General features: G+C 39.9%; 4 protein-coding genes, 1 long non-coding RNA gene and 1 other non-coding gene across 26 annotated transcripts; 2 read left to right on the plus strand and 4 right to left on the minus strand.

Moving 5' to 3' along the window:
* Positions 1-6,612: 6,612 nt before the first annotated feature.
* Positions 6,613-279,082, minus strand: PKP4 (plakophilin 4). Of its 18 annotated transcripts, none has more exons than XM_066278742.1 (22): positions 278,960-279,082; positions 191,060-191,196; positions 134,582-134,694; positions 92,905-92,939; positions 73,338-73,463; positions 73,031-73,221; positions 69,094-69,646; positions 61,509-61,697; positions 59,234-59,454; positions 50,388-50,516; positions 49,057-49,270; positions 32,423-32,606; positions 29,479-29,596; positions 27,844-28,032; positions 27,462-27,635; positions 21,560-21,710; positions 18,033-18,228; positions 14,021-14,105; positions 13,789-13,906; positions 11,229-11,357; positions 9,373-9,446; positions 6,613-7,611 (listed from the first exon to the last, which is right to left on the minus strand). In XM_066278742.1, the coding sequence occupies exons 2-22, from the start codon at positions 191,189-191,191 to the stop codon at positions 7,363-7,365; spliced, it is 3,570 nt and encodes a 1,189-aa protein (XP_066134839.1). In that variant the 5' UTR covers positions 191,192-191,196; positions 278,960-279,082; the 3' UTR covers positions 6,613-7,362. The 18 variants fall into 18 exon arrangements, with proteins under 18 accessions (XP_066134839.1, XP_066134837.1, XP_066134838.1 ...); XM_066278740.1 differs by having other exon boundaries at positions 50,388-50,520; positions 59,238-59,457; XM_066278741.1 differs by having other exon boundaries at positions 59,234-59,457.
* Positions 279,083-279,484: 402 nt separating this feature from the next.
* CCDC148 (coiled-coil domain containing 148) lies at positions 279,485-607,648 on the plus strand. The gene is made up of 12 exons (XM_066280374.1): positions 279,485-279,686; positions 390,529-390,611; positions 390,811-390,962; positions 393,525-393,620; positions 393,703-393,884; positions 428,627-428,765; positions 432,110-432,316; positions 515,706-515,846; positions 545,302-545,420; positions 599,724-599,841; positions 603,481-603,621; positions 607,213-607,648. Exons 3-12 carry the CDS (start codon positions 390,837-390,839, stop codon positions 607,357-607,359), a joined length of 1,416 nt encoding a protein of 471 aa, XP_066136471.1. The 5' UTR covers positions 279,485-279,686; positions 390,529-390,611; positions 390,811-390,836; the 3' UTR covers positions 607,360-607,648.
* TRNAT-AGU (transfer RNA threonine (anticodon AGU)) lies at positions 380,786-380,861 on the minus strand. The gene has a single exon. It is a non-coding gene; the product is annotated as a tRNA-Thr (tRNA).
* A 34,195-nt stretch (positions 607,649-641,843) lies between the features above and the next one.
* Positions 641,844-675,038, minus strand: UPP2 (uridine phosphorylase 2). Of its 3 annotated transcripts, XM_066232490.1 has the most exons (8): positions 674,887-675,038; positions 674,637-674,724; positions 671,083-671,200; positions 662,732-662,887; positions 659,665-659,779; positions 656,966-657,175; positions 654,459-654,605; positions 641,844-643,075 (listed from the first exon to the last, which is right to left on the minus strand). In XM_066232490.1, exons 2-8 carry the CDS (start codon positions 674,696-674,698, stop codon positions 642,924-642,926), a joined length of 960 nt encoding a protein of 319 aa, XP_066088587.1. In that variant the 5' UTR covers positions 674,699-674,724; positions 674,887-675,038; the 3' UTR covers positions 641,844-642,923. The 3 variants fall into 3 exon arrangements, with proteins under 3 accessions (XP_066088587.1, XP_066088586.1, XP_066088588.1); XM_066232489.1 differs by having other exon boundaries at positions 674,637-675,012; XM_066232491.1 differs by lacking the exon at positions 662,732-662,887 and having other exon boundaries at positions 674,637-675,026.
* LOC136338128 (uncharacterized) lies at positions 669,462-670,650 on the minus strand. Its single transcript, XR_010731918.1, has 2 exons — positions 670,241-670,650; positions 669,462-669,984 (listed from the first exon to the last, which is right to left on the minus strand). It is a non-coding gene; the product is annotated as an uncharacterized lncRNA (long non-coding RNA).
* A 198,558-nt stretch (positions 675,039-873,596) lies between the features above and the next one.
* ACVR1 (activin A receptor type 1) lies at positions 873,597-1,001,292 on the plus strand. 2 transcript variants are annotated; one of them, XM_066279490.1, is made up of 12 exons: positions 873,597-873,732; positions 921,480-921,618; positions 923,393-923,695; positions 944,623-944,696; positions 964,502-964,765; positions 966,957-967,168; positions 970,156-970,255; positions 973,765-973,911; positions 982,844-983,119; positions 986,252-986,449; positions 1,000,079-1,000,209; positions 1,001,004-1,001,292. In XM_066279490.1, exons 4-12 carry the CDS (start codon positions 944,630-944,632, stop codon positions 1,001,136-1,001,138), a joined length of 1,530 nt encoding a protein of 509 aa, XP_066135587.1. In that variant the 5' UTR covers positions 873,597-873,732; positions 921,480-921,618; positions 923,393-923,695; positions 944,623-944,629; the 3' UTR covers positions 1,001,139-1,001,292. The 2 variants fall into 2 exon arrangements, with proteins under 2 accessions (XP_066135587.1, XP_066135586.1); XM_066279489.1 differs by having other exon boundaries at positions 923,393-923,577.
* The last annotated feature ends 68,471 nt before the right edge of the window (positions 1,001,293-1,069,763 follow it).

Below are 1,069,763 nucleotides of genomic sequence, written 5' to 3' on the forward strand. Positions count from 1 at the left end.
GCCCTCACTGAATAGCTTGGCTGGTTAGAGCATTGTTCTGAAGCACAGAGGTTACCAGTTTGAATCCTGGTCAGGGTATGTGGGGGAAACAGCTGTGTTAGGCTAGCTCACTGCTGTACCGGCTGTACGCACTTTGCTTGATTAGTGCGTAAAGCACGTGGCAGAGGCACGTATGGATAGTCTATGTAAAGCTATGGGTGCTGCGCCTAGAGGAGATTGTGTGGACTGTGGATGGCAGATTGCGGATCCCTGACCACCGGTGTGAGGGGCCATTTTTGCTGTTTGTTTGCCTGAGAAGTTGTTTTCCCCTGCTGGTTTGTTTGTCTGCCGTTGGGAGATTCTATTAAACAGGAATGGCCCAATGCTTTTTGGCTCTGCAGTTTCTGCACTGTCTGCCAGAATCCAGGGTGGACCTGCCTGGTCTCGGCCACTGGCATTACAGGGCACATACAGAAACATATCGATGTCCCTGTCTCTCTCTCTTCCTTCTTCTTTCGCTAAAATCAATAAATAAAAAATTTAAAAAGTGATTAAACAATAGGATACATGCAATAAAAAATGAAAAAGAGACACCTAATTATTTGCAAATTGAATAAACACACCATTATCTTTCGACCACAATTTAGAGACAAGAAGGAAAGTTCTGGACACTGAGACCACTGATGATTGTAGTGGTGTTGGTGGACATATAAATATTTAAATTATATAGCCATAGAAAGTACTTCCTGGTTTGTCTTTATAAAAGATTTTAGTGAAGGCTGAAATGCATTTTTCATAGCACAACCATTTCTATAAATGCCAGTTCCCACTCCTATGATGGTAATTTCCAACCTGGAGACCATCTGGATTGAATCTTCTCTTCCAGTCCCCAGGAAGCTGGGCACACCTCACTGTACTCATTCTCACACCAGGGAAGGACAGAGAGCTCCCTAGGATTGTGCTGGGGTGGCCACTGACATGAAAGGACCCTGAAGAGAGACCCAGGAGGGGTAGCATCCTCCCTGAAGTCACTTTATTAGATTAGTACTCAGTGGGTGGCAGCTCATCAGGGCACTGACACTAAATATGTTCTATTTCATCCCCAGCAAGTAAAGGCACATTTTAGGGGCATTGTCTTTGGGGAGTAAATGAACAGTTACAAAGGATTTCTGATGGAGGGATAGATAGACATTTTCCCACTTGATCTCAGAAGTACACCTTTGACCCAGCAAAATTAAGTTATATCATTTTATATTACAAGACAATGCATTCATTGGTCAGCTCTGTAATCAGGGATGTGAACGGAGGGTGAAATAGCCCATCTTGTCAGGAAGTCTTTATCAAAATTCTCCCAACCATTGGATGGGGCCTTAATAATGAAAGTGCTAGTTACAGCCCGTGCAAATTATTATAACAGCACAAAATGCTTTTTAGTGATTTCAAGTTAGAATTAGGCAACAGCAATAGGCACAAACAGCCACTTAGGGGACATGCCAGCTGCTTCCAGTGAAGCTGCTGACATAAAAACAGGGAGAGGCACTAAAACTGATAAAATTCAAGTTATAATTTGCTTGCTAATAATTTCCTTCTTGTGTCTGCAGCCTTGAAGGATTGTTCTAAATAAGTGTGTTTTTATTCATAAAGACAGCGAGTCAAGTCATCATGTGAGTGAATAAAGCAGGCTGCTATCACAGGGGTGAGTAAGCCTGCAGATAAAAGTCAAGATCTTCTAAAGGGAGGCAGAACTGACAAGTACCAGCTGAGAAGCATTCCTCTCTATGGGTGGCAGCTGAGGCCTGCACATGGTCTCAGGCCCAGGCCAGCAAAGGGCACCTGTCCGTCATGGTGGAAGCTGCCCTGTGAAATTCCAATATGGTTTGCATCTTTTGCTGTCTCGCCCAACTCCCTCCCCAGTTGGACACTCATTAACAGTAAGACTGTTTGCTTCCTCTCCTGCAAGCATGTCCTTGACCTACAACAAAGATTTTCTCTGAATTCAAAGTCTGCCCTGCATTTGTTGAGTTAAAATATCCCATCAGCTGCCTGATTTCACTGTTTTCCGCTTACCCTCTCTGGCTGAAAGGGCTCTTCATCCACACTCCCCCTGCACTGAGGTGGGTGAGGTGTTTATTTACACAGCTCTTTGGGTCATTAGGTAATAGGAGGGACACACTGCTCCCACTTGGCAATGTTTAAACATGAGCCTAAGATTTTCCGTCTGAGTTTACTTTTTTGTCCACACACATGTAAATCTGCACAATCACAGCTCAGGGACACTCCCATTACAGCTGCTTTTCAGATATGTATTTTCTAGGATTCTGTTTAAATTTAACTTTGGTAAGCTGTCAGCTTTTAAATAGACGTGTGTATATAACTATGAAGAATTTTGTGCTAAACTCTGAGAAACCACTCTAAGTGAATGTTTTGTAAGGTGTGAAATATATAAATTGGATTTGTTTTCAACTCAGGGGAGAGTAGTAATCATAGCTTCGATTTCTAGGTCATAAAATTAGGTCTCAGATATTGGAGTAAATTTTACATTGTATGATGATATCCAATTTTGGTAAGTTTTGATAATTGTATACATCTGTGTAAGAGTCACCCCAACCAAGATATATCATTGCCAAAAGATCTCTAGTGCATACCCACCCCCATAGGCGACAATGGTCCTCATTTCTGTCACCATCCTAAGTTTTGCCTGTTCTTGAATCATCCAGTATATACTCTTTGCATTTATTTTCTTTCAAGCAATACGATTTTAATCTGTTATTTGATAACAAGTTTTTATCCATGTTATTGTATCAGTGGCTCAGGTTTTTTTTATTACTGACTAGAATTATATTACATGAATATACCACAATTTGTTGATCTGTTCTTCAGTTGGAAATTTGGGTTGTTTCCAGTTTTTGGCTATGTGAGTAATGCTGTTATAAACTATTAAAAAATCTAGTAAGTGAAAAGCAATGGCCAAATTTACAAACCTTTCCCTATAATCTAGTTGATTGTGGAAATGAAGCCACCATCCAGGGGATTTGGACCGGGCCTCCAAGGCTGCTGCTGAGGCGGTAGCGGATTTGTTTGAATGGGCCTAGTTCTAGACATGGCTTACAGTGTTAAGGAGAGTTCTCAGCCTAACTTAATCATCGTACACCTGTTTGTTTTTTTAATTTTTATTTAATTTTTATTTATTGATTTTAGAGAGGAAGGAAGAGCCAGAAACATCAATCTGTTCCTGTGTGCGTCCTGACCGGGGATCGAACCCACAACCTTTGCGTATCAGGAAAATCCTCTAACCCAGTGGTCCCCAACCTTTTTTGGGCCATGGACTAGTTTAATGTCAGAAAATATTTTCATGGACCGGCCTTTAGGGTGGGACGGATAAATGTATCATGTGACTGAGACAAGCGTCAAGAGTGAGTCTTAGATGGATGTAACAGAGGGAATCTGGTCATTTTTAAAAAACAAAACATTGTTCAGACTTAAATATAAATAAAACAAAAATAATGTAAGTTATTTATTCTTTCTCTGCGGACCAGTACCAAATGGCCCGTGGACCGATACTGGTCCGCGGCCCGGGGGTTGGGGACCACTGCTAACCAACCAAGCCACCCGGCCAGAGCTTACCATACATATCAAAATGGTCTGGATCCATTTCCTAAAATGAGGCTTATGTGCCACCAGTGGTGGTAGACAAGATGATTTTGGTGTTACATGGACATTAATGTTCATTTTTATTGTTACCTTGCATTTATGACAAATAATGATGGTTTTCTCATCAGAGTAGTGATGGAGCTTCACTTAGCAAATTCAAGGCCCTGGCCGGTTGGCTCAGTGGATAGAGCGCTGGCCCAGCGTGTGGATATCCTGGTTCAATCTGCAGTCAGGACGCATGAGAAGCAAGCATCTGCTTCTCCCCCACTTCCTCCTCCTCTCTCTTTTTCTCTCTTGCAGCCAGTGGCTTGGTTGGTCTGAGCATCGGCCCCAGATCTGGGTTGCTAGATGGATTGCGGTTGGGGTGCATGCGGGAGTCTATCTCCTCTCCCCTCACTTAAAAAAAAAATTAAGACAATGATGAAAAATTTTCAGGAAGTATTTCAATTGGAACTCAAATGACCGCATTTTAAAAACACTGGCATTGCAGGTAAGACAATAGTTCTAACTCACCCTGCCTCAGTCATTTGCTCTCTCTGTCCTCTTTAGCAAGTTACTCTCCAGGTTTGCTTCAGGATCTGTATAGAATGGGATGTTAGTACTGTACAGACTTCATACCCTGCCATGAGGAGTAAGTTATAATGTGATACTCGTAGCACAGTGAGTGCTTGATAAACTACTGGTATTTCATTGCAGGAGTCAGCAATCATGCGGACAAACATCGACCAGGGTTTGAAGACTGGAACAGTAAGAGTCATCATTTCTGACACAAGCTTCAAAGGACATAACTTTTATTTTTTTAAATGTATTGATATGAGAGAAACATTGATTTGTTGTTTCACTTAGTTGTGCATTCAATGGTTGCTTCTTGAATGTCCCTGACCTGGGATCAAACCCACAACCTTGGCATATTGGGACAATGCTCTAACCAGCTGAGCTATCCGGCCAGGGCCTCAAAGGCCATAACTTTAAAAAGGTATGCATGGGCAAAAGATACATACTCTGGCAAGAAACAGACACACACACACACACACTTCACCTCTGATATTTCAAGATAAAGATCTCAATAATAATACTCCAAGCCTCTATCCCTCTCTTCCAGGCAAACCCACACCCCAAACCCCAACCGCTAAGTTTTCAGGTCACAGGGCCGGAAGGTCGCGAGGGAATGGTGTGCAGGCCCAGTGGTGCTACTTAGAGCGCTGTAGTCACTGAGGGAGCTCTTGCAGAGTACAGATGCCTAACTTACCTCCTGTCGTTCTGACTGGTCAGGGTGGGACCTCCCTGGCTGTGAAAACTGTCCAGGTGATTCTAATGTGTGGTCAGGGTGAAGACACTGGTTTAGCTCACCAACATTGGCTCCGTTCAACCTCGACCACCAGGATAGAGTGTAAGTGTGTCAACCCCTGGCTGAGAACCACAGCCCACCTCCCTATGGCTGAATTCTGCAGGCTACTTGGTGAGGTTAGAGTAGCAATAAAAAGACAACTTTGTTTTAGCCGAGCTTGTTTACTTCTACACTTTGGAGGGAAGAGTGGGTTCAGTTTTTTAATCAATGGTAGTTTTGTATCTTTCAGGTTCCTCCTGCGGTTTCTCTCTGGTCATAAGGGAGGAGCCCTCAAGGGCATTCGATTTACTCATTCCTCACCCATAGACCTCTTTCATGACCCCATTAGGTCTGGCTGGAGGCCCAAGTGATTTGCAACCTGAATTTGGATCAGTTTTTGAAATACTACCTGTAAGAGTGGGGGGGCCTGGGCCCACTAAGCTACCCACAGACTAATGAGGTTACTAAAAGCAAGTCAGTTGTTGTCTGTTATGCGAGGCGGCTGCAGCTTCCCCTGTATTCCTGACTCGAGGGAGGGCCTTTATCCCAAACACAAAATCCCAGATTCAGGGAAGTCAGCAATTCAAAGCTCAAAAGGATACCAGACACCTGAGTCCTGATGCCAGTTCCTCAGGGAAATCCAGCAGCTCCTGACGTCTAGAGGGCTGCTTTGTGAGCTCTGCTAGGGCATTGAGACCAGACAGCGGCCATCTGAAGGCGGGAAATGGCTTGTGTGTCATTTCAGAAAGCCTGCACATCAGGAAGGCCAACTGGCAGACGGTAGAAAACTTGCTTATACTGTTTCCATTTCATTGTGGTTCCTGATCTTGGGCTGCAGTCCATTCGGTAAGAAAGCACATTTCATTGGCTCTCTCTCCATATACTCACAGATAAGCATGCATATTTTAATCTAGGATTTTTATCACGTTTGCAGGACGTACTGAGATAAGTCAACACCTCTGGATTTGACTTGCCATATGGTTTGTTTTCCAAGTAAGACCCGGGGTGGAAACTGCATGCCGTGGGAAGGCCTCAGTCTGGGCCTCCTGGGGCTGGTGCCCTCCACATCTCCACAGATGGAGAGAAGCTCACAAGTGTTAGTGTGAGGCTGCTGGGGTCTTTTGGAGCCTCCTGCTGATCAGGCATGTGGGGTTTCCTCCACCTGGGCTCTAACCTAGGAATGATAGTGTCTCATGGAATTACTCAGAAAAATAATTGTTTAGAATCTGTGTAGGTTTACTACATTGGTGCCAACCAATAAGTGCCAGACCATTGTTCTTATGTAGTTATTGGTTCTTAAAAATAATGGCAAAGAGAGTTTATCAATTTAGTTAGGGCCTGGCTGCAGATATAAGTGAGAAGTTGTGTTAACTAAACACAGCAGCCTGAAAACAAAACCATAATAAAATGGCAAGACACATTAGATTAAAAATAGATCCAAGAAATAACACTACTAAGACAGATGCAGGAGGAAAGCCTACAGCCTCATTCTTAGATATGGTCCACCTCACTAAGTCTGTTAACTGTATAAAACTAACAAAAGTACGGAATAGTTGGATATATCTAAGCTGTTTCCAACATGTAATTAGATTTGCATGTATTAAATCTGCTTTTCTGTATTACACACAGAAAATAAAAAAAGAACAGGTAACAAATTTCCAAGGATGAAATCTCCACATTTATTTTCTCTCATGTGCATAGAAAACGGCAGTGACGTGTCCTGTGAAAGAGGCGGATGGCCATGGCGCTGCTCTACCAGACTGGCTTTGTGCTTCAAGGTACACTATTCATTTTGAAAACAAAAGATGTTGCAGTTTGTTTTTAATTGCTAACAATTTCTTGGGTTTCCCATTTGTTTTTTAAGCTGTCAGTTTCTTTAAGTCTCTTTTCAAATGACACACTGCATTACAAATGATGGCACTTAACCAATGTGGCATGTCCATATTTACACCAACAAAAGAAATTTACAAGACATAATAGCATACAATCTTGACGTTTAGTAATAGCAATAAAACATGAAGGGCATCCATTTTAATTTTTTTTCTGTACAAACTATCAGAACATAACTTTATTCACATTAAAAAAATCATCTTTAATTTGATTTGACCTACACATCCCCAATCTCATTTCACCCATTTCTCAAATCTCTCTTCACATCGCCCACACCCTTCACCAGACTACGGAGTTTACAGGTAATTAGACCTAACATCTAAATAGAACTTAGAAAGTTTTCTCTCTCAAAGGTTTCCTCACTTCCCTGATAATTCCTCAAAAAAGAAAAACAAAATGCTCTTCACTCGTTCCTTCCATTTCACTTTCACATTTCATCAGCAAATCGGCACGACGGACTTTTCATTTCAATCCAAACAAATTTAGAAAGAGTTCCTCTACTGAGCATCGTGATGCTACACCCACGAGTCCGGGGACCCTGGGTACTGTTCTGCTCTATAAGAAGGTCGTTTAGTGGAATAAAAGTCTACATAATTTGTGGTTGATTTCAGTCCATACTGTGTTGAATAATCAGTAGAAGCTGGAAAGTGAACTCGGTCATCAAAGTAAGGATCTTCATAGCTATGAGGAGACTGCAAATACAATCTGTATGCATCAAAGTTCTTTCTGTTGGAGTCATCTTGACTATAATACAGCTGTTGATGCTGTTGGCAAAATGAAAAAGCAAATAAATCAAAGCAATTTTGGGAAATACATGTTTAAGGAAAATTAATGTGGGCTTCCTTCATATTCTGAAAATAATATTCAATATTTGTGAACTATGGTTCAGAGTTGTTTCTGGTACACACTATGTTTGCTAATGGACTTGAAGGATTTTAAACTATGTTTACCACTGGGCTCGCAGTTTGCCCAAGTCAGGTCCCAAGGCCTCTAGAAGCTGACACCTCAGGAGAGCTTGAGAAAGCCCAGGCACCCCGTTCTTCCGGGCCCAGCGAGTGCTCTGCTGTGGGGGGGCCTGTCACCTGCGCACACCCAGTGAAAGGATGGCCCTGGTTGTTGACATGGGGGGACTAATGACCACATGATAAATTTAGCTGGAAGTGGGATTTTGGGGCCTCAGATAGTTGTAAAATTGCAGAACCATTTTTTAATTTTTATTTTTTGTACAACCACGCACCTCAGAGGTGAAGATTGAGTCCATCCCTCAATTTTAGAGAAATATGTAGTCTGGTGAACAACAGTTACACTTTGGAAACCCTGCTGTAATATTATAAGAATAAGCAATCTCCAGGCAGGAGAGCAGTGAAAGTGTAAGAGATGCAAACAAATCCAATTCCAAAGGAAAAGGCTTCCCCAAGCCTAGGCTGATACATTTGTCCACAAGGAAGCAGGGTGAAACACGTGGGCATCCACAAGGGCCTCCTTTGTGTTCTTACTTCTGATCTCACGTTAATTTCTTCAACTGTGTTTGGAGAAAACTGTCAAGTCTTTCATATATCTATCTTTCCTCTTGATCATGTCTGAACCCCCCCCCACTTAGATGTAACCAATTTACCACACACATTATCAACATTTCTTTCTGAAACTAAATGCCTTCTAACATTATATGGATTTCAGAGCTAAATTATCTTTTTAATTTAAGTTACAGTTATGATTCTGAGACTATTTCTCCTGACTAAAAACTATAGCATAAATTATGAGTAACTTCGGAAGCTCCTTTTCTTCTATCCACATAGAAAAGATGATGATACAGAGGGAGCGTTAGAGACTCCTTATCTGGAAGACAGAATACAGGCTTGGGAAACCCCAGCTGCTCATGTGTTAGTGAAGGTAAGAGGATAGACCAGATGACCCAGGTGGACACAGCATCAGGAAGGACCAAAACAAATTTTAGGCCCCTTGTGAAGGCCGAGAGTGAACGTTACAGTTAGGAGTCCCCAGCTGGATGGAGCGGGTGCCCTGAACTAGGGTTGTGTCACTTTCATCTCTGAGACTAACAGAGAACTGGATACAGACCCAATGTTGTCACACCATGGAAGTCTGAGTGGGGAGAGGGTCATGATGATGAAGAATGATGAGATGCACAAACAAAGAGAACAATGAGATGAGAAAGAAGTGTGCTTACCAACCTTTCCCCACCCAGAGGACAGAAGAGATTGTAGAGATTAACAGGGAAAATAAAAGTGGAAAAAGAAAATTGCTGGGCAAAGAATGAGTCAGACTTCACAGCAGGTTCCCATCAGTGGCATGGTGGTCTCAGCAGCACCGATCAGGATATTCAAGGACATGAGGCTACTGTGTAAGAGATCTGCTTAAACCACGATGAGCTTCCAAGGAGTGGATGTCCCCAAGAAGCCCCTCGGTCCCTGCCGTGCTGGCCCAGCTCTGGTAGTCAATGGTGCAGACCCCTTACTGTGTTGATGCCTGCTAATCAGCCTTCTGTAAAAATGATATTGCAAATTCACCTGTAGCCGTCTATTTTGTTCTCTTGCTGGTGAGGAATAGGAACTGATGTAAATTGGTGAAGGTTTGCTGGAGCCTGTAAGAAAATATTTTATGAAATTAAAACTAGTGCTCATTACCCTGATCCATTAGGCTGCATGGGCTCCCTGCACTAGGGCGAGTGCATCACTGACAGGGCCTGCCTTCCCCAGTGCCAGCACAGACTGGGGCAGCCTGGGCTCCCTGCACTAGGGCGAGTGCATCACTGACAGGGCCTGCCTTCCCCAGTGCCAGCACAGACTGGGGCAGCCTGGGCTCCCTGCACTAGGGCGAGTGCATCACTGACAGGGCCTGCCTTCCCCAGTGCCAGCACAGACTGGGGCAGCCGGGGCTCCCTGGACCTGGCCTGGCTGCTGGTCACCCCAGGGCTGCTAGGAGCTAATGAACAGAATGTATGTGCTGCACCAAAAAGCAGTGTCAATGCACAGCTTATCCAAAACGGGTTCCTTCTCAACCCCCAGTCACTCTGGGGCACTCTTCGCACCTGTGATGATTTTCCTGCCTATCTCTGAACAGCAGCCTTGTTCCGTAAGGTGAGGAACACCATTTTCCCAGAGCTCTGAGCTAGAGCACTGGGTCCACTGGGGGAAGGGAAACATTAGAACAAGCTCCATGCTTGCAGAACAGCTTTGATTAAAAATCCTAGAAAGAGCAGGAACGGGTGGGGTCTATGCAATCTGGCTGCATGAAGGCTTATTTTGTGTTTGCCATATTTAAGTATTTTAAAACAAAAAGAACCTGGTAATCAGACAGTTGTCTTCAAGAGTCCACAGTAGACTCCCAATGAAGCTGATGATGTCATAAGTTACCCTTCTATTATGTTAAGGCTAGCAGAGATTTTTATTTTTATTTTTTAATGAGGAAAATGAAACATACTTGAGGCAAATTAGTTTATTCAAGCAAGCAAAGAAGATACAGAAGGGTGTGCATGCAAAGGAAGCAATCTCTGAAATAAGCAGGCTGCTGCAAATCTGAAGTAACAATGCACTTCTGTGTGTGCACTTCCTTTGCAAGGAGCTTGATGTTGGGAACGTAGCCTCTGCAATTTTCTGAGCTATTAATTGTCATAGTAACAATCGTCAATTAGTAAACAGTCCTGTGAAATCATAATTTCAAAGACAACAGCAAAACTGAGACTGCTCCCCCAGCAGTTAAGTTGCCATCAGCTTTTATTTCTTTCTTTATAATAAACAGATCTTTTGAAAAAAAGAGTACTCTTTTTTTTGACAGCTTATACTGCCTTATTTGAAATCTTTAAAGCAGGACAGTTGAGAATGGGGACAATATGGAATCTTGGTAACCCTTCAGGGTGGCATCCTTTCAACAAAGTATATACACAGCTTTTAGAATAGCACATAAAATATTAATACTAATAACATTATTTTTGTTATTCTTAAAAAATAATCAGTGAGAAGAATGACATTATGTATTTTGTTCTTCACTTAGACTCTTCTCCATGAAAACGTAATGAGATGGCTTGCCCTCTCAAGCCAGTCGGGCGTGGCCCAGCTCAGGGTTCTGGTGCTGGGCAGGGAGGGAGCAGAACAAAGGGGCTGTGCTTGCGGGGGCAGAAACCACTTCTCCCTGGGACGCAGTGCTCTTTGATTTGCCATCACCAGGTCACTACTTCAGCTTATTTAACTTAAAATGAGCAGAGAAGGCAACATCCCTGAAACAGTGAACGGAGAGACTGGAACACGGTTTGCTGCTGGGGGACCGTCTCAATGCAGGCATGGGTGACTTCCCAGGCCACTGGCCAAGGGCCTGAGAACACACAGCTTTTCGAGGTACTCCATCACACACCCAACTGGCATCTTACCAGGGTACAGGCCTTTGTGTGTGGCATCCCCTTGGCTATTGTAATACTGCATAGGTGGCTGGGTCCTATCGTATTCAGAGCGAGGGTCTCTGATTCCTAACAGTGCTGGTGAGGAAGAGGTGCTGCCGACTGAAGGGAGAGGCGAGAGGAGGAGGGAGAGGAGGAGGAAAGAGAGAAATCAGACTGTCAGTGTCACTGGAAAAACAAAGGTCAGTAATTAGAAGTGCTGTGCAGCTGGTGCTAAAAATCAGCTCTTGGTGCTGTGAGTGGCGCAGCGGTCAGCCCTGAGTGACTGGAAGGCGACCCACTGGCCCGCCACAGCGAAGCGCCGTCAGAACCGGGGCTCGGAGAGGAGCCTGCGTGCAGACTGCCAGGTGGGAGGCGCAGCGCAGATCATGCAGGGTTCCCCAGCACTGGCCTCCATGACGGGACTGGCCTTGGCAACCGAGTGAGAATGCCTGACTAGCCGTGCAGGGGTTACAGAGGCTGCTTTCTGAGCTCAGTTCAGCCGCCTGTAAAACACCGTCTATTAGCCTTTATGTAGACTCTTCAGTAAATAAAGACATGCTTTATGGAATATTTCGATTTCTAATTCTTTTTAAAATATCTGCATCTCTAAATGTGTTTGAAGAAGATTGCCCAGCTGATGAAATTTATAATTATTTTTATGGTAACTGGCTGCCAGGAAATCATGTAAACTCAGTAAGCCCAGCCCACTAAGAAGCCCAGGTTGCTCAGAAGACCGGCTCACAAAGGCCCAGATTTTTATCCCAGTTTGAGCCAAACATTTAGTAACATATCTATCCATGGGTCTCCTTTTGGACATTTCTGCACAAAAGGAAAAAACGGCATATCTTTTTTTCTCATTAAAAATGATCTTGCTTGCACTGAAGTTAATTATAAATGAAGGCTCTCGTTCACCTGCTCGACCTGACAGCAGCACCCACCCGGGCTGCCGCCGTGGTCCGCTCGCGCGGGTGCTTTGGGCAGACGGGCACTAAGATTTCTTCCTTACAGCCACTTTCCTGACGCAGGGCTGCTCCGTGTGAAACAAGGGTGCGCACTCACGGGCAATGTCCATGTGCTACTCACTATGCTTACTTTCCAGAAGGTGCTAGAACAGACAGCATTCCAACCTGCCTCCCACAGTTACACTGGCATCAGATGTGGCCATAGCAGACACCACACTAGCACTGAGGGACAGAGGATCAGGCCTCAGAGTAACTGGGAAACAAGTGTGAATTATGTCCTACCTCTGAATAGAACGAAAAGAGCAGGAACTGGGACGGGGGCTTGCCAACACAGCCTAGTGTATGTATATTTAACAGATCCTCAAAACAAATTCATTTTTTAGTAATTACACCTTTATCTGTCTGAAGTTATTCTTTTGCTTGTACATATGCCTTTGTTAAACAGCCAGACCTCATACTTCCCCTCTACCCCCTATTATGGAGTCCCTAAATAATTCTCGGCATTTTTATGGAAGACAGCCTCAGGCTATACCTGGAGCTCAGCAAGGATGTCAAACACCAAGCACAGGTCTCTTTGAAGACGACAACTCATGATTTAAAAACTAAGATATAAATGTACACCATACACAGTAGGCATAGTTAATTTTTTAAAATTCCCAGTACAAATGGAGATATCCATTTGTGTGACAAGAACCACTTGTCATACTTGAGTCCTCTTGGACACTCATGTCCACGTGAGAAATAACACTGCCAGCAGCATAGTACAGTTGAATACAACTGATAATATTTTATATCAGAATGGGAGATTTACAGTTAAATAAAAGGAAAAAAAGATATTACTTTTCCTGTTTCATTTAGTTAAGAATTAAATTTAGAGGACTGACTGATGTGGTAGTAATATTCTGTCCTTACATGTGAAAAAGCATTAGTCTTAATCTCAAAGCATTCTTCTTACCAAATTACCAGTAAACACAACCAATAAGCAGGTAGCAAGTCAAAGGGAGTCCCTGTAAACCCGCCTGCAGGGCCTGTTCCCATTGGTCCTGGAACGTAGCTGGTGAGGAAGGGATAGGGGGAGATCATAGCTCTCCGGGCTGTGGGTGCCAAGATCTTGTCTAAAGGACCCTGTTTCAAAGAGTTTTCTTTCAGAAAACTCAAAATCACTTTGAAAGAGACTCCAAACTTACAGCCAGCAAGCAAGTAAAGCAACCATTTTCAGGCACATGCTTGGGGTTCTCAAACTGTGCTCCTCCCCTCTCTCGTACCTGCACCCCCAGGTCAGCTGGTCAAATGAACACTGCTGAGCCCACTCACGAATCTACTGACGCAGAATCTTGGGGGAGGGGAAGAAACCGGAGGGCCCCAGGATACTTTTACGCTTTGTAGTTGGTGTAAACTTGCATCAACTTGTAAAATGAAAGGATTCAGAAAGAGGGTTTGCTGCTTACAGTCGTGTAATTCCCAAAGAAGGCGGGAAGAGCAGTGTCTGAATATGACGGGCTTAACCAGCTCGTGTTCAGTCTCCTCCGGTTGGACACAATGCTCTGTCACAGAAATGCTCTTGCCAAGGAGTCGAGTTCACCACTGACCTGACTGAATGATGGGTGACATCTGTTGGTTGGTGGTAGACAAGGAAGGATGTGATTTGAACCGGTCTCGCTCTAACGTTGACACAGGTGTAATAAAATGGTTCTGATTCCACCCATCCTGTGGAGTTAAAGGAAAAAAAAAACCTCTCAAAAATGAATAATATTTCATTATAATAAATGATTATAATTGTGTGCTCTGATGAATTATGCCAGAGCTATTCTTGTAAGTTACCTTTTTATAAATGCTCCGGAGGTCCCGATATTGCCATAATGTATTCAAGACCTGGGCTGCTGCCTTCACCACTTTCAGAGATGATCTAGGGAGAAAGCGTGGAAGTTAATGAACGTGGGTGGCAGAGCCCCAGGCTCTACTTGAAGAGATTCAGGCTGCAAACCAGTGTAGCGGCTAGGAGGGCGCGGAAACTGCTACTAGAAAACACAGCCAGAGAATCAGGTGCACCTGGGAGTCGGTTCAGTTCAGGGCTGGCGAGGGTGGCAAGGACCCAAGCGAGCCCTCAGGCAGTCAGCTGTGCAGTGAGCAGGAATGGTTGGGATGAACCTGTGATCTCTCTAAGTAGAAGGCCTCTTTCAGCCTCCTCGAGGGGAACCCCCAGCCTTTTTCCATATCTCCTGAACCTGCTGGGGCTTTGGGATTAATATGACCATAATCACACACCCTGTGAGTCTGAGGACTTCTCAAGTTAATTTAATGTCTCCCCCCATTATTAGGCTTTAATAAAACACATTCATTGCCTCTTATCATTTATACCTCTATGTAAACAAATGTACACGTGTTCGTTCTGTTTGATTTAGAAACGTGGTCAGTTTTTACTTCCCTTCTCTGAAGACACCTTGCTGAACCGAGGCACCCTGTGAGAGAACTGCTACCTGAATCACTGCACTTCATCTCCAGGGCTGTTTCTGTGAATCGGTGCTGCACTAGTAAGTGACAAGGACAGTGTAACTTCCTGCCTCAGCAAAGGCCTTCAGGTCTCCACGTTAGGGGTGAGTAGTGCTCAGGGAGTCCGGCATAAGGATGATTGACTACCTGTCTTCAGAATTCATTTTAATTAAAAACTGATTTTAAATACATACCATGGATCTACTGATTTACTCTTTTACTCCTATCTTCCCAATTAAACTCTCAGGAAGTGGGGGAAGAAGAGAGGTGAGCCAGCCATAAGCACTGTCTCCATTCCTAAGAACAGAATATATGGGTTGCTAATGGCTCCGAAGTGTCCAGTAAGGACAGAGTATATAGGCCAGTTCAGGGGCTTTACCCTCTCTGTTCCTGGAGGCAGGACATTTCTGGATTTCTTCACCCTTCCGCCCCTCAAGACTCACTTTTCTTAGTGTTCCTGACAAGTCAAGAGCAGAAGCAGGTTAAACTAATGCACTCTAACCATTCTAAAATTTATGTTTTCAAAATGGACCTCAGAGCAAGGAGATACTTCGAATAAATAAACAGATGAAATTTCAGGCACCCTTGATGGCCACCCCATTCTCAGTGGGTCCTGACATTCCTGCTATTGTTCATCTCCCTGTCTACAAGAGCTAGGAGCAGGGCCAGAGGCCGAGAGGCAGACCTTGTGCCTGGCTCCAAGGACTACCTTCAGCACTCACAAAGCAGGAACATGCCAGGTTACAAACAAAATGCAAATGGACACCTCAAATCTAACATGTCCAAATAAACTCTTGGTCTTCCCTACAACCTGCTTCTCCTGCAGGCTGCCCCATGTCGGCAAGTGACAATTCCATCCTATGGTATCTTTTGCCAAAGACCTTGCTTGCAATTAATCCTTGATATTCACCCCTCTCATACTGCTCATGCAAACCCTCAGTAAATCCCGCTGACTCTACCTTTCAACCATGAAAGAACCGATCACTACTTTACCACGCCAACTGCTGCCACCCTGAGTCTTTACTTGGGGGGGTTTGTCATTATGATCCCTTGAAGGGATGTCAGATCACAACCTTCCACTGCTGAACACTCTCCAATGGCTTCTGGTTTTACTCAGAGAAGTTAAAGTCCTTATCCTGACCCACAGGGTCCTGTACTTCCAGGTACTTTCCTTCCTCCTCCTTTCCCCTGGACTCGCTCTGTTCCAGTCCCACGGGCTTACTGCGGTTCCTCACACGCAGGCAATCTTCCATCCTGGGCCCTTCCACTAGCTGTTCCCTCTGCCTTAGACGATGCTCTTCCCTCAGAGAGGCACACTGCTTCCTCCCTCCCCTCTTCTAGGTCTGTGCTCAAAAGGCTCTACTGCCCTGACCACCATGTCTAACATTGTTATCCCTGCCCCTTCCCGGATTTTATTCTTTACCGCACCACTTGGAACCATCCGATAGGCTAAGTGTGTTTCTCACTCAATAGATAGCTGTCTGCCTTGCTCACAGAGGCAAGCTACCCAAGGTTAGAGCTGCTGTGTGGTCTGCTCACTGCTGTAGTGCAGAGCAGGTGGCAGGACTCTTGGTGAATGGATAATAAGGAAAAGTATATGTTCAGAAGAGAACTTATTTGATCTAGGACTTTCCGAATCTCTTATTCTGGTGAAAAATAGATTGGACTGGGTTATACCTTTTTTTTTAACACACAAAGTTTTGGCACTGGTTCAGGGTCTCTCCAGCTTCTTCCCAGGCCTTTCACAAATGCAGGCAATCTGGAATTTATTTTTATTATTATTATTTTTTTGTATTTCTCCGAAGCTAGAAACGGGGAGAGACAGTCGGACAGACTCCCGCATGCGCCCGACCGGGATCTACCTGGTACGCCCACCAGGGGGCGACGCTCTGCCCCTCCGGGGAGTCGCCTGCTGTGACCAGAGCCACTCCAACGCCTAGGGCAGAGGCCAAGGAGCCATCCCCAGCGCCCGGGGCCATCCCCGCTCCAATGGAGCCTCAGCTGCCGGAGGGGAAGAGAGACAGAGAGGAAGGAGAGGGGAAAGGGTGGAGAAGCAGATGGGCGCCTCTCCCGTGTGCCCCAGCCGGGAACCGAACCCGGGACCTCCGCACGCCAGGCCGACGCTCCACTACTGAGCCAACTAGCCAGGGCCAATCTGGAAAATTTTATGAGTCCCAAAAGTGATTACGGTGCCTCTGAGAGAAGGGGCTACCTGGAGGGGCGGTTAATGTAATGGATCTTAGCTGTATCTGTTATGTTTCATTGTTTAAAATAAAAATGAGTGTATGCTTTTATTACTAATGAAAAAAGAATCATCATAAAAGGATGGAAAGGAAGTATAGTTAATGTTGATAGTGCAATTTCTGGGGCATGACAATATACTTTCTAATGTAACTTTTATATTTTAGAAATTCCTTCAACAGTATAAACTGAAAGACTAGATACGACATAATGAGCTCTAACGATGTCATTCAGCCAATTAATAAGTATTTACTGAGCACCTGTTATGGGCCAGGCTCTGTTCTAGACTCAGTAAATACAGTAGTGAACAAAAAGACAAAGGTCCCTACTACTGCGGGAGTCAGATAGCAGAGAAAGCCATATGTCAGGGGGCCATGAGTGCTGTGAAGAACAGAGCAGGGGAGGGGCGTGGGGAGTGGGGAGAGGGGCCCTTTTACTAGGGTCCGCTAGCTGTCAGGTAGCTGCTCTCTGGTTGGGTTGTGAGGGCAGTCCTACTTTCCACTTCCTTGAAGGTCTCTGATTCGATTCTAAGTCAAATTCAGTCCCGCTCAAGCTCCAAGACAAAAACCCTCTATTTTTGCCAATGCTTTTGTTGCTTTTGTTGCTTCATCAATTAGGCATCTAGAAGCAAAGGGAAATGCAGTATGCAAGCCTAGGGCACATCCTGAGGCTACACAGAGGGTCCGCTGCACAGTGGTGATTTGAATACTTGCTGGGCTCCTGCAGGGGAAGCAACCCTTCAGCAGAGGATTTAAAAAGATGTTCTTATAGAACAGGCCCAGAGCAGAGCCAAAGGTGCAGAGAAACCGTGCCCCAGAGTTTCCTACTCAGGGCACTTACGATTCTTCCAGGGTCAGCACCCCCAAGTGAGACCTTAGAGACAGAAATAAATATAGCAGTGTTATAATAAAATAAAAACCAGAAAAAGGGCCACATGCCTGCAAATGTCCATCTCAGCAAAACTGCTGGAAACTGCTTAGCTTATTGGCATGTAAAAAAACAGAAATACATCCCTTCCAATAGAAAACATCCTAACACAAGGCCCTTAGCACCAGGGCCTCAAGAATCAGGCTATGGTCTTCTCTCCTTGCAGCAGACTTGCCTGTCTCCTCTGCCCTTGGTAATGTTCACCAACTTTTCTATCCCGCCAGAATCGGCCAGGGCTTTGGCATTCTCCATGTTTTTGCTGGTGACCTCATGCAGAGCACAGCAGATGGCCGCCATGGTCTCATCAGACAGCACGCTGGGGCCCGTGCCTCCGGGGAGCCGGTTGACCAGGTCTCGCATGGCATATTTACCTGCCAAACACAGAAGGTTTCATTCTACTTTCACAAGGTGCTAGGTTATTGTTATTGTTCTATGTCATCTGTTAAAAACAAAACCTTAAAAGAGAGATAACAGGGAAAAAACCATAGCAAAGAATAAAATGAGAAATATAACTTTAAGGGGAAAGTTAACATTTACGGCAATGTCACTTGAAAAAACGACTGGGTTATAAAACACTACTGCAGATCACTGAAAGAAAATGTAAATCAGTGGATAAGATTGGGTGCACCAACCAAGTTGCTTTAGTTTATTTTCATTAACAGTAAGAAATAAAGAGATTATGATAGTAAATTTTATTTTGATTAAATTCTTATGCATCAAAAATACCTCAGCGTCCTCTTAGTAAGTTTTTTGTTAAAGCTGGACAAAGTAAGACTGCCAAACAATACTTTTCATTCAATCTTCCTGGATCCTACCATTTGAACTACATACAGCTACATGGTTTTTTATCAAGTTGACAGGATACATCAGCAGTAATAACAAATTAGTTTCTTTTGAAGAAGACACAATTTTTGTATTATAATTTTGGGTATATTACCTCCCAGGAGTAATTCAATAATCAAGTTCTTTTTTTTTTTTTAATTTATTCATTTTAGAGAGGAGAGGGAGAGAGAGAGAGAGAGAGAGAGAGAGGAGAGAGAGAGAGAAGGGGGGGGGTAGGAGCTGGAAGCATCAACTCCATATGTGCCTTGATCAGGCAAGCCCAGGGTTTCGAACCGGCGACCTCAGCATTTCCAGGTTGACGCTTTATCCACTGCGCCACCACGGGTCAGGCAATAATCAAGTTCTTGATAGGACAGGTCAGGGAGTCCGCTAGCTACTTAAGTACGTATTTCTTTAAGATAGTCAATTTCTCTAACTCCTCTTGAAAATGAGAATATCTCTTGTTTTTTCAATTTCAATTACCAAGTGACAAACTGAAATAATTGTACTACAAACAAAAGAAATTAAAGCCCAAGTAAATATTTTCTTAGTTTTATTCCCTCAGCTATTGAGTGGATATTAAATGGGTTTTTGCTGAAGGCCTATTGATACACACGGGCAAGCAGCAGAAGACGGGCGCTGGCTGGCTGCATAATTCACAGCGTGGCAACGGAGGCCGCGCCCGCACCACGTGCGGCACGGGGAAACACTGCCGCGACAATGGAGGCAGAAGATGGATGCGGTTTTTAAGAACAGATGATAAGTTAGCACTGGTGATTATTAATACTTATGAATGACCAAAAGGCCCATGACGTGTGATTTGTCATTATGCTAAGGGACAGCTTTACACTATACTCCTGACTTTTGGAATCCGGCAGCTTACTCCCCTGATGAGAGAGCCCAGCGGTCCCCTCCGAGCCCGCAGCTCCGGACAGCTCGCCCAGGTGAGTATGGAGTAACTATTACGAAGTGACAAAATCTGTTTACTTGTGAAAAATAGCTGTGAAGATCAAGTCCATTTCTAGTGCTGGTGATGGACGTGAGGAGAGAGTGAAGGGGTCAGAGAAGGGGATTTCTTCAGAATAGAAGTGCTGGGTAACTCGGAGTCAAATACTGAATCCAGGAGGGGCTCAGACCTCAGAGGAAGGAAAAAAGTCTTTATAGGAAAACAAGAAAAAATGAGTTCACAAAACAGTTCAAGACTGCTCCAGGTGGGTAAAAACTGCTCATCAGCAGGGAGAGAAAATGCTTGGGCAGGTTTACTGCGGAGCCAGGACACTCATGGACAACACAGGGATGTGTGAGAAGGCGAGGACTGGACACACGCCCTTCTGAGCGGCCTCCAGGCGGGGTGGCCCTGGCCCGCACCTGCTGTCCCTCCCAGGTGTGGAACGATAGGCCACAGATTTATGCATCAACCTGTTATTTTGTTAGCATTAAGAACTCCCAAACTACATGTGTATTTTATTAGAAAGTTAAATACAGATGTAACAAAAATAACTTAAAAAATGTCTCGTTAGGTATCTAAAGGATCTCTCTCAAGGAAGTGTGGAAACTAAATGCTATGACACATCGGTTGGAATCAGATATCTGCTCAACTGTACAAACAGGGCAGGAATAAACTTTTCTTCTCTGTGGGGGATGATTTGGTTCAAAGATATGGTGTGTGAACAGTGGGTTAATTTAAGTGATCATTGAAAACAGCACTTGTGACAGGAGCTGTATAAGGGGCTCTTCTGTAAGTTGCCAGTGAATCCTCAGCAACTCTTTAAGGTAAACATTATTGTGGTTGTTCCTTCTCTCTCTTCCTATCTTCATCTTTGTCTCCCTCCTTCTCCAACAGCAGGTGTATTTGAATGAGTTCAATATATGTTCACGAATCCACATAAAGTGTGAAATCTCCTGACCCCCTTCTCCCCTGACCTGTCAGACCAGCTCTGGGACTGGCATGGGGCTTAGCAGTTCATCAGTAGCTGCCTCACCTCTCGTTTCATTTACACAGCGAATCCTGGTGTGGGCAGCAGGCACCCTCGGCTCCCTTTCAGAGAGTGGCTGAGGAGTTTTCAACCTAGATGAAGGAACTGAGCCCAAGTGGGCTCAATGCAGGCTCCTCCCTCGCCTCACAGGTTCCACAGCCACTGCGCAGCAGATCTAAGATTTTACCTGAGGTTTTCTGGGGGTCTTTGGTCTTTTCTTTATGCCATACTCTCTGCTTGGGATGTGGCAATGCCCTGGAGGCGAGCAAGCCAAGCCACCCAGGGAGCAACACTTGAAGAGGCATTCATTTTCAGGTTCATTCAAGTGCCAACCATACATTTGGATGGACCCGAGGATAAATGCCTCCTAAGATTCTGTATTCTGAGTGCCTCACTTGCCCTACTCTAGTCCTGATCCTGCCTGAGGATGGAAATGACCCAGGGACAGGGACTCCATTCTGCCTACTGTGCATTTACAAAGGTCTGAGAGGGAAAAGCTACAAATATGTCATGCGGTTTCTTTTTCTTTAAATTTAAAACATTGTAGTGTTGGTAATATCAGTTTCAAAAGTCAAAAGGGAGAATTAAAACGTTTTTTGTTGCTCAATAAAGGAAACTCTCAGGAAATAGACATCAAATCTATTAAGTAGTGTTGTAATGTATAACTGAAATTGCTAGCTCTTCTGAAAACGTACCTACCCTGATCAAGGTTTAATTAATAAGTCTGCCTCTTGATGAAAAGGAATGGTCTCAAAGGAAAAATAGCAGGGGTTTCTGAATAAGTCAAGAAAACAGGACCAGGATTAGCTGCTCATTTTAAACATCTGTATGAATCCAAAGAAGAGTTTTATAAATGCTGCAGTTGCTCTTTACCTTGATAGCTCAGATGGTCACCAGAACGTACCTATGAGCTCCTTGTTGCGAACATCTAGTGCCATATTCCTCAGGGCAGTGGCCACGGAAGAAACCACTCGATCGTTATCCATCCTCAGCAGTTCTACGAGGATGGGGAGCCCTTTTTCTTTGCGGACAGCCGCCCGGATGTACGCTGCAAACTAGTGAGCAACACGAGGCAATAAGTAATACAGAACAGAGTTTGACTCCCAGATGTTCTCTTGCCTAAAAACGCCATTTCCAAAAGATGAACTAATACATTAAATGTTTTCTTTCCAGTACAACCATTATGGTTTTCCAGTACAAAGTATGGTGGTTCCTCAAAAAACTGAAAATAGATCTACCTTATGACCCAACAATCCCTCTACTGGGTATATACCCCCAAAACTCAGAAACTTTGATGTGTAAAGACACATGCAGCCCCATGTTTATTGCAGCATTGTTCACAGTGGCCAAGACATGGAAACAACCAAAAAATCCTTCAATAGATGACTGAATAAAGAAGATGTGGCACATATACACTATGGAATACTACTCAGCCATAAGAAATGATGACATTGGATCATTTATAACAAAATGGTTGAATCTTGATAACATTATATGGAGTGAAATAAGTAAATCAGAAAAAACTAAGAACTGCATGATTCCATACATAGGTGGGATATAAAAACGAGACTAAGAGACATGGACAAGAGTGTGGTGGTTGGGGGGGGGGGAGTGAGAGGGAGGAGGGAGGGGAAGGGGGAGGGGGAGGGGCACAAAAAAAACTAGATAGAAGGTGACGGAGGACAATCTGACTTTGGGTGATGGGTATGCAACATAATTGAATGACAAGATAACCTGGACATGTTTTTGTTGAACATATGTATCCTGATTTATTGATGTCACCCCATTAAAATTAATAAAAAAAAAATGTTCTTTCCAAATGGAGATTAAGTCTGTGGTGTCAGTAAAGAGAAAACTCAGTTTAGGATAAAGATAGCTCAGGAAGACTGATTTAAAAAGAAATTTGAAAGCCTGGAAATCTCAACCACCATCTGCCAGACACTTTTGTGCAGAAATGAGAAGGCAGTGATTGCTTTCTATCGCAGATACATAAAGGTGATTAAGGAAGAACTGTGTGTCGTCTTTGCAGCTGAACCCATGCCAGGTCGAGCGGTTATAAACAGGGCAGCGGAGCTGGTAACCCATAGGCTCATGTTAAAGGAGAACCTGTCTCCATCCAACCATTTCTTCCTCTATCTTGTCTGCAACAGTATTTAGAGTTCAAAACCTTTCAAACAGATTCCTTGGAAAAATCCCTTGCCTGAGAAGAAAATGAATTCCCCAGAAATACAAGCAACATAATTAATGCACACTGGTGAAAAAGCAAGTATATTTTTGCGTAAACGGCTTTCTCATTTAAGATTAGTTAGCTGCTGCTGCTTCTTTTTAATCTGTAGTCAAGGAAGTCCTTTGTGATTATGAGGCAAGTCTGTACAATGAGTCAGTCTGTGCACCTTTGAATTGGAAATGAATGCTAAGTCATCAGGGAAACACCAAAAAATTAGAAACACCAGAAAAAAAGGAAACATTTGAAAATGGGTCTTTAATTTTGTTTTGAGCTTTCACTGACATTTTTTACCAAAGTAAATTGTCTTTCAAAATTTAGGATAATTGAAAAATGTTGCTCATTAAACTAAACATCTAATACTTTACTACTGTGGTCAAGGCAAGAGGACAAATATCTGCTGGCCCTTTGTATTATTTCAATTGAACATTAAATGCCAATGTAGTAAGATAATTTTAATAATATAAATGAGAGGAAAAGATGTATTTCAAAGATTCTATTAACATTCTTTATATGAAACAAATATTCCTATTTTCCAAATCAAATGGAGGCTACAGAGAGGAAAAGAACACGTGACTGGCCCAGGGCCGGCAGCTTTCTCAGCTGCTCTCCCGCTGGAACCTGCAGCCACAGAGCCCGCGCCTGTCTCACTGGCAGACCAAAGCCCTGCGCACCTCTCTTCCGGAGCACTACAGTCATCGCCGCTCCGGAAACAACATCTGTGGCCATGATGATCTTGTTTTCTTAAGAAGGGTCCAATGTTTTCATTTAATATTTTAGGTACTATTCATATTTTAAATCAGCATGGCACCTAACTTTCATTCATTAAAGAATCCCAGAAATGAAATCCTACACAACTCAAATCACATATCTTTTAATTATTGGTTGTTGTTGTTTTTAATTATAGTCAAATGATCCTCAAGTCACAAGCTGGAGGTGAAAGCTTGAGTCATCAACAAAAATATTGTGAATACTTATATGGTGGGCACTGTCCTAGGCCCTCTACAGTTACTGTCTCCTTTAATCCTCACAACCACCTCATCAGGTAGGTATTATCTCCATTTTCCAGATGCAGAAACTAAGGACAGAGATGTCCGAGGCCCCACTTAGTAAGTGAAGAAGTTAGTAAGATTCAAACCCAAAGGTTCTGACTCTAGAGCCAACACTTGGATGCTAAACTATTAGCACTTTAAAAACAACAGTAACAAATGGTACTCGATGGTTGGCTCAGCAGTAGAGTGTCAACCCGGCATGCGGAAGTCCCGGGTTTGATTCCCAGTCAGGGCACACAGGAGAAGCAACCATCTGCTTCTCCACCCGTCCCCTTCCCCTTCTCTCTCATTCTCTCTCTCTCTTTTTTTTTTTGTATCTTTCTGAAGCTGGAAATGGGGAGGCAATCAGACAGACTCCCGCATGCGCCCGACCGGGATCCACCCAGCACGCCCACCAGGGGATGATGCTCTGCCCATCCAGGGCATCGCTCTGTTGCGACCAGAGCCACTCTAGCGCCTGAGGCAAAGGCCATGGAGCCATCCCCAGCGCCCGGGCCATCTTTGCTCCAATGGAGCCTTGGCTGCAGGAGGGGAAGAGAGAGACAGAGGAAGGAGAGGGGGAGGGGTGGAGAAGCAGATGGCACTTTTCCTGTGTGCCCTGGCCGGGAATCGAACCCAGGACTTCTGCACGCCAGGCCGACGCTCTACCACTGAGCCAACTGGCCAGGGCTAATCTCTCATTCTCTTTTTTTCCCTCCCACAGCCATGGTTCAAAGGGTTCGAACAAACTGGCCCTGGGTGCTGAGGATGGCTCCATGGACTCGTCTCTGGTGCTAAAATAACTGGGTTGTCTGAACAATGGAGCAGAGACCCCAGATGGGCAGAGCATTGCCCCATAGGGGGCCGACCGGGAGGGATAGGGCCGCATGCGGGAGTCTATCTGTCTGCCTCCCTGCCTCTCACTTGTTAAAAAAAACAAAACCAAAAACCAGTAACAAAATAACCATTCTGGCTTAGCATAAGGCCATAATTATCTGGATCTATTCATAACAGCAGCAGGCTGCATGAAATAAACCATACCCAGGTCTAGCAATGCTTTTTACTCTCATGGATAGTACAGTGGCCTACAGATTCTCATTTTGGGAAGTAGTGGTGGAGGAGGTAGCCAAAAACAAGCATTATAGTAACTACACTAAAATACACTTGTCAGGAAATTGCTAGAGCTTGAAAATGTTTCAGACAAGAATTGTCTGGGAAGTTGCTAGATGACATTTAAAAGTTTTGAGACCAATCTTAAAATGGTCACAGTAAAAAACCACCTTCAGTTTTCATAAAGAAGTCACACACCTACAAGGGCAGTTGGAAAGTTCACCATAGGGACGTCCCGTGAGCACCTGAGAGAGGGACGGCGGCCCCTCTCCTTCCCTGCTCCTCACGCCCAACCTCGGCTCTAACTCAGGCCCTGGCCTCTCTCACCTGTCTCCCCCGTGAAATCCCAGTCTCCCCTTTCCTCCTCTTCCAGCTCAGCTTATGCACTGCCATATGCAACTGTCCACATTGGTCTGTGTCGCTTGTCTGCTTAACCCCTGTCAGTGTGTCCCTTTCTAGTCTGTGGGTCAGGTGCCAGCTCTTGAAGCTTGGCCATCAGACCAGTGGTGGGATTCAGCTGGTTTGCACCAGTTTGGCAGAACCAATACCTAACTTTTTGTTGAGTTCGGCAAACTGGTTCTTGAAATGGCACTTGTAATCAGGGTTCTCTCTTAAGGGGGTGCCTGGGCAGCCACCCAATATGGAAATCACAAATTTACATTCCTTATTTTTTTTTTTACATTCATCTGTGCAGCAGCGTATTCCAAACGCCTGAAGTAATATATTCATTCTGTCCACAGGTGAAAAAAATTTGATGAAACTATGCTTATAGTATTTATTTATTCATTTCATAAAACTCATTATAACTTTAAGTACATTTTAATTTCCTCGCATTTGTTACTTCAGTAAACAAACGTAATGTAAAGAGAAAAAGTGCCAAACAACCAGGGGGTGACAAGATATCACTGGAAATATCTTTTTTTTTTTTTTCTTTTCTTTTCTTTTTTTTTTTTTGCATTTTTCTGAAGCTGGAAACAGGGAGAGACAGTCAGACAGACTCCCGCATGCGCCCGACCGGGATCCACCCGGCACACCCACCAGGGGCGACGCTCTGCCCACCAGGGGGCGATGCTCTGCCCATCCTGGGCGTCGCCATGTTGCGACCCTCCTGGGTGTCGCCATGTTGCGACCAGAGCCACTCTAGCGCCTGGGGCAGAGGCCACAGAGCCATCCCCAGCGCCCGGGCCATCTTTGCTCCAATGGAGCCTTGGCTGCGGGAGGGGAAGAGAGAGACAGAGAGGAAGGCGCGGCGGAGGGGTGGAGAAGCAAATGGGCGCTTCTCCTATGTGCCCTGGCCGGGAATCGAACCCGGGTGGAAATATCTTAAATAACAGTTTTATTGTTTTCTGTCAGGTATCACTTAATATTTTTTCATTAATATTTCAAAACTCATAACAATCTAGTTTTGTGTACCTCTTTTTTGTTCTTATTTAAGTATAAAATGCATGAAATAATAAACTACCTTTTGGTATATCTTTTTTTTTTTTTTTTTTGCATTTTTCTGAAGCTGGAAACAGGGAGAGACAGTCAGACAGACTCCCGCATGCGCCCGACTGGGATCCACCCGGCACGCCCACCAGGGGGCGATGCTCTGCCCATCCTGGGCGTCGCCATGTTGCGACCCTCCTGGGTGTCGCCATGTTGCGACCAGAGCCACTCTAGCGCCTGGGGCAGAGGCCACAGAGCCATCCCCAGTGCCCGGGCCATCTTTGCTCCAATGGAGCCTTGGCTGCGGGAGGGGAAGAGAGAGACAGAGAGGAAGGCGCGGCGGAGGGGTGGAGAAGCAAATGTGCGCTTCTCCTGTGTGCCCTGGCCGGGAATCGAACCCGGGTCCTCCGCACGCTAGGCCGACGCTCTACCGCTGAGCCAACCGGCCAGGGCCTGGTATATCTTTTTTTTATACTTAAAATGGTCATTAGGGCCGAGAACTGCTTGTTAATTCGAATCCCAGGGCTGTATCAGACCTGCTCACAATGCCCTGCCTGCACACGCTCCGGCAACCAGCCTGTGGTCTCCACTCACGCTGTCCTCACTGTAAGGCCTTCCTTCTCTTGTCCCTTTATCTGGCTCTCACTCTCTACAGTCCCAACCTCAGACTCTGCGGGCTTAATTCTGCTCTCTTAGAGTCCATTTGGTCAGCATCACCCCTTCAGGACACCTAGCCTACCTCCTGGCTCTCCCACATCTGCAGCTGGAATAGATGTCTTCTAACAAGACCCCACATCCACATCCTGCAGGGTCTACACTGAACTGACCTGATCCGTCCATTGTTCTCACAAGCCTTCAGTTTCTCAGATCAAAGGCCATGCCACGTTCATCTTTGGATCCCCAGAGCTAACCGCTACCTCCCCCTTCCCAAACTCGAAACAACCATGTCCCTTTCCCCACCACTGCTGTGACTGCACTGATGGGAAGGGGCGACGATGAACGGAGACACCTACCTTCCAGTTTCCAGCGGAGAGGTTCTGGAGAGAGCCGGCAGAGCCTTCCAAGGTGGCAGGGTTGGAACTCTCTGCTAGGAGAGTCAGGTAGGGTTTCACCACTGACGGATGCCACAGCATCTCAACCCCCTTGGGGGACTTGGACAGGCCAGGGATAGGACCAACTCCATCCCACTGAAAGACAAGGAGCACACATTAAACAGAAGCAAATGAATGCAATCTCCGATGTTTGAACATACCCCTCTCTGGTGGCCTCAACTGCTATAGTATAGCTATTATGTAGAAAATCTGTATCATGAGAAAAATATTTTTCTTGCCAAGTACATGATTTCTTACTCCCAGAAGAAGGAAGCTTTAGTTTTATGTCAAATAAAATACTAACTTGATCCTCTTGTGGTGTTCTCTTTTTCTTTTTCTTCTTCTTCCCCCAGCAGCTTGGCTCCGAGTCTTTGCTGGGCGACTCTTTTCCTAAGTCATCCAGCTCATTCAGCCCCAGCAGCCGGGCCTGAGGGACCTCCAGTTCCAGCCGATAGGACAGGTTCCTCAGGGTGCACACGCAGTTCTCCACTGTCTGAAACCCAACGCAGCGTGTAATTAAAACCACTGTAGCGCATTAGTGCAAAATGCTTCTGTGTAGAACGCCAGTGAAACTAAACAAAAATGGAATATGAAAGAACTGCTTCCTCTTATGGGAACCTGAAACAATCTAAAGAGAGTTATGATACTAGAACTTCTAAGGAATACCCACTTGTCAGTGCAGAGCCCTCCTCAGAGCATCTGAAGGTCTGATTTCACACTGACTAAACTGTGCGAGGCCCTGGAAGAGAAGGCGCCCGGTGTTCCCGCTCCAGGGCAGCTGGAGCTGTAGAAATGCAGTCCAGCAGCCAGAGCCCCTCCCTCCCACCAGAAACCCTCACCATAACAACAGGTGCGAGCAGCCCCCTCTCTGGAAACTGCCCCTCCCCCAAGTCCCTGCTTATCTCCTTCCATCTTCCAGCTCTCCCCTCCCTTTGTGGCAAGTTCCATGATCTGTTTTCTCTGCTGACATCTTGCCTTCTGTGCATGGTCTTGCGCTCCTTATAGTCTATATCACACCTCTAATTGGAAGGCCAACTGTCACTTCACTGAGTGTCTAACATCAAGTTCAGCTTTTGCTCAGCAAGCTCCCCTTTCAACTTGCTTACTCCTCCCAATTTCACTTCCAGATGTGGTGATTCAGTAAGGCCCAAATAAAAACTTGGCCATCACTGAGCTCCTCCTCATCTTCCCTCCGAGCCTACAACTCATCATTCTTCTCTCTGTCAGACCCACACTTACAACCCAAGGACTTCGTAAGCACTCTACTGGTCCAGCCCACGGTGAATACCAAGTGCCCAGCCTGCCTTGAACTCCAGACACTTTCAGTTCCAACTCCCTCAGGCCCTGTTGCTGGGATAAATCCTGGATGGCAGTCACAGCTGAAAAATGATGGGGAAACTGCCCTGTGCTAGGACAGGGACGGAGAAAACAAGAGGGAGGCTGAGGAGCTCACGCTGGGAACAAACAGCATGACTGAGGGGGAGGGGAAGGGCCAGGACGGGGTATACAGGCAGCCTGCACAGCTGGTGCTGGGTCAGGGCTGTGGACGCACGAAGGCTACTGTGCCTCGAGCAGGAACGCTTCCAGTAGATACTCAGGTACAGACGGATCTGATTCCGGCAGGAGGGATACAGAATTGGAGAGAACAGCCACAGGGGCAATCACCTCAACAAGGGGTCCAGGAGAACCGCAGGGAAAGTCGGGCCCTGCCACCCGCCCATCCTTTAGCACAGAGAATCCTGAGTGTTCATGGTTCTTTTCTCAAGTCACCATGTTCCTGCTAGCTTGTAATTTTTACAGAGACCCTCCCTTTAATCTGGAGTGTAGCCTAATGAGGAGGACAGGCTCAAGAACTGCAGAGTCCCTGGCATGCAGACAGCAGTGATGGGCAGCGGCTGCCATCTGTCGCGGTGCCCCTCACAGCCAGGCAGGCACTGACCTTGCTATCGTAATCGGATGTGTTCACACACGTGTGGATCACGTACAGCAGCGAGTCCACCAGCCCATCACAGGACCGCATTTGCTTCCGGGCCTCCTCCCCCGCGGAGCTGAGGTTCCTAAATGGGCAGAGACATGTGGGAGCTGCTGAGATCAACAGCTCTCTTGTTAGTCACGGAGCCCTACCTTACTGATCTGAGTGGGTCTGTTTGAGCAGGCTTTCGGGGGCCTTACATTTTAGCAACCTGACAGCTCGCAATAGCGAGCTCACCATGACCCACACACACAGAAGGGAGCAGGAGTATTTCTCTTGTGACATGCCACTTTCTAACCTCCTAAAAGAATGATTTTTGGGGCTTGTCTCATATGAGGGGAGAATAATAATCACCACTTCATCAGGATGTTGTGAGGAAGCGAGAGCTGCTACATATAAAGCAATTAGAAAAGTGCGTGTTTGTTAGCCATGCTTCTTATTTTTCCATGCATTACCCCCTCGTTAGGCCGGAAGGTCCTTCCAGTCCCTGTGACTATTATAACTTTTACATGCAGTGGGTAGTCATACACGTTTCTCAAACAAACACAGGAAGCCTATCATTTCTGGTATAAACATTCAAGTTAAATACAGACATTTGCTTATGCTGCAATTTTTGTCATCTTTTCAATTATTAAAAAAACCCTGAAAATTGTTTTAGGTCTCATCCATATTGAAACTTTGATATCACTTTTCCTTCATGAATTGATATCAAATTATAAGGATCTATTTTATGTTCCAATAATGAGATTCTTGGAACGCTGAGATTTTGCAAATTTTAAGATTTTTCTTTTTCTCTTTATTTTTTGGGGGCCATTACCTCTCCTCTGCTCTTCCCTTGGGGTACCGCTTAGCCCTTGAGAGCTGCGCTCCTCCATTCCTCTGGGAGCTCCTGGCCCCTTGCTCCTCTGGTTCCTTCCATCCTGCTGCCTTTCCCTCTCAGGGCTTCCACCTGCAGGTCCCTCTGGAGTGCCGAGGGCTACTCTGGCCCCTTCCCGTCTTCATCTCTGCACTCTCCTAGGTGGCCTTGGCTTTAACACCACATACGGACCCTTAACTCTCAAACGTGTATATTTAACCTCATCTCTCTAGAGAACTCCAGACTCATTCATCCAACTGTTTCCATGACGTAACCACATGAATAGCTAATTAAACATTTGAAAATGGACATGGCCAACACTCTCAGCTGCTCACCCCGCCACCCTTTCTTGTCCCTGACAGGTGCTCCAGCTAAAGATCTAGGTGTTATTCTTCTTTCCTCCCTTTCCGTCACAACTGATATTCAGTCTATTAGCAAACCCTGTCAGCTCCTCCACAAACTACGCCCTGCCCACCTGCTGACACTCTCCGGGCCTAGTCTAGGCCACTGCCATCAGTCTGGCTCACTCGCTGCAGCAGCCTCGTCTTCTGTCTCCATTGCTGCCCATTCTGTTTCCCACATTGCAGCCAGAAACCAGCCCCAGCACTCCCATGATTAAACAATCCAATGGTTTCCCATGGCACTTAGAATAATGTGTAAACTCCTTCTTTGATTTAAACAATCCTACATAATCCGATTCCACTCTGCGCCTTGACCATTAAATTCTAGCTGCAAGCTCATTCCTGCCCCAGAGTCTTCCCACTGCCCATCACTGCTCAGAACCCCTCCTCCCGATGCCCCACCCTCAAGTGAGGGGCTCCTATGGTATTTCAGATCTATGGTTTAAATTTCACCTCCTGAGACACCATCTGAGCATCACAGTAATCACCTAATACCTATGACATCACCCTATTTTAAAATCTTGTTCATCATTGATTTTACCAGGAAGGCATTCACCAAATGTTTAAATTCATGCACCCCTGGGGAGCCTGAGCATGTATCCTGCCCTCTGGGCTTTCCCGGAAGCCTGGCAGGCTGGCTGCAGAGTGATCCCAGCCTCCCTGGATGACCGTGTGGAAAGAGAGGAGATGCTGCTTCCACAAATGATTAGCAGGTGATGTGAGCGGGCCTGTATTCGAGGGTCCTGACTCATGCCATCCGCCCTTAGCAATGGGTGCTGACAGTCACCTGTCACAGAGTGGAAGACTTCAGAGCAGCAGCCCAGGCCCCTCCCACCCCCTCTTCCAAGATCTCTGTTGTAGAGATGTTTAGACCTCAAACTGCCATCACGGAGTGTCAGATACAACACTAAGAACTTTATACCAGCTGATTATTCACAATTCTGAGGTGGTACTATTATCACTAAAGATGGAAAACTGAGGCTCAGAGCGGGATGGGAAGCTAGGCTGAGGCCAGAGCCCACTCTCATTGTCACTATGCTACTCTGTCCCAAGACTTCTGTTTCCAGTTCCTGAGGCATTCATTGTCAGCCTGGGAGGCTGGGTAAAAATAGAGCTGATGAGTGTTAATGGCAAATAATGAGTAATATTGTGCACACTTAGGGGGGGCTTTATGTATTCTACATGCTAAAGATAATGACTGAAAATACTCTTTACGCTCATTTTCATTTATTTATAAAACTCAAACCCAGTAATTATTTAAACCACACACCTCTTTTGCACTCCTCTAATAGGCAAAAATGTTTTGACCATCACATTTTGAACTTAAAACACTAGGCTATAAGCACATTAACAATCAGAATGTGGTAACCAGAAAAGTGCTGTTAAATGGGAAGATATAGGAGTTTTGACAGAATTTCAGACTGAAAGGCCTTTTGATTAAATCAAAAGAAGAGTCATGTATAAGATAATGTCTTTCAGGCACTTGTTTGAGTCATGATGTTTTCTTCCTAGAATAACAATGTCCAGTGGCCTAAATTTTGAAACAGACTTGGAAATTTAATTAGGTGTTAATAAAATGAAGTAAATCCTCCTAAAATGAACTTACCTATGGCATATTATTTAATCACATAATTAGAAAGAATAAAGAATTCACCTCAGGCAACCTGTCGTATTACGCAGAACGAGTGAAGTCTGAAATTTAATTTTATGATCATCATCAAAAGAAGAGTTATTCCATCCGGAATGTGGAACAATCACAGTGTTTGTTAAGGTCGAGAGAGCATCTCGTATGATTGTCATCTTGACAGCATCACATGAGGATAAATTCCAAAGAACTCCTGAAAATGAGATTTTAAAAACCAAATCATCCAAGATCCTGCAGTTTCAGTAATGAAATCAACACAGTGGTCCTAATTGATGTCTACTCTGTTCCAAACCTATTCTATTGCAAGCAGGCTGGGACGGACCTCTGGTAAATGCTGAGTGAACATAGGTGAGCTTCCGGCAGTATGACAAAGTCCCAATAGCCCCGCTCTTAAGTTTCAGAGCCTCGGTATCTATCAGGCAAGGCAATGGTGCCTTTTACAATGCAGGGAGCGTGAGGGTGCAATCCAACCACAGGCCATCAATATAATGCATCTATGATTATTGTGAGATTGTCACTCATTGTGTTATACTTTACATTCAGTGTTCTATGAGACAATTTTTAGAACTTAGAACTTGGAAAAAATTTCTCTTTCTCAAAAAACTGACATGCCTTTGTGCATCATGCTTTCTCTTGGGAAGCTCAGGCTGAGTGCTCGCAGTAACTTGACGGGCACAGAGGGGGTTACATTAGCTTCACCTTTATCTAGATAAGGTTTAGCTATTTCTATTTCCACTTTGTTACCATGTGTTTTAGAAGTGCATGTTATTGCCACTCCTTCTGGATATAAGCAACACTCACACTAAGTTAAGTCACGCGTACTGTAACTGGTAACAAGATCGCTTGGACAGAAGACCTGAAATGCAACTTAGTCAAGTGCTATTAAAATTCTCAGCATATTAGATTGTCTCCATTTCTGTGTCAGCTATGAGGTGGGTTATATTATCGTCATAGCACACATATTTTCTAATAATTACTGTTTTAGAAATAAGGGCAAATTCAACATTATACCTACTCTAATGTCATTTTCACATCAATGCACTTTCCGAAGTAAGAGGGAAGGAGGTGGAAGAGAGATGTTGCAGTTTCTCTGCGGCTGAGGTCTCAGAGCGCTGCGCGCCTACCGCATCCTTGGCAGGCTGCTCAAGTCTGTAGAGTGCTCTGGGAACCACCAACACACAGAACGGTTTTGGCGCTGGAGGGGAAGAAGTCGGAACATGGGCCCGTGTCGCGGGAGCAGGCAGGCTGGTGAACAGGACTGAGCGAGAGTGCTGGGCCAGAGTCAAGGCGGGTCTGGCGACCCAGGAGCCGGCCTGCAAACTGCTCAGCCTTCGCCGAGCCTGGAGAAAGTCCCGGGCCTTGTCTGAGTGAGTGGTTAGGAGAGCTGACAGGAGCTTTCACTCTTTGAAGAAAGGAAGAGGTAAAAGCTGAGGCCTAGAACAGAGGCAGTGAAGCAACACGGACGGCACACTGAGAGGGCCATCCCTTGCCCGAAGCCCTGCCCGACCCGTCCATGTGTGGGAGGGGAGAATGGTTGCTACTGGAGGCTGATGCGTGGCCTCTATCCTGGGAAAGTTCTGGGTCCTGCGTTCTGCTCCATGCTCGGCTGTCCCTCTCCCCCTTCATGTGGCTTTGACTGGGGCACGCTGATGACTGGGATTCCCTTGCTCCCCAGGACTTTCACCTCGCTCCGCTCCTACCCTCTGGGGGCAGACAGCCCACCACAACCACAGCCTTTCAGGTCTGCTGCCTCAGCAGCAGCCCGTTTAGTCAGGCCTAACAGGGAGGGAGATATAGACAGTTCAAAATCAGGGAAAGGAAAGCCCTTGCTTTGTCTCTGAAAGCTTATTCTTTCTACCACAACAGGTTGTTGTCTATATAATTAACTGTGGCACACAACAGGTAGTCCTACAGGTGTTTATGAAACAAACCAATTCCACAGGCAGATCTACTCCATGAATTCTGAGAAAACTGGCTATATGATAAAAACGGTTTTACTCTGTGCTCCTGGGTTCTGGGGTTTTTGCCTGACTCTTAGGGGTGGCCATGTGAGGAATGGGGAAGAACTGGCAGCAGGCTCCCACCCAGTCCACCCAGAGTGGCTCCATACTTATCTATCCTCAACAAGGGGCTTCATCATGTGTTTCTGTTTAAAAAACGGTTTCATGTCCCAAAGACTTTTGAGAAAGCACTTAGTAGAAAAGTATTAGTGGACCAATGACCACAGAAGGGACTTGGGAGCTAAGGCTGAGTCTCTGCAGGTCTATCCCGAGCCAAACACCAGGAGATGGGAGATAAGACAGAAGGGAGACTGGGATGAGGCCCAGACGGGTGCCACGGACGGGGCTTGGACCTGTTCTACGAGGCCAACCATACTCATCCCGGGTGCTGCTGGGCCTGCTGTGGCGTGAGCCGGCCACAGGGCAGCACAGGCCCTGCGCCCACTGTGGGGGAGGCTCACCTCATCACACTCCCTGCTGACAATTTACAACGTGTGGGCCCTAATGCCACTGGAACAAGTTATCTCTCTGTCAAAGCTTTTCAAATTCTTCACTCCTCAAAAGCTCGTAAGGAAGGGGAGAGATGCGTTTTCTAGTATTTCACAGAATAAATTCATTCCAGCAAAGTTACCAGTAAGACAAGGTTTATGGAAAGTAAAGCCTATCATAATATAGGCCATGGGTAAAAAATTAAATACCTCTCTACAGAAAATTTAACGGTGTGAGTCACAAACTTCAGGAATGACCTGTGGAAATGCAAGGGTGGGCAAAAGCAGGTTTACCATTCTGAGTATGTGAAACAGAATTTATTTTTGTTTTATTATTTATTCATTGTAATAGTTATAACCTGCATTTGTTTTTTCCATAAGAACAACTATAAAAGTACTTTTACGCACTCCTGTATATATCATCTACTGTTTGCTATTAGCCTTTACCTCTACGTGGGACTGAACAGCATAAATGTCCATAAATCAATATAAACAGTGAAATGGTCATTTACCGTGGTTTTACTCTGTTCCAGGAATTGTGTGTTTTACGAATAATGCCTTAAAGAACCAAGTTGCACAAACTGACTTCCCACTTATTTTGTAAGCTTAAAATTTTATATGATTTTTTTAATGGCTGAAGAACATTTGTCTTTCTAAATTTAATTTTAATTTACATTTTATTAGGCAAATATATTGAGGAACAAAATTATATCATCTTTTTATATGTCCTGTTATACATATGCAGGGAACATGATAGGTACTCAAAAATATTTATTGATTGATCTACCTTAATAGCTTTTATTTGCTTTGGATTTCCTTTTTATTTCCTTGACTGTCAGACTTAGTTTGTAGGTATTGTCTCCCTTTCATGCCTTTTCTGAAAACTCAGTATTCAGGAGTGTCTTTAAGGTCTATAACTATAGGGTGAGGGTCAAAGCAATGTTCTGGATCTTTAAGGGAATTTGCCAGCATAGTTTTGCCTGCCTTGCACATGAAGGTCAAACAGGCGGTTGCTGGAACTACCAGCCCTAGCTACGGGGATAGAAGAATCCCATTGCTGCTCTGTCTCCTAGAATGAACATGCCAGAATCCCCATTTCACCAACCGCAAACAGAAAGAACCAGTGTTGTCCAATTACAAATGTTAAATTGTTAAAAATATGTGACCCTTCAGTAGATAAGCTGACTATGCTACCTTTCCATACACTGAGCTGACTCACTGGTCATAAAACTAGTCTTATAGAAATTCAGACTTTGATTTCTGCAACTTCAAAAAATGTTCAAAATTATTCTTGACCAGAAAAAGGAGGGGGGATTCTATTCTTACTAAGTTGGTGGCATTTAAGGGATCCCCACACAGGCAGCTTTATCATCTGCACTGTAAATTATATCATCTCACTAATCCTGCACTTAACGGTGTGACGCAAAGAGCTACAACATTTGGTGTGGATTTAACTGGCAATTTCAAACATCAAAGCAAGTCTCAAGGTATTGGCTTTTCTTTCCCACTTTTTATTTAAAAAATAAGGTTATGGAAAACCAAAACAACCTGTTCTGATCAACCAATATTGAATGAAGAAGGTTCAATTAAATTTAAAAGGCTTAGCTATAGAATGATTAATTTGGCTTTTCTACGCAAAGTAAAAAGCACTACTCTTAAGGCCAGCTAATAATACCTGTGTGCACTCCACCTCACCAAGGTAATAATAAAACAATGTTATCTTCACTCAGTCTGTCCAGGGCTTCATTTAATGGGTCAGGGAGACCACTGCTAGAGCAGCAGGTAATGAATAGAAAATACACTCACTCCCAGGCACAGCAAGACTGATGAGGAAATGCAGAGCTCTGGGAGCAGCAGTTTCCATCAACATGATAAACTTCCAGGTCCAACATCCCAATGCACAATTTGCTTAAAAAATATTAAGCAGCATACTGCACTATTTCCTGGTTCTCAAAGAGAAACTTAAAAATAAACTATAATTTGGTTTAGAAAGCCCGAGGTTTTTATTTAATTTAAAGCAATCAGCTATTTGTTGTGAGGACTAAAAATATATACATATAAACTTATTTAGAAAATATTAGGGAATTTCTTAATGTTGCTTATTCTCTACAGCAGGAAAAAGTACACACAATTTTAAGCAATAGTCACAATGAACTACTGCCGTGAGAGATGAAAGTTCCCTTTCCCCACAAAGGATGAATAAAGTAATATACCATTTCCCATAAATCCCATGCGGCAGAATTTTCAAAGAGCTCACATTTATTTATTTTTTATTTTTTTTAATAATAAATTTTTATTAATGGTAATGGGATGACATTAATAAATCAGGGTACATATATTCAAAGAAAACATGTCTAGGTTATTTTGTCATTAAATTATGTTGCAAACCCCTCGCCCAAAGTCAGATTGTCCTCCGCCACCCTCTATCTAGTTCTCTGTGCCCCTCCCCCTCCCCCTAACTCTCTCCCTCCCTCCCTCCCATGGCCTCCCTCCCCCCACCCTTGGTAACCACCACACTCTTGTCCATGTCTCTTAGTCTCATTTTTATGTTCCACCAATGTATGGAATCATGTAGTTCTTGTTTTTTTCTGATTTACTTATTTCACTCCTTATAATGTTATCAAGATCCCACCATTTTGCTGTAAATGATCTGATGTCATCATTTCTTATGGCTGAGTAGTATTCCATAGTGTATATGTGCCACATCTTCTTTATCCAGTCTTCTATTGAAGGGCTTTTTGGTGGTTTCCATGTCTTGGCCACTGTGAACAGTGCTGCAATGAACATGGGGCTACATGTGTCTTCACGTATCAATGTTTCTGAGGTTTTGGGGTATATACCCAGTAGAGGGATTGCTGGGTCATAAGGTAGTTCTATTTGCAGTTTTTTGAGGAACCACCATACTTTCCTCCATAATGGTTGTACTACTTTACAGTCCCACCAACAGTGAATGAGGGTTCCTTTTTCTCCACAGCCTCTCCAACATTTGCTATTACCCGTCTTGTTGATAATAGCTAATCTAACAGGAGTGAGGTGGTATCTCATTGTAGTTTTGATTTGCATTTCTCTAATAACTAATGAAGCTGAGCATCTTTTCATATATCTGTTGGCCATTTGTATCTCTTCCTGGGAGAAGTGTCTGTTCATGTCCTCTTCCCATTTTTTAATTGGATTGTTTGTTTGTTTGTTGTTGAGTTTTATGAATTCTTTGTAAATTTTGGATATTAGGCCCTTATCAGAGCTGTTGTTTGAAAATATCATTTCCCATTTAGTTGGCTGTCTGTTTATTTTTATATCAGTTTCTCTTGCTGAGCAAAAACTTTTTATTCTGATGTAGTCCCATTCATTTATCTTTGCCTTCACTTCTCTTGCCATTGGAGTCAAGTTCATAAAATGTCAAAGAGCTCACATTTAAAACTAGCTTTCTAGCTTATTCTAATGGCCAACTGATAATTTTATAGTCAAATTAGAGACTGATTTTACTGATTAATTAAAATAAGAGCACTATTTTAAAAAATGACTTTTTAAAGAACTTTAAAAACCAAACAAAGAACATTTGGAAAAATGGAATTTCTCTGGTAGGACACTTATATACACTCGAAACAATTGCTTCTCTTTTTAATATAAAAGAAATAAAAAACCGTTATTTTTTACATAGCATTACATTTATTCTGTTCCCTAATTTCTGCAAAAAAACCCACAAAAAGCCCATAAGTGTTTATGAACATTAAAAGAGAAAAAACAAAAAACCAAAAGTCCCAGTGAACTTCAAATATCATCTGTGGACATGCTCCTGTGTTTTTTCACGTTGCTCTCATTCTGTCTGTTCTTGACATTACTGTTTTTTTTATTTTTTCTTAAGTGAGAAGCAGGGAGGCAAACTGACAGCCTGCCTGCATGCACCCTGACCGGTTTCCACCAGCGAACCAAATCAACCCCCCCCCCCCCGAAGATGCTCTGCCCATCAGTGGCCATTGCTCTGTTGCTTGGCAACCGAGCTATTTTTAGTGTCTGAGGCAAGGCCATGGAGCCATCGTCAGCACCTGGGGCCAACTTGCTTCAACCGAGTCATAGCTGTGGAAGGAAGAGAGAGATATAGATAGAGAGAAGGGGGAGGGGGGAGAAAGTAGATGGTCGCTTCTCTTGTGTGCCCTGAATGGGAATCAAATTCAGGATGTCCATACGCCGAGTCGATGCTCTACCACTGAGCCAACCAGCCAGGGTCTGACATTCCTGTTTTAGCCATGCTCATTCACATGATGTCTATGAGGTAAGTTAAACTACCCATGCCTTTGGGGTGTGGAGAGCATTTAGTCAAAGAATAGACAGATAGGCCTTGCCCCCATTGTTCCTGCCACAGAGTGAGTGTCATAACAAATCACTATCATAACTCTACTTCAGCTCTCTCGGGTCAGGAACACTTCCTGGTCAATGCTTTCACCCCTCCTGGCATTGTGCATTTATGGACTCTATGGAACAGAATGGTGTTGTGCATACCCACCAAGCATTCTTGACTTAAGTAGGTAGAAATAATAGACTACTATTTAAAATATAAAACATCAAGCCTGCAGATTGCACCCAAGGGTCAGAGTATGTGCCTCATAAACTCAGCCAAGCAAGACTGTAAGCCTCTGAATCTAGGGCCCTGCCTGATCCTAGCACCTGCCTCCAATGTATTCCCTACAAGTCTCTGGCTGAAACACTCTGGATCTAGCAAAAACACTTCTCCATTTCTTCTCAGAAGCTCTCGTCTAATTCCAATATGATTTTTATTAACTTCTGTGATGATTTTGTTGGAAAAAGTAAAAATGTCAAGATGCTGTGGTTACTACATCCTGTCACAATATGGTCATCTGCATCCCCGTCCATTAAAGCCATGCACCTCATGCCTTATTAACGTTACTTCTGCCCCAGCATAGTGCGGGTGTGTCTTGTGCTGTAGAGTAGCTGCCAGCCACATGTAGCTACTGAAACTTGAACTGTGGCTAGTCCAAACTAAGATGTGCTGTAAGTATAAAATGCACACTAAATTATGAAGACCTGGTACAAAAAAATGACTGTAGAACATCTCATTAATAATTGTTATACTGCTTATAAAGTAGTAATGTAGAACTGTTGGGTTAAAAAGAAACTAAATTATTAAAAAAAAATACCACCTGTTTCTTTTTCCTTTTCAATGTGGCTACTAGGAAGTCAGCAGTATGTCTCCTGCATTATGTATCATAATTCTACTAGAAGGTGCTGGTAAAGACGCTGTCCATTCCCTGCTGGACTGACCTAAGGCAGAGATGCTGTGGGCCCTGGGGAGGCCCTGCCCCGGCTGCAACACGGGCAGCGGGAACAAAGCACCGAGCACAGCAAGGGCAACTGCACAACTCTCATCGTTATGCCAGGCACTCCGCACCTGTCCTGAGAAATGCCAACAGCGGGGGCTGTTCCTCACCAGGGAAGCTGGTACCGGACGGGGTGATTTGCCTGGGGCCACACAGCTAGAAGGCACGTGCATCTGACTTGAGCCTACTCTTATTTACCCCCGCCCCCAGTACCATGCTGCCTCTCCCAGGATGTTTCCCTTAGTGAAGGAACTGGCTACGCTGGACAGCAGGGGACGCAGCAAGCAGACCTGTCCTGGCACAAGCAGAAGGAAGCCATGAGCCTTGCCTGTAAGCCAGGACCAGGCCTGCACGTTTCATGGCCGAGGGCCACGGCATTAGTTGTAGGACTACAGGCCACATCTGGGCTGGAGTGTGAGGGCAGAGGCCAGGGAGCAGCAGGGAGAACCTTCCAGGTGGGTCAGCCCTAGGGGAGGGGCAGGAATGGGGGAACCTCAAGGCTGGGCTGGCCTAGAAGGTGAGGACAGAGGATGCAGTTTGAATGGCAGGTGGGGAAAGGTGGAGTGCAGGGACAGGTGTCATCTCAAGGACAGTGAGGCTGTGTCCCCGCAGCAGCTTGGGGGCGCGTGATCAAGACCTGAAGGAGGGACGGGGGATGGGATGGCAAAGAAAGAAGGTGGAGTACTTGTGACGAGAACTGGGGCCTGATGCAACTGAGGTGGTGGCTCAGACGAGCCAGTCTGGCGTGTGTGCGAATCTGCTGTTGCAAGAGAAGCAGGCAATGGGGGGGGGGCAGGGGTGATGAGAGGAGTGCACTAGAATGCTGCCATTGTGGCTTCAGGCAAACCACCCAAGCTTTCCACCAGTACTGGGTGCTGTGAACAAATGGAACCGAAATGGAACTGAAATAATGGAAAAGCAACTACTATGAGAGTGGGACAAAAGCACTGTGGTCAGGGACAGAAAGGCCTAGCTTTGGATAAATTCTGAGGAAAATAAGTCATGGAGGTATATAACCACTCCCAGGATTCCCAAGAGGCTACCACCTCAGCAAAGCTCCAGAGACTCACACAGTGACCCTCAGAACCGTGGAGCGTGCAGGCCTGGTTCCAGGGTACAGCTCCCTTCTTCCCGCCCCTGCTGCTGTGTCTTCTGCTGCCTGGTGTAGCCAGCTTCCTAGGAGGCAGATAGTCGGGCCCAGTGAGCCTTGCCTTGTTCATTTTGTTGCTCCCAAAGGCTTCCTGCACACAGCTAACCTGTACCCACATCAGGCATGGGAAAGCTAAGTCACCCCCACTATGCTAGCTCCGATTTCAGAAGAGGTAGGGAGTGAGTCCTCAGGTGATGAGAGGGAAGCAAGCTTCCGGAGCTGGCTGCGTGGAACTGAAGACCCGTGCTGGCCACGACGTGGCACATGGTGTGGCCCCGGCCTATGCACTCCATTTGAAGGGGATTATTCCTGCTGTTTAAATTTTTCCCTAGCTAAAGCACATAAGTAATAGATCTTTTGAGTCTTTAAAGAACAGAAGGGTTAGCCTGTGTTTCTGTGATTTTTCAGGTACAGAGATGGATCACAGCATCTTTGAAAAGATCTGTCCATTTCTAGAGATCCCTTTAGACTCACATTTGCATTCCAACACATTCTGTTTTATTCTAGGTAACAACTTCATGGGTAGGTGGAGAGCATTGACGATGTAATAGCCCTGCATACCCTAGAAGGGCATTTCCACTGAAAACAAATCAGCTTACAATCCAGAAATGCTGACTGAACCTGCCCGTAAGAGATGTGAAGGTGGCAGAGGTGGCAGAGGGCCGCGACCAGCGCAGTTGTTCTTCAGGTTACACAGAGTCGATCCTTTTCACTGTCCCGGGGATTTACCGCGACGAAGCCACTGAAGTTGTACGTGCCATGGCTCACTTTCACCTGTTCCAGGAATGCGCTTATTTATTTGTAATTGCACTAAACTTCCAACCTAGTTATTTGGTACCTGCAGAATCTTAAAGACAAAAGTGCCTCCAGTAGCAAGCCTTGGGAAATTAGACTAAGAGGCTGCAAAGAACTTGAGGGACCTGAATTAGAATCTCCTGGACATCTTTATTTCTTCTTCAGATTTTTGTCAGGTATCCCCATCTTTCTCGCATTTACCGGCTTTCTCGTTTACTGAGAAAGTGCATCATTAGGGACTATTCTTGTGCTGGGAAACCCTACTCTGACTGATGGCTGACCACTGAGTTCTGTAGGGGACCTGGAGTCTCCCCACTTAACTGCCTCAATTTGCTCAGCACTCAGAAGCCTACACACAAACAGAGGGTCATACTCCACTTAAAAGTTTGGATCTTTCCATAATCAGACTATAAATCTTGAAATAGTCACGACTATAAAATCACATTCCATATGTTTTCTAAGCAATCTGAAGCTTTGTGATTGTACCTGATCACTAGTTTGACATGATTGTGCTCGTCGCCAAGCTAAACAATACTTCTCTATAGACTGGGTAAAATTTAGAGTAAAGGTGATATTGTGGGGTATTTTTCCTTTTACCTTTTTGGTGGGAATTTAAGACAGGGGAAACAGCACTTAACAGTGGGCAGCTGCACCTCAGACTTCCTTCCTGGGGCCCGGGGCGGGGCTGGGGTGGTGGCACCGCAGGGAAGCGTGCCAGCTGCAGCCAGGAACCAGCCTCGGGACTCCGTCTCTTCGGACCCCAATTTCGCAGCTCAGGATTTATTCAGGGTCCTTTCCAATTCAGAGTTCTGTGACTCTGAATTGAGTTATCCCACTTATAATAAGCCATTTTTCTTATTACCAATTAAGTTTTGTCATTCTATATATTACCAATTTTATGGTTTGAAATGTTCAGTAAATAAGAGAGTATGTGTTTCTTTTGCTGTTGTATAAAGTGGACTTGGGCTGGAACTGGGAGTGGACATTGCTAACTTTGTGAAAGCTACCCATACAGCCCCACAGCTCTACCAGCCCACAGAAAGCAGGGCAGAAACTAAGAGGCCAGCTCCTTCCTGAATCAGGGAATAAATGACTGTTTTAGAGGCACATTCATTAGCTAAAGGGATATGTTCAGTAAATTATTTCCTCCTGTAAAGGCATGTAACAGTTCAAAAGGCTAAATGCACATCCACTAAGCTCTTGCTTGTTACAGAATGTCCTGCTGTCTGCTGAACTTTAGCCTGGCCCACTACCCTTCCTTAGAGCATGACTAGCATCTTCTAATTAAATTGTCTAATTAGAAATATGGAGCTAATGATTAGAAAGAAAGGGAGTATGCCTCATTTCATGGTCTGCATAGTATCTGGAATCCATTGCTGGCATCCAAAATTTCAAAATGAACACGTAGAAACATTTTACTTAGCCATATGGATGAATAATCACTTGCTAAAGTGGAAGCAATGTGAATATAGCTATCACTTAAAGTCTATTATTATTCAAGAACAAAGGCTACTTTTGGTATTTGACACTAGTGGTTAATGGAGGTAATAGATATGTGATAGTTTGGGGACATCTGGTGCATTAAAAGGTAGGCTTCCAGATTCTGTGCAATATCTTCAATTTCAATAGTTTTAAAAAATGATACTTTTAGGATGTTCAAAAACTAGAAACTCACATTTCCTAGCTTAGGAACACTAATTATCTTGAACAAATGAATTCAACAAGGACAAATGAGTTCTTTTGTTCAATCAAGAACAAATGAGTTCTTTTCTAAGTAACAAGATGTTCCTACTCTCCATCCATAGCTGTGGCCTGGCAGACATTCATCTTATAACCCGACGGGGAAAACCATACTTCATCCAGCTTTCAACTACATACAGTTTCTTAAAAAAAAAAAAAAAAAAAAAAAAAAAAAAAAAAAGCAACCCACACATATCAGCAATTACTTTAAAAAAGTTCATTGGGTTTCAATCTGGAAAATGCTCAACACAATGAAGAAAACACAGGAATCATGTTACATATTAGAGAACTATTTTAATTAACAATTAACAGCCCCAATGTCTTCCAAAAACACACTGATGAAAAATATTTTTCCTTTTATTTCTCTACATAAAAATGTGGCCAAAAATGCAGGCCCTGGGTAGTTATTAAATTTAAAGCAAAGGTAAGGTATCTTTTAAAATAATAGCTAAAATTTCTTCTAAGTACATTAAAAATGCCAAATTGAAACATAAAGGACTAAGAAAAAAGGCTTTGAATTAATAACTAGGTAGAATTAGTTGATAATAAGGATAACAGAATTCCTAGCTTCAATGGAATAGTGATTTCTTCAAACAATACAGTATTTTAAACACATCAGTTCATTGTGCTTATCCCTTCATGATCCCAAGCTGACTGTAATTTCCACTGAAGGAAGCTCAGGCCACACCTACAAAGTCTGAGCATCATGCAAGGCTGGCCAGGGCCACAGTAACAGGCAGAACGTTGAAATTTGGAAGGATGATGTTTTTTCAAAGAGGATTTTATAAGATGGGCCTCTTACAGGGAGAACTGGGTGATGTGGTCACACAGCATCCTGCGACCCATTTTGAAACAGACATACTTTAATAAGGATGGTTCAGATGGGGACATACTTTGCTATCTGGGAGAGAGATTGGAGGCTAGATTTGGGGCTAATAGGTCTTCTCTTGTGGGGCTAATTGCTTAGCAAACTTAGCTCCTGAGGGCTCATCCTTCTTGCCTTCTCAAGTCATACTGTCTTTTGTTGCTTTTGAATAACCCTGCTGCTCAGCCTTAATTCCATGAAGCAATGAGCTTCCTGTTCCTTTGGGGTCAAGCACATGATGGGCAGTGATTCTGTGAAAGCTGTATGGGGAGCTCTATGGCTAACTGGCGCAATGAATTAGGAGGTCCCCACCAACCCTGTGGTTCTGTACTTTAAAGACAGTTTATGAGTATTTGGCTTGAGGAAGAGTTAATGGAAGAGCTCAAGAATCTTTTCATGTCATGCTTTAAAACAGATCGGGATAGGTCACTCTTAAAATAGTAATGAATATTAAGGTTAGTAACACTAAATTTTGGAGCTGAGAAATGTGAATAATTTTCCTTGTCTCCATTAATCTTGGCAAATATATGTGTACATAGAACACATATTAACACAACTATGCTGAATTTATATTGTGACTTGGTAACTGTTTCATATTAGCAAGATAATGTTTACATACAAATTAAATCTGGCTGATATTTAGTCTTTCGGAACTGGAACTTCCTTTTGAAGTCCTCTGGTCCAGCTCCTTAACATATGGCAATTGAGTGTTCACACACTGACCACACCCATTCCAAAATAAAGACTACTTTTGAACAGGACATTTCATAGTAATCAGTCCACATATCAGAATTAATCATTAGGGGTAAAAGTATATAGTTATAAAGCAATTTATAATTCCCCCTACCCTACAAGTATGGCAAACAACAACAACCACAAAAACCAGAAAGACTTCTCAAAGCCTAAAAGCTACTGGCAGCTGTTTCCAAAGAAGAAATACGAAGTTGTTGCTAGTTTACACTGGAAGCGATACAATCTATGGGGGGGGGGGGGGGGGGGGAATGGCTCTTCTGGAATTAGGAAATACTAATAGTCTCCTTTCAAGGCCAGAGTCCATGTCTTAAAACATCTTGTGTTCTCAGCAGCTAGTACACAGAAATGATAAAACACAAAGAAAAGAATCTAAATTAGCACTCACATCCAGTCTCAATCAGGTGAATTAGTACATGAAAGCCCTTAGCGGTGAAGTCTGGCTCTACTTCAAATATATTTGATTTATTTTCAAATGCAAAAGACATCACCAAATCTTCATGTACTTTTCTTCCTGTTTATCACTACATCTTACAAATTCCTAGAGCTTGGCTCAAAACAGTCACTGCAACAGTTCCTCCCAAAGAAGAAAACCTCAGACACAAAACTCCACCGCACTTATTCCTCCTATGAGAAACAATGACAGAAAAAGAGAAAAGCTGCACATTAAGAATATAAGAACCAAGTCATGACTAATCTGTCCAGTTAATCAAAACAGAATCAATCTGAGTAAAGCTAGGCCTCTAACACCATGTGGTTGCTGGATCACTGCTATGCCCTGGGGAGCTCACGGGCCTCACTCTGTGCAGACTTGTGAGCTGCACAGGTAGTTACAGTGAGAAGATATCTGGACATTACACAGTAACTTCAAAGTAATGGGCATGAAACATCCAACAATGAAAGAAGGAACTCACTGCCGGCAACAGCACTGCCTTCTCTATGGCCCCCTGACAGGGAGTGCAGGGCAACTTTCTGGGTGTTATCATAAGTGATTGTGCAGACTTCAAGGATGGATATCCTTAATTCTATTTAGCTTCTTCTCATTTTCATTTTATATACATATACATACATCTGTATGCACATGTAGTAATTTAATTTTGGTATGAGAGCATGAGATGCCACAAAGTATTTTAGAAATAGGGAGTAAATACTAATAAATCAATATGTAACTTAAATGTGTTAAAACATTAATATTCAAACTATATTCTACATATATATAGAATATACATATGTCTATATTCTATATAATATACACAATGTATATATTTTGAACAGGAATGTTTTATGGGAAAGTTGATTACCTTTAACTACTAGACTCATGATGCTTTGCTACATTGCCAAGTGTCACTGAATTGTATCTGACAGAGCCTGCAGCTCTGACTTCAGAGTGGAAGCCAGGGGGAAATGGAATTACTTTTGAAAAAATAAAAGTTATTAAAATATTTATTTAAATTAAATATTTTAAGCATAAAAAACAGCACAGCAGTTATAAACTAACAACCAGGTATCACCATCCACCTTTGTTAAATATTCACACTGTCTTGTTTCAAATTACTTTCCTTTTAAAGAAACAGAGTTAGATTATAACCCTAAATCCCAGTTTTTTCACTTCCTTACCCAGGCAACCACAATCAGGAATCTATTATCATTCCAATGAAAAATTTTAACTTTATTGCATGTGCATATATAAAAAAATAATTGAAAGCCTCAATGTGCATACTTAAAAACTTCATAAAAATAGTATCATAATGCAATCGGCAAATGTTTCTGAAGATTTATTTACCTGTGTTGCTATATAGATAGCTCTAATGTACTTATTTTAACTCTTGAATATGCTTTCACTGTGTAAACATACTGCCATTTGTCTAATCCTTTCCCTACCAGTGAATACTCAGTATTTCCCCTAATGCTCTATTATAAATACTGTTGTTCATTTGCCCTCTGGTGAATCGTTCTTTCACCTTGATTGCCCTCAAGCACTCTTGAATTTACCAACAGTGTTGTGATGTCCAGTCTCTTAAGACAGATCACCTCGTTACTCCTGGTCCCTCGTGCTTCACACTAGGCCATCATGCCCTGACCATGAAATACTTCTTTAATTCTTCCCTGTTCTTCACTGTCCTCTTCTTTCTATTATTGATAGAGCTTGAGCTACTATCTTTAGACTACTGAGGTCCTCACAGGCCTCTAAGGTGCCAGGCTTACCCTTGCAATCAGTCCCCCACCTGCTGCCTGCTGGAAGAATGCACTGAAAAGCCCGAACTAGCCGCGCCCCGCCCTGTCATCACTCCCACTGCATGCGAGACAGAAGTGGACATAAGTCCTCATATAAGTTCCCACGCCAGCCTGCATTTCTCTCTGGCCTGGTCTTCCTTCAGTATCTTCTTCTGGCTGGTACTCTGATTCTATATCCATTCCATGCTGGCCCTGACCCTCTTGCGTGTGACTAGAAATATATTACATTTACCCAGCCAAAGCCTCCCCATCTTTTAGGACTTCAGTTTCACTAGGGACCTTCCCTCTTGTTCATTCTCTGTGCTCCCAAAGCAACCCTTTTCTTTTTCTCTTTTTAATTTAGAAATTAAATTTAATGGGGTGACAGAGATCAATAGGAGTACACAGGTTTCAGGTGAACGTCTCTACAGCATTTGAACTGTTGATTGTGTTGTGCGCCCATCACCCAAAGTCAAATCATTTGCTGTCACTATATATCTGGTGCTCTCCAATGCAACCTTTAATGAGTCCTGGCACTTGCCATTTTTCACTGACATTTGCAGAACCTCTCCCAAGCCTGAGTGCTACTTGAGGGCAGGGACTGAACTTTATTCACCTTTACATCCTCAGGTCCTAGGAAAGCAACTGAGATACTAATGGGCATCCAGACATGGGCTGAGCTGAAATAGAAGGCAGCCAATCTATTAAGTATATTTTCTTTTCTTTCTTTTTTTTTTTTACTGAAGAGGAGAGAGAGTGAGAGAGAGAGACAGGGACAGACAGACAGGAAGGGAGACAGATGAGAAGCATCAATTTGTAGCTGTGTCACTTTAGTTGTTCATGGATTACTTTCTCATATGTGTCTTGACCAGGGGCTCCAGTTGAGCCAGTGCTCAAGCCAGCAATCTTGGGTTCAAGCCAGATGAGCCCGCGCTCAATTTGGCAACCTTGGGGTTTTGAATCTGGGTCCTCAACATCCCAGGTCAACCCTCTACCCACTGTGCTACCGCCTGGTCAGGCAAGTATATTTTAATTTCGTAATAAAAGATAGCCAGCCTATTTAAAACAAGTAGGTTTACTATGGAATACATAATAAAAATTCAGCCCTCTATGAACAGGACATAACTGATACTAGTAGCACTGTAAGCACCTTCTGAATCATTAAATTGTACTCAGCCTTCATCACAGTTGTGAGCACCATACCATCTCCTACCTAGAACCTCCAACTCCTTCACGATGCACCATACAAAGGTATAGACTAGACATTCTCAACATTTCCTCCACGACAAGATCACATTCTTTACCCACCTGTGACAAGCTCCCTTACTTCTGCATCAATAGATTTTCTCAACAGTCTCAACAAGGCAGGTATCCCACCAACATTCTTCATTGCTATTTTATTTTCATCTGTAGACTTGCCAAAAACAAGATTTCGAAGGGCACCACAAGCATTCTTCTGAACTTCCAAAACTCTGTGGTCCAAAAGGTCAACCAGATGCTTGATTCCCCCTAACCTACATACCTAGAATGAAAAATACCAGGTACCAGGCCTAAGTGACATGTGATTCAGCAGTGATCAAACAAAAGTCTGTTATAATAAGATCACAGGAAACGGAAAACTCCAGATCATTTCAAAAGGTTACTTTTCATTCTACATAACACATCTGTTATAAATGTGAAGAACACTCTCCAAGATGAAGCTCTTTTCCTGGTTTTACGGCTTACAGAGGGAAGGGAGACCAAGGTGGATTAATGGCATGTGTAGGTAGCACAGCCCCACTCCAACCCTCTGAACACACACAGGAACGGGCCTCCACTCCAGGTGCAGTGAACAACTAATGAACAAAGCTGTGTGTGGGGTTGGAGATCACACAGGGAAGGCGTTTTGACTTTAGTCATTTGGTTTTTAGAATTATTTCTCTAAATTACTCTAAATTTTCTTCCATGTGTCAATTGATTAATATATTGTGTGACTATTCCTAGGTTTTTATTTACTGCATCCACCATTAGGTCTGTAACTGGCATGTTGTTTTCCATATTAAAATGATGAGAAACTCTTAAGTTCTATATAAAATTTCAGGGAAAAATGGCCTAAAATGTTAAAGGAAAGAATCTGTCTGTTATAGGACACCTGCCAATAACCAATGACTCACTGTGTTTCTGTAAATGCCAAAAAATTTAAAAATGTAAAATAAAATATTCCTGTATGTTCAGTATTAGTAACGGTTATAAATCCTTTGTAATTTTACTTAACTGTATGTTGGCACCAATCTTGACAAGAATCTCATAAAATATATGAGCTCACTCATTTCAAACATACTATAACTTTTATGTAATAAATTTTTGTAAAATACTTTAAAAATGTAGGTTAAATTGATTTTTGCTTCATATTTTACATTTTTATAAATAACCTAATAAGTAGACAATTAATTTGAAAATGCTAAAAGCACTCCAAGAAATACACTCATCCAGTTTTTCCTGAGAAATACTAAAATGCATGGTTAAGAAGTGAAAGAATATCTGGTATCAAAATATTCCTCTAAAAGGGCATCTGGTAACTTCCTCAGCGCACAAGCACATGCTTGCTAAAGGGAAGGCACTGCCTCTCCCGGGGCGTCCCAGGCAGCGGGCTCCTGTACCTCCATCTTCACTTTGTTGTCGCCAAAGCACAGGTGCTGCAGGTAGGCCGCGGCGTTGGCCTGAACGGAGGGGAACTGGTGCTGCAGCATGTGAATGACCTCAGGCAACTCGGGATCACGCCAGGCAAACTCCCTGTGTGAGAAAAAAGACTGCTTCAAAAAGAAAGGCCTATGTTTTAGCAATACATTGAACAAAACATTTGGCATGAGAAAAAAGCTCAGCGGCGATCCAAATTGGAAGTTACAAAAATCCTAAAATACATATGTATATAAATTATTTTTCCCCCATGAACATATGCAGAGGCCCAGATGCTTGTGGTCTTTTTTTTTCCTGAAGTGAGAAGGGGGGGGAGGCAGACAGACTCCTTGTATGCACCTGACCGGGTCCACCCACATGTCCACCAGGGAGCGATTCTCTGCCTATCTGGGTCCGCTGCTCCACTGCAATCGGAGCCATTCTAGCACATGAGGCGGAGGCCATGGAGCCATCCTCAGCACCTGGGCCAACTTTGCTCCAATGGAGCCCTAGCTGCAGGGGGTGGGGGGTGGGGAAGAAAGAGACAGAGAGAAAGGAGGAGAAAGGAGGGGGGAAATATGGAGAAGCAGACGGGCACTTCTCCTGTGTGCTCTGGCCAGGAATTGAAACTGGGACTTCCACACGCCGGACTGATGCTCTACCGCTGAGCCAACCGGCTAGGGCCCAGATGCTTATGGTCTTAAAGAAGCCACGATGCAGAGATGTACAGAAAGATACTCAAGGAAACAGAGAAGTTCTTAACGTGAGTAGCTTTCATTTTCCTCATCTTGATTCTAATTCTATGCCTTTCTACCTATGTAAGAAATTCACGGTGCAAGGCTAAGGTAAACATGTGTACTTTAGCAGGGTGAGATGTCATGCTTCAAGGACAGAGGAAGGTGGGCTGGTGGGAACATACAGATCTGGTGTTAGCCCAGAAAGTGCAAGTGTTGGGGGTCTAATGATTTTCAAGAAGCTCTGTGTTTATGGTTGTTCTTGATTCTAAACAAGAAATAGAAAATTATTAAAAAAAATTTTTAATCAGTAATCCTATGTGCAGAAAATAAAAACACTGCTGAAATTTCCTGCTGGTCCTTTATCAACTTATGTGTGTGAACAGATTTTTTTTTAAAGAATGGGATTATTAACGCTTGCCTGGTGGCTCAGATGGCTGGAAGATTGAGCAGACATGCCCGGGTTGCCGATTTGATCCCTGGTCGGAGCACATACAAGAAGCAACAATGAATGCACAAATAAGTGGAAAACAAATTTATGTTTCTTTCTGTCTTCCCTTCTTTTTCTCTTTCTCTTAAAAAAAATCAGTAATTAAAAAAAAAAGAATTGGATTATTATTAAATAGTATTTAATATTTCATGAGTACCTATTTTATGCCAGGCACTGTTCTAAGCATTTTATCCATATTAATTTACTTAGAGCAAACTTATAGATTTGGAGATTGAGAGAGGAAGGTGAACAACTTGTCTAAAGTCACCTAGCCCTTGCCTTTTGTCTTTCCCTTACCTTTCTTATTCAGTTCATCAGCCAGCTCTGATGGCTGTCTTCAAAATATCTCAAAATGAATATGAAGCAATAAAATATCCCCTAATTTTTGTGAGCAGTGTATTTAATATAAGCCAAACCCACCCATTCTCTCCTGTTGGGACCACTCCAATAGCCTCCTACATGTTCCCTCTGCTTCTAATAACAGCCCTTTCCCTGATTCATCCTTCACACAGTGCCCAGACGATCTTCTGAAAAGTGAGGTCAGTGGAGATTTCTGATTTGGGGGACAGACCGGAGGATCATGTCATTAATAAACATTAAGAATATCACAGATGCCGAGAGGTAGAAAACAGAAGAAAAAACACATAATGTAGAGTTAGATTGTCTATGTTGAAGTCCCCAGTCCTTTATATAATATATGATGATTTTAAAAACCAGTGAGTTGGCCCTGGCCGGTTGGCTCAGTGGTAGAGCGTTGGCCTGGTGTGCGGGGGACCCGGGTTCGATTCCCGGCCAGGGCACATAGGAGAAGCATCCATTTGCTTCTCCACCCCCCCCCCCTTTCCTCTCTGTCTCTCTCTTCCCCTCCCGCAGCCAAGGCTCCATTGGAGCAAAGATGGCCCAGGTGCTGGGGATGGCTTCTTGGCCTCTGCCCCAGGCGCTAGAGTGGCTCTAGTCGCGGCAGAGCATCGCCCCCTGGTGAGCAGAGCATCGCCCCTGGTGGGCGTGCCGGGTGGATCCCGTTTGGACGCATGCGGGAGTCTGTCTGTCTCTCCCCGTTTCCAGCTTCAGAAAAATACAAAAAAAACAAAAAACAAAAAACAAAAAAACCCCAGTGAGTTGTTTGGAGCTTCTATCGCCCCTTCTATAAAACAGGAACAACAACTAAAAACCCTTCATTTTTACCTTCTTCTTAAGTTGACTGTGATGATTAAATTGTGATGATATATATTAAAATATTTTATACACTTCAAATTATAACATAGATGTTTTCTTAATGTTCGTCATCCATGAAAAAATAAACTATTATAAATAGGGGTATTCTCTGAAATAATAGATGCTCTTTTATTTTCTGAAACTATGTTAGTTATTTCTGATGAAAATTTAAGCACATTATGTAAATCTACATGGTAATTTTTTTTGAGAGAGAGAGAGAGAAGCATCAACTCATAGCTGCCTTCAAGAAGGGGCTCTAGCCGAGCTAGTGACCCTTTGGCTTAAGCCAGTAACCTTGGGCTTAAGCCAGAGACCATGTGGTCATGTCTATGATATCATGCTCAAGCCAGTGACCCTGTGCTCAAGCTGGTGAGCCTGCACTCAAGTCAGAGGAGCCTGCGCTCAAACTGGAAACCTCAGGGTTTTAAACCTGGGACCTTAGTATCTAAGGTCAATGCTCTATCCACTGTACCACTACCAGTCAGATATGCTGCAATTTCTTTTAATGTTTTATTTTATGGATTTTAGAGAAGGAGGGAGAAAGAAAGAGAGACAGAGATAGGAACACCGAACAGCAACCTCTGTGTTTTGGGACAATGCTCTAACCACCTCATCTATCCGGTCAGGGCTTATGCTGTAATTAACAAAGTGCAAAGAGTGTGATTTTTTTTTTTTTTTTGCACTTTTCTGAAGCTGGAAACAGGGAGAGACAGTCAGACAGACTCCCGTATGCGCCCGACCGGGATCCACCTGGCACGCCCACCATGGGGCGACGCTCTGCCTACCAGGGGGCAATGCTCTGCCCCTCCTGGGCGTCGCCATGTTGCGACCAGAGCCACTCTAGCGCCTGAGGCAGAGGCCACAGAGCCATCCCCAGCGCCCGGGCCATCTCTGCTCCAATGGAGCCCTGGCTGCGGGAGGGGAAGAGAGAGACAGAGAGGAAGGTGCGGCGGAGGGGTGGAGAAGCAAATGGGCGCTTCTCCTGTGTGCCCTGGCTGGGAATCGAACCCGGGTCCTCCGCACGCTAGGATGACGCTCTACCGCTGAGCCAACCGGCCAGGGCAAAAGTGTGATTTTATCTTTCCTTGATGACTCACAATTATAACAAATATACATTTTGTCCCCTTTAAATGGCATGGGGTGGACAAGATTTTCTGGTATTCTTGGGTGCCACAGGACTGGACAACACAAATAATATGCTCCAACTAGAGATGGGCAGTCAGACTTGGATGGCATCAACTCCAACCTTGACTTCCAGCAGAAAATTTTCCAGGAATGACTGCTCTCAGTTCATGGGCTGGCTGGGTGGTATAAATGCTGCCAGAATTTGTTTCATTAAAAACTAAGCCCAGCCTGACCAGGTGGTGGCGCAGTGGATAGAGCGTCGGACTGGGATGCGGAAGGACCCAGGTTCGAGACCTTGAGGTCGCCAGCTTGAGCGCAGGCTCATCTGGCTTGAGCAAAGAGCTCACCAGCTTGGACCCAAGGTCGCTGGCTCCAGCAGGGGGTTACTCGGTCTGCTGAAGGCCCACGGTCAAGGCACATGTGAGAAAGCAATCAATGAACAACTAAGAAGTCGCAACGCGCAACGAGAAACTGATGATTGATGCTTCTCATCTCTCTCCGTTCCTGTCTGTCTGTCCCTGTCTATCTCTGCCTCTGTAAAAACAAAACAAAACAAAAACAAAAAAACTAAGCCCAGACTTCTGTTTTCAGCCATGATGGAGTAACTGTGCTGAATTTTACCCTTCTATTGCACACAAGTCTAAAACCAAACTAAATATATGAGGATTCTGTGGAACAATGGGTAGTGCCACAGAATAATAGAAGAATATTAAACTTCTAAATGTATGAGAAAACTGAGGCCCTGACCAACAGATAACACGAGAACGTAATCTTTGAAATAATTACCATAGGAGCCTCCTATTTTTGACAGTGGGCACTGTTGGGATCATAGCACAAGAAGCTGATACCATAAAATACAGCAACGATGAGCTTAGTGAGCTGAGGAGAGACTGGAATGTGGAGGTGCCCAAGTGGGAACAAATTGTGGGGCAGGGTACTAGAGAGAATGGAGCTATTCAGGAGATTCTCAAGTGTGTGGAGGGTTGTTTACAAGTTCTTACCTGAGTGCTGGGATGTGCAGGGACAGGGCACACGGACAGGTCTCAGAGAGTGGCTGCTCAAGGTAAGCATGCCTGTGGCAGCACTTACACTAAAGCTGAGAGCTGGGCTTATGCCAGGTGATGGTGGCCTTCCATCTCAGTCAGAGTGCAGACCTTACTGCACACCTCAGCATTTAACCAACAAAGGCCATGTAAGAACCACACCATAGAGTAATTAAGGGCCATGTGCTAGGAATAAAACAAATCTGAACAGATCCATCCTAACAAAGAACAAAACCAATCTCAACAGAATCAAGAGTATCTGTCAGTAATTTAGTCATCTGCCACAAACAAAACCAAAAACCCCTTCAGAATCCTAACAGGAGACAACATAATCCAGAGCCCCTACAATGTATCTTCCATAATAGTTCACACACAATTTAACTATTAAGCATAAGAAGAAAATAAAAAATGTGACTGACAGGTGTTAAAAAACCCAAACTATAGAAACAGACCAAGAGAAAATACAGATGTTGGAATTATCAGAGGGAAACTTTTAAATGGTTATATAAATGCACTAAAAAACTTAAAAGGAAAAGATGTATGTAAGAATTGAATGGATAGGGAATATCAACAGGGACATGGAAACTATAAGAAAAAGAAAGAACCAGATGCAAGTATCTGAAGTAGGAAAAATTCACTGGATGAGTTTAACAGATTGGAGACTAGAAGAAGAAACAGTAAATTTCAAGACAAATCAATATAAAAAAAAATCTAACCTGAAAAATATAGAGAAAAACAGATTTTAAAAATATGAAGAGAGCTTCAGTACCAGATGAGAAAACATCAAGATTTCCCAGAAGGAGAGAAGAGTGAGTTTGAGACAGAAAAAATTATTTAAAGAAATAATGGTGGAAAATGTCCCAATTTTGGTAAAAGTTATCAACCAACATTTCAAGACTCTTTTAGTGCCTCCCAATCAAGTTAAATATAAAGACAACTATACCTAGGCCTCTGAGAGTAAAACTGCTTAAAATCAAAGATAAAAGAAAAATCTGAAAGGCAGCCAGGGCGAAAATAAGGAGAAGAATGATACAAATTATGTCTGATTTCTCATCAGAAACAATGAAGATCTAATGATAATAAATGACATCTTTTAAAACTACCCAAAAAATTATACCTGTCAATCCTGGAATTTATACATAGAAAAACTATCCTTTTAAAATGAGTGAAATAAAAAATTTTCAGATTTAAAGCTGAGAGAAATCTTTGCCAGCAGATATGCAACATAAGAAAGGCTAACGGACATTTTTATGTTGAAGGGAAATGAGCTGAGATGGAAAATGGAATTTATAGGAAGATCGGAAGAGAGCCATAAATACTAAATATGTGTATGTAAATGAATATAAAAACCATCTTTTTCACTTCTATTACTTTCTTCAAAAGACAATTGACTTTTAAGTAAAAATAGTATATTTTATATTAAAGTAAAAATATTTACAGTAGAAACAGTAACATTATAATATGGATTTTTACAATGTATGTAGAAGTAACATTTGATAATTTATAAAGGTCAAAGGGATGGTAAATAAAATTATTCTACAGAATATCACAAATTAAGCCCCGCTCAAAAGATGACCATGAATGTTGTCATTTTTTAAGTCACTGTCACTTTCCACAGGAAGTACTTTTGTTACTCCTTTTAGATGCTTTGTTTGTACTATTAATATATTTTGCTTCCAAATTAGACAACTATTTAAAAAAACCTCAGTGCCCTGGCCAAAGGTCCAGTGGACAGAGTATCTCCCCAGAGCACCCCGCATTGCTAGTTTCACTCCAGGGTCACCAACTGGATCCTGAGGTCACGGGTTTGAGTCCCAGTCAGGGCACTTATAAGAAGCAATCAATGGGTGTGCAACTAAATGGAACAATGAGTTGATGCTTCTCTTTCTCTCTCCCTCTCAAACAAACAAAACACACAAAAACCCAAACAACAACAAAACCCTCCTTAGATTTCCTTTTATATAGAAAACATGAATAACTTCTTCAGTCTTATAGGAATTTTTCAGGCTAATTATAGTGTTAATGTTTCAAGCTAATTGTAATGTTAATGATAAAGTAAGCAGGTTTGAAGTGAATAAAAATATTACTTCAAGTGGCTATTTTTAAAACTAAATATTAAATAATAGTTATGAGCTTTTTTATTTGCTTTGATTATTCAAACTTCAAATTCACCTGAGTTCCAGTTTCAGCTAGACTAAATACAACTATTAATGCATTGTTAGTAAATCTTCACATAATCAATGTTAGCTATAAGTTTTATTTATTAGACTATAAATAGCTAAAAATATATTATCATACACAAAACCTTGTTTATAGTGAATCAACTCATATCAGAGGTCAAAACTGAATTTTTCATGCATACATATTAAACTCTGAGCTCTAAGCACAATTCACTGTCTTTCTGGGTAGCTCTTCTTTTCACTGCAGGTTCAGCTGAGGTATGGTCTAAATTACCTATAATTCAAAGCTCTTTTAGGGATTTCTGCATGTATTAGGGAGCCCTAGTTTTTTCATTTTGAGGTTTTTAAAAACAAAATCAATGTAAAAGCATTTCTGAATTGTATCAGAGGTACCATTAAAAAGATTATTTTACAAACTCATTAAAATGACACAAAAGTGGCAAGCAGAATAGCAAAACCAAATGTATATATAAATCATGAAGAATTTTAGACAAAAGAGTAAGCAAGCAGAGTGGTGTTAGTGAAGCAGTGGGCTTCTCATTCAACTCAAAAGTACCTTTAGTTATGTATTTTGCTTTAATGACTAAAACCTTACTCACACTTTTAATTCACATTAATTAGAATAAGTTGGTAGGCTGCTAAATATGAATTAATAATCACAACAATTTTCCAGTGAAACAACTATTTGAGGGCAAAGAGTGAATGAGATCTTTCTAATATATGCCTTAAAATAGCTTTCAAGCTACTTAGGAATAATTTCACCCTTACGGAATTTTTTTTTTTTTTTTTTTTTTAGAGGCAGAGATAGGGACAGACAGACAGGAATGGAGAGAGATGAGAAGCATCAATCATTAGTTTCTCATGCGTTGCGACTTCTTAGTTGTTCATTGATTGCTTTCTCACATGTGCCTTGACCGTGGGCCTTCAGCAGACTGAGTAACCCCTTGCTGGAGCCAGTGACCTTGGGTCCAAGCTGGTGAGCTTTTTTGCTCAAACCAGATGAGCCCACGCTCAGGCTGGCGACCTTGGGATCTCAAACCTGGATCCTTCCGCATCCCAGTAGGATGCTCTATCTACTGCGCCACCACCTGGTCAGGCACCCTTACGGAAATTAAAGTTCTCTTTTAGTTTCTAAATATTTTTATTTCCTGAATATTTTAAATGACTTTCATTACAGATGAGGCCAGTTTTTCAAAACCAAGCAAGTATTAAAGGACTCATCTTAATAAAACATGCTTTCTATATGGCCAAATAAAATTCATAAAAGCAAATATCTATTATTTGCCAAATATTTTTTGCCTATGAGATATGAAAATTTTTTAATAAATGATTTTCTCTTAAATGGCAGGAAGCTTTTTGAAGGACCAAGTTAATAAAAGCACAAAATAGTATCAACCAATATGATTCAAAATGTACAATAACACTGGACTTTCCCATTAAAAAACAACCTTACGCATTTTCTAAAGTCCTAGTCTAAGAAGTTAGTAAGGAAAAAGTAAAAGTGGTAAAATGATCCTTTAAAATCTTTCTTTGTGATTTAGACTAACAGGATTACCCAGGTAGTAGCTGCCTGGATGAAGTATTTCAATGATGAATGCTGCAGACATTCACACAGACCTGTGCATTCTCTAACCTATTATTAAAGCATTGAAAGAAGGAAACCATCTTCTTTCTTTAAATGAATTCTTTAAAATAAAATTACCCTCAATGACCAGTTGTTTTCAACCATTTTACACTTGGGGACCGGTGTAAACAGAATTATTTGGGGGATCGCTAAGGCAGAAGTTACCCTGAACATAAGCGGATTCGACTAAGATCATTAGGTCTCTCATCTTCATACAGCATCAGGGAGGTCAACTCTTTGTGGACCAGCACGAGGTTTCTGGCAGACCAGTCCACGGACCAGCGGTTGAAAAACCCTGACCAATAGTGCTAGAATAAAACTGGAAATACTAGAGATAAGGAGGTACTGATATTATAATAGTTTTGGCAACTTGAAAAAAAGTGAGAATGAAGGAACTAGTTGACGTCTCTAACCAGTACTTGCCTGGGGTCTTTCTGAATGCTGTCTATTGAGGGGGATCTCGTGGTGCCATCGTCAGCCGGCGCCGTGTGCTGGAGCCTGTTATAATTGCACTCTTGCACTCGGTACTGGATTGGCCTGTATGGCTCCGCATAGGTAGCTGTTGTGTTCAGAGCATAATTATTTCTTTGGTATGTAAGGGTGCTTCGTTGGCTGGACGTCCTTTGCAGATTTCCAACACCTACTAGAAAGTCAACATTTAAAAACCATAAGTAAGCTCTTTACGAGGTGATACTTATCAAAATAAAAATGTTTTTATTTTAAGAAGGATTATATATAGTTTCTAGCAATTGTATAAGTTGCTTACTTTTAGATTTTACCAATCTAGCTCATTATTTCTAAAAAAGCATTTAAATTTCTAATATACAGTAACAATATACACTAATAATGTTAATTAACAGAAAATGGCAAAAATAAAACTATAAATCTTTTTCATAGTAGGTCTTAATATGTTTATTAAGATGCAGTAAACAATCTGCAAGAGAAACACAGGAAAAAAACTAACCTTAGAAATAAATAACAAAATGCCAATTTCATTTTAGCAATAAAAAACAAGATATGTCAAATTTGTAGAAAATTAAAACTATCAAACATTTAACATTTGGTGTATACGGGTTACTCATTTTGATGTACATTTCATTTATAGAACTGTGGATGTATTTTTAAATTAAGTGGGAGGCCGCGAGGCAGAGAGACAGAACCCCCACATGCACCCCAACCAGGATACACTTTGCAAGCCCTATATGGGGCAATTCTCTGCCTATCTGGGACATTGTTTCTTTGCCTGGCCAACTGAGCTGTTTTAGTGCCTGAGTGAGACCGTGGAGCTATCCTCTGCACCCAGGGCCAACTTACTAGAACCACTTGAGCCATGGCTGCGGGAGATGAACAAATGGGAAGAGAGAGAGAGAGACAGACAGACAGACAGACAGAAGGGGGAGGGAGAGGTGGAGAAGCAGATGGTCACTGCTTCTGTGTGCCCTGACTGGAAATTGAACCCTGGACTTCCACATACTGGGCTGACACTCTACTGCTGAGCCAACTGGCCAATGTGGATTTGGATAACTTGAAAACATCATTTCACAAGAACAAAGACTGGTATGTCAAATTCTTACATAGCTACTCCTTTAAATTATTGCATGTTATGTATCAAGGTATTGTACACTGTATATAACATTTATTTCTTAATTATTGCAGTAGGCATTTCACCAGTGATTTTATACATACTACACTGCTCACAAAAATTAGGGGATATTCCAAAATTAAAATGAAGTGATAGAATATCCCCTAATTTTTGTGAGCAGTTTATTTCTGCAATTAAAAGGTTTTAATAACATTATTTCTTAATCTTATTAAAGAAAATACAGAATATACCAGTAAGTGAAATATTTTTACACTAACATCACTAAAAATTGGTACATTCTACTAGAAGAAAAATCCTGCAGTGAACCAAACTGTCAGTTTTGACAAAGACCCATTTCAAATAGTCTTTATGCTCCCTGTGTTCTGGGTGGTATTTCTCCTAGGATGTGCTTTAAGGGCATATCAGTGCTACTTGGAGTTCACTTGTGGGCATGTTAATAAACCTGTATTATTATTTTGTTTTGTTTTGAAAGAACGGACCACCGGAGATTCCATGAGTGAGACTGGTGCACAATCTGACAGCTTATGTGGCCATGGGCTATAGCTTCAGTCCATCAGCCACTACGATGAGGGTAAATGTGAGGGCGGTGGCAAAAGGTGTGATGTACCAGCTCCCTATGTTTATAAATGGCTTTCTTGCATTCTGTCCCAGATTGAGTCCACTGTAAAGAATATTCCATATTCCATACTTAAGCATTCAGAGGAAATCCATTATCTAAAAAAGAGTAACATCAAATATACTTGGACTACACACATGCTAAGTCAAAGATAGCCAAGTAAGTCACATAGGGATTTTTTCCAAATACACATTCCAGGCAACAAAAATGACAAAGAAATATTCCAACAAAGGCTTTCCTTTCTATATCTGACATGGTTCTAACCCAGGGGCAGTCAGATTTATAGCTCCATAAACTTATGTGTGAATTCACATTATAATCACTATATTACTTGATTAGATTGAACTAAGGTAAAAATATATCACCTAAAATAGGTACGAAATGAACTTCTGTTTTAGTGTGTATTGACCTGCTGTCACAGCAGAGCCGCTTTTCTGACAACCGAATGGGCACTGTGATCCCAGCTGATGCCCACCTGAGCCCGTGCGATACAGCGCTGTCTGTGACCCTTGGAGCTCCACAGTTCCATGGTTTGGGCTGCGGTACACTGGGCTGTAGTAGGTCCTCCCCTCATATATAGGAGTGATGTGCAGGTCGGGAGACACAGCTGAACGGAGGTCTTGTCCCAGCTGGCTGTGCTGACTAGCATAGGAACTCCGTAGGCCTAGAGGCAGAAAAATTATATCAGTAAGAAAATGAGAAAATTGTGGTGAGATTAAAAGCCCTAATGAAAATCCTAACCAATAGGATCAAATGTTAAGTCAAAACAACAAATCTAGTAAATTTTATAAGGGAAGGATGCCAGATATGAAGAGAACATATACATTTTTAGGATAAAATTTTCTCTTGGCAGCAGGAAAAAATAAATTATTAAATGTTTTTTGATATTCTGAAATGTATTCCCCCCAAACATAAGCTATTTTATTGTGTGACCAAAAAGAGAATGTCCTCTTCTACCTTTATATGATTTTCAGTGTTAAAAACATATATATACAATGACTCATGCCAGTCTCTTTTTTTGCCCTGCAGAATTGCCTTGTTTTACAAGTAGACACTCAGCTCATAGGGGGCAGGGCCCACCAGGTCCCACACCTCTTTAAATCCCACCGCCTGAGACAGCACCTACATAACAGTGCTTAGTAAAAGCTGACGGTCAAGCACTGTTTTGGAATTTGTCTCAATGAATTCACTCGTGATTTTTACAGAAAAACATAAAATTTTGTTAAAAAAATTGGAATATTATCAGTGAATTAATGACACTTATTAAGTATTATCTGACTATTTATTATCACTCCAATTTTCATTTTTTCTTAAAAAACAAAACAGTTCCTTCTATAGGAACCCACATACCAGATTCTCATTTACCTGCTTTCCAATGTAAAAGAAAAGTACAAAGTTAATACACGAATATTAAATCATTTGAAACATTTTGTTATTCAAATTGCTAGTAACTAATGTTGACACATGGGACTCATGATAAAAAGGTAGATTTTAAACCCATGTATTTTATTTTCTTAACAAAAGTAAATTAGTATATTCTACATTATGATGCTCAGAAGTTTGTAATTCGCCATGATTAGTAAGTAAAATCTGTCACTTGGTGAGAACAACAGCTACAGTTAGTTACATTCCAAATATGAACAAGAGAAAGCACAAACATATCTACAGTCAGTCAGCATATATTTGCTTTTAAAATGATTGCAAATAATTAACACAGTAACTAATTATAAAAAGACAGCATCATTCATATCCTATAATCTCACTTAATCATATCACAACTAAAAGCAAATGGTCCAGAATGTGAGTGACAATTATATGTTGCTTACTGAGGGGTACCAAGAAAGTTAATACATAAAGCTTCTAAAATAAATGATATTACCCACCCTAGACAGCAATGTGACATGGAGACAAACTAAATGCATCAATGTGGGCTTTAGCTATTGGCCTCCCACTTGCTAAAATTAAGATCACGAGATTGAATCAATTTATAATCGGGAGATTATCCAGCCAAACCTCATTTCAAAACCAAGGAAAATGAGAGCCCCAAAAGAAACGTGATTTATCTCCATCAAAGGTACTTGCTGGTAGGGCTGAAAGCCCCAGGTCAGGGTTCCAGCACTGCACACTCAGCACAGGACATGGTTAGCCCTCAGGGGTCAAGGAGAAGTGCTGTGAGAAACCTTAAACTCAACAGAGCCCTCTGCAAACATAAAATTAAAGAGCAAGGTTAGCCCACCAGGGGTCCATGGAAGCCAATGTAATTCTAAAGATGATATTATGATTGCTATCTGAAAGTTCTCACTTGAGGATTTCAGCTTTTTATTCACTGGCAGATTTCTCCTTCTTAGCAGAGTATAAGTTCCATTTTTTTTAAAGAGCCCATGGGGGTCCTGGCCGGTTGGCTCAGTGGTAGAGCGTCGGCCTGGCGTGCAGAAGTCCTGGGTTCGATTCCCGGCCAGGGCACACAGGAGAGGCGCCTGTCTGTTTCTCCACCCCTCCCCCTCTCTCCTTCCTCTCTGTCTCTCTCTTCCCCTCCCGCAGCTAAGGCTCCATTGGAGCAAAGATGGCCCGGGCGCTGGGGATGGCTCCTTGGCCTCTGCCCCAGGCGCTAGAGTGGCTCTGGTCGCAACAGAGTAACGCCCCCAAGGGGCGGAGCATCGCCCCCTCGTGGGCGTGCCGGGTGGATCCCGGTCGGGTGCATGCGGGAGTCTGGCTGACTGTCTCTCCCCATTTCCAGCTTCAGAAAAATACAAAAAAATAAAATAAAATAAAGAGCCCATGGGTATCTTGAACAGAAGGGCAGGCACTGTTTATTATTAATGGTGACATAAAGTAGGCAGATAAATAGTCCTCGGTAATCTTATCAATACAAGGTGCTATGTTAACACTCAGTGAAGCCACAAAACACTCTTGATTCACTGACATTCTGAACATCACTCACACTTGGGCAAAGGCAAGCCAAGCACTGGTGGTGGCCTCACCACCCCATGGTTTTGTGAGATAAGAACAAAGTATTCTGTGCCATTATCAGAATGTTATATTTTTAGGGTGCAAGGATCTGGCTGGACCCTTCACTGGAATCCATACAGCATGAAAACTATTGTAAGCATCTACTACAATTTCATGGGAAAGGTTAACTAAATGATCTTAATAAGAACTATTAAAAGTATCCAGTAAAGAAGGGTCACTTCATTGAGAACAGAAAGAAAAAAAAAACAACTGAGTCCCCAAGGCATGAAATATATGAAGCAGGACCCTTTATTGCTCTTAATAGTGGCTTCAAAAACACGTAACATTTAAGAATTGAGGACTGAATGAAGTATCTGAAAATTAAAAAAAAAAAAAAGTATTCAGTAAATATTCACTTGTCATAGGACTATTAGTGAGATGAAATTACCATATGTGACAGATTTTTATTTTTATGGGAAATAAAAGACAGAGTTATAGTGAGATGTAGTACTTTCTTTATATTATAAATCTTTGTGAATAACATAACAGTGACTGTTACTATTTTTATCTGCTCATGTATGAAGACATAGAGATTAACATTTAAAAAATACAAAATTATATAGCCTCTACAGATTAAGTTAAATGATTATGTGCAGAAAGCACACTCTAACTTACTATTGTTTGAACTGGAAGACAAGTAATTATGTTCTACAGTGTTTTCGTAAAGTCATGGTGCACTTTTGACCGGTCACAGGAAAGCAACAAAAGACGATAGAAATGTGAAATCTGCACCAAATAAAAGGAAAACTCTCCCAGTTTCATACCTATTCAGTGCAGTTTGATGTGGGCTCCATTTGTTGCCCTACACACATCCAAACGATAGTGAAGTTCTTGCCACACATGGGTAAGGACGTCTGATGTAACAGAGTGAATAACATCTGTGATTCTGTTTTAAGTGATTAATGTCATGGCACTTCGTTATATATGCCTGATATTCACACTGCACTTTGGTCACGGATTCGAATTTAGCGAGCCACAGAACACACTGAACTTTCCTTTGTACCGTCCACACCTTGACTGGCATGGCCATGGGCTGCTCCGCTGTATACACGGTGTTACGTCATCATCTGCGCATGCACACATGCTGCCACATCATCCTACAGAAACTGGACGGGTATTCCTTTTATTTGGTGCAGATTTCACATTTCTATCATCTTTTGTTGCTTTCGTGTGACCGGTCAAAAGTGCATCATGACTTTACGGACACACTGTATAATTGTTACTAGAAGTAATTTTCCCACAAGTATTTCTACAAATTATTTCCCCCTCCAAACAATAAAAAAACCCACTGGTCTTCCACAACAATATTTATCTACCCAATAGTTTCTATTTGCAATTTCACAAATACAAATTAATTTATATATTACAATGATATATTCCCTGTGATTTAAAACTTTAATATTTAAGATATTAGAAATAAACAAATTTATCTTCCAAATATGAATTCTTTGTATTCTTCAAACTTTTCTTGACATGCTATGATTATACTGACATGAATATTTTTGGACATTTTTTTTTGTAAGAATTAAGTTATACACATATTATATTATCATTTAAGTTATGAGCAGCAAATACCCAAGTGTCTCAAACTTTTATAAAATACTGCTTTAGGATTATCAATAGGCTGGTTATTAATCCTTTGAAATCAAGAACAATAGCAAATATATCACTTTCTGAAATAAGAATAAAAAAGGAAATTCATAAAATAGAATCCACATTCAGAATAAGTGAGCAGATAGATGATGGAAAACGTTTTTAAGGAAACCTTTTGCTTCTTCTCAAGACTGTAGCATTATAGGAAAAACATCTGTGATAGGCTAGGTATAATATTTCCCCATTCAAACATGAAGTCCAATTGCACCTGCATTGTCAGAGAAGCCGACTTTTTAAACCAGAGGGTCAGCATGGAGACAGTGCTATGTGCTTGCTTTCCACTGCACTCTTCACAAACACAGATTACTGCACAGCTGTTCTACACGTACTCAGGGAGGAATATAGAAATCCTCAGAATTATTTATCTTTTAAGGTTTCCTTGGGAGACAATTTCAAAACAAGCTGCATACTTTTCAGAGGCATGCCAGAAAACAGCTAAGCCAAGTACATGTCTCTGATGGCTGAATGAAAAGAGGTGGTTTCTCCACTAGGAATTGCTTTGAGCTCAAAATCAAGTATAATATTAATTCTTCATGCAAAACTATTCAATTAATAAGTCTCAAAAAGGCTTTACCTTTCCCAGAGGCCATAAGGAAAGGATATTCATTTTACTACACAAAAATATTAAAAACTATGAATAAGAAATACAAAAAACAAAGTCAAAAGACAAATTACAAAATGGGAGAAATCCTTGGGAAGTATATTACAAGGGACTAATTTATTTAAAGTATAAAAAGCTTGACAACTTATAAAAATAGACAAAAGATCTGACCTTGTGGTTTGCAGAAAATAAATGTCTGATAAACATGAAATCTTCAACCTTTGGTATAACTCAGTAAAGGCCATTTACAACAGTAAGGTACAGTTTTGCCTACCAATTGGCAAAATGAAACATTTTGACAATATGTAGTGCTAGTGAAGGTATAAGGAAACAGGCTCACTTAAACTAGTGGTGGAAAGATAAATGTGTGTCATATTCCTAGACGACAATTTGATATTTCTTTAAGAACAACAGATTTTGGTCAAGCAATTCTACTTCAAGTAATGGATCCCATGGTTATCTTAGTATTTATGTGTGATATGCAGGAATAACAATAAATGTATATTGCATCATTGTCTCTAATAGCCAAATAAGAAAAACAACGTGAATGTCTATTATGAGGGAAGTGATTAAATTATATCTATAAAAATGGGTCCTAGGAATCTATTTAGTGAAGTAAAGCTCTGAGACCTATGAAAAAAGATACATATTACAGAATCCCATCAATATAAAAATACAATGTGAACATATTTGTATGTAATGTATACACTTACATATTTAAGCAAACATTCTGGAAGACATATAAACTAGCAAGTGGGACTGGGTAAGGATAGAGAGAAACTTGAGACTTTCCCTTCTCATTTTGTATTTTCTTGTATGGCTTCAATTTTTTTTTACACCATTGTGTATATATTGTGCAAAGTAATGTGTTTTACTTAAAAATATATAATTTAAAACAGTAGTTGAAGGTAAATTTCATTTTAATGAAGACCATGTCTACATATTATGTGGCAAACCCTCCATGAAAATAACCTGAAGGAAATGGCTGCAGTATCAGGAACCTGGCTGGTGTCTTTCTGATTTAATCTAAGTGGCATTTGAAAGTGATTCCTAAGAGCTTTGTGGTGGGAAGCTAAAATCAAAGCAGCAGGTGAGCAAATCTATATTCTACACACACACACACACACACACACACACACACACACACTTTTTTAATTAAAAGTATTTGTACAATGGGTTTTTATTGGGGTGGGGCAGGCATATAGTTTGCTTTACTTTATTTTTTTAAAAGATTTTATTTATTCATTTTAGAGAAGGGGGAGAGAGGGAGGGGAGGAGCAGGAAGCATCAACTCCCATATGTGCCTTGACTGGGCAAGCCCAGGGTTTCGAACCGGCGACCTCAGGGTTCCAGGTCGACGCTTTATCCACTGCGCCACCACAGGTCAGGCTAGTTTGCTTTACTTTAGCTGTTCATTGCTTGCTTATTGCTTGTCATATGTGTTGGGCAAACCCAAGATTTTGGACCAGCGACCTCCGTGTTCCAGGTCAATGTTCTAGCCACTGTATCACCACAAAGCAGTCAATTTTCTAGTCTATATTTTTAAAAAATTGATATTTAAACAGATTTTTTTTGAGGCAGAGAGAGAGAGAGAGAGTCAGAGAGAGGGATAGACAGGGATAGAGAGATGAGAAGCATTAATCATTAGTTTTTCGTTGCGCGTTGCAACACCTTAGTTGTTCATTGATTGCTTTCTCATATGTGCCTTGACCGCAGGTCTTCAGCAGACCAAATAACCCGTTGCTCGAGCCAGTGGCCTTGGGCTCAAGCTGGTGAGCTTTCTGCTCAAACCAGATGAGCCCGTGTTCAAGCTGGCAACCTTGAGGTCTTGAACCTGGGTCTTCCACATCCCAGTCTGACGCTCTATCCACTGCACCACTGCCTGGTCAGGCTAAACAGATATTTTGATACCACCTTTTAATATAACTTACGGATTTGGGTATAGGTAGGCCTAACTGATGAAAAATCTTTCATTAAGAAAACAAGATTCTGGCCAGCTGGCTCAGTGGATAGAGCTTGGCGTATGAATGTCCCAGGTTTGATTCCTAGTCAGGGCACACAGGAGAAGCGGCAACCTGCTTCTCCCCAGCCCCTTTCTTGCCCTCTTGCAGCCAGTGGTTCGACTGGTTTGGCATTAGCCCCTGGTGCTGAGGATAGTTTGGTTGGTCTGAGTATCAGCCTCAGACATGAAAAACAGCTCAGCTGATTTGAGCCTCAGCCCCAGACTGGGATTGCTGGGTGGATCCCAGTTGGGGTGCATGTGGGTGTCTGTCTCACTGTCTCCCCTCCTCTCACTTTAAAAAAATCAAACCAAACCAAACCAAATCAAATCCTGGCCCTGGCTAGGTAACTTGGTTAGAACATTGTCCTAATATGCCAAGGTTACAGGTTTGAACCCTGGTCTGGGCTCAGACAGGAATCAACCAATAAATGCAAATATAAGTGGAACAACAAATCAATGTTCCCTTTTCTTCTTCCCTCTCTCTAAAAAAACACACAAGACAAAAAACAAAACAAAACAAAAACAACACTTAAACAGCTTAGAATTCCTCCAACCATACTTCTATAATGCAAAAAAGAACCTTTATATCCTAATATTGTGAAAGGGAAAAATGTACTGATTGCAGAAGAGTTCTGGTGATATGAATTATAGAGCCTGAAAGACAAGTAAGCCCGAAATCTGCAGTAGAAATTTTGAGATGAACACGTGAGCTTTTCCACGTTATCATGCTCTGTTTCAGTGAAGGTTCGGAGATTTCCTCACTGGACTTTATAGAGTGCTGTCACTTGTACTCACCCGTCAGGCTGTCTGGCCGAGGTGGAACCATCCTCTCATAAATGTCATATTGCTGCTGTCCATACTGTTCCATGTCGTGAACAGTCCTTTGCAGTGAAGGTCCCAGATGCTGGGGTACAGCGGTCATCCCTGAGCGTTTGGGGGATGACGACCCCACCTGGCCTTGGGACGGGGAAGCTACTCGAGTCTGTGCATCTGTCAGGGTTAGTGGGGACCCCACTCTGACGGTGGTTTGGTACTGATGGGTTGGTCCGTTGGGATTGGAGGTCTGCCGGGAGGTGCTGGCCCCAATCCTGCGTACAGCTGCTGGGGAGGCGGGTCTCTGTGCAGAGAACGGAGATGCTGCCCGCTGAGCAGGTAACGTGGTGGAGGAATATGCACTGGGGTTCAGTGATCGGGAGTCGGTCACTGATGGAGAGCCAAATCCACTACCCAGAGAAGTTCTCAGTGACCCCCTTGAAGGAGACACGCCTGTGCTGATAACATAAGAAGGAGACTGTGCTCTAGATGGAACTGAACTAACTCTTCTCATGGCCCGATTGGCTACTGATGGCTGATGAAAGGGGGAAAAAAGAGAATGGGTTTATCCAGGGTTTTGTGTTCATTGTCATCACAGAAAAAAATGCACATAGCTCACTACAACGACACTGGTTTAAGCATCTACATTTCATTTCCCTCTTATGCTTTAGAGCAGGGGTCCCCAAACTTTTTACACAGAGGGCCAGTTCACTGTCCCTCAGACCGTTGGAGGGCCGGACTATAAAAAAAACTATGAACAAATCCCTATGCACACTGCACATATCTTATTTTAAAGTAAAAAAAAAAACAAAACGGGAACAAATACAATATTTAAAATAAAGAACAAGTAAATTTAAATCAACAAACTGACCGGTATTTCAATGGGAACTATGCTCCTCTCACTGACCACCAATGAAAGAGGTGCCTTTTCCGGAAGTGCGGCGGGGGTTGGATAAATGGCCTCAGAGGGCCGCAGTTTGGGGACCCCTGCTTTAGAGCTAGATCTTAGTATTTCCTTACTGTATTTTGCTTAGACTCACCTTTTTTTGGGTGGCATAATTTCTACCTCCCCACTTCAGAATAATAAAATTGACCAGTAAAGAGAGATTGAAAGATATCTGATATTCCTTGTTCTTTTGTCTTTACATGTGTTACCCTCTTGCCTATGCACTTTTCACAACACACAAGTGCTGTATTGCAAGTAAGAGGCAGCACTGGAGCAATGCACTTGCTTTGTTCCCTGTGAGTCAAAGTTTGGACAAGGTAATAATGCATTTCTATAAAACAAAAACATTTAAAAAAATACATCAATCTAATGTAGCTAGAGGAGCATCTATAATTGGCCCCATTAACAAACTGAATGTGTTCTCTCAATGCAGAATAAATGAACGTTTGGACAGGGCCTGGGGTCCAAACCTCTCTGTGAATTTACTCTCAAGGGACAGCTTGTTTGCACAGGTGCTGTAGCCAAACTGTCTTTTCTTTTAGCTCTAGTGTGGCTTCTAGTGATCTCAGCCATTTCTTCCTACCTCCTTTAATCTATGAGCTCATATTTTTAGTTGTGGATTTAAAGAGATACAAATACCCCAAAATCTGTTCCCACAGAATGCCAAAGTCTCTCAGCCTAGCCAGCTGGAAAAGACCAGAATGAGAAACGAGAAACATTTCTGCCAAGGTTGGTCCTTCTATGAATCCGTAGACTCTTGCAAACATTGAGTGTTGGCTCCCTTTCTCAATGCAGTATAACAACGAAGAATACTGGCTGGGCTGGGAACAGGCATGGGAGACAGACACCAGGCTCTGGGTCACAAGGCAAGAACCAGGCTGTTCTGCACTGCCTTAATGATTGTTAGAATACAGTTGTCATCAACCGCCTGTCACTTTTAGTTGGGGCAATAACGGAAGAAAACAAGGATAAGGAGTCTGTACACTACTAGATGTCATAAGAGAAAGCATGCTTAGTCTCCAGGTGTCACAAGCTACTGGGCTGGCTGAGCACCTGCTGTGAGACCTGCTGTGTTCAGACTCAATTCTGGAAAAGCACAGTTGTGAAGAGTAGAGGATCTGAGGAGGGAAGAGAATTGCAGATAAGCAACAAGGCAAGAAAGCGGGGGTTTAAAAATTAGTAGACAGTAAATTAAAATCTGTGCTTGGTGTTTATTAATAGTGCTAAAAGTAAGAAAATTACACATATGAACTCTTTATATCAAAATGGGATGACAGTTGGCCCTGAGAGCTAGAAAATGTATTGTCCAGACTATACAAAATTAAGTTTTAGAGAATCGTCCCCACCCTTTGCAACTTCATTCTTTGGCTATAGGAACAAAATCATCTTACTGCAATTAAAGAAAAAAAAATGGTAGCATGTCCACTTTTAGAGGAAAAAGGAGACCATTTCTGTAGTTAAGATAATTATTCAAAAGTATGACTTCGTATCTGCTGACAGAAATTTACGTAAGAGATGAACTCCTGTAAGTATTTAGTGTAAAGCAGGGGTAGTTAACGTTTTTATACCTACCGCCCACTTTTGTATCTCTGCTAGTAGTAAGATTTTCTAACCACCCACCGGTTCCACAGTAATGGTGATTTATAAAGTATCTAAGTAACTTTACTTTATAAAATTTATAAAGCAGAGTTTACAGCAAGTTAAAGGATATAATAATAATTACTTACCAAGTACTTTCTGTCGAATTTTTGCTAAGTTTGGCAGAATAAATCTTTATAAAACAACGTACTATAGTTAAATCTATCTTTTTATTTATACTTTGGTTGCTCCGCTACCGCTCACCATGAAAGCTGGAACGCCCACTAGTGGGCGGTAGGGACCAGGTTGACTACCACTGGTCTAAAGTGTCTCAAATTTTTCCATCAAAGCATTCCTACCAGCAAAGGAGTAAATGTAAAATCTGAGGACTGGGGGTGTAGTTTGAAGTAGATTGCTATAAGGCACAAGATTTGTTTTAGCTTAAAAACTGATGCACTACATTTGTGTTTGTCTTAAAATAGAAATGTTTCTCACTATTTGATATTGTTCCCTAAACTGTTGAGCTGAAGTCATTTTGTTTCTCCACTGGCACTGGGAAACTGGCCGACTGCTGTGCTACCTTCAGGGCTTCCTATATTACATTATGGGAAGATTAATGTTCACCTAACTCTCTTATCATCTTGCCATTTTTCAGCTCCAGAGAAATCACTAAGGTACTGGGACGGATAGTGATCCTCACTGATTACTGACACTCAGGACTCCTGCTGTTTCTACTAATTCTGGAATATGCTGGTAGACTGATCAGAATAAAATGGCAATAATTCAGGAGCTAAGACTTTTTATAAATGCATATGTAATATTACTTTTTTTTTATTATCAAGTTAAAAAACTAACTTAATAGAATGGTTAAGTTATGGCATCTATAGGCAGGAATATCTATATATATGCTAGCATAGGAAAGAAATGTGTTTTCAGGGAACAATTCCATTGGTGAAGGTAAAAACTTTGCTTAGACTAGGCCCACGCCATCTTACGCAGGTATGGAGACGGTGCTCTGGCCTCTCAGGCTCTATAGCGTATTTTAACTCTAGCTGTGTTAGGAACTTGTAACTCCTCAGGGACTACAACACGCTACCTAGTTCTCTCTCGCTCCCACTGGAGTCCTCCCCTCATGTAGAACTTAACTGCTTTCAAAAGAATTACTCTTCTGTGTGTGGCATTTATCAGAATTCATTAATAGGAGCTAATTAAAATAAATTAATATATTTTTAAGTTTCATACTTAAAAATTCCGTAACACCATAGATTTGCAGTGTTAAATGAGTCCGCTATCCATTCTATAAATTGTACATATATATTTGCTTAAAAGAAAAAAAACTTATACAGTGTATCAGGAGGGTATTTCTTTATAAGAATCTTGATGTATTTGTTTTACCTGAACCAGTGTTTGTCCTTCAGCTCTTGAAGTCCTCACCAAATGGTTGTTAGTTGATCCTATAAATGAATGCTGTGGTCTATTATCTGCCTTACTCAAGTTTTGGCTGTTGTGGAAACTTCCTGTTTCCTGGTATCCACTGTCGGAATAAGAATTCATTTGTGTTGAACTTCTCGAGTTACCCAATGATCCTATAGGAATGAAACCAACAGCAAATATCTTTATTTTGCACTTCCAATGATCATTTTCTAAAATAAAATAGTAAAATAAAATCTAATATTTAAAAGATAATACAACAGACCCTCACTTTCATGGAGAGATGTCTGTTCTGGTGAATAGAGGGTTCCTTGTTCTGGCTCCGTCCTGATGAGATAGTTGTTGGGATGGACAGCGTCAGAAATTCTAGGTTTGTTCACACCAGGATTTGGCACATCTGTAAGAAGATACATTTAATTAGATAAATCTCAGAATAATAATATATAAAAACTTGCTAAAAAGGTTCAGTTATTTAGCAGTAACATATTATAACCTTTATGTTAATATCAGACTATTTTCACCTTAAACTGTACAATTATTTTGACGTTTCTATACAAAGGCGTGCCATATATTGTGTTTATTAGTACAGTTTCCTAAATTTCATGAATGTTGGTCATTCTGAGTCAGCCTCAAATTAATTTATACACTGTATTAAATTAAAATCTGAAAACTGATCCTGTTCTTCCTTAGAAAACTTGCCTCTCAGGAGACTTCCTCCAAGAGAATTCCTTACCACTCCGAGTGAGGACGCTAGTTAAGTACTGTATTTAAAAAGACCCTCCACACCTCAGACTCGTGAGTGAAAACCTGTACAGTGTCCACATCCCTGCCTGGCGATGAAAGCTCGGGAGACGGGGCTAACTTTTTATGTCATGTTCCATATCATCTAAAACCAATGGGATTGCATAGTTTTCAGTTACAAAAATGGGAACTTTTATTTCAGACTTGTAAAAATGATGGAACTGTAATATCTTATTTCAGAGTTGCTAACAAAAGAAACCTTAATTTCTTATCCATTTGTTTTATTATTTTAGTCTTTTTCTACATGAATTTAGACAAATCTAACCTAATTATTCTCCTCTAGCCAAATCAGTTTCTCCCATTATCTTATTTTGTTGTCAACTGTACCACTCTGGCATCTTAAATTTAAAAAACAAGATCTCCTTTTCCCCTATTTTAACTTGTTTTTTATGCTGTAAATTTAGGTGTAAATTGCCATTTCCCAATTTCATTCAAATATGCCCTTTTTTCTCTAGTATCTTCAAAATATATTTGTCCATGTTTGGATTATCTTAAGTCCTTTCTGAAATTTAATCCTCATGTTGATAAACTTTTTTTTATTTCAGAAATTCTGCTTCACTCTCACTTCAAAGATTTAAATTAAGTCTGTGTCACATTCTGAGTTTAACACACAGTCCTAAGGATTTCAATGTCGTCATTCTCGTTCCTTTCTTTCTTCAACTATTTATTAAGGCCCAAATATATGCCAGGCCCTGGGAATGCAGTTATGAGAAAACAGGGTGTGTATGTGTGATTAAGGCGAAAGGAGAGGGAGAGGAAATGAATGAATGACAGTATCTGAGGGAAAGGAGCTTAGGAAAAAATTCCTAAAGGAAGTCAAGTCTAAGCAGTATCCACTTATCACAAGAGGTCTGCTTGCCCCTTCTTTATAGCGCTTATAACTATCCCTTTCCACCAGAATATAAGCTCAATGTGGGCAGGAACTTCGTTTTATATACTGTTGCTTAGGATAGGTGCCTAACACTGAGCAGATGCCCCGTAAATATTCATTGAACAAAGTCCAGTAAGAATAGAAGCTTCTCTGGTGCTGATTTCTGCCTGGCAGTGTGCTGCGGCTTTACTTTACTGTATTCAATAAAGTCTGTCAATGTGAAGGACAGTAAAACTTTTAGGCGGTGTTGATCCAACTGGTGCAGAAAGTTAACACAAAGTTTATGGGAAAACTGGGAAATCCCACTACATTATAACCCTTCAACTTGATGTCAAATTCAATTCAAGGTTTTGATTCCTAGCCTCCAGAAAAATTCACTGACATTCTTTATTTTTTTTGTATTTTTCTGAAGCTGGAAACGGGGAGAGACAGACAGACTCCCGCATGCGCCCGAGTGGGATCCACCCAGCACGCCCACCAGGGGGTGACGCTCTGCCCACCAGGGGGCGATGCTCTGTTGCGACCAGAGCCACTCTAGCGCCTGCCTGGGGCAGAGGCCAAGGAGCCATCCCCAGCGCCCGGGCCATCTTTGCTCCAATGGAGCCTTGGCTGTGGCAGGGGAAGAGAGAGACAGAGAGGAAGAGGGGGAGGGGTGGAGAAGCAGATGGGCGCTTCTCCTATGTGCCCTGGCCGGGAATTGAACCCGGGACTTCTGCACGCCAGGCCGAGGCTCTACCACTGAGCCAACCGGCCAGGGCCCTGACATTCTTAATATAAGGTTCTAACAAGCAATCTCCTGATTTATCACTCGACAGTATACTTTTTGGTGGTATATTCGTGTCAGTTTTGAATTTTTAAGTTTGGAATTTCAATAAAAATTAGATTGTATATTGGTTTCCTGGTACATGTTGAAACATGATCTAAGCATCTATCAGGCTGATAGAGTGACCTGCTTCATTTGTAAGTCTTCTATTATGAGATTCCGAGTTTTAAACATTCTTGTAGCACCTCTTGAAGGAGTTTTATTAGGATTATGTAAAATATATAGTTTGCACGGCTAGAAGGCTTTTACAGGGAATTGGAGTGCCTGGTCTGAAATCAGAGTGTGCAGCAGTTCACCTTTGTTTCTTCCAGGAGAGTGGCGCTGGAAAATCAAATGTGAAACAGCAACAAACTAGAGATAGGAAATACCACTGTGGTAGCTGTAAGAATTCTCATACATGGAAAAATGTACTGTATTTTTAAAAGAAAACTATGTTTAGTTAGCTTTTAGCTTCAGTTTTAGTACAAAATAAAACCTAGGACACCAATACATCAAAGCCTTTGGCTTGCAAACGCTAGTTAGCATGCAGTGTCAGGACCTGAAAATTATCACCATGGAAACCAGAAACCATTAGAGTCTGTGTATGCCTCAATCTTTTATTTTTAAATGATTGAGAGCTATTATTTAAATACTGGAAAAAAAAAAAAGGCACCCTAGAAATATGTACCTTAGCAATTGTGTCTCTTCATTCAATGGAACACTTTCTCAAAAACCATGTGACAAGAAACTGTGCTCATTTAAACTTTTCCTTACAAGAAGCTATTTAAAATAACCATAAATAGAGCAAGCACAAATTGTGACCTACATGATTTTATGCTGGTCACCCCAATAAAACTTAACAGAATTGGAACTGCAAAAAATACAAAAACAAAATTATCCCAAAGTAATATAACTAAGTACTCTCTAAATATTAGTACCTGTTTCTTATATATATATATTTAAACAAATTGTGCAGACTGATTCTTTTTTTTTTAATATTTTTATTTTATTTATTCATTTTTTTTTAGAGAGGAGAGAGAGAGAGAGGAGAGAGAGACAGAGAGAGAGAAGGGGGAGGGGCTGGAAGCATCAACTCCCATATGTGCCTTGACTAGGCAAGCCCAGGGTTTCGAACCAGCGACCTCAGCATTTCGATGCTTTATCCACTGCGCTACCACAGGTCAGGCCTCTTATATTTTTAAATGCAAGGTCTCAGAAAACAAAACACAGAAGAGGACATCGAGGTGGTTAATGAGGACCGTAAATTACTAAATCCCCATGTCTCCCAAACCCAACATGAAGATTTAAATAGCTGGGCTCACAGGACAGGCAGTAGGGTTTCTGCTCTATCTCTGAGTAAATCTAAAAGTTAAAAGCTTTAAAAAGTTGACACAAGAGATTTATTTAATATGAACTATAAGACAATCAAATTCTACACTACGAATTCTGTCTGTAGTCATTTTTCTACATCTCTAGTGGAACCCAATGATCACATGCACCCACAAAGACAAAAAGATACTAAATCTCTTCAGCATCATTAAAACTACGTTAAAATGTTCTCAAAATAGTTTTACTATTACGTACATTTTTTTGAAGACTTTTATACATATACACAAATGTATGTACCCACAGATACCGTACCTCAGATAAACAGAAAACCCATTTCTGAATTACTGAAGAAAGTGCTCCTGGTTGTATTGTAGTATGGTAAGTTTCACAACTGTTAATGACGCATTATTTATGAAATTTTATTTTAAAGTGAATGTTTTTTAAAAGCATTTGCAGTATGGAATGGAAGAAAACCCTTAGTCAAATTTACCAGAGACCACAGATAGGATGCAGTTAATATCTTCATGATCAATGCTGTAAACTACAATTAACTAGTGGGCATGTTGTAATATAGCACAATCAGAACATGAAATTGAGAGATATTTTTATTAAAAATGACAAACAGAATATGAATGCTACTTCTTTAATCTGTGTACCAAAGAACATGTGTTCCTTTTTTAAGAAAATCACAAACATGTTTTCTGGGACACCATAAATATACTATGGGGCATTTTCAAACATCAAATTAGCATTTTCCAAGAAAATGTATGTCTAAAAATATAGAACTTGAACAAGCTTCAAGGTAGAATAAAATAATCTCCATCTGTGTTTAAGACTGAAAGATTATTGGAAACACAGTCCTTCTTGCCTGTGACATTTCATCTGAGTGTCTTAATATTACCAAAAAAATTAAAAGGCAGGAAAAATAGAAGGTTACAGCTAAAGAAAAATGTTAGTGGGCAAGGAACAATAGTGCTGTAGGGCTATGAAAATTTGGTATATCTGTCTCATTAAGCTCATAATAAAAGATTAAATACAAAGTGAACTATTTTGTCTTTTCTGTGATGTAACTCCCAAATATATAGCAAGTTTGAATAAAAATATGCTCTGTAAAAAGTCTAAGGCCTCTCTAAAGAATTATTATATATTCAAATGATTAAAATTTCTCTGTTAATATCTTTCTGTTCATGCCATATAAAATGATGGAGGTCTGTACTGTGTGTAAAATCACCATGGAAACAGGAACCCAGAGAAAAGCAGATTTTTAGAATATACATCCCTGTAACTAGTCTTTTAGTCCAGACACTGTGACCTTATGTAAGATTCTCATTGTGCCTCTCCTGAGTTGCTATAGTATCAGAGATCTACCCTTACATAAAAGATAGTGGCAGGACTCTTGGGATGGTAATAGCATGCAATATTAAAACAAACAATACTCTCCTTGGCAGTTAAGGAAACTGAATATGTTACATTTCTTCCAATTCTGGCCTATGAGTTGAGTTTAGGCTATCATACGCAGAGGCGTAGCACTTTGTAAAAAATACGAGCAAAAAATTTTGTTGTATAGGAACTCAACTTCCCGTTTGACCGTGGTTCTCTTGCTTCCTGTAGAACCATAGGCTCAGGAAAGAGTCTGCTTTCCACAGAGCTGCAGAAATATGACAGTGCCTTCTATGGCTAGGAGGTATAAAGCTCTCTGCCAAATTATGAAAGGAGACCTGGAGGATGGCTCAGAAAAAACTCCTCCCTCAGTAAGATTTCAGATATAGAAAACTTAGGTAACCTATAGTACGTGACCTTATTATAGAAGAGAATGAGATCATTGGAAAAAGACCCTTTCAGAGTGAAAATGTAAATAGAGTGACAGAACAATACGTATAAGAACATCCTTTGGTTTTCAGAAGATAAAGATGGACAGTGACTGATACTTTAAGAATATTTCAGATACTTGCAGTTTGTTGGCTCAAATATAGACTACTATAAGCATCTAATATCCTTGAAAAGTTGGGTTTTAACAGAACTAAAGACTTGGGAGAACAGGCAGAAGACCATGTTTCCAGAAACTATTTCTAGTCTGGTTCTCTTGAGTACATCTAGGTTCTTGGGTTTTACATATGTTTACACTAGTTTTTAAATATTAAGGAAATGGCTCTAGAAATTTTACCCATGGAGAAAATGTTGTGTGAGCAACCTAGGTCAGCAAACTCATTAGTCAACAGAGCCAAATATCAACAGTACAGTACAACGATTGAAATTTCTTTCGAGACCCCAATTTTCTAAACTTAAACTATACAGGTAGGTACATTGTTATTAACTCAATTAGGGTACTCCTAAGCTGGCCTTTGCTCCCGCACTCAAGGGGCCAAAGAGCCGCATGTGGCTCACAAGCTGCCGGTTGCCGACCACTGACCTAGGAAAATAGAAACCATTAATGAAGTAAATTCTACTTCACTTTAAACTTTGCTTTAAACATCAATTAGTCTGCTTTGAAATCCTCTGTAAAAGCTCATCTATCTGGAGTCAATTTTGTAGTTTTAGCAAACTTTTTAAAAACTGGTATAGTTGTTTTTTTGATTTCTAACAATGACATATCTGAGAAGCATTTTAGTTTCATATGCTACCACAAAGATTTCCTGGTTATAAATATTTTAAAATTCCTGAATTCTGTTCAGCGATACAAAATTATTAAAAATAATTTTTTTAAAAATAGTAATTTACACCAACAGTCATATTAATATAATATTTTATTAAGTATTTTTAGTCTGGGGACCAACTGAAATACAGACATCACATAAACCATAAAAATTTTATATTTTATACCTTTAAGAGGAGAACTTAAAAACAAGTTTAAAACTATAAAGATGAAAAGAAATGCATTACACATGCAAAGTGTCCAACACTGAATGGAATACGCAGTGGTTCAGAGGCCACGGGCTCTTGCTCCCCATAGAGACAGCTGAAAAACGACAAGGGATTCACTGTGATATAAAAGTTAAAAAATAAGTACTCAAAAATCATTCTAAAATAATTTTTTCAGACACATTTTGCTCCTTTTAGGAAAAATGTTACTAAATATAGAAATGAGAATATTTGATAGTAGGAGATATTAGACAGATTCCACTGTTAAATAAAGACCTTAAAAAAAACCCATACATGTTTACCATCAAAAGAAATGAATGGTCTTCTGAAACTAGGATTTTCCTGTACTTTTCTACTGAATTATCTTTTCTGGTAAGAACATTGAGATAAAGCTAAATGCAGACTAATTCTGGCATAAGAATAAAATGTGGAGGTATAGATGGCAGCCTTTCCGACGTTTTCCAAAGCAACCATTTTATTATTATTATTATTTTTTACAGGGACAGAGAGAGAGTCAGAGAGAGAGAGAGAGATAGAGACAGACAGACAGGAACGGAGAGAGATGAGAAGCATCAATTATCAGTTTCTCGTTGCGACTCCTTAGTGTTGATTGCTTTCTCATATGTGCCTTGACCGTAGGCCTTCAGCAGACCGAGTGAGCCCTTGCTCAACACCTTAGTTCCGAGCTGGTGAGCTTTTTTTTTTTTTTGCTCAACTGAGATGAGTTCGTGCTCAAGCTGGCGACCTCGGGGTCTTGAACCTGGGTCTTCTGCATCCCAGTCTGACGCTCTATCCACTGCGCCACCGCCTGGTCAGGCCAAAGCAACAATTTTAAACTAAGGAAGTGTGGCTCAGTGTGCTGAGAAGGTGGTAATGAAAAAGGGGAGCTTTCTGATTGGACAATTTTTATTTTATTTTTAGATAGTTAATAGAATATTTCTTCACATATACTAAAAGCATGAGAAATTTTAAATATTTGACATGTTTGTATTAAACATAAAATGTGAAAGGCTACAACTGGATTATTTGACTTTTATAAAGCACTACCTCATTATTTAAGCTTTCTGGGGGTATGCTGGGCTATCCTACATAGATGGTTTAGAATCATTCATACATGTTTGCTAAAGCAAAATGCTAGTAGTATTCTTACCTGGTGGCTACCACCCATGTACACACGCACTGATAGCTGTAGAGATCTAAACGACCAGCACAGGGCAGGTCATGTTGCTCTCCAGCATTCATTTAACAAAATCCCAACAATGTAAAAACACAAATAACATCCACCTGCTGGGAAATCCACGTCTTCTATCGCAGAGCTAGTCCCATTTTTGTCAGAGTATAGCTTGCTGGCTTTAACACATGTCACTCTGATGTACTATTTTAACTCCAATATTTTGAACCCTTTGTTTAAAAAATTTGTACTTAAAATTTTTTTGTTTGTTTTCAAACATATAAATGAAGAGAAGTAAAATTAACCCCTCTCCAGATTTAATGATTATATTATGCCACACATTTTATGCTCCATGTGGCTTTTCTCTTCAGTTACAGAATTTTAAAACAGATCCCTGAGATCAGGTCATTTAAACTACAATTATTCCATAATGCTATATAATGAGTTCATATAGCATTACAAAACATCAAATTTTCTTGGTATTTCATGAAATGTCTTTCTTTGGTTGGCTTACACTAGTCAGGCTGAAATGAGGTTAAATGATGGTGTCTGAATGTGGTGGTTACCTAGTCCCTTAACTGTAAAAAATTCCCTCATTTTCATTTTCTTGATTCACTGAAGGGATCACAATAAACAATTCACACAGGATGCTCCACATTTGGAATTTGCGTGATGGGCTTCTAATGGGGCATTCACACCTCCTATAACTTTAATATTTCTTGGAAGCAGAAAGTTAGAGCAGAAAGCTTTCAGGTCAAACTTTTGGGGTTAGAATACCCTTATGAATGATGCTGTGTACTTCACATCATGTCCTATCATAACTTTTACAGTTGCTAAGATTACATAGCCAATTCAATTCGTTGGTGGCAGCCTAATCTTTCTATTTTTAAGTTCACCATTACCTTCTCCCTAGAGCAACGGCTCTCAACCTCTGTTGCACATGGCAATCACCTTGAGTCAGGGTCTAGAAACTACTGTTGACTGGGGCCCATGCTAGATATTCCAATTGAATCAACCGAAGTTGTAGTCTGAAGATTAGAATTTTTAAAGCTCCCAAGATGATTCTAATGTGCAGCCAGCAGTGAGAATATAGAGGTTTTTGCATAAATGAACACTCTTTGCTTAAATCAATTATTTCATTAGGGGATACAAATTGGTAATTGGGGGGGGCTAATAGTACTTTCTTTCTACACTTATCAGCAGGGATTCTTTAGGCATTATTTTAGAAATCTTTACATAGCTAGTAGTGTCTAGGGTAATTTGGTTATCCTGAAATACAATCTGTATAGGATAAACAGGACAAACTGTTATTTCTTCTCTTTATTTAACAGGAATTAAATTAATTTAATTATGAGTAAGGCAGTGGTGCTCAAATTGCAGAGTGAATCTCCTGAGGATCTTTAAAAACTACTCACGCATGGTGTGGCTCCCAGCTTTAGGACTGTGCAGAGGACGCCTGGGCATCAAAATTCTAACAGTTCTGCAGGCAATTCCAATGTGCACCAAAGTTTGGGCACTTCTGAAGTGAGATATTTGTACCCAAATTACCTCCACTGGTGATAAAAACTTGGTTTTCTGCTAGGTTTGGCAGTGTTCGTTGTGTTTTTGTTGACAGAAAAATATATCTGATCATTTCCAGCCAGATATAATATGAAAATAAAAAGCAAAACTGATAAGAAACAAAAGTTTATTAAATTCCAAGGTCAGGTTGATTTCCAATCTTCATAAGAACTAATCAAATAATTAAATTATCACTGGTAATATTGAATTCTCCATGGAATGTCCTGATTTAATAAATATTTAATAATTATTTTTTAAAAATAATTTTACTGTGTTTAACCTGTCCATAAAATTTCTAAAGAAATTTGAAACAAATGTTTTTTTAAGCCTAACACCTTATTAAAATTTATATTATTTATGAAAATTTACACTCATACCCTCATAACCTAGTAAGCATAGATAGGTACATGTAAGGGTATAAATTTGTGGGTACCTATTTGGACCCCAGATAGTTGGCATGAAGATTATTTTAAACTAAATACATCTGAGATTCAACAGATGTCTTCCTTGATCTTCCCTATTTCTTTTTTAATTTTGGTTTTCAACCAGTTTACATTCAATACCATTCCCCACCAATGGCTAAAGTTAGGGACTAATGTAATAAGGGAGAGGGAGAGAAAGACAAGGTTTCTATGGGAAGCACAAAATGGTTTCCAGGAAACAAACAGGAGATAAATAAGTTTGTAATAGTGTCTGTTTATGCAGGTGGCCTTCTCTGTTTTTTCTTTTTCTTTCTTTCTTCATGTCATAAAACTCCCCCAGAATGATCAGTGGCAGCCCACTCCCAGTGTGTGGGGCGCTGGCCCTGGTAGGGCAGATGTAGGAATGAAGGAAATTTTTACCTTTTACGCCAGATTCTTCTAGACTTAATTATTATTGTCATTTAAATGAGAAGCATGCCTTACTTTTGTAACAAAACATCAAAAAGCTGAGACCCTTTAGAGTGGTAATCTGGAAGTTATAGCATGCTAAGCTGTGGTGAGAAGACTATCTCAGTTGTGGTGAGAAGACTATCACAACTTTGTGGCTAAAAAACCCTAAATGTAAGTGAAGAAAACTTGGAGTCTAAGAATGATTTTAACAGATATTTGTATTCCTGCTGGTAGTTAGAAGAGAAACAATAAGGAATATATGATAAGATTTAGTCATCTGTACAATTTATAGCCATAAAAAAACATCCAAAGTCCTTAATAAAATAAGTCCTTTATACATGATTGCTAATCTAATAGTTTATTTATAAATATGTATAATATAACTTCCTACTGTAGCTAGTTTATAAATTCAGTACATTTCTACTGAAGCATAAAGTGTTTCCATTTAAGTTGGAGTCTTATGATGAGCTAATGCTTTTAGGTTGTAAATTACTTGTTCCAGATGGAAGAAAAAAGAAAAATAAATTGACTTACGGCTAGTCTCTCATTTATCATTTATATTCACTATTATTATTTTTTTAAACTCAGCCCAGTGGAAGAATCTTGTGTCCACACATTTTAGAAACAAAATTTAAATACACAAACTATATACAAAACCTAACTCCTTTTATATTACTAGTATATATAAACTGTCAGTATGTCCCACAAAATCATGATTTAAACGGACAATATGCTAAAATTACGGTAACTTCAATATATATTCTACAATAAACAAATGTGGCACTGAGAAATGAAATAATCTTATCAGTTTAAAATGGCTATTTTAGAATCTTTTTTCTTCTTGTTCATATCTATTGTCAAACATCAAATATCCTAACTGCATGGAATTGTTAATATTTTCTCTCCTATCTATTACATATTGTAAAAGACCCAAATAGGTCTACTGATTCTTGAACGCCTTCTGGGTCAACCAGAAATTTCCCCATTTTTATGCACCTGTGTTCTTTGATGACTTGTTGCTTTATTACAATAGATACTCCCATCTTTCAATTTCTTTGATTTCCTAGCTATGAGTAGTAATTCCCAATCACTTACTAAAGTTACATTACTTTCTGCTCCTGCAACTACTCCCTGACACTGTCCGAGTGCGAGCCTGACCTTGGCTGGGGGAACAGACAGTAGGCTGCTCAGCTCTGTGGGCTCCTCCTACTGCTGACCTACAGGAAAGGGCGGTGGGCAGGGGAGTCACCAGCTGATGCCGCTCCCCATCTCTCATTTTACACGTAAGCACTAAGGCTGGCAACCACCTAGGCTCTTAATAATTACTGTCCCCCGGAAAAGAAAACCTGTTAAGTTGTGATTTGTGGCAAAATTCACCTTACAGGATGCGGCTGGAAGATTTAAGCAACAACTACTGGTAACTCTGAAAAAAGGATTCAATTTATGACTTCAACAGCTTCTTCCTGGTGGGTAGTATACAGTGTATGGTTTATTTTTATGGACCCCTTGCTCAAGCCAGGAACCTTGGGCTTCAAGCTAGTGACTTTTGGGGTCAAGCTAGCAACCATGGGGTCATGTCTATGATCCCATGCCCAAGCCAGAGACTCTGTGCTCAAGCTGGTGAGCACACATTCAAGCCGGTGACCCTGCGCTCAAGCCGGAGACCTTGGGGTTTCGAATCTGAGTCCTCTGCATCCCAGTCCAACGCTTTATCCACTGCGCAACTGCCTAGTCAGGTGATGTGCTCTTTCTTAAAGAGACGTTAAGTCCAAGGTATTTTCTTTAAGAGATATTCTGCAAAATGTTTTCCATCATGAAGAAGTATCATTACATGTACACATATTTGCATTGTCATTTTCCTCAAGACTTATTATTCTAATTTGTATTTTCTGTGATTCTGGTGTTTATTTTTTATTACATGAATTCTGAAAAGCTACCTCAAACTTTGGTAGAACACAAGAGGCCTATAGTACAAATACATAAATTGTTAAGAGATAGGAAAACAAAGGCAAGGTAACAATAGAGCATAAATGGCTTAAAACAACTCTACTACTTCTAGGGGAGCTTCTCAAGTCTGCTTCCCAACCAGCCTGAGAAAGAGAAATGTTTTGCAAAATGCAGTTTCCCCCCACGATTTGGAAAGTATCTCTTTGAACATTCAAACTTAAAAAGCTTTAGCTTTTTTATTGTTTTAAAATTATTTGATTTTTAGAGAGGGAGACAGACAGACAAAAACATTGATCTGTTTATGTATGTGCCCTGGCCGGGCACATTGAACCATCGACCTTTGCATATTGGGACGAATCTCTAACCAACCGAGGTGTCCAGCCAGGGACTATCCTATCCCTAGTACATGTGAAAAACCAACCAGCTGATCAACCAACCAACCAACCAGAAAAAATAAGCTATCTAGTTCTGTTGAACTGAATGAGAAAGAAATGAAAATCTTTTCTGCATAGGGCATCCCGAGCTCTTAGAAAATGACTCTGCAGGAAGATAGCAATTTAAAAACCAAATTCAGCACCTGGCTTCAGCTTCTGGCATTTCAACAAAATGCAATACCCTGAAAGCACCTGAGCAGGCAGTGCACCCTCCCAGGGAGCAAGTGATCAAACCCTGTCCTGCCAACAATTCACCGATTGCTGAAAAGCTTTTAAAATACTAAGCGTTTCAAGTAAAATTTGTAATAAAAAAGAAAAATTGTTTGCAAATAAATGTGCAAAAAATTAAGGAAAAATGAGGAATAGTAACAGACCTTCAATCTTATTTCCTTTTGTGTAATCTTTTCTAATTTTGGAAAGAAAACAATAAAAATGTTACTTTTTTAAAATTTAAATTTTTATTTTATTTTTATTTAGTGAGAGGAGGAGAGGCAAAAAGACAGATTCCTACTTGTGGCCCAACCAGGATCCACCCAGCAAGCCCACTAAGGGGCAATGCTCTGCCCATCTGGGGCATTGCTCTGTTGCTCAGCAATCAGGCCCCTCTTAGTGCCTGAAGTGGAAGGCCAGGTAGCCATCCTCAAGTGCCTAGGGTCAACTCACTCCAATTGAGCCATGGCAGATGGAGGAAGAGTGAAAGAAAGAGAGAGAAGTGAGAGTGAGAGGGGGAGGGGTTGAGAAGCAGATGGGCACTTCTCCTATGTGCCTTGATCAGAAATTGAACCCGGGACATCTGCACACAGGGCTGATGCTCTACTATTGAGCCATCTTGTCAAAGATGATTCTTTGACAAGAACTAGTCAAAAGCAAAGTAGACTGAAGACCTTTGAAATATACTGTTTCCATTGAAGCCCCCTGCTTACAATGAGGTCCCTCAGTTTCAAACTGAGAAAATTTTTCATTACACTTAGTATCTGTGTGGGAAGTGGTAATGAGAAGAAGCAGTTAAACTTCACAATAAAAGTAGTGGCAAAATTGTCATTTTATCTTATTATTTACTTACTGTCAAACTTCTAAAGGGCATCTATAACCACTTACAGAAAGAAACATGAAACAAATATTTTTATTCATACAATCAAATTTCAATTTTCTACTGTTATCATTATAGCTTAATGCCATGACTAAGAAGTAGGCAAATCTAAAAAAACAAAAACACTCACAAATAGTAACAAATAATAACAATAACAAGTAACAATAGTTAAAAATAATAAAAATGTGGAATATAGACAGTTGTGATTTCTGTATTTAAAGGTTTAATACAGAGGTCCCCGAACTACGGCCCACGGGCCCATGTGGCCCCCTGAGGCCATTTATCTGGCCCCAGCTACACTTCCAGAAGGGGCACCTCTTTCATTGGTGGTCAGTGAGAGGAGCATAGTTCCCATTGAAATACTGGTTAGTTTGTTGATTTAAATTTACTTGTTCTTTGTCGGGAGCCGATCAACAACTACTGGCTGACAAGGTCACAGCAGAAGAAGATGCACAACTGCTGGCTGACAAGGTCACAGCAGAAGAAAATCAAAAACTGCTGATTGACAAAGTCACAGCAGAGAAGACCAATGGCTGCTGGTTGACAAAGTCACCGCAGTGAAGACCAATAGCTGCGGGTTGACAAAGTCACCGCAGAGTAAAGGCACAACGATACTTCCCCCTTTGACCTTTTGAATTAATCTGGCCTTATATCCCCCCTTTCTGAGTGTGTGCTATCATTTATGGCACAGGGGTAATAGTACCGTGCTTTCCCTGTAGATTCATAGTAATTTCTTTGGAAATGAGACAGAGGGTGTGAGTTCCACAGAATATCCTGTAAGCCCCTTGAACCAGGCTCATAGACATAAGAGGCTGGCTATGATATCCCTCGTAAAGGGTTAAGTTTGTAGGAGAATTTCTTCTTATTAATCATGTTAGAAAAAATAGATTGTGACTTATGAATAGGTAGGAAACAGTAACTATACACAGAACACCTTTCAGCCTTCACTTAATTCATTACTTTACCTCCCTAGCCTTTTCATGTGGTAAAGAAATTTTCCTTTCTTCTTGCATACCTGACCTGCAGGTGGTGGAACACTCTGAGAAGAATAAAGTTAGAACTTAACTAGTGTATGAATATAGTAGATAAATAAAATTTGACTAGACAATAGGATCTTATGTAAGGTAGAGTTATTAATCAGTACTGACCTTTTAGAAGTTTGTACCAATATTGTTATTGCTATTCAAGTTATTGTATAACTGTACTTTGAATGACTTACCACCTGATTTATAGCTTATAGAAATGAATTAACTGTTACCTAGAAATATGTAACCATAGTGAAACAAAAACAATGATTAATCAATGTATTCTGAATACCATGTGATTGTAACTTAGTGTGTGTGTATAAAAATAAAGTTAGACCAGCCATTGGCAGAGATGCCTGGCAGTAAATGCTAACGAGAGAATAAAGAGAAAGAAAAGAATTCGGCTCTCTCACTCGATTCGTGCCGATGCCGTCTCTTCCTGTGGGACCCCTGGATTCCCCCCGGGGCTGGACCCGGCATTTCTTTATTTTAAATATTGTATTTGTTCTCGTTTTGTTCTTTTACTTTAAAATAAGGTATGTGCAGTGTGCACAGGGATTTGTTCATAGTTTTTTTTATAGTCCAGCCCTCCAATGGTCTGAGGGACAGTGAACTGGCCCCCTGTGTAAAAAGTTTGGGGACCCCTGGTTTAATACATCCCCCCCCAATTAAAACAAAAAAAAACATAAGTAAATATAATACCTCCCAGGTTTGTATATGAATTTGGGCAAGAACATACTCTGACAAAAGGCATGAAACCCAGTTATTAGGTGTGAATTACGAATGTAGCTGTGGTGAGGACAGAAGAATTAACTAGAGCTCTGTGAGGAAAACAACTGCTTTGGCTTGCTCACTTGCACTTTGCATGATTAGTGTGAGAATATGTGGTAGTGCCATGTCTGTACAGTCTGTGTAAGGCCACGGGTGCCTGCCTGCCACCGTGAGAAACCGTTTTGCTGTTCATTTGCCTGCTGCCGTGAGAAGAGGCTTTCCCGTCTGTTTGCTCTTCCACCTTCGCGAGACTAACAAACAGGAATGGCCCAACGCTTTCTGGCTTCGCATTGTCTCTACCATCTGCCCAAATCCAGTGTGGACCTGCCTCGCCCCGACCGTGGGCATCACAGCTGTATTTCCCTCACACTGAAGTACCTGGGGAGCTGTTTATATATATGAACACACACACGCACACACATATAATATTTACATATACAGGCAGTCCCTGGGTCACAAACAAGATAGGTTTTGTGGGTTTGTTTTTAGGTTGAATTTGTATGTAAGTTGAAACAGGTACATTTACCTATCAAATGCAACTTAGACAGATGCTGTCTTAACAGAGTATTTATTTTTACCTTTCTGTACATATAAATACTTAAATATTTTCAAAGCCACAGAACATATCTTGCTTGTAACCCTTGGACTGCCTCTATCCAGTTTTATCTATCATATTTAATGCATTAGTAAATTGTGAAGATGGTGGTCAAATGACTGAAGCTCAGTAAATATATTAGAAGTGAGAGAAGGTAGAAAAAATGTCAAATGCCCAGATATTTCATTGCCTATCATGTGTCTTCATAATCGAAGCTCATTGCCTCTATATATAAACCAACACGATTATGCACTGTGCCTCCTTGGCTTTTTGGTAGTTAAAAAGCTACAACTGTCCACCTCAGCCCAGTGCAGCCATGACTGGTGTGGGATAGGAAGGAGACCACACAGAAAGTTAGGCTGTTTCTGAGGCTCTACTTTAGGTGGCACTTCTGGCAAGTATAGCTCCTCCGTGGCTCCAGCTAATGCTGGAGAACAACCCCAACCACCTCCAAAACCACCTAGCCTTATGCCCCTTTTATCTTAGAAACGGCAGTAGCTTCCTGGTATGCTTAATCTCTTGAGTGCTTCACCTTGCATTCTCCCAAACCTCCCAACCTGCACTTTCTTAACTTCCTGTATCAAATCCCACATATTCAGCCACCTGACATGGGCTCTGTTTTCCCGACACGCCTTGAATGATATACCTACTTTCCCTGGGCTACAAAGAACTCTTATCTATCAAACACTAACCCACCAATAGAAAGGGGTAATACAGAGGTACTTTAATATTTTGTAGATAGTTAGAAATATAAATGATGATAATAATGAGGGAATATGAGAGAACCAACCTCATATCTATTCAGGCAGGGAGAATTAGTACAATCTTTTCAAGAAAGCAACTTGGTTACATATATTAAGAGCCTTAAAAATGTTCTATATACATTAAATAATTTTCTTCTTAAAAATCTAGTGTAAGGTAAAATCAAAGGTGCCGATATAATTTTATATACAGGGATGTTTACCACAATGTTATGAGAATAAAGAGTTAGAAACAAATACAAAAATATACTATATACTTAGAGATTTTCCTTATAGCAGCCCCCAACCCCAAGTTTTAAGTGTATATAGTTACACACCTCCACTAGACCTGAAGCACTGAAGAGAGCAAGGATACTTGCTTTAAACATTGACAACTATGTGCTAGACAACTATTAAAGGCTCTCAAGAAATAGTTCTGGAATAAATTAATGATGCAGTATTAAAGATAAGCTTACAGAAGAATTTTTATATTAAATGATAATTTTGCCAAAGCCAAATAACAAATGCACTATATTGCGCTTTGCATTTTTCTTTAAACTAACTTTTTCAGATCACTTTTAAACAGTTCATATCTCTGCTATTTCTCCTGAGGCATGTTTAACAGGTGACTTTTTTCTCAAAGGAATTTCAGAGCTCAAAACCTGCAGGAGGAGAGTTCAGAGTCCCCGATATTTGTACATCTCTGTAATTTGACCCAGGTGACTGTCGAGACCTTGCACATCTCATCATCTCCCAAACCAGTTTTAAAATGTTCCACGTAGCACTTCTGTTGTCTCTTTTGCTACTACTGACCATGCCCTCTCCAACACACAAGCCCTAGGTTCCAGGCCCATCTTTTCACAAAGCTTTCTCAGAAGCAGGTTTTACATTTATAGCAATGCTTCCCACATAATACTTATTTGGCAATTAACCATAGTATTTTATGGCATGCCCTGTATTAGACTGCTCTCTGTAAGTTTCAGTAAGTAGCTTTTCACATAATTGATGGTTTGAGTAAACACTACAGTTCTTGGGAATAGCTTTTTTGTAACGAGCACAGTGCCTTGTATGCACTATAATTATTACAAGTCTACTGGTACCAGGTTCAGGCAAACTCAGATAACCAGGCATTTGGTGATCTGAGTTCTACTCAATTCAAGCCTTCTTTAAAAACTGCCAAAGTATTTAGATATCAAAGCTTATTCTAGCATTTATATGTTGTTGGCAGCATCCTTTACATTATAAGCTCCATGGAAAGTGAGGGGGTGTGCGTGTTGAACATCCCTGTTTGACCAGCAATGTGTATAGCACTGGGTCCGTGATGTGGCTGCTCAATAAATATTTTATGACTGAAGACTGAGAAAGACATCAAATATTTGTGGAAGTGGCAGATATTCTTCTTAATTCATCCTTTAGATGAGGTGAATTTAGAGTAAAGAGAAAAAATCAAAAGAAGCTTCCAGACTATATTGAAGCTACTAGATATTCTACATTAAAAAAAGAAAGAAAGAAAGAAAGAAAGAAAGAAAGAAAGAAAGAAAGAAAGAAGAAAGAAAGAAAGAAAGAAAGAAAGAAAGAAAGAAAGAAAGAAAGAAAGAAAGAAAGAAAGAAAGAAAGAGGCCCTGGCTGGTTGGCTCAGTGCTAGAGCATTGACTCCGTGTGTGGAGGTCTCGGATTCGATTCCTGGCCAGGGCACACAGGAGAAGCGTCCATCTGCTTCTCCACCCCTCCCCCTCTCCTTCCTCTCTGTGTCTCTCTTCCCCTCCCGCAGCCAAGGCTCCATTGGAGCAAAGTTGGCCCGGTGCTGAGGACAACTCCATGGACTCCGCCTCAGGCGCTAGAATGGCTCCAGCCACAAGGGAGCAATGCCCAGATGGGCAGAGCATTGTCCCCTGGTGGGCATGCTGGGTGGATTCCAGTCAGACACATGCAGGAGTCTGACTGTCTCCTTGCTTCTAACTTCAGAAAAATACAAAAAACCAAACCAAAACAAAACAAAACAAAAACAAAAAATCTTGACTTATGTAAATAATTAGCAACTTTCCCATATTATACAGTGTGCCCGTAAAGTCATGGTGCACTTTTGACCGGTCACAGGAAAGCAACAAGATGATAGAAATGTGAAATCTGCATCAAATAAGAGGAAAACTCTCCCAGTTTCATACCTATTCAGTGCAGTTTGATGGAGCTCATGTACAGATTTTTTATAAATCCTTAGGTAGCTATCCCGTAGAGCCTCTACAGACTCGTCACTGACTGATGGCCTACTAGAACTGGGTTTCTCCACCAATCTGCTGGTTTCCTTCAACTGCTTATCCCACCGAGTAATGTTATTCCTATGTGGTGGCGCTTCATTATAAACGCACCGATATTCACGTTGCACTTTGGTCATGGATTCAAATTTAGCGAGCCACAGAACACACTGAACTTTCCTCTGTACCATCCACATCTCGATTGGCATGACCGTGGGCTGCTCTGCTGTATACACGGTGTTACGTCATCATCTGTGCATGCGCACATGCTGCCACAGCATCCTACAGAAACTGGAAGGGTTTTCCTTTTATTTGGTACAGATTTCACATTTCTATTGTCTTTTGTTGCTTTCGTGAAACCGGTCAAAAGTGCACCATGACTTGACGGACACACTATACATTAACCTTTGTGAGAAAAATCTGTTTCCTTATAAGGTAAAAATTTCAAACATTGGGTTAATATTAACAGTGTTGATGTCCAATGCTTTAACTTTCTTTACAACTGACATATACAAATCTATTCCATTATTATTTTTTTTATATTTAAGAGTATTAAAAAGTACTACTTGAAAGCGAAATAGCAATATTGTCACTAATAAAGGTTTTGCTGGCTTGGCTTATTTTATCAAGAGGTAGTAAGTTCAGAAAGCAGGCTATATATAAAACTACTTTCTTTTTTCTGTATAAAACATAATATTTCATATGATAAAAACTCATACCTGTTGATCTCCAAGGAAATGACTTTTCAGTTGAGCTAAAGAAAAAGGAAAACAAAAACAAGAACATTTATTTCCTTTTTCATAAAATTTAACTGTGTATGTTTTACATATAAATATTTAATGTTCACATTCATTTACATGAAGTATAAATACCTCAAACAAAATTTAAAACTACTCTTCTAAGTTAATTATTTAAACTTCCCCACTAATGAGATAAAACTGTATATCTACTTAGAATTAAGGCAAATTATAAAGTGACATAAGATTCTGCTTGGGGCCTGACCTGTGGTGGCGCAGTGGGATAAAGCGTCGACCTGGAAATGCTGAGGTCACTGGTTCAAAACCCTGGGCTTGCCTGGTCAAGGCACATATGGGAGTTGATGCTTCCAGCTCCTCCCCCCTTCTCTCTCTCTGTCTCTCCTCTCTCTCTCTCTGTCTCTCCCTCTCCTCTCTAAAAAAATGAATGAATAAAAAATCAAATAAATAAACCTTAAGATTAAAAAAAAAAAAAAAGATTCTGCTTGGATAAGACAAATAAAACAGCACAACTACTTATGATAATCATGGTACTCATATGATGTACTATGCTGCTTTTGTGGTAATATGCAAATTACATATACATTAAAATATATACTTAAAAAGAACCAAAAAAATCTGTTAAGAAATTCATTCATTTTACTTATTTTCCAAAGAAGTCCTAGATACAATAAATACAAATGTTAATAGGGTCAGTTTGAATAGAATGTTAACTTACATTGGGGTAGTGAACACAATATAATATTATATAGATGATATAGAATTATACACCTGAAACCTGTAAATTTTATTAACCAATGTCATATCAATAAATTCAATTAAAAAGAAAAAAACTTTATATCAAAATATAAGTTTTGGCCCTGGCTGGGTTTTTCAGTAGTGGAGTGTTAGCCCAGCGTATGAATGTTCCAGGTTCGATTTCCTGTCAAGGCAGGAGTCTAAGGTCATACCACCCTGAACGTGCCCGATCTTGTCCAGTCAAGGCAGGAGAAGTGCCTATATGTTTCTCTACCCATCTCTCTCTCTCCCTCTCCCTCTCCCTCTCTCTCTCTCTCTCCTCTTCCTCCTCCTCCTTTCATGCAGCCATGGCTTGACTGGAGTGAGTTGGCCCCAGGCACTGAGGATGGCTCATTGGCCTCCGCCTCAGGCGCTAAAAAGAAACTGGCTCCGGTTGCAAAGGAGCAAGGACCCCTGATGGGCAGAGCATCGCCCCCTTGTGGGCTTGCTGGTTGGATTCCGGTAGGGGCGCATGTGGGAGTCTGACTCTCTGCCTCTGTTCTCACTTAAAAAAACACCACACACACACACACACACACACACACACACACACACACACGGTTTTACAAAGCAGAAGAAATGTATAGCTATATATTTCTCTTGGTTTATAGAGTAAAAATTTAAAAACATATCTGTGACTCTCCCTGCTTCCACCAATCAACACAGGAAAGCATGGTGCAAAGGGGACAGTATGTTAGGAACATATGAAAGAGAGGCTGGATTATTAAGCAGTTACTAAACGCCTGACTGCAAGTACTGAACATATATTTACCTCCATTATATTATTCAGAATAACCTTATGAATAGGTACACTATTTTTATTTTACAGATAAACTAACTGGCCAAAGACTTATGTTATAACTGGAAGAGTTGGGATTCAAACCCAGGATGGTCTGACTCCAAAGTCAGGGCTTTTCATCACTGTGCTATATGGTACAACAACTTGTGACCACATTTTTGTATTAACACATACACACATACAATATACCTAGAAAGAAGTATAGAAAAATAAAAACCAAAGTAGTAAGCAGTTATCTCTGTGGCGTACAAGTAAAGGGATTTTTCTTTCTAAACATTTGTATTTTATTTTTGAAATCATAGTAAAACACACGTTGAAGTATCTGGAGTGTTTATAAACTTAAGGGAAAGGTATGTGACTTTGGGCTTTACACAGTAAAATTAAGGACCTGGAACAGAAAAGGAACAATCTTTTCTGTGCAATAGCTCTAAGATCTTAAGATTTTGTTACCTCTTGAAATCTCCCCAAGTCATTAGTGGCTAATGAAACTCTTGCTGCTTAAAACTCTGGACTGAATGCGAACTCCCTGAACCTCCATTTTGTGTGTGATTAGCCTCTTCTTCATCAGCGGCACGGCCGCTGACATTCCCGGACCTTGAAATTAGCTGCCAGTAGGGAACATGCTCCCAAAGAATGGAGTCAATCAGTTCGTGCTAATCTTAGCATCCAGTGATGTTCCTTATCTGAAGCACTCCAAACTGATTTCGAAAGGGACTGATTAGATGGAGAAAAGGTGAAAATTTGTTCAAATACCAATAAGAGCACATTTGTCTTGCTTCGAGAGTACTATATCATATTCTTCTTATGACTCTAAAAGTGGCTCCCACACTGAATTTAACTTCTCTTGAATGTGCTTTTGTCATTTAGTTCTATTATCTAAATTAGTTTTCTAAGCACCGAGGTTGATATTATTTACTCAACTGTGCTCCTATCAAAGTGTTCCTATTTCTTTTCTTTTCTTTTTTTTCATTTTTCTGAAGCTGGAAACAGGGAGAGACAGTCAGACAGACTCCCGCATTCGCCCGACCGGGATCCACCCGGCACGCCCACCAGGGGTGACGCTCTGCCCACCAGGGGGCGATGCTCTGCCCATCCTGGGCATCGCCATGTTGCGACCAGAGCCACTCTAGCGCCTGGGGCAGAGGCCACAGAGCCATCCCCAGCGCCCGGGCCATCTTTGCTCCAATGGAGCCTTGGCTGCGGGAGGGAAGAGAGAGACAGAGAGGGAAAGTGCGGCGGAGGGGTGGAGAAGCAAATGGGCGCTTCTCCTGTGTGCCCTGGCCGGGAATCGAACCCGGGTCCTCTGCACGCTAGGCCGACAAAGTGTTCCTATTTCTTGTACATACTAAAATACATGATAAATCAAACTGCCATCCAGAAATGTTTAATACACCAAGTTTCTTGGGAATATCATAAAATACCTTTACAATATGTTTTATTTTTGAAATTATAGATTATAGAATATAAATTGTGTTAATTGCTCAAATTGGGCAAGAGCTGCATCTGTTTTGCTCATCTTTTTGTGTCAAATAACTTGCATATTGCCTGACACACAGCAGATGCTCAAACTTAGACTGTGAAAAATACCAAGTTCTTCATTATTCTGAAAGATCAGGTATATAAATTATCAGTTACTGCTCTGTTCAACCAAGTCAACTTATTCTCCTCTACCATAGGTAGGAAATTCTGGTAGCTGCCTTGTTTTACAATTATGCAAACAGCATTTCTCTGCTGAAAAGGCCTCTTTGGTCATCAATACAGTAAGACCTTTCTAAGTGAAGGCAATGGAAAAAATCTCAGTTCATATTAATTTACCCTATTCTATATTAGGTAAAAGATAGAAATCAATAGGAAAATAAGCTAATATTATGACTCATAAAAAAATTAAAAATAAAGCTGCCTTATGACCAGGTGGTTCCACTTCTGGGAATATATCTGAAGAATTTTGCATCACTAATTTGAAAGAATATATGCACCCAATGTTCATTACAGCTATTTATAATAGCCAAGATTTGGAAGCAGCTCAAGTGTCCATCAGTTGATGAATGGTTAAAAAGGCTGTACTACATTTACACAATGGAATACTAATCGGCCATAAAAAAGAAGGAAATCTTACCCTTTGTGACAGCAAAGATGGACCTGGAGATCATTATGCTAAATGAAATAAGCCAGTCAGAGAAGGACAGATAAGCCAATCAGATTTCACTCCTTTGTGGAATCTAATGAACAAATTTACCAAACAAAAAAATAGAGATAGGCTCATAGATAGAGCTCAGGCTGACAGTTGTCAAGGGAGGAGAATGCGGGGGGGGGGGGGGGGGGGAGGGACTGAGTAAAAAAGGACAAAAATAAAAGACAAAAAACTCACGGAAGTGGACAAAAGCGTGGGGCTGGGGATTGGGGGGTTGAGGAGGGTATGGGGGATAAATGGTGATGTATGGCAACTTCACTTGGGGTGGTGAACACACAGTACAGTGTACAGTGGTGTGCTGTGCACTTGTATACCTGAAACCTGTAACATTTTGTTAACCAATGTCATCCCCCCCAAAAAAACCCCACAAGCAGCAAAAGTTCCATGTTATATTTTGATGACTATAAAGGGGTGGGCAGAAGTAGGTTTACAGTTTTTCAAATGAAAAATAGTACAATTAATAAATAATAGGCCCTAGTCCAGTAGCTCAGTAGGTTAGAGCATTGTCCTGTTATGCCAAGGTTGCAGGTTTGATCCCTGGTAAGGGCACACACAAGAATCAACCAATGAATGCTTAAATAAGTAAAACAAGAAATCAATGCTTCTCTCAAATCAATTAATAAATATAAATAATACAAGAATAAACTGTTTTGCATACTTACAATTATAAACCTACTTTTGCCAACCACTGTATATTCAGCCCAATTATCTTCATACTAACACTACAATTCTGCTATAACTAGTCATTATATGTTATCTTGAACAGTCTATTTCCTTTTGAACAACTCACTTTAAATAATTAGCCCTGCCCAGTTGACTCAGTGGTAGAGTGTAGGCCTAGCGTGCAAGAGTCCTGGGTTCAATTCCGGGTCAGGGCACACAGGAGAAGCGCCCATCTGCTTCTCTACCCCTTCCTCTCTCCTTCCTCTCTGACTCTCTTCTCCTCCCACAGCCAAGGCTCCATTGGAGCAAAGCTGGCCCGGGCACTGAGGATGGCTCTGTGGCCTCTGCCTCAGGCACTAAGAACGGCTTTGGTGCAACAGAGCGACGCCCCAGAAGGGCAGAACATCGCCCCCTGATGGGCATGCTGGGTGGATCCCAGTTGGGCACATGCGGGAGTCTGTCTGACTGCCTCCCTGTTTCCAACTTCAGAAAAATACAAAAAAAAAACAACTCAATTATTTACTACTCTGAAATTCAGGGATCAGACAATAAATCTGTGCCATTTTGAAACGATAAGTCACTGACTATAACTTGTTTTTATTAGAACAATTAGAGGCAGCTCCCTGTTAGAAAGAATGGCTTATCCCTTCCTTCTCTCTCTCTCTAACCAACTATTCCTAGAAACACTTCCCCAACTTTTATTGAATGTCTACAATGTGTCTATTATAGGCACTGTGCCCACAATGATTCCACCCTATTCTCTTCTCTTCTCATATGAAGATACCAAATAGCTTGTGTTCAGGAGGTTCCTGTGGAACATGGAGCACATTTTACAAAAACTGAATTGGACGTAATAACTTAGTTTCAGTGGGAGGATGCATTCACATTTTCCAAAAATTTAATTATCAACAACCTTCTAGAACAGGGGTAGTCAACCTTTTTATACCTACCACCCACTTTTGTATCTCTGCTAGTAGTAAGATTTTCTAACCGCCCACCAGTTCCACAGTAATGGTGATTTATAAAGTAGGGAAGTAACTTTACTTTATAAAATTTATAAAGCAGAGTTACAGCAAGTTAAAGCATATAATAATAATTGCTTACCAAGTACTTTATGTCAGATTTTCGCTAAGTTTGGCAGAATAAATCTTTATAAAACAACTTACTATAGTTAAATCTATCTTTTTATTTATATTTTGGTTGCTCCGCTACCGCCCACCATGAAAGCTGGAAGGCCTACTAGTGGACGGTAGGGACCAGGTTGACTACCCCTGTTCTAGAATGAAATTCGTTCTTAAGTTTGGTATTGTCTGGAACAATTAAAAGCAAGTTCATTAGCAAATTAATAAATCAAGACAATTCATTTTAATTTGAACAATGTTAGTTTTGTTTAAAGGATAATGCCTTGCCTTTATTACAATATTACATGGAAATATATAGTAAAGCCCTGTGAGACTGTATACTTATGAAATTAAATAGTTTTTAAAAACTTTTTATTCAGAGACATAAGTTGGAGGCAAAAAATATTTTAGTTGAATATATTTATATTTTTTTGTATTTTTCTGAAGTTAGAAGCAGGGAGGCAGTTGGACAGACTCCCGCATGTGCCTGACTGGGATCCAGCTGGCATGCCCACCAGGGGGCGATGCTCTGCCCATCTGGGGTGCTGCTCCCTTGTAGTCTGAGCCATTCTAGTGCCTGAGGCGGAAGTCATAGGGCCGTCCTCAGCACCTGGGCCAACTTTGCTCCAATGGCAGGGGAAGAGAGAGATAGAGAGAAAGGAGAGGGGGAATGGTGGAGAAGCAGATGGGCACTTCTCCTGTGTGCCCTGACCCAGAACTGCCACATGCCAGGCCGACGTGCTACCACTCAGTCAACCAGCCAGGCTTTGTTGGATATTTATAGCTGTGCAATGTCTTTGAAACTTTCTTTATTTGGCGTTTCCTCATAAGTTAGAAAGCTAACCTGCTCAGACTCCTCTGCAGCCAAGGGTAGGCCAGCCACCAAAGGTCTACCAACACCCACATGAGGGGGTGGCAGTGGCCTGGGAAGCAGCTGTGGTGAGGTCAGCAGTGGCCATGGCTATTCCTCCTGGACACCCTGACCCAGAATGTGGCTCTCCTAGATCTTTTATGTTGAAGCTTTTGATAAGTTCCTTTTCTGCTTATCCAAGCCAGAGAGGATTTTATTCAACCAAAAGTCCTGATCAATGTCATAAAACTAGTATTCTGACTAAAAACAAATATAAACAGGCTGTCTGAAAAGAGCCAGAATTTCACTCCTTTAACTCTAGATCTGTATTTTCAAGTGCATGTTAGATATACTGCATTTCATATTCAGCACATTGAAACTCTTTACCCCAAACTAACTCCCATTTAATCATTACTGCCTAGTCCAACTGAACAACATGGAGTCATTTTATCACCTCTGTCCCCATCCCCACTAGTGTGTGAACTGCACGCAGACAGTGAAGTCTGCCTTGTTCACAGATGCACCTCCAGAACCTACAACAGGATCCGGCACATGGGCATCACTCAAGCCACACACCTTGTCTCACCCTCGCCACCAGACAGCTCAGGCCCTCAGTGGGGTCCTCTTGGTCTGCCTAGCTGGTCTACCTACCTTCACCTTTTCACCCTTCCAGGCTCCTTACCACACCGCTAACAGTGATTGTCCCAATGCCTCAACCTGACATCATTCTCCTGATGCTAGCACACAACAGATCCATAGAGGATCAATTTCAAACATCTTAGGATGGTACAGTTTCAGACCTCCTAGGGCAATGGACGGCAAACTCATCAGTCAACAGAGCCAAATATCAACAGTACAACTGAAATTTCTTTTGAGAGCCAAATTTTTTAAACTTAAGCTATATCGGTAGGTACTTTGTTATTAACTTAATTAGGGTACGCTTACGCTGGCCTTTGCGCCTGCACTCAAGGGGCCAAAGAGCCGCATGTGGCTCACAAGCCATGGTTTGCCGACCACTGTCCTAGGGAAACAGAAGGCCCTCCACCAGTTTGCTCTTTCCCACAAAAACTTACATTCTAGGCCCTTCTAATTACTTGCAGTTCTTTCACATACCATGCTGCTTCATGCTTCCCATGCTATTTTGGGACAGAACATGCAGAAAGAGTCTGGAAGCTCTTTCAAAATGACACAAATTCCAGAATGGCATATGCAGGTACCATCTAACAATATATATGTTAGATACCCATGAAACTGAACACTCACTCTAATGAAGTTTACCTTCATTTTGTATCACTTAATAACAGGAATGTTTTTTAAAAATGGCCTACCTAATTCTGTACCCAGTTTCACCCTGATTCTAGTGTCTGATGTGAGCCAGCCTGCTTCAGGGGACACCAGCAGGTAAACAGCAGGACAGGGGCCGGTGGAGAATTTGATGCCACCACATGCTGACTTCACTATGTCATTTCCCTTGTCTTGTGCCAGGTCTATATGGGGCTCTTTCAGTCACTAGTAAGTGCAGGCTATTGTCATTCTCTCCAACAGGACACACTAAATTGAGAGAGAATCAAGAGTTATTCCCTTGTTGAAAAGAGAACTGGTCTTAGCATGAGATTAGAAAATAGTCAAACTATAAAATTTATTGCTTTATTTTAAAAAATCATTGTTTTAAGAAATTTAATAAACACATGTATATATGTGCATACATAGAACCCTCATTAATAGGTCAATAAATTAAGCATAGCCAATAAAAAATTAAACTTCACTTAGTATTAACAGAGAGGAATTACTAAAACAAACTATTCTAGAAATTTTTATTTATATATAGAGGTTGGGTGTGTCCCACCATCTATACTACATATTCTTTACAGCAGTGGTCCCCAACCTATTTTGGGCCACAGACCAGTTCAATGTCAGAAAACACTTTCACGGACTGGCCTTTAGGGTGGGACGGATAAATGTATCACATGACCGAGACAAGTGTCAAGAGTGAGTCTTAGACGAATGTAACAGAGAAAATCTGGTCTTTTTTTAAAAAAACAACAACAAAAAACATTGTTCAGACTTAAATATAAATAAAACAAATAATGTAAGTTATTTATTCTTTCTCTGCAGACCGGTACCAAATGGCCCGTGGACCGGTACCGTTCCGAGGACCAGGGGTTGGGGACCACTGCTTTACAGCATTCTCCTTGGTGGACAATCATCTTTCAAGATTTAGCTCAGTGAAAATTGATCACTTCTTCCTTTATTCCATAAATGTGCCCACTAACCCACTTCAGTATTTGGACTTTCCATATGACTGAATCACAGTATTTGTTTACCTATGTTTCCACTGCCAAACTCTGGCCTTTTGGAGGGTAAAGACTGTGTCTTAATTCTACCTGCATCCAACCATCATTGGGGAGGATGATAAATAAATGACAACTAATCTTAACTCTTTGGATTGTTCTTTTTAAGGCTTATTTTATTTGCTTTTAGAAACTGTTCTATTCATTGTACAAAGGAGTCATATTTCTGACTTTGTTTTTGGCCCTTTCTGTAATTCATAGAAAAAATGTTTATTGTTCCTATTATATGTATTAATTCAACAAATATTTGTTGATCATATACTGAGTGTCAGACATTGTTGGAAGCTGAGTTCTAATAGTGACAAGAGGCAAAATCCTTGCCTTCCAGGTGCTTACAATTAATTGTCTTGTAATTACCTATTAAAGTACCTGTGTGACTCGCCCCATTGGATCACAGCTCCTGAAAAGCAAGCTGTCAAGAGACTTGAAAGGTTGATATTAAAGCCAGAATCTTCTAAGAGAGGACTGATGAATACAGCAGTGTGCTGAGTCAAGAAGCATTCACATAACAACCAAAAGTATGAAACATTTATCTTTTCAAACGTAAGAGCTAGCTTCTCATTTTACTCACCTATTAAATGAAGGTAAATGACATTGCTACCACCCAGGTGGGAATTAGAACATGAGGGCTCTGGCAGAAAAGATATGTAGCTCAATTCCCACAGCTCAAAAATTGTAAAGGGCTGGCAAATCAGCCAATTTGGGAGACCACCAATATAATACTCTACATGTCCAAGTAAACCTGACATTTCCCCATTTGTATTATGACAGTCTCTTCAAATGGCTGTTTAAATCACATCAGTTCAATAGCCTTATAAAATCTACTTTTTTCACTATTATAGCATATTCTTTCATGGTGTTTTTAAAATGATCCTTATATTTTATTCCTTTACTAGGCACAGGTAATTAATAAATGAATACTAATGGATTATATGATCACTAATTTTACTATAGAAAAATTTAAGGTACATTTGTACACTGCTGGCCTTACTCTTTCTTCTTGAGTTCTCTATTAATTTTACTATTCTGAGCTCTTACCATGAATTCCCATAAATTCTGAGTTTCACACAAAAGTTCTATATTTCTACTGCATGGTTAACTCTTGCTTAAATTCAGCAACTATCAGAAGTTTACAGATGAAATCTCAGTAGCTCAAATAAATTTCAAACTGCATTTTTTCCCCTTCTCTTTAAATTTGTTAGTCTTATTTTCAATTTTTGGTTTTCTCATTTAAAAAATCACCTTTCAACTTTTTCATTTGTTATTGTTGGGTTTTACTTTTCTAATTGAAATTACTCCATTAGCAAATGTGTAAGTTTTCTGGATTCTAAATCCACTGTGAAAACTTCTGGCAACTCTCTCTTGGTTTATTATAATTACATTTGGAACTTATTAATTTAATATTTGTCACTCTACCTTTTAATCGATTCCAAGGCCTATTTCTCAGTCAAAAAATAAAAAAAGGAAGTAGATTTTCTTTTTTCTTTTTTGGTGATGGATTCACATTGTAACTATCTAAGACCTTGTTATCCTCTACACATTACAAAATGCTTTTTAATGAACTGCTTCAGGAATCAACAGACAGACTCCATCGTGCCCAGGTCACTCCATGTGTATCCTATTATGCACCTAGGATTATTCTCTCTCAGAATCTGGCAAAATTACCAATGACTCTTAAGTTTTAGTCTCTACCTAGAGTGTTACAGGATAAATTTAAAACAAACTTCCTCATCTGAGTAATTCATTCTATCGAACACTTAAATTTCTATAGCATAATTATAATGGAATTTTCAATTATCATGTGGAAGTAACATAGTAACATTTTAAGTCATATCTACCTAGTATTACTTTCCCTTTCCTTTTAATAGTACATTTAAAACTTTGCTGTTTCCTTAATGCACTTGTAAAATACTCCACTAGTTTCTCACAAGTCCTTAGCTAGATAAAGCTCATTCTTTGTTCTAGCTTTCATGAGGGCTCTTGAATTTATGCTTGAGAATGACTGAGGAAGTTCCAGGTCTTAAAAGCACTCACCCTCAACAAGAGTGTCCTTTTGGTTATCTTATAATTAGCATGGTGAGAGGTTGGGTATAGAAGACTGAGATGGAACTGACGGCTCTCTAAAGCTATAACCATCTTCAGCTGTTCCAAGAACTCATCTCACCTACCAATAGGTAACTGTTAGGTTAAAACTAGTTCTGTGTTTCCTGTGTTTGGGAAACAAGAGATCTCACCTCTCGCTTTTACTTAGATAAGGATTGACTAGGGAATAAACCCTTTCCATTAAACAGGGATAATCTCTGTCTCAGCATCAGAACAGAGCAGTTCAACAAAATTAAACAGTGCACCATGATTATTCTTCCCATGACAGGGGTGGATAGGCCTTCAGTTTTCCACTGGGCTTACAGGTAAGTCAAAGATAATAGGTTTGAACTGTTTTGCCCACTGAAGCAGAGGAAGAGAGTAAGAAGGCAAATAAATGTTTGCACTAAAGATCTCTGACAACCTGATCAAGTTTATAAAAGTAACTAGCCTATGACAATAAAGGTATCTTAGCAACACTCAGAAAGCAATCTGTCTTGGTATTTATATTTTTGAGAGCTTCTTCAAAAATTTAATTGTTGTCTATTCACAATCAATCTCAACAAAAACAAAAGCCTTTCCTCCAAATTCACAATCTTTCCAGGCCTAATGCTCCTTTCTGTGTTCTCTGTATCATGAAATCAGACCCTGGACAATTCTACTGGATGAAAACTGGTTTTCTTCTTCCTAAGAAATGACAACTTGATCTCAGCAGTCATGAAAAGTGAAACCATGACAAGACAATATGCTCATAATCAAGGTTTATTATTATTTTTATGTGTTATGGCTTTAAATTGCCCTAGAAATGGTATGTGGCTATAATTTGAACTAAGCACCTGACCAGGTGGCGCAGTGGATAGAGCGTCAGATTGGGATGCAGAAGACCCAGGTTTGAAACCCTGAGGTCGCCAGCTTGAGTGTGGGCTCATCTGGCTTAAGTGCAGGCTCACCAGCTTGAGTGCAGGATCATAGACATGACCCCATAGTTGCTGGCTTGAGCCCAAAGATTGCTGGGCTTGAGCAAGGGGTCACTCGCTCTGCTGTAGCCCCATAGTCAAGGCATGTATGAGAACGCAATCAATGAACAACTACAAAGCTGCCATGAAGAATTGATGCCTCTCATCTCTCTCCCTTCCTGTCTGTCGTCCTTATCTGTCTGTCTCTCTGACTCTCCCTCTGTCTCTGTTGATAAAAAAAAATTCTTTTTAACTAAGCAAAGCATCTCAAATGGGACAGGGCAAAGGGTTTCTTTTCATAATTATTTATGAATCTGAGGGATGATAGTGAAGTTAGAGGGGGAAAAAAGGGCACTTGATAAAAATGATGCCCTTGATGCAGGATGCAGCTGCTCCCGGCCCATCAGCAACAGAACATGAGCCTAAGGTTCCCTTCCAACAGTGGTGATGGGCTGTGCCGATCCAGCTGTGCTCTGCCTCCCATCTCGTGTGACCAGCAGGAGCCCACCAGACAGCTGCAGGAAGGCCAGCCTGATACGGCGTCGAACACAGGAAAGGTCGAAGGCTTCCAGTTTGACTGATGTATTTCTCTCAACTACCCTCTACCTGAAAAACCTGGCCATGGTCTCAAAATGTGCATTCACTATTTTAGTCTTTAAAAAACCATAAGCAACAGGGAGAGTAAAGTGTGGTGCAACAGGGCACTGTGTGTTTCCATGGGCTGCGGCAAGGGTAGAGGACAATGCGTGACCAGGCACTGGGTGCACTTGGAGCTCTCACTGCTGGCTCTGCTTCGCTCTCGCCCTGCTTTCCCAAGCCTTCACTCCGCTTTCCCTCATGCTACTCCACCATACTTTGGGCCCTTAGAATAGCTGTCTAAAATGAATTCCAGAAAAAGGTTAAGATATAAATAATACTACAAGCAGTCTCCTAAAGAGAAAATTATGTATTTGATACACAGCAAAAACATTAAAAAGGAACAAGAAATACTAGATAATAGCCTTTTCAACAATTTAAGTAGTTTCATAAGGATTGGAGGTGAACACATTTTAGAAGATGTTAAATATTCTTTTTTTTTTTTTTAATTAAGTGAGAGGTGGGGAGGCTGAGAAAGACTCCTGCATGTGCCCCAACCAAGATCCAACTGGCCCTGCCTGGTTGGGCTGTAGGTCTGTTTTTCAGAAACCAAGCTATTTTAGGGCCTGAGGCTGAGGCCATGGAGTCCTTCTCAGTGCCAGGGGCCAACCTTGCTTGAACCATTCAAGCTATGGCTGCAGGAAAGGAAGACAGAGAGATATAGAGAGAGATGGGGGAAGGGAGGTGGGGAGAAGCAGATGTTTGCTTCTCCTATGTGCCCTGACTGGAATCAAACCTGGGACGTTCCACATTCCAGGCCGACACTCTATAGCTGAGCCAATCGGCCAAGGCCAAAGATGTGAAATATTCTTTGACAGAAGCATTTTGTGTTAGTGCTTTGAATCTATGAATAAAAGGTCCAGAAGATCATATGGGAAGGGGAAGATCAAAAAGGATGTAGTACTAGGCTCCATTGGAGCAAAGATGGCCCGGGTGCTGGGGATGGCTCCTTGGCCTTTGCCCCAGGCGCTAGAGTGGCTCTGGGCCCAACAGAGCGATGCCCCGGAGGGGCAGAGCATCGCCCCCGGTGGGCAGAGCGTCGCCCACTGGTGGGCGTGCCGGGTGGATCCCGGTCGGGCACATGAGGGAGTCTAACTGTCTCTCCCCGTTTCCAGCTTCAGAAAAATACAGAAAAAAAAAAAAAAAAAAGGATGTAGTACTAGACAAAAATGAGACAGTTCCCTCTGGTATTCCCATAAATTATAAAGGAAGGATGACTTCTGTTGAAGCCCACCCAAAACAGGTTTTCCAACTATTAAAAGTAAAATTTAGGATAGAAGAGTTTTCTACCATTTCAGCTGACATCTGAGATGAAAATACTTAGATGGCTAAACAAAACAGCAGACTATCTTTCCTAAGTATTCTGCCATAACTCAGGCCTCAATTTAGGCAAAGGGTCACCTTAAAATAATTGGACTACTGCAAATTATGTGTCCATGGTTCATAAAATGTTATTGTTCTTTCATTTCTATCCTTCTAAAACCCTCCAAATGTGAAGAAACAGAAAGGTAATAAATATTTTTAATTTAAAATAAAAAGCCTGGCCTGAGGTGACACAGTGGATAGAGTGTCGAACTGGAATGCTGAGGTCGCCAGATCAAAACCCTGGGCTAGCTCGGTAAAGGCACACATGAGAAGTAAACAATGAACAGCTAAAGTGAAGCAACTATGAGTTATTTCTCACTCCCCTCTTCTCTCTCCTCTCTGTAAAATTAATAAATAAAATCTTAAAAATAAATAAAACAAATTAAAAAAAGAAATACAGACATGCTTTAAAAATATGTAAAATAATTGATATTTTATACTTTTATTATTTTTTTAAATTGCAAATTTAGTGTTTTTTGTTTTGTTTTTTTTTTTATAATTTTATTTTTTTAATGGGGTGACATCAATAAATCAGGATACATATATTCAAAGATAACAAGTCCAGGTTATCTTGTCGTTCAATTATGTTGCATACCCACCACCCAAAGTCAGATTGTCTTCTGTCACCTTCTATCTTGTTTTCTTTGTGCCCCTCCCCACCCCCTATCCCTCTCCCATTCCCCCCTCCCCCCCCCCGTAACCACCACACTCTTATCAATGTCTCTTAGTTTCACTATTATGTCCCACCTACGTATGGAATAATACAGTTTTTTCTAACTTTTGTTTTTATTTGGTTGTATTCCATACATCTTTCCTCTGTTGCTATCTTTTTTATCTCATGTGCTTCTGTGGTGGTTTTTTCAATGGTGGTTACCTTTGAGTAATGAAAAGGGTCCCTACCCTGTTCATTGTAGTGCACTATCTTGTGAGTACTTTTGCACTCCATCGACCTTTGCTACTGTTAATCTCCATCTTCTCCCCCTCTTTCTTTTTGTTGTTGTCACAGTTTAAATTTGGTTTTATTGTGTTCTTCTTGGAGCTTTTACTTGTGGCTGTTTTTTTTTGTTCTTTGTATCTGATTGGAGAACCCCCTTTAGTAATTCCTGGAGTGGGGGTTTTCTGATGATAAATTCCCTCATCTTTTCTGTATCTGTGAATGTTTTTATTTCTCCTTCGTATTTGAAGGATAGCTTTGATGGGTATAGTATTCGTGGCTGAAAGTTCCTCTCTTTCAGGACTTTAAATATTGGGGTCCACTCTCTTCTAGCTTGTAGAGTTTCTGCTGAGAAATCTGATGATAATCTAATGGGCCTTCCTTTATATGTTGTATTCTTCTTTTCCCTGGCTGCCTTGAGAATTTTTTCTTTGTTGTCGGTTTGTGTCAATTTCATTATGATATGCCTTGGAGTAGGTTTGTTGGGGTTAAGAAAACTTGAAGTTCTGTTTGCTTCTTGAACTTGAGGCTTTGGTTCTTTCCACAGGCTTGGGAAGTTCTCATCTATTATTTGTTTGAGTATGTTCTCCATTCCATGTTCTCTCTCTTCTCCCTCTGATATACCTATTATTCTTATGTTATTCTTTTTGATGGAGTCAGATAATTCTTGTAGGGCTATCTCATTTTTTTAAATTTTTGGGTCTCTTTCTTCTTCTCTCTGTTGTGCCTCAAGTTGCTTGTCTTCTATTTCACTAATCCTCTCTTCTATCTGACCTGTTCTATTAACTAAGCTTGTTACTTCGTTTTTCAGCTCGTGAATTGAGTTTTTCATCTCTGTTTGATTTGTTTTTATAGTTTCAATTTCCTTGGACATATATTCTTTGTGTTCATTGAGTTGTTTTCTGAGCTCCCTAAATTGCCTTTCTGTGTTTTCTTGTATATCACGGAGGATTTTTAGGATTTCTATCTTGAATTCTCTGTCATTTAGCTCCAAGGTTTCCAATATATTAAATTTTTTCTCCATAGATTTTTCCTCATCTAGCTGTGTTACCTCTCTTTCTTTTGTATCCATGATATTCGATTTTCTCTTCCTTAATGGCATCTGAGGGTGGTTTTGTGATAGTATTAATGAGATTTAATAAAGAATAAAAAATTTAAAAAAATAAAAAAAATAAAAAATCGAAGAGTTGTTTTTTTTAAAAAAAATTAATAATGAAATAAAGAAAAATAAAATAAAATAAAAATTAAAAAAAAAAGGAAATTATTCCCCCCCTTTTTTTTTCCTCTCCTCTCCTCTCCCCTCTTTCTTGAGAAAATCTTGTGGTGGACTGTGAATTATAACAAACAATGCCTGTGATGGAGGGCCTGAATTGGGGAAAAGTAATAAAGGGGCAAAAAAAAAAAGGAAAAAAAAAAAGGAAAAAAAAAAAGAAAAAAGAAAAAAAAAGAGCGTATGGACCCACAAAAAGCAAATAAGGAAAAAATTTGGGTCAAGAATAAAATGATTTGCTTTTAGGTGTTGGTTGTCTAAGAGTTATGATGAGAGGAATAAGAGGAAAACGGAAAAATGGGGGGACAAATTAAAAAATTACTATTGTATTTAGTGGAACAAGAACTAGATAATATGGAGAGCCAGGGATGGGAGCACTGCTAGTGAGTTAAAAAGGTGAAGTAAAAACCCCCCAAAATGCCACAAACATAGGTTTGAGTCCCAGATAAGATAATTTGTTTGTTATTGAGGTTTGAATGAGAGGAGATGTAAAGGAGAAAGGAAGAAACTAATATAGAGGGAGAAAAGAAAGAGAGAGAGAGAAAAAAAGAGGGAACCACTAAAAGAAGAAAAAAGAAAGGAGGGAGAGAGAGAGAGAGAGAGAGAGTTAAGGGTTTTGGAGTGCAACCCTCATAGAGAGAAAGGAAGAGGAGGGAAAAGATAATGGGAGATGTAACACTTATGGGTAGTGTAGTTCAAGGAGAGGAGAGAGTAAGACCGGTAGAGAGTTAATCGGCCAAATTGGAGGAGGAAAAAAAAGTATCAAGGATGAAGATAAGAGAAACAAACGAACAAATATAATAAAATGGGATAGGTTATAAAGTCTGCAGATTATTCTTGATTTTGAGAGGTTATCTTCTTGCTTTTTCTTTTCTCTCCCTCTTCCTGGTCGGTGACTCTGTACCCCGGGTTCTGCCCCTTTGGCACGCTCAGGTAGAGGTTTGCAGTTGATAAGTCTCTATGGCAATGTCATGTATTGTGCTTTAGTCTCGTTGGCAGTCGAAGCTCATTAGCATTTATAGGCTCCGACAGTGAGAGAGTCCGTGTTCCTGGAGCCTTTCTCCTAGTCTTTCCTTCCTCAATTAGTAGCCTGATAATCCAGCTATGGGGTTGCTGCTGCCTCTGCCTGGATAGTAAGAGGCTCAAAGAGCTGGCAACTCCCCACTCTATTTCCACTCAGCACAGGGCTCTGGGTAAGGCTCAGTCAGTCAGAGCTGCTAGCATAATCAGGCGGGCTTTCCGCCCACTCAAAGACCTCTGGCTCTGCCACTCTGTCCGGTAACACAGGCGGGCGCCCACTTCCGGGGCGCTTGGAGGAAACTCTCACTCACTGTCTGCGACCAGGATATCCGGCCAGCAGTCTCACGCTCTGAGTGAAACCCCCAACCGCAGGGAAAAGTTGCAGCGTTGGAATTGAGTCTTGCTCCATCCCCGTGCGCGGCTTTTGCAAGGCGCTGGGGCGGCTCGAGATTCTGCTTTGGCCCACACAAAGGCCCCTGACTCTGCCCCTCTCTGCGATAACACGGGCGCGCACTGCCGAGGCACTCGGAGGAATTGCTCACTCCTTATCTGTGCGCGCAAACCAGGATATGAGGCCAGCCGCGTTTCCCTCTGAGTGAAACACCCTCCAGTACGGAAAATCTCCACCGTTGGAATTAGTTCTCACTCCCTCCTGTGCGTGGCTTTCCCAGGGCGCTGGGGCTGCCCAGAGACTCTGCCCTCGGCCCACAGAAAGGCCTCTGACCCTGCCTCTCCGTGGGGCAACACGGGCACCCACTCTCGGGGCCTAGGAAGAAATTCTCGCCCACTAACTGTGCACCGACCAGGAGACCGGGTAAAATGGCCGCTCTGCTTGTCTTTCTTTGTTTGGGTTTGGCGCGAGTGTTAGCTTGTATTGCCCGGGTTGCCACAGGATCCGATTTTCCTCGGCTTGGATCTCCGTGCCACAGCCTGGTTTGGCCGTTTGTGCCCCGACGGCCTGGATCTATTCACCCCCTTTGCCCGCCTCAGTTTCTATATTCACAGTTACCAGAGAAAGCCGCCCTGTTTAGGTTAGTGAGGAAGGCGGAGCATTTCTTACTCCCTATTTCCTTCGGGGTTTGGTTATGTATTTAGCCAATTTTTCACTCAATCATACCTTTGGGTGTATTGTGAAGCATCTGGAAGCTCCAAGTATAGGTTTTTCTGTTTCTGGTTGAAGATCTTGTTGAGTTTTGGGGGAGATTTATCGGTATCACTTCCTACCCCGCCATTACTCTGACGTCATCCTCCGATATTTTATACTTTTAAATAGAGCTAGACACAGGTAAGGAGGAGGACAGGGGCCCTGTTTTTCTACACGCTTTACATGAGATGAAGCACAGGACAAAGCTGTAGAGATCTATACTAAGAGATACACTGGCTAGCATCCAAATCCCTTAAAAATTCATCATAATAAATAGCTTTGGCCCTGGCCGGTTGGCTCAGCGGTAGAGCGTCGGCCTGGCGTGCGGGGGACCCAGGTTCGATTCCTGGCCAGGGAACACAGGAAAAGCGCCCATTTGCTTCTCCACCCCCGCCCCTCCTTCCTCTCTGTCTCTCTCTTCCCCTCCCGCAGCCTAGGCTCCATTGGAGCAGAGATGGCCCAGAGGCTGGGGATGGCTCCTTGGCCTCTGCCCCAGGTGCTAGAGTGGCTCTGGTCTCGGCAGAGCGACGCCCCGGAGGGGCAGAGCATCCCCCCTGGTGGGCATGCCGGGTGGATCCCGGTTGGGCGCATGCGGGAGTCTGTCTGACTGCCTCCCTGTTTCCAACTTTGGAAAAATAAAAAAAAAAAATAAATAAATTTAAAAAAAGTGTTCTTAAAAAAGAACAAACGAGAAAGAATGATGATAATGATAACAAAGGAACAAGGTCAAGTCTTTGAAAACCACATTTTTGAGGTACAATGGGTAATTCATAAACACTGCTCATTGGCTGACCAGGCGCCCTCCATGACAACTGGACAGGGAGGTGGATGAACAAAACTGCTTTAAAATCCTAGATTTAAGGTCCAGCATTCTTTGAAGAAATATGAAAAGAGGAACAATGGTGTGCAGTATGACAGAAGTGGCTGATCAGCTTCCCCTGCTTTCTCCCTTGGCACCCTGTCCTCCCAGTCATCACCATCGTGAGCTAACCTAATGAAAAGGCATTACTGGGGTGTATGGAGCATGTTGTGCAGACTCATAATCTATTCAATTTAAATAATTTTTACTTAAACTATCGAAAAGAACATCCACCACTCAGATTTTAAGAAATATAACTGTCCTCATTTTATAAAAAAAACAAATTTTAAACATAATTTTAGTTAGAAAATTAACATTTAAACACATTTTTGTTACACTACATTTATGTGTGCACACATGTATATATAAAATAAAATAGTATAATGACCCCTATGTATTCATTACCTAGCTTCAACAAAAATAGTGAAAATGTGGTCACACATATTTCATTCATACCTATTTACTCGGTATTACTAGATTATTTTGAAGTAAATAACAGCTATCATATCTTAACATCTTATCACAACATAACATTATCACACCTCAAAATAACAGTAAAATTTTTAATATCAGCAAATATCTAGTCAATATTCAAATTCCTTGTTTCAATTTTTAAACACAGTTGGTTTGTTTCAATCAGGACCAAACAAAGGCCCACACATTTGTTTGTTGCTATGTCTTTAAAATCTGTTCTAATGTATAGTTTTATCCTCCATTTTTCTATCTTTATTTCTTATTTGGAATTATTCACAGACTGGAATAATTCCTGACAGACTGGGTCTAACTAGTGTTTCAGAAGAGTGACATTTAACATGTTCCTCTGTCTGTGTATTTCCTAGGAATTAATACTTATGTATAGATGGTTGAGCAAGTTTGGGACAAGAATGCGTCATGGGTTACGTGATGTACACTCTATGGCATCACATCAGGAGACCATCATTTCTGGCTGTCTCCTGTGTTGACACTAACAAAGGTAGGTCAGTGGGTGCAGGTGCTATTATTAGCCTGATCTATTCACTGTAAAGTTTCCCATCATCTTCAGGTAATGGTTTTAGCAGCTGTTGGTGATCACTGATCTAGATATATTATTTCACTAGTACTTGCAAAATTCACCCAACATTTCAACTATTAGACTTATTCTTAATATACTACTCTAGTCAATAATATTATTTCTACCTTGGTATTTATGTTCATATAACACAATAAAAAAACTGTTGCACTTACTATTTACAAATAAGTTTTTACTGAAAAGTATTTTACTAATACAGAAAATAGATATAGATTTGTATTTTGTACTTCCGAATCACTATTTCTTATTTTATGGTTATTAAGACTGTACTTTAATTGTCTTTGTGGCTCAAATAGCACCATTATTGATAACATAACTAAGGGGGGGGTGATAGATCAAGCTTTAATTGGCTTGTTCTGAAGCAGAGACTATACATCATTGTCTCCTAGACTAATTGGCTGTGTTTTATTCCTTTCCAATAAAAAACAAGTCTGGAAGAAATAAGTACACATATTCTCTAAAGACATTCTTTCTTGGATTATAAGCAGTCCACTAATACAAACCAAATGTTGTATCTAAACTATATGACAATGGTTAAAATGTACAATTTTTTAATATAAGATTTTTTTTTCTTTGCTGTGAAAATCTGTAGCTTATGGCTTTTTTCCCTTTCAGTTTTAGAGTGCTTTCCTGCCTATTTGATTGTGGAGTCACAAAACAGCAGAGTAGAAAAATCTATGCAAGAAACAGATTAGATTGATTTGTTATTAAATAGATTGTGAAGCCTGAGGGAGGACAGCTAAAATAACAATTTAGTCACTACAAAGTCTGGCAAACTCGTCAGTTGTCGCACCCCCCTACCCCTTGGCCATGTTCATTTTTACAGCAAGCTGATTAAATGCTGAAATGCACTAACGGATGGCTCTCACTTTTAGGTAGACAATCACATTTCATATTTCCCTTTCCATACATCACTGGCTTAGAGCTGCACAGGTGGTTCTCTGAAGGGTTTTAAGGAAACATTTCATCACACACATCAGTCTTTCTGCTCGTTCTTAACTTGTCAAATGGTAAGGAGAATGTAAACCTAACATTAACCTTACTTTATTTATCATGAATATTATGGTGATTAGATGAAAGAATGGTCAACTTTCCCCCTGAAAATAACAAACTGGAGAATGCTTTTCAATATTTTTTTCCAGAATCTCTGAGTTAATATCTACACGACTTCTTATAACATGTTTGTAATAAATCAGGAACAGAAATAGTAGCACTCCACTTTCCATTAAGGAGAGAAAAGAGGTAGTGGACATGGGGCTGGGCCTAGAGGTTTTACAATTATCTTTGTCTATTGAGCATGGTTCCATATACACTGTGTCTATTTGAGGTAGTGGAGTGGAGTTAAATGAGGTAACATTTTCTCAAACCACTTACTGACACTCCAGTGGAAAATTAAAAAGCAACACTATGAAAATATCATCCTCGTGTCAAAATCAGATACACGATAATTAAAACCAAAGAAAAATAAAACAAAATACCCACCAAAACAGGAGCCCTATTAAACAGAAGATAATAGGTAGAAAACATCGAGCACTGCAGTCTATCATGCAGTAGGTGCTCAATAGCTATTGTTTCCTTCCCTAAAATATATATAATTACAAAGAAGTATTTCACCTAAGAATATGAGAAAGAAAAACACCAAGGTAAGGCCTCCCTGGGATACTGTCAGAGCAAACAATGTAATCTGAAAAACACAGTGTGCTCCTTACAAAATTAAAAATAATAAAATGCGAATATATACATATTTATGCTGCTACTAAGGTGCTATGTTATTTTGCTAGTCATGCATAATTATCCCTCTGCTGGAAATTTCTAGGCTTTTGTATTCCTGTGTCTCTACAATAAGCCAAAGGCATTAATATTTATTGAGTAAATTTAGAGAAGACATCATACACATCTGGAGAAAGAAAAAACAGAGTAACTAAAGGAAATGTGGAAATAGAGAGTAATGTTAGTACAATCTGTTTGGGCTTTCACTTACCCTAACATGGAGTTCTGGATAATTTAGTATTTATTGTATATCATGTATAGAAGGTTGCTTCTTCTACATACTTGTCATAACACTAAAATATTTGTATGCTAAAAATAGATTAATATGGTGTGCTTTGGGCTGTGATGTACTAAGATGTGATATACTATCGTATTTTAAGATATATATCTCAGAATTATTTCAGCTAAAAAAACTAATGTTAGAAATAAAAATAAATAAAATTACTCATTTATAAAATGGACAAAGAATGTGAATAGAAGATAAACTCAAATGGATTATAAAAATATGAAAAGAGACTCAACTAGTCATCAAAAAGAATACAAAGTAAAATGAGAACATTAGATTGGTAAAATTTAAAGAACCAGCCTAATATTAAATGTTGGCCAAAAGAAAACAAAAAACAAAGAGATCCTAGAATGTTTTTATACACTACCTAATAGGATACAATTGTTGAGTTACTTTAGAAAGCAATTCAACAAAATATAAAAAAAAGGAAAATATGCTTTCATTTTAACACAAATAATACCTTTTTTTTTTTTTTTTTTAGGTGAGAGGAGAGGAGATAGTGAGATAGACTCCCGTAAGCATCCCAACCAGAATCTACCTGACAACCCCATCTGGGGTGAATGCTCGACTACTGAGCTATTTTCAGTGCCTGTGGCTGTTAGAGCTATCCTCAGAGCCCAGACCCAGTACTCGAACCAATCGAGCCACTGGCTGCAGAAGTGGAAGAGGGAGAGAAGCAAGAGAGGGAGGGAGAGAGAAGCAGATGGCTGCTTTTCCTGTGTGCCCTGACTGGAAATCAAACCTGGGATCTCCATATGCTGGGCCAATGCTCTATCCACTGAGCCACCGGCCAGGGCTAATATTCAACTTCTAATGACATATTTTTTAAAATCTTACATATATAATCAGAAGATTTGTCAAAAAGTATGCACTGCTGCATTACTTACAATTTTAAAAAGTGGAAGTTAAATGTTCTTTAATAGGGGGATGGCCAAAGTTTAATATTGTATGATATATAACAGTAGTTAAAAAAATAACCTAGAGGCAGTAACAAGAGACAAGGAACATTACGTAACACTAAATGGATAAATACAAAAAGAGGATATAACCCTTGCAAACATATATGCACTCGATATAGGTACACCTAAACTATATAAAGTAAATTTTGGTGGGGAAAAAAAAAAGATTGATAGTAATATCATCATAGAAAGGGATTTTAACACTCCATTGACATCAATGGATAAAAATTCCAGACAAAAACAACCAATAAGGCAACAGTGAACATAAATACACACTGGACCAGATGGATTTAATTGATATTTATAGAACATTTCATCCCAAAGAAGCAGCATATACAATCTTTTCAAGTGCATATGAAACAATCTTTAGGATAGACCACATGTTAGGATACAAAACCAATCTTAAATTCAAGAAAATTGAAACCAGATCAAGCATCTTCTCTGACTCCACTGGTATGAAACTAGAAATCAATTACAATTAAAAAAACTAAAAAACACTAATACATGGAGTCTAAATAACATATTATTGAACAATGAATGGATTAATAATGAGATCAAGAAAGAAATCATCTCTCCTCTTTAAAATGAATAAATAAAACCTTAAAAAATATATATGTGTATATATAAGAGAAAGAAATCAAAAGTTACCTTGAGATAAATGAAAATGAACACACAACCACCCCAAATCCATGGGGAAAAGCAAAAACAGGCCTAAGAGGAAAATTCATAGCATTATATACCTACCTCAAGAAACAAGAAAAACTTCAAATAAACAATTTAGCCCTATAGCTAGACGAACTAGAAAAAGAGCAACAAAGACCAAAGTAGCAGATAAAAAGAAATAAAGATTAGAGTGAAAAAAATGAGAGACTAAACAAACAAACAAACAAACAAAAAATCAATAAAACCAAGAGCTGCTCCTTTGAAATGATAAACAACATTGATAAATCTTTAACCAGACTCATCAAAAAAAGAGATAATCCAAATAAAATCAGAAATGAAAGAGAAGTAACAAACCACAGAAATACAAAGGATTGTTAAGAAAATATTACAAACAAACATGTGCCAACAAGTTGCAAGAGCTAGGCAAACTGGATAAATTCCTAGAAACATACCATCTTCTAAAACTGGGTTAGGAAGAATCAGAGAATCCGAATAGATAGACTACAACTAGTGAAACTGAAGCAGTAATTCAAACAAAACAAACCAACTCCCAATAAACAAAAGTCCTGGACTGGATGGCTTTACAGGGGGATTTTATCAAACATTCCAAGAACTAACACCTATCTCTTTCAAATTATTACAAAATTTTCTTTTTCTTTCTTTCTCTTTCTTTTTTTTTTTTTTTAACAGAGACAGAGAGTAAGAGAGGGGATAGACAGGGACAGACAGACAGGAACGAAGAGATGAGAAGCATCAATCATTAGCTTTTTGTTGAGAGTACAAAATTTTCAAGAGGAAGACTCCCAAGTTCATTTTACGAGGCCAGCATTAACCTAATTCCAAAACCAGATAAAGACACTAAATAGAAAAAAAAATTATAGGCCAACAGCCCTGATGAACATAAATCCTAAAATCTTCAAAAATATTAGCAACCTAGATCCAGCAATATATTAAAAAGATCATATACCATGATGAAGTGGGATTTACTCTGAGAATGCAAGGTTAGTATAATATCTGCAAATCAATAAACATGATACAGGACATAAACAAAATGAAGGATAAAAACCCATCATCATACCAACAGATACAGAGAAAGCATTTCATAAATTCCAGTACCCGTTTATGATAAAAGCTCTCAATAAAGTAGAAATAGAGGGAACATACCTCAACATAGTAAATTCTACATATGACAAACCCACAGCTGATATCATAATAGATGGGCAAAAACTAAAAGGGTTTCCCTTAATATCAAGAATAAGACAGGCATGTCCCCTTTCACTACTTTTATTCTCACTGTACTGGAAGACCTAGCCACAGCAATCAGACAAGAAGAACTAGAGGCATCTAAAGTGGAAAAGAAGCGAAACTGTCATTATTTGCTGATGACATGTAAATACCCTAGACTCCCCTAAAACCTACTAGAACTGATAAATTCAGTAAATTAGCAGGATACAAAATTAATATTCAGAAATTGGAGGGATTTTTATACACTAATAATGAACTATCAGAAAGAGAAACTAAGAAAACAATTCTATTTATAATTACATAAAAAATTGTACTTGAAAACATTATAATAAATAAGTAAATCAGAAAAAGCTAAAAACTATGAGTTCACACACAGGTGAGATATAAAACTGAGACTCAAAAACATAGGTAAAAGTGAAATGGTTGCCAGGGGGGCAGAGGGTGCAGGGGAGGGCAGTAAAGAGGGACAAATATAAGGTAATGGATAATGATTTGATTTTGCATGATGAGCACACTACACAATCAACACTTTATAGAAATGTTTACCTGAAACCTATGTATCTTATTGATCAATGTCATCCAATTACATTTAATTTCTAAATAAAAAAAATTAAAGTACCTAGGAATAAATTTAACTAAGGAGGTAAAAGACCTGCATTTATTAAATTATAGGATATTGAAGAAAGAAATTTAAAAGGTACATATAAGTGAAAGTATATACTATATTCACTGACAATAAGAATTAACATCATTAAAATGTCCATATTACCCAAAGCAAATAGATTCAATACGATTCCCATAAAGATACCAATGGCATATTTCACAGAACTAGAACAAATATTCCAAAAACTTGTAAGAAACAACAAAAGACACCAAATACCCACAGCAATCTTGAGAAAGAAGAACAGAGTTGTAGGAATCATGCTACCTGATTGGAATCAAAACAGCACAATCCTGCATGTAAACAAGCATTAATGGAACAGAACAAAAAGCCCCAAAACAAACACACATCTATGGGTAATTAATATTTAACAAAAGAGGCAAGACCTCACAATGGGGTAAAGAAATCTGTTCAATAAATGGTGTTAAAAAAATTGAACATGCCCTGGCCGGTTGGCTCTGTGGTAGAGCGTCGGCCTGGCGTGCAGAAGTCCCGGGTTCGATTCCCGGCCAGGGCACATAGGAGAAGCGCCCATCTGCTTCTCCACCCCTCCTCCTCTCCGTCTCTCTCTTCCCCTCCTGCAGCCGAGGCTCCATTGGAGCAAAGATGGCCTGGGCTCTGGGGATGGCTCCTTGGCCTCTGCCCCAGGCGCTAGAGTGGCTCTGGTCACAACAGAGCCATGCCCCGGAGGGGCAGAGCATCGCCCCCTGGTGGGCGTGCGGGTGAATCCTGGTCAGGCGCATGCGGGAGTCTGTGTGACTGTCTCTACCTGTTTCCAGCTTCAGAAAAAATACAAAAAAAAAAAAAAATTGAACAGATACACGCAAAAAGAAATAAAATAGACAGCCTCCTTATACCATATACGAGAATAAATTCAAAATCGATTAAATACTTAAATGTTAGACTCGAACTCATTAAAACCCTAGAAGAAAACAGGAAGTAAAGTTTTAGATATTATTGTGTTGATATCCTATTTTTTCTGATATGTCTCCTCAGGCAAGGGAAACAAAAAGAAAAAAATTAACAAATGGGACTACATCAAACTAAAAAGCTTTTGGCCTGACCAGGCAGTGGCACAGTGGATAGAGCATCAACCTGGGACACAGAAGACCCAGACTCCAAACCCTGAGGTTGCGGTTTGAGCACAGGCTCACCAGCTTCAGTATGGCATCAGAGATGTGATCCTATGGTCGATGTCTTGAGCCCAAGGTTGCTGGCTTGAGCAAGGGGTTGCAGGCTCAGCTGGAGCCCCAGAGTCAAGGCATGTATGAGAAAGCAATCAATGAACAATCAAGGTGCTGCAACTACAAGTTAATGCTTCTTATCACTCTCCTTTCCTGTCTGTCTGCCTCTATAAAAAATAAATAAAAGCTTTTGCACAGCAAAGGCAACCATCAACCAGATGAAAAGATAGCCCATAAAATGGGAGAACACAGTCATCAATGATACACCTAATAAGAGGTTAATTTCCAAAATTTGCAAAGAACTTATATGACTCAACACCAAAAACACACAAATAATACAGTTAAAACTGGGCAAAGGACCTAAACAGATACTTTCCCAAAGAGGACATAGAGATGGCCAATAGGCATTTGAAAAAATGGTCAACATCAGAGACATGCAAATTAAAACCACAATGAACTTTCACCTCACATCTGTCAGAACAGCTTTCATCAATAAATCAACAAGCAAGTATTGGCAAGGGAACTCTCATGCACTGTTGGTGGGAATGTAGACTGGTGCAACCACTGTGGAAAGCAATATAAAATTTATTTAAAAATTAAAAATGAAACTGCCTTATAATACAGCGATTCAACTTCCATTAATGTATCTAAAGTAACCCAAAACACTAATTTAAAATAATAGACACATCTTATGTTCACTGTGGGGTTATTTTATAATAGCCAAAATTTGGAAGCAGCCCATGTGCCCATAAGTAGATGAGTGAATAAAAAAAGCTGTGGACATTTATACAACAGAATATTACTCTGCCATAAAAAAAGAAGGAAAGCTTCCCTTTTGTGACACCATGTACGAACCTGGAGAATATCATGCTCAGTGAAATAAGCCAGTCAGAGAAAGAGAAATACCGTATGATTTCACTTATAGGTGAACAAAATGATCTAACAAACAATAGAAGCAGACTCACCAATAGAGAGCAGACTGACACCTGTCAGAGGGGTGGGGGTGGGGGTTGAGGGCTGGGTGAAAAGGTAAAGGGATCAAGCAAAAACAAAAAACAAACTAACAAAACACTGTAGAACCCAAACTCATATATACAGACAACAGCACGGTGATTGCCAGAGGGAAAAGGAGTTTGGGGGGTGGTAGAAGAGAGTAAAGGGGAGGGGGAAAAGGTGGCACAAAGAGACTTGACTTTGGGTGGTGAGTGCCCGATTCAGTGTGCAGATGATGTGTTACAGAGTTGTACACTTGAAACCTGTATGGTTTTATTAACTAATGTCTCCTCAATAAATTCAATTAAAAAAATTTAAGTCCCACAAAATTCATACAGAAAATAAAATATATACATGGTACACTAGTTGTTTCAGTGGTGGAAAGTACTTGTCCCTAATCAAAACTGATTATTGAATTACTGTACATCATGATATACCATTAAGGAAGAGAGAAGTGGGGAGGTGTTAATAAATAATTAAATATCCATTTACCATCACACACACACACACAACCTAGATCTACACATATTAACAGAGACAGATCTCAAATACAGAGTAGAAAAATCAAGGTACACAATGGTACATAGACTAGAACATTTGTGTAGGTTAAAAGAGCAACATAAAACACTTGCGAGGGATGTACAAATATTGATCGACTTACGACCTATGCACCTTACAACCATTCGACTTTATGACCACAATAGCTAGCCACGACTGCTCCGCGTCTGGCAGCGCAAGCGTTGCCCAGCTGGGTGTACGACAGTGCGGACCAGCTTCCGACAGCACTACCACCTCTGCGGGCACCATTTCAACTGTTATCCCAGACTCGGTACAGCAATTTGTGTTTTTTGTCTTGGATATTTTTCATCAAACCCCTCCCAAGATGTCTACCAAGAGGAAATTGTCTTTGCAAATATTAAACCAGTTGTACTGGTAATGCAGTGGTTTACTTAAACCTGACGAATGTAAAAATAAGAAACAAAATGGTGTAGAGATGATACAAATGTCATAAAATGAACAAAGAAAATTATGATATATAACAATGAAAGAAAATTATAAAATATGACAAAGATTTTTATAACATCATTTCACAGTACTGTACATATAGCCTACTCAACTTACGACCAAATCGTGTTACGACCGGTCTGTTGGAACCAATCATGGTCATAAATCGAGCATTAGCTGTATATGATGGATGTCTGTGATATAAAAGTATGCAAAGCAAACTTGAAGACTGTATACTAGTGGTTAGCTATTGGGAAGGGATAATGGGGGAAGGGGGGCTCAAATGATATGTTTAATATATTTTTAGCCTGACCTGTGGTGGCGCAGTGGATAAAGCATCAGCCTGAAATGCTGAGGTCACCGGTTCGAAACCCTGGGCTTGCCTGGCCAAGGCACATATGGGAGTTGATGCTTCCTGCTCCTCCCCACCTTATCTCTCTTTCTTGCTCTCTCCCTCTCTCTCTCTGTCCCTCTTTATCTTCTCTCTAAAAATGAATAAAGTATTTTTTAAATAAAAAAAATCAATGAGGAATTATCAATTTTCAATTCTGTGATGATAGTAATTAAATTTTTGTTATACTGTTCTCTACTTCTTAGTATTTTTTAACATTTTTCAAGATACAGGCAAAAAAATATAAATAAAAAAATCAAAATATAGTAACAAAATATATGATTAAAGTAATTATTAATCCCCATAAAGTAGTAAAGGTAAACTTTTCAGAAAGCAATTTGAAATATATGAACTATTTAAATTACTTTATAATTTATCAATATATACAAATGATTAAAAAAAACACCTAAGGGTGACTTAGGAATAGCTTGTGACTAAGGGTGGAAGCTATTCTTGTATGGATTCAATAATTCATCACTGTTATTTTAAGAATAGTAATTATAAAATGTGACCTATGAAAAATTACAGAAAATGAAATGGCTCTTTAATAGATAATAATGGCATGGTACATATATTTTAGATACCATGGGCTTCTAAATTTTAACAAGTGTTTTCCTTTACATTAATCAGAAAAATTAATACAGCTGGGCTGCCTCCATATTAAAACAAATGTATAAAATTCTTTTTAAATAATCTGAAACTTTGATGCTAATTATATAAACTTGATCTATTCTTGTGGTTCCTTTTAACCATATCATCCACTTAACATTTTTAAATGCTCAGTCTAGGAAATAGGCAATTCATTTTGAAATATTTATTCATTATGATCAAAACATTCTGTTGTATAATGTTCTAGGTCCTTAAAAGATTTTATTACTTATGAAAATTACTTGGGGCTTAAAATTCAAATTTACAAGGTTATATTCTTAGGTTAAAATAGGTTAGCTTACTGGAATACTGCTTCAATTACCTTGGGCCCCCAAGCCCTAGAGAAGATTTAGTTTATATGTTTAATTCAAATGGGCAGACAGTTGCCATTTGGACTTGTATGTCCCAGATGAAACTGGCTCGTGACAAGAATGGCAATGAGTAGTAGTAATTAAAATGCCTCTGGAAGAACTGTGTTTGAGCCAACTGCTCCAGATAAATGACTTCTGTAGAGCTGCAGGTCAGCCATAGACACATTTACAGCTTTCAGATGTAGTACTTTTTACTCTGTTTACAACAGGAGTTGCATCATAAAAATTCAGTGTTACAAAATTTGCTCATAAGAACATCTATTTAATAAATATTCACTGCAGAGATATCCAAGAGGGTTTCTGATAATTATACATTCAAATATGAAATAGTTTATTCTTCACTTAGTCTGAATTAAAAAATGAAGCCAGAGAGCTTTTATTTGTTTGACCATTAAGAGAGTTATGTTACCAAATACGCCAACAAAGAAAATTGGGATAACTATATTCTGATGAGTATCACAGGACTCCCAAACAGGCATACCTACTATGCATTTACAAGTAACTCAACAGGGATAACTAACTCAGCAATATACAGGGATTTACCTTAACAGAAAGCGAAGGAGAAAGGAAAGAAGGCAAGCCCTTGTGAGGGAGCAGAGTGTGGGTAGAGAAGCTAAGGGGAATCTCTTCATTGCTGTTTCTCTCCCTGACCCTAAACTAAGAATACTCAGAGCAAAACCTTTGGGATTTTCCTCTTGTAAAACCTAAGACATAGGAGCATTATTCACAATAGCCAAAAGGTGGAAATAAACCGAGTGTCCACTAGCTGATGAATGAATATACAAAATGTGGTATATGCATACAATGGAATATTATTTAAAAATAAAAAAGGGATGAAGTACTGATACATGCTAAATATAGATGAGCCTTGAAAACATCATGTAGGCTGAGGGAAAGAAGCGCATCACCAAAGGCCATACATCGTATTATATTAAGGAAATGTCCAGAATAGGCAAATCCATAGACTCAGAACGTAGACTAGTGGTTCCCAGCGGCTGTGTAGGGAAGGATGAGGAAGGAGTGCTAATAAGCAGAGGGTTTCTTCTGGGGTTGATGAAAACATTTTAAAATTTAAAGGTGGTGTTGGGTACACAACTCTTTGAATACAATAAAATACAATGAATTTTATCCTTTGAAAGTATGGTGAAATACACTGCTCACAAAAATTAGGGGATCATGGAACATGCAGATACTCCAGTACTTTCAGCCTTTTGTAGAATTCATTTTCACCAGTGAAATCAAGTTGGTTTTGCATCTCATTTGCATAATCAAACAACTTTCTTTGACTTGTCAGTTGCTTTTCTGATGTTCTTGTTTAACAAAAAGAAAAATCAAATGCTTCTTTTTTTATTGCTTCATATTCAATTTTGAAATGTCCCCTACTTTTTGTGAGCAGTATGTATCTCAGTAAAATGATTATTTAAAGAACTCAGGTTTTGGTTGGTGAGACCATCAAAGGTCAAAGGGATAAACTTTATCAAGCATCTTCCTGAAGTGATGCATTAAACAAATAATAAACGGTCTAAGCACAAACATTTGATCTCTACCAAGACTCTTCATTTTTAAAGAATGCATCAGTGAGGTTTATTTCATAATGACTAAAAAATATATGCTGAAGACTTGAACCATAAAAAAGCCTCTCTGCTACTATCAGCACTTAAATGTTTTTAGAATTTTTATTAGTATCCATGGAAGCCTGATGGGCACCAGGAGATGGTCCTATACACTGCAAAGATTACCTGCATAGCAGTGGGGAATCAAATCCTTTTATTAAAAAATAACACAGTTCTTTTCTTAAGCGGCAATAAAAAGACTGTTTTTCAAGATTGTATGATCTTTTTGAAACCATAAAGAATTCTATTTTAGCAGGGCTTTACACTAACTGAGAAGGGAGAGATAATATTAGAAAGACTGTGAAGTTATTTAATTTCAATATTGCCGACCATTTCCCCTCTCATTCAGCATTTCTTTCAGGGTCTGGAGTAACTTTCTAATATCAGCAGAGGCCAGTTCAAGGATGGACAATGTGAAGGGACCAACTGCATCCGAATGGGGCAATCAAATTCTAACTAATGTACAAAAATAAAATTTAAAACTGTGTTTAATTCTAACAGTTGCCCTTAACACTTAATAATTTCTATAATTATTAAAAGGTCTTCTTTTTAAGTGTCTCTTTTTTAACTTCAACATAAATGGAAAGTTAGTGCTCTATCTTAATGAGAGGACAAGCTATGATTTATAAGATAAAATATGTGGAACCAATTTATGTACCCCAAAGAAATAAACTTTCTCTTTCCCCATCTACAACTTACCTAGAAGCAGCTGAGAAGCAAAGCCTCTCAGCTCCTGGGCAATGGTAAGATTCCAAGTCATCATCATGAATAGTTTTGAAATTCCATACAACACAATCTCAGAGATAGTTTCTTGAACTCTAAGATGATCATATTTTCATTTACTGACTCTACAATTCAAACTATATATTCTTTTTTTACAGTTTTGGTACCCAACAAGATGACCCACTAATGTGATTTCTCTGCTTGCGTGAAACATGCAACACAGGCCACACCTTGAATACTTGATGGGTACATTCGCCTGCAGTATTTCCCCTGTCCAGGTCTTCTACCCACAGAGTACAGCTTGCCATTGGAAGGCTGTACTGATTGCCAACCATTACTAAATTAGCATCCCTAGGCTGGTGGTCAACCTCAAACTACCTGTCCCGAAGCCATGAAAAGTTAGGCCTGGTATCAAAGTTGGACTTCAGAAAAAAGATAAAATATTAGCTAGACTAATTACCTCAAACTTGTATTAAAAAAAGAATTGAACATAAAGGTGTGTAGCAAACTTTTAAAAGTGGTGGCTTCTTTTTGTAGGAGTAATGGAAATATTGTTATATTGATTATGGTGGTTACACAATTACTTGCCAAAACTCACAAAACTGGATGCTAGAGGGTGAATTTTGCTGTAACTTACACTTTAAGTTAAAAATAAAGCAACATAAGCCTGACTTGTGGTGACACAGTGGATAGAGCATCAACCTGGGACAACCAGGTTTGAAACCCCAAGGTCTCCTGCTAGAGTGCAGGACCATTAAATCACTGGTCTGAAGTCAAAGCAGAGGCCTCTTGCTTGAGCCCAAGGTCGCTGGCTTGAGCACAAGGTTGCTGATCTGAGCAAGGGGTCACTGGCTCAGCTTGGGTCCCACCACCACCAACACCATCACCATCAAGGTACGTATGAGAAGCAATAAAAAAAAAACTAAAGTGAAACAACTACAAGTTGATGCTTCTCATCTCTGCTCCTCTACACCTAGCTCCTCGATCTTCCTTCTTGTCTCTCTCCCTCTAAAAAGTAAAATTAAGTAAAAAAAATTAAATAAAGCAACTTAAAAACAAAGCGATTACCTCCTTGAGCCAAACTGGAGTGTCAGAATTGGCCTCCTGGAGAATTACTTTCAGCTAAGGCAGTGGTAGGATTCAGCCAGTTCGCACCAGTTTGGCTGCCCAATGTGGAAACCACAAATTTACATTCCTTACTCTTTTGTAATGTTCATCTGCGCAACAGTGTATTCTAAGCATCCGTACTAGTAACCTTCATTCCATCCAAAGATGAAAAAAAGTGCAAGTGAGGATGACAATCAAGAATATGGAAATATCTTAAATAACAGCTTTATTGTTTTTTGTCAAGTATTATTTAATATTTTTCCATTAATATTTTAAAACTTTTATAATCTAGTTTTGTGTACCTATTTAAGTATTAAGTGCATGAAATAATAAACTACCTTTTAGTATACTGTTTTTTTATACTTAAAACAGTCATTAGAGCAGAGAATGGACTGTTAAATTATTTGAATCCCACTACTGCACTAAGGTGCTTTTCTAGCCATTTATATTCTTCTATCCAGCAATAGAAGAAAAAGCCCGATGAGCCTGACTTTGTAATTTAGAGACAAGACTATGGATGTAGTTTCCCTCATCATGAAGTGGTCTTGCAGAGGTCACTCATAAGAGAAACCACTCATTCTCAGACTCAGCAATGGTGGATTCTCTTGAGACACCTGATTCTTATCTTCTGGACACTTTAAGTCATGTAATTCATTAGTGTTTCTTTCTTTAGCATGGCTGCCAGGACAGTTAGAGCTCCCTTTGCATTTAGTTTTAGCAAATACACGCGATGTTAACAACATACATTTTATGTACAATTTTAACCTTGACTCGATCATATTTTTCCAACCTGTATCTTCCCTTTGCCCTAAATTTTTGTGTTTTTTAAAGATGCTTTAAATACTTTTGGAATGAGGTAAAATATTAAATACATAAATAACTAGAGTATACTCAGTACAGATATAGAAAGGTTGTAACTTTTCAATTAACTGATTCTACAGCCTACCTTTGATGAAGTGAAATATCAAATATGTAACTACAGTATACTTATAACAAATGCAGAATACTATCTTCTCTATTAACTGATCCCAGAGCCTATTTTAAATGAGGTGAAATATCAAATACATAAAGAACTATACTATATTCAGTACAAATGCAGAAAAGCTAGCCCTGGCCAGTTGGGTCAGTGGTAGAGCGTCAGCCTGGCGTGCAGGAGTCCCGGGTTCGATTCCCAGCCAGGGCACACAGGAGAAGCGCCCATCCGCTTCTCCACCCTTCCCCCTCTCCTTCCTCTCTGTCTCTCTCTTCCCCTCCCGCAGCCGAGGCTCCATTGGAACAAGGTTGGCCCAGGTGCTGAGGATGGCTCTATGGCCTCTGCCTCAGGCGCTAGAATGGCTCTGATTGCAACAGAGCAATGCCCTAGATGGGCAGAACATTGCCCCCTGGTGGGCATGCCGGGTGGACCCCAGTTGGGCACATGCGGGAGTCTGTCTGACTGCCTCCCTGTTTCCAACTTCAGAAAAAAAAAATACAAAAAAAAATGCAGAAAAGCTATAACTTCTTTATTAACTATTTCCACGGTCTACCCTCAATGAGGGGAAATATTAAATACATAGATAGTTATTAATGCACAAGTAACTATAGTGTACTTGGTATAAAAGCATAAAGTCTGTAACTCCTGTATTGGCTAATCCCGTAGCTCACCTTCAGGGGTTTTCAGAGTTGGAGTGATAATTTTTGGTCTGATATATCATCTTTGAATATAGGCTCCATGAATTCCAGATTAAGCATCATTACATATTGATATTGCTTGTGGTATCAATGTTTTGCAGTAAATAAAACAAATGCAAAATCATATCAGAAAATTGAGTTTTTAGTACCTTATTTAGAAATCAGTACTTCTAAGAAGTTATTAATAGAAAATCAAGCAATCATTTTAATCATTAGTATTTTTTAAAGTTCTCAACAAGGCATATTGAAAGTGAACTGCCAACGGTAATTGTGTGATTCTTATGTTAGGACACTCTCTAAAATAATAACAGGGAGAACAATATTCTAGTTTCTCTATCTAGAAAATGGGAACATCTCATGACATGTTAAAAGTCATCTTTGGCACCGCAAATGTGAGCAAACAGAAGTGCTCAGTTTCAGAGCCACTGACTTGGCAGAGGGCTCCACAGTCTACTATTGAGCACAATAGAAGAGCTATGTGTTCAGTCGTACCTCACGGCACTGCCTCCTTTTTAATAGGGCGAGGCCAATAATGGCACGGTTTGGACAACTCTGGATAACTCTAAAGTAAATGAAAATATCACTTTATTTCCCTTTGTGTTATTAATGTCAGTCTTTAGTCTAGAAAAAGAAAGGAAATCTTACAGATCACCTTACAAACTCTGACATAGAATCTAAATTAAAAATAAAAGGGGACCATTTTGCTAACCTAACTTCACTTAAGAATGATAGAAGCTACATGACCATAAGCTTCAGTCCTACTTTTCATTTTCTTTGAATAAATCAGAAATGGCTAACAGGAAAGGGGGCTCAATCAGAGAGCTGATTTCTGTTTTTCTGTATCTTTAGATTCTGGTTCCAAGACTGACAACTGGAGGGAACTGGAAGAAGGGAGATGTCTCAAATGACAATAAAAACCCATGCTGCTCCTGAGTTGGGAACCGAAATATAAACGGTGCACTTTTGCAATCTGGATATCTTGGGGACAGAGGTGCTGGGCCTAACTCCCCACCTCACCTGTCTAGTTAACAGAGCTACACCTGATTCTCACTTGTCCCACCCATGTTCTCCGGAAGAGACTAGAAGCTAGTTTCTTATGGTGTAAAGTTAGATTTGAATGGTATGGTGGGGGTTGTCTTTGAGTTGTCTTGGAAACAACTGAATTGCTAATGGACCACGTTTTATCCCTGAATAAAGGCTGATGCGCTATTGGGAGCAGCCATGTTATAGCTCAGGAACAGTAGAGACTGTTCTCTGTGCCATCCTCCTGAACCCATTTTTATGTATATATCTTTAAGTCTCTGTCTATCATTTATTCAATTCCATACCTTTTCCTGTTTGAAGACCCCGTAATAGACTTGTGGTGGCTGGACCATGACACTCCTGCCCTGGATGGATAGCTCCATGGGTTACAGCATCAGCCCAACACACAGAGGTTGCCGGTTTGATTCCTGGTCAGGGCACATACAGGAACGAATCGATGTTCCTGTCTTGCTCTCTCTCCCTTCCTCTCTGGCTAAAATCAATAAAGACAACAACAACAACAAAAAACAAACAAAAAAACCTATGCTCCCTTCACTAATACGGCTTCATACCGGGTTCCTTGCAAGTGTGTTAACCTGGTGGCCTCATAGCAGAGTAACTGTGTCAACAGTGTCCTTAAGGTCCACTGAAATGCTCACTGATAGGTGAGAAAAGGGTACATGTGAGAAAGGGTAGACAGAGACCTGAAGATGACAGGTAGATAACCTAATGGTAAATCATCCTTACTTGAGCTCAAAACACACTGGGCTTCATTAAGGTTCACTGTTCATTCAACGAACATTTGGCTGGATGCCTGCCTGCTGAGCACCAGGCCCTGTGCCAAGGCTGTGAGGTCGGCCTAACCACTCACAGGAGAGCTGATACAGGCACAGAGGAATAGTTAAGAGTTCAGATAAAGAAAGATGACTTTCCTGAAAAAACTTGGGGAAGGCTGTAAGGAAGCTTTAGCATTTAATGGGGAGCATTGAGAATACATAAGAATCCAACCTAGGATGGAAGGAGGGCAATCAGAGTAGACCAATTATCATTTCAACCAGAGTTCACTGAAAGAAGAAACCACCTTCCTTATAACCCTTAAGATTCTATAATAGGGCCTGACCAGTGGTGGCACAGTGGATAGAGCACTGGCCTGGGACACTGAAGTCCCATGTGTGAAACCCTGGGATTGCTGACTTGAAGTGCACGCCTGCCAGCTTGAGCACAAGGTCACTGGCTCGATCTGAGCCCCCAGGTCAAGGCGTGTATGAGAAACAATAAATAAACAACTAAAGTAATGCAACTAGGAGTTGATGCTTTTCATTTCTCTGCCTTCCTATCCCTCTCTGGGGGGGGGGGGGGGGGAGATCCATAATAGCTTCCTCTCCTGCTGCCTGGCTTGTCTTCACTCTGACCTATACACCACACTATCGGGATAACTGCTGCCAATGACAACTACAACCACAACAATAGCAACAGCGACTCACAATAGGTCTCCCCTTTACAAACCTAAGTAAGGTGAAGCCTATCATCACCCTGGTTTCCAGTTCTGCACCAATCAAATGTCAGCTTAACCTTTTCAACTTCATAAATCACTAGGTCCTTTTAGAACACATCCTAGACACTGCTGAGCCACTTAAGCTTCAATAGAACAGCAGATCATTTACACCTTGTGCATGCTTTCCACTTTCCTCTGGTCAGCCCAGCTCCCGTTTCTGCAGGGCCCATCCATTCAGCCAGCACTCACTGACTGAGCCGCAGCGACATGCCAGGTACCGTCCAGACACGAACCCCAACTCACTGAGAATATTACCCACATTACTGACAAATTTTTAACAAACCTATGGATTTAGCTAATTCAACTATGTAACCTTAAAATCATTTAATATTTTAAAACTTAAGAAAAGTGTGGAAAAGAATCTAATAGCCATGTGCATATCAAACATCCTCTCATTTAACAGATGGTAATATTTTGTCACGTTTGCTTCAAACGGCAATTTTAATAGCACTTAATTCCTGATAGCCTCCTCCTCCCTTACTTCTTGAATGTACCACTATCCTAAACTGATGTCACTCAAAAATATTATTTTACTACACATGCATACATTTATAAACAATAGAAAATATTGTGCAGTATGGTAATATGTATTTTAAAAATGTTCACAGTAATATTCTTCTATTCCTATTCTTTTGCAACTTGTGGTTTTCACTTAGAAGTCTGTTTTGCAAAGATGTCCACGTTGATATAGACCTAATTATCTCATTTTAACTGCTCCTGAGTTTACTTATCCAGTTTATATCACATTTCCATTCTGATGGATAATTATGTTCTCTTTAATATACTACTCACAAAAATTAGGGGATATTTCATAATGAATATGAAGCAATAAAATATCCTCTAATTTTTGTGAGCAGTGTATTTTACTTTTCAAATGTTGTAATAAACATCCTCATGCCTGTCTTCCTGTGTACACCTGTCAGACTTTCTCCATTGATACCAAATTCTTGAAGTTTCATTTTATTTATTGATTGATAGATTGATTGATTGTAGAGAGAAAGATAGAGAGAAAGGAGGTGGGGAAGCAGGAAGTATTAACTTATAGTAGTTGCTTCTGGTACATGCCTTGACTGGCCAAGCCCAGGGTTTTTAACTGGCAACCTCAGCATTCCAGGTCAACACTTTATCCACTGCACCACTACAGGTCTGGCAATTCTTGAAGTTTCAAATCTTCTTCTTTTGCCTGATTCTCACTCACTGTTGAGATTTTGTGGCCCTGGCTGGTTTGCTCAGTGGGTACAGCGTTGGCCTGGCATGGGGATGTCTCAGGCACACATGAGAAGTGACCATTTGCTTCTGTCCCTCCCACTTTCTCTCTCTCTTCCCCTCCCACAGCTAGTGGCTTGGTTGGTCCGAGTGTTAGCCTCAGGTACTGAGGATAGCTCGGCTGATTCGAGCATCGGCCCAAGATGGGGGTTGCCAGGTGAATCCCGGTTGGTGTGCATGCAGGAGTCTATCTCCCCTTCTCTCACTTAAGAAAAAAGGGGGGGCGGCCCTGGCCGGTTGGCTCAGCGGTAGAGCGTCGGCCTAGCGTGCGGAGGACCCGGGTTCGATTCCCGGCCAGGGCACACAGGAGAAGCGTCCATTTGCTTCTCCACCCCTCCGCCGCGCTTTCCTCTCTGTCTCTCTCTTCCCCTCCCGCAGCCAAGGCTCCATTGGAGCAAAGATGGCCCGGGCACTGGGGATGGCTCTGTGGCCTCTGCCTCAGGCGCTAGAGTGGCTCTGGTTGCAAGATGGCGACGCCCAGGATGGGCAGAGCAATGCCCCCCTGGTGGGCAGAGCATCGCCCCTGGTGGGCGTGCCGGGTGGATCCCGGTCGGGCGCATGCGGGAGTCTGTCTGACTGTCTCTCCCTGTTTCCAGCTTCAGAAAAATGGAAAAGAAAAAAAAAAAAAAAGAAAAAAGGGGGGGTAATTGATTTTGTAATTTGAGTTTTATAATATCTGATTGTGAACTCATTTTTAGTGATGTTAGTTTCTCACCTGGGGATTCCTGAACAATGTGGAGTTACATTTGAATTCCAAATCCGTATGTGTATAAGTTTAGGGTTAACCCTTTGAGCATCACGCAGCAACCTTAAGTGCTTACGTACCTACCACCTTGAGCACACACAAGGCCAAATTCTTGGTCCCTGCATAGGGATAAACCCAAGACTCTAATGTTGTGAGGATTTGACTGTCCCAGGCCTCCTACAGAGGCAACTCAAATACTCCTGGTGCTGGCTTTCAGCTCCCTTTCTAGGTCTTATGCCTGGGGGTTTTCCTTTCTCTTTTGCTATTTCCCCCCGGTACTGACTTGTATTCCTGTAAGTTTCTCAACAGAATTTCTACATTAGTTTAGTTAGTTAATTTGCAGAATTAAAGTCCTAACTAAGTTCTGTAAATGTTCAATTAGTTTTTCTATTAATATAAAATTATATATTTTAAAAATGTTGGTCCATACTTTTTGGAAAAATACAATACCATATTATTGAATTTATGAATTGCTCTTTTTGGTGCTAATAATACAGCTAACTTAAAAATACTGAATAGAATTAAAATTAATTTTTGACAATTTTAACTTCTTTGACAAATAATTTCATTGAGTATTACAGAGTTCAAAATTTCTGATTTATAATTTTACAACTAGCTTGTAATTTTTCTTCCTATAAACTATGGCTCGCTATTTAAACATAATTTGATATTTGTGTTTTAAAAGTTTTATTGATCTTATTTGTATACTTTAAGCCTTACTAAGAATATTAAATGTACAATTGGTAAGGGTCAGAGATGAAAAATTTCATGAGAACACAACTTACCAACCTATTATTTTCAAGTTTATAGCAGGAATTAGGTAGAAAAGATAAACTGCATTCTCTTCACTAAGAATTTTTTTTGGCTTTGAGTAACAGAAGATATTGAGAAATCGAACAATTATGACGTTAGAAATAACTGAGAGCCAAGTTACTGTGGACACATACCTAGTTAGGAGTAAACGAACCACGCTTAAAAATGTAAGTGATGGAGTACTTTAAGGCAGCCTTTAATGGGATATGTAATTACTAAGAAAGAAATTCACAGAAAGGATGAACAGGGATATCACCATTTGGTGCTTATGACAGTAAGTTTTATAGTAATGATGTTTTCAAATAACACAAAAGACTATTTAAATATATAATTAAATTTATTCAAAGTTAGTAATATACTAGTTTGAATTTACTATATTTCAATACACTAAGTTATTTCATATAGTAATTATTTCAATAGAGAATGATTTTACAAGAGGTTTAAAAACATTCAAGGTATTTTCAAAAGCTAACTAAATGTTATCATTTAAAAACATTTCCTAATTAAAAAAAATCAATACCAGGTTTTCAAAGCTAGTTACCTTTACCAAATAATTAGCAATTAATTGTGAAAACTATCCATTAACTGTATCTGCATGTGAGAAATCAAATTTCTAAAATGTAGCACAGTAGCTTTTGCTATGGAAGCTTACCAATGCCATATAAAATATAACAAGCACAGGACTGAAGCATAATCAATACTGCAAGAGGCTCCTCAAAATTAGAATTGACATTTTTTGTGTCAAATTCAGAAAGGCAAATTAATAGTGACAATGCAAATAGATCATTTGCCGCATCTAGACCAACTTAATAAAGCCTGTAACTTGAAGGTGTGTAAAAAGCTAGGGCCGCTGGCCCTGTACCTGGTGCTGGCGATGCTTGGGGATTCTGCTCCAAGCCTACATCTTTCTAGCTGACTGGCAACAATCTGCCTTTCCACTTCCAGTTCTCGGGTAAGTCGCTGAAACTGAAGCTCCTGTGATTCAAGGAAATAAAAGGAACATAAGGCATCACGGTTTGCTGCTCAAGCGGATATATGAATGTACGTCACAGGAAACATAGGAACAAACCATAACATAACACTATAGTATGACTGTGAAATTAGCATTTTTGATGTAATTGCAAGCCTAATAACCTACTGATTTGTAGCTTTTTCAAACTTAAAGGCACTAGAAGATTAGCCATTGTTTGGGACTGAAAAAATGTGGATATATTTCATTTTACTTTTTTTGGTGCTAAGTGAGGTCTTTACACAGCACTTCTGGTACAGTGCTGTATTAAACACAAGGGCTGTCGAGTCTTTACTTGATATGTCTACAATGGTAGCACAGCAGCCAGTACAAGCTCTTCATCCTCAATAGCTAACTTTTATATCCCTCATACTGTATGTCAGCACAGCCTTAAAAAACATAAATTCCCATGAAAATCAAAAGCCTCTTTGTTAAGGGGGAAACATTCTCACAGAAAAATGTCTTGCTATATTAATCTACAACATCAGCAACAAATTTTCTATTGCCACAAATGTCTTCATGTGTTGTTGTATGAAGGGGAGGAAAGAAAAGTCTGAATAATAATATAAAATTTTAAATTATATTAGAAAGCTAGAAACATTGTGAAGAAATTATATTTTTTATTCTATGCTGCATTATGAGGGCAAGGAGTTCTACTATAGGAGAAAAATGTTTTAACTTTTTTCGTACTTATCTCATTGTTACCTTGACAGTATTTTAGTAACTAGAAAGTGTGTCATCAAGCAAGTACACTACACCAAGGCTTTAAAGCCACAAATAACATCTCCAGCTCCCCTGTGCCATATTATTTCCTTACAAGTCTACTCAAAGCCAAAGCTGAACTTCTAAGTTGTTTCATTGAATAGTGACTACTAATTCAAAACACCAGGCACATAAACTATAAAAATACCTGAAATAAAAATATCTGAAATATTATTTATGACCATATGTAGGTATTTATTTGCATGCAAAGACAAAAATCAATTGGAAAAGTATTAACTCCCTCTAGAATCAAGCAAACATGCAATTGTCTGACAGACCTGGCTATGCAAATTCTACAAACTAGTCTTATAATCATTTTTCAGAAACAGTTCCTGAACTCCTTACTGCTGTCTGATAACGAGAATCCTTTTCTAATGAGCCTGACTAGTGTTGGCGTCCAGGGTGGGCCTGAATGTATAATAGTTGTCTCCATAATGCTGTACAACACAAGCATAGCAGGTAAGTAGGACATTGCCCACCTTCCCTAACAATTCCTGGACCACTGATACTTAATAAATGTTCAGACACAAAAGACCAGATAGATAATAATCTTATAACATTCAGTATCAGGCTAAGATAATTCCATTTAAGGACAAATTGTATTGCTTACTCCACACTTAGTCCTTCTTTACCCTTAAATAGTATCATATTTTTCTGTGGTATGCTGCTATTCTTTCAACTGTTTTACTCAACTGTTTATTATACACCTCTTTTCCCAGAAGAATGGCTGATTGTGTCAAGCTAGGCCAGGAAAGGACCATCTGTGAATCCCCAAATATTCCTCGAGACGTCACAGTACCTCAGTGTTCTGAGTTCAGTGACTACTAGAGGTTGAGGGTTGAAATGTTTTGTATATTTTAGGATGGCCAAAAGTCACCAGGGTAGAATTAAGGTATGTTTTATAAAATTAGTAAATAAAAAATTCTATTTTAGTAGGTGTTTATCATGTTTGTGGCTGCCTAAGACTTTTTGAACATCCTATCACATTTTCTTGATAGAATAAAAGAAGTTTCCTCCTTGATAAAAATAAGTTGAAAACCATTGTTCACATAATTCCTTCCTTCAGAAGCAAAGACCAGAGATTTTGGCTTTGTCAAGATGCTAGACTGTGACTCAGGTGCTAAAACCAAGACTATGATAACCTCTGTCCTACCGGTATGCGCTTTTTTTTACTTTTTTATTTTTTATTTTATTCATGTTAGAAAGGAGAGAGAGAGAGAGAGAGAAGGGGGGAGGAGCAGGAAGCATCAACTCCCATATGTGCCTTGACCAGGCAAGCCCAGGGTTTCGAACCGGCGACCTCAGCATTTCCAGGTCGACGCTTTATCCACTGCACCACCACAGGTCAGGCCCAGTATGCTCTTAAATGAAGAGGTTCCAGGTTAACTAGGTTTGGGAAATTCCAAATCTTAAACTTTTACTTGGACATTAAATGTTCTGATGTCTACCAATAGGAAATTAACTTAAAATAGTTTAATCTAGAAATTCTTTTACTGATTTAAACTAAGCACACTTTCTCTTTCTCAAGGAACTAAAAACATCAAGAAACAATATTTTTATGCAGAACACAACTTAGGCAATACTGGAAAATCAAGCTCATTTACTAAAATTATGCTGAACTAAGGGGTACCATAATGTAGTCTACATGTAAAATATTTTTAATACATTGAAAAACATTCAAGCACTTTGACCACACTTAATATTTGCAAAGGGAAGAGCACCACAAAGGGTTAAACTTCAAATGGAAGTGTAACTGCTGACATCACACACTCCCAGAACATCAAGGGTGCACATTATTAGACACCTCTGCTTATAACATTTAGATTTTATCAAAGATAAAAAAAATACAAGCAAGATCCAACTATCAATCTGATTTTTTTTGTTATACTAGCTAACATTCTAATAGGAGATAAACAATTTTAAGATCTTTATTGTTTTATCCTATTGCCAAACCACACGGGATTATACTAGATTCTAGCTTTATCTATCCTTCAATTTTAATGAAGCAGAGAAAAAAAGAGCAAAGCTTACCAGATGCTCTAAATTTGTATTCTAAAGCTCAGGTTCATATCTGTAACTTTGTCACCAAAGCTCCTTTATTAGGAAATTAAAACAAAGGAAGAGAGGTTCACATTAAAACACACAAGGAAAGCTTTTTGCTTACAGCCACATGCAGAACATCAAGCTAAGCAGGTAAAAGCCTCAGCTTCTCCTACAGCACTATAGATGGCTTTTTAAAATATTGTCCTCTCAATAGTAACTCAATGCCATTAGCTCTTCAGTGTCTCATCAGTCAGCCTCTGACCATCACCTGGGTTCATGTACATTAGTGAGTCCAAATTCACTATCTCTAATCAGATCAAAACCCTGTGTTTTCAACCATTGTCTGCTAAGTAACTCTGAGCCACACCCTCCTATGCTTTCTATGTCTCCACTGCAGTGGTTCTCAAAGTGTGGCAAAACAACAGCACTAGCATAAGCTGGGGTCTAGCCACCTGCACTTGCACAAGTCCTCCAGGAGGTTCTCATCCACACAACAGTTCTAGAATCACTGTCCTAATGGAACTATCACGTCTCTTAGACTCAGGCTCAAACTGTAAGCGTTTTCATCCTTTATCATTTCCTTCTTTTCTCTTATTTCCCATTTCCCACATATTAAATGGTTTCCCAAATTCTGTTACTCCACCTTGCTAACACTGTTGATCAATCCATACCCTTTCTTGCCATTACTACTCTAATTCAGACTCGCATGAACTTCAGACTACTGTAATAACCTCTCACTAAATCTCACCATGGTGAGAGGGGCATTGCTTCTGTTTTTCACACTTCTTTCAGATAAATCTGTTCAAGGCACAATACTACTCACCAATAGTCTCTATCCTTTACTGAGGTTTATTTGGCTTTAGGGTCTCTGCGGAGTACTTTATATGCATTATTTTATTAACTCTTCAGTCAGCCTGCAAAGTGATAAGGATTACTCATCCCAAAGGGTTGACTTTCCTAAAGTCATTCAAAGCTGGTATTTGAAATCGTATCAGTTTGACTCCTAACCCCCTGGTGCTAAGCTGTGTACAGGCTCTTCTCACCCCATACAGAACTTAAAAAAGCCAACTCAGTCATATTTTAAAGTCCATGGCAGTTTGGTCCCCCAAATATCTTTCTTTGCTCTCCCGTCACTCCTCTTCGCATACCTAGACTGAACTATCCATGGTTTTGTTGGCAGCAGTGAGAACAAAAATGGCACTGAGTGTTAGACGGTGGGGTCAGACCAGATCTTGGTTCAGCAACCTCGGTACTTGAGTCCTGGCTAGGAAAGAATTCACAGCCAAGACTCAAAATATAAAAGAAAGTTTACTTAGAAAGTCACAAAGATAGAAGAAATGGGCTTTAGGAAACAAGTTACAGGGGCAAAAAAAGGGGAGCTTAGAAGAGAGAAATGTATCGGGGGAGGGGCAAAAGGGTGGTAGGATGGTTGGGAGGGAGAAAGCCACAGGTGTGCTCCTGCAGGGAGAATGCACTGGGTCTTCCGACCTAAGGTCTTTTAAGGGAGGACCTAGGGGATCTCAATAGAATAGTCATCAGTTCCCCAGGTGTGTCCTTTCAGGGTTGAGGCCTCTACTGAGTGGTTGGTGCCAGGGCAAGGTCACTAGTCAATGCAGCTGGTCCTAAGGTCAGCCATGGCATCACTAGTCTGGTTTGCTGCTTTTCTGGCCTGAAACTGAAACACAACTGGCCTTTCGTCCTTGCTCTGCTCCTATCTGTCTGACTGCCTATTATAGTTTCCTATACACAGAAAAGCTTTTCCTCATGTTGTTCCATCAGCCTGAACTATCTCCCTCCCATGAGTGCCTCATCTTTTATCCAGCCCTTGGCAAAAGTGCTCAGTCTTTATTAAAGTTGGATTCTTCTTAAAGAAGATTAAAATCTGTATCTCATTTATCTCGGTATCCTTCTAATGCTCTGCAAAACCAAAACAAGAAGACTCTGCTAATTCATTCAGGGTGAATTTATACAGTATATTTTATTTAGTATATTTAGTATAGCACTGATTTTTAAATTTACTGATTCCTGAGCATTTTTATACAAAAACAAGCATATATATATGATATTATGATTCGTCCTTTATGAGACTCTTAAAACCATTCAAATATAGTAACAATAATTATATCCTTACAGTGTAAGCAAGGAAAATTAGAAAAATCAATGGTACAAAAAATACACATTCTATTTGTATTTAAAGTCACAGAGAGATGTGGAGGCAAGAGCTAGGACTAGACCATGATTTTCCCAAATTCTGTTGACTGCTCTTTTAACAACTCTATCAGGAATTTCATATTATTCATGATGACATGAGCAAATAAGATTTTTTAAAATAATAAATAATGTGTGAATAATTTCAGTGGTATGTGGCTTATTGCTGTTACTATGACTTACCCCATGACCCCACTCAACGCCCTCAGTTGCTTGTACCTGTTCCCACCTGCTGATTTCCCTCATCTCTCAAGCATCATACCTTGCCTATCAGAAACTCAGGAGTTTCCCAGCTTGGCATGCCATTCTGAAAACTTGTCTATCAGTCCAATGACATTTTAAATTGGTGAACTAACAATGCCTACTCTTATTTACATTTTCTCTATTAAAAAGTAGAACACCAGGCAGTGGTGCAGTGGATAGAGCATCAGACTGGGATGTGGAGGATCTGGGTTTGAGACCCTGAGGTTACCAGCTTGAGCGTGGGCTCATCTGACTTGAGCAAAGCTCACCAGCTTGGACCCAAGGTCGCTGGCTAGAGCAAGGGGTCACTCGGTCTGCGGTAGGATCAAGGCACATATGAGAAAGCAATCAATGGACAACTAAGGAACCGCAATGAAGAATTGATGTTTCTCATCTCTCCCTTCCTGTTTGTCCCTAACTGTCCCTGTATCTGACTCTGTCTTTGCCACAAATAAAGGTAAAAAAAAAAAAAGTAGAACATGTACATATATATTCACACAAATATACTGTATATATGGATGAATATATATATATGGAAACAAATAATTCTGCTTAAGTTCTCTTAGTTGACATTTTAGCGAGAAAGGTAGAGGAAAACATGGAGTTGCTGTTCCACTTATACATGCATTCCTTGGGTGATTCTTGTATGTGCCCTGACTGTTGGGATCAAACCCACAACCTTAGCGTATTGAGATGACATTCTACCAACTGAGCTTCCTGGCCAGGGTTAATTTGTGTTTGTTTAAAGAAGTCCTAGAAGTCAACTAAATATTGAGAAAAAGAACATGAAAAACAGAGGCTTGAAGACCATCTCAGTTGCAGCAGTCAATGACAACTACTGCTGTCATTTTCTAACACAGTAGTTACTTGGTAGAATTAATGTCAAAACACAAGAAGATTTTCTTTAAATTGTAATAATATCTTGAATATCTGTTTAGCTATTATTTTAAAATTCATTAAGAAATTATAAAAAATGATGCCTTAATATTACAATTTATGTGGTTTTCTAGTACATAAATATTTGAAAATTATAAGACCAATGATGCATATTACCTAAAGTTAGATGCTTATTTGGGAGTTAATTGACTGCACAGATAATAATAATGCATATAAATCATTATCTCCTGAAATGGAAAACTAAGAAGGATAAATGACCTATCTCCCCCTTCCTCTGTGTGGCCTAGTTCTTGCAAATACAGCAAAAAATATAAAAATGGTAAGAGAAACAAAAACAAGGCTATGGTTAATCTTTTTCTTCTGTAGATCTATTAAACAGTACTAGGGAATAAGAGGCTAATTTAAAAAATGATGAAGGTTTGGTTAGTAACTCAATGAAATGTAATGGGGAAAGAAAACAAATACCATTTAAATAAATACCATCTTTTCTATGATTATACCTTTTAAATTGCTATGCTTAGTTCTACTGCTTTTACTGCTTTGCAGACATTTCTTGGCTAAAGTGCATAGGGGTGGAGAGAGTGTTATTACTGAATTAGAATGCACATCTGTAAGTTGTGCCTTAACCACTTAAATGGTTCCTCGTGAAGGCTCCTTACCTGGCTAAAGAGGTACAAGAGGTTTTCAATTTTGTCTTCTCAATTTTTTAATTTTACATTTTACCTGTATGGCTTCGCTAACATTATCATTTCTTTCTAAATAATTCTCCAGAAATTGTCCTGGGATTCTTGAGAAAAAAAGGGTAAGAAAAACCAATGTATTATTGATAAATACAGGAGATATCTAACCTACAAAAGACATGAAAAGCCTTAGGACAGAACTGGGACAAGCCTAGCTACAGGCTGAGTCCAACCACAATGTGTCTATATCCAGATTCACGCCCAGCCAGGCTGCAGGTCTGCCAGGGTTTCTATATTTAATGTCCCTCTGTTTTTCTCTGACTCCGCTTTCTCCCCAACATCCAGATGCTTCCACTGATCAGCTATATAAAAAACCAGTTTTAATTTACTTTTTGTTACCCTTATTATTATTATTTTTTGTATTTTTCTGAAGTTGGAAACGGGGAGGCAGTCAGACAGACTCCCACATGCGCCCGACCAGGATCTACCAGGCATGCCCACCAGGGGGCGATGCTCTGCCCATCTGGGGCGTCGCTCTGTTGCAATCAGAGCCATTCTAGCGCCTGAGGCAGAGGCCATGGAGCCATCCTCAGCGCCTGGGTCAACTTTTGCTCCAATGGAGCCTTGGCTGCAGGAGGGGAAGAGAGAGACAGAGAGGAAGGAGAGGGAGAGGGGTGGAGAAGCAGATGGGCGCTTCTCCTGTGTGTCCTGGCCAGGAATCGAACCCAGGACTCCTGCAAACCAGGCCAATGCCCTACCACTGAGCCAACCAGCCAGGGCCTACCCTTATTTAATAGCTGTATTTTCCCTACTTGCCCAAGAAAAAGCAGACCAGTTAAATAATGTTGCTTTTTACTTGCATTAGGCCTATTTAACTCAGTAGAATAGTAAAAAAAAAAAGAGTTCTTAGACAAGAGTAGCTACAGATTTGAACAAGTTATTATTTTTTATTGTTCAGACTAATTTACTTATCCAAAACATTCTTTAAATCACCACATTTGGAATTCTTTTTGTCCTGCATACAATATATATTCATGAAGAAACATACAGTATTTGTTTATGTTTAGAACAGTTATAACTTGATATCAAATGTCTTACTTTCTTATTTTGTGTTAAGTTATAATATTAACAATAATAGTCAGTACCACTGAATGAATGCAGGCACTCTACACATTTTTTCTCAAATTCTACCAAAGTACAGGCCACTGCTAAGTTGAGCTATCACAGGGAAGGAAGGGCAAAATAAATGACTTGCTCAAGGTCACACAATTAGCAAATGAGCAGAAAATGAAATTCTAAATTGTTGTTCTTTCCATTAAAGAAAGCTAAAGAAAAATTCAGGTTGTTTCATTTTCTATTCCTCAAGGTCACATATATATATATATATATTTGTATTTTTCTGAAGCTGGAAACGGGGAGAGACAGTCAGACAGACTCCCACCTGCGCCCGACGAGATCCACCCGGTTCTGCCCACCAGGGGGCGATGCTCTGCCCCTCCGGGGCATTGCTCTGTTGCGACCAGAGCCACTCCAGTGCCTGGGGCAGAGGCCAAGGAGCCATCCCCAGCGTCCGGGCCATCTTTGCTCCAATGGAGCCTTGGCTGCGGGAGGGGAAGAGAGAGACAGAGAGGAAGGAGAGGGGGAGGGGTGGAGAAGCAGATGGGCGCTTCTCCTGTGTGCCCTGGCTGGGAATCGAACCTGGGACTTCTGCACGCCAGGCCGACACTCTACCACTGAGCCAACCAGCCAGGGCCCCTCAAGGTTATATTTAAAACTGTAATGACATTACTGCTTTAAAACTCTTCCCAAATCAAACAAAGCCCTGAATGGTAATAAGAATTAAAGAATCATCTGCTAGTATTTGTGGGAACTTCCTAATTATGACAAAGACAGAATCTCATTCAATGGAAAAAGAACTGCTGGCATAATTAAACAAAGCTAGATTACTACCTCAAACCATGCATGTGAGGGAACACACACACGTTCTATAATAAATGTAGAGAAAAACTCCAAATATATAAAATCATCTAGGACAGTGGTCGGCAAACTCATTAGTCAACAGAGTCAAATATCCACAGTACAACGATTGAATTTTTTTTGAGAGCCGAACTTTTTAAATGTAAACTATACAGGTAGGTATATTCCTTATCAAAGTAGCGCCCGCACATGGTATTTTGTGGAAAAGCCACACTCAAGGGACCAAAGAGTCGCCTGTGGCTGCGAGCCGTGTTTTGCCGACCACTGAAATAGTTTGATAATTTTAGGATGACAGAGAACTCCTTAAAGAATAAAAGAACCTTTAACCTTAAAATCATAAGCAGGCATCCCCAAACTATGGCCCGCGGGCCGCATGCAGCCCCCTGAGGCCATTTATATGGCCCCCCACCGCACTTCCGGAAGGGCCACCTCTTTCATTGGTGGTCAGTGAGAGGGGCACTGTATGTGGCGGCCCTCCAACGGTCTGAGGGACAGTGAACTGGCCCTCTGTGTAAAAAGTCTGGGGATCCCTGAAATAAAGGATAGGCATATCTAAATAAAAATAAAACTTTATATGCCAAAGTTCATGCAAACAAAAGTTAAATAATAAAAAAAGTAAATATCTGTAACACACATTTAAATGTAAGACATTTAAAATCTTATATAAACAAATTTTATAAAAACAGTAAAATAGAGAGTATAAATAAGCAAAGCCATCTAAGATGAAATTTTAAACGCCAATCAAAATATCAGAATAAAACTGCTCAATTTCACTCATAAAGAGAAAATCAAATAACAATGAGATGCTATATTTCATCACAATGGCAAATATTTTAAAAAGTGGTTACATGAAGGCAGGAAAGGCACGAAAAACGACACACACTGTTCATGTGAGCATGACTTGACCCTTTGGGAAAATGATCTGTTAGCATGTACTAAAATTAAAAATACATATTACCCATTGCATTCTTCTTTTGGATATTTACACAAGTAAAAACAACTGTAGATATAAAATATTAATTGCAGCATTATCGTAAACAATTTGAATGTTTATCTAACATGGCAATATTTCAACAAACTATGGAATCTCCATATTATATGTACAGTTTATTAAATGTAGTTATTAAAATAAAAAATTGAACTGGACCTTGATCTGTTGCCTCAAAAAGACCATTATATATAACTAAGTGAAAAAGTCAGTTGAAGAGATAAATAAAACACAACAAAAAAATAAAAAAAAAAAGTAAGTATCTATACAGGTTTGTTTGAGCATGGCAAAAACTGATAGGAACATAGCAAATCATTGGTTATTACAGGAGGGTGGGGTCAAGAAAGAAATCAAGATATTATTCACATTTTTATATTATATCTTTATATTTTCCTATTACAAGCATATGACTTCTTAAGAAGAAATAAAAAAATAAAAGAAAAATAAAGTACAGTGGTATCTTGACACACGAGCAATTTAAATCATGAGCAATTTGAGATGAGCAGTCACTCGCGGGATTTTTTGCTCTAAGTCATGAGCATCCGATCTTTGAATCATGAGTGTTGGGCAAATGAGTTTGTAAAATTTGTGTTTTTTGAATTAGCTCACTTTTATTGTTAAAAAATGGAGCTGGGCAGCCATGTGTGTGCTGGCCCTCAGAGCAGGTCACTTTATTGCAAATTGTGGATTACTTTCCTGCTTGGAAAGAGCCATTGCTAATGTTGGCTGGAGGAGAGGTTTTGGTGCCAGAAAAGTTTTAAAAAGAAGATAAGGAGGAGGAGGAAGAGAAGAAGCCATGATGGCAGGGTGAGAGCAGAGAGGATGCCGAGTGCTGAAGGAGGAGCCAAGATGGCAGGGAAAGGGAGAAAAGCCAAGATGGCCCAGTGCTGAAGGGGGAGCCAGTTTGTGCAGAGAGGAGAAGGGAGAAGGTGTGCAGATGGGGAACCAGAGGTGACTGAGACTGATGGGGGCCTTTGATTCTAGGAAAAACCAGAGATTCTCCTGGTTCTGGAACCGGAGAATGCGTAAGTGGCTTTGGGAGCTTTGTGGGTTTGCTCGTCAGCCAGTATGAATCTTGAATAAAGGAACGATCATTTTTTGGCTCCGCTGTTTCTTTACCATCTCCCCGAGTCTAATGGGAACCTGCATGTGTGTGGCCACTAGCTCGTCGGCCAGTATGAGTCTTGAATAAAGGAATGGCCACCATCTTTTGGCTTCACTGTTTCTTTACCATCTCCCCAAGTCTAATGGAAACCTGCATGTGTGCGGCCACGACAGCTGTGACTACTGGCCATACATTTGGCATAGTTCACAGCAGAATTCAGATCACATTGGTACAGAGCTGCCACCACCCTTGAGGGGTGGGGTAGAGGACTGGTTGTTGTCATGGTTCCCTATGGCTGTCCTTTTGGGGACTATGGGCTGGCTGATTTTTACAACCCTGCGAGAGGAAACCAAGAGCTCTGTGTACGAGGCTGCCAGAGGCCTGCAAACCAAGCAGAGGAAGGACTTGGAATGGCTATGGGAGAAAGAGACTCAGAACTGGAATAAGCGCTGGGGAAGGAGGCTGATCTAGTTCACGAGTTGCACCTGGAAGTCTCTGGAGAAGAAATCACAGGTTCGTGAGTTGCAGTTTGCCCTGGAAGTTGTGGAAAGCCGGCAGCCAAAGGAACCTAAGCTGGAACCGTGCCAGTAGAGTGGCTCTGAGTCAGCGGGAACAGGTAGGTATTTCCAGCTCCTCTTCTGAGGATGAGGAGACTGGGGCTGAAAAAGCCATCCAAAGACTCCAGAAGGTAAAAGCCCAGCAGCAAAGAGTACCTACTGAGCCCCTGGTAGGTTTGTTAAGATTATGGGACATAGAGGTGGATGGCAGCATGCTCTCTGGAGCAGAGGTGGAAATGTTGGCCACCATTGCCACGTGCTCCCTTTTGGAGCAGCGTCTTAAGAGCTGCCAGGACGGCAGGGATGAGGGGGAGGCTTAAGGCCCCATGTGTGTGGACTGACTTTTGGGCTATGACCAGATAGGGCACCAGCTCCCTTGTTGGATGGACATGAGGCTTTAGGACAATATGAGAGACCCTGATGGAGGAGGGAGCAAGTCTGGTTGAAACTGTATGACTTAATGCTGTTGCTGTAACTTGTTTGTGTGATGTGCCTAATTCCTTGCACAGGAAAGCCTGTGCTGTAAATTGCAAAGTGAGCAAAAGGGGTGGAATGTTGAGCAAATGAGTTTGTAAAAGTTGTGTTTTTTGAGTCTGCTCACTTTTATTGTTAAAAATGGTGCTAGGCAGCTGTCTGGGAAATTGCTAATTACCTGCTTGGGAAGGGCCATTGTTATGTTAATGACTCCCCACCAGCATCTTTGCCTGACCTTGAAGGTAAATACACTTCATAAACCAGTTTATTTCTTTACATTCTCTCTTATTATGTGTGTGTGTGTATTTGTTATTTATAAAGTACATTTTCTTATTTAAAAGCATATAAAGCAAAAAATTTGTGTGGTTTTTGGGGGCTGGAATGGATTAATTGCATTCCCATTAATTTAAATGGGGAAATTTGATTTGACACATGAACAAATTGAGTCACGAGCTCAGCTATGAAACGAGTAAAACTTGTGTGTCAAAGTACCACTGTATTGTTTAAATGGTACTCGGGCAGATCATGCTAAGGAAACACTCCCATTCCCGGAAAACTATATTCTGACTGAGAGAAGTGATAGTTCAGTTTTGTTTTTGTTTTTCTTTTTTTTACAGAGACAGAGTGAGTCAGAGAGAGGGATAGACAGGGACAGACAGACAGGATTGGAGAGAGATGTGAAGCATCAATCATTAGTTTTTCATTGCGCATTGCAACACCTTAGTTGTTCACTGATTGCTTTCTCATATGTGCCTTGACCACGGGCCTTCAGCAGACCGAGTAGCCCCTTGCTGGAGCCAGCAACCTTGGTTTCAAGCTGGTGGGCTTTTGCTCAAACCAGAGGAGCCCGCGCTCAAGCTAGCGAGCTCGGGGTCTCGAACCTGGGTCCTCTGCATCCCAGTCTGATACTCTATCCACTGCGCCACTGCCTGGTCAGGCGATAGTTCAGTTTTTTAAAGGAATTCAAGTACCCTAGGGAGTGCCCTTCTAGTTGCTAGAGGGGGTGCTGCCTAATTGATAAAGCCAATTAGAGCTTCCAAAAAGTAAATAAATAAATAAGCACTCTAAAGGGATTCAATAGCATTCTAATGACGCATAAAAGCCTATTCTAATAATAAGTAACAATACTTAGCAGATTTAAAAGTATACAGCATTCATAAGGGTCTGGGAAATGGTGCTCTGGACTATAAACTGATATAAACTCTTGGGAGAGGAACCATTTCTAAAAAAAATTAAATATGTGCCTATCCATAAGCTGAATATTTCTAATGCTGAGACTTTGGATATACTTGGAAAAGTACAAAAAAAACAACCAGTCATGCTCAATTAAAAACAAATTGACATACATCAATGAGAAAGTAAACATTATCTATGATTATATAATAGGACTCAACGCAGTTGCTAGAAAGGATCAAAGTAGGTACTGGTAAGTCCGCAGACACTGATGTGGAATAACCCCCAAGAAGGCTTACTCAGGAAAATAAAGGCAGTTATTTTTAAAAAGACATATGCTGGAGCCCTGGCTGGTTGGCTCAGCAGTAGAGTAACAGCCTGGTGTGTGGAAGTCTCGGCTTCGATTCCCTGTCAGGGCACACAGGAGAAATGCCCATTTGCTTCTCCAACCCCCCCCCCCCCTTCCTCTCTGTCTTTCTCTTCCCCTCCTGCAGCCAAGGCTCCATTGGAGCGAATTGGCCCGGGCACTGGGGATGGTTCTATGGCCTCTGCCTCAGGCTCTAGAATGGCTCTGGTTGCAACAGAGTGACACCCCAGATGGGCAGAGCATCGCCCCCTGGTGGGCATGCTAGGTGAATCCTGATTGCACACGCGGGAGTCTGTCTGACTGCCTCCCTGCTTCTAACTTCAGAAAAATACAAAAATACAAAAGAAAAAAAGACATATGCTGGAGCATTCAGTACCTGTTTCCTTGACGTATACTCCAGCAACTTGATTTCAGAGCCAAGTTTTAACAGTTGGGAAGAGGCATTAGATAGACATTTGTAGAGTGGCTTACTTTTAATTTTTAAGTTTGAGGTGAATATTTCATTTCTTTTATCTTGAGTATTCACTTGTTAATTAATCTTTGTAAATAAAATAGTTGTTTATTTATATAAAACCACACTAAGACCTTATTCTTGTTAGTTAAATGCTCCAATTCTGACCTATTAAGGAAGAGGTTTTAAGAGTTAGTTTTCATGAAAGGCATGAGATATCTCAACACAGTAATAAATATCATATTTGAAAATATAGGCTGTATAATGAACTGCTTGATTTAATGACTACACTGTATATATTGGTTGAAACTTTACAAGACTCTCTAATTTTCCTCCTCAAACTGCTACCAAGGGGAAAGCAGCACGTTATGCTCAGTGTAACAGAAAATCAAATCTATGTAATTTTTATTACAAATTCTATAAACCAACATACTTTTTGGAAATAAAACATGGAAGATTTTTATGTTTTATTTGGAAATGATACATAAAGCCCTACCCTTAACTTTAAATTTTAAATCATGCCAGGGCAAAATCACTTAGATATTTGTGTTAAATAACTTTTTCATTTCATTAACTAATATTAGTAGTGTAAAGGGTAGTCATTTATTATATTATATAATTTTGATTAGGTATTCAAAGTAGGAATGAATTTTTAAAGTAAAGGCTGATTATTTATATGCATATTCATATATGTATTTTTGGCAAAATATACATAAAATTTATCATTTTAACAATTTTTAAGTATACAGTTCAGTAACATCAAGTACACCCACACTGTTAAGTAACCGTCACCACTATCCATCTCTGGAACGTTTTCATCTTTCACAATTGAAACGCATACACATTAAATAGCACCCAGTTCTCCCTCCACCCAGCCCAGACAATGGCCATTTTCTGTCTGTATGAATTAGACTCCTGTAGGAGGTACCTCACATGAGTGCAATCACACAGTATTAGTCTTTTCCTGACTTTTCTCACTTGGCACATGTCTTCAATGTCTGTCTACACTGTGGCACGTGTCAGCATTTCCTTCCTGTTTAAGGCTGAATAATATTCCACCACATGTATATGCCACATTCATTTATACATTCATCCACTGATGGGTACTTGGATTCCTTCGAGTAATTTAAAAAAAAAACCACAAAAATTCTGCATCAAATTTAAGGCAAATTCTCCAACAAAACACATCCTAAAATATACATTTCTATTTTCTTCTCTAATAGCTTCTTCTCCTGTTAAAATACTATTAATTTTCACAAAAATTCAGTAATCTTATCAAGGTCTTATCTACAAGGATGAAACTAGAATTGTGTCTTTCCCTCCCGTCAGCCATTTAAAGAACTACCTAATTATACATTTATTCATTTGTTTAAACTTTGAGTGCCTACTATGTGCCAGGCATTGTGGTGGGCAGAAGATAGGGAGGGAGGGAGGGAGGGAGGGAGAGAGAGAGAGAGAGAGGGAGAAGGGGAGAAGGGGAGAGGGAGAGAGGGGGAGAAGGGGAGAAGGGGAGAAGGGGAGAAGGGGAGAAGGGGAGAAGGGGAGAAGGGGAGAAGGGAAGAAGGGGAGAAGGGGAGAGGGAGAGAGGGAGAGAGGGGGAGAGGGAGGAAGGGAGGGAGAGAGGGAGGGAGAGAGAGGGAGAAGGGGAAAAGGGGAGAGGGAGAGAGGGGGAGAAAGGGAGGAGGGGGAGATGGGGAGAAGGGGAGAGGGAGAGGAAGAGGGGGAGAAAGAGAGTAGGAGCCCCTGAGCTCCACAGGGAGTTGGGGGGAGGGGTTGTCACAGGTACAGAGTGGTCTAAATCTTACATAAAGTTTTTCCTCAAGACAGTGGAGAATTGAATTAAAACATTCTAGCTTAAATGAAAAAAAAATCGCCATTTTAAGATGCCAAATAAAATTAAGTGCCTAGAAAATCTGGGAACAAGGGAAGCTGAGTGGTGCTGATGAGACCGTGTGGCTTGCTGCCCAGCTCCTGTTTGCCGGGACGATGAGGCAAGCACCACCTGGCACATCAGCTGCTGGGTCTCTGGGCTGTGTGAGCTTTAATGAACTTTCAAGTCCCATAAGAACTTGTAATCACACATCTTTGTTCTAATATCCTAGGGTGGGTGTTGGCAAACTGTTCCTCTGAAGGGCTGGGGAGTTAACATTTTAGGCTTTGTGGATGATGAGATAGGTCTCTATCATAACTTCCTACCTGTACAGGCCTTGGTTGTGTGAAAGCAGTCACACACAGTAACATAAATGAATGTGTGTGGCTGTGTTCTAATCAGATTTTATCTATTAACATTGAAATTTGAATTTCATCTAATTTTCAGATGTTATGAGATGGTTGTCTTCTGATTATTTTTAACCCATTTAAAAATGTAAAGAATATTCTTATCTTGTAGGCCAGCGGTTCTCAACCTGTGTGTCGTGACCCCAGCGGGGTCGCCTAAAGCCATCGGAAAATACATAATGCATATCAGGTATTTACATTCCGAATCATAACTGTAGCAAAATTACAGTTATGAAGTAGCCACCAAAATTATTTTTTGGTTTGGGGTCACCGCAACATGAGGAACTGTACTGCGGGGTCATGGCATTAGAAAGGTTGAGAACCACTGTTGTAGGCAGTAAAAAAAAAAAGAAAAGGTGGAGGGCCCGAGCTAGTCTGTGGGCCAGTTTGCAGACCTAGGTCCTAAGTTTAAAAACTTTTAAGCCTCTTTAAAGGCATATGATTTGAAGAACAACAGAACGAAGATAAAAGGGTTATAGGATTTGAGGTTAAACCTGGATTTGAATATAGGCTTTTTTATTTACTACCTGCATAATACTGGACACGTCACTTTAAAGTCTATAAACCCCAGTCTAATCTGTAAAGTGGGGATGAAATCCACAGCATAGAGGAGTTGGTGCGAGTATATTAAAAAGATAATAAATGTTGTGTAGACTGTCAAGCTGTTTTTAAATACTTAAGCATTAATTATTTAGTAAAACATATATACACATTAAAAATGAACTTTTCCCCTATTGAGATTCCCTTGTCAAAAATTTGGGAATAAAAGACACATGCAGCCCCATGTTTATTGCAGCATTGTTCACAGTGGCCAGGACATGGAAACAACCAAAAAGCCCATCAATAGATGACTGGATAAAGAAGATGTGGCACATATACACTATGGAATACTACTCAGCCATAAGAAATGATGACATCGGAACATTTACAGCAAAATGGTGGGATCTTGATAACATGATACGAAGCGAAATAAGTAAATCAGAAAAAAACAGGAACTGTATTATTCCATACGTAGGTGGGACATAATAGTGAAACTAAGAGACATTGATAAGAGTGTGGTGGTTACGGGGGGGAGGAGGGAATGGGAGAGGGATAGGGGGTGGGAGGGGCACAAAGAAAACAAGATAGAAGGTGACAGAGGACAATCTGACTTTGGGTGGTGGGTATGCAACATAATTGAAAGACAAGATAACCTGGACTTGTTATCTTTGAATATATGTATCCTGATTTATTGATGTCAACCCATTTAAAAAATAAAATTATAAAATAAAAAAAAAAAAAAAAAAAATTTGGGAATATATTTTCAATTCCTAAGTAGAGGGGGAAAAAATAAAACAATTTGCACCATAGACAGATGTCCTGGATTCCACTTTTTACTAAGATCTTAGCATTGTACAATGCATTATACCACTGAGTTAAAAATTTACTTCTTTCACCTTCTGATTATATTGTTTTCAGTAGGCCTCCGTTGCTACTTTTGTTCTCTCCTTTTAATCTTCATATAAAGAGTAACCATTTTTACATATAAAATCACAAGGAGAAAGTAGCAGCTGAAGTACCACTAATGACAAATGAGAAAAGAGTATTTGCTTCTTGCTACTATCATATGTCTATTTTCTATTTATCAAATTTCAAGCCAAGTAATCCCAGCGAATTTAGAAACCCTACAAAATTAAAATGCATAATTTCTTTATATAGTCATCTTGATGATATCAAAATATCAATGCCAATGAATAGTACAGGGATGGTAGGCAAATAAGTTATTCTTTAATATTTATTACTGGGTTAAGACAACCGAAAATCTTTATCCAATATTTCTCATCCTCTTACTCTACTAAGAAATTCCTTAACTAGACCTATTGTGGTGACTATTTTACAATATATACTTATATTAAATTATTGGGTTGTACATATGAAGCTATAATGCTGTATGTCGAGTATATCCAATATATATATTTAAAAATAAATTTCTTTCTGAATCTGTTTTACATAAATACTGAAAAAACAAACAGCTGACAGACATGAAAAGATATAGCTGAATTCTGGACCTATCTTCCTTCCTTCCAAAAGCCAGAAGTTGACGAGAGTATGTCACCTCTGGGCTGTATGCTTGGGGCAAATGGTCAGCAGGCTATCTGGTTCGATCAGTACTCCTATGCGGCCTGAGGCTCAAATAGGCAGAGTGTAGTACACTGGCCTGTACCTGTGTCAGAGGTACCCCCAGCCTTAGTGCCACACCGTGTCTACATGCCTGTGTGAGCAAGGACAAGAAGGCGGACTCCTTCCACGGGAGACATTCTGAAGCTGTCAGCAGAGTGCACAAATGGCAGTCTATGGCCATCTGCTACTGTCCTTGAATCTAAAACTAAACTATCACTTGAAATACATATTTGTGACATATTTTAAAACAATGTATCTATAATGAAAACAGCATTTTCATATTATTGTGTAATGACGGACAAGAATATCAAACAGTAGGTAAAAACACATGATTGGGTAAATCTTGGCATTTTCTCAGCAGCACATACTAGGTTGGTCTGAACCATACACTGTTTCAGAATGGCACATACTTAGCTGGATTTAATTGAAGAATATTTTCATTGCAAAGGCTGCTGAACCTATGACTCTAGTCCCAGCAGCCTGGTACTTTGGGACAGCACATAGGATGGGTTAGATGTTTTCTGGCTCACTGCCCCATCTCATTCATATAACTAAATCTGATTACATCAAAATGTAAACATGCCTTTATATTTTTCTCCTATGGTTTTACTAAGACTTATTCAGCACAGATTCATTTAAGGAAATTAAGTTCTACAACCACCCTAGGAGGTGGATATATTATTCTTCTCATTTCTGAGATATTTACCATGAGTTCCAAGGTTGCCACACACCTAGAAGCTGGCGAGCATGAATATGAAGTTAAGAGGTGTGACCCCAGAGTGGTGCTCTTCACCACTGTCTTTCAGCATCACCACCATGACCTACAGATTTCAAGGTGTCAAAAGGAAGACAATACTCTCTTAAAAAAAAAAAAGCCTAAACAATCCATCAAAAGTCAAACTTACTGGCTTGTTATTTTTCTCTGATGTGAAGCATCTCCTTCAATTTAATAACTGTGACCCTCAAGTCTTTCTTTGGCATTACCTAAATAAGATGGCACTAATAAATAGTACCCTGATGCTCTCAAACAACTAGCACAATTAGTTTCTAAAGTTCCAGGGAAGCAGCTGTGGATGGAGAGAATTCAGTTTGCAGTTTTGGGAGATGATCTTCTCCGTAGTTTCCCATCAAATACACAGTGCCTTCTATGACATTCAGTTCATTTTACAGTAAGGCAGAAATGACTTCAGTAGCTCTAAGACTGTTAAGATCACAAGAAAAGAACCCATAGTGCAAGTAGAAAAAGAAGGAAGAGCCACAGTAACTCATTTATCTATCAGGATTTCCTCATTCTGAATTTTCTATGAAGATTTCTGTTTTTAAATTCATCGTCAATATATCTGATTGAGAAAGAACCTAAACAAGTCCTAGGTGAGACTACACCATAGCAACAGCCTTGCCATGAATTCTTTGGGGAGCTGAATTTCACAGAAGTATTTGATTGCCTATTCACAATCTTGATTACAACATACCGAGCTCTTAAACGAAATTGTATGCCGTTAGTGTATTGAAGGAACTTTAAAAAATAAACTACCCTGTATGAAGATATTTTTCACACATATATCCCTACTGAGATATATTTAATTGTATGCAGCCCATTTCTCTTTTATTTAGAAAACAATAGATACATTTTTATTTCAGAACTTGCCAATGTCAGTGTAGTAATGTAATAAATACGGCATTTATATTAGATCCTTATTCTGGTTCATAAATATTTGCTCATTCCTCCATTGTGATTATGACAATATAAATGTACAGTCCTAAGAATTTGTTCAGGAGCACTGAAGTATCTTAATTAGATAAAAAATGGCCAAAATAACTATAGAAACACCATCTGAGGTTAAAACAATCTTAGTCTCAGTCTCACAGTAGATTATACTTGGACTTGGCCTATTGCTCAGTTGGGAAAATATACTGTTAACAAAAATAGGCCACAGAGAGAATAAGTAGTTTATGTCTGTGGATTATCACAAAAAGTCCGCTATCCTACAAATTATGTCATGATCAAATGTAAGAGTAGGTGAGGATACAGATGTCAGCAGCAAAATCTATCACAACCATCAGAAATCAGCTCAAAGCAAATCCAGAAGAGTATGAATTATTACTATCCATTTTCATGTCCTAACACAATACATTTAACCAAATTTTCCCATATTTGGCTGTGAACAATGTTGGAAACAGAGTAGAACATTTCACAAATATTCAAATAAAACAACAGAAGAACATTCATGAGGAGTTAATTTTTATACAACCAATTCTGTTATTTATGCTATTAGAAACACCCAATGGTGTGGATCTAATCCAAATTATTTACATTTGGTTTATAATGCATGATATGATGTGTCTGGAGCAGATTTGCCTAATTAGGTTCTGCTCTATTATTAAAATCAGTTTATATGTCCTTAATATTTGTGGCTATATGGAAAAGCAGTGTCCCAGAAGCCTGCTAGGCAGAAGGACAACTAGCTCACAATTACAAATTCACCAGAGAGACTCCAGAAAAGAAAAAGGTGACTGAACAATCTAAAACCTGAATTACTTTATAAGCACTTAAAGTTTATATAAGATTGGCAAAAGTCACTCTTTCTTTTCTCTCATTTTTGCTTATACTGTATTTGGCCTTAAAAAACCGAGAAGCTCCTTAAACTACCTACAGCAAAATTAGAAATTATCATTTCACTCAAGAAGCGTGCACTTATATTTAATTGATTAGACATGGTTTTTAAGAGATAATGCCCCTAGAATCTATTCATACAATCAGAATATTTAGGACTGTTTATTTCAAGCAAACAAACAAAATAACAATTCAAGGAAACGTGCAATGTTACAAGTATTATGTAGTGGACACTTGTTATTTTGCCTACTAGTATGTTTTTACCTTTCTTCTAGATACGGCATCAGTGTTTCTTATGGGAAGACCTACTTTCACTATTCTTGAACAATGTGAGTTTGGTACATCAAAAGTAGGGCTGGCCAAAGTATAGAGCTGGGTGGATACTGAGCTCATCTAGAGACTGATGGCGGAGGTGATTTGGAGAAGTGGCAATGAACTGGGTATTGAGACTTCGGTGAATAATAAGTAAGCAAATGGCTGATAAATAACAGCAACGAGGAAAAGGAGAGGGTAGTACAGCCAGGCATGAAGCTGCCAAGGAGCAAGGACTTGTGTAGGGTGCACATATGTAAACAACAGAGGAGGAAGAATGATAATGACTCTATTTCCTGAGTTCTGAAAGCTCAAAGGTTAAGAGAGTAACCAGACACCCCTACAGGGAGTTTCAGGGGATGTGGAGTCCCCTCGGGACAGCCAGATTTCTCTGAGGCAAGTAGAGAAGGAAAATGCGAGGTGGTTGAAGAGGTGAGGCTAGTGGCTGACCACAGAGCAGGAATTCCTGAGGACACAGGAAAGAGTTTGGGAGGGAACATGGAGAGGATGGGAGTCAGACTGGACAAGAGGATATAAACAAAAGGATGGGGGTGGGAGACTGGCAGCTAACAGGTTATAACCAGGCAGCCATGGACTTCCGGTGATGAATTAAATAGAGACAAAGTGAGGTGTGAGAGGTGGGGTCTCTGTAGAAGTATGGCAGAAACCTGTGGATTGTCAGAGGGAGGGGGATGTGGACAGCCCATATAGCTGTTCTGTTAGTTTCGGGTTCAAATATGGTGGGTACTCAAGGTTTTAGAGGGTCTTGGGCCTCAGGGGGTGTAATGGCAGTCACCTGTCCTTCCATGTGACAGATCTTATACCCAATTGCAGGCAATCACAGCCTGGCACAGTCAGGGGAGCTCTGATCCACAGTGTGGTAAGGCAAGCAGATTATAGGACTTGGAAGTCAAAAGAAAACCCTATCCTTAATATTCCTATATGGCTGCCCCAGCCAGAATCTCCCATCTCCAGAGATTTTACTTACTGTGCCCAGACAATATCCTGCAGAGACTACCAACGAACGGCAGTACACTCGAAGGAGGTGAGAAACCAGTGCAGGTAGAATTGAGGAAGAGCATTCCAGACAGAGGGAAGGGCAAGTGCAAAGGCCATAAAATGTGCCTGGTGGGTTCACTTAGGAGACCCATGTGGCAGAAGCAGTGAGGAAGAGAGGAGAAATAACAGGGCAGAGAGAAACCATGCGTCTCATTATGGAGGTCTTTAGAGGCCCTTATAAAAACACTACTGTGAAAGCAAGAAATCATGGGAAGATTTGAGTAGAAAAGTGCCCAAACTTGATTTCCTTTTTAACAGGGAAATCTTGAGACTAGATTGCAAATGGGAAAGGGTCGAAGCAGAAAAAACAGTTAGGAGGCTTCTTTGAACAAAGGTGGATCGGGGTGGGGTATATGGACACGGAGTGGTTGGGCAATGAAGGTGGAGAGCAGTTGGATTCTGGGCACGTTTTAATGATAGATACTCTGGGTCTTCTTTAGTTCAAAAAACTTTCCTACCTCAGCAGAAAGGGAGGAGTAGAAAAAGAATATTTTTTCTTCATGTTTTAGTTTCAATGCCATCTTTTTGAAAAAGGCCTTACCACCCTGGCCGGGTAGCTCAGCTGGTTAGAGCACTGTCCTGATATGGCAAGAGTGCTGTTTGATCCCTGGTGAGGGCACATACCAGAATCAACCAATGAATGCATGAATAAGTGGAACAAATTGATGTTTCTTTCTCCCCCTCCCCTCCTCTATCTCTAAAAAAAATAATAAATTAAATTAAAAGGGGGGGGCTATGGATCCATATTCCATTAGTTTGAGACATATCCTAGGGGGGAAAGGCCTTACCCAAACATCCATTTTTAAAGTAGGCCTCCTTACTATTCTCTTATAAAAGCCATTCTTTTCTTTTCATGCACTTCTCCAAATCAATGTGTGTGTATATATATATATATGTGTATATATATATATATACACATATATATATATAAAAATTTACTTAATGTGTGCCTTCCTCCATTAGATTATTAGTTCAACATGGTCAAAAACTATGAAGAGACAGAGGAAGGAAACTATCATTAAATTAGTTAACAAGCTAAATATTAATAATTACAATTGCTAAACCTGAGCTACATTTTATAAGCTCCATGAGGGTAAGGCCCATGCATTTTTAATCTTACTTCATCACTGTGGTCTTTCCAGTATCTATTCCACTAAGCATATGCTGAAAAATGACGGTAATTTCTTACTGATATGTTTTGACTTGAAACCATTGCCTAATACTGCCAATTAACCACAACTATTTTAAAACATTTTTTCTTTATAAATAACAATTTTTTATTCATCAAATTTCTCACAATATTTTGAACAACTTCAGGGAAACAAACCCTGGAATCAGAGAGCTTGCGTTATAGTACAGCCTCAACATCGGCTTGCTATCAACCTCTAGAAAGTTACTTAGGTTCTCAGCCCCCCAATTCATCAAATATAAAACAGGGCTGCCTGACCTGTGGTGGCGCAGTGGATAAAGCATCGACATGGAAATGCTGAGGTCGCTGGTTCGAAACCCTGGGCTTGCCTGGTCAAGGCACATATGGGAGTTGATGCTTCCAGCTCCTCCCCCCCTTCTCTCTGTCTCTCCTCTCTCTCTGTCTCTCTCCCTCTCCTCTCTAAAATGAATAAATAAAAAATTTTTTTAAATAAAATAAAAAAATTAAAAAAAAAAAAACCAGGGCTAATAACACCTTCAATGTGATGTCATTGTCTATACTTTTATCCTTATAATCATCATTACAATTATTGTCAAGTTTTATACTCTTTAAATATTAGACTTTAAAATAGGGAAAGAATATTAAATATGAAGCAAGAGATTGTGAAATGTCATTTAGTCTACAAAATGTTGGTGGAACTGCTTGAACCCAACAGAGGTAAACACTCACTGGTTCAGCTCTGCATGTTTTGGTTTTCTTTCTTTTTTAAAAAATTTTTTTTTTTTTAGAATATATAGTTTTTTTAGATTTTATTTATTCATTTTGGAGAGAGAAGAGAAAGAGACAGAGAGAGAGAGAAAGGGGGAAGAGCAGGAAGCATCAACTCCCATATGTGCCTTGACCAGGCAAGCCCAGGGTTTCGAACTGGTGACCTCAGCATTTCCAGGTTGACGCTTTATCCACTGCGCCACCACAGGTCAGGCTTTGCATGTTTTGGGCTGCTAGATTGGGGTGGCGTTTATAGAGATGATGGTTTTAGAAAATAGACTGGGAAATCTACCGCATCAAAATTTCCTAAACTGCTGCTTTACAAAAACAGAATCACATACACTTGCGCGTAAGACATAAACAAGGTCACACAGCGATGGCAGAGCCAGGACTGAAGTTCAGGTCTGCCAATTTCAGGTAAAGGTTTCTCAGGTGATCTTTATACTCAATTCACAGAGTCATTCTACATCTTAATAAATGAACTCTACATTGGAATGAAGCAGCTACAATAATTCCGTCTTTTCAAGTCCTTTTGTCACATATATCTAAGGTCCTTAGAGCAGCGGTTCTCAACCTGTGGGGTCGCGACCCCGGCGGGGGTCGAACGACCAAAACACAGCGGTCGCCTAAAGCCATAGGAAATACATATTTTATTTAAAAATGTATTGTATAATAAGTATGTATTTTCCGATGGCTTTAGGCGACCGCTGTGTTTTGGTCGTTCGACCCCCGTCGGGGTCGTGACCCACAGACCCACAGGTTGAGAACCGCTGCATTAGAGGGTAAATAGAACAGGCAGTGAATTCCTTGAAAAATGAATTAACGATTATCAAGGCAATATATACATCAAAACCAGGCATATATTTTTAACTCAATAAAGCAGAGAAATTACTAAACTTTTTGACAAAACAAATATCTAAAAGGAGAATCAAGTATTTCTTCAAAATCTTTGATAATTCCTAGTAGTAACCTGGGATAAATCAAACAAATGGAAAATAAAGCAACCAATTAATAATGGCTAAATGTGAAAGGGTCACTGTATTAGTTACTGTAACAAATTAGCTGCTATAACAAATCGCCATAAACTTGATGGCTTAAAACAACAAAACCATTACCTCACAGTTCAACAGAGAATTTCAAAATAAATTTCACTGGGCCAATATCAAGGTGTCCATGGGCCACACTTCCTTTGGAACCTCCAGAGAGAAACCATTCCTTGCCTCTTACAGCTTCTGGTTGATGCCAGCATTCTTTGGTTGGTAGCTTCATCACTCCAATCTCTGTCTCCATCTCCATATTGCCTTCTCTCAGTGCATGTTGAATCTTACTCTGCCTTTCTCTTATAAGGACACTTGTGTTGACATTTAGCCTTCACTTGGACAATACAGGATAATTTATCCATCTCAACATTCTTAATTACATTTGTAAAGACCCTTTATCCGAAGGTAACATCTACAGGTCCCAGGAATAAGGACCTGATGCCTGGTGGCAGATGGAGCAGCTGGGGTATACACTGTAATTATTCCTACCACAGTCCACCCTTTGGCCTCCAAAGACTCACATCTGTCCCGTGTGCACTCCATCCTAACATCCCCAGAAGTTTCAACCCATTATAGCATCAACTAGAACTAACTTTTCTTTAAATTCCATCAGTTTAGAAGTCCCAAATCTCATCATCTAACTATCTAAATCAGGTTTGGGTGAGACTCAGGTGTGATCCATCCTGAGGCAAAATTACTCTTCATTTGTTGATTTGTGAAACTAGAAGTCAAGTTACTGCATCTGCTTCCAAGAAAAGATAGTAAGGCAGGCATAGAATAGCACTTAAGACATTCCCATCCCAAAAGGGAAAAAATGGAAGGCAAAGATGTCACCTAGCCCGAGCATTTTCAGAATTAAGTAGGGCAAGGTTTCAAGGCCTGGGAATAATACTCTGGCTTGACTCTTTAGTCTGAGTCATTTTTCCTTGTTCTCAAAGGGTAGCACATATTTGCATCTGAATAGTTTTATAAGGTTATTTTCTCCCTAGAATTTTGTAATTTCAATTGCCTTCTTACATTTCATTCTGTCTCTGTCCCTTTCAGTCAAGCTGGCAATGTTTCTGCTGATATACTATTTTCAAAAACCCTGTGGGTCTCCTGTGAATTCATGCCACTAAACAAGAGAGTCCTTCACAGATCTTTCCTGGATAATCCCATCTCCATTCCTGTTTCTACTGAGATGGATGGGGGGGTCCATGAGTCACATATCTAATCTAATCTCTCCAGCACTAAAGATTGTCCAGTTACATGTCTGGGCTTCTCTCCTCCAGAGCACACTTTCCTAAGAATGAAATTCCTAATTTTAATGTCTGTGGCAATCTGGGTAGGCTGAGAATTTTCTGTATTATCTAGTTGTAGTTCACTTTGGCTTGAAAAGTTCTATCCTAAATTTATGTGTTTCCTCTCACATTTTATTAAGCAGCCAGAAGAAAGCAAGCCACTCTTTCAGCACTTTGCATGGAAATCTCTTCACCGAAATACCCAAGTTCATTGCTTACACGCTTCCCACACAACTGTGGGAGACAATCTGACTGCATTTTCTCCAATACATAACAAGGATCACTTTTCCTCTCATTTCCACTGCACAGTCCTCATTTCCTTTTGAGCTCTTATTGGAAGAAGCTTTAACGTCCCTATTTCTAATAACTTTGTTTAAGGCAGGGGTCAGGAACCTATGGCTCGCAAGCCAGATGCGGCTCTTTTGATGGCTGCATCTGGCTCACAGACAAATCTTTAATAATAATAATAATAATAATAATAAAAACCGTTAAAAATATAAAGCATTCTCATGTATTAGAATCCATTAATTTCCTACAGCTCATGTTCATGGTTGCAGGTGGCTGGAACTAATCACAGCTGTCCTCTGGGACAACACCAAATTTTTATTGGATAATGTATAATGTACACAGGTCGTTGTATGGCTCTCACGGAATTGCATTTTAAAATATGTGGCGTTCATGGCTCTTTCAGCCAAAAAGGTTCCCGACCCCTGGTTTAAGGCAATCTCAGTTTTTCTATCATATGCCTCAAAACTCTTCTACTCATTATCCAATTCCAGAGACACTTGCACCGTTTTGGTTATTTGTTATATCAACATCCTACCTCCTGGTATCAAAATCTGTATTAGTGTCCTATGCCTGCTATGACAAATTACAACAAACCTGGTGGATTAGAACAAAAGAAATGTATAGTACCATAGTTTTGGGGGGAAGACATTTTATATTAGTTTCACTTGGCTGAAATTTAAATTGTAATATGAGATATATTCATTCTAGAGGCTGAAGGGAAGACTTTGTTTCTTTGCCTTTTACTGTCTCTGGTGGTTGCTGGTATACCTTGGCTTGTGGCCATGTCACTGCAATTTCTGTTGCCATCTCTTCTATATATGTGTCAAATTCCCCTCCGCCTCTCTCTTATATGGACATTTGTGAAGGCATTTAGAGCTGACTTGAATAATCCAGGATAATCTCTCTCTTTCAAAAACCATAACTTAATCACATCCTTAAAGATCTCTTTTCCAAATAAAGTAACATTTGAAGATGCCAGGTAGTAGGACCTCAGATCTTTGAAGAGGAGAGCATTACTTTGCCCACCACAATGACAGTATACAAGTGGAGCATATTAATTTAATACAACTCTATCACGTTTATAAAAAAGTATTTAAAAAAAAATTGGTTCTTTCAAAGTGACCATTTGTTACCCAATATTGCAAGAAAAAGCTGCAAAATTATTTTTCTAGGGCTATTATTTTTAATGTAAAGTTGCTTGTTCTGGTTTCTCCATTTACAGATGAGTATAATCAGTTTTGTTATCATAATTTAAAAATAAGATTGATAATACAGTAAGCACTGGTAAATTAGCAAATACTGTATAAACAGTTATAAAGATTTTAAAATAAAAATTCTGCAGAAAGTCAAAAAGATTTTAGAAACATAGATGTCTTTATTTTAGAAAATCTTTCTTTAGGAAAACATTTTTCCCCCTTAGGAGCTAGTGTGAATAAGTGGCCAGCACCTCTATTTTAAAAGCTACTTATATTCAGTAGATACTTTCACTCTCTGGAATAAGGGCCACAGTGATCAAACAGCAGACGGGAGAATACTGGCTGGGATGCTTTCAGTGGGGTGACGGGCAGCCAGAGCCCTGCTAGTCTGCTCAGTTCCCCTGGGGAACTGCCTCCCCACTTGCATGTGCTGCTACAGGAAGGGAAGGAACACTTAGAGAAGCTCTGGTCATGCTGAACAAATTAACGCCTTTTCTCTAACCTGGAAATAGTTTGGGGATCTCTGTCTAAGCTGAAAGGGCTAAATAAAAACTGTGTCCTTGCCTGACCAGGCGGTGGCGCAGTGGATAGAGCGTCGGACTAGGATGCAGAGGACCCGGGTTCAAGACCCCAAGGTCGCCAGCTTGAGTGCAGGCTCATCTGGTTTGAGCAAAAAAAGCTCACCAGCTTGAACCCAAGGTCGCTGGCTCCAGCAAGGGGTTACTCGGTCTGCTGAAGGCCCGCGGTCAAGGCACATATGAGAAGGCAATCAATGAACAACTAAGGTGTTGCAACGCACAATGAAAAACTAATGATTGATGCTTCTCATCTCTCTCCGTTCCTGTCTGTCTGTCCTTGTCTATCCCTCTCTCTGACTCACTCTCTGTCTCTGTAAAAAAAATAAAAATAAAAAAATAAAAAATAAAAAACAACAACTGTGTCCTTGTTAATAGTTTTAATTGCTTTGGTAAAGTTAACCCAAAGACCACAGGCCTGGTGGGAATTTTAACTCTAGGAAAAGAAATTGTTCTTTTCCATTAATGCCTAGCAGGCAAACCACAGTTTAAACATAGAGAATGGTCATTAATACTTAATAGTGAAAATATGATGACAACTTAGTAAATGTATTTGTAAAATGTTACTCTAAAAAACAATGATTCATGCAGGTAACTTTGAATATATAGCTATATTTTTTAATATAAATAAGCAGCAAAGCAACCTACTCTGTTTTTTGTTATCCACAACTTTAAAAGGACATGTTACCTAAACTGGGAATTCCCCAGTAGGGTGCCACATTTGTTTTCTAGAAGTTTAAAGGCTTTTCCTTAAATTACTCATTTTGTAAACATAAAGTAACAAAGTAGCAAGAAATGTTGACTATATAAAACATAAGTGCCCAATGCTGCACAAACTTTAAAATCTACAGCTAGACAACTTTAGTGCAAAGAGCAGTCTTGAACGCTTTTTTCCCATGGAACACAGAGTGCCAGAGATTCTCCATGGGGTGAGAAGCAGACAGAGTCCCAGAGTCTGTCAAACTGAAAAGATCCCAAGCTGCCACCCCTGTGGACATTGCAGCCAAACAGGAGGACTGGAAGTCAGCCCATCAGGGAGTCACAAAATAGTGGCCAAGTACTTGTGTCATACAACCACCTTTTGAAAAATCTCTTACAGAACATTTCCTGGGGTGATGAAAATGTTCTGTATCTGGAGCACAGTTACATGGCTGTATTCATTTGTCAAAACTCATAGAAGTACTTACTCAAAGGGTACATTTTATTGTATTTAAATTACACGTTAAGTAAACTTGCCTTAATGTTAACACACATCTTCATATTTTCTTTTTAAGTTGTGACATTTTAACCTACAGGTGCCTTTTTAGAATTCTGGCCTGACCTGTGGTGGCGCAGTGGATAAAGCATCGACCTGGAAATGCTGAGGTCGCCGGTTCGAAACCCTGGGCTTGCCTGGTCAAGGCACATATGGGAGTTTATGCTTCCAGCTCCTCCCCCCTTCTCTCTCTCTCTGTCTCTCTCTCCTTTCTCTCTAAAATGAATAAAAATAATAATAATAAAATAAAATAAAAAAAGGATGTCTGCCAAAAACACTAAAAAAAAAAAATTAAAAAAAAAAAAGAATTCTGGCAATAATGCTACAGATTCACTTACTAACCCATCTTGATGCACATTATAACAGACTTCTTTATTTCAGGCAACATTTAATAGACTGTCCAACTTAACTTGTCCTTGACAGTACTATCTTTTTTCCCCTGCAAGGCCCACAGAAGGGGCCTCAGGAGAGTGAGGGTTTGATCTTCCATGTGTGCCAAACCCTTGGGTGTTCTAAGATGTTGGGACAATACTATAACCATTAGATACATTGCTCTAAGGGGAAAATGCTCTTTACATTAGGTTAAATCACTTTAGAACCCTTTAAAAAACAACAATCATATATATTAGGCATGATTTTAAATATTTTTCATAACTTAGATGTTTTGTTTCTATGACTTCATATAATTTTTTAAAGCAATAAATTTGAAAGATGTTAAGTTTTATCAGAGTAAGCTACTACAGCTAAAATAAACGCATTGTAATTAAATCAAAAAGCTTTTTAATTTAAAATATTAATAAATACAAAATACAGGCATCGAATATTAATGACCTTTTTCAAATTGGTCAACACAAAAGATTAATTACTGGGCTATGCAGTTAAATCAATCTCTACCTTCTTCCTATGCTTATTAATATATTACAAATGAGAAAAAAGTCTGTTTTCATTTCAGATTTGTCTATTTAAAATAAATTTTATGAGGCCTGACCTGTGGTGGTGCAGTGGATAAAAGCGTCGACCTGAATACCGAGGTCACCAGTTCAAACCCTGGGCTTGCCTGGTCAAGGCACAAATGGGAGTTGATGCTTTCTGCTCCCAGCCCCACCCACCTTCTCTCTTTCTCTCTCTCTCTCTCTCCCACCCTCCTCTCTAAAATGAATAAATAAGGCCCTAGCTGGTTGGCTCAGTTAAAAATTTAAAAAAATAAAAAATAAAATGAATTTTATGAGGATAAAATGTTTACTACTCATAAAAAGCTAAAAGGTCTTTGAGCTAGTGATTCTGTCAACATCGTACAAGCAGGGCCATTCATGGAGGGGAGACAACTGGCCCTCACTCTTCTGGGACCAGGGAGCTAACAATGCCTGTAGAACCTCACATGGAAACGAGACCACTGAAAGCACTGACATTTGCAGAACAAATTCATCAAAGAAGTGGATCAAGTTGGTAATGACCATAACCTATAAGACAGGAAGTCTTGCAGCAATATATGAATTGCCAAATCAGCCCTAACAAATCCTACATAGCTCTGTATGGACACCTTAGAAGTGTGCGAGCTCCTTCCAGAAGTCTTATCTGGAACCAAGAGTCAGTCATACTGTTCGAAACTTTAAAACAGATATTTGTCTAACAGCTAGACAAATGACTCAGCTAGATATGATCAGAGGCATCTGTATGTTGTCAAGATACAGAAATATACCAGTTTAGAGTATTGACATATTATGGTACATAGCATAGTCTGAAAGGCAACCAAGGTTTTTGCTGTCTTGGAAATCATGGTACAGAGATACTAGTTAGAAAACTGTATGCACAGAATAGGCAAAAGGGAAGGAAGGTATACTTAAATTCTAGCTTATTCAAATTCATCTTTGTGAAGCTGAAGGGGGAGAAGAAAGTAGAAGACACATGATAATGATTTGTTCTCTTTGCTCTTGCTTTAGGTTGTCTGTGCCAGGTTTCTCCAGTATAAAGTTACTTTCTTCCCTTTTATAATTAATATCTTGTGAGGAGATACTTTGAGACTACGTAAATATCCTGTTTCTCATCATACTTACCAACTTATTTTAATAGCCATTGGTGATTATTGCTTGAAATAATTATTAAATGGTGATATCCAAATGTGGGTTCTCCTCCAACTTAATTCTGTCATTTTGGGTAACATAATTTCCACAAGCTGACAAACTAGATGATTCTTAGGAAGGCAGTCTATCAATCACAACCCAGGAATACTGATCTGGTTTTTACTACCTGAGAGAAGGTTTCCAGAGGAAGGCAGGACCAATCCCATTAAAAAAGAAGTCCTATCTGCCAAAATACCATGTCTGATGTGTATAAATTAAGCACCAACTAATTGCCAACATTCCACAGGAAAATTGTAAATAAATGGAGTGGAGTGGAGTGGAGGTTAATTTTCTTCTCCCTTCACAGAAACATGTCCAGTTATAAGGCGTATTATAAAAACAAATGATGAATCACCTGGACTACCCACACCTGTCGATTCTAAAAAGCCCACATAATTAAATGTATAAACTCTTTATAATACAGCAAATATGAGCCAATGAGTTATTAGGGTTCAAAAAAAAAAGGATGAACTATGGGTGACTTTCAGAGGGGTGAATAAACCTGTAGGTTCAGCAGCCCCCAGAGGGCTGAATTGCAATGGGTGGGGGAAGAGTCTAAATGCAGATTGGGGGGTGGAATGGGCATTAACTACAGCACTCACTCCTTACAGGGAGGTGGATGCAGGCCACTGAGAATTTTCCCCCAAACTCTGAAAAACAGGGCAATAAAAATTTAAAGAATTAAAAGCAGAATACACTGAGTCTAGATTATTTTTTAGACAAGAAATAAAACATGATCCTCCCCTGTAAAAGTATGCTTCTGGTATTACTGGAAACTTAACATTTATGGAGTTGTATAAGCTAAAGCAATTCCTTCAGCATTAACAATGAGAAGCCAAAAACAAACAGTAAGTTTTCCCACCACAGGGTTAAACTTGTACTTATCCATCAATTCTGTTTCTTCATAAGTAAATATGAATATAACTGTTTCAATCTTAAAATATTCCTGGAAGCATAAGATTTTATTTTCATAACCTGCTCCTCAAATAGATGAGTAAGGCTTGATTTTATTAAAACTATTAACAGTGGCTTCCTTAGATTATTTCAATAAAATCGTTTCCTATATAAGGTAATCATCTGGACCTGTCTGGCATCCAAAAGACTTTATCTGTAACTCCAGTTGAGGCGCACTGCATTGCACACATTCCTCTCCAATAATCAAGAAAAAGTTAAAATGAAAAAAATCTAAAACAAAAGTTTTATATCCAACTGCTTCACTTTAGCCTCACAGCTAGACTTGAACTCCAGCCCTTGAGTCTCACTGGCTGAACTTCCAGAAGCTTCCTTCTTCTTCCAACCTACTGTGTTGTCTTCTTTCTATTGTTCACTCAGACATTTGCTCAAAACTATTTCTTGGGTGCCTAGTACCAAGCTGCATGCTGGAAGTAAAATATAAATGTCTATCTAGCAAAGAATCTGTGCTCTGCCTAAGCTCACAGTCTAGGTTAAGCTAAGTCATCCTGGGATTTTAAAAAACATATTAACACTTTTTACTTAAAGTTAACTTGGTTGAGATATAACTTCCATTAAATAAAACACACATTTTAAAAGTACTAGTTTGATGGGTTTTACTAAATGTATACAACAATGAACCACAACTCCAAAAATTATCTTAACTCCTTTGCAGTACTGCCCTCCCTTACTCTTTGGCACCTATTGATTCATTCTGTTGCTATAGATGAATTTTTAATGTTCTAAAATTTTACATAAATGGAATAATGCAGTATGTACTTATATGTCTCATTTATTTAATTCAGCAAGTTTCTGCGATTCATCCAAGCCATACCAGTGATTTCTTTTTCCCTGTTGAGCAGTATGAACATAATTTTTTTATTCATTCACCTCATGATAGATGATTAAGTTATTTTTAATATGGGATATTGTAATTATGAACATTCGTAGGCAAGTTTTTGTGTGGACACGTGTATTTTCTTCATTCTTGGGTTATACCCAGAACTGCTGGGTCATACAATAAGCATATGGTTAATTTTATAAGAAATTGCCAAGCTGTTTTGCAGTATGATGTATCTGTCCAATACTTGCCCAAGCAAAAAAAAAAAAAAAAAAAAAAAAAGAGAGAGAGAGATGTAAAACCCACCTTCCTTGGCACAGATCATACTAAAACAGGCGATGAACCAAATTGGTCTGTATTTTGCCAATTCCTGCTCTAGAGTTTCCTATATATACAATCATGTCTTCTGTGAAAAGACATTTTAATTTTCCTTTCCAATTTTTGTGCCTTTATTTTTTTTCCTTGCCTTACTGCACTGGTGAAATCTTAAGAGGGAAAGTATGTAGATGTTCATCATTATATTATACTTAATTAGTTTTAAGTTTTCCATAGACACCCTTTATCATATATAGTTTATTGAGACTTCAAAAATGGAAAACGAGCATTGAATTTTATCAAATGCTTTCTTTATCTCTTGGAATGCTAACATGGGTTTTCTCCTCTTAATGTAGTGTGGTAAAGTACATTGCTTAATTTTCAACTCTTAAGCCAACCTTGCATTATTTTTAGATAAATAACATGTAGTCATGAGGAATTAACATTTTACATGTTGTTGGATTAGACTTGGTAATATTCTGTAAAACATTTCTGCATTTATATTTATGAGACATATTAATTTGTAGTTTTCTTGTAACACCTCTGCTGGTTTTGGTATAAGAGTAATGTTACGTGTACTATTTAAAGTAAAAGAATAGTCCCTCTGTGAAATATGCAAAGAAATACAAATTTGCATTTCACAAGTAGTTCTCGATAAAATTCTAAAAACATTCTCACTATATATAAGATATTACCCTCATTTAATACTTACCATTTAAACGTGAGTTCAAAGTTCAAGACATATTGGTAGACGTTAAAGGCCATTTTCTGAATGGCATGCCACACTTGTCTCTGGCTCCCTTGTGTGTAGGGGAGTTGAAATGCTAAATCACTAAGTGCCTTTTCTAAAAATCACTGTGTCCAGTGACAGAATTAAGAAGAGGATTGACTTACTCTAGCCTTGTGCTTTGTGATTCCAACTCACGTCTTACATTTTACTCTTGAACTTTTTATTTCAGCCATGTCTGTATATGCTCGGGACCTATTTTGTTCTGTCTCTTTCTCCTCAATGCTCACCATGTTGTTCCTCCTCTATGCCTATCTCCCATCCACTGAGCTGTGCTGCCTGAGAGGTAGGGAGAACCAGATTTAGATTTCTAACTTGAAAATATTTGAGGCTTAAATTACTCTAATCCAGGCGTCCCCAAACTACGGCCCACAGGCCGCAATTTGGCCCCCTAAGGCCATTTATCCAGCTCCTGCCGCACTTCCAGAAGGGGCAACTCTCTCACTGGTGGTCAGTGAGAGGAGCACTGTATGTGGGAGCCCTCCAATGGTCTGAGGGACAGTGAACTGGCCCCCTGTGTAAAAAGTTTGGGGACCTCTGCTACCTCTTAGCATACAATTCTACATAATATATACTTCCTATATAGAAATTTTATTTTTATTTTGCTGACTATATCAAAAAATGCCTTGCAATAAATTTTATAATTTAGAGTATTTCTAAGTACTTTTATTCTTAGAGTCTCACAATACCTGTGTGCAATAGGCAGTTAATCAATTACTCTTATCCCCACCATCCAACAGATATACTGAAGCCTGGAAATACTACAAGGCTGGCCTAGAGTCACACAGCTAGGAAGTGGTTTTGCCTCAACTATGTATGGCCCTCCTGGACCCTGGCAAGAGCACAAGCTCTGCACCAGGTAGAATGGGGGCCACGAACAGCTACTTTATACCTCAGTAACCTTGTATTTAAAATGTGATCATCTCCATAAACCCTGGAATTCAGTGATGGGGAATTAAATGAGCTGCACACACTGCCATCACTTGCACAGTGCCTGGCCCATACATAGTAAGAGCTCAGTATACACTGTTACTCTAACAACATTCTACCTTGCCTGTCTGGTAAGGATAATTAGATGGGTAGAACTTGTCCAGTCCCTCAGTGATGCTCTCCCTAGCTATCTATGGCCTTCTAATGCATTCCTTTTTAAAACTGGCTACACAGATCCTTTGTACTATTTAATAATAGGTCATTCTCTATCATCTTGAAGTGAAGACTGTTCCACAGGATTAACATTTCTCGATTATCAAAGTTTATCCTTCAAGTGTCAATTTATTTTCCTAATTTCAAATACTCCTATGGCATTATACTTTTTCCTGACTTGTTAAATAGAATACACACACACACACACACACACACACACACACACTTTTCCTGGTAACTGAAAGCATCACTATGAACATTCACAGCCAATGAAGACATCATTAAGCCCTGGGCCTACCTTTCAGTCGTTCTGTCTCTCTCCTTGATGTGGGAACATCAGCTGGTGCTATCACTGTTCCTCTTCTAACTCTAATCTCCATCCTTTCTATTTCCTGCCCTGTACACTCTCTGTTCACCCTGCCCATTCCCACATGTTAGCCAAATTTATACATCTCTACAAAACATATTCTACAAAAATGCAAAGTTAACAAAATTACGTATTTTAAACTAGAGTGAATAAGGTTAAATGTCCAAAGAACAAAATGAGGATCTTTCTAGATATTCAGAGGCATTTTCACTATAATTTTTAGTATACTTCAAAGGGCTAAAGGTGCTGGCAGCCTGACCTCCAAACAAATGACACTTTTGCATGTTAGTGCAGGCACCTGTGTGTGCATACTGTGTGTGTGTGTGCGTGTGTGTGAGAGAGACAGAAAAAGAATGTATTGGGTAACATCGATAGTCAAAGCATTTTAAGTATTTTACAGTTTTGAAAATGTTAAAAATGGAAATTTTAATTTAAGAAGTTAAATATGATTTAATTATTAAATATTTGAGTACACTATTCTAGGCATTGGTAATGAAAAGCTCAGTGAGATAGATCACTGTGCTACTCTTGTGGATCGAAATGTCTCAATTATAAAACTTCTGTTTTCCTAAATGAGAAATGTTTCAATAAAGATTTCATTTGAAATTTATTTTCAATTGTAAATTGTAAAGTAAAAGTTTTCAGATGGTGGCTGGGGGTTTCTGTTCAACATGCTCACAAATGCAACTTGAGATTCTGTGTCTTCTGGAGAGACCTGATGACATATGCAAAATACACCGAAATTTAAGACCTGGGCTAGAACAATTTTTTCACATGCATGAACTAAGAAGTAAAGAAATAGAAACAAAACCTTCAGGATCTCAGCAACATGAATTACTAATACTGGGCATATTCGATCATTTCCTTTCCTCTTTTTCAACATGGCAATAGCATGAAAAGTTCAATATGAGGATTTAAAACCAAATTGATTTCCATTATACTAATTTCCCAGATGGCAACAGCATGAAAAGTTGAACGAAAATTTTAAAAAATCCATGTTTGTAGAATTTCAAAAATTGGCATATGAAGGCTTAAAGGGGAGCCAAGCTTACAGCAGCGGTCCCCACCCCCGGGCCGCGACCGGTACCGGTCCACGGGCCATTTGGTACCGGTCCGCAGAGAAAGAATAAATAACTTACATTATTTCCGTTTTATTTATATTGAAGTCTGAACGATGTTTTGTTTTTTAAAAATGACCAGACTCCCTCTGTTACATCCGTCTAAGACTCACTCTTGACGCTTGTCTCGTAAATTCGACAACTATATTTAAAAATACCAGTTTTTATGCTGGTTGCATAATTTTATTTTGTGCACATATCCGTCCCACCCTAAAGGCCAGTCCGTGAAAATATTTCTGACATTAAACCGGTCCGTGGCCCAAAAATGGTTGGGGACCACTGGCTTAAAGCATTACAAAACAGGAATGTATTGATAATTCAAGGAAATAAAATTTTATCCTACTCTCCATAATACTCCTTATTACAAATGTTAAAAGAGAGAAACAAAACTATCTCAAATAAAATATAAAAATCAGAATAATGACTGATCCTGGTCCTTCTGGGCCACCAAGGAACACCAAAAGCACAGCTCAGCTCAGCCTAACACCAACCAAACGTAGGGTACAGTGGGGCAGATACAGAGGAGAGCGCAGGCGCAACAAGGTCTGGGCCCAGGGCACTCCCGCTCGACCCAACCAGACTACAGCAGACTGCTGGATGTGAATAATTGCTTTAGCTGCTCTCAGTGAAAAGCGTATTATTACCAGCAGCTTGCTGCAGCCCAGTTGAGCAAATTCTATGTCTAAGGAGGAATTCTAGACTTCTCAATTTCCTGGTTATTTATTTACTCCAACCTGTTGGCCCAGACCTAGTGGAACTACCACAGCCTCAGACCCAGAGATGGTGACCACGTGGCAAAGCTGCCATGGCTGGCTGGACCACTATGCTCTGGAATGTAATGGGCAAGTGAAATAGATTTCCTTTTTCATTTAAGCCATGATATTTTGATGTTTCATTTCTACAGCAACTAAACCTGAAGCCCAGTTAACACTTATTTATGATAGAACTGTTTTAGAACGTAGCTGCCTCAGCTCCTACTCTGAAGCTTTGCAAATATCTTCTGAATGTCTTTCCTGGGTTGAAAGCATCTTTAGCCTGACCTGTGTGGTGCAATGGAGAAATGGTGGTCGCCCTGGAATGCTGAGGTCATTGGTTTGAAACCCTGGGCTTGTCTGATCAAGCACATATGGGAGTTGATGCTTCCTGCTTCCCCTACCTTCTCTCTCTCCCTTCACTCTCTAAAATGAATAAAATGTTTAAAAAAAATAAAAGAAAGCATTTTCATCAGAATATGAGGGTTGATATTATTTCCCTGAAACTGTCTAATACAGAGCTGATTGAAAGGAGAAGGATACCTGACCAGGCGGTGGCACAGTGGATAGGGTGTTGGCCTGGGATGCTGAGGACCTAGGTTGGAAACCCTGAGGTTGCTGGCTTGAAACCCAAGGTCACTGGTTTGGCTGGAAACCCCCAGCCACCTCCGCCCCGCCCCCCCAGGCAAGGCACGTATGAGAAAGCAATCGATGACCAACTAAAGTGCCACAATGAAGAGTTGATGCATTTCATCTCTCTCCCTTCCTGTCTGTCTCTCTTTCGCGCGCGCGCGCGCAGACACACACACACACACACACACACACACACACACACACACACGGGAGAAGGAAAAAGAAGTAAGTTCAAGTTGTAGGCTATAGAATCAGACAGCCCCTTACAATTCAATCCTTTGTCAATCCCTGGATTCTAACCAGATGTGTGACCTTGAGCAAGTTCAGTCTTCCAACAAATATCAATTGAGTGCTTATTAAGGCCCCATTCTAGGCATGTATGAATGATAGTATTTATATTCTGGTAGATAAAAGTTTCAGAAACTCTCTATGGCTCAGCTTCTTCATCTCTATAATGGGGGTTAAAATAATGACAGACTTATAGGACTGTTGTAAGAATTATACGAGGTGATATGTACAAAGTGCTTAGTGTCATGTACATTGGATTCAATAATTATTAACAATAATAAAGAAATGTCAGTAATTTATACTTAGTGTACAGACACTCACTAAATGCCACACTATCACAGCACGATTCCTCAACACCTAGTAAGAAAAGTCAGGAATTGCTATTCCAATAAGTTGTTATTCATTTTATTTGTAATGTTTTATCTTTTCTATCACTCCATTTGTCTGATAGGAATTCTAGACGTGTAAGGGCTTATTAAACAACATTACAGAGCACTTGGGTCTTAATATTAAAATATGTAAAAGTTTCAAGACATAATTCACCTTTGTCAACTTATTTAAGAAAGTGAATGGATTCTTTCTCATATAATTTGGGAATCTTCTTTAAGATTCAAAACAGAACATTACCCTCCTCTCTCCAATGGTATCAATACCTAGAGCAAATCATCAGCATATCATCGTGCACTGTGAAACACCATTGCCACCCAGCATTGCTTACATTCACAAAAGAATTGTTGGCTTCTCAGATCCAGCAGAAAACTCTACCAGAATAATCATGCTACATTATTTTGGACTGTTGAATATTCAAATATATTTCAGGAAAAAAAGGAGTCCTAAGGCAGGTTCTAACAGGAAAAAAGGGGGAATTTTTCTCAACTCACAAAACAAAATTGAAAGACTAAAGATTTCCGGTAGAGGAAGATGAAAAATAAACTTAATGCTCTGCAGAAAATAATGAGCAGCAGAGTAAACAATACTCCACACTGGGGGTGTGTCTTCAGCTTGCTATAGCAATTTCAGGGGCAATTAGATTTGAATGCAAGCTTTATCACTAAAAAACCCAAAGAAAACTTCAATATTCATGAAACAACTGAGAAAGCTCTGCTTCTAAACAGGAACTTGTCATTTATTAAGTATCAAGCAATTAATTACCATTTGAAATATGACTTACAACCTATACACCGAGAGTTATCATTGTAATTTTACAGAGGAGGAAAAAGGCTATGAGAAGTTAAGGGGCTTGCCCAATATCATAAAGTTATTTATGGGAGTCTGGACATGAACCCAAACTGGCTTGAATCAATGCCTGTATTCTTTCTACCATACCAAGATGATACTGCATTCTTTAGAAGAGTACAGTGAAACTCTGTAAGGGCTCACAGATAAATCTGGATTATCAGATTATTACTATGAATGATGACAAGGGTAACATTTACAAGTACTCACTTAGACACAGTGATGTCCTCAGCACAAAATGAAGCCCCCAGGCTCTGCGTGCCTCTTCTAGAGGGACCCAGATGCTAGCTGACTGTGAGGACGCTCTCAGGTGGCATTTGACATTTTTCTGAGCAGTCAAGGTACCTGCCCTTTCAACTTGCCAGTGCTAATCTGCTATGAAAATTAACCCTTTGGGTAGTGAGTTTTTTTCATGCTTGCTGACCCCTAAGAGTGAGATTTTTTTCAAAAAATGAAATTAGTTCCAGTTTTATTAATCATGTTTGTTTGATAACCAGTTTATGGAAACAAGAACATACATTATTAGCCTTTTTTAAATGTTGCCTTACACATTTTAAAAATAAATCAGTTGTACCCTAGATGGTCAGGAGGTACGAGGATGTATATGAACGTTCATACTACTCAAAGGGTTAAAACTTGTATTGGTTAACATGTTTTTTCTCAAGATGTTTAAAAGCCTATTTAGAGAAGTGAAAATTCTAGCTAAATGGCCACAGAATAGCAAACTGGATCCTTTGCTTTGCAATATTTTGTGGCCAATTTATTCTATTTAATTGTCCATTTCTAGTCTGCCTGGGATAAAGGACCTGGTAACTGGGACATGATTTTTCAGATACAAGAACTGTATTGGAAATGGCTCTGTATTTTTTGCATAGCTCTAGTCATAAAATATGACAGTCCTAATTACTACATTTACCTTCTTCTGGGTAGGAATACATCATAAGGGAACATTTATAGAGGATACTGATGTGAGCTCTGCCAGTTCAAATAAATCATCACAATTGGCTTTGGATTGCATCCAGGTTATGGAAGGCAAGAACAGATTATGGGTATGTACCAATGAAGCAGTGACACACTTTCAACTTCTTTATATTTCTTCAGGCTTAGACATGACTAAGTCTACATTTTTAAGAAAATGTTGCTGGAAGCATTTAAAAGCTAGAAAATATAATCATGTCAGTACAGATCCCTCCCAATAAAGAGATGTGTGTTATCATTTCAAAATGTAGTCAGTCGGCTGTCACTAGGCTGTTTGATTTGAGGGCTGATGTCTACACTAGCAGAAGTCAAAGTCCGCTGGTGTTGGTCAAGATGCCAAGACCACTATTTTACTTTAGAAGCAAACATCTATTTTTGAACAAATCTGTTTTGATTAACAACTTTGTCCCAAATTGATTTTTAATAGCAAGGAAAACATGGTCAGGTATAAGCTATACTATATATGTCATGAAGAAACTTATTTCCCCTATGATAGCCCCTTGTACTTTCTTTTGGGGATAGGTGGCTCTTTACTTCTTCCCTCACCTCTCCTAGGTAATTACTGACATTTTGATGGACTCTAGTATACTTGTGTTTTGTTTCCTACTAACCTTCCATAAACATGCACACCTTTTCAACAGATATGTATTCAATGAGTACTGAGAGCCAATTAGCACCAGATACTACTCTAAGCTCTGGAATACAGTGGAAAGCATCCTTGGAGTTTATGGTCCAGAGTGGGGCAGTCAACATAGTGGGTATTTTATACATTTCTTTGCATCTTCTTTCCCTTACCTTACCAGAATTCCTGGTAAAGATTTATCTGAAGAATCTCTTATGAGATTTCTGAATATATTATGTAAAGATATCTGCAAAAAGTTGGGATTTTCAGAATTACTTTAAAATAAGAGACCCCTATCTACATATATGGCTCCAAATAGACATTGACCCTCTCATAAGCTTCATCAGCATGACTTCTCAAAGGCCCTTAGGCATGTAACCTCAGCCTGGTACCCCTTCTCCTGCCATTATATATTTCTCAATTTTGATTCAGGTTCCTCCCAAGTGACCCTGAGCTAGAACATGCTGCTTCCATAACCTTTCTAGATACAAACTCAAAGACAACTGTGGCAAAGTTACTATTTTAGTAACATTGGAACCATCATCCTCATTTTACAAAGGACATAGGAGCCTCTCCTAGAAGTAACCTGAAAGCCACACAGAATAGACAGCAGTAGACGTGGGAGCTTCTGTCCTTACCTCTGTGCCAGGACACCCTTCTGGATCTGAAAACTTTTTCTTTTTTTTGAGAGACAAACAGACATATAGACAGAAAGGAAAAAAGAGGGATGAGAAGAATCAACTCGTAGTTGCGGCGTTTTAGTTGTTCGTTGATTACTTTATCATACGTGCCTTGACAGGGGTGGCTGGGGGCCCCAGATGAGCCAATGACCCCTTGTTTAAGCCAACAACCTTGAGGTCAAGCCAGCAACCATGGGTCACATCAACGAAACCACACTCAAGCCAGTGCTTTGAAAGGGGCGGGTAGGGCACCCAGCTGAACCAGTGACCCATTGTTTAAGCAAACAACCTTGAGGTCAAGCCAGCAACCGTGGGTCACGTCAACGATCTCATGCTCAAGCAGGATGAGCCCCCACTCAAGCTGGCGACCTCAAGATTTCAAACCTGGGTCCTCAACAACCCAGATAAATGCTAGCCACTGTGCAACCACCTGGTCAGGCTGGATCTCAAGATTTCTATCACAGTCATAGTAAATTTTCCATTTCAACGATGATTCATTTAACAAGTTTTCCACATTCTGTAATCTATGTGAGCTTTTTTCTCCTCTGTCAAATTTAGTCTATAACAACTTACTATTTTTGTAAAGTACCCCCCGTCATTTTATTTTGTGGCATTAAAATTTTTATTAACTGTTGGTATTTTTTGTAAGAGATTTATAAAAATATACAATGATACCCACTCAACATTTAGGAACGTGTTTCATTAGTGAGTTCACATTTATGAGTGCATATATATATAAATATGTATTTCTATAACAAAATTTTATACATATGGATTAGATGCCGTTACTTTTTGTTGTTGTTGTTCATTTTTAGAGAGGAGAGGGAGAGACAGAGAGAGAAGGGGGGAGGAGCTGGAAGCATCAACTCCCATATGTGCCTTGACCAGGCAAGCCCAGGGTTTTGAACCGGCGACCTCAGCATTTCCAGGTCGATGCTTTATCCACTGCGCCACCACAGGTCAGGCAGATGCCGTTACTTTTTATTTGTATTATGAATTTTCCCCCACGCCATTAAATTTTTTTAAAAATAACTTTTAATGGCTACGTAAAACCCATCATCTACATGTAACTATTTTGTAATCATTCTACTAATTTTGGACAATCACATTGTTGTTAATTTTTAGATATTAAAAACATCACTATGAAAAAAAAACATCACTATGACTGATATCTTTGTGTTAACATTTGATGTTTCTTTAGACTGGATTCTTACATTAGAATTACTAAGCCAAAGATATACCATTTTTAAGGCCTTTCTATATAGATCAAAGTGCTTTCTAAAACGATTGTGCCAATTTACTCTCATCAACACTAAATGATGTTACCAACATCACTGCACTTACACTGTTTTATCTTTAACTGTTTCCAATTTGATAAGTAGATATATCTTCATTTTAACTTGTATTGCTGTGATTATTAGTGAGGTAAGAACATACAGGTCATTTATATTCCTTCTTTTGCCAGCTGTCTATTAATGGCAAATACCCCATTTAACTAGGTAGTTCCTGTTTTTCCCTACTCAGTTCCAATTACTCTGTATAGATTACATTCATTTTATTCACTAATTAGATAGGTACCTACTAAAGTTTTGTTGCTTACCTTGTTCTCTGTTAAAGCCACAATTCTTATGTTTTGTAATCCAGAACACCTTTGGGAATTTCCTTACAAGATCTTTTCTAAATGAATATAAATTTTAAAAAACTAAGATCATATTACCAACACTGATGATATTTTAAACACAATTAAAACAATATTCATAGGTCCAAGAAAGATGATAACATGTATAAGAATTTGTTTCCAGCTCAAACTGTACAGTTCTTGTTTCCGTAGATTCAAAATGCCCATAAACCATGGCTAGTCATCATAAAAGTTTATAGGCTGCAAAATATCTTAAGTGCCAGAACAATGAAAAGTGCCACAAATTACTAAATGTAACTCTGTACTGACTGGGCATTCTCCCTGTAGAGTGCCTAAAAGACATAAGGAGTTTAGCTCCTACTATCAAGAGTAAAGAAGAATAGTACCAATGGCCAATAGTGAAAGTCATCAAAGAGAGAAACATAAATACACATCTGAATTAGCTGAAGTATTAGGCAGCTTGCAGACCAAATGAAGCAGGAGAGCACAGGAAAAAAACTGCAAAATCTAACTGATAACACATAATAACCTTGGTTTCCTGCTTTGGAAAATTAATCAAGTGAGAAAAGACGCACTAGTCATTTCATTACATGAATTTCTCATTCTTGAGTCTTAAATTGAAGGTGATTACCTTCTGAAGGGAATACATCTTCAATTATCAAAAAGAGTATCTGGCTGCATCATGGGACATACTTTATGAGCCTATGAAGATCAAAGAATATCTTTTTAATCTACACACATTAGTTAAAAACAATTTAGCCAGGTATAAAAATCTTGGATTATAAGCATTTTTTCAACAGTCTAAACACATTGCTTTATGATCTTATGATACCTACTGTTTCACCAAAGCTAGATGTCAGTCTGATTTTATCTTTTGCAACAAACTATTTCTTTTATCTGAATTCCTATCAAGTTCTTCTCTTCTTAGTCTTGGTAAATTTAAAATTTTGTCAAGGTTATTCATAGACAAACTTTTTTGAAATGTGATGACCCCCTTCAAATCTGTATACTGAAGTCTTTATTTTCTGCTTAAAAATGTTTCTAGCCTGACCAGGCAGTGGCGCAGTGGATAGAGCGTCGGACTGGGATGTGGAGGACCCAGGCTCAAGACCCCGAGGTCACCAGCTTCAGCGCAGGCTCATCTGGTTTGAGCAAGGCTCACCAGCTTGAGCCCAAGGTTGCTGGCTTGAGCAAGGGGTCATTGGTCTGCTGTAGCCCCCCAATCAAGGCACATATGAGAAATCAATCAATGAACAACTAAGGAACTGCAACAAAGAATTAATGTTTCTTATCTCTCTCCCTTCCTGTCTGTCTGTCCCTATCTGTCCCTCTCTCTGACTCTCACTGTCTCTGCCACAAAAATGAATGAATGAATAAAAAATGTTTCTAACATTATCGCTTGACTGGTGGTGGCGCACAGACTAGATTATCAACCAGGGACACTGAGGTCCCAGGTTCAAAACCCCGAGGTAGCCAGCCTGAGTGCTCATCCAGCTTGAGTGCAGGCTTGCCAGCTTGAACGTGGGTCACTGGCTAGAGCAATGGGTCACTGGTCCCAGTCATCATGCATATGAGAAGCAACCAATGAATAACCATAGTGCTGCAACTATGAGCTGATGCTTCTCATTTCTCTCCCTTTCTCACAAAAAATATTTTTTAAACATATTTAAATATTGCTTCAGTTCTAGTTACTCTAAAATCTTTCTTGATAACATCCATAATTTTTTTTATTTTTAATTTTTTTGATGTGAGAAGCAGGGAGGCAGAGAGACAGATCATGCATGTGTCCCAATTGGGATCCACCCAGCAAGCCCCCTATGGGGTGGTGCTCTGCCCATTTGGGGACATTGTTTCATTGCTTGGCAACTGAGCTGTTTCAGGACCTGAGATGAGGCAATGAAGCCATCCTCAGAGCCCAGGGCCAACATGCTCCAACCAAGCCATGGCTACAGTAGGGAAAGAGACAGAGAAGGAAGATGGGGAGCGGTGGAGAAACAGACGGTTGCTTCTCCTGTGTGTCCTGCCTGGGAATCAAACCCAGGACATTCACATGCAGGGCCAAAGCTCTACCACTGAGACAACCAGCCAGGGCCCATAATTTTTATTTAGATTTATTTTCTATAACCTGTATGTCTAATAATATTTACCATACTCTTTTTTTTCTTTTCCTCCATATTCCAAGATAATAGAACTTCTCGAATAATCTTGTCAGCACAAATGATTCAATTTTCCTCCATAACTATTCTTTCTTTATTAACTCCACTACAGATATTGTTTAGTAAGCATCTCTTTAAAAAACTGCCTGGATATGAATTCCAAATTTCCTACTTATTAACTGTGCAAGTTTAGACAAGTTATTTATTCAACTTTCCTGAGTTTCAGTTTCCCAATCTGTAAACAGAGGTAATAATAAAAACTATCAGCATAATTCAGGGATCTTAGCATCAGAAAATACACTGGTTGATTTGAGATTAAAACAATTTACTTGTATAACTCATAAATATATACATTTTCCCACTAAATCTATCAGGTGGGAAAATGCATAGAACAAAGAAATTCCAATTAGATGTTCAGTGGCCAAATAAACGGACAGATTTTAACAGCATTAACTCATAAAGTTGTGCTAAGAAATATAAGATATCCTCCATGTAAAGGATGTAGCATAATGCCTGACAAACAGTATGTAATAATGTTAGCTAATAGTTTCCTAATGGATTAATATTCCACAGAGTTTATAGATTCTTATTTTCTATATTTTCCCTTTGTGGTGGTGGTGGTAATGGTACTAGAATATAGCAGGGAAAGAAGAGACAGCATAATTTGGTTGTATCAAAAAGCAGTCGGCATAGTAAAGTTCCATAATATACGGCCTTTGTCCTCACAATGGCAGACCTGGCACTGATGACCCAATGACCATTCTTCCCAATCCTTTTCTACTGGCCATAGAGGAGGGGAAGTCTTCTCCAACTCTGAAATAGGGTGAGTCTCTTTATGGTTTTTAATGAGAAATCAAAAGTTTAATCAAAGGCTAAGAAATTTTAAAAATTAACCAAATAAAATAGTTTCACATCAACAAAACACATTTTCCTTATTCTGTAGTATGGATCCAATAAGTTATGTACAATAGCATTCTGTTCAGTATCCACAACTATAAAAACATAAGATATGTTCTTACTTATAGACCATCAAATTTTCTAATCAATCACTCTAGAATAATGCCAATAACAGCTATTGCTAAGAAATATTTTCCCACAAAATAACTTAAAATTCTTCATTATACTATGCAAACTAAAATAAAAACATCAAGATCCTGCTGTTAACAGCTTACATTAAACCAAAAACAATATTCATTTTATTCAGAAAAAATGAGAAAACAGTGCAATGGGAAAACCCTGGCAACACTCCCCTATAGGAAGCACGAGGTAGCTAAGCCATGAATAAAAAACAGAGGTTCTGATTTAGTTCAGACTTCGGCCAGCGTACTCTTTTTTTTTTTTTAAACAAAACGATTAATAAAATAGATTTTGCAAAGGCAAGAAATAATACTTAACATCAAATTTCTGAAGGAATAACAAAATACAGAAAGGCTTAATATTGAGGAAACAGTAAGAATTACTTCTCTCATATTTCCCTCATATGCAGTGGCTAATGACCTTTATCTAGATTTAGACATTAGCAATGATTTTAGAAAAACAAATCTGACTGATGCCTATTAGGGTAGGTGGTACTACACGATGAATACGTTTTTGATATCATGCTATTTTATAGAAATTTTCATATGAAAAGTCTACAAATTAAATAGTCTATAAATTGAAATGCTTTAAATCCCAATTTTTAAAAGAAAATTAAACTTTCTTTCAAGAGCCAAGAAATCTCAATTAAGAGAACTATCTTCCAATTTATGATAACCATTTTCACCTATAAAATATGATTTATGTAGAATTTAATTATATAACATGCATGTCTTCAAGTTTCCATCATGTGCTCTTTCAATGTGCTGGCAGACTGTATGTATTTTCTGCAACCCCTGTATTATTAAGATTTTAGTGCATAAAAACTCAAGATTTCATAGGCTAAGACATAGACCTATCTTTGAACTACTTGAAAAAAACTATACATTTTAAATGACTTGTCTTAGGAATGCCTAAAATAAAAAATAACCTAAATTACTCTGCAGACTTGATCACTTTGGAAACATATTCATAAAATATAAACATATGCAGTAAGAACATATGGATCCATTTCTGTAAAAGTAACAAAAACAGCATTTTAAAAACTGAAAGCAATTAAACATGGACAGTTTTGCTACAGTTTTGGAGTCACTTCAGGGTTATACCTGAGGGGAAAATAGGTTCCTGAAATGTTTTTCTCTCCAGAAGCGATTCCAAAAAGAAAATGATCATGCAGCGCAGAGAATTCAGTGTTGAATGATCCTGTCATCCATTTAATCTCAGCTACTCAGCAGTCACTCATTTCAAATTTAATAGCATAAAGTTTGCATGTACAAGGGGAAAATTATTCCACATATTCATAATTTAGCTCTGAATAGGAATTGTGAACTAAAAAGGAAATAATCATTTTAAACATTTAAGGTTGGATTGGCTCTAAGTGTTAATAAAAAGTATTCTACTACTTTCAAATGTAAAAGTAAGGTAATGCTAATTCAGTGCTAAAAATCAAAGTTAAGAGCGCCTAAGTTAACAAATTCTCATAAAACTGAAGTAATACTATATATATAGCTTGTTTGATTAAAAACAAGGGTAAAAGTATACATTATTGGATTTTGTGGTTCCAATTAATGAATACTCATCATCTGCCAATTACTGCACATAAGGAGTATATGATACAGTTTGTGCCTCTGCGTTCTTCTGAGGGTAGAAACCACATGAAACACATCATCTTTGTATGTGTCCTTCCTACACCCCTCAGTTTCCTGGACAGAGAGCTTTGCTCACAGTAGGCTTTCAATCAATATATTCTATTTAGTTAAAAACAAGCATAAGCTAACTACAGGGTGACAGTGAGCAGTTTTACATTCTTTGTTCATTAACCCATAAATATTTTTGGGTGCCTACCATGTATCCCATGTCTTGCATATGTGAGCTAGCTATGTGTGAAGAGCAAGATGTCAAATTTCTGGAATTTGTCAATCACGTAAAAAAATGTCTCCATTTGAATCAAATAGAACACTCAGTTATTCAGAATGCATTCCTGAGAGATATAGGATTGGTGAACTTTGCTAAAAGGTCCAGCTAATCATCCATCAGTCTCTCAGAAAAGATGGAGATATCAAAATATATGTTAGTTATAAATGTTGTTAGTTAACTATTTTGTAATCTATTTTTTTATGTTACTGCGGAAATTTTTTTTTGAACATTCATATAGTGAATAAACCTTCTTGCTACTTTCTATTGTATTCTTGAATCACAAAGATATCTGAAGTGGGGAATAGCTTCATTATTGATACATGGAAGAGAAATGTTACATTGTGATGCCAGCACATGCAATTTAAGAGGACTGATTTACTGAGAACCAAGTATCAGGGTTCCGAAGTCTTGAATCCAGGCCAAACAGTGTCAAAAGAGCTCTACCATTTGACCTCATTTTGAACCCAATTTCCATAATATTAAGGAGATAAAGCTGTAAAGTTTGAAGATCCTACAGAAATCACTAAGAAAATATACATAGAATCTTACCTTGTATTTGAGGATGCAGTTCAGGCACAGAAGACTTTGTTATACATTACACAATAACTACAATTACTAGGATAATTCAGTTTCCAATAAAAAACTACTAAATTACTAATAGGAAAATGTGAAGTTTTAAGCATTGTACTTTTAGTACATTGCTTTAGCTAAGCTACAAACTACACTTGTTTACGCTGAAATAAAAATTCTGTCTTCTGCATGTGGTTGAGGTGTGTCAGAAAGAACTATTTCAGTGTAAATAAACTTCGGGGCCAAATAAAAGGAAGTTGCAAAGGCAGGTGCACAACAGTTGAGTTGTTTCAGTTTCAGAGGAATAAAGTAAATAATTGTACTGGAATTTGTTCAGTTCTGGGCATTCTGCCATACAGGAAGGGTGTGTAATTACTGAGGCTAACATATCCATGTAAAAATGAAGTAATATCAATAGGGCACCGTTGGGCTCCAAATTTCCTTATTTTATCTTCAAAAATTAAGGATCTCTAACGACTCTCATTTCACTCTTTGAAATTTAAATATCACTTATGTTAATCCTGAAGGTAGGATTGTAATTTTCACACGAGTTGGGAAATATTATCTTGAAAGGTCGAGTTCTCTTTAAGAGCCTCACAAGTAAAGAACATTGCAATTTCTACTAATCAAAGATAACAAAAGAGGTACACATGGTATCTAATTTAGGATCTCACTAGAGTAAGAGAAGTACAGATAAAATTATACATTTCACCAAATCTATTCTTTGCTTACCATTTCATGCTATCTAGAATGGACTCAACCTTAAATCTAGATTCCAAACTTTTTAAATTATAAACTAAAATAAGGAGTGTAGTGTGTGGTAAAACAAGAGAATGGAAGTTAGAGTGCCTGAGTCTGACCATGCTCAGAAGGAGATCTCAATTACTCAAGCAACTTCATGACAGAAGACAAAAGAATGTAATAAATAGTACATCTGTGATTTTACAGAACACAAATCAACTTATATACTATATAGAACAATGAAATACACTTGGTTAGCCCTATCCATGATTGGCCATATGTTCTTTTAAAGAGTGTCTTTATAATCCAGGATCCTAGCCTATCAATTATAAAACTACAGTTTGCTCTCCCAATTGACAATGAGAGCCTTCACATGGCCCTTGGCTCACTGCTTCCTTTGTTCCCATGAAGTTAGCACACTAGCACAGCTTACTAGACAGAAAAGTTCTAAACGAGCAGCCAGTGTCTTATCAAATTCCAATTCTTCTGCATCCAAAGGTGTGCTGTACATTGCAAGAACTAGATTCTAGAATTTTAGTCTAGGTTTTCCTAAGAGAAAGGGAATGTTGAAAGCATCACATTTGGCCACATTTCTTTATCTTACTGTGTATGAGATAGTAGCCTAGGCACAAGACCATTTTAAAGTTCCCATATACTTGAAAACTACCAGGAAACAAAAAAGCTCTTGTTTCCAACATCTGTATTCATCTTGGACTCCTCTGGACTCTTACTAAGAGTTGAATGAACAGTAGAACCTGCCAAATGATGACACTGATTACAGCCAACTGGTACCTTAAAGTTTAATCAACATTTCCTGTAATTTCAGACTCAAGTCCAAAGATCACATTACTTCGTTATTCCCACGGGCTGACTTTTTATTTCTCTCAAACCATGATCTTGAACCGAGAGATTTTTCTTTAGCAGTTATCTATATATTACCTGGAAGAGATGATGCTGGTAGCTACTCTTTGACTTCACCAAGATAACCACATCCTTTTATTCCCTCCACTTAATTTTCAGCTAAGTTACACAGATGGGAGATGAAATTTCTAACCATATGTCATTATTTCACCATTAATATGAAATACAATTTTGGTTTACTTCATGCAGAGACTGAATTTAATTCAGTATGGATATATGCAATTCAAACTGTCTTAGACACAAGAAATACAGCTAGGTAATTAGTTTTCTAGGTGCTGAGATTCTCTTGCTAAGTAATGTACCTATGAATGTGGCTATAGGTCCCACTATATTTACAAGACAGCCAGCTAGAGACAAAGTAATCTCATAGCCAGTATTACTCATCCAGTCCCTTCTTGAGCAATCATTTATTGTAGGCCTAATATATAAATGGGGCTGAGGGAGGAGAAAGTAGTAATACATGTGTGAAACAAGGTATGAAACATGGCTCTGTCCTTAGGTAGCTGACTCTATAATCCAAACAAGCATGGAATAAGAGTCACAGCAGTGGCTTCATTGCTAAAGGTCGGGAGGGAGATTTGACTTCAGGCTCGGTGAACATGGATTCAGGAAATAGGTAGCACTTGAACAGAAGTAGGATCCTTCTTTTTATCTGCAGAAGAGCAAGAACTTAAGAAAAAAATAATTGCACAGGTACATACCTATGTGACTATCATAAATAGAAAGGTAATCACGTTACAAAAGAGAGGGAATGTGAATATTAGCATTTTGTCAAGGAATAAGGAACAGCTTCTGGCATCTAGATCCCAAATAAAGTGTGGTCTTGAAGAAGAAAATTAATTGCTTTTATGACAATCTAAAACCAATTTTAGATAGTAACAGACTAATGATTTGTTAACAAGACTGCTCTGGGCCCTGGCTGGCTTGCTCAGTGAATAGAGCATTGGATGTCCTGGGTTGGATCCCTGGTCAGGGCACACATGAGAAGTGACCATCTGCTCCTCTTCCCCTCCCTCCCTCCCTTCTCTCTCTTGTTCTCTCAGCTGGTCCAAGGATTGGCCCCGGGCACTGAGGATAACTTGGCTGTCCTGAGCATTGGCCCTAGATGGCGGGGGTGGGGGCTTGCCAGGTGGATTCAGTTGGAGAGCATGCAGGAGGAGTCTATCTACTCTCCTCTCACTAAAAAAACAAAAAGCAATCAACTAAAGAAAAAACCCCCACAAGATTACTCTGGTTGCTTGCCATTTCCTTCCCAAATACTTTCCATAAATTGCCCTGGGGTTGGGGGTAATCAATGATCTATTTTAGTGGCTTGAGTATGCTTTATTTAAGAAGAACACACACACCTTTCCTCTCAAAGTTCAAGTGTGTGTTAAAATATATCACTTTCCAATTTTGTAACCAAGTGCCTTGATGTTATGTTTGGGGTTGCACAAAATAGCATGTTAAAATTTTTTCACATGTTCTACTTCTTATAATATATATCTAAAACTGTTCTGTGAGGACAATGTGGTGAAGTTTTGAAAGTTTAATTTCATGCAGCAGTGAAATATTGTCACAGCATAAATGTGGCTGAGTATTCATGTTTTCTTATCTTCAGATCAATGTCCAAAAGAAGGCTCATATACTTAAAAATAGAACCACTAGTTATTCCTAAGAGTTTTTTCTTCTTTTGTAGAAGTGACAATATTAGCTCTTACTATGAGTCCTAAGTGCCAGACACAGTTTTAAGTATTTTCCATAGGTTAATTTAAAGTCCTCAATAATTATTATTATCCTCATTTACAGAAGAGAAACTGAGACAGAGAGAGGTGAGAAATCTTCCTAAGATCACACAGTCAGTAGTAGAGCCTGAATGGGAATTCAGACCATCTACCCGGTTGCACTGAAGGGGGCCAGGTCTCTTCCTTCTGTGCCCTAATGAATTTCAGCTGTCCCTTCCTGAAATACAGTTGCCGCCAAACAAGGTCTGTTCTTTGAGATCAATGGAGCTGAATCCATGAATCCATGGCTATGAGCACTGCATAGTATTGTGGCATATTTTTTATTTTTACTTATTTATTTTATTTTTTAGTGAAAGGAGGGGAGGCAGAGACAGACTCTCACATGAGCCCAGACCGGGATCTATCCGGCAAGCCCACCCACTACCTTGCTCCACTGCAACCAGAGCCATTTTTAGCGCCTAAGGTGGAGGCCATGGAGCCATCCTCAGCACCCGGGGCCAACTTGCTCTAATTGAGCCATGGCTGCAGGAGAGGAGAGAGAGAGAGAGAGAGAGAGAGAGAGAGAGAGAGAGAATGAAAGGGGGAGGGGTGGAGAAGCAGATGGGCACTTCTCCTGTGTGCCCTGAATGAATCAAACCCTGGGCAACTACATGCCAGGCTGATGCTCTACCAATGAGCCAACCGGCCAGCGCCTATGGAATTTTTTTAAGTAATTCTGCATCCCACCCAAGAACATGGCTCTATTGATACAAAACATGATCAAGGACATAATCTAATATTAACTATTGCATTTGAGTCTAATATGACTAAGACTGTCACATTCCTACTAATATTTTTAAATCAAATATATAAGATGAATACTAATTAGCTTTCTTATTACTATCTAACTTTTCTGTGCTCTGTCTCATTAGGCTGATGATTGGGAGAGACGTATTTTAAGAAAGTCCTAAGAAAATTTTACACAAACTATAGAAAAATTAGTGTCTTGACTGGTGCCACAAAAATCATATACAAGCTAGTGTTAACTATATAAAGTCAAGTAAGTACTACGAAACAAGATGGAGACAACAATGTCTTGGATTGAATGATTAAAATACTGAGCAGTGACAAGACACTTTAAAAGAAATTTAAGAATGAAACTATAATTGTGTATTAGTGAATTCAAATACTTAGAACAGGAATAGAAGCAGAGTAGAATATATCCTCCTACTAACAATATAATATGGTAGATATAAGGTAATTATTCTAAAAATAAATATCTCTGTGTGTGCATGTATATACATATATACATATATACAGGCTACCTTGAGAAACTAAAACCTTTTTGACATACATCTCCAAGACAGTATTTATTGAGAACACAATTTATTGCCAAAAGATAAAATTTTAAAGTCATCTGAAGCCATCCAGTGCCAAAATCATGACAGGTTTCAAATTTTCTTCAGCATTCTGGGTATTTGGTTTCAAGAGACAAACACTAAGTTCCTGTTGCTATGTTAACTGAAAACAGTTTCTAGTTTTAAGTCAGTTCTGGGCCTTTTGATAAATTTACCATCGTGTTTCACAAAAACGCAGCACACTTTAAGAGCTTCAAATAAATCAGAGCCTTTTCATTTTATAGCTCCTTGGGTCAAGTCTTGGCAACCATGAAGTACTATAAAAAGACTACTTTTTTTCTCCCTCAAGGTGAGAGAAGTTTAGCTAATCTAATGTTTGGTGGAAAATAAAAACAGTACTGGGTACAATTATCTTGTTGTCTTCTTAAATTCTTACATTGTGGGATGTTTAAAAACTAATTTCAGGGAGGAATGAAAAATATTTTGACACCTTGATATTAAATAAGTTGTGAAATCATTTTCTGGAAAACACAGTTTTAATATTAGACCTATGTTATAATTCTTGAGTATTTTTTCCTACCTAGTGATAACAGCCAACAGTAAAATAATGAGGTGTTAAATAGTCATTTATTATTTGTCATCATTAGTCAATTGAACTTCTGATTTTGATGTTTAAAAAAATGGTCCAGCAAATATACACCTATTTTTAGAATCCTTGAGAAAAAATAACCCAGGAGTTTTTTCTTAAGATTTAAAAATTTTAAATTAGATTATAGCCTACACAGTAACCCTCACAAAGGACATAATTTTTGTTTTGTTTCATTTTGGAGGGAGGTATAGAAAAAAAATCTATCTCTGTAGCTACAAATTTACATTCATCTTATTAAACTTTTAAAGCTTAAGAAATTTAGAAATTGCAATTCTCTAAGCAAAACAGATAAAATCTAATTTAGAAGGTACTTGAGCTTAATGGATAAATAGTATTAAGGGCCTTACGAAATTCAACATAACATGACACTGAAGCAAACCGGCACAGCTGGACAAGTATTAGAACACTAGCTCACAAAATGAATATACTTTGATTCACACAAACACAATGAATATAGCCTTTATCCCAAATCACAGAGACAATCCTATATAATACCTATGTTAAAATGTTCAACACATCGAAGGATAGTACAGGCCTCAAGATGCCAGAGTCCTGACAGAAAAGTCAGCAATGTGAACTACGCTTGACGAAGCTTGGCGTGCATGCACACACTCTGCAACGGGGAGACACAGACACCAATCACCATCAATATTGTCCTTACTTGCAGACGCACAAGTATCCTGCATGTCCGATTCTGACTGGCACCTGGAGCGGCTCTACATGCCAGTCATCCCAATGTACTCAGGGATGTAAACACCTTATAATTAGAAAACGTGAAGGCGTAAAGGACATTAGACAAATTAAAAACATCCAGATTAATTTTTAAAGGCACTGAAGAAATAATTAATTTAAAATTCCAATTAGAGAATGTACCTGCTCCTTCACAGAAGCTAGAATAGTGGTGGCTGTGGTCTCGGGTTCCATGCCTGGGCCAGTGGAGGCAGCTTCCTGGCGGATCTGTGGTTGCCCCTCTTCCACCAATGAGGCCTGCTCAGGAGCTGGCATTCCTCCTGCAAGCAAGCAGGCAAAGGGTTACCACTTTCTCAAGGGCTCCTCTGCAGCAACAGGCAGGGCTGAGGATTTGCACATGGATCCCAGGAAGAACTACAGACTTCTACACACAATGATCACATCTCCTTGCAGCTATCTGATTTTTAGAAGGCAACGTCTAGGGCAGTGTTTTTCAACCGCTGGTCCATGGACCAGTGCTGTTCCATGAAAGATAATCTTCACACAACAACAGGTGGTTAACTCTTTCGCAGACCTGGCACAAAATTTCTGGAAGGCCAGTAGGGGTTGAAAAACACTCATCTAGGCCCAAAAGTATAGCTAATATTACCAAATACTAAAATATAGATTTAAAAGTAATAATAATAATAAATACTAACAATATTTAAACATCATAATCAAAAAATGACATGAAAGGGTTGGGGGAGGGCTCTTAAAATATACTAAGGACAATAAATTTGTTAGAAGCTTGTTAAATTAATGAGTCTTATAATCAGAAAACCAACATGTAAATATGATTATCTTATGAAACAAATAATAATAAACACTATATTGCTATAAAGGGTCAGTTTTCAAAAAAGTACACACATAAGAAAACATCTACAAATGTGCTTTAAACGATGATAGAAGAGGCTTATGCAATAGAAAAAAAAGGTTGTTAAACTTAAGGAAAGCTTGAAAATATACAAAAGTCTGTTATATTTAAAAGAAATGAAAGGCACTGATAACTAGTAACAAGGATATCTTTGGTAGCATATTAAGAGTTAGTTTGGTGAATCTGATTATTCAAAGATGACAATGGCTATGGAGATGGTGTTGCATCGAGAATCCATTTTTCAGCCCACAGCTCCTGACAGAAGAATGGATTCTAGAGAGAAGATGGAGTTCCTCTCATAGGATAACACATACAGATAGTGATGTGCTTGCCAGGACTTACTGACATGATTTGGACTTTTTACAAGTTTAAAAAAGATTAGGAAAAGATACCCACCTAAAATGTAAATATTTTAATAATTTGTCTATATGTTAATCTTTCTGACCACCAACTTGAAAGCACACTCTATCATACCACAAAGGTAGCCTGGCATTATATATAATAGGTGCTCAATTAATGTTCGCTGGATAAATGCATCTTTTCCATGTCTTATTCCAGGCATAAGGTGATCTAAGTGCTATGATGCTCATGAGGCCATATATCGTTCAATGTGTTAATCTGTATACTCATATATAGATAGATATCTGAGACCATAAATACTGTTCTGGACATTCTTCATAACTTTCTACTAAAAATTACTCTACTGGTGTATTTCAATTTTGTATTAACCTCTATAAATGTTCAATTCTGTAGGACAATCTGTGCTTTTCCTCCATTCCACCAAATTTCAATATGAGCCTGTTGTTTACTTCCAAAATCATAATCTGTGAGAAATGGGAAGATTAGCAGGCAGCCTGAGTCTCCAGCTTATCCTCACTCCCTTGACTTCCGGATCAGTAGAGACAGTTCTAGGCTCCAGGTTTCTGTGAGTGGCTGCTTTTTTCCTGCCATATTAACAGGCAGAGAAAGGCAATGGGTCTAAGAATTTCTGCAGTTCTCCTTTCATGAAGACTCCTCAAGCCTGCTCTAGCAAGTGATCTCTCCAACTCCCATTTCGATGGTGCCCAAGGCTCAGGTAAATGCAAAACTGCAAGGACGAGCTTCCTCAACTACAAGGAGGAGAAGCTTCAGGTTTGAAGTAAATGGGACTAAGATTAAAACGTAAGTGAGCCTGACCAGGCAGTGGCACAGTGGATAGAGCATCAAACTGGGATGCAGAGGACCCAGGTTTGAAACCCCAACGTCACCGGCTTGAGCGCAGGGTTGCTGGCTAGAAGTCCAAGGTCGCTGGCTTGAGCAAGAGGTCACTCACTCTGCTGGAGCCCCCTGGTCAAGGCACATATGAGAAAGCAATCCATGAACAACTAAGATGCTGCAATGAAGAACTGATGCTTCCCATCTCTTTCTCTTCCTGTCTGTCATCCTTATCTATCCCTTGCTCTGTCCCTCTTTCTGTCTCTGTCACAAAAAAATAAATAAAAAACCCTAAGCAAACTTTGACAAGTTACCACCACACTGAGCCCTACTTTCTTCACTAAAAAAATAAAAAGGGTTACTAATACTTTATGTAATACAATGTAATGATTTTATGGCAACCTATGTTTTAGTATGTAAAATACTTAAAATACCATCAACTGTATAATGTAACTCAGCTCAGCATTTAATAAGTACTCATTAAAGACAAGATATGGGGTCTAAAAAGAAAAAAGCGCCATACATAAAGACCCTAGATTAGCATTTAAGACATTTAAAGATATGAAAGTATTCTACACCATTGAAAAATTACACACCTTAAAATAAGCAGATGGTTGCAAAGAACAAAAATGTTACTAAGCAACAGTAAAACAAATAATGCCAAAATCAGAAATTTTAAATGTCAAGAGTAAAATACCATGAAATCACCAATATGTTAGAAAAAGAAGCAAAAATTCAGTGAACAAAGAGAATTTGGAAAAGGAGATATAGTAACGTCACTGGGAAAGTATTTATCAATCAATTCTTTACCATAAATAGGAGGAGTCTTCCCACTTAAAGACACAGAATTATATTATTGTAATTATATTCTATCACTGAGTGTACCAAACTTAATTTCACAATATTTATCATGATAAATTTGTCCAAAATCAATGAAATTAGATGAGCATTTTTTGAGTGCCGCTCTGTCCATGTGGTTGGCAGGGTGATAAGCAGATACAAAACATAAGGCACACTGACCACTAGTGACTCAGCATCTAGCTGAAGCAGAATATGAATATGATCAAGTGAAAGTACAGCAAGATGCAAAGTGATGGAATAACGATTAGGAGTGATAGAATAACAACTAAAGTTGATGGAAAGAGGTTGTGAAGAGTATGTACATTTGTAAAAGAAAATCCTACTCAGCAGCAGAGGAAATTTTCACAGGCAGGGATGTTCTCATTCTCTGATTCCTCAAAGACTAGGAGATATTACAGGTTATTGCTAACACCTATACAACAAAGAATGATGACCACAGTTCCAAAATACCACAAGTAATACTGAGCAGAGAAGGGATACCACAATAATGACAAGTTAAAACCCTATTAAGGCTGACCATTTTCTTGTAGCAGTTCTCGTAATAATTTAAAGAGTTGCAAGACTCAAGCAAAAACTAGTCACAGGATGATGTTATAACTTTCCACTAGCAAGGAAAAAAAGCAGTGAGTACTTACGTAGCAAACAGACTGAAAAATTAGGTCTTGTGCATCCCTCAGTGACCTCAACTTGACTGACTTGAATGATTACATTCTAGGGACCTAAGAAAACTTGCAAATACGTAGTTTGCTGGACGATTTGGGGGCTCTCTGGAAAATCAGAGTGGAAGAGGTGCCAGAAAATGGGAAGCAGGAAAATGCCATTTCTGTTTTTGGAAAGCAAAAAGTAGACTCTGTCATGTTACAAACTAGAGAGCTAGACATAGATCTTAGGTGAGATTCTTAGAAGGATTTTATCCAAGAGATGATTTGTGAGAACCAAACGGGGCACACCAAAGGAAAGTCATGTTACACTGGTTTAATTTCTGTCTTTGGCAGTGTATTTACAAGATGAAGTGCGTATAGACAATGTGATGTTAGAAGGCCCCTCTGACAGTATAAGCAACATAAAAATAGGGCTGGCACAAAGGCAACAGCTGTGTCTCAAGATCTGTACATAGCTGAATGAAACATATTGCCCTACAGAGATTTATAATGTAATTCAGGGAGGTCTAACAAATATTGACCCAAACCTAACCTAAAACTATATTTATAATGTAAATAATAAAAAATAAACATGCTCAAAATCTTTGATGATTAAGAACACTGAATATACCAAATGATAAAAATTAAAATATAAATAACATTGAACTGCAATAATAAGCTGCTTCTTTGAGATAAAACAATAGGAATAAATAAATGTCAGGTCCTGTATTTAGATAAGCTCAGCAGGACCTTGGGGAAAAGATTTAGATACTTTAAGTTCAAGAGAGAGTAAGTGAACCATGATTGAGACAAGGCCCGAAAGCCAATGTGATCTTATGCTGTATTGATGATAGATCTACTTAATTTAACAGAAAGACAGAAAGAGGGGGACAAATGAGTAGACACTGCTCCTTCATGTTCCTTGGGGCATATCCACTTTCAGTTATGGGTGGCACATTAACAGGAATGGACACAGGTATATATATCCACTCAAGAGAAGATGAGTAACATAGGGAAGGGATTCAGTCATTATTTCCAAACACAGTAATTGAGCTGAAATGAATGACAGCTCCAGTTCGTTATGAATTCAAGCCTTGGCAGGGTACTTAATAGACCAAAAAGAAATTTTAACCTGCAAAGAAAGGACTATGCAGACAATCTACAAACCTCTGAAGGACTGCCACAAACAAGGTTAGACTTTTTAGGCTATGATAGTCAGAGCTAGACCAAAAACTAATGGTTTTGTAACTAACTTGTATTAGCCTACATTATTACTATCTTTATACACTGAATCAAATTTGGCTAATGACGAATTGTGATGTTGACCATCTTTTTATATGTCTATTGACCATTTGTATGTCTTTATAGAGAATTTTTTTTTCAGTTTCTCTGCCCATTTACTAACCATACATTTTATGATCAGTTGTTTATGAGTTATTTATATACCTTGGATATAACCCTTTATCGGATATACCATTTGCAAATATCATTTGCATTCAGTAGATTACCTTTTCATTTGGTTGATGATTGTCTTTGCTGTGTAAAAGCTTTTTAATTTAATGTACTCCCATGTGTTTATTTTTTGTTGTTGTTGCCTTTCCCCGAAGAGACAATACCAAAGAAAATATTGCTAAGAGCAATATCAAAGAGTTCACTGCCTATGTTTTCTTGTAGAAATTTTATGTTTTTGGGTCTTTAATCCACTTGAGTTTACTTTGCATACAGTATAAGAAAGTGATCCATTTCTTTTTTTTTTTTTTCATGTAATTCTCCAATATGCCCAGCACTGTTTATTGAAGAGACTGTTTTGACCCCCTTGTTGTATATTCTTGTCTTCTTTGTCGGAGTTTGACTACATAAACTTGGATGTATTTCTGGGTTACTTATTCTGTTCCACTAATCTATGTGTCTGTTTTTACGTCAGTACCAGTAGCTTTGTACTATAGTTTGAAATCAGAGAGTGTGATACCTCCAGCTTTGTTCTTTTTTCTCATAATTGCTTTGGCTATTTGGGGTCTAATGTAGTTCCATACAGATTTTAGGGTTATTTGTTCTAGTTCTGTGAAACATGCCATTGGTATTTTGAGAGGGATTGCATTTAATCTGTAGATTGCTTTGAGTAATATGAACTTTTGACACTTAACAATGTTAAGTATTCCCATCCATGAGCAAGGTATATCCTTGCATTTATTTGCATTGTCTTCAATTTCATATCAATGTCTTATAGTTTTCCGATTATAGGTCTTTCACCTCCTCAGTTAAATTTATTCCTAGGTATTTGTTATTTTAGATACAATTGTAAATGGCATAGTTCTTTAAATTTCTCTTTGTGATTGTTTCTTAATTGCTATATAGAAACATAGCAAAATTTATTCCTAGGTATTTGTTCCTAGGTATTTGTTATTTTAGATACAATTGTAAATGGCATAGTTCTCTAAATTTCTCTTTGTGATTGCTTCTTAATTGCTACATAGAAACATAGCAAACTTATGTATATTGGTATTGTACAGCTTTACTTAATTTATTTATTAGTCCTAATGGTTTTTTGCTTTTTGTGTGTGTGGAATGTTTAAGGTTTACTATGTATAGTGTCATGTCATCTGCAAATAGTGACAGTTTTTCCTTTTTTTCCTAATTAAATACCTTTTATTTCTTAGTTATTTATGTCTGACTGATGTGTCTAGGACTTCCAATACTAGGTTGAACAAAAAGGATGAGAATGGACATAGTTGTCTTGTTCCTGATCATCTCAAAGGGAAGTTTTTAGTTTTCCACTGTGGAGTGTTTGCTCTGGGTTTGCCATATGTGGCCTTTGGTCGTTGTGGTACGTTTCCTCTATCCCCACTTTGTTGTTTTTTTAATGGGTATTGAATTTTGTCAAATGGTTTTTCTGTATCTGTTGAAATAATATGATCTTTCCCTTCGCTCTGTTAATGAGGTATATCTATCACATTAATTGATTTGCCGATAATAAAGTGAAGTATTCTTGCAAACCTGGTATAAATCCTACTTCATCGTGGTGTATGATCCTTGTAATGTATTGTTGAACAAGGTCTGATAATACTTTGTTGAGAATTTTTGCATCTATGTTTAGCAGGATATTGACCTGTAACATTTTTTTTGGTAGTGTGTTTTTTGTTGTTGTTTAGTTTTTGTTTTGATACTCAGATAATGCTGGCCTCAGAATCTGTTTAGAAACATTGCTTCTTCCTGGGGTGTTTTTTTTGGGGGGGGTGGAGGGTTTATGACTAATTCACTTTTGTTATTAGTAATCAGTTCGTTAAAAGTTTCTGTTTCTTCCTGATTTAGTACTGGGAAAATTGTATGTTTCTAGGAATTTGTCCATTTATTCTAGGTTGTCTCATTTGTTTGTGTATGATTATTTATAGTATCCTCTCCTAAATTTTTGTATTTTGTACTGTAGGTTGTAATTTCTTTTCTTTCATTTCTGATTTTCTTTATTTGAGCCTTCTCTTTTTTTTTCTCAATGAGTCAGTCTAAGGTTTATTAATTTTATTTATTTAAGCAAGGGAGAGAGAAACAGACAGGAAGGGAGAAATGATGAGAAGCATAAACTCATAGTGTGGTGCCTTATTTGTTCATTGATTGCTTTCTCATATGTGCCTTAACCAGGGGCTCCAACAAAGCAAGCAACCCCTTGCACAAGCCGGTAAGCCCAGATGAACCCATGATCAAATCAGATGAGTCTGTGCTTAAGCCAGCGACCTTGGAGTTTTGAACCTGAGTCCTCAGCATGCCAGGTTGATGCTTTATCCACTGCGCCACAACCTGGTCAGGCTAATTTTATATTTTCAAAGAACCAGCCTAGTTTCATTGATCTTTTCTATTATTTTGTTTTTAGTCTATTTCCACTTTTATCTTTATTTTTCCTTTACTTCTATTTTGGGCTTTGTTTCTGCTTCATTTTCTCATTCCTTTAGGTGTAAGGTTAGATCGCTTATTTGAGATTTCCCTTGACCCTTGAAGTGGACCTGTATCATATTAACTTTTTCTAGAACAGCTTTTGCTGTGTCCCTTATATTTTGGAATATTTGTACTTTGATTTTCATTTATCCCAAGGTATTTTTTAATTTCCTCTTTGATTCTTTTGTTGCCCTATTGTTTGTCTTGTAATATGTTTTTAGCCTCCATGTATCCGGGGTTTTTTTCCAGTTTTTGTTTTGTTTTGTGATTGATTTCTAGTTTCATACTGTTGTGGTTGGGAAAAGTGCATGATAAAATGTCAGTCTTCTATTTTAAGTCTTCTGTTTTAAGTCATAATTATCAGTTTTGAAATAATCATTAACCATCATAACATTTTCCAAGTGTTCAAAATGAAATGATAAAATGTGTGCTATACTCCAGATTACTAATGCAGAAGAAGAGAGGAGAAATACATGGAATCTCATTTATTTTGCTGAGTAAGATGAAACAAATTATACTTTGTAGACTTTGACCAAAAATTATCATTAAGGAGAGTAGAGATGAGTAAATAAAGGAAAAGCCAGTATTTAGTTGATCTTCTATTCCAAAGAGATTTAGCCCAGAGATGATTTTGTGGATTAGTAGCATCTTTGATAAAAAGGGTTATAGGTATGAGTCATAGGTTGTACTCATATACTGTAGTACATCAATAGACATATATTATATCAATAGCCTCGAGATTCAGTAATCACTAGAATGAATGTATGTGGTCTGCAGTGTTGAGCAGAAAAATTTTGTTAATCAATTACAGTTTATGGTAAGATTGTGAAGCACACATGCAATTATACTAACAGTTTCACATAAAAGCCTCTTTGTCTTCAATAAAGATTATAGTGAAAACAGCATTTCAACAAGTGTTTTATAAGGCTCAAAAGAATACAATTCAACTGAATGATAAAATTAGACTGGGGCAGTGAGGAAATTTAATAAGTAATGACTGGAATAAAATGAGAACACTCGGAGTTGATCAAACTCATCTCTGAGCTGCCTTTTTACAGCCAAACACAGACATAACCCTAAGATTTCCAGTATTCATCATGCCGTCTGGAAAAGCAGTTTCCTGACCTTCAGCTGCCACCTCACAGAGGTGTGATATGACAGACAGCTATTCTGAAAACTCCTAGTAACATCTCATCCACTCAGAATATAGAAGTTGTCTTATCTTAGTGTTAGCCTCAAGATTCAGAGAATTCTGAGTTTCCTGTTCCTTTCTACCCAGTGCAGGATCCGTTCTATACCATTCCTCCTACTAGATCATCTGAGCTGTGATTAAAGGCCTCTTGTGAGAGGGAATATACCACAATTTTTGAAATTTTGTATATTTGAGTGTTTACCCCAAAAGGAATGACCTTTTTGAGCTTGCTCTCATGACTCCAGACTTTAATTTTGATTAAAAGTAATGCAAATGATACTTGCAAATAGTATATCCGATAAGGGGTTATATCCAAGGTATATAAATAACTCATAAACAACTGATCATAAAATGTATGCTTAGTAAATGGGCAGAGAAACTGAAAAATACATTTCTCTATAAAGGACATACAAATGGTCAATAGACATATAAAAAGATGATCAACATCACAAACCATCAGGGAAATGCAAATCAAAACCACAATGAGATATTACCTCATGCCTGTGGTTGGAATTGTAAATTGGCACAGCCACCTTGGAAAAGAGTATGGAGGTTACTTAAAATTTTTAAATAGAACTATCATATGCCCAGCCCAGAAATCCCACACTTCTAGATATGTATCCCCCCCAAAATAAAAACATTAATTAGAAAAGACACATGGACCCCTATGTTCATTACAGCATTATTTACAATAGCCAAGATATGGAAGTAACTTAAGTGTCTACTGATCAATAAATACATAACTAAATGGCATGTGTGTGTGCGCGCGCGCGTGCGTAATGGAATATTACTCAGCCATAAAAAGAATAAAATCACCTAACCAAGTGGTGGCGCAGTGCATAGAGCATCAGACTGGGAAGCAGATGACCCAGGTTTGAAACCCTAAGGTTGCCTGCATGAGCGCGGGTTCATCTGGCTTGAGCTTGAGCGTGGGATCACATGAATAACCCCATGGTTACTGGCTTGAAGCCCAAGGTCGCTGGCTTGAGCAAGGGGTCACTTGCTCTGCTGGAGCCCCCTGGTCAAGGCACATATGAGAAAGCAATCAATGACCAAATAACGTGCCACTGTGAAGAATTGATGCTTCTTATCTCTCTCCCTTCCTGTCTGTCATTATCTGTCCCTCTCTCTTTCTGTCATAAAAAAAGAACAAAACCTTTCTATTTGTGACAACATGAATGAACCTAGAGAGTATTTGCTTAGTGATACATATCAGACAAAGAAAGACAATAGCTTCATTTCACTTACATGTAGAATCTAGAAAACAAAACAAACAGAAAAAAACTCACAGACACAGAGATCAAACTGATGGGGAGTAAGAGGGTGGGTCAAAAGATGAAAGGAATTAAGAAGTACAAACGTCTGGTTATAAAATAAGTCTCAGGGCCTGACCTGTGGTGGCACAATGGATCAAGCGTCAACCTGGAACGCTGAGAAGGCCAGTTCAAAACCCTGGGCTTGGCCTGACCTGTGGTGGCGCAGTGCATAAAGCGTCGACCTGGAAATGCTGAGGTCGCCGGTTCGAAACCTTGGGCTTGCCTGGTCAAGGCACATATGGGAGTTGATGCTTCCAGCTCCTCCCCCCCTTCTCTCTCTCTGTCTCTCCTCTCTCTCTCTCTCCTCTCTCTCTCTCTCTCTAAAACGAATAAATAAATAATTATTAAAAAAACAAACAAACAAAAAACCCTGGGCTTGTCTGGTCAAGGAACATATGGGAGTTGATGCTTCCTGCTCTTCCCCCCCTTCACTCTATCTCTTTCTATCTCTCTCTCTCTCCTCTAAAATGAATAAATAAATAAAAATAATTAAAAAAAATAAGTCACAGGAATGTAAAATACAGCATAGAGAATATATAGTCAATAATATCATGATAAGTTTCAATGACGATAGGTGGTTACTCAAGTTATTGTACTGATCACTTGGTAAGGTATGTAAGTGTCGAGTCATGTTGTTGTACACCTGAAACTATATATCACCAATACTTTAAAAATGTTAAGTAAGCATTAGACAAAATATTACAACAGTAAGAGCAAAAAAAATTTCTGAGTATCTCTGTAGGAAAGATAAATTTTTGACTTAAAATGAAACTGGAACAAATGTTATAGAAAAAGGAATAAAGTACTGGCAAATAAGAAATATGCTTCAAAAGTTAAACATTTTAAATAAAGGACCATATGGAACCTATTCTAGAATTCTAAAAGAAGTACTAGATAAATTTCTCATGGTTATAGATTTAAAATATATATCTGGGAAATAAATAGCATTATCAAAATCTGCAACTGTTGAGGAATCTCAGAGTCAGTTACTCTATTTCCCTATGTATAAGATGCACATTTTCCTGAAAAATTTGGGTCTAGAATCTGGGTGCATCTTTATTGGCTGTATTTTTTTTTACTTGCATTTCCCACTTTTTCACTCTTGTTTTTGTGCTCATTGTTGAAGACAGTGATTTGTCGTCAGACACAGATGGGGACAAGCTAATGGATGGGAGTTTTGACAGTGATGAGGAGTTGTATGAATGTTATGATGAATAAAATTTGAGTTCAATAACTTTATGTAATACATTTTTTTTTCAAATTTCAGGCCCAAAATTAAGGTGCGTCTTAAACATGAGGAAATACAGTAGTTACATACTAATCTTCTAATCAGGTAGTTTAACCAAAATATTAAAATTTTTTGGCAAGAATTTGTTTAGAAGAGAGCTCTTTTGTTCTGACAAACAGTAGTATAGTGATTCTACAGAATAAACTATGTGTGGCAGGTTAAGTATTTTGGCTTATAGATTTATTTTTACAATCAAATTATTAAGGCAAGATACTCTGATATAAAAATAAAAGATTTGACTAAACCTTTTGGAAAAGAAGAAATCTACCTGACCAATAAATTATATGATCAACCTCATTAGTAATTAGAAAATTGCAAATTCAAACTACTTAGAGTTACCAATCTACAACCACTAGAATGGCAAAACCCTTATAAATTAAATTACTTATTTATAAAACTACACAAAATATAATTTTATGACTCATGTTTTAACAATTCATTTAAATAATAAGGGGCTCACATTACAAAATAGAATACCCTCAATCCCACATACCATTCAATATAACTTTCTGAAAATAAATTCATGGTTAATATATAACATCACGGTCAGCACTGCTCACACCTGGAGGCAGCAGTTCCCACTGTATTTATGTGAATAGTGCTCCCTGGAATTATGCAAAGTGTTGACATAGCCTCTATCAGAATACTAAAAAATGTTAATAAAAAGTACAAAGTTTATGTTGGATAAATACAGAGTTCACTTTATATATTCAACCTTTCCAAAAAAATCTTATTTCTTATGGAAATCAAAGAAGGAAAAATAGACCCTGGCCGGTTTTTCTCAGTGGTAGAGCATCGGCCTGGCATGCAGGAGTCCTGGGTTCCATTCCCGGCCAGGACACACAGGAGAAGCGCCCATCTGCTTCTCCAACCCTCCCCCTCCTTCTCCTTCCTCTCTGTCTCTCTCTTCCCCTCCCGCAGCCAAGGCTCCACTGGAGCAAAGGTGGCCCGGGCGCTGAGGATGGCTCTATGGCCTCTGCCTCAGGCGCTAGAGTGGCTCTGGTCGCAACAGAGCGACACCACAGATGGGCAGAGCATCGCCCCCTGGTGGGCAGAGCGTTGCCCCTGGTGGGCGTGCCAGGTGGATCCCGGTCGGGCGCATGCGGGAGTCTGTCTGACTGCCTCCCTGTTTCCAACTTCAGAAAAATTAAAAATAAAAATAAATAAATAAATAAGTCGGAAAAATAGAAGTCTCTTTTTGGAAAATACTATAGGTTCACGTTTTTCCTTAGAATTTGAGATCCTTTATAGCTTATAAATGAGGGATGGGGAGGAGGAGCCTGGAATGTTGAAGGATGTCAAAAGATAGGATGTCTCGAGATAATCAAAAGTTTAAGAATGGAGTTAACATTAACAAAATGGATAAAAGACTTAATTGTAAGTCGTGAAACCATAAACATCTTGGAAGAAAACATAGACAGTAAGCTCTCCGACATCTCTTGGAGCAATATATGTGCCAATTTATCTCCATGGGCAAGTGAAATAAAGGACAGGATGAACAAATGGGACTATATCAAACTAAAAAGCTTTTGCATAACAAAAGACACCATGAACAAAATAAAAAGACAACCTACACAATGGGAGAACATATTTGCCAATATGTCTGATAAGGAGTTAATAACCAAAATTTATAAAGAAATTCTAAAACTCAACACCAGAAAGGTAAACAATCCAATAAAAAAATCAGCAAAAGAACCAAATAGACACTTCTCCAAAGAGGACATACAAATAACCAACAGGCATATGAAAAAATGTTCAACGTCACTAATAAACAGAGAAATGCAAATTAAAATCAAAATGAGATACCACCTCACACCTGTCAGAATGGCACTCATTAACAAAACAACATACAATTAGTGCTGGCGAGGATGTGGAGAAAAGGGAACCCTCCTGCACTGCTGGTGGGAATGCAGACTTTTGCAGCCACTGTGGAGAACTGTACGGAGATTCCTCAAAAAATTAAAAATGGAACTGCCTTTTGACACAGCTATCCCACTTTTAGGAATATATCCTAAGAATACCAAATCACTGATTCAAACAAAGATATGCACCCCCATGTTTACTGCAGCATTGTTTACAATAGCCAAGATCTGGAAACAGCCCAAGTGTCAGTCAGTGGACGAGTGCATTAAAAAGCTTTGGTACATATCCATAATGGAATACTACACAGCCATGAAAAAGAAGAAACTCTTACCTTTTGTGTCAACATGGATAGACATGGAGAATATTATGCTAAGTGAAATAAGCCAGGCAGAGAAAGAAAAATATCATATGATCTCACTTATATGTGGGATCTAATGAACAAAGTGAACTTAGAAATGGAAAGAGGCAGAGATGGGGTCACAGGGACCAGAGGGACAGCAGTCAGAGGGAAGGGGGATGAGGGGATGGGATTAGAGAAGGTAAAGGGATTAGTGAAACTTTATACATAACACAGAGATATTGATAACAGGACAGCAAATCCTAGAGGGAAAGGGGAGGGATTAAGGAGGGGGAATAAAGGGACACGGGTGGGGGGTGAGGGAGTTATATTCAGTGGAACACTTGAATCCATGTAAACAAAATAAATTAAAATTAATAAAAATTAAAAAGAACAAATAAATCCAGTTATAAAATAAAAAGAGTTTAAAACTCTGAGGGGAGTCTAACTGGACCAAGAGACAAGATGAACACACATGTCCACTCTTTTCCAATTTATAATGCCATGAAATAACAGAAAGGCACTTTCTCTTTTTCAGGGTAAGAATATTGGTCTGCAAATTTTAAAAATGCCATCAGTGTACCAAAAAGTTAGAAAAATAATGGCTATAAACCTACAACAAATAACCAGAGGAAACCACAATATAAAAGAGGAAAGGTCCTGCTTTAGAGGTTATAGCAGTAGGTAGGGGATCTGCTCAGTCAGTGAATACGAGAATTAAGGCTCTTCTGTCTAAATGAAGATCGGATGATCAAGAGTAGAGAGATAGTGCTGCTCTGTGGTCAGATCCTGTCCTGGGCATGCTAAAACAGTTATCACAGGCAAAGGATGGATAGAACAGGGTCTCAGCCAGCTACTGATGTCTATCTAAGAGACCAAATTCCCTAAACAGAACAAGTAAAGTGAACAGGTAGAACTAATATCCTTCATGTTTAAATTAAAAGCTATATGCACAAAAGAGAAATAGCCAGGGACTTTGAAAAAACAAGTTATAGGATAAAAACAAAAATCTCAATCAATGGAATAAATGATATTTTTAAAGAGTATTTTATTAGAGTGATTTAAATGATTCTCCTAGAGATGGAAGGAAGGAAGGGAGGATAAAACATTTAGAGCCTGACCAGGCTGTGGCACAGTGGATAGAGCGTCGGACTGGGATGCGGAGGACCCAGGTTTGAGATCCCAAGGTTGCCAGCTTGAGCGCGGGCTCATCTGGCTTGAGCAAAATGCTCACCAGCTTGGACCCAAGGTCGCTGGCTCAAGCAAGGAGTTACTCAGTCTACTGAAGGCCCCTCGGTCAGGGCACATATGAGAAAGCAATCAGTGAACAACTAAGGTGTCGCAACAAAAACTGATGATTGATGCTTCTCATCTCTCTCTGTTCCTGTCTGTCTGTCCCTATCTATCCCTCTCTGACTCTCTCTCTGTCCCTGTAAAAAATAAAATAAATTAAAAAATAAAACATTTAGACTATATATAGCCTAGATCCATGAGTTATGTTTACTTAATAAGAGTACTAAGAAGAGAGAAAAAAGAATAAATACTAAAAGAAATAAGAAATGAAAATTTCTGAGAGCTGTAAACTAGTTAATCATTTAAAATGGGCCAGTAGGTGAAAAAAAATGAATAACAGATAAACTACAATGTAGACTAAATCCATGGAAATTTCTCAGTTTCGTGGATAAAGATTGTAATTGTTACCATGGAGAAAAAACAAACTGCTTTCAAAAAATGAGAATCAGTTTGGCATCAGACCTCTTACCAACTACAGTGGATAGAGCAATAGCTTCCAATGCTGACTCAAAATTACGATTCAAATATGAAGTCAAAATAAAGGCATTTTAGGACATAATAGGAATCAAAATGTGTGGTTTCAACAATATTTTAAAGGAAGTTCTGTAATCAAACAGTAAATATGATAGAGGGAGGATTAGAGTACAAGAAACAGTGCTAAGCAGTTTAATCAGGATATTGAAAATTAAGTCTAAACTCCACATGGTATCAACATGAGAAGAGTGAGGAGCTAAATAAAATAAGATTGTACTACTGTTCTTATTCAATTTAGTGGGAAGACACAGGTAACTCCAGGTCACTGTGCTTTTTCTGTTCTCTCAGGAAGAAGCAGAGCCCACTGCCCACCCCTTGAATGTGAGGCTGGCCTCTTGAGACTCACAGAATGAGGCAGATGTGATCTTGTGCAACATCTGAGACTGTATCTTAAAAGGTCTTGCAGCTTTGTCATCTGGAATCTTGAGATCACTATGCTATAAAAGAGCTTAGGTTTAAAAAATGCCATAGAAACAGAGGCCCAGAGATCCCAGCTACTCCAGCCAAGACCTTAGAACATGAAGACAGGCCATCCTACAAAGTCCTGACCTCACCAATTATTGACTACAGCCACCTAAGCAGACCCAGGCAAGACCAGAAGAAATTCCTTGCCATCATAGAATTATGAGAAACTTAAAAATCACTGGGCCACTGAGATTTAGGATGACTTATTTTTACCAGTGATACTAATACAACCATCAAAACAGAAAATGAGGATGAAGAAAAAAATTATTTTTAAGCATCATAAGATAAAAAATTAAATTTTATTTACATGCTGAATTACCTTATAAAATAATTTATTAAATGCATTAATCTTCAACTTACATATGTACTAAATTGTATAGTTGGTATTACTGAAAATATAAAGATGAGTAAGACCCTGACCTCTAATCCAATTCACAGTATAAAAAGGAAGACAAGACAAATGAACAAACAACTACAATAAAATGCAGCTTGACATGCACAAGACACTAAGAGCTCAAGTATAGAAGCAGGTGCTCAAAGAAGGGTTTCAAAAGAGATGTAGAAAGGGGGACACAATTCCAGGTGCCCCAGAAGGACCCAGGTGGGGAAAAGCCACCTATAACGCATTAATTTATCTTAAGCTCTTATACTTAAAAATCTGCTTTAATAGGTTTCTCCAAAAACTCCCTAGCTATTGTTTTATAACATTTGCAATTAAAGATTTCTTTAAAGCATTAGTTTTTTTTATATCAAATGTTAGTATTAACAAAAGATTAAAGACTAATAAAATGACTAGCACAGACCATATGGGGATTTAGAGATATGGTAATTTCTAAGTGAATTAGTAGAGGCAATAAAAATAAAGTAAAAAATTTTAATTAAGGACTTTTACATTTGAAAATATTAATAAGAGTGTACTAAAAATAAAAGGTATACAATCCATTAACAACCTATCTTATGCAGTAGTTCTCTTTTTCATTCATGATATTGATTTTTCTTTTTTACATGAATTAGATAAATGATTTTTTGGTGTTTTGGGACATATACTAGGCTATCTAGCTGAAAATAACCTAGAAGTTCTATATTAAACTGTTTAGAATTTCTGCACTAGACATCTATTTAAAATATAAATTCATTTGTGATTTGAAAAGTGCAACTAAAGTTCTCAAAGTTAGCCTGACCATGTGGTGGCACAGTGGAGAGAGTGTCGATGCAGAGGACCCAGGTTTGAAACCTCAAGGTTGCTGGCTTAAGCAAGGGGTAACTCACTCTGCTGTAGCAACACCCTCCCCCCCCCCAGGTCAAGGCACAAATGAGAAAGCAATCAATGAACAACTAAGGTGCTACAACAAAGAATTGATGCTTCTCATCTCTCTCCCTTCCTGTCTGTCTGTCCCTATGTGTCCCTCTCTGTCTCAAAACAAACAAACAAAAAATACAACAACCCAAAAACAAAAACAAGGTTCCTGTCTGACCTGTGGTGGCGCAGGGGACAAAGCATTAATGTGGAATGCTGAGGATGCAGATCTGAAACCCTGTGCTTGTCCGGTCAAGGCATATACGGGGAGTTGGTGATTCCTGATCCCCTACCCCCTTCTCTCTTTCTCTCTCCTTTCTAAAATAAATAAAAAGAAAACCAAACAAACAAAAAACAAAATAACAAGGTTCCTATGGTAATACTAGGAAATACAGCAGAGCATGCTTCCTCTTAAAGATTCTTAAAGGCCTGGCCTGACCTGTGGGGGCACAGTGGGTAAAGAGCTGACCTAAAACGCTGAGGTTGCTGGTTCAGAACCCTGGGCTTGCCTGGTCATCAACTCCATATGGGAGTTGATGCTTTCTGCTCCTCCCCCCTTCTCTCTCTCTGTCTCTCTCTGTCTCCTTTCTCTAAAAAATGAATAAATAAAATTAAAAAAAAAAGGCCTTGTTAAAGTGTGATCTTTATACTGGCAGCACTTTAGAGCTTATAAGAAATGCAGGATTCCAGGCCCCACCTCAACCTACTGAATCAGAATCTTCCTGTGAATTAAGATCCCACAGTGTCTTGTATAAACCTTTAAGTTTAGAAGCAGTTCTATTTTCAGTTTTTTGAAGAACTACATGATTCCATACATTGGTGGGACATAAAAACGAGACTAAGAGACATGGACAGGAGTGTGGTGGTTGGAGGGGGAGGGGCACAAAGAAAACTAGATAGAAGGTGACAGAGGACAATCTTACTTGGGTGATGGGTATGCAACATAATTGAATGACAAGATAACCTGGACATGTTTTCTTTGAATATATGTACCCTGACTTATTGATGTCACCCCATTAAAATTAATAAAAATTTATTTATAAAAAATAAAAAGGAAAGAAGCAGTGATGTAGAGCAGTGTTTTTCAACTGATCATCATCCACAGACCGGTCTGCCAAAAGTTTGGTGCTGTACTGCGCAAGTTACCTACCCTCAAGCTGTATGAAGATTAGAGACCCAATGATTCTAGTCAAATTTGCTTATGCCCGGAGTGATTTCTGTCTTAGCGTTCCCCAAAATAATTCTATTTTCACTGATCCCCAAGCGTTAAAAAGGTAAAAGCCACTGGATTATAGAGCATTTTAAAGGCTTTAAGAAATCTTAAAGTGAACTTGTTTGATTTCATCTAACACAGTAATTCACTTATTTGACCATCAACTCACTTTAAGGGCCACTTATTAATATTCTGAGGAACATACTTTAAGAAATCTCACAATATAATTATTATTATTTTTATAATTGATTTTAATTTATTGTGTTTATATAGATTCAAAATACATCCCCTCCACCTCCCCCCCACGTTCCCCTTTAGATCCTCCTTGCCCCTCTCATCCCAACGCCTTCTCCCCTTCCCTTCAGGATTTGCTTTTTTGCTCTCTATAACTCTGTGTTACGTATATTTAATTTCACCAATCTTTTTCCCTTCTCTGATCCCATCCTCTCATCCTCTTTCCCTCTGGTCCCTTTGATCCCACTGCTGCCTCTACTCCGTTCCTCAGTTCACATTGTTAATTGGATTCCTCATATGAGTGAGGTCATACGATATTTTTCTTTCTCTGCCTGGCTTATTTCACTTAACATAATAGTTTCCAATGGGAGAATATATTCGACAGTACGTCTGATAAGGGGTTAATAACCAAAATTTATAAAGAACTTGTAAAACTTGACACCAGGAAGATAATCCAATTCAAAAATAGGCAAAGAAATGAATAAACACTTCTTCAAAGAGAACATACAGATGGCCAATAGGCAGATGAAAAAATGTTCAACATCACTAATCATTAGAGAAATGCAAATTAAAACCACAATGAAATATCACCTCACACCTATCAGAATGGTACTCATTAACAAAAACAACACAGAATAAGTGCTGGCGAGGATGTGGAGAAAAGGGAACCCTCCTGCACTGCTGGTGGGAACGCAGAGTCGTGCACCCACTGTGGAAAACAGTACAGTTTGGAGATTCCTTAAAAAATTAATAATGGAGCCTGACCAGGCAGTGGCGCAGTGCAGGGTTGGACTGGGATGCAGAGGAACCCAGGTTTGAGACCCCAAGGTCACCAGCTTGAGCACGGGCTCATCTGGCTTGAGCAAAAAGCTCACCAGCTTGGACCCAAGGTCACCATTGGCTTGAGCAAGGGGTTACTCATTCTGCTGAAGGCCCATAGTCAAGGCACATTGATTGTACAAAGCAATCAATGAACAACTAAGGTGCCGCAATAAAAAACTGATGATTGATGCTTCTCATCTCTCTCTGTTACTATCTGCCTGTCCCTATCTATCCCTCTCTCTGACTCTCTCTGTCCCTGTAAAAAAAAAAAAAAAAAAAAAAAGAATTAAAAATGTAACTGCCTTTAGACCCAGCCATTCCACTTTTAGGAATATATCCTAAGAACACCAAATCACTGATTCAAAAGAAGAAATGCACCCCCATGTTTATTGCAGCATTGTTTACAATAGCCATGATCTGGAAACAGCCCAAGTGTCCATCAGTGGATGATTGGATTAAAAAGCAGTGGTACATATACACAATGGAATACTATGGGACCATGAAAAAGAAGGAAATCTTACCTTTTGTGACAATAATCAGTATTATTAATGAGAAAATATAGTTAGGCAGAGGAATTATTCTATCCTTCATAATTAAAATTTGGCTGTCCCCAGATTTCCAATGTTAGCTTATTAAAAGAAAAAATATTAAGGACTTTAAAAAATACATAAGCTTTTTTTCAAAAAAGATCCCTGCCAACAAAATTGTGCTTTGACAGTAAGTTGAGCACCAATTTCATAGAAAACTTAGTTTCTAAACAAAGGACTAAATGAATTTCCAGAAAAAGAATTACAGCCTGTTTCAGGCCAGATGCAGGTTTTAATTATATTTTTATGCTTGTCTCATGAACGTTCATTGGAAATAGATTAGGTACATGGTACATACTGGTACTTTGGCTGGGGAGATCAATTCCCCATTTGTGACTTATATAAGAATTTGCCTAAAAACATGTGCAGTTTTGGAAAGATGTTAATTTACAAGTGGTACTTTATTGAAAGCACAGGTAAAGGAGAAAAGTTGACAGTTTTGAATTAGAGTATCAACAGTCATTGATTGTATACCTGTCAAAGCAGGGGTCCCCCAAACTTTTTACACAGGGGGCCAGTTCACTGTCCCTCAGACCGTTGGAGGACCGGACTATAAAACAACTATGAACAAATCCCTATGCACACTGCACATATCTTATTTTAAAGTAAAAAAACAAAAGAGGAACAAATACAATATTTAAAATAAAGAACAAGTAAATTTAAATCAACTGACCAGTACTTCAATGGGAACTATGGGCCTGCTTTTGGCTAATGAGATGGTCAATGTCCAGTTCCATATTTGTCACTGCTAACCGTAACAAGTGATATGACGCACTTCTGGAGCTGTGACGCATGCGTCCCGCGTCACCGGAAGTAGTACTGTATGTGAGTGATGCCGCCACATACAGTACTCCAGGAGCACAGGATGCAGATGCTGTGCTCCTCTCACTGACCACCAATGAAAGAGGTGCCCCTTCCGGAAGTGTGGCGGGGGCCGGATAAATGGCCTCAGGGGGCCGCATGTGGCCAGTGGGCCGTAGTTTGGGGACTCCTGTGTCAAAACTGCTTTTAATAATGCTGACTTAACCAATGATGAAGCTAATGATGTTCAATTTCTTAAGTAGCTCATTAGAGTAAACACTGTAAAACAATCTTTTTTTTTCTGTCCATGTCTTCAGCAAGCTAAAGTTAGAAAAATGATGGTTATCATTCAGTCTCCTTTACTGAGTTTATATTCTATAAGCTAATACCATATTTTGTTTACAAAAAGACAAACACATTTTCACACTTAACATTTCCAAACAGCTTTTTGAAGAAAGCACAAGAAAAAATATTGACCTTATAAGCCTCTGGAATGTTGATCACTGAATGAGCTAGCAGTAAATAGACTAACTGTAGTTTCCTATTCTGTGTACACTGATTATTCCCTCTGCTGTTCTGTCCCTCCAACCGCACACTCTAGGTCAGGGAGAGCAGGGACAATTTTCATCTGGGTCACCACCGCATTTTCAGCTCCAATAAGAGTACCTGAAACACAGTAGCTGTTCATTCGAGTTTGTTCACTGAAAGAATGTAACAAACTGAGGGAAGAATGACAACAAGTTTGTTCTGTCACTGAAATAACATGTATATCCCTGGTATTGTATGGTTTCAAAACCTCATACTATAGCAAGAAAGGAATAAAAACAGAGTGACAAGTGCACCAGTGAAGATGCATAAAACATTACACAGAAGGAAAGTCATCACAGAAGATAAGAGTCATGAGCAAAACAAAGAATGCCAGTGGTAAACTTGGGGTGGGAAGGAGGAGAAAAGAGGGAGAAAACTTTGGAGATGAGAAGATGAAGGAACCAGAGGACAGGGAAAGAGAGATCGCCTAATATGATGGTGAAAGTTGAGGCAAAGAATTCAACTGATAAGGATGAGTACAAGAAAGTAAAAACCAGTTGTCAGCTTAGAGTAGTGGTAATGCATATGAAAAGTCTATGTGGAAAAGAGCAACTTCATTTAAGAAGACTTCAAAAAGCACCTACCATGCAAACCTGTGAGAGAAAACAATTTTTCTCCTATCCTTTACATGCCAAGTCCCTGGGGATATGGTGACTATAATTCTAGGAAACCTTGTCCTTCATTTGCAGATGCTCTGTTAAAGGAGACTACAAAGAAGCCCTCCAGTATCAGGACCCGCCTGCTTCGATATCCTCCCAGGGTACACCAGAGGCAGAGGGGAGCTGCTCTTCAAAACCGGAGAGACAGAAAACCAGACTGCTCCAAGAAGAAATTTAGAAAGAAATCAATAAAATAAGGATACTAGTGGATGTAAGTGGAAATAAACCAAGTCAGTAAATGAGTTTGCTGAAAGAACTTTACAAAATAACCAAGGAAAAGATTCTAACATTCAGAGCAGAATCAGAATGTGATTATGATCCATCGTAATTACCATCAGAATCAGAGAAAGAAACAGTCAGCATGAAGAACGGGAAAAGAAAACCTAGATTCTGGCCCTGTTATGAGGAAATTAAAGAAGATCTCTTGTTATGAGACAGAGATGGTCTTGAAATGAACTCACTCGTGAAACCATCTCTACATTTGACAGGACTCTAGGCTCAAGTTACCCTGATACCAGAAGGGAAAAGCCTGTTTTGCAAAAATGAGCATTTTGTTGATTATGAATAAATTAGCACTCTGGTTTGTCCTACTTCTTAGAACTGCAAAGCTGAGGACAAGGTCAAAGCTGCAGTGACTTTGAAGCTCTAGGTTGCGATTTTGGGGGGCCTGGCCTCCAACAGTAGTTGTTCTCCCCAGACTCAATCTAGCTCAATGGTCACTCATTCCAATTCAGAATTTTAAGAACAAGTTAATATAAAACTCACACAAATGAAAAAGTTATCACCATGAGTGACATATGCCTATTAGTCACCCTAGAACAACAGCTCCATACTGAGGAGACCTGCCTGTGAAGGTTTTATATGCCAATCGTTCCACAATGTTCCACCACTGCTGTGCTCGTTCATTGAGACAATGCCACATGAATGTTAACTAAACTCAATTCTTTAACAGTCACTAGTCTAGCCTGACCAGATGGTGGTGCAGTGGATAGAACATTGGCCTGGGACACTGAGGACTCGGATTCGAAACCCCAAGGTCACTAGCTTGAGCACGAGCTCAGCAGCTTGAGCGCAGGGTCACCAGCTTGAGTATGGGGTCATAGATAGGACTTCCATGGTTGCTAGCATGAGCATAAAGGTCACTGGCTTGAAGCCCAAATTTGCTAGCTTGAACCCAAGATTGCTGGCTTGAGCATGAGGTCACTGGCTTGGCTGGCGCCGCCCAGTGTAGGCACATATGAGAAAGCAATCAATAAGCACCCAAAGGCCACAAGAAGTTGATGCTTCTCATCTTTTGCCATTCCTGTCTGTCTCTCCTTCTCTAAAAATAAAAATAATAATAATAATAATAATAATGAAAAAATAGTCACTAGTCTGAATCAACTTCTGCACAAACATGCATTAATTCTGGGGTACCGTTTATGTCTAATAATCTGTTTAAAATTTTTGCTTTCAAGGAACTGTGTTTAATTATCTAAAGTATAAACAATTTCAAGCCTTTCGGGATAATATGGTTCATATTCACACATGATATACAGAAAGCACTTAGACAATCATTTCTATTTTGCACATTTTTGAAAAAAGTTTATCCTTATTAAAATTCACAATGCTTTTTGTGTTTCTAGTCTGGTCACCCCAAGGTACAGATGCATACAAATCCATATACAGGAGAGGGCAAAAGAGGATGTACAGGTGTTCATATGGAAAAAGACATGCAGGTTATAATTATAACAGTAACTTTATTGCCCAAAAGAATATCATAATGCAACTGTAAACCTACTTTTGCTCACCTATGTATAATAATATGGAATTGTCTTCAAATTTGTAATAAAAAAACTAGAAAAACTTCTCTCCAAAGAGCTGATTCATAGCATTTTTTTTTTAAGTGAAAGGAGGGGAGATAGTAAGACAGACTCCTGTATAGGCTGACCAGGAACCACCCAGCAACCCCACTGGGCAGACACTTGAATTAACTGAGCTATTTTTAGCACCTGAAGCTGACACACTCAGACCAACCAAGTTATCCTCAACTCCCAGGGCCAACACTTGAACCAATTGAGCCACTGGCTGCGGGAGAGGAAGAGAGAACAGGGGGTGGGGAAGCAGATGGTCATTTCTCCTGTGTGCCCTGACCAGGAATAAAACCCAGAACATATGTATGCCAGGCCGAAGTTCTATTCACTAAGAAACTGGTCAGAGCCTGATCAATAGCATTTTTTAAAATTAAGATATAATTCACACCACGTAATTTTTATTGGTTTTAATACCCATTTTTATGATTAAATATGCTTTCCTCAGGATTTTTTTTAACACCCAAAAGGACTGAGTCAGAATGGATATCTATTTTGACTAGCTTACATTTACATTTGTTCCTATCCCACTTATAAAATTTAAGTGCCATGTCATAGATGAAAGGTAAATAAATGTTTTCTGTATGAAAGCTTGAACAAAAATAAAATTGCAAAACAGAAATGTTTCACTTTGAAAATGTCTTCCTAACTGGTCTCAGGGTATCTGTTTGTCTCTCTCACAAATACAATCAGTCACTGCTTAGCTGAGCTAATGCTATTCATCAGATAAACAGTATAATAAAAATTTTCAAAGTTACCGCAAGTTCTCCAGACTTAGTCATTTCTTCCAAAGTGTAGAACATCTGTTTGTTTTAGAGCCTGGTATGGTTTAACATTCAAAAAAATTTATGTATCTCGAATTATTATGATGGCCATAATACAGTATGTATGAAAAACAAAAACCAACTTAAATGCTCTGCAGTGACTGGTTATGTAGTGGAGGACTCTAACATGGGTTTATAGACCTCTGGATGTTCCCTCCTCTCCATTTCTTTCAGGGCTCCTCCCTCAACCCACTCTAGCTCACAGTGGTCTTCCCTGACCACTCTGTGGTCCTTTCAACAACAGGAATTGAACTTTGAAGGATGAAGAATAAGAGAACAATGAACAGAGATAGAGTAATATAAATAGCTAAAGAAACCAGAGGCAAAAGTTGGGTGGAAATTTGTAAGGTGCCCTCTGAATGTGCTTGTCCCCAAACTGTGGCCACACTAGCTGGTAGTAATTCCCTTTCCATGCAGCCCCCAATTTCATGCCTTCAATTAGCTGTTTGAAACTGGGGAAGTGGACTAGACCGCTCCAGGCACTCCTCCCAGTGAGCCACCCGGCATGTCCTGCTGCTTCCTGAGCACAGCCCCTCCACCTCCAGCATGCCCAGCTCACTGCCTCGGGCTTCACCACACACACATACTCTAAGTATCTCATCCTTAAGAAGGCAATCCTCAATGTGTTCTGAATTGTCCTTTTGTGGGGGGAGGAGGGCATGATTCCCTCCTCTAGTTCCAACTAATCTAGTTAAAGTCTTAACAAAGCATAACATTCATTTTTACCAACTTTTCTCTGCTTCTTAAAGTATCTAGTTCCTCATCTAGTTAGACTTAAGGTACTTGGAACCAGAATCCCAGTCTTCTCTGTGTTTTCTTTGGTGTTTAACACACGTGCTAGGGCATTTCATATGATGCCTGCTGACAGAACTGGTTCTACCATGTGAGGAGCTGAAAACAGAAACTGGCGCTCCACTGCTGTGCTTGCTGAAAAAATGCTTAATATTTTAGATGGCTCCTATTCAAAGAACCACTGAGCGAACTGCTTCCCTAAAGAAGTCTTTTGTTCAGTAGTTGGCATTAAAACTGTCAGAAAGAATCAGACTTCATTTTCAATCTTCCTAGTTAGGAAACTTGTTTCTTTTCAGGTGAGGATTTTGACTTTCTTAAAAGGAAGAATTTAGGAAAATTATCACAAGTCAAGGAAACTACATCCCATTAGCAGAAGATAACATGATTTATACCATGATGTAGCCACACTGGTATTTCTAAATTATCAGCTGCATATTTAGTATTAACTAAAGTGTATTTTTTTAAAAGACTTTAAATATTCAACTTTTTTTTTTGGGGGGGGGGGGAGCAGAGGGAAGAGCAGGAAGCATCAACTCCCATGTGCCTTGACCAGGCAGGCCCAGGGTTTCAAACCGGCGACCTCAGTGTTCCAGGTCAATGCTTTATCCCGCTGCGCCACCACAGGTCAAGCTAAAGTGTATTTTTAATGAGACCCCATAAATCAGAACTATGATTACCTTAATAATCTAGAAAGCTGTTATCAAAGTCTTGATTTTGTCTCAATATATTGAAACATCACCTGTTTAGATTAAATGGGCAGGAAAATGAAAAGACTGGATCATTCTACATTTTAATAACATGTTTTTTATTATTGCTAATAAAAATATAGCTAGCTGTGCTTTGATTTAATACCTAAGTCAAAAACAGCATTTAGTGATTCTAAAACAGTGTGGTAAAATAGATTAACTATGTTTACATCTCTTAAAATTTTGTTACTTTTTTATTTTTGCTTAATACTTCATTTATTCAGAGCACAAAGATAACTTGAATCTATCAAACTGATTACAAATTCATAATCTATCAGAATCTAAATTAACGTGGCACAATGAAATCACAAAATAAGTAGATATTTTGAGTTTAAAATGTGCCCCGGATGTATTTTCGTGTCATTTTAATTGGGGGGACAGGGAGAGACCTGCCTTTATTAACTTGAAGATCATAAACTGTGATTTGAAGTTCACTAATAGGGTGACAGGGATATGCTCATATTTCTCTTAGACACTGCCGAGAACTACCCAAGGCCCTTTGAAAGGTGGAACATTCATCATAAAGTATGGCATTACAGAGTATAAATAAGTAATGATTGATAAATATTTAGAACCCTGGCAACGCAAAGAAAGAGAACACATGTTGGACGACTTTCCACAACCACCTAAGAATCTCTATAATTAAGGTAATAGTGAGAATATAAAATTTTGATGCCCAACCAGCCTACTGTAATTATAAAGGCTGTGTCAAAAGTACCATCTGCCCACATGGAAGTGTGTACTCTCACAAATCCTAAGAATTACACTGACATATATAATTTGAACATCAGAGGCACAATGATAAATAAGACATTTAATTTAACATTTGGTGAAGATGGTAGAAAAAGACAATAAAAAGGCAATTTGCTCATTTTGTAGCCCAACAATTTTCTGCTATTTCTGAGACTACTTCTATTATGGGAGCAGCTAGATCTCTTGGTAACTACCTCATATCAATTATAAACTATCACAAAACAAATGCAAGAACTATCAGTCAGAATTAGCAACTGCCCAGGACATACAGTGGTTTCTAACTTTCCTTAACTGGAATCTTCGTTTTTATGTTCAATGTCTCATATGGAATGTCTAAAGGATAAAATGCTCTTTGGGTGGGGACAATTGGATGTGCCTTTTAAAGGAGAAAGGCAGCACCCACCCTGTGGTAGAGTACAATAAGGAGAGACAGAGAAAGTCTATTACTGGGGATGGATCCAGGAAGTTTTCACAGAGGACGGAGTGCATGCAGCAGGGAGAGCTCTGGGCTCATATTACACTGCAGCCTTCAACTGACAACACAGGCTTAGAGAGCTTGTCCTAGTAATAATCCACATTCAAGAAAGTCTCTGGACTCCAAGGCCTTAACCATCACTTTCTTATTGATTGCTTAAGACAATATATTTCTTCTGCTCTTCTGATATCTATATCTGTGTGAGAAATCAAAGAAGTCTGAGAAAGACATCAATCAATGTTAACTTCAATAATCTGATGGTCACAAAAGAACTGAAAAAAATTGCTAACTACCTGAGAAGCCAAAAGCCTGTTCATCTGTCAAGACTAGCAATTCATAACCTGCCCCCCCTAGTAAAATGAGAATTTTTTCAAATGAAGCAATTTAAATAAGGGATCAAGCTGAGAGAGTGTCGGGTGAAACACACCTGAGTTAGCTGAGATAGTCTCACGTTGCCATACAGAGTCCCAGTTTCACAGCACTCTGTTGACCTTCACCACTGCGATATCTAAACCAGCTGGTTTTCAATTTACTTTCGACTAACAGCTGCCATGAGCAGCTACTGAAATTACATTACAACAAAGCCACTCCCATTTACAGCAGAAACTCATCTTCACAGTTACATAGAAAGAAATATTGAGAAACACACAGACTTGAACTCATGTATTCTGATTCAGTATGCGGTACCACCAATCATTTGTGGTATTTATGATGCTCATTAATCTATATGCAGCAATGCAAAATATATGGATCATAATAAATGTATAGAATATGAAAACATTCAAGTGCTGGACATATAACCTTGGCCTTCAAAGGGAAAAAAACAAAGATAAACAGACTATGGCCAGATGAAACAGGCTTTGTGTTGACCAGGGAGATCAGTCAGCCTTTTCTTGCCCAATAGTCTATGGTTCCACACCGCTGTTTATGAGACAAAGCAGTGCCAGCACCTCCTGCACCAGACTGTGCCCTCCAGTGAGTACAACCGGGAAGAATGACCATCAACTAAATATGCTACTTCCAGCACACATCTAGCCATTATTTTATTAAAACACTTTTATCTTCCTTAGTCAAAATAAAATATTTTAACCAGGAGTTGGCTGGCCCACCCATCCTAAAAGTTTACAAGGTGAAATTACATCTACAGAAACTTCTTGGCCACATTTCATATAAGTACATCATTGGTCAGAGGAAATAGGGAAAAGTTCCATTCTAATGTTTCTTTTCCATTCTTTTCAGAGTTTTAGAATATTCTAATTCATAAAGTTTTACTAAAAGGTTAAAGATAAATAGACAAAAATAAATAAATAAATAGACAAGTAAAAATTTTGAAGAGATAACATCAATTCTTAAGCAGATTTCAAAAATAATCACAAAACAAACAGTATTAAGCATAGAAGCTATTGCTAAGGAAGTCGTACCCAATATGTACAAGATTAGTCAAAAAAGCACTTCTGTAAGAAATGCGTGAGGTCACCAATACACATCTAAACAATTTTGTGGTTAAATTATGTGGTAGCAACATATACTTAGGACTAATAAAATCAATAGCATCACAGAATTCTAGAAATGGGAAGGATCTTGAAGCTCATCTAGTCAAGTGCTTTTTCCACTTAACCTTTTTTCTTCCTTAATCTTTTTTGAACCTTTTCTTAACTTTTTTTTTCTAAACAGAGTAACACAATACATTAAAAAAAAATAGAAGAAAGAGTACTCCTCCTGGGCATTCTTCACTACACAAGCACGGCTAGACTGAATGCTCCTGAGGGTGATTACTGAATGTCAGAGTGCACAACAGAGGCTCTGAGCCAGGACACAACTTCCCCAGTCTTGCTGATGGGTATGCTGGTTCCCGAGACAGGGTTCTCTCCATTGCGGCATGCACCCAAATAGAATCCTAAAAGAAACTTCAGTTTGTTACCATCAAATTCAAGAGTGCTTTCTCATACTATGCAACCTTTCAAAAACTCAAATTTCACAGAATAGCTGAGAAAAAAGCTCAGATTTACTATTTTCCAAATGTTTTAATGTTTCAGAATGAGGACTCTTCCAACTCACAATTGAAGGATGTGCTTCCTAAGTATTTCAAAGGTCTTCCCCACAAGAATTAAGCCGGCAGAGAGATGGGCCACAGCCGCACTTCATGTCCCCTCGTCACACACCTGTGCTTCAGGGACAGCAGCACTCTATCCCTCCAACTGCCCTTGCACTTGCTGTCCCAGGCCCTGGCACGCTCCCTTTTAGTCTCTAACCTCATACTGCTACATTATTTCATCTGAGGGAACTCCTTGACCTTGATCAACCCTCTCCTGGTCATCCCATGACCGTCATTACTTTCCCTCTCACCCACCCTGCTTTCTTTTTCATGTTACACTTATGACCACGTGATCTGTTTGTCCCATCCCACCTCATCTCAGATATAAGCTATGTAAGTACTAGAGTAGAGACTTTGACCACTAGTTCCATGTTACACTTAAAACCATGTGATCAGTTTGTCCCATCCCACCTCATCTCAGATATAAGCTATGTAAGTACTAGAGTAGAGACTTTGACCACTAGTTCATCAAAAACAACAGCTGTCAGCAGAGTGTGGAAGAAAGAATCTGGGCTTGGGTGAAGCTCTTGTTATACAACTAGGGTTCTATTTTCTGATTCCTGATACCTCCTAAGTTCCAGGTGTTTCTAAAGGTTTGTCTTTGGTTTTCCAGATAGATATACTTTTGGGGAGTGGGAGGTGGAATCCTAAAGCTGTGATGATCAATTCTAGGCCAACCACTAGAAATATGATTCTGGAGCCCTGAGCTTAAGTTCCAATTTTCATGTTTCCTGGCCATCAACATGGTGTCTGTCCAGACACTCAAATTTAGCATTCCCACGGCTCATTCCTAAATGTGTGGTTTACAAAGTACCTTTCTTTTCAGTATCTTAAACCATTAGAGTTACCAAATTCACTCGTACAAAAACTTTCAAGAAGTAAGCAGGAACAGCATAGAAATGTTGTAAGGTAGAATCTGTGAAGTCAGGGCATTACTGCAGGACAGAGATGAAACTTTTTCTCTCTTAATTACCACTTGAAAACACTCTTACACTCTTCTGCCCATTTCCTTATGTGCAAGAAGCAACTTTGGTAACACTGATATGAAAGGTTGTTTGGCCATCTACAGTGACTTTTAATCTGTTATAATAAACAGCACAGCCATCAAAAATGAAGCTTAGCATTACTGAACTTGCACTGAGATAAATGGAAAATGTAAATTACATAAATTCAGTATATTCATTATTTTGGAGACTAGCAGAATAAGTTTGGTTAGAATGCCATAATAAAGAATTGTAAATTTCTGTGAATTTGTAAGAAGAATTTTTATAATAATATCTAACTTGCTACATGCATATATTCCAGATTGGCTTATAAAGTTTTTAAAAAACATATATTTAGAAGATCATAAAACCAGCTTAAACTATGAACCCAAATCATCCCCAAAGAAACTTTCTTTTAAAGTTAATACTACCTATTCCAGTAAATAATTAAGTACTACTAACAAGCGAGAGAAAAGTGAAGGCTTAATTTTATGTTTAACTTGTCTCCTACTCTTTCTAGTAAAAGGGCTGAATCATCAGAGGGATAACCATCCGCAGGACGATGAGCACGAGAAGCAAAGAAATGGTAAAACTGATGAACCAGATAACTCTCAGACAGTCAGATCAGCCAAGTTTTCAAGGAGTAACTCCATCATATTAGGAGGAAATGGGCTACTTGTACATATAGATCAAAGTTAATAGTATAATAGTCATTGCAATGCTCCCCTCACCATCTCTGGAATTTTTAAAGAAAACTGGTAAATAAATATACATGTGGTCATATATCAATACCAGTCATACTGTCAGCACTATATACATTGGAATCAAAATAAGTAAAATGTAATATGCTGAGAATAGCAAGAAAGGGAATATGGCTAAAAGGCACTTGAATACAACTTTGAAAACTATGAAAGCTACGGTAAAACTTTCTTCTTCTATGTTCTCTTGTATCTAGAACTCACTGTATTTGAAAATCAGAGACCCACTGTTTACTAGAATCGGAACCAGTGGTCCTGAAAGTGTAGTCCGGCAGAATCAGCAACCCCTCAGACATGCTGAATCCGCATGCTAGGAGCGGGCACTGCAACTGTGCTCAACAACCCCCCCAGGGATTCCCATAGACACTGAAGAGTGAGAATCACTGTCCCAAAGTCACAGATCAGAATATAATAAAAAGTGCTTCATAATTCTATACATAAAGATAAAAATGCACTTTGGTTTTTTATATGTAGAAAATTTTGTAATAAAAGTGTTAAAGATTATAATTTATTCTTAACTATAGGAATAATGCTTTCACACTGTCAATAATTAAAATATGTCATTTACTGCAGTGGTCCACAACCCCTGGGCCGTGGACCGGTACCGGTCCTTGGGCCATTTGGTACCGGTCCGCAGAGAAAGAATAAATAACTTACATTATTTCCGCTTTATTTATATTGAAGTCTGAATGATGTTTTATTTTTAAAAAATGACCAGATTCCCTCTGTTACATCCGTCTAAGACTCACTCTTGATGCTCGTCTCGGTCACGTGATACATCTATCCATCCCACCCTAAAGGCCGGTCCTTAAAATATTTTCTGACATTAAACCAGTCCGTGGCCCAAAAAAGTTTGGGGACCACCGATTTACTGGGCTTGGGATTAAAACAGTTCAAAGTAAATGAACAGCATAAGCTTTGCCCAGCTGCAAAAATTTCCGTTTAAAAAATAGGAGCCTGACCAGGTGGGAGCGCAGTGGATAGAGCATCGGACTGAGACGCGGAGGATCCAGGTTTGAAACCCCGAAGTCGTGGGCTTGAGTGCGGGCTCATCCGGCTTGAGCACAGGCTCACCAGCTTGAATGAGGGGCTGCTGATTTGAGCCCGAAGGTCACTGGCTTGAGCAAGGGGTCACTGGCTCTGTTGGAGCCCCTTCATCAAGGCACATATGAAAAAGCAATCAATAAACAACTAAGGTACTGCAACAAAGAACTGATGGTTCTCATCTCCCTCCCTTCCTGTCTATCTATCCAGATCTGTCCCTCTCTATGTCTCTGTCAAAAAAAAAAAAATTAAAAAAAAAAAGAGGTAATAAAATACTTGGAATAGCCAAAATTTTAACAAAAAATTTTGGTGAGAAATGTAAAATCTGAATTTTCAAAAGCACATGTTAAAAAATTACAAGTGTATCCCCAACAAGTAAACATAATTTGATAAAAATATTACTTTACCTGAGAATATCATGTCATTCTACAAAAAACTTACTTTATAAAATTACTTGCAGAATTTACTTTTAGTAGCAAGTTCTTTGGCCATTAAAATATTTGTTATAAGTTACCATAATATTTTGAACCCTATGAGGATGAAATCAGAGGTAAACGGAGAATCAAAGGACTCCACAGCTTAAGAGTCAGCTACCAATCAATTTAAGTGTGAAACAAAATAAAGGTAAAGCACTGATATATTCCTTTTGCCATATCTCCCACGAGAGTTGACATGCATCTATGAAATATCAGAAGCACAGCAAGTACAGTTAACAACTTGGATATTGCTGATATAATCTGACAAATGTTGCTTCCAGGAACTTTTCCAATTCCTTCACATGTGTCATGGCTCAAAGTTTTAATTAGGCTGAAAAATTCCTATGAGGGGAGGTCGAACTGGATTTATGCAAAACAGATGTGAACAGCAAAGCTAAGAGAGGTACAAGATGGGCCTCTCAAGTCTTTAACACTTACCAAGAATTCCCACGGCATTCTTAAACACATAAATAGAAGACCACAAAGCAGAAAGTCTCAAGGATTTGTACCAAAAGTTTATGTTAAAACAGGGAGAGCTTAATATTCTATGCTTTTATTAATGTCTACTTTAATTCTCCCCCAAACCAGCTCTAACACATTGCAGAGGCTGTACCATACACAGACAAACCTCCTGTATCACCATCAGCACCTATTAGCATGTGAAGTAAATACACCTTTGTGGACCACCTCTGCCTCCAATCGCAACAAGTGCACTTGGGTATTTCTCTAAAGCAGGGGTCCCCAAACTTTTTACACGGGGCCAGTTCACTGTCCCTCAGACCGTTGGAGGGCCGGACTATAAAACAACTATGAACACATCCCTATGCACACTGCACATATCTTATTTTAAAGTAAAAAAACAAAACAGGAACAAATACAATATTTAAAATAAAGAACAAGTAAATTTAAATCAACAAACTGACCAGTATTTCAATGGGAACTATGGGCCTGCTTTTGGCTAATTAGATGGTCAATGTCCAGTTCCATATTTGTCACTGCTAGCCGTAACAAGTAATATGACCCGCTTACGGAGCCGTGACACGTGCCTCCCGTGTCACTGGAAGTAGTACTGTATGAGTGACGCCACGCTTTGCTGCGCTGCCATATACAGTACACTGATCATCAATGAAAGCCCTTCTGGAAGTGCGGCGGGAGCCGGATAAATGGCCTCAGGGGGCCGCATACGGCCCGTGGGCCATAGTTTGGGGACCCCTGCTCTAAAGGGTAGCAGTTTTATGTTTGACATGAGACTAGCTGGACTAAGGAACTTGAGAGAAGTCTGGTGGTGGCAGACGTTCAGCTAGAAGTGACTGCAGTGTTCCTCCCAGAACGTGAGAGGTGATAAAAAAATCACTTCAACTGCACACCAGATGGGACTTGGGGACAGGTAGATGTCAGGGAAAGAACAGAGGCAGAAACTGAAGGTGAGGTATTGTCACAGAATGTCAGAGCTCAAAAGGACTTGAGAAACACCTGAAACTAGGGCTTTCAGCAGAGAGCACTAGCTTGGGAATGGCAGCTCCAGCATCTCTGAAAGCTCTTTGGGAAGCCCCCACACTAGGATTGGGAAGATACAACAATCTCAGAAGAGACTAGAACAAGAGACCTCATGAACCGTAAGCTATAAAAGCAGCACAAGCCGGATTTTAACAAACCTGGAGGTCACAAATGTGTCCAGTCCAGTACCTTACTTCCAGAGACCATCATCACTGTGTCTGGCATGCTTACATCATCAATCTGAATTATCCCAGTTCCTAAAATATGACTGCTCTTATGTATTCCCCATGATCTGGAGATCTCCCCACTGTAGTCTTTTAAATCCACATGGATGGTCAACTCTTCACCAAGAATGCAATTAAGCAAAGTAAAATAAACAACTTCCATTTTACTATATTTTGCTTCACTAATTGCTCTCAGCCTGCAGAAAAACCTCAGTGAGACTATAAGCATGACCAAATGTGCTTTACAAATCTTGTCCAGAACTTGCCCAATGCCAACAACTATTCTCCTGAAGTACATACTTGGAAAAGCCCGAGAGATCATAAAAATGATCCTGCAGTCTTAAAGATAGTAAGAACTGGCCTGACCAGGCAGTGGCGAGTGGACAGAGTGTCAGGCTGGGACACAGAGAACACAGGTTCGAAGCCCTGGGGTCGCAGGCTTGAGTGCCGGTTCATCTGGATTGAGTGTGGGCTGACCAGCTTGAGCATGGGGTTGCTGGCTTGCGTGTGGGATCATAGATGACCCCATGGTCACTGGCTTGAGCCCAAAGGTTGCTGGCTTGAAGCTCAAGGTCTCTGGCTTGAGCAAGGGGTCACTCGCTCTGCTAGTCGCCCCCCCCCACGCCCCCACCCCCGGTCAAGGCACATATGAGAAAGCAATCAATGAACAACTAAGGAGCCACAACAAGAAATTGATGCTTCTCATTTCCCTCCCCCTTACTGTCTCTCTGTCCCTATCTGTCCCTCTCTCTGAATGTCATGTTTGAAAAAAGAAAGAAAAGATATTAAGGACTGAAAAGTAAGTGAAAAGATCAAGGTCATAACCTGCGTTAGGCAAGAAAACCTGACCTATACTATACAGTCCATGTGCTGAAGATTGTATGAAAACGAATCAAAACCATCACAATTTGAAGAGACTAAAATAATAATCATGTACCTTTTCACAAAGCTAATAAAACTTGGTTCTTTCTTCATGGAAGTTTTTAAATCTGTCTCTTCAATAAAGCACTTAACATCAGATGGCAAGAAAGGAGTAGCAAAGTCCTGGAGCCTAGTTAGTTCACTGGCACTGAAAGCACATTCACTCGAATTTAGCTCAGTGGGCTGGACATGTGCTGGGGAAGGATGTGTCAGCAGGCTATGCAGGCAGCTGCTCCATGAGAACCTCAAGCAGGGAGGCTCTGCAGGGCAGGGGAGAAATCTGTGGAGATGCACTCCAGCATTGCTTGAGTAATGCAGCACCTGTGGGATGCTGAGAAACAGAAGCACATACACCAGGGGTCCCCAAACTACAGCCCGCGGGCCACATGCGGCCCCCTGAGGCCATTTATCCGGCCCCCACTGCACCTCCGATAGGGGCACCTCTTTCATTGGTGGTCAGTGAGAGGAGCACAGGATCCATCCTCATCCTGTGCTCCGGGAGTACTGTATGTGGCGGCGCCACAAAGCGCAGCATGGCTCACGTACAGTACTACTTCCGGTGACGTGGGATGCATGCATCACGGCTCCGGAAGCGCGTCATATCACCTGTTTCGGCTAGCAGTGACAAATATGGAACTGGACATTGACCATCTCATTAGCCAAAAGCAGGCCCATAGTTCCCATTGAAATACTGGTCAGTTTGTTGATTTAAATTTACTTGTTCTTTATTTTAAATATTGTATTTGTTCCCCCTTTTTTTTTTTTTTTACTTTAAAATAAGATATGTGCAGTGTGCGTAGGGATTTGTTCATAGTTTTTTTTATAGTCCAGCCCTCCAACGGTCTGAGGGACAGTGAACTGGCCCCGTGTAAAAAGTTTGGGGACCCCTGACATACACCAACCTGGCATGTAGCAATTAGAAATAAAACAGTTCATTTTAAATGACATAGTGAATACCCAGAAAGGCCAAAAAGGCAATAATAAAGGTTGGGATTTTTGTTGTTGTTTTGTTGTATTATTAAATGAAAGGTTGTCGTTGCTAATGTTAGCCTTTTTGGTTACACATCCCAGCAGTCAAATAGCCCACTTGAGGCCAGCGCTCAGGAGGCGCCGCAGTCAGGACCCCGCCCCAGGGAGTACCGTGTTCACAGAGTGCTGCTGAGTCAGGACCTTTGTTGGGGAGTTTTGATGATGCTTGTTGTCCCTGCCAACTTCAATCTAAAACCCATCTCTGCCCAGTCTAGTAGCTATGATAAATTTTCCTCGTTTCTGACGTCTCAGAAAAGCAACAGCTTTACAAAATGGCTCCTAGCTGGAGACAGCCTGAAGCAACAGAATAAAGCAAGGAGGCTGGGCATTTGTATCTGGGGTCTGTCCTAACCCCCCTGGTGTCCATTCTGTCCAAAACTGAGCTGCTGATAAGAATGACTAGATAGCTCTAAAGGCACAACTGTCATCGCTGCTCAGAATATAAATACCTTTTCATTAGTCTGTGCGCTCTCCGAGATAACCATAGGTCTCGGAATTTCTTTTCTCCTAATATTGAAGTCTCTTGGAGGAAATTATTCTCTCGGAGGAAACCTTTACTAATTAACAGAAGAATGGCAATCATTTCTCACAGTAGTCAACCCTTACAACTTCTTCGCCAATACACAAACTTTCACGGCCTATTAAAAATATAAAAAATGTATTTAACACATGAGATTGATTTATAGATTTATACAACAACGTATGAAAAGATAGGAATATTTCCATTTTACTTATATTATAAAAAGTATCTTCCCCCCTGATAAATAGAAATTAATAACTGTTGCCACAAAATCCTCGTAAAATTGGTTAGATCACAAAAGAACATGTTATTTTTTATTATACCTGGTCAAGGATTTTTATCATTATTTCCTACAAATATCTAAGGCATTTTGTAGAGGGGGGAAAACACAGATAAATAAGATATTAAAAATTAAGATTTCTAGATTCACTTATTGGTTTATGTGTAAGGCACCATGCCTAGTACCATGTAGAACAGAACAGGGAACCTGAAGCTTAATGCTGACTTCAAAGAAAGTAAGTTGAGAAGTAAGACATATGACCATAAACACCTGTTAAAAGGGAATTAAAGGAGGTACAAGTACAGTGGGAAATAGTAGGTACACACACATGCTCCAGAGGAGGAGGGTGCCAGAGATCAGGAGTATCCCTGTGAAGGAACCACGGAAGCAGGGCCTCAGAGGACATACAGCTCTTAGACAGAGAATAAAGAAACGGGAAAAAGAGTTGAGGCAGAGTGAAGGGCAGTCGGGAAGAATGGACACAACATACTGTAGGATGTGCACAGAGGTGGTGACCATTCCAGCCTGGCTGAAGATGCCTGAAGAGGGATAATGGGTAAATCTTGGGAAATGCAAAGATAGCTGGACTTGCAGATGAGGCCAAAAAGTCTGACCCTGTCTGATGGGCATCAGGTCTAACAGAAAGATCTGAACCGGAGGTGATGTCATCACCTTTCTGTTTCAGGCAGACAACTTAGCTGTACTATGTTAGGCTGCCTGGAAAAAAGTGGGGACGAGAGGCCTTGTTTGGACCTTGTTCCAAAAGTTCAGGTAGTGGAAACTGAACTGAGACTCTCAGTTTCATAAATATCACAGAACTAAGTCAAACAAATAAGTCAGTAAGACTTGATAACTGACTGGACATGGGGCCAGGGCAAGGAGACCAATCAAAGATTAGTTATGGTTTTATGTCTGAAATAAAAATGAAACTAGGAAAAACAAGAGGAAAAGCAATGGTAGGAGCTCAGTTTGGACACACCGGCCTCACAGGCCTGGGAGTCACTCTGATGGAGAAAACCGGCAGAAAAACAAGGACCTAATCTGGGATCACAGCTGCATCAGCTGAGAGCTGCTCTCGTCTGGCTTTGGCTCCGGCCCCAAAGAGGCAAGGACACTCCGCTGCCCAGGAGTGTCCTGGGACAACACAGGAGAGCTGTCTCCATCTCACACATGCTGTCACTGACTCCATGGCTGAAGTAAGCATAGACTTTGACCTGGAGGTACTTCTATGAAAAAAAAGAAAGAAAAAAATATGGAGGCTGTTGCCATCTGCAGGGTTATATTTTTCCATGGCATTGCTGCTAAGTAAGAACTGCATTTCCTGTTGCTCAGGGAAACAAAATACCTATAAATAGAGAAGATTTTTGTGCCTTTTCTTTATGGAACTCAGGTTTAATGAGGATGTGCTACATTTATTTATTTATTTATTTATTTATGTTTGCTATTATGCATATTTCCCAAAGAAAAACATGTTTGTAAGGCAAAAATGAACATTTCTGCATGATTAATAATAGACTTTGGTACAATCAACAAGACTGTCATTGCTGGCAGTTAAGATGATTGCTTGCCCTGAGCACCTGAGATGATGGGGCCTTCACATTTGACACTGTGCTATGGGTGTGCGCACGACACTGCAGTGAGGGGGTGCTAGCTGCTTGCAGCAGAAAGAAATGATAGCAGTACTAAAAATAGAGTAATTAGGAAACAAATATGCAAGATCAGTCTGCCCTGATTATTCATGAATGTGAAGTATACTAAATTACCTTACATTCTCTCTATAAAAATGCCAACAACTTACTACTGAGGATGACTTTCATGACTTTCTTTAGCATTAGTACAATAATTAGAACTTTCTAACATTTCTGTGAGTTTACCACCCCATTTTCTGATAACTGTGATATTACTACTGATAATAATTGAATCAGAAATTGCAAATTCAACTCTGGAGAGGTGATCCTTTGTTCAATTCATGCATCCTACTTTCTAATTCCCAATATCTATTGTCTTTGTGCTCCACTAGCCTTAATTTTATTCAAGAAGTTTGAGAAAAACTTATGGGTAAGGGCAGTTTTTTATTTGGCCCAAGTATTACCATCAACTCCTCCTAAAAAATAACTGACCTCGTTTCTAACCAAGTGGATGAAGAATAAGTACTACGACAGAGGCATGATTTATAACACATTGTCAGGAAGTCAGGACATTGAGCTTTCAAACTGAAGTTGGGGACAGGGGTGCTCTGCTCTGCCACCCACACAAACACATTTTCCTCCAGGCCAGTGGACACAATGCCCAATTACTGTTTAGAAGTATCAGAACACTGACCTATGCTATTCTAAATTAAAAGCAGACATGTGTTAAGTGTTAACAGGCCAAAACTCAGTGGTGTTACAGTTTCTCTAAAGTTAGAGATACAACTGGGTCACAAGGAACTAACTTCTAGCTAGGAAATTTAGCAAGGTGGGTCAATGGAATGCCTCACTGACAGAAAAAGTACAGAACGAACGGGGCAAGTTGCTGTAGGGCCAACTCCAGATATAATATGGGGGCCCCATTGGATCACTGCCAACTAGGGTTGGTGGTTGTGCACCCTCATGCAATATACACATCTACAGCACTGAGGAAAAGGGGTCCATTTTTTTAATTAAAAAAAAAAGTTGATGGATTATTTAGGCATGCATTTAAAATCAAGCTTTATAAGCCTTCTCCATTAACCCACATAATAAAATGCAAAGAAGTAATGGCTATTTTGGATCTCTACCACAGGTGGAGAATTTTATTGTTCTTATATGTTTCCACACTTACTCTGGATTCAGGAGCACAGAACTGATATAACTAGCACCATGGCCTCAATCCCTGCCTGATAAGTGGAGCTCCATTCCTTTTTGTGGCCATAGGCTATGTGATGTCACCTCTGGCAGCTGCGCTGCAGAAAGCGATGCCTGGTCAGGAGAGGCAGAGCAACTGGCTCCCCCCAAATTTCCCACCTCTGGTGAAATAAACAACTCACAACCCTCCCACAGGGGCTACATTATCTGAACAAGAGGAGTGGAAGTGTACATATGAGCAAAGCAGAGCACAGTAAGTCTAGAACAGCTTAAGACTGTCCTCCCAACTTATTTCCATGGTTTATCACTTCAGGATCCCTCTACATGAGCAGCAGCATCCTGGAGAAGATGACTATATGGCTAACATCAGCATAATACACTGGATCCCCAATAATCATAACCACTAGAGCAGCAATTTTCAACCCTTGCGCCACAACAATTTTTAAAACATGCAATACCTGACTATTTAGTCAGGGCCACTGACCTCTTTTCCTTTAGATTGTCAAATAAAAAACAAAACAATAGCCGTCTGGTATGAGTGAATCAAAATTATATCTACTTTTATTTGGTCAAATAGGCAAAAAATTTGTTTTTTGGTGTGCTGCAGAAACTTAGTAATGAATGTGTGCTATGAGATGGAAATGGTTGAAAATCACTTCACTAGAGGAATGCTGTAAAAGAAAGATGAAGCCCCAAAATTACTTTTTATAAGTTAACATTTTTGGAATACATACTATGTAAAACTAATAACGTGATAAAATGTGAATAACTTTAAATTATTTCACAACAAAAATTTTGGAACGAAGTATCAAACTAAAGAATCTATCAAAAGAATGAAGTGAAGACTATAAAAAATGCCTTTTATATTTGGACAGATTTTTACCCATTTCAAACCACTTGCAACTTCCACCTTTACATTCACACATGCATTTAAAATCCCTGCATCCTGCCCATCCTCACACTGCCTCAACAACACCCAGGCTTTTCCCCTCCCCTATTACCCTTCCCTCACTCTCTCTGCCACATTCCGCACAGAAGTTTCTAATATTCAACACACATTAGATGAATCTTTGAGCTCTATCCCACATTTACATTTGATTTGTTTTGGGGAGTTTTAAATATACACTGAGAAAGCAACATTTACTGAGATTTTAAAAATGAAACCATATTTGAAATATGATGTGTGGCCTGCATCTCACCTTTGAAAAGTTAATGCTATATAATAGCAACATCAGCAACCATCTAGCAAATTGTTCCTATGAGTCAGATAGTGCTGAGCACTTCACAAATATTGTACCATTTAATCTTCAAGGCAAAACTCAGTTACATTATCCCCATTTCTTTGTTGAGAACACACAGCAACGAAGTGAAATAACCTGCCAAAAGGTCACACATCTGGCAAGTGACACGGTCTGTATTTAAGCCTGGGTCTACCTGACCCCTAAGCTCTTAATCGCCACACTGTAAGTTTCAAGAAAAACTAGGAGACCATTTTCTAAAGCCACACATTTTAAAGAACTGAAAGAATTTTTATAAAAGAGATAAGTTTTCCTTAAGAAGTATTTATTTTCTCCATGTGGTTTATATCTAGCACCGGGTAAACAAAACCAAGGAACTTAGGATGGGTAAAGCGGGCAGCAGGGCAGGGAACATGGAACTATAAACCAGGCAAAGAGCCTAGGCCAGGCGTGGCCAACAGGTTTTGACCCTGGGCCAGATTAGAAAGAACACTTTTTTCACCGGCCTGATGAAATATTAAAATTAAAATGTTAAATACAAAAACAATTCGTTTAAGTAAACAAAATTTTATTATGTAATTTGTTTATGAATAAATGTGAGTGAAAAAATTTTAATATACAGTATTATATTTATAAAAATATAATTACATACTGTATAAATATCCAAACTGTGTCACAATCAATTGAAACAATATTTAATTAATAGAATGAGCTTGAAGGGGTTATATCGCAAATAAAACAATTATTTTGTTTTACAAACAGCCTGGACACGTTTTCAGTTATCAACTGCAGCTATTGTCTATGCTACAATGCCACTTGATTCAGCACACCTGACCACAAAAATAACGAATTGTTTGACCTTGGGTGTGCACTGGCAAACTCTGCCTAGAAGAATGTGGGTTTCACATCGCTGCTCAACGTCAAACAGTTCATATCGAGTACAGACGAGTACAAAAGTTGAAATCTTTATAATGGAATTTTTAAAAAAATAAGTATCGTGAATCCATTTGACCAATTATTGGAAGTTAACCCTAGATTAGTCACACGCGGAATTCTTTTCTGCATATCAGTATCTTCTTAAATTTCTCGATTTCCAATAATCAAAGACGCTTCCGCTTCTGAGTAGCTGAGATTTTAAAGTAGCGGAGAATATTAAACATTTAATCCCAGGCCACATAAACTCATTAGACGGGCCAGATCTGGCCCGCGGGTCGTATGTTAGCCATGCCTGGCCCAGGGAGAAACAAGGACAGTAAAAATGTAGCCTAACTCAGAGTAGCAAAAGTTAGCTTATCATTGTAGTCGTTTAAAAATATGCTTAAAGCGTTATCAATGTGCTATTAATGAAAGGTTAAACATTCATAATAAACCTCTCCTTTTTATTTAACATTCGACTATCAGTAATGGCTACATAGAAGTCTGTTGTATGATGTATTATCATAATATCTAGATTTATAGATTTTAACATGCTAAAAAACAGCTAAAAACAATCTCTGTCCAATGGGTGGTTACTGCCTCACAGCACATTAGACCTCATGGGACAAATGTAAATGTACTTTTTGGATTTTTTTAAGGCTGTTGATGCCTCTACTGCCAACTTCCTCAACAGCATGTGAGCTCTGTCTGACCCTCTTCCGACAGGGCGAGCGGGTTCTTTCATGTTTTTCCAACCTTTCTCAGTCTGAAAATAATGATACAATATTGTTTTAGCCATTTCCTTTTCCTTTCTTTTTTATTTATTGATTTTAGAGAGAGAGGAAGGAAGAGAGAGAAACAGGAACATTGATTTGTCTCTGTAAGTGCTGACTGGGGATCGAACCGGCAACCCTTTTTTTTTTTAATTTTTAATTTTTTTAATTTGAAGTGAGAGGAAGGGAGACAGAGACAGATTCCCGCTTGTGCCCCTATGGGGATCCACCCAGCAAGCCCACTAGGGGCTGATGCTCTGCCCACCTGAGGTCCTTGCTCCGCTGCAACCGGAGCCATCTGTTTTAGCAATTGAGGTGGAGATCATGGAGCCATCCTCAGCGCCCAGGCCAACTCACTCTAATCAAGCCATGGCTGCAGAAGAGGGAGAGAGAGAGAGGAAGAAGAGAGAGAGAAAAAAAGAGAGAGAGAGAGAAAGGAGAGGGGGAGGCTGGAGAAGCAGATGGGCACTTCTCCTGCGTGCCCTGACTGGGAATCAAACCTGGGACGTCCACACACTGCGCAGCTGCTCTAACACTGAACTAACTGGCCAGGGCCAGTCGTTCTCTTCTATTACCAAAAACACAGAAGTTAAAAAAAATAGAACAATGATCATTCATTTAATCTCACTAAGCTTAAAAAAGATTCCCACAAAATCCTAGAAGTAGGAATTATCCTCACATAATTGGTAAAAAAACAGATTCAAAACAGTTAAAATACAGTGTCCGTCAAGTCATGGTGCACTTTTAGCCGGTCACAGGAAAGCAACAAAAGACGATAGAAATGTGAAATCTGCACCAAATAAAAGGAAAACTCTCCCAGTTTCATACCTATTCAGTGCAGTTCAATGTGGGCTAATGCACAGATTTTTTAGGGCTCCTTAGGTGGCTATCCCATAGCCTCTATAGACTCGTCACTGACTGATGGCCTACCAGAACGGGGTTTCTCCACCAAACTGCCAGTTTCCTTCAACTGCTTATCCCACCGAGTAATGTTATTCCTATGTGGTGGCGCTTCGTTATAAACGCGCCGATATTCATGTTGCACTTTGGTTACGGATTCGAATTTAGCGAGCCACAGAACACACTGAACTTTCCTCTGTACCGTCCACATCTCGACTGGCTTGGCCGTGGGCTGCTCTGCTGTATACACAGTGTTACATCATCATCTGCTCATTCGCACATGCTGCCACACTATCCTACAGAAACTGGGAGGGTTTTCCCTTTATTTGGTGCAGATTTCACATTTCTATCGTCTTTTGTTGCTTTCCTGTGACCGGTCAAAAGTGCACCATGACTTTACAGACACACTGTATTTCCAAATTTATAGGAGATGCAAACAGCAAAACTATAATTTCTATTTGGTTTTATCAGTAACAAGTATATTTAGCACCTCAAATAAGTCTTTGTGGTTGGTTTAGAAAATTTCATATTAAAATTTCTAAATAAAAATATAATTGAATAGTGAAAGTAATTTACTATCATATTTTAAATTATTTTTACTATCCGTAATTACCCAGTTCAAATATTTTATTTCAAAACAAATAATCCTTAATGTTATTAATCATCCCTTAAGACATATCATGTTTATAACTTGCTTACCTACTTTCAAATAAGGTATGTTTTGCCCTGGCCGATTAGCTCAGCGGTAGAGCGTCGGCCTAGCGTGCGGAGGACCCGGGTTCGATTCCCGGCCAGGGCACACAGGAGAAGCGCCCATTTGCTTCTCCACCCCTCCGCCGCGCTTTCCTCTCTGTCTCTCTCTTCCCCTCCCGCAGCTAAGGCTCCATTGGAGCAAAGATGGCCCGGGCGCTGGGGATGGCTCTGTGGCCTCTGCCTCAGGCGCTAGAGTGGCTCTGGTCGCAACATGGTGACGCCCAGGATGGGCAGAGCATTGCCCCATGGTGGGCGTGCCGGGTGGATCCCAGTCGGGCGCATGCGGGAGTCTGTCTGACTGTCTCTCCCTGTTTCCAGCTTCAGAAAAATGAAAAAAAAAAAAAACAACAACAAAAAATCAAATAAGGTATGTTTTTAAATTACTTACCCATACCATTGCAAATAACTTTCTAGTTCAAAGCATATTTTTGGCACAGTTGACATTTCCACTGAATTTCAGGTAAGACTATATAAAAGGTCCCTTTTTATTTTGTACTAAGAAGTCTTCTTTGTTTAAATCAAACTCACTTCCCCTTCCACAGTACAGTTATAATAGTGAGGTGAAATGACTTTAAGAATTGAAAATATATAACCTTTTGTCCTCAAGTGCTAAAAAGAGCAAAAAGCCTAAAGTAGCGTAACAGATGAGTATCTTGAGTTGAAGTATAATGAGAAATATGCTAAGTGCAAACAGTTTTTCCCTCTTTATCAGAGAAGCATTTTAAATTCCTATATTTTAAGAAAAAAAATTATCCAAGTTTTATAATGGAGTCTGCCTACCTCCTGAAGTCTGAAAATGTCAGCCTCATTTTAAATGAATTTTGCACCCCTGGGTTCCATCCCCTTCTTCCCAAAAGACCAAAAGATGTTAGCATGCAATCAATAATCACAAAAAGAATGAAAGGAGACTGAGAGAAGGGATCTACGGGAGGTCGGGAGTGTGAAGGAGGGAAGAGAGGAAACCAATGGCAGACAGACTAGCATTCCCGACCCATGGAAGAAAGTATGCTGACAGGTGAGCAGGCAGACAGACACCAATCAGAAGGCGGAAGGACTGTGCTCACTTCTGGCACCAAGTGTTCCACACCTTCTGAGACCTTCTCAGACCCCAAATGTGCTATCACTGTATCACTGAATCTATCTCCTGACACGCAGGGTGTTGGGAATCCCTGCACCCCCTTCCCTTGATGAGGGTTACTCAGGTGCACGACACTGTGAAGTCAGCTCAGTGTGGAGCAGGAAAACAGAGGGCTGGCCCCAGGGGGCAGGGCAAAAGGAGATAATGGAACTCACTTATTATCTGCCAGACTGACCACCACACGGCAAATGGTCAGGAGAGGCTGAAGGAGGGTATGGGAAGAGTTAGCCATAAATCAAAACAAATTAAGGGCATGAAAAAATGAGGCAAATATTTCTATTGGAGGGAAAATAAACAAAGAAACTTGTATGAAAAGTCAAGAGCCTGACGTGTGGTGGTGCAGTAGATAAAGCATCAACCTGCAATGCTGGGGTCACTGGTTTGAGGCCCGAGGCTTGTCTGGTCAAGGTACGTATGGGAGAGCTGATACTTCCTGCTCCTCCCCCACCTCTCTCTCAAAATAAAAAAAAAAGTCAAGAGACTACTTGTCTCATTTCTAATATTGATGATTCAAAACATAGTATAACCGCCTGACCTGTGGTGGCGCAGTGGATAAAGCGTCAACCTGGAAATGCTGAGGTCGCCAGTTCGAAACCCTGGGTTTGCCTGGTCAAGGCACATATGGGAGTTGATGCTTTCAGCTCCTCCCCCTTCTCTCTCTCTCTCTCTCTCCTCTCTCTCTCTCTCTCTCTCTCTCTGTCTCTCCCTCTCCTCTCTAAAATGAATAAATAAAAAAATAAAATTAAAAAAAAAATTAAATTTAAAAAAAAACAAAAAACATAGTATAACCAACCATGTTACTTAGAAATAAAGAGATAAACATCAGAAAAAATAAAACATCTAAAACAGCAGAAAAGTATATGCCTCTGGGAAAGAAAATGAGGCAAGGAGAGGGCAAAGGACTTTTTACTATATGTCTTTCAGTATTCTTTGACATTAACTACTTAAACATTAATTTAAAATAATTTTTAAGGGTTGAAACAGTAACGGCATTAAGAATTGTTTGGTAAATATGTATCAGGCAGGAATAAACTGAAGAGCTGTGTGCACAGACTGCACATGAACATGACCCAGGTTAATACAGAATCTATGCCAAAATGCTGTGTTTGAGTAGTGAAAGTTTGGATAGTCCACTCTTTTTATTATCCCACGTTCTGTACTGTGAACATATATAGAACATTTTTATAAGATGAGAAAAGGCAACTTAAAAAAGGAAGCAGGAGGAAAGTGGTCAGCTAGAAATGGAACTTATGAATCAGTAGTAAGATAAAAGGAGACACACAAAATTATATCCTAATAGCAAGGAAGAAAATAAATTGCACTGAGGTGTGGGTAGCCAATGGGGCCAAGTGCTGCTAGGAAAGACGGTGTGTGACAAAGTCCATAGGAAATCACGAGTTCCTTCCCGAGCAAAGCCTCAGCAGAGCAGTGGGAGGAGAAAGCCCATCTGTGGAGGGCTAGGCAAAGCACAGGGACGAGGGAAAGGAGATGATGTCAGATACTTGACTGTGAAATACTGTCCTCACTGTGCAAGGGAACAGAGTGCCCAAGCCAGTTCTCAGGAGGTAAAGGTAGGTTTCTGGCTGTTAAAATCTGGGGGCAAATGTTTCAGAAGAAGCCAGGGGAAGATGTGACTGAGGGAAACAGAAGAGATAATTTCTGAGTTTAAAAAAAAAAAAAAAAAGAAGACAGCCTGACCAGGCAGGCGGTGGCGCAGTGGATAGAGTGTCAGACTGGGATGCAGAGGACCCAGGTTCGAGACCCTGAGGTCGCCAGCTTGAGCGCGGGCTCATCTGGTTTGAGCAAAAGCTCACCAGCTTGGACCCAAGGTCACTGGCTCGAGCAAGGGGTTACTTGGTCTGCTGAAGGCCTGTGGTCAAGACACATATGAGAAAGTAATCAATGAACTACTAAGGTGTTGCAACGCGCAACAAAAAACTGATTGATGCTTCTCATCTCTCCATTCCTGTCTGTCTGTCCCTGTCTATCCCTCTCTGACTCTCTCTCTGTCTCGGAAAAAAAAAAAAAAAAAAAAAAAAAAAGACAACTTAACTCTGAGTAAACTGATTTTTGTTGGGGGGGGGGGGACTTCTAATTTGTACAAACCTTAGTTCCCACTAAATACCTGACTATATTCTGTCATTTGACACAAAGAAAACAAAGAACTCACAAGGACAACCCACTGACCATTTGTTATGGATTTTGACAATGAGTCCTAATGCAAAAAGGTAAGAATTTTTACTACTATTACTATGTAAGCCAAAAGTTACCATCACTCACAAGAATACTTAATCACCTTAAAATAATTACTCAATAATGCTAATCAAGTTGATGAACAGGGCTGGCATTCTTAATAACATTTTCAAAAGATACTGAATTTTTCATTCGAGTTAAATTTTAAAACAAAGGTAGGATAGCAAGTACTTAGGGGTTTGAGCAAAAGCTCACCAGCTTGGACCCAAGGTCACTGGCTCAAGCAAGGGGTTACTTGGGTCTGCTGAAGGCCCGTGGTCAAGGTACATATGAGAAAACAATCAATGAACAACTAAGGCAAAAGCAAGATGCTGAAGAATGTGTTCAGTATGACCCATTTTCTATTTCTTAAAGTGTTGTAGGAGCTAGTATTTTCACCACTGGCTGCATATTATAATTACCCAAGGAGCAAGTAAGAATACCAATGCCAGGGCCCCACCTCCAGGGACTCTGGGTTCCTGGGTCTGGGAAACGGCCCGGGCACTGAGATTTTGACCCCCCTCCCTGGCCTCCTGCCCAAATGATTCTATGTATACTAAAGAAAAAAGAAACGTGTGAAAAGGTTGGGGCTCAAAATTTTTCATTTCCTATTTGTATATTTCTATATTGTCTGACTTCCGAAACAATGATAATGTACTACCTCTATAATTTAAACAGAAGTATTTCTATTTAAAAATTAACAAAAGGACTATTTCTTTCTACACTTTATAATGATTTCAAAAGGGAAAATACCTTTTAAATTGTTACAGTGCGTGCTCACTTTTCTGTTAAGAGAGTAATTTTAGAAAACATCAAATTCTGTGTACTAGGAGTATAAAGGTTAATAAGAGGCAGTGTGGGCACATTAGAATGGGGGGAAAGATGTGAGAGAGATCTTGAAGAGGCTTCACATGCCCTATGACTGTTCTGGCTTCACTCTGTACGCAACTGAGGCGACTTGAACATTGTAAAATAACGTGGATCTTAGATGGAGAAAATCTAAATTATGAAAGACAAAACTATAATGTTAAAAGAAGAAAATGTGGGAGAACATCTTTGAAGCACAGGAGTAGGGAAGGACTTAAAACCTATAAGCCATAAGGCAAAAAATGATTTTGATAGCACACATAAGGGTTTCTCTTCAGTGGATAAAGTTTACAGGCAGATGAGAGACTAGAAGGATTTTGCAAGTTCTGATAAGGGAGTAACATTCAGAATATGAGAATGTCCCTCAAATCAATACAAGAAGAGAACCAAAAGCATAAAATGGTCAAAGTCTATAAGAAATTTATAAAAGAAGACACCTCCAAAAAGATAACAAGCAGATGAAGAGATGATCAAGTTCACAAGTAGTCAGAGAATTGTATATTAAAAATTAGATATTTTATACCTGATAGACTGGTGAAAATCAGAAAGCTGGAGACCATGCCAAGTGCTGCTGAGCTGTGGGGGTGCAGCCATTCTAGAGAACATTAGGCATAGCTTCCGAAAACTAAGTGTGCTCAGAGTACATGACCCAGTAATTCTAGTCCTAAGCATAGTCCCCAAAGAAACTGTCACACAGGTTCCAAGGGGCAGGCAGTCCACTTTGTGATGGTGGGGAGGTGGATAAATTCTAGATCCCCATCCCAGAAGGAGTGGGGAAGGAAAAAAGGATGAATGTATATCACAGAAGACTCAAGAACAGTCAGAATCAAGATAATATTCACACAGGACCAGAGACAAATCTTTGTAATAAAATAAATGGCTGAGTGAAAATATTCACTGAGAACAAAACCATCTATGTAAGAATATAAATATACATTACACAAGAGTACATATGAACAAAAAAGCAACACACTAAATGCATTAGAATATATGCCTATTGGTAATGGAGGGGATGTAATCTGTAGGTAATGATGATAAGAGGAGTTAATAAATAAAACACTGGTTTTGATCAGACAAATGATGACAAAAATGCCACCAACTGAGATGTGTGAACAACTCCATCCAAAGTCCAAGTAAAACACTTCTCCAAAATAAAGATTAGCAATATGAATGAAGTGGGGAGAACAGAAGTGAGGAGAAAACAGGAGGCATTTTCATCCATCTTCTAAGATGGTTCACTACGGAAACCTAGAGACTGGCGCCCTCCTCAATACAGATTACAGTAGATAGATATTGAAACCCTTCCCTGCATGGAAGCCTAAGGGAACGCCACTATTTGCACTTCTTTCTCAAAAAAAAAAAAAAAAAATACCTGCCTATTCTGTCTCGATATTTCCCATTTCCAGACTTCAACCACCTATGACAAATCAGCTACCCTCACCATTTACAGCCCAACAGTATTTTTATAACCAGCCATTAAAAGTGAAATGTGTTATAGGTTTTTTTGAAAGTCTATAAAAAATACATGTAATTTACTCATGTAGGTATGAACCCCCTCAAAAAATTCCAGTAAATATGTTTCTCCTTGTAGATACCAGTTTTGCTCTCCCTCTGAAGAGCTTTGTAAACTTGATTTGCTACTCATGTCTGTTATCACATGGCTCCAGAAGCCTAGCAGGAGAACACGCCACACGACTCATGCTCTAAATCCCCTCGCATCAACATGCTTTCCGGGGACCAACCTATTTGTTGGCACAGTAACTGTTCAAAAGCAAAATTCACACATTTTGGCTACAAGTATTCTAATTTTACCCTTCAAAAATCCTACCTAGATGCCATCTGGTATTAATGATTTGCATACCCTGAAGTTGACTAAAAATAGTTCAAGTGAATTCAACTGTTTGATCTACCTTAATGTCTTCCTACTATACCTTGTTAAAGTTTTGCCAGATAAGATTATGTCTTTAGCATATATACTTTTAATTCATAAACATAACTTTAAAAATTACCTCTACTAATTCTAAATGGCAAGAAAATTCTGTAAGCCGCATAAAGGCTTAAATGCAGTGAGTAGAATAGTTAGATACTCTGATACTTAAAAAAAAAAAAGAGAGAGATTAATAAACTTTGAGCCTTAGAGAGAAGGGACTCTTGGCAAAAGAACCATCTGCCTGCATTCAGCTAAGGGAGGAGGCCAAGGGTCAGGGGAAGGAGCATTTTGAGCCCCAGATAACAGAAACATTTTAGAGTGTAGAAGATGGATCCAGGCACACCAGAGCAGCTGCTCCGAGGAACAAAATACAGGCCCTGTGGAGAAAGCGACACGTATCATTTTCCCCTAACAAGGAAGTCTTAGCTTCAGAAACCTGTTTGACTTGTCAGAGACACAAACTCAAAAAGAGTCTAAACACATTAAAACTGGCTTTATGACTATAAGAAGTATAACTCTAGAAAGTTATTGTAAATAGTAACTCAAAAAAGACAAGCCCAGATATGAGAATATCCAGTGACATAATGTTGAAAGATTTAAGATGGTATATAAATTTCATACCTACAATGCATTTCTGAAGGAAAAAAACAACTTCACGCTACCTAGATGGGATGTTTTTTGTTTTAAATGAAAATCAAAAAGTAAAATTCCTGGATGCAGAGGAAGTAAACAGAAGGGAATTATCAAAATCCTCAACTCTACTCACTGTAGAGATGTGGAAAAAATGGATCAGATATATGTTATGCGTTCTCCAAGACCACTAAGGTAGTCAACAGGGATAAAGACGAGCCTTCTTTTGAAGGCACAGTGCCTCACTCCTCTGTTCCCGTTTCTAGATACCCTTTGGACCGCTTTTTTTTTTTTTTTTTTTGTATTTTTCTGAAGCTGGAAACGGGGAAGCAGTCAGACAGACTCCCGCATGCGCCCGACCGGGATCCACCCGGCATATCCACCAGGGGGTGATGCTCTGCCCATCTGGGGCGTTGCTCTCTTGCAACCAGAGCCATTCATTCTAGTGCCTGAGGCATAGGCCACAGAACCATCCCCAGTGCCCGGGCCATCTTTGCTCCAATGGAGCCTTGGTTGCAGGAGGGGAAGAGAGAGACAGAGAGGAAGGAGAGGGGGAGGGGTGGAGAAGCAGATGGGCGCTTCTCCTGTGTGCCCTGGCTGGAGATGGAACCCAGGACTCCCGCACGCCAGGCCGACGCTCTACCACTGAACCAACTGGCCAGGGCCTGGACAGCTCTTATATAACAGTCACAGGCCTTGCCTTTTCCCTGGCTCAGGAGCAGATTCTACATTCCTTTCACCACAAAGCTATCATGAATCACAATATTGACTACAGTGTTATTCTTGGAAGTGACATTACATAATCATAAGAAATAGTCTATTCATTAGAAATTAATATATTTAGGCCACACTCAAGGGGAAGGAATTACACAAGGGCATGAATTCCGATAGGTGGGAATCACAGGGGGCTATCTTAGAAGCTGTCCGCCATATGCTGCCAGACTCGGGAGACACTGAATGTCACATGACTAAGACAGAATTGGGGAAGATCCCTTCTTCTTTGTGAATGCTTCCTCATATTCTTTAGATGTAGAACAATATAAGTTTATGGATTGAAAAATAAGAGCACATGGTATATACAAGAATACAGTCAGAGAAAGACCAAGTGAAGAGTCACTTTTAAAGGAAACAAAGTGCTGAGGAGGAGAAAGTGAAGGAAATCTAGAAGGATAATACGTGTTAGTGAGTGCTAGAAAAAAAGAAACACTCACATACCAGGCTCAACGAATTCTTGTTAAATTAAGCTTTCATACATTTTCAAAGTTTATGCCCTACCTGCATCTTACAGATCTCCCTCAAAAATATTTTTATAATTTGATTTCATGAAAATGTAAAATTTGATTTGTAATGCATGTGCATAGAAATTTACTGTGGGATCATACAATGGCAGTGATAAAATTTGTGAGAATAGAGGGCAGAAATTAGAAAACAAACAAAGGGTGTACCTCCCTAGACTTTTGATTCTATGGAATGAATTCAGAAGTGAATGATCCCATAACTGAAGAAACAAATCAACATTTCATTTATGACTTAGGCTCATCAAAAATGATATAAAGAAAAAATGTGTAATAGTATTTGCAGAAACTACTCTAACATTCAAATTCTTTCAGCACAACTCTATCTAAATTTAACTTGAACAATTATGTAAACATGATACCCAAACAAGCCAAAATTCTAAATTTATGGGTGTTTTATATATAAACGACAGCTCCCACATTAACTGAGAGCAACAACATGGTCTAACAAAACCCTTTCCTTTATATTTCAGAAACCTAAGGTTTGGATTCTGATTCTCTTATACACTGTCAGATCTTAGGCAAGTAGATTTCTCTTAGTCTGTTTCCTGGTGTGTAAACTATATATTGATAATATTACATACCTCCAAAGATTATGGTGAAGACAACTAGTAAATGAGAAAACAGAGAACCACTGTATAGTTTATATAAATACACTTGTAACAAGGCTTTGTACCAGTTAAAAACATTCACTCACGGCCTTAAGGTTTCAGTATATCATCTGGAATTCTTTCTATCACACCAAGCTGACATGCTAGTGTTAAAATCACTACTACAGGTTGAATTATTGTGTGATAAACTCCATGCTCTGGCCACTTGCTTCTCTGTGTTCGCTTTCCCTCATGCCTCCCTTATGGATGGCAATATAACCATTTCATAAGAAATATCACAGGGCTAGAAACAGGTACATGACTATGAAGTTAACAGAAGTCACAAAAAAGATACTTCTGACCATAACCATTCTCTGCATGCAGAGCTATGACTAAAATAACCATTGCCCAAATAGTCTTATTCAGCCTACAAAGACTGTCATTGGACTCCTGTTTTATTGTCTATGATACAGCCTCAAATTGTTCATGCTCAAGAGGAACCATCAGTCACCATTATTGTATATTTCAAGACAATGGCCTGTTGTTGGTGATACATAAGAATATGTCTTTCAAGTATCTTTCTAGACAACTTCTCAAATCAGTTTGCCATGTAGCAAGGACTTATCGTTTTTTTAATCAATTCTCTGCCTTATAGAGACAAGCTTGAGAAGAACTGAATTTTTAACATGGGCCACTATGCTCTAAATCCCACAATTTCCTTATCTTTCACAACTTAGTTAAGCTTAAACAGCACTTTAAAAGCTGGACAATATCTTCAGATCTTATGGATTGCATAGTCATTCAAAACTTTGTCCCTTAGTCTTCAGTTTCACCTAAAACTCAGTTTTACTGCCACTAGACCAGGGGTTCCCAAACTTTTTACACAGGGGGCCAGTTCACTGTCGCTCAGACCATTGGAGGGCTAGACAATAAAAAAAAACTATGAACAAATCCCTATGCACACTGCACATATCTTATTTTAAAGTAAAAAAACAAAAACAAAATGGGAACAAATACAATATTTAAAATAAAGAACAAGTAAATTTAAATCAACAAACTGACCAGTATTTCAATGGGAACTATGCTCCTCTCACTGACCACCAATGAAAGAGGTGCCCCTTCAGGAAGTGCAGCGGGGGCCGGATAAACGGCCTCAGGGGGCCGCATGGAGCCCTGGGCCGTAGTTTGGGGACCCCTGCACTAGATTATAAGCTTTCCAAAAACCTCATTAGATTTGATACAACTGAAAATGTCCAGTTGTATTACTTAAATTTGTCGACTTTACCATGATTCATTACTTTAATAATAACCTCAAAGGAAAAAAATTCTACCTTTCGGGACACAATATTGTCTCCATACCTCATACAACTTAACATAATACAATTTTCTCCTTATATCTGCATATATTCAAATAGAATGAAACTAGTTTAATTATAGACCTTCACAAAAGAATTTACAAATTCAACTGCCAAGTAGCTCCAAAATAATTTTACTATAATTACAAATTAAATGTTATAAAATCCAATTTTCCTTATCAAATTCAATTTTTGTAATTCTTTCATCTTGAACTCCACTATTAATGATTACAGACTTAATTAGAAATAAAAAATTCAATGTTGCCAAAATTAGAATGTGCATTTTCTTTCTGTAACAAAATATGAAGTTTAAAAGTTTTAAATAAATTACTATAAACCTTAATTAGATTACATATGCCAATGTATTTTAATTACTGACATTATAAATGGGTATAACTAAACATAAACTAATTAATACCTATTCTTATTCTTGTAATCAAAACAAAAGTACAAAACCAAATCTTTGGCCATTACAAAGTTACACAAGGTTTGTATTAGAATTCACCATGCTTTATAGAAATTTCTATTATCAGTCCTTCATTTTACAAATGATATTAAAGGAGTAAATACTTTCGTTTATAAAAGGGCCTGGTTTCATGTTCAAGCACAGTGATAGGTCATATCAAAGGACTTTCATATTCACTTAACAAATATACACTAACTCCTTAACAGGGGTCCCCAAACTGTGGCCCCCTGAGGCCATTTATCCATCCCTGCCGCACTTCTGGAAGGGGCACCTCTTTCATTGGTGGTCAGTGAGAGGAGCATAGTTCCCATTGAAATACTGGTCAATTTGTTGATTTAAATTTACTTGTTCTTTATTTTAAATATTGTATTTGTTCCCGTTTTGTTTTTTGTTGTTGTTTTTTTTTTTTCTTCTGAAGCTGGAAACGGGGAGAGACAGTCAGACAGACTCCCGCATGCACCTGACCGGGATCCACCCGGCACACCCACCAGGGGCGACGCTCTCTGGGGACCAGACCCACTCCAGCGCCTGGGGCAGAGGCCAAGGAGCCATCCCCAGCGCCAGGGCCATCTTTTGCTCCAATGGAGCCTCGGCTGCAGGAGGGAAAGAGAGAGACAGAGAGGAAGGAGGGGAGGGGGGTGGAGAAGCAAATGGGCGCTTCTCCTATGTGCCCTGGCCGGGAATCGAACCCGGGTCCCCCGCACACCAGGCCGGCGCTCTACCGCTGAGCCAACCGGCCAGGGCCCCATTTTGTTTTTTTTTACTTTAAAATAAGATATGTGTAGTGTGCATAGGGATTTGTTCATAGTTTTTTTATAGTCCAGCCCTCCAACGGTCTGAGGGACAGTGAACTGGCCCCCTGTGTAAAAAGTTTGGGGACCCCTGCCCTAGTACATATTGGATAGTTGCAATGAACTCTAAAAAACACAATGATAAAAGGAGAAAAGACATAGTTCCTCTTTCATGGAGCTTAGTCTTGTGGGGGAGAAGTTGAGGATATCAATCAAATAATCCTATAAATAAATGTGAAATTATAAACAGTGGTATTACTGGTTATACTGACAGCCTATCTCAGGAGCAGAGTGAGTGTTGAAATCATAGGGTCTAAGATTAAGTGGCCCAAACTGAAATTTCAGCACTGCGACTTCCTCACTGTGTCTCTCTAGATGACATACTTCACTGTTATGTCTTTCTATACATTCTCTTCTGTAAACAGGGCCAATAATACCTAGGTTGTGGGTGTGTGAAGATTAAATCAATCAATTCAGATAAATGCTTGACTAGTTCCTGGCCACACATAAGCACTCAATAAACAAGGACTATTATTTAAAGCAGGGGTCTCAAACTCGCGGCCCGCCGAACAATTTTGTGCGGCCCGCAGACTAATCCACGAAGTTCAAAATATTTTGGATAAAATTAAGTAAGCCTAGGGGCCTACTTGTATTTTTCATTTCTCTAGCATCCTAGCTAGATATTAGCTTAGTTAACAGCAGTTGTGATGCGAACTACAGTTTCTGGTCGTTTTGTGACACTGAGTAAACTGCATGTACGATTGTGCTTGTTGTACTGATTTTTTTTTGTTTTCAACTGCAGTGAGAAAAGTGTTGCGTAACAGTTGCCTTTTGTAGACCTAGTGCGGCCCGCCGACCGGCTGTGATCTTGCTCTGCGACCCACATGCTGAGTTGAGTTTGAGACCCCTGATTTAAAGAGAAGCTAAATGTGTGGACAGGCCAGGCTGCCAGTTTGGCGGTTTCCTTCAACTGCTTATCCCACCAAGTAATGTTATTCCTATGTGGTGGCGCTTCGTTATAAACGCGCCGATATTCACACTGCACTTTGGTCATGGATTCAAATTTAGCGAGCCACAGAACACACTGAACTTTCCTCTGTACCGTCCACATCTTGACTGGCATGGCCGTGGGCTGCTCCACTGTGTGTTGTGTCATCATCTGCGCATGCGCACATGCTGCCACACCATCCTACAGGAACTGGGTGGGTTTTCCTTTTATTTGGTGCAGATTTCACATTTCTATAGTCTTTTGTTACTTTCCTGTGACCAGTCAAAAGTGCACCATGACTTTACGGACACACTGTATTAGAAAATAAAACTCAAATCAGCTAATAATACACTTTACTGAGATTTTTAAATGCTTTGCAGAACTCTGATGAAAACACTTTTCAGATTATCTGTTAATTTCTCTATCTCCTAATTTTACATATATAAATTCTTAGAGTAGAACATAATCCCGCAAATCTACCTTGTGGTAACAAATGCCAATGAATTCAAGAGTTAAAAAAAAATCATTAACTTTACTCACAGTATATTTTTAAATAGGGTTGTTTTTGGGTTTTTTAGTGAGAAGAGGAACATATAGGGACAGACAGACAGACAGGAAGGAGAGAGATGAGAAGCATCAATTCCTCATTGCAGCACCTTAGTTGTTCACTGATTGCTTTCTCATATGTGCCTTGACTGGGGCCTCCAGCCAAGCCAGTGACCTTGGGGCTTCAAACGTGTGTTCTCTGCTTCCCAGGCCGATGCTCTAACCACTTCACCACCACTTGGTCAGACTAAATAGGAGACTTTTAAGTTTTAAAATACAACCAACAAAAAACACTCTTCCAGATAGCAGGTTCCTTAAATACAACCTCAATGTCCAAAAAATGTTATTACTTTCCAACCTGCTACAATTACAGTCTCTATAACATTATGATGCAGGGAGGGACAAAAGTAGATTACAGTTGTTCATATGAAAAATACATTAATAAATAATACAATAACTCGTATACTCACAACTGTAAACTTACTTTTGTGCCACCCTGTACATTTGACACAAATACCTACCTTGGCCTAATTAATGTCCAAGTGACTTTACTGCTTCATAACATTTACTATGAATCATTAGGGATTATGTACTGTAAACTGAGGACACAAACATCAATAATTAAGAACAGAATGAGAGGACAAATGATAAAAAAAACAAAAACAAAAATATATGACCTCAAGAGCAATCTGTTGCACAGAAAGGAAAAAGTGGTTAAGTCTTAGAATGGCACCAGACATTAGAAGCCTTTGAGAAAGATATATTAACAAATAACAGAAGAAAATAAAAACAAGAAACTAACTCCACCGTGAGAACTGGACAAACAAAAAAAGTAAGTAAATAAAAAGAAAGAAAACAAATTTTAGGTCCTTAATCCTTATCTTAACTTTTCAAAAGATACCAACTTTCCCAACTCAAAATACTGATTTTGCTATGGACACACTAATGAACAGACAGCTGTTTACTGGTGATTTTGAGATGGGTCAAATGACTACATTGGATGTCTAAATTTTAGGTCCTACCTGTAAATATTTACTATTTTCACATTGGATGGGGAAAAGCTACTTTAAAAACTAATTGGTCTGTGTACAGGCTAAGGAACCACCACCAGACCACAGATCTTAAGAATTCAATTCTTTCCCTTCACTCTGTTACCTGCAAGTAGAATTTCAAAAAGTTTCAAAAGGGTCATAGTGTATTATAAGAAAATCAATCTGACTCCTTTGGGGAAGACAGTAAGAACAAAAACGTTACACTGCAAATGGATTTAGAAGGTGAAGTGTTACAAATATCAAATACACATGAAGGACAAAGTTAACAGGAATAAAAGGAACAGATGTACTACCATCTAATACTCTAAAGTGCTACTTCAAATTATAAGGCTCTAAGTAAATTCAGATTTAAAAAATAATTAAGAAACTTCAATAAAATAAATCTGGACTAGAACTACCCAACTTTCTGTGATGATGGAACTGACTCTTTGTGTTTTCCTGGATGGTAGTTAGCACTAGCCATGTGTGGCCACTGAGCACTTGAAATGTGGCTACTATGATGACTGAGAAACTGAGAGGTTTTTCTAAATTATTTTAATTGACTTAAATTTAAAATTACACAGCCAAATATGGCTAGTGGATATGTATTAACACAGATAAATAATTAAGGCATAATAGACCACAATTAACAAATTTATAAACTTTACTGATATTACTCTATGTAGAATAAAATATCTGACATTAACAAAAATGTTTTGCCTGACCGACCTCCAGTGGCACAGTGGATAGAGCGTCTACCTGGAATGCTGAGGATGTCAGTTCAAAACCCCGGGCTTGCCCAGTCAAGGCACATAGAGGCAACTACTACAAGTGGATGCTTCCCACTCCTCCCTCCTTTCTCTCTCTCTCTCTCTTCTAAACAAATAAATAAAATCTAGGGGCAAAATATGTTTTAATATCTGACCTGAAGGCTTTAAACAAATTTGAAACCATTTCAATAAAACAAATGGGTAGAAAATGTTCAGTTGTTTGGTTTTTTGTTTGCTTTTTGATTTTTAGGTGGGAGAAGGGGAGACAGTGAGGCAGAATCTGCATGCTACCCAACCAGAATCCAACCAGCAACCCCTGTCTGGGGCCAATGCTCAAATCAACCAAACTATTTTTAGCACCTGTGGCTGTCGTGCTTGGACCAATCAAGCCACTGGTTGCTAGAGGGGAAAAGAGAAAGAAACAAGAGAGGGAGGGGAAGAGAAGCAGATAGTAGCTTCTCCTGTGTGCTTTGACCAGGAACTGAACCTAGGACATCAATACACCTGGCCTCCGCTCTATCTACTGAGCCACAGGCCAGAGCCAGTTTTGTTATTTAAAAAAAACAAAAACTACTTTTTCCCTGGCCTGATGGCTTGGTTGGTTAGAGCCTCATCCAGAAACAACAGAGAAGTTGCCAGTTTGATCTTCAGTCAGGACACATACAGGAATGGATGGATGTTCCTGTCTCTCTCCCCCTAAAATCAATAAAATAAAACACTAGAAAAAGATTTTCACAACAAATTTATTAGAAGAGTGGTTTTGAAAAATTAGCATCCAGTGAGAACTATAATACATAACATTACTGCTGGGAATGCTTTTCCAAAATGTCATGGCCAAATAATACAATGGATCCATTAAATTTTATACATGCATGAAAGAAATAGCACTTTTGACATATAATGCAAAAAAAGTGTTTTATGTGCAGGAATTTTACTCATACATTATCATTCATTCCTAGAAAATTGTCTTTCTGCAAAAGTAATCATATTATTTATAATAAAAATACTTGAAATAAAAAAATTAAAAATAGGCAAAAAATTTAGATATTTTTCCCCCAAAAAAAGGTATACAAATGACCAATAAACATGAAAGTATGCTCAAATAACTAAATTAGGAAAATGTAAATCAAACTATAATGAATTGTCACTTTACATCCATTAGGAAAGCTGTAATTAAAGACAGACAATCCCAAGTGTGGGTAAGAATATAGAGAATTGGAACCCTCAAAAGCTGTTGGTGGGAAAGTAAAACAGGGAAGCTACTTTGGAAACAGTTGGGACAGTTTTTCAAAAAAGTTAAATATGAAGTTATCACATGACCCAGCAATTCCACTCCAGGGTGTGTACCTAGAACTGAAAACATATGTCTTCAGAAAAACACACATGAAAGGTCACAGCAGCATTTTCTTAATAGTCAAAACATGAAAACAATCCAAATGTCAATCAGTTGATAAACAGATAAGCAACATGTGATATATCTAAAACACAAAGGAATCTTGAAAACATGATGTTAAGCGAAAGAGGCCTGACACAAAAGCACACACACTATATGATTCTATTTATATGAAGTGCCCAGAAGCAGCACATCCATAGAGAAAGTAAATGAGTGGTTCCCAGAGCCTGGAGAACAAAGAAATGGGAGTGACTGCTAAAGAGGTACAGGGTTTCCTTTGGGGGTGATAAAAATGTTTTGGATATAGTGATGACTGCTCAATTTTTTAAATGTTCTAAAAACTACTGAATTATATACTTTAAAGCAGGGGTCTCAAACTCGCGGTCCGCAGACTAATCCACGAAGTTCAAAATATTTTGGATAAAATTAAGTAAGCCCGAACAATTTTGTGCAGCCCGCAGACTAATCCATGGGCTTACTTAATTTTATCCAAAATATTTTGAACTTCGTGGATTAGTCTGCGGGCCGCACAAAATTGTTCGGCGGGCCGCGAGTTTGAGACCCCTGCTTTAAAGGAATGAATTTTATGGTATGTGAATTTGTGGGGCAGCTGTGTTAGGCCTGCTTGCTGGTGATTGGCTGCAAGCGCTTTGTTTGATTAGTGTGTGAGCACCTGGCAGAGGCCCGTGGGCATAGCCTAGGTAAGGCTAGGGGTGTTTGTGCTGGGCGGGGGGGAGGGATGGTGATGGCAGATGGCAGATTGCCTGCCCACCACTGAGAAGCCATTTTGCCGTTCCTTTGCCTGGGAGGCGGTTTCCCCTGCCTGTGTGCTCGTCTGCCTTAGCGGGACTTTATTAAATGGAACGGCCCAACACTTTCTGGCTCCAGTTTCTTTACCATCTGCCTGAATCCAATGTGGACCTGCCTGGCCTTGGCCACAGGAATTACAGAATTATATCCTAATTTTAAAAACACTTCAATTTTTATGCCCTGGCCGGTTGGCTCAGTGGTAGAGCGTCGGCCTGGCGTGCAGAAGTCCTGGGTTTGATTCCTGACCAGGGCACACAGGAGAAGCGCCCATCTGCTTCTCCACCCCCCACCCCTTCCTCTCTGTCTCTCTCTTCCCCTCCCACAGCCGAGGCTCCATTGGAGCAAAAAGATGGCCTGGGCGCTGGGGATGGCTCCTTGGCCTCTGCCCCAGGCGCTAGAGTGGCTTTGGTCACGACAGAGCGACGCCCCGGATGGGCAGAGCGTCGCCCCCTGGTGGGCGTGCCAGGTGGATCCCAGTCAGGCACATGTGGGAGTCTGTCTGACTGCCTCCCCGTTTCCAGCTTCAGAAAAATACAAAAATTAAAAAAAAAAAAAGTAAAAAACACTTCAATTTTTACTTTTAAAATTTTGTTAATTTTCTATTTACATTTTTCTTTATATTTGGGGAGGACTTTTTTCCCTCTAAAGGAATACTGCCTGCCCATTTTAATAAATGGTTTGTGTAAAAAGATTATTTGTAAACAAAGATTCTATATAGCAGTGAATTTCAACCTTTTTCATCTCATGGCACACATAAACTACAGTAATTACACTGAAATTCTGCAGCACACCAAAAACTTCATTATATTTTTTGCTGATATGACAAAAATTTTAGGCATAATTTTAATTCCATCACATCAAATGGCTAATTTTGTGTTGGCTGCTGTTGTTTTTAAATTAGATAATCTAAAGGAAAAGAGGTCAATGTCCCTAAGTAGTCAGGAGTGATGCCGGTGGCCGAGGCCAGGCAGGTTCACACTGTATTCGGGCAGACGGTAGAAAAACTGCAGAGCCGAAAAGGGTTGGGCCATTCTGTTTAATGAAGTCTCACAATGGTGGACAAGCGCACGGGCAGGGGAAAACCTCTTCTCCGGCACACAAACAGCAAGAATGGCCCCTCACAGTGGCGGGCAGGCAATCCGCCATCCACAGTCCCACAAACGCAAAACACCCACAGCCTTACATAGGCTGTGCACACATGCCTCTGCCACGTGCTTACGCACTAACCAAAGTGCTTGCAGCTGGTACACCAGCAAGCAAGGCTAACACCACTGCTCCACATCAGGTATTGCATGTTTTAAAAATTCTTGTGGCACAAGGGTTGAAAACAGCTGCTATACAGGATGCAAATTTTAAAGGTTGCTAGTTACTTTAAATTAAGAAGGAAACATTCAACAGAAATCAAAGTTCTGAGCTGGCACAGACTTCTGAGCAGAACAGGTCAGGCATAGCTTCCTGACCTAGAGATTCAGGATAAATCTGTAATTTGGCTCTTGCTGTGAAGCAGTAGCAGTTCTGAGCTCAAGTTTGAAAAGAAAAATTGAGTCCCTTTCTTTCTGACCTCCTCCTAGCTGACAAAGGAAGAATCCGAGAAAGGAATATTTAAGCCTCACGACAGCTCTGGTTTTCCCTAAGCTGATACAAAATTGTGAAGCCACGATATGGGCAAGCCCTGGGTGTCAATATTAAGTCAAATAAACGAGAAATGGCCTGAAATTGCTCTCCTTAAAGATACAAAGAAAAAGTGGGGTAGAGAATATGGCAAGTAAGAACAGGGAAGTACTAAATGTGGAAAAACTCAGAACAGGAATCATACATTCTCTTTAGAAATACATTTATATTTCATGGGGGGGGGCATTTGTTTGGGTCACACAGTAAGTCAAAGACTAAGTAATAAATCAAAGAGTAATTAACACTCATAAGCTCTCATTCAGCTACTATCAATGAGATAAAAATTACCACGTGTTATAGGTTAATACAGTTTTTATTACCTTAAAATGGTTGCTCTTAATTGAATTTCTTTTCCAAACTGATAAATATCTCATCTCATTTTAAGTACAAAAATGTCAATCTACCTATGGAAGATTAAACAGGAATGTATCAATGAAAAATTTAAAAATTACACTGCATTTAAAAGTTTGGTAATGAACACCTAAATTGATGGAAAGTGTGAAGGGTTGAAAAAAATAATGATGCTTAAGTAACTCTTACTAAAGGAAAAGAACACTAACAGAAACCTCCTGGAGAATGCTGGCTTGGGAGCCCAGCCTAGAAAAGGAATGGGAACACGTCGTGGAATTTACTAACCTAACGGGGGGGGGGGGGGTGCAAGACACAGGAAATCAAGCATAATAAAATTTTCAGCATTTTAAAGCTCATATTTATAAATATATAAATGTAATAAAAATAAGACAATGGAAAGGATAAACATCAACCTCAGAAACCTTAAGCAAATTTGGTGAAACAAGAGTTCTTAAACTTGAAGGTTAATTTCATGGGTGTTCATTATGTTATTCTCTGTACTTATGCATTATTTGAAATATCACTGCCTGACCAGGTGGTGGTGCAATGGATAGATCATCGGCCAGGTATGCTGAGGATCCAAGTTCGAAACCCTGAGGTCACTGGCTCGAGTGCAGGGCTCACCAGCTTGAGCATGACCCCATAGTCATTGGCTTGAAGCCCAATGTCACTGGCTTGGCTGGAGATCCCCCCTCCCCAGGCACATATGAGAAAGCTATCAATGAACAACTAATGTGTTGCAATGAAGAACTGATGCTGCTTATCTCTCTCCCTTCCTGTCTGTCTCTCACTCTTTCCCTTTCTCTCAGTCTCTCACTAAAAAAAAAAAAATTAAAATAAATTAATTAAAAGAAAATAAATATTACCTAAAACCCTAAACAAAAAGTTTTATGATCATTAGTGATCACCAGTTTCATTTAGCCCAAATGTTCAAATTATGACTTGAACAACTACCAAAATACAAGGTTGATAATACATGTTTTGTTTGTGCTTCACTATGCTGATTGTGGTTTAAGCTACTGCTAATAATCTAGATGATTCAATCAAAATATTTACAAAGCTATTTAATAGAAAAAAATAAAATACTGCCAAAGTAGAGCAGTGGACAGTAGGCAGATGACGACTGCATTCATCTTGATGAATGCAGCACCTCTAAACGTGAATACCTCTTAGTACAAGGATTTAATGACCACATACATTGCCAGCATAGCCCCAAGTGTTTACTGAACTGAAAGTCAAAATCATACTATGTCATCGGCCTTGAGCATCTCATCTCACAATATTTGAACTCACTGAGTGCGAGAAACAAAACATACAACATAATATGATTACATTTAAGATACAAAAAGTAATTCTTTTGAATTCTTCCTTAATTAAAAACAAACTCAAAATAACCTAATGATTATGTCTTTATAATCTGGGTAAAACTAAATGTCTTTTTTTTCCAACAGCTTCACATCTTGTAGCCAAGATGAGGTTCAACTTCAAACCACACCCTTTCAAAAACAAAACTGCAAATTTAAGATCTCAAAACGTCGCCAGTCTATTTTAGAACACTGAACAAGAAATTTCTCTTTAGATCATAAGAGATGAGAGAATAAACTTTGTCCCTGGCTTATTGGTAACTAATATATATGGAGCATTATTACGGTTCCCAATGCATTTATCTGCATCCTTCAGAAGTCAGTCCCTAAACTGGCATGGAGCTTTATCCATTTTTTAAATCAGGAAATTATTACCAGATTAATCCCAGTTGATTAATATGACAGCAGATTTTCAGGGAACCTGTACATAAGTCTGGTATGTCACTCTATTTTATTTTATTTTTGACAGGATCTGTCCTTTTCAGCTTGGCTTCCAGAGAAATCAGGCCATAATTAATATTTCAAAGACATGGGAGCTGATACTTCTGCTGCAGTAAGTAGTTCATTTACGCTGGCATGGTTTCCTTCCAATTCCTTATTTGTAAAAAGCATATCTAGGCTGAGTTGGCCTAGATCATTTTCTGTTTTAAAATTTTTTGGAGGGGAGGGAGAGAATTAAAGTCCTGAATTCTCACCTAAATTAACTAATGCAAAGCATGGTACTTTGCCCAGCATGCTGCTATGTAATCATATTGGACCTGCAGTTTTGAGACAGTTTCCTGTGGTCTTTCAACAGCTGAACCCACGACTAACTGCTGTCAATAAGTTACCCCTCCTTGGTGCACATAATGGGGCAGATTGTATATGAAAAATATGAAATGCATCTAGCTCCCATGTGTGTCTTCTCTGTCAGGCACAGCACTATGCATGCAGACATCTAAGCGTCTGAAAGAGGTTGAAGCTGAACCAAGAAGTCAGGTTCAGACTCTAGACCTAAGAGTTGGACCATTGACAATGCTCCCAAATCAGAGATACCCAACAAGCACTCAAAGATTTCTACAATTATTGATGATAATTTGACTTCTCTCCTTTGATGTAATATCCTGCATTTGCTTCTGATCACCAACAAATGCAGGATAGGAACAAGTCTTGTACCTTATGAAGGCAAGGCTTTATGTAATGAAAAAAACTACTGCAAAATATTGAGAAAAAGTGCTTCACAACTGCACAAATTTGGATAATGTGAATTCATAAATAAAGCATTTACATATAACCAAACAGGCACCCAAACTCCTGTGATTTGTGGCTGGCCAGTTTTGCAGGCAGACTTGCTTTAACGACCTCATTAACCTTGTAACGATTCAACTTCACATTTCACAGGGCTGATTATTTTTTTGGACCCAACTAATACTATCATGTCAGTGTTTCACTGTGCCACCTAAGAGATTATTTTTAAATTGGCTAGCTAGGTAGCACAATTATGACCACCCTTTAGTTTAATTCATAGATTTAAATAAAATGACCATAAGACATGATATATGAAAGAACAAACTAATTGAATTACATAAATGGAGACAAACCGTAATGCAAATTTCTTTAGCATACCACTTACTGCCATCTCACTGATTTCTCTTATGCAACTTAAGATTTTATTCAATACTTCTTTAACTTCTTATACAGTGTGTCCATAAAGTCATGGTGCACTTCTGACTGGTCACAGGAAAGCAACAAAAGACTACAGAAATGTGAAATCTGCACCAAATAAAAGAAAAACTCTCCCAGTTTCTGTAGGATTATGTGGCAGCATGTGCGCATGCGCAGATGATGACGTAACACCATGTATACAGTAGAGCAGCCCATGGCCAAGCCAGTTGAGATGTGGACGGTACAGAGCAAAGTTCAATGTGTTCTGTGGCTCACTAAATTCTAATCCATGACCAAAGTGCAACGTGAATATCGGCGCGTTTATAACGAAGCTCCACCACATAGGAATAACATTACTCGGTGGGATAAGCAGTTGAAGGAAACCGGCAGTTTGGTGGAGAAACCCTGTTCTGGTAGGCCGTCAGTCAGTGATGAGTCTGTAGAGGCTATACGGGATAGCTACCTAAGGAGCCCTAAAAAATCTGTGTGTGAGCCCACATCGAACTGCACTGAATAGGTATGAAACTGGGAGAGTTTTCCTTTTATTTGGTGCAGATTTCACATTTCTGTCGTCTTTTGTTGCTTTCCTGTGACCAGTCAAAAGTGCACCATGACTTTACGGACACACTGTATTTACATGTCAGCATCACAATGCAGCACCAGGCCACAGCTTCAAGTACTAAGGCCAGCTACTTCACATGATACACAAAATTTTTCCTGGGTTAGCCTTTGAATGAAGGCTATAACGAAAGCAAAGAATAGATAGAGAAGGCCATTTGAATAGTTTGGTGACACAATGAGAATAAATGATTTAAAGATCAACTAGTCGATTCATCTTACATTGAACATTTGAATTATTAAGAAAAGAATGTGCCTGACCAGGCAGTGGTGCTGTGGATAGAACGTCGGAGTGGGATGCTGAGGACCCAGGTTCGAAACCCAGAGGTCGCCAGCTTGAGCGCAGGCTCATCCAGCTTGAGCACGGGATTGCTGGGTTGAGCGTGGGATGACAGACATGACCCCACGGTTGCTGGCTTGAGCCCAAAGGTCACTGGCTTGAAGCCCAAGGTCACTGGCTTGAGCAAGGGCTCACTCTCTTTACTAGAGCCTCCAGGTCAAGGCACATATGAGAAACCAGTTGATGAACAAGCAATCAATGAACTAAAATGCCACAACGAAGAATTGTTGCTTCTCATCTCTCTCCCTTCCTGTCTGTCCTTGTCTATCCCTCTTTTTGACTCTCTCTCTGTCAAAAAAAAAAGTTTTAGAGGAAGAGTCTCAGTTCAAAGGTGCAGAGAAGGAATGGCAAAACATGACATGCCAGCACAGTATTGCCGTACATGTGGATGACGATAACCAGTAACATACATGTAATCCTGAAATCATACCTTTAAATTTCAGTTTCTGAGATATGATCACATATACCTACAACACCCCAACCATTTCCTGATCTCACCTGAAATGATTCAGTTTATCAGTCTTCTAAAAGGAAAAGAATTACTTTAACATCTTAAGTTAAAAAGAAAAATGGGCCTGACCTGTGGTGGCACAGTGTATAAAGCACCGATCTGAAACGCTGAGGTCGACCTGGTCAACCTGGAACACTGAGGCCAACCTGGAATGTTGAAGTCACCAGTTCAGAACCCTGGGCTTGCCTAGTCAAGGCACATATAGAACTTGATGCTTTCTGCTCCTAATCCCCCCCCCCCAAATGAATAAATATAAAACAAAGAAAAAATGGACATTCCCTATCTTTATTGCAATTTATCCTAACTCTGGGGGGAAGGGAATATCAAAGAACCATTTGAATATCTGGTGAAAGCTGTAACTCCTCTCAATAAAATAAAACAAAAACTAAAAAACACTGCAGAGGCCCTGGCCGGTTGGCTCAGTAGTAGAGCGTCGGCCTGGCATGCAGAAGTCCCGGGTTCGATTCCCGGCCAGGGCACACAGGAGAAGCACCCATCTGCTTCTCCACCCCGCCCCCTCCTTCCTCTCTGTCTCTCTCTTCCCCTCCCACAGCCAAGGCTCCATTGGAGCGAAGATGGCCCGGGCGCTAGGGATGGCTCCTTGGCCTCTGCCCCAGGCACTAGAGTGGCTCTGGTCGCAACAGAGCGACAACCCGGATGGGCAGAGCGTCGTCCCCTGGTGGGCGTGCCGGGTGGATGCCTGTCGGGCACATGCGAGAGTCTGTCTGACTGTCTCCCCATTTCCAGCTTCAGAAAAAGACAAAAAAAAAACAACCCAAAAAAACAACAACAAAACACTGCAGACACTCAAGTCTCCTTGATTTTGTAAACTATTTCTAATCTATAGAACTATTTCAAGTGTCTGAATATTTCTGTGAATTATAACTGTCTAGGAGTTAGAATTCCCCAGAATCAGAACCCTTGATAGGGAACTGAGTGTAAATAATTGACTTGGGAGGTGGACAAGTGAGACAGGCGAGGGAAAGAAGGCCATACAGGGCACATTAATGAGTAGCTGCTGCTGTGAGCAATGGGTGTCACACCCACTGAGGACTTCTGGGATCCTGCAGGCCTCAGAGAGATCTCAACTATCGGGTAAAGAAGTTGGGCTACTGGTCCAATTCCCTCTAGTTAATAGCTATGGGCTGCTTCTAGGGGTAGTAATTTCTTGACATTTCTGACCTGACCCAATACTCGCGGCATAGAAAGCCTTCATGCTCTAAGTCCCAGGGGCTTGCATTTAGGAAGCTGTTGGGTCAAAAGACAATCAGTGGGTGGCAAGTGCCATGGGAGAAGGGCAGGACACAGAATGTGCCACCACCATTAACTACAACAAGAAAAATGCCCTTACTAAGATCAGAATGCAAACTACAAGCACTTACTGAGCGCCCATTCCTGCCACGAACTCTGTTGGGCACAGATGATTTTAAAAAGGAATAAAGTCAGGCCCTGGCCGGTTGGCTCAGCGGTAGAGTGTCGGCCTGGCGTGCGGGGGACCCGGGTTCGATTCTCGGCCAGGGCACACAGGAGAAGCTCCCATTTGCTTCTCCACCCCCCCTCCTTCCTCTCTGTCTCTCTCTTCCCCTCCCACAGCCAAGGCTCCATTGGAGCAAAGAAGGCCCGGGCGCTGGGGATGGCTCCTTGGCCTCTGCCCCAGGCGCTAGAGTGGCTCTGGTCGCGGCAGAGCGACACCCCAGAGGGGCAGAGCATCGCCCCTGGTGGGCGTGCCGGGTGGATCCAGTTGGGTGCATGCAGGAGTCTGTCTGACTGTCTCTCCCCGTTTCCAGCTTCATAAAAATACAAAAAAAAAAAAAAAGGAATAAAGTCAGTTTCCTGACTTCTAGTCCACAATTTAGTGTGGAGATAACACATAGACAGGTTATTGCAAAATAAAAAAGTTCTAATAGAAGGATTTAAAAGTAGGGATGGAGTTCTGGCATTTCACGTAGAAAGATTATCCCCTGCAAAATAGTTTTAATAGTAAATAACACTTCTTCTAGGAGTAACGAAGAAAGAGCAGAGAGCTCACCCGAAGAACAGCAACAAAAACACAAATCAGCCAATCCAAATTTTTTCAACCCATCAGAGAGCTGAAAACTCATTATAACCAAGTAACCTAATGAAATAAAGAAGAGGCACTTTCAAGGATGAACTTGCTTACCTGGGGCAGATGTTGCTAAATGTTAAAAAAAGAGCTAGACTTTTTACCATATTGGTAAATGCTACAGTAGGCAAGCATGAGATCATAGAACACCTCATGGCCACCACAGACAAGTGGCAAATTTACACTCAGGTTCCGCCCCCCACCCCTTAATCCCCGTGGACCTCCCAGCTGCTAACATAAAGAACTTGCCAGGCTCTGGCCGGTTGGCTCAGCGTTAGAGCGTCGGCCTGGTGTGCGGGGGACCTGGGTTCGATTCCCGGCCAGGGCACATAGGAGAAGCGCCCATTTTGCTTCTCCACCCCCCCCCCTTTCCTCTCTGTCTCTCTCTTCCCCTCCCGCAGCCAAGGCTCCACTGGAGCGAGGATGGCCCGGGCGCTGGGGATGGCTCCTTGGCCTCTGCCTCTGGTCTCGGCAGAGCGACGCCCCGGAAGGGCAGAGCATTACCCCCTGGTGGGCAGAGCATTGCCCCTGGTGGGCGTGCCGGGCGCATGCGGGAGTCTGTCTGACTGTCTCTCCCCGTTTCCAACTTCAGAAAAATACAAAAAAAAAACAAAAAACAAAGAACTTGCCAGAGCCCTAGGCAATCTCCCTCCAAAGCAGGCCCGACCAAGACCAGCCATTGTGAGAAAGACAGACTCCCACCTGGATCCCTTTCATCTCGACTATGGAACAAAAGCCTTAAAACTGCTGAGGGAAGGAAGCAAACAGAACCCTGTCTTCCTTAGGACACTGAAGGCCCACTGCAGCTGGGAATTTCCAAAAGTAGCTATGTCACACCATTTTATGAACAGTCTAACTTAAAAACAGACACACTTCAAGACCTGGGTCTCAATCCTAACCTTCAGCCAAGCCACAAAATTAAGCCCCACCTCCACAAACAGCACGAGCCACTGAGGATAGATGAATCTTTTAGAGACTTAGAGATGAAGAAGAGAAATCCACAGCCAACGAGGGGGCTTTAGTAGAAGAAAAGTTTGAAGATGATGGTTTGAATATGGTTATGGATGCAGCAAGAAAGTCAAAGAATAGGGTTGATAATAATCAGGGAGTTAGGACTGGTTATAAATCACTTAGCATCACTTCTCTTTTGAATGTTGCATCAGTGTAGTTGCTTAGACATGCAAGTTTAATTTTTGTTTAAAACAGGGGTAAAATCCTACATGAATAGATTCCTGGACTAAATTTAGTATCAGATTTAATCTTTACAGTCAAGAACAATTAAATTGTCTGCTCGTATTTTCTGGATCATGAGAGCTATTCACACTGAAAGTCTAACATTTTGCTTGTAGTAAAAAAAAACCCTTCAAGTGCTGACATGAAGAATCATGCTTTATTTTAAATTGTGCACATCACTGCAGTTACAGAAGCTCATCACACATATGAGAGAAGACACACTGGGAGTAGGATTCATCTCTTCCTTAGTTGATTTGACAGAAGTAGTAGCATCCAACCTAAACATCAATGAACACCTGTTTTAATATTTCTCCCATCTTATTATTCATTGTTATGAAATCAGGATAATTTCCTTCTTCTATTAACTGCCCTTTATTGAACTAAGCATTATTTCAAAGAAAAGAAGCAGTAGTCATTAAAAGTAATTCTATTTTAGATACCACATTAAACTTAACAAAGGCATTTAAACACTTCTGATTACTGAAAAATTAAACATGCTTAAATTATTCAGTCTCATTCTAGAGATGGCCAAATGATTTCTAAAAGATATAGAGTAGTCTGACCAGGCAGTGGCACAGTGGATAGAGCGTCGGACTGGGATGCGGAAGATCCAGGTTCGAGACCCCGAGGTCGCCAGCTTGAGCGCAGGCTCATCTGGTTTGAGCAAAAATTCACCAGCTTTTCTAGCAAGGGGTTACTCGGTTTGCTGAAGGCCCGCGGTCAAGGCACATATGAGAAAGCAATCAATGAACAACTAAGGTGTCACAATGCGCAACGAAAAACTAATGATTGATACTTCTCATCTCTCTGTTCCTGTGTGTCTCTGTCTAATCCTCTCTCTGACTGTCTCTGTAAAAAAAATAAAATAAAAATAAAAAATAAAGTCAGCAAAAAAAAGATATAGAGTAAAAATATATTCTTCAATTCTTTCTCTACTCCAAAAAGCTTTTATAGAGCTCAGTATAAAACTAAAAAGTTAAAATGAACCCTAAAAAGGTGAATGTAAAGCTAGCTTCAAACTGACTATATGTTCTAATGTCTATGCAATCAGATTGAGTCCAACCAGACCTGCTCACTAGATACAGCCTATACTTGCCTTCTGAGGAGGGATAAACACCTAGTTTCTTAAAAGCAATGAAAAGTAAGACTATAAGGTACAGCACAGATTTGTTATACATTAAGTGATAAAAACATGAAATATCAAGATATATCCATTTAAAGCAACTCAGATTGTACCTCAGCATAATTTTTTGCCGTGAAGATAGTTTATGAAAATTTTTAAATCAGATAAAATTTGTGTCCTATAAATCAGCATTAAAAGAAAAAAAATAAGGAAAAGGGAGAAACGCTGCTTTGATTATCCTGTACTTGGTAAACCAGGCAATACTCTACATACTCTATGAATTGTATTTTGCAGGTATACCCAAATTTCTATGTATTCCAGGCAGTTTTTCATTTTAACTTCTAAAGCAAAATTGCAAATCAAAGATGTTCAGCACAGCCTGGCTGGAAGTGGTGCAGTGAACAGAGCATTGACCTGGGACACTGAAGTCACAGGTTCGAAACCGAGAGGTTGCTGGCTTCGGTGTGGGCTTGTGGGCTTGAGCGCAGGCTCACCAGCTTGAGCGTGGAATCATCATGAGCCCATGGTCACTGGCTTAAAGCCCAAAGTGACTGGATCACCTGCGGCCTCCTGGTCACGGCATGTATGAGAAGCAATCAAGGAACAGCTAAAGGGCTGCAACTACAAGTTGATACGGCATCACCTTCTCATCTCTCTCACACACACACACAAAAAGATGTTTAGCACAATTTTTTCCCTCTTTACCCTCAGATTCATGGAAAAGTTTTAATACAAGCTTCTTGAGAATAACCCTTCATAGGTTGCTGCCACTATGGGTCTCAGCATGCAGACTGGAGGAGAATATATGGCTTCTGGCAAACAAAGTTACTACAAAGATGAAGACAAACCTTTCTGTAGTCAGCAATGACATTTCTGGAATCTCTGAGGCACAGTAGCTACTATAATATCATTTCTAAAAGCTAACATCTTTCGTATAGAAATGTAAACAAAGGGACTAGGCCACATTCATTTCCATTAACCTCCAACACCCAGTACTGGGCCTCAGAATTAAATTATTTTTGACAAGAATTCACTGAATTCTATTAAAAATTTCAAAACATAAGCCCAATACAAAGGTTTTTTAAAACCTTTTTTTTTTTTTTACAGAGACAGAGACAGAGAGAGAGTCAGAGAGAGGGACAGATAGGGACAGATAGACAGGAACGGAAAGAGATGAGAAGCATCAATCATCAATTTTTCGTTGCGGCACCTTAGTTGTTCATTGATTGCTTTCTCATATGTGCCTTGACCGTGGGGCTACAGCAGATCAAGTAACCCCTTGCTCTAGCCAGCGACCTTGGGTCCAAGCTGGTGAGCCTTGCTCAAACCCAATGAGTCCGCACTCAAGCTGGCGACCTCGGGGTCTCGAACCTGGGTCCTCCGCATCCCAGTCCAACGCTCTGTCCACTGAGCCACCGCCTGGTCAGGCTAAACCTGATGAGATTTTAAACAAAGGCAAAAATAATATCACACATTCTTGTATATCAAATGCGTTCCATAATTCATTAATCAAATATTTGCTAATAAAGAACTATTTTGTTTCAGTATGTAGAATTAAACCAGAAACTCAACTTACAGTATATTTTAATAATGTTTAAGAGTTACGGACTCTTTTTACTCCTCACTGTGACTCTCTTCTTACAATTTTTGTTCGTGAAATATACCATCTACTTTATAGAATTATTAGAGGGACTAAGTGAATATTAATATAATACTTTGGAAACTGGAAAGCTATGTTATTTTGCTTTGTTACTCTAAAAGCATCTACCATCTTATTTTATTTATAACTGGTCTCAGCTATTCTCTATACCAGTTTTAACAGAATTTTCTGTAACAGAAATACTCTGTACCTGCCTATTATTACTAGAGCCACTTGCTTTATGTGGTTATTCAGCACTTAATATGTGGCTAGTGTAGATAAGAAACTAAATTTTTCATTTAAAATTTTAAATAGCTTATGTGGTCAGTGGCTACTATATGGATATCACAACTCTATATGTTTAGAAGCATATAATTTTTTTATTGTTAAAAACTTCAAGAGATAAAACTTCATTTTCTCAACCAGTTTCCACTCTTTTCAATGTGGGACAATACTATACCAAAATAAAAGACAACTTAGATAAGCAAAACCCCACTTAATACTGCATGTTTGGCAAATGAGGTCTTTAAAAACAAACCATCAAAACTCCATTTCAATGTAGCTTATTTGGCAAATGAGGTCTCCAAAAAAATCTAAATGACATGTAACAAAGACAAGCACATACTAGGTGCTTAGAAAATAACTACTAATGAAAAAAGGACAAATGAGACTTTTATGTGTGTATATCTCACTGTGCCGGAATGAGAGGTTGACCTTGTCCTCCAACATCCCCAAAAACCACAACCTCTACTTCCTCAGTGACTTCTACTTGAAACATTTTAGTGTAAGCAGTTATTTTGAATAGCAAATGTACAAGACAAGAGCCCTTTCCTCAAGAAACTAAAATCTAGTTGAAGAGACAAAAGTTAACCAGTAGAAAGTAACAGCCTGACACAACAGCAGAAAAATTAACCGCTATGAAGGGTTTATCATTATAAGCCAGAAAACAAGTAAAGACTTTTGGAAAAGAAGACAGGACCATCAGTCAGCCAGAATGGTTTGAGGTCACACACACTAAGAAGAATTTGAACTAGGTCTGGAAGGACTGCAAAGATTTAAACGAAGAGTGCAGGAAGGCAGGGAACAGTGAGTAGAAACTACTTTCACTGATATGGAATGTTCCGGAAAAAGAGTAATTATAATTAGGGTTTGAGTGTGAAGAGTCTTTTTTTTTTTTTTTTTCTTTTTTCATTTTTCTGAAGCTGGAAACAGGGAGAGACAGTCAGACAGACTCCCGCATGCGCCCGACCGGGATCCACCCGGCACACCCACCAGGGGCGGTGCTCTGCCCCCCAGGGGGCGATGCTCTGCCCATCCTGGGCGTCGCCATATTGCGACCAGAGCCACTCTAGCGCCTGAGGCAGAGGCCACAGAGCCATGCCCAGCGCCCGGGCCATCTCTGCTCCAATGGAGCCCTGGCTGCGGGAGGGGAAGAGAGAGACAGAGAGGAAAGCGCGGCGGAGGGGTGGAGAAGCAAATGGGCGCTTCTCCTGTGTGCCCTGGCCGGGAATCGAACCCGGGTCCTCCGCACGCTAGGCCGACGCTCTACCGCTGAGCCAACCGGCCAGGGCGTGAAGAGTCTTAAATGGTAGGCAGCTAAGCAATCCTGCAGGGTAAACAATGGGGAATCACTAAAAGTTAAGAGGGTAGAGGGAGAAACTAAGGTTATAAACAAAGTATTTAATTATTCATTCACCCAAAGCAGGCATCTGGTGCTTAATATATGTCAGTTATTGCTAGGTGAGAGAATTGCAATGATGGCTGTGGCATACGTTAGTTCTCACCTGGGCAGGGCCCAAAACATAGCCAGGTACAGAGAAACAACTACAATATGATGTGACCTGTTCATAGCTGAGTTATGTGCAAAGTACTAAGAAGCACAAATGGGAAGCTTTCAATGTGAGAGGAGGGCCAAGGAAGGCTTCACTAAAAAGGGATCATTTAGACCAGCGGTTCTCAACCTGTGGGTCGCGACCCAGTCGGGGGTTGCGACCCACAGGTTGAGAACTGCTGATTTGGACCTTCAGAAGAAAACCATAGACTCTCCAGGTAGAGAAGCATACTATTTACATTCAAAAGAGCCTTCAAGAAATATAAAACTTGTTGGAAAGATCATACTCCTGCAAATTAAAGGGCTCTAAGGTTATATCATTCAAATATATAGAGAGAAAGAACCAAAATATTGAAAGCAGTATTAAGAAGAATGCTATTGTAGAGCTGTTTTAGTATTGATCATGGCCGTCAACTGTTCTCTTAGCTATGATTTCAGAAGACTACAAATGCTAAATCATTGATAAGAATATTAGAATAGAATACAGAACAAGATGGAAAGTAAAACTAATTAAATGAGCTGGTGGTATATTAAACTATAAAGAGAAATATATTTGACATTCAAGGTAGAAAATGAAATCAGATTATCAGTTATGTTAGGCCAGACATCATTTCAACGTTTTCCTCCAGCAGAAAATGTATACTATAATCATGCAAAAAGCAGCAAGAAAATTAGGGAGGAAATGAGAGAATAGTGCTTTGTTGAAAATGCCTTCAATTCTAGGAAAGAAAAAGGAACCCTTGTCTTTAAAAGTATCAGATGTGCTTGTTGGCTTCCACCTGACAACTGGATCGATTCCAATTACATATAAGAATACTGTCTTCATGTTACATCCCCGCTGTGCCTTTTACCATAGCACACAATAAACTTCTTTTTGTCAAAAATATTACCTACAATTGTTTACCTCATATATCAGTAAGATTCTGAAAGAGCCAACATTAACAATTACATTTTAAAATACAGAATTGTTATTGGAAATTAAAGACATCTTATGTCTAAAACAAAACAAATAACAGGGCCCTGGCTAGGTATCTCACTGGGTTAGAGCATCATCCCAACACACCAAGGTGGCAGGTTTGATCCTCAATCAGGGCACATACGAGAATCAACCAATGAATGTATAAGTGGAACAACAAATTAATGTTTCTTTCTTTCTCCTTTCCTCTCTCTCTCCAAAACCAAGTTAAAAATATATACTACTTTAAAATAAAAAATAAAATGGTGGAGTTTTGCTTAAAAAAAAAGGTAAACTTAGGAGGTAATATTTGCAAAACACTCCATAACAGAAGATCAAAGACTTAATAAACAAACAAATTTTGTAACTTACTGAAACGATAAACCTAACTTTTAAATTACTAAGGTGTTATTTAATTGTGTATAATTATAGAAATAAAACTTTAAAAAATTATAATTTAAGCCAGCAATTGCATTGAGAAATATAAACTTATGATAACGCAAAAACTTGTACACAGATATTTATAGCAGCTCTATTTGTAAGTTGAAAATGATTATAATTTATTTATTTTATTTTTTTTACTTTTTTACAGGAACAGAGAGAGAGTCAGAGAGGGATAGATAGGGACAGACAGGAACAGAGAGAGATGAGAAGCATCAATCATCAGTTTTTCGTTGCGACACTTTAGTTGTTCATTGACTGCTTTCTCATATGTGCCTTGACCAGGGGCCTTCAGCAGACCGAGTAACCCCTTGCTTAAGCCAGCAACCTTGGGTCCCAGCTGGTGAGCTTTGCTCAAACCAGATGAGCCCACGCTCAAGCTGGTGACCTCGGGGTCTTGAACCTGGGTCCTCCACATCCCAGTCCGACACTCTATCCACCCTACCACCGCCTGGTCAGGCAAAAATTATTATAAATTGAAAATAAACTATGCAGATGTCCTTCAACAAGCAGAATAGTTAAACTGTGGGACATCCTATTATGGAATACTACTCAGCAATAAAACAGAAGAGAATATTGGTACATGTAACAACCTTGATAAATTGGTAGGACTTAATGCTGAATGAACAAGAAAAACCTTTGAAATTACATTTTGCATGATTCCATTTATATAACAATCTGAATATAACAAAAGTTTGGAAACAAAGGACAATTAGTGGTTGCTAGGGATTGAAGATAGAAGAAGAGTGAGGGAGTGGCTACAAAAGGGCAACACGAGCCTGTACCCCTGTAGTGAAAGAAACCTTCTGTATCTCGACAGTATCAGTGTCAATACCCTGGTTGTGATACTGTCCGACAGTTCTGCAAGATGTCACCATTGAGGGAAACTGGGTAAGGGCTACACAGGATCTCTGTATTATTTCTTAAAACTGCATGTGAATTCATCATCACTTCATAATTAAAAGTTTAGTTTTTCAAAATTACAATTTATGCAATTTTTATCATAGAATTTTTATGATTTTATCAAATCATAATTTATGAAATTTTATCATAGGGACTAAAATTTTAAAGAGTATTTCTAACCACACAGTTAATATCAAAGAAAGATTTGCTACACTCACTAGGTCAAACAAGCTATGAAATTTCCTATTTTATTACTTTTAATGTTTATGTAACTTTATAGTACTAATTACTTTACTCATGTCTTTTTAGTAACATTTTTCCTTTGAAAAACTTCCTGTGCGTAAAATTACATCTACCTTTCACCTCAACTCATCAGCTAAGTACACAAAAATTATTACTAGTTCACAAAAAGCAAAGAAGGACACTGAAAGTTTGCTTCCTGTCACACCACCAAAGTCTGACCAAGCAAGGTGGTCTTGGTGCTTGATAGCAGCATATGAATAGTTTGAGAAAGAGAACTATGTCAACTTTTCTAACCATAATTACAATCCAAGCAATTATGGTTAAAATGAATATGAATCAATCCATTTAAAATCTGATAATTAACCTTTTAGTAAGGAATTTGATATAATAAATTATTTATCTAACAAATTGTATTACAAAGGTAAAGGTAATTGTTTTTGACATGTTTTCCATTAAAACATGCATGATAAATAGTTTTGAGGATCTAGGAACAAATGGTTTACAAAAGGAAAGAGGGCCAGTGTTAGGCAGAGAGAAATTTATCCAAGAGAAGTAAAGGTATGCTAAGATTACTGTTCAAAACTCCACTCATTCATTTATGGTATCTATATAGAAAGACGATAGGTTGAGATATCATGCTCAAAGACAAAGTCCCTGTTATCATGTTGGCTCAGGGAAGCAGGCCGTGGGAACATGGGACCAATAACCTCCAATTACATTTTAGGAGGGTGAATTTATACATTATGTTGCTTCTATGGAGATTGTATTTAGAGTTCCAGACAAATGACTCACACAAAAATATTTCAGAAGGTTGACACCTGTCAATATAATGTCCACAATTTCAGACTGACATATTTTTCAGCCGCTGACAGTCTGAAGTACACTTTTAACAGCTGCGGTGTTTATCATGTCTCAAAATAATAGCAATTCTTGAGAAAGTCCAATTGGGTTTTGTGATTCTTTTTTCAGTGCTTTTTAAAAAAATGACATTGTTGCTTATTTAGTCATTGACAAATTGACAATAAGTGGAAAATTCCCACCAGTGCATCAATCCGAGATTCAAGGTAACATTCAATGAGATCATTCATTCTAGCAGATGTCACAAGAGATTTTCAAAACATTCTTCCATTTATTCGTAACAACAGAATATTTGCAATGATAGATAATGAGTGTGGATTTACAAAAGCACAAAAATTGCATAAAGAATAAAGAAAAGCAAAAAACATGATAAACCAAAATACTGCTATATGAAAATGAAAAAAAAATGACTTCCTTAAATGCCATGTCTTGAGGTATAAATTATGATTATTCATAAATAATGCATTTTCTTCATAATCAATTATTTTACATAACCTATGTGGTAAAGTGTTTTTTAAAAAAGCTAAAATAATCACGTACATGATTAAAACCTTTTCTGAAACCACAATCTTATCGCTGGCAAGGAGCATTTTTTCAAATGCAGGCTTTTTTTTAAAGAAAGCCACTGAGAGTTAATGCAGCTGTCTATCTAGATTTTGGTAATGTACCAAGTAACATGCACCTAAACTGTATGTTTAGCTAAAACCTAGCTAATACAAAATCATTTACAGCTCATCCCTAACACCTATAGAACTTTACACACACACACACACACACACACACACACACACACAAAGATTTCTAGGACAATTATTTTCCAGTTCACATGTCCTAACTTTCTTAACTAGATTGAAAAATTAATCAGATTCCTAAAAGGAAGAAACTGTCAATACTGAATCCAACACAGACTGCAGAAAATTTTTGTCCATGAGGTCTTGCACAATCTGACACAGAACAAGGGACTAATTAATGAATGTTGGCTGAAGTCAAATGAATGACACATCTTTCAAATTAAGAGGTATCCAAAACAGAACACAATGACTCCAGATAATAGGTGAAGCATTACTTGTATTCAGTCCTCTAGCTTGGACCCCTGGTGATACTCAGGAAGATTACTTCTAACAAGATCAGTCTTTGTTTCCCATTCAACCCTGAGTACAGGTGTCAGAAAACATGATGCACTTCACTGCAAAGTGGTTATTACGGGTTTCCATTTTATAGGAGTGTTTACAATTCTCACGAAGGTGTGAAAACCGAACGGCCTATTCAAGTGTTTACTTTGATCATGACACTAAGAATTAATTTAATATTGCATACATCAGTAGTATAATTGATGCTCCTTTTTGAAAATAATATATTTATTGCATTAGAAAAGGGAAACAGCAATCTCAACATTTTAAAACTACTCTTAATGCATACATATGTAAATTCTACAGGGAATATCCCTCCCTCCCTTTTGTAGGGGAAAGTAAAATCTAGGAGAAATTCTCTTCATGGGATTTTTAAATTGCTTTTTATTTTTTAAATATAAAAGAACCACAAATCCAAGAGCACTAATCCAAGTAAAGTATTATCCTGTTGAAATCCTCCACAATTTCTGAACACTGGTAGGATGTTTATACACAGAAAATTAGAGTTAAATGAAAAGTTATCTATATTCTATAATGAGATATGGATCAGATAATTTTTGTGAACATAAAGCTGATGGAAAAGTAATGTTTTCAGAGAAGCAACTGTCTTAGTTACTTAATTTCTTTGAGGACAATCAAAACAAAGCAAATGTTAAGTAGGTCTTTCTCATTTTAACAAGACTAGTCCCCTCAAACACCACCTAAATTTCCCTTCTATTTCTATCCAACTTTTGGAAAATGTAGTCAAAATCAAGGGCTAAGCCTCAAATATACAAAGCAGAATGGCTGTTAACAAACGAATCTAGGAGAGTAGCCACTGACTCAGCCAGTATGAAGTCAGTCTGTCTGATTGCAACACATATTTTTAGGAGCTTAGCATTTCAGGTATACACAATTTTAATTTCCCCCCTTATCCTGGAGGGTAAATTGTAATCAATTCTTGAGAAGACAGTACATTCTTGCTCAGGAAAAAAAAAAAGTAACCAAATGAGAATGCTTGATGTTCTAAGTGTGGTGAAATAATAAGTACCCAAAAGACTTGAAGGAGAATCTAGTCTAACTCCTTCATTTTATAGATGAGAGAACTAGAGCTCAGGAGTTAAATTACTTGCTCAAGAGATATACAGCAAGCCTCATAATATCTATTCAACCACTGTCTGTGGGTTTATTTCAAATACCTCCCAAATTTTTCTTCTAGTTTTTCTTGCTTTGGTAGTTTCCTGCCAATTTCAGGTGTCCTTAATTTTGGATAGAAAAGGCAGCTGAAAGAGTTAATTTACAGCCTGACTAGGTGGTGAGCAGTGGAAAGAGCATTGGCCTGAGATGCTGAGGACCCAGGTTCAAAACTCCGAGGCTGCTGGCTTCAGTGCATGATCACCAGCTTGAGTTCAGAATCAGAGAGGGATCATGGACAAGACCCCCTAGCTTAGCTGGAGCCATAGCCACACCCCCATACTCGTCAAGACACATATGAGAAAGCAATAAACAACTAAGGTGTCCCAACTATGAGTTGATGTTTCTCATCTCTCTCCCTTCCAGTCTGCCTGTCCTTGTCTCTTTCTCTCTCTCTCTCAAAAAAAGTTAATTTATAAGTTGCAATTTAGTCCATAAATGAATTTCAGACACCACTTACCCATTGTCTTAAAAGTCTATTGGTGCCTGACCATCAGTGGCACAATGGATAGAGCGTCGGACTGGGACCCAGGTTTGAAACCCCAAGGTTGCTGGCTTAAGGGTGGGATCATAAACATGACACCATGATCTCTGGCTTGAGCAAGGGGTCACTCGCTCTGCTGTAGCACCCTCCCTCCCCAGCAAAGCACATATGAGAAAGCAATCACTGAACAACTAAGGAGCCGCAACAAAGAACTGATGCTTCTCATCTCTCCCTTCCTGTCTGTCCCTCTCTCTGTCAAAAAAGAAAAAAAAAAGTCCATTGGTAACTAGATTGTGGGTATCTATGAAAAATTGTATTCCAAGTTCTAGGCTAGGCCCCCAAAGTCTGCATATTACCCTGATAGCCCTCTTTCAACTACACATTTAACTTACCTTTCATGTATCCATATCCACTCTAAATGCAACCTGGAATATTAGATAACAACTACTGTATTTTATGTAAATGCACCTGATAACAGGCTTTCTCTCTCCCTCTAAGCAGACAGATGCCTTCGTGGTGGTGGCTGTGTGTGCACATGTGAGGAGGTGGGGAGTGTCAGGCAAGAAGGAGATCCAGATTAGAGAAAAGCCCTGGCTGGTTGGCTCAGTGGTAGAGCGCTGGCCTGGCGTGTGGAAGTTCAGGGTTCGATTCTCGGCCAGGGCACACAGGAGAAGGGCCCATCTGCTTCTCCACCCTTCCCCCTCCCCTTGCTTTCTCTCTTCCCCTCCTGCAGCCAAGGCTCCATTGGAGCAAAGTTGGCCAGGGCACTGAGGATGGCTCCATGGCCTCTGCCTCAGGCATTAGAATGGCTCTGGTTGCAATGGAGCAATGGCCCAGATGGGCAGAGCATCGCCCCCTAGTGAGCACGTGGGTGGATCCCAGTTGGTCCCATGCAGGAGTCTGTCTCTCTGCCTCCCCATTTCTCACTTCAGGGGAAAAAAAAAAACAAAAAACCCAGATTAGGGAAAATCAGATTAAACACCCTTATAATTTGCAAACCACTAAACTTATATTTAATACAGATGATAAATATAGAAGTCAAACATGCCTTGGCTATTAAAAAATGAGCATTACTGGGTCCCCTAGTCCCCTATCCTCCCTACCCCTAATTTGTAAATAATGGACTTTTTAAAGGCTATATAATATCTGCCTAAAGAAACTGGCATCTACCCAATCTGCAGGCATTACTCAGATCAGGAAAAATGCCTCACAATGACATGACTTAAAATAATTCAGATACTTCCATACTTTAATTTAGTATATATTTTATAGTGTTAAAAATTTATAATCCAAATTCTAATGACATTTTATCATTTTCTTTAAATCATTATGAGCCATAATAAACTATAAAATAAGACTATGAGCAATAAAATGATCATCAATGTGGCTGACATTTATTGCTGTATCAAATAAAAATAAATCTAAATAATAAAAATAAAAAACTTAAACCAATGATAAATGACGTGTCTGCAGTTTTCCAAGCTTAATTGAAGCGTACCATCACGTAATATCCCCAATTTGGTAATGGTAACATAACACCCAAAAGATTAACATAATTCCACTTAATTATTAAAGTAGCAATGTGAGCAACCTTTGAATGCCATACATCTCAACTGAACCCAGCAAGCATATGAATTATGGCTTAATCAATTAAGTCCTTGTGACTGAGAGCATGATGCCTGTTATTTTTTACTGTTGGGCATCAAACTGACCTTCCTGACTGCTATCATCACTTACTTGTAGTATATGAAGTCTTACATTTCAGGTATGCTTAATGTCTCTCTCTTTCTCTCCAAGTATTTGCAGTCAGTTTGGATGACAAAATAGTTACTTAATTTTCCAAACATATCCAATCCACTGGTGTTATGTTTCAGATTCTTCTTCCCCATTTAGTGCAGAAAAGGCACTACACAAAAGCATTTAACACACTGAAGTAATTATCTCCTACACTGAAGGTGTGAAAGCAACTCCCAAAGTGACAGACCATTCCACGGATGTTAGTGGTCGGCAAACTCATTAGTCAACAGAGCCAAATATCAACAGTACAACGATTGAAATTTCTTTTGAGAGCCAAACTTTTTAAACTTAAACTATATAGGTAGGTACATTCCTTATCCAGGTAGCGCCCACACGTGGTACTTTGTGGAAGAGCCACACTCAAGGGTCCAAAGAGCCGCATGTGGCTCATGAGCCGCAGTTTGCCAACCAGGGCCCTAGAATAACTTCTACTGTATCTTCCAGTGAAGTATGAAGGTATAATGTCCATTTTAGACTTAAGCAACTTAGAGATTTACCTCTTGATTGAAAAAAAACCCACATTAAATTATAGGGCATTCTCAAAATATCTTAATATTTCAAAGCAATGTGAGGGATTAGACTTACGAAGTGACTGGCATCATCCAGGGTATGAAAATTCTCTATTTAAATCAATCCCTGGTAAACAGCAAGGAAATCATTCAGTTTTCAAATTGGCAATAACTGGATTTTAAAAAATGATGTGGATTTAGTTTTTAATTAAATTTTCTTTTCTAATCTGTAGAGCTCAAAAAATAAAGAAAATTGCGTTTGTGACTTAATATAGGCCTCATGCAAATATTCAATGTCTTACAATTGCTAAAGTTTTTATTAAACTGATTGTGGTAGTAAATTCTTTAAATTCAAATTATGACGTTAGAACTAGTCACAGAATTAGAATTGATTTATGCAGCTTGTAAATGCAGCAATAAAGCTGTTGTTTGCTTTTTTTTCCTGGATGAATGCTAGCTGCTCCCACTTTTTTAAAAAAAATATTTTTTTTTTTAGATTTTATTTATTCAATTTTCAGAGAGGAGAGAGAGAGAGAGAGAGAGAGAGAGAGAGAGAGAGAGAAGGAGCAGGAAGCATCAACTCCCAAATGTGCCTTGACCAGGCAAGCCCAGGGTATCGAACAGGTGACCTCAGCATTCCAGGTCGATGCTTTATCCCACTGCGCCACCACAGGTCAGGCTGCTCCCACTTTTTACTTACCTTCTCTTTTGCTTTCCATCACTACCTTGCTGCCCCATCTCCCTCCAAAAATAGTATAGATAAGAATTAAGATAACTGGATCCATTTAAAATCTTCAATATAACATATAAAACATGAAATGCCACACCCTTCCCCTACATAATAGTGGAATAGAGTGGGGAAGTAATGTACTCAAATACAATTTATGTTGTTTTCAACTGTGAACAATCACCTGTTTTAAAACTTCCTCTCTTCAAATATTTGTAACAAAGAGAATATATTCCTAACTGAAAGCCTCCTTTACTTGAATAGGTAAAACCACTTTGCAGTCAATCCTGTATATACAGTATCTATATATACTCAAAGAAGTTATTTCAATCTCCAACATAGGAAACTAAATGTGCTTTTACTTTCTTACCTTCATTATCAAATCCAATAAGCGCATGTTAAACTCTGCTATAATATATTGTTACACGTAATAAGTTTCCTTTTGGCTTCTACAAACATCTCCCAATATCCTGCATACTGTTGCTAATTATAATTAGAGTTAAACCTTTAAATTAGAAGGTTCACTTATTATGGATATACCTAAAACAAAATGTAGCAGCCAAAAAAGATACAACATTTCCCATTGTAAAGTTTTGTGTGTGTGTGTGTGTTTTCCCCTTGTATTTCTCCTTTCCATTGGGTCCTTAACTAAAAAGTACTCATACTTTTCAATGTCCTTGATCCAAGCAAAGCAGGTGCTGGAAGGCAGCTGGGCGATCAACTTATATTCCTGAACAGGACACAAAATAACCAACTGTGGAGAGGCTTATAGCAAACTCAACCTCCAAATCAAACTGTCACACAAATAGTATGCTTTTCAACATCCAAAACCACTTAGTTTGAACACCAGTTGTTCTCATTTTTATGTTGCCATTTTCCATAACTGCTTCACTAGCACCAAAAATGAAGATACTTCTACAGCAACACACTGCATTTAAAAAGAGAAGCAGTCTGCTACTTTCCCTTTAAAAGAATATAAGCCCTTTTCTAGAAAAGCATCCTGTTGAAAATGTGCTCTTCTGCATTAAGGAAAAAGATTTTTTAGCCAAAAGGAATATATTGATTATTAATTTTACACATAAATAATTACCATTCTTTAAAAGTTGGAGGGGTGCATTTATTAATTTTCAAGTTCAGTAACAACAAAAAGGAGAGAAAGAACTGAGACCTCAACTAATAAATTACATCTTTAAATATACATGATTATGTTATCCCCATGTTACTTTCAATGGTAACTGACACGCCCCGAATTTAACTGTACCAGACAGTTCTATCTGTCCCATCGCTTACCAAACACTGCTTCTCTGTTTCTATTCATTATGTACTATAAGAGGTCTAAACACAGCCCACTAATGACAAGAAAAAAATTACAATTCTTGATAGCAAAAGTGATGCATTCAACATTTCTTTTGCAATACATCCCTGGCCATGAGCATTAATAGACATTTTTTGTTAGAGCTGCAAGCTCATTACTCTAAGAACCTTCGGCACCCTCTCCTGCAGGTTTTCAGAAAAACCCTGGGAAAAAAAAACAGGCACAATTCAAACCTTGCAAACCAAACTTGCCAAGAACCTTGTGCAATGATCAATAACCTTGGTTACACTGCGATCGCTCCCAAATTCAGGTCTTGGAGACCAATGCAGCAAAAACCCAGCTGAAAGGCTAGCTGAAGCCCAACAAACTGCCGCGCTTCCCCTCCGCCGCCCTCTCTGCCGCAAGGAGAAGCGAGGGGAGGAGAGGAGTCGAGCGAGCCTCACCAGCTCCGAAGATGCTCCGGTGACCTCTGGCGAGGCGGCGGGGTGCTGGGCCGGGAAGGCGCTAGTGCAGCCGCGGCGGGCCCTGTGGACTATGCCCCTGGTGCATTCCTCGCATTCCTGCACAATCTGTCGCCAGCCTCCGAGCCCACGGCGCGCGTCCTCCCCCTCCCGGACAGACACCTGCCTTTGCTGCGCCCCGAGCGGCTACGGCCGCCGCGGCGCATCCACTACCCGCGCTCGCTTTCTGTCGCACTCAGTCAACAAGCAGCCAAATCCCGACCCCGCCGCTCGCCCCTAGCTGCCCGGGTAGGGAACAGGGTGGGAGAGGGCCGGCCGGGCAGACCCAGAGCCGGGGAGGGACCACCGAGCCGCCGGGGGGGGGGGCGGGGGGGTGCCGCAGCTCCGCTTCAACTCCTGGCGCGGAGAGGAGGGAGCGGCGGCGCAGGAGGACAGCCGGGGAAGCTCGCGGCTGGGAACGCGGGAGGGTGGAGCGTGAGCAGACGCCGCCGGCAGAGAGGGGCGCACCGGACAGAGCGCGGCGGGCAGGACCGCGGGGCGCCGGGGGCAGACGCGAGACCGCTCGGCGGCACCGACGTGGGAGAGACGGGAGGGGGGCCCGGAGGCAGGACCTGGGGCGGGAGGGACAGACAGACAGACGGCCCCGAGAGCCGGGGAGGGACAGACAGCGGCCCCGAGAGCCGGGGAGGGACAGACAGCGGCCCCGAGAGCCGGGGAAGGCGGGCGCCCCGGGGCGTGGAGGGCGCGGGCGGCGTGTCCGCGGCAGGAGCCCGGAAGCCCTCGGGCAGACGTGCAGGAGGGCTCGGCGGGCGCTCAAGTTTGGGGCTGGGGGCTCCGGACCCGAAAAGACCAACTCGGGCAGGGGTCGCGCGCGGCGTGCAGGCGCGACCCGGGGACGGGAACCGCCGAGAAAAGCAAATGGAGGGAGAAACTTGTGCGCCTGCCGGCGGGAGGGCGAGTGCGGGCAGGAGCACGAGGCGGGGCAGGAGCGCCGCGGCGGCCGCGAGGCGGCGGGGCTGGAGTAACGGGAGGGAGGCGCCCGCACCCCTCGCAGGCGGCCCCGGCTGGGGGGCGAGGGCCACGGTTCCCGCTGGCAGGAGGCTCCGCGCCCTCCCGCGAGCCCGCACACTTACTTTCTAGGTTAAGCCGTGGTCGTCGTCGCTCCGGGGATGAGGGACATCGGCGCCGAGGGGTCGCCGCTGCGGCACCCGGAAAATTAAAAAAGTGCCGCGGCCAAGCGGCTGCCCGCCCCTCCCTCCCCCACCCACCCCCTCCCCCGAAACGGCTCTCCCACCACCCCCGGCGGCGGTGGCCAACTTGCCCCTCTACCCCGTGCCCATGGTGCCGCCTCTGCGGCCGGCAACCACACGGACTCAGCCCCGGAGCCCCCTCTACTGCCCGGAGGTCGCCGCCGCCGCCGCCGCCGCCGCCGCCGCCGCCGCCCGCCCAGCCACCAGCCCGCCTGCTCAGCCAGCCCGGACTCCCGGGAACGTCAGCACGCCGCCGTCTCCGACCTGCTCTCCGCCATCCCTATTGGTCGGGTGAAAAAGGCTGACCCTCCCTATTGGCCCAGTCCTCATATTGAACTGGCCAATGGGAACTGCTGTTTCAGGTTGCCATAGAGACCGATGCCATTAAGAGCAAGAGACCCTGGAGAAGGTGGGGAGTGAGGGTGAAGGTGTCTCTAGATTTGGGCGCGGGGGGCAGTAGGGGAAAGAAGTTCTCGGGATTCCCGGAAGATGGCTCTGAAACCTGGTCAAGCCTTTGCTTGACCGTCTGTCCGCTTCAGCTGTAACAGATAGGGTTTGTCCCCTGGCGTCAAAGGGAGGAACAGCTGAGCCTCTAAGCGAATCCTTAAAGGTAGGAGTGGGCGTTTTTCACCTTTCGTGTCTGCGGAGCCACTGAGGCTATGCCTTTGACCTTTGACTTACGTGCAGATTTTGCTTCTTCAGGTGAATTTGCAGCCCATCCCTTAAATCACTGCTCCCTGATGTCACTGCAGCTCCTGAATTCTACTTATTCTTCCCAATCACTCGCCCTTCCCTGAGGCGGATTTTGGCTCAAATTTGGGGGGTCTTCAAACTTGGAGACCTACTAAAGGATACTAAAAAAGGATTTCCTTTGGATAATATTTTGGTAAGGAAACAGGCTGACATATTGTGTAATGGATGTCATCAGCTCAACACTTAAAATAATGTATTTATTCCCTGCTCCCCAAAGCAAACCTCTAATCTCTCTGTTGAAAGATATTTATTAAACACCCATCTGTGTGTGTTCATTCTGTACTATGAGTTTGACAGGTGTTTGCTCTTTCCTTTAAGAGGCTGTAAAGTGGGGAAAGACACGGATTAAAGTCAATCCATGCTACTTAATGATTTCACAAGAGAGCAAAGGAAATAGATTATAGTTGATGGGGTTTTTTCCCCATTATATCTCTAAATTTGATAAATAACACTAAGACATGGAATCAGTATACACAAAATTCAGGTGCTTTAATAAACTTTTATTTGAAGTTACTTTGTGTTAGTTTGTCAATACCAATTGTTTTTTTGTAGATAACTTTCATATTTTGATACTATTAAAGTGGGACTTCATGAATATATTAGGGTTTCAAGCATTATTGCTTTATTATATAGCAACTGATATTCTTAGATTTCTTCTTATAGTGAATCTGCCATTTTTGTCCTAATTAAGGAGGCTAAGTTTGTGCTACTGCTCCTCAAGTTGGAGGGACCATATTGTGAGAAAAAGCTAATTAAACCTTGGAAATTATAAATGTTTTGTTGATTAATGAGTGTGCAAGCTACATATGTCTAACTACTGCCTTGATTGAATCTTAAGATAGATAATGTGCGCCTGACCAGGCGGTGGTGCAGTGGATAGAGCGTTGTACTGGGATGCGGAAGACCCAGGTTCGAGACCCCTAGGTCACCAGCTTGAGCGTGGGCTCATCTGGTTTGAGCAAAAAGCCCACCAGCATGAACTCAAGGTCGCTGGCTCCAGCAAGGGGTTACTCAGTCTACTGAAGGCCCGCGGTCAAGGCACACATGAGAAAGCAATCAATGAACAACTAAGGTGTTGCAACATGCAATGAAAAACTAATGATTGATGCTTCTCATCTCTCTCCGTTCCTGTCTGTCTGTCCCTGTCTATCCTTCTCTGACTCACTCTCTGTCTCTGTAAAAAAATAAAAAATAAAAATAAAAAAAGAGAAATTAAAAAAAAAGATAGATAATATGCTTTTTTATCTTACTGTATTTGAAGATAATATACATAAATAAGAATTTTTAATGTGGTACATTAAGTGGAAAGATATTTATTACAATTTGTTGTAAAATTTGAAGTTGGTTGACAGTCCTATGCAGGGTTGGACTCCAAAACCAAACAACTCAACATATGACTGGTCCCCCTAAATATTTCCAGAATTGGGAAGGAATCACCAAGGGCCATGGTGTGCTGTCTCATGCTTTGCCATCATGGAAATTAGAACATCTTTATTTTGATTTCTGGATTCTTTAGTATTTGTTTATATAAAATAGAAAAAGTAAAATGCAAATTTTTATAAAGAAGACTCACTTTGGCCCTGGCGGGTTGGCTCAGCGGTAGAGCATCGGCCTGGCATGTGGGGGACCCGGGTACGATTCCCGGCCAGGGCACATAGGAGAAGCGCCCATTTGCTTCTCCACCCCCCCTCCTTCCTCTCTGTCTCTCTCTTCCCCTCCCGCAGCTAAGGCTCCATTGGAGCAAAGATGGCCCAGGCGCTGAGGATGGCTCCTTGGCCTCTGCCCCAGGCGCTAGAGTGGCTCTGGTCCCGGCAGAGCATCGCCCCCTGGTGGGCAGAGCTCCACCCCTGGTGGGCGTGCCTGGGATCCCGGTCTGAGCATGTGGGAGTGGGAGTGTCTGACTGTCTCTCCCCGTTTCCAGCTTCAGGGAAAAAAAAAAAAAAAAAAGCTCACTCCTTGGGGGAGGTGGGCTAGTAAAGAAATCTCACTTTTAATGTACTAACAAGATACCAATGTTTGGTTTTTTAAAAAATTTAATAATACTGGATGAAAGAAAGATGTGTCTAATGGAAAGAAAAAAGTGGTATTTCTTTTTTTCTTGCCTTAGGCTAGCATGGAAAGAAGAAAACTAGAACCAATTGATTTTTTTTTAATCCAATAATCATTTCTTTTCATGTTTTTCTCTGGTCGTATGTTTGAAGACTGTTTTGATATTATGAATTTCATATTTCTAATTTAAAATGTCACTAAAATCCGCTTTGAGTAATGTCCTCTAAAATGTTTTCATCAACACTATTTTTTTGTTTCATAATTGTTATATTCATTTAAAAGGTTTCTTTTGATTTTGCTCCTAGACTTCTGAGCATTGCTGGATAAGGTTAAGAAATTTTGTTCCACTCAAAGTTTATACTCCCTAGCCTTGGCTGGGTCTTCAGTAATTCACTAAATTCTTTTTCTCTTCAGTAGGGTGATTACCCAGGCTGCTTATCCAGGGCACTGCTCCCAAATCTGACCTATTTCTGCTGTGCTTGAGTTGCCACTGTGCTTTGCCTTCTCTCAGTTCTACAAATGATTTTGCTTCATCCTTGGTTGAAGCTCCACCATGACCCTCCTCAATTTAACTCTTCTAAACCTTAGTCTCAAGTTTTACACTTCATCTCTTCCTTCAGACCTGGCTGAAAAAGGGTGTCCACCCAACCCCTTTTCTACCTCATACTCCAACTGTGCTTCTAAAAATGGCCATCCTTACCCCTCCACAATTTTACTCCGCTGATTATAACTTTGAAGTCACGTGTTACATCCTTTCCCCTAATATTTTTCCCTTACGCCTTAAATATTTGACCTTTTGTAAAAACACCTCCCTTCTGTCTTACCTCCATCTATTGGAATTTTCTTCCACCTAAAAACAGTCTGAAGGAAATTTCTCAAGGCTTCTATTTTTTCACCCCAATGTCTGGTGTTAGAATACAAACCAAAATGACTGTGAAGATGGTGCACTTTCTCCTCAAAATCCTAACTCATTTTGCCAATAAAGCTCTCTCCACAAAAGTGCCTTTCTCTTACAAATTTTAATGCCTAAATTCCAGATTTCCCTTGAAAGGTGGAAACCATTGTCTCCCACCCTTAGGGTCCATAGAAATGCAAATCACCTCCTCAGGAAGGGTACGCTTTTACCTGCTGGCTGCAACACCTGGGTAGGGCTAACTACTGGGAAGCAGGAGTCGGTATAAGGGCCTAGGGCGAGTTAGAAAGGTTAAAAGAGATAAGGGTCTTTGCTCTGGCTGACTGGGGCCTAGAGCAAGTTAGAAATGTTAGAAAAAAAGGAAGAAGTTTGGTGAGCTCTACCTGCAAGAACAAATGTAAACAGCAGAAATCTGAGGGACCTTTTCTATTACCATCCCAGAAAGAAGTCAACCTGAAACTTTCATGATTATGAAAACGTTGTAGCTTTCCAATGCTGATTTTCATATTAAGCAGAGGCATCAAGGAAAAGAGAGCAGCACAAGCCTCATCTCTTCTCACTCTAGGGCAGTATTTCCCAACCTTTTTTGTGCCATGCCCCACCTTAACCTTTCTAAAATTTTTATGTCCCCCCCTATGTAACATACATAATTTTTAACATTAAAAAATTGATTTGGCCTGACCTGTGGTGGCGCAGTGGATAAAGCGTCAACCTGGAAATGCTGAGGTCGCCGGTTCGAAACCCTGGGCTTGCCTGGTCAAGGCACATATGGCATTTGATGCTTCCAGCTCCTCCCCCTTCTCTCTCTCTATCTCTCTCCTCTCTCTCTCTCTCTGTCTCTCCCTCTCCTCTCTAAAATGAATAAATAAAAAATTTAAAAAATTGATTTGTTCACTTAATAAACATAAATGATAGGTTCTAGGAAGAAATCACTATGAAATTGTTACAAAACACAGTAAAATTTCAAAACATATAATGAAAAACAGAAATTTAAATTCCAAATAATTTTAATACAGATTTTTCTATATTAATTTATTATTTTAATTTAGTGTGATCCTTGTGCTTGATGCTTGCTGCACAGAGATTTTATATTAGGTTCCAATTTAGTTAGCTTTAGTCTCAAGTCTCCACGTTGTGTTATATCCAGCCAATTTCTTTTTTTTACCAGTAAATCATTTACAGCACTAAATCCACATTCAGCTAAAAATGAAGATGGAAACGGTAGCAATAGTTTTCTTGCACATTTGGTTGAATTTGGGTATTTGATTTCTGTTTCCTCACAAAGCCATGCCATCGCTCCTTTGATATTAAATAAAGCTTTAACTGACTCATCATTTTGCAATTCTGCGAGTTCTTCTTGATACTGCATATTTGATATATCAGACAAATCCACTAACATTGGCTGCATCATCCATGTTGGGAAATCAATTTGTTTTAAATCAGAAAATCTTTCTTTTAAATCAGCCGATAGAATATTCAAATGATTGACAATAACAAGTAAAGCGGTATCAGTTACTTCACATTTTTTGAGCCAATGAAACTGTTTAAAGTTTTTGTTGTTAATATGTTTCTGACATAACTCAATATTGGTAATGAAACCAAATATCTTTGCTTTTGCATCAACAAGAGTTTTATTTGTTCCTTGAAGTTGCTTATTTAATATATTTAGTTTTTCAAAGATATCGGCTAAATAACTCACAAATGCTTTACCATCTATTGTTAACAGATACTTCATTTCAGGTTTGTCGCTTAAAAAATCACTAAGAGTATCAAACAGTTCCATAAATCTTTTCAAACAGTTTCCTTTAGATAGCCATCTTACTTCAGTATGAAGTAAAAGTCTCACATGGTCTTCATTTTGTTCTTCACAAAATAGCTTGAAAAGACGCTCACATTTGGCACTAGCTTTAATAGCATTAACACACTTTATTACTGTATGTAATACTTCATTCAGAACAGGCGAGATGTTTTTAGCTACCAAGTTTTCCCTATGAATAACACAATGCACAAGAATCATTTCTGGATTCGCATCTTTCGTCAATTTTAAGCAGCCATTTTTCTTGCCGATCATATTGGGAGCACCATCTGCAGCACAAGATGTTATATTTTTCATTGGTATATCATTGACATCTAAGTAGTTTTTTAGCTTATTATATATATCTTTGGAGGTAGTGGTGCTTTCTAATCTTTTACAGAACAACATTTCTTCAGCAAAATGTCCTTTATCAATATATCTTATGTAAGTTATAAATACTGCCTCACTCTCTCTCAAAGTTGATTCATCCATTTGCAAGGAGAATTTTCTTGTTTTCAGCTTTTCAATAAGTTGTTTTTCAATATCCTCACTCATTTCGTCTATTCTTCTGCTAACAGAATTGTCACTGAGTGGCAATCTTTGTCATCTTTTTCAAGAACCGTTTTAAGAAATGCTGATATTGACAGTTTTATTAAATTCTCTCCTATAGTGTGATTTTCTCCAGTTTTAGTGATGAATAAAGAAATTTGATAACTAGCCTCAAGAACACGATTATTAGTTGAAGTATGAGCAGTAAATAGAGACTTTAATGTTCTTTTTTCAAAATTTTTCTTTAAAGTTTTAAAGTAACTCAAATCTGAATTAATATGAGCACTATGTTTCGCCTTCAAATGCGCCTCAAGACGACCTCGTTTCATCGATTTGTTGGTCAAGCATTGCTGGCATAAAAGACAAAAAGGAATCCGCTCATCGTGAACAGCGGGTATGAACCCAAATTTTAAATATTCCTCCGAATATTGACGAGTTTTTTTCTTGCTTGCACCACTCATTTTACTATGGGCTATAATGAAAATAAGATCAATTAAAAACTAATATTAAAATATGTGTTAAAATATATTCAATGTGACATAGAGTAAACGTATACTAAAAATTTATATTTATTTAAATGTATATAACATATTTACTACACTACCACCATAAATCAAAAGGTATCTATATTTTTTCCACTTGACAAAATTTTCTGGAAAGTTATGCTTCTAAAATTAAAATTGTCATGCATGAACTATTATAGCCCCAATAATATTTATAAAATATTAGTGCTTTCTAGCCCCGATGCAAGAAGTACTTAATACAGAGTTTAATATTGATAAAAATAAAATCAAATACTTACCAATTATATCTATACAATATATATGTATATTTATTAAATCAACGAGCTTTTACAACAGTTCTGACTGACACTTATTTTAAATTAACACCAACTGAATGATGTGAAACACTACAGAAGTTGCGATGGGCCAATTAGGTGAGAATAACTGCGTTGCTTAGCGAGTTTTGAAAACATCCGGGGTTCCCCATGGCAGACGGCACGCTCCATGGTGAACCCAGGACGAAGTTTACTTGACGCCAATCACCCAGTTGATATTTTGGTCTCGTCAAACGAAATTATACTTAATAATTATTTACCGCAATTATTTAAGAATTGCATTTTTTGTTAAATTTGGCACAGATATCTAGCATTGCATTTAAATGGCCCGGGGCGAAAGAGTTAAAGTCGTGTTGAGTCCATTTTCAAATTGCCCCCCTTAACTATCGAATTGCCCCCCTGTGGGGCGTGGGCCCCACGTTGGGAAACACCGCTCTAGGGTGTCTCCAGAGAAGCTGGTGGCAGCGAAGATAACTTCAAAAAGTACACTAAGAACTAATAGTGGGTTTTTGTTTTGTTTTGTTTTGTTTTTACTAAGGAATGTTAAAATAGGCAGGTTGCAAATGAAGGAAAGAAAACAGTGACTAAACTGGTTCTGATAAGGGAAGCTTAATAATAGTTATGCCCAGGATTTCAGAATTGACTGTGCCCACCTCTGGCTTGTTCTTTCATTATGTAAATCCTCCCATGTACTTAGAGGCCCAGCCCAAAAGTAAAGACTTTTCTGAAAATTTCCTGACTTTACCCCACTCTAGAGGGGATGATTTCTGCCTTACTAGACTATTGTGGAATACTTGTTTGTTTGTGAGCCTTCTCCCTAGAGGATAGGATACGTACCGTGGTCGTGTATACCCTTCACCATGCCTTAAAGTACTGAAGTGTGTCCCACACTAAGAAAAGCTAACATTCATTAATCCTCTCTTTAGTCCTTGGAAGAATTTGACTTCCAACAATAAAAAATTGGAATCAGTAATATTGGGAGGTAATTAGAAAAAGATGGGACTAGAGGATCAATGTGGAAAAGTGAGGTAATGTGTGGCCTAGCAGAGTAGAGGTTTTTGCCATATAGCTTCCTTAGAGAGAAGGGGCTGCAGATCTTATCTGGGGGGGGGCACTATTCTGGACCCTTGCATGAGGGAAGGGACCTGTATGATAAGGACTGGTTGCATATATTTTGGCATGAAGTTATATTCAGAGCTAAGGCTATAAAATTCTGTGAATGGGGGAAAGCAGTTGAAACAGCTTTTTCAAGCAGGTTATATAAGGGTTACCTACATTTTTTCCATTTGAAACATTCAGGTTACTCTGTGTTTTGGAACACAGTAGAATCGTGAAAATTTAACAACTTCATAAAATCAGAAAGGATTCAAATGTCTGGTAAATGTAACAGACATGTTTCCAAGTACCTCTATCTACAGCCCATGAAGTAGGCAGCCCTGCATGTCTCATAATCCTGCATCTGGCCATGGTATCAGCCCCAGTGGAGACTTGATTCAAATGTAGCCAATTCATTGGCTGACCACTGGCCCATAACCTGTAACAGTGCCAATCAGATTTTTTTTCCCCTGGGAATTTGGAATTGAGAGAACAAGTGAGCCAAAGAGAGCAACTGCCTTGGTCCTGAAGTTTTCTGGGTTATTATCCTCTCCATGAAGCCAGAATACACTTCATTTTTTATTATTCCATAAGATTTCTGTTTCTTATACTCACCCATAAGCCACTCTTTTCCTGGTTTGCGTTTAGTGAGTATCTTTTCCTTATAATCAAAAGCCTTCACTAAAATATTATGTAAATGTTTTACAAGAAAACAAAACATAGCCCTGGCCGGTTGGCTCAGTGGTAGAGCGTTGGCCTGGCGTGCAGAAGTCCCGGGTTCAATTCCCGGCCAGGGCACACAGGAGAAGCGCCCATCTGCTTCTCCACCCCTCCCCTTCTCCTTCCTCTCTGTCTCTCTCTTCCCCTCCCGCAGCCGAGGCTCCATTGGAGCAAAAATGGCCTGGGCTCTGGGGATGGCTCTGTGGCCTCTGCCTCAGGCGCTGAAATGGCTCTGGTTGCAACAGAGCAATGCCCCAGAGGGGCAGAACATCGCCCCCTGGTGGGCATGCCCAGTGGATCCCGGTCGGGCGCATGCGGGAGTCTCTCTGACTGCCTCCCCATTTCCAGCTTTGGAAAAATGAAAAGAAAAAAAAAAAAAAGAAAAAAAAACATAAATTATGACTATCATATTGGACTATGAAGAGCTCCAGTCTAAAAATTTTTAACAAGCAAAGAATAAAAAGTAAATTATCTGTCTAGTTCCAAATATTGCAAACCTACATCGGGTAAAAGAGCTTTATTTAGCTCCACTCCACACCTCAAAACCTTACATTCTTCAACTCTCAGTGCTCCTGTGAAGTTGGGAGCAAGGAAGAGCTGTGAGAAGATGAAGCGGTATGATTGCTTTGCCAGGGTAGAATTGTTTTGTGACACCATTGGTATGAGGAGAATACATTAGAATTTGCATTTATTTTACACATTTATACTAATTTTTTAGGAACTAGAATAAAAAGTAAAATAGGAAAGTTTATTAGAGACATCAGTGATCAGTGGCCCCACAACTTGAGGGAAACAGGTTATGAAGCTTAAGTTCTAGCAATTTAAAAAAAAAAAAAGCCTCACAGTAGGAAAACCAGACTTTGTCCAAAATTGCTGTAATATTTTACTTAAAACATTCAGTTTTTTTAACTTTATTTAGGTGGGGTTTTTTTTTTAGAGAGAGAGAGAAGGGGGAGGAGCAGAAAGCATCAACTCCCATATGTGCCTTGACCAGGCAAGCCCAGGGTTTTTTGAACCAGCGACCTCAGCATTCCCAGGTCGAAAAACATTCAGTTTTTAAGAAAAAATTATGAGATGTGCAAAATAAATTTTAAAAAACCCCAGGAAAGTATAACTCAAATTTAGGAAAATGTGTAGCTGATAGACATGCTAAGTGGATTTAGTTGGATTTAGATGACAGTTAATTCAGAAAGCTACTGCCCTGGCCGGTTGGCTCAGCGGTAGAGCGTCGGCCTGGTGTGTGGGGGACCCCGGTTCGATTCCCGGCCAGGGCACATAGGAGAAGCGCCCATTTGCTTCTCCACCCCCCTCCCCTCCTTCCTCTCTGTCTCTCTCCTCCCCTCCCGCAGCCAAGGCTCCATTGGAGCAAAGATGGCCTGGGCGCTGGGGGTGGCTCCTCGGCCTCTGCCCCAGGCGCTAGAGTGGCTCTGGTCTAGGCAGAGCAATGCCCCAGAGAGGCAGAGCATCGCCCCCTGGTGGGCACAGCATTGCCCCTGGTGGGCGTGCCGGGTGGATCCCGGTCGGGCGCATGTGGGAGTCTGTCTGACTGTCTCTCCCCGTTTCCAGCTTCAGAAAAATACCAAAAAAAAAAAAAAAAAAGAAAAAAAAAAAAATTCAGAAAGCTACTGTGTGCTCTGGCCAGAATACTAATTGGTTAGAGCATTGTCCGAAAGTGCAGAGGTTGCCAGTTTGATCCCGGGTCAAGGAGCATACAGGAATGGATTAATGTTCCTGTCTCTCTCTCTCTCCCACTCCCTTCTTCTCTGGTTAAAATCAATAAATAAAACATTAAACTAAAAAAGCTACTGTAAATATGTTGAAAAACTTGAAGGAAAAATGACACAACAAGTTGAAACTTTCAATAGAGAAACAGAAACTATGAAAAAGCACCAAAGGGAAATTCTAGACCAACAAAACCTATCCAATCTGAAAAACTGAAAGGAAAAAAAACATTGAAGAAAAATGAAGAGCCTCTGAAACTTGAGGGATAGCTCTGAGAACAAAAAGGACAGGAGGGTTGAAAGGGTATATAAAAATATTTGAAGAAGCCGTGGCCCAAAGGCATACACATTTTATAAAAATTTTTATCTACAGGTCCAGGAAATGCAGTAATTCTAAGAAGAATAAACATAATTAGGTACATCATAGACTGCTGAATGACTAAAGATGAAAAAATTTGAAGCAACAAGAGAATAACAACTCATCATTTACAAGGGAACAGTTGACTTATCAGAAACAAAAGAAATTAGAAGGCAGCAAAGGGCATATACAAAGTGCTAAAAAAAAACCCTCTGAGTCAAGAGTTTTGGTTTTTTTTTTTCAGATTTTTATTTATTGATTTTAGAGGAGAGAAAGAAAGGAGTGGGAAAAGGGAAGTATCAGCTCACAGCAGTTGCTTCTTATATGTGCCTTGACTGGGCAAGTCCAGGGCCTGAACCAGTGACCTCAGCATTCCAGGTTGAAGCTTTATATCTAGCAAAACTGTCAAAAATGAAGGTAACAGCCTGATTGGTGGTGGCTCAATGGATAGAACCTCCACTCAGAATGGTGAGGTCACTGGTTCCAACCATGGGCTATCTGTCTTGAGTGAGGGAACATCAACATAATCGCAGTGGTCGCCTGCTTGAGCCCAAGGTCGCCGGCTTGAGCAAGAGATCTCTGGCTCGACTTGAGCCTAAGGTCTCCAATCCGATCCCGACAAGGCACATACAAGACTCAGTCGGCTCACAACTAAAGTGAACCAACTACAAGCTAATGTTTCTCACTCTCTCTCAAAAAAAAAAAAAATAATTAAAATAATAATGCAGGTGGCAGTTCTTATAAATGGGTCTATGTTGAAAGTTTGCTAATTACTGTACAGGACCCATACAGCTGTCAGCTTTGAGTGAAGCCCAAAGCAGAAGAAAGCTGCCAGATACATGCAGAGCAGCTAGCAAGGCAAAAGTCTCCATTTGTGAAGCAACTCTGGTCCCTATGCCAACCCTGGAACATCTAATGTGGTGTGTAGATGGTGTTATGTTGAGTTGTGCACTTGAAACCTATATAGTTTGAAAACCATATAATTAGAAAATAATTTTTAAAAATATATTAGATTGAAGTTCTTCTCCCAAAATCAATTCTTGGAAAATATTCCCTCATTATTTTCTTAACTCCAAAGCTCTCTGTCTGCTTCATAAAGGTGGCAATAAGCTGAATAGAGCTGTAGTAGAAAGAAAATAAATCACATGCAGGTGCCCTCCCCTCATCCTGTCTTCCAACCATGCTACCTGAACCTTCCCATCCCTGGGGCCTATTTTCCTTCTACACAAGGTCAGTTGTCACCCTGAAGCTTCCACACAGCTAGTTTCAGCTTCTGTGCATCTCTGGGGTTGGACTGGGGAATAAGTCAGCAGCATGGCTAGTATATCACTTGGTCAGGAACCAGAAGTCAAGAACTGCTATATTTTTCTGTAGCTTAATAGAATTTTTTAAAATTCATTTTTAGAGAGGAGAGAGAGAGAGGAGAGACAAAGAGAGGGAGAGAGAAGAGGGGAGGAGCAGGAAACATCAACTCCCATATGTGCCTTGACCAGGCAAGCCCAGGGTTTTGAACCGACGACCTCAGCATTTCCAGGTCAACCCTTTATCCACTGTGCCACCACAGGTCAGGCGCTTAATAGATTTTTTAAATAAAAGAAAAAAATGTTGAAAATAGATGCAAAAAGCAATGAATATGATTCAACATATATCTATATATTCATGATAAAAATGCTCAAAAAATTAGCAACAGAAGAAAATTTCTTCAATGTGACAAAGTACATCTATAAAAAAATCTACATCTAGCATCACATCTGTGGTAAAAGGCTGAATGCTTTCTAAGACTGAAAATAAAATGATGTCCGTCCTCATCTCTTTTAACATTGTACTGGAGGTTTTAGCCATGTAATAAGGAAAAAAATAAAAGTATATAGATTGGGAAAAAAGTTAAAGCTACCTTTATTCACAGATGACATGATCCTATACATAGAAAATCCCAAAAGAATTAAAAAAGAAAAAGAAAAAGAACCAGCCTGACCTGTGGTGGTGCAGTGGATAAAACATCCTTCTGGAATGCTGAGGTCACTGGTTCAAAACCCTGGCCTTCCTGGTCTAGGCACATTCGAGAAACAACTATTAGTTGCTGCTTCCCATTCCCCCTCCCCTAAAATCAATAAGTAAAATCTTTTTTAAAAACCCAAAAAACAGTAATATACTACAAGTAAAAAATTATTTTAGCAAAGTCACAAGATACAAAATTAATACACAAAATCACTTTTATTTTTATACATGAGGAACTAGCAATTTGAAAACAAATTTTAGGAAAAAATTTGATTCATAAAAACATGAAAGAATATGCCACTTACAAATAAATGTTAGAAAAGAAGTATAAGACCTCTAATCTATAGATTCATGTGATTCTTATCAAAATCCCAGCAAACACATTTTGTAGAAATTGACCAGCCAGCCTTAAAATGTACATACATAATAAGATACAGAATATACAAAAAAAAATTTTTAAAAACCCAAAGTAAGAGTAATTACAATATTCAATTTCAAAACTTACTATAAGGTTAAAATAATATAGTATTGGCATAATTATAGCCATTTAGATCAATGAAATAAAATAGAAGGTATAAAAATAAGTTTTTACATTTATCTCAATTGATTATCAACAAAGATGCCAAGGTAATTCAGTGGGGGAAGGAGTGTCTTTTTAAGAAACGATGCTGAGATAATTAGACAACCATATGCAAAATAATAAACTTATACTTTTGCACCACACAGAAAAATTAACTCAATATATATTGTAGACATGAGAACTAGTTATAAGACTTCTGGAAGAAAACAGTACAAATCTCTATGACTTTGCTTTAAGCAAAGATTTTTTAGATATTATACCACATTGTAAAATTGATAAGTGAGACAAAAAATAAAAGTTTTGTTTTCTTTTTTTTTTTAATAATTTTTTTTCTTTTTTTATTTATTCATTTTTAGAGAGGAGAGAGAGAGAAGAGAGAGAGAGAGAGAGAAAGAGAGAGAGAGAGAAGGGGGGAGGAGCTGGAAGCATCAACTCCCATATGTGCCTTGACCAGGCAAGCCCAGGGTTTCGAACCGGCGACCTCAGTATTTCCAGGTCGACGCTTTATCCACTGCGCTACCACAGGTTAGGCAAGTTTTGTTTTCCAAAGACAGAAAATGAGAAGATAAGCTATAAACTAGAAAAGAGTATTTGCTAATTATAATTGGTAAAGGACTTACCTGGAATATGTAAAGAACTTCTAAACATCAAAGTAAGAAGGAAAGCAACTCAAAAATGTGTAAAATATTTGAATAGACATTTTACCAAAAAGTTATACAAATTATTAATAAACCCATGAAAAGATGCTTAACTGATTAATCCTTATGGAGATTCATGTTAAAACCACAATACAATACAACTACGCAACAACTAGAAGGTGTAAGCAAATGATTGGTAATAGCAAGTAATGACGAGAATGTGGGATAACTAGAAGTCTAATAAATTGCTGATTGGTCTATCCACTTTGAAAAACTGACTCTTTCTAAATATATAAATATAAACTTACCATATGACCCAGTGATTCTACTTTTAGAAATTTACTAACAAATAAAAGTCTATGTCCACACAAAGACTTTTATATAAATAATAGCAGTGTTATTTTATAATAGAATAAAAAGCTAGAAATAATTCAAATGTTCAACTAATGGTTAAAGTGTGGCACAGTGTAATAATATTCAACAATAAAAATAATGAACTACCCATACATGCTACAACATGCTAAGAGGAAAAAAGCCAGCCACAAAAGGCCATACTTTGCATAATACCATTTAAATGACACTTCCAATGAGAGACAAAATATAGATACAGAAGGCAGATCAGTGATTACCTTGGGCTGGGATGGGAATGTAGAATGCAATGGTTATGACAGACATTTGGTGTGTGATGGTTGCACCATTCATTTTTATAAATTTTTAAAAACATTTTTTTAATTTATTTTTTTTTAAGAGAGGAGAGGGAGAGAAAGAGAAGAGAGACAGAGAGAGAGAAAGGGGGAGGAGCTGGAAGCATCAACTCCCATATGTGCCTTGACCAGGCAAGCCCAGGGTTTTGAACCAGCAACCTCAGCATTTCCAGGTCGATGCTTTATCCACTGCGCCACCACAGGTCAGGCCATTTTTATAAATTTTATAAATTTACTTATTTATTAAAATAATTGCATTGTACTCTTAACAAAGGATGTATTTTTATACAGTGTAAATTTAGCCTGACCTGTGGTGGCCCAGTGGTTAAAGTGTGGCCCTGGAATGCTGAGGTCACCAGTTTGAAGCCCCATACCTGCCCAGTCAAAGCACATACAAGAAGCAACTACTATGAATTGATGCTTCCTGCTCCTCCCCCCTTCTCTCTCTCTCTATCCTCTCTTTAAAATCAATAAATAAAATCTTTAAAAAAAGAATGCAAGTTAAATCTTCATAAAGCTATTACTTAAAAAATTATAAAATAAGTACACCTAAAAACCCCATATATGAACACTCAGTAAATTTGTGTGGTTTTTTAAAATTTGGAGACAACTTTCTAACATGATTAAAAATCTTCTAAATGGCATTTCAGTGGATTTAGACCCCATTTGTTAAACATTAAAGAACAAAAACTTTGTAAGGAAAACTTAGCAAGGAAGTTAGAAATTTACTAGAGAAAATGACTAAACTACATCCTTGGAGTAATTAGTGAATGGAATGAATTTGAGTATTCTAATTGAGTGCACAAAGCCAATTTTGTACTACTTCCATGTCTTTTTTGCAATATCTATATTAGCTAATATAGCCCTTCTAATCAATTATGGGAATATTCTGATTCAGGATTTGATTTCTTCTATGAGCAGTTATTAAAACCAAGTGTTCAAGGTAATCAACATTTTTTATCACTTAACTCTCACTAAAATTTATTTAAATCAGGGGTCTCAAACTCAACTCAGCATGTGGGCCGCAGAGCAAGATCACAGCCGTTAGGCAGGCCGCACTAGGTCTACAAAAGGCAACTGTTACGCAACACTTTTCTCACTGCAGTTGAAAACAGTCTGCGGGCCGCACAAAATTGTTCAGCGGGCCACATGCGGCCCGCGGGCCGCGAGTTTGAGACCCCTGATTTAAATAATCAATTCTTTATATGTCAATAATATATATCTTTTTTGTAGTTATGGGTTTTTGTGTATTTATGTTTTATAATTTATATAATGTTAATACAGTATAACACTTAAAGAATTTATAATAAATGATTTTAGAAGTATGTACTCAAAGATGTTTAGTAGTAGACATATGTGGTTGAGAATATTTGGAGACCTCAGTTTTACTATATTATTTAATTAAATATACATCCTTTTTTGTTTGTTTGTTTGTTTCTTTAAAGTTTTCTCTTTTGTCTAACCCAGGTGGTAAGATGAAGTCTTAGGAAGGCTACATTCTAATCTTTTTTTTTTTTTCTCTCTCTTTTCTTTGTCTGGAAGATCACTTAGATCATTTACCTCCAATAAGTCATATTTGAACCTCTAACATCATCACAGATGCTAATCATTATCATGATCCACTCTGAGAGAACTCAGTGAAATATTGAGTGGTTCTGAGAAGAGATTCTTTGCACATTCAAATGATGTGACAGTGAAACCTAAATAATAAATATACAATACAAAGAAGGCCAAGGAAATTGCTTTAAAAGTGAAGAATTTGAGCCTGACCTGTGGTGGCACAGTGGATAAAGCGTCGACCTGGAAATGCTGAGGTCACCGGTTCGAAACCCTGAGCTTGCCTGGTCAAGGCACATATGGGAGTTGATGCTTCCAGCTCCTCCTCCCTTCTCTCTCTCTGTCTCTCCTCTCTCTCTCTCTCTCTCTGTCTCTCCCTCTCATCTCTAAAAATGAATAAATAAAAAATTAAAAAAAAATAAAAATAAAAGTGAAGAATTTGAGAAAAGAAAAAAATTCTACCCCCACAGAATTAATGTGTATTTTATGGTAAGTCGAAGGTCTCATTTTAATCCTAAACTTTCTATGGTTTTTACTGTTTGGCCTTGGAGAAGTCACGTATTTTTCTACTTCCTCTCATCTATGAAAATGAGGCTTTATATACTCCTTCATTTTTACAAACATTAATTATTAACTTTTAAACTAAAAATAATATAAAATGTCTAAACTTCTGAACTCGTAGTATAAGTATGCTACTGTATCTACATATATCTGACCATGAACAAAGGGTTCTTTTGGATCTAAGAATTTATCTCAGGAAAAGACTCATCATTTCTACTTTATATATCAACTTTTTCTCTGATTACTTCCTTCTATTAACATTTCTTTATTAACTAACAGTTTGAACTGCCATAGATAACATAAGCATCAGCATTTTATTAACTTTGTAAATCTCCCTTTTATTGAAACTACTATTAACAGTTTTCTCATAGGGTTATGTTAGATGGTGTGTCATAATCTCATTTGTCAAATATACTTAAATTTAGTATTTTAATCCAATGTTTATTTCAATTACCAACTTCTTAAAATCGTAGCATTTTAGAGCTGGGAAAGTCCTTGGGGATTATAAACCGGCATTAAAACTGTGTAACTAGCCTGACCAGGTGGTGGCGCAGTGGATAGAGCGTCGGACTGGGATGCAGAAGGACCCAGGTTCGAGACCCCGAGGTCGCCAGCTTGAGCGCGGGCTCATCTGGCTTGAGCAAAAAGCTCACCAGCTTGGACCCAAGGTCGCTGGTTCCAGCAGGGGGTTACTCGGTCTGCTGAAGGCCCATGGTCAAGGCACATGTGAGAAAGCAATCAATGAACAACTAAGAAGTCGCAACGCGCAACGAGAAACTGATGATTGATGCTTCTCATCTCTCTCCGTTCCTGTCTGTCTGTCCCTGTCTATATCTGCCTCTATAAAAAAAATAAAATTAAATTAAAAAAACAAAAAAAATAAAACAAAAAAAAACCTGTGTAACTACTAGCCTAAGACTCAATCCACTCAACCATACCAATCTTTTATAAAGAAAAAATTAATATCATTTAGACATTTCACTGTACGTAACTAAATTTTCCAAAACTAAAATAATGTCAATTTAAAAGATATTATAAGGATAATGCAATAGAGGGAAAAAATACACAGTTATGCCAAGAATTCTCTTCATTGCAAGTATAAATTACTATTTTATCTACAGTGCTCTTCTACAATGTTATTTGACTATTGAGAAGATAATACCTTCAGGTATTTTGTATTTAATCTTCAATTTAGTAATCACTGTAGTTATTTTTTATGTTCTTGGAATTAAGTCAAAACCTATTGACTGACCAGGTGCAGTGGATAGAGCATCAGATAGGAATGCGGAGGACCCAGGTTCGAGACCCTGATGTCACCAGCTTGAGCGTGGGCTCATCTGGTTTGAACAAAACTCATCAGCTTGGACCCAAGGTCACTGGCTTGAGCAAGGGGTTACTCTGTCTGCTGTAGCCCCACAGTCGAGGCACATATGAGAAAACAATTAATGAACAACTAAAGTGTTGCAACAAAAAACTGATGATTGATGCTTCTCATCTCTCTCCGTTCCTGTTTGTCCCTATCTATCCCTCTCTCTGACTCTCTCAAACAAATAAACAAACAAACAAACAACCTATTGATTACTACTTCTGTGTTTTAAATCTGATGTTGTTGGAAGAGCACTGAGCTCAATGTCAGGAGATCTGGTTGGATTTTAGCCTTACCCATGCTACCTGCTTCTTCAAGTCTTGGACAAAGCATTTAATCTCTCTAACCCTGTGTTTACTGATCTGTAAAATGTATCAGGTCAGACTAAAATCTTTTCTGGGCTCAGATTAATGTATTTATAAAGTGAAATACTGCATGATCTCATTCTAAATCTTGGCTTTGTTTTCTTTTGAAAGAAATTCACTGAAAATGTTTATCACTTAGCTATAGCCCTTAAGTCTATTTCCATCACCTTTTTTGTTTTTGTTTTTTTTTTAATCATAGGAAAAAACCGTAGAGATTACAAAACTTTCCTTGAAAAGACTTTCCCCCTTTGTTCAACAACTACCTCTCCCCTTAATTCCAATTTATATCTTGCTTTTTTTTTCCCTCCCTCTAGGACATTATCTTTATCTTAACAAGGAAGCAGCTGTTTACTAAAAAAGATAATAATAATGACAGAGGTTCATCCACTGCTATGCATGGTTGAGTAGCACCACCTGTGAGTTGTCACCCTTCAGTGAGAGGGAGAAGGATATAGATAATTAGGTACATAGACTGCACAGCCAGAGTGCTTGGGTACACATCTGGCTTCTGCCACATAGTAGCTGTATGATCTTGACCTCAGTTTCCTAATCAGCAAAATAGGAATAGCAGTATTACCTAAACATTATTGTGAGAATTAAATGAGTCAAAATAGATAAAGCTCTTAGGATTGTGCCTGGCTCATCGTAATTGCTCAATAAATGTTGACAAATATTCTAGCCCTCTATATAGACCCTCAGAAAATGTTGATCTCTTCAGCACAGGGTGGAAGAGGAAAGAGTAAAACTGAGGACAACTCTGGATGAGTGGGAAATTGTGTCTTATAGTTCGAGGGCCTTCTGCAACAACACTCTTCTTCCTACTTCCTGCTATTTCCCTTCCATCCTTCTGAGATGTAAATGTTGGGCAAAGTCATGATGAAGAGGAAGACTGGCATGATTTGTGGGTGATGTGCTTTTCATTTAATTTGCAAGAGTGACTATATATGGCAACTTTATCTCCAAATAATTTATCTGTTTGAAATGTAATTTTTTTGTTGTTGTGTGTCATAATTCTGAACTGGATTGCTATAATTATTATAGTTTAAGACATTAAAGGAAAAAAAAATCTCAGAAACTCTCCTTTGGGCAGGCCTATTTATATATACTACATTTGAGAAATAGCACTGGAAAGACTGTTCTTAGCAAAGAATGATAATTGATGAAAACGTTTCTTTGCTAGCAATCTATGGGAAGCAATTTGTTTTTAGCACTTTCAAACTATAAAAAAAAATAAGCCACTCATGAACAAAATCCAATTAAATATTTTCAACATTATCTTTAACAATTTTTTAAACAGTTTTTGAAAAGATTTTATTTATTGATTTTTGAGAGAGAGAGAGAGAGAGAGAGAGAGAGAGAATTGAGGTGGGGAGATGAGTGGGATGCACTAACTTGTAGTAGTTGCTTCTCATATATGCTTTGACTAGGCAATCCTGGAATTACAAACCAGCCACCTCAGCATTCCAGGTCAGTGCTTTAGTCGCTGCACCACTACAGGCCAGGAAGCTCTTTGAATAAGAAAAGGCTACCAAATCTAATAAGATTCAAATTTGGCTGCAAAGCATACTTTCTACCTCAGTATTTAACTATATATATATAGTTGTTGTTGTTTTTTAAGAGGGGATTCTTATCCATTTTGATTAAGGAGTCACATTAACCTAATGTTCTGTAGAAGTGAGTATAACAAATATGTCACATAAAAAATGAAAGCACAGGCCTGACCAGGCAGTAGTGCAGTGGATAGAGAGTCAACTTGGGATGCTGAAGACCCAGATTTGAAACCTCGAGGTCACCAGCTTGAGCATGGGCTCACCAACTTGAGCGCGGGTCTCTGGCTTGACATGACCCTATGCTAGCTGGCTTGAGCCCCAAGGTTGCTGACTTGAAGCCCAAGGTCGCTGGCTTGAGCCCAAAGTCATTGGCTTGAGAAGGTCACTGGCTCAGCTGGAACCCCCTGGTCAAAGCGTGTATGAAAAAGCAGTCGCTGAACAACTGAAGTGTCACAGTTATGAGTTGATGCTTCTCATCTCTCTCCCTTCATGTCTGTCTCTGGCTCTGTCTGTCTCTCTTGTTCTCTCTCTCTCTTGCTAAAATAAAATAAAATAAAATAAAATAAAATAAAATAAAATAAAAGCACAGGTAAATATTTTGACTCATGAAAAACCAAAATTCCTAACATTTAAAGAATAATAATATTGCACATGCCTGATAAACATGAAAGATATTTAAACTGAATAAATTAATGAGTATTTCATATTCCTTACAATCTTGTAGGATAGAAAGAAAATATAATGAACAATATTAACTAATTTAATTAGTTACATGAACTTTTTCCAGATCATAAATATTGTGTTTGAATTTGAAAAATAAATATATCAACAAAAGTAGGAGTTAAAATTCCCAAGCCATAAGATGTCACATAGCAAATAATTTATCTTTTAATAAAACACCTTCAGTGTGTCTGACTGGTAATGATACAGAGAATAGAGCATCGCCCTGTGGCACTAAGGAAACTGGTTTGAAATACCAAAGTTACTGGCTTGAGTGCTGGCATACCAACCTGGGCACGGGATCAGAAGCTTGAGCAAGGGGTCACTGGCTCAGCCTGAGACCCCCTCCCCCATCAAGGCTTATATGAGAAGTAATCAATGAACAACTAAAGTGATGCAACTATGAGTTGATGCTTCTCACTCTCTCTCCTCTCTATCTCCCTTCCTGTTTCTCTCTCTCAAAAAAAAAAAAAAATAAATAGCCCTGGCCGGTTGGCTCAGCGGTAGAGCGTCGGCCTAGCGTGCGGAGGACCCGGGTTCGATTCCCGGCCAGGGCACACAGGAGAAGCGCCCATTTGCTTCTCCACCCCTCCGCCGCGCTTTCCTCTCTGCCTCTCTCTTCCCCTCCCGCAGCTAAGGCTCCATTGGAGCAAAGATGACCCCGGGTGCTGGGGATGGCTCTGTGGCCTCTGCCCCAGGCGCTAGAGTGGCTCTGGTCGCAACATGGCGACGCCCAGGATGGGCAGAGCATCGCCCCCTGGTGGGCAGAGCGTCGCCCCATGGTGGGCGTGCCGGGTGGATCCCGGTCGGGCGCATGCGGGAGTCTGTCTGACTGTCTCTCCCTGTTTCCAGCTTCAGAAAAATGAAAAAAAAAAAAAAAAAAAAAAAAAAAAAAAAAAAGACACCTTCAGCACATTTTATTTCAAATACTAACATAAGAGAAAAAGCCACATATCACATGATCATATAAGAAATCAATATTCAACTTAATAACACAAAATTAATAAAAAGGCAATTTTCTAAAGAAAACATAAATGTGCTGAACATCACTAATCATCAGGGAAATGTCTATCCTTACACTAGTACCAAAATGTCTAGATGTTTGTGTCTTTTATAGTAACTCGAGATAGTATATTTTTCAATTTTGTTCTCTTCCATTTAAAAACTATTTTAACTATAATAAGTGTTTTTATATTTTTCAATTTTGTTCTCTTCCATTTAAAAACTGTTTTGGCTATAATAAGTGTTTTTGCCTTTCTGGATAAAATTTTAAAATCAGTTTGTCAATTTCTATTAAGAAAAAAATGACGAACTTTTTTTAGGGTTGGCAATGACTCATATTATTATGGGGAAAACTGACAACATCAGGTTTTTGATCCATGAACATAGTATATTGCTCCTTTTATTTAGATCTTTATTAAAGTCTCTCGGAAATATTTTGTAGTATTTAACTTAGAGGTCTTGAATCTATATTGTTATAAATCCCTATGTATTTCAGAGTTTTAATGCTATTATAAACGTTATTTTTTATTTCATTTTTCAATTGTTCATTACCAGCAGGTAAAAATAACATAGAATGTTGTTTATTGTTTTTATATCCTGTGACCTTGCTAAACTCACATATTATCAGTAGTTTTGTTTTTTTGTATTTTTTTGGTGTATGACTTCCTTACTATTTTCCGTGAGCTGACTCTAAATAAAGACAGTGTTCTTTCCAAAGTCTCTGCATTTTATTTCATGTTTCTTTCCTTAGGATACTAGTACAATGTTGATTAGGAGTTGTCAAAGTGAATATCATTGCCTTATTCCTGATTGTAAATGGAAAGCATTCTTTTACCATTCAGTATGATGTTAATTGTAAATTTCTTACAAACACTCTTTATTTGATTTAAGAAGTTCCTTTGCATCAGTTTGTTGCAAGTTTCAATCATAAGTTAGTGTTAAATTTAGAAATAATGTTTCTACATCTGAAGATGATCAAATGGCTTTTCTGTTTCATTTTGTTAATATCCTTAATTAATTGATAATTCAAATGTAAACTAACTCTACATTTCTAGAATAAGCATCACTGGGTCAAGTATATTATTCTTTATATAATATTTTAAAATTCAATATGTTATTAATTAAGGAATATTCTATTTTTGTTCCTGAGAGCTATTTGTTTCTCGTTTTCTTTTCCTATAATTTCTTTTTTGGTTCTGGTATCAGGGTAATGTCAACCTTGTAAATGTCTAAAAGTGTTTCTTTAGAATTGACATCATTTATCATTAAAAGATTGATAGAATTTACCTTGGAATGGTCTAGGCCTGGAATATTGTCTTTGAGAAAGTTTTTAACAATTAATATAATTAATTTAATAGATATAAGGCTATTCAGATTTCTTTACTTTAGTAATTTTTGATAATTTATTGTATTCAGGAATTTGTACATTCAGTCTGTTTAATTTCTTGGTATAAAGTTGTTTATAATATATTCCCTTATTGGCCCTGGCTGGTGGCTCAGTGGCCAGAGCATCAGCCTAGCATATGGATGTCCCAGGTTTGATTCCCAGTCAGGGCACACCAGAGAAGCGACCATCTTCCCCCCATCTCTCCCTTTTCCTCTCCTTCAGCCAGTGGCTCAAATGGTTTGAGCATGTCCCCCGGCACTGAGGATAGCTTGATCTGAGTGTGACAGCCTCAGGGCCTAAAAGTAGCTGAGTACTGGAGCATCAGCCCCAGATTGGGTTGCCAGGTGGATTCCAGTTGGTGTACATGTAGGAGTCTGCTTTATTCTCTCCTCTCCTCTACCTATAAACAAACAAACAAATAAATAAATAAAATTTAAAGTATGTATATATATATTCCCTTATCATCCCTTCAGTATGTATATGGTCTGTAGTGATAGTCCTTCCATTTTTGATATTGATAATTGTGCATTTATTGGTTGCTGTAGCCTTTTAAAAATGAGAATAATAGCAATAAAGGTAACAGCACAGAAGAATTTACTTTCAAGTAAACTTCGATTATGAGGGCAAATTTTCCTTTTAAAAAATATACAGTTAAGCCTGACCTGTGGTGGCGCAGTGGATAAAGCATCAACCTGGAAATGCTGAGGTCGCCGGTTCAAAACCCTGGGCTTGCCTGGTCAAGGCACATATGGGAGTTGATGCTTCCAGCTCCTCCCCCCGTCTCTCTCCTCTCTCTCTGTCTCTCTTTCTCCCTTTCTCTCCTCTCTAAAATGAATAAATAAAATTTAAAAATTAAAAAAATATATACAGTTAAAAGATTCATCTCCTTCCCTGGTTGGTTAGCTCAGTGGTAGAGTGTTGGCCAGGAGTTTGGATGTCCCAGGTTCGATTCCCAGTCAGGGCACACAGGAGAAGGAACCATCTGCTTCTCCACTTCTCCCCCCCACTTCTCCCCCCCACTTCTCCCCCCCCATCTCTCTCTCTCTTCCCTTCCTGCAGCCATGGCTTGATTGGAGCAAGTTGATCCTGGGTGCTGAGTATGGCTCCATGGCCTACACCTCAGGTGCTAAGAAGAGCTCAGTTGCTGAGCAATGAAGCAATACCCCAAATGGGCAGAGCATTGTCCCCTAGTGGGCTTGCCCGGTAGATCTGGGTCATGTGGAAGTCTGTCATGTGGAAGTCTGTCATGTGGAAGTCTGTCTCTGCCTCATCTCCTCTCATTGAATAAAAAAATAAATTAAAAAAGAAGATTCATCTCTTAGTTGCTATTTGACACTTGGCTTTCTATGGGGGGAAAAGGCCTACTTTCAAAATATTTGTCAGTTTTTGGTTGTTGTTTTTTTTTGTACAGATTATGTATTTTCACAAAGGTGGCAATAGTCCAGTTTCTGGTGAGAAAAATGGGCTTATGGAAGTAGTTCTGACATCTCTCCCCTCTCACACACATGTTCCTGAGCATTACAGACGTTACGTTGTCAATGCGTTTTCATTGTCTAGCTTAGTTGCCATTATTATCCCCTATTTGCGTAGAGACCCACATTCAGCGCTTTAGAGTATCATGATACTCTAAAAGTAGTATTGCTCATGATGCAAAACATGCATTACTAATCCTATTTTTAAATCGCAAATGGCAACCTAGAAAAATTAAGTGAGTTGCTCAAAGCCGTACTTAGTGCCAAAGACAGAATTTATAAAACTCCAAAACTTTTACCCTTTCTGCTGCTTTTGTGAGGCCAAACCTCTCTAATATGGAGAATTGAGAGTTGTCTTTAAATTGTCTGTTACTTGGACTTTTTGACATCAAATTCAATGAAAGTAATTTGCAAAAAGAATTGCTTTTTTTTAAACTTCTATGACTCATTCTTTTATAATCTTTCTACAGTAATTAAATTTTCATAGAGTTATTTTATGATTTTATTATTAGGCGTTGTGATTTTCAATTCTTTGGAAGTCTATATAATTATTTTGGTACTTGTTTGTTTCCAAATATTAAAAGCTAAGCAATTTAAGCCTTTTTGCTCAATTAGTTAGAACATAAGCTTGATATTGATTAGCATACAATTCTATTGACCTCCCGTAGGAAAATCCAGCCAAGAGCTAAAACTAATGCTACTTCTGGCTCCCATTTGAATTATTATCTTCTCTAATTATAAAAAAACAGCACACAAAGCCAAGTTTATATTCTGGTTTTATATGACCCTGAATGCAAATTTTATAACTCCTTTCACTCTTCTAAATATTAAAATGTATGTTTTCTTTAGCATTCATATGTTTATTTTCTCACTCATTTGTTCTTGTAAGAAACATTTTTTAGTGTTTCCTACATTCCAGGCATCATTCTAGGAATAAAATGATCAAGAAGACAGACAAAATGTTTGCACCATAGGGAGGGAATGCTGAAGTCTCCAGTTCAAAACCCGGGGTTTGCCTGGTCAAGGCACATGGAAGAAGCTCCTCTCTCCCCTTCCCTTCTCTCTCCTTTCTCTAAAATCAATAAATAATTTTAAAAAAGAAGAAGAAGAAGAAGAAGAAGAAGAAGGAGGAGGAGGAGGAGGAGGAGGAGGAGGAGGAGGGGAAGGAGGAGGAGAAGGAGAAGGAGAAGGAGGAGGAGGAGGAGGAGGAGGAGGAGGAGGAGGAGGAGGAGGAGGAGGAGGAGGAGGTTGGGGAACAGGCATGGTTATTTTGGACAGGATGGTCATATACGGTCTTTTGGTGGAGGTGACATTTGAACCAAGACCAGTGGGAGCAAGCCATTTGAAAAACTGCCAGACCTGCTTTCCAAACAGATGCAACAGCCCCGGAGGCAGGAATGACCTTTGGAGGAACAAGGAACAGAATACAGGTGCTGCTAACACAGGTTGTTAGGCTGGGAAAGGAGTCAGGGGCCAGACATTGAGGATTTCAAATAAAATTAAGTTACGATCTGTTTCTTCTGAAGTAACATTATTATATTATATTTGTCTTAGAGTTAACTTTAACTCCCTGGCACTATTAATTAGCCCCTGAGAAAAACATATTTATCATAAAATTTTAAGAATTGACATGTTCCTTAGAAATTACCTAGTTCAACTCCTTCATTTTAAAGACAAGGCACTTTTAACCCAGAACGGTTGAGTGACTTGTAGGAGATAACTCAGCAAGCCCAGACAAGCCAGTTTTTAGCCCAGGCTTCAATATGACAGGGTCCAGTGTTCTTTCCAGAAAACCAGTTTTTAAGAAAATACTCAAAAATTTTTTACTTGTGGTGTTTCTGTGGTTCTCCTGTTTTCTATTAAATTTTTAAAATCATACGTTTTCCTAATTTAGCCAGTATTTAAGTATAGTTAATTGTTTTACATTTGGATTATATATGGTTTTTATTTTAAATCATTGGCTAAAGTCTTGTAACTATAAGAATAGAATAATGCACATACTGACTTAGTCTTTCTCATTTGACTTTTATTGGGCTGTCCGCAGAGGTTCTTAGCCCCGTGTTCTTACATTCCAAGGGATCTACAAATTGGCTTTAACGTTCTACTAACTCTGAAAAGGAACACATTTTACATGCTTGTGACTATCATTTCAGGTCCCCAAGAAACAGACATCAAGACAGGAGTAGACAAACTCAGTTTATGGGGGATAAAGGAGACAGGCCAGAAGTAGGTAGAAATGAGATGCAGGTCTGACACCTATGAAGGGAGAAAGGGAAAGAAGGATTGGGTAGAAAGTCTCAAACTACAGTATAGTTGCGAGAGTGTCAGCCAAGCTGATTGGGATGGGAGGAGTTCCAAGCAAAAGTTGCTCATTGGAGGCATCCTATGTTGGGCAGAAGAGAATTGGCCCCAGTACCCTGCCCTGCTCTGTTATAGGCTCTGAGCAGCCCCAGGAAAAGTGTGGTTTTGCTGTGAACACTGTCATGGACCCAGGGGCAGGGCAGCTGGGGCTGTCCATCGATGCTACTCCTGGCAACAGTTGTCTGGAAGGAGATGAGTCCTGTGCTTCCAGGGCCATCACACTGTGCTTATATGCATTCCTCTGGGGAAAGTGTTTATGACTTTCGTCATATTCTCAATGTGTTTGTATCCTCCAAAACCCATAAAGGGTTCTGATGCCTAAATTGTAAAATTCGGCCTTCAGAAACCAAAATATGGACTCAAATTTATTACCAAAAGTCAATAAACAGGAGTTACTCACCAAATCATTGGAAATTGTGACATTTTTTTTTCTATTATTTCTTCATGAGTGGCAGAGACATGCATACTTTTCTTATTTTTATTTCTCACAATGAAAGTACCATAAGTAGTGTCAGAAGACTGGTTTGCAGGATGGGATATGAATATACTTATTTTTCCTCAGGAAAAGTACTAAAGATTTAGAGCATGAATGATGGAGACAGAATTCCTGGGTTCACTTGGTGATTCTGCCCACTAATAACTGCTTGATGGTAGGTCAATTACTTTGCCTTTTGTGCCTCAGATTCCTCATTTCTAACACAGACATAATGACAGTGCCTGCCTCTTCAAATTGTGAAGTCAGGAGTCAGTGAAGTGATCTCCAAAAAGCTTCTCATGCATGCCTGGCACATACTGTTCCTGTGGTAATAGATTCTTGGGCACTGACCGCTACAGTGTGCCCCACGTGACCAGATTCAGTACTGTGACCTGTGAACTAGGCGTGAATGAATGCATGAAGTTCAGATCCTTTAAGCAGCAGAAGGATCCTTTAAAGAGTGAGCTCTTTTAACACATTTAAAAATTATTCAGTGAAAAAGTGTCTCTGAGTTGGTAGTATTTGAGGAGATATTAATTATTTTCTTTTGTGCTTATTTGTATTTTAATGTAAAAAATGATTATGTGTTACATTTTTATTCTATTTTCAATTCTTTAATACTTCTATTATAGTTTTAAAAGCATTAAAGCTACAAAGGTGATTTTGCATAGAAGTGTATTATTTTATGTATAGTAATATTACTACTATTATTACACAAATATTTTTAAAGTTTTCAATTTTGTTCTATAGAGCTTGACCTTTCTTTCTTGATGGATTCCTTTCTGTTTGGGTGATACTGCCTTCCCTTATTTAACAATTTCTTGATTCCTCACAGCTTATTTTGTCTATAATCCTTTAACTCTCTATCTTCTTGGAATATCCTCTTCTCACTATTCCTGGTCTAAACATTTTTAGTAAGGCAAATATAATAAAAGGTTAAATTAGCATTGGAAAGTTAAATTTACAAATTATTTAGTCCAGTGGCTGACAAACTACAGCCCAAGGGCTAAATCTGGCCAGCAACTTATTTGTGTCAGTTAAGTTTTATTGGGATTATGTATTGTCTATGTAACATAACAGAATTGAAGAATTACAAAAAAGACTATATGGTCCACAATGCCTAAAATGTTTACCATCTGACTTCTTACAGAATAAATTTGCCAACCCCTAATTTAGTTTACCCCAAATTTTAAAAAGCATGGGGGAAAAATTTAAAATATCTACAATAGGATAGCTTCTTTCCCCTACCCCCTAAGAGTTAAGTACCTTTATTTTAATTATACAGACAAATAAACCAAGTTTGAGAGACATTAAGTACCTTGCTCAAGGACACATTGGAAGTATATGGTAAAGCCGAGATTCAAACTCATGTCGGTCTGGCACTGTCACCCAACCTCTTAGCCAGAATGGCTTCTTGAGGGTACAGATTGTGCTTTATCTTTAGTAGCTAGCCTAGAGTCAGGCTTGCAGTAGATACTAAACAAATATTTATTGAATTGATTGCATTAATTTTTAAAAAATTAAATACTTCAAATTAGAAAAAAAAATTCTCCCAGTATGTTTTTATTAAAGTTGACACTGTAGTAAACTAGCTGGGCTAGCCCATTAGAGTGGCCATTATAAATAATCTCCCTGGGGTGGTTTTAATACATTTGAAAAGCAGTATTTTTGTGAAGAAAACCATTAGTTTAATGGAATAATAAGTTTGAGAGAGAATACTTGACCCCCTGCTGCTGCTTTTAATGTTTTGTTTTTTATGCTAAAATTCCTTTAATAATTCCTTAATACTTTAGGCATGATAATTCATCAAATTCCTACACTTACATGCTTCATGCTCTCCAAATAGTTTCAGTAAGTGTATTCTAGTACCTGGTTTGAAAAAATTAGGTAGGAAAACCTTTGTATCTGGTTGTGTATGAATTATGAAATTAACTAATTCTTGTTATATTGCTACAGAGGTCAAAATGTTTTAAACTATTGTTATTTATTAATTGTATTCAAAATTTTACAAAGAAAGGAATCTAACTTTAAATAAGTGATACTTTTTAAAAATTAGGCTATGGGTTTCTGGTTTTCCCTCTGTTAGTTCATTTGTTTTGTGTTATAAACAAGGACATCAATTAATAACAACTTTGGACAATTCCCATAAAATGCTTCCTAATGATAAGAATCATCTGAGACATTTCTTTAAAAACATTCTAGAGTGAAAAGATTAATAGGTGGAGCATAGTAGATTTAGGAGTCAATGAATCTACTCTGTTCAACATTATAATAGTAGATACCTGTCATTATACATTTATCCAAATCCATAAAGTATACAACAGAGTAAACTGTAATGTAAACTATAGACTTTGAAAGATAATGATTTATCAATATAGGTTGTTCAATGGTAAAGAATGTACCACTCAGTTGGGGAATGTTGATAATGGGAGGAAGCTTATTTGTTTGCATGTGTGAGGGCATGGGTATATATAGGAAATTTCTCTGCCTTCCTCTTAATGTTCTGAACATAAAACTGCTTCAAAAAAGTAAAATCTTTTTAAAAAGCAATGAAAAATTCCTTGGCCTCTCCCCTCTAAATTTTGATTGATGTTTGTGGGTTAGGGCCAAGGACTTATTATTTTTATAAGTGTAAAGCACTGTAAATAATTCACACCATCAGAGAAGTTTAGGAAATACTACTTTAGCCTGACCCGTGGTGGCGCAGTGGATAAAACATCGACCTGGAATGCTGAGGTCCCTAGTTCAAAACCCTGGCTTTGCCTGGTCAAGGCACATATGGGAGTTGATGCTTCCTGCTCCTCCCCCCTTCTCTCTCTCTCTCTCTCTCTCTCTCTCTCTCTCTTTCTTCTCTAAAATGAATAAATAAAATCTTTAAAAAAAAGAAATACTACTTTAAAGCATACCTTCACATTTTTTAAATCAAGTATGATGAAGTGCTTTAAATAGGGGTTGAAAAACTGGACCTATTATATATACCCCCATCAATGATGAGACCATTTTAATATTTACACATAGAATTTAATATTTGTACCTAAAATAGGCTAATATTAGCCTGACCTGTGGTAGTGCAGTGGGTAGAATGTCAGCCTAGAACATGAGGTTGCTGGTTTGAAACCCTGGGCTTGCCCGATCAAGGCACATACGACTATCAAATCAATGAACAACTAAAGTGAAGCAACTATGATCTTGTTCTCTTTCTCTTTCTCCCTCTCTCTCTAAAGTCAATAAATAAAATCTTTTTAAAAATAGGTTAAATATTAGATAATTTTATTAACTACTTAGAATGAGATTTGTTTTGATATTTCCATCACTGACAAGTCTTCAATATTTTAAGCTTATTTGGGTCGCAGATTCCCTCTGAGAAGTTGATGAAATATGTATAATCTCTTGCCAGAAAAATTAACACACAAAAATTTTGCATATAATTACATGGTTTTTACCAACCATGGGCCAGTTTAAGATCTATTCTTCAGTTGGGGCCTACTTTGTTTTTAATTTTGGTCTGTATCTAAATGTCTTTACCCTTAATTTTTTTTCTCTCAGATGCCCTATGGCCAAAAATTTAATAACTCTATCATTTTCCTGACTGTATATATCTCTTTCGAGTTAAATAGGACATATATTATTATCATACTTCTTTTGCTTAATATGTCCTTTTATTTAAAATATCTCATGTACAACTGTGGGTCTGGGGGATGTTACTTATGGAAGGAACAAGGAGTTGACAGTTTGTTGGTGGAATAAATAGAGGGACGGATACCTTGAGACAAGGTGACTCCTGAGAGAGGCGTGATAGAAGGAGGGAGATACCGAGGGGAAGGAGCGGAGGTGACCAGCAGCCAGTGATGACAAGCCCAGGGCAACTGGATCAAAAGGGCAGAATCAGAGGAAGCTGGTAGCACAGGCCCCTTATTCCTCCCTAGTTTTAGAAATGGGAATTCAGTGAGGGATGCAAACAGCTTGGGTGGCAGATGGCTTCAGAAAGAACTGTTTTAACCCAAATTTGAGCATTGTACCAAAAACTCAGGCAGAAAGAATTTTGTTTTCTTCAAGGTCTTAGGGATGAGGTCAGGGGGAGAGTGAGAAGGAAATATTGAGTGGGGAAAACGAGGGGGTTGGAAGGGAGAGAGAGAGAGAGAAGTGAGACAAAAACAGAGAGAAATTCAGGAAAAGCCATACTTGTATTAGTCTATACAAAACAGGCCTCATTGATTATACTGAAAATGTAAATGTACCTACCAGGCTGTAATGTCAAGAGTGGTACTTTAAAATGACTTCCTGAAAGTGTATATTTTAGTGTTTTATGTCTCATTGTGAGGGGTAGAGTGTCAGAGAACAGAAAATGGCTGGTGTCTCACTTCTATGTCAAATTATGACCCAGGGCTCACACTAGCCCACAGGACACTTTTGTAGGAATGAGAAACAGGCAGCTGCAGCCCTATACCAGGGCAGATAGCTTAGAGACCAGAGCACAGTTGCAATTTCAGCCTCTATTTCTCTCTATTGCCAGACCAGCTTGTGACATGAACTCCCTGCCCAATCCTGTGTGTCAACCCTGTTACAAAAAAATTGAATTTCTGCTTAGGTGTCAGGCAGGAGAAATAATATGGAGAGCCTTCGATCTCTCTAAAGACTTTTCAGGTCTCTTAGAAACCAGAGCTTCTACAATATTTTGATTTGTTTCTGGATTCAAACTATGCAAGTAGATGTGAATTGGAGTAGCGTGATCACAGAGCAGGCTGGTGTGAGGGAGGTGCATGTGGAGAGCTCTGGGAGGAAGGAGGTGCTGGTGCAGCGAGTCACAGCACGCAGAACCACTCTGGCAGTCAATAAAGGCACAGATGTTTTAGCCAGATTGCTTTCACATATATAAACTAGTTACCATTTTCATATTTTTACCAATAAGCATAGAAATAGTTTCAGAAGTAACCATATTTCTTTATGTATATTCACACACACTCACAGATTCATATACATTTCAAATGTACCTGTATTCATCAATCCTAGCCATTCTTCTATATGACTTACTTTATATTTTTATTTTTTGTGACTGAGACAGAGAGAGAGAGAGAGGGACAGACAGACAGGAAGGGAGAGAGATGAGAAGCATCAATTCTTTGTTGCGGCTCCTTAGTTGCTCATTGACTGCTTTCTCATATGTGCCTTGGCCGGGGGTGGGGGGTGGGGGTGGAGGTGGTGGTGGTCTCCAGCAGAGCAAGTGACATCTTGCTTAAGCCAGTGACCTTGGTCTCAAGCCAGAGACCATGGGTCATGTCTGTGATCCCACACTCAAGCCAGTGACCCTGTGCTTAAGCCGAGAACCTTGGGGTTTCGAACCTGGGTCCTTTGCGTCCCAATCTGACTCTCTAGCCACTGTGCTACACACCAGGGCAGGCCTATATGACTTAGTGTATTATAATATCCAACAAACTATTTGATAATTGTAATTATTGTAAATTATTTCTATTGTATATGCTCTAACAAACTATGAAATATGTAAATATAAGCCATTCACTTGTCTGGGGGATTTGATAAGTATGATTTAATCTTACTGAACTATTTTTTAATGTTTATTAATAACTAAATAAACATCTAACACATTTTGTTCATGTAAATAATTAAGTTGAAAATATTTCACACATTTTCTATATTTTCTTTAACTTTGTTCTGTTTCTAACTCCTTTTGCAAATTCTGTAAAACTCTGGGTAATAAGATCTTGCTAATCAAATATGAGTAGTGTGTGTGCCTTTATTTGTAACAGTTTGCATTGTCCTTAATTAAGGTTTTCTCTATTTAGATTTGTGAAACATTATCAGCCATGACTAATAAAGTGTATAGGTTTTCTTCTAAGAAATTGCTTAATTTCTACAATTAAATTTATTGCACTGATATATAATAAAATTGTATTAGTTTCAGGTATACAATTCTATAATCTGTCACCTGTATATGGTATTGTATGTTCACCACCCCAGATCAAGTCCCCTCCATCACCATCTACCCCCCTTTTACCCTCTCCTCCCTTTGCCCATTCTCTTTCCCCTCTGGTAATATCAAGCTGTTGTCTGTGTCTGTGAGTTTTTTGTTTGTTTGTTTTTTGCTCTATCCCTTCACCTTTTCACCCAGCCCCCTAATTCCACCCCCTCTGAGAGCTGACTGTCTATTCTCTGTATCTTTAAGTCTATCTCTATTTTGCTTGTTTATTTTGTTCATTAGATTCCGCAAAAAAGTGAAATCATATAGTGCTTGTCTTTCTCTGACTGGCATATTTCACTTAGCATAATGCTCTCCAGACCAACCCATGCTGTCATAAAAAGGGTAAGATTTCCTTCTTTTTTATGGCCAAGTAGTATTCCAATATGTAAATGTACCACAGCTTTTTTATCCACTCATCTACTGTTGAGCACTTCGGCTGTTTTCACATCTTGGCTATAGTAAATAACACTACAATGAACGTAGGGGAACATATATTCTTCAAATTAGTGTTTCGGGTTTCTTCAGTTATATTCCCAGAAGTGGAACTGCTGGGTCATAAGGCAGTCCTGCTTTTTATTTTTTGAGGTAGCTCCTTACTGCTTTTCACACTGGCTGCACCAATCTGTATTCCCACCAACAGTACACAAGGGTTCCCTTTTCCCCACACCTCACCAACACTTGTTGTTTGTTGATTTATTGATGATAGCCATTCTGACAGGTGTGAGATGATATGTCATTGTGGTTACAATTTGCATTTCTCTGATGATTAGTGATGTTAAGCATCTTTTCATATGTCTATTGGCCATCTGTGTGCCCTCTTTTGAAAATTATCTATTCAGTTCCTTTGCCCATTTTTTAAATTGGATTGTTTGTTTTCTCAGTGTTCAGTTGTATAAATTCTCTATTTTGGATATTAACCCCTTAGCAGATGTGTCATTATTGAATATGTTCTCCTATTCAGTGGGTTGTCTTTCATTTTGTTGATGGTTTCCTTTGCTGTGCAAAAACTTGTTAGTTTGATGTAGTTCCATTTGTTTATTTTTCTTTTGTTTTGTTTTTTGCCTAAGACATTATATCAGCAAAAATATTGCTATGAGAGCCTGACCTGTGGTGGTACAGTGGGTAAAGCATTGACCTGGAACGCTGAGGTTGCTGGTTCAAAACCCCGGGCTTGCCTGGTCAAGGCACATATGGGAGTTGATGCTTCCTGCTCCTCCCCCTGTTCTCTCTCTCTCTTTCCTCTCTCTCTCTCATAAAAATGAGTAAATAAAAAAATTAAAAATAAAATAAAAAATCAATAAATATTAAAAAAAGAAAAAATATTGCTACGAGAAATAGCTGAGATTTACTACTTATGTTTTCTTCTAGAATTTTTATGATTTTGAGTCTAACATTTAAGTCTTTAATTTATTTTGAGTTTATTCTTGTGTATAGTATAAGAAGGTAGTTTCTTTTTTTTTTTTTGCATTTATTTATCCAATTTTCCCAACACCATTTATTGACTAGACTGCCTTTACCCCATTGTATGCTCTTGCTTCCTTTGTCAAATATGAATTGACTGTAAAGGTGTGAGTTTATTTCTGGGCTCTTTATTTTGTTCCATTGATCTATATGTCTGTTTTTATGCCAGTACCATGCTGCTTTGCTTACTATGGCCTTGTAATATGGTTTGATATCAGGTAAAGTGATCCTTCCAACTTTGTTCTTCTTTCTCAAGATTGCTGTGGCTATTCAAGGCCTTCTGTGGTTCCATATAAAATTTTGGAATATTTGTTCTAGGTTCTGTGAAATACACTATTGGTATCTGAATAGGAATTGTGTTGAATCTATAGATTGCATTTTTTTAATGATATTAATTCTTTCTATCCATAAGCATAATCTGTGCTTCCACTTATTTGTATCTTCTTCAATTATTTTCTTCAGGGTGTCATAATTTTCCAAGTACAGGTGCTTTATATATCTTTGGTTCAATTTTTTCCTAGGTTTTTCTTTTATTTTTTTTTATTTTTTTGATGCAATTGTAAATGGAATTATTTTCTTAGTTTCCCTTTATTGGCATATAACAATGTAATTTGATTTCTGGATAATTATTTTATATCCTGCTACATTACTGAATTCATATAGCAATTCTGATAATTTTTTGGTGGAATCTTTAGGGTTGTCAATATACAATATCATGTTATCTGCAAATAATGACAGTTTTATTTCTTTATTCAAATTTGGATGCCTTTTATTTTTTCTTGTGTGATTGCTGAGCTAGTACTCAGCATAGTATTCCAGTACTACATGGAATAAAAGTCGTAAAAGCAGACATCTCTGTCTTGTTTCTGATTGTAAGGCAAACGCTATAGTTTTTGCTCCTGAGGTATGTGTTCTCTATTCCCACTTTGCTGAGAGTTTTTATCATAAATGAGTGCTGAATGTTATTAAATGCTTTTTCTGCATCTATTGATATGATTATATAGTTTTTATGCTTCATTTTGTTTATATGGTGTATCATGTTTATAGATTTGTTCATATTGTACCAAGCTTGCATCTCCAGGATAAATCCCACTTGAACATGGTGTTTTAATGTATTGCTGAATTTAGTTTGCTATAAACTTGTTGAAGATTTATGTTCATCAGGAATATTGACCTATAATTTTTTTTTCTTTATAGTGTCATTATCTGATTTTAGGTTAGGATAATGGTACTTCATAAAATGAGGTGGGTCTCCCCTCCTGTTCAATTGTTTTAGAATAGTTTAAGAAGGATAAGTGTTATTTCTTAGACTAGTAAAATTCACTTGTGAACCCATCCAATCCAGGACTTGTTTCCTGGGAGTTTTTGTTCTTTTTTTTAAATTTTGTATTCTTTTAATTTCACTAGTTGTAGTCTATCTTTTCAGAGTCTCTGATTCTTCCTGATTCAATTTTGGAAGATTATGTATTTCTAAAAATTTATCCATTTTATTCAGATTGTCCAATTTGTTGTATATAGTTGTTCATAGTATTTCTGTGGTGTCAGTTTTTGCTTCTCTTTCATTTCTGACTTTATTTATTAAGGTCCTCTCTCTTTCCCTTGATGAGTGTGGTTCAAGGTTTGTCAATCTTGTTTGTCTTTTCAAAGAACTAGATCTTGGTTTCATTAATAGTTGTATTGTTTATTTAGACTCTATTTTGTTTATTTTATTTGTTTGTTTACTACTTATTTATTTATTTATTTACTAAAACCAGACCAGTAGGAAAATATATTACAGTCCTGAAACAGCAAACAGCCCGGCTATGTTGTCATTTCTAGTAATAAGTGGGTAGAAAGACAAGGTCCTGATCAGAACGGTAAGGAGCCAGAGCTAGGCAGGAACACTGCCTGCAGCAAAGGCCCCGCAGAAGGGGCCATTGGTAATGCTGGCTGCCTCTAGTTTGCTGTAGAGGAGCCACAGCTCATTCGAGTTGCTTAGTTTTTGTCCCTTGACCTTCTTGTTGCCAAAGGATTGTCTCAGTAGTGCTTTGTTATTTTAGGGGGTTAACTAAGCAACACTAGGTTTAAGTTTCATCCTGAAAAACAGGTTTTTTCCAAATCTAGTACTTCATAAGTCTCTTAATTAAGCAGCCAGTAGTTCTTCTTTCACTGTTCATCCCTGGATATTAGTATATACACGATCAAGACCCCATTTTCCTTCAAGGGAGAGTACCCCTGTAAGACTGTCCTATCACTCTGCTGCAGACCGGCTCAAGTCCCATCACGGCAGCCGGTGAGGTGGAAGGTCTGCTTCCCACACCCAGTGTGACACTGCCTCATATTTTTTGGAGGGTCTCCAAGCTGAAAAATGTAATGTGTAAGAATATAAGAAGTGCACATCCACATGTTGATGGACAGAAACAGATATCTAAAGAAACTTTTTTTTTTTTTTAGCGAGAGAGAATGAAGAAGCATCAATGAGAAGCGTCAATTCTTCGTTGCGGCACCTTAGTTGTTCATTGACTGCTTTCTCTTATATTCCCTGACTGGGGGCTACAGCAGAGCGAGTGACCCCTTGCTTAAGCCAGCAACCTGGGGCTCAAGCCAGCAACCATGGGATCATATCTATGAACCCACTCTCAAGTCAAAGACCCTGCACTCAAGCTGATGAGACCATGCTCAAGCCAGCGACCTCGGGGCTTCAAACCTGAGACTTGTGTCTTAATCAAATGCTCTATCCACTGTGCTATCGCCTGGTCAGGCAAAAAAAAAAACTTTTCCATGTTATTCAAATTACCTCTCCCAACTCCACATTTTAAATCAACTTCATGCCCTTCTATATAAAACCAAGCAAAACAAATACTCAGAAACTATTTTTTCTGTTCTATATTAGCTTATAGAAAATGGTGTAGTGATGCTTTTGGTAAATAGGAGGTTGGCAACAAACAGATACAGCTCTCCTCACATTTTACCAGTTCAGTGGCAGTTCAGAGGAACCTGTCAGCCTGCTGCTACCTCAGAGGGCTCTGGCTGGGTTTGAGGGCAATGCCTGCTGCCCGGATAAGCATTTGCCACATAAAATTTAAGATCTCAAAATCTCTTGGACCCAAATTTTAGCACCAGTATTTTCCATTTTACCTTCTAGTACTGAAACATAGAATAACCAATATCCAAAGGCAAGTGACACATGCCTTAAATTTGCTGCCATCCTTAAATTTCTTCATTCATGAACGTTGCTGGAAAGATCAAACTTCTCATTCTTCATTTTAAAAATAATCCTGCACTCAGTCTCAGCGGCCAATGGCAAAGACTTCTATTTCTGAATCGATGAGAGAGACTCCTTCAGTCTTCTTGGTCATGGCTGGAGTGAGGTTCATGTGGTCATCCACATACTTGGTCACACAACTTTCCAGTTGCCGCCTGACCTGAAGCTCTTTATTCCCTGTATCTATTGAATCTTTGGCTTTGTCATTGCAATGGTGCACCAGTCCGGGCGGTAATGGAACATCTCCAACTCGCTGGTAGCCAGGACCCGGGCTTGGGCCAGAGTTGCGTGGCAGTGCTCAGTGCACTGGTGCCTGTGCTGCATTTTTTTGTTTATTTCTGCTCTGATCTTTCTTTCTTTCTTTCTTTTTTTCTCACCCTGGTTTTTTTTTTGTTTGTTTTTGTTTGTTTTTTTTAGTATCTCTACATGTAGAAATAGATTTTTTATTTGGTATTTTTCTTTTTTCTTTTTAAATCTTATTTAGAAAATTAACTTTAACAGGGTGACATTGATCAATAAGAGTACATAGGTTTTAGGTGAACATTTCTATAGCATTTGAACTTTTTATTATGTTGTATAACCATCACCCAAAGTCAAATCATTTTCCGTCACCTTATATTTCTCCCTCTTTACATCCTCTCCTCCCATTCACTTGTCCCCTTCCCCTCCCCCACATTCCCTTACCCCTGGTAACCACTTCATTTTTATCTATATCCAAAAGTCTCAGTTTTATTATATTTTTCTTGTTTCTTGAGATAGGCCTGTAATGCTATGAAGTACCCTCTTAGGATTTGCTGTGTCTCATAGATTTTGGGTTGTTTTGCTATCATTTATTTCAAGGTCTTTTTTTTTTTTTTTTGTATTTTTCTGAAGTTGGAAACAGGGACGAAGTCAGACAGACTCCCGCATGTGCCCGACTGGGATCCACCTGGCATGCCCACCAGGGGGCGATGCTCTGCCCATCTGGGGCGTCGCTCTGTTGCAACCAGAGCCATTCTAGCGCCTGAGGCAGAGGCCACGGAGCCATCCTCAGCGCCCGGGCCATCTTTGCTTCAATGGAGCCTTTGCTGCGGGAGGGGAAGAGAGAGACAGAGAGGAAGGAGAGGGGGAGGGGTGGAGAAGCAGATGGGCGCTTCTCCTGTGTGCCCTGGCCGGGAATCGAACCTGGGACTCCTGTACACCAGGCTGACGTTCTACCACTGAGCCAACCGGCCAGGGCTATTTCAAGGTCTTTTGCTTTATTCGTTGATCTCATTGTTAACCAGTTATTGTTTAATAATATTTTGTTTAGCATCCATGTCTTTGTGTGTTTTCAGTTTTTTTCTTGTGATTTATTTCTAGTTTCATATCATTATGGTCAGAGAATATGTTTGATATAATCTCAGTCTTCTTAAATTTACTGATACTTGTTTTGTGTGCTAATATGTTGTCTGTCATAGGAAATGTTGCATGCACACCTGAAAAGAATATACAGTGTGTCCGTAAAGTCATGGGCACTTTTGACCAGTCATAGGAAAGCAACAAAAGACTATAGCAGGGGTCCCCAAACTATGGCCCACAGGCTGCATGCGGCCCCCTGAGGCCATTTATCCAGCCCCCACCACACTTCCAGAAGGGGCACCTCTTTCATTGGTGGTCAGTGAGAGGAGCATAGTCCCCATTGAAATACTGGTCAGTTTGTTGATTTAAATTTACTTGTTCTTTATTTTAAATATTTTATTTGTTCCCGTTTTGTTTTTTTACTTTAAAATAAGATATGTGCAGTGTGCATAGGGATTTGTTCATAGTTTTTTTTATAGTCCGGCCCTCCAACAGTCTGAGTGACAGTGAACTGGCCCCCTGTGTAAAAAGTTTGGGGACCCCTGGACTACAGAAATGTGAAATCTGCACCAAATAAAAGGAAAACCCTCCCAGTTTCTGTAGGATGATGTGGCAGCATGTGCACATGTGCAGATGATGACATAACACCGTGTATACAGCGGAGCAGCCCACGGTCATGCCAGTCGAGATGTGGACGGTACAGAGGAAAGTTCAATGTGTTCTGTGGCTCGCTAAATTCAAATCCGTGACCAAAGTGCAACGTGAATATCGGTGCGTTTATAACAAAGTGCCACCACATAGGAATAACATTACTCGGTGGGATAAACAGTTGAAGGAAACCGGCAGTTTGGTGGAGAAACCCCGTTCTGGTAGGGCATCAGTCAGTGTCGAGTCTGTAGAGGCTATACAGGATAGCTACCTAAGGAGCCCTAAAAAATCTGTGTGTGAGCCCACATCGAACTGCACTGAATAGGTATGAAACTGGGAGAGTTTTTCTTTTATTTGGTGCAGATTTCACATTTCTGTCATCTTTTGTTGCTTTCCTGTGACCGGTCAAAAGTGCACCATGACTTTACAGACACACTGTTATATTCTACTGCTTTGGGGTGAAATGCTGTGAAGGTATCATTAAACTTACCTGATCTAGTGTATCATTTAAGGCTTCCACTTCCTTGTTGATTTTCAGTCTGGAAGATATATTCATTGAGGTTTATGGGGTGTTAAAATCTCCTACTATGTCTTTATTACTGTCACTCTCTCCCTTTATGTCCATCAAGATTTGCTTTACATATTTAGGTGCTCCTATGTTGGGTGCATAAATGTTTATAAGCTTATATCCTTTTTTTTTGAGAGAGAGAGAGAGACAGACAGACAGACAGACAAACTGGAAAGGAAAGAAATGAAAAGCATCAACTCGAAGTTGCGGCACTTTAGTTGTTGATTGATTTGTTTTCTCAGATGTGTCTTGACCTGGGGGGCTCCAGCCAAGCCAGTGACGCCTTGCTCAAGCCAGCGACCATGGGATCATGTCTATGGTCCCACACTCAAGCCGGCAACCCCTTGCTTAAACTGGTGAGCCCACGCTCAAACCTGCGATCTCGGTGTTTTGAACCTGGGTCGTCAGTCTCCCAGACGGACACTCTATCTACTCCACAGGTTTATAAGGGTTATATCCTCTTGTTGGATTGCTCCCTTTATCATTATGTAGTGTCCTTCTCTAGCAATTACTATAGCCTTTGTTTTGAAGTTTATTTTGTCAGATATAAGTATTGGTACCCAGCATTTTTTGCATTTCTATTTGCATAGAATATCTTTTTTCATCCCTTTACTTTCAGTTTGTGTGTATATTTCATTACAAGTGGGTCTCTGCAGACAGTATGTATATGGTATTTACTTTCTTTTTATTTTAATTTTATTTATTTAATTTTTTTTTACAGAGACAGAGAGAGAGTCAGAGAGAGGGATAGAGAGAGACAGACAGACAGGAACGGAGAGAGATGAGAAGCATCAATCATCAGTTTTTCGTTGCGCATTGCGACACCTTAGTTGTTCATTGATTGCTTTCTCATATGTACCTTGACCGCGGGCCTTCAGCAGACCAAGTAACCCCTTGCTTGAGCCAGCGACCTTGGGTCCAAGCTGGTGAGCTTTTGCTCAAACTAGATGAGCCCGCACTCAAGCTGGCGACCTCGGGGTTTTGAACCTGGGTCCTTCCGCATCCCAGTCTAACGCTCTATCCACTGTGCCACTGCCTGGTCAGGCAGTACTTACTTTCTTATCCATTCAGCTACCCCTGTGTCTTTTGATTATATTTAGGCCTTTTATATGTAAAGTGATGATTGGTAGATATGTATTTATTTTTATTTTATTTATTTATTGTTTTAGTGAGAGGAGGGGAAGCAGAGGCAGACTCCTGCATGCGCCCTGACTGGGATCCATCCAGCAAGCCCACTGGGGGTGATGCTCTGTTCATCTGGGGCCCTTGCTCCATTGCAACTGGAACCATTTTTTTAGCACCAGAGGCGGAGGCTATGGAGCCATTCTCATGTCTGGGGCCAACTTGCTCTAATCGAGCCTTGGCTGCAGGAGGAGAGGAGAAGAGAGAGAGAGAGAGAGAAGCAAGATGGGGAGGGGTAGAGAAGCAGATGACAGCTTCTCCTGTGTGCCCTGACCAGGAAATCAAACCTGGGACTTCCACACGCCGGGCCGACACTCTACCACTGAGCCAACTGGCCGGGGCGGTTTTTAAAAATACATTCTTCTTCTTTTTTTTTTCCTTCTTCTCCTTTTTTTTCTTTTTCTTCAGCCCTTTAACAGTTCTGTAATACTGGACCAACTGATTACAAAAAGTGAAAGTTTCTAATTAACTCGAGCCATTCCTTCTTTTGCTAATAATTTTAGTCATGGGTGACTACACATCCTTATTTACATGTTCTGTATTACTAAAATCTTGCTCCTGGGCCCCAGTGTTCCATCCTACCAGACTGCTATACAGACAATGATTAGGGTGATCTTCCATCCCTGCTGCCATATTGTTAATAGAGCTTTCTTTTATTGAGATGGGGGGAGAGAAATGAGAAGTAACTAGTAGTTGCATCACTTTTGTCTTTCATTGATTGCTTCTTGTATGTGCTTTGATCAGGGTGGGGGACGGGTGCTCAATCCAAGCCAGTGACCCCTTGCTCAAGCCAGCAACCTTGGGCTCAAGCCAGTGACCTTGGCCTTCAAGCCGGCGACCTCAGAGTTTTGAACCTGGGATGTCAGCATCCCAGGTCAATGCCCTATCCACTGTGCCACCACTGGTCAGACAATAGAACTTCCTTTTAATCTCAAAAGTGTCCTGGATTGGATGAGAAATTATGTGGTCACTTTTAACTGTGAGATTTCTTTTTTTTTTTTTAAAGATTTAAAAAAATTTTTTATTTATTCATTTTAGAGAGGAGAGAGAAAGGGAGAGAGAGAGAGAGGAGAGAGAGAGACAGAGAGAGAAGGGGGGGAGGAGCTGGAAGCATCAACTACCACATGTGCCTTGACCAGGCAAGCCCAGGGTTTCGAACCGGCGACCTCAGCATTTCCAGGTCGACGCTTTATCCACTGTGCCACCACTGGTCAGGCTACTGTGAGATTTCTGAACAGTAATAATGGCTAAACTTCACTGGGCATTTGCTCTATATTAGGCACTGTGCTAAACTACAATATACTTGGATATATAGTTTCACCTCTATTTGCCTATAGCATAACTTCCATTAGGCAACTGCTGTTATGATACTTATGTCTCAAAAGACAATGGAAGTTAAAAGGTTAAGTAATTTACCAAAAGTCATACAGCTAATCACTGAGGAACTAGAACTTGAATTCACCTCTGCTGGATCCACACAATAGCTGGTATTAAGACTGTGTTGTTAGAACCAGTCTGTGGCCACCAGTGCCTGTTAACTTGGCAGCAGCTTGAGGATCTGAGGATCACTGAGTGTCTTCTTATTACCTTAAATTTATCCAGCCCATTCATCCGCTAAGTAAATAAATTAGTTCTTTTTCTTTTTTAAATATATGCCTCAGCTAATGAATTTTTTTTTTTTTGACACAGGACCTACTCAGTAATTTTGGCAGTGTTATATCACAATGGCCTTTTAAATTTTGTACTAGATGCCATTTTAATTATTTAGTTTGATGACTGCATTAGGGACAGTGGTTCACTTCCCACTTTGGAAAAACTGCTCTCTGTCAGGTTTGTGAACAGCTTTATTGGTTTAGTTTACATTAAAGGTCAGAAGTTCTAAAAACATACACTTTAATGGATGATGTAATACGTATTTTATATGTGTCACCGGTTCTTTCCTTCAGTTGTTGAAATGGGTACGTTGTGCCTTCTGCAGGGAAGGTGTATGTCTGTGTGTCTGTGACAATGTCCGTGTGTGTCTGTGTGTACAACTTGTTTGAAAGCCAAGTCTTACAAAGTTAAACACTAGATCCTTTAATCTTTCTTATGAAATATCAACATTCCCAGTAAATCAACTATATGTCATTAGATTTGATAGCCATTTTGTCTGTGTGACTTTAAAATGCAGACTTTGAGTGAGGAAAAAAAGGAGATTTGTGGCCCTGGCTGGTTGGCTCAGTGGTAGAGCATCGGCCTGGCGTGCAGAAGTCCCGGGGTCCATTCCCGGCCAGGGCACACAGGAGAAGCGCCCATCTGCTTCTCCACCCCTCCCCCTCTCCTTCCTCTCTGTCTCTCTCTTCCCCTCCCGCAGCCGAGGCTCCATTGGAGCAAAGATGGCCCGCGCGCTGGGGATGGCTCCTTGGCCTCTGCCACTCAACCAGGAGTGGCTCTGGTTGCCACAGAGCGAAGCCCCGGAGGGGCAGAGCATTGCCCCCTGGTGGGCAGAGCGTCGCCCCTGGTGGGCAGAGCATCGCCCCTGGTGGGCGTGCCGGGTGGATCCCGGTCGGGCGCATGCGGGAGTCTGTCTGACTGTCTCCCCCGTTTCCAGCTTCAGAAAAATACAAAAAAAAAAAAAAAAAAAAAAAGATTTGTGGTAGGTTTTGTTTGATTTAAAAAAAAAATGAAATCAGTTGATTCAGTTTAGCTTGGCAGCCTTACAAGTAACTTCAGACCTATCTCAGCTTTTTCCTGGCCTGAGAGACTATTTTTTATCTCTTGTTTTTTTTCATAGTTTAATGAGGTGTTAAGATTTGTTCATTTTAAAACAGACCATTTAAAAATGAAGAAGCCACATTGTTTAGTTCACTGGACTGGGAGCCTAAGAGACATGTTCTGTTCTTAGCTCTGGAAAACTCATTTAAAGCAAAATCATATGACCTATTCAAAAAAGATATTACTTTAGTTTGAGGAAGTACAGTTTACTTTCTAATTAGTGTAGGGAGCATGTATTAACTGGAAAGTTCTTGGCAAAATTATACTATTGTAATGCTTGTGGCTGAGGCCAGGCAAGTCTACATTGGATTCGGGCAGCCAGTAGAGAAACTACAGAGCCAGAAAGCGATGGGCCATATGCGTTTAATAGTCTCCCACTGGCAGGGGGAGGGGAGCAAACAGGCAGGGGAAAACTTTCTCACTGCAACAGGTAGACAAGCAGCAAAATGCCCCTCAGTGTGGCGGACAGGCAATCTGCACCAAAGTAAAGCTGTAGCCTTATATCGGCAATGCACGCATGGCTCTGATACGTGCTCACACATGAATCATGCAAAGTGCAAGAGAGCAAGCCTAATACAGCTGTTTTCCCTACAACTATCTAAACAGGCAAGTTCTAAATCCTGAAAGAGAATTTCCTTTGAGTTATATTTTTGTAGAACTTTCCATTCTCTTGACTGTAACCCTTCATTTATACTAGAATAATACAAGATTCATCTATCTGTTAGGGGATGAAGATATTTTGGATAAAGTTACTATGCATCTCTTATCAAAATGTTGCCACATATAATCCCCAAATCTAGTGGTCTGGAGGCTGGGGTTGTAGTCAGGAAAGTGGGTCACTCTAATCTGTAGCTGAACTATTGGCAACTCAATGTCTGGCACCACAGAAAAGTGAATTTCTTTAGTTATGAAGATCCGGACTGTGACATATCATTTTTTCTTTTTAACTTTTTGCTTCTGTATTCAACCAAGGTATATCTGCATTTAAAAACAAAACAAAACAAAAAAACTTCCTTAAGCAAATAAGGACACCATGAAGGAAAAGCAAACCGGAAAGCCACACGGTGAACAAAATGCAGTTTCTGAAGATGGTGTAGTGAGTAGTGCATAGTAACTGATTTCAGAAGAATCACGTTCTAGCATTCTTTACCGTTTACTGGTTTTGTGCCTTTAAGCAACTGATTTAATCTCTTCCTCTGATTTCCATCTCTGTAAAATAGGAGAATACCACCTCATAGAGCTAGTCTGGATTTCAAGTGATAAATGTGAAAGTACTTTTTAAAAGATGAATGTTAGTGGTTGTGTTCATGATGGAAGACCTGCCTTGGGCTGTTAGATACATTCAGTGCACAGTCCAGTTGTTTTTCTCCACTTTGTGGAAACCTGATGTAGAAGTAACTTGAGACTGTGCTGTTACGCTTGGTGAAGTTTTCCCCGTGCTTTCTCTTCTAGTCTTATCTTTGGTTCCCTATCTGAGGTTGAAGCTTGTCCGCTGTGGCCACAGTTTGCTCTCCATTTCCTCTTTGCAGTCACTCAACCAACATTCTCGCACTCATTCCCAGAGAGCAAGTCTTGTTTTCCCTGGATGAGCACCAAACTTTAGATACCTGTCTTGCCCCTCTCCAGTTGTCTAGCTTGAACTCTTTAAAAGTTAGTTCTATCTTCTTCCCACTCTGGTTCTTTCTGCTGGGTTGGCTATCCAAAGCGTACTGTACTTCTCACTGGAATTTTAGACATGTTATGGCCTTCTTCACCTGGGCTTGACTGTGAGGCTGAATTGCTAGTGGTCCTGCTGCCTGAGATTGCAAGCTCTCATTTTGCTCATGCGCAATGGTGGATAGAAACTGGTCTGTCCTACACTAGAAAGGCTCCAGGTTACCTAGGGCTTTCTAAATTAGTTTAATTTCCAACTTGAGAAAGCTGAAATAAGAAGAAAGAAAGCTCATAAGTGTTTTTATCTTTCTCTGTTGACAGTAGATATTGTGGTGATGCTACTACCACTAGTGATTGTGATAGTAGCAACAGCAGCGGTCATCATCAGCATCACTGTTGTCACTGTCAACTTTGTCATTGTAGTGGTTACCACTTACTGCCCTTTTCTATAGCCAGGTATGATAAATTCTTTATATGCTTTGCATTATTTAAGCCTCATAACAACCCTGTAGGGTGAGTCACTTATTATCTCTCTTGTAGTGTTAGAGAGACTGAGAGGTGAAGTAACTTGCCTGGGGTTGCAAAACTAGTCATCTGGAGAATCAGTATTCTAACCTAGATTATCTGATTTCAGAAGCTGAATAAGGTGCTATGCAGTATTGTGGAATATATTCATGAGCTCTGTGGCAGAGGTCACTAACTCAAATGCCCGTAAAAGCCAGACCTGAATGAAAATGAGAGAGAACCCATAGTTAGCAAGGCAACAGTGCAAGGTGGGTGATTGTCATGGACACAGTGAGGACTTGGAGACCACATGGAGTGCACCGAGGAACCTAGGGGAGAGCGCCCCACAATCCCCTATACAGGTGTCATGAGAACAGCCCCAAGCCCCAGTCCTTAAGGGTATTTATTGATACACACAATGAGAAGCAGAGCGAGAATGAGGAAGTCAGAAAGCAGAGAGGGGAAGGAAGAAGTTAGGAAGGGGAACTTCTTTGGAGCAGGCAAAAGGGCAAGGGAAGTAGCTCAAATATCCCCACCTGTTGATTAATCAGAATTGCTGATTCTATCTCTACTGTGCTGTGTTCAGCACTTTCTGTCAGTGAGGTCACTATGATTTTTGCCTCAGGGCATTGAACTCTGTCCCTATTCTATATTCCTCTTCAGGGCCTCTACAGGTGACACATGGCAACTGGTGTTTTTCCTTGCATGACGGGAGTGTGGCTTACTGAAAGACAGACCCTAGCTAAAAAAGCTGGCTGCTATTTACTCCATCAGTTGTTCTTATAAGGGAGTAAGGTTTTTAAACATGAATTTTTAAAAAGATGATGGAAATAAGGATTTTATGCCATATTTCCTGGTTATTAAATGCTGACAGTGAACTCAACAAAACCAAACACTATGGAGGTTAAAGTAATTATGTTTGGGGACCAAATTTGGCTCCGTTTGTAACCTCTTTCAGAGTAAAAATTTGCAACATATAATCATTTCAGTGAGTGACGACAGTCTACAATGAGATGTATTGTTCCCATTGGCCAGTAGTTAGTCTAATCATCCTTTGCCACTCCATCTGCTATTGTGTAACCAGCTTATTAAATGTTGTACAAAGACTGAAACAAATAACTTAAAAAAACCCAAGAATTCCTCTTCTTGAGTACCTAGTGTGTGCCAAGCACTTTAAATATGTTATTTTATTCATTTTAATCCCATAGCATCTGCTTAACAGGTGAGGAAAGAGGTTTTAGAAGTTTAATAACAACAGCAACAACATCTTGCCAAAGGCATTCCTCTAATAAGGGGGAAGATGGGTTTGAATCTGCGAATGCATTATTCCAAAGCCCTTGGGCTTGTCTTGACAGTCAACTAGTGCCTGGAGATTAGCATTATACTAGAACTCAGGTAAACTGAGACAGACTTCCCATGTTGTGACTTGGGGCTTCTGTGGGGGATAAGTTCTTCCAATCAAAATTATCTCTGAACATTACTGGAAATTCTTTCATTTCACTTTAGCACCCAGCCTGAAATTCTAGCCTTCAGAGATACTTTTGCATTAACAGGTATACTCTTGGGAAGGTCCCTGCTTAAGCAGCCATTCTTTATTCACATGTTAACATGAAGTTAATCAGACTGCGTCCTTCAAACTACTACCTGACATCATGGGAATTTTCCTGGGAAGAGAAACAGGCCATTCTGAAGTACGGGTCACAGTTCAGTTGGAGTGACTGGACAGTGGACCTTGGCATGGGCCCTTTGTGTCATGGGCAGGCTTCTGGCTGCCACAGAAGCGGGAGAGTTGGCACACGAGTTTGTTAGCTACTTTATTTTTGTCATAGAGCTGTCCCCTCAAAGTAGATGAGGCCATGTTATTGCATGGTGCTTTTTGTCCTGTTATCTATTTACACTAAAAGAATGCAGCATTTTACTTTTAAAAGATTTTGAACACATTTTATAATTCTAAAATAAAAATATAATCTTTAAAAAGTAATATTTTTTATTGCACAGATTAAGGAAAAGACTCAATGAATAATAAAAAAGAAAACGAAGCTGAAAATGGCTCTCAAGGGTAGGATTCTGATGGACTTTCTAAGTATATATTAAAAATTTTTTTTTCTGATAACTCATTTTAAAGGAGAACAAGAGTTTTACTATTGAAACAGAGTGAGTGAGAAGATTCTTAGTTGTCAAGGTGTGAGATGAGAAAATGGGGAAGTTTTACTATTTACATGGTAAAATCTGGACTTGCCTCAAGGACGGGGTCCCACTGAGGGTCCCTGGCACAAGAAAGGGAGCAGAGGACGCTGGCTCTCCAAGTCCTACCTGGTCTTTCTCTTCTTCTCGCCATCCCTGGAGCTCCAGGAGTGTGTTCTTGCCCCAGATTATTTCCCCTTCTTCAGGAGACAATGAGAAAACGTGGAAGAATTCAGGGAGATTCTGTGCTGAGTTTCCTGACATCTACTAAGCCTTCTCACTGCCTGTTTATGAGACAGCTTTGCCCAAAACAGCCCCTTAATGTTTAAGGTGTCAACCCTTATGGAATTTGCTCAGGTTTCCTTGAACACGATTTCTCTCTCTCTTCTAGCAATTTGGCAGTTCCAGAATAGTTCTAATTTCCTCCCTTTTTCTTTCATGTTGAACACCAGTTATGAAAAAAATTTTATTCTTTCATTGTGGTTCAGATGCAGCTTGAAATCCTCAACTCAATTTCCTAATTATCTGTCAATGGTAATTGTTGTTCTACCTTAAATATAATATATTGTCTTTCTGCAAAAGTTTGAATTTTCCAGGAGTGGAAGAGGAGTATTTTTCAGCTTTACTGAGGCATAACAGACATGTAAAATTGTAAGATATATTAGGTGTACAATGTGGTGATTTGATATAATAAGAGTCATATGAATGTATACATATATTAATGTAGAATAGCTAAACTTTACTTTTCGTGAATAAGCTCAACACTAGAGGACAGTGATTGTAAGTGGAATATGGTTCAGTGATACAGACTCAGCTCTGTGTACCTGCACACCTCTCACTGATCAGTCTCCAGAGCTTCTTAGTGATAGGAATGAGTCAGAAGGTCACAGAAAGGAATGTCAGGGGCTAGGAGTTCAGAAAGCTCTTTGGCCCTTTAAGACAAAATTGTCATCATATTCTTTAAAATTAATTTTGTTATGTAATTATTTCATTTGTCTAACCCAGGAGTAGTCAACCTTTTTATACCTACCGCCCACTTTTGTATCTCTGTTAGTAGTAAAATCTTCTAACCGCCCACCAGTTCCACAGTAATGGTGATTTATAAAGTAGGGAAGCAATTTTACTTTATAAAATTTATAAAGCAGAGTTACAGCAAGTTAAAGCATATAATAATAATTACTTACCAAGTACTTTATGTCGGATTTTTGCTAAGTTTGGCAGAATAAATCTTTATAAAACAACTTACTATAGTTAAATCTATCTTTTTTTTTATACTTTGCATACATAGAAATTACATTAGTTGCCTGACCAGGCAATGGCGCAGTGGATAGAGCATTGGACTGGGATGCAGAGGACTCAGGAGGCAAAAGAGCGAGATGTGTTCAGATGAGTACAAGCAAGCAATTCTGGATGGCTACAGGTTAGGGTGCCAAGTGGGCAGCTGTAGCTGTAGATAGAGAAATAATGGATGAAAGGGGGATTGACAGAAATCTGCCGGCTCCAAGAACAATGACGGCTTCAATTTAGAAAAGGGCAGCCAAAATTAAATAGATGAGCTGACAAGAGAACAGATCACAGAGGTGAATAGATTTTTAAAAGAGAAATCATTGAGGAACGTGTCATATTAAAAGATACTGCTGTGAAGCAGATTTTTTGGGAGCTAAATAAGTGGTTTTTATTTCCAAGAATATCACAGAGAATAGAGCAGTTATACATAAAAGCCTTTCTTACTACCAGATGTTTATGAGTTAGACCAGAGGTAGTCAACCTGGTCTCTACTGCCCACTAGTGGGCGTTCCAGCTTTCATGGTGGGCAGTAGCGGAGCAACCAAACAGGTCTGCACCCGCAGTCCTACCCAGCGGGCAGTTTATGACTGCTATTGTTGCCCCAAAACTAGTAGTTTGTCGTTTTATTACCCTGTAGACCATGAGTCGGGAACCTATGGCTCGCGAGCCAGATGTGGCTCTTTTGATGGCTGTATCTGGCTTGCAGACAAATCTTTAATAAAAAAAATAATGTTAAAAATATAAAACATTCTCATGTATTACAATCCTTTCATTTCCTACCGCTCATGTTCATGGTTGCGGGTGGCTTGAGCCAATCACAGCTGTCCTCTGGGACACCACCAAATTTTTATTGGATAATGCATAACGCACACAGGTCGTTGTATGGCTCTCACGGAATTACATTTTAATATATGTGGCATTCATGGCTCTCTCAGCCAAAAAGGTTCTCAACCCCTGACGTAGACAAAGAACTCCATGATTCGACGCTTCTTTCTATGACAGAAACTGCCGGACAATGGAGACACCAATTAACTCATATTTTCGTCTGGGTTCCCGGACTTTAGGGTAATAGGGTGACATTCTAGGAACCCCCCCTGGGACTGCCAAAACTAGCCAATGTCTTGCTACTTTGCCCTGATCGCAAAGAAGTGATGCCATTGGCCAACACCCACTACATAAAATTTTATAAAATGCACAACCACGGATACTCACTAACATAGTCTCATCTCAACAAATTCTCGCTCAACCACAACACTTGTAATGTCGCGACCACGCAACAGACTTCAAGCGCATAAGTTTTATTCACGTTACGTAAGTGAAGCTAAATCCTTACGTAATTGAAACTAAAGTCAGTACATAGTTAGATTTCTGAGAGCAAGCACGTGATTACAACCTTAAACAAAATATTGTGAAATATTGTGAGCCCATGTCTCAAAAATAAAATATGCACGCAGCTATTCGCCAAAGTATCTGAAGATGGGTTTCATAGAATCTGTTGCAAATAAACAACATCCAATGTGTTTATTGTGCCATAAAACATTATCCAATGAGGCAATGAAGCCAAGTCGACTGCGAGAACATCTTTCTACAAAGCATCCAAATGACAAGGACAAGCCCATGGAATATTTTCAGTACCTGGTGCAACCTCAAACTGGAGGTGGGGCACCAAGATAAAATCAGGTGACTCAGATGCAGGAAATGGATTAATGTCTGAGTACACATAGAGAAACGATGACTCTGCAACATAAACATTTCTGGTGAGGTCATCACTTCCTGTCTCCCGGGGAAAGAGACTGCCAGTTAAATGGAAGAATTTGGGATCATTTTCCTTGTGATTTCACCCTAAAACTGTACCTCATTTCTCAGATTCTTGTCCAGGTCTTGTCCTCTCACACCTTTTACTTGTGCCTCAGTTTCTGTGGGAACTTTGGGAAATTTGCAATGCTCGCCTAAATTCCTGACTGGTTTTATTTATCTCTACTGTGATCAAAGTCCCAAAGGTATTTTCTGAGAAATGATTAAAACTTTGCTTACATAACCTGCAAGCCCAGGTCTCATCCTTCCATATGATGGCAAAAGTCTTTCAAATTCATGTCATGATACTACACTAGAAATCTCTCCTTAGGACTGAATTGTTTTGCTAGTTAAAGATCATGTTTGGAAGTTCTGGGTTTCTAATAGATAGATTCTTTAATCATTTCTATTCATAAATAATAATATTAACTGCAAGAAAAGCAATATGAACTAACAACTTGTGTTTTTAAAAGTAAAGAAACGTACTATTCTCCCAAAGTTTTAAAGGAGAAAAATAGTTTCAGTAACAAATAGTATAACATTAAACCTTATTAGTTTGCTATCATGTTTAATTGATCTATGTCATCTTAATTAAATGCTCTCTAAGATTTTATAATAGTCCTAAGCTAACCTAGTTTATCCTAGGACTAATAATGTAGGCATTTCACAAATAATATTGATCTTTAATTTAATGTTCATGGTAAATATAAAATATTTTTTGAGCACTAATATTTTTTATTGCATTATTATGAAAGAATGTCAACCATCAATAACAAGGAGAGCCTGCTTTCTATAACTCACTGCCAGTGAGTACACCAAGCTGTTGGACAGTAAGCACCGTGAAGGCGAGGATCATGTCTCCTTCATCCACTGTTGCAATTCCCATGTCTTCCTCAGTGCTTAGCACATAATAGGAATCAGTAAATATATGTTAAATGAATAAATGAAATATGTGTAAGTTCATCCCTGACACTAGTCACACATGATAGCTCTGTCTGCAGATAAAGGCAAGTCTAAGATAACAACTATCACTCGAGCAAGCAGTGGCTTTCCATTTTTTTTTTTTTAAAGTTTCTTTTAGGTAGATTTTTTATTCAGTTTTAGAGAGGAGAGAGACAGAGAGAGAGGGGAGGGAGGAGCAGGAAGCATCAACTCCCATATGTGCCTTGACCAGGCAAGCCCAGGGTTTCGAACTGGCAACCTCAGCATTTCCAGGTCGACGCCTTATCCACTGCGCCACCACAGGTCAGGCCCATTTCTGATCTAGGGAAGCTTGGTGCTCTATGGGGATGCTGAGGGTTCTGCAAGCAATGAATTACTTTCTGCCCAGTGTTTACATTGCCTGAGGATACTCTTCAGCATTCTTACTTACAATGCAGTGTAGTTTAAGAAAAAAAAATTTTTTTTTTGGCTCAGAAATACCAACAAAGATGGAACGAATAAAGCTGAAGAAAGGGCAGGATCCAATGTAGGCCTCAGAAAACCTCACCATCTCCCTCGCTCAGCATGGCGGCTTCATCCGTCTCACTGAAGGCCTGCTTTCTTTTAGTGGGAAACATGGTTTATGACAGCCGTTAAACTTTATTTCTTAGAACGTTAGTCACCGGATGAAGACTGACTTCAAGCTTTCTTTGGCCTTAAGTTTAAAATCTTAGAGAAGGAATTTTGTTTACAAAAGAGTTTGGCTATTGAAAATGGTTTGAAACAGTTTTGCTCTAAGCAGTTTATTTGGGCTCCCACCCTCTTTTCCCCATCTGCTTTTCCTCAGTGGGACTTCCCTCATTCTGCTCTTGGCTCTCTGGCCCTTGTCTACACCCCTTCTTTATCACCTGGCACGTTTGGCCCTTAGATTCTCTGTTCCTTGTGCTTGATGTGCCTTTTATTTCTTCTGTCCTCTTGTCTTGAGTGAAGACTCTCTGCCCAGGAAGTCCCCTTCCAGCTTTCTGTCTGGGAGGAATTGAGCCATATAATATGCAAGTTTCAAGATTATGTAAACCATAGCTGTATTAAATTTTTCTGGTGCTTTTAAAAGGTTTTCATTTAAGGACAAAGGCAGTTATTTTATATCTACTGTAGTCCCAAGCAGAATGTAAATAGGGTAGAACTTCTTAAAATAACTTTTGTAAAGTAGGACACCTTCAATCCTCAGACAACTAGAATTTTCTCTGAAACAAGTGCTAAAGAATGACCTTGATCCATAAAAAAGTATATACATATTGAAGCATGGGAATGATCAATACAGTCTTTTCTTTATTTTTCTCAACAGTCAATTAAGGCTCCTTCTTCGCTGGCCATAGCAGAGCCTAACCTGAGTCAGAGTTGACAATGACATATTTGACTATGAGCAAAAGATGCCAGCCCATTTTTAGAGCAGATTGTTTTATCTTCACTAGTCTACTTAAATTTTAGTGCTGAATTCACAAAATGTGAAAAATTTGTCTTGGAAATATTTTTTAAATATTGAGAAAATAATTACTAATAAGTCAGACAGAAGGGTGGATCTAAATAGATAAGGTAGTAATCCTACAGATTATTCTTCACTTAACTTTATGGTGAAAATATTTTAAAATGAGGAAAAATGAAGTTGTACTTTAATTAATTTATAAAATTTTGGATAATTGTTTTTGAAAGAGTGATGATCTAGCCCGTAAGAGAATGTGGGTTGACCATGCAAAAGAATGAAACTCAACTACAGTTTGTCCCCATGCACAAAAATTAATTCAAAATGGATCGAAGACCTAAATATAAGATCTGAAACAATAAATTAATAGAAGAAAACATAGGTGCTAAATGTATAGATCTGGGCCATAGAGAACATTTTATGAATTTGACCCCAAAGACAAGGTAGATAAAGGCAACAATAAATGAATGGGACTATATCAAACTAAAAAAGCTCTGTACAGCAGAAGAAAACAACAACACAACACAAAGGCAGCCAACCAAATGGGAGCTGATATTCACAAACAACAGCTCTGATGAGAGGTTAATATTCAAAATATATAAAGGACTCACAAAGCTCAACAACAAGCAAGCCAACAATACACTTAAAAAATGAGAAGAGGATCTGAACAGACTTCTCCCAAGAAGATATACCAATGGCCGTGAAAAGATGCTCATCTTCACTCTTTAAGGAAGTATATGACCCTGGCCGGTTGGCTCAGTGGTAGAGCGTTGGCCTGGCGTGCAGGAGTCCCGGGTTCGATTCCTGGCCAGGGCACACAAGAGAAGCGCCCATTTGCTTCTCCACCCCTCCCCCTCTCCTTCCTCTCTGTCTCTCTCTTCCCCTCCCGCAGCCAAGGCTCCATTGGAGCAAAGATGGCCCGGGCGCTGGGGATGGCTCCTTGGCCTCTGCCCCAGGCGCTAGAGTGGCTCTGGTCGCACAGAGCGACGCCCCGGATGGGCAGAGCATCGCCCCCTGGTGGGCGTGCCGGGTGGATCCCGGTCGGGTGCATGCGGGAGTCTGTCTGACTGCCTCCCGTTTCCAGCTTCAGAAAAATACAAAAAAAAAAAAAAAAAAAGGAAGTATATGAATATGTAGTCTTAAATCCATTCATATAATTTTGGTATCCATTTTTGTGCATGTGGGTTTATGATGACATTAGTGCCAAGTGATTAAGTTACAGAGTCTACATTTTAATATGTTGCCTCCCAAATCAGTTTAAGAATCACACAGTTTATGGACACATTCTCAGGCATCTGTGAATCTCTTGTAATAATATTAATAACTAATTTTTTAAATAATATTTTTGATGCCAGATGATCTTCAAAGACTTTCTGTATATTATCTACCAGAATTCTCATGATTCTGTGAAGTACCACTATTATCCTCATTTTACAGTTGGAAAAACTGAGGCACAAAATGATGAGGAACTTACCAAAGACCTCAGAGCTAGGTTTGGACTTAACATTCTAGTTCTAACAATCTATATTTAAATAATATAGATTTCAGTTTCTTAGAATAAAAAGATTTGCCTCACATCCTTTTATAATATCTCTGTCCTTCACAGCCCTCCAAATAACCAATGATTTACTTTCCTTTAATATAGAAACCTTTGTATTTTCTAGAATGTATATGGTTAGAATCATTAAAGGTTTATTCTATTTGTTCTGGTTTCCTTTATGTGGCATAATTACTTTGAGATTTATCAATGATACAAATAGCTCGTTTCTTTTTTTACTATCTTTGAATATGTCACTATTAATTTATCCATTCTTCTGTTTATGTACATTTGGGTTAGTTCCAGTTTTAACTATTGTAAATAAGGCTGTACAAACATAAAGGTTGACTGGTCTCTATTTTAAGAGTATGACTACTAATAGAAAAATTAATTTATATGTCAAATATTTTTAGAGTTGTCAATAGAAAACTGTTAAATAATAATGGCAACAAAGTAGAGAATTTCTTTTGAGATATATTAGCTATTTAAGAAAATAATGTTCTTCTACCCAATATCCTCTTCTTTCTCTTGCTTTCCTGAGCAATCAGTCCTGAAGCCGTAAAATGAGGCAGAACAAGGCTGCTGCTGGGAGGAGGTGGAAACCATTGACCCAGGTTTTGGAGCACAGAAAGGGGACTCATTTGAGAGGGCTGACCTACTCTGGTGTCAGAGACCAACCAGCATAAAGATGGTATCCATATGGAGGGGCAACCTGATGTGGATGTCAGAACTCAAGAGAAGTGGGGCGGGGAGCACTATGAATGGAAATGACCCAGTGCAGTGTATCAGAATCCAAGCAGGATGAAAAGAACTTGAATATTTCTGGAGGGGAAGCCTGACATAAGGTTTTGAAACTCAACTGGAGTGGAAGGCATATCCATGCAGTAGGGTGGAGGTTCAGAATCAGGAGTCAGAGTGAGGAAGGAATCTGTTGGGAAGGGTATGGTCTGTCATGCTATATTGAAGCTTATATGGTGGTGGTGGTAGGGCACCTGCTGTGGATTATTGGAACCCAAGTGGAGTGAAGAAGGCATTTGCGTGGAGGAGGGGTGACATTAGAAATGGGAAATTCGTTATATATGGGTAGTTGAGCAAATAAAAGATATCAAGGGTAATGGGGGCTATGTTTCTTACTGTTGAAATAAGAAGTTATAAATATATACAAGGAGAAAACAAGAACGAGATTTATAGTGTTGTATTGCAGTTGCAATGGAAATATTAGTATGCATGATGCTTTCTATCCTTAAAAGAGGAATGAAGAGAGAAATAAATATAAAGGTGGGTGTGTCTGTGTAGGGTCATCTCAATAGCCATGTGTACATCCAGTGTATAGATATTGACTTCTAAGGTCTATCCTTTAAGGAACTGGAGCTTCTTGGAAAAGTAGCTGATTTCAGGACTATGACAAGCAAAGCACAGGGTGAGACTTGAAAAATTTGTTATTTTAGAAGTCAAGGAAGTGCTCAAAGAGTAATTTCAAAAAAACACAGTGCTCCTCAACCATATATGTGTTTTTATATTTTTTTTTGTTCCCTCCAAGAAAAGTAGTTATATATCTTGGATATAACATTGTATTTGAATTGATTACCAGAAATAGATTGGCAAAAACTAGAACAGGAGTGGGGCAAATTGTTAGTTAGAGATGGATGCAAATTAAAGGTGAATGAAGGTTAAAGCAGATTGAATATCTGATAAACCAAGGGAAAGTAGACTGTGTGGGAAGGAGTCTGGGAAGCGTGGGGCAAGTGGAGAGAGTCCCTGAAGAAGAAATGAACAGTTGGTGACAGAGACCTAGGCATTGACTTTTATCAATTGTGTCAGAGAATAGCAAGAGATAGAGCATGCTAGCCTGGATTTTGGATCTATGGAAAGATGCTAGTTCCAAAGATTGTGGAGTTTGAAGTATTGTTACTTTGTTTGAGAGAGCAGTGGGAAAATAGTTTTAACCTGAACTTGTGGTTTTATCTGGATCCCCCAGTTAAACATGCATCTGTTAATTTGAAAGTTAAAGTTTTGAGACCTGCCCTGTGGTGGCGCAGTGGATAAATTATCAACCTGGAACACTAAGGTCACTGGCTCAAAACCTGGGCTTCCCTGGTCAAGGCATATATGGGAGTTGATGCTTCCTGCTCCTCCCCTTTCTCTCTCTCTCTCTCTCTCTCTTTCTCTCTCTCTCTCTCTCTCCCTCTCTCCCTCTCTCTAAAATGAATAAATAAAATCTTAAAAAGAGAGAGTCAGTCATTTCTTAAAAAAGAAAAGAAAGTTGAAGTTTTGAAGTCTGGTGATGGAAAAAAACTTAGAAGAAAAAATTGACCTGCATTGTAATCACATTGCATATGGCTAATTTGCCTTCATGTATATGGAAGCAGTGATGTGTGCTGAAATAGGTCTTAAATAAAGCTAATCATTAACATTTCTTAGGGAACTTAAAAATATATAAGATAGATAGATGGTCTCAGTAATCACTAGGAATCACTGGTATGGTGAAAAGGGTGAAACCAATTGCTTCACAAACTATTTTTACAATTTCCCAAGTGTACATCCTTGATAAAGTTATTTAACCCCTCTTAGTTTTTGCAGCTATAAAATGAGACTAATTGTAGCTAATTTATAGTGTTATAAAATACAGTGTAGGTGTGCTCTCGATAATAGTTAACTTCTATTATCTTCTCCACCCCTAATTAATACATATTTTTTACTCTAGGATGACTCTCATTACAGTTAATATCAAACAAATAAACTGTATAATCTTAGCTGAGAGAATAATTTAGCCAGTTTGGTATAAAAGAGGGCTTTATGTTAGAAATAAGAGGCCAGACTACACTTTTTGCACCTGAAGGCCTTGGGTAAGTAAGCAGCAGTGCAGAAATCCAGAGTGGGTGAGGTAAGCCTCTCTTTTCAGGATGCCCTGAAGGTTTTGCAAATGGGCACAACCAGACAGGTGATGTCAGGGAATGTTCTTTCTCTTTTCAGTGACCTTGTCTTGTCCAAAAGGTCATCTCACACTCAGACGTTGCCAGAAACCTTGTTTGAACTTCAGCAATGTGAGGAGGCCAAGCCTATCTTGCTCGGCCATAGAAACTTAACTATAACATGAATGAAGAAAGATAAGAAAAATCAAGAATCCACTTGGTGTTTGTACTAAAATTAGATAAGACTACATAGACAAATTTGTAATGTATAATTCCTCACTTGTAACGTGTTTCCCCTTCTCATTAAATATTTTTCATACCATGTATGAAATATATCTTTTTTTTAAGGCTACACAGTATTCCATTAAATAGCTATGTCGTATTATTTAACTAAACCCCTAAAGGGAGATTTTTTTAAGTATTTATTATTATGAACATACTATAATTAATATCTTCTTTCATATATTCTTATGTATGCCTCTGATTTTGTCTTTATAATGGATTACCAGAAGTAGAAATATTAGGCTTTCTTTTTTTTTTTCATTTTTGCGAGAGAGAGAGAGAGAGAGAGAGAGAGAGAGAGGGAGAGAGAGGGAGAGGTAGGGAGAGAGATGAGAAATATTAACTCGTACTTGCAGCACCTTAGTTGTTCACTGATTGCTTTTTCATATGTGCCTTGACCAGGGGGCACCAGCCGAGCCAGTGACCCCTTGCTCAAGCCAGTGGTTTGAGCCTTGGGCTTAAGCTGACAACCTTTGGGCTCAAGGCAGCAACATTTGAGCTCAAGTCAATGACTATGGGGTCATGTCTATGATCCCATGCTTAAGCCAGCAACCCCACACTCAAGCTGGTGAGCCCACAGTCAAGCCAGATGAGCCCACACTCAAGCTGGCAACCTTGGGGTTTCAAACCTGGGTCCTCTGTGTCCCAGGTTGATACTTTATCCACTGTGCCACCGCCTGGTCAGGTGAAATACTAGACTTTTAATATGCATTGCCAAATTGTTCACTGGAAGCTTCTAACAATTTATATTTCTTTGATGGCTTGTTGAAATGTCATTTTACTACACTCTTGTTATTACTATGTCATTACTAATTTTTAAATTTTTGTAAGTTTGTCATTGTAAAGCCAGTATCCACGGCCACCGTCACAGCTGCCTGGCCTATGCAGGTTCGCATAAGATTTGGACAGGCGGTAATGAAACAACGGAGCCACGAATTGGTGGGCCATTATCTTTAATCCTAGCTTGCACCCAGCGGGCAAGTAAAAACACACACTGGGCTCCAAAACCCACTCATTCAGTGCTGTCAAAGCTGCTGACTTATCCGAGTTTCCTAGAATCAAAGGTTTCTAACCTTACCAGTCTCATTCACCTCTGCTCCTCTTCTTCTCTCTGCACAAACTGGCTTCTTCTTCAACACTCTGCCATCTTGGCTGCCCCTCCTCTCCTCCATGTGGCCTTACTTTGCTCTCCTCTCTAATGCTAATCTCAGGAACCAAGAGCGAGCAAGATCCCGTTCTGCCCCACTTATGGTATAGAAACCAAAACCTTTAGTCCAATATACAAACAAGGAAGTCTCTGATACAAAGTCACTTATCTGAGGCATAATGGGATTCCTCATGAAAGTGCACCACCCCACATCAAAAAGGGGGAAGACTTAGTCCCAAAACCAAGCCCCAGATACAAGGATCCTGCCTGCCCACAGCCCGCTTCCAACACACATTAATACAATCACGCCATCCCAAGCAATCACCTGAGAGACGGGCTTCCACGTGGGCAGCACCATCTTTAACAAAGTGAGCATAATGTATTTTATCTGCCCGACATTCCCCATCTCCTTCTCTCTGAACAAACTGCACTAACTGGCTTCTCTTTCAGCACTCCGCCATCTTGGCTGCCTTTCCTGGCCTCCTCCATGTGGCCTTCTGTTGGGCAGATAAAATATATTATGCTCACTTTGTTAAAGATGGCACTGCCAACACAGAAACCATCACCCAGGTGATATTAATGTGTGTTGGGGACAGGTTGTGGGCAGGCAGGATCCTTTTAGCCTGGGGCTTGGTTTTGGGATTAAACCTTTCCCACCTGTTTTGATGTGGGATGGTACAATCCCATCATGCCTCAGATAAGTGACTTTGTATTAGAGACTTCCCTATTTTATATATTGGATTAAAGGTTTTGATTTCTACACTAAAAAATGGGGGTAGAACGGGAGCTTGCTCTCTTGGTTCCTGAGATTAATATTAGAGGAGAGAGCAGAGGAGAGCAGAGAAAGGCCACGCGGAGGAGGCCAGGAGAAGCAGCCAAGATGGCGGAGTGTTGAGTGAGAGGCCAGTTTGTGCAGAGTTTGTGCAGGGAGAAGGAAAGAGATGGGGAACAGAGGTGAATAAGGCTGGTGAGCTAGAAACCTTTGATTCTAGGAAACATGGATAAGTCAGTAGCTTTGTGAGCACTGAATGTGAGTGGGTTTTGGAGCCCAGTGTGTGTTTTTATTGCCCACCGGGTGCAAGCTAGGATTAAAGATGATGGCCCACCAGTTTTTGGCTCCGTTGTTTCTTTACCATTTGTCTGAATCCAATGCAAACCTGCATGGACCAGGCGGCTGTGATGGTAGCCCTGGCCACTGGCTTTACATTCGATGAGGGGGATGGCTGACGCCCCATGTGCGTGGACTGATTTCCTGGACTACGACCGGAGTGGGCACTGACTCCTTTGTTGAATGGACTTACGGATTTTGGAAAATGTGAAATACCCTGATGGGGGTGGGGGTGGCTTTGCTGGAAGCACTCCCCTGCCCTGGGAAGCTTTTCCCGTGGCTAGAAAGAAGGCCAAAGACATTTTGCGCTTTGGGCAAAGTGCTCAGAAACTGATAAAGTGTACCTTTGTGATTGTTGAAACTGTATGATTTGCCATTGTAAAGCCAGCAGGCAAGGCCAAGGCCACCATCAGAGCAGCCAGGCCTATGCAGGTTCGCATTGGATTCGGACAGTCGGTAAAGAAACCATGGAGCCAAAAACTGATGGGCCATAGCCTTTAATCCTACCTTGCACCCGGCGGGCAAGTAAAAATACACACTGGGCTCCAAAACCCAGTCACACTCAGTGCTCACAAAGCCACTGACTTATCCGAGTTTCCTAGAATCAAAGGTTTCTAGCTCACCAGACTTATTCTCCTCGGTTCCCCATCTCCTTCGTTATCCCAAATACAAACTCTACACAAACTGGCATCTCACTCAGCACTCCACCATCTTGGCTGCTTCTCCTGGCCTCCTCCACGTGGCCTTTCTCTGCTCTCCTCTGCTCTCTCTTCTAATGATAATCTCAGGAACCAAGCGCCAAGTCCCGTTCTGCCTCCATTTTATAGTGTAGAAGTCCAAACCCTTAATCCAATATACATAATAGGGAAGTCTCTAATACAAAGTCACTTCTCTGAGGCATGATAGGATTGTACCACCTCACACCAAAAAGGGTGGGACAGGCTTAATCCCAAAACCAAGCCTCAGGCTACAACAATTCTCAACACACATTAATATCACCTGGGCAATGGCCTCTTTAACAAAGTGAGCATAATACATTTTATCTGCCCAACAGCCATGTTGTTGTATTTTGTGTAATGTGCCTAATTTCTTTGCACAGGGATGCCAGTGGTGTAGATTCTGGGTAGTAAAGTGAGCATAGGGGTGAATTGTTGGGCAGATAAAATATATTATGCTCACTTTGTTAAAGATGGTGCTGCCCACACAGAAGCTGTCACCCAGGTGATAAATGTGTGTTGGGGGCAAGCTGTGGGCAAGCAGGATCCTTGTAGCCTGGGGCTTGGTTTTAGGATTAAGCCTTTCCCACCCATTTTGATGTGGAGTGGTACAATCCCATCATGCCTCGGATAAGTGACTTTGTATTAGAGACTTCCCTATTTTGTATATTGGATTAAGGGTTTTGACTTCTACACTATAAAATGGGGGCAAAATGAGAGCTTGCTCTCTTAGTTCCTGAGATTAGCATTAGACAGGAGAGAGCAGAGAGAAGAGCAGAGAAAGGCCATGTGGAGGAGGTCAGGAGAAGCAGCCAAGATGGCGGAGTGTTGAGTGAGAAGTGAGTTTGTGCAGAGTTTGTGCAGGGAGAAGGGAGGAGATGGGGAACAGAGGTGAATAAAGTCTGGTGAGCTAGAAACCTTTGATTCTAGGAAACTCGGATAAGTCAATAGCTTTGTGAGCACTGAATGTGTGTGTTTTTACTTGCCTGCCAGGTGCAAGCTAGGATTAAAGATGAAGGCCCATCAGTTTTTGGCTCCGTTGTTTCTTTACTGACTGTCTGAATCCAATGTGAACCTGCATGGGCCAGGCGGCTGTGATGGTGGCCCTGGCTACTGGCTTTACACTTTCTCTGCTCTCTGCTCTCTAATACTAATCTCAGGAACCAAGAGAGAGCAAGCTCCCGCTCTGCTCTGCACTACAAGTGAAAAAACTAGTGTAGATTCAAAACCTTTAATCCAATATACAAACAAGGAAGTCTCTGATACAAAGTCACTTATCTGAGGCATGATGGGATTGCACCACCCCACATCAAAAAAGGTGGGAAAGGTTTAGTCCTAAAACCAAGCCCCAGGCTACAAGGATCCTGCCTGCCCATAGCCTGCCCCAACACACATTAATATAATCACATCCATTACAAGCAAGAAGGGCAACTAATATCACCTGGGTGACAGGCTTCCACGTGGGCAGCACCATCTTTAACAAAGTGAGCATAATATATTTTATCTGCCCAACAGTCATATAACCAGTAATAATATAGCTAATGTGTGTATTGTGATTATAATGTACCAGGCACTGTTCCTGCACTTTCCGTATGTAGTAGGCAGAATTCTAAGATGACCCCTTTACAGCCAGTAGTTGTGGCCATTCACATGCAGGTTCTCATTGAATTTGGACAGATGGTAAAGAAACAGTGGAGCCAAAAAATGGTGGGCCATTCCTTTATTCAAGTCTCACACCGGCTGATGAGCAACACACAGGGTAAACACTTCCCTCTTCATTCAGAGCTCCCAAAGTCCTGATGCATTATCCAGTTCCAGAACCAGGAGAATCTTCTCCAGTTTCTCCTAGAATTAAAGGCCCCACCAGTCTCAGTGGAGCTTGCAAAGCCCCTCAGCTCTGGTTCCCCATCTGCACACCTTCTCTTTCCCTGCCAACATGGCTTCTTCATCAGCACTCTGCATTCTCTCTGCTCTCACTCTTCAAACATGGCTTCTCTCCCTCTTCTCCTTCTTCACTCTTTTCAAAACTTTCTGGCTAGAAAACCTCTCCTCCAGCAAACATTAGGAAGACAATGGCCCTTTGCCTGACCAGGCAGTGGCGCAGTGGATAGAGCATCAGACTGGGATGCCGAGGACCCAGGTTCAAGACCCCGAGGTCACCACTTGAGTGCAGGCTCATCTGGTTTGACCAAAGCTCACCAGCTTGGACCCAAGGTCACTGGCTTGAGCAAGGGGTTACTCGGTCTGCTGAAGCCCATGGTCAAGGCACATATGAGAAAGCAATCAATGAACAACTAAGGTGTCGCAACGAAAAACTGATGATTGATGCTTCTCATCTCTCTCTGTTCCTGTCTGTCTGTCCCTATCTGTCTCTCTCTCTCTTTCTCTGTCTCTGTAAAAACAAAAAAACAAAAACAAAAGAACACTACAAGTGAAAAAACAAACAAACAAACACACAAACAAAAAACGATGCCCCTTCCCAAGCAGGAAGGTAATTTGCAATTTCACAGACCACATATACCTGGTGCTGCCCAGCCCCCAATGCAAACTATAAGCGAGCAAACATAAAAATCATATTTTACAAACTTATTTGACCAGCAGCCCCCAAGACTCACTCCCTGCCCTCTAGTGTACATGCCATGCATAATCTCCAAGAGTCTGAATATGAGGAGACATTACTCTTGTAATTATGTTATTTTTATTTATTTATTTATTTTTTATTTTTTTTATTTATTCATTTTAGAGAGGAGAGGGAGAGACAGAGAGAGAAAGAGAGAGAGGAGAGACAGAGAGAGAGAAAGGGGGAGGAGCTGGAAGCATCAACTCCCATATGTGCCTTGACCAGGCAAGCCCAGGGTTTTGAACCGGCGACCTCAGCATTTCCAGGTCGACGCTTTATCCACTGTGCCACCACAGGTCAGGCACTATTTTTTGTTTTTATGATGAAGTAATTAAGGTGCTAGTTAGCCTTATAATAAGGAGATTATCTAATGGACATTATTTTATCAATCCACCCTTTAAATTTGGGTTTAGAGGTCAGAGACAGGAAGTCAAAGAGATTCAAAGCCTGAGAGAGATTTAACATGAGAATGATTATACCTTGAAAATGGAGGTAGCCACCTGGCAAGGAGTGCAAGTGACCTTTAGTTGCTCAGAGTGGCCTGTGGCTGACAAGCAAGGAAATGGGTACCACATTCCTAGAACTGCGAGTAACTTGATTCAGCCAACAATAAGAATGCATTTGCAAATGAATTTTCCTCAGAGACTCTGTAGAAAAATTTAGCTTACTTGATTTCAGCCTTGTCATGATTGTTACTGGTGATGTTGATCCTCACTTTCCGAGTTCATCAAAGAAAGAATTAAGAGCCAAGAACTCTAGCACGAGAGGAAGTTTATTTAGCGTGCAAAACAAAGGTATACTCTAAGAGAAGATTTGAGCAAGATGCCCAGGGAGCTTGCTTTGGTCTTTTAGAAAGAAAGTCACATAGGCTGAAGAAGTGAACCAGCTGGTCTGTGTGGACTCAGGACACAAGTTATAGAGGCAAAAGAAGGGCCCTCGGGCCCAGGTTCAGGGGGTTAGCCCAGACAAGCTGCTGCTGCCTGCTGCCCCCCTGGTTGCAACTCTTGTGGGGACCCTTAGAGCTTAGGAGAAAAAAAGCAAAGATACACACCTGAAGAAGGAAGACACAGTTGTGCTCTAGAGAGAGAATACACACTGGGTTCTTTGTCTTAAGGATTTTTAATCTATTTTGTAAAGGCAGGAATTTTAGGTAAGGTCTTGGGAGGATCTCAATAGAATATTCATCAGCTTTCCATGTGTGCCTGAAAATGCTTAACATGCTGATTAATTAAAATGAGTGTTTGGATCAGGGTCATGGTCTCTACTGATTGGTGGCGCTAGGATGGGCGGTCATTGGTCCTTGCATCTGGTCCTGATGCCAGCTATGGCATTGCTTCATCTGGTTTTGCTGCTTTTCTGGGCCTGGAACTGAAACACAACTAAGTGCTCGGTGTTATCTCTAGTTTGATGAGAACCTGTTTCTGTGGTCATCAGACCTGACGATTTGTTTCTAAGATTATTTAATGCTGGTCAGAACATCATTGTCCTGTGGGTTTAATGCTTAAGGGTGTGGTTGTGCAAGGGACAAGGAAGCAGGTGAGTCAGGGACTGTTTCAGTGTCGCCATTCCACTTGCCAAGGAATTTTCTTAACTTCTTACTATCCTTCCTCAATAACCTGAGCAGAGACGGATTTAACAGCAGGTGCACCAGGCACGCGCCCTGGGCCCCAACTTCTGAAGGGCCCGCAAAACCCCAACTTTACACCTTTTTCTAATGTAAAAGGCCCAATATTTTCTTCTGCGCCTGGGGCCTCAACAGACCTTAATCCGCCTCTGAACCTGAGCAAAAAAATCCAGCCATATTTTACTGAACTTCTAACCTACAGAACTGTGAGCTAATGAATGGGTCTTGTTTTTTTTCTTTTTTTTCTTTTTTTAAAAGTAAGGCTCAGAAGACAGCTTGAGGAGGTGTACACTGGCCAAATTGGGCATAGTTTGAGCATCAAAATAAATAATTATATTAACAGAGTTTAACCCATTGAATAAAATGAATCTATACAGATATACACAAACACATAAAATAAATGTTTAATAAGAACCCTGGCTGGATAGCTCGGTTGGTTAGAGCATCATCCCGAAGCACAGAGGTTGCTGGTTCAATCCGCAGGCAGGGTACATACAGAAACAGATCAATGTTCCTATCTCTCTCTCCCTTCCTCTCTCTCTAAAAATCAATGAAATAAACATTAAAAAAAAAAAGAAATTTATCTTTAAAAAAAAGTTTAATAAGAAATGGGATATATACAGCATTTCAAAGTAACCATCCACAAAATACTTATTAAAACTGGAAATTTGTTTAAAGTGAATATTATCAGTAATGGATAAATATAAATCAGGTTAGGATACAACGAGAACAGAAATCACTTCTGGGATATCCCTGCCAAAGAGCATAACCTGAATCTAATGATGAAGAAACATCAGATAAACCCAAATTGAAGGGCATTCTACAAAATAACTGACTTATAATTTTAAAAAGTATCAAAATCATGAAAGTCAAAGACTGAACAGAATTTTAGACTGAAGGATACTAAAGAGACATGACGACTAAATGTAATGCTTGATTCTGAACCAGAGCGTTTGGCTGTAAAAGAAATCATTGAAACAGTTGACAAAACTCAAGTGGGCTGAGGATTAGTTGTTAGTAATGTCAGTGTTAATCTCTTGCTGTTGTTAGTGACCTTGTATGCAGGAGAATGTCCTTGTTTGTGGAAAAGACAAGGTATTCAGCAATGGTAGGGAATTAGGGTAGCAACTTCCTCTGAAATAGAAACTTCTTTCAGAAAAATACATTTCTGCTGTACTTGCAACTCTGCTTTTCAAAATTTTCAAAAATATATTTAAAAAATTAAAAACAAAACAAAACATGTTTTCTTCAAATCTCTGTAAATGTATAAAATTTGCAGCAAAAAGAATGAAAAATTTTCTATTCACTTTACTACTGTTGCATTGTGCTTTATAGCTTTATAGTTATTGATTAAATATTCATATATACACTTTTATATGCACACTTAAAAAATTAAAAATTAGTTTTTTTTGTATCTTTTTGGTTTTTATATTTATATATAATCTACATATCACTAACAGTATACTACAATATTAATTTTTATGGTAAGTTTTTTGTAAGTAAAATACATTGTGTTATTATTTGAAGTGTTCTGATTTGGTTTTAAAATTAGATGAGTGCTTCTTTCATTAAGTTTGTCAACTTTGTCATCATGTCAAATTAACCTCAGCTCGTAATTAAAGTCTTGGAACAATTGAGTTAATTCATACTTCAGAGAAGAATAATGCCTAATGTTTATACACCCTCTCTTATAAACACTTCCCCTTGGACAGAACCAACAGCGTCATTTTCTTGACCTAAGAAGGCACTAGTGTTGATGAATATTTCACTCCCTTCTCCACCTCACACAGCTTCATCCCCAACAACAAAAGTCAGGGAGTGAATCTGTGAATATACTACCACTAGTAGAAATTTGGGTTTCTAATTTAAGGCTACTACAAATAGTGCTGCTATGGGTATGCTTATACATATATATCTTCTGGTTAACATATGTACACTTTTCTGTTGGGTGTACATAGGAGTAGATTGGCTGTGTCAGAGTAGTGGAACTGCCAATGAGTTTTTTTGTTGTTGTTGTTTTGTTTTGTTTTTCCGCCAATGAGTTTTTTAAAGAAATGTAATCATTTTCTACTTGACCTACAGTGTATGAATATTCTGGTTGGTCCACCTTCTTATCAACATTTAGTATTTTCTTTTTCATATTAGCCACCCTAGTGTGTTCATAGGAGGTATTGCACTTTGGTTTTAAAATGGGTTTTCCTGATGAATAAACCCTTTTAATATGTTTATTGGCTATTTGGGTATCTATTTGTATGGAGGAGTATCTATTCTGGTCTTCTGCCTCATTTTCTAGTGGGTTGTCTGCAACTTTGTTATCAAATTGTAAGCATTTTAAAATATCTATATGGTGGATACAAGCCTTTTGTTGAATATATATCAAATATATAGTGAATGTATTTTCCCACTCCTTGAGTTGCCTTTTCACTCCCTTAATGTTATATTTGGATGAACAGAAGTTCTTAATTTTAATGTTTTCAAACTTAGTACATTTTTCATTTATGATTAACATATTTTTTTTGTGTGTGTGTGAAATGTGTAAGAAATTTTTGTCAACTCCAAGGTCATGAATATGTTCTCTTATATGCTTTCTTCTAAAAGCCTTGTTTTTTTATCTTCTACATTTGGCTCTTTAATACATCTGGATTTGATATTTTTGAATGTTGGAAGGTAGGGGGTCAAGATTCGTTTTTTCCATATGTACATCCAACTGACTCAGGATCATTTATTGAAGACTGTTCTTTGTACACTGCCCAGCAGTATGCCTGAGCTCTGTCATAAATCAGGTGACCATATGTGTATGTATGACTTTCTATACTCTTCATTGGCCTATTTGTCCATCTTTGCACAATAACACACTGTCTTAATTACTACACCTTAATAATGGATTTTGATATATGGTGCTATAAATCTTCCAGCTCTGTTCTCTTCTAAGATTCCTTTGGCTATTTTTTTGTCCCTTGCATTTTCAAACATATTTTTAAATTTGCTCGCCAATTTTCACATGCAAAAAATCTAGGAGTTCAATTGAGGTTGTATAAATCAATTTGGAAGAATTGATGTTGTTACATTTTTTTTGCCTCATCCACCATATAAGTATTTGCTGAGAGACCTTGTTTTTGAGTAATGGAGTTGGCGTTCAGTTTTTGGTAGCCTTTTTCCAAAGCCTAGGACTACCCTACAGTTTAGGCATACCTTAGCTTTGAGGATATGCTGTTTTGATTAATGCATTTTAAACAAACCTATTTTGTTGGTCTAATATAATGTTTTCTGCAGGAATAGCTTTTTCCAACCCCCCATTGCATAGATATCTCATATGTCTCATTCTCTCCCTCCCTCTAAACTTAACTCCTTTAACCTTTCCCTTTGTTTCTTCATTTCTCAGCCACGCAAGCTTGTCCTTAACTGGCAATTACACACAAACAAATTAATATTTCCTACCTATTATAATTTTTTTATTTAATCAAAATGTACTAGTGCTTCCATGTTCCAAGCACTGCTATTTAACAGGGTCATTGTCTTTGTTGGTAAAGAGTGGTGGGTTGCTATATTTTTTACTACAAATTAAAAAATACTTTTATGTAACATTTTAAAAGAAAATTCCTTCTCTCATAATTGATACTTTGTGGAAAAACTCTTTATTCTAGAGTATTGAAAACCTACAAATACATTCTTATGTTACCTTTTGATAATGAAATTAAGTTTCTAAGGATTTTTTGTTTTTCCCTTCCAGAACCACCTACACATCTTTTTACTTACTTTCTTTCAAGGATGTTGAAACTGCAAATGAAACTCTATTGGAGTTTTAAAATAAGGAGTTTGGCTAGGTGTAATTCTCTCATGCTACTATTGAAGACCAATGACAGTAATATTTTCTAGTATTTTATCCCGAGCCTGTATTGATGGGTACTTATATAGTAGAATTTTTATACTGCTCTATTTGGAGAGGCATCAAGAACTCCTGGGTGGTTCACATAATTTCAGTCTGTATCAGCTGGGAATTTTGTTTGGCTGAAAGATACAGAACCTGATTGCAGTAGCTCGGGGATTTATTTTTCTCATAACAACAAGTCCAGAGAGAAGAAGCCCACAGCTGGTATGGCAGATTCTTGACACCATCAGTGCCCCAGGCTTCCTGTGGCTTTCTCCTCTGAAATATTTAGTGTGTATCTTTCTTCCTAATACTCACTACATAGTCAGAGATAGCATACCTGTGTCTAGTTTCAGATCCACATCCAACGCAAGAAAGAAGGAAAGACAGAGAACAAGGGGCAGTGCCTATAGGAAGAAAGCAAATCTTGTCCCCAAATTCCCAGCAGACCTCTACTTATATCTCATTGGTGTGAACTGTGTAACATGTCACCTAAAACATCAGAGGTGTCCAGGAAGGCCAATATTTTAACCCTAAGCAAAATTAGATTCTGTTAGGAAGAAAATAAGAGAGAATGGATATTAGCAGCTAGCTGTGTCCATTATAGTTTTAAACTGCAGATGATACTATTTCCTCAGCAATAATAGTGAAAAAGCATATCAAAATTCCATTTAATTGTCTAACTCTCTAACTTTACTTGTGACCTTAATGTTAACAGTTTTCTTTTAATGAACAAGTTTGTAATGAAAAGAAAAAGCAATGTATTTGTAACCATTAGCCAGAAGAAAAAGTTCTCTGTTTTAAATCATATTGTTAAAGATGTCAGGAGATGCCTGACTAGGTGGTGGTGCAGTGAATAGAGCGTCGGACTGGGATGTGGAGGACCCAGGTTCGAGACCCTGAGGTCGTCAGCTTGAGCGTGGGCTCATCTGGTTTGAGCAGAGCTCACCAGCTTGGACCCAAGGTCGCTGGCTCGAGCAAGGGGTTACTTGGTCTGCTGTAGCCCCACGGTCAAGGCACATATGAGAAAGCAATCAATGAACAACTAAAGTGTTGCAACAAAAAACTAATGATTGATGCTTCTCATCTCTCTGTTCCTGCCTGTCTGTCCCTATTATCCCTATCTCTGACTCTCTCTCTCTGTCTCTGTTAAAAAAAAAAAAAAAAAAGATGTCAGGAGAAATTTCTTACACAAAGCACAACAAAATTGTATTAAAGTTATTTAATGGTATTTAAAATTAAAAATAAAGCTACCTGGATATTTTCGGCAGGGCATCACAGGGTTGTTGCAACTTGGTAGCGTCAGAAGTAAGCCAAACTTGGCCGATGCAGAAATGGGTGTGACAGGTGATCAGGCTATGGAACTCTCACTAGTGGAACCGACTGCATAATCATTTATAATCTTGAATGTAATGGCATTAATCTTACAATAGATATAATTATTTAGAAACAAGACCTTTTGGATTGAAGTTTATTGCTCTTAACCATATATATATATATATATATATATATATATATATATATGACCACACACACACACAGCTATTCTCTTTATAAAAATGTGCAAAGATTTCATTACAGATAAAACTAAAATCCCCTTTGAAACTACCCTTTAGTTAAAGGATTCTCTCCAGTTTAGTCTATTTCTATATCTTTCGGATTTTTCTCTTTGTAGAAAGTGGGTGTGTGTTGTAATATGCATATATTGTTTTGTGTCGATGCATGTTTATGTAACAGTATCATATGTTTGTGTCATGGAGCAACTTGCTTTTTTCACTCAGTACATCCTGGAGGAAAGACCAGATAATACGTCTGTTATGCAAAGAATGTTCTTTTTACCCTTAAGCCCTTGGAGAGGGGAGATGGCATAGATATCCTTAGATTCCTAATAAGTACTGACATAGCCCAGGTTTCTGCATGTGAGGGTATGTGTGCTGTGGCTGGCAGCTTAATGGCTAGCTGGCCAGGGGGCATCTTCAACTGCAGTTAACATGAACTCACAGTCAGTACTGAAACTTGCCAAGATAAAGTGGGATTGTTTCTCCTTCCTCAGTTCTCGACATGCACATCAATCCACTGCCCATTTTGGTTTAGAGTTTGTTCTTGATAGTCATTTTCATCTCATACGGGCAAGCCTAGAATTTAAAAATTGGAGAAAAGGAGGTGAGAACTATGTGTTTGCCTTTCATACTACCAAGCCTTAGGAACAGGACTGTGATCTGTAATATAATAACTTCATGCTTTTCAGCAAATGTGTCCTGTGTAGTGTACCAGGCACGATCGTAGGCACTCTGGAGAAATAGAGATGATCACTTAAGGTCTTGCTTTCATGGAACTTACATCCTAGTTGTAGAAGGGAACAATAAGCAAATAAACTAATCAGTGCATAGTATCATATCACTTAAAGTGTTATGAAGAAAAATAATTAGATTGAAGAAATAAAGAGTAATTGAAGGTGGAGGGGACTACTTTAGATGAGATGGCGTCTCTGCAGAGCCTGAAAAAACTTCTATTCTTTTGTTTAGTATATGATAGATGTTCGATAACCTTTGGAGTAAATGGATAACTGCATTTGTAGGGGTATACACAAAGTACAATATTAGTACAAGAGAAGAGAAAAGTTATTTCTACCCAGATTAAAAGAGTCTCCGGTAGGATGCATTAGATGGGAATGAAAAATAAGTAGGCATTAGAATAGGAAAGAGATTGCAGGCATAGGTAACAGCAAGTGCAAAAGCAGAGACGTGTGAAACAGCATCAGTAGTTTCCTATTGCTCAGTAACAAATGACCTCAAACCTAGTGGTTTAAACAGCATGCATTTAATTATCTTATAATTCTGGAGATCAGACATCGAAAATAGGTCTCATTGGGTTAAAACTGAGGTTTCAGTAGGGCTGCATTTTTCTGGAGGCTCTAAGGGAAATTTTATTTCCTTGCCTTTTCCAGCTGTTAAAGGTTGCCTGAATTTCTTGGGTCATGGTTTGATTATTCCAACTTCAAAACCAGTAGAGTAGCATCTTCCAATCTTTCTTTTCCCTGAGCTCTGCTTCTGTTATCTCCTCTCCTCTATGACCCTCCTGCCTTCCTCTTATAACGCCCCTGGTGATGACATTGGGCCCATCTGGGTAATCCCGGGTAATCTCCATAGATAAAGTCAACCGATTAACTGCAGCCTTAATTTTCCTTTGCAATGTAATATAACATAGTTACTGGTTCTGAGGACTAGGATGTAGACATCTTTAGAGAACCATTATCCTGCCTACCATAGGCATTGTGTATTCAGGGGTCTGCAAATGGTTTTAAATGCTGGAGTGTAACATACATATAAACTAATGGGTAAGAAGGGGACCAAATAGGCAAAAGCTAGATTTAAAAGATCCTTGTCGCCTGACCTGTGGTGGCGCAGTGGATAAAGCTTCGACCTGGAAATGCTGAGGTTGCCGGTTCAAAACCCTAGGCTTGCCTGGTCAAGGCATATATGGGAGTTGATGCTTCCAGCTCCTCCCCCCTTCTCTCTCTCTCTCTCTCTCTCTCTCTGTGTCTCTCTCTCTCCTCTCTAAAATGAATAAATAAATAAAAAAAAAAAAGAAATTATTTAAAAAAAAAAAAAAAAAAAAAAAAAGATCCTTGTCATCTATGCTGAGTTTGAACCTTGTCCTAGAAAGTAGTGGGAGACCATTTGGTAGATAAGAAATATTTGAGTTTTTGAGGCACTTGAGAGTAATATTGATTACTCTTAATTTTATAAATATACAGATATACATTCTTTGTGTAAAAATGCAATGATTTCATTACACATAAAGCTAAAGACCCCTTTGAACCTAGTCACCAGTTGCAGTATCCTCTCCGATTTGGTCTATTTGTATGTCCTTTAGATTTTTTTACTTCATAGAGTATGTGTGAATGTGTATCTTTCTTACTTGGCTTGCCATTTGGGGCATGTTTAAACTAAAGACTTTGTCAGCCTTCTTCAGACACAATTTGGGAATCTACTTTCTCATCCTACATACCTGGACTTGAAGGAAGAAGCTTATCTGCTTCCTGTGGCCCCTTTTACTCCTAACCTCTTCATCAGTTAAAGAGTATCATATAATCATACCTTCCAAATCGTATGTATAGATTCTCAAACCATTTGTAGACTACACAATGCTCATGGTAGGCAGAATAATGGCTTCCTAAAGATGTTCATATCGTAATCCTCAGAATCTGTGAATATGTCACGTTGCAAAATTAAACCAGGTACTTGTGTAATGGTACCTGGGGACAAAAACAAAAACAAAAACCCAGATAAAAAGTTATTGCAAAACCTGCCCCCTCAATATCTGGACATCCCCCTCCCCTTTTTCATATTACGTACTTTTTTTTTTTCATTTTATAGAGGAGAGGGGGGAACAGAGAGAGAGAGAGAGAGAGAGGAGAGACAGAGAGAGAGAGAAGTGGGGGAGAAGCTGGAAGCATCAACTCCCATATGTGCCTTGACCAGGCAAGCCCAGGGTTTCAAACCGGCGACCTCAGCATTTCCAGGTCGACGCTTTATCCACTGTGCCACCACAGGTCAGGCCATATTATGTACTTTTTAAAGCTAGGTATAGCTGCATTTTTGGGGGGGCTTTTGAAATGATTAAAATAGCTTTGAGAACATGGTGGGCATAAAAGCATGAGAGGCTTCACTCTGTGGAACTCTGAAGCCCCTCAGAAACTTCTAAGTTCCTCACCTGGATAGATAGTCAAGTCATTAAATGAAAAGCAACTTTTAGAACGGTATGTATATCATGATAGCATTTTGTATAAAAATGGATGTACACAGGTCTGACTTGTGGTGGCGCAGTGGGTAAAAGCTCTACTTGGAATGCTGAGGTCGCTGGTTTGAAACCCCAGGCTTGCCCAGTCAAGGCTCATATGGGAGTTGATGCTTCCTGTTCCTCTCCCCTTCTCTCTCTCTCTCTCTCTCCTCTCTAAAATGAATAAATAAAGTCTAAAAAAAGAGAGAAAGGAAAATAATTGTTGTAAAAAAGTGAATGTACACATATATTTGTATGTGCACTGAGAATCTTTTAAAGAATATAAAAACACATTAAAAGTTACTACCAGGGTTAAATACTGTTACCAGACTAAAGGGGTCAGTTTTTCAGTGCATATCAAAGTCCAATCAAATGTAGACAGGAGCCTGATTGGGCGGTGGTGCAGTGGATAGAGTGGCAGACTGGGATGCGGAAGACCCAGGTTCGAGACCCCGAGGTCGCCAGCTTGAGCGAGGTCTCATCTGGTTTGAGCAAAAACTCACCAGCTTGAGCCCAAGGTTGCTGGCTAAAGCAAGGGGTTACTGGGTCTGCTGAAGGCCCTTGGTCAAGGCACGTATGAGAAGGCAATCAATGAACATTTAAGGTGTTGCAATGCGCAACGAAAAGCTAATGATTGATGCTTCTCATCTCTCCGTTTCTGTCTGTCTGTCCCTGTCTATCCCTCTCTCTGACTCTCTCTCTCTGTCTCTGTAGTAAAAAAAAAAAAAAAAAAAAAAAAATGTAGACAGGAGTCTATAGTCAAGAAAGTAGGAGTTTATACGTTGAGGAAAGCTCAAGACCAGACTCCAGGATGGCCTCCAGGGGATGAGATACATAGGGAAAAATCATTAATCATGGTGGCTGAAAGAGTTGGGAGTGTGGCTCTACTGATTGGTTGGGGCCAGGGTAGGGAGTTGTTGGGCAGATAAAATGTATTATGCTCACTTTGTTAAAAATGGCGCTGCCCACGTGAGGCCGTGGCCCAGGTGATATTAATGTGTGTTGAGAATCCTTGTAGCCTGGGGCTTGGTTTTGGGATTAAGCCTTTCCCACCCTTTTTGATGTGGGGTGGTACAATCCAGTTATGCCTCAGAGAAGTGACTTTGTATTAGAGACTTCCCTATTTTGTATATTGGATTAGGGGTTTTTGGTTTTCTACACTATAACGTGGGGCAGACCAGGAGCTGGCTCACACAGTTCCTGCTATCACAATTGCAGGGGCTTCCCTGATCCCTTGCCCTTCATGGGAAAAGCTGGTTTTCTGCTTTTCCCTTGTCTTCTTTTGTGGTTTGCCTGTCTTGGTGAGACACCAATAAATAGGATGGCCCACAATCCTCCGACTCTGCCATTTCTTTATCGTCTGCCCGAATCCAATGGGAACCTGCATGTGAATGGCCATGATGGCGGTTCCTGGCCTTACATATGGCCCACCAGTTTGTGGCTCCGTTGTTTCTTTACCGACTGTCCGAATCCAATGCGAACCTGCATGGGCCAGGCGGCTGCTGTGATAGTGGCCCTGGCTTCTGGCTTTACAGGAGTAGTTGATCATTTTATCAGGTCCTGATGTCAGGCCTGGCATTGTTCTGTCTGGTTTTATGAGGGCGTGTTTGGTAGGTTCTTATAGTTTTATGGTCCTGGGGCTGAAATACAACTGAAGTCAAGATGTTATCTTTAGCTTGAAGAAATTGTGTTTCTGTGGTCAGTAGACCTGAGGCTTTGTTCTTTAGACAGTTTCATGCTAACTAGAATTGATGTCCTAAGGGTGTAATGATTAAGGAAGGAAGTAGACAAACAGAAAAAGAAAGGATCATGTTACTGCACAGTTACAATACAACTAGGGTATGAGGACTAAATAGGGCTGGAAATGTTAATTTTTACCTTACAGTTTTCTATACAGTTTAGTTTCATTAATTTTTTCAGAACAATCATTTTACCTTGTTCTAACTATAATGCATAATGTCTCATACTAGAAATAATGTGTGCCATTCTGCTTCAAATCTAGAAGAAATTCTATATGTTGGAAAAGTACTGCTTAAGTTAGATTTTGGCTATAATATTGAACTAACACTTAAAATGTCTTGAGCCTGACCTGTGTTGGTGCAGTGGGTAAAGTGTTGACCAAAAATGCTGAAGTTGCCTGTTTGAAACTCTGGGCTTGCCTGGTCAAGACACATATGAGTGATAGATACGTGAATTCCAAACTGTCCTTTTGCTGTTCCGCTTGGCTGCCTGACCCCACCCTTAATTACCAGACAATTGCCCATGGGACAAAGGAATTCCAGGAAGCTGGTCAATCACCCCAAGGAAGAGTATTCTAGAAAGCAGAACATACCAGCACACCCTTGCTCAAGGCTATCCCCAACCTTATAAAGTTTTGTTTTGTTTTTTTCTGAAGTTGGAAACGGGGAGGCAGTCAGACAGACTTCCGCATGCGCCTGACAGGGATCCACCCGGCATGCCCTGCCTCAACCAGAGCCATTCTAGGCCTGAGGCAGAGGCCACAGAGCCATCCTCAGTGCCCGGGCCAACTTTGCTCCAATGGAGCCTTGGCTGCTGGAGGGGAAGAGAGAGACAGAGAAGAAGGAGAGGGGAGGGGTGCAGAAGCAGATGGGTGCTTCTCCTGTGTGCCCTGGCCGGAAATCGAACCCGGGATTATATGCCAGGCCGACGCTCTACCACTGAGCCAACCGGCCAGGGCCCAACCCTATAAAGTTTTACCTCTGTTTTCGGAGCTCTTCTCCCCGGAGAAGTGCCCGGCAGGGTTCCTTTCTTCCTTTCAATAAAGCCTGTTACTCTGGTCATTCAGAATCCCATGGATTCCAACAATGAGAAGTAACTACGAGTTGATGCTTCCCACTCCTACCCTGCTGCCTTTCTCTCTTTCTCTCCTCTCTCTAAAAGCAATAAATAAAATCTTAAAAAAAAATGTCTTGAGATCTTTCATATGAAAAAAATTATAATTTGATGCTACATCCAAACTATTTCTTCAGACTATATTGTTCTTACAGTGTTTGGCCTGGCAGAATCCTCACCAGCTTTGAAAACATCCTCAGAGGCTGACTGGCTAATCTATATATATGTATATATAGTTAAGCAGTTTAGAGGCAACAATCTATCCACATGTTATACAATTTTAAGTCTAAATACAACTGACATTTTCTTCCTCAGTGTATTAAAAGAAATTTTCTTAGGAAAAGAGAAGAATATAGATTTATTTATTTATTTATTTATTTATTTATTTATTTATTTATTGGTACTTTTTCTGAAGCTGGAAACGGGGAGAGACAGTCAGACAGACTCCTGCATGCGCCTGACCGGGATCCACCCGGCACGCCCGCCAGGGGCGACGCTCTGCCCACCAGGGGGCGATGCTCTGCCACGACCAGAGCCACTCTAGCGCCTGGGGCAGAGGCCAAGGAGCCATCCCCAGCGCCTGGGCTATCTTTGCTCCAATGGAGCCTTGGCTGCGGGAGGGGAAGAGAGAGACAGAGAGGAAGGAGGGGTTGGGGGTGGAGAAGCAAATGGGTGCTTCTCCTATGTGCCCTGGCCGAGAATCGAACCTGGGTCCCCCGCACGCCAGGCCGACGCTCTACTGCTGAGCCAAACGGCCAGGGCCAAGAATATAGATTTTAATACTATAAAAAGATTACTTCATTATATAAATGATCTCTTTGTCATTTTTTTCTCATCTCTAATGAAGTCCTAATTGTAAACCCAAAGAGACTAGTTGAGTTCATGCATTTTTTTAAAGTTTAGATTCTCTAGTAAATTTATAAAAATTAACTTTATATGAAAATGCTTATTTTCAACCCTCTAGCTACTGCAAAGCTATCAATAAATGTAAAATGTTCTTCCTATATTATAAGACACTTCCTCATAGAAATATATTATTTTAAACATTTTCAGTAATTAAATAGACATAAAAGCTTAACATTTTGATAACCCTCATAAGCATTTCTAAAATGTCACAAAACGTGAACATGAAATAATTTCTGAAACTAAGTGCTCTCAAATTACTTGACATGAAAAATTCTGTTCAAGTAGCCATTACTCAGCCAAAAGCATTTTAACTACAGTCTGAAGTTGCCACTTTGAATTTCTCACTAGTAAGCATAAAGCTGAATGGCCTAGGTAACATATACTTGTTAGGAATCAGGGAATCTCTTAATATAGTTTCAAATTCCTTATCTATATAGCCTGTGGGCTAGATGTATTTTGAATGTTTCAAATGTTAGAAATGTGATGTAGAGCTTATTACATAAATATCTGTCTCTGTGCCTTGTCAGCACCCCATAACTAAACACATTAACGCTTTTACACAAATGTATGATGTGTCTATAAATATGAGATGTTGGGCTTGAAGTTCTCTGTGATCTTGGTCATTTTTTCTTGGCAATTATCTTAAATCAGGGGTCTCAAACTCGCTGCCCACGGGCCGCATGCGGCCCGCCGAACAATTTTGTGCGGCCCGCAGACTAATCCACGAAGTTCAAAATATTTTGGATAAAATTAAGTAAGCCTAGGGGCCTACTTGTATTTTTCATTTCTCTAGCATCCTAGCTAGATATTAGCTTAGTTAACAGCAGTTGTGATGCGAACTACAGTTTCTGGTCGTTTTGTGACACTGAGTAAACTGCATGTACGATTGTGCTTGTTGTACTGATTTTTTTTTGTTTTCAACTGCAGTAAGAAAAGTGTTGCGTAACAGTTGTCTTTTGTAGACCTAGTGCGGCCCACTGAATGGCTGTGATCTTGCTCTGCGGCCCACATGCTGAGTTGAGTTTGAGACCCCTGTCTTAAATGCTAAAATGAGAAAGACTACATAAATTATTTCATTTTTTTGTGGTGAGAACATTTTAAAATTATTTTCAATTACAGTTGACACACAATTTTACATTAGTTTTAGGTGATTAGCTATTAAATACCTTACAAAGTGGTTACCTGGATAAGTCTAGTACTCATCTGGCAGCATATACAATTATTGCAATACTTTGTTACTATATTCCCTATACTACTACACTTTACACCTGTGAATATTTTTTAACTGGCCATTTGTTAAACTAAGTAGATGGTATATAAACTTTTCAGATTCTAAATCTGAATGTTTATTTAGTTCTCTGATAAAGATACTCTACAATTGAATCAGTTATATCTCTTTTAATAATTAGGCCTGACCAGGCGGTGGTGCAGTGGATAGAGCGTCGGACTGGGATGCAGAGGACCCAGGTTCAAGACCCCGAGGTCGCCAGCTTGAGCACGAGCTCATCTGGTTTGAGCAAAAGCCCACCAGCTTGAACCCAAGGTCGCTGGCTCCAGCAAGGGGTTACTCGGTCTGCTGAAGGCCCGTGGTCAAGGCACATATGACAAAGCAATCAATGAACAACTAAGGTGTTGCAACGCGCAATGAAAAACTAATGATTGATACTTCTCATCTCTCTCTGTTCCTGTCTGTCCCTGTCTATCCCTCTCTCTGACTCACTCTCTGTCTCTGTAAAAAATAAATTAAAAAGAAAATAATTAGTTCAGTGACTCTCGACATTCTTGAAAGGTGAGTAGTTATTTATGATTTATATATACATAAATATCAAGAAATGCAGGTCAAGAAATATTCCCACTTGGTCTTTTAAATAGTTGAAAACAAACTAGTTTTCAAGTTCATGAAGACAGATTAGTTTTTATTTGCAATTTTGATTTCCAAAATGTGTTCCAGTAAAAGTGGCGAGGCTTTCTGGGGGTCTGAGGACCCCAAGGGTCCACGACTCACTGTAGGTCTTGGCTTCACACAGAGAAGAATCCAAATTCAAACCAGCAGAGTTTAAAGTGAAAATGAGTTCATTAGTGAAGCAGTGAGGTGGAGAATGGGCTACTCCACAGACAGAGCAGCCCCCCTTGAGCAGAAGTTGCTTCCTTTCCTGAATTTCATTTAATGGGGTGGGGGAGGTGTCAGGTATTCTCAGGGTAGTTAACCTTTTTCTACCTACCGCCCACTTTTGTATCTGTTAGTAGTAAAATTTTCTAACCACCCACCGGTTCCACAGTAATGGTGATTTAGAAAGTAGGGAAGTAACTTTATAAAATTTATAAAGTAGAGTTACAGCAAGTTAAAGCATATAATAATAATTACTTACCAAGTACTTTATGTCGGATTCTCGCTAAGTTTGGCAGAATATAAAACAACTTACCATAGTTAAATTATCTTTTTATGTATACTTTGGTTGCTCTGCTACCGCCCACCATGAAAGCTGGAACGCCCACTAGTGGGCAGTAGGGACCAGGTTGACTACTACTGCCATAGAGGGAGGAACACTCAGGATCTTCCTGCGGTGAAAAGGTGGGAATTTCTCAGAGGAACTTGGCAGCCATGTCATGTACTTACACTGTCTTTTTGTTTCTGGTCGTAGTGGTACAGGGTGTATCGTTTAGCATACTAGAGTATTACAACTGTATAATGAACTGGGTTACTGTTAAGTGAAATTAGTTGCCATATTGGATTGAGCTGTCCTCTGTAAATTTTAAGCCATAAATCTGATGGGGGTGGGGGGCAGTCTTAATTCTTGACAGTTCTTGTAGTTTTTACTGATTGCAGGTGTTTTGCTGTATAACCTATCTCATAAAGTTCTATGCTTATAATTAAAATTTGAACTATGTTGAAATGGTGAGAAACATTGTGTGGGCCTCATCATTTTCCTATGAAAACCAGGAGGAAGAAATTGAACGGGGTTAGACCTAGGATAACCAAAAGGGAATCTGCAAAACCCCATTTTGTTTCAGAGCCTCAATCTTGCAATCTGAATCCCAAGAAAAATAAGTCCTAAATCTCAAGGGGTAAGGTTCCCAATTGAGAAAAGACTGAAACTAATGAACTAGACAGCTGGTGATGTCTCCCTTGGGTGGAGGTGATAAACTTGGATAGCTGAGTTATGGGCAGAGGATGAAATGAAAACGAGAGGTGAGATGTAGCAGGCCAGACCACAGAGCATAGCGTAAATTTGTTTTAGAAACGCTTCATTTGTCCAGTATCTGTGTTAAAAAATAAGAAGAAGAAAAGAAAAAAATGTATTCGATTACCTTTAGGTATAAATCCTCTTTCATTTTCCATGTTTTCTGCCACTCCCTGTGGTTATGTGCCTTGTCACTCATATAACTTACCTGATGGCCCCGAAGGCATTTAAATTTGCTAGTGCTGCCTGTAGGATATGCTATTAAAACAGATTTTTTAAAATTGAAAGGTTGTTGGTGGTAGAGGGAAGCTAGTGTAAACTTAGGAATTATTATTGCAGTTCTGAGAGACTAGAAGACATTCAGCTACCACCAGATACCTTTTCCTCAAATAATATTTATTGAGCATTTACTGTTGTATGCTAGGCACTGGGGATATAATTGGAAATAAGATAAACATGGGCCTCATGTTTATGGAGGGAGATAGACATCAAATCAGTAAACCCGCAAATTGGAAGACTAATACAAATTATTGTGGAAAGGAAAGAATGGGATGAGAGAGAAATGGGAGTTCTCCCTTATTTAAATGGAGAGGTCTCTTTAGGTCTCTCTGAGGCAGTGACATGTTGGTCACACTGAAGGCTGAACCAACCAGGAAAAAAAAGGAAAAAAATGTCTTTAAAGAGTATATTTGAGAAATAGACCAATGTGGCTGGAATGTATGAATGAGATAAGAATGGAGAGATGACTAAGGGCAAGGTCATGAAGGGCTTATTGGCCATTTAAAGAAATTTGGATACTATTCTAAAGGGTAATGGGAAACCATTGAAGGAATTAAAACAAGGCTAGATTAGAATTTTAGGAAGTTACTTGGGCTGTTTTGTGAAGAATGGACTGTAATGTATAAGGAGAAACTGCTGCTATCATCTCAGCTGGAAGTGATGAGGCTTGAGGCTGTGCAGGTGGATAGATTGAATGTGCAACAGCTTTCAAAAGAAAACCTCTTAATGGATAGAATGGGGGTGTGAGCAGAAGAAAGACTATAGGGAGAATTGTCAATGTTATTCAAGGTCTGAAAAAAGAATCCCTTGACCAGAGACTATAGAAATGACACACTGGAATTTATCCCTACATTTAAAAGTTGGTGGGCAATCACCATGATTCTTTGTAATTTGGCAGTTTCCCAAACTCATGGACTTGTGCTACTTCTCCTTCCATTGAAAAAGATTTAGGTTACTTCAAAGGCCAGTAGACGTGGGTATTTCTACCTAGTGGCTGTGAAACAGAAATTTGTGAACAAATGGGTACTGTTACTTAAGGAAGCACTTGACTAGTCTGGTGGCCTGGATGGAGGTATTCAGTTCAATTTAGTGAGTTCTCAGGAAGGAGATGCTGAGACAGAATTTGGGATGCTTGATATTTATCCAGGGATCCACACCTATGAAAGGAAGAAGGAGAAAGTGGGATCGAACAGATAAAAATGTCAATTTCAATGTGGGTTTAACAAAGTCCAAGTCGACCCTGTAGGAACTTTGGAACACATATTGCCCATCAGAGCAGCCCGTGTTCGGTCAAACTGCTGGGTCTTTACCTTCCTGCCTTCCTCAGTTGTTAGATGTAGGCTGCCCCAGCGATGGTGTGCTTTTGGACTCTGTGCAGCCCAGTCAAACCCCGAAGGAGGTGACAGCTGGGTGTCAAGTGCTTTCTACAAGTGGATGAAGTATCCCCATGTCCACCACAAGTGTAATATTGCTTAACAGAAGTAGTGAGTAATTTGTTTTGTGTGTGTGTGTGTGTGTGTGTGTGTGTGTGTGTGTGTGTGTGACAGAGAGGGACAGACAGACAGGGAGGGAGAGAGATGAGAAACATAATTCTTAGTTGTTCATTGATTGCTTTCTCATATATGCCTTGACCAGGGGACTACAGCAGACCGAGTGACCCCTTGCATAAGCCAGTGACCTTGGGCTCAAGCTGGTGAGCCTTGCTCAAACCAGATGAGCTGCAAGGCTGGGGAACTCAGGGCCTCGAACCTGGGTCCTCCGCATCCCAGTCATATGCTCTATCCACTGCGCCACCACCTGATCAGGCTAGTAGTGAGTAATATGGCTAGCTGCTTTATTCTTTTAATTTATGTAGTTCCTCTCCTCCCAGGAACTCAAAGGAAAATATGCATTTTTTTAAAATCACAGGATATTTATCAATCATTGGCACAATCCAAGAGAGTGGAATTAAGAGGTTAGAGATTGGAAGGAGAGACCAAAAACAGGAAAGGCACAGAGAGGAAAAAGAACTGATAGAAGGAAGCTTTTAGGAGCAAAGACAAGCAAATTTTAGTAAAATTCAAAGAGTATGGCACCCAGTCCTGGGCCGTATTTTAAAAAACTCTACAATTAACACATCTTTAAAAATATTTTTAAAATCACATTGTAAAACTTAGCCATCTCTTGTTTCTTTGGCAGATATAGAAAACATGCATAAAAGAGACCGACTGTTTATGACAATTCAGAAAAATGATAGCTCAGGTATTTTTTTCTACTTTCCAAGTCTGATTTTATTGATTTATGGTAAATTATGCATAATACACAATTGGAATGTTGATTTCAAAATTTTAATCATGGATAGCTCATTTTCTGGGTCACATTGAAGGTTTCTTCAATTCCCTCCCAATGGATGTTTAATCATCTTCAACAGTGCTTGGACAACCACACTTTCCTTCCCTGTGCTTGTCCTTAGGTGGTTAGAGCCTTATAGCCATATGATCCATGATATACTTAATAAATGTTAATTACCTTACATGGCACATTATTTATATAATTGAGGCAAAGGTACAGTTATTTTCCTTGAATGAATCAGGCCATTATTATTCATGCTGGTTGGCCTTAAAGCACCTTCTACTTACCTTTCACTTGATCAAAATAGTCAATATGCAAAACTAAGGATATTATGGAGAATGCTTGACCAAACATTTTATATTATTTTAATCTTATTTGGCTTATTAAATTTATTAGTTTTCAATTTCAACCTTTTTCATATTTCATTGAAATTTTTAATTTTTCTAAGAAATACAGCTATGACTTAAAATAATTATATACTTAATTTGATTCAAAATAATGTGATAGATAAATGCTTATAGTTTCTGCCTAATATTTTTTAAATTAAAAAAGTCACATTTTGTATTTTGGCATTATACTTTTAAAATATTCTCAACATACTAACTTAAATGGAAATATTTCTTTTATGCAAGAATACAGTGGTGATATTTTTAAAGTTTCTATAGATATACTATGAATGTTGTAATATATTATTTCTTATATTTACACAAAATTGAGACTCATGGACATAGATAAAGAGTGCAGTGGTTACCAGGGGGAGGGGAAGAGAAAAGAGGAGGGGAGGCATAAAGAGAAATAAATATAAGGTGATGGAGGATGATTTGACTTTGGGTGATGGGTATACAACATAATCGACTGTCCAAATGATGTGGAGTTATTTTCTCTAAATATATGTACTCTAGTTGACAAATGTCACTCTGTTAAATTTAATTGAATAAAAATTAAAAAAAAAAGACCTGTAGTCAGCATGTTGCTATAATTGTATTTAGACTTCCAATAACATGATATTATTTCTTTATCATTTTCTGTTTTTGATGAAAAACAGATAATGTGGTACTCCCTATGCAAAATGGAATGAAAAACATTAAGTATAAACCAGTAGACTATCAACAATTACACGCGTTAACTGAAGCAAAAAAATTAGCTGCTGCCTCTACAGAGCTAAAGGTTAGTAGTTGTGTATGTGTGTGTGTTCTAGTTTTATAAAATTAAATTGTTAGGAAGTAAAATATTTAAATGTAAATATGAAAATAAATAACTTTTTTTTTTTTTTTTTTTTTACATAGACAGAGAGGGAGTCAGAGAGAAGGATAGACAGGGACAGACAGACAGGAACGGAGAGATGAGAAGCATCAATCATTAGTTTTTCTTTGCGCATTGCAACACCTCAATTGTTCATTGATTGCGTTCTCATATGTGCCTTGACCGCGGGCCTTCAGCAGACCGAGTAACCCCTTGCTCGAGCCAGCGACCTTGGGCTCAAGCTGGTGAGCTTTTTGCTCAAACCAGATGAGGACTCGCTCAGGCTGGAGACCTTGGGGTCTCGAACCTGGGTCTTCCGCATCCCAGTCCGACGCTCTATCCACTGCGCCACCGCCCGGTCAGGCAATAAATAACATTTTAAATAGAATCTTCTAACTTAATAATAGTGAATCGTAGCTAACATTTATTAAATGCTTTCAGACATGGTGCTATCTATGTAGTTTACATCCATTACTCATTAATGTTCATAACAACCCATGAGGTCTGAATTCAAGTTAATTTTAGAAAGATTGGTATTTCATTAGCTTTCAACAATTTCTAACTTAATTTGAAAAATAAAATCTCAAGTAAATGCCAGCCATAGATTATCATCTGATTTAAGACTTATTCCGAAATACCATTCAAATATGCCCTCAGGGGCCTCTGTTGCAGAATTCCCCCCCCCCTTTTTTTTTTTTTTTTGCCTTCACTTAAGGAAAGGTCAATCTGGACCAGATTCGAAAGGATTTTATATGAAAGTGATTGTGCGCAGTATTTTAGGGCTGTGTATGGTTTAGGATTACAATGCAATGTTTCCGTCTTATATGAAATAGTAGAGTACATTATAAATAGCATCACATTATAAAAGCTTGGATGCATTAAAAATCTGGTTTGACAAAGCAACATATTAAGTAATTTATAAGTTTTAATATATAGATAATATTTTTGTTTTACATTTGTTTTTATTTTTAAGATCTTATTTATTTATTTTTATATTTTTAGCAAGAGAGAGAGATAGACAAGGACAAACAGACAGGAAGAGAGGTGAGAAGCATCCCCTCATGGTTGTGGCACCTTAGTTGTTCATTGATTGCTTTCTCAAATGTGCCTTGATCCAGGGGCTCCAGCCGAGCTAGTGATCCCTTGCTCAAGCCAGCGACCTTGGGCTCAAGCCAGTGACCTTGGGGTTTAAGCCAGCAACCTTGGGCTTCAAGCCAGTGACCTTAGGGCCCAAGCCAGCGACCATGGGGTAATGTCTATGATCCGATGCTCAAGCTGGTAACCCCGTGCTTAAGATGATAAACCTGTACTCAAGTCAGTGATCTCGGGCTTTCAAACCTGGCTCCTCCACATCCCAGGCCGATGCTCTATCCACTGTGCCACTGCCTGGTCAGGATTAAGGTCTTTTTTTTTTTTTTTTAAGGCAACTGTTAGGAATCCAAAGCACACTTGATACCCTTTTCTAGAGAAATTACATTATCCATAAATTATATCTCCTTTAACCAAGAAGACCACTTATAAAAGTATGACATTAGTTGTTTGGTTCAGATATAACTTTAAGATAACTTAATGTTACCAGGACATTCAAAGAAATTTTATAGGAAAATCATTTATTTAACTATCATCCTAATAAAACTATTTTATATTTCTGATTTCTTTCCTGGCTGCTCACAAAAATTAGGGAATATTTCAAAATAAATATGAAGCGATAAAATATCCCCTAAATTTTGTGAACAGTGTACATATATACATATATAAACATACACACATATATTTGATTTTTTCCATTATAAACATAGACATGAAATTATGTATAGGTTTCTTCCTAACATTTTTTATATGACAGAGACAGAGAGAGAGTCAGAGGGAGGGACAGATAGGGACAGACAGGAAGACAGAAAGATGAAAAGCATAAATTCTTTGTTGCAGCACCTTAGTTGTTCATTGATTGCTTTCTCATCTGTGCCTCGACTGGGGGATTACAGCAGAAAGAGGGACCCCTTGCTCAAGCCAGCGACCTTGGGGTCATGTCTGTGATCCCATGCTCAAACCAGAGACCCCGTGCTCAAGCTAATGAGTCTGCTCTCAAGATGGATGAGCCAGTGCTCAAGCCAGTGACCTGAGGATTTCAAACCTGGGTCCTCTGCATCCCAGTCCAAAGCTTTATTCACTGTGCCACCACTTGGTCAGGCTCAATATATTTATTATGTCCATCTCTTAATCCATCCATCTATGCATCCATCTATGCATCCATCTATGCATCCATCTATGCATCCATCCATCCATCCATCCATCCATCCATCCATCCATCCATCTATCCATCCTGCACCAAAAAATACCATTTTGGTTGAATGTGGAATGGTTGAATGTTAACATCAGTATTTGAAAAAGTGAATTTCCTTAAAATTGGATTACAATCAAAGAATAAAAATATTTAATATTTTTAATAGTTAATGAAGTTTTTAAAGTTTGACATTAAGTGCAGGGACAGCCTGAAAAGGCAGTGGCACAGTGGATAGAGTGTTGGACTGGGACGTGGAGGACCCAGGTTTGAAACCTGAGGTCACCAGCTTGAGTGCAGGCTCATCTGGTTTGAGCAAGGTCAGCTTGAGCCCAAGGTTGCTGGCTTGAGCAAGGGGTCACTCGGTCTGCTGGAACTTCCCAGTCAAGGCACATATGAGAAAGCAATCAATGAACAACTAATGTGCCGCAATAAAGAATTGATGCTTCTCATCTCTCTCCCTTCCTGTCTGTCTGTCCCTATCTGTCCCTCTCTCTGTCTCTCTACGTCTCTTTCACACACACACACACACACACACGCACACGCACACGCACACGCACACACACACACACACAAGTTCAGGGACAATCATTTCTCAGCATTGCCAGCTGGTAGATTACTTCTCTTATCATTTTCGAACACTTTCTTCTTTTCTTTTTACAGTTTTATTTTCTATTATATCTAGATTAAGGAAGGTATATTGGGAATGTTGTTCTATATGCTTTGTGGAGTCTTCCCTTTTCACTTAATTTAGAGATAACAAGTTGACATTTTGCTTCTAATTTACTCTTGTAAGATGTGAACAATTCCCAACTATGCTTTATTCTTAAAAGACTCAGGGTTTAAATGGAACTAGAGAACTGGAAATTAAATATAACTTTAAAATTTATTTTGTTTAATGTTATAAATGTTAATATACTAGTCTACAACAACTAGAATTATGAATATACTATCTCTGTTACTCTCTTATAGTATTAATTGAATTTTCATAAAATTTATGGGCTTAAGAAGAATATTTTATTCTTCCAAAAGTTAACATTCTCCTTTAATATTTGCATTAACTATCAGTTTATTTGCCTGTTTTACTAATTACATATGCTCATTTATCTGCACAGATTATGAACAGATTTAATGAACAGATTTAACATTGATAATTATTATAGCACTTTAGTATGTCAATATTAAATGTAAACATACTTAAAACTGAATGATAAAATGTTAATAATAAAGCACCTAAATAGATTTTTGCTACAAATTACATCTAGAATACTTAACTACATTAAAAAAAATTTTTTTTTTTTCTGAAATGAGAAGCAGGGAGGCAGAGACAGACTCCCACATGCACCTGACTGGGTTCCATCCGGCATGCCCACTAGGGAGCCATGCTCTGCCCACCTGGAGTGTTGCTCAGTGCCTGGGCCAACTTTGCTCCAGTGGAGCCTTGGCTGTGGAAAGGGAAGAAAGAGATAGAGAGAAAGGAGATAGGGAAGGGTAGAGAAGCAGATGGGCTCTTCTTCTGTGTACCCTGTCCAGGAATCGAACTCAGGACTTCCACACGCCAGGTTGATGCTCTACTGCTGAGCCAACCAGCCAGAGCCCTTAACTACATTTTTTCAAAATTAGTAAGAATTATTGTTAATTAACAAATTCAAAAGACTTGCCTAATTTTATTACTGGTGTTGTTATGCTGATTAAATGTGATGGTCAGTGATTATGCACAAATAATAGGATTCCTTATAAGACACTGATGTGGACATTGAGTGAGCTAATCTTTCAAAAGCTAAGATTGAACCTGAAGCCAAATAGTAGATTCAGGCTGAAAATCAAGACCAATTTTTGATAGTTTATATGTTAAATGTTCATTTCCATTTTAAGCATAAAAGAGATCTTTATGATTATTTTTATTTTATTTTTGTCTAACAAGAATGAATATTTATTTATTCTTGTTCAATTCAAGTATCCATCTATTATTTCTTTTTAAACGTTATATTATAGAAAATTGTAAACATATGTAAAATTCGAGTAAATGGTATCATTAATCTCCATGTAACATTATCCAGCTTGAAATATGACCAACTCTTGGCCATTGTTTCTTCTCTACTCCAACCCACAATTTCCCCTTGTGACAGATTATTTTGAGGCAAATTTCAGATATCACAATATTTAACCATAAATCTTTTAGCATGTATTTCTAAAAATTTAAGGAAAAAATTCTAAACCCTAAAATAGCATTATCATTAAAAATGTTAAAAAATTTTATTAATAATTTCAAATATCCAGTCAATGTTAAATTTCCTTGACTTTCTCCAATTTTTTCTTAAAGTTTATTTAAATCACTATCTAAATAATATCCATATAGCCATGGACAGATAGCTCAGTTGGTAAGAGCATCAGCCGGAAACACAGAGATTGCTGATTCAATACCTGGTCTGGGCATATACAGGAATAATAGATCAATGTTCCTGTCTCTCTCTCTCTCTCTCTCTCTCTCTCTCTCTTCCTCTCTGGATAAAATTTAAAACAATTTTTAAATAAGATCCATATATTGCAATTCATTTTTACTTTTTCTCCTCTCTCTTCTTATGTTTTTATAATTTATTACTTGAAGAAATTTTATTGTTTGTCTTTTATAGTTTCTTATAGTTGGGATTTTGCTGATTACATCCTGGTGGTGTCATTTAACATGTTTTTCTGTCTCTTGTATTTCCAGTAAATTGATAGTTATATCAACAGACTTGATAGGATTCAGGTTCAATTTATTTTGGCAAGAATACTTATTGAAGGAATTTTTGTATGCCAGTGTTTTTCTATTACAAATAGTACTGCAGTGAACAGCTTAGTTCATTTATCTTTTATGCTTTTGCTAATGTAGTTTTCAGATAGATTTCTCTAAATAAAGGTAAACCCATACAAAATTTTGATATACATCTCCAAATTCCCTTCTGGGATGGGGGTGGAGGGTTGCATCACTTTGTATTTCCATTAGCAGCTTGAGAGAGAGTGTGTTTTCCCATAGCCTCAGAGAGTGTTTGCTTAAACATTGGCATTTTTGCCAACATGATAGATGAGAAATTGCAACTTAGTATATAGTGTTGAATTTTTCTTGAGGTATAACTCGTATAAAGTATACAAATTTTAAATATACATCTAAATGAATTTTGACAAATATGTACACACATGTAACTAACACTTAAATAGTCCACTAGCTATTTTTGTTTATATCTAGAGATGGAACATCTGGCCCAAAGCACTTTTATGCCATTTCAATGTGCCTCTTTAAGTTTTATTATCTTGGATCATCATCGTAAAGCGCATAAAACCCCTAGTTTCTGATTCTTTTATACATTTATTACTTTTGTTGTTTTAAATTTATTGGCATTCTGCATAAATCATCATTCACCTTAAGTGTTGATTTCATATGGTTCATTACCCAGTAAAATGAATTGGAATCACCTAGAAATCTCTGTATTGATAAAAATACAACTTTAAAACTTTTTGGTTTTTTAAGACTTTATTTTTCTTCATTTTTGGCCTGAGGATAGAATTGAAGTCAATGAGTGAATTTATAAAAAAATTAGGATGTTTTACAAAATATTGAAAAGGTCTAGTAAAAAATAGTAACTTTACTCTGACTTTTATAGTCTACTTGATTGGTCTTTCCTTAGGCCCAAAGGCAGCAGCATTGACTTTTATTAAGCTATAAAAATGTGTCTACATCTTTCACCAACGTGTTTTAATTTTTTTGTACAACATGGACCAAATATGTCAAAGAAATCTAATTCTCAAAGCTGTGTCTGCTGCAACAAATTTTAGAAACTACAGATGATAAATAGTTGAAATGAGTTTTAGGTGTTCTTAAAGCAAGCAGTAGCATGTCAGATTTTAGAAACACTATGTACTTTTATTTTTTAGACAAAATAGAGATCCTGAATATATTCTGGCAGTGTACTGTTTTTATTTGAATGTACTTTTCTTCTAATTTCATAACTGTAGCACTCTTAAGACCTTCTGAAGAAAAGACTTGACTATGACTTTTTCTATGGTAACATCTGGGTTATTTTTTTTTTCTTATAGGCCTAATTTCTTGAATCAGTAAGCAGAATAGCAGAAAGATAAACTCAAGGTTAAATTAATCAGTGAATGACAGCTAGAAATAGCATGCATTATAAAGAGTCTTTTTAGGATTTGTCTTCTAAAGTTTTTATATATATCTTCAGTATTGATCTGTTAAATCTTTCAGACTACTAAGCATTCTAGTAGTAGAAAAAATATAAAATGCACATTTCATCAAGTTTTGGATTTGAGTAACACTTTTATAGATGTTTAAAAGTATTAATATGGAATACATGAGTTCAGCATGCACATGAGTATGTCAGAGTCTAACAAGGGAACAGACACAAGTTGAGGAGGTCTTCAGTGAGTAGAGGGATCTTTAATTCAGGAAATGGTTACACAGCTGATAGAGCTGAGAGCCAAACAGGTCTGAGAAACACGGTAAGGATGAGCACAGCAGGAAATCGTGCTGTGCCTAAGTCAAAGGGACGTTTAAGAAAAGCCGGCTGTACCATGTCTCATGAGCCAAGGTTACAGACATGGTTGGAGCTGTAGTAGTACTGTCAGGGAAAGCTGGAGCAATGGAGAAGATGCAGGTGCTCCCAGAGGCTTCTCTGAGAGCAGAGACGGCAGGAGGAGTACTCCTTTGGTTTCCCTTTCTTCCTTCCTTTCAATCTTCCATTGCCATTTGCTCCCTTGGCTGTACCCAGCTGGAAGCCAGCTGATAGGAGTGTTTGAGAAACAGGCTGCTTTGTGATACAGAGAAAGTCAGGGAGATGGCCAAGAATGGATCTCAAGGCAGACAATCCCAGGCCTGGCAGAACTTGTCAACAGAGACCCCAACACACTAATAATATGCTACTTTTTAAAAAGTCGTCAAATTTGGAAAAAATATCAACTTTTAAAAATTTGAGTTTTAATGTACATGATTTTTAAATGATTTCTTTAAGTATTTTAAAGTAAATATGTGCCCAAATAAAAAACAAAAACAAAAACAACCTACAAAGTTATGGAGTTGCAAGATTAAAAGTGCATGTTTAATCTGACCTGTGGTAGCGCAGTGGATTAAAGCATTGACCTGGAATGTTGAAGTCGCTTGTTCAAAACCCTGGACTTGCCCAGTCAAGGCACATATGGGAGGCAACTACTACGAGTTGATGTTTCCTGTTCCTTCCCCACTTTTCTCTATCTATCCTCTTTCTAAAGTCAATAAATGGAATCTTAAAAAAAAAAAGGTATATGTTAAAGGTCACACCACCAGGCCTCCTAACAACTTATCCAATAACTTTTTCCATCCTATGCTGAAGGATCAGACAAAAAACCAATTCATACACCAATATTCTATGTAATTCTGATGTTTATGAGCTTTATGATCTTGACCAAATCTTTTAACTTCTCTAAACATCAGTGTCTTTATCTGTAAAATGGGAATAATGATGCTCATGATCCCTGGCAGGGAAGATATGTCAAAAAGTGAGGAAAGATAAAGTGGTACACACCTCCCAGGTTCGATTCCCGGCCAGGGCACACAGGAGAAGCGCCCATCTGCTTCTCCCCCCCTCCCCCTCCTTCCTCTCTGTCTCTCTCTTCCCCTCCCGCAGCCGAGGCTCCATTGGAGCAAAGTTGGCCTGGGCGCTGGGGATGGCTCCGTGGCCTCCACTTCAGGTGCTAGAATGGCTGGGCAGAGCATTGCCCCCTGGTGGGCATGCTGGGTGGATCCTGGTCGGGTACATGTGGAAGTCTGTCTGACTGCCTCCTGCCTCTAACTTCGGAATAATACCCCCTCCCCCCCAAAAAGTGAGGAAAGATATGGAAAAACCTTTTGGGACTGTGTTTAGTAAGCTGTAATTTATTGTATGTATGGAAAATAGAATCACTTCACCTTTATTTTCATAAATACTTTAAAAACAGTTCCTAAATTTGTCAATATTCCAAACCATTTTCTCCTTCATCTCCCTGCTTTTTGTTTAATATAGTGCTTATTTTAAGGTGAATTTTCTGTTAGAAGATGCACTAATAGGATTGAAGAAGAGTAAGTACCAGTATTTAATTTAGAAAATATAGATGAACCGTTTCCATTGTGGAAAACACATTTTAAGAAGCACTGAAATGGCTCATCTTTTGTTCCTCTAAGTCTAGATCAGAAAAGCAGTGCAGACTTCAAAGCTGTCTAAGGAGCAAACACTACTTAATCAGCACAGGCAAGTGTGGTGGCAGGAGCACCGACGGCTAGCTGCAGTCAGGTAAGGGCGGAGGCAAGTCAGCCCACAGAGGAATGGCTAAGACTTGCACTTACTCGGCCAGATGTTCTATAAAGTTTCATGTTAATTAAACTATTCTAAGCAAAATTGAAAGTTGCGGTTTAAATATGAGTCAAATTAAAATCATTTCATTTCCTCAGTTTAATTTGGAATTCAGTGAATATAGTAATGATGCCTTTTGCTTTCCTTAGGGGGGAAAAGTTTTCTTCTTTATCTGCTACTCCATTACCCTTTTACATCCCCACTCATACTTACTTCCATCATACTTGGCACATTGGAGAATAATATTTTGTTTACCTATTTGTCTCCCCTATAAAATGGTAAACAGGACAAGCATCCTATCATACTTACCTTTTTCATTGTAGGACACGTAGCAGGAGATATAGAAATACTTTCAATAAATAAATGAACAAGTGAACAAGGGGGCTCGAGTTGCTCAGTGATTTTGGGATATAGCTGAATCACGACTGACTTAATCAATTTGGATTTTTGACTTTTGTTATTATTTCTAGCATTCACTTCAAGATGAATTAAAACAAAATAATGATTCTGTACTTGATCTTAACTATAATCTTTGAAAAATAAATTTCTTCTCAACGGTTAAGGCACAAAGAGAAAGCAGATGTGTTGTCCCTTCACTGGAAGCATATATACTAGTTTTAATGGGTGGTATTTGTAAATTGTGCTTTTTAAAATGTACATTTTGAAGTATATATTTTATATCAAAATAGATACATTTTGTGGTTTTATTCTAAGTCATATTTTCAAATACCATTCAATTTACTTTTGATACTTTGCATAGTAATAGGAGTTTCTTATTTTGGCAAGAGATTCTTACATGTGAAGTAAATGATATGATTAAAAGTGGTTTTACATCTTTGTATAATTTAAAACACTGAAAAATAAAATTATATAGACTTTGTCACAATATGGCTACTATATTATAATACTTATCCCTCAAAAAGTCACCCGTTGTGGAGAGAATGTTTGGCTTATTAAACTTTTTTTTTTGAAAATTTTCATAGCTTGAAATGTGATAAAAAGGAAAGCCATTAGAAGGCTTTAATTATAGTGCTCACTGATGCATGCTCAAATGTGAAGGAAGACTCTGGTGGAAGTGTTTTTATCTCGGCTGTTTCATATTCTTCTTAAAGTGTTGTTCTTGAGCTGAATATAGACTTGTAGAATAAACATTCAGAATACGCATATACAGATCATTGTGGAAAATAAGGCTTCTTGTTGACCTGGAATAGCACAAAGGTGATAAAGGTGAGGAACATTCAAGTCATAGAATAATAACCCTAATGTCTTTTCCAATTTTCTTAAGTGTTGAAAATTGGAAAAAAAGAATTCTAAGAAAAATGTCTGTGCTATTCTAAAAAGTAGGCTAATTTCAATATGTGTTCAGTAAAATTAAAAAATAATAATGGAGGCCCTGGCCAGGTGGCTCAGCAGTAGAACGTCGGCCTGGCGTGCAGAAGTCCCGGGTTCAATTCCTGGCCAGGGCACATAGGAGAAGCGCCCATTTGCTTCTCCACCCCCTCCTTCCTCTCTGTCTCTCTCTTCCCTTCCCGCAGCCAAGGCTCCATTGGAGCAAAGGTGGCCCAGGCGCTGGGGATGGCTCCTTGGCCTCTGCCCCAGGCGCTAGAGTGGCTCTGGTCGCAGCAGAGCGACGCCCCGGAGGGGCAGAGCATCGCCCCCTGGTGGGCAGAGCGTCACCCTTGGTGGGCGTGCCGGGTGGATCCCGGTCGGGCGCATGCGGGAGTCTGTCTGACTGTCTCTTCCCGTTTCCAGCTTCAGAAAAATACAAAAAAAAAAAAAAAAAAAGAAAAAAAAAAAAAAGAAAAAGAAAAAGAAAAAGAAAAAAAATAATAATGGAAGGAGGTCAGTTAGAGTGTGATTAGACTTGTGGGGAATTTAGGGACAACAGAAAAGCAGGAATTTAAGTTTTATCAGTGTTTCTCAATTTTTTAAATCTATGTTTCCTTTTTTTTTTTTTAATAATAAATAAATTTTTATTTTAATGGGGTGACATAAATAAATCAGGGTACATACATTCAAAGAAAACATTTCCAGGTTATCTTGTCATTTAGTTATGTTGCATACCCATCACCCAAAGAGAGATCGTCCTCTGCCACCCTCCATCCAGTTCTCTCTGTACCCCTTCCCCTCCCCTCCCCCTCTCCCTCCTTCCCTCCCCCACCCCCCATAGCCACCACACTCCTGTTCATGCCTCTTAGTCTCGCCTTTATGTCCCACCAATGTATGGAATCCTGCAGTTCCTGTTTTTTTCTGATTCGCTTATTTCACCCCGCACAATGCTACCAAGACTCCACCATTCCGCTATAAGTGATCCAATGTCACCATTTCTCCTAGCTGAATAATATACCATGGTGTATATGTGCCCCATCTTCTTCATCCAGTCCTCTATTTTTTTTTACAGTGATTAAGAGCCTTTAAGCAAACTCTTGGCGAATACAGCAAGAATCCATAAATGAGTAGTGTCCTTAACATGTTCCCCAAGTCCAAGTTGACCACATAACCATGCCAAATCCCTGAAAAATGCAACCCAACCACAGTTCAGTCTGTTAGGAGCTGTCACAGGGAGCAGGAGTCCAGGAAAGTTCCCCACAGGAAAAGTCCGCATGGCACTGGAATTGTTGTCACCATTCTATACTTTGCAGCTCATGTCCAAGTCCCACTGACCGCTGCTTCTAGCTGGTAATGATTCAGGTAGACTGGAAAAAGCCATTTGCAGCATGCGTGGATATGGAGCTCCTGTTCTCCTCTGCCTGGAGAGTTGAGACCAGGTTGCTTTTCCCTGGAGCTCTGTGACTGTGGCCTGGTAAAGAGAACCTTGGGATACACTAAGCTGGGTGGCAAAGGTAAATTCATAATACAAGTTGGCAAAAGGAGGAAAGAGAGCTCTAAATTAAGAGTAGGTCCCAGCCTGAAATGTGAGTGGGGCATTGAGGTAGGAGGGATAAAGAAACACTATATATTAAGCAAAGCAGCAGAAAATAGGACTATCAACACCCACAACAGAGATCTTTGAGGGAAGAATAAAAAACCTGACTATTCAGGCAAGACATAGTTAAGTGGCCCTTGTGCAAATGAGATCAGTTTACCTGCTTCTTGGAAGAAATACCCTAGGCTCGTCCACAGTGTCATAGATGGGGTCGACGGCCCTGGGCACATTCAGCCTTCAGTGGCAAACCCCAGCTTTTTGGGCAAGGTTAGGTCATAGGTGGCTGGAGCAGGGCTGGAAGAGACTGAACCCTCCCTTAGAGGAGCGAGGGGGAAGCCCACCTTCCAGTGTCCCTGTTTCCTCACAGCAGAGGCGTGTAAGCCTGACAGGCTTTAGCTCAATGACCTTCCTTTCCACTATTGAAGCAGGACCCAGATGGCATCCTATGAGACCCCTTTGGGGTGTTGGAGCCTTTAAGGGTGTATCCTAAAAGCTGGTAGTTCCCCCTGATCTCTATTGGGCTTTTTCTGCCTCTAGGTATCTTAAGAGCCATTCTCAGAAGATCTCGCTGAGGGGTTTGAGGATCCCCATCCGCCTATATAAATCTTTTCCATATATCTGGAGCTATTTGGAAAAAAGACAGAACAGTGTTATTAGCTAGATCTAATAAAGAAGGTAGTAGTTTGCAGGCGAAAAAGATTTGGTGTCTCCTGTTCATCAGCATTCAAAAGAAATGTAAATTTTTTTTTTAATTAAAAAGCATGATATGGTAGACCCGTAGGAGTCATTGGCCTGGTGTGCAGGATTCCTGGGTTCGATTCCCGGCCAGAGCACACAGGAGAAGCGCCCATCTACCTCTCCACTCCCTCCCCTCTCCTTCCTCCCGGCCCCCCTCCTCCCGCCCGCAGCCAAGGCTTCATCGGAGCAAATCCACCCTGGGCACTAAGGATGGCCCCATGGCCCCCGCCCCAGTCGCTAGAATGGCTCCGGTTGTAACAGAGCAACATCCCAGATGGGCAGAGCATTCCTCCCGGTAGGCATGCCAGGTGGATCCCAGTCAGGCACATGCAGGAGTCTGTCTGACTGCCTCCCCATCCCCATCCTCAGAAATATACAAAAAATAAATAAATAAAAGAAAAAATACTAAAAAAAAAACCCACAAAAAAGGGGGGGGCATTCCCTTGTGCTAAAGCTCCAGGGAGCATGGAGTGAGCTTGAGTATGTCCTATGAAACATGGAGCTCTATGTTTACTTATAAGTCTTTGAAGAAGGAGGAACTGCTGAAATAGTTTATCAGCATTTGTCCCTAAGACAGCAGTCTTTATAGTGGAAACACCATACGTAAATATTTGCTGTCTGTAGATTAAGGGGGGAATATGGCAAATGCTGAAAAGCCATGATCTTTGTGCCCCTCCCCTCCCCCAACACCCTCCCTCTCCTCCCCCCACCCTGTAACCCCAACACTGTTGTTCATGTCTCTGAGTCTCATCTTTATGTCCCACCTATGTATGGAATCATATAGTTCTTAGTTTTTTTCTGATTTACTTCTTTCACTCAGTATAATGTTATCAAGGCCCATCCATGTTGTTGTAAAAGATCCTATGTCATCATTTCTTATGGCTGAGTAGTATTCCATAGTATATATATACCAAAGCTTTTTAAGCCATTCGTCCTCTGATGGACACTTGGGCTGTTTCCAAATCTTTGCTATTGTGAACAATGCTGCCATAAACATAGGGGTGCATTTCTTCTTTTCAAACAGTGCTATGGTGTTCTTGGGGTATATTCCTAACAGTGGTATAGCTGGGTCAAAAGGCAGTTCGATTTTTAATTTCTTGAGGACTCTCTATACTGTTTTCCACAGTGGCTGCACCAGTCTGCATTCCCACCAGCAGTGCAGGAGGGTTCCCTTTTCTCCACATCCTCGCCAGCACTTATTCTGTGTTGTTTTATTGATGAGCGCCATTCTGACTGGTGTGAGGTGATATCTCATTGTGGTTTTAATTTGCATTTCTCTAATCATTAGTGATGTTGAACATTTTTTCATATGCCTATTGGCCATCTGTGTGTCCTCTTTGGAGAAGTGTCTATTCATTTCTTTTGCCCATTTTTGGATTGGATTGTTTGTCTTCCTGGTATTAAGTTTTACAAGTTCTTTATAAATTTTAGTTATTAGCCCCTTATCAGACGCTATGGCAAATATATTCTCCCATTGTGTAGTTTGTCTTTTTATTCTGTTCTTATTGTCTTTAGCTGTGCAGAAGCTTTTTAGTTTGATAAAGTCCCATTTGTTTATCCTGTCTTTTATTTCACTTGCCTGTGGAGACAAATCAGCAAATATGTTGCTGCGAGAGATGTCAGAGAGCTTACTGCCTATGTTTTCTTCTAAGATGCTTATGGTTTCACGGCTTACATTCAAGTCTTTTATCCATTTTGAGTTTATTTTTGTGAGTGGTGTAAGTTGGTGGTCTAGTTTCATTTTTTTGCAGGTAGCTGTCCAGTTTTCCCAACACCATTTGTTGAAGAGGCTGTCTTTACTCCATTGTATTGTCTTACCTCCTTTGTCAAATATCAGTTGTCCATAGAGCTGTGGGTTTATTTCTGAGTTCTCTGTTCTGTTCCATTGATCTATGTGCCTGTTCTTATGCCAGTACCATGCTGTTTTGAGTACAATGGCCTTATCATATAACTTGATATCTGGAAGTGTGATACCTCCCGCTTTTTTCTTCCTTTTCAGGATTGCTGAGGCTATTCGTGTTCTTTTTTGGTTCCATATAAATTTTTGGAATATGTGTTCTATATCTTTGAAGTAAGTCATTGGTATTTTCATTGGTATTGCATTGAATTTATAAATTGCTTTGGGTAATATAGACATTTTAATGATGTTTATTCTTCCTAACCATGAGCACGGTATATACCTCCACTTATTCGTATCTTCCCTGATTTCTTTTATCAATGCTTTATAATTTTCCGAGTACAAGTCTTTAATCTCCTTGGTTAGATTTATTCCTAGATACTTTATTTTTTTGGTTGCAATGGTAAAGGGGATAGATTCCCTGATTTCTCTTTCTGACAGTTCATTATTAGTGTATAAAAATGCCTCTGATTTCTGAGTATTGATTTTATATCCTGCCACCTTGCCAAATTCTTTTATCAAGTCTAGTAGTTTTTTGACTGAGACTTTAGGGTTTTCTATATACAATATCATGTCATCTGCAAATAATGATAGTTTTACTTCTTCTTTTCCAATTTGGATGCCTTTTATTTCTTTTTCTTGTCTGATTGCTGTGGCGAGGACTTCCAGAACTATGTTGAATAAGAGTGGTGAAAGGGGGCACCCCTGCCTTGTTCCTGATCTTAAGGGGATTGCTTTTAATTTTTGCCCATTGAGTATGATGTTGGCTGTGGGTTTTTCATAGATGGCCTTTATCATGTTGAGGTATGTTCCCTGTATTCCCACTTTGCTGAGAGTTTTGATCATGAATGGGTGCTGGACTTTATCAAATGCTTTTTCTGCATCTATTGAAATTATCATGTGGTTTTTCTCCTTTCTTTTGTTTATGTGATGAATCACATTGATTGATTTGCGAATATTGTACCAGCCTTGCCTCCCAAGAATAAATCCTACTTGATCATGGTGTATGATTTTTTCCATATATTGCTGGATCTGGTTTGCTAATATTTTATTGAGGATTTTTGCATCTAAGTTCATCAGGGATATTGGTCTATAATTTTCTTTTTTTGTGTTGTCTTTGCCTGGTTTTGGAATCAGAATTATGCTTGCCTCATAAAAGGAGTTTGGAAGTCTTCCTTCCTCTTGAATTTTTTGAAATAGCTTGAGAAGGATAGGAGTTAGTTCTTCTTTGAATATTTGGTAGAATTCACTTGTGAAGCCATCAGGCCCAGGACTTTTCTTTTTTGGGAGTTGTTTTTTTTTTTTTTTTTTTCATTTTTCTGAAGCTGGAAACAGGGAGAAACAGTCAGACAGACTCCCGCATGCGCCCGACCGGGATCCACCCGGCACGCCCACCAGGGGCGATGCTCTGCCCACCAGGGGGCGATGCTCTGCCCCTCCGGGGCGTCGCCATGTTGCGACCAGAGCCACTCTAGCACCTGGGGCATAGGCCACAGAGCCATCCCCAGCGCCCGGGCCATCTTTGCTCCAATGGAGCCTTGGCTGCGGGAGGGGAAGAGAGAGACAGAGAGGAAAGCGCGGCGGAGGGGTGGAGAAGCAAATGGGCGCCTCTCCTGTGTGCCCTGGCCGGGAATCGAACCCGGGTCCTCCGCACACTAGGCCGACGCTCTACCGCTGAGCCAACCGGCCAGGGCCTTTTGGGAGTTTTTTGATAGCTGTTTCAATCTCATTTGTTGTAATTGGTCTGTTTAGGTTTTCTGATTCCTCCAGATTGATTTTTGGAAGATTATATGATTCAAGGAATTTGTCCATTTCATCTAGGTTGTCTAGTTTTTTGGCGTACAGTTCTTCATAGTATTTTCTTACAATATTTTGTATTTCTGTTGTGTCAGTTGTTATTTCTCCACTCTCGTTTCTAATTTTATTTATTTGAGTCCTCTCTCTTTTTTTCTTGGTGAGTCTTGTTAAAGGTTCATTGATCTTGTTTACCTTTTCAAAGAACCAGCTCCTGGTTTCATTGATCCTCTGTATTGTTTCTTTAGCCTCTATGTCATTTATTTCTGCTCTGATCTTTATTATTTCCTTCCTTCTACTAGCTCTGGGCTTTACTTGCTGTTCTTTTTCTAGTTCTTTTAGATGCAGGGTTAAGTTGTTTATTTGAGCTTTTTCTAGCTTCTTGAGGTATGCCTGTAATGCTATAAACTTCCCTTTCAGGACTGCTTTTGCTGTGTCCCATAAATTTTGAGTTGATGTATGCTCATTATCGTTTATTTCTAAAAATTTTTTAATTTCTTCTTTGATCTCAATGTTAACCCATTCATTGTTTAATAACATGCTCTTTAGTTTCCAAGTGTTTGAATGTTTTTCAATTTTTCTATTGTGGTTGATTTCTAGTTTAATGGCATTGTGATCAGAGAAAGTGCTCGATATGATTTCAATCTTCTTAAATTTGTTGAGCCCGCTTTTGTGCCCTAACATGTGGTCTATTCTAGAGAATGTACCATGAGCGCTTGAAAAGAATGTATATTCTGCTGTTTTAGGGTGAAAGGTTCTGAAGATATCTATTAAATCAAGTTCATCTAATATGTCCTTTAAGTCTGCTGTTTCTTTGTTAATTTTCTTTCTTGAGGATCTATCTAATGATGTTAATGGGGTATTGAAATCTCCTACTATTATAGTATTGCTGTTGATCTCGCCCTTTAAGTCTATCAAAGTCTGCTTTATATATTTAGGTGCTCCTATATTAGGTGCGTAGATATTTATAATGGTTATATCTTCCTTTTGGATTGCTCCCTTTATCATTATGTAGTGACCTTCTTTATCTCTAACTATGGTCTTTGTTCTAAAGTCCATTTTGTCTGATATAAGTATTGCTACCCCAGCTTTTTTTTCATTTCCATTTGCGTGAAATATTTTTTTCCATCCTTTTATCTTCAGTCTGTGTGCATCTTTTGATTTAAGGTGTGTCTCTTGTAGACAGCATATGTATGGGTCCTGTTTTCTTATCCATGCAGCTACCCTATGTCTCTTGATCGGATCATTTAATCCATTAACATTTAAGGTTATTACTGATATGTAATTGTTTATTGCCATTTTTTTTCTTTAAAACTGTTTTTCTCTTTTGCTATATTCTTTTTTTCCTTTGATCTGTTTACCACAGGTCCCTTAGCATTTCTTGCAGCCTTGGTATGGTTGCATTGAAATCCTTGAGTTTTTTTTTTGTCTGTAAAGCTTTTTATTTCTCCTTCAATTTTAAATGATAGCCTTGCTGGATAAAGTAGTCTTGGTTGTAGGTTCTTCTTCTGCATTACTTTGAATATTTCTTGCCATTCCCTTCTGGCCTCAAGTGTTTCTGTTGAGAAGTCAGAAGTCATCCTTATGGGGGCTCTTTTGTAGGTGATAGTCTTTTTTTCTCTAGCAGCTTTTAATATTTTCTCTTTATCATTTAGCTTTGGTAATTTAATTATGATGTGTCTTGGTGTTGGTTTCTTTGGGTTTCTCCTTAATGGAGTTCTCTGTGCTTCCTGAACATGTGAAATGTTTTCCTGCCTTAATTGGGGGAAGTTTTCTGTTATAATATGTTTGAACAAAGTCTCTATCCCTTGTTCTTTCTCTTCTTCTTCAGGAACCCCTATGATGCAGATGTTATTTCTCTTCATGTTGTCACAGAGCTCTCTTAGAGTTTCCTCAGACTTTTTGAGTCTCTTTTCTTTTTTCTGCTCTGCTTCCGTGCCTTTATTTATTGTGTCCTCTAACTCACTGATTCGATTCTCTGCTTCATCCATCCTGCTTTTAATTCCTTCCATTGTATTCTTTATTTCAGATATTGTATTTGTCATTTCTGTCTGATTCTTTTTTATTATTTCAATGTCCTTTTTTATATTTGTTATCTCTTTATTTAGGTTTTCGTAATGGCCATCTATGGTGGTTCTAATATCTTTGAGCATCCTAACAATCGTTATTTTAAACTCTGCATCTGGTAATTTGGTTATATCTGATTCACTTAGGTCCTTTTCTGGGGATTTCTCTTGGTTTATTTGTGTTGTATTTCTCTGCCTCCACATTTTCTCTTCACGAGAGTGGCTGTGATCACGAGCTTGGGTGCACAAGGGTTGGTGGCTTTGGCCTTTGCCCCGCCCCCGTGTGTGACGTTATGCTCGGTCCTGAGGGCACTGGCGAGCACCTTTGCTCAGCTGCGGGTCTCCGCCTGTTTCCGAGCTTTTGCCCTGCTTTTGCAGGATGATCCCACTCAAGGAACAGCTGCTAGCCTTAGCTCTACCGCCAGACAGGGCTGCGTGCCCAAGCTCAGCTTTGTAGCGCAACTCCGCCTCTTCTGGGCTTTTGGCTCCACCCTCGCGGGAGGAGCCGGCTACCAAGTCAGACCGCAAGCCTGGGTTGCACGGGTGGGGCAGGGATGTGCTCCTCTGCCCTTGCCCCGGGGCTGGTTTCTACCCTTTCTGGGTTTCCCGCCCTTCTCCCGGAGGCTGGATTACAGGCTGCCGGCAGCTGAGCTTGACCGCTTTTGCACGCCCCCTTCTCCCTAGCGGGGCAAGATTGAGCTCACACCTGAGCCCACTGGTGGCCAGCCGGCTTCCGCCCCTGCCAGCAGAACCGCGCTTTTGTCTCCCGCTGCCACCCGCTCTCCTCTCCGGTGCGCCCTCAGCCGCGTGGGTGGGGGCGTTGCAGCTCGGACCCTAAGACTCACTACTGTAGACCCGAAAGCTCCCTCCTTCTATGCGACTCTGCTCTGAATGCTTCCGGGGGAGCTTGTTTGGCTGCTCTCCTGCTTCCCTTTGCTGGTATTGCTGTTTCCGGGGGAAATATTCACTTCAGCTTTGGGGAGTGCCTCGTCTCAGGGGTTAGGGTGGCTATCTCTCAAAATGTTTCTCCCTATGCCTCCTAGATTGCACTCTCTTCCTGTTACTGTGGTTTTCTCCTCTCTCCTCCCGTCCCCAGGAGCCCCAGGTGAGTGTTTGTGAGAGAGATGTTCTGCGTGGTCCCTTTAAGAAGGATCCTGGGTCTGAGAAATCAGACTCTCTCACAAACAGTATCCTGACTTGTTTCCAGCTAAATACTGTCCTTACGCTTCTTCTGGGCTCTGGGGCTGCAGGCTGGGGCTTTGTTCCTGGGGCTCAGGACCCTTTCCCCTCTGCTAAACTCACTTCCCGCCACGCGAGTCTCTCCCTGCTGCCCTTCGCTCCGAGAAGCTGGGCAGCCCTCTCCGCGTTTCCGCTTTTCCTACCAGTCTCTGGGTGGCTTCTTCTGCGTTCCTGGGTTGAAGAGTCCTTTTAGTTTAGTCCAAAGTTGGTTTTTCCAGCTGATAGTTCATAAAATTAGTTTGTAATCCACATTGGTTCTGGGAGGTAGATGCTGGTGCATCTGCCTACTCCAGCGCCATCTTGTCGAATCTTTATGTTTCCTTTTAATAAAAAAAAAAATGATAAGAGATTTGTCAAATATCAGGAGAAATAATGCCAGATTAGGTTTACCTTTGTCATTGAATATTTTTAAACTTGGGATCTTGTCAGTGCTTATATTATGAATAAATATTGTCATTTGAAACATTGCAACCAAAAAGGAAAATGATGTGGAATAAATAATGTAAAAAGGCATATTCAGCCAACTGTTTTATGGCATTAGTTCATTTTTAGTTCATGTGTCTAGTATTAAGCAACAGTAGATATGAGAAAATTAAGGAAAAGGTAGATAGTATCTCGTTTGTTAGGTTTTGTTGGTAAATAATGGAAGGATACTTATTAGTAAAAAACAAATAAATAGAATAATTAATTCTCAATTTTTAATAAATGTATTTATTAGGGTGGAGAGAAGGAGAGAGAAAGAGAGAGAGAAAGAGAGAAAGAGAGAGAGAGAAGGAGGTAGGAACAGGAAGCACCAACTCCCATATGTGCCTTAACCAGGCAAGCCCAGGTTTTCGAACCAGTGACCTCAGCGTTCCAGGTTGACACTTTATCCACTGCACCATCACAGGTCAGGCTCTCAATTTAATTCATGGGTAATCAGGGCCAAGTTTAGGTTATATATCATTGGCTGGTGAAGTTGAAGACACTGTCTGAATTGGCATGGTTCACAAGGCCATCCAATTCTTTTTTTTTTTTTTTTTTTTTGCATTTTTATTAAGCTGGAAACGGGGAGAGACAGTCAGACAGACTCCCGCATGCTCCGACCAGGATCCCCCCCGGCACGCCCACCAGGGGCAATGCTCTGCCCCTCCGGGGCGTCGCTCCGCAGCGACCAGAGCCACTCCAGCACCTGGGGCAGAGGCCAAGGAGCCATCCCCAGCACCCGGGCCATCCCCGCTCCAACGGAGCCCTGGCTGCAGGAGGGGAAGAGAGAGACAGAGAGGAAGGAGGGGAGGGGAGGGTGGAGAAGCAAATGGGCACCTCTCATATGTGCCCTGGTCGGGAATCGAACCCGGGTCCCCTGCACATCAGGGCAACGCTCTACCGCTGAGCCAACCAGCCAGGGCCAAGGCCATCTAATTCTTAACTCTTTAGAAACCAAAATGTTATTTTCAGAATGGCTTCCTCATAAAAGGAGTTAAAAGCTTTCCTTTTAATTATCAGGAAAATATATGGCAAATCTTTTATTTTCTTCTTAAATTTTAGAAGAATTTATCACTGAGACACCTGATACAGGGTTTTATTTGGCAAAAATTTTAATACTCAGTTTTTCAAATTAAAGATTTTAATATTTCAATTTCTTCAGGAGATATTGGACTAGACAGATTTTCTATTTCTTCTAGTTAGCTCTACTAAGGTATAGATTGTCATCCACATGTTTAAATTTACAAATTAAAAATTTGCCAGCATTTTCTAGTATCTTCTGCCATTGTGCTGGCTGGTCACCCTTCTGTCTAATCACATTATCTCCACATGGCTTTCCGAAGTGTTTCACTTTGAGTCATCTCTGTACTAATATTAGCTGCTTTGGGAAACTTTTTTTTTTTTTGCCAATTGTTTGTCATTTTACTTTTGAACATTATGCAAAATAGGACATTTCTGCCTTCTACCATTCTGTTCATAATAGAAGTCTTCCCTGTCTATTTTGAGAATAAAATCAGAAAAAAAATTAAAAGTAAAATATTCTTATGCATCATCATGAGATACTTTATTTGAGCATTTTAGATCTTCAGACTTACCTCTGAGCCTACAATGACATCTAACTTTTGGGGGGTAATGTAGAATGTGCTGGGTAATATGTTAAGTACTTTACATGCTTTATTACTCATTACAGTGACTCTACAGAGTAGTTCTCAATGCCACCCTCATTCTACAGATGAGAATCTTGAGGTTCAGAGGACTAAAGTTATATGCAGAAGGGAAATCAGCTTATTTATTTGAAGGTGGTGTTGGAGCATTTGCCTTTAGCTCCTGTGCTTCACGTACTGAAAATTGAGCAGCTTTTTCTTTTTCCAGAGCCTTCCACTCCCACTGTATCTAATTGGTCTAGCCTTGCTGGGGGAAAAAAAAAGATTTTTCCAACTTTATTCTTTGAAATCTGTACCAAAGAAACTAGACACATAAAATTTCTAAATGTAAAATTGTATTTACATTTTAAAAATTACACTTAATAATTAATGTTTTCTCAAACTATACCTCTGGAAGACCTTGATTAACTTTCCTAAGAATTCCTTCTTTCAGGATGACTGAGTTAGGGGTTTAGGAGGAAGTTATTTAAATTGGCCCTGTGAAAAAGAATTATGATTTTTATTTTAATAAATATTTTTGAATAGTAAAGTGGTTTATTTGTTCACTTTACTACTTTTACTATCATTCCTACAAGAGGTGTTTTTATAACCAAATATCTGTTAGAAATGTATGTTGTCTCTCGGTCACAGTTTTAAAGCATTATTTTAAAAGTATCACCGTTATACAGAGGATATCATGTGGTTTTACCAAGTAAATGATGTCTGGAAATGCATCTTTAAAGATGACACTGAGGCCAATCTCTGTTCGTACTGTGTGACTCAGGGCACCAGAGAGCTCTCTCTGAGCCCAGTTCCTGAGCTCGTTCCTTAGTCAACAGTTGTAAGACTTCCTTGTGTGGCCACTGTGCACGCTCACTTGGGACACTTTCAAGAGTGACAAGCGGATCAGGTAGCTGAGTCTGAGGTACCAGGCTGTCTGCACTGTTGAGCTCCTTCCTTGTTGCAGGACCAAAGCTTTGGCCTGCAGCCTGCACTGCTGCCCTCATTTTCTGCAGACCTCCAGGCTGTTCGTTTCATTTCTAGAACATTTGTGTCCTCTCCGGCTCTGCCTTTCATGACCTGTGGCTCTTTGCTTATTGTTTGCTAAAGTGGCTTCTGACTCTGCCACTCTCTTGCTCTGCCAAAATTGGTAACTAAGTGGTTACCCTAGGAACCTCAGGAAGCTCTAAATAATGTTTGATGTTCTGAGGAGACTAATTCAACACCTAGAGCTCTGGCACGCTCTGGAAGGGGGCGGGCCTTTGCTGAGAGTGGGCTCTGAGAGCTCATAGACACTCTTCTCTGGCTGGCTCATCTTGCAGGTGGCGGCATTGCAATGGGCATAGCTAGGAAGTAGATTAATATATCATCTAGGGAAAGGTCACACAGAGACTCCAGAGGTTATTTGTAGTACAGTCATAGCCAATGTGCCAGAAGAAAGGTCAAATAGCATTAGGAGGCACTTAAATTGGCAGATTTGGACCTGAAAAGCAGCCTAACATTTACTTGTTGCCCCTTCAGATGTGGAGGAGGTTTGCATGTACTGCAGAGCTGCAAGTGGGTGAACTCAGGGCCCAGCCTGGCGCGTCAGTGATGCACTGGGCAAGGGCCTCTTCTTCAGACTCACCGTTTTTATCTATATTTCCTAGATCATATTCTACAACACAGAAATATTCTTCATGATATTCTGTAATAATGAATTTCATGGTCCTATATATTAGGGAAACATGTTATATTTCATCCCCTTTTTGGAGATGCACTTTAGCACAATCAGATTTCTGGGAAATCCTGCACTATAGAAACTTGTCTGATTTTGTTTAGTTCACAATTTTCCATTACTGTTTTTATAGCCACAATTTGGGAAATGTTAGTCTGAATTTATAAGCTAGTACCAGATTCTTGTAGTTCTTGCAGGCATTTAAAAAAAATGCTTCTGGCTTTTGTTGGGCATTCAGGACAAGTAGAGATATAGGCTGGTCTTCTCTGAAGGATCAGGGCTATTAATCTATGACACCAGAATGAAGCTTACTAGAATTATACATACAAAATAGCACGTTGATCTATACGAACAAAGCCCCTTCTGTTGATTTGGATGTTCTAACTATAGGTTTCTGGGTGCTGAAAATATAAGGGAACTAAGCTAGATGGTTTATAAATGCCACATTTTTGTTTAAATAAATCTATTATGGAATAACTTCTGGTTTTACTCCACTATTATGTACCCATTATTCATTTAACAGTTTAAATATAATCTTAAAGATAATTCTGGCAAAAACTATAAGCTGAAAAAATACACAGTGAATTGTTCGCTACTTTAGCACCCTGCTTTTCTTTTATACATACCAACAAAACCCCTGTCTGCTGTAAGTGAATAGGCTGAGACAGTGATGGCACATATATAAACTAGAATACTATGCAGCCATTAAAATAAATGAGAACTATGAAAATTGCTTTAAAATGCTTAAAATATTATTCAAAAACCTCAATATAAGAGTTAATATGCCATTATTACAGCTATTTAATCTATGCATGTAGGCCACAGCTAGAAACAAATGCAAAAATAAAAGTAATCATTGTATTAAAGTATTGTAATCATTCTTATTTTTAATTTTATGCCATTTTAATATTGTATTTTTACAGTCATAATAAATTAAAACTCTTCTGTGACTTCACTAAATCAGCCATAGACAAGGGATAGACTATAATATTTCCGAATGTCCATTTAGAGCTGGTTATGTTTTTACTCCAAAAATGACACCATCAACAGTTCAAATGCTATGCAAATGTTTACCTGAAACCTATGTGCTCCTATTGATCAATGTTACCACATTAAATTTGATTCCTAAATTAAAAAATGATGATATTAAAATAATATAGTAAAAGATCATTAAGATTTATTACTTAAGTTAATATATAAAAACAAAATATACTTTTACTCTCATCTCCCTAGCTCAGGGTCTCTTATCTTAACTTTTGATCCAAAGATTTACCTGATTCCCTCCTGCTCGTTTTCCATTTTTACCCATCACCCTGCTCTTTCTAGCCTGCTCTCCGTCTTGCTGCTCTGGGGATCTTTCTGAAACACAGATCTGCAGAGCAGGCGGAGTCAGCTCAGCCTCCCTCAGGGCTTCCCATTGCCCTGAGCGCTCTCTGTAGAGGCAAAGCTGGGACATGTTGCACGCTTGCCTTTGTTCTAGCTGTTACTACGCCCAATGTTTCGCTTATGCTTCTTTTCCTTGAGGAACATTTGGTCCTGTCAAAAATATGCTAAGTTAGTATAAATTTTGTTTTTCTTCAAGATTCCAACCTGGAACCATCCATGTACCTAATCCCATTTGCTGTTACCAGGTAGGTAGGCTACCAATGCAAGAAGGTTATTATTGGCAATGTAGCCACAACACAATTATTGGACCAATAAAACATGATAGTACTTTTTAACATATTAATCCTATAATAAAAAAGTGAAAACAAACATTCTGGGCGCTCTGAACCCAGAGACATTTCCTAAGCATGGAAATTTTTGACAGAACCAAGGGCCATTTGGCATGGAGTAAATATACTCATGGGCATTCTGGGCAGGACCAAGTTTCAAGGACTTTTTGCCATGGACCAGATGTCTCCATGGATATTTTGGGCAGGATGACATATCAAGAACCTTTTGGTATGGACCAAATATCTCAGTGGGCATTTTAGACAGGACCAAATATCCACTAATCATGTCTGGCAAGTACCAAATCCATGTTAGAAATTTAGAATATAGTTTGAATAAATAAACTGGTGAATAAAACAACATTAGATTAAATTTCTACTACTAGTTAATTTTTTTTTTAAAATATTTATTTTATTTATTCATTTCTAGAGAGGAGAGAGAGAGGGAGGGAGAGAGAGAGATAGAGAGAGAGAGGAGAGAGAGAGGGAGGGAGAGAGACAGAGAGAGAGAGGAGAGAGAGACGGGGGGGGGGGGGGGGGAGGAGCTGGAAGCATCAACTCCTATGTGTGCCTTGACCAGGCAAGCCCAGGGTTTCGAACCGGCGACCTCAGCATTTCCAGGTCAACGCTTTATCCACTGCGCCACCACAGGTCAGGCCTACTAGTTAATTTTTAAGCCTATATATGTTTATGGTGATAAAGGATTGAGATAATGTCTATTTCAGGTGTAAACTGGAATCTGAAATAAAATCTTTACTCAATGAAGAGAACATTGGAAATGAATGTCTTTCTGATCTTACGAATTTTGGTAAGATTTTCTAATTGATCCTATATTTAAAGGGGTATTTTAAAGATGAAAGTCGGCCACTCACTTCGTGTTCTCTCAATATAAACTGCTGTTTGTTTTTTCCTAAAGGGATTCAAAAATAAATCTGTAGTCTAAGAACTTATTCATGAAAAAAACTTTAAATAATGTGTTACCTTGATTTAATTTTGTTTCATTATAGAACAAGAGTTATCAGAACAATGGTACATGTATCTGAAAAATGTGATAAATCCTATTCAGCAATTGAGAACATATTTAAAATACAGACAGCACCACATTGCACAGCATTCACATTCACATGCTGAACTTGACACCGTGAAAATACCGGCAGAGGTCAGTATAGTACCTTTACTTTTTTGTTGTTGTTGTTGTGACAGAGACAGAAACAGGGAGAGGGACTGATAGGGACAGACAGACAGGAAGGGAGAGAGATGAGAAGCATCAATTCTTCGTTGCAGCTCCTTATTTGTTCATTGATTGCTTTCTCATATGTGCCTTGATGGGGGGGGGGGGGGTTGCAGTAGACCCCTTGCTCAAGCCAGCGACCTTGGGCTCAAGCCAGTGACCATGGGGTCACATCTATGATCCCACACTCAAGCCAGCTACCCCTTGCTCAAGCTGGTGAGCCCGCACTCAAGCTGGATGAGCCCTCAAGCCTACGACCTCCAGGCTTCCAACATGGGTCCTCCACATCCCAGTCTGACGCTCTATATCCACTACGCCACTGCCTGGTCAGGCATGCCTTTACTTTTAATAAACAATATTTCATTTTTCTTTCAACTAGAACGTTTTGGAATAAGAAACCAACACGGGTGTCTTGTGTACTTTAATAGAAGGTATAGCAAATTCTTTCTGAATAGAATAAACATCCTAGAATCTGTCCAAGACTGCTCATTTTGTGCCTGCAGTGTTACAGTGGCATCAGAACTAGGCTCCCTGCTTTCATTCTTGCCCTTCTTCCCATTGCATTCTGCAATCTCCCATCAGCACATGGGGATCAAATCATCTCCCCGGTAAATCCTCTCAGGGTTCCTTCCAACATCATGCCCATCTCTGCCTCTTTAGTCTCGTCTTCTACCTGACGCCCTATTTCTTCCTTGACCTTGTTGTGGACTGGTCTTCTTCCCCTCGTTCCTCACGCACACCAGGCTCCTTCCTGTCTCAGGCCTCTGCACTGGCTGTTTCCTCTGTACCACTGAGGGCACTTTTTGTCTTTTTTTTTTTTTTTTTGTATTTTTCTGAAGTTGGAAACGGGGAAGCAGTCAGAAAGACTCTCGCATGCGCCCGACCAGGGTGGATCACCGCCCATCTGGGTCGTTGCTCTGTTGCAACCAGAGCCATTCTAGTGCCTGAGGCAGAGGCCATAGAGCCATCCTCAGTGCCCGGGCCAACTTTGCTCCAATGGAACCTCAGCTGCGGGAGGGGAAGAGAGAGACAGAGAGGAAGGAGAGGGGGAGGGGTGGAGAAGCAGATGGGTGCTTCTCCTGTGTGCTCTGGCCAGGAATTGAACCCGGGACTCCTGCATAGGCTTTTAGATTATTTTTCTTACTCTATTTTTCAGTTACCGGTAATGTTGTTATATTGCTTTCATAAATAATAATTTTTAAAAAACATTAAAAATCCCATGCCAGCCTGACCTGTGGTGGCACAGTGGATAAAGTGTCGACCTGGAATACTGAGGTCGCCAGCTCAAAACCCTGGGCTTGCCTGGTGTAAAGTCATAAGCCACGGCCAGGGCCACTATCACAGCAGCCCGGCTCACGCAGGTTCCCATTGGATTTGGACAGTCGGTAAAGAAACAACGGAGCCAAAAACTGATGGGCTGTCATTTTTAATTCTAGCTTGCACCTGGCGGGCAAGTAAAAACACACACTGGGCTCCAAAACCCACTCACATTCAGTGCTCACAAAGCTACTGATTTATCCGAGTTTCCTAGAATCAAAGGTTTCTAGCTCACCAGACTTATTCACCTTTGTTCCCCATCTCTTTTCTTCTCCAGCGTCAAACTGCACAAACTGACCTCTCACTCAATACTCCACCATCTTGGCTGCTTCTCCTGGCCTCCTCCACATGGCCTTTCTCTGCTCTCCTCTCTGCTCTCTCCTTTAATGATAATCTCAGGAACCAAGAGAGCAAGCTCCTGTTCTGCCCCCATTTTATAGTGTAGAAGTCAAAACCCTTAATCCAATATACAAAATAGGGAAGTCTCTAATACAAAGTCACTTCTCTGAGTCATGATTGGATTGTACCATCCCACATCAAAAAGGGTGGGAAAGGCTTAATCCCAAAACCAAGCCCCAGGCTACAAGCATTCTGCCTGCCACAGCCCACCCCCAACACACATTAATATCACCTGGGCAATGGCCTCCATATGGGCAGTGCCATCTTTAACAAAGTGAGCATAATATATTTTATCTGCCCAACACCTGGTCAAGGCGCATATGGGAGTTGATGCTTCTTGCTCCTCCCTTCTTCTCTCTCTCCTTTCTCTAAAGTGAATAAATAAAATGTAAAAAAAAAAAAAATCTTTAAAAAATAAACCCCATGCCCAGCTGGGGATTAGAGGCAAGCATGCACGGGAAGGCAAGGGTGATTGAAACAGACAATCTGTTAAACTCTCTGACATACCACAGACAAAATCAAAACATGGTTGTAGAGTGGCTAGGGCCCCACTGTACCTCCCAGCCCAGTTTTGTTTGTCTGGAAGCCCCTTCTGAGAAGCACTGCCTGGCTATGGCATCTCTTGAACCCTCTTCCACTGGTCCTTAAAGGGACTTTTTATTATGTAATTTTTCATCACTTACAGACTATTGAGATTAATTTCTGTAAGTTTAAATATACATAGTGAATGAGCTGCAACAATTTGCAATCTACTTGTTTTAAATGTTTCTATAGGTTGACCTTGTGAAGAGACAATTAAAATTTGTCTTTGAAAGACTTAGCCTGGAGCAACAGAAATTAGAAAAGCCTCTTTCAGACTGGAGTATTAAAGTAAGTGTGACACAGCTAGTAATTTGTTGATCAATTTGTTATTTGTGTTAAATAAAACAATCAAGTTTGTGTTTTTTTCCAGATACTAGATCATTGTTTAGAAGAAAGGAGTAACCAGCTTAGTGAACTGCCCACGGAATTAGAAACTGTAGATTGCCCATACCCTGATTTGAAATCTTCAATTTTTAATGAGTTCTGTAACTTTACAGAAAAATATCAGGAGAAACTTCAAGATTTAGATCTGCAGTTAGAAGGCATATACAGGTAATCAGATAAAACTATTGTTAAATTATGGAGCTTTTTGCCACTAAATTTTATTTTTGTTGGAGGTTACTATACTTCTGATTTACTATTTCCATAATTACTATGTGGTTGGAATATAGTCAGTCAATAAATGTTTACATTGGCTGTTGAATGGAAAGGTTTTTTTTTTCCTCCAAAATAATTTCCCTGAAATAATGGTTTTTAATGCGGTTGAAACATGATGAAAATAGCCCTCTCATTGAGTTCTTTACTACACAGGTAAGAGTTTTTTTCAAACATTAAATTTCAGTAACTATGAATATTTGTTTCAAGATATGAAGAAACTCTGCTTAAGTGTAAATTTATAGGTTAGTTGTAATAATTGGTTATAATGGATAATGTAGCCATGAAATTGGGTTATTTGCAATCCACAGTGATTTTGTCTTATGGTAAATATAAAGTATATATTCTAAATTTTTAAAAACATGATTATATAAATATTATTTTTTTAGTGCACTTGGAGGGGCGGGACAGACAGGACCAAACAGGCAGGAAGGGAGAGAGATAAGAAGCATCAACTCATAGTTGTGGCACTTTAGTTGTTCATTGATTGCTTTCTCATATGTGCCTTTGCTCAAGGCAGCAACCTTGGGCTCAAGCCAGTGACTGTAGGCTCAAGCCAGTGACCATGGGTCATGTCTATGACCCCACATTCAAGCCAGCGACCCTGTACTCAAGCTGGTGAGCCCACATTCAAGCTGGTAACCTTGGGGTTTTGAACCTGGGACCTTAGCATCCCAGGCCAATGCTCTAGCCACTGCGACATGGCCTAGTTAGGAAAAACATGGTAATATTTTTAAGAAAATGTACATTTGGTTGTATCCTGGGAATGATAATCGTCTTCTGAGTGACAAATGTACTATTAAGTAATTTGAAATTCAGTTTTGGTAGAGTTTTCTCTAGTATAAATTCTATATTAAAATTTATTTAAAGAACAAACTCAGAAATGTCATTCTGGGTCCGATCAATAGTTTGCCTCATGTAATGTTTGGCATATGAAGTTTCTGGGGAATGTTTTGTAAGGAAATATGCTTTTAATTCTATTATATTGACCTCAAAGGTTTCTCCAAGGACTGTGTATTTAAAAAGGAAAAAAAAAACTATTGGAAAGACTCATTTATAGTGTCCTTTTGCTAGGGGCTGTTACTTTAAAATAGAATAAAATAAATATTACAAATATTCATATTTCTTACATTCCTTATTGAATTGCCCGTAAATGAAACACTTCTATGAGTCTCTAATTGTAAAATAAACATTCTCTCTCCTCTCCCTATCCCAACTTTGTTAAAGAGATTTTGGAACTCACCAAGCAAGAGGGAGAGGGTTTTTTGGTGGTTGTTGTTTGTTTGTTTGTTTTGGTGGGAGACTCATTATTCTTGGGCTAATTCTGTCTATGAGAAATTAAATCTGACTCTGTCCTTTTAAAGCAAGTTGGCTGCCCCATGACCTTTCCTTCCACATGGCATTTTGTCCCCTTAGCAAAGACGGCTGAGGCTGTGGTGTTTCTAGGTCAGCAGCTTCAAACTATTGAGAAACTTGCCTTAGCAGCCTGGAATGCCTCCCTTCCACCAAGATCTATCTATCCTTCAGAGCCCCTTACCTGCCTGTTAATCTGAACTCAATTTCACTCTTCCTTTGTACAACCTTGCAGCACTCAGAAAAAGTTGAGAGTCACAGCTCCGCTGATGTTACTGAAGATTAGGTAGAAAATAAGATAAATATACATCACATGCTAAGGGAAGAAACAAGGCCTAGAATAAGATAGAAAGGGGGTAGGGAGGACATTCTAACGTGGATATTAAATGACAAGATTCTAGACCTTTTGAAGACGAAATCATTTATTAACATTTGCATCCTTAGCATTAAGCATATCTGGGCACACAGCAGCTTTTAAATAAATGATTGTTCAATTGAGTCAAAAATTGAAACAATGAAGGTGAGAGTGGCAAGACATGTTATGAGGGCAGGAGGAGTCTACATTGGGGTAATATAGGTTTTTGAATATTCATTTAGTAGGGTTCCTGTCATGTATAATTATACAGAATAAATTTTATTCACTTGGTGACTCAAATCAGGACAAAGCTCAGAACTTTTGTTAATACTTCTGAGGAATCATGCCTCTTCTTGTGGATGAACTAGGAAAGTACATAGTTGAGCTTGTGCTTGGCAGGTGCTGTGTGAATGAAGGAAAGAACAGAGGCCAAACAGTCATAGGGAAGCTGAGCTGGTGCCCTGTTTGAACTGCATGGGAAGCCAAGCTCACTTCTGGAGTTTTGAGGGAATTAGTCCACATTAATGTCTTAAGCTAGTGTGAGTAGGGATGTAACTGACCAAAATTCTATATAATCGTAGTGAATACATGTCATTATTATACATTTATCAAAACTCATGGCATATACAACACCTAATAAAAGTGATGGACCTTGGATGATAATGATGTGTCAGTGTTGGTTCATTGATTGTAATACATGCACCAGTCTAGTGCAGCATGTTGATAGTGGGGGAGTTGTACATGTGTGGGGACAGAATATAAATGGGAATGTCTTTGTATTTTCACTAAATTTGTTGTGTACCTAGAACTACTAGTAACAATAAAGTTTATTAACTTAAAATAGAAATTTTAAAAAGTAACTTAATTGCTATTTAACTGTTCTAGAGCGTAAGAGAAGGAGGTGAACTTTTGAGTTATGTTTATGAAGCAGTTATTTTAAACATTAATAGAAAAACTTGAAAAATATTGTAAAAAGATGATAGCACAGTCTCATTTATATCCACTGATAGAAAAATCCTAAATATTTGCAGTGTGGATCCAGTAGTACGTTAAAATAATGAATCTAGGAGACCCTCTGTGGCTTATCTTCATGGACACTACAATGCCATTAAAATCTTTAGTACTATTCTTAAAAAGATAAAGCCTGGCCTGTGGTGGCACAGTGGATAGAATGTCGACCTGGAATGCTGAGGTCACTGGTTCAAAACCATAGGCTTACCCAGTCAAGGTATATATGAGAAGCAAGCAATGAGTAACTAAATTGTAGCAACTATGAGTTGATACTTCTTGCTGCACCCCTCCCCCTGCTCTTTGTAAAATCAATAAATAAGATTGTTATAACATATATATAAGTTATTACACAAATACTTTTTACTATTATAAAATATATAAACATTTCAAAACTAAAAGAGAAAACAATAGAAGCAATATATAAGTGATAAGCATCTGCAGTCACCACTATTATTTGTTATTCTGTAAATACTAGGTAACAAAAAGATAAGAAAAAGATATTTGAGTTGGAAAACATTGAAAGAAATAGCTAAAATTCTCTTATTTGCAGATAGTTTTATTTGAAAAATTCAAGGCATTCATCAGAAAAATCTACAAGTAATAAGATAATTTAGTAAGATGGTTGGGTATAAAATTAATATAAATAGAGTTAAACCTGTTTTTATATAAAAACAATGGCCAGCTAAAAGATATGAATGAAAAAACATAGTTTGCAGTACTAATGATAAATATAGACTCTAGAAACTCATTCAATAAGAAATGTCAAAGTTCTATACTGTAGGAAGGAAACTTTAATATGTTACTTAAGAACATAAGACTTGAACAGCCATACCTTAGTTTTAGAACAAAGATTCAGTAATCATATATATTTTCTACCGTAGTCTGTAAATTTAATATAATTTCAATAATTTTATTTATGGAATTTAAAAAATTAATCTGAAAAATTAATCTGAATATTAGTTTTACATAAAATATAAGCAATAATAGCTAGGAAAATTCTGGCTTTGGGGGAAGTAATAATGAGGAGGACTTACTGCTAATCATAGATTGGACATTATATAAATGATACGTTGTCTTGAATAAATAGGTCAATGAATGTGACTTAGGTTCTGACCATCAGAAACACTTGTATAGGATTTGAATTCAGAATTAAGTTAGAAGAAAGAGGCTGGGAGTGAGACATTCATTTTGCTCCTGCTCTTTGTTCATGCTCTGCAGTTGTAGCTTTCTGAAGTGGTAGGTGGGGGCCTTTCCTAATCACAGCAGAGGCACCGGCACTTTCTGGGATCTGGAAATTGCTTCTCTGGCCCTTCCAATCATATCATAAGCCATATAATACCTAGTCATGCATCCCTTTATACTGAAAGAGTTTGAGTGGTGTCTGTCATTTGCAACTAAACCTAACAAATGTGTAAGGGTGTGGAAAAACAGGTATTCCATTTTCTGCTGAAGGGATTCTAAATTGATGTGCCTTTTCTATGGAGAGCATTTGGTAGGACTTACCAAATCACAAAGTACATATCCTTTATCCTAATAGTTTCCACATTTCAATCTATAGACTTTAATATGTATTAGTGACTTATTATAGTTACTAAAAATTAAGGAAACAATCTTTTCTTTTTAGAGAGAGAGAGAAAGTGGGGGACGGGAAGCATCAACTTGGATTAGTTGCTTCCTATATGTGCCTAGGTAAGCCTAGGGTTTTGAACTGGTGAACTCAGCATTCCAGGTCAACACTTTATCCACTGTGCCACCACAGGTCAGGCGAGGAAAGAATTTTAATATCAATAGGGATTAGTTTTATATTAGATTACTGTATAACCACAATGTAGTATTCTCCAGATTTAAAAAAGAAAAAAGGAATGTAAAGACTTACATTTACTGCCATGGAATGACTTCCAAGGGTTCGAGTTAGGGGGTGTTATAAGATTAAGCAAGCAAAGCAGTGCAAGTACATATTGTGTAAAATAGTAAAGATCAAACATGTACTCACATGTCAACACATACACACATACATATATTATATATTTGCTCTCATATGTCTGAAAAAATATACAAAAATCATTAACATTCATTGACTTTGTGGAGTGGTGCTAAATGCCTGGTGGGTTAGGGTGAGGGATAATTTTAATTGCATATCCCCTTTTTATTATTCCTATTATTCCTTTTTATTATTTCTTTTAACTAGAGGCAAAAAGGCCTGTATTCATGAAGCAAGTTGGTAACACACAAAAGATCATAAACACAATACTTAAGTAAATTATACACTATAGTATATTGAAAGGTGATAAGTGCTATGAAAAATAGATTATAATAAAAGAAAAGTTTCTCAGTTTACAGGGGTGGGGGACAGAATTCAACTTTGAATAGAAATTTGAGGATTGGCCTGGCTGAGAAAGAGGTTTTGAAGTAAAGTCACAGAGGGAGTGAGAGAGCTAACCATGGAAATCTGGGATGTAAGTGTTCTAACCACTGTGTACTAAGGTGGACATGTGCTTGGCAAGAGGCTCGTGGGGGAGGAATGCAATGACAGATGGGTGAGTAGCAGATGATATCGTCAAAAAAGTAAATGTGAGTGTTGGGATATTTAGAACCTTATAGCCATTGCAAAAACTTTTAGATATGGGAAGCTATTGGGAGCAGAAGTGAGAGAGAAGTGTGCAAAATAACAAGACCAAACATGTTTTAGCAGGATTACCCTGGCAGTTGTGGTTAAGATGGCAGCAGGGAGGGCCAAAGAAAGATGGAACACTTAGACAGTTACTCAAGTAATCCAGATAAGAGATAATGATGATCTGGATCAGGAAGTAGAAGCGAAGTTAAACAGTAAGCTTTTGGACGCATTAGAAAGGTAAAGCCAACAGCATCTACTGACAGATTTCATAAGGTATGCAAAAAAAAAAAAGAGCAGCAAAACCACAGTCCAAAGTTTTGGATGAAGCAATTTGAAGGACAGAATTATCATCAGCTAAGATGAGGAAGACTAAGTAAAGCAGGGCTCTTGGCTGTGGGGAACATGTGGCGTTTGAGTTTGGACATGTTGAGCTCGAGATGCTATCAGATACCCAAGTACAGATTCGGTAAAGACAGTCCGTTATATGAGTTTCAAAGTCAGGAGAGATTTTTTTTTTAAAGATTTTTTTATTTTATTTATTTATTTATTTATTTATTTATTTATTTATTTATTTTTAGAGAGGAGAGGGAGAGACAGAGAGAGAGAAGGGGGGAGGAGCTGGAAGCATCAATTCCCATATGTGCCTTGATCAGGCAAGCCCAGGGTTTCGAACCGGTGACCTCAGCACTTCCAGGTCGACGCTTTATCTCACTGCACCACCACAGGTCAGGCAGGAGAGATATTTGAGCTAGAGATACATGTTTGTGAGTCATCAGCATGAAATTGGATGTGATCAGCCATGGCTTGATTGATTTAAGCATCAGCCCCAGGTGCTGAGGATGGCTCCATGGAGCCTCCATTCAGGTGCTGAAAATGGCTCAGTTGAGAACATGGCCCTGGATGGTCAGAGCTTCGACCCCAAGTAGGGGTTGCTGGATGGTTTTCAATTGGAGCGCATGTGGGAGTTTGTCTGTCTATCTCTCCTCCTCTCACTTGGGAAAGAAAGAGAAGAAAAAAGAAAGAAATTGGATATGATCACTAAAATAGTGAGTGAAGAGACAAAGGAGATCAAAGACTGATACCTTGGGTGTGCCAGCCTTACAGTGTCAGCAAGAAGAGGGTAGCCAATAGAGGCACTGAGGAAATGTGTGTGAGACATGAGGAAAACCAAGAGAGTGTGCTGTCTGGAATGCAGGTGAAGAGAACATGGGCAGCAGTGTGAACTGAGGAGGAGTCAGCCACTGCATAAGTACAGCTAAGTCTAATAAAACAGGATGGATAATTGACTGTGGCTCTAAGTGAAGGTCATTGGTGGCCACTTTCTTTGAAGAAGTGGGAACAAATGCCTGATTGAGTAGAATTTGAGTGAATGAGAGGAAAACAATGAGAACAGACATCCCTTTTGAGAAGTTCTTTTGCAAAGGAGAGTAAGAATGGAGGGCCAGACTTTGTTGTTATTTTGCTTAAAATGTGAGAAATATCAGTATGTTTGATGTTGATGAGAATAATCCAGTAATGGGATTTAGTACACAAGTGAAGCAATAAGTGCAGATGGTTCATCTTCTACAGTAGCAGTTGGAGCTGCAGGTGGCAGGTGAATAGATGTCCTGGTGGCAGTCTGTGGAGCTGGGGGTAGTGGTTCTAAATACTAATAACAAAGAAATTTATGAAAACTTCTCTCCTCATCAAAGTAATGAAAATTTAAAAATACTCAGATTGTTACCTATAAAATGATAAAATATAAAAGACATTTATCTATCTGACCAGGTGGTTGTGCAGTACATAGAACATCAACCTGGGTCACTGAAGACCCAGGATCAAAACCTGAGGTCGCTGGTTTGAGTGTGGGCTCATCTGGCTTGAGTGCAACTTCACCAGCTTGAGCATGGGTTTGCTGGCTTGAAGCCCAAGATCGCTGGCTTGAGCAAGGGGTCACTGTCTTGGCTGAAGCCCCCTTGCCAAGGCACATATAAGAAAGCAATCAATGAACAACTAAGGTGCTGCAACTATAAGTTGATGCTTCTCATCTCTCTCCCTTCCTGTCTGTCTGTCTCTCTCTCTCACTAAAAAAAAGACATTTATCCAAAGTTAAAAATGTGGGAGAAATGAGCATTTATTCTTGTATAAACTCCTTTGGAAGGCAATCTGGCAATATGTCATCAAAAATCTTTATACATGTGAATAATCTTTGTGTTTTTAGAAATAGCCTTAATTATAGAAGTGACTTGAAGGGTGTTCAATGTTGTTTTTTTCCTTCTTTAGTGAAAACAACCTCTTCAAAATGGCTAAATAGCCAAAAAATAAGGGACCAGATTTATCAGTTATAATATATCCGTACAATGGAGTATCACAGTGTCATTCATAACATAAAATAATTATTTATTTATTTATTTATTTATTTTTCATTTTTCTGAAGCTGGAAACAGGGAGAGACAGTCAGACAGACTCCCGCATGCGCCCGACCGGGATCCACCCTGCACGCCCACCAGGGGCGATGCTCTGCCCACCAGGGGGCGATGCTCTGCCCATCCTGGGCGTCGCCATATTGCGACCAGAGTCACTCTAGCGCCTGAGGCAGAGGCCACAGAGCCATCCCCAGCGCCCGGGCCATCTTTTGCTCCAATGGAGCCTCGGCTGTGGGAGGGTAAGAGAGAGACAGAGAGGAAAGCGCGGCGGAGGGGTGGAGAAGCACATGGGCGCTTCTCCTATGTGCCCTGGCCGGGAATCGAACCCGGGTCCTCCACACGCTAGGCCGACGCTCTACCGCTGAGCCAACCAGCCAGGGCTAAAATAATTATTTTAAAGAATTTTTAATAACAGATAGTTGCAATAATTTGCTATGCAATTAAAAATCAGGCCACAGAATAGTTTGTATATCACGGATTCTGTTTTTTATCTCCCTCTGAAAATGTTACATCTACATCAGTATGGCCACAAAAAAACAACAACTGGAAGCTTATCCTCCCAAATAAACAATAACAATAGTTATCACTGGGTGGTAAAACTACAAATAATTTTGGCATACCTGTTCTATTTTGTAAAGCAAAAATACAGATCTTTAAATATCTAAGTTAAAGAGTAAAGAGGAAACCATTGATATTTAATGAGTTCCTATTACATAACATGCCAAGTACATGTCATTTTGATCTTCAATAAACTCCATTTAAAAAGCTTTATTTTGCATATAAAGAAACTGCAGCTGAGAAGGTGAGAAATTTCCCCAAAGTTTCTGAGTAGAAAGCTGAACAGCATTGAGTTTCTTCTGCTCATCTAAATATAAAGCTTTTTCCTCACATCAAACCACTTTAAGCATTTACATATGCCAGGATGTTGACTACTAGCTCAGTGTTGTTTAATACATAGGAGTGTGAGGTGACAGCCACTGATGGAAGCCACATATACCATTATATTTTAAGTAGTCATATTTGAATATTTGTAAAGATAAAATTTATTTTAATATTTTTTATTTAACTCAGTAGTTCCAAAATACTATAATTTCAACATGTAATCAATAATTTAAAGTTCCTTATGAGATATATTACTGTTTTTCATACAAAGTCTTTAAAAGTTGGTCTGTATTTTATACCTACAGCACATTTGAAGTGCTAACTATGTGGCTAGTGGTTACTATGTTTTAACAGCATAGGATGTTGTCGTTTACTAAAATGTGTTAAAATTTTGGGGGGGCTACAATTGAGCCTAATTTTTTATTTAGTATGTTTGTGAAACTTTAGATTCTCTCAGTGTGGATTTCATTAGTAACATGGAGACAGGCTTAATTGTTTTAGACTCAGATGAGATTACAACTTTAATTTTCTAACATTTGGACATTTTAATCACATAGATGAGCAGATAACATGACACTTTTATCTAGGGAACCCTAAAGATTTAGCCAAAAACAAAAACCTACTAAAACTGATAAATGAATTTAGTAGAGTAGTAGGATATAAAATACATATCCAGAAATCAGTTGCATTTTTATACAACAATAATGAACTATCAGAAAGAGAAACTAAGAAAACAATCCCCTGTACAATTGCATCAAAATAAAATAAATACAGGTACTTGGAAAATTCTAAGACACTAAAGAGAGAAACTGAAGAAGATATAAATAAGTGGAAGTGTATACTGTGCTCATAGATAGGAAGAATTAACTTCATTAAACTATCCATATGACCCAAAGCAATCAAGAGATTCAACACAATTTTTTTTTTTTTTATTAAGTGGAAGATGGGGAGGCAGACAGACTCATGCTACCATCCCAATCAGAATCCACTCAGCAAGCCCTCTATGGGGCATGCTCTGCCCATCTGCGGCTTGTTCCATTGCTCAGCAACTGAGCTATTTTAGTGCCTGAGGAGAGGCCATGGAGCCACCCTCAGCGCCCGGGGCCAACTCACTCAAACAATTCGAGCAATGGCTGTGGGAGGAGAAGAGAGAGAGAGAGACAGACAGACAGCAGAGAGAAAGAGAAGGGAGGAAGGGAGAGGTGGAGAAATAGATGGTTGCTTCTTCTGTGTGTCCTGACTGGGAATTGAACCTAGGACTTCCACATGCCAGGCCGACTCTACCGCTGAGCCAACTGGCCACAGCTCAATGCAATTTCTATTCAGACACCAATGGCATATTTCCCAGAACTAGAACAAATATTCAAAAAATTTATATCAAATAACAAAAAGCCTTAAATAACCACAGACCACAGCAATCTTGAGAAAAAAGGATGAAATTTGAGGAATCACTTTACATGATATCAGACCATACTACAAGGACTAGTAATTAAAGCAACATGATACTGGCATAAAAACAGACGTATAGATTAATGGAACAGAATAGAAAGCCCAGAAATAAAACTATACCTTTATGGTCAATTAATATTTGACAAAGGAGGCAAGAATATATAATGAGGTAAAGCAAGGTTATTCAATAAATGATGTTGGCAAAATTGAAAGATATATGCAAAAAAATAAAACTAGACCACTGTTGTAAACCATATACAAGAATAAACTCAAAATAGATTAAAGATTTAATGTAAGACTCAACATTATAAAAACCCTAGAAGAAAATATAGGTAATAAATCTCAGATATTTTTCTTAGCAATGTATTTTTGATCTCCTCTTGCAAGGGAAACAAAAGAAAAAAAAATAGGATCACATCAAACACAAAAGTTTTTGTACAAGGAAAACCATCAACAAAATAAAGACAACCCACTGAATATAAGAATATATGCCCCAATGGTACGTCTGATAAGAAATTAATATCCAAAAATTTTAAAGAACTTCTAAAACTCAGACAAAAAAAAAATTCATTTAACAAATGGACAAAGTAACTGTCCAAAAGAGGATATACAGATGGCCAGTAGACATATGAAAAGATGCTCAATGTCACTAATCATCAGAGAAATGCAAATTAAAACCACGAGATACCACCTCAAACTTGTTAGAATAGCTATCATCAATAGATTAACAGCTTTACCAGGTGGTGGCGCAATGGATAGAGTGTCGAACTGGTACGCGAAGACCCAGGTTCAAAACCCTCAGGTCACCGGCGTGAGCACGGGCTCATTGGGCTTGAACATGGGCTCACCAGCTAGAGCGTGGGGTCACTGGCTTGAGCATGGGATCATAGACATGACCATATGGTCACTGGCTTGAGAACAAAAGGTCGCTGGCTTGGAGCCCATGGTTGCTGGCTCAAGCCCAAGGTTGCTGGCTTGAGCAAGGGGTCACTTGCTCTGCTGGAGCCCCGCTGGTCAAGGCACTTATGAGAATGAAATCAATGAACAACTAAGGAGCTGCAATGAAGAATTGATGCTTGTTATCTCTCTCCCTGTCTGTCTGTCCCTCTCTCCGACTCTCTCTGTCACTGTCAGAAAATAAATAAATAAATTAATTAATTAACAAACAAATGTTGGTGAGGGTATGGAGAAAAGGGTGTGGCTAGGGTTGGTGGGAATGCAAATTGGTGCAGCCACTGTGGAAAGCAGTATGGATTTACCTCAAAAATTTAAAAATGGGCCTGACTGGTGGTGATGCAGTGGATAGAGCATCAACCTGGACACTGAGGTCCCAGGTTCTAAACCCCGAGATCAAGGACTTAGTGTGGCTCATCTGGCTTGAACGCAGGCTCACCAGCTTGAGGTCAGGGTCCCATGCTCACTGGCTTGATCCCCAAAGTTGCTGGCTTAAGCAAGAGGTCACTGGCTCTGCTGGAGCAACACCCTCTCCCCTGCATCAAGGCATGTATGAGAAGTAATCAGTGAACAGCTAAAGTGCTACAACTGTCAGTTGTTGCTTCTCATCTCTCTCCCTTCCTGTCTCTGTCGTTCTCTCTCTCTAGAAAAAAAAAATTAAAAATAAAACTGCCTTATGACCCAGTGATTCTACTTCTAGGAATATATCTAAAGAAAACTGAAACACTAATTCAAAATAATATATGTGCCCTTATATTCATTGCAGCATTATTTACAATAGCCAAGATTTGGAAGCAGCCCAAATGTCTATCAGTAAATGAATGGATAAGAAAGCTGTGTTAGATTTGCACAATACAATACTACTAAGCTGTGAAAAAAGAAGAAAATTTTACCTTTCACAATAACATGGATGGACTTGGAGAGTATTATGCTAAGTGAAATAAGCCAGTCAGGGAAAGACAAGTACTGTATACCATGATTTCACTTATAGGTGGAATCTAATGAACAAAACAAACTAATAAACAAAATAGAAACAGACTCCTAGATACAGAGAACAGATGGAAAGCTGTCAGTGAGAAGGTGTCTGGGGAGCTGGATGAAAAGTGAAGGGATTAAGCAAAGTAAAAAAAACTCCTCATAGACACAGACAACAACATGGTGATTACCAGAGGGAAAGGAGCTTGCAGAGAGGTAGGAGAGTGAAGGGGAATGAATGGTGATGGAAGGAGACTTGATGTGGGGTGGCGAACACAGTACAATATACAGATGATGTGTTACAGAACTGTACAGCTCAATACTATATAATTTTATTAACCAATGTCATCTTAATAAATTCATAAAAATGTTTTTAAAAGAAAAACAAAAGATTATTACAAATAGAAAAAATATCATATAGATGAGACATAATTGTCTAATGCTACATTTAGCTATCTCTGATCTCAATCAAGCAAAGTGTGGCAAAAGCTATAGAGAGATAACAGTAATTTTTTTCTTTTAAATTGAATTTATTGTTTGGTAGGCATATTGAATTTTATCATGTTAATTCATAATTGTTATCATATTTTATGAGATCTGAATATGAATGCTATTTAAAGTCCACAATGATTTTAATACTTTTGTCTCTCTGTATATACATTGCCAAAGCCCATAATTATATATTTTTTCAACTAAGTTATTTTCAATTTATATTACTTTTTAGTAATTTTCAGGTAACTATTACGGAGCCTATGGACTTTCCCATATATATGTTTATTTCTCTTAATACAGAAATCATTATGTTTATTAGAGAAAAAATTTTTTTAATTGAGGCAAACAAAGAGTAGGAAGTAAAGTTAATATAAAAGCCAAGCACTCAGAGACCTCCTCTAGCAACATTTGGTATAATTCAGACATATTATGGATGTTTTTTATAAAAATGAAGAAGTACTCTACACATATCTATTGTTTTTCCTGTTGATGAATCAAATCCAATATTATTCATTTTTTTCAATAAATGTTTACTAACATTCTGTGTTTTAGGTCATTATATTAAATATTCTTTTACAACATATTTTTATTACATTAATGGTTATGGTTCTACCACAAAAATTCCACCCATTTCCTGGTTTTGCACATATTTGTTTCAAAACCTTGGAATAAATAATTTCATCACTATATTTTGGCTAATCCCATGATTACTGTTTTAAGGTGAATTCCTAGAAGCAGAATTGAGTTCAAGGGCATGAAAAATTCTAAGACTTGAGAATGTTAAAAAATCATGAAATAATTATTTTCAATGATGTATTATTGTAAAACAATGTTTTAAAAGTAGATTAAGCCTACAAAAGTAGTTTTAACCATATTGCTTTCTAGAAAAGTAGAAACAATTTATATTTTCACCAACAGACTTTCTTTCAGTTCATCTTTTAGGCACCTTGACCAGGGCATTGGGTAGTGCTATTATGTGTGAATAGCACCAGTGTCTTGTTCACATTCTCTTTCTCTTTCTCAATATTTATCTACATAACATAGTTGTGTAGTATCACTGGCCTTATGTAAAATTTTTGCCAACCGAATTGGCAGAAAGGTGAAAAAGATAAGATGAAATAGATAAAAGCCAGCATCAGAAGGCAGTACTCAAGTGACAAATAGTGGCCTTACATAATTTTATTAAAAATATTTGATTAAACAAATACTTATATGCTCAACTGTTTCTTGATTAATAGAAGAAAGAGAGAAAAGAGCATAATATATAACTGACATTTGCTTACTCGATGAACTCACTGTTTAAAACATTGGAGCCTTAATTACCAGGTAGCATTATTTTCTCTGAGAATGCAGCCTCAGACTTTTAGGAAGTTTCAGTTTCTGGGCATGAATGGTCTCAGGTTCTATATTTCTGGTCTGGGCTGGTTGTATATCAAGACTGTTTAATAAGGGAAGAACCGCTGAAACATAGGAGCATAATTATTTGAATACTGATGTGTTTATTGGTCACAATGGGTAAATGACCCACTCAAGCTATATATATTTAGGGTCACTGCAACTCCCATTTTCCCTTGACATATTCCAACAGGGATTGTCCAACCTGATCTTGGAATTTATATTTGTTGGGAGGGAGGTAATAGTTACAGACTAGGATCTTATTTTTTGTCATGTGTATTTAGTAGCTTTCTCTTAAGATGAATACATCATTGAAAACAATTAATTACTTTATAACTTTTGAACCAAAATTCACATTTTGTAATTGTTTAATGGATATCTGGTTTGTTGTGGGAATAAAATGTTTTTTAAATTCTCATGTCTATGAAGGAATGCATTTATCACAGGAGAAGAATAGGTCCAATTTCTATAGGGTATTCTCAAAATTGGTCTTAGAGTTTGCCTTTGCTTCATTAATAACTCTGTCTGCATACTACCTGTATGTTATGTTTATTTAAACATATTTGTGAAAATTATATCTAAGAATAGTAGCTGTAAATTTCCAGATCGATAAGCTTTTTTTATGAGTATCACTACAGCTCACACCTGCATTCTTGATATAATTGTTTCACCTAGGAACTACACAGGGTAATGATGTAGGAGGCTACATTTTATACTATGGGAGACAGAAAAATCTGGGTTTTATGGGATGAAGGTTTAAGAGTTATTTATTGGAGGTTTCTGTCCTTCACTAGGTATGAAATCAGGTTGGAGAAAATGGAAACATAGTAGCTTGATAAGTTTGTGTTCAAGACAATTGACATACATTATTTTTTTGACTTGAATAATACAAATGCATTTGTTATTAAAATAATAAAATATGTATAGATATAAACAAAGACAAGATTTAAATTTCTATAGACAGGATTGCCAAAGTGTGGTATGAGAGAAATTATAACACCTATTTAATACTTTAAATCAATATCAATTGTTCATAATAAGTTTTTCCTACTGCTTATACCATAAAGTCCAACTATGGGTAAATATAATCCTTTGAGGAAACCCTATCATTAAAACTCAGACTATGGAGAACCAGTAATGTAAGATTTTATAATTACCATGCTCACAGGTTTATGTTTATTTGCCATATTAGTGCCTATAAAGGAACATGAAGTGGAACATTGTTCATGTCTAAAAAAATAACAAAGTGAGAAAAAGTACCATCATTCTTCTAATTAATACTTAAAATTTCTTAATGACTACTGGTAGGTTTGAGGTTATAGAATTTTTACGTGCTAATTAAAATTTTAAAAGGCCTCATGATGGTTAATTGTTTCCTCATACTATTCCAAAGAAGTAGATTATTTTTATCATTCTTGCTTTTGAATCTGGAAAACTGAGTCATAATGTCCATATAAAATAATTTTGTTCAGTTAAGCTTTATTGCAATTTAAAATGTTCCTATTATCCAAAAATGAAAAAAAGAATGAGGTAACATGGAAGTAGATTTTGGCTCTATAGAAAGATTTAAAAGTAATTAGAGCAAATGTGTTTGTAGATTATCTTGTTTTTACTGATTCTGTTCATTTGAGTTTGAGTTGTTTAGTTTAGGTTTTGTTGTTGTTGCTCCAAAAATGCCCTTGGTGTTGAACCTGCCTGTTCCCAGTGAGCTGGGGAGAGTTACTGTAGATGCTGGTCTCCGGCTACATTGGATTTACATCTCTTTAATTTCTGCATCCTTCATTATACTTTCCTTGCAAAGCAATCTTTGGATGCTACATTTTTAAAAAGTAAAGAGGGACAAATATATATTCCACATAAGTGGGATGTAAAACTGAGACTCATGAACATAGATAAAAGTGAAGTGATTACAAAGGGGAGGGAGTTGGGGAGGAGATGAAGAGGGACAATATACGGTGATGGAAAATGATTTTACTTTGGGTGATGGGCACACAATGTAATCAGCAGTTCAAATGACATGAATATATTCATCTGAAACCTATGTACACTTAATGATCAATGTCACCCCGTTAAATTTAATTTCTAAATAAAAAAAAGTACATTTTCAGGCATATATGAACAAACAAGAGAGAGCCCAAGTGAACCACTTAACTTCCCACCTTAAGGAACTAGAAAAAGAAGAACAAAGACAACCCAAAACCAGCCGAAGAAAGGAAATAATAAAAATCAGAGCAGAAATAAATGAATTAGAGAACAGAAAAACTATAGAAAAAATTAATAGAACAAGGAGCTGGTTCTTTGAAAAGATCAACAAAATTGACAAACCCTTGGCAAGACTTACCAAGGAAAAAAGAGAAAGAACTCATATAAACAAAATCCAAAATGAAAGAGGAGAAATCACCACGGACACTGTAGATATACAAAGAATTATTGTAGAATACTATGAAAAACTTTATGCCACTAAATTCAACAACCTAGAAGAAATGGATAAATTCCTAGAAAAATACAACCTTCCTAGACTGAGTCAAGAAGAAGCAGAAAGCCTAAACAGACCTATCAGTAGAGAAGAAATAGAAAAAAACCATTAAAAACCTCCCCAAAAATAAAAGTCCAGGCCCTGACGGCTATACCAGCGAATTTTATCAAACATTCAAAGAAGACTTGGTTCCTATTCTACTCAAAGTCTTCCAAAAAATTGAAGAAGAAGCAATACTTCCAAACACATTTTATGAGGCCAACATAACCCTCATACCAAAACCAGGCAAGGATGGCACAAAAAAAGAAAACTACAGACCAATATCTCTAATGAATACAGATGCTAAAATACTAAACAAAATACTAGCAAATCGAATACAACAACATATTAAAAAAATAATACATCATGATCAAGTGGGATTCATCCCAGAATCTCAAGGATGGTTCAACATACGTAAAACGGTTAATGTAATACACCATATCAACAAAACAAAGAACAAAAACCACATGATCTTATCAATAGATGCAGAAAAGGCTTTCGATAAAATACAACACAATTTTATGTTTAAGACTCTCAACAAAATGGGTATAGAAGGAAAATATCTCAACATGATAAAGGCCATATATGATAAACCATCAGCTAACATCATATTAAATGGCACTAAACTGAAGGCTTTCCCCCTTAAATCAGGAACAAGACAGGGTTGTCCACTCTCTCCACTCTTATTTAATGTGGTACTAGAGGTTCTCGCCACAGCAATCAGACAAGACAAAGAAATAAAAGGCATCCATATCGGAAAAGAAGAAGTAAAGGTATCACTTTTTGCAGATGATATGATCCTATACATCGAAAACCCCAAAGAATCCACAAAAAGACTACTAGAAACAATAAGCCAATACAGTAAGGTCGCAGGATACAAAATTAACATACAGAAGTCAATAGCCTTTCTATATGCCAACAATGAAACAACTGAGAAGGAACTCAAAAGAATAATCCCCTTCACGATTGCAACAAAAAAAATAAAATACTTAGGAATAAACATAACAAAGAATGTAAAGGACTTATATAATGAAAACTATAAACCATTGTTAAGGGAAATCGAAAAAGATATAATGAGATGGAAGAATATACCTTGTTCTTGGCTAGGAAGAATAAATATAATCAAGATGGCTATATTACCCAAAGCAATATACAAATTTAATGCAATTCCCATCAAACTTCCAATGACGTTTTTTAAAGAAATAGAGCAAAAAATCATCAGATTTATATGGAACTATAAAAAACCCCGAATAGCCAAAGCAATCCTAAAGAAAAAGAATGATGCTGGGGGCATAACAATACCTGACTTCAAACTCTATTATAGGGCCACGACAATCAAAACAGCATGGTATTGGCAGAAAAATAGACACTCAGACCAATGGAACAGAATAGAAAGTCCAGAAATAAAACCACATATATATAGTCAAATAATTTTTGATAAAGGGGCCAACAACACACAATGGAGAAAAGAAAGCCTCTTCAATAAATGGTGCTGGGAAAACTGGAAAGCCACATGCAAAAGAATGAACTGGACTACAGTCTCTCCCCCTGTACAAAAATTAACTCAAAATGGATCAAAGATCTAAACATAAGACCTGAAACAATTAAGTACATAGAAGAAGACATAGGTACTCAACTCATGGACCTGGGTTTTAAAGAGCATTTTATGAATTTGACTCCAATGGCAAGAGAAGTGAAGGCAAAAATTAATGAATGGGACTACATCAGACTAAGAAGTTTTTGCTCAGCAAGAGAAACTGATAACAAAATAAACAGAAAGCCAACTAAATGGGAAATGATATTTTCAAACAACAGCTCAGATAAGGGCCTAATATCCAAAATATACAAAGAACTCATAAAACTCAACAACAAACAAACAAACAATCCAATAAAAAAATGGGAAGAGGATATGAATAGACACTTCTCCCAGGAAGAAATACAAATGGCCAACAGATATATGAAAAGATGCTCATCTTCTTTAGCTATTAGAGAAATGCAAATCAAAACGGCAATGAGATACCACCTCACACCTGTTCGATTAGCTGTTATTAGCAAGTCAGGTAATAGCAAATGTTGGAGAGGCTGTGGAGAAAAAGGAACCCTCATACACTGTTGGTGGGAATGTAAAGTAGTACAACCATTATGGAAGAAAGTATGGTGGTTCCTCAAAAAACTGAAAATAGAACTACCTTATGACCCAGCAATCCCTCTACTGGGTATATATCCCCAAAACTCAGAAACATTGATACGTAAAGACACATGCAGCCCCATGTTTATTGCAGCATTGTTCACAGTGGCCAGGACATGGAAACAACCAAAAAGCCCATCAATAGATGACTGGATAAAGAAGATGTGGCACATATACACTATGGAATACTACTCAGCCATAAGAAATGATGACATCGGAACATTTACAGCAAAATGGTGGGATCTTGATAACATGATACGAAGCGAAATAAGTAAATCAGAAAAAACCAGGAACTGTATTATTCCATACGTAGGTGGGACATAATACTGAAACTAAGAGACATTGACAAGAGTGTGGTGGTTACGGGGGGGAGGGGGGAATGGGAGAGGGATAGGGGTGGGGAGGGGCACAAAGAAAACAAGATAGAAGGTGACAGAGGACAATCTGACTTTGGGTGGTGGGTATGCAACATAATTGAACGACAAGATAACCTGGACTTGTTATCTTTGAATATATGTATCCTGATTTATTGATGTCACCCCATTAAAAAAATAAAATTATAATAAAAAAAAAAAAATAAATAAAAAAATAAAAAAAAAGTACAAAACTAAAGGCAATTTATGAGACTTGACAGCCACTCTGTCAAAGTAATTAGATCTGTGCTGAATGAGGTAAAAAGAAGATTCCCCATTCCTGCAGGTAAAGATGAGCTACAACCACATTCTAGACTGTCCCCTCAATCTCTTCATGTTTTTTCTAGTAGCCAGAAGACATGCTGCAGTTTAAATTTAGGATGTTGGCCAACCTCTAACCCCTGTTTCCTCATGCTAGCCATCTGCCAGTGGGGATGAGTAGTATGCTGTTCCTCCATTGTGCTCATTTGGCTGGGAGAGTAATGTATAAGGGTTAATTATTCAGCAAAAATTTGTTAAGATCCCAAAGTATAAGAATTCTGAGAAAATTTGTGATGTACATATAAGTATATATAAATTTAGAGTATAATCTTTTTTTTTTTTGCAAGAGAGACAGACAAGAAGGGAGAGAGATGAGAAGCATCAGTTCTTCACTGTAGCACCTTAGTTGTTCATTAATTGCTTTCTCATATGTGCCTTGAGTGGAGGGCTTCAGTTGAGCCAGTGACCCCTTGATTAAGCCAACGACCTTGGGCTCAAGCCTGTGACCTTGTGCTTCAAGCCAGAGACCTTTTGGCTCAAGCCATTGACTGTAGGGTCATGTCTATGATCCCACACTCAAGTCAGCAACTCCACGCTCAAGCCGAATGAGTCCACGCTCAAGCTGGATCCTCAGAGTTTCAAACCTGGGTCCTCAGCATCCCAGGTCGATGCTCTATCCACTGTGCCACTGCTTGGTCAGTAGAGTATGATCTTTCTCATCAGTAGTCCCGTTGAATATAATGGTCATATTCCTAGTTTTTTTTTCTTTAAAAATGTAGTATAGTAAAATATTTTTATGGATAAATAAGTGACTTTATGCCAACATATTATGCAATGAGTTAGAAAATATTCTGATTGTATTACTTTCATTTTGATATCAAAGGGGTTTTGTTTCCCTTAGAAAAAGCCAGTATTTTATTTTATAAATAACGACAAGATTGGAACAAAAATTAATAGTATTATAGTAAAATAGTATTCAAGTAGTACAAAATGAAGAGATTTTGCAGTTATGAGGTTGGATTTTATTGTCAGTTAAACTAGAATTTCAGGCTAAAAATCTTTCACTTCAAAACAAAGTTTAACTGAGTTCAAGTTGATGTTTGCAAATAAGCTTTTTTCATTTAAGAAATTGTTGAATGTGATTAAAGAAATCAAGGAAGATACAAACAAGTGGAAGCATATACTGTGCTCATGGTTAGGAAGAATAAACATCATTAAAATGTCTATATTACCCAAAGCAATTTATAAATTCAGTGCAATACCAATTAAAATACCAATGACATACTTCAAAGATATAGAAAACATATTCCAAAAATTTATATGGAACCAAAATAGAACACGAATAGCCTCAGCAACCTTGAAAGGGAAGAATAAAGCAGGAGGTATCACACTTCTGGATATCAAGTTATATTATAAGGCCATTGTACTCAAGACAGTCTGGTACTGGCATAAGATCAGGCATATAGATCAATGGAACAGAACAGAGAACCCAGAAATAAACTCACAGCGTAATGGACAACTGATATTTGACAAAGGAGGTATGAACATACAATGGAGTAAAGACAGCCTCTTTAATAAATGGTGTTGGGAAAATTGGACATCTACCTGCAAAAAAAATAAAACCAGACCACCAACTTACACCAATCACAAAAATAAACTCAAAATGGATAAAAGACTTAAATGTAAGCCATGAAATCATAAGCATCTTAGAAGAAAACATAGGCAGTAAGCTCTCTGACATCTCTCGCAGCAATATATTTGCTGATTTATCTCCACGGGGAAGTGAAATAAAAGACAGGATAAACAAATGGGACTATATCAAACTAAAAAGCTTTTGCACAGCTAAAGACAATAAGAACAGAATAAAAAGACAAACTACACTATGGGAGAACATATTCAACAATACGTCTGGTAAGGGGTTATTAACCAAAATTTATAAAGAACTTGTAAAACTCAATACCAGGAAGACAAACAATCCACTCAAAAAATGGGCAAAAGAAATGAATAGATACTTCTCCAAAGAGGACATACAGATGGCCAATAGGCATATGAAAAAATGCTCTACATCACTAATCATTAGAGAGATGCAAATTAAAACCACAATGAGATATCACCTCATACCAGTCAGAATGGCGCTCATCAACAAAACAACACAGACTAAGTGCTGGCGAGGATGTGGAGAAAAGGGAACCCTCCTGCACTGCTGGTGGGAATGCAGACTGGTGCAGCCACTGTGGAAAAGAGTATGGAGATTCCTCAAAAAATTTAAAAATCGAACTGCCTTTTGACCTAGCTATCCCATTTTTAGGAATATACCCTAAGAACACCATAGCAGTGTTCCAAAAGGAGAAATGCACCCCCATGTTTATAGCAGCATTGTTCACAATAGCAAAGATCTGGAAACAGCCCAAGTGTCCGTCAGTGGACGAGTGGATTAAAAGTCTTTGGTACATATATACTATGGAATACTACTCAGCCATAAGAAATGATGTCATCAGATCATTTACAATAGCATGGATGGACCTTGATAACATTATATGGAGTGAAATCAGTAAATCAGAAAAAACTAAGAACTATATGATTCCATACATAGGTGGGACATAAAAATGAGACTCAGCGACATGGACAAGAGAGTGGTGGTTACGAGGTGGGGGGGAGGAGAGGGAGGGGATTGGGGGAGGGGAGGGGCACAAAGAAAACCAGTTAGAAGGTGACCGAAGACAATTTGACTTTGGGTGATGGGAATGCAGCATAATCAAATGTCAAAATAACCTAGAGATGTTCTCTCTGAACATATGTACCCTGATTCATCAATGTCACTCAATTAAAATTAATTTAAAAAAAAAGAAATTATTGAACAGAATTGACACTTTTGTACGTCTTCAGCTCCAAAATGCAAATAAATGGCCCCCTAGGTATTCCTTGTATGTTGTTACCAGAAAGAAAAATCATTTTCTTTCCTTCACTTGGCTATCAAATATATCTTTGACTGCAAGAGAATACCCAACTCAAGTGAAAGCAACTTAAACAATAGGTGATTTCTTGTTTTACATGAACTGCCGAGGTAGAGAAGTCCAAGTACAGTGAGGTCTGGTTTTCTGCATTCTCTTGCCCTGTCATTCTGCAGGTCAGATGACGTCCTATCAGACAACTGTTGTTCCACACCACAACACTCGGAAGCAGAAAGAGACCTTTTCTTGCTTGTAACTTGTCTTAAGAACTAGGAAACCGTTTCCCCATATGACTTTTCACATTTCATTGGCCAGAACTGGGTCTTTTGTTCATGTGTGTTCCAAACACTGGCCAGAGGAACAGGATGCTTGTGGATGAATATTGGTGAATGGCATAAAATGTAATCAAGATTCAATTCTAGGGTTGGAGACAGAGCTCACCTCCCTGAAGTGTGGGGCCTATTGAAGAAGGAGGATCTTGAATAAAATGAGGATTCTAGTGGACAAAAGAAGGAGAAACGGCAATATCTTTTACAATAACTTTTCCTTACACTTTTTATGTGACTATAATTATTTAAAACCTAGTGTAAAGCCAGTAGGCACAGCCACTATCACAGCTGCCTGGCCTGTGCAGGTTCTAATTGGATTCAGACAGACAGTAATGAAATAATGGAGCCATGAACTGCTGGGCCATTAGCTTTAATCCTAGCTTGCACTCAGTAGGCAAGCAATACACACAGTGGGAAAACACTTCCCTTTCTGACCTCACCAGTCTCATTCACCTCTGTTCCCCATCTCCTCCTCTCTGCACAAACTGGCCTTACAATGGCCCAATAAACTTTGAAACTAAAATCTTAGTGTGCTTGTAAAGCTTTGTAAAGCCAGGAGCCACCATCGTGGCCATTCACATGCAGGTTCGCATTGGATGTGGACAGATGGTAATGAAACAACGGAGCCAGAAACTGGTGGGCCATTACCTTTAATCTTAGCTTGCACCCGACGGGCAAGTAAAAAACACACACTGGGCTCCAAAACCCACTCATTCAGTGCTCACAAAGCTACTGACTTATCTGAGTTTCCTAGAATCAAAGCTTTCTAGCTCACTAGCCTTATTCACCTCTGTTCCCCATCTCCTTCCTTCTCTCTGCACACACTGGCTTCTCCTTTAGCATTCTGCCATCTTGGCTGCCTCTCCTCTCCTCCACATGGCCTTTCTCTGCTCTCCTTTCTCTGCTCTCTCCTAAGGCTAATCTCAGGAACCAAGAAAGAGCAAGCTCCCGGTCTGCCCCACTTATAGTGTAGAAACTAAAACCTTTAATCCAGTATACAAACAAGGAAGTCTCTGATACAGTCACTTAGCTGAGGCATAATGGGATTCCTCATGAGAGTGCACCACCCCACATCAAAAAACTGACCTGTGGTGGCGCAGTGGATAAAGCGTCGACCTGGAAATGCTGAGGTCGCCGGTTCGAAACCCTGGGCTTGCCTGGTCAAGGCACATATGGGAGTTGATGCTTCCAGCTCCTCCCCCCTTCTCTCTCTCTCTCTCTCTCCTCTCTCTCTCTCTCTCTCTCTCTCTCTCTCTCTCTCTCTCTCTCCTCTCCCTCTCCTCTCTAAAAATGAAAAAAAAAAAAGGGTGGGAAAGGCTTAGTCCCAAAACCAAGCCCCAGGCTACAAGGATCTTGCCTGCCCACAGCCCGCCCCCAACACACATTAATATAATCACACCCATGGCAAGCAAGAAGGGCAACCAATACCATCACCTGGGCAACAGGCTTCCATGTGGGCAGCGCCATCTTTAACAAAGTGAGCATAATATATTTTATCTGCCCAACACCTAGCATGTGGGTTAGTTGAGTCATTAGTTTTTACTTTTAACAGGCAGTTTTATTTTGATCATATTATCTCAAAACTTCCACTAGAAATTACATTGCCTCTTAAAATTAGTGGTGGATGTATGTAGGGACAAAGAATGGTTTAGGAAGCTTGCCATCATCCCCCAAGAACACATTCTACCTCCAAAAAAATACACATTCTGAACAAAAGTTGAGCTTTCTACACAAACTACTCTTTTAAAAATGTATAAGTTAAAACTGCATGCTTGCTATGAAAATAAAATTTGTGTCTTTCAAATAAGTCACTTAGCCTTCTCTTCTGGACAGATCTCCATGGCTAAACGCTCCTTTAGGAAATTCTGAAGCTATCCCTTTTAGAACCCTGTCATATTTTCACTTACCTGTCACCCCTCAGGAAAATGCGGCTTTGGACGCTGGTGCAAGATCTGGTTTCACCCTATGGGCCACTTTATAGTTGTTAATTCTTCAATTCAGTGAATTTTGACCATACTCTTAGAGCCTACTGTATTCTGGCTGTCAATGTTCACCTGCTTAGTCAGACTGGGCAGAGCCTCGGGACCTGAACGTGAGAACCGCTAAGTGGGAATTGATCCTGTGGGAACACCAAAACAAAACCTAAGGTGCAGGTTCTGTTGGTCAGAAATGAATCTGAAATAAGGGAGCTCCCTGTAAACCAGGCTGAAAATCAAAGATTGGTTTGTATTTGGACAATGGGCGTGGTGGGGGTGGGAGTGGGTGGGAAGAGTTTCAGGAACCAGGCTGATTAGATTTGGTGTTTGGATGGGTCTATATTTTCTAGATTTTCAATCTTTTTTATCTTATGGTACATACCAACTAATTACTGAAATTCTTTGTCACACTAAGAAGTAGCTATAATTTTGATTCATTCACACTGAATGGCTGTTGTGCTGGCTGTCGTCATTTTTTAATTTGACAATCTAAGGGAAAAGAGGACAGTGCCTCTGACTAAATAGTCAGGTATTGCATGTTTTAAAGTTTTTTTGTGGCACACTGGTTGAAAATCATTGTTCTGGATCTAGAGAATCAGATGCAATGTGTCAGAGCTATCTTTTATCCACATTAACCCACCAGGGGCTTGCTGAGACCATGCTCTTTAGTGGAGGAACACTAGGTGTCCCCTGACAATGTTACACTTGTAGAGATAAGAGTTTCTCTTTAGGCCAGATTCACTGTGGCCATTTTCCAATCTCAAGGCAGTAGTCAGATGCTGATAAGCGCACCAGCTAGCTTCAGGAAGCCCTAATTACCTTTTGGCTGGAAAGTTCCCTTCACTCTGAGAAAATGTAAAACAACTTTCAGCCAGTTTGTAAACACAATGGTTAGTTTCATAGACTTGTTTTTGTTGATGAAGTACCTCTCAACCTTATGTATTTTATTTGCCAGCCTTTGCTGCCTCTCCTCCACTCAAATGCATCTTTTTTTTTTTATTTTTTCTGAAGCTGGAAACGGGGAGAGACAGTTAGACAGACTTCCGCATGCACCCGACCGGGATCCACCCGGCACGCCCACCAGGGGCTCCGCTCTGCCCACCAGGGGGCGATGCTCTGCCCCTCCGGGGCATCGCTCTGTTGTGACCAGAGCCACTCTAGCGCCTGGGGCAGAGGCCAAGGAGCCATCCCCAGTGCCGGGCCATCTTTGCTCCAATGGAGCCTCGGCTGTGGGAGGGGAAGAGAAAGACACAGAGGAAGGAGAGGGGGGAGGGGTGGAGAAGCAGATGGGCGCCTCTCCTGTGTGCCCTGGCCGGGAATCGAACCCGGGACTTCTGCACGCCAGGCTGACGCTCTACCACTGAGCCAACCGGCCAGGGTTCAAATGCATCTTGATGTTATATAACCAGATCCTGGGCAAATAGTTTAAACATGGCTACTGAGAAACCTGGTGGCTAAATTAATTGTAAGTCAATTTTGGACTTTTGGAATGATTCAAATAGGTAGAAATAGGGAGACAATCAGCCTCGGTCTGGTTGAATTCTCACGCCTGCTTGTCCTCCTTTTCAGAATTACGTATTTTATCTCACATCCTGAGAAATCATGATAAAATGGTATCAGTGCACTTTAATATTTGGGGGCAGGAGATGGTGGGTGGAGACTGAGTGGTAAATAGATCATATTTCTGCAGGCAAAAAATTTCTGAAGTGTTAGAAGTGCATGTTGGGTAAACAAATATGTTTAGGGTTGCTCACTTGTATTTTGCATTGGTGCAGGGCAGTGCCATGTGTGTGTGGCCTGTGAAAGGCTTCAGGTGCTTGCCCTCAGGGCTGCAGATTGCAGACTGCCATCCTGCTTGGGAGGGGTGATTGTTTGCTACTGTTTGCTGGAGAAGGGGTGTATCCACCTGGCCTATCTGGCTGGCGAGTGCTGAGGCTGGTGGGGATTGTGAATCCGGGGAATCCAGAGAATGAGTCCAGTGAGTCCAGAGTCCTGAGAGGTTTAGGGGCCCTGAGTGAGAAGGAAGCGGTCTTTCTTGCCTGTTTGTTCGTCTATCATTACGAGAATTTAATAAATGGCCCACCAATTTCTGGCTCCACAGTTCCTTTACTGTCTGCCCTAATCCAATGTGAACCTGAATCTGCATGGCCACAGTCACTGGCCTTACAATGGCTCAATAAACTTGGAAACTAAAATCTTAGTGTGCTTGTAAAGCTTTGTAAAGCCAGGAGCCGCCATCGTGGCCATTCACATGCAGGTTCGCATTGGATTTGGACAGATGGTAATGAAACAACGGAGCCAGGAACTGGTGGGCCATTAACTTAATCTTAGCTTGCACCTGATGGGCAAGTAAAAAACATACACTGGGCTCCAAAACCCACTCATTCAGTGCTCACAAAGCTACTGACTTATCCGAGTTTCCTAGAATCAAAGGTTTCTAGCTCACCAGACTTATTCATCTCTGTTCCTATCTCCTTCTTCTCTCTGCACAAACTGGCTTCTCCTTTAGCATTCTGCCATCTTGGCTGCCTCTCCTTTTCTCCACGTGGCCTTTCTCTGCTCTCCTTTCTCTGCTCTCTCCTCTAAAACTAATCTCAGGAACCAAGAGAGAGCAAGCTCCTGGTCTGCCCCACTTTATAGTGTGGAAACCAAAACCTTTAATCCAGTATACAAACAAGGAAGTCTCTGATACAAAGTCACTTACCTGAAGCATAATGAGATTCCTCATGAGAGTGCACCACCCCACATCAAAAAGGGTGGGAAAGGCTTAATCCCAAAACCAAGCCCCAGGCTACAAGGATCCTGCCTGCCCACAGCCCGCTCCCAACACACATTAACATAATCACGCCCATCACATGCAAGAAGGGCAACCAATACCATTACCTGGGCAACAGGCTTCCATGTGGGCAGTGCCATCTTTAACAAAGTGAGCATAATATATTTTATCTGCCCAACAAGCTTGTAAGCTTGTAAGCCAGCTCCTGCTGCCAGGCTCGAGCCCTTGGCTGCCACTGCTCCGCGGGCCTTGCAGCCACATCTCCGGCCTCAGCCCCGGCCTCCTGCCACTGCTGGCTCTCTACAACATCCAGGGCAAGCTGCAACTCACGAACCTGTGATTCTTTCTACAGCGACTGCTCCATTTTCAAATGAATCTCACAAACCTGGTCAGCCTCCTCCAGTGCTTGCTCCAGCTCCAGGGTTGGCATCTCTTTCCCATGTTTGCTCCAGCTCTTTCCACTGCTCAGTCTGCAGGTCTTGGCAGCCTCATCCACAGAGCTCTTGATTTCCTCACACATGTCTATAAAAGTCAGCCAGCCTATGGCCCCCAAAAAGACAGCCATGGGGAACCATAACAGCAACCAGTCCTCTACTCCACTGCTCAAAGGTGGTGGTGACTCCATATCGATCTGTATCCAATCCTGCCACAGACTATGCCAAATGTAAAGCCAGTAGCCACAGCCACCATCACAGCCACCTGGCCCATGCAGGTTCGCATTTGATTTGGACAGATGGTAATGAAACAACGGAGCCAAGAACTGGTGGGCCATTAGCTTTAATTCTAGCTTGCACCCGGTGGGCAAGAAATACTGTGGGAAAACACTTCCTTTTCCATTCAGAGCTCCCAAAGCCACTGATCAAAGGTTTGTACCTCACCAGCCTTATTCATCTCTGTTCCCCATCTCCTCTCTGCACAAACTCTGCACAAACTGGCTTCTCCTTCAGCACTCTGCCATCTTGGCTGCTTCTCCTCTCCTCCACATGGACTCTCTGCTCTCCTCCAGCATGGGCTCCTCTGCCCCACTTTATAGTGTAGAAATCCAAACCTTTAATCCAATATACAAACAAGGAAGTCTCTGATACAAAGTCACTTATCTGAGGCATAAATGGGATTCCTCATAAGAGTTCACCACCCTACATCATGCAACAGTCAAGGATGTGGGGAAAAGCTTAGTTTTGAAAAGATCTTAGTATTAAAAGGGTAGGAAAGGCTTAGTCTTAATACTAAGCCTTAGGCTATAAGGACCCTGCCTGCTTACAGCCTGTCCCCCACACCCAATGCAAACTGTAAGTGAGCAAACATATATATCATATTTACAAACTTATTTGACTAACAGTGCTCTTTTAAAGAGAAGAACTATGAAACAATTTAAATTAGAAAATTTGGATGGACAAGAAGAACAGAAATTGTGGAGACCTGCTAAAGATCTTCTGTCTTAAGATATTGTAAAATTTGCAAAAGTTTAAGATAATTTTAAACTCTTCTTTAACTTTTTTAAAAAAATTATAGTCTTTTTTTCTAAATTTAGAAAGGAGATAAGTGGTCAAAATATTTTTCAATATCTGTGAAATTTAGCTCATTCTGTCATCATAATCACCAGCAAAGCAGTTAAATTAAACCAGAACTTTGAAAGGTAAAAGCTAACCCCTTGTTATTTTATATATCTAAACTATTTTGTATAGATTTTTCTGTATAATTGGAAGATAAAAGTTTGATTAGGAAAGATAAGTGTCCAGATTTTAATTTAGATATGTTGATATGTTAAATTTGATTTTATTTTAGAGGCTAAGTTAGCAATGACTCCTTTGATATTATGAAGAGGCCATTATGTTTGAATACTCCTCTTAGAATTTTACCATTCAGAAGACTCAGAATATATATAGTAGTGGGAGTTTTCTTCCTCACAAACAGCATCCTAATGGAGATGTATGACTGTGCCATTAGTATTGCTGATGTGAATATTTACCTCAAGATTTAAGCCTGCGGCTGTGGAAACTGCTATAAACACTCTAAAAATAATAATATTGTGAGTGTTTCTATATGATTTCTTTTGAGATGTTTTTATTTCACATATACTAGAAAAATGACCTGTAATTTGTGTAATTGTGGTAATTGGAAAAAGCTGTTGAGATGTGAGGTTTCTAAAATCAATAAGAAGAGCAAAATAGATGTGATCATTGGTTACGACATATTTGGTTTTAATGTTTTATTATCATTTCATACATTTAAGTGGTTTTAGTATTTTCACTAAAATGGCATGTAATTAATACATTCATGCAATGTATAAAAATGCACTAAGTGCCATAAATCTCCACTACTGTATTTATTTATAGCAACGTACACTGCTTAATGCATCCTTTTCTTTGAAAAGCATTTTTATAAATGTTTGCTATTTGCACTTTCTCTTTGGGAAAAATCTTGCACCACCATTCAAGATGAGAGACCATAAAAACAATGAGCTTAGAAGTACTTCATTTACCAAAGGATTTAAACTATTTTTGAAAATTATGGGTAAGATTGCTTGTAGATTATTTTAGGTTGGGTTCAGTAGAAGCAATGCTGAGACAGAGGTGGTAACAAGTGATTTGTTGGGCAGTGCTCTCTGGAGAAGAGTGGTGAGGGAAGCAAGATGGAGGAGGAGAAATATTTATGCAAGGAGGAGATCTCAGTGGGAATGAGCTGTACTTTGCTCCCACAGTAAAACTGGACACAAACAGTATCTTGAGGCTAGTGGGCTGTACTTTGGTCCCCTCCCTGCCCTCCATCAACTAATCTATCATTTGTTGTGGTTAGCTCTTGAAAACGTGTAGGAGAGGAGCCTCCTGCTTGAGGCAGTTCCCAAATGGCTCAGCAATTCTCCACAGAAACAACATGCATCTGTGAATTATCAGCGGTCTTGGTAATGGGAATTCTAGCTAATAAAGGTTATCTGTTTTGATTTCAACAGCATCCATTATGCAGATGAATGACAATTTAAGAAAACAAAAAGATTACTGAACTGAGATTCTGTCACTCCCTTCCCCTAGCACACATTCTCACACCCACCCATCCACATTTTTAATCAAATAAAAGTGGAAATTCAAACCTTGTTCCAGTCCCTTTGCTTACAGAAACAGTTTAAAAACAATAATGAGGACATGGTCTTTAGGTTTATTCATTGTTGTGCCTGTGGTGTCGTTTATGTGGCAAACTCTGCTACTAAAATGTATTTAAGTTATAATGAATGAAAATGAGTTTCTTGAGAGAGGACCAGAGATATTGCTCTTGAAGACTGGAGGGTGTTGCCAATGCCAAGTACATTCAGGCAAACCTTTCTCCAGGCTTACTACCCCTATTTGAAATGCTTTATTTGCAGAAGCCTTTGACTGTCTATACATGCCTAACTGATTCAGACAGAGAAGTACACTCAAGGTGTTCAATAAATGAACTCATCTTGTGGTAAGGTGCCAAAGAACTGTAAAACTTAGTATTGGCAATGTCATTTTAAAGAAAAGTCAGGCTTCTTGCCCCCTTCTTTCTTTAAAGAATGGAGGGAGAAGGATGTGGAAGCTTCCTGGCTTACAAGGACAACTGGGTTATTTAGTTTAACTATAGTTCTCTGAAAGAATAAAGCAATGATAGTCAACCTGGTCCCTACCACCCACTAGTGGGTGTTCCAGCTTTCATGGTGGGAGGTAGCAAAGCAACCAAAGTATAAATAAAAAGATAGATTTAACTATAGTAAGTTGTTTTATAAAGATTTATTCTGCCAAACTTAGCGAAATCTGACATAAAGTACTTGGTAAGTAATTATTATTATTATATGCTTTCACTTGCTGTAACTCTGCTTTATAAATTTTATAAAGTAAAGTCACTTCCCTACTTTATAAATCGCCATTACTGTGGAACCGGTGGGCGGTTAGAAAATTTTACTACTAACAGAGATACTAAAAGTGGGCAGTAGGTATAAAAAGGTTGACTACCTCTGTTCTAGACACTCCAAAATACATACCAAAAACACATTTTATAGAGAATAAATGTAGTGTTTAATACTAAAAATAATAAGAAATTAATATAAAATGAATATAAAAGACTAATGTAAAGAATAAGTCAACATTTAACATGGCATTTTCTTTCCTGAAGACTCTTCTTGGCGTATGGAAGGCGGCAAGGAGGGGAGAGAGAGGTGCAAATGTTATTGTTTGGAAGGGGAATCCCCTCATAAGGTATAAAAAGGTTGACTACCCCTGGACTAAAGGTTATCAGAAGAACTTCCTTTCCCTTTCAATAAGAGACAATATTTACATATCCTACACTGATTTTAACTCTTCCTCTCTTCCTGGAGTACTGAGAGTAACATATACCTGATGAAGGAATGGGAGGTAGACACTAAAAGATTTGTGAATGTCTTTGATATGTTAAATGACATCACTATTGTGTTACCTGGTTAGTTTTAATATGTAGGAATGTTTTTTATATATCCTATAGACAAATGTTATAAGCTTGTTAATAATTAATTATTATATCATACTCCCCCTCCTTTTCCCTCAACCTATATGTGATCAAGTCTATATAACTAGCTACAAGACTATTTTTGGGACACACGATTTGGGTTTGCTATACCCCATGTAAGTCATATGCAGCCAGCTTATTAATAAATCTCCTTCTAAAAATTCTCCTGTATTCTGCCTTGGTGTCTCTACGTAAACCTGAAGAATTAAGGTACGCTACTTTACAACAATCTCAAATTGTTTCTCAGCAACATATATTTTTTCACACTGAAGAACTATAGAGTATCCTTCTTCCTGGTAGAGTACCTCTTATCTGCTTTATCTTCCCATTATAGAGAAGAAAAAAAGAATTTTTTTTCTCTCTTACTACTTACCAGGATAAAGAAATGCTTTACAGAAGCTAGATAAACTTGTGTGAAGACAGTGGAATTCCCATTAGTATTACTGACTTAAAGAGTTTATTATTATTATTATCATTATTTTTAAGCAAGAGAGAGAAAGATAGGAAAGGAGAGAGATGAGAAGCATCAACTCATAGGTGCATCACAGTCGTTGTTCATTGATTGCTTTGTCATCTGTGCCTTGACTGGGGGACTCCAGCTGAGCCAGTGACACCTTGCTTAAGCCAGCGACCTTGGGCTCAGGCCAACAACCATAGGATCATGTCTATGATCCTTGGTCAAACTTACAACTCCATGGCTCAAGCTGGTGAACCTGCGCTCAAGCAAGATGAGCCCATACTCAAGCCAGTGACCTCAGGGTTTTAAACCTGAGTCCTCAATGTCCCAGTCTGACACTCTATTCACTCTACCACTGCCTGGTCAAGCTGAAAAAAAAATTTTTTTTTTTTTGGTATTTTTCTGAAGCTGGAAATGGGGATAGACAGTCAGACAGACTCTCGCATGCACCCGACCGGGATCCACCTGGCTCACCCACCAGGGGGCGATGCTCTGCCCCTCCGGGGCGTTGCTCTGTTGCGACCAGAGCCACTCTAGCGCCTGGGGCAGAGGCCAAGGAGCCATCCCCAGCGCCTGGGCCATCTTTGCTCCAATGGAGCTTTGCTGCGGGAGGGGAGGAGAGAGACAGAGAGGAAGGAGAGGGGGAGAGGTGGAGAAGCAGATGGGCGCTTCTCCTGTGTGCCCTGGCCGGGAATCGAACCCGGGACTTCTGCACGCCAGGCCGACACTCTACCACTGAGCCAACCGGCCAGGGCCTGAAAAATTTTTTTAATTGTATTGTACAGTTAACTTTAAAGTAAAAGACCATTGATACAGAAGGAATAAGTCTTCATCTGGAACAAAAGAAATATTTGTTGCTAATAACATTTCCTCTGATTGCATTTGTGTTTGATTATTCCAATTTATTAAAGAGAAATAATATGCAAATAATCTCAGAATAATAAAGAGAAATTAATTCAGTTTAGACTTCAAGCTGATATTGCAATCTTTTCACTCTGCATAGGGCTTTGTTTATACCAGTTGACCCTTGAAACAACAGGGGTTTGAACTTTGTTGGTCCACTTATATGAGGATTTTTTTTTTTCAGTAAATACAACTGGGCCTTACAATCTGCAGTTTTGTATTTGTGAATTCAACCAACAATATTTTTACATTCCCAACTGTGGTTTCTCAGCTGCATATTTCCAGCAATCAGATTAAAAATAGTGTTTTGGAGGTCCAATTGGTTGAATCTGCCACTGCATAAAAACTGACTGTGGAGTCAAAGGCTATAACTGGAGTTTTGACTGGGCCAGGTGTTGTTTAAGGGTCAACTGTACTTTACACAGGAAGACAAACCAGGTCAGTGTCTGCGAGTGTTCTGAAGTGAAGGAGGCATTTTGGAACATGGCGGGTATATTACTGCTAATGTGACTTGAAAGGATGCTTTTTACAAATGATTCTTTAGTGACCTGAAATTTAATGCAATTGGTTATCTTTTTATTGCCAATGTCTACTGTTACCCCCAGAAAGCTGGATGTGGAGAAGATAAAGTGAAAAATAATTTTAGACTTGCTTTTACAGTCCAAGCTTAAATGAAGTGCATTCCTTTGGCCTTAGTTTCCTCTGTGTAATTGTTCATTTAACTGTGTACATTTGTATTTTCCTCCAATCTAGAAATAGGAATTTCAATGAATAAGCAAAATTTCTTTTTAATCTATATGTTTAATCATTTCTTTCTCAGTATTTAAAATTTTTTATTTATTGGTAATTATTTTAAATATATAAACAAGATAGAATAAATATATTTTTTTTTTTTTAACAGAGACAGAGAGTCAGAGAGAAGGATAGACAGAGACAGACAGACAGGAATGGAGAGATGAGAAGCATCAATCATTAGTTTTTCGTTGCGCATTGCGACACATAGTTGTTCATTGATTGCTTTCTCATATGTGCCTTGACTGTGGGCCTTCAGCAGGCCAAGTAACCCCTTGCTCGAGCCAGCAACCTTGGGTCCAAGTTGGTGAGCTTTTGCTCAAACCAGATGAGCCCATGTTCAAGCTGGCACCTCAGGGTCTCGAACCTGGGTCCTCAGCATCCCAGTTCGACGCTCTATCCACCACGCCACCGCCTGGTCAGGCGATAGAATAAATATTTTTAAAATGCTATGTCTTATTGTCAAACTTCTTCGAAGTATTCCTGGAACTTGTAGAAAGACCAAATAAAGGATTGAAAGAACCAATTAACTGTATTAGAATTTAGAACCTTTTTAATAGCAGACATTTAATTTGGCTAATGTGTTAGATGAAAAAAGGACTTCATTTTATGTAATCCTTATCATTTGCTTGAACAATTTGAGGTCCCTCAAACTCCATGATTGCTTAACAATTTGTAGCGATAATTTTGTTGCTTCCAGAAACTTCCAGTTAAGTGGGGAAGACCACTGGATTTACCAGGCTGTTTTGGATCAGTATCCTGGAGATCTGTGTGGCAGGAGGACTCTGTATCTGGACATGTTGCAAAGATATTTTCCTCACAAATCTAGGCATACTTTGGTGAGTACTGGCCAGTTAAATTGTTTCCATGGTCCATAATTTTTGAGTAAAATATATATATATTTTAAACGGTGCTCTAAAATGTAGTTTTTCCTAATTCTAGAAAATAATAGGGTTATAGGTTGAAAATCTGTCATTTTTCAAGTTTGCACAGTCCATCAGAAGGTGGGTGACCCCACCGGCCACATTTACTCTTCCGTGCCTACTTGTCCCAGAGACCTTCACGGTGGCTGCCTGGATTGCTCTGCTCCGACTCGACCTTCCGGTGTCTATACGTTGACCTGCCAACCATCCAAGGTATTTTCTTCTCTGGGTTTCACCTGAAAGTGGAACGCCTGCTTCTTCATCCAAAGAGCTGCCACGCCTCAGTCCTTCTAGTCATGGGGAAGCCAACGCTTGCCTTGGGGCTGGGTCTTACCTACATCGTCCCCACCATCACAAATCCACTTGATCCCTCTAAATGGCTCTAAAACACAAATGCCTCAAATTCAGTTATGACTCAAGTTTCCCTGAGAAGGGCCTGGAAACTTATTGTTTCATTTTTTTATTGACAAAATAAGAAAACAAAAGTTACCATGTCACCAATTAATTTCAAAATAACTAACCTTAAAATATATATGTAAGCAAACATGCATAGTCTCAACTTTTAAATGGGCCATGCTATAAAATACTATGATATAATCTGCGTTTTTGTCACTAAGCAAGTGACAATAACTGTAACACGTGTATAGAGTTTACCTTATGTCAGTCATGTGTAAACAAACTCCTGTAACAGGCGTAACAGTAGATGAGGGAAGTACCTTTGTTATCCTTATTTTCCAGATGAAGAAATTGAAGCAAAGGCCGCACAGCTGGTATGAGCATCATCTATCCTCTCCCCTACCTTCCCACCCAATAATTATTTCCTTTAATTCTGACCTATAAATAGCAGATAATTGTTACATAAAAATAACCCCGTGCTGTTATAATAAATAATTCACTCCAGAATTTTTAAAAAATCTTAATTTATTAAATTAGATCTTTCTTTTCATTCCCTGTTGAATATAGTTGCTTCTGTGACCAGCTGTCATTTTTTATCTTTGTAGACTTTTATATTTGCCTACTATTTATGTAATAAAGATTTTTACATTTACTTCTTACATTGGGTTGATTAGTATGCATTTCTGCATGGTGTATGCTTCCTTTCCTAAAGTTTGGCAGGTTTTAAGTATATTTTTGGCTTTTGGGAACAAAGCTAAAAAGTTTACAGAACAGATTTTAGAAACTGATGTTTGGTTTAAGTGAAGCCATAGCCTGTTTCATCATGGACGTAATTAACCATACCTAAATTATTATTTTAGGTAGGACCAACCTTATCTTGCTCGCTACCTTCTTTTTTCATAACGTTTAGAGGTTACATAATGTATCAAATTGAGAAACATGGTCTATACTGGCAAAATAAAGAATTATTTAGGTCAGAGACTCTCAATATCAGGAGACACACTTTTATATAATGAACCTTTCTGAATCACCAACAGATTTTTCCAGCTACTCAGGCTGTCTCCAGTCTTCCTCCTCCCCTTGAGCCTGAGATCTTCCCTGGCTGGGACTCACAGCCAATAGAAACTTCTGGTACTGATGTGGTAGTGCCGTACCCCTCAGGAGTGTGGGACGGGAAGGCTAATGTCACTGCTATAGTTACTTCAAGTTAAAATATCTTAACTTCTTATATTTCAGTAATCAAAAGCAAACTGAATTTTCATGATTATTGTAACAACTTTTTTATGTTTATTAGCACATGTCAAATGGAATAACTTAAACTAATTGTTAAGAATACTTAAAGTATATGAGAAAGCAATCAATGAACAACTAAGGTGTCACAATGAAAAACTAATGATTGATGCTTCTTATCTCTCTCTGTTCCTGCCTGTCCTTATCTATCTGTCTCTGTAAAAATAAAACAACTAAAACTGATTTAAACATAGAGTTTTTTGTTTTGTTTTGAAATTATATGTAGGGGAAATAATGCTTTCTGCTCATAGATTCATTGCCACATAGAAGTGGAAGTAACCTGATCTGACTCTAACCCAGGGGTCCCCAAACTACGGCCCGCGGGCCAAACGCGGCCCCCTGAGGCCATTTATCTGGCCCTCGCCACACTTCCGGAAGGGGCACCTCTTTCATTGGTGGTCAGTGAGAGGAGCACATTGACCATCTCATTAGCCAAAAGCAGGCCCATAGTTCCCATTGAAATACTAGTCAGTTTGTTGATTGAAATTTACTTGTTCTTTATTTTAAATATATTTGTTCCCATTTTGTTTTTTTACTTTAAAATAAGATATGTGCAGTGTGCACAAGGATTTGTTCATAGTTTTTTTTATAGTCCAGCCCTCCAACAGTCTGAGGAACAGTGAACTGGCCTCCTGTGTAAAAAGTTTGGGGACCCCTGCTCTAACCTATACAAGGAAACTATGGACTTTAAAACAGTAAATGATTCGTCCTCAGTCACCGCTTAGTCACAGCCTGAGAACTCTGGGACTGGAACCTGGTCTGGTTGTTGTATTAACTATTAAGATATTTGTTGCCTGACCAGGCAGTGGTGCAGTGGATAGAGCGTCGGACTGGGATGCGGAGGACCCAGGTTCTAGACCCCGAGGTCACCAGCTTGAGCGTGGGCTCATCTGGTTTGAGCAAAGCTCACCAGCTTGGACCCAAGGTTGCTGGCTCGAGCAAGGGGTTACTCGGTCTGCTGAAGGCCCGTGGTCAAGGCACACGAGAAAGCAATCAATGAACAACTAAGGTGCTGCAACGAAAAACTGATGATTGATGCTTCTCATCTCTCTCTGTTCCTGTCTGTCTGTCCCTATCTAGCCCTCTCTCTGACTCTCTCTGTAAGAAAAAAAAAAAAAAGAAAAGATATTTGTTCCCAGTTTTTATTTTTTATTCTTTTTTAGCGAGAAAGAGAGAGAGAGAGAGAGAGAGAGAGAGAGAAAGAAAGATGAGAAGCATCACTCATAGTTGTGGCACCTTAGTTGTTCATTGATTGCTTTCTCATATATGCCTTGATGGGGGCTCCAGCCAAGCCAGTGATCCCTTGCTCAAGTCAGCGACAAAGGGGTCATATCTACGATCCCATGCCCAAGCCAGATGAGTCTGTGCTCAAGCCAACAACCTCAGGGTTTTGAGTCTGGGTCTTCTGCATCCCAGGCCGATGCAGTATCCACTGCAACACTCCCTGGTCAGGCTGTTCCCAGTTTTTAAAAATCAGTTGTTATAATTCCTTTTATTCATTTTTGTAACAATGACATAAGGCATAAGCCCGCTTTCATTATAAGTGTAATTACAACCATCTGTTATCTTTTCAGGTTGTACATGAGAAACATTGTGACCAATATCGCTTTGCTAGGGAGCAGCGAAAGATCATAATATCAAATTGGCATAAGAATAGGAGAGGCTTCATCCAGAAGGCTGTGCTGACACTTGCTGAGGCCTATGCAACTCATGAAACAGAGAAGAAGTTGGCTAAGGACAGGAAAAAGCAACAGAAATTTTGTGCTGATCTGAAAGCCAAGGTGAGATGCTTTGCAGAAGGCATTTCAGTATTTGCCTGGATGTTCATTTAATTAATTAATTAATTTATTTTTTACAGAGACAGTGAGTGAATCAGAGAGAGGGATAGACAGGGACAGACGGACAGGAACGGAGAGAAATGAGAAGCATCAATCATTAGTTTTTCATTGCGCGTTGCAACACCTTAGTTGTTCATTGATTGCTTTCTCATATGTGCCTTGACCGCGGGCCTTCAGCAGACCGAGTAACCCCTTGCTTGAGCCAGAGACCTTGGGTCCAAGCTGGTGAGCTTTGCTCAAACCAGATGAGTCTGCACTCAAGCTGGCGACCTCGGGGTCTCGAACCTGGGTCCTTCCACATCCCAGTCCGACGCTCCATCCACTGCGCCACCTCCTGGTCAGGCATGGATGTTCATTTAAGAATCCACTTTTCCCTTTTCTTTTTTCTTTTTTTTTCTTTTTTTTTTTCATTTTTCTGAAGCTGGAAACAGGGAGAGACAGTCAGACAGACTCCCGCATGCTCCCGACCGCGGGATCCACCCGGCACGCCCACCAGGGGCGATGCTCTGCCCATCCTGGGCGTCGCCATGTTGTGACCAGAGCCACTCTAGCGCCTGAGGCAGAGGCCACAGAGCCATCCCCAGCGCCCGGGCCATCTTTGCTCCAATGGAGCCCTGGCTGCGGGAGGGGAAGAGAGAGACAGAGAAGAAAGCGCGGCAGAGGGGTGGAGAAGCAAATGGGCGCTTCTCCTGTGTGCCCTGGCCGGGAATTGAACCCAGGTCCTCTGCACGCTAGGCCGACGCTCTACCGCTGAGCCAACCGGCCAGGGCTCCACTTTTCCCTTTTCTTAAAATCCAACCTAAAGTTCAGTTTTTCTAAAAAGCCTATTTTGAATGAAATTGTTAGTTCCAACCATATATAATTGCATTTTTTTAGGTCAAAATAGTCAGCAGTCAACAATTTTATATGTTTCCACCTGAAGTTACTGTAACAACAAGAGGTAATATTAAAGTCCTGATCAGGGGTAGCCAACCCCAAGCCACAGATGCTGCACCAGATTGAGGTGCTAGATAAAAATGCAGAGTGTAATTGTAATGTAAATATCTGTGCTGGTTCAAAGACTCATGAATCTCTCATTCACATTGAAGATGTAAGAACAGGTCAAGCTATGGAGAGGAAAGAGGATCTGTGAAGAGAGATGTTGGGAGACCTTGATGGGCTGTGTGCGAGTCCTCAACGTGAAAGAGTGAGGAGATGTGTGGGGGTTCTTCCTCCTCAGACACAGGGAGGGGCTTCCAGGATGGCTTGGAGAGTTTAGTGGGTAAACCCTGGAGTTGGAAGCTTGAAGACTGCGGTCTGATGCTCACAGGGAAATACAGAGGTGCTGCCTCAGTGGCAGAGCTGCAAACAAAAGAGGCTTCTGTGTTGGGAGCATCTGCGTTCCCCAGACTGGTCACGGGTGCATGAGTTCTGGAGGCCCCACGGGGAGCGGCCTCTCTGGGCATGTTGGCAGGGCCGTTAAAAACAAATTGTATTGAGGTATAGCATGCACACAGTAAAGTGCACAAATCTTGATCTATTGATAGAAGACATGGTGGGAGGATGATGGTGCAACAAGAAGTTTTATTCTCTTGATAGAAAAAAAATAATCCATAGACGTTATGCTACAACAATTAATAGCATATAAAAACAAATGTCCCTATTTTAAAACACTAGAGGAAAAATGCCTGCTCTGCATTTCTCTTTTTTTTTTTTTTAAGCAAAAAGATATTTCTTTTTTCATTGCATAAGCTTGGGACCTAAAAAGAATAGGAGTTGCAAACAAGTCTGATTTACCATGAGCTACCGAACGAATGGGTGTTTCCTTCTCCATTTGTGGCTGATAAGAAACACACAGGGGTCAGGGCCAACACATGTCCTTATTTACTCCTAGTCAGTTTGTATTCATTTTGCACACATTATCTTTAGCCCTTGAGCCATGCTGTATGTAATATTTTCTTTTTATTGTATTGCACTGAAACAAACATACATGCAGTAATGTGCACAGAATATAAGTGTGCTATTGAATGTTTTACAAGTATGTATTACCCCATAGAAATACTACCGAGATCAAGATATAGAACATTTCCTACAGCTCAGAAGGCTCCCTCATGCCTCTTTTTAGTGTATACTACTCCTACTCATATCCACTATTCTGAATTTATCACCATAAATAAGTTTTGCTTACTCATGAATTTCATAGACATCAAATTATCCAGCGTATACTCTTTCTTGTTATTATTTTGCTCATCACATCTTTAAGTTTCAACTTTAATGTATGTTGCAATTATTGGTTCTTCTATATTGCTGGGTAGTATTTCATTGTATACATATGCCACAATTGATATGTTCTCTTGTTAAAGAAAATTTGCATTATTTCTGGTGTTTTGCTATAATGGAAAAAAATGACACTTCTAAAGAGAACATCATAAGGTCATTTCTCTGACCACTAGTGATATTTAGCATTTTTTCATGTCTACTGGCCACCTCTATGTTCTCTTTAGAAGTGTCTGTTCAGCTCCCCAGCCCATTTTAATTTTATTTTTTATTTATTTTCTTTTTTTTATTTTTCTGAATAAATGGTATTGTGTACATTCTGGAACATGTCTTTTGGTGAACATATATATTCATTTCTTTAAAAAATTTTTTATAACGGTTTGCATTCAATACTAATTTCTATTAGTTTCAGGTGTACAACATCGTTGTTAAATAATTATATACTTTACAAAGTTTTCTACCTAATATTTTTAGTACCCACCTGGCACCATACATGTAGTTAATACAATATTATTGACTATATTTCCTATATTGTACTTTATATCCTTGTGACTGTTTTGTAACTATCAATTTATACTTCTTAATTCTATCACCTCTTTTACCTGATCTCCTACACTCCCTCCTCTCTGGCAACTAGCATTCTGTTTTCTGTGTCTGAGTCTGTTTCAATTTTGTTTTATCATTTATTTTGCTCTTTAGATTCCACATAAAAGTGAAAGCAAATGGTTTTTGTCTTTCTCTGACTGACTTATTTTACTTAGCATAATATTCTCTAGGTCCATCTATGCTGTCTCAAAAGGTAAGATTTCCTTCTTTTTTATGGCCAAGTAATATTCCATTGTGTAAATGTACCACAGCTTTCATATCCTCTTATCTATTGAAGGGCACTTGGGCTGCTTCCATAGCTTGGTTATTGTAAAATAAGGCTGCAATGAACATAGAGCTGTATATATTCTTTCAAATTAGTATTTTAGGTTTCTTTGAACTTACACCCAAAAGTAGAATCACTGGATCATAAGGCAGTTTTGTTTTTAATTTTTTGAGAACCCTTTAACCCTTTATACTGTATTCCATAATGGCTACACAAATCTGCATTCCCACCAACATTGCATGAAGGTTCCCTTTTCTATACAACCTCACCAGCATTTCTTGTTTGTTTACTTATTGATGATAACCATGCTGACATGTGTGAGGTTATAGCTCATTGCAGTTTTGATTTTCATTTCTCTGACCACTAGTGATATTTAGCATTTTTTCATGTCTACTGGCCACCTCTATGTTCTCTTTAGAAGTGTCTGTTCAGCTCCTTAGCCCATTTTAATTTTATTTTTTATTTATTTTCTTTTTTGTATTTTTCTGAAGTGAGAAGCAGGGAGGCAGAGACAGATTCTCACATACACCCAACTGGGATCCACCCAGCAAGTCCACTAGGGGGCGATACTCTGCCCATCTGGGGGCGTTGCTCCATTGCAACCAGAGCCATTCTAGTGCCTGAGGCAGAGGCCATGGAGCCATTCTCGGCATCTAGGCCACCTTTGCTCCAATGGAGCCTTGGCTGCAGGAGGGGAAGAGAGAGACAGAGTGAAAGGAAAGGGGGAAGAGTGGAGAAGCAGATGGGAACTTTTCCTGTGTGCGCTGGCCCGGAATCAAACCTGGGACTTCCACACACCAGCTCAGCCCATTTTTAGATTGGATTGTTTGTTCTTGTAGTGTTGAGTCTTTAATAAATTTTAAATATCAACTTCTTATCAGATGTGTCATTGGTAAATATGTCTCCCCCTTGGTGGGTTGTCTTTTCATTTTGTTGATGGTTTTGTTTGCTGTGCAAAAACTTATTAGTTTGATGTAGTCCCATTTATTTATTTTTTCCTTTTGTTTCCCTTGCCTGAGTCAATATTGCAGCAAAAATATCACTATGAGAAATGTCTGAGATTTTAATGCCTATGTTTTCTTCTAGGATTTTTATGGTTTGGAGTCTAACATTTAAGTTTTTAATTTATTTTGAGTTTATTCTTTTTTAATTTTAAATTTTATTTATGCATTTTAGAGAGGAGAGAGAGAGAGAGAGAGAAACAGGGAAGGAGCAGGAAGCTTCAACTCCCATATGTGCCTTGACCAGACAAGTGCAGGGTTTTGAACCAGTGACCTCAGTGTTCCAGGTCAATGCCTTTATCCACTGCACCACCACAAGTCAGACTTGAGTTTATTCTTGTGTATGGTATAAGAAGTTAGTCTCATTTTTCTTTTGCACATATCTGTCCAATTTTTTGAACACTATTTATTGAATAGACAGTCATTTTTATTTTATTTTTTTGTGACAGAGACAGAGAGAGGGACAGAAAGGGACAGATAGATAGGAAGGAAAAGAGATGAGAAGCATCAATTTTTCATTGTGGCTCCTTAGCTGTTCATTGATTGCTTGCTCATATTTATGCTCATATTTAAGCCCCCCTTGACTGGGGGGCTACAGCAGAGTGAGTGACCTGACCCCTTGCTCAAGCCAGTGACCTTGGGCTCAAGCCAGTGACCTTGGGCTCAAGCCAGCAACCATGGGGTCATGTCTATGATCCCACACTCAAGCCAGCAACCTGCACTCAGGTTGTGAGCTCATGCTCAAGCTAGATGAGCCCATGCTCAATCCGGCAACCTTGGGGTTTTGAACCTGGGTCCTCTGCATCCCAGTCCTATGCTCTATCCATTGCACCACCACCTGGTCAGGCTAGAAAGTCTTTTTTTTTTTTTTAATTCATTTTAATTTATATTTTTAGCAAGAGAGAGGGACAGACAGACAGGAAGGGAGAGAGATAAGAAGCATCAACTCATAGTTGCAGCACTTAGTTGTTCATTGGTTGCTTTCTCATATGGGCCTTGACTGGGAGTGGGGATGGAGGGGAGCTCTAGCTGAGCCAGTGACCCCTTGCTCAAGCCAGGGACCTTGGGCTTAAGACAGCAACCATTAGATCATATCTATGATCCCATGTTCAAGCCAGTGACTGCTCTCAAGCCAGCTACCCCACACTGAAACTGGTGATCCCATGCTCAAGCCAAATGAGCCCATGCTCAAGCTAGTGACTTCAGGTTTCAAAACTGGTTCTTAGCATTGCAGGTCAATGCTCTATCCACTGCACTAGTGCCTGGTCAGGCTGAATAGGCAGTCTTTACCCCATTGTATGTTCTTGCCTCCTTGTCAAATATTAATTGACCATATAGATGTGAGTTTTTTTCTGTGCTCTCTATACTGTTCTGATGATCTATACATCTGTTTTTATATTAGTCCCATGCTGTTTTGATTACTATAGCCTTGTAGTATAGTTTGATATTAGGTAGTGTGGTACCTCCAACTTTGTTTTTTCTCAAGATTGCTGAAGCTATTTGGGGGTCTTCTGTGGTTTCATAAAAATTTTTGAATCATGGCCCTGGCTGGTTGGCTCAGCGGTAGAGCATCGGCCTGGCGTGCGGGGGACCTGGGTTCGATTCCCGGCCAGGGCACATAGGAGAAGTGCCCATTTGCTTCTCCACCCCCCCCCCCTCCTTCCTCTCTGTCTCTCTCTTCCCCTCCTGCAGCCGAGGCTCCATTGGAGCAAAGATGGCCCGGGCGCTGGGGATGGCTCCTTGGCCTCTGCCCCAGGCGCTAGAGTGGCTCTGGTCGTGGCAGAGCGACGCCCTGGAGGGGCAGAGCATTGCCCCCTGGTGGGCATGCCGGGTGGATCCCGGTCGGGCGCATGCAGGAGTCTGTCTGACTGTCTCTCCCCGTTTCCAGCTTCAAAAAAAAAAAAAAAAAGAAAAAGAGAGAAAAAAAAATTTTTTTTTGAATCATTTGTTCTAGTTCTGTGAAATATGCCATTGGTAGTTTGATAAGAATTGCATTGCAGGCCCTGGCCAGTTGGCTCAGCGGTAGAGCGTCGGCCTGGCGTGCGGGGGACCCGGGTTCAATTCCCGGCCAGGGCACATAGGAGAAGCGCCCATTTGCTTCTCCACCCCCTTCCCCTCCTTCCTCTCTGTCTCTCTCTTCCCCTCCTGCAGCCGAGGCTCCATTGGAGCAAAGATGGCCCGGGCGCTGGGGATGGCTCCTTGGCCTCTGCCCCAGGCGCTAGAGTGGCTCTGGTCGCGGCAGAGCAATGCCCCGGAGGGGCAGAGCATCGCCCCCTGGTGGGCAGAGCATCGCCCCTGGTGGGCGTGCCCGGTGGATCCCGGTCGGGCGCATGCGGGAGTCTGTCTCTCCCCGTTTCTAGCTTCAGAAAAATACACACACACACACACACAAAAAAAAAAGTTAAAAAGAATTACATTGCATCTATAGATTGTTTTGGGTAATTTAGTCATTTAAAATAATAATGTTAATTCTTCCTGTCTGTATGATATATGCTTCCATTTTTTATATTTTCTTTAGTTTCTAACAATTTCTGAATATTTATTTTGTATCATGTTACTTTATTGAGTTCATTTATCAGTTCTAGTAGTTTTTTTGGGGAATCTTTAGGGTTCTCTAGACACAGTGTCATGTCATCTGCAAATAATGACAGTTTTACTTCTTCCTCTCCAATTTAGATACCTTTCATTTCTTCTCTGTTTGCTGGGGCTAGAACTGAATAAGAGTGGTGAAAGTGAATATTCCTGTCTTGTCCCTTATTTTAAGGGAAACACATATTTTCCCCATTGAGTTTGATGCTGGCTATGGGTTTGTTATATATGACCTTTAAATTGTCGAGATGGGTTCCCTCTGTTCCAACTTTGTTGAGAGTTTTTATCATAAATGGGTGCTGAATTTTGTCAAAAGCTTTTTCTGCATCTATTGATATGATCATATAATTTTTATCCTTCATTGTGCTTATGTGCTGTATTATGTTATTGATTTGCGGCTATTGTTCCAACCTTTATCCTACTTAATCAGGGCATATGAACTTTTTTACTGTATTACTGAATTTGATTTGCTATTATTTTGTTGAAGATTTTTGCATCTATGTTTATTAGGGATATTGGCTTATAATTTTCTTTCTTTGTAGTGTACCTGGTTTTGAAGTTAGGATAGGATAATCATGCCTTTGTAAAATAAGCTTGGGAGTCTTCTTTCTTCTTGAATTTTTTTTGGAATAATTTGAAAAGTGTTAGTTCTTCTTTGACTATTTGGTAAAATTTACCTGTGAAGACATGCAGTTCAGAACTTTTGTTTGTTGGGAGTTTTTTAATTACTGCTTCAATTTCATTAGTTGTAATCTGTCAATTCAGATTCTCTGATTCCTCCTGATCCATTTTTGGAAGATTGTATGTTTCTAGGAATTTATCCATTTTGTCCAGATTGTCCAATTTTTTGGCTATCATTTTACATAATATTTTAAAAATAATCTTTTGCATTTCTTTGGTGTCAGTTGTTACTTCTTTTTCATTTCTGATTTTATTTATTTATGTCCCCTTGTACTCATTTTATTTCATTTATTTATTTAGTATTAATATGACACTGGTTTGCAAAACCATACAGGTTTCAAGTATACAACTCTGTAAAACACCTTCTACACCCACACCTACATCATGCCATCTCAGCCCCAAGCAAAGTCTCTTTTCATCCCTATTCCCCCCATTGTGGCTGCCTCTACCTGGCCTCCATCCCCTTTCGCTCTGTGTATCACCAGATTGTTGTCTGTGTTTGTGTTTTATATACAGGGGTGGGATTCAGCCAGTTTGCACTGGTTCGGTAGAACCAACACCTAATTATTTGTTGAGTTGGGTGAACCAGTTGTTAAAATGGCACTCGTAATCAGGCTTCTAAGGTGGGCACTTGAGCAGCTGCCCAATGTGGAAATCACAAATTTACATTCCTTACTTTCTTTTAACGTTCATGTGCACAACAGCGTATTCTAAGCACCCGTAGTAATGTTCACTCTGTCCATAGGTAAAAAAAAAAAATGCAAGTGAGGACACCAATCAAAAAGCAATATGGAAATACCTTAAATAACAGTTTTATTGTTTTTTTGTCAGGTACTATTTAATATCTTTTATTAATATTTTGAAACTTTATAACATAACCTAGTTTTGGGTACTTTTATTTTTCCTATTTAAGTATTAAATGCATGAAATAATAAACTATCTTTTGTTATATATATTTTTTTATGCTTAAAACAGTCATTAGGGCAGAGAACTGCTTGTTAAATTCTTTGAATCCCACCGCTAGTTATGTATGTATGTGTTTTAGCTAATCCCTTCAGCTTCTTTCATCCACTCTCTTTCTCCCCTCCCCTCTGAAAGCTGTCAGTCTATCCATACCTATTTTTCTGTTTTGTTCATCAGTTTAATTTGTTCATTAGATTCCACATATGAGAACATATGGTATTTGTCTTTCTCTGATTTATTTCACTCTTGCACTCATTTCTATTGAATAAATACTTGGGAGTATAATTGCTGAATTATAAGAATCAGGTGTGGTTAGCTTTAGTAACTACTGACAAATAGTTTTTCAGAGTGATTATAGAAATTTGCAACCAGTTTCAGTTGCTCCACATCCTCACCAACAGTGGTACTGCCAGTCTTTCATTTCAACGGGTCTGGTGGATGTGTAGCAGTACCTCATTACGGTTTTTATTTGCATTTCGAATAAAAATACTGAGCAGTTTTTCATATGTACATTGGCCATTTGGATATCCTCTTTTGTGAAATGTCCACTCTAGTCTTCTGCCCATTTTTTTCTATTTGATTTTCTGTTTTTTTTTCCTATTTATTTGTGTGTTCTGTATGTATTCTGCATGCAAATTCTATTTTTAAAACATTTTCTCTCAGTATGTGACTTGTTTTTATCACTCTCTTAGTGGTGTCTCTTAATGAACAAAATTTCCTTATTTTAATGAAGTTCTGTTTTCCAAAATGTTTAAAATGTTGGGCAAACAAGTTTGTAACAAGGGTTTTTTAGGTTCGCTCAGTTGTATTGGGGCAGCACCCTGTGTGCATTGTCTATGGAAGGCTATGGGTGCCTGCCCTCAGGGCGGCAGATTGCAAATTGCCGATTTCCTGCCTCCATGGGGAGGGGTGATTGTTTGGTATTCTTTGCCCAGGAAGGGGTATTTCTGTCCAGCCAGTTTTGCTGGTAAGTGCTGAGGCTGGTAGGGGCTGTGAGCCTGGGGAGTCTGGAGAATGAGTCCAGTGAGTCTGGAGTACAGAGGGGCTTGGGAGCCCTGATTGAGAGGGAAGCGGTCTTCTCTGCCTGTTTATTCGTCTGCCATTACAAGACTTTAATAAACAGAATGGCCCACCATTTTCTGGCTCCACAGTTTCTTTCCTATCTGCCTGACAACAATGTGAACCTGCATGGCCATGGCGATGGCTACAGGCCTTACAAGTGTCTTTAAGATATGTTATATACAGTAAAGTCACCCTTATAAGTGTACAATTCTATGAATTTTGACAAATGCATGATGTCAGCACCATCACAATGAACATATAGCCTGTTCCATCATCCTTCAAAAATCCTGCAATGTCCCTTTGTAGTCAGACTCTCATCTACCTCTAGCCTCTGTCAATAGTTTTGCCTATTCTAGAATGTCAAGTGAGTGTAACCGTACAGTATGTGTCCTTCTGAGTCAGGTTCTTTCACTTAGCATAATGCATTTGAGAGCTAACTATGTTATGTGTATTAATAGTTTGTTCCTTTTAAATTCTGAGTATTGGTCCTCGATATGGCTTATCACTGTTTATCCATTCATCAGTTGTTTCCAGTTTTGGCAGCTAATGTTACTTTGCTTCTGGCAGGGCTGGGCCTTAGCTTTCCTGTGAGTCTGTGCCGCAGGGCGAGATGTGCCACTCTCATTCCTCCCGGCAGTATATTCTCCCTAGACCAGTGGTTCTCAAACTTTTTGAAGTCGGGGAGCATTTAAAATCTTACAAATAATTGTAGGCACACTATATACAAATATCTGAGAAATAGAATAATTAAGTCAAATATTAAAGAAAAAAATAAAGTCCAAGCGTGCTTTTATGGTAATTAGATGAAATAAATACGACAAAATTAAATTTATTCTGATATTAAAAAACATTTTTATGTTACATTTTTTGAGTTATGCTTTTTAGAATTCATAAAAAAGAGGGGTTAAAAAATAAAAAAAGTGACAAAAGAGTTATCTTTTTATATATATAGATACATCCTTAGTAAGATTTAGTAAATTCGGCAGGTCCTGGCACGAATGTGTTAAGTTTTTTCATTCTTGTGTTTATGAGAAACATGAGCCTGATGTGTCCTAGTGATTTCTTCAATGTTTGGGCATATATTTGAGAGGCAAACTCTCATTTCCTTGTCAATATATTGAAGAATTCCTCTCTTTTTACTCTTAATTGTGTTGAGGGTAGGAAATCCTAATTCACATAAATAGAATGTTGAAAATTGTAGTAAAATGTTCAAAGTTTTTTTAGATATTGCCACATATTCTTCTTTTATAGAAATCCAAAAGGCTTCAAGAGACAATTCCCTATGTTGAATCATCAATCCAAAACCCCCACCGTACATATTATCTTAACTTTACACCAAAGGATAGAAGAAACTTGCCTCAGTCTTTCCAGGGAACATGAAGGGTATTGTAAATAATCCAGCACCACAGTTTAACAACCTTTTGCAACCTAATGAGGCAAGTGAGGTGGGGGGTTGGGCAGACTGTCAGCTTACAGCCAATTCTCTACTGTTGGTCAAATAAGTTTGTAAATATGATGTATATGTTTACTCGCTTATAGTTTGCATTTGGTGTGAGAGACAGGCTGTAAACTGGCAGGGTCCTTATAGCCTAAGACTTAGTTTTAGGACCAAACCTTTCCCACCCTTTTAATACTAAGATCTTCTGAACACTAAGCTTTCCCCACACCCTTGACTGTTGCATGATGTAGGGTGGTGTACTCCTATAAGGAATCCCATTTATGCCTCAGATAAGTGACTTTGTATCAGAGATTTCCTTGTTTGTATATTGAATTAAAGGTTTGGATTTCTACACTATAAAATGGGGCAGAGGAGCCCATGCTGGAGGAGAGTAGAGAAAGGCCACATGGAGGAGAGGAGAAGCAGCCAAGATGGCAGAATTCTGAAGGAAAAGCCAGTTTGTGCAGAGAAGAGATGGGGAAAAGAGGTGAATAAGACTGGTGAGGTAGAAACTTTGATTCTAGGAAACTTGGATAAGTCAGTAGCTTTCGGAGCCCTGAATGGAAAGGGAAGTGTTTTCCCTCTGTGTGGATTTCTTGCCCACCGGGTACAAGCTAGGATTAAAAGTAATGGCTCACCAGTTTTTGGCTCTGTTGTTTTATTACCGTCTGTCCGAATCAAATGAGAACCTGCATGGGCCAGGCAGCTGTGATGGTGGCCGTGGCTACTGGCCTTACACCCACACCTCTGTCCCCCAAAATCCTAAATTTCAAAAACCCTGTTAGTTTTTTGATCCCCAACAGGCACATATTTCTCTGGAATACCATTGGGCGCACCTGGAAATCTTCTAGGGTGCACCAGTGTGCCCTGGCACACACTTTGAGAACCACTGTCCTATACATTTGTCAGTCTGGTGGGGGTAGAGTCATTCTGCTTTCCTGTTCAACCTCAGTGTCAGTCACGCAAGTCCTCTGTCCCTGGGCCTTGGGGCTAGAACCTGCTCTGTGATCCTGCCCTCCTCCTCATGGCAGACAAACTCTGCCTTGTGGCCTGGAGGTACCTGTGTAGGAGAGAGCTTCCTGCCCCTCCTTTAGGGGAGGAGTGTTTCTTTGTTTCTTTCCCCAGCTGTAATGGGTCTACACTTGTGCCTTGGGGGATTTGCTCTTCATCTCTCCCCACTCAGAGGCTTTGTTCCTCACTCACAGACCTGCACAGACCTGCACTACCTTAGGAAGCTTCCTCTACTCCCATATGCTGACTCTGATTTTCTTACAAGTGAAACTGGAGAAGTGACCTGCTGGTCTGCCTGTCTGACACCACAAAAAGCCAGATTCATGGGACAAGTGCTAGTGAGAAGGAAAGAAGTTTATTCAAGAGTCTGTCACCTGAAAAGATGGGGAGACTCCTGACCACAAAAACTCACCTTGCCTGACCAGGCAGTGGCACAGTGAATAGAGCATCAGCCTGGGACACAGAGGACCCAGGTTCAAGGCCCTGACGTCACCAGCTTGAGTGTGGGCTCATCTGGCACGAAAGCAGGGTCGCCAGCTTGAGTGTGGGATCATAGATATAACCCCATGGTTGCTGGCTTGAGCCCAAAGGTCTCCGGCTTGAACTCAAGGTCATTGGCTTGATCAAGGGGTCACTGGCTCAGCTGGAGTCCCCCACTCAAGGCAAATATCAGAAAGCAATCAATAAACAACTAAGGTGTTGGAATGAAGAATTGATGCTTCTCATCTCTCTCCCTTCCTGTCTGTCTATCTCTCTCTCTAAAAAAACAAAAACAAAACAAAAAACATTTTAACAGCTCAGATGCCTTGGCCAGACTATATATTGGGATCCTGGGAATTCGAAAGGGGAAGAACTCCTAGTGAGAGGGTGGGTATGCAGTTTCTCTTGAGAAAGTGGAATTCTTATCTATGGTTGGCTGGTCTCCTGTGGTTGTTTTGGCCTTGTAACAGGAACTGAAGCTAGCAAGAAACTAGAGTTGGCCCTGGCCGGTTGGCTCAGCGGTAGAGCATCGGCCTGGCGTGCGGGGGACCTGGGTTCGATTCCCGGCCAGGGCACATAGGAGAAGCGCCCATTTGCTTCTCCACACGCCCCCCCTCCTTCCTCTCTGTCTCTCTCTTCCCCTCCCGCAGCGAAGCTCCATTGGAGCAAAGATGGCCCGGGCGCTGGGGATGACTCCTTGTCCTCTGCCCCAGGCGCTAGAGTGGCTCTGGTTGCGGCAGAGCAACGCCCCGGAGGGGCAGAGCATCGCCCCCTGGTGGGCAGAGCGTCGCCCCTGGTGGGCCTGCCGGATGGATCCCGGTCGGGCGCATGCTGGAGTCTGTCTGACTGTCTCTCCCCGTTTCCAGCTTCAGAAAAAAAAAAAAAAAAGAAACTAGAGTTATTGTTCTCTGAAACTGGTGCCTACACATTTCTGCAGTCAGGTTGTCCTTTTGTCCTTGTCTGAGAATCAGAACTGCAAGCCTCAGTGTGGTGGGAGTGAGGGAAAATTGGTGGGGGCTGAGGCAGTCATGTAGTTCCTACATATATTCATTCTTCCTGCTCTGATGTTATTTCTTGATGTGTGTTAGCTGGAGGGGAACAGGCTGTTTAATTGTTATGAGAGCTTGGCCAGAGGTGAAAGCATGGGATTGATTATATACTTTTAATTTGTGACAGAATATATAACTGGATGACTAAATTGGTAAAATTCAATCATGGTTATGAGTAACAAATTGGATTTTACATTTTACAGAAATTCTTGTATAAGCTCGCTTTGTTAGTATGTTCTTATTTAGCACTATTCTATGGCTAGGCAGAATAATATAAAAGTAATATAGCATATTCATTCCCTGTTACATGAGCATTCTGTAAGGTTTGTGGAGAAAATCTTTGAGTTTCCCTTGTGTCTGTAGCTTCCATGGGCTCTATATTCCCATGTTCTGCTGCAGCAGCAAATCGTTAAATTTGAACTATAGATTTATTACAGAGCTTCTATGATTGCTTTGTCTTTCTTAGGTGTTCTGGCTCAGGTAAACTAGTTCTCATATTGCTTTTCTTCTTGGAGCCATCTGTTTTTCTTTAAATCTCATGCTATTTTATTACTCTGGAACCTCTGCTTTCTGGTAAGTTCAAGAAAATTTTTGATATTTTAGGTTATTTCGCTTTTCCTTGTGGTTAATGCGCGAGGAACATTTTTCAGCTTTCTACATCCTAATGAAATATTATTGATTAATTTTTTATGTACCCTATTTAAAAAATGGCTGGCTAGTGGCATGGGGTCATTTTCAACGGCATCCTGCCTGTGACTTTTCTGTTGTCTGAGAATCATCCTGCCTCTGATCAAACCCAGAGCTAAGGGGACCCAAAACAGTAGTGTGGAACTACAATAAATGGAAACCAGACATATGGAAAAGAAGGAGGTAGCCAGAGGAAAACGTGTAAGACCCCCATCAGGGAATTTTTCTGTGAACAGTTCAGCTCACGATCATCGCAACAAAACCAGCAAGAGAGTAAGAGTCAGCATTAACCACCTGCCAGGTTTTCTTGGGACAGTGTCAGTCACCAATTCGATGAGAATTCTGCTGTTCTTCCTTAACCTCTCTTTCCCGTTTTCCCTTTCACCTGTGGACTGATGGTCCAAGCATCTAGGGAATGAAGGAGATCTCATCTTCTGAATAAAGAAAGAAGAGTTTATTTATCTTCGAACTGAATGATTTGAATGAAGATTGTATTTTGTGCTTGACTAGTTGGTAGGGCAATGGATAGAGCATTGACCTGAGGACCCAGGTTCAAAACCCCAAGGTTGTCAGCTTGAGAGCAAGCCCATCTGGCTTGACCGTGGGCTCACCAGCTTGAGCACAGGGTCACCAGCTTGAACCTAGAATCATAGACTTGACCCCATGGTCGCTGGCTTGAGCCAAATGGCCACTGGCTTGAAGCCCAAAGGTCACGGGCTTGAAGTCCAAGGTTGCTGTCTTAGGTTCAAGGTCACTGGCTCATCTGGAGTCATCCTGTTCAAGGCACGTATGAGAAAACAATCAATAAACAACTAAAGTGCTGCAACTATGAGTTGATGTTTCTCATGTCTCTCCCTTTCTGTCTGCCTGTCTCTCTCTATCACTTAAAAAAAAAACAACAAAAAGACAAAATCTGTATTTTGTGACTTCAAGTGAGTTTGGGATTCTCTGTAACTAGTTTTCATCTCGTGACAGGAGAAACATCTGAATAAAGGAGAGAAATAATGTATATTTTGGTTATTACCCATGCATCATACTGTTCATTGTATCAAGTATATGCTACAGAGTGACCCCTAAATCTCAGGCCTTCTAACAGATGCTTAATAGTTATTTTTTGATATCACCACCAATGACAAATCTGCGGTAGGATGTGTACCTGCTCACTGAAATCGGGCTTGGATCCCGGAGGCAACACAATATGGCGTCTCCTCGAGACCCGTGGTCACAAGATAATGAACAAGTATCTCTGAACTTGTGGATATGAAACTTCCAAAGATTAAATGTGGGCAGAGAATGGTAAAATTGGAACATAAATTAAACTGTGGTAAAATAAATTAAGTTCCCATAGAGATGGTGTTATCAATGGGGTTTGTGTTCCTGATCAAGGACTAAGGTGCAAAAACTTATACAGTCTTTTGGACCAAAAATATAAAAGAAAAAGGATAACCCTATCAATTCTAATAGTAATATAAAATATTAAATTATGCTTATGGTTTTTTTAACCTAGAAGAAAACCTGGAGATTTATTCCTCTCTTTCGTTTACAAGTCGGAAAGCTGAGTCCTGAAAGATAAAGTGACTTGCCTAAGGTTCACGCCAGCTCATTTGACTTGAAATTCAATATTATCTCAGCCCTACACAGCCTTGCATACAAGAATCTTACAGAATAATAGAAGATATTTATTATACTGTGGGCTCCAATGTGCTATAAAATAGAATGTGAAAAATATCACTTCACTGTATCATAAATTTGACCTTTCTAAAACTAACATTCTAGCTGTAATAAACATTAATTAAACATTTAACCATAATTTTGTTCTCAGTCTTAGAATTTAAAAGGGTTTCTGGGGCTGATTTAGATGATTTGTGTTTTTTAAGAATAGTGGTAAAAGAATTTTGAAATAATGAGTTTTCTCTGTGTTTTATTCTGGTGCTCTGTTACAGTTACTGTAGCACATAGAAGCTTGTAGGCTGCTCCCCAGAGGCATAAGGGGCTAGTGGGGTGTAGAACCCTCATTCTTCTCCCACAAAACCTGCTCACTGATCCCTTAAGCTTTCCCAGGCGACCAGCCCCTCCCCAGCATCCAGCCTGGACCGCTGCATTGGTTGTGTGCTTGCTTCCTTAGCAGCCGTGGCCGTGGCATGGCTGGGGAGCCTCATTCCTGGATCCGGTGACACTCTCTGCCTCCACGCTGGGTAGCCAGGTGCCATGGAGGAATATCCAGCTTCATCCAGACTCCCGATGCTACATGAGCGGCCTTACTACTGGCTTCAGTTTGCCACTTCTCCCCATTCCTCTATGACTGTCTCAAAGGGTCACCAGTCCTTACAAGACCCTTACCTGACACCATACATTCTCTACACTCTCCACACCAAACTCCCAGAATACAACCCACCTTCTACTTTATCAGTAAAAAGAAGTCATAGGGAGATGAAATTGATTCCTAATTCCTGCCTCCCCACCCCGTGTCTTTCTGGCTCCTGAGAGTTTCCCGCCTTCCTCCTGATGAAGGATGTGATGCCTTCTACTCCTTCATGTCCAGTTCTTCCCTCTAATGTTTGGATTTTTTACCCATCTAAACACTTTAGAAACTTGGTTCTAATGATTATTCCCTTATCTTTTTTTCTTTTACTCTGTAGGGTATTTGTCTCAGCCTATAAATATAGGTGTCTTTCTTATCCAAATCAAATATTCTCTTGACTCCAAGTCACCCTCTAGCTCCTGGACCATCCTTGATCTCTACCCTTTTGCTTGAAATCAACCTTTAGAAAGAATAGTCTGTTTCGTTTTCTTCATTCTCCCCTCTTCCAAGGTCACTAGTGACCTTCATACTAAGTAACTAAATCTTTCATCCTGATCCCAGTGGGCCTATCTGCTTCATTTTTTACTTCTGACCACTCACTCTTTGGCATTATTCACTCCATTAGCTTCTAAAGAATTATTCACTTACCATATCTTAAAATGATCCTTAGTTTGCCTTTGTATTTGTCACTACTCCTAAAACCCTGGTGTGTACTCTAGGTTTTTGTCCTTGTTCTTCTCTCTCTTCTTCTTTTTAATTATTGATTTTAGAGAAAGAGGAAAGGAGAGAGAGAGAGAGACAGAAACATCAATCTGTTGTTCTTCTGTATGTGCCCTGACTGGGAATCAAACTGGTAATATTTGTGTATTGGGGTGATACTCTAACCAATGAAGCTATCTGGCCAGGGCTTCTTTTTCTACTTTATATGTGCCCAAACCCCCTTATGATTTTATCTACCTTATATGCTAATTACTTCCAACTCTTTTTTTTTTTTTTTTACCATTTCTGAACTGCTCTCTCTCTTGAACTTCATTTATCTGGCTACTTACTGGTTATATGAACTTAGAAGTCTACAGATACCTCAAACCCAGTGTCCAAAATAGAAATCTTTGTTTTCTCCTAGTAGATTTGCACTTCTATTTTGAAACTTATCTTAGCTTTCTTTTTCTCTCTCTCATAGCCATTTACCAACTTTAGAACATTTAATCTCTTAACTATCTGCCCCTTCCTTTCTATCATTGGACCCTAGATCATTGTTCCTGAACTATTGTGGCAGTTCTCTAATAGCCATACTTCACATCCTGCCTTTCTAAAATCATTCCCCTAAACTGAAGCAGAACGCTTTACCTGAATTGTAATTTGGGTTATCTCATCCCTTGATGACAACACCTCAGTGACACTCCTTTGCTAATAATAATGGCTAAACTTCCTGGCCTGGCGTTCCCGCTCCTCCATAGCATGGACCCCAATTTTCTCTCCAGCCTTTTTTCTTGAACCATTCCACCTCAGACTTTACAATATATAAATACCAACTCCTTATAATCTACTCTCCCTTTGTACAATATTTTGTTTCCCGACTGTGTGCCTCCGGCTATTGTTGGCTTTGTCTAGAAGGCCTCTCCTACCTTCTTTTGTCTGGGTAAGTCTCATTCATCTTCAAAACTGAACTCAAATGTCTGTATAAGAAGACTTTTTCAAGCTCTTGGCTAGATTCGATTCACTCATGGTGATCCCTAACCCCTTATACATAACTCCGCCTTGCCAGTGATTATGGCATACTGAAAAATCTATGTTACTTACACAACTGCAAAGAGGAATCCCGGCCCTAGCCGGCTGGCTCAGCAGTAGAGCGTTGGCCTAGCGTGCGGAGGACCCGGGTTCGATTCCCAGCCAGGGCACACAGGAGAAGCGCCCATTTGCTTCTCCACCCCTCCACCGCACTTTCCTCTCTGTCTCTCTCTTCCCCTCCCGCAGCCGAGGCTCCATTGGAGCAAGGATGGCCCGGGCGCTGGGCATGGCTCTGTGGCCTCTGCCTCAGGCGCTAGAGTGGCTCTGGTAGCAACATGGCGACGCCCAGGATGGGCAGAGCATCGCCCCCTGGTGGGCAGAGCGTTGCCCCTGGTGGGCGTGCAGTGTGGATCCCGGTCAGGCGCATGCGGGAGTCTGTCTGACTGTCTCTCCCTGTTTCCAGCTTCAGAAAAATGAAAAAAAAAAAAAAAAAAAAAAAAAAGAGGAATCCCATCTTATACATCTTGGTATTACAGACATCTCCTCCAACTCCCCTATGCCTTCATCACCCTCTCCCAATGGAACATATTTTTCAGTGCTTGGAACACAGTAGGTGCTTGGTAACTTTTGATGAAGTAAAGCATATAAGAAGTCTTAGGCATTTTCCCCCCTTTTTTACACCACCTCCTGATATAGAACTATTTTTACTACCTTTTTTTTTACCTTATTTATGAGGAGGCTTGCTGTTGAAACAAGTATGTGGATGTGCAAAGTCATTAAGAAATGAATTACAAAAAAAAAAAAGTGAAATAGAGTCTTAATTGTCAACACTGAATATACTGAGATATCAAATGTGGTTTTAAAAATAAAACCTGGTAACCTATAAGGCTGAGGCTTATTTCAGGCATGAATGGAGTTACCAGGCGCTTAGTTTTCTTTGCCAGTTTATCTGCTTTTGTACTCCTTATCCCCAACTCTAGCTAACTGTGTGACTTAATCAAGAAGACATAGTAGTTAGGGAAGGTAGAACATACTTTTTTGGGGAAAAAATAATTCGAATACACTTTTCAAATTTTGATAGTTTCTCATAGCATCAACTCCTATAATCTTCCTTCTCCACAGAGTTCAGTCTTTTTGGGTGTTGGAGAATAGACTCAGACTTAGGTTTTACAAATCAGATGGTTAATTGTACTTTAATTCAAAATAGAGGGGTTTTTTTTGGTTCCAATGCAAGTGATAATGAATAAGTGATGTCATGGTAAACAACTATAATAACTGAACAAAATATTTTTTTTAAAAACCATGTGCATGCATTGGACAAACAGTGATGGATAATATCCTTGAAATAAGAAAAGCTTCGAAGGTGAGCTCTAATTCACTGTGTATTTCTTCCTGGTGTCATTTTTCAGTATAAGGTGGAAAGAAATATAACCCAGGCAGAAAATTATAGTCTTGCTAGGTGAAGGAAGCAGAGACTGGAGTTTGGAATGTAACGGCAGCTGAGATTTTTGGGTCAGGGTACCAGAGATAAAGAAACAGCAGATAACCTGACCTGTGCTGGTGAGTGGATAAAGTGTAGATCTGGAATGCTGAGGTCACTGGTTCAAAACTCTGGGCTTGCCCAGTGAAGGCACATATGAGAAGCAACTATGAGTTGATGCTTTAAAACTCGTCCACCAGCCCCCATCTCTCTCTAAAAATCAAGAAATAAAATCTTTAAAAAAATAAGAAGAAAATAAACAACAGATAAAGAGCCTCTAAAATGCATATAAAAATACCTCATGAGTCCTTTGCAACTTGTAAGCTCTGAATGCCCAGAGTAAAATACCATAAAGATCAATAGAGAACAACTACTAGAAGGCCGAGGTTTCAGTGGTCACACATTTTTTAGAGGTAGGTCCTGGAGTTCCAGCCTGGCCAAACTGCAGAAATCTTGGAGAGTATTATAAACACTCAGCTGAAAATCCAGAATGGTCTTGTCTTAGGGGTATGGGCTGCACTCAAAGATTATGAAAAAAACTGAAAATGGATGTAGCCTAAAAAACAAAAATAAAGCATCAACAAGATCCAGGAGATTTTCTGGCAATTTAATTGTTTACTAAACTAAAGACTCAATAGTCTTCAGAGAAAAATAATATTATCTAGAGCCTCTATTGTAGATCCTTCACAATGCCCAACACAATAAAAATTACCAACCATTTAGAGAAACAGGCGAAAGGGACTGATAGATAAATAAAATAGACTCAAATTATCTAGACTAGGAGTCCCCAAACTACGGCCCGCGGGCCACATGCAGCCCCCTGAGGCCATTTATCCGCCCCCGCCGCACTTCTGGAAGGGTACCTCTTTCATTGGTGGTCAGTGAGAGGAGCATAGTTCCCATTGAAATATTGGTCAGTTTGTTGATTTAAATTTACTTGTTCTTTATTTTAAACATTGTATTTGTTCCCGTTTTGTTTTTTTACTTTAAAATAAGATATGTGCAGTGTGCATAGGAATTTGTTCATAGTTTTTTTTTTGTTTTTTTTTTTTAATTTTATTTTTTTAATGGGGTGACATCAATAAATCAGGATACATATATTCAAAGATAACAAGTCCAGGTTATCTTGTCGTTCAATTATGTTGCATACCCACCACCCAAAGTCAGATTGTCCTCTGTCACCTTCTATCTTGTTTTCTTTGTGCCCCTCCCCACCCCTATCCCTCTCCCATTCCCCCCTCCCCCCCGTAACCACCACACTCTTGTCAATGTCTCTTAGTTTCAGTATTATGTCCCACCTACGTATGGAATAATACAGTTCCTGGTTTTTTCTGATTTACTTATTTCGCTTCGTATCATGTTATCAAGATCCCACCATTTTGCTGTAAATGTTCCGATGTCATCATTTCTTATGGCTGAGTAGTATTCCATAGTGTATATGTGCCACATCTTCTTTATCCAGTCATCTATTGATGGTCTTTTTGGTTGTTTCCATGTCCTGGCCACTGTGAACAATGCTGCAATAAACATGGGGCTGCATGTGTCTTTACGTATCAATGTTTCTGAGTTTTGGGGATATATACCCAGTAGAGGGATTGCTGGGTCATAAGGTAGTTCTATTTGCAGTTTTTTGAGGAACCACCATACTTTCTTCCATAATGGTTGTACTACTTTACATTCCCACCAATAGTGTATGAGGGTTCCTTTTTCTCCACAGCCTCTCCAACATTTGCTATTACCTGACTTGCTGATAACAGCTAATCGAACAGGTGTGAGGTGGTATCTCATTGCCGTTTTGATTTGCATTTCTCTAATAGCTAAAGAAGATGAGCATCTTTTCATATATCTGTTGGCCATTTGTATTTCTTCCTGGGAGAAGTGTCTACTCATATCCTCTTCCCATTTTTTTATTGGATTGTTTGTTTGTTTGTTGTTGAGTTTTATGAGTTCTTTGTATATTTTGGATATTAGGCCCTTATCTGAGCTGTTGTTTGAAAATATCATTTCCCATTTAGTTGGCTTTCTGTTTATTTTGTTATCAGTTTCTCTTGCTGAGCAAAAACTTCTTAGTCTGATGTAGTCCCATTCATTAATTTTTGCCTTCACTTCTCTTGCCATTGGAGTCAAATTCATAAAATGCTCTTTAAAACCCAGGTCCATGAGTTGAGTACCTATGTCTTCTTCTATGTACTTAATTGTTTCAGGTCTTATGTTTAGATCTTTGATCCATTTTGAGTTAATTTTTGTACAGGGAGAGAGACTGTAGTCCAGTTTCATTCTTTTGCATGTGGCTTTCCAGTTTTCCCAGCACCATTTATTGAAGAGGCTTTCTTTTCTCCATTGTGTGTTGTTGGCCCCTTTATCAAAAATTATTTGACTATATATATGTGGTTTTATTTCTGGACTTTCTATTCTGTTCCATTGGTCTGAGTGTCTATTTTTCTGCCAATACCATGCTGTTTTGATTGTCGTGGCCCTATAATAGAGTTTGAAGTCAGGTATTGTTATGCCCCCAGCATCATTCTTTTTCTTTAGGATTGCTTTGGCTATTCGGGGTTTTTTATAGTTCCATATAAATCTGATGATTTTTTGCTCTATTTCTTTAAAAAACGTCATTGGAAGTTTGATGGGAATTGCATTAAATTTGTATATTGCTTTGGGTAATATAGCCATCTTGATTATATTTATTCTTCCTAGCCAAGAACAAGGTATATTCTTCCATCTCATTATATCTTTTTCGATTTCCCTTAACAATGGTTTATAGTTTTCATTATATAAGTCCTTTACATTCTTTGTTATGTTTATTCCTAAGTATTTTATTTTTTTTGTTGCAATCGTGAAGGGGATTATTCTTTTGAGTTCCTTCTCAGTTGTTTCATTGTTGGCATATAGAAAGGCTATTGACTTCTGTATGTTAATTTTGTATCCTGCGACCTTACTGTATTGGCTTATTGTTTCTAGTAGTCTTTTTGTGGATTCTTTGGGGTTTTCGATGTATAGGATCATATCATCTGCAAAAAGTGATACCTTTACTTCTTCTTTTCCGATATGGATGCCTTTTATTTCTTTGTCTTGTCTGATTGCTGTGGCGAGAACCTCTAGTACCACATTAAATAAGAGTGGAGAGAGTGGACAACCCTGTCTTGTTCCTGATTTAAGGGGGAAAGCCTTCAGTTTAGTGCCATTTAATATGATGTTAGCTGATGGTTTATCATATATGGCCTTTATCATGTTGAGATATTTTCCTTCTATACCCATTTTGTTGAGAGTCTTAAACATAAAATTGTGTTGTATTTTATCGAAAGCCTTTTCTGCATCTATTGATAAGATCATGTGTTTTTTTTTGTTTGTTTGTTTGTTTTTATAATTTTATTTTTTTAATGGGGTGACATCAATAAATCAGGATACATATATTCAAAGATAACAAGTCCAGGTTATCTTGTCATTCAATTATGTTGCATACCCACCACCCAAAGTCAGATTGTCCTCTGTCACCTTCTATCTTGTTTTCTTAGTGCCCCATCATGTGGTTTTTGTTCTTTGTTTTGTTGATATGGTGTATTACATTAACCGTTTTACGTATGTTGAACCATCCTTGAGATTCTGGGATGAATCCCACTTGATCATGATGTATTATTTTTTTAATATGTTGTTGTATTCGATTTGCTAGTATTTTGTTTAGTATTTTAGCATCTGTATTCATTAGAGATATTGGTCTGTAGTTTTCTTTTTTTGTGCCATCCTTGCCTGGTTTTGGGATGAGGGTTATGTTGGCCTCATAAAATGTGTTTGGAAGTATTGCTTCTTCTTCAATTTTTTGGAAGACTTTGAGTAGAATAGGAACCAAGTCTTCTTTGAATGTTTGATAAAATTCGCTGGTATAGCTGTCAGGGCCTGGACTTTTATTTTTGGGGAGGTTTTTAATGGTTTTTTCTATTTCTTCTCTACTGATAGGTCTGTTTAGGCTTTCTGCTTCTTCTTGACTCAGTCTAGGAAGGTTGTATTGTTCTAGGAATTTATCCATTTCTTCTAGGTTGTTGAATTTAGTGGCATAAAGTTTTTCATAGTATTCTACAATAATTCTTTGTATATCTACAGTGTCCGTGGTGATTTCTCCTCTTTCATTTTGGATTTTGTTTATATGAGTTCTTTCTCTTTTTTCCTTGGTAAGTCTTGCCAAGGGTTTGTCAATTTTGTTGATCTTTTCAAAGAACCAGCTCCTTGTTCTATTAATTTTTTCTATAGTTTTTCTGTTCTCTAATTCATTTATTTCTGCTCTGATTTTTATTATTTCCTTTCTTCAGCTGGTTTTGGGTTGTCTTTGTTCTTCTTTTTCTAGTTCCTTAAGGTGGGAAGTTAAGTGGTTCACTTGGGCTCTCTCTTGTTTGTTCATATATGCCTGAAGCGATATGAACTTCCCTCTTATCACTGCTTTTGCTGCATCCCATAGATTCTGATATGTCGTATTGTCATTTTCATTAGTCTGTATATATCTTTTGATCTCTGCACTTATTTCTTCTTTGACCCATTCATTTTTTAAAAGTATGTTGTTTAGTTTCCACATTTTTGTGGGATTTTTTTCCTCTTTTTTGCAGTTGAATTCTAGTTTCAAGGCTTTATGATCAGAAAATATGCTTGGTACAACTTCAATTTTTCTGAATTTGCTGATGTTGTTTTTGTGGCCCAACATATGGTCAATTCTTGAGAATGATCCATGTACACTGGAGAAAAATGTATACTCAGTCACTTTGGGATGAAATGTCCTGTAGATGTCTATCATATCCAGGTGCTCTAGTGTTTTGTTTAAGGCCACTATGTCTTTGTTGATTCTCTGTTTGGATGACCGATCTAGAGCCGTCAGCGGTGTATTGAGGTCTCCAAGTATGATTGTATTTTTGTCAGTTTTTGTTTTAAGATCAATAAGTAGCTGTCTTATATATTTTGGTGCTCCTTGGTTTGGTGCATATATATTAAGAATTGTTATGTCTTCTTGATTCAGTGTCCCCTTAGCCATTATGAAATGGCCATTTTTGTCTCTGAATACTTTTCCTGTCTTGTAGTCAGCATTATCCGATATGAGTATTGCTACACCTGCTTTTTTTTGGATGTTATTTGCTTGGAGTATTGTTTTCCAGCCTTTCACTTTGAATTTGTTTTTATCCTTGTTACTTAGATGAGTTTCCTGTAGGCAGCATACAGTTGGATTTTCTTTTTTAATCCATTCTGCTACTCTGTGCCTTTTTATTGGTGAGTTTAATCCGTTTACATTTAGTGTAATTATTGATACTTGTGAGTTCCCTATTGCCATTTTATATCTTGCTTTCTGTTAGTTTTGTGTCTTGTTTGATCCTTCTCTTTTGTTTTTCTATCTTTTGTTTTTATTTGGTTGTATTCCATACATCTTTCCTCTGTTGCTATCTTTTTTATCTCATGTGCTTCTGTGGTGGTTTTTTCAATGGTGGTTACCTTTGAGTAATGAAAAGGGTCCCTACCCTGTTCATTGTAGCGAACTATTTTGTGAGTACTTTTGCACTCCATCGTCCTTTGCTACTGTTAATCTCCATCTTCTCCCCCTCTTTCTTTTTGTTGTTGTCACAGTTTAAATTTGGTTTTATTGTGTTCTTCTTGGAGCTTTTACTTGTGGCTCTGTTTTTTTTTGTTCTTTGTATCTGATTGGAGAACCCCCTTTAGTAATTCCTGGAGTGGGGGTTTTCTGATGATAAATTCCCTCATCTTTTCTGTATCTGTGAATGTTTTTATTTCTCCTTCGTATTTGAAGGATAGCTTTGATGGGTATAGTATTCGTGGCTGAAAGTTCCTCTCTTTCAGGACTTTAAATATTGGGGTCCACTCTCTTCTAGCTTGTAGAGTTTCTGCTGAGAAATCTGATGATAATCTAATGGGCCTTCCTTTATATGTTGTATTCTTCTTTTCCCTGGCTGCCTTGAGAATTTTTTCTTTGCAGTTGGTTTGTGTCAATTTCATTATGATATGCCTTGGAGTAGGTTTGTTGGGGTTAAGAAAACTTGGAGTTCTGTTTGCTTCTTGAACTTGAGGCTTTAGTTCTTTCCACAGGCTTGGGAAGTTCTCATCTATTATTTGTTTGAGTATGTTCTCCATTCCATTTTCTCTCTCTTCTCCCTCTGATATACCTATTATTCTTATGTTATTCTTTTTGATGGAGTCAGATAATTCTTGTAGGGCTATCTCATTTTTTTTAATTTTTGAGTCTCTTTCTTCTTCTCTCTGTTGTGCCTCAAGTTGCTTGTCTTCTATTTCACTAATCCTCTCTTCTATCTGACCTGTTCTATTAGCTAAGCTTGTTACTTCGTTTTTCAGCTCGTGAATTGAGTTTTTCATCTCTGTTTGATTTGTTTTTATAGTTTCAATTTCCTTGGACATATATTCTTTGTGTTCATTGAGTTGTTTTCTGAGCTCCCTATATTGCCTTTCTGTGTTTTCTTGTATATCTCGGAGGATTTTTAGTATTTCTATCTTGAATTCTCTGTCATTTAGCTCCAAGGTTTCCAATATATTAAATTTTTTCTCCATAGATTTTTCCTCATCTAGCTGTGTTACCTCTCTTTCTTTTGTATCCATGATATTCGATTTTCTCTTCCTTAATGGCATCTGAGGGTGGTTTTGTTGATAGTATTAATGAGATTTAATAAAGAATAAAAAGTTTAAAAAATAAAAAAAAAATAAAAAATCAAAAAGAGTTGTTTTTTTTTAAAAAAATTAATAATAAAATAAAGAAAAATAAAATAAAATAAAAATTTTTTAAAAAAGGAAATTATTCCCCCCCTCCTTTTTTCCTCTCCTCTCCTCTCCCCTCTTTCTTGAGAAAATCTTGTGGTGGATTGTGAGTTATAACAAAGAATGCCTGTGATGGAGGGCCTGAATTGGGGAAAAGTAATAAAGGGGCAAAAAAGAAAAAAAGAAAAAAAAAAAAAGAAAAAAAAAAAAGAAAAAAGAAAAAAAAAAGAGCGTATGGACCCACAAAAAGCAAATAAGGAAAAAATTTGGGTCAAGAATAAAATGATTTGCTTTTAGGTGTTGGTTGTCTAAAAGTTATGATGAGAGGAATAAGAGGAAAATGGAAAAATGGGGGGACAAATTAAAAACTTACTATTGTATTTAGTGGAACAAGAACTAGATAATATGGAGAGCCAGGGATGGGAGCACTGCTAGTGAGTTAAAAAGGTGAAGTAAAAACCCCCCAAAATGCCACAAACATAGGTTTGAGTCCCAGATAAGATAATTTGTTTGTTATTGAGGTTTGAATGAGAGGAGATGTAAAGGAGAAAGGAAGAAACTAATATAGAGGGAGAAAAGAAAGAGAGAGAGAGAAAAAAAAGAGGGAACCACTAAAAGAAGAAAAAAGAAAGGAGAGAGAGAGAGAGTTAAGGGTTTTGGAGTGCAACCCTCATAGAGAGAAAGGAAGAGAAGAGAAAAGATAATGGGAGATGTAACACTTATGGGTAGTATAGTTCAAGGAGAGGAGAGAGTAAGACCAGTAGAGAGTTAATCGGCCAAATTGGAGGAAGAAAAAAAAGTATCAAGAATGAAGATAAGAGAAACAAATGAACAAATATAATAAAATGTGATAGGTTATAAAGTCTGCAGATTATTCTTGATTTTGAGAGGTTATCTTCTTGCTTTTTCTTTTCTCTCCCTCTTCCTGGTCGGTGACTCTGTACTCCGGGTTCTGCTCCTTTGGCACGCTCAGGTAGAGGCTTGCAGTTGATAAGTCTCTATGGCAATGTCATGTATTGTGCTTTAGTCTCGTGGGAGTCGAGGCTCATTAGCATTTATAGGCTCCGACAGTGAGAGAGTCCGTGTTCCTGGAGCCTTTCTCCTAGTCTTTCCTTCCTCAATTAGTAGCCTGATAATCCAGCTATGGGGTTGCTGCTGCCTCTGCCTGGATAGTAAGAGGCTCAAAGAGCTGGCAACTCCCCACTCTATTTCCACTCAGCACAGGGCTCTGGGTAAGGCTCAGTCAGTCAGAGCTGCTAGCATAATCAGGCGGGCTTTCCGCCCACTCAAAGACCACTGGCTCTGCCACTCTGTCCGGTAACACAAGCGGGCGCCCACTTCTGGGGGGCGCTTGGAGGAAACTCTCACTCACTGTCTGCGACCAGGATATCCAGCCAGCAGTCTCACGCTCTGAGTGAAACCCCCAACTGCAGGGAAAAGTTGCAGCGTTGGAATTGAGTCTCGCTCCGTCCCCGTGCGCGGCTTTTGCACGGCGCTGGGGCGGCTCGAGATTCCGCTTTGGCCCACACAAAGGCCCCTGACTCTGCCCCTCTCTGCAATAACACGGGCGCGCACTGCGGAGGCACTCGGAGGAATCGCTCACTCCTTATCTGCGCATGCACACCAGGATATGAGGCCGGCCGCTGTTCCCTCTGAGTGAAACCCTCACCAGCACGGAAAATCTCCACCGTTGGAAGTAGTTCTCACTCCCTCCCGTGCGTGGCTTTCCCAGGGCGCTGGGGCTGCCCAGAGACTCTGTCCTCGGCCAACAGAAAGGCCTCTGACCCTGCCTCTCCGTGGGGCAACACGGGCACCCACTCTCGGGGCCTAGGAAGAAATTCTCGCCCACTAACTGCGCACCGACCAGGAGACCGGGTAAAATGGCCGCTCCGCTTGTCTTTCTTTGTTTGGGTTTGGCACGAGTGTTAGCTTGTATTGCCCGGGTTGCCACAGGATCAGATTTTCCTCGGCTTGGATCTGTGTGCCACAGCCTGGTTCGGCCGTTTGTGCCGCGGCGGCCTGGATCTATTCACCCCCTTTGCCCGCCTCAGTTTCTATATTCACAGTTACCAGAGAAAGCCGCCCTGTTTAGGTTAGTGAGGAAGGCGGAGCATTTCTTACTCCCTTTTTCCTTCGGGGTTTGGTTATATATTTAGCCAATTTTTCACTCAATCATACCTTTGGGTGTATTGCGAAGCATCTGGAAGCTCCAAGTATAGGTTTTTCTGTTTCTGGTTGAAGATCTTGTTGAGTTTTGGGGGAGATTTATCGGTATCGCTTCCTACCCCGCCATTACTCTGACGTCATCCCCATAGTTTTTTTTTATAGTCCGGCCCTCCAACGGTCTGAGGGACAGTGAACTGGCCCCCTGTGTAAAAAGTTTGGGGACCTCTGATCTAGACATTGTAGTTGAAAGAGAAGGACTTCAAAATAATTATGGTTCGTGTAAGGACAGTGGCTGTCGCCATGGCCGTACAGGTTCTCACTGGATTTGGGCAGATGGTAAAGGAACTGTGGAGCCAGAAAATGGGGGCCATTCCCTTTATTAGAGTTGTAACAGCAGACTAGCAAACAGGCAGGGAAGTCTGCTTCCCTTTTTCCATCTCAGGACCCCATCAATCTTAGCAAACAAGCAGGGAAGCAATCAGGCAGGGAAGACCGCTTCTTTCTCGCTCAGGGCTCCCAAAGCTCTGACTCATTCTCCAGACTCTCCCTAACTCACAGGCCTCGGGAGCCTCAGCAAACAGGCAGGGAAGACTGCTTCTTTCTCACTCAGGGCTCCCAAGCGCCTCAGCACTCCCTCTCTCTCTCTCTCTGTATTCTCTCTATCTCTAAACTCTAGCCAAAACTGGCTGGGAGAAAATACCCCTTCTCCAGCAAACAATAGCAAACAATCGCCCCTCCACATGGAGGAAGGCAATCTGCAATTTGCAATTTGCTGCCCTGTGGGCAAGCACCCACAGCCTTCCACAGACTACACACACATGACGCTGCCCCAATACAAGCGACTAAACATGGCAAAAGACATAATTACTGAACTTGAAGACAGGTTATAGAAAATATTCAAACTGAAGCACATGAAGAGGCACTTAAAAACAAATGAAAAGAAGAATAGAGTCAAAATAATAAGAGAGATATGGAATATAGTAAAAAGATTGAATATATATGTAATTCAAGTCCCAGAAGGAAGTAAGAGGGGATGAGATAGAGGGAATATTGAAGAAATAACATCTTAGAACTTATCAAATTTGATGAACAACATCAATCTACATTTTCAAGAAGCTCAGCAAACCTTAAAATGTATAAATACATAGAAAATGATACCTAAGCAAATGATTATCAAGCTACTGAAACAAAGGTAGAGAGAAATGGAGTTATGTAAAGAAATAGTATGGCAGGGAGACTCATTTTGCTGGTGTGGTCACGAGCAAAGGCAGCTTGCTCTGGGATCACTAGTGATTGCAGCAATTCCTAATTGTGCCAGGGGCAGTGTGACTTTTACCAGACTAGCTGTGTGATATGTGGTTCTGAATGTTATTCCTGAAAGCTTAGTGTAGAGCAGGGGTCCCCAAACTTTTTACACAGGGGGCCAGTTCACTGTCCCTTAGACCGTTGGAGGGCCAGACTATAAAAAAAACCTTGAACAAATCCCTATGCACACTGCACATACCTTATTTTAAAGTAAAAAAACAAAACGGGAACAAATACAATATTTAAAATAAAGAACAAGTAAATTTAAATCAACAAACTGAGAACTATATGATTCCATACATAGGTGGGACATAAAGATGAGACTCAGAGACATGGGCAACAGTGTTGGGGTTACAGGGTGGGGGGAGGGGAGGGGCACAAAGATCATGGCTTTTCAGCATTGGCCATATTCCCCCTTTAATCTATAGACAGACAGCAAATATTTACTTATGGTGTTTCCACTATAAAGACTGCTGTCTTAGGGACAAATGCTGATGAACTATTTCAGCAGTTCCTCCTTCTTCAAAGACTTATATGTCAACATAGAGCTCCATGTTTCATAGGACATACTCAAGCTCACTCCATGCTCCCTGGAGCTTTAGCACAAGGGAATGCCCTTTTTTTTTTTCTTTTTTCCTTTTTCTCTCTTTTTTTTTTTGTTGTTGTATTTTTTCTTTTATTTATTTATTTATTTATTTTTTGTATTTTTCTGAAGATGGAAATGGGGAGGCAGTCAGACAGACTCCCGCATGTGCCTGACCAGGATCTGCCTGGCATGCCTACGGGGGGGGGGGGGATGCTCTGCCCATCTGGGGTGTTGCTCTGTTGCAACCAGAGCCATTCTAGCATCTGAGGCAGAGGCCGTGGGGCCATCCTTAGTGCCCGGGGTGGCTTTGCTCTGGTGGAGCCTTGGCTGTGGGAGGGGAAGAGAGAGACAGAGAGGAAGGAGAGGGGGAGGGGTGGAGAAGTAGATGAGCACTTCTTCTGTGTGCTCTGACTGGGAATCGAACCCGGGAATCCTGCACGCCAGGCCGACACTCTACCGCTGAGCCAACCGGACAGGGCCTAGAGATTGCCCTTGTTGATCAAGCTACCCCAAAGAAAATTATATGGAGCAATCATGACAGACCAAGCAAGTCAGTTTCATACTATTCATCACCAGAACGCTGCAGCCCGGTATAAACAGTTTCAACTTTCCCGGGAAGCAGCACGGCAGATTGGGAAATCCTGTCCAAGGGGTCCTATACTGCCCCTTTATTTGGAGTTAACCCTCAAGGACCCCTACCAGGACAACTTTGGCAAATGGATGTTACTCATATACCTTCATTTGGCAAACAGTCATATGTCCACATTACAGTAGATACATATTCCGGATCTATAGTAACCTCTGTCAGAACGGGAGAGGCTGCTAAGCATGTTATAGCTCATTGTCTGTATGCATTGTTCTATTATTGAATTTCCTAAACTGGCTAAACTGAAAATGCTCCTGCATATGGAGCAAAAGCATTTACTGTATTTTGTCATGCTTACAATCTTTAAAGTTAAGGTATTATTAAAATGTACTCAGCAAACATTTTAAGGTCAATTAAAAAAAAATTAAAAGGGAGTAGTCATATCCTGGAACTCCTACAGGTCTACCATATCATGCTTTTTACTTAAAAAAAAAAAATTACATTTCTTTTGAATGCTGATGAACAGGAGACACCAAATCTTTTTGCCTGCAAACTACTACCTTCTTTATTAGATCCAGCTAATAACACTGTTTTGTCCTTTTCCAAATAACTCCAGATATATAGAAAAGATTTATATAGGCGGATGGGGATCGTCAAACCCCTCAGCGAGATCTTCTGAGCATGGCTTTTAAGATACCTAGAGGCAGAAAAAGCCCAATAGAGATCAGGGGAACTACTAGCTTTTAGGATACACCCTTAAAGGCTCCAACGCCCCAAAGGGGTCTCATAGGATGCCATCTGGGTCCTGCTTCAATAGTGGAAAGGAAGGTCATTGAGCTAAAGCCTGCCAGGCTTACATGCCTCTGCTGTGAGGAAACAGGGACACTGGAAGGTGGGCTTCCCCCTCGCTCCTCTAAGGGAGGGTTCAGTCTCTTCCAGCCCTGCTCCAGCAACCTATGACCTAAGCTTGCCCAGAATGCTGGGGTTTGCCACTGAAGGCTGAAGGTGCCCAGGGCCATTGGCCCCATCTATGACACTGTGGATGAGCCTAGGGTATTTCTTCCAAGAAGCAGGTAAACTGATCTCATTTGCACAAGGGCCACTTAACTATGTTTTGCCTGAGTAGTCAGGTTTTTTATTCTTCCCTCAAAGATCTCTGTTTTGGGTGTTGATAGTCCTATTTTCTGCTGCTTTGCTTAATATATAGTACTTCCTTTATCCCTCCTAGCTCAATGCCCCACTCATATTTCAGGCTGGGACCTACACTTAATTTAGAGCTCTCTTCCCCCCCCCTTTTTTTTTTTTGTATTTTTCTGAAGCTGGAAACAGGGAGAGACAGTCAGACAGACTCCCGCATGCGCCTGACCGGGATCCACCTGGCACGCCCACCAGGGGCGATGCTCTGCCCACCAGGGGGCGATGCTCTGCCCATCCTGGGCGTCGCCATGTTGTGACCAGAGCCACTCTAGCACCTGGGGCAGAGGCCACAGAGCCATCCCCAGCGCCCGGGCCATCTTTGCTCCAATGGAGCCTTGGCTGCCGGAGGGGAAGAGAGAGACAGAGAGGAAGGCGCGGCGGAGGGGTGGAGAAGCAAATGGGCGCTTCTCCTATGTGCCCTGGCCGGGAATCGAACCTGGGTCCTCCGCACGCTAGGCCGACGCTCTACCGCTGAGCCAACCGGCCAGGGCTCTTTCCCCCTTTTGCCAACTTCTATTATGAATCTACTTTTGCCACCCAGCTTAGTGTATCCCAAGGTTCTCTTTACCATGCCACAGTCGCAGAGCTCCAGGGAGGAGCAACCTGGTCTCATCTCTCCAGGCAGAGGAGAACAGAAGCTCCATATCCACACATGCTGCAAATGGCTTTTCCAGTCTACCTGAATCATTACCAGCTAGAAGCAGCGGTCATTGTGACTTGGACATGAGCTGCAAAGTATAGAATGGTGACAACAATTCCAGTGCCATGAGGACTTTTCCTGGATGTGGACATTTCTGGACTCCTGCTCCCGGTGACAGCTCCTAACAGACTGAACTGTGGTTGGGTTGCATTTTTCAGGGATTTGGCATGGTGATGAGGCCAACTTGGACTTGGTGAATATGTTAAGGACACTACTCTTTTATGGATTCTTGCTGTATTGGCCAAGAGTTTGCTTAAAGGCTTTTAATCACTGTTAAAAAAAAATAGAAGACTGGATAAAGAAGATGGGGCACATATACACCATGGTATACTACTCAGCTAGAAGAAATGATGACATCGGATCACTTACAGCAGAATGGTGGAATCTTGATAACAGTATGTGGAGTGAAATAAGTGAATCAGAAAAAAACAAGAACTGCAGGATTCCATACATTGGTGGGACATAAAAACAAGACTTAGAGAAATGGACAGGAGTGGGGTGGTTACAGGGGGTGGGGGGAGGGAAGGAGGGAGAGGGAGAGGGGGAGGGGGAGGGGTACAAAGAATACTGGATAGAGGGTGATGGAGGACGATCTCTCTTTGGGTGATGGGTATGCAACAGAACTAAATGACAAGATAACCTGGAAATGTTTTCTTTGAATATATGTACCCTGATTTATTGATGTCACCCCATTATAATAAAAATTTATTTATAAAAAAAAATACTGACCAGTATTTTAATGGGAACTATGGGCCTGCTTTTGGCTAATGAGATGGTCAATGTCCGGTTCCATATTTGTCACTGCTAGCCGTAACAAGTGATATGACCTGCTTCCGGAGCTGTGACCCATGCGTCCGGCGTCACCGGAAGTAGTACTGTTCGTGAGCCACACCGCGGTTTGGGGCACCGCCACATACAGTACTCCAGGAGCACGGAATGCGGATGCATTCTGTGCTCCTCTCACTGACCACCAATGAAAGAGGTGCCCCTTCCATAAGTGCAGTAGGGGCCGGATAAATGGCCTCAGGGGGCTGCATGGGGCCCACGGGCTGTAGTTTGGGGACCGCTGGTCTAGAGCTTACTTCTTTGACTCTCCCAAAGACTTTGTGAACTTTCTAAAACCCTGTAGTTACTACTTTTCTTCTTAAACTAAGTAGGATGGATTCTGTTGTGTGTAACTAATAACTCTGACATGCATGTCTGGATCCTGCTGTGCTATTCTAACATGACTGCTTGCTAATTGCAAGTTGGATGAGTAGGGGTCAGAACCAGGAATGACTCATCATTTAGCTGGGTTAAGCTGGGAATCAATCCTTTCAGCACAGAGGAACCTGTAAGATCACCTTAGAGGGGGAAGTGACCACAAAAAGCTTACCCATCTGTCACATGGCCTAAGTGACTAGATGTAGGGGATAGAATGCTTAAAAAGTATTTTTTATTGATTGATTGATTTTAGAGAGAGAGGGAGGGAGAGAGAAAGAAAAAGAGACAGAAACATCACTTCATTCCTGTGTGTGCCCTGACTGGGGATCAAACTGGCAATCTCTCCTAGAGCTCTTCCTAGAGCTTCAGGAAGATGCTCTAACCAACCAAGCCATCCACTGGCAACGGGAAAGGATGCTTTTACCACATGATAACAATTTTTTAACATCCATAGTTGTCATTTACTTCTATTTCTATTTCTGGCATTATCTCAAGGGTTCTTTTCTTGGTAATGGGAGATATAGCAAGTTTATTCTTGGACATTAATAATACATTATATGCCTCCTTGATCAGAAAAGAAGAAAACAACATAATTTGAAAAACTTGAATGTCTAATTTACCATAGAAATTGGCAAGGATTCAGTAGTTGCTGCCAATTTAGGACATTTGTTTATGAATGTCTTGCTGTCATCAACTGTGTCAGGTACCATCAGCATAATCAGTGTTATTGATGAATCCCTTCAATTAGTGGCTTCCCTAAAGCCTCTGCAGTTGGGGACATCACAGAGAAGTTCTCTGTGGTTAACCATGGTTGTAATATTGGCAGAATCAAGAGAGCTCTGAGGAACCACAGGCATTGATACTAGAGTGATTTTTGGTCACAGAAGCAGATGGTATTTCCTCTATACGGCTGTATTATGCTATCCATGGCTCTTGGCAGATAGTGAATTGAAATTCCACAGGGCTTGTGGACTTGATGAATCTATGTATTAGTTCCAAGTAAAATACTGAAAATAGCCCTATTCTTGAAATGTCTGTTTTAAAAACCCGATTTATCTGCATTGAGGTCTATTTTATAAAGTCTAAAAAGAAGATGTACTTTTTTAATGTTCTTTTTAATGAGAGTCTTATATTTCAGTTGCAAGTCATAACATCATCGCTTAAGATGTTTTGCCAATGATGATATGTGATGTGGCATACACTGTAGTGTATGTTTGTGCTTTACAGTGACTTTATGTGGTGGTATAACTTCAGGCAACCATATCTCAAGGACTGGGTAATTTAAGAGCAGAAACCACAACTTGGAGTTGAAAAGCCTGTATTTTTTAAACATTCCTATTAAAAATAAAGATAGGCTTACTAAAAAATTTTTTAAGTATGTCTCATTTAAAAGAATAGAGAATCCAGAAATAGACCCAAACATCTATGGTCAGTTGATTTTCAGCAAAAATATAATGTCAGTTCAAAGGAGAAAGGGTAGTTTTATAAACAAATGTTGTGGGAACCATTGCTTATCTATTAATAGATGCAAAAACAAATGAACCTCGGATACATACCTGTGCCCTATACAAAAATTAACTCAAAATGGACCATTGACCTGAATGTAAAACTGAAAACTACAAGACAAAGGGAAAGACAACACAGGAGAAAAATCTTTATAACTTTGGATTGGACAAAGAATTTAAAATATAACATCAAATGCACTATCCCTAAAGAAAAAATATGATAAATTGGACTTTCTCAAAATTAAGAACTACTGCTCATTGAAAGACATTGTGAGGACAATGAAAAGACAGGCCTTTGCAATATTTGCAAATCACATGTCTAATGAAGTATCTATATCAGAATTTATAAAGAATTCTTAAACCGTAATAATAAGTAAACAAACAACCCAATTAAAAAAAAAGAACAAAATATTTGAACACTCACTTCACAAATGAAAGTATATGGAAAATAAGACATGAGAAGTTACTAAATATCATTAGTCATTATAAAAATGCAAATTAAAACCACAATGGTGTCTCAGTATATACCTATTGGAAAGTCTAAAATAGAAAATCTGGCCATACCAAATACTAACAAAAATGTAGAACAACTGGAATTGTCATATGTTGCTGGTGGGAATGCATCATGATATAGTCACTTTGTGAAACACGCTATTAAACATACACTTGCTAAATGGCCCAGCCATTTTACTCCTAGATGTTTACTCATTTAAAATGAAAACCTGCCTGGCTTGTGGTGGCATAGTAGATAGAACTCTGACCTGAAATGCTGAGGTTGCCCAGTCAAGGCACATACCACAAACATCGAATGAACAGCTAGAGTTAAGCAACTACTCCTCCCCCATAAAATTAATAAATAAAAAGAATATATAAAATGAAAAACTGCCTGACCTGTGGTGGTGCAGTGGGATAAAGCGTCGACCTGGAATGCTGAGGTTGCTGGTTCGAAACCTTGGGCTTGCCCGGTCAGGGCACATATGGGAGTTGATGCTTCCTGCTCCTCCCCTTTCTCTCTCTCTCTCTCTCTCTCTCTCTCTCTCTCTCTCTCTCCCCCCTCTAAAAATCAATCAATAAAAAAAATAAATAAGAAAAAAATAAAATGAAAAACTATGTTTACTTAAAAACCTGTAAGTGAACATGTATGGCAGCTTTATTTGTAATTGCTAAAACTGGAAGCAACCCACATGCCCTCAGCGGGAGAAGAGATAAACAAACCATGGTACTTTCATATAGTGAAATATTACTTAGCAATAAAAGTAATGAACTACTGACATATGCAATACATGGACAGAACTCATAGGTATTATGCTAAATGAAAAATGCCAGACACAAAAATGTACATACTATATGATTTTATTTATATGATCTTCTTGCAAAGACAGAACTATAGGGACAGGGAAGGAGGGAAGCCCAGTCACCATGAAGAAGTGGGAGAGAAAAATCTTTACTCCCCTTCAAGTTTATTTTCCGGAAATTGCACAAGCTGGTCCCCTGGAACCTCCCATGAACCTGCACTTATTCATACTTTTCAGACCTGGCTGCAGCTGAATAGTGTGGTCTATTTTAGGTAGTTATTGTCCAGCCAAAACTAAGAGGTCATTACAGAGAATAAATAGATAAGAGGGGCAACGAGAAGACTCTGAGGGCTGTGAGTTGCCAGCATTGTGAAATGCTCAGGCATTTTCACAAAGGTCTTTATGGCCTGTTTTCTCTAAGGCAAACATAGGACCCTTTGAGTTCTCTTGGGAGGCTGAGTCTATGGTATTTTTAAGGAAAAACTTAAGAAGAAAACAAAAACTTTGTTAAGAGGTAACTATATTCCCTGGCTTCTCTTAGTCCTCATGATGCCATCTACTTCTCCTCTCCATTCCTCTTCTGCCTGCACTTACTTTGCGATGACCAAGAATTGGTCAAATGAATAAATCTTTGTTTTGAAACTCATAGGCTAAAACAAGTCAAATTGCTGTTTGTGTAGGTCAGAAATGGCTGAATAACAGCAGTTTCATGTGGCTCAACCTAGTATGTAGATAAGTAGATATGTGGGCTCCTTTCACATTATATTAACCCTTTGAGTAGTATGAACATTCATGTATGTCCTCGTGCCTCCTGACCATCCAGAGTACGATTGATTTATTTTAAAAATGTGCAAGGCAACATTAAAAAAAGGCAAATGTATGTTCTTGTTTCCATGAATTGGTTATCAAACAAACATGATTTTAAGTTAATAAAACTGTAACTAATTTCATTTTTTGAAAAAATAACTTAGTCTGGGGATCAGCGAGCATGAAAAAACTCACTACTCAAAGGTTTAATAATGATGTATTATATTTTCCTAGAGATCTGATTTTACATGTTATGTATAAATATTAGGTAAATGTGCTCTTTCCCCAACCCCTGTTGTTCTTCCTATGCTCACCTCTCATCTTATATTTACTATATCTGATGTAAATGTTTGTATGTCTATTGCGGACTTTAAGCATGTGAAGAGAAGGATATGTGTTTTATTTATTTATTTATTTCTGAAGTGAGAAGTGGGGAGAGAGACAAATTCCTGCATGCACCCTACTGGGATCTACCCAGCATGCACACCAGGGATCTGCACTCTGCCCATCTGGGCTGTTGCTCTGTTGCAACCAGAGCCATTCTAGCACCTAAGGCAGAGGCCATGGAGCCATCCTCAGCACCCGGGCCAACTTTGCTCCAATGGAACCTTGGCTGCAGGAGGAAAAGAAAGAAGCAGAGAGAAAAAAGAAGGGGAAGGGTGGAGAAGCAGATGAGCCCTTCTCCTGTGTGCCCTGGCCAGGAATCGAACTCGAAACTTCCACACGCCGGGCCAACTCTCTACCACTGAGCCAACTGGCCAGGGCCTGAAGTATACGTGTTTTATTCATCTTTGTATCATTATTGCCTAGCATCAATTATAATCCATAATAGGTACTCAATAAGCACTAACATTAACCTCATATACCCTAAAATAAGTCATATTTGTATAAAATTGACTTTAATTTTTTTAAAATAATGCTTTAACAAGAATACTTTATACCCATTAATGTTCTCTGACAATCTATTTGTGTTTCAAATTGTTCACATATGGCTTTGATGTTTTTCATAGTTTTAAAAAAAGTGTGTTTTAAATCAGTTCATGGTACAAACTCATCTAATTCTGTTCAAGGCAATCCCCATAGTTTTTCTAACACCAGAGCTCATTCTGGTTTCTATATATACTTTTCTCCAACTAGAAACTCAGAGGGCAGATCTATTTGTGTCTTTTAGTTTGCCCTTTACCCTGGCATTGTTTGACTGGGGAAACTTTAGGCAGGGAATGAGAGAATAATTGGGTAGAGACACACTAGTCCTGATTCCTTGTTCTTAGTTCAGATGGCACAGAAAATGTTTTGTCAAAAGAATTTCAAGTTTAGGATTGACAGGTTACAAGTGGACAGATGAGGTCATCTTTTTAATGTATCCTGTATTTTTGTAGAATGCTCTGGATGATAACGAAGAAATTAAATATATTAGTTACTGAAGGAAATCTCTGTTTTGATATCTATGGTATTTAAGTACATTTCTACCTAGTGAAACATTTAGTGTTGTGAACATAATGACTATTCGGCACTAGGATGATTCTAACCCAGTGAATTTCCATTGGCGTATTTTCACTGCAGACTAGTTGAGAAAATCCCCATTTTGTAAATGTCTAAAATAATGTATATCAAGTTTCTCCTATTCTGTATTCTTATAACAAATGTTACATTTGGTTATGGCCTGCTGGAAGTTCTTTTTTTGTGGGTGAGAGAGGCAGACTAGTGATGGGATAAAGTTGAACAAAAGAAAAAAAAATAGAAAGAAAAATAATGTGTTGGTGCCTGAGGCATTTATAATAAAGAGAATTACATTTCCGGGCATGAAAGAACCACATGAGACATGTTAAAAGTGATTCTTCTGGGCGCTGTGCCTATTTCTTTACTTTCACAAAAGATGGAATTTCTAAAAGGCATATGTTGAACGGCTTAGTATTTAAAAGTGGCACAAGTTGCTTTTTACTATTTACTTAGTGATTATAACAAAAATTATTGTTCTTTGTATATAGCATAACTCATTTACTTACTCAGTCACCACATCATTTTGAGCACCTGCCTTGTGCCAGGCACTCTGAGAGGCACTGGGCATTCGGAGATGGATCCGATGCCATCAGGGGTCCAGATTCTAGAAGGAGACACAGACATGTAAACATACAGTTATTATGGAGGGTGGTAAGGGCCACAGGAGAGAGATGTATGAAAATTATCAGAACACAAAGGAGGCGTTATAGCTTATAGGAGGAGGTAGCAGTGATATGCACTGGGAGAGGCAACCATTTGACCTAAATCCTAAAGGATGATATTTATTTGTTCGCTTGGTAAAATGAGAAGTGGGAGGACATTCCAGACATGAGGACTGATGATCAACATGTCATGATTCAAAAGCAATTTGTTGTTTCCTCTTCATAAATCGTGGGCCAGAGAGTTATGGAAAGAGGGCTAGGTGTGTATTGGATTTTAAAGGCCTCTTGTGTAATTTCAAGGAGCTCGAGATTTAGTCAACATGTGTAACAAGGAGCAATTATAAGGTTTAGTAGGAAACTGACAAATTATAAGATCAGTCTGATAGTTTGGGGACAGGATCAATCTTATGGGGACAGTGCTAGCGAAGGGGAGGGAAATCAGGCATGTATTGCCATAGTCTGGGAGAAAGATGATAGTGGTCTGAACTACAGTGATGATAATAAAGATAGAGAGGAAGAGTTAGAGGGATATTTAGAGAGTTAAATAGACAGAATGGTGTGAGGGAGAAGAAAGAGCCAATGATGGCCAGGTTTATAGCTCTCATTATTGAATGGATGAATTTATTCATTGGTTCTTTTGTTCATTCATTTATACAATCATTCATTCATTCAACAAATATTTAGTGAGTGCTGAGTATATGCTGACATTCTTCTAAAGATTAGTGAGTCAAACATGGAAAAAAAACAACAACCCCTAAATCTCAACTCTCATGGTGCTTACATTCTAATGGAAGTTTGGATGACTAACAAAATAAGTAAAATCGATAGTACAAGAGAGTAGTAAGTACTAGTGAGAACAACATTAAGCAAAGAAAAAGATACAAAGTGTAGGAGGTGTTATTGAAAATTTTGATAGACTAACTATGGAAGGCCTTTAAGGAGATGACAACTGAGTGAAAACCTGAAAGATGACAGAGCAGGCTGTGGACCTAGAGGAAGTGTAACAGGCAAACCTAGGAAAAGGCAACAGCAGGGGAAAAGGCCCTGCGGGTTGTGCTTCAGGAACAGAAATTAGAGCAGTGCAGCTGGAGTGAGCAAAGCATGACATGACCTGACTTACACAGTTTAACAGGATCCCCTGGCTTTTTAGAATAGACCTAGTGGGAAGCTTTTCCAGTAAGCCAATGAGAGACGGTTGTATGAAGCACCCGTATAGAATGACAACCTGTGCTGCCTGCCAGAGCATGCCCCGCGCCCAGCTAACCAGCTGCTAGCCTCCTTTCTTCCCCAGCTTGTTCCAGGGCCCCCAACTCATCTCCGCCTCAGTGTGCTGCCTTGCCTCTGCTCCCTCCCCTCTGTGACTCACCTCGACCTCCACATCTGCATTCTAGGTCTCTTCCCCACCGTGTAATCCTTCTTTGCCCCTTCTCCCCTGAACTTCTCCATCAGCCCAGCCCCCAGCCCTGTGCTTCCCTCAGCTGCATTCTGTCAGCCTATATCCACTGCTTACCCCTCTCTCTCAGCCCCTTGCTAGAGCCATCGTACCCTCAACCATTTGCCCTTGGAATAGTATAACCACATTATTGCAAGAATCATTTCTGGGGTTCTTTCACTGGATATGCAACCCTGAACAATACAAGTTGCTTTTGCCTGTTTTTTAAACTTTTGTGAGTAGAATCAATTAGTATGGTATTGTAGTGTGTGTGACATCTTTTCTTGAATATTTTGTTGCGTATGTCTGTATTATAACACAACTATTGATCTATTTTGCTATTGATGAACATTTTGGTTATTTGCACGACAGAGTTTTTAGGAATATGTTCCTATGAACATTCCTACACATGTTCCCAGGGGCCATATTTCCGTGGAGTCTGTACCAGCTAAGCATGCAACTTCCCATTGTTCTATATTCTTGCTAATGCTTGTATTCCCAAATGTTTTTATTTTAACTAGATATGTGGATATGAACTGATATTTTGTTGTGGTTTACATTTGAAGTTCTTTGATTTCTAACAACATTGAGGGCCTTTATAGCAAATTTACTATTTGTTCAAATCTTTTGTCTATTTGTTCAAATCTTTTGTCTATTTTTTCTATTGGATTTTCTGTCTTTTTTTACTGATTTATATTTTTCATTAAATATTTTAGGTATATTAAGTGTTTCAGATATGTTTTTTACTCTGCATTTTTCATTTTCACTTTTAGTGGTAACTTTTCATTAAGAAATTTTTTAATTTTTAAGTCATGAATTTATACATTTTTAAAATTTTATAGTTATTGCTTTTGTATTTGTGTAAGAAATCTTTCCCTACTCTCAAAGTCATAAATGTTTCCTTTTTAACCTTCTAAAACTCTTTACTATTTTACCTCTGATATTTAAGTTTGTGATCTACCTGGATGTTTTTTTTTTTAATGCTATGAAGTAAAGGTCCAATTTTATTTTTATCATAAGAATATTTAGTTCTTCTGGCACCTTTTATTGTAAGGTCTGTCCTTTCCCACTGCTCTAAAGTTCCACCTGTGCCATAAGCCAGTGTCTAAAAGTGTGATTCTGTATCTAGACCCTCTAATTTGTTTCATTTGTCTGTATGTAATGCATGGGCTAGTACTATCCTGCCTTAGTTCCTACTGCTTTATAATTAAGTGTTGATTTATGATAGAATAACTCCCCCTACCTTGTTCTTCTTCTTCATATATATTTTAGCAATTCTTGGACTTTTGCATTGCCATATACATTTAAGAACAGCTTGCTAAGGCCTAAAAAAATCCTGTTGGGTGTTGTTTAAGATTGTTAAGAATACATAAATAAATTTGTCAGGAATGGAAAGTGCTAAAAATTAAGAAAAACACAGTATATGTTTTAATTTACTTAATTCTTTTTTAACTTTAATTTTGCTCATAAAGTTTTCTAGTTTCTTTTCAGAAATCCTATAGATGTAGTTCTAGATATTGGTATTTTTGATACTGCTGAATATTGTATCTAATATCTAATATCTAATAAAAATTATATCTAATATCTATGCATTAACATAAAACATACTTTATATTGATTATACACAACTATGATATACTAATATTAATATATGAAGTATTATTAAATCTAATAATTTATCTTTATATTGTGGTCAGTTGTCTATGTATTGACTATCACTTTCTGTGAATGGCAGTATTCTTTCTTTTCAATCTGTATTCCCTTTATTTCTTTTTCTTGCCTTACTTCATTAGGTAGGACCTCCAATACACTGTTGAAAGGAGTGTTGATAAAGGCCATCTTTATCATGTTTCCTATATCAAAGAGAAGGTTTTCAGATTAAAGAAGTTCTCTATTCCTAGTTTGCTAGAAGTGTATGTATATATGTATATGAATATATGTACATATATATGGTCTACCAGAAAGTTCTGTCCTTTTTGGGAATAAAACAAAATATAAAATTTTCTTACCATCAATAAACTTTATTAAATAATATAATTGCTATTATTATTAATGATTTCTTGCCAGCGTGAGGGCAATTTGTATATCCCATTTTTGAAAAATTTATCTTTTGATGCAAAAAATTGAACCAGTACTTGTTTGATATCTTCTTCATTTGTGAAATTTTTTGCCCTTCAAAAAATTTTGTAAGGACAAAAACAAGTGATAGTTGGAGGGTGCTAAGTCCGGGGAATATGGTGGATGCAACAGAATTTCCCAGCCTAGTTCTGCAGTTTTTTGACGAGTCCCCAAAGCAGCATGTGGCCTGGCGTTATCATGATGCAGTATGATCTTCCTATTGAACATCGCCGGCCTCTTTTCTTAGACTGCTGTCTTTAAATTATCCAGTTGCTGACAATACTCCGAATTGAGCTTTTCGTTTGGTTTTAAAAGCTCATAATGTATTGGTCTTCGAATGTCCCGCCATATACACAACATTCTCTTATTCAGAGTCAAATTTGGTTTAGAGGTGGAAGGGCTAGGTTTTCCGGGTTCACAATATGCCCTTTTCCTTACGATGTTTTCATAGGTAACCCACTTTTCATCCCCAGTTATCATCCGGTTCAAGAAGGGCTCGATTTTGTTCCAAGCAAGCAGAGATGTGCATATGACAACTCAATCATCCAAATTCTTCTGACTTAATTCATGTGGCACCCATCTTGAATATTTCCACACCAATCCTATCTTCCGAATATGGTCCGAAATGGTTTGCTGAGCTGAATTAAGCCTTTCTGCGATCTCCGATGTTGTCAGAAAAGGTCTTAACAACATCATCATTGATCAAAGATGGTCGCCCAGAACGTGGCTTATCAGAAAGGTCGAAATCACCTGTTTTGAATTTTTTGAATCATCTTCTGCATGTCCTATCAGAAACTGTACCTTCACCAAACACTTTCAATAAATTTCTACATGCTTCTGTAGCATTTCTTCCTTGTTGAAATTTGTAAAAATTACAGTGGTGTAAATGAACTTTATCAGTAGCCATGGGTACACTATCACTTCACACATAAGACTAACGTGAATCAACTTTGTTTTAGTTAATTTGCTATGTCAGTATGTATACATTAAATGATAAAAATAGAGAGGCACACATGCACCAAATAAACATGTGCTTACGTGTTGAAACTTGTTGTGATAGAAACGGACAGAACTTTCTGGTAGACCTGATATAAACATATTATTATTATTATATGCTTTTTTTATTTCTATGCTTACCTTTTTCTATATATCCCCTCTATTTTATATTCTGATTTTTTTAATAGATAGATTTTTCTGACCCATCTTCTGGCTTATTAATTCTCTCTCCATTTATTTCTAATCTGCCATTAAACACACAACTGAATTCTTATTTTTAGTTGTTGTAGTTTTCAGTTCTAGAATCTCTGTTTGCTTCTTTTTCAAAATTTGAAATGTCAATATTCATAGTTTTAAATTCCTCGCTTCCAATTTTAAGCTTTATCTTTGAATGTAGTAAGGATAGAGTTTTACATCTGATTCTGATGACTATTACAAAATTCTGTGCTTTTTAATTTTTTTGGTTCTAGCTCAAGCAGACTCCCATAGGTGCAGCCCCTCAAAATCATGTTTCGGGGGGGGGAGAGGGGGAGGGGCACAAAGAAAACTAGATAGAAGGTGATGGAGGACAATCTGACTTTGGGTGATGGGTATGCAACATAATTGATTGACAAGATAACCTGGACATATTTTCTTTGAACATATATACCCTGATTTATTGATGTCACCCTAGTAAAATTAATAAAAAAATAATAATAATAAATAAAAATAAAAAAAATCATGTTTCCTCCATGATCATTCTAAAGCCCTGCTCTTTTCCCCCAGTTAGTGAATTCCCCAGTGCTCACCTCTCAGTTTTTCAAAAAGGGATTGGTGATTTTGAATAGCTATCCAAATTCCCAAAGGGAAATTCTCTTTTGATCCTTTAATTTTTTTCTTTCTAAGAAGTTATCATTTCTATTTTAAAATTTGGCTATTTAATTGTTCAGCTAAAAGTTTGGTCTAAAATAACTAATCAGTCAAAATTGGTTTTATTTTCAAATAAATTTAATTATGTTTATTTTTAAAAATGAGTCAATTTAAAGAAAAATATTAATGTGCACAGATTTGGATCTGGCGTATAAGGAGACACTCTAGTGACTAAAGTTTGCCAAACACTGGTGTAATGAATAGGACCAGAGGTGCTGGTCTGATCAACTTGGTTCGTGCCTTAACCAGGTCATTTATGAGCTTGTTAACTTTGAACAAGTTACTTAACCCCCCGAAGCCTTTGTTTCCTCAATTATAAAATAGAGAAAATAAAGACCTAACTCACTGTATTGTTGTCTGTATTAAATGAACCCATGTGTATAAATCACATGGCATAGCACCTAGAATTTAGTAAACATTTCATAAATGTTAGTTATTGCTTTTCTTATTTATGAGTCAGAGAGGAAAATGATAATGGCATTTTTAGGTAAAAAATTAATTTTAATTATGACAAAACAGCCTAATTTGGAACATTTCTTAGTAGATGTGGACTATTATTATTAAGAATGGTCATCATTACTCCTAAGAAGTATAAGGTGCTTCAGGTTAGTTCCTAAGTCCTCCAAAGGACTTTCTACCTGACATGGTCAATCCTGCTGTGAATCACCTTTCAGGTTGTGTACTGCCCAACTTTAATCTTTTTTTTTTTTTTTTTTTTTTTACAGAGACAGAGAGAGAGTCAGAGAGAGCGACAGATAGGGACAGACAGATAGGATTGGAGAGAGATGAGAAGCATCAATCATTAGTTTTTCATTGCGACACCTTAGTTGTTCATTGATTGCTTTCTCATATGTACCTTGACCATGGGCCTTCAGCAGACCGAGTAACCCTTTGCTCAAGTCAGCGACCTTGGGTCCAAGCTGGTGAGCTTTGCTCAAACAAGATGAGCCCGTGCTCAAGCTGGCGACATTGGGGTCTCGGACCTGGGTCCTCCGCATCCTAGTCAGACACTCTATCTACTGCACCACTACCTGGTCAGGCTGCCCAACTTTAATCTTTGCACATGGTACCACCCATTTGAGTTGTGCTCTGCATTCATTCCTCACAACTGCTTGCAGAAGTAGCCCTGGGTATATTCTTCAATCTTACCATATTTGCAATATTAATTTGAAAATCATAACTGGGCCCTGGCCGGTTGGCTCAGCGGTAGAGCGTCGGCCTGGCGTGCAGGGGACCCGGGTTTGATTCCCGGCCAGGGCACATAGGAGAAGCGCCCATTTGCTTCTCCACCCCCCCCTTTCCTCTCTGTCTCTCTCTTCCCCTCCCGCAGCCAAGGCTCCATTGGAGCAAAGATGGCCCGGGCGCTGGGGATGGCTCCTTGGCCTCTGCCCCAGGCGCTAGAGTGGCTCTGGTCGTGGCAAAGCGACACCCCGAGGGGCAGAGCATCGCCCCCTGGTGGGCAGAGCGTCGCCCCTGGTGGGCGTGCCGGGTGGATCCTGGTCAGGCGCATGTGGGAGTCTGTCTGTCACTCCCCGTTTCCAGCTTCAGAAAAATACAAAAAAAAAAAAAAAATCATAACTGGACTGTTGTAATTAGTCCTAACAATTTTGCTTCTTAAGAGAATTTCTTGTCCCCCTGTACTAAAATTAACTCAAAATGGATCAAAGATCTAAACATAAGACCGGAAACAATAAAGTACATAGAAGAAGACATAGGTACTAAACTCATGGACCTGGGTTTTAAAGAGCATTTTATGAATTTGACTCCAAAGGCAAGAGAAGTAAAGGCAAAAATTAATGAATGGGACTACATCAGACTAAGAAGTTTTTGCTCAGCAAGAGAAACTGATAACAAAATAAACAGAAAGCCAACTAAATGGGAAATGATATTTTCAAACAACAGTTCAGATAAGGGCCTAATATCCAAAATATACAAAGAACTCATAAAACTCAACAACAAACAAACAAACAATCCAATAAAAAAATGGGAAGAGGACATGAACAAACACTTCTCCCAGGAAGAAATACAAATGGCCAACAGATATATGAAAAGATACTCATCTTCTTTAGTTATTAGAGAAATGCAAATCAAAACTGCAATGAGATATCACCTCATACCTGTTAGATTAGCTATTATTAACAAGACAGGTAATAACAAATGTTGGAGAGGCTGTGGAAAAAAAGGGAACCCTCATTCACTGTTGGTGGGAATGTAAAGTAGTACAACCATTATGGAAGAAAGTATGGTGGTTCCTAAAAAAGCTGAAAATAGAACTACCTTATGACCCAGCAATCCCTCTACTGGGTATATACCCCCAAAACTCAGAAACATTGATACGTAAAGACATATGCAGCCCCATGTTCATTGCAGCATTGTTCACAGTGGCCAGGACATGGAAACAACCAAAAAGCCCATCAATAGATGACTAGATAAAGAAGATGTGGCACATATACACTATGGAATACTACTCAGCCATAAGAAATTATGACATCAGATCATTTACAGCAAAACGATGGGATCTTGATAACATTATACAAAGTGAAATAAGTAAATCAGAAAAAACCAGGAACTGCATTATTCCATACGTAGGTGGGACATAAAAGTGAGACTAAGAAACATTGATAAGAGTGTGGTGGTTACGAGGGGAAGGGGGAGAGGGAGAGGGGAAGGGGAGGGGGATAGGCACAAAGAAAACTAGATAGAAGGCGACAGAGGACAATCTGACTTTGAGTGATGGGTATGCAACATAATTGAATGACAAGATAACCTGGACATGTTTTATTTGAATATATATATCCTAATTTATTGATGTCACCCCATTCAAAAAATAAAATTAAAAAAAAAAGAGAGAATTTCTTGAATTCTAGTTCATTCCCTGGCATCTTCTGTATGGACCTGGATAAATCACTTACTATTCCCAGGCCTCGGTTTCTTTGTCTGTAAAAGAGGAGAGTTGGGTGAAATTACCTCCACCTCCAATATTTTATAATTCATATGTAAAATGTAATTTTAGTATCTCTGTAGTGGATTTGCATTTTTTGAGTAAATTTCTAGTATTGACTGCCAGTTTGGAACTTGTGTATAGGTTAGTAATTAGATGAGGCATCATACTTTTTTCCATTTTTCATTTTAACAAAGTATACATATTCTAGCACAAATGTGTTACATTTAAAATAAAGAGTCTTAGTTTAACTTAAGAGACCTTTTTAAAGTCTGTTCCAGTACTATTATTATCTGTGTATAAATGACCATATTGAATGCCTAGTTTGTTCACAATATTTTCTATGGCTGAAAAAAGTCTTCATCAGTGATAATGGAAATGCCATTATGTGTGTCTGAATAGAGTTTCTGCTCACCTAAGACCGTATTTCATACTTGCTTGACCAGGTGGTGGCCCAGTGGATAGAGTGCCAGCCTGGGACTCTAAGGACCCAGGTTCCAAACCCCGAGGTTGCTGGCTTGAGCGCAGGATCATAGACATGACCCCATGTCGCTGGCTTGAGCCCAACCAAAGGTTGCTGGCTAGAAGCACAAGGTCGCCGACTTGATCAATGAGTCACTGGCTCAGCTGGAGCCCCCTCCCTGGTCAAGGCACAAATGAACAACCAAGGTGCTGCAACTACAAGTTGATGCTTCTCATCTCTCTCCCTTCCTGTCAGTCTGTCTGTCTCTTTCTCTTTTGCTAAAAATAACAAAAACCAAAACAAAAACTTCATATTTAATCTTAAAGTTGACTCAATGGTACAATTAGACAGTTTTGAATTGAAACCAAATAAACTTCTATTGCCTCATTCTGGCCTGATAAGACTCTTGAAAAACTTAAAGTTGTATAAATAATTTACAACTAAATATCACTATTTTGCACATTAATCTTTTTATTTAACTAAAATCTATTTGCTTTGGAAATTTTAGGCTTTTTTTTTTTTTTTAGAAAACAGAAAGCTAATCAGGAATCTAGAAGTATAATGGTTATTCTTAACTTAAAAGTAAATAGGTACTCCAGCCCTGAACTGCTTTGGTACTGACAGGTACCACGACTGCTGAAGTTCGGGGTGGTTCTGTCTGGGGCTTCCCCCGGGGGAAATGCTCACTATAATATAGACCTTTTCAGTCATCATGACTACTGACACTGTTCTAAAGTAATCATTTCTCCAGAGATTTTTTTAAATTTAAAATTTTCCATCAAGACTCTTTTACAAAAGACTTTGAATAAATATAACCAACTGCATCTCTGACTTCCAGCTGTCACCAAAGGTCTCTAAAGAATATACTTTGATTACAAAACTAGATTGATAGAGATTTGAGGTATAAAAGAGACTCCAAAAAGCCACAAAACTGTTAGGCCCCTTTATTCACATACATTTCCTAGTATGAAGCCACAGAGAAGTGTTAATATCAAAAAGTTCTTTCTTCTTTTTTTATTTTTTTATTTTTGAGAAAGGAGAAACCTCATCACTACCTAGAAGCGATCGGCATGGCTCCCACTTGGGCATGCACATGCTCTGAATGAAAACCTGTTAAGCTGTCGACATCTAAACAATGTCACAATTACAATTTCGTTATCTTTTCGAATTTTTCAAAATACTTTATTTAACATATATTTTTCTGTCATCAAAGCTATCTTATGAGAAAGGACAAATTATTATCCCTAAGCTTCAGATAAGGACATTGAGTCACAGAAATTGGCCTGCCAGAAAAGATGTACATGGCATTTGATTTGGGGCTAGAAAGCATTCTGCAGATTCTTAGCCATGCCATTTTCTAAAGATCACAGGATCACTTGCAGGTACTTAGTAATAAAAAGAAAATGCTGCTCAGAGGAAAGCAAGGAAGCATTCTTCCTTCGTTCTTTTCCACATATCTTTCCCTCTGCTCTCATTTCAAAGCGAGTTGGCCTTGTTGTTCCCAGCTGCGCACGTGTTTTGTGGCTACCTAGCTGCTAATTTTACAATTCATATAAATTTATTTGACTCTGTTGACTGGCCCCTTTCTTGTTGAAATCCATTCATTTTTGCTTCTGAGATTTCTCTCTGTTTAGTTTTTCTTCTAGTCTGTGGCCACTTGGACTATCTTGGGCTGCAGAAATAGTCTCCACATTGATTCCTCTAAACCAGGGGTCCCCAAACTTTTTACACAGGGGGCCAGTTCACTGTCCCTCAGACTGTTGGAGGGCCGTACTATAAAAAAAAACTATGAACAAATCCCTATGCACACTGCACATATCTTATTTTAAAGTAAAAAAACAAAACGGGAACAAATACAATATTTAAAATAAAGAACAAGTAAATTTAAATCAACAAACTGACCAGTATTTCAGTGGGAACTATGCTCCTCTCACTGACCACCAATGAAAGAGGTGCCCCTTCCAGAAGTGCAGCGGGGGCCGGATAAATGGCCTCAGGGGGCCGCATGTGGCCCGCGGGCCGTAGTTTGGGGACCCCTGCTCTAAACACCCTGGCATGTTATTTCCCTGTTTATACTTGTGAATGGCTTCCCATGGACCTTGGCAGTGGTTGTCAATGCCCTCAGGCCCAAGGCCCCTTATCTGCAGCAAATATTCTGTTACATCTCACTTACTCTCCCCAAATGAAATCCATGGAAAATACTACCAACATAAACACATAACTTGAAAATAAAATCACTAGTATTTCCTAACAATAATGTAAAAGGGAAATAAAATAAAATAATTTTGTATAAAATAATATATATTCCAATATTTCAATGTTTGGGTGGGTGTGACACCACCAGAAGCCGTAGTGGTCAGATGCTAGCACCTATACAGTGATCTCTCATCTGTCACAGGGGTCGGGTTCCAGAACCCCCCCCGTGATAAGTGAAAATCCGCAAAGTAGCCACCTTATATTTATTTTATTATTTATATATATATATTTAAGGCTTTATTTTGATTTAATATTTTAATATGTTTTAATTAATATTTTTGTACTGTTTTTAATTTTTTAGGCTTATTTTACCACAAAATAATTAAAATAATAAATATATAAAAATACCTATGTACTGCAAAATACTGCGATAAAATGGAAAGTCCATGATACAAAATTAGATATATACAATTTAAAAATCCACAATACAGTGAGACCTCAAGAACTGAACAGCGATATGGCGAGGGACAACTGTATGTCGCGACACAGGGGCTATGGTGGCCACAGAGGCAGATGGGTGCAGGTGTGTGTATTCACAACTCAAATCTATGAGCAGAGTTGTCATTAGTGATGTAATTTTCTAAAATAAAACTCAGAGATATCATTTATAACACTATCTTCTTATGATTTAATGTAAACATGAATCACTTGACTATTTCCTTAAACTGCACCTTCTGGGGTGGAGTTTGAGATTCTGTTTTTCTAACGAGCTCCTGCATGATGCCTATGCTGCTGGGCCAATGACCACGTGCTGAATAGCCAGAGCCTAGACGAGGTGCATTTTATTGGTAACCAGAGGCTAAGAACATTTATGGATAGTTCAGTCAAATCTTGAAGTTCCACCAAGGCTTCATGAATTTTAGCATGGAGTTATCTATGTATTGCACTAATATACAAATGTTGTCTTATGTAATATTTTGCTATCTTGGAACATAACCATAGAGCAAGGGCCAGATAGCTGCAGGAAAAACACTCTTCCCTTCTTTGAGACAGTTACTAAGGTTGGAATCCTCTCCAAGAAACTTGTAATATTTAACAATAGGTACACTGGAGAAAGATAGATCTTGCCAAACCTGTATTGATTCTATAATCCCATGCTGTGTATTCAGGTATGTATTCAGGTGCCTGAGGAAAATACATGAGAGATGACAGAGGGGGGTGGTATGGCATCCGTATCCTTTGAAACAGAGAGTCATGAGCATTGTCATTTCTGGAAGGGACCCAGAATCACTGTGGCACAGGGAGAATAGAGGGATTGCAGGGCTAGTTAGCATCTCTAGAGTTTGCAGGTAACGGCTTTCAAAGAGAGTCCCTGTGAAAGCTCCAGACTTAGTGCATGTAAAACTGAGGTGTCAGATCCTCCCCCAGGGTCTGAGAAAGAGCAAATGTCCATCAGACATAAACTTATTAGTATAACTTCTGTTAATCCCTAGAAACACATTGGGGACACTTGACTGTGGGCTCTATTCCCATGGGAGGAGGTGATCATGAAGAAGCAATAAAATTTGTACACATATGCTAATGTGACTCCAATTGCAATTGATATTGAGATATTAATAGCAAATCACATAAATATTTGTTATTTACAATTGATAATCATCCAACAGCTCCTTCACTATTATTCTCTATATATCATGTCTGTTATCACCATAATCTATACTTTTTACTGAACTTCAATCTCTCTTTAGTTTGACATAGTCTATATCAGGTTTGTATGATTCCCACAAATTTTTTTTTCCTGATTTCATAAGATGCTCATGTACAAGTATGCCAGTCTAGAGAATCATACTTTGTGGTGTGGACAACAAACCCTTTCTTAACTACTCAGAGCCAGTATTTACTCTCACAATTTTCCAGCCTCTTCCAAACTCATGATCTCCAATTCAAAGAAAAAATTCACCTACCTCTTTTGTCTCCAAGGCTTCAACTTCTGAGACAGTTTTTAAGGTCCAAGAGATATATTCTGGATTTTATTGTTTCTTTCTTTCCCAGTGAATGAGCAGAAATGTGGGGCTTGGTGTGCTTGATTCTAGGCAAGCTCTCCTTGACTCTTGACTGGAAGGTTGACTTCCCACATCAGCCTTGCGCTTAGCTGCCCCATCTTCTGTGGTAAGCACCAGGCATCCATCCCAAGAACTACGTGTTGTACTCCCTGGGGCGGGGCTTCTGAAGCTTCATCAGAAGATGAGTCCACCCTGCCTGAGCAAAGAGTTTCATACCTGACATGTGGTTAAGGCTTTATGAAGTTTTCTCTTTTTCTTATCTATGTCAAAGATAAGAATTGCCAAGGAATTGGCAGTAGGTTTGCTCTTTTTCTACTTGACTTTTAGTTCAAGGACTGAATTTACTTCATTCATCCTTGACCTACATTTCACCTTCCATTAATGAGAAGTGTAGAAAGGAAGCCTCCTTCATCAAGGAAACCAACTTGCATTTAATAGCCATATATTTTTCTCTACCACTAGCACATGCTCTGCTTGTCCCTGAGATAGTTCTAAGGTCATTTGTAAGTCTGGAGTTCAGCTACAGCTCTTTGCTTTTTCCAGAAATTCCCACTATAAAATATCTATGGAATTATAAGCTCAGATCTCACTTATAATTGGTCCTGATATTAATCAGCTGAGTATCAGCCTAGACTTTTTGACTTGAATAGAAGGAGAGGGAATGGAAAAAAAAGAATCAAAACAAAGATGAATTACTATAACTCAATTTATTGTAGAGAAGCAAAGAGGATATAAGATGCCCAAAATTTCCAAACTAAAATGTTTAGGGGGTATAAAGAAGAGAGAATAGCAATTTATTTTTTGACAAAATCACTAAGTTAAATTTTAAGGCATGTGGTTTATATGATCGTTATACCTATAAATAAAAATAGTAAGCAGTCAACATTTTGTCTGATCTCAGTATAATAATACATATATCACAAGCTACTCATATACTGGTGAATTTTTATCTGAGAGATTTAGAAGAGTATATATAAAACCCCCAAATAGCTTATTAACTTTAAAAATCTGCATCATTAATTCCATTAGTTGGTGAAAGTGAGGTGGAAGATTATTCTGAAACAAGATAGATCAATTTTATGAATTCAAGATGATGTTAATATTTACAAAGCTTGATTATTATAAGTACTAGGCAATTATTTGTATGATTTTCTCTTACATATTTTTGTCTGGAATCACATCCAATTTAAATTGCTCATTTTTCCCAGGAGCTTTTTCTCCTTCCAGCATTCATTTGTGAAGCATATATAAACTGTGAATGAAATTCAAGAGCTATCCTCTAACAGTACACATTTGTGGCTTTTTGTCTACCAATATGTCAGTTTTTACCTTTTATGAAAATATTAAGAATTCTATCTATAATAGGAAAAGAAGCCCCACAAAAAGGTGCCTGTAGATATAATCAACATACATATGGAATATATATGTACCAGAAGTATCTGTACCATAAAGGTTGAGTAATACTCGTATTATTATTAAGAAAATTGAGAAATCTGTCCTGAATAGACTTTCTCCTGCTTGCTAACAGAAGCTACTTTTGTATGTACAGTCAGAAAATTGCTATCTGTTGTCAAAAGTGATAGTAATAATACAAGCCTTAACAAGATTTCAAATTTACCTACAAATTGTTCTCTGTATGGAGATTTCTTAGAGGTAAGCTTTATCTGAGCCATTTGAGTATAGCTTTAGTGTCTAGCGTTATCAGGATCATGGCTTTACTCCTCATATAAAATCAAGTAATCCTTTCCTTTGCTATTTGCTTCTGTCCTAAATAACACAAGGATTGCCTGTCACACATCTCCTTTTTCTAGACCTGCTGTGAGCCCTCACACAGGGTGTAGCATGCCCCCCCCCCTGCATAGGATACCACACCTAGGCAAGCCACCAGCCATTTTCATATTATTCCCATAAGACTGTCACAAAATGTGCAAGGAAAATAAAACGATGCAAATTTACAAATTACTTTAGTGAAGACTAAAAATTAAACATTACTATTCAGCAAGTCGACGTTAATATTTTGTTTTCAGTAAATCTAAAATACTATCTTCACATATCTCCTTAAAATTCTAATTGAAGAGACATATTTAAGTATTAAAACAGTTTAGTTATATAACGTTGTAATGTTAATCTCATGCTTGAAGACATGCCTAAAAATCATATTCACCAGGAGAAAAGAACTGTGTTCTTGTGTCTCTCACAGAGAGGACTGGCATAGGTTCTGCTTTGTTTTGTTATTTACTTTGCCTTTAAGCCGAAGTACTGTCCAAAGGTGGCTTAGCCTGGATTTCACTGAAAGCAGAGCCCAAGCTTGTGTGCAGGTAATTTTTTTGGAAAGTGACCTCAAAGAGGAAAAGTAGGAGCTTTGAAAGAGTCAAAAAGTAAGGAAGGGAAACTGTTGCCAGCTTATCTTATTTTGCTGATCTCCACTGTGGGCAACACAATGTGCAGACTTCATTTTTGCTGGGGACCCTGTGAGGAGCCATACAGAAATGCCATACAGAAATGTCTTATAAATATTCTTCCAAGTGATGGAACTGCGCTTCCAAGGGGAGAAGTATGTATTCACCAGATTTCATTCATCATTAGTCAAGAGTTATCCATTAGGATATAAATTTTCTGTATTTCTAGATTTACACAGGCATCAGAATGAGAAGGTTTTTGCGAATGTCTCGTGTGCGGTGGGGAAACAGATGCTGTGTGGCAGAAAATGAGAGGCATGGGGTGCGAGTGAGGTTCTTGAGTGGCTTCAGGCTCTGCCTGCGAGCTGCTATTGTGGCAACAGCTGCAGTCAAAAGGTTGGCCAAGTGGGTGTGAGGTGGGGCATAGAGATGTCTGACACTTCAGCTACTAAAGAGGAGTGAAGAAAAAATGATTTCTGGGAGGTGAGACAAATGAAAGCTACAACTAGATACCACTATATTGCTGTTAGATTGGCTTCAGTCACTCCTTCCCACCAAAAACAAACAAACAAATAAAAAAAACCCTAACTGTTCAAAAATCTGACCATATCAAGTCCTGGTGAGGATGCAAAGTAACTGGAACTGTCATATATTGCTGTTGGAAATGCGAAGTCGTATAGCCATTTTAGAGAAATAGTTTGGCAATTTCTTGTAAATTTAAACACACACTTACCATATGACTCACCAATCCTACTGGGTATTTACCCAAGTAAAATAAAACCTTAAGTTTACACATACAAAAAAACTGCCACAAATGTTTATAGCAGCTCAGTTGTAATGGCCCCAAACTGGAAACAACCCAGGTGTCCTGCAGCTATCGAGTGGATAAGCAATGTGGTGTGGTGCACACACACTGAAGTACATCTCTGCCATACAAAGGAATCGACTCCTGATACATGCAACGCGTATGTGAATCTCAACTGCATTATGCTAAGCGAAAGAAGCCAAACTCAAAAGACTATAAAATCTTTTTACATAAAATTCTGCAAAAGGCAAAACTATCAGGTCAGAAAACAGGGCCAAAGCCACTGCATCATGAGGGAAGGACTGGCGGCCAGGAGGAGAGACTAAGTACTGGCATTTTCCAGTTAAAGCTGACATTGTTATATTTATATGGAAGCAAAGTCAAATTCTTTCAGATGTCGATGGAGATCTCTAATCTATTGTTTCCTATTGTACTACTTTGTTATAAACTGGGGAGAATTGCACAGTCACTTATCTCTTACTTAGCTCTAATATTATTGTGTCTACTAATAGGCTATGGGCTAAGAATAGATGTAAAAAACCAAATAACTTCTTACCTTAAAAGAGCTCTCACAGGGGAGGCAACTTTAAAATAAATAATTTGTATTTACTCCAATTAATTCTGCAATGAGTATATGTACAAGTTATGGTGGTAGCACCAAGGACTAAATAATGGTCTTGTGGTTGGATCCAGGAAGGCTTTACAGAGGCGAAGACGCTTGAGTTGAGTCTGGAAAAGTGAATAACAGTTTGATATTAAAACAAGAGATGGGTAGTGGTAGCAGGCAATTGCAGAAGTAGGAAAGACTGTTCAAAACCAGGGGGGCTAAAACATCATGACACGCTTGAAGAATTCAATGTATTTTGTTACAGGTGGAGCATGGTTTGATTTGCAAGTAGGGTGAAGGAAGGGATATTCTTTTTCAGATAACGGGTGACATGGGATATGATGCTAAGCATTGGAATTTTATCTATAGATGAGGGACTGAAAACTAATGGTCTAACTATTCAATTAAGGCTTCATATGTTTGTCTTTTAGAATGTGAGTGCTTTCAACAATAAAATTTTGGAAAATGTGAATACTAATCCAGGCTTCCTGCTTCTTTTAAAAAACTGGAACATCTGGTGATCTGGGACGACACTGCTACATGGCAACAACTGGCTGGAGTCAAAAGCAAGCACCTCCATTAGGTGTCTTAGGTGGAGCATGTGCCTGTCCACCTGGGTACAGTTGCAACTACCACCTGTTGCCTTACACTCAACCCCCTGCACTCAGTTTTGATTCTTGCCTGGCCCCAACAGATATTTGAATCTGTGCCTCTGTGGGAGACTTCAGGGAGCCATTGAAAGGCTTAAAGCAGTGGAGTAATGTGATCAGATTTTTCATTATTCAGGCATGATGTGGAGGATGGACTGACATGGGATTCATCTGAAAGTGGGGAGCCCAGTTAGAAAGAAATCCTCACAGTCTAGGAAAGAGATGATGAAAGTTTAACTGAACTTTGTAGCTTTGGGGCTGTAGGTGAGATAGAGTCTAGATATATTAAGGAGGACTTAGTGGCAGAATGTGAAGTCTAATAGAGAGCAGGAGTCTAGAGTGGTGCTGGGCTTGGGGACTGGGTGATCTATGAGGCCATCAGTCTAGATAGTGAATACAGGTTTTAAGGGAAAGAGTGATTCTGAGTGGGCTTTTTCCTCTATCTTATTATATATACATATACATATATATATATACATATATATATGTATATGTATATATATATTTTTTTACAGAGACAGAGAGAGAGTCAGAGAGAGGGATAGATAGGGACAGACAGACAGGGACGAAGAGAGATGAGAAGCATCAATCATCAGTTTTTATTGTGACACCTTAGGTTGTTCATTGATTGCTTTCTCATATGTACCTTGACCGTGGGCCTTCAGCAGACCGAGTAAACCCTTGCTTGAGCCAGCAACCCTGGGTCCAAGCTGGTGAGCTTTTGCTCAAACCAGATGAGCCCACGCTCAAGCTGGCGACTTTGGGGTCTCTAACCTGGGTCTTCCGTATCCCAGTCCGATGCTCTATTCACTGCGCCAGCGCCTGGTTAGGTCCATATATTTTTATACTTCAGGTATCTCAATTTGATTCTTCTCTTTAATTTTTTTCAATTACAGTTTACATTCAATATTTGTATTAGTTTCAGATGTGTATACAGCACAGTGGTTAGTTTTTAATGTGCTACTTTTAAAGGTTTGAGGGTTACCCAACAGCCATGGGTTTGGGGGCTATGAGCTCATTCATAGTACTGGAGGCCCTACAAGTTGAGTGGAAAGAAAAGAACCAGAAAGGAGACCGTGGGGACCCCAGAGGGTTTATACAGGAGGTGGACCCAGCTCGTCAATGAAGATGTGCAATCAGTGTTATTATATCTGACATCTTACTGAGTCTTTAAAATATGCTTTTATTTAATTATAAATTAGAGACATTTTCTTATTAATTTCACAGAATATATCAATTTAAATGCTAATGACAATATTATGCAAGGATCAGAGCCTCTCTCTATGTGATCCACGGATTGTGCGTGACAGAGGAATCCCACATGGAGAAACCTGGAATGCTACAACTGAGCTGACACCTATGAAAAGACAGAGTAATTTTAAATGTAAAAAATCCACAAGACATTTGCATATAATGATATATAGAATTATTGGTCAGTTACATTATATCTGTTATGGCAGTTATAATCTTTTTTTTCTAGCTGTGAGTAATTATCTGTAAGCAGAAAACTTGCAATAGAACATAGACTTGAAATACCTATTTCGAATTTCTAAATCTCCTAGCATAAGTGACAATTAGATTCACACCGTCTTGCTTTATATGTTCTACTTAATATGTTTTTATGGATTAGGACAGAGTTGTCTCCTTGGCTGAGTAGTATAGAATTGTATGGAAGGGGTCATAGCTATTCCTTTGAGAAACATACAGAATAAGTAATTAGAAGATAGTAGTCGGAGGAATGTATAAATGAGCTTCAGTGAAGTTGTCATTTAGAAGAAAAGCTGGTTAAATCTTGAACATAAAACAAATGACTTCAAAATAGTGCACATTGTTTTAGTGTTTATCTGCTCAGAACATGCATTTCAGAGGTTTACTAAGACTTGATGGAAAAGAATAAGATTTCCCATTTCCATGAACATATTGTAATACCAGTATAGCATCCTGCCTCTTAGTATCTATTTGGAAAAAGTTTAAGATGATGAGACTTATCATCTTGTGAATGCTTAGCAAATTGATCTGTGTAATTTCCATTAGCATTTTTTAGTATAATCTGGGTGAGGACTCTGTGCATGGATATAATGATCCCTTGATTTTATATTTTACATTTGGTCTTCCCTCACCTCTTTTTTCCTATTGCTTCTTCTTTCATCTATATTCTGACTGTTCTTTCTGAAGGAAAGCATTCAGGCAATACGCACATATCAACATACACTAAATCGCGTTTGAAATATTTTTTGCTGAATAACATCCCAGGTGAATGTGATTCAGTTGATGATAAAGGAAGTCACTTTTTAAAATGATTTTTCCCAATTAATCTTCTTGTGATCTCTGCTTGACTCCTCTTTTTGGCACACTATATAGGTAAGATGTAATGAGTTTGTGTAAAGAGGTTAAAAATTCTGCCAAGTTCTTTAAATGATTTGTTGTTGATTCTGTGTTATATCTACAAAGAACTGGGTTGATTGGGGCAAACGTATTCTCATTGAAGGCTTCCTCTTTGGGTCCTCTGAATTAGGAAATCCATAAACTATAATCACTTTTTATCACATTCTATAATTACTTTCCTTAATTTTTGTTCTCAGCAGTGGTCTCCATTTCATAGATCCAAAAATGTTTTATTCTCATTAAAAAAAAACTGTTTCAGTGGTTACTGATCTACAAGCATTTCTCTTGAGGCTTTGTTCATTAAAGTAATAACTCTAAGGGAAATAGCAGAGCTTTGAGGTGTATGGTTTTGCTACTGTAAACTTGTGAATTTAAGAATAGATTACTAATGCTTATTTAATACACATCTCCCCCTTTGTTGCACTATACATCATACCACCCTAATTACAGGAAAGGATTCTAGATAACTCTTCTCTGTAATCCATTTCACTTGCATTAATTAGGCAAATGCCTTGTTAGGCAAATATGCTCGATATTTTATCTGTATTTTATTTTTAACCATAGCCTAACATAAGGAGACCTTGAATTGCAAAATAAAAAATGGAGTTGTTTCTGCGGTTAGTGACTTTATGGAAAACTCCTGGCAGTGAAATTAAACGTAGGGCTCCATAACAATTTGTCTTAAGTTTCTTACAGGACATTTGTAAGATCACAGCTATATATATATATATATTTTTGTATTTTTCTGAAGCTGGAAATGGGGGGAGACAGTCAGACAGACTCCCGCATGTGCCCGGCCGGGATCCACCCTGCACGCCCACCAGGGGGCGAAGCTCTGCCCACCAGGGGGCGATGCTCTGCCCCTCCGGGGCATCGCTCTGTCGCGACCAGAGCCACTCTAGCGCCTGGGGCAGAGGCCAAGGAGCCATCCCCAGCACCTGGGCCATCTTTGCTCCAATGGAGCCTCGGCTGCGGGAGGGGAAGAGAGAGACAGAGAGGAAGGAGAGGGGGAGGGGTGGAGAAGCAGATGGGCGTTTCTCCTGTGTGCCCTGGCCGGGAATCAAACCCGGGACTTCTGCACGCCAGGCCGACGCTCTACCACTGAGCCAACCAGCCAGGGCCTCAATGAGTTTTTTAGACTCAACATACAAGTGAAATCATATAGTATTGGTATTTGTCTTTCTCTGATTTATTTCACTTAATATAATGCCTTAAATTTCTAACCATTGTTGTTATAAATGAGAGGATGATTTCCTTTCTTTTTATGGCTGAATAATATTTCATTGTATATACATAACACATCTTTATCCATTTATTAATTGGTGGGCACTTAGATTATTTCCATATCTTGGCTATTGTAAATAATGTTACATTGAGCATGGGTGTACAGATATCTTTGAAAAAAGTGATTTTGTTTTCTTTGGATATGTACCCTGAAGTGGTTGCTGGATCATATGGTAATTCAGTTTTTAATTTTTAGAGGTAACTCCATACTGTTCTCCATAGTAGCTGCAGCAATTTACTCCCCCCAACAATGTACAAGGGTTTCCTGTTGTCTACATCCTCCCCAACACTTGTATTTCTTATCTTTTTATTGGTAGCCATTCTAACAGGTGTAAGGTGATATATCTTGTATATCTTGCTGTGGTTTTCATTTGCATTTCCCTGATGTTTAGTGATGTTCATCACCTTTTCATGTATCTGTTAGACATTTGTATGTCTTCTTTGGAAAATGTCTTTTAAAATTCTCTGCCGTTTCTAAAAAAAATTTATTTTTATAAAAGATTTTACTTATTGATTTTAGAGAGAGAGGAGAAAGAGACAAAAAGAAAGGGAGTGGGGAGGATAGGGAAGCATCAACTCATAGTTGTTGCTTTTTGTATTGTGGACAAGCCTGAGGTTTCAAACTGGGGACCTCAGTGTTCCAGGTCAGGTTAACGCTTTATCCACTGTGCTACTACAGGTTAGGCATCCCTACCCATTTTTTAAATTGGATGATTTGCTTTTTCTATTTGAGTTTTATGAACTCTTTATACATTTTTAACTCTTTTTCAGATATGTAATTTGCAAATATTTATTTCCATTTGGTAGGTTGCCTTTTCATTTTGTTGATGGTTTCCTTTGCTGTGCAGAAGCTTTTTAGTTTGATGTTGTGCAACTTATTTATTTTTGCTTTTGTTGCCTGTGCTTTTGTATCAAATCCAAAATATCACCAAGACTGATGTCGAGGAACTCACCCTTTATGTTTTCCTCTAGGAGTTTTATGATTTTATAAATAAAAGTTTTTTATACAAGATAACAAAATACTAAATGTTTTAACACACATTTAATAAACATTTACTGTGTGCCAGGCACTGAGATACTTTTTATGGGAGATAAAAAAGAGAATAAGTCAATACCCTCTAATTGCTGGGGGTAGATGGATGTGCACATTATAAGCCTAACTTTTCTCAACAACTTCATTCATAAAGTATATACCCTAAAGCAGTCTTAAATGTATTTTTAATTATTCTGTTGTCTTGCAGTCTAAAGCCTCATTTTTTCTTATGAATATTTCAAAGCTGATTTTAGGTCCTACCAGTTATGTAAAACCATGCTGAGTTTAGCCTATCATGTTGATAAAAGGTCAAAGAGGAGGAGAGAAGAGATAGACAGAAGGAAGAAGTATAGTGTGTGAAGAATTGTTCTGTCTACAATTTCCTATTGAAATTATGGAATCCTAGAAGTGACATGCTAGGTAGCAGTCATCTGGACCAAGGTTTAGAGACTAAACAAGTATATAATTGCTATTTATTTTTTTTAATAAATAAATTTTTATTAATTTTAATGGGGTGACATCAATAAATCAGGGTACATATATTCAAAGAAAACATGTCCAGGTTATCTTGTCATTCAATTATGTTGCATACCCATCACCCAAAGTCAGATTGTCTTCCATCATCTTCTATCTAGTTTTCTTTGTGCTCCTCCCCTTCCCCCTCCCCTCTCCCTCCTTCCCTCCCTCTGCCCCCCATAACCACCACACTCTTGTCCACGTCTCTTAGTCTCGTTTCTATGTCTCACCAATGTGTGGAATCCTGCAGTTCTTGTCTTTTTCTGATTTACTTATTTCACTCCGTATAATGTTATCAAGATCCCACCATTTTGTTGTAAGTGATCCGATGTCATCATTTCTTATGGCTGAATAGTATACCATGGTGTATATGTGCCATATCTTCTTTATCCAGTCTTCTATTTTTTTTTATAGTGATTAAAGCCTTTAAGCATACTCTTGTCCAATACAGCAAGAATCCATAAAAGAGTAGTGTCCTTAACAATTTCACCAAGTCCAAGTTGGCCCCAACACCATGCCAAGTCCCTGATAAATGCAACCCAACCCCAGTTCAGTCTGTTAGGTGCTGTCCCAAGGAGCAGGAGTCCAGGAAAAGTCCACATCCAGTAAAAGTCCGCATGGCACTGGAATTGTTGTCACAATTCTATACTTTTCTGCTCACATCCAAGTCCCAATGACCACTGCTTCTAGCTGGTAATGATTCAGGTAGACTGGAAAAGCCATCTGCAGCATGTGTGGAGATGGAGCTTCTGTTCTTCTCTGCCTGGAGAGATGAGCCCAGGTTGCTTTTCCCTGGAGCTCTGTGACTGTGGCTTGGTAAAGAGAACCTTGGGATACACTAAGCTGGGTGGCAAAGGTAGATTCATAATAGAAGTTGGCAAAAGGGGGAAAGAGAGCTCTAAATTGGGAGTAGGTCCCAGCCTGAAATATGAGTGGGGTATTGAGGTAGGAGGAATAAAGAAAACACTATATATTAGACAAAGCAGCAGAAAATAGGACTATCAATACCCAGAACAGAGATCTTTGAGGGAAGAATAAAAAACCTAACTATTCAGGCAAGACATAGTTAAGTGGCCCTTGTGCAAATGAGATCAGTTTACCTGCTTCTTGGAAGAAATACCCTAGGCTCGTCCACAGTGTTGTAGACGGCCCTGGGCACCTTCAGCCTTCAGTGTCAAACCCCAGCATTCTCTGCAAGCTTAGGTCATAGGTGGCTGAAGCAGGGCTGGAAGAGACTGAACCCTCCCTTAGAGGAGCGAAGGGGAAGCCTACCTTACAGTGTTCCTGTTTCCTCACAGCAGAGGCATGTAAGTCTGGCAGGCTTTAACTCAATGACCTTCCTTTCCACTATTGAAGCAGGACCCAGATGGCATCCTATGCGACCCCTTTGGGGCATTGGAGCCTTTAAGGGCGTATCCTAAAAGCTGGTAGTTCCCCTGATCTCTATTGGGCTTTTTCTGCCTCTTGGTATCTTAAAAGCCATGCTCAGAAGATCTCACTGAGGGGTTTGAGTATCCTCATCTGCCTATATAAATCTTTTCCATATATCTGGGGCTATTTGGAAAAAGACAAAACGGTGTTATTAGCTGCATCAAATAAAGAAGGTAGTAGTTTGCAGGAGCTAATCTGAGTTTTAACACTTCTTTATCTTCCTAAGAAATATTCATTGAGCACTTGGATGGGTACTGTTTCTGAAATGGGATTAGAACAGTGAATAAGGCTGTGTCCCTGCTCTCATGGGACCTATGGTTTAGTGAGAAACACAGGCAAAAAAATAAATCAATTGATTTTTAATTAAACTTCTTTCTAGTTTTATTGAGAAATAGATATACAACATTCTATGTTTAAGGTGTACAGCATGGTGGTTGATTTACATATATTGTGAAATGTAAACAAGAGGTTTAGTTAACATCCATCATCTTGTATAGATACAAATATTGATCAACTTACAACCTATACAACTTATGATCATTCGACTTTACGACCACAATCGCTAGCCATGACTGCTCTGCGTCTGGCAGTGCAAGCGTTGCCCAGGTGGGCGTATGACAGTGTGGACCAGCTTCTGGCAGCACTACCATCTCTGCGTGCACCATTTCAACTGTTATCCAAGACTTGGTACAGCAATTTGTGTTTTGTGTCTTGTATATTTTTCATCAAACCCCTCCCAAGATGTCTACCAAGAGGAAATTGTCTTTGTCTTACACCTCAGCCTGCCAAGAAGGAAAGAAAGGCCATCGATCTCGACATGAAAATGAGCGCGGGCTCATCCAACTTGAGCATGAGTTCACCAGCTTGAGTGCAGGGGCGCTGGCTTGAGCATGGGATCATAGACATGACCCCATGGTCGCTGATTTGAGCCCAAGGTCACTGGCTTGAGCAAGGGGCCACTCGCTCTGCTGTAACCCCCTGGTCAAGGCACATATGGGAAAGCAATCAATGAACAAGTACGAAGGAGGAAAAAAAGTGAACGTGATTGCACATGTTTATGAAAAAACCAACTCCGGTAACCCCAACTGCTGCCTCAGATGATGACATCAACGATCTACAGCCGAGCACCAGTGGCCAATAAAATGTTTCGTACATGTTTATATATTTTGATGTTTTGCAATTGGGAAAATGTTTCCTGTGGTATTTTTTACACCTGTATTTTTGTATGGACCTGTATTTTGTAATTTTGTATGTTTTGCAAATATTAAACCAGTTGTACTGGTAATGCAGTGTTTTAGTTAAACCTGACGAATGTAAAAATAAGAAAATGGTGTAGAGATGATATAAATGGCATAAAATGAAAAAGAAAATTATGATATATAACAATAATGAAAGAAAATTATGATAAAATATGACTTAAAGATTTTTATAACATCATTTCACAGTACTGTACATATAGCCTACTCAACTTACGACCAAATCATGTTACGACCAGTCTGTCAGAACTAATTGTGGTTGTAAGTCGAGCACTAGCTGTATAATAAAAAGAAAAGAAAAATTCTCCTTGTCATAAGAACTCTTAGGATAATAATATAATTTTATATAGTGAAATGAAATGAAATGAAAATAAGGAAAATAAGTTAAAGAGTAGGTGGGGTTGTATCTATTTTAGGTACTATTCATGGATACAGGGCAGAGATGGGATAGACAAATCTTGGGTGAAATCCTTAGGCAGGGGCCCTGAATGCACTTGAAAGACGGATGAGCAGGAGAGAAGACTTTACAGGCAAAGGCCTGGGAGAGAGAAATATGAGTGTGTAGGAGTGGGGAGGAGAGAAAGGGGTCATATGTATAGGTTTAAGTCCAGAGATGTCTTAAAAGACTGAGTCCTCCTTCTGACGGAAGTGTTGTTCAAATAAATAACCATAAAAGCCATTTGAAATGGTGGCCACTGCCAAGTTATGACTGACAGAATCTTGAGTAGGCTTGCAAAAATATTTAAATTTATAGACAAATGTGTACAGAATGGATTGAATCAAAGAGACACTAAAGTCAGGAAAGTCAGCTGAAAAGCAATTGCAATAATCCAGGAATATGTTTAACATTTGTGTAGCACTTATGCTTTCTTATATCATTTATTTATCCATTCAAAGATACTTCTGGAGCATTTGTTAGCTGTCCAGTGGTGTGTAAGGCATTGACAACACAATGGTGAGCAAATCAAATATAGTGCCTGTCCTCACAGGAATCATAGACTAGTGCGGAAACAGACACTGGCCATGAGATCATTAGAATGAATGTCTAATTTCAAACTATGATAATTACCTTGAAGGAAAAGTTAACAATGTTATGGGAGACAACTGGGGGACTTTACCTCATGTAGGGGCGGGTTGGGTAAGACTTCTCTGACAGATATTGTAGCTAAAATTTAGAACTGAGTAAGTATTAACTAGGAAAAGGTGTGGGGAGGTAAGGAGGAATGGAAGAGCATTCCAAGCAAAGAAAATGGCATGTACAGCATACAGCTAGGTCCTGTTCAGAGACCTGTGATAAGATAGCCAGTGATCTTGGAGCGCAGAGGTGAGTCTATGATTGGGATGGGGTCCTGATTTAAGGCTGCAAATATAGGCAGAGTCAACTGTGGAGGTCCATAGTTAGGAGTTTAGACTTCATCCCAGGAGCAGTGGAAGCCATTGAAAATGTAAGCAGTAAGATGATATGGGCAGGGAATGAAACAAAAATGGTTGTGGGATGCATCCTTGTAGCACTAAGATGCAGGCTATGAAGATGGAGAGAGGTGAGTGGATTCAAGAGATAGTCAGAGGCACAATTAACAGGACTTGGTAATGGGTTGTGTGCGTGTGGAGTGTCAGGATGGTTCCTGAGTTTCTGGCTTGTGCAAATTAACAGTGTTTGAACAGCGACCCTGTCTAGTTCTTGTCATTGTTATCCCACTTTACAGTGGTCTGAAGTTCTACGTGGTTAAACAATGTACCTCAAGGAGTGCCATTAGTTAGTCTCAGAGATAGTACTCAAGTTCTGTTTTATGATTTCAAATCCTGAGTTCTTTCTTCTATACCATGTTTCTGGGTTGACTGCAGAAGGAATGCCTATGTTTAAAACCCTCTCAGTAGTGAGTTTTTTTCATGCTCGCTGACCTCCAGGAGTGAGTTTTTTTTTCAAAAAATGAAATAGTTCCAGTTCCAGTTTTATTAACTTAAAATTATATTTGTTTGATAACCAATTTATGGAAACAAGAAGAACATACATTTGCCTCTTTTTTAATGTTGTCTTACACATTTTTAAAATAAAAATTTTTGTTATGATTTGTACTCTGGATGGTCAGGAGGCACGAAGATGTACATGAATGTTTGTACTACTCAAAGGGTTAATGATGGAAAGACAATAGCTTTGGTCTTTATATCATGGCTTCATAGAATCTTATCATTGGAAAGGATTATAGAGAACTTCCTGCTGTGTTTTTCAAGTTTCTTTGATTGTGACCTACAGTGAGAAATTTATTTTGTATCACAAACAAATATGTGCACATGCACACACACACACATACACACAATTTTTTGAAAAAATTCCTTGAAACAACATAACTATATCGCCTGACCAGACAGTGGCGCAGTGGATAGAGCATCGGACTGGGATGTGGAGGACCCAGGTTTGAGACCCCGAGGTAACCAGCTTGAGCATGGGCTCATTTGGTTTGAGCAAAGCTCACTAGCTTGGACCCAAGGTCTCTGGCTTGAGCGAGGGGTTACTCGGTCTGCTGTTGCCCCATGGTCAAGGCATATAGGAGAAAGCAATCAATGAACAACTAAAGCACCACAATGAAAAATTGATGATTGATGCTTCTCATCTCTCTCCCTGTCTGTCTGTCCCTATCTATCCCTCTCTCTGACTCTCTCTGTCTCTGCCACAAAAACAAACAAACAAAAAGACATTACTATAACGACATTATACTCTGATATATACTCTGATATTTTCTCTCCTCTTCTGTAAAAAATCTAGTTCTTGTTCACAAAATTGGTTTCATTATCTATTAATGAATTATGACCCTCTGTTTGAAAAACAGATCTAGTCCTATACATTTTCAGACACAATTTGAGGCCCAAAAGTGTGATTTCTCTAGATCTCATAGTCATCAAGCAAATGATTTCCTAACCGTTAGCCCTATTTTCTGACTCTATTATACGATTTAGTTTTCTCAGCTTTGTAAAGAAAATTGATAGGTTTGTAAATGTGTCCCTTAGGAAAAAAATTTCTGTTGATAGTTTTCTGCTTCTTGACATTTAATTTATTTTTTCCTCTACAAGTCTTCTTTTACACTAAGGTTAAAACTCTCTAGGACCCAATTAAATGAAACTTTGCAAGATTTTATTTGAAAAAAAAGGGCATGAAACAGTCTGGATAATAGTGCATAATCTTTAAGATTCTAAGAAAGACTAATAAAAAGCTACAGAAAATGGAAAGCAGTTATCAAAGAGAGGTGATAAAAATGCATTTATGAAGTCACCCAAGAAACCAGAGGACAGCTGTGAAACCAAGAGGAAAACCCAAATCCTTCTGCTAAGCAAAAATGCCAAGGAGAGAACAGAAAGCTTTAATAACGTATGCAACATCACAGGTACTGCATTTCAAGAGTGAAGTTTAAACATAAATGGAACACATAAGCTAAAAAAAAAAAAGCTTACTTAGGTAATATTGAAGAATGGTGGGACATTGGGAAAGAATTTAATGGACCTATCGGACTGTTAAAAATTTAATAAAATGAAAATTTAAAGTTTACTCAGCTGAACTGAATTTAGAAGCTTATAGGAATGTGCAGGGAGAAGGCAGAAAGGGATTTGCTTGCCACATTTTTGCACGTGTCCTCTAATACTGCTAGAAAAATGAACTAATGGGAAATCCTGACATGGTTTTCTGGATATTTTCCCTGTTAGACAAGCAGAGGTGGAGCATAGGAAGCACAGAAACAGCTAGAACTGGGGGAAGCAAGGACCGAGGGTCCCACAATGGCAGTCAGAAAATGGTGGCATTTGGTTCGGTGAGGGAACCTTTTCTTTCTAAAGACCAATACAGCAGGGAGAAGGGGAAAGAGTGTCACTCTAACTTCTTAGCGTGGCCCCAAAGCCTTATTTGTTCATCCACCAATAAGTATTTCTTGAACCCTTACTAAGTGCCAGATGCCATGCTAAGCTCTGGAGAGAGACTATGAGTAAGATAAAATTTGGTTCTTGCCCTGAAGAAGTTTGTAGCCAAGTGGGAGGTATAAGCAAATCCCAATGGTTTGGTGCAGGCTGTAATAGAAGAGAGGGCCCAGGTGCAGGGGAAGGAATGAAGAGACACGTGTCCTGGTCATGGTGAATGAGGGAAGGCTTCCTGGAGCCAGTGACATGTAAGCTTAGACTTGAGTAGGATAAGTAGAAATTGGCCAGATGAAGTGCGAAGATAGCTTGCTTGTTTCAAGGATTACATCACACCATATGTTTAATGCCTTTATATAAACCATAGGCCCGTCACACAATAAACCCTCCTCATAAGTGGTGTTTTTTAAAATATTTTATTATTGTCAGTTATAGGCATTGGTCAGAAGGTACTTTTCTTGTATGAAACAGCACACATGACACAATGTTTGCATAAATGTGGCTGATAGAATTGAATATAAATACTTAATTGCCTATTATTATTGAACTGGCCTATAAAATACTGATGTGCCTCATTGCAATTCATTTTGCTTACAGAAGAAAACCTCAGAGCATGCTATACATGATGATTTCTCCATATAAGGAAGATATAAAATAGAATCAGAAAAACAGAACTTAAAGAACTATAGATAAAGAGATCAACAGGAATATAGTCAATATAGTGATAAGCACAGTGAAGAATGATTACTAGACATAGTGTGGTGATCACATTTTAAGATATACAAACGTCAAATTACTATATTGTACACCTGAAACTAATATAATATTGTACACAAACTATACTTGAATTAAAACAAAATTGGGCCTGGCTGGGTGGCTTAGTGGATAAAGCGTCATACCTGCACGCTGAGGTCATGGGTTCAAACTCCAGTCAGGGCACATATATTAAGCAATCAATAAATACACAACTAAAGGGAATGAATAAGTGGAACAATGAGTTGGTTCTCTCTTCTCTTTCTCTCTCTCTCTCTCTCCCCCCTTCCTTTCCTCTATCTCTTTCTCTCAACAGAAAATAAAAAAACCCTCTTTTTGAAGTTACCTGATTTAGTCATCTCAATGAATACATGAGAAAACTTTACAAAGTAACAATGTTGTTGGTTAGTGGCAGAGATAGGACAAAAAATCAGGTGTACTGACTAATAGTTCAACACAGTAGTCCCCCTTATCCTCAGTTTTGCTTTCCACAGTTTCAGTTACCCACAACCAAGTGTGATCCAAAAATACTACGTGGAAAATTCCAGAAACAAACGATTTATAAGTTTTAAATTGTGCGCCATTCTTAGCATGATGAAATCTCGTTCTGTCTTGCTTTGTCCTACCTGGGATGTGACTCTTTGTCCAGCATATCTGTGCTGTATGCACAGTACAGTAAGATAGTTTGATAAAGACCACATTCACATAACTTCTATTCCAATATATTGTTATAATTGTTCTGTTATATTATTAGCTGTTGTTAATCTCTTACTGTGCCTAATCTATAAATTAAACATTATCACAGGTGTGTATGTGTAAGAAAAAACATAATATATATAGGGTTTGGTACTGTTGGCGGTTTCAGGCAGCCACTGGGGGTCTTAGAATGTACCCCCTCACAGTTAAGGGGGGACCACTGTACTCATTGTGCAACACTGCCACTTAGAATTTTTTTCAAAGCTCTCAACTTTGATGTAAAATTGTGTTAATATTGTTACCTTGATGCAATTTTCACTATTACCTTTGAAGTTCTTATGGGTTTCATTTTTTGTCTTTTTAGTATTTTATTCACTCTGAAAATATGTGTGTTTCTAATTTTTACTTGAACCATTTTACTTTTACATTAAGATCGAGGAATATATGTAATGCTACTAACCATTTTCATTTTAAACCCTTAATTTATTATTTGCAATACACAAACATTTTAAAAACTTTCCTTGTTCTTTGTTAGGTTAAGGTTTCATTCAAACACTGTACCTCTGGCAGGAATATTAAAATATTAACTAAAGGCCTGGGAAAATGTCTTGTAGTTAATAATCTAATAATGCTTTCCTTATGACACACTCCTGACTGCCACTGTGGTAATGTTCTTTCGTGGTTATTATTGTTATACAGTAGTGTTCACATGCTCGTTTAAAGCTATATAATTAGCAAACGTTTTAAGATAAAACCACAAAATCGTTCTTCTAAGCTATTCTTCCTTTTCACTCACTGTTCGCTCAGAAGTCTTCTGTGCTTTAGCCTATTGTGCTAATATTGATTTTTCTCTCCCACCTGCCAGCTTTCTTATTCTTAGACATCTCAAAAATCCCATAATGGGTTGTTATTCTCTCCACATGGGAGTCATCCAAATCCTTTGGCTGCCTCTGTGGGCATCCATTGGTAAGGATTTTTCAACGGTACCCTTTTCTCACGAGATTCTTGGCCCTAGCCATTGTTGCATTCTGAAAAGCCCCATTTACCTTGCTGCCTGGGCACCGATTGCTGCAGAGCCTGTTTCTCATCAGAATCTCACAACTCTAGCTACTTGGGATATAATGCTAACAACCTTTTCTCCTATACTCTTCATGTTTTTTGTAGGGTATGGTTATAATTACAAATGATATTGTGAGTTATTGATTTCAGTCAAACCTCTAAGGGTCCCTGCCCATTTTCTTGATTCTGATATTAAGTGGAAGCAATTTAGTTTCTAAAGGCTGATACTGACTTGCCTGAGAGTTTTTCCCCCCTAGCATTTCATATATTGCTTGACAGCTACAACCTACTGGCTTTTGGTTGCTGAACTTGCACTTGTTTCATTTAATGGTGTATGTACTTTAAAAAAAACACATAATCTTATCTTTTTTAGAGAACAGGAAAAACATCATTTAGACTTGCAAACGGAAGGGTAAATTGGGTAAATTGTTGATAAACTAAGTTATCCCAGTTTTATTGGTTTGCTTATTTTCTTGCTATACTTGGGAACAGAAATCTTTTCCAGTTATAAATATTTACTTATTATTTGGCTTCTTTAAATTATAGGACATCACTTATACAAACATCATTTAATTTTAATTCCCATAGTTAGTCTTACATAAAAAAGTGAGAATCATAATTGCAAAGCCCTTTTTCTAATTGAAATTTATAGAAATAGCCTCCGTGCTCAGAAAGGCTGAATGTATGCTATTTTTTCTTTTTGTTCACTGCAGCTCCAGTCTTCCTACTGACTGTCTGAGAACCTTGACATTACAGTATTTGATTATACAAATCTCTTTGGACATACCTGTATTTTATGATTTTTTAGAATTAAATTTTTAGTGTGGAAACATTTAAATATATATAAAAGTCAGTCATGATTCAGCTTCAACAACTATCATCAGTTCATTAGTCAAATTTGCTTTATCTGTAGTTTCACCTACTCTCTCATGCCCATAGGATAACTTTTTTTTGCAATAAAGTATCTATTCACTCTTTTTTTTTTACATTTTATTAACTTTAATGGGGTAACATTTATAAATCAGGGTACATATGTTCAGAGAAAACATCTTTAGGTTATTTTGACATTTGATTCTGCTGCATTCCCATCACACAAAGTCCAATTGTCTTCTGTCACCTTCTAACTGGTTTTCTTTGTGCCCCTCCCCACCCCCAACCCCCTTCTTCTCCTCCCCTCCACCCCGTAACCCCACACTCTTGTCCATGTCTATGAGTCTCATTTTTATGTCCCACCTATGTATGGAATCATATAGTTCTTAGTTTTTTCTGATTTACTTATTTTGCTCAGTATAATGTTATCAAGGTCCATCCATGTTGTTGTAAATGATCTGATGTCATCATTTCTTATGGCTGAGTAGTATTCCATAGTATATATGTATCAAAGCTTTTTAATCCACTCGTCCTCTGATGGACACTTGGGCTGTTTCCAGATCTTTGCTATTGTGAACAATGCTACCACAAACATGGGGGTGCATTTCTCCTTTTGGAGTAGGTCTATGGTGTTCTTGGGGTATATTCCTAAAAGTGGGATAGCTAGGTCAAAAGGCAGTTCGATTTTCAATTTTTTGAGGAATCTCCATACTGTTTTCCATAGAGGCTGCACCAGTCTGCATTCCCACCAGCAGTGCAGGAGGGTTCCCTTTTCTCCACATCCTTGCCAGCACTTATTCTGCGTTGTTTTGTTGATGACCGCCATTCTGACTGGTGTGAGGTGATATTTCATTGTGGTTTTAATTTGCATTTCTCTAATGATTAATGATGTTGAGCATTTTTTCATATGCCTATTGGCCAACTGTATGTCCTCTTTGGAGAAGTGTCTATTCATTTCTTTCGCCCATTTTTTGATTGGATTGTTTGTCTTCCTGGTGTTGAGATTTACAAGTTCTTTATAAATTTTGGTTATTAACCCCTTATCAGACATATTGTCAAATATGTTCTCCCATAGTGTAGTTTGTCTTTTTATTCTGTTCTTATTGCCTTTAGCTGTGCAAAAGCTTTTTAGTTTGATATAGTCCCATTTGTTTATCCTGTCTTTTATTTCACTTGCCTGTAGAGATAAATTGGCAAATATATTGCTGCGAGAGATGTCAGAGAGCTTACTGCCTATGTTTTCTTCTAAGATGCTTATGGTTTCATGGCTTACATTTAAGTCTTTTATCCATTTTGAGTTTATTTTTGTGAATGGTGTAAGTTGGTGGTCTAGTTTCATTTTTTTGCAGGTAGCTGTCCAATTTTCTCAACACCATTTGTTGAAGAGGCTGTCTTTACTCCAATGTATGTTTTTACTTCCTTTGTCAAATATCAATTGCCCATAAAGGTGTGGGTTTATTTCTGGGTTCTCAGTTCTGTTCCATTGATCTACAGTGTGTCCATAAAAGTCATGGTGCACTTTTGACTGGTCACAGGAAAGCAACAAAAGATGATAGAAATGTGAAATCTGCATCAAATAAAAAGAAAACTCTCCCAGTTTCATATCTATTCAGTGCAGTTCGATGTGGGCTCACACACAGATTTTTTAGGGCTCCTTAGGTAGCTATCCTGTAGAGCCTCTACAGACTTGTCACTGACTGATGGCCTACCAGAACGGGGTTTCTCCAGCAAACTGCCGGTTTCCTTCAACTGCTTATCCCACCAAGTAATGTTATTCCTACGTGGTGGTGCTTTGTTATAAACACGCCGATATTCACGTTGCACTTTGGTCACGGATTCGAATTTAGCGAGCTGCAGAACACACTGAACTTTCCTCTGTACCGTCCACATCTCGACTGGCATGACCGTGGGCTGCTCTGCTGTATACATGGTATTATGTCATCATCTGCGCATGCGCACATGCTGCCACATCATCCTACAGACACTGGTGGGTTTTCCTTTTATTTGGTGCAGATTTCACATTTCTATCGTCTTTTGTTGCTTTCCTGTGACCGGTCAAAGTGCACCATGACTTTACAGACACATTGTATATGCCTGTTCTTATGCCAGTACCAGGCTGTCTTGAGTACAATGTCCTTGTAGTATAACTTGATATCCGGAAGTGTGATACCTCCCACTTTATTCTTCCTTTTCAAGATTGCTGAGGGTATTCGTGTTCTCTTTTGGTTCCATATAAATTTTTGGAATATGTGTTCTATATCTTTGAAGTAAGTCATTGGTATTTTAATCAGTATTGCATTGAATTTATAAATTGCTTTGGGTAATATAGACATTTTAATGATGTTTATTCTTCTTAACCATGAGCACGGTATATGCTTCCACTTGTTTGTATCTTCCCTGATTTCTTTTATCAATGTTTTATAATTTTCTGAGTACAAGTCTTTAATCTCCCTGGTTAAATTTATTCCTAGGTACTTAATTTTTTTGGTTGCAATGGTGAAGGGGATTGCTTCCTTAATTTCTCTTTCTGACAGTTCATTGTTAGTATATAAAAATGCCTCTGATTTCTGAGTATTAATTTTATATCCTGCCACCTTGCTGAATTCACTTATCAGGTCCAGTAGTTTTTTGACTGTGACTTTAGGGTTTTCTATATACAATATCATATCATCTGCAAATAATGATAGTTTTTCTTCTTATTTTCCAATTTGGATGCCTTTTATTTCTTTTTCTTGTCTGATTGCTATGGCTAGGACTTCCAGAACTATGTTGAATAAGAGTAGTGAAAGGGGGCACCCCTGCCTTGTTCCTGATCTTAAGGGGATTGCTTTTAATTTTTGCCCATTGAGTATGATGTTAGCTGTAGGTTTGTCATAGATGGCCTTTATCATGTTGAGATATGTTTCCTATATTCCCACTTTGCTAAGAGTTTTGATCATGAGTAGGTACTGGATTTTATCAAATGCTTTTTCTGCATCTATTGAAATTATCATGTGGTTTTTCTCCTTTCTTTTGTTTATGTGATGAATCACATTGATTGATTTGTGAGTATTGTACCAGCCTTGCCTCCCAAGAATAAATCCCACTTGATCATGGTGTATGATTTTTTTCATATATTGCTGGATCCAGTTTGCTAATATTTTGTTGAGGATTTTAGCATCTAAATTCATCAGGGATATTGGCCTATAATTTTCTTTCTTTCTTTGTGTTGTCTTTGCCAAGTTTTGGAATCAGAATTATACTCGCCTCATAAAAGGAGCTTGGAAGTCTTCCTTCCTCTTGAATTTTTTAAAATAGCTTGAGAAGGATAGGAGTTAGTTCTTCTTTGAATATTTGGTAGAATTCACTTGTGAAGCCATGAGGCCCAGGACTTTTCTTTTTTGGGAGTTTTTTGACAACTGTTTCAATCTCATTTGTTGTAATCGGTCTGTTTAGGTTTTCTGATTCTTCCAGATTAATTTTTGGAAGATTATATGTTTCAAGGAACTTGTCCATTTCATCTAGGTTGTCTAGTTTTTTGGCGTATAGTTCTTCATAATATTTTCTTACAATATTTTGTATTTCTGTTGTGTCAGTTGTTATTTCTCCACTCTCATTTCTAATTTTATTTATTTGAGTCCTCTCTCTTTTTTTCTTGGTGAGTCTGGTTAAAGGTTCATTGATCTTGTTTACCTTTTCAAAGAACCAGCTCCTGGTTTCATTGATCCTCTGTATTGTTTCTTTAGCCTCTATGATATTTATTTCTGCTCTGATCTTTATTATTTCCTTCCTTCTACTAGCTCTGGGCTTTACTTGCTGTTCTTTTTCTAGTTCTTTTAGATGTAGGGTCAAGTTGTTTATTTGAGCTTTTTCTAGCTTCTTGAGGTATACCTGTAATGCTATGAACTTCCCTCTCAGGACTGCTTTTGCTGTGTCCCGTAAACTTTGAGTTGATGTATGCTCATTATCATTCATTTCTAGGAATTTTTTAATTTCTTATTTGATCTCATTGTTAACCCATTTGTTATTTAATAACATTCTATTTAGTTTCTAAGTGTTTGAGTATTTTTCAGTTTTTCTGATGTGGTTGATTTTTAGTTTTATGCCATTGTGATCAGAGAAAGTGCTAGAAAGTGCTCGATATGATTTCAATCTTCTTAAATTTGTTGAGACCGCTTTTGTGCCCTAACATGTGGTCCATCCTAGAAAATGTACCATGAGCACTTGAAAAGAATGTGTATTCTGCTGTTTTAGGGTGAAAGGTTCTGAAGATATCTATTAAATCAAGTTGATCTAGTATGTCCTTTAAGTCTGCTGTTTCTTCATTAATTTTCTTTCTTGAGGATCTATCTAGTGATGTTAGTGGGGTATTGAAATCTTCTACTATTATAGTATTGCTGTTGATCTTGCCCTTTGAATCCATAAAGTCTGCTTTATATATTTAGGTGCTCCTATATTAGGTGAGCAGATATTTATAATGGTTATATCTTCCTGTTGGATTGCTCCCTTTATCATTATGTAGTGACCTTCTTTATCTCTTACTATATTCTTTGTTTTAAAGTCCATTTTGTCTGATATAAGTATTGCTACCCCAGCTTTTTTTTTCATTTCCATTTGCGTGAAATATTTTTTTCCATCCTTTTATCTTCAGTCTATGTGCATCTTTTGTTTTAAGGTGTGTCTCTTGTAGACAGCATATGTATGGGTCCTGTTTTCTTATCCACGCAGCTACCCTATGTCTTTAGATCGGATCATTTAATCCATTTACATTTAAGGTTATTATTGATATGTAGTTGTTTATTGCCATTTTATTCTTTAAAACTGTATTCCTCTTTTGCTATATTCTTCTTCTCCTTTGATCTCTTTACAACAGGCCCTTTAGCATTTCATGCAGCCTTGGTTTGATTGTAGTGAATTCCTTGAGGAATTTTTTTTGTCTGGAAAGCTTATTATTTCTCCTTCAATTTTAAATGATAGCCTTGCTGGATAAAGTAGTCTTGGTTGTAGGCTCTTGTTCTGTATTACTTTGAATATTTCTTGCCATTTCCTTCTGTCCTCAAGTGTTTCTGTTGAGAAGTCGAAGGCATCCTTATGGGGGCTTCTTATAGGTGATAGCCTTTTTTTCTCTAGCAGCTTTTAATATTTTCTCTTTATCACTTAGCTTTGGTATTTTAATTATGATGCGTCTTGGTGAAGATTTCTTTGGATTTCTCTCTAATGGAGTTCTCTGTGCTTCTTGAACATGTGAGATGTTTTCCTGCCTTAATTGAGGGAAGTTTTCAGCTATGATATGCTTGAACAAAGTCTCTATCCCTCGTTCTTTCTCTTCTTCTTCAGGAACCCCTATGATGTAGATGTTTTTTCTTTTTATGTTGTCACAGAGCTCTCTTAGAGTTTCCTCAGACTGTTTGAGTCTCTTTTCTTTTTTCTGCTCTGATTCCATGCCTTTATTTATCTTGTCCTCTAACTCGCTGATTCGATTCTCAGCTTCATCCATCCTGCTTTTAATTCCTTCCATTGTGTTCTTCATTTCTGATATTGTATTTGTCATTTCTGACTGATTGTTTTTTATTATTTCAATGTCCTTTTTTATATTTGCTATCTTTTTATTTAGGTGTTCATAATGACCATCTATTGTTGTTCTAATATCTTTGAGTATCCTAACAATTGTTATTTTAAACTCTGCATCTGGTAATTTGGTTATATCTGACTCATTCAGGTCCTTTTCTGGGGATTTCTCTTGATTCATTTGTGTTACATTTCTCTGCCTTCTCATTTTGTCTGTGTAAAAGAAGGTTTTAGTCACTGGAGTCCACTAGGTGTGGCCTCTGTGTTCCCTAAGTGTGGTCTGTCTGCAGGCCTACCACCCCCTCTGCTGTTTCTGCCTAGGGCATTCGGGTATGGGCGTTGCCAGTGCCTGCCCACTGGGGCTGTTGCTGTGGTTTCTGCCTCTCCTTCATGGGAGTGGCTCGGGTGTACAAGCCTCCGTGGCCTTGGCCTTCACCTCGCCCCCGTGGGTGGCATTATGCCCGTCCCTGAGGGCAGGGGTGAGCACCTTTGCTTAGCTGCAGGTCTTTGCCTGATTCCGGGCTTTCGCCCCACCCCTGCAGGAGGAGCCTGCTCATGGGATGGCTGCAAGCCTTGGCTCCACAGGCCAGGTGGGACTGCATGCCCACACTCAGTAGCGGGACTCCACCTGTTCTGGGTTTTTGGCTTCACCCCTGTGGGAGGAGCCAGCTCCCAAGTCAGGCCACAGGCCTCAGTTCCTGTGCTCCTGCGCCCTTGCTCAAGGGCAGGTTTCCACCTCTTCCAGGGCTCCTGCCCTTCCCCTGCAGGCTGGAGTGCAGGTGGTCCGCAGCTTGGCTTGAACACTTTTGCATGTCCCTTCTTCCCCAGCCCAGGCAAGACTGAGCTCACACCTGGGCCTCAGTGGTGGCCAGACGGCTTCTGCCCTTACCGACAGAACTGTGCTTCTGCGTCCCACTGCCACCCGCCCTCTGGCGAGCCCTCAGCTGTGTGGGTGGGGGCGCTGCAGCTCAGACCCTAACACTCACTACTGTAGTCCGAAAAGCTTCCTCCTTCTAAGCAACTCTGCTTTGAGTGCCATGGGAGAGCTTGTTTGGTTGGTATCCTGCTTCCCTTTGCTGGTATTGCTGTTTCCAGGGGAAATATTCACTTCAGATTTGGGGAGGGACTCGTCCCAGAGGTTAGGGTGGCTGTCTCTCAAAGTGTTTCTCCCTGTGCCTCCTAGATTACACTCTCTTCTTGCTACTTTGGTCCTCTCCTTTCTCCCTGTCCCCCAGAGCCCCGGGTGAGTGGTTGTGAGAGAGGTTTTCTGTGCGGTCCCTTTCAGAAGAATCCTGTGTCTGAGAAATAAGTTTCTTTCTCACAAACAGTGTCCTGTGTTGTTTCCAGCTAAATACTGTCCATATGCCTCTTCTAGGCTCTGGGGCTGCAGACTGGGGCTTTGTTTCTTGGACTCAGGACCCTCCTCTCTCTGCTAAACTCACTTCCCACCACGCGAGTCTCTCCCGGCTGCCGTTTGCTCCGGGGAGCTGGGCAGCCCTCTCTGTTTTTCCGCTTTTCCTACCAGTCTCAGTGTGGCTTCTTCAGTGTTCCTTGGTTGAAGAGTCCTCTTAGTTTGGACAAAGTTGGTTTTTCCAGATGATGGTTCTTAAAATTAGTTTGTAATCCACTTTGGTTCTGGGAGGTGGAAGTTGGTACGTCTGCCTACTCCATCGCCATATTGTCTCTACCCCATAGGATAATTAATAATAAGCAAACCCCAGACATATCATTTTATCTGTTAGGATTTTCGTATATATCTCTAAAATAAAGAGAAATCTTTTAAAAAGCATAGCCATACTATAATCGAACCTAAAAACTATAATAGTATTTCCTTAATAGCATCAATTAATCAATATATAAAATTTCAATTGTTCTTAATTTCTTTTTACATTTAGCTTATTTAAATCAGAATTCATATATTATCCATATACTGGTTTTGGTTGATATCTTTCTTAAATCTCTTTTAATCCATAGTTCTTATTTATTTTATTGGGTTTTTTTTGTAATTTGTTAAAGTCCTTTAAAGTTTTCAAATTTTGATTTTGCTGTTTGAGTACCCAACTGTTTATTTAGTATGTTTTTTCTATTGGCTGAATTTCCTGTATCCTGATAGATAGGTTTAGAGATTTGATCATATTCCTTTTTATTTTTTTGGCAAGAACAGTTCAGGGATTGTTGTAGACTTCTATCAAGAGGTGAAATATGAAGTGTCTGCATATTTTTCTATGATATTGAATTATTCAGTGCGCTCAATTGTCAACAGTCTGGCCCATCCATTATGAAGTTTCCCATCAGCTGTTAGCATAAAGTTTTTAGTAGCCATTGATGATCATGAATGACAATTCATTATTTGAGTAGGTGTTTCAAAATGATATATTCTAATAGTATTATGTCTTCTTCATTTATTAGATTTCACTTAAAAATATTGACTTTGTTAAACAAATAGGTAATTATTGAGCACCTATAATGTACTAGCACTCTGCTAGACTGTACAAGGAGACAAAATACATATATATCATGTACCCTTTCTATATAGAAGTCGGAACACTATGCTAGAAATAAGTAGAGAGCAATTACTGTGCAATTAAGAAAAGAGAGAGAAGCATGAGTTGGAAAATGTTTCATGGAAGACATGGAATATGTGCTGGGCCATGAAGTATTTATAAAATGGGGAAACTGAGGGCATTGCAGGAGGGGGACTATTTGGACCATGCTATGAGGCTAAGAGCAGTATGGGAAAGTGCAAGAGAAAACCTACCTAGAGATTACAATAAGCTGGGTTGAAGTGGGACAATTGTTGGGAGTGAGAAAGCTGAATTATTCAGGCTGTGGTTGGGAAAATTGACATCACCTCATGAACTTTTTGGTATTATTCTAAATGCATTTGGCAGACAGTGAATTAGGGAATTACAGTGACGTGGACTATGGAAATTCAATAGTTTAGAAAGTGACTTGTTATAAATAAAAGCTCATCTGAGCTTAAGAAATATAAGATTAACTAAGTCAGATGTAAAATATGAAGAATTAGTCATGTTGATGGGTGTATGTAATAATAGAAATAATTACAAACTACAGACATACTTGTGGTTCCACAGAGCAAACCAAGATGTTTGAAAGAAGAGGCAGGTGGACAGGACTGGTGTGAAACTACAGCAAAGTTTAAATGTTGAGTTTTAATTTTAGAACTGTTGTATTTTGGGTGCATATACCAATAGCAAAGGTTTTATGCATTTATTAGGATGAGATTGCAGACAAAAAGACAGAACTAACATTGTACATTTTAGAGTCAAATACACAGAAGTAATAGGTTAACTCATAGGGGAGAATGTGCCCATCAGATAATGAACAGATGGAGGTTGAGGTCAAAGAGAAAAAATAGCAGTAGAGCTGCGGGTGTAGGACGGGCACAGGAAGCATGAAGAAGAGAACGGTGGTACCCTTTAGTGGAGAAGCAGGGGAGAATAGTGTATGGAAGGAAAGAGTTTTAGACATAATGAGATGGTTAACAGGGTTAAATGTGACCATGAGGTTCAGGAAAGAACTGAGGACTATGCTTTGGATGTTCACTAGCAATTTGATAGGACATTTGATTATGGAAAAGCATGTTACAGAAGGAATATGGGTTATAGGAAAGAATGGTTTGGAATCAAGAGGTCAGAACAGAAGGCATAGGTGATCTTATTCTAAGCATGGATTTCCAGATGAAAGGTAAATATGGCCAGGATCGCAGCCAATAGGAAAACCTAAGTGTGTTTAAAACCAAAGTCTGTATTTTCTTGGTTATTTTGACATATAAAGCAAATATATTTTTAGAAAACAAACTTTGAGTAGTTAAAGTGCAAAAAGTTAACTATTTAGTCACTTTAATTCATTTTAGGATATTTTATTTATTCCATTTTTATTTTATGTGTTACCATAATGAATCACTGTTATATCAACTATATAATATAAAGTATTAAATTGGGAATGCTAGTTGCTTTCTTTACTGAAGAGAATTCTGCCCATCTCTCCATCTCCCTCCTCTCTGCTTCCTTAGCTACATGTGTACACGCAACATGTCAAAGTATGTTTTTATTTTGTTAGTTTCATTAGTTTCTGGCTTCCAAAGATAATACATGTTTATTGTAAAAATGTCACTCAGCACAGAAAGGTTTAGAGAATAAATTTTTTTAATTACATGAAATGATGCTATTCAGAGATAGCCAATATATTATATTGATAATCATCCTTCCAAATCTCTTTCTATGTGTAGATACATAGATGATATTTATTTCAATGAGATCATACTGTAATTGTGTTTTTGCATCTAACATTGTGTTGTGGACATTTTCTATGGCAGTGAATATAGATAAAAAGTATCTGTTTTCAGTTATAGTCATTGTATGAAGGAACCATAATTAATTTAAACTGTCTCCTATTGCCTGATGCTTAGACTCTTCAATTTTTGTGTTTAAGCAATGCTGCAGTAAACATTCCTGGGTGTACATTTTTGTGCACTTGTCTGATTATCTTCTTTGCATAAGTTTCTAAAAGTGGGGTGTGGACCAAAGGCTACACATATTTTATATTGTGATACATAATTACGTATGGCGCAATAAGTGCTGTGCCAGTTATACTTTGACCAATAACACCTATCAGTACCCTAAAGTTCTTTTTAATATCTTGAAAAAATTTTTCATCTTCATTTGAGCTCATTCTCCTTACTTATAAAATAAGGAGGATGACATAATCAGTACTTCTTAAAACTTTTTAGGATCCAGGGACCATTTGAATATTTTTAAAAAGTGTTGAAGAGAAACTGGAACTGTTGTTTCAGAAAAACATACCTGTGCAAGAACAGAAATTTTCGTATACTACTTATGAGAATTCACTGATCTTTTGATGTCAATTTACAGACTCTTCAGAATTTCAGTCCATGAATCCAGGTGAAGAATCTCTGAATGAGGTGACTTTAAAGTTGCTTTCTGCTTTAAGACTAAAGCACACACACATGTCTTACACATACATCACACATATATCACACTCGTGTGTGCACAGAATTTTAATGTGTGTTTGGAAAAACTTTGACATCTGCTTCTTATAGAACCTAGTCTCATTGTGATTCATAAAATCACTTGAGTGTGTATAGTTACTGAAATGAATTTCTATTTATTTCAGATTCTTCGATGGCAAGCCCATCTGGAAGAGGTAGTGAGGTTGGAAATGGAAATTTCTGCCAGAAGAAGAGAAAAGGAAAAGGAGGAAGAGAAACTATGGAAGAAGAAGGAATTGTTACAAAGGGAAGAGAAGAAAAAAAAGGTATGAAATTCGCTGTTGCTGTGAGTGTGTGAATGAATGTTTAATTGCCTGATTGAGTTGTGGTTAATCTTGGTGTTTGGCATGGGATTTTATTAGGCAGTTCTCAGGAAGATTTATGGACATAGATGAGAACCCGCTCCCTTAACCTACACAAGCACAGGTACTTGTGATTAGAAGAGATGTTGTGGGTAAAGACAGGTTTTAGAACTGTTAAGTCTTGTACTAAATAAGGACGTGACAAAGACCGAGGGTACTAGGATAGCATTTTGGTTTATTGCAATGCAGTAAGTAACTGTCAAAAAATATCTGTGTGAGAAAAGCGTTCTGAAAGATTGGAGAAAGAGCTTTATCAGTCTGTAGATGAGCTGTGGACATTTGGCCTGACACCAAAAACAATAACAAACTAAACAAACAGTAATAAAAAGAATAATTAAGCTCTAAGCCATATACATGGGCAACATCTTTCAATTATATAGAACCAAGGCATCTGTTTTATTTTATTTATGTTCTTTTTAAAAATACTTCTTTACAGTTGGTATTTTTTTAAGTACAGAGAATGATGTAATAAATGCATCACTACTTATCACGTAGCATCGAAACTTAATATTTTCATTCTGTTTCAGACTTATTTTATTCTACAGATTAATTGAAGTCCTCTTTTGAGGATGTACTCAGTACCATTTCCCTTCTTACCTCCTCAAAGGGAATCTCAATCACGAGTGCTATTTCTATCCTTTCAAACCATCTATCGCTTTTAATGTAGTTTATTATGTACTTTGTGACTTTTACATTTTTCATGAATACTATCATACTGTATTATTTTGCAGCATGTGCTTCTTCATTCAACCTTACATTTCTGAGATATGCCCATGTTAATAGATGGAAACCTGTTTTTCTCCTTTTAACTTCTGTATAGTATTCTATTGTAGAACTAGGCTATCACTTATCCCTTCTTTTACTCGTTGACATTTAAGTTTCTAAAGTTTTGTTCTTGCAACCATGCTGGGGCAGATGTTATACTAGTCCCCTGGGGCATGTGTGCATGGCTTTCTCTAGGGTACACCTCAGAAGGGAATTAGTATGTTCTCAGATCTGCATGCTTTCGATTTCATAAGGTTTTAAATTTTATTTTATGAGCTACTGAAACTTCTTTTTGACTTTTGCCAATCTAATAAATGTGAACAGTGTTTTATTGTTTTAAGTTGAATACGCCTGATCACTGGTGAGATAGAAAACCTCCTCATATTTATTGGGCAGTTTCTTCATCTGTGAATTGCTTATTTGCACCTTTTGTCCATTTGTCTATTTCTTTTCCTTTATTAATCTGTAGTTCTTTATAAATTCTAGCTACTGTATCTTATTCATTATGTGGGTTTTAAGTATTTTCTTCCATTGGTCATTTGCCTTTTAATTTTGTCTGTAGTGTCTGAGTTTCATGAAAATTTAAAATGATCAAGTAATCAAAACTATTAAACTTTCCTCTGTGAGTTGTACTTTCCTTTATGAACTGTGACCTGGTAGTGAGAGCATCTCTACAGCTTCTCCTAAGGGCCCTGTGAATTTCACTGGCCCGGGACCAGGTGGTATACTCACTTTGTGGCTTGGGACCTGTGCTGGGAGCTACAGTGGGTGCTGCTTAGTGCTGATGCACAGCACCAGCCGGGGTTCTAGATGACCTCTTTACTCCTCTGGTCCCAGGCAGAAAGTTAGTCCCTTTGTCACTTTCCTGGGGGGTGGTCATAGTATATCTAGTTTCCATTTTGTGTGTGAACAGCTCCTACATATTTCTTACTCTTTCTAAGCTCGGTCCTAGCTCCTGTGTGCACCGGTCCTACAATTGATATTAAAGACCCTGCCACCACCTTCTCAGACCTATCTCAGGTCCAGGTTCCCCCAGAGTCCCTTGGTTTTGGCTCCCTCTTATGCTCTGACTTTGAGTTCCATTTATTTTCGATACTTGGACACTGCTCTGTGTGTGTGTGTAGCTGTTGTGTTATATTTTGTCCAAAATATTTATATGTTTAAAGTGGAAAAGGTGATTTCTATGTTAACTCAGACATATTGACCAGAGTTCTGTCTATCTTTATATATACTAACCAAAAAATCTAGATTCTTTTATTTTAGCTTTTTTATATGTTGGTGACAAATTTTAGCACTTCAATATTTAACACTAGCTTGGCAGTAAACCCCATCAAGGCAATTCCCCTGACTTGAGTGGTTGCTTTGTTAGCTGGTGCTCTGTTTTTCTGTCTTCTGTTTTACCTGCCTGCCTTTCTCTTCTCATAAGAGCAGCAATAGACGTAGAGAAACTATGGGTAAAACCTCACCGTAGGATGTCAGAACAAGAGCTATATTTCTCCTAATTCTTCTTCCTAGTGATTTGTTTTTATGGAATAATACTCTCTGTTGTAATAACATCTTGATTTGTATTCAGTGCCAGAGTTTACCATAGCAGGTCCCAGCTCCTTTCAGATCTACCTTTGAGTTATTAGATCACTTTTTTTTTCTGTGCTTTAAAACTCTAGTTGACCGTAATATTCACAGTTTTCATAGTTTTATTCAAAACTGAAGGAAAGTCTTGATTCATAAGCTTATGGTGATCATGGTAGTATTTCAGAAGCATCTCTCCACTTTTGAAATTATTATGATAAAGTGATAAAGTAAAAAAATGATGCCTTTCTATAAACTATCCCTAAGAGCTATTATATGAAGCAAAATGACAGTGCTAGATGAACCTTAAAATGTAATGTAAATGTAAATGTAACCTATATAATATTGGTCCCAGCACCAACTTTTTACTAGAGGTGGCTCTTTAGGAGGCTTGAGTAACATAAAAATTGCTCTGCATCACAGTGTTTTAGGAGGTGTGGTTGCTGCATGATGCCTGGAGTTTCATGGGATCCAAGACACCGGAAGTTCAGCTTTGCTGCCAAAATGGAGATTTCAACCAAGGTTCACATAAAAAAACAAAAAGAGTCTCATCCCTTCCTTGATCTAGCATATCACAATTCTCTTCCAATTTAGCCAACTCCTAATTCAGCATTGAAACCATCCTCATTGTATGACTGAGGGATGGAGAACAGGACCAGGAAAGTCATGTAACCTTCAGCCTTGTCTCAGAGATGTTTCTGGGGAGGAATCTATCATCTTGTGTTCTCTTAGCTTCAAGTGACATCACACCAGTAAATGCCAAGAGACCCAGGCTCCAGCAGAACTTTGGCACTTGGATGTTCCCCTTTGTCTTCAGGTGACCTGGAAAATACTCAGAATTGTTTTTGTTCTGCAGGTGAGCAGGGGAGAGTGAAACAGTCTAAAACAAAAGAGGGTAGGCTATCATAAACAGAATGCAGACAGAGGGCTGGAACACTGTTGCTTCTCAGAAGATTCAAGAAGTTCTGTGCTTGAAAGAGTACCTTCCCAATTCAAGTCAAAGCTATTCTCTCAGAGTGGGAATCTGTAGGTTCTTGTGAGAACAATTCATTATGAAATCATAAAATCTCTTCTCAAGTGTTTCATAACCTAATAGCAAAGAATGGGGAAAACAAGGTTAACTTAGAGAATGATAATAAAAAAAACCAAATTTGCAGACTTTAAACTCTGCTTCTTCAGGATTGTTGGGCCAATGAATAGCACCTATGATAGGCAGGCTTCTAAGACAGGCCCCAGGATTTCCAGCCACATGAGATACAAGTCCTGTATAATCGCCAGGACGGTAGATACCATGGGTTAGATTGTATTTATAGAGCACAGACAGCCTTGAGAAAGGGAGAGTGCCTGGGTGGGTTGGACCTAATCATGAGCCCTTTATAAACAAAGAGTTCTCTGGCTGCTCACAGGAGGGGTAGTCAGAGATCTGAAACATGAAAAGAACATGACCCAATATTCTTGGCTTAAAAATTTAGGAGGTCACATGGCAAGGAGTGTGGGTGGTTTCTAGGATTCAACAGCCAGAAAGGAAATGAGAACCTTAACCTACAGTTCTATAACTAAAGTAACTGAATTCTGCCAAAAATAAGAATGAGCTTGGAAGCAGATTTTTCTCTAAAGCATCCAGATGAGAACTCCGTTTTGTCAACACCTTGATTTAAGCCTCATGATATCATGAGCAGAGCACCCAGCCACACCATGGTGGATCTCTGACTTAGAGGATTCTGAGCTAATAAGTGAGCTTAGTAAGACATATTGACACTAAGACTGTGTATAATGTCAAAGGGGTCACTAATGGTCCAAATAGGGTAATCATTTATTAATTTATTTGCTTATTCAACAAGTATTCACCAGTTGCCTTCATACCATTGTTGAAAGGTCATTCCACTCAAACAGAAATTGCCTCTTTTTTGGTATCTTTAAAGGGATGGGTTTGCCTGCTCTGCCACAATGATAATATACAATTCTTGGTTAGGTCAGTAGATGCTCTTACATATTAATACAGAGAATTTCTGTTCGCTTCCAATTTACAATAAAACAAAAGGGCTAGTAGAGAAAAACAAAAAAATATAAAATAAATTAAACTATATGAAGTTTGCAATTAAGTTAAGCATAACTACATACAGTAAATAAAATATATCTGCACATATACATAATGAATACAAATGTGTATATTTGTGTGCATACACTTACACACATAATTACTGTGTGACTCTCCTACCCCCTCAGTGAGGACTAATGAAGGTCTTAGTTTGGGGTGATTAGCATAGTACCTTTGCCTTCAGTCATTCATGCCTCTTCTCTTATTTCCTGGTTCTACGTCATCAAAACATACTTTGGGCCCATGTGGTTTGATTATTTCTTTAGCATGAATGCTCTTATACCAGTAATGGTTATTAGTTTTGCCACATTTGATCAAAGTTTAAGCCTTAGAGTCTAAACTTTCTTCATTGACTCCAATAAGATTCATCATCAACTCTCTTTTTACTAATTTTTTTCTTTTTGCTATTGTGTGCATTTTTGCACTACAGAAACTTCAGGATATGAAACTGTCCACTGTAATTTCCCTCAAATGCCTGCAACTAATTGCCTTTCATTTCCAGTGAATGCCCTGCTGGTGCAGAGGGAGGGTGGCAGAGATCTTAGGAATTTAGGTGGTGGGTAAAGAACCTTCAAAATCAGAGCACTGCCTCAAAAACCGCCCCTGGCAGAAAGGCCCTTCAGAAATGGCACCGTCTGGCCCAGAGCCTGGTCTGTCTCTTCCAACTCCTTTTCTCCCATGCTACTCCTTCTCAAACTCAAAGTGAAGGTGTGTGTGTGTGTGTGTGTGTGTGTGTGTGTGTGTGAGAGAGAGAGAGAGAGAGAGAGAGAGAGAGAGAGAGAAAGAGAGCCAGGGAGATATCTAACTGGATCCCATTTAGACTAAAGTGACTCAAGATTTAAATACTGTCCATTTATGTAATATATCACTGGGGCCCAACTAAATTGTGAACGCAAAAGAAACATTGTGGGTAGTACTCAGTAAATGCAGTGACATTCAGATGTTGGTTTACAGCACTTTTTTATATTTTTATAAATATGGAATATGAGAACTCAGAATGACTCCATGGATCCTATAAACATGTCTTTGAACTACTCTGAACAGCTTGACCTTTGCTCCAATATTCATCCACCCAAATCTCTTTCTGTAAACGTTCTCTTTGTAAAGGAACCACCTGCCACTAGAGTGAAGTATTCCCATCTGGCTGAGGACCACTCTGTTAAATTACTTCCTACCCTCAGTTTTGAGGTATCTCAAGTACTAACTTCTAGAAATGTGATCTTGCAGTCAAAGTTTGATGGGGTGGCTTTCTTTTCTTTTTTCTTTCTTTTTTTTTTGTTGTTGTTGGCACCATTTAAATAGACATTAGGGTAAAAATAAAATATAAACAAAAAAATAAATATTATTATTACATTTATTTATTGGTCTTTTTACTTGGGAATCTGATGAAGTATCCCATACATGAGAGCTATAAAACCTAATGGGTAAATTAACTATTAAAATTTTATAGCCTGACCAGGCAGTGGTGCAGTGGATAGAGCATCGAACTGGGATGTGGAAGGCCCCAGGTCCGAGACCCCGAGGTCGCCAGCTTGAGCATGGGCTCATCTGGTTTGAGCAAAGCTCACCAGCTTTGACCCAAGGTTGCTGGCTTGAGCAAGGGGTGGCTTACTCGATCTGCTGAAGGCCCACAGTCAAGGCAAACATGAGAAAGCAATCAATGAACAACTAAAGTGTCGCAATGAAAAACTGATGATTGATGCTTCTCATCTCTCTCCATTCCTATCTGTCTGTTCCTATCTATCCCTCTCTCTAACTCTCTCTCTGTCTCTGCAAAAAAAAAAAAAAAGAAGAATTTTATAGGCCCTGGCCAGTTGGCTCAGAGGTAGAGCATTGGCCTAGTGTGTGTATGCCCTGGGTTTGATTCCTGGTCAGGATACACAGAAGAAGTTCTCATCTGCTTCTCTACTCCTCCCCTTCTTGCTTTTCTCTCTGTCTTGTCCCCTCCTGCAGCCATGGCTCAATTGGAGTGAGTGGCCCCAGGTGCTAAAGATGGCTCCATGGCTTCTGCCTCAGGTGCTAAGAAGAGCTTGGTTGCTGAGCAATGGAGCTGTGCCCCAGATGGACAGAATATCACCCCCTAGTGTGCTTGATGAGTGGATCCTGGTTGGGGTGCATGTGGGAGTCTGCCTCTGCCTTCCCTCCTGTCACTGAATTAATAACTAACTAACTAAATAAATAAATAAATAAATAAATAAATAAATAAATTTTATAATGGTCCAAAGCAGAGGATAATATATAGTAGAAACTATTCCAAAAACAAACTCAAGATTTAGACTTTAGTTTCTGAAGATTTAATATCAGTCCTCTAAATAATATTGTTTACATAAAAAATTAGTATAGTATGAGTTTCAATTATCCAAAAGATCATATAATTTTAAAATATTCACAATGGTTTTTGTTTTTCTATTAAAATTTGGAAATGAACATTAACATAAGGTTATTAATTGACTCTAACCTTCTACTATGAGACTGAATGTAAAGTCAGTTCTCAGTATATGAGTCATAGGTGGCAGAAAGGCAGACAGTAATCCAAGAAGATCACTTTTCTGGTTTTAACTATCTTTTAAAAGTGAAATTTACATTTTGTTGCAAGTAATCCGATATCATCATTTTCTATGGCTGAATAGTATACCATGGTGTACATGTGCCATATATTCCTTATCTAGTCCTCTATTCTTTTTTTTCTTTTTTTTTTTTTTTACAGTGATTAAAGCCTTTAAGCATCTTGGCCAATACAGCAAGAATCTGTAAAAGAGTAGTGTCCTTAACATGTTCACCAAGTCCAAGTTGGCACCAACACCATGCCAAATCCCTGATAAATGCAACCCAACCCCAGTTCAGTCTGTTAGGAGCTGTCACAAGGAGCAGGAGTCCAGGAAAAGTCCACATCCAGGAAAGGTCTGCATGGCACTGGAATTGTTGTCACAATTCTATACTTTGCAGCTCACGTCCAAGTCCCAATGACCACTACTTCTAGCTGGTAATGATTCAGGTAGACTGAAAAAGCCATCTGCAGCAAGCTTCTGTTCTCCTCTGCCTGAAGAGATGAGACCAGGTTGCTTTTCCCTGGAGCTCTGCGACTGTGGCTTGGTAAAGAGAACCTTGGGATACACTAAGCTGGGTGGCAAAGGTAGATTCATAATAGAAGTTGGCAAAAGGGGGAAAGAGAGCTCTAAATTAAGAGTAGGTCCCAGCCTGAAATATGAGTGGAGCATTGAGGTAGGAGGAATAAAGAAGACACTATATATTAAACAAAGCAGCAGAAAATAGGACTATCAACACCCACAACAGAGATCTTCGAGGGAAGAATAAAAAACCTGACTATTCAGGCAAGACATAGTTAAGTGGCCCTTGTGCTAATGAGATCAGTTTACCTGCTTCTTGGAAGAAATACCCTAGGCTCGTCCACAGTGTCGTAGATGGGGCCGATGGCCCTGGGCACCTTCAGCCTTCAGTGGCAAACCTCAGCATTCTGGGCAAGGTTAGGTCATAGGTGGCTGGAGCAGGGCTGGAAGAGACTGAACCCTCCCTTAGAGGAGCGAGGGGGAAGCCTACCTTCCAGTGTCCCTGTTTCCTCACAGCAGAGGCATGTAAGTCTGGCAAGCTTTAGCTCAATGATCTTCCTTTCCACTATTGAAGCAGGACCCAGATGGCATCCTATGTGACCCCTTTGGGGCGTTGGAGCCTTTAAGGGTGTATCCTAAAAGCTGGTAGTTCCCCTGATCTCTATTGGGCTTTTTCTGCCTCTTGGTATCTTAAAAGCCATGCTCAGAAGATCTTGCTGAGGGGTTTGAGGACCCCACCTGCCTATTTAAATCTTTTCTATATATCTGGAGCTATTTGGAAAAAGACAAAACGGTGTTATTAGCTGGATCAAATAAAGAAGGTAGTAGTTTGCAGGAGAAAAAGATTTGGTGTCTCCTGTTCATCAGCATTCAAAAGAAAATTTAAAAAATTTTAAGTAAAAAGCATGATATGGTAGACCCGTAGGAGTTCCAGGATATGACTACCCCCTTTTAAATTTTTTTAAATTGACCTTAAAATATTTGCTGGGTACACTTTAATAATACCTTAACTTTAAAGATTGTAAGAATGACAAAGTACAGTAAATGCTTTTGCTCCATATGTAGGAGCATTTTCAGTTTAGCCAGTTTAGGAAATCCAATAATAGAACAGTGCATACAGACAATGAGCTATAACATGCTTAGCAGCCTTTCCTGTTCTGACAGAGGTTACTATAAATCCAGAATATGTATACACTGTAACGTGGACATATGACTGTTTGCCAAATGAAGGTATATGAGTAACATCCATTTGCCAAAGTTGTCCTGGTAGGGGTCCTTGAGGGTTAACTCCAAATGAAGGGATAGATTGTAGTATAGGACCCCTTGGACAGGATTTCCCAATCTGCCGTGCTCCTTCCTGAGAAAGTTGAAATTGTTTACACAGGGCTGCAGCGTTCTGGTAATGAATAGTATGAGACTGAATTGCTCGGTCTGTCATGGTTGCTCCAAATAATTTTCTTTTGGGTAGCTTGATCAATAAGGGCATTCCTAGGCCTTGGCCGGTTGGCTCAATGGTAGAGTGTCGGCCTGGCGTGCAGGATTCCCGGGTTCGATTCCCAGCCAGAGCACACAGAAGAAGTGCCCATCTGCCTCTCCACCCCTCCTCCTCCCCTTCCTTTCCATCTCTCTCTTCCCCTCCCGCAGCCAAGGCTCCACTGGAGCAAAGCCGGCCCGGGCACTAAGGATGGCCCTGTGGCCTCTGCCTCCAGTGCTAGAATGGCTCTGGTTGCAACAGAGCAACACCCCAGATGGGCAGAGCATCCCCCCCTGGTAGGTGTGTCGGTGGATCCCGGTCGGGCTCATCGGATCACTTGCAACAAAATGGTTGGATCTTGATAACGTTATATGGAGTGAAATGGGTAAATCAGAGAAAGACAAGAGCTGCGGGATTCCATGCATTGGTAGGACATAAAAACGAGACTAAGAGACATGGACAAGAGTGTGGTGGTTGTGGGGGGCGGGGGGAGGGAAGGAGAGAAAGGGGGAGGGGGATGGGGAGGGGCATGAAGAAGACTAAATGGAAGGTGATGGAGGACAATCTGATTTTGGGTGATGGGTATGCAATAGAATTGAATGACAGGATAACCTGGACATGTTTTCTTTGAATATATGTACACTGATTTATTGATGTCACCCTATTAAAATAAAAATTTATTTATATATATAAAGAAAAGCGAAACTTACATTAAAACTTCTTTTTAGAAAGTAGAAAAACTGATGATGGAATATTCCTACTCTTTGTCAGGACATAGTTTTTTATTTTTGTTTTTATTTTTTTCAGTTTTTATAAAAATGTCAGATGGAAAAAACAAACAAACCCTGGATGATCAAAAGCCAGATATATTTGTTTTTTTTGTAAAATATTTCCCAGTAGACAGTTTTAGAAGAAAAGTCTTAAAAATGAACTCCAGGTATCAATTTTGGGTTATATTTTCTGGCTAGGTCTTGATTATTTTTAGTGATTTAACTTAGTAGAAGCTTGCTCTGTGCAAGTCACTATTCTATCTGCACTGTATCTTCTTCACTACCTTAAAGTGTGTGTACTATAAAAGCATACATAATTTTCCTAAAGTCATATATCCATTATGAGGTATAGTCAGGATTTGAACCCAGGCAGTCTAACTCCATATTTCATGATTTTAAACACTGCTATGCTGTCCATCATTACAATTGCTGTTAATTTGATGATCAATCAATTTTGAGAAATCTTGGTGTCAAATTATTTGCTTCAGGGTCATTTTCATGGATCTAGTTCTATCCTAATTTACCCAGGACTGTTAAATAGTTAGGTAATTGATAATTTTAACTCTTTAGTAGTCTGCCTACTAAGAACATTTCTTTTATGTTCTATAGTGCCCACAGTTTTACTGTGTTTGTCTCCTTACTCTTTTTTTTCCTCAGTAAATATTTTTTTTAAATTAATTTTAATGGGATGACATTGATAAATCAGGGTACATATGGTCAGAGAAAACATCTCCAGGTTATTTTGACATTTGATTATGCTGCATTCCCATCATCCAAAGTCCAATTGTCTTCCATCACCTTCTAACTGGTTCCTTACTCTTAATATTCTCTCAGGACTTCTTTCCTTGGGTTAATGAACCATTATAAGTAAACACTACAAGAAACTGGTCATTATATATAGTTTGATCACAATTAAACTGTCAATTATAAGATGTGTGTTATACATGAATTTAAAAAACCCATTGCCTCCTTGGTGCTGTTCTTTTGTTAAGTAGACTAGTGTTTTTCATCCTTTTTATATTTGGGGACCAGTGAAAATAGGAGAATTATTTCTGGGACCGCTAAGGCAGAAATCACCCTGAGCATAAGAAAATTTGCCTAAAATCATTGGGCCTATAATTTTGATATAATATCTGAATGGTTAAACTTTTTTACATGCCTGCACAAAATTTCTGGTAGACTGCTCCATGGACTGGCAGTTGAAAAACAATAAAGTTGTCTGAAGAAAATATTAATGATTTTGATGTGGTTTATTTTTTCTTACCTGTCAATATGTTACTTCACAAGAGGAGAATTTCCATAGATTTTCATGATCATATCTACCAACCTCTCAGAATCCTTACCCATTGCCCACCCTCCCTCCTTTTACAATGCATGAAATAAGTATCTGAGTTCCTGTCAAAGACCAGTCCCTTCATCTCTCCCCTCTCTCCTACTCAAGTTCATCCCAATCTGTCTCCCTCTACCATTTTCCCATTTTTTTTAGATCTTTCTAAAACTCTTTCCTACTAACTTACAAATACACCATTATGACTTCTAGAGTCAGAGAATCTCCCTTGACACCCCTCCCCCATCCTCTCCCTTAGGAAAACTACACCATTCTATAGCCTACGTACACTGTCTCCATCTTTTTTCTGGCCTTTCTCTCTTGAACCATTTGTCTCTCCACTCAGCAAAGATGTGTTTACCTAGGTCATCATTGACCTCTGTGTTGCTAATTCCAGGGATCAGTTCTCAATCTTTACCCTACTTGAACTTTAAGATGAAGTGATTGCTACCTCCTCCTTGGAAAACTTGATATTTGACCTCTAGGAAGGCAATTCTTTCTGTTCTTTTGTCTCATTGATTTCTCTTTTTCAATAAACTTAGATGAATCCTTCTCATCATTCTCACTTCAAAGTCTGGGAGCATCTTGGGTGTTCAGTCCTCTAAGTATGTATACTTTCTAGGTGATCTCAATCAATTCTATATAATTTATATACCATTCACATGCTGACTAATACCAATTAATATCTCTGGTTAAAACCTCTCTTGAACTCCAAACTCACACATCCCACTGCTTTCAGTATATTTTTGTTTTCCCTCCAAATCTGTTCCTTCTTCAGTATAATTTTTTTCTCAACAAATGGAAACCTATTCTCCCAGTGCTCAGGCCAAAAGGTTAGCTATTATCTTTGGTTCTTATTCCCACCCTGGTCCTGCAGACCCCATACCCATGACTTTACATATGATCATGAATATAAGATTCTACCTTTTAAATCAGAACTATTTTCATAACCACTTAATCTTCTAATTAATTTCTCTGCCTCCTCCTTTTCCATTCCCACCCTCCCCCTTTAGTGAATTTCTCACCCACTAGTCACAGTGATGTTTTTATCTCTTGGATCCTAACACTCTTCCCCTTATTCACCCTGCCTCAGCCATACCAGCCTGCTTACTCCTCCTTGAACTCCCTAACACATACCTTCTTAGCCTTTGGCCCTGGCTGTTCCCTGTGCCTGGAATTCTCTCTCAGGTCAGCATAACTCTTACTCTTACCTCAGTCAGGATCCCACCCAGGTGTCATCAGAGAGAATGTTCATCTTTGATTCACATACTTAAAATAGCACCCCCTTGACACTCTGTCCATCCACCCAACTTAATTTTTTCTTAGCATTTATCATCCCCAACATGTATTTAACTGTTGACTGCCTTCTCTTTCTCTTCTAGAATATAAGCACCAGAAAAAAGGGGGGATATGTCTGTTTTCTTTGTTGTTTTATCTCCAGGACCTGGCACAAGGCTGTCAATAAATATTGGTCGAATGAATTAATTTAATAAACAAACAGTATACAACTATTCTTTGTTGTTGAAGTATGGAGGAAAATGTGCCAGTATAGGCGACCCTAACGTGGTGGGTGACCTTGGGCAAGGTATGTAGGCTCTGTGAGGTTTTGCTTCCTCAATTTTAAAATAAGGTATTTGAACTGAATTGCTAAAATCACCACAGCTCTAAGGAGTCATGATTGAATGACTCTGAGGTTTGATTACTTTTCACTTTTCACTCTCCCTGACATTTCAGGCTGTCAGCTACTACATCCTTAGTATATATATTCCCTTTCTAATGAGTAGTGAAAAGAGAGAAATTAAATAAGATTATACACAAATTCATTTTAACAATATTAACATATGACATGATCATTATGTAATATTTCAATGTCCCTGCTGAAAATAGACCTTACTTCAGAAGAAAACATTAAAGTTATTTTTTAATCCACCTGGCATTTCAATTAAGAGGAACATAACTAATATGTTTATCCAATTTTTTTGGCTCATCATGTTCTAAGGACCTAAGACTACATCACAGCAGAAACAAGCTATTACCCATTTGAGTAGGCAGCTCTGTTATGGAAAAATGTTCATATAATTGACCAAGTTAAATATCATCTAAAAGAGATTCATGTTATTTACTTATGCATATAGACATCTCCTACCTCTGAATAATTTACAATAAAAGACATTAACACTATCATGCTGGATATCCTCCCCTTCGATCATTCTGCTCTGTGACCATGGTCCCCTTACCCTCTGGCTCCTGGTTGGGTTTAGTCAAAGTGGAACATTGGAGATGAGGATGAAGGAGGACAGTAAGGCTGGACATGCTGTTCCCCACTCCTTTCCCTGCAGACTTGTGCTGACTAGCTGTGTCCTCCTCCGAATGTCTCAGCTCCTGTTGGGTGGTCCTCCCCACAGCAGATTCTCTGACTCTACTTCTATGGTTCTAAAGCAGCCAGGCTACTGAATGACCCCTTATGATTCCAACCTCTCCTTGTCAATTATTTTCTTACTATCACATTCTTCTGGATTGATCCCAACTTTTAGTGTGCCATCTGTTTCCTATTAGGAATAATTAATACAGAAAGTAAGAGAATGAAAGACAAAAAAATTAAGAGGATGAGAAATATAGTTATGTCAGCAAGCCATGCTATAATTGAACATGGTTAAAGTTAAAAGGAAGCATTTAGCTCTTATTTGCTAATAACAGACCACAACCTAACACACTGGGACCTGGCAGCATATATTGGGGGGAGGGAGGCAAACTACCCAGTGAATAATATTTTCAGTAGAGATTTTATAGAGGAGTCTAAATCAGTCTTCATATAATATTGCATCAACTTTTATAAGGCTTTTGGCATAAAGTTAAATCATAGTTCTGTGAAGCTTTCCTATAGAAGTGAAAGTGATGGCACATGCAAGGTGGAAGTGTTATATAAAGGGATATACAGTATTCTTGTCATCTGACTAGATACAGGAATAGAGTTTGGAAACCTAAGGAATGAATAGTAGTCATGTCCCTTAGATGTTCCTTCTAAGCATTAATTTTTCTTGGCCAGACTTTTAAAAAACATACTTTTGTAAATATGAAATATTTTATGTTCATTGTGGATAGTTTGGAAAATAAAAGCAAGCACAGAAAATACAATAAAAATCACCCAAAATCCTAAACCACTACCAAAACAAAATTATTAGCAATGTCCTTATATTCTTTTTCTGTATACAGAAACTTGAACTTAAATAGAATCATACTGCATACATTATTTTTAACCTAACTTTTCCATTTATCAATTTATCATATATATTTTCTACCATATAATTTTTAGTGTTTGCATAGTGTTTTACTATGTGAAATATTACATTTAACCAATTTCTTATTTTGGGGTGTTACATTATTTCCTTTTTTTTTTTTTAACCTTTTAGGCTGTAATGAACATACTGGTATATAAATCTTTGCATATGTCTTGCTTATTAATTATCAAATTTTATTTCTTAATTCTTAGGACTCTTGCTAGTTCTTTTTTTTTTTGTAAATTTAAAAACATTTTTCAGTTACAGTAGACGTACAATATTGTATTAGTTTCAGGTATACAACCCAATGATTAGACATTTATATAACATACAAAGTGATCACCCTGATAAATCTGGTACTCATCTGACATCATACATATTTATTACAATATTATTGACTATATTTCCTATGCTGTACTTAACATACCCATGACTATTTTGTAGCTACCAATTTGTATTTCTTAATACCTTCACCTTTTTCACCCATCCCTCTAAACCCCCTCCCATCTGGCAACATCAAAATGTTCTCTGTATTTATGAGTCTGTTTCTATTCTGCTTTTTAAAATTTATTTTGTGTTTCACATTCCACATATAAGTAAAATCATATGGCATTTGTCTTTTTCTGTCTGCCTTATTTCACTCAGCACAATACCCTCTAGGCTAATCTATATCATTGAAGATGGCAAGATTTCATTCCTTTTTATAACTGAGTCATATTCCATTGTATATATGCACCACTTTTTTAATCCATTCATCTATTGATGGACACTTTAGTTGCAACATCATATGTTGGCTATTATAAATAACACTGCAATGAATATATGGATGCATATATATATATTAATTTAAAGTTTTATTGTTTTTGGATAAATACTCAGAATTGCAATTGCTGGGTGCTTCTTTGTCTCCTGTTATAGCCTATGTTTTAAAGCAGGGGTAGTTAACCGCCCACTTTTGTATCTCTGTTAGTAGTAAAACTTTCTAACTGTCCACTGGTTCCACAGTAATGGTGATTTATAAAGTAGGGAAGTAACTTTACTTTATAAAATTTATAAAGCAGAGTTATAGCAAGTTAAAGCATATAATAATAATTACTTAACAAGTACTTTATGTCAGATTTTTGCTAAGTTTGGCAGAACAAATCTTTATAAAACAACTTACTATAGTTAAATCTATCTTTTTATTTATATTTTGGTTGCTCCACTACTGCCCATCATGAAAGCTGGAATGCCCACTAGTGGGTGGTAGGGACCAGGTTGACTACCACTGTTTTAAAGTCTACTTTGTCTGGTATAAGTATTGTTATTCCAGCTTTTATGCTCCCCTTGGGACATCCTGCATGTGAAGCTAATTAGATTCTGCTCTGATGTTTTCTGAAGCTGGCCTCTGAGGGCAATGATTCTGGCCTCTTGAGTGGGAACTTGGTGCAGGCTAATATCAGAGACTCTCTGTACTGGCCCTCCATAACATTTTTGAGGCTACAAGTGATCCAAAGTGTTAAGAGAGAATCTTAAAAGCAGCAAGAGAAAAGCAGTTTTCTACAAGTGAGCTCCCATAAGGCTATCAGTTGATTTCTCAACAGAACCATTTCAGCCCAGAAGGGATTGGCAAGAAATATTCAAAGTGATGAAAAGGAAGGATCTATAACCAAAATGACTCTACTCAGCAAAGTTATTTAAAATTGAAGGACAAATAACTTTCCACACATGAAAAAGCTTTATAATTTCATCATCACAAAACTAGTACCTCAAAAATGTTAAAGGGTCTTCTATAAGAAGGAGGAAAAAAAGATTTAAAAATAATATTAAAATGGCAATAAATACATATGTATCAACAATTACTTCAAATACAAGTGGATTGAATGCTCCAATTAAAAGATATAGGGTGTCTGAAAGACTAGGAAAACAAGATCTGTCTACAAGAAACTCATTTCAGATCTAAAGACACATACAGACTAAACGTAAATGAATGGGGAAAATATTTCATGCAAATGGAAATGAAAAAACAGCTGAGGTAACAATACTTATATCAACAAAATAGCCTTTAAAACAAAGGCTATAGTAAGAGACAAATAAGGGCACTATATAATGATAAAGGGAGCAATCCAAGAAGAGGATATAACCCTTGTAAAATTTACGCACCCAATGTAGGAGCATCTAAATATGTAAAACAAATCTTAATGAACATAATGGGAGAGATCAGCAGTAATACAGTCATACTAGGGGATTTTAATGCCCCATTGACATCAATGGCTAGATCTTCCAGACAGAAAATCAACAAGGAATAGCAACCTTATATAACACATTCGATCAGCTAGATTTAATTGATATCTTCAGATCATTTCATCCTAAAGCAGCAGACTATACATTCTTTTCAAGTGCACACGAAACATTTTCTAAGATAGTACACATGTTAGGACACAAAACAAACCTCAATAAATTTAGAAGATTGATATCACGCCAAGCATCTTCTCTGACCATAATGATAGGAAACTAGAAATCAATCACAAGAAAAACAAAAACAAACAAACAAATTAATAACACAGCGTTATAGAGAACAGGAAAGCAAATCCTGGAGGAAAGGGGGGAAGTCTTTAGGGGGGAGGGGGCAAGGGGGATGTTGAGGGGAACACGGGTATGTGTGTATGGGGAGATATATATATCTATGTGAACACAATAAATTAAAATCAATAAAAAATGAAAAACAAAACATGAAGGGTAAATAACATGTTACTAAACAATGAATGGGTTAATAATGATATCAACAAAAAAAATCAAGAGATGACTTGAAACAAATGGCAGTTAGAACACAGCAGCCAAAAATCTTTGAGGTACAGTGAAGACAGTCTCAGAGGGAATTCACTGCATTTCAGGCCTACCTTAAGAAAAAAGAAAAATTTCAAATGAACAATCAAACTTACACTTAAAGGAACTTTAAAAAGAAAAACAAGCCCAAAGTGAGTTGAAAGAAAGAAACAAGAAATATAAAAGCACAAATAAGTGAAATGGAGTCTTAAAAAGCAGTACAAAAGATCAATGAAACCAAGAGTGGGTCCTTGAAAAGATAAACAAACCTTTAACCAGACTCATCAAGAAAAAAAGAGGACTCAAATAAATAAAATCATAGATGAAAGAGGAGAATTAACAACAAACACCAAAGAAACAGAAAAGATTGTAAGAAAATATTACAAACAACTATATGCCAACAAATTGAACAATTTTCCAAAACTGAATCAGGAAGAATCAAAGAATTTAAATTGACAGATTACAGCTACTGAAATTGAAGCAGTAATAAAAAAATAAAAACTCCCATCATACAAAAATCTCAGACGGGATGGCTTCACAAGTGAATTTTACCAAACATTCAAAGAAACTCTCATTAAAATGGAAATAGAAGGAACATACCTCAACATAATATGGGCCATATATGACAAACCCACAGCCAACATTCTAATCAATGGACAAAACCTGCCAGCGTTTTATTTAAGAACAAGAAAGATGTATCTTGGTAGGGGCTGCTTTGGGAGTATTTTGTTTGTGACTCTTTGCATTTCCTGGACTTATGTGTCTTTCTCCTTCATCAGGTGAAGGAAGTTTTCAGTCATTATTTCTTCTAATAAATTCTTGATCCCTTGCTTGCTTTCTTCTCTTTCTGTTGCCCCTATGATGCAGATGTTGTTATGCTTGATGTCATCTCAGAGGTACTTTAATGCTAGTTATTTTCCTATTTATTCTTCTAAAAGAATATGACAATTTACCCTTTTGCCAGTGGTAGATGTACTTTTTAAAAAATCAGGTTGGAGATTGGCGGCACAGATGTTTAAGTTCAGGACACTGATAAGCAGCTGGAATCCAAATAGTCTAAATTGTGGACTGAAAGGAGATCCATTAAATTCAAATAACCAGGCTGGATGGTGGCAAAATTGACTTTCTATTTTGAAAACAAGACCTAGTTTTGATTTATTTACTTTATTTTTAAGTGAGAGGAGAGGAGATAGTGACACAGATTCCTGCATATGCCCTGACCAGGATGCACCCAGCAACCCCCATCTTGGGCTGATGCTTGAATCAACCAAGCTATTTTCAGTGCCTGAGGCTGATGCTTGGACCAACAGAGCTATCCTCAATGCTTGGGACCACACTTGAATCAGTTGAGCCACTGGCTGTGAGAAGGGAAGAGGGAGAGAAAAGGGAAAGAAGGGGGATAAAGGCAGATGGTTGCTTCTCCTGTGTGCTTTGACAGGAAACCAAACCTGGGATGTCCACATACCAGGCCGATGCTCTATCCACCGAGCAAAGTGGCCAGGGCTTGCTTTGATTTCTTATCAAGGCAGAGAGTTTTCCCATCTTTGCCCTTAAAGAATGCCCTGCTAGGTTATTTTTTGGGATCCTAATTTTTATTCAGAAGCTTCAGAATGTCCTGAGTTGAAACCCATACAGATATGTAAACCATAAATTATAGAAGAGATAATATTGGGCAAAAGACTTTGAAGATGAAAGTGACTATGTTCATTTTTTAGCAAAATATAGCTTCCATGGCCAATTTGTCTTAGAGAAGTACCAAGTCCCAGTGTTCTATTGGGATTAAATGTCCCTTCATGCCCACATGACTAAGTGAATTGGCCTGGTGATGGTCTGTGGTCGATGGTTATTATCTTTCTGGATGCTTTATTAATAGTTTTGAATTTGTATGAGTTGATATAAGAAAAGTATTGTGTGAAGTGTTGTTTTCCATATTGTTTTTTACTAGATTAGTTTGGCAAATGTATATCTTGCACCTTTCATTTGCAAGGTGTGATACTAATAGATAAAAAGAAATACTACTGTATAAGGCATGTTCTTACCTTCCAGAAGTTCACACAAATGTGTGAAAAAATAGTATGGAGAAATATAGATGTGTTCAAATGGTTATAAAAAGAAAAGTCATTCTTTAATTGGTGGTGAATTTATGTGATCTAAATGAAACAAATGGAAAAATTTAGAGTTAAAAAGATACTATTCTATTAAGAAGTGCTGTTATGTTTCTATAGGTAACAACATCCCCTTTTTTATATAGGGGCATATGTTCCAGGCCAAACTAGCTAAAGAATTCTTTAAGACAAAAAAAAAAAAAATTAGCCAAGGTAATTAGAATTTAGAAAAAAATTGCTTTATCTCAATGGTTTATGAGGAAAGAAACTGGGTATTTTGAATTCTGTATTTAACATATTTTGTGTATCTGATGAAGAAGTATGATCTCCTCCTGAATAAGACACTAAAGCAGGGGTCCCCAAACTTTTTACACAGGGGGCCAGTTCACTGTCCCCCAGACCGTTGGAGGGCCGGACTATAAAAAAAACTATGAACAAATCCCTATGCACACTGCACATATCTTATTTTAAAGTAAAAAAACAAAACGGGAACAAATACAATATTTAAAATAAAAAACAAGTAAATTTAAATCAAGAAACTGACCAGTATTTCAATGGGAACTATGGGCCTGCTTTTGGCTAATGAGATGGTCAATGTGCTCCTTTCATTGACCACCAATGAAAGAGGTGCCCCTTCCGGAAGTGCAGTGGGGGCCGGATAAATGGCCTCAGGGGGCCGCATGTGGCCCGCAGGCCATAATTTGGGGACCCCTGCACTAAAGCTTTTGAAATAATGATCTGAGAGCAAGGTAGAGAAGTCTATTTGTTGAAAGTTTTAATATTATACAATTGCTTGAAATCAGAGACCAAACTGTCTTACTAATAATGGTTTAGTACTTTGTGCTTTCTATGTATAAACAAGAAATTCTTATTTCATCTGATTATAACAGTTCTTGGACTGAAGTAAAAGAATAGAATTTAAAGGTTGTATAATATTAGTCCAAGTTTTTAAAAATTGACCTCTGATGTACTTTGATAGCATAAACACTATTTTTTAAATGAGAAACAATTGCTTGGAAGATTAAAAAGTAAGATGAGATATAATAGTGATCTTAAACCCCTGAAAAGAGCATAACGTTATTTGAGTTCATAAGTCTATATAGGGAATAGTATCTTTAGTACATTTACTCTTTTACTGGCTTAGCTTTAGCAAATGAACAAAATGTGGAACTATGAAAGAGGAACATTCAATACAAATCGGAAATAATAGGAAGAAATGTGGGAAAATGAGGGCCTGTATCAGTTTTCAGAAAAGCAAGCTTTCTTTAGAAACCTCAGCTGGAAATCAAGAGAGAAGCTTTAAATTCAACTCTTTCAGTTGCTCTAAATTTCTGGTCCCCCTACCAAGGATTAACTCAAGAATTCTAAAAAGCAATGTGTTTAAAATGTCTCAACTAATGTCCCAAAGGGCTAGTTAAGTACACTTAGCCTTAACTCTAGTTTGAGTCTTGCACAGCCAATAATTCTTGACACACACTCTCTGTTCCTATTAATTGATGAAAAGTGAATGGAACTGTCCTTAGGGAAGTGCTTAGTTCAGCCTTTATCATCCTGCAAATAAAATTGCTGGCCTGCTTCCCATCCACAACTTTGTTATTCTAAGACCAGGGACCAAACTAGCTTCCACTCAGTTAATGATGATCAATTAAGCCCTATTATATGTCAGGCACGATACAAGGTACTGCTAGGGATACAAAGATGAGTAATGCAAATCAATATGCAAAGTGCTATGCTAAGGATACATAAATGCTACCTTAGAAGGTACACCTAGCTGTGTCTGGTGGAGAAGGTGAGGAAGAAAGGTTGAGGAAGTAATGTTAAAAATGAGTCTTAACGTCGACCTGGAAATGCTGAGGTCACTGGTTCGAAACCCTGGGCTTGCCTGGTAAAGGCACATATGGGAGTTGATGCTTCCAGCTCCTCCCTTCTCTCTCTCTGTCTCTCCTCTCTGTCTCTCCCTCTCCTCTCTAAAATGAATAAATAAAAAATTTTAAAAAGGCCCTGGCCGGTTGGCTCAGTGGTAGAGCGTCGGCCTGGCGTGCAAAAGTCCCGGGTTCGATTCCCAGCCAGGGCACACAGGAGAAGCACCCATCTGCTTCTCCACCCCTCCCCCTCTCCTTCCTCTCTGTCTCTCTCTTCCCCTCCCGCAGCAAGGCTCCATTGGAGCAAGGATGGCCTGGGCGCTGGGGATGGCTCCTTGGCTTCTGCCCCAGGTGCTAGAGTGGCTCTGGTCGCGGCAGAGTGACGCCCCCGGAGGGGCAGAGCATCGCCCCCCTGGTGGGCGTGCTGGGTCGATCCCGGTCGGGCGCATGCGAGAGTCTGTCTGACTATCTCTCCCCGTTTCCAGCTTCAGAAAAATACAAAAAAAAAAAAAAAAAAAGAATTCATCAAGCTTTCTTAAAAAAAAAAAAAAAAAATTAAAAAAAAAAACTTTTAAGGGCCCTGGCCGGTTGGCTCAGTGGTAGAGCGTCAGCCTGGCGTGCAAGGGGTCCTGGGTTCGATTCCCGGCTAGGGCACACAGGAGAAGCGCCCATCTGCTCTGCTTCTCCACCCCTCCCCCTCTCCTTCCTCTCTGTCTCTCTCTTCCCCTCCCGCAGGCAAGGCTCCATTGGAGCAAAGATGGCCCGGGCGCTGGGGATGGCTCCTTGGCCTCTGCCCCAGGCGCTAGAGTGGCTCTGGTCGCAATAGAGCGACGCCCGGGAGGGGCAGAGCATCGCCCCCTGGTGGGCAGAGCGTCGCCCCCTGGTGGGCGTGCCGGGTGGATCCCGGTTGAGGGCAGGCGGGAGTCTGTCTGACTGTCTCTCCCCGTTTCCAGCTTTGGAAAAATACAAAAAAAAAAAAAAAAACTTTAAAAAAAATGAGTCTTAAAAGATGGACAGGAATGTTTTATAGTAAATGCCCATATATATCAGTAACAATCCAGTGGCAAAGCCTCATGGAAAAGAATCAAGGAATACAAGATAGGACAAAGAAAGCAATAAATGTTAATCACAGGTCATTGGTGTGCCAGGATGGAGCTAATATTTTTTTGGAAGGTTCAAAGGAAGATTCAAAGAGGAGATGGCCTTTGATCTGGTTTTCCAGGTAGACTAAAATTGGCAAGTGGAGGAAGAAAATAAAAATAAAGTTATTCTAGTTCAGAAAAACATGCAAAAGGAAAATAAGTATGTAAGTGCATGGCCACCTTCTCTGTTTTACTTACATTCTCACCCTAGAGACCTCATTCAGTCCTGTAGCATCAAATACCATTTTAAGTGGATTATCTCCTTTGTTTAGACCTCCAGCACTGAATCCTCCCTTGAATCACCCATCTATACCTCCAGATGTTCATATGGAATGTCCACTTAAAGGTCTTACAGTTATGTCAACTATCTAATGTTCAATACTGATCTCCTGGTTGTCTTTCTTTTCCAAACCTGTTATTCTTCTAATTTTCCATCTCAATTATTAGTACCATTATCCAATCAGTTGCTCCAGCAAAAACCTAGGCATCCTTGATTCCTTTTTCCACCAGCCTTCATATCCAATCCCTCAATAAGCATGTGACTCCACTCAGAAGCACATTTAAACACTTCATTTCCTACACTTGATCTTAGCCAAGAGGCCAAGAAGCAATCTCACTTCATTTCCTGACTCCAAGTGATCATTTTTGCCTTATTTTTCTATCTGGTCTCCTTTGCTCCTCTATTATATGTTCATCATTTGTTTGTCCTTTGCTCCTCTATTATATGTTCATCATTTAATATCCAGAGCTATCTTTTTAAAATGTCTGCCAGATCATTTCACTTCTTGCTTCAAACACTGCATTACCTTTTTTTTGCTTCTAGAACTAAATCCTCACCTAATACCTACTCCCTATATATCTTGCCCATCTCAACTTTTTTTTTTTCTTTTTTGAGACAGAGAGAGACAGGGAGAGGTACAGACAGACAAGAATGGAGAGAGATGAGAAGCATCAAGCCTTTGCTCTTGTACTTTAGTTGTTCATTGATTGTTTTCTCATTATGTGCCTTGACCGGGGGCTCCAGCAGAGTAAGTGACCCCTTGCTCAAGCCAGTGATCTTAAACTCAAGCCAGAAACCTTAGGCTTCAAGCCAGTGACCTTTGGCTTAAGCCAGCAACCCCACACTCAAGCTGGTGAGCCTGCGCTCAAGCCGGATGAGCCTTCACTCAAGTTCGAATCCTGGGTCATTTGCGTCCCAGTCTGACACTATTCACTGTGCCCCACCTAGTCAGGCCTCAACCTCCGTCTTAACTCATACCACCTGCTCCAGCTGCACTGGCTTCTTCCCAGTCCAGACATCTGCAAGGTCTTTCCCACTTAGTGTTATTGCACCTAAAATTCCCACCTCCTGCAGTGCGAAGATCTTCCTTTATCTCTTCCCATTGTTGTCTCACTCATCATTCAAGTTTTGATCCAAATGCCATTAAAAATATGCTAATAGTTCTACCTACATTTTTCTAATCATCACCATATGTATTTTCTTTTTAGAACTTAATATATAATATGCTATTCACTCATTTATCTCTTTCTAGAAAGTGTCAGTTCAATGAGACAGAGGATTTACTTCTCTTTAAGCACCATATTCCAAGTACATAATACAGTATCTGGCTTAAAGGATGTGCTCAATAAATGTTTGTTCAACAAACGAATACCAAGTCAGTAATGTCTTAAGATTCCAGATAAGGGTTGATAGAATTAAATATATAAATACATCATATAAAATAAGGATTGAAAAGGATAATTTGGTTTGATTCTTTGGAAATCACTGGAGAGAGTAGTGAATTTGGAGTGAAAGGCTAAAGTAGGAATGCCATGAGTGAGAAGTACAATAGGAAAAGTCTATTTGGAGAACAGTAAATATTATAAGATGCTTGACAGAAAAGGGAACAATGAAGGGTATGTTGCTACAATCTTGGTGGTTTAAAGAAAGTTCTTTTAGATTTTTGTTGATGGGTGAGATTTGTGTATATTGTCATGTGAGTAAAAGGAAGCAACAAAGATCAAAAGCTGAACATAGAGAGGGGAGAGGAGTAGATGATGGAATAAGGTTATGGAGAAGATAGAATTGGGGAATAGGATCTGGAGCCCAGGTGAGTCTTGGATAGAAGAAAGGACACTTCTTCCTTTGAGGGGCAGGACATCAAGGAAGGTATCTTTTAGAATTTCCTTTTCCTCTAATAAAAGTGAAAAGTGGAGGTTGGTATAGAATTTAACATAGTAAACAGGTTTTGGAATATCGCCATGAGGAATTGAGAGGCACTGACCAGGAATTCATAAAAAGAACGCTGATTGTCAATGAAGATTCAGTTGAAACAATAACAATGGTACCAGTTGCTACGGTTGTGTAATTCATGTATCAATCAAATGTTTATTTGTTATATACTATGCTCTATATATTTTAGTTGCTGTTAGAAGTGCCAACGTAAACAAATCATAGTTCTTGCTGTCTAGTGGGGGAAGGAACAAGTATACTAACTAACCAAGGCAGTAAACTCTCCAACAGATGAGGTCTGTATTAGAAGCTCAATAGCTATAATTAAAAAGATTAAAAACTGGAATTGTTCTTGATGCTAAGAGGATCCTAGAAGAGGAGGTCGCTCAGTGGAATGGAGGAAGATGTGGAGCTGTAGGATTTGCAGTTGGGAAAGGCACTGAAACAGGTGTTGAAGTTGCCTAGGAAGGTGGAAAGAGTTGTTTTGGACAATAACTCCTATGTGGCTGTGGCTCACATATCTGAATTCTTTTTAAAATTAATTTTAATTTATTCTGTTTACATGTATTCAAGTGTCCCACCAAATATAACTCCCTCACCCCAAACCCCCTGTCCCCCTTTATACCCCCTTGGCCCTCTCCCCCAAACATTCTGCCCCCTTCCCTCTAGGATTTGACATCCTGCTATCTATATCTCTGTGTTATGTATATATAATTTCACTAATCCCTTTACCTTCTCTGATACCATCCCCTCATCCCCCTTCCCTCTGACTGCTGTCTCTCTAATCACTGTGACCCCATCTCTGCCTCTATTCCGTGAGATCATATGATATTTTTCTTTCTCTGCCTGGCTCGTTTCACTTAGCATGATAATCTCCAGGTCCACCTATGCTGTTGCAAAAGGTAATATTTCCTTCTTTTTCATGGCTCCATAGTATTCCATTGTATATATGTGCCATAGCTTTTTAATCCACTCATCCACTGACGGACACTTGGGCTGTTTCCAGATCTTTGCTATTGTGAACAATGCTGCCATAAACATGGGGGTGCATTTCTTCTTTTGAATCAGTGATATAGTGTTCTAAGGATATATTCCTAAAAGTGGGATGGCTGGGTCAAAAGGCAGTTCCATTTTTAATTTTTTGAGAAATGTCCATACTGTTTTCCACAGTGGCTGCACCAGTCTGCATTCCTATCAGCAGTGCAGGAGGGTTCCTTTTTCTTCACATCCTTGCCAGCACTTATTCTGTGTTGTTTTGTTAATGAGCGCCATTCTGACAGGTGTGAGGTGGTATGTCATTGTGGTTTTAATTTGCATTTCTCTAATGATAGTGATGTTGAACATTTTTTCATTTGTCTATTGGCCATCTGTTATGTCCTCTTTAGAGAAGTGTCTGTTCGTTTCTTTAGCCCATTTTTTGATTGGATTATTTATCTTCCTGGTGTTGAGTTTTACAAGTTCTTCATAAATTTTGGTTATTAACCCCTTATCAGACGTATTGGTGAATATGTTCTGCCATTGTGTGGGTTGTCTTTTTATCTTGTTCATGGTGTCTTTTGCTGTGCAAAAGCTTTTTAGTTTGATGTCCCATTTGTTCATACTGTCCTTTATTTCACTTGCCCATGGAGATAAATCAGCAAAAATATTGCTATGAGAGATGTCGGAGAGCTTTCTGCCTATGTTTTCTTCCAAGATGTTTATGGTTTCACGACTTACATTCAAATCTTTTATCCATTTTGAATTTATTTTTGTAAATGGTATAAGTTGGTGGTCTAGTTTCATTTTTTTTGCATGTACCTGTCAAATTTTCCCAACACCATTTGTTAAACAACTGTCTTTACTCCATTGTATACTCTTACCTCCTTTGACAAATATCAATTGACCATAAAGACATGGGTTTATTTCTGGGTTCTCTGTTCTGTTCCATTGATCTGTATGCCTGTTCTTATGACAGTACCAAGCTGTTTTGAGTACAATGGCCTTGTAGTATAACTTGATATCAGGAAGTGTGATACCTCCCACTTTATTCTTTCTTTTCAAGATTGCTGAGGCTACTTGTGTTCTTTTTTGGTTCCATATAAGTTTTTGGAATATTTATTCTATATCTTTGAAGTATGCCATTAGTATTTTAATAGGAATTGCATTGAAGTTATAGATTGCTTTGGGTAATATAGACATTTTAATAATGTTTATTCTTCCTATTCATGAACACGGTATATGCTTCCACTTGTTTGTATCTTCCTTGACTTCTTTTATCAGTGTTTTATAATTTTCCAAGTACAAGTCTTTTACTTCTTCAGTTATATTTACTCCTAGGTACTTTGTTGTTGTTTCAGTAATGAAGTGGATTGTTTCCTTAATTTCTATTTCCGACAGTTTATTGTTGGTGTATAAAAATGCCATTGATTTTTTAATATTAATTTTATATCCTGCCACCTTGCCAAATTCATTTATGAGGTTTAGTAGTTTTTTGACTGATATTTTAGGGTTTTCTATGTACAGTATCATGTCATTGCAAGTAATGATAGTTTTACTTCTTTTTTTTCCAATTTGGATACCTTTTATTTCTTCTTGTCTGATTGCTGTGGCTAGGACTTCTAGAAGTACTGATATGTTGAATTAGAGTGATGAAAGGGGACACCCTGCCTTGTTCCTGATCTTAAGGGGATTGCTTTTAATTTTTGCCCATTGATTATAATGTTGGCTTTGGGTTTGTCATAGATGGCCTTTCTCATGTTGAGGTATGTTCCCTATATTCCCACTTTGCTGAGAGTTTTGATCATAAATGGGTATTGAATTTTATCAAATGCTTTTTCTGCATCTATTGACATTATCATCATATATTTTAATTCTTGCTGAATACCTGAGAGCAACATAGAAACCCACATGTGCCAGTGACAAGGGCAAGTGGAGGGTGATATAGCCAGGTGGTATAAACATCAAAGGAATAAGGGTTGTACATGACAGGAGCATCGAATTAGGAGAAAAATGACCAAACCATTTTCCAGTCTCTTGGCACATGGGGTATTAGAAGATACTCCTCCTTCCTTTGCTCAAGAGAATTTCAGTCAAAACCATGGAGTAGTGTTTGGATGTTAAAGAAATGAAGGATTTAGTGGTATGATGACACAGAGGTTTCAGAGGGCCTGGTTGAAAGACCTGGGAAGGAGTTATCCATACAGAAAGAGAGAGAGAGAGAGAGAGAGAGAGAGAGAAGTTGTCCAACTGACTCATGGTGCCACAATAGCTGAGGATACCAGAAAGTCAATATGAAAAGAATTGGTCTTGAGATGTCAAAAAATCTCAGGTGTGACATACTGCTAGGGCCTACACAGGACAGTGCACCAAATGGTGTCACAGTCTCAGGATACCAGCAACCTGGGGTGGGTCAACTTGTAGTTAAGGGATTGTTGGCAAAAATACCACTGACGTCCCTCCAAGGCCAATGCTGGGAGTAAGCAAACATCACTGGTCAGTTGAAAACCAGAGAAAAATAATCCAATATCTGTTCTAATTCAAATTTTAACTTTGAAGTACTTTTTTTTTCCTCTGACTATGGAAGAAATAAATACATACTCATTGCAAACAATAAAGTAACACAGAAAAGTATAAAGAATGCAGTAAAGATCATTTATGAAGTCCAGAGGGAGACTGTAGGATCACTGTGAACAGTTCTGTCTCTGGCACTGGTAGAACACCCTGGCTCTGGTGAGCTGGGACTCTGAAATGCGCCTTCCAAGTCCGTTTTCTTTCTCTCCTTCCCCGGTCCTCTCATTCACTCCCCATCTTTGGTGATGCTGTGTCTGTGCTTCATCCAAATTATTCTCTCCAAATCCAGATCTCAATTATTTCTGAAGTGGAATCACTTTACCTTGAGCTATTCTCCTCATTCATTAAGTGTTGAACGGATGTGGCTACAGCGGCTGCCGGGATTGCGGGCTCTGCTGCAGCATCGCTGTGGCTGTGGCCACGATGCTCCGCATGTTCCTTTTGGTCCTCCCAGGGCTCAGAAACCATGTTGCTAGGGCAAGTCAAAAAGCCACTTAGTTTTTATATTCTGTCAGTTACGCTGTTTTTTACTAGCAAGATCCAGTCTCAACCCAGACACAGTTTGGCATGCCGGAGAGGTGAATGAGCCTCTGTCCAATACACATGAGCTTCAATAGCCCCATCGACGGGAGCATCCTGAAAAATGGTTTCAGCACCCTGAAAATAGCACATGTGTAATCTGGTTTTCTCATTCTGTCTCCAGGACAGTGAAGCAGGCCTGGCGAGAGCAGTGCTTTCACCTTTTTGAGCTTGATAAATTTGTCCTTCATTTTACCGTATAAGTCATAACTGCTATATATCACAACACTGCTAATTTTTTCTTTTCTTCCTTCCTCCCACCTATCTCCTGCCACTTCCCCAGAAGCAGAAAGCTTTCAACATCCTGCTGTCCATTAGCATAAATAAACTCATGCTTTTAAAGTAAAAATAGATATAATGCTATATTTGTTAAAGACTGCATTACCTAAAGAGGATAAAAATATTTCTAACAGGTAGATCATATACTTCAGAGACGATAATATGCTCTTACTGTGGTTCCCTGAAAGTCAATTATTTTAGCCATAGATTAAAACCTTAGGTCCTTGCACAAGTTACATTTCCACGTCAAAAATTGTTAAACTGTTCAGTTTCTCAGAATGTGACTCTTCATGTTTTAATTTATTTTTCCTGTTGCCAATATGTTGTACACATATCTAAAAAATGAACAGGATGAAGTGCCATTTAAATTTCATCTTTGTTATATGAACCAATGGTTAATGAATGTTATTGTAACTTTTCTCCTCGTTCTTATATATCTGTTGTTAATTTAAGTTTTATGAAACATTTATACACTAGATAAGAAAATATTGGGCTAAAAAAGAACAGAATTGGCAAGAAATGGAAATGAGAGATCTTCAGCGTCTAGAAGAACTGAAGAAATTAATGGCAGAACAGTCGGTAAAAGACAGAGAAAGGTACAAGAAAAATTTTAAATTGTGTAGTGATGGAGGTGGCGAATGGAATCTTCTGTTATGTGTTAGGACAAACTATCAGTGGAAAAATTTTTTATACTTACTGTATACTCCTAGTATTTATATGGATAAACTGGTACTTATGATGCATTTTAAACTCTCATATTCATTCATACATGAATCTCTAGTATTTGAATTTTGTTCCTTAGATAGCCTCCTCATTAAAACCTCACAGAAGATTTTATAGTATCTCTGATTGCCCCTGTGTGCATGAAATGATACTGGCTGCTCCTGTGACTTAATATTTTAACCCAAAAAGAGGAAAGCTTTATTCAGATGAGAATAATGCTGTGACTGAGGCTGGGGAAGACAGTACACGATTATACTGTGTTGTATTCTATATATTTAATTTTTCTATACCCGTATAGTAAAAGCCCAGAATTTCCTAGAATATATTTTTTAGAACTGGAAAGATCAACATACCCTGTCTTCTCATTTTATGAATGACTACACTGAGAAATTAAAATTATTTTTCCAACATTTCTGTATTAATCAGGATCAGTGGAAGAGACAGGGACAACATAGCAATTTGAATAGAAAAAAACTTGAAAGAATTTTTCATTCTGGCAGAAAATCTGTTACATACAGGGATAAAGCAAACTTTAAAGAACACCCCAAGGACAAAGGAGGGCTCCCATGGGAGAAACAAATTTAGAAGTTTGTTCCCATCCTTCTCCATGGTGGGATTCAGACCTTATTATAGAAGGTGTGGTTGTGGCTCACTGCATGGTGATGAGTTCTTAGATGGTCTCAAATTGATATTGTTCACAGTTGGCAGACAAGCAGGAAATACTCTACTTGGGTGCAGGAGGCCAAAGCTGGATATCAACCATTGACATGCTTGTAAGACTTGTTGGGAATCTGGCCATGGGAGTGCCTCTGAAATTTGATGGGAAAGTGATTAACAGGTGCCATTGGAACTTCATAGGCACAAGCACAACTGGGTGTCTCTCACACATGCTGTAGGCAGCCATGTCATCGGAGCAAAAGTAAACACTGGAACGAGGGGCAGAAGCTGCTTTCTTCTTTAGTGTCTTTTCTGATGTAATATTATGTCAGCTTTATGGGATAAACAATTATAAAATGAAGCTCTGTTTTCATAGAGTAAACAATGAAGGGTAGATTTGGAGCTAAGAGACAAAAAATTAGTAACTGGCATAGTTATGTAGCTTTGCTAGCTCCTGAACGGACTTTTGCAAAAGATAATTTAAGGATAGGTCTTTCATTTCATAACATAAATCACAATACAATTTCTTTCCTTTTTTTCTTATTACATGGGAAGCGAGGAAGCAAAGACAAACTCCTGCTAGCTCCTCAACCATCTCCAGCACCCGGGGCCAACTTGCTTGAGCCATTCAAGCCATGGCTGTGGGAGAAGAAGAGATAAAGAGAGATAAAGAGAGAAAGAGAGAGAGAGAAGGGGGAGTGGTAAAGGTGGAGAAGCAGATGGTTGCTTCTTCTGTGTGCCCTGACTGGGAATTGAACCCAGGACTTCCACATGCAGGGCTGATGCTCTACCACTGAGCCAAATGGCCAGGGCAATAAATTTTCTTTATAGCTGGTCAATGTAAAAAATTTGTCCAGAATTCTGTACTTCCTGTTTAATCTTGCTGTTGACATAAAGCAATTAAAAAATTTGCTCTTTATAAATATCTTTGGAAGACAAGGCTATTTTATACAGTGAGGCTCACTTGTATCTAGGAAGCTTCCTTTGTGACCTATAAGGCAGGTATCTTAAAACTCCAGTCACGAGATTGCAGAGTAAATCTGGAGTTCCAAGAGTTACCAGGAAATTTGTAAGGATGCTCTTTATTTTCCAGGTATCTCAGAATTTTAGAGTTGAGTTTTATCTGTTATAAAGAAAACCAAGCATGTAGCAAAACCCAGGTTCAAGGCTGAGAGGTGAGACAGCTAGTTAAAAACCAATTAAACAATCACAAACCAAGGTCTAAGTGGAAATCAGAAGACAGGCCATGCCATGGGTCAGAGACAAAAACTCACAAGACACTGAGTATTAAAGGACAAGGCAAAGGTGATGGTCAAAAGCTGGCTAGATAGTTTGAAACTATGCTGGGGAAACAAATGTGAGCCACAGGAATGAAAGGGAATGGACAAAACAGAACAGATGTGAGGTCCCAGCAGCTAGCGGACATGCTTCTAATATAATCTCTCCCCATAGCCACAGAGTTTCTTTTTGATTACAGAGCCATTTTAGTCTTTTGCTTCCTGTTTCAATAATTATCAAGATTAGCTGACTCAGAACTCCAGTTGAAAAGAAGAAAAAGAAAATCTGATTAATCTGCATTACACAACAGGATAAAAATAAGCAGTTATAACATAGTGAAAAGGTTACGAAGGACTAGGAACCAGAAGATGGAGGTTTTAGTGTTAAATGTTCCTTGCATAGTGTAATGCCTAGGGTAAGTCATTCTCTTAACTTCTACAAGGCTTTATTTTGTCCTTTGTAAATTGAACTGGAATACTTCTTCTGGCTAAATGAGCTATCGACTCTGAAGGGTCTATGGTCTGTATGTTCAACTCATGTGAAATGTACAATAAGATTTTTATGAATCCAGTGTTTGCATGCCAGTGGAAAATCAGTGAGAAAGGCCATTAAAATATCAGAATAATATTTCAGGAAATTCCACAGAAAATTCTGAATTATGTTGTAGATAAAAGCATGATTCTCATTCTGTGACCTAGGGAAATGAAGTTCAGCATGTAAAAATTGCTGGTAGCTTTTGCTTCTCTGAACTAGAAGTTGTATTTTTTTCATAACTATCCTGAAACTAAGAAATTGGTTGATTCATTTAAATGTTTTTCTCTATTACTAAAATACAACTTACAAATCTCATATCTGATATTATAATTGTAGGCACATTTTTCTCATGTTAAAATAAGGTCTGTGAAAAACACAACCACACAGCCTTGATGGTTTGGAAACCTCTGTTCTTTATTTTCTTTTCCTATTTTTTAAATTCTAAGACAAAGTTTCTTGAAAACAATATTCATAAATTAGCACATATATTAGGTTGAACCATAAGCAATTTGCATTTTTGTGTGTCAAAAGTGGCTAAATAGCCATAATTTCATGTGGTTCAACATTATTATAAAAATAACAATTCATTTTATTTATTAATTATATTTCCCTTCTCAATCGATTACATCTTTTGGGCTCATTATGTTATTGAAATTACTGCCAAAGTTTCTATTACCCTTTTAATCTCCTGATGCCATATTTTCACTTCCTAATGTCATAAAGGTTAAGAGGGAAAGCTTGAGTCTCGAATCAGGTTCTCAGCTTTAGAATACTGGCTCTACCCTTTAGAGCTGTGTGAACTTGGCTAAGTCATTTAACTTCTCTGAACTTCAGTTCTTCATCTGTACAATGAAGATATAACTGTTATCTACTTCATAGGATTATTACATGAATAAATAAGATATTGAATTAACATATTTAAAGTCCATTTTGTCTGATATAAGTATTGCTACCCCAGCTTTTTTTTCATTTCCATTTGTGTGAAATATTTTTTCCATCCTTTTATCTTCAGTCTGTGTGCATCTTTTGTTTTAAGGTGTGTCTTTGTAGACAGCACATGTATGGGTCCAGTTTTCTTTATTTTTTTTATTTTTTGGGGAGTCCAGTTTTCTTATCCATGCAGCTACCCTATGTCTTTTGATCGGATCATTTAATCCATTTACATTTAAGGTTATTATTTATATGTAGTTGTTTATTGCCATTTTATTCTTTAAAACTGTATTCTTCTTTTGCTATATTCTTTTTCTCCTTTGATCTGTTTACAACAGGCCCCTTAGCATTTCTTGCAGCCTTGGTTTGGTTGTAGTAAATTCCTTTAGTTTTTTTTTTTGTCTGTAAAGCTTTTTATTTCTCCTTCAATTTTAAATGATAGCCTTGCTGGATAAAGTAGTCTTGGTTGTAGGCTCTTGTTCTGCATTACTTTGAATATATCTTGCCATTCCCTTCTGGCCTCAAGTGTTTCTGTTGAGAAGTTGGAAGTCATCCTTATGGGGGCTCCTTTGTAGGTGATAGTCTTTTTTTCTCTAGCAGCTTTTAATATTTTCTCTTTATCACTTAGCTTTGGTATTTTAATTATGATGTGTCTTGGTGTTGATTTCTTTAGGTTTCTCTTTAATGGAGTGCTCTGTGATTCTTGAACATGTGAGATGTTTTCCTGCCTTAATTGAGGGAAGTTTTCAGCTATGATATGCTTGAACAAAGTCTCTATCCCTTGTTCTTTCTCTTCTTCTTCAGGAACCCCTATGATGCAGATGTTATTTCTCTTCATGTTGTCATAGAGCTCTCTTAGAGTATCCTCAGACTTTTTGAGTCTCTTTTCTTTTTTCTGCTCTGCTTCCATGCCTTTATTTATCTTGTCCTCTAACTCGCTGATTCGATTCTCAGCTTCATCCATCCTGCTTTTAATTCCTTCTATTGTGTTCTTCATTTCTGATATTGTATTTGTCATTTCTGACTGATTGTTTTTTATTATTTCAATGTCCTTTTTTATATTTGCTATCTCTTTATTTAGGTGTTCATAATGACCATCTATTATTGTTCTAATATTTTTGAGTATCCTAACAATTGTTATTTTAAACTATGCATCTGGTAATTTGATTATATCTGACTCATTCAGGTCCTTTTCTGGGGATTTCTCTTGATTCATTTGTGTTTCATTTCTCTGCCTTCTCATTTTCACTGTGTAAAGGAAGGTTTTGGCCACTGGAGTCCACTGGGTGTGGCCTCTGTTCCCTAGGTGTGGTCTGTCTGCAGGCCCGCCACCCCCTTTGCTGTTGCTGCCTAGGGCATTTGGGTATGGGCATTGCCGGTGCCTGCCCACTGGGGCTGTTGCTGTGGTTTCTGCCTCTCCTTCACGGGAGTGGCTGTGATCAAGTGCTCGGGTGTACAAGCATTGGGGGCCTTGTCCTTTGCCCCACCCCCATGGGTGGCATTATGCTCGGCCCTGAGGGCAGTGGCGAGCACCTTTGCTCAGCTGCAGATCTCTGCCTGTTTCTAGGCTTTTGCCCCGCCTTTGCAGGAGGAGCCCGCTCGTGGGATGGCTGCAAGCCTTGGCTCCACAGGCCAGGAGGGACTGCGTGCCCATGCTCAGTAGTGGACTCTGCCTGTTCTGGGTTTTTGACTCCATCCCCGCGGGAGGAGCTGGCTCGCAAGTCAAGCCATAAGCCTCGGTTCCATGGGCGGGGCAAGGCTATGCTCCTGTGCCCTTGCTCAAGGGCTGGTCTCCACACCTTCTGGGGTTCCTGCCCTTCACCCCCACAGGCTGGATTACAGGCGGCCCACAGCTGGACTTAACCACTTTTCCATGCCCCCTCCTCCCCAGCGGGACAAGACTGAGCTCACACCTGGGCCTCAGTGGTGACCAGCTGGCTTCTGCCTTTGCCAACAGAACCACACTTCCGTGTCCCACTGTTGCCTGCCCTCGGGCGAGCCCTCAGCCATGTAGGTGGGGGCGCTGCAGCTCAGACCCTAAGACTCACTACTGTAGTCCTGAAAGCTCCCTCCTTCTAAGCAACTCTGCTCTGAGTGCTGCGGGAGAGCTTGTTTGGCTGGTGTCCTGCTTCCCTTTGCTGATATTGCTGTTTCCAGGGGAAATGTTCACTTCAGATTTGAGGAGTGATTCGTCCCAGGGGTTAGGGTGGCTCACTCTCAAAGTGTTTCTCCCTGTGCCTCCTAGATTACACTCTCTTCCTGCTACTCTGGTCCTCTCCTCTCTTCCCTTTCCCCAGAGCCCTGGGTGAGTGGTTGTGAGAGAGGTTTTCTGCGTGGTCCCTTTCAGAAGAATCCTGGGTCTGAGAAATCAGTCTCTTTCTCACAAACAATATCCTGTCTTGTTTCCAGCTAAATACTGTCCATACACCTCTTTTAGGCTCTGGGGCTGCAGGCTGGGGCTTTGTTCCTGGGGACCCTCCCCTCTCTGCTAAACACACTTCCCACCACGCAAGTCTCTCCCGGCTGCTGTTTGCTGTTCTGGGGAGCTGGGCAGCCCTCTCCGCTTTTCCTACCAGTCTCGGTGTGGCTTCTTCAGTGTTCCTTGGTTGAAGAGTTCTCTTAGTTTAGTCCAAAGTTGGTTTTTCCAGATGATAGTTTTTAAAATTAGTTTGTAATCCACTTTGGTTCTGGGAGGTAGATGTTGGTACATCCACCTTCTCCAGTGCCATCTTGTCTTCTCCTGAATTAACATATTAACATATTCACAATCTAAAACATAGAAAATATTCATTAAATATAAGTGATTGCTATCAATTAACTCTTTAAAACATGAGATACCTTCTAACAAATTTTTCTCAGAATATTAAGCATTTTAAATATTTTAGATACAACATGTAATGAGGACATTCTTATAATAAGTAAAACATTAAGGTTAAATCAAAAGTCACCCTGATCACCATCTTCATACAATCTCTTCTGTAGAAATCATTTCCCTTATCAGTCATTTAATACACATACATATATATGGCACTCATATGTACCTACATAAAAATGAATTTAAGAACAACAAGAAGCCAATAAATTTTATAAAAACATATCACTGTATTAACTCTTCCTGCCATAAGTAGTGACTTAAACAACTGAAATTATTTTCTCACAGTTCTGGAGGCTAGAAGTTCAACAACAAGTAGCCTCATGGTTGGTTTTTGGTGAGAACTCTATTCCTGGCATATGGACAAGCTGGCTTCCTGCTTTGTGCTCATAAGGCGGGGAGAGGGGGGCAGCTAGATCTTTAAACCTCTTCTAATAAGGGCACTAATCCCATTAAAAGGGCATATTCTCATAATTTTACCTAAACCTAATTATTTCCCCAAGGTCTCACTTCCAAATACCATCACACTGGGCATTAGGACTTCAGTATAGGAATTTTGAAGGGACTCATTTTGTTTATAGCAATGATTTGTGTAAAAAAAATAGTTAAAAATGTACAAATTACCTATTTACTATTAACTACTAGTTATTGGTTGTTGCTGGTATATAAGTTTATTGTATCAATTAAAAAAGAGGCTTCCTTCTGGTGGCAAAGTACATAATTCGCTTATTAGAAGTAGACAAATTAGAAAAATAAAATATGCCCATCTGAAACCATGGCACAAAGCTTGACAAGTCCAGGCAGAGCTGGACATCATCCCCCTTTATGCTCCTGACTGTACATCACTTTACAATGTACATACTTCAGAATGATACATGATATCCTGGTAAATGGATCTACGAACTAATTACTTCAAAATACTACATATTATCCACGTTTCTTCTAAAATTTAGCCATCTGGAATTTATTTTCATGAATGATAAGAGGTAAGTGTCTGACTTTCATTTTTTAGTCTAAAGTGACAGTCACTTGTCTCAATGCCAATTACTTGATGATTCATTCTTACCCACTGATTTGATATGCCATCTTTAGTATATATTATACTTCTAATTATGCTTTTATATCCATATGGACTCTTGATTAGATAAAATAAAAAATGATCTATGTTTATATTTTTATATGGACACCGTGCTGTTTTAATTATTCTGTTTGCCATCTGATAGAACAAGTGTTTACTCATTGTTGTTTTTTTCCAAAAATATCTTAGTTATTACATAAAATTTTACTTTAAAAATCCTGTTGATATTTGCACTGAAATTTTGTAAAAGAGAGCTGATATATATACTAACTTTAATCTCTAATCTAGGATCATGCTTCCATAATAGCTGTAAGCTATTCAGTTCAAGCCTTATTTTAGGTTCTTCAGAAAATTTTACAGGTTTTTTTTTTTCCTGGTGAAGGCTTTGATATCATTTTGGAATAAGTAGAAACTGGTGACCCAAGAAGCCAATAATAAATTTTCTTTTGTAGTAAGGTCAGAAAAAGTGCCTCAAGTAGAAGTGGCAGTGGGGATGCGGATGTGACAGGTGTTGATGAAGTGTTTAGATTAGGTAACATGGTGACTCATTTTATTAGGGATGGAGTTGGAGGGAAGACAGAGAAAAAAGCACAATCCTGAACATTACTGAGCTGCTTCTGTCCTTTTGGGTTGAAAGCTTTAGTTATTTTGTTTTCAGTCTTTTTTTGTTTTCTAATAAATTTATTTGACTATAGGCTTTTTTTCTCTTTGGCCACATTATACAAGATTTGAAATATGTTTTAATTATCCACTTACTAAATGTTTAAATTTAATTTTTGATGTACTAACAATAAATTGGTGGATACTGTGGTACTTGCCAAAGGCAAAGTTGCTAATATTTTTCATTTTCTATATCTCTATTTCCCAGGTCATTGCATAAAAACGTGCAAAAATTCAGCTTGCTTATGGGAGTCTGCTAACACTGCTACATTTAACAGTGAAAGCTTCCTTATTGAAAAATAACTCATACATTTCCATTTTAGTTGTATAATTAGATGATTTTTAGTGAATTTTTATAGTGAAGGAGCTATCACTATTGTCCGATTTTAGGTCATTTACCTCACCCCCCTTACCCATTTGCATTAACACCCAATCCCACTCCCAGCTGCAGGGACCGCTGACCCGTTTCTGTCTCACTAGATTTGCCTTTTCTGGACATCTGGTATGAATGCGATGCATCTGAGTTATTTCCCTGAGCGCTGCGTTTTGAGGCCCATTCATGTTATAGCATGTGTGATTACTTTTTTTCTTTTTATTGCAAAATAGTATTCTACTTCAGCATTACTTTAAAAATCTGTTTTACAAAGCAACGTAGTTTTTTACCCGTTGGGAGAGATGAATATTAACATATGCAAGATGATAAAAACCAGGTTCCAAATTTACATAAAGTATGATATCAATTCTATAAAAGACTTTCATTTGTACCAAGGTCAAATATTCACTCACACCAATCCCAAATGTGTAAAGAATAGTAACTGACCCCAACTTCTTTATTTTTTTAAAATTATTTTTATTTCTTCATTTTAGAGAAGAGAGACAGAGAGAGAGAGAAAGAGAGAAAGGAGAGGAGCAGGAAGCATCAACTCCCATATGTGCCTTACCAGGCAAGCCCAGGGTTTTGAACCGGCGACCTCAGCATTTCCAGGTTGATGCTTGACCCACTGCGCCACCACAGGTCAGGCCTCAACTTCTTTATAAGCCCCTTTTCTTCAAGGTAGTGAAGAAAGATGGAATAGTTTTATTTCTGAGATTTTTTATTCGGAAATTAAATTTAATGGTATGACATTGATCTGTAAGAGTACATAGGTTTCAGGTGAACATTTCTACAGCATTTGAACTGTTGATTGTGTTGTGTACCCATCACCCAAAGTCAAATCATTTCTCATCACCATATATTTGTCCCTCTATCTTCTGCTTCTTCTCCTTTATACTTCTTCCTGGTAACCACTACACTTTTATCTATGTTCATGAGTCTCAGTTTTACATCCTACCTGTGGGTGAAATTATGTAGTTCTTAGCTTTTTCTAATTTACTTAGTTCACTTAGTATAATGTTCTCAAAGTCCATCTGTGTTGTCGTAAATGGCAATATGTCATCATTTCTTATGACTGAGTAGTATTTCATTATTTGTATGTATCACATCTTCTTTATCCAATTTTCTATTGAAGGACAAAAAAATTTTAATTAAAACATTTTAAGCTCTTTCATTTTGGATTATCTCTATTTCTTTGTGTGTGTGTGTGTGGGGGGGGGTAAATATAATCTCTCTCCTGGAGCTCAGACCACCTCCTCCAATGGAAGGGTGGGTAGCTGGTCAGCCTGCTGGTTCTGATGCCCCACAGGGTCCTCACCACCCTCACAATTCACCTCATCCCTTCAGCTCCCCAGGGTACAAGGCAGTACTATCCAATAGAAATATTATGTAAATCACATATATAATTTAAAATTTTCCTGTAACCACATATAAAATGTAAAAAAAGATAAAATTTCTTTAATAATACATTTTATTTAACCTGATATATCCAGAAACATTATCATTTCAGTATACTAGCAATATAAAATTATTGAGATATTTTACACTGCTTATTTCATATGAAGTCTTGGAAGTCTTCTGTATGTTTTGCACTTTCAGCACATTTAAATTTGGAGTAGTGACAATATGTCACATGGTTAAGGGGCATCATACTGACCAGTGGAAGTGCCCGGAAAGCTTGGCAGCCACCTGGCGGTGGAGGGTGAAGTGGCTGGTCTAACTGCAGATTCTGGCTCCCTTATGGAATTGATAACACGTTTTATATAAATTTCAAACTCTGCTATTTTTCTAATCTTGCATCTTTCAGGGTCTTCACTAGTTTGCCAGAATGTCCTTGGTAGCTCTTGTATTGGAAATGGCTTTGGTCCTTATGCAATTCACTGGCAACATGACTGGACCCACTTAGTCTTAGGGTGTGGGCAAACACATGCTGCTTCCGACCCTGCTGTTGCCTCTGGTCCGGAGGTCTCCTCCTCCTCCAGGTCTTGCTCCCTGCACGTGCTTCCAAATAAGACCTTGTGCGTGTGGTGAGAAACAAATGTTCTCTCACATACTCTCTAAACACTTCTCTCTGCTTCTGTGTCATGCTAGACAGCACACCCTGTGGAATGCAGGGTTTTCCTGGGAGACATTTTATATCAGGAAAGTGGGGAACCAGCCCCATGTTCCTGGATCCTCCCATAGCTATCCCAGTATTTCTGCTCAGCCCCCAATCAGCACAGTTTGATCCATAAGGGGTAGGAAGGGGGTGGAGCTGGTGCTGAGAACTGCACCTACTCCTCTCTGCCATACCAGTGGAATGATCGAAGAGAAATATGATTTCTAGTCTACGGCCATACCACCCTGAATGCACCCGATCTCGTCTGATCTCGGAAGCTAAGAAGGGTCGGGCCTGGTTAGTACTTGGATGGAGAAATATGATTTCCAGAAGCAATAAAATAGATGAAGTCCATATTTTCAACATGATCTTTCTGTGATGTCTATATAAAGAAAAAGTCTGGAAAGAACCATAACCCTATGGTGACAGTTTTTATCTCCAGGTAATGAAATGAAGAATAGTTTTGATTTTGATTTTTTATACTTCTTTATTTCCAAAATTTCCACAATGAGCATACACTTGTGATAGTAAGAAAAACCCATAGTACTTTTAAAAATAAGAAGTAAAAAATATTTTTCTATTTTTCATTTTTTTTTTTACTGAATTTCAAGTAGAAAGTAATATGCAATGTGTAAAAGTGAATATGCTAATCCAAATATAAGACTATTAACTAGAAGATACTCTTTTCAGGTAACAGGAATAGTCTTCAAAATAGACATAAGAACATATACTTCTCTTTTATTTTTTTACCATAATGTTTAGAATTTGTTCCACCTAAATTCTGCATTCCAGGTTCTTCTCTAGCTATCCCACCACATTGTCATTTGACCTCCTAATGACTCTCTCCAAGGCCTTTTCCTCCCACAGCTGGAAGCTGAACTCTTCTTTTGCACAGTGGTTCTTGCTTCCAGCAGGGCACTGAGTGCACCGTTCCCACAGCCTTCCCACTGGGGCCCGTTGGGGCCAATGTCACAGCCCTCGTCACTGCAGTGTGTAATCCTGTAAGCGCAATGGTTCTGTGAATTTATGTTTCTTTTGTTTTGGAGTAATTTTATATAGAAAAAGTATACATGTATACTTTTTCTGTACTGAGTATTCTTTATGTTAGACACACACAGGGAGGAGTTGAAAACAAACATGTAATGGTCATGTCTCATTTTTTAAATCTTTCCTTAGCATCATTGCTTCCCATCTCCATTGAATGCTGCAGAGTGAACAAGCAGAAATTAGATCACCCTTCCTGCACACAGGCCTCTCTCCTCTTATCGTTGACATGTTATAAATGCTTGTTAAAATGTTCAACCTGTAACTTTTCTGAAGTTCAGCTCTCTTGCAGCTAACATGCACACTCCTTTCTCTGTATAATGATTGTTTTTACAAGGATGGATATGATTGTGGCATTTCAGTTATATTCATTACTGTCCCTTGTAATTTAATAGTCTGCCTCTTCCATTTACCTCCTTGGTAATAGTTTTAATGTAGTTATTATTATTTTTTTGTATTTTTCTGAAGTTGGAAACGGGGAGGCAGTCAGACAGACTACCATATGAGCCCAACCGGGATCCACCTAGCATGCCCACCAGGGGGCAATGCTCTGCCCATCTGGGGTGTCGCTCTGTTGCAACCAGAGCTATTCTAGCACCTGAGGCAGAGGCCACACAGCCATCCTCAGCACCCGGGCCAACTTTGCTCCAATGGAGCCTTGGCTGCAGGAGGGGAAGAGAGAGACAGAGAGGAAGGAGAGGGGGAGGGGTGGAAAAGCAGATGGGCGCCTTTCCTGTGTGCCCTGGCCGGAAATCGAACCCGGGACTCCTGCACGCCAGGCCGACACTCTACCACTGAGCCAACCGGCCAGGGCCTATAGTTAACTTTTTAACTATATATTCTACATGATAATTTTAAAGCTCTCTGAAAGCAGATTTATTTGGTTAAGAAGTTCCTCTGGATATTGTTTTATAACCAGAAAACTGAATGAGGTTGGGCATAACCTACAAAGGAAGGCGTGGGGTATTACGAACTTTATTTGTCAATGTTAATGTAATACTAGAGCAGTGGTTCCATTCAGTGGAATCACCTGGGGAGAATTCTAAAGTCCTGATGCCCAAGCTAGGCCCCCAACCAAGTCAATCAGGATCTCTGGTAATGAGGTTTCCCAACAGTTTTTTAAAATCATCAGGGAATTCTGAAGTGCAGTGAAGTTTGAAAACGAACATACCAGAGTTCTTTGCATGCTTTCTGAAGTATGGGCCCCAAATCATTTATTAAATTCTTAAGAATATCTCACTTTTTGTAGAAATACACCTAATTTCTCTTTTCTCAATGCTATACCCTCACTGAAATAGTTCAGGTGAAACTTGACATTCATAGAAGAATTCTAGAAATGTTATGCAAGGACAAACCTTGGATGTTTCTCTCCAAGCAGAGGTGTGTGTGTGTGTGTGTGTGTGCGCGCGCGCGCATGCGCACACACACACACACACACACACACAATGTGCATTTAATGGAGAAAACATTGCTTTCTATAGTAACCAACACTAGTTTTTAGTTATTATTTCCAAAAGAAGAGAGTTTTTCTGCGTTGCAAGACAATAAACATTTGAAGTTTAAGATGACCATGACCATTTGGGAAGGAAGAAACTAGAGCCAGCTGTCTTCCTAACACTAAATTAGCTTTGTTAATTTAGTGTGCACTTTGGGGTGCTTGCCAGCAGCACGGAGTTGACAGTTATTGCGTTCTCTAAGTAGTAAAGCCAGATGTTTCTCTCTATGTTCCATGCCTGCTCTTAACAATATGCAGAACTCAGCATGTTGCACTGGAAGACATTCAGGGCATTTAAAGCGGGTTCATAGTCCAATCTTTGAGAGTTTTAAAGAGTTTGCTTGGTAAAGTGACATCAACAGAGACTTAACAAACATATCTTATGTTTTTGCCTCTCAGTGTGAGATTTCCCCAAATTAGTGGGAATGTTCTTGTTTATTAAGTCTCTGTTACCAAATCTCCATTCCAAGTGGAGGTGCCAAATGATGTCAATCAGGGATTACTGTGAGGCATTAAGCAGATAGAATTCTTAGTGAATCTATCTGTTTTGCCTTTTAATTGAAGTTAGATATGTTTCACAGATTAACATTAATTTAAGAGATTAATTTAAAAGACCCCACTGATGGCCAACATACCATTCTCCAACATGTAGAGGTAATTTTGTCAAGTAGCAATAACACTTAGAACCGGCTCATCAGTATAATAACATAACTAACTATGGACATATGTGTATGTTTTCATATGTTGAGGCATGAATGCACATATTATTTGGACATAATTGTAGTGCTCCTTAAATGGATCATAGCTGAGGAAGCATCATTGACAGTGAGAGACTAAGAAATGTGTGGACAAAGCAATGTACATTTATTTAACGTGGAAATGAACTAACAAGCATGTGCCAGGGGCAGACGGAGCACCAGCTGGGCAGACATGGCTCAGCTGAGGGTCATTCTAGCGGTCTTGGACGACAGTTTATCTTCTGAGGTATCCAAGTCCAGCTTCAGATCTGTGATATTTTCCAAACCAGTGGCAATTAGAGAAGGCCTGTTGTTCAGTGGTTTGGATTGCTTTTACTTTATTGTTTACAGCTTTGATGTTTGATTTTAGAAGTCTTGTTTAAAAAGCTACTGGATTACTACTACATTCCAAGTTGAGCTGTCTATTGTAGTTACTTATTTAAGATATAAGATGGAATGTCATCACAGCTGTGTTTGGTAGAGGGCAGGCAATAATCAGCCTTTGTAATACATGTTTATACAAAACGAGCATTATTGAATCCTTTCAGTGCCCACCATTGTTTTTCTTTCATATGTCAATAAAGTGACCACAGACACTATACTTATAAATGGAACAGCCTAATGCTCTGGTCTTTTCAAGAACCAATTATCTCATATTTTCTTCCCCAGAAACACAGACATTTATCTTGGCCCATCATTAGTGCTACAAATATTTGACAGTTTCTTTTTGGCCACTGGGTGTTGGAAACAGCATTATCTCTCTTGCAGTCAATGTTTGCACCGATACATAGAGGTGCATGATTTGCTGTTCCTCTTCCGCTGCGGAAAGATGCTGTGCTCTCCAAGGCCACATGCAGTATTTGTGAATGAAATGGAGGCGACCACGGTATAGGTATTGATGTCTTCACCATTCACCCCGTAACTAGGGAGTTGTACTAAGCACTTTCAGGTAATGAAATATTGACCTTTTAGATATAAACTCTGGGAATATTTTCTAAAGCTACAGGGCTGAGAAGGCATAAATTTAGCAGTCATAGTTAAATGAAGGCAATATAAAGCCATGGCTTGGGAGAAATATAATGGCAATTTTCCCAAAGTGCCACCATTGTACTGGATACAATATAGCTTCAAGCACTCGATGTGTATCCTTTGTTTGGAACTACTGCAAAACACACACACAAAGCTATCCGGTAATAATGAATAAGAATTATTATTTAGTTATGAAGGAAGCATGTTTATAGTCTTTGCATATTTTACAGTCTTTCTGTATATATTTTAATGTGAGTTTTATAGAATCATATAATTTTAAAGCTGGAAGAAATCTTGGGAAGCATCCAGTGGAGGCTTTTTGTATTAACCGGGGTTCTGGTTTGCAAACAGCAGAAATTGTTTTTAATTTAATTTTATAGTAAAAAGATTATGTTGAAAGATATTTGGGTAGCTTACAGAATCATCTGCAGAACAAAGCTTTGAAAATGGTTGGCATATCAGAAGCTGGGAAGATCAAGTGTCAAAGCTGTCACCCAACTCCCACCTCAGAATCAGCCTGGCGAGTCCAACCACTGCCCACGGCTTGCCTCCCCTCTGCTGTCTTGGGACTCTGGGCTCACTGTTGGCCACATTGTCTTTGTTCGTACTCCTGCCATGCTGTGTGGCCTTAAACAGCATCTGCATAGGCCCTGCTTCTTTGCATCACAGCTTCCAAGTGAGGGATCTGAGGGGCTGAACTCAGGTCAAATGCTCATGTGTCAGATGCAAAGGAGGCTAGGAAAGCTCGTATCTGACATCAACTGACAGTGTGATTTCTTCAAAAGAGGAAGTGAGCTCAGAGCGAGGGAAAAAGAAAGAGAAAGTGTCTCCTACAGTCCACAATTTTACTTGGCAAAATGAACAAATACCCTCTTTTCTATTCTAAAACTACCAAAAATTTCACCTAACACTGTCAAATTTTACTTTTACAACTCAAAACATCTCACTCTATTACTAAAGGAAATCAACTTAAAGTCTCATTTGTTATAGCATCTAGCTCTAAATTCAAGATCTCTACTTGATATTTTTTTGCCCTATTATCCTCTAGTCCTGCCATGGTTTATCTCAATATCTATGACCTATGAATGATATTTTAAAGTTTCCCACCAATAAAGTTAGTTTGTGTGTGTGTGTGTGTTATCAAGGATGACAACCTCCTTCGGTAAATGGTTGAGCTGACGGGATGAATTCACAGTTTCCTTTCTCTGCTATGCATTACTCGTGCTCTTTGCTTTCAGCCAGCACCTTGGCTGGGTGAGGCTCTTTATTCCATGGCTAAACTTCTGCTTTGGTTTCTAAGGGACTGGCTTGCGCAGGGTGACTTCTACCACTGGGCATGCAGTGCCAGAGGTGTCCTGGGAGTTCCCTGGATCCCATCTACTCTCCCGGCCTCAGCTGAGCAGCACAATGCAATCAACAGTTCCTGCGCTAGAGAAATGTTTACTCGAAACCTATGCACTCTGATTGATCAGTGTCACCCCATGAAATTTAATTTCTAAGTTAAAAAAAAAAAAAGCAGTCCTTTTTTCTTTTGATGAGTCAGTTGCTCCAGCCAGTACTGTAATCTTATTTTTTCCTATGTGCTTAGTGATCTGGTAAACCCCAGAAGGCAGTAACGTGCATCAGCTCCTAATTCAATGTAACTATCAATATACTGTCTTCCTGGTGAAAGCGTTAGAAGTTAAAGATATTAGAAGTTAAAACCATTAGAAGTTTCCCATCTCAGGGATGGGACAATTTCACAATGGGCCTTTCTATTTAATTATGAAAAGCGCCATTCTCACTTGTACCTATTGGCCCATCTATGTACCTATTCTGTCAGTGTTGAGAAACTGCATCATAAGTTGGTCACTGCTTCCGAGCAAAACCACCATCTGTACAATTGCATCCAATTTTACAACATATTATCTCCCAGTTCAAGATATACCGCAGTCTTCAATAGGCCATTCCTCCATTTTATAAGGATGACAGCACACAGGTGATGTAGTCAGTCTCTGGGCATCAGCCCATTGCCCTGTTCCTTCTCCTCAGGAAGCAGCAATGCATTGTGGTATGCGATGAGTGCACAGATCAAGCAAGTATGGTGAGTAGGGAAAGAAAATTCAAATTCTTTTTCTGCCTCTCCCATAATAGAATGGGTGAGATATAATGTTATAACCAGCTAACACTGCCTAATTTTCCCAGTGTAGGATACCCTGTCAAGAGCCCAGAGTGACAGCGGAACTATGCGTAGCTTCTCTTCCTACTGCTGTGGCATTTTATCATAAGCCCACTGAACAAGTACCAGGCTGCCCAAGAAGAAGACATACACATGTAGAGAAAATCTCTTCCACACCCGTCTTTAAAATCACCTCCATACAAGAGTCCTACATGCTGGACCAATTCCAACAGGTCCATCCATATAATCTCTCTGAGTCTTCCTGTCACAAATCCTCCAATCACATTCCTCCAATGTCCCTAAGCAGTTGGCCAAACCATTAACTACTGCCCACAAAATATTTCATCATTTTTTCATTTACTTGAAAATATTTATTGAGTAGCTAACATGTTGCAGTTACTAATCCTTACCTCTGGTAAAGTGAGCATTGAGGTGTTTCTCCTGAAATTATACCCACATGGAAATTTTTCCTTCTTTATACCTTTCATGGACACCTCAGAGCAGGGCTGTTCACCATAGCAGTCTGCCTTTGTCTGGAGCCAGTATATGTGCAGACCCAGCTGTACAGTTGTCTCCTTTATTCCTTCCTCTGTCAGCTAGTCCTTGAGAATGCCCTAGGGGCCATAGGGGCGGGTTCAAGGAAGGATGCCAGTGTGGAAGGAGCGTGAGCTACCTGTTCATGCAAATTACCTATGCCTTCAGGTCATGCTCAAGCCTAGACCGCTTTCATTGTATTAGTCTGTGCTGTTAGTCACCCCAGCTGTATGGCCAGATGCCTCAGATAACACCCAGCTCATTTTGAGTAGCTAGAGTCTGGCTGTCACCTGGTGTTTTAAAGGCAAAAGTCCAGTGATGCCAACCCTCATCTAGCTGCTGTAAGGAATAAGATAAAACATGGAAGCCCTTGCTATCATGCTTCTCATATTGTTATCTGCTTGACAAATGACAGCTACCATAATAATAGCAAACCAAGAGCTGCTGTCTCTGAGGGGTCTCTACCACACAAAAACCTATAGCATTTTCTGGCAGGCTCTGCAGAACATTCTGACCATCCAGAATGCACAGTTCCCCAGTGAGTCCACTGTGCCATGGGACCAAGGGGCATTGCTGTCTGCACTGTGGCTTTGACCAGCTGGACAGCTTTCTCCTGTTCTGGCCCCTCTTCAAAACTGTTAGCTTCTCAGATCACCCACTAAACTGACCAGAGAGACATTCTCACATGCTGATTTTGCCGTCCTCAAAATCCAGAGTATTGCCTGACCAGGCGGTGGCGCAGTGGATAGAGCGTCAGACTAGGATGCGGAAGACCCGGGTTCGAGACCCTGAGATCACCAGCTTGAGCGCAGGCTCATCTGGTTTGAGCAAAAAGCTCACCAGCTTGAGCCTAAGGTTGCTGGCTCGAGCAAAGGGTTACTCGGTCTGCTGAAGGCCCGCGGTCAAGGCACATATGAGAAAGCAATCAATGAACAACTAAGGTGTTGCAACGCACAACGAAAAACTAATGATTGATTGATTGATGCTTCTCAACTCTCCGTTCCTGTCTGTCTGTCCCTGTCTATCCCTCTCTCTGACTCTCTCTCTCTGTCTCTGTAAAAAAAAAAAATCCAGAGTATCACCTCACATTGTGATTTTTTTTTTTAGTGGAAAAGAGTACCATGTGTCTTTCACTTAGAACATGGAGGGTCTATACTGACAGTTCTACCCTACCTGTCTCTATGACTTTAGAAAGTTACTTCCCTTTTTGAGTACTCCCACACGATTGTTATCACAAGTAAGGAAGTGACATCTACAGAGTACCTGGATTAAAATCGCACGTAATACTGTTAGTTGCTCTCCATACCCTCCTCTGTGTCTGTCACGTTTAGCCAGCTGTGTACTGGCACATCCCATTCTCCACGTCCCAGATGGAGCTGTTTGTCACCGCTCCAGTCCGTTCCTTCGCTGGCCTTTCCTTTTCAGTAACTGCCACCACCACTCCCCTTACTGCCCGCTCGGAAGCCCAGGTGACTCCTTCCTTCTTCATTCTCCATTCCCACAGGCAAGGGCTTAGTAAGTCCCTTGAATGTACCTTTTACATACGGATCTTCTTTGCCAGCCTGATCATCCACTATTACCTCTGCCCTGCGACTTCTCACTACTTCAGCTTTGCCTGCAAAGCAAACACATCCAATCACATCATTCTGATACTGAAAACCATTCGGTGGTTTATCTCCACACTTCTGGTAAACGTCAGGTGCCTCAATCTTGCTTTTGAGATGAGCCATGGTCACTGTGCTTCATCCTTCAGCTCCCACTTGACTCCCGCCCTTTCCCTTCCTCACCAGACTATGCCACTCTATCAGTCCCTGAAGGGCCCCAGGATCTCTTTTGCCTCCACTGGTTCTGCACACTGACTGTTTCTTCCACTCAGAACACCCTGTGACTAACACCTACCCCTCCTTCACGTCTCTGCTCAATTGTAACTTCCTCAGGAGGCCTTCTCTGGCTCCTAGATAAGGCTAAGTCTTCTTGATATATGTGTACACAGTGCCTCTTGCGATGAACTGTTGCTGCATTACAAACCACCCATAATTTATTGGCATAGGACCACAACAATGTTATTATTGTGCTTATGCATCTATTAGGTTAGGAATTTGGACAGGGCACAGATAGGATGGCTTGTCTCTGCTCCATGATGTCTGGAGCATCAGTCAGGTAGACCTGAGTGACTGAGAGGGAATGGTTGAAATAATCTGGTGACTTTTTTCATTTGGACTAGGATGACTAAAAAGCTAGGTATAATGGAACTGGCGACTGGAGCTCTACATGGGCTCTGCATGAAGCTTGACCTGACTTCTTCGAAGCATGAGGTAGATGCAGAATAGCTAGACTTCCTGCAGGGCACCTCAGGGCTCCATCAAACAAGGCAGGAGATAATGACCTTTTATGTCCTAGCCTTGCAAATCACGTAGTGTTACTTCTGTTTTATCTATTGGTCAAAGCAGTTATAGACCCATCCAGATTCAAGTGAAGGGAATTTAAACCCAAACTTCCAATAGCAGGAGTATCAAAGAATTTGTAATTGTGTTTAAAGACCGTCACAATGTCCTATATCTGCACAACCTCAAGTGTCATTTTTTTTATTGCAATTACTTGTTAAACTTTTATCTTTCCCAGTAAATTGTAAATTCTTTGAGAGTGGAATCTGCATCTGTCTTCACTATAATACCCTCACATTTAGTACACTGCAGGTAACTCAATAAATATTTATTATACTAAGGAATGACTATAACTAGAGTAAACCACTACTAGGCAAATGGTAGGGCTTTGATTAGTTTTAGGTGACTGAGCCACACTTGTCTTTGTTGTGGTTAAACCAGAAGAATAAGGAATTACCTCACTGTTTTGGTTATTTATGGTTGCATTTTTATTCTTACCCCCCCCCAAAAAAAAGAATACCATCCCCAAATTATCAAGCCTAATCATTAAAGATCACAAATCTTAAAAGTTATCTAGTTGAATAATTTTAATTTTTAAGTCTCTTCTACTGCCTGTCCCCTAAGAGGTCATATATCCTAGGTGTACATGTATCTCCTGATGCTAAACTTGCTGTCTTCCAGCGCATTCCATTTTGTCTTTAGACAGCTATTGGATTTTTTTTTCTTTCTCTTTTTCTTTCTTTATTTTTTGGTACTAAGCCCAGATCTGTCCCACTAGCTTCTGCTAATTAATCCTACTTCTATCGTAGACCATGTGGAACAAGCCCGAGCCTTCTTTTCCTTGACAACCATTTCAATATTGAGGCTTGTTATGCATTTCTCTTTCCCCACACCTATCTCCGTCCCTGTAAGTCATTTCTTTATAAGCTCTTTTTGAAGGGGTATGTTTCCAACTCCTCTGTCATTTACAGTAGAGAACGGTTTAAGGGAAAACCCTCACTGGCCAAAGGAGCCCAACATCATGACTCACTACACGTCATGGCTCAGGGTCACTATGGAAATAGTATTGTCAAAGCATATAAATTATTGTAAATGAAGGTTAATACTTAGGAAGTGATTTGTATAATATCTAATATACGTTTATTTAAGTAAGGCAAATTTATACCTAGAAGCAAAATAATTTGATAGTACAGAGGTGTTGACGTGAGATCAGTCTGTCAAGGTAAAGGCCCCAGAGAGCACAGACGGTGGGTGCGGTGGCTCCACTGCAGAATGAAAAGAATGACTTACCTCTCTCTAGTTCCAGGGAGACCCTCGGTTGAGCCTTGTTATCATCTACATTGTGGCTTCTCCCAGTTACACTGATTATAAATTTGGAATGAGCCTTTCTATTGAGAGCAGCTCATGAACTTAAATTTTTGAGGTCTGGGAGGAGACTGTTATTATCTTCTCATATGGCTTAAGAGTGCAGAGCTGCTTTGACCTGTCATGGTATCCAAAGGGGCCCCTTTCCTTCCTCAAAGCTAGGCAAGGAAGGTACAAAGCAGACAAACAAAGGTGCAGGGGTAAGTTTTTCCCTATTGTTTCCTGGGTTGAGCCATATTGAACCCTTTGCTTTTTTTTATTAACTGTAAGAATGTTTTTTACATATTTAAATGGCTAAAAAAAAATAAGAAGAAATGATGTTATGTGAAACTGTATGAAATAAAAATTTCTATGTCCATAACAAAATTTTATTGGAACATAATTACTATATCCGTTCTTTTGTGGCTGCTTTTGTGCCACAGTGACCCACACAGTGTGACAACAACAGTGACTACATAGCCCATGGGCCTGAATATTTATTATCTGGCCCTTTACAAAAAGTTTGCTGGCCCCAGGTCTAGTAGGATGGATGGTACAAGGGAGGGGCACTAATGCTGTTGCTTAAAAGACAAAATATTCGTAAATGCCTGGGCTGTATCTTTAACCAGCCTATAGACAAACCAAACTGGAGTGAAGGAAAAGCTGACTTTCGATTCACCCTAATTCACCATTCTTTCCTCTGATTGCATTTCTCTTTGTCTAGTCCCTTTCACAGTAAAGCACTTAGGGCTCTGGGGATGGTCCGACCCTTCTGCTAAAGTAGAGCAAAATTAAAAACTTCTCCAAGATATACCTGTTATTTAATTTTGCCCAAAGTGGCAGAGCATTAGTACATGTGCATATGAATCACTTTTTAAAACCCATATTGAGCCCTGGCCGGTTGGCTCAGCGGTAGAGCGTCGGCCTAGCGTGCGGAGGACCCGGGTTCGATTCCCGGCCAGGGCACACAGGAGAAGCGCCCATTTGCTTCTCCACCCCTCCGCCGCGCTTTCCTCTCTGTCTCTCTCTTCCCCTCCCACAGCCAAGGCTCCATTGGAGCAAAGATGGCCCGGGCGCTAGGGATGGCTCTGTGGCCTCTGCCTCAGGCGCTAGAGTGGCTCTAGCCGCAATATGGCAACGCCCAGGATGGGCAGAGCATCGTCCCCTGGTGGGCAGAGCGTCGCCCCTGGTGGGCGTGCCGGGTGGATCCCGGTCGGGCGCATGCGGGAGTCTGTCTGACTGTCTCTCCCTGTTTCCAGCTTCAGAAAAATACAAAAAATAAAATAAAATAAATAAATAAAACCCATATTGAACAAATGATGATCTTTCTCTTTTTTCTTTACCTTTTTATTTAATATTGAACTTTGATAAGATTTCAAGCCTAAAGAAGAGTTCCAATAGTGGGACAAAGAATTTCTACCAAATATACTAATTTTTAGTGTCTTGACCATTTTGCTTTATTGTTTGTATTGTTGCTCTATCTCTTCATTTCTCTCTACACATGCATACACACACACACTATTTTGCAGTACTATTTAAAAGAAAGTTGCAGACATCATGACACCTCACCACTAAGTATCATGCCTAGTGATGTCACCACATGCCTACTTTGTCATCGATTAGCTGAGAATTAGGACAATCACCTACTTAACCCCAATATGATTATGGTACCTAAGAAGATGAACAATAATTGCAGAGAGTTATCTAGCATTCACTCCATATTCAAATTTTCCTAATTGTAATGTGATTATAGCCTCCCCAACTAGGATCATATTATCACATACAGGAAACTTTATTTCAAATAACCTTTAAAAATAGTACTCATTTAGATATATCCTAGGGGGAAAAAGTACTGGAAAGAAATCCTAAACTTCACTCAGTAGGCTTTTTATTAGTGGTCACAGTGATATTGTGACCTTGAAATGTCTTACATTCATGGTAAGATAAAGTATGTAAAGGAACATTTTAACATTAACAGAGAACTAGGACTCAGTGTACAAGAAAAGATACCAATAGTATATAAATGTTTACAACTATAATATTAAATATAAAATAAAAATGTCAATAAAAATTTGTGATCGCGCCCCCCCCAATGTTTCTCCCTCTGGAAAGGATCACTGAAAGGACCTAGAAATAATGATACTTCAGCAGCACTGAGCATTCCTAAATACCGATTTCTAAACATCATTTTCACTAAAGAGAGACAGGGCTAATTGTTGTGTTTTTTTTTTTTAAGTTGATTCCAAGTCTGGAGTAAGAAAATTGTAAGGTGAGCTTAGACTATTGTATTGTGTCATATCATAAATGTTGAAGAAATGATAGATTTAGAAAGGCAATCTACCTATCGCCACCTTAACCAAGTATGTTCATTTAGCATCAATAATAGTTCAGCAGCCTGACACTGTGCCTCATAAGATGATGCAATATAAAATACATCACCTTTGTGCCAAAAATATTTACTTCAATCTAACCAATTTTCTAATCTAGGCATCGACAAACATTTTTTTTTCCCAGGAAATAAACAGGTTGTAATTATTTTAGGTTTTGTGTGCTATATGGTCTCTGTTACAACTGCTCAACTCGGCCCTTTTATCAGGAAAGCTTCCGTAGACAATATGTAAACAAATGGTTGTACCTGTTCCAATAAAGCTTTACTCCCAAATGGAAGTGGTCAATCGGATTTGGCTTACTGGTTGTAGTTTGTCAACCACCATTTGAGACATAATTAACTGTTTACAGAATATTCAGGTGAAAAAGAAAACCAAAGAAAATAGATATCAAGAGAAAAATAATGAGACAAATCCAAAATGAGGAACATTTTACAATATAGCTTCTTTAAATGCTATAAAAAGTTAGTGTCATGAAAAAAAGTGATGAGACTATTCACACTTAAATAAAATAGTGAGACATTAAAACTAGTTTCAACATGTGAACCTAGATTACAACCATCTTCTCTCTTTCTTTCTTCCTTTCTTTCTTCCTTTCCTTCTTTCTTTCTTTCTTTCTTTCTTTCTTTCTTTCTTTCTTTCTTTCTTTCTTTCTTTCTTTCTTTCTTTCTTTCTTTCTTTCTTTCTTTCTTCAGTGAGAGGAAGGAAGATAAAGAGCCAGATTCCCACCTGTGCCCTGACCAATCCACCTGGTACCCCCCCCACCCCCGTCTAGGGCTGATGCTAGCTCAAATCAACCAAGCTATTTTTAACACCTGAGGCTGACACTCAGACCAACCGAGCCACTGGCTGTGAGGGGAAAGAGAGAAAGAAGGGGGAGGGGAAAAGAAACAGATGGTCACTTTTCAACTGTGCCTTGACCAGGGATTGAACCCGGGACATCCACATGAGGGCCTATGTTCTATCAATGAAGAAAACCGGCCAGGGCCACAACCATCTTTTTCATACATTGCACCACTAAACCTTACCTCACCTTCCCTGTCTTATGTAGATGCTATTTTGTTTGTTTTTTTGAATTTCTTACTTTGTTGATTACAGCTGACATACAATATATTAGTTCCAGGAGTACAACATAGTGATTAGACATTTATATAACTGAAGTGATTACCTGATAAGTCTACTACCCATCTGACACCATACATAGTTATTATAATATTATTGGCTAAATTCCCTGTGCTGTATTTTACATTCCTGTCACTATTTTTATAACTGAAACTTTGCACATCTTAACCCATCACCTTTTCCACTTGCCCCCTTGACACCCCTCCTGTCTGGCAACCATCAGTGTGTGTTCTCTGTATCTATGAGTTTGTTTCTGTTTTGTTTGTTTGTTTTGTTTTTTAGAGTCTCCATATAAATGAAACCCTACAGTATTTTTCTTTCTCTGTCTGATTATTTCACTTAGCATAATACCCTGTAGGCCCATCCATGTTGTCACTAATGGCAAGATCTCACTCTTTTCTATAGCTGAGTAATGTTCCATTGTAAATACAAACCACCTCTTTCTTATCCACTTGTCTATCTTTATACACTTAAGTTGCTTCCACATCTTGGTTATTATAAGTAATACTGCAATGCACATATGGGTGCACATGTTTTTTTAGAATTAGTGTTTTAGGTTTCTTGGGATAAATACCCAAAAGTGAAGTTGCTGGATCGTATGGTAGATCTATTTTTAGTTTTTTGAGGCATCTCTATCCTGCGTAGAATCTTTCCGTTATTTTCTTCCTCCATCGGAATGATTTGCAATCACTACCAGGATGACTAATGAGAATGTCATAAGCAACTCGAGCTGCTTTTCAAAACTTTATGAAATAAAATCAATACTATTTTTTTAAACTCTATATTAAAAAATTAAGAAAGCAGGTTTATGAAGAGAGAGAGGCAGAGAAAAAATGGCTATGCTTTAATCACCAGTTTTTAATTATCATTAGTCACAAACAAGTGGTTTGTATTATTTGACACTTTTGTGCCCAAAGGAAAAATAAATTGCTTCTTCCTAACAACAATCTAAGCAGATAGCTATATTTTTACTAAAAATTATAGTAAAGTGATCTTCTTTATTCACCTGAAATTTTCCTACAAGACAGGACTTGGTGTTAAAATCTTAATTTATTTCAAAATATGTCATCTAGAAGCACCTAAGATCTGTAATAAAAAAAATAATTTAAAATAACTTATAAGCTGAAAACTGATATTTTCTCTTAAGTGAGAAGTGGGGTGGCAGAGAGACAGACTCCTGCATGCGGCCTGACCAGGATCCACATGGTAAGCCCCCTATGGGGTGATGCTCTGCCCATTTGGGGCCGTTGCTCCATGCTTGGCAACCAGGCTATTTTTAGCACCTGAGGGGAAGCCATGGAACCATCCTCAGCACCTGGGGCCAACTTGCTCCAACCAAGCCATGGGTGCAGGAGAAAAGAGAGGGATAAAGAGAGGCATGGGAGAGGTGGTGGTGGTGGTGGGGAGAAGCAGATGGTTGCTTCTCCTATGTGCCCTGACTGGGATTCAAACCCAGGACATCCACATGCCTAGCCAACGCTCTACCACTGAGCCAACCAGGGAAAAAACTGTTTTTTTTAATTAATTAATTTTTTTTAGATGAGAGGAGGGGAGACAGTGAAGCAGACTCCGGCATGTGCCCCGACTGGGATCCACCTGGCAACCACATTGGGTGATTGCTTGAATTAACCGAGCTATCTTTAGCACCTGAAGCTGACACACTGGGACCAACCAAGCCATCCTCAGTGCCCAGGGTCATGCTTGAACCAATTGAGCCACTGGCTGTGAGAGGGGAAGAAGGAGAGAAGGGGAGAGGGAGAGGGAAAGACGCAGATGATCACTCCTCCTGTGTACCCTGACCGAGAATCGAAGCCAGGATGTCCGCACATCAGGCTGATACTCTATCTACTGAGCCACCGGCCAGAGCCAAAAACGTATTTTAAAATTACCATATTTCCCCGTGTATAAGATGTACCTTAATTTTGGGCCCCAAAATTTGAAAAAGAATTTATTACATAAAGTTATTGAACTCAAGTTTTATTCATCATAAAATTTATACAACTCCTCATCACTGTCAAAACTCCCATCCATTAGCTTATCCTCATCTGTGCCTGATGACAAATTACTGTCTTTATATATCGCCTCATTCTCAGTTCCATCTATGGCATTTGAAATGCCACACTTCTTAGATGACTTGACAAGGATCTCAATCTTGATATTATTCCAGAATCTTTTCACCCAGGAACAAACTTCTCCTACAGTTGGTTTCCACTCTTCCTGCTGTTGTCAAATTGTCCCCAGAAGACTTCATCCATTTGTCTCTCATGGCAGCTTCGAAGGGTTTATTAATGCTCACATTGAATAACTGGAGCTGGGATGTCAAGCCTCTAGGTATGATGGCAGGTTTTGTTTTTTGCTCTGCAGCAATTTTCTTTGTGTTTTTTGTTATGTGTGTCCTGAACTGATCAAGCACCAACAGGGCAGGTTTGTGTAAGAGCCCACCTGGTCTCCTTCTCCAAACTTTCTCAAACCAGATCTTCATCCCATCCTGATCCATCCAACCCTTGTCATGAACATGGACAATCACTCCTCGAGGAATGTCTTCTTTTGGCATTGTTTTGTGTTTGAAAATCAGCATAGGGGGCAGCTTGGTTCCACTGGCACAACAGCTAGAACAACTGTATAATGGCTCTTTCCATGTCCACTTGCCTTCACAGTTACAGTTTTCACTCCCTTCTTATCAACAGTCCTGTTATTTGGGACATCAAGTTGAAGGGGGACTTCGTCCATATTTGTAGTCTGTCCCAACTCAAACTGATGTGTCTTCAGACATTTAATGATAAAATGATGAAATTCAAGGACCTTCTTCTCATAGCTTTCAGCCGTCTTTTGGGCAAGTCTGGTACTTATACACATGCCTAGTCTATTCCGTTTCATAAACCTGAAGCACCAATTGTGTCCTCCTTGAAATCAGTAACTTCTTTTTCATCAGCAATTCTTGCCTCATGCTGCACCATCTTTGTGGACACAGGAATTCCAACTTCCCTTTGCTCTTCAATCCATATCTTCAATTCTCTCTAAACCAGGCCATTTTGCTGACTTGTTTTTCATGGTCTTCTTCTGCAATAGTATTTTCCATAGGATTTCTTCCCATATCCAGTCTCAGATTGATTTCTTAGTTGGAAAAGGACCAAACTTACGTTCAGCAGCACAATTTACATTTTCAAATTGGATCACTTTTAACTTGAATTCAGCACTGTACAAAAATCTTTTCTGAGCCATTTCTGGTCAGAACGTGGCAAAATGTAACCTACCGTAATATACCGGTAACAAGTGCGAAACAATGAGTGCAAAGACAACAAGCGAGAAAAGCAGGAAATGCAAGTAAAAAAATGTATAACCACTGTATAAGATACACCTAGTTTGTAGACCCTAAATTTCAAAAGGGGTGCGTCTTATACATGGGGAAATACGGTAATATCAACATATCTCTTTATTAACACTATTTACAAGAAAGTTATTTTTCAAGCTTAAAGAATCATGTAATTTAGAGCAAACTAATAAAGCTAAGTAAGATCTCATATAGACCAAGACATTTTAAAAAATTCACACCTTGGCCCTGGCCAGTTGGCTCAGTCGTAGAGCGTCAGCCTGGCGTGCAGAGGTCCCAGGTTCGATTCCCGGCCAGGGCACACAGGAGAAGCACCCATCTGCTTCTCCACCCCTCCCCCTCTCCTTCCTCCCTGTCTCTCTCTTCCCCTCCTGCAGCCAAGGCTACATTGGAGCAAAGATGGCCCCGGTGCTGGGGATGGCTCCTTGGCCACTGCCCCAGGTGCTAGAGTGGCTCTGGTCACAACAGAGTGATGCCCCGGAGGGGCAGAGCATCGCCCCCTGGTGGGCGTGCCAGGTGGATCCCGGTCGGGCGCATGCGGGAGTCTGTCTGACTGTCTCTCCCCGTTTCCAGCTTCGGAAAAATACAAAAAAAAAAAAAAATTTACACCTTATTTCCATGACAATCTTCAATTTTCCTTGTAAAGCCAACATACAACTGCAGAGCTGACCTCTTTACGCTCAGCTCATCTTTACTAGACTTCTGGTCCCTGCCTCTGTTTCTCTACTCTTGTTTTGGTCTCCTCTATGCAGACACCATCTTTGTGAGGACAAAGCTGTTTCAAAATCAAGGTTTGTTTGATTTTCCTCATCATGATGAAAGTTTCTCCTGTTTTTCTTCCTTAGGGGAGAAGATATTCTTGAACTTTACAGTAGCTTTTCTGTTTTGTTTAACAAAGCGCTGAAGTTTGTGCTGCCAGTAACATACAAAATCAAACAAGATAAATTTAAACTCAGTTCCCTGTTTCTGCTTTTTTTAACCTACAGACCATACTTACAGGATGATAGTTCTGTATGATTTTTTCCAAACTGAAAAAGAGATCCTGAGGTCACTACAAGTATTGTCTGAAGACAGACACAAAGTCCCGTGCAAGCCTAGGCAGCTCTGGGAAAGATAGCAAATGCATTAAACTAACATGTGTATAAAATCATTATGAATTTGCATTTGGAGGACTAAATGATTTCTGGTGTGATTCAGAAATAAGAAATATATTGGCGTCACCCCCTGGTGGGCGTGCCGGGTGGATCCCGGTCGGGCGCATGCGGAAGTCTGTCTGACTGTCTCTCCCCGTTTCCAGCTTCAGAAAAATACAAATATATATATATAATATATATATATTATATATATTGGCCATGAGATTGGGCTGTTTGTAGAGGGGCAGAGTTGATGGGTTGAACATCTTGTGTGGCAACCCAGTGTTGATATTACTTTAAATCCCTTAATTTCTATTTATACTTTAAATAATTATATGGATGACTACTATCTTGGCATAAGGTGATAAACAAAAAGGACACAGTCTCTGTTTTCAAGGACCCGACAGGCTAAAGGGAAATCCAGATATTCTTGGTGAGGGCAAGCACAAAGTACTATGAGAAAATACTGGAGCAGCACCTAAACCAGGCGTGGCGGGGGCAGGGGCCAAGCAGCAGGTCTCCTTAAAAGGAAGGCATCTTCCAGAAATGGGAAACATCTTTCTGCCCAAAACCCATGGCAATTTTAAGACTCTGAAAATAATTTTGTGTAGTAGAAGTATAATATTTGGAGTAAGTGGGGAAAGGTTGTAATAAGAGAAGAGATTGAATGGATATGGAGAAGCCAAATTATGGAAGTCCTTGGAAAACTTAAATCTTATGGTGTTTGAGTTGGGTAAATTCTCATTGCTTTATTTAATTAATTATAATTAATTGCATTAAATAATTAATGAGTGAATTTTGTGGTATATACCCTTTGTATTTCCAAAAGAACTTTAATGCATCCATAGAGACTTAACAAAATCCAGGAAGTCAGAAGAACCTTGTATAGAAGTCATATCTACCATTAGAGTGGTAGTAAAGACTAGGGAAGCTTGGTTGCACATATAAATAGATAAATGGCTATAAAATGGGATTAGACACACAAATGGACCTGGTGGAATATTAAGGGAAATTGCTTAGTTGAGGGCCTCACATACCTTCTCACAAAAAGACCTCATTGACATGATCAGAAACAGAGTTTCAAACAGAATGTTTTTTGGTCTTACTCCTTTGTATTATGTGTCATAGGTATTCATATCCTTATCCCTTAATTATACATACCCATCTATTCAGGGTAGCCTTATGATCTTCAATTAAGCATAGCTCTTTGGAAAATATTTAGAAAGCTAATGTCCATATCTGCTTGTGGGGAAAATCCAGACATCCCTCTTCCATTGACTGCATTTCTGTTTGACTTTTTAGTAATAAGACTCTCTGCTTTCAAATTAAGCTTCTTATGGGATCATTGATTAAAGTGGATGATTAAAAACAACTTTAGGGGAAATAACTTTAAGATAATTTTCTCTTACTGAGTTGTTTTAAAGTTTTTTTTTTATAAAGAGCTGTAAGTTGAGTCCTTCTTGACTTATCCTGAGTGGAAAGAAAGAACAATGATGCCTCTGTATTAAATTCCCAATCATTCTCCAAGATCACTTTCAGTTTCCCATTAGCCTTATCATTGCCATATAAGGAGTCTCACTTTCTTTAGATTTTCCTGAGTCAGTTTCCTAATCCTTTAATAATGTTTGCTGACCTCTTCCTGAATTCCCTCTTAAGAATTCAAGTATTGATTCTAAGACATTTAATGATCTCCCTCTTTAGTATTTTAGGGGATACTGAGCTGGGCTTACATTGTAGCTATTTTAAGTTAGCCAGGCATAAGTAACTGTACAGCTACTATATAGTGCATACAGATATGCGTGCACAGATGCAAACACATTTGCAAGTAAGTAGATATTGTGAGTAAAAGAGCAGGCATTTTGAGAAGAGAAAATTAGATGTAAAATATACGCAAAGGAACTTCTGACTTCATCTTAAAAAAGGAGAACCAATAAAAATAAAGTAACAGCTCAGTATGAACATTATTCAGGTCCGTTGTTTGATATAGGTTACGCTTCTATAGGTCTTGACTCGGGAGATGTTAGACCACATTCAAAGGAAAGCAGGTTAGAGGGAATGTAAACATTTTAAGTAAAGTAGGCACATTTCATGTAACTGTATTGTACTATTGTGTTTTTTTCATCTTAATTCTACATGGGTTCACAGCAGTAACATGCAGGTAAGCATTTAAAAACTTGCTGGAGATGAGAGGAGGGGATGGGGATTTGCCCTCATTTGTAGCATTTGCTGATTTCTGTGGTGTAAATACACCATTGCTTATTTCAAACTACCAACTGATATCACTAAACACTGGGAAGAAATGTGCATTTGCACATCATTATATGTTATTTCTACCAATCAGATATAATTGATGTAAATAACATGAGCACAGATAAAAGTAAAATAATTGGAAAGTGATGAGTTTTGAGTATTTGTTACCTTTGTTTTTAAATACAATCTATTTCATTTTAATTTTATATAATTTGATGTTTGTTAATGGTTTTGTTTAACAACTAGCTTGCAAACGTCCTAAGAATTTAGCAGTTGACTCTCTGTAACTGGTGAGGCAGCTGTGGCACTTGAATAGGGTTCACAGGTGCCCCAGCAGATGAAAGAAATTGTATGACTAAGTCCCATGAAGAGAGAATTGTGATGCCCCACAGATTGCTATGGAATTGCCTGTATGCAGCCCTGCTGTGCCCTTCAGCTGTGCTGCCTCCCCTGTGAACTCTCCCGAAATTCAGAAGTGAGGTCCTAAACCTCATGTACCCACCAGACACTGCACTATGCGAGACACAGACTCTCATAGTCACTTTGAAGGAAGGTGGAAGGTTTTCCAGAAACCTCAAGGTCTTGAGTAGAAGACTGGAAGTGGTGTTTCCATCTGGTCTTTTGTTGCTACTGGTAACTTTGGAGGTGAAGCCAAACATATACATTTCTCAGGATGCACTGTATCTGATCTTTTAGAAATGGTTTCCTTGGTGGTTCATGACCAGAAAAAGAGGCTCTGAGCTAGAAACAAAGGGTAGTTCCCAAAGATGGAGAAATATTTCTGACAAGAATCTTGCAATTCTAAAAAAGGGGGTTGGTAAGAATATTATTCTAAATTTTAAGAGAAAAGGCAAAAACTTACAAAAAATAAGAGAAAAACTTTGGCAGTCAATGAATGTTAAATGAAGATGAATTCCCAAATAAGTGACTGGAGGACTGATAGTTGCCGTGTAGAAATTAAGGCCCTAAAGTCAGGATGTTGGATGTACCTTCAGGTGAAATTTGCAAACATAGGAGGCACATCCAAAGACATTAGGATAAGCCAATGAGTACAAGGAGGAAAATGGATAGTAACATGGGCTGTGACTGTGTCTAAGGACATTTGGAGTGTAGGAAAATCATAAAATATGTACCCTCAAATATAGAAGCACACACATACAAATGTATGTACTTCCACATATATTAACAAGGCAGATTCAGTATAAAAAATAACTTATTCAACTAATGATTAAATAGCATCCCACTTTCTCCCTTCTCTCTCTCTCTTTTTTTTTTCCTGAAGCTGGAAACGGGGAGAGACAGTCAGACAGACTCCCGCATGCGCCTGACCGGGATCCACCCGGCACGCCCACCAGGGGTGACGCTCTGCCCACCAGGGGGCGATGCTCTGCCCCTCCGGGGCGTCGCTCTGCCGCGACCAGAGCCACTCTAGCGCCTGGGGCAGAGGCCAAGGAGCCATCCCCAGCGCCCGGGCCATCTTTGCTCCAATGGAGCCTTGGCTGCGGGAGGGGAAGAGAGAGACAGAGAGGAAGGGGGGGGGTGGAGAAGCAGATGGGCGCTTCTCCTGTGTGCCCTGGCCGGGAATCGAACCCGGGTCCCCCGCACGCCAGGCCGACGCTCTACCGCTGAGCCAACCGGCCAGGGCCTTCTCCCTTCTCTTGATGAAATATATATATATAGTATATATATATATACACAAATACACACACACACACACACACACACACACACAAATATATAATCCAATAAAGCCAATGAACTAGAAATGCTAAAGATCAGAGAACCAATCATTTGTCATATGTAGGACCACATCTGGGCATCAATGGCCAGAAACTGAGGAGGGAGTGACTCACATGTTTCTATGAACAGCAGTGGAGTAAGTTGATCCCAAATGAGACAAGTAGAGGTTGTCTCATGTACAGAGCTATCAAAGTGAGCTTAGGAGTAACCAGCAGGCGAGAGAACATATACAGATATCAGGAGTCTGTGACAGGATTAAGAAAAATTGATGACTCTGAAGGGAATGGAGCAGAATAACACCAATATAGTATAGTATAGAGAAAATGCAACCACATGGGGCCATTCAAAGTAAGACTTCAAGTGGGCAACGGACCAGGCATTTGAAAGTTTTATGAGCACAGGGCAGAAATAAGAAGGCATAAAGTAGTATTCAAGAGACTGATCACTCGAGGACAATTTTCTACCTTCTTCTTTTTTTTAAGTGAGAAGAAGGGAGATAGTGAGACAAACACCCACAGGTGTGCTGACCAGACCCCCCTGGCAACCCCGCCTGGGGCTGATGCTGGAGTTGCGAGCTATTTTTTGTGCCTGAGGCTGACATGCTCAGACCAACCAAACTATCCTCAATGCCCAGGGCCACACTTGAATCAATGGAGCCACTGGCTACAGGAGAGGAAGGTAGAGAAGGGGGAGAGAAGCAGATTGTCTCTTCTCCCGTGTGCCCTGACCAGAATCAAACCTGGGATGTCTGCATGCCAGGCTTATGCTTTATCCACTGAGCCACTGGCCAGGGCCAATTTTTTACTTTCTTGATGCTGGGGTTTCTATTGTCCTCATGCAACAGTCACCAATCCTAGAAAAGCAGTGGTTTCCAAACTTTAGAGCAGGGGTCTCAAACTCGCGGCCCGCCGAACAATTTTGTGCGGCCCGCAGACTAATCCACAAAATTGTTCGGCGGGCCGCACGCGGCCCACGGACCACGAGTTTGAGACCCCTGCTTTAGAGAGTAAAAATATCACCTGATGGGCGGTGGGTATGTGAAAATATAAATCCCAGAATTCTACAATCAGGATCTTAGGTCAGGCCCAGGAATCTGCATTTTAAAAATAAGCATCCTTGAAAATTCCATTGCAGTTGATTTACCAACCACTTTCTGAGAAATGCAGCAGTATAATTAATCCAGGGGCCCTGCTGGTGCGCCATGTCTGGAAACATTCTGTTCAATAGTCCCAGGGGTCCAGCCCACCTGGTGAGCAAATGCTGACTTCTTTGTGAGGCAAATTCATGGCCCAGCTGTCACAACTTGTTATAGTTGCTTGGGAACCTCTACTGCTTTAACTCTAAAAAAATCTCCTTTGATTTTTTTTTTGGGGGGGGGGACAGAGTCAGAGAGGGACAGACAAACAGGAAGGGAGAGAGATGAGAAACATCAATTCTTTGTTGCGGCTCCTTAGTTGTTCATTGATTGATTTCTCATATGTGCCTTGACGGGGGGCTACAGCAGACTGAGTGACCCATTGCTCAAGCCAGCGACCTTGGGCTCAAGCTGGTGAGCCTTGTTCAAACCAGATGAGCCCATGCTTAAGCTGGCAACCTCAGGGTCTCAAACCTGTGTCCTTCACATCCCAATCTGACACTCTATCCACTGTGCCACTGCCTGGTCAAGCTCCTTTGATTTTTCATGTTGATGTTTTACCTTGGGTTTAATAGTATATATCATTTCAAATCTTGTTTGAAGAAAGGGGGGGTATAAATCCTAATTAAATAAAAAGTTTAATTGCTGATGCCCTCTCTCATATCATCAAAAGAAGTTGAGAAAGTGGGACGCTGTTTAATCATTAGTTGAATAACAAGTTATTTTTTATACTGAATCTGCCTCACTAATGTATGTGGGAGTACCTCAAAAAACTGTAAAGTTTTACGCAAATCAGTAATTTAAAAATATTATTACTTTCTAAATACCAAATAAATATATGTATTTATCTATTATATTTCTATAAAGTCTTTATATAAAACAAAGTCTTTATTTTTATTTTATTATTATTTTTTTTTCATTTTTTCTGAAGCTGGAAACGGGGAGAGACAGTCAGACAGACTCCCGCATGCGCCTGACCGGGATCCACCCGGCACGCCCACCAGGGCGACGCTCTGCCCACCAGGGGGCGATAATCTGCCCATCCTGGGCGGCGCCATGTTGCGACCAGAGCCACTCCAGCGCCTGGGGCAGAGGCCACAGAGCCATCCCCAGCGCCCGGGCCATCTTTGCTCCAATGGAGCCTTGGCTGCGGGAGGGGAAGAGAGAGACAGAGAGGAAAGCCCGGCGGAGGGGTGGAGAAGCAAATGGGCGCTTCTCCTGTGTGCCCTGGCCGGGAATCGAACCCGGGTCCTCCGCACGCTAGGCCAACACTCTACCGCTGAGCCAACCGGCCAGGGCCCAAAGTCTTTATTTTTATAAAGTCTTATATTTTTGACATTGGAAGTCCAAATGTTTCCACTAAGTACACCTAAAGAACCGAAAGACAAGAATACATCACTTTGTCACAATATTGTGCTTCTTTATTCTTTGTAGCTCTTCTAAATCCCACAACAGAGAGAGGATTATCAGTACTATCTGAGTGAGTAGGCTTGAAAAGCTCTAAATGTTTCTAAAGAGCAAGGCTTTTTGATGCTTTTTTTTTCTTTTTTTAATGCTGGGAGCTTTTGGTGTAAGTTAAGCCTTATAACCTGTCAGACGATTGCTCCACAAACCATACCTTCCTAGGGCTTCCATGTGATGGACATAACTGATATTAGGTTGGACCAGGCGCAGATAGGGTCTTACTGTGGCCCTTGTATGGCAGCTGGCTTATTTGCAGGAAGGCTGGTCTTCACATGTAATTTTGTCAAGTTCTGCTATGAACACTTTCACCCATAAAAATGGGGCAGTCTAAGCAAGACTTTCTGCTTTAACTGAAGAGTACATGTAAGAGAGAGATGTTGGCTGTGCTTGGCTAAGGTGATCAAATTGTTTTCAGAACCAAGGATTCAGGCAGAAGATAGATTTATTGATGTGACAATCTTCAGGGAAACCAGAGACATGATCTCAGAAAGATGTATATTCCAAAGGAGGCCTTAGGGAATATTCTTGTATCTTGAAACAACAGAGAATCTGGCAGAGAGGAGTTGTGACATCTGGGAGAGGACAATAAGGATTGAGATTTAGAGTCACTTGGAGAGAAAATGTGAGTTGCTTTTCATATATATAACAAAGTTGGCTGTATCTCTAAGATATTAGAACTGTGTGGACATTTAGCTTATAGTTTTTAGAGAGAATAAAAGAATAGCTTCTTTTTTGCTATTCAGGCCAGTAGCTTGGGTCAGAGTAAATAATCTACCTTTGAGGAACAAGATTAATACCCCGTTGTCAGCTGAATGTGGACTAAGAGGATTTTCCTCTGGACTCACTGTCTGGGGGTCAGGAGAGAGCCAGCCAGGTCTGTTTGACCTCTGAGCTCCATGGCTGTGGGGTTCTTGTGACAGGAGAGAACTCTTCACCCAAAGGGGCCTCTCAGGCCATTGCTTTACTGTTTGTCCAAAGTGTAAAGGAAGAGGCACAAGCCATCTCTTGATGTCCTTGTAGCTGTGTCTAGATAGACCGACACTTGGCCGTTTTAACTTTCATTAAAATAAAATTACCTAAAAATTAATTGTCTGTTTTGTTTGTAACATGAAATGACTTGGGAGACTGGGCCCTATTTCTCTTCCAGCCTACCCACCCACTCCAGTTGCTCCCCACGTCTGGGATTTAATTATAATTCAGAGATGCTGTTAAATTGTACAAATTGTACATTTTTGTAAGCCTGTTTTATTATACTTCTCTGGCACATAACCCTCTTCTAGGAATTTCTTCATTTCCTTTGAAAGCCATCCAAAGAGAGGTCCCAAGGAATATGGGTGTGGACATTTTTAGCTTAATTTAGGAAAGGAAAATACAGAGTTTTTGGATATTTATTTCTGCCCACAGCTAAATAGTGCTGTTGAAAAACTGTATGTATCTTTTAAGAAGGGGACTGAGGATCAGTGACCTAGGTATTATTTGTAAATTTATCTAGATCTTTGTTCAGCTTCTTGTTTTTATCTTTGCCAGTAAAGTTGTGTTTCTATCAATTTGGTCAATAATGCTTATTTCAGCTTTGTGTATCTGCTTGGGCTCTGGAGAAAGCCACACACAATGCCTTCAGCCTCAAGTAATAGCCCTTCTAGAACATAAACATTGGCATCTCAACTGACAAAACAGCAGTGTAGACAGCAGAGCCGCCAGGCAGACCCTGGAGATGGGCCCCTCCCCTGACATCCAAACACCAGTGCTCACTTGGCCGACTTAGAGTTCCTGTTTTGTGGAGCTGTCTGTCTCCACAAAGAAAAAAGGAACAATGAATGATTCCAGAGCTCAATCCTGACGGCTGAGCTGAGACAGAAAGGAGAGTGCTGAGACAGGCGCCCTTGGCAGCACGTCACTGGAGAAGCGGGTTGAAACTTGAAGGGGGAAGTTTCAAGTGCAGCAGGACTAAGTCAGCATTTCAGGGAGCCAAGGAAAACGGCACTGGGAATTTCATACCCCAAACTAAACATATTGTTTCTTTTTAAATAGTATCTTTAAAATACCCAACTAAAAAGTTTTAGTAAAAAAAGAGATGTATCTTTACAATTGTAGAGGGGGGATTAGAAATGTTACTTTGAAAAAAAAGAAAGAAGGGAAGGAAGGAAGGAAGGAAGGAAGGAAGGAAGGAAGGGAGGGAGGGAGGGAGGGAGGGAGGGAGGGAAGAAGGGAGGAAAGAAGAAGAAAGAGAGAGAGAAAGAAAGAAAGAGAGAGAGAAAGAAAGAAAGAAAGAAAGAAAGAAAGAAAGAAAGAAAGAAAGAAAGAAGAAAGAAGGAAGGAAGGAAGGAAAGAGGGAGAGAGGGAGGGAGGGGGGAAGGAAAGGAGGAAGAAAGGAAGAAATAAAGGGAGGGAGGGAGGTGAGGAGGGAGAAAAGAAGAAAGGAAGAAAGAAAACAAACATCCCAAAGGTGTTTATGACAGTAAACTTTCTGTATGACACTAATTTTTTAAAAACCTCAAATGTTAAAGAGGCTATTTGTGAAGTCGCTTTGCTGCTCATTTCCTAGGCGGAGAGATAGTCGGGGTTGACTTCATTGCTGTGGGTGGCTAAATCGCTATAAACATCTTTGGTCCTTTTGATGTTTGCTGTCTACAGAACTTCTGAGAGACCCGGGAAGAAAAAAAACAATGTAAGGGGGATTGTTCAAACCGGGTTACAGAAGGCAGGTGTGTGTGTTTGTTTGTTTTGAGGAGGCACGTTTTATTAAGCTTGTTTACTTAAGTTATGTGTTAGAGGGAAAGGAGTGTAATTTCTTTTGTTGTCTCAGTGCCTCCCATCCAGAGCCCTGAAGAAGAGAAACCACTTCCATCAGAATGATAGATGTCTGTCTTTGGAAAAGTGAGGACCAATTAAAATCAGAAGTGAAAAATAGATAAAACCAGATTGCAGTATTATGATCTGATAACACCGTGGTGCATTTTATTAACGTGGCTTTTTAAAATTTCCCACTGAAGCAATGCTGCTTTCAGTATTTGTGATTCTGAAAACAGTCTTATTGACATTTGGGGAATCAGAAATTACATGTATCTTATGAGACTTCTTTAGGAAAAAAATTCCAATAAAACTAATCAACCATACTTGTCATATACCTTTAAATCATTTATTTGTTTTTTACAAACCAAAATGGGAAAAAAAAACTTTTAAAAAGCTTCTAATATTGTGAGAAAATCCCTCAACATGGGTTTTCCCTCTTACATCCAATAAAATAATTATAGCATTTTAAGAATTTTAAAAATGCAATGCATATTAATCATGAAATTAAATTTTATCTACCATAAATCATTTGTGAATTCAAGAGCCACAGTACAAATTCCCCAATTAGCGTTGATTGGCAGATAGCTTTTCTTAGTGAACTCATCTGACAAGTGCTGATCAGATGCTGCCTCTGCTGTTGTCTACGTGATAGGTATTTCCAGTTGCTCTGGGCTTTTCTTATGCTTTGCATAATATGATTTTTACACATTCATATATATGGTACTTAACATGAATATGTTGAATAAGTGAATGTACAGAGACAGTTAGGCAAATAAATGCCAGTCTACCTGGGTAGCCTTGTACATTTCAGTTCAGAATAAATCCCTAAAGCCAACATGTCATTCCCGCCTGTATTTTCCTTCCAAAATCACAGTACCTGCAAGTCTGTGTCATGGATGTCCTGTCTGGTTTGCCTTTTGCTTCCATGGTTCCTAATAGTTCAAAGGAACTAGACACCTGATTCATTCTTCAAGTGACTCAAGTTCTCTTTCAACTTCTTAAATGATTATATATTTTACAGGGGAATACCTACTGACTAATTAATAGAAAAGTATATACTGAATTTATTTATAAATTTTTATTTTGTAAACTCCTATGTCTTGTTATTTACCTTCAGCTTAAAAAATTCAGTTGAATGCTTTCCATAACTTTTTTTTCTTTTGTATTTTTCTGAAGTGAGGAGCTGGGAGGTAGAGAGACAGACCCGCACATGCGCACATCCAGTATCCACCTGGCATGCCCACCAGGGGGCAATGTTCTGCCCATCAGAGGTGCTGTTCCGTTGCAGCGGGAGCCATTCTAGTGCCTGCGGCAGAGGCCATGAAGCCATCCTCAGCGCCTGGGCCAACTTTGCTCCAATGGAGCCTTGGCTGCAGGAGGGGAAGAGAGAGACAGAGAGGAAGGAGAGGGGAAAGGGTGGAGAAGCAGACAGGCACTTCTCCTGTGTGTCCTGACTGGGAATCAAACCCACAACATCTACACGCCAGGCAGACACTCTACCACTTAGCCAACCGGCCAGGGCCTCCATAACTCTAAATTCATCCATTATTTATTGTCTTTCATTTTTTGATGCATGTCTTCTCTAAAGCACTATGATGGTTCTTGGAGATACAGAGACATTTAAGACATAGCCAGCTTACTCAGGAAATGTAGTCTAACAGAAAAAAAAACATGAAAACAAATAACTATAAAACAAACCAATTAATATATATTTGTTTATGCTCATTAGTTTGTTTACTTGAATATCCCTGCTTGTTCATGGAAAGGCAAGTAACATTTTCCAACCTGGGTTATATAGGAAAAGGTTTCTCTTATCAGATAATTTTGGGAAATATGCACACTAAATCCTCCTTTTGGAGATTCATAATGCATACCATCTTATTATAATAAATAGTCTAAGAGATCCTTATGTAAAGAAACCTACTTCACTTTGTTTATCTGCTTTTCCCCAACTTACTTGAACATCAAACATATTTTTCATGGCACATGTGTTAACATCTTGCAAGATATTAACATTCCATGGGCCATCAATTCGGGAAATGAACTGATTAACATTTGGAACAGCTTGGTATGTGCTCTTTTGTTAGAAGATAGAAAGAGTATTTGCTTATACATATAGAGGATATGTTTATTAGTCAGGACTCCTCAGAAGTGACTGAAAGAAACAAACTTAAACTACTATAGATTAGATGGAATCGGGAGTGGATTGATTCACATGAATGGGAATTCATGAATTGGTCTTGCTTCAGGGACTCAAATGACAGCTTCAGTTTCTTCTCATTCTCCGCCTCTTCACCCTGTAAGTACTGGTGCATTGACATGGGCTTCCTCATGTATCCGAGCGAGATGCATAGGGGAGGAGAAGGCATGGATACAGGGAGCTCCAGGCTTAATTATATTATTATATAGCTAAGCATCCTCAGAGAGAAGACAGAGCTTTCCTTCTTCAAAATCTATAAATAAATCCCCAGGGAAAAATTCTGATGGGTTCAGATGAAATCATGTGTTCACTGAGGGCCAATTACCGTGGTCACATTCATAATGTACACTTATTAACTATATCTGGTCACATGTAAACCCCTCATACCAGAAAAGGGGAGGAGCAGATTCTCTGACTGAAAGCTTCAACAGACCTACACAAAATGAGGAAAGGCAGTTCAAAGGGGGTTGCTATTACTAGGTTGATGCTAGAAGATTAAAAAACAAACAAACAGATGTTGACCACAATGTGGTATCATTATTAAAATCTATTGTAGATTTGGCCATAATAGGCAATTGGTCTTGGTATCCAATTAATGCCAGGAAGTTGGGTTAAAAAAATCAACTATTCTAATAATGAAGTCATTATTTTTGAAAGACATCTTCTAATTTATAAAATGGCTTATAGCTAATAATCCCAAATGTCATAACCTCAGCCAGTTCTTAAGAATATAAAAAATTTTCTTGGCTTCAAGAAGTTGTATTGCTCAAAGCTATACATTTTATGAATGCCTACCATAGATTTTTAAGTAGCTGAAGTGACTAATTCTACTATAAATATTTCAACCTAAAATTGTTGCAGCCATGTTATAAAATATTAACCATTAGAAACTTAATTGTCTTCCCTTGGATTGGAGCAAACCCCAAATAATGGACGAGGCAGAATCTTTGCCCTGTTGGTGGTACCTGTGGTACGTGGTGACTTGTCTCTGAGAGGAGGAGGGAGGCTTGTCAGCCTTCTATTTAGAAATGTGTCATTAGGTTTGTCCCAAAGTTTTCACAGAACAATGTCAACTCTATACCAAGTTTACATAAAGCAGAAGTTCTGCACTTAACTATCAGTGCAATATAATTATACTTGAGAGGTTTGTCTGGGGTCAACCCTGAAATTACATAAAGAAAATATTGAATGTGGGGTTTTGAAGGAGGTGGAGGCTGTAGACATTTATACCTTGATAGTATTTGGAGTCAGATTTCCCAGAAGATGTTTTTAAATTGAGTAAAGAAGAAGATTCATGTTGGAATCTCGGGTGGACAGATGAGGAGGAGTCAGTAAATGACAAGGAAGAGGCCTGACCTCTGGTGGCGCAGTGGATAAAGTGTCAACCTGGAATGCTGAGGTCGCCGGTTTGAAAGCCTGGACTTGCCTGGTCAAGGCACATATGGGAGTTGATGCTTCCTGCTCCTCCCCCCTTCTTTCTCTCTATCTATTCTCTTTAAAATAATTTTTTTAAAAAGACAAGGAGGAAAAGCAGTCAGTAGCAGGAGGTTCATTTAATGAAGTGAATGGGCATCAGTACCACACGCTGTGGCCAGGTCAAGTTGAAGGGGCTCTAAAAGAAGGCTCTGAGTTTGCAATTTGGAGTCACTGGTGCAAGTTGGGAGAGCAGTTTCCATGGAGTGGAGGGAGCAGAGCACAGACCGCAAGGGGCTTGGGACTACGTGAGAAGTGAGGAGTTAGAGACAGAAAGCACAGCTTCTTCACTAAGAAATTTTATAGTAAACAGAAAAAGAGAAAGAGAACAGTAGCTGAAAAAGAAGTAAGAATTGGGAGACATATTTTTCTCCAGTGGAAAAGTTTGTTTGAAGAGGAAAAAGAACCATGGAGTGGGGAGAGAAAGAGACTGAAGAGATAGGAAAGCAAGATGTTCATTTCTGGAGCAAGATCTGAAAGACAACTAGGCCTATGGGATTAAGAGCTCAGGTGTAAGGAGAAAAGGATGAAGATGAGACTGACAAGGTTGGACATGGCAAAGCATGTTGAAGAAATGGATGTTTAGTGGCCTTTTCTTTTCAGTGATGTAGGAGGGGAGGTTTTCTGCTAAGAGGAAGAGTAAGCATGAGCTAGAAACACTGGGAATGTCAAGCATCTGGGGGTAAAAAAAAGTGATACTGGAGTATGCTGTCTAATTAAAGTTCACCTCATAAATGTGTAACAAATTCAACAAAGAATTAGGGCTGAGAACTGGCAGGGCAGGTGTGGAAAGAAAAGACAAGATAATTAAAGGATATTGGTGGTTACACATTTGAAGAGATAGACCCAGAGATTTAAAGCCAGGAGACAACGAAGCCTGTCTGGTTGTGCCCCATAGTCTGGGAGAAAAGGAAGAGGTGGGGCGTTAGGAAACTTCATGAGGGAGGATCAAGTCTGTGTCTGGTACATAGTGAACAGTTAATAAACATCATTGAGAAACGGAGAGTTTAGTAAGCTAACATAGCAGGCTGAGTAAGGGTGAGTGAGAACATAAGGAAGACAGGAGGTTGGCAGGCAACCTATTCCTAGAGTGGTGCCGGAACAACCTTTATCAAGTGTATGAAATGACTTTAGAGATAGGAGTCAGAACTGAATCCCCTAGTTAAAGGCTTTGACAAAGAAACAGTTCTAGGTGATGCTAAGCCCCAAGTTTGGTCTAAAGAGCGGGCTGGTAAAGAAGGGCGGGAGTGAATGCTGTTGGGAATCAAGGGCATAGTTTTAAATATCCCTTAGTAATATTGGGCAGTGTGACCCAGACAGCTAATAGCTGAATTCCAAGAACCCTATTAGAATGAGGATGGTCTATCTGAAAGTCAATGAGTAAAATTTTTCTGGAATTGTCACTGGGGAGCCAAGAAAATGCCAGCCTCTTCCCCTGACTCATTTAAAGGGAAGTGGTGTCACCTGGGAGGCACTGGTTTTCAATTAAAGAAATCCTTGGAAGGAGCAATGAAGAGTGGGGTGAGAGAGGGTTATATGTTCCAGAGGAGTATTTTATCACCTTGTTCAGACTTGCTGGTGCATGGTACTTAACATAACAAGACAGGCCTCTATTACTCTCTTTATTTCCCTATAGACAATGTATCTCTTATTGTCTATCCCACACTTTTGAAATGCGATTGGAAAGAACTGTTCTAGGGAAGATTTGAGGACATCTGAGAAGATAAAAGGATTACTGAAGGCTAGATGGGAAGAGTCAGGAATAGTTCAAAAAGATTAGGATATTTAAATTGTGGCAGAAATGTCGTTTGGCACTAATTTGGGGAAAAGGCTAACATATGTGCATCCTTCCTCCAGTAGCCCCTTTGCCACCCCCCCCCACACCACACACACACCTGGTCCTGAGTCCCCAGCTTTAAGTCCTTGCTTCATAGCTGTTTATGTCTCTGCACTCCTGACACAAGTAAACTCAGACAGCTAGGCTGGAACTGAGTATCACCAGCAAGAACATGTACTTCACTCTCATTTATGGGTTTTCCCATTCTGTGTGATAAAATATCCACCACCTTGGAGCTTCAAGGACTATTCCCAAAGGTAGTGTCTCATACCTCCTTTTTAAGGCTGATATGCATTCAGGTCATTTCTTCCTTCTTTGATTTTACTAAATAGACCCTTTAACCATCACCAGTAGCCTTGACTGTCATCAGTATATACCAGTGTTTGCCCATCGGAGGGAAACGTTTGTCACCAGCCGTTGTTACAGCTGCTTGTCACCAACACTGACCCAAGCCTGAGAGGGCCACCGGCCCAGAGGGAGCCGTCTTCATCCATGGATGTTGGGGTTTGTACGTAGGGTGAGGTTGAAAAATTCTGCTCTTGAATGTCAGTAGTCCCAAAGCAGGAGTTTCTAGTTTAAAACAATCCTAGGGCATATAACTGTGATGTTTTGCATGTGCAATCAGAAATAAGCCCTGTCTAGGTAGCAATTTGTACCTGGCTCTCTCTTGATAGGAAGAGTCAGGCAGAGTCTCTCTAATCTGAATTATTTGTCTATGCTGTAATTCTCAAATTATAGTGCCCAGATCAGCAGAATCAGCATCACCTGGAAACTTGTTAGAAATGTAAATTTTTGGACACCCCCCACTACCACCACCACCACCGCCACCACTACTGAACCAGAAATCCTGTAGGTCAGGGGTCCCCAAACTACGGCCCCCTGAGGCCATTTATCCGGCCCCCGCTGCACTTCCCGAAGGGGTACCTCTTTCTTTTTTTTTTCTTTATAAATAAATTTTTATTAATGTTAATGGGGTGACATCAATAAATCAGGGTACATATATTCAAAGAAAACATGTTTTGCTGCCACACTGGCCTCTGTTTATTACAAATTTTCTGTTTGCTTCCATTTCCTTTTCTTTTTGGAGTTTTGGCTTACCTGTGTCTTTAACCACAGCCCCACCTCTTCTATGGGGCTTGGGGTTGTCTCCTTTCTTTGGTCTTGGCATATTCAGGGTGATCTGAGGCAGCTGTTTTCTGTGCAGCCCTGGTGCTTCCTAGAATCTCTGTCTTACCAACTTTGGCCTAAAGGCCTTCACATTACTATACCACCTCCCCCCTTCTCAATCACCCACTGGGGTGCCACATTTGTTACAATTGATGAACCTACACTGGCACATCATTATCACGCAAAGTCCACAGTTTATAATACAGTTCACTCTCAGTGGCACATTCTATGCCTTTTATAACATGGATACTGAATGTATAGCAGTATAGTATCATACAGAGCGGTTTCACTACCCTAAAACCCTCTGTGCTCCACCTGTTCATTGGTCTCTCCCCAAAGCCTCTGGCAACCACTAATCTTTATTTCTGTCTCCATAGTTTTGCCTATTCCAGAATGCTGTATAGTTAGTCATAAACTGTGTAGCCTTTTAGATGGACTTCTTTTAGTTAGTGATATGCTTTTAAGGTTCCTTCATGTCTTTTGATGGCTTCATAGCTAATTTTTAGTGCTGAGTAATGTTTTATTATCTGGATATAACACAGTTTATTTATCCATTCCTCTACTGAAGGACATCCCAGTTGCTTTCAGATTACTAGCTACTTTTCAGAAAGTGACTTAGCAGCAATTATGCTGAGACTCCAATCATTTGGAAAAATTTCAGATATTTAAATGAGTCAATTGTTATACTCCATCCCAAAAAAAGCCTGGTGGTATTTCATCCTGACTGCACCCTGAAGTCACTGGAGAGGTCTTAAACATATTCTGATGCTGGGTCTCGTTTCAAGCAATTCTAAAATTACTTCTTTTAGTTTTTTTATGTGCCACATCTTCTTTATACAATCCTCTATTGAAGGGCTTTTTGGTTGTTTCCATGTCTTGGCCACTGTGTACAATGCTGCAATGAACATGGGGCTACATGTGTCTTTACATATCAATGTTTCTGAGTTTTGGGGGTATATACCCAGTAGAGAGATTGCTGGGTCATAAGGTAGTTCTATTTTTAGTTTTTTGAGGAACCACCATACTTTTTTCCATAATGGTTGTACTACTTTACATTCCCACCAACAGTGAATGAGGGTTCCTTTTTCTCCACAGCCTCTCCAACATTTGCTATTACCTGTCTTGTTGATAATAGCTAATCTAACAGGTGTGAGGTTACCACCTGTTACCACTCATTGTAGTTTTAATTTGCATTTCTCTAATAACTAATGAAGATGAGCATCTTTTCATATATCTGTTGGCCATTTGTATTTCTTCCTGGGAGAAGTGTCTGTTCATGTCCTCTTCCCATTTTTTATTGGATTGTTTGTTGTTGAGTTTTATGAGTTCTTTGTATATTTTGGATATTAGGCCCTTATCTGAGCTGTTGTTTGAAAATATCATTTCCCATTTAGTTGGCTGTCTGTTTATTTTGTTGTCAGTTTCTCTTGCTGAGCAAAAACTTCTTAGTCTGATGTAGTCCCATTCATTTATCTTTGCCTTCACTTCTCTTGCCTTTGGAGTCAAATTCATAAAATGCTCTTTAAAACCCAGGTCCATGAGTTTAGTACCTATGTCTTCTTCCATGTACTTTATTGTTTCAGGTCTTATATTTAGGTCTTTGACTCATTTTGAATTAATTTTAGTACAAGGGGACAAGCTATAGTCGAGTTTCATTCTTTTGCATGTGGCTTTCCAGTTTTCCCAGCACCATTTGTTGAAGAGGCTTTCTTTTCTCCATTGTGTGTTGTTGGAGGGGCACCTCTTTCATTCGTGGTCAGTGAAAGGAGCACAGGATCCTGGAGTACTATATGTGGCGGCGCCGCAAAGCACTTCCGGTGACGCGGGACACATGCCTCATGGCTCCAGAAGTGCGTCATATCACTTGTTACGGCTAGCAGTGACAAATATGGAACCGGACATTGACCATCTCATTAGCCAAAAGCAGGCCCATAGTTCCCATTGAAATACTGGTCAGTTTGTTGATTTAAACTTACTTGTTCTTTATTTTAAATATTGTATTTGTTCCCGTTTTGTTTCTTTACTTTAAAATAAGATATGTGCAGTGTGCACAGGGATTTGTTCATAGTTGTTTTTTAAGATATTTATTTATTTATTTATTTACAGAGACAGAGAGAGAGTCAGAGAGAGGGATAGATAGGGACAGACAGACAGGAACGGAGAGAGATGAGAAGCATCAATCATCAGTTTTTCATTGCGACACTTTAGTTGTTCATTGATTGACCTCTCATATGTGCCTTGACCGTGGGCCTTCAGCAGACTGAGTAACCCCTTGCTTGAGCCAGCGACCTCGGGTCCAAGCTGGTGAGCTTTGTTCAAACCAGATGAGCCGGCGCTCAAGCTGGCGACTTCGGGGTCTCGAACCCCGGTCCTCCGCATCCCAGTCCGACGCTCCATCCACTGCGCCACTGCCTGGTCAGGCTGTTCATAGTGTTGTTGTTTTTTATAGTCTGGCCTTCCAATGGTCTGAGGGACAGTGAACTGGCCCCCTGTGTAAAAAGTTTGGGGACCCCTACTGTAGGTGGTCTAGCAATCTGCTTCAACAGCCCTCCTGGATTCTGATTTGAGCTCAAATCAGAGATCAAATTATCTTTGCAGAAATTGGCCTCTGTTTACGTTCAAGTTAGGGAACCATTGGGCCAGGTGCTATTGGTTCCAGCCCAGGCTCACATTAGTACCATCTGAGGCAGCTATAAATTTAAAAAATACTAATGATTGGGGCCCCCTCACCAGATTCTGATCCAATTAGTTTGGCATGGTGGCTTGGCATCAGATTTTATAAGTTCCAGTGATGCTAATGACCATCATAGTTGAGAACCATCATTTGGTTATAATGTAAGGTTAAAATTTAGGTCTTTGTAATAAATTTAAAGACAGTTTATTATGAACAACTTATTCATTTTACTAGAGTATTAATATAGGCATGCTTATATAGAACCAACCACAAATAATGCAATACATCACAGAGGGGTCTTTTCTGTCCAGTTTTCTCTCTTCAATATTCTGAGAACCTAGGGCAATGCTTGGCACATAGTAGGTGTTCAAGTAACTATATGTTGACTCATTAAGTTAATTACCCCATTAAAGAATGAAGTTCTAATGAGAACTTTCATTTACACCTCACAAAGGAACCAGTAGCCTGACCCGTGGTGGCGCAGTGGATAAAGCGTCGGCCTGGAAATGCTGAGGTCGCCAGTTCGAAACCCTGGGCTTGCCTGGTCAAGGCACATATGGGAGTTGATGCTTCCAGCTCCTCCCCCCCTTCTCTCTCTCTGTCTCTCCTTTCTCTCTCTCTCTCTCTCTCTCTCTCTCTCTCCCCCTCTCCTCTCTAAAATGAATAAATTTTAAAAAAATTAAAAAAAAAAAAAGGAGAAATGGAGTTTAAAAAACAACAACAAAGGAACCAGTAAATGCACTGAGCTGGAAGAATGGTCACTGCTAGTGGCTGGCGTGGGTTCGTTTCCTTCTGGTTCTGGGAATTCTCTGTGAATCCCTTCGTTCTTGTCTCACACTGATCTGTACCAGGATGCCACTGCCTTGTATTAGAATTCACGTTATCTTTGCAGAAACTGGCCTCTGTTTACGTCCTTAGCCTCAATCCCCACTGAGGAGGGCCTTATTGCCAATTTCGTTAGACAGATTATGCCCTCTGATGTGAGTACCCAGTTATGCAACTTCTCTTCTTTTTTCTGGGTCTACTCCTCCTTCTTCTCCCCACCTCCCCCACCTTTGGGGGTGCTGCCACCTGGTCCACCTATCTTTTGATCTGAACATTCTTCTTTGTTACAGTGCCCCATAGCTAATGGAGAGACCATCTCTGCTTGGTGAAAAGAACACCTTTCTGAGTGGGTTTGGGCTAAAAATGGATTTCTCAGCAGGCAGACCACCTCTGGCAGTAGCACAGTGGGCATGTGCCTGTTAAAAGATTTCCTGTTCAATACTGAGTAAGTCACATGACCTAAACACTAGGGTAGCAGGGTTGTTCATAAAACTTCCTTTAATTTGGTAAGCAGATTACTTCCCTGAAACATTTTTCGGGGCATTCAATACTGGTTAGAGTATTCTAATTAAGGCCTTTCTTTATGTTGCTTTACTTACTATTTAAAGCTTTTTTTTTTTTTTAATGTAGAACCTGCCACTACGAACTATTCTTCTGAAGTCTTTCATTCCCCTCTTGGTTACTTTGGCTTCTTTTTAGACTGAAATTACCTGTGGCTCCAGATAAAGAGAGGTCAAGATTTCGTGCGTAATAATCTGCCAAGTTCTTACTGAAGTTTCACTGAAGCCAAGGGAAGCTGTTACTAAAATTCAAGGTGTTTCCAAACCATTTGCATTTGTTAGCTCATCTCTCAGAGTGCAGTAGGCACAGAAGAAGTCTCCTGAATGATACGTAAATTCACCATTTCTACGTGAAAGCTTCCTGTCCCTTCAGCTACACTCAGGCCTAGAGGTTTAAAGAAAATCCTTTTCAGATTATCGCTCATGCTGTGCCTGGTTCTACAGCAGCTGTTGCTTTTGAACAATGTGATGCTTCTCTTCCCCTGAGAAAGGTTGAAAATGCCTCTTTTGCTGCCCTTTCCACCTTCATAGACCCAGAGAGCATAAAAAACAGACCGGGAGATGCACCTAGGAGTCTGTTTGGGAATTCAGGGCACAACTTAAAGACTATTGAGTTTAGCCCCTTTCTGACATTGACTTTCATAGCAACCGTTTAATTTGGAGAAAAAAATCTACCCCAAATGGCTAAAGGTATTTACGTGGAAAATTTTCCAAATGATTGACTTTCCCGTGTTGCTATTTTCTCTCTCCATGAATACGTGAGAATTTGGCTTTCTTCCAGAAGTTTTTCTGCACCACTGCTTTTTAGGCAAAGAAATTTTTCTACCCAGAAAAGGAGAAGAAAGAAGCACCAAGAGATTCCCCCTTCAAAGTGAATCACTGTCTGAGTTTAAACCGTAGCCTCTGTAAAAACAAAGAACTCGAATGTCTTGTCTTTCCTTAAATTTTCCTTTCATATCTTTAAGGCAGTCGTTAGTAATCTTGACCACTTTGGAGCCAGTGGTCAGCTTCTCGCTTCCTTCAGCACCACCCTGTTTCTCTCCTCCTGCCTCCCCCCCATGTGTGTCAGGCTTCCTTAAGGAGTAGTTGGCACTCCCTCTAGTCTCTACTCCTTTCCTCCTTCCTCACCTCCCACTAATTCTTCAGCCACTTCTCTACTGACTGCTTTTGTCAAGATCACCAATGGTTTCTTGCTATTTCCCCCAATGATTATCTTGGATTTTAATTGATCTTTTCATAACATTTGACATCACTGAGCCCATTTGCCTTAGATCGTTGCTGCTATTTCTCCTCATCCTCCTGGAAAGTTTCCTCTTCTTCTGTCCCTTTCTTAAACGTTGTTTCCTGGGGAATCAATCTTGGACCAACTTTCCTTCTTATGCTACAGAGGCAGACTGTGGGGTGCCGTACGTTCAGTTCCAGACCACCAACATAAAGTGAGTTGTTCGATAACGTGAGTTGTGATCTTTTTGTGGGTACGGTCTTGACTTCAATTTCTAAAATATGCAGCACCTGTGAAGCACAATAAACAAGGTGTGCCTGCACGCTTCCTGATTGATATCATCTGCCCCGTGGCCTCAGTTCCATGCCATTGATAGGATTCCCCATCCATTTCTCCAGCCCAGATCTTGGGAAGAAAGGCCTATGTCCAAACTGAATCTAATTCCTTCTTTGTTTCTCCTGAATTTCCCTTTTGAGTGAGGGACTCCATTGTTCACTGTGCAAGACAAAAACTTTAACTTCTTCCTATCTTTTCCCCTCTCCCATAAAATACCAATGCTTATTTATTCTATTTTCTATATAAATTTTAAATTCATATCTTCTCCCCACCTCCCACCAGAACCTCTCACCCTGCCCTAATTTGGGAAACCATCAACTTGCATGTTGATAACTCTGGTCTTGCCTCCTTATTAATTTATTCTCTATGTCACTGGAGAGATTTTTTTTTTTTATCACCACATTTCCCTGATCAAAGCCCTCAGGGATTTGCGTGCAAATCTGGCCCTTCTTGCCTCTCCAGCCTCAGTTCTTGGGACTCCCCACCTTGTATTGTTCATTTTGGGTCATACTGAATTACTTTTAATTTTTCAGACATACCATGCTCTCTCATATCTGGGCCTTTTTTTTTCTCCTCAGCCTGGAACATTCTTCTCATTGTCTCCCCATTTGGTGAATTCTTGCTTCACTATTGGATCTAAAATTTGAGCACTTCATTTTGGATGCTCCCTGGAATGGCCCAAGCCTGACAAGGGTGCCTCTCTCATGGCCTGCACCCCATTGTCCCGTTAGAGCAAGAGCCATCCTGTATCACAATCGCCTAGTCTTTGTATTCCCATTAGATTGTCACTTCCGTGAAGACGGAACATATCTGTTGTGCTGAAATTATATCTCCAGTACCTCACACAGTGATTGATACAGAACAGGCACTCAGTATATATTTGTTGAATGAATGAGCCTCAAAGTAAACCATGAACCAGCCTTTTTTACAACACAGGTTCAAAATGCCTTACTCTCATATGCAATTTCTCCCTCACCAGTCCAGTTCCCCTAACTACAACAACCATTTCTTTTCCAAAAAGCAAATAAACTTTGTTGCTGACAAAGCAACATATGTATCCCAAAGGAAGAGAAACTTTCCAAAGGTTCTGAGCATTAGCATATGGTAATTGTCAAATCCCAGGGTATCTTTTAATTGAAGCTTCACAGTAGTTCACTTAGCTTGTACTCAGTGCTTAAATTGAGTAGAACCTCATTAGAGAAGTTGTGTCATGCCTTAGTGAAAATGGAGAGAATGAGAAATACAACTCTCCGTGACATGGGGGCATAGGAGGAGGGGAGCAATCTGACTTCGGGTTCTTTAATCTGAGTGTCTGACTGTTCCAACTCCTGACATGGGAAACAGTGGGGAGGACAGCCACAGCCATCCAAGTTGCTTAGCATTTTCCTTTTAAATCACATTCTGGGCTTTTACTCGATGAAGGTGTGCTGTATGCTTCCCCGCTTCCTCCTCTCTATGCTTCCTCTTCAATGGAAGCCTCGGGAGCAAGCTGGTTTTACGTTTTCCTTCCCAGAAGCCAGTCTTCCTGGGGGAAGAACAGGCTCAGCCCGACCGTCCTTTCTGGGGCTTCTCTTTACCTGTCCGCATCACTTGCTTGCTGTGCTCCAGCCACCCTGAATTCTTCCCTTCTCGGTGCTGGGACTAGGGGAGGCAAGCCACGTTCCCAGGGACAGAATTTAAGAAGTCACCACTCTCCGATGCCAGCCCTGCACTTGGCAGAGCCCAAATGCCTCCCTGACTCACCCTGGCATTCCGCACGGAAGGCGGCCTCCCCTCGACTGCCACGCCTCCTCGCCCCTCCACCCCTCTTCCTCCAGACCCAGCTCTGCTGCGTGCTCAGTGAAGCTCCATCAAGCAGCCTTTCCCACGACCCAGCAAGGAGTTATCTCACCTTTCTCCAAATTCGCAGTTGGCCTCATGTATACATATCCCTTTGAAGGCAATGCATGCCTTGTTTAGTTTTAGACTTGCGTTTTTATCTCTATGCTAAACTACAAACTTCTTGAGGGTTGTCCTTTCCCAGCGTGTTCTCATTATCTAGCACAGGGTCTGACATGGCATAAGTGTTCATAAGTCAGTGAGATGAGTAGAGTCATCAAGGGGAAAAGAGAAAAGAGCATGTAGTTGTTAATTGCATAGGGATGGGGGGGGGTGGACATGGGCCCTGGGGCCAGTCTGCCTGGGTTTGATCTCTGGCTCTGCCACTTACTGGCTGTGAGAACTTGGACAGTTTACATCACCTGTCTATGCTTCCATTTCTTTATCTTTAAAATGGGATCAATAGTAATACCCCAGAACAGGGCTGTGGTGAAGGCTAAATGAGAGGAATCATGTAAAAGACTTAGCACAAGACTGTTGCACAGTGAACGCCTCAGTAAATGTCAGGATTAAGAATAAAAAGGGTCTAATGAAGGCACAGCCATGGAAAATGCAGGGGTACACGCTAAGGGCAAAGCACACTTGTGACTGATGTCCTAAATAAAATTAAATCAAAATCATCAATGATGGAAGAAAGAAGCAATGACCTTGTATTTCTTGGAGAACCCAGGTGACTACTTTTTTGGAAAAGACAAATCTCATCTCTAGTTCAGTAGAAGAGTAGCTTGAGCAATAAGATGGCAAGAGAGGCTAACCCCCCAAAGAAACAGAGGGCCAAATGAGATTGGGGGTATTAAGTGTTCAAATGTGCCCTTTTTTTAATACCTGCTGATTTTAAGGAGGAGGAAAGCATAATGCTAAGGCAAAGTTATGTTTTTGCTGCCATCTACAGTCAAAGTGCAATTTTTAAAGTTGTTTATAACACACACACACACACACACACACATACACACACACACCCAAAAAGCACATTCTTAACAAAATGAGTGACAATATAGATAGTTTGGTTTAAGGTCTAGTAATTAAGATAATTTGGGCATATTACGCTAGTATTTTATTTACTATTCTTTCTAAGAGTATGTATATTTAATTAGTAATATAGCCTTTTAAAATCTCAGAAAACCCATATTAGCTGCAGGTGTGGCAGCCAACAGAAAGTTTAAGAATTAATACAATGATTTTGATGAATAAAGAGATGAATTGGATCTTACCCCTTGTGTTCCTACCCCATGACCAGCAAACTCTCAATTGTTATTAATTATTGTAAGTTGCATTTTATACAAATGTCTTTTATTGTTTGGATATGAGAAATCTACCAAAAGCAAGTGAAAACAAAATGAAGTAAAAACAAAATCTGAGATTCCATCTGCTGCTGTGCTATTATCTATAAAATCTCCAAGATTATGGTGACATTTTCCCCACTCCCCTGTGCATTGTTTTTAAGGGTGAACTATAGACAACAACTATTGGAAAAGCGTTTGATGGAGAAAAAAGAAGTGGCTCTTCAAGAAGCACATGAAGAAGAAGAAAGAGAGAAGCGGCTGGAAGCCCTTAGGAAACAGGTGTTTTTTAAAAAAGTATTTATTGGGGTGATATTGGTTTGCAAAACCATACAGGTTTCAAGTGTACAACTCAATAAAACATCATCTGCACACTGTACCATGTTCCTGTCACCTCAAGTAAAGCCTTTCTGTCCCTGTTTGTCCCCACTTTGTCCACCCCTCCTCCCCCACTGCCCTTTCCCTCTGGCTATTACCGCACTGGGCTGTGTGTGTGTATATGGTTTTTGGCTAATCCCTTCCTCCTCCTTTCATCCAGCCCCCACACCCCCTCCCCTCTGGCAGCTGTCAGTCTGTTCCATGTGTGTCCATGCCTCTGGGAAACAGGTGTTTTTAATTTAAAATTTTCATGTAATGTTTAAAATATGTTTCTAAATGCTCTTAATAACATTACTACTTGAGCTTAGATGAGGAGTTCTGCCATGTAAAATGTAATTTTTCTAAATTGAGACACTGATCTTCATTTCTGGGAGTAATTAGATTTATGTTGACCCATTTCCAGTTTCTTAGTATATTAAGAGAACTTTACTGGCACCTCTTAGAAAGCTCTCCCAAGATTTAAAGGTATCCACATGACCTCTAGTTTAATAGCTGAATAGTATCGACCCTATAGCAGCAAAACTGTGTCAAACCGAAAGATTTTATTCTCCTTAAAAAACCCAGTGGAATTTGAGCAAGATAACCCTCTTTGGGTAGGAACCTCTGTTGGAAAATATCCCACAACAAACATATGTGTGAAAACTCACTTTTTAAAAATACTATTTTTTTTGTGGAGGAATAAAACCTCTCAGAACTTTGCCTAGTAAAAGTAGACAAAAGTTTTGTAAGTAAACAGATAGTAAGATCAGAAATTTAAGACCATGGGAAATGAGATAAAGTAGTTTTTGAGTTGGTTTTTTTTTTTTTTTTTGTAATTTTTTAGAATTTTTAACCTGGAATTGATTAGCTCAACTCCTAAGCTCTGAAGTCCTCACTGACCTGCCTCCCCGCTGGTAGGAAGTGGCCGTCTACTTTCTAGTCAGTGCCAGCGAAGGCAGCACAAATGCTTGGATAAGAACTTGGCCCCTGGTGTCCTTAGCCCTGTACAACTGGCAGAAGACACTTACTTAGATCTTTTACTTAATCTCTGTAAGGCTAGTAGCTGCTGCCATTGTGACCATGCACATGCAGGTTCTTTGTTTGTTTGTTTGTTTTGTTTTTTGTATTTTTCCGAAGTTAGAAGGGGGGAGGCAGTCAGACTGACTCCTGCATGCGCCCGACTGGGATCCACTCGGCATGCCCACCAGGGGGTGATGCTTGGCCCATCTGGGTGTTGCTCCATTTCAGCTGGAGCCATTCTAGCACCTGAGGTGGAGGCCATGGAGCCGTCCTCAGTACCCAGGCTAACTTTGCTCCAAAGGAGCCTTGGCTGCAGGAGGGGAAGAGAGATAGAGGGAGGGGAAGGGTGGAGAAGCAGATGGTCGCTTCTTCTGTGTGCCCTGACCAGGAATTGAACCTGGGACTTCCCACATGCAGGTTCTCAGTGAATTTGGGCAGATGGTAAAGAAGCAGTGGAGCCAAAAAATGGTGGGCCATCCCTTTATTCTAGCCTTGCAACCAGCCTGCGAGTAGGAAAACCAACCACGCAGCAGGAAAACACTTCCATTTCCATTCAGGGCTCCTAAAGCCACTGACTCATCCAGTTTTTCCTAGAATCAAAGGCCTCCACCAGTCTCAGCAGAGCTCACAAAAGCCCCTCACCCCTCTGCTTCCCCATCTACCACATGGCTTCTTACTCTCTGCACAAACTGGCTTCTCTTTCCTTCCCTTCCATCTTTCCTCCTCCTCCTCCTCCTGGTCCTCCTCCTCCTCCTCTTCCTCCTCCTCCTCCTCCTTCTTCTTCTTCTTCTCCTCCTCCTTCTTCCTTTCTCCTCCCCCTCCTCCTCCTCCTCTTTCTCTTCCTCCTCCTCCTCCTCCTTCTTCTTCTTCTCCTTCTCCTTCTTCCTTTCTCCTCCCCCCCTCCTCTTCCTCCTTCTCTTCTTCCTCCTCTTCCTCTTCCTCCTTCTTCCTCCTCCTCTTCCTTCTCCTCCTCTTCCTTCTAAAAAACTACCTGGGCCCACAAAGACCCCTCCTTCAGCACACATTAGCATAACAAACCCCTTTCCAAGCAGGAAGGTAATTAGCAGTTTCACTGGGCAGTGCCATTTTTAACAATAAAAGTGAACAAATCCAGAAAATACAGACTGTACAAACTCATTTGCCCAACAACCTCCCTACGCTTTATTTGCCCCTCTGAAGAATGGGAATAATAATATTAGTACCTGCCTGATAGGTTTATAGTGATATCTGTTCACATTTTTTGAATATTTATTAAGTATAAAGTCCTCTTCTAAACACTCTTAGGTTAACCTCTTTTAATCTCTATAAAACCATACACTGTAAATGTTATTAATATTCCTATTTTATAAAAGAGAAAACTGAAGAGACACAGGGATCACACAGCTAGTGACAGTCAGACTGAATTCAAACAAAGGAAGTATAGTTAGATGAGGTAGTATAGAGAAAGTGTAATAAAATGGATTAGAGAAATTCAAAGCATAGGCATATACGTCCTGGTGATGCTAGAATCAACAAAATTTAAATTACTGTATACAGTCATTCATAAATAAGTATATACCATGGCTTTCTAGGGACAAAACTTAATATCACTATTAATAACACATTCTTGTTCAAAATGCAACCTTGATAATGACTGAGTCTGTATGATTAGAATTTTTTCCATCTGTAAACCCTTTGAGAGAGGAAATATCTGTGCCCATAATCCATAATCAGTGTTTAAAATTATAGTATGAGATTTTGACTGGGAAACCTATAATAATTAAAGTATGTTCAACCCTTAGTTATGTCATTACAGTTCCTAAATTCATTTTAAATGCCACTTTCCTGGTGCTAATTCTTGACTTTAGGAGTTAGCAGACAGGTGTTACTAATGGTGCATATAATTTACAAAATTAGTGGCTTCATTTCATTAGGACGCAGGTTTAAATGACTTCAGTTATCATAAAGAATAAGGGCATTTGGGTGAAAGTGATGCTGTAGTTTTTCAGCACAAGTGGAAACACTAGTTTATGCCATCTCTGGGGATCTAGTTGCCTGGCACAATAGAAATGTACCCATCTTGCCCTATAATGCCAACACACTCAACTTTACCCATGAATAATATGCTCTATAGTCAACTTAACCAGATCTTTCTAGAAAATTTCATGAGGCTGTCACCATGGCCTTAGAATGCTAGTGGTTAAAAATTAATGTTTTTCACTTTTGGTTACTTTCAAGGTGCTCAATGTAAGTTTTCTATGTAAGATTTCCTATGACTTTGTATCAGAAGGACAAATTTTTATATGAATTTTATCTTAACTGTAGCTTGCCTTTAGTAAACAATAACATATCATGACCTTTTAATATTGTATTTGGTTTTTAAACTATTAACCCCTTTGTGGCTCTCTAGGACTGGCCTGATTTAACATTCTTTCTACCCTTCCCTCTTAGGTTTTATCTTTAATAAAATTTCTTAACTTAAATGAACGTTAAACATGAATGATATGACCCAGAAGTGTTTGGCCTATAACTTGTTCCAAGTCACTATGCTTTCTCTCACGTTAGGTTGCTATTGTTGCTCAATTTGATCCTGTTAGAATGATGTCGGATACCATGGCATCTAGAGCAAAGATGGGTATTGGAACTGAGGAAGAATTTATTCTTCAAAAGCCACTCTTCACACTGAATACATACAATGAACAGCAGGTAATTATGGGAATTAGCATGGTTAATGCAAAAGCCATGATGATGATAAGAATTGTAGGAGTGTGTGTTTGGGGTTACAATAATTTCCAGCATTTACCTTTGAATACTACACATATCGGCATAATTTTTTACTTCTAAATGGTAGCACATAATTACTGCACAACCCATAATATAAAATAGTTGACAGGTGAGCACAGAAAACGCAGTTTATCTGGAAATGTTATGATTGTTACTTAAAATATTTTTTTAAATTTAAAAAATAATCTTACAAAAATTTTACTTTAAAATTATGTTAATACTATATTTTGTTTGTGATTATTACTCTATTATATTCAGAATTTGTTTAAATTCGTAACAAATCCTTTTGAAGAATAATACCAACAATTAAACAGAGCAGAGGGAAGCTTTCAGGAGTTAAAATGGACAAGGTAATACATCAGAGTTAATGATAAAACATATTCTGTAGAGAAAGTATCCAGGGGTTATTTACCCATTTCTAGGAAGGGAGGACAGATGAATGAATGTGTATCCCTGAAATTAAAGGAGAAAGTAGTTAGTTCTGTAAATCTAAGGAGAGCTGCTAAATGCTTATTTAATTATTTAAAAAGCAGAAAACTTCATCCATTCACCTACTGACAAATAAATGTAGTGTGCCTCCATTATATGCTGCATACTTTGCTAGGGATTATAAAGATGAACGATTCATTTGTCAATTGGACAAATATTGATGGAATGTGGCACTGTGCCTTCTGAACAAGACGGACTTGTCCTGCGTGGAAGAAGTGAGCAGAGGAGCTGGGCTGGGAGGGAAAGTGATGCATGTGGGAATCCTGCCGCTGGTGTGAACTCACCTCCCTAACGGAGCTCTGAGGGCTGCAGCAGCAAATGGGGGGGAATAAAAGTCAGCCCTGGCTGGGGAAGTCAGAGAAGTGTCAAAGAAGAAACTTAAGCTGTATCTTAGTTGAAGATTTTTGGCAGCAGAAACAGTATTCATTCCAGATGACTTAAGCTAAGAACAAAAAATAGGTTGGGGGAGGGAGTGGGCGTAGGGAAGGGACACATTATAAAGATGCAGGGGTGTCTCCAGCAGCCAAAGCAGGCAGGGCAGTGGGACTGCAGAGAATTGAAGTTGGAAGCTGGAAAGCTCTCAGGGACCTGGGCTGAAGGAATAAGCTTTCATCAGGTAGGAGAGGGTGGAAGGAGACCTTTCCTGGTTTGTGTTCAGTGTAAGCTACGGGTCAAGGGCGGATGCTGGCAGATGGGACTGGAAACACAGGTTAAGGTCAGGTTGTGTCAAGTACTATAGTAGGTCTTGCTTGCTAAGACATTTCCCCTTTATCCTGTGAGCAGAGGTGAGACTTTGAAGCAGGTGAATTACATAATGAAATTTCTAGTTTAGCAATGGGTCCTGAATGGAAGATTGGTGAGGCTAGTGGGTGGGGCTGGAGGTGGTGTGGGCTCAGATACTTTCATAATGGTGGAGCTCTCATAGGAGTGAGGAGTGGGCAACAATGGCTGTGGCTGAGAGGAGGAGGAAGGAGGAAGGAGGGATAATGAAAGTGAGGGTAATTTTAAATTAGGCAGTTTGCTCCACTATTTACTAGCTGTGTGAAGTTGTGTAAATTATTTAATCTCTTTCTGTCCTGTTCTCTTCATCTGTATAACAAGAATTCTTGTGAGGATTAAGATAATTAATGTCAACTGCCTGGCACCTAATAGTAATTCAGAAAGTTAAAATCATTAGGCGTTGCTGCTATTACTATATAAGAATGTGGAAGGAAAAACAGACTCAGGGAGAGAGAATTTTTGTTCAAGTCATGTTTAAGGTGAAAATATCTGGTATACATTTACAAGAAACTGATTGGTTGCCTCTGGGGGGTGGGGATTTGGGAAGATGGAGGTCAGCATGCAAAGATCTCCATTCACTTTTTTCGTTCAACAAATAGAATAATGAAAACAGTTGCAACCTCACAACCCCAGAGCTGAGGAGAGAGGTGAATGCTAGAGATAATCAGGGAGTGAACACACAGGTAGAGCATGAGTCACCAGAGTAGACTGTGTTGAGAGTAGAAAGTGACCAGGGAGACTGTGTTGGAGCGGAAGAGGAGAAACCTAGGTCTAAGGATCAGATATATTGGTTGTCAGACATAAACTTCTGTATTATTCTTGACTTATATAAATCACTTCCCCTAGTTCCTGTATCTAATCACTTGCCACATTCTATTAATTCTTCCCTTCAGTGTTTCTGACAGTTATCTCTTCCTTGCTACTAGCCATGTTTAGGCATATTTATTATTTCATGTCTAGATCACTGCAGTAGACCCCTAACCACTCTCCCTGTATCCATCTCTTCTTTCCTTGCCACCTTACTTTATTCCAAACTGACGATCAGACCCACTTTTTATGCAATGATAATGACTATATTACTTCCATGCTAAAAACAGAAACAAACATGACCTCAGTAGCTCCCCAGACACATTGCTATAGCCTTCAAGCCTTTAAAATTCAAGTCCCAGTCTTAGAAGTATTCTTTTCCCAGTAGTACTTTACCCAAACTACCCTGATTCTAAATTGACCTATTTCACCTCTAAGTTTGCATGTGCCTTCTCTTCTTATTCAATCTCTCTTCCTCCCCACTCTGTGTTATAGAAGAATAAGGAGCTCAGGTGCTCCTTCTTGCCTGACACCATTCTAGTCTCACTGGTACCAAGAAATGTGCAGTCTTGGGGTATCTATTACATGTTGCCACACACTGTAGTTAAATGTGTATAATCTTACTATCCCTATTAAAGAGCTCCTTGAAGGAAAGGCTGCTTTCAACAGCTTATTATCTAATCCTCTATGTGGACTTCAAATCCATGAAAAATGCTTCATTAGCTGAAATCCATATGTGGGTACCTCCTTATCATTGTGAACAGCACCAATGACATTTAATATTCATAGAAGAGGGAATAAAGTCTAACCAGCTGTAAGTGAAAACAGAAATTGAACTACTCATATGTCTAGTCCCACTTAGTATCAGATTGATGGAAGCATTTTCTAGTTCTGCTTGAAATAGAAATCCGGCCTTGGAAGAAAAGGTCTATTGATTTTTGTTTTTCAGGTAGTGGCCATGTGTTTAAACTTAATTTACATATTGACACATGATGGAGAAATTTAAAATGTCTGTTTAAAGGCAGATGTATAAGGCTGTGGTTTAGATGCATTTCATTTTAATCAATGATTGTTTATATTTGTATATTCCAGCTATCATTAAATAATTAATTGATGATAGTGCTGAATGTAAGTTTCTTTCATCTCATCTTTTAATAATTTTAATGTGTTGTATTTTGACTGATCTATTATGCAGTATTCTGTATATCTTATGTTGAAAATGACTGATATACTGCAAAGTGACAATGTCAAAAAGGTTTGAATATTTTCAGTAAAAATAACTGGGATATAGTCACTATATACACAAAATTTATTATTATCTAGTCATCTATCTAACAAAAACAAATTACACAGCTTGGGAAAATATGAAATGAAATATTAAAATTTACTTTAGTTCAATAAATTGTTATTTATTTATATTGTATTTTATTTCTACAGATAATTTCTGACCCTAGACTTCGTTTTGAGTTAGCACTTCGAGAAGCTGGACTTCATAAAAGCTTTTATGCCAAAGAGATATTACCAAAAATCAGTCCTCAAAAACCTCCAAGAAAGGACATGGAGTCTACTGTATTTAAAAAATAGAGTTCCTCTTCAAACCCTATTAAATGTAAACAAGATTTTTCTCTGAATATATTTCTGTGGATAACAATAATTACTTCTTTCTTAAAGTTTTTATAATATCAGACATAGAAATCATAGCATCTATTAAAACAACCCTGCCCTTTTTTTATTATTCTAAGAATTTTATGCACTATTTCCAATATCTTTGTTTATCTAATAGTACTAAAATCTCCAAGACTGTGAAACTCAATTATGACACTTATGGTAGATATATTATTATTTAGTAAGTTGCAATTTTCAAGTTGCATTATCCCATGAAAAGAGGTCAAAATAACTATTTGTGAGAATAATTTATATTGCTGCTACTTACTAATATTAATTTCTTCTTGTTATTTTCAGAATTTAACTTTTTAATCATGGAAGCTTCATCATCATTAATGCTTCTATTGTTTCTTGATTATTATAAGAGAAGACTCAACCTTTCTCTAAATTTAGAAACCAATTTTGTATACCATGTTTACTGCAAACCAATTATCCAAACAATTTCATTTTGCAGAGTAGCTCATAAGAATAATTAGAAATTAGAAATAATGTTTCAAACATGGGAATATCTGTTTTGGCTTGGAAAAATTGTATGTGGTTGTTTAGAAGAAATATTTTAAAATTTATAATATTTAGAATACTATCAAAAGTTCCACATTATCTATTAAATATATAGATGATTTTTATAGAAAGGAAATGTTTCAAATAAAACTCAAGCGTAAGTTTTTTACTATTTCTAAAGAACCACACAAATACAAGTAGCTGGTGATGCACAGCAGGACATAGTGCCACCATTTTGAGAACCATAGAGAGTTGATACTTGTGAATATGCTGAAAACAGTTGAGCTTTTGGAGCAGTGTAGCTGTTGACTATGCCCAGACTCAGACCTTATTAACCTTTTTTCTTTTTAAAAACAGTACTAATAATAGTTACCATTTGTATCTGTGCTCAGTATCATGTATATACTTTGTATATAATGTCTTATTTAACTATGATAAAAACCTTATGAGATTTTCATTTATTTCAGATAAAGAAACAGGTTCAGAGAGGTAGAATATTAAGTCTTAGATAACTTATTTTTAACTATGAGTATTAAATCAATTTAGTGAGTCCTAACATTTTTTAAATGAAACAAAATAAAATAAATCTGAAATTCAAATGTCTAAAAAGCATATGAGAAGATGGAAATATCAGTAAAAACCCCCAATATCAATCTGCATCCACCAGATTGGCAACAATTCCAAGAAATCTAACAATATCAAGTAATACCTTACAGACACTGGGAAGCGCCCACTGGGGAGGAGATTGTAAATTAGGAAAGTTTGGACTTACCTGGTAACATTGTAAGTGTTCAAACACTTTGATCAAGCGATCTATTCCTAAATATATGCACTAAAGAAGCCTTTGCAAATGTGTGTGAGGAGACATGGACTGAGGTTCACAAGTGAAAATAAGCCAGATATTCATCAACAGTGGAATGAATGTAATATTGTGGTATAATTCATATATGGAATTGCATACAGCACTGAAAATGAACATAATATTTAGTGAAAAGACCTAGATGCAAAAATATGCACACTGTGTTGTATTTAATTTATCTAAAATACAAAAACAGGCCAAACCTATATTGTTTAAGGATATATACATAGGTGGTGAAATAATAGAGGAAAACAAAAAAATGATTAACACTAAAATCAAGGTAATGATTACCTCTTGGACCTGATCAAGTGGTGATGCAGTGGATAGAGTATCCCAGCATTGACCTGGGATGCTGAGGACCCAGGTTCGAAACCCTGAGGTCACCAGCTTAAGCAAGGGCTCATCTGGCTTGAGCACAGACTCACTAACTTGAGCATGGGGTTCGCTGGCTTGGCATGGGATCACCAGTGTGATCCCAGAGTTATTGACTTGAGCTCAAAGGTCTCTGGCTTGAAACCTAAGGTCATTGGCTTGAGCCCAAGGATGCTAGCTTGAGCAAAGAGTCACTGGCTTGGTTGGAGCCCCCTGGACAAGGCACATATGAGAAGCAATCAATGAATAACTAAAGTGCTGCAACTACAACTTGATGCTTCTCATCTCTCTCCCTTCCTGTCTCTGTCTCTCTCTCCTCTCTCACACGCACACAAAAAAATTACCTCTCAGGGATAGGGAAGCTGATGGCAAGGGGGCTGCCAAGTTAACGGGTAGTGATTTTATGATGTTTCTATTCTTTAAAGTGTACATAAGTGTTTATATACTATTAGGTCAATTGCTATAAATTCCCAAATAAGCTGAGAAAAAAATTAAGAAAACAAGTTATTAAAGTATAGTTTCCTAGTATATTAGTGCTTCAAAACTAGTCTTTTAAGTCAGTTTCTGATTAAATATCTCTAATTTATAGGAATGTCTGTGATAGCAAGGAAGTACCTCTCTGGGAGTCATAGTTACCCTGACATGGATAGTATCTCTTTCACTTTCTCCACCCGATCCTGTGCTCTGCTTCGCTTAGGCTCTTGCCAGTCTAGTTTGTCAGGTGCTCATAAAAAAGCCAACAGGAATAGGAATAAGCACTGTGCCATGAAACTCAACTTCACCTATTCACGTGTGTGTGTATAGTGGATCACAACAAAAAATGTATTTCTTAATGGGCCAGGGAAATTAGAAACCATACCTTCCATCCCACGGATAATAACTGGGATAGCCTGATCAACTCCACGTCTTTGTGAAGGATGGGCTTGTCTCACACGGAATTGAAAGGCTGTAATCACTCCATCATAGGCTGACTGCTGTATGTTGGATCATCCTTGCATTCTAGGAGTAAATCCCAAGTGTTCATGGTACAACACTTTAATATGCTGCTGAATTCAGTTTGCTAGTATATTTTTGAGGATGATATCAACATTTCTGAAGACTATAATTTCATTATTTTCAAAATAGAAAATTATTTTGAGTCTTTGTTTTTTATTTTTAATAATTTTTAATTTCTTAGCTTTTATTTTTCTTTAGGCCTTATCTGTTATATCTTTGTTTATTGGTAAATTGTCTCATTTCTGAAATGTTTATCTTTTATTTATAATTTTTTCCTGAGATTATATCACCTAATTTATGAGTTTTCCTAATACTGACTAATATTCTCTCATATCTTGTATCATTTTTTATCGGTTTTTTTTAACTCTTAACTTATAATTTTCATCTATGTTGTGGTAATGTCTCTCTGGTGTTCATTCCTTATCTGTAGGGATGTTATTTTGTTTCTCCACCTTTTTTTTTATTAATATTAAGATCTGGTCCTTTTCTTTGCTCAGTTATATTTGAAATTAATTTTCTAAACTTTTAGATATATTTGTGGCTCGAGGTATTTCTTTTAACTTTACGGCTCCGGAGTTTTCTATTCTGCTCTCCTTGTGCAGGATTCAAACACATTTGGCAGCTTATTTTCTGGAGACATGTTCTCTTCTTCTATCTGGACCTGCTGTTTCCTTTGACTCTGTTGTCCTGTGCTGCTCAGGTGGATTCTCCTCTCAGCAGCTTCTTGCCACTGAGGGCTAGGGGAGGAGAGGGGTGGGCTTTGTCCTAGAGGTAAGTTTTGATTAGTTAGTGTGGGAATTCATGGGCCCCTCAGATTTCACTGCCAACCCAGTTTCAGCTGAAATTGTTTCCTGTCAGTACTTCTTGGCTCTTTCCGAGCTCTCAGGCCCATCTGGTCCCCCTGGCTTTCCTCTGTCCTGCAAAGATGTTGGAAGAGTAGAATCAGGTCTTCCAGCTGTCAGTGGTCACTCTCTACCCATTCTTTTGTGTTTGTGTGTGGGAGTACTTTGTCACCTACTATGGAAGACTGTCCTTATGGGGGTTTTGTAGCAGTGTCCTGGTTTATTGTTGTTTGCTTTTGTAGGCTGATATAAGAGATTTGGAAACCATCACTTCTGCTGTCATCTACCAGAAGCCCTCCAAACTTAATTCTTGATCCTGTTTGCCTTTTGTTTGTTTGTTGCACTAAATATGCTCTTTCCTCCAGCCTGCAGCATCACAGTAATGGAGCCATCATTCACCCCATTACACAACGTGAAATCCACAGTCACTCATCATGCCCTCTCCTTCTCACTTGTAACATTTCTGTCAAGACCTATTGACTTCCTGTCTTCTCCTCTGGAACCATGCTACCAGTGGAGAATGGCTGTGCTTGTGGCTTCCCAGACACCCCATTCTCGTATTTGGAGAATATCCCACACTATGCATTCATATTCCACATTAGAAGTTAGATGCTCCATTTCCCCAATCTCTTGGGGTATATTCTCTGCCAATCCAATGTACCCATTTGAGGTTTCATTCATAAGACCACTATGTAAGAAGGCAAGAATCCATTTTATGGCAAGAGTAACAGTGCAGGCTTCAGCTTAAGGGATCTCAGTGAAATCCCAGAAATCATGAAGTTTGACCTAAGAAGAAAAAGAATCTAAGTATTCTACTGTTTCTGACATCTGATTGATATGTTTTGGAAAAATATGTAGTTGTATGCTTGCCGATGCATCTGAGGATGAACACCTGATAGATAACTGCCAAGTACTTGCGAGGTCCTGAGGGGGAAGATGCTCAGGAGTGCAGACACTGAGCCTTTAGGAACACCGCATACTTCGCTTTGAGACTCAATGCAGGGCTGGGTAGTAATAACAGAATTCACAAGCTGCATGACCTCTCATGGAGTAAAGTCTCAATCCTTAGAGAGGAATGTGACAGCAAGTCTGTTCTCTTATCGCATTTTAAAAGTCTCTAGAAAGATATTTTCTACCAGAATTTCTCTTTTTACACTAACAAGTAACTGTGTTCATTTTTTTCTACTTTCAATAATGTTTGAGTCTAATGTTTTTAAACTGCTTAAACTGATTTGTTTTTAAATACATGGTTTTAATGTTATTGTAGGCCTTACTAATTTTACCCAATACCATTTTTTCAGACAATTTCTTACTTTATATGTGGAAATATAAGTGTGGAAAAGAGCAATGTTATTATTTTCCTTCTGTTTTGCACAGTTGCCCAGACATGTCAATATTACTTAGCACCACATATGCTTAAAACTCTTAATATTTATAAACAACTTCAAAAACAATTTGCTTACATCTCTTTAGACATTTTATAAATATTGTATTAATTTGAAATGCTCACTTTCACAGTATTTTTAAAACAAATGCTGCACAAGATGTCCCATTACTATTGAAATATTGTAAACTAACTTAGTTTGGGATGATTATTAAAGGTAATATTTTTAATCTTGCCAAAATGAAATAAAACTGTACTTGGATGTGAAAATTCTTGACCTGCTAAAGGAAGTCCAGGACAATACAACATGAGTTTATATCCCCAGAGATTGAGACCACGCTATCTGGAAAACAGACCCAGGTCATGTGAAGAGAATATTTTCTCATCCGTGTTGGTAAAAATCAGTATAGTTGCTTAAAACTATCTTAAAAGTAGAACCTCAGAGTTTCTTTATTTTAATGTTTCTAAAAAATTTGCTTTTGCACCTATTTCTCAGTCCAAATCTATGGTTTAATTTGATTCAACAAATATTTACTGAAATTATGGCCCAAGAAAAAGTCTCTGCAACCATTAAAAAGAGTGAGGATTGTGGTGATAGTTGTACAACTATGTGTCTATTCTAAAAAACAATGAATTATATACTTTAAATGGGTAAATTATATGGTGTATGAATCACATCTCAATAAAGTTGTTACAAACAAGCAAGCAAGCAAACAAACAAAAAAACCCAAGGAGAGTTAAACGGGTTCATATGAAAAAAAATCAAGATAAGTTGTATAGGTGAGGGTCAGAGAGTAGCAATGAAAAAATACATATAGAATGATCCTATCAGCCCTGGCCGGTTGGCTCAGTGGTAGAGTGTCGGCCTGGTGTGCAGGAGTCCTGGGTTCAATTCCCAGCCAGGGCACACAGGGGAAGTGCCCATCTGCTTCTCCACCCCTCCCCCTCTCCTTCCTCTCTGTCTCTCTCTTCCCCTCCCGCAGTCAAGGCTCCACTGGAGCAAAGATGGCCTGGGCACTGGGGATGGCTCCATGGCCTCTGCCTCAGGCACTAGAATGGCTCTGGTTGCAACAGAGCAATGCCCCAGATGGGCAGAGCATCGCCCCCTGGTGGGCGTGCAGGGTGGATCCCGGTTGGGCGCATGCGGGAGTCTGTCTGACTGTCTCTCCCTGTTTCTAGCTTCAGAAAAATAAAAAAATAAAAAAAAAGGAATGATCCTATCTATGTAAAAAAAATAGAAGTGCAAATTGCTGGAAGGATGTACAAGAAACTATCAGCAACTGTTACTTTTGGGTAATTGGAATGGAAAGTGTTGATGGAATGACGACCAAGGAAGATTTATTTTTCCCCAGTATTACTTTTAAAACAATTTTTAAATCTGAATATTTTATAGGGTGTGGTGTATCAAAGGATGCAGAATCTAAGAGTTCGTGCATAAACCATCCTCTGTGATGGTCAGCACCTAGCAGGGTTTTGAGGTGGATAGAGGTCAGTCAGTAAGGTTTTCTTGACTTAATGAATGAGTGGGTTAATGGATGGATGGGTGAACTGTATGAATATTGCCTTTGCCTATGGGAAACTTAACCAACAATTATCTGTAATAACTCTGATTAAGGAGAAATATACAAGATAGAAAGACACTTTAAAATAAATTCTTTCTCTTCCCAAAGCATGCTCTGAATTTGGCTGAGGAGATAAAACATCTCACATGTTTTTAAAAAATACAAGTAAAAGGCAGTAGATATGGGAGAACTACAGAGCAAGACACTCATGTCCTAGTTCTTTCCCTGACGGGTTGTGATACAACTCCTCATCTTCTTGGGACACTGGGACCACTGTGTCTTCCTCATTCCCTCCCTCCTGTCTCTTTCCACCTAGGGCACACAAATAAGAAAGAACTAGGAAGTGAGGGGAACGGAAAGGGTTTGAATGGCCCAGAGGTCTCTGGAGTAGAGGGACTTTTACAGTGGACTCACTGTGTGGCATATAAGTCTGAAATTAAAACATGAAACCCAGATCCCATTACAGAAAACTTCAGTGGTTAAGCATGACCATGTTCATCCTCAGAGAACCCTCTCTGTGGAGAAATGGAAAATCTCCTAGTCCTCTACACAAGTTTAGATAAAGGAAATTGCATAACCTGTGGCGGAAGGAAGGAAGGAAGGAAGGAAGGAAGGAAGGAAGGAAGGAAGGAAGGAAGGAAGGAGGGAAGGAGGGAGGGAGGGGGGAGGGAGGGAGGGAGGAGAATATTATGCAGCAAGAATATTGGGACCCAGCTCTGAAACATTAGGCATGGGTGGCTGTTCTAAGTGATGAGTCTTGAGAGGATTTCCCAGGTAGCAGAAGTTTTATTTCCTGGATGCAAACCAGACACTTCCAGCAGGGAAGATAAATTTCTGGGAGCCCTTTTGTTCAGGCTGGCAGATTTTTCACCTCTGTAGTCTGCTGACCACTGTCATCTCCTTGGTCAGAGCTGTGAGGAAAGAAGTGATACATTATTCAGATGCTCATGTTGTGCTCTTCGTCTACCCTTTGAGGCTTGTTAAAGCTAAAGCAGTACTGTTGGTATCTGTGAGTTTCACTTCTATCATCCTCTAACCTAACCCCTTTGTTCTCAGACACAAGCCTATGGACACTTGAATAACAGCCTAAGATGTTTGAACTTTACTGCATAGACATTACAAAATAGGTAAAGCTTTGTTGGGCATAAAAACAATGGGTGCTTTTGGAAGGCTAATATGAGAGCAGGGTACAAGTTGGATGGTATCAGGGAAAGGAAGGGGTTGGGAGCCCATTTATGGTTCTATAGAATGTATCAGGTGTGAGGAGATGTGAAGGGGGTTTCTGTGGACTTTCTGATTCTTACCACTTCAGGAGAAAGTCTGAACTCTGAATTCATTCATCCCTTTTCCTCTAGCAGAGTTACCTTAGAGGTTTGGGGAACAGGTCTATCTCCAGCGGAAGCCTGGGGCCAGTGGACACACAGTGAAAATGTGCACGAGCCTCCTAGCACGAAGGTGCGGTGATGAGCCTGGCGTAGCTTCTGCTCTCCTCTCCTCCAAGTGAAGCATTTCCGAACGGACACTTGGGCTCTTTCAGAATCTTATCAATCTTTTTTTTTTTTTTTTTTTTGTATTTTTCTGAAGCTGGAAACGGGGAGAGACAGTCAGACAGACTCCCGCATGCGCCCGACCGGGATCCACCCGGCACGCCCACCAGGGGGCGATGCTCTGCCCACCAGGGGGCGATGCTCTGCCCCTCCGGGGTGTCGCTCTGCTGCGACTAGAGCCACTCTAGCGCCTGGGGCAGAGGCCAAGGAGCCATCCCCAGCGCCCGGGCCATCTTTGCTCCAATGGAGCCTTGGCTGCGGGAGGGGAAGAGAGAGAGAGGAAGGAGGGGGGAGTGGAGAAGCAAATGGGCGCTTCTCCTGTGTGCCCTGGCTGGGAATTGAACCTGGGTCCCCCGCATGCCAGGCTGACGCTAGAATCGTCCGCCAGGGCTAGAATCTGATCAATCTTGATCCCAAACAGAGGGTGAGAAGGAAGTCCCTCTCACTCTCTGCATCTCAGCCCTTGCATTTGCTCCTCCTTTGTCAGCCTGCCACCCTGTCACCTGTGCCAAGGCCTGGTCTGTATCCTGCCCATGGTTCCTTCTGTGTAACTCCTTGGTGATGGGTTTGCTGCCTGTGGCATTCCGGGACACAGGGGTTGTGTTCTGTTGCCAAAGCCTCCAGGTCCTGTGGTTCTTACCTTAACCCACCTCCTGTCACAATCACCTGCATGGCCTTCTGCCAGCCGTCTCCCACATCCCACCCTGGTTTAGCTCTCTCTGTTCCATAGGCCTTTGTCTCTGTTCCCTTCAGTCACTGGCACTCACACCTTATCTGTCCTTCATTTTGAAAGAAATATATTCCCCATACTCATCTCCATATGTCAACTTTGGTAGCTGTCACCAAAAACCACCCCAAGGAACCATGCCCCCAGTAGGCAGGCCCTTCTGTCGTTCCCCCCTCCGCATTGAATTGGGATGGCCTTTGACTTCTCTCACCAACAGAATGGGCAGAAGGGATGCCACCCCAGCTCCAGCCTCGGCACGAGGAAAGGCCATGCGGTGTCCACTTCCCAGCTCTCAGAGGCCAGTTGCCATGTGAGAAGTCCAGCCGCCTTGGGGACAGGCTCCACAGGGAGCGATGTGGAGAGACACCACGGGTGGGAGAGGAAAGTACCAGACACAGGAGGGAAGTCTCCTGGAACATTCTAGTGCAGTCGGGGCTCCAGATGACTCCGCCCCAGCTGCCGTATGACTACATCACACGGGAGCTCTGGTGAGACCAGCAGAACAACCACCCATCTGAGCCCAGTCAACACACGGAATTATGAAAAATAGAAAATTGCTTTAAGGCATTTTGTTGTGGAATAGCACATATCTGAATCAAAACTCAACAAATCCTTGACCAACCCTGGCCAGATGGTTAGAGCTTTGTCTCAAAGCACAGAGGTTGCCATTTCAATCCCTGGTCAGGGCACATAAAGGAACAAATCAATGTTCCTGTCTCTCTTCTTCCCCCTTCATCTCTTTAAAAAATAAAAATAAAAAATCCTTGACCATTCTAGTCCTTTGCCTGAATTTCTTTTTTTTTCTAATTTTTTTATTTATTCATTTTAGAGAGGAGAGAGAAAGGGAGAAAGAGAGACAGAGAGGGAGAGAGAGACATAGAGAGAAGGTAGGGAGGAGCTGGAAGCATCAACACCCATATGTGCCTTGACCAGGCAAGCCCAGGGTTTCGAACCGGCCACCTCAGCATTTCCAGGTTGACGCTTTATCCACTGCGCCACCACAGGTCAGGCAATTGCCTGAATTTCTAATAAATACAGCTGACATTTATTGAGCACTAACTGCATACCAGGCACTGTTCTTGCTGCTTTGCATGTATGAAGTAATTTGATATACACAACAAACCTACTATGAGATATGCGCTTACTGTGTAAGGGAAACAAAGGCACGAGGAAGTGCCTTACCTTACCCAGTATTACACAGCTCCTGAGAACCTAGATTTAAAGCCATATAACCTGGCTTCTAATCCCTGAACTCTACTGTCTGCTTGTCTCAGGATTTGTCAGTCTAACCATCCTTCTCTTGTCGTGAATATCTGGAACTATGTTGGGCATCTACAGAAAATGATGAATGATAGCCACAAGTCAGGTGTGAGGACTATTCTTTGTGTTTTTACCTGCATATGGCCTCAGATGTATAGTAATGGCATGATTTGAGAGATACTGAGAAAGTCTCCTGGCAATCCTCCCAATAAATGGCAAAGATGTGTCCTTAAAGCTCGTCGTCTCAGACAGAGCCCTGAGGCTCCTCCCCACTGCTCAGAGATCATTTTTGCAGTTTTGTATGTGGCCTCACTTAGGCACTTGCTCTTCCCCCTTTAAGCTTTGCTCTAAGAACAAAAATGGAATTTCCTTAATTCCACATCCTAGCAGTTATGATCAGCCTGTAGCAATTCACAAGATTTACTGAAGGCTTCGAGTCTAAAGGGATTTTGATCAGAGAACTAAAGAACTAATATACTAGATGTGACCATCTCTTCCTCAGGAGGCCTGCCTCCAGCCACCATTCTCCTGCCATGGGGTGGTGGAGGCCAGCCAGACTGTGTGCAGGAGAGAACCCGTGCCTTCTGTAGGCCAAGCTCCAACTCTCTTAGTCTCCAGTAGTCTTGTTGGGACTATTGACTGGGGTTGGGGAGGTGGTCCAGGGGAAAATGAAAGATCCATCCCTTCCTGATGGTGTTGAGTTGCTCCCAAGTATCACCAAAGTGCCCATTAGAAGCTGGCAACCTTCTCTGGAGAATGGTTCATTATCAGAAAACACTGTGTCGGGCCTGACCAGGCAGTGGCGCAGTGGATAGAGCATTGGACCAGGACGCAGAGGACCCAGGTTTGAAACCTAAAGGTCGCTGGCTTGAGTGCTGGCTTATCCGGCTTGAGCACAGGGTCTCAGGCTAGAGTGTAGAATCATAGATATGACTCTATGGTTGCTGGCTTGAGCCCAAAGGACACTGGCTTGAAGTCCAAGGTCTCTGGCTTGAGCAAGGAATCACTCACTCTGCTGTAGCCTCCGCCCCCAAATCAAGGAAATGCAATCAATGAACAACTAAGGAGCTGCAACAAGGTATTGATGCTTCTCATCTTTCTCCTCTCCTATCTGTCCCTCTTTCTGACTCTCTGTCTCTGTCAAAAAAGAAAAGGAAATACTGTGTCAAGTACACCAAGAGTTCACTGCACTAAACCCAAGTGTCTTCTCTAACATGATGTGAACGGGGTCCATCGCATACCCTCCTGTCATTGCTCAGTCACTAGCCCAAACTGCCCATAAACAAATGCCTAAGCAAAAACATGCAGAGGTCTCAGGAACAAGAATAATTTTCAGGCACAGAATCATCTAAATATACATTTAGAAAAAAAGTTAGTTCTTAGTATAATCATTTCAGCTAAAACAATAAAATCCAAACACATTACTAAATGAAATACAGTAATTCAATCCAAAGTATCTGAATTTGAGTGTTTCTACTGCGTTCAGATCTTCCAAAAGGAACAATGGTATGTGGGTATATAAAAAAATCCTGCACGCTATAATGTGAATTATAAGTAACAGAAAACAAGCAAGCTGGAGTTAGGGACACAAACATATGCAACTTGGTAACCAGAACACTAACATCAACAATAATTGTCACCTGAGGTATTACTTGGACCACACAGGAACCTACCACAGTGAATGAAAAAAAAAATGCACAGAAAAGAGAGAGGAAATGGTGGTTACACCTTATTTAGAGCACAGCTGGAAAGTTCTGAGAAAACACTCCTGGAAGTGGACTCCTGAGCCTGCAGACTGCTTTTATGGTGGGCAGTGTGAATCCAGGTAATGGTGGAGAAGGACATTTATAAAAATAATTTAATGCACAAATAACATTCCTCCCTTTGCAAAGAGTCAGATTTTCCTTCAACCCATTCTTTTGCAAAGAATAAAGTCATTTCAAGTGTGCTAACTATTTTGGGGAGTCTCCATTACATCACACAGAACCAAAGACCTGGGCTAATATTTCTGCACCTCACACTCGGCCACCCCACCTGCCAATAACCCCCATATCTCTAAACCCCTAGAACAGGGGTCAGCAAACTTATTCCATGAAGGGCTAGATCATAAGGTTTTTCACCTTATGCAACATATGATCTTTATCATAACTACTCAACTCGGCCATTGTAACACAAAAGAAGCCGGGACAATGTGTTAACACTGAGCCCGGTCGGTTCCATTAAAACTTGACAGAAACAGGAGGCCAGGCAAGTTTGACTCAGGCTGCAGATTGCTGACCCAGATCTGGAACAGCACGGGTTCCTGTGGTATGTTCATCTCTCTCTGTGCTGTGGGCTGCTGCTTTGCTTTCTCTTTCTCTTAACGATGTCCCCTAATTTCCTATCAGCTTAACAATGTCTTTTAAAGTATCTTTAGTAGAGTGGTTTACCAGATATGAGTGTTTTGGGGTAGCAGAGGGATTTTTCTAATACCTAGTTTTTCATCCTGTTGGAATATATGTGTTACCTATTTTTTTCTCTCTTGAATGTCAAGTTCTGTTTTATTATGTTTTAGAAGTTCTCCCATAAACAGAATATAACTGAATTTCATTTTACTTTTCAATCTGATAGTCTCTGTCTTTTAACTGAGTTAAGTCAATTTATACTTACTATGGCCTGACCTTTGGTGGCGCAGTGGATAAAGTGTCGACCTGGAAATGCTGAGGTCACCGGTTCGAAACCCTGGGCTTGCCTGGTCAAGGCACATATGGGAGTTGATGCTTCCAGCTCCTCCTCCTCTTCTCTCTCTCTCTCTCTCTCTCCTCTCTAAAATGAATAAAAAAATAAAAAATAAAAAAATAAAAAACTTAAAAAAAATTTATACTTACTATGATCATGGGCACATTTATATTTCCTTCTGATACCTTATGTTCTATTCCCTGTTACCCTGAAATTTCTAATCTTCCTTGTTTATCCTCTTTCTTTTCTCTACTACTTTTATCAAGCTTTTCTTTATTTTATTTACTTCCTCTAATTATTTGGACATTCAACATTGAATTTCAATTCTTTTGCTGATAAGTCCTAAATATTTTAATATAAGCTCAATAAAAACAGGGTGGAGAAGGACATTTATAAAAATAATTTAATGCACAAATAACTTAATAAAGTTTAACATCATTCCAAACATCTACTCTCCTCCTCAGTGACTGTGGCTCTTTTCATCCCTTCAACTGAACACACTTCAGTTTCCATTCTAATGTTACCTGGTATTGATTTTTAATCCCTCCATATTGATTTTTCAGTCAGTGCTTACCAATTATTTGTTCACCATTGCTTCTTGAATCCTGTGCATCCTTCTGAGTTCAATATATTTTCCCTGAAGTACATTCTTTAGTTGTTCTTTTAGCAAAAATCTAGGTGTAGGGAACTGTTTTCACCTTTAAAAACTTTTTTTTGTTGTTCTTCTCATACCTAAATGATATTCTACCTGGGTATAAAATGCTAGATTGACAACATTTGTTCTCAGGATTATAAAGATATTGTCTTTTAGATAATCTAGAACCTTCTAGATTCTATGGCTGCTATTGAGATGTACGGTATTAATCTATTCATTTGTAGGGAATTCCTCTCTCTCCTTTAACTCTTGCTTTTAACATTTTCTTTTAGTTTTTATATTACACTGCAATATTATCATGTGTTACTTACTTTTATACTGTATTTCTTAAATATTCATATCTTGCACTAGTTCTGGAAATTTCTTAGTCATGACATTTTTTAATATTGCCTTTGTGTGTGTGTGTGTGTGTGTGTGTGTGTGTGCATGCGACAGAGACAGAGAGAAAGACAGAGTGAGGGACAGATAGGGACAGACAGACTGGAAGGGAAAGAGATGAGAAGCATCAACTCTTCATTGAGGCTTCTTAGTCTCTTTAGTTGTTCATTAGTTGCTTTCTCATATGAGCCTTGACTGGGGGCTACAGCAGAGTTAATAATCCCTTGCTCAAGCCAGCAACCTTGAGCTCAAGCCAGTGATCTTGGGCTTCAAGCAAGTGATTTTTAGGCTCAAGCCAGTGACCATGGGGTCATGTCTCTGATTTCATGCTCTAGCCAGAGACCCTGTGCTCAAGTGGGTGAGCCCGTGCTCACCCTTGCGACCTCAGGGTTTCAAACCTGGGTCTCTGTGTCTCAGTTTGATGCTCTATCCACTGCGCCACTGCCTGGTCAGGCTAATATTACCTTCTTTATTGTTCTTTCTATTCTCTCCTTCTGAAATTTATTTTAGAAATATGTTGAGTCTTCTCATTTTATCATTTGATTCTTATGCTCGCTTTTATATTTTTAATGTCTGTTTCTTTTGATATTGTATTTTCACATTTTTTAGTTCTATTTTATACTTTACTAATTCTTTAGCTCTTCTTAATTTGCTATTTAACTCTTTGGTCAAGTATTCTTTATGATTACAAATTTTTTCATTTTTATAAAGTTTTAAAGTTTGAAAATTTGAAATTTTATTTAGAAGTAAAATTTGGTTCTTGGTTTAGTGTAGTGGTTAAGAACTCTGTATTCCAGTGTTATTGACTAAGTGTTGGTATCCTCCCCAAATCCATCTGTTGAAATTCTAACCTCCAATGTAGTTATATTAGGAGATGGGGCTTTAAGGAAGTGACTAGATCATAATAGGATTATCCAGATATTATAGTATTAGTGCCCTTGTGAAAGAGACCCCAGAAAACAGCCTTGCTCCTTCTGCCATGCGAGGTTACAGTGAGAAATGGCTGTTTATAAGCCTGGAGACGGGCCCTTACCAGACACCAGCTCTATCAGCACCTTGCTCTTCATTTCCTCCACCTTTAGAACTGTGAGAAATAAATGCTTGTTGTTCAGGCCACCCAGTCCATGGTATTTTCGGCTACAGCAGCCTGAATGGACTGAGACATTTAATAAAGAATGTCTTTGTGCAAATTTTCAACCCCATCACTTATTAGATCTGTGGCCTGGAACAAGTTAGTTAACCTTTCTGTGCCTCAGTTTTTTCATCTACAAAATTAAAAAAATTAATATCTTATAACAATAATAATAGGGTTGTTGTGAGGATTAAATAAGTTAATATTTGCAAAGCATTTAGAAAGTGCCTAACAAGTGGTCACTGCTATATTACTTTATTATCATCAACATCATTCGAAGCAGCCTTGTCTTTCTACATTTCTCATCATTGTACTTTTATTCTGTTATAGCTTTCTTTACTTATTTAAAAAATATTTCTTTGATAGTCACTTTCTAAGTCCCGTGCTAGTAACTCAAGTTTTTGTATTTAATGATCTTGTAATTCATGTTCACTGACTGTGCCTCTCACAGCCACAAAATGTTACTTGCTTATTCTGTGACTTACCATGAGCTCTCCTTCAGTGAGGCTGTTATTTTGTGAGAATCCCCTGCTAACTATGTGTGTCTGTGTTCCCCCACATGATTTTGTATTTATTTATGCTGGGAGTGCCAGGGGCATCTTTGTTTTATAACCAAATTCTCTGTTTATATCTTGAAATGAGGTTTTCTAGAATGTAATAAAACACTTAAACTTCAAGCCTAAATAGGGATCAAGCCTGAAGTTTGGATTTCTCAGGGAATTCCATGTTATTTTCCCCCTCTTGTTTCCAGGCAGAGACAGACAATATTCACTGGTGGTATCTTTAAAGGACATTTTAAGCAAATAAAACTTTGCTTCACAATTAATGGTTTATAAGAAACCCCTTCCTTAAAAAAAATAATCATAGGGACCTCTTCCCCAGTTCCAAAGAGGAACCATGAATACCACATGGGCAGCCTTGTTTCTCTTGGGTCTTAGTCCCTTCTCCTCGCCTCATCCAAAATGAGGCCTCACGTCTATATGAGCTTTAAACCCGTCTCCAGGTTATAAGGTAGCTGCCCAGGACACTACTCTGGCTTTAAGTTTCCTCTCTTTTATTAGCATGGTTTGATTCTCTTCCAGAAAGATTTCCTGGAGTTATTGTAGGTGTTTCCAGTGTTCTGGCTATGTTAGCTCTCCATCTTGCACAACTCCTAGTCCAGTAGACCTGGTTTTTCTCATCACATTATTCCACAACTGTCTTCCTTTCTTACTAATAATCTTTGTTCCCTCTCAATATTTACACTCTTTTTCTTTCTTTTCTTATTAACTTCTTCCCCTTGGTACCAGTTACTTTCCTTTGCTGGTAGCATATTTGATCCTACAGAGTCCCGCATGTGCCACAGCAACCTGAAAAGAAAAATAGCCTTATTAATGAATCTTCTTCAAGCATTTCTGCTGAGGGCAATGTATATTGGGCGGATGCAAAGAAACTGCACTTTAAAAATCACAGACCCTGTAGAAACATTTTCTTCTCTTTTCTTTAGTAAATATTCTAGACTTAATCATTCTTTTTTTTTACAGCTTTCATATATTAGTCATATTTTCTCACCTCATTCCTGACTCTGATAAACTATTTTGAGAAATAACCTTGGCTGGCCACACTCTCTCGAGGAAGAGGACCCAGTGGTCTGGTGCAAGGGTTCGGGCCTTCTTGGCAGACATAGTCGTATATGCTGGCCACACTCTCTCGAGGAAGAGGACCCAGTGGTCTGGTGCAAGGGTTCGGGCCTTCTTGGCAGACATAGTCCTATATTGAAAATGAAAACATTAGGCAAAACTGTCTCTCTATGGGTGGCCATTACCATACCCAGCTCCTTTGCTCTGGTCCCTCACTCGCCAAGCCACATTCTTAGGTCACTGCACTGCTCTGTGGAACAAAGAAGCCCTGGGACATGCCAACCAGAAGGCACGATTCTATCAGGCCACCCTATGTGAACTTTCTCTATAAAAGTTAGTAAATTAGGACTTGCTATTATAAAACCCACTATACAGACCCCATTGAGCCTTTACTTTTTTTATTGTAAAATACACAGTTTTTACCATTTTAACATTTTTGAGAGTATAGTTTAGTGGTAGTAGGTGCATTCACATTGTTGTGTAACCCTTCTGACTATCCATCTCCAGAACGTTTTATCATCCCAGCTGAAACCCTGGACCCATTAAACACTAACGCTAGCTTCCCCCTTCCCTCAGCCCCTGGTGGCCTCTGTTCTACTTCATTTATGATGAATTGGAATCTTCTAGGCACCTCATATTAGTGGAATCCTGCAGCATTTGTCCTTTTTTGTGACTGGCTTATCTCATTTAACACAATGTCTTCAAGGATCATCTGTGTTGTAGCAGGTGTCTGAATTTCATTAAGTCTTTACTTTTTAATGTATTGAATTTTATATTCTTTGGGGAAGCTGATTTTTTATTAGTTACAAAGCCATAAAGCATTTTATCTGTGTAGATACTGAGATCATCACTGACATCTCTCACTCATGAGCCCTTTAAATGCCATTCTCTCCCACAGCTACTACTCTGGTGTGTCATGAGTGAACTTTCCTTAGCCTTTTAACAAAGGAAAGACTTTGGAAACACATTATCTTCACATGAAAAGGGAAATCTTATTCTGAAATATGTAAGCTGCTTAACTTATTAGGTGAAAATTTGAAGGCACTGACCTTCAAAAGTAGGGGAGCTGACGTCTCTAACAAGAAAATGATGTCTTTGGTGGTCTCAGCTTATCTTTAACCCATCTCTGCCCTCCCTCTAACCTAGAATATTGTAACAGGTCAAGTCCTCGTCATCCACACCCGGGAACAACTTTTTGATATTGGTACTTATCTCAACCTTACTCCTCCTCCTCCCACTTCTAACAAACTTCTGATCAGTCTGCTCTATGCCTTTCTACCACTTCCCTTTGTGGAGGAATAAGGCCCAATCATCTTACTCTGACTTTTTGGGCTCCAAATAATAGAACCCCAAATTTCTTTTCCAGATCCAGCCAAACTGTTCTAGTCATATGTCCTAATTTTTTTTCTTTATCTTATTTCATGCTTTCCCCTTTGATGGCAACATCTGTCCTAGAATCTTTTTAAATTATGGCCCTTAAATAAAGATCATCTCAAATACCAACCTTTGTCCCAGAAACCTTTTCAAATCTTTCCACCTTCATATGATCATTTCCTGTATTGAATCCTCAGGACACTTTTATTTCTACCTCTCTTTGAAGGCTAGCAGATTTTTTTTTTTTTTTTTTTTTGTCATAGTGCCTCCAACTTAGTAGGCTGCAAATTATTTAAAGGAAGTGACTGTCTTGTTCTCTCTGAACCTCTAGCTTTATGACTTGCATAAAGTCCTTTATACATATATTTGTTCTATCATTTGCTCAATTACGTAGAGTGGGTCCGTGGCCTTGCAACCTTGAATCAGTCATGGAATGAGCTCTATAACAGGGGAGACCTCTGGAGTCCCAGTAGCAGGAAGGAGATGGGGGGAGCTTGAAGCATAGGAAATCGATCTGAGTCATGGGCAGGTATTCACTGCAGATTATTTACCCAGAGTAAGTGGAAATTTGGTGATTTTGTTTGCTTCATTATTTTGTTTTGTTTTAGTGTTTGTTTCTTGTTTGTTTGTTTTTGGTTGTGGTATCTGGTAGAAATATAAATGAAAAGGACCTTAAACTCAGATAATAAATAAAGTGATATGGAAATGAAAAGAAGAATCCATATTTTGAAAGATCTGTCTTTCCTTTTCTAACAAGGGATGGAAAAAAAAACCCCAGATTATTCAGATGGTTTCTCTAATACTGGAATGCCCAGTGCTTCACAATGTTGATGATTAAGGTACTGTAGAGAATAACAGACTTTCCAAGAAATTTTAAAAATTAAAAAAAATGAACATAATCCTAAATCCCTACCTTTTGGTAGAATAATTTTGACTAATTCCTTACAAAATATATGATAGTGGTTTATAGGTCTATTCCTTGATGATTTTTTATACTATATTATAGTTATAAAAAAGATAAAATTTACATCATGCTTAGGGTTTCAGAGGGAAAGAAATGGCTTAATGGTGGACTTTTGTTTTCAAGTGAAAATTGTTATGCTCAATTTCAGAAAAACAAATGTTAAATTGATTCTATCAATATATTGAGTACCACTTATTTGAAAAGATGGGAAAAAGCAGTGCAGAAATGAAAAACTGGTGAGTAAATAAATGATGAAGTAGGGTGCAAATTATTAGTATTTTCAGTTATTCACCTTAGGAGATACTGGATTTTGAAGCTATTGGATATTATTTTGGGAATTTTGGAAGACAGAAAAAGACCTGACCAAGCGGTGGCACAGTGGATAGAGCATTGGACTGGGATACAAAGGACCCAGGTTTGAAACCCTGAGGTCGCTGGCTTGAGCACAGGCTTATTGGTGTGAGTGCAGGCTCACTAGCTTGAGCGAGGGGTCGCTGGTTTGAGCATATATGTGATCATAGACATGACCCCATGGTCACTGGCTTGAGCTAAAGGTCACTGGCTTGAAGCCCATGGTCACTGGCTTGAGCCCAAGGTCTCTGGCTTGAGCAAGGGGTCACTCGCTCTGCTGGAGCCCCCTGATCAAGGCACATATGAGAAAGCAATCAATGAACAACTAAGGAGCTGCAATGAAGAACTGATGCTTCTCATTTCTCTCCCTTCCTGTCTGTCTGTTCCTCTTTGTCTCTCTATATCTCTCTCTGTGTCACACACACACACACACACAACAAAAAGGAGATAGAGAGAGTCCTGGAGGACATAAGAAAAGTTCTGGTTCATTTATTTTTTCAAAAGGGACTAAGCAAGAGTCTAATAGCTAAAAATTAGTTTACTTAACCTCTAATCCTGAAATGAAGCTTGCTGATCAAATTTTCAAAAAATGCACTGTGCTATAGACATCAAGAGGCACAGAGGATCCTAAAAAGGAATGGTGTGGCTTTCGAAACTCAGTATGTGCCAGACAATTTTAATTTCCTCCCATGACAGGATGATGGGCCATGTAGCTTGGAGGCAAGCAATGGATGCCATTTATCTGTCTTTTACTCAAGCTTTCAATTCTATCAGACGTGTGATGCCCAGCTGCCAGCTAGGATAATTCGTCAAAATCTGTGTTTCTCAAGCTGCAAGCCCTGGAGAGTTCCGTGATAATTTTTAAATGCAAGAATTCTTGTATAGAGGGTTAGCTTTTAAAATCTATTTTATCGGTTAAAAAGAAAAAGACTGACTTCTGTTTTATAATAAAAAATGTAATGGGAAAATCTTCATATAGAATGATGTCAGTTTCTCAAGTCAGTGTTTTTAAAAATGGTTTTAGATTTTCCAACTTATTCTGGTTCCCAGCAGGAACCAGATGGCGTAGTGCAACTGGGGAACGGAGAGAACTCACTGATGGGAGTATTTACAAAGAGGCGAGCACAATTTAGTGAACAACAAAGTATGGTGCAACTGGAAACAGCTGTTACCAGCACTGTTCTAGGCGGAGCTGAGGGGCAAGTAATGATAATCATCTAGGGAAGACAGGGGTGTGGCAGGGGCCACCCACAGGAACTGTGGTTTTTGGTAGAGGACACAGGTATCTTGCCATGACCCAGCCTGAGAAAGGTATGTGAACTCATGAAATTATATGCTAATTTGGGGGTACACAATGAAAGCGACCTTTCCTGCAGAGCAGGTCCATAGATTCTATTAACCTTTTGCAAAATGAGTCCCAAATATCAAGAGATCTATTTTAAAAAGAAATAAATAAAATTCAAACTGACTTTGGTATTTTGTTGAAAGTGATAGTTTATAGCCCTAATTAAGCACTTACATATCTACAGAATACAAAATACTAAATAACATCCTATAACTAGGTAAAAATAAGCCAAGAAAAGTTATTTAATGTATCTTGGACCAAAACGCAATGATCGAACTTCAACTTTGTTGGTATTTGAGAGTGAAACACAGACTAGAGAAGTGGGCGTGGCTGTGAGTGAGCTCATGTAGCAAACTATATTGAATGCACACATATATTGCTCTGAAAGACTGGTCAAGTAATCACATTTGGATAAAATTAATTGATAGGTTATCAGCCATGTATATGTTATTTATTTTTTATGGTTTTGTTTGTTTTTTGGTTTTTGCTTATTTTGATGTATATATACACTTTAATACACTATATGTACTTTCATAGTGCATGGCACATAGTAACTGTGAATTTTATATATCTGTATATAAATATTATATGTATATGTATATATGTCTTAGTCAACTTAGGCTGCCATAACAAAACACCGTAGACTAGGTAGCTTAAAAAACAGAAATTCATTTTCTCACAGTTCTGGAGGCTGGAAATCCCAGGTGCAGTTTCCACTGATTTGATATCTGGTGAGAGTTCTTTTCCTGGCTTGCAGATAACCACCTTCTCACTAGGTCCTCACAAGGCCTTTCATTTTTTTATTATTGAATGTATTTGGGGGGTGACATTGATGAATAAAATTACATAGGTTTCAAGTATACAATTCTATAGCACAGCATCTGCATATTGTACTGTGTGTCCACCACCCCAAGTCAAGTCTCCTTCCATCACCATCTATCCCCCATTTATCTTCTCCCACCCCCCCCACCCCCTTGCTTTCTTGTAATCACCATATTGGTTGTGAGGTTTTTTTCTTTACTTAATCCTTTAACCTTTTTCATCCAGCACCTCCAACCCCGATCTCCTCTGACAACCATCAGTCTGTTCTCCAAAACTATGGGTCTGTTTCTATTGTTTGTTAGTTCATTTTGTTCATTAGATTCCACATATAGGTGAAATCGTATATTACTTCTCATTCTCTGACTGGCTTATTTCAACTATCATAATGCTCTCCAGGTTCATTCATGCTGTTGTAAAAGATAAGATTTTCTTCTCTTTTACAGCTGAGTAGAATTCCATTGTGTAAATGTACCACAGCTTTTTTTTATCCACTCATTGACTGATGGACACATGGGCTGCTTCCAAATCTTGGCTATTGTAAATAATGTTACAATGAACATAGAGGTGCATATATTCTTTTGAAATAGTGTTTTGTGTTTCTTCTTCCAGAAGTAGAATTGCAGTTTCATTTTTAATTTTTTGAGCTAACTCTATACTGCTTTTTACATTGGCTGCACCAATCTGCATTCCCATCAGCAGTGTATGAGGGTTCCCTTTTCTTCATATCTTCGCCAACACTTGTTGTTTGTTGATTTATTAATGGTAGTCATTCTGACAGATGTGAGATAATATCTCATTGTAGTGTTAATTTGCATTTCTCTGATGATAAGTGATGTTGAACATCTTTTCATATGTCTTCCTTGGAGAAGTGTCTATTCGGGTCCTCTGCCTATTTCTCTCTCTCTTTTTTTTTAGAGTCTGAAAACATTTTTTTAAAAGATTTTACTTATTCATTTTCAGAGAGGAGGGAGAGAGAGAGAGAGAGAGAGAGAGAGAGAGAGAGAGAGAGAGAGAGAAAGGGGGAGGAGCAGGAAGCATCAACTTCCATATGTGCCTTAACCAGGGAAGCCAGGGTTTTGAACTAGCTCTTTGCCTATTTCTTAATTGGATTTTTTCTGTTTGGTGTTGAGTTTTATAAGTTCCTTATAAATTTTAGATAGTAAGTCCTTATTAGATGTATCAGTGAATATGTTCTCCCATCCAGTGGGTTGCCTTTTCATTTTGTTGATGGTTTCCTTTGCTGTGCAAAAACCTTTTAGTTTGATGTAGTTCCATTTGTTTATTTTTCTTTTGTTTTCCTTGCCTCTCACAAGGACTTTCCTCAGTGCCTGTGTAGAGAGAGAGAAAGAGTGTGAGCTCTCTTGTTCTCTGGTATTCCTTCTTATAAGAACACCAATCTTATTAGAACAGGGCCCCACCCTGTGACATTTTAAAGTACTTAATTCTTTATAGGCCCCACCTCTATTATGTGCCTGAGGGACACAAAAATGCAGTTTATTACAATATAAATAAATTATATATACTTTCATAATTTTATTATATATAAGTATGATATATATATATATACACACACCATTATATAGGTATATCAGGGGATATTTTATCACTTAATATTCATTTTGAGAATAACTTGCCTGACCTGTGGTGGCTCAGTGGATAAAGCATCGACCTGGAAATGCTGAGGTCGCCAGTTCGAAACCCTGGGCTTGCCTGGTCAAGGCACATATGGGAGTTGATGCTTCCAGCTCCCCCCCCCTTCTCTCTCTCTGTCTCTCCTCTCTCTCTTTCTCTGTCTCTCCCTCTCCTCTCTAAAATGAATAAATAAAAATTTAAAAAAAAATATTCATTTTGAAATATCCCCTAATTTTTGTGAGCAGTATATATATGGTATAAATATAGTTTTTTGTGAGCAGTATAGATATAGTATATATATATATATATATATATACACACACACACACATACACACACACATACCATTCACTTCTACTATATGACAAACACTACAAGTGCTGGTGCTACAAAATTTTTTTTTTTTTGGTCAGAACATTTAAGATCTATTTTGTTAACAAATTTCAAGAATACAATATAGCACTATTACTAAAGTTTGTACCCTTTTGTCCCTTTGACCAATTTGACCAATATCTCCCCATTTCCCCCATCTTCCCAGTCCCTGGAAACCATTATTCTGCTCTTTGTTTCTATTATTTGACTAACTTTGTTTTTTAGATTCCATATATGATATAAATAATACCACAGTATTTTTCTTTCTCTAACTAGCTTATTTCACATAGCACAATGTCCTCAAATTTCATTCATGTTGTTAAAAATGGCAAATTTTTCTTTATTTATGACTGAATAATATTCTATTACATATATACTACAGTATATATATAATAGATATTTTCTTTTTTTTTAATAAATTTTTATTAATGGAAATGGGATGACATTAATAAATCAGGGTACATATATTCAAAGAAAACATGTCTAGGTTATTTTGTCATCAAATTATGTTGCAAACCCCTCGCCCAAAGTCAGATTGTCCTCCGTCACCCTCTATCTAGTTCTCTGTGCCCCTCCCCCTCCCCCTAACTCTCTCCCTCCCTCCCTCCCTCCCATGTCCTCCCTCCCCCCCCCCCACCCTTGGTAACCACCACACTCTTGTCCATGTCTCTTAGTCTCATTTTTATGTTCCACCAATGTATGGAATCATGTAGTTCTTGTTTTTTTCTGATTTGCTTATTTCACTCCTTATAATGTTATCAAGATCCCACCATTTTGCTGTAAATGATCTGATGTCATCATTTCTTATGGCTGAGTAGTATTCCATAGTGTATATGTGCCACATCTTCTTTATCCAGTCTTCTATTGAAGGGCTTTTTGGTTGTTTCCATGTCTTGGCCACTGTGAACAGTGCTGCAATGAACATGGGGCTACATGTGTCTTCACGTATCAATGTTTCTGAGGTTTTGGGGTATATACCCAGTAGAGGGATTGCTGGGTCATAAGGTAGTTCTATTTGCAGTTTTTTGAGGAACCACCATACTTTCCTCCATAATGGTTGTACTACTTTACAGTCCCACCAACAGTGAATGAGGGTTCCTTTTTCTCCACAGCCTCTCATTTGCTATTACCCGTCTTGTTGATAATAGCTAATCTAACAGGAGTGAGGTGGTATCTCATTGTAGTTTTGATTTGCATTTCTCTAATAACTAATGAAGCTGAGCATCTTTTCATATATCTGTTGGCCATTTGTATCTCTTCCTGGGAGAAGTGTCTGTTCAAATCCTCTTCCCATTTTTTTATTGGATTGTTTGTTTGTTTGTTGTTGAGTTTTATGAGTTCTTTATAAATTTTGGATATTAGGCCCTTATCTGAGCTGTCGTTTGAAAATATCAGTTCCCATATAGTTGGCTGTCTGTTTATTTTGATATCAGTTTCTCTTGCTGAGCAACAACTTTTAATTCTGATGTAGTCCCATTCATTTATCTTTGCCTTCACTTCTCTTGCCATTGGAGTCAAGTTCATAAAATGTTCTTTAAAACCCAGGTCCATGATTTTAGTACCTATGTCTTCTTCTATGTACTTTATTGTTTCAGGTCTTATATTTAGGTCTTTGATCCATTTTGAATTAATTTTAGTATGCGGGGACAGGCTGTAGTCGAGTTTCATTCTTTTGCATGTGGCTTTCCAGTTTTCCCAAGACCATTTGTTGAAGAGGCTTTCTTTTCTCCATTGTGTGTTGTTGGCCCCTTTATCAAAGATTATTTGACCATATATATGTGGTTTTATTTCTGGGCTTTCTATTCTGTTCCATTGGTCTGAGTGTCTATTTTTTTGCCAATACCATGCTGTTTTGATTATCGTGGCCCTATAATATAGTTTAAAGTCAGGTATTGTAATGCCCCCAGCTTCATTCTTTTTCCTTAGGATTGTTTTGGCTATTCGGGGTTTTTTATAGTTCCATATAAATCTGATGATTTTTTGTTCCATTTCTTTAAAAAATCTCATAGGGATTTTGATGGGAATTGCATTAAATTTGTATATTGCTTTGGGTAATATGGCCATTTTGATTATATTTATTCTTCCTATCCAAGAACAAGGAATATTTTTCCATCTCATTGTATCTTTTTCGATTTCCCTTAACAATGCTTTGTAATTTTCATTATATAGGTCCTTTATGTTCTTTGTTATGTTTATTCCTAGGTATTTTATTTTTTTTGTTGCAATCGTGAAGGGGATTATTTTTTTGAGTTCGTTTTCTAATATTTCATTGTTGGCATATAGAAAGGCTATGGACTTTTGTATGTTAATTTTGTATCCTGCGACCTTACTGTATTGGTTTATTGTTTCTAATAATCTTTTTGTGGAGTCCTTCGGGTTTTCGATGTATAGGATCATATCATCAGCAAAAAGTGATAGCTTTACTTCTTCTTTTCCGATATGGATGCCTTTTATTTCTTTGTCTTGTCTGATTGCTCTGGCCAGAACTTCTAGCACCACGTTGAATAAGAGTGGAGAGAGTGGACAACCCTGTCTTGTTCCTGATTTAAGGTAGAAAGTCCTCAGTTTTATGCCGTTTAATAGGATGTTGGCTGATGGTTTATCATATATGGCCTTTATCATGTTGAGATATTTTCCTTCTATACCCATTTTGTTGAGAGTCTTAAACATAAAATTGTGTTGTATTTTATCAAAAGCCTTTTCTGCATCTATTGATAAGATCATGTGGTTTTTGTTCTTTGTTTTGTTGATATGGTGTATTACGTTAACCGTTTTGCGTATGTTGAACCATCCTTGAGATTCTGGGATGAATCCCACTTGATCATGATGTATTATTTTTTTAATATGTTGTTGTATTCGGTTTGCCAGTATTTTGTTTAGTATTTTAGCATCTGTATTCATTAGAGATATTGGTCTGTAGTTTTCTTTCTTTGTGCCATCCTTGCCAGGTTTTGGTATGAGGGTTATGTTGGCCTCATAAAATGTGTTTGGAAGTATTGCTTCTTCTTCATTTTTTTGGAAGACTTTGAGTAGAATAGGAACCAAGTCTTCTTTGAATGTTTGATAGAATTCACTAGTATAACCGTCTGGGCCTGGACTTTTATTTTTGGGGAGATTTTTAATAGTTTTTTCTATTTCCTCCCTGCTGATTGGTCTGTTTAGGCTTTCTGCTTCTTCATGACTCAGTCTAGGAAGGTTGTATTGTTCTAGGAATTTATCCATTTCTTCTAGATTGTTGTATTTGGTGGCATATAATTTTTCATAGTATTCTACAATAATTCTTTGTATTTCTATGATGTTTGTGGTGATCTCTCCTCTTTCATTTTGGATTTTATTTATTTGAGTCCTGTGTCTTTTTTCCTTGGTGAGTCTTGCCAAGGGTTTGTCAATTTTGTTGATCTTTTCAAAGAACCAGCTCCTTGTTTTATTGATTTTTTCTATAGTTTTTCTGTTCTCTATTTCATTTATTTCTGCTCTGATTTTTATTATCTCCTTTCTTCGGCTGGTTTTGTGTTGTCTTTGTTCTTCTTTTTCTAGTTCCTTAAGGTGTGAATTAAGTGGTTTACTTTGGCTCTCTCTTGTTTGTTCATATAGGCCTGAAGTGATATGAACTTTCCTCTTATTACTGCTTTTGCTGCATCCCAGAGATTCTGATATGTCGTATTTTCATTTTCATTCGTCTGTATATATCTTTTGATTTCTGCACTTATTTCTTCTTTGACCCATTCATTTTTTAGAAGTATGTTGTTTAGTTTCCACATTTTTGTGGGTTTTTCCCCCTCTTTTTTGCAGTTGAATTCTAGTTTCAAGGCTTTATGATCAGAAAATATGCTTGGTACAATTTCAATTTTTCTAAATTTGCTGATATTGTCTTTGTGGCCCAACATATGGTCAATTCTTGAGAATGTTCCATGTACACTAGAGAAAAATGTATACTCTGTCGCTTTGGGATGAAGTGCCCTGTAGATGTCTATCATATCCAGGTGTTCTAGTATTTCGTTTAAGGCCACTATATCTTTATTGATTCTCTGTTTGGATGACCGATCTAGAGCCGTCAGCGGTGTATTGAGGTCTCCAAGTATGATTGTATTTTTGTTAGTTTTTGTTTTAAGGTCAGTAAGTAGCTGTCTTATATATTTTGGTGCTCCTTGGTTTGGTGCATATATATTAAGGATTGTTATGTCTTCTTGATTCAAATTCCCCTTAATCATTATGAAATGACCATTTTTGTCTCTGAGTACTTTTTCTGTCTTGTAGTCAGCATTATTAGATATGAGTATTGCTACACCTGCTTTTTTTTGGGTGTTGTTTGCTTGGAGTATTGTTTTCCAGCCTTTCACTTTGAATTTGTTTTTATCCTTGTTGCTTAGATGTGTTTCTTGTAGGCAGCATATAGTTGGATTTTCTTTTTTAATCCATTCTGCTACTCTGTGTCTTTTTATTGGTAAGTTTAATCCATTTACATTTAGTGTAATTATTGACACTTGTGGGTTCCCTACTGCCATTTTATAAATTGCTTTCTGTTAGTTTTGTATCTAGTTTGATTCTTCTCTTTTGTTTTTCTATCATTTGTTTTTGTTTGTTTGTGTTCCATACTTCTTTCCTCTGTTGCTACCTTTTTTAAGTCAAGTGTTTTTGTGGTGGTTTTTTTAAGGGTGGTTACCATTAAGTAATGAAAAGGGTACCTACCATATTCATTGTAGTACCCTATCTTATAAGTATTTCTGCACTTCATCATCCTTTGCTACTGTTAATCTCCATCCTCTCCCCCCTTTTTTTCCTTTGTTGTCACAGTTTAAGTTTGATTTTATTGTGTTCTTGGTGGAGCTGTTACTTGTGGTGTTGTTTTCTTTTGTTCTTTGAATCTGGTTGGAAAACCCCCTTTAGTATTTCCTGGAGTGGAGGCTTTCTGTTGATAAATTCTCTCATCTTTTCTGTATTTGTGAATGTTTTTATATCTCCTTCATACTTGAAGGATAGCTTTGATGGGTATAGTATTCTTGGCTGAAAGTTCCTCTCTTTCAGGGCTTTAAATATTGGGGTCCACTCTCTTCTAGCTTGTAGAGTTTTTGATGAGAAATCTGATGATAATCTAATAGGCCTTCCTTTATATGTTGTATTCTTCTTTTCCCTGGCTGCCTTGAGAATTTTTTCTTTGTCATTGGTTTGTGTCATCTTTATTATGATGTGCCTTGGAGTGGGTTTGTTGGGGTTAAGAAAACTTGGTGTTCTGTTTGCTTCTTGAATTTGAGGCTTTAGTTCCTTCCACAGGCTTGGGAAGTTCTCGTCTATTATTTGTTTGAGTATATTCTCCATTCCATTTTCTTTCTCTTCTCCCTCTGATATACCTATTATTCTTATGTTATTCTTTCTGATGGAGTCAGACAATTCCTGTAGGGCTTTCTCGTTTTTTATTATTTTTGAGTCTCTTTCTTCTTCTCTCTGTTGTGCCTCAAGTTGTTTGTCTTCTATTTCACTAATCCTATCTTCAATCTGGGCTGTTCTGTTAGCTAAGCTTGTTACCTCGTTTTTCAGCTCGTGAATTGAGTTTTTCATTTCTGTTTGATTTATTTTTATAGTTTCAATTTCCTTGGTAATATATTCTTTGTGTTCATTGAGTTGTTTTCTGATCTCCCTATATTGCCTTTCTGTGTTTTCTTGTATATCTCTGAGTATTTTTAAGATTTCTATTTTAAATTCTCTGTCATTTAGCTCCAAGGCTTCCAGTATGTTAAGTCTTTTCTCCATAGATTTTTCCACATCTATTTGTGTTACCTCTCTTTCTTTTGTATCCATAATATTCGATTTCCTCTTTCTTATCGGCATCTGAGGGTGGTCTTATTGATAGCACTAATTAGAATTAATAAAGAGTAAAAAGAAAAAAAAAAAAGGGTAAAACACCCCACAAAAAAAAACAGTAATAATTTATTATTTCCCCCTTTTTTTCTCTCTTCTCTTTCCCTCCTCTCCCCTTCTCAGGGAAATATCGTGCCTATAATGGAGGGCCTGATTTGGGGTTAAGAGTTCAAGGGGCAAAAAAAGGGAGTAGGGACCTACTAAATGCAAAAAAAAAAAAAAAAAAAAAGGAAGAAAATCTTAGACAAGCATAAGATGATTTGCTTGTAAGTGATGGTCAACTAAGAGATATAATGAGAGGGATAAGAGGGAATCAGAAACAAGGACCAAAAAAGAATAATAAAGAAGAAAAAATAAAAATAATAAGTAAAAATCTGTTGTATTAAGTGGAGCGAAGACTAAATACAATGGAGACCTTGGGTTGGGAGGACCCAAAATGCCACAAAAATAAACAAACAAGAGAAAAAAAAAAAAAAACAAAAGCAAAAAAGAGAAATAAAGCCAAAAAAAAGCCTTGAGTCCCAAATTAACTAATTTGTTCGTGATTGAGGATTATATGGGAGGAAAGTAAAATGAGAAAAGAAAAAACGAATAGAAAGGAAAAAATAAGAAAAAGAGAAAAACAAAGGAAGAAATAAAATAGGAGGAGAAAAAAACAAAATAAAGCAAGACAAAAAAAAAACAAAAGAGGAGAGAGTGAGAGTTAAGTGTTTTGGAGTATAACCTTAAAGGAGGGTGAGGATGAAGAAGAAAAATAAAATGCAACACTCATGGGTAGTGTAGTTCAAGAAAGGGGAAGCAGAAGATGGGCAGAGAATAGAAGGACCGAGGTGGAGGAAATAAAGGCAAAAAGATAGAAGAAACAAACAACAACAACAACAAAAAAAAAAATTAGTGGATCAAGTTGTAAAGTCTGTGGGTTTTTCTTGATTTTGAGAGATTAACTTCTTCCTTTTTCTTTTCTCTCCCTCTTCCTAGTCGGTGACTCTGTACCCCAGGCTCTGCCCCTGTGTCACTCTTAGGTAGGGATTTGCAGTTGATGGGATTCTATGGCAATGTCATATAATTGGCTTTAGTCTTGCTGGAAGTAAAGGCTTGTTGGCGTTTGCAGGGTCCAACGATGAGAGAGTTTGCTTTCCTGGATTCTCTCTCCTAGTCCCCCCTTTCTGAATTAGCAGCCTGGTGATCCAGCTATAAGGCTGCAACTGCTTCTGCCTGGGGAGTAAGAGGCTCAAAGAGCTGGGAAATCCCCACTCTATCCCCACTCAGTGCAAGGCTTTGGGAAAGGCTCTGAGAGTCAGGGCCTCCAGTGTAATCAGGCGGGGGTGGGAGTCAATTGTTGTCAAGGTGACTGTTCAGCGCCTATCATTTAGTTGGACCTCTCAACCCAGGCTTTCCACACTTTGTAGCCTGTTTTTGCAGGGAAGAAGAGGCACTAGTCTCTGCTTACGACTAGTGTAGTATAGACCTTATTATCTGCCAAGTCCTTCTTGTTAGCGTTTATCCCTGAATATGGAGGCTCTATCAATCAGAAGTTGCCCCTGCCCCTTTAGCGAGAGGCACTAAAAAATATCACGCCTCTTGTCTTGGATCGCTGAACTGAGAGAGATCTTATCAATTAGAACCGAGGGTGCGCAGATTTTATGGGTTAAGCTTATTTCAGTGATTGGGTCGCAGCTGTGTTTCCGAAGGTATTTTAGGCTGCCTGCGCACGCCCCTCCCCCAACGCTTGATTGTTAGCTTGAATGGCTGGGTGAGGTGCCCCGCCCACGGAGAGAATCTCCCAAGCCTCTCCCGCTCGCCCCGCCGCTGGCGGCTGGACCGCACCAGGCGCAGGATAATGGAGCCCCCTGGGTGTGCGGGCCAGTAGGGCGCCCTGGGCGCGCGAATGGGGCGCTCCAGGCACCGGTGGCCGGCGACCCCCACTCGCAGTGTGGGGGCCGCTGGGAACGTCAGTGGTGCTCAACCGGACCGGGCGCGCGCGCGGCGGCTCGTGGCAGCTCGCGGTGGCGGTTCGCGGGGGTTCGCGGCAGCTCGCGGGGGCTCGTGGCGGCTTGCGGTTGGCCGCTCGCGGCGGCTTGCAGTTCCCAAGTATATGGGCTGACTCACCGCAGGCGCACTCCCTGGCGGCTTGAATGAGCGTCGCTGCGGTACCCTCGTCTCTCAGATTCAAGTGATAACAGTCCTTTTGCTTTCAGTTTGTGTGGAACTCCGGAATGCTCTGAGGATAAATTTTTCTGTTTCTAGTTGATAAATTTGTTGTGATTTAGGGGAGAGCTGTCGGACGCGCTTCTCACGGCGCCATTTCCGTGACGTCACCAATAGATATTTTCTTTATCCATTTTTTTCATCAACAGGCAATTAGGTTGTTTTTGTTTCCATATCTTGGCTATTGAGGAAAAGATAACAATGTGAGGTGATAGATATGTTAATTAACTTGATTGTGGTGATCATTCTACAAAGTATATGTCTATCAAGTCATCAATTATACATTTTACTTATGTACAATTGTATTTGTCAGTTATAACTCAATTATACATACACACACACACACACATACACATAGATATTGTTCCTGATGTTGAGGAGCGAGATTCCAGTAAAGGGCTTGCTCCTTCTCTAACTACTTCAGTGGAGACACTGTGTAAAGACTTAGATGTTCAGGTGAAGGAGTGTCTACCAGAACACAGATCATCCATTCATCTAAATCAGGGGCTGTCAACCTAGGCTGCAAATCACCAGAGGAAATTTTTATGTAGGGCTTCCCAGGCCCACTGCCAGAGATTGTTATTTATAGTGGGTCTGAGGTGGCGTCTCAAATGGTGTTTTTAAAGCCTTCCTTGATGATCATAAGATGCACTAGTGTGGAGAGCCACAGGTCAGTGTGCTGGGGGAAATGCTCTGAGAGGCACACCCCTCTTCCAGCCCCCTCCCACCCAGGCAGCGGGCCCAGGGCCATGCTCATCACTACACCACTGTGTTGCCTCTTAGAATCAAGACTAGTTGTTCTTCTCCTGATCATTAATTTACAGTCTACCCCAAAGATACAGTAAATTTTTCTCTTCATGAAGTAACTGCTAGCTAACCCAGAGCCAGCTTAGGGCCTGCGTCTGCCAGTGCCCCAACTGGATCGTAGGCATCTGGTGGCAGCGTCCAGCTTTGTGTCAGTGATGCTCCTCTCTTCTTTGCCTGTTCTCTTTCTCTCCCACTTATTCTCATTTATATTATCCTGATGTGCTTTTCTTTATCTGGTAAACTGTTTCCAAGTCTTCTGGGGAAGAAGGAAGGATATATTTTTTAAGACTTTATTCATTTTAGAGAGAGAAAAGAGAGAGAGAGAGAATAAGAGGAGGAGCAGGAAGCATCAACTTCCATATATGCCCTGACCAGGCAAACCCAGGGTTTTAAACCGGCAACCTCATGTCCCAGGTTGACGCTTTATCCACTGCGCCACCGCAGGTCAGTCTAGGATATATTTTTATAATGAATAAATGAACAAAGAAAAAACACACAAAAAGTGCACCAAACATAGAAATAACCCAAAGAGGGTTTTTTGCAAGCATATCTGTTTCCTGAAGGGTGTTCAAGGAGAAGATTGAATGAGTGGAGAAGGTGGGGTTAGAGGTTAGGTAGGACGGCAGTGCCCAGACTGGGCAGGCAGAGGTGAGCAGTCAGTCACTACCCACAGAGGACAGACTCCAGACGGTCTCAGGGAAAGAGGAGACCTGGGTCTCCCAAATGAAGACAAACTGGACAGTTATAACTCAAGTTCATGAAAAAGGACTAATGTTCTCAACACAGCATATGAATGAGAACAAATTGCTGTCTTCCTAGTGCAACCCTCATTCCAAAAGAAGAAGAAAGGAAGGTTTAATGGGCTAAGGAGAAAATACACTTGGAGGCCTTCATGAAGGAGGTGCATTTGGGACTTGGTTTTGACAGAGGGAAAGCCATATACTATATTAGAAAACAATGTCAATGGCCTGACCTGTGGTGGCACAGTGGGTAAAGTGTTGACCTGGAACGCGGAGGTCGCTGGTTCGAAACCCTGGGCTTGCCTGGTCAGGGCACATATGGGAATTGATGCTTCCTGTTCCTCCCCCCTTTCTCTCTCTCTCTCCCTCTAAAATGAATAAAATCTTAAAAAAATAAAAAGAAAACAAGAGGTTCTAGACATCGCCACCACTTTACACGGACGGTGCAGAGGACTTCCTTCCCACAAAGTGAAATGTCGTGGATAAGACAGGAAGAGCTGTGCTGATTGGAAACATAATAAAGAAAGGATGAGCCTTGCCAAGACTTTTTAGTGAGAGTTTATAAGGGAAATGCTATGAAGAGAATTCCTTCTTCATTTACTGAGCATCTTGTATGTGACAGGCACTGTTTTGGATGCTTGAGTTACAGCAGTAAATAAAAAGGTACAGTCTTTACTTTCATGACCCTTGTAGTCTAGGCACTACACGTTAATTAACTGACTCAAATCACGGCATAATTGCGAACTGTGATGAGCACTTTAAAGAGGCAGTAGAGGGCGCTGTGAGAGGCCATGAACTAGGCAGGGATGAATCTCGTTTTAGGACCAGGAAGGCTTTCCATCAGTGGACAAATGGAGAAATATTTAGGAGAATCAATTAATAGGTTGTGGCAACTGATTGGAGTGGGAAGGAAGAAGGCAGAATCATCAGAGAGGTTTCTCAGGTTTCTGGCTTGTGCACCTGATATCATTGACTGGGACAGGCAATACTAGCGGGGAAAACACAGATACATGAACATCTGCAGATGCACGTGCACACACACACTCCCAGTCAGGAGTTGAGAGGATGGTTATCTGTAATAATTTCATTCTTCTGTCTCTCCCATAGCCTCCTCTTCTCTCAATCTAGATGTTGAAATGTATGGGGTGTGAAAGCTTATGAAGAGCATCCTGAAGTTATTCCCACTTTGTCTAAGAAAATATGAGACAAAACGAATACCCCACCACTGGTGGCAGTACTTGGCTGTTTAGCTCTGATCTTTGGTTAATTATTGAGGTACCTTAAAATCGCACTCTAAGCCTATCTATTGCCAAAAGAAGTTCTCAAACTTCTCAAGGGATTGTTCATTGTTATTGATTAAAAAGATGCAAATAACCTCTATCATGGTTAAAAGAAACTTTATTTGAGTCATAACCGTATAAATATATGTACACAACATGACATACTGTACAGGATTGTAATATATAATAATGCCCTCCTCCTCCCATCCTCCATCCACGCTCCCAGGCCTCAATGTGTCAGCTTTAGGAGAACCCCTGGGCCGGCATCACCTCAGGGAGCATGGCGCAGCCTCTGAGCGACACAGCCTCCCGGAAGGGCTAGCTGAATAGGAATGTAGGCAGGGTGGGCAAGACCCATTTCCAAGTCACACAAAAGGCTGACTTTGACATTTCATTCTGAACTCAAGCCTAAAATCAGTTGTTACTAATTTCTCAGCTTGTTAAGTAAATATTGACATAAAATAAAAAATACAGCCTCCTTAAAAATACATTTCCTTAGGGAAAAAACTTGTTAGAAGGTGATTTAATCATTTGTGATTTCTGAAGGAAAATGAGGATTTTCCCTTGCATTATTGAGAGTTCTCATTTGAAAATAAATGTGTGATTATATTTCATGATAAAATCAGAAACAGGCAAATGTAAGCCTCTAATCCTACTCTGTGGGGCACTGAAATTATGCAGGTGGGCAGGGGGGGGGGAGAGGTATGGTCACATTTCTAAAGGGTCGTTCTTTAATATAGACCTACATTACACTAACACTTTTTTCTGTAAATATTGTGAGTGTGCATGATCAACTTCTGTCACTTGTTCAACACCTAGAAGTGCCTGACATGAATTTCTGGATTGGTTTCAGGTACAGTGACTGGTAATTGTGTCTACAAATGGCTGATCTATTTTGATATGAGCTTAATTAGTACTGCATATGAAACTCCAAATGTCACAATCCAAGTGTTTTAAATGTTTAATTATTAGACTGACTTCTAAAATAAAACTTGGATTTAATTTAATGTATATATTAAATTTTTTGAAATAAATTCACTTTTTAGGAGAAAGGGGCTTTATAAAATCATTCTTATGAATTTAGCATGTGGATGAGAACTATATAAAAATGGTACAAATTATATATATGTCAAAATACAACTTGAACTACAATCTTGCAGGGAAGAATTGGCCAACCCAGTTATGACATCTGGTCACAAAGTCCAAGCCGCTGTTTGATGAATTTGGAGATGAGAAGCTGAGGCCGTTGCTGGTATTCCACCAGAATGTCATGGGGCAAGTTGATTTGATCATAATCAAGTCTGTCCAGAAGTGTCACGCAGACCACAGCAGCTAGAAGAGCAAACAACACCGTTACCCAACAAATGGGTTTATCTCTTGTGTGGGAACATTAGCCAAACATCCCAATGTCCTTGTGTTACTTTCCATCATGTAGATACAACACAGGGAACCCTCTGACCTTCTATAACTTATATATCTGTGGGTTTTCACCAATTACTCCATCTAAAAAAGTTAATGGAATTTTCTTTTAATTAAGTGAGAGGCAGGGAGGCAGAGAGACAGATTCCTGCATGTGCCCAGACCAGGATCTACCCAGCAAGCCCCCTACCAGGCAATGCTCTGCCCATCTGGAGCTATTGCTCTGTTGCTCAGCAATGGAGCTATTTTAGTGCCTGAGGCAAGGCTATGGAGCCATCCTCAGACCCCGGGGCCAACTTGCTCAAACCAATGGAGCCATGGCTACAGAAGGAGAAGAGAGAAAAAGAGAGAGAAAGGTAAGGTGTAGGGGTGGAGAAGCAGATGGTTGCTTCTGTGTGCCCTGACCAGCAATCAAACCCAGGACTTCTACAGGCTGGGCTGAAGCTCCACCACTGAGCCAACCAGCCAGGGACTAATAAAAATAATTTTAAGTACTCTCCCTGCTACTACAATTAGATTAGGGGAAAGATATGTGTTCAGGTATAAAACAAGGAGAGATCTTTGCCATTCAAGACACACAAACATAGAGCTTTCTATCCTATTTCCAGTTAGATGAGGCTCTTCTTACTTGAGAATACAACTGGAGAGCTAGTTATTCCTAAAACGACAATTTACTCTTTGGCACAATCTTTGAATTTGCCTGCCACAGTCCTTGCTGAAGAGTAAAGTAAATACAAAAGACATGAACTCTGACCCCAGGAAATATTACTAAAGATGAGTACTGACCCTCAGGAAATTTGAAAAGTAAAATATTATATTAAGTGAAATGCCTAATATTAGAATCAACTCCAGAAAGGAGAAAATTTATTAGCCTTTAGTGTCTAAAGAATGGGAATAAAATCCTATGATAGATGTGCAAATAGGGAAAAAGGTCAGACATCTTTTTCTAAAGAAACAGAAACTCTCATTTTTGAAAAGTCACCATGATGGCAGTGGCTTTAGTTATTTTCATCAAGAAGAACCAGAGAGAAAAATTGGGTCTCCTCCAAATTCCACATTGTCAGTTTTACATGAAAACTTTGATTTCAAGGAATGTGGTTATGCACATTGAAATCAGTGTTATCCAATTTGAACTGATGATATAGTAGTCTCTTTCCCCACCTGCAGCATTGTAAAGAGCATTTCAGTGCCTATGAGACTAGCTGTGGCTACTTTAACAAGCTCTGAGGGCACAGGGAGAAAGCTGGCTGGAGTGTAATGTTTACTTATTTGAACCCTCCACTATTTCAGACTTCTTTAAAAGATCTGGATTTGGGAAGGAGAAATGGATTGTATTTATAACAGGTGCTATCTTTTCTGTTAGGTTTAGGTCTTGCTATCTGCCAGGTATTTATGATATCATTTAGTCCTTATAGCTGTACCATGAGCTAGCTATTATTTTTATCCTGTTCTGACAGGTAATGAAATGAGGGCCTAGGAAGGTCAAACAAACGGCCCAGTATACACAGCCAACTAATTCCCAGCTTCCTGAACTGCTAAGACGAGTTCTTTACCTTCCATCCACCTGTCACCTGAGCTGTCACATGGGGAAGCATTAGACCTGCCCTGACCTATTGGTCAGAGTGACCCTCCTACTCATTGAAGTGAAAAGGAATGAAAATATTCCACTTTAGCTGAGTCAAACATTTCATCACCTAGGGCTCTATTATTCAAAACACACTTGGTTGTGAAACAAATGGAAGGGTTAGAAACTTTCTCAGCCTTTCAAGTTAATGATCAGCGAGTCTGTGGAGCCTGGGCTGGGCTGGCGGCAGCGGGGACACGCTGCACGTTTCCTTCTGGCCCTTCCCTTGGGAGAGGGATAAAGGGCAGTCCGTGCTCCGTGTTTCTCAGACTGAGAGCTGACTGACTAAACATCTTAGCTGAATATTTCAGGGGTAAGGCCAAAGGTGGAAAACACCAAGTCATAACAATCTCAGCAGCGTTTTTCTGACCCTACAAGCCCTGCTAACAAGCAGCACATAATAATCTTGTCATCTAAAATTACTACTTCCATGAACAATTAAAAAGGACTAATTGCCCAAAACAATTTGTCAAAATTAAGCCTAACAACTTTGCTACCATAATCTTCAGACTGGGCATGGTCAGTGGCCGCTGCGGAGGGACACTTAGTGACCTAGCTGCCACCCAGGAGCTCTCCGCTGACCTCCGGCTGTAGGATGCTGGGACCACTCCTCAGCATGAACACGGAGCTCAAGGCCCCAGCGGCTCTGGGGGCGCCCAGTGACTCTCAGCTCTTTGGGATTCTATGGTTCCTTTGAGAATTGGATGAAAATTGCAATTGAATTATCTTCTCACAAAAATACCCGTATGCATATATACACACAAAATATTTGTGTATAATTCCAGGTGGTTTAGGGCCCCTGAAGCCCATCCATGAATCCCTAGGAGTCCGTGGACCCCTGCCTTAGCCCCACCTTTCTGATTCAGAATGGGCTTCTAAGAAAGTTCTTCCATGAACCATAGGCAAAGACAGCAGAGCCAGGCACAGGTTCCCCTGTGGACGACAGAACCCAACCAGAGCCGGGCCCCAGCAGATGCAAAGCAGCCGCGCGGAGCCTGGGAGATCGAAGCCGGCCCGTTTGTCAGCGCCTCTTCCACTCCTCCCCAGCCCTTTCACGCCCCTCCGCTCCTCAAGGTTCCATTTTATGAGTCAGACCCCAGCTTTACTCCTGTGCCTGGTGTGTGAAGGATAGAAATCTCAACAGCACAGAGCCTTCGCACTGCCTCTGTCTCCCCTGAGACCTCAAGCTCGGGCTGTTGGCTGTGAATCGAACACTAAGTGGAGAAGACTCATATGCAAAGGGGCTGATCACAGCTAAGCAGCATAGAAACAGTTTGTTCTTCTAGTTTGGCGTCTCTTAGTATGTGCTCTCCTGGCGACTTCTGTGAGAAACAGAGCATGTTAATAATGCAGACTCTTAGGTTCTGTCCCTGATGTGCAGAATTAGGAGTGAGAAGTAAGAGAAGGCAGTGAATCTACAGAAAAAAATCCCTTTCCAATTATTTGTACATTGATATTTGAGAACTATTGTTTTAGACACATTAAATTCTATCCTGAACCAAATCAAGTTACCACAAATGTACAAACCTGGACGCCAGTGTTTTAGGTTTCCAACAAAATGCAGACTAGACAGAAGTAAGATTTAGCATCAACTCTATCAAGAACTGTCCCACATTTTTTATAAAAATGTAATTGAATACACTGTCCATTATAAAATCGCTGATACTTTCACTTAAGTTTAACATTTGCATAAAGTTTTCGTGGTAAACCTCAAATACTTTCTTTTATTAGATAATGAGTGCTGTGGAACTCAATGTGTTTGCATTTTCAATTTGGCCTCCAGAAGACTCAGAACTAGAGACAAGTATTTAGAGTTAGTATTTTACTTCGAGGTAGCCTCTTTGATACTGAGAAATCCCACCTGCTCCCTTAAATACATGCCTCCAGTTCTCTTTCCCCTGCTTTAATTATAGTATACATTCACCTTTTATTGAAATTCACCGCTACTGCCTTTTTAAAGAAGGAGTACAAGTCATCTTTCAATATTATGAGACAGGGGAGGAAGTGGACATGAGGAGAAAGGAGATCTTGGGTTTGATCCACCTCTGTTTCTATCTAACTTTATTTCCACAGGCTGGCCACTGAAACTCTTTAGGTCTGTTTCATTCTCTGAGGAAGAAGCAGGGTGGATCTTGGAAATAAATCTCTCCCAAGTCCACATCCTCAGCTATGAGCCTCACGCCATCTTGTCGGTGTGAGGACTATGCTGGCATCTCCAGGAGGTTCGGCATCTCCAGGAGCTGCAACCTTGGGGACTTGAGCCTCTGCTGGCTGCTGGACCCCCAACCAGAAGATATGTCAGGATAGGCAGAGGACAGAGTCTGGTGTCATGGGGTGGGGTTCCAGCAGGGGAGCCCGGGAAGCCTCTCTGAGAAGGAGAGTGAAGAGGTGGATCATGGGTAATGTCAGCCACACAAAAGGCTGAATTCATGGCCCTAAATGTTTCTCTAATGGGTGATGTGTTGGTAAGAGAAAGGGAGGACTGAAATAGAAGGTGGGATAGCAGAATTGAAATGAATCAAATAAAACTATAGATGCTGAAAGAAGAAACCATTTTGTTAAATCATTTGATTTCCCAGGTATAATGACTGATTTCCTTGGCAAAATAATCGCTGTGCATACTACTGAATACAAATTAGTTTAATGCTTTGATTCCAACCAACCCTCTTGGTATACGCTTAGCCCTTAGGGTGTGCTTGCTGAAGTAGTACAACTCTCTGCTTACAACTTTTAAAATGGAAACATCTGCTTTTTTGGTTTTTTTGGTTCCTCTGAACAGAGACTATGGCTCCCTGTGTGCCATGGGAGGCTGATGGGGAGAGGCTGCAGAGCGTGGTGCAGAGGGGCCTCGAATCCGACAGAGCTGGTTTCAATCCCAGCTCAGCTACTCGCACTGTGAGAACTTGCATGAACCTCTCTGAGGCACCGTTTCTCTTTCTCCTGTGAGGGTGAAGAAAGCTGCAGTCGGTTGCCTCGCACTCTCGTGTGATAATATTTCAAGCCCATAGTTTTCTCCACTTTAGACTTAAGAAATGCTCCAGCTTCAGACTAAATATAATCTTTAATCATTGTTGTGATATCTTTGTTACTTTATTAGTGATCACTGTGCAGTTCCCAGCGCCCAGTATCCTTCATCGCTGGGACCAGCCAAAGACTATAAAACGGAATTAAAGTCAAGAATCTGCTCCCTTCCATTTTACTGGACTAAAGTAATATTACGAAGACTGGCTATATCTCCCAAGTTACCAGTATCTGTCAAAAGGAATAACACTGAATTCTTCCTTTACTTTAAAGAAAAACCACCGTGAGTGTTGCAAACTCCAAAGACAAAGAGGACTGAAGCAAAACCTAATTATAGATAATATTGTTTCATATACGGCCATGCAAGCGTGTGTCAGAAGGCAGTATTGTCTTTTAAAAATGGATACAAATTGAATATACTTATCACAAGTGCACAATACAAAAGGATTGTCATCTTTAATCAGCAAGTTAGAGGTTTAATTAAAATAGATTTTTTTAAAGAGAGGGACAGATGGATGTATATTATGAAAGCATAGATAAATGTACCTATGCAGCAGTGTACAGTGGGTTTACAGTATTCTGAAGGCTCAGCCTTCCAATTTAAAATAATTTTGTGAATTATTTCTCTTCCCGAATCTTTGTTAAAGCAACATCGGATTCTTATTATTCTTTTTCTGGATAATGAGATCAGGATAACAACAGTGATTTATGGGTGTCTGTGGCCCCATTTCAAGCAGTTTGTCCATCTCTAAAATATTGAGATTCAGGGGCTACAGATAAAGCAGAAGTATTGTATGAACCTTGCAGAAAAGGGGAGGCTTAAATTTACGTTTTTGTCTCTTCCTGTTTGGACAGTTGAGAGGCAGTCCAAAATCCTTTAGACAATTCCAAGCCACTAATGAGAATGGAGAATGAAGGAACCAATTGAATTTGCTATAGCCTTTTTCCATGGAAAATAAGAGTGGAGGCCTGACCTGTGGTGGCACAGCAGATAAAGCCTCAACCTGGAACGCTGAGGTCGCCGGTTCAAAACCCTACACTTGTCTGGTCAAGGCACATATGGGAGGTGATGCTTCCTGCTCCTCCCTCCTTTCTCTCTCTCTCTCTCTCTCTCTCTCTCTTTCTCTTCTCTAAAATGAATAATTAAATAATTTTTTTTAAAAAGGAGAAAAAAAGAGTTGAGTAGTCACTTTTTTCATTTGTTTGTTCATTCATTTAGCAAATATTTACTGACTGCCTGCATGGCAGATATTATTCTAAGTGCTGAGGATTTAACAAGAAGATGACAAATAATATTCCTTTCTTATGGTGCTTATATTGTAATAGGGAAAGGTGCTAACTATATACCTTCATCATCAATATATATAAAGTAATATGTCAGTTAATATATAAACTAAAAATACAGTTTATAGTGGCAAATGCAGTGCACAGAAATGAAGTAGAATGAGTGAACGAGCAGGAGGAATGTGAGTAGGTTTACTTCAAGCAGTTATTCAAGGCTTCTCTGATAAAGTGAGATGTGTGGTGAGATCGTAGTTAATCATAAAGATAAGAAGTGGTCATCCATGAGGACCCAAGTCCTTCTTGTCTCAAGTGGATGCAGAAAGGTCTAGTGGGTGATCCTCTGAGTTAGGACAGTGGGTCTCTAGAAGACCTTTGTTTAAATAGAAGTTGCTATTTAGAAGCTGAAACCATTAGCCATCATCACCTTAGTATAAAGTCACATTGGGTTCAGTCACCTTGTGGTATTAAAGGGACAGAAAGGCTATTAGAGAAGGCTGCCTAGAGAGACAGAGTCAGTCACACCATTACTAAAAGTGGCAGCCGAGCCCTGAGCTTTTGATGCCAGGTGAGGTGTATTTCCCTGTGTTGCTCACCAGTGGTCTATCTGCCCTAACTTCCTCTCTGTTAAAACAGGGGCTTGTGAAGGCTCTCTCAGCCCTTCCCTTAAGCAAGCTCTCCTGGCTTAGACCGAGCATTTTCAAGCTTCACTGCTGCAGGGGAAGGATGTGATAAAGTGATGAAAGACGGGAACATGGTAACCTCGTATGCACAGGCCTTTTGTCTGTGTTCTTGGCGGTTGATCTTCCAGGGGGGAGTGTACCAGGAATTCAGCTTTCAAAATAATGGAGTCTTCACCATGAAGAAATGCAGACAGAAATACTCCAAAGAACTACAGAATGACAGAGGTACAGATGCAACCTTCCGTGTGAATGTTGACAGCCCAGAAGGGTCTGCTCAGCGACAGGGTTGCAGCACTGGCCTGCAAGAGCTATTGGCAATCTGAAACCATCTACCAACGGCAGCAGAAAAAGAAAAATGCAGCGAGTGGCAAGAACCACGCAAGATAGAAACGAGTCCAGAAGGGCACCTGCAGGCGGCGAGAGTGAGTAAGGTCACCAGGTTTGCAGCAAGGGCAGAAAAGTCCTCATAACAGAATAGTATCTCCAAGGTTTTGGCAACATCCTTAAAGAGAGAAAGACTTGGGTCCAGGGTTCACAGGCCTAGAACTCTCCCTGGCTGCCAACTGATGCCTTTTAAGAAAGAACCAATGATCATCACCAAACTTACATCAGGATAGCATGTTTGTATGTAAACATTTTATGTTTAACTAACCTGGTTACTAAATTCTGCTTCATTTGCATATTAGATGGAGCTGTGACTCAAGTGACCACTTGTTCTATAGTAAAGAAATGTGAGGAGCATTTTCTGGAGCAGAAATATCTAAGTCCAGGTGATCCTGCAGGCTGTGTGCTAATTGGACTGCTTTTAGGCATGGTCCAGCTGCCCCCAGCTGGGTTACCCCTTTCACTAACTGTGGAGAGATAATCAGATGCTATTGTTCTTTGAAAGGAGGCATTAATGATGAATTTCTAAAGAGGACAAAAATGCATTTGCATCCTTCACCTACATAGTACAAAGATTGGCTTGTACACGTACTCAGAAACGAAAGTAGTTAAGGATAGTGGTTCTACAATTAATCTCTGCTTCTGAACTATAACTTCCTTTCGAAATGTATTTTTAGAAGTTACCACATACATTTGTTTGTCATTTTGTATATTCAAATTGATTGGCTGCATGGACAAATATTGAAACTAAAATCCCCCTGTGATCAAGGGAAGCATGGTTGCGCTATAATTCTTCCCTTCCTCTTCGAAGGTTTCTTTTCTGGGACATGAGACTCTCCAGGTGTTCTGCCACTTTCGCTGACTCCTCCTCCTTTGTTAAATCTCCCTCACCTTCCTTAACTTTAAACTTCCAACCAAGGACCTTTTTGCATCTGTTTATATACTCACTCGCTTTGTTGTCTCTTCAGTTGCATGGCTTTAATTGCCAACTATATGCTGTCAACTTACAATTTTACTTCTCCAGTCCAAATTTTGGGTTGCCTAAACTCCAGATTCATAAACCCACCTGCTTACTTAGCCTCCACTTGAGGTCTACAGCCCCAAATCCTCACCTAATTTTTTCTCTCCCAATTACAACTCCATTCTTCCATTTGTTTAAGCTAAAAATCTGGGAGTCATTCTTAACTTCTCTCTTTCTCTCAGCATTCACATCTCATCATCAATAAATCTTATTAGATTTGCCTTCAAAATGTACCCAGAATCAGACAGCTCACTACTTCCACTTCTCACCCTGCTTCACAGTCTCTCCCTAGACTGCTGTATTTGCTCCTTACTTTCTCCCTGCTTCTGCCCTTGACCCAGCAGGCTCTTCCCAACTTGGCAGGCAGTGTGGTCCTGCTAAAATGCACATCAATATCCAGTCATTTCTCTATTCAAAGCTCTCCAATGACTTCCTGTTTGCTCGGAGTGAAAGTCACACTTCTCACAGTGACCACATCACCTGCACCTCCCATCTCCTACTGCTCTCCACTGCTGAAACTCCCCTTCAGCCATCTGGTGCCCCAGTTCCTCCTACACACCCTGTGTGTCCCTGCCTGGTGGCCTTACATTTGTATTTCCCAGACTGCTCTTCCCCTGGTGTCCACATGGCATTTTCTAAAATGGCACCTTCTCTGTGCATCCTTCCCCAACCATGCTACTTAAAAGTATGGTTTTCCTCCTACCATGGTCATCCCTGTTCCTTTGCCTGCCTCATTTTAGCCATAGCACTCTTCAGCACCCAACATATCACTATGTTATTAGACACTAGACTTTGCTGTTGTTCATCTCCCTCACTAGACTCCACAAGGGCCTGGATGTTGTCTGTGATGTCCACAGCTGTATCCCCAGTGCTAGGGCACTCCAGACACTCAATGCACAAAAAAAGGTCCTTCTTTGTTGAGAAAGAAAATGGTCACAATAAGTCTTATCAACTAAAATCTGATTTAAAAACCAGCCTTCTTATTGTGCCATGCACTCAATAAACATACTATAAAATATATCTGAATCAATGACATGTTTTATGAATTTTTTTTTCTAAAAAAAAAGGTAATTGCTTGATGAAATGAAAAACTGTAAATTCTGAAAAAAGTTGCTCCAACATTTTCTTGAACATCGTTATTAATACATGGGGACAGTGCCCCACTCAAAAACCTTATTTTAGATGATGTTACTATGCTTTAGATCTGAGGCTTTCATAGTTAATTTAATTAAAAATATTTTATTCACTTTACAGCTTTACTCTCTTATTAATAAAATGTAAAAGTTTTAAATCTAGAGGATGCCTATGAAAATAATTTAAAATCAGAAGATAGGTACACTGACTAGTGCTCATGAGAATTATGTTTTACTTCAATAAGTTTTCTTGGTAGTAACCAACCAAAGGTTGGTGTTTCTACTGGAATAATTTCTCCAAAAATAAAAATGTCTGCTGCACCCATATTTAGTTTAATACAATTCTCCATCAAAAAGAACAAGAACTTCCTGGAGAAATTGTGGATTCCAGACTTAAGGCAAGAAAGGGCATCTTGCACCTCCGGACCATGTTGTGTTTGTCAGTGAGAACATGCTCAGGAGCTCATGGGTTTCTTTCAAATGGACAGGGGAAAAGTGCAATAGAAGAAGCTCTTCCTGGCCAGATTTGGAATGATTTGAATATCAAAAAGATAATGCTATAAACTGTTAATAAACATTGCTTTGAACAAAATCCGTAATGCAATAATGGCTCACCTCAACCCCCCTTCCCTAAATAAAGAGAGAGAGATAGAGAGAGAGAGAGAGAGAGAGAGAGGCAGAAAGGTGTGTGAGGAAGACAAGCTCCTCTTAAAGCAGAATGATGGCTAATGATGTAGGGGGAATGATGAAATGAGAAGGCCATCACCTTGCAGCCCATGCTAAAATCACCGGGTAAAAGGTGGCTGGATTACAGGATATTCACACAGTACCAAATTATCTACTACCAGCCCAGAGATTACTTGCTACCTATAAAGAGAGAACTTTAGCTTTTCATTGGAATGAGATGGCAATTACCACTTGAATCAAGTGATCCAACTCGACATTACCCATAGTGGTATCTCATCACATTGCATCTCCTTGATGTGGTGCAGTGGAAAGGTTACATTACTCTGAAGTGTTCTTGCCGTACGTCCGTGTCTAATCAAATCACTAGACCTCACTTCCACTTCCCAGTAAATACACAGCAGAGACGATGAGCAAGGGAAATCCCAGTATGAAACACACAGATGGATTTAGAACATGGGATATTCTACAAGATAACAGCCTTCACACTTCAAAAAATCTACTGCATTGAGAAAAAAAGAAAAGTAAGGCGAGTATTCTAGATGTAAAAGTTACAAAGATGTAACAATCAAGTGATATAATGTATAAAGTTCATTTGATATTGGATAAAAAATCTACAAAAGATACTTTTATGAAAATTGAAATATGGAATGAGTGTTAAGTGATGTTATGAAACTTATTTTACTTTCTTGAGCCTTTTTTGGTTTGATAATAATTCTCCTATTGTGGTCATTAGTAGAATATTTTTATTCTTAGGCAATGATGCTGAGGTATAGGAGTTTAGTGGCATGATGTTTGCAATACACTTATAAACGATTCAGGAAGAAAAGCAAATAGGGGTGCTTATATATATATATATATATATATATATATATACACACACAACATATATGTGTATGCCATATACTTATTAAAAGAACATGCACAACTGTGGCAAAATATTAAAAATTATGGAATCTTGGTAAAAGGCATATATGTATTGACTATGCTATTCTTTCCATTTTTCTGTATTACTGAAATTTTTAAAATAAAAAGTTGAAAAAAGGAAAAAATGCATGTAAATTAACTTTAAAAGCACACTATTACTCCACTGATGTTTTGTCCTTTGGTGGACTATTTTTGAAATATTTTACTTGTGTCATGTCTTGATAAATTCAATTGCAATAGAAAATAGCAGCCACCACCAAGATGAAGAAAGAGGAACTTTCTGTTAAGTCCTGGCTACATAACCCACTAGCTGGTAACCTTGGGCAACTTGCTTTAGACCCTTGAAGGTTGGTTTCCTCATTTCCATAAAGTCCTGCCCACTCACAAGACATTGTGAGATAATTCATACTATGAACAATTGTAAGGCATGTGTTTAACCCAAAGAAATAGCTGGATTTCCTTTTTCCCCCCTCCTGTAGAGTGAAAGTAACTTTATGAAAAGATAGACTCTGCCCCTAGGCATTTATGAAGAACTTACCTTTCAGACCACACAGTCCGCACATGGCCGCAAACACTGTCGACTCCATCTCAATGTTCCTGACACCGGCTTTGTATGCCCTCTTCAAGTAATCTACCTTTTTCTCTCTGGAAAAGCTGCATAGTGCTCCATCTAGTCGACCCTGGCCTGGAAGAACACAGAGAACATTTAGCAACGTGACATCCTGCCCTAGTGGCAGTGGCATCACGAAGAGGCTTGCTGACAGCTGGAGTGCTCTGCACCCAGGTAGGACAGCTCCTGTTGTGGGAGTCTTTCTGTCACTGGACCAGGAGCAAGGCTGGGCCCGACTCAGAGTCTTATATGTGCGGAGTAGTCTCCAGGATGCTCGGCCCCCAGCTCTGGGGTAAGTAACCATTGAGTGGCCACCGCGGCCAGCGCTGTGCTCAGGGATAATGGAACTAAAAATCGTCATTTTGTAGCCGATGCTATAACCATTGGTTTAAAGACAGTTGGGGTCCAAGATATTTACGCAATGCCAAATTATCACCCCAGAGATCACTTTGCTACTTTCAAAGAGAAAATGTTGAACTTGAGGGTTACTGAGAGATCTCCTCTTTAAGGAAAACCTTAGGTTGCCCAGGGCCAAGTGCAGGGGTTGTGGTGGGGGGAAGAGAGGTGAGTATCAAACCTCAGTGATACTCTGAGCTCCTTAAAGATCAGGAGGATGGTTTGGATATACAACTCTCCATCTGCCCAGCATGACAGTGATAGCCAAATACAGACCATCAAGCTGTTCGCCTTCGTCTCAGGCACACAGCTCTCAGGCACACAGCTCTCAGGCACACAGCTCTCAGGCACACAGCTCTCAGGCTGTCTGCCACCCTTTTGGGGTCAGTTTTCCCGTCTCGGCTGTTCTCTGCTCATTTATCACTTAATTTCATCTGTATCAACTAGTGGCGCTGGAAGGAAGTGGAAGAAGGTCTGAAGCTCTTACTCCTTCCCCACCCTGTGGGCACTCAGAACAGACCTCTCCACGCCCCATTCCCGAGGATGGCTCAGGGTGTGAGGCCGACAGCACTCTGCCACCACCCAGTGTTTGCACAGTCCTCCTTCTGGCTTCCTTGCCTCTCTTCTCTTTCAACCTACTTCAATCCACCCTGGCTGTCTGCTTCTCCTTGTTCCTTCCTCCTCAGGGCTGCCTGCCAACATCTCTGATACGGTGTTATATGAGCCAGTTCAAACCCAGCTGTCCCCGGAACCAAGCAGGTAATGTCAATGAGGTCTGGGCGACCTGGAGGGAGCAGCCTCAACTCACCTTCTTTGAATGTCGCCCTTGATGTGAGCTAGGGCTTGCTAAGCTGCCATGCATTCTTTTATAATTTTTTATTTTATTTTATTTAGAAAATGAAATTGAATAGGGTGACATTGACCAATAGGGTACATAGGCTTTCAGATAAATATTTAATGTTTTATTATGTCAAGAAGCCAAAACTGAATTTTTGTATGAAATGTCAAGAAATTATATATGTTGGCAAAATAATTCACATTTTAAAAATCTTGTAAAGAGGCCAAAACAAACAGACAAACAAACACTTATTTCAACAGGCTGTCATTTGCAAGCTTAAGCTTAAATCCATCCATGACCCTCCCAATGAAGGGGCCAGTGGCCTGCCCTACAACAAAGAGTGTCAACCCTATCAAACCCAATATGCTTCCTATTTTGTAGCATATATGTTACAAAATAAAATGTTACTAACCTAAAGTAACACTTAGAGATACTATAGCTTATCTGTGTACATAATTTAAAATTTTTATTATTATAGCCTAAGTTTAATCTAAAGGAGAAAAGAAAAATATATAATTAGAAGTAAAATAACATGTAGTTTGATGAACAAACTAAAACACACCACACTGTAATATTTCTAGAATGCCCTTGAAGGAATGTTACCAACCTTGGTTATATTCTATCTTCTGGAATGAGCAGGGTCTGTCCTTGATACTTTTTTCTCCTGGCCCCTCACCCTTGTAGCAAAACCTACTTAGCAGTCACCAATTTATCCCTCAACTTGATTTAGAAACACTATGATGGTTTCTGAAAGAAAAAGGACAATTCCCCATCCCTTTGGAATTCTTCCCAATATTTCTCTCCATTTTCTGGGTCCCACTCTTACCTGAGCACTAGATCCCTTCTGAGGTATAGTGATTATACCTCAAAATGGCAGAAACATATTAGCATATTCCCCTTCTCTCAGGGGCATCAATCAAAATTAAAGGCATAAACAAAGACAAAATTTTGCTAACATCATTACTTGCATTTTAGTTTTCAATTTGTTCTTGGAGGATTAAGCCACTCTCAGTATATATTCACTGTGGTGTTTCTTGGCTGCTTATTATGTCTTTACGATCCTAGGCTTTAGGAAGCTAAAAAGGAGGTTTCAGTTCCTTTTTTAATCACCAACTATTCATTTTCTAAAGTAAAGTTTTTAATAATAACTATGGGTTTGAATAACAAAGAGATGCTTTCACAATTTATAAATTCTTCTCACCTTCATAAAAATCATAGGTACACATTGTATGTCCAATGAGAGTTGGGAAGTTGGGAATTTCTTTGCTGCAGTTGAAGAGCTCTTCAGCCAGTTCCTTGTCAAGTTCAGTACTTCGGGTGACAATGTTGTCCAAGATTACCTGTTCAAATCTGGGTTTAAAGAAGGAGTCTACAGCTGTATCTGTTATTACAACAGACCCGGGTACAATCCCTGTAATGTGGGAATTAGTGAAATGGTTATTTTTGACACATAGTATGTAACCGATTCTATCAACATTAATTAATGCTAGTTGCTAATGATTCTCCTTTTCATCCATTAGATTATTTTTCTCAAATGCAATTAAATAATAACATTCAGAACAGGCATTTACATTTACTGTCTTTCCAGATTTACATTTACAATGTGATGGGGTTTAGATTTCAAGACAAACATGACTCTTGGACATGCAAATTAGTGTCGGCCTTATGGCTCAGATTTGAATAAATTAGGTCAGGAGTAAACTAAATGAGCCTGCCAGCAAGTAGCTTTCATAAAGTGATGTGACTACTTGATATTTAATCTTCTCTGCAACTGCTGATTACTGTAATTTCTTTGCATCTCTATCCTCCCTTCCTTCTGATTCTCATCACATCCATTCCTCCTGCCCTCTCTGACCTCATGAAAATTCGGCCTCTTGGCTGACCTTCCAGTGCTACAAAGTCTGGCTTGCTCATGGGACTTAGTAACTCAAGTCACAAGGACTTGAGAAATCATTTTCCGCCAACTGTTATTCTCCCTGCCTGGAATGCTCTCTTGTTCTCCCCTACACCTTTCACCAGGCTAACACCCACTCATTCCTCATGTGTCCACTTATGTCATTTCCTTCAAAAGGTCTGAATTCATAAAAGGCAACATAGATAGGTTACATTAAATTTCCCCAGACCCAGATTTGACCCATTTTCTGACCCATTCTGATTTCTGTTTAGAGCCAAAATAAGGGAATATATAATGAGAGCTCCCTAGACTCCTGTTCTAACATTCATCTCACTTTTCATAATTGCTTATTTGTTTGTCTGTGTCTTGTCTATAAAGGCAAGAGCACCATTCACCATTCTCCCCAGGTCCAGCATTAAGCTTATTACATTATAGATACTCAATAAAAATTTATTGAATAAGTGAATGCTTCCATAGAGGTGTCCTAGGCAGACATATGCAAACTACAGTCCATGGCCAAACCCATACTGTCCTCATAAGTAAAAATGCTTTCGGATCACAGCGACATTCATTCATTTCATATTGTCTATGGCTGCTTCTGAACTACCATGCCAGGGTTGAGGAGGTGCGATGGAAACCATATGGCGTACAAAGCCTTCAATACTTGACCCTGTACAGAGCACAGCCATATCCTTCTGGGATTTTATGAATTCTAATATTGATCAGCATGGGGTTAATTTAGGTGACCCTCCTAGGGACCCAAGGTAGGCTCTGGTGACAGAGCCTTTGTGGGCCAGATACTTTTTAAATAAGTCGATCAAGTGGTTCCTTGAGTTATTCACAATGTCCTAAGAATAAGAAAATGACTGAAAAGGAAGTTGAAAATATGGGCATCAAAAGATGCCATCCTCACATTTAGATGCATTAGAACATCTGTGTCTAATAGTTAAAGTCCAAGAGGAGGCTGGAAGAAGGGCATGCGGAAGGTGCCTTCTCTGACAGAGATTGCCACCATTCACCTTCCCTTTCTGCCTTTCTGGATGGACATCACAGATGTCCTTTTTTTTTTTTTTTTCCATCTGTGAGAGCCGTGGGTGGAAAGGCCTAATCTTTTTACATGTGTCTGTTTCTAGTGAGGCACGGCCCAGCTACCTGCAACTCTGTGATATTGGACAAATCACTTCTCTAGTGTTTTGTCTGAGGATTTCTAGATGTTTCTTCTTGCTCTAAATATATGTAGTTCTAAGATAAAAATTTTTTATAATTCTCATTTGGGTCCCATCACTCTGTCATCCAAACAATTCCAGTGACAATGTTCTGTCTGTATTTGCATTTGGTGACCCAGTAAAGTCATCCCTCACAAAAACTGCTCCTGAAGAAAAGGTTGGGAAAGAATAATTCCTTGTAACTTTACCTGAGCTCAATATGGAAGCATAGACAAGACCCCTGAGCGGCCGCCTGAGCAGACCGCAGGCATGAGCCTGCCTTCCCTAAAGGCCCAGCTTGATCCTTCCTGGTGCGTTGACAAGGGAGAGACACAGCCAAGATGAGGGATGTAGTCACCAACATGAGCTAGGAGTCACATTTTCCTAAGAGCTATGAGGTCTGCTTACTTAGCTGACAAATAAGGCAATTAGTGGTAATTATTTACTTTTTACTTGAAAGCACTTATTTCTACACCTCAAAATGTACTGTAACCCTCAAAACTGACTCTTATCCTCAAAACATATTTCCAAGGCATTCCTCCGCTCTTCCCCTTCCAACTTCATGAGTCTGCCTGGGCAACAGGCACTGGCATCTCTCACTCTAGGTTTCCGTGGAGAAAAAACAAAAAAAGGAAGATAAAGAGGAATATTTCCTTAAATTTATTTAAATGTCCTCAAGCCTAGCCTCCTGGCACTTCTTAGCCCATCTGGGTTTCCGCTGGGCTCTGAATATGTTGGAGTGTTTGGCAGCTACTATCTATGGGACAATCACTGGGACTTACTAGAAATCGGGCACCTTACCTATTCCTCCTGAGGTACCAATTCTGATGATGGTCACATCACAGCACTGGGCATGGTGCAGTAATTTGATGAGTTCATGAAGCATGATGGAAATGGAGGGGATCCCCATGCCGTGCTGTTGAGAGAAAAGAGAATCACTATACATCTCACAAACTGATACACACACAGGACGTATTTTCTTTCTTCATTACAAGTTAACAGCCCTCTGATAAATTTACATAACTATTATGACTTTGCCAAAGCTGAGGAAACCATAAGTCAGCTCTAACTGACGCCTACATGACACGCTGATAGATGTGTCCATCTGTGAGAGGCAGAGAGAGGCATCTCCCTGCCAGTTACACTGAGGCCAGCCCTCATCGGCAAGAGCGGAAGGTGGCCATGGCACTGTGTCCTGTATGTCAGGACAGTGCCATTTTCAACTCCCCGCTGGGATCCTTACAGTGAGTCTTTGAATTAGAGCTTTTTCTCAAGATTGACTTGATTTTGGGAAAATATAAATTTGTCTGCCAGGTAAACCAGTCCCTTTCCACCGTAGTAAATGAAATAGTAAATCTGTGTCATTGCTCTCATGTGGCCTTGTTCATTTGCTGCTCATTCTGTGTGAGCTCTGAAAGGCACAAGAGTAGAGACATGAGTTACATCCACACCTGACAGTCTAGAGTAGGTGGGGAATGTTCAGGTGAAGTTAAGTTGTTATAGATCATGGCCACAATCCCAGTTTTCCTCAGCATTTGGAACGGTAGCATCAATGTCAACAGAAGAGGGGTCAACACTGGTTAGAAGATTTAGCAACTCCTGGTGGTTACAATATGTTCTAATAACTCACTAAAAAGATCCTCAATGCTGGAAATTGTAGTCGTTGGAGCTGATTCAGAATCAGTGGCTATTTCATTCCTAACATAGCATTGGAGTCGAATGTGTTCTTCAGTTCTACTCTTGGGCATAAAGACTGTGTGCAGAACAACACCGGGGCATCTTGGCAATTAGGTGATGTCTGCCTCTAATTCTCTCATTAGCAAATCTGGAAACTACATGATCGTGATGTTCTCAGCTGAGCTCCCTTCATCTTACCACCAAGAATATTAAGCTATGAACATTGTGAACCTCTGGAGTTCCCGGTTTGGGTTTCCATTAACTATGTCCTGACTTCCAAATGCACTGTAAGTCTTCTGGCAACATCATTCAAACCTGAATTAATTTGTATGTCCAAGAGGAACAAGTGTCGGCTTTGGTACTGACCTAGCACTAATGAGTAAACTCTCTAAATCTCATTTGCTCAAATGTAAATTAAAAGAATGGACCATTATTTGATCCATTAGGTTCCTTCTAAATCAGATATTTGATAGGTTTATAATTACCACTTATTAAGTGACATGGTAATAAAAAGACAGATGGGCATGTGTGTTTCTGCTAAAGTCTCTCTCTCTCTCTCTCTCTCACACACACACACACACACCTCAGCTGTCTGAAAGAAAGAATTTTTGAAGATGGGGCCCAAAATGGAAATCCTCTGTATGCCTACTGAGGCCCATTTCTAATTGGCTAACCTCTGGGCATGATACATATTCCAGCTCTTTATTCCTGACAGGACAAGAAGATCCATTTAGTGCTATTTTTATATCTTACTTTTTAGTTTTACTGTTTGTATGTGATAACTTCACACTTTTTTATTAATTTTAATTTGTGTTAACATGGATTCAAGTGTCCCACTAAATATACCCACCCCCACCCCCCACCCCGGTGTCCCTATTTATACCCCTTTTGCCCCCTCCCTCTAACTCCCTGCCCCCTTCCCTCTGGGATTTGCTGTTCTGTTATCTGTATCTATGTGTTATGTATATATAATTTCACTAATCCCTTCACCTTCTCTGATCCCATCCCCTCATCCCCCTTCCCTCTGACCCTCTGCTCCCTGTGACCCCACAATTTTATAATACTTTTTGTCCTTACCCACTCATTGTGCAAGAAAAAATTACAAACAGTTGTAGTCTAAATGTCAAACGAAAGTTAGTAAGGTAAAATTTGCCTAGACCGCACTCTGTTCAATTTCCTTCCAATGTAGATATTCTATAGTTGTTAAATGAACAAATGAATACATGAATGGATTCTCTCATTTGAGCCCAAAGCAACTTTCAGGTATTCCTGACCCAGAGGAGAGATCAACTGAGCTGCCCTGTTGACATTGTATAATGTTCCCTCTTTACTCCAGGCTTCCAATCATGATCATCCTTTCTTCCTTCACCGAGTACTTAAAGTAATCAGTGATTGGTGGCTCTTCCCTGGTGCAGGGTCACATACAGTTCAGCTCCTTAGAGTTATCATAGCTCTGCAGAGGACTCTTTCTTGTTCACTAGCATGCCTGGCTCTGTCCTTTATGAGGACTGCGGCATCCAGATATGTGACAGACCAGACCTGTTGTTTCATAAGACAGCCCTGTGGCAGAGGCAAACTTAGAAAGGCAAGCTCAGTGCACACACGTACCCACTCTCCTCTGTGCATGCTCCCCTGAATCCAAGAAGGAAATGGTCTAGGTGTTCCCTGAAATTGCATATTATTCCACTTTCATTTTGTCTTAGGACACTGTGTATGTCCATAGCCGCTAACATATTCTAAATACAGCAGAGCAATTCACAAGAAAGCTCTGTGAAAATGCATTACCAGCTTTTCAATGAGATTATAGCATTAAAGGCAGCCATTGGCAATCTTGAAAATTGGCCCCTGTATACTTAAAACTCAACATCCCAAAGCTAGAAAAGGGACAGGGGAGAGAAAATTACTGGTGGCTTAATGAGTTACAAACTAAAGAAAGGAAGTGTGCTTTGAGGGTTTTCTGGTTTTCTTCCCTAACTTGAGTAGCTACTGTAAGTGGTAACTAATATACTAAAGTGACACTCAATGCTATGTTCTGTCCCTGGGCTTTTTCCAACAATGAATGCCACACCTAGAAACTTAATTTAATTGTGTGAGAAGGCAAAACAGAGGGGGAAAATACTCCTGTATTCAGAACCCACCTTTCTCTGGGAGCGTGTGATAGCTACTGGGAGAGTGGTTACTGAGTACTTACACTGATGGAGAGCACAGGACCAATTTTGTACATGCAATATCTGTCTGTCCCAGCACAGATGTCCTTTATGTCTTCACTTTCCTCCAATCTGAGCTCCTTCTGCATAAACTGTGCAAACGCTTTCATTCTGTTGGGGCTCCCACCAACACAGACAAACTGTTAGTGAAAACAATTACCAGCATTAACGACTGGGATAAGAACCAAGGGTCAGCTTTCAAATTTAATGTGTTTCTTTTCTTTTTCAGAAATTTACTTAAGAGTATGTGTAGATGTTATAGTTTAGGTTCATGAGTTAACTAATTTGCATCATTAACCTGTAAATAAGTCCACCAGACCCAAAGTTTGAGGTACTTAATTAGTAAAGACAAAGATCATCACAAGACCAAAGTCAGAGTTGCTTTTGTTCAAGTTGGAGTTTCCTGGTGTTTTAGTTTGCAGGGAGCGTCAGCCAGGTCCTAAGGTGCTATCAGCAGCCTATTGCTGGACATCAGCAGGCTGCATGCTAAGTGTGTAAATACCAAGCAGATTGGAATGTAAGTAACTGAGAACAAGGGGAGAACTATGAGGCTTAGGGATGTTTTTTTTTATTTCACATCCCCAATCATAAGTTTTTATTGTAAAATGTGCTGTTAACTTAAAGCTTTAAAAAGATAATCACATCAAAAAATTCCCAACTTTTCATTCAGAAGAATTTCACATGGAGCAGGCTTTATTGTAGACTGAAAATCTCGCTAGGGTTATTATTTCATCAACTCCAATAATTAAAAAAAAAATTTTCCCATTGATTTAAGAGAGAGAGTGAGTGAGCGAGTGAGAGAAAGAGAAGGCATCAAATCATTGTTCTACTTAGTTATTCCATTTAGTTGTGCACTCATTGGTTGCTTCTTGTATTTGCCCTGACCCAGAATCAAGCCCATCACCACCGCACAAGAGGATGACTCTCCATCCATTTAGCCACCCAGCCAGGGCCAGTTTTGTTTTTATTCTATTCACATTTTAGCATTTCTATAGTTACAATAGGTGCCTGACCAGGTGGTATCACAGTGGATAGAGCATCAACCTGAGATGTTAAGGACCCAGGTTCAAAATCCTGAGGTCACTGGCTTGAGTGTGGGCTCACCAGTTTGAGCACGGCATTGCCAGCTTGAGTGTGGGATCATAGACATGACCCCATGGTCGCTGGCTTGAAAACCAAGGTCACTGGCTTGAGCCCAAGGTTGCTGGCTTGAACAAGGGTTCACTAGCTCAGCTGGAGTCCCCAGTCAAGGCACATATAAGAAAGCAATCAATGAACAACTAAGGTGCCACAACTACAAGTTGAAGCTTCTTATCTCTCTCCCTCCCTGTCTGTCTCTCCTTTTTCTCTCTTAAAAATAAAAAGTTAAAAAATTAAAATTGCAATGGGTATTGCCTGACCTGTGGTGGCGCAGTGGATAAAGCGTCGACCTGGAAATGCTGAGGTCGCCGGTTCGAAACCCTGGGCTTGCCTGGTCAAGGCACATATGGGAGTTGATGCTTCCAACTCCTCCCCCCTTCTCTCTCTCTCTCTCTCTCTCTATCTCTCTCTCTCTCTGTCTTTCCCTCTCCTCTCTAAAATGAATAAATAAATAAAAAAGAATTAAAAAAAACAGGATTAAAAAATATTGCAATGGGTATTGCAGTCAATAGTGTTAAATCTAATAAAACATGGTTATAAAAATGTCTGGGAATTGCTTGCACAATAGCCTATTAGGGGCACATTAGCCCCAGGGATGGAAGAGGTGGATGTCAGAGAGGATTGGGGTGACCTAACAGCAGCAGGGATGAGCATACAGCTGGTGAGAGCAGGGGTCAGCGATGGGGAGGATGAGCAGCAACGGAGGTCAGAGACCTGAGGAAGGCGCCTGGTGCTAAGCCCTAGGGAATCGAAGGTAAGCTGTGAGGCACACAGAATCCGAAGTAGCTGAGTCAAAGCTAAGGCAACACAGTGGTTAAGGCCTGCCCTTTGCCCCAAGTCTGGCTTTGCACCTCAACCCCATCGCTGATTAAGCAACTTGCTTAGTGTTACATATGTCACCTCTTTGTGCCTCAGATTGTCATCTCCGAAGTAGAAAAGCATAGCACCCTTTGGTTTTGTAAGGATCACATGGGATTGACTATGACAGGGGACACTGCACAGAACCAGGCACCTACTAAGTGTTCAGCAAGTGGTACTGCTATTTGTCATATCATGTAGCAGTTTCCTGGCCCTGCTTTTGAGCTTGCTGATCATTTCTGTATTGCAGAATTTAGTACAAAGGAAGCTGGTTCAAATCCAGGAGGAAAAAGGCCATTGGTGATGCTGACTGAGGTGGGCAGCATTAGGCGGAGGATCAGAAGGCTGGCTGGTGAGGACCCTCATAGGGAGAAAGCACGTGTCCAAGGAAATACCTGACTGGGTTGTAGAGTAGGCATCCTCCTTCACAAAAGATTTCCTGTGACTGCTGGGTGGTCTGATTACATGATGCATTCTGTTTCCAGTTAGCAGTAATTCCTATGGACACTCATTTTCAATTATGGTATGTAATTATCCTTTTATCGAGTCCCTCTGCTTCCCTTCTACAAACCTCATTATTGTCTTTTCTGTGGCTTCTGATGAGTTTCCCTGAGGCGGCTTAACATTGCTAGTGAACTGCAGTGGAAGTCAGCCATACAGGCTGGGTAACAGAGGTGAAGACCATGGTCTAAGTTTTTAAATTACTATTGATTACTTATTAAATTTTTCCCTCTGTTGGTATGGACAATTAAGATTTAGTTCAAGGTCTTAGTACAAAAAAGTTTTTTTTTGTTTGTTTTTTGTTTGGTTGGCTTTTGTTACAAAATACAGTAGTTTGAAAATAACCTCATTTTGTGGTGTTAGTGAATGTAAATTACAACTGTTCAGATTGACCATAAAACCAAAACAGATGTTAGAATAGCTTACAGTTTGAATTCCTCTTTGAACTCTAGATATTGCTATAATCAATAGGAATTTCTGAATGTTTCTAGTGACATAAAGATGATAAGTATAGACAGAAGCATTTTCATTCTTGAAAACTTGCTTCTAAATCAGACTTACTAAATATTACCTCTAGACACAATTTTAAGTCTGGCTGCCTTAATGAGAAGTAAAATACAGCTGAGGACCACCAACCAACACTAACCTTAAAGGATACTTACTGTGATTTATGTTTCAAACCAAATTATTGTTTGTCCTGGTTTTATCAAAAAAGATAAAAGTTCATTGGGAAGGAGTATGAAGCATTAAAAAATGTGTTAAGAACTTTGCTGTAGACAGCCAAAGTGAACTCACTTTCAAATATGCTTTCTGTCTTGAAAGAATTACATTTGCCATGTTGTATTAAACTGGTCCTATTGCAGTTTATGTAGGTTGTATGTTTACAAAGGAGTATAAACACTTTTAAAATGCATATTATAGAGTATTATTAGGTAATGCTTTTTCATGTTATTTGAAGTTTCTAGGGAGAGATCGCAGGGTATCAGTATCTTATAAAAGACATATTTTCATGTTGTTTGTGAGTAGACAATTTCTAACATTCATCCATCATATTTTTTAATTGCCTGATTCATTCAGGTCAGTATGACAAAGTCTGATTAGCTGTTCACCAAAGCTGTTTCTCCTTCTTTCTGAGCACACAGCTAAACTCACCTTCCCAGCCTTCTGTCCGATTAGATCAGGCCATATGCCTGAGTTCCAGCCACTAGGCTGTGAGCGGAAGTGTTGGGTGCCACTTCCAGTCCTAGCCCATAGAAATTTCCTATCGGTGATGTAGAGATGGTTTTCTTCTGTCTGCTGGATGGGTGTTGACACTTAGGAAAACTTTGCAAGCCACTCCTTTTTTTTTTTTTTTTTTGTATTTTTCTGAAGTTAGAATTGGGAAGGCAGTCAGACAGACTCCCGCATACACCCGACCAGGATCCACCCAGCATGCCCACCAAGAGGTGATGTTTTGCCCATCTGGGGCATTGCTCTGTTTTGGCAGGAGCCATTCTAACATCTGAGGCAGAGGCCATGGAGCCATGGCCTGGGCCAACTTTGTTCCAATAGAGCCTTGGCAAGCCACTCTTCCAAGGTGACAGAGGACCCAAATGGAAGGAGCCTGGGTGTCTGAATCACCAATATGAGGAAAGCCACCCATCAAGTGGAAACACCCATTTTGTACTCAATGTAAATAAAAAATAGCTTACATTGTGCTAAGCTACTAATAGTTTGTAGCAGTACTTGCTAGCAAAAACTTAAAAAATGAAGTAAGAAAATAGGAATAATTTTCCAAATATTTAATGTTTAAATTTTACACACCCACAGTTCTCCTTTTCTGGGAAGATAATAGCGAGGATCATCTCTGTGAAGACAAGGCTGAGTTTTCAGGGACTAATGGATTCTGCCTTCTCTTCTCAGCTAAGAGTGCGGCCCTGGGATTGAAGGGAATCAAGAAATTGAACCCAAGCTTGCTCTCATTCAAAGATAAGAATGTGGTTGAAAACAGGGCAAGTTTCTGAGAAAACATCTTTAAATATAAATCAGACTTTATCTGCTGCCTCTAAAAGAATCCTGATATAGGTTAAATAGTCAGTTCTGATTATTTGGAACTACATAATTTACCTCCCAATCTACACACACAAACCAGAGCATGCCTTTTTCTTTTTTTTAAGCAAGAGACAGAAAGATATAGAGAGAGAGGGATGGACAGGGACAGAAAAATAGGAAAGGAGAGAGATGAGGAGCATCAACTTATAGTTGTGGCACCCTAGTTGTTTACTGATTGCTTCTCACATCAATGCCTTGATCGGGGGCTCCAGCTGAGCCAGTTACCTTGGGCTCAAGCCAGCGAGCATGGGATAATGTCTATGATCCCCCTCTCAAGCCAGTGACCTTGGGGTTTCAAACCTGGGTCTTCTGCATCCCAAGCTGATGCTCTATCTTAGGGGTCCCCAAACTATGACCCGTGGGCCGCATGCGGCCCCCTGAGGCCATTTATCCAGACCCCGCTGCACTTCCAGAAGGGGCACCTCTTTCATTGGTGGTCAGTGAGAGGACCTGGAGTACTGTATGTGGCAGCCCCACAAAGCACAGCGTCGCTCACGTACAGTACTACTTCTGGTGACGCAGGACGCATGCATCAGGGCTCCGGAAGCACATCATGTCACTTGTTACAGCTAGCAGTGACAAATATGGAACCAGACATTGACCATCTCATTAGCCAAAAGCAGGCCCATAGTTCCCATTGAAATACTGGTCAGTTTGTTGATTTAAATTTACTTGTTCTTTATTTTAAATATTGTATTTGTTCCCATTTTGTTTTTTTACTTTAAAATAATGTATGTGCAGTGTGCATAGGGATTTGTTCATAGTTTTTTTTTATAGTCTGGCCCTCCAACGGTCTGAGGGACAGTGAACTGGCCCCCTGTGTAAAAAGTTTGGGGACACCTGCTCTATCCACTGCACCACTGCCTGGTCAAGCCAGAGCATGCCTTTTTATTCAAAAGAGGGTTTATGGAGAGGTTCATACCAGGTGGATAGTAGTGGTTATGACAAAGTGTAAGCATAAGTGCTGATGAAAATCTAGTCAGGTGGTAAAGGTAAAGGCCTGATTCCTGGGACTGCAACAAAGATGAAGCAACTCTGCGTGTGTGTGTGTGTGTGTGTGTGTGTGAGAAATAAGTGTAAGTTCCATTATTTTCACATTTAAAACAAAGCTCTCTATTCCAATGATTTCCCAGAAACTAACAAAGTACCAAAATGCAGTGCTTTTTTTCCTTCAAATAGAGAAGAGCCATTATATTTTTCATTAGAGAAACCCTACAGTTTAATCCCAGCTCTTTCACTTATCAGCTGTTATGCCTTTACAGATCTAGATAGATAAATGATAGATATAGATATAGGTACAGATATATAGACGTAGTACTATAACATATTTATAACATACATAAAAATATATATGTTAGAATACTACATATAAGTTTAAGCCTTAGTTTCCTCATCTGTACAATGGGGATAATAACAACTACCTTAGTTGTTATGGGGTTCAAATGAGATACACACACATATGCCTGATACAGAGTCTGATCATAGAAAGCACTCCATAAATGGTAGAGGAGAGACAGATACCTACATATACAGATAATAGAAAATGTTCTATTAAAAACATATCCTGGGTCTTTCTAGTTTATTAATTAGATGTGTACCTTAGTTTATTAGTTATGATGAGTCTTTTAATTACTTGGAGTTATCCCATGTCCTGGGAACATGATTGTGAGGCAGGGACCTCAAATCTAACATTTAAATTCAGGTAAAGTCTGGTTATTAAGTACAAAGATAGCCCTTGTCAATGAACATCAGAAACATCAGTAGGGAGAGAGGTTATATTGAGAAGATGAAGATTATATGGAGAGAGGCCTCTAAAAGGCAGAGTAGCAGACTGCAGGGGAGTGGGGAAAGGGGCAGGTCATGTCAGCTCAGTCCACACCCTCAGAGAGATGGGAGGAGGAAGCAATTTAGCTCCCACTGTTAGACTATCACAGATTTATTTCTTCTCTTTACCCTTCCCTTATTTCCTTCCTTTCGTCTTCTCATCTTGATTTTCTTTCTTTCTTTCTTTCTTTCTTTCTTTCTTTCTTTCTTTCTTTCTTTCTTTCTTTCTTTCTTCCTTCCTTCCTTCCTTCCTTCCTTTCTCCCTCCCTCCCTTCCTTCCTTCCTTCCTTCCTTCCTTCCTTCCTTCCTTCCTTCCTTCCTTCCTTCCTTCTTTTCTTTTTTCTACTTTTTCTTGTATTCTTCCTTCTCTTCTTTCTCCTCTTTCTTCAATGCCCCCTCCCAGTTAATGTACTATTTCCAGTTACTATAATTCAATGAATCCACCTAGTGCAGTGAGTGAGAATCTTGCAAAAGCATGGTCCAAGTCACAGCTCTGCCACTGTACATTGTACCTTGTTGCCTTCCTTTGACTTTTTTGAACTCACTTTCCTTGTTTTACGAGGAAATAAGTAAATATCTGCTAACCCCACCTATAAGGGCTAATGTAAAGATGAAGTGAGACAGTGAAAGCTTTTTTGCTTGTTTGTTCTGTAATTACTAAAGAAGTGAATAAAAGATGAAAACTGCATGATGCTCTGCTGGTGGGACTATGAATAGGTTATAGGTCTTTTGGAGAACAATAATTCTTTAAAAAGTTTATTCCCTTTGAACTTTTCTGTGAATCATCCTAAGCAAATAAATTTAAATGTAAAAAAAAAAAAATCTTCAGGTTCAAAAACATTTACTTGCCTGACCTGTGGTGGCGCAGTGGATAAAGCGTTGACCTGGAAATGCTGAGGTCGCCGGTTCGAAACCCTGGGCTTGCCTGGTCAAGGCACATATGGGAGTTGATGCTTCCAGCTCCTCCCCCCTTTCTCTCTCTCTCTGTCTCTGTCTCTCTCTCTGTCTCTCCCTCTCCTCTCTAAAATGAATAAATAAAAAATTAAAAAAAAAAAAAAAGAAAAACTACAAAAAAAAACAAAAAAAAACATTTACTTCAGTGGTGTTTATAACAAAAAATACTTTTACATAAAAGTCCAAAGTAGACTATATAATGGGTAGGACAACCACTTGACATTCATAAACAATGTGTTTCAAAGAAAATGTTGTAATATTGGAGAAATGTTAATGACAAAAACTTAAGAGAAAAAGTCACGATGCAAAGTAATTTCAATTGTTTTAAAATATATTTATTAAAAAGGATTAAAAGAAAAGAAAATAGGTTGATGTCTATGTTGAGATGATAAATGGTAGTGGTTTGTAAGATGTATTTTTTAAAATTATGAGTTCTTTTTACATTCTCCTAATTTTAAATAATGGTCAAGAGCTAAAGAAGTAAAATTGTCATAAATAATTTTCTCATATTTCTTACAAAATAAGAAAAATCTTAACAAAAATTGAATAATGATTATTTTCAAGATAACATTGTTAATTTGGTTTAGCTATGCTATGATTTAATAAAATATGAATTAGAGAAGTTCAGCTATAAATGTAGATGTTAAACAGTGAACTATATCCTAATAAATTCTTAACACTCAGCAGTATTGTCAATAAAATTATATTTATTTCCAGGAACCAGAGTAGCCAAATAATCATGTTTCTATTAAATGTAGTTTGGGAACCTTTATGTCTTGCTGAAGTGAAAATAATTGTTCAAGATATACATGTCCTAAATTATTTCAGAGAATGAAAATGCCTTAGGTTCCTAGTGGGACCTCTGACATTTTGCTAGCTGAATGGGTAAGGTTTATGTTGGGAAAATAAGAAAAAATATCCACAGAGAAAACACAATTGTTTTTCCTAAGGTTAGAAATACCTTTACCTTCACATCCCCAAACATTGCTGGTAGGTTGTGTGTTTTCGTTCCTAAATCCAAGTGATAGAGAACGTCTTCATCCATAGAATCCAGGTAAGGATTTTTAACGTGAACAAATCTTTTTCTGGGAAAAATAATATGAAAAAGATGTAAGAAATTTAGAGAGAAAGTTAACAAAAGAGAAAAGATATCAGACTACATCTATGATAACCAGTAGCACAAATATTGGACACAAACCTTCATTTAGGATTAAATGATTTGTGAAAAAGCATGTGATATTATAATAAAAGCAACACCAATAATAATAATAATAATGGCTAATATTTTCTGTGCACACAGATATAAGCTTAAACATGAAAATTGCACACTGCTATAAAAACTATGTATAATAAATCTGTTACCTCATATTTAATCCCATAACCATTCTATTAGGTAAGCAATACTAACTAATCTAATTTACAAATGAAGGGGCCAAGACTTACAGAAGTTGAGAAACATAAGCAAGGTTTTAAAGTTAGTAGATTACAGAACAGTCTTTTCTATGCAGTTCTGTCTGTTTCTCATGGACGACCCACTTCTGTCTCTGCATGGGAGACTATGTAACATAAACTAATCTGTAGTTACATTGCCCGGGTTACACTACAAGTTTAACCACATTACACACACATACACACATACACGTGTGTGTATACACATGTATGTGTATACAGACACACTAATCATGCAACCTTGAGTAAGCTATTTTTATCTCTGTGTTTTGAAAGTTTCTTCATCTCTAAAATATGTATATAAAAATAATAACTGCTTCGCAAGATTGCCCTGAGACCTCTCTGAGCCTGGCTGGGCTGCTATCCTTCCTCTTTTTCAGTAAAATAATGCAAGATAGTGATCTGACTGGTGCTGTGGGAGTGACCTTAATTCACTCTAATTCACATTTATGACGCATATCATCTACAGCCTTTGGTATTACAGTAGTGATTCTATACTACTTTCACTATTAGTGATAAATCATCTACCTCATACCACAGTGGTCAGGCCATCTTTGCCAAGAACTATCTGACTTTGCTCTATGTTCCTTCCATTTCCCAGTAAATACCTTGAAACATCTTAACAAGACTAACGTTTTTCCATATTTCCAGAGATCGTCAACCATTAAAAAATAGTTTAAAAACACTGGTGTCTAGGTCTAGGCCTTTAGACTGAAAATATTCTTTAAATCTTCTGAGATGATCTGATGTGCAACTGAAGTTGACAACCCTTCTTTAGGCCTTTGTTCTCGAAACATCCTTCCCCTGTCCCTCCATTGTTCACATATCAGAATCCTACTAATTTTTTAAGGTCAAATTCAAATATCACTTCCTCCAGGAAGGCTTTTCCAAGCATCTTCCCTCCCCAGTCAGTATAAATTCCCACTCCCACTGTGTTCCTAAAACATTTCTTTCACACTAAGGCTGATAGATAGCATTTCACGTGTTAATTTTCTGTCTCTTCAGAAAAGTTGTGAATTTCCTCATGCAAGCTTTCTCATATAACTTTTTCTAATCCCCAAGTCTTAACAAATTTTATTTGTTGAATTAAATTTAACTGTTCAGGAAGTGGAACAGGATACTATTAATTTTCTCCTCAAAAACATGTAGGGTAACAAATTCTTAATTAGTTTGTGGATCATAGCTGGTTTCAAAAATAAAGCCTTCCGTGATGTTAGTATACTTTACTTCTTCAGAACAAGTCTTACCACCTCAAAGCAAAGGGACACCTTCTCTCTTCTCCTGGCAAAAGGCAAGAGGACACTTACCAGTAACCCTTGTCAAAAAAAGGTGTGGTCAATAAACCGGCAGTATTGCCATAGAAACTTATTAGAAATACAAATTTTCAGGCCCCTTGCTAGATCTACTGAACCTAAATCTGACTTTTAACCAACACTTATGTAATTTCTGTGCACATTCAAGTTTATGAAACATTACCATCTACTTTCTCTTCCAACTTATCTTACACTTTCTATTGGACTTTGCCAAACTGCTCTCCATCTCTGGAGATTTGCCTTCAGATTCCCAACTGAATCCATACATCCCTACTCTAGGAAAGGGTGTCCTTCATCTGCTCCAGGGATTCTAAACTCTCACTCTGTGTCAGAATCACATGAGGTGTTTAAAAAAGTCCTGGGCCCTGAACTCCACACCTAGAAATCCCGATTCAGATTGTCAAGGAGGTATGTATGGGCCTTGGTATTTTTAAAATCACTGATGGACTTCAAATATCCTATCCCCAAAAAGAAATTCTCAAATCATTAACTATATTCTCTTGTATTAATTATAATTCTCCTGTGACTTCATTAGGTGATAGTCTTTAGTATTCCTTGATGGGCTGTTTCAATAGCTAATGATCACTTGGTCAGAAAATTTGATGGCGGAGGGCATATCTGTGGCAGATTTGTGTCCCTTTGGGCTCACCAAAAGCACTTCTAAGATGATCACTCTATCACTTACCTAAAGAAAAGCTAGTTTGAGGTTTTATGCCAAATTGAACCCAGTATGAACCTGGCAATTGCAATACTTCAATCTTTCCAAAACATAATTTTTACTAAATAGACTGCATGCACTGTTTCTTCCTCAACCTTATTTTGCATTTTCTTTCCTTTTTCTAGAAAGTGGGCCAGAGGTGATGCTGAGAGTACAGTCTTTAGCAAACCATGATACAGCACAGTCCGTGTGAGACGCTGGTGACAGAAGGACAGTGCTGGCAGAGAGGAAGTCTTTCCATTTACCATCACCTTCGTCTTCATACTCTTTTCTTCCCTCTTTCCTTTATTTGTTCCCCTAAACAAATAAAGTGCACACAGGCTACCTCTGTTTGGGATGGGTAAATGGAACATTTTCTGAAACATGACATGATGGAGACTCTAAGCAAGGCATCAGCGATTCAGAGGGAACGTGCAAAAATCCCTTAAGCCTTCTGAAGATTAATGCTCTATTATGTTCTATGAACCTGGGGCAAGAGTTGGAGCTGAATTTGCAGACAGCTTTGGGGGATTTATGTCTACCCCTGAGATGAATAATATACACGGTATTTTAGAAGTGAATTCTATGTAAAGTCTATGACAAAGTGTATGAAATCACTTCATAATATGCTGCAACACAATTAAGTCTCCCCTAGGCACTGGGAGGCCCCTTTAATTATTTCTCAGAGATTTCAGCACATGGTCTTGGAATTAAAGGCTGAACTCCAGGCTGAACTTTGAATTTGTTCACTTGTGCAGGTTGGTTAGTCTTTTGTTTTGGGGATTTTTTTTTTGCTTCACTTTGGAAAAAAAATTGAGATATAATTAACATATTGCCCCACTTTCTTAGATGAGCCAAATTTCTTCAAGATCCAAGGAATAACAATGTCATTGGGAAGAAATTTTGCATTGTCTTTGTTTTGTATTTTGAGTTGTGTTCCAACTATGTCATCTATAAACTTAAAAATTTTTTATAGCTATAGAGGTCTATCTTCTGAACATTCAATATAAAGTACAAATAATATCCAACTGATCAAAAAAATTAGAAATCAAAGTTACTTACCCAACATATGTGTTCCTGTCAGATCTCATGGATTTACTGCCAGCAGGTAAAATGGAAGCCATACTTTGTACTGTGTCAATAATCACTCCTAAGTTGATGTCAGGAAAGAAATAGATAGTGAGTTGTCATTAAATTATAAGTCAACTATAATAGTTCAGCTCCAAGTTAGAATGACATTCTCCCTTAAAACTTGTATTTTCTTCTGAAGTCACTATTAGAACTTGACTCTTGGCATTCTAAATTCCCTTACCAATTCAAAAAAACATCCTCCTTTACATGGCTTTTTATACTATAGCCCAGCTCTCAAAGCAACACTTCCCTAAGAAGATAGGCTCCCATTGAAGGTGTGGCATCCTCTCTCTCTGACCAGGTTGGCTAGCTTGTTAACTGTTGACCCATACACCTTTCCCTCGCTCTGGCTTTGATCCCAACATGGGTCTGGTATGGCACACAGACTTATTTACTTTGGGACAACCGTATATGGATCCAAGTCTTCCACTGGTTTCCATAATAACTCTACCATGTCTCCAAAATGTGTCCAGTACATGTGAGAACTTTCAGTTCCCAAACATCTCATTTTCTCAATCCATCCTACCCGTCACCAACTTGTTTTCATTTTGTGTTTACAGTGAGAAAAGCATACAAAGCCATGACCTCAGAATGTCTCTTCATTTGAACTTTGCCCATTCAAATTCACACAGAAGTTCTGATAATTAAACAAAATCTGTCTCCCAGGGCTTCATTAAGGTAAACCCTAGGCTGCTCGTAAAAGCCAACAAAGCCACTGTTGGAGGTCAATCTAAGTAGAATAACAAAATAAGGCCTAATACTTTTTAGAATACAAAGTTTCTCTTTTAAGAAATCCATAAATTCAATGCTTTTCTGTTGCTTCTGACTGTACACTTTGGGGGCAAAAGAAACTAGAAGACTTTAAAGAAACTTTCCTGTTTTTTTCTCAGCTGAAATTCTATGTTGGTGAGACTCAGAACATGAGTCTTATAGCTTGCAAGCAAACCAGAGCTTAACATGTTCACAGACGCCCAAACAGCAGGAGATACAAGGCATTTCATAACGTGCATCAGTTTCTCTCTAAGAATGTGCATCATGGTGAAGAATCAAATGTCCATATCTTAACTGTGTTAGAAGATACTCCTCTTCCTGGCGATAATCACTTTGGACAAACTCCTTGACTTCCATGCCGGCCTTCCTCAGTCCATCTTGGCCAACTAGCAAAGTTTACAGAATGAGAAGGAAAGAGAACAGGAAACTAATGCAGCACTCTAAATCTTGCTAGTACTACTGCCAAGTAGACATTTGTAACTTTGCCCAAAGTTATTTAATAATCCCCCAGAAAACTGATCTTGGAAAAGGTCATGACAAGTCTGAGGCAAAATAAACCTGAAACTGTGTGCTGCTTGTATAACCTTGCTTGTGTAACCTGGGACAGGGGTTCCTGCTTCTGGTTTATAACAACATGCATGGCTTGTACCTCATGGCCACCTCGTCGACCTGCTGCCCTTTCTTTGCAACCTCTGGCAAGTTTAAGACAACATGCCCACCACCCCCGTGGGGGCTTCACACTTCTATTCGGTAGTCCATGCTGTACCTCTGAAGTTTTTTTAGAGTACAATGACAAGAATTAACAAGTTTTAGTCCAGCATTTACCTCTGGCTCTGACAGGTAAAAGTGTTAGCTAGTTAGACATGTTAATAATTATTCCAGTGAATTAATTAAACCAATGAACATGTCTGTTTCCAGTGCAAATTCTGTCAGCCAATGATCCTGATCACCAACAGTGCCAGGGAATGCCAGCAGTGTTTTATGGGCCCCGTACAACAACTCCTGAGGACATTAAGGCAAGGGGTCGTCATTTGGGTGAAGTGAAGAAAATCTTGTGGAATCTCTGAAAGTCAAGTACTAAATAATGTCATCTGGTTAATCTGAAATCATTTTCCTTAGTTTTCAATTCTTTCAAGACTCGATCCTACTCTTATAACAGGTTGTTGCTTAACAATTTTTTTCCTTATTGACTGTATTGCAAAGTTCAGTCACCTGAATGGGCACAGAGAGAGGTTTCATTTTTAGAAAGCATGCAACACAGAAGTGCACAAGGCAATTGCAGGCCCAGCCGCTGCGCGCTTTGGGAATGAGGGCTGGGGGCCAGGCAGAGCCCTGACTCAGCCCAGCCTGGACATCAGGAGGGCCCGCGTCAGCTCCACCAGACCCGTGCTCCCGAGTTTGGCCTAAGACAGCACACGTCACTTCCTCCACAGTGCCAACGTTTTCATATTCTCACTTCCATGACAATTTTCTACCTGACGATTTTTCCCCTCAACCTCTAATGTGGCAGAGAAGTAATCAGAGTCCCGGAGTGCAGCCGACAGGATTTGCTTCTCTCCCCGTTGGCTTGCTGTCTGTTGAATCTGTAAGGTTTACTCATGCAGACTTAGAACCATACTCACCCCCTAAAGCAGTGCTCCTGTCACCATGGGGAGGGCCACAGCTAGGAATTTGGAGCTCCCAGAAGCATGAGCATACCTTGTGCCAGGCACTAAAACCACAAAGAGGATGAGATGGATGGCGTCTGCCCTAGAGGAATTTATTCCCTAGTGGGGAAGAGAGGGAAGTGGTAACAAACTCAACAGATGCTGTGAAACTTGAAGGAGAGGCCGTGAACCCACTGGGAGAGGCAGGAGCTTCTGGAAGGGTGGGATGCCTGGGCTGCATCTCGAGGAAAGATGTGTCCTGAAAAATTATGGGGAAGGAAGTTGGGGGCGTGACTAGGAGAGGCCTGTGCTCCTGGCCCAGGGAACAGTGTGGAAAATGCTTAGAGATGGCAGAAGAGTGTCACATTTGGAGAACTGTTCCTATTTCTTTGTGGTTTTACTTCCACATACTTGCATCAGAACATCTCAGTCAGGGCCTTAGTGGCTTTCAGTTTTTGAGATTTCTCCTCTGTCAAAAAATAAAGAAAGATCACACAGGGTTACACTAGTTATAATACACACATTTAGTCCTTAATAGTCTGTTTTGAGATAAATGATGAATCCACATAGGGGATGTCATAATTACCACACAGTAAGCACCTAATGTAATAAGTTTGTTCATGGGCAAAGTTGCATAATGATGTAAAAGAATGTTCCTTGTTCATTCATTTGTTCCTTGTTCAGGGTCATTTTTTCTGGCAACTTCCAAATGAAAAGGGCTTAATTTACAACTGCCCTGGCTGATTTGGTGACCTTTCTTATTGGGATTACGATCCCCACAATGTAACCAAAGCTTAAATTTTCTGTTCCCCAACCAACACTAGTGCCTCAGTGAATCAACAGCCCCCTCTGAAAAACCAGGGCAGGCCAGCAGTGCCTCAAGTGGTTTGGTCAACAGAAGCATTTAAGTTTGAAAGCAGCCCTGGCCAGTTGGCTCAGCAGTAGAGCGTCGGCCTAGCGTGCGGAGGACCCGGGTTTGATTCCCGGCCAGGGCACACAGGAGAAGCGCCCATTTGCTTCTCCACCCCTCTGCCATGCTTTCCTCTCTGTCTCTCTCTTCCCCTCCCGCAGCCAAGGCTCCATTGGAGCAAAGATGGCCCTGGCGCTGGGGATGGCTCTGTGGCCTCTGCCTCAGGCGCTAGAGTGGCTCTGGTCGCAATATGGCGACGCCCAGGATGGGCAGAGCATCGCCCCCTGGTGGGCAGAGCCTCGCCCCATGGTGGGCGTGCCGGGTGGGTCCCGGTCGGGCGCATGCGGGAGTCTGTCTGTCTCTTTCTGTTTCCAGCTTCAGAAAAATGAAAAAAAGAAAAAAAAAGAAAAAAAAAAAGATTGAAAGCACCCAGCTTCTAAATGTGCTTGACTTGAATTCTTAGAAATGTTTCTGTTCTTAACGATGTTTGAGAAAAGGAAATATGAGGCACAGGATAGCAAAGAAAAGTTCAAGAAAAGCTATTTTATTGGAAATGAAGCATGATATTTTCAATCAATAGCAGTAAGAAATAAAATGTAAAAGCTTTTCTCTAAGTTCAAAATAATCACTTTCAAGTTGGAATGGAGATCTGAAGGATAAGAAAAAATAATTTAAAAAACATAAAGAAGAAGAATGTCAGTAACAGTAGTGATCAACTCAGCGTTACAACGGGCCAGGCTCTGGACTGTCTCATTTAATCCTCATGACAGCCTTATGAGATAGGTATTGTTGTTTTCTCAATTTTTAGATAAAGAAATTAGAAACCGGAGAGGTGAAATAAAGTGCCCGAGATCCTTCTATAAGATGACCAAATCCAGAATTCAGACCTGGTTCTGCCCAGTGACAAAGCCACAGGAATGTTTTCTGTTTCACCATTGTTTTTAATGTTGGAGTTTTTTGAAGAAGACACTAGTCCAAGGAGAATGGCATCAACAAGAGAAGAGAATTTGATCTGAATCTTAAAGGTGAAGTAGATTGGGACGTGAGGAGTGTCTCTCTGCAACGCCTCACTCTGCACGCCCTAAGGGTTGTTGATTTCATTCATTGATGAGAAAGAGGTAAATAGCTAAGCCATGATGGATGTGTGTTATGTGGATGCTGTTGAAGAAAATGGCCCCCTTAAAATGATAGTCTAACTGATGCTGATTTTAAAATCATTGCCCAAATTCAAATTGATCATTAAAATGTCCCTCAAACACATTTTAATTTACACTTTAACTCAGGGTTCGGGAACCTATGGCTCGCAACCCCAATGTGGCTCTTTTGATGGCTGCATCTGGCTCGCAGACAAATATTTAATAAAAAAATAATAATGTTAAAAATATAAAACATTCTCATGTATTACAATCCATTCATTTCCTATGGCTCATGTTCATGGTTGCGGGTGGCTGGAGCCAATCACAGCTGTCCTCCAGGACAATACCAAATTTTTATTGGATAATGAGTAATGTACATGGGTCATTGTGAGGTCAGGAAGTAAACTTCCCTCCTTTTAATCAAGTAGTCAGCTAGCTAATTGCAGAAACCCTTTTGACAAAGAAGATGGCTAAAAGAAAAAAAGATGAAGAGTATCGTACTTTTCAGCAGGAATGGACAGAGGAATTGGCCTATGTAGAGAGAGCAGGTTCTGTAGTGTGTCTAATATGCAATGATAAAATTGCATCAATGAAACTGTCAAATATAAAGTGGTACTTCTACACACGCCGTACTACATTTGCATCAAAATATCTAGCAGAGACAGCAAGAAGAAAGCATGTCAAGAGCTACTGTGCAGAGTGCAAGCTAGTGAGCAGCAACTCCATGTTTGGATCCAACAAGGTGACTGGAATTCGGTTAGTTTTGCTGGTGCTTTAGCAATTGTGAGAAATGGAAAGCCATTCACAGATGGGGAGTATGCCAAAACATTCATGCTTGATGTTGCCAATGAACTTTTTGATGACTTTTCGGATAAAGACAAGATAATCAAACAAATAAAAGACATGCCTCTATCAGCAAGAATTGTTCACGATCGTACCATCATGATGGCAAATCAAATGGAGGCAACACAAGTGAAGGACATAAATGCAGCACCATTCTTCTCTCTCGCTTTAGATGAGTCAATAGATGTAAGCCATTTATCCCAGTTCAGCGTGATTGCAAGGTATAGTGTTGGTGATGACACACAACATGAGGAAAGTCTTGCTGTTTTGCTTATGAAAGAGATAACAAGAGGGGAGGATTTATTCAAGTCTTTCACTGAGTTCGCTAAAGAAAAAAATCTACCGATGGATAAACTTATTTCAGTGTGTACTGATGGTGCTCCCTGCATGGTGGGGAAAAACAGAGGATTCATAGCGCTTCTTTGTGAACATGAAAAGAGACCCATCCTAAGTTTTCACTGTATCCTACATCAGGAGGAGCTTTGTGCTCAGATGTGTGGCGAGCAGCTCGGTGAGGTGATGTTGCTGGTCAATTGGGTGGTCAACTTTATTGTTGCCCAAGCTTTAAATGATTGCCAGTTTAAAACACTGCTGGGTGAAGTTGGGAATAATATCCTGGTCTGCTTCTGTGCAGCAATGTGCATTGGTTGTCAAGAGGGAAGGTGCTCAGCCATTTCGTGGCTTGTCTGAGCAAAATCTGGACTTTTCTTAAAATGAAAAATGTTGAGCATCCTGAGTTACCTAACACTGAGTGGCTCCTGAAGTTCTACTATCTCGTGGACATGACTGAACATCTGAACCAGCTCAATGTGAAAATGCAAGGCGTTGGAAAAACAGTCTTATCCCTTAACAAGCAGTGTTTGCATTTGAAAACAAGCTGGAACTCTTCATCGTGGCACTGAAACAGGTCGTTTACTACACTTTGAAAAACTGGGAGAGTTTAAAGATGCATGCACAGCAAATGACCCTGCTCAACATCTTGATCTCCAGCAGCTAGCGGGCTTCACATCTAATCTCCTGCAGTCATTCAAAGCGTGCTTTGGAGAATTTCATGAGCTCACCCATCCACATGAGTGTGCAGTGGACAGCGCCAACCTGAGTTACATCCCTGGTATCTGCATCAGAGATTTTGAGCTACAAGCTGCTGACCTGAAGGCCTCAGACATGTGGGTGAATAAGTTCAAGTCGCTGAATGAAGATTTGGAAAGACTTGCACAACAGCAAGCAGAGTTGGCGAGCAAACACAAGTGGGGAGAAATGAAAAAACTTCAACCTGTGGATCAGCTGATTGTCAAAACTTGGAACATGCTTCTCATCACATACAACACACTGCAGCATGTGAGTATTGCTGTACTGACAGTGTTTGGCTCTACGTATACATGTAAGCAGTCTTTCTCACATCTAAAGAACGTTAAGACCAACCTACGGTCATGTTTAACGGATGGAAGTTTCAATGCCTGCATGAAGCTTAACCTCACCACATATCAACCAGACTACAAAGCCATCAGCAAAACCATGCAGCACCGGAAGTCACGTGAATGGTAAAAATACTTTATTCATCATTGGTTAGCAACAGCATAACAACGTTATTAAAAAGAATTCAGAAACTTATTGTACTTTAAAAGCATTGGTCTTACATAAAATGCACATATTTACTTGTATTTAGTGTTAAATATATTGTACGACTCTACAGAATTACATTTTAAAATATGTGGCATTCATGGCTCTCTCAGCCAAAAAGGTTCCCAACCCCTGCTTTAACTCATCTCAAGCTTACCACTTTTTTCTACCCCAAAAGCTGGGTCTGATTTAGCAACCTGCTTGCAGCAAGTGCTGTCTGGCCCTGCGTGGCCCCTGAGAGGACTGTGAAGGCCCAGGCTGAGAGTCTCTACATTGCCTGCGGGGTTTCAGTTCCGGTGACTTGATGCCCACGAGATGAAAGCCCGTGTTTGATTGCCAGCCCCATAGGAAGGTACCCTGGTGAACTGGCTGGAAAGAGGCGCTGTAAATTTGACAAACCTCACCCTGAAGTGAGAAGAAGGGCTGTTTTCCTTGGAACTCAAGGAGGGTTCAGTCCTAACCTCTAACAGAAAAATGAGGTTATTACTGCTGCTGCCCAAGAGGGCTCAGATGGGAAAATAATGCTAATACATCATGGAGGTGGTGAATTCCAAGCCCAGAAAGTCATGAAATTTCAAAGCTGACTGATTCTAATTTGGGTTTGGCTGAATGACAGATAACAGTGCTTTACAGTCTTCTCCTAACACGACTCAGGCCAATTCTTTGGTGAAACATTAACTTTTTTTCTAAAGAAGTAGACAACCTTGAGTACAGAACCAGGGTCACAGTCACATTTCTGTTAATGCCGCACCTCAGGAACATCATGACTTTCCAAAAGCATGATTTCTTTGAACACTTCACCTTGGATTTGTGTTTCATTTTCAGTTGTGATGATTGTGAGTATTGCTGGGGGGATTTTAAGTTAGGCGGTATTCTTTAAATTTTTAATTATAAAATCTTTAAAATATATAGAAATGTGAAGCCGTAACAGAAGCCTGTGTAGTTGCCACACAAATTTAACAATTGCTAATGTTTTGCCATATTTAACACAGACTTAGAATAAACAAAGAATCCATTAAAGCCCTCACTACCTTCCTTACCTTCAGTTTACTTTCGTTTTCTTCCCAGAGGCAACCACGACCCTAAGGTTGGTGGATATCCTTCTGGGGCATATTTAAAAGCTATTACTTTTTAAGAAATTAAATATATTGAGGATGGTATTGGTTAATAAGATGATATCAGTTTCAAGTGTACAATTCTATGATACATCACTTGTATCTTGTGTTGTGTGGAACTATTACTTTTCAGTATGAAATTACATGGGCAGTTTCCAAGGTCCCAGTTTAACACATGGTTTTCAGGTCTAATCCCCATGTCCTGTAGGTCAGGACCACGAGTGTGCATCCTGCAAAACGCCAGCTGCCTTGGCACGAGGCTCTCCTCCCTCAGTGGGCCATGATGACCTCAGCTTGTGAGTCAACATTTTTCATTTCTAAACCGGAGTTAGCCCTTTCATGCCTTATGGCTCACCTATGTTAATGTTTACACAGTAGCCTTTTAGCTTACTTAATAAGAAATATCCACGTGACTTAGTTTTCCATGTTGCTTGCACATACTTTGTTTAATAAACAAAGATAATACTGTAAAAATTAGAGGAGTTTCTGAATTGACTTGGTCCTTCAGGAAGAAGAAAAACATAGTTTGATATAAAGAATATGGGACGAGGCTCAAATTTTCCTTTAAAATAGCCTTGATTTTTGTTAAGCACTAAAAATAGCCTCTGTCTCTTAAGCACTAAAGAATTGACACAAGCAGTTTTGGGACTTATGATCCTGTTTTTCCAATATCAGCATTTCACACAATTCTGCTATATCCTCTAATTTATGAGAATGTATCTACGCTTTCATTTTCCTGATAATCCTTAAGTCTTATGTCTCTAACTCACTGGACATGCAACAACATTTAGAATAGGACACAGCATGGCACACTACATTTTTTTTTATAAGATGGTATCTAAGTATTTTATTTTTATTTATTTATTCATTTTTAGAGAGGAGAGAGAGAGGGTGAGAGAGAAACAGAAACAGAGAGAGAGAAGGGGGGAGGAGCTGGAAGCATCAACTCCCATATGTGCCTTGACCAGGCAAGCCCAGGGTTTCGAACTGGCGACCTCAGCATTTCCAGGTTGACGCTTTATTCACTGCGCCACTACAAGTCAGGCATTTTTTTTTTAATTTTTTTTCAAAGATTTTATTTATCCATTATAGAGAGGGGAGAGAGAGAGAGAGGAGAGAGAGAGAGAGAGAGAGAGAGAGAGAGAGAGAGAGAAGGGAGGGAGAAGCTGGAAGCATCAACTCCCATATGTGCCTTGACCAGGCAAGCCCAGGGTTTTGAACTACATTTTTTAACATCAAATTTTACTTGAAAATAAAATAAATGCCTTTAAGACAATACTTTAAAAACATTACAACATGTGGTTTTCTAACAAATAGCCTGGGTTCCTGAACATCTTTCCTCTCTTTTTATCAGAACCTGGCGCTTTCTCCTTTGTTGGGGTGAGGAAAGGGTCAGGGGGACAAACAGAAAGGTGTTCCAAGCCTAATTCTAATCCTCCGGGGTGTTTTTTTTTGCCTTAATCCTTCTTCATTCCCTCAATGAGAGCATAGTCTGGTGAACAAAATGCAGAGGCTGGGATTTTGGTAAAAATGTCACAATTTTGTTTCAAAGTTAAAAAAATAATTGCAAAGTTTGGCAAGTTTTGATTTGAGTTGAACTAGCTAAGAAAGAGAACTATGTCCTTAATAAGCTGGATGAGAGGAGAGCATCAAGATTTATAAGAACAGACCAACAATGTACCAAATGATGCATTGTCCTTGAGTGTAATTTGTGTGAGGATAAATGGGAACTCATTTTATTTAGAGAAAAGCCGTATTCTTGGCTCTGGAAGCAGAAAGAGTAAGCGCAATTCCATCACAGAATATGGATGCTGTTTTGTTTCAAAATGGTAGACTAACAAATTGCACCAACAGAGGCAAGACGTTGTACTGAAAAAATCATTCTTTTTAAGACAAATGGACCCATATATCATTGGGCGGGTTCATCATCCTTCTAAATGTTATTTTTGGGGGTTTTTTTCTTAGTAAAGTGAGAAAAATAGTAATTACTATGCAGGAGTATTGAAAAAATAAGACAAGAAAATATATTAAATACCTGGTTTATAAGCACATAATAAAGGATGACATTATTTTAATATCATCTACTATTTTATTACCATGACATACGTATTTTTTCAAATTATGGACCATACAAATAAAGAACTGTGAAGTGGAATCCGAATCACTTAGTGAGGAGTAAGGAAGCTCTGACGGGGAGATGGCAGGTGTGCTGCGGGGCAAGGCCAGCAGTGTCCGTGTGTTCTAAGCAAGGCTCTGCTCCAGAGTCAGAATTCAAACCCAGAAGGTGATTACACAGAACAGCCTGGATGTCTCCGTGCAGATAGGGCCTGGCAAACAGGAGAGTGATTCCCGTGATACATTTCAGTGAGTGCAGTTAGCTCTCCATTTATCCACACTGATTATGTGCAGGAACAATGAGTCAGGCAGCATGTGGCTCACCACTCTCTCAGTGACTCTGACACGTTCTAACTCATTTGGCCTTTCTCTGCCAGATGCACGCTCCTCAGTGGAGAGCACGCACAGTGGCAGGTAGGGGAGGAAATATTGGAAAAGCGTTTTTCAACTCTTTTTCTTAAAATATACATGAGATTCTGGATATATATTGAAAGGCAATAAAACCAGAATTTGGAAGAGGTGTCTGTACCCCCATGTTCATGGAAGCACTACTCACAATAGCCAAGGAATGGAAACAACCTAAATGTCTGGTGGCAGAGGACTGAATTTTAAAAAGTGGCATATATACATACACTGGATTATTACTCAGCCTTAGAGAAATAAAGGGCATCCTGCCATCTGTGACAACATGGGAGAAACTGAAGGAAATTATGCTAAAGGAAAGCCAGGCCCAGATAGACAAATACTCTAGGATCACGTTTATGTAGATTCTAGAGGAGTTCAGCTCAGAAGCAGAGGTAGAGTGGTGGTTGCCAGGAAGAGGGAGTAGAAAGGGGGGTTGTTGGTCAAAGGGTGCAAAGTTTCAGTTTCATGAGAGGAATAAGTTCCGGAGAGTCTGTGTGTCCCAGTGGAACTCTAGGTAACAACACTGCGTTGCGTATTCGGAATTTACTAAGAGGGTAAACCTTAAGTATTCTCACCACACACACATACACACAAAGAAAGATAGAAGAAAAATAGTGATTAGGTGAGGTGATAGATGTTAATTTGCTTGATTATGGTGATTGATTATTTCACAATGTGAATGTATACCAAAACATCAAGTTGTATACCTTAAATAGATAAAAAATTCTGTTTGTCAATTATACCTCAATAAAGCTAAGGGGGAAAAAAATTAAAAAGAACCTTCATTCTTAAAGACATGTGAAGTATCTTTAATTTTTATCTTAGTGTAAAATCATGTAACTGTGTCAGTGTAAATAAAATTGTGACCTTTTTATATTCTTAAAACTAAAGTAGAAATAGGAGAAATGTGCCAGTAGAAAAATAATGAGTGAAATAGAGTGGATTCAGCATGATTTAATTGCCTTTTTATTTGCCTGGTTCCCCAGACTGTGTCTAATGACCATGGGCGATTCGTGGACGTGATCTTGTCTCCTCTTCACAACAACCTTGTAACGCAGATACTTTCGCTTCATGACAGTGCTAGTCCATTGGCCCAGGCCCTTCAGGGGAACAGCCCAGGTCTCTCTGATGCTAAATTTCACACTCTTTTCCAAACCTTGCTCACTCTACCTGAAAAGCAGATTCAGAATCAAATTTTTATATCTTGAGTATCCTATAGGACCATATGCAAATAGTTGCTTACTTAATATTTTCGTTGAATAATGTGTCACAGAGAAGAAACAACAGATTGGGAATCAGAAGACTAGGTAGGGTTCTAGTCCCAGTTCTATAATTAACTGGCTATGTGATCACTAGGTAATCATGTAACTTTTTTTTTTATGCTGCAACTAAGAGTTGAGGCTTCTTTTTTTTTTTTTTCTTTTTTTTAAGACTTTATTTATTCATTTTAGAGAGGACAGAAGGAGGAGAAAAAGAGAGAGAGAGAGAGAGAGAGAGAGAAGAGGGGAGGAGCAGGAAGCATCAACTCCCATATGTGCCTTGATCAGGTAATCCCAGGGTTTTGAACCGGCAACCTCAGCATTCCAGGTCAATGCTTTATCCACTGCGCCACCACAGGTCAGGCCATGTAACTTTTTTTGTTTACATCTATTAAATGGGTTGGATTCTTCACTTAGGTCAAGAGACTGGAGCGTATGTTGCAAGGATGTTTGAGTCTAGGTGGGGACAGGTAGAGATATTTTATCTGGAGTGGGTGGGGGTGTCCAGTGTGAATGACAGCAACGTAAGTGGGAGAGCTGCTGGAAACCCCAGGATAATTCAGGTTTGGGTCCATTCACAAGACAGAAACCACACAGTAATTTGAACAAGGGACACTTTAATATAAAGAATTATTAACTGTAGATTGACTATAAAGAATCCTAAAAAGCAGATATAAGGTCAACCACTAACCTGAGGTCTGAAACAGAACACCCAGGAAAGGGCCCCTCAGGCCAAGGCTGAGATCCAGAGCTCAGAGGGCATGACGATGACTCACTGAATGCCAAAGAAGTTACTGCAGTGCCGGATCAGTGGAACCTGCTGGAAATCCTCCTGCTAGGGTGTCAGGGAAATCTCTTGGGTTTCCAGGAGGCGACTTGCCAGAGGTGTCTCACTATAAGAGAGAGTGCCTGAAGGCTTCCAGGAGGAGCTGCTGGCCACAGTGCCCCGCGGGAGCCAGGCATGAGAAATGGTGTGTGTACTGCAGGAGAGAAAGGCTTGAGAAGTCCCCCACTGGGTGGTAGCTGGGAGTCAGAGAAGCTCTGCAACACAGGAGCTGGACACAGGAGAGGCGGCCCTGCTACAGGAGCCGCATGCTTGAGATATCAGCCACAATGCAGAGCGTGGCACTGGGGGGGTCACTGCACTGTGGGACTTGGCCCAGAGAAGCCGTTTGTAGTGCAGGAGCCATTGCTGAGGAGTCACGGGCAGTACAGCACGGGTGCTGGGAGACTGTGCCTACAGGAGCCCATACTGCCAAGCCCAAGAGCACTTGGTATCAGACAGCAAACCTCTTTCTCCTGCAATCTCTCTCTAGCACCACTTACTAATGTAGCAAAAACTGTGCCAATGGGCATAGGAGAGCTGTCTGAAGGGTCTAGCTCCATTTTCACAGAGCAAGCAGAATGGGTAACTTTGGAGCTGAGAGGCAATAACATGTACAGATTGACATCAAAAGCCATTTTCTAAAAGAAAACATATAGCATCCCTGGTCAGTTGGCTCAGTGGTAGAGCATTGGTCCGATGTGCGGAAGTCCTGGGTTTGACCCCCCAGTCAGGGCACACAGGAGAAGTAACCATCTGCTTCCCTTTTTCCCCCTTCTCTCCCTCTTCCCCTCCCGCAGCCAGTGGCTCAACTGATTTCAGCATCGGCCCTGACTGCTAAGAATAGCTTGGTTGTTCCCAGTGCATCAGCCTCAGGTGCTAAAAATAACTCAGTACTCGAGCATCAGCCCCAGAAAGGGTTGCTGGGTAGATCCTGGTCGGGGTGCATGCAGAAGTCTGTCTCACTACTTCGCCTCCTCTGACCTAAAAAAAAGAAAAATAAAACAAAAACATATGACTTCATAAGTATGACTTTTTGTAACAGAGCAATCATTTATTCCAGAGGCAGCCGGCCAAAGATCTGATGACCACACTAAGGCCCTATGGACAGCAAAGAGCTTAAAATTTTTTTAATCTAAATGCTTGAAGAAAGGCTATGTGTGCTGTGCTTTCCCATAGTCCTTAGTAACTCCCCGTTAGCTTAACCCCTGCAGCCAGCTTCACACAGAGACATGCCAGGTCTCTGGGGTCATTTGAATTTGTGAACCTTGACCATCTATCTGCTTTATTTTACAGATGAGAAAACTAAGGCTCAGAGAAATAGAAGGGCATCCTTAAACCAGCTACATATGCCATCTCAGCCACATTCAAACAAAATACAGGTTGGAGGTAACAAATAAAGCTGTCTCTAATGTTAAGTTGTCTCAAATGTTGCACTGGATTTGAGTTGTTTGTATTGCATAGATTTATCTTATTTACATAAAATCAGGAAGTTGTTGGAAGAAATGTGTTTGGGTAATTCTCTGTGGAAAGAAAATAGCCAAGAGCTTATGAAGATTTGTTCCTCCCTGGGTCACTGCCCTGATATGAAGTTTGCCCTCATGTATAATCCCATCTCGAATCTCTTCAAACTCAATCACCACCTCACCATCTGTAGTTACTACTACAAAAATGACTCCACGAATTCCCATTTCACCCCTCGCCTTTTGTCAAAGCCATTATTTTCCTACTGATGACGTTATAGAGATTCTCATCACTTTACTAGAATGGGAAATCTATACTATTTTCATTAAACTCAATTTTAGGGGACTTCCAAATTTAAAATGATTTCACATATTTGGCCAGGTAAAAAAAATAAATAAGCCTTAATTTTAAAGTTTTCTCAGGATTGCTGATGTTTATGATAGTAGCAATGTCTTCCTACTACAGAATATATATGGTATGTCATATGCTTTTATACACAGAATTTTATTTAAAATAAATCTTCAGAAATTTTATCTGCTAATACCCTTTTATTTTTAATAAAAAAGGCCAATTTTAAATAGTTTACAGCTTAAAAATGCTAAGGTGACACATAATTTTAAAAACACTCCAGTTAATTCCAAAGAGAAACTTAAGAAATCTCTACAACCTAATTCTAGTAAAAAAATAAATGACACATCTAAAAGTTTAGGTATTAAAATTTTAGGTAAATAAATGGGTTTCAAAAATTACTCTTGATAACAGTACTTATAACCAAAGAATGGATATAATAATAATTTGGGATTTGGGAAACAGGACATTTTACATATCTTCTCTTCCAGAAATAGGTCATCATTTCGCTTCTGGAAGTTTTAGTTTATCTTAATCCATGAAGCAGGTAGGAGTCCACATTTCTTTATAATATTTGCCCTCACTATTCCCACAAAAGCAAAAAAGAGAGATGCTCTATAGCTGGTATCTCCTTCAGACTTTATCATTGCCCTAGTAGAGAAGGAGCTTTGTTTGTTTTTAACATCAAAATTATACTCTAAGGTATAATCCTAGTGATTCTGTTCATTCAAAATTCTGGGTGCCTTCCTCTGGCAAACCCCGTTCTGTGTACTAGGAACACAGCAGCAAACCAGAAACCAGAGAGTTCATGCTCACATATAGCCTGTATTCTGCAGGGAGAGACGGGAGTTTGGTTAATGGGGTAATCATGAAGTCTGACAGAGGATGAGTGGAGAACCGTGAAGCAGGAAGAGGACGGGGTGCCTTCCCAGGTGGGTGAGGGATGCGGTTCAAACAGAGTGATCGGGAAAGCAATTCCAGATAAAGTGATAGTTCCGAAAAATGTAAATTATTCAAGGAAAGACTATGCTGATATTGCAAGTATTTCTTCTAAAACTGCTGAAGCCGACACAAAGGGATGATTGTGAAACTGTGTCAGAGGGCGGGCAGGGGAGAAAAAGGGGGAAACAGCGGATTGGGTTCTTTCTAACATTGGATTGAGGGCCTGTGAAACATTAGGGACTCAACTACTGGGTGTTGAATCTGAGCACCGTCAGGCTTCCAACCTTATATAAATCAAGTTAATGCAGCCGTCCTATCCAGAACAGTATTTCAGAATGCCGGTGTGATGACCTCCCTTATAGTTAAGCCACTTCCTGTCTCTGCGCCTCATCCATCTGGTGGTGCTGCGAAGGGAAGAGAACAGATGTGATCTCAGAAAGGATAAGAATAGAGCAGCTTGTAAGGGAAGTCCCAGGCAAACAAGAAAAGAGTGAGCGGCTCCTGTCCCAGAAGCAGTAGACTATGGAAGAAGAGTGGTCTAGTTTCTTCTTTGCATCCTATCCCCGGGTCAAAACCCAGGGCGTGGTGGGTGGTGCCAGACAGTGAATAGGGGATTCACATGAAAGAATCTGGGACATCAGAAACCCCACGCTTCTCTCCACTGCCTGAGGAAAGCTGCATACCCTTGGCTGAAAACCCTGAATGTGAACACATGCCCCGGAGCAATAATGGAGAAGCCAAGGGAAGTGGCCGGAGGAGATCCTGAGGCAGAACTCCCGGCTTTCCAAGGCCCATTTGGGCACCTGCAGCTGCACTGGCCAATATGGTAGCGGCTAGACATGTAGGCTACTTAAATTAAAATCTAAAGTTATCAAAATTAGAAAAAACTTAAAATTTGGTGCTTTGGCCACCCAGTTCAATTGCCGATGGCTACTGCATTGAAAAACACAGAGTAAAACATTTCCATCACTGCAGAAAGTTCTATCGGACAGATCTGGTCTAAAGCCAGAGTCACACGCTTTTTCTCTCAAGAGCCAGACAGTGAATGGTTTTGGCATTGTGAACAGGACGATCTTCATCACAACTCAGCACTGCAGTTGTAGCATGAAAGCAACCACAGTTCACATGTAAATGAACTGGCATGGCCATGTTTCAATACAACTTTACTTATGAAATTGGGCTTTGGTCTGAGGGTCACAGCGTGCTCATCCCTGATCCAAAAGTTGCCACATGCCTCAGTGATGGCACAGGAACCGCTGAGAGCACTGGTGGACTAGAGGTCCCTGGGATAGGACCCAATTGCCCTGATCTGTGTACTCAAAGGTGAGGCAGGTCCAGGTGCAGAGCGTCAGACAGCCACCGTGGACCAGACAGCACACACACAGATTCGAGGCCATCTCAAGGAGGAATAGGTGCAGAGGGAAGAAACCTTACAGACCAGCCCCAGGTGAGTCAAACGATCTCAGACTGACTGTAGAAGGGGAAGAGACAGCGATAGCATTGGTGGCCAAAAGTAGGTGTCACCACTCATTGTCCCAGCCCCCTCTCCACTCCCGCTCTCCCACTCCCCATAGTAGGGGCAGAGGAACTCAGGAAGAAGATTAGATCCATTCTAGAAAACAAATAAGCCACCATTTCTTTGTATCTCTAAGTTAGGGTGAAGATAGGAGTTCAGCACTGCTACAGAATGTTTTCTCACATGCACGTGCACAGAGCCTAGGAAAGGAAATATTCGCACTCTTTCTAGGAGCTCTGGTTTGAGTTAGCTCTTCTCTGCAGCCCGACCAGGGCCTCCCTGTGACTACTAATATTCACGAAAGCACTGGGTGAAGAGCCCACTGGCCTCAGAGGGAGAGAACCTGGCCTTCAGCTTTACAGTCTCTCCTAGACCTCTTAACCACTCTAGGCCTCAATGACTTACTCAGCCACACGCCAGGGTAAATCAAATCCTAAGTTCTTACCCACTTCAGCAAACAATTTTTATGATTTGTCTAAAAGACATCTGACTGGGGTTGTAGCCTGTGACTATAATTAACATAGTGAACCTGATCACGGGTCAATGAATAAAGTCTTGGCTTTATTAATAAGTTTCTACTGAGTCACTGAAAAGACATTTTATACTCAGATGGTTTTAAGATTATTTTATCACTAAGGGAATAATGCACAGGGCAGAGTCCAGGAGAAGTACCCAACACAGAGCTTCTGTTCTCTCCCAGTGCAGTCAGGACACATTGCCACCAGGGCATCACTGTATGACAGTATGCATTGAGTAGTGCTAACCAGAGAAACTTGCCCAAGCCTTGGTATTCAGAGAGTTTTCTTCAGGCTCCCTCACAGAGACTTGATTGATTGATTGATTGTCCACATGGTTAATCTCAGTCTCTAGGTCAGGGGTCCCCAAACTACAGCCCGTGGACCACATGCGGCCCCCCCTGAGGCCATTTATCCGGCCCCCGCTGCACTTCCGGAAGGGGCATCTCTTTCATTGGTGGTTAATGAAAGGAGCACATTGACTATCTCATTAGCCAAAAGCAGGCCCATAGTTCCCATTGAAATACTGGTCAGTTTCTTGATTTAAATTTACTTGTTTTTTATTTTAAATATTGTATTTGTTCCCGTTTTGTTTTTTTACTTTAAAATAAGATATGTGCAGTGTGCATAGGGATTTGTTCATAGTTTTTTTTATAGTCCGGCCCTCCAATGGTCCTGAGGGACAGTGAACTGGCCCCCTGTGTAAAAAGTTTGGGGACCCCTGCTCTAGGTCAACCCTAGGCCATAACATTAATCTTTTTGGCCTAGCTAACACTATTATAAGACTTAGATATGTGTAGCAATCACCTACCCTAAGATGATATAAAGTGGCCAGTCCCCACCATCAGTCATTGTTGGGCTAGCCAGTATAATCCAAAGCCCTCAAGCACAGACACTCCTATAAATTTCCGAAGACCCAGAGCTTACTTCCCAACAGCTTTAAAGGCAAAAACCTGACCTTCTCTTTGGGCAAAGCCCAAATTTTAGTACACACAAGTACACAGGAGGCTCATTTATTCATTTATTGCCAAATAAATGAAAGAATTAGGTGTTGGCTGTTATGCCATATTTGTTGGCTAGATGTGATATTACTTTAAAATAGAAACTCCTAGAGAGCTGCCTGTTTCCTCTGTACAGAGCTTCACACAGTGTCATGTAACATTCATGAGCCCAACTCCTGTTCATAGCAGCATTATTCACAACAGCCAAAACATTGAAGCCATCTAAATGTACTTTGACGGACAAATGGATAAGCAAAATGTAGTATATACATACAATAAAATATTATCCTTAGAAGGGAATAAAATTCTGACACATGCTACAACATGGACGAATGTTGAGGACATTAGGCTAAGTGAAATAAGCGAGACACAAAAGGAAAAATACTAATTCCATTTAGATGAGCTAACTAGAGTAGTCAAAATCTTAGAGGCAGAAAACAGTGGTTGCCCAAGGGGAGGTGGGAATGGGGAGTTATTGTTTAATGGATACAGAGTTTCAATATTTCAAGATTAAACAAAGTTCTGGGGATGAATGGCGGTGATGATTGAACAACATTGTGAATGAATTTAATACCACAAAACTGTACACTTGGAGATGACGTCAGAGTAATGGCGGAGTAGGAAGCGATACCGATAAATCTCCCCCAAAACTCAACAAGATCTTCAACCAGAAACAGAAAAACCTATACTTGGAGCTTCCAGATTCTTCGCAATACACCCAAAGGTATGATTGAGTGAAAAATTGGCTAAATATATAACCAAACCCCGAAGGAAATAGGGAGTAAGAAATGCTCCGCCTTCCTCACTAACCTAAACAGGGCGGCTTTCTCTGGTAACTGTGAATATAGAAACTGAGGCGGGCAAAGGGGGTGAATAGATCCAGGCCGCCGCAGCAAAAACGGCCGAACCAGGCTGTGGCTCAGAGATCCAAGCCGAGGAAAATCTGATCCTGTGGCAACCCGGGCAATACAAGCTAACACTCGCGCCAAACCCAAACAAAGAAAGACAAGCGGAGCGGCCATTTTACCCGGTCTCCTGGTCGGTGCGCAGTTAGTGGAAGAGAGATTTCTTCCTAAGCCGCGGAAGTGGGTGCCCGTGTTGCCCCACGGAGAGGCAGGGTCAGAGGCCTTTCTGTGGGCTGAGGGCAGAGTCTCTGGGCAGCCCCAGCGCCCTGGGAAAGCCACGCACGGGAGGGAGTGAGAACTAATCCCAACGGTGGAGATTTTCCGTGCTGGAGGCTGTTTCACTCAGAGGGAACCGCAGCCAGCCTCATATCCTGGTTTGCGCGCGCAGATAAGGAGTGAGTGATTCCTCCGAGTGCCTCGGCAGTGCGCGCCCGTGTTATCGCACAGAGGGGCAGAGGCAGGGGCCTTTGTGTGGGCCAAAGCGGAATCTCAGGCCGCCCCAGCGCCTTGCAAAAGCTGCACACGGGGACGGAGCGAGACTCAATTCCAACGCTGCAACTTTTCCCTGCGGTTGGGGGTTTCACTCAGAGCGTGAGACTGCTGGCCGGATATCCTGGTTGCAGACAGTGAGTGAGAGTTTCCTCCAAGCGCCCCGGAAGTGGGCGCCCGCTTGTGTTACCGGATAGAGTGGCAGAGCCAGAGGTCTTCGAGTGGGCGGAAAGCCCGCCTGATTATGCTAGCAGCTCTGACTGACTGAGCCTTACCCAGAGCCCTGTGCTGAGTGGAAATAGAGTGGGGAGTTGCCAGCTCTTTGAGCCTCTTACTATCCAGGCAGAGGCAGCAGCAACCCCATAGCTGGATTATCAGGCTACTAATTGAGGAAGGAAAGACTAGGAGAAAGGCTCCAGAAACACGGACTCTCTCACTGTCGGAGCCTATAAATGCTAATGAGCTTCAACCGCCAACGAGACTAAAGCACAATACATGACATTGCCATAGAGACTTATCAACTGCAAACCTCTACCTGAGCATGCCAAAGGGGCAGAACCCGGGGTACAGAGTCACCGACCAGGAAGAGGGAGAGAAAAGAAAAAGCAAGAAGATAACCTCTCAAAATCAAGAATAATCTGCAGACTTTATAACCTATCCCATTTTATTATATTTGTTCGTTTGTTTCTCTTATCTTCATTCTTGAGACTTTTTTTTCCTCCTCCAATTTGGCCGATTAACTCTCTACCGGTCTTACTCTCTCCTCTCCTTGAACTACACTACCCATAAGTGTTACATCTCCCATTATCATTTCTCTTCTCTTCCTTTTTCTCTATGAGGGTTGCACTCCAAAACCCTTAACTCTCTCTCTCTCTCTCCTTTCTTTTTTCTTCTTTTAGTGGTTCCCTCTTTTTTCTCTCTCTCTCTTTCTTTTCTCCCTCTATATTAGTTTCTTCCTTTCTCCTTTACATCTCCTCTCATTCAAACCTCAATAACAAACAAATTATCTTATCTGGGACTCAAACCTATGTTTGTGGCATTTTGGGGGGTTTTTACTTCACCTTTTTAACTCACTAGCAGTGCTCCCATCCCTGGCTCTCCATATTATCTAGTTCTTGTTCCACTAAATACAATAGTAAGTTTTTAATTTGTCCCCCCATTTTTCCATTTTCCTCTTATTCCTCTCATCATAACTCTTAGAAAACCAACACCTAAAAGCAAATCATTTTATTCTTGACCCAAATTTTTTCCTTATTTGCTTTTTGTGGGTCCATACACTCTTTTTCTTTTTTCTTTTTTCTTTTTTTTTTTTTTCTTTCTCTCTTTTTTGCCCCTTTATTACTTTTCCCCAATTCAGGCCCTCCATCACAGGCATTGTTTGTTATAACTCACAGTCCACCACAAGATTTTCTCAAGAAAGAGGGGAGAGGAGAGGAGAGGAAAAAAAGAGGGGGGGAATAATTTCCTTTTTTAAAAAATTTTTATTTGATTTTATTTTTCTTTATTTCATTATTAATTTTTTTTAAAAAAAAACAACTCTTTTCGATTTGTTATTTTTTTATTTTTTTTAACTTTTTATTCTTTATTAAATCTCATTAATACTATCAACAAAACCACCCTAAGATGCCATTAAGGAAGAGAAAATCGAATATCATGGATACAAAAGAAAGAGAGGTAACACAGCTAGATGAGGAAAAATCTATGGAGAAAAAATTTAATATATTGGAAACCTTGGAGCTAAATGACAGAGAATTCAAGATAGAAATCCTAAAAATCCTCCGAGATATACAAGAAAACACAGAAAGGCAATATAGGGAGCTCAGAAAACAACTCCATGAACACAAAGAATATATGTCCAAGGAAATTGAAACTATAAAAACAAATCAAACAGAGATGAAAAACTCAATTCACGAGCTGAAAAACGAAGTAACAAGCTTAGCTAATAGAACAGGTCAGATAGAAGAGAGGATTAGTGAAATAGAAGACAAGCAACTTGAGGCACAACAGAGAGAAGAAGAAAGAGACTCAAAAATTAAAAAAAATGAGATAGCCCTACAAGAATTATCTGACTCCATCAAAAAGAATAACATAAGAATAATAGGTATATCAGAGGGAGAAGAGAGAGAAAATGGAATGGAGAACATACTTAAACAAATAATTGATGAGAACTTCCCAAGCCTGTGGAAAGAACTAAAGCCTCAAGTTCAAGAAGCAAACAGAACTCCAAGTTTTCTTAACCCCAACAAACCTACTCCAAGGCATATCATAATGAAATTGACACAAACCAACAGCAAAGAAAAAATTCTCAAGGCAGCCAGGGAAAAGAAGAATACAACATATAAAGGAAGGCCCATTAGATTATCATCAGATTTCTCAGCAGAAACTCTACAAGCTAGAAGAGAGTGGACCCCAATATTTAAAGTCCTGAAAGAGAGGAACTTTCAGCCACGAATACTATACCCATCAAAGCTATCCTTCAAATACGAAGGAGAAATAAAAACATTCACAGATACAGAAAAGATGAGGGAATTTATCATCAGAAAACCCCCACTCCAGGAATTACTAAAGGGGGTTCTCCAATCAGATACAAAGAACAAAAAAAAAACAGAGCCACAAGTAAAAGCTCCAAGAAGAACACAATAAAACCAAATTTAAACTGTGACGACAACAAAAAGAAAGAGGGGGAGAAGACGGAGATTAACAGTAGCAAAGGACGATGGAGTGCAAAAGTACTCACAAAATAGTTCGCTACAATGAACAGGGTAGGGACCCTTTTCATTACTCAAAGGTAACCACCATTGAAAAAACCACCACAGAAGCACATGAGATAAAAAAGATAGCAACAGAGGAAAGATGTATGGAATACAATCAAATAAAAACAAAAGATAGAAAAACGAAAGAGAAGGATCAAACAAGACACAAAACTAACAGAAAGCAATCTATAAAATGGCAATAGGGAACTCACAAGTATCAATAATTACACTAAATGTAAATGGATTAAACTCACCAATAAAAAGGCACAGAGTAGCAGAATGGATTGAAAAAGAAAATCCAACTGTATGCTGCCTACAGGAAACTCATCTAAGTAACAAGGATAAAAACAAATTCAAAGTGAAAGGCTGGAAAACAATACTCCAAGCAAATAACATCCAAAAAAAAGCAGGTGTAGCAATACTCATATCGGATAATGCTGACTACAAGACAGGAAAAGTACTTAGAGACAAAAATGGCCATTTCATAATGGCTAAGGGGACACTGAATCAAGAAGACATAACAATTCTTAATATATATGCACCAAACCAAGGAGCACCAAAATATATAAGACAGCTACTTATTGATCTTAAAACAAAAACTGACAAAAATACAATCATACTTGGAGACCTCAATACACCGCTGACGGCTCTAGATCGGTCATCCAAACAGAGAATCAACAAAGACATAGTGGCCTTAAACAAAACACTAGAGCACCTGGATATGATAGACATCTACAGGACATTTCATCCCAAAGTGACTGAGTATACATTTTTCTCCAGTGTACATGGATCATTCTCAAGAATTGACCATATGTTGGGCCACAAAAACAATATCAGCAAATTCAGAAAAATTGAAGTTCTACCAAGCATATTTTCTGATCATAAAGCCTTGAAACTAGAATTCAACTGCAAAAAAGAGGAAAAAAATCCCACAAAAATGTGGAAACTAAACAACATACTTTAAAAAAATGAATGGGTCAAAGAAGAAATAAGTGCAGAGATCAAAAGATATATACAGACTAATGAAAATGACAATACGACATATCAGAATCTATGGGATGCAGCAAAAGCAGTGATAAGAGGGAAGTTCAGGCATATATGAACAAACAAGAGAGAGCCCAAGTGAACCACTTAACTTCCCACCTTAAGGAACTAGAAAAAGAAGAACAAAGACAACCCAAAACCAGCCGAAGAAAGGAGATAATAAAAATCAGAGCAGAAATAAATGAATTAGAGAACAGAAAAACTATAGAAAAAATTAATAGAACAAGGAGCTGATTCTTTGAAAAGATCAACAAAATTGACAAACCCTTGGCAAGACTTACCAAGGAAAAAAGAGAAAGAACTCATATAAACAAAATCCAAAATGAAAGAGGAGAAATCACCACGGACACCATAGATATACAAAGAATTATTGTAGAATACTATGAAAAACTTTATGCCACTAAATTCAACAACCTAGAAGAAATGGATAAATTCCTAGAACAATACAACCTTCCTAGACTGAGTCAAGAAGAAGCAGAAAGCCTAAACAGACCTATCAGTAGAGAAGAAATAGAAAAAACCATTAAAAACCTCCCCAAAAATAAAAGTCCAGGCCCTGACGGCTATACCAGCGAATTTTATCAAACATTCAAAGAAGACTTGGTTCCTATTCTACTCAAAGTCTTCCAAAAAATTGAAGAAGAAGCAATACTTCCAAACACATTTTATGAGGCCAACATAACCCTCATACCAAAACCAGGCAAGGATGGCACAAAAAAAGAAAACTACAGACCAATATCTCTAATGAATACAGATGCTAAAATACTAAACAAAATACTAGCAAATCGAATACAACAACATATTAAAAAAATAATACATCATGATCAAGTGGGATTCATCCCAGAATCTCAAGGATGGTTCAACATACGTAAAACGGTTAATGTAATACTCCATATCAACAAAACAAAGAACAAAAACCACATGATCTTATCAATAGACGCAGAAAAGGCTTTCGATAAAATACAACACAATTTTATGTTTAAGACTCTCAACAAAATGGGTATAGAAGGAAAATATCTCAACATGATAAAGGCCATATATGATAAACCATCAGCTAACATCATATTAAATGGCACTAAACTGAAGGCTTTCCCCCTTAAATCAGGAACAAGACAGGGTTGTCCACTCTCTCCACTCTTATTTAATGTGGTACTAGAGGTTCTAGCCAGAGTAATCAGACAAGACAAAGAAATAAAAGGCATCCATATCGGAAAAGAAGAAGTAAAGGTATCACTTTTTGCAGATGATATGATCCTATACATCGAAAACCCCAAAGAATCCACAAAAAGACTACTAGAAACAATAAGCCAATACAGTAAGGTCGCAGGATACAAAATTAACATACAGAAGTCAATAGCCTTTCTATATGCCAACAATGAAACAACTGAGAAGGAACTCAAAAGAATAATCCCCTTCACGATTGCAACAAAAAAAATAAAATACTTAGGAATAAACATAACAAAGAATGAAAAGGACTTATATAATGAAAACTATAAACCATTGTTAAGGGAAATCGAAAAAGATATAATGAGATGGAAGAATATACCTTGTTCTTGGCTAGGAAGAATAAATATAATCAAGATGGCTATATTACCCAAAGCAATATACAAATTTAATGCAATTCCCATCAAAATTCCAATGACATTTTTTAAAGAAATAGAGCAAAAAATCATCAGATTTATATGGAACTATAAAAAACCCCGAATAGCCAAAGCAATCCTAAAGAAAAAGAATGAAGCTGGGGGCATAACAATACCTGACTTCAAACTCTATTATAGGGCCACGACAATCAAAACAGCATGGTATTGGCAGAAAAATAGACACTCAGACCAATGGAACAGAATAGAAAGTCCAGAAATAAAACCACATATATATAGTCAAATAATTTTTGATAAAGGGGCCAACAACACACAATGGAGAAAAGAAAGCCTCTTCAATAAATGGTGCTGGGAAAACTGGAAAGCCACATGCAAAAGAATGAAACTGGACTACAGTCTCTCCCCCTGTACAAAAATTAACTCAAAATGGATCAAAGATCTAAACATAAGACCTGAAACAATTAAGTACATAGAAGAAGACATAGGTACTCAACTCATGGACCTGGGTTTTAAAGAGCATTTTATGAATTTGACTCCAATGGCAAGAGAAGTGAAGGCAAAAATTAATGAATGGGACTACATCAGACTAAGAAGTTTTTGCTCAGCAAGGGAAACTGATAACAAAATAAACAGAAAGCCAACTAAATGGGAAATGATATTTTCAAACAACAGCTCAGATAAGGGCCTAATATCCAAAATATACAAAGAACTCATAAAACTCAACAACAAACAAACAAACAATCCAATAAAAAAATGGGAAGAGGATATGAATAGACACTTCTCCCAGGAAGAAATACAAATGGCCAACAGATATATGAAAAGATGCTCATCTTCTTTAGCTATTAGAGAAATGCAAATCAAAACAGCAATGAGATACCACCTCACACCTGTTCGATTAGCTGTTATTAGCAAGTCAGGTAATAGCAAATGTTGGAGAGGCTGTGGAGAAAAAGGAACCCTCATCCACTGTTGGTGGGAATGTAAAGTAGTACAACCATTATGGAAGAAAGTATGGTGGTTCCTCAAAAAACTGAAAATAGAACTACCTTATGACCCAGCAATCCCTCTACTGGGTATATATCCCCAAAACTCAGAAACATTGATACGTAAAGACACATGCAGCCCCATGTTTATTGCAGCATTGTTCACAGTGGCCAGGACATGGAAACAACCAAAAAGCCCGTCAATAGATGACTGGATAAAGAAGATGTGGCACATATACACTATGGAATACTACTCAGCCATAAGAAATGATGACATCGGAACATTTACAGCAAAATGGTGGGATCTTGATAACATGATACGAAGCGAAATAAGTAAATCAGAAAAAAACAGGAACTGTATTATTCCATACGTAGGTGGGACATAATAGTGAAACTAAGAGACATTGATAAGAGTGTGGTGGTTACGGGGGGTGGGGGGAATGGGAGAGGGATAGGGGGTGGGAGGGGCACAAAGAAAACAAGATAGAAGGTGACAGAGGACAATCTGACTTTGGGTGGTGGGTATGCAACATAATTGAACGACAAGATAACCTGGACTTGTTATCTTTGAATATATGTATCCTGATTTATTGATGTCACCCCATTAAAAAAATAAAATTATAAAATAAAAAAATAAAAAAAAACTGTACACTTAATTTTTTTTAAGATGATGAATTTTATGTGACATGTATTTTACACTACCCACTGGGCCCTTAGACTCATTGCTGGGTTTTAATTTTTTTTTAATTTTATTTATTCATTTTTAGAGAGGAGAGAGAGAGGGAGAGAGAAAGACAGAGAGGGAGAGAGAGGAAAGAGAGAGAAGGGGGGAGGAGCTGGAAGCATCAACTCCCATATGTGCCTTGACCAAGCAAGCCCAGGGTTTGGGTTTTAATTTTTTACCTGCTTTTGTCTTCAAGTTCTTCCCTTTTGGCAAATGCCCATAACCTTCCCCCTTCCCCACAGCATTGCCAAAAAAAACACAGGCCATCAAGTAAATCTAGATTTTAGATAAACATAATTTTTTAATATGTCCCATACAATATGCTAAATCTGGTAACCTTAAGATCATCCCAATTTTTTTTTTTTTTTTTTTAAAAGAGAGAGAGACAGGAAGGGAGAGAGTGAAGAGCATCAACTCATAGCTGCTTTCACTTTAGTTGTGCATTGATTGCTTCTCAGGTTGAAGAGAGTGGGAAGCACCAACTCAAAAATGAATTATCCGCTAAAAACTGAAAGGGTGTATACTTAGAAGACCTTGTCAGTTAGGGAAAAAGGCACCTGATTTTTTTAGGAGACGCATGTGCCAGGACGGCTGGGCCGCCTCCCTGCATCTCAGTATGCCTCTATCACCCCCTGGAAATGGAACGTTACTACCTTTCTTGTTGGTTTTGTGAAGACTTGGTGAAATGTTGTCTGTGAATAGCAGGACTCGGTAGTGTAGTAATCATTGTCTTCTCTCCAAGTAAAATTTAATTCATCTTAGTTATGTCCCACTTCAGGTTGGATTCTGAAGAACAGATATCTTTCAGTATGTCCTCAGCACAGTGCTGTTGGCTTCTGCCCCTGGGACCCCTTCCTTTCTCGGCATCTCACCAAAAATTTTCAATCATCACTGAAGCTAATTTAATCATATATAAAAAGCCTCCCTGGGTTTATAAATTCCATAAGAAAAAAGAGTTAAACAAATTAGGTTGCTACAAAATGAAAGTCCATACATACATTTCTCAGAGTGTCCCAAATGAATTTTGATACCTCATAATTAGTTATATTACCTGCTTCTCTGTGCCACCTGGTTTCAAATTCCACATTCACACTTGATAGCAACAAATTAGAAACTCATGTTTAAAATTTCCTGGAGTAATAGAATTTTTTTTTTTTTTTTTACAGAGATAGAGTCAGACAGGAACGGAGAGAGATGAGAAGCATCAATCATCAGTCTTTCATCATGACACCTTAGTTGTTCATTGATTGCTTTCTCATATGTGCCTTGACCGCGGGCCTTCAGCAGACCGAGTAACCCCTTGCTCGAGCCAGCGACCTTGGGTTCAAGCTGGTGACCTTTGCTCAAACCAGATGAGCTCGCGCTCAAGCTGGCGACCTCAGGGTCTCAAACCTGGGTCCTCTGCATCCCAGTCCAACGCTCTATCCACTGCACCACCGCCTGGTCAGGCTGGAGTAATAGAAGTTTTGTCTGCTTTCTTCACTAAGTAAATGCCAGATACTTCTTATTCTAAGGTCTCTTTTAGAGACTAGAATTTTATAGTTGGTGTAAATGGTTGTTGTTTTTTTTTAACTCTTATTGGGGAACGAGGACCAGCTCACGTAGTACATGGTGAAAAAAGAAACTAAGCCAAGTCATCCATGTGAACTGACAGGAGCCACCTGTGTACTTCCCTGTTTTGACTTAGAGTCTTTGCCTTCATGCTTTTAACGAAGAGCTCCCGTAGGCTTTTACACAGTCGGAGTCGAGATAATCAGGCCGCGTCTCTCCCGGAGACGGCCTGTGCCGGCCTGTGCCCAGGGAGAGCCTCCGCACACACAGGTGTGTGTTTCTCTTGAATCTCTTTAGCTAAACACTCTCTGCTAAACCTCTGTGTTTGGAACAGGGCATAAAACACTCGACTCTCTGTTGTTGCCTATAATTCTTAATAGTTCCACTACTCCACTCAGGAAAAAAGAAAGAAAGAAAGAAAAATACAATTGAGAGAATCAAAGAGATTGACTCTAAGAAATTAAGAAATGAATCACCACTGTGAAGGAAGAACCCTAGAGATACAGGGATTTTTATTTCATATTGCAATGGGGCTTTTGGGTCCAAATCAATCACATCACATAAGAACCATTCTGCTAAAGTCTCTTTCAAGGGAAAACTGTCCATAGGATTTAGGCCTTGAACAAATAAGTTTGAATTCTAATGTATGGATATAAAAATTTAATGGAAAACATTTACAAACTTCTTCTCCCTAGGTAATATTTCCCAGGTCACTTTAGGGTCCCAAATGAACGCTGATGGCTATGCTGCTGCTCACGCAGATCTCGGCAACGGTCTTAGATCCCAAACGTACCGGGGGGTTCACGCGCCTGCGCTCCTGCTTCCCGCAGAGCACGTGCAAGTCTGGTGGCTCCAGCCTGCTCCCCCCACCACCCCCGCCCCGGCTTTCTGCACCTGTTATTCACAGAAGGGAGAAACAGCTCTAAGGTAGCACCCCCGAGAATAAACTAAAGCTGAAAATCATTCTCTACTGCTAAAAATTGGGTGTTTGTATGTGCCCACAAACATATAAGGACACTGAGAAAGAAAAATGGGGGAAGGAACAGCCACCAACCCCTTGAGAGTTGTGGCTTTGAGGGTGCTGCTGTCAGATACACAAGCCCCACCTGCTGCCTTAAGGCTCACCCTGACAGATGCACACCCTTTGTATAAACTATCTCTCTGGCTTTCTTTTAAACTCTATGTCTTCCTATGTGGAAGAAGTTAGGCATGGATCCAGAGTCAACCATTATTTTAGAATATAGTACTTTAGTGACAGTCACCTAGTGAGGCCCGAAAAGGATCAAACACGTAACAGTTGCATTGTGATGGGGGCAGGCCAGCAGGATGTCCGGAGCCACACAGGGGCGACCTGGTGGAGGGGAGATGCCACAGTGGGACAGCCAGCCAGCAAGGACACACTACTTGCATCAGTTCCTCAGAGCCTGCCCTCTTAGCTGGGGGAAGGGCAGGGTAGAAACTGGGTGGGGGTTCACCTCTATTTCCAAACACCCCTCAGGTCCTCATGTGCCTTTCTGACTTTCTCCTTGTCAAGCCACTCAAATGGTAGGTCCTAGAGAAGCAAAAAGTATATGGTTTCCCATGGAACCAAGAATCTCGGATAGCTAATAATTTGCAACACTTTAAACCAATACTGTTTAAATACTTGTCTGACTTCAAGAGACACTATGTGCTACCTGGGAAGAAACTGAGACGAAGACATCTAGGGAGCCCTCGGGTTCTTTTATTTCCCGGAACAACTCAGCTCTGGCTACCACCATGCAGAAGAGTTAGCAACACAAAAATACACTTTAACATTCACTATTACCAAATCAGCCCAATGAGCGGTCTCACACGGCCCCTGCCCAAACACACCCTCCGGACCAACCATACACAGCAGTCTATGAGAAGAATTCTTGCAGAAACCTGTGTTCTCTTGTTTTATGTCCTAGTAATGTCTAGTGCCCTTTCATAATTAGATGTGTGGGAGAGAGGTCCAGCAACCTCACTCTAATCCAGCTTTGGTTAAATAGCTGGGTGTGGGTTCTCAGAGGCCCCACCCTTCACTTACCCTGGACTGAATGAAGTTCGAGAATGTTCACCCTGTATACCTCTTCTGTCTTCCGATTGTGAACTGTCCTGGGAGTAGAAATCCCAACAAACAAGAGAAAACCCTAGTAAATTAGGGCTGGCGTGGGAGAAGCACAGTGATTCACAAAGCATCTGGCACATAGGAAATTCACTAAATACTTGTAAAATAAAAATAAATCAATGGATGAGCCATAGGCGTATTCGGTGAAGATAATAAACGGTCCCTTACCTGTCAATATAATAAAGGTACATTCGTGTATGATTTGACTCTATCTTAATCTATTTTTCCACAACTACAGTTGGTATCGAGGTGAATGTTACTGTCACACAGAACACTGAGTTAGAGGAAGAGAGTTTCTGTGCCTTCTCGTGTCCGTTAGTCCCTTGGTTTGGCCTTGGGTAAACCCACGTGACACCTCTGAGCAGAGAACAATACCCAGGTTTAGAACAGATGTCAGCTACCAACTCCTACAGCAAATGTTCCTCTTGTCACTGACCTGAAAACTAGAGAAAGGGGCAGGTTTCAACTTATGCTTTTAGACGAGTGAGTAAACCATCAGCCACCTATATTTCCAAACACCCCTTCGGTCCTCATATGGCTTTCCCACGGCTCACCAGGCCCACGCTCCTGCTCAGTGTAGATAACCTGCGTGGGCTTTAGGATTGGTTCCCCTTAAAATGAACCTCAATGCCCCTGCTGCGTGAACATGCAGAGTTCCTGAGAAAGATGTTTAGGAGGCAGAAACTACATCACAGGACACCTGAAAGTCTCTTTCAAATGGAACGAAACTTGGAATAAATGCAACATAAGACAGATTTATAAACTGATGTAAACTATTAACCAAAATCTTCTCAGATGCACACATAAAGCACAATAATAACAGATTTTCATAATTATACCCCAAAGAGACAGAAAATACTGAATTATGTTCTGAATCTTCAAACAAAAATAATATGTAGTGTGATTTTAGTTTATCTGTTTCAATACATTTTAATTCTTTGAAAAATCATATTCTATCTCTAATATATAATGTCAACATTTTATTAACTGTAATATTTGAGTAACTAGATTATATAAATAAAATTCTGCATAAGAAAGAATTGACTAACCCTTGATTCCCCATATGGGAAAAGGAGGTGAAATTGACAGAGCTCCCTACGCTTTATCTGGGTGTGGAGAAACTCAGGCACGATTCTGTAAGCCTATGGGAGAAACACAGAGAAAGGAACATGTCAGCAAGACAGAACGTTTTTATACCTTAACAGGGCACTTTCTGCAATTCTCCTTTGGTCATGACTTCAAGCATAGGTGGAGTAGTAAAGAATTTACTATATTCTATTGATTTATCTACCTCCGAAGCTGTCTTGGAACCTCCCCTGAGAATGGCTCTCTCATTTCCTAGCCCATAGATCGGATCTCTGTCCAAACAACCTGGCTCAGAAGGACACTCTGAGCCAAGCGGGTCCTCTGACTGGGGAGTCCTTGAACTAACACATTGTGTGCAAATCAGACACTTAGTAGTGAGACATGAAACTGGAGGCAATGATTTAGAGAGCAATTGGAAAGTTGCCTGGAAGTCATGATAGACCATTTTCAAGAGAGGTTTTGAGGGAGTGGAAACTATGAGCAAGCACACTCTAGTGGTAGGGTTATAAATTTATTTAAACTACAATTCCACTGTGAAAAGAAAATATAGCTCCCTCATTGGATTTATAACTCCTTTAATCTTCTTCATGAGCTCACATCCACTGAGTAACAAAAGGAATGAAGCAAAATAAAACAAAACATTTTAGTCCAGTTTTTAGCTTGAAGTAATAATTTTGACATTTTTTTAGGTATTATTACTTCATGTTTCAGAATTTTTTTATTTCCCTTCTCTATTTCAATATGGCATCTGGGTCTTTGGAGCAAGCAGGGCTGAAGTGACCTTAAGGCTCTGTAGGGAAAGAGGTCCCGAAGTCATTTGACATCTTTTGTCTCTAATCTCCACAGCCGTGAGGCTTGAACATGGTCGCAGCTGCCCTGCGGGCTCTCAGGGCTGACTCGGCTGGCGGTACCCCTGTGACCTGGTTTCCTACAGCTTGGACAGCGACTGGTGGCCCTCCCTGGGCCACACCGCTCTTGCTGCTGCTAAAGGGCGGAGACTCCCCTTCACCTGCAGCAGCATCAGAACATTCTCACTGAGAAATAGCGCTATCCAGAGCCTCAGTGTCCTTTCTGTCGGGTCCCCATCACCGGAGCCGTGAAGGAGCCCCACCAGAAGGTTGGTCCCTCCCGCCACATGGCACCGCGGGCACGCTTTGAAGAAGCTGTCCCAGAGAGCTGCAGAGGGCAACATGGAAGTCACTGCCTCCCACAGACTCTGGCTATGTAAGGCCCCGAATTACCCAGGTGTTCCTAAAGCTACCTACTGACTTCCACATTCAGCTTCAAGGTGGGGGTAAGAGACACGAGAAAGAGAAAAGTGAGTGCTTTTCTTTCACTTCTGCCTCTCTGCTTTCTACCGCAACCTTCAGGCTGGAGAGTGATGTTTACTATCACTTTGCCTGGATGGTATCATCCTGCCACCATTACTAGTCAAGCCTTGGGTCTTAGTCATAGTGTTAGATGGAAAAGATGTCATCTTCATACCCTGGGGGGAATCGTATAATCTGATCCACTCAGCTTAGTTTGTAAAATTTTAAAGGGATTTAGAAAATTCTCTCATCCAAACCAGTTTTTCAAAACTGTTATTTTCTCACAGGAGAAGGGATTTGTGGCTGAGCCTCAGGGGCAGGAAACTACAAAGAATATGAATTGAGAGGAAAAACAAAACATTAATATTTTGCAAATAGTATCCCCATAACACTATAGATAGTAGAAAAAATACATATGAAGTTGAGGGAGTTGTCCAGAAGTACAAGAAATGAGATGTAGACACGTGGACCAAAATTAAACCTGTGATTGGCGGAGCATTAAAATGGAGCCCAGAGCCCACCAGAGCCACTCGGGTTAGCAAAGACTCTACTTGCTGTCTCCCTGACAACTCCTTGTGTGTGGTTAGCTTCCTCAAGTTCCACGCTGGTGTACAAATCCTTAATTACTTAACTTAAATGCATTCAGTTCCTTAAAGCAAAGTATCTGAACAAACTTTTGGGTAAAGCTTTCATAGTCTGCAATGTATATGTTGTGTCCATGAGGGTCACCAAGTCTTTATGTTTTCTGTGAATGTTTTTTTAAACCATGCCTCCACTCTACTTTAGATCCCAACCATCACACCCCCAGATCCCTGCCAGGTCACCCTAGCTGGTCACTCTGCCTCTAGTCTCTCCACTCCCTTGTCCTGCAATTCTTGCCTCTTCGGTCTTCCTGAAACTTCACCTTCACACGTCCTCTCCTGGTCAGAGACTTGACTCCTCCCCCTCCCTGTCACAGGCAGTTGGATTTGCTTCAGTCCGGTTTCAGGCTCTGCCCTTGTAAACTAATCTGAATCCTCTCCAGGCTCACCCTGCCCCTCCCTCGGGCAGGCTGATGTCCAGACTGGCCCAAAACGGCAACCCTGCTGCTGGCGTCTTCTCTCTCGGTGTTGGTCTGTCTGTATACGGTTTGTCCCTCTCCACTGCTAATTTCATCCTAACCTATTTTTGCAAGCCCACCTCCAATCCAATTTATTTTCTGTGTCTCTGAACTGATAGTTACTGTAGGCCATACTAGACTCTTTTAGAGCTTAATTATATTTCATCTTTGAATAGTGGGTAATATCCACAGCTAATATTTATTGAGCACTTTTTAGGGGCTACATGCTTCACAGGAATAGCTCATTTGACCTGCACTCCCTCCTTGTGAGGTGGGCAGCCAGATGTGCATATTTGAAGGTGAGGAAGCAGCTTGCTAGCAGTTCAGAGGCTTTCTTTGGGTTGTAGAGCCGACAGACTGATGGAGGCAGGATTAATGTCAAGAAATCAGATTCCATAGGCTCACCTACCTATTAATGTGGCCTCCTGCCCTCAGGCAATCGCTCCTGCTAACTTTAGGTGTCTTCATCTTAACTCCCCAACTTGATCGAGCGGGATCATGACCTCTATGCTATCTGGGTCCTCCTAAGCCAGCGCATAGCAGACCCTTAAAAGATCTTTTCCTTCTCTGACTGGTCTTCCCATGGAATCATCATTTTACAGGTATAGAGCAACATGGCTGGTACACCCAAGGTTTACTCGGCCTCTTTGTTACAGCCTCTGCAGAGGCCATAACTGCATTTCTCCTCTTCCCACGAATGCTCACGAGGCCCTGGATGGCAGAGGTGCCAACTGCCACCGGTAGCGGGCGCCTGATGTCCTCATGCAAGCTCCACCTCTCTCTTTCTGCCCATCTGCCAAATCGGGCTCCTCACACCCCTGGACCCGGCCAGCACCCGATGCTCTTCCGCAATGCCAGGGTTGCCCCATGTTCTTACACCCTCCTTCCAGGCGCCCCAGGCCCACGGGACTTCCACACACAGAATTGTAGACTTTTTGAGGCAGTCTCAGGCCCGTTTCCCTGAAGCTGGGTTGTTTGGACAGTGTTTGAAGGAGACCCCAAAGATCTCTCATTGAAATGGTCAGCAGGCCTGTGATTTATCCAGAGGAAAGTCAGCTGCCCTAGAGAGAGCAGAGAAATATGTGGTTTGCTAACAGATTTTAAACATTAGAGCTTAGGCCTTCACAGGGGATTTTCCACAGGGGATTTCCCTCCCGTCTCCTAAATGAGAAGCTGTAAGGATTTAGGACTGCCTTAAGATGTGGGGAAATGAGGCTTTGAGACAGACTGTCAGCGTGGGGCTTAAGTCTCTGTGGACGGATGTGCTAGCTTCGCAGGCCCGGGCCTGGCAGGAGGCTCAGTGGGGCCACATTGCTGCGAGAGGACTCCAGGGTGAAAATCACTTGTTTCCTCAAAAGGTCTCCTCCCGACAAACAGCGTGGCACCTCCCTTCCTCTCCAGACAGCAGAGCAATCTCTCCAGAGCCTTCCCCCCTCTCTCCCCCTCTCTGCTTTCCCTTTCCACCCCCTGTCCTTTCGGGGAGGAAGGGAGAACAAAGCATCTTCAAAAATGTCTTCGTAATTCCTGAGCTCGAGATTCTTGTCATAGTAAGGTCTGGCTGCAGAACTGGGAGCAACATGGTCCATGATGACAATACACCAGCAATTTTCAACCAATGTGCTGCAAGATTTTTTAAAACATGCAATACCTGACTATATAGTCTGGGACCCCTCCCCTCTCTCTCCCTTCTTCTCTCTGTCTTTCTAAAAATCAATAAAAATTAAGCCCTGGCTGGATAGCTTGGTTGACTGGAGCGTCGTCCCAGAGCCCGGAGGTTGCTGGTTCGATTCCCCGGTCAGGGCACATTCAGGAGCAGCTCCATGTTCCTATCTCACTCTTGCTCCTTGCCTCACTCTTAAAAAAAAAAAGACAGCAGCCAACACAATAATAACCATCTTGTGTGAATGAATTAAAATTATACCTATTTTTGTCATAGACAAAAAAACAATGTTTAGTGTGCCACAGAATTTAGTAATTAGTTTATATGTGCTATGAATGAAAAAGGGTTAAAGTCGCTGCATTACACAATCATTTAAAGATCCCCTGAAAAGCCCTGTTGTTTATTTAATTTTCTGCCCACAGCTGCCTGTTTAGGAAATCTAACAAAAGCACCATGAAATCCTGTTTGATCTCAGCAGTATTCACTGCTAATCCCACAGGATAGAAAGGTGGAGTTTATTTCAAGATGGGGAAAGGGTGGGTTTTGTGATCATGATAAACATCAGACACTTTCCTTTATAGACATGTCAGGGGATGTTATGGGTTAGGGAAGGTGCTCAGGAAAATAAGGGAGTCTTTTTTTCCTGGCCTGCTTTTGTCTTTAATCATCAACTCTTCTTGCCTGCAGAGGATTGAGGAGAAAGACCTCTGCCAACCTGTCTTCATTGGGGCGTGGGCAATGAGGGGGCCCCCACCCCAGGAATTCACCCTCTCTGCAAGTGGGGAACTTCCTTCTGTACCTGCCCCACCTGGGCTGACCACACAATGGTCTTGAACCTAGCCACTTGCCTGCAGAGAGAAAAGTGGGGCAACATTTAACCTCCAGCTCACCAAGAAAATGTGGATATACCCTGCTGTAAGAAAGCGTGAGTGCCGGAAATCCAGATTTATGAAAGTAAGGTTAAGTATTAGGGAGGTCTTTCTTTTGTATTACTTAAAAAAAAAAAAAATCAAAGGATACCTTAAAATAGTATCTCCCACCCAATGATTCAATCTGATTCTTAAGAATTTGATCCTAGCCCTGGCCTGATAGCTCAGCTGGTTAGAACATCATGCTGATACACCAAGGTTGTGGGTTTGAACCCTAGTCAGGACACATAAGAATCAACCAGTGAATGCATAAATCAGTGTTTCTTTCTCTCTCTCTCCTTTCCTTTTACTCTAAATTTAATAAAAATATTTTAAAAAATGAGTTTGATCCCAAATCATACAGTTTTAGTGAGAATACAGGGGGCTCACTAACTATATCTATACAGTTTCAGGATTGGATGGGGAAGCAAAAATTCTCAAGACAGAACAATATTTACTAATTAATTGACCACTTTTATAATTAGTCCCCATTTAATCATAACTTCCCACTTATGCCAGTGTCTATCCTCACATGAGGCATCAAGATCTTTGTTGGACACTCCCAGGTGGTCACTAATACAATGCAAATCAAATGCAAATTGTTGCGACAAAATGAAATTGCATATCCTGCAAAGGATGCAGGCTTTCATCCAACTTGGATGAGGACACAATTTGAGCTTCAAAGGAGGGTAATTTAAATATCAGAGAATTAGAAGAGGCCCTTGGGAGAATGGAATGGGTAAAGTTCTTTAATATTTTTGCAAAAAGTGACCCTTTCAATAATTGTGCAGCAAAAGCAAATATGAAGTAAAGGTGGGTGGGTAGGTCTTAACATGTTATCAGTCAACTTAAGCCAAAAAAAACCACTTGACTTATTTTCTGATTCTAAAATTATTAAATAATTAAAATTATTATATAAAATTTTGATAAATGTAAAAATAGTGCCCTGGACAGTTGACTCAGAGGTAGAGCATCGACCTGGCATATGGAAGTCCTGGGTTCCATTCTTGGTCAGGGCACACAGGAGAAACAACCATCTGCTTCTCCATCTCCCCATCCTCTCTCTCTCTCTCTCTCTCTCTCACTCTCGCTCTCTCGCTCTCTCTCTTTTCTTCCTACAGCCATGGCTCGATTAGTTCAAGCACATCATCCCTGGGATCTGAGGATGGCTCCATGGAGCCTCCACACTAGGTGCTAAAAATAGCTCAGTTGTGAGCATGGCCCCAGATGGGCAGAGCATCAGCCTCAGACCAGGGTTGCCAGGTGGATCTCGGTTGAGGTGCATGCAGGAGTCTGTCTATCTCCCCTCTTCTCACTTGGAAAACATATCTATATATTTAAAAAAAATAGTAACTTATTTTTGTACATTTTATATTTATCAAAAAATCAATGTTTTTAACCATTTATTGTGAAAATTTGGTTCTTGTTTGAAGTGATATCTTTTTTAATATTTTTAATATCAGTTTGAGGACCACCTGTGGTTCTTTTTTGTTGTTGTTGTTGTTGTTGTTGTTGTTGTTGTTGTATTTCTTCTGAAGCTGGAAACGGGGAAAGTCAGACAGACTCCTGCATGCGCCCGACTGGGATCCACCCGGCACGCCCACCAGGGGTGACGCTCTGCCCACCAGGGGGCGATGCTCTGCCCCTCCAGGGCGTCGCTCTGCCGCAACCAGAGCCACTCCAGCGCCTGGGGCAGAGGCCAAGGAGCCATCCCCAGCGCCCAGGCCATCCTTGCTCCAATGGAGCCTTGGCTGCGGGAGGGGAAGAGAGAGACAGAGAGGAAGGAGGGGGGCGTGGAGAAGCAAATGGGCTCCCCTCCCATGCGCCCTGGCCGGGAATCGAACCTGCGTCCCCCGCACGCCAGGCCAACGCTCTACCGCTGAGCCAACCGGCCAGGGTCCACCTGTGGTTCTTTATCATTCTATGTTTTTAGTACTCAGGGTCACTCTAGACTGATCAGTTATTAGCACCATTTTACAGGTAAGAAAACTGAGGCCCTGGGAAGGCGATTTGAACAGCACCACAAAGTTAGTAAATATTAACTTCAATTATACAGGCAGTGTAAGCATTCTTATTTTGTAAAGAAGAACATTATCTTTCTAAGAGGTTTAGTGGCTAACCCTTGGCCACATGGATAGTAATATTAGCCATGTTCAAACCCAAGACTTCTGTCTCCCAGATCAGGCCTTATCCTACTGAACCACCAGATTTCTTTACAGATAAATATAGTAAATCATGATATAACCAAGACTTTGAGCACTTACTATCTACCAGGTACTGTCTTAAGTGTCTTACATACTCTTACGTATTTCTTACAATAATCCCATGAGGCAAGTACTACACTTTATCTCTGTCTTAAAAATGAAGAAACTGAGTCTCAGAGGTTAAGTGAATTACTAAATGTCAAAGCTGGTTAATGACACCAGCTAAAGTTAGAACCCATGTTTATCTGTTTTGTTGTCCTCTTGGTTGACATACTACTGTGTTTCTTTCCAGGAACAAATCTATTCCACAGACTAAAGCTCAGGATTTTTGTGCTGAACTATTACAGTTACACCCTCCATGTAAAATACTTTATATATTCTGGGGGAAATTACCCTGGAACTCTCTTTCCTCACCTAGTTGATTGGAAAGGAGAAACTTGAAAGAATGACCCAGGACAGTTCAATTTTCAGAGCTGTTTGATAGCAGGATTGGCAAATAAGATTCTTCCATGTCAGATGGCAGACCTGCTTGATTGGTAGAGATTTCTAGAATGCAATCTAAGGACTAATACAAGCTCCATGGCAAAAAATTTTTTAAAAAGGCATGAGATTTGAACAAAGCTGTATCTGGAATAGGGGTTGGCCCACAAATTGGGCATTTACTATTTTACCCTCAAGTGTAGGCCAACTCAATAGACTCATAAGGATTGTGTCTGTCCTATTTCATACCATGATGAGTCAGTTCCCAACTGACATGGCAGTTGGGAACAAGAGGTGAGCATGGTGTCCCTGCTCGCAATTCAAAAGAGAAAGAATGAATTCCCCTTAATTATAGTAATAATTAACTACCAGATTCAGTTTTAAACCTTCTTCTATCAATTAATGACAAGTTTGAATTGTTAACCATGCTTCGAAGAGCCAGCCAATCAACAGCAGTTATCCTTCAGGATGACTTTCTGTGACAGCAGGTCACTGGTCACTCCTACATCTCAGAGGCCACCAATCTCTGAGTGCCATGCTTTCCCGAACACTATATCAGAACAGCATCGGCCCTGGCCGGTTGGCTCAGCGGTAGAGCGTCGGCCTGGCGTGCAGAAGTCCCGGGTTCGATTCCCAGCCAGGGCTCATAGGAGAAGCGCCCATTTGCTTCTCCACCCCCCTCTTTCCTCTCTGTCTCTCTCTTCCCCTCCCGCAGCCAAGGCTCCATTGGAGCAAAGATGGCCCAGGCGCTGGGGATGGCTCCTTGGCCTCTGCCCCAGGCGCTAGAGTGGCTCTGGTCGCAACAGAGCGATGCCCCGGAGGGGCAGAGCATTGCCCCCTGGTGGGCAGAGCGTCGCCCCTGGTGGGTGTGCCGGGTGGATCCCGGTCGGGTGCATGTGGGAGTCTGTCTGACTGTCTCTCCCCGTTTCCAGCTTCAGAAAAATACAAAAAAAAAAAAAAAAAAAAGAACAGCATCTGCTCTCTTCAGAGAGAGCATGGCTTGCAAACATGGTTGTCCCTAGCTTAGCACATAATACATTATGCTCTTTGTTTCAAATATTGAGTGGTGGACTCTTCCTTGTCCAAGGGGCAAGGGCAGAAAAGATAAAACACAGAAAAGCTAAAGCCATTGTTATTATGTATCTGAAAAGATTAAAAGAAACCTTTATTCAATATATATAATGGAAACACAAAAATCCCTAAAAATACAAACACTCTCTATATATATATACTTTTGCCCAAAAATGTGGAAGGGGAATTCTAGCATTTTCAGGAAGCAGTCTCCTTGTGAGAAAGGAGTAATCACTGTTAGATTAAAATGCATGTTTAATTCATTTTCAATTGAGTTAAATTGGCACTTCAGTAGTGAATACAAAAGACTATATTCTTCTTTTCAGCATCCCATTTGCCAAAAGTACTACAGCACTTTAACACTAAGCAAACAGATACATAGGTAAGATAAAAATAGCATTCAGATGGTGAAAACCTAAACTTATCCAGTACATTTAAGACAGGCACAGCAAAGCATATGTGATATCTGCTTTTATTAATGGATTTCTATTTCTGGCTTCTTCCTTTCCTGCTTTGGTAATGCTAGATGTATGCAAAAAAAATCTAGATATCTATTCAGAAATAGGTACTTGACTACTGATGAGTTGATACAAACAATATAACTAGGGCCATTAAAATGTTAAGTGAGTTTTGAACAAATAGAGTTAAAAATCCAATTATCTTTTCATAGAATGCTTTTGTGTAGAGTCATTGTTAAGTGAAGGAGGAAGCCAGTGGAAGAGTTAGAATAACAATCTCTCCTGCCCGCAATAGGACATTGGAGAATTTCATCCTGCATATATATTAATCCGTACATAATGACCTCCCCTCTGTGATCAACCCACAAAGATCTTTTCAGTCTACTGGAAGCTTTCTTTTGGAAGTAGAGCAGAGAATCAGGAGCTTGAGGCTTGGGTAAAAAATTAGAGATGAGTTGGAGGGGGAAAAATGGCGACGGAGTAGGCAGACGTTACAACTCCCACCAAAGTGAATTACAACTTAACTTAGGAACAATCATCTTGTAAAACCAACTTTGAACTAAACAAAGAGGAATCTATAACCAAGCATCACGGAAGCAACCACACTGAGCTAGTAGGAAAGGCATAGAAGTGGAAAGGGCTGCCTCGCTCCCAGGAGTGAGCAGTGACCCAGAGGGTCTTTCATGGCAGGGTGGGTTTTTGGGAGAGTTCTGGATCCGCAGCTCTAGGACCAAAGCCCCAGCCTAGAGCCCCAAAGATTGGAGCAGGGGTAGTCAACTTTTTTATACCTACCACCCACTTGTGTATCTCTGTTAGTAGTAAAATTTTCTAACTGCCCACCGGTTCCACAGTAATGGTGATTTATAAAGTAAGGAAGTAACTTTATTTTATAAAATTTATAAAGCAGGGTTACAGCAAGTTAAAGCATATAATAATAATTACTTACCAAGTACTTTATGTCAGATTTTTGCTAAGTTTGGCAGAGTAAATCTTTATAAAACAACTTACTATAGTTAAATCTATCTTTTTATTTATACTTTGGTTGCTCTGCTACTGCCCACCATGAAAGCTGGAACGCCCACTAGTGGGTGATAGGGACCAGGTTGACTACCAATGGACTAGAGGAAGTGTACCGACAGTAGTGGTTGAAAGAAGAGTTGGGTTACTTTTTGCTAGAGGGAGACAAAACTCTCAGACCCAGGCTCTATCTTAAAGGGCCCATGCAGAAAACCTCATTCACAGCCACTTACCCGAGGCTCCAGGAGTGGGGAGCATGAGAGGACTGGAGTAGTGAGAGGAGAGTGTAGTCTTGGAGGCACAGGGAGAGACTATGGAGGACAGCCACCCTGACCCCTGGACTGGGGTACTCCCCAAACCTAAAGTGCCCATTCTTCCTGGGAGAACCAATCCAGCAAAGGGATGCAATTACCCCAACCACAAAAGGCTCTCCTGCTCCAGTCAGTGCAGAGAGACATTTAGAAGCAGGGGGCGCATCAGGGACACAGGATTTGAGTGCTGAGGTCTGGGATACATGCCCCCCCAACCTGCTGAGTACCCTCTGAAGGCTGGAAGGGCCTGACTGAGGAGGCGGCTGCAGCACTTGGCCTGTGCAGCAGTCGGGGGCAGAGCCCAGCAAGGCAGCCCAAGCTGCAGCGGTGGTGAAGGGCAAAGCCCAGCAGCCCCTGCAGTGGATGGTAAGGAAGGGAACCAGAGAGACCTCCCACGTGCCCACGAGGGTGGAACCCTGCAGGGCAAGGCATCCTCTGCACCAGCATGGGGAGAACCCCAGTGGGGTGAGACATCCCACACACCCACAGAAAGTCAAGCCCAGTGAGGGGTGCCACACATCTGCAGAGGGTGGAGCCCAGAGAGACAGCTCGAGCACCAATGAAGGGTGGAGACCGGCTGCCCCATGCTGTGAAGGAGAGAAGTAGAGCCAGAAGAGGCATCTCACATGCCCGTGGGGGTGGAGCACGGAGAGGAAGCCAGCATGCCCACAGGGGGGGAGCCCAGTGAGGCAAGGAGTCTCTCATGCCTGGGGAGCAGCTTGAGCTGTGGCCCGCAAGCCCACACTGGTGCCCGAGTGCCTGAGGAGGTGAAGGCAGAGGGGTCCAGTGGAAAGACCTCATATCAGGAATAAAGAGGCAACAAACACTGGCCAAGAGTAGATAAAAGCCAGCCTAAGAGTGCAGCTGATAGTTACAATGGCATCAGGGCCCAGCAGAGGCAGCCACAAATTCTGGATCACCAGTAGCACCCAGAAGGTTGCAAAGGGTCAATCAAAAGCAGTGATCCCCACTGGTCTGTGCCAGGTTCCAGCAAGGGAGCTCCAGGGCTGGTATATCTAGCGGCCAGTTACAGAGAGCATCAGCTCAGGACCTAACAACCATAGTTAGAGTGGTACCTAGTCTATACAGAGGCAAAATGGGAAGACAGAGAAGTACAATTCAAATGAATCAACAAGAAAAATCCCCCAGAAAAACAACTAAATAAAATGAAAATAAACAAGATACAGGATGCAGATTTTAAATAATGATTGTTAAGATGCTCAAGGATCTTATAGCAACAATAGAAGGATAAAATGAGCACCTAAATAAAGAGATAGCTGGCATCAAAAAGGACATTGAAATCATAAAAAAGAATCAGATAGAAATGACAAACACAATATCAGAAATGAAGACTATAATAGAAGGAATTAAAAGCAGGCTGGATGAAGCAGAGGATCAAATCAGCAATTTAGAGGACAAGATAAGCAAAAACACAGAAGCAGAACAGCAAAAAGAAAAGAGGATCAAAAAGTCAGAGGAAACTCTAAGAGAGTTCTGTGACAACATGAAGAGAAACAACATCTGCATAATAGGGGTTCCTGAAGAAGAAGAGAAAATCAAGGGATAGAGAAATTGATTGAAGAAATCATAGCTGAAAACTTCCCTAAATTGATGAAGGAAAAAGTCACACAAGTTCAAGAAGCACAGAGAATCCTCTTAAAATGGAACCCAAAGAGACCTACACCAAGACACATCATTATTAAAATACTAAAGCTAAAAGATAAAGAAAAAATATCAAAAGCTGCTAGAGAAAAGTAGTCAATCACCTACAAAAGAGCCTCTATAAGGATGACATCCAACTTCTCAACAGAAACACTGGAGGCCAGAAGGGAATGGCAAGAAATATTCAAAGTAATGCAGAAGAAGAACCTACAACCAAGAATTTTTTATCCAGCAAGGCTATCATTTAAAATTGAAGGAGAAATAAAAAACTTCCCAGACAAAAAAACAAAACAAAAAAAAACACCTCAAGGAATTCATTACAACCAAACCAATGCTGCAAGAAGTGTTAAAAGGCCTGTTGTAGCCTGACCAGGTGGTGGCGCAGTGGATGGAGCATCGGACTGGGATGCAGAGGACCTGGGTTCGAGACCCTGTGGTCGCCAGCATGAGTGCGGGTTCATCTGGTTTGAGGGGAAAGCCCACCAGCTTGAACCCAGGGTCACTGGCTCCAGCAAGGGGTTACTTGGTCTACTGAAGGCCCGCGGTCAAGGCACATGTGAGAGAGCAATCAATGAACAACTAAGGTGTTGCAACGCGCAATGAAAAACTGATGATTGATGCTTCTCATCTCTCTCCGTTCCTGTCTGTCCCTGTCTATCCCTCTCTCTGACTCACTCTCTGTCTCTGTAAAAAATAAAAATAAATAAAATAAAAAAATTAATTGTAACTTAAAAAAAAAAAGTTTATTAAAAAAAAAAAGGCCTGTTGTAAATAGAACAAAGGGGAGAAAATCTAGTAAAAGAGGAATGTAGAATTAAAGAATGAAATGGCAATAAACAACTACATATCAATAATAATCTTAAATGTAAATGGATTAAATGCTCCAGTCAAAAGACGTAGGGTAACTGTGTGGATAAAAAAATAAGACCTGTCTACAAGAAACCGTCTTCAAAACAAAAGATACACATAGACTGAAAGTAAACAAATGGAAAAAAAATATTTTATGCAAATGGAACTAAAAAGCTGGGGTAGCAATACTTATATCTGGCAAAATAGACTTTAAAACAAAGACTATAGTAAGGGATAAAGAAGGTCACTACATAATGATAAAGGGAGCAATCCAACAGGAAGAGAAAAAATCATTATAAATATCTATGCACCTAATACAGGAGCACCTAAATATACAAGCAGATTTTAATGGAAATAAAAAGCGAGATCAACAGCAATACTATAACAGTAGGGGATATTAATACCGCACTAACATCAATGGTTAGATCCTCAAGAAAGAAAATTAACAAAGAAATAACAGACTTGAGGACACACTAGATCAACTGGACTTAATAGATATGTTCAGAACCTTTCACCCTAAAGCAGCAGAATATACATTCTTTTCAAGTGCTCATGGTACATTCTCTAAGATAGACCTCATGTAAGGGCACAAAACAAGTCTCAATAAATTTAAGAAGATTGAAATCATATCAAGCATCTTCTCTGATCACAATGGCATGAAACTAGAAATCAACTACAATAGAAAAACTGAAAAATGCTCGAACACTAGGAAACAAAATAGCATGTTATTAAATAATGAATGGGTTAACAATGAGATCAAGGAAGAAATAAAAAATTTCCTTGAAACAAATGAAAATGAGCATACAACAACTCAAAATTTATGGGACACAGCAAAAGCAGTCCTGAGGGGGAAGTTCATAGCATTACAGGCATATCTTAAGAAGCCAGAAAAAGTTCAAATAAATACTTAACGCGGCATCTAAAAGAACTAGAAAAAGAACAGCAAGTAAAATCCAGAGGTAGTAGAAGGAAGGAAATGATAAAGATCAGAGCGGAAATAAATGACATAGAGGTTAAAAAAAATAACAGAGGGTCAATGAAACCAAGAGCTGGTTCTTTGAAAAGGTAAACAGGATAGATGAACCTTTAACCAGACTCACCAAGAAAAAAAGAGAGGACTCAAATAAATAAAATTAGAAATGAGAGTAGAGAAGTAACAACTGACACAGGAGAAATACAAAGGATAGTAAGAAAATACCATGAAGAACTGTATGCCAAAAAAATAGACAACCTAGGCAAAATGGACAAATTCCTCGAAAAATATAATCTTTCAAAAATCAGTCTGAAAGAATCAGAAAACCTAAATAGACTGATTTCATCAAATGAGATTGAAATAGTTATCAAAAAACTCCCAACAAACAATAGTCCTGGGCCAGAAAGCTTCACAGGTGAATTTTACCAAATATTCAAAGAAGAACTAACTTCTATCCTTCTCAAGCTATTTCAAAAAATTCGAGAGGAGGAAAGACTTTCAAGCTCCTTTTATGAGGCGAGCATAATTCTGATTCCAAAACTAGGCAAAGACAATACAAAGAAAGAAAACTATAGGCCAATATCCCTGATGAACTTAGATACTAAAATTCTCAACAAAATATTAGCAAACCAGATCCAGCAATACATGAAAAATATCATGATCAAGTGGGATTTATTCTGGGGAGGCAAGGCTAGTACAATATTTGCAAATCACCAATGTGATTCATCACATAAACAAAAGGAAGGAGAAAAATTACGCGATAATATCAATAGATACAGAAAAAACATTTGATAAAATCCAGCACCCATTTATGATCAAAACTCTCAGCAAAGTGGGAATACAGGGAACATACCTCAACATGATAAAGGCCATCTATGACAAACCCACGGCCAACATCATACTCAATGGTCAGAAGTAAAAAGCAATCCCTTTAAGATCATGAACAAGGCAGGGGTGCCTCCTTTCACCACTCGTATTCAACATAGTTCTAGAAGTCCTAGCCACAGCAATCAGACAAGAAGAAGAAATAAAAGGCATCCAGATTGCAAGAAAAGAAGTAAAGCTATCATTATCTGCTGATGATATGATACTGTACATAGAAAACCCCAAAGTCTTAGTCAAAAAACTACTAGGCCTGATAAATGAATTCAGCAAGGTGGTAGGATATAAAATTAATATTCAGAAATCGGAGGCATTTCTACACACCCACAATGAACTGTCTGAAAGAGAAGTTAAGAAAACAATTCCCTTCACTATTGCAACAAAAATAGTAAAGTACCTAGTAGTAAATTTAACCAAGGAGGTTAAACACTTGTACTCAAAAAATTATAAAACATTGATGAAAGAAATCAAGGAAGATACAAACAAGTGGAAGTATATACCATGTTTATGGATAGAAAGAATAAACCCATCATTAAAATGTCTATATTACCCAAAGCAATTTATAAATTCAATATAATTTCTATTAAAATTCCAATGACATACTTCAAAGATATAGAACAAATATTTCAAAAATTCATATGGAACCAAAATCCAACACGAATAGCCTCCTTGTAAAAGAAGAATAAAGTGGGAAGTATCACACTTCCTGATATCAAGTTATACTACAAGGTCATTGTACTCAAAGCAGCTTGGTACTGGCATAAGAACAGGCAGAGATCAATGGAACAGAACAGAGAACCCAGAAATAAACCTGCACCTTTATGGACAATTGATATTTGACAAAGGCAGTAAGAGCATAGAATGGAGTAAAGACAGTCTCTTTATCAAATGCTGTTGGGCAAATTAGACAGCTACCTGTAAAAAATGAAACTAGACCACCAACTTACACCATTCACAAAAATAAACTCAAAATGGATAAAAGACTTATATGTAAGTCTTGAAACCATAAGCATCTTAGAAGAAAACATAGACAATAAGCTCTCCAACATCTCTCACAGCAATATATTTGCTGATTTATCTCCACAGAGAAGGGAAATAAAGGACAGGATGAACAAATGACACTATATCAAACTAAAAGGCTTTTCCAAAGCTAAAGATAATATGAATAAAATAATAAAACAAACCACATAATGGGAGAATATATTTGACAATACATCTGATAAGTGGTTAATAACCAAAATTTATAAAGAACTTGTAAAACTCAGCACCAGGAAGGTAAACAATCCAACCAAAAATGGGCAAAAGAAATGAATAGACACTTCTCCAAAGAGGACATAGAGATGGCCAATAGGCAGATGAAAAAATGTTCAACATCACTAATCATTAGAGAAATTCAAATTAAAACCATGAGATATCACCTCACACCAGTCACAATGGTACTCATTAACAAAACAACATATAGTAAGTGCTGGCGAGGATGTGGAGAAAAGGGAACCCTCCTGCACTGCTGGTGGGAATGCAGACTGGTGCAGCCACTGTGGAAAACAGTATGGAGATTCCTCAAAAAATTAAAAATGGAACTACCATGTTATTGTAAATGATCCGATGTCATCATTTCTTATGGCTGAGTAGTATTCCATAGTATATATGTACCAAAGCTTTTTAATCCACTCGTCCTCTGACGGACACTTGGGCTGTTTCCAGATCTTCGCTATTGTGAACAATGCTGCCACAAACATGCGGGTGCATTTCTCCTTTTCGAGCCGTTCTATGGTGTCCTTGGGGTATATTCCTAAAAGTGGATGGACCTTGACAACATTATACGGAGTGAAATAAGTAAATCAGAAAAAAAAAAACTAAGATGAATCCATACATAGAAGGGACATAAAAATGAGACTCAGAGACATGAACAAGAATGTGATGGCAACAGGGGCGGGAGGTTGGGGGAGGGGGGAGGGGGTGAAGAAGGAGAGAGGGGTTGGGGAGGGGAGGGGCACAAAGAACACCAGATAGAAGATGACAGAAGACAATTTAACTTTGGGGGAGGGGTATATAGCACAATCAAATGTCAAAATAATCTAGAGATATTTTCTCTCAACATATGTACCCTGATTTATCAATGTCACTGCATTAAATTTAATAAAAAAAAAAAAATGGAACTACCTTTAGACCCAGCCATTCCACTTTAGGAATATATCCCAAGAACACCACATCAATGATTCAAAATAAGAAACGCACCCCCATGTTTACTGCAGCATTGTTTACAATAGCCAAGATCTGGAAACAGCCCAAGTGTTCGTCAGTGGACGAGTGGATTAAAAAGCAATGGTACATATACACAGTGGAATACTATGGGGCCATGAAAAAGAAGGAAATCTTACCTTTCACGACAACATAGATGGACCTGGAAACTATTATGTTTAGTGAAACAAGATAGGCAGAGAAAGAAAATATCATATGACCTCATTCATTCGAGGAATCCAATGAATAATGTGAACTCCTGAGGAAAGGAATAGAGACAGAGGTGGGATCAAAGGGACCAGAAGAAAAGCGGACAGAAGGAAAGGGGACAGAGAGAAAGGGGATGATAAGATGGATGGGTTCAGAGAAGGGAGAGAGATTGGTGAAATTATATACACATAACACAGCGTTATAGAGAACAGAAAAGGAAATCCTGGAGGGAAGGGGGAAGGCGTTGGGGCGAAGGGGGCAAGAGGGATGTTGAGGAGAACACAGGAGGGGCATGCATTCAGGGGGACACAAGAATTATGTAAACACAATAAATTAAAATCAATTAAAATAAAACAAAACAAAAAATTAAAGATGAAACACAGGTCCTTGCCCTGGGCAAATGGTTTAGACTGCAGGGGTCTCAAACTCACGGCCCGTGGGCCGCATGCGGCCCGCCGAACAATTTTGTGCGGCCCGCAGACTAATCCACGAAGTTCAAAATATTTTGGATAAAATTAAGTAAGCCTAGGGGCCTACTTGTATTTTTCATTTCTCTAGCATCCTAGCTAGATATTAGCTTAGTTAACAGCAGTTGTGATGCGAACTACAGTTTCTGGTCATTTTGTGACACTGAGTAAACTGCATGTACGATTGTGCTTGTTGTACTGATTTTTTTTTGTTTTCAACTGCAGTGAGAAAAGTGTTGCGTAACAGTTGCCTTTTGTGATCTTGCTCTGCAGCCCACATGCTGAGTTGAGTTTGAGACCCCTGGTTTAGAGCTAACTTCAGGAAGGAAGGAACAGCACGCCTCTCCGAAATCTCAGCCTGGGGCCTTCAGAGCTTACCAGAGGTGACAGGAAATAGACACACCTTGCAATTGTTTCAGTTTGAGTGGCCTTTGGTCAACCTTTGTTGAAGTGTCTCTTAAACAAACAAATCACCTTGGTATCTGATTCATGTAGGTTCTGATTAATAAATTTGCAGTGTGAGATTTCAAATTACCAAAAAGATTGCAGGTGATGCCCACACTGTTAGTCCATGGATGTTAGTTAGCAAGAATCTGAACGATCCTAAGTTTTACAGGACACAGTCTTCCTCTTGGCTCTCAGCAATGGCCATGAAAGTTATATTCGGGAAGCAGCTTAGAGACCACTCGTCTTTGAAACTTATTAGCTGTAGGACCTTGGGCAAGCTATTTATCTTCTCTTTGCCTTGCTTTTCATAAAAAGTTGGTTATGAGGATTAAATAAAATAATGCTTACTACAATGCCTTGTATGTATTTATCATTTGCTTTGTAAATACTAACTAAAATCACCTGGCTTCACTCCATCATTTTTTGCAGATGTAGAGATAAGTCATTCAAAGGTGAAGAATCTTAATATGACACACCTTGCTAGTGCCAGAGGTCCAGCAAAACCCTAACTTCTGACTTCTAGGCAAAAGCCCTTTCTGCTGTTTTATTAGAGCCCATTGCTCGCCGAGCAAAAGGGCCCCTGCGTGCACTCAGCAGCCTCCCCTGCCCCAGCCTCAGACACCTGCAGAGCAAGTGCGGCTTACCCCACATGCCCACATATTTTTGCTACAGCCGGTCCTGAAGGCTCAAGTCTTCTGCCATTAATTATGAAGATTACCCAGATAATTGATTTAATTGGGAACAGAGTATCTCAGTGCAACCAGCCAAAATGCATTAGATCTCCTTGGTGTAGGATGCAGAAACCGGAAGCCCTCAGAGCTGGCAGGCATTTCCTCCCCGGGGAAGATGATGGATGTTCCCGTGCAACCTCTGGTATAGACCCGTGACTTTCAACTTCTTTTTTTTTTAATCTCATGGCACACATAAATGAATTAGTAAAGTTCTGCGGCACACTAAAAATATATATATATTTAAATCCAATCTGACCAAAAAATAAAAAAAGTAATATTTTGACTCATTCACAGTAGAAGACTATTGTTGTGTTGGTTGTTGTCATTTTTTATTTGAAAAAATATTTAATAAAGGGTCAAGGTCCCTGACTAAATAGTCAAGTATTGCATGTTTTAAAATTTCTTGTGGCACACCAGGGTGCTTCTTGTAGCACACCAGTTGAGAATCGCTGGTATAAACATGCCTAACACTAAACATGCCTCAGTCTGCAGAAGTAAAGTTAAAGCAAGTCTCCGTGTTGGGTACGTACATCCTTCTCTTCTTTCTTACCACCTATAGAAACACACAATAGAATTTTTAATGCCTGCACTTGACAATGATGTCTTTGGGGAGCTCAGAAAGCAGACAGAGTAAAAAATTCTCTCCCAACATGTTTTGCAGATAGGCAATAGCCAAAAGCTATTTCAGCTCCCTGGTGAAGAGGCGCACAGATCTTTTACTTTATAGTAAAAGGAACAAAATGAATTCTTTCTATAGCAGTGCTGAGATATGAATAACTGAACTGGAAAAATATAATAGCTGTCTGTCTAGTGTTGCTGCATGATACAAAATACATCATTTCAGCATCTGCCCAGTGCAAAATTACAAACACATTTGCAAATGCATGCCACAAAGCATCATGACTTTGGTCCCCATCACTGTATCGGTGAAGTCCAAATGGGATTATCAATCTAGTTCTTCAAAATCAATTATTTTTGTATTCACTTATCTTAAAGATACAAATTTTAACAAATCTGCCTCACATCACTTTAACCTCTGCTAAATATTTTTTTTCTCTTTCTCTACTTATTGAAACCAAGATGAAAATCTAGGTAGAAAACCCCCAGAGAGAGAAGCCACCTGAACAAGATACAGAAAGCTGGTGTTATTGATGTTATTGATACAAATGCTAAAAGATGTGCTCCTGGCATCTTCAAATTTGGGAAACTAAAGATGGTTTGGGGAGTTAGTGGTGAGATATAGAGCCTTTATCTTTTAAATAACTGTTGACATTCTAATCAGAGCTGAGATGGAAAAATGACAAAACCAAAACACTTCTATCTATTGTGGATTCATTATGGAATGTCTTAGTGTCTTTCCAAGGCCCCATGAACCTGCCACCACAAATCAAACTTCTCGAAGATGTGCTTTGACAACATTCATTATTCGATGGAGTCAGGTAATTCCTTATCCCCTACTATAGGTTGGATTGTGTCCCCTCTCTCCCTTCCAATATGTCAAAGCTCTAACCCCAATCACTCAGAGAATAGCCATATGAAGAAAGACACAGTAGAGAACACTATGTGAAGATAGAGGCAGAACGTGGAGAGCTGTATCCAGAGGCGGATTTAACAGCGGTTGCAATGGGCACGTGCCCTGGGCCCTGACTTCTGAAGGGGCCCACAAAACCCCAACTTTACACTTTTTTCTAATGGCACCAAGTTTGGTTTCATATGTGCAATTTTAACATTAATAGTACATAATATTTTTATTTAAAAATATGTTTAACCTGTATTTTTAATATTTTTCCCTGTCTCTCTCTTTTTTTAAATTTTACTTATATATTTATTTATTTATTTATTTTGTGACAGAGAGAGTCAGAGAGAGGGACAGACAGGAAGGGAGAGAGATGAGAAGCATCAATTCTTTGTTGCGGCACCTTACTTGTTTGCTGATTGCTTTCTCATATGTGCCTTGACCGTGGAGCTATAGTAGACCCCTTGCTCGAGCCAGTGACCTTGGGTCCAAGCTGGTGAGCTTTGCTCAAACCAGATGAGCCCGTACTCAAGCTGGCGACCTCGGGGGTCTCAAACCTGGGTCCTCCGCATCCCAGTCCTATGCTCTATCCACTGCGCCACCACTTGGTCAGGCTCCCTGTCTCTCTTTTTTTAAGGGATCCAATGTTTTCTTCTGTGCCCGGGTCCTCAGCCAACCTTAATCTGCCTCTGGCTGTATCTACAATTCAAAGAGAGCCAGGGATGGCCAGCCATCAATCCCCAAATCACTAAAAGCTAGGAGAGAGGCAGTGAACTGATCCCTTCCAAAGGAATCAATTCTCTTGACCTTGATTCTGGACTTTCAACTTTCAGATGTGTAAGAGAATATATTTCTACTGGTTTAAAGCCACCTTCCCCCACTTTGTAGTACTCTATTGTAATATCTCTAGGAAATGAATATATCCATCCCCCTTATAAGGATTGCTACATTTCCATCCTCTCTGTCAAGTTAGACCCTGGTTGGCCTTTTGCAATAAGAATGAATCTGAGCCTAACCTGTGGTGGCGCAGTGGGATAAAGCATTGACCTGGAACATGGAGGTCGCAGGTTCAAAACCCTGGGCTTGCCCGATCAAGGCACATATGGGAGTTGATGCTTCCTGCTCCTCCCCCATCTCTCTCTGTCTCTCTCTCTCCTCTCTGAAAAAGAAAATGGAATAAAGTCTTAAAAAAAAAAAGAAATGGCAACTTTGGTGTGCCAGGACAATGTTTTTTTTGTTTTTTTGTTATTTTTCTTTTGTATTTTTCTGAAACTGGAAACGGGGAGAGACAGTCAGACAGACTCCCGCATGCGCCCGACCGGGATCCACCTGGCACGCCCACCAGGGGGCGACGTTCTGCCCACCAGGGGGCGATGCTCTGCCCCTCCGGGGCGTCGCTCTGCTGTGACCAGAGCCACTCTAGCGCCTGGGGCAGAGGCCAAGGAGCCATCCCCAGCGCCTGGGCCATCTTTGCTCCAATGGAGCCTCGCTGCGGGAGGGGAAGATAGAGACAGAGAGGAAGGAGAGGGGGAGGGGTGGAGAAGCAGATGGGCGCTTCTCCTGTATGCCCTGGCCGGGAATCGAACCCGGGACTTCTGCACACCAGGCTGATGCTCTACCACTGAGCCAACTGGCCAGGGCTCAATGTTTGTTTGTTTTTTGTTTTTTTTTTAGATAATGAATCTGAGATTCTAGGAAATAAATGAGCTTGAAGACAGGAAACTTTTTTAAGCAGGTGCAGGCTTTGGACTGAGCTTGTGTTTTGTCACATTTTAAAAAGAATATTCAGCTGACCTTGGTCTCCTTGACTGTCCGTCTGGGACCGGTCAGTGTAAAGCAAAACACATTTGGAAATGTGTAATTTTGACTGCAGCCCTTTCAACTCATTACCGGTCTTTGACTCATTCAATGAATATTTATCTTCTGCCCCCGGGGACAGGAAACTGACTGTGCTGAGTACTTTAAAGTAACTGGTCTTGTCTTCACCGGCCTTTCCATCAACATTTATATTCACAGCATCAGTGTCACAATCTATAGTTGATTGATTTTAAAGTTGCGTGTTTCTCTGAGTCTTACACTAGCTTAAGAACAGATAAGGGCGAGCAAAATTCTGCTCAGGGTTTTCACCTAAGCTTGCAGCTCTGGTTATATAGTTTATGCTGGAAAGTGGTTTTTATCTTTCATGGCACACAGTGAACCAACACCAATGGACTGGTAACAAATGCCAAGGCCGAGAGCTTCGTACTGAGATCATCTATGAGAGCCCCCGGGACTATGCAGGAACACGTGATGCCTCTACTTTAGCACATGGGGTAGAGCAGGGGTGACTGGGCTGGAAATTTGCACCCCCTGCCCTTCAGGCTCAAGTGCAAAGACTTTATGCTAGACTCTGCAAAACAAAAAATATGCCTTTAATAACAGGGTGTGTGACACCATGAATCTTGGAGAATGGCTTAAGAAACTCAGCAAGCACTTTTTCTAGCCCTTCTGTAATGTAATGTATCTCATATCTCACACTAAAGAAGTAAAGCTGGTGCTTCACTTTTTTAATGATCACTTTTACTTTCCGAGTTTGTAAGCCTGGTTTCTTGCGGGGTGTACGTTCAGGCTCTTTCTCCTGCTGTCCAAGCCACTCACATGTCTGAGCAGCAACGGCTTCTCCAGTGCTTGGAAATGATTAGTTAACTATTTGACACAATCCTTGTCCCTCAGAAGTCATTAATCTAAGCTTAATGTGAAAATCAACTTCCTAGACATTCCTCATTAAAGTAGCTTGTACTGATCGTAGCTGCTTGTCAGAGGAAAAACAGTTTCATTGCCTATGTATGTGAACAATTAATTGTGTCCCACTTAAAATAAAAAACATCTCTGAATCAGTCAACCCTTTCCCTGAGGAATTTCATGATGGTGCTTAGATAGTGTTAAACAGTTTGGCAGATCAAATATTATCAATTTTTGGATTAGTTTCACTACTTTATTTTGGTGGGGTTTTTTTTTCTATTAAAGAAGACTTCCCAGAAGAGGTGATGTTTTAACAGAGATCTTAAGAATGAGTAGATTAATCAGGCAAGGTAGAAAATGTATTAGGAAGAGGGAACTGCATTTACGAATACCAGACAGCAGATGGAGGACGGTCCATTAAAAATTCACACTGAGAGAAGCAGCATTGGCAAGAGGTGAAGAACATATCGGTTGTGCCCTATGCTTTCTCAAATTCGACTGCATGAGTTCAAAGTCCAGCTCTACCACTCACTGGCTGTGTGACTCTAAGAAAGTTTGCTTTTAGTATTTTTTTCTATTCTCCTTCAACTTTTTCACCTATGCCCCGCCTGCAACACCCTTTTGGCTGAAGAAACAGAGGACAGCCATATAGTAATGGCAGCATAGACTTTGATTAGCCAGCCTAGGTCACAATCCCACCTCTGGGGATGGTACTCCATTGATAACCCTATGAAGAGCCTATAAAATGGAGGAGTTCCTCTGATTGGAACTAACACAATAGGGATGGGATAGTATGCTGATCGATGAAGACTGTGAATACCAACATCCACTTTGAGACTCTGACCCTCTTCAACATAGGCACTCAGTATTGAGCGTCTATGTATCCTCCATCATTCCTAGCACTGCTCTTGAAAACAGCAGTCTTTCAGTAAGTGCTGATCAGAGAAAGAGGCTGTAGTGAGGAGAAGCGCTCTTCCCACACCCCTGTCCCACCTCTGCCAGCACCCAGTCTGATGCCAAGCCAGAAACGGGGCCCCAATCCAAGCTATACGCTCTAGGGCTTTCACTTTGCCCAATTTTTCATGGTGGAGGTCACCTTAGTGTAGAATGGAGTCCGCTACGCTGGACTGACAGGGCCAGGCCCCTGTTACCTCAGTCAAGGACTTAGTCAAGTTGAATAAAAAGCCCGAGGCCGGTTTGAGCAGGCTGCCCCTAGTGAAGGCCAGAACCGGGCAGGGTCCTGCGGCGGTGGCACAGATGAGCTGCTGGCCGGCGCCTCGCAGTCCCACGCTGTCAGTCACCATGCACTGCTCAGCCTGGGCGCTGTAACAGACTCTGAGAATCCCCAGGAACATGACAGACCTCAGGTCTTCTTTTCAAGGAAATGGATTCTGTTTCCCCTTTTTGCTCTCCTCTTCAGGAGCTCCACTCCCTGAGGCCCTCTGGGCATGCTCACCTCTTCTGAGGGTCTCGAAAACTATGCTGATTTGGAAAAGAGCACAGTTGATGATGGTCAAGCTGGGCTCCCCTGCACATCTTAGAACTTACTGACACCTGCTGGACAGTCTCTCTCTCTCTCTGGAAAGCATCTGAGCAGAAAAGCCTTTGCCCTGCACAAGATGGTCCCAGGACACTGGCTCCTGGACTGGGATAGGAATGGAGAACTTCCCACACCCTGGGGAGGGGTGTGGCTGCTAAGGGAAAACATGCCTCCTCCCCACAGAGAGCAGACTTGAGAATCTCCATCCAAGTTCAAAGACAAAGGCCCCGGCATTACAAATGAATGCAAGAATACCAGGCAGTGCTGGCCAAGTGTAAAAGGGTTGAATTGGTGATCATGATCAAATTCTGAATTTCTGTCTTTTCCTCCTGAATAGACTGAATATAAGGCTGGGGTTCAATTGAATTTCTTTTATATCAGAAGGGTACTAGACTTATTGGACTGATCATTTCATAAGGTATATACATTTATCTAATTACTATGTTGTACACCTGAAATTAATATAACATTGTATGGCAACTGTAATTGAAAAGTAAACATCTTTAAAAAGTATTTATTTTAGAGTGTAGAGCCTCGTCCTGGGCTCTGGGCCCCCACAGCCAGAGATGCTGCTTGGTTGGCGTGTTTGCCCGTGGCATACTCTAGAGGAAGTGACGGTAGCCTCAGCACTCTCTGCTCTCTCAGATCAGAATATCTGGTTGTTGCTGGCGGCCCTCTCTCACCCCCAGCGTCGTGTACTCCTCGTACCAGGGAGGATTGAGCCAATAAACTAATTTATTGCATTCTCGTGAAATTGCATTTTTTTGCATGCCTTCAGTTGCTTTACAAACACATCTAGTACATTGATTTCAAAGAGATTGTGCCTCTCAAACTGCTTCTCTTCTTATCTGTTTCATGGATTAACGAAAGCACCCTATTATCTTCAACAGTTGCTGCTGCAAATCCAGACCCAAAGTGTGTGTGTATATATATATATATATATATATATATATATATATAGTCATCATAACTAGTAACTGCCGCTTGTTTTCCACTGAAAATAGCAAGCTCTTCCCTGGACCTCCTCACAGCGGTTCCTCTGACCGCAGAGGCTGAGGGCTCCAGAGGCGTGGTCCCAGCCTAGCGCTGTTGGAAGCCCTAGGAGAGGCTCAGAGACCAAAAGTGGGGGGGGGGGGGGCATCACACCAAGTCCTTTTTGCATAACCCTGTTCCTCTCAAAACTGCATTTTAAAGGAGTCCCCAGGGTGAGATTTATGCTAAAATCCAGTGGATCCATCCTAATGTTAGCATTTTAAACCTCAGAGTAGGCTAATGTGGAAGCTATTGAGGGGCTTCTCAGGCCCCTTAAATCTGCAGGCAGCTCTTGGGGGGATCAAAGTGGTTACTGTAGACATCTTGGCACAGGAATCGCCCTGTATGGAGACCCGCCACTGGACTGCCCACTTCTCCGCTTCTGTTCCCCTCAGAAAGGAAGAGAAGCCCCTGTAGCTACTCACAGGCCCACTGGAAGGTGCCCCCTGCCACTATCTGGGGTCGCAGGTCACAGGAGCAACCTTGAGTCTCATCTGAGCTTTCTCCCAAAGAGCCCAGCTCACTGCAGAAAGAGAAGGAATGAGAAGTTTGTGGCCAGAGCAGTGGGCCTCCCTGGGAGTGGAGCTCCCCCTCCCTCCAGGAACACAGCCTGCCCAGGCCAACCTCTGAAACCGCACGCCTTCATTTAGGGCAGGAAATACCAACCTCAAAGGGCCCCCACCTTTGGGACCCCCTTCCATCTCCAAATGCTTCAGGCTTGAGTTTAAGGAGAGCTCTGAAATTTGAGTTCTAACAGCTGGGTGTTGCCTACACTTGTTATCCTAAATGACCTCTGGCCTCCTGGGGCTAATTATGCAGCGGGCTTTGAGGCTTAGGGGTGGGTCGGCTGATGCTGGCAAATGCCTAAAGAACGTACTATTTTCCTTAAAAGCCTGTTAGGGCTGGATGAAAGAGGTCAGGAAAATGCCATGTAACATCTTGCTCTCCAACCCTCCCTTTGGCCTCCAGAGGCCCTAAACAAAGAAGCAGGCATGGCCTGTCAATCTGGAAGGCATTTCTACTTAGCTACTCAGGTATCAGTAAAGAACTGACTCTAACAACCTGGACTTCATGGATTTCCAGAATCTAGCTCTTATGATAGTCTCTAACCTTCCATCTTAGCCCTCTCCTCACAAACCCTCCTCTCTATCCTCCGCATATTCATTGTTCCGGCACAATCCTTTGTTCACAGTGTCCCCTGCAGACCCAGCTGCACCCCTGGACTCTTTCTCACCACTTTCCTGAGTCCTGGCTATGTTTCAGCACCCCCTCATATCCCTACGTCCCTAAATCCCCCTCATATCCTCATAGCCCACTTCCTAATGAAGCCTTCTGCATCCACCACTTCTCTTCCATGATCTGTGTCATGCATTTCTTTATGTTGTTACTTATATTTTTACTTAGGCATCCTTTCTTCTGGAAGATAATAAGCCCTGCAATGGTGGGCACTTTGTTTTCCATCTCTTTGTATCCCCAGTTGGAACTCAGAGCCTCTCACTACAGCTTACCCTGGGAGAGGTCCCCAGTATGGCAACCCTGAAAAAGGCTCACCCTCTCTCTCCATGAACATTTCTGCTGACGGGTTGCTCATGACTTCAGCCCATGCCACTCCAATACTGAATAACTCTAAGTTTTAATTAGTACTTTCTACCAACCCAAATGAGCAATTTCTGGTCCTAACTCTGCATGATGGGCAGTAGCTAGCTCTCAGTTTCTAAGTTAGGATTCCCTTCTCCAGACTGGCGACCATCAGTTCTTTTGTATATTCATTTATTGTGGTTTCCAGGTCCTATAACATCCCAGCCATGCTCTCCCGGGAACTCTGTGGTTTCCAATACCCCCAATGAAACATGCTACCCAGAACTTAATACCATACTCAGCTGTCGAAGCTGTGCATTGTGCATGGTGTGCACAGGTGTTCAGGGGAGGATTTTTGATGATATTTGTGATGATCACGATCACCACTGTATTCCAGTGATCTTGGCTTAACAAGACAGAAACACTTTTTAAAGAAAAGAAGTATTTTACCCGACCCAGACCCTGCAGTTTTAACAAAAAGTATAGGAATTAGAACTACCTGGATGGTGGCAGACACAGAATCTATTTTTTTTAGTTTACTTCATAGCCTTCCGATGGCAAAGTTGTGGTTCATATGAGTGCTAAAAAGAAGTTCACATAACTGGTTATCCGGCTCTAAGTGTCACCAATCAAAAAGGCAACTAGAGCAAGTTGGAGAATGAAGGATGTCAATAGCCACCAAATTGACACTGGCTGACTCTAGATCTTGTCAGATGGCCGCTAGGTCAACCAAGTACCTTCAGTGGTCCTGGAAGTGCTCCAACACCTCGGCCCCCATCTCTGTACTCCTAATCCATCCAAAGCCTGCTCCTGGCACCTTAAAATCTGTGACGTTCTTCTAAAGGACCCAAATCAAGAGAATGGAATCATTAAATTTAAGAGGAAGGCCACTAGATACACATGATTTTCTTTTCCCCAATCCACTCAACATATCAAGTAATGCCTTATGTTAGGGCTGGGGAAGCAGATAATTTTTTTTGGTTCTTAAGGGTCTTTTATGTATCTATATGGCCTTAAGTAAGTGAATTTTCCTCCTGACCCTCAGTTTACTTTCTATTCCAAAATCTATGAAACTAAAAGTCCATTGCAAGGATTATACCCTCTATTGTAATTCTGCGGGCTTGCCGAGGCTAGTCAGCAAGTCTCCTGCGAAGCTAATATCTACATGACTGCCAAACAGTACTCAAAGGCACAGTAGTTGGAAATTAAGTCAATGCAGCTAATTAAAGTGATATTAAAATGTCTAAAGATTCTGGTAATTTGACTACCTGTCAACACAACATCAGCTTCCAAAGGAAACATTCCTTTTTTTAAAAATAATTTTTCAAATCTAATTACAAGGAACTCTTTCAATTAGTTAAGGAGGGCTGCTTTCATTTGATAACAGTGCATTTAGTTTATTATTCATTTAAACTAAATATTTCATTTAATATTTCTAAAGATTTATAGGAAACTTGTCTTTATATCTTATTTTTATGGTTTACCCATTCATCCTTACAAAGGTGATTCAATCAAGGCAAAATTCCTTTCCACTGACTGTCTTGTAAGCAAGTGTGCTGTGTGTCACGAGGGGTGAGAGCAGGTGGAGCAGCTGCTGAGAGCGCCCCCCCCCCCCCCCCCCCCCCCCCCCCCCCCCCCCGGGAGATGCCTGTCAGGACTCCAACCCCGGTGCGAACCTGCGAGCTGGCCTTACTTTCTTTGGGTTGGGCTGACCGCCGACACCATGCTGACCGGTGCGAACCTGCAAGCTGGCCTTACTTTCTTTGGGTTGGGCTGACCGCCGACACCATGCTGACCGGTCACGCAGCGACTAAAGAAGAGACAGCGGACAAACTCATGCAAATCCATTCCCACACATCAGAAAATCACTCTGAGCACCAATCATCGTCATCGTGGGTCAGAAACTTTATCTTTAAACATAAAGTCTGCCATGTAAAGTAAAATACCAACAAGGAAAAACTAAAAAAATATGCTTCTTAAAATTAATCTCATATATGGTTCTCCATTCTTGCCTCTAAGAGCTGACTGCCTGGGCATAAGTCATTAAGCACAGGTCAGTGAGACGTGGACCCCAAAGGTGGGGCATTTATCACAATGGGTGCAGGTATGGTTTCCATTCAGGGAGTTACCAAATAAACTGCTTGCTTTTATTCCACTGACTATATTTGACGTTAAAGACAGCCCAGCAGTCTCATGACCGTTGGCAAAATTTGAGGTCCTTTGGGCAGCCCATCTCCCTGGACACATGGACAAAACAATGGAAAAAGTTTTGCCAATGGGGCTGTTTCTTAGGAATCCCCTCTCCTCAGCTATAGAAGTGGCTTTTCCAGCCGCCTAGCTGAGCAGGGGAGGTTCCTGGGATGAGGTGGGTGGGGCGGGGGGGGGGGGCACACCGTCCTGCAGCCACACATTTTCTGCGTAGAGAACCTACGTCCTCTCGGCCAAAGTTCTCACCGACTTTCCCAGCAGTGAGTGGGCCTGAACAGAGAAGAACCAAGGATGGCTGCTCTCAAACCAGCCAGGACTTCAAAGGCTTCGTCTGGGCTCCACACCGTGAGGATGAAAGAGAAGGGAAGAGAAAAAATGGCTCGGGCAACTCTCCTGCACTCTCCAAATTTCTAAGAAAATGGCCTTTTCAACTCTTCCTTCTTCTTAAAAATTTTTTTTTTACTTATTGATTTTAGAAAGAGAGGAAGGGAGAGAGATAGAGAGAAACATCAATTTGTTGTCCCACTTATTTAAGCATTCATTGATTGATTCTTGTATGTGCCCTGACCGGGGATCAAACTCGCAACCTTGGCGTGTCGGCACCATGTTCTCACCCACCGAGCCATGGGGCCAGGCTAGCTCCTCTTGACAGAAGTTCTCCCCCTGCTACTAGATATGATCCCAACCAAGAGCACATTATGAGGAACAAAGAAAAGTGAAGAGAGAAGGCTTGGCTGTGGGTGTCTATTTTCTCGCCATCTTTTATGTCCTGGTGGCCTTTGTGCCTCCTTCAATATTGCCTCACTGCCTTCCAGGGCTTCTCTCCCAGATGAAGATGAACTGAGAGGATAGAATGTGAGGTCAACTTTCCCATGTGCCTTTGGAAAGTGAGGATGTGCTTTTTATCCCTCCCAAACCCCCACCTACGGACCTCCTTAGGCACAGGGTTCCTCTAGTCAAATGCATCAGGGACATCCTCAGTGTGAGGCTCTGGGCAAAGGCTGATCCTTGCACTAAGTGTGCCCAGATGTGTACACGTATGATCCAAAGCCCACTGACTGACCTGCAATGCTGTCTCCTGTGCTCTCAGCTGACCTGAGGCCCTTGGTAAGGCCCTTGCTGTCTTTCACAGCTTGTCCCTGTGGAATAATGCCTTGGCCTCAATGTAAACCACAATCACTGGCCTCCCTGCCCTTGAGGTCCCCAAAATGACAGCAGAGCTGCGGCTTGGCTGGTGAAGACCTGGGCCTTTCTCCCAACAATTCCAGGGGCCTCCTGAGGGGCAGCAGCGGGAGAAGGCCTGTGGGCTGAGCGGGGCGGGGCCTCGAGGGCTCGCTGCAGCGCCCCTCAGAGGCCGGGAAAGACTGGCCAGGTTACTGCAGGCCTGTTAGTTTTAGTTCAGAACCTTCTTGGTGTTATTATGTTTATCCAGAGTTTCTCTCTCTTTTTCATTTTCTTGTCCTGACTACAGGCTAATGAAAAGGAAATTTTACCAGATAATGCTTTTTTATTTTTCTAATGACCAAATTGCACCTGTTAGTTCTCCAAAAGACCAACCTACTAGAAAGATTTTAGGACTTTTTTTTTTGAGTGACATTTTTCATTTTGCAAAGCTATCATCTTTTCTCAAACAGATTTTTATCTTTTTTCTGGGGTCTGGCGTGGAAATCTTACTAAATTCCTTTATCTAGACCATGTCGGTATTTAATTGAAATATGAGTTGAAAGACTCACGTGTTAAATTATTTCTCCTTGAATTCTTTTAAAATTAATGAACACTTTTAAAACGAATGATATTTTTAATATTGAAAATAAGTTAAACCCAATAATGCTCAGAGCTCTTCAATAGATGCAGAGGATCGCCACCTTGTGGCCACTGTGGAATCTGACACTTTAAATTTGGGTTTTCCCAGCTATTGGGGCCCTCCTGCTATTCAAATTCAGGGACTTCTCATATAATTTTTTCTCATGCAGTTTAAATCCCAATCCTGCTCTTTTTCAGGTCAACTTGTGGATATTTCCTGGGGCAGAAAGACTATTGTAAATGGTTTCAGTGGGTTAGTTGGAAGAAAGCCTTTTTTGGTCCGTAAACTTCATTTTAGTCAGGAGTGGAAACAACTTCTGGGCATCCCAGGTAGATGTTCTATTCAAATCCTATATGCTTTAACTGCTCTGCCCTCAGGAGTCTCTCCTACCGTCATGGTGATGGGTCGTTCTGAGAGGCCTGGAAGCAGGGGGTACATCAGTGACTCAGTCTTCTGGTGTTGAGACTGGAGCTCCCCCCTATACTCTCCAGAGTCTATGACTGGTGCTCCCAGCTCACAAGAGACTCAGTTGAAACTGTGTGCAGAAAGACCGCACCTCTGAGTCTCAGAGGCCACACCCACCAGACTCCTGAGGCCTCATCCTACTGAGGTCTGTGAAAAAAGTCTGGACAGACTGACACCTGGGGCCAAGTGGGGAGCCACACCCACCACCTTTCCTAATCGCTGAATTGCTGCAGGCTCTAGACTCTTGCAGAGGTTTTTTCAGCGGCTGAACCCAAAAAGCAACCAGCAGACAGGCTGCAGAAGGCAAGACTCAGGGAAACTTGGCCGTTGGACTGGACATTCCCCCGGGACCAGAGTGGGTAAAATCCAGCCTAGGAGTGCAGCTAGGTATTTCCATTTATACCTGGGCTCAGCAGAGGCAGCCACAAACTCTGAATTGCTTGTAGCTCCAAGAAGGTTGCTGAGGGCCAGTCACAGGCAATGTCCCCACTGGACTGCACTGGGTTCCTGCTTGGAAGGCCCAGAGCTGGCACACCCAGGGGCCAGCTGTGGAAAGCATAGGTTCAGGACCTAACAACCCTTGCTAGAGGGGTATCCTAAGGAAAAGTTCCTCAACCTACCTGGCCCAGCTGAGGCGAATTCCACTCTCTGTGATCAGCACCCACACAGCAGCTTATGTGCATTGGATAGGGGGAACCTTCACAGTCAGCCACCATGGGCACTGGATATCCTGCCCTGCAGGGCTAGATTCCACAGGGGGAAGGGAGAGAAGCTGGGAGCATGGACATTTAAAGTGTGGGCCCCTGTGAGTCTATTGTTGGATCTGGTCGAGGGGCTTAGCCACCTTTGGGAGGAGCACAGTCAGCCCCAGGAGAGGACTCTCTCAGTCTTCCTCCCTGAGACCAGAGTCTCAACAGCTGAAAGAACTCGTGCAAGTGTCAGCCACACTTGGTCTAACCCTGATGCTCACCTTGTTGGGGAGAAATAAAATTTGAGTATTTAGCAGTGGCTGAGGGATTAGGCTCTGGATTAGGGGCCACATTCCCTGTACTGAGATCCTGACCAAAAGGCTCCTGAAGTAGGGGGTCCCACAAAGGTTGTATTCACAACCTCAGCTACCCTAACCCACCAAGCATGCAACCTGTACAGGAGTTAGTTGGGTGAGGCCAGTCTGAGCCCACACTACAGTCTTACTACAGAAAACTCTGTGAAAAGACCAGCAGCTGCAAGAAGAGGAGGAGGGGCAGCTGAAAAGTGGAGACAAATCTTACAGAGCTTGGGCTTTTATGGAGCTGCTGTCATCTCTAAGCAGAAGGAAGCTGATCCTTATACAAAGGTTGGCCCCTCCCATAGTACCCAGACACAGAAAATGCTGACACAAACAGCAAAAAGTGCAGTAGCTGCAGACTGGTAGCCCACAGTGGGTTACAAACAACAGCTGATACCAACCCAAGAAGAACTAGAGCCAACATTACTGGTAGTGGGTGACAGACAGCACCAATCCTAAACTCAGCTACCTATACAAGCAGCACACCCAAAGGTGGGGTCTAGCAGGCACACTGTGGAAAATAAATACGCCCAACAGGACAGACATTGCACAGTGTGTAATACACATAATCAAGGTTGACCCTTAAAGCTAGCCAGCCTGAAAGGATAACCATACCCATGAAAGAACCAACTGCATCTAATACTCACATACAACAAGAGGGAAAATAGTACCCTCAAGAAACATTCCTAGAATAAGAAAAACAAGTGGCCTGGAGGACAGTACCACTGAGCCCACTGAACCCATTTTCTTCATAAAGACCACACAAAAATTTCAAAGTCTGACAGTGCTACCTAATACACAGACAAAATGAGCAGACAGAGAAATGTGGCCCTAATGAATTAACAAGAGAAATCCTGAGGAAAAAAAAATTGAATGAGATGGAAGTAAGCAAAATACCAGATGCAGAGTTTAAAACAATGAATTTTAGGATGCTCAAGGATCTTAGAATAACAATGGATGGACATAACGAGCACCTAAATAAAGAGATAGCAGGCATCACAAAGGACATTGAAATCATAAAAAAGAACCAGTCAGAAATGACAAATACAATGTCAGAAATGAAGACTGCACTAGAAGGAATTAATATCAGGCTGATGAAGCAGAGGATCAAATCAGTGATTTAGAGGACAAGATAAATGAAAGCACAGAAGCAGAACAGCAAAAAGAAAAGAGGCTCAAAAAGTCTGAAGAAACTCTAAGAGAACTCTGTGACAACATGAAGAGAAACAACATCTGCATCATAGGGGTTCCTGAAGGAGAAGAGAACAAACAAGGAATGGAGAACCTGTTTGAAGAAATCATAGCTGAAGAATTTCCTAAACAGATTGATGAATAAAAATGCACACAAGTTCTAGAAGCACAGAGAATTTCATTAAAAAGGAACCTAAGAAGGCCTACAGCAAGACACATCATAATTAAAGTGTCAAAGCTAAGAGACAGAGAAAGAATACTAAAAGCTGCAAGAGAAAAGCAGTTAATTACCTACAGTGGAGCCTCCACAAAGATGACATTCGACTTCTCAACAGAAACACTTGAGGCCATAAGGGATTGGCAAGAAATATTCAAAGTGATGCAAAGCAAGAACCTACAACCAAGACTTTTTTTTTATCCAGCAAGGCTAACATTTAAAATTGAAGAAGAAATAAAAAGCTTCCCAGATAAAATACAAAAACAAAAACAAAAACCCCTCAAGGAATTCATTACAAACAAACCAGTACTACAAGAAATGTTAAGGGGCCTGCTGTAAAAAGAGCAAAGAAAAAAAAATCGAGAAATAGAGCGCAGTAGATTTAAAGAATAAAATGGCAATAAATAACTACATATCAATAACAACCTTAAAAGTAAGTGGATTGAATGCTCCAATCAAAACACATAGGGTAACTGTGCAGATAAAAAAAAAAATAGGACCTGTACATGTGCTGTCTACAAGAAATTCACCTCAGAACAGAAGATACACAAAGACTAAAAGTGAAGGGGTGGAAAAAAATATGTCATGCAAATGGAAAGAAAAAAAAGCTGGAGCAGCAATACTTATATCTGTCAAAAGAAGGCCACTACATAATGATAAAGGGAGCAATCCAACAGGAGTATATAACCATTGTAAATATCTATATGCCTAATATAGGAGCACTTAAATATATAAAACAGATTTTAATGGACATAAAGAGCAAGATCAACAGCAATACTATAATAGTACGGGGTTTTAATACCCCACTAATATCAATGGTTAGATCCTCCAGACAGAAAATTAAAGAAACAGTGGCCTTAAATGACACACTAGATCAACTAGATTTAATAAATATCTTCAGAACCTTTTACCCCAAAGCAGCAGAATATACATTTTTTTCAAGTGCTCATGGTACATCCTCTAGGATAGACCACATGTTAGGACACAAGATGAGTTTCAATAAATTTAAGAATATTGAAATCATATCAAGCATCTTCTCTGATCACAATGGCATGAAACTGGAAATCAACTACAATAGAAAAACTGAAAAACACTCAAACATTTGGAAGCTAAATAGCATGTTATTAAATAACGAATGGGTTAACAATGAGATAAAGGAAGAAATAAAATATTTGCTTGAAACAAATGAAAATGAACACACAACAACTCAAAATTTATGGGACACAGCAAAAGCAGTCCTGAGAGGGAAGTTCATAGCATTACAAGCATACCTTAAGAAGCAAGAAAAAGCTGAAATAAACAACAGAACCCTGCATCTAAAAGAACTAGAAAAAGAACAGAAAATAAAACCCAGAAAAAGTAGAATGAAAAAAATAATAAATATCAAAGTGGAAATAAATGACATAGAGGCTAAAAAAACAATACAGAAGATCAATGAACCCAAGGGTTGATTTTTTGAAAGGTAAACAAGATCGATAAACCTTTAACCAGACTCATCAATAGAAAAAGAGAGAGGATTCAAATAAATAAAATTAGAAATAAAAGTGGAGAAGTAACAACTGACACCACAAAAATACAAAGGATTTTAAGAAAATACTATGAAGATCGGTATGCCAAAAAGTTGGACAACCTAGGCGAAATGAATAAATTCTTAGAATACATATAATCTTCCAAAACGCAATCTGGAAGTATCAGAAAACCTAAACAGACCAATTACAACAAATGAAATTGAAACAGTTATCAAAAAAAAAAAAAAAACTCCCGGAGAAGATGGCAGCGGAGTACGCGGACGCACAGACGTCCAGCTCTCAACACCAAACTGGAATACAAATCAATTTAGAAAAAATCAGCATGAAAAACCAACACTGAACTGCAAGAACAGCTCTCAAAAACCAAGGAGCAAAGAGGAAGCCACAATAATCCTGGTAAGGAGTGCCTGAATCTCCTCTGCTTACAGGAACGGAAGAGGGGGAGGGTGAGGCTGAGAGCCCAGAGAGGATTTCACAGACGAAAAAGAGCAGAAACTACTGCTCAAAGCCACTTACCTGGCGACCAGGGAGCAAGGTGGGTTGAAAAGACCAGCTTATCTCCCAAGTGGAAAGGACAGGGAGAGGGACAGATTGTGAGGGGCTAAGGTATTCAAGAAACGAAATAAAAAAGCTGACTCATTTGTGCTGGAGGCGGCCATACCTGGACGAGGGACTGAACCTTTCACAAAACAGAGCTGAAGTGCTTCCGGATCAGAGATCTCCGGACATCTATTCAGCTCCAATCAGCGCAACAAGACACAGCTGAAAACAAGAAGTAGGGAGGAGGGGAGTAACTCAGGTCTCCATGGAAATCTGAGATACACCTCCCCCTACAGAAGCTGAGAAAAAACCCTGCCCCCAGTGAGATTAGTTGGTGGAAGAGACTTCAGCATCTCAGGTTACACCCACAGCATTCCTGGTTACAGTTTCAAGGAAGCCCCCTGCTGAGATCAGTTAACAAGACTATCACCTGTTAAGAAAACAAACAAATCAAGACTTCAAAGCTGCCCAAATCCAAAAGTGGATTACAAATAATAGCTGATACCAACCCAAGAAGACCTAGAAATAACACAACTGAAAACTGGAGGCAGACAACACCAAGCCTAGACTCAACCAACTCTACAAATAAAAAAAAAAAGAAGATGAGAAGACAAAGGAGTGCAATCCAAATGAAACCACAAGAGACACCTTTGAGAGATAAACTGAGTGATATGGAAATAATCAAACTTCCAGATGCGGAGTTCAAAATAATGATTGTAAGGATGCTTAGGGATCTTAGAACAACAATGGAGGGGCAGTTTGAAAACCTAAATAAAGAAATAGCAAACCTAAATAAAGAAATAGCAAGTATAAAAAAGAATCAGTTGGAGACGACAAATACAATATCAGAAATAAAGACCACAATGGAAGGAATTAAAAACAGGATAGATAGAGCAGAGGATCGAATCAGCGAGTTAGAGGACAACTGGAATGAAGGCATGAAAGCAGAGAAGAAAAGAGAAAAAAGACTCAAAAAGTCAGAGGAAACTCTTAGAGAGCTCTGTGACAACATGAAGAGAAATAACATCCGCATCATAGGGGTTCCTGAAGAAGAAGAAAAAGAACAAGGGATAGAGACTTTGTTCAATCATATCATAGCTGAAAACTTCCCTAAATTAAAGCAAGAGAAACTCTCACAAATCCAAGAAGCACAGAGGACTCCATTAAAGAGAAACCCAAAGAAACCTACACCAAGACACATCATAATTAAAATACCAAAGCTAAGCGATAAAGAGAAAATATTAAAAGCTGCAAGAGAAAAAAAAGTTATCACCTACAAAGGAGCCCCCATAAGGATGACATCTGACTTCTCAACAGAAACACTTGAGGCCAGAAGGGAATGGCAAGAAATATTCAAAGTAATGCAGAACAAGAACCTTCAACCAAGACTACTTTATCCAGCAAGGCTATCATTTAAAATTGAAGGAGAAATAAAAAGCTTCCCAGACAAAAAACAACTCAAGGAATTCATTACAACCAAACCAATGCTGCAGGAAATATTAAGGGGCCTGGTGTAAACAGATCAAAGTGGGAAAAGAATACAGAAAAAAAAAAAAAGGAATACACCTTTAAAGAAGAAAATGGCAATAAACAACTACATATCAATAATAACCTTAAATGTAAATGGATTAAATGATCCAATCAAAAAACATAGGGTAGCTGCGTGGATAAGAAAACAGGACCCATACATATGTTGTCTACAAGAGACACACCTTAGAACAAAAGACACACATAGATTGAAGGTAAAAGGATGGAAAAAAATGTTTCATGCAAACGGAAATGAAAAAAAAGCTGGGGTAGCAATACTTATATCAGACAAATTAGACTTTGAAACAAAGAATATAGTAAGAGATAAAGAAGGCCACTACATAATGATAAAGGGAGTAATCCAACAGGAAGATATAACTATTATAAATATCTATGCACCTAATATAGGAGCACCCAAATATATAAAACAGACTTTGATGGATTTAAAGGGCGAGATCAACAGCAATACTATAATAGTAGGGGATTTCAATACCCCACTAACATCACTAGATAGATCCTCAAAAAAGAAAATTAACAAAGAAACAGCAGACTTATTGGAAACACTAGATCAACTCGATTTAATAGATATCTTCAGAACCTTTCACCCTAAAGCAGCAGAATATACATTCTTTTCAAGTGCTCATGGTACATTCTCTAGGATAGACCACATGTTAGGGCACAAAAGTGCTCTCAACAAATTTAAGAAGACTGAAATCATATCAAGCACTTTCTCTGATCACAACGGCATGAAACTAGAAATGAATCACAGCAGAAAAGTTCAAAAATTCTCAAACACATGGAAACTAAATAGCAGGGTGTTAAATAATGAATGGATTAAGAATGAGATCAAAGAAGAAATAAAAATTTTCCTAGAAACGAATGACAATAAGCATACAACAACTCAAAATTTATGGGACACAGCGAAAGCAGTGCTGAGAGGGAAGTTCATAGCACTACAGGCACACTTTCAGAAGCTAGAAAAAGCTCAAATAAACAACTTAACCCTGCATCTAAAAGAATTAGAAAAAGAACAGCAAGTAAAGCCCAAATGTAGTAGAAGGAAGGAAATAATAAAGATCAGAGCAGAAATAAATGACATAGAGGCTAAAGAAACAATACAGAGGATCAATGAAACTAGGAGTTGGTTATTTGAAAAGGTAAACAAGATTGATGAACCTTTAAGTAGACTCACCAAGAAAAAGAGAGAGAGGACTCAAATAAATAAAATTAGAAATGAGAGAGGAGAAATAACAACTGACACAACAGAAATACAAAATATTGTAAGAAAATACTATGAAGAACTGTATGCCAAAAAACTAGACAATCTAGATGAAATGGACAAATTCCTTGAAACATACAATCTTCCAAAAATCAATCTGGAAGAATCAGAAAACCTAAACAGACCGATTACAACAAAGGAGATCAAAACAGTTATCAAAAAACTCCCAACAAAGAAAAGTCCGGGGCCCGATGGCTTCACAAGTGAATTCTACCAAATATTCAAAGAAGAACTAACTCCTATCCTTCTCAAACTATTTCAAAAAATTCAAGAGGAAGGAAGACTTCCAAGCTCCTTTTATGAGGCAAGCATAATTCTGATTCCAAAACCAGGCAAAGACAACACAAAGAAAGAAAATTATAGGCCAATATCTCTGATGAATATAGATGCTAAAATCCTCAACAAAATATTAGCAAACCGGATCCAACAATATATGGAAAAAATCATACACCATGATCAAGTGGGATTTATTCTGGGGAGGCAAGGCTGGTACAATATTCGTAAATCAATCAATGTGATTCATCACATAAACAAAAAGAAGGAGAAAAACCATATGATAATTTCAATAGATGCAGAAAAAGCATTTGATAAAATCCAACACCCATTCATGATCAAAACTCTCAGCAAGGTGGGAATACAGGGAACATACCTCAACATGATAAAAGCCATCTATGAGAAACCCACAGCCAACATCATACTCAATGGGAAAAAATTAAAAGCAATCCCCTTAAGATCAAGAACAAGGCAGGGATGCCCCCTTTCACCACTCTTATTTAACATAGTCCTGGAAGTCCTAGCCATAGCAATCAGACAAGAAGAAGAAATAAAAGGCATTCAAGTTGGAAAAGAAGAAGTAAAACTATCATTATTTGCAGATGATATGATACTGTACATAGAAAACCCTAAAGTCTCAGTCAAAAAACTACTGGACCTGATAAATAAATTCAGCAAAGTGGCAGGATATAAAATCAATACTCAGAAATCAGAAGCATTTTTATACACCAACAATGAACAGTCAGAAAGAGAAATTAAGGAAACAATCCCCTTCACAATTACAACCAAAAAAATAAAGTACCTAGGAGTAAACTTAGCCAAGGAGACTAAAGACTTGTACTCGGAAAATTACAAAACATTTATAAAAGAAATCAAGGAAGATACAAACAAGTGGAAGCATATACCGTGCTCATGGTTAGGAAGAATAAACATCATTAAAATGTCTATATTACCCAAAGCAATTTATAAATTCAATGCAATACCAATTAAAATACCAATGACATACTTCAAAGATATAGAACACATATTCCAAAAATTTATATGCAACCAAAAGAGGACACGAATAGCCTCAGCAATCTTAAAAAAGAAGAATAAAGTGGGAGGTATCATACTTCCTGATATCAAATTATACTACAAGGCCATTGTACTCAAAACAGCCTGGTACTGGCATAAGAACAGGCATATAGATCAATGGAACAGAACAGAGAACCCAGAAATAAACCCACAGTTCTATGGACAACTGATATTTGACAAAGGAGGTAAGGAAATACAATGGAGTAAAGACAGCCTCTTTAACAAATGGTGTTGGGAAAATTGGACAGCTACCTGCAAAAAAATGAAACTAGATCACCAGCTTACACCACTCACAAAAATAAACTCAAAATGGATAAAAGACTTGAATGTAGGCCGTGAAACCATAAGTATCTTAGAAGAAAACATAGGCAGTAAGCTCTCCGACATCTCTCGCAGCAATATATTTGCTGATTTATATCCACGGGGAAGTGAAATAAAAGACAGGATAAACAAATGGGACTATATCAAACTAAAAAGCTTTTGCACAGCTAAAGAAAACAAGAACAGAATAAAAAGACAAACTACACAATGGGAGAACATATTTGACAATACGTCTGATAAGGGGTTAATAACCAAAATTTATAAAGAACTTGTAAAACTCAACACCAGGAAGACAAACAACCCAATCCAAAAATGGGCAAAAGAGATGAATAGACACTTCTCCAAAGAGGACATACAGATGGCCAATAGGCATATGAAAAAATGCTCAACATCACTAATCATTAGAGAAATGCAAATTAAAACCACAATGAGATATCACCTCACACCAGTCAGAATGGCGCTTATCAACAAAACAACACAGAATAAGTGCTGGCGAGGATGTGGAGAAAAGGGAACCCTCCTGCACTGCTGGTGGGAATGCAGACTGGTGCAGCCACTGTGGTAAACAGTATGGAGATTCCTCAAAAAACTGAAAATCGAACTGCCTTTTGACCCAGCTATCCCACTTTTAGGAATATACCCCAAGGACACCATAGAACGGCTCGAAAAGGAGAAATGCACCCGCATGTTTGTGGCAGCATTGTTCACAATAGCAAAGATCTGGAAACAGCCCAAGTGTCCATCAGATGACGAGTGGATTAAAAAACTTTGGTACATATATACTATGGAATACTACTCAGCCATAAGAAATGATGACATTGGATCATTTACAATAACATGGATGGACCTTGACAACATTATACGGAGTGAAATAAGTAAATCAGAAAAAAACTAAGATGAATCCATACATAGAAGGGACATAAAAATGAGACTCAGAGACATGAACAAGAATGTGATGGCAACAGGGGCGGGGGGTTGGGGGAGGGGAGAGGGGGTGAAGAAGGAGAGAGGGGTTAGGGGAGGGGAGGGGCACAAAGAAAACCAGATAGAAGGTGACAGAAGACAATTTAACTTTGCGGGAGGGGTATACAGCACAATCAAATGTCAAAATAATCTAGAGATATTTTCTCTCAACATATGTACCCTGATTTATCAATGTCACTGTATTGAATTTAATAATAATAATAAAAAAAAAAAACCTCCCGGCAAAAAGTCCTGAACTAGATGGCTTCACAGGTGAATTTTACCAAATATTCAAAGAAGAAGTAACACCTATTCTTCTCAAGCTATTTCAAAAAATTTAAGAGGAGAGAAGACTTCCAAGCTCCTTGTATAAGGCAAACATAATCTTCAATCCAAAACCAGGTAAAGACACTACAAAGAAAAAAAACTGTACGCCAATATCCCTGATGAACTTAGATGCTAAAATTTATCAATAGATGCAGAAAAAACATTTGATAAAATCCAGCACCCACTTATGATCAAAACTCTCAGCAAAGTGGGAATACAGGGAACATACCTCAACATGATAAAGGCCATCTATGACAAACCCATAGCCAACATCATACTCAATGGGCAAAAATTAAAAGCAATTCCCTTAAGATCAGGAACAAGGCAGGGATGCCCCCTTTCACCACTCTTATTCAACATAATGCTAGAAGTCCTAGTCACAGCAATCAGACTAGAACAAGAAATAAAAGGCATCTAAATTGGAAAAGAAGTAAAACTATCATTATTTGTTGATGATATGATACTGTACATAGAAAACCCCAAAGTCTCAGTCAGAAAACTACTAGACCTGAAAAATAAATTTGGCAAGATGACAGGATATAAAATTAATATTCAGAAATCGGTGGCATTTTTATACACCAACAATAAACTGTCTGAAAGAGAAATTAAGGAAACAATCCCCTTCACTATTGCAACAACAAAAATGTACCTAGGAGTAAATTTAACCAAGGAGGTAAAGAACTTGTACTTGAAAAATTATAAAACATTGATAAAAGAATTCAAGGAAGATACAAACAAGTCTAAGCATATACCATGTTTATGGATAGGAAAAATAAACATCATTAAAATGCCTATAATACCCAAAACAATCTATAAATTCAAGGCAATTCCTATTAAAATACTAATGGCATACTTCAAAGATATAGAACAAGTATTCCAAAAATTTATATAGAACTAGAAAAGAACACAAATAGCTTCAGCAATCTTGAAAATAAAGAATAAAGTGGGAGATATCATACTTCTTGATATCAAGTTATACTACAAGGCCATTGTACTCAAAACAGCTTGGTACTGGCATAAGAGCAGGCATACAGATCAATGGGACAGAATAGAGAACCCAGAAATAAACCCAAGCCTTTATAGTAAATTGATATTTGACAAAGGAGGTAAGAGCATACAATGGAGTAAATACAGTTTCTTTAATAAATGGTGCTGGGAAAATTGGACAGGTATATACAAAAAAAAAAAATTAAATTAGACCACCAACTTACACCATTCACAAAAACAAACTCAAAATGGATAAAAGACTTAAGTATAAGTCGTGAAACCATAAGCATCTTGGAAGAAAACACAGGCAGTAAACTCTCGACATCGCTTGTAGCAATATTTTTGCCGATTTATCTCCATGGGCAAGTGAAATAAAGGACGGGATAAACAAATGGGATTATGTCAAACTAAAAAGCTTTTGCACAGCAAAAAATACCATGAACAAAATAAAAAGACAACACGCACAATAAGAGAACATTCACCAATACATCTGATAAGGGGTTAATAACCAAAATTTATACAGAACTTATAAAACTCAACACCAGGATAGTAAACAATCCAATTTAAAAATGAGCAAAAAACTGAATAGACACTTCTCCAAAGAGGACATACTAATGGCCAATAGGCATATGAAAAAATGTTCAATGTCACTAATCATTAGAGAAATGCAAATTAAAACCACAATGAGATACCACCGCACACCTGTCAGAATGCTGCTCCTCAACAAAACAACACACAATAAGTGCTGGCAAGGGTGTGGAGAAAAGGAAACCCTCCTGCTTTGCTGGTAGAATTGCAGACTTATGCAGCCACTGTGGAGAACTGTATGGAGTTTCCTCAAAAAATTAAAAATGGAACTGCCTTTTGGCCTAGCTATCCCACTTTTAGGAATATATCCTACGAATACCAAATCAGTGATTCAAAAGAAGATATGCACCCTCATGTTTATTGCAGCATTGTTTACAATAGCCAAGATCTGGAAACAGCCCAAGTGTCAGTCAGTGGATGAGTGGATTAAAAAGCAGTGGTACATATATATAATGGAATACTATGTGGCTGTGAAAAAGAAGAAAATTTACCTTTTGTGACAGAATGGATGGACCTGGAGATTATTATGCTAAGTGAAACAAGCCAAGGAGAGAAAGAAAAATATCATATGATCTTACATATATGCAGAATCTAATGAACAAAGTGAACTGAGGAATGGAATAGAGGCAGAGGCGGGGTCACAGGGACCAGAGGGACAGCAGTCAGAGGGAAGGGGGATGAGGGGATGAAATCAGAGAAAGTAAAGGGATTAGTGAAACTATATATACTACATAACAGAGAGATATAGATAACAGGACAGCAAATCCTAGAGGGAGAGGGAGGAACTTAGGGGGAGCGGGCAAAAGGGGTATAAAAAGGGACACAGGGGTGGGGGGTGAGGGAGTTATATTCAGTGGGACACTTGAATCCAGCAGTGTGGATGGTGGACACTTGAATCCACCAGCCTCAGTTGTCCTCGTCTGTAAATGGAAGCGTTGGATGACTGTTACTGAATTTTTTTCTATGATCTCATAATTTTGAGCTTTCCGAGGGAGAAGAGATTCTTCATGCGAACTGATCTTGGGAGTCTTGTATTTATTCCAAGGTCAGGACTAAGTGTTTACTGCATACAGGAATTAATTCATAGGCAGTGTCACAAGGAAAGACGAGGTCCTCTATCAACATGAAAATAATGTCAACTCTCTGTGGGAGAAAACTGAGCGCTGGACCAAGAGCCCTCTAAATTTCCCCACAACCCCACAAGAGGTCATCTCTTCCCCCACCCCAACTATTCTCCAAAGACTTGAGTTCATCTTGTCATCACAGATTCTCTTCCCAATCCATCCTATTTCCAGCCCTCTGGTCCATGGACTCACTTCCTACCCAAGAGCCTACTTTTTAGGGCACTGAGATGCCGGCAAGGGACTGTCCTGTCAGAGACTGCACCAAACCCATCCTTCATACCCTTTCAAAGTCACTGCCACCAGATGCCACTCCTCTGTGATTCCATCACTACCTGGGCATACCTGGCTCAGTTGTTTTAACTGAATTTATTGGGGTGACATTGGTTAATAAAATTACATAGGTTTTATATCTCACCTCTGTGTGAAATTATACAGGTTCTTGGCTTTTTCTGATTTACTTATTTCACTCAGTATAATATTCTCAAGGTCAATCCATGCCGTCATAAATATCACTATGTCATCATTTCTTATGGCTGTGTAGTATTTTAGTGAATATATGTACCACATCTTCTTTATCCAATCCTCTATCGAGGGACACTGGTTGTTTTTATGTCTTGGCCACTGTGAATAACACTGAGATGAACATGGGGGTGCATGTGTCTTTATGTACCAATATTTTTGAGTTGTAAGGGTAGATACCAGTGGAGGAATTACTGGGTCATATGGTAATTCTACTCTTAATTTTTTTAGAAAACACCATAGTTTCTTCCATAATGATTGTCCTAGTTTAGATTTCCACCAGCAGTGAGTGAGGGTTCCCTTTTCTTCACAGCATCTCCAACGCCTGTTATTATTTGTCCTGATAATAGCCAATTTAACAGGTGTGAGATGATATCTCATTGTAGTTTTGGTTTGCATTTCTCTAATAGCTAGTGAAGATGGGCATCTTTTCATATATTTGTTGGCCATTTGTAGACCTTTTGGGAGAAGTTGTCTGTTTAGGCCCTCTCTCCATTTTTTAATTGGATTGTTTGCTTGTTTGCTGCTGAGTTTTGTGAGCTGTTCTTTGCAAATATCATCTCCCATTTAGTGGGCTGCCTATTTGCTTTGTTGTCATTTTTTTTTCTGTGCAGAAGCTTTTTAGTTTGATAAAGTCCCATTCATTTATTTTTGCCTTTACTTCCCTTGTTTTGGGGGTCAAATTCATACTACAGCCAAGGTCCATGAGCTTAGTACTAGTATATTTTTTTTGGTAATTTATTGTTTTAAATCTTATATTTAGGTCTTTGATCCATTTTGAATTAATTTTTGTGCCAGGGACAAACTGTAGTCAAGTTTCATTCTTTTACATGTGGCTTTAGAATTTTCCCAGCATCATTTATTGAAGAGGCCTTATTTTTTCTCCATTCTGTGTCCATTAGTCTTTATGTCTGTTTTTCTGCCACTAGCATGCTAGTTTGATTATCGTGGCTTTATAGTATAATTTGAAGTCAGGTAGTGTGATACCTCCAGCTTCATTCTTATTCCTCAGGATTGCTTTGGATATTTGGGGGTTTTTATGGTTCCATACAAACTTGGTAATTTTTTGTTCTATTTCTTTAAAAAGTGACATTAAGATTTTGTTGGGGATTGCATCAAATTTGTATATTGCTTTGGGTAATATGGCCATTTTAACTATGTTGATTCTTTCAATCCATGAACATGGAATATTTTTTTATTTCATTGTGTCTTTTCTAATTTCTTTCAATAATGTTTTGTAGTTTTTAGTATATAGGTTCTTCACATCCTTTGTTAAGTTTATTCTTAGGTTGTTCTTGTTGCAATTGTAGAAGGAATTTTTCTTTTAGTTCATTCTCTGATGTTTTATTATTGGCATGTAGGAAAGCAGTGGATTTTGTATATTGATTTTGTATCCTGCAACTTTAATGTATTGATTTATTATTTCTAATAGTTTGTTGGTGGAGTCTTTGAGGTTTTCTATATACAGGATCATGTCATCTGCAAAAAGCGATACCTTTACTTCTTCTTTCCTGATATGGATGCCTTTTATTTCTTTTTCTTGGCTGATTGTTCTGGCTAAAACTTCCAGAACTATGTTGAATAAGAGTGGGGAGAGTCTGGCCTGTGGTGGTGCAGTGGATGTAGCATTGACCTGGAATGCTGAGATTGCCAGTTTGAAGCCCTGGGCTTGCCTGGTCAAAGCACATATGGGAGTTGATGCTTCCTGCTCCTTCTCAGCCTTCTCTCTCCCTCTCTCTAAAATAAAATAGAAGTTTTAATAAAAATAAAAGAGTGGAGAGAGTGGGCAGCCTTGTCTTGTTCCTCATTTTGGAGGAAAAGCTTTCATTTTTTTTCACCATTTAATATGATATTAGCTGATGGTTTGTCATATATGGCCTTTAGTATGTTGAAGTACTCTCCTTCTATTCCAATTTTATTGAGTGTTTTAAACATAAAGGGATGTTGAACCTTATTGAATGCCTTCTCTGCATCTATTGATAGGAATATATAATTTTCATTCATTGTTTTGTTGATGTGGTGTAGTATGTTGATCAATTTCCATATGTTGAACCATCCTATGCTCCTGGAATGAATCCCACTTGATCATGATGTATTATTTTTTTAATGTGTTGTTGTATTTGATTTGCTAGTATTCTTTTTAATTTTTTAAAGATTTTATTTATTCATTTGAGAGAGGAGAGAGAGAGAGAGAGAGAGAAAGAGAGAGAGAGAGAAGGGAGACACAAGGGGGGAGGAGCAGAAAACATCAACTCCTATATGTACCTTGACTGGGTAAGCTCAGTGTTTTGAACCGGCAACCTCAGCTTTCCGGGTTGACGCTTTATCCACAGCACCACCACAGATCAGGCTGATTTTCTAGTATTTTGTTTAGGATATTTGCATCTGTATTCATTAGAGATATTGGTCTGTCATTTTTTTCTTTGTGTGTTATCCTTACAAGGTTTTGGTATGAGGGTTATGTTGGCCTCATAAAATATGTTGGGGAGTATTGTTTCTTCTATTTTTTTAAAGACTTTGAGAAGGATAGGTACCAAATCTTCTTTGAATATTTGGTAGAATTCACTAGTGTAACCATCTAGTCCTGGACTTTTGTTTGTGAGGAGGTTTTTGATAGTTGTTTCTATTTCCTCCCTGCTTCTAGGTCTAAATGTTTCCACTTCATCGTGGCTCAGTGTAGGAAGAGTGTATAGTTCTAGGAATTTATCCATTTCCTCTAGGTTGTTGAATTTGGTGGCATATAATTTTTCATAATATTCTACTATGATCTTTAGTATATCTATGATGTCTGTGGTAATTTCTCCTCTTTCATTTCAAATTTTGTTTATATGAGTCCTTCCTGCTTTTTTCCTTAGTGATTCTTGCCAGTGGGTTTTCAATTTTATTGATCTTTTCAAAGAACCAGCTCTTTGTTGTATTAATTTTTTTTCTATAGCTATTTTGTTCTCTATTTCATTTAATTCTGCTCTAATTTTTACTATTTCCTTTCTTCTGCTGACTTCGGGTTGCCTTTGTTCTTCTTTTTCTAGTTCTTTAAGGTGTGATACTGGGTTGTTTACTTGGGATCTCTCTTGTTTCTTGATATAAGCCTATAATGATGTAAATTTCCCTCTTATTACTGCTTTTGCTGCATTTCAGAAATTTTGATATGTTGTGTTGTCATTTTCATTTGCTGTATGTATCTTTTGATCTCTGCTTTTATTTCTTCTTTGACCCAGAAGTATGTTGTTTAATTTTCACATTTTTGTGGGTTTCTTTAGTTCCTTTTTATAGTTGAATTCTAATTTCAAAGCCTTCTTATCAGAAAATATGCTTGGTATAATTTCAATCTTCTTGAATTTGTTGATGTGAGTTTTGTGGCCCAACATATGATCTATCCTTGAAAATATTCTATGCACACTGAAGAAGAATGTATAATCTAATGTTTTAGGATGAAATGTCCTATAAATATCTATTATATCCATTTGGTCCAGAGTGTTGTTTAAGGCTGCTATCTTTTTATTGATTTTTCTGTTTGGATGATCTATCTAAAACTATCAATGGTGTGTTGAAATTTCAAAGTATGATTGTGTTTTTGTTTACTTCTATTTTTAGATCAGTTAGTAGATGTCTTATATATTTTGGTGCTCCCTTGTTTGATGTATATATATTAAGAAATTTTATGTCTTCTTCATGCAATGTCCCCTTAATCATTATGAAATGTCCATCTTTGTCTCCGGTTACCTTTGTTGTCTTGAAGTCAGCATTGTCAGGTATGAGCATGGCTACACCTGCTTTTCTTTGGGTATTATTTGCTTGGAGAATTATTTTCCAACCTTTCACTTTGAATACCTACTTTTTGTTCTTGCAGTTTAAATGTGTCTCTTGAAGGCAGCATATGGTTGGGTTTTGCTTTTTGATCCAACCTGCTACTTTGTGCTTCTTTGTTGCTGAATTCAGTTCATTTACATTTAGGGCAATTATTGACATTTGAGGATTCCTGATAGCCATTTTATGTTTTGTTTTACGGTAGCTCTGTGTCTTGTTCAGTTCTTCCTTTTTTTGTTTCGGTCAGTTGTTTTTGTTTGGTGGTATTTCATACTTCTTGCCTCTGTTTTTTCTTTTTTAAGCTGTGTGTTTCAGCTGTTGATTTTTTGTGGGTGGTTACCATTAGGTTATTAAGGGAAATTTTTCATATGTACAGGAGTTCTTTGTCATATGAGTGTTTCTGCTCCATCCTCCTTTGCTACTGCAGATATTTATCCTCTTCCCTTTCATGTTATTGTTGTCACAGATTATCCTTGTTTTTATTGTGACCTTGTTGGAACTTTAACTTATAGTTTTGATTTGTTTTGTTCTTTGTATCTGGTCGAATAATCTCCTTGACTATTTCCTGCAGTGGGAGTTTTTTGGTGATAAATTCCTTCAGCTTCTGTATGTCTGTAAAGGTTTTTATTCTTCCTTCATATTTGAAGGTTAACTTTAGTGGATATAGTATCATTGTCTGGTAATTCTTCTTTTTCAGTACTTTGAATTTTGGGGTCCATTCTCTCCTGGCTTGTAGCATTTATGCTGAGAAGTCTAATGATAACCTTATGGGCTTTCCTTTATATATTATGTTCTTCTTTTTCCTAGCTGCCTTGAAGATTCTTTCTTTGTCATTGATTTTTGATAATTTTATTACAGTGTCTTGGGGTAGGTCTACTTGTGTTGTGGTAACTCGGCATTCTGTTTGCTTCTTGGATTCAAGGCTCTAACTCTTTCCACAGGCTTGGAAATTTCTCATCAATTATTTGTTTGAATAGGGTCTCCATTCCTTTTGCCTTCTCTTCTTCTGATATACCCATTATCTTTATATTGCTCTTTCTGATGGAGTCAGAGAATTCTTGTAAAACTCTTTCAGTTTTTCTTTTTAAATTTGTGAGTGTCTCTCTTCTTCTCTCTATAACATCTCTAACTGCCTATCTTTGATGTCACTGATTCTTTTCTCTATCTGGCTTGTTCTATTAGCTAAACTTGCTACTTCAGTCTTCAATTTATGCATTGAGCTCTTCATGTCTGTTTTTAAAATTTCAATCTCCTTCGTGAGGTATTTGTTTTGTTTGTTAATTTGTTTTCTGAGTTCATTATGTTGTCTATTGGTGTATTTTTGCATCTCGTTGAATATTTTCAGAACTTCAATTCTGAATTCTCTATCATTTAATTCCAAGGGTTCAATGCAATTGAGATTATTTTCTGGAGATTTTAAAATTTTCTTTCTGAACTATGTGTGTCTTGTGTAGCCATGGTATTCAATTTCCTCTTCCTCGATGACATTTGAGAGTGGTATTGTCAAGAACTCTAACAAAAAACCCTTAAAAAAAATACAATAAAAAATTTAAAAATTATAAGAAAAACCACAGGGGAAAAATCTAAAGCAAACAGAAAATAAATTAAAAAACCCACCTACAAAAAATAAGAATAAAAATATAAAATTTAAGGAAAATAAAATTTAAAAGAGAAAAAAAGAATAAGAAGAAAAAAAGTGGGAAAAATAAATTTTGGTTTTGAGAAGTTTCTTCCAATAGGTGTCGCTGTATTACAACTTTTAACTCTGTGAAGTTCCTGGACTGTTTTCCACTGAGATGTTGCTGTCAAAATAATGTAGGTGGGGCCACAGTCGCATTGGGTGGGAAGTGTTGTGAGGGCTTTATGGCTTGGCCTTATGGCTTAGCCTTACAGCTCCAGCTTTACAGCTTCAGCAATGGCAATCTCAGGCTTTGGAGTGCTCCTTCTCATGTCTCAATAGATCTGAGGACTGGATGTGGAGCATCTCTGTTCTTCAAGGGAGTGGCTCTGGAGAGCTAGCTGTGGGGTTTGTCTCTGCCACTCTGGACTAAGAGGTGAAGAAGGCGGATCTGGGAGGCTGAGGGGCCACACTTTAGCTTTCTCTGTCTCTGCCGAGTGCAGGCTGCAGGCAGACTGTGGGAACACTGGCCATGACCTTATAGTATGGCTTCCATTTAGTGGCACGTGGGGGCCCATTTATAAGTAAGTATATATGAATGTCATGACTCTTTGAGAGATCAATATATTTTCTAATTATACAAAGTGATACTTATTTGATTTTACCTAATCTAAATTTCAAACAGGTAAAAATTCTTACTAGAGATTATTACTGTAAGATTTTTTCATTAAAATAGGGACCTCCCTCTGCTTTTCCTTTGGTGCCTACCCATGTATAACCTTTCTAGGCTCATAGCATGACACTGGCTCTGCTCTCTGTCCCATCAGGCTGAAATATTCATTTTCTAAGAGTTAATAGAAAGCAGTTATGAGAGCAAATTGAAAACCTTAAATTCCAAAGTCAAACTTTAAAAAATCTATTTAAATATCTCAGTGGGACATCACAGTGGAAGGTAAAATACTAACATAAAAATCACAAAGGAATGAAATAATGACTAACCTTGTTATAAGCTTGAATTCAAGCACGTAGGACATACACATCCTCTCCAGCGTGCTTTGTCCTCTTTCATTGTACAAACAGTCACGTGTTAGGCTTTCCCTGGTGTGGTCATGACACTGTCAGCAGTCTTGTCTCTTGACATCTAATGGGATTGTCACCGTTCCTTTTCTACAAAGAACCTTCCACAGTCTCTAATATGGATATTTCAAAGTGGTGAACAGCACCTAAACTCAACAGACATGCACTTAGGTAGATTGGCTTAGTGTTTCAAAAAAAAGTGATGTTGACATTTAAAAATCAGAAAGTTTTATTGGGCCTGACCAGGCAGTGGCGCAGTGGATAGAACGTGGGACTGGGTTGCGGAAGACCCAGGTTTGAGATTCGGAGGTCACCAGCTTGAGCATGGGCTCATCTGGCTTGAGCAAAAAGCCCACCAGCTTGGACCCAAGGTCACTGGTTTGAGCAAGGGGTTACTCGGTCTGCTGAAAGCCCACGGTCAAGGAACATATGAGAAAGCAATCAATGAAAAACTAAGGTGTTGCAATGAAAAACTGAAAATTGATGCTTCTCATCTCTCTTCTATCTGTCTATCCTATCTATCCTATCTATTCCTGTCTATTCTATCTATTCCTCTCTCTGACTCTCTCTGTCTCTGTTAAAAAAAAATTTTTTTTGAAACTTGGTTTGTCTTTAAAAATCAAAATATTTTGCATGACAAGACTTATAATTCTTACACAGGGACAATTGCTCTTAGCCTAGATCTATGGGACTCCTGTTTTTTGACATAATTAGTTTTCTTTGTAATCCTATGTGTTTTACTTCATTTAAAAACATCATCATGAGAAAGATCCAGAGGTTTCACCAGACTGCCAGAAGGGCCCGTGGCCCAAAAAATCCTTAGTCTCTAGCCAAGTAGCAGCTGTCCCCTTTACCCATAATTGGCCACAGTTCTCATCATTCTTTATTTGCTCTGAGGCCATGCATCCGTTCCCATTTTCCAATTGCACTGACGCTTTTCCTAGAGTCATAAAATATTTCCCTGTAATCATGTCTCTTTCAAAAGTTGGAAAAAGAGAAACAGATCAAGAGGGCCTTAACATTCTTGCTCTAAGCTGCACCCTTATTTATGTTTCTTCAATGGTCTCTGCCCATTGGGGTCATGTTCAACATCCTTGAACATCAGTGGAGCATGGCTGCCAACCAATCCAAGAATGTTCACCAACTGTAAACAGACAATTTGGCACAGGCCATCTGAACTTCAGCCCTGGGACTGAGAGTTTTCCATCGCCGCTCCAATGAGCTCCTCCAGCAATTGGGACATAATATCCCTGGCCACGGCTTCATCCCCCCTTCTTCCTCGGCTAGCAGGGTCTGAGTGGGGGGCTGTTTAGCATGACTTTGGGCATGTCCACCCTTACAGCATCCTGGGAAGTAAGAGAAGACTAACTCCTCTTTTCTGTTTCTCTTTTTCAGCAAAGGAGCAGAGATGCCACCTCAGTGCTGTGGTCAGGCTCGAGTACATAGATCTGCTCCCAATAATGCCCACACTTGTACGGCTCTGAGCAGTTTACACAGCTTTCTTCCTGGCCCTCACTGGGGGATCCTCATACCAACTGCTTATGAGCAAAGGAAAGGAATTAACCCCACTCTGCAAGGCAAAACCGTTGAAGTTCAAGGGAAGTGAGATGCGAAGTCAGGAGAGCACAGGCCCCCTGAACACCCTGAGAGGGGAAACCAAGCACTGCTCTTCAGGGAATTCCACAGCAAGTGCTTAACAAATGCTGTTTAACTGGATGCATTGGTGTTTTAACAGAGTAAGTCTGGACCTTTCAGGTAGATCTAGTCTCCTTCCAAGAGTCACCATAGCCTTAATAGTAACACACACGCGCGCGCGCACACACGCACTCGGCAGTGGGGGTATGGGGGGGGGACGGACATAAAGAAGCTGGGCATTCTTTCTCTTTTTCTTTTTCTTTTCTTTTTTTTCATTCTTTTTCTTGTGACAATAAAATGTATTTTATTTTATTTTCTAAAATTATAATTTAGTGAAATTGATTTTTTTTCTTACTATATTGTTCTATGAATTTTAGCATATATTGATACATAGATTGGTGTAACTACCTTCAAGACACATATCCATCACTCCAAAAAGTTTCTTAGTGCTGGCCCTTTGAAACAATTTTTAAAGTAGTTACACAGGTGTACACATAAATGAAAGCTACAGGAATAGTGCAAAATAAATTATGCATTTCATTCATATACAGGCAGTCCTGGGTTATGGACAAGATAGGTTCTATAGGTTTGTTCTTATGTTGAATTTGTATGTAAGTTGGAACAGGTACATTTGCCTATTAAATGCAACTGAGACAGATGTTGTCTTAACATAGTATTTATTTTCATCTTTCTGTGCATATAAATACTTACACATTTTCAATCCTGCAGATCCTATCTTGCTCCAGGGATTGCCCCTAATTTGAAGACAATGGTGTGGGGGTGTGTTTTAGAGGATGTAAAAATTGTTGAGAAATAATGCACACAGGCTCTTGTTAAAGAGCCTTTTCAGCATTTTTAAAAGCAATATGATGTTTGATCATTTTCAGACTGTGATGAAGCTATTGGAGAAGCAGGAGGGATGGTGGGTGATGCCTAACGGAAGTGGCCCCGGGAAGGAGCCTGTGTGCACTCTCCCTGCTCCACCCACCAGCTCCCTTCTCCCGCTGCCTGGCCGGCCCCAGTCCAGACTCCTCCCCACAGTGGACCCAGGGGCTCTCCAGCTTCTTCCTCTCGTGCCTGCCTCCTTGTATAGCCCACGTACTTACTTGCCTCTCCCTTACCTCCTCTTTGTTACTCTTCTCTGCTCTCTTGCCTGCTCCTCTGGTGAGGATGATAGGAAAGGAAGGATCTGTTGACAACAGGGAAAGGGTTTCCTTTTTCTCTCCCACTGAAACTTTACCCAGTACAGGCTCTTACTGTTCACCTAACATTAACTGCAATGGAGGGTCCTCACTCTCCACTTGCTTTCCAGCCAGAGAGACTTCCCCACTTCTTCTAAGGACACATGAAAAGTGCCCATCCCCAAGCCTTCCAGCCATGCCGTCCTGCTCTTCTAACCTCAGTTGGTTGACTCTCCCCTTGAAAACAAAAGTAGGAGTTGAGAGAAGGGGGAAGGGAGAAGCAAATGAGTGCAGGTAAAAAGAAAGCTAATGTTCACAAGGTGGTTCCTATGAGGAAGAAGACCCAGTGCCACATTCGTTGCCCTCTATAAATACCGAAACAGAGAATATTACTGTTACCCAAATAGTCTTAAAAGAACTCCTGAATTCAGTAAAAGATTATATTCTTGCTAAACAACTTTGGAAGTAGGTATTTTGTGAGAGTTGACAGAAAGCAGAACTTTTATTAAGTGACTAAAACTAGTATAACTGGATAATGCTTAATAGGGCATCGCATAAAAGAAAACGTTTACTAAATGTTTTTCATTGGGTATAATACAGTCTAGTTATTCTATGTGACTTCAGTGGGAAAGAAGAAAAATATAGAGGAATCATTGCTTTCTCAGTTTTTAAACACTATTGTAATTGTATCCAAATGGAGGTGCACATACTATATGTTAAGCTGAAGACAAAACTGTATTCATGTATATAATATATGTATATTTAATAGACTACAATAGTTTAAAATTATGTATGCTTAAGAAGAAGAAACAAAGAAAGGTAGAAAATGAATTGTTTGGGCTTCACTGAGAAGTCTACAGGACTTTGAGTGACCAGGCATTGGCGCAATGGATATAGCATTGGCCTGAAATGCAGAGGAACCAGGTTCAAAACCCCGAGATTGATGGCTAGAGTGTGGCCTCATCAGCTTGAGCGCAGGGTTGCTGGCTTGAACATGGGATCATAGACATGACCACATGGTCACTGGCTGAGCCCAAAGGTCGCTGGCTTAAAGCCCAAGGTTGCTGGCTTGAGCCCAAGGTCTCTGGCTTGAGCAAGGGGTCACTCACTCTGCTGTAACCTCCTGGTCAAGGCACATATGAGAAAGCAATCAATAAACAACTAAGGAGCCACAACAAAGAATTGATGCTTCTCATCTCTCTTCCTTCCTGTCTATCTCTCCCTATCTGTCCCTCTCTCTGTCTCTCTCTCTGTCTCTGTCACAAAAAAAGAAAAGAAATGTTAAGGTTGCCTCTTTAAAACACAGTCCGATCACTTTTAGAGTTAAAATCAGTATGTTTTGGGTAAATGGGTTCAAGATTCTTCCCTGTTCCTACTTTCATCCAGGAAAGTGTATCAAGAAGGCTTATGCATTGTTCAGAGAGGTGAAGTTAAAGGCTTAAATATGTTTTTCTATTATTCACAAGCTCCTTCTCAGTCACCTTTACTATAAAAAATGGAGACTATTTTAAAAGTAAAGTTAAGACACATAGCATAAAAGTTTTACAACTCACATAAATCATAGAAGAACTGTATATTGCAAGAGACGATTTCAACTCTTGTTATTTAGCAGGGTCTTGGGAGGTAGGAACTGCTGTGTCAATTAACACTGCGCTCTGTATTTCAGCACTGTCTTTATGTTTTCTAAATATCTCAAGAATAAAGTGTATTTAAAATGTCACAATTTGCAGCAGTACATTAACTATATCCATAGAATATACTGGTACCATTGCCCATTATTCTTTATTTATTATGGTAGATTAGTTATAGACCCTCTGCCATAATATCTTGGCTTATTAACATACTGCATACTAAAACGTGTAACAAATGGCCCCATAATGAGCAGTTACAAAGTTTGGTCACTCATTTTCTTTCTTGGCTCTCCTTTTCATGCAGAGGGGAATACTGAAGAGGATTGGATGTGTGCCTGAAACATCAACCACCCAGTTCAGCTTGTGAGGTGAGGGGAGAAGGGGACCATCTCAACACTTAATTATGGAGAAATCCTTGGTCTCCTTCCAGGGTTAGAGACAAAGGCAAGAATCACCAAGGTTGCCTGAGCTAATCTCAAGTACAAATTCCATAAGAAAAGGGCACAGGTGTGGGTAATCAAGGCCCAAACCCACAGCATTTGTTTATTGAATTCAGTTTTTAAAAAAAGAAAAGATGAAAGAGACATACCAAGTGTGTAAAAGTTCACAGCACTATCGAGTGCACAATATATATATATAATATTATATACATATAATATAAAATATATATATTTGCTAACATAAATTGCCCATTAACTTATGCACAAGGTGAAGCTTTTAAGAGACAACTGATCCCTGCAAGGTCTCAGTCAATCCCAAGGACACTGAAAGGGAACTTAGTGAAAAGGACTGGTAAAAATGCTTTCTCAATTGACATTTTAATAAAGGCTGGAGAGGGAGATCTATCATTAAAAATTATTTTTGCTGGTTTATTTTTAAATGACCATAATCAAGAGGAACTAAATGAGACTCATTCTTCGGGGCTAAGAATGCAGGTAGTAGTTGTATTGTCCTCACGATGCCTGGACCAGCTCTTCGCCTCCTTCAGGTCAAGTTGGTAAGTATTCTAAGGTACTCCATAACCAGAGAATCTAAGGATTTCTTTGTATATAAGCATTATTTTCAAAAGAATCTGTGACTCCACAGTTACTTGGCAATCAATTTTTTCCAAAGAAACTCAATAGTTTGGGTGTTTTGTTGTGTTGTGTTGAGAGATGTGGTAGAATTTGGTGTAATTCCCTTAGAGGAGCTGCTTTAATGGTTTTGATCACAGAGAATAACTGCTCATCAGTAGCAAATTATAAAGGCACATGTCTTCCATTTCATTGCTTAGTTTTATGCTGGGCCCCAGCAATCTGCTAACCACAGCCCTGATGAAAGATAGCTGCGCGGCAAAGGGAGCATTCATTATCAGAAACACATTGCTTTGCTGATGTTAGGAAGGAAAAAGGGGAAAGTCCAGATTAACTGTAGCTTTAATAAGACGTGGAATGCTCTTAGGGAACTGTAAAGAAAACAGTGGCTTTAGCTTGAATGCTGGCAAGCCCATAACAAAAGTTTACTTTTTATCAACGCTGCAGCAAGACCCCTCAGCAGAGTGCTTGGGTGACGCAGGAAAGGCATTGCTGGGGGGGGTGTTCTAGGAGGGCAATCATCCCCTGAAGGGCTGCCCTGCTTAACTTTCCTAAACTAATTCCACCAGACGCTGCTAGTGGACGAGCTGCTACCCCTACTCGATCCCAGCGGTAGTCTGGCTCTGAATGATGGCAAAGTCTGCAGAGACCACTTGGCAGTTTGAAGCTGGGCCTCAGAGCTGCAGTTCAGGCTTGTCAAGCAGATGCATAGTAAAGGCTGCAGCCAAGTGCTCTGCACATTTTCCTAAGTGGAAAGACTGTGCTAGAGACAGAACATTACTTAACAGTAGGGGGGCAGTTCATTCCTACACAGCTCAGTTCTTCCCCATCAGGGACCCCGCAGAAGCAGGCTGCTGCCGGCTATGGGAGTGAGAGGCAGCTCCTGGAACAGTTAGGAGCAGACAGTGGCTGCAGATGACAGTCCCTTGGGAAGCCCCTGTCTGTGATATTTTCTACAAAAACAAAATAAAACAAAACCCTTGGGCTTATCTTTCATACAAAATGTTCCTGCACACGCATGTGCTCGTTTGCTGGTTGTCCTTCCTCTGGGCTTCACTGCAGCATCAAGGTGTCTTTTGTCCAGATTTATAAAGGTACCTGAAAGGTCCATACCTGATAGGTAAGCACCCTGCTCCTTCTCAGGAAAAACAAACAAACAAACAAACAAAAACAACTAATACTATTGAGTGTCTGTACCCATCCAGGGACTCTGCACCCATAATCTTATCTCTTTCTCACCAAATACCTATCCCACGTGTGCCCCTAACTGTGAAAATGCAACACATCTTTAGTGAAAAGCTTACAAATAACCACAAGATGGGGTTCTCACGCAAGACGAGTAAAATTTTATGGGGTGCAAGGAGAGTAAGAGATCTTCTTTGATATACAAAACAGAAATTTTAAATCTTTTTTCACTAAAAAAATTAAATAAACATTTTATGAATAAATATGCCTAAGCATTTTATAATATCAAAGCACTGTGTATAATAAATTTAAGGAGTACTCCTTTTAGAAACAGTGATCACTTTTTGGGAAAAAATACATGATTTTTACATTAGGTGTTTTTTTCCTCAGAAATTCTGCCCACATCATGGTTGCTTGCTTGCCTTATTCTCTGGTTCTTTCATCTTCATTCTTCTGTCTCTTTCAGTGAAAGGCCATAATATAAAACAGAAATGCATTGTTTGATTGATTGATTTCTGTTGTAGAATTCTATGTCCTCTGTATTCATTTTCAAAATAAATGAATGGCATTTGACATTTTCTATCAACATGCTCTTTTCCCCTGGCTTCTTTCACCTCCATCTAAATTAAATCACTTTAACCTCACTACTTTTATCTTCTGGTTTACAGTTGGAACATCTAGACAACTCTTAATTAATATGGTAACATAAAGTCACCAGTATCTCAGAAAATCCAAAAGAGATAACAGAGGGAGACACCTGAGTGTGCCTTTGGTTTCTCAGAGACCATCCAGCTTAAAGGTTCAAGGTGACCCCAGGAGGTGGCCTGCTGGAGAGTGCCAACTGTCCATGAGACTCACGAAGCAGAGAGTCTGTGGACAGAGGACAGCACAGGAAGGAAGCGTTTCTCTCCTTGCACGGCACAATGCTGTCTGTGTTGCACTAACTCAAAACTGGACGCGTCCTGTTGAAAAATGGAGAACCTAAAAATAGACCTGAAGAAAGTACTTTGACCTTGGCTTGAAAGTCAGCCCAGTGCTATGACAAGAAAGACCTTTTCCATGAAGATTAGGTTCTTAAAAGCCATATTTCATCTGCATGCAGACTCTCAGTAAAACCACACTCAGAAAATGTGCATCTTGGCTATCTTTCAACTGTAAAATTATTGTATTTGGCTCTGGTTATTCTGCATATTAGATATCTGTGTACGGGTTTCTTTCTGAAATTCCTCATACAAAGTGTGAGAGGCTATAAACTGGATTAATAGTGACATTTAAGCAAATTTGCTATTACTGTATGTATCCAATACTTAACGACTTTTGGAAACAATTCAAGGACAAGGCAAGAAAAATGTTGCATTCAAGTAACACAGAATGTACAAGCTTTAGAATTGACTTCAATAAACTAACAACTTCTCTTGAAACCTATCCTGAGTACCAAGAGAGTATATATATATATATATTTTTAAGTTTTAGTAATTAAATCCAAAATTAAATGGTAGTGTCCTATAATTTCTTGCCTATGTTAGAGTTATAATATTTGAAATTTTCAAAATCAAAGAACTTCAGGGGACTTTTGTGAGTATTTCGTATATATTTCAAGGATAACTGTGATTTTTTAAAAAAAGCTATTAAACAAGAGGAATAAAAGTACCTTTATATACTTCAGTAACTTTCTAAGGAACAGCTGCCACCTATTAAACAACACATACTTTTTAAGGACTCTTGGGGTTTCAGTGATCCTTCACTGGACTGAAAAATATGGAAAAATGGACTGCATTAGCTACTACAAGACTATTGAAAGCATATTTGAAATGGCATTTAATACCTGCAAAGGCAGGAACAATCAGTGGTTTAAAGTTTCACTGTAAAAATTGGTAAATAATGATGATTACTGGTCTTATTCAAACAGAAAATAATGAATATGTGATGAAAGAAGAATAATGATCCAAATTACTCTTAAACCTAGAAGTGTGCCTGTTGATTGGCCTAGAAATAATGGTGCTAATCACATGGTAAGAAAGCCCAGTGCTTGAGAAAGTCGTTAACTTTGGGGGAACAGGATACCCATTTCATTGTACCAGTACAGGTTTTTATTGCGGCGAGGCCTTCACACAACCCTGTGTTTAGGAAAAAATTCTAGTGCTAACCCACGTCAAATAACATTCCTCTCCACTCCTCTGTAACTTATAAAAGATATTTAGATATTCTTTCTAAGTCATCAGACACTTACTGAATACCTACTGTGTGCCTGGCACACAACAGAATCAAACAACTAATTTAGCATTCTGAAAAATAACTACTAATCTCACAATGGCTTATTTCCAATAAGCTGAAGAAGTAATGGCCTTTGCAAAAATAGTAAATTTATGCTTTAGATAGGCATTCCTGAAACAAACGTTGTATTCTTTTTAATGTTTCATGAAAAAAAAAAACAACCACATATGTATAAGCAAGAAATTATGCTAAAGAGACATGATCTTTATAAAAATCATAACTTCTTATCTATAGAAAAAGCCTCAAAGGATTTTGAATTTGAAATAGCCTTACTTCCTATTAACTTTTCTTGAGGACCCTTGTATCCAATTATGAGTTAAATTTGCATTTTTGTTAATCCACTTTTTGAGACCTGGAATGTATTCTTAGATCTTAATCTTGAAAATTTATCACCCTAGTTTAGCTTAAATGCTAACACATAAGCATCTGATTAATAGAAATAGAAGTATATGAAAAAGTCATGCTACTCTTAACAAATGGGTTAACCAAGAAGCTAGTCAGTGTTAAGGCTTGCCAGGAGGGGGTGGCAGAGAGCACTTTGCAAAGTCACTAGTTAGCTGAAGATCTCAAGACCTGTTGGTTGCCAGGGAACCCTCAGGGCACCAGGGAACTGAGCAAGATAAATCTGTGGCAGGGAAGTTAGCTGAATAGAGAAGCTACTAACAGGAAGCATGAAAGAAGGAAAGGAAACGAGAAAGGACTTAGGCTTTGAAGTCACAAAATCCTGACTTGGGACACTTATCATAAAAGGCTTAATCTGTCAGGCTTGGTGCTTTTCATGTGTAAAATGAGTAGAATGGTATTATATTACCATCTCATAGCATTATTGCAAGGTTATAAGATGATGCTTGTAAAGTGCCTGGCTCATTGCTCACCACTACACAGAAAGGGCTTAACAACTGTTGCAAGCTAATGTTATTATTTACTGCTGCTGCTGCAGCCAGATAGGCTGACAAAGTGGAGCTGAGTACCAGCCTCAGGAAGGAAATAAATGGGTATCTCATAGAAGTCCAAGTCAGGGGGGGGGGGGGGGGGGGTGTAGGAGGCAAGGCCAAGGGAACTGGGATGGTGAAAACTCCTAACTGCACTTTGAGTTATGCTGATGGCGTTTTTGAACACTAAAATCTTATACCCAAATCTTTCCTCCAGATTTTCCACCAATCCCCATCCTATTTTTAAAATGCCCTCTGAATCCAATCATTGGTAGCAGCTGTTCTGGAAAGCAAACTTGGTGTCACTTCTGATTAAGACCCAGTTATCTTATGGAAACAACGCAGGTGCTCATTAATAGACAGGTGGGAAAAAAAAAAAAAAAAAAAAAAGCTGTACATGCAATGGAATGTGACCTGGCCACAAAAAAAGAAGAAAATCTTACCATTTGCCACAGCATGGATGGACCTAGAGGGTATTATGCTAAGTGAAATAAGTCAATTTGAGAAAGACAAGTACCCTATGATTTCACTAATATATAGAATCTGAAGAACAAAATTAATGAACAAACAAAATTTAAACAAACTCATAGACACAGAAAACAGACTGTTGTCAGAGGGGAGGGGGACAGGTGCAAGAAGTGAAGGGATTAAGAAGTACAAATTGGTAGTTTCAAAATAGTAATGAGGATGTAAAGTAAGCATAGGGAATATAGTCAATAATGGTGTAGTAACTATGTGCAGTGCCAGGTGGGCACTGGAAACATCAGGGGGATCACTGTATAAAGTATGTGATTGTCTAACCACTATGCTGTACACCTAAAACTAATACAAAATAATATTGGATGTAAACTGTAATTGAAAAATAAATAAAATAAAAAATAAAAGTGGAGGAGCAATTGAAAAAAGACTCGGTTATTTTACAATTGCATTTACTGTACAGTGTGTCCGTAAAGTCATGGTGCACTTTTGACCGGAACAGGAAAGCAAAAAAAGACGATAGAAATGTGAAATCTGCACCAAATAAAAGGAAAACCCTCCCAGTTTCTGTAGGATGATGTGGCACCATGTGCGCATGCACAGATGATGACATAACACCGTGTATACAGCGGAGCAGCCCACGGCCATGCCAGTCGAGATGTGGACGGTACAGAGGAAAATTCAGTGTGTTCTGTGGCTCGCTAAATTCGAATCCATGACCAAAGTGCAATGTGAATATCGGCGCGTTTATAACAAAGTGCCACCACATAGGAATAACATTACTCAATGGGATAAGCAGTTGAAGGAAACCGGCAGTTTGGTGGAGAAACCCCGTTCTGGTAGGCCATCAGTCAGTGACGAGTCTGTAGAGGCTATACAGGATAGCTACCTAAGGAGCCCTAAAAAATCTGTGCATGAGCCCACATCGAACTGCACTGAATAGGTATGAAACTGGGAGAGTGTTCCTTTTATTTGGTGCAGATTTCACGTTTCTATCATCTTTTGTTGCTTTCCTGTGACCAGTCAAAAGTGCACCATGACTTTATGGACACACTGTATTTAATAAGAATGGGAATGAGAAACTGGACCATAGAAAGGGTTCTTCAGGTACACAGAGCAAGGCATCCACTGCAGACCAGTTAGCTTGTTTGTCCAAACAGCTGATTCTTGGAAGCTGCTTTTATCTTTTATTTATATAAATGGCCCCTTTATTTGCAAAAATGTGAAGCAAATACCTGTCTCTTGTACTTGAAAAAAATGGTAAAGTTTCCATACATCTGAGCACAGGTGTCACAGTCTGTGAGATGTGAAGTGTTCCACTTTGTAATGGAAATTATGGACATTTTTATCTGGCCTTGCTTTTGAAGAATTTGAGAAATCTTTTACTGGCCATAAAATATTTGTAAGGTGGACTACACCCAACTTACTGTACATACTTAAATATTTTTCCCCTTGACTGAGAGAGAGAGAGAGAGAGAGAGAGAATCATCAACTCATTGTTCCACTTAGTTGTTCCATCTAGCTGTGTACTCATTGATTGCTTCTTGTTCATGCCCTAACAAGAATTGTACCCATAGCCATCTCTGGTTTTCGCAGTGGACAGCCTGGGTAAGATCCCCAGTCAGGGCACACAGGAGAAGCAACCATCTGTTTCTCTTCCTCTCCCTCTTCCCCTTCTCTCCCTTTTCCCCTCCCGCAGCCAGTGGCTCGATTGGTTCGAGCATCACTCTAGGCGCTGAGGATAGCCCAGTTCGTCTGAGCGTTGGACTTAGATGGGGGTTGTCAGGTAGATCCCAGTCAGAGCACATGTGAGAGTCTATCTCACTATCTCCCCTCCTTTAACTTAAAAAAAAAAAAAGAATCAAACTTATGATCTTAGTTTATCCCCTGAGCTGCCCAAGCAGGGCCACTGTACATACTTTAAGACTGAAGAGCCCTGACTGCGAGAAATGCACTTTGGGGCATTTTGCTGATCGCCTTGGCTGGGCAGTGCAGCTGAGGTCATCCCTCAGCTAGAGGAGGATTTTTCCCATCCTTAGTCATCCTGAGGTGGAAGATGAACAGGCCTTAAAAGAGAAGAGGGGAGAAACTGCTTTGCTCTGAGGGGACTGATGGGTTAAGCATGGGACTGTGGCTTGCAGAGGCCTGGTCACTTTGCAGGTGGGGTTTGAGCTTGTTCTGGCCACGCAGAGGCCTCCATGGGCTAGGCGGGGACTCTGAGGTTTCTTTGAGGCCACGGTAAGCCCGAGAGTATCCACTGGTCCCTGCAGTGTCAAGCACTCAACTTGAGATTCCCTTAGCTCTTAGTAGAGTTTTTATTAAACACCACTGGTTTTTCCCATTTTTAATAAATGTCACAGTCACATAAATAAATTCATCCTCGTGTTCAAACTGAAAACTTCCCTATTCCTTTCCACTCTTACATCAATCCCTCAGCAGTATTATCAACTCTGCCTCCAAATAAATTAGACCTCAAGCCCTGATGTTTCCCTTTCCTCCCTACCACCCAATCCAGCTTCACGTTTTCCTACCTGGGTTAAAACACAGCCCACTCTCTCGGCTTATTCTGTCGACTCTTCTACTCCATTTTTAACAAAGCAATCTGAGGCTTCTTTTTCAAACATAAGGGAAGCAAAGTCATTCCTTTTTTAAAAAAATCTTTCAGTTTTCTCAGTGTTTTCAAGATAAAGATCCCTAAATATTCAGTATACTCTGTGGGATCAAATGTGGACTTGGTGTGCTTTAGGGAGTTGAGTGTGAGCTACAGCATCAGAAAAGAGATATGTGGAAAACCAAACATTTGAAAGTGCAAAGTGACATTCAAAGTGTGGGCTGCTGGGTAGGTAACAAAAGACTGGCAGATATTCTGGGATTTCTCTGGAAGGCAATAGAATAGAAGAATGGACTTCCTGCTTCTGTGGGTGGGAGGTGTGATAGGACAGTAAAGGAAATGTGACTAATCATGTTGGAGCAGGATAGTGAGGTCTGGGGACAGATCAGTGACATACCCAGCCTGGGGAAGGAAATAGCTTTCATCAAAGCAATCCCCTTTATCTTACTGACACAAATAAGAACCAAAAATTATACATCTTACAAATACTAATGTCTCTGTTTATCAAGTACAGGCTAAGGGGCTGGTTTTATGCCAGGCATTTAACATACTTGATTACAACAACCTTATAAGATAATTATTATTATCTCCATTTTTGATATATGGAACCAAGGCTCAAAAGGTTACTAAAAGTCAAATGATTAGTAAGGCACAAACTTTTAAAAATTATCCAATTATCTTTCTCCATGAAAGAAAGAGCCTAATCTAATGTTTAATTTATTACCACCTGGTGTAGTGTATATGACTGGGTGTTTGCTTATTGTCTGTCTGCCCACCACTAGAATGAGAGATACCGAGGAGGGCAGAGACTGTTGGGACTGCTGCCCTTCTAGCGCATCAAACAGTATCTGGTAAAGCAGTTCTTAAATTGTGATTTGTCCAGACTGAAGAAATGATTTTTGACAGTTGCTTTAATTACCTAGTTCTGATTCAGATTCAGAGCGTTCTAAAAGTAGAAAAAATTGGTGTGACTATCTTTGTGTCCATAGATTTGGCATTGTATGTTTTTGGTATGATATGTTTTCTCATTCTCATTCTCCCTACCAAAGAATTGCTATTGAAATACAACCATGCCTTGACAACCAGAGGTTTCCATTAGCAACAAGAATTGATTAAAGTATGAGTCATTGGCAGATGACATACTAAGGCAGATTATTCTCCCATGATTTTGGGGTTTTATTTTCTAATTATAAAATATAGTAAAGAACACAAGTGAGATTTATTAATTTATAAAACAAGTTATGTACTATTATGAAAAAAATTTAAAGATATATTTTTAGTGAAAAAAAAAACCAAGATATACAACAGTGTTCATGTTTTGCTCTTATCTCAGGAGATAATAATAATTATAGTTTTTGAAAGGTCACTGTTTGCCAGGCACTATATTATACCCACTACATATATTACCTCATTTAATTATGTTAACAACGCCAAGTTGTTAGTACTATACCTTCTTTTTATTTATTTATTTATTTATTTATTTATTTATTTTTATAGAGAGAGAGAGTCAGAGAGAGGGATAGATAGGGACAGACAGACAGGAACGGAGAGAGATGAGAAGCATCAATCATTAGTTTTTCGTTGCGACACCTTAGTTGTTCATTGATTGCTTTCTCATGTGCCTTGACCGTGGGCCTTCAGCAGACTGAGTAACCCTTTGCTGGAGCCAGCGACCCTGGGTCCAAGCTGGTGAGCTTTGCTCAAACCAGATGAGCCCGCGCTCAAGCTGGCGACCTCGGGGTCTCAAACCTGGGTCCTCAGCATCCCAGTTCCATGCTCTATCCACTGTGCTACCGCCCAGTCAAGCTATACCTTCATTTTTAAGTAGCACTATTGCCCCATATTAATATTTTTGTTTTCATATTAAAACAATACAAAAATTAGAAGGGTTGCAACATACAAACGACTCACAAACACCTACATGTATATTTTACATCTGTATTTACTTCTATGTCTCCATGTATTGAAAAACATGAGATTATGCTAATATCTAGAATTCAATCCTTATATCAGAGTTTTAGTTTTCCTCCTTTTCCTATGTGTATTTCTCTTCTCCAATTAAAGAAGCCTGAATCCAATTGTCAATATATTTCTTACTGACTCGATTTCCTGGCATATGAATAATCTCCTGTCACCTCCACTGCTCCCATCCCTGGCAGAGAAGTCTTTCTCATTCTACTCCACATCAGCCCCTCCTGCGACCCCTTACCTTTCCGTCATGTAACAACCTCCTTCCCCCACTCAGGCTCCAGCACCCCATGCCAGCACAAGTACAGAGACCCTCATTCCTCTGTGCCAGGCTCTCCCTGCTCGGCTGCGATGTGAAACTCCACACTCAAGCCCACCGGAAAACAAACATGCACTTAAAAGGTAGGGGGCACTTGGGTTATGAAGTTTATTTTGAGATGTTAGGTAATGCAGTATATCCATAGGCTAAGGGGAGCTATCTAAAACACTCAAATCACCGTCGGGACCCTCTCCTGAGGTCGCAGTCTGAAATCACCTGTCAATCTCAAAGGGCTCAGCAAAGCTCCTGCCTGGTGCAGACCCGCCAGACAGCCAGGTTTTCTCTTTTCCTCTCTGGCCCTGGCTGAACTACTTCGAAGGCGTTTCAGAGAGCGGAAAGGAGGGGTCAAAGTAAAGAGCAGACGCGCAGGCCTCCGCGGTTTCCTCCGGCAGCCTGAGCCGGGCTGCTTGGCTGCGCCCCGCGCCCGCCCAGAGCGGGACCCCCGCCCGCTGCTGACGCAGGACAGACTGTGGGGCACGAGCGCAGTTTCTCCTCCGTACTTCTCCCTTTCTCTTTTCTTACTATTTCACCTGTTCCCTTGACTCTTTTATCTGTATATTTTACTGCAACCTATTTTTCTTTTAGCTCGTTTGCTTCTCTTTTGTTATTATTACTATTACTTTTTATTCCCCTTGCCCTCTACCCATGGCTTCCTCTCTGAAGGCTGAAAATAAGGTGAACTTTGTGCCTGCAGCAGGTGCTGAGAGGCAGACGGACAAGCCACCTCAGTCCCCTCCTCCCACGTGAGTCCACATAAGGCAACACCCAGCTTTCTTTTCTTGATGCAAATTCTCCCCTCACCCAGAAGTGGCTCACAACTAAAGAACAAAACCTCTGGTTATGAGCCTGTGTATTTCTAGGCACTTGCAACTGGCATTTTACTCTCTTAAATACCAGACTGCGGCTAGCAATCTTTTCCCCCATTCCACATCATAGACGCTCACAGTTCCCCACCCCACGGCCAGAGAAACCCTTAACACGCAAAGGTTTTGTGAGCATAACCAGAAACAAACTGGTCTGAGAACAGGGACAGAACCGGGACCCCAAAGGAACTAGAAGATCAGCCCACAGAACTGAAATATAGTAGATGTGAAACACACACCCAGGGAAAAGTGTCCCAACTAAGTCAGAGCTCTAAGAACCTGGATGTTTCCCATTTGTTCCAAGGCTGCCTGTTCCCTTTGCCACCTTTCCCTGAGTCTCGGGCGGGAGGCTGGCCTGTTGGACTTGTAACCACAGACTCCTGTGCCCTCTGGTTTCCTGTTGGATGCACCTGCGGGGAGGACCACAGATCAGAAAGAGGTAGAAGTCAGGATATTTATTTATAGCTCCCTCTTCGTGGGGACATTACAGGTTGGCTGAATATTCCAGCCCTGCCAGGTGCCCTTTCTCTCTGCTTCTAGTCACCATCCTGTCCACTGTCCCTTCAAGTCTTGGAGAAGAACAGCACCCTTCTACCTGCCAGGGTCTGGCACTACCCCTTGTAATTTCCCTGTAACTTGCCAAGACCTCCCTTTGTTAAACTCTCTTCAAATTACCTAGTTTGCGTAGACCATCTGTTTCCTGCTGCTAACTTGACACTTACAGAAGATCTCTGCTTAGGCAAAACAGAAACAGGTATATTTGGAAAATCGCAATAGGAAATGATCAGGAAACGAGGTACCTGGAAACTGAGGGCTACAGGTAGAAAATTAAGTCACATTCCACACAAAAACAAAGGAGAAACTTCCTTACTGAAGATTAATGATGCAGAGATGTGAACAAATTTACTGACACCTAGGGTACCAAACTCAGATTCCTGAAAATAGCATAAGATTTACCATGCCTTTATGACAGACAGGCCAGGCACTGTGCTAAGCTCTTAATAAGGAAAGTAGGTAGAGTACTCAAAAATATATTATATGAGTGGTAAGTACAAAAACCCTCAGTCTCTGACTTTCTTAGACCTGCATAACTTTAAAAGCAAACCTGACCAGTGCTGGCACAGTGGATTGAGCAATTGCCCAGGACACTGAAGGCCCGGATTTGAAACATCAAGGTTGCCAGCTAGAGCACAGGCTCATCAGCTTGAGTGTGGTCTTGTCAGTTTGAGTGTAGGTGGCCAGCTTGAGCAGGGAATCATTGAGATGACCCTATGGTTGCTAGCTTGAGCAAGGGGTCACACTGGGTCAGCTTGAGCCCCTCAGTCAAGTCATATTTGAGAAGCAATCAATAAATAACGAAAGTGAAGCAACTACAAGTTGAACTTCTCATCTCTCTCCTCTTCTCTCTCTCTCTCTCTCTCATCATGTCTGTCAAAAAAACAAAAATTCAAATTAAAAAAATAAAAGCAAACCTTAAAAAGATCAAAGTATCTCCAAGTAAAATAACTATATCCTAGAACAAAGCTCAAGAACATGTATAAAAATACAAGATTATGCAACATATAAAAATGTGAAATTTACAATTGCTAACATCCACTCAAAAATGACCAGGCATGCAAAGAAGTAGGATAATTTGACTTATATTGATAAAGAAATTAAAACTGACCCAAGATGATACAGATAATATAACTAAATAGTCAAGGGCATTATAACTATAATCTACATGTTCAAGACAGTAAAGGAAACCATAAACATGTCAGGGGAAGAAATATATAATGATATGAAGAAGATCCAAATCAAACTTCTAGTTGAAAGAGTACAATGTCTGAGGTGAAAATATACTGGGTGAAATTAAGAGATTAAGAGACTTCAGAGTAAAGTATTAGTAAATTTAAAAACAAGCCTATAAAAACTATTCAAAATGAAAAGCAAAGAGAAAAATGACTGAAAGATTAATCAACAGAGAATCAGTGAGCTGTGAGACATCAAGTAGCCTGCTATACATGTAATTATAGTCCCCAGAAGAAACAGGAGAAAATAGAGGATAGAAAAATATTTGAAGAAATAATGGCTAAAAATTTTCCAAATCTGTTGAAAAACACAAACATCCAGATCCAAGAAACTCAACAAATCCTAATAAAGAGAGACATGGGGAAATCATACCGAGGCACATCATAATCTGATCAGAGAGCCCATCTCAATGACAGCATCCCCAACAGTAAAACCTGGCTTTCGAATGAGAGCAACCACAGAGTGTTTCAATGATGCAAGTATTCCCTTTGCTGATGTATTTCCCCATGGCTTAATGAAGGGAATGCATTCTGGACCTTAGTGGAACATAGGTGTGGGGATGGGTATATAAATTGCACAGGACAAATCTAGTACAGCATTCCTATCTCTCTTAGCCTGCAGAGTCTGTCCTCCACCTCATGCCAGGAAAGCTTTGGCATGTCATCTTATTAAATGTAGGCCACCACTGAGTCCAAGTTTTAGTCAATCATCCAAGAAAGACATCAGAGCCACACCTCTAGCTGCACAAGCTGACATTAAATCCAGAATCTCTAGGAAGTGCACCCATATTAATGAGTTCAATCCAATCTACTTTTTTGCACAAATGCCTATACAGTGCACCCTTAGAAATGTTCCTTTGGTTTCTGTTGATATACATTATTAGCAAGATCTGGAAATTCTTTTGGGGTATAAATTATGTGTACCCATCTCCCAAGAAGCCTGCTGAGATTTGTCCCAATTCACAGGTCCATTGGTAAAAGAGAATGGTTGTGGTAAATCTGATAGAGAATGTCCATCCTATTCAAGGCATCTGCCCCAAGCAAAGTTATCAAAAAGTTTCCTCAGCAAAGTACACCATGGACTAAATCCTCATGGAATGCATCGTCTTACCTAATCTTGCCCTCTCCCCATTACTAGTAAGCTACTGGGTTCTAAAAAATATCATTAAAATCCAATTTCAGCTAACTAAATGTATGAAATCTTTATGCATGTTCACTACTATATTATAACATGATAACCTTATAATAAAAGAAATAAGCAGAGATTGCCCAAGTAATCTGTAGAGTACATAGCAGCAAAATAAAAAATAAGAGAGCCAGAAACAAAGTATGTGGTGTCCCAAATATGTTTTCCTGATTCCCTGATAAACTCTCTAGTTCATCTTCCTATATGATCTAATAATCAAAGAGATGCAATCCCCTAATGTTATAGGTGGACAAATTACCCTTAGAGTTTAGGACACTATTCCAAAGTAGTACTATTAGGAAGCTATAAGTAGGAAAGCATTCCTGCATGCAGCTCTTCCTTCAGCCTACAATGTTATCTTACTCCAGTGGTGTGAAGACACACTCTTGAGGTTAAAAGTTAAAGGTCAAGTGGGTGTTACCATTATCTTAGTCTTTTGGTTGATTAAAAAATGTTAGTAGAGTTGAAAGCAATTAGTGAAAAGAATTAGCTGTTGTGCTCGGACTTCTGTCAGAATCTTGAACAGAGTTGTGTGGCTATAGGATAGGGGGACGTGTTTTCCCCTCATATGTCCAACCAGGGCAGAACCCTGGCCAAATCTTGGTCTGTTTGGACCTGATAAGCTCTGCTGCCCTCACCATGATGACTCTCTGAGACCCTGTCCCGCCACAAAGGTCGTCAGGCACCGAACAGGTAGCAGCTAAACTTGGAACATTTGCTGTGTGGTCTCAGACCCAGCAATGGTAAGTAGTTTGAACCTGATTCAGTCTGGTGAACATCACACAACCCTACCTGGTGACTCACTGAAAACCCACCTCATGCAACTCAAATACCACCAGAGGCTCTTTCAGTGACTGAGCCTATTAGGCAGCTGGCAGGTGAAGGCAGGCAGAGGCAGATCTCCAGGTTCCTTGGAATACCTGCTGACCTGCCTCTGGGCCCAGTGTTGGTAGAAGCCAGCCTAGTGTGCAGTTTTTCCCTTCCAGCACACACCAAGGCCCGGCAGAGTGAACTAGGAAAAGGACAACAAAGCCCAAAGTGAGTAGAAGAAAGGAAATAATAAAGATCAAAGCAGAAATAAACAAAGTCTAAAGAACAATACAAAAGATCAATAAAACCAAGACCTGGCTATTTGAAAAGATAAACAAAATTGACAAACCTTTAACCAGATACATCAAGGAAAAAAAGATAGAGGACCCAAATAAATAAAATCAGAAATGAAAGAGGAGAAGCAACAACTGACTTCACAGGAATACAAGTTGTAGGAAAATATAACAAACAACTAATGCCAAAAAATTGGAAAATCTGGACAAAATGGATAAATTCCTAGAAATATACAGGCTTCCAAAAATGACTCAGGAAAAATCAGAGAGTCTGAACAGACAGATTACAACTAATGAAATTGAAGCACTAATCAAAAAACTTCTAATAAACAGTCTTGGATTGGATGGTTTCCTGGGTAAATTTCACCAAATATTTAAAAAACTAACATTAATTCTTCTAAAACTATTGCAAAAAGTTCAAGAGGAGGGATGACTTTCAAGCTCATTTATGAAGCCAGCATTATCCTAATTCCAATACCAGATTAAGACCCTACAAAGAAAGAAAATTATAGGTAAATATCCTTGATGAACATAGGTGGTAAAATGCTAGTAAATTGAATCCAGCCATATATGATCAAGTGGGCTTTATTCTGGGGGTGCAAAGTTGGCACAATATCTGTAAATCATTAAATGTACACCAAGCACATAAACAAAATGAAGAGTAATCACATGATTATATCAATAGATGCAGAAAAAGTATTTCATAAAATCTAGCACCCATTTATGATAAGAAAACCAAAACAAAACAAAAACCTCTCAGCAAAGTGGGAATAGAGGGGACATTCCTCAACATAATAAATTCCAAATATGACAAACCCAGAGCCAAAATTATACTCAATGGGCAAAAAATAAAAGTATTTCCCTTAAGATAAAAAATAAGACAGGGATGTCTAGTTTCACCACTCTTATTCAACATAGTACTGGAAGTCCTAGCCACAGCAATCAGACAAGAAAAAGAAATAAAAAGCACCCAAACTGTAAAGAAGTAAAACTGTCATTATTTATAGATGACATGATACTACTATATATAGAAAATCCTAACTATTCCACCAAAAAACTTCTAAAACTGATAAATTAATTCAGTAAAATAACAGGATACAAAATAAATATCCAGAAATTAGTTGCATTTTTTACACTAATGGTGAACTATCAGAAAGAGACACTAAGAAAACAATCCCATTTACAGTTGCATCAAAAAAAATAAATACCAAGAAGTAAATTTATCCAAAAGAAAAAAGACCTGCACTCATAAAATTATAAGATGGTGAAGAAAAAAACTGAAGAAGATACAAATAAGTGAAAGCATATATCAACCATGTCCATGGATAAGAAGAATTAACATCATAAAAATGTCCACACTACCCAAAGCAATCTATAGATTCAATGCAATTCCTACTAAGATACCAATAACATATTTCACAGACTTAGAACTAATATTCCAAAAATTTATATAGAATCACTAAAGACCCCAAATAGCTCCAGCAATCTTGAAAAAGAAAAACAAATTTAGAGGAATCATGCTATCTGATATCAAACTATACTATAAGACCATAGTAATCAAAACAACCTGGTACTGGCATGAAAACAGACATATAGATCAAGGGAACAGAATAGACAGACCAGAAATAAGCCTATGCCTTTATTGTCAATATTTGACAAAGGAGGCAAGAACATATAATGGGTAAATATAGTATATTCAGTAAATGGTGTTGAGAAAATTGGACAGATAGGTATAAAAACAAATTAAATCCAACCACCTTCTTGTACCTCATATAAACTCAAAATGGATTAAAAACTTAAATATAAGACTCAAAACCATAAAATTCTAGAAGTAACATAAGAGTAAAATCTTCTACATTCCTTGTGGCAATATGTTTTCTAATATTCCTCCTCACACAAAAGAAACAAAAAAACAAATGAACAGATAGAACTACATCAAATTAAAAAGTTTTTGCACAAGAAAGAAATGAAACCCACTGAATGGGAGAACACATTCACCAATGATAAATTTGATAAGGGGTTAATCCAAAATTTATAAAGAACTTATACATACAACTCAACACCAAAAAAAAATCCAATTTAAAAATGAGCACAAGACCTGAATAAACACTTCTTCAAAGACAAAATACAGATGGTCAATATACATATTAAAAGATGCTCAAGTCACTAACCATCAGAAAAATGCAAATTAAAACCACAATGAGATATCATCTCACACCTGTCAGAATGGCTATCATCAATAAATCAATAAACAAGAAGTGTTGGCAAGGATGGGGAGAAAGGGGAACCCATGTGTGTACTATTGGTGGGAATGCAGATTGGTGCAGCCGCTGAAAATCAGTATGAAGATTCTTCAGAAAATTAAAAATAGAACTGCCTTATGACCCAATGATTCCACTATAGGAATATATCCAAAGAAACTCAAAACACTAACTTCAACGAAGAGGATTTATGCAGTCTATGTTTATTACAGCATTATTTACAATAGTCCTGATTTGGAAGGAGCCCATGTGCTCATTAGCAGATAAGTGGATAAAAAAGCTGTGGTACATTTACACAATGGGATACTACTAGGTCATGAAAAAGAAGAAAAGCTTACCTTTTCAACAACATGGATGGATCTGGAGAGAATTATGCTAAGTGAACTAAACCAGTCAGAGAAAGATAAGTACCATATGATATCACTTACATGTAGAAGTTAATGAGTGAAATAAACAAACAAAATAGAAACAGATTCATAGGTACAGAGAACAGACTGACGACTCTCAGAGAAGATGGGTTTTGGGGGCTGGGTGAAATGGTGAAGAGATTAAGAAAAAAACCCTCATGGACACAGACAATAGTAGGGTGATGCCAGGGAGAAAGGGGGTGCTGGGAGATAGAAGAGGGTAAAGAGGGATAAATGGTGATGAAGAGAGACTTGACTTGGGGTGGTGAATACATGATACAATATACAGATGATGAATTATAGAATTGTACACCTGAAACCTATATAATTTTAGTAACCAATGTCACCCTAATAAATTCAATAAAAATGTAAAACAAAGAAAAGTGTTATGGTTACTTTATTCATATGACTGGATAAATGTCTCTTTAGAATGTTATCACTCAAAATATGTTATATTGTCCTAAGATATTTACACAATTTCTGTCCAGAGATGGTTTCTTTAGAACAATTGCTTATTAAACTGTCCATTGGCACAGGCTCTGACAAACGTGGCCTCTAGGAAAGCAAACCTAGGACTGGAGAAGTGTCTGAGCCCCTGTGGCTAACATCTGAGCTTACCCCAATGGTTGGTTTTTCAGGCCGCTTCTTCTATGCTGAATTCTAGAAAGCTCTAGAATGATTCGATAGTCAGGGAAATCTTCAAAAGAATATCATTCCAGCATAACAATGGCTACCAAAAATTTAGAATTAATTGGAAGAATTTTGTTTTTTAGGATCTAATTCTTATTTACAAATCATTTTTAAGAGCTTGAAATTAGGTAACAAAGTACCACAATACGACTAACTTTGATTCCAGATTGGAAACCATCCACTTGTTTGATAAGGGGTAAACAAGTTCAGGACAATATGTAAGAGAATAAATTAATCATAAAATCATTGAACAAGGAAAGAAGAGCTCAAAAAAAAAAAACAGTAGAAAGTAGTTCTATAAAAAGTACTGTATGTTTAGGGAATAACCATGTCTCCTAACCAGAGCTATGGTAAATAAAGTTATAGCCAAAGCTGTGGCAAATCACAAAGAAAAGCTCTCCTCTCCAAAGGAGAGAGAAGTTGTTTACAATCATGCAGGTATAGTGGGTGTGATGTGGTGGCCTGGTATCTTCTGCTCATCTAAGGATCGCAGTGTGCACCTTGGTTTGACAGCAGATAGAAGAAAAAAACTAAATAGAGTTAGGTCCAAACTTAAAAAAAAATGCCTTATGCAAAAATACATTCTCACGCTAAATTCAAACTATAAGGCAATTGAGCAATATCTATCAAGGGTCTTAAAATGTAAATGTCCTTTGACCACAATATTTCACTTTAGCTTTAACAGATTTTCAATAATAGTCTTTATAGCAAAAAAAAATTTAAAAATAAATAAATAAAATGCCCAACAAAGCTTAATATTAAAGAGTTTTTTTAAATATTAAAGTGTTAGTGCACAGTACATGAAACAGAACAAAAAGACACAGGTTATAATCCATGTGCTCGGTATTTCCTATCTTGTAACTGTGTGTACGGGTATGCATATAAAAAATTATGAAAGTATTTAAAATAATTTTTCTGTCATTTTTCTTTGTTATGTTTTCAAATTTTTCTCTAACTTAGAAAAAAGAGCTTTCTTTAAAAATATATTAAAGGATAGCCAACTATCTCACCCGGAATCATGACTTCAGATTATAGAAAGTGATTGCGTAGCATGTTCTTCTAAAATACCTTCCTTCATCTTCTAAAATACATGTCTCTCTTTCAGGGGCCTCTAGTCTCAAAAGAGTTGTGAAATTATGCCTATGTGTTTCATCATCCCTTAATTATTTGTGCCAACTGATGTGAGTTGAAATATGGAAAACATCAAAAAGATAACCCTAAATTAATTTGTGCTTGGACTTGGAATATGACCAGACACATGTGCTTAGACATGAATGTATTTATCCTCCACTCAACCTGAGACCTTGTCTTCAGCACTTCTTGGCCTGGTTCCTACCTGCTCCTCCTCCTGAGGGGGTCCCCAGGAAACAAAGAAATCTGAGGAAGAATTGTTTGGGGGTGGAGATTTGGCTCTGAATTTTGGCTATTTATATGTATAAATGCAAAACATCCACATATAATTAGCCAGATATTTATATCCCACCTACAGTAGTTAATTTTCCATGTTTCTTTGATTAAAGGGAGAGTTTTATTTGTGTAGAATCCTCTAGGTTTAGTGAAAGTGGTGACTGGGGTCATGCACAGAAAAGATGTCAGGACTGGCTACATAATTTAAGGGAACAAGTACAAAAAGAAAATATGGGGCCTTGTATTCTATAATTATGAAGGATGGTAAGAGGGCAACAGCCGAGCTATAAACCAAGTACAGGACCCTTGTAAGCCCAGAGCCTGGTGTGCAGGGACTGGTCACATGCCCACGAAGCCTGTCCTGGATCTTGGAGTCAGGTAGACATGAGATCAAATTCTAGGTTTTTTATTTATAAGTGAGTATCTTGAATAAGTTACTTACACTTTTAAAACTTCAGTTTCTCATCTGTAAAATCAGAGTAATGAGAGCATATGGAAATTCTCAAGATTGTTGTGACAATTAAGAAAGAACATTATACTACTGCCGTTCTCCCACATGTATCTAGGTCTAACACATAATTTGTGTTTTTACTTTTCCTTAGGGACCAGTAATTATAATAGGCATAAGTGACAAATATTAAAAAGAAGACAACAGGACCAAAATGGAGTCACTTATGCTAGGTCCAATGCCACCAAACTGAAGCTTAATTACAGTTTTGTTTTGGTTCTCTGAGAAACTGAATCTTAAACCAATTAGGAATCACCTTATCAGCATTAGTTAGATAATCTGCCTGATAGATCCCTGCCATTCCCTAAAGGAAAATGATCTTGCAATAATCAACACACTTTTTAAAATCTAACATAACTTCCTTGTTCCTGCTCCCATTTGCCTATAAGTCTTGCATTTTGCATGGCTCCTTCACAGCTCCTTTTTGTCTGTGAGATGGATGTTGCCCGACTCAAACTGATTTTTGCTTAAACTTTCAAATTTTAAAATATACCTTGTTTGTTTTTTAACACAGATAATAACTGTTTATTTGTGCCAGACACTGTGCTGCACATTCTGTTGGAAGCGACACTTATTCTCTTCCGGTGTTTGCTCCCATGAGAGGGAGCCCCATGAGCTGTAACACTTCCAAACCCCAACCCACCTCTATCCGCTACCTCCCACCCCCTCCAGCAGAGTGATTTATCTCATTGGTGAGCTTAGAAGAAACTGGGTATTTATAATTCAACCTCTTCCTCTCTCTGTAGCAAATCTCCGTACAGGGAATATGTATTGTCAATTGATTTCAAGTATGCTATCAGCTTAGAAGCAAAGACCTTTGCCCAGTTAGAGACCTGCTGTCGAGGACTGCTTGTGACCAGGTGGTAAGTCTGTCTATTTTTAATGTTTGGCATCAGGAAACATACCTGCTCCAATGTCAGCTTTTTCAATGATAGTGTTTTCTGTCTGCCTTACTCCAGTCTATTTCTTAATTGGTTCAGAACTTGGGTAAGAAGAATGGATATTATTTATCAATGCTATGCAAACACTTCAATATTGCACTTCTCAGATGTTGCATTTTTGTCTGTTTGTTTTTACAAATTTAAGGCAAAGCCCTCCACCAGCCAAAAGATTACAACTCTCTTTAGTGCAAAACTAATTTTATTGAGGGGGTCCAGAATCAAACCCCAGTAACCCCAGTGTATGCCTGTACTCTAGTACAATCTAACCTATACCTGTGAACTCCTTTAAACCTCATCACTGCCATATGAGAGGAGCATTTCTGTCACCTAATTTTTACAGAAAAGTGAGGATTAGGGATCAAGTAAGTGGCATAGTGAAGATCTGAACTAGGTCTATCTGATGCCAAAGATTATGCTCTTAAATATTCTCATTTTGTTTTTTTATGTGAAAGTTCAATAATAAATAATAAGAACATTCAGATTTGGGGTTGAAACTGCAAAGAAACCCAACATAGTATTATCTCCAGCATACTTAGATTCTATTTGGCAGGAAAGTAAGCCAAGCTAAACTTAAATTCAGCAAATGGTGAGTTTTATTTTAGGAAGAGCAAGCTGCAATCATAATAAAGAACTGTATTTACAGCGAACAGCAATACCCATGCTGCTCCATAGGTCCCACACTATAATATGCAACTTTATTTTATGATTTACAAGGTCTGAGGTGTAAACGGTAAAAGGTATGTTTTAGGAGACTGCTCATTACTAGCACTTTTGTGTGCAATTGTTTTGTCTATCTTTTCTCAAAACATGTGCAAGACATCTCTATGATGCTGAACCCATTCTTATTTGAACATCTGACTATTTTCCACATTCTGAGAACTCCTCCATACCCCCTCCCAAACTCTGGTATGGTTTGATTCCCTACCTGGTGGTGAAAAGAAAGGAATTTAAAACAATTTTTGGGGTGGCAGACTGCCAATTTATGACCAGCTGAAGAATGAGCTCTGCCTGGCCCCGTTTCCTCACGAAGGTACGTTAATGAGTCATCAAAAATTCATAATGCTTTTTTTATGCTGATCAGAGTTGTATTAATAAGAGAAACAGCAAAAAGGTGCAGTACCCAAGAAGCTCTCGATCTGGCAGATTTAATTGCACCCACTTTTATCCATAACACACCTCTTCTCCTTGATTTTAGTTACTGTATTTTGTAAGAATTCCTACTAGAATGTCAACACTGCAATATTTTCTTCTTTATCATGTCTGTAACCCTCATAATTGGCTCATCAAGATGTATTTTTTTTCCTCTTCCATATCTGTCTAATGTATTGATTTAATGCATTATAGTTCTACCAAGAAAGCAATGCATACAAAATAGTTCCAAGCATATAACCACCTTTTCAATGTAGATCTTCTTACATTTCTCATATACATTACCTGACTTGACATTTCTCCCTTTTTTAATACAATGCTGCCACTCCTGGTTGCCTGTTTAACATTCTGTCTGAAATTGCAACTGAAAAGGCAAAGAAAACAGAGGAGAAGGTGAAGGAATGTAATTTGTACTTCTTGGAACCTTCATTATTTGTCAAATGCACTTTTTGTATAACTACCTTTGCAACACTTCAAGACCTGCCTGTGTTCTTTCTTACAGGCCTCACAAACAATAGCAAGCCTGGAGAATCCTGGCTTGGAAAAGGAAATCAATGAGATCACTGTGACACTTCTCTCTCCTGGAGGAAATTTCTTTTCTTTGAGAGAGAAGGTTGACTGATGTCAATCCAGAAGAGATTCTAGAGAATGATTATAGATTCAAAACATGGGTATTAGTCCACATGCATGTAGCTACTTGTTTACAAAAAAGCTTCACTTTTATTGCCTCACTGATATTCATATAACCTGGTAACATAGAGAATATTTCGATGTAACATTTGTTAATAACATTATATAAATTTCAGGTGTACAATATTACAATTCAATATTCATACACTCTATTATTACATGCTCACCACCAGCAGTCTAGTTCCCCTTCATTACCATATATTTAACCACCTTTACCTAATTCATCCTCCTCCCACCCTCTTGCTCATTTTTTAAATTGATAACTTGAGGCACAGAGAGATAAATGACTGTCTCAAAAGCACATAAAATATAATCAAGTTAGTTTCAAGTTATAAACTGTGAATCCAAACTCCCTTCAGTACATTAAGTCCCCAACTTACGCACAGCTCACACAAATGGAGCACCATAAGGGCTATTGGTAATCAACTGCAGTTGGACATCAGTGAAAATGATATCATAGAGCTACGCGACTCCCATGGCAAAGAACTAATCAGTGAAGACCTTATGGAACTAGAGTAGCAGATGATAGCATTTAGGGAAGAAAACAGGAACCTAGACACTCCAGAACCAAAAAAAAGTCTTTTTATAAAAGAGTTAGCTGGTGCTTTTCATGTCACTGAAGCAGGAATGGCAGTGAGAGGAGCAAGGTCCTGATACAGAGAGGTTCACCAAAGTTCGCCATACAGTTACCGAAGGCCTGAGATGCTACAGCACCATTTATGATGAGAAAAAGAAAAGCTCTGTAAAAACCTCCCTTGACGGCTACTTCAAGAAACTGACTCCAGCAGCAAAATCAAACCCTGACTCTAACACCGGTCCCATGCTCTCCAACAAGCCCATCATCTTCTGCATCATTCAAGATTGTTTAAGGCTGTATTTGAAAATGTTTAAGTATTTTTGTGCACGGAAAGGTAAAAGTGAATTCTATATTAAGACAACATCTGTCTAAGTTGCATTTAATAGGTAGATGTACCTGTTCCAACTTACATACAAATTCAACCTAAGAACAAACCTACAGAACCTATCCCATTCATAACCTGGGGACTGCTTATAATCTGATTGTGAGAAGTACTTTCAAATCCCCAAATTTCTTGAACTAGAGAACTCAGGAATGTGGCACCAGTTTACTTTGTCTTATTGCATAGAAGGATATCCAAGTCAAGATTGAAAATTTCACAGTCTACAGGCCTTTCATGCTGCCCAATGGTCTCTAGTTGCCTGCCTCCCATCTTCACCTGTCAGCAGCAACCTTCACCTCTCTGCTTTCAACAGGCATTTATTTCTAAAGTTATCAGTGGTCACTGTGGTAACAGATGCTTAGGTTTCAGCTTGAAATGCCCCTTTTAATGAAGCAATTTCAAGAATATTTCTGATAAATTACCAGACCACAGATTTAACTGTGGGAAGTTTTGCTTTGGAAAATCTAATAAAAAGAAAGCAAAAAGAATGAGCAGAAAATGCAATCGAGAAAATGGAGCCAGATTTGGAAGGGATGCCAGGCCCGACTACCAAAAGCCAAATCAGAATCAATTCAAACCAGAGCTTTAAATTATAAATGGTCCCAGAGGGGTTACCACCAGAATGAGCTCAGGTTGCTCAGGAAGAAGAACGGTACGGTGGGAAATGGAGAGAGCAAGGGTTGAGTATGTCTTATGGAAGTCTGTGTATTTCAAAGAGCTTCTGTTTTCTATCTTATTGTTGAGTGGGGTGTCTAAATATCAGCAACAATCTTTTTTTCATTTCTCCATTTGTGAAATCAAAAGACACTGTGAACTGAGGATGACATAACTAACTAGAATGTGGAATTTGGCATAAGTGAATTACATAGAAACCTTGGTTAGTCATAAATTCCAAAGATATAGCAGTCCTGATAACGATGCTGCAGGATTCTGTTATCTATTTTGCAGAAAGATAAAAGGACTTTAGTACCTTGCTGTACTATCATAATCACCCAAAAGAAGACATGTCAATAATCCTTGTCATGTTTTAATATAAAAGCATGCCTTGTCTACATAAGATAGCTTAAGTTTATACCTGACTGAAGGCAAGAGCTCTCACTGACACGTTTAACTTTCTGGCTGGGCTCCTCAGGCCCTGAGGGGACTGTCTTACTCTCGCTGCTCACAGAGAGCACCAGAGAACAGATGCACTGCAGTTTGTGACAAGAGAACAGCCTGTGTGTTCCACCCACTCCCTCCAGTCCATCTGGGAGGTGGGTGAGACAGGGAGCCCACAGAGAGGGGGCTCTCCTGGGAATCCCTCGGGGTACCATGGCTCTTGGCGTTTTCTTTTCAGTAGATGGCACTGTGTCTATTGAGATAAGCATAAGGAGAGTCTAGGTGGGAAATTTAATTGTTTCTTGAGAAAGCACACTGCATATGAAAATGTAAGGTACTTTTTTACATAGGAACATGATAACACAAATACTGCTCAATATTCATACAAGCACCCTCTTTGGAGCTCAAGAAATTTTATTATTTATTATCCTAGCTCAGACAGAGGGCTATGGTGAAGCCTCAAGCCATTCTATGAAGGATATAGTTGGGCTAAGAATAAATGAGTCTGGCCTGATCAAGTGGTGGCACAGTGGATAGAGCACCTACCTGGGACACTGAGGACCCAGGCTTGAAACCACAAGGTCACTGGTTTGAGTGCAGGCTCACCAGCTTGATTGTGGGTCACTGGCTTGAGCGTGGGATCATAGATGTGGCCCCATGGTCTCTGGCTTGAGCCCAAAAGTCACTGGTTTGAAGCCCAAGGTCACTGGCTTGAGCAAGGGGTCACTGGCTCCGCTGGAGACCCCGGTCAAGGCATATATGAGAAACAATCAATGAACAACTAAAAGGATGCAACTACAAGTTGATGTTTCTCATCTCTCTCCCTTTCAGTCTCTCTCTCTCTCTCTCTGTCTCACAAAAAAAAGAAAGAGAAAAAAGAATAAATCACTCTGAATATTCACCCATTTTATCACCCAAATACATACATCAGCACCTCTACTCTGTGCCCTGGATTCCCACCCCCTTGTATAAGATACCTCTTTACCTATGCAGGGAACTCTTACATCTCAGTTTCTGTCCAACACCCAAAAACCAACCCCCCCACAAAGTCAAGGCAACCGGAAGAGTATCTTGCACATTGATGGTCCTGTGTAGCAGAACTGTTGGTTGGCCATCCACTCTTTGTCCTTTCTAATAGATAGCCAATCATTTTTCATTTTGTTTGTTTGTTTGTTTTTGAGTGCTTTCAGAAAAGTTGACTCCAGCACCAGAAAACAAATCAAGTTTATTTTAAGTTGACTGTGTTTTTTCAAGTGGGAGGAAACCCTCAAGTTTGCTTCTAAGAAAATACACTCTCCATACAGTATGGGGGATATAGTAGAGGAAAGGAGAGCTCTGACCTAAGCACTGTACTACAAACTTGATAGAATACTCTCTTTTATCCCTTATAATAATCTTGAGATGAGTACTATACTACCCACTTTACAGAGGAGAAAATTGAAACTCAAAACGTTTAAATAAGCTACCTAAAATTACCCTTGCTATTGACTGGTCATATGATGAGATTCTAACCATTAGAGAAGTTGGCAATGGGACTTCTAGGAAAGAGACATGCAAAGAGAAACCTTTTGTTTCTGTCCCTTGACATGGCTTTCTGAATGTGACTGAGTCATCTTGAGACAATTACAGGAGCCAAGCTGAAACAACAAGACAGAAGTCTGAGAATGATAGAGCAGAATCAAGGGAAGAGCCTGGGATCTTGATGCTGTTGAGCTGCTGAATTATTCAACCCACAAACTTCAGATTTATGCTTCAGCCACATTTAAATATATTTTCTATTACATGTAACCCAAAATATCCTAATACAACTTAAGGCCTTAATTATAGATGATTAGAAAAAGGACAAGTGCTAAACCAAAAGCAGCTATCCGTAGTGAGACTGCCAAGGAGGAAAGATATGAGAGACCACCTACGAGACCCTCTGTACTGGATAATGTCTAATGAAGCAGTCAGATCCTTCCTGGGGGAGCCTGAATGAGATCACACTGTCTTCCATTTTATCAGAAAACTCTTCCCATCATTAACCCATCTCTCTCTGCACCTTCAAAACTTTCTGCTTATACTAGCACCGTCTTAAATACCATTTAAATTTTTTTTTTTTCTGAAGCTGGAAACGGGGAGAGACAGACAGACTCCCGCATGCGCCCCACCGAGATCCACCCAGCACGCCCACCAGGGGCGACGCTCTGCCCACCAGGGGGCTATGCTCTACCCCTCCGGGGCGTCGCTCTGCTGCGACCAGAGCCACTCTAGCGCCTGAGGCAGAGGCAAAGGAGCCATCCCCAGAGCCCGGGCCATCTTTGCTCCAATGGAGCCTTGGCTGCAGGAGGGGAAGAGAGAGACAGAGAGGAAGGAGGGGGCGGGGGTGGAGAAGCAAATGGGCACTTCTCCTATGTGCCCTGGCCGGGAATCGAATCCTGATCCCCCACACGCCAAGCCGACGCTCTACCGCTGAGCCAATGGGCCAGGGCCCATTTAAATTTTTTATATTAAAAACGAATATGCCTGACCAGGTGGTGGTGCATCACACTGGGATGCAGAAGATCCAGGTTTGAAACCCCGAGGTTGCCAGCTTGAGCGCAGGCTCATTGGTTTGAGCACAGGTTGCTGGCTTGAGCGTGAGATCCTAGACATGACCCCATGATCACTGGTTTAAGCCCAAAGATTGCTGGCTTAAAGCCCAAGGTCACTAGCTTGAGCAAGGGGTCACTTGATCTGCTGTAACCCCCCAGTCAAGGCACATATGAGAAGGCAATCAATGAACAACTAAGATGCCACAGTGAAGAACTGATGCTTTTCATCTTTCTCCCTTCCTGTCTGTCCATCCCTATCTGTCCCTCTCTCTCTGTGTCACAAAAACAAAGAAAAAAATATAACATCTTTGTCAAATACAGACCTACTTACATAAACCACTCTAAATAGCATCTCTCGGCCCTGGCCGGTTGGCTCAGCGGTAGAGCGTCAGCCAGGCGTGCGGGGGACCCGGATTTGATTCCCGGCCAGGGCACATAGGAGAAGCGCCCATTTGCTTCTCCACCCCTCCCTTCTTCCTCTCTGTCTCTCTCTTCCCCTCCCGCAGCCAAGGCTCCATTGGAGCAAAGATGGCCCGGGTGCTGGGGATGGCTCCTTGGCCTCTGCCCCAGGCGCTAGAGTGGCTCTGGTCACGGCAGAGCAACGCCCTGGAGGGGCAGAGCATCGCCCCCTGGTGGGCGTGCCAGGTGGATCCCGGTCGGGCTCATGCAGGAGTCTGTCTGATTGTCTCTTCCCATTTCCAGCCTTGGAAAAATATATATAAAAAAATATATAGCAGCCCTGGCCGGTTGGCTCAGCGGTAGAGCGTCGGCCTAGCGTGCGGAGGACCCGGGTTCGATTCCCGGCCAGGGCACATAGGAGAAGCGCCCATTTGCTTCTCCACCCCTCCGCCGCGCTTTCCTCTCTGTCTCTCTCTTCCCCTCCCGCAGCCAAGGCTCCATTGGAGCAAAGATGGCCCGGGCGCTGGGCATGGCTCTGTGGCCTCTGCCTCAGGCGCTAGAGTGGCTCTGGTCGCAATATGGCGACGCCCAGGATGGGCAGAGCATCGCCCCCTGGGGGGCAGAGCACCGCCCCTGGTGGGTGTGCCGGGTGGATCCCGGTCGGGTGCATGCGGGAGTCTGTCTGACTGTCTCTCCCTGTTTCCAGCTTCAGAAAAATGAAAAAAAAAAAAAAAGCAAAAAAAAAAAAAATATATATAGCATCTCTCTTTCACAATCAACTTATTAATATTATTGTCTCTTCATCCCAAAGCGACAGAGTATACATTTTTCTCTAGTGTACATGGAACATTCTCAAGAATTGACCATATGTTGGGCCACAAAAATAACATCAGCAAATTTAGAAAAATCGAAATTGTACCAAGCATATTTTCTGATCATAAAGCCTTGAAACTAGAATTCAACTATAAAAAAGAGGGAAAAAATCCGCAAAAATGTGGAAACTAAACAATATACTTTTAAAAAATGAATGGGTCAAAGAAGAAATAAGCACAGAGATCAAAAGATACATACAGACAAATGAAAATGACAATACGACATATCAAAATCTCTGGGATGCAGCAAAAGCAGTAATAAGAAGGAAGTTCATATCACTTCAGGCCTATATGAACAAACAAGAGAGAGCCCAAGTGAATCACTTAACTTCACACCTTAGGGAACTAGAAAAAAAAAAAAAAAAGAACAAAGACAGCCCAAAACCAGCTAAAGAAAGAATATAATAAAAATCGAGCAGAAATAAAGAGCAGAAAAACTATAGAAAAAAATTAATAAAACAAGGAGCTGGTTCTTTGAAAAGATCAACAAAATTGACAAACCCTTGGCAAGACTCACCAAGGAAAAAAGAGAAAGGACTCTTATAAACAAAATCCAAAATGAAAGAGGAGAAATCACCACAGACATCATAGATATACAAAGAATTATTGTAGAATACTACGAAAAACTATATGCCACCAAATTCAACAATCTAGAAGAAATGGATAAATTCCTAGAACAATACAACCTTCCTAGACTGAGTCATGAAGAAGCAGAAAGCCTAAACAGACCAATTAGCAGAGAGGAAATAGAAAAAACTATAAAAACCTCCTCAAAAATAAAAGTCCAGGACCAGACGGTTATACTAGTGAATTCTATCAAACATTCAAAGAAGACTTGCTTCCTATTCTACTCCAAGTCTTCCAAAAAATTGAAGAAGAAGCAATACTTCCAAACACATTTTATGAGGCCAACATAACCCTCATACCAAAACCTGGCAAGGATGGCACAAAGAAAGAAAACTACAGACCAATATCTCTAATGAATACAGATGCTAAAATACTAAACAAAATACTGTCAAACCGAATACAACAACATATTAAAAAAATAATACATCATGATCAAGTGGGATTCATCCCAGAATCTCAAGGATGGTTCAACATACGCAAAACGGTTAACGTAATACAGCATATCAACAAAACAAAGAACAAAAACCACAGATCTTATCAATAGATGCAGAAAAGGCATTTGATAAAATACAACACAACTCTATGTTTAAGACACTCAACAAAATGGGTATAGAAGGAAAGTATCTCAACATGATAAAGGCCATATATGATAAACCATCAGCCAACATCATATTAAATGGCATAAAACTGAGGACTTTCCCCCTTAAATCAAGAACAAGACACGGTTGTCCACTCTCTCCACTTTTATTTAATGTGGTGCTAGAAGTTCTGGCCAGAGCAATCAGACAAGAGAAAGAAATAAAAGGCATCCATATTGGAAAAGAAGAAGTAAAGGTATCACTTTTTACAGATGATATGATCCTATACATTGAAAACCCCAAAGACTCCAGAAAAAGATAACTAGAAACAATAAACCAATACGGTAAGGTCGTAGGATACAAAATTAATATTCAAAGATCCATAGCCTTTCTATATGCCAACAATGAAATATTAGAAAACAAACTCAAAAAAATAATCCCCTTCACGATTGCAACAACAACAACAAAATACCTAGGAATAAACATAACGAAGAATGTAAAGGACCTATGTAACGAAAACTACAAAGCATTGTTAAGGGAAATTGAAAAAGATACAATGAGATGAAAAAATATTCCTTGTTCTTGGATAGGAAGAATAAATATAATCAAAATGGCCATACAACTTATAAGTTTAATGCAATTCCCATCAAAATTCCGATGACATTTTTTAAAGAAATGGAACAAAAAATGATCAGATTTATATGGAACTATAAAAAACCCTGAAAAGCCAAAGCAATTCTAAGGAAAAAGAATGAAGCTGGGGCATTACAATACCTGACTTCAAACTATATTATAGGGCCACGACAATCAAAACAGCATGGTATTGGCAGAAAAATAGATACTTAGACTAATGGAACAGAATAGAAAGTCTAGAAATAAACCACATATATTTGGTCAAATAATTTTTGAAAAAGGGGCCAACAACACACAATGGAGAAAAGAAAGCCTCTTCAACAAATGGTGCTGGGAAAACTGGAAAGCCACATGCAAAAGAATGAAACTCAACTATAGCTTGTCCCCTTGTACAAAAACTAATTCAAAATGGATCAAAGATCTAAATATAAGACCTGAAACAATAAAGTACATAGAAGAAGACATAGGTACTAAACTCATGGACCTGGGTTTTAAAGAGCATTTTATGAATTTGACTCCAAAGGTAAGAGAAGTGAAGGCAAAGATAAATGAATGGGACTACATCAGACTAAGAAGTTTTTGCTCAGCAAGAGAAACTGACGACAAAATAAACAGACAGCCAACTAAATGGAAAACGATATTTTCAAACAACAGCTCAGATAAGGACCTAATATCCAAAATATACAAAGAACTCATAAAACTCAACAACAAACAAACAAACAATCCAATAAAAAAATGGGAAGAGGACATGAACAAACACTTCTCCCAGGAAGAAATTCAAATGGCCAACAGATATATGAAAAGATGCTCATCTTCATTAGTTATTAGAGAAATGCAAATCAAAACTACAATGAGATACCACCTCACACCTGTTAGATTAGCTATTATCAACAAGACAGGTAATAGCAAATGTTGGAGAGGTTGTGGAGAAAAAGGAACCCTCATTCACTGTTGGTGGGAATGTAAAGTAGTACAACCATTATGGAAGAAAGTATGGTGATTCCTCAAAAAACTGAAAATAGAACTACCTTATGACCCAGCAATCCCTCTACTGGGTATATACCCCCAAAACTCAGAAACATTGATACATAAAGACACATGTAGCCCCATGTTCATTGCAGCATTGTTCACAGTGGCCAAGACATGGAAACAACCAAAAAGCCCTTCAATAGATGACTGGATAAAGAAGATATGGCACATATACACTATGGAATACTACTCAGCCATAAGAAATAATGACATCAGATCATTTACAACAAAATGGTGGGATCTTGATAACATTATACGAAGTGAAATAAGTAAATCAGAAAAAAACAAGAACTGCATGATTCCATACATTAGTGGGACATAGAAACGCGACTAAGAGACATGGACAAGAATGTGGTGGTTACGGGGTGGGGGGAGGGAAGGAGGGAGAGAGGAAGGGGGAGGGGGAGGGACACAAAGAAAACTAGATAGAAGGTGACAGAGGACAATCTGACTTTGGGTGATGTGTATGCAACATAATTGAATGACAAGATAACCTGGACATGTTTTCTTTGAATATATGTACCCTGATTTATTGATGTCACCCCATTAAAATTAATACAAATTTATTTTAAAAAATTAAACAAAAAAATAAAATAAAATTATTGTCTCTACTTCTGGTCATTCAACCCATGGAAATGGACATGGTCTTTTACAGATGTTATAAAATACTAATAAAATAAATTATCAATTGCTAAGAAAAAACTACCCCCAAATTTCTTCATTTAAAACAGCAGTTACCATTTATTATGTCATGATTATGTGGGTTGACTAGGCTTGAATGGATATTTCTATTTTGCATGGCATTGGCTGGAGCTGTGGTCATCCGGAGGCCTGACTGGACTAGAATATCCACGGTGGTTCATTCACATGGCTGGCAGGTTGTGCTGGCTCTTGGTTAGAAGCAAAGCCAGAAGTCATTCTTTCTTCTCAGGACCTTCTCCATTGTGGGCTTCCCATAAGATGAAGCACAAACTAAAAGAATCAAAGGGAAAAATAGGCAAATTAACAATAATAGCTGGAAATGTCAATATCACACTTTCAATAATGGATAGAACAGCTGGACAGAAAATCATCAAGGATGAAAAAACAACACTATAATTTAATTAGTGGAAACCTAAAGAACATTCCATTCAACAACTACAAAATACACATTCTTCCTAAGTATGTGTAAAACATTGACCAGGATCAAACATATTAGGCCATAAAACAAGTGTCAATAAATTTAAAGATTGATATCCTATAAAGTATGTTTTCCCACCACAGTGAAATAGAAATCAGAATTAATACCAGAAGGAAATTTGGCAAATTCACAAAGACATGAAAATTAAATGCAATTGTAAATAATAATAGTGTCAAAAGGAAATTATAATGGAAATTAGAAAATACTTTGAGATGAATAAAATGAAAATACAACATACCAAATTTTGTGGGATGCAATAAAAATAGTGCCTGGAAGAAAATTTATAGCTGTAAAGATCTATTTTTTAAAAATAAGAAAGATCTAAAATCAATAACTTAGCATTCTACCTTAAGGAGGTATAAAACAACCACAAACTAAACCCAAAACAAGACAAAGAAAGAAAATGTTAGAGTGGAAATAATTGGAATAGTGAATAAAAATATTGAAAAATGAACAAAATCAAAGTTTGTTGGAAAGATAGACAAAACTGACAAATCTTTAGCTAGTCTAATGAAGACAAAAAAATAGCAAAGACTAAAATTAGTAAAATCAGCAATGAATGAAGGTGCTTTACTACTAACCTTACAAATACAAAAAGATTATATAAGGTGTTATTGACTGAATGTTTGTGCCCTACAACCCCTCTCCCAAATTCATGGGTTGAACCCCTGAGATATAATTCGATGATACACTGCTCACAAAAATTAAGGAATCAGGGAACATGCAGATACTCCAGTACTTTCAGCCTTTTATATAAGTGCATTTTCACCAATGAAATAAAAGTTGGTTTTGCATCTCATTTGCATAATCAAACAACTTTCTTTGACTTATCTTTTGCTTTTCTGATGTTCTTGTTTAATAAAGAAATGCTTCTTTTTTTATCGCTTCATATTCATTTTGAAATATCCCCTAATTTTTGTGAGCAGTATATTTGGAGATGGGACCTTTGGAAGATATTTTGGGCTAGATTAAGTCATAGCAGTAGGGACCTCATGATGAGATTAGCGACTTTAAAAGAATAGAAAGATCTCTCACTCTTTCTCCCTACTCCTTTCCCACCTCCTCCCTGCCCCAAGCGCATGTACCACAGAAAGATCCTGTGAGGACACAGTGAGAAGGTGGCTATCGGCAAACCAGGAAGAAAGTTCTCACCAGCATCTAAATTGAGCTTAGAGTTCCCAGCCTGTAGAACTGTGAGAAATAAATTTCTGTTGTTTAAGCCACCCAGTCTATGATATTTTGTATGGCAGCCTCATGGAAGATTTTACTACCAAGAAATGGAGTGGTGCTGTAATAAACACCTAAATATGTGGAAGGAGCTGTGAAACTGGGTAACGGCTAAAGACTGACAGAGTTTCAAGGTGCATGCTAGAAATATGGACAGTAGGGGCAATTCTGGCAAGAACTCAGAAATAAGAATGCTGTGGAGAAAGCCTTCATCTTCTTCGAGAGTATGCAAATAACCAGGCATAGAATATTGCATAAATATGGGCATTAAAACCATTGGTGAGATCTCAGATGGAAACGGGGAACATATTGAAAACTGCAGGGACAGTGACCCTTGTTATATAGTGATGTATAGAAGGCTGAATTTGCCAAATAATGCAATTGAATATTTAGCAAAGATATCTAAGCAAATGTTGAAAAGGGGACTTGGTTCCTCTGGGGTACTTATAGGAAAGGCAAGAAGAGAGAAGTGAATTAAGAAGGAATTGTGAAACAAAATGAACCAGAACTCGAAGAGTTGGAAAACTCTTAAGATCTGATGGAATTCGCCTTTCTAGGTTTTGGCCTTACTTGGGATCTGTCACCAGTTCCTAATTTCCTACTTCTCCCTTTTGGAGAGAAAATGTCAATCTTATGCCTGTCCCACCATTCTGGAAGCACATAACATGTCTGGTTTCATATGTTTACAGCTGGAGAGAAATTTTTCTCAGGATGAATCATACTTCAAGCCTCACTTATACAAGATTTAGATATTTAGATGGAACTTGAATTTGAGACTTTAAAGCTTATAGGGTGGGGTGGAATGAATGTATTTTGCATAAGAGAAGGACATGGATTTGAGGAACTTTGAGGTACAGTATTATGGACTGAGTGTTTGTGTCCCCCAAAATTTGCATGTTGAAACCCTATTTCCCCAATGTGATAGTCTTTTGAGAGGGAGCCTTTGAGAGATAGAGTTAAGTTAGGTCAGGTCATGAGGATGGGGCCCTCATGATGGAACTAATGACCTTAGAAGGAGAGGAAGAGAGCAAGAGATCTCTGTCTCTCCACGTGCATGCGCTGAGGAAAAGTCATGTGAGATTTATATATATATATATATATGTTTGTTTTTATAACAAATTTATTGAGATATAACTCACATACCATATAAAACACTTATTTAAAGTGTACAATTAAAAACAAAGTGCACAACTTAGTGGTTTTTATTATATTTGTGCAAGCATAACCACTATAAAAGTCCAGAACATTTTCATTACTCCCAAAAGAAACTTCATACCCATTACAAGTCATTCCCACTCCTCACACCCCACAGCCCCTGACAAACACTAATCTACTTTCTATTTATAGGGATTTTCCCATTAGTCTAGATACATACATGCCATATAAATGGTAGCATGCAGTATGTGGCCTTTGTGTCTGGCTTCTTTCTGTAGCATAGAATGTTCAAGGTCCATCCATGTTGTAGCATATATCAGTAGTTTCTTCCTCGTTATGGCTAAATAATACTCTATTCTATATATACATCATATTTCTTTATCCATTAATCAGCTGATGAATATTAGGGTTGTTTTCACTTCTTGGCTATTGTTAATAATGTTGCTATGCATATTCCATGTACAAATTTTTGTGTGCACATTTTCATTTCTCTTGGAATTGGAATGTACATTAAACATTGTAAGAAATGCCTGAAGTTTTTTTTATTATTATTAATTTTACTAGGGTGACATCAATAAGTCAGGGTACATATGTTCAAAGAAAATATGTCCAGACTATCTTGTCAATCAATCATGTTGCTTACCCATCACTCAAAGTCAGATTGTCCTCTGTCACCTTCTATCTAGTTTTCTTTGTGTCCCTCCCCATCCCCCTTTCCCTCTCCCTTTTCCCCCACCCCCCGTAACCACCACACTCTTATTAATGTCTCTTAGTCTTGCCTTTATATCCCACCTACGCATGGAATAATGCACTTCCTGGTTTGTTCTGATTTACTTATTTCACTTCATATAATGTTATCAAGATCCCACCATTTTGCTGTAAATGATCCGATGTCATCATTTCTTATGGCTGAGTAGTATTCCATAATGTATATTTGCCACATCTTCTTTATCCAGTCATCTATTGAAGGGCTTTTTGGTTGTTTCCATGTCTTGGCCACTGTGAACAATGCTGCAATGAACATGGGGCTGCAAAGTTTCTGAGTTTTGGGGGTATATACCCAGTAGAGGGAATGCTGGGTCATAAGGTAGTTCTATTTTCAGTTTTTTGAGGAGCCACCATACTTTCTTCCATAATGGTTGTACTACTTTACATTCCCACCAACAGTGAATGAGGGTTCCTTTTTCTCCACAGCCTCTCCAAATTTGCTATTATCTGTCTTGTTAATAATAGCTAATCTAACAGGTGTGAGGTGGTATCGCATTGCAGTTTTGATTTGCAAAAAATGCCTGAAGTTTTAAAGTTTTGTAAAGTTTATTTCCCCATCAGCAGGGTATGAAGTTCTAATTGCTCTATGTCTTATCAAACATATGGTTTGATTAGTCTTTTAATTTTAACCCATCTAATGAAGATGTAATAGTATCTCGTTGTAGTTTTAACTTGCATTTCCCTGATGATTAATAAAGTTGAGTGCCTTTTTATGTGCTTATTGACTATTAGTGTATCTTTTTTTTTTTTTTATTTCTTTTACAGAGACAGAGAGAGTCAGAGAGAGGGATAGATAGGGACAAACAGACAGGAACGTAGAGAGGTGAGAAGCATCAATCATCAGTTTTTTGTTGCGACACCTTAGTTGTTCATTGATTGCTTTCTCATATGTGCCTTGACCGTGGGGCTACAGCAGACTGAGTAACCCCTTGCTCAAGCCAGTGAACTGGTCCAAGCTGGTGAGCCTTGCTCAAACCAGATGAGCCCACACTCATGCTGGCGACCTGGGGGTCTCGAACCTGGGTCCTCTGCATCCCAGTCCGACGCTCTATCCACTGCGCCACCACCTGGTCAAGCTGTATATCTTCTTTTTTAAAGTGTGTTTTCAAGACTTGTCCATTTTTTAAGTTGGGTTTGTTTTGGTTTTTTTGAATACTGATTTGTAGGAACATTTATATATTCTGAATACAAGTCCTTGTGAATATTTTCTACAAAACTGTGGCTTACCTTTTCATTTTCCAACTTTGAACCAGTCTCTGCTCAACACATTGGGCAGGCCTTAAGCTTTATTACCTGTCCTGCATCCCCACTTCCTGTGAAACCATAAAAAATAAAACATCAAGATGACTACAGTTTGATGCATATTCTAACACAAAACACACCCCTAGTATGCCCTCACCCCTAAGGAGTTCTATATTCACTTCACCTTTTGACTTCTTAGAATCTTTACTTTCTTGACAGCTCAGTAATGTATTTGCAAGTTTTTGTTGCTTGTTTATTTTTTATATTTTATATGGCAGTATTATTGCTTTCAGAGGAAGGATTGTAACTTCCCTGTTGCAGTCAGCACTAGTCATGTGATAGATCTGGACAATAAGATAAAAGACGTCTGCCAATAATTATCTATTTCTCTTCCTTCTCCTTTTCTGCTTTGAATACAGATGTAAGACCCAGTGATGATGCAGTGACCTTCAATTCATGAAGTGATAAAATAACAGACTTATTAAGAATGGTAAAACTGAAGGAAAATAGGATCATAACCAGTAACGACATGGTTAGCTGTAGCACCAACCCTGGGTGGCCTAACTCTAAACTTCTTAGTTAAAAAAACAATTTATAAACCCTAATTCATGTACACTACAGGCATTTGTGTGTAAATTCAACAGTTAGTTGAATTTTTGCTACTTGCCAGCAAAGTTAAAGTTATTTTTACAGCTATAATATTCACGCATCTATTCATCCGCTCAATCAATAAGCATGTATTAAAAACACACTGGGTGCCAGGTGCCGCTTAGAACAGAGTGTCTCAATAGGAATGATATTACTATTAGTATTTTCAATATTTGTGGGAGGTTTTTATAGTGTTACAATAACTGGGAACTGCTAGCATTTAGTGGAGTGGGAGTAAAAATACAATATTTCTTACAATATATGGAATAGTTTCGTGCCGTAAAAATTGTCCTCCACCCTGCACACTTTATGACAGCCACCAAGGCATATATTTAGGTGAAAATGTTGCTTTTAGTTGTCTGAAGTTAGAACTTAACTCCATTTCACAAATACATATTGAATATTTTCTACCAATGGTTAATAGATTCAAATTTTCTAGGATATTTTTTGTCATAAATTTACCATAAGTTGTTCCTAACAGGAAAATCATCTGAGTAGCAAAGCAGTATATGGTTTGAGTCTCCAATATAACCCACCTGCATCGGTCTAAGTCTACAGGTAGAGTAGCCTTATTCACACTGGTTCTACATATGGGTGCAAAAATCTATGTTATTATGTCTATTAGTGACATCTAGACATTTATATATACATTTTATTATAAACAATTTTGCTTTTATTATTCTTCTGTATCACAATTAGGCATTGTGTTTCTTTTTTACAAATTAGCATTATGCATGTAATTTAAATATTAATTTAATATATTAATTAAATAATAGAATTATAAGTGTGTCTTATAAAATATCTATTATAAAAAAAGGAAGTTGGGCCTGACTGGTGGTGATACAGTGGATAGAACGTCGACCTGGGATGCTGAGGTCCCAGGTTGGAAACTACAAGGTCACGGGCTTGAGCGCAGGTTCACCAGCTTGAGCGCAGGGTCGCTGGCTTGAGCCCAAAGGTCACTCACTGGCTTGAGCAAGGGGTCTTGTTTTGGCTTGAGCACCTCCAGTGAAGGAACATGTGAGAAATAATCAATGAACAAGTAAACTACACATTGATGCTTCTCATCTCTCTCCCTTCCTGTCTCTCTCTCTCTCAAAAAATAAATAAATAAACAAAAATAAAAAGAAGTTGGGTTTTGACAGAGGTAAAAATTACTGGCTTTCATAGTAATATTATGTCTTTAAGAAATTGTGAAATACTATTTAGTATTTTTTAGTAAGACGACAAATAATATCTAAAGACAAATAAAATCCCTGGTTTGGAAAACAAGTTGATTCTAAGCAGGGGTTCTCTGCCGGTAGATTTTGAGTGTCTGATTTTGTACCCAAGGCTGCTTGCCTCAGACCACAGAAGCTCCTGCCCCTCTACCAAATGCCTCTATTGATGATACCTGCTGGGGACAATTATGAAATCACCTTTCCAAGAATTTGGATCTATTTCTCTTGAAGCGTGATGCCTTTCCTCTGAGAAGGGAGGTCAGGTTAGAGGGGCCTCCTGACATAGAGCAGCATGACAGGAATGTGACTTGCCTAAGAGCATGCAAAAGGCAGCAGGTGGTAAAGCTAAGGCCCAAATCCAAATTTTCTGACTTCTGAGGCAAAATAAGGTTTAATCCACTGGGGTGTATTTTCCATGTTGAAACCTGGTGGGGGATGAGAAAATCTGCGTGTAGTAGGAAGAGCTCACTCCTCTTAGAGCTTAGTATCGTAAAAGTGGTGGCTCGCACTTCCATGTGAACATCTGCCATCAAAGCTCTTTTCCTAAGTAATTTCTCATGCTTACCATTTCTTCAAACCTTACAACAATCTCATTATCCCACTTTTTAAATGAGGAGAGTGAAGGAAAGTAGTTTTCAAAGGTGACAGACATATTAATTTATAAGGTAGTAACACAACTCCCTGAAGTTCTAGCCAAACTTCTTTAATGTAGTGAAGTATATAAAGGGAGTCAATGTCTGCCTCTTATTGTGAATTTAAAATGTCCTGATTAGCCAATTATTCTTGGTTTCCTATGCTATGGCCACCACTCCCTAGTCCTTTACCCTCATCTCTCTTATCAAGTGCATGAAGGTTTTTCCTTTTCTTTGGGGATCTTTTCATTTGACTCTACCAAATTTTATCTAAGCAAGTTATCAGAATCAGATAAGAAAATTTAAATACAATGTGATATTTGGACTAGCCTCAGTCTTGGGCAAATGTACGAATGAAACTCATCACACCCCAGTTCATCATAGCTTCATATCTGTAACCACTGCTCTTAATAAATACCCATAAGAGGGTTATAATACCCCAGGTATTAGTTTTGCTTATAAAACTGCCTACATTTTAAGGTAGCAATGTAGAGAATCACCCATTTAACCTTGAACCCTGCATGACTTGGATTGGGGAACTTTAGTTTAAAGCCCTGAGTAAATGTCTCTTGGATGCAAACACCAGGAAACTGTGTGAGTGAGTGACCTTTGTGCAAACACAAAGGAATGCATGTGAACAGCCTTTAGAAAATTAGCCTAGAGGTTCTAGATTGCCCCTTCCTTTGTGCTTATTAATTAGCCAAAAAAAAAAAAAAGAATGTACTGACCCAAATTAGCCCTTTCTCCATATCAGCAAAACGGCCATTAATCATCCTTTCCCCTGGCCCTGGCCGGTTGGCTCAGCGGTAGAGCGTCGGCCTGGCGTGCGGGGGACCCGAGTTCGATTCCCGGCCAGGGCACATAGGAGAAGCGCCCATTTGCTTCTCCACCCCCCTCTTCCTTCCTCTCTGTCTCTCTCTTCCCCTCCCGCAGCCAAGGCTCCATTGGAGCAAAGATGGCCCGGGCGCTGGGGATGGCTCCTTGGCCTCTGCCCCAGGCGCTAGAGTGGCTCTGGTCAGGACAGAACGACACCCCGGAGGGGCAGATCATCGCCCCCTGGTGGGCAGAGCGTCGCCCCTGGTAGGCGTGCCGGGTGGATCCCGGTCAGGCGCATGCGGGAGTCTGTCTGACTGTCTCTCCCCGTTTCCAGCTTCAGAAAAATACAAAAAATAAGAAAAATCATCCTTTCCCCTTATCACCTGGCCTCCCTCCCTTGTAATCCTGTTACCTCTGTTCTGTTTCTGATCAATAAAAAGGAAGGAAATTGAGGAGGTCTTCTTTGCCTCCCTTGGCAAGCCTCCCCCTCTCTTCCTCTTGACATAAGTTTGTGTCTTGAGTAGGTTTCTTCCACATAACACTGGTAGTTCCCAGCAGGCGGGAGTACTACATAGCAGCAAGAAGGTAAGGAATGGAAAAGAACAAGAAAATATGTATCACATATTTTGTATTTAAAAATGTAAGGGGGAATGCTCAAATAGCATTGCTGAGCAATTGTGATGCCACTTTAACATATAGGACAGTTTGGGCTGTAAATGGGAAAACACTCAACCAATGATGAGTTGACCATATGGCAATTCGTCCTCAATTAATAACAATCTGGGGGTAGGTGAGCCAGGTGATCTGGACGCTCATGTTGTAGTCAAGCATCTGGATTTTCCCATCTTCTGCACTCAGTGAAGTCTCCCATGTGGTTGTACTGTAGCTGCTGTAACTGCAAGCCTAAACGTCTCACACATCAGCTTCGATCAATCCCTAAGCAGGAAAGAAGTGGTAATGGGCAAAAGGAGACTTTTCTGCGTACTGTGTGATCAAAAGTACTCATTGCTTTTGTTCTAGATCTTCTTTTCAAGAATGTTTGTATAACAAGGAGCTTGGAAGATAGAGTAAATTCTTCCAGAGTAGAGGCCAGTTTGTTTACTGTCTAGTGTCATAAAGGAAGTATCTCTCTCCAGGGCAAAGTAAGGAAGGCTGCTACTGTTTATTATAAAAGTTCAAGTTTCCTAAGCTCAAGTTCCTTTGAATGGAAAATGGTATTAAAAGCCACATCTGAGTGCTAAATGGACTTGTTACTATTAGCCTGTCACTGCTTCCAGTTGCCTCTTAGTGGACACAACTAGTTATATGTATGCACACACACACACAACTGTATCTAATTTTTTCTATATATATTTTAAAAACAAGCATTCACACCAATGCCTCCAAAAATCCAAGATCAAGAGTTTGTTCTAATTTTCTCTCTTTTCTGTGCTTTTACTTACTGTTGGGCAGATAAAATATATTATGCTCACTTTGTTAAAAATAGCGCTGCCCACGTGAGGCCATTGCCCAGGTGATATTAATGTGTGTTGAGAATCCTTGTAGCCTGGGGCTTGGTTTTGGAATTAAGCCTTTCCCACCCTTTTTGATGTGGGGTGGTACAATCCAATCATGCCTCAGAGAAGTGACTTTGTATTAGAGACTTCCCTATTTTGTATATTGGATTAAAGGTTTTGAATCTACACTATAAAATAGGGGCAGAAAGGGAGCTTGCTCTCTTGGTTCCTGGGATGATTAGCATGAGAGAGCAGAGGGAGCAGAGCAGAGAGAGCAGAAAGAGGCCATGTGGCCAGGAGAAGCAGCCAAGATGGCGGAGTGCTGAGTGACATGCCAGTTTGTGTAGAGTTTGTATCTGGGATAAGGAAGGAGATGGGGAACTGAGGAGAATAAGTCTGGTAGCTAGAAACCTTTGATTCTAGGAAACTCGGATAAGTCAGTGGCTTTGTGAGCACTGAATGTGAGTGGGTTTTGGAGCCCAGTGTATGTTTTTACTTGCCCGCTGGGTGCAAGCTAGAATTAAAGACTATGGCCCACCAGTTTGTGGCTCCGTTGTTTCTTTAGACTGTTGGAATCCAATGCGAACCTGCATGGGCCAGGCTGCTGTGATGGTGGCCATGGCCGCTGGCTTTACATTTACCTTCTCCAATAATGAGAAAACTGGTTCCCACTATCTTTTACATATTTACTTTTTTGATTAATTCTCCTGTATGGTAAATCTCCCAATACTGCTGTCATTCTCTCTTCCACATGTATGCTTCCCTCGCCCTGATCAGCTCTTCTTCCTCATTCCACACTGATGCTCTGCCTCACATCTTTGGGGGGCAAGAGGTTAGGAGTGGAATTATAGGTTGAGTGCTCCAGAAACACACTCCAGGACAGAATTTAATGTGAAGAGTAACTATTAGAAATCAACTCATGGGAAGGGGAATGAAGTATGATTGGGCAGAGAGAGAAATAGTAACCCAAAATGGCTAGGCCTTTGTACTCCTACATGACAAGTCACTGGATGTGGGCTACTCTGGAATGGCTGTGTTCTTGGGCAAGACAATTGTCTGCAGCTGAGATGAACTCTGAAGGAGTTGACAAGTAGGACAGCAAGATTTTTCTTGGGAGATCATTGTAGCTCATGTCCATATCCATTATAGTCTACACTCTGTCACTCAGATACATTTTTTAGGTCCATTCATTCCTATTTAGAGAGTTCTTTCAGAATTCTGATTACTGTTCGTCCCAAAAGAAACTTAGCAGAAAAAGGTTAGAGAAACAAATTATAACCCCTACCACTAGAGCTAGTTTTAGGACCATAGTGATACTTATTTTCTTTCTTCTCCAATTCCATTCTAGATTTCTCTTAGTCTGGAACTACTTCTGCTGGTGTTGGTGACTTATGTGATGGTGTTACCAAGGTCCTCATATCTTGAGGGGGCAGGGTGTGAGCGCCTGGATACCATATCTCTTGAGGCAGTGTTGCTGACATGTCTATTTACCGTCATAGTTGAGTAAAGGAGTACAAAAAAGCATTCAAATAGATTAGCAGATGCCACACATGTTTATTCCTGCTCCCCCAACCCCTATCCCCCACCCCCCGTGCAAGAGCAGCCCTACTGCCTCCTGATGATCAGAGTACATCATTCCTGCCGAGATGGTAACTTCTCTTCTTGTCTGCCAGGCCCTAGACACAAGGAGCCTCAAGTGCCTAGGTAGCAATGCAGTCTATATGGGGTGGGGGAAAAAAGTAGGTTTACAGTTGTGAATACATGAAACACAAAGTTTATTCTTATATTATTTATTATTGTATTATTTTCTATATGAGCAACTATAAACCTATTTTTGCCCTGGTCTGTATTTTTTTAAGGATTTTTTTTTTTTTTTTTTTTTTTTTACAGGGACAGAGAGAGAGTCAGAGAGAGGGATAGATAGGGACAGACAGACAGGAATGAAGAGAGACGAGAAGCATCAATCATCAGTTTTTCATTGCGACACCTTAGTTGTTCATTGACTGCTTTCTCATATTGTGCTTTGACCGCGGGCCATCAGCAGACCGAGTAACCCCTTGCTTGAGCCAGCGACCTTGGGTCTAAGTTGGTGAGCTTTTTGCTCAAGCCAGATGAGCCCACGCTCAAGTTGGTGACCTCGGAGTCTCCAACCTGGGTCCTTCCGTATCCCATCTGACGCTCTATCCACTGTGCCACTGCCTGGTCAGGCCCTAGTCTGTATTTTAATGTGACATTTGCTGGGTTCCCCAGCAAAAGTGTATCCCTTTTATAAACCAGGACCTCCAACCCTATGAATCTAGAAATATAGAGACAGAAAGAACAAAGTCCTCAGTGGGTCATCAGGAGATATGGTAATTGGGATCACTCTTGCTTTCACCACTTGGTTCCTGGACCTATGTATTCATCTAACTATGAAATTTAATGTCATAGAAAGTTTTTTGATTCAATCTTCTGGAGGTTGAATAGGTTTTTTTGCAAAATGTTGTCTCTTACCTAGCATTTCAACTGTGTCCTCAGTGGGTCATTTCAATGCTCTACCAGGCAGGGAGCTTCTGAGTAACATGGTATGTAATATGACCAGTGGATCCAATGGCCATAGGCCCACTCCCAAACCTCATTTGCAGCAACGTGGGCGCCCTCCCTGCTCTGCCACAATATTACATAGGATACTTTCCCATGGATAAAGTATTTATAAGTTCTTAGTTATGGTAGCTTAGGCACTGCAGGCAGAAAAAGCAAACCCACTTCCAGAATATGCGTATATTTTTGTTAGAACATGCCTCAAGACTTTCCAGGACAGAAGGGACTCAGTGAACTTTGCACCAGTGGTCTCCTTGAGAACTAGTCAGGTTCAGAGTCAGTGTCTGCCACTGGCGTGTTAGGCATCTGATGGCAGCAACAGTTACATCAGCCTTGATATGTGGGAGCCCATGCTGTTGAACTATGTACAGCATCCACCTCCCCACTGTGGCCACCATATTCACATACCCACTGAGTCAACACTGGAGTCAGTGCTGGCATGGACTAGTGGAGGAATCTTGCCGACTTCACTGTGTCGATCTGCCACGATGTCTGATGCTCTCTGGTGGGCGTTAACATGTGATACAAAGATTTTCACACTCTTTTCCACTCCCTGTATGTTCAGCCACCTCCTTGTTTCATTATTTCAGTCTTTCTTTTTCGTGGGACCCTCTCCATTAGTTGGGATATATTGTCACCTCAGGTCACTTCTTTCACACAGAGTGGATAAACAGGTGATCACCCAACACTCTGCCCATTGGGAGAATTTCCCTCATGACTGTCTTTCAGAGCCACTTCAGTATGAGGCTGTGGTGCAGCTGCTTCCAGTTCTAAGCACCCAAGTGCTAAGCTGTTCTATTTGTAAACTAGGCTGGGAGTATTTGTTCCTCCATCGTCTGTGATGAGATTGCTGATAGGATCATAGTGAGGTGAGCAAGAGGCAGTGGAGCTCAGTGGTGAAGGTCATGGGACTCTGGGCTACAGGCTTGTGCAAGTTGTTTTTGCTTTCTAGCCCTTCTCATGCTTGGAACTCATGCTCATCTTACAACCAACTGCTACAGATCTCAAACAACCTATGACTTGAGGGCTAAATAAAAAACCCAGCTCTTGATAGGCAGTTTTGTAGGCATGGTCACTTGTTGTCTTGTGGTCAGGCATTTCCTCTTTACCAACAGCTAAGAGCACACGGGAAATAAGTTTTTTTTTTAAGTATATAATTCTTGCACCAGAATCTCAGGAGTCTGCACTGTTATTTTCCCACTGAGTTTGCCATAAGCCCAGGCATCACGTTGCAGTTTTTCCTGCCACCGATATCTCTGATGCCACAGAACCTGCAGGCTCTTCTGGCCCGGAAAGCCGGACTACTTGCACTGCAGCTTGGATTTTCTATATAACTCTATTTTGTACTGTGACGTACTCAAAGCTGACAACATTTCTTTTCACCTAGTATATGTGTTGGAGAAGTATTCTCCAGTGTGGAATATGGTCTTTAGAACTGAGAGCTATCTCTCCAGCACAAGAGTTCCTTCTTTGTAGTCAGAGGTACAAGATATAATGATTGTCTTTTACTTTGGAAGGTATCACTGAAATACTCCCAACTACAAAGACTACAAAATTTTACTTATACTTCAAGGTTGTAATTCTTCATAGGGTTTATCTCACATGAAGCACATGTGTCTTACTAAGTCTTCCTGTGTGCTAGCCACTTCTAATTCATTAGCCCCAATTAGCATAATATCATTGATAAAATAGGTAAGCGTAAAGTTCTATTGGATGTCCAGATAGTCCACATCTCTTTGGACTGTACTCTTATAAAAAGCAAAGAATTAATATAGCTTTGGGACAGAATCATACATATATATTATTACCCACTCTGTGTAAATGTAAATTGTTCCTGCCATTTTTTACTAGAATATAAAAGAATTTGTTTACCAAGTCAATGACCATGTATCATGTACCTGAAACCATGTTAACCTGCTCTAGCAAAGATATTAATTATATCTAGTACATGGCTGCAATGAGGGGCATGGTTTAAGTTTATAGTAAACTGTCATTTCCAAGATCCATTTGGTTTCTTCTGGAGGCCAGATTGGCAAATTAAACAGATATGATAGAGTCCCTGCATCCTTTGTATTCTTAAAAGTGGTACTAATTTTTGCCATCTACCCTGAGGTTCTGATATTGGTTTTAGTTCTTGGATGAGATCAGGATAGGGGGATGATGGAGTATTTCCAGAAGTTTCTACTTGGACTTCCCCACTATTAGAGCTCTCAACCCAAAGGCCAAGAACTCAATGTTGGAGGTGAGTCAACTACTTTATAGGTCAATCCCAATTATATATTTGGGGATCTTGTTAATGACTTCTGGGTGTATCAACAGATCCAGTAGGTTTACTGTAAGCAGGACTTCAGTCAGGACTCCATATACTTCCATTCTAACAGGGAGACCATGGTGGTACTTTGGGTCCCTGATTATCAATATAAAATAAGAACTTCTTTTCCCATAGTCTCCCAAATATTTGTAATACCTAATTATAAGTGACTATTCAGTCAATGGATTCTGTACTTGAAAACTAATTCAGATCCAGTAGCTGAACAAGGTATCATAACATTTAATTTCCCTCAATCAAATAACCATCCATTTAGTATTGCTTCTGACAATACAAGCTGTGTTGTACTCTCATTGGATGCCCGTCTATTTAGCTCTTAGGGGTACTGTGTTTCATCAACCATCTCCATCACTCTCTGCAGATTAGACCTCCTCAGCTATCTGATGACTCATTAAGAATATTGCACCCACCTTGCTTCTGGCAGTTAAGTGTCACTACCTATTCTATATTCTTTTGGAGTCCTAACATCCCCATTGCTATCACTGAGCTTAATTATGTAATGGCCTCTCTTATTGTTAACCTTGTCTTAAATAGGAGATCCATTACTACACTTTTTAATGATGCTGGTACCCTCTCACCACTGCATTATTTATGGCCTTGCCAATGATGTATCCAACAGTCCTTCCCATTGTATGTAATCTTTGGGGTCTCTCCCTGCCTAACATATACAGGCATACCTTGTTTTACTACACTTCACTCTACTGTGTGTGCTTCATAGATGTTTTGTATCTTACAAGTTGAGAGCAAAAAGATTACACCTCATTTTATTGCAAAACTCTATTAGAGTAGTCTGGGACTAAACCTGTGGTATCTTCAAAGTCTGACTGTAGGGGGAGGGGGATGCATTTGGGGTGACACTAGAATCTATGTAAACACAATAAATTAAAAAAAAGAGTATGACTCTATATCCACTTCAGCATGCCCATTTCCCTGAACCTTGGGATCCCTCTCTCCACTGTCTACCGTAGCAACTCTGGAATATTAATTTAATTTAACATGATTCATCCCTTTTCCATGCTTCTAGGACCCACACTAGTGGTGTGTGAGTTCACACCATCTCCTTGGATTCTTGACAGGATCTTATATTTTGAGAGTATCCACTAGTCAATAAACTTTCTCCTATCCAATGAATTGCACCAGCCTGACTGATGAAGAAGCCTCAGATTCCAGTTCTCTAATGCTCCCCAGCCCCAGCCATTACATTGTAGTTAGGTCTTGTGGTGCCTTTGGGTACAGTCTCTTTCCTTCCTTCTCAGGCCCCGCATGTCTCCAGCTGTGTTATATGGGGAACTTAACCCTAGTTACAAGCCTAACAGTCAGGAAGGGAGTGGGCACAGATCATGAGGAAGGCACATGTTGCCCTGCCAACAAAAACTCTGCATTTTCATCAGACAGAGTGTTAGCTTTTAATGAAGAGGGGTGGCCACTCCTGCAGGCCAGGATTCAGAGAAGTCTGGAGTTCAGATCTTCATTATCTACCCAAATGGTCCCAGCCTGAGTGTCAGTGTTCTGTTTTTCCTAAGCATAGTCCTGAGCTTGGCATACCAGAGACGTTTTGATTCAGTATTTAACCTTTTCCCATTATTGTTGTCATAAAAAAAAAAACCCACCTGTGTGCCTATTTACATGACAGTGGAGTGCACAAGCATTTAAAGAAATTTGTGAAAGGAAACATCAAACTTATAACTGGTGCCTGACCAGGCAGTGGCGCAGTGGATAGAGCGTTGGACTGGGATGCAGAGGACCCAGGTTCGAGACCCCGAGGTCGCCAGATTGAGCACGGGCTCATCTGGTTTGAGCAAAAAGTCTACCAGCGCTTGAACCCAAGGTTGCTGGCTCTAGCAAGGGGTTACTCGGTCTGCTGAAGGCCCGCGGTCAAGGCACGTGTGAGAAGGCAATCAATGAACAACTAAGGTGTTGCAATGCGCAATGAAGAACTAATGATTGATGCTTCTCGTCTCTTCTGTTCCTGTCTGTCTGTCCCTGTCTATCCCTCTCTCTCTCCTAAAAGAAAAAACAACAATAACAACAACAACAACAAAAAACTTATAACTGGTTAAACATGAGAGGAAGTAAAATGGGAATATGTGGAGAGAGGAACTCAAACAATTTACTATACATTCTCCCATGCTGTCTGCACTTTTTTCTTTGCAAACATTTGTACAATATTTTAAAGTATTAGAAAAATTAAAATGGTCATTGCCTTAGGGGCAGAGATCTGAAACACAAAGGAAGACTTTAGCATTGTTCTTGATTTTCCCCCATAAGTTTTTACCTCACATGACCCCATCCCAAAGGAAGGGAAAGAATAGGCAAAAGACACAGTGCAGTGAGCCAGTCTCATGCTCCTGAAGAAGGCAGAAGCGAGGGGGAAAGGACTCACTACCTTCGGTCAACCACACTTTCATTCTCCTTCAGAAAGGGTCTGAGCACTCTAGAATCGCAACTCTGACCCAGGGGTAATGGCAACTGCATCAGAAGCAGATCAACCCGTGTGCCTGTCACAGAGGGGTGACTCCACTGGGGGCCATCTTTGAGTGATACCACAGGGGGAGCTGAATCTGTGCATTAACAACTCTTCTCAGCTTTTTGGCAAATTAGCAGGATAGAAAAGCCTCAAAAAAATCTATATAAATAGAATAAAGTTTCTGTCCACTATAGCATTTCATTAGACAGATGTTCAATAAATTTGACAAATGAATTTAGGATGCTATGTTAGCTTCCTGAAACTGCTATAACAAATGATCACAAACTTGGTGGTGTCAAACAACAGAAATGTATTCTCTTGCCATTCTGCAGACCAGAAATCCAGAATCATTTTTACTAGACAGAAATCAAGGCAGCAGCAGGTCTATACTTTGCCCACGGGTTCTACGAGAGAATCCTTCCCTTGACTCTTTCTAGTTCTGTGGCTGTCAGTGTTTCTTGGCTTGTGGCCACCCCACTGCTGTTCTGCCTCTGCCTTCACATTGCCTTCTTCCCTGTATGTGGGTGGAATCTCCTTCCACCTCTCTCTTAGATGGACACTTGTGATGGCATTTAGGGCCCACTCAGATAATACAGGGTAATCTCTCCATCTCAAGATCCTTAACTAAATCACAGCCACAAAGATCCTTTTTCTTTATAAATTAACATTTACAGGTTCCAGGGATTAATGCCTGACATATTTGGGGGCCATTATTCAGCCTGTAATAGATGGACTGATTTAAAACATGTAATACATTAAAAAAGCTCTGGGTTTTCAAATAACAATCTGCTTCTAAAATCCAAAATGAGAAACAATGGTAGTTTTATGTACCTGCCAATCAAAAGAGAGACACCATGTACAGTACATTATGATCATGGATAGAGAAAATAGTTGGTGGTTTCCAATTTGAGTTCTAGACACCCCCTCCCCACTCCTGACCTACTGAATCAGAATCTCTCCATCTGAGTTTTACCCTCATTAAAGGCATAAGAATAGATCCTGGTGGATAGGCTCCAGTTAACAGTCAAGCTGCTTCTCACATGGCCAACTCATACAGCTCACTTCTGGGCAATAAACAGGAATCTGCTTGTTTAACCAAGTAGGATCCACAAAGTAGGACATCAAATTGGAGCAATAATACTAGCTAACATTTATTTAGCATTTATTATAGCCCAAGTATGAGCAAATTACCTCACATGTATCATAATATTTAATTCTCAAAGCCAATTTTAGAGGCGGCTTGATTCCCTAAGACTTTTTGGTTGTTATCTACATAAACAAAAAGGATTTACTGGAAGGCCACTGGACTGGCTCAGGACCCAGCAGAGCTGCACACACAGGGCCAGGCAGGACAGAAAGGACCACAGCTCCGTGGCTGTCATCACAGCACTTGGCTCTTTTTTCAGTTGATGGCACCGTCACCAGGTGACTCTGTCTAAACTGCCTGCCACCTCCTTAGGTTTCCACTCTCAACTTGAGTTCCAAGCAGAATTCACCTGACAAAGGTACTTTCACTGGCCCTGCTTGTGACAAATGTCTACCTGTGCCAGGCGAGCAGGTCTAGTTATGAAAAAAAAGAAGTGAGGAAGAGGAATGGAACAGACCAAAGTGATAACAGGTTTGTAAATAATGCCACTCTCATTTTAGAGATAAAAAAATATTTAACCTCAGAGAGTTTACAACTTAGCAGCAAGCCATAAAGCCATCCTGACCAATCCAGAGCCAGGATTCTTAACCACTGTTCTCATCCCAGTATCTGTTACAGCCCAGGAGTAAAAAAGACAGATTCCGAAGCCGTTTCCACATTATGTTACTAGGAAGAGAATGGTATTTTAGCCAATCTTGAGACTCACCAAAGTAACTGTGCAGTGAGAGCTCTCTCTGTTCATTTGGTGGGTATCCTGTGAGCACGGATTGGTTGCTAAGCATCGGGATGCAGTGTTGAACAAGATAGACACGTTTCATAGTTTGTCTGCTTGCAAGCAGCAAAACTCAGCTCAAACCATTTAAACCAAACACTCTCTATTGACTCAAGGGAATGGCGCTCTAAGAGGGATACAGACTTCAACAAAGCTAAAAGCAATGTCATCAAGATTTCTCCCTTTCTTTCTTCATCCTCTGGACCTATTTTTCCCTGTTTCAGCTTTGCCCACAAGCAAGCTCCCTCCATGGGAGGGCATAGGTGGCGCCAGCACCACCAACAGCAGCCACTGCCCAGCATTGGTGGCAATTCTGAAAAAGGATTCTGATTGGCCTTTCATGGGTCATAGACTGAACAAGAAGCTAGACCAGCCACTGAGTCCAGGGAAATGGTGTACACAGTCCGACCTGCTCATCTGACTCCTGCATGCGTTCCTGTGGTAGAATATGTGGGACCCCATGATTGACAGACTCACAGGGTCACACAGAGTGAAGTAAAAGCCTTTCTAAAAATAAAAAACAAGTGGTGTTCCAGAAAAAAAGGGGGAAAGGACAGCAGACAGAAAGGGGCTTTCGGCTCCCGTGACCTACAGTTTCTATTTACTCCAAGCTTTGCCTGTCTGCGCTGGTCATAATTGTAGGTACTGGAATTGCAAGTTGATCTTCCCTCTAGAGGGGAAAGTAAAAAGGCATGGCATACGAAACCCTCTCTACAGTTCAGCTAGTTGGAAAGGCTGGGGAACTGATCTATACTAGCATATTCAAGATGATCTACCAACCAGCAGCAACACTGTCACCTGAGAGATCACTTGAAATGCACATCCATGGGCCCCACCTCACCTCAGAAATCAGGATGTTTCTGTGTGATTCTTGCACATGCAGAACTGTGGTCTGTCAAGTGAAAGAACTCCAGGAAGGACACACAGGAAAGACAAGATTATGAAGGGACAGAAATAAGTCAAAGGTGGGATGAAAAGTAAATAATAAAAGAATAAAATAAAGGGGGAAAGGGGAGAGAAAGGAAACCAAAACCAGAAGTAGCAGGAGCAGCACTGTTTGCAGGTCCGGGGCATTTTCTCAGGGGTCGGAGGCAGCGTTTGCACCCATGAGGCAACTTTACCTCCATATACGGAAGAGGGTTTTGTGCAGAAGAGATGACTTCGGCAGCATAATGCTAGAAAGGACACAAATTTAGAAGGCTTGGATTTGAATTCTCATTTTGCCCCCTATCAGCTTTATGAATTTAGGCAGATGACTCATCCTCTCTGACATCAGTCTTTGGAACAGTAAATTGGGGATAATGATATCTTCCTCACTATATTCTCCTGAGGCTTAAGAGATACAATGTAAGCAAAATACCTAGCAAAATAGTTGTTCTTGTGTAAGTTGCCTTCCATTTCTCTTCTTTCTTTCTTCAGAATGGAGACTCAAGAGTAGAAAGAATTTAGCAAGAGAAAGGTTTGGATTCAATATGAAGGAGAGCTTTCTAACAATTTGAGTCACTTTACAGCCCAATGAGCTGTGGCCTCCTTGTTATGGACTGTGTCCCCTTTAAAATTTGTATATTGAAATTCCAAACCCCAACGTAACTGTATTTGCAGATAGCAACTTTATAGAAGTAATTAAGGTTAAACGAAGTTACAAGTGTGAAACCCTGATCCAATAGGATTAGTGTCTTAGTAAGAAGAACACCAGAGAGCTTGCCCCCACTCTGCATGGAAGGACACAGTGAAGAGGTTGCAGGTCAGAAAGAGGGCTCTTACCAAGAATTTTTCCCTGCCAGAACCTTGATCTTGGACTTTCCAGCATCCAGAACTATGAGAAGATATACTGTTCACAAAAATTAGAGGATATTTTCAAAATAAATATAAAGCGATAAAATATCTCCTAATTTTTGTGAACAGTTTACATTTCTGTTAAGCCACGTAGCCTACAGTGTTTTGTTATCACTGCCTGAGCAGACTAAGGTACCCCCCTCTCTGGAATCAGTAATACAAGTTGGACAGTCACCTTTCAAAGTTACCAAGGGACTTTCCGCAAGAGAACAGTGGATTGAGAGCAAACAACCCCTTTAAGTGTATCCCAGGGCTTCTCAGCCTTGACTGCACATTAGAATCACCTGGGGAACTTTTTAAAAAATACTGATGCCCAAGCTCTCCCTCCCAGACCAATTAAATCGGAATCTTTGGGTGTGTGCATTTTTAAATAGTATCCCGAGTGATTTTAATGTGCAGCCAAGACAAAGTTGAGAATCACTCCCTTAAGAGATCTGAGACCCTTTTCAGCTCAGAGTTATTATTCATTTATTGAAACTTACATCTGGAGACATAAGAAAGGAGAATGTGTCATGAACCCTGTTTTGCAAATATGGTAGAGGGAAAAGATAGAATTGTGAATTTAAGCTCCCCAAGTCACTAAACAAGCTATTAGAGAAGCTATAATATATATTTTTATCTGTGATCTTTGGGACTCTTTAATAAGGTGCAAAGTACCTTTAGCTGTGTAGTAGAAATTTGTTGTTTTTCTAGGCCAGCATCCTACCCCTTGGAAGCAGCTTATCTTTGGGGGGGGGGACTGCTCCTTCCACATTTTATGTGGTCTTAATAGGACCGTCAATTACAGGGCCTCTCTTTATGTCCCACACTAAGCCAATCAGCAACTTTCTTCAGGAAGAATGACACAGAACTGTACCTGAATGGACCTAGATTACTCTGCTGGCATGACCTAAGAAAGAGGTTGTATTTCTTACTAAGATCCTGTAGCTTCCTACTTCCCTTTCTTCCCAAGATCTGGCTCTCAGCATTCCCTTTAATTCTGCGAGCTATGGCAGATGCTTCCCATAAATTTCTTTTTCTACCTCGTGAGTCAGAACTTCTTTCAGTGCTTGAAGAACTGGTTCAAAAGTGGATATCTGGAAGTGAACACTGCGAGCAATAGACCCCCAGCTGCGGAAACAGAAGTGGGTAGGTGCAAGGCAGCAAAAATCCCTGATTTGGCTGAAGTGGTTGATTAAAGCCAACTCTTTTTCTTGAAATTCCAAATTTTCACATGCACCAGTAAAATCTCCTTTTTGCTCAATCTTACCCTGATTAAATGAGCTACTTGTATAAAATGCAAGGACTTAACACTAGTAAAGCATTCTCCTCTTTGGGGTTATTTGGGGGATTGGTGACTTCGGGCAGCCATTGGGTGGGCCTTGGAGCACTTTTTATGAGCTTGAGACTTGTCTGGAGGTTCCAGCAGGGAAGCACAGATACTCGTATACCCTTGACTGAAGAACAGTCCTCTCCTCTATCGGGGAAGGTCGCCCTCTTCAACCGAGTGCGCAGCTTCAGGAGGGATGCACATGGAGCGGTGAGGGAGGAAGGGGACACCCGCCCAGCCAGCCAGATCAGCTGAATCAACCCTGGCGATCAATGGGGTGACAGATGTCACAGCCAGATCGCCCTCACATCCCTTGGAGCACTTTTTAAAGAACTTATTAGAGTAGCCTCAGTGCCTACGAAGACCCAGCTCAGACCAAACCTTTTGCTTTTAGAGCACTCAAACCAATAAATGAGAATGGGAAATGTAGGTGCAAAGAAAAGTATCCAGCCAAACTCCCCATCTTTCTAAGATTTTTGTACCAGAAAGGAGCCTATGGAAAGCAAAAGGCAGAGCACAGCAAGTGGGCATAACGATAATGATGATGACCACCATTTGTTAAGCCCTTACTATGTCCCAGACCCTGGGCTATTATGTCATTTAATCCTGGATGAGTGATACTATTATATTTTCTCTTATTTTTGTTTCTAAGTTTGAGCTGCTGATGCACAGAATTGAAATGATCCAATCAGTCCATCTTTTTCATTACTGGCATGATGTAATCATCTGTCTAGACATGACCCCTATTTTTTTCTTATCATCTTTATCCCTCATCCCTGAGTATATCTAATGTATGTCCTTACAATCTATTTCCTATAGACTTACAGATCCACAAAAATATGCAGTGTAGTGTCTGCTTTTAAAATATATATAAATGGATCATACTGCATGTCCCACTCTGCAATTTGCTTTTTTTACCCAGCATTATGTTTCTAAGATCCATCCACGTTGATAAATATAGAGAGAGCTAGTGCATCTGTTTAAACTCCCCCTTTGTATACTATCATATTGATATGCTATAGTCTACTATGTATTTTCAACCCTAATGAATATCTAGACTGTTGGCAATTATTTTCTATTACAAAAGCGCTTCAGTGGATGATCTTATATACATCTCTCAATGCACTGGGTAAGAAGAATCTTTGTAAGATTTACCTACAAGTGGAATTTCCAGGTCTTTGGCTTCATGCATTTCAGTTTTAATAAATCCTGCCAAATTACAAAGTAGCTTTACTAATTTCCATTCCCACCAAACACTATATGAGAGTTCTTGGAACAGATGCTATTATTTTCTCCATTTTACAGATGAGGAAACACTCAAAATGTCCCAAGTTAAATACTGTAGACTGTAGCTATCTGAACTATATCTATCTAACTCCAGATCTACACTATACAATACACACTAATTAACAGAAATACATTCAGCCTCAAGTGAGACTCCTCTAACAGTGACGTAAACAATATGGGCATTTATCATCTCATTTAATAAAAATCCTAGAAAGGGATGCCAGAGCCAGCCGTTCAGTGGCTTGGCTGTCTTGTCAGCAACATGATGCTTTCCATGTTTAATTTCACCATTCTTAGCTGTGGTGCTCACCCTTATTTCATCTCCTCTCAGCCTTGTGATGGCTGGCATTGCTCTGACATCATGTCTGAGTTCAGGGCAGACAAAAAAGTGGGAGGGGGACAGTGGCACCATGAATCTCTTTGTTCTTGTCCTTGTTCTAGGAAAGAAAAATGCCTTTTTTGAATCCTCACTCACCCCGACCTAGGCCATTTTTTGTCTCGTTGGTCAGAGTTTACCATTGGGCCAATCTTCAGGCAGAGTAGAATGAGGTTATTATGTCTGGTTTAGAGTAACTACAACTCAGCTACTGATGCTACAGAGAAGGTTTACCTTCCTTCATTCCAAGCCAGCTCTGTGTCTAAAACCTGTTCTGTCAGCAAGAAAGAAAGACAATGACTGTTGGATAACAACTTGTTTTTTCTTCTATCTTTCTGACCTTTTCTTTTCATATTTTTTTGTGGGCATCTCCTCTCTATTCAGTTGTTATCTACTCACTTTATCTTGGGCCACTTCTCTTCCCAAGATGCTTAAGAGAAGACCAACAGAAGGCTAACAGGTCAAATCTGACTTTGTGCCCCTTGTTGCATACTCTCTCCTAGGCTGATAGCATCCATTTTCATAGCTTCAGATATCGTTTACATATGATAAATGTGTGTCTCCAGCTTCCTCTTCCTCCTTGAGCTTCAGATCCATATGGACCATAGGCTACTTACAGGGTCCTGAGACGCATCACACTAAGTGTGCCCCAACTGAGCTTCTCGCCTCCCACCCAGACGTGCCCTTCCTTTTCTGTGGCATCCTGTCTCAGTGAATGCCACCTCTTCCCACTGAGTTGCCCCCTATATCAGAGACCTGTGAAATTTCCCACACCATAGCTCTCAGGTGTATCTCTTTTTCTCCATCTCCACTGCAAAGACATTGATTTGAAACCCTTTACTAAAATGTTTGTGGTGTGGGCCAGCCTTGCCAGCACCTGAATTTTCTTTTTCTTTTTTTTTTTTTTTGCATTTTTCTGAAGCTGGAAACAGGGAGAGACAGTCAGACAGACTCCCGCATGCGCCCGACCGGGATCCACCCGGCACGCCCACCATGGGGCGATGCTCTGCCCACCAGGGGGCGATGCTCTGCCCATCCTGGGCGTCGCCATGTTGCGACCAGAGCCACTCTAGCGCCTGAGGCAGAGGCCACAGAGCCATCCCCAGCGCCCGGGCCATCTTTGCTCCAATGGAGCCTTGGCTGCGGGAGGGGAGGAGAGAGACAGAGAGGAAGGTGCGGCGGAGGGGTGGAGAAGCAAATGGGCGCTTCTCCTGTGTGCCCTGGCCGGGAATCGAACCCGGGTCCTCCGCACGCTAGGCCGACGCTCTACCGCAGAGCCAACCGGCCAGGGCCAGCACCTGAATTTTTAATGCAGGTTGCAGGCCCTACTCCTCAGTCAGAATCTGCCTTTTGACAAGATCCCCCAGCAATTCATTAAAATTTGAGGACTTCTCATCTTGACTGTTGACTGGTCTAATGAACTGGTCTCCCTGCATTGGTCTGTTGCCTCCTAAAACTCTTTCACGGCACAGCTTCCTTTCATGAGGATTTCACTGTCCTCATGAAATCCCTGCAACTAGCTCCCCACTGCTTTGGAGACGGAATGCAAAAGCCTACAGAATACAAAAGTCCTCTGGAAGTTCTCCTCATGCATAGTCCCCAGACCCATTCCAGCTTCCCCTCTGGACTCCAGCCACACTAGTCTTCTCCAATTCCTGTGCCAGGCCATACTTGCGCCAAGTCCGTAACTTTTTGCCTGCCGCCCCGCCCCACCCCCCACCCCCAGACCCAGCATGATCTCATCTGCCCTGGCTTATAGCTAACTCCTACTCCTGCACTTCCTCAAAGAAGCCTCCTCTTTACAGCCCAAGTGAGGCCAGCCACTCTCATATTATGTTCTCTTTGCACATTGAGCTCCTTCATAGTTGTACTTAAATAATGGAGTATGTGTTTCATTGTTTAATGTCAGTCTTCCCCATTGACTTGAAGCTCTAAGACAACATCAGCTCTTATATTGCCACATCCTTCCAGTGCCCAGCACAGTGTTTGATACATATTATATACTCAAAGAGCAGCTGTTGATATGATGAGTATGACTGAATCATCATCTCTAGGGAGTTGTGCTGGCTCAGGGTGGCCTGCTTTCTTAGTTCAATTGAAAAATGACTGAGGGGGGCTAAGGAAGTATAATTTGACCACCAGCAAGCTAATCGGAAAGAAAATGTCTAATTCTGACAGATGTAGCCGGTGCACGTGCTGAAAGGAAAACAGAAGCAGCGGGTCAGAGAGTGATGGTAAATATTTTGTTCCCTGGGCCAGTGCCCTCCTCCTCAATACTCTCCCAAACTGACCTTTAGAAGGACTTTTGTATGGTGGGAGGTCTCTTTTAACCTCCAGTGAATGAGGGTGTGAAGTGCTGTTTGCTTTATTCCTTTTGTTCTCTGGCTGAGAAAAGTCTGGAGGCGGTTGAGTAAGGCTTAGTAATACAATTGCCTTCCTTTCAAATGCTAAAGAGGGTGTTCGCTCCTGGCTTAGTACAATCTGAGAGTTGTAGAGGTCTGGAAGGGATCCACTCTCCTTTCTTTTGCATCTCATTTCCTGCTGGCTTGGGGCAACTTCACAATTAATAGAAAAAACGATAGTTGTAAAAAATTGTTGTCAACTTGGCCCTCCAAGCATTTCTGTGTAGTGAGCCAGTGCAGGAGAGTTAAATGCTACATTTACAGGGAGATCCTCCAGGAGAAATGCAGGATCTCCGATGTCCCCAATTCTGCAGTTGGCCAGAGACCCAAGGCTTTGTGGCATTCTCCTCTTTGAGCAAGAGCCTCGGGAGTCAGAGGTTGACTTGATCAGGATGACCTCTTTGACTCCCATACAGGCATGGATGCTGGTTTTGGAGGAGTATGACATTTATAATATCTAGAGGGAATTCTTTAAGAAAAGGGCACAAAACCATGAATAAAGTCAGATTTGGAGCTTTGAAAAGAACAACTGAGGGTCTTCTTTGTCTTGATGATACATCTACCTCCACCGTCAGCAGAATGTACTAGAAAAACTGAGGCTTTGAGGGCTTGTACAAGTCACTCCCTAGATCCTTAGTTGGGTGTTAGGCAGATAAAATATATTATGCTCACTTTGTTAAAGATGGCGCTGCCCATGTTGCCCAGGTGATAATATTAGTTGCCTTTCTTGCTTGGGATGGGCGTGATTATGTTAATATGTGTTGGGGGAGGGCTTTCGCTCCAAAAGGTTTTAAAAGGAAGAGAGATCACTTTGTTCTGGTTCCTGAGATTAGCATTAGAGGGAACAGCAGAGAAAGGCCACATGGAGGTTAGGGGAAGCAGCCAAGATGGCAGAGTGCTGAAGAAGAAGCCAGTTTGTGCAGAGTTTGAGCAGAGAGAAGGAGATGGGGAACAGAGGTGAATGAGGCTGGTGGTTAGAAACATTTGATTCTAGGAAACTCGGATAAGTCAGTGGCTTTGGGAGCCCTGAATGGAAAGGGAAGTGTTTTCCCACTGTGTGTATTTCTTGCCCGCTGGGTGCAAGCTAGAATTAAATGTAATGGCCCACCAGCTCTTGGCTCCATTGTTTCATTACCGTCTGTCCAAATCAAATGCGAACCTGCATGGGCCAGGCGGCTGTGATGGTGGCCGTGGCTACTGACTTTACACTGGGTAATCTGTAAAATGGGACCCTCTATTCATTCTCCAGAGAAATGGTGTAAGGTAAAGAAAAAACCATGTGACAAGAGAAGGTACCTCCTACAGTTGGGCCTCGGTATTCGCAAGCTCCACGTCTGTGGATTCTACGAGATAATGCAGGCATTCAGCCTCTCTGGGGACCCTAGTGTCAGTGACCCACTGTGGGTTCTTGGCTTCATGTAAGAAAAAATTCAAATGTGAGCTAGCATAGTGTTTAAAGTAAAAGTGAGTTTATCAGTGAAGTAGTGAGACAGAGAATGGGCTTCTCCACAGATAGAGTAGCCCCTGCCTAGTGAGATTCACTTTTTTTATTGAGGCATTTTAAATTGAGGGGTAGAGCAGCCTGACTGGTGGTGGTGCAGTGGATAAAGTGTCGACCTGGAATGTTGAGTTTGCCAATTTGAAAACCTGGGCTTGCCTGGTCAAGGCACATACAGGAAGCAACTACTATGAGTTAATGCTTACAGCTTCTACTCTCTCTCTCTTTCCTATCTCTAAAAGATTAATAAATAAAATAAAATTGAGGGTAGAACGTTCAATAAGGGGGAGGAATATTCAGTTTTCTGAGAAAGGGATGGAGATTTTTCCGAAGAGCTCAGTTGGCCATTTTGTGTCCTTATATGGGCTTTCTATTTTCTATCATGTCTCTGGGGGAGGGGGGTGTCATTTAGTATTCTAATGCATTACAATGAGCATATAATGAGGTTCAGGATTACCACGAAGTGAAATTAGTAGCCATGTGGATTCTGCACTCCAGGCCAACGCTCTACCACTGAGCCAGCCGGCCAGGGGCCATGTGGATTCTAAACCATAAATCTGTTGGGGGTTGGTCTTATTATCTTCTTGACTGTCCCTGAAGCCCTTCGCAGTTGCAGCTGTTTTACCTTATAACTTATGTCACAACCACAGATGGAAAATATAATGTTAGGTTGCTGCTTATGTGTACTGTGTATTTAGGCCTATAATCATTGCATCTGTCCTGAACATGTACAGATATAGTTATTTTCATTATTCTATTCCCTAAACAATATAATATAACAATTATTGACATAATATTATATTATATTAGGTATTATGTGCAATCTAGAGTTGATTTAGAGTGTACAGGAGATGTGTGTAAGTTATATGCAATATCCATTTTGTATAAGGGACTTCAGCATTCTCAGATTTTGGTGTCCATACGGGTAGGTATTTGATTCAATAAAAATCTCATATTGGAGACCTCTTGTTGTGTATTGTTTTAATATGATTTCAAATCTGCTTGTTTATGATTTAAGTGAAATGATTTAGTTCAAAATGTTTTTAGAAGTAAAGTTATTTTAATATAAGGATTAAGTCAGTTCTGTAAAGATGTTATCATATGTTATCATTGATAAGCACTAAGCACCTCAGCTATTTAGGACCCTGCTGGGGGCTTATTGACAAGAACATGTGGAGAAGCAACTATGGCAAAGGAATACTTAGATGCTAATTGTAACAGAGATGCTTCTTCTCTCTGATGACTCTCAGACTAACAGTTCCTGCTACAGATATGTTAATTATCTAGAGAAATTCTGCTTGTGGCTCGAGCAATGCCTTTGCCAGAAAGGGTAATATGCTCAAAGTAGAGGTGTCTCCAGAACTGGACTCAGAGGTAGTGGTCAACTGTCCAGAAACAAAGCAATTGAGAAATTTTGAGCTTTTCCTTGATTCCCTTTTCAGGACTGACTGTCTACCATTCCTACCTCTTGCCTCACTCATCCTCTCTTCCCTTGAGATATATAAGATGTCTGAATTTTGAGTTCTCTTAAGGTAGACTTAAAAATTAGTTCTGCCATCTTTCTGAGCTGGGCCTTTTCAATCAATAAACTTTTCTTTACTCCAAGCTTTGATCTTTGAATATTGGCCTGCTTTTTGAAGCCTCAGGCACATGAACCTTGTACCATAACATGAATACTGAGTGTTTGTGAGGATTATTCAGAATTTTGGTTTGGGCCCACTTGTCTGACCTAACTCTCTGAAGATGCTTGGGACATTAGCTCCTGTCTATTGGATTCCTCAAAGACAGTGACAATAAGCTGTTCAATATCCCTTGGAGGGGTCATCCTAACTGCCAACTCTGGCAACTGCGTTCCCTCACAATATGCTATAGCAACAAAGGACTTTAGGTTTGTTGTGGTAACTGGAATTCAGCTTCTGATTGGTTAAGCCAGCTCTCCAAGAAACCAAATTTCTATAAAAGGTGCACTTCTAAATTTGGACAGTATTCCTTTCACCTCCCCTTGCCTGGAAAAATAGTGTAATTAATCTATCATTGCTATTAATGTTTTTTTTAATTTGACTTATTAAGAGACACTATACCGCCCTGGCCGGTTGGCTCAGCGGTAGAGCGTCGGCCTAGCGTGCGGAGGACCCGGGTTCGATTCCCGGCCAGGGCACATAGGAGAAGCGCCCATTTGCTTCTCCACCCCTCCGCCGCGCCTTCCTCTCTGTCTCTCTCTTCCCCTCCCGCAGCCAAGGCTCCATTGGAGCAAAGATGGCCCGGGCGCTGGGGATGGCTCTGTGGCCTCTGCCCCAGGCGCTAGAGTGGCTCTGGTCGCAACATGGCGACACCCAGGAGGGTCGCAACATGGCGACGCCCAGGATGGGCAGAGCATCGCCCCCTGGTGGGCAGAGCGTCGCCCCCTGGTGGGCGTGCCAGGTGGGTCCCGGTCGGGCGCATGCGGGAGTCTGTCTGACTGTCTCTCCCTGTTTCCAGCTTCAGAAAAAGTGCAAAAAAAAAAAAAAAAAAAAAAAAAGACACTATACCGCATGCTATTGTCTTAGAAAATTATTATAATTCCCAAAACGAACCTTTGTTAAATAAATTGCTGGTAAAGACAAAATCAGTTTCTGAGTATATCTTTGCTACCTCCTCCCAAAACAAAACAAAACTCCTTCTCTCTAAGAAGTTAGAGTACATTCTGGTCTACGGTTGCCTCCTCTTCAGTATCTCCTTCAGCTTTTTTTGCAATTTTTATAGGTATTTCTGTAATATGTCTAGAATGTATATTATTACTTGGAAACTTAATGGAAAGTTCCAAAACTGGTAGCTGAAGTTACCACATTATTTTGGGACATCACAAGGATTTCTAATAAATTTAATTTGCTTTACTTCTTAAAGAAGCAAGGTTTTTTTTGTTTTTTGTTTTTTTAGTTTATTTAATTGATGTGTTATGTAATTGTTTTGCCACTCTACCAAAGGTAATCCAAAGGTTAGACTGCTGTGGTGTGTGTGTGTGTGTGTGAGTACTTGTATGTGTGTGTCCAGGCTGCGAATTGTATTGTTCACTATCCCTAATGTTATAAACAGCTTTATGTTTATAATCCTAAAGGCATCTGAGTTTATAATAAATCAAAATCAGCTAGTAATGCATAATGGAATGGAAAAGGAAGAGAGAAAATACACAGATAATAATGTGAAATTGTAGATAGCAAGTCGGTCACCAGTCCTGGGGTTAGTTGGGAAGCCTCTGGTCTTGTACTACCTTGTTTAACTCCCAGCTTTGCCATTTCCAGTTTTTAACCTATAACTATTTTTTATTTGAACTTTCTAAGTCTAACTTTGCTCATCTATAGCACTGGAATATTTATAGGACTTTCCTAAGAGATTCACTGTGAAGATTAAGAAAATCTCAAAGTGCTAAGAACAGTAACTAGAACTGGATAAACCCTCAATAAACATTAGTTATTATTACGAATACCTCCTGTGTAGTCTGTTGTGAGCTTTAAACATGTTACCTCATGTTCACAACACTGGAAGATTAAACGACCTGCCTGAGATGGGGAAATGCTGGAGTTCAGACAAGACTCTGTTTTTAGCAAGTCTCCATTTACTGCTTTTTTACCAAATCAAAGACCCATGGATTTCTAAGATGAATACCTACTTCCAAGTATTAAAATGTGGGGAAAACATGTTTCTCAAAAATGAAACATAGTAGTGCTCTCTCTACTACACTATATCTTGCATCTCTCCCACAAATTTCCCTTTGTTAAAATTGTCACAGGCCCTGGCCGGTTGGCTCAACGGTAGAGCGTTGGCCTAGCGTGCGGAGGACCCGGGTTCGATTCCCGGCCAGGGCACACAGGAGAAGCGCCCATTTGCTTCTCCACCCCTCCGCCGCGCTTTCCTCTCTGTCTCTCTCTTCCCCTTCCGCAGCCAAGGCTCCATTGGAGCAAAGATGGCCCGGGCACTGGGGATGGCTCTGTGGCCTCTGCCTCAGGCGCTAGAGTGGCTCTGGTCGCAACATGGCGATGCCCAGGATGGGCAGAGCATCGCCCCCTGGTGAGCGGAGCATCGCCCCTGGTGGGCGTGCCGGGTGGATCCCGGTCGGGCGCATGCGGGAGTCTGTCTCTCCCTCTTTCCAGCTTCAGAAAAATGAAAAAAAAAAAAATTGTCACAAGCTAAACTGAGGAATATAAAAAAATTTTAAGAATTTATTTGAGCAAAAATAAATTTGAATCATGGCAATCCAACCTAGCCAATAGAAAAAAGGTGCTCCAAGGAGCTGTACAAAATGAAAGATTTTCTTGTGCAAAGTTACTTCCTTTGGGAATGGCAGAGGTCTGCTGGGCAGACCTAACTACTGTTGACCAGGTGGTTCCTGATCCGCAGGTTTAATATTGCATTTCTGGGTGAGCCAAAAGTGTACCTATGCTGAGTCTCAGTTTGGTGCTGTGGGGCTCAGCATAAGCAACTCCATTTGGGGCCTGTTGTCTTTTTTTTTTTTTTAAACAGCATGTTGTTCAATTGTGAATGTGCCCATTGCCAGTATTATTTACTAGCCAGGTTACATGTAAATACATCAGTGTTGGGGACTGACAATTATTTTTTTTTCTTTCCATTTTTTTCACTTTAAGATGTGGTCCAAAGATACTTGGCAGATCAGGCTGGCAACACTACCCTTTACCCTGCTGAAGAAAACTACTAGGCAACTGCATGGTAATATTCAAAATTGCATCCTAATTTAAGTTTTGAGCCAGGACATTTTTATCTGAGATTGGGGAGACCTGGATGTGGAATCCCCCTGTGGGAAAGGGTGTGATGTGGGAAATAATGATGATTGGTATGCAAAAATCAAGCTCAGTGGCCACTTCCTCAGCACAAGAAGCTTTGCGAGTTAGGACAAATGACATGATCTATAAAATGACACAAATAATCCCACCTTACCTGTGGGATTATCAGTGTGAGGATCCAGGATATAGCACATGTGAAATGTAATGTGTGTGGATGTGCTGACAAATGTAACCTTTATTACTGTAATTGTTAATTGCTGTAGCTTGTTATTTTTAGTGGAAATGAAAAGGTAGAAGTTGGGCAAGTCACAAAGAGAAGAGATATTTGCAGATATGATTGTGTATTTATCTAAAAAGGTATATGCCTGGCCTTGGCCGGTTGGCTCAGTGGTAGAGCGTTGGCCTGGCGTGCAGGAGTCCCGGGTTTGATTCCCGGCCAGGGCACACAGAAGAAGCGCCCATCTGCTTCTCCACCCCTCCCCCTCTCCTTCCTCTCTGTCTCTCTCTTCCCCTCCCACAGCCAAGGCTCCATTGGAGCAAAGTTGGCCCAGGCGCTGAGGATGGCTCCATGGCCTCTGCCTCAGGTGCTAGAATGGCTCTGGTCGCAACAGAGCAATGCCCCAGATGGGCAGAGCATCGCCCCCTGGTGGGCATGCCGGGTGGATCCCAGTCGGGCGCATGCGGTAGTCTGTCTGACTGCCTCCTCGTTTCCAACTTCAGTAAAATACAAAAAAAGAAATAAAAAAAAGGTATATGCCTAATTGTTTACTTGATGAGACTTTTATATTTATTTCTGTATTTGTGGATTGTTTGAATTATAGTTACAATAAACATGTATTTTGATAATTTTTTTGATAATATTTTTATTTCAATAAATTTCCTCAAAGAGAAGTTCTTTAGAAAGCTATGATTTGACCAAATTGAATCCATTTAACATATCTTATCCCAGTCCCTTATCACACCCTCTGATTGTTTTCATTCTTGTGAAACCAGCCCCTACTTACTTCCCTCTAAATGCCGCAGCCTAATAATATTTGGTTGTTGTTGGTTTTGGTTAGATACTATTTATAAGAATGGAATAGCTCTTTTGAAAGAGTAATGACTGATGTTCACATTGCTAGTTAGCAAGATTAACAATCAAAAGGGAACCAATTGGAGCAGAGAATCAGCAGTTTTCTCAAATTGCAAGCATAGCACCTCAAATTGGAAGTTTTCCATAAAAGTTTAAAGACAAAAAAAAATTACCTTTTAGGAAAACTAAAATATGTAGTTTCACCGCAGTGGCCCGTCTTTGCTGCTTTTGCTAGTCGAACTTCTCCTCATCTTAGAAATTAGTAATGCTTTTAGCTCTGTCCTCAGACCAACCTTCTAACAGCCTCTTCTCTGGAGATCTCCTCTATTTCTCTAATCCCCACACATCTGTTAGCATCATTTGCATATGATTTCCAAATATTTTTCTCTGGCTCTAACCACTCGTTTCATTTATGTAAGGCTTTTCAATTATGAGCTCAATTTAAGTTCATTGCTGGTATTTCAATCCAAACATGCTCAAAGCCAAATTAATCTTTTTTTTTTTTTTTTTTTTTTTGGACATCATAATTCACCCCAGTCAATCAGGGCTGGCCACAACTGTTCTTTTATCTTCAACTTGTCCCCTCTCTGTGTTCTTCTTCCTTTGCTTAGATCTTGTACATCTTTTACTTCTTCCCATGTCTACTCCCACCTCCCTTGTTCAGGCTCTTGCTTTAGAAAAAAAAAGCAACGTGAGTGAAGCAAGGCAAGCAATGGGAGGTCAGAGGAGCCCTCACAACAGGACTGGCATGTGGCTCAGAACTTGAAAGATATTCTTCTCAAGTGGAAAAAGTTATTCCAGAATAATGGAGCGGCATCAATAGAGGTACCTCAGGCACAAAAATGCCTGCTCTCATTAAAGAAAGGCAAGGAAGCTGATGGGACTTTCAGGTTGGGTATGTATAGATATTGTCAGTGATTAGGCGGGGCAGGTATGTTCATTCCTAGAAGACCTGGGTTTCTTTCTGTAAGCAGTAGAAAAATAAAGACTTCTGTTATGAGAAAACCTGTTTTTTTTTAAAAAAAAAAAACTGTGATGGTTAAGGGAACAAAGCATGCAAGCATTAAGTATGGCCACAGGAATTGATACACTGCATATTTGCTTTTAGAATCAATGGTTTCTAGTTGCTTGAGGGAGCGAGAAGGGTGGGGGATAAAGGTCCCAGAGATGGCTCTGAGTTTGGTAGCCTGGGTGTTTAAAAACAAATTAATGCTTAATTTGTGCTTGTGAATGACAGTAGAGTTCAGTTTCAGGCACATGGAGTGTGATGTGTCAGTGGGATATACAGGTGGAGGTGTCCAAAACACATTATTACCTCTGTAAGGGTGATCTCCTAGGAAAGCTATTCCTAGCTCCCTGTTGGAGAGATGGCTTTTATTTATATACTCCATCAACAGAAGACAGCCTGTCTAGTCCTGAACCCCTCATGATCCCTTACGGCAAACCATCTTCGCTTTCCCACTGCCCCATTTTGGCTACTGATACTTTCATCCTCCAAACTCCTTTTCTATTACCTACGTGTGATTTCCAATTCCTCTCTCTCCCCTGATGCTTAGATTTACTTAGGCACCAAATCTTACTGATTTTTCCTTTACAGCATCTCTGACTTCCACATATCTTTTGCCTTTTCTAGTACTACTGCCTAATTCTGGTCCTTATTGTTTATAGCTTAATAACCACCTTCTAACTGGCCTCCAGTCTGTTCCTTAACAACCTACCACCAGGTTACTCCTCCTAAAACCCTACATTGATCTTGTCACTTCCTTTCTCATAAACTTTCATTGACTTTTTGTCATCAACAAGAGAAAGTTCAAATTCCCTAATAGTATAAAATTTATAGTTATATCTACTCTAGCATTCTATCCAGGCAAACTGACCTATTTGGCATCTGAAAATCTACTTTCTCTCTCCCAGCCTTGCCTCATTGCCTGCAATTTCATTGGAGTATAAAAAGGTGTAAAATAGGTTTATAGAATTACCTTGAAATTTATTATATTGTCCATAATTGAAGAGAGGGGCTTGGTATACCGGCAAAATCTTGAAGGGGACTTCACTGAATATACCTGCCATGCTAGTGGGCTCCAATCACAGACCTAAAGTCTAGGGGAGGGAAGAAGCGGAAAAGAAGAAGAAATGAGGAAAGGGGGAAGGAATAGGAGATGCATAGGAGTTAGCCAGGACAGCCCATATATCAGAGTTCTTTATAAACATCAAGTGATCATCCCCTTGTCTCTGAGCTCCTCAAGGGCAGACACAGGGCTTGGTCTCCCTGTTTCCTTGCTCTTAGCACAAAGGTTGCCACATAGATGCTACCAAGAAAACAATTCTGAAGTGAACTGTCAGCAACTGATTTGTCTTCTTCAATGAAAAGATCTCAGCTACTTCACTACACCCCCCCACACACACACGCTCTTTTTGCAACCGTCAAGATTTCTTCTGCTTTCCACGAGTGTTTTCCAAGATGTCCGAAACAATGTGGAGGAAAAATAAACACACAACACTCAAAAAAGAGGTTTTAAAATATGATATATGATGGAAGAATTGATTTTTCCCCAAGTAGTCTTATGTTTTCAGTACATTTCCAGAATCATACTTGACTTTCTGTCTCATTTCCACCTTATGAGCAACTTTAACCATTAATACTTCCCAGCAACAAACATTCATTTTTAGACAAGGCCCTTGCTTTGCCGGTATAATGTCTCCCTCCCTCTTAATAAATGTATTACTCCGTGCTAGTTACTAATGAAGTTCATGCTTCTTGCCTCCACCTCTTTTCCATCTTGCCAGACCATTTGGAATTCTAATCCTGTCCTGGATGCTAGCCTTCCTAACTGACGATGGGTGTCATCTGCTAACAGCATGTATCATCTGTCAGCTTTTGAAGCTTATTCTCCGTTCTATCCATGTAAACCATTGATGAAATATTAAAGAATCAGTCCCAGAATACAGTTCTGTGGGACATAATTTTTAATATCCCTAATTTGACATGAGTGCCATTGATAACAAAGACTACCTATCACAGAGCCACATTGTCCTGGTCTGTTGATTGAGTGCAGTCCTGGGGAGTTTAGGGAGAAATTTAACATACTGATTGCCCACTCTTCTGTTAGATACTTTGTGTATGTTAGTTTAATTAACCCTTCCACAACTTTCTAAGGCAGTGTAGTACAGTGGTTAACACTACGGATCCTAAGGTTGATTTACTGCCTGAGGTTGTCATACTTTCTAGCTGTCTGACCTTGAAGAGGTATTGCAATTCTCTGTGCTTTAGTTTTTATTATCTTAAAAACAAAAAGAACAGAATTCACCTCAGAGGATTGTTTTGAGGATTCCAATGCATGTAAACACTTAAACGGTGCCTGGCACACAGTGCCTCTTCCACATACTTTACTACTATTATTCTCCTATATTCATGTTGAGGAAACTGGTATGAGGTGGAGCCAGAACTTGAGACACAGGGGTGTCTGATTCCAATTCTTAAGCTCTTTTTACTGTGCTGACTTTTAAATTCATGTCCCACATATTTCCACGACAGACTTTGAATGAAAATGGCCATAGCAATAAGAAATGCATTAGATCAGGGGTCCCCAAACTTTTTACACAGGGGGCCAGTTCACTGTCCCTCAGACTGTTGGAGGGCCAGACTATAAAAAACATATGAACAAATCCCTGTGCACATTGCACATATCTTACTTTAAAGTAAAAAAACAAAACGGGAACAAATACAATATTTAAAATAAAGAACGAGTAAATTTCAATCAACAAACTGACCAGTATTTCAATGGGAACTATGCTCCTCTCACTGACCCCCAATGAAAGAGGTGCCCCTTCTGGAAGTGCGGTGGGGGCCGGATAAATGGCCTCAGGGGGCCGCATGCGGCCCGCGGGCCCGTAGTTTGGGGACCCCTGCATTAGATTGTACTGAAACCTCATAATTTAAGCCAATATTTTTTTTCCAGTGGGGAAGAGTTTATATTTGATTAAAATCTTTTTTAAAATACAGATTATTTTATAAGAGAAAAAAATCAACCTAAATTTGAAATAAAAATCATAGGAGCTTAGGTTTGAAAAATGATAGGGATCATGTAGCTTAGTTTATAAGTTAAAAAGAAACTTTTTTGGAGTTCTGTTCTTTTTACTTTTGTTTTTCTAATTACCTCCTGCTAAGTGCACAAAGTAGAAAACTTGTACAATCCTGGGAAGCCTAGAGGAGGAAAATCACCCATAATTCAAACACTAATGGTGATCACTATTAATGCTTTCATGTATGTAGTCTATAGTGTTATTTTTCCATCCATAAATTTTCTTTACACTATATATACATGCTATTTTAGTAGCCTGCTTTTGAGTAATAGATTGTAAGCATTTTCCATGTCATTATTATTTTGATTTTTAACATCTGTAAAATCTGTAAAAAGATAAATTATATGAGAGTACTATAAATAATCTAACTACTTTATTGCTGGACATTTAGCTTGGTTCTATTTTCTTTCCTACTATTATAAATAAAACTGTCATGCAAAGCCTTGTATTATGTTGTTGCATAATTCCTTCATTATGCACAAATCCTTTTTATCCTTAACAGATGGTTAGCCAGCCTCTGTTTGATCACTTCCAGTAACAGGGAGCTCACTTCTTTGCCAGACAGCTCATTCCATTTATGGACAGCTCTAATTGTTAGAAAGTTCTTTATTTTTAACCAAAATCTGTTCCTCTTAACTTACACTCGTTGATTCTAGTTTTGTGGTCTGGAATTACCCAAAGCAATCTTTCTTTTTTGTATTTGGCAACCCATCAAATACTTGAAGAATGCCATAATAAAACTCCCTAAGTATTCTCTTCCTGAAGATAAATATCCATGCTTATGAGTCTTTTGGAAAAAAAAAAAAAAGATGAGGAATTGGTAGCAGTAGGGGGTTCCTCATGAAAGATACAAATTTGGTAACATTCTATAGCCCTTTTTGCTTTGGCCTCCTGGAAGCTCAGAGCCTAATTGTTGCCCCATTTTTGTAACAGTATAACCTTATCAGCGGTATATATATGTGCACTATCTTTTCCCTTAGGTCTGATCATTCTATTTTGCCTAAATTTTTCCTGGCTATTATTTTCTTCTTAAAAACATTTTTTTTTAATTAAGTACACCCCTATAAGCTCTGTACCTCTATACTACATGGTATATTGTAAGTTTCTTTATTTCTTTTGGCCATTTTTTGGATGACTTTAGTTGATCATTTTCCTTCCTTCTCACAATTTCAGTCTACATGGATGTCTTTTACTTCCAAAAGCTATTAGAACAATGAAATATTTTAATTTCATCCCTCTCCCCCCCCCCTTATTTTTTTTCTTGTGGAGCTTACTGGAATGGGAAGGTAGAAAAATAATCTCTATCCTCCTTAATCATTAATAGTTTCTATCAAATTGTCACTATCTTCTCTGTCATCTAGCAGCACTGTTTTCTGTTCTTGAAATAAATCAGAGTACATATCTCACTAGCTCTCAGATCAATGACGAACATGCGTGTGGCACAGTGGGGCTGACAGATTTTTCCATGCCCACCCACATGAGAATGGGGGGTCCTCCCCAGAGCACCTCTGAGGGGATGATAGTATTGATATTATCCCCATTTTGAACTAAGGGGGCAGAGGCTCTTCGCGGTGAGACTTGAACCCGGGTCCTCTACCTCTGAACTCGAAAGCCTATCCCCGCCCTTACAACGCGCTGACTTCAAAAGAGCTCTAGACTGACGCGGGCCACAAGAACTCCACTGCGGATGGACAGGAGGCAGGTGACTGCGTGCTCCTCCTTCCACTCGGGAATCCAGCCCTGATTATCCTCTTCCCGCAGAGAGAAGCGCGCTGGCTGCCAGTTGCATAGGGCTTGACGAAGATAGGAGAGGACAGAAAGACGGCTCCCCTCCTCCTTCTGCTCCCACATGGGAATCAAGCAGATTGTTTCCTATTTGGAGGAAGTGGATGTGAGAAACCTAAGGCAGCAGGCGAGCCTCAAATGGGTGAGAACAGAACCCTCCCCCCCACCTCCCAGCGAGGTTCTGCCTGGAGGAGCCAGGTATGAAGGCCACGGGGCTGTCCGTGGGCCAGGGAGCTGGGGTGGTCCTGCCCCAGGACCTTCCTGCCTGAAGGTCCCTCCTGAGGAGAGGCCGAGATTGCCCGCAGCCCCCCAGGGAGGACCTCGCTGCTGGCAGGCTGGCCTGGTGTAACAGCTCCGAGTTGAAACCCTCTTAAAAATAGCTCCATGCCTTTCAAGGCTTAGCAACTTACACTTGAAAAGCTCTTTATTCTTTATAATGAATAGAGAGCAGGGACTTTTCATTGAAAAAGAAGAGCTCTAACACAAAATAAAGACAGACTTGAGCGTAGTTATTCCTTTGAAGCGATGGACACTCCGTTTCACCAGCAGCAAGCCCTTCCTTGGATTATTCCCGGAACAGAGGCGTGGAGGGACTTTGAGCGGCTCTTGCTGTCAGAAACGTGTTTTGGCGGGCAGGATTTCTTTTCAGGTGACAGCTCTCGCTAGAGACCAACAGAGCAGCCTGAAGTTGAAATTTCAATCTAATTAATTGACTAAAGAAGCAAAAGGCCCCGTGGAAAGGCTTACTCTTTGCTCTCCTGAGCTCTAAGGCCTGTACCCATACCATGGAAGGTTCCAGAAGGGCTGGAAGCCAAAAGATGAGAGTGGGAAATCAAGATGCGATGCCTTTGTACCTGGGTGGGAAGGTGTGTGCTGAAGACCCTTATTTGTCAAAGAGGACAGATTCCTCAATTTATGTCTTTTCTAGAAAGAAAAAGGAGTTCAGATAGAGAGATGAGGTAAAACTCTTCATCGACAATGTCAAATCTTGTTTCAAAGTAATGTGTTTTCTTTAGATTGAATGCACTCTCAGGATCCCAACGAACCAGTGAAAAATTCAGTCTCGGTTATTATTTGGGTCTCTTCTTTGACTCCAGACATGAGCACTGAAAGGCATCTGTGTTGCATGGGAAAGTGGGGTAAAACATCTGAATTTGGCAGGGTAACTAAAACTAGTTTTTAGACAAAAAGTAAACAAACCAAAATACCTCCAAATCACAATGTCTTACTATAAGAAGTTTATTTCTTACTCAAAGTCCAACATGATGGTCTGGTCAGGACACCATCCTGGGCGGCTCTCCTCAAGTGTTAACTCAGGGATCCTGGTTCCTTCCAGCATGGGCTCTTCTAGCCACCCTCTGGGCGTGGCAACCCTTTGTTCCTGCAACTCAGACTAGACAATGATTGGAGGTGGCAATAGAGAGGTCGTAAGGACATCTTGAGGAGCCAGGAATAGAAGTGGTGTACATTACTTCAGCCCACATTTCATCAGCCTCAGTGACTTAGCTCCCCTTAGAAGCAGGGAGGCTGGCAGAGAAATAGAGTTGACCTGTGTGCCCGGGAAGGTAAAATAGATATTGATGAAACTTAGCAATTTCTACCAAATAGCTAGTCTTCAGGTCACATGCTTTTTGTTGTTGATCCCCCCCCTCCCCGTTATTATCTCTCTTCACCCCACATAAGGTTTATAGAAGCCGATACTCTTTGTTGTGGTGGGATTGAGACTGGAAGCTATACCCTCTGTGATCTTTCTACTTCCCCTGGGCAGGGTCATCATGGGCTCATCAAATTCTAACTCTTTTCTGTCTAGGGAAAAATCTGTTTCTCCTTCTCTCTGATCTTACAGGGGTCCCCAAACTTTTTACACAGGGGGCCAGTTCACTGTCCCTCAGACTGTTGGAGGGCTGCCACATACAGTACTCCAGTACACTGACCACCAATGAAAGAGGTGCCCCTTCCAGAAGTGTGGCGGGGCCGGATAAATGGCCTTAGGGGTCTGCATGCAGCCTGCCGGCTGTAGTTTGGGGACGCCTGCTTCTAGAACTCCTAGCAGAAGCTTTTCAACATGCTCAACCTTTCACAGAAAATAAGAAGGAAAGATTCCCTGAAACAATTTCAGCTTCAGTCAATCAATGACTCAACCACCTTCTTGGAATGAAGGAAGAGAAAAATACAGACAGCACAATACAAATCAATACAGTATTTCAATTAATCACCATGCCACCAAAGTTCACGAGCCCCTTTGCATTCATGAAAATTTGGCTCAAGACCTTCACAAACTTCAAATTCAAGAATGTCATCTTTTTTATACTTTTTTTTACTTCCATCACAACAATAGGAAAGACCCCCTTTTTCCAGCACCATTTTCATAAAGACAAAGAAGTCACAATCACCACAATGGTATAAAGAGTAAGAACGTGGAACACAGAGCGGAGATGCGGATGTTGTGTGGTTGGCAGGCTGTCACAAACTGAGAGAGCTGAGGCCATTCACCGTTGTGAGAGTGGGCAGAGCCAAATGCCTCCGCAAAATAACAAATTGTTACTGACCATGGACGTCTGAATCTCTTATAGATAGTCGAAAACCTGGAATGACAGTTGCCATTGTTTGTTTTTCCAAGAGCTAGGACTTGGTAGCCGTTGACCAGGCAGCATTAATGAGTTCAAGTCGCTGCACCTTGGGAATGACTTTCCCAAGGAAAGTCAATTGCCATTAAATAGCCACAGAGGAATTGTGGCTCACAGAAGTGAATTAAAAAAACAAGGTATGAAGAAGTAGTCTGATTTTTGGAAAGGGGGAAAAATGAGAATCATAGAAGTTACAAATGTGTAGCTTGGAAGCTGATTCAGTTTAATACTTGTTTAGCTTTTACTAATAGACAGATAATACATACTGTATTTTTCGCTCCATAAGACACACTTTTTCCCCCAAAAAAAGTGGAGAGAAAATGCCCATGCATTTTATGAGGCAAAAATTTATGGTATTTTATTAAATTTTTAACACACCATTTGGTTCAGAATATTTTTTTTTTTCTTATTTTCTTCCTTAAAACCCTAGGTGTACCTTATGGTCAGGTGCATCTTATGGAGTGAAGAATATGGTAATTTAAAAGAATATAGCCCTGGCCAGTTGGCTCAGCGGTAGAGCGTCGGCCTAGCGTGTGGAGGACCTGGGTTCGATTCCCGGCCAGGGCACACAGGAGAAGCGCCCATTTGCTTCTCCACCCCTCCACCGTGCTTTCCTCTCTGTCTCTCTCTTCCCCTCCCACAGCCAAGGCTCCATTGGAGCAAAGATGGCCCGGGCGCTGGGGATGGCTCTGTGGCCGCTGCCTCAGGCGCTAGAGTGGCTCTGGTCGCAACATGGCGATGTCCAGGATGGGCAGAGCATCGCCCCCTGGTGGGCAGAGCGCCGCCCCATGGTGGGCGTGCCGGGTGGATCCCGGTCGGGCGCATGCGGGAGTCTGTCTGACTGTCTCTCCCTGTTTCCAGCTTCAGAAAAATAAAATTAAAAAAAAAAAAAAAGAATATAATAATTATTAGGAATTGAATGCTTGCATTCCCACCAAAACTTGTAAGTGTAGACACCATCATTCTCAATGTGATAGAATTTGAAGATTGGGCCTTTGGGTAGTAATTAGGTCATGACGGTGCAGCCATAATAATGAGATTAATGCCCTTATAAGAAGTGACACCAGAGCCAGCATGTACTGGCTGCTTCTCTCTCTCTCCCTCCCTTCCTTCTACCCTCCACCACGTGAGGCAAAAACAAGATGGCAAACGGGAAAAAGAGCTCATCAGAGTCCAATCATGCTGATTTTATGATCTCAGATTTCCCAGCCTCCAGAACTTTGAGAAATAAATTTCTGTTAAGCAACTAGTCTATGATAATTTGTTATAGTAACCTGTACTAAGATGATAATCATTTCAAATTATAATCAGTTTGAATAAATAAGTGATACCCAATTCATTTCTTTTCTCTTTTTAGTTTAAGTTACCAGACCAGGGGAATAGCATAGACCTACTTTAATTGTGCTTATGTGGAAGGCCTCAGTAGTAATATATTTTGATGACATTGAAGCCATTGAAAAATTACATTGTTTTTAAGATTGAGTGTTAGAAAGAGTTAATAACACATTGCTCTTACCTGTCTAAATTCTAAAGCAATGAATAAATAAACTCAGATGTCAACCTGATAGAGAAAAAGAAATCTGAACTTTGTTTTTTTGTTTTTTTTTTTCATTTTTCTGAAGCTGGAAACAGGGAGAGACAGTCAGACAGACTCCCGCATGCGCCCTACCGGGATCCACCCGGCACGCCCACCAGGGGTGACGCTCTGCCCACCAGGGGGCGATGCTCTGCCCATCCTGGGCGTCGCCATGTTGCAACCAGAGCCACTCTAGCGCCTGGGGCAGAGGCCACAGAGCCATCCCCAGCGCCCGGGCCATCTTTGCTCCAATGGAGCCTTGGCTGCGGGAGGGGAAGAGAGAGACAGAGAGGGAAAGCGCAGCGGAGGGGTGGAAAAGCAAATGGGCGCTTCTCCTGTGTGCCCTGGCCGGGAATTGAACCCGGGTCCTCCGCATGCTAGGCCGACGCTCTACCGCTGAGCCAACCGGCCAGGGCTGAACTTTGTTTTTGATAAACCTGGAGGGAGACCATGGCTGGTTGCCCACAATCTGTCTCCTATTCTAACATTCCAATCCTCACGCAGTTAAACTACCCTGTCCAGTCATTGGTACAGCTGATTCCTACGGGCCTCCCCTTAGGGTGCAGGTCAGTGCTTGGTGTGAGAGGAGAGTTCATGGTCCTGAACAAGGACAACTTCAAAGAACTCAGAGAGGACTTGGTTAGGCCATTTCAGAGCCTTCTGCTATATTCACAAATCACTAAGCCTGGTTGAAGATAGAGAGCATGAACTAGAAGTGGTAGAAGTTCTGATTTCAACATTTCCAGCAGGGCAGATGTTCTTACTTCCCTGGCCAAGTTATGACTGCACGGAGAGACAGAGCCGTTACTTTGGCACACAGTAAGGGAAAGTAGAGTCCGTCTTCTCTGGCTGCCTTTGCAGTCAATATTTTGCTATTTGATTTATATGAAGATACAGAAAAGAAAATGTATATCTTTTTATGAAGATATCAAAATAGGAAGAATAGCTGATATGACAAACGATGGAGCCACAATTAAAATTATACCAACTGAATGCAACCCAGACAGGACTATTTTAGATAAAACTTAACTGCAATAAATACCAAGGCCTTCGTTTAGGTTAAAATGTTTTAAAAAGGAAACTCCATACACAGTGCAATTGCTCAGATACAGACAGATAGCTTTGACATAAATTTATATAAAAATGTTCTAGGGGTTTTTAGTTCACCTGAACCTAATATGACAACAATTATGTGTCTGCTAAAAATGTTAATGCAGTCTCCAGCTGCATTTGTTCAATAAGTGATTGCTTAGAGTGTATTCCATGGCAGGTACTGTGCTGGGTCCTGGGAGTCGCTGGTGGCACAGTGTCTGGAGTAACCTCGCCAGTGAAGTGCACATACTTTAGGAGCAGCATTGATGAATTAAAATGGAGCACTGGAGGGGGGGGGGTAAGGCCTTAGTTCCACTTCTGGTTTCCACAAGGCAACTGCTATTGACCCATAAGAACAATATTTGAGTATTTTATTGGTAAGAATTATTTTACCTGGAAATGACAAAAACACTGACATAATTAGCTTAAACAATAAGAACATTTAGTATCTTTTGTAGTTCGTATATACAAATGTAGAGCAAACATGTTATCATTGGGGCTGGGATCTATTTCTCTGTTCTTTCTGAAACTATTTCAGCCCTAAAAACCTCAACAAGTGTGCCCGCAGGAGCAATCCAGCATCTAGAAGATTCTGAGAAGTCTGTCACACAAGGGAACTGTAGAGTTCAATATTGAGACATTCAGCTGCCATCAGATATCTAGACATATCAGGTATTCAGAAAGTTCAAAGGGCGCAAATTTTCCCAGGCATAACTGTGGAGAAGGCCACTCAGCTAGTAATAAGCTTGTCATTGGATGTATTCACACACAGACTGGATGACAATCTTTCATGTGCGCTTTAAAATGGAGTTCTGCACATTTGGGAAGTCGAACACAGTTATTTCTAGAGTATAATCCAACTTTTAGTTCTATGTAGTCTTGCATTGTGGATATTTTAGACTTGTGATTTTCAAAGTGTGGTTCCTGGAACAGTGTCAGCATCACCTGGGCAACTGTTAGAAATGTGAATTATCAGGTCCCACCCGAGACCGCCTGTTATGAACTGAATTATGTCCCCTCCAAAAAGATGTGTTGAAGTCATAAATGCAAGTACACAAAAATGTAAAATAGCATCATTGCAGAAAAAATTAGCCAAGTTAAGGTAACCTTATCGGGTCAGGTAGCTCAGTTGGTTGGAGTGTCGTCCAGATGTGCCCAGGTTGCAGGTTTGATCCCCAGTCAGGGCACACACCAATGAATGCATGGATCAGTGGAACACCAAACCAATGTTTCTCTCTCTCTCTCTTTCCCTAAAGAATAAATCAATAAAAAAATTTTAAAAGATGAGGTCATACTGGAGTTAAGTGGGCCAATAATACAATATGACTAGTGTCCTTTAGACAGCTACATAGACACAAATACACAGGTGGAAACACCTTATGATGATGGCGACAGAGATTGGAGTTATGCAGCTTCAGTCAAGAATTGCCAAAGACGGCCCTGGCCGGTTGGCTCAGCGGTAGAGCGTCGGCCTAGCGTGCGGAGGACCCGGGTTCGATTCCCGGCCAGGGCACACAGGAGAAGCGCCCATTTGCTTCTCCACCCCTCCGCCGCGCTTTCCTCTCTGTCTCTCTCCTCCCCTCCCGCAGCCGAGGCTCCATTGGAGCAAAGATGGTCCGGGCGCTGGGGATGGCTCTGTGGCCTCTGCCTCAGGCGCTAGAGTGGCTCTGGTCGCAACATGGCGACGCCCAGGATGGGCAGAGCATCGCCCCCTGGTGGGCAGAGCGTCGCCCCTGGTGGGCGTGCCGGGTGGATCCCGGTCGGGCGCATGCGGGAGTCTGTCTGACTGTCTCTCCCTGTTTCCAGCTTCAGAAAAATGAAAAAAAAAAAAAAAAAAAAAAAGAATTGCCAAAGACTGCCAGCAAACCACCAGACGCTAGAAAGTGGCAAGGAAGAAGACTTTTTTTCCTACCCAAGAAAGGTTTTAGAGGGAGCAAGGCCCTGCCAATGCCTTGATTTCAGAATTTAGCCTGCAGAACTGAGAGACAGAATAAATTTCTTTTGATTTAGACCACCCAGTTTGTAGCGATTTGTTATGGCAACCCTAGGAAACTCACACACCTCCTGAATGAGAAACTCTCACATTGATGCCCAGCAATCCATGTTTAATGAGCCCTCCAGATGATTCTGATGCCTGCTAAAGTCCGAGAACCTGATTTCTATTCTAGAGCTCAGTCATCGCCTTTCTCTCTGATACGCATGTCAATGGACTGGGATTTGGGGAAATCTAGACCCTGATGCAGTGGATCCGTGGGGGAGCCGGAGCTCCTGCATTTTCAATAAGCTCCATGTGATGCCATGCTGCAGGTCCAGGGGCCAGACTTTGAGTAGCAAGAATCAGGATCAGTACTGTCCAATAGAACTTTCTACAATGATGGAAATATTCTATATCTATGCTGCCCAGTAAGAAAGTCACTAGCACTTGGAGCTGTTAGGCACTTGAAATGCTGCTACTATGAGAAATGAATTTTAAAATTTGATTTAATTGTAATGAACTTAAACACATATAACCATGTGTATTGGTGCAGGCCACCACCTCCTTGCTCCTAGTCTTAACTGCCATGTTTTGCAAAGCTTTCAGGGCTCTTAATTTTTGTTCATCTGAATTATCCGTAATTCAGTAGTCAGGACTGGTGGTGGTGTGCCTCGTGCGATAACATGTGTGTGCTCAATAGTATATTAGGAGCCACTGGAGAATGTATAATAGACTGAAGGGTCTTTGCCCTTAAGGAACTTTCTGTTTATAACCAACTCTCATTGTATTTCTACCAGTTTCTGCCACTTCTGAAAGTGTTAGTTCAATGTTAAAGTGGGGGTGGGGGAGAGGAATTAAGCAATAATTAGAAGAGAATGATGCTTGGCAGGGGTTTTTTTATCTCAAGGCTACCAGATTCTGTTCATGGAATTTAAGAACACGAGTGATTTGCATATGTTGCATAAATTTGCATCTTGTATTCAAGAGCCCTGACTCCAAGTCGGTGAAGTACAATTTAATTAATTAGTGGAACCTACTAGCATTTTATTCAGAACAGAACTCAGGGCATTACACTTACGAAACAGCTAGCTGTTGACAACACTTCAGGAGATTTCAGACCAGGTCAGAAGACATCCAAAATAAATAAATAAGCAAATAAAGGAGCAGAAGAGGTTCAGAGCAGAAGCGGAAGGAGGCTGTGTTATTATCCCCAGCCCCTGCCATTTACGCACCTCAGGCCTTTGTGTATTAGATGGTTTATTTTCTACAAACAGCGCTAGGTCAGATGAAGTTCCACAACTGAATGGAAATACGCCTTTTGTGCCAGCTAGTGTCCTGTTTCCTCGTCTTTGGCATACCTATCCCTGTTGCCTTGCTTCTTTGCCTATCACTGAATTCTGCGTGGGTGTTGGTAGATAGTTTTAGAGAGAAAAAAATTGGAGCAAAAGAAGATTGTAGGCCCTGGGATAGGAAGTGAACAACACAGGATCCTTGTGAAGGAGCTCAGCACTGTGGCAGGGGGAAGGGACAGATGAGCAGTAACTACAACACTGTTTGTAAAGAGAAGTGATCTCCTAGGAAGAGGAGGGCCCGGAGGAGACTGAGATTAACTCCGCTCATGTGGAGGGATGGGAGGGAAGTTTTCACACAGGAGGAGCTTCAGGACTGTGGGTGGGATAGTGGATTCCAGCAAGAGAGAACAGCATGTGCAGAAATAGCATGGTGTGTTTAGCAAACTCTATGACTAAATGTGGGGGGGGGGGGGAGGTCAGGGAGAGGTACAAAATCCAGACCAGCCTATAAACGCTTTATTAACTTGCTTCAAGAGCGAGGGGAATGTAGTTAAAATAGAGCACTTTAGTTCACCTCACCTAGGAATGAAAATATGCCAGAAATTCAAACAGAAAAGCTGAAGGATTTTCCCCTAGGAAGCAAGTCATCCCCTCCTAGCATCTCCTGACCTGTGCTTTCTGTGGATCTGACCTTAACATTTCCTGCATATACCCCTTTCGAGAAAAAACGGAGTTCTTTTATGACCCCAGTTGACTAGCAACAAGCATCTGTATAACAAACAATATAAGCTCTGTTTTGCTGCTTATAACTAAATGTACCCTACCTGCTGGGTGCCCTGGAGAGGTCAGTTAGAGCTGAAGGGTCACACAGAAGTGACCATGCTAACCACCTGGAAGATTCCCCTTCTATGATCACACTTCTTCATCGTGTTGTCATTTACACCCTCTTTCTTTTGGAACCTCAGAATCAAATGTGACACCTGTGCGTAGCCCCAAAGAGGCTGCAGATTCCTATGGTCCCCCTAGTGGCTAAATCACAGATTTCCCCAGGGCTGCTGAGCTTGCATAGGCTAGATAGAGACTCAGTGCCTCCCCTCACCTGGCCTCCATAACTTGACTGTCTGGGAGGATTGGCTTCCATTTCTCATTGATTTATTAAATATTTTAGGAAAACACAAAGTATAGAGTACAAAATAACTAACACTCATGTACCTGCTCCTCCATTTAAAAAATAACACACTTCAAGATCAATGGACGCCTCTGTATGTCCCTCCATAATCACATTCCTTTTCTTTCTTTCAAGAAGTGATCACTGTCTTCAGTGTGATGTCTTTATATAGTTATTATAGTATGTTGTGTTTTAAATATTTTATAAAAATGTTATCCAATGGTTTCCTGGTAAATGTTTAACAACTGGCTCTCCAAGGAGGAAAAAAATCAAAACAAAACCCTGATTTAAAGCATGTGCCAATTTCCGTGGTGTAAATATTCCCACTGTGGCCCCTTTCCAGTTGCTACGTGACAGTAATGACCAAGGACTTGTGAAGAGATGAGTTCAATAGGTAGGCGCCAGTTCCAGCACCCAACTGATTTGTTATACTGCTCTATATATCCCACAGTAACTTGATTTTTTCTCAGTATTATTATATTTGAGATTTATTCCTATTAATATGTATATTTCTAGGATTTTTTTACTTCTTCAGAATAAAATTAATTGCACTAAAATTTAGTTTTCATTTTTATGAACATTTAGATTGCTCCCAATTTTTGGACTCTAAACATAATACAGTGTACTTAGAAATCTTAGAAATCACCTGGCTAGGTGGTGCTGCAGTGGATAGAGCATTGGACTGGGTTGCAGAGGACACAGCTTGAAACCCTGAGGTCACCAGCTTGAGAATAAGCTCAACAGCTTGATCTCAGAGTTGCTAGCTTGAGCGTGGGAATATAGACGTGACCCCATTGTCGCTGTCTTGAGCCCAAAAGTAGCTGGCTTGAGTCCAAGGGGTCACTCGCTCTGCTGTAGCCTCCCAGTCAAGGCACATATGAGAAAGCAATCAATGAACAACTAACATGACACAACAAAGAATTGATGCTTCTTATCTCTCTCCCTTCCTGTCTGTCTGTCTCTATCTGTCCCTCTCTCTGACTCTCTCTGTCTCTGTAAAAAAAAAAAATCACTTAGAAAGAAAAAGAAAAGTAATCTTCAAAAATCATTTTTGGGCCCTAGCTGGTTGGCTCAGTGGTAGAGCATCGGCCTGGTGTGTAGATGTTCCCAGTTGGATTCTCAGTCAGGGCACACAGGAGAAGCAACCTGCTTCTTTACCTCTCCCCTTCCTCTCTTTTTCTTTCTTCTCCTCCCGCAGCCAAAGCTCGATTGGTTCAAGTGTATCAGTCCCGGGCACTGACGATGGCTCCATGGAGCCTCAGTCTCATAAGCTATTATAAAAATAGGTCAGGTGTGAGTATGGCCCCAGATGGGCAAAGCATCAGCCCCAGACTGGGGTAGCCAGGTGGGTACTGGTAGGGGCACATGAGGGAATCAGTCTCTCTAACTCCCTTCCTCTCACTTGGAAAAGAAGAAAAAGAAAGAAAGAAAGAAAGAAAGAAAGAAAGAAAGAAAGAAAGAAAGAAAGAAAGAAAGAAAGAAAGAAAGAAAGAAAGAAAGAAAGAAAGAAGAAAGAAAGAGGAAAGAAAGAAAGAAAGAAAGAAAGAAAGAAAGAAAGAAAGAAAGAAAGAGGAGAGAGAGAAAGGAAGGAAGGAAAGAAGGAAGGAAGGAAGGAAGGAAGGAAGGAAGGAAGGAAGGAAGGAAGGAAGGAAGGAAAAGAAAGAAAGAAAGAAAGAAAGAAAGAAAGAAAGAAAGAAAGAAAGAAAGAAAGAAAGAGAAGGGGAGGGAAGAAAGAAAGAGAAGGGGAGGGGAGGGGAGGAGAAAGGAGGGGAGGGAGGAAGGAAGGAAGGAAACATTTTTGAATACACTTCATGGTGCACTGGCACAAAAGACTCCAAATCTCAGAGTGAAACTGTTTAGGTCTTGGATGTGCAATGATTCAACATGATTAGACTTCGCCAGATTTTTCTCCTAAGTAGCTGTAACAATTTACCCTCCCACTAGCACTGTATGAGAGTTTCATTACTCTCACTTTCTCCTATTCTTAGTTTGATAAGTATTATATTATGAACTAAATTGTGTCCCCCTAAAACTTATATGTAAAACTTCAATTCCCAATGTGACTGTATGTGGAGGTAGAGTCTTTAAGAAGGAAATTAAGGTTAATTGGGGTCATAAGGGTAAGGTCATAATCTGGTAGATGGGTAATCTTATACGAAGAGAAAGAACTCCCTTTCTCCACCAGCGCACAGAGGAAAGGCCTGTGAGGACATGGTGAAGAGCTGACCCTCTCTGAGCCAGAGAGCTCTCACCAGAAACCAGATTTGCTGTACCTTAACCATGGACTTCTAGCTGACAGACTGTGGGAAAATAAGTGTTCGCAGTTTAAACCACCCAATCTGTGGTTTTTTGTTATAGCACTCCAAGAACACTAATAAAGAGACTTGAATTTTTACCTTTAAACAGATGCAATTTTTCTTTTTCTAAATTTTTTTTTTAGAAACTCTTTGGTTCCTTCTAATCACACCACAACTAGTATCTAGCTGGAAGAAACTCCCAAACAAGCCTTCCCTTTAATAATTCACCTATTTACTTCTTCCCAACATATTCCCTCTGCTCCCCTCAGGGTGATTTTCTCAGAGCCCCCAACATACCTAACTTGTTCTTACCTCTGGACTAGAAGACCCTGTCTTCTTCCTTAAGCACGTCCAACTACTACTTATTTTTAAGTACACAATTCAAATTCCACTAAGAGTTATGCCTCCTGGTTTAAATGGAGGAAAATCCTAACTCAATCTCTGTGGGCACAGAATAGAAATTTGGTTTCAGGAAGAACAGAAGAGCTTGTCTTGGGAATGCCAGTACTATTAGGTCTCTCTTCTCACGTCCGGTCTCCACCTCACCCTGCTTGAACTTAACCTCTCCTTCTATAGACATTCTTTTTCTAGATTGAAGGGGCTGACAAAGGGCCACAGAAAGCTCTCAACTTAACATTATTCCCTCTAATGCAGATCCCATAAGAAAGAGCTCCCCTCCTCCCCCCCATTCATAATGTCTGGGGAGGGTTGGGGGGCATTGGCCTGATTTGGTCAAAAGCCCTTTCTTTGTTCAGTCATTCTGGCTAGAAGAATATGATATGGTGATAGCCAAGCCTGGGGCATATACCCATATCTGTAGCCAGAAAGTGGCTCCACAGAAAGTAATTGCATTATTGTCACAATCACATGATATTGCGACTGGCAAACTTGCTAAAACCACATGGAGGGCAGAAGATCAAATCTGCTAAAGCAGAGATCTTGGATAAACACAGGTATCATCTACCACATGCCTGGCCCATGAAGCCATCCTTGTTCCTCTAGTCCTTACCTCTCTTCACTTCTGAGCCTGTATTAGATGAACTATTACTGAAGTATCAAGTATCTTGTGTTGCATGCTAACTTACAATCTTCTTAGAGTTACAGATCATGTTTTTGCTTCCTGTGTACCCTTTGCAGCCCCTAACAGAACTGAGCATATATGAGGCACCTGATACATACTTACTGATTCTTAGAACCTGTGGCATGCTATTTCTAATGGGAATAGATCCTTTAAATGTATTCCTATCAACTTCAACAGCAGTTTGAACTCAGATTAGAATTTTAAAGTTATAATGGGATTCTGGAGATAACAACACTGCCAAAAATGTGTGTGATACATTGCAATTGAAGAAACACATTTTAGCCCTGGCCGGTTGGCTCAGCGGTAGAGCGTCGGCCTAGCGTGAGGAGGACCCGGGTTCGATTCCGGACAGGGCACATAGGAGAAGCGCCCATTTGCTTCTCCACCCCTCCGCCGCGCCTTCCTCTCTGTCTCTCTCTTCCCCTCCCGCAGCCAAGGCTCCATTGGAGCAAAGATGGTCCGGGCGCTGGGGATGGCTCTGTGGCCTCTGCCCCAGGCGCTAGAGTGGCGACGCCCAGGATGGGCAGAGCATCGCCCCCTGGTGGGCAGAGCGTCGCCCCTGGTGGGCGTGCCGGGTGGATCCCGGTCGGGCGCATGCGGGAGTCTGTCTGTCTCTCCCTGTTTCCAGCTTCAGAAAAATGCAAAAGAAAAAAAAAAAAAAAAGAAACACATTCTATGCTCCTTACAACTGGCCAGAAGGCAGGTGCTATCCCCATTTTATAGATGAAGAAACTGAGGCTCAGTTTGGATAAGTGTCTTGCCTAATGTAGACCAGCTGTTAAATGGCGGACACAACCACATTTTGACTAGGCTTTGGGATCAAAGCTTTATATCAGCCCCTGGAGAGGGCTGAGTGTTGTGGGAGGTGTGATGAGGAACTTCCGGAAACAGCGCCCTGGGGGGCGGGGCTACCCTCAAGGAGCTCTGATGCCCTTTCCACCACGTGAAGGGCTCATGGATGAGTCAGCCTGAGGAAACTACCTACATTTGGGGACTCGCTGCCTGAAACATGTGTTTGAAGCCTGAAACCAAAGCATCTTTGTGGCTCCGGACGTTCCTGAGGAGAGATTCAGCCCACATTGAAATGCCAGATGATAGAAGCAAGTGGCAAAGCAGTGCAGGCATTTTTGCCAAGTTGGAATAGGAGCAAGTGTGACTAAGCCAATGGGACTGGAGGTGGCAAACAATCCGTGTCTGGTTGGAACCAAGCACTGTGTTGGCGATAACACTTCCAGAACGAGCAAGGGTGACCATAAACCCGTGTTCCAAGGAGCCCTGTAAAGGAATGAACCGCATACACTTCTGTCAGTTAACAGAAGTTCACCACTGGAACCATCTTTTAACCTCAGCAAGAACAGAAGCATCTGCAATGTCATCGCCAGGCCTTCTCTTCCTGCTGCTAGCCCAGCAGAAGCTTGTAAAGGCAGAACTTCAGGGCCCAGACGTCTTGTTTCTGTTGCTTTTGCCAGAGAGTTACTCCAGAGGAGGTTTGCATTGTGTTATAATCACATGGTTTGCAAAATGATAGTTAAGAATCTGTTAGCATTTCCACCCCAAACCTCATATTTTCAGCTGCTCACAGTGACTCAAATATAAGAATTCTCTTTAGGCTGAAATTTGGCACACACGGTCTTAGGCCCAGCTGGGGAGCAATTTCAACCTTTTTTGGGACCGGATTTCAATAACATCCATTTGGCTGTTTTTGAATAACAGCAGAAGCACAACAGAAGAGAAGTTAGCATTTTTATAGCAATGTGTTACCATTATGTGACTCAAAAACTGGCACTGGGGGTGGGGGGAACCCACCCTAGCAAATCTCAGGAAACCTTGGCAAGTGATTAGCCTTAGAGTGGACTAAGCATGTATACTATTTTCTTAAATCTATATTTAAAAAACCCGACCACTCATCTGTTGTTCAGAACAGAAGAATGATTTTGTTTAATAACATATTGTGTTTTTGAAAAAGCAAAGTTGACTCAGGAACAATGACACATACCAGTGGATATTGAATTTCTACTACACCCACTCCTTGATGCAAATGGGGCAGTGGCAAATTGCAGGCTGCAACTGAGTTCCCAAATGTACAGGGAAAAAGTTGCAAGAGGGCGGAGGACAGGGAGAGGCAGGCAGCGCCATGACTGTGACGATCTGAGGAGTACTGCTGGTCATCAGCGCTTAGGGCCCCGAGATCTGGTTCTTCCTTCTGGAAGGAATAAGACGTCTGCACTGAAGTCCTCTTCTTCCCCTCTCTGCTCACTAATGCCAACTCATCAAATTACACATGACAAGAGTCCCAGAAACCAAAATGACACCAAACTCACTTTTTAACAAAACATTTCAGAAAAATTAAGGAAGGCACAGAGAATAATATAACATGTACCCATTCAGTATATGAAATGAAACACTGCAATTATGATTGAAGTCTCCTCTGTGTATATATCAGCTTTTAAAATAACTTCCTTGTCTCTTTATATAGGGTGTTACATCTCCAGTTTATATTTTATAGAAGTAATTATGATTCCTCCTCTTCTTCCCTCTACATTACTAAAATTTATCTAAATTCTGATTAATTAATTTTTTATTGATTGATTTTAGCCAGAGAAAGGGACCGAGACAGAGGGAGAACATTGATCCATTCTTGTATGTGTCCTGACTGGGGACTGAACTGGCAACCTCTGTGCTCCTGGCCGGTGCTCCGACCAATTGAGCTATCAGGCTAGGGCTAAATTTTGTTTAATTTTATGTCTCGCCCCCAGAAATTCCTAGGTCCTACCACTGAACAGTAACCACCTATATCAAGGTTGGAAACTTGAGATTCAAGTGATGCTTAAACATACCGTAGGCACTTTCCGGTTTTTCTATTGTAGGGACTGATGCCAAGAACCTCTAAGTTCCAGCCTTTGTATGCTTTCTGTGTATCAACCTTCCTTTTCTGCACTTTAGGAAAGCTGCATGCTGACATGTCCATCGGCCCCTCTCTTTCTGTGCTGATCAATGCCTTTGCAAATAGAAACCTTGAATTCCAGGCACATTGAATCAGGTTCTCTCCTGATCTAACCATGACCCCAGGGAAAGCTTATAACCGACTATAAAGTAGCCAATTCTAAGACTTGGAGAGACATTTGACCCAAAAAGTCCCAATTCACCAGGCTGTAGAAGTTCAGGGAGTTCCCTCTCTGGAAGCCATATGCCACCTATTCCTGGCTCCTAGACCTCTGGTTTTGTTCTGGTATCAAGTAGCCAAGTGCTACCTGGGACAGGCAGGAGCACTGCACATACTGGGCAAGAATGGGGCTCAGGATTCCTTCATTTAAGTTAGTGCGGGACTTCAGGTAAATTGCTAAAATTCTGTGTCTCAGCTTGAATCCTCTTGTCAGAAATAGTTATAGCTGACATGTTGAGTGTGGTAGAGTTTAAGAAGACAAAAAGCCTGGAACTTGTTAATGTTGTTGAGTCACTGAACCTACAAAGTATAGAACAGAAGCTCTCTGAAGGCAGGGATTTTTATCTGCTTTATTCACTCAAACATCTCCCGCACACAAAGCAGTGTCTGGCACACTGTAGGTATTCAGTAAATACTGATTGAATTGAATTGACTTGAATTGCACTCACCAAATTTCAGACAAGCCTTTTGTTATATGAGGTAACAAATATCCTTACTTGTATTCAAAAGCATCTTGTGTGCACCTACCATTTGTGAAGACAATACCACTCTTTTCTTAGATCTGTCTTCTCACATGTAGGCAAGCATGGCTGCTATCAGGACTAAGTTAATAAAGTGTGAGTCTAGGGCCACAGTTAATTCATTCCGGGGTGGGTACTTGACTCAAACTGAGCCAATCACAGTCTTTCCCTGGGAATTCGGATTTAAACTCAAAGATGCACACTCAGTCTTGCTGTATTTGAAATGGAAGAAGTATGAATGTGTGGCCTGTAGGCCGTTGTCTTCCCTGGGTGGACTCGAACACCACAGAGAGGTGAGCAGTCTGCAGGAGGGCAGAATGGAGCACATGAAAGGAGAGACAAAGACAAAGAACAGGCAGAGAACATTCGCAGGATTTGAATGTGGTTCCAGTGGCTTTTGAGACCCACTGACATTTTAGTTCTTGGGACCTGGAAAATAAATGGATTTTTAAAAAATTTATAATCAGGTTCCCTTTTTCCTTTAGGTATTTTGTTTTGGGTCCCTGCTACTTGCAGAAAGAATAGCCTGAGTTTTTTAAACTATAGCTATGCTTTTGAGCAAACTGCTCCTTGCTTCCTATACCTTAGGTGTATCCCTGAAGATGAAAACTTCTGCATAAAGTAGGAAGACTGAGGGACAAATATAACCCCAAACATAACCATAAACCTTTGGAAACTTACAACATAAACAAACTCTGTGAGGCCAAGTTGTTGCAAGTCTACATTTAAGTCACCTTTTACAGTCTTTCCAATCCTACCCTCTTTCTTTGTTCATAACAACACGGTGACTAAGCTGAGATTCTTCATGGTTTACAGCGCTGTGCTCTGCTGCCATTCTCTGGCTTTTTTATGTGGCGCGCTCCATAACTGGAAACCCTTTTTATGTCTACCTGTTCAGTATTTAACTCTTATAGTTCTTTTTCTGAGTTAGCTTCAAATAATGGCGTGGTTTTGCTTTTATTTTTTATTTTTTCTGAGGCAACATGAGAGATTTAAGTTCAGGAATAGGTACTAAATTCCATATTCAATTCTTAGCTAAGAATGATTATTTTAAATGTACCCACCTTTCAATGCTTTGATCTCAGCCCTACTCACACAATGGTTATTTCCTTGTAAGCACTTCTTAGTTGTTAGCTGTTTAAATATTGATTTTTTATAGGCTTTTTAGAATTGTTCACCATATACTCTTACTCTTTAACATGTATTTCTTTCTTTCTCTCTCTCTCTCTCTCTCTCTCTCTCACACACACACACACACACACACACACACACACACACACATGCTCATTTGAAAAAATCAAGCCTCAATGCTGGATCTATACTTGGCCAACATCTTCAAGGTCACTGATGTTACTTGCCTCTGCTGTGTGGGAGCCAAAAAGAGTGAGTAATTAAGGTGAATAATACCTCTGTAATACTACCAGATTGTGTTTGCCCCCACTTCAGAACTCCTAGTTTTAACAGAATAGTATTTCTTCATTTTGCCCACCCAAGCAGCAGTCTGGATAGCTGAGAGTCAATGATTTGAAGAACAGTAACATCATTTCCACAGGATGTACTATGCCCACCCCACCATGCTTTCCTCCTCCCCAATATTCAGGTCAAATTCCTTTTTATTCTTTCTTTCTGTCTCTGTTTCTTTCTTTCTTTCTTTCTTTCTTTCTTTCTTTCTTTCTTTCTTTCTTTCTTTCTTTCTCTTTCCTTCCTCCCTCCCTCCTCCCCCTCTTCCTTCCTTCCTTCCTTCCTTCCCTCCCTCCCTCCTCCCCCTCTTCCTTCCTTCCTTCCTTCCTTCCCTCCCTCCCTCCTCCCCCTCTTCCTTCCTTCCTTCCTTCCTTCCCTCCCTCCCTCCTCCCCCTCTTCCTTCCTTCCTTCCTTCCTTCCTTCCCTCCCTCCCTCCTCCCCCTCTTCCTTCCTTCCTTCCTTCCTTCCTTCCTTCCCTCTCTCCTTCCTTTTCTTTCTTTCTTTCTTTCTTTCTTTCTTTCTTTCTTTCTTTCTTTCTTTCTTCTTCTTCTTTCTTTTTTTCTTTCTTTCTTTCTCTCTTTCTTCTTTCTTTCTTTCTTTCTTTCTTCTCTTTTTTCTTTCCCTATCTCCCTCCCTCCCTCCATCTTTTTTTTCTTCCTTCCTTCCTTCTTTCCTTTCTCCCTCTTTTCCTACCACACTCCTTTTCTTCTTTGTTTTCCTTTCTTTTTTTTCATTTTTGTCTTACCTAGAATTATGATTACACCTTTTTTGATAAGTCTTCAGTCACTATTGTCTTTTTCACCCTTTACTTTCTTTTCTGTCTAAAAATGAGTTTATAACTTTTATAACTTTGAGTTTGTCAAACAAAAGAGGGAAATAGAAAATAGAAAAGATAGGAAGAAAGGAGGGAAGAAAGAAAGAAATAAAAGAGGGTGGGAAGAAGGAAGGAAAAAAGGAAAGAAGGAAGAAAAGAAAAGAAGAAAGAAAGAAAGAAAGAAAGAAAGAAAGAAAGAAAGAAAGAAAGAAAGAAAGCCTGACCTGTGGTGGCGCAGTGGATAAAGCGTCGACCTGGAAATACTGAGGTCGCCGGTTCGAAACCCTGGGCTTGCCTGGTCAAGGCACATATGGGAGTTGATGCTTCCAGCTCCTCCCCCCTTCTCTCTCTCTGTCTCTCTCTCTCCTTCTCTGTCTCTCTCTCCTCTCTAAAAATGAATAAATAAATAAAATAAAATAAATGAAAAAAAGAAAAAGAGAAAGAGAAAACTTTATTACTCTAAAAATCTATTCCCATTTCCACAGCACTCTCATGATTCCTCTTGCAAGGACTCTTTATTTTAAAGTCATGTGCCTTTAGTAGATCTATAGTGCAGAATGCCCATAATGAAAAGAAAAATAGCGGAACTATCATCATTAAGCATCTAACCAAGGTGCCAGGTGCTTTACACATACATTTCATTAAATTGTTATCACTAAAATAAGCCTCAGTGTCTTTTTTTATACATGAGTAAAGTGAGGTCCAGAGATACTGACAACTTGCCCATGGCCACAGCCAGTAAGCAGGAAGAGGAAAAATATTTAACTCTATACATCAAAATCCATACTTTTTTATTCAGGTACTTGGATGAGAGGGAAGATATTAACTGGTCTGGAATTCCTAGTGTTCCCATGCCCTTCAGTTCTAGATGTCAATTTATGGAATAACTTAAAAGAGTATAATTTTCTTTGATCATTCCAAATGTCACTTCAGCCCCAAACACCTCCTAATTGTTTCTAATGGTATTTAGGTGTATCTTTCATATTTAGTAAATAACATATCTTAGACATTTAGCCAATAGTCATTCATGTGTTATATGTGCTAATCAAAATTCCTTCTGACTTAATATAATGACATAATTAATCATCCAATCTGGGAACTTTTGATAATGAAAAGGAGCACTTTCAATAACTATGTTGGGCAACCCAGGTCTGTCCCAGGCAAACTGGAATACATAGCTACCCTCTCAGGACAAACTATAAATGAACTAATGCTTCCTATGAGCAAAGATATCATGGAAAATCCAGCCTTAACTAAACACTATGCAAAGCAAGAAAAGAGAGGTTTTAGGGAGGGAAGCTAGAATGACCAGACCCAAACATCTGTCTCACAAGTAATTGCTGCATTTCTGAGCCTGGCTCTTCGTGGTAGGAGAAGGAAGATAGCTGAAAACGGCTTTAAATTAGAGTTATCATCGTCCCTAATCCTTAAGGAAACGGTTTTCAAACTCAGTGTGCTTAAGAATCACTATCCTATTTATTTTAAATAAGGATCTCTGAGACCTCCACAGCTTAGAGATGTTGAAAATATAGTCTGAGGAAGGCTAAGGAAACTGCATTTTCATGTACCCCATAAGGATTTTAATCAAAGTAAATTATGAACTACCCTGGGAAGGAAAACAGTGTTTTATGATAAAAGATTTTCCATACTCATTCTACAAAGACCAGCACAGTGTCAGAGGAATTCCCTGAAGGACTTAATAACACAACTGTTTATAACATTAAGATTTATTCCCAGATACCATCTGTATGACCAGAATCACCCTTTAAATCAAATAATTTAAACCATGTTAACCTTATAATTACTTTCAACATAGACTCAGGGATTCTTAGACATACACATATGCACATACTCTCTCTCTCTCTCTCTCTCTCTCTCTCTCTCACTATCTTTATAATGATCTTTATAATGAATTCAAAGAAAAGAGAGAACATCCTCTATGCTTTCTGATAATTACAGTAATAATAATTGCTATATATTGAAGAAAGCTCTCCTGCTAGGCATTCATATACATTACTTTGAACCCCCAAATCCTCAAAAGTAAGTCATGTTAGCTCTGATTTATAGATGATGGACCACAGGCTCATGGAAGAGAGGTGACTTGCCCAAAGTCTCAGAATTAGTAACTGGCAGACCTGTCATTTGAAACCAGGTTCACTGCCCCACCCTGGAAAAATTAACTGAACTCATTAGCACCCTGTGAGTACTAAAAAAATACTTGTTGGAAGGCCACCTCATGCATGTAGGCTAGGAAGACCCTTCTAGAAGAATAATTCCTAAACAGAGAGAGAGCCTGAATGGCGACTTTGAGAAATGCAGAAGCATTTCTTCGATCTAAAGAGGCAAGATAAAGCTTACGATTGGTTAACATTTAGGAAACTTCGGGGTACAGCTAACCAGTTTCCAGGCTGGCCTTTGGACTGATCTCTTTTGTTGGCTGTGTTGCTGCTATGCTCTTTATTCATATTTTCAAGGAAACACAAGCAGAGAGGCGGTTCTGCAATTGTGCTCCCTTCCTGCAGTCTGCCTGCTCCTTCTGAGTACCAGGGCGGCTCCCAGACGCAGCGCGGCGCATGGAAGGACTGGTGGCAGCTGCAAGTTTGTGTGTGACACATTGAGTAGTCACATTTCTCTTCTCTGTGGCCCTCCAAAGCCCTTTCCAACATAACTTTTCTCCATCTGTTCTCGTTTGCACTGCATAATAGGGGACAGGTTTTGGAACTTGGGATTCAAAAAAAAAAAAAAAAGACATTAAGAGAAAATAAAAATGAGATGAAATCTGAGTAGAAAGAAAATCACTGGCTCCCCCACCCCACCCCCTCAATTACTGGGATCATTACCAGAGTGTTAAATCGATCAAATTTTTACTCTAGTGTAGTTGATTCTCTGTATGTGGGGAAATATGAGAGCATTTAGAAATCTCTTTAAACTGCTGCGTAGCAGTAAGATGGACAAGCCTGGTCCAGTCATTAGCAGACTCAGTGCCGCCCAGGACCTGACTTAAAGTTTTTCCACATTTGCTTAGAATCTTTAATAAGTTACGTTAATTGCCTCATGCCTCAAGTTGGTTCTCTGTAAAATGGAATGTGTGATGTGAATTTTAGAATCCTTAGAGACAGGGTTTGCCAAAGTGCCATAAGCCCACCTCTGTGTGTGCAATGAGTGATTTTGGAAATGATACAACACCTTTAAAATTTAAAAGCAATAAATTTCTTCCAATATATTAGAGGGAAAAGGTACAAATGGCACAGTATACCCATAATTTCACAGACATTTTTGCATGTGATGGGACTAAACTAGGCATTTGTGTTTAAAAAGTGAGCACATTTAAAGGAGACTTCCATAACGATAAAAGTGAACGTGCAGAACAGACACAGAGTGTGAGGAGGGGGCCCGGGAAGCAGCCACAGCACAGCAGTGGCTCTGTTATTCTCTATGGTTCTTTTTAGAAAGCTTCCTTGGGTGGGCCTCTGGTTCCTGATGTTGGATGAAACATAATCCTTGGGTCACAGCGCAGACTCATCATCAATCTTAAAGGGCCCATAATCCTTCTGCAATCATAGCCTTCTTTGAGATTCTGATGGAAGTTATGGATTTTCCCCCAGAAAAATGGTCATTCCCACATACAAATTCCTGAAGATAATTTCTGGGTCTTCAGGACCACTTGGAGTCCACTTGTGGACTCCTGGAGAATATCCAGGTCTATAAATTCAAGGTTTTGTCCACTTGCTTGGCAACATTATTCTCTGCTTTCTTATGTTCCTACATCAGTACTTGAGCCTTTAAGCCACACCTTCTACATTTCTACAGGAAACATCCTCTTCCTTCCCCGCCTGCCTGGGACAAAACCACGCAGCCTTCTGCCTGCAGTCATGTGGATAGTACAGATAATACCCTTTCTCTCCCCTCCCTCTCCCTTTTGTAAAATCAGAAAGGTCTGTAGTTGGGACTGTTGCTGCTTGCCCAGCTCATTTGCTTTCTCCACACCAACAATGTGATACCTGCCAGAGCTGACACTTCTCAAGTGGCATTGCTGACTGGCTCAGAAAGAGGCACCTGGCCCCAAGCTAGACCAATCCCTTTTCCATCAGAACTTGGGAAGAGAGACACATGACCTAAAGCTCAGGAGAGGGTCCTTGTTTGTTAATCCTGCAGGTAAGAGTGTCAGGTGCAGACAGCTGATCTGTAAATGCATTTGATGACATTGACTCCTTCAGCAGACCCCTTTGGGGCTGAAAATGCTGTGATTTAGTAATCACTCCCATAACTCCCACTATCACTTTCCACCCTCTTCTCCAAATATCCAGCTATATGTGAGAAAGATAGTAGTATTAATAAGATTAATGGTCCCCAGGCCCTGTACCGCCTCCAGTCCATGCCTTATGTATGTCCTCATCTTTTATCCTCAGCTCCCTCATGAGGCAGATAGTGTTATCTTCTTCACTTAAAGAAAAGGAAACTGAGGTTATAGAGTCAGGAAGTGCTAGAACCAGTTTACAGAACCAGGATTGCCTAACTTCAGACCTAGCAAATTTTTCTTTTTCTCGGGGAGAGGAGGGGAGATAGTGAGGCAGATTCTCACATGCACCCTGACCGGGATCCACCCAGCAACTCCATCTGGGGCAATGCTTGAGTACAGAGCTATTTTTAGCACCTGAGGCTGATGCTTGGACCAACCAAGCAAACCTCAGTGCCCGGGGCCACACTGGAACCAATTGAACCCCTGACTGTGGGAGGGGAAAAGGGGAGAGGGAGGGGAATAGAAGCAGAGAGTCACTTCTCTTGTGTGCCATGACTAGGTATCAAACCTGGGACATCCATACACTGGGCCGACGCTCTATCCACTGAGCAACTGGTCAGGGCTGCAATTTTTTCTCTTAAACTTTGAACTTTTTCCTATTCAGAGGAGTGAAAAATCTTATCCCTGTCTCTGCCTTTCATTTGCTTTTATAACTCACTTTCCACCCTTCCCCACTCCTTGCCACTCCAAGAATTTTTGTTGAATTATATTAGCCAGTATATATATATGCCCCTTTTTTTTTTAACTCAAATAGTGGCATATGACCCAATTTCTTAAACTTTGCTTTGCCCCACCCCAGTTAATTCAATATACTAAGAACTCCCTTCTTTAAAAAAGCTTCCTGGTGTTCCATTGTAAGGATGTATCGTAATTTTGGAACTCAGTAACCTATTGATGCATTCAGGTTGTTTTCAATCTTTGATTTTTACATATAGTGCTGGAATGAAAATCTTGTACATCCATCATTTCACAACTGGGTGAGGATATGTGCAGGAAATATTCCTAGAATAGAATTGCAAGGTCAAAGGGTATGTGCATTTGTAATTCTGCAATATAATATCAAGTTGCTTGCTACAGACCTTGTACCAACTTCCAGTTTGACCATAAGGTATGAGAATAACTTGGAGTGCTCTTGATTTCAAGTTCTTTTTCTACTTCCAAATCTGAAAGTTTCACCTCGTCTAAAATGTCTCAAATTATTTTATTAAAAAAAAAAGACATACACTCAGTTTCCATTCTCCGGTCACATACACACGCATACAAATTTTTTTCTGTGGTACATTTTTACCTACTTCACATAGAGCTCCCCCTAACTTCTAAAGGAAGCTAGGAGGATAAACAGTGTAGGGCCTGGGATACTCGCAGCAAGTTGGGCCTGCTTACCCACTCCACCAGCGGCTAGTTGATCTCCAGGACATTAACCATGAAGCCTTTCTACGGAGTTTTCAATAACAGCTCCGTCCACTGTCAGGCATGCCCACCACAAAGCCTCCTGCCTCCAGCCTTCCTCAAAGTTTGCACCGATTGCGTCTTTCCTGCCACACCACTCTATTTATCCTTCACATTCTTTGGGAGGTTAATGACTTTGTGGAAATCGAAAACAGCCCCTCCTCAGGAAGTGGTAAAAGTCTCTTGGAATAACAGAAACAAGTCTTGAAAGAACACTTGAATTCGTCAGCATTTTCGATGAAAAACCCCAATAAATTATGACATGCATAAAAGTTCAAGAGAATATAATAACCAGTGGCCAAAGTCTGACACATTCATATAGATATTGTCTTTTAAGTTTGAACAATCAAAAAGTGTCTAGGACAGAAGCGCCTCCCCCCATCTCCTTTTTTCACAAATTCACATCCCTTCTCCTCCTTTAAGTCATTCCTAGATATTATTTAGAAAGAGGAAGCACAAGAAGCAGTATCCTCTTTGTAGTAAGAAGGCTTTGTCTTCTCAGGGACTCAAGATCAGTTCAGAAACTTTCAAATATGGTTCTAAGGGCTTTTGTGAGTCAACTGTGAGTCACACAAAAGGGGCCTTTATTAATAAATATATTCTTGTTCATTATAGAGAAATGAAAGCCCCAGAATATTCACCAAATGTTTAAAGAGAAAACAAAACACAATGTGGTAAACATATCAGGACTTGATGAGCTGTCTAGGTAATTGGTTGCTTCTGTGCACCTGGTTCCAAAGACAATATTTAATGTGTAATCTGTTCATTTCGCTTGGGGATGTAAGGGTAACTCTACCCCCTGGATCACATCTGCATTAAAATTAGGGGTGGCAGAGGCTTGTTTTAGCGAGTGGAAATTTATGCACATGAGTTGTCTTTTACACTGAGGCAGCAATTATACCCTAGAAATGTAGTCTGTGGGAGAAAATGACATATTCAACGCTGGGAACAAAAGCCTAATGCTAAGGGGACATTAACAAGGTTGGGGACCCCCTCCCAACAATTAACATGATCATTTACAAAATCTGCAATCTATAAAATTATTTCAAAAACATGTTTTTTTCAAAACAAGTGGCTTTTCCCCCTTCTTTCTAAAAAAATAAATTCAGCACCAACCAAGCAGAATCTATTGTAAGAAATATTTAAAATCTCTTCAGCTCAATTAAGAACTGAAATAAACTCCTGAGAGCTGCAGGTGACCCCTGTTTTAACAACCTTATAAGGACTGAGGGGGAAATGTAGCCAAGAATTTTTCATTTTTATATGAGGAAATTGTGTTGTTTGAAGGTAATAATTTCTAATCAGAATTCTAGAACACATAAAGATTGCATAGAGCATATGCAAATAAAAGTTCTCATTAGCTAAAATTGGTTTTAAAAATGTTTTGTTGGTTGACTTGTTAAAAAGAATAAAGCTGGAACCATTAAAATGGATTTACATTTTTGTTCCTTCTCTCCATCTTCTCTGCACTGTAAGAATGGGGTGAGAAATGACATGCTTCCACCCTTTCCCGAGTCCTCGCTACCTTTGTGCTTCCTGGGAAAGTCCAAAATACCGATGACCACTTATGACCAATAGAAGGATATTACTTCTGCTTAACTAACATAGGTTACAGCAAATAAATTTGGTTTTGAGGTCTTAAGTTTTTAATACTTAATCCTAATTTTTGGTGTATGCATATGTGCAATTGTGTTTTACTAGTTTTGCTTCAAATTCTAAGTAAAAGCACTAGAACTTTTTATTGATTTGCTAGAAGATTTTATTATTTTAATTTTTTTTCATTTTAGTGAGAGGAGGAGAGGTAGAGAGATAGACTTTTTCCTGCATGTGCCCTAACCAGATCCACCCAGCAAGCCCACTAGGGGGCGATGCTCTGCCCATCTGGGGTTGTTGCTCTGTTGCTGAGCAACAGAGCCATTTTTGTTTGTTTGTTTGTTTTGTTTTGTTTTAGCACCTGAGGCAGAGGCCATGGAGCCATCCTCAGTGTCTGAGACCAACTTTTTTTTTTAATTTTATTTTTTATACATTTTAGAGAGGAAAGAGAGAGAGAGAGAAAGGCGGGAGGAGCAGGAAGCATTCACTCCTATATGTGCCTTGACCAGACAAGTGCAGGTTTCGAGCCGGCGACCTTAGCATTCCAGGTCGACGCTTTATCCACTGCGCCACCACAGGTCAGGCTTGAGGCCAACTTTTTGAATGCATCAGAGCCATGGCTGCAGGAAGGGAAGAAAGAGACGAGAAAAGGGAGAGGAGGAGGAGTAGAAAAGTAAATGGCCACTTCTCCTGTGTGCCCTGACTGGGAATCGAACCCAGGACTTCCATACGTCAGGCCAACACTCCACCACTGAGTCAACCAGCTAGGGCCTGCTAGAAGATTTTTATACTTTGTTTTGTTCTTGGAAAACTTGAGTTTTTAAATTAATTTCAGTATATTTTCAGAAAGTAATATTTATATAGTAACTTCAATGGGGAAAAGCAAGCTACAGATTCTAAATCCTGATTAACTTTGAAAATACTAGGAATTTTAAATGTAAAAAAACATGGAAAAAGGAGGGTATAAATGTTTTTAACATTTTCTGAACCATCAGATTACTAAAGTCATAGCTACTGTGAAAGTATGGCATGATGACATGATTTTGGGGAAGAGGTATGCTGAAATGGGATCAAGAGACCCGAATTCTACTTTGTATTGATTACCTACCTGTTTTGGAGAAATTCATTTTAATTCTATAAGTCTATTTCCTCCAGAGTTAAAAAGAAATGTGGAGGTGGAGCCCAGTGACCTGTTTTCATCAACAACTCAATGACATCAACAACAACATCAACAACAATAATAATAACAGGAATAAGGGGTTGGAGAGAAAGGGAAGATTAACTGATCTCAAAACTAAAGGAGACTTAAAAAGTTCAAACAACCAAACGATGTGCACAGTCATTGTCTAGATCCTGATTTGATTAAAAAATAAAAACTTTTCTGAGAAGACCTAGGCAACTAGAATCTGAACTGGGGATTGGACATACAAAATAATCATTAATTTTGTTAGAAATCCATCACTTTTGTTAGGTGTGATAACAGCATCATGATTGGGTAAGCAAATGTCCCTATGTTTTCAAGATGCTTGCTGAAATATGTAGGAACTGAGTGACATAATGGCTGAGGTTTACTTTTAAATAAGCCCCCTCTTCAAAACAAAAAAACCCATCATTTTACTACAAACACTGATAGCGATGACTAGAAATATAAAGCAGTTTAAAAAAAATTAAAAACCAAATAGTATCCAATTAAGGCTGTGCTTGATTATTAAATTTTACTAGTGCCTGACACAGAATGAACTGAAAAGCGAGTCAAAGCAGACAATTCACTTCACGGTGGAAGAACTTCTGATGGCTTGATTTGCCCGTGAATCTACACTATTTTTTTGCCAACAGGGAGCCCTGATCTCCAGCAGCAAGAGTAAGCTTTACCAAACCACAAGCTCGTCTCAGTCTAGGAGAGGTTGTGTGCTGGATGTTCACCTGGATCAATGAACTTCTTTTCCCTTCCAAGCTCCTTTCCATTAGAGATTCAAATGTGTTCACATTTGACATGTTGAAACTCCAGTTTCTTAGATGTGATCAGTATAGCATCTTTTAGCTGTTAAAAAGTGAGCCCTCTACTGCTTTCATTCCAAATTGGATGTCTGCGTTAGCAACCGGAGGATTTGGTAACCTTTCGTCCTCTGTGGTGGAGTGCTGGGAGGAAGCGAGTCACAGTTAAACTTCAGACTGTTCATTGGCTTAGATTAGAAAGTCATGCTTGTCCACAACAGAAGTGAAGGGAGACTTGGGCGCATTTTATATAACCTTGTAGTAACTGGCCCAGGGTTTATGTTACCTTTCACAGGGATGGGTGATTTTGGTGGAACACAACTTATCTGGCGACTTAGGAAAATCAAGGGCAGTTTTAATATTACTGATAGTAATTACATACTACTTTGGGAGCTTTAGAACAAAAGTGGCAAACAGTCATTTTATGAAAATACAAGGAATTTCACAGACTGTCGCTCTTTCATCCCTTGTAGTTTCTTTGGTACGGTAGAAGTAAAAAGTACCCCTGGAAAAAGGGAAGCAGTTCCACTGCAAAAATATGGGAAATAATAAGTGAAAACCAAGTTAATCTTTAAAAGTTGTTTATAGATTGGAATTTCTACCTTCAGTGCTCAAAAGAAAGAAAAAAAAAAAGAAAGCTCTTTATATGCCTATCAACAAAAATAACACTAATAGTCTAATGGAAAAAGAGGTAAAGGTCATTAACTGAAAAGAAAATTAGAAGAATTTGGAGTAAGGTAGAACCTCATCAGCAATCAGATAAATGCAAATTAAAACATAGAACTTTAAAATTTTTCACGTTGGCAAGGATAAGAGGTATGGTGATCCAGAGAGAAAAGGGTGTAGTGAGAAGGACAAGCCACTGGAAACAGTTTCAATTACTTAGTAACTGACAATAGGATACAGAGTCCTACCTTAGAAAGTTATCCTAAGGAAATAATGAGGTGGTGTTAAAAGGGGTGGTGTAGCCATAGGTTTAAATCATACCCCCAGAGAATGGGTAATGCCCTGAAAATGTTCACACTATAACTAAGAAGATTAAGAGAAAACTATGCATACTTATATATATGAATATGCATAGAGAAGATCAAGAGAACATCTAAAATACGTATGCCTACTACACTGGAGAAAGTAAAATTGTGATTCTTTTACCTTCTTTGAAATACTTTCCTCTCTTAACTCTGTATATTTATTTTATAGTGAATATTGATTTATCATGCTACTTCTAATTTATAGTTGTTTTCTTATTATAAAAGTAACAATGCAAAACTTCTAGCAAAATACAACACATAAGAATAAAAAGCATAAATACGAATAGATACTACTAAGGTAGAGAAGATTTTATCTGGGGAGCGATGTTTTAAAATGATTACAGTGATAGTTGTACATCTGGAAATACTAAACATCATTGAACTTACACATTTTTTATTTTAAAAATTTTAATTACAATTTTATTAGGCAATATATTCACATATTTCAAATTAAAAAACTAGAAAAACTCTATCCAGTCCAAAATCCCTGCCTTTTCCCACTGAATTTACCTTTTAAATGAGTAAATTGTATGGTATGTGAACTACACCTCAATAAAATTGGTATAAAAAAATGAGAGTATAATGATCACTGCATTGCCACCATCCTAAGATTACCACCATCAGCCTTCCAAACTCATTTCATTTTTTTTTTTTGTATTTTTCTGAAGTTGGAAATGGGGAGGCAGTCACCAAACTCATTTCTGTGCACCATACATACTTGCTTTAAGACTACAAATCGGATGATCCCATGCATACTGTTTAAAAAGTACAACATGTATAACTTTGTAATCAAAACATATAATCAGACTGGAGGGTAAGTAGGAGGACCCAGTTCCAGATCCAGCTTCATAACCAACCCCCTGTGAGACCTTGAGAAGACATTTTCAGGTACAAACCTTTTCATATGTAAGAGGCAGGGCTGGGACTACTTGAGATTTTGTTACCTTTCTAGTTCCGAGTTCTGTGAGTCTACGCCTCACCGAGTGGGAATACAATAACTAGTAAAAACTTAGGTGTAAGAACTTTGTTGTAATAGTAAAGACTATCAATAGAAGGTTCAAGAAACCTTCAGAAATTGAACAGCCACACATTCTTTCTTTTTTTTTTTTTTTTGTATTTTTCCGAAGCTGGAAATGGGGAGAGACAGTCAGACAGACTCCCGCATGTGCCTGACCAGGATCCACCCAGCACGCCCACCAGGGGACGACGCTCTGCCCCTCCGGGGCATCGCTCTGTTGCGACCAGAGTCACTCCAGCGCCTGGGGCAGAGGCCAAGGAGCCATCCCCAGCGCCTGGGCCATCTTTGCTCCAATGGAGCCTCGCTGCGGGAGGGGAAGAGAGAGACAGAGAGGAAGGAGAGGGGGAGGGGTGGAGAAGCAGATGGGCGCTTCTCCTGTGTGCCCTGGCCAGGAATCGAACCGGGACCCCTTGCACGCCAGGCCGACGCTCTACCACTGAGCCAACCGGCCAGGGCCTGAACAGCCGCACATTAATCAATCAGTATTCTCATCAGATAGCTTTTATTCAGAAAAGTAATATGGGACAGTATAAGATATACTATTGTGGTCATTAAAAAGAAAAAAGAAAGCAAAGGGTAGAAGAGTGTATAGCACGTTGCTAATCTTTGCTAAAGCAAAAGTGAATACAGGTAGACGTTCATATTCTGCAGCACTTCTGTAAGGATACACAGAAGCTGGCATCAGGAGAGGGAACTGGGTGTCTGGGAAACTGGTGGTTTGGGAACATACTTTTCACTGTACAACATATATTTTGTACTTACGCTTTTGTATCTTTTTTAAAAAAACAATAAAACAATTGTTAGGGAAAAAATCTTGTTAGCAAAGGAATATGGATGTCTTGGGTGTAATGATAAATGATCTTAAACAAACTAGTCATTCATTATCTCCCTTAAGCCCTTTTAATCATTATCCTTGCCTAGTTCTGGAGACTCTCATGATTGGGCCGGGCCACCTCAGTTCTCTTCTGTGGCTATTTCTCCACATGTTCCTTTTATTCCAGTAACACTGGCCTTCTGTCAGTTACTAGAAATCTTAAGCTCCTCCTCCTCCAATGTGGTATCAGCAACTTTCTTAGGAATTCCAACCTAAGTCACGGATTTCAAAATTGAAAGATCTCTAAAATGCAGCTCACTCCTCATTTTATATCTGCAGAGAAACGAGGCTCTCGAACCTGAAGTTACCTGCCTAAGGTCACACAGCTAGTCCTCTCCTAGGTGTAATTAACCTTAGCAGCTGTTCTCTGGAGTTTCGCTAAACAAAAGTAGGTTAATAAAAAGGCAGCCTTTGGATTTCAGATATTGGATGAGTGGGGCTACACAAAGACTTGGAAAATTAATTTGATTTCTTATCCATGAAAATGTCTTCATGATGCCAATACTCAGAGAGACCAATCAGGCAAAAGAATGTTCCCTAAAAATGAAAAGCCATTGTGATACTGGAGTCTACCAAGATTATATTTGAAGTATATTTGTTTAATTTGAGGAAGAAATTAATTTGATCATCCTTAGGGCATTCATTCACAGGACTAGCTTTTAAAAATCCACATATCCACAATGTAGCTAAGATAACTGTAGTTGAGTAAATTAGAAACTCAAGCAGCTTCAGAATGTGAGCAAGACCATGAACAGGCCTGATGATCATCTAGCCCTCAAGGTGACAAGGAAATGGTCACAACAATGCAGGGAAAGGATGAGAGAGGGCTAAGTTCTCTGGGAAATTTTCTTCTGAAAGAAATAGACCTACCAGCAGAGCACATAAATGTCAATTTTGAATTCCATTCTCCCTTACCTCCCACTTCACAACTATTAATCCATATACATTCTTTACTAGTTATGTTTTGCTCCATGATTGTCAAACCCTTTTAAAATATGTGAATGTATATTTTTATAGTTTTTTATTTCTGCTTATAAAAGTAATATGTTACAGAAAAGTTGGAACACACAGACGTATGCAAAGAAAATGAAAGTCAACCATATCCGTGGTACGCAGATAATTACTGCCCATCCTGGAATATTTTCTTATTGTCTTTCATCTTTGTGTATGTATACGTGAGCATGAGGGATTCATCTGTTTTTATAAGGATTATGGGATTGGACTATTTCCTTTGAATTTTATTTTTTCCAACTTATGCTTTACTGTTGGCATTTCCCAAATTGTTAGATGATAATTATGCTTTTATGCAAATCTTTGTGCAACTGATGACTATTTTTACAGCATAAATTTCTAAAATGAGATTAAAGTGTCAAAGGGTACAGACATTTAAGGCATTTGATACATACTACATAATTATCTTCAAGATATTGTTTTCTAGTTTACATTCTCTATAGCAACTGAATGTCCTTTATAAAGTCAGCCTTACCAATAAGAATATGTTCAATGGCTGATAAATTATGTGAAATGGTTTATGTTTTGTTTGTATTACCTTTTCTTCAATTTGTACACTTTTTCCTAATGTTTATTGGCAATAATTTTGTCTATTCATGGCACCTGCCCAACCTTCTATTAAAGGGTGTGCACACTTTGTTGATTTTTAAGTTTTTTTATACTATATTAAAGATTTTAACATTTTGAGTATATGTTGCAGTAGCTTCACTCCTTGTTTTCCCCTTCTTTTGATTGTTCCTTAAAAAAGTTTTAGAAAAAGACTTTTACATAATTAAGCCAACCAACTTTTTTTTTCTATAGTTTTTATTTAGAAAAGTGCTTTTCCCATCCAAAGGTAAGTATCTATCTATGTTGCTTTGAGTTCATTTATAATTAAAAAAAAATTTTTTTTTTTTAAACTTTTTTTTTTTTTTTTTTTACAGAGACAGAGAGAGAGTCAGAGTGAGGGATAGACAGGGACAAACAGACAGGAACAGAGAGATGAGAAGCATCAATCAGTAGTTTTTCGTTGCGCATTGCGACACCTTAGTTGTTCATTGATTGCTTTCTCATATGTGCCTTGACCATGGGCCTTCAGTGGACCGAGTAACCCCTTGCTTGAGCCAATGACCTTGGGTCCAAGCTGGTGAATTTTTTTGCTCAAACCAGATGAGCCCTCACTCAAGCTGGCGACCTCGGGGTCTCGAACCTGGGTCTTCCACATCCCAGTCTGACGCTCTATCCACTGCGCCACCGCCTGGTCAGGCTAATTAAAAAAATTTTAACTCTGTATCCCTCCTATAAATATTTTCAGGAGTGGTATAAGAGGAAGTACCAACAGGTTTTTTCCCCAAGTGCTTCTACATGGTTTTAATGAATAATCTTTCCTTTCTACAAGGATTTTGACATACCTTTTGACACATGGTTGGCGCATAGTCACACACTGGTATGCACGTTACCTTCTGTGCCAGCAGTGACTGGATTAACTTCCCCAAGTGGTTAGTAACCGTCAGCAGTGTGAGGGCTCCCTGTGTAGTGTAGCTCCCACAGTTCCTTGGATATAGTAGATGGCCAATAAAGTCTTATATAAAATGAACAATTAATGAATCATTCATACACCTGGGAAAGTCTAACTGGAAGATAAGTAAGTGTCTGTTGTGACTGGTTAAATGTTTTGGCGGAAAGGTGCCAGGCCTGATAGTATTTTTAGTGAACCTTCCAGATTATGATTTCCCCTCCCACCCCTTACTATTCTCATCCAGTCACTTTGATCTGTGGAGCATAGTATTGGTTTTTTAATGGGCCTCAGGATTAGGACTAAATCCAGATGTCAAGGCCTTTTAATTAATTAATTGTTCTCCAATAATAGTTTTGATGCAGCTGGGTCAGTATTTCTCATGCTCGAGTAATGTATAGCTTTAAAAGGAAGAAAAACTCCCATGGACCTTTAGCAATACCTTATGTTATTTTTATTATAATATCGTTTGAATAAACAGCACGTTCTTATAGGTATAAAGCAAAATGTGGTAGTCGGATCATGGTTGCATGTTCATATGATCCAGAATATGTCATCAATGTCTTTAATATGGTATTTCTTTGAAAAATATTGTAACTGAAGCAAAAGTACAGATTTCATGGATTTCCTTGAGAACTTGGGAGAGCCCCAAGGAGTACGTGTCTTAGTTCCAGTCTAAAAAAATAGAAATATGACAGTTTACCATAAACCACATCCTAACTTCAAACTCAGCTCATTTTCTAAGTAGTTTGAATGCCCACCTAGTCTTCAATGCTCAACTTAAATGTGATCACTAAATTGGATGTAAACTAATCTCCATATGCTTGTAAGCATTATGCAAATATTCTAAAACTGAGTATGAACAAAACTATAAAACCAATGCTTCAAATAACTTTATTTAATGGGACAGATGATATTGCTTTACTGAACAAAAATGTCTGCTCACATCATAAACATGGTACTATTGCCTGCTAGGAACAGGGTTTTTTTGGTTCTATGTGCCCATACTGAGGAACAGACATCAGAATTGGTTCATTCCTTCAAACATTAATCTTTATTTTTCTTCAAGAAACCTTCAGAAATTGAACAGCCGTACATTAATCAATCAGGATTCTCATCAACAACAGCTCTCAAACACCCCACCAAATTGCTGCTGGAAGTTGATTTGTATAACTAAGCTGATTTTTACTTCATAGTTTGATAAACCATGGTCTCTTATACCATTATAAAAGAAAAACTCTCTAGAACCAAAAAGAAATTGCTTCAAGATGAAAAGAAATCACTCAATGTAGTTGCATAGTTAAATATTTTAAGTAAAATTATTTTTAAAAATTATAATTTATATTCCGTATGACATCTGAGTGCAGAGAATCCATGGTTATTGTCTGTAAGTCTAACTGCTTAACCATAACAAGGAAGCTTTCTGCAAATTTTTATAAAATAAATTCTCTCAATTTTATAGTAAAATTCTGTACAGGATTTTTTAGGTTGCTCAAGACCCTGTTTCCTAATAGTTTTTGAAAGCTGTTGACTTTCAGAAATGAACATGTTGATCTGGGCGTCAAGGAGGAGGATACGCAGAAAACAGAAGAGATGCCAACTCACAATGCAGCAGGCAATTAATTAACAAGAGTCCTGCTCCTTGAAACATATGACAGAGGAGATCTGAGAATCTTAGAATAACATAAGATGTATTTCTTCCAAGTTACTTCAGTGGTGTGTTTTCCACCAGAATTAAATTAATGGATTAGATGTTGGGGAAAGGCAGCAGTTCTCAGCAGGGGGCTATTTTGTCCCCACCCTCACCCCTCAACCTTGGTAATGTCTAAAGATATTTTTGGTTGTCACAATTATGGAGGGAAAGCTTCCTACTTGCATCTAATGGTCAGAGGTTAAGGATGTGCAAAATGTCTTACAATGTACCAGACAACATCCCACAACAATTATCCGGCCAAAGATGTCAACAGTACCAAGATTGAGAAACCCTGGATTAAGGTGTTCAAGCCAAAGAGTGGTATCCTTGTGTGGATGAGGCTTATGTGGAGGGCTGTATCCTCTTGCTCTACACACACATACACACACACACTTACTCACTCTCACTCAATCCATCTATTTACATTCCAAGGCCACAAGAACTACCCTTAATCCTCCCAGATAGACTCCTGAAATACAAGTTAGTTACAGGAGGGTTGAGTTTGAGGATTTTTTGCATTGAGCCAGCCACACAATAAGAAGGAACAGATAAAAGGAACAGTTAAAACCATAACAGGATTCACTAATTCATTTGTTCACTTATTCAGCAAACTTTTATTGAGCACTCACATGTGCCATTCTTCTAGGCATGATGATAAGAGGGTTAACACAACCAAACCTTGTTCCTGCCCTCATAGGGCTTACAGCCTAGAGGAGACTATGGAGAAGGTTACCAACAAGAGACCAGTCAAATGAAGACTCTGTAAATTGAGAAACATTTATACAGCAGCTTGAAAAGCCTCCACACACCTGTAATGTCATTTGAACTGCACAACAAATCTCATGAGACTGGCTCTATCCCTTCTTAGAGAGGTTAAAAATGGGCCCAGGGTCACACACTTTGTAACTGGCCCAGTAACATTGGGGTCCCTGTTACAGTTTTCTAAAAAGCAAGGACACATCTAGGTACTCTTGCTAGATTTGATCTGGAATTTTCTCTCCTGATCCCCACCAATCACAAAGGAACAAAGCCCTTCTTCCCTTTTTAAAAAAAATCTGCACCCACCCCTCTCCATCTTCTTGCTTCTATAATACCTGGGGATTCTTTTCTAGCTGTTTCATGTATATATGTTTATGCCTGTGTTCCTAATTAGATTGTAAACTCCAGACCTGCAGGGCCCAGCTCTTCCACTTCCTTTGTAACCTTTCGCAGTACTGCAGTCACCCAATAAATGCCTGCTGTATAAATGAACCTGTAGAGATAAAAATACTTTATGGTATTCCCATTTATGGCTTTTATGCTTTTATTTTGCTTTGTGATAGGGCTGAACATTGTAAGCTTCTAGCGGGCAGAGAAAATGGCTTGGTGCTTTCCTTACACTCGCAGGCACCATGCAAAATTTGATCCTTGCATGCCTTTTTGATGCTCTGGATAATATTAGCACACTGGAGTGTTTCTGTGTATCTAAGGACCGAGGTTGTCAGCCTCTCTGAGGCGGGGAATGTCCCTTCCTTCCCACTGTAAACTCCCATGGCGCCCAGGACAGGTCTAGATTACTGCAGACCGCCTCCAAACCTCCAGCATATTTTTGTTACTAAAGAGGCGGACTGCGAAAAAGGCAAGCTCTTGCATAATCCCAGAGTTTGTGGGGCCATGAGCAAAGTGGACGGGGATTTGAAGGCAGATCAGAAATGGCCTGGATGAGAATGCTGAGGCTCCTCTCAGAATCCAGCCTGGGTCTGCCAGCCAGAGCTCCAGCCGCGCGCCGCCCGCAGTCCCGGGGCCCGGGAGGCAGCCAGCCCGCCAGCCCGCCAGCCCTCCCGCCGGCCCGCCCCGGGAGCTGTCCAGACGGCCCCGCCCGCGCCTACCTGGGCACTCACCCGCGCCGCGCCGCGCCGCCTCTCCGCCTCCCACCCCGGCCGCGGGAGCCCGGGTCGGGCCTGCCCCGCCGCCTCCCCACCTCCGAGGACCCCGCGGGCTGTGCGTTCGCAGCCTCTTCCGAGCGGGCAAGACAGCGCGGGACGCGCCAGGGGCGACGAGGTCAGGCTCGGCGGGCTAGCCCCCGGCCGGGCGCCTGCAGGGGGCGCGGGGCCAGCCCCGCCCCGCCGCCTTCCCTCTCCCTCCCGGCTCCCTGGATCTGCGCCGGGAGGAAATGATGTGTTGCTGCCTGGTTAATCACAGCTCCAGACACTCATTGGCCGAGCTCTCCGCAGCCACTTCCTTCTCCTCCTCCTCCCGCTCCTCCCGCTCCGGCTCCTGCTCTTTGCAGCCGCTGCCGCCGCCGCAGCCTCCCCCTCCGCGCTGGGGGAACTTTCCTCCGCTCCGCGATCGGCTCCTCCACCGACCCCGGGGCCAGCCCCCAGCCGCCGGCCCGCCCCGCCCGCGGCCCTCCTCCCAGCCCTTGCCGCGGCGCCTCGGGAAGTTTATTCCACCCGCCCTCCTCCCCTTCCTCCTCCTCCTCTTCACCCCGCCTCCCCTCCCTCCCTCGGCTCTTTCCCCGGGGTGGCTGCCGCTGCTGCCGCTGCCGCTGCCAGGCTGCTCCTCGGCCAGCAGCGCCGGTCCGCGGGCTCGGAAAGCCCCTGGCCCCACGCACCGCTCCGCTGCAGCCGCAGCCGCCGCCGCCACTCGGGGCCAGCCGCCGGCCCTTGGCCCCGCAGAGTTCCGGGCTCCCTCGCCGGCTGTACCGCCCCGCCCCGCGCCCGCCGGGGCAGCGCGCCCCGCGCCGCGCCGCGCCGACCTGCAGCGTCCGGCTGGCTCGCACTCCGCCTTCCCCGGCTCAGCCCCCGGCCGCGGCAGGACCAGAGGTGAGGGCAGGTCGTCGGCTGCGTCTGCCGGAGCCGGGTGGATCGAGGGAGGAGGAAGCCTAGCGGGAGCAGAGGCAGGCATTGGGGGTGGGAGGGTGGGCGTCTGCGGTGCCTCCCCCTCGCTTTCATTCTTTTCTCCCCCAAGCTCGATCCACTCTCGGTGGAGGAAGCAGCCCCGGAGCAAAACTGTCTTGCTTTGGGCCTGAACTGCTGGTGGGATATCGGAGAGGGCAGAGACATAGAGTGGGGGTCTCTGGTTTGCAGTCTGTGTTGTCTGTTTGTATGTATATGTATGTAGTCAACTCCTTCAGGGTGTGCGCCTGTGACTTGTAAACTGATCTGGCTGCCCAGCCACGGGGCTCACCTTGCTAGCTGAGCTTGCTTGTGGGGAGTAAAGGGATGGGCGAAACACTCCCACCCTCAAAATATCCATCTCTTCCAAGAAGAATTTTCTGCTGGAGAGACAGCCAATAAACTCTGCTCAACTCCCTCCCTCCCTCCCTCCGTTCTTCCTAGCTGCAGTTTCAAAAAGCTTCAAAGCCAGGAATGTGGGATTCATCTTCCGATCCCCAGAAGGCAAATGTGGTTACAGATGTTGCACGGTACTTTGCCAAGTTTAAAACCCTTCCTTCAGCACTGTAACCAAAACAGTGAGGCTAGAACCCTGGGCGCACAGGGGAGAGATGTGGGTCTCTGGAGCCGCCGGATTCACTAACTTCCGTCTGCTTCTAGACTGGCTCAGCTCTGTCCAGTTTGTGCCAGATACGTCTCCCACCCCCACCCCCTTTCCCTAGAGGTTTGAACGCTTCTTGCATGGGAGAGAAGCTGTAGACCAAGCTACTTAGGGAGGAAAACATTCCACTAGTACTGGGAGAAAAGCCTTGTTAAAAAGTTGTGCTTAATTTGGCTATTGGATAGAGGTAACAAAGTAATTAAATGGATTTATTAATTTTATTGGACTTTTCTCTTTTGGAGTGTGTGACATGGGAATTACATGCTGAGAAAAAAAGGACTGATATAGAGTATATTTTGTATATTTTTGGAAAGAGGCCTAAGGTTGAGACAACTCTTGGTTTTAAAGAACCCTGTCAGCAAGATGCAGGCTGCTCTCACAGCCCAAGGGAGGGGGGCGGCAAAAAAAAAAAAAAAAAAGACACCAAGTCCCTCTACCCCCAAAATAATTCTTCCTGGAAAGGTGCAGTTAAGACATTTCAGAGATGGGTTGATCCAAGTGGCAGGCCTTAAATGGAAACACTATAGTATGTCCTGGCACTTGTCTCTGGAGGTGGGTGGCTGGCCAGGGGCCCAGGGTTGGGCAGCCAGCAGACACCAGACTTGCGCTGACCTCAGACACTGGGCTTGCCATCCAGCTTTACAGTATGCTTAAGTGTGAAATATGGGCCTCACCCATTTCACTGATGGGGACACAGGGGTCAGGGTGTTATCTTAGGCCTGGACAGGGCTTGGATCACTGGGCTTCTAACACCAAGTCAGTGTGTGTGTGTGTGTGTGTGTGTGAGTGTGTGTGTGTGTGTGAGAGTGTGTGTGTGTATGTGTGTGTTAGAGAGATATAGACATTGATTCAGTTGTATTTGTTTTCTGCCCTAGAATTTAAAAAAACAACAACAAAAACCCACAACTCTTTTGAAGCTGAAATGTGTAGGACTTAAATTGATGGAATTGTGTATCGGATAATAACATTTGCATGTTACTCCTCATACAAATATTCGAAGGCGGTGAATGCTGTTGCTGTCAACTCTAGAGAGATGGCAAAGTCAAGTGCTGGGGTGGGTATGGATGAGGCTCAGGCTCTTCTTTTCCAGCAGGACAGGCGACTTTTACTTGAAGTGGCGATTGTAGTTTCAAACAAAACTTGATTTAGGTAGTAGTTTTTAACAACTTTTGTACTTTGGAAGAGAGTGATCATTTGGATCCAGTAAGTTTCTTGTCATCTTTAATTTAAAAGAATAGTAAGGATGTGGAGTAAAGATGGAGGAGTATTCCACATTCAGGAATGTAATTATAGGTGTATTTCAGAAGCATTACAAGTTCTTTTCCAGACATCACAATAAAGTGAGTGTTGCAATAAAGTGGAGGGTCTTGCCTTCACTTTGTGAAAAAACATCTGCGAAATGCAATAAAGCGAAGCACAATAAAACGAGGTAAACCTATAGTTAATTTCAGAAGTGAGGAACTTAATCCCATTAACAGCATTGTGCTGAGTTTTTTTCTTCAAAGTAGTGGTTTTCCAAAATGTTTGCACCTGTCCATGGAACAGATAACAGTGATTAAATCAGTAAATAGAGACTAGATCTCTATCTCGCCGCGGCTTGCACTAAACTAGTTCTGTGATGGTCACGATAGGCTTCTAGGTAAGGCTGGATTGAGTAGAGAAGCCTTCAGGGAGAGGGAGGAATGGGGCAGAAATGGATCTGAATGAAAACCGATCCTGCTGCTCAAGGTCACGAGGTGAAGATGGAATCAATGCATATATATGGTACTTTAGGCAAAGAGGAGCTGGGACCTGGGAACTGTCCTTTGTGCTTGTTCTGCTGTTGGATTCCTACATCTTGTCTGATTTTTATGTGAAGACATCAAAGCACAACTGTTTAGAATTTAGGGAGAAGTAAACTACTGATAGTGGCAAAACCCTTTGATATGTTTTGAGTGAATTTGATGACAGATACGATGATTGGGGGAGGGGATGATATGTACAAGGCACAGTGCTTAGCCCTTTACACACACTTTTCCATCACATTTTACAACTGTATGCTTTACTATTACTTCACTCCTTTACAATAAGAAGTTGAGATGTGGCAAAATTGAGTTGCCCAAAGTTGTAGAGCTAGTGAATGATGGAGCGGGGATTTGAATTGGGACTTTGTGAATTCCGGAACTCACTTTCACTAGCGTTTGCCAAATTTCATTCATTCATAACTGTCTTCATGAGTAGTATACCATAACTCAGTCTCACTTAGTCTAAGTTTTTAAAGCAACAATTACCTTTTTAAAGACATCATCTTTTAAGAGGAAACAATATATCACTGCCATGTTTGTAAAGCTACCTCACTTGTTAAAAGTGGGAGGTGATTATAAAGGTGCATTTATACTTCTATTGAAACTCTGAATTCAGGATAATAATTATCTGATGTATGTGTGTGTTGCTGGGACAGGGGTGTAAGAGTGGAGGAGACTGGTGAATGATACGGTGCTGGTGATTTTCTAGTATGGGGTTCATGGGCACTGATCTTTTTTAGACTTTATCGCCTATGTACACAATACATAATTTTTGTAAAAATATAAAGAAAATTAAACACATAACCATTAACACAATGATTACTTGGGGAATACTTGACTGCACTGTTCTGACTTGGTGTCTGTGTGAAGTAGGCACACAAGAACAAATGGCCTATTGACAAGACCCTAGGTGATAATTCAAAATGAAGATGATTGTTGTCATACCTGAGTAAAACTGAGGCCCATCCCTTATCCTCCCCTCTGTTTTCTCTTGCTTCCTCTTGCATTTCCAGTCCAAGTCTTCCCTACTCTCCACATTGGAGCATCCCCATGAAAGCTTTCGTAAGCTGAAATGGCATAAAGTAAAAAGCAATTACCATTAATTTGTATGGAAAAAATTTTTGAGCATTTCCAGACCCCCAAAATAACCTACTAAATCATACCAAATTATACATAAAATCCAAAATAACATGAACATATACTAAAAGCAGGAATGCACAAAATAAATGGAGATAAAGCACAGATGCTCACAGACACAGTTCAGAGGGGTGGCAGCTTGATGCTGACGGTGGTTCCCGGGAAAGGAGCGTGGTGGTACCACTTCGCTGCTCCGGGTGCTGCTGCCTCTACATGGGCTCCCTGCAACGCAAATGCTATTTCCTTTTGGGCTTTTAGTCATAAAAGCTAAAATCCTCTTCAGATTTCTTTCTGTTAGTAAAAAACAGGCACTAATGTAGGTCTTTTGAAAAAGCAAAGTGGTATAACATGAACTTTGAAAGTGGGGGATTCCTGTATTGTGACTAAAATAATGCCATGGGCTTCAGTGTGGCTCCTTCTGACCATGGGTATGGGAGAGCTGGCACTTCTCAGCATCGCCTTGTCTTACACGTTGAGTGTTCTGGATGGGGCAAAGAATGCTGTCATGAAGTGTTAAAATGCTTTCGCTTTTATCCAGTGGTAAGTGTGACTCTTCAGACCTGGGTTTTAAGTTTTAAGAGCCGGTATTTAAGTTAAAGCAATGCCTGGGTAAAATGTTAACAGCATTAAACTGGTGAGGCTGGGAAATAAAGCCATCAGCGATTTTAATTGGAGTTCATGTAGTCTCCTGCTTTATTTTCCCAAAGCAAGTATTGGGCACTGTGGCTTTATTCCTGGAAATGAGAATTTGAATTGGGTTTCCTGGTACAAAATGCCTTCTTTGATCTCTGGGAGTGCAAACTTTGTGTTTCTTTCTTTTCTGTGGCCAGTTCCTGCTCTTGGAAGAACCAAGTGGAAGGTTTACCTCTTCTTTTTTAGCGGTTGGCCGTAGACTGCTCTTGCTTGCCATGCTCGTTTCAGAATCAGAAGTTCCGAACTAGGATTTGGCTGGTGGAAAGGACATTCAAAGTAAAGACTCCTTTTGAAAGAGCTTCATCAAGTTGGTGTGGTTGGCACATGATGGCCTTGGGTTCAAATGGGACGTAGTTTTGCTTTTAAAATTAGTAAGAGACCCAGCAGCTTCCTTTTCAAAGTTAAAGCAAATACTCCCTCTGCCCCCAATATTTAAACTGACTGTACGGTTGAAAAATATTTCTGTGTTCTTATATGCATTTCTGGAAATCTGAGCTTGTTTATATGTCTAAAGACTGCTGGGATCCATGAGAGCTTTGTTTTCCAGAGGCACCACCATTCAGTTGTTTGATTTTTGGGGTTTTAGTCTCTGACCAACATTTCACTTTGCCCATTACGGTTGCTTCATTGTTTGCTCTGGGTATTTGGCCTTTATTTCTGTGACTGGGAAAGTCACTTAAATTTTAGTCTTTTATAATTGTGTGAAGGTTTTTTTGTTTTTGTTTTTGTTTTTTTGAGGATGGGACAAGGTCAGGGGTCCCATTTAGCACAGGTGCCCAGTGTGTCTCTGGGAGTTCAGCCCTTCCCTCCCATGGCCAAGCCTTGGCTGTTCTGTTGCTCCATGCTGTCCTTCCCCCCACTTTTGGGGGGAGCCATATTCTTCAAGGCGCAGCATAAACTCATTGCTATCAAGAATGTTTCCCGGATTTTGCCTTTTGACATTTCTCTAGGGTTTTTATCATCCTCACTACTTATTCTGGGACTTGATTGATCTCTTTGAGGGCAAGGATTTCAAGTTATTTACTTCTTCATTTATTTGTTCCACACAATTTATTCTCCTTCACCAATTTGAAATTTTCTGAATTTTTTCACTAGGTTCCTTGAGGGCAAAGACTGTATCTTATTCACCTTTTGTATATCTTTTGCTGCTAACGTGATGCCTGGCCTAGACCACACAGTCAATAAATCGTTTTTTACTTGTGGAAAGAATGATTGGATGGTTACACGCTAGGGAAGCAGAGGAACCCAGACCTCTAAGAATCGGTCTCAGAAGATGATACCAGCCACAGCGGGCCTTCAGGATGAGTTTGGGAAGCAGGGATGAAAAACATTCTGGGTAAAAGGAACTTTTTTTACACCTCCCTTTTAAAATGAGATATTGTAACTTGTACTTAGCGAATTCAGCAAACATCTATATGTATGTGTTTCCTATTCTGATTGTTTTTGGATTTAAGGATGACCCCTGCTGTATTAGGAAAGCTGTGTCAACTAATGTTTTATATCCCTCAGAGCAAGCAATCCTGCAGTACCATGTGTGGCCGGGACTTACACACTTGCACTGACTCCTCACCGGCTTAGTCCTGTCGCACCTGTTCTGAAACAGTGGGCAGTGAAAACAGCGTGCTAGACAGAGCTCCTGTAAGGGGTGCAGTGTGGATGGCCTCTTTGGAAATGGTTGGGATCCAAAGTACCATGCATGGCTGGGGCTTACACACTTGCACTGACTCCTCACCAGCTTAGTCCTGTCGCACCTGTTCTGAAACAGAGGACAGTGAAAACAGCGTGCTAGACAGAGCTCCTGTAAGGGGTGCAGTGTGGATGGCCTCTTTGGAAATGGTTGGGATCCAAAGTACCATGCATGGCTGGGACTTACACACTTGCACTGACTCCTCACCGGCTTAGTCCTGTCGCACCTGTTCTGAAACAGTGGACAGTGAAAACAGTGTGCTAGACAGAGCTCCTGTAAGGGGTGCAGTGTGTATGGCCTTTTTGGAAATGGTTGGGATCCAAAGTAAACTCCCCTTTTGATAGATTTAAAGGGCCAATTTCAGTGGGCATACGACCTAGATCTCTTCCGCTTGGACACTGGATGGCCGGGCGCCTTGCTCATCTGTGAAAGCAGGGTGGGTGGGCCTTTGCTGGCCACCATGGAGCGCGGCTGCCATTGGAAGTAAGCTTGCTCTAGTTTTTGTTTTTCCTTTATAGCCAATTACGGAAAAAATATTGATTGAAGTTCTAAAAGATAACCATGACTTTGATGAGAAATGTACAGAAGGTATAAAGGAAGGTTGGGGTGATCTTGGACAAAACTGGATATTAGATAAGGGATGACATTTGGTGATTAGAGAGACGGTACTGAGAAAAATGTACAGTAAAAAGAACTTGAGGAAAGGCATTTCTCATGTAGAGGGGCTGGATTAGGGAGATATTTTTAACCAAGTTCTGAATCCACTACTACTGGAGCTATTATTAATGAATGCTATTGCACTCTGGGTGAGAATACAATGTGCTTGTCACTCTCCGTAAGTGGTATGTTAATGCTTAGAAGGAAATACCACCAAGAAAGCTGGAGCTTTTGGACTTGTAATTTGAAGTGAAGGACTTAGGCAAAATAGAATATATGTAGGAAGAAACAGTGTAGGTGGTTATGTAGAGTGACCCATACCTTCCTTTTTGGGAGTAAGGAAAATAGTATCGGACAAGTAGGCCAAATGATTTTTTTATGTGCGTTTTTGAACCTGAAGAACTGAACTGTTGTGCACAACAGGTGGCAAGAACAAATATTCTCTGACTTTATGAATATGGTTTAGTAAAATATGGAAAATCCCAGTGTCCAGAAATTATATAAACATGAAAGTTCAATTTCAGTATTTTAAAAACATTTTTGACTCTCAGCAATTCATTTTACATCACCACTGAGCACACACACATACATACATATTAAAAATAAAGCTGAATTGTAAGTTTTATAATATTGCAGTGCTTCCTAATTTTTATTAAAAAACTTTTGGTCTGTCTACGAAATTGATTTTACAACTTCCTGATGGGTTCTAACCAGCAGTTAGCGGAGGGGGACAAACTACTGCAGGTATTGTGGAAGTCAGCCATAATATTTTTATTGAACAGTTGCTAATCTGGATGAGAATTTTTTTTCTTTTTGTATGCGTCTCAGTCATTCTACAGGGGGTCCACACCCCTCCACCACCCCCCCTCCCTTCATCTCATCACCCTATTGTTCTTTTCTCTGTGTAGGGATCTTTGCTTGTTTCTCCAAATCAGATTAAAGTGACTAATATGTGCCTTGGACCAGCTCCAAGAGTTCATCCTCATCTTGATCCTAATCCGCATCAAAGGTGGGACTAATTAATTTAAGCTGGTGGCAGGAGCCACTTAGCTCCCTGTTTATTTCGATTATATTTGAATGGGATGGTGATTTTCAGTAACAAGGGGACAGCAGGAGTGCCTGTACAGGTCAAGTGCACGAAAAGGACGAGAGAGAAGTAGACAGATGACCCCATACAACTATTACTCAGAAAGGCAAAATGAGGTTAGTTGAGGACAGCTCTTTGCATTAAAAGGTATAAGTAAGAGCTTAGGCAATGGCAGCAGTCATGGTTGTCATTGTTCTTACTAAGGTTTCCCTGCCTTGCCACTGCCCCCTCATCTTTTCCCCTATTTGTCCTTCATGTATTAAGTGTTTATCAAGTTCAGTAAAACTGAATTGAACTTAAGGTGCACTTGAGTAAGGGATTGAAGAACCACACATCTAACTATAAGTGGCAGAACGCTGAGTATCTTGGTCACAAGATACAGAGATAAAGATCAACCAACACCTTTGAGGAAGTGGCTGTTTGGCTGGCCTTGGAAAGAGGTACCATTTTGATGTTATCGTTTTGGGAGTTATCTATATGTGTGTGTGTAGGTAGTAGAATAGGCAACATTCCAAACCCAGGGAATGGGGCAAGTAAATATGAATAGTTGGCTTTTGTAGAGGAGCCAAGTTGTACAAAACATAGTTGCACATATTCTTAATCACTAGAATCAGACACAGTGCCTTGAGGTGTAGCTTCTTGGAGAGGCATCAAGACTTGAAACAACTGGAAGGAAGAGCAGATTGCTATCTCCGGTTTTGCATTAATTCCAGGGCCAAAGTGTGCTGAGGAGAGTGGCCAACAGTATGTAAGTGGTTAGATTGCACACCCTCCCCCACCTTCAAAATTTTTTTTTTTTGCCAAGTATGTATGATAACTTTTGGAAGTTAAAAAAATTCTTTATGATGTGACAGGACTATATAGAGTACCTTCAAGTGAGCACTGTGGGGGAAAAAAAGCTTAGAAAGGGAGATTTAGAGCCAAATAATGGCCTATTTTGAATGCCAGGTGAAAGGTTTTAGTCTTGACTCTCAAAATAGCAACAATAAGATAAATAATAATACATGTGAAGGAGGCTTCCCTCAGGCCCCTCGCATTCTCCATGTAATGCTCACACCCACTGCTTGAAGTGCCTGCTCTTATTATGCCCGTTGTGTCATGATGGCAATGGGAAAGCAACCCTTAAGACTCAACACTAGTCTGATCTCTGGTGTAAGCCCAAGTTTCCTGGTCCAAGAAAGTCACTTTCTTTAGCTTTTTCTTTGTGTTTGTCATATTTTTCGTATCTGTCAAGAAGGGTGTAGGCACAGCTATTTCTAAAGTTTCATACTTTGTTGATTCTCTTTCAATCTCCCTTCTTTATGGTCCTTCCTGTAAATAGAGCTTGATGGGTTTTTTCCCCCCTATGTAAGTTTTGAGTTTGTGAAGAACCTTGGGCTTTTTAGAAGCCTTGCTAACCACAGCTTTACTTTGATTGTTTTAAAGCACTCTGTCTGGTTTGTGCTTTAAGTTAAAAGCAGAGCTTATATGGCTGATTATCTTTATTTATTTTTTAATACGGTAAGTAGTAAGAGGATATTTAGTGACCAAGAAACTCATATAGTGAGCATTTTATTATTGATCAAGAATAGAGGCAATGGATTTTTAGACTTAAGGAAAAAGTTTTATTTTCATAATAGCTTAAGAAAAAGTAACATTTTATTTACGACTTTGGAGCAGACCAGAGCAGTCAGCTTTTGATCTTGCATAGTATTTTGTAATATGAAGAAGACAAAATAGGGGTTATTGGAAAATTTGAAGTGTTTACCTGGTATAGTTTAATAATATGGTTTGATTTTTTGATGGTTACTAAATTAGATGTATTTAAAAATTCAAACCCAAGTAAATAAAACAATATAAAATTCATGTTTATTCCCTGTAACTACATTTTTATTTTAGAATTGGTCCCCCCACATTAAGCAACATCCTGGATTTTTTTCATTTGAAAAACTTGGAAATTTTGGACTGCTAATGTAAATGTAATTTTCCTAGAAAAGATTTTGAGTTCTTGGTTACTCATTAAAAACAAACAAACCAGAAAATTTAACTTAAGCTCTTTAAGTATACAAATTTATTCATCTAGTAGAGTAGCAAAAAATTGGAAACAAATTTTCTGCAATAACCTGTATATATATGTTATATATATAATGTTAACTTTTATATGTTATATATTTATAAAATGGGACATTATGTAATCACAAAATATGATTTTAGATGAATTTTCAGGGACAGATTTCACCTTAAAATTACCTCCTCAAAGAGACTTGTTGGCATTTTCTTTTAATTAGATTCTTTTATATATATCTTGCACATACTCTCATGTATATACTGCTAGTAGATCTATAAGTAAATGCCAATAATGGGGACTCCGTTTGTGTGTGTCCGTCAATACTGCCTTATCCATAGTAGGCATGCAGAAATTTTTAGAGTGAATTCAACATTTTTTAGGAAAAGCAGGACATCAAAGTAGTACAATTTTATTTTTTATTTATTTTTATTAAAAAACTTTTTTAAAAAAATTACTGATTTCAGTGAGAGAGGAAGGGGGAGGGAGAGAGAAACAGAGAGACAGATAGACAGGAACATCCATCTGTTTCTGTAAGTGTCCTGACTGGGCATCGAACCAGCAACCTTTGTGCTTCAGGACAATGCTCTAACTAGCCAGGCCATCCAGTCAGGGCAAAATAGTACAATTTCGTATATATAAATTATGTATAGTTCCATAGTACAATTCCATAAATGTAAACAAACATAAAACATACTACAAGTCCAGACTTGTAGTTATATACATATGGATATAGAGAAGAAAAAGACCAATAGGAAAGAATACCAAAATATTAACAGCTATCATCTCTGGGCTGTAGGTTGTGCATAATTTTGAAGAAAAAAATTTAAATACAAACGAGTGAAGTAAATATTGGAAGATTATGTCACCTTGATAATGTATTTTACCCTTTTGGTATTAAAGGTGGTCACCTTACCTAAAATGATGTATTACAATACCATGGCCTTTTCTCCTCTCCAGTAAAATGTACTGTATCTCTATAGTGTGACAGGTTTTATATCTGCTTTAGAATTAAATTATGATCTGAGAGTTGCACTTTTAAGAAACTGGTTTTAATTTCACATCAGTTGAAGTTAAAGGGTAGTGAAAGTATATTAGATCTAGTACAAGTGTCTAATTATAATTATTGACACATTTTCAAATGCTCTATTAAGTGTGATACATTGCCCATGATTTTGACAGCTTTGACTGCATTGACTTGCTGGAGTACTCCTTGCACAAAGGTTTGTTTAAACTTAAAATTGTCAGAAGGATTCTCTATAAAGTAGATGAATACAGATTTAGAGGTCAAATGGTGTTTTATTTCCCACTGTGCCTGCTGATTTTAGTCTGTTAAATGTTAATCAGAAGATTATCTGGGTTTAGTTTTCATTTCAAGAAATTGGGGAATTATTTTTTTGGTATAAGAACAGGTGATGATATTCCTTTGTCATTTGATTCTCTGCAATGTGAACATAGATTCTGCTTATTTCTCTTGTTGAAGGTCCCCAACCACAAAACTCCAGACCAACAGATTTGATTCTGCATAACAATCTTGTTTTTTAAAGGTCTTCCCTCTGTCAAGTTCATGCGTTCTCTTCTTTGTGTGGCCACTCTTTTCTTCTGTGTAGATTTGTTGAGTAGCTACAAAGTGCCAGCACTGGGCATAAGACAAGAATGCTGTCAGAGCGCTCAGCTAGGGAGAGGCAGAAAAATAAACAGTCAAGCTGTGAACAGAGCACCAAAGTGGTGTATTTAGACATAAAGTAGAGCTGGGATGTTTGAGAGGGCACTGGAGGTCATCTTCTCTGAAGAATGATGTTCTCGACCATCCTGAAGGTTGAGTAGGAAGTCATCAGGTGGGCAAAGCACCTTTGAGGCACTGAGACTTGCAGGAAAAATATCCTTTAAAATTGAACGTGACCAGAGCCCCTCTACTCAAAAGTATGGTTCTGGATCAGCAATGATGGTATCATTTGGAAGCAAGCCTCACTAGAAATGCAGAGTGTCAGGCCTCCTCCAGTCTTTCTGAATCAGTAGCATTATAACATCTTCCCAGGAGACTGAAATGCTTTTACAAGTTTGAGAAACTTTGGAGTGGAGCACAGGGAGGGATAAAAGATGGGATAGTTGGGGAAGTGGAGAGGGCACCTGCTGAGGAGTCTGGACTTTTCCTCAAGCGTGGAATATGATAATGAAGAAGTAACATCAGATTTATAGCTTCCTACAATTGTCTGGAAGAACAGCTAAGGCACCATTGATAAGAAGATTCTCAAAACCTAAATGATAAAGTGCTTTGCAAAAAAAACCAGCCTCAAATATTTTGAGAAATGCAGGACATTCTATCCTTCTCTCACTGTAAATCACCAGAGTACATTGGACATTCTGATAAGCCGGCATTGAGGAAAACCATTAACTTAATCATTTATTTTGGGATATCCCTGGGGTATTTCAAGTTTATTCCATAGTGGAACCATTTGTAGCTCCGCAGCTGCTAACCCCCCAGGGAGAGTGAATAGCATTTTGCTGAACACATTTTGGGAAATGCTAGCACTCATTCCCAAGCCTCAGCGGCTGCCTTCTCTGAGTAAGGTGACCACCTGTCCAGTTTGCCTGGGACTGAGGGGAATGCCAGTGTGTCGGACTTTCAGTGCTAACATCCTGGGCAAACCAGAGTGACTTGGACGCGCTTTCTCTTTACCATACATATAACTATTTACTTAATTTCTTAGGTGGCTCAACCTTTCCTCTTAAATGCCTGTTTCAGGTTTATTCTGTCTGCACATTGGAAGCCTGTGGAGAGTTTACAGAGCTGATGCCCATCCGACCCCATGACGTTGTGATTGGGTTGGTCTGGGATGAACCCCAGGTGGTGGCATTTTTTTTTTTTTGTATTTTTCCAAAGCTGGAAACGGGGAGAGATAGTCAGACAGACTCCCGCATGCGCCCGACCGGGATCCACTCGGCACGCCCACCAGGGGGCGATGCTCTGCCCCTCCAGGGTGTTGCTCTGTTGCGACCAGAGCCACTTTAGCGCCTGGGGCAGAGGCCAAGGAGCCATCCTCAGCACCCAGGCCATCTTTGCTCCATTGGAGCCTGGGCTGTGGGAGGGGAAGAGAGAGACAGAGAGGAAGGAGAGGGGGAGGGGTGGAGAAGCAGATGGGCGCTTCTCCTGTGTGCCCTGGCCGGGAATCGAACCTGGGACTTCTGCACGCCAGGCCGACGCTCTACCACTGAGCCAACCGGCCAGGGCCGGTGGTGGCATTTTTAAAGGTCCTCAGGTTATTCTAACATGCATGAAAGTTTGTTCAAAGCAAGTACACCTGTGGAAATACAGTCTTGAAGTGCACCTTGAGAATTTATTTTCATATATAATAACAGAAAGCACTAATCATTAAAAGAAATAAAATGTTTTAGAACCATCTAGCATCATGTTGAGGGACCAGCAGCAGTTTGGCTCCAGACTTTGAGAAGCACTCAGGAGGAGGCGGGGGGAGCAGCAGTCTGGCAAATAGGGCAGGAGCGGAGGGTGGGGGCTTCAGAGCTGTGGTAACTGATCTGATTGTTGGAGTGAAGTAGGAGGGGAATCTTGGGGTACTTGCGGTGGTAGATGGTGATCACAAAACCGAACAGGGAGGAGCCATGGGCTCAGTTCGATGAGTCCTGTTTGAGAGGCCTTGAGGCTTCCAGGTGGAGCTGTCCAGTGGGTAGTCAGAAGAGTTAAGCTCAGAAAAAGATCAGGGGTCTGGAACCTATGGCTCGCAAGCCAGATGTGGCTCTTTTGATGGCTGCATCTGGCTCGCAGACAAATCTTTAATAAAAAAATAATGTTAAAAATATAAAACATTCTCATGTATTACAATCCATTCATTTCCTACTGCTCATGTTCATGGTTGCAGATGGCTGGAGCCAATCACAGCTGTTCTCCGGGACAACACCAAATTTTTATTGGATAATATGTAACGTACACGGGTCATTGTATGGCTCTCATGAATTACATTTTAAAATATGTGGCGTTCATGGCTCTCTCAGCCAAAAAGGTTCCCGACCCCTGGTCTAGAGACTGGTAAGAGCCTGTCCAGGTCCAGGCAGCAGTGAAATTCAAGGTGGGGGTCAGACTGCCTGGGGAGAAGGGGGAGAAGGTGGTCTGTCTCAGAGTCTAGGGAGTGAGGGCAGGGAGAAGGACCCTGAGAGGAGAGTCTGGGAACAGCCCTAGGAGGAGGAGAGGTGCTAAGGAGAGGTCTTCCTTCACTTACGCAGAGGAAGGGTGAGCCCCTCCATGATAGTCCTGTGACCCAAACAGATAAGCTCTCGAGGGCGTTGTTTGGGTAATTTCAAACGTCCTTAGTCAGCTTGGTGTACACGTAGCAGGAGGCAGGAAACAAGGTTATAGTGGGTGTCTAGAGCAAGTAACTCTTTCTAGAAAAATTTTAGCTGAAGAAACAGCTTGGAGAATATGGGACCTTAGGGAATAAGGTTTGGGGAGTAGTCATCTTTTGGTTACTCATGGAAATTATTTCAACAAGGAATAGAGATGACAAGGAATATTCATATATTCACAGAAAAATTGCCAGAACCCTCTAGGGCTCCATAGTAAAATGGCTTTACTTTCAAATCATAGCCACTCACCATTTGTCCCTTTCTTCTCTTATTATTGCCTGAATACAACAATGTCAAGTTCTGAATTTACATGTTTATAAATGTCACTCAAGTTTTTATGGTGATGATAAGGCAGCATGTGATTAAGAATTCAACCTTTGTTCTTATGTAGTTCACATTTGTGGAGGGCTTTGCAGTTTATGAAAGCAACTCCACATCCTATGTGAGCCTCTTAATAACCTTTGTACAGAAGACAGAGCCAAAACTAATATTACTCTATTTTACAGAAAAAAAGATACCGCCTGCAGTTTAAATATATGCAAAAGGACTTGCCTATGATTAATGACTTAGTGATGGATCCAGGATGGAATCCTGGTCTCCTGGAATAGTAGTTCTTCCCTTATATTCAGGGAGTTTTTCCTTTATATGTGTGGAGAGCATGCCCTCCCCCCCCCCCCATTAGTTTATCAATTGATGGAGGACAGAGACCACATGTGCTCACTATAGAATTGTTTATTGGACCTTCAGTCATTACTATGTAGTGACCTTGGGAGGTGGTGGTGGGTACAAGGGCCCATTGGCCCAGGCTTCCCACTAAGAAGGCATTTCACATTGGTATTGACATTACTTTTCAATGTTAGGGCCTCCAAAATATACCAAACAGGATTGAAAGAAGGTGTCATGGATCATACAACTTTGAACTTGTGTCTAATTACTAAACCACTTAACAGTCTTGAGACTAGCCCAATAATATTGCTTGGCATATTTTATAAATACTTAAAGCACACACAGTGTTTGTTGCTCTGTTTTGGCATTTTAAAAATATTTTAATAGCTAGTGTTATCTACCAACCATGGAAGAGGCTCAGACCTCTGTGGTCTTCAGAGGAACCCTCATTGGTGACTAAGATACCCTGATGTGTGTCTGGACGGATGTGAAGGTGAGTCAGCCCCTCTTACCAAGTTCACAGTCCTGTAAGGGAGACCTTGCTGTGCAGCCCCTACATGGCACACAGTAAATCCTCAATAGATACTCGTTATTTTGAGTCAATGGAGATGTTATTTTGGATTACACATCCTCCATTTTATCACTGTAGACCGTCTATATTTTTTAAAAAAATGATCATTCCTGTGAATCATTAAAGTTATGGTGTTACGATCTGGGGAAGGGAGTGATGAAAAAGAATAAAGAAGATATCGGCAAGTTTTGGGATTACAGAGGCTTTGAGTGAGCAGTAAGAAGTTGAAAGCAGGAGTCGCTCAGGGGACTGGAAAGATGTGGGGGCACTTTTCAGAAAGGCACGGAGGGAGCTGACGATGACACAGAAGTAATTCAAAGCTGATGCTGTCTTACAGGGGAAAACAGAAGGCTTTTTTCAACCTTAATTATAGCCACAGGACAAAAACACATTATAGCGCTTTTTTTCCCTTACCTCTGCTAAGTGCTGGTAGTATAGGATCTCTTTTGTAGAATTATATCTAAGACTCTACGTCAGTCTACAGCAAAATTTATTATTTTTTTAGAGTGCCGTGGGTTGAGGAAGAGGAATGAAAATTTGACTCCCTTTCTTGTGTTTACATTAAAATGTCAGTTAAGCAACATTTTCATTATGAAGCAAGGAACTTGTTAGTCAGAGAGGAGATTTAGGCAGATGAGTTGTTGTTTGGTCATCAGAAAATGTGCCATTAGGAGCTTGTTCTCTTGAGAGTAGAAAAAGGCAAAATATGAGTCAGACAGAACATAAAGTAATTTCCCTGCACTTCATTCAGCCACCCTCCTGCTGAAGGCTAAGCTGGGTGGTAATAAACACTGGCTTTCAGAGTGGGACTTCACAGTTGATAAAATCTTTTCCCCAAGACCACCCAGAATTTTGCTCTAACTCTTGTATATAAAGTTGGCACTTCTGATGAGTGGGCACAGGTGAGCTGTTTTCCTAGGGAGGGTGCTGTAATCAGTTTGCAACCATCTGCAAGTCTGAATGGGACACCGTTTGCTTTTGTGAGGGGGTCCATCAGTTGTGCACTGGCATTCATGAGACAGCTTAAAAGGCAGCACATTAATCGGTAACATTGGGAAGGTGTCAAGTGTTTTATGGGTAAACACCTGGCTGTGCTTTTTGTGTTTGCCAGTTCTGAAGCAAAGCACCATCATTCTCTCCCTTTGCTCTGGATCTTTCTGTGGTTTCTACATGGTGTTCCATTTTTCTGATGCTTGAGGTAAGCATCAAACTTTGTGCAAATTTCCAACCAGAAATGTGGGAGATGGATGTGAGATGTGAGGAATACAGAAATGCTTCCACCTTCTTTTTCTTTTTCATCCCCTTCTCTGGTCTGTTTCATTCATTTTTTTATAACTTTTTTTTTTTTTTTTGAATACCAATGATGCATGAGGCCCTGTGCTGATATGTGTTCATGACACAGGGACCGAAGGTGCTATTGCTGGCCTCGGAGAATTCACAGCTTCAGGGAGACACCTGAACCAGAGGTTCCAGCACAGGTCCCAAGTGCGATCACAGAGGAGTGCAAAAGGTGCAGCAGCAGGTTCAGAGGGGGAACACCTCACCCGGCTTAGGGGGGAGGGTGTAGGGAAGGTTCTGGCCCGCCGAAGTATCCTGTGTAGGCTTGAAGATTCAGTGCGGATCAGCCTGGCAATGTAAGGGGCAGGGTATTCTAGCATAGGGAACATTCAGTGCAAAGGTAGAAGGTGTAAGAAGAGCATAGTGCATGCTGGGAACTGCAGGTAGTTTAACTATCTTAGGATACATGGTGGGAGTGATGTAAGAAGTGGGTGAATGCTCAATTATGAGACTCCTTTCTTCATGCTAAGCTATGCTAGCTATTGGGGAATTTCAGGTAGGAAAAAGATTTGGATTTGGGAACAATCACAGGGAGCAGTTTTTGAGGATAATCTTCAAAAATTTTATCTATCAATGCATGCTATGGACTGAATTGTGTGTGTTCCCCTCAGATTCATATGTTGTTGAAGTGTCAGTCCTCAATGGGATGGTGTTTGAAGATGAGGTCTCTGGGCGATAATTCAGTTTAGATGACGTCATAAGAGTGGGGTCCTCATAATAGGATTAAGGCCCTTGCAAGAAGAGACACCAGAGAGCTTGCTCTCTCTCTGCCATGTGAGGACAGGGTGAGAAGGCAGCTACCTGCAAACCAGGAGGAGAGTCCTTCACAGGAACTGAATTAGCCGGCACCTTGATCTTGGACTTCCCACTTCCAAGCCTCCAGAACTGTGGGAAAATAAATTTCTGTTATTTAAGCCACTCAGCCTATGACATTTTGTTATGGCATTCTGAGCAGACTAAATACAATCTGTTTTATTATCTGGGTAATTGTAAAACTAGGAACAGGAAGGATATTACAGTAATTCAAATAAGTAACAATCATTTGGCTGCAATGGTCTGTTTTGAAAAATATTTGAGCGTGGAACTATTCATTTCAGCTTAAATGCTGGTTTTGAGTTATTATTGCTAAAACATCACTGCTATGATAAGTCTATGGGAGAACTTCCTCAGACATCTCAACGTGCTATTAAAGTAATCTACGAATGCCCAGACTCTGTTTATTATCTTTTATTCTGCATGTTGGTGCAGCTGAATTATCCTTCCCTAATACCTTAGGCTTAAGTATATTAAACAACCCTCCCCTGCTTTATCTAATTTTTTAATTTAAATAAATTTTTATTAATGTTAATGGGGTGACATTAATAAATCAGGGTACATATATTCAAAACTTTATCTAATTTTGATACTATGACATTTTGACTGTTAAAGGAATTGATGTTTGTGTGGTTTTAGAAGTTCCATGTAAACTGTATTTACTGAGAATTAATGCTATTTAGAAGGTCGTGGAACTATGGCAGATTTGTTGTAAAATTGGGCCTTGTCTTTGTGTTTGCATAATTATTTAAAAGAGTAGTTTTAAGTACTTTTGTTTGTACACATGAGGATGTATGTTGAACATGTTATGCAGCACTGACTCTGTACCAGTTATTTTCAGGTTGAGTCTAGTCTCATTTTCCCAGGCCTTGCTCTTTTATTTTTATTTTTTCTCTGCCGTTTTCTCTCAACCTTCACCAGTTCATTCTCTTTGCTCCCCCCTCCCCCCAGCTTAGAAATAGGCTGATATCTTCTCTGTCATTAACAAGGATCTTTTGAATGTTAGGACTTTCATAAGCTGCTTCCTAAGGAAGCGTTCCAAAAACGAGTCCACAGTCGTGGCTACTGCCGCCTCTTCAGCTCCTAGTCATCTTCTTGGGGACGTAGCATTCTTTCCCTCCCCATGTTCTTCTGAGTTGCTCCCATTCATTAAATATTTCTGGAGGGACAGGTTGGGATCTGAAGCAAGTGTCTCAGGAGGAGTAGCCTGGATTTCCTCAGAGGCCTCGTCTAGGGGTGGAGTCACAGGGTTGGGAGGAGTTATTTTAGTCCTGCCAGTCAGGTGCAATTGCCCTGCATTGTACCCTTTGAGTGAACCCCCAGGCTTTGCAGAAGTCTGCACAGTTAGGAGATGCAGTATTTACTAAGGTCTCACTCTGCCTTTGGACAACGCTGTCATCAGTGGTTATTTTATTTTATTTTTAAATTTTTATTTTGTCTATAAAAAGTGCAGCTTTTATAGTTCTTATTTCAGCTATACAGACTAGAGTATAATAATGGTCTATTTACATGATTGGAGCTGTAAAATTCACCCCAATTTTCCAGTATCTGAGCAGAACCTCTCCAGAGCTTCCAAGTAGTCATCACCATCATGCCCACATTGTTGCTCATGCTTCTGTTTGACTGAAAGTCTTTCAAAATTGGTATCTAGAGCTATTGCAATATTGCTGACAGGCTTTTTCTCTCCTCTAATTTTTTGACAGCCAGGCTGGTGTTATGCAACCCAAACTGCTGTATTTCAGATAGCCACATCATGGTACTTACCGAATCAGTTATCAACGGGAATCTCAAAGGCTTTATCACAGATGCTGCTGCTATGCTAGGTCCTGTCTCCTTTGCATTCTTGTCTGCTTGTGCCCTTGTCTTTCATTCCCTTTACTACATGTAGGACCTTACATTTATCCTGATTTATGTTCAGTTTGTCAGGTCTCACCCACAGTGATAGCCTGTAGAACACGGTGAATTCCATTTCCATCACTCTAGGAGCACATGCGTCTTCATTCGCAGCAGCTTTGGAAAGCAGTAACTTTCAGATACATTTTTTTTTTTTGTATTTTTCTGAAGTTGGAAACGGGGAGGCAGTCAGACAGACTCCCGCATGCGCCCGACCGGGATCCACCTGGCATGCCCACCAGGGGGCGATGCTCTGCCCATCTGGAGTGTTGCTCTGTTGCGACCAGAGCCATTCTAGAGCCTGAGGCAGAGGCCATGGAGCCATCCTCAGCGCCCAGGCCAACTTTGCTCCAATGGAGCCTTGGCTGCGGGAGGGGAAGAGAGAGACAGAGAGGAAGGAGAGGGGGAGGGGTGGAGAAGCAGATGGGCGCTTCTCCTGTGTGCCCTGGTCGGGAATCGAACCTGGGACTCCTGCACGCCAGGCCGACACTCTACCACTGAGCCAACCGGCCAGGGCTGCTTATTGTTTTTGTCCAACTCGGCCAGAGACTTTGTTAAATGCTGTGCTAAAATCTAGAAGTGTATGTTTCCTTGGACTTCTAGTTTCAGACTCTCAATTGAACAAGAAAATTACGTTAATCTTGATACGACCTGTTCTTTGTATTGGGATCCCCAGGGATTATCACGTCCTAAATGTTTAAAATCTATTCTCAAATCTTGCCTGGGACTTTGCTCTGTATCTCTAGTCTGTTTACATTATTTCCTCATTTTTATTTTTCAAAGCATCTCTTGATCACTTAATCCCTTTTGACTTGGTTCTCTGCTAACTTCCTTGTTCCTTTCCCTGCAGACCATTTCTCCTCAAATTTTGGAATTTTCTGGGGTAGCTTGTTCCTCTGTTTTTAAGTCTTCATTCTTGGTACTTGAATTGTTCATTAAGGTAGCCCGTAGCCACAATTTACATAAAGATGTAATTACCTCTAAGGAATCCACTGACTTCAAGTTGAAAGCCAGAGTAGGAATCGCTGACACATGGAGTAGAAGGTTAAGGTTGACTATTCTGGGAATCAAGAGAGGAACATGCAGAAGTGGTCATGATTTAACTTGCTTATTGCTGTTGCCGGGTTATATATGTATATGTGTGGCGCTGTGTACTGCTAACAGTCATTTTACAAATAATTATTACTAAATTTATGTGTAGAGTATTTTAAAAATAAAATCCTATGTGTGGAGTGCCAAGAGATAATAAATTTTGGAAGCAAAATAAGTCCTTAAATTTTGACTCGTGATTCTTGGTACTGATGTTAATTGAATAGTGCTAAGTTAATTGAACACTATACAATAATGTTTGCCATTATTTTCCAGGGTTTGAATATCTTCTGTATGATTCAGTTTTTGTAAATTCTGCTACTCAATATTTCTTAAATATTAAGCAACTTTTAAAAACTATAATAGTAAAGAGTGAAGAATATTGGAAGCATTTAAATACTTTTTGATTTCAAGAATTCCTAGGAATTCCAGTTTCTTGTTCTCATATCTCAAAAGTGTGATGTCTGTAGGCAATTTGGAAACAATAGTCCATAGATCATGTTCCTGATCTGTAATGTGATAGATTCAGAAATTGAGATTAAGTGTTAAAAACTGTTATAGCACTTTGATGTTGCCATGACTGAACATGTGATCAGTGGAACCAGCTAGCTGGACAGACAGAGTGTTTTAGAAAGGCTTTGGTCAATTTTGGATGGTAAATTTAGTTGGATAAGCACTGGTCTTGGTGAGAGATACTGATGGCTTAGACCAGGCTTGGAAGTATGAGAAGAGGTAGGTTGGAATCAGGATATACTTTGAAGACAGAGCCAGTGGGATTTGCTACTGTATTAAATGTCAGATTATTCTAAATTATCTTTCCCTCTTATTTTGTACACTGTGGACAGTTATGAGATCTACACTCAAGATTGTTATATTTAAAGTCAAGTGTTTCTCTGGTCTTGCTACAAATTTTCTTTATAATGCTGCTAATGTAATCTTCCAATTCAGTCATATAATGCTTGATCTTTATCCCATCAGTTACTCACCATTACCTGGAGAAGACTGCTTAGGTTGACTTTTAAGACATGTGACATCTTCCTTCAGACTCTTCTCCAGGATTCTCTTCTCCCACCACCTCTTGTACTTTTGACTAGACTCTTCCAGTCCATCTATCTGCTGCACAGAACACTACCCTAAATTTAGTGGCATAAAATGACAACCATTTTATTATGCTCACAGTTTAGTGAGTCAGGGATTTGGAAAGTGCACAGTAAGGACAGCTTGTCTTTGTGCCACAGTGTCTGGGGCCTCAGCTGGGAATACTTGAAGGTTGGGGGCTAGAATCATCTGAAGGTTTATTCATTCACATTCCTGGCAGGTGATGCTGGCTGTCAGCTGGGAACTCAGCTGGGGCTGTCAGCTGAAACACCAACATGTGGTCTATCTGCAGAGGCTATTTTGAGCTTCCTCCAAGCATGGCGGCTGAGTTCCAAGAGCAAGTGTCTCGGCAGACAGGAAATGGAAGCTGCTAGTTTCTTAAAGCTTGGTCCTAGAAACTATTACAATGTCACTTCTACCATACTCTTTTGGTCAAGTTGTTATAGAGCCCAGATTCAAGGGAAGGGATATACATTCTACTTCTGGCAGAGGGGAGAGAGACAGAGTATTTGGGGGCCATGTTTTACTCTGCCACAGCCTCCTGTTCACCAGACTTCCTCTGCACTTGACTGTGTTTGAGTTCCCCTTTCCGTAAACGCCTCTCCCTCACTCTGCGCTCTACCCCTCTCCAGTTCAAATGCTACTTCTCTCTCCACACAGCCTTTCTCAAATCTCCTCCCCAGCAGAACCAGTTTATCCTTCCTCAGTGCTTCTATAGCATTCATTACTGTTTATAATTCTTCTGTAGTTCTTTTTCTTTCTTTTTTTATTAGTAGATTATAAACTCTTTGAAAGCAAAGACCACATCTTGTTTTCTTTGCATATCTCATAGCAGATAGGTTCCTTGAATTGAACATTCAATATTAAACTGATGCTCAAATTTGAGATCCAGATGAGTCGGGACTTGGCAGTTCTTAAGTCAAATTTTTAATGAGAGAATTTAAAACTTTCCCTTTAATGCAGATTGTTTCCCAGCATTTTTTTTAATTGGCTTTCTGTTGTAAAGTAAAATTTCTAAATTTTTCTCACCTGTAGGCATAAAATTAGAGATTAGCCCTTTTAATATTATGAAACTCTTCTTCCTGTCCAGCTCAGCCCCTACCCATGCCTTATTGCTTTGCCAACCTTGGGTGCTGATTTATTTATTGCTGGATCAATTTAGGGAGTCACCATCACCATTTGAAATAAAAGTTTGGAATAAAAACTCAAGTGTTGCAAGAGTAAGAATTGCTTTATGAAAGTTTAGTTGCATTTTATATGTGTTTATGTGATTAAGTTGAAATGGGAGATGCTTTTCATTTCAGTTGGGGGTTAAAACTTTTGAAAGGCACTTTCCTGTGCAACCCCTTTCTATATTCTTGGTCTTCTAGTTCATTTCTTTTGTTTCTGTATTTTTAGTTTATTCCTTTTGGTGTCCTTTCTAAGGGCTTAACTGCGGATCCTCCTGGGGACCATGTATTCAAGTGCTTTATGCTCAACCTTTTCTTTTTTTTTTTTTTTTTGTATTTTTCTGAAGCTGGAAACGGGGAGGCAGTCAGACAGACTCCCGCATGCGCCCGACCGGGATCCACCCGGCATGCCCACCAGGGGGCGATGCTCTGCCCATCTGGGGCGTCGCTCTGTTGTGACCAGAGCCACTCTAGTCCCTGGGGCAGAGGCCAAGGAGCCATCCCCAGCGCCCGGGCCATCTTTTGCTCCAATGGAGCCTTGGCTGCGGGAGGGGAAGAGAGAGACAGAGAGGAAGGAGAGGGGGAGGGGTGGAGAAGCAGATGGGCGCTTCTCCTATGTGCCCTGGCCGGGAATCAAACCCGGGACTCCTGCACTCCAGGCCGACGCTCTACCACTGAGCCAACCAGCCAGGGCCACTCAACCTTTTCTTCACCCATCTAACCTCTTTATTATAAACCTCAGTGTCCCAGTGTGACATATGTTGCTGTTTCTCTTCTCCTTTGGAGACTTTCAGCCTCATCTCCTGCCCTCAAGAAGAGAAAAGGTAGAATCAATTTATTCTTTTTTTCCCCTCTTTTATGTTTTTATTAGGTATAGCACACACACAGGAAAATGCAAAAATTTTGAGCATATAGCTGAGTGCATTTTTACATTCATATTCATCTATGTAGGCATCACACAGATGAAGTTATAAAACATTTTCATCACCCCAGAAGGAAACAGCTTATTCTTAAGTCCTTCCTCGAGTAAGGTGGGTGGGTAAATCAGTAGGTTCTCTCCAACTCCCTTGTATGGCCTATGTAGGTAATAATGCTGAGTTTTGAAATGCACAAAGGTCTAAGGCAACTGAGTCAGAAAGTGTTAAAATAGGTGATGTCAAACATGAATTTAGGAGGAATTAAACAGGACCAGCTAGAGTGAGCCAAGGGAAAAAGCAAGAAAGAATCTTTCCTGGAAGAATTTAGGGCAAGAAAGGTTTATCTTAATTTCAGAGAAAACACAAAACTTAGTTTGCTATTGCCACTGTAACGAGTTATGACAAACTTCCTATCTTGAAACAACACAGATTGATTCTGAGAGGAGAATCCATTTCCTTTGGCTCATGGCCCCCTCCTCCATTTTCAAAGCATATCTCTTCTTTCTGCTTCCATTAGTCCATTGTCTTCTCCCAGTAGTTACCCACCCCACTGCCGCTGCCTTCCTCTTATGATTACATTTAAGGCGGACCCGGATAATCCAGGATAATCCCCTATCTCAAAAGCCTTAATTTAATCATATCTGCAAAGTGCCTTTGTCATATAAGGTGACATTCACAGATTCTGGGGATTAAAATGTAGGTTTTCGTTCAAGAATCTTTCCACTCCAAAAAAAGGTCTGCTGGATGTTTGCTTCTAATTCACTCTTTTTAATAGTAGATTAATTTTTTGTAAACACCACACTGTACATTTTATTTCCTTTCTCAAACGTCTTTGGTGACTTCCCTATTAGATAATAAAATTAATATGACCTAGATACACATTCAAGTCGCTATTTCACCCCAAGTTCCATTGCAAGCTTTTCTTTCTCTTGAATCTCTCATTTAGCAGCAAACGTTTCCTCATTGTCCTCCTGCCGCCAGTTGGTCTCCTCTCCTTGTGTGGGGTCTTCCTTCTGCCTATCTTGCCCTGTCCCCACCCTTGAAGACCTTCCCCAAGCAGCATTTTCTCACCATCTGTCTCAGTTTCCTCAAGCTTCTGTAACACATCACCACAAACTTGGTGACTGAAAACAGAAAAATGTCTTCTTTACAGTTGGGATATCAGAAGGCCAACGACAAGGTGTTGGGCCTGGCCGTGCTCTGAGGGCTCCAGGGAGGATCCTTTCTTGCTTCTTCCAGCTTCTGGTGGTTCCTGGCTGCACAACTCTTCTCTGTTTCCATTGGCTTCCATTGTCACATGGCCTTCTGTTTTTTTTTCTTTCTGTGTCTCTTATGAGGACACTTGTTATTGGATGTATGGCCTACCCAGATAATCCAGACAGTCTCATCTTGAGATCTGTATTTAATGACATTTGTTTTCCAGATAAAACCACATTCCGAGGTTCTAGCGGTCAGGTTCACGTTCAGCTGACCCCACCACATCTGCCGGCAGTCAGGCTTCGTGTCTCTGACCTTTTTACAGTACTGGCATAATTGCACGATTTGAAACCCCTCATCTCTGTCCCGTTATTCTACCCCTTCAGTGGATCATTCCTGCCTCTTCATCTAGATTAGAAGCCCTTGAGGTACAGAGGTTTCTTTTACATGCAGCCCTGAGTTTTTGGCTGGCCACGTGGTGCTTAAGATACTGAAAAACAAAACAGAAGATGGTATGTCAGAACCCTGGCATGGTGATTATCAGGGTGCTGTTTTGAAATGCAGGAAGTGATCTTTCTCAGTGCAAGGTTTTTGCTTATTAACTTCTGGTAGTTTCCTTTGGGAGCTTTTTATTTCTCAGGAAGTAGAAGCGAGTCGTCGGGAGGGAGCAGAGCCCACCGTGGCCAGGCAGAGCTGGCTCCCAGTGGAGGCTCTCCTCTGCGGGGCAGGGCGGACCCGGCGGGACCGTGGGGCTGGGAAGGGCGGACCCAGCGGGACCGTGGGGCTGCAGGGCTGCCGGGAAAGCGGAGGGGCCGACCGACTCCTGGAAGTCTTTATCTTCACTGGATCCCTTTCCAGTGGATTTCTCAAACCTAGAAGACAGTTCACGTAGGCACCTGGATGGCCCTCAGCTCATGGAGAGCTGGGCCACGGGCAGCCCTCAACCTGGCTTTTCCAGAGGGGAAGGTGCGGAGCCTCCTCTGCCCTCCAGGCTGGTGCTGCGGAAGCACAGGTGCTCTTTACAGCTTGGCAGTGAGCACAGGTCCTAGGCTGTTTTCCTAACTATTTTCTTCATTTGGCTTAATTTCAAGGCTACCTGATAACATCTTTTTTTGTTTTTCTTTAGTCTTGGTCTTACTTTGAATGGGTGCTGTCAGTCTAACCCTGTTATCATATAAGTTATGCTCTGCTGGGTTCTGAACTAAGCATTTGAGGTGACTGATTTGCAGTCTTTTTTGGTATTTTCAAGCTGACGATACCTTCATCTGGAGTGTTGTTATCTCCTCGAATTCTGATATCACCGCACAGGCCTGTGCATTGTAACCGTCACTTACAGCGCCAGGAGTCTATAGCAAGGTTGCTCCCCAAGGTGTGTGTTAATCCTCTTCCATAAATAACATTGTGTCTGGAAAGGAATGCAGAGATTGTATCATAAAGGGTAAGAATGGCTGATAATGTCAGGCAAGTGTGGGTTTGACTTTCATCCTGCCGCTTTCTGGCTTTGTGACATTAGAGAAATTCCTTCACCTCTCTGAGCTTCCATTTTATCATCTCCAAAGTATAGATAATGATTCTTATTGTTCCTTATTCAGGTTGGGAGGATTAAGTGTGGTAATATGCATGCAGATCTCTAGCATAGCAGTCTCTGCAACCTGGGAAATATTCAAAAAATTGTGGCTGCTATTACTATTTCTTTTGTAGAGAAAACCAGGGCACTAGCAAAAGCTAAGGACTGTTTCCCAGTCACCAACCCTAAGAATCTCACTTGCAGGATTTAGTAAGCAGACCACTAGTGTGTTGTGTAATGCAGCGTTGAATGCATCGATTATTACAGTTTGGCTATATGGTATTTATTTGGTTAGTTTGTAGAAAGATAGGAAAATGGCATGAATAAAAACATACTTATTGACTATATTACTGAGCCTAAGCATTTATCATTTTTAAACTCCGTAAAGCTATACTTCTCATTAGTTTAAGGTCTCTACCTCCAAACTCAATAGAAGGATAGAATTTAGAGCATTAGTGTTAAATTTGTAGTTTTAGGAATAATTTTGTGACAAAGTCTGAGAGGTTTATTCAGTATCACTTGGCATTTGTAATAGAGATGTGACGAAATATATTGTTCTTTGTACTAGGCAACCTTGAATTCATATGTTGTCTTTTAGTTTTTCCGATAAGAGGAAAAGTAGCAGAGTAGATGGGCCTTAGAACAGTCCCCTGCCCCAAGTCAATATTTTGGATTAAAATTACTTTCCCTAAGCCCCTTTGTATATGAGATCATTTCTGGGCATAAAGTGTTAGAAATTGAGTAAATTGGGTCATCATGTGACCTGGAATATTTGTGTTATGAGTGGATGTCGAAGACTTTTGCCAGAGTTAATTTGTTTATGAGTTGACTTTCTTACATAGGGGCATGCATTCTCACAATGGAGGGAGTCTTCTTAGTATTGGAGCCTTATAACAGGAGACATGGCTAGAAGAATGAAATAATATCCATGTGGAGTTGACCACCGGCATGTAGACCACATGGGAGTAGGAACTTGGTTGTACGTGCCCTTGTACTTCCAGTGCCTGAGACAGTGCCTGGCTCATGGTAGGTGTGCAGTAGGTAATGACTACTGAAGGAAAGGCTGGGAACCTGATTCAGAACGCCTCTGTGCTCTGCAGTTGATTTCTCGATGGGCCTTTCTGCAGGGTCAGGAAGTGGTTGGAAGAGAGATGCACCCATGCCGGGGACAGTGTTATGTTGGGACACTAGCTGTATGGCTAGCACTGTGCCAGGTCCTGGAGATAAATGTACAAGAGACCTTACCCAGGGTCACCTTCAGCATTTGGATTGTCTTAGTGTCTATTTTTCAACAGTGGCTGTAACGACGGCTGTTTCCCTAGAATGAGTTTCCAGAGTACTGGGATGATCTCTAGGTTTAGGTGATTGGGTGGGTCTTCAACCATTCTAAATCAGTCCTGAGAATTTTAGTGCAATTTTTTGTCCCTGAGAAACTGCTACGTAAATATGTTCACTTATTTATTTGCATGATTTTCCTGTCTAAGCAGTCTTTATGGCCTTCTTGTACTTTTTTCTGTTCCCTTCAAGTGAGGAGTCAGGGCAAGGTCCCCCGTCCTATGTCCTGACATCCTCAGATAAAAGAATTAATATAAAGGTTTGAATTCCCTAATAATTGTCATGATTGAAATGGGTTGAAAGTGAGTTGATCTCATCATTCTCTCCCTCCCTCCCTCCCTCCTTTTCTCCTTCCTTCCCTCTCTCCCTCCTTCTTTCCTTCCCTCTCTCCTATCACAATTTTGAGGCTTTGTGTTCTGCAATTTTTCCTAAGGACCAAACTGAGATCTAATTCACATGATTTTCAACTTGTAAGTCTCTCTTTGATCTTTGGTGATCAGAAGCCAAGCACAGACAGGAGGAGGGTAAGAAACACGGCTTGCCGGGGCATAGAGTGAGCTTGTATGCCCATTTCATAATTTTTGCCATACCTAGTTGGTCATGCCGAATTTCTTGGGGGAAAAGTCCTACAGTTCCATTACCAACAAGGGAGCCGCAATTGTAGTTGCTGTTAGGCCCGCAGCCAGGAGGATATTTATAGTTGTAGTGAGTGGCTGCGAGCCCACCGTGGTTCTGGGTAAGCCTCCTGTCCTAAGGTTCCTGGTGCTCTTGAACCAAACCATGCCCTTGACCAGACAGTAGTTAATGATAAAGCAGAGAGGGCTGTGGCCCTCACAATGGCCTTGGGGACTCTGGGCCTGCAGGTGCTGTGCTTTGGCTGGCTGGAACCCCCAGAAGAACACAGGTGTCCCCCTTCCATCTCTGCTCAGGGCTGCGATGTTGTCCTAGCCTTTCCCTGAGTTGGCTTCATTGACACGGTGCCAATGGACCACTCTCTAGCCAGAGGCCACTTTCTCTGTGCTGCATGGTCCAGGTTGTGTTAAGATTTATAACACTGAGAGAAAATGCGCATCATGAATTTAGCTTCCTCATTTCTCCTTGAATTCAGGTCAGATATTTAGACTTGTCTTGCAGAAGGGGCCAAAATCAGGTGATGGTTTGCATATTTTAGCTCACATTAGCATATAAGGATTAGAGGAAAAAACTGAAAGAGTAAGTTCTAACAGGAAAGACAGGAAACAGCCAAAATGCAAAAATGTTTTCTTGTGCCTGACCAGGCGGTGGCGCAGTGGATAGAGCGTCGGACTGGGATGCTGAGGACCCAGGTTTGAGACCCCGAGGTCGCCAGCTTGAGCGCGGGCTCATCTGGTTTGAGCAAAAGCTCACCAGCTTGGACCCAAGGTTGCTGGCTTGAGTGAGGGGTTACTTGGTCTGCTGAAGGCCCACCGTCAAGGCACATATGAGGGGCAATCAATGAACAACTAAGGTGTCACAATGAAAAACTGATGATTGATGCTTCTCATCTCTCTCCGTTCCTGTCTTTCTGTCCCTATCTATCCCTCTCTCTGATTCTCTATCTCTGTAAAAAAAAAAAAAAAAGTTTTCTTGTTTATGTGATACAGCATAATATGCATTGCTTTAACCAGTGTGGGTGTTCTAGGATGGAATGATGGTTTACCTTTTAGTTTGCATTTGCAGGTGACAGAAAATACAGCCCAGACTAGTTTTAGTAAGGGAAACTGGTGGCGTCCATTCTGGGGAGTCCAGGGCAGGGCACGGTTTGATCTGGGTTGGCCCAGGACTCTAGCAGTGTCCCTGGGACCCTGTTATTTCCTCCCTAATTATTCTTTGTCAGCTCCTTTCTCAGGCAGCCTCTCTCTTCATGGAGCAAAAGGCTAAGGCATATTCTCCCAAGATGAAGTATAATGAGAACATCAAACTTTTTTTTTTTTTTTTTTTTTTGTAGCAGTTCCTGTAAAATCTCGACAGGTCCTATCTGACTGCACCAGGCTAGGTGTGCGTTTTACCCCACAATCAAATGCAGTGTATTGGGGTAGTCCCTCTACCCTAGTGTTCAGGCAAGATAGGAAGGGGTATATCTCCAGTCCAAAGTCAGGGGTTGTTGGAAGGGGTTGGTGTGTGTGTGTGTACAGGAGCTGGGGAAACAAACAGTTTCTACAAACGATTCCTATAAAGCACATGTTGGGGTCTTTTGTCATCCTGATGGAGTTTTGTTCTTGGCCCTCCTATATTGCTGCTTAATGGTTACCACCTCTGGTAAGTTCTGGGTGTGCTTTCTATGTAAGTCTGATGTCCCCCAGCAGCAGTGGGCCAGTGATTTTGCTGATGCCCCAGGGATGCTCACTGTGAGTTATCAGATTACAGTAGGTTTTAATGGCTGGCCATTCGAGGTAGCTCTGTGGTGTGACATTAGCTCAATTAGCTTTCACTGTATGCCATTACATCAAGGATTGTAGCTGGACAGCTATTCTTGACATATGTTTTGTACGTTGCTGAAAGCACGTGTTCTGTTTCTTTCTGGCCATTCAGATTCATTTTGGGTGGCTGTCCTGTCAGCTTGGCACTGGGGACAGGGAAGGGAAGGCTGCATTTTGGCAGCGCTTCAAGCCTGGAGCAGCATCCTGCAGCCAGCACCATAAGCTGTATAATTTGTCCACAGAGGCCTATGCATTATAGAAATGAAAATTCCTTCTCTGACAGCATTCATTGCTTAGCACGCAGCAATTTGGCTGTCAGAAACAGCTGGCCCTGCAGGGTGGGACAATGGAAAGGCGAGACCAGAGAGAGGCCAGTGCTTACTCAAGTCTCCCACTGTGAGAGGATCAGGTTTCTAAGACTGTCATTAACAACAGACTGCCAGGGGCTCTAAGGCAAAGCTTCCCGGGAGCAGGAGCCTGTGGCTCAGACAGTTAGTGATTTTCCCGGTTTTGCTGAATGGAACGAAAAGATAAATTAAAAATAAACTATTAACCTCCATCGACTCTCCAATTTTGGCTTTCCCTAAATGTTCAGTTCTGATTGTGTCTTCTACTCAGTGATGAGCATTTGTGGGGAAGTAAATTCCTTCTAACCTAAGAAGAAAGCTCAAAAAAAAAAAAAGGGGAGGAGGTGAGATGCCTGAAGGGTTGCTCGACATCCACATGTTCGAGGTCTGAAACTTCTAGGTTTTACTTACATAGAAGCAGTGCTGAAAGGTCCAGCACCGAGGACCCATGGAGGCGTGTTCAGCATGAAGTAGAAAGTCCATATGCACTTTCCCCAGGAGCCTGTGCTGGGGGACAGGACAGGGACAGGGCTGCTGTGCAGCTAGAAACACAGCTCTGCCATGTGAGTCTGCCGTGTGGCCGGCTCTGTGCATTTTCCTGTATTGATTCCATGACTCACGGAGCGGAGCATGATCTCAGCAAAAAAGCACACTTAAACTACAGAGGAGACAGCTGTCTGTTATGGGAAGACGTGTTTTCTGGGTTCAGTGGCGCCAGCTCTTTCCTACTAGTGTGTAAACTAGAGTTGCACTCCCTAGTAATGTCTCGTAGCGGGTTTTCTGAAAAAACAAAAATGTATTCTTTAAAAAATCTAAAAATTGTTCTTGACTTTTATTTCACAACTGAACTTCCCAACTAAGAAAGCAGTAATATTTTTCCTCCCTCCCTCCCTCCCTCCTTCCCTCCCTCTCTCCCTCCTTCTTCTCTTTCTTTCTGTCTTTCTTGCTTGCTTGCTTTCTCTCTTCTCTCTCTCTCTCTTGCTTTCTTTCTAAAGCTATGAAGCTACGTGTCTAAATGAGATTTTTTTTTTCACATAGCTGAGGTCTAGAGGAAGTTCAAAGCAATGTGGTAGGAAGTACCTTGCCTTTTTGAAGTGAACGGCATTTCTGAGGTATTGGTGGCTCAAGATAAGTTTGGCTGTTGGAATTTGCTTGTTGTTCATTCTGGCTGGAACTATATTTCTCCCGTTTCCCACTAAATCTGTTTCCCTTTTATATGATAGAGGCTGAAGTTCCCAGATGTTGTTTGGATTAATGAGTGTGTGTGTGAGGAGGGGGGGGAAAAAAGCTTTCTTAATGATAATAACAGAGTCAGACTGGCTGGTTCTGTACTGACAGGAAAATGGAGAGATAAAAACTCCATTAATGGTGTATGCGCTGCCTAAGTAGCCAATAAAACAATGCTGTCCTCACTGGAAACCGGTCCCAGTCTGGCAGCGCTCGGTGCCAACTGCAGGAGACAACAGCTGCAGAGAGGGCAGGAGCATTCAGTGAAGAGTCTGTGAGATGACTGGCTTGGGGGCGGTTCTTTTGTTCTCTTCCTCCTCCTCCCACTTTTGCCCATTTTCCTTGATGAGCCCTTCTTAATGCTCGATGTTCCAGAAAGTGAACCACATCTGATTAAAACTTAATGGTTACTTGCAGAATGAAGTTGGCTGGTAGTTTCCAAGCCTGTCTTTCTGGGTTAGTTTGATTTTGTGACAATAGAAATTATTAATTTACATAAAACGTATCCAAGGGTTACTGTCAAAAGTTTGATAGTTCTAGTTAAGAACCCAGAGAATAGTCACTTGTAAAAGACATAATGCTCCCTCCACCCCACACAAGTATCTTTGAATTTTAATGCTCAAAATTAGTAGCAGCAAAATTCTTTTTTGTCACATCTCATTTTGGAGAGTGGCAAAGGCTGGGTTTAGTCACATTCACTCTGTGTGTGCTTTCCCATCCCATTCTCTGAATAAGGCTTCTGCCCAGACCCTGGGTCAGCATGGGACGTGCAGGAGACCACTGACCCTGGGAACTCACTGTCCCCGGCCCGGTGAGCCTCAGGTCTCCGGAGAAGGGAAGGAAGGACGTGCTATTTGAGTGATATAGAAAAGCAGCTCTGAAAATTCAAGTTCAGAGCTGATGACCTAGTCCTGTCTTTGTTTCCTGTGAGTTTAACATCTAAGTTACTCTGACTTTTTACTTTATGGTATACAAGGGGGAGAAAGTGGGTATTTGAGTGTTTACTTTTGTTCCAAGTCCTGTGCCACAGACATTACATGTATTGAGAAGTTGGTATTTGCAGCCTTCATTCCACACGTAAGAGGGGCGGAAATCTTGAGAAGTTAAGTTTCTGAAGGCTGCAGAGTCTGTTCTTCCTGCACTTGGGTGCAGCTGGAATAAAACAAATTACATGGACCAAAAGTATGTTATTTATTATACATAATTGCAGTGGACATCCAAAGAGGAGGTGTGGGCATTCTTTATCTAGACTTATCAGAATGCTGGCAGTGGAGGTAGGGACACGCACAGCTCTTAAATCCTGAAAGAATGCCTGACCTGTGGTGGCGCAGTGGATAAAGTGTCGACCTGGAACGCTGAGGTCGCCGGTTCAAAACCCTGTACTTATCTGGTCAAGGCACATATGAGAGTTGATGCTTCCTGCTCCTCCCCCCTTTCTCTCTCTCTCTCTCTCTCTCTCTCCTCTAAGATGAATAAATAAGTAAATTAAAAAAATACTGAAAGGTTCCAATGAAGGAAGAGAGACGGTCCTTATTTTTCTGTACACTCCCATAAATGCGTGCCCTTTGTCAGGCACCATGACAGGGCATTGGGATTCAGGACTGAACAGGAAGGACAAAGTCTTGCTGTCAGAAGGTCGCCACCATTTCTTGGTGGGCAAAGCCAGGGGCAGGGAGAACAAGGATGGCTGCCCAAGCACCCGGGGGCAAGTGAATCTTCATAAAAATGTCTGCTGCTGGTTGGCTGGGAGTGAGGCTTGTCCTGGTTACCCTTTGGAGATAGAGGACTCTGAGTGCAAAGTGAAGACACTGGATGAAAGAGTAGGGAACAGCGATAAGTCATGATTTTAGGTACAACGTATATGTATGTCCCTTTTTGGAAACTACATGTGGATTGTGAGCAGTCTCAAGGCTCCCAGCTGCAGACCTCTCCCGGCCACACCAAGTGCCCGTGGCCACAGGATCTCAAGCATCGTTTCTTCTCTCTTGTGACAAAAGATGGCAAATAAGATCTAGGGGAAAACTATGTCCTTTTAGATAAAGCTTTTATGTTAGTCTTTTTTTTTTTTTTTTTTTTTTTAAGTATGTGGTATAGTTTTTCTTTAGATGGCAAAGTAGAGAGACTGTTCTGTGGAAATAAGATCCCTTGGTGATTGATATTAGACATTGAGTGGCTTTCCCGTGTCATTCTCGCAGTGCTGCGCCAACCTATCTTTTTCCAAATGTCAGAACAGCACGTATTAAGTTTATATGTTTAAAGGATTTGGGTGAGTTCTAGATTTGATACTTGGGTTTTCATGGTTGGATTTTATAGTATAAATTGTTCCATAGTATTCTTGATAGATATTCACATATGCATCCATACTGATAAAGAATAGATCAAGTATATTGAAGGCATCACTGGCTGGCTGGTTGGTTGGTTGGTTGGTTGGCGATGATTTGTGTTCAGTTTTCTCTTCATTGTAGATAAAAACCCTTGGGGGATGGAATCTACATACTTCTTATCAATGTGAAATTTTACCTGTTGTCTACCAGTAAACTTTACTGGTTGAAGGATTCTTGCTTCTACCATTGGTCTTCAGTCCTGCTGTGGAGCAGAGCTAGATTGCAGTCCACTGTGACTGTTGTAATGATGTATTATTCATTATTGAGGGAAAGAAGTTCTGACACACTTCAGATCCAGTTCAGCAGGACACCCCTTCGCCTTTTATTCTGTCTTCCAGAGTGAGAGAAGAATTAAATTCAAAGGCAAGACAAAGTGACTATACTTTTTAGTTGTTACAATGTAAGAGCTGTTAAGAAAAGGAAGGAAGTGAGTATCACAAGTCAAGACTGTGGGTCTAATATTAACAACAGCATCAATAACAGTAATGTTTTACACTTTAAAGGTGGTCATATATCAGGTTCTGCTTTGAGTGCTTTATATATATTCACTCATTTAATACTTATAATTACTTTGGGAGACAGGCACAATTTTTTAAATCTTAACTTTGCAGAGGAAAGTGATAAGGTATGTTAAGAGGCACACCCGAGGCCCTAAAGGTAGCAAATGGCAGGGCCTGAATGCTAACTCAGGCAGTCTGGCCTCAGTTCTGGATTTTAGCCACAGTTCAGGGCAGGAAGACCATAGTGATTGAGGACATCTTGGCATGGAGTAGGGCATGGAGTGCCGGTAACTAAAAAAGAAAATCAGGGTCTTCACTACTGGTTGTAGCTGCATTTTTAGTATACGTGGATTGATTATAAATAAATGTATTACACATGTGTGTGTATGTACTGTACCCATGAATTCATACAGTATTTGAGAAGTGGCAGTAAATATCTGTAAGATAGATTGGTTCTTTATTATACTTCCTGTTGGATGTATAATAAACCTCAACTCCTTCTAAAGAGAGAACTTATTTACATATGAAAGCTATGGAAGCTTTTCCCAACCCTGGTATGCCCATACTTCCGTGGAATATTCATATTCATTTGCCTTTATTTCCCCCTAAATTACCTTACATATTGGATCTTGTCTTAGCCAAAGGCATTAGAAGTTAAAGCATTAGTGTGTGTATGTGCTAGGAAAGTTTATATAAAATGATATTTAAAATAAAATAATTTCTAGACATGTATCTGACCCACTCTTCAGATGTCCAAAGAGAAAAATGATGGAAGGACAGCTCGTGGTTGTGTTAAACCAGTCTAAATTTGGTTATAAGTTCTAGGAGACGCAGTTGAATTTATGCCAGAATGTGTTGTCTTAAAATAAACCTGACTGCGCAGCGATGTTGGTAGAACCAACAAAAATGCTGCACACGAAACAACTAAAATGTTAAAAAAAAAAAGTTTATTATCGAAGAGTTCCCTCCTCCAATTCTTAATGCATTCAAAATTAGAACTAACAGAAGCTAGCCTTTTCCTTCCTGCCAATTTTAGAAAATAAAACATTCTTAAACTTATAGAACATTATCATTTCCCTCTGGGATTTATAAAATTAAAAGGCAGAGTTAGGGAGATGAGTGTTTATGAAAAGGATGAGAGTTTAGTGACCTGCAACGCAGTGAATTTTTCAGAATTGTTGACAGTGTGAATGGTAAACACAGGCTCTTGCTAATGTTTCTATTTCCTTTTTATGCTCACGTCACACTTGTTGCACTTTCTTGGTCCTGTTTTCTTATTGAAAGAATCCCATCTCAGGGTGTTTAGCTCACTATCCAGCTCCACTGGAGAAAGATCTCCGGCACTTTCAGGTGCAGCTGAGGAAGACTAGTTTGTTAACCCATCGAGTTAGAGAACTTAACTGGTTGTTGCTGGTTGTTGTGTAGTCTCCACCTGCAGGAGGACAGGGCTGATAACTTGCTAGTCTTCTTAGCACTTCTTGAATTGCTCTTTAAGGCTAGAAAATTGTAGTATGGAGTTTATATATTTAAATTTATGTGTATGTGTAGATATATATGTGTGTACATGTAAATATGCACATATTATAATGTATTTTTTTTAAAGATTCCTTTTCTCTTTAATTGTGGCTTGGAGAAATAGAGCACATTTTTAGTGAGAAATGGTGTTATTAAAAGCACGGTGTTATTAAAAGCACAGTGAAAATGTAATTTCACATTCAATTCTGGCCCAGTTGGGAATTTGGGTTATTGATGGTAAATATAGATTGTTCGTATTAATTGTCAAGTAAGTTGCTTCTTAAGAGTTGCAATATCACAAATGATCAAAAAGCTGATGTTTCAACTTGTGCCGATGTAAATTAATCACAGGTATGGAATCTTGAGGTTTGTTGTGAAAACACTATAACAATCAACTTCAGGCATGTTTTGTTGAATAAAATTAATCTATAAAAATGAGTCTTGGTGCAAAACTTTGTGTTCTAATTAATAGCAACTCAAATCCAGAGGCAATTAATTCCATTAATGGAGTGAGTACTTAATGACACTAGAGATTAAAAATACAGAAAATGTCTCTACTTTGTGGTCACTCACATAAATTAATTGCATAACAAATCTAGAGACTTAAATATGATAGACGATGTAGTCTTGATACTACCACATGCTCCTTACCTTCCCACCCACATCACTCCCACCCTAAAGCACCATTAGAACCTAAAAAAGGATTCTAGAGGGATTGCCCTGATTCAAGGGAAGCTGGCTTTGGTCCTGGTCTTCACTGGCTACATCCTTCCTACTTTTGCATCTTCCCTTTTATTTTCTCCCAACACCTGCCATTTTCTATTTAGAGCCCACTGTGTTTTAATATTTTGCCATGTTACCCTCAGTCTGCGCTTGGTGGTGATTTGCAGATTCTCAGTCTCTTCATCTGATAGGTAGGTGGTGTTTGCCTGTTTTATAACTGGGGACTGGGGTTCAGACAGTAACGTGCTCAAGATCCCAGAGCCTGGGAAGTGGCAGACATAGGTTCAGTTCCCAAACTGGGATTCTAAGCCTTTGGCTCCTTCCACAGAAATGAATTGGGTGGCAAAGTATGTCCGTGTCGTTAGCATGCAGAACACGGCATACACTCAAGGCCTAAGTTGTACAGAGAAAGGTTTAAGAGCTTTCTGACTATTTTTAAAAATTGTATGTGTGTGTGTATACATACATACACACATACACTTTAGCAAGAGAGAGAATGATAGAGGGACAGACAGGGACATACAGACAGGAAGGGAGAGAGATGAGAAGCATCAACTCATAGTTGTGGTGCCTTAGTTGTTCATTGACTGCTCTCTCATATGTACCTTGATGGGGGAGGGGCTCCAGCCGAGCCATTGACCCCTTGCTCAGGCCAGCTACCTTTGGGCTCAAGCCAACTACTGTGGGGTCATATCTATGATCCCATGCTCAAGCTGGCGACCCGGTTCTTGAGCCAGATGAGTCTGTGCTCAAGCTGGCAACCTCGGAGTTTCGAACCTGGGTCGTCAGCATACCAGGCCAATGCTCTAGCCACTGCTTCACCGCCTGGTCAGGCTGAAATAATAGTTTTATTGAGTTAGTTCATATTCCAGTATACCTTTTTATGGTATACAGTTTAAGTTGCTTTTAGTAAACCAGGATTGTACAACTGTCATCACTATCTGTTAGAATATTTTTATCACCCCAGAGAGAAATCATCAGTATGTAAGACTAATTTAAAGCTCAAGTCATTGAAGTATAAGTTGAAGGTCAGGATCCAGTTATCCTATATTCTGAATGGGACAGAAACTGAGTTTCTGGACCAGCCCTGTAGTGGGTCCATTCTTGACTGACTCTCATAAAATCCTCCACAATAGTAAATACTCAACCAATTTTTAAAAAACATGCCCCATTTTTTAAAATTCAATGAGCTGCTTTTTAAAAAATATTGTTCAAAAACATGCCCAATTTTGATAACTCAAATCTCACATTCTTGTACCCATTTGCAATATGAAAACAACAGGATTAAAATTTTTAAAAAAACACATTTATGTTTTTGATTTCTCTAAAATATATTTGCTACCCCCATTATTTTGATTGGAGAATCATCTGCCTCTAGGTCTACCTCAAGACTTCTAGGTCATTTTATTGCAGGTTTGCTTGAACACATTGAATGAGTCATGATTTGAAATGACTCATGCAGTAAGCAATTTCATATGTAAACTTAGCGATCCCAGCCAGTGAGTGCTAATAACAGGCAAGTTTATTCCTTGGATCTTCCTTTTTCTTAACATTTAACTTGAGCCATGGCCTCCTGTCTGTTTTTTTCTTTGTGCTCATTAAATTAAGTTGAATTACATTATATAGCAATTTATACATTTGTTCTTTTCACTGTGTGGTATAAAAAGGTTGGGGTTGGGAAAATGACTGGTGGGGTGGGGAAGAACCATTAAGAAGATAGCGTTGTCATGAGAAGAGCTCATCTTTTCCCACTCTGGTCCCTGGCACCTTGACTGACGACATCTGGAAGGAGGCCAGTGAGTTAGAGCTGAGCCGCGGGAATTGTCTCAGGGCCTGGTGCCAACTGATGATCTCGGGGATAATTTTCTGGGAAAAAAGATGAACATTTTTCTTAAAAGATGAGGTCTCTCCCTTCTTACATTTTGCTAACAACATCTTAATTTCCAGTAATATCACAGTGTTAGCATGGTATTTGAGTATTGGTCTCAAGTTACTTTTTTGTATATATAATTTAGAAAAAGATTATGTTCTATAGTATCAGAGTAGGGAATACTCTGATATGTAAGTCATTAGGAAGATATGGTTTAGTGTATACATTTAGTTTACACAGTGTCTTTTTGTAAGAAATGCTTTAGCTCTCTCTTAGTCTCTGTAATTTAGGAATTGGGAGATTTTTTTTTTCTTTGAGTGGATTCTGGTAGACCTGCCTCTTTTTATCCATTAACATAATTTTTATTGTTCATATTTCCTTTGGAGGGTTTCTCTTCTGCTTTGAATTCAATATCAGGGTTTCCCCACTCATCTACCAACATTTATTAAGGACCTTATGTTTCCAAGACTATGCCTGATGTTTCAGAGATGAAAAAAATACTATTTCAAAGAGTCTACAGACTCACTAGGTAGTAAAAAAAAAAAAATCAAATGTACTTTTTAGGTGCTGTGATAATTGAGTTTTAGAACAACGGATGAAGGTGTATGGATCTCAGACTGGGTTTGAACATGGAATTTCTGGAAGGGCTTCCACTGGGTGGTGATTCTTGAGTTGATCCTGAAACATAGCAATTTGCCAGATGGAAAAAGGCATTTTGGGCAAGCAAGTGCAAAGGCAGCAGGTGGACAAGACTGGGGTGTCCTCAGGGAGCTGTAAGGTATGATTAGGGTCAGGGTACCTGTGGGGTGATGATGAGTAGATGAGGCTGGAGAGGTCTTGGGCCAGGTCATGGAGATCAGGAAATCGGCACATCCTAAGAAGAGCCACTGACAGCTAAGTCCAGGACAGGAAACTCAAAGGACATTGACGTGCACTGTTGGCAGTTACTTAGAGACGATCTTGGGAGAGGCAGTGGAATGCTGCTGGTGGGCAGCAATAAGGGCAGGACAGAGGCAGTGGTGGAGTTTGGAAGATGAATGTCTCAGTTTTTGGCTTGGTCATTGGTGGTCCCGTTGCACAATATAGAACATAAAGTAAGATTAGCAGGTTTCGGGTGGTGGGTGAGGCGGACATACTCACTAGTTTTGTTAATGTAGATCCCTTGTTTGGGGAACTGGGTGCATTCTCATGCCCCTTGAGAGGCTGTTCTTGATAGACCCCCACTGTTATTCTACTTCTTTTTGTGCGTTTTCTTAATTAACTTTCAGTTGGCAAACAAATTATTGGTACTCAAATAAAATTAAAAGCAAATTTCTGTGAGTTAACAACTACATTGCTAAATAAAATGAGATATGTAATTTTTACTTTATTTTCTTAATGAATGGGTTGGGTGCCATCTCAGTAAAGGAGTAGATTGGAAAACCATCTTCAGTTGAAGTGGTTGCCCTTCCTGTTAGCGTAATACCTGAGGAATCCTGCTAGCAACTGTAAAAGAAATGTATAAACAGAGAATCTCTGAGCTGGAGGGAAGCTTAGCAATGTGCGCCACCATTCTCAATTTATAGTTAGGAAAGATGGATGCCAGAGAAGGTACGCGATTTCCCAGCCACAGAGCTATATAGGAAAGGGCTGCATCTAACTCATTAGTTCAGTGTTTTCTCCATCATTCCTTGATGAATCCCTGCAAGAATCCCATTGAGATGATAGGGCAGAGTTTGAAGAACTCTAACGCTCAAGGCTGCTCACTCCGTGATAGACCCAGAGTCACCTAGATTCTTGACTTGGATCTTATTTTAAATCAGTATCACTGTTCATCAGTCAGCAAATATTTGTTGACTATCTAGTATAAAAGGGATGTTGTTATAAAACTAAAAAGATAAATAAGAGGCTGTTTTTCTCTTCAAGAAACTTGCAGGTTAATTTTTCAGATCATTTATTATAGGACTGGAAACTACTTTTTATAAAATGTATAGCTTGTCTGACAATTATGAATGTGTAGTATAAACAAAGGCACACACAATAACAACAGGAAAACAAAGCCATATCGTATATTGCTTTACTTTTATTTATTAATTACTATTATTATTTTATTTTCCTGGATTTTTTTTGTTTGTTATCATATTGTCTCTGCACGGTGGGTGGGGGGCAAGCAGTTCCCTTTCTAGACTGGGAATGTTTTTATGCCTGTGAGCAGATAATATACTACATTAAGCCAAACAATTAGAAAAAGAATACAGTCATCCCTCACCATATCGTGGTTCACTTTTTGCGGTCTCACTGTATCGTGGATTTTTAAATTGTATATATCTAATTTTGTATCCTGGATTTTTCGCTATATTGTGAGATTTTGTGGTATGTAGGTATTTTTATATATTTATTATTTTTGTTTTTGTGGTAAAATAAGCAAAATTAGTGTGGGAAAGGTTTATAAGAGTGTGGGGAGGGTTTAGAAAGCCTTAATATGTATATATATATAAATAATAAAATAAATATAAGGTGGCTACTTTGTGGATTTTCGCCTATCACGGGGTTTCTGGAACCTAACCCCTGTGACAGATGAGGAACCACTGTATTGATTGCCTTTTATTCAGTTTATTCTCATTGAACCTTATTAGGAGGAGTGATCTGGTGAACATTTATTTTAGGTTGGTAATTGACATAAATATTTGCAGGAAGGCATTGGAGGAAGGGTTTTTTTTTTTTTTTTTTTTTTTTAGAAGGGAGAGAGACAGAGAGAGAGGAGAGAAAGACCGAGAGAGAGAGAGAGAGAGAGAGAGAGAGAGAGAGAGAGAAGGGGGGAGGAGCAGGAAGCATCAACTCCCATATGTGCCTTGACCAGGCGAGCCCAGGGTTTCGAACCGGCGACCTCAGCATTTCCAGGTCGACGCTTTATCCACTGCGCCACCACAGGTCAGGCCAGAGGAATGGTTTTTAAGAGCTTTAATTCTCTATTCAGTTATTTTGGTACCCCTCTTTTATAGCAGCTCCCTTCAACGTTTCTGGTAATTTCTGTATATACCATCTTGAAAAACTTAACCTAAATTTGGAGTAATTGTTTAGTTAACAAATGTATGTAAGAAAACATTTTGGCATTCTAAAGTAAAGACCACCTTTATGAAACAGTACTTTTTTTTTATAATTCTTGGTATGTTTCATTATGTTTCCTGGGTTAACCTGTTCCACTCAGACAAGAGTGTTGGTACTTTTTGTACTGCTCTGCATTTAAGTCTAGGGTAGAAACTTAACTATTTACTGACAGAGAAGTTTTCTTTACCAAGTTTATGAGCTTGGAATTGTTAATGCTTTTGGTTTTTCTATAATTTTAAGTTTTATTCACTCCACAGATATCCAAATAAGTCTGGCCTGATGCTAGGGCCAGTGTTGGGGATATAGCAGGTCGTTGAGTACACAGAGTCCCTACTTTCAAGAAGTTCCACATTGAAGATTTGCTATCTGTCTAGTGAGGGTATACAGACATAGGAGCACCAGAGTAAAGGTTAGGAATAACAAAATGCTGACACCCCTTTAGAAAACCAGAACATCTGGTTCTGGCCCAGGTGGGTGGCATCCCTGTGAACTCTTGCAAAAGTGCTTTGAGATCATTAGATGATGAAAGCCTTCATGGCATTATGTGTGAGGGTAATCATCAAGGATTACCACATTACTGAGAGACAACAGATAAAACGCAACGTCTCCTGGTGATGGGGCATGCTGGATGCTGCAGTCGGATTTACACACATGAAAGCTGGACCCAACAGGCTAAGAAAGCGATCGAGTTAGCAGTGAAGTCTGATTCTGTTTTGAGAGTATTGGGTTGGGATAGGATAGAAGAAATGATACGTTCCTTCTTTCTACGCCTGCCTATTCTCTATCCCTTTCTGCGCATGGTGTGCTAGTTCCTAACTCAGAACCTTTCCGAGACTTAGTACAGCTGGAGTAGAGCCACTTGAGTTTGGGCTAGGGGAGTGTCTTGAATCTCAGAACTCACTCAGGAATTGACATGACTCCATGGAACAGCCACAGACCCATGACTGGGTGAGGACTCACAGGATTTGAAAAATTGACACTTGTGGTATAAAGGGAAGACAGAAAAATAAGGGGGGAAATGTAACGGGTTCATTGAATTTCTTTATCGAGCTACCAACTTGTTCCACAAGGTCTACTATGCAATCAGTAACATCAACTGACCAGAAGTGCTATTTCCTTCCCAAACTGGTTAACAAAAGGCACCAGTGGGCATTGCGTAGGGAAAGGACTACGGAAAGAAAAGCAGACAGGAATAAAGAGGGAAGAGAGAATGTGCATGAGTTAGGTGGGCTATTTAGGAGTGAGGTGTGTGTGTGTGTGTTTGTCTTCCTGCCTGTCCTTTGTTGAATCTCTTCCCTGAAGTCACCTTCTCCTATCTAGAGAGAGTTGAGGAAGGGATATTCTGTTTTAGTTGCTAGCCTTCCCGTTTGGTTTCTGGATTTCCTCTAAGCTGCCACCAGTAGGGCAGTGAGTAGGGGGTATTTAGTCTTTCCTGTTCTTTCCTTTCAGGCTTCCCTTCATAGACTTTTATAATATTTATTCTAAAACTGCTATTCTAATGAGTAAAAATGGTCAAATTTTGGCTTTCCTATATGATTCAACCTAATAATTCCACCCTTGTGATTCTCAGTTTTCATCTTGAGTTAATAATAATAGCTCCCACTTATTAGCACCTACTGTGTGTGATGTATGTCACATGTGGCAACTCTGAAAGGAAGTCATGGTGCCCCTCTGGCCTGTGAGAGGCTGTGGCTCAGACAGTTGGCCCAAGATTACATGTCTAGTGATTAGCAGTGCTGGGATTCAATCCAGGACTTTTTGGTTCCTGCTGGAACCCTCTTGGTGCTATGTATCACACCACTTTTGTTCCCTTGAGTTTTATCCTGGACCCCTATGCTGTATCTTTCTGGCGCAAATAAGTAAGTCTTTGGCTGGATAAATGGAATTGGTGGGCCACCTGACCAATTCAGATGAGGATGATTGAGATTATACATTATAAGCAGGTTATCTTCAGAAATGTAGTGTGGTATTTAATGACAATCATTTCTATTATAATCCACAGTGAATGCCTCTTCTTTCATTTAGTTTATAATTTAAACTTTGGAGGAGAAAGGGGCTCTGATACTTGGGCCTTAAATCCACACCTGGGGCCAAAGCATTAAGAAACCTCATTGTCATTTTATCTCCGCGTTGGCTGGTTCCTCTCTCTAGCCCAGGGGTCCCCAGACGTTTTACACAGAACGTTGGAGGGCCGCCACATACTGTGCTCCTCTCACTGACCACCAATGAAAGAGGCGCCCCTTCTGGAAGTGCAGGGGGGGGGATAAATGGCCTCAGCGGGCTGCAGTTTGGGGATGCCTGCTAGGCTTTGAGAGGGACCTTAATTTTTTCCTTAAAACATCCTGGAGACTTTTTTTTCTCATACCTGCCATCTTTCCCCAACTGTTTTTACTCCATTCTTTAAAAATTTAGTGAATTTGTTCCCTACCCAGTATTTAAATGTACACCTGAGAAAATGATGTTTCTGTGGCCAAACTCTTTCCTAGGATTTATTGGAAAATTTTCTAAATCCCCCTCAAAATCAGTTTAAAAAATCAGGTAAATGGGGAAAGATGTTAATAATTCTCCTGTGAGAATTAAACAGTCAACTTAGAGACATTAGTAGATCAGGGAATCCACTAATGTCCAGTTGAAAGCTAACCTGCGTAGCTGACGGGTAAGATGGATATTTCCCAGGGCCAGGCCAGGATAGGATCTCAGAGGAGAGAATCAGTCATGATTACTGATAGATATTGTTATGTTACAAATGTGTATTCGTGGCCCTATCTGCTGCTCCTGGTGACTCATCCTTGGAAATAAAATAAGTACAAATTGATATGCATAGCATAGTATACAAATCCTGGGAATAGTATTCCAAGAGATATGTTTCCGAAGTAAAATAAGTCTTTAAAATGGCAGTTTCAACATGTGATTCTGTGTAGTGCTGTTAACCTTGCTTATAGATCCAAATGCAGGTTATCTCAGGGGTCAACAAACTTTTCCTTTAAAGGGCTAGATAGTAAATATTTTAGGCTTTGCAAGCCATATGGACTCCGTCACAACTATCAGCTCCTATGTGTTAGCGTGAAAGCAGCTATACACTATACGTAAAAGGAACAAGAAGGACTGTGTTCCAATAACATTTTTATTTACCAAACAAACTGCCAGCTGGATTTGGCCTGCTGTTGGACTACTACTCAATAATGTTTACTATTTCCAGCATTTGAATATTTGTTAAAGGCTACACTTCTTTGTAAGTTCTATCCAGTTTTTTCCCTTATTTAATGGTTATTTTTAGAGACCCATAATAATGAGTAAAAGAATGTTTGGAAGTATTTTAAGAATAACTTATAAATTGAGGAATTCTGGAGAAATTTCTGGGAATTCTCATTTCTCATTCCCAAGTCCCAAAGATTATTGACTATTATATTAACATTTATGATTTGTAAACACCCAGAGAAGAGGCTCTGCTGTGTCTCCGTGTTTCCTGTACTTCCTGATTCAATCAGCAGTTATCTTTCCTCAACTTGATGAGGCTCTCCCTGTTCTTTGTTCTACGTGGTGTCCTGAGTTTATCAGTTGTCTGGGGCATTTGACCTACTTTTTTCCCACTGGGAGACTGGGAATCTTAGAGACCAGCGGATATCCCCATTGCATTTCTCCAGAATTACTAATAGGTCAAACCTGCCTCACCCCCATATTCAAGTGCCTGGAGTGGATTATTCTTTCAGTATTTTATATGCTTCGTTGTGGTACTATTATTTTAGAGCCAGAACAAGAGGACATTTTTGGTATCAGGCAGGTGATTTGTTTTATTGTTTGGGGTTGGTGTCCTTTATGCTTTTCTGCCACACTGTTTTAGCACTTCTGTTACTCTCTTAGGGATAGAAACCAGGAACGGGCACTGCGAATATCTGCTGTGAGCATTCAATTCAATTCTTGAAAAATGTCAAGGTGGATGTTAACTTCCTGGTAATTAAGAACACAGATTTGGGAGTCAGCAAAACTTGAATTGATTCTCGGTTTTGCTACTTATTTAAAAAGTGGGATCTTGGACAGTTTTACTTAACCTTTCTCACATTTTCTTATCTTTCAAATGGGAATAATACTATCTTACTCTGAATTTTTGTGTTATTGGATTAAATCAAATAAAACAAGTATGAAGCTAAGCATAGTTCTAGAACCACTAAATGATAGCTGGTATTATACAGAACAGTTAAAGGTGGGAGGAATTTATTGTGTTTCACAGGAAAGGAAACTGAAACACAGAGGTGAAGTGATTTGTGTAAACTCACATGAAGGAGGTTGGAAAACTGGGTTTGGCTGTTTTCTAAGTCCATGTGCATGCTAGCTTGTGTTGCTGCTTACAATACTTTCAGTTAATAGTAATTCTACCGTAAGATATGCCAGGATATATTTGGGTTTTGGGGTTTGGGTGGATAGACTTGGAAGGTATGGTGTCTTTTGTTTTATTTTTAAATTAAGGTATAATTGACATATAACATTTTAGTTGTTTTAAGTATATGACATAATGGTTTGATATTTGTATATATTATAAAATGATGGTCAACTAAGTCCTAGTTAACATCTGTCACAACTCAAAGGAGGATGTCTTGAAAGGCCAAGGTTTAGCAATGATAGGAAGCCACAGTTTCTAGAAGAAGCCAAGGATACAGTTATAGCTAAAAAATTGAAAAAAATTGTCCTGAATTTTTTTTCCTGTTGCTTAGCTGCTATGTTGACTGCCAAGAACTTGTTTGATTCTAAGTACCTTTTATGCCCGCCTGTTAGACAGGTCCTGCCATACTATGGTGACTTTTAAGATATTATGCATGTTCTTTTAAGTTGGATTAAAGAAAAATGTAGTCCTGTATTAAGCCCACATTTGGAGTTGGATTTTTTTTTTTAATTTCTCTTTCTCCTTCCTCACACTCGCCCTCCACCACTTCACAGGATTGTGCGCCTGACCTTTATGGGTCATATTTTCTCATGGCATGAGGCATGAGTAGCTGCCAATAATTAAACCTTCATAGCCAAACAAATGATTTGGCTAAGGTTTTGGAAAAATCTCAGCTTAAGGAAAGTTTTGTGACAAGTTGCTAGAGTTTGCTATATAGATACTTATTTTATAGCACTGATTTTAATTGGTGTGTATGTCTCCTTTTAAAAAATTTATTTTTCGAGTCTCGCTTGGGGGTTTGAACATAACTGCTTTCCACTACCTTCCAGGATCTATAAGCTTACTTACTGGCATCAAGAATTTCCTCTCAACTTGAGCTCCCATTTTACCAACCTGAGTTGTTGGTCAGACACCACAGTTTTGACTTCAATTCATAGGTTGAGAGCCTGATGAATTTTTAAACAGATGACTATAGGCCCTGGCCGGTTGGCTCAGTGGTAGAGCATCGGCCTGGCATGCAGGAGTCCCGGGTTTGATTCCCGGCCAGGGCACACAGGAGAGGCACCCATCTGCTTCTCCACCCCTACCCCTCTCCTTCCTCTCTGTCTCTCTCTTCCCCTCCTGCAGCTGAGGCTCCATTGGAGCAAAGTTTGCCCGGGCGCTGAGGATGGCTCTGTGGCCTCTGCCTCAGGTGCTAGAATGGCTCTGATTATGACAGAGTGATGCCCCAAAATGGGCAGAGCATCGCCCCCTGGTGGGCATACCGGGTGGATCCTGGTTGGATGCATGCGGGAGTCTGTCTGACTGCCTCCCCGTTTCCAACTTCAGAAAAATACACACAAAAACAAAACAAAACAGGTGACTAAATTATGTTTAATTTGGAGACATGGTTTGTTTTTTATTCTTTTTTTTTAAAGATTTTTTTTATTTATTCATTTTTTAGAGAGAAGAGACTGAGAGAGAGAAGGAGGGAGGAGCAGGAAGCATCAACTCCCATATGTGCCTTGACCAGGCAAGCCCAGGGTCTCGAACCGGCCACCTAGGCGTTCCAGGTTCATGCTTTATCCACTGTGCCACCACAGGTCAGGCGAGAGACATGGTTTTTATTTTCTAACTGTTGAATATCAACTACATGCTAGGTGCTAGGTTCTGTGAAGAAAGGATATGGAAGAAGAATGTGTGATCCTTGTCTAGTTTAAAGTGGTTTTGAGATAAACCTAGTTCAAGGCAGAGGGTTAAAGGCCAGGTTGAAGCATATAGGATGTAAATACTAGGGGGATTAGAATAGAAAGATCTGGAAAATAGAAGAATCATTAGAGAAGGCTGAACAGAGATAGGAGAACCTAGACATGATTTTGAGGAAGAGAAAGAGTTCTCTACAGTGACGGGGCGAGGCTAAAGGAGCATACACACTTTTGTGATTTTTTTTTTTTTTAAAGTCCATCTCTGGTTTTTACAAAGAGAATTAGAAAAATATGTTCTAGTGTTTTCTTACTTTCTTGCTTATCTAAACCTGCACCTACAGTACATACTTATACATTAAAGACATGGTTGGCCCTGGCCGGGCAGCTTAGCACTGGGCCCTCCTAAAACACAGTTCCTCTTTGGCAGAGGGGAAAGCAACTTTAGTGTGAATCTGCCAAATTTTCCTGGCCCCGGCGTCTTGGAAAATACCAGGATTTCAACAGTTTGTTCTGAAACTCAAGGTTTGTGAATGCAGCTTAGCTGATGAATTTGTTTTTAAGGATGTCCATTGTAGATAACTTCACTAAATGGTTGCTGAAAATGTCACATTTCTGGTTGACCTTTCAACGGGGTGGGGTGGGGTGGGGGGATATTTTTGCGTGCCTTATTTTCAATGTGCCTTTTCCATGTCTTACAATTTTACAATCTAATTGATTGTGAACCTCAGTTTAAACCGAAGTGAGGATAGGTTTGACATTATTTGGAAAGCATTTCCTTGAATTTCAAGGTTGATGTGATTTTCCTTCCAAATAATTACTGAGGAATGCTGTATGTTGGTTTTGTTTTTTCGCTTAGATGTATTTATGTGAAAGTTTCCTTGGCAAATGTTCCTTGGGGTTAAAAAGAAAAAAAGGTGCTCTTTTCCAAAAGGAGTTTTTCAATGTTTTGTGTCACTTAACTACTTGAATGGGAAAGTTTGGTTCTAATAAAAATTTCCTCTTCCTTTGGCAAATGCTGATGTTTTTAAAGTCTTCCTAAAGGAAAAGGGAGCTTGGGTGGTTTTTGTTTTTTTGTTAGTTATCTAGAGCCCCTTCCCTTCCGCTGTGTGCTTCTTTTCATCATTGTTTTATGAGCCTTTGAACTAGATCTATCTACAGCTGAGACTGGTGCTTGAAAATGGACCAAAACCAGATTATTTGTGGGTGGATATCCAAGAATCTAGTCACTCTGGTACATGGGTGCCTCTACAGTGGCCGGGTGTCTAGAAGAGACTTTCATTCCATACTGTGCACTGCTTGAACTTTACATTTTTAAACCAACTACATATAAAAATTAATATTGTATATGCAAAGCCATTGGGTTTTTTCATTTGTTTTTATGATGGGCTAGAGTAAATGATATGTGGGATTTAAAGGAACTTGATCTTGAAATTTACCAATTGCAGGTCTTAACTGGGTTTTGTGTCATTTGGAAAAATATTTAAAGACCAGTATGGCTGTATGACCCCAACAACATATGTGCATGCCAACTCTTCTCAAACTCATTTTAATTGTAAATCGCCTTTAGTTCTGAGGGCCCAGTTGAAAAGCTTGTCAAGTATATTAGCCAGTATATTCACAACGGCAGCGTTTTTTTTTGCTTACGCAGCTGTCTTTCTTCTTCCCTCCGCAGCGCCGAGCCACTTGTGAACATCACAGTGCCTGAGCAGGAGCGGGTAGAGAACTTTGCGTTAGTCCGGGAGATTCCAGGAGCACCTCTCCCTTCTGACCTCTCCGGAGAACTGATGAGTGCAGCTCTGAGCAAGAGCACACTGTTTGAAGGACCGCAGGAGGACATGACCCGGAGCCAGCTCTAAGGTAGCTGAGTCAGCCTCTACCCAGGCGCGCTCAGAGCTGCATTGCTGGAGCCAGCGCTAGAGCCATTTCAACAAATCACCCTTTTTAATGCTCTTTGGCAGAGATCAAATCTAACACGGTAATTTCTTAGCCACAATGATTGTTTTGTTGGTATATATGAATCCAGTGTAAGAAAGTTAGGACTTAGCCTTAGTTCTTTTTTTTTTTTTTTTTTTTAGTGAGAGAGAAAGGGAGAGAGACGAGAAGCATCAACTCATAGTTGTGGCACCTTAGTTGTTCGTTGATTACTTTCTTATATGTGCCTTGACCTGGGGGCTCCAGCCAAGCCAGTGACCTTGGGCTCAAGCCAGTGACCATGGGGTCATATCTGTGATCCCATGCTCAAGCCAGGGTTCCAAACACGAGTCCTCAGCATCCCAGGCTGACGCTCTATCCTGGTGAGGCTCAGCCTTAGTTCTTGCATTGCCTTGAAGAGGGTAGGCTTTTATTGATGGAGCTACACAGTTATTCTTTAACTTTGGCCAAGTTGTTCAAGTACTACCAACATTTCCCTACATATAAAATGCTTCTGCCATTCTTTTCACTTTACAGGGCCTCTACTCCCCTCTCCACCCTTTTAAATAGACTTTATGTTTTAGAGTAGTTTTAGGTTCACAGCAAAATGGAGCAAAGAGTACACAGAGAGAGTTCTTATATATTCCCTCCCCATACATGCACAGCCTCTCCCATTATTAATGTCCCCACAAGAGTGGGGCATTTATTACAACAGATGAACCTGCATTGACACTTCATTACCCAAAGCCCATAGTTTACATTAAGTTTTACTCTTGTTTACTCTTGGTGTTACATATTTGATGGGCTTAAACAAGTGTATACTGATGTAGTATTATACAGAATGGTTTCACTGCCTTAAAAATCTCCTGTGCTCCACCTATTTCTCAGCCCCACCCCAACCCCTGGCAACCACTGATCTTTTTACTATCTAGCTCCGTGCTTTTATCTTTTTCTGAACTACATTTTCTTTTTTCTCTTTTCTTTCCTTTTCCCCCTCCCCTCCCCTCCCCTCCCCTCCCCTCCCCTCCCCTCCCCTCCCCTCCCCTCCCCTCCCCTCCCCTCCCCTCCCCTCCCCTCCCCCCCCCTCCCCCCCCCTCCCCTCCCCTCCCCTCCCCTCCCCTCCCCTCCCCTCCCCTCCCCTCCCCTCCCCTCCCCTCCCCTCCCCTCCCCCCCCCTCCCCTCCCCTCCCCTCCCCTCCCCTCCCCTCCCCTCCCCTCCCCTCCCCTCCCCTCCCCTCCCCTCCCCTCCCCTCCCCTCCCCTCCCCTCCTCCTCCTGGACTACAGAGCCATCCTTAGAGCCAGGGGCTAACTTGCTCCAATTGAGCTATAGCTGCGGGGGTGGGGGGGTGGGGGGTGGAGGGGGGTGAGAGGAGAGAGAGGGAGGGGTGGAGAAGCAGGTGGTCTCTTTTCCTGTTTGCCCTGACCAGGGAATCGAGCCCAGGACTTTCACAAAGCCAGGCTGATACTCGACCACTGAGCCAACAGGCCAGGGCCTGAACTACATTTTTTTTTTTTTTTAAATAAATTTTTATTAATGGTAATGGGATGACATTAATAAATCAGGGTACATATATTCAAAGAAAATATGTCTAGGTTATTTTGTCATTAAATTATGTTGCGTACCCCTCGCCCAAAGTCAGATTGTCCTCTGCCACCCTCTATCTAGTTCTCTGTGCCCCTCCCCCTCCCCCTAACTCTCTCCCTCCCTCCCTCCCTCCCTCCCATGTCCTCCCTCCCCCCACCCCTGGTAACCACCACACTCTTGTCCATGTCTCTTAGTCTCATTTTTATGTTCCACCAATGTATGGAATCATGTACTGAACTACATTTTTATAGTATGCTTCCTGTGGAGTACTTTGAAATCTCTGTAAAGACATCTTGCCATCTGGATGAAATGCAGTTAAGGTTGTGTTAAGCTATGGAGGTAATATAAATACCTGCTTTGGACTAGAGTCTGTAAAAGGTTTATAAGGGGAGGCCTTAAGTGCTAAGTGTTGGTGTATGTGTGTGTGCATCTTGAGTTAAATGTTGGGATTGCTCAGATATGATTTGAAACTTCTATAGACAGAAGCAGGGAACTCAGGAGTAAAGCCTGTCGGGGTTGGACCTTGCAGCCTCCATAGGTTCCTCAGCTTTGGGGAAGGTTTCTAGTAGTTGTCAGGTACTTTCTCGTTGAAGGGATACCTCGTTTATTACTTTAACCAACTTTAATTCTTTATGTAAAAGTTTATTTTTGATTATTTAGTTTCAAATAGTACGGAACATTATAAAGTGCAGACATATATATAGATACATTTTTCTCCCTTTCTTCTCTCTCTAATCCTTAACTAATAATTTTGAACACATATTTTTTCACATACAGATACCTTTAAAAACTGATGGAACATGACTACATTTGTTTTATGACTTATTTTTTCCTTCTACTCTACACGTTGTGGATAGGTGCCCTTTAAAGCACCATCTCAGTGTAAGTAATGACTGCTTAGTGTTCTTCATGTGGCGATTACAGAATTATAACCAGTCTTCACATGAGAAATTAGCCTGTAATTTAAAGGGGACTATGGGGAGATCTTTCACATGAGGGAAAAAACAAAAGTCATGACTGTTGACCTTGGACTTTTAGTCATTAAAGATATGAGTTTTTATTTTCTAAGTCAGATGATGCACGGCTTTGGGCTGTTGTCATTTATGTCAAATTTTCATCTCTAAGTGACTGGAAGGAACTTTTTTGGCACTAGACTGCGTTAATATATTAGCATAGTTGTTAGTTTTGGCTATCATCCTTGGAGCATTTTGAGATATTTCTACGCCCATTTAAGGTGGCATGAGGTTGAGTTAGTTTTAAGAGGAAGTAATGAATAACAGGAATGGAATTAGGAGACTGATTTTATTTTGCATATATGCTTATTTGAAGAAGGAGGAGGAGATGATGGTGTTAGTTAATTGCCAGCCCTGTGGCTCTCAATTATGAAACAGGGTTAAAATTGTTCAGCTCAGTAGTTTTTATAGGGTAGTTGACCAAATCACCAGAGAAGTTTTCAGATATGTGGGGTTGATAATGAATATGTGTGGTGGTGTTATTTTATAAAATATTTATTGTTAGGAAAATAATATAATCAATATTTATGAGATTAGCAAAGGAGAAAAGAGTGGAAAATAAGTCTCCCAAGTGCCCAATTACCCTTCCTAGAAGCAACTACTGTTAACAATTTCCTGTGTATTTTCCCAGAGATTTTGGGGCATACGTAATATAATGGCATGCAACCTATAGATTATTGAAATTTCTTTTTCTTTCTTTCCTTTTTTTTTTTTTATACAAATAGTAATAATATACACTGTTTGTATTTTTTAATTGACATTCTCTTTCTTGGAAGTTCTTCCTAATTAATACTGCATTCTTTTTAAATGGATTCCTACTATTTCACTATAGAGATACACTGTGATTTATTTAACCAGTACTGTACTATATTGATGGCCATAAAGATCATTTTCAGTTTTATTATCATTAACAAGGCTGTAGGGAATAACCTTGTACATACATCATTTCAAACATGTTCATGAGCATATATCTGTAGGATCCATATCTAGTAGCGGAATTGCTGGGTCAAAGGGTATGAACATTTTAATTTTTGTGGAAATTTATTGCCAAGTTGCTCTGGTCATAGAGCTTGCAGAGTTTTAGCTTTCACCAGCAGTCAACAAGAACACTGCTTCCTCACACTCGTGCCAATCACTGTGTGGTTGTCAAACTAACAGGTTTTTTCCTTTGCCAAATGGATAGGTAAAAAAATGGCAGTTTAAGGCATTATATCAGGGTTTGGGAACCTCTGGCTCGCGAGCCAGATGTGGCTCTTTTGATGGCTCCATCTGCCTCGCAGACAAATCTTTAATAAAAAAAATAACAACATTAAAAATATAAAACATTCTCATGTATTATGTATTACAATCCATTCATTTCCTACCACTCATGTTCATGGTTGTGGGTGGCTGGAGCCAATCACAGCTGTCCTCCAGGACAACACCAAATTTTTATTGGATAATGCTTAATGTACACAGGTCATTGTATGGCTCTCACAGAATTACATTTTAAAATATGTAGCGTTCATGGTTCTCTCAGCCAAAAGGATTCCCGATCCCTACATTATATCTTTTCATAAGTTTAAAGGTGATTTGTATTTCCTGTTCTGTTCTCTTTATGTTTGTGTTGTCTATTTTCCTATTGGCTTCTTGATCTTTATATTATCAGTTCAGGTAGCTCCTATGTGTTAAAAAATTAGTGCTCCCCCTTCTCCTTTTTTTTCTACTTGTGATGTATGATGTTTATATTTGGCCATTTGTATACAAATTATTTTGCTGTGCAGATTATTTAAAATTTTGTATTCTTAAATTTACCAATTTACCCAATCAACAAATATTTATTGAATGCCTCTTATGGCACTTGTTCTAGGCAGCAGACTATATACAGTAGTGTAGAAAACAGATACCAGCTCATGCTCCATAAAGCTTCCACCGTAGTGGAAGGAGGTAGTCAATAAGACATGTTCAAAAAGATTTGTAGAGAAAAATACATGATCAAACTTTTTGTGGCTTCAGGACTTTATATCACAATTAAAGGACCTTTTTCATTCCTAGAGTTAAAAACCTATCTCATGGTTCCTGGTACGGTCATGCGATGTTTTATTTGTTTGTTTTTAGTTTTAAATTCTTGCTCCTTCTGGAATGTTAGATATGAATCCAACTTCATTTTTCTTTAGGTGCTATATTAGGCAAAGGCTGAGCTGCTCTAACTAAGGAACTAAAATATACAATGGTTCAAAGAACTTAGATGTTGAGTTTTTCCTCACTTAAAGTGGGAACAAAGCAGGTCAGCAGAACAGCCCCTATTCACAGGTCCCTCTAACTGCCACCATATTTATCTGCATGGTCATAGCTGGCTTGCTACCATATCTGGGTTCCCTCAGTGCAAAGGTCAGAAGAGAAAGTCCGGGTCAAGTGGTCAGAAGTTGCATGCATTACTTCTACGTCCATTGGTGAGAACTTCATTCATGTGGGCACTTCTTGCTGCCAGGAAGGGTGGGGGATACAGGCTCTGCCAGGCAGCATGGGTCCAAGAAAAAGAAGAGGGAATTTTAATAGAAAATTGACAATCTGTAACTGGCTAGTCATTCCGATTTTACTGATTACTGCCAACTTTTCTCGTTTGGTTTCTTTTGTATTATAAATTCCCATACACATTTTGGTCTGCTTCTGAGATACTTATTTTCATTTATCTCTATGCCTATGCATATACTAGGAACACACTGTTTTTTAACTCTTGGAGCTTAGTATCATTTTTTTTCTTTTTGATAAAGGTAGTTCAGTTTAAAATTTTTATATTTATTTTTGTGTGTGGTTTTAAAAAGTTATATGAATTTTAAAACAATCATATATAGTCACCACTCTCTCTTCCTTAAAACTTGTGAATATTATTATTGGAATTGGGTTAAATGTGTAGATCTACTTTGTGAGGAAGGGCTCACATCTTTATGAGGTTAATTTTTCTTATTTGATAATGGTGCACAGTGCTTGGGAAACATTGATCTGGACGCTGCAATCTTTCTATATCCTTGACCCATGAACCTTACATAATTGAAGTAGGAGAGAGGGAGGACCATCGTATCATACGGCGTTGTGTTGAGTTTAATATTTGATTTCTGATGATAACTGATGCCTATTTTTTATTAAATAATAAGAAATTATAAGGTCCAATGATAAGCTTGGAACTTGAAAGAACAGCTTTTCTGTTTGAAGGTAAAAATAATATTTGGTATTTTAGAAATTTATTACAGAATTTTGTTACATAAACTTATTTATAACACAAACCTAGAAAATTTTTGCATATATTTTTGATCTGGAATGCTGTTACTTCCTCATTTAGTGTGTGTGTGTGTGTGTGTGTGTGTGTGTGTGTTAGGGTATACCTTTTTTTAACAACACATATTCTACTTTCTTTTCCTTTTACATTTGTATTGTAAAATAAGACACAAATGCAAATATCCACACTAAGCATATATAGCTTAGTTAAATTATTATAGGATGAATATTTTTTGTGACCACCATGCAGGGCGAGAGACAGAATCTTAGTGGCCTCCCTAGCCCAAGAGCATGTCGCATTCCACTCGTAGCCCCTCTCCCTGTGGAAGTTATCAGTTTCCTGATTTCTGTAGTAATTGCTTTGCTGCCGTTCTTTAAGGCTTTATCACCCACGTGCACATATCTAGTTTCTGTTCTTTAGTTTTGCCCATCTTTCTACATCTTTAATTTCTCAAACCTCAGGTTCCCTTTCCAACCCCTTCCTTTCCTTACAGTTTACATGCGGAAGAACCCAGTCATTTGACCTCTCCGTTCCCACTGGCTGGGTGTGGTAATTGTAATCTTGTCATTCAGGTCAATGTTTCCTTTCAGTAGGAAATAATATTTTAACACTATAGTCTGGGCACCAGGAGAGTTCATTGCTACTGGGTAGGTCATGGTCTCTAGTCCTTTTTAATGACAAAGGATAAATATGCATAAAATATTTCATGAGTTTATACCGATACTTCCAATTCCAGTTCAGTTTATAAGGTTCTTACTTTACTTTTTCTGTGTTACGTCCAGTTCCTCGGAACAGCAGGGGATGACAGAATTCAAAAGTGTCGTAGTTAATCATTTGCTTTCTTCTGTACTAAATACACAGCATTCTCAATGCTGCCACAGTTCTAACTCTGCTCCATTAGTGATGATAACTAAAAAGTGATAAAAACAATTCCTCTTTGGTATGCTATCCCATTCTCCCTGGAATTCTTTTGTGGGGAGAAGTATGTAGTTGTTGAAAATTGGTCAGATTTAAACACTGCTTAGCTTTTCAAAGATATTTGGAGGAGAAATACTTTAAATTTTGTTAGGTGAGATGTTGGTTTTATATTTATGTTTAGAAAAATCCTTGTTTGTTAGACTTTGTCAGTGGAATGATGTGACATCTGGGATTCTTCTTAAAATACTCCCGTAGAAAATGGGCAGAATAGTAGAAGTAAGATTGCTCATTTTTGAAACTGGGTGATAAAATATTGTTTATTTTTGAAACTGAGAGGTCAAAAATAGGGTTCATTATACTTTTCTCTCTGTTTCTATGTAACTTGAAATATCTGGAATAAAAAAGTTTTTAAAGTCAATTTTATAAACAGTGAAAAGTCAAGGATATCTGGTAGGGGAAGAAGGCAATAGAAATGAATAGACAGGGAGAGTGAAAATGATAATGAACGGGTGATTCCATTCTTAACCTGGCTGTTTGGTCGCAGCTTGGTGGCCCTGAAGCTGAGAGACTGGGTGACATCTTGAGTGAGAAAAAGATTTAGGGGATGAGTGGCAGAAGAGGAAACTGCCATCCAAGGATACTGGGAGGATCCAAATCTAAAAGTAGACACCGGAGAGAGTGGAGCCTCTGAGTCCCAGCCAGGGAAGTACCCGGACGAAGAAGGGGGATTATCAGCTCTGCCATTCTGCAGAATGGACTAGTGAGACCGCCCTTGGCATTCTCATCATCACCTGGATTATTGAGGGGCTGTGATACTGGGGAGTCCTAGGCCTCATTCCTGGTGAATTGAATCAAAATCTATAGGTGTGAGGTTTAGGATTCAGAGATTTGAGGAAGCTTCCTTGTGAATCTGAAGGATAAGGTAAGGTCTACAGTGAATGAGTTAGTACCTTAGCAAGAGGTGTTTTCATGAAGGACAGGAGGGAGGAGAGAGAAATATGGAGGGAACTGTGGAGATTGCTCTTTCTAGAAAGTTCTGTGAAAGTATGAAAAGGGGATATGGGAAGACTTGGAGCTGTGGAGAGGTGGTGATTGTTGAAGTAGTTGCTGCTTATATATAATAAGACATGTTGCCTGTAAATGTGCAGAATGTGGATGGTCTCCATGCAGGGTGACTCAGTAGTCAGGCTAAGCCTGAGCTTAAACCCCCCACCCTCCCACCACCAGAGATTATTTTGTGGGAAGAACTTGATTTTTGGTGGTTCAGGGGAAGCTTGGAAATTGGCGTGGATTAGATGTTCTTTTGATTTGTTATTATTTTACACTTCACGTTAAAATAAGAGAGGCGCCCAAGTCTTTGCAGTGCCTCTGCTTCTCGTGTCTGACCGGGCCCGAGGCCCTCGCTGCGGACGGCCGGGTGGGGTTCCTCAGCGCGCCCCTGCTCCTCTTCACATTCTCTGTTTTCTCTCTTTCGGCTTTCTTTTCTTCATATTAAAGTGTCACTGTCATGTCATGTGCAGAACCCCTAAAAAGGGTTGCCTGGTACTGGATGGTGTGTTTTGTTATTAACTTTGGAACTGTCTATTGAAAGGATTTTCGTGTTTACATGATTTCTTAATCACCATATTCGAAAGTTGTATGGAGAAAACTGAGGGTGAGAATAATGTTTTTTCCGTTGCCCTCTGCCTTCGGGTCTTTTTTAGTTCTGTTTTTAATAACAGGTTGGATTCATCAGTTCTACCTTCTAGGATTTCTACTTCTTTGAGAGCATCATCTATTTCCTAAGTTTTGTTTCATTCTCCCTACTTAGTAGAGCACACTTATTTTTACTTTTCGCTTGCCGTTGTTATTTAGGCCGGTGATGTTGGGGAGGAGTGGACAGTTTTTAGGCCACATTAGCTTCCTGGTCTCTTTCTACCTGCTGTGCGGAACCGCTCCCTGCCTCATCACCCCATATCCGCCTTGTTCTCTGTTGTGGTTACTTCAGTGCCAGCCATTCAACTGTGCGCCGATCCTGTGTACACAGCTCGTTTTCTTTCTCACGATCATATTTATACTTTTGATGGATATATTTAAATGAACAGCTGTGCATTTGTTGAGTCATACCACAATTATCTGATTCTGCTTTAGCTGCTTGACTGGCAAAAGCATATTTCAAGCTACGTTGTAAGAGAATTCCATTAATCACATTCTAGTTGGGGGAGGGGAGAGGAGAAAAACCACTATGAAAAGTTTTTTACAGATTAATGTTAATTAGTTATTCCATTATGTTATAGTAGATTGATTTGGTTGCCATTTAAGATGTCACCTGGAGAAACTTTATTAAGGTGTAAATAACTATAAAGGTTTAATGGTAGCTGGGTAGGCAAACTTCCCTGGGATTATTGCTGTTCAGATAAAGTTGGGAGCTGGTGCTGCTCTAGTTAAGTATCTAAGGAGTCTTTAAAAGAGTTCTTTTCTATAAAGACTAGTGTTCGTGACTCAGCATTCTTTGAATTCTGATTATTTTGTTTAAAGCCTCCTGAACAGAGAACACGCGATATAGAAGATGTTACAACTTTCTTTTGCTTCAAATACATTAATTGCTGATTATAACCTCGGATTGAGTCTTTGGCTTCCATCAGCCAGATATATTTTTCTCTTGACACTTCCTCAGGGTTCTTTCTGAAGGTTATTAATAGGCATGGAAGCATGGCTTTCCAAAGGACGTCAATAACTGTTAGAAGGCTGGGGGCGGGGGAGATAATGTGTCAATTTCTGACTTGTAGGAGATATATTTTCAAGCTACAGAAGCTGTCTCAGAGGTCACTGGGGATGGCTCTGGGAGAATCAGCTGGTGTCTGCAACCAGAGATCCACGGAGCCCTTTCCAAATGGGACCCTGTCCACTAGGGAGTTGTCTGGTGTGCTCAGAGTCTGCCAGCCGTCTTTTTGTTTGGCTGTTTCTCTTAGATGACACCCTTGAAAACTGAAATCCAAGTAGCAAGTGATACCTTTTAATTTATCTCAAATGCCTGGTTGCTACTATACTAAATTGAGGACATAGAGCAACCCCCCACCCCTGTCCCAATCATTTCCCTGCCAGGCTGGACAAAATTCCTTAAGCCTTCCCGTCCTCTCCCTACCCAAACCAAAGTGTAGTACAGACGAAGAAGTGAAACTGAAGGTGTCTCAATTTATGTTGGGTGCCTGCTATGTGCCAGGCTTGGGTATGTAGGCACAAGCTGGGCAGGGTTCTCACTCCTGTGCTGCTTTTATTTTGGTGCATGGGGCAAGATGGGGTGGGGGAGGGGAAACATCATAGAAATCGGCAAATAAGCTATGCAATTCACACAGTATGAAGTGCTTTGAAGAAGGTACGGCAGGGAAACAGAGTGCAGGGATGCAGGGGTCTGAGATGGGAATGGTTGGCGTGTGGAAGTGGAGCGCGGATGAGAAGGAAGGCTGTCTTTGGGCTGGTATGTAAAGGGTGCTTTTCCTCACCTCCGCAGAAGTATGCTGTAGTGTCTTTCATTTTTTTAAAAAAGGAGGGGGATGGCGGGAGGTGGGGGGAAGTATCTTCCTGGTGCTGACATCCCTTTCATATTCACCCTTCAAATTGTGATAGGTTAATCACAGCAGCTAGGATTGGAACAGTTGTGTCAGAGGCCGGTGCCTGAAACACCCCTCGTCTGGGACTGGGAGGGATGGACAGGAAGGGCTGTGCTATTCGGTTCAGTGGGAAAGCTCAGGCATAGTTAGCCATGAGCTAGCCCGCTGAGATCGCTTCTAACTAAGCACTGAGGTAGAAAGTGGGGTTTTCAATAGACTCCACAGTTACATGTCTAAGAGTTTTGTTGGAGAGAATAACAGGCTCTTTTCTATCAGTAAGTTAAAAAAAAAAGTTCCCGTCAGAGTTTGTAAACTGTAAGGCAAGGAGTGAGCCACGAGCTGCTTCAGAGACTGTAACGAAACAGCTGGGAGATGTGGGGTCCTATCAGTTGAAACAAAGCAGGAGAGCTGTGGCTATTTGATACAGAGGGAATGAAGTGGAAATGAGGGACAGTTTCCATGTAGGCAGGCGTGTTGAAATAAAACCTAGTCTTGAGATACCAGTAAGGCACGGAGTGGGTGACCAAAACTTTGGCATCTCAGCTTAGTGTAATTATTATCTCTGTTTCTGGTAGTATTGTAATCAAGTGAATACCATTCTGTAGACAATTAAAAACAAATTTCCTGGTGATTTGTTAGTCCTTACATGGTAGCCTAACTGAAACCTTTCACTTTTTTCCATTCACTTAAGCCTGATCCCCCCCCCCCCCTTTAGGGGATTAAATTGGTCTTTCCCCTCCTTTCCAAACCATATCTTGGGTCCATCTGTTACAGCTGGAATGTTTGTAGTGTAACTCTTTCAGTCAAAACCCTTTCTTTCCTGAAATACTCTGTAATTATTTCCCCTAACTACAGGATGAACTGATCCAGGGGCTGGGTTTCAATTCTACAGGACTTGTCCAAGAAGCTATTTGTATTCATCTATCACGAAAGATCAAATTACATGCTAATATTCTGAAAGTAACACCCACCAGAAACCCTCCAGCAGCAGTGAAGTCTATATAAAACCAAGCCCTGGCAACTTGCACATTGCCAGTTCAGACAGAGTGTGGTGTTAAAAATATTTCACAGGTCATTTGTGAACTGGAGAAAAGACCCTGACTTAACTTATATGGTATGATGACTTTGGTTTAGCCTTTCTTTGCAGCTATAACTGACAGCCCATGTCATTTTCACCCCTCTTAAGGCCCAGGTAGTTTTTAGCAAGCTGTCCATGGTTTCTCTCTCTGCTTTTTGAGCATAGAAGAGGCATTAACTGTTCTCACATAATGGCAGATTTTTGTCCCACTTGGAGGTGGTTGTTGTAAGTATACTTTACCTCAAAGTTTTATGTCTAGAATTTGTCTTACTGGGTCTAACTTTGTCCCAAAATGTACCTGACTTACACTAATTATTTGTTTTGATTTTGAGATGTGAGTTACAGGAATACTGAAACGTGGGGCTGGGGGATGTGAGACAGAAATCACTTCATATACTGTCAAGTTGGCTTATCCCCCCCCCATATTAAGATTTTTTTTTTCAGGGGCAGGGAGAAAAAAATCTGAGGTTACAGAGCAAATGAAATTAATCTTGAATTTAGAGAAATGGAAAAAGGGCATGATTGAAAAGTGGCCCAAATAACCATGAGTAAAGATTGTTTTCTAAGATGAAAACCCAGATGGTTGAAGCGTGGAGTATGTCGAGGCGTGGTTAAAATGTTAAGGATGACAGAAGCAGCTAAACTCTGCTGACTAGTTCCGTGAAGGTTACGAGAATGAAGGAGTGAAAGTTGGAGTGAAGAGCTAAACTCTGATTACTCCTATCTGCCCCCTGAGAATTTTACAGGTTTTCTTACCTGTAAAATGGGATGAATATTTATTTAGTGTGTTTTGGGGAGAAGTTGAATGAGATAGTACACGTGATCCCCAAACATAGTGCCTGTCTGAGTAGTAAGTACCACTACTGTTAGGGTGATAATGATATAATTTTGACAAAATTACTGAAAATTTTTTTTTCTGGTTTGCCTCTCCCCTTTATTTTAAAGGAAGTGAGGGTTTCCCCCCTTATTGAAAACATCGCATAGACCAGGGGTCGGGAATCATTTTGGCTGAGAGAGCCATGAACGCCACATATTTTAAAATGTAATTCTGTGAGAGCCATACAACGACCCGTGTACGTTACACATTATCCAATAAAAATTTGGTGTTGTCCCGGAGGACAGCTGTGATTGGCTCCAGCCACCTGCAACCATGAACATGAGTGGTAGGAAATGAATGGATTGTAATACATGAGAATGTTTTATATTTTTAATGTTATTATTTTTTTTTATTAAAGATTTGTCTGCGAGCCAGATGCAGCCATCAAAAGAGCCACATCTGGCTCACGAGCCAGAGGTTCCCGACCCCTGGCATAGACTGTGTAAAGAGATATAATGAAAAACCTGTCATGGAAGAGTAGTGACAGCTCCCACCAGTGGTTAGTAAGGGACTTCATCTGGATAGTGTCATTCAAAATATGGATGGCTGAATGTACAGCCTGTCTTTCAGAACTCTTTCTAACTTGGATACTGCTAGAAATTAGATTGAGTAGAGTATCAAGAAAGTCCTTATTGAACAAGTAGGTGCCAAGTAAATTATATGTTGACCAAATGGACAAACCAAATGAGTTTAAGTCACCAGTCCTGACAAACTAACATTTTGTAGAATTTATGATGGGCAAGAATCATAGGGTTCATTTTACAATTTTCTCTTCATCTTCAGTATTACGGGTAACAAGCTGTATTCTGTTCATAAGTCTAGGTTTTAGAAATAGCCCTTATTCTTTTCTTTTTTTTCCCTAAAGTGAGAAGCAGGGAGGTAGAGAGACTCCCGCATGCACCCCACCAGGATCCACCCTGTATGCCCACCAGGGGGCAATGCTCTGCCCATCTGGGGCATTGCTCTGTTGCCTAGCACCTGAGGTGGAGGCCACAATGCCATCCTTAGGGCTCCCGCCAACTTTGCTTCAATGGAGCCTTGGCTGCAGGAGGGGAAGAGAGAGTTAGAGAGAAAGGAGAGGGGGGAGGGGGGAGAAGTAGATGGGCGCTTCTCCTGTGTGCCCTGGTTGGGAATCGAATCTGGGACTTCCACATACCTGGCCGACGCTCTACCACTGAGCAGACCAGCCAGGGCCTAGAAATAGCCTTTATTATTATAGTAGATTATCAACTAGATTGCTTAATATGAGTTCTAAAAGCTGACTATAGAAGTGCATTATACTCTGAATTATTTTATGACCAATATCAAAGCACTTTGTGATTTTTTGGGGGGTGGGGGTAATGTATTGCAATATATATCTGGCTTTATCCAGCTGTAAAATTGTGCTGAGCAAAAGAAGTGCCAAACTTGGTCTCAAGCCCACACATGTTAAAATTGAGCAAATTTAACTGGCTATCAGTCTGATTTATAAATGGAGTTTGAAAAGTACCATGGGATTTGGAAAGCCGTTTTGTTCTGCCCTGGTGATATGCCTGTTTTTAATAGAATGTCATGGGAATACTCTATCTCAAGAGTGTAGTCCTGAGACATTGTAAGAGATGGCACTGCCTGAAAGAGGGTACCTTAGTTCAGTCGGAATGTCTTTATGACTGAAGTACTAAGATCAGTTAGTAGGGATAAAGGACTTTATCTGAGAACAGAAAGGAGATGGTGTATACTGCAGGCAAAAAATTCATGTCTGAACTCTTCAGATAATACTCTGTAATCCCCAGTAGCTCATAATTTTTTAGTTAGGGATTTTGGCTTTAGAACATTACATAAGGATTGGTTGAACCTAAATAAAATGAGCAGTTGAGGATCTTCTTATCAGAGGTTTGTGTCTCATTTGAAAAAATATTTTAACTGTGTACATAAAATATAATTCCTACATTAAAAAATAATGTAATGCCTTCTTCCGTAATCATAGGTTTTGTTGACTTCCTTGATGTTAGGGAGGCTAATGAGATTCCTACACCTGTGAAACAGGAGCGTTTTCATCAGGTAGTGGGTAAATGTTCAGCCTAAAATATCTGGTACCATCTAGGTACCTGTATGAGAGAAGGGCTGGTCATAAGGAATAAGGTGATGGCTCTCAAAGTGTGGTCCAATGGAGTTTCCACAGCTTTCTCAAGGGTTCCATGAGGTCCTCCTTTTTCCAATGACATGTGTTCAAGGCTGGATTTGCTCTATGTACTTCAACCAATACACGTTATAACAGAGTGAATGTAGAATCATATATGAGAGTCCAGCTTCTTTCTACTAAGCCAAACATTATAGAGATTTGCAGAAGAGTAAAACAATGCCACCTCTCTCACTATATATATGTATATATTTGGGGGAGGGGTTAAAGGAGATGCAATATTTTAAAATATTCTTTAATTTCTGTAAATGTTGTTAGATATAGCCCACAGAGACAAGCTGCATATAGGGGCCTCAGTACTTCTAAAGAGTATAAAAAGATTCTGAGACAGGAAGTTTGAGAAACACTGCAGTAGGGCATCCCTGAACTGTTGAATTATTGCTGCTCTCTTTTTCCACTACCACTACCTCTTTTTTGCCAACCCACATCTGAAACTCCTTAGCCAAAAATACTTGACAGCAGAGGAATGGAAAACTTACTTTTAAAGACAGTATTTTCTTTTTAGTATATTTTAAAGTTAGAAATAGATCCTTGGGGCTTAAAGTTGGGATGTGAACACAGTGATATTTTTTAATAATTAAAACATGATGAGGACATTTATTCCAGAATATTCTCCTTTCTGCGTCCTCCTTTTGGAAGCACCATGTTTAATAGCTTAATGAACGGGTCAGCAGAGCACTCCAGATACTGAACAAAATGGCAATTAGGAAGTGATGCTGATGGTTTTTCCCCAAAGATTTTTGGCGGATTTTGAGTTATCTATAAACAGTAGATTAGTTTGGGGGACTGAATTTATAACTCTTTCCTGTTTTCTGTTCATGAGCCTAAATTAGTATTTTAATTTTACTTGTACAGTTATGATCTGTTAAGGGATATTTTAGTGCGTGGGCTTTTCTTGGTTGTGACAGGAAAAAATGTCAATGTGATTGTCTTTTGGATTTTATTTTTACTAGTGAAAGGAGTCTTGATTTTGAAACTTGAAGCTTATTAACTTTTACTATTATCTGAACGAAATTCTACAGATTACTATTACAGATACGATCAATGTCCCAATCCTGCCATTTCTTTGCAGGTGTGTGTGTATTTGTGTGTAGGATAGGGCTGGAAGAGACTGCTATGTCTTTAGAAGTTAAACTTAAATTGAGCTGATGAACTCCTGGGAAATTGAAATTCAACGTGTATTAAATATGCACCTACTTGACTCTGGTAGCAGTGAACAAAATGGGCTATACGTTTTGCTGCCATCGAGTTTACAGTCGAGTGAGGCAAGCAGATGTTCAAAAGCACACAGGTGTAAATAGATAATTATTAATTATGGTAAGTGCTGTGAATGGAAATTAAAGTGGCTGTATAAGAGTGTAATGAGGGCATATAAGGGTTTAGGCAAGCTTCTAGAAGGAAGCAACATTTAAGTTAAGACTTGAAGAATGAGTAGGAATTGACTGGGTTGGATCCTGAAAGAAGGGCCTGGTCATGGGGAGTGTCTTCTATTCGAAGGCCTGGCTAGTCAGGAAGCTGGCTGCTTGGAGCGGCTGGGAGAACGGGGTTGGGGGGGCCTGCTGTGAGACCTCAATTAAGGGACCTTGAGGGCAATGGGTGTAAAGTGGCGAGTGGGCGGCTTGCTGGGGCTTACCATGTCTTCCTGAGGTTCTGACCCTGGCCTACCTCTCCAGCCTTCTTGAGGTTTCTCCTCTTTCTTTATCATTCAGCCTGCTGGTTTTTGTTTGTTTGTAAATTTTGAATATGTCTTAAGTCCTGAGGACTGAGGACACACCTTGCTTGCCCTGGCTACAGGCCTTTTATGGAAACTGAGAAGTTGTGTCTTTTTTCCTTAAGTGCTACCCTGTCTCCACCACAGGTGTTACCCCCCCCCACACACACACTCACCTACTCACCCACCCACTCACACTCACTCACTCACATACACTCATACAAGCTTATCGTTTTTTAGTATCTCCTAGTCATCTTTCTGGTTCTTCTTAAGATATAACTTCTTCAGGGAAGCTCCACCACCCTTCAGGAAATCTGAAGCTGTTTTGTTAACAGTTTTGTTTAACCATGTTTTTTTCCCTAATATTTAATTCAATTTTTTTTTTTTTTTTCTGAAGCATGCGCCCGACCGGGATCCACCCGGCATGCCCACCAGGGGCGATGCTCTGCCCACCAGGGGGTGATGCTCTGCCCCTCTGGGGCGTCGCTCTGCGCGACCAGAGCCACTCTAGCGCCTGGGGCAGAGGCCAAGGAGCCATCCCCAGCGCCCGGACCATCTTTGCTCCAATGGAGCCTCGGCTGCGGGAGGGGAAGAGAGAGACAGAGAGGAAGGAGGGGGGGGGTGGAGAAGCAAATGGGCGCTTCTCCTATGTGCCCCGGTCGGGAATTGAACCCGGGTCCCCCGCACACCAGGCCGTCGCTCTACCGCTGAGCCAACTGACCAGGGCCTTAATTCAATTTTTAATTATACAGTCTTTTGGATAATTGTAAGGTATTTTTCCCCACTGAGAAAAAAGGAAGGGGCCAGAGCCATGAAGTGTGGAATAGTAAAAGGCTTTATTGAGTACAGAGCACGCATCCCGCCCAGCGAGGTCCCCTGGCCCCGAGGAAAGATGGAGGCCAGGGAAGTCACAAGGATTAAACTGTGTGGGAGATATTTAAAGGGGTCCCTCTAGGGAAGTCAAGCTAATATGATGTGGTGAAATCTCACTGGCTGGCAGACGGTCGCTTTTTTCCAAAGGGTTCCCGTGAAGCTTCTTTTTGGCACGCTTGGTTGTGGCCGGTCCTAGCCAAAGTTCACGGGCCTGGGTTCCCCGCGTGACCATCCCCCATTATCCACCCACCTTACAATAATTATTTGATTACCACCGTAGACAGCAAGCTTAATGTTAGTAAGGACCATATTTTATTATTATTACTCTAAGTTTCTGGTGTCTCATACATGGTAGTCTCAGTAGTTGTGGAAGGAGGGAGGGAAGGAAGAACGAAAATTCAGAGATAAGACTGAGATAATCCAGTAGTTTTCAGAAGATTCTGATAACCAGTCCCATTGGTTAAAAAATTTTGGGGGTCTGACCAGGCAGTGGTGCAATAGATAGAGCATCAGACTAAGTCACAGAGGACCCAGGTTCAGATCCCCTAGGTTGCCGGCTTGAGCACAGGATCATAGACATGACCCCATGGTCGTTGGCTTGAGCCCAGATATGTCTGGGTTGAAGCCCAAGGTCGCTGGCTAGAACCCAAGGTTGCTGGCTTGAGCAAGGGGTCACTTGCACTGCTGTAGCTAGCCCCTGGGAGGTCAAACACATATGAGAAAGCAATCAATGAACAACCAAGGTGTGGCAACAAAGAATTGATGCTTTTCATTTCTCTCTTTCCTGTCTGTCTGTCCTCTTTGTCTCTCTCGCTAAAAAAAAAAAAAAATTGAACATGCACCCACAATATATGTTATTTCTGAGTCTGGCCTGTTGGCTCAGTGGTAGAGCGTCGGCCTGGCATGCAGGAGTCCCAGGTTTGATTCCTGGCCGGGGCACACAGGAGAAGCGCCCATCTGCTTCTCCACCCCTCCCCCTCTCCTTCCTCTCTGTCTCTGTCTTCCCCTCTGGCAGCCAAGGCTCCACTGGACCAAAGTTTCCCTGGGCGCTGGGGATGGCTCTGTGGCCTCTGCCTCAGGTGCTAGAATGGCTCTTATTGCGGCAGAGCGATGCCCCAAGATGGGCAGAGCATCGCCCTCTGGTGAGCATGCCGGGTGGATCCCGATCAGGCGCATGTGGGAGTCTGTCTGACTGCCTCCCTGTTTCCAGCTTTGGAAAAATACAAAAAAAACAACAGAAAACAAACAAAACAAAAAACAAAAAAACTATATTACAAAACATAAAATAGGAATTTAAAAAAGATTAAAGTATTTAAGGAACTACTAATGGCAATGACATCATTAACAAAAATCTCAAATCACTCTGGATAATGTTTATTGTTTATAATACTGGATGCAAATCAACTTTTCAAGTATTTTTTAATTTTGAAATTGGGGAACCTTCTTCATGTTAGATTCAACTGAATTTTATTTGCTTTTTTCCTAGTAAACTGATTAACAAAGGACCACTAGGAATAGGAAAATCAGATCCACATTTTCTTACTTTTCTCTGGTGCATTCATTAACAACATATTAATTTGTAATTTCTTTAATGATTTTAGAACTTTTGTAGTTGTGGGAGGGCTCATTTCATTATCATTAGTCAATACCATCTGTAATTTCTATTAAATGGGTCCTAAGGAGTATAGTACATGGGTGTACTCTTCATATGTTCATATTATATCTCCCATTCTTTCTAAAAGATCTTCTTATACTGGACTGTCATAGGGAAGTAAGGCAGAGACCAAACAAAGGCTCAAGTTATTTATGGCTTTATTAGAGGAAAACATTTTTTATAAGATAAAATTTTTGTATATTTGCCCTGGCCAGTTGGCTCAGTGGTAGAGCGTCGGCCTAGCGTGCAGGAGTACCGGGTTTGATTCCCAGCCAGGGCACACAGGAGAAGCGCCCATCTGCTTCTCCACCCTTCCTTTTCTCCCCCCCTCCCCCCCCCCCCCCCCCCCCGCAGCCAAGGTTCCATGGGAGCCAAGTTGGCCCAGGCACTGAGGATGGCTCCATGGCCTCCACCTTAGGTGCTAGAATGGCTCTGGGTGCAGCAGAGCAATGCCTCAGATGGGCTGAACATCGCCCCCTGATGGGCATGCTGGGTGGATCCGGGTCGGGCACATGCGGGAGTCTGTCTGCCGCCCCCACTTCTCACTTTGGAAAAATACAACCCCCCCCAAAAAAAATTTTTTTTTTGTATATTTATCTCATAAGTCAATGAATTGTCTTGTATGACCATTGCATACATGTACCCCTTTTGGGGACAAGCGGACTAGTGTTGGAGACTGACACACAAAATAATTGGTTCTGGGTGGGGTTAGACCAGTGCTGGGGGGTGGGGTTTGAATCATTGCTGATGGAGAGGTGTTTCACCCAGTATTTGCCTTTTGAACTACATCATAAATAACAGGAAGAGGCAGTGGGTAGGAAAGGGGTGGAGGAGGAGGCTTAGGGCATTTGAGGCAGATGAAACCAACACTGTGTTCATGTTCAAAGGCACAAGGAGAGATAGTATTGAGGAGTCCGCATCTGGTTGTGAGGGCCCCGGGGGCCATGATGAGGTAGTTTCTGTGTCCCAAATAGAGGCTCACTATAGACAGGATCTATGGGGCTGGAAATAATAACAGCAGCAGTAAAAAGGGCTCACTCAAGTTTCATGTTCTTTTAAAAATACATTGTCCACAAAAATTAGGGGATATTTCAAAATGATTATGAAGCAATAAAATATCCTCTAATTTTTGTGAGCAGTATATAAAAGGAAGGTTCATAAAAAAAAAATCTTTTTACCCCCCTTCCTCATCTTGTCATTAGAGAAGGGATAGGCTGAAATACAATCTTAAACAACTGGAAATGAGGCCTGGTAAGATAGAGTGGGGATGTGGGAATGAACAGTTGGCCTGCCAACCTCACAGTTTGATCTGAAGATGAGTCAGAAGGTGTCCATTCTAAGCTGTTTTCATGGCAATGGTCTTTTGCTCTTTGCTTTGAAGCTGCACTATTAAAGAACTTTACCAGTTTTCTTTTTTCTTTTACCACCCAGAAAAATCACAACTAGACAAATGTTTAATTTTGAAACTATTTCTTGTAATAACGAATTTGTATAACCAAACTGTTACTGTATTCCTGAAACTTTTCAAGATTTATGCAAACGGAAAAGTTCTCTCTTGTAGTCTTTTCAGCCATAAAATTGAGCTTTTCCCGTGTAGTTTCAGGGCAATGGCAACTTGAAATTTTTGTCAGGCGTCGTACTTTTTTTCAGGTTTAGTTTCACATATTACACATTTACACGATTTCTTCCTGTCTTGGTTGTGTCTATCCTGTTAAATTTGAGATTAATATGGAGTGCCTTGTTTTGCCAAAGATGAGGGATATGTTGTAGGTTTATTTTTTTCCTCCTTTGAAGAAGTAAGGCTGAAACATAGTTATTTGGCTTGAATGATTCAGTCACTTAACCTTTATCATATTACAAGAACAGTCTATTTGTATTTCTCAGAGTTCTTAATTTAGTGTCAATTTCAAATTCGATAGGATAAGATAAAATTCAAACCTAAAATCCTTTGGTAATGCCTAGCCTGATACAGCCGAGCATTTCCTGTCCCTTTGAGTACTTTGTAAGAGGGTAGACTCAGAAAAAGTCATCTCAGAGGGGCCACCAGCAGGAGGTGCCTCTGATTAACTTCTTAAGATTTTGTTTAGATCCGTATAAAGGGTATATGTTTAAATACACTAAGAAATAAGGCAACATATGTGTGGGGGATTTGTAAGAAAGGCCTTGAATGGCAATTTGAAAATGGTATGCTTAATTTAACTTGCAATCCCGCAGTTAACTTTTTTGTCTTACTTGTATCTCTTTCTTTCCTCCACAGTTGTACAATGGTAGATGGAGTGATGATTCTTCCTGTGCTAATGATGATTGCTTTCCCTTCCCCTAGTATGGAAGGTAAGAGGCTCACATAAGTATACAGTCATGTGCCATGTAATAACGTTTCGCTCAAGGGCAGGGAACATGTATGATGGTGGTTCCATAAGTTTATAACGGATGAGAGAAATTCCTATCACCTAGCGACGTCATAGCCATCATAAGATCATAGCACAATACGCTACTGACATGTTTGGGGCGATGCTGGTGTGAACAAACCTGCACTGCCAGTTGTATAAAAGTACACCACATACAATATGTATGGTACACAGTACTTGATAATGATAATGAATGACACTGTGTTACTGGTACATGTATTTACTATGCTTTTTATCGTAGAGCAGGGGTCTCAAACTCAACTCAGCATATGGGCTGCAGAGCAAGATCACAGCCGTTCGGCAGGCCGCACTAGGTCTACAAAAGGCAACTGTTACGCAACACTTTTCTCACTGCAGTTGAAAACAAAAAAAAATCAGTACAACAAGCACAATCGTACATGCAGTTTACTCAGTGTCACAAAACGGCCAGAAACTGTAGTTCGCATCACAACTGCTGTTAACTAAGCTAATATCTAGCTAGGATGCTAGAGAAATGAAAAATACAAGTAGGCCCCTAGGCTTACTTAATTTTATCCAACATATTTTGAACTTCGTGGATTAGTCTGCGGGCCGCACAAAATTGTTCGGCGGGCCGCGAGTTTGAGACCCCTGCTGTAGAGTATACTCTTTCTATTGTACTTATTTAAAAAAAAATGTTTGCTATGCTGTGAAACAGCCTGCCTTGTTGCACCTGCAGCAGCCTCATCATATGTCTCGTGTTTACCATGTCTCTTGTTTGCATCGTTTTCTTGTGCTTGATTTGCTCCTGTGTTGTTTTGTACAGTAGCATGCTATACAGGCTTGTAGCCTAGGAGCGGTAGGCTCTACCATGTGGCCTGGGTGTATAGTAGGCTGTACCATCTAGGTTTGTCTGGTGCACGCTATGATGTTCACGCAGTGATGGAATCACTTAAGGATGTGTTTCTCAGAATGAAAACCCATCTTTAAGTGGTGCATGATTATACTGTCTATGGTTTGGCTTACTGTAAATAATTTGTTCTTAATCCTATCACACTTAACACTTCTACCTTCCTTCCCTGTATTATGAGTATTTTTTAGGTTCACAGCAAAATCAAAAGGAAGGTACAGAGATACCTGATTTCCTTTTACCTCCACATGCATAGTCTTTTCCAGTATTAGTATCTCCCACCAAAGTGGTACATTTGTTTTAATTGATGAACCTACAATGACACATCCTAGTCACCCAAAGTCCACAGTCTGCATTAGGGTTCACTCTTGGTGGTGTACATTCTGTGGTTCGGACGGATGTATAATGATATATATCTACCATTGTAGTATCACACAGACTGTTTCAATGCTTCAGAGATTTTCTGTGCTCCATCTTTCATCCCTTTTTCCTCCCCTTAATCTCTAGCAACCACTGATCTTTTCACTGCCTCTATGGTTTTGCCTTTTCCAGAATGTCACATCATGGGAATCATGCAGTGTGTAGACTTTTCAGATTGGCTTAAAGTACTGATATGCATTTAACATTCCTCCAAATATTTTAATGGCTTAATAACTTAATTCTTTTTAGCACTGAATATTTCATTGTCCAGATGTAACACAGTTTATCCATTTACCTACTAAAGGAACATTTTGGTTGCTTCCAGGTTTTAGCAGTTATGAATAAAGTTGCTATAAACATTCACATGCACTTTTTTTGTGTGGACATAGTTTTCAGCCCCTTTTGATAAACACCAAAGATTGTGTTTAGTAGATTGTATGGTAGGGCATGTTTAGTTTTGTATGAAATTAGAAACTGTTTTCCCAAGTAGCTGTACCATTTTGCATTCTCACCAGCAATGAATGAAAGTTCCTATTGCTCTACATCCCTGCCACTATTTGCCAGTGTCCATGTTCTGGATTTTGGCCATTCTAATAAGTGCTTAGTGGTATCTCATTGTTGCTTTAATTTGCATTTCCCTGATGACATGTGATGTGGAGCATCTTTTCATATGCTTATTTGCCATCTGTAGATCTTTTCTGTTAAGATGTTTGTTAAGGTGTTTGGCTCATTTTTTAATTAGGTTGGTTGTTTTCTTATTTTTGAGTTTTGAGTTTTTTGTATATTTTTGGATGAGTCCTTTACCAGACATGTCTTTTACATATATTTTCTCTTAGTCTGTGACTTGTCTTCTTATTTTCTTGACATTTTTCAGAGAGCAGAGTTTTTCATTTTAATGAAGTCTGCCGTATTATTTCTTTCATGGATCATGCCTCCAGAAAGTCAGTACCATGCCCAAGGTCATCCAGGTTTTCTCTTATGTTACCCAATAATATTCCATACCTGAGACTACATAATGTGGCTTACATTAAATTTCTGTTGGACTGTGTGTTGTAAATTTGTTCAGGTGTCTATAGGTTCTGCTCTAAGCAATGTTGTTAAAAACATTTCAAAATACTGCAGTGATTTTAATTAGTGTCAAGAGGATATGAAATAAAGATCCTGCATAGCAAGTTTAAAGGAATTAGAGGTGTTTTAATTAGAAGAGACGTTGGGCCCTAGATCGTAGGAATTAATAAGAAGAAATGGGCTGGAAAGATTTGATAGGTTAATGATGGTTCTCAGCTGGGGGATATGACCTCCTCAGGGACATTTGACAGTGTCTAGAGACATAACAGGCAAGGTTCTAGAATTTTTTCTCTTTTTAAAAATTGCCGAACCCTATGATCACTATAATGCAATTTAAAGAATGTTGTGGAATAAAGTCCCTCAATTCTGTGCCTTTTTCTTGGTATAGAATTAGTTCTGCGTGGTGTTAAGAAGTTCCCTTGGGTTTCATTTGCTATCATGGGTGAGCATGTGGCATGGTCCCAAGAAAAAAGAGTGTGGAAGAGAAATTGAGGTGGAAATACAGTATAAATTGAGAAGTGGAGAAGGAATAGGGAAAAGAGAAGGGGAAAAGGACATTTGTGGAACAATATTAACAATTGTGCCATTGGTTGATTATTCTTGCTTTTAGCTCTTATGTTGTCCAAAGTATCCAGCAAATGTCTTCTTAATGCTGCAGTAAAGATATGTAATGAAACAAGTTAGTCTGGCTGAAAAGAAAATGAATTGGTACTAAGGTTTTGCTATTTAATATACCACCACCACTAGGATGTTTATAAGCAAGGGAAAGAACACATCATTCTTTAGTTGAAATAGCTTTAAAAAAGGTATATATATTTTCAGTGAGTGCTACAACCTAGAGTGCTCTAATCATAATAGCAGTTGCCTTATTCCTGTTTTCCCTCCATCCATGACTCAACTCCTTGTTAGCTACCAAAAGAATATATTCTATGAAAAGACTCTTTGTTTTTGTATATTTACTAGAAATTTTTAAAAAGCCACTGAAAACCCCTAATTGTAATACACTGTAATATACTCAACATTAGTCATAAAACAAATGTTAAGTACAAAATACTTAACCAAAAGAGGTAAATAATAGGGCAGATAAATGAAATCTTTATACATACCCCATTGTCTAGTGAAGAACTTTAGACTACCAGGTTTAAAAGGAAATAGACCCATGTTTGATAACTGCAGAGCAGCTGTGACCAATTATTCATTGTGCCTCAGTGAAGCTGATAGTATTCTTGGGGCATAAATTAGAAAGTCATAGAGATTTTGTTCTAATGTATTTTGACTGGTAGTTACTCTTCTTAATTCTTTTAAAGAAACAAACAAACTTTTCCCCCTTTCTCTCTCAGTTACTCCCAAATGTCTTTAAATATTGAGTAGAAATAGTTTTCACTTCAAATAATAAGCCCCAAACTGTGATTTTAGTAGAGTTTGGCTAGTATGAGTGTACTTTAGAGTTTAGATCATTTCTCAAGTTCTGTAGAATCCTAAGTGCCCTGGGGCAAAAAAAGACCAAATAAGTTTGGAAAATAAGTGCTTACTATAACTACCTCTTTGATGATTATAGGTAATATTTGAGGAGTCATTACTATGTGCCAAATGTTGGTCTGACTGCTTTGTATGCCTTATCTCCCATAATATTCATGATGACCCTAATGAGATAAAGTTTTAGGGGATGTGTTCTTGAATTGGTTAAAACTCTTGCTTAAGGCTACGCAGCCATCAAAAAAGTATGGTATACTTTGAGGAATGGTTTTCAAGAGTTTCTCCCATTATAAGTCATCTTCAGAATTTTGCATTTTTCTGGAATCCCTAATTAGCTACACTCACATTCACATTATATCAGGTACATGCTAGCATCCAGCTTAATCCAGTCTGTTGAAAAGGTTGAGATGAGGTCTTGTAATAGCAACTGATGAAGCTGCTTCACCTGTGTTTGTGTTTTTTCTCTTGTCTCTCATACCAGTATTCATTTTTCATGCTCATTATATATACAACTCTAGCTGCAGGAAGAGTTATTTGCTCTCACAGAGAAGAGCACTTGAGTCCTAATTACCCGTATATCCTTCCTTTTCCTTCCCATTAATAAGACTAATCATGCTCTAATACTGCTATTATGCCACCAGGGAGAAGTCCATTTTTGTTCCAGAATCTCCATGTTTGGCTTTCCTTTTGTCCCTGTGAGCATTTGCACATGGTGACCACAACACAAATATTTAATATGAAATATTGTTTCTTCAGAAATATTTCAAAGCTAAGATGACCTATATTTTATTAAACTTCTAAGCTGTAGTTAGATTTTATTATTGCAAGGAAGGCTCGGCTTTGCAGAGTTTTGAGCAAGAGATTTTGGCTTGTCCTGGGGAAGATTGCTAAGTCTTCAATTATTTTCAGGGTTGACTTGATTTTCGTATTTCCAAAGATTTCACCACTCAGACTTTCCAGCCCAGTTACCCAATGAGGGAAGGAACAGGATAACTTCAATAGACTTTTTGTTAGCGACCACAAAGGTGCCCCTCTTTGCCACTGGTGGAGGAAGAATAGAATAAGCCTTTCTTCTCATGATTGAGGATTTGGAAGTTCTCGAAGGGGTGAATGAATGTAAGAAAAATGTCTTAGTATTAAATTTGTTGCTCTCATTTTTCATTACTATAATCTATCCCTTTTGTTCAGAACAAAATCTTTTTCACTGACACATCACTGAATGAGACTTTTGGGGGAGATAATTGAGATATATTGAGCTATTTGCCACTACTAGGACCTAAAATGTAAATATTTAATGAAGCTGTATACTTTTAGGATACTGCTTCTTTATTGTCACATTGTCTTATCTAATAGAATGATGGTGTGTTATTTGATGCAAGGTAAGCTGAGACAAAGCTTCCTGTTAGCTTTCCTTCTTGGGCAATGTTTGTTTCATCTGTGGGTAGTTAAACTAAAGCCACATCTAGTTTTTTTTTTTTCCCCAGTAGATTTTATAAAATGTTCATATTCAATGCATATTTAGGTAAGAGGGCATACCAGTGAGGTGTGGATAGGACTGAAAACTCAAAGTCTGGTATTGAAGAGGTATTAAATGATTTCCTTATGGTCAACAGTGAGTGGGCAGTAGTGAGTGCAATAGCTTCTAAGCTTTATTTATTTATTTATTTATTTTTCATATACAGATCTCAAAAGTGAGAGGATGGATACCATCATCTCTTTATGGAAAAACTAGTGAAGCAGGAGATTTGTAGAAATGTCATACATGCAATTGCAATATTGTGCTTTATAATCATTCAGATGACCAGGATATGTTTCTTAGATATATTTTGTCTTTATATACAAATCCCAAACCCCTTGGAATTTCCTAAGTGATGAGAGCAACAATGGCATTTCTTGTTATGTTAAGGAGGTAAATTTTGGACCCCACCCATCTAAGGGGTAGGAATCAACCATGTGGTTGGAATACTGGAACATTTGGTCTTACTCTCTGATTTCCAGGGAAGGAAGAGGAAAACTGAGGTTGAATCAGTTGTCCCTGGTCAGTAACTTAGTCATGACTATGTAATGAAGCGTCCATAAAAACCCAAAAGGAGAACTCATTGGTCCCATTTTGGAGACTTTCTATGTTGGGGAAGTAGAATGTTTCTGTGTGTCACCATAGTGGGCCCTAAACTCTTAAGAGGACAGAAGCTACTTCATTTGGGATCTTGCCCTATGTATATTTTCATCTGGTATAAATTCATATCTTTTAATATCCTTTGTAACAAATCATCAATCTAGTGAGTAGACAGGTATTTCTGAGCTCTGAGTTCACTGAGCTATTCTAGGAAATTAATTGAACCCAAGGAGGGGGTTGTGGATATCTCTGATTTATAGTAAGGTGGTCAACCTGGGCTTGTCCAGCCTGGTCAGGTGGTCAGTCCGATATCTCTGATTTATAGTCAGGAAACAACCTGGGCTTGAGATTGGCATTTGAAACGGAAGGTAGTCCTGTGAGATTCAGCCCTTTACCTTTGGATTCTGATTGTATTTCCTGGTAGGTAGTGTCAGAATTGAGTTGAATTCTCAGACACTCTGCTGGTGTTCAGAATGGCTTATTGGTGTGGGAAGCCTACATACACACACACATTCTCTCTCTCTCTCTCTCTCTCTCTCTCTCTCTCACACACACACACACACACACACACACTTACAGAGGAATTGGGTCACTGGAACTCTTTAAGCAACTTTAACTCTTGAAAAAAAGAAATAAATAACAAGGAAAACCAAAGGTATTTAAAAATTAATTTGTAACTTTCAAAACATTGCTAACTACCCTCCAAAACTTCCCTCTGCAGCCCAGCATGACCTCAGGCAAGCTTCCATAGATAATGATTATACGAAGCAGTCATAATTATTCAGATCTTATGTCCGTTCCAAAATAGTGTAAGACACAAGCAGGGTGGCTTTCAAACCTTAAACTGTGAGTCACAGTAAGAAACATTTTAGAGTTTGTTCCAGTGCATCTACATTTAGAAACATCTTAGAGTAGGACCCACATACGTGTGAACAAAAATTTATGGAACAGTAATTATTCTTACTATGTTTCATGTACTCTCCTATTTTTTTTTATTCTATTCAGTTTTATTTCATTTGAAAAGAAGAAACCTTGTCTTGAACCACTGGATTGATTTCACTACCTATGAACGAGCCATCATCCATAGTTTAAAAAACACTATCCAGCCTGCTCCCATGAACTCTGTCCACAAGTCCCAGCTGCCTTCAGGTGAAAGCTCTGACAACTAACTAACCTGTATATTTTCCAAGAAAGCTGGCCTAGAACCTTTTTTTTTTAATGTAACTTTGTGCAGCCTGGTTCTCCTCTCTGTTGCAGCTAGTGATTTGACAGGAGAGAGAAGTTCACATTTGTGCCTTCTCAGCCTCAGTCGTCACACTGGAGCAGCTGCCCCTGATTCTAATCAGCTGAGTCTGAGCTCCCAGGAGCAGGGTGTTTCCCAGACCCATGGGAATGCCACAGCTACTTTAATTCTTTGTTATGGGTTAGAGCAGAGTATGGGCTTTCCTGGGATATGTATATTTGGGGTATGTGGGAAGGAGAGAAGGCAAAGGAGGTAGAGTGAGAAATTCCTCTTGGGAAAGGGGTGGTTGAAATTCACCTTAAAGAGAACACAGCACAGCTCTGCCTGTATTTTTTATTCAAATGGTGATTTGGGGGTGGGAGGAGTGGCCTCTTTAATTTAGTTTTGGCTGTGATTGTTTTCATTTCTGAATTCTGGTACCTACACCAAACCAGTTTGAATAAAAAAAAATCAGATTGTTTCAGGAAAGTTGTAAATTAAAGGATAGGAAAAAAAATATGCACAATCCAGTTTAGCATTTGACTTTTTTGATGGAGAATGCCACAAATGCCATGTAGAGCTACGCAGTTGTGGCTTCTTTTTATTTGTTATTTCATGTCCTACCTAGTTAACAGGCTTCGTAATATCAGTTTTGCCAAGGGTAGGGTTATATTTGATAGTTAAATGATGTTGCTGGTCAAAGAGCGTCTTCTGAAGAGAAGGCTCTTGATCATGCGTAGGAATCTGGCCTTTCTCAGGAGAGACACAGGCAAACACATGAGCCTTTGTCTTCCTCTTTACTTGTTTCTCTGTGCACGTGTTACTTCCCCTCTGAGGTCTCTTACTGCAGAGGTGTGATGCAGACAGCAGCAGGGTGGTTGTGAGGAGCCATGAGGAGTGCATGCAAAGGGGGCCTGAGTATGAGAGGCCGGGGCTTCGTGGTGTCCACTGTTCCATTCCCAGTGGGTAAGACAGTGAGTGCCTGGCGTGGAGTTGGTGCCCAATGAATATCTGACAAACACATGAATGAATAATGTTGGCTATAATAATAATTATAATTATTATTGTAACATAAAAAGATAGTGTTATAAGAGACAGAGGGACTGATCCGGGCTGAGCAGATAAGAGAGCACATCCTTTCAAAGCATTTATTCTGAGTTTGGGGAAGAGAATCAATTCTAAGACAATTTTACATTCTTTTTAAAAACTTTATTAAGGACATTGGTTAATAGGATTATAGGTTAATAGGTTTCAAGAGTATAATTTTATACTACATCATCTGTATATTGCATTGTGTGCCCACCAGTGAAAGTCAAGTCTTCTGTCACCATATATTTGACCTCCTTTACCCTCTTCCTCCTCCCACCCCTTCCCTCTAGTATCCATCATAATATTGTCTGTGCATATGGGTTTTTGTTTGAATGTTTGTTGCTTTCAGTTTTATATCCCACATATGAGTAAAACTGCATGGTTCTTGACTTTTTCTGCCTGACTTATTTCGCTTAGCATGATAGTCTGAAGATCCACCTGTGTTGTCGCAAATGGCAATGTGTTATCTTTTCTAATGTCTGACCAGTATTTCACTGTATATATGTACCACATCCTCTTTATGCAATCATCTATTGAAGGATTCTTCAGCTGTTTCCCTGTCTTGGCCACCACCAATAATGATGCAATGAACATAAAAATATGTATATCTTTATGAATAAATGTCTTCAAATTTTTGGGGTAGATACCCAGAAGAGTAGATATAGTAGCTCTATTCTTAATTTTTTGAGGAAACTCCATGCTGTTTTCCATAGTGGTTGTACCAACTTCCAGTCCTACCAGTAGTGTACGAGGGCTGCTTTTTCTTCACAGCCTCTCCAACACTTCTTACTTCCTAAGACAGTCTTACATGCTTTTAATTGATAAATTCACATGAGTACACTATATGGGCAGGCACTGGTGATGTCAACATAATTAGCAGTAGTTCCTGCTGACAAGGAGTCACCCAGTCTGGGAGGGTGAGACAAAGGTTACAGTTACAGCACAGCACTAGCAGTAATGACCAAAAGGGCCTTCATGTCATACTGGGCTGGGAGGTTCCGGACATCAGCCCAGAAAGACAAGTTTTGGAAGGATGAACAGGCATTAGGCTAGCAAAGAAAGGACCAATGACTCTTTAGGCAGGGGGAGGCTGAGCCCAGAGAAGTGGGGCGATGGAGCGTGTTGCCAGGTGTCTGGTGTGGCCAGAGCCATGTGGAGATGGGATTCTGGTTGAGAGATGAGACCCTACTAGCCTGGCAGGGCCTTGTGCTGAGGACAGTGACAGCTCTTCAAAGATGAAGTAACAGCGGTTTTCTGTGTTTTAGAAGCATTGTGGGTGGAAGTAGATCACAGGACATGGCAAGAAGAGAGGGGGAAAGGGACAAGGAAACGTCCCTCTGCAGTGTTGTGGCAGCTCAGCCCATGTGCGTTGTCAAGGGGATTCAAACTACCAACTTAATGGTGGTAAATGATAAAAAGAAACAAAGAAACAAAAAACAAACCTTAGTTCGAAGAGTAGATCTTTGTTACAGCTGGCTCTCAATCATTAACAGCCCAGCAAGCAACACTCATTTAGTAATAATTGCACTGCTACTTTTATTATGAAAGCGGATGTCTAAGCTGCTGACTTTTTCTAACAACTTTTGTGAGACATTTAAATCCCTCTAGCTGGCCCTTTGTTCCTGTGTTGCCATGGAGTGTCAATAAGCCCAGCTCAGAATAACCCAGGCAGTGAGATGAGAGGTACAGCTTGCTCGCTGGCATGTTGGCTGGCCAGGTTACACTGTTTTCATTGCTCCCGTCTTGGGAGGAGCACTAGGCAGCTGGTTGCCCTGGCAGCTGTGAAAGGTGTATGTCTCTTGGCCGCCCAGAGTTTGAAAGGCAACCAAAACTTGCCTGCCTACTGAGCATGTGCGGCTCCCGATTGATCTGATAGCAACTTTAAATAGCCCACCGAGCACCTGTCCCTTATACACCAGCCCCTGGCTGTCTGCCATTTAGGACAGTGTGGACTCACTTGGTGGATAGGTGAGGGGCTGGGTGAATTTTAATGGTGCTTAGGAAGATCTTGGGAACTTTAGCCTTGGCTTAAAAAGAAGCAAAAAAGCAGCAGACTCTGCTGAGCCATTCTTTTTAGTGCTTCTGTGGTTAGTGGGTGGCCACCGTGTCTGTGTACATATAGTATGTGGTGATGGTTCCACTCAGTTCTCCTTGCACAGCTAACTCTGGTCCAGTAGACTGAGAGGCAGAGTTCTCTGTTGGAGGAAAAGGCTTTCCTAAAACAACAACACTAACAACAAACTCCTGGATAGTAGCCTTCCATAGTGTATGCTGCCTCCGTTTTAGAAAAAGGAGGCATTGAGTTAAACTATTTGTTTAATTTTCTACCTGCACTTTAATCCCCAATGATTGTCAGTCAATCACGTCTAGATTCTTCTTTCTCAGCAGTCCAGATGTGGGCACAGAATAGAATCACAGCATGTTGGGAGCCGTCTGTTGCCCTTTGGGACTCTTTCCATTTCCTCTGGGCTTTCATCAGCGGGTTGCCATTGTTGGGCATGCTCGGCACGCCAGTGTGGATGGAAGCAGACCCTGGAAGGAAGTGCGTCTGAAATGACTGGTGGTATTCAAACTGCTATTTCAAAGTGACCCTTTGTGGATACTCGGGTTATCTTTAGGTCGTTGGTTATCTTTAGGAGCCAAAGAGAGTCTGCGGAAATGCTGGCCCGTTGCTCTCACCTTGGTTTGTGTTGAGATATTCTTGTTCTCCAGCGAGTGGCCTTGTGACACATCTCCAATTTAGCTGCCTTTCTTCTGCCAAGGCCCAAGATTATTGTGGAAGCTGGGGCTGGTGTGTGTGCTCTGCCACAGAGATTGTGCGGGGGGGGGGGGCAGTGTGTGTTTGTAAAGTCCATTCTGGTGCAGAGCGCTGCAAAGTAATGCTTTGGGTTCCTACCTGAAAGTAGGTACCCAGACCCTTTCTTTGGGCTAGGGATATAGAAGAGTGTAGAGCCAGTAACCACGGCCAGGGCTGCCATCACAGCAGCCCGGCCCACGCAGGTTCGCATTGGATTCGGACAGTCGGTAAAGAAACAACAGAGCCAAAAACTGATGGGCTAGCTTGCACCCTGCGGGCAAGTAAAAACACACACTGGGCTCCAAAACCCACTCACATTCAGTGCTCACAAAGCCACTGACTTATCCGAGTTTCCTAGAATCAAAGTTTTCTAGCTCACCAGCCTTATTCACCTCTGTTCCCCATCTCCTTCCTTATCCCAAATACAAACTCTACACAAACTGGTGTCTCACTCAGCACTCCACCATCTTGGCTGCTTCTCCTGGCCTCCTCCATGTGGCCTTTCTCTGCTCTCCTCTGCTCTCTCTTCTAATGATAATCTCAGGAACCAAGAGCCCAAGCTCCCGTTCTACCCCTATTTTATAGTGTAGATTCAAAACCCTTAATCCAATATACAAAATAGGGAAGTCTCTAATACAAAGTCACTTTCTGAGGCATGATTGGATTGTACCACCCCACATCAAAAAGGGTGGGAAAGGCTTAATCCCAAAACCAAGCCCCAGGCTACAAGGATTCTCAACACACATTAATATCACCTGGGCGACAGCCTCCATCTTTAACAAAGTGAGCATAATACATTTTATCTGCCCAACAAAGAGTAAGCTCGAAATGACCCAAATTCAACCCACTCATAGTGACTATTGGATCTTAAGTTTATAACTAATAAGCCTTCTTTAGGGTATTAAATTTGGGAGTTAATTAACTTGTGTGGACAATATTTATTAGACTGATAGGGAAGAGAAGACAGGCAAAGCAAAGATCAAGTTATAAAGACTGAAATAGAGATGCACAAGGCTTGGTTTATAGTCATGGGATTGAAAGTATGGGATTTCTTTTTTCATTAACTTTTCATGGAGTTCTGCTGGGGCCTTGGGACATGAATTGGAAAGTCAGGGAAGAGGGAGGTAGCAGTATCAGAGAGAGTGGGCACTGCCCAGTTTTTCACCCTTAGGTCTCTTCATCTGTGTGGCCTCATCTGGACGGGAAAGAAGATAGCTAGAAATTACCTTGTTCCCTCTGTGCTTTTCTCTGGAGTGGGGGAGGGTAGGAAGCCAGAGAGGAGGAATTTAACTAATTCCGGACATTTTCACCTTTATCTTTTGGTTGCCAGAATGCCTGGAGGCTGGCCTTGTAAGGCAGTTGTTCAACAAATTGGAGCACTGCCCATCTTTTGAAGGACTTATCTTTGTGGTTTGAAAGGTTCCGGAAAGGGTGTGGCAGTGCACTGGAGGCTTGCAGATGGTAAGCAGAGCAAAGATTGGCCACATTGGAAGCCCATTCTCTGAACCCCAGAGACAAAAGTCCTTTCCAGTCTTGAGCCCTTGTTTAAGGTTTCCTTTAAAACCAAAATCGTCTATATAGAGCCCGGGGAGGAAACCTCCCCCGCACTCCCTCACTAGCCCCTGGAGCCAGGAACCACCAGAGAGGCAGAACACCTCTCCCCCACTGTAAACAGACCTAGCCAGTGCCATTCTGTGGATGGTGCCATATCACTGGCTCACTTCTAAATCTCAAAAGGAAAGGCCACTCTGAAGTGTTCACAGTCCCCTGCGTTTTCCCCCCTCTTCTTTCAGACTGCGGGACCCCGTTACTTTTCCTAGCCGTAGCTCCCCCAGACAGGTGTGGTCAGTGTGTGGGGTGGGGTGGGAGTATTTTCACATCTCTAAAGAATTCCTCAGGAAGTAATTTCCATTAGGCCTTCTAACAATTTGCTTCTCTGAAGCAGAGACTGAAGAAGTTTGAAGACAAAATGAAGAAAGAGGGTCATTATTTTCCCCACGTTGAGTTACTTCACAGACATGGCACATATGTTAAAGGCAGACCCTCGCTATACTCAGGGAAGCATAAAAAGCATGGAAAAGGCAGACCAGTGTTGTCTTAGGTCAGTACCCCCACAATGTTCTTGAACGTGTTAGTCACTTAAACACAGGCTGAGTTGTTGGCTTTGAAATGGAAGGTGTGGCTGCTGCAATCAGCTTAATTTACAGGGATTATTTCACAGACAGGGAGTCAGCCCAGACACAAAATAAACAGATGGCACTTTTTTTCCCTCTCTCAGCTTTAGCAGTTCAAATGCAGTATGACTTCAGAATCCTTATCACCTTCAGCAAAGCAAGAAGGGGAAAATGATGTAATTTACTCTTCCACACTCCCTGCTGAAAAGGCCATTATTTTCACTGATAGGAGAAAAATGGCAGAAAAGACCAGGGGCATGTTTCTCTCTGCTGAGCAGGCAAGCCCTGCATGACCCCTCAAAACTGACTGGGGTCAGGCACTTACTGTGTTTTGATCGTAGAAGCTAAAAGTCCTCAAATCAGCCATCCTAGGAAGGACCACTCAGAATAGCCCTACTGTTCTATAATAATGTATTAATTCCATGTTTTAAGAACTCTTGTATTGTACCTCTTTCATCTAGCAAACAAACAAGCAAACAAAAAACCACAGCACAAGAAGGACAGGTTTTCCACACTCATAAGTCCCAGTGGGTGAACAGATGTGACGCTGTGGCCAGCTCCTCTAGGAAGAGGTGGTTTGCTCAGACAAGCTGGCTTGGTGACTAAGCCTTGCCTTAAGATCTCTGCTGACATTTAAAGACTTTATAAGCTCAGTCTGCTCTGAAAACCGGCACCATGTCTCTTCCCACCTCTAAATCCTTTCAGGGAAGAGAAAATTCATTCTGAAGGAAATATTCCTCAGTCTCACCTCCTGCCAAGTACCGGGGGCAGGTGTGAGATTAGTACTGGTGAACATATTGGGCTCAATTCCTGCCCTCATGGTGCTCACAGTCTAGAGGAGAGACCGGGGCATTCCACACGCCCGTAGACATGTTGTGAGTGCAGGCAGGTGGTTTCTGCTTTAAATTGGGGTGTGGGAACAAAGGCTTCTCTGAGGAAATGCTGTGTAAGGCAAGATCTGAGGGGACGATACGTGCTCACTAGGTGAGTGAGGGTGTTGGCAAGGAAGGAACAAGCTTGCCAGGCAGAGAGAATTCCTCCCCTAAAGGATCGAAGATCCTGAAGCAGTAAGAGGCCTTCCAAGAACCAAGGAGATCTTAGGACGGGGAGAGGCTGAAGAGGCGGAGAGCCCATCAGCCAGGGCTTTTGTAGGCTGGATGAATGATTGTGTCTCTATTTTGAGAGCAGTGGAAGCCCTAGAGAGCATCAGGCTTGTACATCTGGGTGGGAGTGGCATTTGCTGAGCTAGGAAACCTTGAAGAAAAACACATTTGGAGTGGAGGCATCATGAGTTCAAAATCTTGGAAATCCCCAAACCATTTTTTGTTGCTGTTACTCGAACTTAATGTGACCTCATTCAAATGCATCTATTAACACAGTATCTTCTTTACAACTTTACTAACTATCAGTGTCTCTAATCAGAGAAATAAATGTGATTTGGGTTCCCAGAGTGTTTTATCATCAGAGCAGTGAAGCATTTGGTGCATTTTATCCCTGAGCATATAGCCTGCCTGCTCGCCAGACCATCACATGACCTTCACGAACCACTCCGGGTGGACCTTTGCGTTTCTGTCGGGAGCAGCCTTGCTGGCAGATACCTGGCATTGCAAAATCCTTCCTTAAGCCTTTGTTTAATGCCAGAGACTTCAAATGCTTTCAGGTTCTGGAGGGGTGCCAAACTGTACTCTCGGATTAGGAGACCGTGGAAGGACTCCCATATCTACAAGCCTAATATAAACCATTGTTTCAAGTAAATGAATTGTTTATACTGTTGGAAGGAGTCCAGGGATGTTTGGGGTTCCTTTTTGAGCCTGTAAGGTTCTGAGGTGTTGGACTTTTATGACAATCATCTAATAACCGCATGGTTTTTTTTTGTGCTACTTTGAGGTAAGCCAATAAGACACGCAGGCTGTTCCTTTTGCTTGCCCCGGGGGTCACAGTTAGAGGCTGGTTTCCTTGTAGCATTTTCTCATTTGTTTGTTTCCACTAATGTCTTTGAGTTAGTGGAAAATGGGGGGTTTGTGCACCATTTAGAATGATAATTAGTTTCAGTGCCCTAAAGCACTATGGGGTATATGACTGGGCAGGTAGGTAGGGAGAATCCTGGGGATTAGTCCGACCTGTTGTGCCTGGATTGCTCAAGTCCTTCCTGAAACATACACGCGAACACTTCTATAAGATTCAATTATCCTAAACTGAGGACAGTCTTAACAAGTACACAGTGCTCTTTGCTCAGCCTCTCCCTCTGCCAGCCTAGGATTGAGCCATGAGGATAGGAGAGTCCAGGTATTGAGGTATAACCAGAACAAAAAATATCTTTTAAAAGACTTGGCCATAGTGAACCCCTGGGATTCTGAGCCCGTGCCTCTAGTTGGGGAGCCAGCGCTGGATCCTCCCAAGAGGTACTGAGAAGTCCCTGCTGCTCCCAGCCGGCCCCGGGCTGCGCGCATGCTCACACGGGCCTGGCTCCGCCCAGAGGCACTGAGGGCACACTGGCCAGCCATAACACTGAGTAATGCTGGGAGGTGCCTTTCAGAGCAAACAATGTGGGTGAGCTCCTCAGACAGGGAATACCTCTGGCTTGACATTAAATTATTTAAATGGTTGTCAATTAGGTGGAGTAGACTTGCTGCCTTCTGCCAGGACACTTCCTGGGTATTTGCATAGGCAGGTAAAATACTTCATATCAGATATTTAATTTCCTGTCTGTGCAGTGGAAAATCAGTCAGAAGGTGATTTTTTTCCATTGCTTGGTTTGCCTTGATTATATACTGTATTCATATCACAGTCTGAGAGATTAGAGGTCCACAGAAACTTAACCTTTGGCCCTCAAAGGGGTTTTGTGATAATTTTCTTACCCCTACTCCCCTCCCTTGACCATCACATTCCAAATAAAATATCACAAGCCCATACATGCTATGGTCATTCCTCACTTTTGACAAGACTAAGACACTTGAGTCATGGGCATTCTGGGGCCTGCTGTCTTTCTTTGAACTGTAGCTATTAAGATCTGAAAATGCTACCACCTTGCTTTTAACTTTGTTGAATTAGTAATCCTAGCTCAGAACATCTTTTTGGCATCTCTTTGACTTATCCGCTTTGTCAGATAAAATTGCCAAAGTGGCATTTAACTAACGTGTATGTATGTACACAGGTGTGCACATGGGTGCATGTGGTCACTTCTGTGTTCCTGTGAATTCAGAGTCCTTATATTTGACTGTATATGAAAAATAGACACATGTGGGACTCTGGTACTTAGTTACATGGGGATGAACAAATTAAGAGGATGAAATGTTGGTGAGAAGCAAAATAGGATAAAGTTGGTGAAAGTTTTGTATTTTCCCATTAGCTACTTGCTGGACTGAGCTCATAGCTCCTTCTATATCAGAGATTGAGTTCATTGTTAGGTATCATTAACAACCGTCTTTCTTCCCTTTTCCTTGATAGTAGGGGAGAATATGAAAACCCTAGTTATTTGACATCTTACTGAAAAGAATCACCAACTTAAAGGTAGTTAGCTTTGGTCATCTATACTGAACTACTATAGAGATATAAATATCAATAAATATTGATAAATGAATGAACTCTTTTGACTTAGTTTATGACTCCATAGTGGGTAGAGTGAGTTGAATTTTACTAAAGACTGTATTTACTTGAGTCTGTTAAGTTCTGGGAAAATTCTTTAGGTCTAAATCTCTGTGAGACCATCCCCAAGTCCTGGCAGAAATTATACACCTTGGAAAGTCAGCTTCCCTTCTTGGATCTGTGGAGCTAGAGTCCAGTTAGGGCTGCAACTTTAAAAGTAGAGTTCACTCTGAGAGTACATTAAAAATATTATTATGAATGCTTTTTAAAATCTGACATTTTTTTAATAGAACTACAAAGTGTCATTAATTCTTAGGTCCTCTGGACCATCTATTTTCATAGGATCAATGGTAAGTGAGCCCTCTATGGTCTAGAGATTGGCCCAGGAACCTCCAATCTCTGGATGCCCAATCTGTTATATAAAGTGGCATAGTATTTACATATGACCTATGCACACCCTCCCATACACTTTAAGTCATCTCTGGATTACTTAGAATACCCAATGCAATGTAAGTGCTATGTAAATAGTCGTTACACTGAATTGCTTAGGGAATAATGACAAGAAAATAAGTCTGTACATCTTTAGTCCAGATGCAAACATTGTAGGCTGAACTACATAGTATGTAACATTATTTTTTTGCAAATACTTTCTATCAGTGGTTGATTGAATCTGTGGATGTGGAACCTGGGGGTATGAAGGGCTGACTATACTTGTTTATAGTTCTTCCTAGTGGACTGTAGGTCAGTAAATTAAGTAATTTGTTCTCTTTAATCCATTATCAGTGTATGAACAGCTAGTCTTCTATTTTATTTTTATTTTACCCTTTCATCCCAACACTAACCCCTTAACTTCAATTTAGTGTCAACAGACAGAACCTCTTTAATGCGTTAGGAGTGCATCCTTGGGTATATATGGTCTTTAAAAAATAGGTAGGATTTTTAAAGGATGCCTATGTGCAAATTTACATAAATTGCATTGTTACACAGTTTTTAAATATAGTCTTTCTAATTCCCCGCTGTAGATCACAAACAAATCAATATGACACCATGAACCTCCACCCCTCCTTCTGCCCATCCATTTCCTTCCAAAGAATCATCACCTGTTGGGCAGCATAGTTGGCAGCCCTCAGCAAGCTTTGTGCCATTCAAGAGTGGCAAGCATGTCTAGACTCCCTAGAAATATTATCTTTCAACTTGCTTTTGGCAAGTGTAAACTTTTTGCTGGATTATGTCAACAGATATATATGTTTCTCATCCTCATAGAAATAGATTGGTGCTGGAATTTCTCTTGGATTTCTCTAGTAGGGAAAATAAAGTCTAACTCTTGGCTCATTAAAGTTTTTGCTCATTAAAAATGTCTGAGGGATTTTGATTCTCGGGGGTGAGTTGGTGACATACATACACTGTCAGCGGCTATTTTGGAATTTCTGCTCTTAGGCATGTCTTTGCTCTTGGATGAGCCCTTGTGGTTTTCAAAAGAACTAGCTAGTGAATTATAAATAGAAGGCCTGTGTCTGTGTGTCTGCATGCACTTACTCTGTGGGACGAGGCACCCACATTACAGTGGGCAGTGAACTATTTTCACTTTGAAGAGGGAAGAAGAAAGATTAAGAATGTTTTTTTTTTCTTTTTGAGATAACCCACATCTCTGCATGCACCTACACAAATCTGTGTAAATGAACTTGACATTTTCAAAGACCTCAACTTAAGGTCTCTTTAAAGCAGAGCTACCCAAGCTGTTATTTTAAGAAGGAAGCAGTTATCTCCCAGACCTGTGGCGGAGGGTTCGGGATCAGAAGGCTGTCTGCTGCGCCTCACCGTCCCGGGGAGCTCTGCAAGCTGCATTTCCTTATATGAACAATGCTCCAGTGAAAGGGGCCGTGGCTCAGTAATTGGTGGCTTTAGAACTTGGCTGTTTATATCCTATCGTCACTTTCCTTCTCCCCTAGTGGGAAACTGTTGGGATCAGCAAGTCTAAACTAGTCGTTTGAACAAGGGAGGGGAAAAGAAAGAGTGATTTGAAAAATGAAACTGCAAATGAGTGTTTTCAGACAGGAGGTCTGCTTGGTGTGCTTCACCGACGACACACGTCTGCCTCTTTCCATTACATATTGGACCCACCAGGTGTGCGCTGTCCCTTGAATCCCATCTGTAACCTCATTGTTGAAACATTGCTCTCTTTCCTTTGTCTTCTTGTTCCCTCATCCTCAGTCGTTGGTACCAGACCTTTTATTGCCAGTTGAAAATATGTGATCAGCTGTGAATTTCCATTATGATTGCTGTAAAAACTTCAGTATTACCACTATTGAAAAATTAGTCCAGACATCTAGCTTAAAATATTGATAATATGGATTTGTAATTAAAGACTTGTGAACTCTTATTTTACTGGTGTATTTCAGAGGCAGAACAGTAACACAGGGGCAGTAACATAACTTGTAGTTCTGGGTGATGGAGAATTGTGTGGAGCTAGCAGGAACTGGTATTAACAGCCGCCATATACTATAGTTAGGAACCATTCTTTTTTTTCTTTTAATACGTAAGATAACAGAGATGAGCATTAGGTTCCAGTAAGACATTTGATTTTGATGCAAGAATTGGGAGATGAGAGCCCGTCAGGCTGGAGATAACATGAAAACCAGAGTGGAAGTTTATTTTCAGATGCACGTGAACAAAAGATAAGCCTTCTTTGGCCTAGTAGGATTGATATAAAAGAGTATATACATCTTATATAAATGCATCTGTATATTGAGGAGTGATTATTATTTGGCAGTTGGCCAAGTGAGAGATACAAGATAACAGAATGTGGATAGGGGTTTTGGAGCAACTGCTGTAGAGAAACTACGGTATATTATCCCCTCAACGCATGTAAAACCCACTCAGTGGTTTCCCCCCTTCCTCTCTGTCCTTTTGCAGATGAGAATCCCAAGGTAAATCCCAGACTGTACCTGTGTGTGTGTGAAGGCCTGTCCTGTGGGAACGAGGACCACTGCGAAGGCCAGCAGTGCTTTTCCTCACTGAGCGTCAATGACGGCTTCCACGTCTACCAGAAGGGCTGCTTCCAGGTCTACGAGCAGGGGAAGATGACCTGTAAGACCCCGCCGTCACCTGGCCAAGCCGTGGAGTGCTGCCAAGGGGACTGGTGTAACAGGAACATCACGGCCCAGCTGCCCACTAAAGGTTCCCATGGACTTTTCTATTTCTAGATCAAAGGTCTTTGTTAGTGTTGTCCTGACTCTGTGTGGGTTAAAGATATAGGGAGGCACAAGGCTTTCCTCCAGCTCTTTGAACCAGAGGCGATGGATGACCAGGAACATAGCTCTAGGTGAGGAAGAGAAGAGTACAACCTTGGCAATCTAAAAGGAGGATGGATGTTTTGGGGAAAATCAACAAGGTGATGTCCACGTTGGGGACATCTTGGCTAACCAGATCTCTCTTAGCAGTCATGAGCAGGTGAACGGCTCTTGATACCCTTTTCAGTAAAAGAGCCTTGATTCTATTCATAATTTCTGAAAAAAACCTGCTTAATAAATACTCATCTCTATGTTGAGTGTTTAGGGAGGGAAACGGAATATAAGACTCAGATACCCGCGTGGAATACCTGTTCTCTATAAGGAAGGAGACAAAGAAAGGCACACTAAACTCTTCACTCATGACTGATTCTCAGTGATCTGTCACTGAAACTTGAAGCCATGTGAGATTTCACACAGACCTCGTAGTTTATGTGAATCTTCTCTGTATTATATTCAATATGGATTCTAAAGCCAACGGAAAACAGTGTTCCTATGCAACTATTTCCCCATAAAATGAGCCTGAAATTGCTATTTCAGTGTTCCTATAAATATCAATGCACTTAGTCTTTGTAGATTTACTCCAAGCCAAATTTACTTTTCATATATCGTGCATTTTTAATGGGCGTGATTATTTAATTTTGCACTCACAAAAGAAGAAACAACTCAAAAAGTGAAGTAGGAGAAGCTACTGAGAGCATCCTATACTGGAAGTGTCAGCTAGGGAGGAGACCAAAAAGTGAAACAAAAACTGATTCACAATCACGTTACTGTTATTTTTGAAGTTATAATGATGACTGTAAGGCATATAGAAAAGTTTAAATTCTGATAAGCAAATAGGTTTTGAATAATAAAAGGAAGATTTCTAAAAGGGAGTTTTAGTATTTAAATGGTTAAAACTAAAATGCTATTTAATGGAATAAAATGTACTTTTAACTTGTGAGTTAAATTTTATTAATAAAGTGGATAGACACGAAGAAATGTCTGCATTCACATAAAAGTTATGTCTATAAGTATGAAAAGTTTTTAATCTGTAGAACACTGTTAGACTAAGCTGTAGTAGAAATTTTATTTTTTAAAGAAATATCTAATTTATTAAGAAGGCACAATATTTATAATACAGCAATGTATATAATTAGCCTTACACTTTATCGTACAAATGACACATGCCATGGAGAATATGTGCCAAGTTGTTGATGAATTTGGATTTGGAGAGTTAAAAGGAATGTATAAAAGAAATTAGGCTTGAGATTGGATTGCTGAAGGGGCCAAGGACGTGGAAAAGAGTAAGTTACTTAAGGGGAAGAACAGGGCTTGCTGAAGTGTCATGAAAGAATCTGAAATTCAGAGGCAGTTATTGTTTTTGGAACTTTTAATTATGGACCTTCACTATCCAACTAAGAAATGCTGATTTAACTGGCTAGGCAGGTAGAAAGTCTGTGAATATTTGCTTGAGTGATATATGAGTGTTTGAGTGAGTGCATGAATGTTTGAATGGGTAATTTAAGAAATGACCTCTGAATAAGGGAGTGAATGAATGTTCTGAGTGAGTGAATGAATGCTGAAGACACTGAATAAAAGAACTGATGAAGGAATGAACAGATTCTAGGCAGAAATCATGATATAAAAAGATCAATGAGAAGTCAGCAACAGACCTCCAAGTACATTGGAGAGAGCGAGCACAGATTGGGCATTTCGGTCTTAACTCAGCACTCTCTCCCAGGGACATCAGAGCATATTGTCTGCAAGGAGTTGAAACATTCTTACAGATCAAATCCTAGTTAATAAGAGTAGTACCAAGATTTGTATAGTACTTTATATTTTAAAAGCACTTTCATACTCATGCCTTAATACAGTTAGTTCTCAATGGAATTTTTTCTGATTGTGTCTAAATGGATAATAGTTCAAATAACTGGGCTATTGGCCAGTTGTTAGGAAGTATTTTAGTTTTAACACTTGGTGACTTGTGAGACTTTGTGGTCAGGATCAAGAGCTACTTGTTAGGGTACTGGTTATAAATATTATATTATAAGTAAACAGTGATCCTTACAGCCAATTACCATTTTCTTCCCCATTTTCAGGGAAGTCCTTTCCTGGAACACAGAATTTTCACTTGGAGGTCGGCCTCATTATTCTGTCTGTGGTCTTTGCGGTATGCCTTCTAACTTGCCTACTGGGATTCGCTCTCCGAAAATTTAAAAGGCGCAACCAAGAACGCCTCAATCCCAGAGATGTGGAGTACGGTACCATCGAAGGGCTCATCACCACCAATGTTGGAGACAGCACTTTAGCAGTGAGTTTGTGACCCTAGGGAATCCCAACCATAATGAAGATGGCTAAGGGCGTTTTCTTATTTTGAGCATGAAATGCTGTGCATGCATGCCAGTGGCCATGTACACCCTCAGCAAACCCATGCTGGCACCTGTCTAGTCTTCCCTGTGTGAGAACATTAATTTTAGACAACATTTACATTAAGTGAGAGAAGGGGTTTACTTTAGCAGAATCTGGGGGTTAGGGAAAAGGGACAGAGCGTGGTTGGTTGCCTGTTTTGTTGGTGGGGGAGAACCTTGGAATTTATGGTCCGCATTTACTATTCTTAACAATAAAAGTTTTTCATAAAAAGCACCTTTTGCTTAATATTAAAAATCCCCTTTTCCCTTCTAGATTATTTTAACACCCTGTAACAACCTGACATCCAAAAAATAAATAAAAGCACCTCTTCAAGTTTTCATGCTCCTGTGCTGCCCCCTTGTGGAGTGCAGTCATTTGGTTAAACCAGTGAAGTCCAGCAGCAAGATGTTCACCATACGTACAGGTTAAAATTTTCTAGCCACCTTGGAAAAAAAGAAAACAAAAACAAGTGATATCAACGTCAACAATATATTTTTTAATTAATATATAGAATTATTTCAATCTATCATAAATAATTGTTAATGAGACATTTCATTTTTTTTTTAACCAGGTTTTCAAAATCTGGTATGTATTTTACACATGTGGCCTATAACCGTTCAGACTAATCACAGTTCACTTGCTCAGTGTCAACATATGATCAGTAGCTACCCTAATGGACAGATAGCACAGGGGCAGAAATTACTATATTTATACATTTTAAATGTACACTTCTGCATATTTTTAAATGATGAAATCACATTAAAAATGACTTTCTTTTCTTTTTTTGCATCTTAAAGTTGTTTGTCAAGTGTTAATGTTAAAGAAACTTTAAACTTTAATTGAGAAAAGGGAATCATTTTCTACACATTGGTTACCGTAAAGTGCAAAAGAGAAGAGTAATACATTTTAAAGGGACACTGCTGAGTCTGATGCCTACCCGAGAAAGGTGCAGATTTATGAGTGTTAGGTATCCTTCACTGGGCCGCTGTCAGGTGTACTGTTTGTTTTGTAAAAGGGGAGAAGGACCCGTGTGCTTACCTATTTAAATTGTGCTACAGGAGAACTGGGAAAAGAGGGGAAAGGACATTTCAAAAAGTAGAATATTACAGGTTTCTTGTTAGACATGTACTTAGAAGTTTATTTCACATTTTGAGGAAAATTAAATGAGTTTATTGAGTTAGTAACAAAATGATACATGGCTGAATCTTGGAAAATCATTAGCAAAGCAAAGCAAGATTCTGAAATAGATTAGTCAGACTTACGTTCCTAGGAACAGCTAACATAATTAATCACCATGGGCAATAATAGGGGTGTCTCTTGTAAATTACTGTTTAAATAGTTTCTATACTTTTGAAAGAGGAATGGGAATGGATGCTGAAAGTCTTCTCAACTCAACCATGTTAGATGACAGTATGTCATGATATAATGACACACCAAGAACACTGCTTCAAACAAGTTGTCATGATTGGTCTGCATACTTGCTCATTTAAGCAGTATGCTCATTTATTATTCAGCAAAGCACATCTTATTAAACAGCTCCCCTCCGTTGAAAAGAAGCCTTTGGGTCCCAGAGTTGAAGGTGATGTTTGGTTGGCTTGAGTTGATTTTCTTCCCATCTCCCTCCTTGAGGCTGTAAACTAGGTTTAGAAGTAGGAATATATATTATGAAAAAAATAACATATTAGTTTATTTTTTTAATTATTCTCTCAAAAATATTGAATGAATAAAGAGAAAAAAAAAGAACATCAAGCTGATGGTTAAGGAGATGTGAAAGTCTACTTTATCAACACTCAATTTCTGGTTGATTATCCATGTTGTGGTTTTTAAGGATTCTAAATTTTTTCCTTTGGATGTTCAGCTCTTGGTAATTTTGCTGATTAACAGTACTTCACAGTGGTACTCAGAAGTTAAAAAAAACAACAACAAGTATTGTATCGACAGTCATTCATGCAAGCTAAAATGCTTGGGAAAGGATGAACTTTAAGTCATGTCAGCTCACTGTTACTGCCACATTACCACCAACACCATGGGCACAGTGTTGATTACAGGTGATCCGTTCATGATTCCGAATGACCTCTGCTTCTTAGCTGCTTTCTTTTTTTCCTAAGAAGGAAAAAATTATAATTGAAAGTCTTCTTCCATGAAGTTCTTTTGTAGAAGTAGATTTGGCACATGGTTTTATGTTTTCAATGAAAGCTGTAGTGGTTCTATGATTTGTGGCTAATTCACATCAGGAAATGACATGTACTTGTTAGTGTTGTGACCCTTTTGTTCCTCATTCACCTCAAAGGTAACACCTCCATCCAGGTTCCCCTCTCTGCTTGAGTGTACCAGTTTGGTGACTCACGTGGCCACTGGTATCTTTCTAATACAAATAACATTAGAGTTGTCTGTTCCTTATTCCTAGTTTGTTTGTTCCTCATTAGAGCCCCTTAGTTGGCATGTCAACCAGAGTGGTTCCTTTGCTAGATACTAACAAGCAGAGTAGAATATGGTCAATTATGCCCAGCCCTTGGACTTGAAGTTACTCTCTCTTCTTTGCTCCTCTTATTCCTTATTCTACTTCCTGGACTTTCTAATTTGCATCTTCGATTTTGTCCTCTCAGCTTCTTTAATATATAAAAGAATTAAATATATTAATTCTAAAACTATGGATGCACAAAAGGGCCACTTATCCCTCAGGAAAATCTGAACTGTATCTGGGAAAGGGTGAGCTTCTGGTTTTCCTAATAAAACCAGTGCTTCCAATAGTGGGGCTGTTGATGCCCACTAATGGGCCACATGTCCAGAGTTGCTGCCTTTGCATGAGTTACAGCCACATGCATTCCCATACTCTAAACTGAGAGCCATTTCTCAATAGTTTCTTTTTCTCCTTGTCTTGAACCACAGGATTTACTGGATCATTCGTGTACTTCAGGAAGTGGCTCTGGTCTTCCTTTTCTGGTGCAAAGAACAGTGGCTCGTCAGATCACACTGTTGGAGTGTGTTGGTAATTATCCCTTTTCCTTCCTATGTGGGTTATATGTAATGTTAGTGTGGTTCTAGAAGTAGGACAACACTTGGAAAAATCTGTTTCTTGTTTCCTGTTGCTTGTTAAACGTCAGGAGATGCAGGGTAGCCATGTGGTGAGGCTCTGTCTTTGTTCCCTGTGTGACTTGTGTTGGAGCACCTGAAGTTGTACAAATCCTTGTCAAAGGGATCTGTCTCTAGTTAGTAGAGAGAATGCTTAGTCAAAAGCTTTCGGTTGCATGTGCACCCTTTGGGATGACGGGAATGCTTGAAATATGAATTAATTTTGGCAGCCTCTGATTGTAAGTATTTAATGATCTGAGGTAAGTAGATCATTTTGGACCATAAACTTGCGTATTGCAATTCTCTAATTCATCTTACTCTTCCCTGCCTTTATAAACAATGAAATAAATTTATCAAAGCTACTTTTACAACTGCTTTATTTATGCAAGAGGTATATATTTCTCTATGCCCACTCACATTTTTCCATATAGAAACATATTTAGACATAAATGTAATCATAGTGCGTGTATAATTTGCATCCCTGTCTTATCATTTTAAGCTCACACACATTTCCCTATATTTATACACAGCATAAATATTTTTAAAGACTGTGTAATAATTGTCTATTGAATGTTAATTTTTCTTTAACAGTACTACTTGATAAAGATTTTGTACACATTACTTCTTTCTTTTGAGTACTCAGAATACATTGCTGGGAATTAGGGTTCCTTGGTAAAATTTTTTTGACTTTTTAATTTTTATATATTTCCAGTAGCCCCTTTTATTTTAAAGTCCCAGTTTTTATTAGTTTTACTTTTATGTGGTGGATATTTCCCAGCCACATGATAGTTTTCATTAATTTCTCCTTTAGACACCATGTAGGGCTGGCCGCAGTAGCGATAATGAGTTGGCATCGCCTCTGTGCTCTCTTCCTAATTTTCCTGGTGGCTCTGGGCTAGACTTAGCAGCTTTTAGGGTAGGTGGCTCCCTGCACTACGTGGCTGCTGTGCTTTGACTTTTCTTCCCATTTTCATGGAAACCAGGGCACCCCCAAACCCAACAGTGGAAAAGGGGATGGGCAGAGGTATTAGGAGCAGCTAACGCCACCTTCAGGTACACAGGTGGCCAGGGGCAGCGTGTTGCCATTTCCCTAGATCTGCCGCTACTAAACATCCCTCGTGCGTCTTCTCTGCCATCGAGAAAATAAAAATGGAAAAGTCCCAGTTGCATACAAGCAGGGTTGTCTTTTTGTACCAGTTAACATCCTGTTTGATTGTGAACCAGGGATTCAGAAGGGACACGGGTACCCGTCTCGCTTACCCTCATCCTGTCCACGTCCACTCACCATTCGTAGCGCAGCAGGTGTCAAGATCAGCCCTCGGAGATGGACCCCAGAGTCCAAAGGGAAAATACATACATACTATTTTTGCTTATTTAGATATTCTCCAGCATGTTTTGAAACAATGTAAATTCACTTACAGCATTTTGTTGGTCTAGTGCTAAAGGCTTTGAAAAAGCAATGCCGTTTTAGTAGCTTATAAGTGTTCATGTGCTACAGTCTTAGATAAAAATGTATGTGGTGAATTGCTTGGATAGTATCTTGTCATTTTTGGTTCAAAAGCAAGAGAAATTGGACTAGGTCAGTCTTTTCCAGGCAATAGTCGGTGAACCCCCAAATTTCAGAGGCTTTAGGGATCCCCTTTGTGGGGCTGCATGACCAAGATTTCTGGGCAGTGCTGCTTCTGTTTTTAGCAACATCTACATAAGGATGCATTTGCAAAAAGCATTCATCAACATTAAAACATTTGAAAACCAGTGAAGTAGGTTTCTCTTTTACTGTAATTCTGTCTACTTATCCTGACATCCATCTCTGTTTTCTTTTAAAAAAAAAAAAAAAAAAAAAAAGCCTTAAAGGAACTTTAGTCTAAAGTCCGCAATTCTCTGGGAAATTTTTCTGTCCTTCCTAGTGAGACCATGAGGTGCAACTAAAGAGAGACAAGGAACCCAAAGGCAGGAAGAGTCTAGCTGGCCATTTTCTAGCAGCCAATTTTGTATTATCTTCACTCCAGCCTTCACTCAGGCTACAAATGCTGGGCAATTGCTTTATTAATTGACTTTATTAAAATTAATCTTGTACTCTAAACACTGTTTGTTTGCCCTGACAGTGGCTCACAGCGACCACTTACCACATTTAACATCCTTTTGGATTAGTCATTGCTATTCAGTAGGGACTTTGTTTATCATTAGGACATCTAGATTGGCTGGTTTGGATGATGTTCCAGGTGAGTCATCCGGGCAGACATGCTTTCTCTCTCCATGTTTGGGTTCTCAGTGGCTTAGTGTTTTCAGCAAAGAGCTGTATTCCTGTCTGTGCAGGTGGTGCGACAGCTGCTTATTAGCAGCCGTGATTCCCAGCAGCTTCTGCACTGCAGCTTGTATCTCCTGCTGCATGGTTATCTGGGTGCCACGTATGTCTTCACCCTTGATTATATACCCTGCTTTGGTCTGAGTCTCGTGGTAATCACCTCCTCCTCCCAACCTCCCTGCTTACCCCTATCTGTAATTAAGGAGAAGAATGGCAGAGGGAGCATGGATTTGACAAGCTGATAGGCTGATAGTTGTGTTGTTGCTGCGGGGGCGGGGGGGGGGGTGCATGCACCCAATAGAATCATCACAGCTAGTCACCGCATTCTGGGAAATGTCTTCTGCAATTGGTCTTTCCAGTGTAGCCCACTTGCAGCATTACAGGGTTGTCTAACAAGCAAATACCCATGACCAATGTCAGAAATCAGAACTGTTCTGGGATTATGTGTTTAAGACTTTGCAAATCCTCTTTTGAACTATATCCTCTGCCAAAAAACCCTTCAGGGCTGGCGGTGGCTGCTGGTCGGTCTCCTTCACAGCATTGTTTCCTGTGTGCTGGTGTGTGATTTTCTTTTCAATCCTCCAGGACACACATTTCAAACGTAATAGTCTCCTTTTTGAAAAATATAAATGCATATGTAAATTCACAAATTTGAAGTCGTAGAAAGTGCCTGTTGATCCTGTGTGAAGGGAAAGAATCAAGTAAGCCCTTCAGTTTAGCCACGTACACGGTTTCCTATACACTGCTTGTCTAGAGCCTTTTTTGTCTGTCAGCACAACACTGAAATCTTATAATCTGTACCATTTTCTGAGTTTTACCAAATTTTATATGCTTTCAAAAGCCATGTGTTTCATACGTTTTAATAGAGGAATTTAAATATAAAACTTTGTCATCCGCAGCTCATTATAGGGCAGATAGTGATGGTGCTTAATTTGCTATCACAATGGGGTGGCTGGGAAGGGCAGGTTCTAGCTACCTTTACAAGCAAAAGGTTGTGGTATTTATATCCCCCGATTGAGTTTTCCCAGTAAACAGTGGAAAGGGTTAAGGATTGCAGGCATGAACTTGACTGACTCCCTCTTCCGTCCTGCTGTCCCATGTCACATCTGCGCTTTCCGCAGGGAAGGGCAGGTATGGCGAGGTGTGGAGGGGCAGCTGGCAAGGGGAGAATGTTGCTGTGAAGATCTTCTCCTCCCGAGACGAGAAGTCATGGTTCAGGGAAACAGAACTGTACAACACTGTGATGCTGAGGCACGAAAATATTTTGGGTAAGTACACAGATAACTCCCTCATTAATTTTATCTGGAAAGAAATATTTTGCCTGCCTTTTGCCCTCTCTGATTTGGTGGATGGGGATTTGCCAATCTCTCCTGAAAAGCCGGATAGAGATTCTCGAGCATTTACGGTATATACTGTTTAATTTTTTAACACTAATTTCTTGTTTAAATCTACAAGGAAGCTAAGTTTGAAGGTTCTCTCTGTGGTGAAAAGGAAATTGTTATTGTTCATTCTTATTCTACAGGTCATTATTTAAACAGAAATTTGCTCCATATTGTTCACTTCAAGGCTTCATCGGTTATTCTACTTATCCCACACCCTTTTTGAATATTTATGACTTGAATCAAACTAAGAAAGATCTTTGGACGATTTCCTAGAGATTCACAGCACCCAGGGACATAGTAATTAAATGCACATTCCCTCAAACTAGGCATCGCTTTTTTTAAGCTCAGATTTACAGAGGGATTTAGCATACATTTTAATTTGGAAACTAAAGCTTAAAAACATTTGTGAAATATGTGAAGAGCTCATTGAAATACTTCTATGGAAGTATAAAGGGTGAGAAATTCCTTGTATCCATTGGCTTATATGTTTTTGAGAAGTTTCTGTAAATGTGTTTATACTAATACATCTATGATGAATACTACTTGGAGTGCTTTTTATTGGTGGATATAATGTTTGTAGAGAATTTGTCCTGTATAAGATAAGAAGTGTTGGCCACTTTATGGCTATTGTATTAGGCTTGGCATATAGAAGGCTGTTGCCATAATTTATTTCTATTCCAGTACAGCTATGAGCCATATAAATTTAGTCAACTACGGACAATATATACAACAGTGGTCCCATAGGACTATAATGGCTGCAAAGTGTCTATCATCTGTGACAGTGTAGCTGTGGAAATATTGTAGCATGATGCATTACTCACATGTTTGTGGGGATGCTGGTGTAAACAAACTTACTGCACTGCCAGTCATATAAAGGTATAACACATACAGTTATACTATATACTATACTTTATATATATGTGTGTGTATATATATATATACAGACACACACACACATACATATACTATGCAACATTATACTATATAGTCTAGGTGTGTAGTAGACTATACCATTTAAGTACACTCTACAGTGTTCACATGACAGAATTGTCTAACAGGTTTCTCAGAATGTATCTCTGTCATTAAGTACATAGTAACTTGATAATGATGATAAATTACCATGCTACTAGTTTATGTATTTACTATATATACTCTTTATTTATTAAGTTTGTTGGAATGACACTGGCTGACAAAATTATACAGGTTTCTGGTGCACAATTGTACAACACATTATCTGTACATTCTATTCTGTGTTCACCACCCCAAGTCTTTTTCTGTCACCATTTATCTCCCTATCCCCTCTTCCACCTCCCCCATCATTATTTTAGAGTGTACTCGTTCTACTTAGAAAAGTTTACTATAAAACAGTATGCCATGTTATACAAGCAGCAGCCTCATGTTTCTTGTGTTTACTGTGTCTCTCGATTGCATCATTTTCTCTTGTGCTTGATTTAATCTCATGTTATTATATAAATTTAGTGTAGCCTAAGTGCATAATGTTATAAAGTCTACAGTAGTGTACAGTAATGTCCCAGGCCTTCACATTCACTCATCATTCATTCAACAACTTCCAATGTTGCAAGCTCTGTTTATAGTAAGTACCCTATCCAGGTGTACCATATTTTATCTTTTACACCACATTTTTACTGTACCTGTTCTATGTTTAGATAACACAAACAGTATTGTGTTACAGTTGCCTACAGTATTCAGTACAGGTACATGGCTATACAAATTTGTAGCCTAGGCGCAAGAGGCTATACTATATAGCCTAGGTGTGTAGTAGTCTGTATCACCTAACTACACTTTACAGCAGGGGTCCCCAAACTTTTTACACAGGGGGCCAGTTCACTGTCCCTCAGACCATTGGACGGCCAGACTATAAAAAACTATGAACAAATCCCTATGCACACTGCACATATCTTATTTTAAAGTAGGAAAACAAAATGGGAACAAATACAATATTTAAAATAAAGAACAAGTAAATTTAAATCAACAAGCTGACCAGTATTTCAATGGGAACTATGCTCCTCTCACTGACCACCAATGAAAGAGGTGCCCCTTCCGGAAGTGCAGCGGGGCCGGATAAATGGCCTCAGGGGGCCGCATGTGGCCCGCGGGGCCGTAGTTTGGGGACCCCTGCTTTACAGTGTTCATACTGTGACGGAATTGCCTAACAACAGATTTCTCAGAATGCATCCCTTTTGTTAAGTGATGCATGAATATACTGCCAATTTAGTATTAAACCTGAGTAAAGCTGTCTGCGAATAATGGGTTGACAGCTGTTGTCCGAAGCTTTGCTTCAGCGGTATGGTGGTATGTTCCATTACAGAATTGTCTCGGTGTCTGCTGTTGATTTCCCCCTTCCTCTTCCTCTTGGACCCTAGCCATCAACTAATCCTCCTCACTTATATTCTTGGTCTCCCCTTTCCAGTCCCTCTCTCAGCAATGAGTTATCTTCCATTGGAGAGCTGAAGTGCTTCTGCTCAGAGTGTCTTTGATGACTCTCACTTTGCCTGCAACACCTGTGACTTCTGAGCCTGGCATACTGCACTCCCGATTTGGGGGTCCAGGGAGTCTCTGAGGCATCCTGTACGATTATCCGCACATGCAGCCATTTCTCATATTTGCCCTTCCTTGGGTTTTTCATGAACATTCAGGTCTCTTTGTCTTTGTTCATATTGTTCTGTATAACCTACTCTCCCAGTCCCACCCTCTAACCTCCCCTTCCTCCATCAAAACACCACAGTGCCCTTCCAGTCTCTCCCATTTATCCCATTTAATTGTGCTATTCCATACTCCTCACTTAGTACCTCTGTTAGAACTCTGTATTTTTCCGAAGCTGGAAACGGGGAGGCAGTCAGACAGACTCCCGCATGCACCTGACCGGGATCCACCCGGCACACCCACCAGGGGGCGATGCTCTGCTGCAATCAGAGCCATTCTAGCATCTGAGGCAGAGGCCACAGAGCCATCCTCAGCGCCCAGGCAAACTTTGCTCCAGTGGAGCCTTGGCTACGGGAGGGGAAGAGAGAGATATAGAGGAAGGAGAGGGGTAGGGGTGGAGAAGCAGATGGGCGCTTCTCCTGTGTGCCCTGGCTGGGAATCGAACCCGGGACTCCTGCACGCCAGGCCGACACTCTACCACTGAGCCAACCGGCCAGGGCCTCTGCTAGAACTCTTATCATTGCCTTGTGTGGCGGTTGGCTGCATACGTGGAACAACAGTAAAGCTGGCAATGACAATAATGACCAGTTACCATGCAGTAAGCACTGTGTTTTGAGCATTTTCTCATTTAATCTTCATCACAATCATAAGAGAGTAGGTATTCTTGTTTCCTAGTTTTAACTGATGAAATGACTGAGGTACACAGACGTTAACATCACCAGCAGGTTGAATAGTAGAGCCGAGAATCACACTAGGCATTCTAACTCTTCACCACAGTTCTGTATCCTGCTCTGTAGTTTTCTGGATGGGTATATAGTGACAGAGTTGCTTCTTAGGGTCTGAGCTGAAAATTCACCAGCAATCCAAATTATCCTGCAGTGTTCCATTTTCCCCCCTGTAACTGAAACAGACTGAAGTTGTGCAACAGGTAAGGCGTTGATGGTGTTAGAAGAAGTGAAGTACAAGAAGAACTTGAATCATCAGAATTATTCTTAGTGGGCAGATGCACATATACTAAGAAACATGGGGGTCTGGGACTTGTGAAGGAAGGTCATATTCCAGCGTCCCCTCTCATTCTCATGAGGCTCACAAGCTCATTGAGCAAAGTGCTCTAGATATCACTGTACTATGCAAATAATCACTTTATCCATGCACTTAAGTTAAATGACCTATGATACCACTATTGTACAATGAGGACAAGAATTATTTCCATTGTTTTTGCTTTTTCATTCAGCACCGAGGACAACACTCTACACATGGTAGGTGCCCAGTAAATATTTATTAGATTGGATTTAATCACAAGGGGGAGGAAAAGATAGGTTTTTTTACCGTGATTACAGGGGCAAAACATTGTCCATTTCTTATTACTAATGATCCATGGAAATTCTGAATTCATGAACTCTTCCTACTCTCATCATAATTACAGCCAGTGGATTGATCTTACTGTACAGTCCTTTTAATTGCAGAAGCTTGTAGAAATGCACAATCTTTTTTTTTTTTTTTTTTTTTTCCTGAAGCTGGAAACGGGGAGAGACAGTCAGACAGACTCCTGCATGCACCCGACCAGGATCCACCTGGCACCAGGGGGCGACACTCTGCCCACCAGGGGGTGATGCTCTGCCCCTCCAGGGCGTCTATCTGTTGCGACCAGAGCCACTCCAGTGCCTGGGGCAGAGGCCAAGGAGCCATCCCCAGTACCCGGGCCATCCTTGTTCCAATGGAGCCTCGCCGCGGAAGGGGAAGAGAGAGACAGAGAGGAAGGAGAGGGGGAGGAGTGGAGAGGCAGATGGGCGCCTCTCCTGTGTGCCCTGGCCGGGAATCGAACCCAGGACTTCCGCACGCCAGGCCGACGCTCTACCACTGAGCCAACCGGCCAGGGCCTACAATCTTTTTTGTCCAACCTTTCCCTGCTTTACCAGTTTTCTGGATGTATACACTTTCAGGCTTGCTGTGAGCATTTTCTTCTCCACTGAAAGAGCATATTGTGTCAGATGTCAGATAATGATTTCCCCCACCCTTGAGTATTGCTAACTCTAGTTCCCCAGAATACATAATTAAATGACATACACACATACAGAAATACGTACACACATATGTATTTGTGTACACGTGCATGCATATAAAACTCTGGGCCCTCATTGTTTATCCTCCTACTAACCTTCCAAAACAGTATCTTTTCAGTGGACTCTTTTGCACTTCAACTCTTCCTTTTGCTGAGTCTGGTGCAGAAGTCAACAGAGAAGTCAGTAATGGAGACTGTTGTGTAGTGGCAGGCGGCGTGGTCAGAAATTCGGGAAACTGGTTTCTCCTCTCAGCACCGTTTGACCACTGTGTGACTTTGTGCCAAAGCTGGGTGTTTCTGCTCGTTCTTTTCTTCATTGCTAAAACTAAAGAGGTTGAGGATTTTACTCCAAAGTCTTGTCTTAAACTCTTTTAAGAACATTATAAAATATACATAACATGAAGTCTACCATTTTAATTATATTAAATGTACAGCTCAGTGTGGCAGAGTACATTCCAACTGTGTAACATCACCACCCTCCGTCTGCAGAACCCTCTCATACTCCTCAAAGATACTGCAGAACATTTTAATTAGTCATTATTTCTGGAGATCCATAAGAAGTAAAGAAAACTACCTACAAAAGATATTAAGTTATAAAATCATTATGGTCTTAATTGAACCCTGGGCTATTTTAAAATATAATAATAGCCAACTATTCTTTTTCTTTTTTTTCCAGAGACAGAGCAAGAGTCAGAGAGAGGGATAGATAGGGACAGATAGACAGGAACGCAGAGAGATGAGAAGCATCAATCATCAGTTTTTCGTTGTGGCACTTAGTTGTTCATTGATTGCTTTCTCATATGTGCCTTGACCGCAGGCCTTCAGCAGACCGAGTAACCCTTTGCTCAAGCCAGCGACCTTGGGTCAAAGCTGGTGAGCTTTGCTCAAACCAGATGAGCCCGCGCTCAAGCTGGTGACCTCAGGGTGTCGAACCTGGGTCCTCTGCATCCCAGTCTGATGCTCTATCCACTGCACCACTGCCTGGTCAGGCACCAACTATTCTTGAACACTTCCTATGTGTTAGGCATCATATGAAATATTTTATATCTGGTAACTCTTTTAGCCTTACAATAACCCTTTAAGGTATATGATGATGTTATCCTTGTCTTATAGATGAGGAAACCAAAGTGGAGATTTTATGTGACCTGTGCAAGGTCACTGAGCTTGGGAATGGCAGAACCAGTGTAGGAACCAGTAGTTCAGCTCTGGGGCGCAACACTCAACCTCCGTGCTCCACAGTGTGGTGGTCTCACTCCTCAGCTGCCAGAGCTGCCCAGTGCCAGGTTCCTGAGAGTCACCAGGAACAGGCTCCCAAGGAGTACTGATTTTCTCCACTTAAGATTTTGGGGTTTATTTTAGTTCCTGAGGAGCCTAGAAGGGTGACTTCTGCCCTATTCACTTTCTCTCCCTGTTATGAACATACCCAGTGGCTATGCCAGAGTTCCAACTAATCGCACCTGTTCAACGTAGACAAACTGTAGAGTGCGTTCACTTAAAATGCAAGTATTATATAAAAGTGCTCTAGCATTTTGAAGAAAATGTAGTAATATAATTCACACCTGAAAGGCAGTTTTTAAAAATCTTACCGATTTAAAAGTTATTTTTTCCTGAAGTTCTCTAGAGCATAATTAATAGGACAAACAAAATTCTTCCTTAAGTCCTAGGGGGCTTAGGGAAGGCGAGAGAATAAAAATTTCTTTATTATTTATTTAACCAAGGTTTGCTCTCCCTTCAGCAGATAAACCAGCAGAGGCTCTGCAAGTATAGAACAGTGATTTAATTTCTTCTGAGTGGTGCTTTTATATTTTGGGGTATTTATTTTTGAGAAAGTCATTAGATTAATATTTGATTTAAAATAAGAAAGCAGAAACATTTCTTTAAGTAAGAATTACTAATGTGTGAGTACACATTTTGATTCATATTATAGCAGCAAAGGGTTCTGGGAGAAGGAGCCACGTGGAGACCAAGACTAACTAGAGAGTGAGAGACTAAGACTGGCAGTGGGAAAGCTCAGAGGAAGAGGGAGAAGGGGGTAGGAAATCAGAGTGTAGAAATGTTAATCAGTTCGCTTTACAGATGCCCCATGGGTAGAACAGAAGTCAACTTGTTTGGGGTTAGGAGTTCCAGAGCCAGACTGCCCGCGGCCATTACTGACCTTAATGTCAGGGATGTAATTTACCCACTTCCTGTGGTTGTTGGAGGATTGCATTTGAAATGCTTGGCACATTGTTAGCGCTCGGTAATTAATAGCTGCCTCTCTTGTTGATGATGCTGATCAAATAGAAGGCCTTTCTGTGTTCCCAGAGTTTCCTGTGTAAGATACATGGTATACCAGAACAGCTAGCATCAAACTTGTGGTTGGTTGCAACTTAATAGCTTTGTGGTTCTTGGCATCTCCCAGCAGCAACTTCATTATTTCTAAAATGAGTGTAATGATATCTATCTTACTGGTCTATTGAGGAAAATCCAATGAGAAAATATATGTGAGAGTGACATAAATTTTCTACAAAGTAGTATATGATGGTAGGGCATTTTATTTTAAGCATTTATTTTTTTACGTTATACTTTCGCAAGTCATTTAATTCTTCCTCATGCCGTATCGATCTTTAAAAAATTTTTATCTTCTATTTATATATCTCAACCTTTACTGTCCATAAGGTTTAGATATATCTGATATACATATTATAATAATACATATTTCTATAAATGTATTGTAATATATACAGATATATCATGTATATTATAAGATATATATTATATATATTAAAAGCACAGAATTGCTTTCCTAAAATCATTCTTCTTTGTGTAAGATATAGAGAAGAATATTATTCTATAAGATATATATAGAGAAGAGTAATGTTAGGAAACCACTTCTGAAACAAAAAAAGACAAGCACAAATATCACAATTTATTCCATAGGTTAGGACGTGCCTCTGTCTTCTGTAGTTCCTTCAGTGTACTCAAAAGTCCCCACAGATATCTAGAAAAATATTTTGCTACCTCTTTTTTACTGTGGTCAGTATTTCACTTCTCAAGACCAGTTGTCACTTCCTGATTGAAATCTATTGTAACATCTGGTCTGAATTATGATTCCCTACCCTGGGGTCATGGTACCCTTTGCAGATACATATTAAGTACTTTTCACATTATACTGTGATTATTTCCTTTTTATATCTATCTTCTTTTTTTAGCTAACAAACTCTATTATCTGGTTTTCCTGTGTGACTGACAAAGAGCATCATAAATGCTTGTTGTATTTCATTGGTTCTTTTTTTATTTGTTGAATCTATTAATCATTTAACATAAACCGAGCCCTTTATTATTGTACATATGAATACAGATAATCCAAAGATCCTAAATACACAGCAAATCACAGGCAGATCAGGACTAGAATACAGACGTCTAGGTTCCCGGTTTTGTTTCTTTTTGGGTAGTTGATGAATGATCTGTGCTTGAATATCAGTGTGATGAGGATTTTGGCATTATCATTATGGATAAGCACAAAAATATTATTTCTATTTGAATCTTAATGCAATATAAAGTATTTTAAAAGGATGTTTTAGCGTGACCAGGAGGTTGCGCAGTGGATAGAGCATCGGACTGGGATGAGGAAGACCCAGGTTCAAAACCCCAAGGTCGCTGGCTTAAGTATGGGCTCATCTGGCTTGAGCACAGGTTCACCAGCTTGAGCGCAGAGTCACTGGCTTGAAGCCCAAGGTTGCTGGCTTGAACAACTAAGGAGCTGAAACGAAGAACTGATGCTTCTCATCTCTCTCCCTTCCTGTCTGTCCTTCTCTCTGAATACTCTCTCTGTCTCTGTCCAAAAAAACCCCACCAAAAACAAAAAAACAAAAAACACCTGTATTTTACCCTGGATATGGGTATGAAATTTTCTTGTTCATTAGCAGTACCCTTTAAAGGATTATTTTTTTTGTTGATGATGCTCCTGTAAACCGCCTTTGATGGCAGTTGGTTAGTTTAATTATTTCTTGTTACAGATGATCTCTACTGCATAGGTCACTATTTCTGGATATTGAGAATTATAATGTGGAATTCTTACATGTCTGCTAATTTTGTTCTTGCTCTCTCCAGGTTTCATTGCTTCAGACATGACATCAAGACACTCCAGTACTCAGTTGTGGTTAATCACACATTATCATGAAATGGGATCGTTGTATGACTATCTTCAGCTGACTACTCTGGATACAGTTAGCTGCCTGCGAATAGTGTTGTCCATAGCTAGTGGTCTTGCACATTTGCACATAGAGATATTTGGGACCCAAGGAAAGCCAGCCATTGCTCATCGAGATTTAAAAAGCAAAAACATCCTGGTTAAGAAGAATGGACAGTGTTGCATAGCAGATTTGGGTAAATTTTTACAAATATTTCTTTATTGCTGTTTTTACTTTTGTTGTATTCCCATGTTAACAAGGTTGGTGCCTTTCTCTCCCAACATTTTGTTGTGGAAAATTTCAAGTATGCAGTTAAATTGAAAGAATTTCATAGCGAACAAATATATCCTAACCACCTAGACTCTTTCATTAATGTTTTATTGTTCTTAAGCTTATAAGAATCCTGTGAGAAAGACATAATTGATTTATTGACATGAACAATACATATACACACTATTGTGAAAGTTTCAGATAATACAGAAGTACAGTGCACAGCACCAAACCCAGAGGTCCCCGTGCTGAGCCTCCCACCTTTGCATGGAGTATAAATAGACTAGCTCTTAAACCACGTAAACCAGGGGTCCCCAAACTACGGCTCGCGGGCTGCATGCGGCCCCCTGAGGTCATTTATCCGGCTCCCGCCACACTTCCGGAAGGGGCACCTCTTTCATTGGTGGTCAGTGAGAAGAGCATAATTCCCATTGAAATACTGGTCAGTTTGTTGATTTAACTTTACTTGTTCTTTATTTTAAATATTGTATTTGTTCCCATTTTGTTTTTTTACTTTAAAATAAGATATGTGTAGTGTGCATAGGGATTTGTTCAGTTTTTTTTATAGTCTGGCCGTCCAACGGTCTGAGGGACAGTGAACTGGCCCCCTGTGTAAAAAGTTTGGGGACCTCTGACGTAAACAGATAGATGAAAAGACCTGCCCTGTGGAGTCTTCCACACCCCAATGAAAACTGCCCACAGAAACCATTGTAAAACAATTTCTCAGTGTAAAAAAAAAAAAAAAAAGACTTTAAAGGGATTTAAAAGAAATAAAATTTCCTGACATGTCAAATCCCTCATGTTTTAAAACAAAAATAAATTTTATCATGTATGTTATACTGTCTACACCTTTATCAGTCTTAACAGTAACTACAATGATATGAATATAAACCGTTTTTAATCAAGTAGAGTGGGGAATGTCATAGTCCACTGAAATGAATATTATAATTCAGCTTTATTAGCATAATTATTCAGCCAACATTTCATGGGTCCAGGATGTATATGGCTTTATATATAATATTACTATAAATAAAAATAACCTTATTTATAATGAGTGCAGTTAAAGCTACACTGAGCTTAACCTAACACCATGAGAATGAGATCTGCTAGCAGGACAAATGGTAAGTTGGTTTAGGGATTTGTTTCCTCTTTGATCGTTGATCATTTTGCCATAGTTTAGAAGAACAACTTAAGAAACCATTTTAAAGACAAACTCATTTCCAGTGCTATTTATGTGCACCTACTCTGTGCAAAGCGTTGTGAAGTCAGAACGCACCAGCATGGTCGCCTCCGATGGTGGGCTAGAGCGAGTGTGACTGCATGCGCATGAGGTGACTGTCGAGGATAGTGGGAAAGTCTGTGTCTCGATGGCGAGTTAGATGTTACAGCATTTGTCAAAACCCTGAGAATGTATATTTAAGACTTGTGCATTTCTCATGAACTTTAAATTTTACCTACAAAAAAAAATAGTCAAATGATGAACTTCAGTAAATGGTATAGTGGTGTGCATACTGAACTCTTTGGAGGAAAGAGTTCTTTTGTCTGCAGTTTACATTGAAATGTATCAATGATTAAGGAGGATTCACCAGTGGGGGCTGGAAGGCTTGATCAGGGCTGGAGGAGCTTCCAAGACGGTTTGCTCACCTGGCTGTGACAAGAGGTCTCAGTTCCTTATCACGTGGGTGTCTCCACGGGCTGCTTCCATCCTCTCAGCCTGCTGACTGAGCTGGAAGAGCAAACAGGAGGCCGTCATGTCTTTTATGTCCTAATCTTGAAGATGTATACTCATTTATGCCAAATTCTGCTCATTAGTCCCGCTCACACTCAGGGCATGGGGCATTGAGCTTCACCTCCGGGGGTGAGAAGTTTCAAAAAAGTTGTGGACTTATTTTTAAATCACTACTGCTAGTATCTCCATGCTCTGTGTAAACTGCACCTTTTTACTATTCTGTTCTTTTCACTCTTTGGTCCTGGAAATGGTGGAGAGGCATACATGATGGGAAGTATTCACAGAACCATAGAGTCTTTGGGTTGATGATGACGATGAAGGGGAAAGCAAACCAGTCTGATTTGGCCTAATGCAGTGCTATATACTCTTTGCTGCTTCCTGCGGCTGAGAGAATGTATGTGCTATCTCCCTGGCATTATGTGGCCTCAGTAGCCCACACATCCAGAGCCGTGGAGTAGGAGAAGCATTCTCCACAGATGGCTTGAGGGATCCTCAAAGGATTGTTGAGTTGCAAAGATTTACAGGGTCTGCTTGTTCCACTTTGGTTTTTTTTTTTTCACTGAGTGTTACAGGATCCTTTTCAGTTGGTCTGTTTATGCATCAAAAAATAAATTCCATTTGCAAATGAGCCATGCGTGTATCTGGTCTAATCGTCCGGTCTGTGGGGAACACCAGGTCTCTCTACTTGAGGCATTCTGAAAGGCGTCATGGTTTTAGGAAAATGCTTCAAAGCCATTTAACTTGAAAGTTGTGCTTTGACTTGAGGTCCAGTTTAATGTTCTCTGTACACATGACTAGAGAGGAAGGCCTGTGGGTTTGGTCAGCACTGCTGTTCAGATGAGCAGCTCATCCTTTCGGGATGGAGTAGCCCTTGATGTCATGATAAATTACTTCATTCTCTGCCTCGCATTGTTTGAAATCTGCGTTTGTAGACTAGGGGGAGCTGTGGTGGAGCTTGTGAGCAATTTGCTTCCTGGTAAGCCACTGTGAGGCTCCCTTTTAAGATGTGAGGCTGTTTTTCTGTGGACTTCGAACACCAGCCTCATCATGGTTTGGTGTATTAGTTCATTATTTACCTCGAACTTTTTGTCTCAGACATTCATGTGTGTGTTAACTGAATAGCCTCTGACTATTTCTGACTATAGACCATTTTCTGCTCTCATAGAAGCCCTCACAAGGGGCATCTCAGCCCCAGAGGTTATTCTGGGTGTAATGCAACCGTGACCTGGGCACCACAGAGGATGCTTGTGGTTGGGGATGGTTTAAAAGGCTTCAGCAACTCTCTGAGGAAGGCAGTGAGCTGACTGACATTGTTGTTCTTCCTTGCAGGCCTGGCAGTCATGCATTCCCAGAGCACCAACCAGCTCGACGTGGGGAACAACCCACGTGTGGGCACCAAACGCTACATGGCCCCTGAAGTGCTAGATGAAACCATCCAGGTGGATTGCTTCGATTCTTACAAGAGAGTCGATATTTGGGCTTTTGGACTTGTCTTGTGGGAAGTGGCCAGGCGGATGGTGAGCAATGGTAGGTATCTGATCTAATATAATATTGTCCTTATTCAAGTCCTGTTGATTCTGCTACCCTTAAAAGGGCATGAGGAACATTTAAGTCCACATTGTTCCTGGACTCCTACTTGTCAAGCTGTTGGCATTTATATTTGATTCATGATGGGTAGGTGGAATGCAATGACATTGTATTTTAACTGCGTAAGAGGAAACGGTGGTTGAAAAAGAATATTTCTGGAGGAGACTAGTTATTCTTTTGTTTTCTTTTGATTGGTCCATATGTTTCTCCTTCCTTCTTCTCTTCTTCCTTTCATTCTTCCATCCCTCTATCCCTGCATCCCTCCTTCCCTGCTAGTCTACCATTCTTTCTACCTTTCCTCCTTTGCTCTTCTCACAAGTGAGGTTTAATGTGAAAAGAATGCTCAAGTAAATCTAAGGGTGAATTATATTTTAGATATTTTTATTTCAGTGTAAATTATTGAGAAAAGGCTTAGGTTGTATATTTAGAATTCACTTCTTTGTAAGAAGCAGGCTGTATAAGTGAAGTTTACCTTCAGGAAGCCCTTATACTGGTACCCTTGTAAACTTTATGAAATGGTGTCACCTTGGCAGTTAGGGAAGCATTTGTCAATCATTTTTACCAGCGTCCCCTACAATAAACTTTTTCTTATTCTTGCTTTCCATGTATCCAAATCAGCCACAAATACATTGCTCAACTTCAAGTACACTGTATTCTGAAAGCACTAAATATACTCTTTCAATTTGCACATGCCCCATCTACCCACAAAGTAGTTATTATAACAGACTCTTCTATGATTAACCTCTTCCTAACTGGAAATATCTTCACAACTGGAAATCTTATTTCATAGAGAATGTGTCTGAAATTGTTCCAGGAAAACAAAAGACACTACCATATATTTAGATTAATATTTTTTTCCAAAAGATACTTCACCTTCCTGTGGCCCACTGGAATCTGGAATTTGAAGTATGAAAGAAAGAGTGCATGAGGGCTATAACATCTGTGCTCCAACGCACCTTCCACTAGTATTTTCTTGTAAGGACTGAGATTCTTGGAGCGATGATAATTTTCATAAATACACAGCCAGAGAGTAGGAGGTTCTGAGAGGGAAGTGGATCAGGGTAACTTAATATAGTTTTAGTGTGTGATAATTAAGATTAGCATGTCTTCATAGTAGCTTTTTTTTTTCTCCCTAGCAACAGAGTATTTACTTTTAACAAACTCTCTTAAGATATCAAAGCTAATATTTCAGATTAAACATAAACATACATGCATTATAACTTGACAGTTCTTTTTAAGTACTTTTTTTTTTGATGGAGTCAAGAACATTTTCTTGGTAATTATTTCTCAATCGTTGGGAGCTACTGACTTGCATTTTGTTTTATTCAAGCGCCTTGAGAATTGTTTGCAACAGAGAGGCTGTTTTGCTGATTTATAAATTTCTGAACTTTGCTTGAAATTGCACATTGACTTTCTTTCCCCATCCCCTTCCCTAATAATTCTTGAGCTCCTTGGAACTGAAAATCTAATTCTAATTAGTGAATTTTAACAGACATCTTAGAGAAGGATTGGTGTCGTGATAAACCATGTGATGGGGAACTTGCCCCAAATGAAGAGAAATTTCTTCCGGGGCCGGGCTGGTAGCAGTCCAGCTGTGGGTGTGCCGGAGAGGTGCCAAGCGAGCCTGGGACATGAAAGCCAGCTTGGCGGAAACTTGGGATTCGGGCTACGCAAGAACTCATGTTGCAAACTAGTTCCCTGTGTCAGAGGCATAAACCCAAATGTTTTTTGAAGATCAGCTGTCATTAATGTTCAGTATGAAATTAGAGTCACAGTTTAAAGTATAGCTCAACAAATGGTAGTTTGCTTGATCTAACCCGTGTTTAACATTATTTTGGGGGGAAAGAATTGATGAAGGGTAGAAGGGAATATTTTGGTTGGTTTTTTATTTATCTTCCCCCTTGCGTCATCATTTAGATTGTTTTCTGTTTCCTAAAATATCGTGGGTTAAGCTTCTGCTCTATGATGTGGTTTGATTTTATTTTTATTTTTTTTTAGGGAGAGCTAAGGGTATGTTGTGTCTCATTTGAAATCAGCTACTGTCCCTTTGCAATGACTAATTTGGTATTTCCCTTTTTCTCTAGTCCCTCTTTTCCATAAATATTCATGTGCTCCCGTGCACGCCACACATACAGAGAAATGCTTAAACTTAAACTTGTAAGTGTTCCACGCTGCTTGCAAACCTATTTTATTAATATTAACATCTTAGTTATCACTACCCCAAAATAGAAATGAGTAGAGTAGAAGAAAATGAAAGTTTGCCCATACATTCCAGCATTCCTGTCTCTCTTCACTTCTTCTTTATGCATGTATAATTGCTTAGTTGTAATCATAATATAGATAATATCCTGTAACGTCTTTTTCATTTGTGTGTGTTTTTAATGTTGTTAAGTAGTCTGTTTTTATTTTAAATGGTCACATGATATTTTATTAACCATTTCCATATTGTTAGAAATCCTGTCTCTTTCATTTGGGGCCTATAATAGACATCTTGGTTCACATAACTTTTCCATTTGGGGAATTCATTCTTAATTTGAAAAAAAGTAGCCTGAATAAGTCAAAGAATGGATATTTTTTATGGCCTGACACATATTGCCAAATTGCTTTTCTTGAGAGTTCCACTATCCCCAGGGTGTGATGTACGTATTTCACATTCTTACCAGCTTTAGGAACTGTCATTAAAAGAATATATATTTTTGAAATTATTGCATATAAAATATACCTCATTTAAATATATGAATATCTTATCTTTGGAAGGTCAGTATAATTATGCGTCCTTTGAGTTCCTGAGTCCATTATAAAGACTGATGACCAGGTAGTGTCATCAGTTTTTATAACAATCCTCAGGTGGGCCATGAATACGAAAATATGTTGCCTTTTGTGTTTTTATTGGAATTCTCCATTTATTGGCTACTCCTAATACATCTCATGCTGTTGCTGTACAGGAAATGAGTGTCGGGTCTGTTTCACATCTGAAGATTCCTCAGTAGTGTTTTTTGAGTTTTACTTTTCATGTTTATTTAGTTTGGCACTGAATTTCAAATTGGTAGGAAGGAAAACAGTTGTTTCACCTTTACTGTGTGAATTTTGTATATGAATTTAAGGCAGGGTTTGCTTGGATCAGTGGTTCTAAAACTGGAGAGCATATCAGAATCACCTAGTTAACAGAATGCTGGCCCAAGCCCAGAGTTCCTGATTTAGTAGGACCGGCGTTGGATCGAGAATCTCCCTGTCTGACAGGGCCCCGCTGAGGCCGGAATGGCTCGACCTGGAACTGTACTCGTGAGACCTCTTGTTGAAAAGGAATACGTTAAATCGGTTTCACCCCAGCCAGGAAATAGAGACTGCCCCCAGCATGCCAGCAGAGCCTGTCCAAGCAGGGTGTCCATGACCTGTATCCTGATACTTTACGTGACATTTGCTTTCTCGTTCAAGCTTCTAAGGGGTCCATTTCTCACTTAAGAGTCTTAGGCCTTAGCCTTTCTTTTTAGATTTTTGCTACTTCTCTGACAGTATTCTTCTTTTCTTCTTTTTATAGTTTTGCAGACACATTTGTTTCTGGTAACCTGAGTTCACTGCAGTGTAGGGATTCTGTAGGCAAACAGGAACATTATAATGGGACTTGTGCCATTTAGCTGTGCTCTGATCAAAAACATCCAACAGCCTCTTCAAGCATCCCTCAGCATGTGCCCTCTTGAGTTTAAAAGTCCTTTCTCTGGAGCTTCAGCCTTCGGTGTTAGAGCTTGTTTGGATCTGTTTATACAGAAACTCCATGGTTCTGTTGCTGTGATACTGTGGTCACCTGCTCATAGATTTAAAATCTAAATAAAGTAATCTTTACTGTCCACCCTCCACTCGTCTATTGCCTGTATTATCTCAGCAGCATGAGCCTCTTACCTTTATAGGGCTCACAGCCTACTGTATATTTTAACACAAGGTTTCATTGTGACTTAAATGTCGTATAAATTTGTCATGTCTATGACAGATACACTTCACTATTATCGATAACCCAGTTATTCTTGAAAGTACCTAGAGAGAATCCAGTGCCAGGGTTCTCATCAGAATATATAGAATTTTTGAAAAGGCAGTGTACCCAGATGGTACAGGCAAAGACATTTAAAAAATAGGACATAAACGCTCCTTTGCTGTTTGGTTGTATTTCTGTCTTCCCTTGCTATTTCCCCTTCGGGCTGAAACTGCACATGGGCACTATGAGATGGCAGCTCCTGGGCCTGCCAGAGACAGTGAGACGGAATCATTACCAGGCTCTGAAATCATCCTGTCTGACTAGGTAACTTACATATACTTCATCGTCCAAAAAATATTGATAATAATAACATCCACGTTCAGTAGAGTTCTGATGATTGAATGAGACAGACCCGTAAGGCTCCCCAGTGCGCGCCTGGCATGTGGCGAGTGCTCCCAGGCCGCGGCGGTGGTTGCTGTTAGATTGAGAATGAGTGGGTGGCGGGGGTCACTCCCGTGCTTGCAGAGCTCCGGTGCCCTTTCCCGCCTCTCCTTGAACTGACCCTTCACTCTGATGCTACATTTGTTTCCCCTCAGTGCCCATAGGAGGCCTATTCTGGACACACTCTTGTTTCACTGGTACTGGCTTTGATTATTTTATGATGGAATCCAGTATTAAAATGTGTCAAAAAGCATTTGTATCTCATAGAAAAATTTTTGCTTGGCTACACTTCTCTCTTACGGGGTAGGGACTAGGAAGCACTGGTTAATAAGCTTATGTTTGGCACACATACTTTGAAAAACCCCTTCTAATTCATGCTTGGGCTTGCCAGGGAGCTGCATGTGCTTCTGTCCCTAAGCACAATGGGCTTGTAGATGGAGACCAGGACTCTTTATTTTCTTGAGTAACTTAATATCTAGCATATTTCACAGTTTATCTCATTACTACCCTGTATATGAAGGCTTGAACTTGAACAAAGGGAAGAATCATTATATTAGGGCTTTTTTCATATTCATTAATTTCAGTTTTTTATTTAGATAAGTGGCTCTGGGCAGGAATATGAAGGCGGCGTGGTCAGGAAGGATTCCCCCCACCCCAGCCCCCACGGATTCCCAGAATTTCATGTTCTGTTGGAGACCCAGACCACAGGAGCATAGTAGTCTCTTTCCCTTGACACTCTTTAGAGCAGCCCTTCTCCACCAAGACAGATATCACTGTCTTAAACCTTAACAACAGCCCCAGCATTCAGCGAATGATATGTTCTTCTTCTCCCTCCATAACTACCCAATGTTTGGGACTCTTGGGGACCTTCTCTCTCTAGCTTTGGGGGCATATGCAAGAGCTAAGACATCTTGCTCAGAGCTTAACTCAGAGCATGGCTGTGTATCTCCTCTGACAACTAACTGTAATATGAATAAATATTTCTACTAAGGCCTGGCTATACAGTAATCTGTAAACCATTTCTTTTGCTAGGTTACATCGATGAGAATTCCAGTAATAGAAATTACTCTTACAATTTTAACACAGATTTCTGAGTGATGTGCATGGTTCCATGTGCCCATAAAGTGCAGTGGGGATGGAGGGATGAGGACATAGCTGCCACACTTGTACTTCACAGAGCTGTCCTTCCAAATCTGTTCCTGTTTCGGAAAAGGAGTGTGTGCCATGGCGCAAGACCAGGCTTCCCAGGGTGTGTGCTGTGTTGCGTCACAGGATGCCTGAGTACTGATTCTCTTAATCCTCTGGCAGGGTGGCCAGGTATCAGAAAGAGACCCCTGGGCTCCTGTCACCTCTGTTAGGAGGACTTAGGTTCAAAACCATGAGGTTGCTGGTTTGAGCACTGGCTCATTTGGCTTGAGTGTGGGCTCATCTACTTGAGCACGGGGTCACTGGCTTGATTGTGGGATCACAGACATGGCCCGATGGTTGCTGATTTGAGCCCCAAGGTCATTGGCTGGGGCTCAAGGTTGCTGGCTTGATCAAGGGGTCACTGCTTGGCTGTAGCCCTCTGGTCAAGGCACATATAAGAAGCAATCAATGAAAACTAAGGTGCTGCAACTACAAGTTGATGCTTCTTATCTCTCTTCCTCTCTCTCCTTCTCCCTCTCTTAAAAATAAAGTTACATGTAGATTTCTGACTATGTGAGGGGTTCCCCCCCCAGGGGATGTAGCTGCCTTGGACTTTTTCCTCACCTGTTACCTCGATATTGGGTGTGACTACCCAAAGTTAGGGGGACAGTGAAGAGAAATAGTGTAATGGAAATAAGCATGCTGTGACATGAGCTTAATACAGAATGAGACATATTTCATTTTCATCGTGGTTTGCTGGGGAGAATTCTACAATGTAAACAGAGAATTGGGTTATGGTCTACCTTTGCCCTTAATTAGCTGTGAACTTGAACAGACATTTTCCTGTGTGGTCCTCCCTTTGTTCTTCTGAAGGAAAGGAAGGCTCTGATCTACAGGATTCTGACATCCCATTGGTGCCTCTTTGCTTTGCCTTCAGATTATTCAAAGTATAGAGAAGTCCCTTAAATGCAATTTATAAATCCTCAAAGCTTTCAAACCTCAGAAGTTTTTCATAACTTATTTGGTAGAAAACATGAGCTGAACTCATTTAGCAGTTAGACTTGACGTGAATTGACATGAGTCTCTATGGCTTTTATTTATTTCATTTAGTGTGACTATTCATATATTTCACTGCAGAAATGTGGTTGTGGGTATTCCTCTTACTCTGCTGGGTATCATATAAAAGACAGTGTGTGCCTTTTATTACTTTTGTGGAGTGTAAAAAGCTCCAAATTCTAAAAACACATTTAACATTTGGATAGAGGGTTGTGGACATATAATCATTATTCAATTAACTAATATATATTTAGTGTCTGTAATATGCTAGGTGTAGTGTTATGCTCTGGTAAGCAATTGAGCAAAAAAAAAAATCCACTTTAAAGGTGCTAACATTTTAGTTAAACAAATTATTACAAATTAACCCTTTGAGTAGTACGAACGTTCATGTACATCCTCGTGCCTCCTGACCATCCAGAGTACGATCGATTTATTTTAAAAATGTGTAAGGCAACATTAAAAAAAGGCAAATGTATGTTTTTCTTGTTTCCATAAATTGGTTATCAAACAAACATGATTTTAAGTTAATAAAACTGGAACTAAATTCATTTTTTGAAAAAAAAAACTCACTCCCAGGGGTCAGCGAGCATGAAAAAAACTCACTACTCAAAGGGTTTTGATAGTATATGCCACGATGGTTGACCTACAAGGAGGTGACTGAGTGCAGGGCAGACACTGAACCTTGTGGCGGTGAGGTGGGAGAGTCTTCTCAGAAGACAGGAAACAAGAACCGAGTCATGGATGAGATGACTAGGAGCTACTCAGTTGGACAAGCTCGGGGGCATGTGCAGGTGGAAATGAGAAATAACATCAGTGGTGATGATTGGCACCCTAGGCAAAAGGAAGAGCCGTGGGAAGTTGTAAAGGTGTCCCGTTGATGTAACTGTAAGTAATTCTTGTGGCTCACACCCAGGTATATGAAGGAAGACAGTGGTGTGGAATGGTTGTTACTGTGCAGCGAGCATCAATCATTACACGGATCACACTGATGGAATACATGTAGAGGAGGGACATGATGAGCCTGTGCCTTGGTTTCCTCCTGAAGATAAAGTGCTGGAGGCAGAAGCACATGGGGAGGGAGGACTTGAAGCCCAGAGACCTGTTGGTCACAGAGGCAGCTGTCAGGGGGTAGGAGATGGGGCCCTGGGGACGATCCCGAGGAACACCTTGTTCCTGGAGACTTGCGTTTCAGAAAGACCTCTCCGGCATATCGTGCTTTTTGAAGTACTATCTAGGAGTTTCTTGTTTATCTGCACGTCAGCTTCATGCTGCCTACTTGAAAGGTGTTGGAACTTAGGGCAGGCAGTAAAGGATTTACTCAGAGTCATGCAGCAAATTAATGGTAGGGATATTGGTTGGTAAAGATATATTTGCCCCAGAGAAGAGAAAACTTTCAATTAGACATATGCCCAGGAGAAAAAAAGATGATTGTATAAATCAGATGCACATGCCAAAAGTTGTGGGGGAGTAGGTTGTGAATAATTTCCCTGATTTTTCTTCTCATGGCCCTTTGAGTCACACCAGCAGTTTCACATGGAAAAGCAAGGCTTGGCTCGGCTCCTCCTTCCTGACCATCGTTTCAGAGCTCCTCTCCCCTGCATTCTGCATCCTTTGTTGTTTGTACCACTCATTTGGCACTCAAAGTACTTGGTATTTTTAGTCACTTTTCCAGAATTCATGCTGTCCTCTTTGCTGGCTCACGAGTTGGCAGTTTGTTCATTGGGTGCTGTCTTTAAGTTTACTTTCTTTTTTGCCTGCTACCTAGATTGTCACTTTCTGTTAGAAACAGGGAACACTTATAAGTAATTTCCCACCTTTACAGCACAAGTTATTTCACAGTCTGGGCTTGACCTGTTCTCCTTACCACTCATGTGCACCAGATTTCAGCCACAGAGACGTCGCTCCATCTCTTCAGCTACGAGGATGAATAATCATTTGTAACTCCTTGTCTCGGCCCACTTACACCTCCTCCCCTCCCCGCCTGGAATGCCCCTCTCTTTGGTGTTTTCTCTTCTGCATTCTCTTTTCTGCCTCAAAAACTTATTATCTTTCTACATCCGCCTAAGCTCTAGCTTCTAGAAAGGTTACTTATACTTCAATGACAGCCGGTCGATATCTGGTACTTAATAAACCACACAGGTATTTACCTCTCTGAGACCTACACCGAGCTCCGTGCCCCGCCCTGTCCCTACCTCTAATGCTAGTGTGTAATGTATTTAGCTTTTTCTAGTCTCCCATTTCTATTTTCCTGCCTCCTCATCAGCCACATTGCATCTATTTCAGTTTTGTATTCCTAGTGCCAAACACAGCCTCTGGTACACACAGTTTAAGGGATCAGAATGATTGTTGAGTAAATTTAGGAACCAGTAAGTAAAAGTACAATGAGGATTTCTAATCTATGCCTTTCAAGGTATAAAGTAACAAGTAGTGAAGTGAAGAAATTTTCTGAGGCTTTCTAAAATACGATTTCTATTATCTAAGAAAGACAGAGGGGCTTGTCCTCATCCTCCACCAGATGCTGAGTTCCTTGAAAACCAAGAGCGTGTCTTTTATCATCCTCAGTATTTAATGTGGCGTTCAACACATAGTAGGTACAGAATGTACTTGATATTGATGAAAAGAATTGCTTTCATTCAGCAGAGGGAGTTTCACGAGCCTGGTAGAGTTTAAGCCCAGATTTATTTTATTCCGAAGCATGGCCCTTGTCAGGTGGAAACAGTCAACAATTGACAGATGGTTGAAGAAAGAGGCGTGACTAAGTCCCAGGCGTAATCAATTAAGTGGTCTTTCTTTTTAAACTTGGTTCTTTTTGTTAAAACATGGGGGCATTTAATAAGGTTAACCTATGGTCAATATAAACATAAGGGAACACTTCAGCTTTGTATAGTGAAATTCATTGTTGGGTATTACTAGATTTCATATTATAAAAATCCAGCCGTGCGTTTTTCCTTTCGCATTCCTAGGAAAATCCAGCTAGCCTACTGTTCACATTCACATAACTCTTCCCAAGCTAGGCAGGCAAATGACCCCAAATAACTGGCTATTATGTAGTTTTTTTGAAAGAGTTGAAGTAGGTTATTAAATATGGTTTCTTTCAGAAAAATTGAAAGACGTGAAAGGGCATATATATCTCTTACATTTTCTATAAGTTAATGTGAACCTTGAAAAGGTAATAAATTATCTTGCAGGCCCATGTCCAATTGTATTTTGCATGGTGTCTATTAGTACTGAAAAGAATTAAAATATTTTTGTTTGATGCTCTGGGATCCTTTCAGGAGAAGTAGGGATGGTCTGAGATGAGCTGTCTCCAGTTGTCTTCTCTGAGCAGTGGTTAATGCCTAATATGAGCTTTTGATGATTTCCTGAGAAAGGTTTTTAATCCATTGATTAAAATACATTACAAATGCAGTTATGCAGTGTGGAAAAGTTCATTAGACAATAGTATCAACTAGATATTTATTTTTGACATAGTTAAAATATATGCTATTTTAAAAATAAACTCTGTTGTATCTGTAAAGTTTAAGGAAAAAATCTAGCATACTTTAATGAATGCTCCTTATCATGGCTGATCTTTGTGTAGACAGTTTATGTGTATATGAGATTTATAGGAATGGATTTTCACTCTTAAGTAACTTAATGTTTTTGATAAATGAAAAGGGAATTGAAGCTATTCAGGTGGCTTGTAGAAACTAGAAAAACTTATTTACAACTTTTCTCACGGATTCCTCCTGTCTCCCCCAACAACCTGTTAGGTATTTAGGAATAGAAGTTTACTTATTGGAAGGGAAGAGGGCAGTAAATCAGGCAATCCACTGTCCTTGTTGTTAAAACCTTTGATGATAAAAGGAAATTAATGGATTTTCTTGATTTTATCTGTATATGGAGGAAGAATCAATTTTCTAATTCCAAATGATGAAGCTTTTAAAAAAATTGTTGACATACAATATTATATTAGTATTGGTGTATAACCTAGTGATAAAATATTTATATACCTTTCTGTGTGTTCTGATATGTCTAGCAATTCTCTGTCCCTGTAAAAGTTATTAGTGATATTACTGACTATATTTCCTGTGCTGCTCAGGGCAGTCTGTATCTCTTATTCCTCTTCACCTTCTCACCCATCCACCCACCTACCTCCTCTCTGACAGCTATCAGATTGTTCTCTGTATCTAGGAGTCTTTCAGGATTTTTTAAAAAAAATTTCACATGTAAGTGAAATTGTATGATATTTGTCTTTCCCTGTCTTGGTTGTTTTACTTGGCATAATACCCTTTAGGTCCATTCATGTTGTTGCAAATGGCAAGATTTTATTCTTTTTTTTTTCATTTTTTTCATTTTTCTGAAGCTGGAAACGGAGAGACAGTCAGACAGACTCCCGCATGCGCCCGACCGGGATCCACCCGGCACGCCCACCATGGGGCGACGCTCTGCCCACCAGGGGGCGATGCTCTGCCCATCCTGGGCGTCGCCATGTTGCGATCAGAGCCACTCTAGCGCCTGGGGCAGAGGCCACAGAGCCATCCCCAGCGCCTGGGCCATCTTTGCTCCAATGGAGCCTTGGCTGCGGGAGGGGAAGAGAGAGACAGAGAGGAAAGCACGGCAGAGGGGTGGAGAAGCAAATGGGCGCTTCTCCTGTGTGCCCTGGCCGGGAATCGAACCTGGGTCCTCCGCACGCTAGGCCGACGCTCTACGGCTGAGCCAACCGGCCAGGGCCAAAATTTTATTCTTTTAATTGCTGAAAAATATTTGATTTCTCTCTCTCTCACACACACACACACCTTCTTAATACATTCATCTATCAGTGGATATCTAGGTTGCTTTTATATCTTGGCTGTTGTAAGTAATGCTGCAATGAATATAGGAGTTTGTATATCTTTTTGGGTTATTGTTTTGGATTTCTTTGGATAAATTACTGAGGCATAAGTAGTTCTATTTTTAATTTTGGGGGGACCTCCAAACTGTTTTCCATAGTGGTTGCACCAGTTTGCAATGCTGAGGGGTTCCTTATCTGCACATTCTTGACTTTTTGATGATAACCAACACTTGTGTGATTCTGACAGGTGTAAGGTAGTATCTCATTGTAGTTTCAATTTGCATTTGTCTGATAATTAGTGATGTTGAATATCTTATCATGTGTCTTTTGGCCATCCGTATGTTCTCTTTGGAGAAATGTCTATTCATGTCCTCCACCATTTTTAATTGGTTTGGTTTTTGATGTTGAGCTGTATGAGCATTTCATATATTTTTATATTAAGGATATTAATCCCTTATATATCATTTGCAAATCTTTTCTCTGATTCAGTAGGTTGCCTTTTGTTTTCTTGATAGTTTCCTTGTGGTACAAATTTTTTTTGCTTACTGTAGTCCCATTTACTTATTTTATTTTTTCTTTCCATTGCCCAAGGATAATATATCTAAAAAATATATTGCTAAGAATGAAGCCAGAACTTACTACTTAACTTTTCTTCTAGAAGTTTTATTGTTTTGGGTCTTACATTTAATTCATTAATCCATTTTGAGTTTATTATTGTTGTATATGGTGTAAAAAAGTGATCTAGGCCCTGACCAGGTGGCTTAATAAATACAGTGTAGTCCCAGCATACTGAGGTCACAGGTTTGATACCCGGTCAGGGCACATACAAGAGGTAATCAATGAGTGCACAACTAAATTGAACAACTAAGTGAAATAGTGAGTTGATGCTTCTCTCTCTCCCTCCCTCTCTCTCTCAAATCAATGGAAAAAATTTTTTTTTTAAGAGGAAAGTGATCCATTTTCATTCTGCGCATGTATCTGTCTATTTTCCCAACATTGTTTATTGAAGAGTCTATCTTTACCCATTGTATATTATTGCCTCCTTTGTCACAGATTAATTGACCATATAGGCATGGTTATATTTCTGGGTTCTCTATCCTGTTTTATAGATCTATGTGTTTATTTTTATGCCGGTACCATGCTATTTTGATTATGATAACCTTGTAGTATTCAATATTTTTTGATATCAGGTAGTGTGGTATCTTCCATTTTGTTGGTCATTCTCAATATTGCTTTGGCTATTTAGGATCTTTTGTGGTTCTATACATTTTTGAGGATTATTTGTTCTAGTTCTGTGAAAAATGTCATTGATATTTTGATACGGATTACATTGAATCTGTGGATTGCCTTGGATGGTATGGCCTTTAACAATGTTAATCCTTTCAATCGATGAGCATGATCTATACTTCCATTTATTTGTGCCATCTTCAATTTCTTCAATGTCTTATAGTTTTCTGAGTATAGGTCTTTTACTAGCTTGATTAAATTCATTTGTAGATATTTTTATTCTTTTTGATGTAATTCAAATGAAATTATTTTCTCTTTCTGATAGTTCATTATTAGTACACAGAAGTACAATAGATTTCTGAATATTAATTTTGTAAACTGCAATTTTACTGAATTCGCTTATTCTAATTTTTTTTTTTTTTAGTGTACTCTTTATCACCTGCAAATAGCAAGTTTTACTTCTTTTTTTCCAATTTGGATGCCTTTTGTTTCTTTTTCTTGTGTGATTCCTGTTGCTAGTACTTCCAAAACTATGTTGAATAAAAGTGGTGAGAGTGGACATCCTTGTCTTGTTCCTAAGTTTAGAGGAAAAGTTTTCAGCTTTTCACTGTTGAATATAATGTTTGCTATGGGTTTGTTATATATAGCCTTTATATAATGTTGAAGTATGTTTCCTTTATCCCCATTTTGAGCATTTTTATCATAAATGGCTGTAGAATTTTGTCAAATGCTTTTCCTGCGTCTGTTGGGATGATAATGACTTTTATCCTTGGTCTTTTCAATGTGATATATCGCATTGATTGATTTGCAGATATTGAACCATTCTCACAGCCCTGGGAAAATTCACACTTCATCATGATGCAGGATCCTTTCAGTGTACTGTTGAATTCATTTTACTCTCTTGCTAAGCCGATAAAATTCTTGTCCATGTATGCAGGTATTGTGGAAGATTACAAGCCACCATTTTATGATGTGGTTCCCAATGACCCAAGTTTTGAAGATATGAGGAAGGTGGTCTGTGTGGATCAACAGAGGCCAAACATACCCAATAGATGGTTCTCAGACCCGGTAAGAGTGCTACTTTCTTAATTTTGTTATCCGCAGCTGTTTGCTTGCTTTTGAGTTTCCGCTGGTATCATTCTTAAGTGATCTGCCTCAACTGTCTATTACTTTCCCTATTTTATGCAGAAAGTCCTTAGACCTAGTTGAGTAGGTTCAGAAAATTGCCTCTTGAAAGAGCCATGGCTGATAGTTCTTGCTAATGAATGATAGTATTCACAAGGATTTGTACTACTGATTAACTTTGGAAATTGGGAGTCTCATTATTATACTAGTGGCCCTAGGACTGCAGTTTAATGTGTAAACCAAGATACTGAGCAATAATTTTAACCTTTTTTCTATCTCTGCGTATCTGAAATTCCAAACATGAGTTGTTCAATGCTAAAGATACTTATTGTTGCTCTTTAGTAGCAAATCTAAGACATTGATAAATGACCCTTTCTGCACATTTCAGTATTGACTCTGGGTTAGTATTGCTGTGCTTGGTACCCATAAAGCTATCAAGGAGTAATTTACCTGATAGGAATTGTTTATACACAACTTTGCAAATTATTTATTACCTGATAGTATTAGGAGTCCAAAGAACAGATGTCATGAAATTCAAGAGTGGCTTCTTTATTAGTGGTCAAGGCCTTGATTATTTGTTTAAAAAACAAGACCTACAGAATTCTGCAAAATGGCTGATACCACTTTAACTTCACAAAACATACAGAATTCTGCAAAATGGCTGATATATCTGCCCAGCTTCTCTGTCCCCTAAAAAACTACTTTTTCACTGTGGTGTTTGTTCCTTCTCTCCTCAGACATTAACTTCTCTGGCAAAGCTGATGAAAGAATGCTGGTATCAAAATCCATCCGCAAGACTCACAGCTCTGCGTATCAAAAAGACTTTGACCAAAATTGATAATTCCCTAGACAAATTGAAAACTGACTGTTGACATTTTCGTGGTGTCAAGAAGAACGATTTGACATTGTGTCATTGTCCAGCTGGGACCTAATGCTGGCCTGACTGGTTATCAGAACAGAATCCATCTGTCTCCCTCCCCAAACGGCTGCTTTGACCAGGCAGACGTCTTACCCAGCCATGTGTTGGGGAGACACCAAAACCACCCTAACCTCGCTCAATGACTGTGAACTGGGCATTTCACAACTTCTCACACTGCAGAGACTAATGTTGGACAGACTCTGTTGCAAAGGTAGGGAACTGGAGGAACACAGAGAAATCCTAAGAGAGATCTGGGCATTAAGACAGTGGCTTTGCATATCTTTCACAAGTCTCCTAGACACTCCCCACGGGAAACTCAAGGAGGTGGTGAATTTTTAATCAGCAATATTGCCTGTGCTTCTCTTCTTTATTGCACTAGGAATTCTTTGCATTCCTTACTTGCACTGTTACTCTTAATTTTAAAGACCCAACTTGCCAAAACGTTGGCTGCGTACTCCACTGGTCTGTCTTTGGATAATAGGAATTCAATTTGGCAAAACAAAATGTAATGTCAGACTTTGCTGCATTTTACACATGTGCTGATGTTTACAATGATGCTGAACATTAGGAATTGTTTATACACAACTTTGCAAATTATTTATTACTGTGCACTTGGCAGTTTGTACGAAACTGCTTCGTGCATTTGTTAAAGCTTATTTTTATGTGGTCTTATGATTTTATTACCAAAATGTTTTTAACACTATACTCTGAAATGGACGTTTTCTTTTATTATCAGTTAAATTCACATTTTAAGTGCTTCACATTTGTATGTGTGTAGACTGTAACTTTTTTTCAGTTCATATGCAGAACGTATTTAGCCATTACCTATGTGACACCACTGAATATATTACTGATTTAGAAGCAAAGATTTCAGTAGAATTTTAGTCCTGAACGCTGTGGGGAAAATGCATTTTCTTCGGAATTATCCATTATGTGCATTTAAACTCTGCCAGAAAAAAAAAAAATAACTATTTTGTTTTAATCTACTTTTTGTATTTAGTAGTTATTTGTATAAATTAAATAAAATGTTTTCAAGTCAAAAACTAAGTTATTTTCAGTGTATAAAAATGATCTGCATAAGATAGAGCATTTTCTAATATGGAAACACTGGAAAGATGTCGGAAATCGGATTTGCTTTTCAAGTCTAGTCGTGACCCTGAGAGAATTTCTGTGAGAATTTCTTCCAGCTTAAATTTGGTATTGGGTAATTTGAATATTGTTATGAATTTTGTTTGTTACTTTATGTTTTTGGCTGTGATTTTTATTTCTTGGTCAGTTTTCTCAACTTTGAAGTGAGGGAAACAGACCTGACTGACCCACCTTCCTCACTAGATGCTTGTGAGTATGAATGGAGGGGAGGAGGTCAGACAGGGCATTCTGTTCAGCATACGGCCGTGCTGAGTGGAAAGCTGATGTACGCATCTCACCTTGCTTCTTGAGGAGGGTCCATTGCTGACTTTTTCACTTACTCTGTTCAACAAGATTGAAAAGGTAGGGTTTAGAGAAGCCCCAAAAGAGAAGAGGTGTGAAGATTCTGAAAAGTTCACCAGAGGTAAGTTAATAATACATTTACTAAAGGATATGTATTAAAGTCATGTGTAACTTTTTAGAAAATTTGTGGTAAAATACACATAACATAAAATGTATCATTTTAATCATTTAAGTGCCCAGCTTGATGGTTGTGCTGTCACCTCATCCCTCCCCAGAATTCTTTGCAAAACTAAAACTGTACCTATTAAATTATAGTCCCCGATCGCCCTCCACCCCCCCTCCCCTTCTATCTCTGGTAACCCTCATTCTACTTTCTGTCTCTAGGAGTTTGACTACTCTAAGGACCTCGTATGAGTGGAATCATACAGTATTTATTCTTTAATGTGAAACTGGCTTATTTAACTTAGTATAATGCCCTCAAGGTTCATCCTTACTGTAACATTAGAATTTACTTCCTTTTAATGGCTGATGGTATTCTATTGTATGTATACAGATTTTGTTTATCCAGTATTCTGTTGATGAACACCTAGGTTTCTTCCATCTTTTCTGACTACTGTGAACGAGCTACCATGAACATGGGTGTATAAATATTTTTTTTTGAGGCCCTGGCCGGGTGGCTTAGTGGTAGAACATCAGCGTGGCGTGTGGATGTCCCGGGTTCAATTTCCGGTCAGGGCACACAGGAGCCGCACCCATCTGCTTCTCCACCCCTTTGCATCTCGCACCTCTCTCTCTCTCTCTCTCTCTCTCTTTCTCTCTCTCTTTCTCTTTCCACCCCTTCGCATCTCACTTCTCTCTTTCTCTCTCGTCTCCTCCTGCAGGCATGGCTTACTTGGAGCGAGTTGACCCCGGATGCTGAGGATGACTTCATGGCCTCCACATCAGACACTAAGAAGAACTCATTTGCTGAGCAAGAGTAACACCCCAAATGGGCAGAATATCACCCCCTAGTGGGCTTGCTAGGTGGATCCTGATTAAGGCACATGTGGGAGTCTCTCTGCCTCCCCTCCTCTCACTGAATTAAATAAATAAATGAACAAACAAACAAATAAATAAATATTTATTTGAGTCCTTGCTGTCAATTCTTTTGGCCATATACTTAAAAATGTGGGATGGAGTCACTTTTAACTTTCATTGAAGTATTACATATGTGAAAGTATACATCTATAAAAGTGTATAGCTTGATGCATTTTTATCAATTTTATAAATTGGTTGCACCCAGAACAAGAAGCCGAACATTGACTTCTCTGGAGTGTCAGCCTCATGGCAGCATGAGTCATTCTTTTTTCTCTTTCTTCTGATTTATAACCAATTGGACATGCGTTACAGAACAAAAGTATCTCTGCACATTACTACAAGACATCCAGCAATTTTCACCTACCTGTGCCCCCAAAAGTGAGTGGATAAGACCTTGGAGGAGGGAGATTTTCTGTGGATCCAAAGGAATTGGTGAGTGTACCCAATACCTACTTGCCAGGATCGGGAAAAGGGGAACCGAGAGTGCCAAACTGGCCAGACTCCCTGGGGAGACAGAGGTTTTGTAGAGATCTGCCACCCTGACGGAGAGTCTGGCGTGCCGTTGGAGGGAGGTGGAGTCCAGTTTGGATCCGCCACCCTGACGGAGAGTCTGGCGTGCCGTGGGAGGGAGGTGGAGTCCAGTTTGGATCCGCCACCCTGACAGAGAGTCTGGCGTGCCGTCGGAGGGAGGTGGAGTCCAGTTTGGATCCGCCACCCTGACGGAGAGTCTGGCGTGCCGTGGGAGGGAGGTGGAGTCCAGTTTGGATCCGCCACCCTGACAGAGAGTCTGGCGTGCCGTCGGAGGGAGGTGGAGTCCAGTTTGGAGGCAGAGGAGAGGGACAGCCCACTGAGTTCCCTCCTTCCCAAGGAGACATTGCAGATCACTGGGCTTTTGTGGTGGCAGCATCTGCCTCTCTGCCAGAGAAGGTGGAAGGTGAAAGGGCGAGTGACAGACTGCCTGGCTGCACGGGTGGGTTGCTGTGGAGGGACCTCTGTCTCTCCAGCAATACCTGAATCACTGAGGACTCTCGGGGGTGGGGGTGGGGGTGGAGGGAGATTAGGGATTTCAGCAAGAGGTCCACCCACAGACCTCTGGGAGTACCCCACTCGTGGACCGTTCTGTTGGGCTATGGGTACCCCCAAAACCTCAGGCGCCAAGTCTACACCTCAACATGCTGCTGCTGGTTCTGCACTCATGGGTGAGAGAAACCAAAAACTTGAACTGTAGCACCACCTTCTGGAGTGCAAACAAAGGTTTTTCATCTCCAGCCTGTTGAACTGTAAAAGCCAAAGTAAACAAATCCTTCACTAAGGAAAATGTTTGCTACTTCAGATGTGAAAGCCGAGGTGCATATTCTCTAGCACTGTGGAAAATGTCAAAGCGTGACTCTTGGTCTGGGTGGCAGAGCAGGTAAACACTGCTCGCTGGACAGAAGTCCTATCACTAAGGATAGAGAGAAGCCGCATCGAGGCCGGGAGGGGCGCCAGTGCAGACGGGGCAGGCCTCACGTCCATGGTGTGGCAGTTAAGAATCTAGAGGGACATGTGGGCTGCAGAATTGCCCCTGAGGAACGAGGGGTTCCGGCCCCACCCTGGGATCCTCAGGCTGGGACAGCAGTGCCAGTAAGGAGAGTCCCTGTAACATGTGGATGCCTCTGAGTGAGACAGAGCGGCTGGAGACCTAGGGATGCTCCTGAGGGCCCGTGCACGGACTCACGCACCAGCTCCCTTCCTCTGGGCAACAGCTCAGAAGATGCCAGGCACATGTGGGGACTAACTAACCAGCTTCAAGACGGGGGCTGGAGGGTGAGGTCAGGGCAACTCTCTGGGATGGCAGTGCTGAGAGGCACCATTGCTGCCTTGCTGACTGCTCCTCCCACCCAGCCTGCAGGCGCAGGTGGGCACCAGATCTGAGCACTCTCTTAACCTGGCTAACTGTTTGTCTCACCTAGTGATTCCTCGAGGTTCCCTCTTTACCCACTGTGCGCCTGGCCCAAACCTCTGCTGGGAGCAGCTCCACAAAGGCAGCCTGCCTTGACTTATGCTGTAGACTTCCTAGAAATATCTCAAAGGCCCACAAACCCCAAGAAGCAAGCAGGGGCTGGCCTCGGCATTCCCAGGACCTCTTTCTAAGTGGCCCAAAGCCTGGCACAAGTGGCACCAATCATATTGTAACTCCTGTCAGTTGGCCACAGGCTGGCATAAGCAGTGGCCAGTCTTAGCTTAGTATAGCTTATCAACTAAGTGGCCAAAGCCTGGCACAAATGGCGGTTGGTCTCAGCTTACATTGTGCCCACCAAGGGATCCCAAGCCTGGCACTAGTGGCGGCCAGCCATGGTTCCCAGCGTAGCCTCTCCCAGGTGCCGCCACACCCAGCATAAGCAGCAAGCAATTGCAAATCACTTTGTATCCTACCGGGTGTCCCCAAACCAGATAAAAAGCAGTGGCTGCTCTTGACCAGCACCAGAGCCCCTCATAAGAGGCTCCAGAACCAACACACCTAGTAGATAGCTTTAGTCCCAATCAGGGTACCACCTAACAAGCAGTACTAATGACGTACTCAAAAGCTGGACTTGGTTGGCATCAGAGCCCTGCCTAATGATGACTGCCGCGTGGGGTCGGCCCCACACACAACTCATCTGCTCTAGTCACAGCACACTGTCACAGCCAGTCCGCACGAAGGTCAGTCTCACTGACGCCCACACAAAGATACCTCTGGAGCACCTGGCTTAGGTGTCAAGGGAGACTGCACCACCGGACCCCACAGAACACCTACTAGATAAGGCCGCTAAGGCAAGACTGGGAGATGTAGAAGATCTACCTAATGCATAGAAACAACACACACCGAGATTCAGCCAAAGAGAGGAGACATAGAAATATGGCCCAAATGAAAGAACACGATGAAGCTCCAGAGAAAGAAGTAACAAAATGGAGAGAAGTCAAACTTAAGTGACCATCAACTTAAAATAGACTGTTATAGACACAGTTTGGTATATATGAAGCGCATGGTTACCACAAAACAAAAAGCTGCAAGAGAAATACAATAAAGAGAAAGGAATCCAAACACAACACTATAGAAAGTAATCAACATAAAAGAGGAAAGAGCAAGAGAATAAGAAAGGAACAAAGAACTACAAAAAATCAGAAAACAATAAAATGGCGATAACTACATACCTATCAATAATTACTTAAAATGTAAATGGATTAAATGCTCCAATCAAACACATAGGATGACTGAATGGGTAAAAAAAAAAAAAAAAGATGCATATATTGAAACTGTCAGCGCAATAAATTTTAAAAAAATGATCTTTACATACGCTGCCTGCAGGAGACCCACTTCAGATAGCAAGACATAGACTGGAAGTAAAGAGCTGGAAATGATACTTTATGTAAACAGAAATTAAGAAAAGGTGGTGTAGTAAAACTTATATCAGACAAAATAGACTTTAAAACGAAGACTGAACAGGAGACAAGGGCATTTCATAATGTTTAGGAGATCAATCCAACAAGAGGGCACAACTCTTATAAACATTTACACGCCCAGTGAAGGAGTGCCTAAATATATAAAGCCAATATTGAAGAACACAAAGGGAGAGCGAGACTGTAATACAGTCACAACAGAGGGCTTTAAAAAGCACATGGACATCAGTGGATAGATCATCAGACTGAAAATCAACAAGGAAACATTGGCCTTAAATGACACATAGACCTATGTACTTAGATATTTTTAGAACATTTCACCCAAAAGCAGCAAAATATATTCTTTTCAAGTGCATATGGAAATTTCCCCAGGAGAGATCACATGTTTAGCCACAAAAAGTCTTAATAAATTTAAGAAGCTTGAAATCATATCAAGCATCGAACTCCAATCACAAGGGTATGAAACTAGAAATCAGTTTCAGAAAGAAACAAAAGAACACAAACACATGGAGGCTAAATAATGTGCTAGTAGACAATAAATGACTTAACAGCAAGCTCAAGGAAGAAATAAAAAATGCCTTGAGGGAAATAAAAAATAAAAGCACATTGGCCCTGGCCGGTTGGCTCAGCGGTAGAGCGTCGGCCTGGCGTGCAGAGGTCCTGGGTTCGATTCCCGGCCAGGGCACACAGGAGAGGTGCCCATCTGCCTCTCCACCCCTCCCCCTCTCCTTCCTCTCTGTCTCTCTCTTCCCCTCCCGCAGCAAGGCTCCACTGGAGCAAAGATGGCCCGGGCCCTGGGGATGGCTCCTTGGCCTCTGCCCCAGGCGCTAGAGTGGCTCTGGTCGTGGTAGAGCGACGCCCCGGAGGGGCAGAGCATCGCCCCCTGGTGGGCAGAGTGTCGCCCCTGGTGGGCATGCCGGGTGGATCCCGGTCGGGCGCATGCGGGAGTCTGTCTGACTGTCTCTCCCCGTTTCCAGCTTCAGAAAAATACAAAATAAATAAATAAATAAATAAATAAAAGCACATTTAAATAAAATATATAAGACACAGCCAAAGCTGTTCTAAGAGAGATGCATAGCTATACAGGCCTACTTCCAGAAAACAAAAATCTCAATCTGAATTTATACCTGAATGAAAACTAGGAAAAAACAAACCCCAATGTGAGAAAAAATATTGAAAGAATATAGATCAGAGAAGAAATAAAATAGTTTAAAAAAACCAAAAAGCTGTGTCTTTGAAAATATAAACAATACTGATAGAACTTTAGATAGAACTCATTTTAAAAAAAGCTCAAATAAATATACCAGAAATGAAAAAGGGAATGTCACAACAGACACAACAGAAATAGTAATTATAAGAAAATTCTATGAACAATTATATGCCAACAAATTATTGGGTTGGGGAATAAGTTCGTAGCGTTTTTATATTTTATTTTACAATGATTTGTTTGCTGTTTGGCAAAGGGTAAGTATTCATTTGATAAAACTTTTTCTGCTCTACAAAACTATGTTAATTGTATTTTTCAGTTATTTAATTTTTTATTAGTTTTGAGGCTTAGAAATGGAATACCCAGGAGGCAAAAATCAACATTTTCGACACCTGCTCTTCTTTGCTTTTCATCGAGGTCAAAAAGCTGCCGAAGCAGCCTGGGACATTTGCGACGTGTATGGAGAAGGTGTCATAGGCGAGTCTACAGCACGGAAATGGTTTGCAAAATTCAAAAATGGCGACTTTGACGTCGATGACATGTGCCGCAGCGGAAGGCCTTCTGAATTCGATGAAGAACTGGGAAATGCTCGAAAAGAATGCCACGGTCAACAAGGAGCTCTGCATTGCCCAGCTACACCGCGTGAATGAGGCTATTCGACTGAAAAGACCTGATCGACATGGTCAAACCATACTCCTTCACGACAACGCCAGGCCCCATGTTGCACAAGTCGTCAAAGCCGCACTCCAAGAGCTCGAATGGGAGGTCCTTCAGCATCCGCCATATTCTCCGGACCTTGCACCGACCGATTACCATCTTTTCCGCTCCCTGTCAAACCATATGAAGGGCGTTACCTTCGATAACAAAGAGGTCCTTAAAAACTGGCTCAACAACTTCTTTGACACCAGACCAGGCGATTTTTGGCAGAACGGCATCAACAAATTGGTCGAGAGGTGGGAAGAGGTTGTAAACAGCAACGGCGAATATATAATTGATTAACTTATTGATAAATTATTGTTTTTTGTTTAAATAAAAGTCTTCGGTAAAAACGCTACAAACTTATTCCCCAACCCAATAGATAACCTGTAAAAAATAGGTCAATTTCTGGAAACCTACAATTTTCCAAGACTGAATCAGGAAGAAACAAAATCTGAACAGATTGATAACTACTAATGAAATTGAATTGTTAATAAGTAAAATCCCACAAAGTAAGTCCAAGATCAGATGGCTTCACAGGTGAATTTTACCAACCATTCAAAGAATGAATACCTGTCTTTCTCAAACTATTCCAAGAGACTGAAGAGGAGGAACAGCTCCCAGACTCATTTTATAAGGCCAGCACTACTCTGATATCAAAAGCAGACAAAAACACTACAAAAAATAATAATAAGCCAATATCCCTGATGAACACAGATGCAAAAATCCCCAGCAAAAAGTTGGCAACAAAATATTAGCAATAAATTAAAATTTTCATACACCACGATTAAGTGGGTTTTATTCCTGGGATGCAAGGTTGATGCAATATACTGAAATCAATAAATATGACACACCACATAAACAAAATGAAGATAAAAACTATATGATCATATAATAGATGTGGGAAAAGCATTTGACAAAATCCAGCAGCCAGTTATGATTAAAATTATTGGCAAAGTGGGAATAGAGGGAACATATATATATCTCAATGTAATAAAGTCCACATATGACAAACCTATAGCAAATATACTCAATGCTGAACAACTGAAAACTTTTTAAGTACAGGAACAAGACAAAAATGTTCACTTTACCACTTTTATTCAGCATAGTCTACTCAGCAACTTTCAAATATGCAATGCAACATCATTAACTATACCACTGTGCTATACAATGCATCCCCATGGCTTGTTTTGTAATTGGAAATTTGTACTTCAATTGTTCCCTTCAACTATTTCACCCACCCTCCATTCCCTACCTTTGGCAATTACCAGTCTGTTTTCTGTATCTATTACCTCAGTTTTATGGTTTTTGTTTTACAATTTTTTTTTTTTTAGTCAGAGAGAGAAACAGAGAGATCAACAGAGAGAGAGAGGGACCAACAGGAAGACAGAGAGATGAGAAGTATCAACTTGTACTTGTGGGCCCTGGCCGGTTGGCTCAGCGGTAGAGTGTTGGCCTGGCGTGCTGGGGACCCGGGTTCGATTCTCAGCCAGGGCACATAGGAGAAGCGCCCATTTGCTTCTCCACCCCCTCCCCCTTCCTCTCTGTCTCTCTCTTCCCCTCCCGCAGCCAAGGCTCCATTGGAGCAAAGATGGCCCGGGCGCTGGGGATGGCTCCTTGGCCTCTGCCCCAGGTGCTAGAGTGGCTCTGGTCGCGGCAGAGCGACCTCCCGGAGAGGCAGAGCATCGCCCCCTGGTGGGCAGAGCGTGGCCCCTGGTGGGCGTGCCGGGTGGATCCCGGTCGGGCGCATGTGGGAGTCTGTCTGACTGTCTCTCCCCGTTTCCAGCTTCAGAAAAATATAAAAACAAACAAACAAACAAACAAAAAACTTATACTTGTGGCATTTTAGTTGCTCATTGATTGCTTTCTCATTTGTACCTGGACCAGAGGGCTCCAACTGAGCCAGTGACCCTTTGCTCAAGACAGTGACCTTTGGACTCAAGCCAGCAACCATGGGGTCATGTCTGTGTCCCCACACTCAAGCCAGTGACCCTTTGCTCAAGCCAGTGACCTTTGGACTCAAGCCAGCAACCATAGGGTCATGTCTGTGACCCCACACTCAAGCCAGTGACCCTTTGCTCAAGCCAGTGACCTTTGGACTCAAGCCAGCAACCATGGGGTCATGTCTGTGACTCCACACTCAAGCCAGTGACCCCTTGCTCAAGCTGGTAAGCCCGCACTCACATCGAATGAGCCTGCACTCAAGCCAGCAACCTCAGGATTTCAAACCTGGATCCTGAGCATCCTAGGTTTACTCTCTCTCCACGGCACCACCACCTGTCAGGCTGTTTTATGTGTTTAGATTCCACGCATAATTGAGATAATGTATTTGTCTTTCTCTGATTTATTTCACATAGTCAGATGCACTCAAGGTGCATCCATATTATTGCAAATGAAAGGATTCTTTTTTTATGGCTGAATAATATTCCATTATTTACATTTTATATATAAAAATCTCACAAATTTTTATTTATTCATCTATTGATAGAATGTTACTTAGGTTGTTTCCCTGTCTTAACTATTGTGAATAGTGATACAAAAAAAATGGAGGTGCATCTCAAGTTAGTGTTTCTATTTTCTCTAGGTAAATACCCAGAAGTAGAATTGGGGACCTATGGTAGTTTAGTCTTTAATTTTTTTTAAAATTTTTTGAGGTACTTTTACACCATTTTCCACTGTGGCTATACCAATTTATATTCCCACCAATAGTGTACAAGGATTCCAGCTTTTCTACATCATCACCAACATTTACCTTTTTGAAAACAGACATTCTAACCGGTGTGAGGTGATTTCTAATTGTAGCGTTGATTTACAGTTCCCTGATAGTTGATGATGTTGAGCACCTTTTCATGTTCCTTTTAGTCATCTATATATCTTCTTTGGAAAATGTCTATTCATAAACTCTGCCTATTTTAACTGAATTTTTTTTTTTTGCTATTCAGTTGTATTTATTTATATATTTTAGATATTAATCCCTTATAATACATAATATACAAATATTTTCTCCCATTTTGAACATTGCCTTTTCATTTTGTTGATGGTTTTCTTTGCCATGCAGAAGTTTTATAGTTTAATACAGTCTCGCTCATTTATTTTTGCTTTTGTTGCCTTTGTCTTGGGTGTCAAATCCAAAAAAGCATGGCCAAGACTAATGTCAAGGAGCTTACCCTTGTTTTCTTCTAGGAGTTTCATGGTTTCAAGTCTTTCAATTATTTAATCTATTTTGAGTTCATGCGTAAGATAGTGGCCCAGTGTCATATTTTTGCACGTACCTGTACAGTTTTCCCAACACTGTTTATTGAAGAGACTTTTTTTCCCCATTATATATACTTAGCTCTGTTGTTATAAAATAATCATATATGCATGGATTTATATCTGGGCTATTTTGTCCCATTGCTTTATGTGTGTTTTTATGCCAATACCTATTTCTGAACTTTCCTCTTAGAAATGTTCTTGATTAGGAAATTCTTTCCAAATTCCCTTTTCCCTCATAATAGAGAAAATTTGGAAGATGAGAGGGTTGTAGTTTTGGGCACTGGTAATAAGTATTTCTATTATGTACATGAGGTCTTCAAGGGAGATGAACTATGGACTGTGCACAGAGACCACGTCCCCCAGCTTTTGGAATTTCTTGTTCCCTGATGTCATGTCTGGTAAATAAGCTATTGGCTCCAGAGGGGAAGTTGCAGCCTCACAAAAGGGGAGAGGAGTTTATGCCACAGGGCAGTGTATATTGGAGAAGAGTTGCAGCAATGTTGAGCAAAAGCATTTATATTGAGAAAATGGCCTTTCAACAGCAGTGGGCCAGGTTCCCAGACAAGCACATCTGTTTGTCCTGAAGGCCTCACTCTGGCCCCTTACTCTGTCTCTCTTGGCCACGTGATGGCCCTGCCTCTCCTCTCAGCCTGTCAACAATGGGACAAGAAGGACAAAAGAGATAGACAAAGCTTGCTGCTCCCTTTGTTTCTGTAAATGGTTTGTCCCTTCCTTGCCAAAGGGTAAATTTATCCTATTTATATGTTCAGGTTCTTCTTGGACAGACCAGAATTTTGGAAGGAAAGATTGTTAGTTAGCCTCAGCAACACCTTGCATAGCGTGAAAATGTGATCATGTTTGTTAAAGAAAAAGATTTTGATTTTGCTAATGGATGAAGAGTATACATGGTTGACTTAATTGCCCCAAAATTGTGAGTACTAAGGAATTGTTTAAATAGGTATGACATTTGCTTCGCCCCCCAGAGCTGTTCAGTTCCCCAGCTGGGACCCCTTTATCCTCACCTCTAGGCTCAGCCCTGCCAATACTAAAGCTCTGGTAACAATCCAGTTTCAAGTTTCATTAATTATTCATATACTTCTTTTTTCATATATGCTTCTTTTGATTATCTTTTATTGATGATCTAAGAGGCAACTTGTAGTCAGTGCTAGGAAACATCAAATAACAAGTGCCATCCTGCTTTTCAAAGTAGACAGCCCTACGGACATACAGTGGGTACTTTCAGGGTTTTAGGAGTTCTGGGCTAGTTTTTATTGCTACAAGGTCTGTATCATTTCTTTTGTCTGGCTTAAGTTACTGAACCTTGTACATATTCTCTGTAATAAAGTTGCCTGGATCTTCTGTCCCCACACTTCTTCATGTCAGTATCACCACAATTATCAGGTTCCTACTTTAGAGCCTTGTCATAAAAGTTATAAAAGTTACCAGTATAACAATAATAACTAACATGTATAAGTTACTTAATATGTACCCACACTCTCTAAGGGCTTTACATTAAGTCATTTAATATGTCAACTTAGCAACTGAATGAGAGGCTATTATCCCCATTTAAAGATGAGGAAATTGAGGTATGGAGAAGTTAGGTAATTTTCATTCTTCCCCTGCAGTGACGGTTTCCTCTAGGTTTGGGAGTTCTGTCCTGAATACAGATTCTCATGTCTGAGTTTATACTTGCTGCTGGAATCACAGTCAGTGTGTGTCTTGAGGAATGTCAGCAGCAAACAGGAAACCATTTTTTTTTTACTTGGGTCTTCATGTGTATCTGTATCCTTGGCTGTCTCCCTTCTCAAATGGTAGATTTTTGATAACAGGGACCGCTTGGAATATACTTGATGACTAATCAATGTTATTTTTTCCTCCTTGTTTCATAGTAGATGTGCCGTAAGTGCTGCTGGCCCTGCGCATAGTGCCTGCCTTGCTTGGCAGCTTTGTGTAGGTCAGGGCTCGTCCATTGAAATAAATCAGGTTGGTTGAGAGAGTAATGAGGGTTGGAGACATGTGGGGAAGCATAGGTCCAATCAATGGTGACAACTGTCATTCACTTCCAGCTCGTTGCTGCCATATGAGAATGATGCCCCTTGTGTCGCCACAAATTCCACTTTGTCAAGATATGTTTGAATTCTGGGTAGTTATATAAAATTTACTAATTTTAAAATATACTGCCAAACCATTAAAATCTCTCAGAGATCCAGATTTTCTACATGAGTTCTACATGTTTTTCTTTGGTAAAAAGCTAAATAATAGTTTTGTTTTTTTAAATGACTTGTTTAGCCCACAATGACACAGACACACACACACACATATGCATTAAAAATGGTAGTTTATGATAATATCTAGTAGCAGAGCCAAAACAGATGAAGCAGTTATGAAGCTAGTAGATAAAGGCAAAGATTGCAAAAGGCAGGACAGTAAAGTTGAGGATAATGAAGACCAACAAGAACAGCTTTGGGATAAAGGCAAAAAATGTAGAAAATCTAATAGCCCAGTAGGGTTTTCACTAAATCTGTTCTCTCAATAAAGTTGCAGTTCATAGGATATAACTAGGGAGTTGTAATACTTTGTCATTGTGTTGTTGATATGACAGGGTGGTGACCAACTCTGTTTTGGATTTGGGGGGAATGTCTTTGCTGTATTGTTTGTTTAGGAAGAGTTTTCTAAGAAACTCCTGCAGTTATACACAATCATTATTAATGTTTGTTATGAGCAAGGCCCATAACAACACAAGGCCTAAAATGATAATTTTTCACACACAACAAAACATACATGATTTTAAAACTACCCTAGGTTCATCTGGGATGTCTTAAGTATTTCATGGAAGATGACAGCATCTTTAGTAGGGTGAGAAACAGTTGCTGATTTTTGTGAGTTACTTCAATGTCTATTATGCAGCAGATGTAGTTGTAAAGCAGCTTTCCCTGAGAAATAATGGGTAACACGAAATAAAAGCTGTGATACCTATCTTTTCGGAAATGTACAATTGGCTTGGAAAGCAAGTGGAGCCAGCCACAGGGGAGTATGTTCAAGGGAGTTGCAAAATGAAAAGAAGGGGGGAAGAGAAATCAGAAGCAAACAAATATTCTGACTTTTGACTGAGAGTCTCTCTGCCAATTTTTCCTCATACATGAATGTTTATTATTTACTTTGCATACTCTTGCAATCTTGAATATTTCAAAACAAAGTCAGAGTTTTATTCCCTTTCATTTTTTTCTATTACATTTTTTTTCCATTTATATGAGAGAGAGAGGAAGGGAGAAAGGGTAGTGGGGAGAGACAGAAGCATCAACTCGCTGTTCCACTTAGGTTTTCCATTTGGTTGTATACTCACTGGTTGCTTGTCATATGTGCCCAACCGGGAATCAAACCTGTGATCTCAGTGCACCGGGATGACACTCCATCCACTGAGCCACCCCACTAGGTTTTTTTCCCTATCATTTTTAACTCTCAAGAAGGTCTAGGCCTTATTAGCTTTATTGAGAAAACAGATTTAATATAATGGCCTAATTTTCAGAGCATCTAACTGTGATATAGTGCCTAAGTTCAGTAGATTTGTTGTTGGCATACATTAAAAGTGAGAATTATAAACAAAAAGAAACCACGATAATGTCACTAAAATGATATGTTATTCCTGACTTTGCTTGTCTTCATAAGAACAACTATTTATGGACAAGGCACCAATGAGAAGATGCTAGAGCATGAGGTCAGGCTGAAGGACCTTCTTGGACCAGAGACCAAGCGAGACCACATAAGAAGAATAAGAACAGCACCTAAGCACTAACTGCGTTTCCCCTTCCCCAGGCCATTGCAGTAATATGCTGCGAGGTCTCTGAGTCTGTGTTTCCTCCAGGAGGAAGGCCCAGGGTAGACGCTGGCTCTCACAGCATTGTGGGTCTCTTCTTGGGAGCTCCCACATGATCTCAGTTCACAGGATTACAAGGGAATCTGTGGGGACTGACCACTGGGAATCTGATTGTGACAAACTGAGGAGGAACTTGCAAAAACCAGCACTCAGCTTGAGAGAACAAGTTCATACCTTCAGTACCCAGGTAGTAGGCCTTACTAGTGATTTTGTATATCTGCAGAGTCAAGATAGTATAGTCTAAACAGAGAATTCAGTGGAGTATGTATATACAGGTCTACCTGATTTGGGTTCTCAAACAAAGAGCTTTGCCAGCCCTGGAGCCTGGTCTGCCCCTACCAAAGCAGGAAAGCTCAGTGATAGCCTGGTCCACTGCTGAGTATAGTTCCTAGCCCTTCTTGATCAACAAGACAGGCCAGAATATCTAGAAGTTGCATAGCCTGGCAACACTTGAGCAGAGAGTCTGGCAGGCCAAGCTGATCATACACAGAGCAAAGCCAGTGGACTCATTTAGCCAGGAACATTGGGGCATGGGTCAACTTGAGTCAAGACCATTAAAAAAATGCCATTCCAGGTTTGGAGTTGGTTATCATACTCTGTCTGGACAGGAAAACTAATTTTTGTACTTGTCCATTGCTGAATACAGTCTTCCACCACCCAACAGGGGCACCTGAATAGAGACACAGGAAGCTGTTTAGCTCATCCAATGGTCCTGCATACATTAGCACTTGAAAAGACAGCAAAGCCTGTTGCTTTCCCTATCTACAGAGCAAAGCCAGTGGCCTCATCTGTTCAATGAGTTTAGTGCATAGTCTTGCCTGATTTGGTGCCTCAACAAGTCTTGCAGACCCTGGGGCACCTTCTGCTGCCTCATCAGGGCAGGGAGGCTAATTCACAGCCCCACGCGCTACTAAGTATACCCAGTTATAGCCAGACAACCCAGGCAGCCAGGGCATCATATAAATATATAACTAAATATTTATGCACAATATTGGAGCAACTAAATATATAAAGCAAGACCATTTTTTAATATAAAAAAGAAACAGCAATACAATAATAGTTGGGGACTTCAATATTCCATTCTCAAAAATGGATAGGCCATCCAGATGGAGAATCAATAAGGAAGAGATGATTTAAACAACACTATAGATGAAATGGACCTGACAATCATGTACCGAACATTCTATACCACAGCAGCTGAGTACGTATTCTCAAGTGAACATAGATCTTTTTCTAGGATAGACCATATGTTACCATAGAACAAGCCTTAGAAAATTTGAAAAGTGAAATTGTCCCAAGTATCTTCTCTGACTGCAATGGTATGAAAATAGAAACCAAAAACAGGAAGAAAACTAGAAAACTCACAAACATGAAAACACCCTCTTGAGCAACCGATGGATCAAAGAAGAAATTAAAGGAAAAATAAAAAGTATCTTACAATAGTAAACATGGAAATACAACATAAAACACACGGCAAAAGCAGTTCTAAAAGGGAAGTTTACAGAAATAAATGCCTACATTAGGAAAAAAGAAATATCTCAATATACAACTTAATTTACATCTCAAGAAACTAGAAAAGGAAAAACAGTATAATGTTAACAGAGGAAAGAAAATAAAAATTAGTATAGAAATAAATGAGAACAGAAAATGAAAAAGATTAATAAAACTGAGTTGGTTCTTTGAAAATATTTAAAAATTGACAAACCTTTAGTTAGATTAACCAAGAAAAAAAGAGAGAGGACCTAAGCCAGTGGTAGTCAACCTGGTCCCTACCGCCCCCTAGTGGGCATTCCAGCTTTCATGGTGGGTGGTAGCGGAGCAACCAAAGTATAAATAAGAAGATAGATTTAACTATAGTAAGTTGTTTTATAAAGATTTATTCTGCCAAACTTAGCGAAAATCCAACATAAAGTACTTGGTAAGTAATTATTATTATATGCTTTAACTTGCTGTAACTCTGCTTTATAAACTTAATAAAGTAAAGTTACTTCCCTACTTTACAAATCACCGTTACTGTGGAACCGGTGGGTGGTTAAAAAATTTTACTACTAACAGAGATACAAAAGTGGGTGGTAGGTATAAAAAGGTTGACTACCCCTGACCGAAATCAACAAGATTATAAATGAAAAAAGGAGACACTACAACCAATACCACAGATATGCAAAAGATCATAAGAATCCACTAAAAACAACTATATGTCAACTAACTAGGTGACCTTCAAGAAATGGATAAAATTTTAAAACATACAACCTACCAAGACTCAATCAGGAATAAATAGAAAATTGCCAGTAAGAAAACTGAATAAGTAACAAGGTCTTCCAATAAAGAAAACCCAGGACTAAATGGCTTCATTGGCAAAATTTACCAACCATTTAAAGAACTCCAATCTTTTGCAAACTCTTCGAATAAAATCAAAGAGAGGAAACACTCTCATATTTATTTTACAAGGTTAACAGTACTGCAATAGCAAAGCCAGAAACAGACACCACAAGACAAGAAAACGAGAGGCCAGTATCTCTGATGACTATAGGAGAAAAATTATGAATAAAATACTAGCAAACAAGGCAATAATAGGATCATTCATCACAGTAAAGTGAGCCTTATCCCTGGGATGCAAGGATGGTTCAACATGTACAAAATCAACACAGTACATTACCTTAATAGAATAAAAAAAATCACTTGATCATCTTTATAGATGCAGAAAAATTATTTGACAAAATTCAACATCGTTCATGATAAAACTTCCTAAATTAGGACTAGAAGAAATATACTTCATATGTGATCAAGACCATATATGATAACCTAACAGTCAATATCCTACCTAATAGTGAAATGTTAAAAGCTTTCCCTCCAAGATTAGACACAAGATAAAGGTGCTCACTCCCAAGACTCTAGCAACATAGCACTGGAAGTCAGAGCTTTCCAATACTGAAAGGTTTCAAGTAGTGGGTGGAAAAAAGACCAGGTTTAGCTGCACGTAGGAAAATTACTACTGATTCCCTTGTTTCTTCTCCAAATATTTATGAAGAACCTAATAGCTAGGCATTGCAGTCAACCAAAATATAGAGGATAGATCATTCTCTTTGAAATGCTCACAGTCTAACAGGGGAGAAAGCTAAGTGTGTTAGTTTGCTATGCTGCTGTAACAAATGACCACAAATTTGGGGGTTAAAACTATATAAAACTGTTAACTTACAGTTCTGGAGGTCAGAAGTTTGAAACAAGTTTCACTGAGCTGAAATCAAGGTGCTAGCAGGATTGTGATTCTTCTGCATGTTCTACGGGAGAATTGCTGTTTTTCCACTTTTCAGCATCTAGAAACCACATTCCTAAGTTCATTCCCCAGCATCACTCGGATCTCTGCTTCCATGGCCACATCTCTGATTCTCCTGCCTTCCTCTTTCCTTTTTAAGAACCTTGTGATTCTACTGGGCACACCTGGATACTCTCTCCATTTCAAAATTTTATATGTAAAGTTATTTTGCCATATAAGGCTCTATATTCACAGGTATTGGGGATTTGGATTGGCCATCTTGGGGAGGGCCACTATTCTTTCTATCACAGCATGCAATTAAATGACAAACAAAAAGATGAAGAGGGAGGTTGGAACCAAGACAAGAGCATCTCTGTAAATGGCCTTATTTTTGGTAGTTACCGAAGAGTACACTGTCACAATTTTGAAAAGGGCTGTTTGCTTTTGTGTCTTCAATCAGACTGATTCTGAAATATTCTTATGTCTTAAGTAAAAAAAAAAAAAAGGTTATGCAGAATTGCTCAAATTATTACTGCAAAGGGAAGGAGATGATTATTTGTTTTTGTGGCATGGGAAATAGCAAATATCTCCTGGGTTTCTGTCTAGCTCCAAAGTGTAAATTGGTAGAGAATATAGCAGCACTTTCCAAACTTTGATACACACATAAATCTGGTTAAAATGAAGATTTTAATTCATTAGATCAGGGGTACAATTTGATATTCTGCTTTCTAATCTGCTGTCTGGTGATGTGGTGCTTGTCTGAGGACCACACATTGAAAAGCAAGGACCAAGAGTTTTGTCAAAAATCTTCCTGACATGGCCCTGGCCGGTTGGCTCAGTGGTAGAGCGTTGGCCTGGCATGCAGAAGTCCCGGGTTCGATTCCCGGCCAGGGCACACAGGAGAAGCGCCCATCTGCTTCTCCACCCCTCCCCCTCTCCTTCCTCTCTGTCTCTCTCTTCCCCTCCCGCAGCCGAGGCTCCATTGGAGCAAAGATGGCCCTGGCGCTGGGGATGGCTCCTTGGACTCTGCCCCAGGTGCTAGAGTGGCTCTAGTCGCAACAGAGCGACGCCCGGAGGGGCAGAGCATCACCCCCTAGTGGGCAGAGCGTCGCCCCCTGATGGGCGTGCCGGGTGAATCCCGGTCGGGCACACGCGGGAGTCTGTCTGACTATCTTTCCCGTTTCCAGCTTCAGAAAAATACAAAAAAAAAAAAAAAAAAAAATCTTCCTGACGTACACAAAAGAACAGATGGAGTGTGTAACTTAGAGGAGAAATGAGTCATTGAAGGATATAGTAAGGTGAGTGTGTGTGTGTGCAGATGAAATAGTTTATTAACTAGTCATTTACTTATGCAGAAGAAGAAAGAGCTTGTATTTGTGCATTTTCTAGGAACAAAGGACCCAGAAATGGACGAAAAGCTCTGCCTGTGAACTTGTCTGAGTTTGAAAATTGGGCGATTTCATTCCTCGGGACTATGGGAGCTAAATGTGTCTAAATTGCTGAGGAGCCAGTGGTGTGTCAGAGCTGGCCGGAAAGAGTGATGTGAAATTATCAGTTTTGTGAGCTGGTTATTAAATCATTAGTAGCTTGTATCATCTGCATGGGAGTATGTATACCATGGAGATTGATACACACTACAAGTGGGCTGGCCCACTTTCTTGCTTTCCCCTAGGGAGTCAGTGTGCGAGCATTCCACAGCCACAAACCCATTATTTCTTTTAATTTGTTCATTTCTGCAACTGACAGGTGGTATTTGGGCCCAGAATCAGCCTTTCCCCTGGGCCTACCTGCCTTGGCACATTGTCGGTGGCTCCCGCTCTGTACATGCAACTCTGTGTATACAAGGAGCTTCGCATGGCATGCTCCGAACTCAAACTGCTCCTAGTTTCCTAGAGCTGAGATGTTATTTCAGTCTATGGGTTTCTCAGAAATAATTTAGTGTACCCTATGAAGAATACTTCACTTGAATTTTTAGACTTTGGAGGCATCTTGGAACAAGTCATTTATCAAAACATTACTCCTTTTAGGAAGACAGGTGGGCTAGTCATGGTATTTCTTCTGCCACTAGTGGTCTAATCAGAAGAGGGCTGGCTGAGAAGGAGTGCGCAAAAGCCAAGCCTGGTGGGTGTGGGCGGGACAAGAGGGCCGTAGAGCACAGCACAGCAGACAGGAGAATAGTGCAAGGAATGTGCTGCTTGGGTGTGTGTGAGTAGGAGGGATTGTGAGCGGGATTAATAAGCAGGGAATTGGGTGGAGGGGTAGAAGAAACAAGAACAAAGGTCATAATTTGCCAGAATGCCTAATATCAGTTGGTTAAGCCTCAATGTTTGTGCTCTAATTATTAAAGAATTACTCTGGCACTAGGCAGTTCACAAAGTGATTTGATGTAAATTGTCTAATTTGATTCTTCCTTATCATATTTACAAGTTGAGATGGTAGCAGTATCTTCATATTTACTGATGAAGAAGGAGGGGTTTATAATGTTTAAGTGACTTCCCTCACTGTCTTAGAGCTGTGGTGAGGCCAAGCTTAGATATAGGATAGGCAAACAACAATGTTCAAGCCAAATACAGTCCACTGTTCGTTCTTATAAAGACTTATTGGACACATCCATTCCTAATTGTATACTCCGATGCAGTAGATTTTGCCCTACAATAGTAGTTGATTTGTTTTCAGGGTTTTTGTTTTGTTTTGTTTTACTTTTTCCTGAAGATAACTGGTAAGGGCTGACTCTTGCTTCTGAGAGTTGAAGGTCAACAAAGAAGGGCATCACATCAGGCCAGCTCATGTACTGTTGGATACTTCCCAGTGAAGAGAAAGCCAACGTACAGTATACCTCCAAAGTCAACTTCCAGAGACAGGCTGGAGGCCCATTCTGGCCCAAACCTCATGCTGACCCACACTTTCTCAAAGTTGTCTTGGAAACAGAGAATATGACAGATAGCATTCCACCAGCCTTCCAGAGCCGTTTGGAAAAAGGGGAAATGTCACGTGAAACTGGAAATCTGTTGCATGTTGTGGGTAAGAGTGTGGAGAGTTGGGGAGTTGGGAATGCTCTTTCTTAATGCTAGTGCAATTAGTAGAAGCAAGTGGGAAGGAGTGGACCAGAGCCTCCTCTCCTGGCTGTTGCCCTGCCCACGCCTCTGACTTTTCTGCAGCTTTTGGGTCATTCTGAAGGAGCATCAGGAGAGCCATACCCTTGTTTCTAGGGACTACCACTTTAATGGTCTGTCCAAATAGACTGACTGATGCTCCTACATTAGTCAAATTAGTGAAGGGAAAGGACATCCTAGTAACGGGAAAGAACATTCTGGGACATATATGAAAGTTTGGGTGAGTGACTGGGAGCCTAGTTCACAAGTCAAAGGTTCCAGAAATCATTTTGTCTCCTCCTGATACAGCTTTTGTGTAGTAACCCCTGACAGCGAGGGTGCCCTCTTTAGTGGTCAATACAGGGTAACTGGCTACAGTATCCACTGGAAATTCTATTGATTCTCTCTTAACTTCTAAAGTAACCCAAGGCCTGTCAGGGAAGAGTGATCTTGTTTCCTGGAGCCTTTCCAATGGCCCCTAGCCCTGTCAATTTTCATCTTCAAGGAGCATTGGGAGACTGGCTCTGTCTCCCATCTTCCCTCTCTGGGGATAATTCCTCTTTCAGTGCCTTTACTGGTTGAAGTATGCACATTGGTCCCAACCTAGCTTAAGGGCTGTGGACCTATCCCACCACGGGGGCTGAGGTGACTTACTGGATGTGTCTTCTCTTTTCCAGGATGACCTGGTTCTGAATGAAGGGCGACCGCCAGCAAAGCTGCCTGCTTCTTCATCTTCATATTTTATTCTGCCACGTCTCACGTCTCTATTACTGAACACCTTAGGAGATATTTTTATCATTTGGAACGATTTGTTTCCAGCCCTATTGCCAATTTTTGGATTTTTTCCCTGCTGTCTCTAGGTGCTCTAAGAAATGAAATAGGTACCTCATACTGCTCTCTCTCCATCCCCCTCCTCACTCCAGGAAGTTTGTGTTGGAAGTCATTCTCTTCATCGCTGTGTAAAGGCAGAGGGGTTCTGTCCTGGACCTTATTGGACTTCCCTAACCTGTTCTGGAACTCAAGTCATATTATAGTCAAAGCGTATTTTCTAAGAGTTCTTTATCTCTTCTTTCTTTTTGTTCTCTGATCCTTTTTACCAGGAGGACTCAGTTACCATGAAGCCTGTTTAATAATGAGGGAGCGAAGTTGAGTTATGGCAGAACTATGTTGGAGTTCTCTTCCAACCCTGACCCTTCCCACAAATCAAGCTGCCTCCCAACCACATGGTGACTCCTTGGGGCTTGTCACTTATCTCAGCCTAGAAATGTTGAGGATGCTGTTTGCTTTAAGAAGCTTATTATGGAGTGTAACAATAAACTGTGCTCCTGTAGTTATAAGTCAAGCCCCAGGCAAACATTTTAGGGAAGAATGGTTTTCCAATGAAAGCCTCTCAGCTCCTATATTCAAGTCTTCTTTAAGTTTCCTGATTGATTTCTGAGAATTGCAAATTCACTGTAAGGGATGTTATCAATCCAAGCCGCAAAGTCTATGGATGAGGAACTGAAGCCCAGAGACACTGGGTGAATTGTCTAAGGTTACAAAACTAGTTAAACACAGAACTAAGAATAAAATCCTGCTTTGATTCTTAGTCTGGCATGTTCCTAGGAAATTCTAGGGCCCTAACATCAGTTACCTAAGTTGATGAGGTAGGTGTGACTAAATTAATGCAAATCAGCACTCCCACCACTGAATTTAGCACCGAATTTCAAGACCCCACATCATAGCGTGGGGTGTTCAATCTTTTCTATTTTTAAGTATTCAGGAGTCAGATTGTGTTACAAACCAATCTGGGCTTGGTGAAGGCGAGGTATCAAGCACCCAAGACCCTTCATTTCAAAGTCAAAGTCAATTCACTCTAATTTTCCTCAAGGTGGCTCTTTGCTGTAGCTATAGCTTTTTCTTCATAGCCTAACCTACTGAAGGAGGCTCCTATATGCAAAACTGTTACTGTTGTCTTCAAGGCCAAGTGTGTCAGACCCAACTGCCTGAGGAGAAAGATGTGTTTAACCAGAAGGTTAGCATTTCAAATGGAAGAGCAACTCGAGGACTTTGGTGGGTGGCTTTTCTTTGAGCAGGAGCTGTGGGAGTCCAGGTGGCACTTGATCAGGTTATCTAGAGTATGTCACTAAAAGGGCTAGGTGGTTTTTTGATGCTGGGAGAGCATAGTCTAAAGCTAGACTGTGGAAACCTGTCCAAGCATTTCTAGTTTCCAGCTCTGTGGCCTTAGTTTAGAAGCCAGATCTCTCTGCCTTGGTTTCTATGATGTCAACTAAAGATAAAAGAGAATATCTACCTCAGACAGTTAGTTTTAAATGAGTGAAAACATCTGTGAACCATTCCTGGCACATAAAACATATCAATGACTTTTTATTATTGTAGTTATTGATATGATTTCTTCTCTTTCCTTATGGAATCATTTCAATAGAAGGTAGGTGACCTCTAGGAGAAGACTTCCCCCACATGGAGCTGCATGACAGCAGATGCCACATGGAACACTCTAAAGGTCATATACTCTTCCCTGGGCCCCCTGAAGTTGGCAGAGACTTTGTTGGGCTTGCATCTCTGCCCAATCCTACGTCTTTCTCCTCTCTCCTGCAGAGGTGGTCTCTGACACTCTGCATGTAAACTCCATTTCAGCATCTGGAGAAACCACTGCATGAAAGTTGACTTTCAAAGGATGCTGGTAACATGTAGTAGAAAGAGTTTGGGAGCCACTGACAAAATATAACAAGCATTTGATCTCTTAGGGTCTCAGTTTCCATAACAATAAATGAGGGCAATCAACTTTCACTTGCAAGGTTGTGGTGAGGAGTATGGGAAATAGTAAAGTGCAAACTCTATAGCAGTGAGCCCCGGAAGAGTTCATTTAAGGTTTTCTCCATTTTATCTTCTTGTTTCCTTCCATTTATTTATTTTTCTTTTTTCTTTTCATTCATTCACATTCACACTAGATTTATTGATTTCAGAGAGAGAAAGAGAGAGAGAGAGAGAGAGAGAGAGAGAGAGAGAGAGAAACAATGAGCTGTTCCTGTATGTGCCCTGACCAGGAATTGAACCAGCTTCTTTAATTTTCTTTTTCTTCTTCCTCTTCCTAGGCTGGCTGTGATTTTCTTTTTTCTCATTCTACATGTTCCTTTTCCTGTCTCTCCATTTGTCACCTCCCTTTAATTTTTATTTAGTCCTTTCATCAATGTTTTGAGGTATAATTTACATATAATTAAATAGATGCATTTAACTGTACAGGAGATGGGTTTTGAAAAGTGTATACACATGTGGATCCACCGCTACAATCAAGATATAGAATATTTTTATTGCTACAACAGGTAGACTTAAACCTACCTCTTCCCAGTGCTTCCTCACCCTGCTCACCCAGAAGAGCTAACCAGTGGTCTGCTTTCTATATCACCATCCATTGGATCATTTTCTTTCTGGAATTTCATATGAATGTAATCCTGCAGTATGTACTCTTTTGTGTTTGGCTTTCTTTCTCTCAACATAATATTTTTGAGATTATCCATGTTGTGTGCAGTATTTTTTTGTTATACAGTGTTCTATTATATGAATGTATTACAGTTTGTTTCTCTATTTACCAGATGTTGGACATTGGTTGTTTCCAAATTTCAGCTATTATGACTAAGTCAGCTATGAACATTTATGTACAAATCTGTGTGTTGATATAACTTCATTTCTTCTTCAGAAGAATTGCTGAGTCATAAGTGTATATTGCACTTTATAAGAAAATGCCAATATCATATTGAATTCCATGCAAAAATGTAGTCAAGTTTCAGGTGTCCTGCATTTTCTCCAACACTGGGCATTGTCAGTATTTTATTTTAGCTATCCTAGTAGATGCGAAGTAAAGTTACCTCGTTATTTAATTAGCATTTTCACATTGACTAGCATGTGAAGCACTGTTTCATGCTTTAATGGCCTTTGGCATTTTTTTGTGTGTGGGAAGCTTTTGTTAAAATATCTTGCCCATCTTTTAAACAAAATTCACATTTTATTTATGTTACAATAAACAATACAAAATTAACTTTCTGCACTAAAAATAGCAGCAATATTTTCTGTATTATCCTTAGATAACCACAAAACACATTTTTGTAGGTTTTCAAGGTTTTGCTTACAAATCAAGATGAAGCAGTAGATATAGTCATCATAGAAAAAGAACAAAACAGCCAAATCAGTTGTCAGTATCTATGGCCTCTGATCCTGTCTTGACCACAAAACAGAAGTGTTTGATATGCATCTGCTAAAAAACTTGTAAAGATACAGACTCCACAAAGGAATGGGAACAGCAACAACCAGATGTGCAACAACAATGGCAGGTTCTTCTACTCCATCTTTAACTGCAACCTGTTCCTTTAAGATCATTGTATAAAAACAAACTCTACATTGAAATCCTTGCAAGCTCACATGTTTATTTCACTCTGATAATTCCCTTAACTGTCCATTACAGATTTTTAGCATGATAACTTAAAACTCCTGCTATTCAAAGGTTAATTGTAAGCTTTATTGTAAGATTTTACAAAATATATTCCTTCCTCCCACACCTGCTCAAAATTTATTTCTTCAAAGAACTGATTAACTCAACACTTGATAACTGGATCCAGAGTCATAATAAATGTTAGGTCTAAAATGACTGAACTAAAACAATTGCAATCTGCCATTAGCAGAGGTCACTGAGAAGTGTAACATTATTTTGACCATTTTAAATTGGGTTGTTTGTTTTTCTATTACTGAATTTTATAAGTTTGGTGTGTATTTCAGATGTAAGTTCTTTCTTAGGTATATAAATTATAGAGATTTTTAGGTTTTTCAAAGAGAAATTAAATTTTAATGAAGGCAAATCTATTATTATTATTATTTTATAATGCTTTTTGTGTCCTACCTACGAAAGCTTTGCCAACTCCAAGGTTGCAAAGACTTTCTTATATATTTTTTCTTAGGAGTGGTATACCATTATGTTTTACATTTAGGACTAAATCCATTTCAAGTTAATTCTTTCATATGATGTAAGATACAAACCTCATTTTTTTTTCCATATAGATACTCAGGTCAAATACCACCTGTAAGAAAGTCTTTATTTTCCCCATTAAATTACTTTAGTAACTTTTTCCAAAACTGAATGACCATATATATGTAGTCTATGTCTATTTCATTATCTGTATGCTATACCAATAACATACTCTTGATTTTTGTGGCTTTATAATAAGTCTTAAAATCAGGTGTGTGTAGACCTCAAACATTTTTCTTTTTCCAATATAATCATTTGGGTACTCTAGGTCAATTGTATTTCTATGTGAATTTTAGAATCTGCTTTCCAGTTTCTATAAAAATTTCTACTGTGATTTTCACTGGAATTGCATTAAATTTATTTAGGAAAAATTGGCATCTTAAAAATATTGAGTTTTCCTATTCAAGCATGATATATCTGTTTATTTAGTTAGATATTATTAATTTCCCTAGTGATGTTTTTAGTGTAGATATTAACTCTTGAAAAACTCATTCCTAAATGTTTTAGATGTTTGTTTGTTTATTTATTTTTATTGATTGATTTTAGCAAGAGAGAGAAAGAAAAAGGAACATTGATCTGTTCCTATATGTGCCCTGGCCAGGGATTGAACCTGCAACCTCTGTACTTTGGGTTGATGCTCTGACCAAACAAGCTGTCTGGCTAGGGCCTAGATATTATTTTAAATGGCTTAATTTTTGTTAGAATTTTACATCTTAATTGTTCATTAGTAGAATGAAATACAATTGATTTTTATGTGTTAATAGTGTGTTAATAATATTCATTTATTGCTTTCCTGAGTTATTTTTTAATGTGGATTTCTTAGTATGTGTACATAGAGAATGATAACATCCACAAATAAAGGAAGTTTTACTTCTTTCTTTCTAATATGTATGCTTTTATTTGTTTTTCTTGCCTATTGCACTGCCTAGGACCTTTGGTACAACAATTGAAGCGAATTGGTAAGAATAATATTATGTCATATTCCCAATTTCAGAGAAAAAGCATTTAGTCTCTTACTATTAAATTAGCTATAGGTTGTTTGTAAATGCTTTTTATTTGGCTGAAAAAGTACCTTTCTATTCCTAGGTTGCTGAATTTTTATTGTGAATAAATATTAAGATTTTTCATGTTTGTTTTTGTATCTAATAATATGATCATAGGGTTGTTTATTCTATTAAGCAAATAAATCTGTATCAGTTGATATTAAAAATATTATGCATTTCTGAAATAAATTTGTGCAATAACGCCATTTGGTCTTCTTCCAAGAGGAAGAGGAAGAGGGGCTCTTGGAGGCTAACTGTTTCTTAGACAGAGTTGGAACCAACCATCCAGATTCTAACTCTACCTTCACAGCCTCTTTAGAAATACCTAGTGCTACTAATTCCTGAGTCATGGTGGTTCTTCAGTGAGAAATGAATTGCTTCTCAGCTCTCCTCACTACCAGTTTAGGATTTAGCTTCTTAGGTCTGCTAAGCCAACCATTTTTTCCAAGCGTCTGAAAATTTTTGGCTGGAATCTCCTTTCCTGTTCTCCTTGTGGTTTTCTTTTCCAAATCTTTCTCATGAAAGATAAATGTACACTTGAACCTCCATTCTAACAAATAGGGATGCCGACCGAATTGAGTCTAAAAGTAATACTACTGTTTCTTGTGCCTTGGAAAATTTTGGATTCCTCAATGTGTTTGCTGTGTAATAGAATTTGTGTCTCTTAATGTGTCAGCTCGGCTTACTGAGAGATTACAAAAGACTCCTCTTAGCATTCTATATAAAATAAGACTTCATTCATGAATTTTTACTCCTTCCAAATGCAGTCTAGTAGATCTGCACATCCCTCAATTGATTTATTGTTTTTCTCTGCTCTCAGCTTCTAGGTGAGAGAAAAGTTCAAATATAACAACCTTGTCAGAAATTCAGTCAAAATAACTAAAGAAGAGCTGTGAGGCCACATTCTACACTCTCTTTATCTAAATAACAAAGACGATGGATGTTCTGAATGATAACTTGAAGACACTATACCTTCTATCAAATAAAAATTAAGTTATGTTCTATCTTTAATTTATAAGGTGGACTTAACCTGTTTCAGAAAGGTGTTTAACGATGACACTGAAACGTGAAGAGATTTCAGGTTATCTGTAAGCTATTTACCAGAATGCTCAAATTACCAGACTTTTTCTAGTTTTATGGCATAGAAATTAATAAATGAAACATTGCCCAGAATATTTGACTAAGGAGTCCTTAGTAGGAAGAAGCTAAGTCTACAGAGTTGTAGGCTTGAGCCCACATTAGCAGCAATAAACTATTCTTCTCAAAGAATCTATATTAGTAATTGCTTTGCAATTATAAATAAATTGCAAATAAAACTTGAAGAATCACAATGAACAAGGAAAGCAATCTTCTATAGGAAAGCAATGTTCTATGGAAAACCAAGACTTCACATGATAATTCAAAAAAAATCCCAAGAAATGTTTTTGAGACAGAGCTTTGGGGGGGGGGTGTCTCCAGCTAGTGTGAAACAGAGTTCTTGTCCTTGAGGGTCTTACAATTTGATCAAAGAGAATGACATTATATATAAATATAAGTTGAAGTAACAGGCTGCATGACGTGTTGATGATAAAGATGTTAAAAGCTTTAGGAATAATATAAAGTAGGTAAGAAGACTTCATTCAAAAGCAGATGGGTCTACCAAACCAAAGAAGGATTTAATTAAGGTGATTCTTGTTATTACTTCTTAGCTCATCCTTAGGTTTTGGGTGGTAGGAACTCAAGGGAATTGTTTAGATAGCAAGTTGGAATATAGTGGCAGCTCCAATGATTATATTTCAATGTATAGTTTGGGTTTCCCAAATTTCATGAAGATCCTCTTTTATACATAATAGTATATTTTGTATATTTGTATATATTGATCATGTTTATTCTGGTGACAGAAACCAATTTCAAACTACTTTAAGCAAAAAAAATTTTCTGAGGGTGACCACTTTGTAAGTTGTATAAATGTCTAGTTACTCTGTATACACCTGAAAAAAATTTGTACTGACCAATGTGATTTACAAGGTCAATGATAGACTAGATCAGGTATGAATAGATCTAGATGCTCAGATATGCACCCATACACAGAAAGTGTCTAAGAAGGACTTTGGATGCCTGGTTTGTGGACTAATCATGATGGACAGAGGATAATTGACTGAATCATAACCACATTGGAAGTGGAACGTGAATCTTAGGCATGGGTGAAAGAATGAGAGTGCATTTGGGAATACTATGCATCTTAGATATAAGTTATTTCATCTTTTGTACTAATAAAGAGGGTAAAGACTATATATGTTCACAGGACTTTGGGATCCCTTTGCCTATGATTCCCAGGAATCTTCTTAGTCACACTTTTTAAATTTTTTCTGGAGATTCAGAAGCATAAGTAATTGCATTTAATTCACATCCAATCTACAAGACTTTGGTAGGCTGAGTTGAAACCAAATATTCTGAACCCATATCAGGGGAACAAAATACTCATTGAGAGAAATGCAAGTGTTTAAAAGTCCAGGCAAAAAAATGAAAGACAGAAAGAAAAAAGAAGAAAACTGAGGCTTTGAAACCCGAAAGAGCTGAAAGAGCAAGAAAAACAAGACCCCGGGGCAAGAAAAACTTTGATAACTGCTGTAGCATTTCAGATTCGGAATATTTTAGGTGGCTCAGGAATATGTAAAAGAATGAAAGAGAAAACATGTCTTGGAAGGCAGACCAATGCAGATCTCCAGCATTAGAAATATTGCAGAGTCTTCCTCTGGTTATTTAATCGTGAGCGATGTGTTGAGGAAGTCTCAGAAGTTACAGGGAAGAATGCTGTAATTAATTCAATAGATCACCCAGGAGCATGAGTGTGGTAGCAGACATACAGCACCAATAACCCTCTCGCGGACACTTGGTGGAACGGTCTAAGGAAATATCCAGAACTCAAAACTAAACACAAATATTTAGATTGCTTCATGAAACAGAAAATCAGAGTTATGAAATACTTTAATCTGTCAAGTACTGTAGGAGTTAAAATGAGAAGCACATTAGTAGATACCTCAAGTATTTTGGTTGAGGGTGGGACTTGAGGGAACCTATGAAGAAATATATTAAAAGGATTATGTCAGTGACTTCAAAACCATTCGAGGTTTTTGGAAAGAACTTGTGCTTAGTAACCAAACAAATAGAAGGACTATTAAAGCAGACTGCTGTTCAGCAATCAGCCATTGCCTAATCTTAATATATTTGTCAGTTTTAGTTGCCCCTCAATCAACTTAAAGATGCTACTTTATGTATGAAAACACCCACAAAGTTTCTAAGGACATCTAAAAGTGTTTTCCTTCCTTCAGCAATCAGATATTTATTAAGCAATTACTATATGTTACATGTTAGGCTCTGGAACACAAAGCTGGTTGTGGCACATTTTCTCCCTATGTGCAGTTGCAAATATATTTCAGTGTAACAAATGCTAACATAACCCACAGCCACAGCGCTACAAGAACAGAGAGGAAGGATTCACCCTGCCTTGGCATTTAGGGAGTACTTCACAGAGAAGATGGTATTTGAGACAGGCTTGTAAGGGTTGACTAAATGTAGGTGGCTTCCATAATTTCCCCTTATTCAACTGTGGGCTATAAATTAAAATTTCTTTTAAAATTTTGAGACATATATATATATACAGTGTGTCTGTAAAGTCATGGTGCACTTTTGACCGGTCACAGGAAAGCAACAAAAGACGATAAAAATGTGAAATCTGCACCAAATAAAAGGAAAACTCTCCCAGTTTCATACCTATTCAGTGCAGTTCGATGTGGGCTCACGCACAGATTTTTTAGGGCTCCTTAAGTAGCTATCCCGTAGAGCCTCTACAGACTCGTCACTGACTGATGGCCTACCAGAACGGGGTTTCTCCACCAAACTGCCAGTTTCCTTCAACTGTTTATCCCACCAAGTAATGTTATTCCTATGTGGTGGCGCTTCATTATAAACACACCGATATTCACGTTGTACTTTGGTCATGGATTCAAATTTAGCAAGCACAGAACACACTGACTGAACTTTCCTCTAAACCGTCCACATCTCGACTGGCATGGCCGTGGGCTGCTCCACTGTATACACAGTGTTACGTCATCATCTGCACATGTGCACATGCTGCCACATCATCCTACAGAAACTGGGAGGGTTTTCCTTTTATTTGGTGCAGATTTCACATTTCTATCATCTTTTGTTGCTTTTCTTTGACCAGTCAAAAGTGCACCATGACTTTACGGACACACTGTAGATATAAGATATAACAAGAAGCTATGCCAAGGAAGAATGGGATAAAAAGAGAGAATTTGCCTAGTTTAGCAGAGTGTTGAACGTCAAAAGAAGACTTGTAAAACTTTGAGTAAATGGAATAATCTAATTATTATGTGGTGACAGCTCCTTTTCCCTTTTTATTATTGTAATAAGAACACAAGACGAAGCCTATCCTTGTAACATGTTTTAACTGTACAATACAGTATTATTAACTATAGGTACAATGATATACAGCAGATTGCAAGAACTTAATCATTCACATAATTAAAACTATATACTTTGTACAGAAATTCCCCATTTTTTTCTTCCCTTAGACTCCAGCAACCACCACTCTATTGTTTCTATGAGTTTAACTATTTTACATACCTCATCTAAATGCATTTATGCATTATCTGTTCTTTTGTTGACTGACATGTCACTTAGCCTACTGCCCTTCCCGTTCATCCATGTTGTTGCAAATGGTGGGGTCACCTTCTTTTTAAAGGCTTAATTGTATCCTATGTAAACGCCACATTTTCTTTATCCCCGTTGTCCATCAGTGAACCTATTTACATTGTTTCCATAGCTTGGCTATTGTGAATAACAGTACAATGAACAGGGAATGCAGATATCTTTATGTCAGGACTGGTCTTTCAAAGTGGTAGGTCTCTCAATTGGGGCTAACTCTGAATATTCTCCATCATATGACTGCATACAATCAATCAACTCACTTTCATAGCAAGGCTCCAATCCTTTTGAGTGGCACTACCACAGCATCTGAAATTAGAGCCTGAGTATATAGACTGTAACATATAGAATAAAAGAACAACAAGCTCAGTTTCTCCTAGAAGATGATCTGCAACGACTAAGTTTGGATAATATGCTATGTCATCCCTCTTGGGATTCCTCTTGCAATTAGTGTATTAAAGGTACTGAGAAGTTCTGTGTTAAGAAACCTATTAACCAAATGTTACCCAAAGGAACTTAACCCCAGAAAGCTTTGATCATTTCTTTAAACTCTCATTTTCTTTTTTTTTTTTTTGTATTTTTCCGAAGTTAGAAGTTGGTAGGCAGACAGACTCCCACATGCATCCCACTGGAATCCACCCAGCATGCCTGCTAGGGGGCGATGTTCTGCCCATCGGGGGCATTGCTCCTCTGCGGCTGGAACCATTCTAGCGCCTGAGGCCAAGGCCATGGAGCCATCCTCAGCGCTCGGGGCCAACTTTGCTCCAATGGAGCCTTGGCTGCGAGAGGGGAAGAGAGAGATAGAGAAGAAGGCGAGGGGGAAGGGTGGAGAAGCAGATGGGCATTTCTTCTGTGTGCCCTGGCCAGGAATCGAACCCGGGACTTCCACATGCCAGGCCGATGCTCTATCACTGAGCCAACCCATCAGGGCCTAAACTCTCATTTTCAACTTAACATTTGGAAAACTGAACTCATTACTTTGTTCTACAAACTGGCCTCCTTCCCTAAGTTTTCCAATATAATAAAATAACTTTTTCAGTTTTCCAGGTTCAAATTCTTGAACTTTTTATTTTATTTCTTATATACACTCTTTTACAAAATTGCTTCTGATTCTTCAAAATTTCTCAAAATTTTTATATCCTTATCCAATCTATTTCCCATCAAAGTTTTAAGGAACTTGAAGGAAAAGACTGTGATAATTAATTTTGGATCTCCCTTGAACCTTAGAAAGATGCTTTACTTGTGAAGGTCATTGAAATATGAGTAATTAGAAGAAAAAGTAGGTCAAGTTCTTTAGCAGAAGGATCACAACGTTGTTTTTTATTTCCTATTCTAATATCTTTTACATAGTAAATTACTGCTTTACTTGCCTCTAGAACCTGTCCTTTGTTGCCCAGGCTATGGGGAGTTTGTCAATAGCTACACATGAATTAATGTAAAAGATCTGTCAAAGAAAACACCTATATGTTTTCACATCTTATTCTGTTCATTCTTGATAAGAACCTTTTCACCCACAAAGGGTCAAAAGCTTACATTCACTCTGTTTCCTCATTCTCTAAGATACCTTGGTTGTCTCTAGAAAATCTGCTAAGTTTTTGGAATCTACATTTCTGCAATGGAGAACCACCGATACTTAATTTTATGATGTTAGTAATATATACTACTCACAAAAATTAGGAAATATTTCAAAATGAATATGAAGCACTAAAAAAAAACACATTTGATTTTTTTAATTAAACAAGAACATCAGAAAAGCAAATGACAAGTCAAAAAAAGTTGTTTGATTATGCAAATGAGATGCAAAACCAACTTTTGTTTTATTGGTAAAAATGCACTATACAAGAGGCTGAAGGTACTGGAGTATTTGCACATTCCCTGATCCCCTAATTTTTGTGAGCAGTGTACTTTGAACACACTTGTTCTCTCTTTGTTTTCTCTTTTTCTTCTACTTCCTTTCTTTGTCAAGGCTTGGCAAAGTACGTGTCACAGTTATCAGTACTGAACAATAAACCGTTATTGCCCAAACAAATCAAAGATGAACATAGTGTGTAATGCCCCACATTTGAAAACATAATCCACATTAATAATTACCATTTAGTCCTAGCCAGGTAGCTCAGTCAGTTGGATCATCGTCCCAATATTCCAGGGTTGTAGGTCCCATTCCCGGTCAGTAAATACACTAGGGAGTCAACCAAAGAATGCATAAATTAGTGGAACAACAAATCAGTGTTTTTCCATCTCTCTCTCTCTCTCTCTCTCTCTTTCTCAAATAAAAAAATTAATAAATAAAACTTAAAAACAACAATTACCATTTATTAGGAACCTCGTCTACATGGGGTATTGCCATGATGTGGCACAGGCTAGGCCTATGTCATAACATGCTGGCACTTTACACAAATCTCTTCTAGCCATTCTTGCCACCCTGAAAAAGAGTTTTAGCTTCACTTCACAATTAAGGAAATCAAGGCACTGGCAGGTTATTCAATGCACCCGAAGTTACAAGCTAGGAATGTGTGTGCCTGAGAGTCTCTGCTTATGAAATCTGATACCAAAGGGGTGGTTTTGCATTTTGAGGTATTTCAGTAGCATTTAATATTCAGTGTCCACTAGACATCTCTTCTAAGTTGATGTTTTATGCAATCAAAGGTTTCAGAAATCTTGAGACCAGATACTATGACCTATATAGGATATCTCCAGCACAACACTGAATCCAAAGATTCCTTTCACTTAGCAGAGTTGTTCTTCTCTAAAAGCAATAAGTATAAGGTTAAAAGCATACCAGGAGCAAGAGTGAGGAAGAAAATATCATAAACATCTCCTTTTCTTCCATCCATCTTTTCTTTATTCAACAGATACGTAAGAAGTCCATTAACTATCAGACACTATAGGTATGGTCCTGGGCCACAGCAATGAACAAGATACAGTCCCTGCCATCAAAGACTTCTAGGCCAGTGAAGAAGATGGCAAGGAAACAGATGACATAGTACAAAGTGGCAAGTGTCAGCAAGGAATTAAATTTCTTGCTCTGGGAACACAGAAGAAGATATTGCCAACATAGACTAGAGAAGAAGAAAAGTCCCTGATCTGTCCTGGCAGTTTCAGAGTTCACACCCTCTGCCTCCTTTCGGTAAGAATAACCATTTCGGATCCTTGCCTCAGTTAGCAGAAGTTCTCATTTAAGCATTGCTGGGTCCTCTGCTAGGAATCACGCAGGGTCTGGGTGTCTATTAGCATAGAAGGTACAATGAAGACGCTACTAAGTGCCACACTAAGTAAAGGCTTTGTGTAGAATATGCACTTAATAAATAGTAACTGTTCATAAAGAAATTCATTCAAACAAGAATGCTATTTAAGAGGCAGTAAAATGCAATGCAATGTTTCCCAATATAAAGGAAGTTAATATTTTTGCTTGCCTTAGTCTGGGATCTGTGAAAAATGATATCTGCTCAGTCCTAGGCTACTTTCACTTTGCGACGTCCCCTCAGTAGCCGCCCTGAGCCACGTAGAGTTGGCATCCCAAGGAGCTCTGGACTCCATTCTCCTCTTCCATACCTGTTGTTATTACTCTAGTCGAGGCTGCCATTATCTCCCACTTGGATACTGCTGTAGTTACCTGATGACTGTCCCCACTCTGATTTTGCTATAATGCAGCCAGAACAGTCTAGTCATTTTGCAACACAGATCTGGGTCATGTCATCACTTGCCCTAATATTTAACAGCTTTCCATTGCCCTTTGTGTACAGACCTATCTCCTCCACGGATTTATAAGCAAGCTGACCATATGTCCCACTTTCCTGGAATAGTCTCAATTTATGCTGTGCTTTTAGCATAATTAGTAACAGGCTCTCTTTTCATTCACATGTGTGTTCTCGTTTGGTCAATGGGTTATAAGGTAATCCTATTTATAAGACTTCCCATAATTTGGGTTTTGTATACTCTTTAGTCTAATCTCTCACTTAAACTCTGTTCCAGTTTCGCCAAATGCCTTTCGGTTCTTCTGATACACACTCTCTATTTTGCTTCTGGACTATTGTCCATACAAGTCTCCTTTCCTGGGTCACTTTTCATCCTTTTTCAACCCTGGTCATGGCTGCTTGTTCTTCAAGTCACAGTTTAGCTTAGCCATATGTCTGACCTGTCAAGCTCAGAGTATCAGTATTCCTGCCCTCAGAGTTTTCACCATATTGAAGCAATGTATGTAATTGTCTGAAGCCACCGCTATACCATTAGCTCTATGGCAGGGATCTGTTTTGTTTTGTTTATATTTTCCTCAAGAGTTTCTGCTTTCTCAGTTATAAAATAGAGCTTAGTAAATATTTGATGAGTAAATGAATGAATTTGAGCATATAAGCATGCCAGCTAGAGTACCAACATATCTAAGCTCTCCAGCGTAGGGTGGATAGGTACAGGGGCTTAATAGTCAACAAGACACAATAGTCAGTGTTACCTGTATGATGGACTTCACAGTGCCCTCCAGGTATATCATTTATCCTCCTAGCAGCCAAAATACAGTTTTATTTCTTTCAGGGACAGAGAGAAAGTCAGAGAGAAGGATAGACAGGGACAGAGGGATAGACAAGGACAGACAGACAGGAATGAAGAGAGATGAGAAGCATCAATCATCAGTTTTTTGTTGCGACACCTTAGTTGTTCATCGATTGTTCTCATATGTGCCTTGACCGCGGGCCTTCAGCGGACCGAGTAACCCCCTGCTCAAACCAGCGACCTTGGGTCTAAGCTGGTGAGCTTTTTGCTTAAGCCAGATGAGCCCGCACTCAAGCTGGTGACCTTGGGGTCTCGAACCTGGGTCCTCTGCATCCCAGATCAGTGCTCTATCCACTGCGCCACTGCCTGGTCAGGCACCAAAATACAGTTTTTAAAGTGTGATTTTTACCTGTATCTATAAAAGGCTGGTCTTTGAGGCATGAGATCTCAGGATATAATCTTGCCTTGTTTCCTCCCACACCCCACTGGGGACAATTCCTGGAACCTTGCAAGAATTATACTGAGCACTGGAACAGCATAATAGTGCCTGTTCCAACAGAAGAAATAAATTGATTACCATCAAACAATTCTTTTACGTGAATATCAGCAAGAGCCGTAGAATATTCTGTAAAGCTACTTTAGGTGGTAAGGCTGTGAATGCCACCGATGGCACATGGTGTTCCTCTTCAGAGCAGGAGATGTGTTTACCCTCTGCAAGCAATCCAAAATAAAATGCGGAGCCGTGGACGCAATGTGCTCTGTTCTGTGGTAAATGAGCGGTTCCAGTGTGTCAGCCCGGGAAATTTAATAAATATCAGCTCCATCACTGTGACACATTGTCCTGGGAGGAACACATAAAAAGTTGATTTTGTTTGTCTGTTTTTATTGCTGTTGCTTGGCTCAAGATTTTTTTATTTCACTAACCTTGGGCTCAGATTCCTTTATCAAAGAGGAAAGAACACTCTATATTTATTAGCTTATTAATTAGAATAAAAGTGTACTTTATATTTTTTGGAACCTGAGAAGAGCAGCCTTATTCTCAATGCACAACTGTTTCAGGGTGCAGAGATGGTTTAAAAACTATGGTTTGGCCCCGGCCGGTTGGCTCAGTGGTAGAGCGTCGGCCTGGCTTGTGGGGGACTCGGGTTCGATTCTCAGCCAGGGCACATAGGAGAAGCGCCCATTTGCTTCTCCACCCCACCCCCTTCCTCTCTGTCTCTCTCTTCCCTTCCCGCAGCCAAGGCTCCATTGGAGCAAAGATGGCCCCGGGCGCTGGGGATGGCTCATTGGCCTCTGCCCCAGGCGCTAGAGCGACGCCCCGGAGGGGCAGAGCATCGCCCCCTGGTGGGCAGAGCTTCGCCCCTAGTGGGCGTGCCGGGTGGATCCCCGTCGGGCGCATGCGGGAGTCTGTCTGACTGTCTCTCCCCATTTCCAGCTTCAGAAAAATACACACACAAAAAAACAAACAACAACAACAAAAAACAAACAAACAAAAAAACAAACCAAAAAAACCTATGGTTTTTCTGCTCTTACAAAAATCATTTCTATAGATAATAAATTTGAATAACTTTGATAAACTGTTATTTTTCTCACATTACAAATTCCCTAATGCAAATTCAAATGAGTTAGGTAATTAAAAATTATGTCTAAAAGAAAAAAAATGAAAGAGAAGAGAGTTAAATACTCCAAAATGGATATTCAGGACCTTAAAATACGAAGCTGCCTGTCTCGGTTTGTTGAAGCAGTGTCTCAGCTGGGCAGAGGGGCGTGCTGGCCCCAGGGAGTTACCAACCTCAGTGTCAGCTGTGTTTCCTAGTTCTCCCGAATGACTTGGGGTCCAGTAGTTCAGGGAGCATTACGTGTGGATTTAAGATTCTAGACTGTTGTAAGTTGTTCTCATCAAATTCTTGCTGTTATAAATGTAGTTACTATAGGGAATGGAGATTACCTATAAATATTCCCACATTTAGAGAAAGACCACTTGCTCTTCCTGCAGCAGGCTGTTCTGATCCCAACAAACTCCATGCATGGGTGGAATTGATGTTTGTTCCCTGCCTATTAATTCATTTGAAAGTCTGTAACACTCTAGCTGCGCTCCGGGCTGGGTTCTGTGTCCACACAGGGTCTTTCAGCCACTCCTCACAACCACTCGGTAGGATAGACTTCACTAGTCAATTTACAGACGAGGAAACAGACTCACACTGGGGGTGTTCTAGCCACTGCACCATGCTGCATTGTTTTATAAGTGAGGTAAAAAGACCTCCTTTATTTATTCATTGTTAACAAGGAAGGATTAAGGCAACTAATAAATAAAATGCCAGGCACTGCATTCAGTGTTGAGGGTAAGTGAGTCACTATTCTTGCTCATGGGGCTATGTGGCAAATAGGACAATGTGGGTTCCGTATTTCATTGCAGATTTGAATTGTTGTGATCTTTGTTATTTTAAATCTTCTTTATTTCTTTTACTTTGCTGTAAGGGCATCCTTGCTACCTGGCCCATGCTGAGTACAACTGGGGTGAATGGGCTTAGGGAGAGCTTTTGCTCAACATTTTTACATCATGACAGACATAACAGAGATGGAGACCACAGAAGAACTGTAAGGCCACGATGGATGTGTTTATTAGCTGCAACAGCTCACTAAGTAATCTTAACTGTTGGAAAATAACTTCCATTCAATAAGTAAAAATGAATCGCTGAGTACCCAAAGGAGAAGTCACTGAGTCTATTTACTAAAGCTCCTGTACCTGATTTGCAAGAAAAAACATTCAGGCCCTCATTCTGAGCCAATTAACTCTTATCTCACACAGAATTTTAACATGATTGGTTATCTGCTTGCAGCCTACAGTGAATTAAAGAAAGAACTTTATCCTTGGGCATTGGATAGACAAAAGAAGAAATTAGATTATTCCAAAAAAGTAATTACTTTGCTGAGGGCTGATCTTGTCCACCTGAACTTGGAGATAGCACAGAAAATGTGTTTGGCAACACACAAGAGTTTAAATCGTGTGCATCTGATTTGACTCTTCCATAAAGTGTATGATTGAGTTTAACAGTTTGCTTTTAAAACCACCATACATTCTGTTGAAAATGACTGCATCCTTTACCCTTTCGCTCTATCCCCTCTCATCTCTCATTGGTTTGTGTGCACTGACATGACTCTGGTGGGTTGATAACACCAATCAATTATTAACTACAAAATTAATCTGATGCTCTCACAGTTTAACAGGGACATAGACTGAAGGTGGAAAACATCAAACTAGAAATTTCATCATCTTTTGGCAAAACGGTACTTCCTGGAAGCCTGCCTAAGTTGCTCCCTGTTGTCAGTCACTAGATGAGGCTTCTAGTGCTAATGAGAAGCATTGTACTAATGAGAAAGGAGACCCTTTGAATAAGAAGGGGAACCAATGGGCATGCTTAATTCAGGGGTGAAATTGCTAGCTGTCTGGTCAGAGGGATTGTGGACCTTTGCTTAAGAACCTCCCATTTCCAGGTGGTACATAAGATACTTTGTTAACATGTAAGGTCCCCCCCCCTCTCTTTTGTAAGAGTGTGTGACTAAATGTTTCTGAGAGTGGATTTATAAAATGGTATTCAATGTTCTTGAAGAAGAAAAGGAAGTAAAAAAGGGTATCAGGAGGACTTCATTTAATGTTTTGAAGAACTGTAATATGTTAATTATCTAAGAAAAAGGGGATCTTTGAATCTGAAGATGAGATATCAAGTATAAATTGTTTATCTTTGAATGAAATACAAGAGACATGTAGTGTTCTTGTCACTTTGAAAAAATCACACATGTGGACACTGAGCACTTTAGAATCTTACCCAAGTATAGCAGAGGAAGGCAAAATGGAAAGAGCTGTAAGTACAATGCAGATGTTTTGACTTGCATGTTCTACATGTTAGCCTCATGTTTTCATAACTCATTTGGGTACAATACCAAGTCTTTGAAGGTTAACATTTTCTGACCCAATGACTGAGAAACACTTCTCTCTGGGTCGGATGGTGAGAGAGGCATGGTGAGAGAGAAGGCTCGATAAGAACAAAACAAGAAATAATGTATCTGGTGTCACTCTCAATGAGTCTTTGTGTCTAATTTTGAAAAATCTTACATTTGTCTGTCTTTTAGTGTCTATACTTGAAATCAAATATTTAGGTTTAATGTAATTTTGTATTTAGGCAACTAAAATAATTTGATGTTTATTTTCCCAGTGATTAAGTGTCTAAGGAACACATTGCCTTAAAAGGATAAACATAGATGATACTTATAGTACAAAAATTTTCAACTGAATTTCTCCTTTGACCACTATGTATAATCACATTTTGAATTTTCTTAGATTTTATAGTTTTTGGTGTCTAACTGTTTTTACCTTACCTTCTTATCTCATCACACACAGTTTACAAACTCATCATCAATACTGCCACCATCACCATCATCTTTATTATAATCATTATTATGGAGAGCGTGTTAAACTCTTGACACATAGTAACTCATTGATAACTCCCTCTTAAACAATGAAGTAGATCTTATTATTATCCTGATGAGGAAATTGGGGTGCAAAAAGTTAATAATTTGTCCACATTTACACAAATAGGACTTATCACGAAAGAGAATAGTCTCTCAAACATTTTTCCTGTATTGCCTTAGACCTGGGGAGACTTTAAGGAATTTTTAATTTCAGCCCTTTATTTTACAAAATGAGGACCACAGAGAAAAAATTACTTTCTTTTGATTTTCTGCCAGTATTTTATAGAGTTTTGCTTACACCTCACACTTCCTGATTTCTGGTATAGTGATCTTTCTAACAGTATATGCTGCCTTTATTTTCTATGTAATACAATCTAATCAGAATGGCCACTTCATAGGGAAAAAAGATGCAGAAACCAAAGCTTTTTACTCTTAATGTGTCGTAGGAATGGAGACAGCCTATTCCTATTAAAATAAGATTTTTGTAATATTTTTATATTCATTGCTACTTGTGAGGCCCTGTTAACCTGGATATTCATGGATGGCAGAGAATATCAACCATTTTTAAACCTTAGGGAAGCTACTTTATCACAAATGTCCTTAATTATGAAGGAATATAGTCTAGTATTCTTACACTTATTCTCTTTTATATCATTTATAGGTGATTCATGTTGACTTATATTGCAAAAGCACATAGTATACATTCTTCATACCTAAAACAATAAAGTTAAATATCATATCCCTGGAACAAAATTGAACAGTGCTTGAGTAACTTTGAATAGGACTCGATTTGCCTTCTTTGGTCCTTGGAGAATTTGATTCCCATCTAAGACTAGTTTTTCAAGCCTATATAAAATAAGTGACTTTTTTTGAAAATGGAAAATTCATTGTTGGTTGATAAGTGTTAAATACAACTAAAGATTCAAATACACTAAAGAACATATGGAAAATGTGTTTTCTACCCATTAATAACTAGTGTTCTAAAATATCTGGAAGAATAGGTCTTTTAGTATTTTAGGGTGCTCAATGGTGTTTAATTGTAAAAACTAAACATGATCTTTCTCATAAACTTTGTTAATTGCAGAACAGAATTTCTGCATGAAATTGAATTAATTTTAATCCTTTGTGGTGAGGAATTTAGATTATGAAGTACCCAAAGGACTTCATTATGAGACGGCTTCACTTATAAGCCGGGCATCAATCCACCTAGTTTGCTTTTGAGCACGATGCAGACTTATGGGTAAAATATCCCTTGGGGTGAGACAGATGCCTTGAAAAGTTGCATTAATAACTATTTAGAGTAACTGTTTATGATTCATGAGCTAAGCGAGGTTATTTTCCTGTGGCTCACCAGACCATCTGTAAATTGGCCCGACACCGGGCTTCAAAAGAATAAATACATAGTAAAAAATTTTGAGTTGGAATTGAGGCTGTTTTCTTAACTTAATTTGAAATCCCAGTGCTTTAGTGTTTTTTATTTAAACCCAGTCAAATACCTTTTATTTTAAGCTCTTTATCAAATATTTTGTAGGTTAATTTCTGCATATAAGCACTAACATATGGCAAAGAAGTAAATATTTTGCACTTATTAAACATACATTTCCTAATGTTTGAAGATACTGAGTATATCAAATAGAAGATATGCATGTCTGAGAAACTCGGAGAAAAATATAAAGTAACTTAATATTATATAACCACCAGGTCTTTGACTTCTCCATTCTCAAAATACAAAGAAGATCGCAATGACTTTAATTATGAAGAGCATAAATATTTAATGGTAAATAGAACACATGACATTGTACAACTCAAACAAACAGAAGTTAATGCAAAATAAGGGTGATTACCCACTGCTACTTCTTGTTTTTCAGGTCTCTGTAGAAAATAAAATTCCAGGCCCTTCACAAACATACCTACATTTGTACATATACATACCCCTATGTAATTTTTGTTTTAAAAACACTGACATTAGATTATACAGTGACACCTTGAGATACAAATTTAATTCATTCTGTAACCAAGCTCATAAGTTAGTCAACTCATATATCAAACTGCTGATACTGGACCCGTGCGCCAACACACCAACTAGAGGCAGCTTCCCGAATCACAACTCGGTAGCAAAGCGTTGGTGCTATAGTGGTGAGCATAGCTGCCTTCTGAATCACAACTCGTATCTTGGAATTTCGCTCAGATCTTGAACAAAAATACGAACTGAGTTGCAGCTCGTATCTTAAAAAAATTCATACGTTGGTATGTTCATTTCTCAAGGTAACACTGTATTTATTGCAAGGCAATTTGTGTTTTTTAATCTTGAAAGTGAATGACCATGTATATAGATTAAATTAATTTTAATAGCTGCACATTATTCCATATATCACCATTTACAAATTAATTCCCTTGTTGTTAGATATTGAAGTTGTATTTTCTCCTTTTGTAAAACATGCTTCTTATTAAAGATATTCTTGTAAAATTTTTAATAGCATTAATCACTGAAATTTTAATAGGTTACATTTGTACTTGATTCAAAATTCAAAAGATACATGTGTAGCTGATGAAAAACAAATCTTTCTTCTACTCCTATTTCAGAATCAATTAGTTTTTCTTTTCCTGTAAATCATTCCAGAGATTTTGTGTGTATGTGCATGTGTGTGTCTGTGTACATATACAGAATTTCCCGTTCTGACAGTTGCCAGGTAGCAGGGGAGTTGAGAGAGATGTGTGGAAAAGGTGAAGGGATGAAGTATGAATTGGTAGTTATTCATACAACATAGTCATGGGGATGTAAAGGGCAGTATAGAGAATATATTCAATGATATTGTAACAACTCTGTATGGTGTCAGATGGGTACAGGTTTATCAAGGTGTTCACTTTGCAAGGTGTATAAACATCTAATCACTGAATTGTACACCTGAAGCTAATATAATATTGTACATCAACTGCAATTAAAAATAAAAAATATTTAAAAATTCTATCCACGTATGATGCCATAATTTATGTACTTCTCTGTTCCTTGCTTTGTAATTTAATAATAGATCAGTCTGCTCAAGCAGCTTATTTTATCTTATTGACTTTAAGATATTCCCCTGTATGAAGGTACTGTAGCTTATTCACCCTATTGAATATTAAATAATTTCTTATTAAGTTGTTTTCCATTTTTCTTATTACAACAAAGTGAATATCTTCATATACCTATCATTTTCATATGTGATCTCATATCTCTAGCATCTTAAGTGTGAACTGGTTTGAACAAAGACTACGTGCAATTTTATTTTGAAAAAATTTTAATGTCAAGCCTTCTGTTTAGAGATATTGTACCAATATATTTTTCAACCAGCAATATATAAAAAAAATACACATTTTTATAATTCATTTTATATATATACAGTGTGTCCGTAAAGTCATGGTGCACATTTGACCGGTCACAGGAAAGCAACAAAAGATGATAGAAATGTGAAATCTGCACCAAATAAAAGGAAAACTCTCCCAGTTTCTGCAGGATGATGTAGCAGCATGTGCGCATGCACAGATGATGACGTAAAACTGTGTATACAGTGGAGCAGCCCATGGCCATGCCAGTCGAGATGTGGACGGTACGGGGGAAAGTTCAGTGTTCTGTGGCTCACTAAATTCAAATCTGTGACCAAAGTGCAACGAATATCAGCGCGTTTATAACAAAGTGCCACCATATAGGAATAACATTACTTGGTGGGATAAGCAGTTGAAGGAAACCGGCAGTTTGGCGGAGAAACCCAGTTCTGGTAGGCCATCAGTCAGTGACGAGTCTGTAGAGGCTACACAGGATAGCTACCTAAGGAGCCCTAAAAAATCTGTGCATGAGCCCACATCGAACTGCACTCAATAGGTATGAAACCGGGAGAGTTTTCCTTTTATTTGGTGCAGATTTCAAGGTTCTATCGTCTTTTGTTGCTTTCCTGTGACTGGTCGAAAGTGCACCATGACTTTATGGACACACTGTATATGTATTTTCCTTTCAACTCTAACATTGCCCCTCTCTCTTCCTTATCTTGGCAAAGTGGTAGATGAAAATGTAACCTCATTATGATTGTTTATTTTTATTTATTTATTTTTTTTACTTTTTTTTTTTTTTTTGTATTTTTCTGAAATTGGAAATGGGCAGGCAGTCAGACAGACTCCTGCATGCACCCGACTGGGATCCACCGGCATGCCCACCAGAGGGCGATGCTAAGCCCATCTGTGGCATCGCTCTGTTGCAACCAGAGCCATTCTAGCTCCTGAGGCAGAGGCCACAAAGCCATCCTCAGCACCCGGGCCAACTTTGCTCCAATGTAGCCTTGGCTGCGGGAGGGGAAGAGAGAGACAGAGAGGAAGGAGAGGGGGAGGGGTGGAGAAGCAGGTGGGCGCTTCTCCTGTGTGCCCTGGCCGGGAATCGAACCCAGGACTCCTGCACGCCAGGCCGACGATCTACCACTGAGCCAACCGGCCAGGGCTCTCATTTGATTCTTGAAGTTTTCTTATTGTTATATAAACACTTTACATAAATTGCTATTTATTAACATTTTTTTATTAGTAATGTTGGTTGATAATATCCATGCCCCCAACTCCCCAAAATTGTCATTTTACTTTTGGTCTTTTTTGTAATGCAAAGTTTTCATTTTTATGTAGTAAAATTTATCATCTGTTTTTAGTGGTTTCTGAGTTTTGTTTGACATTTAGAAAGTTTATATCCTCTTTCAAGTTGTTTAAAATATTATTTGGTTTTTTTTTTTAGCATTCTTATCAATTAATTTTTTTCATATTTAGATCTTATATCCACCTTGAAATTATTCCACTTCTTTTTCTGTGTCAAATTTTTTTTTTTAATATTTTATTTATTGATTTTTTTAGAGAGAGAGGAGTGAGAGAGAGAGACAGAGAGAGAGAGAAGGGGGAGGAGCAGGAAGCATCAACTCCCATATTTGCCTTGACCAGGCAAGCCCAAGGTTTCGAACCGGTGACCTCAGTGTTCCAGGTCGACGCTTTATCCCACTGCGCCACCACAGGTCAGGCTTCTGTGTCAAATTTTGACTCTACTTACACTGATTTAACACTACTTACATGACACAAGCTCCTGCTAACTAGATTTGAGGACCTTAGCCACTTCATTAGTCTCCCTCAATTGTGTACTGCATATTTTCAAAGAGTTATTTGATTAACCATTTTAATATGAAGCAGGATAATTCCCTGGTTATAATCATAGCTTCTTAAATTACCTTCAGGAAGTGTGAGTAGATGCTGATGGTCATGGTAGTAGTAGTAATGCCTACATTGTAAGGTTGGTAGGAGTATCAAATGATATGGTACATATCATCCCAGTATATAATAAGTTCTTGCCAATGTTAGGTGTGATTATCCTCATCATTATTAATGTAGATGTTAATAATGAATATTATTATTATTAAGGCTAGCTGGGCAGGTAGAGTCCCATTGACACAGCTTCCTTGGCCTCAGGGAGCCTGACTGATGCCAAAGGTACACACTCTGTGAGAATGTTTTTGTGTGAGGTGCTCACTTTGGACATGCCACACCTCCAAAACCATAAGATTTTAGAGCTGCATTATGGTGAAAAATAGGGAAAGAGGCTGTTCCCTGACTATGCATTGCACATTGCCACCTGGGCCCTGCAGAGACTTGTTCATGTCTAGCGTCCACTAAGATGTTCAAGAAGGCTGCAGACCTACATTTATCTAATTATGAGATTGAAGCCCAGGCCAATAAGCCTGGTGAATAACAGGTATAAAAAAATAAAGTTGAGTATATTTATTACCCTGGGGATTCACAAAATTTATAAGTCATAAAGGAAAGCATCAATTGATTTTAATATTTAAAAGTTTAATATTTCTGTACAATAGATATCAAAGGCAAAATTAAAAGACAACTGTCTACCTGACAAAAAATTCTTATATGCATCAAGACTTCATGAAAATTAAGGAAACCTAATACAAATTCAAAAATTACAAAGGTATTAAAAATGCATATGAAAAATGTCCAAATGCATATTAAAATAGAGATATATTTTTTCCCTTCTTAAAGACAAACATTTAAAAGATTTATAATAGCCAAAAGCAAGGGTACATTGCAGGTAGAATGCAATTTGGGAGTACCTAAAAATGATACTCTACCTCCACTTTCAACAGGCACATGCCACATCTAGGTATCTTTTCTAATTATATGTGTGCACTATGATTTATAATTAAGGGGAATATTTGTCACATCATAGAAAAAGTGAAAATAATCTAAATATTCATTAGTAGAGGAATGGTAGATATAGAATCCTAAATAACGGTTAAACTGAACAGATTACTTACTTTTGTTTTTCAATTACAGTTAAAATTCAATATTGTTTTATATTAGTTCCAGGTGTACAACACAGTGGCTAGACGTTTATCTAATTTACAAAGTGATCCCCCCGATAAGTCTAATACCAACTTGGCTCCATGATAGTTGTTACAGTATTATTAACAATATTCCCTATGCTGTAGTTTACATCCCCGTGACTATTCTGTAACTACCAATTTGTACTTCTTAATACTTTCACCTTTTTTTGCCCAGCTCCCAATCCCTAAAATCATATAAATTCTGACAAGGAGAGATTTTTCAAAAATACTGTATGAAAAAGCAAGTTGTAGGACAAATTGTATAGTGTGAATCCATAAGTAATAAAAAATCCTCCAGACAAATGTATGTATCATATACATAACTAGGTAGAGAAAATGTGTGGGAATACACATACCTAAATGTTAATTTAGAGGGCTTCTGATAAGGAGAAGGAGATCATTTGATGGGGTGGAGCGCAGTGGGAGGTGGGCAGGAGAGAGAGTGCGGGAGATTTCCACTTCTCATTCTCTCCACAGGCGTGCCATGGTGATCCTGCAGGTCTGGCTCCAGACCGCTGCAATAAAGTGAATATTGCAATACAGCCAGTCATAATCTTGACGCAATGTGTAGAAAATGCAACATCTGAAACACAATAAAGTAAAATACAACAGAACAAAGTATGTCTCTACTACCTTTTTGTTGTTTAAAATGTTTCTGATTAGACTACCTTTGAGTACTTGTGTAACTAAAAAGTTTTTAACACCATCATGGTTATCCTCACACACTCCTGCTTGCTGTGAAGTTTAATGAAACGATTTCTTCAAAAACCTCACCTAAGATTTTTCAGGCCTGTGATGGTGCAGTGGGTAGAGCACTGATTTGGAATACTGAGGTCGCTGGGTTGAAACTCTGGGCTTTGCCAGGTCAAGGCACCTCCGACAAGCAACCAGTGAACTAGCGTGAAGCAACTACTTCTCGTCCCCCACCCTCCTCTCTCTGTAAAGTCAATAAATAATATCTTAAAAAACGGAAACCTCACCTAAGATAACATCTTTTCAGAACACAGTTGGAAGACCAATTATGAGATCACTAATAATCAGGGGACATAACAGGGTTGTTCACAAACCACTAAATTTAAGACTGGCTTCACCACAGAACACATGTTTTAAGATAATGCCAGGATCCTCATTAGAGCTGGAGCCGGGTTATAATGGGGTGATTTTGCTGACAAACTGCACCAGCCCCATCACACTGAGTTCTGCAGAAAGCAGTGTCAGCCTCTGGGGCGGACTTTCTCTCTCTGCTGCAATCTTCCTGAACTTTGGCTCTTTAACATATAAGAAAAACAGCGGCAGAAATAAAACTTCCCGGGTATCATTAAGATTGTGAAACTGTTGTTTGGCAAAGCCATTGCACAAGGACATTAATCTTTCTTGAAATTTCATCAAAAGGAGATTGGTGCCCTAAAAGCCCTGAATTTTCTGCCTCTAAGATTGGCCTTCTAGGGTTGTTACTTGTTTTCCTGCTTTTGACAAAGACAAGGGTCCAAAAAACATTTCACTTTCCTCTTCTCTGTACACACTATCTAGATACCATGTTTTTCGCTCCATAAGATGCACTATTTCCCCCCAAAAAAGTGGAGGAAAAAATGCCCATGCATCTTATGGAGCAAAAAATACGGTATTTTATTAAATATTTTAACACACCATTTGGTTCAGAATATTGTCTTTCTTATTTTCCTTCTTAATACCCTAGGTATGTCTTATGGTCAGGTGCGTCTTATGGAGCGAACAATACGGTAAGCAACAAGAGTGGAAGTGCTATGGGAAAGAGCAGCGATAGTCATTGCAATAGCAGGGAGACATCAGGGCACGAAGATGACTGTGACAAAATAGTAAGAGCATGTCCTCTCCGAAGGAGGCAGCCTTGTTCAGTTCCAGCTGGTTGTCACCCGGTTGCAGTAGGAGTATAGTGTTGCCGATTTTCTAATGTTTAAAGAGGATCAAAAGTCTCAATTTTATGTGTTTTCCACAATTTTTAAATATTGAGAAATATAAAGTATTAACACAAAATGTTATATATAAAAATCACCTAGCTAACCCTATACAACATATGAAGGCTAAATTTAGTTTATGGGCCACCCCTTTGCAACTCTGGATTTATGTCAATCCCTTTGTCTTGAGTGTTCTGCCTCATAAGTTCCCCAAACATGGTAGTGCATCAGGACTACCTGTGGAAGTTATTGATGATACAGGCTATCAGGCAGGTCCCACTCATGTAGTAAATTTGAAACTGACAGCTCTCCTGTTGACTATCTACAGCAAGCTCAACAAAGGGCTTCTGGCTAGCTGCCCGTCTGCTATAACTGAAATGGCCAGTGGACTGACTCCATCTTGAATGCAAAGTGCAGTCCATGAATGATGAGCACCTAGAGCACTGAGTTGAGGAGGACTGCCAGATTGTGACGAGGTTTGCTGGAAAAGATTGGTCATCTGTTCGTAATGTTTACCTTGAGCACACATGAGGGGAAATGTGGTACATGTGTAGTTTCTTTGCTGACTATGACCCATTGGGCAGTATCTATGCTTTTAAAAATAATATCCAAATCTCTCCATGATGTGATTCCTCCCCACCTCCCCCAACCCCCACCAGCCACATCTTCCAGCACGTCCTGCTTCATATGTAAAGCTTTGGCAACATCCAAGTATTTGCTGCTTCCCGCACATCATTCTGTTTCATGATCTGTGGTGGTTTTCATCCCCGCCCCCACTCTTTCTGGCTGACTCCTACTTTCTGTTTAAGGCTCAGCCTGGACATCTTCTTTCAGAGGATGATTTTCTGACCTTTTCTCTCTCCCTCGGTTATTTCAGGATGGATTAAGTGCCTAGTGCTTCCTCATCAACGTGTCCTAAGAGTTCTTCCATGACAGCATTTGTTTCCTATTATTAAAACAATCAGTTTACACTGGCCGTTTCCTCTCTGAACTGGAAGCTTTCCCATTTTGAATATTTTATTTGTGTCTGTATAAGTATTCAATGTATTATTGATTATATAACTAAACTGCATCTGGTATATCCATGGTGCCTAATTAATATTTATTCAGTTGAACTTTGCCATTTTAATTATGTATAGCCTTGTAGTAGATATATTTATATTGAAGACTTAACTTTCTTGCTGAATTATATCTTGCTTAAGGACAAGTTACCTGGAAACATAGATATTAAAAATGTTAAAGCATTAATGTGCTTCAAAAATGATATTATTAATATACTTCTTTTGTCATTATTATACAAAAGGAAAATGAGGTTAAGAGAGGAGGGAAGACTCTGTGGGTAAGCCTGGTTTCTGGAATCATGCTGTTTGGGTTCAAGTCCCGACTCCACACTTCCTAACTGTGTGAACTTAGATGTAAATTGTGACCTTCAGTTTTCTGATATAAGAATGAGGCCAATAATGTTAGGTCCCTAATTGGGATTATACATGTTGGTAAATTTCCTATCATTTTGCAGGACTTACCAAATGTTAGCTGTTAGATAGGTTAAGTAGTTTGCCACTAAAAACAGGAGTTATTGGAAGAGCCAGAAGGAGAACCCAAGTTTTCTGACTTCCATTACAGTTACTTGAAGAGCTTAATTGATCTTTTTCTATGGTGGGCTAGGTGTTTCCTAGTTCTCAAATTGGCTTAACCCTCAAATGCCTAATCCATAGCATGCTTTTTTTTAGATGACAGCTTTTTGCTAGAGCCTTTAAAAGTAAGTGTTAGGTAAAAGGAAAGTGTTCTCTAGCAAAAAAATAAACAAAATGAGAACAATTACAAAATACTTTGGATTAAATGAATAGACAAATTCCCTTTCTCTTAGGTAATTGATTATGAAAAGCATTTACAGAAGTCACTGAACACATTTTGACTCAAGTTTGCTTATAGTTGTTAAAAAAAAATCATTCAAGGTAAATTTTGGGAAAACAAGTCTGGCTGTGTCTTCTCCATGGTATTGTGTGTATAAAAGCAAGCCTTTGCAAGTTCTTGCTACAAACCCAACCATTTGAATAATCACTGTGAATAATGTCAATAAATTATTCTTCTAAACATTGTCTGTAGCATTTCATATTGTTAAAGTTCTTGTAGTTTGTTTGTTTTTTTCTTCTTTTTTTTTGATAGAGACAGAGAGAGAGTCAAAGAGAAAGATAGATAGGGACACACAGACAGGAAAGGAGAGAGATGAGAAGCATCAATTTTTGTTGCAGCACTTTAATTGTTCATTGATTGCTTTCTCATATGTGCCTTTACTGGGGGGGCTACAGCAGACTGAGTAATTCTTTGCTCAAGCCAGCGACCTTGGGCCCAAGATGGTGAGCTTTGCTCAAACCAGATGAACCTGCACTCAAGCTGGTGACCTCAGGTTCTCGAACCTGGGTCCTCTGCATCCCATTCCAACGCTCTATCTACTGTGCCACTGCCTGGTCAGGCTGAAGTTCTTGTTTTTGAACCAAATGTTCAAGATTCTCATTAATCTGAAGAAATCAGAGAATCTTTTACCATTGCAGTGTGGCAACCAATTATGTGTCTCTTCTGCTTTATATAGAATGTTCTGTTTGATGTGATATCTGGCATCCATCACATTGCCTTGCCTACAATATCCTGAAGGCTTCCAGATACAGGTATTATTTTGTATTAACCATACTCACTAGAAGCTGATCATAGATGATCAAATTAATCAGTTTTTAAAAGATACCTATTTTAGGCCCTGGCCAGGTTGCTCAGGTTGGAGCCCCTCTGGAGGCGCCAGGGTTGTGGGGGTCAACCCGGTCGGGGCCTCTGCAGGAGTCAACCAGTGATTGCATGCGTGGGGCAGCATGCATCCTCTCTCTCTCTCTCTCTCTCAAATCAGTAAATTTCAATTTTTTTATAAAAAAAGAATAGTTAAGAATTAACCAAGGAATACATAAATGGGTAGAACAATAAATTGATGTTTCTTTCTCTTTCCTTCTCTCTCAAAAATCAATATGTAAAAGATACCCATTTAAAATAGATATTTTAAAATTAATCAGTGTTACTAGTTATCATCAAATATGTTTGAATAATTACAACTTTTTTTTTTTTGTATTTTTCCGAAGCTGGAAATGGGGAGAGACAGTTAGACAGACTCCCGCATGCGCCCGACGGGGATCCACCCGGCACACCCACCAGGGGGCGATGCTCTGCCCCTCCGGGGCGTCGCTTTGCGGCGACCAGAGCCACTCTAGCGCCTGGGGCAGAGGCCAAGGAGCCATCCCCAGCGCCCGGGCCATCTTTGCTTCAATGGAGCCTTGGCTGCGGGAGGGGAAGAGAGAGACAGAGAGGAAGGAGGGGAGGGGGTGGAGAAGCAAATGGGCGCTTCTCCTATGTGCCCTGGCTGGGAATCGAACCTGGGTCCCCCGCACGCCAGGCCAACGCTCTACCGCTGAGCCAACCGGCTAGGGACTGAATAATTCCAACTTTGAGGTTTACAGAAATAATTCTGTCAATAACAATAATGATTAATTATAGATTTAGATGAGTGTATACTAGGAACCTAAGTTTTTTATTTTATTTTATTATTTTTGTGTGTGTGTGTTTGAAAGAAGTACATGTTATTTGTACAGAGTTTAGACTGGTATGGGACCTTGATTCTTTATGACAATGTGACCCTCTAAACCTAAACTGAGACTGCTCACCTCCAATTTCCTTGTTAAGTAATAAGAGCTGTATCATGCCACCAGTTGACTAATTACTGGCAAAGCAGAGTAACTTAGACCAATGAGAATTCATCCTGTGGGGTCAGACCCATTGCAACCAACAAATCAGAATAAAAGAGATAATGAGTGATAAAGAAATAACCAATAGTGAAAAATCAATTTCAAAGAAAGATTTAGTGCTTGGATGATGATTGTTATCTCATACTATGGATGACATTCCTAATGATTAAGAGTTCATGTTCAAAACAGCTTAGAGAAAAGAAGGTGCACAAAAACAGTAACCACTGTGACTTTAGTTGTGGTAGTAAGATGGGTCTTATTTAAAGACTGCTGTAGTATGTATTCACATATGAGGTATATTTAGGAAAACTTTTATTTCAGGCTACTAACTAGTGCTTGTTAATAAAGAGATTTTAGTTAATCAGTAGACTAACGTTCACCAAGATGTTCAATAATACTAGTTGTTTCCAAATCTGGCTGTAAATCTGAAGCACATGGGCTTTAGAGATTCCAAAGGACTATGTGATAGTTGAGCATTTGTGTAAAAAATAAAAAGATTGGCTCAAGGTATTTGTAATTTGAACAATAAAAAAATCTTAGAGACATTTTGTGACCTAGATTGTTTAGAGTAATGATATATATATAAGTAAACACACCTGCTTTGAGCACACTGGTATTCTTAAATAGGGGGATGAAATGTAATCAGGTATGAGTAGAAACATTCATTAAAAAAATTGAACATACCAACTTTGTTTGCCTTTATCCAGTGGTTTTTAACTTTCTTGATTCAAGGGCCTCATTGAGAATCTAAACAAGGTTATGGAACATTTCCCAGAGAGATGCACATTTGCATATTCACATTATGTTTTGAATATCAATAACCTGTTTTCTAATGTTCTTGGTCCTATTAGAAAAACTGAAGCGGCATAACTAATACCTAACAATAGATACCGTTAAGCAAATCCTTGCCAGTTTTCCAACTTTTACTTAAAACTATGGAATTAGAAGCTTCAGGGGCTCAAAAATATGCAATTTTATAAAGTCCCATTGATAAAACTAATCGGATTCCTCTTGATTAGTCAGAGAAACAAGGCCTTTAGAGTCAGACAAACATGAGTTAGAAGTCAAACTTAAACTCTCTGAGCCTTAGTTTACCTCACCTATAAAATTGGAAGGGCAGCTGTTCTCCTAAGAGTACAGTAAAGATAAAGTGAGGCTATGCGTGGCAGCATCAGAGCACATTCCTAGTACACAATAAGTAAGCACTATAATATCTATGCTTTATGGTAGAAACTCATAGGAGGTCTGATTCATTTGCAATGAGAATATTGTCTAAATATTCAATAACTATTTGAACCAAGGAATTCATGGTTGTAATATTTACATTTAATGTTAAAAACGAAAATGGTGATACCGAAACAAAGATAAAACAACAATGGCATGAGCTGAAGGTGACTCTTATTTGAACCACAAAATGTATAAATACATTAGCAAGCCAAAGCTTCAGAAAACAAAGTTCACTAGCTCCTATATCCACGGGTCTCATTGTTAACCCTAATTTTACAAGGCTTTTTAGAAGGTTTCTAATTCTTAAGCTATTAAATTTCCATGCCAATAAGTAAATTCTTGGTGGTCTGAAATAAAACTCTTTCAAGTGTCCAAAATGGTCCTGAATTGGGAAAAGGATAAAACCGTGTCTTATCTTTGAGCACTATTTAGTAAACATCATGAAGAAGAGTTAAGATTTTCTAGGTGATATAACTTAGCAAATGGAAAAGGAGAGAATGGCTAAAAACAGGATAAGCAGTGATGACTGTTGACATTTTTGGGAAAGAATTTAAGGTTCTTTACCTGGGAGGCTTGCTATTATTTCGTGTGTTACTGCATCTATGACTTTTCTAAGGATCTAGGGGGTGGGTCTGAAACATTAGGGTTGACATAGAGTGTCCAGAAATAGTTTCAGATCAATAAAAATGTTTAGTGACATGTAATGACCCATGATGTCACTATTATTTCTTAAGAAAACAAATAACTATGTGTTCTGAACTCATGAGCGTCCTCTCAACGTGGAGCGTGGGGAAGAGTGTCTATGAGTCAGTACTTTTATAAAAGTTGGATAGAGCCAACTTATATTTGCCTTTCTGTAGTTGTCATTACATTTTTCATTCAGGATCTCATTGAAAATCTGAAAAAGACTGCATATACCCTTCCTAGAGAAACAGTTTACATTCACATATAAGTATAGTGTTTGTGGATTGATCACCGCTTTTCTTCTTGGTCACTTAGGAAAATGAGAACAGAAAACAGTGTACCTAGTAATAATATTTTCAATTGTTTATTTATTAATTAAGCTAATAATAGCTAATATCACAATTAATTCTTTATTATGTTGAAGACATTGAACGATGCCTTTTATATGTATTATTTATTTTAATCTTCATATTAACCCTATAAATTAATACTATTGACCTCATTTTATACATAAGAAAACTGAGGCTTAGGGAAATTAAGTAGCTTATTTAAAGCTCTACAGCTAATTCAGCCTGCTACCAAACTTAGATCTGTTTGATACTAAACCATATACTCTTAAGCACTCCTTCATAGAACCTCTAATTTATATATAGGTACACACACACATACGCACACGCACACACACACACACACACGCACACACACAATTAGGCACTTAAAATCTCGTATTCCAACCTAGGCTCCAAAGGATTAGTGACGCTTCTGAATTTATGTGTTACATTATGTGTGTGTGCACAATAGTTGTTGTTTTCTGGAGATCCCGAGCTTTAATCTGATTCCTTCAGGCTAGCTCATTCAAAACCATAAATCAGTCATTTAATTATGTCAGATTATAGCTATGGATTTAGTAAGGGCACCACGAAGTTATATATTTGGGCCGCACTGAGCCTCTTTCCTCCACTTCTCTCACATCACAGAATTGCTATTATTGAGTTATTTTTGGAATTATGTCCTAGTTTTAAATTGAAGTCTGCTACCCAAAATAGCTGTATAAAATTTACTACTGCATTTGTTTTAGAACTATTTTTAGTGCATATTTATGTCTATTTAAATTTATCTTTCAGTGTCTCATAAAACTCCAAACAATAAATTACACTTAGAAGAAAAAATACCTTTATGTGTAATAAAGAACACAATGATACATCCTTTTACTTAAAAGCAAAAATGTCAGATTTAAATTTATACCAATTTAAGTACCTATGTAAGGAGTCTTGGGCTATATATTTGTATTTTATTTTTTCCTAAGTTATAGCCATTTACTTTAATTTATATTTTCCCTTGTTTTGAATATATATTTTTTCATTTATTCTTGTAAAGCATCTCAGATCTTTTTATGGAACACAGAAGGATATAAATAAAAACTTTTAACTTTTTCTTCTTCCGTTTTTATCACTCTATGCTTAAAAAGAGACAGAGCTTTGAAATCTCTCAGGAACTTTTTCTTTAATAACTTCACTTTCAAAGATACAAGGAAATGATTTTCAATTAGGGCAACATAGCAGGTTAAAATTTATACATAGATATACATAGAGTCAACATTTTTCTCAGGAAAGGACTATGGATTTTCTTAAGCCATTATAATAAGTAATTAATTAAGAGCCTTTGTGCCTGGAGCATGATTCTTAAAAACATTTATGTCAGTTGAACCAATTGTGAATTTTGTTGGCATACTATAAAAAAAAGTCAGGAAAAGCCTGAAGACAACAACTTTCAGTGGTTGTCAAGACTTAAAGTATGTATCCAGACAATCTTATCCACAGCTTTGGTTTTAATTTCCTCCTGCATACTAAGAAAATTCTTTCTTTTTTTTTTTCTTCTAGTCATGATCAATCTTATAAACCCTAGATCTATATACCTAACCACTGGCTCCTCAGCTCTACTCGGTGTTTCACAGGCACTTCAAACTCAGTATTCAAAATGGGACTCATACACATCCACATCCACCCTGACTCTTCTCATCATTCTCTCTCTGAGTGACAGGCATCTCCCCCCCCCCCAGTGCAGACATCAGAACCCTGAGGGGTGCCGTGAGTCACTTCTCTCTTTCCCTGTGTCCTTCTCTCTCAACATAATTCTCTTCTTTCCATCTCCCCTGCCAAAACTGGTTCTTGCCAAAACCTTTTTCTTCACCCAGATGACTGAACAATCCTTCCAGTTACTGACCTAGATTTCACTCTGGCCTAGGCACAGCCCATTCTCCACATTAGATTCTAGGGTGATACTTTAATACTTCAATCTGCTATGTCATTTCTCTTATTGAAGTTTTCAGTGACTTCTCATTACTTTAAAAATTAGAATGAAAATCCTTACTGTGTCCTAAAAGGCAGTGACCTGTTCTGAATATGTCAGATTCATCTCGAGCACATTTCACACCTTGCTCCATCAGCTTTATTGGGGCTGCTCTGAAACCAACTGCTTTCATGTGTAAGCGCACACGTACACGCACACACACGCACACACCTGACACCTATCTAATTTCTGTTCTGCCTTCGAGTTTGGCTCAACATACTTCCGACCAGAAACTTTCTTTGCTACCTCTGACAGATTCATCCTATTATAATTTTTATAGTACCCTATATTTGCCCTTTCTAGTACATCATACATCACAATTTAATGAATTATTTAACTAGTTGTTCAAGATCTTTTCCTTTGGCTCGACATACATTCCATGAAAAGTTGTAACATTTCTCTTTTTCATACTCTCTACCCGGTGGCTGGCTGCCATACTGCATTGCACTTAGTAGGTTCTGAATGAAGGAACAGTTGAAGAGCCAGCTGCATTAGTTAGGTTCAAAATGTCACTCTAAATGGCTACATGATTTTACCGTGTGGAAATTATTAAAAATTAATGTTACTAATTAGACCTATTTCATTTTGAGAGAAATCAATGCTAAACACAATTTTTAGAAAAAACTAGGTTCACTTAGTGCTGACAATGTACAAGTCCTTGAGATCAAGCAGCCTTAATTCTAGTGTAGTTCTCGCAAAAGCCTAGTGAGAGTTTATGAGAAAGAAAATGAAGATTCAGGAACTAACATGACCATAGCTATAGAGTTATCAAATGGCTGAAATGGTAATAATTTCAAAGGTCTCAACAAAATAAGTCCATTTTTTTGAAACAAAAGTCAAACGATCATTTTGTATATTCTAAGACTATGGAATAATACCTTCCATATTGTAGGCATTTAATAAATATTTCTGAACAATTATGTTGATTTTCTTGGATTTTTGTTAACAAAAGGAGATACTGAGATCTAGGTCTGTCTGATTCAACTAACTGTCAAGAAACCATTTTATCACATAATGGTAACTCCATTGAAAGAATGAATGAAGAAAAGATAGCTATTAGCAGTAATGTTTTGATATAAACACTAAAGATGTATTTATGGCCCAGAAAAATGTAAAATTTAAGTGAAACTTTGCGGCTTTTTAGAAATAGTTTTAATCAAGTCAAGATAAAAAATGCAACTTTTCTGTCTGCCTCAATACTCTGCGCTGTCAGATACCTTGACCTTTAAAGTCTATGAAAGAATACTAAAAAAATCTTCATTTTCCATTTTTTTTTTTGTCCTAAAGACATAAGAGCTTGCTAGATGTGTCTGTACAATAACATGATATGTTTCAGGACCTTGAAGAAGCGGATGACAGCTGGCTGTTCACTTCTTTGCTTCAATCTTATTTTCTGGGCTTTATCATTTAGGCCATAGCAACAATCAGGTCATGAGACAAGCCAATCTTTTCAGGGAAACTAATCTTTGGTGCTTTTAATTGAAGACTTGACTGTCAGTCATCCACAGAGATACATCTTGTGCTGCAGTGACTGGGTCTCTCACTATGTGTGTGTGTGTATGTACATGTGTATTTGTATATGCCCTTTTTTTTTTTTTTTTTTGCTTCAGATTCTGATATGATTCTCCTGTGAAGTGGTAAATTCACACCCATATGGGGGAGAGGAGAGAAAAGGGTCTCCCTTTAAAGAGTTGGATATTCATGGAGTCAATAATGTGGAAAAATGGATGATTCTGGGGAAAAAAATAGAACTTTTAGAAGATGGGCTTTAGAAAGGTGTAAGAGGAAATGTGTGTTGCTCTAGGGATCGGCCTCCTCGTTGTTAAAGAGAGCTTCTGCCCAGTGAGAAGAACGCCTGGACCTGGGGGGGGGGGTGTGCTGCTTCAGGAGACCAGACAAAGCAAACGATATTTTATGAACTACGTTGTCTGGTTGTTGTTCTTATTTGGTTTTGTTTCCATTTTTATTGTAGCTGAGCTTTAAATGGAGTTTGTTTAAATGCTCCACCCCTGTATCAACTCCAGTACTAGGAATTTATAGAGCAGTTGTGTTTTACCCTTGAGCCGGAACACTAAAGAGTGAATAGTTTCTTCTATTTGTCCTTTTCAGGTCCCCATTCCCTGGGCCCATGTTGTGGTGACAGCATTGATTCTTGAGGAGTTGATCTATTTACCTCTTCTCCACATGACAATATTGTCTCCATTGAAACCTCAGATGATATTAGACTTGATTGATAAAGTTATACTCTGGTCTTAGAGGAATATCTGTAGAATCTTCTTTTGAGGTTTTGAGTTTCTCATAGCTCTCAGATTTTTTCCTGATTATATTGCTATTATCTGAAAGTCATTTAAGGAAAAAAAAATGTATCTTCAAAAAAAAAAAAAAGCTTAGAAGCGCAGTCTATAAATATCCAAATATAAAAATAGCCAGTTATAGTAGTCCTGATAAAATTTTATTCAGTCTGAAATATAATTTATCAACCAATAAACTATGATTTCATAACCTTTCTTCTTTGAATGGGAGGAATGGGTGAGAAACTAGGAACAGTTTGTTTAGGAGAGAGAGAGCAAATAAATGGACTAGAAATATCAAAGATGACCTGGGTCACTTTGCCTTTTTTCCTGGAGCAAGGCACATTTTCAACTGGATTTGGGCCAACAGGCTCAGCTCTGAGTCCTTCTGCTGTGTGTGGGAAGTGATTAAGCGATTAGCCAACTTGGTTTTGAGTGGTGGACCAAGTACTGAGTGACTTTTTTCTTATTTTTTTTATATTAAGTGAAAGGCAGAAGGTAGGAAGGCAAAGACAGACTCCTGCATGTGCTCCGACCAAGATCTACCTGGCAAGCCCCCTACAGGTGATGCCCTACCCATCAGGGACCCCTGTTCCATTGCTCGACAACCAAGCTATTTTAGCATCTGAAGCAAGGCCATAGAGCCAGCCTCAGTGTCTGCTCAGGGCTAAATTGCTCAAACCATTTGAGGCATGGCTGCAGGAGGAGAGGGGGGAGAGAGAGAGAGAGAGAGAGAGAGAGAGAGAGAGAGAGGATGGTCCTTCTCCTGTGTGCCCTGACTGGGAATTGAACACAGCAACTTCTTAAGAAGAATCTGTACCCTGAAAATTCATAAGTAGAGGTGTTGGTGGATTTTACATCTCTCTGTACAGTAGGTAAGAAAAAGGGAAGCATCAAGGAGATAACTTACCCATCTTCCAAAATGTGGTTTGCTGTGTAGTTAATAAGCATAATGGAAGGGCCATCTCGAAATAAGTGGGTTGATGATATCTAATTATGACCTTTTTTTTAGGTAAGAGGAGGGGAGAAAGTGAGACTCCCACATGCACCCCAACTTAGATCTACCCCCTTAACCCCATCTAGAGTCAATGCTCTTTAGTGCCTGAGGCTGTCACACTCAGACCAACCAAGCTATCCTCAGCAAGTGGGACCACAATCAAACCACTCAAGCCACTGGCCGTGGGAGGGGAAGAGGAAGAGAAGGGGGAGAAGGAAAAGGGGGAGAAGCAGATGGTCGCTTCTCCTGTGTGCCCTGACCAGGAATCAAACCTGGACATCCACATGCCAGGTCGGTGCTCTATCCACTGAGCCACCGGCAAGCTTCTGATTATAAACTTCTAAGAGCAGAGACACATCTGGGGACTCTTATCACAAGTACCCCACTTGGCAGCAGGATAGTAAAATCTGTTGCTTCATACAGACAATCGAGCAGGAAATAATTGAGTCTGGATTTTATTGCGCTCTCCCAACACACTTCTTCACTTCAAATTTTACCTCCAGACCTCAGGCTGTAGTGCTTTCCATCACTGCTCCCTTCAGTTTCTTGTCCTGTTGTTTTAGGAGAACTCCCGACTTCAGAGTTTAGGAACTAGTGGCTTACGCTGAGAAAATAGAAAGTAATAATTTTTTTTTTATAAATACTTTTCAGGGCCTTTGTCATTTGTAATCTTTTTTATTTTGTACATTTTATATTTTACACTTTGTTTTAAAAAACTTGAGGAACCAAGGCCATGCCAGACAAACAGGCAATAGAATGAAACAACAATCATGTGGTCTCATTCATTTGGTAACAGGTCACCCATGGCAACCAAATCTGTACATACAGTTCATTTACCATCATAACAAAAAAGGAAAACAAAGATCCCGTATTTCCCAAAGCATTTCATCAATAATACAAAATCCTTGTAAATTGTAATTATATATAAGTATTCAACGTCTTTCTTTCTCATGTGATTAAAAATCTGTTCCTTATATTTGTCCTACTTTTTAAAAAATTCAAAAGGACTTTTATATGTTTATTAGAGCAAAGGTTTTATGCATGGGAAAATATTATCTCTATTTTATGATAATGAAAATATTAACATTATATTTGCACAATAGTTTAAAAACATTCTATTCACAAAATAAGCCTTGAAATTAATTCCTCCATTTCATAGATGAAGAATATAAAATGTGGTAAAGTTGTGGCTAAATAAGGCTTAGAGAAGGTTTGAAACTTCACTTTCTGACTGTAACATTGGAAAAATTAATTAACTTGCCTAAATTCTAGAAAAGTGAGATTAGAATCCTGGGTTTCTATATCCCAGCTGGTTGTTCTTTTTGGACCACCAGCACCTTGAAACAGTGTCCCATTTGCAGGGAATTACCAGCCTTATGAATCCTCTCTGTATAAAAGCCTGATGCTCGGCTCCCAAGCCTCCCTTGAAGCCGCAGTTAAGGTGAAGAAAGCCAGAACTAGTGTTCAGATGCAACAGTGGAGAGGTTCTATCATAATCATCCACTGTCCAGCTTCAGGGTATTGATGGTGCAAGGTGCACTGTCCGTACCTAATGGAGAGCCTGGGGCAGAGCATCACCAAGGCCAGTTCTGCGGTAGGTTGTGGAATATTGTCCCTGGCTGTGATAAGTTCCAGGTTTTTCTGGAGAGGTTATGATCTACTTAATAGTCTTTAATATAGTTCATTTCTGCTTAAACTTATTAAGGTACATTTCTCTTATTTGCAACTAAGAACCTTGACTGATATAGAGCTCAAATTTCTTTTACTGGGATGACTTAACCTCCAAGCCAGAGAGTTCCTTGACAAACATTGTTTTGTCACTTTTAAGGTTTACTCTCTCTCAGTTTTATTATTCTTTCTCTACCTAAACCATTGTCTCTGTTTTAATAATGTGAATATGAAAGAGATGAATAGTTATAAAAAATACTGCTCTGTTGACCTAACTCATTTATTCAATAAATTTAATGCTAGTATGTAGGGAGCAGAAGAAAGATGGACTTTCACTTGGAAAAGCGGGTTAGAGGCCATGTGATTGAGGGTCTTGAATGCCATTTATTCACTCACTTAACAAGTATTTATTGAGTACTTATTATGCACCGAGCTGACTTCAGCTGCAGATGTTAAAACTTCCAATGTTAGAACTGGCAATATGGCTTAGATCAGTGGTCCCCAACCCCCAGGCCATGGACTGGTACCGGTCCGTGGGCCATTTGGTACCGGTCTGCAGAGAAAGAATAAATAACTTACATTATTTCCATTTTATTTACGTTTAAGTCTGAAAATGTTTTCTTTTTAAAAAATAACCAGATTTCCTCTGTTACATTCATCTAAGACTCACTCTTGATGCTTGTCTCGGTCACGTGATACATTTATCCATCCCACTCTAAAGGCCGGTCCGTGAAAATATTTTCTGACATTAAACCAGTCCGTGGCCCAAAAAAGGTTGAGGACCACTGGCTTAGATAGCTTTCAGTGACATGATCACATTTTTGCTATTCAAAGATCCTCTGTGAGGGGAGGTAGAAGAGGATAAAGGGGAGACAAATGGTGATGGAAGGGGACTTGACTTAGGGTGGTCCGCACACAAAACAATATACAGATGATGTATTATAGAATTGTACACCTGAAACCTATGTAATTTTATAAATCAATGTCACCCCAATAAACTTAATAATAAAAAATAAAAATTTTAAAAAGGGTCCTTCTGGCTGAAGGGGCCATGGGGATAGACTGGATAGGAGTGAACCTCAAGGAAAGGAGATCAGTCATACACTTTTTTGACATTCAAAGAAGATGGTGATCTGAATAGGATGGTGGCAATAAGGTGTAAAGAAGTGAAAAAATGAGACATCTTTATAAAAGTTGGAATCCATAGAAAATGCTGATTAATTGGATATGAAGAATAAGAGAAAGAGAAGAGATGAGGGAAGAAAAACAAGGTATCTGGCTTGCGTGGTAACAATTACTGAGATTAGTGAGACAGGAGGAGAAGCAGGACTGGGAGCAGTCTGTACAGGTAGAGATGACAGTAAGACAACCCAGACTTCAGGAACAAGGTCAGGGCTAGAGACAGAAATTTGGGTGTCTTGAGCACATAACACAGTATTAAACGTTGAAATCATGGGAATGGATGAAAACACCTGGAGACAGTGTAGAGCATTGAGCTAGGGCAGCAGTTTTCAAGGTGTGGTTCAGGGACCCTGTGGATGCTCAAGATATTTTCAGATATCTACAAGGTGAAAAATACTTTCATGAGTAATATAAAGATGTAATTTGTCTTTTTCACTCTCATTATGGCACAAATGTCCAATGGAGTTTTTCACAAGCTACATGAGGTGTAATTATGTTCACTCCAAGGCTAATGGAATGTATGCTTGTGTATTCCTGTGTTTCAATAGTTTCTCAATTCATATTTCTGATATGGTGAATATTGATAGATATAACCCACTTGAACATGAACTTTTTGTCATCCTCAAAATTTTTGAAGTGCAAAGGGATCATGACATCAGAAAGTTTGAGAATCAGTTTAGCATTGATTCTACAGGAAAGGCTAATCATTAAAGATTTGTGGGCAGAATATGAATATTATCAGAATCATGTAAGTAAAAAACTGTTCTGATGGCAGGTTTAAGGATACTTTATAATGAGGATAAGACAAAGTCATGGAGGTAATTTAGTTAGTGTGGACAAGTCCTGCCAGGGGTGAGGACAATGGGGACACAAAGACCCAACTCCAGGGACCAGGTTCAGTGATGCAGATTCACTTTATTCAGGAAGTAAGCTAGCTTATATACACAGGTTCCGCCTATAGGGTGTTACAACGTGTTCCTCAAAGCCAATGGCTGAAAAGATCAGGGAGCTGCGTGATTGGCGCTGAGTCACTTCCTTATTGCGGGCAAGTTCCCTCCTGGGTATGCCCAGGAGGCTTCTGGGAGCTGGAGTATTCTCACAGCATTGCATCAGCCACAGCTGCTAGGAATGCGCTCTGCGCTCCACCCACAAGTTAGTTGGAATTACAACTCAGGTATGGAGTTACTAGGGACTCAAACTATAGAAATAAGAGTGTGAATGACAGTAGACAACACAAAAGGAAAGTAAGTGCAACTTTATTATTAACTGAATATGGGTTGCTATTGAAGAGATGAAAGACGTAAAGATAACTGAAGTTGGACCTATGTGGTGGAAGAAAGGTCCTGCTTCTCCTACCATTTCAAGCATCAGAAAAATGACCCTTGACATCTGATGAGGATTCATGAAGTAAGCACTGTCCAATAGAAATATAATAAAAACTACATATGCAATTCTAAATTTTCTACTAGCTGCATTAAGAAAGACAAAAGGTGAAGTTAATTTTAATGATATATTTAACACAATATATGCAAATATTATCATTTCAACATACAATTAATACAGAAAAATTGAGGGGGTTTTTTTTGTATTTTTTTTTGAAGTTGGAAACGGGGAGGCAGTCAGACAGACTCCCGCATGCGCCCGACCGGGATCCACCCGGCACGCCTGGGGCAGAGGCCACAGAGCCATCCCCAGTGCCCGGGCCATCTTTGCTCCAATAGAGCCTTGGCTGCAAGAGGGGAAGAGAGAGACAGAGAGGGAGGAGAGGGGGAGGGGTGGAGAAGCAGATGGGCACCTCTCCTGTGTGCCCTGGCCAGGAATCAAACCTGGGACTCCTGCATGCCAGGCCGATGCTCTACCACTGAGCCAACCGGCCAGGGCCAAAATTGAGGGTTTTTAAAAGGGGGGTTTACTAAGTCTTTGAAATCCAGTGCATATCTCACACTTACTATACATATCAAATCAGACCAGTTACATTTAAAGTACTCAGTAGCCACAAGTGTCTAGCTTTAGACACAGCAGTTTTAGACTACATTTTTGTATGAGTCAGTGTGATCAGAACCCTAATGTCAATTTGTATTGGGTTGAAAATAACTTTGTCTTTTTTGAGCTATTTATCCAGAAAGAGATGGCTTTGTTCTGAGTCATTGAACTCTCTTACTTTGTGATCTCACTCTGGTAGAGCATAATTATATGTCCATTCTAAAGACATACCCATGTAGTGGCGACTTGTGTACTTGGAACTGATTCTCTGACCTGTCTTTTTACAGATAGAGCCTGTATTGAATGCAGCTAATCAGCCCAGCACATTGACATTGGTAAGTGGAAAGGAAAAAAGACAAAGTGTGAGTTATGTGAAAAGACTATTAATAGTTTAAAAAGGATAGGAACAACCAAAGAAGGGGGCAGCCATTTTGGAAGGTAGGGAAAATGGATAATTTAAGTACTGAAAAAGACTTTAAGCTTTTAGTAGTGGCAGATGAGCTAAGACACTTTGATATTCCTCATTATTCACGTCCACAGAATAGTCATTATTTTTCTTCTTTGTGAGACCTGAGCTGTCCCATAATACAGACACATTGAAGGTACATATGATAGAATCTCAATAAAGGTCCCCAATGACTATTTTTATGGAAAAGAATTAACAATCCGAAGAAGAAGAAGGAAAAAGGAAACAGGGAGCCAAGATTTACTGATGCAAAGATTTTTGAGATTAAGAGATAAAATGAATGGAGATGAATGTGTCATGCATTTCTATAGGGAGAATGTGAGTTTAGGGAAGGAAAAATGCAGTAAAATGGGAAAAGATTCAACTTTGGCAGTATATAGCAAATTATCATAGTATGCTTCCTCACCAAATGCTCATTCCATGGGCAGTTTATGTTCTAAGGTGAAATGAGAAATTAAGATGCATGACATTGGAGTTTCTGGAAAGAATAATAACTAAATGAACAAACAAAATAGAAAAAGATTCATAAATACAGAGAATGGACTGATGGTTGCTGAAAGTGAGGGGGGCTGGAGAGGCTCAGTGAAAAAAGCTGAAGGGATTAAGAAGTACAAACTGATAGCTAAAGAAGAGTCACAAAAATGTAAGGTACAAAACTGGGATAGAGTCAATAATATTGTAGATGACTACACGTGTATGCTGCCAGGTGGGTACTGGAAATATTGGAAGGATCACTTTGTAACATATATGATCATCTAACCACTATGCTGTACATCAGAAATTAATAATACAAAATAATATTGAATGTACTGTAATTGAAAAATAATTTTTTTTTTTTTATAGAGACAGAGAGTCAGAGAGAGGGATAGATAGGGACAGACAGACAGGAACAAAGAGATGAGAAGCATCAATTATCAGTTTTTCTTTCGGATACTTTAGTTGTTCATTGATTGCTTTCTCATATATGCCTTGACTGTGGGCCTTCAGCAGACCAAGTGACTCCTTGCTCGAGTCAGTAACCTTGGGCTCAAGCTGGTGAGCCTTGCTCAAACCAGATGAGCCCACACTCAAGCTGGCGACCTCGCAGTCTCAAACCTGGGCCCTCCGCATCCCAGTCTGACGCTCTATCCACTGTGCCACCGCCTGGTCAAGCTGAAAAATAAAATTTTAAAATGAATAAAAAGTAAAAAGAAATAAGAGAAACAGGGATGATAAATAAAACCCCAAACAACCACATCCAATGAATAGTCATTTTTAAAGATCAGTTGTTACACAGGTTTATTTGCCTTATTCATTCTGCAAGTGTATCAGATTTTTATAATCTCACATCCCCTATTTCTGATTCCCTTGCTTATGTAAGTGTTACTCACCCAAAGTCTATTTTGCTGATGGGTTATAAACTCCTCAATTATTTTTTGTTGATACTTTCTTTTGATTCTGAGAATCCAGGAGTCATGATGTAATGTTGCTATGGTAATGAATATGTACAAATAGATGATTAAGGGTGGTGGGGGGGATTGTTAACTCTTAAGACACATTAGCATGTAAATTTCTTTTTAGTGAAATAAAAAAAAGTCTCTCACACATAAATTATTTTTCCTGTTATGTATAAAAAATAGGAACTCTGCACCAAGAATTCAGAAGATTATGATTTCTTCATTATCTGGCCATGTGTTGACTGGAAAGACACTTAACAATTCTTTTGTTTTTTAATACTTTGCTTATGCCTGATCAGGCAGTGGCTGAGTGGATAGAGCTTCTGACTGGGATGCAGAGGACCCAGGTTCGAAACCCTGAGGTTACTGGCTTAAGCGCAGGCTCACTAGCTTGAGTATGGGGTTGCTGGCTTGAGCGTGTGATCATAGACGCCCCATGGTCGCTAGCTTGAGCCCAGAGGTCACTGGCTTGAGCAAGGGGTCACTTGCTCTGCTGTAGTCCCCCGGTCAAGGCACATATGATAAAGTAATCAATGAACAACTAAGGTGCCACACTGAAGAATTGATGCTTTTCATCTCTCTCCCTTCCTGTCTGTCTGTTCCTATCTGTCCCTCTCTCTGACTCTCTCTCTGTTTCTGTCAAAAAAAGAAATAAAAAACCCCACTGTGCTTAAAGACAAAGATTTTGTTATCTGATGAGGATTCATTAGACCAGCACTGTCTAATAGAAATATTATGTGAACCACATATATAAGTTAAAATTTTCCAATAGCCATATTAAAAAGTAAAAAGAAATAAAAGAAATTAATTTTAGGTATGTATTTTATTTAACCCAATGTGTCCAAAATATTATTACTCAGTATATAAGCAACATAAAAATTATTAATGATATATTTTACATTCTTATTTTGTATTACACTTTTGAATTCCAGCATATATTTTATACTTACATGTCTTGAACTGACACATTTCTAGTGCTCACTATTCACATGTGGCTACTGAATACCATACTACGTGGCTTGGTTAGCCCGTACCACAGCAGACAATGCACCATTACACTAAGAGAATAATAATGAGTAAGAGAAAAGCACTGAACTCGTAGGAATATCAAAGTTATTCAACACCAGAATTCTCAGGATAATAACCTTGTTTTCTTG

Source organism: Saccopteryx bilineata, chromosome 5 (assembly GCF_036850765.1).
Source record: "Saccopteryx bilineata isolate mSacBil1 chromosome 5, mSacBil1_pri_phased_curated, whole genome shotgun sequence".
Classification (NCBI taxonomy): domain Eukaryota; kingdom Metazoa; phylum Chordata; class Mammalia; order Chiroptera; family Emballonuridae; genus Saccopteryx; species Saccopteryx bilineata.

What these genes read in the sequence shown, in the direction of transcription:
- PKP4 (XM_066278734.1), bottom strand. Translation starts at nt 191,191, where the DNA reads ATGCCAGCTCCTGAGCAGGCCTCATTGGTGGAAGAGGGGCAACCACAG. An exon ending in AAGGACAAACACTGGTTCAG is followed by an intron (nt 69,647 to 73,030) that starts GTAAAACAAATA and finishes CCCTTTCATCAG; the next exon opens with CCATCAGTAGCCAATCGGGC. An exon ending in GTCACCCATCATTCAGTCAG is followed by an intron (nt 11,358 to 13,788) that starts GTCAGTGGTGAA and finishes CTCTCCCTTCAG; the next exon opens with TCGGCAGCACCTCTTCCTCA.
- CCDC148 (XM_066280374.1), top strand. Translation starts at nt 390,837, where the DNA reads ATGTATCTGAAAAATGTGATAAATCCTATTCAGCAATTGAGAACATAT. An exon ending in TTTCAGACTGGAGTATTAAA is followed by an intron (nt 393,621 to 393,702) that starts GTAAGTGTGACA and finishes GTTTTTTTCCAG; the next exon opens with ATACTAGATCATTGTTTAGA. An exon ending in GGGAAGAGAAGAAAAAAAAG is followed by an intron (nt 515,847 to 545,301) that starts GTATGAAATTCG and finishes TTTATACACTAG; the next exon opens with ATAAGAAAATATTGGGCTAA.
- UPP2 (XM_066232490.1), bottom strand. Translation starts at nt 674,698, where the DNA reads ATGGCTTCCATTTTACCTGCTGGCAGTAAATCCATGAGATCTGACAGG. An exon ending in GTCCTGTGCTCTCCATCAGT is followed by an intron (nt 659,780 to 662,731) that starts GTAAGTACTCAG and finishes TTCTCTCAACAG; the next exon opens with CACGGCATGGGGATCCCCTC. An exon ending in TGGTACCTCAGGAGGAATAG is followed by an intron (nt 657,176 to 659,664) that starts GTAAGGTGCCCG and finishes CCCACATTACAG; the next exon opens with GGATTGTACCCGGGTCTGTT.
- ACVR1 (XM_066279490.1), top strand. Translation starts at nt 944,630, where the DNA reads ATGGTAGATGGAGTGATGATTCTTCCTGTGCTAATGATGATTGCTTTC. An exon ending in CACACTGTTGGAGTGTGTTG is followed by an intron (nt 970,256 to 973,764) that starts GTAATTATCCCT and finishes CGCTTTCCGCAG; the next exon opens with GGAAGGGCAGGTATGGCGAG. An exon ending in CAGGCGGATGGTGAGCAATG is followed by an intron (nt 986,450 to 1,000,078) that starts GTAGGTATCTGA and finishes CCATGTATGCAG; the next exon opens with GTATTGTGGAAGATTACAAG.